Source organism: Schistocerca piceifrons, chromosome 3, assembly GCF_021461385.2.
Source record: "Schistocerca piceifrons isolate TAMUIC-IGC-003096 chromosome 3, iqSchPice1.1, whole genome shotgun sequence".
Classification (NCBI taxonomy): domain Eukaryota; kingdom Metazoa; phylum Arthropoda; class Insecta; order Orthoptera; family Acrididae; genus Schistocerca; species Schistocerca piceifrons.
In genome coordinates, this window is record NC_060140.1 from 532,633,489 (window position 1) to 533,786,921 (window position 1,153,433).

At 42.2% G+C, this 1,153,433-nt stretch overlaps 3 protein-coding genes and 1 non-coding gene across 7 annotated transcripts in view; 2 read left to right on the plus strand and 2 right to left on the minus strand.

Moving 5' to 3' along the window:
• Window positions 1-136,212: 136,212 nt before the first annotated feature.
• Window positions 136,213-497,783, plus strand: LOC124789980 (large neutral amino acids transporter small subunit 1). The gene is made up of 12 exons (XM_047257523.1): window positions 136,213-136,642; window positions 258,996-259,242; window positions 426,249-426,374; window positions 449,632-449,725; window positions 450,454-450,622; window positions 451,063-451,166; window positions 457,442-457,538; window positions 465,772-465,846; window positions 467,901-468,060; window positions 483,232-483,324; window positions 487,415-487,470; window positions 496,002-497,783. Exons 1-12 carry the CDS (start codon window positions 136,382-136,384, stop codon window positions 496,002-496,004), a joined length of 1,485 nt encoding a protein of 494 aa, XP_047113479.1. The 5' UTR covers window positions 136,213-136,381; the 3' UTR covers window positions 496,005-497,783.
• Window positions 187,908-187,982, plus strand: Trnap-cgg. The gene has a single exon. It is a non-coding gene; the product is annotated as a tRNA-Pro (tRNA).
• LOC124789978 (copine-8-like) lies at window positions 471,886-704,160 on the minus strand. 4 transcript variants are annotated; one of them, XM_047257521.1, is made up of 11 exons: window positions 703,895-704,160; window positions 663,270-663,378; window positions 647,362-647,503; window positions 642,001-642,126; window positions 611,687-611,841; window positions 595,558-595,846; window positions 578,618-578,753; window positions 547,783-548,010; window positions 529,715-529,893; window positions 483,366-483,452; window positions 471,886-472,233 (listed from the first exon to the last, which is right to left on the minus strand). In XM_047257521.1, exons 2-11 carry the CDS (start codon window positions 663,335-663,337, stop codon window positions 472,189-472,191), a joined length of 1,455 nt encoding a protein of 484 aa, XP_047113477.1. In that variant the 5' UTR covers window positions 663,338-663,378; window positions 703,895-704,160; the 3' UTR covers window positions 471,886-472,188. The 4 variants fall into 4 exon arrangements, with proteins under 4 accessions (XP_047113477.1, XP_047113476.1, XP_047113475.1 ...); XM_047257520.1 differs by lacking the exons at window positions 471,886-472,233; window positions 483,366-483,452 and adding an exon at window positions 507,487-508,042; XM_047257519.1 differs by lacking the exons at window positions 471,886-472,233; window positions 483,366-483,452 and adding an exon at window positions 516,900-517,379.
• Window positions 704,161-793,233: 89,073 nt separating this feature from the next.
• LOC124788210 (patched domain-containing protein 3) overlaps window positions 793,234-1,153,433 on the minus strand; it is a 394,908-nt gene continuing 34,708 nt past the window's right edge. The window contains exons 2-10 of the mRNA XM_047255388.1: window positions 934,045-934,344; window positions 914,230-914,626; window positions 841,453-841,793; window positions 823,791-823,991; window positions 819,683-819,814; window positions 801,053-801,366; window positions 799,353-799,565; window positions 796,867-797,076; window positions 793,234-795,385 (exon numbers count right to left, since the gene is read on the minus strand). Of these exons, the coding sequence (XP_047111344.1) occupies window positions 794,150-795,385; window positions 796,867-797,076; window positions 799,353-799,565; window positions 801,053-801,366; window positions 819,683-819,814; window positions 823,791-823,991; window positions 841,453-841,793; window positions 914,230-914,626; window positions 934,045-934,321 (3,321 nt within the window). The 5' untranslated portion in view covers window positions 934,322-934,344 and the 3' untranslated portion in view covers window positions 793,234-794,149. The remainder of the gene's footprint in view (window positions 795,386-796,866; window positions 797,077-799,352; window positions 799,566-801,052; window positions 801,367-819,682; window positions 819,815-823,790; window positions 823,992-841,452; window positions 841,794-914,229; window positions 914,627-934,044; window positions 934,345-1,153,433) is intronic.

Genomic DNA, 1,153,433 nt, shown 5'->3' on the forward strand with positions numbered 1-1,153,433 from the left:
AAGTAAATTTTATATACTAGTCCTGAGGACGCATATCTTTGATCACTGCAGTAGTTTTATAGAAAAGGATGGTCGGCGTTGAGCGCCCATAAGATCCAAACACACACACACACACACACACACACACACACACACACACACTGCAAAGGAGACTGCGCATGGAACACTTGAGCGACCCATTCTTGAGTACTGCTCGTGTGTATGGGATTAAAGGAAGACATCGGAGCAGTTAGATTTGTTAGCGGGAGGATCAATCAACATGTGAGTATTACGGACATGCTACATGAACTCAAATGGGAATCAGTGGAGGGAAAAGAAGCACTTTTTGCGAAACTCTATTGTGAAATTTTAGAGAACCGGCATTTGGGACAGATTGCAGAATGAGCCTACCGTCGCCAACATACATCTCGTGTAAGGACCGCAAAAACAATATGACGTTTGCGGCTTATCTGAAGGGCAGAAGGGTAAATAGCGCAACCACCGACGGGTTAAAGGACGTCCTCCAATACCGACAATTCACAGCTGTTATGTCATAAATTTTGGCACGTAAGTAACATGGATTCGTGAATGTGCACTGTAGAGTAGGTCATCAAGCAGTATATATTTGTAGCAAGTAATATGAAATTAAATTAAGGCTGTTGTACTACAATGCGATGAGTAGAACAAAAGTGACATTCGAAACATTTAGCAAACGTTTTCTTTTCGTCCGGTCCCGCAATATACAAGATGTCACCACATGGAATTTTATAATGAGTAATTTCAGATAACCTGCAATATTTTGATTAGTAATGTGTCTTCTTTACTACAAGCTTATTGCGGCTGTAGCGCCATTCTCAAGTAAAGCTGTAGATGTCACTTTGGTGAGTATACTTGCGTCTATAAACCCTGTTCAGAAAGGCCTGTTTGCTGGAATAGATGCCACTAAACTGTCGACTGTCTGTTTGATGCTGGGATTATATAATCACGTAAGCTCTACTTGTATAGAATATTTTCGTGAAATAGTTTTGACGTATGTGTTGGTAGTTTATTTTCGTTGGGACTTTATTTTTACAGTTTAAACTTTGCTAGTCAGCGATGTTAACTGTGTTTCTCTACATGATTGAAGTCACAGATTCTTACACAGGTAGCGAACATCAAGAGGACGACGGAGATCTTGATTACATTATACTTGGATGTTCCAAATATATACCAAAACAAAATAAACTGTGGGAATATCTCATAAAATACAAGAGTCCCATGTTAACAAATATTAAACGTTAATGAGTGAGAACAGCCTCAAAATTGACAGTTTAATAGTCCATTACATATAAGAACCAGATATAAATAACTCACATATCAAGGGCTCAATTTGTAAGTCTATTATGTACAAAATAGATACATTTTTAAAAGGTAATTGTAGTCGCTAACATGAGCAGTTGTAATGGCTGTATTGTTTGCTGTGAAAAGACAATAAACATAAATAAAAAACTGTTTTTATCTTTTGAAAATTAAAAATTATCAAGAGAATTTCATTGATATTTTGGAAGAAGAGAACGTATAAAAAGAGCAGAAAATAAAAAAAAAGCAGAAGGTAATCACAGAAACAAATCATAACAAAATTACAGACATACATTACTAGACTTGCAATACCATAGAGGTAAAAAATGAAGGAAGTTGTCATTGCGTCTCAAACTTGAAGACGACGTCCGCCATCTTACGTAGACCAAAACATTAGGTTCAACGCATTTATATTTCCACGGTTCACCGAGGTGATACTTCCCTGTGATGTCACTCTGATGTGTCCGTGGCCAGTTTCGACCGTTGGGGATATCGATATGCTTTTGTGGTCGTTTCTTCAATAGCATCTGGTGCTTTTATTTTGTGGAGATGTAGTTGTTTTGTGAAAACAGCCAGTTGGTGTCTTTTGCAGGTGTACTAATCGATCCGATTGTAATCTGAAGTTTAAAACAATCACATTTCATTCGTAAGTGGAGACGATCAAGCAATATTTTCCTTTGTATACATTAATTATGGCTGCGTTGTTTATTTTTAATCTTTCCTGTGTTTTTCATTGCCTTTCAAATCGCAAACGCTCCGACGTCCGATCCACACTGTATCAGCGGTCTCGTCCCCTCACAAGGCACGGTTACGTGACGGTGCTGATTTTTGCTACAGTATGCCATGCCTTAAATTCCTCTCGCCGACAATTACAAAACTACGTAAACACACTTTTCATTGTGCTCGCCTGCTGCAATCTGTCCACTTCACAGTATAGTTATTCCCTCATGAACTTCGTTGCAAATGCTGGCCGTTGTGGCCGAGCGGTTCTAGGCGCTTCAGTCCGGAACCGCGCTGCTGCTACAGTCGCAGGTTCGAATCCTGCCTCGGACATGGATGTGTGTGATGTCCTTAGGTTAGGTTTAAGTAGTTCTAAGTTCTAGGGGACTGATGACCTCAGATGTAAGTCCCATAGTGCTCAGAGCCATTCGTTGCAAATAACGACTGCACTTCAGTAGGAATAATGATGTAGATAATTACAATACCAGAAGAAAAAAAATTACATTCATTACGCCACATTAAGTTTGTCTGTAACACAATGCTGTAAACTGCAAACAAAAATTTTGATCACTTACCCATTGATGTAAAATGCCTGAATGACAGCAAAGTAAAATTTGAAACTAAATTGAAAACGTTTCTCTTTGCCAACTGCTCCTATTCCACAGAAGACTATCTATTATTGTAATTTGTAAATGGTGATAGGTAGGATTACTGACTAACGAGTTTGTCTTTAATTAAGAAACAGAAAAACTGATATTAATATAAAATAACTCGTTCCACATTTTTACGGTTTAACGTGCAAATGATACATGGAAGATGAAACTAATAACTAACTAACTTTTGGCATATAAGAAAGCGTGGTATAGACTTACACACTTTGAAAACCTGGGAAATCACCTTATTGATGAGAACCTGGAATCCTGCCTGAAGTTAAAAACAACAACATACTATGTGGACATAGTCAAAATTTCCAAAGAAATGCAAGACCACCGCTCGCATTCAGTATTCATTGTCATATATTGTTTACTGTATTTTATTTGTCAATAAATACGGTTATCATTAATTGTGATCTCTATATTTATTTGCTGTTAGTACTATTAACCAACTCCTAAAAGTATTGTTCTAGAAAAATTTTTAATCACTAGGCTACTGGAATTGGCTCTTTTAACGAATGAGTTTGCCGACCACTGCTCTGTTCGAACATTACAGGCTTCGTTTTCCTACTCGGTACATAACTTACATGTTTGTATATTAGGAGCGCCCCAAATTGAAATTCTGTCCAAGTCATCTTGTGTTCTCCCATGTCGTCACTCAACGACGAGACTTTCCTGCACGCTACAGCGCCATCAACAAACAGTTGCATATCGTTGCTCCTACTATCCCTCATATCATTTATGTGTATGGAGAACAAGAGAGATCGTATCACACTTCTCTGCGGCCAGTAGTAACAATAAGTTTGTCTCTGATGAACACTCGCCGTCCAGGTCAGTGTGGTGGTTCTTATTACTTATCAGGTTTTCGAGTCACTCACGTATCTGAGAACCTACTGTGTGTGCTTCGTTAACAGTCTGAAATGCGGCAGCGTGTGAAACGCTTCCCGGAAATCCAAGGATACGGAATATTGCTGTTGCCCTCCATCAATAGCTCACGGGATATTTTGCGAGGAAAGGGCAAGCTGATTTTCACTCAAGTGACACTATCTAGATCCGTATTGATTTGTGGATAGAAACTTTACTTCTATTGCCTGGCAGTCAGTCTTGTAGGAGGCGATCTGCAATTGTAAATGCTGAAATCTTCTTACAATAACAAGGTGAAGGTCGCATCTGTTCGTACAATGATGTCTAGTTTCGGCAAATTTTAGCTGCCATTTTCAGATCAAACTAGTACAAGCAGTAGCGCCTGCGACAACCATTATAGGTAGACACTTTGTCATAGTCGATAATACTTTGAGTACCATTATTATCGATTGAGAGTAAATCTCTACCTATAATGGTCGTTGTAGACGCTACTGCTTGTACTAATGTGATTAGAAAGGGGCAATTCACATTTGTCAAAATTAGTCATCACTGTAGAAACGATTACTATCTTGGAAAATAAAATGTTCGCTTAAAAAGGCTTCAACATTTAGAAGCTTTTCTCTCTCCAGTAAATTCGAAGTCAGAATATCCTTAAGAATTCTGCAGCAGCAAACCGACGTTAAGGATGTTGGCCCGTAATTCTGCGCGTCCGTTCTCTTAGCCTTCTTACATACTGGAGCCACCTGCGCTTTTTTGCCGTCTCTTGAGACTTGGCGCTAGGCGACAGATCCGCTATAAGTTCAGAGGAAGGAAGACAGCCAAAGAGTACCCTCCCTCAAACTGAACTGGGTTTCCATCCAGACATGTTGACTCATCAGTTTTCAACTCTTTCAGCAGCACTTCAGCGCCAGGAATGTCTATTTCTACTTCCCTATCGGAGTCCACGCCGGCGGTCAAGCTATGGTATATGTGTACGATACTCTTGCGTGAATGACTTTTTTAAAAGCAAAATGTAAAGCTTCAGCTTTCTTCAGTTGCCACATCAGACTGGTCGGCGAGTTACTGAACAGAAGCCTTTGACGGCGTTAACGATTTTATGTAGGACCAGAATTTTCTGGGATTTTAGGCGGCATCGTTCGTTAACATAGGACGATGAAAGTGACCGAGCGCTTCGCGCATCGATGTTTATAGAGGCACGACATTCTTTTAACTTTTTCCTGTCGAGATTTTTCTGCGTTCTTCTGTGAACTGAGAGTGCGTCTATCCGTTGCCCTGTAAATAATCCATAGACGTCCGACTCTGCGCTCGACTGGTTGCAGACGTCTTCAGCTAACACTGCAATGATCAGAATACTACGAATTCACATTCTTCGAATGATTCTATAAATGTTACAGCGGAATCAGGCGGTCGGTAAAAAAAAGATTAATTTGAGTTCATCTAGATGTCACTCGCCTCCACAAAACTTCCCAGTCAGACTGAGTTTCGATGTCGATAGACATGATAGTTAAGTGGATTTCAATGAACACTCTCTCAGGACGTGTAACCTGTCTTTTCGATGTACGCCTCATGGTCCGTTAAACAGTTGGGAGCTTCACGCCGCAGGTTTCATCCAGCTTTCGGTTTCAAATACAGCTTGAGAGCAGTTGCTTTCCTGGAGGTCGGCAAATTCAGAGACTATGTTATGAATGTTTTGGCAATTTTTCTGTTAAAATCTTAACATTAGAAGAATCTTTGTCGCCTCACTTAGAGAGTATCAACAAACTTTCCTCACGCGCACCGTCCACGAACGGAAGGGAAAGAAAAGATAACTGATACACTGTGTACCATCCTCAACACACCGTACTGTTACCTAAGTACAGATGTAGTGTAGTGGTGCTTCTTAAATAGCTTCATTCCATTTTTCACTCACATACGCGCACATGCACAATCAGACGAACTGCCGATACAGCACATTAGTACGAGTACATCCAAGACCTTTACACAACCTGCAACTGTTATTCCCGTTGCGTGTTGCTGCCGACATACAAATATAGGACACAGCTGCCAGCACGGTGACTCAAGGACGTTAGTTTTAGCGTCGCAAGATAAGCTGACAGTTTCTCAGAAACGACGTGTCAAAGGAAAAGTACACACGAGCAATTCACAGTACATTTCTCTGCAAAGACAGGAGGCTACACATGAGACGAAGTATCGACTATTCCATACGACAGATTTTGGAACTACGAGTACATAACTGTGCCGGTCATTTGTCCGTGCGAGTAAAGTTGTATTTCAATAGGTACTTACAATAACAAATTATCAGTTCACTATACTTGGTAAATTTTGAGTACGTATGGTACACATATGAGAGTTTTTTGGCTAGAATAACCTCTCAACACGATCCACAGGCTGTTAAGAGTGGAAGACTGCAGAACAAAAGCGACAATAATCTATTTTATTAGAAAGTATTGAAATGGTAAACTGTCTGGTAGAATTACGTACAGAAAACAGTTTATTCATTCCTTACATTTGTTTAAGAATAATGAAAACGGTTCTAATCGTGGAATAGTACTGACACCGAAAGTTTTGGGAGAGGCCGTGTAAAGGTAAGACACGGATTTCGAAACTCGGCTTAAGACAACATAAATTTCGAACGGTAGACGTGGGCTATCATCTACTGTTTACGAACTGCAAATTAAAACTGAAGAAATTAAAAATAGGAAAAATCAATGGGGTAAAAGTTGGATAAGTTGGAAAAAAAACAAAGATTATCGAGAGTTTCAAAAGGAGCATTAGGCAACGACAAAAGAAGCACGGGAAAGGAATATAACAGAAGGTGAATGGGTAGCGCATTAGGGAACGATTGACAGGAACAGGAGAAAGAAATATAATGGAATATGAATGAATAGCATTGTTAGATCAAATTGTGAAAGCAATATCTATGCAAAAATACAAGGCCAAATACGAACCCTTGGGTAATTCAAAGGATACTAATTTTAAATTGAGAAAGGAGAAAATATAAAAATGCAAGAAATGAAGCAGGCAAAAGAGAATACAGGCGTCTGAAAAAAGTAGGCTAGCGGAAAGTGCAGAACGTCGAAGCAGGAATGGATAGAGGATAAATGCAAAGCTGTAGCGCATAGAGCTATGGCAAATGTAGATAACGGCTATACGAAAAGAGGCCTTTGAGGAAAAGGGAAACAGCTGTACGGAAAATTAAAGAGCTCTGATGGGAGCTGGAAGGCGGAGGGAATACATACAAGGAAGGCGGAATGAATATACACAAGGGCTACACAAGGAGGCGAAGACAATATTCTGGAGGTGTAAGAAGAAGTAGATGAAGATGAGATGGGAGATATGATTATGTGAGATGATTTTGAAAGGCTTCTGAAAAACCTGAGATGAAACAAAGCACTTGGAGTAGATGACAATCTCTCAGAATTAGTATTAGTGTTAGTGGTAGTAGTAGTAATAGTAATTTTATTCACCTGTAGATCTCTTTTAGAAGGATGCTATACATGTCTTAATATTAACATTTAAGAACAACAAAAATAAAGTAATTCACTTATATAGACTTATTGGGCTGGTGTGGCAAGGATGGGTTGAAGTTTATGTGAAAACCAACCATGACAGTACTATTCCACCTGGCGTGCAACGTACATCATACATACGAAATACCTTCAGATTTCAAGAAGAATGTAATATTAATTACTTTTGGATACATTGTGGAAGTGAACAGTGATCAATGTTGTTACAAATATTTGCTATCAAAAACAGTCTTGATCACAAATTATTTATTCCGGTAACCGGTTTCGACCACAACTGTGGTCATCTTCAGACCAATGAGTAAGAACCTCCTTCTGGTGGTAAATCACTACTCACACTTCTGATTTACCACCAGAAGGAGGTTCTTACTCATTGGTCTGAAGATGACCACAGTTGGGGTCGAAACTGGTCACCGGAATAAATAATTTGTGATCAAGACTGTTTTTGATAGGAAATAAAGAATGTAATAATTCCAAAAGGGTTGCTGACAAGCGTGATTGCTACTGAACCATTAGATTAATAAGTGAAGGTTGCAAAATAGTGACGCGAAATATTTACTGAAGAACGCAAAGGCTGCTAGAAGCCGACTTTTGAGAAGATCAGTTTGATTTCCGGAGAAATGCAGGAACAGACAACTTACCTTAGATGATAATGCAAACCTCCATTATAGCATTTGTACACATCCAGAACCTTTTTGACAACGTTAACTATAATATGCTCTCTGACATTGTAAAGGTATGAGAGCTGAAATACGAGAAGCGAAAGGCTATCTACATCTTGTACAGAAAACAATACTACAGCTAAAAGAGCTGAAGGATCCCCTTATGAGTGCTTCCGCTTTTGTCTGAGGGAGTCTGACCCCATGCAAAAGTAAACCGTTTCAGAAGTTTGCGCGTTAAAATGATCATCAGATGGAACGAACGGGACGAAGCGGAAGCACTTGCCCAACCCAAGGTGCGACGTGGTCCATGCTGAGGGGTGCGTGGCATATGGGAAGATGTGTCATGAACGGAGCCTCGTGGATACCGTGCAACCCCCCTGTCCCTTACACCACGTAGGGCGGATATGGGCGATCATTCTTTGTTGATGAATAATAGCTTAAAACAAAAAAAATTAAAGATAGGTAGCAAATTAAAGGGACGAGAGCTGAATAAGTTAAAAAAATTGTACAAAAACAAAAAATTGAAGGACTTGATTTTCTACTTCAAAAACCAGCCATTTGGCGCCGAACGTATGGAAGTTGTTCCCGCAACTGGACAGAGGGAGGGACCACTTCCAGGAGCGGAAAAATTTACTGAGGAGGTTTACCAGATCAAAATTAAAGCCTTATGTGGGCATAGAGGAGGAATCTCCTAGGGAACGGAAGGAATGTAAGGAATGCCTTCCTAAGAAAAAGTGGAAGGAACTAAAAGGTCTTGGAACTAAGACCTTCAAGAAAAGACTGACTCAAAAGGGAAAGCAGACTCCTATTTCTACGACAGGTAGCAAGAGATCGAGGGAGGAGTGTGTTACTCCCACTTCGTAGGAAACACGCATCTAGAAACAGACGAGATAAGAAACAGGGAATTAGTCCTATAGCACTTTTTTAGGATGGATATTAGCTAACAAGGCTAATCTCTGGTTAACACCATCTCGCAATAGGAGCATATAGTTTAGATGGCACTCTTTGGAAAAAAAGACCTTGGGAAGGATGGAAGTCAACAAGACAGCAGCGAAACCATTCAACAGTGCTAAAATGTTAATCTGGGTACCAAAACTACTTAAGGAGCTTCCGCCACAGATTAGAGACAATACAGGTGCAGAACTAGAAAATCTCGACAAAGGACTGGAGGATCACTAACCGGAAGGTTGTAACTGACGGTCAGTCCCTTGTGGCGGAAATAGGAGAATGAAATTTGCGAGAGACAAATTTAGAACGATATTTAGGGTTCTCCCAGCTACTGTCACGGTGATAAAAGATATCAAAAAGAACAATAACTGCAAATTGTCGCTGGAAGTGTTGCAGATCGGCAAGGGAGTAACCGCGGCCTCGAGGCACCTTCTGGAAAGACAAGAGGTGGTTGTGGCCATTGTTTCGTTTTGTTTTAGGGCCCAAAAACAGCTAAGGTCATCCGCGCCCATGTCAGGACCGTAGAACACGAAGACGATAAAGGAGTTCAAAGCAACTATACGTTACGGCCAATGGACGGAAGGAAAGGCAGCTAAAAACCGGGACTTTCTCTTGGAGAAAGGGCCATAAAGTACCTCATAAAGACAACGAAGGTCCTGAACAGGGTAAATGTCCTTAGCCATATTGCAACGAAGGATAAAAAGTAAAAAGCGGTCGAGAGCCCTCGCATCGTTCGCTAAAACGGCGATAACTCAGACGGCAAACATAAATTAGAAAGTAGGTGGTTAAAAAACGGGCATTCCGTCGGCAAATGGCGAACCGTCAAAGGTTGAGAACAATGAGCACAGAGTGGTGGGGGATCACCACTTAACAAATGGCGATAGCTAAAAAGACAGTGCCCAATATGCAGCCTAGCTAAAATGATCTCCTGGCGGCGAGAGGGCCGAGAGCAGGTCGGCCAAGCCGCTGGGAGAGGTGTAATTCCCCGGAGCTTGTTCCTATGAAGGGAAGACCAGTGGTGACGCCAAAGTGACACCATCTGCTGACAGACGGCAACACACGGATCATCGGAGGGAATGGAAGAGCTAGTGGGCCGAGGTACGAGAACTGCAGCCTTGGCAGCAGCATCAACGGCCTCGTTGCTCGTCAGACCCACGTGACCAGGAACCCACATATCAATCACAGAAGCTCCCTCAAGAGTGAGCAAGTGAAAGCTCTCCTGGACCGGTTGTACCAAGGCATGGCCGGTGTACAGCACACAGAGTGGGCGTGGCCCTGACTCAAGAACCCCACTTACGTAAAGGGAGCGTACCAGGCCTCAGAGGAAATAGAGGTAAGCTGATTTACGCGAGGAATCTGAAAACTCGCAAAACATGCATTTATTTTGAAAATGGAATGTCCTTCATGCCGATGATGAACTTCTGCTCCAGTGACCATTAGAACAGAACAATGGAGGAAGGGAGCAAGTCGGAAATGGTATTGACCTCAGCACACCTTCCTTACGAAGACCAAACCCCTCCAGTCCAAGAAGTGATGAGACTGATAGCTGTTTGTAGGTGAATGGGTAAAGCTGCTGGTTGCCGTATCAGTGCCCACAAACTGCTGTGGGGAAGTAGCGACACCAACAGCACAGGTGAATACCTAATAGAGAGCAGCTTAGAGATCTTGAATAGCGTTAAAAAAAACTACCTTCAGAAACAGCAGAAGGGAAGAATTGATTGACATAACTTTTTGGACCATCTTAATTGGTAATTACGAGGGTCAGTCAAAAAGTAATGCCTCCTATTTTTTTTTCTACGTTTAATTGTCAGGAAATTTAAATGCAATTACATAGGTTGAAAACCACAACATTGAGGATCATTTTGTCATTTTTCAATGTAATCTCCGCCCATCTCTACAGTTTTGGTCCATCTTTGAACAAGGGCATGTATCCCAGCACGGTAAAAATCACAGCTCTGCTTCCTAAGCCATTGACGCACGGATGTTTTGACGGCCTCCTCATCTTTAAAATGAATCTCACGATGAGCTTCTTTTAGTGGCCCGAACAGATGGAAGTCTGATGGTGCCAGGTCAGGGCTGTATGGGGGATGAGGCAAAACTTCCCATCCAATTTTGACAATCTCGTCAGAGGTGTGACGACTGGTGTGTGGTCTTGCATTGTCATGCAAAAGAAGAACATCTGCCATTGATTTTGTTGGGCGAACTCGCTGAAGACGTGCTTTAAGTTTGTTGAGGGTTGTGACGTATTGAACAGAATTTATTGTGCATCCCTGCTCCAAAAAAATCAACCAGAATCACACCCTCTGTATCCCAGAAAACTGTTGCCATAACTTTCCCTGCCGATCGCACAGTTTTGAATTTTTTCTTCCTCGGCGAGCTTGTGTGACGCCACTCCATTGACTGCCTCTTTGATTCGGGTTCAAAAAAATGCACCCATGTTTCGTCCCCGGTCACAATTTTTTTCAGAAACTCATCTCCCTCCAAACGGAAGCGCTGCAAGTGTTGGGAGGCTATTGTTTTCCTTGCCTCTTTATTCTGATCGGTTAACATTCTTGGAACCCACCGTGCACAAACTTTTGAGTGCCCCAATTGTTTAATAATCGTGATCACACTGCCTTTACTAAGAGAAATAATGCGACACACTTCATCTGCAGTCACCCGACGGTCACCACGAATGATGTCATCAACTTGCTGAATGTTGTGTGGAGTCACTGCACTCACCGGCCTGCCGCTCCGCTTTTCGTCAGTCAACGGTGTTTGCCCTTCAGCTTCCTTACAACGACGAACCCATCGTCTAACAGTGCTGACATCCACTGTCACAACACCATACACCTTCTTCAGTCTTTCATGAATGCGTATGGGCGTTTCACCTTCTGCATTCAAGAATTCAATCACACAACGCTGTCTCAAACGAACATCGATGTCGGCCATCTTACAAACTTCTGCTGTGCTGCCACCTGTTGACACAGAAAGTTACTACTGCAGTGGATTGCAGAAGAAGGTTTGAGGAATGGCGCCAAATTCAAATTTTTCACTTAACTTAATTTCTTTAAGTAGAAAAAAAATGGGAGGCATTACTTTTTGACCGACCCTCGTATATAAAACAATGGCATGTGGCAATGGAACCCTCTGAGCATATAAGTATATAGTTCTGGCAATACTTTCTGTACGGATGCACATATATTACCCGAACTCTTACGGGACTTGGTAAGAATATCTTCCACGAGTAATGAGTGTGTTGCGTAGGGACACTACAAATGTAGTGTGTGGACATATAAGGTGAGAATGTGGGTCTCGCGGGAGACCTGCGCGAGATAGTCCCTGCAGTCGCACTATCCTCCGTGCCCTCGATGGCTCAGATGGAGAGAGCGTCTGACATGTAAGCAGGAGATCCCGGGTTCGTGTCCCAGTCGGGGCCCACATTTTCACCTGTCCCCGTTGATATATATAAACGCCCGTCAACAGCCGAAGGTATTAATATATAATTCTAATTTCATATGTGTATTAAGTTGTTAAAACAGATCATGACCCATATGAATCCTGGGAAGACAGGCTGAGATTTGACTAAGAAAGATCTAAACTCACTTCTATCCAAAGTTAACATTTCGATAAGAAATCCCATAGGCTTGGAGGAAGTAAAGGTTGCCACCATGACATGCTATTTAAAAACTATCCATCACCAAGAACGTACCTTGGTGGAACGACAATCTGGAATTGCAGAGAAAGCGTGTAAGAAGACTCTAACTTTGTAAGAAGGAAAGCGCATGCGACATTAGAAGCACTCCTCAAGACTCACTTCTTCGAATGCACCCTGGTAAATGATCTATTCAGCCCCTGTGAAGTAGAGGTTTACAGACAACCAATGGGAGAACTGGTTATCTCCCAAGGAATGTGTGGAATTCAAGAAAATCCAGTGGGCGGAGGGAACGTTTCAGGCTTTCAAGTAACCAGGTCCAGATGTCTTTTCAGTTATGCTGCAACTACCAGAGAGAGATTAATCAGACTCCTATGCAAACAGTTACGAGTTAGTTTAGCTGCAGTGGTCATTCATAATGCTTGGAGAGTAGTAAAGGCTGGTTTCATTCCTAACCCAGAAATGATTAATCACACCAGGGCTAAGGACATTGATCAACCTGTCCCCCTTTCTGCAAAAGACATTAGAAAAAAACTGGTTAACGTGGATGCCAACGGCAGGGAGTCAGCTGAGGTTCCTCTACATGAAATCCATACAAACAGCATTTCACTAACTAGTTGCGACAGTGGAAAAAACACTACACGCTCAAGAAATGGCGCTGTGCATTTTTCTGGATACTGAGGGGGCTTTCAGCGACTCACCTTTCGAAATCATCGTCAAACCCGCAGAAGCGCATGACATCAAGACCGGTGTATGTAGGTGGATTAAGTTCATGGTGAGTAGACGAAAGGTAGAAGCCATCGGTGAAAGTGGTGATGTGAAAATGGTGATGTAAAAATGGTGATCAGCACTACGAGAGAGTGTCCGCAAGGTGGGATCTTGTCCCCACTGCTATGAAACCTACTAATGAATGAACTCATTAAGGAATTAAACGCTAAGTATTAGTAATGCCACGGATATACAGACGATTTTGTCAAATATTTGGCTAAGTTGTAAGTACTGTTAGAATATTGGCACAGTGCTCTACGAACATTGCGTGAAACTGGTGTAGAAAGCAAGATCTAAGGATTAGCCCCAGGAGAACTTGATAGTATTGGACACAAAACTAACACGGATCCCTCACATCAAGAATACATGTTCCAAGGTAAAAAGCTGCTCTTAATGTGTACTAGGAGGGCCTGCGTAAAAATAAATAAATAAAAAATAAAAAAAGCTAAGGCTATAGTCCTAAAAGCATGCACTTATATAATAAGGCCTATGATGCTTCTTAGGTTATCCCATTCTGCTCTGCTTCTCGACTCGCTGCGTATCGCATCGTTGCTGCTCTCATTCACCTGCACATCGGCGACATGTCTGGACGCGGAAAGGGAGGCCAAGTCGCCGCCGTGGTTGAGTTCCTGCTCAAGGTGGCCAGGAACGAGCACGACGACAAGAAGAGGGAGGCGAAGATAGAGCGGTGCTGCCGCTGCCAGAAGTTGGGACACGTCGCTAAGTTCTGCAATGGCACAGTCGGGTGTTTGAAGTAAGCGAAAGCTCTTGACACATGCGAATATGTCAAACCACGAGATGTCGCCGCCACATGCATGAACTGCGGCGGCGCTCACGCCACAAATCCGCGCAGCTGCAGCTATATCAAGAGTTGAAGTCGTGGCGAGAAGCGGCTAGTTAAGAAACGCAATGACTTCACACATGAAGTGTTGGCATCAGGTTGCACTGAACAAAAAGCAGTAGCCGCCCCGACCCCCAACCAAAAGGGGGAAATGGGCAGCGCTGCCACGAAGAAGAAGACATGCACGCCAAATTGCGAGCGGCTTCCTACGACGCGGTGGCCGACCTCAAATCCGCTATGGAGGCGAAAATGGCGGTACTAAAGCCAGAAGTCGAAGACATACATCGCCAGTTGCAGCTGTTTAAGGAAGAGCTGCGGGCGGCAAAAGAAGAAACGTCTTCCCCCGTCATGGCGGATGCCGCCATACGGACCGGCGTCCCCCACCCCACCTCCGACCCCTGCAGAAATGCAAGAGGCCGGGGAAGCGTCCATGCAGCTAGAGGCACCTGCTCACCCTCCCGAAAGGAAGGTCGCGCATAAGGCACGGGAAACCAAAGAGAAGCCTACGGCGACAGCCCTCCAAGAAGAGACTGCGTCGGCGGAGCAATCATACTCCTGCTTGCCCCTACCTGACCAGTACAGCGTACAATGCAGCGCTGAACAAGACAACAGAGTCTCTTCGTAACTGAACCTATCCTCACCTTGACAGTCTCTATCCCTTCACAATATCCCAAATCTCCCCTCCTCCACGAGCCGCTTGATTTCAGTGAATCACAAGGAATCATGTACGACGTCGTCTCAAAGAAGGGCCTCAAGCTCATCAACGCCCAACTCGTATTCGCCCATAATGATTGGATACATGTCACTGAAGAGTCGGCCCAGTGGATAAAGGAGGAACACCGGTCGAGAAGAAGGACGTACACCGCAGAAGAACTCTATATCCTGTAACTGATTAGCAAGAAGAAGAGGAAAACGTAAAGATCAAGTCTTCTCATAACTGCTAGCCTGCTAGCAGCCCATGTTTTTATTCGCTTTTCAGATCCACAGGTCACGAGCGTCAATCCATTAAGAGAGGTCATCAGTGAGGAATGGCAGGAGTCGCTTGCCATAAGCATGAACTGCCACACCTCAGACCAAGGAAAGGCCCGTCATTAAGCGTCAACGTCCTAGATTGTCGGATGTACTTCTGGATCCAATCATTCAAGGTTCATACTGCTGAGTTCAATCATCAGAGGTCCACGACATTTCGTCGAATAACCATTCCGCCATCATCAAGCGGTGCTGATGGAGTGATGTGTCTCTTGCGTGCCGGCAGTATTTATACCGACTGGTCCAGATTTTGGGCCTCACCAGTCCCGCGCTGTCCTTGGTGGAGGGAAGGCGTTAGGTGGGATGGTGGGGCGGGGGGAGGGGGAGAGAGAGGAAAGAGAGTCTCATTTACCCTCTGCCCACCGTCCGTGTCGCATCCCGCTTCCAGATGTCGCATTCTGCTTTGGTGGAACTTATTATTGGCACCCATGCTTTGCTCAGTTGGAAGCCCAGGTCCCTGTTGATTAAATTATCAATCAAACGGATTTCAATCATTTCTAGAAAATGGAGTCCCAATACGAGCTGACATCGACTTATTTTATTTCCAATGGACAATACTATGAGCAGAATGATGGCGTAACCATGAGCAGCCTCCTTTCGCCACTTGTAACAAACTTATTCATGGAATGCTTCGAGAGTAGAGCACTGGAAACAGACGGACTAAAAATTGTTTGTTTCTTTTGGTATGTCGACGATAGTTTTGTCATCGGACCACATGGTCCAGAAAAACTACGGAAATTATTAGAACATCTGAAAGCCATCCATGAAAACATCCAGTTCACCAAAGAAGTAGAAAGAGATGACAGACTTCGTTTTCTCGATGTCCTAGTTCAGCGTAGGCCCGATGGCTCGCTTGCCCACAGTGTATACCTACGCTAATGATACGTATTTATATCTCCGTACCTCCAGGTGCCACCATCTCTAGTATACAGGACATATTCCATTTCACACGAATAATAATACAGAAACCGACAAATTCGGATGATCCCGCGACGCAAGATCCCCAAGAGTGACACGAAGGCCGAAAATATGGAAGACGGTAAGGAGACCACTTAATACCGTTTGTTGGCAATGCATCATCAAAAATTGTCAGACCACTGAGAAAATACCACAGTTTTCCGCCCACCACCGAAACTACGAGCTTTATTAGGAACCGTGGATAATGATCATGGTCTCAAAAAAGACGGGGTGTACCCCAAGTTCCGTAAGAAAGCGGTAAAACTTATGTTGGACAAACCATCCGCACAATGGAAGATCGACGTATAGAACGTGACGCTACACTCGCTTACTGCAGCCCATCAAGTCTGCAATAGTAGAACACTGCATTAAAAACGGACATAAATTTAATTACCTACCAGGAAATTTTGGGACTCCAAAGAAGCGATTGAAATCCCTGTGACTCATAATTTAAGCAACTGGGACAAGGGCTTCCAACTAAGCAAAGCATGGGGGCCAACACAAAGCTCCATCAAAGCAGAACGTGACTTCCGGACTGGGACGGCGGGCAGAAGGCGAATGACACTCTCCCTTCCCCCGCGCCCAAATCGTCACAGCCTCACGTCTCCCCCCCCCCCCCCCGCCCCTTCCCCTCAACTCTCGCGGTCACCACCACCTAGCACGGCGCGGGGCTAAACAGGCCCGAAATATGGAGCGGCCAGGACAAATACCGCCACCATGCAGCAGACGCATCATTCCGTCAGCACTACGTGATGATGGCGAAACGGTTATCCGCTGAAAAGCCGGCCGTTGTGAACGAGCGGTTCTAGGCGCTTCAGTCCGGAACCGCGCGACCGCTGCGGTCGCAGGTTCGAATCCTGCCTCGGGCATGGATGTGTGTGATGTCCTTAGGTTATTTAGGTTTAAGTAGTTCTAAGTTCTAGGGGACTGATGACCTCAGATGTTAAGTCCCATAGTGCTCAGAGCCATTTGAACCATTAGTCATCATGACAAAACTATTGAGATGCAAGCGAAATAGCAGGTAACAAGTAGTACATTATAAAATGTACTGTTTTTATGTCCGGAAATATCACACTTAGTATAATAATGAAGGCTATTATCCTGTCGTCGAATGACGGGAGTGACGGCGGGTACGTGTTGCTGTGGTGGCAAAATCTCTCATCCAGTACTAGGTAAGCCAGAGTAATCCCTAAAAATTCTATTTCTACACGAATGTAATGCATAGAAGCTATTTTAAATAAAATTAGAGAATATAATGCACGCTTTCAGATTCGACATGTAGCGAAATAATACACTCCTGGAAATGGAAAAAAGAACACATTGACACCGGTGTGTCAGACCCACCATACTTGCTCCGGACACTGCGAGAGGGCTGTACAAGCAATGATCACACGCACGGCACAGCGGACACACCAGGAACCGCGGTGTTGGCTGTCGAATGGCGCTAGCTGCGCAGCATTTGTGCACCGCCGCCGTCAGTGTCAGCCAGTTTGCCGTGGCATACGGAGCTCCATCGCAGTCTTTAACACTGGTAGCATGCCGCGACAGCGTGGACGTGAACCGTATGTGCAGTTGACGGACTTTGAGCGAGGGCGTATAGTGGGCATGCGGGAGGCCGGGTGGACGTACCGCCGAATTGCTCAACACGTGGGGCGTGAGGTCTCCACAGTACATCGATGTTGTCGCCAGTGGTCGGCGGAAGGTGCACGTGCCCGTCGACCTGGGACCGGAACGCAGCGACGCACGGATGCACGCCAAGACCGTAGAATCCTACGCAGTGCCGTAGGGGACCGCACCGCCACTTCCCAGCAAATTAGGGACACTGTTGCTCCTGGGGTATCGGCGAGGACCATTCGCAACCGTCTCCATGAAGCTGGGCTACGGTCCCGCACACCGTTAGGCCGTCTTCCGCTCACGCCCCAACATCGTGCAGCCCGCCTCCAGTGGTGTCGCGACAGGCGTGAATGGAGGGACGAATGGAGACGTGTCGTCTTCAGCGATGAGAGTCGCTTCTGCCTTGGTGCCAATGATGGTCGTATGCGTGTTTGGCGCCGTGCAGGTGAGCGCCACAATCAGGACTGCATACGACCGAGGCACACAGGGCCAACACCCGGCATCATGGTGTGGGGAGCGATCTCCTACACTGGCCGTACACCACTGGTGATCGTCGAGGGGACACTGAATAGTGCACGGTACATCCAAACCGTCATCGAACCCATCGTTCTACCATTCCTAGACCGGCAAGGGAACTTGCTGTTCCAACAGGACAATGCACGTCCGCATGTATCCCGTGCCACCCAACGTGCTCTAGAAGGTGTAAGTCAACTACCCTGGCCAGCAAGATCTCTGGATCTGTCCCTCATTGAGCATGTTTGGGACTGGATGAAGCGTCGTCTCACGCGGTCTGCACGTCCAGCACGAACGCTGGTCCAACTGAGGCGCCAGGTGGAAATGGCATGGCAAGCCGTTCCACAGGACTACATCCAGCATCTCTACGATCGTCTCCATGGGAGAATAGCAGCCTGCATTGCTGCGAAAGGTGGATATACACTGTACTAGTGCCGACATTGTGCATGCTCTGTTGCCTGTGTCTATGTGCCTGTGGTTCTGTCAGTGTGATCATGTGATGTATCTGACCCCAGGAATGTGTCAATAAAGTTTCCCCTTCCTGGGACAATGAATTCACGGTGTTCTTATTTCAATTTCCAGGAGTGTAGAAAACCAATCATTTGTACCTACGTACTGGTAGTGCATACATTTTTATACATACATCTCTACACCACTATATACACAAACATCTCGTAAAATTACTAGCCTACCTATTCACCACCAGTCATCAGGGCCGGCCGTTGTGGCGGAGCGGTTCTAGGCGCTTCAGTCCGGAACTGCGCAACCGCTACGGTTGCAGGTTCGAATCCTGCCACAGGCATGGATGTGTGACGTCCTTAGGTTAGTTAAGTTTAAGTAGCTCTGTTTAGAGGACTGATGACCTCAGATGTTAAGTCCCATAGTGCTTAGAGCCATTTAAACCATTATCCGGCGAAATATCGTGGCCCTTCGAAAACTGCATCTGGTAACTATACCCGAGAATCTTGGAAGCAATCTATTTGCCTGGAAAGCCTCAAGTCACAAGACTTATGATAATTTATGAGGCTATTTCATTTTGAAATAAAATATAAGGTGGCTGCTGTAGAGATTTGCCTGTCTTGCCATAACGGGTAGAATTAGCAACACTTCCACTACTGAGATGGAGACCAGGCTCCGTATACCCTCATTTGGCTTACAATGGAGGCTGAAATAGGGACAAATAGATTAAAAACTGGAAATCCTTAGGATTTCAGAATCCAACACTAATATAATGAATGTTTAGGGGAATGCTGGCTGACTATAGGTCAACTTCCGGCTGCTTCAATAAAGCCCTCTATGTAACCACAGGAAGCAGGGAGCAGTGGAAAAAAGAACCATGCTACCGTTCAGGTGACATAGTTTGATTTACTGACGAGTCGAAAATAGATGAATGTGGTGGGACCAGGGTGTATGGGATTCGACTGGAGAACGAAATCTCTGTAGGGAACTCGGCTGTGGTATTCCGTGTGGAGATATTGGCTATCAGAGTATGCGCATAGGAGATATAAGGATCGTACCTTTTACATTTTTTTCAGACAGCCAAACTGCTCTGAAACCTCTGTCAGCCACTGCAACGAAATGAAAGAGCGTTGCAGAATGTCTGACGCCCTTGAGAGGCTAAGGGAAAGCAAGAGGTTAAACCTGCTGTAGGTACCTGATCATTCAGGAATAGTGGGGAACAGTCAAGCTAACCAGGGCATCGGCGACGAATGCATCTGTCGGACTGGAGCCTGTCTTATCCAGTATCAAGACGATGGTAAAACCTACGTAGCTGGATACAGAGGCAGCACGTAGGATACTGGTCTAAAACACAAAAACAAAAGCATGGAAATCTAATGATGCCGAAACCACGTTTTAAGACAAGTTGTGTGATCTTGCGCTTGAACAGGAGGCAGATTAATCCCATTGTAGGTCTAATGACTGGCCATGAGAACTCGAAACCCCTGCACATGATAAGAATAGAGAAAATAATCAGGGTGATGAAACCGCGTCACATTTATCTTCCAATACGAAGCACTGGAGATCAAAAGACGAAATATTTGGAACATTAATTAACATCTCGGAATGCAATAAGAAATTGTTTAGTTCATGTACCAATCGCTCGAATGGCAAAGTGTCTCATCCACCTTCTCTTCATTTTCAGCACCGGTACAGTCATAATTGCTTCTTTCATTCGAAATGCCGCAACGCGATGTGACACGGACTCGGCTATTATCTGAAGTAGTGCCGGAGAGAACTGACACCATGAATCGTGCAGAGCTGTCCATATATCCGTAAGAGCGCGAGGGGGTCGAAATCTCTTCTTAACAGCACGTTGCAAGGCATCCTAGATATGCTCAATAGTTTTCATGTCTGGGGAGTTTGGTGGCCAGCGGAAGTGTTTAAGCTCAGATGAGTGTTCCTGGCGTCATTATTTTACAATTGTGGACGTGTCGGGTTTCGCATTGTCCTGCTGGAATTGCCCAAGTCCGTCGGAGTGCACAATGGACATGAATGGCTGCAGGTGATCAGCCAGGTTGCTTACTTACCTCAGACTCATATATAGATGTATCAGAGGTCCCGTATCAGTCCAACTTCACACGCCCCACATCATTAAGTAGCCATCACCAGCTTGAACCTTGAACACTCCCCTGCTGACATGCAGAGTCCATGGACTCATGCGGTTGTCTCCAAACATGTACACGTGCATCCGCTCTATACGATTTGAAACGAGACTCATCCGACCAGGCAACCTGTTTCCAGTTATTAACAGTCCAATCTCGGTGTTGACTGGCCCAGGCGAGCCGTAAAGCTTTGTCATCAAGCGTACAAGGGTGGGCCTTCGGCTCCCAAAGCCCGTATGTTTCGTTGAATGGTTCGCAGGCTGTCACTTGTTGATGGTCCAGCATTGAAATCTGCAGCAGTTTGCGGAAGGGTTGCATCTCTGTCACGTTGAACGATTCTCTTCAGTCGTCGTTGGTCCTGTTCTTGCAGGATCTTTTTCCGGCCGCAGCGATATCAGAGATTTGATGTTTTACTGGATTTCTGATATTCACGGTACGCTCGTGAAATGGTCGTAGGGGAAAATCCCCATTTCATCGCTACCTCGGAGACGCTATGTTTCATCGCTCGTACGCCGGCTATAGCGCCACATTGAAACTCACTTATATCCTGATAACTTGCCATTGTAGCAGCAGTAACCGATCTATCAACTGCGCCAGACACTTGTCTTATATAGGCGTTGCCGACCGCAGTGCCGTATTCTGCCCGTTTACATATCTTTGTATTTGAATACGGATGCCTATACCAGTTTCTTTGGCGCTTCAGTGTATAACATATCGAACACTGAAATTATACGACAGTGAGAACGAATTTTTGCAACGGCGAGCCACAAACAACAAATCATGCAACGAAGGAAGAAATGAGGTCATTACGTCGAATTCAGTCTTTTAGAATTAATGAAGCGTCTGCTTTCGTTGCATTTTGCGTTTGCGGTATTACCTACCTCGTGTACAACAGTCCGCTAAGTCGTTCGTCGTTTAGCCGCTAGATGGAAGACGTCTACCAGATACTGCTGCGGAACGATCATAGCGGGTAACCTACCAGTCAGGTGTAGGCACGCGCCGTGAAACTTTACATGAAACAGTAATGTTATCGTCTGTTTCTTTTGCGGTTGAAAAACAGTGTATCGCCGTTATGTGACAGGAGAATGGTTGAGAAATGATTTAATGTGTTCATACACGTGTCGCTTACCTCCCTCATTTATCCAAGTTGAACGGGCGAGTTACGAATGTGGTTTTATCTAAGTTGATATAATGAAAACAATTTTAACAAAGCATCCAATAACACTTTTTGTGTCAGTATTAGTCGTTATGTTATTACCATAAATTACTAAGGTACAAAAACAGTTTTTTTATCTAACTAGCAGATTAAATTTATGTCTGATCCGGACTCGAGCCCGGAGCTTTGTTTTCTTACTGGTTGAGCTGCTTCAAAACTTCGCTGCCGGGAAGAGACTTCCCCGTCAAAGAAAACGTATTGCGTTCGGGTCCCGGTCGGTTACACAGTTTTAGTATGCTACGAACTTTCAAAACAGCACACGCTCAGCTACAGAGTTAAAAGGTTCGTTCTGAATATCTTTTTCTGCCAATGGAAAACAGCGCATACTACAAAACACAACTTTAGCTCTTTCCTTACGCTACCTTGAAAGAAAGGAGAGGAACATTTGGCTTTGATCCTCCTTCGACAAGGAGCTAACTGGAGACGGAGCACAAAGATTAGAGAAGGGAGTATGTAACTGGTCGTAACTTTTCAAAGAAATCATCCCATCATTCTCCTCAAATGATGAGGAAGCCACGAGACAGTTAAACCTGGACGACCGGACTAGGATCGGAAGCGCAATTTTACCACGCACGACCCCAATGCTTCACCGAACGGATGCCTTACCTCGTCCAGCAAGAAATTACTGTAGACTTAGGGATTGAAGAAGCTAAACATCTAAGGTCATCAGTGTGTTATTCACCCGGTACGATGGAATCAGTCTTCCACTGAGTCTGTGTCTACAGTTAATCCATTGTGCAAGTGTGTGGACATTTTATGAATGTTTGCGTAGCGTGTGTCTGAGGCAGGACGTGGATACCAGCCCAGTATTCACCTAATGGGATGTGGCAAGCCGCCTAAAAGCCACATCCAAGATGGCCGTCTCGCCAGCCTTCGTCGTTAATCCGCAAAGCGCATTCGAGCTGGAAGCGGCGTGCTAACTGCTCTGCTATCTGGGCAAGTATAAAAGAACATTGCAACTACCAACATCCATGCAGCATGAATCATATGCATTTAACAAGAACCATTACTTTGAAGAAACTTCTATAAGCAATCAAGACATAAAGTCTAAAGACGTATGTCGTAGTAATCTGCCACAGCTCAAATGGAAATCAGTGTCATCAGTTACGACACTAGTGGGGAGAAAGTAGCGTTTATTACAATTTATTGACGTTGATTCTCGCTCGAGAAGAGGATGATTGTACTTTGACAACATTCGATCACTTATAGAACTGTGTAACTGCGGGCAATGCGAGAGGTGAGTAGTTTTTGATTCTTTAATTTTTATATTTTTCAGCAAAATCGCATGAGCATTTCACAATACAATTACTCGTTTCGACAAGCCAGTGGCAGTCTTCAGACAGTTATTAGAGAAAAGGAGAATATAATCAGTCATTGCTAAACGGGCGATCAATAAGTTTCCGTTCGAAGGCCGTAAATCGAAAATCAGTACGTCAATCAGTCAAAATCGCCGTCAGCATTGAGGCACTCATCCTAACGACGCACCACGCTGAAGATAAAAGTTTGGTAAAACACTGTGGCCTATTGCATGAAGAGATCCGTAATTGCCTGCTGTACGTCCTCTTCCGAAAGGAATCTTTGACCAAGGACTTTTTTAATGGACCGGAGGCGTGATAATTGCATGGGGCGACATCGGGACTGCAGGGCTCGTGCTCGAATATCTCCCACTTGAGTTGGCCTACCAGATCATGCGGTGTCAGGTGTCGTATCGCGACCACCACGGAACGTGGTGCACTGTTCCACAGTCGTGGTTTCGACAGATAAGCTTCCCACTCACATTCTTCATTCTCTGGTGAATGTCTGCTGCTGTTTGTTGTTCGGCAACCAAGAAAAGAAAAACAACATGATCGTTCTGTTTGGACACATTTGGTAATAACTTCGCCATAGTTCACACTTCCGTATTTACCGCACACATGCTAGAAAGATGCAAGAGTCACACTAATCCCTTGCACATATTCTTATCCATCATCTATCAGAGATCATTGGAACGGCGGGAAGTTCCACGGGACTGGAAGAAGGCCCAGGTCATAGCAATGTATAAAAAGGGTAGAAAATCGGATGCACATAATTACCGGCCAATTTCACTGACATCGATTTGTTGTAGAATCATAGAACATATTTTGTGTTCAGACATAATGACCTTTCTAGACTCTGAGAAGCTCTTCTGCAGAAACCAGCACGGTTTTAGGAAACAGCGGCCATGCGAGATACAGCTGGCCCTCTTTGTGCATGATATGCAACAGGCTCTAGATACCGGCTCCCAGTTTGATGGCATATTTATCGACTTGTGAAAGGCGTTAGATTCAGTTCCACACTGTCGCTTGCTCCAAAAAGTGCGCGCTTGCGGTCTGTCCAATGACATATGCGGCTGGATAGAAAGTTTTCTAACAGACAGGGAGCAGTATGTCGTCCTGAACGAAGTAACTTCAACAGAAACAAGCGTAATTTCAGGTGTGCCCCAGGGCAGCGTAATAGGTTCGCTGCTTTTTACGATTTACATAAACGATCTGGTTGATGGTATTGACAGCGGCATTAGACTGTTTGCCGATGATGCTGTAGTCTACAGGAAAATAGTATCACACTCTCTTGTCAGTCAGGATCTTTCTTCCGACCACAGTTCTGATATCGTGCTTTGTGATGTCGTGCTTGGTGATGTAGTGCTTCGTGATGTCGTTTTACACCACTGCTTGCAGACACGTTGAGCAGACTGCCGTCAAAACACCAACAAATCCAGCAACTTCGCACATCGCATGCTCATGGACAGTACCAAATAGGATTTCCCCTTTTTGCTATTCCGTCATGCCTTACATTTACCCAAGTTTACGTACAATTACTGATTTAAACGCAAGTGTGTCACTGATTGCTGCTGCCTTATGCGCACATAGTCACATAGCTGTAGTGCTCCACCCACGTTGTGTATTGAGTTTTTTAACATTATAGTTACAAATCTTACAAATCACTAAGAATAAGTACATTTGTTGCCATTTCGCAACATCGATCTGCTATATCGACGAAACCAGAGTCTATGGTCTTCTACAGTTTCGAAATTTTGAGAAGTGTATTTCAAACTCAGCGTGTGTGTGACGTGTTTATCAATTAAGAAATAAAATCGTCATATTTTTAGAAGAAGAAAACTGACCTGAAGCCGTGAACATTAGAAATGGTTTATTTGTGATAAAATTGAGCTACTTATTTGACATATTCGAAAAATTAAATACATTGAATATTCAACACCAACGAGGAAATATACATATGTTGGAAACGAGTGAAAATTAACTGCTTTTTGTAGGAAACTGGAATTGTGGGACTGCAATTAAAAGCAAAAAATCCTAGAAATGTTCGCCAATGTGGATGGATGTGTTAAAACTTATAAGGTTAAAGAAAAACATGCAAAAACTGTTTTTGTAATGATTGTAATCGTTTAAAGGCGCTGGAAAAGAATTTAAAAAGTATTTTCTTCCTGACAATACTTGACTGCACATCACGAGTAGGCTAGGGGTGCATTTCAAAATACTCCAGGAAGTCTCACAACTGCCTAATAAGAAATCTTCATAGACTTCACGGCAAGTGGTGAAACCAAAAGACAGTTTAGTAATATACTAAATCAATTAATGTGACCACCTGTCAAAAACCTCAATAACCACATTTTGCAGCGCGAACCTTGCAGCAAGGAAGTCGTTGTGGAAGGTACGACAGGGATATGGAGCCATGGCGACTCCATTGTTGTGGTTAGCTGCGGCTTGATTTCCCAGCTGATGATCCATGGCGTTATAGCTCGGTCTGGATGGTCCTACAGATTCTCAATCTAGTTTACACCCGGGGCTTTTGGTGGCCAGAGGAGTACGGTAAAGTCATACTGTTTCTCTTCGAACCGCGCACGTACACTGCGAGCAGTGTGACACGTTGAACTGTCCTGTTGGTAAATGCCGTCGTGCCGGGAAAAAACACATATAGGAGTTGATATAGTCACCTAGGACAAATGCGTACTTGTGTTGGTCCATTGTGCCTTTCAGAGTGGCGGGATCACCCAGGGAATGTCACGAAATCATTCCCTAGACTATAACGCCTCCTTCTAGTTGCAGTTTTCAGAAGTCTCACGTGGATGATTGTTGCAAGGTGTTTGCTTTCAGGTGGTTCACACCGTACCCCCCAACGGCCATCTCTCCGATGAAGCATGAAACTTGGCTCATCTGGAAAGGCCACCTCTCGCCACTCAGTGGACAACCGGTTGCGCTACTGGTGTGCAAATTCCAGCCTTCGTCGCCGATGAACTGCGGTGCATGAACCAGTGGCTTACTGCGATGGCCCATACGCAGCAACGTTCGCTGAACGGTCGTTGAGGAGACTCTGTTGATAGCTCCCTGTGTTATATGGGCGGTCAATTAGTCTACAGTTGAACGTCTATTCACCCGTACACATCTGCGCAGCCCCTGTCGTCTATGGCGTATGATGCACTGCAGTTGCCTCGGCATTGGTTCAGGATAGCGACCATTTCCCACGCATGTTATACCTCAACCACGGCGGCCCGCGGTCAGTTTACAGTCTTAGCCGTTTCGGAAATGCTTCCAGCCTTGGCCTGAATGCCAATGCTCATGACTTGCTGGACATCAAATAAATCCTCCCGTTACTGCATTACGATTCATTGTTTACCGCGTCTCTCCGAATGGTTTAATACACCCTCCACTGCTAGTGCTGCCACCTGTTGTCTGTGAGCGGTTATTGCAGGTTGGCGTCGAACATAGGCGGTGGTCAGTTAATATGACCGGACCGTGTAAATCACTCTTTGAATTTTGAGCTGAGGTGAATAATGAGTTTTGTGCACTGATAATAAGAGCATTTTGTATACTATTAAAATTTTCAACATCCTATCTTTGCGAAACCGAATTTTCTGCATTGGCTGCTTTGAGAATATACACCTCAGCTAAACATAAAAAAATAACTCAGTGTCTATTTCTAACATTAAATCTTCCTTCAAAACCTTTGCTCTGCAGGCTACGCCTCTAGGGAGTCGCTAATAATTACTAAATTTGCTTTTGATTTGGTATTGGAAGTCGATTATTAAATGCTTTGTGCAGTACTGTTATATTTGTATTTATAAGTGCTTTACACCAATGGAAATATGAAAGCTAATTTTTATTGTATCAAAATGGATTTTGCTTTGCTTCTCTTCACTAAATTAACCAATTTTTTTATTAATAATTTTTTTTCTTTTCAATTAGCTCGCGCACACCACTTAGTTTTATCATGCCTCCTTGTGGGAGCGCGCCCCATAGGTTGAGAATCGCTGCTGTAAAGAAGTGCTGTCTGAAAAAAGTTGCACAAATACTCAGTCATATTTTCGTACGATTTCAAAATGGTGCTATGACCGGAAATATGTTTTAAATGCTCAGAAACGTTAAGTATGCACTTCACGAACCGAAAAGTGGTATCGTATGACTACATCTATATCTACGTGAATACCGTGTAATCCAGAATTAAGTGGCTGGCAGAGGGTTCAATGAACCACCCTCAAGCTGTCTCACTACTGTTCCACTCTCCAACAACGCGCGGAAAAAAACGAACACTTAGATCATTCTGTGCGAGTTATGATTTCTCTCATTTTATTATGATATTATTCCTCTCTATGTAGATGGGCGCCAACAAAATATTTTCACACTCTGACGAGAAAAGTAGTAACTGAAATTTCCTAAGAAGATCCTGCCACAACGAAAAACGCCTTTGTTTTAATTATTGCCACCGCAATTCACGTATCCTGTCCATGGCGCTCTTTCCTCTACTTCACGATAGTACAAAACGAGCTGCCTTTCTCTGAACTTTTTCGATGTCCTCCGTCGATCCTATCTGATGCGGATCCCAGATCGCACAGCAATACTCTTAGAAGAGGACGTACAAACGCTGTGTAGGCAGTCTCTTCAATAGACCTGTTGCATTTTTTGCTTTCCCCACAACATTATCTACGGGGTCGTTCCAACTTAAGTTATTCGTAATTGTAATCACTTAGTATTTAAATGAATTTACAGCCTTTAGATTTGTGTGATTTATCGTGTAGCCGAAATTTAGCGGATTCCTTTTATTACTTATGTGGATGACACCACACTTTTCATTATTTAGATTCAACTGCCACTTTTCGCTCCATGAAGATGTCTTGTCTAAGTCGTTTTGCAATAACACTCTAAGAGTGCTGCTCAGATTGTCTCCTAAATCGTTTATGTAAATCAGGAACAGCAGAGGGCTTACAACACTTCTGTTTCACTCGATGACTTCTCTTCAGGTACTACGAACTGTGCCTTTCTGACAGGAAATCATGAATTCAGTCGCACAACTGAGACAATAGTCCATAGGCACATAATTTGATTAAAAGTCGCTTGTGAGGAACGGTGTTAAAAGCCTTCTGGGAATCGAAAAGGCTGTTCGTCAGTAAACCGTTTTCTTATAGCTAACTCTGAATGTTCGAACTCAGTATATGTTCGAAAATCCTACTGCAAATCGACGTTAGCGTCATGAGTCTGTAATTCACTGGATTACTCGTATTTTCTTCCTTGGATGTTGGTGTGACTTGTGCAACTATCCAGTATTGAGATACGGATCTTCCAATGAGCGATCGATTGCGTATGATTGTTAAATATGACGCTATTGTATCAGCATTCTCTAAAAGGAAACTGACTGATATACAATCAGGACCTGAGGCCTTGGCTTCATTAAGTGGTTCGAGATGCTTTGCTACACCGAGGATATCCACTCTTAAGTTACTCATTTTGGCAGTTGTTCTTGCTTCGAGTTCTGAAATATTTACTTCGTCTTCTTTGGTGAAGGAATTTCGGAAAACCATATTTAGTAACTCTGCGTTAGTGACACTGATATCACTAACATCAACATTGTCATCACACAGTGAAGGTATTGATCGTATCTTTGCGTTGGTGTACTTCACATATGACCAGAATCTCTCTGGATTTTCTGCCAGATTTCGAGACAGAGTTTCGTTGTGGGAAGTATCAGAGACATCTCACATTGACGTTCGAGCTGCACTTCGAGCTTCCGTAAAACTTCGTCAATTTTGAGGGCTTTACGTTGAAACGTCCCCTTTTTAACAATTATACACGAGACTGTGCTTAAACTGACACACAATATTTTGTTAGCGCAACGCAATCTGACTTTCAAAATTCCCTACAAAAGAATGGCCCTGACTAACATTAAACTATACCTTTCACAAATCACTTACCTCACAAAAATCTTCGCTGCTCAAGCTACTGCAATACAGCGAGCGCCACTACTGCCAGCTAAATAAAAGATTCAAACTACTGAAGGCACTAACTACTGATAGGGATAGTTAGCAAATGAAAGATATTAATAGAGAACAAACAATGTATTTACCTTGATATCATCATATATAAATATAGCAGTTCATGACAAATTTCAAAACTCCGCCATCTCTCTCCCCACATCCACCACTGCTGGCGGCTCACCTCCAACTGCTCAACGCTACGCGCTGTTCACAGCCAGCTGCCTAACACTACAATGGCGAGTATTACAACAATGCAAAGCAGCCACAGACTGCACACAGCACAGCCAGTGATTTTCATATTGAGCGCTACGTAACGTTGCCAATAAGAAAACATAAACAGCCTACTTACATAGAGAAAACATAAACAGCCTACTTACATACAATGCAAAGCAGCCACAGACTGCACACAGCACAGCCAGTGATTTTCATATTGAGCGCTACATAACGTTGCCAATAAGAAAACATAAACAGCCTACTTACATAGAGAAAACATAAACAGCCTACTTACATAGAGAAAACATAAACAGCCTACTTACATAGAGAAAACATAAACAGCCTACTTACAGAGCCCCCATGCTCCTCACAAAAAATTTTACAAATTTTTTTTGGGCAGTGGCCAATAATGATTTGATAAAATTTTTCATAATTACAATAACAAAGAAATCAAATGCACACACTTATTGATACAATGTTGGTCAAAAGCTAACCTTTTCTCACAGTCCATAAAGACAGTCCAGATTGTTCATCACAGTAAAAATGCAGAGTTTTTCTCAAAGTCTGAGCAGTAAAAGAAAATGCACACAGAAGTAGTGGATTTCCATGCAGTCTTGAAGAAGTAGTGTTGTCCTTCCAACGGAAAGACAGTGCTGACTCTTGACATGCTGACAGGTAATGGGCCACAACAGAGCAAACCCACAGCAGAGTCATTCGAAGATGATGAATATAGGTAGTTGGTCATCACAGAGCAGACCCACTGTAGTCCTGGTAGAAATTACGGTGCTGGTGGGCCACCAGAGGTGCAGACCCACTGCAGTCCTTGTAGAAATAATGGTATTGGTGAGTCAGCAAAGGTGTAGACCCACTGTAGTCCTTGTGGAAATAATGGTATTGGTGGGTCATCAAAGATGCAGACCCACTGTAGTCCTTGTAGAGATGGCCAGCAGCCATCTGTTGTGACTGTGCAGGTGCACAATCACCATTGAAGAGTCTTGCGGATAATATAGCAAGTCCATAACCACCACTTGTGCACTCACAAAGTTTTTGGAATTCTCCTTAGAACCAGCAATGCTGTTATCCAGTCCCTTGCTGAATCATTAACACACATGCAAACACTATCAGTCCCTACTTCTCACATATTGTCCATGTACTATGACCAACAGAAACGTGTGCAGTGAAATGTTACTTAATTTGAAGAACTGGTAACAATTACAATTTGGTAACATAAAAATACGACAACAAAGGTACAAAATACATCATTAAAGAACATAATAATACAGATAACATTTGTAGTACAGGCTTTACAAAAGAATCGAACTAACATATACATCAGTGGAATTATGACATGAGTACATACATAAAAGATCACAATAACTTTTGAAACATCAACTTCACACATGAGCATTACACTGAACAGAATTAATAATGTCTAACATCTTTACAAAGTAAATAACATATTATTAATGCCAATTATATTCGAGGATAACAGTATTCCTCATCATAGTGAATGTAACTTAGTATTAGAAGAGAAAAAAGTTCTATGAAACAGTACACAGAGACAGGAAGAAAACAAATATACAAGGGTACACAAACATATAGTGGGATAACACCAAAAGGGAAAGGACAGGGTTTGTTTTACTGCAGTATTTTGCATGGAGATCTCCCTTTGTTCATCATTATTCCCAAAAAGTCCTATCTAAGCCTGCTTTCTGTATTCTGTTCATATTTCTTTCAAAATAATTATTTCTGATTGTACAATACTCATTTGGGCCCACATCTTTTTCATATAACTTCGCAATGCATTCTTTACCTATTCTCCATAGTCAGTTTCTTATATAGTCTATCCCCTCTTAAGCTAACTTAAATCTACTGAGCTCAGATGCTAAACTAAGGGACGAGGCAATGCAGCAGCACATAAAACAATTAATATAAACAGCAATGAAAAAAAAAATGGAAAATTGCAAAGCAAGCTACAGTAAATCTAAATTACCAAGCAATTCAACATTACAACTAATATGAGGCAATGCGCAGCAAACAAAAAAATAAATCTGGCTTAGCAGAGTAACACAAATTAAAGTTCAGTAGCACTATGCCTGGCAAACAGCAGCTTATATCTAAACATGACATAGCTCAAGCAGAAAAAATAGTACACTAAAGATAACAATGCAGATAAGGGAAATGTATAATCACACCTTAATGTCTATGTAATTAAAGTGATGCACCACAACAACTTATTGTAAAAGAAATATTACCATGTACTTGAAAAGAAAATTATGTGTCCAGTCACTGTTACTAGTCCCTTCTTATTGTTCTTTCCTTTCCAAGTGCTCCTTTTTTTTTTTAAAGAATGTGGATTACAAAATTATCATTTAATAGATCTGTTGACAGAAAGTGTTCACATTAGCAAATGCATTTCATTTTATAAAAGCAATGCTGCAACACAGCTGGAAACCAGATATCAAATGAAATAAGCAACTATGAAAAGCAAAGCATAAAAATATCATTCAGTAGTCATGTGGCATTTCGTAAGTCAGTAGCTCTCAACTCTCGTAGACAGACACTTGTCATAATCAGGTGTGCAGATGTACGAATATTTCCCATCAATTCATAAGCATTTCAGTAATTAGCACAAAGTACGAGTAACCATATGTTTTCAGGTAATGAGCGTGTAATATTTGCGATGCTTTCTACAAAGGAACGTCAATAGCCAGGATAATGGCCTCCCTTTTTCTTTCTACCTGTGCCGCTGAAAGGCTAATGGCTTTTTTTTTTCGGGCGGCTGTCGCCCAGGTGGGTGCCCGCGACGCATTATGTGCAGGTGGTCACTTAACTTTCTTACGGAAATATTTACGACAGCAGTTTCCGCTACAGTGACAGTCTCACATAAAAATATTTCACAGGTCAAGAATTAGCGTTGCAAATCTGTAGAAACAAAATCCTGTAAATATAAGTGTCCAAATAAAATATTCGTCAGCATTGTGATACAGTCACGCATTTACGCACATTTCATAACTCTTAAAGTACGATTCTTGGTTTCCAACATCCTGTTTCACAAGTCAAGAGTCCCTACCCACTATTCATTACTCCTTACCTTATTACACATATACGTATCCATCGACACTCGTCAATATTTCGTCATTATAAATATGAAGCATAATCAAATAACTCATATAGCCTCAGCCTATTAATCATAAACATACCTCAGCAGCATAATACACATCGTCGTCGTAAAAATAACATCATAACACCTCAGTCAAATCTCAAAATCGTCGTAGCTTCCTCCAATAATTAAAAAAATTCTCTGCTCATGTCAAAAGTGTCATCTGCCTCAAACGTACTTTAAAAATCATGAATCCATACCAAATACATCATTCAAAGCTCTCATAGTATCACAATGATTCCGAAAAAATATGAACAGTTTACAAAGTACAGACAAAATACAGTTTCATAAGTGTGAAGTTACCCAACTGTGTACTGCGTAAACATGTGTCACTGATGTAGTAAAAAAATGTTTGTCTCTCAGTTAAATGATCAGATAGCTGTGTAATTTGTGTGTTAGAGAAATATGGTACCGATGTGTAAAGTTGTATAAGCAAATACCATATTAGCTAGGGTTCCTTGTGGTTGCCACACACATGGTACACAAAGTAAGCGTGTACCCCCCTGAGGATTAATGTAATTATACCCTCAGGTGTTACAGATTACAGCAATGGAATGAAATGTATCACGGAAAACCTTCTTTGTAATTCAAAAAATCTTTAAAAATAAATGTTTTAAGTACAAAATTAATCTCTCAAATGCGTGTCCTGTAGCGCTAAACTGTGCATCTTGTCGCAACATAATCTCTGTGGAAGTGTCGTAGTTATCGTCCTCCGAAAGCTAAGTTCTGCAGAAGCCAATGTACTTACCTCATGATAAACAAAAGTGAAATGCTTTATGTATAGATATCTTAGTTATTACGCTTATTGCCATGATGAAGATAGTACTGTGCTGTAACGTATTGTTGTGCTACGGAAATGGCAATCTCATTGTAGCTATACCACAAAAATTACTACTAAAACATGTTTTACTTTCCAGAATAATACAGAAAAACTGTGCAGATATAAAACAGAAACACTACAAAAGCAACATTGTAAATTGTCACTCATTAGAAGCGTCGTGATAAAACCGTGTAGTTGTCACTTAAACTAACCACTGTGTTGTCTGGTATCTCACAGAAAGTACATTAAACCCAGAATGTATTTTCAAGTAAACCAAAATGTTGCATTAAAATCTCATTAGCAGTACCAGTATGTGTCCTAAGTATGTAAGCCTGATAGTCGTTACGTAATCGTGCAACTAACAAGCAAGAATGTACAAATAACAACACTGTGTCGTCTGTTCACTATAACAATGCATTCGTAATTTCTATTTAAAAATGTTCCCTAGGTTCTAGATTGGATATTTAACTTCAAACATAGTTGTATGTTAACAGTTTCTTAAGTCTGACACAGCATACTAGTAATGTAAAGTGAAAAGTTTTATGGCAAAGACAAAGTTAAAAAGCAGATTATCTCTCAGTAAGCGGTTTTACATGTGAAGTGTGGTGCAATCCTTTACTCTTCCTAGTACGCAGACTTTCAACTTCAAAGCAATTATCATGTTGTTTACATCGGTAAAGAATGCTAAATCTTTTCTCAAGGCTAGCGTCTTTGTTATTTTTCCCTGAGCCAGTGGCCGCACGCAGCTGCCTGCTGTGCGAGTCATTGTCTGTCTCTTTGTTGGCGCGCGCTGTTATTGGGATTAGGAGACCTAACTTCTACAAATTCACCTCCTCAAGAGGGCCCTGCTCTGTTTGAATCCCGCCAGTTCTGATGCAATTCAGGTCTGTCGTTACGATCACATCGTCTGTCGTCATGTCGGTAGTTCCTGTAGTTTCTTTCTTGTCGGTTAAGTGGTGGAGAATTTCTCCCTGAATCGTAACTGCGTGCTGAACTGTTGCGTCTGAAGTTATTCTGTCTCCCTTGATAATAATTATTTTGGTTCTCATATTGTCTGGTTCTCTTATTGTCTCTGTGATAGTCATTACCACGGAGAGGTGATCTTTCCCTGTAGTTATTACTACTCTGCCAACGGTTGTCATACGGGTGGTGTCTGTTTTGGTCACGATTTGTGTTGTGAGAATAGCCTTGTCGTGTCAAGTTATTACTTCTTTCATCGCGGAATTGCGACGGATGTGACCTGTAATTGTTGTGTTCCTGGTTTCGCGTTCCGCGATTGTCAGTGTCAATTTCTAATTCTTGTAGGAGTCCCTGAAAAGCCTCAATGTCTTCTTTGCAACGTCCTGCTAAAATAATATGTCGTAAATGTTCAGGTAATTTGATTAAGCAAATGCGGATGAGTTCTGAGGGGCTGTATGGGTTTGAAAGATACTGATTCTTATGCAACATGTCTTCAAAATATTTCACAAGACTGGAAAATTCAGATTGTTCGAAATGTTTCATCATTATGATGCCATGTTTTACTCGGTCTTGTGTGACTTGAGACCAATATGCTGAGAGGAAGGCATGGTAAAACTCTCCTTCTCTGTGGCAATCGTGAATTACCGATCGCATTCTTACAGCTGGCTCATTCTCCAAGTAGCCACACATAAATTCTAATCTGTGTTCTAACGACCAGTTGGGAGGAAAACAATGAGAGAATTGATGGAGCCATGCTTGTGGATGAATGTCGTTGCCGGAATTCTTAAATGTTTTGAATTTACGTGTAGTAATGAACAGCTTATAGTCAAAGTCATCATGTCGGCGAGTCGCATATCGGACATTGTTACGTCGTTTCGGCGGTTCCATTTCAAAATTCGGTGCACCTTGCCAATTTCTTTCATAACTTCCGAAATGCCCTTTGTTATTATTTTGCGGCTTTTCCGTATTTCTAAGTCCCTCTTCCCGTATTGGAGCGCGAGTGTCCCCTGAAATACGTAATTCTTGTATTACCTGCGTCAACTGATCTTGTACTTCCCGGATTTCTCTTTTGTACTGTGTATTGATTTGATTTTGTTTGAATTTTCTTATTTGTTCATACTCTTCTGTGTCAGTGAAGGCTACAGGTGTTGTGTTATTCAGATCATCATCTACCTTTGTAGATAAGTTAGTGAACTGATCTGAAAGTTCGGCTACTTTATCTGATAGTGAAATTATTTCCTCTGTATGTTTTTCTGAACCAAGTTTCAGAGTATCTACTGTGTCCTTTAAGTTTTCCTGAGCTTTTGCAAGTTGCGTAACCAAATCGGTAGATGCAACTGAGTCAATTTTAGCTTGCAAGGTGTCGTGATTTTCATGAACAATGGTTTGCAGTTCTTTTATGGCTGCTTCGTGATTCTGTAATACATTTTCATGCCGCGAAAAAATAGGTTGAAAATGCTCACAAATTTGTGTTTTTACGTCATTACAGACTTTTTGACATTTTGATTCAATGTTATGTAACTCAGTAGTTAATTCTTCACGTGTTTTTTCAAGTGTGGTGTCTAACTTTTGAAGCTTTTGCTGTGTTTGTCTCTGATTTTGTTCCATTGTGTCTAACTTTTGAAGATTTTGTCCCATTTGTTTCTGATTTTGTTCAAGTGTTATGTCTAACTTTTGTAGCTTTTGTCCCATTTGTTGCATTAACTGTAATAACAATGCACTGGTGTCTGAAACATGTTCCTCAGTGCTTTTCGGCAGTGAATTTGCACCGGCAACATTCACATTTTGACAAGCGGAAAACGTGTCTTGACTCATTTGGGAAAACGGTGAGGACGCAAAACCTGAATCTACAGTATTTGCAAAATTGTGTCCTGTCATTTCGGATTCCTGAGGCGAGCTGTTGCCGACCGATCGATCGATAATGCTTCCCTCTTCACTAATTGTTTCACTGTCCACGCCATTGTTTGCCGCCCGCTCCATTTCCCAATGCACAATTACCAAATTACTACTTTGAACATCAGTTAATTCATTACTCGGTGGCGCTAACACACTGCTTTCATTTTCACTGTCATTTCTCAGTTTACTTTGGAGCCTAGTATTACGTTTTTCACACGCCATTATTGTCACAGTATTTCACACAACAACACAGAAAAACACAATTTGAAGATCAAAAATAAGAGAACACATTAACATAGCACTGAAAATAATAGCTAGTTAATTGCAGCTGCGAAATACTTGGTGCAAATCTACATGCATGCCACAACTGTTTTACTGTACAACAATGAAAGCCTGCGACTACAAAGGAGATTTTCTCTACAATTACGCGCTAGCAATAAACAAAATCTACACTAATTACACAAACTACAACAAAAAATCAGAAGATTCCAGTGAGGTATCCTTGGCCAAGGGTCGACATATGAAACGTCCCCTTTTTAACAATTATACACGAGACTGTGCTTAAACTGACACACAATATTTTGTTAGCGCAACGCAATCTGACTTTCAAAATTCCCTACAAAAGAATGGCCCTGACTAACATTAAACTATACCTTTCACAAATCACTTACCTCACAAAAATCTTCGCTGCTCAAGCTACTGCAATACAGCGAGCGCCACTACTGCCAGCTAAATAAAAGATTCAAACTACTGAAGGCACTAACTACTGATAGGGATAGTTAGCAAATGAAAGATATTAATAGAGAACAAACAATGTATTTACCTTGATATCATCATATATAAATATAGCAGTTCATGACAAATTTCAAAACTCCGCCATCTCTCTCCCCACATCCACCACTGCTGGCGGCTCACCTCCAACTGCTCAACGCTACGCGCTGTTCACAGCCAGCTGCCTAACACTACAATGGCGAGTATTACAACAATGCAAAGCAGCCACAGACTGCACACAGCACAGCCAGTGATTTTCATATTGAGCGCTACGTAACGTTGCCAATAAGAAAACATAAACAGCCTACTTACATAGAGAAAACATAAACAGCCTACTTACATACAATGCAAAGCAGCCACAGACTGCACACAGCACAGCCAGTGATTTTCATATTGAGCGCTACATAACGTTGCCAATAAGAAAACATAAACAGCCTACTTACATAGAGAAAACATAAACAGCCTACTTACATAGAGAAAACATAAACAGCCTACTTACATAGAGAAAACATAAACAGCCTACTTACAACGTTCTTTTAAATTTGGCATACATTTTTGTTGCTTCTGCGACGGTACTCTGATCTGTTTTGTGTACCGTGGGGTATCAATACATTCTCTTATTAATTTACTTGCTATACATCTCTCAATAGCCATCGATACTATTTCTTTGATCTAAACGACGTCGAGTCTACGCTTACGTATTCAGACTGGAAGGAGCGGAGACTGTCTCTTAGGATGGCCGCAAGCGAATTTTCATCTCCTTTTTTAAATAGACCTATTTTGCGTTTATTTTTAGTGGGTCTGGATGTTAAGGTATTCAGTCTCTCTACAACAACCTCGCGGTCACTAATCCCTGCCCGCATCTCGTGGTCGTGCGGTAGCGTTCTCGCTTCCCACGCCCGGGTTCCCGGGTTCGATTCCCGGCGGGGTCAGGGATTTTCTCTGCCTAGTGATGCCTGGGTGTTGTGTGATGTCCTTAGGTTAGTTAGGTTAAAGTAGTTCTAAGTTCTAGGGGACTGATGACCATAGATGTTAAGTCCCATAGTGCTCAGAGCCATTTGAACTAATCCCTGTATCCTTCATGATGATCTGCATTATTTGTTAGAAAGAGGTAAAGTATGTTTTCGAAAGCATTTACACTTCGGGTGGGGGCCCTGAAATAATCGTTCAAGATAGTTTTCTGAGAACGCATTTGAACGATTTCGAAGCTTTAAGCCTACCTCCAACTTTAAATATGTATTTTCTCCAACAACAAACCGAGGGTAGATTGGTAGACTGAAGTCACCACCAATTATAACTGTATGAGTTGGGTATCTATTTGAAATGAGAGTCAGATTTTCTTTGAACCGTTCAGCAAGCGTATCATATGAGGGGAGGGGGGGGGCGGTCAGTAAAAGGAGCCAATTATTAATTTATTCCAATTGTCACTTATAGCCTCTACCCATACTCACAGGAACAGTCTACTTCGATTTCACTCCACCACCAACTGTATTTAATCTGCCCCTTCTGAATACGGTTAGGTCCTTTGTAAAAATGTCGACTGATTTCCAGCTTTAGCCAGCTCTCTGTGCCTACAATCATGTTCAGAAAAAACAGAACACCTTGAACGACTAAAGACAAGGCGTTCATATTCACAGGACATGTACCTTAGTATGTTCTGCAGAACTTCGGTTCAGCAAATGTTCTGTTGGCTAGTAGGCACAGTGTCTGCCATCAGCCCTGATAACTTGTTCCATGCGCATTTCATTGACGCGTATAAGGCGCGAATGGCATCCTGTGGTATAGCCATCCATGCTGGTTCCAAAGTTCATCTGCGTAGTTGCCATTCGGTCACAGCGCTGCACCCGCTGAAAAATGGAGTCTGGTGTGTTGTACAGAAAGGGTGCGGCTACGGGTAGCAGGATGTCATTCACGTAGGTCACACTGGCAACATGGCCTGAACACGAACCAACTGGGATTTTTAGTTGTACCCAATAGCATCCCACATCATAAAGCCTTAAGCCGGCGCTGTGCGTCTGCGAATGCAAGCACTGTAAAGCCGCTCCCTCTGTCTGCAACGAATCAAAATGCGGCCATTATTTTCAAACAAACAGAACATGGATTCGTCCGAATACGCTATCTGATGTCATTTCTGTCCCCAGTGACTTCGTTCCATACCCCATTGCCGTCTAGCATATTTCTGCACATTCGCCAGAGGTAGGCGATAACGTACGATGTACGAGTATTACACTGTGCCATTGTTGCGCCGGAGCCGAGGAGGACGCAGATCTGTACTGCAATGCCATTTAGATGAGGTGTCGACCACCTCTGGGTGGTGCGACGTGACCCATCTTGTCTTGTTCTACAGCCTTCCGTGAACCATTCTGCACAGACCCATTGCACTGCCGAAGCACTTCGTCCCACAAGAGCAGCAGTTTCCCAAACGGATGCATCACATTCTCTCATGCCAATAACGTGCTCTCTTTCAAGCTCTCTGAATTAACGATACGGTTCGCGCGTACGTCTGCGAGGCATCCTGCACGTCTGCTCAAGTGACACTGATCCATTACCTTCGGTTCATAGCGACAACGAGAGCCGCAGGCACTTTTTACCGATAGGTGGCGGTGCGCCACGATATCGATGTTGACCTTGAAAACGCGGGACGACATTGTTCAAATGCTAATCATTTCTGCAGAACGTACATGTCCTGTGAATATTCAACGTCCTATCTTCAGTCGTTCTAGGTGTTCTGTTTTTTCTGAGCATGGCGTATAACGAGTTGGGTTTCAGTGGTTTCTATTAACGCTTGGAGCTTTGCTTCTTTTCCAGCACAGCTACGACAAGTTATAGCTACAATACCGATTGTTTCTAGGTCTACTTGGATGTATTTGACCCGCACTCTTTTAGATTGACGCCCTTTCTGTAGCTTCCTGAGAGCCTGTAACCTAAAAAAACCGGCCAGACCCCTTCACGAAGCCCCCACTACTCGCGTAGCCGCTTCCTGCAGGTCGTGGACCCCTAACCTATTAAGCGGAAGCCAGGAACCCGCCATCTTAGGGCGCAAGTCGAGGTATCTACAGCCTACACTGTTGCAGAACTGTCGGTGCCTTTGCTTCAGACCCTCCACTCCTCTCTAGATCAAAGGCCGACAGTCGGTTCTGTCGACAATACCACAGGTGGCGAACTCTGCCTCCATCTCACAAGCAAGGCTGGTAGGCTTGACTACTTCAGCTGGCCCCCTGAAACCAGAGAGAATATCTTCCGATTCAAAACGACACACCGTTAGTTTCGAAATGAGCCGCCATCTGCAGTTGGCTGCACTCTTTGCTCTTCATGGCATCCGGAAGCACCCTTTCCACACCTGGAATGACTCCTCCCGGTATGCACACAAAGTGCGCACTGGATTCCTTCCACTCCCTGGTAGCCATATCGCAAAGGGGCACCATTACGCAACTAACGTTGGAGCTCCCTCTGTGAATTCCCAGATCTTGTGGGCCGAGAGGTTTCCTCTGGAATAGCGAGACCGACTTCATCTGTCTCAGGGACTTCGTTAGCCACAGATATTTCCCGAAACATGTTCGTCAGACGGACCAGGATTGCCCTCTGATCGGCCCCCGGGAAAGTCTTTCGCTGCCTGCCTCTCCTTGGGGTGTTCTCCAACTCGACCACGGGTGTGGCGTCAACGTCAGTGCGAGCAGTACTCGGGATGGCCACAGCAGTGGATCGATTAGGGCACATGTGGGACGTACTACATATCCCCCAGATCTCCACCTCCGGGCCCCCACAGTGACGCCCATTGGCAACAGCCTCAAGCTGTGACCAAAACCAACACTGCCTGGAGCTGCACATGAAGGGTCATCAACTCACCTCGCATGTGAACACAACATTCACAGTACCTTTCCATACCAAAGATGGGAAAACTGTACACTACACTGTTATTAGAATGGGGGTTGATTAGAACGCTAGACTGTACCTGGTAAGCACACAAACATGCAAGCAATTAAGAAAGTTAACTAGTATCCACACAGATGAGTGAAAATAAGTCGCTCCTCCAACACGAGTCACTCAAAACTGGCATCAGTAAACTCATTCAAATATCTAGGTATAGAAATTTCTAGGAGTAAGAAATGGAACGATCAGGTCGGCTCAGTCCTGCATATGGCAGGCTTCGGTTCATTGGTAGGATACCACGAAAATGCAATGAGTCTGCAAATGTGAATGCCTGCAAAACACTCATGTAACCAGAGTATTGTTCTAATGTGTGGCGCTCGTGCCAGACAGGACTAACAGGGGATACTGAACATACACAAATAACGGAAGCAAGAGTTTGTTTGACTCGTGCACGAGCGGCTCGGAGATCTAGAAAAAAACTGAACTGGCAGATGCTAAGAGGCAGACGCGAACTCTCCCGTGAAAGCCTATTTAAAAAGTTTCGAGAACGAGCTTTAGGGGAGAGTGGTTTAATGGGGCTTTGCAGTTTAACTTTCTAGGAACACTAGAATCGAATGGAAATAGTCCTCGGTTGCGCCACGCGTTCGTTGCCGGCCACCTCAGTACCAAGATTAAAGTGGCGACAGGCATACTAATTTTTTCCTTGCGTACTTCTCTTGTAATAGGTTCACAGATATATGTGTGACTCGAAGATTTATAAGTAGTAGAACCCAGCACATTGTCCACGATGGCGAGTGTTAATCAGACCCAAGGGTATTGTTAGGAGTGCCCCAGCGAAGTGTGATAGGGCAGCTCTTATCCTCTATACACATAAATGATCTGACGGACAGGGTGAGCAGCAATATGCGGCTGTCTGCTGACGGTGCTGTGGAATACGGGAAGCTGTCGTGGTTGAGTGACTGTAGGAGGGTGGAAGATGATTTAGAAAAAAATACTAGTTGGTGTGATGAATGGCAGCTTGCTGTAAATACAGAAAAATGTAAGTAATTGCATCAGTAGGAAAAACAATTCCGCAATATTCGAATACAACATTAGTAATGTACTGCTTCACACAATCATCTCGATTAAATATGTACACTTAACGTTGCAAAGTGACATGAAATGGAACGAGCACTTACGGATGGTAGTAGGGGAGGCGAATGGTCGACTTCAATTCATTGGGAGAATTTTAGGAAAGGGTGATTCACCTGTAAAGGAGACCGCATTAGGACGCTAGTGCGACCCATTCTTGAGCCAAAGCAGTGAGCCTCATCACGCGCCTTCCTGTTGTTAGATTTACATTTGTAGATCTACCCAACTCTTTAAATTTCACCTCCTCCTCCAAAGATCTACTGGAAAAGGGCCTCTTTAGCAGAGCATCTACAAATCATCTACAGAAATCACTTTCATACTAAATTTCTTCATATACTAGCATTTTTCACCATCTCCCCGTGACTTACAAGGGTAGTAATCGTAACTAAATCGAAGGTATAATTTTTATGTATATAAATTGTACTGTTTACATGTATCTAAATTGTGTAATTAATAGTATAACACTGTAAGGAATAAAATAAAATGAAAAGGAGAATTATAGAAGCAGTGGAAGTGTAACCCAAGGCGACAAATTGGCATTCACTGCACTTCACCATTTGGCTACAGTTCCGTTATGTCAACTGCTCCTCAAAAATCCCCTCCACAATACGTTACATGCACTTTCAAAGAAAAATACCGACCTGGTGCCAAGAGAAACGTACCACTCATATTCCCGGAAGGGATGACGTCACATCAGAGCATGCCCAATCGAGAACAGACAGCTCCATCCCTCCTCTGAACTGATCGTAGCGCGGTTGACCATCGTTTCAGCATTCAACAATTGTTTCTAGTTACCGCGAAGAGAGCACTCCAAAACATGTATGCGTCTGTTTTATTGGCAAACTAGCACATGGTCCATGGAACTCTTCAATCCCTGACGTTTCGTCCAAGGCTACGTTTGACATCTTCGGATGTACTCCTGATTGTGCTGAGTCTTGCCGACTGTTCCATGGACCACGGCCATACAACCAGGAAGAATCCTCAGCAGCTGAAACATCCGGTCGTGAAAGCCTTCGTTGCATGATTAAACTAGCACGCATACGAAGAGAAATGACATAATTTTAGTGCAATTTCCGACTCACATTCCAAGACAAATAGCATAACTTTAGTGAAACTTCCGGCTGTCAAGTGGCATTGTTTTAATACTATATGTACAGTGTGCTATAGCACATTTTTTGTGAGTCATCACTATTCTGGTTGGTTTGATGCGGCCCGCCACCAATTCCTCTCCTGTGCCAGCCTCTTCGTCTCAGAGTAACACTTGCAACCTACGTCCTCAGTTATGTGCTGGATATTTTCCAACCTCCCTTTCCTCTACCATTTTTGCCCTCTACAGCTTCCTCCAGTACCGTGGAAGTTATTCTCCGACGTCTCAACTGATGTCCTATCGTCCTGTCCGTCTTTCTTGTCAGTGTTCTCCGTTTATTCCTTTTCGATTCTGCACGGATCCTCCTCATTCCTTACCTTATCAATACACCTAATTTTCAACAGTCGTCTATAGCACCACATCTCAAATGCTTCGATACTCTTCTATTCCGGTTTTCCCATAGTCCATGTTTCACCACCATACAATCTGTTATCCAAACGTACATTCCCAGAAATTTCTTCGTCAAATTAAGGCCTATGTTTGATACTAGGAATGCCCTTTTTCCCAGTGCTAGTCTACTTTTGATGTCTTCCTTGTTCCGTCCGTCATTGGTCATTTTGCTGCCCCGGTAGCAGAATTCTTTAACTTCATCTGCTTCGTGACCATCAATCCTGATATTAAGTTTCTCGCTGGTAGCATTTCTGCTACTTCTCATTACTTTCGCCTTTCTTCTATTTACTCTCAGTCCATATTGTGTACTCATTAGACTGTTCGTTCCATTCAGCAGATCGTGTAATTTTTCTTCACTTTCACTCAGGATAGCAATGTCATCAGCGAATAGTATGTTTGATATCATTTCGCCTTGAATTTTAATCCCACTCTTGAACCTTTCTTTCATTTCCATTATTGCTTCTTCGATGCACAGATTGAATACTAGGGGCGAAAGACTACATCCCTGTCTTACACCCTTTCTAATCCGAGCACTTCGTTCTTGGTCGTCCACTCTTATTATTCCCTCTTGGCTCTTGTACATGTTATATATTACCCGGCTCTCCCAGTAGCTTACCCCTACTTTCTCAGAATTTCGAACATCTTGCACCACTTTACATTGTCGAACGCTTTTTCCAGATCGATAAATCCTATGAACGTGTCTTGATTTTTCTTTAGCTTTGCCCCCATTATCAACCGCAACGACAGAATTGCCTCTACGGTGCATTTACCTTTCCCAAAGCCACACTGATGATCATCTAACAAATCCTCAATTTTCTTCTCCATTCTTCTGTACATTATTCTTGTCAGCAACTTAGATGCATTAGCTATTAAGCTGACTGTGTGATAATTCTCGCTCTTGTCGGCTCTTGCAGTCTTCCCAATTGTGTGGATGATATTTTTCCACAGGTCTGATGGTATATCGCAAGACGCGTACATTCTACACACCAACGTGAATAGTCGTTTTGTTGCCACTTCCCCCAATGATTTTAGACACTATAAAAAAATGGTTCAAATGGCTCTGAGCACAGCTTTCGTCATCAGTCCCCTAGAACGTAGAACTACTTAAACCTAACTAACCTAAGGACATCACACAACACCCAGTCATCACGAGGCAGACAAAATCCCTGACCCCGCTGGGAATCGAACCCGGGAAGCCGGGTGCGGGGAGCGAGAACGCTACCGCACGACCACGAGCTGGAATTTTATCTATCCCTTCTTCCTTATTTGATGTCAAGTTTTCCAAAGCCCTTCTAAATTCTGATTCTAATACTGGATCTCTATCGCTTCTAAACCTGCTCTTCTCCCTTCTTCTGTCTCATCAGGTAACTGTTTCGCCGCATAGAGGCCTTCAGTGTTCTTTTTCCGCCTATCCGTTCTCCGTTCTACATTTAACAGAGGAATTCCCGTTACATTCTTAATGTTACCACTCTTGCTTTCAATTTCACCGATGGTTGCTTTGATTTTCCTGTATGCTGAGTCTGTCCTTCCGACAATCATTTCTTTTTCGATGTCTTCACATTTTTCATGCAGCGATTTCGTCTTAGTTTCCCTGCGCTTTCTGTTTATTTCATTTCTCAGTGACTTGTGTTTCTGTATTCCTGCATTTCCCTGAACATTTTTTTACATCATTTTTTCATCGATCAACTGAAGTATTTCTTCTGTTCCCCATGGTTTCTTCGCATTTACCTTCTTTATACCTATGTTTTTCTTCACAACTTCTGTGACTACTCTTTTTGGAGATGTCCATTCCTTTTCAACTGTACTGACCTATTCCTTATTGCTGTATCTATAGGCATAGAGATCTTCAAGCGTATCTCGTCATTCCTTAGTACTAACGTATCCCACTTCTTTGTGTGTTGATTCTTCCTGACTAATGCACTGGACGTGGGAGTGGCGCCACTCTGACGAATCTCGTTTGTGCCTTCAGCATCACGATGGAGGCTTTAAGGAGATTTCATTCGTCATTGTCATACGGAGTCAGCACCAGGCGTGATGGTGTGTGTGTACACAACACGATCACATCTGTTCCGCATAGACAGTAATTTAGAGAGTAGACGTTACATTTCTGACGTGTCAAGGCCGGTGATGGTACTGTACTGACTTACCTCAATACAGACAGTATTCGAGTGTTGCTCTGGTCAGTACTTTCTCCAGAACTCTCACCCACTGAAAACGCCTTTGCATGGCATGGATTGCTTAGAAACTGACAAACCAGCACTAGCCAGCCACGACGATTAATGAACTCTAGCGTAGTGTTGAAAGAGCATGGAGTGGTGTACCCGTTTCTGTCATCTAAGCTCATTTCGATTCGATACCCAGTCGGCTTACAACCGTTGTGTACTTTTTCCGCAACCTACATACCCCGAAATTTCCTAAAAATTTAATATCTTCTACCTACTAAGCTGGATACGCAAAATAAATAAAATTTCATAACTTGCTGTCCTTCCCTACTGCTGCAGCTTTTAAAACCGCTCATGTATTTACACATAAAGTTGCTTCACACACAAATTGTCAAAATGGCGGCAGCTAGAAATGATTGCACCGCACCATGAGCCACAGGGGTAAATAAGAAAACTGCGTACCAGCCAGTTCGACGTGCTACCTGTTATGCTGTTACTGAAAGACGTATCTGGCACAGGGCTGCTCGCCTCTCAGTCCGCCACAAGGCTCTTGGTTTTAGCACTACGAGTTAAGCTGACAGTTGCTGAAAAACAAGTCCCGCGAATAGCCTCTTATGCAGAGATACGCAGTTCACACGTATCTGCATCTGGAATACGTGTTCAGCATTAGTCCGGCAAAGCCATAAGTGCAGTGATACATACTTTGCGCAATATCACAGAGAACTTCGCCACCTAGACCATGTGTGATACTGCATACATTTGATCCAATGAGTTTATTACAATAATACTTTTATTTAACACAAATAGCATTTGTAGACTTTGAGAAAGTTTTTAACAATTCTGACTGGACTAATCTCTTTGAAATTCTGAAGGAAACAAGGGGAAAATACAGGAAGCGTTAGGCCATTTACAACTTGTACAGAAACCAAACGGCAGTTGTAAGAGTCGAGGACATGAAGGGGAAGCAGTGGTTGAGAAGGGAGGGAGACACGGCTGTAGCGTATCGCCGATGTTATTCAGTCTGTACAGTGAGCAAGCAGTAAAGGACATTTGTTAGGATTTAGAAGCATATTTCACTAGCATACAGGAAAATTAAAGAGGCCTTTCTATATCTACATCTGCGTGATTACTCTGCTATTCACAATAAAGTGCCTGGCAGAGGGTTCAATGAAACACCTTCAAGTTGTGTCGCTACCGTTCCACTCTAGAATAGGGCTTAAATTTTTCTGTGCGAGCCCTTATTTCTCTTATTTGATCGTGATGATCATTTCTCCCTATGAAGGTGGGTGCCAACAGACTGATTCCGCAATCGGAGGAGAAAACCGCTGATTGAAATTTCATGAGAAGATCCCGTCGCAACGAAAAACGCCTTTGTTTTAATGATTACCACTCCAATTCACGTGTCATGTCCGTGGCACTATCTCCCCTATTTCGCGGTAATACAAAACGAGCTGCCCTTCTTTATACTTATTCGATGTCATCCGTCGGTCCCACCTGATGACGATCCGACACACACAGCAGTACTCCAGAATAGGGCGGACAAGCGTGATGTAAGCAGTCTCTTTAGTAGACCTGTTGCACCTTCTAAGTGTTCTGCCAATTAATCTTTGGTTTTCTCTACCCACAACATTGTCTATGTGATCGTTCCAATTTAGGTTATTTGTAATTGTAATCCCCAAGCATTTAGTTGAATTTACAACCTTCAGATTTGTGTGACTTATCGCGTAAAAGAAATTTAGCTTATTTCTTTTAGTACTCATGTGAATAACTTCACACTTTTCTTTATTCAGAGTCAATTGCCACTGTTCGCACCGTACAGGTACCTTATGTAAATCGCTTTGCAATTTGTTTTCATCATCTGATGACTTTACAAGAAGGTAAATTCAAATTCAAATTGCTCTAAGCACTATGGGTCTTAACAGCTGAGGTCATCAGTCCACTAAACTGAGAACTACTTAAAACTAACTAACCTAAGGACATCACACACATCCATGCCCGAGGCAGGATTCGAACCTGTGACCGTAGCAGCCGCGTGGTTCCGGATCAAGAAGGTAAATGACAGCATCATCAGCAAATAATCTAAGACGGCTACTCAGATTGTCTCCTCTATCGTTAATATAGATCGTGAAGAATAGAGGGCCTATAACACTTCCTTGGGGAAAGCCGGATATTACTTCTGTTTTACTCCATGACTTTCCGTCTATTACTACGAACTGCGACATTTCTGACAGGAAATGACGAATCCAGTCGCACAACTGAGGTGATATTCCATAGGAACGCAGTTTGCTCAGAAGACACTTGTGAAGAACGGTGTCGAAAGTCTTCTGGAAATCTAAATATATGGAATAAATTTGGTATCCCCTGTCGTTAGCACTCATTACTCTATGAGTATACAATATAGAGCTAGTTGTGTTTCACAAGAATGAGATTTTCTGAATCCGTGCTGACTATGTTTCAATAAATTGTTTTCTTCAAGGTACTTCATAATGTTCGAACACAGTATATGTTCCAAATCCCTACTGGAAACCGACGTTATTGACGTCGGCCTGTAATTCAGACATTACTCCTACTTCCCTTTTTGGGTATTGGCGTAACTTCAGCAATTTTCCAGTCTTTAGGTACGAACTTTCTGTGAGCGAGCGGTTGTACATAATTGCTAAATGTGGAGAAATTGTTTCAGCATACTCTGAAAGGAACCTGACTGGTGTACAATCTGGACCGGAGGCCTTGCCTTTATTCAGTGATTTAAGCTGCTTTGCTACACCGAGGGTATCTATTTCTATGTTTCTCATCCTGGCAGTTGTTCTTGATTGGAATTCAGGAATATTTACTTCGTCTTCTTTGGTGAAGGAGTTTCGGAAAACCGTGTTAATAACCCTTCTTTAGTGGCACTGTCATCAGTGACTACACTGCTGTTATCGCTTGGTGAAGGTATTGATTGTGCGTCTTGCCATTGGTGTGCTTTATGTATGACGAGTATCTGTTTGGTTTTTTTTGTCAGATTCCGAGACAGAATTTCGTTGTGGAAATTATTTCGTACTTCTGCAAAACTCTGCCAGTCTTGGGGATTCTGAATTCTTTTAAATTTGGATGCTTTTTTCATTGCGTCTGCAACAGCGATCTGACCCGTTTTGTGTACCATGGGGGATCAGTACCATCACTTGTGGTAATGTGGTATGTATCTCTCGATCGCCGTCGATACTATATCTTTGTAATCGTTCCACATCTTTTCTACGCTTGCATGATCAGATCGGAAGGAGTGAAGATCGTTTCTTAAAAAGGTGTTAAGAGCATTTTTATCAGCTTTTTTTTAAATACATATACTTTACGTTTGTTTTTGATGGTTGTACGTGTTACGGTAATCAGCCTAGCAGGAACTGCGTTTTGGTCGCTAATCCCTGTATTCGCCACAATACTCCCTTTTGAGAAAGGAGAAGCAGCTGTATGAATATCAAGATCTCAGATGGAAAACTGAAATTTGGGAGGAGTATGTAATGGCTCCATACAAGAGAGATGAACATGAAGGCAATATTATACAGACGGAAGAGTATGTAGGCAAAGATGAGATGGGAGATATGATACTGCCGACAGAGCACTGAAAGACGTAAATCGTAACAAGGCCCTGGGAGTAGATGACGTCCCGTCAGAACTACTCACAGCCTTGGAAGAGCCAGCCATAACAAAACCCTTCCATGTGGTGTGCACAATGAATAAGACAGGCGAAATACCTTCAGACTTCAAAAAATATATAATAATTCCAAAGAAACCAGGTGTTTACAGGTGTGAATATTACCGAACTATAAGTTTAATTACTTATGGCTGCAAACTACTAGAACGAACTCCTTACAGGATGGAAAAACTGGTAGAAGCCAGCATCGGCGAAGATCAGTTTGGATTCTGGAGGAATGTAGGAACACGCGAGGTAGTACTGACCCTACAACTTATCTTAGAAGATATTTACGGAAAAGGCAAAGCTATGTTTATAGCATCTGTGGAATTGACAAAGCTTTCGACAGCGTTGATTGGAGTACCCTCTTTGAAATTCTGACAGTAGAAGGAGTAAAACACAGGGAGCAAAAGACTGTTTACAACTTGTACAGAAGCCAGACAGCAGTTACAGAAGTTAAGGGCCATGAAATCGAGCAGTAGTTGAGAAGGGAATAAGACACTATTGTAGCTGTCGCTAATGATATTCAATCTGTACACCCATAAGCAGTAAAGGAAACCAAAGAAAAATTTGGAATAGGATTTCACGTTCAGGAACAAGAAATAAAAACTTTGAGGTTTGCCGATGACATTGTAATTATGTCAGAGCCAGCAAAAGACGCGGAAGAGCAGCTGAATGGAATTGATAGTGTCTTGAAAGTATGAACACCGACTGAAGCGAAATAAGGCTAATGGAATGTAATCGAATTAAATCTATTGATGCTGAGCGAATTAGATTAAGAATGAGAAAGTTAAAGTAGTTTTGTTATTTGTGCAGAAAAATGAATGATGATGGCCGAGTAAAGTGGATATAAAATGTAGACTGGAAATGGCAAGAAAAGCGATTAAAAGGAACACAATTTGTTAACATCGAATACAGCTTTAAGTGTCAGGAAGTATTTTCTGAAAGTGTTTGTAGGGAGTACAAACATATATGGAAGTGAAACAAGGACGATAAACAGTTTGGATGAGAAGAGAATAGAAGCTTTCCGAATGTGGCGCTACAGAGGAATGCTGAAGATTAGATGGGTAGCTCACGTAACTAATGAGGAGGTACTGAACAGAATTGGGGAAAAAAAATGTGGTACGACCTGACTGTAAGGAGGGATCGGTTGACATGCCCCATTCTGAGACATCAAGGGTTCACAGATTTGGTAATGGAGGGTAGTGTTGGGAATAAAAATTACAGAGGGAGACGAAGAGATGAATACAGTAAGCGGATTCAGAAGGATGTAGGTTGTTGTAGATATTCGGAGACGAAGAGGCCCGCACAGGATAGAGTAGCGTGACAGCTACATCAAAAAAGTCTTCGGATTTAAGACCACAACAAGAACAAAGGGCAAAGCGTTGTCTGTTTTCATTTGTTACATTAACGTCACGGAGATCTGTCGAGGCTTGACAGATATAGAAGGCTTGGGCTAAAATATGGAAACCCCACGACAAGTGCATGCTTGAACATAAAGGCCGATGCTAGGCACGACTGCAGGTTGCGCTGTTGCATCTGACCACGATCGGCACCTTCGGATGCCTTCAATACGCTGCAAGTGTCAGCCGTGGTCAGAACAATATTCTGTTTAGTTTTGAGTGAATTATGCCGAATATAAGTGAAGTCGAACGTGAACAAATTGTGCTGTTATGGTGGGCGCTTCCGTAACCAAGATAGCCGAGGTGTTTGGTTTTTTAAGAGGCACCGCGGGAAAACATCATCCGCTTAGTCACAATACGGACGAAAGTGGGTGTTGAGTGATCGTGACAGACGGTCATGAAGAGAATTGTGGCGAAAAATTAAGACAACTGCAAAAGTCACAGCAGAACTGAATATCGCATTCGCCAACTTTTTCAGCACCAAAGCAACGTGAGCTGGGAATTGCAGGGCGAGCTAGAATTACAAAATCTCACCTCAGTGATATAAATACACTACTGACCATTAAAATTACTACACCAAGAAGAAATGCAGATGATAAACGGGTATTCATTGTCAAATATATTATACTAAAACTGACATGTGATTAAATTTTCACGCAATTTGGGTGCACACATCCTGAGAAATCAGTACCCAGGACAACAACCTCTGGCCGTAATAGCGGCCTTGATACGCCTGGGCATTGAGTCGAACGGACCTTGGATGGCGTGTACAGGTACAGCTACCCATGCAGCTTCAACACGATACCACAGTTCATCAAGAGTAGTGACTGGCGTATTGTGACGAAACAGTTGCTCGGCCACCATTGACCAGAAGTTTTCAGTTGGTGAGAGATTTGGAGAATGTGCTGGCTAGGACAGCAGTCGAACATTTTCTGTGTCCTGAAAGGCCCGTACAGGACCTGCAACATGTGGTCGTGCATTATCCTGCTGAAATGTAGGGTTTCTCAGGGATCGAATGAAGGGTAGAGCCACGGGTCGTAACACATCTGAAATGTAACGTCCACTATTCAAAGTGCCGTCAATGCAAACAAGAGGTGACCGAGACGTGTAACCAATTGCACCCCATACAGTCACGCCGGGTGATACGCCAGTATGGCGAAGACGAATACACGCTTCCAATGTGCGTTCACCGTGATGTCGCCAAACACGGATGCGACCATCATGAGGCTGCAAACAGAACCTGGATTCATCCGAAAAAATGACGTTTTGCCATTCGTGCACCCAGGTTCGTCGTTGAGTACACCATCGCTGGCGCTCCTGTCTGTGATGCAGCGTCAAGAGTAACCACAGCCATCGTCTCCGAGCTGATAAGCCATGCTGCTGCAAACGTCGTCGAACTGTTCGTGCAGATGGTTGTTGTCTTGCAAACGTCCCCATCTGTTGACTCAGGGATCGAGACGTGGCTGCACGATCCGTTACAGTCATGCGGATAAGATGCCTGTCATCTCGACTGCTAGTGATACGAGGCCGTTGGGATCCAGCACGGCATTTCGTATTTCCCTCCTGAACCCACCGATTCCATATTCTGCTAACAGTCATTGGATCTCGACCAACGCGAGCAGCAATGTCGCTATACGATAAACCGCAATCTCGATAGGCAACAATCCGACCTTTATCAAAGTCGGAAACGTGATGGTACGCATTTCTCCTCCTTACACGATGCATCACAACGACGTTTCACCAGGCAACGCCGGTCAAGTGCTGTTTGTGTATGAGAAATTGGTTGAAAACTTTTCTCATGTCAGCACGTTGTAGGTGTCGCCACCGGCGCCAACGCTGTGTGAATGCTCTGAAAAGCTAAATCATTTGCATATGACAGCATCTTCTTCCTGTCGGTTAAATTTCGCGTCTTTAGCACGTCATCTTCGTGGTGTAGCAATTTTAATGGCCAGTAGTGTACCCCATAACAGGAAAACTTGAGGACAAGAAAGTAATGGTGAGATTCCTTTTGTGTACGTTTATAGGATTCATAACAGCAACTGGAGCAGAAGTTCTGTGGAAAATCCACACCAGCCGGTACCTACATTCTAAATACTTCCATCATCTTGCTCAAAAGTATTGCATCCTGGGCACAATGAGCGCTCGAGGCAACCATATTAGCGGTACAAATAATGTCAGGCATGACCTGAGATCCCGAGCTAACAGATGCGACAGCAAAATAATAAAAAAACGCTACAAGCAGGAAGCAAGCCAAAGGAAATGAGACAGAACAGTTCCCGGAGGCTGAGAGCGAGGTGGTACAATAGTTAGGAACTGGATTCGCATTCGTGAGGACAATCATCCAAACTTAGGTTTTCCATGGGCCCCCAGATCACGTAAGGCAAGTATCAGGCTGCTTCCTTTCTTCCTTTGAGAAGAACATGGCTGGTTTTTTTTGTGTGTGTGGGGGGGAGGGGGGGGGGGAATCCAAGCCTGGGCTACAGCATCGATCGCATCGTCGTCAAGAAGACGAAAAATCTAATGTTCCTTTCTCCCTTCCATCTTGCCTTGTTGGTGAAGCAGAGCCGGCTGAGATCCGGCCCATAATACAGTTCAATATTATAGTTGGAATGAGGATTGATGGTACAGCCAACCAAACGATAATCCCGCATCTAACTAAAAGAACGCAGAAAGTAGTACTTATTAATTCAATTAATGCAGCCCGGCGACTGGGGAGAAATCACGTATGTTGAATGCCAAAACTCAGTCTTAGTTCTGCTATTGTTACTCATATACAGGATGTTACAAAATGGTACGGCCAAACTTTCAGGAAACATTCCTCACACACAAAGAAAGAAAATATGTTATGTGGACATGTGTCCGGAAACGCTTCCTTTCCATGTTAGAGCTCATTTTATTACTTCTCTTCAAATCACATTATTCATGGAATGGAAACACACAGCAACAGAACGTACCAGCGTGACTTCAAACACTTTGTTACAGGAAATGTTCAAAATGTCCTCCGTTAGCGAGGATACATGCATCCACCCTCCATCGCATGGAATCCCTGATGCGCTGATGCAGCCCTGGAGAATGACGTATTGTATCACAGCCGTCCACAATATAAGCACGAAGAGTCTCTACATTTGGTACCGGGGTTGTGTAGACAAGAGCTTTCAACTGCCCCCATAAACGAAAGTCAAGAGGGTTGAGGTCAGGAGAGCGTGGAGGCCATGGAATTCGTCCGCCTCTACCAATCCATCGGTCACCGAATCTGTTGTTGAGAAGCGTACGAACACTTCGACTGAAATGTGCAGGAGCTCCATCGTGCATGAACCACATGTTGTGTCGTACTTGTAAAGGCACATGTTCTAGCAGCACAGGTAGAGTTGTTGTTGTTTGTTGTTGTTGTGGTCTTCAGTCCTAAGACTGGTTTGATGCAGCTCTCCATGCTAATCTATCCTGTGCAAGCTCCTTTGTTCCCAGTACCTACTGCAACCTACATCCATCTGAATGTGCTTAGTGTATTCATCTCTTGGTCTCCCTCTACGATTTTTACCCTCCACGCTGCCCTCCAATGCTAAATTTGTGATCCCTTGATGCCTCAGGACATGTCCTACCAACTGATCCCTTCTTCTAGTCAAGTTGTAACACAAACTTCTCTTCTCCCCAATCCTATTCAATACCTCCTGATTAGTTACGTGATCTACCCACCTAATCTTCAACATTCTTCTGCAGCACCACATTTCGAAAGCTTCTCTTCTTGTCCAAACTATTTATTGTCCATGTTTCACTTCCATACATGGCTACACTCCATACAAATACTTTCAGAAACGACTTCCTGACATTTAAATCTATACTCGATGTTAACAAATTTCTCTTCTTCAGAAACGCTTTCCTTGCCATTGCCAGCCTACATTTTATATCCTCTCTACTTTGACCATCATCAGTTATTTTGCTCTCCAAATAGCAAAACTCCTTTACTACTTTAAGTGTCTCATTTCCTAATCTAATTCCCTCAGCATCACCCGACTTAATTCGACTACATTCCATTATCCTCGTTTTGCTTTTGTTGATGTTCATCTTATACCCTCCTTTCAAGACACTGTCCATTCCGTTCAACTGCTCTTCCAAGTCCTTTGCTGTCTCTCACAGAGTTACAATGTCATCGGCGAACCTCAAAGTTTTTATTTCTTCTCCATGGATTTTAACACCTACTCCAAACTTTTCTTTTGTTTCCTTTACTGCTTGCTCAATATACAGATTGAACAACATCAGAGAGAGGCTACAACCCTGTCTCACTCCCTTCCCAACCACTGCTTCCCTTTCATGCCCCTCGACTCTTATAACTGCCATCTGGTTTCTGTACAAATTATAAATAGCCTTTCGCTCCCTGTATTTTACCCCTGTCACCTTTAGAATTTGAAAGAGAGTATTCCAGTCAACATTGTCAAAAGCTTTCTCTAAGTCTACAAATGTTAGAAACGTAGGTTTGCCTTTCCTTAATCTTTCTTCCAAGATAAGTCGTAAGGTCAGTATTGCCTCACGCGTTCCAACATTTCTACGGAATCCAAACTGATCTTCGCCGAGGTCGGCTTCTACCAGTTTTTCCATTCGTCTGTAAATAAGTCGCGTTAGTATTTTGCAGCTGTGACTTATTAAAGTGATAGTTCGGTAATTTTCACATCTGTCAACACCTGCTTTCTTTGGGATTGGAATTATTATATTCTTCTTGAAGTCTGAGGGTATTTCGCCTGCCTCGTACATCTTGCTCGCCAGATGGTAGAGTTTTGTCAGGACTGGTAGAGTATCCCGTATGAAATCATGATAACGTGCTCCAATGAGCGTAGGTGGAAGAACAAACTAAAATGAGCTCTAACATGGAAATTTAGCGTTTCCGGACACATGTCCATATAACATCTTTTCTTTATTTGTGTGTGAGGAATGTTTCCTGAGAGTTTGGCCGTACCTTTTTGTAACACCCTGTATGTAAACAATCTTGCGTCCAATATACAACAAGCAGAATTAGTTCTTTTCGCAGATGACACTAGCATTGTAATCAATCCAAGCATACATACAGAAACAAAAGAAACGTTCTTAAAAGTATCATTGACTGATTTTCTACAAATGGTCTGACCTTCAATTTTAAAAAGACACCTAGGTGCACTGCGCCAATGATACGTGTAATACGTGGTGAGGAAATAATAAAAGGGTGGAAACTTCAAAATTCTTAGGTGCCCATACTGATGAGAATTTAAATTGGAAAAGGCACATTTTGGAACTCCTCAAACAACTTAGTTCAGCCACATTTGCACTTAAAATCTTTGGAAATCTTGGGGGGGGGGGGGGGGGAGGGGGAATCAGTAACTTCACACATTTTGCATATTTTCATCCAATAATGTCATATGTAATAATGTTCTGTGGTAACTCATCTTTAAGAAAGGAAGTCAAAATTGCTCAAAAACGCGCTGTAAAAATACATGTAGTGTTCACCAGCGATCATGTTGCGGACATCTGTTTCAAGGGGTTGAGCATTCTGACTACTGATTCACAGTATATTCATTCCATCATGAAGTATGCTATAAATAATCCGCTATAGTTGAAAAGCAACAGTGACATACACAACTACCATATCAGAAGGTAAAATGACATTCATTACTCCAAACTAAATCTATCTTTAGCCCAAACAGGGGTGCACCACGCTGCAACTAAAATGTTTGATAACTTACCTAGTGATATAAAATGTTTGACAGACAGGAACTCAAATTTGTATACAAACTGAAAATGTTTCTCCTCTTATTCCGTAGAAAAATTTCTATTATTGTAATGTGTAAATAGTGGTGAGTAGGTATTAATAACTCACATGTGTATAAATAAATAAATAAATAAATAAAAACGCCTTGTAAGTGTTCGGCGTGTGGTCAGGTTAACAAATTAATTTGCAACGTGAATGCAAAATGACCCGTTCCACATAATTAAGATTTATCAAGCAAAAACTTCCATTGAACATGAAAGTAACTAAAACTAAACCCATGATTAACTTGTCAGATGATATCAATGTGTCGCACTGGCTGCTGTTGTTAGGGGCTCTCACTCTTCCCAGACACAGTGGTGCTTTCGCGTAATAATTCGGATTATGTCGGTAGAGCGAAGAGTGTATTTTCTGATCGTTGTGAATGACTGTTAACTACTGTCTTTTTGTATCCCGTATCCGCCTTCCCTCTTGTGCCCCCCTCTCGCTCCATTACCTGACACATTACGAGGACGACGTAGACTTGGAACCGCTGCCCGTTCCCGGATGGAAAGACGTATCTGTGGCGTTCCCGGTCGGTTTTATCGCTTCCGCGTAACCGCTGCGGACCGAGGCTAACTGGCCGTCCTTCAAGAGCTCCTAAGAGAGAGTTGCGCCTAAGTGGCAGACAGATGGCGGTCCGTGGTTCGTGTCTTCCTAGGCGCTTAACGTGTCTAGTGCGCATTAGCAGTTCGTAACGAATAAAACTGGGGTCACTTCGGAGAAGGGTAAATAATATCAGTCGAGCACTATCGTAACTCGTCTCTCGGTTCCGGAAGACATTTTTAGTGTGCGTAATGAAAATACTATGATAATTGCAGCACTGCAAAAAGGTTCGAGTTTTCTCTCACAAACATAGAGAGAACTATAGTAGACTTGCTGATTACAAGCTTTAAAAATCGAATTTTTCCATGAATCGAGCTAATTGTCCTGTACTTTGAAAAAGCTGCGATAAATCGAAGTTATCCTGTGTGTTTTGATAGAGGCGATACTCATATATCGAAGGAGTTTTCTTGACATCCCACGAACAATCTCTCTACAGTTCGAAGTCAGTGGCTATTTAACTCTTGTTCGTTCAAATGTTTCATCAGTTATTTTGGTAACTGTTTCGACATTACCTTCAACTCTTCATGACTTTTATTTGTTTAATCAACAATGGACTACGATACATAAATCAGTTGCACATGTATGGCCATCACATAGGTGTCTTCCTGATGTAAGAGAAAACCAGTTCATACCCAATTCTTCAAAGTATTGAACACCCATGTATGTACTTTACGGTTGAGTTAATACGTTGAATATTTGACTCTAAGTATGTAAGCGAGAAAAGTTTAGAAACGCTCTAAAGTTAGCCTTAATGTCTGTTGGAAGTCTCTAAGTGCTCTCATTATGAAACTCTGAATGAATATGGTGTGGGTAATTTGCGCTCCATCTTAAGCAAAAACAAGTTCTTCGCGCTTCTCAACGTTTATGGTGTCATATCTCCTGAACTATGTCTCGTTCAATGACATAATTTCTCAGGTACATCCAGTGGCATATGTGAATACCGTCTGCCAACTGCGTTGTGAATAAGAGGTGGGGCAGATTAGTGTTTAACGTCCCGTCGACAACGAGGTCATTAGAGACAGAGCACAAACTCAGATTAGGGAAGGATGGGGAAGGAAATCGGCCGTGCCCTTTCAGACGAACCATCCCGGCATTTGTCTGAAGCAATTTAGGGAAACCACGGAAAACCTAAATCCGGATGGACGGACTCGGATTTGAACTGTCGTCCTCCCGAATTCGAGTCCAGTATGTTGCGCCACCTCACTCGGTGCGGTTAAGATTATTAGTAATGAAGTGATAAATTAAAACGACATGCCTGATGCTCAGGTTTAACTGCGTGAACAGCGAAAATGTAGTAACCGATAAAATTTTTTCCTACCATCATACTGAGTGGGAGGAAAAGTTTTGTAAAATTTGAAATTATGTGTAAAGTTTGTTGAAGTCACTAAGTGCTCTCATTCCCAAATACTGGATGAATAAAATACCGCTATTTTTATGCCATCAGTTACGTTGCCTCACAACAAAGAGACAGTTTCTAATTGCAATACTTGTCTTATTGTGTTAAACTTTGTACCATAGGATGCTGTGGAGCAGGTTCAGAGTTAAATGAGTCCAGGGTAACACTTTGACACATCTATTAACTTCATACGACAGATAAAAAGACAAAAAAATTTATACTTCATGCAATCAATTAAAACGTTACATTAGACAATCACACATTCAAAGAAATTTCTTTTCCACTAGGCCTTTCAGTACACGTATAGGCAGTGGTTTCTACTGAGGCCGCTACAATCACAGGCTATACTATCAGTTTGAGACTGGCCACTAAACTCTACTTACAAATAGTAGGGCAACAAGGACATGACCCCACTTTCCATTGTAGCCAAATTTATTCTAGATGGCGGATCAAAGATGACAGCGATAGATATCGCAATGTCGCAATGACGTCCTTGCGAGAAGTTCAAATATTTGACGGAAAATAGGTCAATTGAGCTACCTCCACTAACAAAAAAATGGCTCTGAGCTCTATGGGACTTAACATCGGAGGTCATTAGTCCCCTAGAACTTAGAACTACTTAAACCTAACTAACCTAAAGACATCACACACATCCATGCCCGAGGCAGGATTCGAACCTGCGACCGTAGCGGTCGCGTGGTTCCAAACTGAAGCGCCTAGAACCGCTCGGCCACTCCGGCCGGCTACCTAAACTAACCTACCACCCTTCCCTCCCCTCGAAAATGACAGGAATGACAGGAAAAGTTTTGCAAAAACTGACAGGATAAAAGGTCACTTGGGCTACCTCTGCTAACATATGTCATCCAACCACCACCACTTCCTTGGAACTACAGGGAAAAGGACAGTCTGTGCTGGGCTGCTGGATAGGATGGATGTAATTCTATCTTTCGCATGGATTGTTTGTATAAACAGTTTGAGTTGTCATAGGCAGTAGCTCCAGTGTATTCACCATGAGGTCTCAGGTCCAGCTAACCTAGTACACAGTACCGCCACCAGAGGACACTATCATCCCTTCTGTGACATAATCGAAGATGCCGGTCTGGGAAAGAAATGGTGGCAAAAGGACTCAGTCTGTGTCTAGCTGAGAGGAAGGAGTGCACTTTACTTATTTTCAATGGGAAGTTCGAACAATTTATTTAGGTATGGATTTATTGTGCTGATACAAAACACTCGCCATGACGTGCCTGGGGTCACAATAAATAACCTACAGATCTCCAAAATGCTCGTAAATTACCGAAATAGTGCAGTACACTGTGCATGGGGGGCTTAATTAACTACAATGCAAATAATTGTAATTTTAGTAGCTGACTGTCCAATTACGAAGTCTCGTAACCAGTTGGCCCTGACTAGTATTAGTACGCAATCTGACTGCATAGAATAACAACAAAGAATGAAAGGAAATTTCCGTTACCACATTTAATTAATTAAGTCCCCAGCAACTATAAAAGCTACGAAACAAAAACTACGAACAACAAGGACAAGTGTAACTGTTCTGTGTGTTAAATACCATTTACACTGAATTAATTAAATAAAACTGAAATACTATAATTGCACATAGAAACCCGAATTACAGTCTAATACATGAACACAAGCCAGATGCTTTGTTGACTGAACCTGTGACCAAGAGGCACTGTTAGTTAGGAAACTTAAAAAAAAAAAAAAAAATAAAAAAATGTTTTTTACCTTCATATATATTGACTAAAAATACACTCTGATCATTACAACATCTCCATTCGAACAACATCTGCTGTCTAGCCCATCAAAACAACTGCACACGACATGGCCTCAAATAATACAGCTATCAACATCCTCTCAGCAAAGCACTAATCACCACCACTTCTGAACAAGCACTGCCAGTGGAGGCGGCGGAATAAAACTCTTTGGCGCAATCTCTGGCGTGGTGACTCAGTGTAGCCACCTTCCATATGCCCTTCCTCCACGGGCTAGAATTTGATGGTATTTTTGCAGCATTGGTGGTGAAAATACCACCAAATTCGTCAAAAAAAATACAGACAAAAATAAAAGATAATATTAATAAGTAAATATCACATAACTAGATTAATTTTGGCTTTGCACTAACCCTTCAATAACCTAATATATAAAATACAGTAAGGAATACAAATGCTTTCATACATGTGATTTTACATAATAGTTTACAAAAGTATCATGTGGTTAAACAATTCAATCAACAGCGTCAGCAATGACGAATATGTGCAGGTAAGAGTCTCATAACATTTCATAAACAGTAAATACACAAAAAATCAGTTTATACAAATATTCATATAAACTCTTGTCAATAGTTCAATAAACAAGTAGCACTCCTCAGAGTAGTTGACAGTTCCAACAGTAACACCCAGCAATGGTCAACAGGTGCAAATAGCAGTCTCATAACATTTCATCAGCAGTATTTAAACAACTACAACAGTGGCACCCAGCAATGTTGAACAGGTGCAGACACCAACAAGTGACATTATGTCAGTAGAAGCAGTTCCATCAGTGGCACCCAGCAATGTTGAGCAGGTGCAGACAGCAACAAGTGACATTATTTCAGTAGAAACAGTTCCATCAGTGGCACCCAGCAATGTTGAACAGGTGCAGACACCAACAAGTGACATCATTTCAGTAGAAGCAGTTCCATCAGTGGCACCCAGCAATGTTGAGCAGGTGCAGACACCAACAAGTGACATCATTTCAGTAGAAGCACTTCCATCAGTGGCACCCAGCAATGTTGAACAGGTGCAGACAGCAACAAGTGACATCTCATCACTGGTTGAGCATTTCCAACAGTGGCACCCAGCAATGTTGAGCAGGTGCAGATAGCAACAAGTAACATTTCAGTAGAAGCAGTTCCATTAGTGACACTCAGTAATATTGACAGGTGCAGATAGCAACAAGTGACATCTCATCACTGGTTGAGCAGTTGCAACAGTGGCACCCAGCAATGTTGAGCAGGTGCAGACAGCAACAAGTGACATTATTTCAGTAGAAGCAGTTCCATCAGTGGCACCCAGTAATGTTGAACAGGTGCAGACACCAACAAGTGACATCATTTCAGTAGAAGCAGTTCCATCAGTGGCACCCAGCAATGTTGAACAGGTGCAGGTAACAGTCCATAATATTCACTATCACTAATCAGATAGTTCATCAGAGTTTATCAGCAGAAATTAAACATTCCCAAGTGGCACCCATCATGTTGAACAAGTGCAGGTAACAGTCCATAATATTCACTATCACTAATCAGACAGTTCATCAGAGTTCATTAGCACAAATTAAACATTTCTAAGTGACACCCATTAATGTTGAACAGGTGCAGGCATGAACAACAGTTTGAATGCACACACAATTGCTTTTACAAAATTATTGTCAATGCTCTTACACTAAACATAAAAATAATAATAAACACACAAATGATATCAGATAATTGTGATATTAAATATTACAAATACACAAATATCAGTAAACCTATAATATTTATGGGTGTCAGTGCAGGCCACAACAAACAAGTAAAATAATATTTAGGAGATAGGTCAGTACCAATTATTTGCGGTTAGGAAAGGAAAACACACAAAACACACTCACTCATCTTTCATCCACATTAAGTACTACTGTGTAATTGAATAGTGCTAACTGGGTAAATGCAAATCTGTCAAAATTTGATGTTCAACATGTGTATCAAGTAGTAGTGGCAACAGTGTATAACAGTCAATAATAGTTAGTCAACGTCATAGTCATCATGACAAGACCAATGTTTGCCAAGCCAAATCAAAATGTACGGTTGCTGAACAACTGTCAGTGTGCCAAGATATGCAAATACTTCCTCTCTCCAAAAAAAGTATATACTGCTTAGTGATTTAACAAAGTGTGTGTGTAGACAATCTTCCTTCTACTTGAGTGTTCTAGTCTGCCATCTTCATCCTCCTTGTTCCATATAAACCAACAAAAAAAATGCTCCTCACTTACTTTACCTCTTATCCACCAAAACTCCAATAATCATCAGCATCACATAATCTTAATACTTCAATAATACCTCTTATGTCGATACATATAAACCTCATCATCAATATCATTTACCTTACCTCGTGTCCACCAAAATTCCAATAATCATCAACTTCACACAATCTCAATACCTCAATAATACCTCTTCAATACGTCGACACATATAAACCTTATCGCCAATATCATTTCACTTCCGTAACAACTCTTTCCTCTAGTCAGTCTCCTCGAACAAGTACAGATAAAATCCTAGTGCAAACTTCAATTCATCATCCCATACAATCCGAAGACACAATGTCCACACACAACCTCTGTGTAATCCATCTGACCCAAATCTTCTACTCATTATGAATCATAAAATACATTTTGGTTACCTTGTCCATCATTAAATAAAATAAATGCATACATGACCTCTAACAGCCTTTAGTTTGAATAACTTTCAGTAAGTAAGTACGAGTACGGAATGTGTATGATCATAATTTTTCACAGTGTGTACACCACTTCAAGAATCACGACAAAACAGAAGCAAACATGTGGAGTATTTCTTGTGTCAAGTGTCACTTGCTATTTCAATTGCTCACGAAGAATGCAGTGTAATAACTGTCAATGGTCTAAACCTAGTGTTGGTATGTCATGTCGTTAGCTTCCTTCCTATTAGCATAAATTTATACAGCTTCCATAAAACCTCCACCTCATGTGACTTCAATGAAGTTTCTTGTACTAATGTCGTTCGTAGCATTATAGTAGTTAATTTTCTTATCTTAAAATATAAGGCACTGAGCGTAAGCAAAACATGCAATAGCGAGTAAATATACCAGTAGAGAACAGAATGTCAACAAATGGATGTAGCACAATCCCTAGAACGAGGCTCTGCCAAGCAAACAATCTATAATTAATACCATAGTGTGACCTAACCTCTATGTTTGTACACAGTATATCAGCATTTCTATATACCAAATTAAAGAGTAGTTATGACAACAAACAGAAATGTGTAAATATGCAATCCATACACAAAGCAGCAAATATGTATCTTACATAATAAACAGGTCATTAGCATCATATCAGCATAAGCAAATAAATGTTCATATGCAATCTTAATAAGTAAACATGAAGGCGCAAGCAGATAAATCACAAAGTATAACTTACATACATAACCATATTAGCACAACTAATCAGGTGACAATTATAATTTCAATAAATAAGCACAGCTGGCACATAATAAAAAAATATGACATCAGTGAAAAAGCAGTGCAGCCAAGCGATGCATAATATACACAAGTAACAACCCTGTTCATTAATCAAACATTGACAAAAATCAGCAAATGTACGCAAGCACGTCGCTTCACAAGTAAATTCATAGAACATGAAATTTAGCGCAAAGTATGAATCACGTAATCGCGAGCAACAAATTACGTCTAAAGTACGTACCTAAGTGGAAATATGTTACCTGAAAAATAAACTCAATTAATAGTTACCTTTTTAGTTTATTAGTTTCTTCTTCGAAATTACATTCTTCCTGAAAATTTCTCGATAGCAAGTCCTCTTAACGTCGGACACACACAGAATTTACTTGAAGGTCTTAAATATTTTATACAACCGTATGCTGAAAAATACTGAACGTTAATAACATAATTTATCAAGTCACTATAGCTTTATACTGAATTTAATCGGAGAAATTAGACTGTGTATTTGTTTACGGCTGTCAGTGCATTCTCACTGAGCGCTCAATCAGCTGTAGATACGCGTGACGTAGGAAGTAATTGTTTGCGGTCAACGACTGCCTTGTGCGGCGTGCAGACTTGACTTGCTTTGAGTATGTGCCGCCGCCGGAACACGGCGCGGTATCGTTGTACTCTCCGTGTTTTTACGTATAACTGTTAGTTTCTCAAAAGTCTGTCATTCCACAAAAATTTTAACGTTCGATATATGATGCATTCCCTTAGAGCGTCGAGATTTAATAGTTTCTACTTCGACAGTGTTATCATGAATTATTTTGCGAACTCTATATGGACCGTTATAAAGCAGACAAAATTTGCGACACAAGCCCTTTCCTTTGTGAGACAAACGATGAGACTTAATTAACACCTTTTGACCAACTGACAAGATTTTTAAACGACCAGGACGTTTAGCTGAGTTCTCTCTTCTAGCAGCCGCAGATGCAGTATTTTGCAGAGCCAGGTTCACAACTTCAGAATGCCGCAGTTTCCGTGTAGGCGGAAAAGGAACGATTTCAGAAATGCGATTTGTCGGTGCTTTATTTTTTAATATCAATATAGGCGGTAAAGAAGTTGAATCATTAGGGAGTTCATTCAGAATGTTTTGAAAAATATGAAGATACTGATCCCAAGTTCTGTGATTCTGATGACAATAAAGTCGACACAGTTTATTGATTTCCTTCATCCATCTCTCTGAAGCGTTAGATTGAGGGTGAAAAAGTGAAATGAAAATTGGCTTAATCTTACAACGCCGTAGAGTACGAAGCCAAATTTTAGAGCGAAACTGAGATCCATTATCTGATATAACCTTATCAACATGACCCACTTCTTTAAGAAAATGTTTGATGAAAGCGTTAGATACTGAACGAGCTGTTGCTTTGCGTAAAGGTGTAAAACACGCATATTTTGATGTCAATTCCACTACCACCAAAATGTACGCAAAACCATTAGTAGAACGAACCACTGGACCGAACAAATCGACTGCAGCCATGTCCTTTAATTTCGCTGGAATGATAGGAAACAACGGTGCTCTGTGAGAAATAGTTGGCGGCTTAGCCTTTTGACATAATTTGCATTTGGCAAGAACAGATCGAATACGTTTGTCCATATTACTGAAGTAGCAATTTTCTCGTAATTTATGAAAGCATTTTCTGGGACCAAAGTGTGCATAACTGAAATGTGTATACCAAATCAATATATTAACCCACTCATCAGGAATGCAAACTAACCAAACAGAGTTGTCGACCGATTTTCGTTTAAAAAGAATATCATTGCGAACTAAATAATACTGTCTGATCGCTACGCTGTCCTTCCTCCTCCACTTCTCCTTAATGTCCTTCCAGATTGGATCCTTGTTTTGCTCCTTAGCGATGTCCTGGAGCGAAGAAGAAATAAAATTTTCAAACGCAACACCTTAAATATACATCAAACAATAATTGTTTTCTTTGCAGTCCTCCTCAGCACTTTGTTTCAAACCCATAGGTGCACGTGATAAAGCATCAGCAATAATATTTGAAGAACCCTGTATGTAAACAATACTAAAATCAAATTCCTGTAGATACAGCGCCCATCGTGACAATCTTCCATGTGTTAATTTTGTTGGCATAAGAAATTCCAGAGCTCGATGATCGGTGTAAACCTTAGTATGTCTGCCAAACAAAAATGTCCGAAATTTTGTGAAAGCCCAAATAACAGCCAAGGCTTCAAGTTCCGTAATCGAATAATTCTTTTCTGATTTAGAGAGAACACGACTTCCAAATGCAACAGTTTTCCGTACTACAACGCCGTTTTCTTCTATCTCTTGAAATAAATGTGCACCTAGGCCTTTGTATGATGAGTCCGTCGCCAAACAAAAATCTTTAGATAAATCCGGATGTGAAAGAAGTGGAGCAGCAACTAAAGCATCACGAAGTTGTTCAAATTCTGATTGAGCTTCCTCATCCCAACACCAATTAGAATTCTTTCCAGGTAGTTCACATAAACGAGGTGTGGCCAAATCGTCCAATCTAACAAAGCGTCTAAGAAAATTACAGACGCCAAGGAAACTACGAACATCACGTTTTGTTGTAGGAACAGCATAATTACGAATAGCGTCTAGTTTCTCTGGATCAGGAAGAGTACCTTCTGTAGAAATAATGTGACCAAGAAATTTCACCTGAGAACGACCAAATTCAGATTTTTCCCAGTTCACTGTAATGCCAACTCTTGCAAAAATACGTAATAATGAATCCAAAATTTTGTTGTGCTCACTCCAAGAACGTTTAGCAATAAGAATATCGTCAACATATGAAGTAATATTGTCACGAAGATAAACAGGTAAAATTTCGTTTAAACTACGAATGAATGCTGCTGAAGATACAGTAAGTCCAAACGGTAATTTCCGAAATTGGTAACAGTTACCAAAGGCTAAAAAGGCAGTGTATTTTCTACAATCAGGGTGGAGTTTAATTTGCCAAAAACTTGCGCGCATATCAATCGTGGATAAAACTTTAATTCCATGGAAATGTTGAAGAAGCTCATCTAAATTTTGTGGGCGGTCAGTTTCAGGAATGATGATATTATTTATCTGTCTGGAATCCAGAACCAAACGAACTGACCCATCCTTTTTAAGAACGACGTGTAATGGGCTGGTATAAGGACTGACTGCTGGCTCAATAATGCCTTGATTTTACATGTATTGAAGTTCACTCTTAACCTTGTCTCTGTAAGCCAAAGAAATAGCGTACGTTTTTCCTTGAAATGGTGTGTGCTCTTTTACTTTAAATAAATATTTTAAGACTTGTATAGTTCCTGTGTGATGACTAAATACTGTAGCGTGTGAAGTCAAAATTTGGTACAGTTCTTCCCTTGCAACGTCATCTGGCACTTCAGCTTTCTTAACCTTTTCATTAATTAATTCTTCGCTATTAATTATATCATCCATCCCGTCTCTGTATCTATTGTCGTTGTCATGAATGAACACATTGTCGTCATAATACTCAGCGAAAGCATCAGAAGTAAGAAACCTTAAACATTTTGTGTCTGATTCAGATTTTGTTAAACACTCGAAAAATTTCAAACATTTCGGCATTCCGGCAACAGTCAAATTCACAATTCCTTCTTTAAAGTTTAAAATTGCCTTATGTGTGTTAAGAAACTCCATACCTAATATAATTTGTGTATTGAGTAGTGCACAATAATAAAATTAGCAGAAAATTCGTATCCTTGACAAATGAAATTTAGGTTGGTCTGTTGTTTGACTTCCACACTTTTTCCAGAAATAGCTCCTCGAATTGTAGTTTTAGAAACAGGTAACGCAGGACAAGGAATAGTTCTTACACATATACGAAAAACTGATTCACTAATAACATTCAATGGGCTCCCAGAATCTAAAACCGCAGTGAACTTATTCTTACCCACACATACTTCAATAACAGGATGTAAAAATGCGTCTACATTATTTTCCTTTTCGTCTAGCAAAATGTCTCTCATGTCTTCCAGGCGTACGTAGTGTAAAGTCGTAGTGTCATTACTTTCTGAACCGTCTATATTGCTGCCAGAAGCCGAAGTTACAAGTCATTGTCGATTGTTTGCATCACGTCTTTGATTATTCGAGTCATTTCGCGGATCAATTTCTACGACTTGCACTTGTCTCTCTGAAGTTCTGTCATGCGGAGGATGCCAATTAGGTCCCTCCTGTCTGTTAGATGCAAATTCTTGGTTGTGTCTGTTATTAAAATTTCTATTTTCCTGTCTATCTGCATGACTGCTTCTTGTGTAATTTCGACTGTCACTTCTGAAATTATTGTTATATCTACTATCCTGGTTATTTCTGTAGTAAGAATTTCTATTATTGTATGAATAATTTCTGTCTTGATGATACCTGCCCGCATCTCGTGGTCGTGCGGTAGCGTTCTCGCTTCCCACGCCCGGGTTCCCGGGTTCGATTCCCGGCGGGGTCAGGGATTTTCTCTGCCTCGTGATGGCTGGGTGTTGTGTGCTGTCCTTAGGTTAGTTAGATTTAAGTAGTTCTAAGTTCTAGGGGACTGATGACCATAGATGTTAAGTCCCATAGTGCTCAGAGCCATTTGAACCATTTCTTGATGATACCGATTACTGTTTCCGTATGATTGATCATTTCGGTAGGAATTTCCGTTATTATAATTGTCTGTGTAATTTCTGTTAGAACGTCTGTTATTGTCATAAGGCTGGTATCTATTGTCCTGTCTGTTTCGTCTGTCTTTCTCAAAATTACCCATATAACGTCCGTTCCGATCATTATCCCTTCTCTCTGAAAATCTATTGTGATTACCGGTACTGAAAAAATTACAAGAAGTCCCGTCGTCGTTGTCATACTCAAGTTCTTGTAGCAAAGTCTTAAAAGTCTCAATGTCGTCTTTACATCTTCCGGCTAAAGCAATTTGTCTTATGGATTGTGCCAGCTTAGTTAAACAAATGCGAATTAATTCAGTCGGGCTATAAGGGCTGGAAAGGAACTGATTCTTTCGAATCATATCTTCAAAGTATTCTGCTGGCGTGCGGAACTCTGACTGTTTAAAATTACGCTGCATTATAAAACTATGTTTGACTCTGTCTTGCGTGTTTTCGGACCAATATGCAGATAGAAATGCATGATAAAAATCATTTAAATTATTACAATCTCTAATAAGTGCCCGCATCCGCGTCGCCGGTTCGTTTTCTAAATATCCACACATAAATTCCAGTTTGTGACTTACTGGCCAATTTGGTGGAAGTGCGTGCATAAATTGATCTAACCATGAACATGGATGTATGTCATTCTTAGAATTGCGAAAGATCTTAAATTTCCGAACAGTTAAAAAGTGTTTATAGTCAAAGTTTTCGCCTCGTGGCGACGAGGACCTACCGCGTCTGTCCCACTCAAAATGTCGATTATTGTCAAGTTCGCGCGCCTGGCGCTCTCTTGTTGCATCTCGTAAATGAAACAAATTATTTTCTTCAAAACCCGCTACTATCTGTGATTCTAAATTTCTTCTACTGTCTTTTCCTACGATTTCGCCTTCAATTTGTTTGACTTGCTTTCGTAATGCCTCAAATTCCCTTTTAACGCGTTCATTAAATTTTCCCTGATTTTCAACATGTTTATTTATACTCTGGTACTCTTCTGTTTCTGCAAATGGCAATGGAGCTGTATCATCTGAATCTCTGCCCCCTTTTAAACTAAGACTTGTCAATTTATTTGAAATCTCCTCAACTCTTTCCGATAAGTCTTGTTCTTTCTGTTTATTTACGTCTTCCGTAAGTGTCGCGACTCGGGTTTCAGTATTGACACATTTAGTAGTTAACTGTTCATATTGTTGTGCTAGGTTATTTATTCTGTCATTTGATACGGATTCCTCGATTCTCTCAAATATTTCTTCCTTATCGTGTGCACGTTGTAAATTTAACTCTGAAAATTTTCGTACTATCACACGATCTCTTTCTTCCTGTTCTCTATCCTGTTCCTTTTGTCCGATTTCTATTGAAATTAATCTATTATTGTGAGCATTCAAAATCGGTTGTACTTCTTCTCTAATTTCTTTCTCTAATTCATCTTTCATGTTTTTAAAACATGTCCCTATTCGTGATTCTAACCGTGTTTCCATTGTTCCCATATCAGTTTTAATTTCAGATCGTAACTGTGATCCCACTGTTTTTAATTCAGAACCCAAATTAAATATTGCACTCATCAACTGCTCCATATTAACTGCTTCGAAATTCTTTTCACCCCTAACATTTCCCGCAAAACCAACTTCTTCCGTCAAAGCCGTAAAGCTATATGTGTTCGATACTATTCCAGAATCTTCTGTCGTTAATCTCGTATTCTGAAAATTCTTCAATTGTGAAAAGTTTTGAACTGGTTCTGGACTATTTTCCCTGCTTATTAATTTGTTTTCTATTTCATTATTCATCATACTGTTCTCCTGTGTTGGCGAGTTCGCCATGTTAACATTTTCGTCATTCTCCCTATCCATCATTTTTGCCTTTTTCATCGATCGCGTAATGATTTACAAAACATACAAAACTCGTCACTATGCGAAAATTACATACAATATGACACTTTATCACCAACAATACCATTCACACGAAATGCTTCCATCAAACACGATTAACGAACAATTGAAATCTTCATAATTGCACAAAATTGTCAAACGCGTATACAAGACATCAAAAATTAAATTCTGCAAAAATATCATTAGAAGAAAGACAAGACCACTACAAATGTTCATTACCAAATCTACACATGCAATATAGACTATAATTACTAAACTACAAATTACTACAACAATACTACTGTCTGCTATTTTTCCTATCAAAAGAATTCCAAGGGACGATCCGAAGCAGCGGTCGCCCCGTGCATGGGGGCTTAATTAACTACAATGCAAATAATTTTAATTTTAGTAGCGGACTGCCCGATTACGAAGTCTCGTAACCGGTTGGCCCTGACTAGTATTAGTACGCAATCTGACTGCATAGAATAACAACAAAGAATGAAAGGAAATTTCCGTTACCACAATTAATTAATTAAGTCCCCAGCAACTATAAAAGCTACGAAACAAAAACTATGAACAACAAGGACAAGTGTAACTGTTCTGTGTGTGGAAGTGTGATTCAACGTACACATCTGACACGGTTCTTCCTCAATGAGACAAGATATTTTAAATACCATTTACACTGAATTAATTAAATAAAACTGAAATACTATAATTGCACATAGAAACCCAAATTACAGTCTAGTACATGAGCACAAGCCAGATGCTTTGTTGACTGAACCTGTGACCAAGAGGCATTGTTAGTTAGGAAACTTTAAAAAAAATTAAAAAAATGTTTTTTACCTTCATATATATTGACTAAAAATACACTCTGATCATTACATCATCTCCATTCGAACAACATCTGCTGTCTAGCCCATCAAAACAACTGCACACGACATGGCCTCAAATAATACAGCTATCAACATCCTCTCAGCAAAGCACTAATCACCACCACTTCTGAACAAGCACTGCCAGTGGAGGCGGCGGAATAAAACTCTTTGGCGCAATCTCTGGCGCGGTGACTCAGTGTAGCCACCTTTCAACTGCTGTACAGACATGTTCACTACGCATAAAATTGTCAAAATAATTCATGTATAAAGCTCTGCAAACATGCTCACAACGCTTAAACAGCCAAAATAATGCAGTGCACAAAAACCCATTGCATGTGAAAACGCTTTTGAACTATTGTTAAGAAATTTGGCCACAACGTCTCAGCGATCTGTTCCCTACAGTGGTCCAAGGTGGAATGATGACCAGATGTGTCGGGCGCACACGCTGGTCCAGCCTGTCCCACATGCGAGACATGACTGACTGCCCACATGTTTAACTAGTCACCATAGCTAGTGTGCTGATGCATCCCTTAGTACCTGCAGGTCCAGCACCAGCCTAACTGCCGAGTGAAATGTTTGCCTAGCAACCCACCCTCACAGGTGCAACTGAAACGTTGTCAGTGTTATACTGACATCTCATGTCTATGTAAATAACGCAATAGAAGCCTTTTGCAGTGCTTTCAGAAACTGTTTACGAAAATATCCCAGAATAACACAGGATGCTTTCTTCCTAGGATTCTAACAGGACAATCCATCCGTTACATATCAAGCCTCCCTGGAAATCATAAAGTGCCACAGAAATGGTTAATGGTCGCTTTTGTTGTTGCAGGAGCATGATGTCTCATCATGTCTATATGAAAATTCTTGTCCTAACAGGATCTGTTTACGAAAATCCCAGAATAACACCAAATGCACTCGTCCTGATGGTTCTAATAAGCCACCCTGTCCATCACATGTTTCTGGAAATCGTAACATCCTGCTTTCAACATACGTCTCCAAAACGGTAAACGTTCACTTATGTTCTCACCGCTAAAAGTCTTCATTGTGTCTCCACATGCTTGTTGTTTGGAAACAGAGCACTGTCTAAGCACAGATGGGAAAATCAGAACAATTACACAAACAGAAATCGAAGCACTGTGCTACAGAAGAGAAAAATGACTGGAATTTTCGGTGTCGTACAGCTACTGGTCTGGAGATGTTCTAATGCCACAATGGCGAATGAGGGCCAGCACCCCCCAGGGATGGATGATATGCTTCAAGTTGTCTTTGAAAACTTGAACAAAGAAGACATCACGTTACTCTCGGAACTTTCCATAAATACCTTGCCCCCATCTTGTTCGAACCAGTCTGTAGAGGCTCCTATGCCCCAAAACAAAAGATGTCTTGTGAATGAATGGAGCATTCTTATTTCCTCTTACTGAATTTACCCATCAAACTGTTGCTGCTGCCAGTGTGGGAGAACATTCCGCCATTTTCTTCTCCAGACAAGACTTTCAGTGGCAAAAGTATTTTGTACAGATCACCATATTGCGCTGAAAGTTAAAACCTGGAAACGTGTTCTACAGATCGTCAAATATAGAGAAACACTTCCTCTATTACACAGCTCGGCCATTATTGAGCAAAGGTTGAATTTTTCGGAGCGAAACCCGCCAAACTAATGCTGCTGGTGTGGGAGCACTGTATACCATTTTCTGCAGACGATACCTTCAGGGACAAAACTGTTTTGCACAGCTCGGGATGTTGCACTGACAGTTAAACCTTGCAAATGTGATCTGCAGATCATGAAACGCGGAAAGACATTTCTTCAATTACACTGCTCTGCCACTGTTGAGGAAAGATTGAATATTTCAGCGTGAAGCTGATCTCCAATGCGGCTATATCACCATCTACCATATCAATGTAGTAAACACACAATTCGTATCTTGCGTCATAGAAAATCACTTAAGCATCCTGTATATAGCTATTGACCACGAGACACTTACACATATAACAAGAACACAAATAGCAGAAGCATATTTCTTCTTCTTCTTCTTCTTCCTGTATTTTTCTCTGTCATTGATCTTCGGCGTATTTGTCGGTGTATATTTGTTCCTCCAATTTTCCTTTCCTTCGACCTTGATCCACAATTCCCACTAGTCCTTCCGAAGCTCAACAATCCACTTGGTTCCTGTCTTTCCCCTTGTCCTCCCTGTTGTTTCCCACACTCTCTTCGTCATTCTGTCCATACTCATCCTAACTACATGCCCAGCAAACCTTGCCCTTTTGAGTCTGATTTCCACGGATATTGTTCTCATGTTCCGGTACAATTCTTCCCTAGGTCTTCGCATCCACCTCTCTCCACCTCTTTTGGGACCTAGTATTTTTCTCAGTATTTTCCTCTCTTCTTTCTCTAGTTGCTCTGCCCCATTTCTTTCTAGTGTCATCGTCTCAGCAGCATATAATACTGCATTCCTCACTGTTGCCTTGTAGTGGCTTATCTTTGCCTCTGTGGGTATATTCTTTTTGTTGTACACCTCTCTCGTCATGCAGAAGGCTGACCTCATCTTCTTTATCCTCTCTGTTATTTCCTCCTTGCTCCTGTTCCTCCCTGTTATAAATTCTCCCAGGTATTTAAATCTGTCCTCCATTTGCACAGTGCCTTCCGGTGTTTCCCAGTTTGCAGTGGTGTTTAATGTCTTTGTCTTGTTATAGGCGATCCTCAGTCCCACCTTTCTGGCTACCTTACTTAAGTTGTCGAGTTGTGTCTTTTCGTCTTCTTCCGTCTCACTATTGCTATGTCATCTGCAAAGGCTAGGCAGTCCACTTGAGCCCTGTTGTCCTTTTTGTCCCCCACATGGGTCTTTGGTATTCGTATTTCCTCGGTTATTGCTCTCTACTGCCTGATCACTTCGTCCAGTGCTATATTGATCAACAATGGTGACAATCCATCTTCCTGTTTAACACCAGTCTTGATCTCAAATTCTTCTGACAGTGCTCCTCTGAATCTCACCCTTGCTTTTGTGTCTGTCAGAATTTCTTTCATGAGTTCTTGTGCAGTTCCATAAAGTCCTCTGTTCTTCAGGATCCTAACAAGAGTCTGTCTGTCGATGGAGTCATATGCCTTTGTGAAGTCCACGAAGGTTATTACTGTCTTTTTTTTAAGGCCCTATGTTCTATCAGTTGCTTCAGGATAAGTATCTGTTCTACACAACCTCTTCCCTTCCTGAATCCCGCTTGGTAGTCGCCAACTGTACTTTCTACCTGTTATTCTACTCTCTTGAGCAATAGTTTTGACAGCACCTTGTATCCGACCTCTAGTAGCGATATTCCTCTGTTGTTGTTTGCATCTCTCTTGTCCCCCTTCTTGTGTATTGGTATTACAATTGCATTCTTCCATCCTTCTGGCAACTTCTTTGTTCTCCAGATCTGGTGAATTATGTTGGTCATGTTGTCTATTGCTTTGTTGCCTCCCCACTTTATCATCTCGGCTGCTATATCATCTTCTCCAGTTGCCTTATTATTCTTCAGATCGCTTATGTCATGTGCGACTTCATCCCTGGTTGGAGGGCGTGGCTCTCTCTCCTCTGTGTCAGTCCCCAGTTCCAGCTCCTCTTCAGGTGGTTCGCAGTTCAGCATGTCGTGAAAGTGCTCTGCAAAAATCCGACAGTCCTCCTTCGCACTGACAGCCAGCTCCCCTTTCTTATCTCTTATAAACAGTTCTCTACCCTTGTAGCCAATCAGATTCTTTTTGAATTTCCCGAAAAAATGTCTGCTGTTGTTTTTCGTGAAGTTGGTCTCAATCTCGTCCAGTTCCTGCTTCATCTTCTGTCTTACATGACTGTATACTACTCGCAGCACTAGATATTTCCCGCGAGGTCAGGCGGTCAACCACCACAGCCGACGGTCAAAAGTCAACTGCCCCCACACCCACACTAACCTGGCATGTGACCAGAGCACCTTCAGCAGATCGAGCTCATTCTCCAAGCTGTTGCACAGAGGCTGGGTCGGTTCTAGAGAACCAGTAAATGTGTCTTCCACCCGTATTTGCCTGCTAGATACAACAACACACATCACAATCGATGTTCTCTCAACCAAAGAAAGACGGGAAACGTGTAGAAGCAGTCAACCAGAGAGTTAATATGTTAGGGAATAAATAATGCTCCAGTCTGCAGCTCGTGGTCGTGCGGTAGTGTTCTCGCTTCCCGCGCCCGGGTTCCCGGGTTCGATTCCTGGCGGGGTCAGGGATTTTCTCTGCCTCGTGATGACTGGGTGTTGTGTGATGTCCTTAGGTTAGTTAGGTTTAAGTAGTTCTAAGTTCTAGGGGGCAGATGACCATAGATGTTAAGTCCAATAGTGCTCAGAGCCATTTGAACCATTTGAATAATGCTCCAGTGTAAACACACGTCCTTATTGAATCTCCTCAAATTTGCACAGAGAATACCCGCCATCATGAAGACTATCCAACACATACTATTAGTTCAATATTCAGCCATCTAGAAGGCGACATGGTTAGGTCAAGTACATTCCTGTAAACCTACCAGCCTTTCCATTCAGACGCCTCCTGCATAAGCCGGAAGCGTGAATCGTTCCCGCCACATGCCACCGCTGCTGCGTGCCATGAACCTCAGACAGAATCGTTTTAGGAAAATGGCCACATATATTTGATCGCTGTACTTACAATTAAATATAACGATTGACCCTCAATCGGATGACATTCGACAATGAGCAAGGTATTGGAAATACCGCCTCCTGCGACAGTGGCTCTGGAAATAGAAATATGTATACCATTGTTATGACCTGACATAATTTTCCAAGTAAAGAAAAAATCTTTCTTTCCCTTTGAAGCTATTGCAGTTTTCCACGTCTAATCCATATCTTCCTTAAGATGGGACATATCCATTTTCTTCACACATGCCGGACCACACACACATACTTTATAAGCCTGATGCTCAAGGCGAATCTATCATGCAACCCCTACTACTAAGTATAATTCTTCGCCAATAACTGAATGCTGGCGATACGAAACAATACTGAGTAAATCTGCGTGGACATGTCACATAAGTTTTCCTTACAAGTGGAACCACTGTGTCTTAGAAAGAGAAAAGTAATCATCTTAAAAGTCGCCAAATGTTAAAAACACGATCGCACGACTATGTTACTGTCACAATCGGTCTTGGTTCTACAGGTGCTCACAAGTATCCATATCCATGTTAAAAACTATACAAGCCTAATAAATCGAGGTATGGCATTACATCCGAATGAAGTGGCTTTCCACACAAATACCGCGACAATGAATACAGACAGTGATCGCTACAGTGTGTAGTTACAGACCGAAAATGCGGTTATACGTCTCCAACGGTGTAAGCTCGTAATAAAATCACCGAACTTAGAAAGTGATTCGGTTAAGGGACGTGGTATGAAGCCAGTATTTGCAACTCCCTCATGCCGCCGCTAGATATTTCTTCAGTATTTGTAATGCACGCTGTTTCTACATCACGTCAGAGGTTCTGCGATATCTCCACTGGGCTATAGGCGATGGTTGATTGAGAATCATCGCATCCGGTAGATGGTGTGCTGATTGAGGTCGTAAGAAATATACACAGGCTTTTCAGATCTCTAGTGTTACGCTTTCCTGTAGAAATGCTGTCTGCGATATGGAATCAAGTCTTTCCATTCAACCACATACCTGTGTTGGATCCTGTGGATAAGTCTTTTAATGATTACAGCCCCTCATGAATCACATTCGTAGTACTCTCATGTCTCGAAACGAGTCACCTTTCTCGAAACTATCTGCTACAGTAAAATTGCAACGTCGTGTTAGATAGCCCCTATGCGCCTTACAACTGCTCCTCAGACTCTGCCCTACCATCCGTGCAGCTTTGCTCTTATGATCCTTCCAATTTAAGTCGGAACTGAGCATAAGTCGGATAGAGCTATATCTACCACATTCTGCAACTTGTGTAGAAACAGGCTATGGTGAGGTAGTGCGACAGGGCCATGATTTGACCATTCAATGGAAATGGAAACATGTTGTAGCTCCACCAACCGTGTATCATGTGTAAGGTCAGCGCCAAAGGATGCCCACTTCTGCAACACAAGGTAGTGGAAAAGACAGTAGTAACAGTTACGGTGGTGTTTCTTATTGGGAAAAGTAAGAAGACTCCATATCATACAGGTACTGCAGATGCACATCCATCAGGGTCCATTCATGTCTCTCACCCCAGCATTCTATCATCGTTATTCTGAACCATCGAACAGGGAAAATTTACGAACTATAAAAGCTTCACTAACTTCATCTGATAGAGAACTCGATAAGATTTTTACCGTATCTCTCTCTTACAATATGTCGAAATCAAGTACCGATGCATGCTGGCTTGCATCGAGCATTCGAGCATATGCGCCGATCCTATTAAATATACAGATATTGACCCATTGCACAGACCAGTGTAAAGTTTCATCGCCTGTAGGTAGGAGGAGGAGTACCATATCCCACAGACTGTCAGTCACAAGAGAGGCTCCCTGTGTTGTTACTTGAAACAGTTTTTTTTTTTTTTTTTGCTGTAACTTGCTTTGTATGCTGCCACACATTTTTCTTTTTCTGCCACGACTTCGAGGTCTGTATCAGGCTCTAAAGTGACATTAACACGTTTTGATCCATTGCCTCTCACAGAAAACTCGACGTTGCATGGTGCAAATCATGTTCTTGCTGATGATACCATAATACACACACACACACACACACACACACACACACACACACACACACACACACACGCTGGATGATTTTAAATAAAAGGCAGTCACAACATATGAAAAATGGAAGAGTTTTGCGGCGTTGAGGAGCGTTTCTAAACTTCTGTCCGAAGGTGACTGACGGCCTCCACATTTAAACTCATATTTGACAGTGATGCAATAGCTGATGGTTCAATGTTCCGCTTCGATTGATTCCTCATACTGTAGTCATGCATTCCATCACTGTTTCCATGCCAGCCATCCCCAGAAGGTGTTGCCACTCCACCAAAACCCTTACTCCATCTCAAACAAGCGATCTCAGTCAGTCATTATGTGATAATCAACAGTGAACTGGAGAACAGATAGGATGGAAAAGACACCACCAATGAACTGTAATAATAAGCATCACAGCTGATAGCGCAAACAACTTTAGCAATTTTACCGTAATTTCAACACCAGCCAATGATGCGGCATCATGCTTCCCAATTTTAATATCATCGCTAAACTGCCATACCTCTACTTTGTGGGTACCATTGCGAATGTACGTAGATGATGTGCAGTGAGTCCATTCATTGTTAATTCTCGAACACATACATCAAAGTACACCAGACAGCGATCTACATAACTCTAGTACTTCAAGTGTAGTGGGTAATTTACTACCTTTTTGTATAAGGATGGGAATCACAGGCATTCTCGCATTCTTAGGATAACATTAGAGACTGAAAGATGTCCTCGCACTGTCTTTGACCATCCCGCCCTGCAGCATTGTCACCAATTTGATCTGCAGCTGACCAGAAGTAGACCGCTCCATTCCGCCACTCGTGAAGGAAAGGATCATGCTGAGTCCATTACTACTGTTCCTCACACATCCAAGTGCACAAGATTTCTCCACATGCGCACATGTCGAGCAGGTTAGCACCCCTTATCTAGCAACCATTATCGGTGTATAGTAGCAGAAAGTCTTGTAATAGCAGACGGTTAAGAAGAAGAAGAAATGGGTGGTTTTCATGCACGATGGAGCTCCAGACGGATGGAGTTTGAAAACGTTTACGTAAATCAACTACGTTATCAGTTCTAAAGTATTGTTCTAGTCTCTGGAATCAGTTCCAAGAAGGTAAGAGTAACATAAACGCATGCACTCCTAGGGCTACACGGTGCTGCACTTAAAACAGGCTATAATGTTAGATCGTTGCAGTTTCCGACCTATTAGTCATGTGGAATGCTACGTGTTAATATTCCAGTGTAAGAAATATATTTACACCACACGACGTAAGTCCTACATGCAGATTTCTCTGCGATAAACTATGGTGGCAAACTGAAAAACGAAAAAAACTACTTCCTTAAAACAACGATTCAGTGTGATACTTGCTCAATATAGCTTTCCAGAGGTGTATAGCGTCCACTGTTCATATCCGATCACGATTTAGAAATTATACAGTGCTCGCATCAGTCCTGAAGGAAATGATCATTCACAAAGGAGGATTCCTCTTACAAGGAAATTGACAAACGCATATCAGTGGTGTTTGGATGTGAAATTACACGTCATGCCCTATGTATCCATGGGGGTTGCAATACCTCACAAATACCTGTTCCTAATTCAGAATCACCGTAGTTATGAAACTGAAGACTCGATTTTATATCAATTCATGGCAGGGAAATCGAGTACGTTGCGTAAATATTCGTTCATTTAGAGGAATGTGTTGAAACAGGATGTTCACGTTCATAATACATGAGATGGAAGTCCTATGATGACCGAGAGGTTTGTTGTTAACGATCGCAAGTAGACAGTGCTCTAAGTCACACACAGAACATGCGGTTGTATATGAGTCGAACACAGGCTATGTCACATAACTGATGCATCCTGAAAGAACAATGGAAAAATGGTCAGATGACCTGCAGCAACATCTCCCTCAGTCTCTAGAATGCATCATCAGTCTACCATTAAAGTGTACCTCGTTACAACTCCATCTCAGCCAACCACTCCATCCACACCCTGTCATCCTTTAATGCAGATGCAAGTGAGTTTAGAGGAAGATGGTTCTCTGTTTTTCCAGGAAAGCATCAAAGACACTAGACATTTATATATATACTAAGATGGTATCTGTTATTTCGGACATGTCCGAAAGAACAGATACCATCGGTGACCATGCAGCTCGTTAGAATGAAATTACAATGAAATGAACACCCTTAGCTGCTTACAGGTGTTGACATACGTCAACGGGGACAGATGAAAATGTGTGCCGCGACCGGGACTCTAACTCGGGATCTCCTGCTTACATAGCAGGCGCTGATCTCCTGCTTACATAGCAGGCGCTCCATCCATCTGAGCCACCGCGGACACAGAGGATAGCGCGACTGCAGGGATTTATCCATGGCACTCCTCCCGTCGAAACCCACATTCGCGGACATTTCCGAAAGAACAGTGTAAGAGGTATGCGCTGTCTGCGATATGAGAATCGCTGATCAAAGAGCTGTATTGACTGCAGTACGAACTGTGTAACTGTAGCAGTTACTTGCGGCTAGTCGCTTGGCTGAGGTTGTCTGCGCTTGTCTGCAGTCTGCTCTGGTCGGGAATCTGGAGATGGAGTATTACTGTATAAGGCAAAGAAGCAGCGTCGCGCATATCTAGTAATGTATCTGAACTGTCATCAAAATGTTTTAAAAAATGTCCTAATAATAATTTTGGTAATATAAAGTAATTTTTTTTAAAAAAAAGCATTCATTTCAAAAAAATCACTTGCTTCCTTTCACAAATCACAAATGTATAGGCCAGCATTGCACGGAGCTGTGCCGGAAAAATGTTAAGTAAGAGCAGATATATTCGCCGTTTTTATTGAGGTAAGAATTTTTGCTTTTTATTCAGAATGGTCTTACAGGGCCATGACGCAGCGCTGCTGTCGTCCAAATTTTACCAGGTTACTGAATTTATTTTTTATTACGAAATTTAGGAATTTTTCTGTTTCGAGCTCAGTTTAAATGAGAAAAGAATTTTGTGGGTACATTAAATGGGAACGAGTTTTGTTCTGAGGTCACACAAAAATTAGAATCGCTATGCATAATAATTATTTAATTTCAATTTAATTAATTTTGTGGGGAGGTTACACTTGGCGACATCCGGCCAGGATCGTATTTCTTTGTGAATCTCTGAGAAGTAGTCCTATATCTGCTCTTATTTACTTAAACGTAGTTTGCATCTGCGCAACGCATTTACTAATTTGTCACTCTTGCTTTCACAGATCATCGGCAATTTATTGCTCTTTGTTGTAATTGTGTTTGTTCCATTTTTTGCTTCGTCTGTGTTTCATTTTGTGCTTGATTTTGATCTGTGTAAAAATGCCGCGAAAAACTGTTAACAGTACATCGCGATGTGCAATGAGTGAAATAGCCGACTCGAATAATTTGACCGATAATACTTGCGACACTCAGTGTCTTAATGATAGTCCTCCATTTTCAGATAATCAGTGCGTACCGATCACTAATATTGATTTTGATCCTAATGATGAACAAACAAATTCAATTGTGTCCGCTGTTAATTTAACGACAATTGGTGACGCGGCACGTTCCATTACAATGAACGCTGCCCAGTTTGACACACCCGGTTTGCAAAATTTACGTAACGAACAGACAAATTTTTCTAACGTAAATGAACAGTGTAATCAGAATACGTCAGATTTATTTGATTCCGGTGTAGTGACTAACAGTACACATCCAATTGGCGAACCTTTTCAAGAATCAGAAAATGACCGAATGGTTACACCATACGTGACACATACAGATACATCAACACACAGCATAGAGAACACAGCAGCTAATTTTGGCATGGATCGAGTTATAGCATTAATGCTACAAACTAATGAAAATGTCAAACAACTTAATGAAAATTTCAAACAGTCGAAGAAAGAACAAGACAACAATCACAAACAACTTAGTGAACAGATTACAACCGTTGCCGCGCAATGTCATGATACTAAAGAACAATTACGTGAGGAAATTAAGGCTTGCGCTAGGAACAGTAGTGAAGAAATTAGATCTGTGGCACAAGAATTAAATAATACACATGCAGCTGCAACAAAATTACTTAGAGACGAAATTGTGCAGTCGCTAAACAATGCTCTGAAAACGCAACACAGTTACGCAACGAGTTTAAATCAATGTCAGCAGAACTTTCACGCACACTGGATGCATAAGTAGACGCGAAATTTGACCAACAGAAAAGCCAAATTGACGAACGTTTTAATCACCACCTACAAAACAGTGAAACGCGTTACCGTAAATTTATACAGGGACAGAATAAAGTAAAGCGACAAGTAATGGAAACAATTACTGCGCAGAGGCGGGAAGATAAGCGTAAATTGTTTACGAAAGCAAAAACATACGTAGACAACAACATTGTTACAGTATCAGACGAAATTAATGCTATCAAACAGTTGAACACCGAATTACATGATGAAATCTCTGATCTTAAAACAAAAACAGACACACACACAGTAGACTTTCAGACAGTGACCGACAGACTTGAACAATTAGAACTAATACAGGATCCCGATGCCATCAAAGCAGACGTTAAAAAATTGAACGAAACCACACGTAAAATACAAAAACAAATTAATGCTTGTGATAATAAAAACGATGATCAGGTAAAAATACTGACTGAAAAATATGATAAATTGGCCAGTCGTATTGACGTTATCGAAAGTAATAATGACACCAAATCAGACGATACGTCACCAGTTTCGTTTAATCAAACACCTGAATTCCAAAATTTACAGCAGACAATCAGTGAGATAGGTTCGTCCAATAATACATTACGTAGAAAATTGTCAATTTTACAGCAAGAAGTGACAGAAATGAAAAATGTTTCAGTCACTAACACGTCACAGCATACACCACATTCCGAACATTTGTCACACTCACACAGCCAGTGTAACTTAGGTAATTTACAGAGACTACGTGACTTAGAATCCGAACAGACAGAGACAAATAGATTTTCATTCAATCGTGAACCAGTTCACATATTCAGAGACGATAACGTTGATTATAAGCAATTTTTATCCGTAAAAAATCTAAGGTATTTATAAATGACAGAACACAAATACATCGTTTGGAATGGATACGACAATTTGCTTTTGTGTTTTTATCAGCTTGGCCTGTAATGCAGAAACTAGAATTGGACTGGATACGACAATTTGTTTTTGAATTTTCACCGCCATTGCCTGTAACGCAGAAAATGAAATTTATTTGAAGCGCGTAATAGACCTCAGGGGATTCATTACGCTTCGATGAATATGTGCCATAGCGTGCACAGGGCCCCGAGCCGTAGTAGTGCTATTTCATCTTTAGTTTTCTGCACTGCTGCCTTCTGTTCTACTATCCTTTATATCTATCAAAACAGCTCTTCAACTATCGATCTATCTATGATTAAGAATGAGTAAAGAAAACCTGCCATGAGAAGTTTTACCGAAAGTGACAATTTTCATTAGGTACTCCAGAACTACCAGCGTAATTTTAATAAAAGGCAAAATTTTAATTATCAGTATCGACAAAATTATCAGCAACAAGAACCACATTTTGGTAACAATAGAGGTTTTTCCCAACAACAGCAACAAAACCAACCGGTTCGCATACCAAACCAACAATGCAGTCTGCAAGGTCAACCAAGCTTTAACGTTTCGCCGCCTATACGTATAGCGTCAGTTCCAACAAATAGTAACGCACAGCAACAAGGAAATCAGTACGTACAAGAAACACACCATTTCAATTCCTATCGCAATCCACCGTATTGAAATGACTATCATGACAGACGTAAAAGTAATGAGCACATTTTCAGCGTACGTTTAATAACAGTCGGTCTTACCAACAACAAAATCATCCGCAACAACAAATTATCATGAATGAACCAGACAGTAGATATCATCCCGAACGTAATACGTCAGGAAGAAATAACAGAACAGTACAAATAGTGGAAATGCCACAGCATCCTCCCGCAAATGATAGCTCGTCAGATAGAATTTGACTAGATACAGTACAGGTTGCATCTTCCAGTAACGCAAGCACTACTTTTGACACGCAGACTCTTGTTCACGAAAATTTTATTACTTTTGACGACATCCGATACACACTTTTGCATTAAAAGACAGAATCACAACGTACGTAGACGATATTCTTATTGCAGAAGCTAACTGGTCTGAACACAATCGATTCTTGAACAACTGTTACGAACTTTTCGTGCACAAGGACTCACAGTTAATCTTAGCAAATCGCACTTTCGTAAAACTTCTATAAAATTTCTTGGACATGTGATTTCAGCAGAAGGCATTGCGCCTGACCCGGAAAAACTTCAAGCTTTACGTGACATTACTGTTCCTACGACGAAGAAACAACTACGCAGCTTTTTGGGTTTAATTAACTTTTTTCGTAAATTTATTCATTACTCTGCTTTAGACACCCCGAGATTATGTCAATTGACGGGTAAAAACACTATTTGGTCCTGGGATAGCCAAGCACATTCTGAATTTATGAACCTGAAACAAGCTTTGTTGAATGCACCACTTTTATCACATCCAGATCCTACTAGAAATTTTTCCATTGCCACCGACAGTTCTAACACCGCTTTAGGCGTACACATTTTTTCAGGAAATTGAAGAAGATGGTACTACTGTAATTAAAAACATCGCCTTTGCAAGTCGCATTCTGTCACCTGCTGAACGCAATTATTCTGTTACAGAACTTGAAACATTATGTGTTGTTTGGGCATTTACGAGATTTCGGCATTTTCTTTATGGAAGACACACTACCGTTTACACAGATCGTAGAGCTATACAGTTTTTACTTTCCGCTAAATTTACACACGACAGATTAACCAGATGGAAACTTTATTTACAGGAATTTAATTTTACAATTGTTCACATTCCCGGCACACAAAATATTGTAGCAGACGCACTATCCCGTTCTCTCAGCAACAATCAGCAAGACATCGCAACCAACTTCTGCAAATCAAATTTCAGCGTCATGTACATTCAACATGTTGCATTTGAAAATTTCATTTCGTCGTCATTACAAGACATAGCACAAGAGCAGAGTAAAGACAACGTATGGAAAGAAATTAAACACCTTTGGCAAGATAGGAATAATGTTACCATTAGTAACCATTACATTGTACGGAATAATATTCTGTTTCGCCGCTCTCACCCCGACAGCAACAATTGGTTATTATGTATTCCTGACGAGCTTGTTAACAAATTAATTTGGTATACTCATTTAAGTTACGCACATTACGGAGCCGGAAAATGTTTTCTTATACTGAGACAGAACTGTTATTTTACCAACATGGAAAAACGTATTCGACGAGTTTTAGCGTCATGTAAAATCTGCCAGAAAGCTAACAAGGGGAGGCCGCCAATTGTGAAATTCAGATTCGATCCATACTGCGCATAATAAAAGCTCATGGCCAGAGGTCTAATGTGGCGAAGCACCAAGATGCACTTCTCAGCCGTTGTCGAGAAAATCGACAGTTAAAAGAAACCGTTGCGGTGAAATACTCTCTACGATTAATGATTTTCTACAGCGACGTGGCGCAGCGGTAAGCGCTCGGGTTCGTAATGCGAAGGTCGCCGGATCGAATCTCACGCCATGCAGCTTTTTTTATTATTATTTTTTTTGTAATATATATATATCAGTTGCAAGTTGTTGAAAGTCGTTTGTCGTGGAAAAATAATACTTGAAATAAAACACAATATCACAAATAATATTCAAGTGGATACAATTTATTGAAAAGTTCGGTACACACTCGCACATAATTAACAATTAGTGACAAGAAGTAGCTGGAGTATCGCACCAACCAGAGTGATAGTTATCATAGAAACATGGAAAGCAGAAAACAGCACGACATCGAGCACATCTGATAAACGATGCGTTTTTACAAGAACAACTGTTTTTTTTTTTAATGATCTGTTGGGAAACACACCTGACTGACATTGTGAAAAATTGTTGTATCGTTCGTCAGGTTTGATGCATACCACGCGTATCGTATAATATCGGCAAAAATCGGAGAAGACAATTGGTGGTGGACGATGTATTGGATTATTATACAATCGTCTCTGGAGTTGATGCCACGGTTTCGCTCGATTAGAAATTCTATTCTAATTCGAACGTTTGACTTTCACTATACGTATTCGTTTCGGAATATCGTTTCTACGTCTTCCATTAACTATACGTGGCAAACATTATGAAGATGATTAATAACATTTGTGAAATACAACTTTGTTTGCGGAAAACATAATGATGTTCGAAGTCGCCAGTTTTTCCACGACAAACGACTTTCAACAACTTATTATATGCATGATTGTTGCAACTGCTTGCCGGGAATTATATATATATATATATATATATATATATATATATATATATATATATATATTTGAATTATAAAAAACAAATACTAAAAAAAAAAGTTGCATGGCGCGAGATTCGATCCGGCGACCTTCGCATTACGAACTCGAGCGCTTACCACTGGGCCACGACACTGTAGAAAATCATTAATCGTAGAGAGTATTTCACCGCAACGGTTTCTTTCAACTGCCTATTTTCTCGACAACGGCTGAGAAGTGCATCTTGGTGCTTTGCCACATAAGACCTCTGGCCATGAGCTCTTATTATGCGCAGTATGGATCGAATCTGAATTTCACAATTGGCGGCCTCCCCTTCTAAGTCAGATACGACTTCACATATTCCTCCGTTACATCCCACTGTACCTGTTAAATTGAGACACATGGCTGCTGTAGATATTTTTGGTCCGATTCCCAGAACTAATAGAGGTTTTTGCTACATCTTTGTCGCTGTTGAACTCACTTCAAAATTTGTTACCTTCACTCCGTTACGCAAAGCTACTGCTAAATCTGTTTCGAGAGCATTTGTAAAACATTTTCTATTTCATGTAGCGCATGTATTGAAAGTAATTTCCGACAATGGATCACAGTTTCGATCTGTTATATGGACACGTATGTTACGAGCTAGAAACATTTCTCCGATCTATATATCCAGGTACCATGCTTCTTCGAACCCTTGTGAACGACTAATGAAAGAAATTGGTAAACTGTGTAGAATATACTGCTATAAAAGACATATTGATTGGGACACACACATACTCTCATTCCAGGATGTAATTAATTCCATACCAAATGAATCTACTATGCTATCTCCGACTGTTATACTGAAAAATGTTGAATCACCTAACAAAATTAAAGAATTAGTAACCTTTCCTACATCTCGTCGACTACGACACCATAAAATAATTGACATTGCGCTGAACAACATCAAACGTGTCGCAGAGCGCCGGAGAAGACAGCAAAAACAGGTTTGTACACGCCGTGACTTTCACATTGAATAGAAGATATTAGTACGCACACATTATTTATCTAACAGAGGAAAGAATAGGTGCAGTAAATTTGAGCTTCTATACACAGGTCCATATCGAATTCGCAGCATTCCTCACTTCAATGTAGTACACGTCGAAACTCTGAGAACCAGAAAAAGTAAAGGCAATCACCATGTCTCCAATATTAAACCCTTTATTGAATGAACATACTTTATGATTTATCACACTGTAATGTCATTTTCTGATTTTTATATGACCAGTGATGCAATTATGTCTATGTGATTACTTACTGACGATTATCGTATTTTTTCTTGGCAAGTGCCCGGCAAGGTAAGGTTAGCAGGTCGCTTTTCTTGTCGTTACACATCAAACAGTGCACATTTTCCATTCTTCATGTATGTATGATTGTTTTCCTGTTTTGTTTGTATGTGCTATGAAATCTTTAAGATATAACAAACACCAGTTGACTTATTTTGCCTTATGATATCTCAACATCGTGACTATTTTACGTTTTTTTTGCTGCTACATTGTGATACTCTGTGTACATTTTTTGCACCTGAACGCTGTCTATGTTTTTGACATATTACGTTTCCTGTCATGCTATGCTGTATGCTCAATTATATCACTAGAAACCAGTTTTTATTTAATGGGTATATGATTTAAATGCAAGACATTAATCATTGTTCATCATTTTCAGAAAGCAATAACGTGTAAAAGAAATAAATTAAACAAACCACAGTGGATTGCTATGAAATGGGAATTTCACCTTCGGAATGAACGAAAGGAGATGCAATAACTCGTCACGAAGAGTAAATGGATCAGAATTAACAAGCATTAACAAGAATATACTATACACATCGTATGATAGCGGTCTTAACTAATTTTTTCTTTCAGAATACGAGGCGATTGATGCAGGCTGTCAGACAGAACTACACATCTTAGTTTTAGTGATGAAATATGCTAGAAATAAGGAACTCTATACTATGAATAGTTGTATGAAGTAAATGGTAATATGAATAATGAAGTGTCTTTTTGCAGATGATAATGAATGGTGATGAATAGTGATGAAGAATATGGTAATATTAATAATGAAGTTTTTCTTTGCAGGTGATGATAATAATGAAATTATGGTGATATGAATAATGAAGTTTTTGTTTACAGGTGATGATAGTGATAAATTTTATATGGCCACTAAACGCACCACTTTTAAGTTTTTCTTTGCAGATGAGGATAATGATGAAGTTTGTATATTTACTGTTAGTTAAGAAATGCTATGTAGTTATTTAAGTATTTGTTGCAGTTCGTTTTGACAGTATCTCTTATGTCGCATGGTATGATGACTGAAGGTTTTGGAAAGGACAGCTAGAGAACATATATATTTAATACACATTTCATTACCTGTTAATTCGAAGTTCACTACTTTTCAGCATAATATGCGTTTCTTCTTTCAGCTTAATAATCCATTTTGTATTTTTTCCAGGAGAAGATATTCATGAAATTAATGTGCTATAAGCAGTTGGTCATTAAACCTGTTCTAGTACTTGCATTTTTTTTTACCCATTTGTGTGTGTCATTCATGAATGTGATCACATATACTCTACTTGTTTCATAACCTTGCTACAGCTGACTCATGACGAATGACGTTACCTATCCTCATTTCCAGCAATAAGTCAAGAGTAAATATTGTTATGCCCCAGCAATTAATTATCGATCCCAACGCAATGCATTGCCAGCATAAAAAAAATGTATTACCAGTCCCAAATAATGCTACCAGTTTAAGAGAGTTCTGAGTGATACTGAATGATGTTTTTCTAATCACAGACCTTGAGTAATAGTTACAGTGTGTTACATTTTAAATATGTCGTGTGTCACTTGAAGGCCCGTTTGAATGATGACTTCTGATGATCTGTAACTGGCCAATGAGTGCTAATACTTATTTTAAATATGTCGTATGTCACTTGAATGATGAAAAATGTTTTGTAATATTCAGTACTTGCTATATGTTTAGTAACTGGCCAATGAATGCCACTGTTTCTTATATTTGTATTATGTCACTTACATGCTATTATATATGAATACCAGTAGCTTGATGCTACACTCATTAGCTCCTGTTTTGAAGGATGACTTCTGATGATTTGTAACTGGCCAAAGAGTGCCAATAATTATTTTAAATATGTCGTATGTCACTTGAATGATGAAAAATGTTTTGTAATATTCAATACTTGCTATATGTTTAGTAAATGGACAATGAATGCCACTGTTTCTTATATCTGTATTATGTCACTTACATGCTATATATATGAATACTAGTAGCTTGATGCTACACTCTTTAGCTCCTGTTTTGAAGGATGACTTCTGATGGTTTGTAACTGGCCAATGAGTGCCAATGATTACTATAACTAGCTGAATTATGTAAATATTATGCCATTAATTAACTCTTGTTTTGAATGATCACTTTTGAATAATGCATAAAAATGGTTTGTAACTGGCCAATGAGTGCCAATATTCACTATAATTAGATGACTTATGAACATTATTCTGTAATACTTCATACATAGTACAGAAATGTTCAGTAACTAGGCGATGAGTGCCACCAGTTACTCAAATCAGTTGATAGACTAGTGTAATTCTCAATGATGACTGGCATAAGACTTAATGTCCTTCACCTTCTGACCTAATTACCAGGAATTACTGCAATATCCGTTTGTCCTGTCTATCTTCATGATCATGGAGCACTATATTAGGTTTTTGCACTAATTCTACGTTGGTGTACCTTACAAGAACGTGGTGTTGACACGACATGCTGTCCACCACCTTGAGCGATGGAGATGTTATTATGGTCCCGCTGTTTGGTGTACCTAATGTACTACCAAAACGATAACATTGAATATTAATACGACATTTCAGTGTCTTGGCTACACTGATTAATACTTCAGGGAAGAGAACTTCAGATTGTCTCACTTGGTGTTGTGCTTCTGTAGAAAGATATGGACTTTCAGTGCAGCTACGTGCAACCTACTGTGCTACAACCATGATGCAATCCCTCCCTTTCCTATCATAGTTCTTATAAAATGGTAAAAAAAATACTACAGTGCGTATGCACCTTATGTCATTTGCTAATATGATTTGTACTCATTGCGTATACATTTTGTCATTGCCTGATATGTTCTGTACTACAGTGCGTGTGCACTTTATGTCATTTGTTAATATGTTTTGTACTCATTGCGTATACATTTTGTCATTACCTGATATGTTCTGTACTACAGTGCGTGTGCACTTTATGTCATTTGTTAATATGTTTTGTACTTATTGCGTATACTTTTTGTCATTACCTGATATGTTCTGTACTACAGTGCGTATGCACTTTATGTCATTCGTTAATATGTTTTGTACTCATTGAGTATACATTTTGTCATTACCTGATATGTTCTGTACTACAGTGCTTGTGCACTTTATGTCATTGTTAATATGTTTTGTACTCATTGCGTATACATTTTGTCATTGCTTAATATGTTCTGTACTCAGTGCATGTGCACTATATTTTATTTCATGTTCTGCACTTATATATATGTATATATTCTGTGACTGTAAACTTAGTTAATTAAGAAAAATTTGTTGCTCATGGCAAGTCCAATTGACTCACTATCGCTGCCAAATTTTTGCCCCCCCCCCCAGTGGAGGGTTATGTAAGAGGTATGCACTGTCTGCGATATGAGAATCGCTGACCAGAGAGCAGTGTTGACTGCAGTACGAACTGTGTAACTGTAGCAGTTAGTTGTGGCTAGTCGCTTGGCTGAGGTCTGCGCTTGTCTGCAGTCTGCTCTGGTCGAGAATCTGGAGATGGAGTATTACTGTATAAGGTAAAGAAGCAGCGTCGCACATATCTAGTAATGTATCTGAACTGTCATCCAAATGTTTTAAAAAATGTCCTAATAATAATTTTGGTAATATAAAGTAATTTTTTTTTTAAAAAAAGCATTCATTTCAAAAAAATCACTTGCTTCCTTTCACAAATCACAAATGTATAGGCCAGCATTGCACGGAGCTGTGCCGGAAAAATGTTAAGTAAGAGCAGATATATTCGCCGTTTTTATTGAGGTAAGAATTTTTGCTTTTTATTCAGAATGGTCTTACGGGGCCATGACGCAGCACTGCTGTCGTCCAAATTTTACCAGGTTACTGAATTTATTTTTTATTACGAGGTTTAGGAATTTTTCTGTTTCGAGCTCAGTTTAAATGAGAAAAGAATTTTGTGGGTACATTAAATGGGAACGAGTTTTGTTCTGAGGTCACACAAAAATTACAATCGCTATGCATAATAATTATTTAATTTCAATTTAATTAATTTTGTGGGGAGGTTACAACAGATACCATCTTAGTATATATATATATATATATATATATATATATATATATATATATATATATAATTAAGGCTCACCGGCCACTTGACCATCTTCTTCTTCTGTGCGAATGCACAAACAGTGCCCGAACTCTTACGGGAATCGGCAACGAGCCGCAAGTAATGAGTATAATGGGCGGGGGCACTACGAATGTAGTGCGGAACAATACGTTGAGAATGTGGGTTTCGCGGGAGGCGTGCCAAGGATAAATCCCTGCAGTCGCGCTATCCTCTGTGTCCGCGGTGGCTAAGATGGATAGAGCGTCCGCTATGTAAGCAGGAGATCCCGAGTTAGAGTCCCGGTCGCGGCACACATTTTCATCTGTCCCCGTTGACGTATGTCAACACCTGTAAGCAGCTAAGGGTGTTCATTTCATTGTAATTTCATTCTAACGAGCTGCATGGTCATCGATGGTATCTGTTCTTTCGGACATGTCCGAAAGAACAGATACCATCTTAGTATATATATAAATGTCTAGTGTCTTTGATGCTTTCCTGGAAAAACAGAGAACCATCTTCCTCTAAACTCACTTGCATCTGCATTAAAGGATGACAGGGTGTGGATGGAGTGGTTGGCTGAGATGGGGTTGTAACGAGGTACACTTTAATGGTAGACTGATGATGCATTCTAGAGACTGAGGGAGATGTTGCTGCAGGTCATCTGACCATTTTTCCATTGTTCTTTCAGGATGCATCAGTTATGTGACATAGCCTGTGTTCGACTCATATACAACCGCATGTTCTGTGTGTGACTTAGAGCACTGTCTACTTGCGATCGTTAACAACAAACCTCTCGGTCATCATAGGACTTCCATCTCATGTATTATGAACGTGAACATCCTGTTTCAACACATTCCTCTAAATGAACGAATATTTACGCAACGTACTCGATTTCCCTGCCATGAATTGATATAAAATCGAGTCTTCAGTTTCATAACTACGGTGATTCTGAATTAGCAACAGGTATTTGTGAGGTATTGTAACCCCCATGGATACATAGGGCATGACGTGTAATTTCACATTCAAACACCACTGATATGCGTTTGTCAATTTCCTTGTGAGAGGAATCCTCCTTTGTGAATGATCATTTCCTTCAGGACTGATGCGAGCACTGTATAATTTCTAAACCGTGATCGGATATGAACAGTGGACGCTATACACCTCTGGAAAGCTATATTGTGCAAGTATCACACTGAATCGTTGTTTTAAGGAAGTAGTTTTTTTCGTTTTTCAGTTTGCCACCATAGTTTATCGCAGAGAAATCTGCATGTAGGACTTACGTCGTGTGGTGTAAATATATTTCTTACACTGGAATATTAACACGTAGCATTCCACACGACTAATAGGTCGGAAACTGCAACGATCTAACATTATAGCCTGTTTTAAGTGCAGCACCGTGTAGCCCTAGGAGTGCATGCGTTTATGTTACTCTTACCTTCTTGGAACTGATTCCAGAGACTAGAACAATACTTTAGAACTGATAACGTAGTTGATTTACGTAAACGTTTTCAAACTCCATCCGTCTGGAGCTCCATCGTGCATGAAAACCACCCATTTCTTCTTCTTCTTAACCGTCTGCTATTACAAGACTTTCTGCTACTATACACCGATAATGGTTGCTAGATAAGGGGTGCTAACCTGCTCGACATGTGCGCATGTGGAGAAATCTTGTGCACTTGGATGTGTGAGGAACAGTAGTAATGGACTCAGCATGATCCTTTCCTTCACGAGTGGCGGAATGGAGCGGTCTACTTCTGGTCAGCTGCAGATCAAATTGGTGACAATGCTGCAGGGCGGGATGGTCAAAGACAGTGCGAGGACATCTTTCAGTCTCTAATGTTATCCTAAGAATGCGAGAATGCCTGTGATTCCCATCCTTATACAAAAAGGTAGTAAATTACCCACTACACTTGAAGTACTAGAGTTATGTAGATCGCTGTCTGGTGTACTTTGATGTATGTGTTCGAGAATTAACAATGAATGGACTCACTGCACATCATCTACGTACATTCGCAATGGTACCCACAAAGTAGAGGTATGGCAGTTTAGCGATGATATTAAAATTGGGAAGCATGATGCCGCATCATTGGCTGGTGTTGAAATTACGGTAAAATTGCTAAAGTTGTTTGCGCTATCAGCTGTGATGCTTATTATTACAGTTCATTGGTGGTGTCTTTTCCATCCTATCTGTTCTCCAGTTCACTGTTGATTATCACATAATGACTGACTGAGATCGCTTGTTTGAGATGGAGTAAGGGTTTTGGTGGAGTGGCAACACCTTCTGGGGATGGCTGGCATGGAAACAGTGATGGAATGCATGACTACAGTATGAGGAATCAATCGAAGCGGAACATTGAACCATCAGCTATTGCATCACTGTCAAATATGAGTTTAAATGTGGAGGCCGTCAGTCACCTTCGGACAGAAGTTTAGAAACGCTCCTCAACGCCGCAAAACTCTTCCATTTTTCATATGTTGTGACTGCCTTTTATTTAAAATCATCCAGCGTGTGTGTGTGTGTGTGTGTGTGTGTGTGTGTGTGTGTGTGTATTATGGTATCATCAGCAAGAACATGATTTGCACCATGCAACGTCGAGTTTTCTGTGAGAGGCAATGGATCAAAACGTGTTAATGTCACTTTAGAGCCTGATACAGACCTCGAAGTCGTGGCAGAAAAAGGAAAATGTGTGGCAGTATACAAAGCATGTTACAGCAAAAAAAAACTGTTTCAAGTAACAACACAGGGAGCCTCTCTTGTGACTGACAGTCTGTGGGATATGGTACTCCTCCTCCTACCTACAGGCGATGAAACTTTACACTGGTCTGTGCAATGGGTCAATATCTGTATATTTAATAGGATCGGCGCATATGCTCGAATGCTCGATGCAAGCCAGCATGCATCGGTACTTGATTTCGACATATTGTAAGAGAGAGATACGGTAAAAATCTTATCGAGTTCTCTATCAGATGAAGTTAGTGAAGTTTTTATAGTTCGTAAATTTTCCCTGTTCGATGGTTCAGAATAACGATGATAGAATGCTGGGGTGAGAGACATGAATGGACCCTGATGGATGTGCATCTGCAGTACCTGTATGATATGGAGTCTTCTTACTTTTCCCAATAAGAAACACCACCGTAACTGTTACTACTGTCTTTTCCACTACCTTGTGTTGCAGAAGTGGGCATCCTTTGGCGCTGACCTTACACATGATACACGGTTGGTGGAGTTACAACATGTTTCCATTTCCATTGAATGGTCAAATCATGGCCCTGTCGCACTACCTCACCATAGCCTGTTTCTACACAAGTTGCAGAATGTGGTAGATATAGCTCTATCCGACTTATGCTCAGTTCCGACTTGAATTGGAAGGATCGTAAGAGCAAAGCTGCACGGATGGTAGGGCAGAGTCTTAGGAACAGTTGTAAGACGTTTCGAGACATGAGAGTACTACGAATGTGATTCATGAGGGGCTGTAATCATTAAAAGAGTTATCCACAGGATCCAACACAGGTATGTGGTTGAATGGAAAGACTTGATTCCATATCGCAGACAGCATTTCTGCTGGAAAGCGTAACACTGGAGTTCTCAAAAGCCTGTGTATATTTCTTACGACCTCAATCAGCACACCATCTACCGTATGCGATGATTCTCAATCAACCATCGCCTATAACCCAGTGGATATATCTCAGAACCTCTGATGTGGCGTAGAGACAGAATGCATTACAAATACTGAAGAAATATCTAGCGGCGGCATGAGGGAGTTGCAAATACTGGCTTCATACCACGTCCCTTAACCGAATCACTTTCTAAGTTCGGTGATTTTATTACGAGCTTACACCGTTGGAGACGTATAACCGCATTTTCGGTCTGTAACTACACACTGTAGCGATCACTGTCTGTATTCATTGTCGCGGTATTTGTGTGGAAAGCCACTTCATTCGGATGTAATGCCATACCTCGATTTATTAGGCTTGTATAGTTTTTAACATGGATATGGATACTTGTGAGCACCTGTAGAACCAAGACCGATTGTGACAGTAACATAGTCGTGCGATCGTGTTTTTAACATTTGGCGACTTTTAAGATGATTACTTTTCTCTTTCTAAGACACAGTGGTTCCACTTGTAAGGAAAACTTATGTGACATGTCCACGCAGATTTACTCAGTATTGTTTCGTATCGCCAGCATTCAGTTATTGGCGAAGAATTATACTTAGTAGTAGGGGTTGCATGATAGATTCGCCTTGAGCATCAGGCTTATAAAGTATGTGTGTGTGGTCCGGCATGTGTGAAGAAAATGGATATGTCCCATCTTAAGGAAGATATGGATTAGACGTGGAAAACTGCAATAGCTTCAAAGGGAAAGAAAGATTTTTTCTTTACTTGGAAAATTATGTCAGGTCATAACAATGGTATACATATTTCTATTTCCAGAGCCACTGTCGCAGGAGGTGGTATTTCCAATACTTTGCTCATTGTCGAATGTCATCCGATTGAGGGTGCAATCGTTATATTTAATTGTAAATACAGCGATCAAATATATGTGGCCACTTTCCTAAAACGATTCTGTCTGAGGTGCATGGCACGCAGCAGCGGTGGCATGTGGCGGGAACGATCCACGCTTCCGGCTTATGCAGAAGCTGTCTGAAGGGAAAGGCCAGTTGGGGTATAGGAATATAGCTAACCTAACCATGTTGCCCTCTAGACGGCTAAATATCGAACTAGTTCTCGGTATGTGTTGGATAGCCTTCGTGATGGCCTCTATTCTCCATAGAAATTTGGGAAGATTCAATATTGATGTGTGTTTGCGGTGGAGCTTTATTGCCTCTCATGTAAATTGTCTGGTTGTCTGCTGCTGCACATTTCCCATCTTTATTTGGTTGAATGAGAACATCGATGGTGGTGTCTGTTGTGTGCATCTAGCAGGTGAAAGACGGGGAGAAAACACATTTTCTGGTTCTCTAGACACGAGAAACACCTTAGTTGACTTTGTAAATTATAAGGATAATTTTGAATCTCTTATATCACCGACACCGATATTCGCGAATGGAATTATCAGTTTCCTCTATTTTTTCCGAGTTTTCACGTAAAGGTCTTCGCAGACAAGATAACTTTCTCATTCTCCGTGGTTTATAGCACGTTCCACCTCGCTGCATGTCGCTTAAGTTTCAGATTTCTAGAGAAATAATTTCCCATCTGTATCTTCGGAATTACATTGTGCAAGCGATACTGTTATGCAAGCGATAATGCTATGTATCGGGAAGTAACGCGTAAATGGTATGACATTCTGGTAAACCATGTGAAAAAATGGTTCAAATGGCTCTGAGCACTATGGGACTTAACTTCTGAGGTCATCAGTCCCCTAGAACTTAGAACTACTTAAACCTAACTAACCTAAGGACATCACACACATCCATGCCCGAGACAGGATTCGAACTTGCGACCGTACCGGTCTCGCGGTTCCAGACTGTAGCGCCTAGAACCGCTCGGCCACCCCGGCCGGCAACCATGGGAAAATACATATGTTTTCGTAATCCCAGAGTCCGGAGATGGGTGCAGAAAGCAAGCAAGCAAGGAGGTTGGGGTCAGAAACAGTAACACATTTGTGCGGAGGGGAATCGACCCGGCCTTTGTGAAACTGTTTGGAAAGTGACCTCAGTCTGTTGAGGGTGCTCTTTTCACGCATCAGGCCAGTGTGTGCGGGGGCAGTTAGTTGACTTGAGACAATCAGCTGCAGGAGATCTACATCTACATCTACATCTACATTGATACTCCGCAAGCCACCCAACGGTGTGTGGCGGAGGGCACTTTACGTGCCACTGTCATTACCTCCCTTTCCTGTTCCAGTCGCGTATGGTTCGCGGGAAGAACGACTGTCTGAAAGCCTCCGTGCGCGCTCTAATCTCTCTAATTTTACATTCGTGATCTCCTCGGGAAGTATAAGTAGGGGGAAGCAATATATTCGATACCTCATCCAGAAACGCACCCTCTCGAAACCTGGCGAGCAAGCTACACCGCGATGCAGAGCGCCTCTCTTGGAGAGTCTGCCACTTGAGTTTATTAAACATCTCCGTAACGCTATCACGGTTACCAAATAACCCAGTGACGAAACGCGCCGCTCTTCTTTGGATCTTCTCTATGTCCTCCGTCAACCCGACCTGGTACGGATCCCACACTGATGAGCAACACTCAAGTATAGGTCGAACGAGTGTTTTGTAAGCCACCTCCTTTGTTGATGGACTACATTTTCTAAGCACTCTCCCAATGAATCTCAACCTGGTACCCGCCTTACCAACAATTAGTTTTATATGATCATTCCACTTCAAATCGTTCCGTACGCATACTCCCAGATATTTTACAGAAGTAACTGCTACCAGTGTTTGTTCCGCTATCATATAATCATACAATAAAGGATCCTTCTTTCTATGTATTCGCAATATATTACATTTGTCTATGTTAAGGGTCAGTTGCCACTCCCTGCACCAAGTGCCTATCCGCTGCAGATCTTCCTGTATTTCGCTACAATTTTCTAATGCAGCAACTTCTCTGTATACTACAGCATCATCCGCGAAAAGCCGCATGGAACTTCCGACACTATCTACTAAGTCATTTATATATATTGTGAAAAGCAATGGTCCCATAACACTCCCCTGTGGCACGCCAGAGGTTACTTTAACGTCTGTAGACGTCTCTCCATTGATAACAACATGCTGTGTTCTGTTTGCTAAACCCAACCTCACGGGAAAGATCTAGTGTTGCGAGGAGTATACGGTGCATGTGTTTATGCTATCTATCTTTCTGGTATATGTCTAAGTGTCTCGTGGTCGATAGCTATATACAGGACGCAAGAGTGGTGATTTTGTATGGCGCAGGATACGAATTTTGTATTTCTTACATCAATATTGTATATGGTGATATAGCCTTATTGGAGAACATCTTCACGCTGAAATATTCAAGCTTTCCTCAACATTGGCAGAGCAGTGTAATTGAAAAAGTGTCTTTTCGCATTTCATGAACTGTAGATCAATTTTGTAAGGTTTAACTGTCAGTGCAACATGCCGATCTGTGCAAAATAGTTTTGTCGCTGAAAGTCTCGTCTGCAGAAAATGGCGTACAGTGCTCCCACACCAGTAGCAGTAGCCTGGCGGGTTTTGCACCGAAAAATTCAACCTTTGCTCAACAGTGGCAAAGCTGTGTGATTGTGATAGTCATCCGTATTTGACGATCTGTAGACACTTTTGCGGGGTCTAACTGTCAGCGCAATACGGCGATATATACAAAATACATTTGCCACTGAAAGTCTCGTTGGAGAAAAAAATGGTGGACAGTTCTTGCACACTGGCAGCAGCAGCAGTTTGATGGGTAAATTCAGTAAGAGCCAATCAGAATGCTCCATTCATTCACAAGACATCCTTTGTGCTGGGCATAGGAGCCTCTGCAGACTGGTTCGAACAAAATGGGGGCAAGGTTGAGAGGTGGCATGAGCCCCCTCTCATATTTCTATCTTACTCTGAGTAATTTGGTTTTCCTCTCTAATTGCATGCGGTGAAGTGCTGCTATTCCTTCACACGTGGACTTCCCACGCAGCGTCTCTCATCACCTGGGTGGTCTGGTGACAGGCGGGTTCTGCTGAACTTGAAAGGGTTAAGCCGACAGGTGTGAGGGAGTCAAGTGGATGCTTTCCAGATGCCGACATTGTCATAAGAGTGGGAGGGACATGTCCACAGGGGTCTGACGGAGCGACTGGGCTACAGATTCCGTTACTTCGCAGAAACTTAGTGAAAACACTTTCTGGCGGGCTACCAGCGAGGCGTGGGAATGACTTGCGTTCCCAGGCAGTCTTGGCAGGCAAATTCCCGCATTTTCTGCAAAATCATAACTGTGATTGGCTGGCTCAGGGGATAGCTCTGTGACGTAGCAAAATCGGCGCAGAAATTGGCGCTAATTATCTCCATTGGTGGAATAGTTGTGCGTTGACAATAGAGTGTAATTTTCCGCCGGATTTTGAGTTGCTGATTGGAACGTTTAACCACGGCCACTGTCGTAGGGGCGGGAATGTTCTGTGTTCGGCTTGTACAGGTGCTCTTGAGGGAATCGGCTGTCGCCTTTCGGTCGGGGTAGATTACAAGACTGAGCTCTCGCTGCTCTGGACAGCCTGCCTTCTGTTGGCTGTCTAATATACTTTCATTTAATTGTAACTGTTTGATGAAGTTGCTGAAGTTTCGACTTCAATGTAACTTTACGAGTACAGTTGGCAATTGAGCGTTCTGCGTACAAGCAGCCTATGTTGTCCGTCTTGAGCAGTTTTGGCTAAAGTTGACTGTATCGGATTTATTGTGTGACTTCGCTTGTTAAAATCAATCACTGTACCGTCAGTGATTGTGTGGCGAGCCTTCTTCATCTCCCTCAGAGGCGCATTTGTATTGATAGGAAGTCTTTCGTCTGGAACAACCAGACCAGGATAATATGTTTCGGGCTATACTCGCGACATTATCATCACCACGACGGAACGTCGAAGCAACCAGCCATCATGTCCTTGCAGTTAAGAAGACAGTTTGGTAACGTATGTCCGCAGCACCGGCAGATTAGAGAATTTGCTCTGTGATAATCAGAGCTCAGCAGACCGCGCCTGTTCCCATCTTTTCTTACGTGGTTCTGTCTTGGATGTTCATTGCCCGAGTTCTCACTACTGTAGCAGCAATTAATGTTGGGTTGGCCGGATGTTTCTCTTAAGATTTGAGTTGCAAGGAATTGGCTCCACATAGCACTTGGTCATAAACGTCACAAGCTAGTTTATGGACAACTTCACCTTCACAGCATTTATTTGAGTATCCAGCTTGACGTATTGTAAATGTTTCATGTGTTTTGTTTATTATTTTGAGTTTAGTCATAATAAATCAAATTGTTATTTTGGACAGAAGTTTCATTCTGTGGATCGGTAAAGCAACCCTTTCATTTCCCACTACATTAATGAAACTTTCCTTTATCAAATCAAATTATTGCAGGTGCCAAACTCTTTTCTACTCCACTTGCCGGGTCTATTACAGTCAGTTCGCGTTTCTTCTTAATCCATGTGCAACAGCAAAAGTCGGAGTTAGAAAAGGGGGGGGGGGGGGGGCTTAGAGCATCATTTCCATATGAAGATTCTAGAAGAATTTAGTGTTAAATACACTGCTAGCCCCAGCACCTCACAAAGTATCTATGAAAAGTTCTAAGAGTAACGTGATGTCTTCCTTGTTCAAGTGTTCAAGGACAACTTGAAGCAGACCATCCAGCTCTGGCGGGATGCTGTCCCTCATTCACCATTGTGGCATTAGGACATCTCCAGACCAGTAGCTGTAGGACACCGAAAATTCCAGCCATTTTTCTCTTCTATAGGACAGTGCTTCGAATTCTGTTACTGTAAATGTTCTGTCTTTCCCATCTGTGCTTACACAGTGCTCTGTTTCCAAACAACAAGAATGCTTTTATGATAAATGTTGTTTTCGCAATCATGAGCAATCACAATGAAGGCTTTAAGCAGTGAGAACATAAGTGAACGTTTACTGTTTTGGAGAAGTATGTTGAAAACAGGATGTTATGATTTCCAGGAAAGGTAACATGTTATGGACGGGGTCCCTTGTTAGGGCCATAAGGAAGAATGCATTTGTTATTATTCTGGGATTTTCGTAAACAGGTCCTGTAAGGACAAGAATTTCCATGCAGACAAGCTGAGACATCTTGATAGCTCCTACAACAGCAAAAGCAACATTTAACCATTTCTGTGGCACTTTATGATTTCCAGGAAGGCTTGATATATAACGGATGGATTGTCCCATTAGGATCATAGGAAAAATCCATCTTGTGTTATTCTGGGATATTTTCGTAAACAGTTTCTGAAAGCATTGCGAAAGTCTTCTATAGCGCATCTGGCTGTTATTTACATAGACATGAGATATCAGTATAACACTAACAACGTTTCAGTTGCACCTGTGAGGGTGGGTTGCTAGGCAAACCTCTCACGTGGCTATTATGTCGGCGCTGGATCTGCAGGTACAAAGGTAAATGCATCAGCGCACCAGCAACTGTGGCCAGGTAAACACGTGCATGGTCAGATGTGTCTCGCATGTGGGACAGGCTGGACCAGCGTGTGTGCCCGACACGCCTGGTCATCATTCCACCTTGGACCACTGTAGGGAACAGAGTGCTGATACGTTGTGGCCAAATTTCTTAACAATAGTTCAAAAGCGTTTTCACATGCAATGGGTTTTTGTGCACTGCATTATTTTGGCTTTAGTTGTGAGCGTGTTTGCAGAGCTTTATACATGCATTATTTTGACAATTTTACACATAGTGAACATGTCTGTACATGAGTGCACTGCACAATTTTGGTAATTTACGAGCATTTTAGAGATTTGTAGACTGTTATTTATTGTGACCCCAAGCATGTCATGGCGAGTGTTTTGTATCAGTGCAATAAATAAACCACATGAAATCTGTCCCTAAAAAAATTGTTCCAACTTCCTACTGAAAATAAATAAAGTACACTCCTTCCTCTCCAGCATCTGGACACAGATTGAATCCATTTGCCCCATTTTTTCCCCAGATCACCATCTTGGATTATGTTACAGGAGGGATGACAGTGCCCTCTGGTGGTGGTACTGTGCACTAGGTTAGCTGTCCTCCAGACCTCATGGTGGATACACTGAATGGAGCTACTGCCTATGACAACTCAAACTGTTTAAAGAAACAATGCATGCAAAATATAGACTTACATCCATCCTGTCCAGCAGCCCAGCACAGACTTAGTCTTTTTCCCACAAATTCCAAGGAAGAGGTGGTGGTTGGATGACTTAGGTTAGTGGATGTAGCCCAAGTGACCTTTCTCCTGCTATTTTTATCTTGTCAAAATTTTCCTATTATTTTCTTGGGAAGGGGAGGGATTTAGGTTAGTGGAGGTAGCTCAATTGACTTATTTTCCCACCAAAATTTTAACTTCTCGCCACCACCTTGGATCACTATCATGAAGAAATTTGGCAACAATGGAGGTGGGGCCATGTCCTTGTTGCACTACTACTGTTACATAGCAATAGAACCTACTCAACTGAAAAGAGAACATTATTAGCGTTTGGCACTACATCAAATTACACAGCCTCAAACCAATTTGCTTAAGTGACCTTTACTTCCTTACCGTATGTCCACTCAAAGTATAACTTCTAGGTTAACATGACCACAAATTCCCCAGTAGACCTAACAAAGTGACAACTTTATTGCACAAGGTGCTCTTTACATAGCTCTGCATACGCCTTGCAACAAAACTCAGTTTAGAACCCAGTGCTTAATTTAAAACTTTTTGACTAAAACATGTAAAACAATAACATTCATTAATAATTATGAAGACTATTGGCATGAGACAACTCAGGTGCACACTGGTATCCAGCGGACCCAGCCAATATTACAAAACATTAACAGGACACGAAAGTTACAAAATTAAAACTATACTAACAACCTGGTGCATAAGAGTAACACATAACTGCTTACAGTACTGTCCTTGGCCACAAGTACAGGCCAGAATATTCAAACAGCAAATGAAATTGGCAGTAAGTTAATTAAAGCAACGTGTGCCACTTATACACTGAGAAGTATTATTCTAGCTAATTAAGTCGCACCAGTTCGGACAGAAGAGCAACAGTTATCATGAAACTCTAGTCTTATAAAGTACCACGCTCCACACGCAGTATGGTTATATTCAAATCACTTTAGTTAACAGAAGATAAGCATAGTTCAGTTTAATCTTGGATGGAGTATCCTTTAAAAATGCACAATTATTTGTCCTCCTGGCAGTCCAGCATTCAAATTCTTGTTTCCATGTGCGGCCAATAAATGAATTCCATTCAAGCTGAGCGTTAATCCGAATTCGAATGCCACTATAAAATGGGACAGCCATTTTACTTGGAGTCCACTACAGCACACATCCGTTTAACAAAGTAGAAAATCACAGGTGACGGTAACTGTGTTTTCGAGTCGGTACTTGAATTGGTTCGTTTTAAAAACCTCTGTCCTTTTTACAATTCCGTTTTATGTGACAAAATGAAAATTGAAGAACAGATACGTCATTATGTATAGAAACCACATAAGTATGCTGTGTACAGTGGCTGTAAAAAGATCGTAAGGACTTCCTTTGGTTTTTAAGCTCCGTAAGTCAGCCCTCTCCGTTGAATCCCACGGTAGAGCAGTGCCTCGAGGTAGAAAGTATCACAGTATAAACACTTAGATTACTCGAGAGATAATTATGATGTTGTCACGGCCAGCCAATGGGTTAATGGTCATGCACGTCACTCATTCAGGCTTCTAAACTGTGATCCCAACACCGTTATGAAGCCAGAAAACAACATAGTCCAGTAATCTTCCAACTGATATAAAGAAAAGGTGTTTCCTAGAAAGCTAGAGGGATACCTGCATAATGACGAGGATATTAAAAGTGTTTGGTCTAGTGTACATAATTGGAATACTACTAACAAGAAGTAAATTGGGAATTTTTATTTTAATTAAGTTCCAACTACCATTATTTATTAAAATACTTTTCTTGTGAAAACTGGGCCCAATTTATTGGTACTGTAAATGTTAATTACTTTTTATACTCAAATAAAGTAGATACACACATCTGCAATTCATATGAGTATTAATTTTTTGCTAAGGACAGTAATAAAATGTTATTCATTTAGTTTTAAAATTCCGTAAGTCACAGAGTTTTTAACTTATCTACTGAGAATTGTAATCACATATATTATCCCTAAACGGTGGTTTTTCTTAGTATGGCATATCTAAACCAAATTAATGATTGAGACATCATTTTTAAGATTTTGTTCATCACTAACGACGAAAACGGTAAAAAAAGTTGATAGTGTTTTCGTTAAAAATCTTTTGTTTAGAAAATATTTCTATAAACACAATGTAGACGGTGCCACTGCTGAAAAATCTTTTTAATTAATATGCACGACAGCTGTTGGAGTTGTTCAAATTCTTTATGCAAGCATAGTCTGTCACGTGATTTCGGTCATAGATCTTTACGCAAAGAATATAGAAGATGACATCTATTGATATACTACTCTAATCTTACACAACAGCGGCTGGAGTTGTTTACTTTCGTTGAGCAAGCGTCGTGTTCTGCACAAATTACTCCAACGTTCATCATCAAAGGGAAGTACCGTTTACATTTATTGCTTAGCTAGCGAACCCGTCAATGCTTCACACTGCTAAATACGTGTAGGAATTGAATATACATCATAAATTCCTTGCCCCGCCCCTCTCTCTGCCCATCTTCCCATTCCCTCTCCCTCTCCGTCCATCTCCTCCTCCCCCCATCTGATTGTGCAGAACTTCCTTCCTCCTCTCTCTGTCCGACCTCTCGTCCCTCTGAGTTCCTTTCCATATGAATGTTCAGTGGCTCCATTCATGTCTTCTTCCCCCCATATCTCTGTACGTAACCTCCTCCCTCATATATCTGTCCATCTCTTCCTCCCTCTCTCTATTTCCATTTGGGTCTGAATGCTCAGTAGAGAATTGTGTAAAAATTTGAAGTAAATCTGTCAAGATCTTTTCTAGAGTTTTGGTAACAACATTTCCCCTCTATCTAATACATATACATGTATTACTATATGTAGTAAATTACAAAAATAAATAGCCTATGTCGATCGGAATGTCCAACAAATCAACCAAATCGGTCAAGCCTTACTCAGATGATGATCTGATTTTTATTTATATAGGTTGGGAACTGAATTTGTTTAACTTTTAATTCGTCATTACTTTACAGCAACATTACGTTACACTTCTCCTAACCTCAGTACTACTAATCTGCATATTTATTTTCGTAATTAATTTTTCATTACTTTACAGTGTTTGCAACGTTACGTACACTTCTACAAACCCTAGTTCCATTAATCTGCATCACCAGCAAAAGTAAAACATACATTTACTGTCGGGAATGTTTGTTTCTTACAAATTTTTCTTAACAAATGAATAATTGCAAAAAAACCAAAAACTTTCAAATGTCTGCTAACTTTTTACTTCTGTATTTCAAGGATTCCACGACGCCACGGGGCATAACATGCAAACCCAGAGGTGGATGTCCAAGCTGAGGGCGTTCCACACTACTGGAACATATGATAGATCGCAGAAGAAGAAATGCCAGACAAAATGACGAACAAAGACAACTTCGACTCCAGCATCAGTGAGTAGCTCAGAGCGAACATACAGAACATATTCAATGCTCAACGGCAAGAGTTACTGCAGGACAACGCCTTTCTGTTGCAGACTTACTTCACTTCCATCAAAATATTGGTGCTAGAAGACATCTACGTAAACTTCCAAAAGCATATTGTTCTGGCCGTCGTTTCCCTACAGACAATGGAGTGCAATTACATAGTGACTGTGATATAGACCAAACGTACGCACATTGCTATTCAAAATGTAATACCTTTAGATAAAAAACACTTGGATTTATTAATTTCTCCACTACTGTGTTACCTGTCAGTGAAAAACGGAAATGTCGTTTGGCTAGGGCCTCCCGTCGAGTAGACCGGTCGCCTGGTGCAAGTCTTTTGAATTGACACCACTTCGGCGACTTGCGCGTCGATGAGAATGAGATGATGATGATGATGATGAAGACAATACAACATCCAGTCCCTGAGCGGAGAAAATCTACGACCCAGCCGGAAATCGAACCCGGGCCCCTTGGCATGACAATCCGTCGCACTGACCACTTTTTTTAACCGCTTTTTTTTAATTCCACAAAAACAGTAACAGAAATGTTCAGCTATAGGGGCCGACACCCGTCAGTGACTGATCAGGATAGAGTGCGAATTATTCGCATGGGTCAGCCAGTAAGCAATTAAAGTTTATATCATACCTCAGTGCATAAGTATTAAGCATGAGACATTACATGTCGGAAATCGTTGTTGTTGTTGTTGTGGTCTTCAGTCCTGAGACTGGTTTGATGCAGCTCTCCATGCTACTCTATCCTGTGCAAGCTTTTTCATCTCCCAGTACCTACTGCAACCTACATCCTTCTGAATCTGCTTAGTGTATTCATCTCTTGGTCTCCCTCTACGATTTTTACCCTCCACGCTGCCCTCCAGTACTAAATTGGTGATCCCTTGATGCCTCAGAACATGTCCTACCAACCGATCCCTTCTTCTGATCAAGTTGTGCCACAAACTTCTCTTCTCCCCAATCCTATTCAATACTTCCTCATTAGTTATGTGATCTACCCATCTAATCTTCAGCATTCTTCTGTAGCACCACATTTCGAAAGCTTCTATTCTCTTCTTGTCCAAACTATTTATCGTCCATGTTTCACTTCCATACATGGCTACACTCCATACGAATACTTTCAGAAATGACTTCCTGACACTTAAATCAATACTGGATGTTAACAAATTTCTCTTCTTCAGAAACGCTTTCCTTGCCATTGCCAGCCTACATTTTATATCCTCTCTACTTCGACCATCATCAGTTATTTTGCTCCCCAAATAGCAAAACTCCTTTACTACTTTAAGTGCCGCATTTCCTAATCTAATTCCCTCAGCATCACCCGACTTAATTAGACTACATTCCATTATCCTTGTTTTGCTTTTGTTGATGTTCATCTTATATCCTCCTTTCAAGACACTGTCCATTCCATTCAACTGCTCTTCCAAGTCCTTTGCTGTCTCTGACAGAATTACAATGTCATCGGCGAACCTCAAAGTTTTTATTTCTTCTCCATGAATTTTAATACCTACTCCGAATTTTTCTTTTGTTTCCTTTACTGCTTGCTCAATATACAGATGGAACAACATCGGGGAGAGGCTACAACCCTGTCTTACTCCCTTCCCAACCACTGCTTCCCTTTCATGTCCGTCGACTCTTATAACTGCCATCTGGTTTCTGTACAAATTGTAAATAGCTTTTCGCTCCCTGTATTTTACCCCTGCCACCTTTAGAATTTGAAAGAGAGTATTCCAGTCAACATTGTCAAAAGCTTTCTCTAAGTCTACAAATGCTAGAAACGTAGGTTTGCCTTTCCTTAATCTTTCTTCTAAGATAAGTCGTAAGGTCAGTATTGCCTCACGTGTTCCAGTGTTTCTACGGAATCCAAACTGATCTTCCCCGAGGTTGGCTTCTACTAGTTTTTCCATTCGTCTGTAAAGAATTCGTGTTAGTATTTTGCAGCTGTGACTTATTAAGCTGATAGTTCGGTAATTTTCACATCTGTCAACACCTGCTTTCTTTGGGATTGGAATTAGGGAATTCAATAATCCGCGATCCACACTGTCAAGAGCGTGGCGAGAATACCAGATTGCAGGCACTACCTCTCACGTAACGACTGAGAGCAGCGGAGTTTGCGTGGAGTTGTCAGTGCACGCAAACGAGCAACAACGCGTGAAAGAACTGCAGAAATCAATATGGAACGTGCGACGAACGTATCCGCTAGGAGAGTCCGGCGAATTTTGATGTTAATGAGCTACGGCAGCAGACAACCGACGCGAGTGCCTTTGCCAACACCACGACATCACCTGCAGTGCCTCTCCTGCCCTCGTGACCACATCGGTTGAACCCTAGATGACTGGAAAACCGTGGCCCGGTCAGATGAGTCCAGATTTCAGTTGGTAATAACTGATGGCAGGGTTCGAGAGTGGCGCAGATCCCATGAAGCCATGTACCAAAAATGTCAACAAAGCACTGTGCAAGCTGGTGGTGGCTCCATAATGATCTGGGCTGTGCTTATATGGAAAGAAGTGGGTCCTCTGGTCCCACTGAATCGATCATTGGAAATGCTTAAGTTAGGCTTCTTATAGATAGTATTTTAAACACAGCTGCACAACAGCAACGGTTCCACGTAATAAAATTATAAACAGCCGACCAGTTGCAATGGATAAAGAATTCTTTACCTAGGTTTCAACAAATTTAAATTTGTCTTCTTCAGAAGGTGGCAATTTTACATTAGTATGGACTGATGTATCATCGCCGTTTTTACAAATGTCGGCATAGATCCATTTGTCAAATTAAAATATAGCCCTAGAAATAGGGTTTGTCACGTAAATATAAATTAGTACATGGATGTTGCAGAGCTGACAACCGACTCATGTGAGGCAGCATGGCTCAATATTTCTGCAGGGGACTTCCATCGACTTGTTGAGTCCATGCCTCGTCGAATTCCTGCACTACGCCTGGAAAATGGAGGCTCGACATGATATTGAGAGGTATCCCATGACTTGTCACCTCAGCGCAAACTTTACCATCTCTACGCAACAAGACTAGTGTTCACAACTAAAATGTGAAATCTGTGGAGACGCTACGCATGACAAATAGATAGGAGCCGTATGAAAGTTAAATTACGCCTAGATAGTATAAATGAAACCTTATGGATACAGTTATCTCTAATGATTTAAAGCGCAATCAGCTGATCTTCGACCTTGTCTGTTTCTTAAAATTCATTACGAAGATTTTCAGAGACTACTACCAGTTATTGTTCTCGAACATCTTGACATTTTAGGTTCAAACGAAACAACAAGCTTTAATACGATATGGCCCTTGCTTTCAACATCTCGAGAAGGAATAGTTATTGGTACGATTTGTTGTAATAAAACGACGGGAAACGTTATACTAGTGGTTAAAGACTTTTCGTATTTAGTTATCGCGTTATAACTCATGTCTGATGACGGTAAGCCGTTCTAAGGCAACGGCACATTGAAGATACATGAAGAACGTGGCGTTCTTATTAGGATTTTTTATAATTAAATGTAAATTAAATATAAATAATTTCGACAATTAAAACCAATTGAAGACTAAACATAAAAGACACGAAATCAAACATTACGAAGCTGCAGTTTAATGTAGCGAGTAGAGACACTCCGCTACGGAACAGATGTAGACGGTAGAGGGATCTAACTGTGAGTCCAGTTGCGTCTGACTTTTTTTGCTTTTGTTTTTCGACTTTTCGTTTTCTAACGACTGTATGGGTTTCTTCCGAAATTAATGGAAATAATCTCTGTAATACTTAGTATTATTTAAATGTAAATAGGAGGTATACTTGGAAAGGCAGGTGATGGTTGAAGTGGTCACTGTAACAAATATCTACTAATTCCACTATTGCTGGGCCCCGTTTTGATCACAAGCGAGGTAGATTATTCCTACACGCCTGTCAGGGGTAGGAAAACGCTGAAACTGGTTGCCCAATAAAATAAGGTTGGAAACTGACCGCTGAAAGGTGTTTAATTTGACATCCTCTACAGAACAACCGAGTCGCGCAACCATTGCTAAAGAGGTGGACATACCGAGACTTAATCTCTGTCTGGTAGCATATGTAGATTCCTTTACTTTTGTACGACGACACCATGACATAGTTGGGACCACTGTTACACTCTAACAGCACCACAATATTAGTTAAAATACCACACAACATGTTGCTCAAGTAAGCTCCTGACGACTACGAAGTTTTCGAATGCTGGAGATCATTCAAAACTAAACATAGCAATAAATCCGAGAGCATTTTATCCGAACACACCGACGCGTAAACTTAGCCTACGTTCCCAAATCTACCTGTTTCTGTCTTCCTTACTTGTCAGTTATAAAATGAAATATTGAAGTCAACCTGTAGATCCCACTCTACACACTAAACACATTATGAACACGCGAAATGAAAGAGAAATCAACGTGGACAAAATAAGTTCACAAAATGTATATTATTAATTGGTAGGTATTCTGTTTCAGATGTTATCAGGGGAAAAGGCGCTGAAATAAACCTGAAACTTAATACAGGTCTCTCTTATAATTTCACCAAAGTGTTTAAAACCCACTGAACAATTTCACAAGCACGAGACTAAAAAGCAGAAAACAATTATTTAAATAAAAATAAATCTTTAATATACCATAGTTTTAAGCCGCTCTAAAAATTTTAAAATAATTGCTCCTAGCCTCATACAAATTCCTAACCTCATACAGATAGTCCCGAAAATTTCTGTCTGTGAATTTTTAAGAGCGATGAAAGTAGTTGTAAGATTTTAAACGAAAAACGTGGAGCGCATACAGCTCATAATTGATGTCTGACTACTTCGTCTCCTTACTATTATCTGTTGCATGTGCCCCACGTTATTCGTTTTAAATTTACAAGTGTTTTCATAGCTACTAAAAACTAACAAATTTTCATTACTATTTGAGATTAGGAATGTATATGGGACTCCGAGGAGTTATTTTACACTTTTTAGTACAATTTAAAAATGAACAGTATATTAAAAACTTACTTCCATTTCAATAATTATTTTAGAAAAAAATAAGTGAGTTTGCAGGAGTTGCTCTCTTAATTTAAGAACATAATAAGTGTTATAATCTGGTAACATAATTGTGTATAAAAATTATATATCATAACGGTCTCCACTATTCCATTTTCATGTACTTTCCCATAACTTAACCAAAAGTGTAAGGAATAAGGTAAGCTGCCCAGATTTAGCAATGCGTTTTTCGGTTATTAATAAGCTCACTGGACAAAAAAAGTTAGTAACCCCGAGATAAACCATTAAAAACATAATTTGATTCCGTTTAATTCCGTCCCTGGACTTGAGAACTGCCTGGATTCATTTAGGAAGTGAGTCGGCAAGATTGTGCAAGCACGCCGCATCGAAGTTAAGCAACTCGATGTGAATTTGATAGCGCAGTTCCAGCAAATTGAGGGGATGCTGACTTCAGCATTTAACCTGCTGTTGCGACGTATCCCACATATTTTCTATGAGGTTGAAGTCACGCGATTTTGCAGGCCAGTCGAGATGTAATTGGGTGGAGGAATGTTCTGAAAACCAGCCACATATTCGTCGAGCCTGATGAACTTCACTGTTGTCGTCTTGAAAAATAGGGGTATCAATGGCCTCTTGCGAGGTAATCGATTCCAAACGTGCATTGCGTGCAGTTCCCGTCGCAATGTTCTCTCGCTAACAGGTTGGGATGGACCTACATTGCCTGCAGATATTCCTGTAAGGTTTGGAAGCGATTTTGATTCACAAGCAGTGAAACGCGTCTCCGGTCTCTATCAGCCAGGGTCTTTCTCCGCCCATAACGTTTCGTGTCCAGGTGTGTTACGCCACTACTTGTAGACACGTTCATCAGCCCGCCGCGAAACACCATCAAACCCAGCAACTCCACATACCGTATGGCCATGGCACGGCCAAACATTATTGCCCCTTTTTTGACACTCTATCACGCCCTTACTTTTACCCATGTTTAGGTACAATGACCGCTTGACACGTGAGTCACAGAACGCTACTGCCAAATGTACAAGTCGAAGGAGTGCAAGCGCGTTCAGCACGTGACTCGATGACTGCATAATCTGTAAAGATGTAACGATTCGTCTGTGTGTGCGGCTGAGGTGACTAATTTTTTGTTCGGTGAGTCTATCTCAAGGACGCTCTTATTTGTGCTCTACGTATCTGAGTATGGTTATCTTCAAATGTCAACATAATAACATTAAAAGCTCATAGAATCAGCAGGGGACACATTTTAGGACTGTAACATTTTTATATATGCGGGGTGGTCATGAAGTTTTAATCATAATCTCGAAACACCGATGCTGAGATCACGAAATCTGGAATTAGTCCTCCTCTACATATTCACGCTTTCACGTGATACACTTTTCCCAGCGATGGATGACTAGCCGGAGGTCTCAGTTGTAAAAGTCTGCATTTTCGCTGCTAAGGAAACGTTCACCATAGAAAATCACCCCTCTGCCATTATGGAAATGTCTGCCACAATTTCTTCATCCCACAAAACAGAAAGAATTCACTGGGTACCATTTTAGGAGAATGCGGGCAGTGAGCCAAATTTGGAAGGCCAAAGAAGCAGCAAGAGTGTCTCCGGCTTGTGCAGAATGAGCAGTGTCAGGAGATCTCGGTAGCTTGCTTTCACCGCTGACGACCATAATCTCTTAGCACCACTCCATAGCATCCCCCCCCCCCCAAAAAAAAAAACACACTGCAGTACTTTCCACGACGATGGGTCTTAATCGAATAATTTATCTTTTAAATTCATTTCTTCTAAGTAAGACAGTATTTGGTACTGAAGCCAGTAGCGGCTCGTAACCACACATCCCAAATTATCTCAGGAACAGCTTGTTAACGGATCCATGTTCGCTAGGAAGTTTTTCTTCTACTGTGGTACACTTTCACCCTGTCAGTTCTCGCTATTAATTATGACACTCTTTATTTGTAATATACTTACTTGTTCTTCACAGTAACATTTTTCCAAAGTGACCTAAGAACAATTACACACACATTAATGTGACCGCCGCCTATATTCGATGTCAACGTTGAATAACCACTCACGGACGGCAGGTGGAAACGCTAGCAGTGGAGGGTATACAAAGCGTGCAGGAGGAGGAAGCTGAAAACAGTACGGTCGTTGTCGTAATGCGGAGATGGACCGACTTATGTGTCGTCCAAAAGCGCATGATCATTGGCTTTCGTGTCACGGATGGACGCATTTGCGAAACGGCTAAGATTGTAAACTGTTCACGTGCCGCCGTGGTTAAAGGATACAGTTCACAGCAAAATGGCGCTATTCAAAACTGACGACGCGGCAAGTGTGGTGCACCGCAGGCCACATATGGCAGGGGTAAACGACAGCTGCGGAGACATGCACAGTCGAACAGACGAGCAACTGTTGAGCAACTGACCGCCTACACGAACCAAGGGGCTGCCAACAGCGTATCCTCAAGAATGTTTCACCGATCGTTGCTGCATAAGAGCCTCCGCAGAGCGCGCTTGGTTCACGCACCCATGCTGAACGCTGTTCATCGGCGACGAGAGCTCTGATTTGCACGCCACTGCAGCAACTGAACTTCCACTGAGAGGTGGCAGGTGGCGTTTTCAAATAAATGACCTTTTACGCTCCATTGGACAGACCGCCGTTTGCGTGTACGGCCCTACAACAATCGTCGTAGGTGTCCAAGCCAGCCGAAGGAGCGTTATGGTCTGGGAAATGTTTTCGTGGCATTCCCTGAGTGGTGTCATGGATCTACGCAACTATGCATCTATCCTGGAGGACTATTTCCACCCCAACATGCACTTTGGTTTTCCTCGGCTTGATGGCATCTGCCAGAGGGACAAGGCAACGTGTCACACAGCTCGCAGGGTATGTGCGTGGCTCGAAGAGCACCAAGCTGAGTTTACAGTACTCCCCTGGCCACCAAACACCTCAGATTTAATCACAGTAGAGAACCTGTAGATCCTCAACCGAAAAACTAGCGCAAATAGCCACGGCGCTAGAGTCGGCATGGCTCCACATCCCTGTCGGTTCCTCCCAGAACCTCATCGACTCTCTTCCTGCACGTCTTGCAGCGGTCCACGCTGCAGAGGGCGGTTTGCATGCTTTTGACAATTGGTGACATCAGTGTAACTGGTCAATGTATCACACTGTACACGCTCTACCAACGCTCCCAGCTTTTGACTCAGATCCTTCAAGAATTTAGTCTGGATCGATATGTATGAGTTCATTCTACATACATTTTTTTCATTTGACATATCTTTGGAGGTACAATTTCTAGTTCAGTGTTGTTGTTTGACACAGTACCAGCACCACATGGAAGGGTATATAGAACGCCTGTACAACTAAACTGAAATTAAAGACAATAGTACACAGAGAGAAGAGAAAGTAGATGAAGATGAGATGAGAGATACGATACCACGAGAAGAACTTGACACAACACCCGAAAAACCTAAGCCACAACAAGGCTTCTGGAGTAGACGACGTTCCCTCAGAGCAATTATCATTCTTGTGGGCAAGCAGCAATGGCCAAACTATTCTACCTGGTGTGTAAGAAATACGAGACAGGCGAAATACCATCAGGCTTCCTGTTGGAAATAAGGCTGGTACTGACGGATGTGAATATTACCGAACTACAGATTAACAAGTCAAGGTTGCAAATACTGATACGAATCACTTACAGAAGAATAGAGGAAACGGTAGAAGCCGACCTCCAGAAAAATGAGCTTGGGTTCCGGAGAAATGTAGCAATACCCTAGGCAATACTGACCCTGCGACTTATCTGAGAAGACCTATAAAAGAAAGACAGACTTGTTTTTATAGCATTTGTTGATTTATAGAAAGCTTTTCACAATATTAGCTCGAACACGCTCTATGAAATTCTGTAGGTAGGAGAATTATAATACAAGGAGCCAAAAGTTGTATACAGCCTGCACAGTACCAGACGGCAGTTTATAGGTGTCGAAGGACATGAAAGAGAAGCAGTAGTTGAGAAGGTAGTCAGACAGGGTTGTAGCCTATCGCTGATGTTATTTAATCTTTACTTTTCAGTAAGCAGTAAAGGAAACCAAAGAAAAATTTGGAGAAAAAATTAAGGTTCAGAGAGAAGATATTAAAACTGAGGTTTATCGATTATAGTATTACGAGTATTATATCAGAGGTAGGAAGGATTTGCAAGATCAGTTGAACAGAACGGACTGCCTTGAAAGGAGGATAAAGTTGAATTGCAACAAAAACAAAACAGTGGTAATGGAGTTACTCGAATGAAATCAGGCTATGCTAAAGGAATTAGATAAGGAAACGAAACAATAAAAGTAGTAGATGAGTCTCGTATTTTGGACAGCAAAATAACTGATGACGATCGGGCTAGAGATGATATAAAATGCAGACTGGAAATACCAAGTGAAGCATTTCTGAAGAAGAGTAATTTTCTAACATCGAATACAAATTTAAGTTTTAGGAAATCTTTTCTGGAGGTATTTGTACGAGTGTAGCCCTGTGCGGAACTGAAACCTGGGCGATAAGCAATTCAGACTACAAGAAAATAGAAGCATTCAAAATGTGATGCTACAGAAGGATGCTGAAGACAGACGGGTAGATCACGTAACTAACGAGAAGGCACGGAGAGAAAAGAAATTTGTGGCACAACTTGACTAAACGAAGGGATCAGGCGATAGTGCACATTCTGAAACATCGAAAGATCGTCAGTTTAACAGTAGGGGGAAGCGTGGGGGCTAAAACTGTACAGGGAGACCAAGAGATGAATACAGAAAGCAGGTTCAAATAGACGCAGGTTGCAGCAGTTATTCGGAGATGAAAGGGGTTGCGCAGGGTAGTGTAGCGTGGTGAGCTGCATCAAACCAGTCTTCGGACTGAACACCACCACAACAACAACAACAACAATTAAGTCACTTCCGTAAATATTGGATCTTATGGTACACTAAAGTTAGACATCTTGGTGCGTCAGATCGATTTTGTGACCACAGTGGTGATCGTCTAGTCGATGCCTTGACCACTAAAAGGAGCTTTTTTTTCTCCAACACAGTAGCGTTTTTTCTAATTAAATTGCTCAAGAGCGTACAACAAGGCAATATCGAAGTGTATAATTGCTTCTGTTTCCACTGAAAGAACAACAGTCAAACTAGCACTTTAAGCTGTAGTGTGAACAATTGGTGCATATTTTAGAAGAACTCAGTTGTAAGAGAGATGGTCGTGACGAGCAGATATTGGCTCCAGACAAGAAAAAGAAGCGTAAATTCTCGAGGCAAATTTGTTGACTTTTTTAGTTACTGCAGCTGTAATAAACATCATAACTCGCTGTTTTGTCGTCTTCCAGACTCTTGAGTAAATAAATAGTTGTTTAGCGTTCGGCTTGGAGCAAGGAACGGCGCAAGCAGGCTGCTGCTTGTAACACAGGCCGGGCTGGTACGACGTTTAGCACTCTTACGGAGATAACGACTACACCGAGTTTAGGCTGGGCTTCGAAGAAAGGCATACTGACCCGTGATCATGCATAATCGGTGACTAAAAATACATCGCCTCGTGGAACTGACTCCCGTTGTTAATGTGCGTGTCATGTAGTGGTGTGTCACGTGAGCTCCTCCATCGTCTGCCGTTACAAAAAGCACATCTGCTGTCAATGGTGAGCTCAAATAGCGAAGGTTGTTGTGGCAGCCTATTCTTAGTGCAGAGACGCTGCTGAAGCGGGTAACGGTGAGGGTTTTTGTTTTCTTAGGGCAAGTGTCTTCGAAGATACAACGAATATTCGGATTCCACTGAGAGAGACATTGCGTAGGTGAAGTTAGTAACCAACTTCTGGATTCATGTCTGACAAACAAGGTAGTGCGATTCGTACGTCTATTGCATTAATACATCCATTCTCTTCCGCGAACTGCCCTTCGTAGCATAACTGTGTACAGCAGCCAGAACACGTCTCAAACATGATTCGATTTGAAAATTATAAGTGCGACATTAAAAGATTAAATTAGGAATAGCGGTTTCTAAACCATGTCCTGTACCTATTTTCTGTGCCCGTTTTGCGCCTCAAACTTCATCAGCTTGTTGGTAATCCACCAATGAGATCAGCATCATTATTATCAGCCATTGACATCCTCAATGCTTAACTAAACATGTTCCTCCGGCTTAGTTTCCATCCTATCTGAGAACTTGTTCGTTCGGCCACTTATAGGAGTGCCTAAGGTTCGACGTCGAACCTGAAATACGGTGAAAATTAATTTCTTCATTTCGGAAGAGCAATGGAAAACCGAAAATTGTGCCTCACAATATTGTCATTTAATATCGCAAGATGACTCAAGAACAGGTAAAGCCTACTGCACTGTAGTAAAATCCGTTCCACTAGCTTTTGTTTTCTGCTTTAAACGCCTAGGGATTTCCGTATAAAAATGCACAAACTTTCACTGTCATTGCATTTATCTACGTAGATCATATATACTGCAGACAATGTGTTTGTATATATTTTGGGCAGCCAAAGGTGGGTAACATGCGAAACGCAGCACTACCAACGTCCGAAAAATATTGGTATCTGAAACTTCCTGGCAGATTAAAACTGTGTGCCCGACCGAGACTCGAACTCGGGACCTTTGCCTTTCGCGGACAAGTGCTCTACCAACTGAGCTACCGAAGCACGACTCACGGCCGGTACTCACAGCTTTACTTCTGCCAGTACCTCGTCTCCTACCTTCCAAACTTTACAGAAGCTCTCCTGCGAAACTTGCAGAACTAGCACTCCTGAAAGAAAGGATATAGCAGAGACATGGCTTAGCCACAGCCTGGGGGATGTTTCCAGAATGAGATTTTCACTCTGCAGCGGAGTATGCGCTGATATGAAACTTCCTGGCAGATTAAAACTGTGTGCCCGACCGAGACTCGAACTCTACCTGACCGTCTATATTAAATTTATTCAAAGGCGTTATAACGCTAGTTCTTACAATGACTATTGAAACTACAAAAATATTTTAAAATGTGTATGTCAAAATGTAGTTATAACCTAGTTATTTAACTAGACGCTCAGAAATGTAATTTACAAAAACTATTTGTTTATAAAGAAGAAGCACAAAAATGTGAATGTTGTAATAAAATGAATAACTCGAATATGTATTATGTACTAATGTAATTCGAAACTAGAAATAAGTACTGAAGAGCAAAAATATAAAAGTAAATTGAATTACAGCATGTTTTGTTTTTTTTTCCTAGACAGGACATACAAAACATAATCATGGTAAATTGAAGAAAAAATAAATTATACTTTCATGTTATCTAAACAACTAAAAGCTGTAATTTGTTTGGATGTTACCATTATAACCAAGGTTAACTGTAACATCGTGTTCTAATTAAATTGATAAATGGGCTTGGAAGTGATGTGGTAATTTCCAGTATGACAGCTTTTGGGAGATGCCATATCTCATTTAAGTACGGTATTCTCTCCGAAGTTTATTATATGAAGATTAGCCAAGCCTTGGCTGTACAGTATTACTCAGTTAAAAGTGGTTAACGGGGATATCTGCTAGAAACACTGGCAATTTGTTAGTATAACGACTATACGTTGCGTGCGAAGTCATACTCATAATTTCCTTTACTCACAATTTCTTAGCTAACTATCTGTGCAGTGTTTGTTAGAGAAATCCATGGAGACCATTTCTATTGCATTCGTTTCCTAGGAAATAGTAAGAGCCCTTTTATTGTTAAAACAGTGAAGGATACATTTGAAAACATCGACAGATGATTCGAGATTAATTGATTATCGTTAAATAATGTTATGACTCAGAGTACAGAATTCAGTACTTTCCATAGAACTGAACAAGATATGAGTGTAAGTTATTGATACAATAAAATACAGGAAATAGTTCGGGATCACAGCTCGGCCACCATTGGAACCGGAGGAAGAGGCAAAGATTCTTGTGACTTGTTTTGAATGTATTCCAGCAATACCTACAGCAGACGGTTAGACAATCTACTCGCAAGGAAACGTAGTGGACCTAGTGAAAAGCATTTATTAGATTGAAATATATTGGAAAAATTTCAGGGAAATGTAATTTGAAGAAAGTGACTTGACAAGCGCATTAAAAAAAAAAAAAAAAGTCTTTATTTCAACATCTACAATATTTATACAAAAGGAACCCACCACCTTAATGATTAGTGGGTCATAACAATACTACAATGTTATATATTCAGCAGCTATTTTCATTATTATTACAATGGTACTATGTTTATTACTGTGAGCTACAGACAGGATACAATACAGGGTAATAGGCAGACTACAGCTATTAATCTATACTACTTGCTAATTATTAGTTTTCTTACCTACTTCTTAATTCCTAACTGCCTGCAGCGTTACAGGAGTGTCAGCGTAGATATAAACCTACTATTTTAGGCCCTGCTCATCGAGCTAATCCCGATGAGCGTGCCCCTGACACTGGGCAGGCCAAGATTGATTGTCGCTGCAGGTTCCTAACTTAATATCTATATCTAAAGCTAGAACTACTGTACTAACCTACGTCAATTCCGGTGCTTTTGGTCTAGATTAGTGAACCCGGTCCCCCTAGTCCTGCACGTGGCGGATTGCAACTGAAAAGTCGACCTGTCCACGCACAGGCGGTATAGGATCGGGGTAATTGGACACGTTCGGTATTTGTCGTTAGTCGTGAAAGTCCCTCAAGTATGCTGTCAGTACTTTCCGTGATACCTCGTTTGCCAGTCTATTTAAAGTTTCAAAAGTTTCTTCATGTCTTAATAGGTCATATGTATTGTTATGTGGAATCTGTTGTCTTAGTGTCACTGCTACATCATCGAAAAGGGGGCACTCGGGTAGGGCCTATGACCAGTGAGAAAGTGTATTGGACCCCACGTTGGCTCGAAGTACTTCATCCCTAGCCTTTCTTTAACATTTGGCAGGAACCCAAAGGTTCTTCTGCCAGTTTCTTCCGTTTCCCAAGAATGCTGCCATAAGTCCTCACCCCTTCTGCGTATTTCTCCCTTGTCCCTCACCAGTGCTCCCAGGATATTCTCTATTTTCGTGTTGTTCCCCTTCTTAACCCAATACCATGCTGCTTGCTCCTGTATTTTTACATCTAAAGGACAGAGCCCCATTATTATTAATAGTACACTTCCTGGGGATGTTCTGTACGCCCCTATAGATCTTAATAGCATGTTTCTTCGGACTCTTCTCACTGCCATGGCAGGCACCACCCTCGTGAGCCTATGTACCCAGACTCCCGATCCGTAACCCACTATTGATACAGCTGGATTAGGTGTGGTGGAAGGTGAAATCGTTTGTGGTCTATGAAAGTGAGGTTGTTTAGTACTTGTAGTGCTTTTTGGGTTACGGACTCAATGTGCCTTCCAAAGTTCCACCTTTCATCGATGATGACGCCCAAGTAGCGAGTCTCTTGTCGTCTTATAACTGGTGAGCCTCCGATTCTGACTGTAGGGTTCCTTACCAGCTGTCCCTTCAGTAATAAGTACGTCGATTTTGTTGGTGAGATCGTCATCTTAGTATTTGTGCACCACAGTTGTAATTTGGTCATTGCTCTGTCTATTTTTGGCTCAATGTCCTCACGGCTCCGGCTGCCGACCAGCAGAAGGAGGTCATCTGTGTAGGCTATCACCTCTAGCACTTCTTCACTCTGCTGCAAACTATCTAAAAGCGGTTCCATATGGATGTCCCAGAACAGGGGACCTAAGACGGAACCCTGGGGACATCCCTTAGTTATAGTTTTTCCTACTCTACCGCTAGGGGATAATAGCCAGACCTCCCGCCCTTCACAATAGCTCCTCAGGCAACCATATAGCGACCCTGGACACTCCTTCTCCCGCAAGCAGGAGAAGAGCGAAGGCCACCACAGGTTGTCAAAGACGCCACTGATGTCAACCATGATGCCAATAACGTACTTGTATGGGGTAGAGCCGCAGACCTCAGCCGCCAGAGCGATCGCATCAGTTGCCGATCGCCCCGGCCTGAAGCCGAACTGCCTGCCACTCATCCCGCACAGCACTCGGTGTGCAATCAGTCTGTCAGCTAGCAATTTCTCAAGTAATTTCCCAAAGATGTCCAGTAGGCAGATCGGTCTATAGGACTTGACATCCGCTGGGTCCTTGTCAGGTCCCTTTTTGATGATCACAACGTTTGCCTCTTTCCAGATTTTCGGGAATTTTCCCTGTCTTAGGCACTCATTGTATAACTGGGTTAGTGGCGCCACCAGTTGGGGTGCCAGGAACTGCACCACCTCCGCCACAATGCCGTCTGGGCCGGGGGCTTTCCCTGTTTTTAGTGCTTTGATGTGGCCAGCCACCTCCTCTTCAGAGAAGGGGTAGACTGCCCTGTTGTTAGCTATTCTGTCCAGATCTTGATTTAGTAGCTAGGACTAGCATTCCGTATCGCTGGCCTCATCGTCATCAGGCAGCAGGGATTGGAGAAGGACCTCGGCAGTCTCCTGCCAGGACTCCGTCATCCCATCCCCGTGCCTGACCGTTGATAGCATCATTGGGGAACGGATCTTTTCCCTTACTAATTTGTAGGGTACTCCCCATGGATCCAAGACCAACTAGTCCAGCACAAATCTTTCCCAACTGCGTATTCTGACCTCTTTCAGTTCTTTTTTAAATTTCTCTTTTGCCTCCTGGTATTGCAGTAACCATCTTCGCTTTTCCCACCAGACGACACTGCGCTGGTAGTGCCTCCTCAGCCTTCTGACAGACTGACGCATTTCCTCAAGTTCAGCTGACCATGGTGACGGGGAGGCCGCCATGGCCCTCCTCCTGGTTGGAACAGCAGCCTTTACCGCTCTAGTAACTGCGCCCACCAGTTCTTCGGCCCGCTTGTCTATGTCCAGGTCCTGTTGTGCGTCACCTTCTGGCAACGGAGGAATGTCGCACTCTCTCGCTAGTCTCTCCCAGTCAGCTCTCTTGAAGTTCAGTTGCAACTCCCACCCCATGGCCCAGAGACACCCTCTATTCCCTAGGCTGAACATAAGATTATGGTCACTTGTTGTAGCGTTCTCTTTAACTTCCCAGTTCTGGATGAAGTTGGCAGTATTTGGTGTAACCAGCGTTACATCTATATTGGTGCCGAGGCCCCCTCCCGCCGCATAGGTGGAAGGGTTGCCAGGTCTATTTGCAACCACAAGTTGTAAGGCCACAATCATATCCTCCACTTTTTCGCCATTTTCATCTCTTGTACCACTGTACCATAGGGGGGATTTTGCATTTATGTCGGCTGTTATAACCAGTTTGCGTCCCCGCAACGCCGTGGCTACTCTTGTTAGGTGATCCAGATGTTGTTCAATATTGTCTCCATATTGAAAATACATATTTATAAAGGTTATAATTCCCATGGGAGCCTGTATCTCCACGACGTTGCAGTGACTGGTGGAAAATTGTGCGAGTGTTGTTACACGTAGAGACTGGTAATGATAATTGCCGCTTTGGGGGCGTCCCCACTACTAGCCATTTGCCATGTAGCGGCTGCAAATGAAAGTTTCCCAGCTTGAGAGTACGGCTCCTGTAAGCAGAGTACGTCAAGCCTCTTCTCCTCCACCTCCCTTCGGAGCTCCTGCATCACAAGTCTGCTGTTATGCGTGTTTAGTTGTCCAACAGTTAGTTTAGTTATTATGGGAAGTAAGTATGCATTCTGTCGTCAGGCCAAGTCTTGCTCCAATCAAAGGCGATTCGACCGTGAGCTAGGACTGATTGAATGTAGATGTCGTCTAGGTCAAATTTCTCCCCACGTCTCTCAAACACTATCTTGAGTAAGTCTCGCAGGGCTCCGAAGTCGGTAGGAAGGTTCACTGACTTTAAGTGTATTCTATCTACAGCCTCCATTACCGAGAAGGTGACCTTTCTTCCATTCTCATGTCCTACCCGGACCACATGTCGTAAGGCAGTGGTCAGCATAGCCGGCTGCTCCAATCTTGCCAGTTGCATTGTAAATTCAATGTTGGGATACACCCTAACCGGGTCTACAGGCGGTAGCCTGATTACTGGGGTATCTGCCACGGTTGGGTTTGCACTGGTGCTTGTAACTGTACTTTCTTGGAGTGGTTGTCGTTTGGTATGTTTAGGTTCGTGAGTAGGGGCCAGGGAGGCCGCCACCACCACAGGATGCTTCTGCCGTTGTAGATCTTTATTCGGCCTTTCTCCCCGGTTTGGGGAAGGGGGAGCTGTGTTCTTTTCCGGGAAATCATTTTGCATACATCTGTCCACCATAAAGGGATCTGTTTGAATTTCTTTCTCTACTGTCGTAATTTTTACGGTGCCCGAAAGCGACCTTAAAAATTCCCTAAATCTGTTAGCCCTCACAGCATCTCTCCTTCTTTTACTCGGGGACTTGTGTTTAAGCATCCTGTTAACTGAGCCCTGCTCAGCCATAGTTAATTCTAGAAATGAGGCGTTGTTCTAGCATCCGGTAAGTGGGGCAGTTCCGTCCCGTAGCACCACAGGATTTCTTCCCACGATTTTTACACGGAATGCAGACCCCTGTTGCTTTACATTCCTTGCGGTTGTGTCCACTCTCGCCACACCTGCAGCAGGCCGACCCCCTGGTGCAGTGCCTCAGAATGTGGTCCAGGTCGCCACAGTTATGGCAGCGAGGTACCACGATATAGTCTCTGGTGTTAATGGCGTGAAAGCCTACATATAGTCTGCCCATTGATCTTATTCTTTTCCACAATTGCGCAGAGACCTCGGCCACGTGATGTACCACATCACGATCTCGAGGCCCTGTTTTGAATTTCAACTTGAAAGAGTTTTTAAATTCCTGTTCGTCCACGTCATCGAAATTTTGTGTTCTAATTGTCTCATGTAGCTCGTCATTCGTCATCACTGTAGGTACATCATATAGTATTATTAGTGGGTTTCTCTTTCTGGGTGGTTCACATTTCACAACTGAATTTAGTTTTTGATTATTTAATAGTTTTTCTTTGTCCTCCTCACTAGCAACTTCCACAATTACAGAGTTTCTGCTGGGCTTAACTTTCTTAATCTTAATTTTATCCTTGACTGGGTCAATTGTTGTTGTTAACAGCTCTTGTATTCTTTTAACACTAGTATCTTGGCCAGGCAGGGTCCTCAAGAAGACTGCCTGCCGTATCTGACCGTTTTACAACTCTTTCAATGGTGTCTTTGGTTGAGATTTGTTTAGTTGGCGCCTGTGCAGCCACAGCCGCCCAAGTCTTAGTGAGTTGCTTCCTTAGCCTTTCATTTTCTTTTTCTAACTCCAAAACGCGGCCTTCAAGTCTTGCATGAGCTATGGCCCAGGCCGATAGCTCATTCTTGATTATATTAAGAGCCGCTTGACTAATTTTCCCGTTTTCCACATTTTGCTCTAAGAGCATGGTAATCCTTGCATGCCTCTGAACGACACTCTCATCCTCTGCCTGTCCCATCCCGTCCTGTGGAGAGGGAGCAGACATCGTAGATCGTAGATGCCCGTAAAGGCGCACTCGAATCACTCGCTTCGATTTCAGCCATCATAGGTAACGAGTGATAAAAGATGTGGGAGCCCGTCTCTTGCCCCGGACCGGCCCCTCTGGCATGGGGGGGGGACTGCTGCAGCTCGCCCACCGACCTCGCCCCTAGATCAAGGGCACTTCCGAACTGCTGGGTTCAGCGCGCCGTTGCCAGCGCACTGGTCCCCCTCGGTGGCTCCGTCATCGACGATTTCACGCGACGCTCCTCGGCAACTGCACCCCGCACTCCGGAGAGGTGGATGCACCTTTCGTCCTCCGCCGCCTACTTGCCCGAGTTTCCACCTCTCGGCCAAGGACCCGCTCCTACTCAGGTGGCGGGTCGGTCCCACAGTCGTTCGGCGGTCTGGACCCATCTAACCTGGCCCAGGCGATGTCACCACCTCCTGAGTTTGGCAGAACACGCCCCGGTTACCCAGGGGCGCGGCGAAGCACCCTTGCCGACTCGCGCCGCGATCCCACGCCGACAAACGAAGTCGCCGGCATGCAGAGCACCTGTTGGTCTGTGCCCCGCTAACAGAAGGGACAGATGTTCGGTCCCTCGACACAGCTCCCCCTGTGCCACGCACCCTTCGCTTTTGCATCGGGTTGGGTCGCAGCTCTCCCTTTTGTCGCAAGGCAGAGTGCCGAGCTTAACATCTGGCACCACGGGAAGGCGGAAAGAGCCACTTGGGAAGGAGAGGCTATGAGAGACGCATCACTTCCCCTGTGAGGACTGCTGCGGCACGCTCGACTGGAACCGATACGCCCCAGTGCGAGCTTCCGTGCCTTATGGCGCGCCGGCAACGGGCGGGCCCGCGCCGTCAAGCGACTGACCTCACGCCAGACTGACAAGCTCATTAGTCCATTTCATTAGTATGAGACCAGCTAGAACTAATAGAAGAGATAGAGAAGTGCCAAAGAAGAGCATTGCAGTTCGTCGCGAATTCGTTTAATAAGCGTGGGAGCGTCACAGAAATATCCAGTTCAAGTAGCAGACGCAACTAGAGAGTCGTTCTACACTAAGGGTGCGTTATATCAAGAAGAGTCATGCGACATGTTACTTTGTCCCCGAATCAGCTCAAGAAGTGAGCCTGGGGTAAAAATGAGAGAAATTGCAGCGCATACGCAGGCGTACTGTCACACACCATTGGCCATATGAACAAAATACGAGATTACAGATTGTCGGACCACTTTTGGGATCGGGTTGAGGATTTCATAGCAGATAGAACCCAAAACGGTTTTTTTAACTCCATAAAATCGATAGATTTCACGTACATCTCAACAGAACTGTTCGCAGCGATACTGTTGTCTGTACCGGTGTCCAAAATTAAAGCAACAAACCGTTATTTCGCCGTCCTGCGTCTAATCCACGATATAATCATACAAACTGTCAACCAGATGTCTGTACGGTCTTGTTCTGCACGGAAGATGTCATTCCGGTCAACAGACAACCACGCCAACGATGACGTCAGAGCATCTATGAAACAAGGTAGTGTTTGCCAAGTAGTTACACATGCACAATCGCTGTATACACAGTCACAGATGGTGTAGTATGGCACAGAGAAGATGTCTACCAGATTCTCTGCCGTGGAGGGCCATAGAAAGAAGGGAAGCAGGACAATCGCAAACTGATGTGGCCCGATGGTTTAGTGTGAATCATTCTGTTGTTTCTCGAGCGTGGCGACAGTTTACAGAGACCGAAACAGTATCCCGAAGAACAGGGCAGAGCCGACCACTTGTGACTTCATAAGAGAGGACCGTCATTTGTCTGTAAGGGCACGTCAGTGCTGCCTCAGTACTGCACGGCATCTGGCATGTGAGCTCGCAGCATACCCTGGACGTGCTGTATCGAGGAAAACGGTGTGCAGAAGGCTTCGGCAGAGTGGCCTCTATTGTCGAGACCTGCTGTATGTCTGCCTACGTCGCGTCTTCAGAAAAGGGAACGTCTAAAGTGGAGTCATCAACATGCCACCTGGGCTGTCGACCAGTGGGTCAACGTTCTTTTTACAGATTTAATCTGGAGAGTGATTATCGATGGATTCGCATTTGGAGGGAACATGGAACACGATTTCGGGACCAAAACGTACCAAAACAATGTGGAAAGAGATCGAGATTGAGGAGGATCCTTAATGGTGTGGGCAGGGATTATGTTTACCACACGAACCCCTTCTCATGAACTTGTACGGGTGAATCGACAAGGTTTAACTGCTGTGGAGCCAGACTTCGTATTGATGGACAATAATGGTCGACCTTATAGAGCACGGATGGTTGATATTTTCTTGTAAACGGAAGATATTGAACGCATGGCGTGGCCTGCTCGCTCGGCCGATTTGAATCCCATAGAGCATGTCTGGGATGCACTAGGGAAATGGTTTGCATCACGTCAGCATCCACCAACCACTCTCCAAGACTGTGAGCTGTTCTGCAGGAAGAATGGGCGTTATTGCCTCGACATGAGACTGCTGACATCATTTACAGCATGCCCCCTCGTTGTCAGGCCTGTACTGCTGTCAGAGAGGGTCACACCCCATACTGAGGAGATTAACCAGTTGTCGGGATGTGTGTGCAAATCCGTTAATTAAAAAAAAAAAAAAAAAAGAAAACGAAGAAGAGTTTTGTATACTTCTTGATTCAAAAGACTTTACCAACAGCCGTATGTTTTGACTTATTTTATATCTCAGATGCTACCAGTTTCGGCAACTCAATATTGCCAGCTTCAGGCCCCATACGCTATTATCGTATTGACAATCTTATCGAATGGTGCCATAAAATTGGGATCGTAAATCCGATCGTTATGCAAGAGATTCCTGTGTGCGGTTATGCGGGTTCCAGTTCTGAATACTCTGCATTTTTTCTACATTACTATCACTCGTTTATACTGTTTTGTGGCAAAATAAGAGCACACTTGCAAAATTTCCATTTGTTGCTTTAATTTTGCACACCAGTGTAAATGTTGCCTGCAACGCCAGAAGACTTACAGGATGTCTTTTACATTTTTCCTGTAAAACTGATATATACTGAGGTGATAAATGACGTGGGGTAGCTCCTAATATCGTGTCGGACTTGGTTTTGTTCTGCCCGGCGTAGTGCAGCAACTCAGATCGCCTTCGAAATATTGAGCCGTGCTGCCTCTACAGCCGTCCACAATTGCGAAAGTGTTGCCACTGCTGGGTTTTGTGCACGAACTGACTTCTCGATTATATCGCATAAATTTTCGATGGGATTCTTGTCGGGCGATCTTGGTGGCCAAATCATACGATCGAATTGTCGAGAATGTTGTTTCTTTTTTCAAATCAGTCACGAACAATTGTGACCCGATGCCATGGCGCATTGTTACCCATAAAAATTCCGTCGTTGAATGGCTGAAAACGGTCTCCAAGTAGCCGATCATAACCGTTTCCAGTCAATGATTGGTTCAGTTGTACCACAGGAGCCAGTCCATTCCACGTAAACACAGCCCACACAATTGCGGAGCCACCACCAGCTTGCACAGTGCCTTGTTGACATCCTGGGCACATGGCTTCGTGTGGTCTGCGCCATACTTGATCCCTACCATCAGCCCTTACCAAATGAAATCGGGACTCACCTGGCAACGCCACGGTTTTCCAGTCGTCTAGGAACCAACTGAGATGGTCACGATAGCAGGATAGGCGCTGCAGGCGATTTCGTGCTGGTAGCAAAGGCAGTCGCGTCGTCATCTGCTGCCATAGCCCACTAACTCCAAATTTTGCCGCACTGTCTTATTCCCACACTGATTTCTGCGGTTACTTCACGCAGTATTGCTTGTCTGTTGGCTCTGACAACTCAACGCAAACGCCGTTGCTCTCGTTCGTTAAGTGAAAGCCGTCGACCACTGCATTTTCCGATGGTGAAAGATAATGCCTGAAATGTGGTTTCCTCGGCATGCTCTTGACATTGAGGATCTCGGAATACTGAATTTCCTAGCGATTTCCGGAATGAAATTTCCCATGTGCCTAGCTCCAACTACCATTTCGCGTTCAGTCTGTCAGTTCTCGTCGTGCGGCCATGATCACGTCGGAAACCCTTTCACACAAATCATCTGGCTGCAAATGACAGCTCCGCCAACGCACTGCCTTGTATACACGACACTACCGCCGTCTGTGTATGTGCATATTGCTATCCCATGACAATTCGTCATCTCAGCGTATGTAATCCTTAGTGTAATTAACGTTTGTCGTTTTCTTAAACAAACGAGTGTAATAATTCTTCTTCATCTGCATCTTTCCTGTAGCTGACATCCATTGATGTAAGCTGTAGATTTTTTGTCGTTAAATAATAATATAATACAGGAGGGATACCGACAGACTTCCAGAAATGTATCATTGTTCCTGTACCAAAGAAGGCAGCAGCTACAAAATGTGAACAGTACCGTACTCTAAGCCTAATATCACATGCATCAAAAATCCTTATAAAAATAGCTCTGAAGAGAATTGAAGAGAAGGTGGAGGATATGCTAAGATCAGTTTGGTTTCAGAAGGGGATTGGGAACAAGAGAGGCGATTCTGGCACTGAGACTCGTTATCGAAAATCAATCAAAGAAAAATAAATCAACTTATATTGCCTTTGTAGACATGGAAAAGGCATTTGATAACATTATCTGGCAAGAGATGTTCAGAGTGCTCAGGAACAGTTGAATAAAGTTCAAAGACAACCGTGTGATATTCAGTTTCTGTAAGAATGAGGTGGCAGTGATTACGAACTGTCACCAGGAGCAAGAAGCAAATATTAGAAAAGGGGTAAGACAAGGATGAGCTCTCTCTCCTCTTATATTCAATGCTTACATTCTGGAAGCTATAGACCTCAAGTTCGAGAAACTACTGAGGTGGGGATCAAAATTAATGGGCAGAAGATAGACATGCTACGTTATGCAGACAACATTGCTATAGTCAGGGAGACAAAACAAGATCTAGAGTAAGTCCTCAGCACAATGCAAGAACTTCTATGCAATAAACATGGAATGAGAATAAACAAGAAAAAGACTAGAATGAGATTTTCACTCTGCAGCGGAGTGTGTGCTGATATGAAACTTCCTGGCAGATTAAAACTGTGTGCCCGACCGAGACTCGAACTCGGGACCTTTGCCTTTCGCGGGCAAGTGCTCTACCATCTGAGCTACCGAAGCAAGACTCACGCCCGGTACTCACAGCTTTACTTCTGCCAGTATCTCGTCTCCTACCTTCCAAACTTTACAGACGCTCTCCTGCGAAACTTGCAGAACTAGCACTCCTGAAAGAAAGGATATAGCGGAGACATGGCTTAGCCACAGCCTGGGGGATGTTTCCAGAATGAGATTTTCACTCTGCAGCGAAGAAAAAGACTAAAGTGATGGTATGCAGTACAGGAGCAGAATATGAACCTCTGAGAATGAGAATTGGAAGAGAGGAGCTGGAAGTGATAGAGGAATTTACTTATCTGGGAAGCAAAATCACAAGGGATGGTAGAAGTCGGAAAGAAATTGCGAGCAGAATACAAAAGGCCAAAATTCTATTTAATCGGAGAAGGAACCTACTCACGAGCAACAACGTCAGTCTGAAAATGAGGAAGCGTATCATGAAAGGTTTCATTTGGAATGTGGCCCTATACAGATATGAAACTTGGACAATAGGAAGAGCAGAGAGAAGACGGCTAGAGGCCCTGGAGATGTGGTACTATAGAAGGATAATGAAGATCATCTGGAGAGCCAAGTAACAAATGAAGAGGTGCTTAGAAGAGTACAGGAAACCAGATCTCTGTGGAGGCACATCCAAACAAGAAGAGACAAACCTGTAGGGCACATTCTACGACACAACAACATCATTGGAACAATAGCAGAAGGAGCTACTGAGGGAAGGGGCGACCAAGGATATCGTACATGCAACAGATCATGAATGACGTTGGATGTAACACATACGAGGAAACGAAGAGGAAGGCAGACAGACGAGAGGAATGGCGCTCTGCTGCAAACCAACCTCAGGGTTGATCACTAAAAGAAAAGAAATAATCGCTAATTATTATCCTAATGTTACCAGATACTGATGTTGTGATTATTAAGTCTGCCTGTCCCATTATCATGATTTTAGCGTGCCTGCAATTTACGTTTCAGATTTAATTTTCCGCTGTAAAGCGTAAGTTGTGTGACGCGGAGACTGCGCGCTAACCACGTACTTTTACCTGAATCATTATTTCACTCCTTTTAGAACCTGCAGTCTTACTTGCTTTCAAAAGAAGTCCAAAGATTTATTGCCGTATATCGCGATACATTTCGTCGTACTGCAACATTACGCGGTCTCACGTCACCCGACTGACTGCTGTCCACCAGTGGACTCTGCGCTTGCATAGAAATCTTCAAACAGAGAAGGTAACAAGGAAAAGCGCAGAACCAGCTGTGCAGGGAGTCGGGTACAAACAAATATTCAGTTTTTTTAGAAAAAAGTCTTTCATCTGTCATTTTCACTCTCAGACCTGCTCTTTTAATCTGTTCCTTAGTGAGCATACTAACAATTAATCTTGGCATTTTAACCTACACGGACAACAGGACAAATTGCAGACTGCAGCGAAATGCAGGAAGATTTGCGGAGGATTGATGATTGGCGCAGGAACTGGCAGTTGACGCTGAACACAAATAAAATAATGTAACGTACTGCACATAAGTGTTGGATTACGCTGTTGCCAGTAAATCACTGGTAAGAATAAAATACCTTGGAGTAAACATCTGGGACGGCCTAAAGTGAATCAACCATATAACACTAATTGTAGGAAAGGTCACACTGACATTCATTGAGAGAATCTTATCCATGACAGAAGTTACTTACGAATCATTTGTGAGACCGAAGCTTTAATAATGCCCGTCAACCTGGTACAATTACCAGACTGGAATAATAGAAGAGGCCGAGAAGAGCTAATGTTTCGTCACGGGACTGTTTCGTAAATGCCCAAGAAACTATAGTGGCAGCCGCTACAAGGGAGGCGTTATGTCTCACCGAGAAGTGACTGCTACTGAAATTTCGATAGCGTCGTTTCAAGAACTGTCGTATTAACATGTTATCTCCTCCCACATATGTTCGAAAAATGACCACTGCTAGAAAATAAGAGGAATTAAACGAGATTTATCATTGTTCTTCTTCTCATGCGCCGTTTGCGAATGGAAAAGTGAAAAAAAAAGGCGGGCGGAGATCCACAGCGTCAGTTAATAAATAAGTCAAGAAGGCTAGGAGAGCGTTTCTGCTAGAAAGAGCGGGTAATCAGTTGTAAGCATCGCACGTAGACAATAAACTGACATCACTTAGTTCTACTAAGATGTACGCAGAGGAATCATGGTCAAGCGAATATCTCGTCCATAAGGGACGGCATTATGAGGGCTGCAACTGTTGATAAATACAGTTCAAACAGTTTCTGCTTGTTTATTCCGCCACTACGCGTTTCGATGGCTCACACCATCATCTTCAGATGAAGAATTCTTTATTTACATGCTTGGTGTTGCTAAAGAGTGCCGACGTTAAGTGATGAGGCCATGCAGAATGAACTTAAAATCACAACAATATATCTAACGGGTATAATATATCTAACGGGTATAAACCCACACTAATTTAGTTAAATTTTATTTTTAGTTAAAAAAATAAAAATAAAATGAACAAAATAACGGCCAAGAACCAAAACAATACACAAACAATAAGAATTGCTTTCCAAACAAACAATAAAATTTGCCAAAGACTGCCTCATAACTTAAAAAGCAGTCTTCTGGCATACATAAAATCATGCGTAGCAAATGCTCAGCTTAGTCCACAGATCAAACAGTCTGTAACTTCCACACCAGATTCAAAGAACACGTAAACGCTTTCTGTTACAACACGCCACACAAATCTGCAATAGCCTCCCATATAAAAAGTACAGGACACCCACTTGATAGTGTAGAAAACAATCTTGAAGTACTGCATACACTGAACGAAGGACACAGAATGTCTCTATATGAAGAACTAGAAATCCACATACGCAGAAAAAAACCAGGGGAACATCTACTCAACGGCAATAGTGAAACAGGCTCAATCAACTTTTTGAAAAATTTTGACAAAGTACTTAAAAATTCTGATAATTTACAATTTCAATGCACAGCCATTAATATAACCACTCCCATCCATCCCTCAATATGTCCAACCTTCAATACATAAGCAAAATCTGTTGTAATCTTTTTGTACATAATAAATTAATATAATAATTCAAGTGTGCACGTATCTATATTTAAGTGCAGCCCATTCATTCACATTTTTTAAGATAAAAGGGAAACATAGTTATGTACATAACCATTTTTGTATCCACTGCTGTAGTTCAGTTATATTTTTTTTAAAATGTATTTATAGCTACCTTATACAAAACTGAGTGGTGCGGATGTCAATATTGTGGTGCAGCCCATTCTTATTTTGAAAAAATTTAAAAAACATATTTGGGTAGAAACCAATTAATCTTTAATCACTGCACCCAATGTAAACAAACATGATGTTACAGTGCAAATGTAATGTGCAGTGGAGAGAACGTACATCAGACAACAGTACGCAGACTTTTTACAACTCTACTGTTCCCGTAAGTACAATTCACTGCCAGAAATCCACGTTTTTTAACCTCTAAAGTGCCGTTTCTAAAGAAACAATTTTATCGTTGGAAAAAGACGCAAAATAACTAACACTGTACTTGGTCTACGACCGTGAAAAGACGTTTGTACTGTTTACCGCCACTACCTATGTAAATAAATAATTCTCCACCTGAAAATTGTGATGTGAACTATCGAAACGCGTAGTGGCAAAATAAACAAGTGATTGACGCAGAAACTATTTTATTTGTATCATGGGCAAAGTTTAAACAGAGCGTAAATCGTGGTCTGGAGAACCATATACATGATAAGTGGACCAAGGACAGAAAAGACCCAATCTGGTTTACAAGGAAATTCGGAAAATACTGTGGAAGCAAAGGTTGTTGCAAGAAAATTCGGAACATATTGAGGAAGAAAAGCCTGTTTCGCTCTCGGTTCTAAAGAGAACGTGTAAGTGACAACAGGCGAAGGTTAGTATAGATCCGTGCGTCTGTGAAAAGATCTACGCGGGACCACACAAAAAGTACCACCGTCATACCTTAGCAAAAGATCTGACGGAGAACCCGAGAAAATTCTGGTCCTCGCTAAGCGGGTCTAAGGCTTCCATCCAGTCACTCGTTGACCAGTCTGGTATGGCAGTAGTGATAGCAAAAAGAATACAGGAGTTTTAAATTTTGCTTTTAAGTAAGCAGGAGAATAGAACAAACATACCGTCATTTGACCATCGGACAGAATCCCGTACAGACGACATGGTATTGTATCCTTGGCGTAGAGAAACAAGTGAAAGATTTGAAAACAAGTAAGTCGCCAGGTACGAATGAAATCCCAGTTCGGTTTTACAAACAATACTCTCCGGCACTGTCCGCTTACTTAGCTTGCATCTATCGCGGTCCCCTCGCCCAGCGCCAAGTCCCAAGCGACTGGAAAAAGCGCAGGCGACTCCGGTATGCAAGAAGGGTAAAAGAATGGATCCTCCAAATTACAGACCAATATCCTTAACATTGGTTTGCTGCAGAATCCTTGAACACATTCTCAGTTCGAATATAGTAATTTTTCTTGACACCGAAAAGCTTTCGTCCATGGATCAGCACGGTTTTAGACAGCATCGCTCGAGCAAAACTCAGATTGCCCTTACAGAGTGAACTGTACTAAGGACAACAGGCAGATTCCATATTTCTAGATTTTCGGGAAGTATTTGACACAGTGCCCCGCTGTAGACTGTTAACAAATGTATGAGAACATGGAATAGTTTCCCAGATATGTGAGTGGTGCCTAAGGGAAGCGAGATAGGACCATTACTATTTTCTGTATATATAAAGTATCTGTCCGAGATGATGAACGGCAGTCTGCGGTTGTTTGCCTATGATGCGGTGGTGTATGGGAAGGTATCGAAGTTGAGTGACTTTAGGAGGATACAAGACGACTTAAACAGAATTTCTAGTTGGTGTGATGAATGGCAGCTAGCTCTAAATGTAGAAAAATGTAAGGTAATGCGCATGTGTAGGAAAAACAAACCCATAATGTTCGGATGCAGCTTGACACAGTTACGTTATATTGGCGTAACGTTGCAAAGCAATATGAAATGGAACGAGCGTGTGAGGATTGCAACAGGGAAGACGAATGGTCGATTTTGGTTTATTGGGAGAATTTCGGAACGGGTGGTTCATCTGTAAAGGGGATTGCATATAGGAGGTAGTGCGACATACTCTTGATACTGCTCGAGTGTTTGGGATCCGCACCAGGTCAGATTAAAGGAAGACATCGAAGCAATTCAGAGGCGGACTGCTAGATTTGTTACCGGTAAGTTCGAACAACACCCAAGTGTTACGGAGATGCTTCAGGAACTGAAATGAGAATCCCTGGAGGAACAATTCTCTTTTCGAGGAACACTACTGAGAAAATTTAGAGGACCGGCATTCGAAGCTGACTGCAGAACGATTCTTCTGCCGCCAACATACATTTCTTATAAGGACCGAGAAGATAAGATACGAGAAATTGGGGCTCACAAGCATAGTTGGCCAGCGTTAATCAAAAAGTTAATTTACCTAATCGTTAATCCGTTAGTAAAAAAGTTAACTTCGTTAAACGTGAAAGCGTTACTGTACAAGCCTGAGACGCACCGCTGCCAGTCGCTACAATCTCCAAAGAGTCTCCAGTGCTTCCCTGTCGCATCCTTTTAACGAGATTACTGCTACTGGCTCAGCTGTCTATATCCTAATGCCCAAGACGGACTTTTTTTCGACCAGACCCTGGCTTTACTGTTTCTACCAACTGTACATACAGCGCTTCGTGTGCTCTCCTTAAGTGTTGTGCCTGTTAAGGCTTGAGGTATGATCCCCAATTACTGATATTTTAGGCAAGCACAGTTTACAATCGAAAGGTATTTTTTCTCCCAATCTGGATAGAAGACTAATGCAATCACTTAGAAGTGTGCACGAAATTTCATCAATTGTAGCGACAGATTCCATGATTTAGTCTCTCCACAGTCAATCCACTAACGAAAAGCAGACTTAACTTGAAGTCAGTAAACAAACTGCAATAAACAGCCAAGACCTGCTTATTCTCTCTCGCACTCGATTGTTTACATCAACCGCGCGCATCCAGGAGTATCCAAACACCTACATGACTGTACATTGTCAGAATATGGTTTCCGCGGGCGGCGCGGCGTCATTTTTGTCGTAGAGAGTAGGTGTCTAATTAACGAATAACGGACTCAAAGAAAGTTAATGGAAGTTAAAGAGTTCATTGAAGTTTCTTAAAATTAAGTTAATATTATTCCCTTAGTCGAAAAGTTAACTTCCTTAATTAACGATTAATAGATTAACGTTCCTGTACCCAGTTATGTTCATACGGAGGCATATAGATAACCGTTTTTCCCCGTTACAGAATCACTAGTATTGGTGCAGGGCATCCTCCACCGTACATAGTGTGGTGATGTGCGGAGCATGTATGTAGAAGTAGATAGGATGATCATTGTACCGGAAGTACCTTCTGCCACATCCCGTAAGGTGGCTTGAATAGTAGATATGTAATGTAGAGAAGAGGAAATAATAGTGGTATCCGAAACAGCCTCCGCCACAGAGTAGAGGCTTGTGAAGTGTAGATGTCGATATCTGTGAGGAAAGCGTCTGGAAACGTGCTCCTCGCCCGGTGGCCGCACGGCTGACGAGACTCGAGGACAGTGGAGCGTCGCGCGGGGCCTGTGGCGCCTCTGGCGGTGGGCGGGCGCACCGCGCATTGAGCGGCGAGGGCTAGCGGCGTCGCGCGACGGCTGCAGGGGTTGTTCAGTCTGTCGGCGGCAGCGCAGCGGAAAGCACGCGCCACAAAAGCTCTCCAGGCCCAAGCCGAGCCGCACACCGCAGCTGGCAGCTCTGCCCGCGCGTAACTGCAGAACCAACTCTCTCACACAAACACACGTACAGTCCTCCGAGAGAAAGAGAGTAGAATGCCTTCGCCCAAGGCGCGCTACGACGAGGTGCAGATGAAAGATGCCGCCCCCGAGGAAGCGGCCGCGCTGGGGGCGGCCGGCGGCGATGACGGTGAGATCCGCCTCAAAGCCAAGATGTCGCTGCTCAACGGCGTCACCGTCATCGTGGGCAGCATCATCGGCTCCGGCATTTTCGTGTCGCCCACGGGCGTGCTCAAGAACACCGGCTCGGTGAACCTGTCTCTGATCGTGTGGACCGCCTCGGGCGTCTTCTCCATGGTGAGTACGCTACGGCTGCGCCGACCGCGACCACGTGCTCGCTAAGCTCCGCGCCACGCCTGCTGCCACCTGCTTCGCTAGCCGGCAGACGCCGCTCTGCCAAAACACGCCCCACTCGCGCTCGCAATACAGAGATGGAAAAATGTGTACTCTGTTAAAGCCTGTGCCGGTAGACAGTTATATATATGTGCCCCTCCCTATGTAATTTATTTCCATAATCATACAATTCAGATTTAATTGTACTCACAGCTAATATTAAATCGTCTCTAGTCACTATTTAATGGACTAACTTGAAGTAGTACAGCTGACATACAGTTTACCTGTACCTCTTCAGTTACGCCGAAGCGCGTTTCGGGCTTTCACCCATCTTCAGGAGGGGGAATACATTTAAATCTTTATCAATACAAAGTTTTTGTTCACTGCATTTTGAATTTACGTAGTTTCGCTGATGCGCGGCATCTTTCTCTATGTGAACAACTTAAAGACATTCCGATGTAAACAAACGCATAAATCGGTCACAGGACGACCGCTGCGCTGCATCGGTGAGGCTGAAAGTGTTTCTGCTGTGCATAATTGCGAAAGCAAGGAGATAAAAGTTAAAGAATAAAACTACATCTAACTTACCTACTAACTGAACATAAATATATGTTATAGGGAAACGTGGCAGCTAAGCGAATTGTTATTTTCGAGAGGCAGCTGTAGTGTTGAAAACGCAGTCGACACAAATGTTGTACTGATGAAGATACAAAAAAGTACCACATCAAATAAAGATTAAAGATTTGGGGGAGGGGGGGGGGTGACAAGCTCGAAAGACGTCTTGGCATAAATAAAAATGTATAAATAGTGTGTTCACCATAAATTTTTCAAGTAATTAAATAAGTAACTAAATCAAAGCCACGAAGCACTATAGTGGATCAATTAATCTGTGTAATGTTTTCTTAATCTCTTGTGTTAACCTTCGCATCTCAAGTGCTACACACTCTATTTCATCGTTACGTGTGCTTATCTTTTTTACCTTGCTGTTGTTGGAACAAGGCGACATTTAATTTTACGAAAATGGCATGTGATATGATCTTTAGTGCCAAACCACGCGTAAGTACCAATTTTTAAACTATTGTATATTAACTTCTACGATCATTGGAAGAACATCCGCTTTCGCACCAACAATTTGCAAGACTTGACATTCTTTTTAAACGTGCTGCGAGCGCAAATTTCTTCTTGCAGTTTGCTATACGTACTTCTAGACGTTAATTATTTTTCCTTTAGATAATCGGCTGCGATAATTACTTTTTACTCTCCATTTTTATGACCCGATGAAATAAAACGGTGCGTTCTTGACGTGCTATAAAAGTTAGGTTTCCTGAAAAGAAAATGTGAATGGAGAAGCTTTCGCTACTGCAGGTGTCAAATATTCACTGAACAATAAAAAGTCCTCGTAATAAATTTTTACTTACTAATTTCAGCTGACACGCACGTGGTATCGACAACTATCGCGTGCAAACTGAAGCACGTATGTCAACAGAAACCATAATGTAGCCACTGCACTGAGAATTTGATTTGACCTCGGAACGAGGCAGAAGTCGAAGATATGATAATCATGTATTTACTGGAATATCAAAGATAATTATGTTGAGCTGACAAATCAACATGTTTAGGCCGTGGCTGGAAACCTCTGCGACGGCTTGCAATTATGATGGCAAGAGAGAGAAAAGTTACACAAAAAATCCCAAATTCATGGAACAAATAAATTATTTATACGGAAGTAGTCAATTAGAATTTTTCATTTATGTTACATGGATTATTTGTATGGAATTATGATAAGGATCGCATATATTTCATTCTTTGGTTTTAAATTTACACCTATGAGGTGACTGCAATGAATTTGTTTACCGACCTGATGGTTATTTCAGCCAATGGACTCTTCAGAGCTCTGGCTATCCTCTTCAGTGCAACGTGCTCTGTGTAGGCAGCTTAGGTTCCGATGTTGAAACTTGGGCTTCCCTGCATGAGAAAAAAGTTAAATTAAGACCGTTGCCTGAACGTAAAATTACACTTACATTGAACTGGTGCTTTTTTCAGTAAAGGATTCCGTCAGTTTGATATAAATATGGATCATGCCCCCACGACAAACAATACTTGTAATTTATGCACCTAAACAAACGTTTATGAAAATAAAAGGAAAAATTAAATTATTGTTAAATTTGATGTCCTCACGGTTGGCTACAGTGCGCCAAATATCAAAACTGTTTTTGTCACCGGTCGTTAGGGACGCGAATGAAAGACTAGTATTCTACGTAAATAAAACATATTCCCTTATATGAAAGTGCATTTGTGCACAGGCTACTCAACAAATTTAGTTAATGACATTAAACTGCTATCACAGTTTCTTCGTTAATGGTGCCTGCGTATGTCATTAATCAGAGGGAGGACGGCTCCGCGGAGAATGATTATTAGATTTTGTACACGTTCGCGAGACACATCGAATTGTAGCTCTGTGTTTCTGAAATTACAGAAAGAAAGATATGTTAATAAATGTTACGAATTATCATAATAAGAATTCAGCATCATACGATAGACATCAAAATGAATTACGCAGCAAATGTAGATCTTCTATTTTTCCCTTAAACACATGGAACTCTTGAAGTGAGTCGAAGAAATGTAGCTCTTTTTACGAAATGCCCAACGTTAGGAAGCGATTTGCATTGTCAGCCCTGCGGTCCGACGAATGTACGCACGAAACTCTGCTTGTCTGCCGTCAGAAGTGGCCACGACGATGCTGTCGTGGACTAGGTATCCCTTGTAAATCTAGCGATGTAGCACAGTGGTTAAGATACTTTATTCTTGTTCGAGACCAGCACGTAAATTTAGGTTCTAAGCGGTTTTCGTAAACCAATTAACGTAAATGCTGGAGACGGAAAGGAACGCTGTTTATTTCCTTCCCATACTCTTCACATCCGACTTTGAGTCCTGTGAGTGACTACGGGTCGTCGATGAGACGTTCAAATCCTGATATAAGTTATTTTTATTTGTATCTCGGCTTTCTTTGTGGCGTGTGCTTGAAGGCGTATATTTGTAAAGCATAAAAGTTAAGGTAATTTGTAACAGTAGGATTATATGCAGATTAATCATAAGTATATAGTGGGAGCTTTCTTGCATATGGTATATTTATTAAGTCACTCTAGCAAGTGTTAAAGTCCGACATTTGTCTTGGTCTTTATCTGGTGACAACAACAAGAGATCAAAGTTACAGCAGAACACAAGGGAATTAAAGAAATTTGCTGCCATGGAAATTGATTTATATCAGTGGGTTAAGCTGAAAATTTGTACCGGACTGGGATTCGAACCAGTGTCCCCTGCTTACTATGCGGGTGCGCTGGCCACTATGCCATCTGTACGCAGCGGACACCACAACCGCACGAATTACCCTAGCACGTCATCGCCGTAATTATATATGTAGTATTTGTTCTTTCGGACATTTCCGAAAGAAATCAATTCACACTGGCAACTAATGTCTTTAATTCTTTTTGTTTCTTAATTCATAGTAGCTGCAGGACCGAAATTGCACCTATTCTTTTGGATACAAATAAAGTTACATCAGTTACATATCGCAAAAATAAGTTCACGGGCTAACCACTTAAATATTAACATGATCGGTTAGACCTTACATCGCGCCCTTAAAAAACGGGTTAGCGTCAGGGCAGGACTTCATTCTAACTAGCTCAAGTTTCGACATTTGCTAATAGTTGTGGAAATTATTTTGAGGCATAAAAGATGCCTTAAAAAATTCAAACTAAGACAATAGACAAATTATGCACATTAAGTTGATATAATTCATAGCCCAGTGAATAAGCTTGAGAACTACAAATCCCGAAGTCGAGGGTTCGATTCCCAGTTGCCCTTAGATATTTTGCTATTGCATCATTGTTTTCATTTCGTGCAACCATTTACTGATATGAAAAAATACTAAGTTGCACCGTGGTTCGAAACACTCATTAAAGTGTAGGTCATCCCTTTATCTGGCAGGGTCCGTTTTAAAGCCAGAGGAAGGCGAGGGTGTACCAGCGTGCCTAGTAAAGGAATGCTATATTCAAACCTACCTTAGGATTCAGGACTGCTTCACTACCAAACAGATAATTCCTTCTTGAGGATTCATTAATCCCTCTATCGAAACAGAGCCACGACGGCCGTTTACACAAAACTACGGAGTGTCCTCCAAAATGCATCACATCGTTTCTATGAGCGAGTGTCAAGACGTGCCCTTTTTATTGACGCAACAACTGAAGGGACCACAGCTCACATCTTTCTCCAGCGAAGACATTGCTGTACTATTAATAAAGAGTCTCTCGAAAATAAGAAAAAATGCATCGACAATAAATACATACAACCTCAAATATCTTCCGTTGCCTAATCCCTCCCCTCCTCAATCCGCCGTGAGACATTTCAGTAGTAACGAGTTAAATTAGCAACATGCGTTCTATTCTTCAGAAACACTTCACATACTGCAGTCGTCTTCTTTAATGTTGCTGTAATAGTACTTTTCTGCTCTTCGAAGAAACGTGTGTTGTAGCTAAAGCATGATGAGAGCTGCGCCGCCCTTTGTTTCTATTATTGCACTTGCCATGACGGTATCTATTGTTCCCTTGGCGCTAGGCATTCTGTACTGATTGCAAGCCTAAATTGCAAGCCTAATCGTGTTTACGTTACTGCACGCTAACAACATGATAGGAGTAACATGTTCACGTAATCGAACGTAAGCAGTACGTCACAGAAATACAAACCGCAACAGGTGCACAACTGCGCGCTGCTGCAGTCCGTGTGCCAGAAGATATGCTACCGGGGGTTCGGCAGAATTACGTAATCTTTTTTCAGGGAAAGCGCCGTTAGAAACGTGTTGTCATTAATGAATATATTTCAGGAGTTGGCACCAGACAGTGTCCGCCCCCGTAGCTGAGTGGCCATTGCAGATGCCTGCCTTGCAAAGGACCTGCGTTCGATCCCTGTACTACCAAGGATCTTTCCTCGGAGGGAGGACTGGACCGAGGCGCATTCGGCGTCGTGATGCCAATTGAGGAGCTACAGGGTGTTTCAAAAATGACGGGCATATTTGAAACGGCAATAAAAACTAAACGAGCAGCGATAGAAATACACCGTTTGTTGCAATATGCTTGGGACAACAGTACATTTTCAGGCGGACAAACTTTCGAAATTACAGTAGTTACAATTTTCAACAACAGATGGCGCTGCAAGTGATGTGAAAGATATAGAAGACAACGCAGTCTGTGGGCGCGCCATTCTGTACGTCGTCTTTCTGCTGTAAGCGTGTGCTGTTCACAACGTGCAAGTGTGCTGTAGACAACATGGTTTATTCCTTAGAACAGAGGATTTTTCTGGTGTTGGAATTCCACCGCCTAGAACACAGTGTTGTTGCAACAAGACGAAGTTTTCAACGGAGGTTTAATGTAACCAAAGGACCGAAAAGCGATACAATAAAGGATCTGTTTGAAAAATTTCAACGGACTGGGAACGTGACGGATGAACGTGCTGGAAAGGTAGGGCGACCGCGTACGGCAACCACAGAGGCAAACGCGCAGCTAGTGCAGCAGGTGATCCAACAGCGGCCTCGGGTTTCCGTTCGCCGTGTTGCAGCTGCGGTCCAAATGACGCCATCGTCCACGTATCGTCTCATGCGCCAGAGTTTACACCTCTATCCATTCAAAATTCAAACGCGGCAACCCCTCAGCGCCGCTACCATTGCTGCACGAGAGACATTCGCTAACTATATAGTGCACAGGATTGATGACGGCGATATGCATGTAGGCAGCATTTGGTTTACTGACGAAGCTTATTTTTACCTGGACGGCTTCGTCAATAAACAGAACTGGCGCATATGGGGAACCGAAAAGCCCCATGTTGCAGTCCCATCGTCCCTGCATCCTCAAAAAGTACTGGTCTGGGCCGCCATTTCTTCCAAAGGAATCATTGGCCCATTTTTCAGATCCGAAACGATTACTGCATCACGCTATCTGGACATTCTTCGTGAATTTGTGGCGGTACAAACTGCCTTAGACGACACTGCGAACACCTCGTGGTTCATGCAAGATGGTGCCCGGCCACATCGCACGGCCGACGTCTTTAATTTCCTGAATGAATATTTCGATGATCGTGTGATTGCTTTGGGCTATCCGAAACATACAGGAGGCGGCGTGGATTGGCCTCCCTATTCGCCAGACATGAACCCCTGTGACATCTTTCTGTGGGGACACTTGAAAGACCAGGTGTACCGCCAGAATCCAGAAACAATTGAACAGCTGAAGCAGTACATCTCATCTGCATGTGAAGCCATTCCGCCAGACACGTTGTCAAAGGTGTCGGGTAATTTCATTCAGAGACTACACCATATTATTGCTACGCATGGTGGATATGTGGAAAATATCGTACTCTAGAGTTTCCCAGACCGCAGCGCCATCTGTTGTTGAAAATTGTAACTACTGTAATTTCGAAAGTTTGTCTGCCTGAAAATGTACTGTTGTCCCAAGCATATTGCAACAAACGGTGTATTTCTATCGCTGCTCGTTTAGTTTTTATTGCCGTTTCAAATATACCGGTCATTTTTGAAACACCCTGTACCTCACAGAGGTAACGGCTGCAAGGCCGGCACGAGGACAACGGCCGGGAGACCCGTGCACCGAACCCATGTCCCTCCAAACCGCGTCCTGATGACACCGCATGGCAGAGGAAGATATGGCGGCCGGTCAACGTCGCTTGATTGCGGAGTTTCGTTTCATTTTCTTCGTTGACAGATAATAGTTCACGTATTTGTTTCAGGGGCCTATTCTTAATGCAGCGATTACTTTTTCTCGAAGTTTTCTTTAGAGACGTTTTGTGGAATACCCCACCGATCAGGCCGATCCAGTGGTCAAGACAGTCACCATCCGTATTCTGTAGGCGCGAGGGTGTCAGCTCCTCTCATCCATACGGCTGTGTCGTTAGATTTCACCACTCTCGTTGTGCCAAGTGAGCCAATGCAACGAACCTCTAGAGAGCGTATTTAGAGTTTGTCGCTTACGACTTTGTATTGATCTGCAATGCAGCAGTGAGAAGGAATCGCCTCATTGATGCAAGCAGTTCTGTTCTGCTCTGCACTTTGTTCTTCCATGTTTTGAACTGCACTTTGTAAAAAGTGTTACTGAACTGCGTATTTACTTTATAATAGTGATGCTATCAGTAAACGAATAGGGCAAACAGCAATAAGTATTAATCAAGAAATGGGATGATACCAGGGGACGACGAGGGATTGGGGGAGTTGGAGGACAAGGATGGTATCCCTGGGCACAAGTTACTCTAGTTGCTCCGCTAATGGTATGCATAAAGTGTAGGCTACAGAAGCATTCTACAAATAAGTCCTTTCATGCACAGGCAGCAGTTTATACATTGCCCAGTCGCACAAATGTGACCAACTGTCAAAAGCCTGAATAGCCACTATTTGCAGCGCGAAACGTGCGGGAAGAGAATCAGTTGGGTTATGGAAGGTACAACCAGGGATTTGTAGCCATACCGATTGAAGAGGCGTGCCCAGCTGCGCTAGGTTTCTTGGTTGAGAATCCATGACGTAAACAGTTCGATCGATCCCCCACAGACTCTTGATTGGGTTTAAATTCAGAATGTTTGGTGGACAGAGGAGTATGGTAAACTTTTTTGCTCTTCGAACCGTGCACGTTCACTGTGAGCTATTACATGTTGTATTGTCCTGCTGGAAGACGCCATTGTGCAGAGGATAAACAAACAGCATGTAAGGGGGACATAGTTCCCAAGGATAGATGCATAACTGTGTTGAGTCATTGAGCATTCCAGAATTACGTAATTGCCCAGGAAATGCCACGAAAACATTTCACAGAACCTAACGCTCTATCCTCCGGCTTTTGCGTTTGCTTTCGAACGTTTCACGCCATACATGCAACGGCCATCTCTCCGATGGAGCACAAAACGTGATCCAGCTGAAAAGGCTACCTGTCGCCAGTCAGCTTACGTCCAGTTGCGGCGTTGGCGCGAAAATTACAGCCTTCGTCGCCGATGAACAACGGTCAGCAAGGATGCATGAACCAGGGGCCCGCTGCTGGGTCCATGCACAGCAACGTTCTCTGAACACTTCTTGAGGAAGCATTGTTGGTAGCTCCCTTGGTTCATTGGGCGGTCAGGTGGTCAAGCAAAAATTTTTGGAAATTTGCGGCAAGTTCCTCTGGGCCCACTCTGCTGAGGTCATCGGTCCCTGGGCTTACACATTGCTTAATCTGACTTGAACTAACTTACACACACACGTGGCAAGACGCCCAAGACCACGCGGCTATCACACGCGGTGTTGGTCAAAGCAGGACGTCTGTTAGCGCGTACACATCACCTCACCCGTCGTTCACGCTTGTCATCTACGGCCCGTTCAAAAATGGCTCTGAGCACTATGGGACTTAACATCTATGGTCATCAGTTCCCTAGAACTTAGAACTACTTAAACCTAACTAACCTAAGGACATCACACAACACTCAGTCATCACGAGGCAGAGAAAATCCCTGACCCCGCCGGGAATCGAACCCGGGCGTGGGAAGCGAGAACGCTATCGCATGACCACGAGCTGCGGACTCTACGGCCCGCGGTGCACCACAGTTGCCTCGGTACCTGTTTCGGATAGAACCATTTAGGTATGCACGGTATACTTCTATAACGGCTGCACGCGAGTAGTTTACAAACTTAGCCGTTTCGGAAATGGTTCCACCCTTGGCCCGAAAGTCAATGATCATGCCCTTTTGGATGTCAGATAAATCGCTGTTGTTGTTGTTGTTGTCTTCAGTCCTGAGACTGGTTTGATGCAGCTCTCCATGCTACTCCGTCCTGTGCAAGCCTCTTCATCTCCCAGTACCTACTGCAGCCTACATCCTTCTGAATCTGCTTAGTGTATTCATCTCTCTGTCTCCCTCTACGATTTTTACCCTCCATGCTGCCCTCCACTACTAAATTTGTGATCCCTCGATGCCTCAGAACATGTCCTACCAACCGATCCTTTCTTCTAGTCAAGTTGTGCCACAAACTTCTCCCCAATTCTATTCAATACCTCCTCATTAGTTACGTGATCTACCCATTTAATCTTCAACATTCTTCTGTAGCACCACATTTCGAAAGCTTCTATTCTCTTCATCAGTTATTTTGCTCCACAAATAGCAAAACTCCTTTACTACTTTAAGTGCCTCATTTCCTAATCTAATTCCCGGAGCATCACCCGACTTAATTCGACTACATTCCATTATCCTCGTTTTGCTTTTGTTGATGTTCATCTTATACCCTCCTTTCAAGACACTGTCCATTCCGTTCAACTGCTCTTCCAAGTCCTTTGCTGTCTCTGACAGAGTTACAATGTCATCGGCGAACCGCAAAGTTTTTTATTTCTTCTCCGTGGATTTTAATGCCTACTCCGAACTTTTCTTTTGTTTCCTTTACTGCTTGATCAATATACAGATTGAATAACATTGGGGAGAGGCTACAACCTTGTCTCACTCCCTTCCCAACCACTGCTTCCCTTTCATGCCCCTCGACTCTTATAACTGCCATCTGTTTGCTGTACAAATTGTAGATAGCCTTTCACTCCCTGTATTTTACGCCTGCCACCTTCAGAATTTGAAAGAGAGTATTCTAGTCAACATTGTCAAAAGCTTTCTCTAAGTATATAAACGCTAGAAACGTAGGTTTGCCTTTCCTTAATCTTTCTTCTAAGATAATTCGTAGGGTCAGTATTGCCTCACGTGTTCCAACATTTCTATGGAATCCAAACTGATCTTTCCCGAGGTCGGCTTCTACCAGGTTTTCCATTCGTCTGTAAAGAATTCGCGTTAATATTTTGCAGCTGTGACTTATTAAACTGATAGTTCGGTAATTTTCACATGTCAACACCTTCGATCTCCGAAGGCAAATTTGTTGCGACTGAGACATCTGAGCGTAGTTTAAGAAGTTCGTAAGTACTTCATGAACGTAATCATTTACCTCCAAAAGGTTCTGTTAAAATTTCTTTACAACAACCAGTTTCGATCCTCTATTGGTTCAATAACGAAATTTTAACAGCAGCTGTAGACGATAAATCAAAGTTGTTCGATCACCTAATCGTACGTTACGGAAAGATTCAGCTCATAGACTCACCACAAAGATTCCTCAGTTTCTCCTGAATTCCACAATTTGTTACGAATCGTCAATGCAGCGCAAAACTATCTCGCCCATGAATGTCTCTACTGTGCCGGCTATAGCTTGAGACTTGGGGCCTCTTTGCCAGTCATTTATGGGTCCACTGCGTATGTCAATGTGTCAATGTCTCATCTTCAGGAGTGAAGTTACGTAAGTTATTCTAGATTTTTCGTTTTTCTTAGCAATCCAAGTGAAGCATATCGTCATTATGTGAGAGCAAGAAAAGAATTTAATTGTCCGACGTTGAAGGTGATGCATTTGTTTTGAAAGACGTCCTGGAAGTCATATATGATTGAGCAGAAACCTGTTTCAAAATGGTTCAAATGGCTCTGAGCACTATGGGACTTAACATCTATGGTCATCAGTCCCCTAGAACTTAGACCTACTTAAACCTAACTAACCTAAGGACATCACACAACACCCAGTCATCACGAAAACCTGTTTCATTTACGTGCGGTATGTACTCTGAGATATAACTGGTTTAAGGCTTCCTTTTTGATTTTTGCAAGCTACTAGTCGCCTAAATACTGTGTGTAAAGATGAATTCGCCAGCACACCAGAACTGTCGAAAACAAATTCCACAGTCTTCTCCCCCGGGCAGTTACAGTAAGGGCGGAGTTTAAAGTTTCGTCGACACAGCACGAGCTCAAAATAGAGGTCGAAATCGACTTTGAACACCTGCCCCATGAAATGCTACTGAGATTTTATACAGAAGTTACGGGCGAGTTAGCCTCTCTTTTAACCATACCGTAGAATCCTCGACGAAAACTGTCCAGTAGATGGAAGAAAGCGCTTGTGACACCAGTCTACAAGAAGGATAGCAGAAGCGTTCCACAAACTATTATTCAATATCTTTGACATCTGCCTGTCGTAGAATGTCAGAACATATTCTGAGTGCGAATGCAGTGACCTCCTTCATAGCAACGAGCATGGAATCCGAAAAAAACATCACCCACGAGAAGTCTAAATCTCGATTTTCTTACATGAAATCCCGAAAGCCATGGATAAAGGCAGTCCGGTAAATGTAGCATTTCTTCTCTTCCGTAAAACTGATTAACGAAAGGACGATCACGTAGGAAATAAAATGAAATTCCTGACTGACTTCAAGATTTCTTGGTAGTGTAAACCTAGTATTTTTTTTATGTAGACTCATGGACAGATGCAGAAGTAACTCTGTGTCACCCATGCAAGTGTGTTGGGACCTTTACTATTCATGTTAATAACACTGCAGACAATAATAATAGCAATCAGACTTTTCGCAGATAAAGCAGTTACAATAATGAAGTGTCTCCATCAAAAAAGCTTCACAAATATTCAGTCAGATCTTGGTAAGATTTAAAAGTGGTGTAAAGATTGGTGACTTGCTTTAAATCTTCAGCAACGTAAAAATGAGCACTTCAAAAAACGAATAATACCAACATCTAATGATACAATATCAGTGAGTCAAAATTGGAAACAGTTCATACAAATATCTGGCTACAAAAATTGGTATGAATACGAAATGGAGTCGTTAGTTAGGGTCAGTCATAAGTAAAACGGGTGACAATCTGTAACACAAACTTTCCAAAGACGTTTAGAGACCGTCTTGAAGTCTCTACAGCGGTCCAGGCCAGTCCCTACACAAAAAGAGGGGGTAAACCTAAATCAAAACTGCTGTTCCAATTACAGATTTGGGTTGCTTATACAATCAAGAATTCAATGGTAGTAGCATCGGGCTGCAAACTCCTTTATTAAAAGGACGAATTTAATTCGTCTGGTTATGAACTAAACGTAATTTTATTTTTTTTAATTTTATCCATATTTTGCAGCTTAAAACGTGACTGTATTGAAAACATTGGAGGTATGAATTAAACAGCGCCTTCAGTCACAACTTTTTCGTGTTTTATTAACTACACGACACATTTCGGACCCTGTGGGTTCATCGTCTGGTGTTGTTTGTCTTAATACGTGTTTTATTTCTTACGACCCATTCTATGATACTGCTAAAGTATAGAACTGATAGGCGATACTGAAAGTATCTGAAGGAGGGCAGTACGAATGTTTTGTTTGAACTATAGGAGAGATGATAAATCTGAATAGGCAAATGCCTGAAGATAGCTGCTAACCGCTCCGCGAAAATCTACTTCCAAAATTTCAAGAACCAAAGATAATACAGGAATATACACCGTCCAGTCGACCTGTCAAAAGGCTGAATAACCTTCTTTTGCAGCGCGGTCCACTGTGAGACGTACAGGGATAGTGTCATTGACGCTCTGGAAGGCACAGACTGGGATGTGGAGCCATGCAGATGCCAGTGGTGTGACCAGCTGCACTCGGTTTTCGGTTACGGATCCATGAAGCGTGCACCCTGATCGAGGTGATCCCATAGATACACTATTGGGTTTAAATCTGGAAAGTTTTGTGGCCAGGGGAGTACGGTAAGCTCATCCTGCAGTGTCTCCAACCACTCAAATACACTGCGAGCTGTGTGACTCATTGCATTGTCCTGTTGGAGATGCCATTGTCCCAAAGAAAAACAAACTGCACGAAGGTTGGACATGATGTCAAAGGATTCAAGTATACTTTTGTTGATCCATTGTGCCTTCCAGAATGACGAGATCTCGACCAGGGAATGCCACGGAAACAATCCCCAGACCATAACGCCCCTTCCTTGTTTGCTTTCATACATTTTACGCCTTACACGCGAACGACCATTAGTCCAATGGAGCATTAAACGTGGCTGATTTGAAAAGGCCGCCGATCGACACTCTGGACGTCCCGTTGCGATACTGGCGTTCAAATTTCAGGTTTCGTCCCCAATGAACAGCAGTCAGCAGGGGTGTATGAACCAGGCGCCTGCAGACTCCAAACCAATGGGACATTTGATTTCGGAAATTTCAAAATTCATAGAGCGACAGAGTCAAGAGCGTGCCGAGAATAATAAATGTACCGAGAATACTAAATGTCAGGCTTTATCTCTCAGCACTGACAACACAGTGGCCGACGGCCTTCGCTTAACGACTGGGGGCAGAGGTGTTTACATAGAGTTGTCAGTGCTATTAGACAAGCAACACTGCGTGAAATAACCGCAGAAATCAATACTGGATTACGACAAACGTATCCGTTTAGGAGCGTGCACTACATAGTCTACAGTACCTCTGTTGGGCACGTGACTTTACCGGGTGGACCCAAGACGACTGGAAAACCGTGGCCTGGACATACCAGTCCAGATTTCAGTTGGTAAGAACTTACGCTAGATTTTAAGTGTGCTGTAGATCCCAAGAAACCCTGGCCCCAAGTTGTCAACAAGGCACTAAGAAGCTGGTGGTGGCTCGGCAATGGTGTGGCATGTATTTACATAGGTCATTGACTGAAAATGGTTATGTTCGTCTACTTGGAGACCATTTTCAGCTATTCATGGACTTGATGTTACCAAACCGATGGTATTTCTATGGATGACAGTGCACCGTGTTACTGGGCCACAATTGTTCGCGATTGGTTTGAAGGTCATTCTGGCCAATTCAAGTGAATGATTTCGCCACCGAGATCTCCCAACACGAATCCCATCGAACATTTATGGGACACAATCGTGGGGTCCGTTCGTGCGCAGCATTCCGCACCGCCAACACTTCCGCAGTTATGGACAGTTATAAAGGCAGCATGGCTAGATATTTCTGCAGGGGACTTCCAACGACATGTTGAGGCAAACGTTTGTCACCTCAGTGAATAGCCTAAAGAGCTACCATCCATCTAGTAGAAAGAAATTTGCGAAACTCCAGCCGAGGTTTCCGCTAGGAGGAGGAGGGAAATTCCTTAAGCCACGTATCTTGTCACCTAGACGCGATCAGCAAGACGAGATCAGTGACTGCAGCACAGCAATAGATGGCTAAGCCGGCACAATTTCCCTGATTTTTACCTGCTCATGCAGCGTGAGAAATAAGGTAAAGGGAGATATATTCGTGATAGATTTACGTTTACAACGTTTTTTCTCTAATATGAAAGCATTTCATCTAGTTATGTATATCATACTAACAGGACAAACTACAAATAGAAATCAACATTTATGTTAGAAGTGGAATTGTAAATGATAGAATACGACAGGCTGTGACAGGTAATTTCATAATACGGATAAGTGATTGCTTAATAGGTGTAAAGTTGTTTTCGTGATAATTGTACGATGATTAGTAGAGCGCAGATAAGCAACAATATCTGCCAACAATGATATCCCAAAATCCTGAAAGCCGAGGTGGTGCGTTCCTTCCCCAGTAAGTGTGGTTGCAGTGAGCTAAAATTGTCACGAAATAACCTGTTATCGCGAAAATACTTTCCTTTTCCTTTCTTAAAAACTTTCTGTACAAGCGCTCTTGCCGGGCAGCAAACTGACTCACGCATAACAGTAGACGTGTTTGCCGTTCATTGACGTAAGTGATATAAGTGATATAATTTCGGCTTTGTACTGCGAGTTCGCAACACTTCAGACAGTATTTCTGCACTCGATCGCGATTAGAATTGGGAGAGATAATAAAAATGCCGAGTGGTGAGTGCGCGCCTACATATCGTCGCGTCGCCCCACTGAAGGTCAGTATTGATTTTGAGTTAGTGTAACGCGGCTTTGGCTGCAGCCGCCGTAAGGACTGCTTTGATATCAGGTGGCAGGCGATTTGGAACACCTGTCCATTTAGCTCTGCAGACACGCGTCTGAGTGCTGCGTGGTGACAGCTGCGTCTACTTTTGTGATTCTGCTGAAGGCACCCATTGCGATTCCTGTCGTAATATCAGTTGTCTCTTGCGACGAAATATAGAGCTTGAGTAGCATTTCTCACTCACAGTCGGATGTTTTAACAATGTAAACGTTGACAGCGTCTTTTCTAGCATCTTTTAATCCACTAAATAAGGAACTACTGCGGTAATTGTAAGTAAAACAGTCGTAAACCCCTTGTTGGTTTAAATACTGCAGTTGGTAATTTGGTAACCGCTTGTGTTACTTTGACATGCTCGCCGTGTAGTTGAAACAACGCCTGTGGTATATTTGTTTATTTTCTTGTATGTGTAAACGTGAAAATGGTGACGAGAGGAGCTAGTACAGTCATATACGCAGTTTCGATTAGATGTATTTATCACTGGGGACGTGTTCTGGATAGATATTAATTTTCTTAAGGCGAAGTAAAATAGTACCTTTGTCTGACAGCGATATGTAGTGCGAGAAGTTTTGCTAAGAAGCCGCGCGTGTGGTTTAAAAGAGTAAAGGAAACCCTCGCGATCAGACCCTGAAGACCGTGCGATAGTCGACCGACCGCCACATCACCCTCATAGTTAATCATCGGGTGCGGTATGGAGGGGCACGGGGTTAGCACACCGCACTCACGGCCGTTGTCGACTTTCCGACCTTGGAGCCGCTACCTCTCGATCAGGTCGCTCCTCACTTGTCATCACGAGGCTGAGTGCACGCCGGTCCAGTCCTCCTCATGCCGAGAACGAATCCCTGACAACCGGGAATCGAACACGGGTCCCTCGCCTGAGGGTATGCTGCCTTGACCACTCGGCTACGGAAGATGACGCGCCTTTGATTTACAGCACCGTAATCAGAACTCGGAAATTCTGGTTAGTTGACAGTTTAAAGAGTCTCCAATCTTTTGGTAGTTGGCAGTTTCTATATGTGAACCAGTCTGAGTCCGTTGAGTGTATTGTTATCTTAATGAAAATATTATTTTGGTGATTAATGTTATTTACTTGGAATACAGCGAAGATTGATGTGCAGCACTATTCTTTGAATAAACGGAAACATACTGTTAAAATTCAATGAGACATCGTGACAGTGGTGTGCCTTCTTTACAATCCTAATAAATGTCTGCCTTGAAGGCTAGGTTGGTTATATACTGAAGCGCCAAAGAAACTGGTATGGGCATACGTGTTCAAATACAGAGACATGTAAACAGGCAGAATACGGTGCTGCGGTCGGAAACGCCTATATAAGACAAGTCTCTGGAGCAATTATTAGATCGGTTACTGATGCTACAGTGGCAGGTTACCAACATTTAAGTGGTCGGCGCCCGAGCGGTGGGACACAGCATCTTCGAGGTAGCGATGAAGTGGGGATTTGCCTGTACAGCCATTTTACGAGTGTACCATGAATATTAGGAATCCGGTAAACCATCAGATCCCCTACATCGCTGCGGCAGAAAAAGATCCTGCAAGAGCGGGACCAACGACGACTGAAGAGAATCGTTGAATGTGACAGAATTGCAACACTTCCGTAAATTGCTACAGATTTCAATGCTGGACCATCAACAAGTGTCAGCGTGCGAACCATTCAACGAAACATCACTGATGTGGGCTTTCGGAGCCGAAGGCCCACTCGCGTATTCTTGACGACGACACGACATAAAGCTTTACGCCTCGCTTCAGAATTTCCAGGAATATCAGTCCACCGCTGATTAGATTCTTGTACTGAAAGAAGCCATATTAAAACATTGGAAATACAACAAGAAATGGCAATATTGTTCGTTGTGTAACGACAGCATAAACGGACAAACGTGAGAAAAAAATCCAGAAGTTTAAAATAGCAAAGAAGATTACAAGTATTGTAAAAGTTACCATGGAAGGGTCGAAAGGGATGGTGAAAATGAATGGAGAACATTTCGTGGCTTTTGAGATAGGAGGAGGAATCAGGCAAGGAGATGGAATTATCATCACTGTTGTTCAACATAATTGAATTCAGCAAGCGAAGCAGAAGAGGGAATTAACATACGAATAGAAATGACTTTACTGGCCGTTGCAAATTAAGTAGCATTAATCCCTGAAAATCTAGATGATCTGAAAATACTGGCAAGAATACTATTTAAAAATGAAAAGAAGTTGGATTAGAGGTAAATGACGAGAAAACAGAATTCATGAGGGCAGAAAGAAACTACAAGATGAAAAGCTGGGAAAGCATGCAGACTGATAAGTAGGTGTTAGGGGAAGAAGCTGAATTTAAATATCCGGGGGTTGTAGTAAACAACAAAAACGATTTGAAATAAGAAGAAGCGGGGATCAAAGCTGTATCCAGAACGTCAAATTCGCTCAACAAATTAATGGCATACAATTCTTTTTTCAACAGCATCCAAAACAAGACTAATAAAACTTTACATAATCACACCAGTATTATTATACGGGTCAGAAATATGGAGAATGCATACGTATACTGACAGAAATATATCGGTTTTTGAAAGTAAAATCCTGCAGAAGATATTTGGACTAATTTCTGAGGGAGGAGAATGGCGAAGATGAAAGACCGGGGGCCTTAAAATGAATTTTAGTGAACCAATTGTTGTTGCACAAGCCAAGACAAGGAGACCAAGATGGAGTGGCCCTGTCTACAGACGAGAGGAGGGATCCAGACTGAGAGAAGTGTCAGAGAAGAAACGCGAAGGCAGGCTTAAATTGGGATGGAGAGACAAGGTGACCAAGGATCTTCAGATACTTGGTTCAAGGGAAGAAGGTGCCAAAGACAGAACGTGTAGAAGAGGCTACTTGACGAGACCAAAATTCGACTTCGGTTTGTGGGGCCGACAGAGTTAACAAGAGTTGTATTGTCAAAATGATTTTCTAAATCCATAAATTCTATACATGTTGGTTTGTCTTCATTCGGACTATAATTTAAGATAAGTCGTAGGGTTAATATTGATTCGTGTATTATTACCTTTCTCTGGAAATCAAACTGATCTTTCTCTCACATCAGAAATCTTTTCCATTTTTCTGTAGACGATCGGTGTCTGTATTCTTCTACCACGATTCCGATGGTTCGATAGTGTCCATAGCTCATACAAACATGCAGTCTTCCGCGGACAGTGTCAATCTCATTAAAATCCTCCTAGTTGTACTGCCACGTGAACTTCTAAAATATTTTAAATACTAAAACAAAACTGACATTTCAGACAAGTGGCAGCTGTCTTTCTCGAAGCCAAGAGTTTCAAAAAACACGAATACTTGGAAGACAGCTGTGGATGCACACGCGCAAAATAGGAGGAATCAAAATCCTGAAGCAGCCTGACAACAACAACAAAATCGGCTACAGGCTTCCGGCGTCCTAGCTGCCGTCAGTCGCGATATGATGGCACACGATCGGCTGGCGTCGTGCTACTGCCCAACCAATGGCAGCGAAACACAGCCCTCGGAAACCTACCGCAGAATCGTAGCGGGTGACCAATAGCCAGCAAGCTGTGCAATCCACAAATGGCCTGCCATATATCCCCTCCCTCTCTTCTAACATCCACCAATGCGAGGACCAATAAACCGTACAGATTATAAATATGTATGTATGTATGATGTATGCAACCTAATGTTACAAAACGCCGCGCATTAAAACTGTTTTTTCCGGGGCTCATATTTAGGATTCTGTTAGTATTAGAAAGGTAGGATCAAATTTTTTTATAGCTCTTGGGCTAGGGTCCATTTGTATACCCAAGAGAAGTATCGTCTTACAGTAACTATCCTATAGTACATAGTCAAAGTTTGAATATTACACACTTCTTGTAGCTTAGGAAAATGGAGCAAATCGGTTGGTTCTTGTTGGATTAGATGCGGTGTAAGGTGCGTCTTGAAGGGCCTTATGGAGGCACCATTTAGTTCATGGACGGATCCTGAGAAGCAGCACAAAATAGAGCCGCGGATTCCAAGGCGGCTATGCACAGCAAATGGCTGAAATTTTTGTGATGTGTTCGTAAAATCCCGATCTCAAACAGACCTGATAATTTTCTCGATTTCTTTATTCATTTCCCAGATATAGAGCATACCCTAGGTGTACACGTAAAATGCGCATGTAAAATCCGGCGTGAGACGTAGTTTATAAAGAAACATACTATGATGTGTCCCCGTTATCTTCACAAGTGTTCTGAGAACCCCATTTTGTTGTAGTACTCAAGGAATGCAAAATTTTTGTGCTCATAAAATCCGGTCTGAGGTGATAAATTACGCAGTTTTGCGTTATTCCAGTTTCACATGAGTAAAGTATCAAAATTTTAGTCACTCATAAAATTGTTTTCTTATGAGTGACATGCCCTGCTACAGCAGGGAAAAAGAAGCGAACCAGCGGGAAAGCGCTCCTGTCGGAGCACAAAGAAGGCGAATATGCTTCTGTTTATTAAGACTGACTGAAAGGTGGGGTACCAGATCCTCATTATACGTTTCTCAGTACCTTTAAAAATTTTATCAAGAATTTTGGCTTGCGAACATATTCGCGCTTTTTTATGCTGAGAGGAGGAGTCAGTTGCAGTTGGAAAGAGACAGAGAAGTAATAAAATTCTGGACTACAGTAGGCAAAAACCGAAGGAAAGGCTTTGCGTGAGAAAGATAGGGACAAGACAATGCAACATAGTGGACAGTGACAGAACAGTGCTAGGGAAAGAGTGAAGGGGAGAATGCCAGTGGAAGAGGAATAAAGAGAAGGAAAAAATGGAAATGGGTGAAAGCTAGTGATAATGAGACAGCCTCTGACAATGATGTGGAGGGACAGAGATAGTAACAGTGAGAAGGGACAGCAGCAGTGGGAAGGAATGACTGAGATAGCAGGAGTAAGAGAGAGCAAGAGGGAGACACAGACAGTGGAGAAGACGGTAGTAGAATACAGAACGGAGGAGACTGTGGCTGAGAGACAAGAGACAGGGACAGAAGGACACACAGGGATAATCACAATCAGATGGAATGAATGAAAGAGTGAGAGAGAGAATGGGCAAGTCGGAGTGGATGGGAATGAGCGACTTACAGCGATGGACTTGTAGTTGAGAGTTACAGTTGAGGAAGCTCGTAGGAGTGAGAGGTAAGTTGCATCTTAAAATGAGCGCGAATATCTACACATGCCAAAATTTTTGGGAATTTTTTTCAAAATGCCGAGAAAAGTAGAATGAGGCAGCTGCTACCCACTTTACAGCATATGCACCTTTTCTGTGCTCGGATACGAGCATTTTTCCTCTGGTGTATATGTGGTTCAAATGGCTCTAAGCACTATGGGACTAAACTTCTGAGGTCATCAGTCCCCTAGACTTAGAACTACTTAAACCTAACCTAAGGACATCACACACATCCATGCCCGAGGCAGGATTCGAACCTGCGACCGTAGCAGCAGCGCGGCTCCGGACTGAAGCGCCTAGAACCCCTCGGTCATAACGGCCGGCGGTGTATATACTTGCACATATCCTCCTAAACCAATGGACAGATTTCAACCAAACGTGCAGCACTGTCTGTAAAGAATCGTTATGTGAATAATGGGAATAAGAACCACCTACTTATCAAAGGGGCGGGATTGGGATGAGAAAAACCGCAGCCCATGGCGCACGAATACCCAGACTTTATTCAGCCAGTTTTGAGAGTGACAGGACTTGGTGATGTGCAACAACTCTTACGCTTAATTTTAAACATTTACGAAATTTTTTTCTTGCTCACAACCTCCACAAAATTACGTTTTAATTTATTACTTCTTTACTACAAACTGTATTCCCAATACCTTTCGCAGACAGTATTCATATAGAGCATTCAATGTACCTGCAAAACTATATCAGTGTGTAATACATAGTTCAGGTGATATGTCATAAACATGGAGCCTTGTGAAAATTAAACTGCACGGCGAAATTCGCTAGTGGCACAGGTGAAATATATGTATTAATACATATGAAGTATGTTAAATATATGTTACACTTGCCGGCCGGGATGGCCGAGCGGTTCTAGGCGCTACAGTCTGGAACCGCGAAACCGCTACGGTCGCAGGTTGGAATCCTGCCTCGGGCATGGATGTGTGTGATGTCCTTAGGTTAGTTAGGTTTAAGTATTTCTAAGTTCTAGGGAACTGATGACCTCAGAATTTAAGTCGCATAGTGCTCAGAGCCATTTGAACCATTTATATGTTACACTTGAGGGATCGATTTTAACCACCGGTGGGGAAGGGGGGGGGGGGAGGAGGACAATGACGCAGAGAGCAAGGAGGAGAAAGTGAACAGAGATGAGAAAGGGAGAAATGGAGAAATGGACAAAGATGCAACAGGGAGGGAGATTGAGGAGGAGGAGGACATATAGGAGGGATCTGGGGCGAGGGAGGAAGACAGGGAAGGGGATACAGATGGGGAGAGACGAGAGTAATAGAAGACTAGAATAAATATATATCTGGGCAATGCTGGGTATTCTGCTAGTCTCTAATAAGTATGACATTGGTGGTCTAGAGCCACCGTAAAAAAAGAAAAAAAAGAAAAAATTACGCAGCAGTATTCCTAGAAGGATTTTAATGAAATATTCACACCTGTCCGTGCTTGCCTTCTTTGTTATGTTTCTTCTTCTCCTGGTGTACGAGGTGCTAAAGGGTTGTTTCAAGATCACCTGATGCACCTTTGCAGAACCAACACCAAGATACAGTGCTGGCATTTAGATTGTCTATTCGGGCCTCAGTTTGTTCTGATAATTTACTCGAAGCCACAACCCGTGGACGAGGCAGACACGTCGATGGGGAGTTTGGTGCCTTCTCTTAATTCTTATGAAAAGTAATTACTCTTCTTTGTCGCAGCATCATTGACGAAATATTATAACTACCGTCTTTCTAAAACGCAGCTGTGCAATTTCGCGGTCACTACCTTTTCTCCTGTTGTCGGGCGAGACATGCCAAGACCTGTCAGTCAGTTTCCGTTGCCTGCAAGGAGACAGTGGAGCCGTCAAGTTTCTTTGTCCCTGACATGATTACTCTCCGCGGCCACCGGTGGTCTGACGACTCTGGTAATTGTAACAGAGGAAGGGAGGCTGCCTCCTCACGACCGGTGGCCCACTGAAGGAGACGGGCTAGACCTCTAATTTTCGACACCTTTCGCCGCGAGAGCGAGCTCACGGAACCGAATGTCCTTCTGGAGACCAACGAAAAGCTAACATAGATATTCCTAGTCTGAAAGAGATATGAAAATGAGATTCTCAACCGAGCTCCAGTTCTGAGTTCTTATGTGTGGTTTTGAGTATTTTGTTCCACCTGAAGACAGCATTCTGCACCCTCCTTTATTCGTGTTTTGCTTTGCATTCTAGGTGATTTGATCCTTCCTGGACTATTCTGAACAAATGCTATGCTTCGTCTCAACTATTATAGAAAAGTTCAGATTAAAAACAGGAACATATTGGAAAACAAAGAACAGGGTTGCCCATGCATTAACTAGAGTCAGATAAAGTGAGTCTCTCTAGATCAAGCAGTCTTTAGTAAGCGTCAGAATAAAACTTAACGCCAGCGAAGGTTTGTGACAGTATGCTCCGTCTGTAATTCACCTTGTCGTCTGTGCTTTCCGTTTTTTCTCCTGTCGATTTCCCTATCTTTCTACAAGTTGAGCGTCCAATTCAAACAGTAACAAACCCCGATATTACTAGAATGAGAAATATTTCAACCTAAATAGAATTAAGGACAAAATGGAAAACTGCAGTTACATCAGACATTAAGGTTCCGTAGGCTGATGACGACAGCGTGGTACCACCGTTGTAAATGGATTCACCGAAGCACATTCCAGGTCGGGACTTGAACATCGACAAGGTAAAAACTGTGTTCCAGCTAGCACCTGCTTAGTGTAAGTTTACCAACAATGCGTCCATAATGCTGATTCACTACGATGCAACTAGAACCAATAGTGCTGTAGAGGTCCTAGACCTTCTCTGGGATATACTACAGCAATATTTGAAAGGCTAAGTGTCAAAGTATTTAATAACTGTGACATAAGCAACTGCCGTATGCTCCTAGCGTATTGAAGTGCAGTTCTTTAGAATCCTATGTGCGAATCTGAGATGCAGACAACTTAGAGACGACACTTTCGAGTGGTAGAGATCATTGATCTCTCAGAAAGTTCTTGAAAATTATTTGCTAGGCAACCAAAGCAATAATAGCGCTGAACATAAACTCCGGTGGGTTGGGCATATGGTTACAACGTATTACTCTGAACTAACGGTAGTAGACATGTAGGAAGTGAGAAGGAGAAGTTAAAAGACAGTCTCAAAACTAACCTCGATCAGCGGACCAACATTACACAACTGGGCTACATGCACCACCGACCTCGAGGAAAACCATTTCTCAAAGAGTGGCAACTTGCTGGAAGAGCACGATGTGGTGCCTCATTGGTTAGGCGCGGAAGGAAAACGCAAACCAACCTTAAGGGACAAATGGCTGCTCGCCATACGGTCCCCTCATATTTGCTTGCGGCTAGCCAAGCATATACGTTACGGATTGGGCTGATCTGCCACGAAAGACACGCTCATAGTAGAACATCGCGTACGTTAGAGGACGATACCCCAATGTACAAAGTCACAGGTCCAGAAATTTGAGAACGTTTCCGTCTATGCTTTCAAAATTAAGAATGGAATCTGAAATGCCGATTGAATTTTTACCAGTCAATCAGGGGAGGATCGAAACGTATTTCCACTGTATGAAAGAAAGAAAATTGTGCGGCGACTAGCTTTGCCAAAGCTCCGCGATATCGATATGTAAAGAACTCTAGAAGGCTAAAAATATGAGTACGTGTTTTGAGTTGCGTCAACAACATTCGCCGATTTGACCATTGCGTTTAATAGGTTTTTTCGACAGCTAATCGGTAGTGGCTTTCATATTTTATATTAGAGAAATTTTATAATACCAGACATGTTGCATTTGTTTATTCATTTGCGCCTACTCTGAATTACTTCCTGTTACCTGATAATTTATAGAAGACTTTTGTAAATTATATTTTGAAAAACATTTTATCTAAAATGACAACTTTACGGTTAAAAATACAGTAAAAATTATTATTGCTAACACAACAATCACTATAAATATTTTTTTCATATATTCTATATTTGCTGTAATAATTTTAACAGTTCACAACTAGTTTCAGCCCTCTAGCCATTTCTCAAGTTATTTTGTGATTTCTTACAAAATTTAACACATAAATACTGCAATATTATAATAATATATATTTTGCAATATATCAGATATACTTAATGTAAGGAGCGGTAAATGGTTTCCGTTGTAAGGCCGTACAGTCCAGAAGCGGCATGCCAATCAGGCAAAATCACAATGAGCATTGAGGTCATCATCCCGCCGATGCATCTGGTGGAAGTTATCCGTTTGGTAAAACACTGCGTCCTGATGTGGGAAGAAGCCCGCGACTGCCTGCTGCACCTCCTCGTCCAATAGGACTCTTCTGCTCTTCAAGGCATTTTTGAAGGGACCGAAGGCGCAGTAAGGACTTGAGTTGGCGTAACTTCCGCATCACGACGTTTGCAGCATGGGCACGTGCGTTATCATGAAGCAGCACGGAACTTGGCGCACCATTCCACAACTGTGGTTTTCGACGGACATGCTGCCCCATGCGCATTCTTCATGCTCCCATGGATGTTTGTTGGTTGATTCGGGGACCAAACGGCGAGGTCATCGGTCTCATCGGAGTAGGGAAGGATGAGGAAGGAAGTTGGCCGTGATCTTTCGAAGGAAAGAGACGATATGGCAAGTTCCTCAACAACTGAAGTGTACTCCGCTTTGTACCGTTGCTTGTGCTGCAGTTGCGGTAGCAGCCTGTGAGCGCGCACACTTGCACAGTATCCCGCAATGGCAGCTGACAATGCCTTTTGACACAACAGTTCCATTTGTATTGGCAGCTTACAATGGCGCCTGGCTTACTTTTGTACCACTTTCCTGTCTCTTACCCACTTTTGCAGATCTTGTAGAAATAGTAAACAGCCAATCAGTTGAAAAATGATTTACTAAAATTCCTTTACAATCTTTCAGCGTTTATAAAAACGTCTTCTTCAGAAGGAAATATTCACAAGCTATTTACACTTCTGACATTGGCAGCGTCGGACGATCTGTAGAACTACGAACACCGAACAAATTTTCAACTGCTGAGATCGCTAAAACCATTTTTTCATACAGATGACCGGCTTCGGCAATTCTCTATTGCCATCTTCGAATCAGCAAAAGATCAACAATATCTCGTTCCGAATACAAAAAATTATTCAGACTTACTGGATTACGTGTTGTGGCAGCGGTGCGTTAAGGTATAGCCGAAAGGCCTCAGTCAGTCATAGAATACCACCTCCATAATAATTAAAACATGCACAACATGGATGTTGTCATTTGGTATTTCCTCATCAATATACAGAGAGTGCACAAGTATCACGTAAAATGCTTGCGCTAAGGAAAGCTTCTGGCAAGACAGGGCAGCAGTTCTATGCGCAAGGCGTTGCGCAATAGTGAATTAAACTTCATCATGATAAACTCGCTTAAAAAGTTAAAAGTATAGCATAAAAAATCAAACTATATTTATCTGTGTGTATATTTAAAATCAATAAAGTGATATCCTATTGTTCCTTTTGCACTATTCAGTTGGAAGTAATCTGTTTTTACTACAGTGTACTTTTTAGATGGTAACTTATTATTTCTTGCCATTTTATTAATTTAAATATATTCACAACTAAACGTTGTTTGATTTTTAATGTCACGATGTTATTTCTAACCTTTTTTACTAGTAGTGCCCTCTCTTGCCATAAGATTTCTTTAGCGCAAGCGTTGCGTACGTGGCACTTGGGCACTGGCTGCACATTAATAAGGAAATACCAAATGACAAATACCAAGCTGTGCGTGTTTTAGTTATTATGGAGGTGAAATTTTGTATTTGACTGACGCCTAACGGCTACATTTTATTGCACCAGTATGTTTGAGTAATTTTTTTGTATTCGTAATAAGTAACATGTTTTCACTGTTAATTTGTTTAGGTTGTCAACATTTGCTTCAGAGACGTTTTTATAAACTTTGAAATCAAGGCAAAGTGGTTTTAATAAACCTTCTAGTTTGCGAAAGATTGGCTGTTTACTACTTCTGCAAGAAGATTCCATCGTACAGTTGCTGCTCCAGTCATGTACAAAATTTCAACACATTTGTAGATGTCAGTGCATCTTCGAGGTTTTGGATCTCGACAAAGACTACATGTTCTGAAGATGCCTCTACTCGCTTCCCTTTGCGCGCTACCAGCACCAGCCTCCCAAACCAGTGCCCCCACGTCTGCGCCCGCAGTATGGTTTCTGCAGGAGTATAAGATTTCGCAGGAAAGCCCTCTCTAAGCTCCAGTAGGGATCTCGTTACGGAAAATGGGTGTCTACCTCCACCGGCGCAGCTCTCATCAGCAGGACGAATGCGTCTAATCGCCATCTCTGGAGAACACCTGAGACTTGCTGCTAGCTAAGCGGCAGAACCGGAGATAAATGCCTTCCCGGCGGACTCATATCTCACCGCTGGCGTCCGGAAGAGGCTGATCTTCGCCTTACGGCCTGCGGAAACAAGAAAAGACTTCATCTGTAAATTTGTCTTCTGTACAACGAAAGAGCTTGCAGGGGCAATCTCTAGTATCTTCGTTAATCTTGAGGCAAATGTAACTATTTCTGAGCGGCAGATCAGTTGGTGTGAGCCTGACATGGTGACTCATTGCACCAAGTGTAAAATAAATGTAGAAAAACGGTAGTTTCCTCTTGTTGCGAATGTTTCCAATCAATCAGTAATTTTCTGTGTCATTGATGCTGAAGTTGATGTAGTTGTGAAGAATCAGCGGTTTCATCTGCGCTTATACCTCGCAAGCCACCTCATGTTGTGTGGTGGAGGGTGCTTCTCGTACCACTACCTGATTCCCCGCCTCCCCCCCTCTCACCCCCTCTTTTCCGTTCGCGAGTGGTGATCGTGAAGAGTGACTGTCGACGAAGCGCTAATTTCTTTGATTTTTCTCATTGTAGTCATTTCGTTAGACGTATGTAGGAGGAAGCAACGCGGTGCAAAAATGGTTCAAATGGCTCTGAGCACTATGGGACTTAACTTCTCAGGTCATCAGTCCCCTAGAACTTAGAACTACTTAAACCTAACTAACCTAAGGACATCACACACATCCATGCCCGAGGCAGGATTCGAACCTGCGACCGTAGCGGTCGCGCGGTTCCAGACTGTAGCGCCTAGAACCGCTCGGACACTCCGCAACGCGGTGCCCGACTGTTCTTGAGGTGCACGCTTTCGCATCTTGAACAGTAAACCTCTATGTAACGCTTAACGCCTCTGTAGTATGTGACGCTTAACGCCTCTGTAGCAGCGTCTGCTGCTGCAAGTTGTTGAACACCTCCCTAACAGTCTCACTCATATTAAACGCTCCCGTCGAGAAACGTGCCAAAGCCTATTGGATTTTGTCTTTCTTTACATGTCGAATCTGGTTAGTGTTCTGTAAGCTGCTACTTTTGGGGATAAATTAAATTTCCGCAAGATTCCTCAAATGAATCTTAATCTGGCATCTGCCTTTTGTGTAATTAGTTTTCAGTGGTCATTCCACTTTAGGTCTCTCTGGATAGTTACTCCTATGTATTTTACGGTACTTTTATTAAGATGACTTCCACCAGTTGTAATGAACGAGGACGTGCTGAAAAGTAAAGCCTCTGAATTTATATCGAGTGAGATATTACATGTCATGCATATTACTCGGTCGACTTTCCCACATCGCTGTAGCAAGTTGCAACTTTCTGCCGCAAGAGGGCTCCGAACTTCAGCGTGTAACATGACGGTGGCTAATTTAACTACGTCAGTGCGTGAGAAACAGCGTGCTGTAATAGTTTCTGAACGCAGAAAACCGAAAGTGGGGATTCGGAGAGTTCATTCTCACACGGAGCACGGTCTCTTTCAGCGTGACAATACCAGACTACACACGACTGCTCAGACATCAACAATCCGACGTCTTGGGTTCGCTGTCGTCATCACCTTCCAAATAGTCCCGACTTGGCCGCATCCGACTTTCATCCGTTCCAAAACTTAATACATTCGAAGATCTCATTTTGATGGTCATGAAGTTGTGCAAGCAGAGTAGAGGTGTTGTGGTTCCAACAAAGTCAAGCATTCTACAGTGATGGTACCAACAAACTGGTTTCTCGTTTGATGATGTACATATACGAAAAGTAAAGGTGTAGAATGTTAATAAAATATGTTTTATTTACAAAGTTTTAAGAGTTCACGTAAAAAATATTGAGGCATTACTTTTCAGCACGCTTTCGTGCTTTAGAAAATACATGACACAAAGCAGTTATGTCAATTATCACTACCGGTTTCTGTGAATACCTTCTACGGAAAAATACAAATACATTGAGGTGGCAAAACTTATCGGAAAGCGATATGCACATGTGGCGGTAGTATCGTGTACACAACGTATAAAAGGGCCGTACTCAGGTATTCATGTGCAAAGATTTCCGACGTCATTATGGCCGCACGACGGGAGTTAAAACTTTGAACGCGGAATGGTCGTTGAGACATTTCATTTCGGAAATCGTCAGGGAATTCAATATCCCGAGGACACAATGTCATAAATGTGCAGAATACCACATTTCGGGCATTACCTCTCACCACGAACAAAGCAGCGCCTGACGGCCTTAACGACTGGAGCAGCTGCGTTTGCATACAGTTGTCAATGTTAATAGATAAGCAACACTGCATGAAATAACCACAGAAATCAATGTGGAACGTACGACGAACGTATCCGTTAGGACAGCGCGGCGAATTTTAGCCTTAGTGTGCAGACGACCGACACGAATGCCTTTGCTAACAAGCACGAAATCGCCTGCAGCGCCTCTCCTGGGCTCGTGATCACATCAGTTGGATCCTAGACTACTTGAAAACAATGGCCTGGTCAGATGAGTCCCGATTTCAGTTGGTAAGGGCTGATGGTAGGGTTCGAGTGTGGCGCAGACCCCACGAAGCCATCGACCCGAGTTGTCAACAAGGCACTGTGCAAGCTGGTGATGGCTCCATAATGGTGTGGGCTGTGTTTACGTGGAATGGACTGAGTCCTCTTGTCCAACTGAACCGGTCATTGACTGTAAATGGTTGTGTACAGCTATCTGGAGACCATTTGGAGCGATTCATGGGTTTTGTTCCTAAACAATGATGGAATTTTTTGTGGATAGCGACGCGCCATGTCATTGAGCCACAATTGTTCGCGATTGGTTTGAAGAACATTCTGGACAGTTCGTGCGAATGATTTGGCCACCCATCGAACATTTATGGGACATAATCGAGAGGTGATTTCGTGCACAAAATTCTGCACGCTAAAACACTTCCTAGTTACGGACGGCTGTAGAAGCATCGTGGCTCATTGTTAGTGCAGGAGACTTCCAGCGACTTGTTGAGTCCAGGGTACGTCGAGGTGCTGCACCACGCCGGACGAAATGAGGCCCGACGCGATATTAGGAGCTATCCCATGACTTTTCTAACCTCAGTGTATTTACTCACATGTCATTACACATACTGCCCTGGAAAACCATATTTTAACTATAAACGCATCACACTGGCGCAACTTTAGCGCAAGTTGCACTGTTAGGAAGAGTTTATAATTAAAATATGGTTTCCAAGCTATGTGTAATGACTGTGTAATATTACTTTTTTACCGAAATCGATACTAATAACAAAGAAAGATTAATACAGCTTTGTGCTGTGAATTATATTTTACGACAGTTAACTGTTTTCAGTGATTTGTCGTCAATAGAGTAATCCAGCAGTAATGGATGTCATCGTCTATTTATCTGTAGTACGTTATGTACATTTAAGTTCAGGGACAACCGCCAGTTCTTGCTCCCGTCATGTCCTCTACAGACGTCCCTTCATTTTGATACAGTACTTTAGCGTTGCAACCTTTCTCAGTAATAGCCATCAGATCTGCACTACACTTGTCAATTCCTTCTAGAATAACTCTTCTTCCAAGACTTAGGAGAAACTTCTTCGCCTCTGTCGTCTGGCTGTAGGCACGATGCTCCTCGGCCCCGCGTGGAAGACACTTCCTACAGATAAGTCGCCATGAGTATTGCGGTCTGGACGTGACGGAAAGGTTGGCTCTGAAATGTTCTTTTCTTCTGGCGAAGCATGACTAGATTTTCCGGGCGCGTCGACTGTTAGTGCCATCGACATAAAGTCCAACGAAAAGTTGAAAGAGAGGCCTCTCTTTGATGGGAAACCGGACTAAATACTGGCCTATTTCTTTCCACCAAGCCATAATATCTTATAGGTATATGACAAATATTGTGACCTGTCTCCAAAGAACTGACGGTTACCGAAAAAATCTACTATTATTTCTGGAAGACAATGCATGAGCACATACCGTCAATGCATTTACGACAGTATTTTGTGTCACAGTAAATTTCAGGAGTTTTAAGTGGCTTGTGGGAGCGTGAATACCTACAAAATTTAAAAACATATATTAGCAAGACAATTAAGCAAATATGGGCACATGGCTGCAATAAAAAGCACACAAACAAATATTATTTACTCTCAAATCAAAGAATATACTTGAACTTAACACCTAACATAAAACGCCAACTCTTCAGAATTCCTGACCTTTAAATAAATGTACCGTAAAGAAAAGACAGTGCATGGTAAACCAACAACCCAACTACTAATTCTACTAGTTTGAAGGAAGCGTAATGGAATGTGATACGTGGGCACACGTTCAGGATATAATTCACAAGTGAAATGAGAACTGACAAATACCTAAAATTAACACACTATGCTAGAGTACAGAAAAGACAGAAAGGTCCAGCAAAATAAAATCCTAGGCCACCCGGTTGTACAGCGCGTTACAAAGGGATGCCGACAAATTTCGACGGTTTATAAAGCGTGGCTTAAGGAACAAATTGCGGGCGGGAATCCGTGTCCGGGAACGACATCCAACGACGCTTCGGAGCGTCGAAGCTGTAGGCGCCGGCACCTAACACTAGGCCACACATCTGGCAGCAAACGATTTTTTTACGCTGATGGAGCGTAAGCGGAATGTGTCGCAATGTTGTTTGTTATCAAGTGATCGCGAGTGATAGCCACGATCACCAGTGGAGAGGATGGAGCAAGTTGCTGCATAGACAGGCCTTGTCTTTTATGAATAGGATGCTCTGATGCCTCGTTGGATGGCTGTTTCAGGCAAGAGTTTCCATCCAATGTTTCTTTGTCCCCTATAACGAAAACCACGCTATGCATAAGTAGATAATCTATTAAAACACGACAGTAAAAGAGCGCACCCCTAACCCTGTCTAACTCTCATGACCCTTCATCAACTGAAACGTATTTCAACCACTCTGAGGCTTTGCAGCCGCCTCACTGCTGGGGCGACAGTAAACAGAGAAACAATGAACTCAATTGCTTGCACAGTTTGAACTTGAACGACTGTCGGATAGCAAGCGACTGCTCAACCGATGTTGCAAGCACCACCGGTCCGGTACTCTCCTCGTGTACCCCCGCTCGTCGTCATGGCCTCCCCTGCGGGCCGAGACGCCAGGCACCGACAGCCCACGCGGAACAAGAGTCTGTGCGTAGACAACATGTTGAGTGCTAGCTCGGGCCCGGACTCCACTACGCAGACCCACTGCTGGCCACGTGAAATCGCAGCTCTGCCGGTACTGAACATGTAGCTCTGTCCGTACTCCTCGCGCCTGCCTGTGTTGCTCCCTGCTTGTCTTTCCTAGGTAGCTCTCCATAGAAGTGACTGTCTCTTAGCCCCACCCATCATTTACATGGAGCCGCATTCAAGCGTCACTTTTCTTTCCAGCTTGTCAGCTTGTTGGTGTGTTTACCCAGGCGCCCGCTAAGAGACCAGGCAGTGCCGCTACTCGCTGGCCAATTCTCGGAATCAGACACTCCAGGACGTAAACAAGACCAGGTTGCACGCCTTCCGTGGATCGACGCTGCACTACTAGTGTTCTCCCGCAGCTGCCCATTGGCGTCGATACTTTCTCGAGTTACAGCCGCATCACCGTCACACCCCACACTGCTTGTCTGTCACTCGCGGCTGCTTTTCGCTTCGCGGTGGTACTGCACTCAGCTACTTTCAAAGTTCAGCGTTGGTAGCAGTTGTCGGGCGGCGTGAGAGTTCACATGTCCCATGGGCCGCGAAGGCATCACAGTATTAAAGTGTTTCCGATGACATCGTAGAACTTCGTCGACTGTTCTTACTTTATTATGGGAAAAAAATTAGATTCAATCTCTCCAACATACAGACTGAAATAACCAGTTGCAGTACTGACGTACGTCAACAGTGTCTGAATTGTCAGTCGATACACCATTGTTACGTGTTAAGGTTTCGGTTCAATTTTATACACACCGATCGCTATAAGCAGTTGAAACGGACATAGCAGTCTTAATTGCTAATGGTGCAACGATTTCCTAGGACTCTCGTCCAACGCCGCTCCTAAATCTTGGGGTTCAAATAAGACCTATGAGCTGCCTTCTGTACTCAGGCTAACGGGCCGGAGCATATGCAACGATCAGAACCTGCCTGCCCGGTATTGTTCCCGCACAACGCCGGACACATCACACATGAAGTGCGATGGTGTGGCAAATACACTGACATATTTAAAATACAGGTTCTATTGAGAAACTGACAATAAAACAGAACAGTGAAAGGTGTTGACGTACGCTTGCTGAATTGCGAAATAAAATGTAAGGTGCATTTTGTATGTTCACTAATGTCCAACCAGATGACGGTACGTGAATTGCAGCCGTTCACTTCAAATGGTTCAAATGGCTCTAAGCACTATGGGACTTAACATCTGAGGTCATCAGTCCCCTAGACTTAGAACTACTTACACCTAACTAACCTAACGACATCGCACACATCCATGCCCGAGGCAGGATTCGAACCTGCGACCGTAGCAGCAGCGCGGTTCGGAACCGAAACGCCTAGAACTGCTCGGTCACAGCGGGCGGCCGTTCACTTCAACAGAAAGGGTTAATTACGTAGGAAGCAAGGCAAGTTCCGAACAACATACCACACCCTCGTAAACCTACTCGCGCATATTTTGAAACATACTTCAATGAAAATAATTCGTTGCACTCTACGTTGCGTGATGGTGATTTCCTCCTCATCCAATCTACGATCTGGATCTCGCACCTGCCGATGTCCATATCTTTGGCCCAGTGAAGGATACACTCCACGGGCAGCAGGTTGTTGATACAACAAGACGTTGACTCCAGTCCAGTAGTCCCAAGCGGGCATACAGATCCTCCCAGTAAGTTGGCAAGGGCGTCACACTGAAGTGAGATTATGATGAAAAATAGGCTTTTGTAGCCGAAAGAGTGGGGAATAAAAAGGTATATTGGAATCCTGAACGAAAACAACAAGATATCGGTAAAAATGTATTGCATTACTTATTGAACGGCCCTCATATTTCTTGATTGACAGAATATTTTTGCAGTCTTTTACAGTCGGTAAGTCTACACACAACCACAGTATAACATATTAATATTGTTGAAGTTTCGTAATGATAATCACAAATATTTTGAGAATAACTCATGTCCGCGTTTATATAAGCACTGCAAGCAAACAACACTCCATTTGTTAGGGAACAGACTACAGTTCCATAAAAATATTTTCTTCAGATTTTTCATGAGATTCAAACCACAAGGCAATAAACCATTAACAGATACCTCACCATTTTCCGCATAACGCTATTTACTTTGTGATGCGGCACTGTCTAGTTGCTCACACGGGTCCCGACTCATGGTGACTGCTTCGTGTCCATGCTGGGGCAATGACCACCTCCGCGGCGACGCTCTCAGATCAAATCAAAAGCGTCAACGCGCTACTTACATGATCAGTTATGGCGTAAGGTAATTCAACAGTACGCTCACCAAGTACTATCACCGCTTAACGTGGATCCGCGCAAACATCTAAGACATCGGCACCCCGTAATCCCACAGTTGCATGGCTTCACTTTCCATATAATGCTCGTCACAAAACTTTCTAAAAAGGATTTCAAATAGTAGCACACCAACATTTACTGACGAAATTATACGTTGGACATCAAGCGAAGTTCGAATTGAGACTTTCTTCTTACGGAGGACGCAGAATATTACCTTGTATCTAGAGTCGTACACGGATGGAGAAGTAAATTGAGGTGCGTCCCACGGAGTAATGTAGGGACCATCACTCTCCATTCGATGTATTATTGACCTAGCAGACAATACCAACAGTAACGTCAGACTTTCTGCAAATGATGCAGTAATCGGCAGTGAAGTATTGACCGAAAAAAAAGAAACTGCACGTATATTCAGTCAGAGCTTTATAGATGTGATCAAAGATTTGCAGTCAGTTTTAAATATTCAGAAGGGTAAAATTCTGTAGTTTATAAACAAAAACACATGCTATCCTATGCCCACAATATCAGTGAATCACGACTGAATCAATCAACTCATACAAATATTTGGGCATAACAATCCGTAGCGATATGAAATGAAACGATCACTTAGACTCAGTAGTAGGTACAGCAACTGGCATGCTTTCTGTTCATTGGTAGGAAATAAGAATGCCGTGCCGATTCTGGGATAAATCCACACGACTAGCACGCTAGAGGAGCCAAGCCTCCCCCACCCCCCCCCCCCCCCACCCCAGCCAAGCTCACCATCCTAAACCACGTCGCATTTTCTTGAAGGTGGACCAGTCAGAGAGCTACTAAGTCAACACACGCATTTGGGTTGCCTAGTTGCAGGGATCAGTTGCTGTGTCAACAGTAGCCTGATACACTGTCATCAAAAGTATCCGGACACCTGGCTGAAAATGACTTAAAAGTTCGTGGCGCCTTCCATCGGTAATGCTGGAATTCAGTGTGCTGTTGGCCCAACCTTAGCCTTGATGATAGTTTCCACTCTCGCAATCATACGTTCTGTCAGGTGCTGGAAGATTTCTTGGGGAATGGCAGCCCATTCTTCACGGAGTGCTGAACTGAGAGGATGTATCGATGTCGGTCGGTGAGGCCTGACACGAAGTCGGCGTTCCAAAACATCCCAAAGGCATTCTATAGGATTCACGTCAGGACTCTGTACAGGCCAGTCCATTACAGGGATGTTATAGTCGTGTAACCACTCCGCCACTGGCCTTGCATTATGAACAGGTGCTCGATCGTGTTGAAAGATGCAATCGTCATCCCCAAATTGTTCTTCAACAGTGGGAAGCAAGAAGGTGCTTAAAACATCAATGTAGGCCTGGGCTGTGCCACGCAAAACAACAAGGGTGCAAGCCCCCTCAATGAAAAACACGACTACATCATAATACCACCACCTCCCAATTTTACTACACGCGCTGGCAGATGACGTCCACTGGGCATTCGCCATACCCACACCCTGCCATCGGATCGCCATATTATGTACCGTGATTCGTCACTCCACACAACGTTTTCCCACTGTTCAATCGTCCAGTGTTTACGCTCCTTACACGAAGCGTCCTTTGGCATTTACCGACGTGATGTTTGGCTTATGAGCAGCCGCTCGACCATGAAATCCAAGTTTCCTCACCTCCCGCCTAACTGTCATAGTACTTGCAGTGGATCCTTATGCAGTTTGGAATTCCTGTGTAATGGTCGGGATAGATGTCTGCCTATTACGCATTACGACCCTTTTCAACTGGATACTTTTGATTTCACAGTGTAGTTTCATCAGCAAATATTCTGCCTCATCAGTAAATGTTCTCTCACATGGCCCCACAGTATTATCAATATGTTTGAATGTTTCTGATGCTCTGTGTGGACATGAGAGAAAATGAATTGAGAAATCTTTCCTTATGTAGAATATTGGGGAAATGCGCTGAGTCTAAAAATTAGACTTGCTTAAAAAATATACGTCCCACCTATCCTATGTAGAACATTGTGTCGGACTGTACCAACAGGACTGACAGGGGTTATTCAACACATAGAAAGAGAAGCAGCATATATATTGTCACATATGTGTCAAATCCACAGGAGTGCGTTACTGAGAAGCTGAAAATCCTTGAAGCTAGACACAAATTATCCCACGAAACCGTACTTACAAAGTTTCAGGGACTAACTTTGAGAGAGGAATATTAACTCATTACGTATCGCTCTCGTAGTGATCAAGAAGACGGGGCTGGGCTAATTACAGCGGGCGCCGAGGCATTTAAGCAATCACTTTTCCCTCCGCTGGGAGACTAGGCGCAGCTCTCTAGACTATCGCCGCCCGTCAGACGGTGTTTATCTTGGCTGGTGGTGGGGGTGTTAATCCGGCCCCCAGATACGGCAGCTCTGCGCCGGCCGTCACTGGTGCGGCGAACCGGCCGCGTAGACGAGGTCACGGTGTCTCATTCATGCCGGGGCGCCATCTGATAGAGCCTATTGAAAGTCGGTCGCTCCAGCTACCGTGTCTGAGAGCGGGGAGCGGAAGCAGTCGACAGGGTCAGAGGTGCTGAGGCACCGTAGGCCAGTGGTCCACAAACTTGGAACATCACAGCGACAACCATCATCTTAGTTTAGATGCAATCTGTCCATCCGCATCAAAAGTACTGCCGTAATCACAGCCTGAAATATGGGAAAGATTTTACTGAGGATAACTTTATACTGTGTGAGGATCCAAAATTACATTTACCATCATTTAATGATTTTCTTTCTTTTAAAAATTAAATCATAACTTTCATAATACTGGTCACAATTTTGTGTAATTAGATACGTTTAACAAATTAAAAACTGATCATGAAAATGACGAAATAGGAATTTTAATTAGATATGTTAAGAAAAGTGTCGAATAGAATGGGCCATACAACAACATAATACAATTTTTTTAAATAAAAAAGGTGTTTTGTGGTTCACAAACGAATGTAATGCGTTCATGTGTAAGAATTACTTTACAAGAAAACGTTAAAGTAAAAACTTGCAATAAAAACTTAACTTTTACAATAGAAAAAAATGTTGGTTCTTCCACGTGATGCAAGTTAGCTAAACAATATTTGTCTAATCTCCAAAGCCGAAAGTAAAAAAAAGGCTGTGTTCATTGTAATGTAATAAATCCTTACAAGAGCCAAATTTAAAAAAAAAATCCCCACTAACAATGTTGGTTTCAAAAATCCTATATGAGGAGTCAAAGATGTCTGCTGATTCCGTAGAAATAATTTTAGTCTCCTTTTCAAGTTAGTCCTAGGAACATTAAAAAGGTCGGTGGCAGTACTTCCAGTGTTTCCAAAACTCTTGACACCTTTTGCTTCATTTTAGCCTCAGACCACTCCCCTCGACACTCATTGGCAAGCTTCGTCTTGCATGTTGGTATGGTATCGTGTCCTAAAAACAAAGAAAAGATTCACTTCTACAGTAAAACTTGCTCAAAACAGAATCGCTTGGGACTAAAATAATTTTCCAGATTGGACGAGTTTCCGGATTACACAGAACTCACTGGCCTACGTAAAATTCGTCCAGGTATCATGCACAAAAGTACAGTCAAAATTTTTAATTATGCATACCTTCACTTCAGCACAGTTCATTTGCTGTGTATTGGGCACTAGAACACTGCACTATTACACTTATTGATAACACAGCATTTCTACATTATTACTCGTACTTTATGGTTCAAATGGCTCTGAGCACTATAGGACTTATCATCTGAGGACATCAGTCCCCTAGAACTTAGAACTACATAAACCTAACTAACCTATGTTGTTGTTGTTGTGGTCTTCAGTCCTGAGACTGGTTTGATGCAGCTCTCCATGCTACTCTATCCTGTGCAAGCTTCTTCATCTCCCAGTACCTACTGCAACCTACATCCTTCTGAATCTGCTTAGTGTATTCTTCTCTTGGTCTCCCACTATGATTTTTACCCTCCACGCTGCCCTCCAATACTAAATTGGTGATCCCTTGATGCCTCAGAACATGTCCTACCAACCGGTCCCTTCTTCTGGTCAAGTTGTGCCACAAACTTCTCTTCTCCCCAATCCTATTCAATACTTCATCATTAGTTATGTGATCTACCCATCTAATCTTCAGCATTCTTCTGTAGCACCACATTTCAAAAGCTTCTATTCTCTTCTTGTCCAAACTATTTACCGTCCATGTTTCACTTCCATACATGGCTACACTCCATACAAATACTTTCAGAAATAACTTCCTGACACACAAATCTGTACTCGATGTTAACAAATTTCTCTTCTTCAGAAACGCTTTCCTTGCCATTGCCGGTCTACATTTTATATCCTCTCTACTTCGTCCATCATCAGTTATTTTGCTCCCCAAATAGCAAAACTCCTTTACTACTTTAAGTGTCTCATTTCCTAATCTAATACCCTCAGCATCACCCGACTTAACTCGACTACATTCCATTATCCTCGTTTTGCTTTTGTTGATGTTCATCTTATATCCTCCCTTCAAGACACCATCCATTCCGTTCAACTGCTCTTCCAAGTCCTTTGCTGTCTCTGACAGAATTACAATGTCATCGGCGAACCTCAAAGTTTTTATTTCTTCTCCATGGATTTTAATACCTACTCCAAATTTTTCTTTTGTTTCTTTTACTGCTTGCTCAATATAGAGATTGAATAACATCGGGGAGAGGCTACAACCCTGTCTTACTCCCTTCCCAACCACTGCTTCCCTTTCATGTCCCTCAACTCTTATAACTGCCATCTGGTTTCTGTACAAGTTGTAAATAGCCTTTCGCTCCCTGTATTTTACCCCTGCCACCTTTAGAATTCGAAAGAGAGTATTCCAGTCAACATTGTCAAAAGCTTTCTCTAAGTCTACAAACGCTAGAAACGTAGGTTTGCCTTTCCTTAATCTTTCTTCTAAGATAAGTCGTAAGGTCAGTATTGCCTCACGTGTTCCAGTATTTCTACGGAATCGAAACTGATCTTCCCCGAGGTCGGCTTCTACTAGTTTTTCCATTCGTCTGTAAAGAATTCGTGTTAGTACTTTGCAGCTGTTGGTTATTAAACTGATGGTTCGGTAATTTTCACATCTGTCAACACCTGCTTTCTTTGGGATTAGAATTATTATATTCTTCTTGAAGTTTGAGGGTATTTCGCCTGTTTCATACATGTTGCTCACAAGATGGTAGAGTTTTGTCAGGACTGGCTCCCCCAAGGCCGTCAGTAGTTCCAATGGAATTTTGTCTACTCCGGGGGCCTTGTTTCGACTCAGGTCCTTCAGTGCTCTGTCAAACTCTTCACGCAGTATCGTATCTCCCATTTCATCTTCATCTACATCCTCTTCCATTTCCATAATATTGTCCTCAAGTGCATCGCCCTTGTATAGACCCTCTATATACTCCTTCCACCTTTCTGCTTTCCCTTCTTTGCTTAGAACTGGGTTTCCATCTGAGCTCTTGATGTTCATACATGTGGTTCTCTTATCTCCAAAGGTCTCTTTAATTTTCCTGTAGGCAGTATCTATCTTACCCCTAGTGAGATAAGCCTCTACATCCTTACATTTGTCCTCTAGCCATCCCTGCTTAGCCATTTTGCACTTCCTGTAGATCTGATTTTTGAGACGTTTGTATTCCTTTTTGCCTGCTTCATTTACTGCATTTTAATATTTTCTCCTTTCATCAATTAAATTCAATATTTCTTCTGTTACCCAAGGATTTCTACTAACCCTCTTCTTTTTACCTACTTGATCGTCTGCTGTCTTCACTACTTCATCCCTCAGAGCTACCCATTCTTCTTCTACTGTATTTCTTTCCCCCATTCCATCCAATTGTCCCCTTATGCTCTCCCTGAAACTCTGTACAACCTCTGGTTCTTTCAGTTTATCCAGGTCCCATCTCCTTACATTCCCACCTTTTTGCAGTTTCTTCAGTTTTAATCTACAGGTCATAACCAACAGATTGTGGTCAGAGTCCACATCTGCCCCTGGAAATGTCTTACAATTTAAAACCTGGTTCCTAAATCTCTGTCTTACCATTATATAATCTATCTAATACCTTTTAGTATTTCCAGGGTTCTTCCATGTATACAACCTTCTATCATGATTCTTAAACCAAGTGTTAGCTATGATTAAGTTGTGCTCTGTGCAAAATTCTATCAGGCGGCTTCCTCTTTCATTTCTTAGCCCCAATCCATATTCACCTACTACGTTTCCTTCTCTCCCTTTTCCTACACTCGAATTCCAGTCACCCATGACTATTAAATTTTCGTCTCCCTTCACTATCTGAATAATTTCTTTTATTTCATCATACATTTCTTCAATTTCTTCGTCATCTGCAGAGCTAGTTGGCATATAAACTTGTACTACTGTAGTAGGTGTGGGCTTCGTATCTATCTTGGCCACAATAATGCGTTCACTATGCTGTTTGTAGTAGCTTACCCGCATTCCTATTTTCCTATTCATTATTAAACCTACTCCTGCATTACCCCTATTTGACTTTGTGTTTATAACTCTGTAGTCAGCTGACCAGAAGTCTTGTTCCTCCTGCCACCGAACTTCACTAATTCCCACTATATCTAACTTTAACCTATCCATTTCCATTTTTAAATTTTCTAACCTACCTGCCCGATTAAGGGATCTGACATTCCACGCTCCGATCCGTAGAACGCCAGTTTTCTTTCTCCTGATAACGACATCCTCTTGAGTAGTCCCCGCCCGGAGATCCGAATGGGGGACTATTTTACCTCCGGAATATTTTACCCAAGAGGACGCCATCATCATTTAACCATACAGTAAAGCTGCATGCCCTCGGGAAAAATTACGGCCGTAGTTTCCCCTTGCTTTCAGCCGTTCGCAGTACCAGCACAGCAAGGCCGTTTTGGTTATTGTTACAAGGCCAGATCAGTCAATCGTCCAGACTGTTGCCCTTGCAACTACTGAAAAGGCTGCTGCCCCTCTTCAGGAACCACACGTTTGTCAGGCCTCTCAACAGATACCCTGTCCGCCCCGGTAGCTGAGTGGTCAGCGTGACAGACTGTCAATCCTAAGGGCCCGGGTTCGATTCCCGGCTGGGTCGGAAATTTTCTCCGCTCAGGGACTGGGTGTTGTGTTGTCCTAATCATCATCATTTCATCCCCATCGACGCGCAGGTCGTCGAAGTGGCGTCAAATCGAAAGACCTGCACCAGGCGAACGGTCTACCCGACGGGAGGCCCTAGCCACACGACATTTCCATTTTTCCAACAGATACCCCTCCGTTGTGGTTGTACCTACGGTACGGCTATCTGTATCGCTGAGGCACGCAAGCCTCCCCACCAACGGCAAGGTCCATGGTTCATGGGGGGGGGGGGGGGTGGTAACTAACCTAAGGGCATCACAAACATCCATGCCCGAGGCAGGATTCGAACCTGCGACCGTAGCGGTCGCGCGGTTCCACACTGAAGCGCCTAGAACCGCTTGGTCACCACGACCGGCTTCTCGTACTTTAAATTCGTTTATTATTGTATGTACGTACATATTATTCCGATGTTTATTTGCTTTACTTTTCACTTTTTGCGCCACATATGAAGGAGGGAAACTTGTTTTAATTTTCTGTTCAAAATTGTTTTTTTTTTTTTTTCTAGGCAATTTTTAGCAACATACAATAGTTCCAACAAGTTGGGAGAATTTCTGTATGCTACAAATTACGTAACATCGTTTATGCATGCAGTGGCTTCTTCAGGCGTATTAATTTTTCTGGGTACAACATTTTGCTCCTCTTCTTCTTCCTTTCCTTCTTGTTCTTCATCCTATTAAATCTGTTGCTGAAGTGAAATTGGAGTGAGTTGCCAGAAAGTCATCACTACGAATGTAAACATCTGCACTACATGAAAAGTTTCGCGTTTTCATTAATTCAGCAATTGTTGCTGCATTTTCTTAAACTTCGATGGCCACAGAAGTGTCCTGTTCTTGTTCCCTAAACCCCGCTTTGTTGAAGCACTTTGTGACAGTTTCAGGTTTTATTTCCTTTACTGCCAAGCCAATCAGATTTACTGCACCCAGGACAGAAACTGAACGCCCAAGAGCAAACGCACTTTCCGCTTCTTCAACACTGAGAACAAAAGATTGCATCAGTAATCGTCTAAATGACACTTGAATGTGTTAATAGCCCCCTGGTCCATGGGTTGTTTGAGGCTGGTTGAACCTGGAGGGAACCAAGCCAATTTCACGTTCGATAACGTTACTTTCGGGTGGCAGGTTGCATTGTCTAGGAAAAGGAGAACGTGGCGATTTCCCTTTTTCATTTTGGCGTTGAAAGAGCGCAGCTATTCTTCCATAAGCCCACTTACCATCCAAGACTTTTTATTACTTCGCCGTGTGACTGGGAGCTTACTGACGTCTGTCTTTGAAACAACGCGGTTTTGTCATCTTTCCAATCACCAGTGGCTTCTACATTTCACCTAACATGTTTCCACATAGTAGTACCGCGTGTCTTCCCTTGGGCATTTTTCCGTCGGTGCACTTTTCACCTCGAATTGCTAGCGATTTTGAAGACAGCGCGCGATAAAACAGTCCCGTTTCATCGGCAGTTAACACGCCTTTCGGGTCATAATTCACAATTAAGTTGGACAGTATTGTCTTCCATTCTGCAGCTACACTTTCCTGCACATCCTTAGCTTTCCCTCACACTTCATCCCATACGATGTTGTGCCTCGCTTTGAAACTATCCAGCCATCCTGTGGATGCCTTAAACACTGTAATTTCAAACTCTTAAGCGACTATCAGAGCCTCACTCTGCAACATGCGTCTAGATAAAGGTAAGTTTTTCGCATGTGCACTTACGAACCATTCCCACATTATTTAATTAATTTCTTCATTTCCAGTCTTCTTCACCTTTTTCATCTGCCCGTTCCATTTCGTTAATTGATCCCGAATCTTATCCTTGTTTCTGTCCGCCCTTGGTAGCTGACTGGTCAGCGCGACAGAATGTTCCTGGCCGGGTAGGAGATTTTCTCCGCTCAGGGACTAGGTGTTATGTTGTCCTAATCATCATCATTTCATCCCCATCTACGCGCAAGTCGCCGAAGTGGCGTCAAATCGAAAGACTTGCACCCGGCGAACGGTCTACCCGACGGGAGGCCCCAGTCACACGACACGTCCTTGCTTCTTAAGGTCTCATAAATTTTGTTTTACTACATTTGGAACGCAACATATTTTCGCGCACAGAGAGTTTGTCTTTCTCACTCGAGTCGATTACATTAATCTTTTCGTTAAGTGTTAATGATACATACCGTTTGTTCAACATCATGTTATTGGCAGAAAATAATGAACTTGCCGGGTAAAACCATTGTTTAACGGGACAATACCCACCTCTTTCACTGCGCATGTTGCAGCAGAGTGTTGATAGATGCGCAACAATGTACCTGCACGCGTCGGCGTGCGTCAATAATGAGGATAACTAGAAGGCCGACAAACAGAGCGCTGACGAACGAACCGTTTCCTTTGATGTACTGTACCAACATTGAGCGTAACTTATTCGTTGTTGCACAGAGCGGCGCGGTTTTAGGTCAACATCAGCAGCGCCGCGCTGCGCTGTACCTCTTTTCTTGGTTTTGCGCCGCTTAACAGATGTGTTGAAAGTACCGTCCTACTACTGTAATACAGTAGTACTGTACAGGCTCTTTTCTGTATTATACAATGAATTATTAAGTACATTCTAATATTTGCTTTCCGTTTCCGCGTTAGGCACTTTCCGTTTTATTCAAAAAAATCAGCATATAAAAGTGCACCGAAGGCGTCGGAACTGAAATACTTGTACAGTTTGGGCAGATTTCCGAATTATACACGTGCCGATATGAGCAAGTTTTACTGTATAACCCATATCCTGCGACACAAATATGGCCCATACTACCCGACTGACACGCACATTAAAACATGGCGGAAACAGAAACTAGCCTAAGTGAGTGGAATTTCATTATTACGATACGATCTACATTAGAATACTTCAAAATTAATACTAGTATTCCACATTACTTTTTACCTTCAACGTACAAAGCGCTGAAAATTACAGTGCTCACAAGTTTCGACAGTCTAAAACAAAATTGCGACACAAACTGAACAGTTACCTCACTCGTGTTCTAGCAAATGGCAAAGTGATGTCTGCGCCTTATTCCGAGCTCTGCATGTGTTCGCTGTCTAATGACAAACTCGAGAAACGCAAAGCGGACCGTACTTCCTGCCAGTCCATTCTAGCCGCCGTTTCACTAAATGTAATCGTTGAACACTAATGTGAAATGGTCGCAGAGCTATTTAGCCATAGCCAAAAATTTATTTCATCGACACGTACAGCAATAAACACACTTTTTTTCAGAAAGTAAGGAAAACGCACAATAAGATTAGTGTATGAGAACTTCCGGCGATTGATATAAAAGCTATCTATTTCGACTTCCATACAAAACCGCCACACGCTCATAGCTAACTGTACGAGTACGCAGCAGACAAGTGCATGGTTGACAGCAGCGTAGCAGCGAAGTTGGTGCGATGAAATGCTATAATTTTTGTGGAAGAAGTGCTCGGAAACGTTGCCGTATTCGTTAAGTTTTGTTGTGGCACACAAACATGGGCCTGTGACTGCATAGCAGATCTTCGTCAATGCGTAACCAGTGTAGAGCTTCACATTTCGGCGATACTTACATGGGACACAGAAAGAAGCAGTCATAAAATTTAACACCAGCTCAACATAGTGCTGCTTAGTATCATATCCACGCATAAGTAACAAAGAAAACGCACGTGATTATCGCATTACTTGCAGTCTTACAAACCAAAAGCCCACAAGCAAATATACTTCTCGGGTTTGCCGTCGGATCGTATTGTGTAAATACCTACTGTATATCGAGCAGTTGCATCGATGAAATATCGTGCGATTTACACAATACGATCCGGCGGCAAAACCGAGAAGTATAATTGCACCAGATCCGTCGGAAAGCATGAAAAGTCACAGAAGCCCACATATTAAACTTTTCACGGTGACTAGCTACCCAGCTATACTGTCGGCGAAAACTGACACATATAGCCACTGTAGTTCTAAGCTTATAGTCCACTGGAAACTATCATCACAGAAACTGTTAAAATTGTTTTACATTTTTTTTTATATGAACACTGAAACGTGCCGGATAGCCGAGCTCATAAGTACTCCGCTTCCGGGATTCGGGAAGCCGCGCCTGTCCCGGCTGGGATGTATCCTGTCAATTAACGACGAGGGCCAGTGTACCTGCCAGCCTCAATCACGTGTCACATCCACGCCACGCACAATGGCTGCTGCATTGCGTTCCAAAGGTCGACCAATACGCTGTTTACCAGGTAGTCACAATGTTCCCGCTCATCATCATACTTCCTGCTTGTCACAAACAGTTGCTTTAATAGAATGAAATTTTTAATACGAAATTTCCTGGCAGTTCGTGTGCTAGGCGGAGAGTAGAACTCAGGACCTTTGCCTTTCGCGGGCAAGTGCTCTACCGATTGAGCTACTCAAGCACGACTCGCTACCCGTCCTCCCAGCTTTAATTTAGTCAGTACATCGTCTCCTATCATCCAAACTTCACAGAAGCTCTTCTACGAACCTTGCAGAACTAGCACTCCTGGAAGAAATGATATTGCGGAGACATGGCTTAGCCACAGCCTGGGTATGTTTCCAGAATGAAACTTTCACTCTGCAGCGGAGTGTGGACTGATATGAAACTTCCCGGCAGATTAAAACTGTGTGCCGTATCGAGACTCGAACTCGGGACCTTCGCTTTTCGATTCTCGGCCCGGCACACAGTTTTAATCTGCCACGAAGTTTCAGTTGCCTTACTATTAAGCGAGTCGGCATTTACGAGGTGCGGAGTTAGTTATTTGCTGTGTGGTTATGTATAACCAACTACTATCTATCCCACATTCCAGTTCCTGGCCGCTCAAAGAATAATCCAATACCGATCCATGTGAAACGTTCATCATAGGAGCCTAATAATAAAAATCCACGAATATGCTCTACGTATACTGGTTAAAACTGTCTGTTATTGCCATTTGATATATGTCTGTCTGCATTTTGAAAAACGTTCTTCCCTGTGTGAAAACCTGTATTTGAGGGAACATCAATGCGTTCCAAAGACAATGCACCACGAAGTTGGCTGTCTACTCTCGGAATGTTCCTATCGGTAATAACAATACATTCATTCCAATAATTTGGCTGGCGCCAGGCGGGTAACTATACAGACCTCAGACGGGCGTGTTCTTCATCGGATTGTCTTGGGCTCTGGTGGAAAGTAGGGGTCGCTATGAATTTGCGTTTGGTGCGTATTAGACCATATATAGCTGCATATGAAATTTAGCTTAACGTACTGAATTTTTCCTTAGACTTGGAAGTCTCTATCTATCACCAATCTCGAGAAAACTGATGTTACGTACCACACTAATTTGCGATCACGGTGCCAGCGATAAAGCAAGAATGCAATACTCATAACACCCCCCATATCTCACAAACGGTTAGAGATACAGAAGCGAGTTTTTAGTAAATGATAGCACGCTGAAAGGAGAGTATTTTGTCATATGGTAAACAAGTGGAGCTTCCTTATCTACAGCTGGTGAAAAGTGAATTAGTGTGGCTTTAACCGTCCGCTGTGGCAGAGTGGTTCTAGGCGCTTCAGTTCGGAGCCGCGCTGCTGCTACGGTCGCAGGTCCCTTGGTCTCTGCCATCCATGACCATCTCGCTGATATTCACCGTGCTGCTTGTTCTATTGACTTCCTTTGGGTCCCTGGCCATGTGGGTATCCCGGGTAATGAGCTCGCAGATCGTTTGGCTGGGGGAGCAGTTACTTATCCCCGTTTTCTGTAGCCCCTCCTGCAGCGGATTTACGGCTTCACATCAAATCCCACTTCGCACAGTCATGGGGCAATTCTTGGTAGGCTACTCCCCTGTCTAATAAACTTCGTGCAATTAAGGTGACACCAGGCCCGTGGCGTTCTTCCTTTCGCATCTCCCGAAAGGACTCGACCACACTGTGTCGTCTCCGCATTGGCCATACTCGGTTGACCCATGGTTTTCTTTTGCGTGATGAGCCACCCCCACTATGATGTTGGCTGACGATTCCCGGATGGTCTCTCTGGCTCTCGGTTTCCTCCGGGAAAGTGGTTTTTATTCTCAGTTTTAAGGTTTTTAATCTCTCTCTGGTGTTGGGGCGGGGCGATGAGTGTTTGGGTGTCTCCCACTGTAAGCAGTGTTAGGAGATTCCTGATTCACCTCCCTGACCGAATTCCTCTTTTCTTCCCCTTTTACTCTGTTTTTACCCTTTTTTTAAAGGCTTGGTTTGTCTTTCTATTCCCATACGTACTTTCTACATTATGGCAGTTGTACCTTTTAAGTCACAGGTGGTCTTGCCTATGCTGCTTCAGCATAGTGTTGGGTTCGTTCTCTTGCCGACTTCCCTCATTTTGTTTTTTACCAATGACAACATGACTGCCTTTTTACGTTTTTTCCTTTTTTCCGTTTTATTGTTCTGACCTTACTGAGTTGTCCCATTAGCGGAATGGCGCATATTTGAAACAAGGGACTGATGACCTTGCTGTTTGGTCCCTTAAACCTCAACCAACCAACCAACCAATGGTCGCAGGTTCGAGTCCTGCCTCTGGCGTGGATGTGTGTGATGTCCGTGAGTTGGTTGGGTTTAGGTAGTTCTAAGTCTAGGGGACTGATGACCTCAGATGTTAAGTCCCATGGTGCTTAGAGCTGTTTAGTGTGGCTTTACAACAAGATAAGTGAAAAAATTACACTTTTATTTTTATATCCACAATGTGCTTTTTCATAATTTTTTGACCTAATAGCAACTTAACTTCATTAGAATGTTAGGAAGGTGACATTGCCAAAAGAAGCAAATTTTGAAATGACAACCAGCGAAATGTAGGTGATATTCGAGATTCGCCGCTGATGAATAAGTGTTTTTCGAGTGGCAGAGAGTGTTAATTGCTGTTAGTTTAGTAAAGGGAGTGGTCCAATGACCAGATCTAAAAACTTATAGAAATGTAGCATGAAATACCTTGTTTGTGGCAACGGACACATGAACATGACACCAAAAAAATGTAAAAAATAGGTCGTTCAAAGAGACGATTGAAACATTTCTAGACAGTAGTCAACCTGTGGATAAAAGCGTTACAAAAACGAACAAAAGTGCCAAACGAGGCAATACCTCAGAAACGGGCAAACAGCGTTTTCTGATTGAGCGAAAATTGGACATAATATATCGAAAGTGATATAATACTTTGTAAAGAACTGTTTTTAGATGCAGAATACGAGCCAGATTGTAAATGTGTTTCATTACAAATCACAGATGATGCTTCATTCCAATAAAACGAAACGCATTTGGTGACAGCAAAGACTGATTTAAAATACCTTCAATTGTTTCAGAAATAACCTCAGAAGGATGGATGTCTCTTTAAGGAGGGAGTGGGGATGAGTATAGTATAGTATAATACTGTGAGCGCCATTAACATGTTGTTTGTACTATGTTCATTATTGTAGGCTATTACCCATATATCCATTGTTTTACAGTTCTTTACAAAGGTTCAAACAACCGGCGACCGCCACATTTCTCTTACGAGCGTCCTCGACACGCTCTCTCGAAGATACAAACTACTTTCAAAGTGCGAAAATATACTGGGTGTTGTGTGATGTCCTTAGGTTAGTTAGGTTTAAGTAATTCTAAGTTCTAGGGGACTGAAGACCATAGATGTTAAGTCCCATGGTGCTCAGAGCCATTTGAACCATTTTTTTTAATATACTACAATAAATAAATTGCCTATAAAAGTCCGCATTGTACAATGTACTTGCAGTGAGATACATTCGCAACTCCTGAAATTCGTCGCCTGTGATCTCTGGCCTGTCGTGGATGCACGACAGTCCTGGATCCGCGGATAAATCGCGAAAATCTGCCGATTTGCCCCACACAGACGCGGCCTGCTGGAGGAAGGGCAGATAAGAGAGCTAGGTCCGATAGAGAGGGTCTGAACGTTAGTGGGAAGCAATGGACCCCAGATCGGCTGGCCCAGTCCGTCAGAGATGTCCACGAAACTGGCGAGCGATTCTGGTCCGAGGAGAAAATCGGCTCGTGTGTGGCCAGCTGAAATTCACCGGCGAGACGAATTACTGCGTGATGCTCTGTTAGTCTTACTAGAACATTTATCAGAAATATTAGTAAATAGCTGTATCCCCCACTTGTAGCTTAGTTCTGCCACTCAGCAACACTTTTCTTTCACGTCACCCTAGCCTTACAACTTTTCTTTAATGATAATAAAAACACGGCGTATGGACGACCGGTGTACCTGGACCGCATAGATAACATAGTTAAATTCCGACTTTAGGTCGTCCAGGAGGTGTGCTCCGATATCCTTTTGGTCCAAGAATTCTAGTTACCTACATGAATTCACTAGTAATTTTTGGACGGCTCGAATGATAACGAACTGGACCGATGGCCAAAAATAATAAAAAACTGAATATGGTTTAAGGCGACTGTACGCGAAAAGCAGGAACTCCAGGTTCTAATCTTGGCCCTGGCACAAATTTTCGGTTTGCACTTCAGATGCGTAAAATCGCATCGTCTCATTTTCAGTGCGTGGTTTAGTGCAGAATATATGCTTATTCAAAGTGTGTACATGTCGTATTGACTCGGTGTTTACTTGGAGACCAGTTGCCCTTGGATCTGTTTACTCTCTCGAAGATGCAAAACATGTTTTCTACTCGTAGATGCTGCCAAATGTACTATATCACTGTTGTCTGTTTTTCTTCTTCTTTTCGTTGCTATCTTCATTTGCAAGTGTTAAGGTTGTTTATTAATTGCCCCGTTTCACCTGGCGGCAGCAACGGTGCAAGCCTCCACCCGTAACTTTATTTTCTACGAGAATGTGGATCATAAAAAAATATTCCCGGGGTTGCCGCACTTGTTGGAAGCTGTACAAGATTAACCCGCATTTCTATTTTACCAATGCTCGACTGTTGCCTTGAGTATTTCAGAAATGCTTCCAAGCGCTAGTTGCCGTCAGGAAAAATCGTTAAACCCTTATGCGAATGAGGCGGATTTGCATCACTCAATAAATCACTGTTGTAAAATACTGTTGTTTTACATGAACATTTTGATAGTGTGCCAGTACTTCTGAGTAGATGTTTCCGGATCTCTTGGACTTTTTACGTATTTCTGATAATTGATTACAGGCGAAGAGTATCGAGAGACGTAAGTTCCGACATATCTTTGTATTGAATTGAAGCAGACTGTGTTCATTCCCATAATGGCACGTGACGTGATAACTCTCCAACGTCTAGGAGATAAGCGTCACAGAAGTTTTCTCGGAGGTCCTTGGTTCGATTCCCGATGTCAAGATTATATTTCTCTATAGACAGTGGTCAGTTTAATCTTTATAAATTAGTCTTTTCCTTATACAGCGATAAACTGTTATTTGTATCGACCTTCTGTAACACTTCCGCAATAACGACTGAGATTGTTGTGGATTCTACGCTCGACAGCACTGTTGACTAGCATAATGCTTTTCTTTAACATTGTGACACTGATGTCACACGGCGGGTAGTTTCAAACAACATATAGACGCAGATGGTATCTGGAGCTAAGCATCCCAATTTGACGTTCATTCAGTAACCATACGCCACAGTTAAAATGTGCTATAGTGACTTCTCTACAAAGACTAAGATTGGCGTAGTGATCAACATTTACAAACGGTTCCATATAGGTGTGAGACTTGGAAGCTCACCAACCGACAGATCACTCAGCAGCTTCAATTGTAGATTAACCACTGTCAACAGATGATATGTTCTAGATGGATGTGACTGATACTGAACAAAGACCTTTGAAAGTGTACTGAGCAAAGACCACTCACTCTAAATGTGAAGGACAGGAAACAACGGTGGTTAGGAAGTACGCTAAGAAACCGCTGTGGCTGTGTCTGCGTCTGCGGTGATGGCATGGAGTATAAGAGGAAAAAACAGTCGTCGAAGACTTCTGGGCTGGTATTAGAGGGGTGAAGATTTAAAATCTCCTTCTGGTTTCCCCGATAAGTGTGTTGCGTGGTTTCTCTTAATTAATTCAGGCGAACGCTGCGATGATTCCTTGAATGGCAGTTGACTCTCAAATTAGATATGGATGTATTTCTTGTAAATAGAGAAGAGCGATTGTTTTTGGAGTATACTGCGATAAATTACTGTAAACAGTAAAGTATCAGAGTATCAGTCCTGAGCGACTAAAGTGGAATCCTAAGCAAATGTAACTCAACCACGGAAGAGGCTGCTTACAAAACTAAGACCATGAAACTTCCTGGCAGATTAAAACTGTGTGCCGGACCGAGACTCGAACTCGGGACCTTTGCCTTTCGCGGGCAAGTGCTCTACCAACTGAGCTACCCAAGAAGCACAGCCTGGGTAGCTCAGTTGGTAGAGCACTTGCCCGCGGAAGGCAAAGGTCCCGAGTTCGAGTCTCGGTCCGGCACACTGTGGTTTTTAAATGTAAAGATGTAATTGTGATTATTTCGTTTGCCAATGGATAAATGTTTCTTGCTTTGTACCTGTGGTAAAGTTTGTAAAGTTCTCTTTTGGAATATTATTAATTGTGAAAAACGCAGTCAATAACATTTATGAAGATTTACGTAATTTACGATAACGATATAACATCTATAGACAGGGGACAGCGATAGTGATATCGATAGTCGAAAGGTTGTTGTGTAGTAGAAGAGATGGTGGATGGTGTGTCTGTGAAGCGTGCGCGGAAAAATAATACTGTGTTTTATGAAAAGCATACGTAATTGTATGGACAGTGATACCGAACTACCAGATTGTTAATACTGCGGAATGTAATGCCATCGCCAACGAACTTAAAGAGCAAATAAACCGGACTGTGAAAGTGCCGCTAACAATACTTTGCTGTGGCCGACACGAACTGTGCTTTTATGCGAATGAACTTTGCTGGTATTGGTTTTGGGTGGTGGAACTGTTGTCTATCACATTCTATCAAGCCGTGAAAGTGAAGACTTTAATTAACTGTGTAATATAAAAGACTTTCAGTGACGTTGTCGAAGGTTGAAATGCGAGAACAGAGTGGACATTGTTTACGGTGTGCTTCACACACAAGAACAATTCTATGAACTGTGTATTTGTGGCTAAGACTATATGAACGTGACGAACTGTGTAATTATGGACGATAGCGTCACGGACAGTGCATAAAGTGTAAAAACGAGCGATGTCTATCTACGTAATGTACTTTGAAAGAGAGGACATGTTCAACAACGGTCGTATACTGGCGTCTTGTGGTTTGTTAATCACCACGGGGTTAATGATACAGCTGTGCCGGAACTTTATTTGCGTTCGGAGAAGATTAACCAGCGGAACTGCCTGTATCCTGCTCTCATCGTAACCCGCCGACATCGTGCTGCCCAACGCAACGCTTCGTCTACAACAAAAAGTTAAGAGATTTCGGCGAACGCTCTCCCCTGACCTAGAAACTTTCTTTCTTTATTAAAAGTATAAGAATTACAGACTCTATTCAAATAAATTCTTTGTTTAGTTTGTTTGCTTTCTGCTAACGAAAATAAAATTACAATCATCTCATTAGAGCTAATTCTCCTTGCATGTCAAAATTATTGTAGTTATTTTATGTAGTTTTATGTATTGTTATGAGACTAGATATGACAGTGACTAATAAGAATATTTTGTCACGAAATATGGCGTCGCGCGAAAATTACGGCGAACGCCATAATTGCTTGCGTTCTGACCAATAAAGTAAAAGCTGCTATTCCCGTATTGGTGCATTTTCTGACGTGAGCGTGAATTATAAATGTCAGCTGTCAAATCACGTAGGGACTGTTTACCCAGTAATAAGTTTTTGATTTTGTATTGCTACGAGTCGTAGTATTAAGGGACACTGATTATCCTCAAAAGTGGGTAGATCTATGGTGAACCCCCCCCCCCCCCCCCCAGTGTTCATGCAATTAACAGTATTGTGTGTGATTCACGAAATTTTGTCGCTTTTTCTAATTCGTTTCAGATATTGTCTTAGATGTCTTTGAAGTTTCAGAGAATATATACAAAATTTTGTCGGTTCAGGTTAATTTCAGAGCAGTTTCTCGTGAATATTAAGAGTTTTCAGTTCATAAACAAAGTGGGATCGTGACCAATTGAGAAATATAACAAAGAGTGTGGTTTTCCATCTAGAATTGTGGATGACTTCACATTTCAGATTTTGATAATTATTTTTCCTGTGGGTTGAGCTCATCACACCACTACCATACTAAACGGAAGATTTGGCAGCAGCAAGAAAGAATGCTCGAGAGTAGGCAGACTGCACGCACAGGTACTGAGGAAGGCGCTGCACGCAGACAGCGTTGGCAGGTCTGTTAGACGAACGCCACTTAAGAACGAGGAAGATGAGGTGGAATGAGGGCCCAGGTTGGTAGGCGGCCTCCCACGCCGAACAGCGAAAGTACAGTAGCATCCGCGAGCAGCGTAGGCGACGGACAATGGCCGTGCATCGCTTCTGGAACAATGGCCTCATGTTTGGTAACCAGACTGGTTGAATAACAGACTTCATCAATCTGTCAGTTGTTTATTGACTACGTATTATTATACTTATATATTCAACTGAAGAAAGTAAATCATACACGAGGTTAATCTTCGGTGTGTGCACGACAGTGCACGGTACCAATCTGTTCCACAAGCCGCTCGCGAAAATCAGATCGATCAGGGGGTCATACGTCGGACTCTATCGATGACAGAGCCAATAGGGTAACTGTTTTGGATAGCCCTTGGCCTATCGACCATTTGCGTACCTATAGGAAGAAAGGACATACTTTAGCTATCTTACAAAACAGGACCAGAATTTAAACATTACACGCTTCTTCCAGCGCAGACAAATCGAACACATCGGTTCCCCCATTTGAATTAGGTGCGGTGTAGCGTGGACCTTAGGCGGTTTATAAAAGCATCATTTGTTCATGGACGGTTCCTGAGAAACCTCCCAAGAACTCAGATTTTTTGGTACGAAAAATACAAATAGTGGGATGGCCATTTTTATAATTTATATTCATGGCAGATCATCGACATTTTTACCGTATGTTCTTAAGACAACGTTCTCGGGGAACTCGGGAACGTTTGTCGATATTATCTTTTACCGAGGTCCGGAGATTCAAAGTTACCGTACGTATTTAAAAAAAAAAAAAAAAAAAAAACACAGTAACCTGTTTGTAGCCGTTTTTGCACCGTGGGCCCCAAGTATTTAAATAAATAGCCACAAAAATGGCCAATTTTAACTGTAGATTCCTTAGACATTCATCTAAAAATGCTATTTTCTCGTTTTCGCGCCGGCCGGAGTGGCCGAGCGGTTCTCGGCGCTACAGTCTGGAACCGCGCGACCGCTACAGTCGCAGGTTCGAATCCTGCTTCGGGCGTGGATGTGTGTGATGTCCTTCGGTTAGTTAGGTTTAAGTAGTTCTACGTTCTAGGGGACTGATGACCTCAGATGTTAAGTCCCATAGTGCTCAGAGCCATTTGATCCAAACCGTTTTCGAAAATATGTATCTATTATGAAGATATATTTGAAACACGATGATTTTTGGGTACCGTATCAAATGTATCACTTGCTGGGACGAGGACTTGTATCATTTATATTAGTGGCAAGTCGTCGAAATGTGTTCCATATGTTCTTGATGATGATCTCGGGGAACTCTAAAACTTTATTTTGATATCATCACCTGCAACCGAGAGCCAGAAGGTACCATACTTAATGCATGAAATATACATTCAGAGGAAGTGTAGTTTTAACTGGCGTAATGAACACGTTGCAATTGTTCTAGACCTTTCAGTCCCCTTGTCCATTTCAATGGACACTACTTTTCGAGAGTAATATCTCATATCTGAGAGCACAGATGTTTTTAGGATTGCTTGTACGTCGCAATGGAAGTCTTGTGGTTCAATCTGATGGGCGATCCTGCCATCTAGTGGTGAAGTCACGAAGTATTTGGACGTTGTTTGAGACAAGATGGCCGCACAGAGGAAGCATGTAAAAGGTGGGTATATATTTCGACCAATTTTACGTGTTTAAAGGCTAGAGTTCCCCTTGTTTTTAAGTTTTATTTGTTTTAGTAAGGTTTTGGATACTTTCTATAGCAAAATTAGATACATGCTTCGGAAAATCACTGTTTTATCGACGTTACAAAACTGATGTCCATTGAAATGGACATTTAGTCCCAATGGTTGTTTTTACTTGTGTGCTTGTAATGTATCTCTGCTATATGAAAATAACTTCTGTGATGCAACTGCGCCTTTTTTGTATCGTAGGGGACGAAACTAATTTATTTTATGTTACCAAAGGTTCAGTAGATAAAATTCCAAGCATTTATGTACAATATTGCAGTAGTTGTACTTGATGTTATTGCTTCAGACTTGGTATTTGCGTCTTGTTTCAACACTGTTCATGAAATTGCTTACATCTGACGTATTGATTTTCAGAATTTTATCATATTGAGAGGGATGCTTTCCAAATACTGGATTTGCTGATGTCAGGTGAGGTTTCTGACTTAGAGCTCTCAGAAAACGATGAAAGTGGCCCTGATGATGCAGAATCTATTCCACAATGCACTAGACCTGGTATGTAATAATAAAACTATCAATCTCACCTGACTATTATATATATTTTGACCTGGTTGTTGCTATACTGCATTGTCATTTTTAGGTGCTGATGTAGTCACAAACTACAAAGAGGAACAACTGGAGGACGATAGTTGCAGCACAGAAGAAGACCAAAATCATACTTATGCACAGGACTCAAATGTTGAAGACTCTATTATTCCATCTGAGTGGCTGTTTACTGAAAAAAGTGATATTAGATGGAGATGAAAATCGCCTACACTCCAAAGCACACCTATAGGTGCAGACCAGTATTCAGTGCAGCCATCAGAGTGTGATATGACACCCATTGAATATTTTTCAGAGTACATTTCTCATGCTTGCTTAGAAAATATGGTTGAAAAAACCAACATGTATGGATTGCAACATGGGAAAACATTTACACCGACAAATGTAACGGAAATAAAGGCATTCCTAGGACTTCATATACATATAATTATGGGATGCTTGAAATACCCCAGAGTTAGAATGTATTGGTATTCAGCATTGTATTTAGATCTCTTTGTGGAAAGTATGTCAAGAGAGAGATTTTTCCAACTGAGATCAAATTTCCATGTAGTTGACAATTTGGCAAGGCCAGAAAATTGCAAAGACAAATTTTACAAAGTGAGACGCATTTATGATTGTATTAGACGTAGATGTTTGGAACTACAGATTGAGGAAGAATTATGTGTTGACGAGCAAATGATTCCTTTCAAAGGTCATTTATGAGTAAAGCAGTATTGTAAGGGAAAGCCTAAACCCTGGGGTATAAAACTGTTTTTATTATGTGGAAGAAGTGGTCTGTGCTATGACTTTCTGTTGTACCAAGGAGATACTCCAGAAATCTCAAACGCTTTTGTAAGAAAATTTGGTTTAGGTGCATCTATTGTTCTAAAACTTGTTGAGAGAATTAACAGGGAACATGCTTATTTATATTTTGATAATTTCTTCACAACATTCAACTTACTAGAAATATTAAAAATAAAAAATATATATGCAGCAGGAACAGCAAGACTATGTTGCATGCCAAATGTACCTTTCACCAGTGATAAGGATTTGAAAAAGGAAGGGCGTGGTTTTTCTGAAGAAGTGGTGAGCATGAATGAAGCAGTGATAATGTGTAAATGGTTTGACAACAGACCAGTAGTTCTGGCATCAAATTTTGTAGGATGTGGTAGTCAAGATGAAGTACAGTGCTGGGAAAAATCAAGAAAGACATGTTTCTGTCTCACGGCCTGAAGTTGTACATCGTTACAACCATGCTATGGGTGGTGTTGACAAAATAGATATGTTAATTAGCATGTATAGGATTTTTATTAAATCTAGAAAATGGACATTGAGAATGTTGTTCCATGCTGTAGATTTAGCGTGTGTGAACAGTTGGTTGGAATACAAAAGAAATACTGAATCACTGGGAGAGAAAGAGACAATGGATTTGCTTCATTTTAAGATGAGAATAGGAGAGGCTCTTGTAAAATAGGCACTAGTACCAAAGTGAAACGTGGCAGACCCAGTAGTGCTTTACAGGACATAAAAGTAAAAAGAGCAAGAACTGCGATTCGTCCAGCACCAGAGATTCGGAATGATCTTGCTGGACATTTTCCTGAGTACCATGATAATACAGAAGCTTCAAGGTGTAAAATGCCTAGTTGTAAGAATAAAACTCATGTATTTTGTGACAAATGTAATGTTCATATATGTTTTGTCAAAGGAAGGAATTGTTTCAAAATGTTCCACAATGCAGGATGTAACAACAGTTGATACTCTTTGTCCATTACAATGGACATTCTGGAAAATGTAAATAAAAATGTTTTCAGTGATTTTGTTGGATTTATTATGTTTCTAATACCCATTTTTACCTATTACAATGAATAGATATTTTTTTTTCATGGCTGAGAATAATTTGGGTCTGAAAGGGCTAGAGTAACTGCAAGGAGTACGAGGTCACCAAACTATGTTACTAGTCGGCGGTTTTCGCCACTGAATGTTTGACGTGCTCTCTCTGTGTAATGAGCACATCATGCCTAAGCAAATATGCCGAAAATGGTAATGCAGTGAAAGACAGGCTAAGAAAGAAAAAAAACTTAAAAGGACTGTAAAAAAATTGTGTGAAAGCCTGCAAATTCAGTAAAATATTTCCATGAACATTTGTACTTTCTTAAGACATATGTCTTCAGCCCGACGTTTTCGATTAATTGCGGTCGATGAGCAAAGTAACCAGAAAAAATATAAAGCAAACGAGTTTCTGTCAACCTTGTATTATGCGCATTTTTTTGACGTTTATACGTGTCAAATTACAGAATGTGTCGAAGTTTGTACATAAGCTGTCGGAAGGTTATTGACCTCTAGAATTCGTCTTACATAAGCAGCATATCATGCTGTACCAGCGGAAAAATGCTCCTGTCGGAGCACAAAGAAGGCGAGGGTGCTCCTCTTTTAAGGACTCTGAAAGAAAAGTGAGGAAACAGGTGCCTCAATACGGATTCAGTCTTCTTCACCAAAACTTTTGGCATGCGAACATATTTACGCTTTTTAGTGTTGGAAGAGAATAGCAGAGAAAATATAGAGTGGAAGAGAAAGGAGACAGTGATGCTGGGAGAGAGGAAGTGGCAGTGAAAGAGATGGATGCGAGGAGGTGCTGGTGCTCAGTGACAGACGCAGTAAAAAGAGAAAGAGAGATGAATAGAGGTAGGAGCCCTGGGAGCAAAGGAGAGAGGAGACGATAGAGATGAAAAATACAGATGAGTAGAGACCAACCATAGGATTAGGGGGGAGGGGGTTCCTGACCAGCGAGCTTTAACATGTAGTGAGGACGCTTTTTGGACCGAAATTTTAAACACGTGGGTGTAGAGGAAAAAAATTAGCTGGACCCAGAGGTGCCGAGGTATGGTGGAGACAAAAGAAGAGAGTGACGGAGAATAGGAGGCAGTGGGAGGGATGTATACGGGTACGTATATAGACAGTGACAGTGAAAAGGGGGACGTTGAGTATGACGGTTCATCTAGGAAGAGAGACTGGGTAAAATGATTTAGAATGCTCTGTTTTAAAATAGCGCGAATACGTTCACATGCCAAAATTTTTGATGAGGAAGTGGGAATAAGAACTGAAGCAATTGGTTCCCCACTTTTTTGTCAGTCTTTTAAAGAGGAACGTACTCGCCTTTATATGCTACGACAGGAGCACTTTCTGCCTGGTAGTCTAGTAACTGACATGCTTGTCACATCTCTTTAAAATCCGAGCTTGGTACATTCTTCTCTCTAATGATATTGTTGTAGTGACTTCACCAAGTTCTCTGATTTGAAGCTCATGTTACCAGTGGCTTGACAGTCACCTGTGGATATACAATGTGTATATTTTCTTTATCTGTTTCGTTGAGCTAATTTTTCACTCAGTCTTTACATACGAAGCACGAGCTCAGATTAGGTAGGGATGAGGGAAGCTTATGGGCGTGTTCTTACCGAAGCAAACATCGTGCGGTTGTAAGGTTTCAACGAGGCCCTTAATCACGATGGCTGTCGTATATCTCAACCACGAAGTACACAACATGTCAAAGAATACACGTCCCGGTTTTTTCGTCTTCCTTCTCTTCCCTCTCCTCCTGCACTATACGTTAAATACGTAGCAGCACGTCCCTTTAACAACAAGTAATGTTTCACCTTCGACAACAATGATAAGCTCAACTGTGGACAAAGCACAGAAGATTAAAAACTGCTTTTCTGTGGAGCCCATAACGTAGATCCGCACGTAGGTATATGGTTAGAAACATAAGCACCTCAAACATGTGTATGGTTGGCATTGCTCATTCGAGACTGCCTGAAATATTGGTTTTCTACCGTTTTACCACCATCTCAAATTTAGAACCTGTACGGTTCTGAAAGACAAGATAAATGTTGAAATGAACATCATACCTAACTGGCAAATGTTATAGACTGTATTGCAACTAGGACTAGCTACCCCATATATATATCAAGAGCTATTAAATGTACCGAGGTGTGGTTTTCGCTAAGTTATAGCGGGCACTGTGTCAAAATTTCTTCCGAACACAAAATTTTTTTAACGTTTATAACCTCCGAATTGACACACTTCTTTAATGGATCCATATAATATTTTCTGCGCCATTTGAAAGAGCCTACAGTCTTGATAGTATGGTCTACTGGTCAGCTGGAAATCTCTGCTGCCAGGGAGAAATGGATAAACAGTCACCTTGGTCTGTCTCTTGTGGTGCGGTCAGTGGAGAATTGCGTCATTGGTGCCTCTTTTATTGATCTGGCTATAAATAGTCACAAGTATCTACAGTTCCTAACAGTTATGCTGCCACAGATTAGAAGTAGTGGCACTGGACACAATGCAATCACTATGGTGCCAGAGTACTAGGTGAGTCAGCTGCTCCTGCTGATTCCTATTATGTGCCACCCCATGTGTCGGGACAATACTGGTGACCAGTTCGTTCTGGAGATGTGAATCACATTGTCAAAATGTCGCAGAATAAATGGTGAAGTATACGAAGACATTTTAGATCTACTGTGCAAATTATTTTTATGAACTGCTTTAGCACATCTAAGGTGCGAGTCAGATACACTGGTGTAAAAAATCGCAACACCAAAGTTAATTAACCTAGAGCAATAAAATTTGGGGAATACATTTGTGTAGGTAACATATTTAAGTGATTAATATTGCAAGATCACAGGTTAATGTAGGAGATAGATAAGACGTTTGAAACGTGAAATGCTGGTACATTAATAAACATGTCACTGCCAAAATGTTGAATGCAAGCATTGGGTCCTGCAGGTGCCGGGATGTCAGTTTGTGTGATTGAGTTCCATGCCTTTCGCACTTGGTCGGCCAATACAGGACAGTTAATGCCGTTTGTGGATGACGCTGGAGTTTTCGTCCAATGATGCCCCATTTGTGCTCAACTGGAGACAGATCTGGGCCAAGGCAATATGTCGACACTGTTGAGTTACATCGGTATATGGGCGAGCGTTATCGTGCGGCAAACATCCCCTGGAATGCTGTTCATGAATGGCAGCACAGCAGGTCGAATTACTCGACTGATGTACAGATTTGCAGTAAGGATGTGTGGGATAACCACGAGAGTGCTCCTTGATCCGGACGTTAACTGCAGGTGTAGGCCCAGTGGCCTAGCACACAGAGAGGTCGGTTGCAGGGGCTCAGCTGGCCTACTTTCAACCAACACAGGTCCATTATTATCACCGAAGCAGAATCAGCTTTCATCAGAAAACACAACAGACCTTCACCTAGCCTTCCAGTGAACTCTTATTTGGCACCATTGAAGTCTCAAATGGCGGTGTTTTTGGTTCAGTAGAATGCAGTCTGCAGGGCGCCTGATTCGGTGCTGCTCTTGAAGTAACATTTGCAACAGTTGTCAATGTATTGTCAACTGCTGGTAGAATCACTTGTCCGCCCGGAGCCCGGTCATCTTGCGACCGCACATTCCCATCACAACGCTGGCAGAAGTCACGTACAGTTGTTACATTGCTGCCAGGTCTTCCTGCAATATCGCCGAAGGGACATCCAGCTTCTCGTAGCCCTATTACACGACCTCGTCCGAACTCAGTGAGCTGCTATAATGGCTTCTTTGTCACCTTAAAGGCATTCTTGAGTGACATCAGCTCACCACGTCCAATGTCAAACGTAACTAACGTTCACGACCGTTACAGCGTGTATTTAAAGCAAATTTGATTTGCATCCTCATAGTGGCACTACTAACGCCACACTTAAGCGACTGGCGAAATAATGGAATAGACATAATCTTTCAGATGCAGAACCACGCCTACCGACTTTCATTTTTGTCGTACAACACCTCCACAGTGTTGCCACTTTTCCCCCGGAAGGTTATTGTCAGATTTACCGTTTTGATATCTCCTGTTGATTTCGTTGTTTCCTATGGTGAAAGTCACTTATAAGGAAACGTTTGTGAACCATCTACGGAAAATCATGTACTATAAATGGAATAAACTTACCCAAAACCTGTATTACTACACTTATAATTACACAATGAATGATGGGACACGTAACAAGTATTGCAGAAGTAAGGTGTATCTTAGTCCAAAAATACCGTGTAACTCGTGGACAATCCTCACGTCTAGTTTTTACAGGGCGATTCCGTTTTCTAACAGTCTCCCAAAGCTCTGAGAGGGGAACTGCCATAGACTACGTGGCTCTCGCCTGTTTGGATACGTTTCCTACCATCGGTGGGGGCAGCTGAATCACTCTATATAAATATAACAGATAATTACGGACCTCCTTAATAGAAAATCTTGAGATCGTTGGATAGGGTGAAGTCCAGATAACATTCACCTTGTAGTATTGCCTGTCTGATACCGCTTTATATCAGGTATGAATGGTGGAGGTCAATAATTAACCCACTTAATATGACACTCATAATAATACACACACGAACAGTCTTTGAGTTGAGTGTTTGCTCACGTTCGGAACACTAGTGCAGACGATTGTGGGATCTTACCTCTATACGGCGGGACAGTCCTTGTGGTGATGTTGTCTTGTTACTATTTGATAAATTTCCACACATGTTGTGCTGCCGAAGTCAAAAATCTTTCGAACGGCACGGAAAATAGTGTATAGTTCCATTAAAAAAATTGTCCAAATTCGGCAACTACGAAAATTAAAAAAAATATTTTGGACGTGAGAAAATTCACTGCATTCACTGCTTTTATTTATTTGCTCATGTCGCAAGCATTATGACTATGGTACATCCTATAATAGGAAATATACAGGGTGGTTCAGATGCGACTAGCCGGCCGCTGTGGCATTGTGGTTCAGGCGCTTCAGTCTGGAACCGCGCGGTCGCTACGGTCGCAGGTTCGAATCCTGCCTGGGGCATGGATGTGTGTGATGTCCTTAGGTTAGTTAGGTTTAAGTAGTTCTAAGTTCTAGGGGACTGATGACCACAGATGTTAAGTCCCATAGTGCTCAGAGCCATTTGAACCATTTTCAGATGCGACTACCGCTATCGTTCTGTGCAACCCGCAACGTTCATGAGACATTCTTGAATTACTCATATTAATAACGAGCAGGATTTTTTAAATAAATTTAATGCAGTTAACATTTGTACCGGGATAAATTTTCGCTGGTGGCCACGGTTTTAGGGTTACTCAAGAATAACATACAAACGAGGCATCCAAGCGCACCTCCACCAGACACCCATCGCTTACCAGTTAGGAGTTTTAGTAAGTTGTTAGTGGCACTCCCTCCTAGTTCTGACAAAAAATTTCCGACAGCACAAAGTGTTCCCGATATTCGACCATTTTTGTCTCTATTGACTGGTCTATTACAACACCAGAATAGTCGGCTAATTCGTAACATTATTAATTTAAACGAGCCCGTGAGGGTAATGAACGAAAAACCACTTTCGTAAACGTTAAGCTAAAAGTAGTTGTGTTGAAAATTCGATCCAAACTTAGCCCTTGCGAGCACGGTAGTTTAACAGTCAGACGGCTTGACGAATTGTCGATGTAATTGTTTATATTACGCTGTTAAAATACGCAAAATTTTTAAGTAAAATTTACACAGACGTCAATTTTACAATTTGTAAGTGCTGGACTAAGTTGGTGGTGTAATAAAGCCAGTCAATGAATGTCTAAAAAGGTCAAACTTGGGAAATAATTCGTGCAGTCGCAAATTTATGTCAGTGATAGGAGGCAGTGTCCCGAAGGGTGCGTTTAAACGTTGTTTTCGTGTGTATTTCTCGAATATCTCGAAAAATATGGCTTATAGCTAAAACTTGTCCCAGTAAAAAATATAACTACATTAAATTTCGTACTGAAAAGTTCTGTTCATTTTTTTCTATAGGCCTAATAGTTTGTGCATAGCGAGCGAGAGAGTATGAAACTGTCACGCGTGGTTTATGGCCAGATATAACATTGCGGGTAGGTGAATCATCCTGTATATTAGGTTATATTGTCTTGGACCAAAAGCTGGCCAGCTCACACCGCAGTGAGTGGGTGATAGTTTGCAGGTGTCCAGTCATACACAATCAGTTCTTCCAGGAGGCTCCACCTACACGTGTTTTCGCTGGATCGTCCAACTTCAGTGTGCATTATGTTGAGATATTACCAAGTCGTCCACTGCTCGCTAAAGCACGGAGCGACTTTGTTGGTGATAGCCAGAGACTGAGGTACTTGATCCTTTCTTTCTGCAGATATGTCAAGAGTATATCAGTGAGGTTCTACAAGGTACATAGAAAACTCTTCCTAGATTTAAACCATTTTTGGGGTTTACTGCCGAAGTTAATCTCCACTATAACCTAGCGAGAACAGCGCCACGATATGTTCGTATTTACACGCTCTTACATGTATTTGGGTTGGCTCGTCTTTGTTGCCACGTTCGGCGGAGGTAATGTACGCTGTCTGCAGCAGGCAATTGGAAGCGACAAAGGCGGACTGAGGGATGTCTGTGATTCTGCCTGCTACTGGAGCAGCCGACAGTCCCTTCGTTGTTCCGCATTGGTTCGACGCGCAGACAGGCTGTTGCGTCTGCTATCCGCAGGCGGCCAGCGGTCAAGGTCGCTCCTCCTCGAGCTTACAATATGATCGTCGCAGCCGACGCAACAGCCACATGTAAGCGAGATTGACTATGTTGACAGTACGTGATGTAGTGCTGTTTCGACGCGATGGTGGCAGATCGGTGAACAGAAGCACATGAAAGAGCATCTTTTTCGTCACCTTTGTATTACCTTTACCAAAGTGACTGAAGTTGTGACAGTATTAGTGGACCACAATATTATTGTACATTGCCTTCGTTTTCTCATCTTACTAGAACTCATGAATACACCTTGTTCGAGAGCTGCTTCTTTTCTCATTATTACGTTTGGTTTTCATAAACACAGCACCATCCTCAAACAATAGAAAACACTCTTGTCGACTCGAGCGGGTGCGCATACACCGCACAGTTCAAAAATATGTGTGGTGAATTCACCATGAAGCACTTGCAGAACAGGAATTAGGTTTATGATGTTACGTACAAAGATGCAAGACAAGTTTATTGTCGAGCACAGACATGGCAAGGCAATTTTCTGTCTAGAAAACAATGAGAGGCTAACAGGCTCGATATCCCATCACGCTGGTGACTCAAAACAGTACTTTGTAATGTGACAGATTACAAACTTCCTCAGACTGTACTTCGTTAATTTTATTGATATAACGCATATAGTACAGTTCGGAATACATATTTCAGTATCTGACATGTCTACGAAACCAATCACATCTAAATGGCTTCAGTGAAAAAACTTCCAAGCATGGATAGCCGAAACCACCAGTACCCAGCCATACCACTTTACGACGGAGGTAAAATCACATAAACTTAGGCAAAAACTTTTTGCACCACATGCTGTTATTGTAGTAGTCTTCGATCGGAAAACTGGTTTGTTGCAGTTCTCCATGTTACTCTGTCCTGTGCAAGCTTCATCATCTCCGCATAATTACAGCACCCTACATCCTGCTTACTGCATTTGTCCCTTGGTATCTGTCTACAGTTTTCACCTGCCACACCTCCTCCCCTACACTAAATTGGTGATCCCTTGACGTCCCAGAATGTGTCCCATCAATCTATCTCTTCTTTTAGTCAAGTTATGCCACAGGTATCTTTCTTACTCAATTCTATTCATTACCTCCTCATTGGTTACATGATCTATCCAATCTAATCTTCAGCATTCTTCTGTAGCACCACATTTCGAAAGCTTCTGTTCTTGTTTTGTCTGAACTGTTTATCGTCCACGTTTCACTTCCAGACAAGGCTACACTCCAAATGCCTTCAGAAAAGACATCCTAACTCTTAAGTCTATATTCTATGTTAGCAAATTTCTCATCTTCGGAAACGCTTTTCTGGTTCCTGTCAGTCTACATTCTGTATCCTCTGCTTCGGCTATCATAAGTTATTTTACTGCCCAAACAACAAAATTCATCTACTGTTTTAGCGCATAGCTTCCTAACCTAATTTCTTCAGCGCCTATTCATGCCTTCTCGACTATTTAAAAATATCAAAGAGTACTCCAGTCAACATTGTCAAAAGCTTTCTCTCTGTCTACAAATGCTATAGAGATAGGTTTTCCTTTCCTTAACCTACGTTATAAAAGAAGTCGTAGTGTCAGTATTGCCTAGCGTGAGCCCACATTTCTCCGGAATCCAAACTACCAGTTTTTCCATCCTTATGTAAAGAATTCGTGGTAGTATTTTGCAGCCATGACTTACTAAACTTGGCAGCACATGCTTTCTTTGGAAATGGAATTATTACATTCTTCGTGATACAGTATTTCACTTGTCCCAAACATCCTACACACTACGTACGAGACCCAAATTGCCCATGGAACGTACGAACTAAGAAGTGAAGACTTAGAGAAAATATTTAATGGATTACGGTGCACGATATTCGAAAGTCTCAGTAAAAATATCTATAGGCTGTGGGTGAAGATGCGTAGCATGCTATTTACAAGAGGCAGGGGAGAACAATAAAAATCGAAGACAAACATACATGCTCCGATAAAAAAGGGCGTAAGACAAGAATGCAGTCTTAACCCCCACTTTTCAGCCTATACGTTGAAAAGGTGAAACTAAGAACTACAGGGCCTGTTGAATAAAATGAACAGTCCAGTGATCGCAGGATATCGACGGAGAGTATTCCTAAACTTTACATCAAAAGAACTGGAGCACGTAGTAGACAAGTGGAGAAATTCAGTTATCTTAAAAGCAAAATAACATATCATGGGCAAAATAAGGACGACATAAAATTAGTAGCACAGCCCTAGGAGCAACCCCCTCTCTAAAAGAAGTCCGCTAGTGTCAAACATAGGCCTTAATTTGAGGCAGAAATTTCTGAGAATTTACGTTTGGAGTCCGCATTGTTTGGTACTGACTCGTGAACAGTGGAAAAAAAACAGGAACAGAAGAGAATCTAAGCGTTAGAGATGTGATGCTACAAATGTTGAAAATTGGGTGAACTGATAAGGTAAAGAATGAGGACTTTATCAGATGAAGACATAAAGTCTGAGGATGAGGCCGTGATGATATTTTGGCACTTTAATTTACAGGTCCACACAAACTTTTACACCATGTAGTGTAAATGAAGTGGTTCTCCGCAGAACAGGTGAGGAAAGAAACATACGTGAAACACTGAGAAGAAGGGACATGATGACAGGACGGGTGTTAAGAAATAACTTACATAGAGCTAGAGGTATACGTAGAAGAGAATACTTGGATGGTAAGCTTGAGATTAAAAGGTGTGGAACAAATAATTAAGGACTCCAGGTGTTAGAGTTACTATGAGACGAAGAAAGTGGCACAGGGATAGAAGTCCTCGTGGGTGGCATCAATCTAGTCAGAAGACTGATGACCCACGAAAGATAATTAGTGTATAGCGTTTTTTACTGTCGATGGTTGTTACAAAAACGACATAAAAAGCATATTTGTTTAGGTTAGGTACGAGAAATATACGCAGGAACAAGAACCGCGGTCACTCTACGCTGACCTAGGGGTTAACCTACTTGTTAAATTTCCAAGTAGCTTGGGCTGAGCAGCCAAAAACTTAGGCATTTGTGAGGACAAATACTTCACGCCTGTGATACGAACGCAGAGAGAATAAGTTCATTTTTTCTTCTTCATAGTAGCTACCACAGCAATGAATTTATTAAAACAGGTCAGCTTTTTGCAGTTTTTCTGGGCGAAAAAAATATTAATACAGAAAAAAGTGGAAAGTGCTACCTTCTTTTAACGGAACAGATTCACTTTAAAATTTGGGAGACCATTTAAACCAGAACATGAGTACAGATTCAAGGGTGCAGAAGCACGTGCATGTGACTGTACCCAGTATTATACAGTTAGAAGAAAGATATAATTCCGGCTGGTTTCTTTCGGAAATCCTATCGACAGCCGCTGCCAGTAAACGCGTCGATTTCTGCTACTTCAGCGGCCGGTAATTCGCTGGTGAAGGTTGATTTCGGAAGACGGCGCTTTCCAGTGCAGGCGCCTGCCGTCAACCGGACGGTGACCTTGCTCGCGTTGTGTTCAGAACGAGGCGGATCGGCAACTCGTCGGTTGCCGGGTGGAAAAGCCAGCACGTGGCTACGTTCTTGAACTTTCTCCGGTCGTAAACGCTCCGTTATGCGTGGTGGGGCAACCCTGCCGTCTGCGAAGTAACCAACCCGGTCGGAAGGCGTGGCTGGCACCCGCAAGGTCGCCTGCGTAATCCCGCGAACGGCCTTTCGCGACTTCTGGACAGCTGCGTCGGCTATTAAGCACCCGTCAGTACACGACAACCCCCCCTCGTTCACATGACTCTTACCTTTGGAAGCGGCTCGTATTTTAAACTTGTTTCTATACGTCGCCACAGAAATACGTAGCGTCATTGAAGCTACGATACTGTGTAACTGACTGTAGATGTGTCGCGTCGGTGCAATGTCGCACGCGGCTACAGCACATTGCTGTTGCTTGTTACATATGTCCGTCTCGGAAAGTGAGTTACGGCTGCAATGGATAGATGTATTCACAAAGAAAGAAATCGTTGTTGACTTGAAATTAGCGTTTGAAAGTGGAGATTTGGTTTGGAGAGTAACCGACGTATGCCATCCACTGCATTAATCGTCACTTCTTTGCAAGGTATTCGTCCCTTTCACCATACTACAGGGTGGTCCATTGATCGTGACCGGGCCAAATATCTCACGAAATAAGCGTCAAACCAAAAAACTACAAAGAACGAAACTTGTATAGCTTGAAGGGGGAATCCAGATGGTGCTATGGTTGGCCCGCTAGATGGCGCTGCCATAGGTCAAACGGATATAAACTGCGTTTTTTTTTTAAATGGGAACCCCATTTTTATTACATATTCGTGTAGTACGTAAAGAAATATGAATGTTTTAGTTGGACCACTCTTTTCGCTTTGTGATAGATGGCGCGATAATATCGCAAACGTATAAGTACGTGGTATCATGTAACATTCCGCCAATGCGGACGGTATTTGCTTCGTGATACATTACCCGTGTTAAAATGGACCGTTTACCAATTCCGCAAAAGGTCGATATAGTGTTGATGTATGGCTATTGTGATCAAATTGCCCAACCGGCGTGTGCTATGTATGCTGCTCGGTATCCTGGACGCCATCATCCAAGTGTCCGGACCGTTCGCCGGATAGTTACGTTATTTAAGGAAACAGGAAGGGTTCAGCCACATGTGAAACGTCAACCACGACCTGCAACAAATGATGGTGACCAAGTAGGTGCTTTAGCTGCTGTCGCGGCTAATCCGCACATCAGTAGCCAACAATTTGCGCGAGAATCGGTAATCTCAAAAACGTCAGTGTTGAGATTGCTACATCAACATCGATAGCACCTCTACCATATTTTTATACACCAGAAATTGCATGGCGACGACTTTGAACGTCGTGTACAGTTCTGCCAATGGGCACAAGAGAAATTACGGGACGATGACAGATTTTTTGCACGCGTTAGTGACGAAGTGTCATTCACCTACAGCGGTAACGTAAACTGGCATAATATGCACTATTGGGCAACGACAATCCACGGTGGCTGCGACAAGTGGAACATCAGCGACCTTGGCGGGTTAATGTATGGTGCGCCATTATGGGAGGAAGGATAATTGGCCCCCAGTTTATCGATGGCAATCTAAATGGTGCAATGTATGCTGATTTCCTACGTAATGTTCTACCGATGTTGCTACAAGATGTTTCACTGCATGACAGAACGGCGATGTACTTCCAACATGATGGATATCCGGCACATACCTCTTGAAACGGTTTTGAATAGCATATTTCATGACAGATGGATTGGTCGTCGATGCACCATACCATGGCCCGCACGTTCACCGGATCCGACGTCCTCGGATTTCTTTCTGTGGGGAAAGTTGGACTTGCTATCGTGATCCACAGACAACGCCTGACAACATGCGTCAGCGCATTGTCAATGCATGTGCGAACATTACGGAAGGCGAACTACTCGCTGTTGAAAGGAATGTCGTTACACGTATTGCCAAATGCATCGAGGTTGACGGACATCATTTTGACATTTATCGCATTATTGTGGTATTTACAGGTAATCACGCTGTAACAGCATGTGTTCTCAGAAATAAGTAGTTCACAAAAGTACATGTATCACATTGGAACAATCGAAATAAAATGTTCAAACTTACCTACGTTCTGTATTTTAATTTAAAAAACCTACCTGTTACCAGCTGTTCGTCTAAAATTGTGTGCCTTTTATTTGTGACTATTACAGCGCCATCTTTCACAAAGCGAAAAAAGTGGTCCAACTAAAACATTCATGTTTCTTTGCGTACTACACGAATATGTAATAAAAAATGGGGGTTCCTATTTTAAAAAACGCAGTTGATATCCGTTTGACCTATGGCAGCGCCGTCTAGCGGGCCAACCATAGCGCCATCTGGTTCCCCCTTCAAGCTAGACAAGTTTCGTTCTTTGTAGTTTTTTCGTTTGACGCTTATTTCGTGAGCCCGGTCACGATCAATGGACCACCCTGTATATTCTGCGCTTGCGATGTACCTGCATACAACAGCATCGTCCGCGAAGACCCTCACGGAGATTCTGACACTCCGGTTACGCGCTATTTCATTCTTTTGCAGTTTCAGGGATTTTACGCCTCTTTTTTTTACCGTGTTTGATTTACGCGGTATTTTTTATACTTCACTTTCATTGTGAAGAACTGAAAATCCGTCATTCCTGCGGTAACAACAGGTACGTTAAAAGTGATATGTAGACTGGCAAAAATACGGAAAATCAGAAAAATTAGTTACACGTGCGTTTCTTCGAGTGCACACGGTTCCGTTAGGGGGCCGCCGATCTTCACCAACTCCAGAACTGAAACAAACAGGAGTCTGAGAATGTGTCGTGACTACTGAGAACACAGGTCAGTGAATAAGTGTTTCTAGATTAAGTTGTGCTAACAGATAGGTTATTGTAATTTCATTTTTTGTGCTGAATCCACTAGATTGCCTTTTTTCTTTCGTGCAGCCTTGTCATAATATGAGGTAGTTATGAACAATAAAATTAGCAAAATACATGACACTGGCATGAAAAGTAAACCTAATTTTTCATTATGAACAAACGTTGTATAGAATTATTGAAGTCAGTTTTTAGTCACCAGTCTTCTGACTGGTTTGATGTGGTCCGCAACGAATTCCTATCCTGTAGCAACCTTTTCCTTTCAGAGTAGTGAATGCAGCTAACTTCTCAATTATTTGTTGAAAATATTCCAGTCTCTGTCTTCCCTTGCTATTTCCTTTTGGCTTCGGAGGGACAGAAATGAAGAAACTAAATGAGTTCTCCCTGTCACCGCCTTCCCTATCATCAGGTCACCACCACCCCACCAGATGATCTGCTGCTCTCCGAACTGTGACAGCGTCGGATGCTTCTTCAGGCACTGCAGGGATTTCCATTGCTGACTCAAATTAATTGGTTACTGTAAAGAACTGAAGGAGACTACAGACCAGTGACAGACAATTGAAAGAAAATCAAATATTTTCTCGTAAACATACTTTCGATACGAATAGATGGTAACTAACCAGTCCACAATTTCGTACTACACAGGCAGTCCGCAGGCTTGCTGTGGACAAGTGTGTGGAAAGGTGTAAAATACAAACAAAGATGATGATGATGATGATGACTATTCCAGTCCCTAGAGAGTTTTGACGAACTTAAAGAAAACCAACTCCGGGTTGTCGTTGTTGGGGTGGTGCCAGGAGCCTCGCCGTCTGAGGCCGGTGTCCTTCCACAAAAGCGTCGCCTTAGCTTGGGTTTTCGAAACCAACGGCCACTAGATCTTCTGCTGTTCTAGGCCTTTTCAGAAATTTATGAATGAACTGATAGACGAACCCAGAAATATCTCCGTCCCCACCGTTTGTTAGTACTGTGCTTAGACAAGTTATCTGTGGTTACAGATGGCTTGAGAAAATACTTTTAATGCATAATTAAGTGAATTAAATTCTGCGGGCAACTTTGTAGGTTAGGTAACAACTGCTATGAGTATTCATCTTGGGTGTTAATAAACGTTTCAGCTGTATTTAGTCCTTTTACTGGATCACCACACTTTTCCAGGCACTAAAAGCCACATCTTCAAGCGAACCTATGATTATAATATAAGCCCGGAAAAGCTCCGAATCTTTTTACCCAACAATCGTTGTCCGTCAGAACAAAACACCGCCAAAAGACGGTACGTCATAGATTAAAAACTGCCAGATTCCAATACAGTAAATGAGTCCAAAACAAATCATAACATAGTGATCGCTTCTCCGATCTATACCGAACCATGTATAGGGGACGCGTCTTCTGTATAGATCAGAGAAGCGATCACTACGGTACGATTTGTTTTGGACCCATCCACTATATTAAAATCTGACAGTTTTTAATCTATGACATACCTTATTTTAGCGGTGGTTTTTTTTTACGGACAAGGAATGTTGGGTAAGAAGATTCCGAGCTTTCCCGGTCTAATATTTTAATCATATGTTCACCTGAATATGTGGCTTCTAGTACCACGAAACCGTTAGTGATCCTGTAATAAAGGACTAAATACAGCTGAAGCGGTTATTAATACCCAAAACGAATTAAATTCGTCTCTTCTTAATAAAGGGGGCGTGCAGCTCACTGCTTACTACCGCTGAACTCGTAACTGTATAAGCAACCCGGATCTGTGATTGGAACAGTAGTTTTAGTATTGTTACTCTCTTTGTGTGGGGACTAGGCAGGACCTCATAGGGACTTCGACGCGTGTTCTAGACACGTCTTATCTCACTGATTCCTTCTTCTTGTAAATTTTTTCTGCTTGTTCCTCTCTTCGCAGATTCTGCGGGAAACCACCTCATTTACCTTATAAGTGCACCTAATTTTCACCATCCTTCTACATCACTACGTATCACACGCTTTTTTTTTTTCAGTTTTCTCACAGTCCATCATTCACATCAACCCATGTTGTGCTCCAAATGCACATTCTCGGAAATTTCTTTCTCAAAGTAAGGCCGATGTTTGATACAAATAGACTTCATTAAGTCAGGAATGCCCCCTCTGCTTCGTCCGTCATGTGTTATTTTGGTTCCAAAGTAACACAGTGCCTTCATTTCGTCTATATTGTCATCCCCAGTTTTGTTGTTAAATTCATCGTTAATCTCATTTCTACTGCTGCTCATTGCTTTGGTCTTTCGTCGGTTTACTCTGAATTCATCTTCCATGATCATTAGACAGATACTTCAGTCCTTCTCCACTTTCACTTAAGACAGCTATGTCATTAGCTGATCTTATCAGTGAAATTATTTTACACTGAATTTTTGTCTCACTCCTGAACTTTTCTTCTATTTCCATCGCTGTGTCCTCTCTGTACACATTGGAAAGTAACGGAGGAAGACTGCTTCCCTGTTTTACATCTTTTGTAATCTGAGCACTTCTTTCTTGGTCTTCCACTCTTGTTGTTCCCTCTTATTTCTTGTAGATACTGTGCATCGCTCTGTAGCTTCCACCTATTTTCCTGAAAATTTCGATCTTGCGCTATTTTACATTGATGGTTTCTCATATCTCAGGTTTTCTCGGCGTGATTGATTAATGGCGTTATTTCGTTTTCAGCCAATTTGTTTCTATTTTTCTGCACATTTCAGCGACTAATCTAGTCTTTGTGTTCAGGTGCTGCGAGCTGCTCTAATATACGTACTCGCTGCCTCGACTCCAGGCTTGAAGTATTGTTAGTGTCGGGCCGCTGTTTATGTCCAACAAAATGGCTCTGAGCACTATGGGGCTTAACATCTGAGGTCATCAGTCCCCTAGAACTTAGAACTACTTAAACCTAACTAACCTAAGGACATCACACACATCCATGCCCGAGCCAGTATTCGAACCTGCGACCGTAGCAGCAGCTCGGTTCCAGACTGAAGCGCCTAGAACCGCTCGGTCACACTGGCCGGCTATGTCCAACAAGTTGGACTTCTGGCGCCCGCTACGCCCGTAACTGTTAATCAGTTGTTTGTCTTTCGTAGCTGGCATCGTTTGTTTCGTGTAACCCACTTTCTTCCACTTTCTGGTGGACGAGATAGGCAACGAGATCGTAATAAATTGAGTACTGGATCCTTAACGTCTCTTTAGTTGAAACCTGCGTCCCAGTTTGTTACATTTTGACACCTTTATTTCGATAGATGTCCGTAATTGCGCTGTTCCAGAAATTAGATATGTGCACTACGTTCTTGAAATATTCGATTTCGTGATTACACTCGAGACAGTGCTCGAAGACAGCTGGTTAGCTTGGTGGTTTCAGTCGAGTGTGTCGTTGATACTCCTCGTCGGAAATCTTTTCACTTGAATCACCTGTGTGCAAATGCCAGCTCCGCCAATGCGCAGTCCCTTTAAATCCTGCGTATGCGATGTCACGCCACCTGTGTGCGTGCTTATCGTTGTCGCATGACTTTTGTCACCTCGGTGTATAGTTTGTGTGTCAATCTGACATATGTCGTTTGCGAATAGACGAAATGACGTGTAGAGACACACCCAGAGCAATTTGAAGGCCATGAAATATTTATTTGTACACAGCTGATAAATATTCCAAAGACTGGAGTTGGTGCTCTTAAAGTTCGCTGCTTCGTCTAATAGGAATTCCTTACTACCTCTACGCAGTAGGCGCAGATGAGACTATGGCATTACTTGAAATTTATGGCACATAACGTTTCTCATCGTGACTCGCTAACTTTATTGCCCCTTTCTTTCTCAGAGATAAATTTGAGCCTCAGTTGGCAAGCAAAGCAAATTACGTTCTAGTCTGCGGTCTTAAAAGTAAATTGGCGTAGGTTTCACTAAATCTCTTCTGAATTTAACAGGACAGTTCCCCGCTCACTGTAAGAACTGGATGGCAACAAATATTGACCTAAGCAGACAATGCTGTCAACGTTTCTGTTTATCATCATCCTACTGTACGAGCCTACGTCCGAGTTCATATTTAACTGGCAGCTCTTTACTGCGCAGGTGTTCCATTCGCGAATGGTGCAAGTTCCTTAGTAGAGTTGTTTACGCTAGACATAAGAGTACCAAACACTATAATTATATAAAGGGGTTCCCATGGACACAGCCTCCAAATGTTTTTCATCTTTCTTCTTTTGACTAGGGTGCGCCTCTACACGATTTTCTCAGCATGGGTCACACCGAGTTTCGTTGTATTCATTCTGCTCCTAAACATCTTTACATGGCCATCCTTTGACACACTGAGAGATTGTCCATAGCTGAAAAGTGCAAATACCTACCTTTTTCTGACATGCAACTTGTCTTATATTTCTAATTTCGACCAATCTCAGCATAGACAATTGTTTTTTCTTGAATCCCTTACGATAACGGACTGGAAACGATTGACAGAAAGACATCCAACCTCATTTAACGTTGCAGGTTTCAATAGTTTGATCAGTAAAAGCGCTGTTAGTCTATAATTTGGCTCCCCGTGGAATTCTGTCACTGTCAAATAATCAGTTTAAACTGCATTTCCGTTGCAAAGTGACCTCAACCCCAGTCAAGGACTCGGGTGACTCTAGCCTGTTTAGCGTCTTATAGGATAGTTTAATCAGTAAGAATATTATTCTCAAAAGACAGCTGTTAGGGTTACAGGTGTGTACACTGTTTCAGGAAGTTGTAAGTTTCATGCTGGTATACATTGCAGTGCGTAGTCAAATGGGATAGTTAGTTACCTGAAATTCTCATTTCACAATCAAATGTTGCCTTTTGTAATAAGTGGTATACCTGTAATATTTATCTAATATTACTCTGTCACCGATAATATATTATAAATTAAAAATTCAGCGATCCATTGTTAAACAAGTCTTCGTGATATTTAATGCAGGAAACGCCATAGGAGAAGAAAACTGAAATGGACGAACTAAAGAGAGAAAATACAATTTTACTAGTGTTAACTATGTTATGGGTTACTCAAGCAGGAGCGAATGGGTCCATGATTCGTCCCGTGCTTCATCTGAAGTGTCTCCGTTCGGGAGAAGGGTACGACAGTGACATCCTTACCTAGTATTTCTTTTTTTCCTTTTTTTTTATGTTGACTACGTAGGCTACTATAGATTATCCATGCCCACAGTGTTCCCCTTCCACAACAAATATAACTTGCCATCACCCCAATTTTGAAACATGTCATAGATGCCTGCGGATTTTATTAAAATAACAATAAAGTATATAAAATGAAGAGGTAGAGCACTTGCCCACAGAAGACGAAGGTCCCGACTTCGAATCCCAGTCCGGTGCACAGTTTTAATGTACCAGGAAGTTTTATATAAATGTTTTAATATTGTAATTTATTTCTGCCGGTGCTTAAAACATCGTAATAGTATAATTCAAAAGAAACTAAAATCCAGAGAAATATGTCATATGAAAAAAGTGGTCCTTAAAATTTAGATATTCACGTTTCATGCAATTAATTTAAGAACTAAAACACCAACAAGCTTTCACGACTTTGGCAACGTCATAATTTACACATACCAAAATTGAATTGTGTCCTCGTCATAACCAGTATTTCACTTAGTCAGTGAGACGAATGATAGATATTGACAATTCAGGCAGCCAGGCGGTAAAGTTGTCGGGCCGGGCTTACAGCATCACATTCCCGGTCGCTATATTCGCGCTCTCTAGCGGAAAAAGCAGAAGCATCGACAATATAGTTCTTGTATTTGTGTGTGTGAATTTATTTACTGTTACTCCTTGTAATATATAAACACCAAAATTTGAAAAAAAAGCTATTCAGTATCTAATACCATGAAGTTATTTGTTGCCAGAGGAAAAATGCTCCTATCGGTGCAGAAAAAAAGGTGATATGTTTAAAAAGAGTCTGATGGAAAAGTGGGGAACAAGCTGCCTCATTCCGCCTTCCTCACCAAACGTTTCGGCATGTAAACATAGTCACGCTCTCTTAACACAGAAAATTCTTCATCGTTTTACCCAGTCTCTCTTTGTAGTTGAGCTTTCTACTCAGGATCTCTCTCTCACTACCACTGTCCATATAATCTCTTGCCCACTGTTTCCTTTTCCTCCCACTGACACTGATTTACAGTAAGTCCCACTGCCACTGCCTCCTCTCTCACGCACACTGTTTCCTTTTACCTCCCTTTCCCATTCCACCATACCTCGGCAGCTCTCAAATTCTCAGGGCGGGGGATCCAACTCATTTTTTTTCTCCTATACCCTTGAGTTTAAAATTTCGGTCCCAAATTCACCCTCCCTACACCTACGTGTTAAAGCTAGCCGGTCTGGCAGCGGCCAGGATCGTTACCTCCCCCCCCCCTCCCCCCAAGCCTATGTACGATCTCCACTCTTCTATATTTTTGATTTACGCCGTCTCTTCTCTCTTTTGATGTTGTCTTCATTCCTCTTTCTTTCACTTCCACTGTCTCTATCCATCCATTATTGTCTCCGCTCTCTTATTCTGGATACTTCGCTCATCGATCGTAGTTCATCGAAAATACCTGGCTTATGATTTGTCTTAAATGGGCGAAAATATTAGACGTGTTTTACTGAATTTACAGTCTACTAGTTTTACATAATTTTTTACAGCCACATCAAGTTTTTTTAGGCATTTGAGGAGCATTTGTTGCAGATTTTTGTCACTGCAGTACCAGTTTGGGCGTATGTGTATACACGTGAAGTACAAACTATACAGAGACAGCGCATGATGAAGTTTCAATGGTGGAAAAAATGACGACTAAAGCACAGTTTGGTGGCCTCAGGATCCTTGCGATGACCCTAGAACCCTTTCCATCTGTTCACTACGTCAGTTAAAACTACATTTACGCTTCAGACCGGACATTACGTGCACGTTTTACGTGTGTGAGTGCCGTAATTTTGAACCTCTGTAGCTAAGAAAGTTTCGGAAGTTCCTTGAGAATATCATCTTCAGAAAATAAGGAAAAAATTTGGACGATCTGCTATTAATGAAAATTATGGAAGTGACCAACCCCACACCTACAGTTTCCGTACCCAAAAATCCCGACTTTTCGGGGTTTCTTGTGGAACCGCCGGTGAACAAATGGTGCTTCCATAAGCCGCCTAAGATTCTCCCTAGTGCCCTTTAAACATACAGCCACTGCATCGTTTTTTTTTTTTTCAGCATGTTTTTTTAATGTGTAGGTGTCCGTTGAATAAACTTTTGTGTTTAAGGATCTCCAAGACTTGGCTGAAATGTTTGATAACTGATATATGTAAAACACAAATGTTATCAGTGAATTGTTGTTTCTGAAGTGATGTGGCTATTTTCGCACTGCTCGATTCTCCCGTGGATGATGGGGGCCTCGCCAGTACCCTACTCTTCAAAGCCCGTTCATGTTTCCGCTGTTCCAATGCTAATTAATAATTAGTTAAAACGCTATGTATCCTAACACTGTCAAGCGCACTGCACATGCGGGCAACATATACAGCAACATGCATTCACATACGATAAGAGGTCTGTTCAAAAAATTTCGGAACATTCGTAATTTCACGCCAATGGTGTGTTGGAATAAATTGAGGTTGGCATCCCTGCACACACCTTTGTTTAATGTGTAACTGCTGGAAGCTTCAATGTTGCATGTCTGTTAGTTTTTGTTCAGTGCTGAATTAAGTAGAACGTTGTGTCGCACAGTTCGCGAATTCGAGATGGCACAGTTAGAGAAGCAACACGTCTGCAATAAACTTTGCGTGAAACTCAAGATCTTTGCAGACACACACCAAATGACGCAGGAAGCCTAAGGCGATGAGTGCTTCAGCCGTACTCGGTGTTACGAATGTTTCACACTGTTTAAAAGTGGCCGGACGGAAGTTAAAGATGACAGTCTTTCAGGACGCCCTTCGACGTTTAACGACGATGCTCACATCAGGAACTTCAACGGAATTGAGCGTGCCAATCGAAGACTGACTGTCCGAGAGACTGCAGAAGAATGTAATATTTCAGTTGGATCATGTTATGAAATCCTGACATAGCATTTTGGAATGCATCGTGTTGCCGTCAAGTTCGTCCCACGACTTAAGGGTCAAGACCAGAAGGACATTCGCCTCGCAATCTGTGAAGAGGTTTTAGATAGCACAAATGAGAACAAGATGTTCCTTAAGAGAATCATAACTGGTGATGAGACGTGGGTTTACAGTTGACGCTGAGACAAAGGTGCAGTCGGCGCAAGGGAGTCAGTAAAGGTTCTCAAAGACCAAAACGTCAAAGCCATGCTGATATCCAGCTTAAGGAGATGTGTTGGAATAAAATCACATTACTGTGTACTTTTTTTTACATTAGTTACAGTTAACAGCAAATACAATCATTGACACAATGAACGCGCCATTTGTATTGTATCTTACAAAAGTTGCTCAAAGTGGCAGCAATCAACCTCAATGCAAGCATGACATCGGCGAACAAGATTCTGACACACCCTGGCAAATATCCCTGGTGTGTTTCGAATCACATCACAGGCAGCTACAATTCTGGCAACTAATTCCATCTCCTTACCCACTGGGGTCTCACACACAAGTGAACTTAGATATCTGCACAGGAAATAACCAAGGTGATTAGGTCAGGTGAGCTCGCAGGGCATGGAATAGCACCTTCCAATCCAGCTACCAGGAAATACAACACTGAGGGTTGCGGACATCCACAGCGCCCATTTCACGAGTACTTTTAGTGGGGTCCGCTGCAACATGTTCCTTTCTTCTTTCCAATGAACCAGTCTTCCGCATTCGTCGATCGATAGAAGTAAACACCCATCGTGATGCATGGTGCCTGTTAGAAAATCGTTTCCTGTAGTGCCTTTCAGCAGCGAGAGCATTGCAAGTTGCTTTCCCATACACAAGATGCATGTCAGTGAATTCTGCAAAACTGTACCGGTATTGCTCCATCATATTGTACTATACGTCCTAAGCACGGAGTAATGAATGGGTCTGTCGTTGATTCATAGCATGTTCTGTAATGGGACAACGTAAATACGATACAGCAGAGCCACCTTATGGACCAAAAAGTAAACAAAACCTGCATCATGACTTCGTAGTAATAAGGTTTGTCCTCCCGTGGTTCCTTGCAGGAAATGATGTACATGCAAATAAACAGCATGTTAGTTGCATATAATCCGGAAAGCAGTAATTTTGGACAAAACGGTAGGCAAGTTTACTTCCATATCTCCTTAAGCTGGCGTCTCCGACCCCAGGTTTCCTACCTCAAATTGTACAGTGGAGCATTCTCTATATCCTGTTACATTTTTTCCGGCTGTTACGGAAACACCCTGTATGTAAGTGCTTCACTATACTGTTCTGAGCCTACAGTCTTCAGGTTGTAAACGTTTCCGGCTCTTTTAGCAGAATCTTTCGATGCGAGCTTCAATAAAAATAACATAGTGATACGCTCTGGACAAACTTTTAACTACCAGTACCCCATTCAACGTCTCCGGGGATCTTAATTAAAAAAAAATGGTTCAAATGGCTCTGAGCACTATGCGACTTAACTTCAGAGGTCATCAGTCGCCTAGAACTTAGAACTAATTAAACCTAACTAACCTAAGGACATCACACACATCCATGCCCGAGGCAGGATTCGAATCTGCGACCGTAGCGGTCGCTCCCCTCCAGACTGTAGACTCGCCTCCTAGAACCGCACGGCCACTCCGGCCGGCCCTTAATTTTCGTTCTGACTGTAGTAGCATATTATACCCGTTACATCAACCCTTCCATCATAAGACGTCATAACGTCCTTTTTCAGTCCGACCGGATGATGGTGCTAATCTCTGGAGGATTGTCCAACAATCTGCGACGGGATACAAGTTTCTCCTTTTAAAATTATCTACTCTCATAAATCTCATGACAGGCATTCGCTTTCACACAAAATGTCAACTGTACGCAGCACTTTACACACAGTCCGAAAAGTGAAAAGAAGCGAATACAAAATGTGAAGAGCTAATTCTTTGGAAATTACCTCAATAAAAGATTTTTCCTAAAAAACAAGTAAGAAAATACATTCATAACGATAACAAAGGTAACAAAACGAAAAATTTCGTATAACAAGTACTTCATAAACTAATCGTCAACCATATGAACACGCCTAAAATTCGTTCGCAGAGATGAAATCTTAACGCTGACCCACGACACACGCTTGCATCAACCGTCCACAACGCAGTCTGTTAACTGTTGTTCTTTTGAGCGGCGCCGGGACAGTGCAGTTCCTAACATGGGCCGTAAAGGTAATGAGACGACTCTAACGGAAAGAAAAATTATTTACGCTTGCATAATGTGCATAATGATTGCAAATCCTATTACAAGATAGCTCAAGTAGTCGGTAGACCTAGATCGATGACAGTCGAAAACAGGTCGCTTTCGCGTAACAGAAACATTGAGAAACCAGTCACGAACCAAACGCCCTCCTTCACTGAACGATGCAGACGTGAGGGAAATCAAGAAAAATCATAAAATTGGCGCTCCTAAGTTGGCTGGAGAGCCGAGGGGACAACAAGGTATGTACTAACACAGTCAGAAATACCTGCAAGAAGTACGGATATTCCTATAGCAAAAGGTGAAAAACAGTCAAATCAGATGTAATAGTAGAAGGCTCATTGAAAACCCTTTGACTTAGGTTTCTACGTTTTTAAAAACATTTTCATGAGAAGGATCAGTGGTTAACAATGGTTGCATAATATTGTGGAGGTCCACTAAATATGTAAATATGTAGCCATAACCTAAGTGCCCACTATGAAACACAGTGGTGGTACCCCGACGGTGTGGAACTGTATGACAGTTGGAAAACTAGATTTTATAGAGGGTACGATAGATCAGAAATTTTAAATCTAAATGATTGACCAAAAAATTATATCTCCAAGGAAATGACATCGTTCAACAGGACAACGACCCGAAGCATACGGCTAGAAATACGAGGATGTGACTCCTGTACATTGCACCGAAACAACTCGTTCTTAGAGTCCAGATATTAATCTCACTGAACACCTTCCGAAATTACTGGAAGAGAACATCAGAAAAAGAGACACAAGAAGTACTTAAAAGGAGCCCTTAAAGAAGAATGGGACAAAATTCCACCTCTGTGACAGCAGACTTAGTCAGCTCCATGCACAAACGACTGGAAGCAAAGGGACACCCGCACTAAATTTTTGTAATTTGAACAAGATTTCCAGGCTCAAAATGTCAGAAAGCATTAGTGGACGAATACTTTGTGAAGTGATTTTTGTATGAAATTTTCCATTTTGTTAAACTTGTTATCTCCATGAATGTAATTTAATTTGTTCCTTGTTTTTCAATACAAATTATTTACTGGGGTACTTTCCACAAGACTGGATCTTTAGATTTTGTACTAGCATCTTCTCATGTGGCATAGTACAGGGCGTTTCAAAAAGAAAGAGCAGATTTCAAACATTTATTTCTCAAAAACTACAAATGATAGAAACACAATTCCAACGGTCCTTCACTCAATATGAGTACCAAATGTTACACAACAAATATCAAAACTGTACCTCAATATGAGCACCATTTGTTACACGACAAATATAAAACCGGTATCTCATTTCTTGCCACACACGACGCAACTGGTATTTAGTTACCGAATTCACGGCCGCAACAATTCGATGTCGTACCTCTTGAAGAGTAGCGGGCATAGGTGGGACATAAACACAGTCCTTTATGTACCCCCACAAATAAAAATCGCAGGGAGTAAGGTCTGGTGACCTGGGAGGCCACAGACGATGACATTGATCTTGTGCTCCTGCTCTTCCAATCCACCGTCCTGGAATGGTGTTATTTAGGTACCGTCGTACAGGTTCAGAGAAGTGTGGTGGGGCGCCATCTTGCATGAAGATGAAGTGATTTGAATCTTCCTGAAGTTGAGGAAATAGCCAGTTTTCTAACATGTCCAGGTAAATGGTTCCTGTGATAGTTTTCTCCATGAAAAAGAAAGGTCCATAAACTTTGTTTACCGAAATTGCACAAAAGACGTTAACCTTTGGTGAGTCTCTTTCATGTTGAATAACGTCCCTCGGAGTTTCACTCGCCCAAATTCGTACGTTATGCCGATTAACTTTACCAGAAATGTGAAACGTTGATTCATCTGAAAAAATTAATCGTTCGGCAAAATTGTCCTCTTCCATGTCCTGTAGAATTGCAGTTGAAAATTCGAACCTTTTGTTGTGGTCGTCAGGACGCAATGCTTGCAATAACTGCAGTTTGTACGGCTTCATGTGCAGACGGTTACTCAGAACGCGCCATACCGTTGTTTTAGACATGTTTAGTTCGTGACTTGCCCGTGCCGTGGATTTTCTAGGGCTCCTTTCGTAAGCTGCACGGACACGCTCGACATTTTCATCCGATGTGCGTGGACGACCCGTGCTTTTTCGCTTGCAGATGCAACCATCTTCTACGAATCTGTGATGCCACTCATAAATTTGCTTATGACGAGGCGGCTGTTTGTTGAATTGACGGCGGAATGCACGTTGCACACCAACAATGGACTCTAACTTTGCAAATTGCAGCACACAAAATGATCGTTCCTGTGGTGTCGTCGCCATTTTCCTACAAACAAACGCCAGCGCCACTGCGGATTTGCATGGAACTTCTGCGCGGACCATTGAAAAACTTTGAACCTTTCTCTGACAAGAAACGTTTGAATTGTGTTTCTATCATTTGTAGTTTTTGAGAAATAAATGTTTGAAATCTGCTCTTTCTTTTTGAAACGCCCTGTATTACCTTTTTAAAAATTAGCGAACCCGACAATGCTTCGCAGTTGATAATGTGTATGCGAATCAGAGATACGCCCTAATGTCCTTCTGCCCCCTCCCCCCCCCCTTATGCATCTCCTCCTCCCCCCTCTATTTGTTCTTCTCCTCCGCCACCCCGCTACCTTTGTCTCTAGTTAACAAGAGATACTGAGTCGACGATTAGAACTACACGGATTTCTCATTATAGCGCGCACACACACACACACACACACACACGACCTGGTTGTCTTGTTGAAGAATGCTAAGAACTAATTTCTTAGCTTCTCCAGTAGACACCGAGCGAGGTGGCGCAGTGGCTAGCGTACTGGACACGCATTCGGGAGGACGACGGTTCAATCCCGTGTCCGGCCATCCTGATTTAGGTTTTCCGTGATTTCCCTAAATTGCTCCAGGCAAATGCCGGGATGGTTCCTTTGAAAAGGCACGGCCGCCTTCCTTCCCCGTCCTTTCCTAATCCTATGAGACCGATGACCTCGCTGTCTGGTCTCCTCCCCCAAACAACCCAGCCGTCTCCAGTAGACAACTGTCAGGTAAAGGACAGTAACCAATCTTGAGGTAGTAATTTTCACGACGTACTATTGAAGTTCGTCTGGCAGCAAGACGTTTGCTGAACGGCCAGTTTGCCCACAGCTGACATGTTCTAGGGTCAGCAGAGCCCTTGTCTGCACTTCTCTGCAAAGTAGCGGGCCGGTGATGCGCTGTTGGAGCCACGTACGTAACGTAGGCTCGTAGCAGCTACACAGATTTCGAAACGAGCGCCACGTCCTAATTGGTACGGGGAGTGCCAAGGGCAAGGCGAAAGTTGTAGACGGGGAAGGAGCTACCGGCTGCTGTGAGGGGCTGGTCGGCCGGTTTGTGCCCGACCGGGTCTGGGACGTGGCCGCGCCAAGGCCGCCCGCAGGCTGCCGCAGTCTCCAGCGGACAGCCACGCCTCCCTACCGGAAGGACGTCGCGGCACCCGTGGCTGCCGATAAATATAGAACGTCTGGTCGTCCCACAGTTTCTGGGCCTCCACGCGCCATGCTCTTCCTTCCCTGCATCTTCCCATGCAGACGGCAAGTGGAGGGCTTTCCAAAACGCACCTAACAGATGAAAGGAAACATCAGAGTTTAACGTCCCGTCGACGGCGGAGCACAAAGTTGGCTTGAGGTAGGATTTGCAAAAAGAGTAGTTCATGCTCTGTTAAAAGCACTTTCAGTGGCACGAGTATTATTCTACGAGGGTTGCTCAGAAAGTAATGCACCGCATTTTTTCTTCAACAGTTCTTTATTGCAAACAATCCTGTTGGCAGAACATCCGCAACTGAGCATTATAGCAGAGGTTGAAAATACCGCTTCAGTTGTAAATTACTTTATTTTCACACGACCTGTTTCGGACTGTTATGAGCCCATCCTCAGGTGTCGTACTGGAAATAGCAAAAGATGGGAGATAATTTCCACACGCCACAACACACATAGAAAACAAAAACAAATTTTACCAAAAAATTTTAAAAACTTCTAAAAAACATTTCGAAACCGCCGGTCGGGCTAGGTGCTATGGAATCTATGTAAATGCGCAAGTGGCACCAGACAGTACTACGAACAAGTGCCTGAGTAGGGAATATATGCAAATGATGTTAATGGTTAAGGCGACTGCTTGCGATAAGCAGGAAATTCGAGTTGACATGACATGTTCATTACATTCCACACTCAGCATGGATGGCTCTGAGCACTATGGGACTTAACATCTTAGGTCATCAGTCCCCTGGAACTTAGAACTACTTAAACCTAACTAACCTAAGGACATCACACACATCCATGCCCGAGGCAGGATTCGAACCTGCGACCGTAGCGGTCGCGCGGTTCCAGACTGAAGCGCCTAGAACCGCTCGGCCACACCGGCCGGCACCATACTCAGCGTATCCAAACGGTTTACACTGATATCATTGCATCTTAACTGATTCGATCTCCGTCGAATAATTACTTTGTCTAGTGCTTTTAATATATACGGTCTGATCAAAAGTATGGGGGTCATCTATTAGTTGACATAAACGTTGGGTGTATCCACACTTCGCTTTTGTGATGGGTTGACCTCTCCTGGGGACTCGTTCAATGAGGTGTCTGAATGTCTGTGCAGCAATGGAAGCCGATTATTCTTCAAGAGATGGAATCAAGGAGAGTTGGACGCTGCAGTCTGGAACGAAGTCGATGCTCTGACTCATGCCAAAGGTGTTCCATTTGGCTCAGTAGGGACTCCAGGTAAGCCAGTCCTTTTCAGGAATGTTACTGAACACAGATCGTTCTCTCACAGTTACTGTTTTGGCAGGGTACATTGTCACGCTGAAACAATTATCGTCACCGAAGTTATCCTCCACTACACGCAGTACACAGTACTGGAACATGTGTTCATATCATTTCTGCAGTTAGCATTTTCTTAAGCACAATAGAGGTACTACAAACCAAACACAAAAAAACCGTAAAACCACCACCTATGTAGTATGTTCGCACACCTGATGGCAAGTAAAGCTTTCCAGGCATTCGCCAGATCCGAATCCTCGCCACAAGGTACGAATTGATTCATCGCTTTGTACACCACCGCAAACTTTGCTTAGCATTGACTGGAGAAACGTGAGACTTATGAGGAGCTACTCGACCGTTCTACAGTATTCTTTATAAATCTCTAAGCAAAGTCATTGTGCTAACTGGCCTGCTTGCAGCACTGTGGAACTCAAGAGTGATTTCTTCCACTGATTTCATGCTATGGATTATAACCGCCATCAGCAATTCTTGACGGTCCACTCTGTCAGTAAACGAGATCCGCTTGGTCTTGGTTTAGCTGTGGTTGTTCCTTCGCGTTTCCACCTCGCAATCGCATCATCAACTGTCGACTTAGGCAGCTTTGGAAGGGTTTACATGTCTGACAGATTTGTTGCTCACGTGACCTCCAATGAACTAGTCCACTACTCACTACGCTCTGCTGGCCGTCCCATTCTACTGTTACTGGTTCTCTGCTGCAACACAGTACTACGGGGAGTCCGCCTCTCATTACATCTACTGGTCGATTTGCATTATTTAGGGCTGTCCCGATAATTTCGACCACATAGTGTATTCCGTTGACTATTTCAGTGAACTCTTGAGACACTAAAACAACAAAGGTATCTTTAGGATGAGATGTAGATAATAAAGGTGTTCATCAGCCTGAAAGTTGTTAAGGCGGATCTGAACTCAAATGCGAGACTTTTCTTTATTCAGGCAATGCTCTTTCCTCCTGAGCCTTCCAGAAACGGCACAATACCAGCACTCACGTTTGTTTCCTAGTTACCAGTCCTCACATAAGCCCTCCCGTGCACCTTGCCGGAACAGCACTGTTGGAAAAATGAATACTGCGGACAAATTGTTCAGCCACAGGGCTGTGACCTTGCGACTTGAGTTGTGCCTGTTCTTAGCGGGTTAGAGCATTGCCTGCGAAGGGCATGGGTCCGGGTTTGAGTCCCTCCTAATCTGCGAGGAAGTTTAGAAACAGGACACTCTAGGCTGCAGAAACCCGAAGGCTGATTTGGAAACAGCAGTGCTTCACTAACCGCTGTCGTTCTTCCTGTGGCATGCCGTTACCTTCTTCCGACCTTTGAACAAACCAACCGTCACATTAACAGGCATAGCCAGAGGTGAATGGAACAAGTGGTCAGGGATCGGTCCTCTGGATCTCTAGTCTCATTCTTACGGACTGAGTCACAGCCATATCGTGGCAATGTTTACTTGCCACGTCAGTGTTAATTGTTTCCGTCTCGTGTTTAGCGTGTCGTTGACAGTACAACCTGTAGCGGCGCCGCAGGAAGTTTCCTGTAGATACGGCGACGCCCTATCAGTGGTAACCGCAAGCTGTCTTCCTGTCAGATACCGTGGTGTGTGTGTGTGTGTGTGTGTGTGTGTGTGTGTGTGTGTGTACGCCTCTCCACGTTGTGCGTTGCGTCATCTCGGCGGCGCCGTCCACTTAACTGTGTCAATGACAGCCAGGGTCACCCCAGGTCTGACACTCGGCCCTCTGTGACGTCACGGAAGGGAACCAACGAGGCCTTTCCGTGGCGACCGCAAAAATCTCTCACAAGCCACTTTCGCCGTGGAGGCTCAGGGTCAGGGAGGGAGAGGTGTGAATTGCGGGAAAACCTATTCCTACTTACTAGGAAACCCTCGAGTGCGAGGTCACAAGTTCAGGTTTCAGTAAGGTTCATTTGCAAGTACTGTATTAACAATTACGACTGCTAATACCATATACATCAGAGGGCGACAGAAAATGAGTGTCGGAGAGGCGAAGTGATTAACCTTCCATGGGATGTATGTAGCACACTTCACAAAAAGGACATTGTCAACAGTCAAGAAACGTTCAAAACAGACCACTCACTTGCACCATCATCACCGAATGAAAAGTGCCGCGCTACAGTGATCTCAAAGGTTCGTATCACCAAGATCGAAGGCGAACTCCTTGGGAGTTACAAACCGTGCAGGACCTTCAGCTAGGCAGTAAAAGAATGCATATAGAAACACATTGGTATAATGGGGTGACGAGAACTGGTAGAATGTGATGGCAAGCAACCGAATGCGAAACAGTCTATCGTGGAGCTTATCGTGAAACTGATTATCCTGCAGGGAGTGCGATAATATGTTTTACAGGCACGGAAAAGCAAACATTCAGAGGCTTCTTTGCCAGTGGTTCCACGTGGTATGAACTGCAATGTCACATCCTTTTCAGGAAGGACAGCTTGCTTTAAAGGAGTATGATTTTTTTATACCCAGACCAGGAATCAAGCAAAAGCAAGTTATTTTGACCAGTAATTGGCCAAAAGCAGTGCTCATACTATAGCCGTGCTCTCTTACTCCCATTTTCCCCCTCTTGCTTGCCATGACGTAAATATTCACTACTACCCTTGCAAGATCACGCACACGAGATAGGATCGTTGGGTGCGGATCAACTCCAACTTCTCGCAGCACAACAAAGAACTTTTCAGCCAATTTACCATACAGATTGCCAGTCGGCATAATTGTATAGGAATGCGTTAAGGCATCGATTTTATTTGATCTCTTGGTACTCCTAATTTCCACGATTCCATTCATATGAATTTCCTCTTCAAATTCCGGTTGGTCGCAGTTAAAAACAAATTCCTTTACTAAACGATGGGAGAAGTTTATCCACAAATTTTCGGGCCGATTCCGCAGTTTGCTGTACATCGTGAAATTGACACTTTGTTTTAAATTTCTTTATCTTAATTCTTCCACTTATGAGCACTGAAGTTATACAACCATCCTGCGCTTCTCTTGAAATCACAGTAATCTACGTATTTGATGTGCATAACGTAGTAGGTCACTATCATGTAAATTGTATCGAGCATCATTGAAACGCTCAAACACCAGTTTTATTTTTTATTTTTATTATTTTTTTTCACAAGTGCGCCTCTTCCTCCCTTGAATATTCGTATTTTCTTATGCCCTACACGCTCATATTGCTGCAGACTTTTTCGAAATCTGTTCATAACTGGCTTTTTTTTTCTATGCTGCGGATGATCTTCCATGTATGTAATTACGCTCAGTACCCGCTCCTTGGACAACGATTGTCCTTTACTAAGGACTTCACTGGAGACGCGATTTGTGGCTCTGTTCGACGAGGGTGGTGAACTACATGGCTCGACACCTGTTTCAGTATCACTTTCAGTTGTTAAACACGTATCGTCGTCATTGCCCTCCACATGTACATTGTCGACACAATCGAGCATATACAACACCACACATTCCACGGACTCATCCTACAGGAATGGTAATATGTCATTCGCCACTTCTTACTCATTCTGCGAAACTCCTTAGCTTCGTTTCTGACGAAATGTCAACTTCAGTAACTGTTGTTGTAGACACAATGCAATGTTTGCTTTATTTGTCGTTGCCATTGCTCTGCTTTGTACCAACACCACTAACACCGTAGCGAGTTATCGTCTACTTATCAGTTCAACTATGCATGCTGTGCTCACCATTGGATACCTTCAGTTCCGCGCCCTGTTGCCATTATGACACAATATTGTGACTGCATGGTAGACAATACGTGGGGCGTGGAATGATCTAATCATCATTGGCCTTTTGCGACCTCGGACTCAAGGTGTTGCTTGTTAGACAAGTGGTGAGATGGCCACCAAACAATCAAAGGCAATCGAATGCAGTTGTTTCGGTTTTAGAGATGTTGAGGGAATTACATTCTATATCTACATCTGCGTACATACTCTGCAACCCACCGTATGATGCATGAATGGAGAGTACCTTTTACCATTATTATTCATTTCCTTTTCTGCGAAGAAACTTCGTGGTCCTGACGCTAAATGTATGGTGGCAGCAGTAGAAACTTTATGCAGTCAACTTCAAATTTCGAATCTCTAAACTTACTCAATAGTGTTTCGTGAAAAGAACGTCGTCTACCATTTGAGCTCAAGAACCATCAGCACACTTCTGAACTGCTTCGATGTCTTCCTTTAGTCGGACCTGGTGGGAATTCCAGACACTCGAGCAATACTCTGGAATGGGTGGCAGAAAAGGTCTGTATGCTGTCTCGTTTATACATGAGCTACACTTCCCTAAAATTCTCCCAATAAACTTGAGTCGACCGTTTGCCTTCCCCTACTACAGTCCTTACGTGCTCGTTTTTTATTTATTTATTTATTGTTCCGTGGGACCACATTAAGGAGAAGTCTCCATGGTCGTGGAACGAGTCAATACATGAAATTATAACACGATTGTAGAAACAGATAAAATTAAATGTAAGAAACATATTCAGTTGTGGATTGTAGAAACAGATAAAATGAAATATAAGAAACATATTCAGACGACACGTCGTTAGTTTAAATAAAGAAAATCAAGAATGTAACACTGGAATTTTCTTAATTTTTTAGCTCTTCCAGGAGCTCCTCGACAGAATAGAAGGAGTGAGCCATGAGGAAACTCTTCAGTTTAGACTTAAAAGCGTTTGGGCTACTGCTAAGATTTTTGAGTTCTTGTGGTAGCTTATTGAAAATGGATGCAGCAGAATTCTGCACTCCTTTCTGCACAAGAGTCAAGGAAGTGCATTCCACATGCAGATTTGATTTCTGCCTAGTATTAACTGAGTGAAAGCTGCTAACTGTTGGGAATAAGCTAATATTGCTAACAACAAACGACATTAAAGAAAATATATACTGTGAGGGCAATGACAAAATTCCCAGACTATTGAATAGGGGTCGACAAGAGGTTTTCGAACTTACACCACACATAGCTCGAACAGCCTGTTTTTGAGCCAAAAATACCCTTTTTGAATCAGAAGACTTCCCCAAAAAATAATACCATATGACATAAGCGTATGAAAATATGCGAAGTAGACTACTTTTCGTGTTGAAATGTCACTTATTTCAGATACTGTTCTAATGGTAAATAAAGCGACATTTAGTTTCTGAACGAGATCCTGAACATGGGCTTTCCACAACAGCTTACTATCTATCCGTACGCCTAGGAACTTGAACTGTTCCGTCTCGCTTATAACATGCCCATTCTGTCTGATTAAAATATCAGTTCTTGTTGAATTGTGAGTTAGAAACTGTAAAAACTGAGTCTTACTGTGATTTAGCATCAAATTATTTTCCACAAGCCACGAACTTATTTCATGAACTACATTATTTGATAATGTTTCAATATTACACACAAGATCCTTCACTACCAAGCTGGTGTCATCAGCAAACAGAAATATTTTTGAATCACCTGTAATACTAGAAGGCATATCATTTATATAAATAAGAAACAGCAGTGGCCCCAGCACCGATCCTTGGGGAACGCCCCATTTAACAGTGCCCCATTGGGACTGAACATCATTACCACTCTCAATATTGCGGAGAATCACCTTCTGCTTTCTGTTCGTAAAGTAAGAGGCGAACCAATTGTAAGCTACTCCCCTTACTCCATAATGTTCCAACTTCTGCAGTAATATTTTGTGGTCAACACAGTCAAAAGCCTTCGTTAAATCAAAGAACACCTAACGTTCGCAACCTTTTATTTAATCCGTCCAAAACCTCACAGAGAAAAGAGACTATAGTATTTTCAGTTGTTAAGCCATTTCTAAAACCAAACTGTACATTTGACAGCAAATTATGTGAATTTAAATGCTGCAGTAACCTTGTATATACAACCCTCTCGATAACTTTAGCAAACACCGATGGCATAGAAATAGGTCTACAATTATCAACATTATCCCTGTCTCCCTTTTTATAAAGTGGCTTCACTACCGAGTACTTTAATCGGTCAGGAAACCGACCACTCCTAAAGGAAAAGTTACAGATATGGCTAAGTACTGGGATAACATACATGGAATAGTGCTTCAGTATTCTGCTAGATACCCCGTCATATCCATGAGAGTTCTTGGTCTTTAGTGATTTAATTATTAACTCAATCTCCCTCTTGTCAGTATCATGGAGGAGCATTTCAGGTAACAGTCTCGGAACACTTTTTTCTGCGAGCGCTATATGGTTCCCTGTTGGGACTAGGTTTCTATTTAGTTCACCTGTTATATTCAGAAAGTGATTATTAAATACTGTACATATATGCGACTTATCAGTAACACGGACATTCCCACTACGCACTGATTCTATATCCTCGACCTGTCTCTGCAGACCAGCCACTTCCTTTACGACTGACCATATGGTTTTAATTTTATCCTGAGACTTAGCTATTCTATCTGCATACCACATACTTTTTGCCTTCCTAATAACTTTTTTAAGCACCTTACAATACTGTTTGTAATAGGCTACTGCATTTAGATTGTGACTGTTTCTAACGTTTTGATATAATTGCCACTTTGTTCCACAAGATATTCTTATACCTTTAGCCAGCCACCCAGGCTGCCTGTTTGTGCTAGTACCCTGTTTTGAACGTTCTAACGGAAAGCAACTTTCAAAGAGCACGAGAAAAGTCTTGAGGAAAGCATTATATTTATCGTCTACTGTATCAGCGCTATAAACATCTTGCCACTCTTGTTCCTTGATAAGGTTTACAAAAGTCTCTACAGCAACTGGATCAGCTTTCCTAAAAAGTTGGTAACTATATTTAACCTGTGTTGCAGCACAAAAATCTTTTAGACTTACAATTTGTGCAACATGATCTGAAAGGCCATTCACCATTTTGCTAACAGAATGCCCTTCTAGTAATGACGAATGAACAAAAATATTGTGTATGGTTGTTCTACTGTTCCCTTGCACTCTCGTTGGAAAGAATACGGTTTGCATAAGATTATATGAATTAAGGTCTACCAGCATCCTTTTCCTTGCACAATCACTTATACAATTTATATTGAAGTCACCACATATAACTAACTTTTTGTATTTCCTATAAAGTGAACCAAGAACCTCCTCTAGCTTTAGCAAAAATGTTGTGAAATCGGAGTCTGGGGATCTATAAATAACAACAGTAAGAAGTTTAGCTCCACTAAATTTAACCACACCTGCACAACATTCAAACACCTTTTCAGTGCAGTACTTTGAAACATCAATTGACTCAAATGGGATACCGTTTTTCACATACATGGCTACTCCCCCACACCGCAAAGAGCTCCTAGAAAAGCTGCCAGCCAACCTGTATCCTGGTTAAGGAAGCCTCTGAATTATCTCCTTATTTAAGAAGTGTTCAGGTATACCAATAATTTCAGAGTCAAATCTATAAGCAGTTCACTAACTTTATCTCTAATGCCTTGTATGTTTTGATGAAATATACTAATTCCCTCATTAATCGGATACCTAAGCTTTGTCGAAAGTGGTTTGTTTGTTAGAGAGACTTCCCTTAAGCAGGAATACCTGTCAGCTGACTTCAATCTAAAAAAGGTACAGCTATAACACCCACAACTACCGGAATTTTCCCATGAGTGATCCCACCACACCCACCTATGCTGTCACCTATAAGCTTTGGCAACCTCCCCTTTCCATACCTGTTGAGGTGCAGGCCATGTCTAGTGAAACCCGTCCTGCTGACAGACTCCACCGACACCACTGAAATGTGACTCATGCCTTCTGTCATCAGCGCACCCCCAAGTCTCATGTTATTACGCCTGACGGCTGTATTAAGATGAGGCCAATCGTGACGCTGAAACAGTTCCACGAAATGCACATTCGTGTTGCCAGTCTGAGTGACTATCTTTTCCAGGTCACCATCTATGTCATACTCCCCATCCCTGTCAATACTATTACCAGCCCCACCCACAATCACTACCTGATCCTCTTTTGTAAAATCCCTATATAACCCCCCTATGTTAAAAGTCACCTGAGCCAATCCTGCATTAGGCTTCACAATGCTGGTGACCTTTGCAGGTCACGCCTAGATATTTAATTGACGTGATCGTGTTAAGCACCACATTACTAATGCTTTGTTCGAACAACATGTCATTGTTTTTCACACTCAGATGCGTTGACTTGCATTTTTCTACATTTAGAGCTAGCTGCCGTTTATCACACCAAATAGTAAAATTGTCGAAGTCGTTATTTATCCTCCTACCGTCACTCAACGATGGACACTTCCTCATATACCACAGCGTCGTCAGCAAACAGCCACAGATTGCTACTCATCTTGTCTGTCAGATCATATATCTGTATAGAGAAGAAAAAAAATGGCTCTGAGCGCTATGAGACTTAACTGCTGAGGTCATCAGTCCCCTAGAACTTTTGAACTACTTAAACCTAACTAACCTAAGGACAACATACACATCCATGGCCGAGGGAGGATATGAACCTGCGACCGTATCAGTCGCGCGGATCCAGACTGTAGCGCCTAGAACCGCTCGGCCACTCCGGCTGGCAGAGAAGAAGAGCGGACCTATCAGATTCCCTGGGACGTTCCTGACGATCTCCTTGTTTCTGATGAACGCTCGCAGTCGAGAACAACGTAGTCGGTTGTATTACTTAAGAAAGTCTTCGAGCCACTCGCATATCTGGGCAACTTAATTCGTATAGTCGGACCTTCGTTGACTGCAGTGGAGTACCACGTGAACCGCTTTCCTAAAATCTAGGAATATATGTTAGGAAATAAGGCAAAGTAGTAGACAGGGTTTGCTATTTAGGCAGCAAAATATTTGGCCATGACTAAAGAGAGGATTTAAACTGTAGACTGTTAATGACGGAAAAAAATAGTTTCTAAGAAAAATCGACGTTTGTTAATAATGAATACAACTTTTTCGAAAAGTTGAAAGGTAAGAGATAAGGTATTGGCGGAAGTAAAAGTGTGAGGAAGGGTCATGTCATGCTTGGCTAGTTCAGTCTGAGTTCGATCAGAGGGTTAGTTGCCCTCTGTAATAATAATAAAAAAAACTGAGTAAATGGATCAACAACGAACTTCTACAGGTGTGAACGGACCACAGGAACGAACAATATCGAACAAAATTAGATTTAAAAAAAGTCGGTAGAGCAATTGCCCGCGAATGACAAAGGTCTCTTGTTCGAGTCTCGGTGCGACATACAATTTAAATCTGCCTCGAAGCTTCAATAATCTTTTTAAATGTTAGGATACCTTGTCTGAAGCTATCTGTGGTGTTGCCTCATATGGAAGAGAAACGTCGGCAATAAACTGTGCAGACGCGAAGAGTAATGGAGCTTTTGAAACGAGGTGCTACAGAAGAAAACTGAGGATTAGATGGGTAGGTCCGATAACTAACCAAGATATACTGAATCGAATTAGGGAAGAAAGGAAGTTTACGGCACAGCGTGCAATGTCCGCCAAAAATTGTGGTTCCGACGGGACCAAAGGAAGCGTAACTCGTTTGTAGTATCTGTGTACGTGTCGGTGCAGTAACCTGGTATTCAATTTGTCGCTCTGCTGGATAGCGAAGATTTCATTCATCAGTAAGAATTGCCATGCATTTCATAATGCCACCATACTTTTTCCTGTTTTTATAGTTACGAGTGCTTTGAAACTTCCTGGCAGATTAAAACTGTGTGACGGACCGAGACTCGAACTCCCGATTTCGAGTCTCGGTCCGGCACACAGTTTTAATCTGCCAGGAAGTTTCATATCAGCGCACACTGCGCTGCAGACTGAAAATATCATTCTACGAGTGCTTTGTTTTCAATCTGTCACTTCGGTAATTGTTACTTCCAGCCATAGTTCAAATTTTGCGAAAATCGTAAACAGTCTTAATATTAAATTGCAGCTGGTTCATTCCTGCATACGCTTACAACCCATAAAGTTTTTAACTGAACATGTTTCATGTTGTTTTAGACGTCTGCAGTGGTCTACAAGGAAATATCATTTTTGGTCAACTGTAAATAACAGAAAAAAATTGCATGTAAGAACAGCTAAGAGCTATTGGTAAATATTTAATAAATATTGGTTTAGATCGCATCGTGAACGGCCAAACCTCCGACTCGTTTAGCAATCGAACACCCATATATAAAACAGCCTCAAACATCTGATTAGTTCACAAATGATTAAATGTATTACACATTTGATATTAAGCATGTAAGCGAGAAAAAGTTTATAAAAGGTTTGAAATTGTGATTACAATTAGTTGAAATTCGCTTAGTGTTCTCATTATGTAATACAACAAAATTATAGTCTGGGTATTTGCACTTTGGTTTGAGAAACATTAGTTTTCATCCATCGCAAAGTTTGACGCATATTTCTTTAACTAGGAATCGTACAGGCTCCGAAAGCTTGCAGTCTTTAATGCCTTTGTATGTGTGTTCTCCTGCCGCAGCTCAGTGAACAGATTTTTTTATCTGTCCAATTACATTATACTTTTTCTTTCAAATACTTAAGGGCTATGGGACACTAACTGCACAGAATATGAATGACAGCATTAGCGAGCAACTGAGGCTAATGACTGCCAATACCAAAGATATATCAAGTGTGTGTGTGTGTGTGTGTGTGTGTGTGTGTGTGTGTGTGTGTGTGTATACAGGGTGGTCCATTGATCATGACCAGGGCAAATATCTCACGAAATAAGCGTCAAACGAAAAAACTAGAAAGAACGAAACTTATCTAGCTTGAAGGGGGAAACCAGAAGGCGCTATGGTTGGCCCGCTAGATAGCGCTGCCATAGGTCAAACGGATATCAACTGCGTTTTTTTTTAAAAATAGGAACCGCCATTTTTTATTACATATTCGTGTAGTACTTAAAGAAACATGAATGTTTTAGTTGGACCACTTTTTTCGCTTTGTGATAGATGGCGCTGTAATAGTCACAAACGTATAAGTACGCGGTATCACGTAACATTCCGCCAGTGCGGACGGTATTTGCGTCGTGATACGTTACCCGTGCTAAAATGGACCGTTTACCAATTGCGGGAAAGGTCTATATCGTGTCGATGTATGGCTATTGTGATCAAAATGCCCAACGGGCGTGCGCTATGTGTGCTGCTCGGTATCATGGACGACATCATCCAAGTGTTCGGACAGTTCGCCGGATAGTTACGTTATTTAAGGAAACAGGAAGTGTTCAGCCACTTGTGAAACGTCAACCACGACCTGCAACAAGTGATGATGCCCAAGTAGGTGTCTTAGCTGCTGTCGCGGCTAATCCACACATCAGTAGCACAGAAATTGCCCGAGAATCGGGAATCTCAAAAACGTCGGTGTTGAGAATGCTACATCAACATTGATTGCACCCGTACCATATTTCTATGCACCAGTAATTGCATGGCGACGACTTTGAACGTCGTGTGCAGTTCTGCCACTGGGCACAAGAGAAATTACGGGACGATGACAGATTTTTTTGTACGCGTTCTATTTAGCGATGAAGCGTCATTCACCAACAGCGGTAACGTAAACCGGCATAATACGCACTATTGGGCAACGGAAAATCCACGATGGCTGCGACAAGTGGAACATCAGCGACCTTGGCGGGTTAATGTGTGGTGCGGCACTATGGCAGGAAGGATAATGGGCCTCCATTTTGTCGATGGCAATCTAAATGGTGCAATGTATGCTGATTTCCTACGTAATGTTCTACCGATGTTGCTACAAGATGTTTCACTGCATGACAGAACGGCGGTGTACTTCCAACATGATGGATGTCCGGCACATACTTCTTGAAACGGTTTTGAATAGCATATTTCATGACAGATGGATTGGTCGTCGATGCACCATACCATGGCCCGCACGTTCACCGGATCCGACGTCCTCGGATTTCTTTCTGTGGGGAAAGTTGGACTTGCTATCGTGATCCACAGACAACGCCTGACAACATGCGTCAGCGCATTGTGAATGCATGTGCGAACATTACGGAAGGTGAACTACTCGACGTTACGAGGAATGTCGTTACACGTATTGCCAAATGCATTGAGGTTGACGGACATCATTTTGAGCATTTATTGCATTATTGTGGTATTTGCAGGTAATCACGCTGTAACAGCATGCATTCTCAGAAATGGTAAGTTTACAAAGGTACATGTATCACATTGGAACAACAGAAATAAAATGTTCAAACGTACCTAAGTTCTGTATTTTAATTTAAAAAACCTACCTGTTACCAGCTGTTCGTCTAAAATTGTGTGCCTTTTATTTGTGACTATTACAGCGCCATCTTTCACAAAGCGAAAAAAGTGGTCCAACTAAAACATTCATATTTCCTTACGTACTACAGGAATATGTAATAAAAAATGGGGGTTCCTATTTAAAAAAAAAACGCAGTTGATATCTGTTTGACCTACGGCAGCGCCATCTAGCGGGCCAACCGTAGCGCCATCTGGTTTCCCCTTCAAGCTAGACAAGTTTCGTTCTTTGTAGTTTTTTCGTTTGACGCTTATTTAGTGAGATATTTGGCCCGGTCACTATGACTGGACCACCCTGTATAATACAGATATATATATATTGTACATGAAATGTTGTGCAGACTGTCCAAAAAAGAAAATTTGAAGTTGAGGCGTAGTTCCTCAATAATTGTCTTGATGCCGTCTCTCGATGAAATGAGTTAACGAAACAGACGATTTCCAATTTGATTTCACTGCTTGATCTTCCTCAAAGCTGGGAGTGAAGGAAAACATACAGACAGGCATAGTGAAGCTCCAGTCCAGTGAGTTTAACAAGGTGCAGCTAAAGTGCCTGGCGATACCGGGTGGAGAGCACCTGGGTGGTGTCAAGAGTTTGTGGAGTGGCAAACGACTGCCCTGTGCGTCGTTACTGGCGCGCCCCGCCGCTGTTCTGATCCAGCTCGTCCTCTCGACGCGAGGAGGGCCCAGCAGCAGCGGCCGCCATCGGCTGAGGGGCGCAGCGAGCGCATCGACTGGCCCACACAAAGGCCCGCCCAGAGGCTCGATTAAAAAGCCCTGGTGCGTGCGAGCAGCGGCGGATAGCCGGCCACAGCGTCGTGAAGTCTTCACTGAGATGCACGGGCACGCTTAGAGGACGAGGAGCTCCGGAGCTGTGCAGCCACGGAAGAGAGGTTGGGCCTCGGTGTTTCACCAGGGCTGCTTTCTCCTTAACTGTGCTCTGGAGTCGCTTTTCTCAGCGGTAGCCAAAACATAACGAACTACAGCAAGCAACAGTTGCACTGCTGCTGATGCTGGTGGTAATACCATTGATACTTTTGCCCATAGTAGTGCGAGGAGTTGGATGAAGTCAGCAACTTTATATATATAATCAATAAAATTGCTACACCAAGAAGAAATGCAGATGATAAACGGGTATTCATTGGACAAATATATTATATTAGAACTGACATGTGATTACATTTTCAAGCAATTTGGGTGCACAGATGCTCAGAAATCAGTACCCAGAACAACCACCTCTGGCCGTAATAACGGCCTTGATACGCCTGGGCATTGAGTCAAAGAGAGCTTGGATGGCGTGTACAGGTACAGCTGCCCATGCAGCTTCAACACGATACCACAGTTCATCAAGAGTAGTGCCTGGCGTATTGTGACGAGCCAGTTGCTCGGCCACCATTGGCCAGACGTCTTCAATTGATGAGAGATCTGGAGAATGTGCTGGCCAGGGCAGCTGTCGCACATTTTCTGTATCCAGAAAGTCCCGTACAGGACCTGCAACATGCGGTCGTGCATTATCCTGCTGAAATGTAGGGTTTCGCAGGGATCGAATGCAGCGTAGAGCCACGGGTCGTAACACATCTGAAATGTAACGTCCACTGTTCAAAGTGCCGTCAATGCAGATAAGAGGTGACAGAGACGTGTAACCAGTGGCACTCCATACCATCACGCCGGGTGATACGCCAATATAGCGATGACGAATACACGTTTCCAATGTGCGTTCACCGCGATGTCGCCAAACACGGATGCCACCATCATGATGCTGTAAACAGAACCTGCATTCATCCGAAAAAAATGACGTTTTGCCATTTGTGCACCCACGTTCGTCGTTGAGTACACCGTCGCAGGCACTCCTCTCTGTGATGTAGCGTCAAGGGTAACCGCAGTAATGGTCTCCGAGCTGATAGTCCTTGCTGCTGCAAACGTCGTCGAATTGTTCGTGCAGATGGTTGTTGTCTTGCAAATGTCCCCATCTGTTGACTCCGGGATCGAGACGTGGCTGCACGATCCGTTACAGCGATGCGGATAAGATGCCTGTCATCTCGACTGCTAATGATACGAGGCCGTTGGGATCCAATACGGCGTTCCATATTACCCTCCTGAACCCACCGATTCCATATTCTGCTAACAGTCATTGGATCTCGACCAACGCGAGCTGCCATGTCGCGATATGATAAACCGCAATCGCGATAGGCTACAATTCGACCTTTATCAAAGTCGGAAACGTGAGGGTACGCATTTCTCCTCCTTACACGAGGGATCACAACGACGTTTCACCAGACAACGCCGGTCAACTTCTGTTTGTGTATGAGAAATCGGTTGGAAACTTTCCTCGTGTCAGCACACTGTGTGAATGCTCTGAAAAGCTAATCATTTGCATATCACAGCATCTTCTTCCTGTTGGTTAAATTTCGCGTCTGTAGCACGTCATCTTCGTGGTGCAGCAATTTTAATGGCCTATATATTCTTAGCTCCACTCACGATTTAATTCTAATGAGACAGTGGTCTGTAACGTTCTGGGCCTGATACGAGCAAGTCAGAATTTCTGTTTTCAAAAACCTGTTATTTTTCAATGCAACCGCGTTTAAAATGAATACAGCGGGTTTTCAGTGGCATTATTCCTACACACCTGAATCATAACATCTGAAAATGAAATAGAGCTGGTAGACAGTTCACATCTTAAAACAATAAAATTTACCATAATGAAAAGTATTGCTTACATAGATCTAGAAACATGTGCTTTAAATACGACAAGGCATACCTGTTTTATATGTCCTAATATACTTAAGGCATAGTGCCATCGTCCCAAAATATACACAAAATCAGCTTAGGATCGTCGCACAGATTTAAAATATGGTGTAAATTCAGCCACAATGGCATTGGTATTTTGGCAGAGTTGTGACGTGATTATGCTTCCACTATATGTGAAGGATATGAGAGCAGTAAAGACATCAGTGTATTCCAAAGCTGTCACCTGTCTTAAACAGCCCCATGACGCATGGCTTCCTGCTCCGGCGAGAGGACCCTCCAATGTGTGGTGCTTGCGCCGTCCAGGTCACTGTGCGCCACGTTTTATTGGATTGCGTTTTATTTTCTGACCAGCGGGTCGCGGCTGACTTGCCAGCGGACCTGCCATCTCTTTTAGGCAACACTCGGACGAATGTGGTTAAAGTTTTAAAGTTCTGTGCCCTGTCAAATGTTTTTACAAAGATTTTAGGGAGAGGATTTTAATTTGCTCACTGTGTGACAAGCTCGCCCATATTTTATGTAAGTGGCCAGCCAATAACAATTTCCTGTGACATTCTTGTTGCTATGTTTCCCCTTTCCTTAGGTTTTACTTTCTTATGTAGCATTTTCCTTCTTTTCCTGCTTTCTTTGAGTGTGTGCTTTAGTTTCTTAGGTCTGTCCACATTCGTTCCTTTTAATGTGTGTCAGGGCGCTGATGACCTCCATGTTGAGCGCCCATAAGCCCCAACACACCACCACCACCACCACCTGTCTTCAAATCAAAGCCAAATGTTTTTCATCAACTTTTGTGTGTAGCTGAAAGGACGTAAGTAGATGGAGAACGTGTTTAATCCTTGTGGCATATCACACGTTATTTATCCCTACGAAAGAGTCTCTCTGCGCAGTGTCAAACTATATACAAATGGTTTTGACAATCAAAGCTGCTATGGTCTACATTTCTGAATTAATGAAGAACATATTTTACTTATAAAAATACTTCATAGGTTGACGTTTATAATTGTAGTATAGTGCGGAAGAGTAGTGCGTTCAGTTCTTTGAGCGTGAATATGCGACTTCGAATGTGAAGACAGGGACATTCTATCTGATGGTGATTAGCATATGACAAGGACAGCAGCCGCGACGAAATCGGATACATCAGTCCAAGGTGGCGTGGCAAACAAGCAGACAGATGAAGTGATACAGAAACCTGACCAGGGAACGGCCTCAGGCCTCATCCCGGCCTACCAGAGACCTTTGTCCGGCACAAGTCTACTAGCAGCACAGATACAAGAGTTCAGATATATGTTTTCTGGTGAAAGTTAAACTTAATTTTTTTAAAATAAAGCAGAAGGTAATTTCACGAAAGTCAACAAACGGTTTGCACCTTTTTTTCAAGGGCTGTATCATTTCGTAGCTTCGATCGTTTATAACATCTTGAGCAATATCATTTTTGTATTTATTTTTGCTCCCTAAAGGGTCTCGGCATCATGTATTTCGATCCTGAACATTTCGTAGTCATAAGTAGGTTTGGTAGATATAATGTATTCTTACGCAGTTGCGTAGAACTGCGAGACATATCCACTACTAATACACCATTTAAGAGAAGTTTAGTATTAACAGTACAAGAGCATCGATTGCGCTTGAAACAAGAATCGCGTTAAAACTCGATTACAACTCGTAAACTAAAAATTTTTAGTTTAGATAATGGATCAGAATGGGTCGAAAAAGAAAATCAAACTTCTCTCCTGTAATATGTACAGGAGAGATTTTCATGAAGACACAAATGTAAAACTTACCAAGAAAACAACGCTGCCTGACGATGGGCTCAGGCAGTAATGGTACAATTCAATCATTCTGAAAATATTTGTCGCTGGTTTCAATACTTCGTACAATGTAAAGCTTTGTCAGTCGTAAAGATGCTGTAACAGGCTTGCAAACAACCTCGGCAAACTACACAAAAAAAAAAATGGTTCAAGTGGCTCTGAGCACTATGGGACTTAACATCTGAGGTCATCAGTCCCCTAGAACTTACAACTACTTAAACCTAACTAACCTAAGGACATCACGCACATCCATGCCCAAGGCAGGATTCGAACCTGCGACCGTAGCAGCAAACTACACAACTCGAAGAAAATAATACGTGGATTTCAAATTTTCCCTCTTGACGCGGAATCTGCTACCGGGGTTTTGCATTTATGTAGCTGTATAGTTAGTAGTCCCTTCTTCGAAAGGAACATAAGAAAAGAAAATCTCAGCAGTCAATCCACAATACACAAATTTAGGAGCAGAAAGCTGTTTCGAAAAGGCTCTTTTTTTCGGAATGGGGAAAAGAAAGAAAGAAAGATAGATAGATAGATAGATAGATAGATAGATAGAGTGAGTGAGTGAGTGAGTTGGAAGGGGAGGGGGAAGGGTACATATGATGTTCCTTAATTCTTCTTTGTGCAGAAGTTTCTGCTCCTGTTCGTAACTGTGTTAGTGATTTTCTCCAGGTACAGTAGTGTATACTCCCTCTGTAAGCTTTCCGTGTAATTTATCTATATATGAGACATTGAATATTCTTTTTTAAAAAGCTTTCTCTTTGTTTAAGTTGACCTTGTGTTGCGCATGTGAACAGTGCGTGAAACAAAACTTAAATATTAATTACATTCTGAGTTTGAAATAACGAAAATGAATCTAAGTCACAAAAGAAACTAATTATGTACTCAGTGGAAACTATTGAACTGAAAATCAATAGTGCAGTACGTTCTGAAAGTTACGTAACATGAAGTACAATATCTGACTTGAAAGATCCGCACAATAAAGTATTGGTCAAGACGGTAGAAAATAACTGTTTAAGATAACCCACACTGTTCATTGTGAATTAATCTGCCTACTTAGCACAACATCTAAAAATTCTGACTACGTACTGTTCACTCAAAAATTCTGACTACATACTGTTTACTCACAAAAACGCAAAGTGAGATCTGCCCAGAAATAAAAGTAACTTACCTCACACTCAGCACACTGTTTTGTGTCTAGAGTACTAACGTCGCCGAAAGCAAATTGAAATCGGCATATGCAGCAGCTAAAGAAAAATAATCTAAATTTTTATTTGCTTGTCAGAAACAATCTGTCTGCTTGTGGCGTAAGATGAAATGCACACACGACAGCCGAACAGTGTGGCCGAGCGGTTCTAGGCGCTTCAGTCTGGAACCGCGGGACTGCTACGGTCGCAGGTTCGAATCCTGCCCCGGGCATAGATGTGTGTGATGTTCTTAGGTTAGTTAGGTTTAAGTAGTTCTAAGTTCTAGAGGACTGATGACCTCAGATATTAAGTCCCATAGTGCTCAGAGCCATTTGAACCACACACGACAAAATATTCAAAACATTATTAAAAATGAAACTTGAAAGAAAGTCGTTCTTGATAAATTATACTCTGATTAATGTCAAAGACTGTACAACGTAAGAAGACTGTAAAAATTACGAAATTCTCTCATTACAAAAATTACAGACATTTCAACCAATTGCGCAATTTCTCATAAAATGAAAACAGAGAGATCAAAGTAACACAAATCAAGAATATTATTAGTTATATAAGTGACAAAGATTACCCTCCATAAATAATTCTACCAAGCAAACATTTCATTCTTGGCCGTGCATTGGTTACCTTGAAATATTCTTCCAAAGATGTTCTCCGTTAATACAATCAATCAAATAGCTTTGTAAACAAGTTGTCATCTCCATAATAAAGTATTCCAGTATTCCAGAAAATTTTCCGAGATTCACTTATATCAGATCTCCTCCTCTAAAACTCAACTGCTCGCTAATATATCTCTAACGATAATACACCAGCCCTGCGCAACTGACTGGCGACCAAGACGCGCCACTGATTACATTAAATATGGTCAAGGATCTTATCTTCTATTGGTGCACCGCGCTCTTGCATCCATGTCCCAGTACAGTAAAGGTGAATTATTCGAAATGGCATAAAAAGTATCAAAACCTTACACTATGTATCTAAATAAGTAGAAAATGTGACGTTTGACGTCAACAATTGTTACCTCCCCGGAGAGTACTGGCTCGCTTTCGGCCTGTTTCATGCGGAGAGACACAACATGTAAGTGAATTACCACTAAAAGTGAGCTTTTAGTGAGAGAATTTTTGAGACTGATCTGAGGATTGCTGGAGTCAGAACGCAACGTTAGTGAGGTTGTGCAGCTACTGGGCTATGGTCTACGGCGCGCCGCTGCTGGAGTGTGCTGAAGAGCTGCACGCAGGCACCCTACACATTTCCGCAGCATCGCTGGATCCTCCAGTCTCTAATTTCCGCCAGCCAGCGGACAGTATATACGTAAAGTTCTTTGACATGAGTCCATACCCCTGTCCCTACCCTCCAACCATACCTCCTCCCCCCTCCACCCCTCTCTCTATCTCTTTCTCTCTCTCTCTCTCTCTCTCTCTCTCTCTCTCTCTCTCTCTCTCTCTCTCATACATATATGCGTATCTCCAAGAATTCTGATTCTAGACCCTCTCGCAACACTAACTTATCTTGAGGAGAATCCGTAGCTGGAACTTCCAGCAATTCCGAAGGCGTGACGCCAAGTAAGCACTTTTCCTTTTAGCTGCATAGGGAATGTATGACTTCTTTTGTCGTTACTCGACGAAATGAACAGCAGCCCCTGCCATAGCGAGAAGTAACTTGCTCATCTGCGAGGGTGCAGTCACGATCTGTTTCCTAGTAAGCGAGGATCCAGGGATGGGTTCGACGGAGGGGGAGGGGGGGGGAGGGGAGGGAGGTTCATAGTTTCTTACCTCGTCCTCGTCCTCCCCCTCTCCCACACCCAATGTAATTTGATGTCACCGTTGCTTTTAAGGCACCACAGATGCCTAGGATTTTACTAATAATAACAGCGTTTTAGTATAAATAAAATCAAAGTGAGCGCTCACCACTATCCACCAGTACTTCACTGAGTACTAAGACTGCAAATAAAGGTCTGCAGACATTCAGAGCGTGTAAACGTTGTTGTGGGTTCTAGCTGTGGACTCACTTAGTTGGTCGGATTTTTTTTGCCGCAGGCGTGGTCATCCTGTGAGTGAGGTGATTGATTGATTGAGTGAGTGAGTGAGTGAGTGAGTCTGTCTTTACGTGGCTGGAACGGTCCTTGCAGCCGGTCTCGCCGCAAACTCAACAATGTGGGCCAGCCCCCAGGGGAGCAACTGAACACTATCATGTGTCAAACATAGCTTCTTTCATAAATGCCTTTCCGTTTTTTGAAATTATTAGTTTTCGTGCTATTTTATTCTCTGAATATTAGCTGAGGGACTTGGGAGCTGATACATGTAAAAATAAGTGTGAAATCTTATGGGACTTAACTGCTAAGGTCATCAGTCCCTAAGCTTACACACTACTTAATCTAAATTATCCTAAGGACAAACACACACACCCATGCCCGAGGCAGGACTCGAACCTCCGCCGGGACCAGCCGCACAGTCCATGACTGTAGCGCCCTAGACCGCTCGGCTAATCCTGCGCGGCTGATATATGTAAAACTAACTAAAATGTTGTTTGGGGACAGTGAGGGTGGGTGGGTCATGACCGTTACTATTCCTTCTCCCTGCCTCTGGTCAACGCCTGGTTCCAGCAGTGCGTGAGGTTACCTAGCTGTGCAAACACGGAAAGTGATTGCGGAAAATGCTTCCACGGGCACCCAATGAGCCCCGCAGTTAACGTCCATAAGTTTACTGACGATGAATAGTAACGAGTGCCTTTGTTGACGGAAAGGTGGAAAGTGCAAGCAAAATGACGAAGTTGATTAAATCGTAGAGGTATACAGATGGCACAAGGTTCACAATGTTAAGCGGACTGGGATTTAAGTATCTGCCTTAAAGAAAAAGCGATGTGCACAAAATAAGTATCACATTGGCGGTATGAATAAGTGTGTTTGTCGCAAAAATTGTTGCCTAATATGAACAAAATAAGGAAAACGCACTTAGCGAAAAATTCACAGCTCTTGTACCACATAAAACTGAACAAGCCTAGCAAAGAAAATCCCTCTGGGATATATGACTCAAGCTAACAAAATTAACGATCACTCATGTACCAACGCCATGATACAGTTTTAGAAAACAGAAACTCCATTAGAAAAATTAACTATGGGAAGTAAAGCAGTTAGTCGTTATATCGCGAGTGGTGATAGTTGTTGTTGTTGTTGTTGTTGTTGTGGTCTTCAGTCCAGAGACTGGTTTGATGCAGCTCTCCATGCAACTATCCTGCGCAAGGTTCTTCATATCCCAGTACCTACTGCAACCTACATCCTTCTAAATCTGCTTAGTGTATTCATCTCTTGGTATCCTGCTACGATTTTTACCCTCCACGCTGCCCTCCAATACTAAATTGGTGATCCCTTGATGCCTCAGAATAATCCCTACCAACCGATCCCTTCTTCTGGTCAAGTTGTGCCACAACTTTCTCTTCTCTCCAATTCTATTCAATACCTCCTCATTAGTGAAGTGATCTATATATCTAACCTTCAGCATTCTTCTGTAGCACCACATTTCGAAAGCTTCTATTCTCTTTTTGTGTAAACTATTTATCGTCCACGTTTCGCTTCCATACATGGCTGCACTCCATACAAATACTTTCAGAAACAACTTCCTGACATTTAAATCAATACCCGATGTAAACAAATTTCTCTTCTTCAGAAACGCTTTCCTTGCCATTGCCAGTCTACATTTTATATCCTCTCTACTTCGACCATCATCAGTTATTTTGCTCCCCAAATAGCAAAACTCCTTTACTACTTTAAGTGTGTCTTTCCTAATCTAATTCCCTCACCATCACCCAACTTAATTCGACTACATTCCATTATCCTCGTCTTGCTTTTGTTGATGTTCATCTTATATCCTCCTTTCAAGACACTGTCCATTCCGTTCAGCTGCTCTTCCAGGTCCTTTGCTGTCTCTGACAGAATTACAGTGTCATCGGCGAACCTCAAAGTTTTTATTTCTTCTCCATGGATTTTAATTCCTACTCGGAATATTTCTTCTGTTTCCTTTACTGCTTGCTCAAGATGCAATAACATCGGGGATAGGCTACAACCCTGTCTCACTCCCTTCCCAACCACTGCTTTCCTTTCATGCCCCTCGACTCTTATAACTGCCATCTGCTTTCTGTACAAATTGTAAATAGCCTTTCGCTCACTGTATTTTACCCCTGCTACTTTCAGAATTTGAAAGAGAGTATTCCAGTCAACATTGTCAAAAGCTTTCTCTAAGTCTACAAATGCTAGAAACGTGGGTTTGCCTTTCCTTAATCTATCTTCTAAGATAAGTTGTAACGTCAGTTGTGCCTCACGTGTTCCAACATTTCTACGGAATCCAAACTGATCTTCCCCGCTTCTACCAGTTTTTCCATTCGTGTGCAAAGAATCCGCGTTAGTATTTTGTAGCCTTGGCTTATTAAATTGATAATTCGGTAATTTTCACATCTGTCAACACCTGCTTTCTTTGGGATTGGAATTATTATATTCTTCTTGAAGTCTGAGGGTATTTTGCGTGTCTCATACATCTTGCTCAGCAGATGGTAGAGATTTGTCCGGGTTGTCTCTCCCAAGGCTGTCAGTAGCTCTGATGGAATGTTGTCTACTCCCGGGACCATGTTTCGACTTTGGTCTTTCAGTGCTCTGTCAAACTCTTCACGCAGTATCATATTTCATCTTCATCTACATCCACTTCCATTTCTATAACACCGTCCTCAAGAACATCGCCCTTGTATAGACCTTCTATATACTCCTTCCACCTTTCTGCTTTCCTTTCTTTGCTTAGAACTGGGTTTTCATCTGAGCTCTTGATATTCATACAAGTGGTTCTCTTTTCTCCAAAGGTCTCTTTAATTTTCCTGTAGGCACTATCTATCTTAACCCTAGTGATATGCGCCTCTACAGCCTTACATGTGTCCTCTAGTCATCCCTGCTTAGCCATTTTGCACATCCTGTCGATCTCATTTTTGAGAAGTTTATATTCCATTTTGCCTGCTTCATTTACTGCATTTTTATATATTTTTCCTTTCATCAATTAAATTCAATATCTCTTCTGTTACCCAAGGATTTCTATTCATCCTCTGCTACCTTCACTATTTCGTCTCTCAAAGCTACCCATTCTTCTTCTACTGTATTTCTTTCCCCCATTCTTGTCAATCGTTCCCTCAGGCTCTCCCTGAACCTCTCTACCATCGCTGGTTCTTTCAGTTTATCCAGGTCCCATCTCCTCAGATTCCCACCTTTTAGTAGTTTCTTCAGTTTTAATCTACAGTTCATAACCAATAGATTGTGGTCGGAGTCCACATCTGCCCCTGGAAATGTCTTAAAATTTAAAACCGGTTCCTGAATCTGTCTTACCATTATATAATCTATCTGAGACCTTCCAGTATCTCCAGGCTTTTTCCATGTATAAAACCTTCTTTTATGATTCTGGACCCAAGTGTTAGCTATGATTAAGTTACGCTCTGTGCGAAATTCTACCAGGCGGCTTCCTCTTTCGTTTCTCACTGCCATTCCATATTCACCTACTGCGTTTCCTCCTCTTCCTTTCCCTACTCTTGAGCTCCAGTCACCCATGACTATTAAATTTTCGTCTCCCTTCACTATCTGAATAATTTCTTTTATCTCATCATACATTTCACCAATCTCTTCGTCATCTGCGGAGCTAGTTGGCATATAAACTTGTACTACTGTGGTAGGCGTGGGCTTCGTATCTATCTTGGCCACAATAATGCGTTTACTATGCTGTTTGTAGTAGCTTACCCGCATTCCCATTTTCTTATTCATTATTAAACCTACTCCTGCATTACCCCTATTTTATTTTGTATTTATAACCCTGTAGTCACCTGATCAGAAGTCTTGTTCCTCCTGCCACCGAACTTCACTAATTCCCACTATATCTAACTTTAACCTATCCAATTCCCTTTTTAAATTTTCTAACCTAACTGCCCGTTTAAGGGATCTGACATTCCACGCTCTGATCCGTACAACGCCAGTTTTCTTTCTCCTGATAACAACGTCCTCCTGAGTAGTCACTGCCCGGAGATCCGGATGGGGAACTATTTTACCTCCGGAATATTTTACCCAAGAGGACGCCATCATCATCTAACCATACAGTAAAGCAGCATGCCCTCGGGAAAAAGCAAGGCCCCTGCAACTACTGAAAAGGCTGCTGCCCCTCTTCAGGAACCACAAGTTTGTCTGGCCTCTCAACAGAAACCCATCCGTTGTGGTTGCACCTACTGTACGGCTATTTGTATCGCTGAGGCACGCAAGCCTCCCCGCCAACGGCAAGTTCCATAGTTCATGGTGGAAGACGTCTCTGTTAGAACTTCTCTTCCACCCCTCCCCCATCTCTCTACAAACGTCCTCCGCATATGGGTTAAAACGTTGAGGTTCTCCAAGAAAATTCGTTCTCTTTCGGCATGGTAACACGAATTTTTTTAAAGAGCACTTTTTCTAGAACCATAAACTTGCAGGGACAAGCGAAAATAAACGTAACACCCTAACGTTTCGAATGCTGACGTCAAGTAAACGGAGTGATAGTGCGCCAACGTGTGAGGTTCGCACTTGTAATGAAGGCTGCCGTAGACACCGCCTTCCTAACCAGCGAAACACGGAGGCTCGTCCACTACGTCAGAACAGGCGACGGCCTCGGTAACTTTTCATTCGCCAATTTTCGCAGCAGTAAAGGCAAAAACCGGTCTGCCGAGTACGTGCTTGTTTACTTATAGTAATAAAGGTACTGCCGTGTTTCTCGATACGGATCGAGGGTTCATTTCCATACTGGCGCTGCAGGAAATTGATGTTCGGTAGGCGCTCTCAAGAAATCACAAAAAAAGGTAGAAAAGAATAAACGTCGTTCGCTGGTACTGTGTTGCTCGTCCTTGCAGTGGGCAGGACCATTACTCAGTATAGAGGTCCCGTCTTCTTTCTCAGTTTGAGACATTCCACATTTTATTTTTCGACTACTGCCTCTTTGTACAGACAAGAAGAGGTTTAGGATTAATGTTTGACGTTGTAGTGGCACGGAAAAGCTCCATTCCGGTTAACAGCAAACGAGGTAACTCTCATTATTAATTTCAAAACCTGTTTCTAACAGTCTAATAAGAAATCTGCCAAAGCCTGGTTTCGAGAGTGCACTTTAGATTGTGACACTGATGCACAGCTAGAGGATCAGTTATCAACAATCTGTAGCCTGGACCGTAAACGTTAGGTGCTAACTATTCTAAATCGAAATTGCGTCGCCGTCGCCACAGATACCGTCTGCGCGCAGAAATCCCAGCGCTCCTGCCTCCGCTCGGATAGGAAACCGCTGAAGTCCACGGCTTAAAAACCAAGTAAAAAATCTGAAATTCGCATATGGTATAAATCTACAGTATCTCTAAACATGTTAAAAATCTCTTCATTTTAATTGGGGCCAGAATCATGTTAATTTTCCTGGAACGGGCGAAACTTTCCCGCCTGGGAAATAGTTTCTAACTCATCACATTTTGTCTCGGAAAGTACTGAATGTGCCAAAATATTGCATTGATGAGTAACCACTCGAGCTGCTGGGAAGTCCTTAATTTTCGTCCATGACCAGCTTCGGTTTTTATATTGAAGCTATTTCCCAGTCAAATCAAAATGACATTATAAATGGAACCAAATTTTGTACATAACAACAAAATGAATACATAAATAATTTGCATAGTATGAATGTTTGGGCTTAGATATGAAAGAACCAAATTTACACTTGCACAATGTAAGGATGGAAAACGTTGGGTTGCATTTACAATGTCAATTTATGATTTTACTGCAAGATTTCTTTGATATTAAAGCCATACCCTATCGTGTAGTTAGCTAAAGGTCTTTTTAGCAATTGGAGAGGTTATTCATTAATTCAGCAAACAGTTCCGAAACATCAGCGCTCTCTAAAAATGGAGGGGTTACTAGCAATGAAATATGTCGCTAACTTGATTACCAAAGTACTTCGCTCGGCAATGAGTCTTTCCACAATTCCATATAGCATTGCGTTTGATATGCATAAGTTTCGGAGTACGTCGCTGTTTCGCAATTTTGTTAGTATTTATTTTGTATGAAGTTTACAGAGTATCTCTTACAAAGATCATTTAAAAATTCTGGAATTCATATATGGCGTAAAACTGCACAGTGTCTCCCTTGTACTCCGTTTTCGACTACTTTCGTCGCACTTCCTAAGCCAAGTGAAACTTAATCACACGAATGTCCTTTTGGAACGGTCCAATGAGATTGGCAGGCAAAGTGCCTTTCCCAGCAGTGTGGGAGTCGTCAATGCCAGCCTCTCTTTGGTTATTATTTCAGCCCAGCACGCTAGCTGCCAAATGTCAACTACTTTAAACCTGACTATACATACTGGTAGCTGTAGTGTTGGCGTCACAGCACCCCTGTTGCCTGTGGAAACAGTTCTCCACGACGCATGCTAGCAATGTCGTCAGACAACAGTTAACGACCACACAGGGAAGCTCGGCACATTGGGTTTCTCATCATATCAGTTTGAAAAACCGGACAAGTCCGAAGAGGACTCACGCTCCGAGGATTCCGTACAAACTTAATTATGTATACAGGTAGTTAATCCATCTCGAGAATCTCAAGGATTTTTTTCCCTTTTGTCCGTATCGACACTGGCAAAGTATCTGTAAGTGGAATTCAAAGACTTTCGGGAATGTATTAATCTTAGTTTTAAGTTTAAATTTTTTGTGTGATTTCGCATTCTCTATTGTACCTGTCCATTTATTTTATTAATTTTGGAGTTATATTAACAAGCATTGCTAATTGACAATGCCAGATGCTTTGACTTCGCCTGCTCTCGTCCCTTTTGCGATTACTGATAAGATTAGACGGAATTCTTCAGAGAAGAAAACGGTACAGCCGGCTGTTTATTGGCTAACAATACGAGCCCACTGATTGCCAATACGTTTTGTGAAACATCGGACATCAACAGCGCTTCCAATTTCCGCAATATTTGCCGTGCAAGCTGTACGTGATTCACCCTATATAGAGAACTCCCAGCTCTACAGTCCGCATCCTCCATATGTGACTTCAAAATATGAAAATTTGCTGCATACTGGCGATTTTGCACGTCAAAAATGGTTCAAATGGCTCTGAGCACTATGGGACTTTACATCTGTGGTCATCAGTCCCCTAGAACTTAGAACTACTTAAACCTAACTAACCTAAGGACATCACACACATCCATGCCCGAGGCAGGATTCGAACCTGCGACCGTAGCGGTCACGCGGTTCCAGACTAAGCGCCTTGAACCGCACGGCCACACCGGCCGGCTTTTGCACGTCAATGCCAGTATTGCCGAGCGGAAGATGTGAGCAATATAAAATTCTTTATTATGTAAAATACACTTCAAATGAACAGTGTGTACATCATAAAATAGCTGACGTTATATGCGGTCCAGTCACTTTAAAGGGACGTCCTCCTATGTTCAATGTCGGCGTGCAATAACCAGCCACAGAAGGCAGGTGGCAGCACCGGAAGTGCGGCTATATAACGCTTGTAGCGAGGGACGCACAAAACGGAGCAGTCGTTGTTGAACGATTTACGAAACGTCCAAAAGGCAGCATCATTGGTTTTCTCCCGGGTTCGATTACCGACCGGGTTGGAAATTTTCTCCGCCCGGGGAATGGATGTTTGTGTTGTCCTCATCATTTCTTCACCATTCGTAACAGTGGCTAGACTGGATTGTGTAAAATTTGGACTGTGCCAAAATTGGGACTTCGTATAGGCGCTGATGACCGCGCAGTTGAGTGCCCCACAAACTAATTATCAACAACATTCACTTTCGGGCCAAGGTTGGAAACATTACCGAAACGGCTCAGCTTGTTCGCATGCTGACTTGGTTAAAGTATACTGTGCATGGCAGAATCCAAAACCAGGGTGGAGGCAACTGTTCTGTACCAAGTGCCATAGATGACGGAGGTGAACTACATCTGCGGAGGTGTGTACGGGCGAACAGACGCGCAACCTTTGAGGAACTGACCGCCCAGATGAACCAAGGGACTACCAGCAGTGTGTCCTCAACGACCACTTACAGAACTTTTCTGCGTATGGGTCTCTGCAGCAGGCGCCTGGTTCATGTATCCGTGTTGACTGCATTTCATCTGCGACGAAGGCTGGAATTTGCTCGTCAGTGCCCCAACTGGGCGTCCACTATGCGGTGACAGGAGGCCTTCTCAGATGAATCATGTTCAACGGACAGATGCCTTCTGGCGTGTACGGCGTGAAACGTCTCAAAGCAAACACCCTGCAACAATAGTCAGAAGGGTGCAGGCCGGACGAGGAAGCTTTATGGTCTGGGGAATGGTATCGTGGCATTCCTTGAGAGATCTCATCATTCTGGAAGGCACAGTGGATCGGCACAAGTATGCATCTGTCATTGGGGACATGTAGTTTGTTTTTCCTTGCCAGGATGGGATCCACGAGCAGGACAATGCAACGTGTAACACAGCTAGCAGTGTACGTGGGCGGTTTGAGGAGTATCAGAATGAGTTTGCCGTACTCCACTGGCCACCATATGCCCGGATTCAATCCAATCGTCAATCCGTGGAATCCCCTCGATCGGGCTGTTCGCGCCATGGATCCTGTCGAGAAACTTAGCGCAGCTGACCACGGCACTATAGTCAGCATGGTTCCACATCCCTGTCGGTACCTTGCAGAACCTCACTGACTCTCTTGCTGCACGACTCGCAGTTGTCCACGCTGCAAAAGTGGTTAGCCAGGCTCTTGACAGGCGGTCACATTAAAGTGACTGGACAGTGTATCAAACAAATAAATACACTACTGGCCATTAAATTGCTACACCAAGAAGAAATGCAGATGATAAACGGGTATTCATTCGACAAATATAATATACTAGAACTGACATGTGATTACATTTTCACGCAATTTGGGTGCATAGATCCTGAGAAATCAGTACCCAGAACAACCAACTCTCGCCGTAATAAAGGCCTTTATACGCCTGGGCACTGAGTCAAACAGAGCTTGGATGACGTGTACAGGTACAGTTGCCCATGCAGCTTCAACACGATACCACAGTTCATCAAGAGCAGTGACTGGCGTATTGTCACGAGTCAGTTGTTCGGCCACCATTGACCAGACGTTTGCAGTTGGGGAGAGATCTGGAGAATGTGCTGGTCAGGGCAGCAGTCGAACATTTTCTTTATCCAGAAAGGCCCGTACAGTGCCTGCAACATGCGGTCGTGCATTATCCTACTGAAATGTTTCGCAGGGATCGAATGAAGGGTTGGGCCACGGATCGTAACACATCTGAAATGTAACGTCCACTGTTCAAAGTGCCGTCAATGCGAGCAAGAGGTGGCCGAGACGTGTAACCAGTGGCACCGCATACCGTCACGCCGGGTGATACCCCAGTATGGCGATGACGAATACATGCTTCCAATTTGCGTTCACCACGATGTTGCCAAACACGGATGCGACTATCATGATGCTGTAAACAGAACCTGGATTCATCCGAAAAAATGACGTTCTGCCATTCGTGCACCCAGGTTCGTCGTTGAGTACACCATCGCAGGCGCTCCTGTCTGTGACGCAGCGTCAAAGGTAACCGGAGCCATGGTCTCCTAGCTGATAGTCCATGCTGCTGCAAACGTCGTCGAACTGTTCGTGCAGATGGTCCCCATCTGTTGACTCAGCGATCGAGACGTGGCTGCACGATCCGTTACAGCCATGCGGATAAGATGCCTGTTATCTCGACTGCTAGTGATGAGAGGCCGTTGGAATCTAGCACGGCGTTCCGTATTACCCTACTGAACCCACCGATTGCATATTCTGCTAACAGTCATTGGATCTCGACCAACGCGAGCAGCAATGTCGCGATACGATAAATAGCAATCGCGATAGGCTACAATCCGACCTTTATCAAAGTCGGAATCGTGATGGTACACATTTCTCCTCTGTACACGAGGCATCACAACGACGTTTCACCAGGCAACGCCAGTCAACTGCTGTTTGTGTATGAGAAATCGGTTGGAAACTTTCCTCATGTCAGTACGGTGTAGGTGTCGCCGCCGGCGCCAACCTATTGTGAATGCTCTGAAAAGTTAATCATTTGGATATCACAGCATCTTCTTCCTGTCAGTAAAATTTCTCGTCTTTAGCACGTCATCTTCGTGGTGTAGCAATTTTAATGGCCAGTAGTGTAGGTAAAAGGTGAAAAAAAAAAAACATAACGCATTTTCTTCATATTAGGACAGCGGTTTCATGATCAAAGAAGAAAAACCAGGATTTGAACGTTACAAGGACTGGAACCAGTGCAATGTTCCTATGTAAGAATTATATCGACCACTGGTGGCCCTCCTTCCCTGTGCCAACCGGCACAGACAAGGCGATACAGCCAACTCCGGCAGGGTGGTCATTCAAGCGGCCATCTATACTGTGGCGGACGTGGGATTTCGTAGTGCAGTTAGGCCGTAAAAAGTAGTGAGCACTTCCGGGCTTTCGGTGGACAAGTAGGCCGTAATACTGTTAACAAATTTCAATGGGCTTAGTTTTCATAGAAACCGGAATGCATTCTGGAATACTAGGTTCTTTTCAACGACTTTCGATCTCTTACAACTCCCAAAATACTCGACTAAAAAGATTTATAACTATAATTCGTGATCACAGCCACATCCACACAGTATCACTATAACAGCGTGTAAATATGTAAATTAGCTGATGGGAAATCATGTAACGCCAAGGGTGACCCGACAGGCAGGAGATCTGGCTGTAGCTACTCTAGAGTGGACTCTTGTGCTGAAGCGCGCCTCTGCTGAGCGCATGCGCGCTGTGTCTAGCTGACCTGGTATTTTGAGAGGGGAGCGGCGGCGTCCCTAGGGATAAAGGAGGCGGGTCCTGCAGGATTCCGACACAATGGCGGGAGGGGGACTGCTGCTGTCAAGGGGGCGCAGCTGCCTGGACTGGAAACCCTCGCCCCACCTCTTGTCTGCAGTCAGGCCTGCCTACACATACACTCAGCGTTAAAGCAAGGGAGAAAGGCTCGCAATTTCATTTACAAAATGTTCTCATAGGAACGATTCTGCTTGGCGTAATGGAAAGTTTATTAGCCGCTTTGTGAGGATTTTCGGTTTCATGAGACTCCCCACGATTTCCTCTCCTGTGCCACTCTCTTCATCATACTGTTTGAGAAGCATTTCCATCCAACGTACTCAATTACTTGTATATACTCCCACCTCTGCCTCTTCCCCCCAATGTTTTTTTCACGTCGACTGCTCCCTGTAGTACCAAGGAAGATTTTCTCTGATGTCCTACGATCCTGTCTCTTCTAGCAAATTGTTCCACATAGTCCTTTCTTCGCCGATTCATCGGAAAATCTCATTTCTTATCAGCGCTCTTAATTTCCACTATCCTTCTGTAACATAACATCTCAAACGCTTCAATTCATTTTATTTTTCAGTCTTCACGCACTCCACGATTCACTTTTACCGTGCCTCATTCGTACTTTCTGACAATTTCTCTCTCGAAAATATTAAGGACCACGTTTGATGCCACTAGGCCTCTGTCGTTTAGGAATGTTCTCCCTGACTGCTAAACTGCTGCTTTTTCCTCCGTGCTTCGCCCGCCATGCATTATTTTACTTCCGCTGTACAGACACCCAACGCAACACCCATAAAAAGGGAACAATTTATAAACAGAGATATTCCATGCACACGACATGCGATATTGTGCAAGACGCACCACATAACAGAAATAAAATTTCATTGACATCAACTCCGTCTCTGAGACAGGCTGATAATCTTTCACTTTACCCTTACAGAAACGTTTGAAGACGCGGTTACTCTGCTGCTTAATGGAGGACTTGATTTAACGCCCAAAAATTAACATCTACACAAAACAAGAGTTGTCGCATGTAGTTCATGCGTTAGCTGCACTTCAGCTTTCGAGTGCAACTAAAAGTAGTTGTAGAATGAGATTTTCGTATCTTTTTGTTAAGAAGGACAATAGCAAAGTGCCATGATTTAACATTTTCCGAGACAGGTGGCGTCTCATGGCTATAAACCGAAGACAATAGGTTTGCCTTCTTCACGCATCGATACCAAAGTTTGAATGATCCTGTAAGTTTTTCGTATTACAAGAGCTGAAGACCTTTTTTCCACACTTTCTGGAACAGCGAGTGTATTACTGAGTATGACGTATGAAGCTTTTGTTACAAGCGATCAGAAAAGTTATCGATGGATACAACCACTGATGAGTCAAAATATTATCACCACTGTCAAAATGGTTCAAATGGCTCTGAGCACTATGGGGCTTAACATCTGAGGTCATCAGCCACTAGAACTTAGAACTACTTAAACCTAACTAACCTAAGGACATTACACACATCCATGCCCGAAGCGGGATTCGAACCTGCGACCGTAGCGGTTGCGCGGTTCCTGACTGAAGCGCCTAGAACCGCTCGGCCACACTGGCCGGCTCACCACTGTCCACCTCGAAGTTGAATGCCTCGGTGGTGTTGCGGGCACGTGACACAGTAAGGAAAGAATGTAAGCGGAACAGAGACGAACTGGCAGTCACAATAGCGAAGATACGGGCCCCTAATACGGAAATCCATTGATATAAACGGTTTTGGCAAAGGGCACAGTGTTGTGGCGCTGCGGCTGGAAACAATAATCTCTGAAACAGCGAAGTGGGTCGCCTTTTGGAGTACTACTGTTGTGAACACCTACGAAAAGTAGCTGAAGGATGATGAAATAATGAGTATCCCGTAAGGTATTGGACGACCACGTCTTATCACAAACCGTAGAGATCGGAGGATTGCGCACTGTGTTATCCAGGATAGGCAACCATCTGTGGCAGATCTGACGAAAGAGTGCTTCTGTAGGCACAAGTGTTACGGGGCACACCGTTCAAAGGTCATTGTTGAACATGAAGCTTCACATCACACGACCCCTACGTGTTCCTGTGTTGACGCAACGACATCGCCAGTTATGATTGCAGTGGTCACAGCATCACTGAGTTTTCACTGGGGATCGATAGGAACGTGTCGCCTGTCGAATGCATCGCTTTTCTTGTTACGCCAGGTCGATGGTTGGGTCCTTACAAGCCGCGATCCAAGCGCAGGGTTGCACGAAACATGCACCGCGCCATCGTCGGTGAGGGATGCTGTGGGGTACATTGAGTTGGGCTTCCACGGGATCCATGATGGTAATCGAAGGCATCATGACAACAGTGAACTACGTCAACATCGTTGCGGATCACATGCATCGCTTCATGCTTGATGTCTTCCCCTAAGGCGATGACATCTTCCAAGCAGGGTAACCGATTACTGTCTGTGTTGCAAGGTCAGAATCGTTCAATGGGTCCGCAGCTCGTGGTCTAGTGGTTAACGTTGCTACCTCTGGATTACAGGATCCCGTGTTCGATTCCCTGCTGGGTTGGGGATTTTCAGTGCCCGGGGACTGGGTGTTTGTGTTATCCTCATGATTCCATCATCATTCATAAAAGTGGCTAGACTGGACTGTGCACAGATTGGCAATGTGCACGGGCGTTGAAGACCGCGCAGTTGAGCGCCCCGCAAACCAATAATCATCCATCATCATCATCATCATCATTCTACGATGGTTTGCGGGGCGTTATATAGTGAACTGACCTTAATGTCTTGGCCAGCAAATGCGCCTGATCTGAACCCATTCGAACACATATCGTGCACCAGCTGCGTACCCGCAAACCACCATTCCGTAATTTCTTGACCTGTGCGTAGATATCTGTGCCACACACTTCTGGAATTCTGTCAAGGACTTGTAGAATCCACGCCTAGCAGAAACTCTGTTGTACTGTGTTTTAGAAGTGGAAGAACACGCCATTAAACATGTGGTTATAATGTTTTGGTTCATCGGTGTATCTTGTATAGGACGGCCATGAGCTCCGCAATCATGCTGCTTCTCTCTGTTAGGAATATGAATAAATAGTTTTTTTCTGAGAACCTGGGATTTTGCATAAGGGAGGGCGGCAGCTGATCTACACAGATATGTAATATGTAAGAAGCATTGCGTGATGAGTCAACATTGAAGGTTCCTAACCAGATTTGTTAGAGGCGGCCGGAAACATGTTTACCGAGGAGCTAACCCACTGCACAAGGTATAATACGGGTGGAAGAGAACGGCAGGTCTCCGTGGATCCAATACCAGGGCAGTAGCTGATGTGTAAGAGGATGGTTGGGTCGGGTAACAGTGAAAAGGTCAGTGAATCGAAGCGTGTGGCAGATTTTAGTTCTATAACCTAACCAGAATTTGATTGGAACGTCCTGAGATATCAAACAAAAGCAACGAAGTTCAGGGAGCGAGGACATTAAAAATTATAGACGTAGACTTGAATACTGTTAGCAGATTTAGATAGATGTAGGTTGCAAGAATATAGGCTTCCACGAAAACTAGCCTGCGGGCTACTGCCACTATTGCTACTAATCAAAGGAAGTAATTCAGTTAAACTATCTGCTTCTCTTAGTGTCTGAACCAAATTGTTAGACATTGCAGAATAAGGAAAAACACTAATGATAAAATCAGTAATTTTGTGGGTAAATATTTACGACCGTCAAGTGTGTGTTGAATTCCTAACGGACCAAACTGCTTAGGTCATCGGTTCCTAGATTTACACACTACTTAAACTAACACACACACGCCCATGCCCGTGGGAGGACTCGAACCTCCGGCGGGAGGGGCTATCAAGTACTTGAAGAAAAGGTAACTGCTTTAGAACCACTCCCAATCATTCACGTCAATTTGTTAACAAGTAGCACGCTAAATCGGTAATCAATAAAACTTCCTGGTAGATTAAAGCTGTGTGTCGGACCGAGACTCGAACTCGGGACCTTTGTCTAGCGCGGGCAAGTGCTCTACCTACTGAGCTACCCAAGTACGACTCACGACCCGTCATCACAGCTTCAATTCTGCCAGTACCTCGGCTCCTACATTCCAAACTTCACAGAAGCTCTTCTGCGAAACTTGCATAACTAGTACTTCTGGAAGAAAGGATATTATGGAGACATGGCTTAACGACAGCCTGGAGGATGCTTCCAGAATGATATTTTCACTCTGCAGCGGAGCGAGCTCTGATATGAAACTTTCTGGTAGATTAAAACTGTGTGCCGGGTTCTTGGGTAGCTCGGTAGAGCACTTGACGCCGAAAGGCGAAGGTTCCGAGTTCGAGCCTCGGTCCGGCACACAGTTTTAATCTGCCAGGAAGTTTCATATTAGCAAACGCTCCGCCGCAGAGTGAAAGTCTCATTCTGGTAATCCTTATTTAAAATGAACCGTGCCACAAGTAGGGAGGTGGCGAGCGGCAGCAGGTATGGCGGTACTGACCCTAAGTAGCGTTTGAAGAAAAGCATTTTGAGCCACCAGCTGTACGTGTACATTTTTATTCTCAACCGGTTTCAGTTTTAACAAACATCATCACGTAGATTAACAGTGTGGATCAAAATGCTTTTCTTAAAAAAAATTCAGACGAAGCTGCGAGTGCAGAAAATTAAAGTACTATAGTACATCAGATCAGTGGATGCTGCTTCTAGTTGCCACTTGCGATTTCCAGTACATCAGACTTCTTTTCGGATCAATGTGACGTGGCGAAGTACTTTGTCTTTCTTCATTTCGCCGGTCGCACTTTTTTAACAACTTCTGCTCAAGCATTTTCTCTGCTATTGCTCCATCGTCAGTAGGTTTTCTTTATTTAATTATTTCCCAGTTACGTTACTTGTGTGAATGTCCGCCCTGGGCAGAACTGGCGTATTTGGCGTGCAGCAGATCCGACTTTTTGCTTCACCATTGGGTATTGGTCTAAGTGTGTGACGTTGACGTCGTCTTTCGTTCCGTTGTGTTGACACATTCAGAGAACCGGTCCAGTACACTCTTATCACTTAAAGCAGCTTTGTTTCTCAGAGAATAAATTGCAGGCCACTTCTACAGCGGAGTGCTGTAAGCGTAATGCTATAGCAGCCTCGTAGATCGCACTAGTTAGCAGAGATGATGACGTTTGCACACGATTTACTAAAGTGGAGAGCTGCATGAAACAAGCCTTAGAACCGAAGACAACGATTACTACTACTACTACTACTACTACTACTACTGCTGCTGACGTTTTCCAAGAAACCTCAACAAATGTACAGCGCGATCCATATAAACCTGAACTTCTTTAGTGAGTCATAATTTCCTTCGGAAAGCTCGTGGAAACGGAAAATGTTGTTTTAATGATCTTAGTAGCTCTGGAAGAATCAGATATAGCGTACCATGTTGTCAAGTTGACTGTCGTTTCTGCGCATTACCTCCTTTGTCCTGTATGATTCCGCGCTTCTCGGCTTTTTTTCTTGTGGAGGATATCTTCAAGCCGCGCGGGATTAGCCGAGCGGTCTAACGCGCTGCAGTCATGGACTGTGCGGCTGATCACGGCGGAGGTTCGAGTCCTGCCTCGGGCATGGGTGTGTGAGTGTTTGTCCTTAGGATAATTTAGGTTAAATAGTGTGTAAGCTTAGGGACTGATGACCTTAGCAGTTAAGTCCTATAAGATTTCACACACATTTGAACATTTTTGGTATCTTTAAAAGCCGAATGTACAAGAAGAGACCATGAACAACTGCAGAATTCCGTGAGGCTATTACGCACGAAATAAGCTATGCTGGTGAGGATACACTTCACAGAACGTCGAAGAATATGGTGAAACGATTGGTTCAAATGTTATGACCCATTAAAGTAGTTGAAGTTTATTTGTATGTGTACACTCTGCTGTTCACGCAGTTTTGCAGGATGCCTTACGTACAGCGCAGTACTAAAGGTGGCGGGCGGCGATTAAATGACGTCATGATTTTTGTTGTTGTTGACAGGTGGGCGCCTACTGCTACGCCGAGCTGGGCTGCATGATCTCAAAGAGCGGCGCCGACTACGCGTACATCATGGAGACGTTCGGACCGTTTCTGGCGTTCGTGCGGCTCTGGATCGAGTGCATGATCGTGCGGCCTTGCTCGCAGGCGATCGTGGCGCTCACGTTCAGCGTGTACGTGCTCAAGCCCTTCTTCCCAGAGTGCGATCCGCCGGACGACGCTGGCCGCCTGCTCGCCGTGTGCTGCATCAGTGAGTACCCAGTCCTGCTGTACCATCTCCACTCTGGCACTCCTCCTTAAAATACAAAAGTTTTATACTGTTATGCCTTCACTCCGTCTACAGCTACAAATACACTGCTAGAGCCACCATAAGGTGCCTGGCGAAGGATGCTAGTCATTCCTTTCCCTCTTCCACTGGCAAATGGAGCAAGGGAAAAAGACTGTGTACATACTTCCGCACGAGCCGACATTTCTTTTGTCTTCAGATTCTTATGCGAGATGGATGTTGGTGGCAGAACGATCGTGCTGCAGACAGTCGCAAGTCGCGGTTCTACAGGCATACTCAGTAGAGTTTCGGGTTCGGGGAAAGAACTTCTCCCCCCCCCCCCCCTCCACCGCATCATGTATTCCCATTCGAAATCGCAGAGCATTTCCGTTACACAGGCATGTTGACCTAGCCTAGCGGTAAGATATACAGCGACACGCCTCTAAATTGCTTCCTTGTCTTCTAGTAAAACAGAGGCGATTTATGGCGTTCACCAAGTAGTGTTATAGGCCCTCCCTTTACTATTCCTTATCTATATAAACGATGTGGGAGACAATCTGAGGAGCCGTCTTAGATTGTTTTCAGATGACGCCGTCATTTACCGACTAGTAAAGTCATCAGAAGATCAAAACAAATTGTAAAAGGATTTAGAAAAGATAATGAATGGTGCGAAAAGTGGCAATTGATCCTAAATAACGAAAAGTGTGAGGTAATCGTCATGAGTGCTAAAAGAAATCCGTTAAACCCCGGTTACACGATAATTCAGTCAAGTCTAAAGGCTGCAAATTCAACTAATTACAATTACGAACAACTTAAATTGGAGGGAACACATAGAAAATGATGAGTGTACTAAAGACACTGCCTACACTACACTTTTCCGTCCTCTTTTAGAATACTGCTGCGCCGTGTGGAATCCTTACCAGGTAGGACTGACGCAGTACATCGAAAACGTTTAAAGAGTGGCAGTACGTTTTTTATTATCGCGAAATGGGGGGGGGGGGGGGGGAGAGTTTCACTGAAATGATACAAGATTTGGGATGGACGTCATTAAAACAAAAGCGTGTTACGTTGTGGGGGAATCTTCTCACAAAATTCCAATCGACAACTTCCTCCTCCGATGGCGAAATATTTTATTCACGCCGACCTACACAGGGAGAAACGGCCACCATGATCACCATGATATCAGAGCTCACACGAAAGGATACAGGAGTTCGTTTCTTCCGCGCGCTACACGAGATTGGAATAATAATGAATTGAGGAGGTGGTTCGATGACCCCTCCGCCAGGCACTTAAATGAGATTTGCAGAGTATCCATGTAGATGCACATTTAGATTCCATCCGAGCTCGTGGGAGTCCCAAAAACTCGACTGGGTCGCATATCTGTTCCGTCTGCGGTCTCTTAGAGGCCTATATGAGGTACGCCTGCATAGAACTCTTCAAATACACTGAAGTAGATTATTCGCTTTCCCTACAACAGCCATTAAGTGCTCCTGCCACTTCATGTCACCCTGCAGCGTTACACTTAGATATTTAACGGACGCAACTGTGTAAAGTAGCGCACCATTAACACTGTATTCTAAAGCTGCAGGATGGTTTTTCCCACTGATTCGCATTAAACCCATTTTTTTTCTAAATTTATAGCGCGTCGGCATTCATCACACCAAAGAGATACACTGTCCATGTCGTCCTGTATCCTCCTCAAACTTCGCGTACACTTGCAGTTTGCTGTTCATTCTATCCGTCAGGTCGTTTGTCTATACAAAGAGCAAGAGTGGACGTGTAACACTTCATTGGTGCACTCCTTACGGTATCTTTCTCTCTGACGAACATTTACCGTTGGTGACGACTTGGGGCGTTTATCACTTAAGGTTTTCGTGTCAGTCACATATCCACGCTATAGCCTCGATTTCGTTTTACATAAATAAAAAGCTTTCCACAGATAATACAATTGTTTTACTTCGTCTAACATTTTTCTTCGCTAAAGGTGGAAGATAGCCAAGCGAAGAAATCCTAAAATTAGCAGTAATGTGATTCCTGCATATTGGTTTTCATAGTCTATGGTTCAGCAGAAGTAGATTCTTGCACTCTCCACATCAATGGAAAACGCATCCCTGTGCTGGGAAGCACCCATAAGTACTTTGTCGTAGATTCTGCAGATGCTTTGAAAGCCGCTTAGTAAGTAGTATGTGAAAGAGTTGTATCTACGCAGGTACAGTTACTGTACCTTCTGAAGTCTGGAAATGAAAGGCGGTTGCCGTTTGAGAAACATCACCGCTATAGTTGTACGTTCTTCATTGCTGCTTCTTCCACTTCTAAGTTACCGTGCCACACTCATAAATGTTAACTGCCACGTTTCGATCTTTGCAATCCAAGAGTTAATACTTCTTCCAGCCATCGTACAACATCGCCAAATACTGATCTTTCGTGAACTGAAAAAAAAACTGATTGTTTTTAAAATAAAAAGCGGTGAACTGAAAAAAACTGATTGTTTTTAAAATAAAAAGCGGTAATATGTCAGCCATGCCTCTCCATAAGTAAAATGTCGTCTTTCCGGAACCTCACCCTCTCTCTCTCTCTCTCTCTCTCTCTCTCTCTCTCTCTCTCTCTCCCCTTCCCCTCTCCCTCTGGTATTGACGGCGTCCTTTGGCAGACTCCTCGTGCGTCTGCCCCCGTCTGGAGGGCGCATCGCCAGACAAAAGGGTCGCGCGTTACCAGACTAACTACTGTCTGAGTGTCTGGTGCCAGGGCGTTTGTACTAGGTCACTGCCGCAGAATGCAGCTGCCTGTGCAACGGAGATGCCCGACATTACTGAAATACTTACTTTGCTTTCTACCTACTAAAATGCTCTACAAATACCTACTTTAAAGGAACTGAGAACTACGTAAAAAACAAGGCAGTCTTTATTACCTTTTATTCACCGTACCGTAACAAATCTCTACTTCCACGAGGAGGACATTGTGCAGAAAATATGATCTGGTTTGGGTACATTGCAAACAGCAGCTATAGTCCCGTAAGTTTTGACTTTGCCTGATGTAAAATGAGGACAATGAATATATGAAGATATTTGCGTCGGATCTAGCAATAAATCAAATAACGATCGAAATGTGACTGTTTACCGGTGCTTTAGTAACATAGTGACAGAATCAGAAAAACAATATTTCAGATTAGGCGTATTTGTATTGTTGCTGACAAGACAGTAAGGTAACCAAAATTAAAGCTAATTTTTTGTGTATGTGTCAACCAGCCTAGAGTACAGTTCAGTTGCCTCATCTTTATTGCCATCTCCTCAGTGGGAGGGGTGGTATAAGCAGGTCGAAGGGGAGCTCGTTGTCAGCCTGACCAGCCGCCGCCCTCGTCTGGGGAGTCGTTTTACGCCGGCCGCTGGGGATGGCCTCAAATTCATTATGGGCTGCCGGGGCGCGCTGGCATCTGCGGAATTCTGCGAGCCTCTGCTGGCGATCAGGTCACCACGCCCTGGAGTCTTCAGAGCTGGCACACAGGCAGCCACGTGGCGAGGTCACGTTCTAGACCGAAAGCAGCCGCGAATTGGGAAACCTAGTCGTAAGTCGAGCACCGTGTTCTCCAACTCTGTATTCTAAAAGGGTTTGCTATGGCTTACCGGACAAATTGCGTAGTAATAAATTACCGAATCATCGTCCAACATTTTAATCCTAACGAAACATGACTTATAATGTACCAAGTTGCTTTTCATCGAATTTCGTGTTCAGGTTCCAGCCCGTATCTCCTCCTATTGCTGCTTACTGGAAACTTCCACGGTCAGCGGAAGTCTAATGTCCTTTTTCTATGCTCAGCCACTATTCTTCACCTCGTCGATATACGTGAAAGCGAGGCGACACACCACAGTTTGTTATTGCATTCATTATTTGTTGATAATGTCCGCTTTTTTCACTAATTTGAGTCTGTATTGGGGGTTAAACAAACGTTTTTTTAAAGTCTCTTTCATTAATGAGTTTAGATTCTAATTATTACTATCGTCTAGCTGCGTTGTTTAGCAGTTGCTACCAAAGATGCTCATTAACACCTACTAGGCACCCGATTTGCGTTTCGAAATGAATTGATATCCTTGATCAGCGCAGTACATGTTCACGGAATTAATTCCTTCAAAAGACACACGGTTCATTTGACACAGCACGATGTTTTGTCCGAAAAGATGTTTCCCTTCAATATTAATGAGGAATAAACTATTATTATTATTATTATTATTATTATTATTATTATTATTATTATTATCATCATCCAGAGATAATCCAATACACGTTCACTTCTCGTGATACATTGTTCGAACACGTAGGACACTACAGCTTTTCCTTAACTCGGTTTTTATTAACACAGTTTCTTTGATATGATTCACTACTATGAATGATCACATTTTAGCTGGACAATAAATAGGGTCAATAATCGCAACTAAAGTTGACTTGTGATGTCTGAGAAGTATCTTCGCCAACAACTGAAGTTCTTAAACTGGAATTAATGATATCGATTTTTAACTGATTGAGATGTTCGCTGGATGTCATTTATCTCAGTTCAGTCAGTTCTCATACTTTTGACAATAAATTAAACGAACAAAAATTTACCTTTAACTAGCCCGGCTTCCACTGAATTTCACTATTTCACACAGTGGCGCATGAACTTAGGAGACACGAATACTCGCGACACTAAAATCTCGAACACAAACACTCCCAAGCGCTAAGTACGTTAACAATACGTTCGGTGGGTTTATATAATAGATGTGAAACAAGAGGGACTTTCGTTAGAAACTTTTTGAATAAAGCCTGTTGCTACTTTGCCTATATAATAACACACTATTCCATTGGCTCTTATTAGTCTTTTATTTAATTTTCTCTACTATAAAACGGGAATTGATGGTTTCATATGAAATGTGGAAATTTTTATGGCCAGTTCAAAAAAAATTTAGTTTCAAAAAAGATGAGATGTGTAACGAAGGGTTACAAGCCCTGCATGTTAGCAAAAAAATGGTTCAAATGGCTCTGAGCATATGGGACTTAACTTCTGAGGTCATCAGTCCCCTAGAACTTAGAACTGCTTAAACCTACCTAAACTAAGGACATCACACACATCCCTCCCCGAGGCAGGATTCGAACCTGCGACCGTAGCAGTCGCGCGGTTCCAGACTGTAGCGCCTAGAACCGCTCGGCCACTCCGGCCGGCTGCATGTTAGCACCCGCTTCCCCAAAATGAAAAATCGCAACTTAAGTTTTCTGAACATTAGCTTAGATTTCGCACGTTTTCTAAGGCCACGGTGGAACTATTCTCGTTTATGGATTTCAGAGCTGACATTGTTCCTATAGTTTACTTGTGATTCAATACTAAACTAATTTTTTTTTTTGCTTAGAGACATAAATTTGATTTCCCTTTAATATATCTATAGGTTCACCTTTCTAGCACCTCTCTGAAGGCTAGTAAAGGAACAGGAGAGGAAATCGTGGCGAGCCGTATCAAACCTGTCAGACGACTGAAGACTCAAAAAAAGGAAAAAAAGAAGCTTCTTCCATTACTCTTGGCATTATTTCAAGGAAAGAAAAGGCAACAATAGCTCAAAAAATAGCAATGAGTGTAGCAACCGAAGTTACATATTATGAGATACTCCTTTAATATTTCTGCTAGAATGGCTACCGCAGTTTGTGATCTCGAACGACCCTAAAAGTAAAAGTCGATGCACGGTTTCCGTCGTGTACTATACGCGATACATTCGCATGACTTCATGTAGAAAGAGGGTCTAGCCCACTTGCCCAGAGTAGCCGACTGAGACAGATGGTTCAAATGGTTCTGAGAATTAGAACTTAGAACTACTTAAACCTAACTAACCTAAGTGCACATGCATCCATGCCCGAGGCAGGATTAGAACCTGTGACCATAGCAGTTCGACTGAGACAAGAAAATTGTTCGTGTAAAAGGGACTTAAAGGAGCCCTCGCACGGGATGAGAAAGTGTTTGTGAACGAGGAGGTGGTCGAATTTTGTGACATTACAACGTCGAGTTTCACGTTCCACAACACACCATAGCGTGAAAGACTGAATGAGAGCCAACCGCTGTGGCCAAGCGGTTCTAGCCTCTTCAGTCCGGAGCCGTGCTGCAGCTACGGTCGCAGCTTCGAATCCTGCCTCGGTCATAGATGTGTGTGATGTCCTTAGATTAGTTAGGTTTAAGTAGTTCTAAGTCTAGGGGACTGATGACCTCAGATGTTAAGTCCCATAGTGCTCAGAGCCATTTGAATCATTTGAACTGAATAAGAAAAGTCAGATTTTTGTTTAGTAGAGAGGCATGTGGCCAATAAAAGATGAGAGATCGCATTCTATGTCGCAAGCAGAACTTGAGAGATAGCAAATGGGATTTCGCAGTTTCCAGTTGAACCTCTTGTTTGATGGGTTTTAGAACTTGCGAATAAATGCTGTTTCAAACCACCAGTACATTGTGGTTCTTTTTAAATCGTTGTTTTTGGTACGATTTGTTATAATTATACATATACATCTACATTCACATGATTACTCTACAATTCACAATTAGGTTGACGACAGAAGATTTGTCGAACCACCTTAAAGCTACTTCTCTACCGCTCCACTCTAGATCAGCGCGAGGAAAGAACAAACACTTAAATATTTCCGTGCGAGCTCTGATTTTTCTTTTTTGTTGTGATTATAATTTCTCCCTACGTAGAGGGAAGTCACCAAAATACACTCCTGGAAATTGAAATAAGAACACCGTGAATTCATTGTCCTAGGAAGGGGAAACTTTATTGACACATTCCTGGGGTCAGATACATCACATGATCACACTGACAGAACCACAGGCACATAGACACAGGCAACAGAGCATGCAAAATGTCGGCACTAGTACAGTGTATATCCACCTTTCGCAGCAATGCAGGCTGCTATTCTCCCATGGAGACGATCGTAGAGATGCTGGATGTAGTCCTGTGGAACGGCTGGCCATGCCATTTCCACCTGGCGCCTCAGTTGGACCAGCGTTCGTGCTGGACGTGCAGACCGCGTGAGACGACGCTTCATCCAGTCCCAAACATGCTCAATGGGGGACAGATCCGGAGATCTTGCTGGCCAGGGTAGTTGACTTACACCTCCTAGAGCACGTTGGGTGGCACGGGATACATGCGGACGTGCATTGTCCTGTTGGAACAGCAAGTTCCCTTGCCGGTCTAGGAATGGTAGAACGATGGGTTCAATGACGGTTTGGATGTACCGTGCACTATTCAGTGTCCCCTCGACGATCACCAGTGGTGTACGGCCAGTGTAGGAGATCGCTCCCCACACCATGATGCCGGGTGTTGGCCCTGTGTGCCTCGGTCGTATGCAGTCCTGATTGTGGCGCTCACCTGCACGGCGCCAAACACGCATACGACCATCATTGGCACCAAGGCAGAAGCGACTCTCATCGCTGAAGACGACACGTCTCCATTCGTCCCTCCATTCACGCCTGTCGCGACACCACTGGAGGCGGGCTGCACGATGTTGGGGCGTGAGCGGAAGACGGCGTAACGGTGTGCGGGACCGTAGCCCAGCTTCATGGAGACGGTTGCGAATGGTCCTCGCCGATACCCCAGGAGCAACAGTGTCCCTAATTTGCTGGGAAGTGGCGGTGCGGTCCCCTACGGCACTGCGTAGGATCCTACGGTCTTGGCGTGCATCCGTGCGTCGCTGCGGTCCGGTCCCAGGTCGACGGGCACGTGCACCTTCCGCCGACCACTGGCGACAACATCGATGTACTGTGGAGACCTCACGCACCACGTGTTGAGCAATTCGGCGGTACGTCCACCCGGCCTCCCGCATGCTCACTATACGCCCTCGCTCAAAGTCCGTCAACTGCACATACGGTTCACGTCCACGCTGTCGCGGCATGCTACCAGTGTTAAAGACTGCGATGGAGCTCCGTATGCCACGGCAAACTGCCTGACACTGACGGCGGCGGTGCACAAATGCTGCGCAGCTAGCGCCATTCGACGGCCAACACCGTGGTTCCTGGTGTGTCCGCTGTGCCGTGCGTGTGATCATTGCTTGTACAGCCCTCTCGCAGTGTCCGGAGCAAGTATGGTGGGTCTGACACACCGGTGTCAATGTGTTCTTTTTTCCATTTCCAGGAGTGTATTTTCACACTCTGAGGAGAAAATTGGTGATTGAAATTTCATGAGAAGTTCCTGCTGCATTTGTTTTAATCAATGCCAGCCTAATTCGTGTATTATATCCGTAGCACTCTTTGCCCTATTTCGTGATAATCCAAAACGAGCTGCCCTTCTTTGAACTTTTTCGATGTTCTCCGTCAACCTTATCTGATGCGGATCCCACAACGCGCAGCAATACTGAAGAAGCTAGCGGACAAGCGTCGTGTAAACAGTCTCTATTCCAAAGTATTTAGCTGAGTTTACAGCCTACAGATTCGTGTGATTTATCGTGTAACCCAATTGTAACTGATTTCTTTTAATACTCTTGTGGATGACTTTACACTTTTCATTATTTAGGGTCAATTGGCACATCAGTTTGCAATTTGTTTTGATCATCTGTTGATTTTTAGAAGACGGTAAATGACAGTATAATCTGCAAATAATCTGAGGGCTGCTCAGTTTGCCTCCTACGTCGTTTGTGTAGATCAGGAATAGCAGAAGGCATAAAACACTTCATCTGGGTACGTCGGATATTACTTTATTTTATTCGATGACTATCTGTATATTATAACGAACTGTGACCTTTCTGAGAGGAAATTACTAGTCAGTCACACAACTGAGATGATACTCCATAGACACGCAATTTGTAAGGAACGGTGTCAAAATCCTTCTGAAAATTTAAAAATACGGAATTCAAAATGGTTCAAATGGCTCTGAGCACTAAGGGACTTCTGTGGTCATCAGTCCCCTAGAACTTAGAACTACTTAAACCTAACTAACCTAAGGATATCACACACATCCATGCCCGAGGCAGGATTCGAACCTGCGACTGTAGCAGTCGCGCGGTTCCGAACTGAGCGCCTAGAACCGTTCGGCCACCGCGGCCGGCATACGGAATTAATCTCAAATCCCTTGCTGACAGCTCTCATTACTTCTTGAGAATAAAGTGATAATTGTGTTTCACAAGAAGGATATTTTCTTAATCCGTGTTGGATATTCGTCAATAAGCTGTTTTCTTCGAGGCAAGATATGGCGGTAAGTTATACAAATTTAGCGTATTGTAGTGGCTAGAGCAACGGAGCTACGAAGTGTAGAAGGTTCGCGTCTTGCTATAACGGCAAAAATTAATTCTTCACTTTTGCATTTTCTAAAAGATTGTGAGTGTGTTTTAATTTAAACCAATTATGTTCTGTAGTATTGTATTGTATGTTAACCGGGGACCTAGAAACGACGGAGAGGCTCCATCCCCGCCGCAGCCGCAGTGGTTCACAACCCCACGACGACTACCGCAGTCCACTTCACCCCTCCGCCGCCCCACACCGAACCCAGGGTGATTGTGCGGTTCGGTCTCCAGTGGTACCCCCTCCAGAGAACGTCTCACACCAGACGAGTGTAACCCCTATGTCTGCGTGGTAGAGTAGTCGTGGAGAACTTGTTTGCGCAGCAATCTCCGACCTAGCAGATGGAAAACCGCCTAAAAACCATCCACAGACAGGTCGGCTCACCGGACCTCGACACAAGTACGCGGGCGGATTCGTGCCGGGGACCAGGCGCTCCTTCCCACTCAGGAAAGCCGTGCGTTAGACCGATCGGCTAACTGGGCGGGCATGTTATGCAGTACTCGAAGTTATGTAAATAAAAGAGCACTGTGTCTCAGGAGTGAGTTCGTTCCATTTTGCGGACATGTCGAGAAACATGGAGCAACGAACTGCGAGACAGCTTATTCACCTCGGGTGTCACAGCCGCAAATTTATTGGAGGGCAATTCCGGAAAAAGTTAATACATTTTCTTACAGGTTTCCAGTTCACGCAAAATTTATTTTTGCAACAGTGCATATGGAGTATAAACTGATTGCATTTACACATAAATAGTCCATGCGGTTCTAAGGTATCAGGTATCGATCCGTCCTGAAACACCCACACATATGTGGTAAAGCCTCCACGGGCGGCAATGCAGGTGCTCACGGTGGCATCCAGTCGATCCTACAGATGGCGAATACTGTCCTGGGGTACGTTACGCCACGCCTGCTCGAGTTGTTCACATAGTTTTATAAGAGTTGTTGGTTGACGAGTCACACGTGTTACATCTCGTCGGCCAGGTAAGTTGCTGCACGTCTTGCAGAGCACTTTGAGTTTCACGGGCAGTGTGTGGGCGAGCATTATCCTGTCGGAAAAACACATCACGTTCCTGTTGCAAGAGTGGGAAAACAATTTGTCTAGAGCAGTGGTTCCCAACAGATGGTCCGCGGATCCCCAGGGGTCCGCCAGCTATGCCAGAGGGGTCCGCAAGATGCTATTAGAATAAAAAATATGTTAAATATATTTCGTATTATAACAGATTTTTTAGTTTTGGCCACTTCCTGCATGAGCAGAGCTCTAGCGAACGCTAACTTCTGCGTCTATCGTCTTCCTAGAGCCAAAGGACACTAGCACATTCTAGCGCAAAACTAAAATTAGATAGGTGCAAATAGTTCTGTTGTATGCCGTTAGACTGCGCGCGCTGCCTCTTTGCAGCTGACAACTGACAGTCACTTTACACAGAAACTCGCATTTCAAACGACAATCGGCCATTTTTAATTTATTTCCAGTGCTTACATATTCAATATTCTGTATTAAAACAGTAGTGTTTGTAAAGCGTTGTTTTTTGAGGAAGCTACAGTTCACGTAGTTAAAAATGGACCGTTGGTTAAAAAGTGGTTCGTTAAGACGAGAAAGGCCTACAGATGAAGAGGAAGATAATGCATTTGTTATACTAAACACCCAGATTTGAAGACAAAGATTTTGAGCAATAATCAAAAATTTAACAATAACAATGATGGCTAAATTAAAAACTTTTTAAGCTCAATATTTTTTCAAAAATGTCAATGTTTTTTTCTAAGTACAAAAATATAAAACGTATAAAAATACTCTTAATTTGGTTTTTTTAGGTACTTGATACTGTGATATGACAAGGTACCAATCATGCTCGATGAGGGGCCCTCGAGAAAATTTTGTTGGGAACCCCTGGTCTAGAGCATAACGCACGCACCTAGCGCTGGTTAGCGTCCTCTCCAGAAACACCAAAGGCGCGCTAGAATTTTACCCAGTCAGTCTTGGACGAATGCACTCTACGCGACAGCTCTCAGCGGGCCTACACGTCCCACGCGCAAACGACCACCACTTGCGTGCAGGTAGAATCCGCTTTCAGCGCTGAAGACCACGGCGTGCCATTCCATCTTCCAAGTGATCCTCTGGTGGCACCAGTCGAGCTGTGCACGTCGTTGCTGTGGCGAGACTGGAAGACGGATTAGAAGTGTACGCGCTCGTAGTCGCACTTCTAATAACCGGTTCGCAACAGTTTGTGTTGACAAGTCTGGTCTCGCAAGCCCGCTTATCTGTGCTGTGGTAGCTGTACCATCTGCCACTCTGCCTCGTGCATGGATGTTAGTGATGTCCTTAGGTTGGTCAGATTTAAGTAGTTCTAAGTTCAAGGGAACTGTTGACCTCAGAAGTTAAGTCCCATAGTGCTCAGAGCCATTTGAACCATTTGATCTGCCACTGCTGCCCTTACAAATATGATGAGCCTAGCGGGCGTTCGTGTTGCGTGGACCTCCAGAACGTACTGTGAGAATGTTCAAGTGACCACTGATACCAGCATCGTTGCACAGCTGATGGAGCGCATTCAATAGGAGGTGTGCCAGTTTTCCGAAATGACCCTCCCGCCACTCGGAAGGTTACAGTTTGACCCCTTTAAAACTCCTTGACGCAATAATTTATACCAACAGTCGTATGATTTGTAGAAGTTTATTTTATTTTATGAACTTGTATATGCTACCAGTTTCGGCATTACATTGATGCCATCTCCAGGCCCCACTCGTCATAGTCGTAAAATCGCTATACACGAAAGGAGCCACAGTCTGTGTCACCTAGCCACCAAGAGCTGTTGCAAGACGATTGATTCATGGATCCAGTTACATTGCTCCTTCCGTGTATAGCGATTTTACGGCTATGACGAGTGGTGCCTGAAGATGGCATCAATGTAATGCCGAAACCGGTAGCACATAGAAGTTCATAAAATAAAATAAACTTCTGCACATTATACGGCTATTGGTAAATTATTGCATCAAGAAGTATATGCCAGCCGTCGTCCCACGATCCATAATGAATCAACGAAGAACCTTTAAAACTCGCTCTGTTGGCTGTAGGAAGCACGAGCGCGCCTCCGCGGCTTGGTTGTCTGCTTGCTTCTGTGCCACACTGAGCCTTCTGGCTGTGGGCATTCCCTATTGACACAGCCGGCGCTCTGGTAGCTGCGTTACTACGTTATCTTTCCGCGGACGACGTTGAAACCATAGTTGCAAGGTGTTTTTTGTGACTGGACATGCAACTTTCCTTTTTGCCATAGGATATTGAAGTTTTTATCTATTTACTATAGACATAACAACACGATTAGCATACTGACAAGGTAGGAAATGTGCGCTTTAATAAAGTTAACGTACGAATTTTTCGACCGTCCATTTTCGGACACATACTGTGTGATTCACGAGCCAGATGCAATCCGAAAACTGCCGCTGGAGGGCGTCGCCATCCCAAATCACGATGAGGAGGAAATTTCGTGTGTTAACCGCGATGGAAACCACGGCTGGCACACAGAACGATGAGGAGCACGTCCCGTGTGAGGACGGCTTATGGCGACGCGCGCGCGGCCCGAGGAGCGCGCTTTTCCGTTATTCGCCTCTTTTGTCGGGCAGAGAGAACGGCTTTTCCGCGGTGGCAGTGCCGACCTTGGAGATATCCCTCGCCCCGTGTGCTTTGTACCTGCGGTTGCCTCCGGGGCCCGCAGACCCTCCGCGACCCACGGTTCGGCCACGCTCAGGAATGCAACCCGCCTCTTCTGCCGCAGGCTGGCGCGGTCTTCTCAGTAGCAGAACCACGCGCGCTTGTCACAGTAGTGTCGACATCTCAGCTACCACAAGGGCGAGCAAGAAATCACCTACGTGATAAATCACAGTGATTGAAAACTCGCAATTTTCACAATAACAACTTTATAGTATTGCTGCTGTGAGCACTGTCACAACTGGAAATCACAAGTCGCAAATAGAAGCAGCATCCACGTCGAGTGCCATCTTTTGGACAAAGTTCGAACTTCGTTCTAGAACTTCGTCACACTGTGGATGTGTAACCTACCTATCATCGAAGAAATTAAGCAAGAAGCTAATTTTCTCTGAGAAAAATTTTATACTTGGTATCTTACCTGGCAGTAGTTTGATATGTTTGGCTAGTGTAATTAGAAAAGAATAAATGGGAATAACACAGTGATAAAGCAGGGGTCACCAAAGCATGCCTGCCGGAAACATCATCGCGGTGACCTCTCTGAAATGAGTCCTGAAATAGCATCCAAAATATACACTACAGGCCATTAAAATTGCTACACAACGAAGATGACGTGCTACAGACGTGAAATTTAACCGACAGGAAGAAGATGCTGTGATATGCAAATGATTAGCTTTTCAGAGCATTCACGCAAGGTTGGCGCCGTTGGCGACACCTACAACGTGCTGACATGAGGAACGTTTCCAACCGATTTCTCATACACAAACAACAGTTGACCGGCGTTGCCTGGTGAAACGTTGTTGTGATGCCTCGTGTAAGGAGGAGAGATGCGTACCATCACGTTTCCTACTTTGATAAATGTCGGATTGTAGCCTATCGCGATAGCGGTTTATCGTATCGCGACATTGCTGCTCGCGTCGGTCGATATCCAATGACTGTTAGCAGAATATGGAATCAGTGGGTTCAGGAGGGTAATACGGAACGCCGTGCTGGATCCCAACGGCCTCGTATCACTAGCAGTCGAGATGACAGGCATCTGATGCGCATGGCTGTAACGGATCGTGCAGCCACGTCTCGATCGCTGAGTCAACAGATGGGGACGTTTGCAAGAAAGCAACCATCTGCACCAACAGTTCGACGACGTTTGCAGCAGCATGGACTATCAGCTCGGAGACCATGGCTGCATCACAGACAGGAGCGCGTGATGGTATGGGGTGCCACTGGTTACACGTCTCGGTGACCTCTTGTTCGCATCGACGGCACTTTGAACAGTGGACGTTACATTTCAGATGTGTTACGACCCGTGGCTCTACCCTTCATTCGATCCCTGCGAAAACCTACATTTCAGCAGGATAATGCACGACCGCATTTTGCACGTTCTGTACGGGCCTTATTGAAAAAGTCTGGCCAATGGTGGCCGAGCAACTGGCTCGTCACAATACGCCAGTCACTACTCTTGATGAACTGTGGTATCGTGTTGAAGCTGCATGGGCACCTGTACACGCCATCCAAGCTCTGTTTGACTCAATGCCCAGGCGTCTCAACGCCGTTATTACGGCCAGATGTGGTTGTTCTGGGTACTGATTTCTCAGGATCTATGCACCGAAATTGGGTGAAAATGTAATCACATGTCAGTTCTAGTATAATGTATTTGTCCAATGAATACCCGTTTATCATCTGCATTTCTTCTTGGTGCAGCAATTTTAATGGCCAGTAGTGAACGATGGCGGTAACCGCACGACGACTTCACTGTCTGCCACAACCAGGCGCAACTCGTGGCACGTCGTCTTCTGGCGAGGCTGTATGAGCTACAAGGCCTCACGAACAGTGTTGCGTGACAGTTCGGCGTGTTTATCGCGTATGTCTGACGTCGTGTCGCGGGTGCCGCCAGTTCCGAACGCAACATGCAGGTCACAGAGGTCGAATCTTATCGACGGCTCGGTCCAGATCTTCCAAGGCCCCATATTTTTTTCTTTACATTCGTATATGCAAATAGAATGCATATCTCGCCGCAGGAGACAGCTGAGGTCATTAAAAACGTAGAGTTTGAAACCTCGACATCCCATATTATGCAGTGTAGAAACAACTGCGGCGACTGGAATCAAATCTTCAGATTCCTAGCGTTTCGCCTTCGAACAGACTTAAGCTTCTCAGAGAGAGAATGCAACGAGAGTGGTTACACGGTGGATGCGGACATATTATCGGATACGCGCTGTAGCTTGCGGATAAGAGCCCACGGCTATGCAGATAAAAACAGTTCATGAAAATAAAGACATATTTAATAATATTAAAAAAGTAACTCTTCCTAATGGTCTGCGAAATTATACAGCGCGTAACGAGTATAACTGCAGATGTTTTAATATGTGGTATCTTAAAATGTACACACATCTGTGAGTTAGTTGTTTTTCCCGTGTGACAGACAATCTTCCCATCCACACATCACAAACTTTAAGACCAGGTGCCAGTCGTTACTGCACCACTAGATAGGCTACACCTGTCATTATAGACGCAACATTTTGCTTCCACACTTCAGCACCTCACCTTCACATTAGCAGTAATGGTTTGTTTGCTCTTGCTACATGTACTAGGAGTTAGTACCTAACATAAAAACAAAAGACTTGCAATAGCTAGAATTATTAGTCTGCAAATGATGTAAATACTGTTTTAAAGTCGTTCAGTACACCGTCCTCAGTCACCAATAAAAATATCTGCTCTTCTACCTATTACACACTTTGTTTGGCCGTGGACCAGCTTTCGGCTTCTTACCCATCTTCAGGTTACAACTGAATGCCGCAAACGCAGATAAAATAACATGCAACTTTTTTAGTCTTCTGTCTGGTTTGATGCGGTCCGCCTTGAATTCCTCTCCTGTGCCAATCTCTTCATCCCACAGTGGCACTTTCAACCTACATCCTCAGTTATTTGCTGGATGTATTCCAATATTTGCCTTCCTCTACAGTTTTTGCCTTCTATGTCTCTAGTACCATGGAAGTCATTCCCTGATCTCTTAACAGATGTCCTATCATCCATTCCCTTCTCCTTGTCCGACATATTCCTTTCCTCCCTGATTCTGCACAGACATGCGACTTACACAGGTATTATTTACACAGAAGGTACAAAACATACAAAAATAATGACATGTGGAGTGTTTACGTAGGAAAGTATTACATTTTCGTCACACAGATCTAATTACATTAATTAAAGAAGGTAACGGTTTTTCATGTTGGTAAACCGTTGACAACAGATGAAAAATAATTTCGAATTTACAATTTCAACTTACTGTGTGTAACTATAGTGCGGTTAAAATTGGTTCCAATTTTTGACGTCTGGTTCACCGGAGGGGGACGTAACGCCATTGCCTAGGTGATAACAATGGCAAGCCGGTGGTAGAGCGCCCCTGTTACCACACTGTGAATAAATAGTACCACGCACATTAGATGGATCAACATTCGCCAGCTCTCGTCGTTAAGTCGTATATTCGGGAGTTGAAGTGTTAGACAGTCGTCAGATATTGTAAACAGTATTTTTACATTAATAACAACAATGCGGTACATCAGAATAAAAGATTTGTGATAAAAGTGTCATTCAAGAATACGTTTGCCAGCGGAGAGTATGATGTTACGCTGCAAAACACTCCTCGAAATTCGACAATAGTAATGGACGGTACGCCATACCACTCTGTTGTGATGCATAAAGCTCCAACGGTGCAGTGGAGGAAAGCGTATATTATGCACTGGGTACAAAGAAATGTTTCATGAGATAAAGTTGAACCTAGCATGTATAAGCCAAAGTTAATGGAACTTGTAGTGTTGTACAAGCCAAAACTTCACGCTACCACGTCGACGAACAGGCGAGCAGTAAAGGGGACAGTTTAATCACGCTTCCTCCGTATCAAGCTCTCCGACGGAGTGTATGGACCCAGGTGAAAAGTAACATGGACAAAAACAACAAAACGTTTACGCTCACTGAGGCTGAAATGCTGACAAAAGAAGCCACTGCAGATGTTGTACGACAGGACTGGACTTGAGTTGTGAGCCATATCAAGAAGGTAGGTGAGGACACATTGATTCATGAAGGACTGTGACGAGTTTTGAGGAATAGGAACTTTCGTTGACATGTTAAAATCTGCTTCTTTCGTCAAACACAGCAGAGTTTACCAATATTTATCTCGTTAACGTTCTAATGCAGTTGAAATTGCGCTAGAATCCTGAAATACACTATTATTAAACTAACAACTGAGTGCAAATCAGATCAGTAGCTTATGAAACAGCCCATTCTCACTATAAAAATAAACTTGTAACTCCTTCGCTTGGATTGTTACAAAACCCACAGCAATTCTCGTTTCACCAGCTATCGATGGCCTTCAATAATTACATTATTTCACTGGAAAAAAAGTCTTGTTGCTTGAATATCGCGCTAGATATGGAAGTTCTGTATATTACTCGTATAGCAAAACACACTCGTCTTTGAGCGCTATCATTTGCATAACTCTTGTTTCGATATCTCAAACCGTTCGTGAGATATGAGGAATTTATGAATATTACATTCTAGTTCTTTAATTGACGCAAGAGTTCGTGACTGACCGCTTTACGTACATTTCATTTTCTCGAGACTGGAAACAGACAGCGATATCCTTCCAAGTTTAAAGAATAATTCAACATATTATCTACATTTAATACGCAACAAAATGTAACCTGACACGCACAGAACGAAAATTCATAGCGAGACCTGTTTTTCTCTTCAAACTAAGAATTTATTGCACTACTTCACCTACTATCGAAATATCATAATAACCATGACCATTAACGAAATGATAGGCGGTTCATCCTGAAGCTGACGAATTGAACTGTAAGATGTGTGAGAGTGCGAGTTTTACCGAGTAGTTTCTTTTAAAATCGTTTGAGAAAGATCGCAGGTCGGCCGGCCTTCGCGGCTTGCTGTTCACTCAGAGAGGCGAACCTGACAGATTCCGCGCCGAGCAGGCGCCGCATTCTATTTGTACTGTGACCATCCGCTGCCAACTCGGTCCGTGATGAATTGTCAAAAGTTGCCACTTATTTTAAACGTACTATAAAACTTCAAGGAGAAAAAAGAAAATGAGTTTGAATGCATTGTATCATGTGTTTATTTCCAATAAGGTCATCTTTCTAATGTTCTTTACAGAATGTTATGTTTTACATTCTGCATCATCATACGAGTGGTTTCACGTTTTTAAACGATCGGTGAAGGTTGAAGCTTTCTGTCTTGATCTCCAGCTTCTCTCGTGTGTAGATAACCTCTTTGCCACAGCTCTGCTTGACTGACCGATAGATACTTTCCCATAGTGTTTGCATGCGGCAAAGGTTGGAGTCTGTCCTTGCTATTGAATGAAAATTTTGATATGCTGTTTGTATTATAAAGAGTAAAGACCCTTGGAACACAGTGGTGTAGGTAGAATCATATGCCGGTGACCGTGACAAACGGAGCAACCCCTCAGTTATGCACACTGAGCCACTGTACGCAGCCCTTGAAGGTAGTGGTGTGGACATGTTGGGAATGTAGATCTCACGGGGAGCGTGCAAGGGATAAGTCCCTGCAGACGCACTATCCTCTGTGCCCACTGTGGCTCAGATGAATAGGACGTCTGCCATGTAAGCAGGAGATCCCGGGTTCGAGTCCCGGTCGGGGCACACATTTTCAACATGTCCCCAATGAAGTACATCAACGCCTGTTTGCAGCTAGGGTGTCCATTTAATTATCATTTAAGTGGAAAGACGTTGTGTTGACGGTGACGTCGTCTTCCGTTCCGTTGTGTTGACACATTCAGAGACCCGGTCCGGTATACTCTCATCACTCAAAGCAGCTTTGTTTCTCAGAGAATAAATTGCAGGTCACTTCTACAGCGGAGTGCTGTAAGCGTAATGCTATAGCAGCCTCAGTTAAACTACCGGACAGCAACCGACAGTGTTTCTGCGTAACACACGCTACGCCGCCCTCCGCCGGTAGCTTCCAGAGGGATATCTTCCCATCCGTACGTAGCGCCGCAACAGGTGGTTCCGGCCGTCACTGGCTCAAAGTAAACCCGTCACGGGCGCGCTGCCGACTGAAGGTGCAGCGCGAAGCAAGGATCAGCCTCTCCCTGTCCCAATTTCGCGCACGCGCGTTGCCTTACCCCCTATTCAGAGCAGCATTACAAAGTTTGCAGAAAACAAAAAATAATACTTAGATAAAACAACCAATCAAAATGTTTTTACATAAACTAAAAAGTAAAGTTTTAGTAAATGTAAGCAGTCGCAGCAGTAAATTTATTGTTTTTGGATGCTAAATACACAGGTCCAAGTCGTGCTTTTTTTTCCACTGAAGACAAATAATATTCGTTCCCTTCTTGTATTCCGTGTTGTTATGCTCTGGTCGAAAGAATTTCTTGGAAAAACCGAACGTTTCCATCCCGCCTGGGAAGCACATCTTTAAGGTATGCTGTAGCTTCTGTGAACATCTGATAAACAACCTGGCTTCCTAGTGACTAAGATGAAATTTCGATTCCGCGTTTTGCCGAACACAGGCGTGACGTCACACGTTTCCGGAACTCGAGTGCAAATTGGCCGTTGTGGCTTGCTGTGGTCCGGTATTGCTATCGCTCTACAGAGGAAAACATGGTGTATAGCAGCAACCGACAACGGCCAATTTCCATTCGAGTCTTGCAGACATGTGACGTCACGCTTATGCTCCGCGAGGCCCACGAGAAAGAAAGGCCGTGGTGCGTACGTCACAGCGCGTGACACTGCAGGTCTTAAGAGTTCCAGCAGCCGTCTCCGGGGGGGGGGGGGGGGGGGGGGGAGCGAGTAACTGTTTCAGACGAGTTTAATAATTATTGACTGCTCGTTGAAATGCGTATAAGCTCTCGATAGCACACGAAAAATTTAAGACCTTTAGTGGTTACCTTATCAGTTACATATTTATTTCCTATGTTCCTGCACGGATCTGAGTTATCTCGTTCGCCCCGTATGCCCGGGAGGACACGGAATCGATATTTCAACTCAGTCATTGGGAAGCCACGTTGTGTATAAGATGTTCATAGATGACGTTCTCTGCAGATAGTATGGTTCAAATGGCTCTGAGGTCATCAGTCCCCTAGAACTTAAAACTACTTAAACCTAACTAACCTAAGGACATCACACACATCCATGCCCGAGGCAGGATTCGAACCTGCGACCGTAGCAGTCGCCCAGTTCCGGAATGAAGCGCCTAGCACCGCTCGGACACAGTGGCCGGCCATGATGACTGATGGTGAATAGGTAGGCTAGTAATTTTACGAGATGTTTGTGTATATAGTGGTGTAGAGACGTGTGTATAAAAATGTATGCACTGCCAGTACGTAGATACAAATGATTGGTTTTCTATTATTTCGCTATATGTCGAATCTGAAAGCGTGCATTATATTCTCTAATTTTATTTAAAAATGCTTCTATTCATTACATTCGTGCAGAACTAGAATTTTTAGGGATTTCTCTGGCTCACCTAGTACTAGATGAGAGATTTTGCCACGAGACCAACACAAACCAGCCGTCACTCCCTTCCATTTTATTGCCTTATGGTGTCCACATTTTGATCCATCGTCCCGTGATGACTAATTTATGATTAACATAGTCAGTTAATATATGGAGATGGTATCTGTTCTTTCGGACATGTCCGAAAGAAGAGATACCCTCGGTGACCACGCAGCGCTCTAGAAAGAGATGATGATAAAATCAAGACCATACGATGTCAACAGGCGTTGATATACATCAATGGGGACAGTTGAAAATGTGTGCCCGACCGGGACTCGAACCCGGGATCTCCTGCGTCCGAAAGAACAGATACCATCTCTATATATAGTTCAGGCCAATCGGCCATGACCTTTTTCTTCTGTGCGGATGCACACATATTGCCCGAACTCTCCTACGGGACTCGGCCAGATTGTCTGCCGCGAGTAATGAGTCTAGTGGCAGGGGCACTACGAATATAGTGTATGGACATAAAGTTGGGAATGTGGGTCTCACGGGGAGCGTGCAAGGGATAAATCCCTGTAGTCGCACTATCCTCTGTGCCCTCGGTGGCTCAGATGAATAGAGCGTCTGCCATGTAAGCAGGAGATCCCGGGTTCGAGTCCCGATCGGGGCACACGTTTTCAACTGTCCCCTTTGATGTATATCAACGTCTGTCGACAGCGTATGGCCTTGATTTAATTATCATTTCTTTCTAGTCAGTTAACAGATCACAATCAAATGCAGCCTCACCAAAAGCCTCCCACGTTCCACATGTAAATTTGCGACCCTCTGTCGTACAACCTTTAAATGATGGCGTCATTGTGAATCTTCAAGCGTCTTGGAAGCTGTAAGAGACGCGTGCCACTCAGTGTCTAAAATGCGACGGGCCTCTAACTGTTCCATTGTCTCTGCAGCTCTGAAGACTGCCTGACGTTCTGCATCCAAGAGATTGCTCTGAGGTTTGTTGGATTCGAGTAACTTTCGCACATTGAGTTCTCTTAGAATTATGCGCAAAATCAGACTTACTTCGACGAGACTTGTAGTAATAGATTTTTTTTAAATGTGCTGCGCGGGCTTACCGTCGGATTTCATTGTAGTATCTCGACCAAAACTCTCCAGCTATGCCTCGTGGTGTAGGAACCAGGCGCACAATAACACTGGATTTGTGCTGTCACAGAATAATCTGTAGACACTATGAGTCGCCGACCATCGCACCAGCGTCGTCTGCATACCACTCACGTGTACGATATTTAAAAAAAAGGTCAATAACATTCAAAACGATATAACTGTCTCAGTAGCCTATGGTCTTCCTCAGGGTTCAAGTAATCTACATACCAAAAATATCGGAATGACTTCAGCAGTAGAGTTATGAAAATGTACCAGAGTGAGTTACTTTAGCAATTAATAATAGGGCTACTGGTATTAGTATGGAAGTATGGATTAAATACGTCGAGAATTGAATAAGCATTGCATTGATTACTTTGAATCACATTACGTGGAACATATCAACCAATGAAAGCATTTTCACAAATATGATAAAGTTCAAAAGTGAAAGAGTAAATAGCTTTTCCAAAGAGTAAATATTTTTACTGGATTTTTTTTTTTTTTCATCCCGGTTCAAGCTATCTCACGTCAAATTTCATGGATATCGGTTCAGCGATTTAGTCGTGGCAACGTAAGAGGCAGAATTACTTTCACGTTTATAATATAGTATGGATTTTCCGCTTTGAAAAAATATTAGCAACTGATGTTCCTACCTCTTCCAGCACTACAAACGCTACAGTAGTATTTTCTGTGCATGCGGTGTAAGACAACGGACACGTATTCGGGAGAGCGGCAGTTAAAACCTTCCTCTAGCCACCCAGATAGAGGCTGTACGCAACTGTTCGCTAGCAAACGTGTGATTCCTGCGTCATACACTGAAATTCCGAGTGTATAGTGCGAGGGGACTCACTGCCGGTGGGCAGTGAGTGCTGCCGCTTTTACCACTTGAATGATGAAACAAAAAATACTGTATTTGACAGACGAATCATCTTTCTTCTAACAAATGCAAGATACGCAATGCGTTCAGCCCACTCCGGCGCTTGCGGTTCTGGAACATACGTTCATTCTCTGCGGTGTTTCGGAAATACCTGCCTGCCCTGAATAACGGCATAGGTAGGCGCACCCGAATGTGGTTGCAAACACTACACTACATATCACTACTAGCGACAAGAGTGAAAGAGAACTCAACATAGGTTTTACTGTGATTTCTCTAAATCACTTAAGGAGAATACCGGGACGCTTCCTTCGAAAGGTCACGGTCCATTTCTTTCCTCAAGTCGATTTTGTAGTCGACGGGTCATTAAAACTAAATCTTTCTTTCTTCCATGAAGGCTGCAGTCGTGCTATGAGTATAGTCCACATTTACATCTACTCTCCACAAGGCAGCCTACGATGTGTGGCTGTGGGTACTTCTGGTAGCACCATTGTTTCTCCCATTTCTATTCCATTCCTGAGAGATGTGTTTGAAGAAAAACTGTCGCTAAGCATCCACATGATAGTTTTTCTATAAGTTTCCCTCATTATCAACGGAGTACTAAACGAATTCGTAAACGAACGTGCGCACTTTTTGGGTTCTTTTCTATCAACCTTATGTGGTAAGGATCCCAAAGTAACGAAAAACATCCACGAATCGGTTGAATGAAGGTTTGCTCTTTCATTATAAAGGAATTGCCTCTTTCCTATAGACAATAGCATCATCTGCGAACCATCTCACGAGACTTCCTACATTATTCACCAGATCATTTGCGTATAACAAAGTCCAGTATACAGTTACAGAGCAGTCAGAATTCCATCAATTTACATTTTGCTCACTAAGCGACAGTAAAGAAAGCCTTTCTGAGGCAACACCGCTCCACATTGGGTTTCATTATCTCATGTCTTCTGAATTTCATGATAAATTCCAACGCGATTTCAATTTGCGGAATCTGTATACATTTCAACAGAGGTGACTTTCATCTTCTAGAATGCCGTAATTTAAGTTCTACAGTAGATCGACAGAAGCGCTGTAGGACTCTTAGTTACGTGCACGTGTGTCGCACGACACTCTCTTAACGTAAGCAAGTTAGCAGAAGCAAAATAATGTCACTGGGATATTCTTGGTGCGGAGAGAATTTGCCGTAGTAGCACGTACAGCCGGCCAGGGTGCCGGAGAATACTAACACAGTTGCGTCAGTTGATTTTCCCGGAACGTCGGTGTACGCATCACAACAGGGAATTCACTGTCATCCGCTGCTGCTCCTCGGAGTCACTCGAATCGTGGGAAGGTTGTGACCTCAATCTGGCTACACACCGGGACCTGTAATATCGCTACGCCGTCTTGTTGTGTGGATGGCCTATTCAATGCGTAATCGCCGCAGTTGATCGTGGGCACAATAATAGCGGCGCACGAAAGGCACGCGAATACGACAGACAGCAGAAATCCAGAGGTGGTTCTCTCTCTAGTGCCACAATGTCCTTTCAATATGTTATTTACAAAAAATAAAGTTATTGGAATGTTTTATTCTGTTTACTGTATAAGAGCAAAGCATTGTAATGATTAATAAGAGTGTTTGCGCGGCCATCAACCGCAGCAACCGCAAAATATTCGTTTTGTAAATGTAAACGCCTTTTTCTTGCTGCAGTGTACTTTGTTCCAGACGCGTTTCGCCTCTTACTTTAAGGCTTCTTCAGTGGAATACAGATTTGTTTTGATATGGTACATTTAAGGATTATAAAACAGTTCACGTCTTGTTTTTTACGTAAATAAGTGACTATTTCCAGATATTCGGGTTTTCGGCTGGCATCGGCGTTTCTTCTCACCTGGCCACATGCTGTAGATCGCACTATAACTTTCATGGACAGATTAATAACTTAATCTATCTACCGTATTTTCAATAGTGTTTTCACTTTGCCAACGTATCTGCTTTTCGGTGTTATAGCTTCAATATCAGGGCTTCAGTTGCTATGTAAGGACCTTCATTGCGACTTCAAGACACCAGAAAGCGTTTATCAAAAATCCACAAATATTCTTCTGTAATTCAGTATTCTAACACATTTCCGCGAATTTCAGTTAAGAAGGCTGTATAATTTCTCCACATACGCTTTTCTAGCATATTAACGTCAGGATGATGTAACAAACGAAGTCGTGACGACGCCACCGTGACTTCGAAATGTTTGAAAATGCTATCGACAAGACACCAGGCGGATTTTATTATTAAACTGAAATACTCTTCATTCCAGAAAAATGGAAAGACAGCCTGCACGTAATAATAGATTTCTTTCCCCTTTCGAATACGGCCAACTATGGAACACCTGGAACTTAAGGTCTTACCCTTTCCTTTCCTCTCTTCTCAGAATCACTTCATTCTTTTACTTCTTTTCTTTCTTTCCTCCTCGGGAATGTACATCTAAATGTACATGACTTCGCTGCATTTTGCGCTTTAATGCCTGACAGAAGGTCCTTCGAAACGTCTTCAGACTATTTCTCTACCCTTCCACTTTCTAACAGAGCATGGGCAAAAATGAACACCTAACTTTCACAGGATGGCAACACTCACAACGTGAACAAAAACAAACGAACAGACAAAAACACTGTTATTGTGCGGAGGGAGAAACACACACAACTTCAGTTCAATTTACAAAAGTGAAGTCTAAATAATACAGCACAAGAAATACTGCAGAATGGCAAAAACTACAAAGTGCATATGTGAATCGAAGTCTGTTGCATCAACCGCTGCTAGCAAGGAGGGAAGAAGCAGAGGTTTGGAGAATATGTAACGAATCACCGTAAGTAACGTGTACACCAACTTTATAAACAAAATGGTATTTTAACATAAAACAACCCAAAATGTAAAAACTAATGTATCCAATTTGCAGAATAACCACTAAGATGCTTTATAAATAAAAACGAAACGCGTCTGGTGTAATTCTCTTTAATTAAACTGCAGTAAGCTCAAGACGGAAAACAAATAACAGATGAACACCTAAGTCTTCCTGTACGAGCTCTGAATTCTCTTATTTTATTATGATGATGATGATTTCTCCCTGTGTAGAGCGACGATAGTAAAACATTTTCACGTTCAGAGGAGAAAGTTGGTGATTGAAATTTCCTAAAACGATATCGCCACAACGAAAAACGCTCTTACTTTTATGACTGCTATCTCAACTCGCTTATCGTCTCCGTGACACTCTCTCCCCTATTTCGCGATAATACAACGTATAGCAACTTGAGGACCCCCCTTTCAGCGGTTTTTCTTCAAATTATTTCATGGAGTTCACCTTACATCTGAATTATTCCTTCTTTTGGAGCGTCTCTAGTGTAATACCAGTTTCGCATGTGTTTCTTTTAATCTCTTCTACACAGAGTTGAACTTCAATAATGAGATGAATCTCTGTGTATAAAAGGCAATATCCCGACTGACTGACTCAACATCGCGCAGCCCAAACCACTAAGGATAGAAACTTGAAATTTTCAGAGGTTGGTGATCTTACACTGTAGGCGTCGTTTAAGAAGGGAGTTTAGATATTTCATCCCTAAGGGTTTAGATAAGGAGTGGAAGACTTTGGGGATAGGCAAAATAACGTGAACAGTGGTAGTAATGGGATGGTTGCGTTTGACGGTCAACAACGCAGGTAAGGCACGTGTCGCACTGGACTGTGAGTGTTCAGTACGGACTAGGCATCACTGCAAGTTGTTTACGAGTAGTGCACACTTCGTATTTGCTTTCAGAGGCCGAGGTCGACGTGCAATGAAAGATCTAACAGAGTTCCAAAGAGGGCAGATTTTGGGGGTCCGATTAGCTGAAGCATCAGTAACCAATACAGCCAGCTTATTGAATGTTTCAAGAGTAACTGTTTCAACAGTCACGACAGCCTACACAAAACATGGAAAGACATAATCGCGTAAACGTAATAGTGGGCGCAAATCAAAACTAGATGACAGAGATCGTCGTACGCTATACAGTACTGTGTCAATACAAAACTACGGCGGCCAAAGCGACTATAGAGCTCAATAGCCATCTTAGGGAACCCGTATCTATCGACACTGTCCGCCGAGAGCTACATAAAGCGGATATTCATAGACGAGGTGCTATGCCGAAACACGTCATATGGTCCGACGAGTCAGCGTTTTCGTTATTTCCAACATCGGGCCGGATTTACGTCTCGAGAACGCCAAAAGAAGCCTACAATCCTTATTGTTTAATTCCAAAGAATAAGAGTGGAGGTGGAAGCGTGATGGTTTGGGCAACCATATCATGTTACTCTGATGGTCCCATCATTACTCTCAAAGGCAGTGATACAGCCAACGATTATGAGAACATTTTAGGGGATCAGGTGCACCTCATGATTCAAATGTTATCCCCCAACAATGATGCAATACTTCAGGACGATAAAGCACCCATTCACACGGCCAGGACAGTACAATCGTGGTATGAGGATCATGCAACTGAACTGCAGCGTCTTCCCTGGCCAGCACAGTCCCCGGCCTTGAACGTTATCGAACCGTTGTGAGCGGCATTGGCGCGCAGACTCCGGAGCAGATTTCCGCCTTCGTCGTCACTCCAGGAGTTAGAAGAGGTTCTGATCGAAGAGTGGCATAACATTTCACTGGACTATACAGTCATTTTATGCCAATATTCCAAGAAGAATCGCAGCTGTATTGCGGGCAAATGGGGGGGGGGGGGGGGTCCAGTCGCTTATTAATAAACCATTCCCAAATAATTAGAGGTATCTCCCATACATATAGAATATCGCTATTATGGCAGTTTTGAAGCTAGACTACGGTAATTGGTATTTGGTTTCTCCAACAGAAATAAAAAAAATCAGCGTTTTTTTTGGAAATTTAACCCCTATGAGGGTGAAAGTTTTTTGAAAAGTAATCATTATTAAAGAATTGCTAAAGTATTTTTAAAGCCACATCTATGAAAACTGGTATTTGACTTCTCTGTTACAAGTAAAAATGAGTATTTCATTGATTTTGGAAGTTCAACCCATAAGCGGGTAAAATAGAAGATGGCATGTTTTCTCGAAAATATTTCATTATGGAAGCTACACCTATGAAAATTTGTATTTGGTTTCTCGGTTAAAAATAAAAAGGTACTTGTTTCACTATTTTTGGAAAGCCAACCCCTAAGAGGATGAAATAGGCGGTGAAAATTTTTAGGAAAATGCCGGCCGTTGTGGCCGAGCGGTTCTAGGCGCTTCAGTCCGGAACCGCGCGACTGCTGCGGTCGCAGGTTCGAATCCTGCCTCGGCATGGATGTTTGTGTGATGTCCTTAGGTTAGTTAGGTTTAAGTAGTTCTAAGTTCTAGGGGACTGATGACCTCAGACGTTAAGTCCCATAGTGCTCAGAGCCATTTGAACCATTTTTTTAGGAAAATATTTCGTCATATGAAAAAAAGTTTGAAGCTAAATCTGTGACAAATGGTATTTCACTTGCATGTAAAGAAATAGGTTAGAGGATGAAAGTTTCTCTGGAAATATCACAAGAACTTGAAAGGCATTATTAATAAAAACTTTGGACTCCAACTACCAAAATTGCGTTTCGGTCAGAAGTACATTCGGAAAAGACCATGCTTCTATGCCCTTAATTAGCGTTTTTAAAAGGTTTTGTAATTTGTGAACAACACAAAATCGGTTAAAGTAAACCGAAAACATCTGTGCAGAATGTAGTCTACGGGTGCGAAACAGTGGGCGCTAAGGCAGTTGATTATATTTTTATTCAGTCGGTTTCCGGCCATTCTTACCACATGTCCATAATGTTTCAACTGTCGTATCCGCATTGTGTCCGTCATCTCTACGGTGTATTTACAGAGCTTATTCCCCAAAATCCCATCACTGTCCTCAAACGTCAGAATTTTCGTGTGAATTTTTCTTCCTTTTTTTGAAAGTTCTCCGAAATATCCCTTTTCATTGGCTTACTTTAATAACTTTGTGGGAACGTCGACTGGTGCAGAGGGCCATACAGGTGTTTACAGGCAGCCCTTCGTTGGAGGCCTCTTCCTCTGCTCCGTATCAGCAGCCCGCCGCCGCCGCCGCCGCTGCTGCTGCGTGGCCTGTGGTGTGCGGTTTCCACTGCTGACTGCGGCCGCGCCACCCAATCTGCTGCGGTCTCTGTGGGGGCAGGGCCGGTCCGGTGCCGCCGAGTCAGCAGTTCGCCTCTGCTGTGCGGGCGCTGCGTGGCCGGAGAGCGCACGTAGACCTCAAGTCCAGCTCTGATCGCCATCGATCTCCTGTTGTACATTTACGAAAATGGCTCTGAGCACTATGGGACTTCTGAGGTCATCAGTCCCCCAGAACTTAGAACTACTTAAACCTAACTAACCTAAGGACATCACACACACCCATGCCCGAAGCAGGATTCGAACCTGCGACCGTAGCGGTCGCGCGGTTCTAGACTGTAGCGCCTAGAACCGCTCGGCCTCTCCGGCCGGCGTACATTTAGATTGTTATTATTACAGGCTTACTAGCTGACGAATCCGGCACTGCTCCGGTACACATATTCCCAATTTTCTATTAGAAACGGAAACAAAAAATGAATTGATTGTAGTCTAACATCCAAAAATTTAATTTCCATGTATTCGTGAGAACACGTTTGATATTATGAAACGGTCGTACAGAGATCCCGGATAGTTTCTGTGCTCTGGGCGCAGCTGCTTTGCGGCTTCTCGAATTAAAGTTGTCAAAAGCACTGTCAGGTGACTCGACTATAGAAATGTCGTAATAGTAAAGAATTTTTTTTTCTTCTGCTTGTTTTTCCCGCGGATACGCAGGGTCGGCATGGGTAATCGGATGTGGCAATGTTAGTTGAAGGGGTGGCCGGATGCCCTTCCTGCCGCCACCCCGTACCCCCCGGGAAGGAATTAGTGTACCCCAGCTGTCTGCGACTAGTGTAATCCATGGAATAGTGCGAAATTGTTCAGATGTCTGCGAGCTGTGTAACTGAGGCGGGACGTGGGGACCAGGCCGGTATTCACCTAGGGGGATGTGGAAAACCGCGTAAAAACAACATCAAGGCTGGCCGGCACACCGGCCTTCGTCGTTAATCCGCCGGGCGGATTCGATGCGGGACCGGCGCGCCTATCCGAGTCAAAGAAGCAGCGCTTTTGCGCGCTCGGCTAACCTGGCGGGTGTCGTAATAGTAAAGAATAAATGTATTACAATTTCATGAATGGTGCGGAATTTTTTCACGCATCTCAGTGTTTGGCGTCATCTCTCCTGATCTGTACGTCGTAAAATGGTATATTTGTGGAGCTACATCTAGCAGCATATGTGGATACTGTCTGCTAAATATGATGCGGATAGGGTTAGTATCAAATGGCTCTGAGCACTATGGGACTTAACATCTGTGGTCATCAGTCCCCTAGAACTTAGAACTACTTAAACCTAACTAACCTAAGGACATCACACACACCCATGCCCGAGGCAGGAGTCGAACCTGCGACCGTAGCAGTCGCGCGGCTCCGGACTGAGCGCCTAGAACCGCTAGACCACCGCGGCCGGCGGGAATAGTATCGAAGTAATAAATTTGAATTGAACGTCATGCATGGTATGAATGTTTTTCATGCATTTCAATGTGTGTGATGTCATATCTCATGAAGTCAGGTGATTGTTGCCTGACAGTAAGAGAATGTGTGCCATGGTTAGTTGAAATCACACACACACACACACACACACACACACACACACACACACACGCTGGACATCGCGCTGATGTTAATCTGTTGTACGATTATCGAACATGTTTGACGCTCACATATTATGACATTTTTTGGAGAACAAGAATTTTCTTTAAAAAAGACAAGAAATCCGCACGCAGAGATATTACGATAGTTCAGTTCGTCCTGTTGGTTCATGCGATTCACAGTGCCGTAGACATCGGTGCCTTGGTCCTTGACTTGCGGAAGGCAGTCGTTACAGTTCCACACTGCCGAGTAGTGGACAAATTACGAGCGAGCGGAGTAGCAGACCAACTATGTGACTGGATTGAAGAGTTTCCAATAAACAGGACAACAAAGAAGTCTCAGACGTACCCCAAGAGAGAGTTATAGATCTACTCGTATATTACCTAATGGTGGCGTCCCCGAGTGTGACTTCGTAAGACGTCACGAAATCTTCGTCGATGGACGGAAATGGAAGTTTCAACGTAAAAATAATTTCAGGAGTCGAACTGCGATTGGACCGTCACACTTTATATGAATGATATAGTTTCCAGTGGATAACGCTGGAGGCTCCATGCGGCTGTTCGTAGATGATGTGGTTCTTTACAAGAAGGTAGCAACCACAGAAGGCTGTAGCGAACTTGCAGAATACAAAGAATTGTTTATAATTTATATAAAAAACCGATATGACAACAAAAATATTTCTTTTCTTTCCCAGTGCAGCAAACGAATAACACAAACAAAACTAGGTCCAACTAAGAATGCTTGTAACTGCCATCTGAAGATGGATTTGTAAAGAAAAATCCGAAACCGGTCATGGTCTGAAGATAGTAAACCTTTTTAAACCATATATGTGGCTGGTAGCTGTTTTTTTATATAAATTATAAACCTTAAGTACAACAGCCACGTTTCTCAACATGTCGACTTTTCGACAAAATAGCGTTAAGCTTACCTATCCAGGTAATGAGAATGTTACATGCGTTCAAAAAATGTAAGATTGATGTAATGAAAACAATTAACAACATAAAATTCAACAAAAGATGTCTGTTAGAAAAAGTGACCCCAAATTATGTTAAAGTTAAGGTCAATAGTCAAACAAAAGCTGCTAAGCTTGCTAAAGTAAAATGTGAAACTATTTGGATAAAAACAGAAATCAAATTACAATATAAGAAGAAAGATAAGCTGAATAAATCTATGTACAAGCTGCATTTACAATTAGGAAATAGTCTCATACCTCTACAGTTCATATATGTAACACACTATATTAATCACGCTCTTAGCAGAGAACAACAACAAATCTCCTCTAGGCACAAGAAGAATTTAAAATCCCTCATTCAACTCAAATTAAAGGAACCACTTAACACTGATGAACAGCAGAAGCACATATTCTATAACAGAGTGGTAAACACAACAGATATTTCTTTCAATCCCAATGAACTTAACCTCTTAGATAAAGGCTTCAAGCATAATATTGCCCCAAGATTAATTAATAAGAACATAAAAGACCTAATAGCAGCTACAAAACTGGCATGTGACACTGCCAAACTTAAGTCTAATGAGAAAAATGCGTTGGCATATAAAGCCAACAAACTCATCACTAAACACATGCTTTCAAAAAATAATATAATTAATAATGAACAAAAAATTCTTAAAGATATCGATGATAAACTTACTGCTAACAAAGCTCTCATGGTAAAGGCTGATAAAGGAAATTCAGTTGTTGTTCTGTATGAATCAGAATACATTGAAAAAACTCTTGAATTTTTTCAGTCCAATAACTTCACAGAACTAGAATCAGACCCCACAGCAAAATTTCAAGCTAAACTTCGTAAATTACTCAACAGTTTTGAATCCGTTTTAAATAAATATGAAATTCGGGACTGCATTACCATGAATCCAACTGCACCGAAACTTCGGTCACAGCCTAAGATCCACAAAGAAAATTCCCCCATACGCCCTGTTGTGAACTCAAGAAACAGCCCAGCATACGACATAAGCAGAAAATTGAAGGATCTCCTTACCACTTACTACATGTTCGAACATAGTTATGCAGTTAAAAACACAGTGGACCTTATAGAACATATCAGACATCCACATACCACCAACAGCTAGATTTGCATCACTAGATATTGTAAACCTATACACTAACATCCCAGTAGATGAAACAATTAACACAATAAAAAGTAACCTTTTAAAACTCAAAAAGATCAATCTACCAGAAATATATGAGTTAATAGAGATCCTCACACTCATTTTGTCTAATAATTACTTCACCTTCAATAATAAAGTCTATAAACAAAATGATGGCCTTGCAATGGGTAGCAGTCTTGCTGGATTATTAGCCGATATTTACATTAACCATCTTGAGCAAAAGTTCTTCTCATCCAATAACCAAATGAACAGTAAAATAATTTACTACAAGAGATACGTACATGACACTCTATTACTTTTTGATGGTAACAGCAGCGAAATTGATGCCTTAGCTGAAGATCTGAGCAAATTGCACAACAACATCAAATTCACAGTGGAGCATGAAATAAATAATAGCATCAATTTTCTGGATCTCAAAATATCAAACATAAATAACAAACACCATTTTGGTATCTTTCGAAAACCAACAACCACAGATGTTACCATCAGTAACACATCCTGCCACCCGAACCAACATAAGATTGCTACATCGTATGCATAAAGTCCCCCTCACCCCCCCCCCCCCCCCCCACTGAACAGCACAAACAAATCAGCATAATCAAATCAATTGCCCAAAATAATGGCTATGATGCTTCAATCATAGACACACTCTCTCAAAAAACAAAAGAAAAAATTGCTAGCAATAAGTCTTTGCAACAAGCAACAGCCACAGTAACTATGAAAGACAAAAAATCAGTAAAATATGTAGCCCAACCATATATAGGCCCACTTTCATATAAAATTTCCAACTTATTCAGGAAGAAGAATGTCAAAATCAGTTTCTCTACCAATAACAAACTCCAACAAAGAGTCATACACTCACACACACACAATAGCATACCCCATGAAAGATCTGGAATTTATAAACTAAAGTGTAACAACTGTCCTAAATTCTACATTGGCCAAACAGGTAGAGCTTTTGAAACAAGATTCAAGGAACACCTTGATGCCCTACGTCTGAAAAACCTAAGCAAATTTGCTTTTGCCACCCATCTTGCAGAAAACAATCATACAGTTGAGAATATAGAAAACAACCTGCAGATATTACACCTCAAAGACAAAGGTTTCACATTGAATCTCCTAGAGGAGATTGAGATTCATACACATAAAAACTGGTTCCCTGATCTCATTTTGAATGAACAGACAGAGTCAGTTAACACCCCCTTCCTAAATAACTTTGAAGAAGCTTTCACTTTTTTAAAATAAGCCTAATATTCCATCAAAAACATTCAGTATACAGGCCCCAAAAACTGCTTATATGTCATTGAAAAATTGCATAATGAAAACATGTGCATTGCTTATTATCTCATACACTCCTGGAAATTGAAATAAGAACACCGTGAATTCATTGTCCCAGGAAGGGGAAACTTTATTGACACATTCCTGGGGTCAGATACATCACATGATCACACTGACAGAACCACAGGCACATAGACACAGGCAACAGAGCATGCACAATGTCGGCACTAGTACAGTGTATATCCACCTTTCGCAGCAATGCAGGCTGCTATTCTCCCATGGAGACGATCGTAGAGATGCTGGATGTAGTCCTGTGGAACGGCTTGCCGTGCCATTTCCACCTGGCGCCTCAGTTGGACCAGCGTTCGTGCTGGACGTGCAGACCGCGTGAGACGACGCTTCATCCAGTCCCAAACATGCTCAATGGGGGACAGATCCGGAGATCTTGCTGGCCAGGGTAGTTGACTTACACCTTCTAGAGCACGTTGGGTGGCACGGGATACATGCAGACGTGCATTGTCCTGTTGGAACAGCAAGTTCCCTTGCCGGTCTAGGAATGATAGAACGATGGGTTCGATGACGGTTTGGATGTACCGTGCACTATTCAGTGTCCCCTCGACGATCACCAGTGGTGTACGGCCAGTGTAGGAGATCGCTCCCCACACCATGATGCCGGGTGTTGGCCCTGTGTGCCTCGGTCGTATGCAGTCCTGATTGTGGCGCTCACCTGCACGGCGCCAAACACGCATACGACCATCATTGGCACCAAGGCAGAAGCGACTCTCATCGCTGAAGACGACACGTCTCCATTCGTCCCTCCATTCACGCCTATCGCGACACCACTGGAGGCGGGCTGCACGATGTTGGGGCGTGAGCGGAAGACGGCCTAACGGTGTGCGGGACCGTAGCCCAGCTTCATGGAGACGGTTGCGAATGGTCCTCGCCGATACCCCAGGAGCAACAGTGTCCCTAATTTGCTGGGAAGTGGCGGTGCGGTCCCCTACGGCACTGCGTAGGATCCTACGGTCTTGGCGTGCATCCGTGCGTCGCTGCGGTCCGGTCCCAGGTCGACGGGCACGTGCACCTTCCGCCGACCACTGGCGACAACATCGATGTACTGTGGAGACCTCACGCCCCACGTGTTGAGCAATTCGGCGGTACGTCCACCCGGCCTCCCGCATGCCCACTATACGCCCTCGCTCAAAGTCCGTCAACTGCACATACGGTTCACGTCCACGCTGTCGCGGCATGCTACCAGTGTTAAAGACTGCGATGGAGCACCGTATGCCACGGCAAACTGGCTAACACTGACGGCGGCGGTGCACAAATGCTGCGCAGCTAGCGCCATTCGACGGCCAACACCGCGGTTCCTGGTGTGTCCGCTGTGCTGTGCGTGTGATCATTGCTTGTACAGCCCTCTCGCAGTGTCCGGAGCAAGTATGGTGGGTCTGACACACCGGTGTCAATGTGTTCTTTTTTCCATTTCCAGGAGTGTATATTAGAATTTATCTCCTACTATTGTAACAACTAATTAGTAACACACAGTAATTCTGTACTACATATAATGTTTGTAATCTTATTTGTATGTAATTTTATTTATTCCGTTTTAGATTAATTTCATACAATAGCAAAGAGATATTTTACTGTACCCATATCGACTATACAGCATCTGTAAGTTAACATCTTTATGACTGTAAGCTCTTTGCAAATATTGTTCTCGTTGGTAATGTGAAGCTGGGCCACGTTTTGTAAAGGTTATTCGTGTGTGCTGCGTGTGTAATTAAGATGATGAGGTTGAAAGTGACGTCCATTGACTGGAATAGCACTCACATAGTGCATATTGAAAAGTGTATTAAGCTTGCGTTCGAAAACATAAACGCACGAATATTTCGTCAGGCAGAACTACACAGTTCGTAAGTACACTAACCTGCAAGTTTACTAATGTTTATAAAAACCATCTCATGAGCAATTAGATTTTGTAAAAGAAGTAAATCTTTCGTAAAAATACCATTACCGATATGACAACAAAAATATTTCTTTTCTTTCCCAGTGCAGCAAACGAATAACACAAACAAAACTAGGTCCAACTAAGAATGCTTGTAACTGCCATCTGAAGATGGATTTGTAAAGAAAAATCCGAAACCGGTCATGGTCTGAAGATAATAAACCTTATTAACCATACATGTGGCTGGTAGCTGTTTTTTATATAAATTATAAACCTTAAGTACAACAGCCACGTTTCTCAACATGTCGACTTTCGACAAAATAGCACTGAAAATTGTTGTAGAGACCCTGGACGTAGATAAATGTAACATATTGTGCACAAATAGACGAAGAAATGTAGGTCTACTCTGTCAGTGATAAATAACTCTAAACAGTAACCACCGTGAAATACCTAAAAGCAACTGTACGGGTCAAACCAAAATGGCATAGCCCCGTAGAACAAATTGTAGGAACAGCAGACGGCAAGCTGAAATTGACATGAAGAATCTTAAGAAAATATAATTCATTCACAGAAGAAGTGGCTTACAAAAAAAGTATTCGACCGAGTCTTGAACTGCTAATCATTCTGGAACCATTGTCAGTTTGGATTAATAGAACAGATTAAAAAAAAAAATACAACGAAGACCGGCCGATTTCGTCACGGGATGTCCGTTCGGGGAAGAGTCGGGCAATATACTACCAAATACGTCTCGCGAAATGACTATAACGAGAAAATCCAAGAAATTAGAGCTAACTTGGTGGCTTACCGACAAATATTCTTTCCTCGCGCCATTCGTGAATGGAACGGTGAAGGGAAGGGAACACACAGTGTTACCAGATGTACCCACTGCCACACACCTTTATGACTTGAAGAGCTAGACGCTGGAGACATTAAATTGCTTTTCAATACGGGTGATGCCTATATCACACACTCTCATTTGGAAGTCTGTTGTCTGTGATACTTTCGTTCTAACCTCGCCAGCTCACAAGTGTTCAAATGACGAATGGCTTGCTGGTGAGTGGAAGGCCACTGAGTTTCAGTTAAGGCTGCCATCTACGCTCCTTTGTGATACAGCACGAGATCAGCGATCTCAAACTGGTTATGAATATTCAACACGGATCTAATCAAGATTCTGAAAAGGTCTGTGCGAAAAGTCTATTTTCCATGAATTAACTGTTCCGAGAGTGAAGCAGAAAGAAGCAACGCTGGTAATTTTTGTACAGGCAATGCTATCTGCTAAATTACTCTTCGATCGTACTCAGCAAGTAAGCGATAACAGCTCCCTCATAACCTTGTCAATATTAGAACAGGGCTTTCTGGGCGCAAATAACTATTATCTCCGTGGTAGCGGATGTTTCAACAGTTTTTAAGTGTTCCTACCTCAGTCGGTAAAAACGGAACGCTTACAGGATCACCTCGTTGGCTGTCTTGTCTTCGTTGCCCCTTTTTCACATGAGAGTACAAATCGAGCTGAAATTTATGTCAAACTTTTGAGGTGTAAAATTATTTAAGCTTCTAAATCAATAAAGTTCGAAGCTCGTAAACTCACTCAACAAACCGTATAGATGAACGATATACTTATTTGTCGGGCCTGACGTGGTAAAGTGCATGCCTGAGAATAGAAAAGTCGTGGAATCGCATCTCGGTGGGACCACGGATTTTTCAGCCACGTTAAAAAAAAAAAAAAAAAAATGAAAATCTCCTCCGTAGGAATCAACATGCATTCCGCAACGTAGCCTACGTCTCTCAACAATGTGAGGAGCCGCTAGAAACATGTGCTTCGAGCTCCACGGTAAAGTGTAGGTCCCCTTTCCCCGGTTGAATAACTAGGGCAGGTTAGAAACACGCAAGTCGTCGAAGTGACGTCCAATAGAAAGACTTGTATCAGACCAGTGAGCCAAACGAAATTATTGTTACTGTCTATATACATAATTAAATTCCTACAGAATCCTCAGTGCCCGAGTCTTATCCACATTTGTTTTCTTTTAAAGTGTCTACTAACTTATAATATGAAATTGTGGTCAAGGAAAATATATATTCTGAGCGAATGTGACATTGAGGTGTTGGGTACCAGTCTTTATATGCCGGTCATAGTGCCTCTTTGCTGGGGCTGCTCATCGCCGTCTTCTGCAGCTTCTCGTTTGCGTTGAAATGCCGCCCTTCGAGCTATTTCCGTATCCCGCGAGATAGATGAAATACGCTTAGGCCTCAGTTTGTGTTGTAAGGCGGATGATACAGCACCTCCCATTTAGAAACATGAAGGAAGTTGTCCGTCGTCCCCATTGGAATTTGGAAGTAAACTCATTCGTGTAGAACGCCGGTTATAGATAGACTTCTAAATGAGTGATATAAGCACTCTCCGTATTGAAGACATGTCAAGCATCTATATCTATATCTACACCTACGTCTATGTCTAATCTGCAGTATAAAACTGTCGTAATGGCAGTCTATGGCTACTGAATGTTTTGAATTAAACCAATGCTGCTTGTGCAGTACATACAAAGCCTTGGAGAATCGCTAAACCTACACGCAGTCTCGCCGTTTTGAATATATGTACGTATCTTGCGCGGTGTTTTCGGAAGAAGGAAGTTTAGAGCTTAACATCCCGTCAACGACGAGGTCGTTAGAGACACAGAACCGGCACGAGGGTGCAAGAAGGGGTAATTTCACAGACTTGTCTTTGAGCGTTTTAGAATAATCCGGTAAATACCTCGGAGTTTTGGTCTTACGTTAAATCAGTAAACGGATCGAAACCATCTGTCCAGACATTCTCTGCACATAATGGAATGGAAACGGAGGATGACAGAGAAAGACGAAATACTAAATTCCGTTTTCCATAATTGTTCATGACCGCCTTCGTAGTCGACTGGTTAGCGTCGCTGTCTTCGGTGCAGAAACACACGTTTTTCATTCCCGGCATCTCTTCAAGATTTTTTTTTATGAAGTATGGAGGTCTGGTATGGTGTCCACTCAGTCCTTCTGAGCCTAAATCAGGAAGAACGAACAGCATCATTAGGCTTCACCTACTGGCAATAAAGGTTGGAGGGACTGGCGACATGCTGATCACATGCCCCAAGATCATAGATCGCGCCTTGTTCTGATTTATGGCCGGCGGTTAGTAAGTCAGAACAGCCTTAAGGCGTAATCTGCGAGTGGTGTTTTACTAAAATTGTTTCATCTGTACGAGTTTGCGGAAGAATTTGCTTCTCTTCTGGCAGCAGTGTGCCTGAGGTCGCTGGACATCGCTGGACTAGCAAACTGTTCCTGATGACTGAAAAAAATGACTTCCCTTTATTTATTTATTTATTTATATTTTGAGGAAGTTGGTTGTCGAACAGACGCGCAAAACTACAGGCCCGTATCACTGACGTCGGTTTGTTTTAGAATTTCGGAACTTGTTTTATGCTAGCATAATATGACATGGCAATGAAAAGAGAGGCGTTTCTGAAGGAGAGAAATTTAACATGGAATATAGATTTGAGTGTTAGGAACTCTTTTTCTGAATGTATCTGTCTGGGCAGTAGTCATGTCGTCGTCGTCATCATCATCATCATCATCATCAAGTCGTCTCATTGTTGAGCATCGTGACCCACAATCCAAGCGTCTCCTCCTCAGACGGTTACCAGTTTCTCTTACAACCTGCTGAAGAAGTAGACCAGAGATCTTAGCCTGATCAGTCCGCCTGTTAGCTGCTCTTCCCCCCAAATCTCTTGCACTCGATCTTCTCTTCCATGATTATTTTCTCGAAGGTTTTTCCATCTCTTCTGACATTATGGCCAAGGAACTCGAAAACTTTTTGGTTGACACGAAAAGATAGGCGCCTATAGAAGTTGAGTTGCTCAATAATGGACACATTTGTTCTTGTTTCAGTCCATTTTATGCGTAGCGTTCTGCGCCAGCACCTATGTTCAAATTCATCGATGCGCTGTATGTCTTTGATTTTAAGGATCCATGTTTCGCAATCATAGAAGAAGACGGAAAAAAAGTGTTTCAAGAAGCCTAACCTTTGTGGAATTCGTTATTGCTCTGTTCTGCCAGATCTTGGTGAGGTTCTTCATAGCAAAAAGCCTTAGCCTGATCCATCTTCTTATCTCATCTTCACAGTTTCCCGTGTCGCAGATGGCTGACCCAAGATAGTTTAAAGAATGCACGACTTCCACTTCTTTTAATCTGTAGCCATGTATGGAAGTGAAACATAAACGATAAACAGTTTAGACAAGAAAAGAATACAAGCTTTTGAATTTTGTTGCTATAGCAGAAAGCTTAGGTGGGTAGATCGCTTAACTGATGATGAGATACTGAATAGAAATGGAGGGGGGGGGGGGGGGACAAGGAAGTTGTGCCACAACTTCACGAGGGATCGTATGATAGGACACATTCTGGGACATCAAGGGATCACCAATTTAGTAGATAGGGGTGGAAGGTAAAAATTATAGAGGGAGATCAAGAGACGATTATAGTAAGCAGATTCAGAAGGATGTAGGTTGCAGTAGTTATGCGAACTTGAAGAGATTTACACAAATAAAGTGACATGTAGAACTGCATCAAACCAGTCTTCGGACTGAAGACCACCACTACCACCACCACCACCAACAACAACAACAACAACAACAACAACCGTACGCCATTTCTAGAAATTGAAAATCTCCTCCATAGGAATCAACATGAATTCCGCAAACAACGGTCTTGTGAAACCCAGCTCGCTCTGATCGTCAACGAGGCATCCTTGTTTCGCACTTGAAAGTCGTGCTGCGTTATTTCAAAACGACATGCACTGCACAAAAAGAGGAAAAAAACTCGAGTGACACTTGGCTAAGATATATGGCATGGTGCAGGGTGTGAAGGCCAGCGTCATTTAGTGCCATGGCCATGAAACATTCCCTGCCGCTCGTGAGGACTCGACTGCTGCTGCTGGCTGCTGATAGACTTTGCAGTCTGTAGTACAGTGGAAGGTGACTCCTAGGTCATGTCACCCAGGAAAAGCGTGTACAGCACTTGAACAAACACTATCCTAATTGGTATTACGGCCAAGGGAAGGAAGGCTCCTGGCAGTGTGACCATATTATTCTTCAAACAAAAATAAAGGTAATAAGGGTAAATAACAGAAGAAACGTTTCAACTGTGAACTAACTGCGTAATCTCGAATAGAAGTAGTAGTAAGTAACAGTAGATAAAGCCAACATGAGCTGTAGAGGGTATCCCCCAGGTGGATCCTCCACGACCTGATTCCTTTCCCCCATCCGCTCCTTTTCCTTGAACATATTGGCATCCTCTACACCTCCCACTGACTTGACCTTAACATCCCCTGGTTGCTCCTCTCCAGCCCCTGCCCTCTGCCATGCCTTCGCCATTGCCCCCCTCCCCCCCTACCCTACACCTCTACACCCTCCATCTCCTTTCCTAGGGTGACTTCCATCAACTCTCCCTTCCAGATGCTGCCCTCCCTCCATTTATCCCTCCAACTCTGATCCTCACCTCCCCCGCCCTATGTCCTTTCCCCAGGCTCCCCATCTTCCATCCTTTTTCCCTGCCTACCCTCTCTCTCCCTTCCCTCCGCCAAGTCCTTTTGCTTTCCCCTCCACTCCTCCTTGCGTCCGCCCTGCCCCCCTTTTTCTGTGCCCTCTCCCTCCATTGACTCCCCCTCTCTTCCTCGCCTCCCCCCCTTTCTTCCTCCTCATTGGTCCGGGTCCACTCCCTGCCCCCATCTGCCGCCATGTCGCCTCTGTAGTGCTGTTTGAAGTGAATGTTCAGTGTTGTGTGTCCCCTGTCAGTGTTGCGAACAGTCACCATACTGTCGCTAGTTGTGTTTATTATCTTGTGCGAACAGAAACCAGACTGTCGCCGTGTTTTTTTAATTGTGCCTGTCTACTTACTGTGTGTCTCCATCCACAACCTTCCGCCATTCTACAGTTTTTTACAATGTCAGCGTTTTATCACCTGTTTTTAGTGTTTGTTGATATTCTCATTATATTTTGCAACTTTTCTGTAGGCTGTAGAGCGGCCTACTACACTGCTACCAGCCCGCCCCCCCCATCCCCCTTGCCCCTCGGGGGAGGGGGGGAATCGAAATCCAATAAAGAAAAAAATTTAGAGGGTATATCACGTAGCGTCCTTTTGTTAACACGATTTTTTTTCTTTGTATTGACCAACTAGGATCATCAGTTACCCTCCTTTCTTTGTTGTTTCCCATCTTTCCAGTATTTATCCTCTTCCCATATCATCTTTCCCTTTGTTCTGTTCACATTGATCCCCATTTTATGTTTTTTCTGCCTTGAAAGCCTTCAAAATTTAGCATTTCATCCTCAGAAAGGTTTCTTTCTGTTGTTTCCGATTCTTCAGTAATGATGATCTTCCTAATTCTTTTATTTCTGCAATCCATGCTACTGTCGATTTTTTTTGTAGAAATACGGGAATATTTGTTTTGTTAGTCTAGTTTCATTCATTCAGAAGAGCTATCCAAAGAAGATTAATTTCCAGCTTTCCACTCCTTCTAATATGTCCTCTATATTTTCATATATCTTCTCATTACTTCTCATTTTCCAATCCTATGTAATTTGTGTTGCACCCATTATCTTTCTAATAATCCGTCTGTGAAGCGCCTCCATTCCACCCAGCATATAGTTAATCATTAAGCATCCACATTCTGGTCTTACCACTATGATGTAGTGTTTGCTATATTTTTCTAGATTTGCATCTCTTGTTGTAGATCGTTTGTAGCATAGCATATACTCTTTACTACTTTATTAACTCTGAAATCTATTGCGAACTTTTACTGTCCATTCTACTGTACAGTTTCTCAAAGATATTTAATCTATTTTATCTATTTGTATTTCTATATATATTGGTACACTTTTTAATTACTTTCGTGATATTTATCTGCAGAAGACATTAAAAATCTCGGGACACGCCAGTGTGTCGTGAGACGGCGATTGCGAAATGCTGGTCTGACACTTGTGCAGTAACATGTACAGCATTTAGAAGCCACTTCCACCTCATAATTCCCACATCTTGAATCATAGACACCTGAGAGTTTCCAGCCGACTTCTCGATTTCACGAGCTCGAAACAGCTCCGAGAAAATGGTTTTTACATCTGTCTTTCACGAAAACAACATCACATGCAGAGTCCAGGAATTTGTCAGTGGCCATTTCCTGTTCCCACTGATGACTCCTCTGCAAAGAACTGTTTGCTGCCAGAACTTTTCAAAAGCTTATCCCCAACAGGTGCTGATGAACACATGCCATCGTGGGAAAATCTGTCGCTCTTGGCAAGGTGTGCTCCGACCACAATCCATTTAGGAGGACTGATCCATCGTCTCCAGGTTGGACGAAGGCCGCCTGTCCCCAGATACTGGAAATCGGCTATGACATTTACAATATCCAGACGATGAGCGCACAGACGCGGCGAGAAATGATGCACTACAACCCAAGTCCAGAATGGGACCACTTTGAAAATTTGAATATCTCAGAAGGCCACCTTTGCACTGTCATCACTGCATGGCAAATTGGCTGCTGAACCCAAAGAATAATGTTCTAATGTATTCCTTAATAGGTGAGTACCTGGCATTGCCCAGGTATGTATTTATTCCAGTCTTTCATCAGTCCAGCTCCTTCACCTCCTCTCTCTGTCCAGCTCTCTGACACACCCTCTAAGTCCAGCTCCTTAACGCCCTTCAGTGTGTCCAGATCCTCGATTCCCCCCGACCACTCTCTCTCTTTATCCATATCCTCCTGCCCCCTTCTTACTCCACGTTAGTATCCCCACCCCCACAGCATTTCTTTCCAGGTCGTAGATAACGTGTACAAACTTTGTTTGAAATCATTCCAGGGGTTTAGGGTGAACTTTATAGCCATGAATTTGCTGATATACACTCAATTCAATATCATAACCTATTTCACATGCATCTGTACACACATTTCACCTGTATCTCTAGCGAATTTCATCCTACAATTTCTTTTTCATGCAGCTCAATGTTTAGGACGTTGTATCTCCTGAACTATGTGTCGTACAATGAGATATTTTTGTATGTACATTCTGTGGCATTTGTGAATACTGGTTGCTAAATGTGTTGCGAATAGAGTTGGTAGCAAAGAGGTGATAAATTAAAGCGACATGCTTCGTGCTCAAACAGTGAAAATGTAAAAGACGATAAACTTTTCCGTTAATCATTTTGTGGAAGTTATCAGCAAAAAAATTTTCGTAAATGTCTGAAACGATGTTTAAAGTTTGTTGCAAGTCACTAAGTTCTTTAATTTTCAAATACTGGATGGATAAGGTATGGATATTCACACGTCGTGGGCTACACAGCTTTTTTTCTTTTAACGTCACGCCCATCTCTTTGACAGGTAGGTGGTTCTTATCCTCACGGTGATTATCTCCAGACAATGATGTGTATACTAAGTTTTTTTTTTTTTTTAAATGGGTCCATTGGTTCAGGAGATGTGGAACATACACGCATACGTTATTACATCAAATTGTATAACATGTGTAGTGGAGAACGTACGTGAAGCTGTGTAACGTGGCGCAAGGCGGCAGCTTCATTTGGAACTTCTGGCTGGTGTTTGGACGTGTGCGCCCAGACGCTGTTGATGGCAGTGGGAGCTCGGAGAAGGCAACGCGCCCGGAGGTCGGCAGTAGCGAGGCCAAAGCTACTGTTGGAGCCGGCCCGGTCGTCCACCGCCAGCGTTGATAGTTATGCGTGCCTCACAGGGACGGACAGAAATCCAATTGCGAGCGATTGGTTCTCGTTAGTCTGGCGGTTGTCGCAACAGTCCAGCGCAGAGCAGCCGTGTTGCGTCAGCTGGCGCCGCCCAGTTCCGGAACGTTACCCTTTGTCAGCGCAAATGATTTTGGTCCGATCAGCTGTGTATCACGCTGATAGTTCCTTTCCTTGAGTTTTAACATTAACCCAGTATCCCCTCATTTTTTTCCACGAGTTTCTTTTCTTTCCTTTCCTTTCCTTCCTGTCTCCCACCCAGATATTGTCTGTTTTCTTCATGGGTTCTATGGTAATTGTTGGGCCTGATCGTCTAGCGATGAAGCACTTCACTGGAAATCAGAAGATAGCTGGATCGAATATCGGCCAGATGTTGGCTTTTTCAGTTTGGGTTTTAACCTAGCCCTCACCTCTCAACGAAGCGAAGAGGTGCCAGCAACGACATGTGGTTCGGATTTCCCCAGGTGGATAACACGGTAGATAGGGACACACTCGTTGTTGAAGTGGCATCCATTTGAAAGACTTGTACCAGGCCAGTGAGCCACACATACTTATTTATTAGCTGGTAACTCTACCGCTCAATTTCCTTTTTTTAGTATTTTTCTCTTATAAAAAAATGGTTCAAATGGCTCTGAGCACTATGGGACTTAACTGCTGTGGTCATCAGTCCCCTAGAACTTAGAACTACTTAAACCTAACTAACCTAAGGACATCACACACATCCATGTCCGAGGCAGGATTCGAACCTGCGACCGTTGCGGTCGCGCGGTTCCAGACTGTAGCGCCTAGAACCACTCGGCCACTCAGGCCGGCGAACCCTTATAGAAGCACTTTGTTGTCCGTCCGTCAAGGCCCCTTTTTGTCAGGAACGGGTAGAGGTATGAAGCTGAAATGCAGGCTCATACTAAGATCGACGGTCCCTTGATGATGTGTAAAGTTTAAGTTTATAAGTCAACGCAAACAAAACATATAGTTGTATATATAACTCATATGGTAATGCTCGCAAACTCACTCATAAAACATATTGATGAGCTATGTGCGTGCAGGTCAGGCCTGTTAGTGTAGCGATAAAACGCGTTCCTGTAAATAGAGAGGTCCTAGGAGCGAATCTTGCACTACGGATTTTTCAGTCTTCTTTTGACCTAGTTCTCACAGTTCAACGTTGTGAGAAGTCGCCAGAAACAAGACGTTCCACGCTGAACAGATTCTTGTCTACGTTTCCACTACTTTCTCCACGCCCTTTTTAACTTACGGGATACGCGATATATTCTTTAACTCTCCTACAAATGTCATAATGTAAGCCGCACTGTTGGGAGTCTTCGAACATGTCCAAAAAATTTTAAATTTCGTTTTTTTTTTGTCTCCTACTTTACCGTATTTCAGTCCGTATCCGTCCTCCGTTTTTTTTTTTTCTGAGTCAAGTATTTTCCTCATAATCCTTCGCTCTTCTTCTGTATATTTTCGACGTCGCCTTTTCTGTTCAGTCAATTTCGCTCGCGTACAGAGCTTCAGGTTCGATTACCGTGTTCTAATATCTAACCTTCGTATGTGTTGACAACCATTTTTTGTTGTCTCTCGTACCTTCTCTTGAGTTTATGTAATCGAACTCTGTGTTTACTTAACTAACTACGTTGTTCTATGATATCACCGATATACTTGAAGTCCGTACTTCGTGTTTAATTTCTGAATGTGGGCTGTAGTGCATAAGAACTCCCCTTTGTGAAAAGGGCTTTGTAGGCCACCGTTTTCATCACATTCTTTGCCGACCCCTATCTGATTTCTTTGATTCCAGTCCGCTGGCATATTGCCACTTGGCCTGCGAAAACTAACACACAGGTTTTATTGCCATCTTTCATTCGTCCATGTAGAGCAAGAATGACAACAGGCCATCCCCTCGACGACCGCCGGCTTTATTTGTAAAGGGCTCTGATATTTACCACATAAATTTTACTTTAGACTTCGGGTTCGTAAGTATTACTTGATGAGCTTTATTTTCTCTGCGTTCAGTCTCTGCCCTTCTAGAAGTCAAAAACAGAATGTCGGTCACCCAAGTCGTAAGCCTTGCGAAAGTCAACAAAAGTGCAAATGATAAGACTGTTTCCGTGTTACCTTATATTTTAGAATTGTTTTTAGGTTGAAAATCTGTTCTACCAGTAAACGCCCTGGTCAGAAGTTTATTTTAAAAAATACAGCAACCAGCCCTTTTTATATACACTCCTGGAAATGGAAAAAAGAACACATTGACACCGGTGTGTCAGACCCACCATACTTGCTCCGGACACTGCGAGAGGGCTGTACAAGCAATGATCACACGCACGACACAGCGGACACACCAGGAACCGCGGTGTTGGCCGTCGAATGGCGCTAGCTGCGCAGCATTTGTGCACCGCCGCCGTCAGTGTCAGCCAGTTTGCCGTGGCATACGGAGCTCCATCACAGTCTTTAACACTGGTAGCATGCCGCGACAGCGTGGACGTGAACCGTATGTGCAGTTGACGGACTTTGAACGAGGGCGTATAGTGGGCATGCGGGAGGCCGGGTGGACGTACCGCCGAATTGCTCAACACGTGGGGCGTGAGGTCTCCACAGTACATCGATGTTGTCGCCAGTGGTCGGCGGAAGGTGCACGTGCCCGTCGACCTGGGACCGGACCGCAGCGACGCACGGATGCACGCCAAGACCGTAGGATCCTACGCAGTGCCGTAGGGGACCGCACCGCCACTTCCCAGCAAATTAGGGACACTGTTGCTCCTGGGGTATCGGCGAGGACCATTCGCAACTGTCTCCATGAAACTGGGCTACGGTCCCGCACACCGTTAGGCCGTCTTCCGCTCACGCCCCAACATCGTGCAGCCCGCCTCCAGTGGTGTCGCGACAGGCGTGAATGGAGGGACGAATGGAGACGTGTCGTCTTCAGCGATGAGAGTCGCTTCTGCCTTGGTGCCAATGATGGTCGTATGCGTGTTTGGCGCCGTGCAGGTGAGCGCCACAATCAGGACTGCATATGACCGAGGCACACAGGGCCAACACCCGGCATCATGGTGTGGGGAGCGATTTCCTACACTGGCCGTACACCACTGGTGATCGTCGAGGGGACACTGAATAGTGCACGGTACATCCAAACCGTCATCGAACCCATCGTTCTACCATTCCTAGACCGGCAAGGGAACTTGCTGTTCCAACAGGACAATGCACGTCCGCATGTATCCCGTGCCACCCAACGTGCTCTAGAAGGTGTAAGTCAACTACCCTGGCCAGCAAGATCTCCGGATCTGTCCCCCATTGAGCATGTTTGGGACTGGATGAAGCGTCGTCTCACGCGGTCTGCACGTCCAGCACGAACTCTGGTCCAACTGAGGCGCCAGGTGGAAATGGCATGGCAAGCCGTTCCACAGGACTACATCCAGCATCTCTACGATCGTCTCCATGGGAGAATAGCAGCCTGCATTGCTGCGAAAGGTGGATATACACTGTACTAGTGCCGACATTGTGCATGCTCTGTTGCCTGTGTCTATGTGCCTGTGGTTCTGTCAGTGTGATCATGTGATGTATCTGACCCCAGGAATGTGTCAATAAAGTTTCCCCTTCCTGGGACAATGAATTCACGGTGTTCTTATTTTAATTTCCAGGAGTGTATATTTATTTAAGCTAATACGTCTTTCGGGCTATCATCCATCTTCAAATGGTTCAAATGGCTCTGAGCACTATGGGACTTAACATCTGAGGTCATCAGTCCCCTAGAACTTAGAACTACTTAAACCTAACTAACCTAAGGACATCACACACATCCATGCCTCGGGCATGATTCGAACCTGCGACCGCAGCAGTCGCGCGGTTCCGGACTGAAGCGCCTAGAACCACTCGGCCACCGCGGCCGGCTATCCATCTTCAATTAGCTTAAAATATGTTTGAATTTTCAGAATCTACATCGTCAAAACGTCGCAAATTGGATGCAGCAGCTGCCCTGTGCGAAATAACACTTTCGTTTAGCTACTACACTTTGCGGGTAGTATATTTATATTGTGCTGCTCGTTATGAGCACTTACTATCTACTTTGTTTATAGATGTGGCACAGACACTTTTCCACGTCTGTCTTCCACAAAAACAGCCCATTATCCGCTATGTTGCAGACTGAAATCTTTGTTTAAATTCTAAAATTATATCCATGGTCAAAGTTATATTTTCGTTACAGGTTCTGAAAGTGCTATTCCTAGATTAAACTTCCGTGTGACTAAAAAAACTGCAACTGTTTAGTATGAATGTGCTGAATACTCTATATGGTTATTAAATAAGTATACTAATGAGTGTTTAGTTAGACTATATTGAATATTATAAAAATAGTTTTAATATAAAATAACGAAGTAAAGGAAAAAACCATCCACAATACTAAAAATAACAGCAAGCTTTACAATCGACCAGGAATATGCAAACTAGACTGCAATTCGTGTTCAAAGATATATATTGGCAAAACAGAAGAAATTTCAACATACGTTTCCGGCTATACAACGATACTTTTAGCTCAAAAAACTTAAGCTAACCATATATGACCTACATGTAGCTGAAGCTGCACATCAAGTGATAGAGATAGCTCACAACTTACATATATTCCACCTAGCCAACAAAGAAAAGAGAGTGAACTTACTTGAAGAAACTGAAATCTGTTCTCACAAATGTGCAATCCCAAATGACATCCTAAATGACCAAACAGAGCTACCCAACAAAATTTTTCAACGAATTTCCGTACTTCGCTCATACAGCCACACACTAAGTACAACCGGGAAAAAAATCATAAACCAATGTGACTCCATCCACTAAATACAGCCAGAAACAAACTCATAATCAAATGTGAGCCCACCCAAATGCATGAAATAGTTGATAATGTAAGTCTGTTGGTCTATGTTTATTGTTTGTTAATTGTCATTCCAACTGTGAGTAAAATACGTAATATTAATTTTGTTACATAAGATATACTATTGTTTTATGCTTTTATTTTTATAATGTTCCATATAGTCCAGTTACAGTCACTAATGCACTTCTTGATAACCATACAGAGTACTCAGCTCATTTATACTAAAATATTTCAGTTCTTTTTAGTCTCACACACGCTTAAACTATAAATAGTACTTTCAGAACCTGTAAGCAAACTATTACTTTGACCACGGTTATAATTTTCGGATGTAAACAAAGATGTCAGTCTGCAACACGGCGGATACAGGGCTGTTTTTGAGCAAGATAGAAGTGGAAAAGTGCTTGTGCCACATCTATAAACGGGAAAATCGGATAACAACAAGCAGAGCAGGAAATAGTTAACAGCCTTGCCGCAGTGGTAACATCGATTCCCGTCAGATCACCGAAGTTAAGCTCTGTCGGGCTGTCTAGCAATCGGACGGGTGACCGTCCGGTCTGCAGAGCGCTGTTGGCGAGCGGGGTGCACTCAGCCCTCGTGAGAAAAACTGAGGAGCTACTTGATTGACAAGTAGCGGCTCCGGTCACGTAATCTGACATACGGCCGGGAGAGCGGTGTGCTGACCACATGCCCCTCCATAACCGCATCCAGTGACGCCTGTGGTTGAGAGTGACTTGGCGGGCGGTCGGTACCGTTGGGCCTTCATGGCCTGCTCGGACGGAGTTTTTTAGAGTAGGCAGTAAGTACACATAAGTAGCAGTACATCGTAACACGCGAACTGTTGTAGCCGAATAAAACGGCTATTTCGCACAGGGCAGCTGCGGCATCAGTTCAAATGGCTCTGAGCACTATGGGACCTAACATCGGAGGTCATCAGTCCCCTAGAACTTAGAACTAATTAAACCTAACTAACCTAAGGACATCACACACATCCATGCCCGAGGCAGGATTCGAACCTGCGACCGTAGCAGTCGCGCGGTTCCCGACTCCAGCGCCTAGAACCTCTCGGTCACACCGGCCGGCAGTCCCAGTACAGACTTCCAATCTATCTGGTGTCACAACCATCGAGCTCCGGTTCACGTGAGACTTGAATCTGTTTATCATGCTGATCAGTGTCAAAAGCTTTTTCATGATTTGTGAAACAAGCACAAACGTTGACATTAACATCACAACATCTGTGAATGAATACATGAAGAGTAACTAATACCTCTGGAGTCCCGGAACTACTCCTCAACACAAACCGAGAGTCATCAAATGCTGTCCTCACATTTACGATGTATTCTCAAATGCAGTATTTTAAGGAATAAGTTGAAGGCCATGTCTCATTAAACTAATTATTCTGTAGTCGTTATAGCACTTTGCATAAGACTTTTTGGGAAGCCGTGCAAACTTTCATTTGAGCCATTCCTGTCGCATGTTTTTGCTTCGTTATATGTTGTAGAACAAATGTGACAGCTTGGCTTCTCTCAGTACATTTTCCCCAGTACATTTTCCCTAATTTCTGAACGGCAAAAAAATCTCTGGCGCACCCTTTGGGCTACTGCTAAGGGAAAGACGGGATATGGACGGCAAATTGTTTAGCCATAGCCTAAGGCGTTGTTTTCAGAGTGAATCTTTCAGGCTGCAGTCGATTTTATATTTCTTTAAAATGTATTGACCGATTAAAGCTGTAAGTCGGTGAGATACATTATTGCGTCGAAGCCCTGTAGGATTACGCAAAGCATTCTGCCTCTATATATAATGTCGTGAGTCGTGCTTTGATAGTTCAACCAGTAAGAGAATTGCCTACCCAAGGCAAGCTTCAGACGTAAACTCCAGATTCGACACACAGCTTTAAGCTGAGGAAATTTAAATATAGCGCACACTACGCTTCAGAGTGAGTCATAAATTTTTCCCGACAGCACATTTTCCATCAACAAGTTAAGTATCAACTCCTGCTATTCATCTGCCCTGTCATCATGCGTTTCCCGGAAGTGATCTAAAAATGGTTCAAATGGCTCTGAGCACTATGGGACTCAACTGCTGAGGTCATTAGTCCCCTAGAACTTAGAACTAGTTAAACCTAACTAACCTAAGGACATCACAAACATCCATGCCCGAGGCAGGATTCGAACCTGCGACCGTAGCGGTCTTGCGGTTCCAGACTGCAGCGCCTTTAACCGCACGGCCACTTCGGCCGGCGGGAAGTGATCTATTAGACGTCTCACGAAGTGAACTGCTGACTCTAAGGGGGGTGGCTTATTGGAAGACGTCAAATTGCAAATCCACAGCCGACCATCTATATTTAGGTTTCCGCGTTTTCTCGAAATCGCTGTAGTCAATTTCTAGTCCCAAATGAGCTTGACTTATTCTAAGGCGCATTCGGGAGGACGACGGTTCAATCCCGTCTCCAGCCATCCTGATTTAGGTTTTCCGTGATTTCCCTAAATCGTTTCAGGCGAATGCCGAGATGGTTCCTTTGAAAGGGCACGGCCGATTTCCTTCCCCATCCTTCCCTAACCCGAGCTTGCGCTCGGTCTCTAATGACCTCGTTGTCGACGGGACGTTAAAATACACTAACTTAACTTATTCTGAGGGCCTCGACGTCGACAAATCGTGATTTCAGATCATGCGCCGCCATGCAATGTAATACCAAATTACGGCAACGTTACAGAGGTGCGTGTGAAGTTAAATGTTAGTCAATCATTTGCGACTTTCACGATACACACCATCTCGTAGCATAGTTTAATGTGTGACTAGTGGACACAAGGTATTCTGCCCTTTATGCACATGTCATCGTAAACATCTGCGAAGGCAACTGCACATCTGAACAGTGATTTACTCTCTGATTGTTACGTAACCTCCATCGAACTGTGTTGTCGAACATTACAGAGGTGAAATTTTTCTTTCTGGGATCTGACAAGGACTACAATACTGACACTCGGGTTTAGTAAATATAGTAGTATTCAGTGGCCATCACATAAGTATAATTACAGTTCGCACAACTGAAAATTTTTAACAGATTCTTTTGTCGCTGTTTGGTAAAAAAAGTCATGCTTATGAATCATAAAACAACCTTCGAAAATTTTACATTTTCTTTATTAACTGTTTCCTTCTTGCGAGTCCGTCGTCGTCGACAAGAACAAGTTATTGTTCTGACAAAGACGGTAGGCCTGAAAATTTTGGAGCTCAAATGTCTATGAACAAAAACGCCACAGCATAGTAGAAAAGGTGTAAACGAAGTAGTAAACGCGCATAGTGGAAGAGGGTGGAGACGGACGAGGATGCGCAGACATGACTAAATTAAATTAAACTCATGAAAAAAATATCAAAATTTCTAACAAAAGCACTATATGCTGAATTTCGAAGGTTGTTCCGGGATATTTTCTGAGTAGTTTGGTATATAAAGCGGCAGTGGTCTACAGTATTTCGTTACACAATAACAGCATATTGTTCAGTTTCTTATCCGTAGTTATCTTTGTGTCTGCACAACATGTCAAATGTCAACGATGTGCGCTTCGTATCCTGTTTCAAAAGAAACTTATGGCATTCACTGATGGTATTTGCTGTTTGACAATGACCTCCCTACCCTTCCCTCTCAAACGGCAATACACCAATGCTCTATTCTGTTTCAGATTTGTTATTCCGGCAGTGATAATTGCACTTCACAGTGAAACAATGACGGAAAAATTTATATGCATTCACCTCGTCCATGTTTTCGTGTATACAGCGGAAGAGCGTCGCCACGACACTATGCTGAGCTGTCCACTTGTTTCGTCTGAGCAGCGTCGCGTTACTCGGTGTTTTGTGTTGTACGATATACCATTGCATTTTACATGCCTTTTCACTGTTATCAAAACAGTTAGAATAATGACTGAGTAAATCATAGTTAAATTATTACTCTGTAGCGACCGATAGGGGACAAAAGGCATTTATACCAAAATACTTAGAAAATGTCCTTGATTAATCTTAGAAACTTTGTCAGCAGAGTTGGGGTTCATTTCATCTATATCTACATACATACTCCATTAGCCACCGTGCCATGCGTAGCGGAGGGTACCCTGTAGCACTACTAGTCAGTTCCTTTTCTGTTCCACTCGCAAACAGATGGAGGGAAAAGCAACTGTCTGTCTGTCTCCGTACAAGCCCTAATTTCTCGTACCTTATTTTCATGGTCCTTACGCGAATGTATGTTGGCGGTAGTAAAATCTTTCTGCATTCAGCTTCAAAATCCGTTTTTCTAAATTTTCTGAGCAGTGTTCCTCGAAAAGAACTTAAGTTTTCCCTCCAAGGATTCCCATTTGAGTTCACGAAGCATTCCCGTAGCACTTCCATGTTGTTCGAACCTATAAGTAGCAAATCTGGCAGCCGGCCTTTGAACTGCTTCGATGTGTTCCTTCAATCCAACCTGTTACGGATTCCAAATAGTACTCAAGAATAGTTCACACTAGCGTCCCATATGGGGTCTCCCTTACTAATGAACCACACTTCCCAAATATCTCCCAACAAAACAAAAGTCGACGATTCGCTTTCTCTACCACAATCTACGCACAGATATTTAAACGACGTGACTCTGTCAAGCAGTACACTAATTTTGTATGCGACCATTACGGGATTGGTTTTCCTACTCATCCACGTTAACTTCCGTTTTTCGATATTGAGAGCTATCTGCCATTCATCACACCAACTAGAAATTTCGTGTAAGCCATATTGCAGTCTACTACAGTCATTCAACGACGAAACCTTCCCGTACACCACAGCATCATCATCAGCAAACAAGCGCAGGTTGCTCCCACTCCGTCCGCCATATCGTTTATGTATATTCCAAATAACAGCTGTCCTGTCACACTTCCCTGGGGGCACTCCTCACGACATCCTTGTCTCCGATGAACACTCGCCGTGGAGGATAACATGCAGAGTTCTATTACTTGAGAAGTCTTCGAGCGACTCAGATATTTGGGAACCTACACCATACGCTCATACATTCGTTAACAGTCTGGAATGGGGCACCGTGTGAAATGCTCTCTAGAAATCTGGAATCTTCCAATGGCCCTTCGTCTATAGTTTGCATTATATCATATGACAAAGGGGTAAGCCGAATTTCGTATTTCGCAGTGAAGTGGTTTCAGTTGTTGTATAAATGTTTACCACACGTTTATCGCCTCTGTAGTTGTCTTCTACTCTTTGTGTTATTTATATAGTAATTGCCCTATTACGTCTAACAACAGTGTATGTAACTTTATTAGATATATTGATTTAGTTGCAGCATAATTTAAACTGTAATCTAAATTTTCACCTCTGCATACTCTGCCTACCACCCACAACTACCCTTCTCCTTTTTATTTTTACACCTATTAAGACGTTTTACTTGTTCTCAGTGTGCTGTAATCAGAGCAGGCAACTGAAACGTTAGAAGCGATGAAAATATTTGTTGAACTTTTCATCCTAAGGACCTTCTTGTTGTGCTATCTGAGCTCATAAAAAGAGGGTATTCCATTACGGGAGCTTTTATGAAACTACTTTCCCTATGTTGCTTCATCGGAACACAACGGTGCGTGCTCTGGTATCAGAGAGCGAGCTCGAGGAAATTGATTGGTCGCCGTGGTCCTTCCTGCTGCTTGTTTGTCATCCATTAGCGGAGTTCGGCCTTTGTTATGTGTGCTACGCGCTGTTTCCACCACTGCTGCTGACCTTATTAGCAGGACCCATTAGTGGAATGGCAGTGGTCAGTCTTTAATCCCGGCGGTGGTAGCATCGGCGTTCGCAATTTCATCAGTCAGTCCTGGAAGCATTAGCGAGCAAAATTTTAACGTGAGAGATATTTGGCTACTCAAAGAGAGACAGAGAATTCCGGGATATTCTTTAGTGATATCCACTGTGCGGTTAAAGGGTTTGCACCCTCAGTCTCAGATAGATAGTGGTTCACATGCGTTTCGATGTAGCCAGTTATCATGTGCGTTTTGTTTTTCGATAAAATAGTTGCCATTCTCTTTATTTAGAATATGGCACTGAATCTTACTTCATAATCTCTAATAAAAGCAGCGATGTTGTTCTAGTCAGCTGCGTAGAAAAGAAAAACCCGTTCATAAATTGTATAGACTTTTTTTTGCGTCACTCAACGAAACTAGAATGCGTATACAGGACATAGTCATATTAAAGTACCCAGCACGTCAAAAGCAACTTATAGACGACAGGTGGCAGCCCTGCCAGTGGAGGGTATATAAAGCGTATCGAAAGGACGCGTCGTCGTAATCCGGAATCATATATACAGGGTGTTACAAAAAGGTACGGCCAAATTTTCAGGAAACATTCCTCACACATAAAGAAAGAAAATATGTTATGTGGACGTGTGTCCGGAAACGCTTACTTTCCATGTTAGAGCTCATTTTATTACTTCTCTTCAAATCATATTAATCATGCAATGGAAACACACAGCAACAGAACGTACCAGCGTGACTTCAAACACTTTGTTACAGGAAATGTTCAAAATGTCCTCCGTTAGCAAGGATACATGCATCCACCCTCCGTCGCATGGAATCCCTGATGCGCTGATGCAGCCCTGGAGAATGGCGTATTGTATCACAGCCGTCCACAATACGAGCACGAAGAGTCTCTACATTTGGTACCGGGGTTGCGTAGACAAGAGCTTTCAAATGCCCCCATAAATGAGAGTCGAGAGGGTTGAGGTGAGGAGAGCGTGGAGGCCATGGAATTGGTCCGCCTCTACCAATCCATCGGTCACCGAATCTGTTGTTGAGAAGCGTACGAACACTTCGACTGAAATGTGCAGGAGCTCCATCGTGCATGAACCACATGTTGTGTCGTACTTGTAAAGGCACATGTTCTAACAGCACAGGTAGAGTATCCTGTATGAAATCATGATAACGTGCTCCATTGAGCGTAGGTGGAAGAACGTGGGGCCCAATCAAGACATCACCAACAATGCCTGCCCAAACGTTCACAGAAAATCTGTGTTGACGACGTGATTGCACAATTGCGTGCGGATTCTCGTCAGCCCACACATGTTGATTGTGAAAATTTACAATTTGATCACGTTGGAATGAAGCCTCATCCGTAAAGAGAACATTTGCACTGAAATGAGGGTTGACACATTGTCGGATGAACAATTCGCAGAAGTGTACCCGTGGAGGCCAATCAGTTGCTGATAGTGCCTGCAGACGCTGTACATGGTACGGAAACAACTGGTTCTCCCGTAGCACTCTCCATACAGTGACGTGGTCAACGTTACGTTGCACAGCATCATCATCTGTGACGCTGACATTAGGGTTATCGTCAACTGCGCGAAGAATTGCCTCGTCCATTGCAGGTGTCCTCGTCGTTCTAGGTCTTCCCCAGTCGCGAGTCATAGGCTGGAATGTTCCGTGCTCCCTAAGACGCCGATCAATTGCTTCGAACGTCTTCCTGTCGGGACACCTTCGTTCTGGAAATCTGTCTCGATACAAACGTACTGCGCCACGGCTATTGCCCCGTGCTCATCCATACATCAAATGAGCATCTGCCAACTCCGCATTTGTAAACATTGCACTGATGTGCTTGATGCTAGTACTGTAGAGCAATGAATCGCATGTCAACACAAGCACCGAAGTCAACATGACCTTCCTTCAATTGGGCCAACTGGATGTGAATCGAGGAAGTACAGTACATACTGACGAAACTAAAATGAGCTCTAACATGGAAATTAAGCGTTTCTGGACACATGTCCACATAACATCTTTTCTTTATTTGTGTGTGAGGAATGTTTCCTGAAAGTTTGGCCGTACCTTTTTGTAAAACCCTGAGTAGTGTGTGTCGTGTGACTAGCGCCTCCCGTCGGGTACACCGTTCGCCGGGTGCAAGTCTCAATTTGACGCCACTTCGGCGACTTGTTCGTCGATTGGGATGAAATAATATGATTAGGACAACACAGCACCCAGTCCCTGAGCGGAGAAAGTCTCCGACCCAGCCGGGAATCGAACCCGCTGACGACTCAGCTACCGGGGGCGGACGTCCGGAAACGGAGTGATTTGTCTGAAAGGGGTATCATCACTGGCTTTCGGGCAAGGGGTGGAAGTATTTCCGAAACGCCTAGGTTTGTGAATTGCTCGTATACCGCCGTGGTTAAAGTATATCTTGCATGGCAGAATGGCGCTATCCAAAACTGGCGCCGAGGTAAGTGTGGTGCACCGTGGGCCATGACAGGGGTGAACGATGGGCGGATATTGAAATTGTTCAGCAACTGACCCTCCAAATGAACCAAGAGGCTATCGACAGTGCCCCCTCAACGTTTGTTGAGAGAACGTTGCTGCGTATGAGCCTGGTTCATGCACCCATGCTGACTGCTGTTCATCAGCGACAAAGGTTGAATTTGTATTCCATTACGACAACTGCGTGCGACAGGTGACCTTTTGAGATGAATCGCGTATTGTGCTCCATCGGACAGATGGCCATTAGCGTGTACGGCGTGGAACGTTTGAAAGCTAGGGGGTCCTGGTTAGAGGTGGGAGCGTTGCGGTCTGGAGAATGTTTTTCGTGCTGTTCCCTAGTTGAGCTCGTCATTCTGGAAGAAGCAGTGGAGCAACACAAATATGCATCTCTCCTTGGGCACCATGTCCACCCCTGAATGCAGTTCGTTTTTTCTCGGCACGATAGCATCTGCCTGTAGCACAAAGTAACGTATCACACAGCTCGTAGTGTACGTGTGTGGTTCGAAGAACACCACGATGAGTCCACCGTGTTCCTCTGGCCAACATACTCCCAGGATTTAAACCAAATTGAGAATCTGTGGGGCCACCTCGATCGGGCTCTTCGTGCCATGGATACTCGGCCGAGAGACATAGCGCAGCTGACCACACATTGGAGTCGGCATGGGTCCACACACTGTGTGCCGGTATCTTTCAGATCCTCACTAACTCTTCCTCCACGTCTGCACTGCCAAAAGCGGTTGTGCAGGTTTTTGACAGGTGACCACGTTACTGCGACTGTACAGTGTAGTTGTCGTGCTCGTTATTCGGAATGTGACACGAAATCTTAGTGTATAATAAGTAACAAAAATCACACAAGTTGTTAAAGTAAGTTGCATACAAAAACAAAACTCATTCATAAATAGTATAGGTCAGTTTTTGTTAGCCTCAGTCAACGAAACCAATACAATGAGTATGTATAGTGCGCAGAAGCACACAAGACCCATTGCCATTCAGTGTCGGCGGACATTTACATAATACCAAACACTGTGTGCTTTATGATCGAAAATAGTAATAGATGTTCAGTGGCATGGATAATTAGTGACATTCATCCTCGATGTATTACGGAAACATTTTTTTTGTAACTATGATTAACTTTTGCATACAAATGTGATAGTGAGTTACTAAATGCGTGATGTGGTCGTATTTTCCGCCAAGCTTATGGTCACAATGTTACGGGTACGGCGCAATGGCCACTTTTGCCGGCAAGCACACAAAAATGTCGTGCGCGCGTCTGATCGATAAAACACATTTAGGCTCACAGCGTTAGCTTTAGCGTTAGCGTTGAGCGTTGAATACATGGTAGCTGTGGTGAATGGCACAAGTTTTGTCTTGAAATTGTGGGAGTCTTTCCTGGTGTGGGATATTCTTTCCCTCATGGCAGCTTACTGACGAAGGAACTACTTTCCAGTGCAGTCGGTCACCATCAAGCTCGATGATTTAATTATGATTAAGCAATGTTTGTCTCACTTTTATGCGTAGTCTCTTTTTTTCGTGGATCGGTGACTAACCAGAAAGAATGACTCCCGGGATTTCTTTTCTGTGGATCATGGAAGTTGTTTTGTATTGATGCTAATGAATTTGTGGAAATTCAGTCCGAAAAGAATAGCTTGTACAACAGTGTTGCATGGTCGTATTGGGGGGGGGGGGGGGGGGGAGTGAGGGTGGTGGGGGTAGTGTTAAGTTCTTGCCTTGGTTAAGGTATTTAATAACTATGAGCTGTCTCCAGTTACTGTTATTTTTCGTGGCGTTTCTCGTTCCGGAGCTAAGTGGTTTTCAGTGCTACAGCTGCTTCAGATTTTCACCTGACAAAAATCTGAACAAAGCACTCGTTAAATTTGAGAGAACAGTGATCTGTATTAAATTTAACACAGAAAGTAATGTTACAATCAACATGCGGTGTTGCTTTCTTTTGAACTCTTGCAGCCTACATAAGCGACAACCCTACGCATTTACTTTTCCACTTTCCAAAAGTTTACAGTTTTTCTTGATTTACCATGGAACTCAAATTTCTGGTCACAACCTACTGGCTTCATTTGGACGAAGTACGTTGTATACTACTAGAAAATTTATTAAAACGTAGATCGATTGTACACAGGTATGACAGATAGTGTCGCAGGGAGAATACGATAAGGAGGTGCGGTTCACGAGGACGAGAAAACTTAAATAAGGGATACTTAATTCGAACATCCACTCCATAACGTGACAGTACGATGTAGCTTGGCAATTAGCACATACTTGAATCTATGTCACAGGTGGAAGAACCAGCAAAAAGTTAAAGTACCAATCGGGGATGGACTGGTGGATTATTACGTGACATTTTCACGAGTCACAAGAAATGTGTGTAAACTGCTTTTTGAGACGTTTTATTTGAAATTTCAGAAACATACATTTCAACCAACGTCATATATAATTCAGATTTAACACCACACCAGTGCATCTGCTGACTCGGAATCCATTAACTTCCATAATATAAAGAACTTGTGCTTTTCATGTAGTAGGCTTAAACGCTTAACGTAACTCAAGAAGGGGGTGAAATACCTACCAGCAAGGTATCAGCAAATGAGTAAAAACTGTTCAGGTTCACTCTCATTAGAAAGATATTCACTTAAAGGTAGTTACTTTCTAGACAGTTACCCTAACGCAAGCTGCTGAAAAGTAACTCGCTGTAGACATTGTTGCATAATTTTCAAACGAGGAGCCGATTTCAGCCTACAAAGTGCCAAACACAAAATAGGAGGCTTGGAAATTGTGTTCACTGTTCCCTGTCGTCCGTTGAACAACACAGGAGCACTGAGAGAGCAGTTCTCCCATCCTCTTTCGAGTCCTCACTGCGCCGCGAGAGTTCCAGAAGGGCGCCGTCTGGAGAGCAGGGCAGTACCCTCCTCCCCATCTCGGCTCCAGCTCCGTAATTGGATTCCCGTCTGGAAGTGACAGACCAGCGCTCTTAGACTTCCTTTTACCACTAGTGGCTCTCAAGCACTTATGCCACACTCGGTCGTTTGAAAGTTTCTGAAAGGTTCTGATAGACTTCATCATTCCTTATATTTAATAGCTTGACTCCACGGGTAGGTGTTAAACAAGTCTGTTTCATACTCGTTTCATTCGGAAGTTTTTTTGCAGGTGACATTACATACACCTCTGGTCATGTACTTTGTACGAAATCGCACTGAGTTTGGAATTCCATGTTCTTCTGTGTTTACCCCTGTAACTGATTGGTTGTGCCATTTCCGATAACTGACGCGTTTACGTCTGTGAGAGAAACACGAAATAACCATTAGATTTGAGCACCCAACATTCAAATGTCTTGGCAGCAGACTCAGGAATGCACATTGACAGACCTTTTACAAATATATGTTAGGCATTTGCTACATCATATTACACAGGCATCATACAAACTAATCACTGCGACAAACGTAGGACTTTAATACACAAAGTACTTTGACTGAAGTCTGTCACTATAGTTAACGCATTTATTACCTAAGAGCAATGCACTCTAACGGTCCATAGTCTGCCTTAAAACATTATAATTTCAAAATCCCTTAAAAACGAGACCAATTTAGTCATGTTCATCTACACTCTGAAGGCCAGCTTGCGGTGTGCCGGAGAGTAAACTTTGCTTACCACTATCATTTCCCCCTTTACACTACTTTATCTTCACGGTATTTTCCCGAAATATGCGCAGGAGGTAACAATATATTTGTTGAATCTTCTATGAACGTACGCTCTCGGAACTTTAACAGTAAACCAAACCCTGATGCAAAACGCCTCTTGTATCGTCTGCCACTGGAGTTCGCTCAGCTGTTGAGCTTAGTAAATGGACCTGTGACGCAACGCGCTGCTGTTCTTTGGATCTTCTCTACTTCGTTTATCAATCTTATCTAATACGGATCCCACACTCACGAACAGTATTAAAGTACTGGTGGAAAGAACGCTATCTTCTTTGTTCCATTCATCCAATGAATCTGTCTGGGACATGTCTTTGCTAGGATTAGTTTTATGTGGTCGTTCCAATTTAAATAGTTCAAAAGGCATACTTCTATATACTTTTTGGAACTAACAACTTCCAGTGATTGTTCTACAGTTGTGTAATCCTATAAAAATGGGTCTTTCTGTCTATGTATGCGCAACTGGTTACATTTCTGCTGGGGGTCCGTTGGCACTCCTTGCATCAAGCGTTGATCTTCAAGGTTGCAACTTCCTCTCTATAGCAGTATCACCCGCGAAATGCTCCACGGAACTTTCGACGTTGTCCAATATGTCACTTATACACATTGTGAAAAGTAATTGGCCGACACTATATGGTCAAACGTATCCGAACACCTGGCTGAAAATGACTTTTAAGTTCGTGGCGCCCTCCATCGGTAATGCTGGAATTCAACATGGGGTTGGCCCACCCGTAGCCTTGATGACAACTTTCGCTCTCGCAGGCATGCGTTCAGTCACGTGCTGGAAGGTTTCTTGGGGAATGGCAGCCCATTCTTCACGGAGTGCTGAACTGTGGAAAGGTATCTATGTCGGTCGGTGAGACCTGGCACGAATTCGGCCTTCCAAAACATCCCAAAGGTGTTCTATGGGACTCAAAATGGTTGAAATGGCTCTGAGCACTGTGGGACTTAACATCTATGGTCATCAGTCCCCTAGAGCTTAGAACTACTTAAACCTAACTAACCTAAGGACATCACACAACACCCAGTCATCACGAGTCAGAGAAAATCTATGGGATTCAGATCAGGACTCTGTGCAGGCCAGTCCATTACAGGGATGTTATTGTCGTGTAACCACTCAGTCACAGGCCGTGCATTATGAACAGGTGCTCGATCGTGTTGAAAGATGTAATCGCCATCCCCGAATTTCTCTTCAAAAAATGGGAAGCAAGAAGGTTTTTAAATCAGCGTAGGCCGGTGCTGTGATAATGCCACGCAAAACAAGAACGGGTGCAAGCCCCCTCCATGAAAAACACGACCACACCATAACACCACCGCCGCCGAATTTTGCTGTTGCCACTACACACGCTGGTAGATTACGTTCACCGGCCATTCGCCATACCCACAACCTGCCATCGGATTGCCACATTGTGTACCGTGATTCATCACTCCACATAATGTTTTTCCACTGTTCAACCGTCCAGTGTTTACGCTATGTACACCAAGCAAGGCGTCGTTTAGCATTTACCGGCGCGATGTGTGGCTTATGAGCAGCCCCTCGACCATGAAATTAAAGTTTTCTCACCTCCCGCCTAACTGTCATAGTACTTGCAGTGGATCCTGATGCAGTTTGGAATTCCTGTGTGATGGTCTGGATAGATGTCTGCCTATTACACATTACGACCCTCTTTAAGTGTCGGCGGTCTTTGTCAGTCAACAGAAGAGGTCGACCTGTACGCTTTTGTGTTGTACGTGTCCCTTCACGTTTCCACTTCACTATCACATCGGAAACAGTGGACCTAGGGATGTTTAGGAGTGTGGAAATCTCGCATACAGACGTGCGACACAAGTGACACCCAATTACCTGACTACGTTCGAAGTCCGTGGGTTCTGCGGAGCGCACCATTCTGCTCTCATGAAGTCTAATGACTACTGAGGTCGCTGATATGGAGTACCTGGCAGTAGGTGGCTGCACAATGCACCTAATATGAAAAACGTACGTTTTTGGGGGTGTCCGGATACTTTTGATCACATAGTTTATATGATTCTCTTGGGGAACGCTTGATGTTACTTTTTTTACGTCTGCTCTCCGTTGAGAATTACATGCTTGATTCTGTTTGCTAGAAAACCTTAAATCCACTCACACATTTGGTCTGATGTTCCGTACGCTCGTATTTTGTTCATAGACGGCGCTGCGGAACTATTTTGAACTACTTACGGAAGTCAAGGAACAAGGCAACTACCTACATGCCGATATCTACCGATTTCTGGCTTCTGTGCAGGAACTGAGCTGGGTGTTTTCGGAACCCGTGTTGGTTCCTATAGAGATGAATTCCGTCTTCAGAAATACCATAATACGCGGGCATAAAATACGTTCCAAAATTCTATAAAATATAGATATTGGCCTACAGTTTTGTGCATCTGTTAAATGACCCTTCTTGAAAGCGGGATTTACCTGTGCTTTTTTTCCACCGTCAGGAACCATTCGTTCCTCCAGAGACTTAAGGTACACTGCTGTTAGGAGAGGGACAAGCTTTTTTTTCGCATACTCTATGTAGAATTCTGGGACCATTGGTCTCACGTCAGGTCCAGTGCCTTTTGCTTTTTCTACCTCAAGGTCACTTACGTCCTGACAAATCGACGGACAATATAACCACAGCTACATGGTGCCACAAGAGTCGTGCCATCATTGTATCTGTAAGCCATGGTATGATACCATAGACCATTACAACGGCACCTGCTGTTATGGGACCTGTGGAGGACATAATGTGCGGTGGCTACCTTAGAAAGCTGTACTAAAGTGCACATACGTCATAAACAGTATGTGGTGCTAAGAGTCCAGTATGACGCCAGAACAGCTACTAATCACATCCAAAAACACCCTGTGTCTAGTTTCCGAATTAGAGGCGAGCCGTGCAGCAAAGAAAGTTGACCTTTGAGAGATTTAGATTTACTCTTCGACCGGAGTGGTTCACTGACGAACTTAAGAGTATATCTGACAAGCCTCTGTTATCTACCGACATCACTAGCAATTATTTAATGACAAGACTTCTCTCGTTCTCTTAGGACAATGCGGCGGAAAATGTCAGAGAATCAGTACCCTGGCTATCTTATTCACAGGTACTGTGTTGAACATGATTCGAAAGTTTCTGACAGATTAAAATTGTGCCGGATCAGGACTGAAACCTGCAATCTTTGCCTTTCGCTGGCATATGCTCCACTGACTGAGGTACCCAGCCAGTACTCACTATTCGCCCTCACTTGTCAGTGCTTCTCCCTCTGTCTTCTTGTTAGTCATTTAGAAGATATATTGCAACCTCCCACGACCTTCCCAGAGGTGTAGATGATTACGGAAAGTCGCGAAACATCATCTCAGCACCCTGCGTTTATCCTCATTCAATACCTGGGTGGTGCTTGGTATTATCCACGCGCCGTATTAGCAGATTGAAGTTACGATGGCTTCTACTATTTTGGTGCTAGTCTGCTTATACAAAATTTGTGATCTCAGGTGTTGAGTCATATGGGCATGCATTACACAGCACCTGGATTACCTTATTGAATTCGAATGTGTTTTTTTTAATATATAAAAGAACGAATTAGTAATAATAAATGCTGATCTTAGGACTAGGCATGGTATCTCACTTGTTCGCATAACTCTTTGGTCGGGATTCTGAAGCCCCGTTACCAAGTTTTTTTGGAGACAAGCGTTCTCGGGTTTTCCTCGCTGGTTTTCCCGGACACCGCTGCCGCCTTCACGGGCCACCGCCTCCACACTAGCGCGAACACCCCCACCACCTTCCCGCAACTCGCCAACTTCTTGCATCAGCCGCCGCAGTGCCGACGCTGTCTTTCACCCCACGCCACCGAATGCAGCACCCCCTGGTATGGCGTTACGTCATCTCTTTAAGCCGTCCTCTCACGGGGCGTGAAAACGCACGTGGACGAGGAGCTGGTGACGTCACAGCGTGGAATTCCAGGCTCCACTGCACTGCGGAGTGTGAATTAAAGAAACTGGCATGTCGGATTTTTGTCTCCTGAAGAGGATTGGGGCCAATGAGATGCGACATCCTTTCACGTCACCATCAGAACACAGATACTGTTTGGCGTTAAACATCGTATTTGGTACTTTTCTTTTTCATAGAATACGTGGTACGAGTATAAGCTGTTTCGAAGCATCATCAAATTTACGATCTCTCGAAATCGCGTCTTTTAGCTTCGATTTGTTATAATAAAATGACAGGAAACGGCATATCGATAGTTAAAGGCTTCTTGTAGTTTGTGTTTTTAGTGTTATAATATGTGTGCTGCGAAAGTATACCATTTCAATGCTGCGGCACGAAGAAGACTTTTCAAAAGCTCGTCCTTTTGGTGCTATTTGCATATCAAAAATGACATTTGTAAATACACCCTTTAGACAGTGTATGCCATACACGGGGACCCAACTGCATTGTCGAAGTTGTAGCGCAGTTGATTGCCTCTTGTGCTCTTCAGTTGTGAAGAGAAAAGCAGCAAGTTCGCTTTTACTTCCGCCCAAATTTTGTTTTCATCTTTTGTTTTCTAAAAGATTCTGGGACTTCATATTCATTTACGAGAAGCATTATCTGAAAAGTCAATATTTTTGTTATAAATAATGTTCAAATGGCTCTGAGCACTATGCGAATTAACATTTGAGGTCATCAATCCCCTAGAACTTAGAACTACTTAAACCTAACTAACCTAAGGGCATCACACACATCCAACATCCATGCCGGTGGCAGGATTCGAACCTGCGGCCGTAGCTGTCGCGCGGTTCCAGACTGAAGGGCCTAGAACCGCTCGGCCACACCGGCTGGCTATAAATAATGTATTTGCTGCAATTCTTGTTGCAAAGGCCAACGACTAGAATGTTTCCCCAGTGGCCAGAAATCTTAACGTGACTGCCAGTCTGTATCTGAACGTAAACAAAATTACACGCTGGAAGTGTTTGCTATTACGAAATTTTCTGTAAAATATATATACCTATCTCTGCCTTTGTACCTTGCCGTTAAATATCTTTTTTAATGATGGTGAGCAGTTTCGAAAAAATATACTCTCTCATTCTAATGAAATTACGAAACGAAACTCGATGTTGAAATCTGTCTATCTACAGTACGTTACTTCAGAATCTTGGTAGTCGGCGCAACATCGAGAACATGTATATTAAGGCATGTGTAAACTGACATTTAGACAGTATACCTTAACTATATTCAATTTAAAACCGAAAATGGGATGAAAATTCCCTTGAATTACCGGTAACGAATAATTTCTACTAGTACCTATCTCAGACCGTTGTACAGCATTATGTAGTGTTCCTTTACCAGCAATTCGCTGTTCAAGCCATCGACAAGTTCAGAATCTTCTTCGCGATTTTCTCCGCTCTTCGTCGACAATCGGCAACACAACGCAGCTGTTTTACGCACGTCCATTTTCGTAGAGAAACTGTATGGTTTGTTTGCCAAAACGGCCGTTGGAGAGCGCTGAGAGCGCAAATCCAAGTTAACCAGGTTGCCTGTGTGCTGATGGTGCTCTATCTCGTTATTTTCACGTGGCGTGGTCGGAGGTGGAATTTATCTGTCTGTTCTAACGCCGCTATTCAAGATGGGGCGGTACATGGAAACTGAAGCACTTGGACAGACAACCAGAATATTTCTTATTGAATGAGTGGTATACGTGGACACGAACAGTAGACTGTTTGGTAACGAATAAGACCATCCAGAGAAGAAACACAAGCATTTAATATGCCACGTAGAGTGTCGTAAATATGTTGATCTTGTCTTGGGTTCTGTATTTCATGCTCGTTGTACCTTACAGTATTGTTGTTGTTGTCTTCAGTCCGAAGACTCGGTTGATAGTTTTCCATGGTAGTCTGGGCCGTTCAAATGTCTTCATCTCTGTATAGTTAGTGCAACCTATATCCAATTGCACCTTCTTACTACAGTCAAGCCATTGTCTCCTAAAATATTTTATTCCAACACTTCACTGCATTATCAAATAGTTCATTCTTTAATACCTCTGCATGTGTAGCATCTTTCACTCAAGTTGTGCCATAAATCCCCCGCCCCACACACACACACACACACACACACACACACACACACACACACACACACCTATATTATGCGATCTACCCATCTAATATTTAGCATTTTTCTGTAGTACCACATTTCGAAGGCCTCTCATCTCCTCCAGTCTGAACTGTTAATCGTCCATATTAACTTCTGTACGAGGTTACAATGCTAACAAATAAACTTACGAAACACTTCCCAACACTTAAATTTCTCTTCATCAGAAACGCTTTCCCTCCCGCCGGAGGTTCGAGTCCTCCCTCGGACGTGTGTGTGTGTGTGTGTGTGTGTGTGTGTGTGTGTGTGTGTGTGTTCTTCTTGGCATAAGTTAGTTAATTTAGTGTGTAAGTCTAGGGACCGATGACCTCAGCAGTTTGGCCCCTTAGGAATTCACACACATTCGAACATTCTAGAAACGCTTTCCTTGATACTGCTAGTCTACGTTTTACATTCTCTCTACCTCAGCCATCGTCAGTTATTCTGCTGCCGAAATAAGTACTCTCATTTACTACTTTCTAATGTCTCATTTCGTCACCATTTCCAGATTAAATAAGACTGCATTCCGTTACTCTTGTTTCACTTTCGTCGACGTTCATCTGATGATCTCTTTTCAAGACACACTCCATTCGACTGTTCTTCCTATTCATTTATCTCTGACATAATTAATCACGAGCAAACCTCGAAGTTTTCATTTCGTTCTCTTTCTAAATTTCTTCTCGATTTCCTTTACAGCTTGCTCATTGTGCGGACAGAATAACATTGGCGATTGGCTACAACGCCGTTTCTCACACTTTTCAACTGTCGCTTCCCTTTCACGTCCTTCAACTCTTTTAATTGCATTTCGTTTCTATGCAGGGTGTAGATATCCTTCCGCTTCCTGCATTATATCCTTGTAACTTTCAGAATTTGTGTGTATGTGGCTTAGTTGGATGATCATCGTTGGCAGAGAGGAGTAGGATAACAGTCTAGAGACCTGGAGATCTGGGGTAGAAGACGTAAATCGTGGAGAGTATGTTGTCTTGCCAAGGCAGTATAAATTTATTTCTCCTCATGTCCAGTGGGACTCATACGTCCCACTGAAAATAATTATAAAACTACAAACAACAATCGAAATTTAGAAATATGGCCTCACTCAGTATCTGTTCCAAAACCAGAGAACAAATTTTGAAAGCAATATGTGGATTTTTAATTAGTTCTGTCACGAAAGGGTTAAACAGTTAGCAAACATTCTATCACCATGAACATGTTTTAGATTTCACACACGCCATAATTTTTACCATTTAACGAAAACGCAATAAGAGTTTCATGAAAGCCTGAAGCACCCGGTGGCACACATATTGAAAAGCACACGTATTAAAATAATTGTTGCAGATCACGAGTGAGTAGATGCTGCTAAGCAGGGTATTGGGTGCCCTGATTCAATTAACTCTGAGTCGTCGAATTTTCGCATGCCTTTAAACACGCGGTTTCAGGGAGACATTTTGCTGGCGGGTGAAAGAAAGCGGAGTCGACGACCTTCTGCGCAGTCTGGCGCCGGCAGACTCCGCAAAAATAGGAGTTTCGCACTTTCCCGCTCGCCACGCCGTTGTCCGCGGAAGTGAACTTTCGCCAGTTCTTGCTGGAGGCGATCAGATACGGGGGCTTTGCAGACCGCGGGCGCCCATTGTCCTCGCACGCGCTGACGGCTGAGTCACGCCGAAGCGATATGAAATACCGCCTTTCCCCCGCGGACGTGTCCTTGCCGCTAGCTAGACCGTTCCATCCTAGCCGAGCATCCGTGTTTCACTGTTGTTCATTTGCTTTTCCACACATTTCCCCTACAGGACATTTTAGTGCTTCGAATAAATGTTCGCCGTTCTGTGAAACTGTCGGATGAATCTGACCTACAGGTGGCCGTCTAACCGTTGTGAACCACCTCTGCTCACAGTCAATGACCGCTGAATGAAATTATAAGTCACATAGTCCCATCTGAGATTCCATTCAGATATGACTTAGAACACCTAATTAATTATCATCAAAATCGGTCGCGATTACCACAGGATTGACTGCAGAGGCAAGTACAATATGTGCAACTTAAGGTCGTAAATTTGAAAGTCCATTACGTATCATTTCCATGTGTGGCTGCGTCGTATGTTTTTTTTTTTTTTTTTTACTACACTTCTGTGCTTCACGGACGATGCTATTTTTTCGAATATCACTTTATTAAAACAAAGAGTTTCAGTCAAACAGGGCATCCTCAGGAACTTACATGTATTGAAAAAGACCGTAATTAGGCATAATAATCATAAACCAAGCACAGTCAACAAATATCCAGAAGACATTCGTCATATTGACCTATACTTGCAAGAATAACATTAATTACAGATTATTTGTCCAAACGTTTGTGTTTAGATCAACACTGTATATTACCTTACCGAATGCAGGAAATTACATATTAAGCAATAATCTATATTAATAGAGCGAAGCACAGTGCTAGGCTGAAGGTAGCATGTTAGCATCCAGACACTGTCAGACAGTAGAAGTCATTCCAAAGGTGCTCTCTGTTAATAAATCCGCTGTGAATAAATCAGTTGTGATGCAAGGTACGTATATCCGTCGTGTCGACGGAAAATTCGAAGAGTAGAACAGAATAAATAGAAATAAATCATGATCATGTTTATTTTTAAAACAGTAAATGAATAAAACTTGCTATTGATCACAATATTTTATGTATGAGTATTAAACATCAATATGTTACTCATTATAACATGTTTACAAGCATATTACGTAACAGCCAAAAAAGTTCAGTAAATATACACGACAATTCCTTATGTCTATATCACTTCCTACAGTCATATTTTGTCACACGCTGAATGAGACTCAGTGATTGTATTAAATCAAGATATACTTACAGTTTTACAATAATTTGTAATTAGGAGATGAAGAAATAGCTTAACTATGTAATAAGTCAGCTCCTCTCATGCATGTACAAGGACAATACACACACCTTTGTCTTGAATGTTAAGCGATAAATACATCAAAGTAATCTACTAACATGTGGTAGCTGCTGTATCAGCGAAGTATGAGTATCAGTCACAAAACGGGTACATTGTAAATATCAGAAATATTTAACAGCTCTAAATCATGCTTCCTTACAATGACGTCGCTCTCTTTTCAGTCGGCTTTCTTAAGTGTCTGTATGCTATGTGTAGCGAACTTTTCACACGACTCTCGGTTTCTGACCTAGGTAGATTGCGTTGTAAGTGGTATTCAGCATCTACGAAAATCCTGTAGGCTTGGAGTGGATTACAAAAAGGAATGGCGGGGCCATTAGAAGTGGAAGAGAAGCTCTGATAGGACAACGATAGTGAAAGACAGAGACAGTGTACTTTTCAAACAAATTCGATTTCTGGAAAACGCCATCCGGATAGAACGACGGGGCCTGAACGCAGCTACCCCAGAACGCTCGTCCAGAGCCATAACCACTGGGCCACCTACATCTGTAAGACAGGTTCTCCGCGACGCCGCCGTCAGGAAGCCACACAGCGATTACATAACACAGCCATTCAGAGGCGCGTAGCCAGGGATCCGCGAAGCACACACGCTCACCTGTGCATTGCGAGCCAGGCGGGACGACAAACGGTGCCAACAAAGTCCTTGCGGTGACTTTGCTCAGGAACATGACCTGAGAAACAAACGACACAGGAACAAACAAGTGACACGATCTTCCAGATCTCGCATGCGAGCTTCCGAAGGCTTCTTATCGTGTTACGTTGCAAACAGGTGCAAGAGATTCCTTGCAGTCTTTAAAAGAAAGTAAACACCGTTCACGCAGTGAAACTCCAGCACGTTTGTAATAGACTTTTGCTTCTTTTGGATACTTAGCTCTACATTTATCGAAGTGTAATAATGTTACGAGATTTGTTTCATAGAACATCGCGTTGGTAAGTTTGATAATTTATAATGTAGTGCATATAACTGAGTCCAGCACAATCCAATTACTCGCAAACATCGCTAAGAGGAATGCTTTGCAGATGGTACAAAATTTGGCAACGTCTACATAGATACTCGGCAAATCCATGTGAAGAGCATGGCAGAGGGTACTTGATCCATACACCGTGGTTGCTCAGGTGTCACTGTGCATGCTATAATTAGTTTAATTTTATCCGGGGGCGATACGTATGGGCCTTAAGTATATACCTAGATTCATCCCTTACTGCTGGTCGTTGAAACTTTTAAAGTAGGTTTTAGTGGGGTACTTGACACCTTAGAGGTAGTCAATTCATGTTTGCTTAACGCTCTTCCGTATGTCCAACCTGTGATGGTTGGTGCTGACCTTCATTGTATACGTTTAACATTCCCCGATAGCACTATTTGACACGGGCCCCAAATACTTCAGGAATATTCTCGGAAGAGTCGCTCTGGTATATTATACAGTGTCTCCTTAGTAAACTTATTGTATTTTCCCAGTATTCTGTAAGTGAACTAAAGCCTGTCACCTGCCACTTGAGGTGGCATGAGCACGTAGTTCTCTACGTGCTCATGTCACCTCAATTCCCATAAATTGTTACATCCTGGTATTAGTTGGAATTCACTGATTCCAGTTGCGACCTAATCATACGACACTAAGTTTCCGCCTTTTGTGGAGTATACAGTTTTATATTTCTGTACTTTTGAAGCAACTTAACAACTTTTACACAGTTTTGAAATCTTATAAAGATCGAAATTAATACTTGAGCAGCTTTTTATCAAACAGAACCGCAATATAGATAACTGCATAATCTACTGAGGTCACGATTGTCTGCCAAGTCACCTCTCTCCCGCCCGCCCAGTCTGTAACGGTTGGTTGGTTGGTTGGTTGGTTGGTTGACCTGGGGAGGGGACCAAACAGCGAGGTCATCGGTCCCATCGAATTAGGGAAGGCTGCGAAGGAAATCAGCCGTGCCCTTTCAAAGGAACTATCACAGCATTTGCCTGCAGCGATTTAGGGAAATCACGGAAAAACTGAATCAGGATGGCCGGACGCAGGTTTGAACCGTCGTCATCCCAATTTTGACCCCTTCACGGCCTCACCTGCATTTTCAGACAAACATTTTGCACAATCTCTACTGATCCATCGTGGGTATGGGACAGTACTTTTGCACGGTGTCCGTCGCCCACGACATCTTATTTCCACACATCACTCGAACTCCATTTACTCATACGTTTTTTTTTTGACTTGAATAAGTCTTTATCGTTAAAGCCAGGTATAGGGCACCAGTCAATGAAACAGAAGTGAAACGTTTACAGTGTGATACATTTTGAGTTATAGCTTGAAAATTAATTACACCATAACTTGTGTCACGCGACGTGTATATAAGTGAAATCTGTTCACTTTTTCTCGTTCCCGGATTTCATCGTCGCTTCTGCTGGTGCCAGTGGAAGATCAAAGAACAGTGATTGACTTGCATAGAAATGCGTTATTTGCTGAAAAAATAAGTGTGCAAATCTCCAGTGCCTATTTAGTGTGTCCGTAGTACATAAAGGAAAAAAGACTACGGTCAGATATCATGGAGGAGCGCTTTCCGATCCTACATACCGCGACCAGGATTAGTGGCTCAAAACAGAGTTTGGAATGCAACTTCATTTATTGTAGCGAAAATAAGAGTTACATGCTAAATAAGGTTGTTGGAGCGCAAACAGTGTGAAATGCGACGAAACTGGCCGGCCGCGGTGGTCTAGCGGTTCTAGGCGCTCAGTCCGGAACCGCGCGACCGCTACGGTCGCAGGTTCGAATCCTGCCTCGGGCATGGATGTGTGTGATGTCCTTAGGTTAGTTAGGTTTAATTAGTTCTAAGTTCTAGGGAACTGATGACCACAGATGTTTAGTCCCATAGTGCTCAGAGCCATTTGAGCCATTTTTGAGCGACGAAACTGGATAAACAGTTCGTGCAATACTTTTTAATTGCGTCAGCTCCAAAGTTTTACAGGATTTTTTCTGTCATATCTTAATTATTAATATCTAGTAATTATGGCTTCAACGTAGAGAAAAAAAAGGAATGAGGGGGAAACTTACGAAGCTATACACAAAGCAGATAAAATTAAAATTTGGAAATTTGTGGTAAGATCCTATGGCACCAAACTGCTGAGGTCATCGGTCCCTAAGCTTACATACTACTTAATCTTACTTAAACTAATTTACGCTGACAACACACACCCATGTCCGAGGGAGGACTCTAACTTCCGGCAGGAGAAAAAATTAATTTAGAGGACAGTGAAAAGAGGAAGAGGAATGTAAATGATGGTTGCTCTATTTCTTTATTATAAATTTTTTCGCTACTGTAGAGTCTTTAAAGCTGACATAGCTACATTTCAAATATTGGGTAGGCGCATGGTAGTAATCAAAACGGCAATACTGCCAGCAGCAATCCCAAGCACATGCAACCTTCGGTACATTTTACAGTTGCCTTTAGAATCAAAGTTTTCATTTATCTTTCACAAATTTCCACCTACCCTCCACTCGACGCACGGCACACATTCAGGCAACAAACTGTCCGAAACTTTGGTAAGCTTATCTGTAGTTGCTACGCTGCGTTGCAGTTCACTTAAAGAGGTTGGAAAAGGAGGCACATAAATGGTGCCCTCCTCTCCAGCCCCTACAAACAACATCCCATACTTTGAGATCTGACTACCGCACAAGTCAGTGGTCCAACGCGACATGTCTACGTCTTTTACGGCAGATCCATTGTTGTGGTCGTAGTCTCGACGAAAATTACGCCGCAACTTTTGAAACAGAGGGCGTAAAAAGCCATCTCGAATGGACACAACGGGCAATGAACGAGCATGTTAGTTACTACAGGGAGAAGCCGGTAACCACATGAACCGAACAACTGCCGGAAAGCTGAACTGACGGCTTTGATGAGTAAGTCATTTATCCCAAATTTCTGCCTTCATTCAAGTAGAATGTATGGTCTTGGGAGACTGGACGAACCTTTTTGAATGCCATGTTCGTTTATTTTTAAGAATGTCTGAAGAAATAGATATTGTTAACGATCTTGCAGCTGTGCTGAATTTATGAATTTTATTCGCAAATGCGGAATTTTTCAGACATTAGGGACGAAGATGTTACTTGTTGATGACACATGATAATTTTTGCTGAACCGGGACTCGAACCCGGATTTTCCGCTTGTCGTGAGTGGTCGCCTTAACCACTTCGGCTATCCGAGCACGATTCCACGATTACAAGCCTCGATGGCAAAATGGCGATCTTAATACTAACACTGAATACGTTTGTCTTCTTGAAGCCCTGTGGCGGGAATCCAAATGAACTTGCTAGAGATGGGGTCGCAGCTAGTGTGACGTGCAGAAGTTTAGGTCGGTCCTGGAAGCTTGCTCGGATAGCCGAAGTTGTTCGACCTCTCACGACAAGCAGGATCCTCGGGGTAGAGTCCCGGTATGGCACAAATTTTTGTGTGTCACCAGTAGGTAATGTCTTCATAACTGATGCAGCTACCTTCAGAAAGATTCACCAGTTGTCCTGCATGTCAGTTTTTTTTTTTTGTTTGTTTGTTTGTACAATTTAATGAACAGTGTAGCCCCGACAGCGTGTCAACAATGGATTACATTGTTATAAAGGGTGAAACAGAACTCCAAGGACAAACTTTCAGTGGTTATTCAGAGGTACATTCTGAGTATTTTTGTGTGAAGGACCGACGGTTTCCGGGTGTGGGTCAGAGTTATTGCATATCGTTTGCTTTCTGGCCCAAATTAGCTTTGCGCCTGTTTTGCCGTGAAAACAGTGCACATCAGGGCAGATGCTGGTTTCGTGTTTAGAAACAAACTTGTTCATTCGCTTACTGACGAGACCCCTACCGATATTCACACGGACCTTGTTAGGATCACTACAGCCGCGGAAGTAGTACAGCAGACCCTGGAATTCTTGAGCGTGCGAGGCAGTCGGTGGTGCGTCGCTTTATACTCTGCCGTGACCATGGTGGCCGAAATTTCCAACAGTACATCTAAGGAATAGTTCCGCATTTGTCAAGTGCTGTATTGGTTCTCTCACAAACGTATTGAACACTGTGATAAGTGTACGTGTTTCGTTTGACGGATGTTGCATTACTCCTTGTTGTACATTTTACTTATTGCGTATTTCGTGCTGCTTCATTGTTGCGAAGTTTTTTTTCACAAAAGCAAGGGTGACTGGGATAACAAACCGAATAAAGTATTGCTCAGCAACGAGCTGCCTTAGGCAGTGGGTCCCTTATACCAAAGTACTCGGAAGTATCCCTGAACAACTCTGGAAGTTTGTCGATGTCCTGATTCATCCTGTATATAGAACAGTGAACCACGCTGGCAGTCTAAAGCTAGATTCACCATAGAGCAAATGAAATTGCGCTCACTGACTTTATTCAGGGAAATGGGATTGCAGCTTTGTCGCCTCGGGTCACCCGTACTGTAACGGCTCGGCAGCGAACCTTCGCCTTCTGCAGAAAGCAGACAAACAGTGAGGCACGGCCAGCCCCTGTCACCGCGTTGAGCCCTCCGATCGCAGAAATTGCGAGCGAATGGGGTGCCGCCGGCGCCCTGGCCGCTGCGCGGAATTGGCTCGTTTGCCTGTCGGTTCAGCTGGTGTAGCACACCACAAGCAGCTCCGTGGTAGTATGTTTTCTGTCGCACAGATCCTGGAATTGGATTCCGTTTTCTCATCTTTATTTTTATCATGCAAACATTACGCAGTTGTACTGTTGCCATACTAGACTTTTTGCGATCATTTGTAGAGTAACGCTGTGGTATTGATACACTGTATTACAGTAATAATAAAAAGGCGAATTTCACGCTTACCTGGTCCTGTAATGCAGCGGGTTGCAGACAATATTAACTGCAACCTCTGACTTTCTGCAGGTTCAAAATGGCTCTGAGCACTATGGGACTTAACTTCTACGGTCATCAGTCCCCTAAAACTACTTAAACCTAACTAACCTAAGGACATCACACAACACCCAGTCATCACGAGGCAGAGAGAAAATCCCTGACCCCGCCGGGAATCGAACCCGGGCGCGGGGAGCGAGAACGCTACCGCACGACCACGAGCTGCGGACTTTCTGCAGGTGATGAAACTGTCTATGATGAAGTACAATCCAAAAGAAGCTGCACAAATATGTCAGAACTTGAAAAGATTTCAAAGTGGTGCAAAGGTTGCCAACTTGCTTTAATTGTTCAGAAATGTAAAAATGTTCAAATGTGTGTGAAATCTTATGGGACTTCACTGCTAAGGTCATCAGTCCATAAGCTTACACACTACTTAACCTAAATTATCCTAAGGACAAATACACACACCCATGTCAGAGCGAGGACTCGAACCTCCGCCGGTACCAGCCGCACAGTCCACGACTGCAGCGACTAAGACCGCTCGGCTAATCCCGCGCGGCTCAGAAATGTAAAACTGTATACTTCCCAAACCGAAAAAGCATAGTATCCTATGATTATAATATCAATGAGTTGTGGTTGCAATTCGGCCAACTCAAACAAATACCTCGGAGTAACACTTTGTAGGGCTATGAAATGGATTGTTCACACAGGCTCAGTGGTAGATAAAACAGGTGGCAGACTTCAGTTTATTAGCAGAATACTGGGGAAATACAATCATCTATAGAGGAGATTGATTACAAATCACTCGTGCGACCCATTCTAGAACATTCCTCAAGTGTGTGGGATCTGTACGAAATAGGACAAACAGGGGATATATAACAAATGAAGTGAAGGGCAGCACGAATGTTTACAGGTTTGTCTGATCGGTGGGAGAGCGTCACAGAGATACTGAAGAAACTGAACTAGCAGACTCTTGAAGATAGACGTAAACTATCCCGAGAAAGTCTCCCAACAAAAAAGTTTAAAAACCGGCTTTAAATGGTGATTATACTACAACCCCCCCCCCCCCCCCCCCTCCACGTATCGCTCACATAGGTATCGTGAGAACGAGATTTGATTAATTATTGCACTCACAGCGGCATTTAAACAATAATTCTTCCATACATGAATGGAAAGAACAGAAATCCTAATAACTGGTACAATGGGACGTACCCTCTGCCATGCATTTAACAGTGGTTTGCAGAGTGTAGATGCAGATGTAGAAAATGGAACGACGAAGTCCCTGTTTCAACAGCTCTCATTTCTGGGTTCCATGCAATGAGTGCAAAGGTCATAAAAACTTTAATGTAAGCAAGCTTAACATGGTAATTTATGATCTTTTTAGAAAAATGCAGTTTGGACCTTTTGTATCTGAAAGATACCTTTCCTAGAGCTATTAAGCAGTGTTACAGGATTCTGGCACAAGGGCGTGAATTATAAAAGGGATAACTTTTGAATTAGTTGTAACCACTAACCCTGCCATCCTCAATTCTTTAAAGAATCAAATTCCCATGTATAAAACAGCTTCGAACGTCTGATTGTTTAAGAAATGAGTTAAATGTGTTTTCCACGAATCTCGCTATCTGTGAACTATGAGTCGTACAGTGAAATAATTTTTCAGATACATTCAGTGATACTATAGGTAATGTGTGTTTCGAACTGAGTTAATAATAAAGAAGTAAAAAATTAAAACATCACACCCTGTACTGCATCCATCGGACGCAAACATCAAGCTCAGTGGACTCCTTTGTACTATTTGCGGGAAGTAGGCTATTATCTGGCCCCCGGTAGCTGAGTGGTCAGCGCGACAGAATGTCAATCCTAAGGGCCCGGGTTCGATTCCCGGCTGGGTAGAAGATTTTCTCCGCTCAGGGACTGGGTGTTGTGTTGTTCTACTCAGAATCATTTCATCCCCATCGACGTGCAAGTCGCTGACGTGGCGTCAAATCGAAAGACTTGCACCAGGCGAACGGTCTACCCGACGGGAGGCCCTAGTCACACGACATTTTTTTTTATGTGGCCCCCAAGTCTCACCAATTTCCTTGTACAGTCCTCAGAAACGTGAAACTACACACTGCATGCGCTCTTCAATCATTGATTTAGAGTTACAAGTGCACAGAACTAAAAATTAGCCATCTCCAGAGAATGTCTTGCTAATACCGTGTAATGCTTTCTCTAGCACTGATAATAGCCGCAATTCAGCGAGAAAGAGTTTCCTTGGGTATGCTATATCCAGCTCAAACTATTCAATGAGGATTAGATCCCTCAGAGTAACAAAACTGCAGAAATCTTGAATGCTATGTTTCATCCAGTGTTCCAAATTGTACCAGACTTTTGTGTATTTTGGGGTCTGGTGATTTTTTAGTGATCCATTCGAGGTCCAGTGTGGTGCCTGAGTGTTCTTTAAACCAGGAATGCATGTGTGTAACCCTGTGATCGCAGCTGTTGTTTTATTGGAAGATGGGAGTGGCCACAGCGCGATAATCACGCAGAAAGAAAGGGAAAGGCTTTGTAGACACAAAGAATATTGAAATAATAACCATGGTTCTTGTTCACTGTAACCTGAATGAGTTGGGCAAAGTAATGGTCCAAAAAGTACCGGAAATGATGAGAATTTTTTCTGGCCTGAAGTGCACCATGCACTCACTACAAGCCTCTACATTTAGCTTTACATGCTGCTATGAGGAATGGCCTTCTGCAAGGTGCCCATGTTCCAAAGTCCATTGCATACAGTTCTGCTGGTGATATTCACTCAATCTTGTTGATATGAATCGGAATTCGCGGAAAGCTGGGGTTCCTCTCAACTGCAAGGTGTGACAATCGTCTCTGACTCCTGTCAGAATCTTTCATGCTGTGTTACATAGCTACAAGTGGTATGCCAATCTCTGTACAGGTCATGTATGATCGTTGTAGTTCTTCAATGATGTCAAAAATTATTAATAATAAGACTCATCACCAAAAAATTAGAAAGTGTTAATGTCAATTACAGTTTTAACATGAATGAGTATACTCCATATAACAGTTTTGATGAATTAATGACATAATTTATATTACAAAATCGAATCAGTGTTTTATTGATGGTTTTATTACTTAATGACAACGATTTTATATTTTGCCTAACATGATGGTGTGAATACTTTTATGAATCTGATGATGGTCAGACAACTGAAACTGGTTGTACAAATAAAATATTTTATGGGGGTTTTAAGGCAGTAATATGACAGTCTTCTAAGAGCGCCATAGGGGCTGATGTACAGACGCAAACGGTTTTACAGTCCCTGATGTGTAGACTGCCCTGCAAAACAGGCATGTTGTGTGGGAGTAGTGTCAGGCTGCATTATTGACGAGCTTTCCAGGGCAGCCTAAATGTCAAGGGGTAAGAAATGGTTTCCAGTGACCAAAGTGTAGGCTGCCCTGCCAATGGGCATATTCAGCTGCAGTAGTATTAGCTTGCTTTATTGGCCTGCTTGGCATGGCAGGTTTTACATCATGAGCAAAACATATTTTTCAAGCTCTGATGTGTAGACTGCCCTGTATGTTATTTGTGCCATGGGGGTAGTATTGCCTGCTTTGTATACCAGTTTTGCAGGATCACAAGTTCTAATGGGCATAGCAGGGAAAAGGTTGAAATGTATAGATGGAAGGATGGACAGAGTGATGGGGCTGGAGTGGATTGTAAGGGAGAGAGGGGACGTGATATGCAGACTGAGGGGAAGGGGAGGAGATGTGCAGAGTGAGGGGAAGGGGAGGGGATGTGCAGAGTGAGGGGAAGGGGAGGGGATGGACAGAGGAAGGGGACTGGAAGTAGGTGGGAGAGGTTGGACAGAGACAGGGTGGAGAAGGATTTTCAAAGAGAGAGTAGAGGAGGATATGGAGAGAGATTGTGGAAGAGGATATGGGGACAGAGAGAGAGAGAGAGAGAGAGAGAGGGGGGGGGTGCAGTAGTATCAGCATGCCTTGCAGGGACTATACGTGTGGATGGGCACAGTTGTGCAAAGAGAGGGAGGCGGGAGGAGATGGAAAGCGAGAGGGGTATGAGGTGGACAGAGGGGAGGTAGAGATGGACGTAGTAGAGGGAGGAGGAGATTTGTGCGGTATGTGTGTCAATCACATACGCCGGCGAAGCCGTTGTGAAAAGGCCAGTATTTTATCAAAGAACAATCTAGATCGCAATACATTAGTTATTTCTAATTCTTGTATCCAGTTTTGGTCTAACGAGAACTTTCAGGCAAAAGGATATGAAATATATAATTTTTATAATGGATTATGCACGGCAAAACTGAACCACTTTAAAAACTAACATAATGGTGGTCGCAGCCCCTTCATTATAACGCTTAGCCTTGGCTAGCCGATTAGCGTTTTGTGATATACACCAGACAGTACTACACAGTGGCTCACTGAGTCAGCTCCTCACGTCTTCTGGGTACGACACGATTTTATGTCATGACTGACGCCGATTTTACCTAAACTTTTAAGAACGATAAGTTTTGTCGTATGTAACACATTATAAATGTTACATATTTCAGAGCCGTTGGTCTGCAGATGATCGTGTAGATCGAAACTGGTTACCAGAATTCAAAATAATTAACTGCAGTGTGGATTGCTTTTTTAGTAAAATCTTAGATACTAAGCAAGCTGACTTCCAAACGACTGATTCAACTTGTATTCTGCCCCTAATGGCGACGCTGTCGACGGAGTGTTAAACCAAATTCACCTTTTACGACCGCAACCCGCAGCCCGGGAAACTTTCCGCGGTCGTTCAACGCGACGTGTGTCGCCAGCTAATGCGTAGCGCAGAGTGCTTTCCGGTGTTCACAGTTTCCAACATCGCTACGTAAACGCGTTTCGCTCATCTGTCATCTCATAGGAGTCACACTGAAGATAGGGCTAATTTTTTTCGCTGCCTTGAATGTAATTATTGGCAGTCATTAATTTCAGCCACCCTAGCTAACACTGGCAACAGCAGTAAAAAAGGTTAACCTGGAGAACTGTAGGGTAAAGGTCAGTTAAATATTACTGTGTGTACTTCACAGTTAAAGATATGACAAGTGTGTTTACTTCGTGAAGTATCTATTATGCTACTTAAAACTGTAGGTATGGCCGTCATGATACTGTGGCAAACATCCTCCATCAGTTCATGAATAAGTGAATTGGTGAACTGTGGCCCAATAGTGGCCGTTCTGATAACTGTTTACGTATACTTTTGTAAAAAGTTTCACACGCAAAGCTGTACGGCTGCACAAAAAATAAATTTAAGTTTTACTTCATGGCAGCCACTGTGTAAATAACTCAAATAAAGCATTTAGCTCTAGAAGTGCTATTTGCTAACAGTGGGGCGGTTTATCAACAGCTCATCGAAACCCGCCGGTGCTCTAGAAATCGTTTGGGGATATCTAATAGGCTGGAACAGTGAGTGGTCTGACTATTTAATGCATCTGTAGAAGGAGACAGAGGATATTTGGAATATCTTGTACGAATTCACATTGTGGATAATTCACAACAGCTGAAAATACCAGACACAGTTGAAGAGCGGAAATGTCAACCGTTCTGAGAGTCATCAGGAAACGCGTTTCTATTGCTATTCTGTTCACGGTACAGCGTTGCATGTCCCTAGACTTGTTGCAAGAGCCAGATCATGGAGAAAATGTTTCAGACATTCACTACTTGGTGGTGCACGGTCTCTGTGCCAAGCACTGCTTCCCTCTGGAGTTCAAAGTGCCATGCGTCAAAGGTCTTTCTTCCGCACGATTTACACAGCTCTTGGTTTACCGGGCGCTGATAAGCTCGTTGTTGTGCGCCCTAAAACACTAATAATCCTCTTGGTTTAGTGATTAACTTCACTGTCTAGATAGCGGGGTTCGATTTCCGGCCGGGTCGGAGATTTTCTTCACTCGGGAACTGGCTGATGTGTTCTCCTAATCATTTCCTATTCAGCACAAAGTCTCGCAAGTTACCGAAGTGGCACCAAATGGTAAGACTTGTACCAGGCAGCCATGCAACCACACAGGGCATCTCCCAGTCAATAATGACGCGCAATCATTTCATTTTACAAGACTGTTGAATCAGCGAAAGCTCTGAAACCATTCCACGTAACTATACCGCATTCAACTGACTTCTTTGATTTTAAGGATCTTGCTGAAACATTGTTCTCATTCAGACGTGTAAGATCTTGAAATGTATGAGGGGCGATCAGAAACTTTCCATTTTGGGGACGTTGCTGCAGCATATATGCAACGTAGTGCGACTCCGATGCTGGTATATAAGCACAGAGATGTAGACAAGGGATCAGTGTGGCACTCGTGTCTTTCCGACGAGCGTGCGGTAAATACGGAAACGTGAACTGTGGCGGCGTTATTGCTAAATGTGTCCAGATAAGACCAACTTGCTGTTCTTCTTTCCTTGGCTGTCAAAGGAAAACACGGTAGACATCCATTGGAGAATGAAGAGCGTATACGGGGGAGCATCTCTGTCGCAAACCACCTTACTGGAATCGGCTTAAAGTTCTGTGCTGGTCCCCACACACGTCCCCATACCGCAAGGTCGTAACACAGAAGTCAGGCCAACTCAAGTGGGAGATACGCGAGCGCCCAGCCTACAGTTCTGATCTCTCTCCATATGATTATCACGCCGTCGGTCCGTTAAAAAGGGGTTTGAAGGGTCGACGATTCCTCTCGGACGAGCGTGTGCAGCAGGCAGTTGTGGACTTCTTCACGCAGCAGGACACAGTGTTTTACCAAATGGGTTTTCGAACCTGGAGCGTCTGCGTTGTGATTACCTCAATGCTCACGGTGACTTTGTCTGATTGGCCTACTGATTCTAGCCTTCGGACGGAAACATTTTCCTAACCCCCTTATGGTACGATCGAAGCGTCTGATACTCATCCGCCCCAAACAGCTGTTAAAGATTCTTACATTGAAACAAAACAATGGAAAAATGCCAACGTATTCAAATGAGAGAATACCATTGCTGATGTATGTCGTGCTGTATTTTCATCTGAAAAACCAGCCATCTTTATCATCTGCAAAACAATGATGTTTTAACGTTCTCATTTCTTCTTCAACGTAACAAGAACATCTACAATAAACTTGGTAACATCCGATGCCAAGAATGGACTTGTGTAAGAAACAGAAGTCAATACTGAGAGTTTTTTCCTTGAATTTGATTTTATTGCTCAAAAAAAGTAATGGTTTTTGTTGACTGCAGTTCTATTAATTAAAATATTACTGCAGTATTTCTGTGCTTGTATTGCCACACACAAAATGTAACGTCACAGTAATACGGTCCTCAAAACAAAAGCTTCATTATTGGCACTTAGAACCAGTTAGTTCCATGATGTGGCACGTATCACGTCCTTAATAAATTATTTTCTCATTTGTCCCATTATTTTTTTAGAACACCTGAATTTTTTGGATTCAAACCACTTATGTACAAATAGATGCTTTGTTTCTTGATTCTCCTGACGACGTTGTCTTTACAGCGTTTGACGTTTCCACTGTTCGGTTGTATTACTGTACGTTGTTGTTTCAATAATACAGAAATGAATTTCTGCACATATTTTTACATAAGACTTTTTCTTGTTTGGAGGAAATCTACCTCGGTAGCCGACTTCCTAGTGGAGGACCCAGACACGATTCCTGGTAAAACCAGAGAATCTTCTTTGGCTGGAGGACTGATACATAGCGCCTTCAACCTCGTGCGGCCAGCTGAAGAATACTTGAATGAAACTTGGCGATGGATGGGAGTAATGAAGTGTAGTCCACGCTCTCCCACGCTGCTTCCAAAATGGTCATTATCAGAGGATGGCACCGTGGTTGATCAGCATGACGCTGTTTTCAGGGCCTGATCGCGGAGTCCACTACCCGTATCTAAAACTTGCGGAAGTGTCCTTGATATCTCCGGTACGCACAGAACAAGTTTATGCACACTTTTTGACCAATTTGGTTCAATAACTCATAGGGACCTCAATAGTAGTAATAGGGTTTCCCCTGGACAAAACTTCCTTTGATGTGGTGTCGAGGATGCCTTGGTCGGCAAGGAAGTATACGGGCAAGGGAAACACAAGATCCCTGTGTGTCTTTTTCTCCCATTCTGGTGCTTCTGGAGGAGACATTAGTGTACCATAGAGTTCCCGCAGACGAAACATCTGGCAGGGTTGCATCACGTGGGGGGAATCAGACGATCGTAAATTGTTTTAGTATGCGAGGCGCGCGCGCGCCCTCCCCCGGGAGGCGGCTATCGACCCATGCTGTGACGTCACGGGAGGGACCGGTGACGTCACGCGGCCCACGCGTCACCGCGCCACTGCTTTTGATTTACGCGGCGTCATGAGCAGGCGTCGGCAGCATTGCATTGTGTTCGCCCCCGGTACCCCTTCCCGAATAGCGCCCTTCTGACTAGCTGTCCGCAGAGTACTGGCACGCGATACCACTCGGCTCAGGCAGCTGGACCACTGCTTTTCGCTGCGTGCAATCGCAGCTCACTACAGTTGTAAGGCTATCTGGCACACGGGCGACTCTGGACGTAGTAACAGTTTCGCAAAACAAAATAGTTCTCGATGTATAAATGGTGGTTAAATGTTCATATTGTTCGATAAATGTGCTCCGAGCCCACAGACCCATATTTCGTGCATCTACATGGATTCTAAGAATGATCATACCGTGTGAACATAAATACAGATAGCTGCGCAAAATCAGTTATGAAGTATTTGGTTGGTGCATAAATTCGTAGCGTTTTTGTTGTACATATTGGTATTCTGGTTGCTATGAGTTTATTTATCGATGGTCGTTTTTTATTTGTAGTTCATTGTTGCTACTTGAGTTTACATATTATCATTTCGTCATTTGGAGATAGTGAGTGGTGCTGTGGACACTAGAAAAATGGAGTGCCAAGTGGAAAAATTGAAACTGTTGGATATCAGTAGAGGGTGAGAGCAGCGGAAGCAGCCGGAAACATTTGCGTGGTCTATGGGGATAATGCCACACCAACGAAACGGTTTTCTCGTTCGAAGGAGGATTGTTTTGACGTTTATGACTCTCCACGTTCAGGAAGACCTTGGGGGTTTGATGTAGATCGTTCGAACGTATTCATCCACAATGATCCACGTCAGTGTACTCGAGAACTGAGAAATCTGATGAATTGTGATCATTCCATCATCGTCCGACAGTTGCATGCAGTGGGGAACAATCAAAAATAGCCAAAATCACAAAAATCTGTGGGTGGCCACATGTTTCTCTGCTTGCTCGTCATCAACTGGCTCTTAAACAACACCGACTGTTTCTATCCTGTATCGTTACCGGTGACGAGAAATGGTGTTTTTATGCTAAAATAAGGGAAAAAAGGAATGATTGCGCCCAAGAAAGCAGCAACTCCACGTACAAAAACCTGCTGCCACCCACAAAAGACAGTGTTAAACATCTCTTGGAACAGTGGCGGTGACTTATGACCCTAATTTGATCTCATGACAAATGATGCACTATAACTTGGAAAGTAAAACTATTAACGTTTTGTATAATTTGGTAAACTGTTAATAAGTTTAAATATTTCTTCTCAAATTTAAATAAATTTCATTCTGTTAATATGTAGGCTACGTTCTTCATTTCGCATTTCCACGTTTTTCTTAGGGTGGCCACTTAACTCAGCTTTCCCCTACTGCTGCTTCAAAACTAAGTGTAATCGATGAATTAATAAACGACAGATATTTTGTCTTGAACGTCCCCTAAACTTAGTCTTTGTCAAAGCTTAGACTCTGCTCCCAGAAGATGCTCCTTGTTACTCCTTTTTTTAAATTTTTTTATTCATGTAATGTCTGCCACAGCTCTCCGGGGTCTTCCGCAATCCGCTTAGCTCCCAGAAAAGCTGTTCTAATAACGATCCCTGGAGGCTCGCGAAATTTCTCCAGACGGTCGCGAGACGCATTGCTATAACAAGTGGAAAAACCCGGCGTCTTCGTTATCCCTTTCCAATTAGAGCAAATTGGACCGACATTAAATACCAACACCCAAGCGTCTCTCAAATTCTCGGCGACGATCTATTTTCCTTTTATTTTCTTCTCTGCGTCCGTAGTGCTGGTCACTAAATCTCTCTGACTCACTGAGTTACTCTAACGTCAAGCAGCAGGATCGAATTCCGATGGTGGGATACATGTTAGCCATTCACATGGCAACTGCAGTTCAGAGATAGACTTAGCACCAATACCATGGGTGGAACCTAAAATATTGCTTTAGTCTTATCATCAACTTGGTATGTTGTCCTTAGACACCTTTTGGTAGAACGGGTGGTATTCTCCGTCGGAACAGCCTCTCTTTTCCTTCATTTCACACAAGCAAAACAGACTGCGCACTCAAGAGCAATAAGGTTAGAGGCGAGTACCTAGTAATGCAGCATGTGCAACTAATAATGTTAAGAGATTCGATGATGACCGCTTAGATGTGTCGAAACCGCCCATGTTAATAAAATGACTTGCTAGCAATCTAGGCTAAATTGAGTCTTCAAAATAATATTAACAAATAAAACACACACACACACACACACACACACACACACACACACTCTCTCTCTCTCTCTCTCTCTCTCTCTGCCTCACCACCCATTCGTCCTCTATCGCCACCCAAACACCTCACTCCACTCTCCCACAATCAGCTCTAAATCATGTGAGCAAGATCGGAGCAAGCATGTGCTACAGTATAGGTTACGTGCAGAAAAACATTTACTGGAAGAAACCTATACTATGTGCATTTGGCACATGTAGAACGACAGATTCCTGCATGAACAAAAACGAATGTCAGTAAAAAAACAGCCATGTAATTACAAACACAAACAGGTAGATTTAAACAAACTGCGAAAGAATCACTACAAATCTCATATCAAAACATTTATAATGAAATAATTTTGTATGTATTATACACTACTGGGGATGTCCCACATGAACAGAAGAAACACCTCTGGTACTCAAGAGTAAATATTATGTAAGATTTCTTATCTCTTTGATAAAACATAATTGAAATTAGCAACTGAGGACAATGGTTGTAATTATTAACAATATAACATTTAAGTTTGTAGCCCGATGCTGGTAATGGACGTTGCTTTCCTGCGACTAGAAGATACGAAACACTTCGATGAATCGCCATTGTGTGTCAGTATGATCTAGAGTTGCGTCGAAAAACAAATTTCTGTACTTACTGCGGCAACAGGGACGGTGGCACCAGTGGTTATCGTGGGTACCGCTTAATCTATGGCAGACACATTCAACGGGTGGAATATTTGAAATAAGTTTCCTACACTAATATTTCAGTTTCAGATCTTTCAGGCAGTTATAGCTGTAGACAGTATACAGGGACTTCCTAATAAGTTTTCTAATAAGTGCAAGTTCAAAATGGTTCAAAAGGCTCTGAGCACTATGGGACTTAACATCTGAGGTCATCAGTCCCCTTGGACTTAGAACTACTTAAACCTAACTAACCTAAAGACATCACACACATCCATGCCCGAGGCAGGATTCGAACCTGCGACCGTAGCTGTCGCGCGGTTCCAGACTGAAGTGCCTAGAACCGCTCGGCCACACCGGCCGGCTAAGTACAAGTAAGGACAGCTATTCGAGAAGATAGGAATTAACGTTTCTTAGAGAAGCTAGGTCCCTTGCCGATAAAACTGCATCAGTTCTATGTACATGACTAGGAAGCCAGTATTGCGGTATAGTGCTGTAATGATGGCGTAAGTCCGCAGCTCGTGGTCGTGCGGTAGCGTTCTCGCTTCCCACGCCCGGGTTCGATTCCCGGCGGGGTCAGGGATTTTCTCTGCCTCGTGATGACTGGGTGTTGTGTACTGTCCTTAGGTTAGTTAGGTTTAAGTAGTTTTAAGTTCTAGGGGACTGATGACCACAGCAGTTAAGTCCCATAGTGCTCAGAGCCATTTGATAATGGATAGTAATTTTGTGGCTCATTTATGCTACCCTTGTTGTGGACAGGTGTGACCTGTACTCTGTTCAAACCAGTGGCCACTGTACTTTGTTCGAAGCGTCTACGGTATGTTATTGTTCAAAGGGGCCTGTTCACCAGCAGATTCTAAATAGAATCAGTTAGCGACTGAATAGGGCCCTAGGGTCTTCTTTAATTTCAGAGATTTCAGGTGTTTCTTAACGTCCCTGACAGTAACTGGCATCTCATTCGTATCCGAGCGGTGCGAGAATTAAACTAGTGCTATACTTCTTGATTTTACTTCGTAAAACATGTTGAATTTAGCCTTTGTATCTCTAATCCTTGGTTTTACACCTGTTGCGCAGTAGTTGCGTTTTCTTTAGAATTTTATTCGGACTGTATACCTTGGAGGATCCCTCTCATCACGAAGTTCTGCTACACCCGAATCTATAGAATGCTTGGCCAATCTTTCCTCTAAACTCTAGCCACAGCTTCTCTACACGCTCTCGGTAAAAACTAAATGTCTTGAGTTCCTCACTGAGATATGTTACTGCTATTTCTTTATACTGCTTGACAATTCTAAGGAACAAAGACACTGTTGGACAAGAATAATCAGAGGCAACGATGGGCGACGTTAAACACAGTAGATACGTAATAGAGGTGGAGTCGTACATTTACAACGAACAATTTTATAGATTTAACCACACTGGAAAGCAGGACAACAGACATGAACAACGTACATGTTTGGCACAGTTCACACTTCGAACATAAAGGTCGATCTCGGACTCTCAGTAAGGAGTCTTTCCTCCTCAGGCACTAACGCACATTTTGCACCCGTTATACATGCTGGCTGCTGAACAGTTGAGGAGTATTTGGGAGAATATTGCCCCACTCCTCTCTCAAGGCGGTTTTAATTTCTTGCACAGTTCGGAGAGGGGTTGTTCATGGAGGAACAGGTATGCCAAGAGCATATCAGGCATTCTGTATATGTTTTAGGTCCCGGGAGTACACAAGCCATCCCATATGATCAATATCTTCACTTCTCATTGTGTCAGACAACTTAGCGGTCCTGTGTGAGCTGGCATTGTCATCCTTAAACAAAAACTTTGGACCTATGGCACCCCTAGGCAGACAGGCATTATCCAGAATAATCTCCTTGCAAACTACTGAGCTGTAACGTTACTTCGCACAAAGCTACGCAGCGGTTTTTGACCATTGTGCTTAATGTCCCCCTATACCATAGTGCCTATGCCGTACCAATGCGTTAATGAGCATTCTGTGGTTTGTAACGTGTTCCCCTCTCCCCTTCTCGCCACACTAACTACTGGTCAGAATCACTTGCCACAATGAAGCAGGATTCGTCGGAGAATACCACTGTTGCTGACCCTAACCAACATGCTCCCTAAACCAACGAACTCTTCGACGATGGCATGGCTGAAGTGGAATGCATTCAATTGGATTCCTAGCATACAAACCAGCCTGATTTAATCGCCGTGAAATGAAATGGTCCTGGTTGGGGCACGTTACCGGTAGCGGTTGCAAGGTCGGCAGCGATCTGCTTAGGAGTGAATGTCTGTTCCTTTTCGCCACCTGGGCCACGAATCGATCCTCTTACGATGTGGTGGTCCTTGACAGGCGACAGTCGATACTTAAGTTTTATCTCTGACAAAGATTATCTCTGCTGATCACATATAAACTCGACCAAACCTATTTGAAACAGCATTCCTATCGCTCTCCGACGTCCGACTCGTCAGTCGGCAAGACTCAGCGTCGCCGGGATCACCTCCGAATATGTCTAGCGCAGCTCTCGAGGAAACGTTCAGAACCGAGAAGTTCCTTCGACCACGGCCATACAGCCCGGAAAACTCATCATAAACTATGGCATCCGGTCGCGAAAGCCGTCACTAGGGAGTAATTACCCTTGAGAGGTGAAATTAAATTTCCTGAGAGGTAAAATTGTATTTCGGTCATAACATTACTATCACTATTTCATTAGATTATTGCTACCTATTACTTTTTCAAATGCACGCATTAGCGCGTGACAAAATGTGGTGGAAGTTGAAGCTTGTGAAATGCATCTATGGACAACGTCTTCCTCCCATAGTTTAACTACACGCACATGTTGTACCATGCATCTATGACAGTGTAATTAGGGCAGATATATCACATATCTCTTGAAAATGCCTTCTCAGGGTTGTAGGTAATTCCCGCAATATAGCAGAAAATACTTCATTATTCACTTCGGAACAATAAAGTAACTAACGGACATCACAACGCAACAGTAACATTAGTGGCAGTACTCAGACGTAAAGCATTGGCAGTCTGAAGTCTTCAGACTGAGGAGTGAAGAGTCCAGCAGTCAAGTGATCTACAAACAGTAAGTTAGTGCACTTATTTTAAACTAGGTTGATTTTAAATGGGAATGGAGGGCGGTGATGAACCAAGTGTCGTTAGGAAGAGGGGTGGCGCATAGGAAACATGTTCCGTAAGAAGTGCCTACCCCGAGTGTTTCCTTTCCTGAGGAGTTGTAGGTAGCGGGGCGAAGTGGCGCAATGGAAACACACTGGACGCGCATTCGGGGGAACGGGTTAAAATCCCCGTCCCACCATTCACATCCTAGTTTCCCTAAAATCGCCCAAGGCGAATGACGGGATGGTTGCCTTGAGGAGGACATTGCCGATTTCCTTTCCCAGTCTTCAGCTGTCAAGAGTTTGTGCTACGCATCAAATTATCCTGTCGTCGACGGGACTTAATCTCTGAGGTTTCGTCCTTCTTCCGATAATCTAAATTCACTTCATCATTAATCAATAGCATTCCACGTGGAAGTGCCCACAGATGGATCTGCAGCAGTTCTGCGGACAAATGCGTTCACGGTCGCGATATTGGCGCGAGAAGTTCAGTGCTGCAGAGGCGCCGTGTAGAGGGTGGAAAACAAGGTATCTGCCACGTGGTGCGCTCGTCCGAGCCTCGACAAGGGAGCTGCTACCAACTGAAAGTCACCAGACAAATTTACTAGTGACAATAGTTGCATTTTCATTGATCCACTTTGGAGACAAGCTATAGATACGTCTGAGACTAAAATTTTGAATTGTCATCGTTCAAACAAATGAGTAACTGCTTGTCTCTTACTTCTGTAGCAGTGTGCAATGCCTCATTTTCCGTGGAGTACGGCAGCTCCTCGTGACATAGATTCTAGAGGGCACCAAGTGCACTGGAGCGCGAAACAAATAAATCACCACTCACACTGGAGCGATAAAGTCCGACCCATCTTCTCTAATGACTCAAAACTATATTTACTGCACAAGAGATAACTGACGTAACAAACAGGCATGTGTCCTTGAGTCAGCGGAGTGGTACACCTTCATCTCGGAAAATTGCTCTCGCCACAATTTGGGGCGAAAAATTGGCACGTTGTCATCCTGAATTTGTGTATTTCTTAGCGGGCCGCGGTGGCCGAGCGGTTCTAGGCGCTTCAGTGCGGAACCGCGCGACTGCTACGGTCGCAGGTTCGAATCCTGCCTCGCGCATGGATGTTTGTGATGTCCTTAGGTTAGTTAGGTTTAAGTAGTTCTAAGTTCTAGGGGACTGATGACCCCAGATGTTAAGTCCCATAGTGCTCAGAGTCATTTGAACCATTTGTATTTCTTAGACGTGGTGCTATAGAATACGAAACAATCATCCTGATTTGACAGCAGACACAGGTCTTGTCCACATGTGAGAGATGACTGTTGGTGTATCTAGCCTACCATTCCATTCAATTCAAATATTTCCTTTGGGTGGGTGTAACCGTTGGCCAGAAAAGTACCTAGCTAGCTGGTAGGGTGTTTCTCCGAAAGTGATGACAAGCATACCATCGCAGTTCACGTCTGTTTTAGTTACGTGTTTCTGTTACTTATAAACATAGCTAAGACGAGTGATGAAGCGAAGATGAAAAAAGATTTTGTTTCATTAATATGTATGAAATATCATGAATACAAATTTGCTCCCGCATTTTATTTATTACATTATTGTTTCTAGAATATGAGACAGCCCGTTCTTCTAACAAGAGTCATCTGTAGGTTATTTAGTTGTTTAGCGCAGTATGTTTTGCAAGGAGTATGCATTTTAGTTTGTTTCTCGTGCACAGGAGACTAAACTTGGTTTTCTCTGAACTACCGAAGCAAGTTATCAGTATGAAGACTCAAAAAGTTTGCTACTAATTGTTGGCTGACAGAGCTTCAAAAGCTAAGAGAGACTTTGGGGGAGTGTTTCTCTTCAATAAATAAAGGGGAAGAAAACGACGAAAAGAGGAGACAGGTGGTACCTCACAAAATGGTACCGGAGTAACTTAAAAGATGGCAAATAGTTTTTATAGCTAGAAATTCTGTATGACTGCACGCTTGAATACTGCCGTTAGGTTGATCACAGCTAGGAACTGCCTTGGAATTGAACAGTTTGGTCATTTCGTTTGTCTGGAAGAGAGGAACGAACCCCCCCGCACAGCGTCCGCTTTGTCGACCTTCGCTTCCGTCGGTGCAAAAGTAGCGAGCCACGCCCCCCACTGTGCTGCACCTCGTTGGCTCAGGTCCCGGCGAAGGACTGAGCGATCGGCAGAGAGCGGTGGACGCTGGAAGGTCGGCCGTCGGCCCGCGGGCAGCTCCTTGGCTGGCTCGCCCTGCTTTTAGACAGCTCGCGTGCCACCTGCGACCTCCGCTGGTGTCCGACGTAAATCGCTGTTTCACTAGCGGCCTCGCGACTCCTATCCTCGGTTGGAGCCGATCTCTGCAGCCTGCGGCCATCAGTCACCATTCTGTTGCGCTTTCGGGATGATCTGCTCACATTTCTCAAAAATAGTTCAAATGGCTCTGAGCACTATGGGACTTAACTGCTGTGGTCATCAGTCCCCTAGAACTTAGAACTACTTAAACCTAACTAACCTAAGGACAGCACACACATCCATGCCCCAGGCAGGATTCGAACCTGCGACAGTAGCGGTCACGCGGCTCCAGACTGTAGCGCCTAGAACCGCACGGCCACTCCGGCCGGCTCACATTTCTCAGTCGAGACACAATCGTGACCAGAGAAACAGAAGAATTCATTGGTATAGTTGTCCCGTCCTTCGAAGTCTCTCGCAAATCGTGAGCACATTCATTTTTGTTCTGTGCTAGCCTGAAGTTGTCGGTACGCATGCGATTAGATGTTTCCTGGCCTATACCTCGGGTTCTATTGGTGATAGACACGTAAGGTCAAGTGTTTTGGATAGCCCATGGGCTAGGGACCATTTATATACCTAACAGAAGGTTAGCGTAAATAATTATCCTACGGAGCAAATCCGTTGATTCTTTGTGCATTAAAAGTGGTTCGGTGCGTCTTACGGGCTTATGAAGGCAGCCGCGCGGTCTCTTTGCACCTTGTCACGGTACGCGCGGCCCCCTTTCCCCCCCCCCCCCCCATCAGAGATTCGAGTCCTCTCTCGGGCATAATTGTGTGTGTTGTCCTTGTGTAAGTTAGAATACGTAGCGCGTAAGCTTAGGGACCGATGACCTCACCAGTTTAGTCCCTCAGGATCTTACCACAAATTTCCAAAAAAGTTAGTACATGGGCGTTTCCTGAGAAAACTCGAAAAAATGGTTTTTGGGCACCAAAACTGAATCGCGGATTCCAAGACGGCTTTTTCTTATCAGTCTTCTGACTGGTTGATGCGGCCCGCCACGAATCCCTCTCCTGTGCCAACCTCTTCATCTCAGAGTAGCACTTGCAGTCTACGTCTTCTACGACTTGCTGGGTGTACAAAATTCTAGTCTCTCTTCCTCTACAGTTTTTGCTTTCTGCAGATTCCTCTAGTACCGTGGAAGTCATTCCCTGACGCCTTAACAGGATATCCTCTCCGATTCTGCACATAACCTAACTTTCAACATTGGTCTGGAGCACCACGTCTCAAATGCTTCGATTCTCTTCTGTTCCGGTTTTCCCACAGTCCATGTTTCAGTACCGTATAATGCTGTGCTCCGTACGTACACTCACAGAAATTTCTTCCTCAAATTAAGACCTTTGTTTGATCCAAGTAGACTTATCTTGGCCAGGAACGCCCTTTTTGCCAGTGCTAGTCCGCTTGAATGTCCTCCTTGGTCGGTCCGTCATTGGCTATTTTGCTGCCTACGTAGCAGAATTCCTTGTCCTTTACTTCGTGATCATCAGTCCTGATAAGTTTCTCGCTGTTCTCATTTCTGGTACTTCTCATTACTTTCGTCTTTCTTCCATTAACACTCAATCCATATTCTGATTGTTCATTCTATTCAGCATATCAAGTAAGTCTTCTTCACTTTCACTCAGGATAGTAATGTCATCAGCGAATTGTATCATTGATATCCTTTCACCTTGAATTTCAATTCCGCTCCTGAACCTATCTTTTATTTCGATTACTGCTTTTTCGATGTACATATCGAACAGTAGAGGAAAAGATTACATCCCTGCCTTACACCCTTTTCAATCCGAGCGTTTCGTTCTTGGTCGTCCAGTCTCACTATTGCCTCTTGGCTCGTGTACATAAACTAAAGGCCGTTAAAATTGCAACACCACGAAGATGACGTGATACAGACGCGAAATTTAACCGAAAGGAAGAAGATGCTGTGATATGCAAATGATTAGCTATCCAGAGCATTCACACAAGGTTGGCTCCGGTGGCGACACCTACAACGTGCTGAAATTAGGAAAATTTCCAACCGATTTCTCATACACAAACAGCAATTGACCGGCGTTGTCTGGTGAAACGTTGTTGTGATGCATCGTGTAAGGAGGAGAAATGCGTACAATCACGTTTCCGACTTTGATAAAGGTCGGATTGTAGCCTATCGCGATTGCGGTTTATCGTTTCGCGACATTGCTGCTCGCGTTGGTCGAGATCCAATGGCTGTTAGCAGAATATGGAATCGGTGGGTTCAGGAGGGTAATACGGAACGCCGTGCTGGATCCCAACGGCCTCGTATCACTAGCAGTCGAGATGACAGGCACCTTATCCCCATGGCTGTAACGGATCGTGCAGCCAAGTCTCGATCCCTGAGTCAACAGATGAGGATGTTTGCAAGAAAACAACCATCTTCAGGAACGGTTTGACGACGTTTGGAGCAGCATGGACTATCAGCTCTGAGACCATGGCTGCAGTCACCCTTGACGCTGCATCACAGACAGGAGCGCCTGCGATGATGTACTCAACGACGAACCTGGGTGCACGAATGGCAAAACGTCATTTTTTCGGATGAATCCAGGTTCTGTTTACAGCATCATGATGGTCGCATCCGTGTTTGGCGACATCGCGGTGAACGCACATTGGAAGCGTGTATTCGTCATCGCCATACAGGCGTATCACTCGGCGTGATGGTATTGATTACACTTCTCGGTCACCTCTTGTTCGCATTGACGGCACTTTGAACAGTGGACGTTACATTTCAGATGTGTTAAGACCCGTGGATCTTCCCTTCATTCGATCCCTGCGAAACCCTACATTTCAGCAGGATAGTGCACGACCGCATGTTGGAGGTCCTTTACGGGCCTTTCTGGATACAGAAAACGTTCGACTGCTGCCCTGTCCAGCACATTCTCCAGATCTCTCACCAATTGAAAACGTCTGGTCTATGGTGGCCGAGCAACTGGCTCGTCACAATACGCCAGTCACTACTCTTGATGGACTGTGGTACCGTGTTGAAGCTGCATGGGCAGCTGTACCTGTACACGCCATCCAAGCTCTGTTTGACTCAATGCCAGGCGTATCAAGGCCGTTATTAAAGCTAGAGGTGGTTGTTCTGGGTACAGATTTCTCAGGATCTATGCACCCAAATTGCGTGAAAATGTAATCACATGTCAGTTTTAGTATAATATATTTGTCCAGTGAATACCCGTGTATCATCTGCATTTCTTCTTGGTGTAGCAGTTTCAATGGCCAGTAGTGTATTATAAATTACCCGTCTCTCCCTATAGCTTACCCTATTTTTCTGAATTTCGAACATCTTGCACCATTTGACATTGTCGAACACTTTTTCCAGGTCGACAAATCCTATGAAGGTGTCTCGATTTTTCTTTAGTCTTACTTTCACGATCAACCTCTCTGGTGCGTTCTAAATTGATAGTCATCAAGGCCGGCCGCGGTGGTCTAGCGGTTCTAGGCGCGCAGTCCGGAACCGCGCGACTGCTACGGTCGCAGGTTCGAATCCTGCCTTGGGCATGGATGTGTGTGATGTCCTTAGGTTAGTTAGGTTTAAGTAGTTCTAAGTTCTAGGGGACTGATGACCACAGTAGTTAAGTCCCATAGTGCTCAGAGCCATTTGAACCATTTTTTGGTAGTCATCAAAGACATCCTATATTTTGTTTTCCAGGTTTCTATGTATTATTCTTGTCAGCAACTTGGATGCATGAACTATTAAACTGATTGTGCGATAATTCTCGCACTTGTCAGCTCTTGCAGTCTTCGGAATTATGTAGAATATACTTTTCCGAAAATTAGATGGTATGTCGCCAGACTCATACATTCTACACATAAACGTGTTTCGTTGCTACTTCCCTCAATGATTTTAGAAATTCTGATGGAATGTACTCTATCCACCTATCTGTTCTCTCCTCTGCATTTAACAGTGGAGTTCCTGTTGAACTCTTAAGGTGCTTCTAATGTCACCGAAGTTTGTTTTGACTTTCCTGTAAGCTGAGTCAGTCTTTCCGACAATCATTTCTTTTTCGATTTCTTCACATTTTGCGTGAAGCAATATCGTCTTAGCTTCCATGGATTACATATTTATTTCATTCCTCAGTGAGTTGTAGTGCCGGTCGCTGTGGCCGAGCGGCTCTAGGCGCTTCAGTCTGGAACCGCGCGACCGATACTGTCGCAGGTTCGAATCCTGCCTCGGGCATGGATGTGTGTGATGTCCTTAGGTTAGTTAGGTTTAAGTAGTTCTAAGTTATAGGGGACTGATTACCTCAGATGTTAAGTCCCATAGTGCTCATGGCCATTTTTGAACTTGTATTTCTGCACTTCGGAATTTCCTTGAACATTATTTTACTTCCTTCTTTCATCGATCAAATGAAGTATTTCTTCTGTTACCCATGGTTTCTTGGGAGTTACCTTCTTTGTGCCTATGTTTTTCTTTGCAACTTACGTGATTGCCCTTTTCAGAGATGTCCATACCTCTTCAACTGTACTGTCTACTGAGCTATTCCTAATTGCTATATCTACAGCCTTAGAGAACTTCGAGCGCACTTCCGTATTCCACTTCTTTGCACATTAATTCTTCCTGTCTAATCTCTTGCACGTCAACCTATTTTTCATCACCACTACATTGCAATCTCAGTCTATATCTGCTCCTGACTACGCTTTACAATCCAGTATCTGATTTCCGAATCTCTGTCTGAACATGATGTAATCTAACTCAAATCTTCCCGTATAGCCCGGTCTTTTCCAAGTATATCACCACCTCTTATGATTCGTGAACAGAGTATTCGCTATTACTTGCTGAAATTTTTAACAGAACTCCATTAGTCTTTCTCCTCTTTCATTCGCTGTCCCAAGCCCATATTCTCCTGTAATGTTTTCTTCTACTCTTCCGCTATAACTGCATCCCAGTCCCCCATGACTATTTGATTTCCATCTCCCTATGCGTACTGCATTACCCTTTCAATATCCTAATATAGTTTCTCTCTCTCTCCATCTCGAGCTTGCGACGTCGGCATGTATACCTGAACTATCGTTGTCGGTGTCGGTTTGCTGTCTATTCTGATAAGGACAACCCTATAACTGAATTGTTCACAATAACACACTTTCTTCATAACAAATCCACTCCCGTTATACAATTTTCTGCTGCTGTTGATATTACCCTATACTCATCTGACCAGAAATTCTTGCCTTCTTTCCATTTCCCTTCACTGACCCTTATTATCTAGATCCCTACCATATTCAAATTTTCTAGCTTCACTGCCACATTCAAGTTTCTGACATTCCACGCCCCAACTCGTAGAGCGTTATCCTTTCGTCAACTCTTCAATATTTTCTCTTGGTAACTTCCCTTTTGCAGACCCCTCCCGGAGATCTGAATGGGGGACTATTCAGGAATATTTTGCAATGGAGAGATCATCATGACACCTTTTCAGTTACGGGTCACATGTCCTGTGGATGCACGTTATGTGTCTGTATTATAGTTGTTTCCACTGCCTTCTGCAGTCTCACGCCGTTGTTCATTGCTGATTCTTCAGCCTTTAGCTTCAGTTACCTACTCCATGGAGAGAGTGTGCCCTGAACCTCTATCCGCTCTTTCGCCCTCTTTGACAAGACCGTTGGCAGAATGAGGGTGACTTTTTATGCCGGAAGTCTTCGGTCGCCAATGCCAATTATTAATCAAAATTTAAGCGCTTGCGGGTTTCGAACCCGGAACCGAGGACGTTTTGAACATTAATCAAAGACACTACCCCTAGACCGCAGGCGTTTCTCCAGCACGGCTGTGCACTGCAAATGGCTGAGATTTTTACAATATATTCCTAGAATACCGATCTCGAACAACCTCGACAATTTTCTTGCTCTCTTAATCCCACTCACAAGCTCCCATTGCCGTAACTTGCTCACTCCTACTACATCACTGTAAGTCCATCCACTTCCACTTGCCCTTCCTCATTCACTCATTCAGCCGACCTCACTGTCATTACCTCTTTGTGTCTCTCTGTCACTGGCTCCTGCCTCGTAGCCACAGTCTCCTTCGTTCCGTCCTACTACTACTACTACTACTACTACTCTTTCTTCTAACTCTTACTGTCTCCTTATTGCTCTCTCTTACTTGTACTCATTCATTCCTTCCCACTATTACTGTCTCTTCTCTCTGTCACTATATTTCTCTTCCTCGTTATCAGTGTCATAGACCCTGTCTTCTCACCCACTTTCTCTTTCTCTTTATTCCGCTCTCACTGACAGTGTCTCCTTTACTCTTTTTCTGGCACTGTTCTGTCACTATCAGCTATATTTCAATGCCACTGTGTACTAGAGATCGAATATGAGCTCTGTATACTTGCTTTAAACTCGCCAGCGAGTGCTGTGACGTCACCTCCGAACTCGCTGTCTCCGTGTCCCCATAGACTCGACTCTGCCCACTCGTCACGTGAGTCTTTTGTCGGGTAGAAGTGGATTCGGCTCGCTCAGAAAGGAGAGCGAGCACTCGAGTTTACAAGTATAACCGCGGACTCGCAGCATTTTATTACATACGCAACCGTTTTAAAAGACATTTCCGTCATTTAATTGTAAATTACTATTCATTTACTTCACACATTTATGATTGCGGCATTATAGCCATTTTCAATCGCAAATTGAAACGATCCGAATGACAGAAGCAAGTTTTATACCAATTCGACGACACGCGTTGGCAGTGAATATTGTTCTGAATATAAATACATTTATATAGATAGAACTTTTTCGAAGCCTGTTGTCAGTTTATTTTAACATTTATTATCTATTTAGAGAATGTCTAACAAAAGCGTTGACGTATATACGCTTTCGAGACGTTGCCAAGTTTGTAACAACAGTACCAGCAAAGATGATCTGAGGATGAAGAGCAATCCCTAAATCACCACCACCGTAATATTCGAACTTTGACCCTGTACTGTGGGGTAGTTAGTATGGCGAGCCTTCTGTTGGGTATGTAATTGGTCCCTAGCTCAAGGGCTATCCGAAACACTTGACCCTACGTTTCTATCACCAATAGAGCCCGGGGTATAAGCCCCGGAATTATGAAATAAATTGCAGAAATGAATGGTAAGCTACACAACTCGCTGTCAGAACAAAAACGCAAGTTGCCATGACCATATGAATACAGAAACATAGCGCTCCTTAGTCACAAGGGTGTAACAGTGACGTTCTTCTGTGCCCAGTTTTAGTTTGAAAAAGAATGTGTATTTTCTCATGGAGGAAGAGCAATTAACGAGAATACAACCATTTTGTTTGCAGTGGACGGAGTTTGTACGTTTTTCGTCTGAAGTATGAGTTATAGCGTATAACTTATTTCAGATAGTACTCCTGTAATGGAACAATTTGCAATTGTGCATTTCGTATCATTTAATTTTCATCGTACACCCTCCACGCTCTCACAGAACACAGCTTTGTTAAACCGGTGATTTCGGCTTATCAGTGCTACTTTACAGCAGCAATGTCGTGTACTCACGTTCCACACTAACAGTAAGTCACGACTACCCTTATACTCCTACTTGCTTCAGTAAGAGAGAGAGAGAGAGAGAGAGAGAGAGAGAGAGAGAGAGAGAGAGAGAGTCGACGATTATGAAGCGACCGCAGTGCCACAGCTCTCAAACACGTTATATTCGAAGAACTACAAAGGGACCGAGGGAAGCAAGCTAGCAATGATGTACCAGCGGCGCCTTGATTTGTAAAGTATGCAAGCCAACATCAGACTTGTATTAGCTCCGTTTCTGATATTTAGTGTGTCCCTCTTTTTCTCTCTCACTACCGTTGCCTCCTTCGCTCTTTCTATACCACAGCCATTGTCTACTGTCTTCCAGTATTTATTACTTTTCCGTCTCTTTCCCACTGCCATTATCTCCGTCTCTATTAGCATAAAAAAGTAAAAGATATTTGCAGGACAAAATTTTTAGGAAAATTTTTAAAGATGCTGAGGAAGAATGAGACAGCTGGTACCCCACTTTTCACTCAGTCGTTTAATAAACAGTATCATATCCGCCTTTTTGTGCTCCAATACGAGCACTTCTCCGCTGGTTCCCTTCTTTTCTCTGCTATAGCAGGGCATGAAAAGAACTTTATGGACCAGTAAAATTTCGGTACGTTCGTGAAACTGAAATAATACAAAACTATATATAATTTTACACCTCAGATCAGATTTTACGTGCAAAAAATTTTGCGTGTGCTTCAATACCAAAACACGGACTTCCCAGAACACTTCTGACTACGGAAACACTTTGCAGCATCTTTCTCCGTGCGACGTCACTTCATAAACTATGTTTTCACCACGTACCGGATTTTACATCGACAAGTAGAGGAATGAAGAAGTCACGAGGAATAGCCTGCATCCCTTCGGTCATTGTCCGCTTGTGACAGTACTCGAATGTAAACGATGAGAGTCAGGCAAGCAGGAGCTCGGTTGTATCCACGGGAGACTCCTTGCCTTGAAGCGCGCCTCTGGTGAGTGGGTGATAATGTAATGCAGTCATCAATCCGGCGACTGTTTGGAACACCACAGTCCTTTACTAGGCATGGTCATGTTGGAGGTGATATGCCGTTACCTTCCTCCGACCTTTGAACTGACTCACCCAGCCAGCTCTAGGAGGACCTACAATTTAGCGTGCTTTGCGAATCACTGTAACAGTCGGAATTTTTCACATCAACAAACATTGCCAGAGTTGGAAAAAAGTGATAAGTGACAGACAAAAATGCAAAGACTGACCGGGGATCGAATCGGAGATCTTTGGATTAGTTGGATTGGGTTGTTGTGGGGGAGGAGACCAGACGGCGAGGTCATCGGTCTCATCGGATTAGGGAAGGACGGGGAAGGAAGTCGGCCGTGCCCTTTCAAAGGAACCATCCCGGTATTTACCTGGAGCGATTTAGGGAAATCGCGGAAAACCTAAATCAGGATGACCGGACGCGGGATTGAACAATCGTCCTCCCGAATGCGAGTGTTGGATTAGTAGTCTGCTACTTTTTCACCGAGCCCCTAAGTACAGGGCGTAAATCTCACACGTTCTTGTATGCCCTTAACTTTCACTAGGCGTAGTTTTGACATATCTTCGATTTACAAAAGTGTTGCCCTGCTACAGGAGTTAGGTATTAAATGCGAAACAATTAGTAGATGCAGTACCGATGAAGAAAAAGTTGATTGTGCTATACTACAAAAGAAAAGTAAACTTGCGTGAAACCGTGAAATTTTATCCAGCTTCTGTAACGGCTAACTGCAGTACGAGAGACCTAAATGTCTCCTTTGTTTCCCGTGCCTCTAGTTCCCACGGCGAAGCTGGCAGTTGGCAGTTCGTTAGCGGCATTATGAAACGGCGACAAAGAGCGCAGTCTTGCTGGAAACCGGTGGCGCAGGGCGTGAGTCTGAACAGACAGACAAACGGGCAAAAAATACTACCAGTCTTCCTGCAGATTCTGCTTTCCAAACGGGTTCTTATTACAGCGTGTCGCAGGCACGAGTTGGTGCGCACAATAGTTGCAGAGAGGACGCGTTAAGTTCCGTCTTTCTTGACTTCCGAAAGCTGCACAACACTATCTCACAGTCGACCTGAAAGGTGCGATCATGCGAAGCATCTTTGCAAAAATTTGATTCTCTTTCTGAATATTGCATTATACTGGATGACGAATGTCCTAGAAAAACGAAAGTAGCATCGTGTGTGCCCCATTGAAGCGTAAGAGGACATCTAATGTTCTCAGTATACATATATAATTATTTATCAGATAGGATCAGGAACTGTTCGCTGACGATGCTGTTGAGTACAGCGCAGTATTATGGGTGGACGATACCAAGGAACTGCAGAAAGACTTGGACAGAATATCCACTCCGTGTTATGAGACACGCTCACACACAGACAAGATGGTTACAGCCCTCAACTGGCCTCCTAATCATCTCACGGCCACCACTGACACCGAAGCAGAGCCGGCTTTCATCGGAAAACACCACACTCTACCTGTCCTCTAACGAGCTCTCGCTTGACACCACTGAAGTCGCAAACGGCGCTGGTTTCGGGCCAGTGGAATGCAAGATAGAGGGCGTCTGTCTCGGAGCTGTCCTGTAAGTAACCGATTTCTACCAGTTTGTTGTGTCGTTGTGATGCCAACTGCAGTTCAAACGGCTGCTGCAGATGCGCCAGAGCATCCACCGAACATGATGGTCTTCCCTCTTGGTATTGCCACGTGGTCGTCCGGGGTCCGGTCTTCTTCCTACCGTACATTCCCGTGACCTCCACCGCCACCAATCACATACAGGGGCTACAATCATGCCAATCTTTAAGCAATATTGAAAGAAACAGTCATCTTCTCGTAGCCCTGTTACACGACTCTTTCAGACTCAGTGAAGTACTGATAATGGCGTCTTTGTCGCCTTAAAGGCATTCTTGAGTAAAATCAACTCATCACGTCTAATCTCAAAGGTAACTAACGCCCACGGCTCTTACAGTGTGTATTGAAAGTAAACTTGATTTGCATCCTCATAGTGACGCTACTGCCACTGTTATGCGACAGGCACGAAATTTGAATAGACATCATCTTTCAAACGTAGAAACACGACTACCAACTTTCCTTTATACCGGACAATTCCTTCTTGGTGTTGCGATTTTTTTCCCCTTCAGTGTATTAGTATGATATGCACTCCGCCACGGACTGTACAGTAGCTTTGTGGTGTACACATGTAGATGTTGTCGACAATGTAGACCATACAACATTAGAAAATGAGTGAATTCTGGATGAAAGAATAGTCGAGCCAAAAGAAAATGAAATATGGTTAGAGCTATGTGTTCCTGCTATTATGAAAGAAAATAAGGATCATCACTACGTATTTTACTTAAAACAGCACGAATAACGATTTTCAGGAATATGTTGCTTGTGTTAACTTAATAATGCCCGGCTGCCTATAGCACATACGCCTGCTACAGATAGAGGAAGAAAATTCCAATACTATCTGAGCAGTGATGTCACTCCGCACTACTTACGACAGACAGCTAGACGATGGAGTCTTGTCACAGCAGATCACAGCAGACAGTGTCACTCGTAAGAAAGATGCCTGGAGATAAGATAACACGTTGACTGCCGCACGCTTAGTATTGGATGTGTCACCGCCATGCCAGACCAGTCCACGGCGTGAGGTGCGAGGTTCAGCTGCGGCCGCCGGCGGCCTCATGCCAGCCAACGTGTTAATTATTTAACACTGGGTCAGTAACACGCGTAAGTGCGTACATTTCTGCGGCCAGTATCACTTCGAATACATTCCTTTCGGACATTAGGCGGCATTCCTCTGTAGTACTGAATCGGAAGTAAGATACAGAAGCAGGTATTTCAACTGGCTTGTAAAGGACCTCTTCACGAGAAAACTGCTAGGTTCTGGACGTGGTCTTTCCTATATGTTTTATCCTTTTCTGGTTGTTACACACGGTCCAGTAATATTAATATAGCCACCGCTTGTATTAGACGTCGACGTGCAAAGACCACTCACAGACGTCAGGTGATAGCACTAGCAGTGGAAGTTATATAAAGGTTGTTGGAGGGACGCGGGAAACAGTCAACTGAGTAGTGATAGGTGACCCTTTCAGATGAATCACCTTTTATGCCCCTTCGGACAGATGGCCGTTGGCATGTACGGCGTGAAACATCTCAGAGCAAACACTTGCAAGCGTTATGGCTTGGGGAATGTTTTCGCGTCATTTCATGATCTCGTTGTTTTGGAAGGCACAATGAATCAACACAAGTATGCGTCTGTCTTTGCAGGCCATGTCCACCCCTGGTGCAGTTTGTGTTTTCCTTGGCATAAGGGGCATCTGCCGCCAGCAAAATGCAACGTGTCACACAGCTCGCAGTGTACGTACGTGGGTCGAAGAGCACCCGGATGAGTTTATCGTACTGTCCTGGCCACCAAACTCCCCGTATGCAAACTCAATCGAGAATCTGCGGTACCATCTCGATCGAGTTGTTAGAGCCACGGATCCTCAACCGGGAAACATAGAGCAGCTGACTCCACACCGCTGTCGCTATCTTCCAGAACCTTACTGACTCTATTCCTGCACGTCTCGCAGCGAGCTGCTCTGAAGAAGTGGTTATTCAGGCTTTTGACAGGTGGTCACATTAATGTGACTGGACCACGTATAAAAACAGAGGTCGGTGGTGTAGGACAACACTGAACTGTCAAAAGTAAAGATATAGTTGGGAGACTGCTTGTACGGAAGACTGCTGCTCTAGCAAGTGATTCGCAGACAATAGCGAATCGACCCGGTCCTCCGAAGAGTGTGCTGCATGTATTTCGCAAAACCCACATGCAAAGAAATACGACGAATACTTCGCTACACGAGTGCTCCCTACAGGATAACATTGCCGCTGAGTGAGTGGAAGCTGCCGGTTTGCTGTCGCCAGCCAGAATGCCACAACTACCTGTCTTCAGTACTGCCAACCCAACGACAGGCACCTTGGCTTTGGATCAATAACGTCTTGTAGCAACCGACATCGCTACTACTCGACAGCATAGTGATTTAAATAATGAAGTTACACCACCAATTAAGTTTTTCCTCATGCGTAGCACAACGCTTTTTGAGAGTTTATTAAGATTTTAGTGTGCTGTGGTAGTTGTTTCGACTATTGGATGTTACGTGTTCGGCGTCTCTTTCCAGTGTAGTCGTCTTTATGTTCTCCTTGCAACCGAACAAGTGTGAAACATAAATCTTGGAACTTAGTTGCTGATATCTTAGGACAATATTTTTCGTAGATCTAAGAGTACTTAAAGCTCTCGTATCTCTCCATCAGTCAAAATTTCAACTTCAGTCACCCCACCGAAGAGTGCTACATGATCATCAAAATGTAAGAAACGTCAAATGTTTCTCCTATCAGGAAGGCTTCAGGTGTCGTGGAGACCCAAGTCAGCCTCTGCGTTCTCCTGTTGTTACAGCTGATTATGTGGCTCCTGGATTAATCTGCATTCCTTGAAAATATCGGGGTAACGTTCTTCCATCCTCTTCCAGCTATAGTCTGCGCTTCTAAAACTAAGGTCTACACTTCTAAATTATCACGTGATCAGGCTTCTGCAATTCAGAATTGGTGCTAGCAGGGAACATATCTAGAATGATAGATTATCGCGAACTGTGCAGTTGCTCAGAAAAGACAGAATTTTTCGAGTCTATTTTATCATAACTGTCTAGGCTCACAGCCACTCCTTAAAAAATTTCTTTCTCATCCCCACTTTCTCGCTGAAGCGATAAGACAAAGGAAATTATCTGATATCCCCCGAACATCAATGGTCAACCGCTTTCGCTCTCAAATAACTACCGTCCGTTTTCTCTGCAAGCAACAGCGTTACTCTTACTTTGGTATGTTTCTCTCGCAATAGTTTTCGTCTTTTAAAAGTTCATGATCGGCCGAGAAGACGTTTCAGAAAATGTCCCGTTTCGTTAGTATTCAGTAATTTTGATACCGGCTTCAGAGTTTTACCTTTGTATGCAGAGTGTACCATCGATGGTATCACTTTCCCCGCAGACAAGGCTAAAAAAAGTTAGTCATACGTCACTACCGGCCAGTCCTTAAATGCTCAGACAGCGAATGACTTACACATTTATTTACTCTTATAACGTCCGACAGTTGTGGTTTGTCCTCTACATTGACTATTGTGCAACCCGCGGGATGTCATCTTGAGGAGTCCGCTTCCACCCTCCATATCATACTTTTCCAATAAAACGATCTTTCCGTTTCAGGATTGTCGATAGCATAAATGATGCAACCTCGAAAGTCTTTCATACAGACTGTTTTTTTTTTGCACGCCACATTCAATGGTCTCAAATAATCTGCTTATTTTCTGCTGGAGTTCGTCACTTGCTTTAGGGTATTTCAAAACATAACTTTCACATTATTATGGCAGGACAAACTTTCATTGAATGTTGCACAACACGCATAGAGAAACAGATATGCTACACTATTTTTCAACTTTGTCATAAAGTCTCTGGAAACGTTTTACCAACCGTTCATTTCCTCGACGACACAAATCCGCACCTTGGTCAAGGAGCCATTCGAGAACAACTGTGTGAATATCTTCATAGTTCGAAAAACTGAGATTATTGCGAATCAGTTCGTCGATTGCCTGGAAATTGTCGACTGTTGTCGGTGTCGATGGCTTTCCCTTCCGATCAGTTTATCCATATCCTTGGGGCTCTTGTCAAATTGGCACCATTTCACCATGGCTGAACGTGACAGAGTTTGTTCCATTCGCTGCCACAATTTCACGTCGGATCTGTTTTTGCCCACAAGAATCGTACGGTCCCGTGCACTTAAACTCTGAAGCGCGTTGCCAGCTGCTGAGATATTGCATTCAGACTGTGATGCACCTGTTAACCATACTGTCTCTGTAGGGAATGCGGAATGTGTACTTTATTCTGACAGTGCGCCACCTTCGTTGCGCAAGGATCTTAGCGTGGGGCAATAGGTGTAACCTTCACACTTCTCTGTGCCGGCATTTGTGGCCGAGCGGTTCTAGGCGCTTCAGTCCGGAACCGCGCTGCTCCTACGGCCGCAGGTTCGAATCCTGCCTTGGGCATGGACGTGTGTGATGTCCTTAGGTTAGTTAGGTTTAAGTAGTTCTAAGTTCTAGGGGACTGATGATCTCATAGTCCCATAGTGCTTAGAGCCATTTGAACCATTTGAACCATTTGAACACTTCTTTGTTTGTTTCTTACAAGTGATATATGAACTGTAGTATGTTACGCTCTGGTGAGCAAAGAAACGGGTGTCACGAAGAATTCAATGAACGAACAAATACTAAAACAGAATAATTCAATGTCAAATAACAACCGGCTTGAAATAATAGTGTACTAGCTTAGTGACCGCTGCTTCTGTCATGCAGACTGCATAGTTTGCACGTATTTTTTTCGAATTTTTATTTTGCTCACAAATTTCAACACCGTCTAAACTAGTGACGGCGTTAGAAACATGGTTTTTTCGGAATATCTTTTTCCAAAACTTTATTCTCGTAACTGGAGTCGGCGGCCTTCCTTAATCCTGACGCTTGAGTTCTTGTGATGACATTTCCAGTTCTGTAGACGTCAAATGCCAGTTTTTATAGATTTAGCTTCCTTTTATATAAGGAAATATGTTCATAAAAATTTTCACCCTTTACTACACCCCCTTAAAGGTCGAATTTCCAAAAACACTGAGACACGTATTTTTTCTGTTTCTAACAGAGAAGGAAAAATACAAATGTCAGAAATACATTAAAAATGAAATATTTTCGTAAAACCTTCCATCCCCTATTTCACCCTCTGAGGGGTTGAATTTTCAAAAGTGCTGTTATACATTTTTTTTAAAATTTCTGACCAAGAAACCAAATATCAATTTTATGTAGCTCTAGCTTCAAAATTACCTTAATAGCGTCATATTTTCAAACAAACCCCATTCCCCTCTCCCCCCCTCTCCCCCTCAGGTCAGAATTTCGAAAAATCTCTTCTCAAGCTAAGCCTATGGTAAAAGATCAACACCCGCTATGTTTTAATATGAAGAAACAATGCTATAAAATCTCTCGTCCCCTATTTCACCCCCTTAGGGGTTGAATTTCCAAAAACACTGAAATACATAATGTTTTATTTCTAAATGAGAAACTAAATCCAAATATTCGTAGCTTTAGCTCTAAAAGTGTTTTCATAATGAAATAGTTTCATAAAACATTTCATTCCCTATTTCACCCCTTTAGGGTTTTTTTTTATTAGTAACCGAGAAGCCAGTTACCAATTGTCATAGGCACTACTTTAAAAATTGCTTTAGTAATTATTTAACTGATTTATTTTCAAAAAACTTTCAGCAGCTGTTTCACTCGTATAGGGATTAAATTGCCGAAAGTGCTGATACACCTATTGCTTCGTGTCTGACTGAGGAACCATTTTGGTATTTCTAACTTAAAAACTGCCTTATAGCAACATATTTTCAAAGAACTTTTGATCCCTTATTTTATTCGACTCCTGTCGAATTTCGAAAAATCCCTTCTTAAATGATGCCTACAGTGTACGATCAGTCAACACTCTCTTCAAATTTCAAATTTGTATCCTTAGTGGTTTGGGCTGGACAATGATCAGTCAGTCAGTATAGAAACTTCCTTTCATATACAGAGATTTGCAGCTAGTCTGTCATGACAACCCCTTCGATTTATTGAATGTACAAAAACACACACGGTTTTTTCGGTTCATATAGTTTTTATCACAAGGCCAAACAGTCAGATTTCCCGAGGAATTTCGATTTTTCATGGTTTCTATTAGCAAATCGATTGTACATACCTCACGCTTCAGTTACAGGTTAGTGGAAGTAAATGCTAAACCATCTGCAGGATGTTTCACTACAATCGGTACAAAAAGCAAATATCCAGTAACTCAGATTTCTTTATATAGGGCTGTGTATTTTTACCGGTGCTGTAGCACTGTAGTATGTAGATTAATTTTATTCATTTGTGATTATTTCTTCATGATTTCGCAATATTCACAAGCTGTGGTGTTTCCCTGAAGTAATATCAGCGAACGCTAATAGCACTCAGCACCGCGGTTACTGATACAGCTACCGCACTTTTGAGGGGTCAAGTATACCTCGTCGCAGTGAGTGGGCCGCTGATGTATTGGAGTGTCCCGTAAAGCGACAGGTGCCGCGCCACGCCACGCCACGCCATCGCGGTCGCCCACTCAATATGGCCGTCCGGGTGAGGGCCGCCCCCGCACCTGTTAAAGCCTCTTCTACACCATTGACTTTATTCTCTCAGTTGACTACTCGAAGCAAGTGAGTTTACTACAGCGCCGCTGGCATTGCAGTCCTGTACTCGGTCTCACCTGTTTCGAGTAGTCATTTTCGTTTACACGTCAGCGCCAAAATGGTATGTGTTGTGAGAACTGCCTGCTGTGCAGTTTGGAGTCTGAACTGTGAAAATGAGGTTATGAGGGACTATTGTTTCTAAAAAAAAAAAATCGAAATAAAGTAACTAAATGTAGGAGCAAGCAATGATGATAGTTTATTAATGACCAAAGTAGAGCACATAGTGTAAGTTCTTGTCAAAGGCCGTATGGTAAATTCTTCACACTCCTGAGAGGTGAAAGAATTGGAGAAGTGTTTTCTAAAGTTTTAAAAGCGTTCACATTTATTTGCTTGAAAAAAATATATACCAAACACATCGAACTATATCTAGAGGGAAGTAAAATTGGCAAATGAGACCGAAAATGATTTTTCTCGTCAAATAATTCTGATTTCTTCGCTGCTGAGATAATTTTCATTAAAACTCGTTTATCTATTTTCGTTCTTATTTATGCATAGTGTAGGCTTTTTCTCTGTACACCGGAAATACCTTTTCGTTTTCGAATATTTCATCTCTCTTATAGGAGAACATTAATAGGAAAAAAATACTACTTTGTGTAACTGTTCAGTGAGTCACGAAAATAAACAACCAATAAAGATTAATAAGAGACGAAACCAAAACATCCACTTGGATAATAGAAGTGAGTTCGGCCAGACTAGGTTAACTTCCGATTTTGTCAGACGCCGCCATGTTTTTCATCTTGCACAATGTGCAGCGTGCTTGGAAATTTAGAACCTCACGATCAGCACAACCTATAGAACACTGTCGCCATAGACACAATCACGCCATGGTTGGTTGCTGCTTTACAAGCAGGCACGAAAGTCGCTTTTTACCAGGAAGTCGGTCGTGTAAAACTGGCTTAACCTTGCTGTGAAAAAAATGGTTCAAATGGCTCTGAGCACTATGGGACTTAACATCTGAGATCATCAGTCCCCTAGAACTTAGAACTACTTAAATCTAACTAACCTAAGGACATCACACACATCCATGCCCGAGGCAGGATTCGAACCTGCGACCGTAGCGATCGCGCGGTTCCACACTGTAGCGCCTAGAACCGCACGGCCACACCGGCCTGCTTAATTAGTCAGTTAATTATTTAAAAAAGGTGCTGACATGCAACAGAACGTTAAGGCGATGACAAAGAAAGTGCGCCAGAGACCCACTTCAAAGGCGCGCGAAATTCAAAAATTGCGCTCGTATAGGCTGGGAGGGAGGGAGGGGGACGGATCGGGATCTCCCAGAGGATAGGGTGACAAAGAAAATGCGCTTGTATCGGCGCCCATGTGCCGGCCGGGAAAAACCCATTACGTCATGAGGGGTAGTGGTAATTAATTGATCAGTTTAATTAATTTGCGTAATTAGTTTGATATAAAGTGGCGTAGATGGACGATAGGTTACGGGCTGACATGAAGCAGAACAATAGGTTGAGGCATGACATAACTGCCCCTCAGTATATGCTTGCCCCTGATGCAGGCAACCCGCAATGTGGGGCGACACTGCCGCCATCCCATAGCCCGGTATAAAAATGGTTCAAATGGCTCTGAGCACTGAACATCTGAGGTCATCAGTCCCCTAGACTTAGAACTACTTAAACCTAACTAACCTAAGGACATCACACACATGCATGCCCGAGGCAGGATTCGAACCTGCGACCGTAGCAGCAGCACGGTTCCGGACTGAAACGCCTAGAACCGCTCGGCCACAGCGGCCGGCTAGCCCGGTATAACTCGTTGGTCCTAGGGTTTCACGACGTGACGTCATTGCGAAGGTAACGGTGAACACATACCTGTTATTCTTTCTCGAAGTCGACTGACAGAAGATTGGTTTGATGCATCTTACACGCTGGTCTCTACTGTGAAGGTACATGGTGGTTATAATTAAACTTTCGCTACCTGGCCTCTATGTGGAAAGAGTGATGGTAGGACAACGAAACTTTGTGGAAACACCTGTAAGGACACGCGGAAGAGAAATGAATAAACCATTGAAAGAAACACACTTTAATTTCCACATGAGAGGGTAATATTTCATGTTTAAATTCCAAGTTACAAACGTTGCTTAGTGTGATGGCCATCTGCATCCACGACAGCCTGGGACTGCAACAGACATACCATTTCACAAATATTGCTAGCGCCACTTTTCCAACGGTAGACCATAGTGTCCAGCGGTCGTGACACAGATCGAGCACTGCTTGAAGATCTCACATTGCGTCCAGCATTCTCAGCCATGGCAACGTCTTCAACAATTTGTGACGCAATTGGCAGTCGGATTCTCGCAGAAGCAATTCCCAAATCGGCAGTAAATTCGAACTTGCAAATCACGTTTTTCAACCCCGGTGCGGAAACGGCACCTCTCCGTATTCCTTCAATGCTTCGATACTCGCGAAGAGCAGCACCACTGTTATTTTGATAAACAACTTTACGGGCTTTAGTAGACCACAATATTACTCAACTTGGGAGAGAGGGCGCTTCGGTCGGCGTATCGTGGGCTTTTATCTTTGTTTTACGAGGACACGCTGAGCCACTTGATAATATATGCACAGCTGTCTTGAAATCATTCACAATGCAATGCGCTTTGTTAGTGAGCACTGTTCTTGTTTACTTTAACGTCACCGCATGTTACCGAAAATGGCCGCGTGAGGGCAAGTACAATAACTTCGTGGTCGGGAAATAAGGCCCTACTCACCTTGTCCAGAACCCATGCCGGCTGACTGCAACTGCAATGCACACTGATTGTATTTCAACCCTACGTCGCCGTATCAGTGCCGGCACGTAACAGCAAGTCATGACACTGACACTACTTACAATGGAAATCCGGCATTGCACAGTCTGCATATCATTCCTATGAAGTCAGATACCCATGCAGCAAATAGTTGCCGTCTGAACCGGCTCGAGTAGCGAAAGTTTAATTATAATCATCCTGTATTTTTTCTCCGAAAATGGGTCATTTAGGGCCACACGAAATCAACACTTGTTGGCTTTCCATATAAGCTTGTACCAGTACAAAACTGCCCCCTCCCCCCCCCCCCCCTCACACACACACACAAACCATTCTTTGGAAATTGCTAAGTACTATCATTCTCAAATAATGAATGAATATAGCCTGGGTAATTTTGCACACCGTTAGTTTCACTGCCTCATAACATTTTCACAGTTTGTAGCAGTAATACTTGTCTTACAGTTTAAACCTGTAAAATAAGATTATACCTCGTAACGAGCAGATTATGAGGTAATTTTGTTACCTTCGGAATCCATTAGACAGGCAACCTGCAGCGGGGACAGTGCACCGTGCACCAGATTAGTCGTTCAGTTCTCTGTTTTCCGCACGACGTGTATCGGGAAACAATTCGATTTAACATGTGCTTTCTCCCTGTATTATGACATTTTTAAGCATTTTTTGACTGTCTGAAGAGCTTGATAACTTTAAGACTTCTCGTCTCATGGAGAAACGCACGCATTATAGAGGGTGTTTCGTAAGAGCGTGCAAAAACTTAACAGGACATAGAAGATGCTCCACTAAGCAATTTGAGGTTGGAGAAGCCAGTTTAAGGAGATAATAGGAATAAAATCACTTTACTGTGTACTTTTTCATTTAAATTTGTTACAATTTACTGCAAATACAATCACTGACACAATGAATGTACCATTTGTACCGTATTTTACAAAATGAGCTGAAACTGACGGCCATCAACCTCGATGCAAGCACGACATAGGCGAACAAGATTCCGACGCACCCTGACAAAATCCCTGGTGTGTTTCGAATCACATCACAAGCAGCTACAGTTCTGTCAGCTAATTCCATCTCCGTATCCACTGGAATCTCATACACAAGTGACTAGATATTGTCACAGGAAATAATCAAGGGGATCAAGTCAGGTGACCTCGCAACACATGGACCAGGACCTCCACTTGCAATGCAGTGACCAGGAAATACAGCACCTGTACTGCTCCATCGAACTGTACTGTACGTCTCTGATTAGCACTGAGTAATGAGTGGGTCTGTCGTTGGTTCATAACACGATCTGCCACGGTACAATGTAAGTACGATACAACAGAGCTGCGTTATGGGTTTAGTAAAGTGAACAAAACCTGGCGCGCGGGTGGCCGCGCGGTCTAGGCCGCATTGTCACGGTCCCTGTACCTCCCCACGTCGGAGTTTCGAGTCCTCCCTCGGGCATGGCTGCGTGTGTTGTTCATAGCGTAAGTTAGTTTAAGTTAGCTTTAGTAGTTTGTAGACTTACGGACCGATGACCTCAGCAGTTCGATCCCGTAAGACGTTGTTGTTGTTGTTGTTGTTGTTGTTGTTGTTGTGGTCTTCAGTCCTGAGACTGGTTTGATGCAGCTCTCCATGCTACTCTATCCTGTGCAAGCTGCTTCATCTCCCAGTACCTACTGCAACCTACATCCTTCTGAGTCTGATTGGTGTATTCATCTCTTGGTCTCCCTCTACGATTTTTACGCTCCACGCTGCCCTCCAATACTAAATTGGTGATCCCTTGAGGCCTCAGAACATGTCCTTCCAAACGATCCCTTCTTCGAGTCAAGTTGTGCCACAAACTTCTCTTCTCCCCAATCCTATTCAATACCTCCTCATCAGTTATGTGGTTTACCCATCTAATCTTCAGCATTCTTCTGTAGCACCATATTTCGAAAGCTTCTATTCTCTTCTTGTCTAAACTATTTATTTTTGTTGATGTTCATCTTATATCCTCCCTTCAAGACACTATCCATTCCGTTCAACTGCTCTTCCAAATCCTTTGCTGTCTCTGACAGAATTACAATGTCATCGGCGAACCTCAAAGTTTTTATTTCTTCTCCATGGATTTTAATGACCTTACCACAAGTTAAAAGAAAAAGAAAAACAAAACCTGCGTCATAACTTCCTAGTAATCAGGCTCGTCTTCCTTCTTTCCTTGCAGAAAATAAGAATGAACACGCAAATAAACAGCACAGTACGTGTAAACTTGTACGCATGTTAGTTGTAAATAAGATGGAAAACACTAAGCCTAGACAAAGTGGTAGACAAATTCACTTCCACACCACCTTAAGCTGGCTTCTTCGGCCCTAGGTTCACTACGCCACACTATTCAGTGGAGCATTCTCTATGTCCACTTAAATTTTTGTGCGCTCTTACGGAAACACCCTGTATACAGCTTATTAAGCTTACAGTTCGCAATTCTAGTACACTTCTCAAGTTTCACAGAACTACAACTGGTGACTGTGATCTGAGTATGTCCGTATAACACACGCGAATTTCTACAAAAGAGGATCTACAAAGCAATGTTCATGAAATCGTTATGTTTTTGGAGAGGAGCTTGTCCCATCTTCTGGCTGTCAAGTAGTTGTTACGAGACTGAACATTGACACCCTGGAAGAGTCAACCAATATATTGCGTTCTCCTCAAGGGCGTACCCAGGATCCGAACAGGGGGGGGGGGGGGGGGGGGCAGGTCATACTAGTCTCAGGAAACAAGGACTCGAGACAACATACAGCACTTCTTATTAAATAAAACAGTAAACCAGTGAAAAACTGCTTTTAATAAACACTTTAAATACAAGAATGCACTTGTACAATCCGAGAAAACATGCAGCATTTCTTATTAAATAAAACAGTAAACTAGTGGAAAACTGCTTTCAATAAACATTTTAAATATAAAAATGCACTTGTTTAAAAATACAACTTTTTAATTCATTAATAATCTTCTAGGATTTGCCGCAAATTTCTCAGTTACTTTCTTCTCTAACATCTCGCAGTTTTCTTTTACATAATTGCGGTGTACGCTCATCAAGCACAATCCTGTGAACCTTTCTTCTCCCACGGTGCTTCTGAGCCACGTCTTCACTCTTCGAAGTGTGCTGAAGGAGCGTTCCACAGTCGCTTTTGTGCATGGAATAGTGCTCAAAATTTTTAGTGCTTTTTTCATGCTAGGGAAAAAAATATAGGTCTCGTTAAACAGGCCAACGACTTCCATATCCTTTAATTTAGCTTCAGTTATATTCTTTTTCCTCCACAAATTGTATCATAGTTCCAGTTCTCCGGCAATATCATCCAAACCATAAAATGTTTTAAACAATTCTGCACTTTTAAGGAAGTCTGTTACACTAGAATTGCCCATATTCAAGGCATGTAGCTTATTTAGAGCAAAAGCTGGTGTATTTTCTGGTGAAAATCGTATATTTAATGATGACATGAATGATTCGATGTATGGTATTACCAGCGAATGTCGCCAGTATTCGTTGTCATTTTGGGATGGTGGATTGCTTCTGAAAGCATGCTTCAAAGCGCTGTTATCGATTATGTCCTGGTAAAAACTCAACTGAAGGGAGATTATGGGTCTACCTTTATCGATTAATATGTTGTGAAAGGAGGAGATGCACAGAATAACTATGTCTTCGTGTTCTAAAGGAGTTTTTTTTTTCTTTGGAAGAATATGTAACTTGCTCGTCAAAAATCCGAACGTGCGTTCCACTAGCACTCTAGCCGCCGATAATTTCTTGGTAAATAATCTTTCTTCGTCACTTAGTAACAATCCAGAAAATGGACTCATTAAATTATGCAAGTGAGCAAGGGCTTCAGGCAGCCCTAATGGGGCTTTTACTGAAGTGCCCGGTAGTTTCTTCGGTGATGGCCAACGTTCTAAAAATTGTTTTATAAATCACTTGCACTAAATGTCTCGCCATCTACTGCTTGTCATAACCTGCACGTCAACTGCTATTAATCTACAGTTAGCGTCAGCTGTAACTAAAAAATTAATAGTTAGGAGCAGAAAAGCATTTTACATTTAAATATGGTAGGAGAAACGATGTTGTTCGTTAGAAACTTCACATAGTCATGATCCCTTACTGCCTACAAGAGAATACGCCGTTCCTTGGCGACGTAACACGCCTGCGAATAGCAGAGCGGATTGCTTATCGCTAAATTAATTATTTCTATAAACGTCCCTGCCGACAGTAACGTGCCGAAGACGAAAAAATTACTCTCGGATCTGCGAGAACGAGTTCGAATATCTTCTAGCGAGGGAGGGGGCAGCTGCCCCCCCCCTCCTCTTCCCCTCGCTGGGTACGCCCATGGTTCTCCTACCTATATCTCGCGAAAAGATAACCAAAGTACAATTAGGGAGATTGGATATCGCTGCGAGGCTTACGAACAATCGTTATTCCAGTGCAGGAATCTCTATTGGAACATCAAAGCGATGGAGGAGGAAGGGGAGGGCGTAAAGTCACATCAAATTTCGTTCTGCCATGCACCATAAACCCGCTTACGAATGGTAGATGTAGATGTAGGAAGTGTGTCTGCGATGATTGATTATAATATTCATTACTGGAGTGTTCACTACATTGTGAGCTCTTCGAAATATGGTGGTGATGAAGATGACGAAAAATTCGAATATTGAATTCATTGTAATATATAAACAAATTACTTTAAAAGAGTAAACTTATTGGTTTCAGGTCAATGGAAGACGCAGCCTCAGGTGATAGAGATTCTTTTTAACAGGTCATAGCAGAAAGGTAACATCTTGACATGAATGATGACAAGTGGCTCTAAGGCAATGATCTTTCCACTGTGAGTTGTTATAAAGAATCTCTGTCGCCTGGGGATTTTTAATAAAAGGGAATTTTACAACCAATGCGGTTCACTTCAATCGAAATGTGGAAATTTGGCTGCAATGGCTCGCAATTTAAAGTAACATACATACGGGTAGCATTCTACTGTTTTCCCCCATTACTATGCAGCGCTTTCATATTGCCAATATCAGTAGTTACCAAAAAAATTGTAGAACCGCTGTCGTGCCTATCACATCACGCTGCGTCGGCCGAAGTCAATTACTGGTTGGTGCGCAGTCAGTCACTTGCATTTCTACGTACGTAGCGCGTGCAGTACGGCGCGCTGCGCTGAGCTGAGATGCTGCAGCGGCTAGCCTTGACGTGGGGCAGGTCCTGGCGCCCTAGCGCCGGATGACGTCACAGACGGGGAGTCCCCGTGGATGGTTCCGCGGAACAGGTGCGCGCCATGCGTCATATTCGCGCCTTCATATCGCGATAAAGCCGTACGCGTCACTGTCGAAAACTCGGAAAACGACCTTCGAACGTGTTATTGCTGTGACCCTGCGAGTCCACTCGTCAGCACTCTCTTGTAGGCGGGAATGCTCTTCACTAATTCTCACAGAGTGCCTTGCTATAACAAGTATCCAATCATCTGCATTCTCCGATTCCTGGTCACGCTAAGTAATATATGGGGGTCGTTCAATAAGTAATGCAACACATTTTTTCTTTTGAAAGAAGATTAGTTTTATTCAGGATTCCAATACACCACATTATTCCCCACTCTTTTCGCTGCAAAACTCTATTTTACAACATAATGTCCGTTCAATGAGGCGGCTTTACGCTACCATACTGGGAGGGACGGTACGCTGATATTGCAGAACATATGACCACCTACCTAATGATATGTCCAAATTTGGCACGGATAATACGGAGGCGCGTCGTGGCATGGCAACAGTGAAGCTACACACACACACTAATTTCCGTAATATGCGGGGAGAGGGCGATGAGGTCTGGTGCCATGTTCAGTCACATGCCAGATGTGTTTGACCGGGTTCAAATCTAGCTACCTGGGGAGCCAAAACACAAATTGGAACTCGCCACCTGTGTTCCTCAAACTACTCCATCCCACTCCTGGCCTTGTGTTATGGCGCATTATCCTGTTGAAAAATGCCACTGCCTTCGGTAAAAATAATTGTCATGGAGTACGTGGTCCTCAACGAGTGGGTGATACTCCTTGGCGTCATGGTACTTTGCACAATCTCCAACGGTTCCATGGATATCACGTGAATGTTCCCCAGCGCATAATGGAGCCGCTGGCAGCTTGTCTCCGCCCTGCAGTAGAGACATCAAGGAGATGTTCTGAATGACGACGGATTCGCACCCTCCCATCCGCAAGATGAAGAAGGTATCCGGATTCATCAGATCATGTAAGACTCTTTCACTGCACCAACGTCCAGTGCCATGATCACGTGACCATTTCAATTGTAGTTGGCGATGTCGTTGTGTTAACATTGGTACTTACATGGGTCTTCGGGTGCAGTGGCCCTTCGTTAGGAGTGTTGGGGGCACTGTGCGTTCACACACACTTGTGCTCTGCCCAGCATTAAAGTCTGAAGTTATCTCCGCCACAATTCACCGCCTGTCCTGTTTTACCAGTCTGCCCAGCCTACAGCTTCTGACATCTGTAATGAGGGTTGGCTGCCCAACCCCACGACGTTTGGACGTGGTTTCACCTTTATTTTGCCACGTGTTGAAGACACTCACCACAGCACTCCTCGAACACCCACAAGTCGTGCAGTTTCCGAAATGCTCGTACCGAGCCTCCAGGTCATCGCAGTCTTCTCTCGTCAAACTCAGATTGCGCTCCTTTCCCGCTCTACACGCGGACAGCACGCTCACGGGTACTACAATGCACCGCGAGTGTGTCTGACAGTGTGTGTGTGTGTGTGTGTGTGTGTGTGTGTGTGCGGGCGGGCGGGAGGGCGCGTGTGTGTCTCATCATTACCAAACAGAGACGTCCAATGGAGCAGCGAGCTGTTTAATTGTGATCCGTCGATCACCTCTAAAGAGTGTGTCCGCACGTTCCAACCCTTTGCAGGAAGCACAGCTGTGTGCGGCCGGACAGCACGTGGGATATCGGCAAAATCTGTGCTACCGTGTTGCGCTGATGACAGACGCCTCACCCAGCTATTTGCCGTATAAATTATAAAAGCGCCTATAAATATCTGTGATGCACTGGTTTTCCGCCAAAAGAAATTCAGTGACAGCTCTCTGCTTGGAACGCACCTCCAGTACACCGCCATTTTGAAGGCTACGTGTAGCAAGGCCATGTATCGCAAGATGAAAATATAGAGGCTGAAGCGGGAATATTCCACGATGTCCCACAACAGGTTCTACATTGTTTGAACCGAAATTTGCGGAGAAAAAAGTGTTGCATTAGCTATTGAAAGATTCGGCAATGAAACGGGGAAACAAATGACTGTTTAAATGGCTATTAAAAGCCATTTCTCACATGGGGCGACCATCTTGGTTTCTTGTCCCCTATGTTTGCAGTACCACGCACATCTGACACATGGTTCTCTAAATTTATATAGTATTGTAACATAATTGAATTGAAGTCTCTGCTCTTTTTATCAATGTAAGATTAATTGTAAGCACCTACATGTAGTAGATTCCTTCGGACAGAAGACTCCTTATTATAACCTAAACAACGAGGGGTGGTTCTGGCCACTTTCGGCTACAATATAAAAATTCTTGAAATTCCTTCTTACTTTTCAGCTCTCATCGTGCGATTCAAGTTTTGGACTTTCGGCTCTTTTTTGCAAATTATCCCACAGACAACAAACATTGATTGGAAAGGAGAACCGCCTCTTATTCGTAGCGACACGACAATTTTTATAGGGGATAGCCTCCACGAACTAAGAGGTCAAAATAGCTCGATACAAGGAACTTGTTTCATCTAAAAGACAATAAGTTAATTACTGCTAAAACATTGAAAAAATACATCAGTTTGGGAAATACTTTGCACTGACAAAATCGAATTTCAGGTTTGTGTTGTATTAATCGAATGTATTATTTTGATACGTATATCGCCCACATTTTGATCAGTTTTTATTTTGGAGTTTTGGTAGCGATTTTCTTTTTTTGTGTTTTCCTTCTTTTTCTTCCAACTCACGTCAAACAGTCCAGTCAATATGTAATAAATATGATCTGCATGCGATCGGAACCACCAATCTATGAGAGACTCCGAATTCTAATTTGGTTCACTGAGAGTGATAATTTGACTTAGAAGGCGTCTTGTAATTCTGACGTGTGGCTTGGCTGACGCCGAAACACTGACGTAGCAAACCACTGTTGTGAAAGAGTTGGCCCCAGGTGAAGCTGGGCAGTTACTGACAGCGACGATAGCGGAGCTACAGCTGTGCATCACTTGAGATGGTAGTGTGTTCTCATTCTTGAGTAATGCTATGATGGCAACACTGATGGCGGCCATATTAGTGCGCAGGGGATAGACATTCTTATTTGTGCTGGAGATTTAAAACAAATGTTACATAAAGCATTTATTTATCATTCAAACCTAGAAGATCGCCTCAGATCTTGCATGCTGCCGTAGACATCCAAACTTGGATGATACGGCAACAATAAGGCAAGTATATCCATGGGAGTTGAAGATTTGAGAATATATGGATGGCGGTCGATTATACGCGTAGGAACCCCCTCGCCGTTCCTGAGTGGTCAGCGCGTCTGATTGTCATGCTGCGGAGCCGGATTCGATTCCCGGCCAGGTTGGAGGTTTTATCCGCTCAGGGTCTGGATACTGTGTTTTGTCTTCACCATTATTTCATCATCGTCGACACACAATACTTGCACTAGGCGGGCGAACAAGTTCAGATGGGGTCTCCCGGCCAATAATGCCATACGATCATTTCAGTTCAGAAAACGTCGGTAGATGTCAACATCGACTCGAAAAATAATCTCTTGTACTTGAAGTAATTTGGCTGATGTTCCTCCGGGTCTCTCTGAACAGGTCACGTAGTTACCTCGTCCTCTTCATTCAGGACGACCAGAAGCTTCCAAGACGGTATGGAAGAGTGGGTGCAGTGGGTGACCATCGCTACGAGTTACGTCCCATTAATTGTTTCTGTGCGTGCGTATGCGTTTAATTGCGCTACACGGGAGGCCCGGTCCTCGGGCCTTGCCAGCCATTGAGCTAATGACACGTTAGTGGGTCACAGTGTGCTGGACTCTCGTTAGGTAATGCCTGTTCGTTCTTCGCGTAACTCTGTGTCGCTTTCGTTAGAATGGGTCGCTCAGGCATCTGTGAAAAGTCTGCCTTTCTAAATACCTCTATTTTCTAATGGCCACTCAGTAACAAATCATACATACCAAGATGGAGTACTTATAACTCTGCATTCGTATTCAGTACGGGAGGACTTGAAATCCAAGCCAGACCATCGCTGCTCTGATTTTCTGTTGTACCCCTAAGTTGGATAATGAGATTATTAGGATGTTTCCTTTGAAAAGGATAGGATAGATCTCGTTTCCCACCCTCGCCACATCAGAACTTGTGCTCAATTCTAATGATGTGATAGGCCGAACAGCTCGCTCAATTTTCAGTGTTAGTGAGTGGAAAAATACGGTTAGAAACTCTTTCGCGGCGGAGTGCTTGGATGAGAAGTTCTTGGATTAAGTTGCAGCGAGAACTGTAATTCTACTTTAACCGTGAACTTTTTATCCTGGGAACAAAAAGTTTAGTCTTTTACTCTAGTCAAGAGATGTACCGCTCTTTGTATGATGTGACGCTCTAACCATTCGAAACGAGGTAGGAACTCTGCGGTGGACAACTAAAACGGTCTCTAAACGAAATGACAGGTAATGGGGTGCTCTGTTATCAGAATGCGCTCCAGTTGCGAGTACAAACCGCCCGCGGTATCTTATGCAGTGCGTATACAACGCACAGCTGTTCCTAATATCGCTTTTGGATAGGCCATTAAGCTCTGCGGCCTTTTTTGTTGTTTATGATAACAGCGGGCGACCAGAGGCCTTTGATCTTCACGCTCTGCCAATTTATGGCCAAATTTGGCTAACATGGATAAAATTTCTTGCTTGATTGGTCCATTCTCATTCAGGAAACGCCGAACGTTACCAGTACGCTCACCAGAGCCTCCCTCTCTCTCTCTCTCTCTCTCTCTCTCTCTCTCTCTCTCTCACACACACACACACACACACACACACACACACACACACACACACGGCCCGTGAGCACACATTTAGTCAGCAATTGTATTTAAAACACTGAAAGTTCACGAAGGAAAGGTGCCAATAAACGCGATATTATTTCCAGTAAGATACTAACACCGCTGTAAGTTATCCCCAGGCGATAGTATCATACGGCCTTATGTACAAAGTACAACTACTCCAGTTCCTGTCACATTCGATACACTCATGTTATTGATACTCAATCAAAGACGGTGTCATTTTCGACTAGTGCTTTTCATTAAATTTACTTTTCTAGTATGAGGACTTCGTACAAAGTTTTATGGAACGTAAGTTATGTAAAAAAAAAACTGATGATGAAGGGGAGTGATGCAACGTGGATAAATACTAGGAAACCTGTAGTTCCTTCACCAGATCTTACGTGCGTTGTTTACTGACGGCCTTGTCCCGAGAAATAGGAGGCTACCATAACGTCACAGCACTTCGTGGTAGAGCGCACCTTTCCTGTTAAGTACAGCAACCAGCCTATGTATCCCGGAAATCGGTCTAATCCCGCATCATAACACGAGGTCACGCTAATTCGTGTCTCTTTGAGAAGGGGTACTTACCCGCTGCTTGTCCTCTCCCTCCCCTCGCTCTTTCCATACACTGAAAGAACACGAGACCTCAATGATCGCCTCTTCGAACGGTAAGAAGCGCTTCCAGATTGTTTGCGCTGTACTATACAGATTCCAAGAGAACAGGACAACGCAAGGCACGGTGGCATTGCAGCAAAGTGCCAGACCTGTATTTGGAAACAACAGCTGTCGTTTGTTTGTATGACCTTTCTGATAACAAGGTCGATATTCTTATCTGCGGTAAACTCAAAGCGCTACGCTACGACTCTATACCACTACCCCACTACGTAGAGCTACAGAAATATGAACTCCTACGGCAGTCTCAGTGATTGTGGTACGATATATATGAGAAAAAGAGAGAGAGAGAGAGAAAGAGAGAGAGAGAGAGAGAGAGAGAGAGAGAGAGAGAGAGAAGGGGGGGGGGGGGTGACAGGGAGGGAGCAGCGGTTCCCAAATGTGTAGGCGGATATAGATCTTTTTTTTCCAAAATTAATCCCCTTCTTCTGCGAGTGTAACGCACTATTAGCCGACCTGAAGGTGACGGTAGTTATAGCTCTCTAACCCCAAATCGACAGTGTGTGGAAACCGAAACGATTGTCTTATTTTTTCTTTTCCTTTCTTTTTACGGTCACTCTTCTGACTGGTTTGATGCTATTGTCCATCTGCCAGGTTGCTTTTAAGAACTCGAGGCGCTTCCTTCTGACACTCTCATAACGTTTTCCACACATATAGTGAATATGGCCAGTTTTCCCACCGTTAGACGGTAAAGCAGATGCTCCCATTTAAGATTTTTGTCTTTTCCCCTCCCTGCAGGCGGACTGTGTCTCATCACATTTCTGTTTTTCTCTCTCTTTTTCTTAGGTCCATTGATGCTAGCGCACGCAGTTTAAATTTACCTTCCTGTAACTTGTCTGTCTTGTACTTCTCATGAATAACCGCAAACTGTGTTAATTTTTTTCCGTTTTTTACCCTATAGTAGTAACTAAATGTTTTTAATGCTGTATTTTAGCTGTAACTCTCAATATGTGTGTAGTACTGAATGCTATGCAAAATGTATAGAATGACGGGTTGGATGTAACAGTGTGGCTGATGGTCATAATAGTGACAGAATGAAGAAATAAATAAATCTTCTCCTATGGTTTTATATGAGGGGTGTCCAGAAAGTAAGTTCCGATCGGTCACGAAATGGAAACTACTATGAAAATCCAACAGCTTTGCACTGGTGTTTTGGGAAGTGTCTCTAGTATGACCCTAGATAGCATCACGTCACTCTTCTCATTTCTGAGCTCACAGTGAGCGCGTAAAGATGCCTAGAAACTAGTGTCTCCTGCCAAGTACGAGGGCCTGGTGAGAAATTTCGCCTGAAGTTATGCAGCCAATATTACATAACTGTCGTGCGGTTACTTCTTCAAGACAATTCTCAGCCGCATTCTGCAAGGGCAATGAAGATGCTCCTGCATCGTTTTCTGTTGATAACTTTTTGAATACCCCAATACAATCCGTAATTGGCACCCTCTGAGTTTCATCTCTGCTCACATGAACCGCTGGCTATGAAGACAACATTTTGGCCCAGACAACGAGCTGTAGGCCAGCATAGAGAATTGGCGGAAAGTACTGGCGGCTGCCTTCTATAATGAGGATATTAGAGAGTTGGTACAACGCTGCGACAAATTTCTAAGTCAAAACGGCGACTACGTAGAGAAGTACCTGGAAGGTGTAGCTAACTGTTACAGATAAAACATTTCTGATTTTCACTGTGGTTTCCATTTCGCGATCAATTGGAACTTCCTTTCTGGACAGCTCTGGTAATTGCCGCACCCTGTGACAGATGTGTTAGTAACGTGTCCCTTCTATGATGATGCTGTTCCACGCACATTTTTCTCACTCATTCTTTTCGTTATTTGCTTTCATATTTTCGTCAATTTAGTTTTAAACATTCCTCCACAGCATTTCATGTCAAATGTTTCTTTTCCTCCATATTTATTACGGTCAGCATTTCACTTCCCTGTAATGCTGTGCTCCAGATGCGCATTTCTCAGGAGTATGTTCCTAATTCCGTAACAATATCTGATACCACAAGGGCTTTCATAAGGAAAAAAGCTTTTCCTGGGCCAATACACTTCTTATATCTATTCTGCTTCGCTCATATTTTCTAATTTTGCTCCACAGGAACACACACAGGTGATATGGGATACCTCCTAATATCGCGTCGGGCTTCCTTTTATCCGGCGTAATGCAGAAACTCGACGCGACATGGACTCAACAAGTGGCTACAAAAAATGGTTCAAATGGTTCTAAGCACTATGGGAGTTAACATCAGAGGTCATCAGTCCCCCTAGAACTTAGAACTACTTCATCCTAACTAACTTAAGGACATCACACACATCCATGCCCGAGGCAGGATTCGAACCTGCGACCGTAGCAGGCGCGCGGTTCCGGACAGAAGCGCCTAGAACCGCTCGGTCACAAAGGCTGGCAAAGAGGCTAGAAGTTTCTTGCAGGAATGTCGAGCCGTTCTGCCTCTAAAGCCATCTATGATTGCTAAGGTGTTGCCGGTGCAGAATTTTTGTGCAGAAAATTACCTCGCGATTATGTTCCATAAATGTTCGAAGTGATTCATGTCAGATAATCTGGGTGGCCACATCATTCGCTCGAACTATCCAGAATGTTCTTCAAATCAATCGCGAACAGTTGTGACCCGATGACATGACTCATTGTCATTCATTGTTGTTTGGGGGAATGGAGTCAGTGAATGGCTGCAAGTAGCCGAACATAGAGGACCCAGTCCGTTCTATGTAAACACAGTATTATGAAGCCACGACCAGCTTCTACAGTGCCTTGTTGACAACTTGGGTCCATGGCTTCGAGGGGTCAGCGACACTCTGATACCCTACTGTCAAACTCTGCACTCATCTGACCGGGCAACGGTTTCCTAATCGTCTAGGATCTAATAGATTTCTTCACGAGCCCAGGAGAGGCGCTGCAGGCGATGTCCTGCTGCTAACAAAGGTACTCGCTTTGGTCGTTTGCTGCGATAGCCCATTAACGCCAAATTTCGCCACACTGTCCTAATAGATATGTTCGTCGTATGTCCCACATTGATTTCTGCGGTTATTTCACGCAGTGATGCTTGTTTGTTAACACTGACATTTGTAGGCAAATGCCGCGGCTCTTGGTCGTTTAGTGAAGGCCGTCGGCCTCTGCGTTGTCCGTGATAAGAGGTAAAGCTTGAAATTTTATATTCTCGGCACACTCTTGACTCTGTGGACCTCGGAATATTGAACTCCCTAATGATTTCCGAAATGGAATGTCCCATGCGCGTTCAAAGTCTGTTAATTCCCGTCGTCCGGCCATAATCACGTCGGAAACCGTTTCACATGATTCACCTGAGTTCAAATGACAGCTCCGCCAAAGCACTGTCCATTTATAACTTGTGTACGGGAGACTACTGCCATCTGTATATGAGCATATCGCTTTGCCATGATTTTTTGTCACCCCGGTGTAATTATTTTCTTACTTCTGTGTCGTTCTCGATTTTGATGTGAAGCAAGTCATTGTTCTCTGTTCTGTTACCTCAATCACTTTCATTCTTACTTTGTATATCTTCACCCTTGCCATGTGCTAATCGTGAATGGACCGGGAAAGGGGGAAAAGATACAACTACAGGATGTGGATGTACCATTCGCTACACATGGTAAGGTTGGAGGTAATTTTGAAGGTCTACACCTTGGCTGTTATTTCACTAAGAGCAGAGGTGGAACACTTCAAAACGTCCTTTAATAAATATACGGCTGTGGCGTAGCCCACAATGAAGAAAATGACTGACATGTCAAGGTGGCTTCTGGAGTGAAGAGGTAGATGCTGGTTACTTTGTACATTTTTAACGATGTACATTTAGCCTAGAAGGGTTCCTCCGCTAAGACGTTGATGTGACGCAAAATGCGGAGAACATTGATCGCTTTGCACAAGGCAGCGGACTGCGTCGAGCACTTAGCCCGAGCACTTAATGGCCCGCTCTGCGCTCCCGCCAGCGCCTTACCTCTGCCGCCCGTGACCTTTAGCGACGCTGTGCGAGCAAGGTGCGTTCTTCGTGCAGATCGCTTCATGCAACACTCACTTGGCTTACGGCTTTGCTTAGCATCAGTTTGGGATATATATTCCTCTAGACTCTGCGGAGCTGCACTATATATACCTGCTCGTTAACATTATTCTGGTGCCGCACTGCCACGTGTTTATCTCGCTTGCTCGTCATGGAAGCAAAAGACTTGCAGGTAGTATCGCAGTCAGACATTTGACCTGACTTTCATTTCCGCACAATTTTTTGCGGGCAAAAAATTGGTTCTTCCCAGTGATTCAAATTCCACGATAAAATGCAGGACATCCATAGCTACACCAATTCACAAAACTGAAGCAGGAACGGATAACCCACACATGATACACACCGAAACACCATTTTGCGTGTCTGCTTCTTAAGTCGTTACGTTGTCACAAAATGTAAAAAAAAAAAAGAGAATGAGGGAGAGTGATATGTCTCCTTTCGGTTTCTACATCTGTACTCAAAAAGCCACCTTACGGTGTGTGTTGGAGAGCACCAACCAACCAATCCCCTATTCCTGTTCCGCACACGAATTGTCTGTGGGAAAGAGTAGCATCTCCAGACACATCTTCGCTGGTCATCGGGTCTCGGTCATCACTGAAGACAATTAAGCTCCAGTCAATGAGATTCAAGGCCGAAGATGTGTCTCGAGCCGTCCCAGATAGCGATGGGATACCAACCTGACTGTCGCCAGCCATACAGCTCGAAAAACGGGAGTGACAGCCGGGGTGTCCTTTCTTTTCACAGCAGGAACCCTTCGGTTGTCAAGAACGGCATCCTTACAGCTCAGCGGTACGTATATGACACTGTACGCCCGGTTTTGTTACCCTTCATGCTCACATTTCAGCAAGATGACTACCGCCCGCACAAGGCGAGAATTTCTACAGCTATATAAAGGCTCACCAGCCATTTGACCATCTTCTGTGCGGATGCGCGCACATTGCCCGAACTCTTAGGGGAATCGGTAAAGCCGCGAGTAATGTGAGTGTAATGGGCAGGGGCACTATGAACATAACGCGGGACAATAAGTTGGGAAGGTGGGACTCACGGGAGGCGTGCCAGAGATAAGTCCCTGCAGTCGCACTTTCCTCTGTGTCCTCGGTGGCTCAGGTAGCCGGCACGGTAGCTCAGCGTGTCCGGTCAGAGGGTTTAGCTACCCTCTGTAATAAAAAAACTGAGTGAACGGATCAACGAACAACCTGAACGAGTGTCATCGGACGTCCGCCACGAACAAATTCAACGAACAATATAGAACAAAATGAGATAAAAAAAAAATGGATAGAGCGTCTGCCATGTAAGCAGGAGATCCCGGGTTCGAGTCCCAGTCGGGGCACACAATTTCAACTGTCCCCGTTGACGTAAATCAACGCCTGTATGCAGTTCAGGGTATTCATTTCATTGTATTGCTTTAATTGTAAAATCATTTCTACAGCTGGTCTTCGTGCTTGCCAAACCTTACCTTGGCCACGATCTCTCCTCTATTGAGAACGTTTAAAGTATTAAGGGCAGGGCCTTTCAAGCAGCTCGGTATTTTGATGATCTACCGAGCCAGTTGGACACAATTTGGCTCGATATCCCCGAAGAGAACATTAAAGAACCCTACCCATCAATGCCAAACGGAATAAGTGCTCGCATAAAGGACAGAGGTGGACCAGCGCGTTATTGACTTGCTCAATTTTTGAAGCTCCTTGTCTTGAATATACCATCCAGTTTTTCTGGAACTATAATCATTCGTTTATTTGTAAGTGAATCCCTGAACATATTCTCTGTTAGAGTATAATAAACTTTCTTGAGACGGAGAAGCTTATGTCCACGAATCAGAATGGTTTTACAAAGCATTTCTCGTGCCAAACTCGTCTTTCCCTTTCCTCGCATGATATGCTGCGAACTATGGATGAAAGACGACAGGCAGATTCTGTATTTCTAGATTTCTGGAAAGCATTTGACACGGTAGTCCATTACAAGCTGTTAACGAAGGTATGAGCATATTGAATAAGTTCACGGATATTTGAATGGCTCGAAGACTTCTTAAGTAATAGAACCCAGAATGTTGTCCTCGGCGGCGAGTGTTGGTCAGAGACAAGCGTATCGTCAGGAGTGCCCCAGGGAAGTGTGATGGGACCGCTGTTGTTCTCTACTGGGTGTTACAAAAAGGTACGGCCAAACTTTCAGGAAACATTCCTCACACACATGTGTCCGGAAACGCTTAATTTCCATGTGAGAGCTCATTTTAGTTTCGTCAGTATGTACTGTACTTCCTCGATTCACCGCCAGTTGGCCCAATTGAAGGAAGGTCATGTTGACTTCGGTGCTTGTGTTAACACGCGACTCATTGCTCTACAGTAGTAGCATCAAGCACATCAGCACGTAGCATCAACAAGTTAGTGTTCATCACGAACGTGGTTTTGCAGTCAGTGCAATGTTCACAAATGCGGAGTTGGCAGATGCCCATTTGATGTATGGATTAGCACGGGGCAATAGCCGTGGCGCGGTACGTTTGTATCGAGACACATTTCCAGAACGAAGGTGTCCCGACAGGAAGACGTTCGAAGCAATTGATCGGCGTCTTAGGGAGCACGGAACATTCCATCCTGTGACTCGCGACTGGGGAAGACCTAGAACGACGAGGACACCTGCAATGGACGAGGCAATTCTTCGTGCAGTTGACGATAACCCTAATGTCAGCGTCAGAGAAGTTACTGCTGTACAAGGTAACGTTGACCACGTCACTGTATGGAGAGTGCTACGGGAGAACCAGTTGTTTCCATACCATGTACAGCGTGTGCAGGCACTATCAGCAGCTGACTGGTCTCCACGGGTACAGTTCTGCGAATGGTTCATCCAACAATGTGTCAATCCTCATTTCAGTGCAAATGTTCTTTTTACGGATGAGGCTTCATTCCAACGTGATCAAATTGTAAATTTTCACAATCAACATGTGTGGACTGACGAGAATCCGCACGCAATTGTGCAATCACGTCATCAACACAGATTTTCTGTAAACGTTTGGGCAGGCATTGTTGGTGATGTCTTGATTGGGCCCCATGTTCTTCCACCTACGCTCAATGGAGCACGTTATCATGATTTCATACGGGATACTCTACCTGTGCTGCTAGAACATGTGCCTTTACATGTACGACACAACATGTGGATCATGCACGATGGAGCTCCTGCACATTTCAGTCGAAGTGTTCGTACGCTTCTCAACAACAGATTCGGTGACCGATGGATTGGTAGAGGCGGACCAATTCCATGGCCTCCACGCTCTCCTGACCTCAACCCTCTTGACTCTCATTTATGGGGGCATTTGAAAGCTCTTGTCTACGCAACCCCGGTACCAAATGTAGAGACTCTTCGTGCTCGTATTGTGGACGGCTGTGATACAGTACGCCATTCTCCAAGGCTGCATCAGCGCATCTGGGATTCCATGCGACGGAGGGTGGATGGATGCATGCATCCTCGCTATCGGAGGACATTTTGAACATTTCCTGTAACAAAGTTGGTACGTTCTGTTGCTGTGTGTTTCCATTCCATGATTAATGTGATTTGAAGAGAAGTAATAAAATGAGCTCTAACATGGAAAGTAAGCGTTTCCGGACACATGTCCACATAACATATTTTCTTTCTTTGTGTGTGAGGAATGTTTCCTGAAAGTTTGGCCGCACCTTTTTGTAACACCCTGCATACACATACATGATTTTGCGGACAGGGTGGGCGGCAATCTGCAGCTGTCCGCTGAAGATTCTGTTGTGTACGGTAAGGTGTAGAAGTTAAGTCATTGTAGAAAGATACAAGACGACTTAGACAAAATTTCTAGTTGGTGTGATGAATGACAGCTAGCACTAAATCTGGAAGAAATTTAAGTTAATAGGAATAAGTAGGAAGAACAAACCTGTAGTGTATAGTCAAGTCGTTTAAATATCTGGGCGTAACGTTGCAGAGCGATATGAAATACAACGATCATGTGAGAACTGTGGTGGGGTAGACTTCCGTTTTTTCGGCGAATTTTAGGAAAGAGTGGTCCACCTGCAAAGGAGACCGCAGGTACGATCTATTCTTGAGTGCTGCCCGTTTGTTCGACATCCGTACCAGGTCGGATTGAAGGAAGACATAGAAGCAATTCAGGGGCGGGCTGCTAGATTTGTTACCTGTAGGTTCAAAAAACATGTAAGTGTTACAGAGATGCTTCGGGAACTCAGATGGGAAGGTGACGTTCTTTTCGAGAAACACTACTGAGAAAATTTAGAGAACCGGATCTGAAGCTGACTGCCGAATGATTATACTGCCACCAACCTACATTGCGTGTAAGCACCACGAAGATAAGATTCGAGAAATTAGAACCCACACGGAGGCATGTAAGATAGTCGTTTTTCTCGTGCTCTATTTGCGAGTAGAACAAGAAGGGAGCCGGCCAGGGTGGCCGAGCGGTTCTAGGCGCTACAGTCTGGCACCGCGCGACCGCTACGATCGCAGGTTTGAATCCTGCCTCGGGCATGGACGTGTGTGACGTCCTTAGGTTAGTTAGGTTTAAGTAGTTCCAAGTTCTATGGGACTGATGACCTTAGAAGTTAAGTCCCATAGTGCTCAGAGTCATTTGAATCATTTGAACACACCGTACGGTGGTTTGCGAGTATCGGTGTAGATGAAGATCACATCTACCGATTTCTGTCCCATTCGGATAATTTCTTCGTTATGCGCCGTCTTTTTTCATTGTTTTACAGCGTAGTTTAAATAAATGTTAACACGTTTAAACTGGTATTTTTTTCTTTCTTTGTGATTTAGCGTCTCAATCTGTCTACATGATGGTCAGTGTTTTGACACACGCTACGTGTAAGAAGTAAACACTGGTTTTCAGAATGACATATTTCACAGTGGAGAGATACGTACCGAAATTTCTCCGTCCGCCCATTAAATACGCCGGAAACTTGAGCTCCCCCTCTCGATGTATATCATGCCGGACGTCCGCCGACTGTGCGTGCGTGCGCTTGTGTGTGTGTGTGTTTTGTGTTAGTTTGTTTGTTTGTCCTGTCATTAAAAAGCACTGCAGTTTCCCGAGTGGGTGCTGAACATTGCTAGTACATTAGGTCATGAGCAAATCCACTAAGCAGCAAAAATAGAAAAAATAATCAGCCCGTAGTCTCTCTCTCTCTGCACGCTACTCCATTAGCGAGGTTGGTACGAAAGGTCTGTAGACGTATCTGATAGTTTCTCTTGAGTTAACTCTCACAGAAAAACGTTTAGAAACCGAACATAGTACAGGATCTTTATGGTAGCAGTGGGAATTCAAATCAGGTTGGTTGAATCTCATTCCACCAGGATCCAGTCCAGCGCATTAATCACTGCGCCATCTATGACGGTCGAATGCTGCGGCTAGAGGCGGTGCACAGCGCGGCTGCAGACATCTTAGACCATAGATACATAGGGACCGAGACCATTAATATCTACACACATCAAAAAAAGTTTACCCCGGCTTCCAGAACTCCTGAAGATAGACGTTGACTGTGGATACTGTATCACAGACACAGTCCCCTATGACTGTTCAGAGATGTCACTAAACCCGCCCAAAGATGTAAACAACCATGCATGTGCAGCGTCTATTAGATGGAGGGGATCCGACAATCGATCAGCTCCAGTCATTCCACCAGGAAGGAGGTACACAGGTCGTGTTGTCTGTATATCAACCATGCCTAGACGGTCAATACCGCGGTTCGATTGCTTCCGCATTGTTACTTTGTGACAAGAAGGGCTCTCAACAAGGGAAGTGTCCCGGCGTCTCGGAGTGAACCAAAGCGATGTTGTTCGGACATGGGGGAGATACGGAGAGACAGGAACTGTTGATGACATGCTTCGCTCAGGCCGCCCAAGGGCTACTACTGCAGTGGATGACTGCTACCTGCGGATTATGGCTTTGAGCAACGCCACCATATTGAATAATGCTTTTCGTGCAGCCACAGGACGTCGTATTACGACTCAAACTGTGCGCAGTAGGCTGTACGACGCGAAACTTCACTCCCGACGTCCATGACGAAGTCAATCGTTGCAACCGCGACACCATGTAGAGCAGTACAGGTGGGCCCAACAACATGCCGAATGGACTGCTCAGGATTGGCATCACGTTCTCTTCGCATATGCCTTCAATCATCGGAGACGTGTCTGGAGGCAACCCGGTCAGCCTGAACGCCTTACACTGTCCAGCGAGTGCAGCAAGGTAGAGGTTCCCTGCTGTTTCGGGGCGGCATTATGTGGGGCCGACGTACGCCGCTGGTGGTCAAGGAAGGCGTCGTAACGGCTGTACGACACGTGAATGCCATCCTCCGACCGACACTGCAACGATATGGGCAGCATATTGGCTAGGCATTCGTCTTCATGGACGACAATGCGCGCCCCCCATCGTGCACATCATGTGAATGACTTCCTTCAGGATAACGACATCGCTCGACTAGAGTGGCCAGCATGTTCTCCAGACATGAACCCTATCGAACGTGCCTGGGTTAGATTGAAAATGGCTGTTTATAGACGACGTGACCCACCAACCAGTCTGAGAGATCTACGCCGAACTGCCGTTGAGGTGTGGGAGAATCTGGACCAACAGTGCCTTGATGAACTTGTGGATAGTGTGCCACGACGAATACAGGCACGCATCGATCCAAGAGGACGTGCTACTGAGTATTAGAGGTACCGGTGTGTACAGCAATCTGGACCACCACCTCAAGAGGTCTCGCTGTGTGGTGGTACAACATGCAATGTGCGATTTTCATGAGCAATGAAAAGGGCTGAAATGATGGTTATGTTGATCTCTATTCCAATTTTCTGTACAGGTTCCGGAACTGTCAGAACCGTGGTGATGCAAAGCTTTTTTTGATGTATGTATATCGTAATAAGGGTTCAGACCAACATCGAAGTCGCGTGATGCAGCGCAAAAAAGCAGAGTTTGTGACATTATGCACTACACAAAGAGGCGCCGGCAGTAAAGTTTCTCGCATTTATAGCTGAAACATTGCACTGATTTTAACAACTGAGCGACTTATATTAGCATTACACATGAAGTAGTATAGTTAACTTAATGTCCCTTTGATTCACGATGTTAATGCGGTGGTTATCGTTTGTACTACTAGCCAATGAAAGGGTAAGAACCAGTTTGAAACACTGTATTGACAGTTTCTTCTTTTTACAAGCGACAGAATTACAGCTCTTCAGTGAATATGTGCATTTGTTTACTGAAAATAATTTAATTCACCGTTTCTACAAGAATAATGAAAAAATATTACTTTGGCAGGAAGGATTCCTCAACAACACATGTGAAACGTTTTATTACGCTTTTATAAGCAATGACAATTGTTTCTATCCGCAATGTCAGAGTTTAATACACATCAAAAATTTATATTTTGTGACAGTTGTTCAATCCTTGTAAGGCTGCAGATACCGTAGCAATATAAACGTAAGAAGTGTAAGCTGCTAGAATATGTTGATTATGGAGAAAGCTCTTCTAATGAATTAAATATTGATTTTCTGTCGTCTCAAAATCAACGTCCACACATACAGTAGAGCTTAAAAGTATTTTGGGAACATAAAATTCGCTTTTATTTCACTTAAAATAAAACACTATCGGATAATGTCTCGAGAATGGTGAAGAGCAGTATAACAGAGATTATTTGGAGGTGACAGGTTGCGACTTGTTAGTTTACATTTTGCGCTGCCGGACGAATGCGACTTTCAGCGAGGTTAAAAGTATTTTGCCACCCAATTTGCTCCGTGAATTTGTGGATGTTACTTGCTTCTTAGTTCTGATTTGTACAGATATTTACTTACAGTGATTATTTCAATATCCCGAAACGCAAGGAATAATCCAGTGACTCTAGAAACGCCGTGATAAATGCTCTAAAGCAAGGACTGAAACAGACCGAAGTTGCTCGTATTTTTAAGTGTCTCGTCAGGTCGTTAGCACATAGGAAAAATTGTATGATAAACGTCCAAAAAAAGTCTCCTAAAGTCGATCATACCATAGAAAGTTATCGAGAAGTGATGATCGTCAGTCAGCTGTAACGATACATAGAGACTTGAAAGAAAAATATAACGTCAACATTCATGTTTACACTGTGAAACGACGCTTGAAACTCTTTGGATTACATGGACAAAAACCGAAGAAAAAGCCTTTAGCATCTACGAAAAACAGGAAGTCCCAACATACGTTTGCGTAACGTCACAGATCATGGTCAAGTTCAGACTGTTCTAAAATTCTGTTGGGTGACGAGAGCAAATTTAAATTAATGTCTTCTGATGGTATCGAGTATGTTCGACGTCCTGGAAATAAAAGATACGACTTTCGGTACCAAATGCCCATGGTCAAATATGGACGTGGCAATGTGATGGTTTGGGGATGTTTTTCACGCTCTGGAGTTGGACCGTTGGTTCGAACTGAAGGTAATATGAAACGGTTCGTTTACGAAAAAGTATTGAAGACTCAAATGCTACTATACGCTTAACTCCACATGCCACCTGTATGGTATTTTCAACAAGATAGCGATCCCAAGCACGAGTCCAAGTACATTCGTGATTTTTTTTTTTAAACGCAAAAGTCATGGTTTTGGAGTGCCCAAGTCAGTGTCTTTTTTTTAAAGCTCTCAAAAATGAGTGGGACAGAATTCTGATGGGTCGATTCCAAAAGTTAGTCGACTCAGTGCCAGCGCTGTGTGAAGCAGTCATAAAAGCCAACGGATATCCCACTAAATATTGATTTTCTTATCACGGTAGATGATAATTACGTGTTAAAAATGTTTTTATTAACAATATCGAAATATTTTGCGCCACCTTTGTCCTCAATTAAAAAAAAATGGCCCTCTATTATGTTGCGAACAAGGGCTACTTGGCCACTGTTCTGTAGAACATTAAATATCCATCAATGAAATAAGTTACTGATTTTCGTAATTCATATTTGTTTTTAATTAATATGTTTGCCAAAATACTTTTGAGTGCTACTGTAGATCCTAGCTCCGAGGACCAACGTAATACAGTGTCTGGCCATAAATACTCAGACGCCACTATGTCATGTGGAACTGACCACTAGATATCACGACAGGCGGACCCTCAAGTAAAAAGGAGGCGGGAAGGGTAAAAGCGGAATTGTTGGATCGGGAGAAGTCAGCGACTTCGAACGTGGACTAGTAACTGGATGACAGCTGAGTAACATACACAAAAGCAACATTTCAAACCTTCTAAAGCTCTCCAGACCGTACGTTTGCGATGTGACTGTGAAATGGAAACTCAAAGGCACAATCACAGCTAAACAAAGACCAGGCGCTAATGTACCGACGGAGACGTACCGTCGAGCATTGCGGAAGATGGCGGAAGGAATCGCTCCTTCGTGCCAAAGTACCATCAGCAGTCCAGGTAGCACAGTGACTGTGCTTAGCGAGTAAAACGGAATGGGGTGCAGTGGCCGAGCATCTGCTCATAAGCCACACGTTCCTGCAGTCATTGTCAAGAAAAAACAACTGATTTGGATTGATGAAGCATGCTACAGCCAGCCGGCCGAAGTGGCCGTGCGGTTAAAGGCGCTGCAGTTTGGAACCGCAAGACCGCTACGGTCGCAGGTTCGGATCCTGCCTCGGGCATGGATGTTTGTGATGTCCTTAGGTTAGTTAGGTTTAACTAGTTCTAAGTTCTAGGGGACTAATGACCTCAGCAGTTGAGTCCCATAGTGCTCAGAGCCATTTGAACCATGCTACAGCCTGTGAGAATCAAAAGGAAGGGTTTGTGTTTGGTGAATACCATCATGCACAGTGTCAACAGAGAAGCACGGAGGAAGTGGTATTACGGTATGGCAGTGTTTTTATTGGTTAGGGTGCGGTCTCCGCATTGCGTTCAAAAAACGCTAAATGCAGTGGGACTTCAGCACATTTTACAGTATTGCGTACTGCGTACAGTAGAGGAACAGTTCGGAGATGATGAATGTGTCGGCATGACAGTGCACACTGTAATACAGCAACATCTGTGAGGCAGTTGTTTTTTCGTAGAAAAACATTCCTGAAATGGACAGGCGTACCCATAGTCCTCAGCTGAACCCAATGGAACACCTTCGGGATGAATTAGAAACATAGACTTGGCTCCATATCTCAATATAACAAACAGATTTCTCTCGTTCCGGCTCTTGAGGAAGAATTTCCTCCACAGACATACACATCTCGCTGCAAGTGTCCCCAGTAGAGTTTAAGCTGTCATAAAGCCGAGGGGTGGACACAAAAAGGGTCAAATGGCTCTGAGCACTATGGGACTTAACTGCTGAGGTCATCAGTCCCCTAGAACTTAGAACTACTTAAACCTAACTAACCTAAGGACGTCACACACATCCATGCCCGAGGCAGGATTCGAACCTGCGACCGTAGCGGTCGCGCGGTTCCAGACTGTAGCGCCTAGAACCGCTCAGCCACACCGGCCGGCGGGTGGACACACCCCATGTTAATATCCATTGATAGGTGACCGCATATGTTTTGATCAAAAAGCTTATGGAGACAAGCGTAGAAGATCATGCCATTACTTAACCCGGTAAATTCACTGACTTATTCTCGAAAAATCGTGTTCGCAATTTGCGTTATTTTAAAACAACTTTTATCTGTCGAAAGAAATATTACGTCCTTCCATAAATTTTCAGTGCAAACAAATGCTGCACAAGATTTATTCTTTGTAATAAGGAATCTTTTAGTGAAAGTACTAAAGAAAATTGAACAGAATTCCGCAAGTCGTCTGTTTAGACGCGGGCTATCCGCTGCACGCCGCAACCACAATCTGACGGCTGACGTACGGAGCGATCGACGGTCGATCTACTGTCAGATCCCCTCGGATTTGAATGTATCAACGATTGTTTAGTATTATATTCCTTTTTTATATAAGTGGCAACTCCTCAATCGAACTCACTTTTCAGAAAGTTCGTGCTCCCTACATAATTATAATTTCTAAAGTTAAGTCATTGAATCACGTGGGCTTAGCGAAACGAAACTACGCTGCCACACTTAAAAACTGGACAAACGAGTTGCAGCTGGGCAGCCATAATGCCATACACTTCCGATCCGTCGCATGCGATTCATCAGTTTACTTGGGAGTTCCGAGCGATCAGTGATCGATCGCTGCGAATATACAATTTTCCCACGCACGGGCGATCTACAGACACATCACGCGACCTGACGCCGAAATTCTGCGATCCAACATTCGTGTGTGCGAGGCATTTTCAGAACTCTACACTCGGCACAATCAATTGGTCACTGACGTCATCGACCCACTAGTGACGTGGTTGGCGACTGATTTACATGCTAACACGTGACGCTCACCCACAGCGAGGTGTCGGTTTTTATCAGAAAGACGGTCGTGTAAGGCTTCAGGAACCTAGGGACAACAATCTTCTGTGAGACCTAAGTTTCTCCCGACGTAGACAGTGTTCACATAACTTACGGGAATGCAGCCGGGTGACATCGTCGACAACCGATTTGGAGCTGTCGACATCAACCGGCTGTATTCCCGCAACTTATTTGAACATTCTTTTGGCTCGTCGCCCTCTGCGCGTCTCGCATGATTCACTGGGCTGTGCACGTGGGCGGCTCGGCGTGCCCTGGGCAGCAGCTGGCGCGGAAGTGGTGGATCCGCGGCGCTCGCCCGCAGAGTGGCAATGTAAGAACTGTCGACGCCGCACCGCAGCGGGCAACAGAGCGCAACCTGGCCCGTCTGTTGCATCAGACTGGTGCGGCCGTCCGCGCGCGCGCGCAATCCATTCACCCACAATGCACCGCGGCTGGCAAACCCCGCCACGCGACTCCACTACCTCGTGGGCGCTAGGCAGCGCTGCGCGCCGGGAACTGCTTAACCTCGCGGTATATCTGTGTGTCAGGGTAGACTTCACCCACAAACATAGACCTCTGCAAGGGTAGGCAAGAGGAGTCAGTTGCTGCCCTCTGAAATCTTGCAGAAACCTGGCATATTTCTAGAAATCATTATGATCCCACAAAAGCACAGTTTTATCGTTGGCGTGTGCAGCGGGAGTTATCGTAAAGTCACAAAGCTGAAGATTATTAACCTATTGACATTAATTTATTAGTGACGCAATTCACTTAAACATTATTTATGGTACTAAAACTAGTAACTAGATCATCGTTAATTTCTTGAGTGCCGTTGATTAGATTCAGACCATGTGCCTACGCACACCGAAACAGAAAACATGTATGGTGTATTTCTTCACAAAAGACTTTCCATCAGGCAGGCGATTATGATGATATAGCATTTGTGTCCATTCGATTCTGCAGTGCTAGAGCATCTGTCCATGTTACTGTGCCGGCCGAAGTGGCCGTGCGGTTAAAGGCGCTGCAGTCTCGAACCGCAAGACCGCTACGGTCGCAGGTTCGAATCCTGCCTCGGGCATGGATGTTTGTGATGTCCTTAGGTTAGTTAGGTTTAACTACTGTAGTTCTAAGTTCTAGGGGACTAATGACCTCAGCAGTTGAGTCCCATAGTGCTCAGAGCCATTTGAACCATGTTACTGTAACAGTTTCTTTTCGGCACTAATTTTAGTCATTTTTCACTATCTTCAATGTTTTTGATGTGTGGCAAGCGTAGCGCATTGTACTGATCCATTTGTATATACCGGTTGGTTATGATTAAATTGTAACTACTGACTGGGGAGGGGACAGTGTGGCCCGTAATTATCGTCCGCTGCCGGCACGGTATCTCAGCGTGTTCGGTCAGGGAGCTGGTTGGCCTCTGTAATAAAAAAGCTGAGTGGAAGGATCAACAAACGAACTTGAACGGATGTCATACGACGTCCGCAACGACCAAATACAACGATCAACAACGAACAAAACGAAAAAAAAAGTGGTCAGCGTGACAGAATGTCAATCCCAGGGGATTGGGTTCGATTCCCTGCTAGGTCGGAGATCGCTCAGGGATTGGGTATTATGTTGTCCTAATCATCAACATTTCATCCCTATCGACGCGCAAGTCGCCGAAGTGGTGTTAAATCAAAAGACTTGCACCCGGCGAACGGTCTACCCGACGGGAGGCCCTAGTGACAAATTTTTTATCGTATAGCAACGAAACTTGGTAGATATGCTAATACGTTAATGAACATATATACGCTGGAAAAAATAATTCCAATTTTGGCCACTAAGGGACAATCTGGCGCTACCCAATATGTGACGGTGTGACATTTACTCTGTCGTTTGACATGCCGTAACGTGAGTGAACAGTATGGCTATCGAGAAGAGAGACCGTACACTGTTAGTGGAGCTGTTTTATGTGAAACGGCAGCAATTAGGGTGCTGCATTGAGAGAGTATCGCCGACTGAAAGGTCTGGGGAGAAGTCTGAAATCATTAAATGGTTTAAAGGTGGTGATAATGAAATTCGAAAACACGGAAGAGTTTTGCGTGGCACCTGGAAGAGCAAGGCGTCCTATCCCGATGGAAATTGACGAGGTTGCTGTTTCTGTAACTGGACCATGCAGCACGTGCCCCGGGTTATGCTAACACATGTGCACTGGCATGAGAATTGTCCATCCCACGGTCAACAGTTCCGCAAGTTTTGTGGTCTATTTTACACTGGTACGCGCGCAAGATTCAGGCGGTGCAGCAACTGGAACCTCAAGGTGCGCAGCAACGTTCTGAATTGCTCTTTGGTTTCTAGGACGGATCAAGTTGTTACATATGACCGAGCAATGTTCTATGGAGTGACGGGGCACTTTTTACACTGCAGGGTGCAGTGAATGCAAGAACTGCCGAACTGGGGGTACTGTTAAACCGCGCTTTGTGCAAGAAGAACCATTGCACTCGCCAAATGTGACTCTGTGGTCAGGATTCACAACCAACTTTATTCTCGGTCCGTTCTGCTTTGAAGAGAAAACCCCTAAAGTGCCCGCCAGGTGTACTACGCCTGCACGTTATCGAGACCGCCTTGTACAGCATGCGATACCTGCTTTGGAAGAACGCCAACTGTGTGCAAACCACCGTTTTCAGCCGGCCGCGGTGGTCTAGCGGTTCTGGCGCTGCAGGCCGGAACCGCGGGACTGCTACGGTCGCAGGTTCGAATCCTGCCTCGGGCATGGGTGTGTGTGATGTCCTTAGGTTAGTTAGGTTTAAGTAGTTCTAAGTTCTAGGGGACTTATGACCTAAGATGTTGAGTCCCATAGTGCTCAGAGCCATTTGAACCATTTGAACCACCGTTTTCAAACAAGATGGAGCAACACCTCATGTCGCTCGTCCAGTGAAATATCTGCTTAATGCAACCTTCTTCAAACATGTTATTTCCAAAGGTTTTCCATATGCATGGCCTGCAAGATCACCTGATTTGAATCCAAGGGGATTTTGGCGCAGGGGACATCTACCGTAAAAGGGCGCGTTTACCATGGGCACGTACGGTCTATACTTATCTGAAGGCCAGTATACAGGAACATGTTATTCCGATTCCACCGGAACTGCCGCGAGCAACTGTTGATCACGTCGTTTTATAGATGCAGCGGTTTGTCGACGTCTCCGCTACTTATACTGAACAAATTGTATAAGCGGTGGACAATAATAAAGTCAGTATTATGCCTTTCTCACTTGTATGAGGCCGGCCGCTGTGGTAGAGCGTTTCTAGGCGCTTCAGTCCGGAACCACGCGGCTGCTACTGTCGCAGGTTCGAATCCTGCGTCGGGCATGGATGTGTGTGATGTCCTTAGGTTGGTTAGGTTTAAGTAGTTCTAAGTCTAGGGGACTGATGACCTCAGATGTTAAGTCCCATAGTGCTTAGAACCATTTGAACAATCACTTGTTTGATCTTTTCTGCCCTGGTCCCCTTCCTAATCCATTACACATGGAAACAGTTACATAAATCTTGCACCCACAGTGCCAAAACTGCAACTGACAGTCTTAATTGCAACTAAGTTTTTCCAGCGTAAATCAGTTCCGCATTCACGCATTAGAATATCTATCAAGTTTCGTTGCCGTACGATAATTACAGCCCACAATGGATCTCTGCGAGCAGCTGCACTTATATACAGGTATATTATAGGGTGGCCAGAAACAGTTTGAAAAGCAAATACAGATGTTACAGGGCCGGTTGTGTTGAGAAATATTGTGAAGAAAAAAATTAAATATGTTGGGCCGTTCCCGAGTTAATTAGCATTCAATTTAGCCTATCAGGCAGTTACGCGCGCAAATTCAAGCGGGCCGCCAGATAAAATTAGCGTCAGTTGTTCTCATAGCGTAGATGAAGCGCACGAGACTGGTCAGTCTTCGGCTAGGGTTCGATCCTTACTACCGACCCATGTCCAATTTTTGTATCGTTCCCTTGTTGGGTTTTAGGAAGTCAAAGAACACGTTTGGTGACAACGTCTCTGACGAGCCGCTTAAATTTGCGCCCTCAACGGCCTGATTGGTTAACTTGAATGCTTATTAACTCGGAAATGTCGACGTATCGAATTTTTTTCTCAACAATTATTTCTCAACACAACCTACCCTGCAACACCCTCACAAGTTTTTCATACTGTTTCTGACACTCTCGGCAGATATTTGCAATTTCGTATTTACAATGTGCAACTGGAGTCTGCCCAAACAAATGCCGCTCATCGCATGTTTCATGCGATGCCCAGTTTCAACGGAGAGACTCGGCTTGTTTTCCGTTAAAAATAAAATCATTCAAGCCCAATTTTATGAGTCCATTCAACTGAACTGTTCCAAACTACTGTAGTGCGATATTCGTTTCATCGACGGTAAAACACGAGAGCAACCAGTGCTTCAGCAACGACACGTGTGCCGCCCTACCCCACGCTGACTGCTACGGCCATGTAGCAGCTCTACTATTTGGGCGCAACCAAACGATGCCGAGATGTCACCATTGTAATTAAAGAAACCTTTACTGAGACTGCTACAGTTGAGATGAAGGTAAACTGAACAGAAGTCGCCTACCATTAGTCAGTTGATAGAGTTGCTGGTTTCAAAATAATGACGTCATGCACGTTCTATAAGCCTATCGTCTACGGGCTAAGACCAATCCTTGGTACAGACGATCACAATACGAAGACAAGATGACCACCAGGTAACCGTAGTTGGTCTGAAAATCTTTTGTCTTTCAAAATGTTCTCCATTATATTCCACATGAGAGAAGTACAATCTAATAAGCATATTGGGAGATACTTTTTCCATGGATGTGTCGGCAACCCGTCACAATGTTCAAGGATCTTATGGCATTAACATATTGAAGTCGTGTCTCAAGCCACTAGTGCTCATCAGACATTTGTGACTTCAGCAATCGCTACTTAAATAGTTGCCACGCTATTCACGGGAAATTTAAGCCGGTTCCATGTTACAGCGGCGGTTTCAGTGCTGACCTGCAGTCATGGCTAAGGAGGAACCTCTACAGAACCTTGCAAAAATAGAATCTTCAAACTGTTCACTTTTGCTTGGTTGATTATCGCTTATCGAGCTGCAGAGGACCGGCTGGACATCCAACGCAGATTCCGACGCCTGTTGCCAAGACGCCTTTCCTCTCTTGCAACAGGACATAAACGTGATTCTACTACATACGGCATACACGCAACGCCAATAACCCATCCCCTTCTCCACAACGTAATCACGACGGCAGTTCCCCTTTAGCTCGCGGACAAACAAAACCGTGCAGGCTTGCTGAGACTACACTCAGCTTTACATGACTGAATGACTAGGGAAGATAGCTTTTATACTGTAGACATGGTAATCTCTGCTTCGTCTATGGACCCGAATATAGCAGTCGTAATGAGAGTATGCCATTACCTGAGCTGGGAAAGGAAACAAAACGAGAAATTTCGAGGTCAAAAAGGATTACTCTTTACTCACACACACACAAATATTCTTTCCTGAAACACATTTGCTTGAACATTAACTATGTCAGATGACACTAAAAGCCGGCCGCGGTGGCCGAGCGGTTCTAGGCGCTTCAGTCCGGAACCGCGCTGCTGCTACGGTCGCAGGTTCGAATCCTGCCTCGGGCATGGATGTGTGTGATGTCCTTAGGTTAGTTAGGTTTAAGTAGTTCTAAGTTCTAATGGACTGATGACCTCAGATGTTAAGTCCCATAGTGCTCAGAGCCATTTGACACTAAAAAATAGTAGGCACGAAAATAGTGCAATAAAATCAGTAACCTGATCAAATAAGCAACTTAATAGGCAAATACAGTGGCGTCAGATCTGATAGCTACATTTATGGTTTTTCCTGTTTCTCCATTGGTCATTTTTGTTGATCAACAGGATTTCTTCAACATTTCTGATAATGTTTCTGACTTCCATTTATAATTTTGAGCCCCTACATCTAAATCTAATCCACGCCATACTCCGCAAATCACCTGACAGTGTGTAGCGGAGGGTACTCCTGGTACCATTAGCTGATTCCCTCATTCCCTCTCCATTCGCCAATGGAGTGTGGGAGCGGTGACTGTCGAATTTTTCTCGTTGTTGTCATTTCGAGAGACGTAGCTGGGAGGAAGTAATAAACTGTTCGACTCTCCCCGCGAAAAGCTCTCTCGAAGTTTAGATAGTAAACCATCGGTGAAGGGCAACGCCTCTCTTGTAGCGTCTGCCACTGGAGTTTATTAAGTATCTCTGTAACGCTCTCGTGCGAACTAAACGATTCCATGACGAAACGAGCTGCTCTTGGTTTGATCTTCTCTATATCTTACCGTTAAAGGTCTCAGATTGATGAACAATTCTCAAGAACTGTTCAGTGACGACCTAATACTATTGGCCGATGATTAAAAATGTCTTTTGTGGATATATTACAGCTTTATTTTCTAAATTACTGATTGTTGTTGTTGTCGTCGTCGTCGTCGTCGTCTTCAATCCGAAGACTGGATTGATGCATCTCGCCACGCTGCTTTAACCTGTGGAAGCCTCTTAATGTCTGAATAATTGCTGTGACTCACATCCATTTGAATCTGCTTACTGTACTCGTCTGCAATTTTTACCACCTCCTCCCCCCACCCGCCCACACATACTCCTTTCCAATACTATTGTTAATTACTGTTTCCTTGACGTCTCAGAATGTGTCCTTTCTACCGGTCCCATCTTTTAGTCGAGTTACGCCACAAATTTCGTTGATCACCATTTATATTCAGCGCCTCATCATCTGTTAACGCGATCTACCTAATTTATCTTCGGCATTCTTCTGTAGCACATTTGAGAAGCTTCCATTCCCTTTTTACCTGTCCTGTTTATCATCCACATTTTATTTTTGTACAAGTCTACACTCAAGACTTCACTTAAAAAAAGAGCTTCCTAACACTTAAATGCTAACAATTTTTTCTTCTTCAGAAACACTTTTCTTGTCATTGGCAACCTAATTTTGTATCCTCTCTACTTCGGCCATCATCTGTTATCCTACTGTCCAAAGAGCAAAACTCATCTAGCACTCTTAGCGTCTCATTTCCTAACCTAATTCCATCAGCAGTGCGTCATTTAATTCGACTACATTCCATTACATTTGTTTTGCTTCTGTTAATGTTCATCTTATACCTTCTTTCTAGACATTGTCAGTTCCGTTCAACGGTACTTCGAAGTTCTTTGCTGTCTCCGAAGGAATTAAAACGTCATTGCGAAAACCTCTATGTTTTTGTGTCTTCTCCATAAGTTTTAATTCCTTCTCTAAATTTTTCATGGTTTTACTTTAGTGCTTGCTCAGTGTACAGATTAAATAACATTGTCGATACGTTACAACCCTGTCTCATTCCCTTCTCAATCACTGCTCACCTTCCATGCCCATCGAAGCTTATAGCTGCTGTCTGGGTTCCCTATAAGATGTTTACGACAGAAACCAGATGGCAGTTACCTAGTGTAAACCGAATTTGTTTCGCAAACACGGGTTAAAACAAGTGTCAGACGATTACTACGCGAATTCTTCATTTCATTTCTTGATTGCGTGACTTCTTCTGTAACGTTCAGCCAGAATATTATGACCGCCGACCTACTGTCGATATAAACCCGTCCAGGCAGTGTTACCTGACGGAGGAATAGCTGCGAGTCGGACACACGCACCGTGCGTATAGTGAGTGTGCTGTCCGTGTGTAGAATGGGGGAGGCGCGCTATTTATCTGCGTTTGACCTCGGGCTGATTTTAATGGCTCGCGGGAAACTGCACGGTGTTCGAGGAGTGCTGTGGTGAGTGTCTTCAACACGTGGTGAAATCAAAGTGAAACAATGCCAGACGCCGTGGGGTTGGGCAGCGACGCCTCATTATAGATGTCGGAAATAGTAGGTTGGGCAAACTGGTAAAACAGGACAGGCGGCGAACTGTGGCGGAACTAACTTCAGACTTAAATGCTGGGCAGAGCGTAAGTGTGCCTGAGCGCACAGTGCACCGAACACTCCTAACGGTGGGCCTCCGCACGCGACGACCAACGTATGTGCCAAAGTTAACACAATGACATCGGCAACTACAACTGAAATGGCCACGTGATCATCCGCACTAGGCGTTGGCGCTGTGGCAGAACTTTACGTGGTCTGATGAATCCGGACACCACCTTCATCTTGCCGATGGCAGGGCGCGAATCCGTCGTCTTTCAGGGAAACAGCTCCTTGACGCCTGTACTGCGGGACGGAGACAAGCTGCCGGCGGCTCCATCATGCTCCGGGGAACATTCACGTGGATATCCTTGGGACCATTGGAGATTGTGCGAGGGACCATGACGATGACGGCCGAAGAGTATCATACACTGGTTGCAGACCACGTAAACCCCTTCATGACGATCTGTTTCTCGACGTCAGTGGCATTTTTCAACAAAACAGTGCGGTATCTCACAAAGCCAGGATTGTGGTGGGGGTGTTCGAGGAACACAGTGGTGAGTTCCAATTGATGTGCTGGCCTACCAGCAAATCTGGGCTGTGACTGAACGTGGCGTCAGAGCTCATCGCCCCCTCTCTGCAAATTACGGGAATTAGGTGTGTGTGTGTGTGTGTGTGTGTGTGTGTGTGTGTGTGTGTGTGTATGTGTGTCTGCCTGCCTGCCTGTACGCGCGGATGTGGTGCCAACTCCCTCCAGCCATGGCCTGATTGCTTCCAAACCACGACCCGTCGCCGCTGTTACCTGTGCCAAAGTTGGACATACCGGCTATTAGGTAGGTGGCCATAATGTTCTGGCTGATAAGTGTATGCTCGCCTTTCTGCCGACGTTGCTAACGTACTACGAAGCGGGGCACTTCGACCTCAAAGTTTGGGATTGAACAGCGGTTTTCGGGAAATTTTCACCGGCAGGTTTTGGCAAGCAAAGGCAGTAGATGCAACCGAATTCTTGGTTGCTTGATTGGCTTGAGGCAGGGGACCGAACGACGAGATCGCCGGTCCCATTGGATTGGGGAAGGATGGGGAAGGAAGGCGGTCGTTTCCCTTTTTTAAAGGAATCATTCCGGCATTTGTCTGAAGACTAAGATGCGATATGAAATGGGAAGTGCAGTGAGATCACGGAAAGCCTAAATCAGGAGGCCGGACGCGGGTTTGAACCTTTTTCATCCAGAATGCGAATCCACTGTGCTAACCAGTGCATCACCTCGCTCGGTCACGCGAACTGTTGGTCATAAGTGCTTCTGCAATGTCCTTCCTCGCAGTCTGTCGTGCAGAATTTTATTAGGAGACAGGCTGCAAACTCAGGCTGCACTTTATTGATGATTGTGGATAAAGCACACGTGATCGATTTCGGAATAAACATTCTGTCATCTGAAAAACAAATCTTATCTGCGTCGAGGCAATGAAATCCGCCTATGCGTGGATAACTGATAATCACCGGTATGCTACCACACTACTTTATCAAGCAAGTAAAATTATGTAATTTTATGGGTAAAGTTTGTTATGACACATACGAGACTCAAACTGACCGTGGAGCATAGAAGTCTTTCTGGAGAAAAGGTGCTGTGGCTTTCCTAGCACTCGGTCTCCCAGCAAATTCCATAATGTAGGTATTTAATTTTAGTATGACACCTTATAATTCATATTTAACCAACGAAAAAAGTCAGCTTACAACACTGACTTCGTACATGGCGTGCGCGTTAAGTGGATCTCTCTCCAACTGCAGTGTCCACCATATGTGTGTAATAAGAATATATATATATATATATATATATATATATATATATATATAATGTATGTGTGTGTGTGTGTGTGTGTGTGTGTGTGTGTGTAATAATAATGCCACGTACGTCCACAAACCTACCAACAAACTGTCGGATCCCTGATATGCAGAATCACTCATGTATTTCGTTCCAAAAACGGACAAACAAGCTATTAAACTATTGGTTCTTCGGTGTATGTATCATCTGATGATGAATCGAAACCGGTCATGGTGAATAAAAATTGGAGAATTACCAAAGGCGATTGGTTGCAGCAATTTCTTGAAACCTTTATTCACCGCAATCGCAGTGTTCCGCATCCATAAAGGATAAACGTTTTACTTTTAGAGAAGATTCTGAAAATTTAAGACATCTTACGAACCAGAGAGCGTTTTGTGGACACGCAGCGATGCTACGTTTCACTCCAGTGAGAGTGGAACTAGGTGTGTACCTGTCCCCGCGCTGCTGATACTATCTTTACGCTGCGTCTAGTGTGTACAGCAGATAGAGTTCCCCCCTCATAACTGGGTTTCTTGGTACACATGAACTTTGCACAGCGGTTTGCCGCATGGACTTCATCCTCACGGGCAACTGAGGGGCTCACTGTCCCTGCACCACCATACCAAAGCTCCAGCCATCACAATGTACGAGGGCACTGCGTGCACGTGTCGCCTCGTATCGTTTAAATATCTAAAGGATAAAACTAAGATGCGATATGAAATGATGCGTGCAGTGCACCTACAATACTTGGACCTATTACAGACCATTGCTCCAAAGTTTGTAGTCAGTATGAAGGAGGTATGGCATGTGTTAGAGTATGGATCGTTCAGTAATGCGAGAAACTGAAGCACCTTATGCAACCAGCAAAGCACAAACGTCACTTAGGCTGCCTACATCATAGTGAGGCACACTTTTCACGGCTTTCATTTTTGCACAGCCGCTTTCACGCTTGTTCAGGAAGGAATTTCAATAAATCAGTATAGTTACATTTCCTTTCGACACAAAAAATGTCACTTGGGCATTTCTCATAGCCTGAATAATAGTCGAAACATCCACCAAACCCCGTCATTGGGCGAGCAAACCTCTCACTTCTTAATGCCCTGATTTTTTTTTTTTTTTTTTTTTCCAGCTCATGCCGCGGTGCCGGAATCAGTTTCACCCGATCGGACATGCTCACCTCATCTGAGTGTAAAATAAAATAGAGACACTGAGACGAAAGAAATGTTCCACAGCCACGTCTCGCGTTCCTGGACATGCTTGGCTGACCACGGCCCGTGCTCTTGCAGTTTCCACTCCGCCCCCTGTCTAGCTTCTTCGGTCCTTTTACTTGCAAATTTCACCAGAGAGACCTTTTCTGTAAATTTCGCCATCTTGTTTTGCATCGAAAAGTGCACAGTAGCGCCAAGACATAATTAAATTTGTCTTTAGATGAGATTTTGAGTTACCTGTGACAGAAGATGTAGACTGCTGTGATAAAGTAACGGAGAAATTCTGACATGTAGTTATTTCAACGTGCTAACCGTTTATTCATAGTTTCTTTCATTTTTAAATTAATTTATTTCTTATTTTCATTCTTTGTATTCTGATCGTTTTCCGGCTCCTCTATCCTATGATGCCCTCTTCGCTACTCTCCCCACCTCCTACTAATAAACGCCACCAGTATCAATAAAATTACTAACGAAATGCATTTATCATTTAAACTCTAAAAGTCTCCGGTGTTCGCAGAAATATTTTCACCAACCACAAATATTAACAGTTCCTAACACGGGTTACCCGTCTAAATGTATAATTACGCGTTTTGTTTACAAGCTCATAGGAGTAATGGTTCTGGAAGCGAGACTTGTGATGACTCATACAGTCAAGATTGTTCATACATGACTTCTGTTGGTATATTTTAACTTATCCTTAACCACTTCAGATCTACCAGCAGAGGAATATGTTTATCCTTCTAATACTTCTGTTTCATTAAATCATTGACCAGTGAGGTTAAGAAAATATAATTGTTTAAAAAAATTATTGGCTACATTTTCCTTAAAAACGATGTCGTATACCACACACTGAGAAGCAAGGAGAGCAAATTATAAAAATGGAGTTGAGTAATATACTGACTCCACACACTGAAGAGCCAAACAAACTGGTACACCTGCCTAATATCATGTAGGGCCCCCACGAGCACGCAGAAGTGCCGCAACACGACGTGGCATAGATTCGACTAATGTCTGAAGTAGTGCAGCAGGAAATTGACACCACGAATCCTGCAGGGTTTCATGAAAAGAGAATCAGTACATAGAAATTACTTAATTACATCATTGTTCTTGGAAAAATAGCTATACTTTCATGTAGAGGACATTCTGTGCATTCCAAGATAGCGACGGTATGACATCTTAATGGAGATCGCAAAAATACCTTTATTTAATCAGCTGTTGAGTTTAGAGGCTTCACAGTACGTATGAATGGCATCGGGTTTGCTCACGTTGAAATAAAAAAAATCTCTGCTGTGGTGTATTTTATGAAGTGCTGGGGTGAGTGATCGTCCTTCGCTTCGAAAACTGCTTCTTCAGAAACTGGTGCACGTGGCACGGGCCCAAACACTTCAGTATGGTGCCAAGGAGGATTGCTTCGCCGATGTGGCAGGAGTAGTTGTGGATCCGTCACGTCTGAGTCGACGTCAGACGACAAAACTACACATCCGGTGTCAATAAGCGGGACAGAGGTGCATCACCCTCGGCATCGCTTGACATTACGTCAAGTTCTGATAGATTACTATCAAAGCCGAAGGGTTTCTTAAACCCGTAACGCATCTGAGCTTCTGATACGAAGGAAAATTTTTAACTACTTTATCTTCAATCAAGTCATTAGACTTTTATTATTATTATTATTCAAAATACATAAAATTGCCAAGACTTAATCACGCATTACTGCTGAATATGTACAAGCTGAAAAAAATGTTTTTACGAGGTACAAATCCACGCACACGTGAAACTCGGGCAGCAAAATACTGAAAAATGTTATCTTGATGCTACAAGGGGAGTAATATTCCATTAAGAGTCTGTTGATAATAAAACATCATCGGTTCAAGATGGTTAGGACGTGAATAAATGAATAAAAACGCCCATTTACAGAATCTCGATATCGTTTTGCGGTTCTTCCACTGCGGACTTTAGGAAAACGATAACTACTTCAAAAATTGGTCATCATTGCGCTGAAACTTGCTGTGGTAGATCATGATGCATCGCAGAAGGTGAGAAAACTATTGGCATGTGTATCTTTGGCTTACACGGGTTCTGTACGCAGGCAAATGTTACCAGTTTCGTGTGTCCTATACGAGACGCGGGACGTGAAGAGATTAAACATATCGTGCTGACGAACAGTAATCACTCCCCGAACTCTCAAAACGAGCAACTATCGATTCTGAGGAGTTCAGCGAGATGACAGTACTCTTACAAAGTTTCAACATTTTTTTCTCAAAAACAGGTGTATTAGTCATACACAAATGTAATGTGTTGACATGGGAAAATTAGAAACCAGAACCCAAGCATTAAATATACCAAAAGAAAGTGAATGTTGGTTTTCCTATTTGTGAAGAGTCTCATTTAGAAGAATTTAAAAGCGTTGTGAGGCAGGTAGACGGGAAGAAGTGGAGCAGCAGAAAGAGAGTGGGTGCCATTGTGGCAGCCGGGCCGGCTCTTTGTGGGCCTCGCTGGTTGGGCACCGGCCAGGGAGATAGAGCGCCCTCAGCAGCTGCTGCTAATGGATCCCTCCCTTCACCTCGCGATGGTGGGTGCTGGCGACATTAAAGGAGACATTACTTCCACGCTGGTACCGGTAACGCACGGGCTCTGTTCTGCAGATATCCTTACCACTGGTGCTTTGGCAGCGTCTACATATAGAGCCCCTGCTCTTAGGAGCGTCCTGCTTCATAACGTTAAGCCCATCTTACCAGAGCGACTGTCTGGTCAAGATCGACTGCTCGAGGTGGGTTTGTGTCACGCACCAGCGTGTAAGAGTCGATTCAGACACTCCACAAAGCATTTTAAATGGCTGAATTCACACAGGCCATCAACCACACGGGACGTCATTCTGGCGTTTTCTCAGCACGAAGTTTCTGTCGATGTTTTGGAGACAGTGTCATCGACATATATCTTCATACTCTACAAACCACTGTCAAGGGCATAACACAGGATACTTCCCACTGTACCAGTTATTAGGCCTTTTCCCCGTTCCATTCACGTATGGAGCGCAGGAAGAATGAATGTATAACTGCCTCCGTGCGTGCTGTAATTAATCTTACGTTGTCCTCACGATCACTACGGGAAAGGTACGTAAGGAATTGTAATATATTCCAAGAGTCATCATTTAAAGCTGGTTGCTGACTCCATCTCCATCTGCGAGTTCAACTCCTTCACCATTTTGTGACACTCTCCCACTGGTCAAACAAACCTGTGGCCTTCATCCTTCCCTTCACTGTATACATTTAACGTTTCCTGTTAGTCTTGCTTGGTACGGATCCCGCACATTTGAGGAGTACAGTTATCCTAGGATAGGTCGCTCGAGTGATCTGTAAGCAATCTCCTTTGCAGATTGATAGCGATTCTCTAGTACTCTATCGATGAACTGCAGTCTGTCGTCTGCTTTACAGACGACTGAGCCTTTGTGAATGTTCCATTTCGCATGAGCTGACCGATTCCAAACGTGGCTCATTGATGTTGTAGGATATTAAATTTAAATTTAGCAGTTCTGAAAATTTAAAGCAAGTTGTCAGTTTTTGCACCATTTTGAAATATTATCAAGATATTACTGAATATTTGTGCAGTTTTTTCAGACAGCGATTCATTCTCGATAATTGCATCAAATGAGAAAAGTCTGAGGCTACTATTAATGTCTGCAGTGTTACAAATACAGGATGTACATAAAATCTGAGAACACTTTCAATTATTTATTGCACAAGAACCAAACACTGTACAGATATCATACATATGTCATTTTGAAGAGAAACCCTGAAAGCTTTTTTCATGTATACCACCACATCGTAGTATGGTAATTTGCCGATAGTCAGCGCTAATCGCAAACATGGCGAGTTCAGGTGCGGAGCGAGCTCTTTGTGTGTTGGAGTTCGACAAAAACAAGTGTCGTACAGCTGTTCAACGGATGTTTAGAACCAAGTTCGGTAAGAAGCCACCAACAAGGAAGGCCATTTACCACTGGCACAACAAATTCGTTACGGCGGGTTGTTTATGCACGACAAAGAGAAGTGGAGGTCCCAGTGAGACTGAAGTCTATGTGGAACGAGTACGAAGACATTCATAAGGAGTCCAAAGAAATCGGTGCGTCGTACATCCCGTGAACTTGAAATCTCCGTTCATCTTTCAGCAGGATGGAGCTCCACACCATTTTCATCGCGAAGTTCGTGGGTACCTGGAAACGGATCACCAGATCTCACGCCGAGTGACTTTTTTCTGTGGGGACACATTGAAGATCTGGTGTATGAACCGCCTCTACCACGTGATGTAGCAGAGCTCCGAGAGAGAATACGGGAAGCGACTGCAACAGTCGACGATGCCCTGCTGGAACGGGTATGGCAAGAATTCGATTACCGTATTGACGTCTGCCAGGTCACTCCTGGTTTGGATATCGAATGTTTGTAAAAAGAATTTCAGAGTTTCTCTTCAAAATGTAATATGCATGACATCTGTACAATGTTCAGTTCTTGTGCAATAAATAATTGAAAGTATCCCTGGACTTTATGTATATAACACGAACATCAGGAGTCCCAATAAACTTCCTTGTGGCACACTCAGTTACTTCTGCAGCTGTCGACCATTCTCCATCCAAGTTAACACGCTGCGTCCACCATACCCAGAAGTTCTCAATCCAGTCACAAATTTCTCTTGGTACCCCACACTATCTGCTTTTACTTTGGTACTTTGTTTGTCCTTGCCTCGTCCATGGGTGTCTTGACAATAGCTTTGGTTTCGCTAACAGCCCTTCCATATGGCCAGAATTTCTTTGGATTTTGTGAGAGATCCTTCTTTAATGTTCGGCTTTAGCAGTCGTTTATGGCTGACCCATTGTCCTCCTGAAAGCCAAATGTGCTTCATTCAACATCTGTATGTAGCCCTGTACTTTGGTTTACACCTATTATGCTGGAGTCGCTATTTCCTTTGAACACTTTTTGTAGTGATTGTATGCCATGGAGGGTCCTATAATAGACTGTTCAGCTAGTGCATGGTCAAATATTCTTCTAAATCTGAGCAGAATTTCTTCTGCGTGCTCCTCTCTAGAGACAAATTTCAGTGTTCGTTATGAGATAAGATACTACTGCTTCCTTTATCTAGTTCACTGAACATATAAATCCTTCTACTTTTCTTAGTTAGTCTTCGTATTTTGGAAACATTGTTGCTACAACTGCTTGGATATTTTCAAAGAGATCAGGTTTGTTTGTTGCTGTTACATCGAATAAACGCTCTACAACAAACTTAAAAAAAAGAAAAGGAACGGAATGGATAAGGCGAAACGTCTTACGTGTTGTCTCCTAAATACTATTAGATGTGTTCCTTTGTGTTTATTTTCTCTCGCGAATAAAAGACTATTTTGAAATGTCTGGGCAAGACTTGTCCTATTGTTTCAATGGTTAGCAGTTCACCTTACGTATTTTGCCAAGAACATCGTTTACGAAGTTTTGCCATTTCTAGTTTCTTCATTCTTGAAACTATATTCCTACTTTTTGTATAACGGATCTCATAATCTCACCCTCGCCATTCGGTAGTGGGCTAAACGAAGTGACGTTGGCTTCACGACCTGTCTAGTGTGAACACACCACCACCTTACAATAAAGTCACCTGCCGGTCCGGTAAGAATCCGCCTTATCTTGCATATAAGCCTGAAGAACGCCTTCTGAATTTAATATTGCGAGATTGTGACCCTAGAAAACCCGGAATGCAGTAAAATCTCAGGAGCGACATTTACTCCGCTCCGTTTGCCACGAAGGCCGCAAATTGGCGTGCGATACGTAGCACCTGGCCGACTGAATAGTGCCGCAGCGCCCCTGTGGGATAGGCAACCAGCCTAGTGCTTCCGCGTCACAGGAAGCAGAAGGCGTTGGGGATCCAGGAAATCTCGGCAGTCCCGTGTTTTCCTTATTTACGGGAGATACCGGCTCTCGACGTCGTGTTGCCCGTTAAGTCACTACCCATTGTTTAAAACGCTGTCACCTTCTGGACTAGGGTTTGCTCATGCTTTATGCCGTTTCACGACCCGTCTATCACTGACGTCAGACCTATTGTTAAAAGAAGTTGTATTAGCTATTGTGATACTGGTGGAAGCGACATTCAGCATGAAAGCGGGCAGACACATTCCACATATCATCACACACTGCTGGAGTCCACGGTCTCTTCCAAAAAATAACATTGGTATTGCTGCTTTTATTCGGTCCTTGGTCAATGCGATCTCCCTCAGCAATATCTGAAAATTACCTTATTTTGGTCCTTGTATCTTTATAAGATAAGGTCTACATGGAGCAGTTACTGCACCTCTTCGAGAATGCCCGATAAGCATGAGACCTTGCTGGGGACATTCCGGTGGTAGCAAAGTAGCTCAAGTATTCAGAGGTTTAGCCTTCTGTGACTGCGTGTCATTCACTTAGCGGATAAGTGCGTTCTTCAGATAAGAGGAAGATCTGTACCTGGAAGAAACCCTACGACCACATCATAAAAAGTGCATCAGAATCAGAGCATCAAGTTAAATGCAACCATTTCTCTCAAGTCTGAATGGAGAGCAAGAAAATCTAGCGGAATCTTTGCAAAAATAAATGTAGCGGGACTTTGGTTTGAGAAATACTATCAGAACTAGTAACTATCGTGTTCTACAGAGGTTTGGGGGAAAAAAACTTTCACCTCATGCTCGGGTTGGTAAGCTGCGAAGTAAACAGTGATATACATTTTGGGTTAAGCATGGGTACGTCAGGTAATTGTGCCCCACTATTCAGAGTTATATTCAACAGTTAGTTTTTATTACTTATCCAGCTTGCTTGGGAGACTCTGCTCCGTAATCGGGCAGCTATTCCTGTTATTAAGCCTCCGAAGAGTGGCATTCAGATTAAAAGTCTCGTGCAGAACATCCATTGCTCACAGTCCCTGCAGGAAAATTGCCAAGAAAAGCACAAAAACTTTCAGTAGTGGGGCAAAGACTGGAAACAGATTTTCTCAGCAAGATAACGCACCCTCATACGCGTTAATCCAAGAGAGCAAATATTGTTGGTTTACACTGTCTCAAATGAATCAGTCACACAGCCATAAATATCTTTGGGGTATTCATTCCGACTGCAGAAGAGAGCCGCGGCCGTGGCCGAGCGGTTCTAGGCGCTTCAGTCTGGAACCGCGCGACCTTCACGGTCGCAGGTTCGAATCCTACGTCGGGCATGGATGTGTGTGAAGTCCTTAGGTTAGTTAGGTTTAAGTAGTTCTAAGTTCTAGGGTTCTAGGGGACCGATGACCTCAGATATTAAGTCCCATAGTGCTCAGAGTCATTTGAACCATTTTTTTGCAGAAGAGAGAAATATGCTTTACTACTTACAAGCATGCAGCAACTTTCACTATCGGTAATAAACATCAAAAGTAATATCGAAATGTAAGTTCGAACATGGCATCTTCTTTATCCCTAGGTGAGCATAACTTAGAATACAGCCACCATTAAATTTATAGCGAGTAAGAGAACGGTAAGTGCGCTCGAAGTAAAAACTAAAAATAGGACAAATTCAAAATATATCTCAGGAAACCAAGTAATCAGAGTGCTCGTACTCACTACGCAAATTTGAACGTCTTAATTACACAACCTGAATTTTTTGTCAAAGGAGAACAGAAAAAACTGTCACACACATAGGTATGCACTGGTCTGCAAAACGTAAGGACGACAGTAGCTTTGGAATGACGTATCACTGCCAAGTAATGTAGCTCGATAAAACTTGAACCATACGTAGAAAGAACATGCATGTAGACAATATAGCTCTCCACCGAATCCCATACGTACTCAAACGGATTTAAGTTAGGAGAATGGGCAGGCCAGTCCATTCGCCGAATTTCCTCTCGTTCCAAGAGTTGCTCCATCTGCATAGTTCGATGTGGTCGCGTACTGTCATCTATAAAAATAGTCTGAGCCAAATGCACTCCTGAGAAGACGCACGTCGGGAAGTAGTACACTGCCACAACATTAACCAATGAGTGTACCGTGTTCAAAGATTTGGAGATCAGCACGCTCATTCAACATTATACCTCCTCATATCTTAATACCCGAACCATCTAAACGATCATGTTCGACAATGCTAGCGGATGCTTTACGTGTTCCCATCTCTCGCCATATGAGGGTACGTCTAGAACTGCTGCTCAGACTGTATCCGCTGTCATCCGAGAAGAGCACGCTACCTCACTCCTCGTTGATCTAGTCCCTATGATCTTGGCACCATCGCAACGGTACCGATGTTTGGGTGTCAAACAAACACAATGTACTGATCGCCTGGCAAAGAGACCACCCCTCCCCCGTCCCCCAAGCAGTCACCGTGCCACTAAGGAGCATGAGATGGCGTGCCTTACATTCCTATTAAATGTGGCTACAATTACACTCGCTGTTTGACGCGGGACTCCTTTTGCCTGTTGCACAATGTAGCAGTCATGCGCTGCTGTTGTGAATGTGGGTGACCTCCACATCAGACTCCTGTGCTAAACTCGTTTCCCGATGATTCTCACTCGTGTGAAGTCATCTGATTGTTGTCTACGGGCTTTGTTGTTATGACGAACGCCACCACAGTGCACCGTGACTGCTCACTGATTGAAACACACTGTCTTTCCCCGTTCGTGTTGCGGGGCCAGCTCCATTTGGCGCTATAGTCACGCTTACCTCTCGTCACGTGACTTCCAACTTTTTTTGGACGGCTGGGAGACCTCTGGCAATATTGTCCTGTACTTCCATTATTTCCATCGATTAGTTAATAAGCTATGTTACTCATACTTAAGTGTGATACGAACTACGAAAACCCTTCAGGTCAGCATAAACAGCTCTTAGTGAAAAGATAAATCCGAAACCCACAATTTATTCTAATAGATTCTAGGATTTTTTTATCACAATAGTCTGTATGTGTGAAAAATACTAAGTGGCACGATGGTTTGGTATCAGCTTTAAACTGCAAGTTCTTCTATAACTGGCTGGCTAATTCAGTTAGAAAATCACAGGATAGTAACGGTATACCACCTCCCTTTGGAACTATGTCCAGTAATGTACTTTGGTGTTGAAGCCCACTTGGGATTGCAGACAATGATAGCAAGTTCGTTACTGAGGCAGTTATCTCTGTTGTTAATCTCTTTAAGTTTTGTAACTTTGAATGGTATTCAGTTCGTAAAACTAAATTTTTCCTAAAATTAACGTGTTATTTACTTTTGGGATTTTTAAACTCAGTTTTCTGCAAAATACAAGATGTTTCTTTTTTTTTTTGTTACCCAAACCTGTTTCGACAGCTGTGTGTCATCTTCTGTGGTTTTCAATTTATACCTGTAAAAATGTTATACAAAGTTCGTTCTGTTTTAGCTCTAAAAATTATAACGCGTGAGTGTGTTTACAGTTTTGTTTCGACTGCTCTCATGAAATACCATTCGTTTTGAAAGTGGATTTTTACAGGTCGGCCTGCGTTTATACCTTTTTAGGGTTTGACAACTGCTCACTTGCAAAGCAGTCGAAAAAACACCTGACATGTGCCACTGGATAACGGCCTTGGGAGTCGAAACAGGACTTGGTTTTTAAAGTAAAAAGAAAACTGCAACAGCCGCTGGCATTTTATTCAAAAATATTTCTACAGTTGCCGAACCTGCGTCGATACGCTCCACGTGCTCGACAAGAAATTTGCACTTCATTCTTATATGGTATTAAAAGTTTTCAAGTAAAAAAAAAAACGTAATTTTGTAGTAAACTTAGGTCGCGATACTCATGGAGAGACGCTATTTTTTTTATCGCCCCTAACTTGTTCATCATTTTGTTTTTGTCCAGCGGCGCACAAATTCTGAATATCTCGAGCGAGTTTTCATTGTGCGTTTGAAGGGACAGAAATTACTTTGTATGTGTGTGTATGTGTGTGTGTGTGTGTGTGTGTGTGTGTGTGTGTGTTGCCCTGCAAATGAAAGCATTTCCCGTTTAATTAAATCATTTATTCAAAACATTGCTTCTCTACCCCAGACGGAGGACAGAATTTCGCACAAGTTCGCGAAACGCTTAACTACTCGTACTTCTGCACTGTGGTCAGATGTTGCAAAATCTTTCGACTAACTTTGTCGGGAGCGTGGACGAATTGCATTTTTTTAGTCAGGTTTCCTGCCGCCTTCGTTATTGGAGAAGACAGAGAAACCAACATTACCACCCAATAATTTCCCTCTACGAAGAAGACGTACGAGCTATCACTGTGAAGCATGGACCAGGTCACACAATTGAAACCGTGGCTACAAAAAAACTCTAGGTCTACAAGGTTTTCAACTAATTAAGCAAATAATAACCTGGGTAATTGCACAGGGAGTGATAAAGACTTTTCTCGATGGGGAGATTGTGTTCTAGATGCTAAACAACATATTTTAACTGTGGTGACAAAGTTTCGTCGTGATACATTTCTTCCATTTGTGAACTGACTACCAAGTTACTTTTAGAATATCAGAGCAATTATTGCTCAGAAGAAAACGTGTACACCATAAAATGTGGTCTCAGTTACGAAAATAAAACAGCAAAAAACATTTCATAATCCTATGTTTAAAAATGCAGCAACTAACCCATATCAGCCACTCACTATAAATTTCTGTTGGATAGATTTTCCATGCTTTACGAAAAATGCCAATCTACTACGTGTCAGGGTTGTTTTACAAAAGGGCCCCTTTGTCTGCGCAGTACCTTTGACGCACCAGGTGTCGCTGTTAGTACTCTGCCTGTCCTTCTGTTAGCTTTCTCAAACTACTGAAATAGATGTTACAGTTTTACAGCTCGACAAACAGCAACCTCGAAACAATATTTGTGCGCTCGCAACTCTCGTAACTGCGTGCACAGGTGGCAGTCCGTTTCTGCACTTATCTTCATAGCGGAAAACGTGTGTTCGCCATTACGACTCTTCTGCGTGTTAACATATGATCCGAAAATAGACGAGAATGCCGCCGCAACGTAGCTTACGTGCAAATTTCTTCAGACAACTACATTATTTTGAGCCACCAACGTAAATCGCAGTTTACTGCGAACTCTGGTGGAATCAAAAAGTACTCTTAGTGATAAACATCTTACGTTTCCTGGTCATACCTTCGACGATCTGCATTATGTTCTGTCACGAAACTCCAAGAAACACTGTTCTTGTGCAGCTGCGATATCAAGGAAATTTAATGAACTTAATAAACGTAGTCAGTGGGCCTCATCGATCAAAATCATAGGTCTCGAGACTATAGAACAACTCTCGAAGTGGGAGTCGCGAGTTCTAGTCCCGGCTGTGAAAACGACACTTTTGGGTCTGTGTCTACCAGTTGTATGTCTTTTAGTTGTACGAGGCAGCTTAAAAAGAGCCCAAAACTGGAAATAGAGGGTCTATGTAAGACTAGCATAGTATAGTTCTGAATGAAAACATGTTTAAGAACACTATCGGGAATGTTATTTTTCACATGCTGGACTTGATCAACATGGCTGTTATTCAATTAAGAATAGTTTATAGAGAACGCAACCTGCAACGAACACTTAAAAATCTTTATTTTGCTGTCATGACCGCTTTTGGGCTATAATGCCCATTTTCAGATGGCCACACTTCCTTCAACACAGTATCATAGTGTCCAATAACATTTCGTCCTCACCAGTACCGCATAAGAACATTTGCAAAGCTAGCCTCCCTTTATCTGCAATGTTTATGACTTTTCTAAAGGATAAAAAAACATGCTGATATGTTACAGTTGCTTACATATGAATTGGGTGACTTGTGTGCACTTACCTTTGCCTTAGCGAACGCCGTAACACCTCATTTTTCTTCTTATATGTTTCTGGGAGAATGTACACATACATCGCACAAAAAACCGTGGCACGTAATCACTTCACAAATTGCCCAAGTCAGTTGTAGCTTTGGACATCTGCTTTTATATTTAATATTTTTGTTTACAATGTAAAGATTACCCACTAAGCAAAGTTAGCACTATTTCCCAACAAGCAAAGATTTCAACTACCCGCCCGGGTAGCCGCGCGCGTCAAACCACCGCTTCAGGACTGGGAAGTTGTCACGGCCCATGGTCGAATCTGCCCGGCGGACTGACGATGAGGTCGGTGTACCGGCCAGCCTGGATGTGGTTTTTAGGCGGTTTCCCACATTCCAGTAGGTGAATACCGGGCTGGTACCCAAGTCTCGCCCCAATTACACGATTCGCAAGCATTTAGAAAACTTTCGCTCACTTTTACTTGAAAAATCCAACACGTAGATAGCTGGGGCACACCACACACACATTCCGTCCCGCGGAAGGGAAGGGGTGGGGGCGGTAAAGGGGTGCTGGTCGAAAGGTATCAGGCCACCCTTTAAATTAACTAGTTACACAGTTCGCAAATATTTATAAAACTTTCGCTTGTGACGACTCTTCTCTTAAATTTATTCTGGTTCTGACTGCTGTTCATTGCTGAATTAATGTACCCGGGTTCGATTCCCGGCGGGGTCAGGGATTTTCTCTGCCTCGTGATGATTGGGTGTTGTGTGATGTCCTTAGGTTAGTTAGGTTTAAGTAATTCGAAGTTGTAGGGGACTGATGACCATAGATGTTAAGTCCCATAGTGCTCAGAGCCATTTGAACCATTTTTGAATTAATGTAAGCGTATGTTGTAAATGTAATCCGAAAGCAAAGTGTTGTTCAAAGTCATGTGCATTATTTATGCGATCCATCCACAACTTAATTTCAAAAATATTGTGAGCCAAGTGGCATACGTTCAAAAAATGGTTCAAATGGCTCTGAGCACTATGGGACTTAACAGCTGAGGTCATCAGCCCCCTAGAACTTAGAACTACTTAAACCTAACTAACCTAAGGACATCACACACATCCATGCCCGAGGCAGGATTTGAACCTGCGACCATAGCGGTCGCGCGGTTCCAGACAAGCGCCTAGAACCGCTCGGGCACCTCGGCCGGCTGGCATATGTTAGACGAGGTTTTTGTGAGACAGTTCTGAATCGGCTTCACCGGCATTTTACGTACCCATTGTGTATCCGAAAAAGCAATCTGCTATTTTCGACATTAGGTTAAAGTAGTTCGATGATTTTCCTGATAGGCGACACGGTCAGATATTTTCAGTGACCTTATTCAAATCCCACAAGCCGAAATCACAAGGAACTTTGGCTTGGAGTAGACCTATTTTATGAAAGACATTTATTAACACAGATTACGAAATGTTTTATCTGTTTAGCATATCATACGAAATAAAATGTTCTTGATAACAATTTATGAATCAGACACAGCACGATCACATTCCAGTTTTGTGTAGCATTTCATTGTTAGAGTTAAACAGAAGTAATCATAATTTTCCACCACGTACAGTATTTAAGCGTGAGAAGCAAAATTTAAAATTTATTTATTTATTTATTTTGTTTAGTTAGACGCTCAATTTCACATGCATAACACTACATGCAGACAGTTTGGGTACACACATTCCGTCCCGCGGAAACAGTGGCAACAGGAACAGCATACTGCCACCCCTTAACCATGCCAAATCAGCACATAACCATGCCGACCTTGCACTATTATCTAATGTAAGCAAAGAGTACGTCTAGGAGGCAGAAATGTTAACAACAACAGAAAGAATACGTCATCTACAAAGATGGGCTTATTATTTAAGGACTGCAAGACGTCTTACAGAGAATTTTTTCTTTATTACCGAAGGAGTAACTGACAGTGGAATTTTGACAAAACACGATAGGGTCATCAGAGTGCATATTCTAAGTTGTGCATATATGTACAGATCACTGGACAAACTTTACAGTTAAGTAATGTAACGTAGCCTTTTAAAATGAAATATATGAAATGATGAAGTGTTTTTTTTAATGTTAATTGTTGGAGAGGTGGGACACATCACAATGACAACAGCAGAAGTACTATAATAATAGGGGCAGAGAGGTGCAGAATTTTATGTCAATGATAAAATCGGCACCCCTACTGCGTCGAATAGTATTACGTTACGTGAGATGCTCAAATTATTGTGACAGTCAGGCGCTGAAGTTATCGCTGGAAAGCGGGAAAGCTTGGTGATGCAGGACCGTACTAGCATTAAATTACAATGTAACATCCTGGCAGATTAAAACTGTGTGCTCGACCGAGACTCGAACTCGGGACCTTTGCCTTTCGCGGGCAAGTGCTCTACCATCTGAGCTACCGAAGCACGACTCACGCCCGGTCCCCACAGCTTTACTTCTGCCAGTATCTCGTCTCCTACCTTCCAAACTTTACAGAAGCTCTCCTGCGAACCTTGCAGGACTAGCACTCCTGAAAGAAAGCAGGAGAGCTTCTGTAAAGTTTGGAAGGTAGGAGACGAGATACTGGCAGAAGTAAAGCTGTGGGGACCGGGCGTCAGTCGTGCTTCGGTAGCTCAGATGGTAGAGCACTTGCCCGCGAAAGGCAAAGGTCCCGAGTTCGAGTCTCGGTCGGGCACACAGTCTTAATCTGCCAGGAAGTTTCATATCAGCGCACACTCCGCTGCAGAGTGAAAATCTCATTCTGGATACAATGTAACAAATGGCTGTCATAATAATAGCATTGCGATTCGGACTTCGTAAAAAAGTAAAATTAGACTGCTGGCTCGATTTGTGAAAAGGTACGTTCGACAGAGCGATGATGGCGCGCGATCGTTGCGTCACCCAGCCACCCAGTTCCAACGGCCTAATTAACTGGAAACGTATAAATAGTTCACAGTTACTAGAACAGGATCATGATAATTATGAATACGAATGAAACAAAGATAATTTCCAATTGTAAAGGTGTATTACAAAATCAAATACAGAACCTCTTTCTGTGCACGTCCATTCGAAAGAGCAAACAAGGAGCAAAAATCCAGAGTTCAAACAAGATTAAGTCGCACATCAGTTTTATTGGAAAACAGATTATTCACGAATTTTACATTGCTTTTATGCTGTATGCTAATGTGGTGCTCTCTGGAGGACAATTACATCCTTGGCTTTAAATAAAGACTCGTTACAGTAAGTACCTGAGGGTGTTACAGCATATAAAAGGGGCAGTAATATATTTGCTCACTATGAGAATTCAGATTTAATTGGCTTGAGTCTGATGTGAAAACAGTGTACATTTACGTAAGTGCAGTTACAACAGTTCATAGGAGGCTTGAAAGTTAATGTTTGGCCATAGATTCTTAGAATTACATAAGAACAGTGTGTTGATTTTGGTCCCCCTCCTATGGTAGAATTTAGTTAGAACAGGAGCCATAGTGACCATTAATTCTAATAAAGCGATTCTTTGTGAGAGCTCTGACTGGAGGGAGTCCATTGTTGGGCTAACAGCTCGAGGATGATATGCACAAGTTGTTACTAACTGAGAACGTATTGAAGTGATGCAAACTCTATACTAAAAAGACTAGTACCTCTCTGCCCTACGTAATGAAACCCTATATTTAACACTCAACTCTAAAACTGCGATTATAGTTCATCAGCTTTAGAATACTACAGAACAAACGGAAATTCGTGCCCGACCGGGACGCGAACCCGAATTTCCCGCATATCGCGAGCGGTCACCTTAACCGCTTCGGCTATCCGAGCACCCCTCCAGGAACGGCCCAAATCTGACATTAAGACGGCCAGTCGCGAAAGCGTGAAACCCGGGTTCGTGTCCCGGGTCGGCGCAAATCTTCATTTGTTCTGAAATATTCTACAGCTTATTCGGAACTGCACGTCTAAGCATATTCAGATACACCCGGCGTAAAGTTCGGATATCCATGGCAGCAACTCCATGGCTAATGTCGTCTTTCGGTCCCTGTATTGTGTGTGGTTTTGTTTCTTCAGGTGTCCTCGCAGGAAATAACCACATGTTGTTGGATGCGGCGAACGTGGTGGCCACAAATGTTTGCTGACAGTTCGTTCCTCAGTGAAGACATCATGGACTCGTTCGAGCGATACCTTAGATGTGTGGCATGTTGCCCTATCTTGCTGGAAGAAGCAGTATTGTCTTTCATATTCAGTGAATTGAGCACAGAATATATCAAAAATTGCCATATATGCAGCCGTGTTGAGGGTAGTGTCAAAAACTATAGGCCCTATGACGCGCGTTGCCTGTTACACCGCACCAAACGCTGATTTTTTTCCATTATGGGGTGGTTTCTGGCACATAATATTAGGGTTCTCCGTTGCCCAGTACCTCGTGTCCTGTAAATTCACGTGACCGGAAAGATGAAATCATGCTTCTTCACTCTTTCTGTAACGGGAAGGGTCTAACAAACCATCGTTGAGGTTATTCAAAAACCATGCCCAGTAATCTATACGTTTCTGACTATCTTCCTCCTGTAATTGCTGCACAACCGCCACACGACATGGCTTCAAATTAAGACTCTTCAATATCCACTGACAAAGTCCTCCTCCTTAAATGCGCCTGTTGGGCCAATTTACTTGTAAACTTTATATATGCTCATCTTCTTCTGTGCAGATGCACAAACAGTGCATCCTCTTACGGGAATCGGCAGTAAAGCCGCGAGTAATGTGTATAATGGGCAGGGCACTATGAATATAGTGCGAGACAATAAGTTGCGTATGTGGGTCTCACGGGAGGCGTGCCAGAGATAGGCCCCTGCAGACACACTATCCTTTGTGTCCTCGGTGGCTCAGGTGGACGTCAGCACGGTAGCTCAGCGTGGTCGGTCAGAGGGTTGGCTGCCCTCTGTAATAAAAAAAAAAAACTGAAGTCAACGGCTCAACACTGAACTTGAACGGGTGTCCTGGCGCATCCGCACCGAACAAATGCTATGAACAACATCGAACAAAATGAGAAAAAAATAAAAAAGTGGTTCCCTTATAAAAAAAAAAGTTTGATAGAGCGTCTGCCATGTAAGCAGGAAATCCCGGGTTCGAGTCCCGGTCGGGGCACAAATTTTCAACTGCCCCCGTTGACTTATATCAACGCCTGTATGCAGCTGGGGGTATTCATGTCATTGTAATTGCATGTAAACTTGTTTGGGCTCTGAACAATCCCTCTTCGAATGTCTGTAATACCATCTGGTATGCAAACTGAAGGAATTGTTTGTCGTTTCCAGTTTTGCACAGTCCCGTAGGTGCGCCAGTTTTTATACTGACTGTGTTGCTCCCTTTGCTGGTAGTCTTTTGTCCGAATTATTGACCCCTGAGAATTTCGCGAGTTTCTTTTATCGAACCTGTTTTCACAGCTGCTCCCATAATTTCAATTCTTTCGTCTATCGAGAAAGTCAGTTTGCAGAGCCGGCCGAAGTGGCCGTGCGGTTAAAGGCGCTGCAGTCCGGAACCGCAAGACCGCTACGGTCGCAGGTTCGAATCCTGCCTCGGGCATGGATGTTTGTGATGTCCTTAGGTTAGTTAGGTTTAACTAGTTCTAAGTTCTAGGGGACTAATGACCTCAGAAGTTAAGTCCCATAGTGCTCAGAGCCATTTTTTTTTTTCAGTTTGCAGAGCGCAAAGAGAAACGTGTAACTTCACTGATAACATAAACTGAAATGCTGACAGAAGAAAGTTAACAATTATTGCGTAAAACTGTCTATTGTTGTAACTGTTTGCTTTATTTCAGAAGTCGGAAGACTGCATTCGCATTCAAAGGGGAAGCGGGTTACTTTTAACTGCGCCATTCTGTGTAATCGCAGTTCGCGAGTTCATTCTTAGTTGAATACGGCTGTTGATCGTCAACGCAGTGTCTCCCAATGCATTTCACTATATTTAACAGACTGATAATTACTGTATTCTGTTTACGTAGCTGATGGCAGTGGGTTTGTGTTTTTCGTGTTTCAGTGGTGCTGACGTTCGTCAACTGCTGGGACGTGAAGTGGGCGACGCGCGTGCAGGACGTGTTCACGTACGCCAAGCTCCTGGCGCTGTTCGTCATCATAGCCGCCGGCGGCTACCAACTCTGCCTAGGTGAGTACCTTCTGTAATGTACAGCTGCGATGCACCGCACAGAAGCTCTTGCAACATGGTTCCGCAGCCTGTATGGGCTGTCGAAAGCCGGCCGCGGTGGCCGTGCGGTTCTAGGCGCTTCAGTCCGGAACCGCAGGACTACTACGGTCGCAGGTTCGAATCCTGCCTCGGGCATGAATGTGTGTGATGTCCTTAGTTTAGTTAGGTTTAAGTAGTTCTAAGTTCTAGGGGACTGATGACCTCAGATGTTAAGTCCCATATTGCTCAGAGCCATTTGAACCATTTTTTGGCTGTCGAAAGGGCGTCGATCTCCACTTCAGGCTGTAGAAGTATTTATAATATTCCAATTACGGCGTTACGCCACTTTCAAGCATCTACAAGCATGTGACACAACGTATCAGTGAAATATAGTAGAGACAACAGTAGTATGACCAATAGACAAGGAAATGTGTTGACATAAATGTGCTAATAAATATTCTATACCATATCACGGTGGAGTTGTAAGCAACCAAACTTTATAGGATTGTGTACTGCTTTATAGCCTGTTAATAAATCATAAGCACATTAGTCATAGAGTGGACCATTTTAATCCATCATGAGGAATAAGTCGGGATAGAGATGAGATACAGCAAAATGATTTAGATAAAAGCTGTAAGTGGCAAAGAGGGTCACGCATTGCTACCAATAGCCGTGACATTGAACGTGATTTTCGAAGTAATTTGGAGGTTAAAATAATATTTTAAACTGAGAACCCTGATATTTGATTCAAAGTTTGAAGGGAGCTAAACATTTTACTTATAAAATGATACATTATTCAAGGTAATAGTTGGTTCAATGAAGGTCAAATAAGCAAATATGTTTTTAGTTCTGGTAGGGATTAGATCGGAAAAGAGAAGGGATACAGCAAAATAGAATGTTAGATGGCTGGAAGGGGCCAAAGGGGTCATGTAGCTCTACCAGTAACCATGATTTAAAGGTATTTATCGAAGGTCATTCGAAGGTTGAGTTTGGTTTCATGGAAACCCCTATCTGTGACGTCGGATTTGGAAAGAGCAAAAATAAATACATCACAGCTTATAAATGTTACTGTGACATTTACAAGACAGAACAAACATAAATAAAACGTAGATTGTGTGGATTTACAAGTCGTTGAATGAGTCCCCTCGCCTCTCATTGCTCGGGATGCACCTTCCAATTTGTATGTAACATTGTGTTTACGTTGTACCTCTCGTCTGTTCTAAGTTAATCCCTACCAGAACTAAAAACATATTTGCGTATTTGACCTTCATTGAACTAGCCATGACCTTGAATAATGTATTCTATTATACGTAAAATTTGCTAGCCTTTTGAAATCTTGAATCAAATGTTAGGGTTCCCATTAAAAAAAAATTACTTTAACCTCCAAATTACTTGCAAAACCACGTTCAAGATTACGGCCGTTGGCAGCAATACGTGACCCTTTTTGTCACATACAACTTTTATCTAAAATATTTTGCTGTATTTTATTTCTCTCCCGATTTATACCACAATATGGATTAAAATGATCAAACCTGGATAATAGGGATAACAATAGTATGAGCAATGGAATCGGAAATGCGTAAACATGAACGTATTGATAAATATTCTATGCTGTGTCACGGTACAGTTACAAGCTAGAAGTAATGATAAACTCGTAGGGTTGTGTACTACTTTACAGCCTGTTATTAAGTCGTAAGTACACTACTTGTATATGTCATTCCTCAAACTGCATGTGAGCGTGAAGGGTGTCATGGCAGAGAGTAAAAATGGTGGCAACAGCTGCGACTCCTGTTAAGAGCACCATAATACCTAAACTTGTGCTGTTCAGATGGAGAGTGAAATAGAACTGTGGAAAAAGTAATGTAGGTTACCGTGGGGCAAAGATCATTACTACAGTACAGGTGTCCAAAACTGTGTACTGCATCAGTGTGAGTAAAAGACATTAGTTTTTAAGATTCCGTACCTCAATAGGTAAAAACGAAACCCTTATAGGATCGTTTCGTTGCCTGTCCGTCTGTTTGTCTGCCTGCCTAACAGACTGTTAAAATCCCTTTTTCTCAAGTACGGATAGACGTATCAAGCTGAAATTTGTCACGCACTGAGGTTTATGGTCCCTGGGCCACGTAATAAAAGTAAGCTTCAAAAAAGCCATCAAAAAATAAGGCCATTAATGACACATATTTTGATACTCGCAAATTCACTCATCTAAAACCTATAGATTACTTTCCGTTGGCCGAGAATCATGAAATTTGATAAGAAGCAAGGTTTCACAGTACAACCAAAACAAAAATTCGAAAATTGTAAATTTGTATTTATATCATGTCATGTCATGTGACATCACGTCATCCGACGTCAAACATGATATTAAAACAGTCTCGAAAGTCTTGGAATCCACGGAGTCGATGTCGTGCCAGTATCAAAGTCGATAACAGGCAGAGATGTTAGTGTGTCTCGATTCCTAGACTGTATGAACTGTCTATGTACATAATTAAGTTTGAACAGAACCCTCAGCGCGCGGATCCTACTCGCACCTGATTTATATATAAATTGTGTGTGTGTCACTATGAAGTGCGTCAGTGCATAATCGTTTCTTTTAAGAAGACAGACTCATCGTGTCAGCCTTATTTACGTACAGCGATTGAACGAAAATGGAAATACTGCGAGAAATGAATGTTCGAACATCAATGCACATGCTGACCAAGCCTGCAGGTTGCGCTGTTTTATTTGACAATAAACGGTACTTGTGCAGCTCCGTCAGACGTTGCAAGTGTTGGTAGTAGTCAAAACAGTGTTCTGTGTAGTTGTGAACGCATTATGTCGGAGTTAAGTGAATTCGAACGTGGGCAAATTGTTTGTGCTCATGGTTGGGTGCTTCCGTAACCAAAGTTTTGTTGGTGTTTCAAGAGGCACCGTATCGAATATTTTTACAGCATACAGGGAAAGCGGAATTAATCTCTACGTCGCAACACAGAAGAGAGTGTGTGCTGAATGACCGTGAGAGACCATCATTGTCGGGAAAAATATGGGTACTGCAGCTGCAGAACTGAAGAGTCACACTTGCGAACACTGTCAACACCAAAACATGAAGGGAGCTCCATAAGCAGGGAACTGCAGACGAGCTGTATTCCAGAACCACTCATCGTAATGCAAATGTGCGTAACGTGAAAATGTGGTGCCGGAGCCATAAACCTGGTCAATGGAGCAATGGAAGAATGTCATCTGGTCGAATAAGTATTGTTTCACACTGTTTCACTCTTGTTGCCGTTTGCGTTATCCTGGGAGTCCAGTAATGATTTGGGCAGCCGTGTCGTGGGTACTGTGCAGAGTCGCGTTAGTTCCAAGGATTATGTGATCATTTTGCTCATCAGGTCCATCTCGTGATACAATATCGTTCCCCGGTGGTGGTAGCGTGGTCAAAGACGACAGAGCTCCTCCTCTTCATACAGGACTGGTTTTGTAAGCGTGAGGATGTATTTTTACATCTCCCCTGGCCACCACAGTCACCAGATCTCACTTTTATTGAACCTTCGTGGTCTTCTTTGGGGAGAAGGGTGCATGGTCGCTATCCTCCTCCATCGCCGTTACCTGAATTTGTCACTATTTTGCAGGAAGAATGGTAAAAAAGTCCCTTGTCCCTTGAACACCATACGGGGCCTGTACTTACCCTTTGCGAGACGACTGGAAGCTGTTTTGATGCCAACGGATTTTCTACACCGTATTAGTCATGGTAGTGTTTTGTGTTTCTATTTTAACGCCCAACCTCTGTATTTCAAGTGCATAACTGGACAGGATTATTAGTCATCTATATAAAAGGGCATTGAAACGAGAACATTGTCAAACCAGTGTTTAAGCATGAATTCATTCAACGTATTATAAACACATTACTTGCTGCAATAATTCTTGTCGAATTCGTGTCAGACTGGACATTGTTTCCAGTGTGCGTGCACAGGGCGTGATATTTGTAGAGTGAATTCTTACTTAAACACCTGATTTGGCATAATGACCTCGTTGCAGTGATATGCTACGTCGTTTTATACAGAGTCTGAAGAATCATGTCTGACTACGCACGTGAAACATGTACAACGTGTCGAAAGATGACCGTGCGCTCTAAAAAGGAATGAGTATGCATTGACTCACTTCATAGCGAGCTTAGTTAAGAATTTAACTGTTACAAGAAAACTGAGAACAAAATGTATCCTTGATGTTGATGTTGACATTTAGATAATTTGTGAGCCACGAAATGCGATGTTTTAAATGAGGTCAATAGGGGAAAGAATCTCTTTTCTAAGAGAGCGATTTTTCTACAATCTTAATCATTTAGAGAAAGCTCTGTTGCATAGCATTTTTGAAGACATTGATCTATCTTGGATTTTTTTACTCCACCATTACAAGTTAAGAAATCTCATTTCCGAATATTTGTTTTTCTTCCTACTTCAGTTTATGCCCTGGTTTGATTCTCCTAAATATAAGCGGCGATGTCAACTTTTGTAGGGGAATTAAATTGGAAGCATTTAGGCGCACGTTATACCTTTTCTACAAAAACGCGAAAAGCATTGAACGTAAATTTAGTATGCACATATAATATCATGCAAATACGTGACGATAATAGCGTTCCAACGAAAGACTCAGTTCGGGTCAAACTGTAGCAGTAAAATAGTGACAGTCGCCAAAAAAGATTTCTCTGTTGGTCCATTACGGCCCGGGAACATCGGCTGGTACGTTCTTTTCAATCCAATAAACTTTTCCAACAGTCGTGCATTTTAAGATATTTTATTTTATTTTATTTTGAAACCTACCAGTTTCGGCAATTCATTTTGCCATCTTCAGGCCCCAAACGCTTTTTTCGAATCAACAGACTTATCGTATAGCGCCATAAAACTGGATATCGTGAATTCCAATCGTTGTGCAGCTGATTCATACGAAAGCGTGACAGTAAAGATTTTGTCACAACGTTTTGCTGCCCTCGACAGTTGCGATAGCTAAGCTCAAATTAAGTTTCGTAGTAAACTGACGGATCACTTCGCAGAGTTTACAAGTTTACGAGGTGACTGTCATTCAGGTTTCTCTGAATTTATCATTATCTGATATTCTGTTCTAAAGATCTCGTCAAACGACATCCATATTGACGCCAATAGTGCCCCATCTCTCTAGTCTTCCTTCTTCCACTATATTATTATTTTGTTGTTAATTTTCTAGTCTTCTCTGCTACTTCTGTCTCTCTTCTTCTTCTTCTTCTTCTTCCTAGTCTTCTTCTTCCTCCATTCCTCATTTGGTAACTTGTCTAGATGACAGGAACTATACTGAGAGAGGTGGTGCAGTAATTGAAGCACTGGGATCACATTTGCGATTACTGGAGTTGAAATCCTCGTATAGCTAACCAGATTCATCTTACCTGTGGTCTCAAATTTTGAAAAGGACACGTCTGATTTACTTCCACATCGTTGTCCAATCTTAGCTTGTCCTCCATTTCTAAAGAAGTCGTCGTCGACGATATGTTAAACTCACTGCTTGCCATGACAGAGCATAGTGTGTCGATGACAGTAAATGAAAATTAGATTTTGTAGTGCCGTTAAAGGGTGCAAAACAAACTTGAATTTATGCTTTTGCATGTGCCTGTGTCTAAATAATTTGCACTGTACTGCACTTATTATTCATGTCTCGAAATCAAAGTTATATGTGTCGTTGTACTTGTGTTGTACTGTACTTATAACCTTAATTTCGAGACACGAGTGATATATGACACTGTACAGGTTGTTGGTCCCGCCTGTTAAAATGTAGCTTCAACACCGTGGTAGAAAGTGAACGGTAGGAATAAAGAATACACACTATAAATTCAGCAGACCCGCCTCCATACCGAGGTCTGTAACGCACGCCTGTGCCGTGGTGGTCAACTCTGATGTATGCCGGTTCGTATCCTGTATCACGGTCGCGCTCTCGCTTCCCGAGCACGGGGTCCCGGGTTCGATTCCTGGCGGGGAAAGGGATTTTCACCTGCCTCGAGATGACTGGGTGTTTGTGTTGTCCTCATCGTTTCATCATCATCGTTCATGAAGGTGGCGCGTTCGGACTGAGCAAAGGTTGGGAATTTGTATGGGCGCTGATAACCGCGCAGTTGAGCGCCCCACAATCCGAAACATCATCGTATCCTGTACTGGAAAATTTTGACTACCAGTATTTGTCAGCAAGTGGAGGAGAGATGGCACCAATGCTCTGGATTACATTCCAAACTTCTGCGTAACGTCTCATGAATTGATGGTATATACCACTGTTCGAACCGCGCGACCGCTACGGTCGCAGTTTCGAATCCTGCCTCGGGCATGGATGTGTGTGATGTCCTTAGGTTAGTTAGGTTTAAGTAGTTCTAAGTTCTAGGGGACTGATGACCTTAGAAGTTAAGTCCCATAGTGCTCAGAGCCATTTTTTTTAACCACTGTTCGATCGTGATCCATCCGTCGGATGGGGACATTAAGCCCTACGGCCCCCTTAGTGCTACTTGAGAAGAGTGGGCTATCTGCCTGCAGAGGGTTTCATCCTCTCCCTTCCTTACATCCATTCAACACAAACCCTATATGGTATAAGCGCTCATCAGTCATCCACACGACTCAGGTAGACACTTCATAACATGTCGGAGGGAGGCAACGGCGAACCACCTACGGCACGTCCTTGCATCGAACAGCGATGCAGGATACTGCATCTGCTCCATTACGCTCATTCCCTTAGTATGAGACTACGTTGACTTGAAGTTTAGTAATGTTTCGCGATTACTTCTCGGATTATAAAAGGTCAGTTTCGGATCTGATACGAAATGGAGGCGAAAGTGGGTATAGCACTACAAGATTCCTCGCGCTAACATCCTTCATCCATAAGGGAGGCAGAGAGCGCACAGTAGAGGGGTGACGTAAGCCGGCCACCCACCTCTCCACCCACGCTGCGGCTGCTGCTGCGGCTGACGCAACGTTTCGTCAGGACGGACCGCGGCCGCCACCCCCTCAGACGAGCGTGGGCTGATTGCCGCCCCCCCCCCCCCACTCCACTCCCATCCCTATCTTCACTGAAACCACAAATTTCACTGTCACCCCCAATACCCTGTATGCCTCTCTCACGAATTAGTGAAATAAACTACGAACTCCTCATCCCAGGAATCGAGGGCTTGAGTTTTTAAATAGAGTGGGCAGACAAAAATATGGAATCACCAAAAACACAACACACTATCATGCCTAATACGGTGTAGGAAAACCGTTAGCATGCGAAACAGCTCCCAGTCAAAAGTTTTCGATCACCTATGATAAAAGCTGTATACTTCATGTAAACGCAGACTTTTTCGGCTGTTTTAACCGTTAATAAAGTTTTTCAGTGTCTGGGACCGCTTTGTTAATAAGCAAAATAATCTGAGGAAGGCCATTTGCAGCAGTGACCGAAATTTCGGAGAAAATATATCGATAATGCGGTCACATACTCTGAAAATGTGCGAACGCGTCGTACAAACTAAGCAAACCAACTATCATTAAGTACAATACAAATTGGTTTAGATGTTAGCCTCTACAAAGTTCCCATCCTTTGCCCTCAAAAGAGCTGCACGAGTTCCTGCCGTTCAGATTTTCTAGCGTTTTTGCAGATATTGCAGGCCAACAAGTCTGAAAATTATTCCATAGTTGTTCAGTATTAGGGTGATCTCGGGTTTCCGGCCTCCCTGTCAAGTTCACGCATAAGGGTTCATTAGGATTCAACTGAAGTGACTGACATGGCTAAATCATATTCTTCAATTCCTCACATTCCTCTTCAAACTTGGATTCGTCCGTGAATAACACTTCGTACCATTGCTGTGTCCACTGCAATTTTTTCAGCTTATTTTGTTTGCGAAATAAAGGTTTCTCGGCCGCTATGCACCCCATTAAACCTTGTTCACGCAGACGGCGTTGCACTGTTGAGACTGAGATTAAAGTTGTTCGCAAGCAATTTACCTTCTCGCGAATTTCACGTGCAGTAAGTGTCCCATGACGTTTACTCTGTACACATATGAACTGATCTTCCATGTTTGATGTTACTCGGGATCTCCCAGATCGCGAAACACTTGTATTGGCACCAGTTTTATTGAACAGCTGCATTGTAAACAACATTGTATACTGGGTTACGCCAAATTTTGAGGGTATTGTCCTATCAGAACAGCCCTCCTAACGCAGAGCTACTAGTACAGCACGTTTTTCAATTCCATTCTCGCCGGCCGCTGTGGCCGAGCGGTTCTAGGCGCTTCCGTCCGGAACGGCGCTGCTGCTGCAATCGCAGGTTCGAATCCTGCCTCTGACGTGGGTGTGTGTTATGTCCTTAGGTTAGTTACGTTTAAGTAGTTCTAAGTCTAGGGGACTGATGACCTTAGATGTTAAGTCCCATAGTGCTTGGAGCCATTTGAACCATTTTTGAATTCCATTCTCCTGCTTCCGTCCCATTAGCAGGTAATACGGTTTGAAACTTATCACGTATGCAAACACACTAATAGATCACACAACGTACTGTAAAGTAGTGTGAACTGGTTGGTACACAGACAGCTGAAGGAATAATGGCTATTCACGTGGTACCGTCTTAGGTAAAGGCACGTCAGTGCTCTTGTGGATACTCATCAAAAAAATGGTTCAAATGGCTCTGAGCACTATGTGACTTAACTTCTCAGGTCATCAGTCGCCTAGAACTTAGAACTAATTAAACCTAACTAACCTAAGGACATCACACACAGCCATGCCCGAAGCAGGATTCGAACCTGCGACCGTAGCGGTCGCTCGGTTCCAGACTGAAGCGCCTAGAACCGGATACTCATCAGCGCCCCTCTATGCGAACAACCAGATGCACAACAAAGGCGCTTATCTTCACATGTTCATGCTTGTTTTATTATCAGAATGGGCATATGATAGAATATTCGAAACGAAATCCCTGTTTTAACCACAAATCCGTAGTTTGTGACAGGTGATCGAAAACATTTGACCGGTAGAGTACGTCGTATATGGTTTTCAAAAAAAAATCTTTTACCATTCTTCCTGCAAAATAGTGAACAGTTCAGGTAACGATTATGGAGGTGGATAGCGACCGCCCACTCTTCTCTCCGGAGTATACCACAAAGGCTCATTAAGACTGAGGTCTGGTGACCAATTCATCCTCGTACTCACAAAACAAGTCTTGGACGATGCGATCTGTGTGAAAAGGCGTGTCCTTGGAAACCAGCGTCACCATTGGGATGGATTTGATCAGCCAAGATGGATCATAATCTTTGACAGTGATGTGATCCCGCAGAATACCACGATATGGCTGCCCGAAGCCCCAGCTACGTTTCACTGTTGGGACATGAACTCAGCCAGAAGTTGGAAACAGTCCAGGTTTTATGACTTCGGCTCTACGTTTTCATGATATGATATTTGCATTACTGACGTTTTGGTTTTTCAATTCCAGTCCCCGCAATTTTCAGCTTCTGGAGCCCCCATTATGTTGTTTTTGTGCTGACAGGATTCGCGAATGTGACGTTTAGTTCCGCAGTGACTTCAGCTGTCGTCCCCTTATTTTTCTCTCAGTATTCAATGAGCGTCTGTCGCGATCGCTCAACACACACATCCGTCCGATTGGTGTTTTCCACTTTCCTTGTATGCGATACAGTGCCTCTTGAGATGTCAAACACTTCGGCTACTTTGGGTACGGAAGCACCCACCATACGAACTCCTACCAGTTTCCCACTTTCGAATTCCCTTACTTCCAACATAAGGTACCACACAGGGCACTGTTCTGACCCCGACCGATACCTGCAACGTAATGAGGACTCCGCACAGGTGCTATTCGTGTTAAAGTGCAACACCATAACCTGCAAGCTTGCTAGCTTGTGCACTTACGTCCAAGCATGCATTTCTCTTTGTGTTTTCGTATTTTTGTCCGATACCTGTACGCTGTTCTGTCTATAACTAAATACGTGAATATTCATCATTTTGATTTACAGCTCCTTGGGTTGGCCGTGTTTGCAGTTGAAATTGTTGGATGTGAGGTCCACCAGTTATGCAAAACACCGTTTTTTCTCAGTACCCAGACATGTTTAGGCACCACTATGCCATCATCAGTGGGTTTTCATGTTTATTTATTCTGTAATGTGAACATTTTTGTTAAATGATTATAAAATTGTGTGCATCTTTAGTTCAAACAATAGATCGCTTCTTTTTGTAAATACCTTTACATTTGGTGTGAACCAGAAAATTCATGCACACCAAATGTAAAGGTATTTACAAAAAGAAAAGATCTATTGTCTGAATTAAATATGCAAATAATTTTATAATCAATTTTAAAAAAATGTTCACATTACAGGATACATAAAAACGAAAACCCACAGATGATGACACAGTGGTGCCGAAACATGTTTGGGTACTGAGAAAAAATGGTGTTTTGCATAACTGGCGGACCTCACATCCAACAATAAATATGTGAATCATAGTGATGAAATGAATATGGAAGTAATAATGCCAATTACTAAAGGTGATGACTGCGATGATGGGAAACACAATTTTTTTTTCTCGAGAAAAGCAGTTTGTCACAAAATCGAAGATTTGTGGCGCCACTGTTAACTGGAACACGCTCTGCGCCCAAAATCAAATACAAGGGCGCGATTCATTATTTTCCAAGGAATTTGTTGCCAAACAGATCACAAACAAATTGGTAGAGATTTATAAAGAACACTGACAATCATCGTACGCCATATGTATCACATAGTTTGAATGGCTGCCTAAGGTAACGTAGTGTGTCTGATATTGACGTCGGAGAGTGAGTGTACATTGATGACGATAATAACCTCTGGGGAGGTCGAAGCCGGTAGCGGTTTCATATATATAAACGTCAGCAAAATGTGTGAATGATAACTGGGGCATTAATGAAGTGTTATATCTTCAAGAAGTCCTCAGTGTATGGTGACTTTCATTTCGGTTTCAGTAAAACAGGTGTAATGTCTCAGCAACATGATTGGTAGGAATGGGTGACTTGGAAAGATATTGCCAGGATAGCAGTTTACAGCTAAAGTGTGAGGTTAAAAATGCTGTCTCTGTATTATTATTATTTTAAGACTGTCAACACACTTAAAACAATGGAACACAGTTTCACAGGAAAAGGTACAGACAGAAGTGATGCATTCAACTGAGTCTTCTAGAATTGTGAGGAACAAGAACGGCAACCTTGCAAAAAATACCCCCAGAATCCGAAATATCAAGTCAGTCGATTGCGGTCATTTTCTTGTTGATCTCTCTTACGCACACAATCCCTTGGTGCACACTGTTGATAATGTGAAACCACTGTACCTGAATAAATTATTTGTAAGCACATCGTGGAGGTAGATATTTAAAACGGAGCCGCATCTGGTTCTCTGACGAATCGCTGTTTGGAATAGACCCGAAGAACGTACTTTGTACAAGTCGAATAAACCCCGCCTTTGTCCGTGATACCTCCTAATATGGTAAAAGCAGGTTGGTTATGCGGTAAAGAAAGAGCAACATAAGCCGAAAGGAGATTTTCAGAAAGCGCAGTGACATTTATACTATTCTAGTAACGATCAAGCAATGAAGAGAAGCACTTTCAACAAATCATAAATTTTGGACTTTTAGAATTTGACGTCTGTATTACATAGGCAGCAACGTAGCATGATGGTAAGACTCTGGACTCGCATTCTGGAGGGCGGTAGTTCAAATCCCCGTTCAGCTATCCATATCTAAATTTTCGTACTCTCCTTAACTCGCCTAAAGCATATGCTGGGAGGGTTACAATGAAAAGGGCATTGCAAATTTCCTTTCTTGTCATTCATCAATTAGTGTTTATGTTCCATCACTAATAACATCGTTGTCAACGAGACGTAAATCCCTAACATTCCTTTCTTCCAGTACGTAATTCTTCTTGACACGTATAAACGCGCGTGATCTCCACGATGAAGCCCGACTGGATTGCGCGCCTGCAGCTTAGGCATCTCTCACTTGCAGGAGGCTCACACGTTTGCGGCCTTCTCGGGCCGTTTGTCAGCAGGCTTCATTGTCTGTCGATGTCGCTTTGCTACTTGCTTTACGAGGTTATAAATCTGAAGCCTTTAAATACGACCAATGAAAATTGAACAAAATCTACCATCCATTCCATACTCCCTACATCTACATGTACAACCACACACTCTACATCTACATGTACAACCATACTCTCTACATCTACATGTACAACCAGACTCTGCAAACCACTGTGAAGTGCATAGCAGTTACAGATCTCCATTCCGTTCCATTCGTGTATGGACGGCAGTAAGAATGACTGTTTAAATGCCTCTCTGCGCACTGGAATTAACTAAACCTTGTTCTGACAGTCCCTACGGGAACGATACATAGGGGTCTGTAGGATATTTCAAGAGTCGTCATTTAAAACCGGTTTTTGAAACTTTGTAAGAAGGCTTTCTTTGGATACTGAAATTTATTCTTGATATTCCAGTTAACTGTAATAGGAAGTGTCTGAGTCTTCAGCATTTCTGTGACACTCTGGAAAGTTTGTCAACAAGCCACATTATGAATTTCCGTACTCAGTCTGGAAGCGTTACCACTTACTTTATGATTTGCAATACATTTAACCATTAAAGAAATAATTAAAAATTGTAAATATATTCATAGTTACCTTAAAGTAACTCTGTTTCTTCTGTTATTGTACAGCGCTTCAATGCTATCACGACATTGCGGATCTAGTACTAGAAGTATTTAATTAGAAATCTCCCAGGTTTTTTTCAGATTGAAATGTGTACGGTAATCTGTGTTTTTGTTTTGTTTTTTCTTTTAAATATGTCCTACAGTAGATAAGAAGGGAGTGAGACAGTGTTGTAGTCTACACTTTATCTTAATGAGTTTATGCATTAGTAAAGGAAACCAAGAAGAAACTTAGAAAGGGAATTATAAAACTTCGAGGTTTGCGGATAACGTTCTAACTGTCGGATAAAAGACTTGGAAGATCAGTTGAACGGAATGGATAGTGTCTTTAAAAGAAGACACAAGGTGAACATTAACGAAAGTAAAGCAAAGGGTGAAGTAATGCATTCGAATTAAACCAGGCAGTACTGAGGGAATTAGATTAGGAAATGAGGCACTAAAAGTAGTGGCTGAATTTTGTTACTTGAACAGCATTGTATATGACTGCCTGACGTAGAGAGGATATAAAATGCACAGTAGAACAGCAAGAGAAGCATTTCTAAAAATGATAAATTTGTTAACTTCTATTGTAAATGTGTTATGAAGTATTTCCTGGAGGTATTTGTCTAAAGCGTAGCCTTGTATGAGAGTGAAATGTGAACACTAAACAGTTCAGACATGAAGATCAGAGGTTTCTGAAATGTGCTATAGAGTAATGCCGAAGATCAGATGTGTAGATTGGATAATTAATGAGGTGTTATTCAATCAAACTAAGGAGAAAAGATATTCATGACACGACAAGAGATGTTCAGAATACTGAAGAAAGCAAGTCTTTTTTTAGACGCGTGGGTGATACACAGCTTCTACAAGAACGAAGTGGCTGTGATTAGAAACCTCTTATAGTAAGTGCCAGGAAGTTATAGACAAAGTTCATGGGACTGCTGAGGTGGGAAGCAAAATTAATGGGGAGAAAGTAGACGTGCTGCGTTACACAATGATACTGCTGTGGTCACGGAGACAGCAGAAGATCTGGAGAAGATCCTCAGTACACTAGAAAGGATTTTTTGTTATCAGTATGGTATGAGAACAAACAAGCCAAGATTAAGGAACGGTATGCTGTGCTGAGGAAGAATATGAACCTTTAAGAATAAGAACTGGAGGAGAGGAACTGGAACTGATAGAGCAATTTGCCTATTCGGGAAACAAGAGTACAAGGGATACTAAAAATCGGAGAGAAATTGTAAGCAGAATACAGCAGGTCAAAGTTGCATTTGATTAAAAAAAAAAACTTTAATAAGGAAACGGGTTATGAAAGCATTAGTTTTGAGTGTAGCCCTATACGGGTGTGAAACTTGGGCAATAGGGGAACTATAGAGAAAACAGTTAGATGTCCTGCGGACTGGTGCAGCAGAACAACAATAAAGATCAGTTGCAGAGACAGAGCTACCAACGAAAAGATGCTGAGACGTGTACAGGAAATCAGACCTCTTTGAATGTGCCTCCACAGAAGAAGAGATAACGTCGTAGGACTCATTTTAAGACCCAGTTCCATCACTGATACAATATCGGGAGTAGCTATTGAGGGAAGGAATCCCTGGGGACGACCAAGGAGTCATACATGCAGCAGATTATGAATGATGTGGGAAGCACTACATACGCAGAAATGAAGAGGAAAGTAGACAGAAGAGGGGGATGGCATTCTGCTGCGCTCGAATGAACTTAGGTTGCTGAAGTTTTGCAGAGATGAAGAGGCTTTCAAGGGATAGAGTAGAGTGGTGAGCTTCATCCAACCGGTCCTCGGACTGAACAAGAATAACAACAACAAAGACGAGCTAGTGTTTTTTTTACGGGGTAGAACATAACGTGAGTTGGAAGTACGCTAACGAAGGTCGGTTTGGAAATCCCTAGGACAACTAATGATTTTTCCTTCGTGTGGGGACTACAGTCATGTAGAATTGTTTGAATGAAATTACCGCCATATGACTGTAAACTTTATTTCACACAGTCATGATTTAGGCTCTATAGCCATTCTCAAATGCATGCTGAAAAGCTACGATGTATCTCACCTGTCTGTGATATGTCATGAACTTGTAGATCAGTTGTCGTATTTCAAGATGTGAGCGCATAGCGAAGATACATAATGTGGCTGACATTGTGCACAGTGACATGTCAAAGGCAGATGAGATATATTGTAATATTTCAGCATGCACTTGAGAATGGCTATAAAGTCGGAAACATGATAGTGTGAAATAAACAAACAATTTACAGTCAAATGGCGGAAATTTCATACAAAAAAATTCTACGGCAACTGATTATTTTCGCACCTTTACAGCTGAACAGTTTAGATGAGCTGAAATCGCAATGCTCATAGATTTTAGTTCAATTGTTGAGGTAATGTACTTCTCCTTAGGCAGCCAGTCGGTGAGTCACAACGCGCATTAAGTGCAGCTGATTGGGCCATTGTCCTGGAGCCTGCAGCAGCGCCCCGGTAGGTCGGGATGTTTTCCCGTCCATCGTCCCTGCCGCTCTCCCGCCCTCCTTACCACTTCCAGCCGCGTTTGTTGGCAGCTCTTTGTGGAGCGGAGGCGGTCGCAGACCTTGCAGGAAGCGGCCAGTTAGCGCCGCTAGGTAGCGCACTTTACCGAGTAAGCCTTTCAGACCTTCAATTGCTAAATTGACCAACCTACCACCAGCTTACCAGATAGCGGGCACTTCCTGTTTCTCGAATGTTGTGACAGTAAGCGCGCGTCTGTTTCCGCCAAATTTGGTTATTTCTCGCGAATAAGATTTCTCTCCAACTGTGTAGCTGCAGATGTCCTACTGGGACAACACAGTACGCTAGTGCCGTGGTCGTTGCGGGCTGTGAAAATTACAGTGAAACCTTGTTTATCCGGCCCTCATTAAACCGGACTTTTCGTAAAATAACTGTAGCGCATTCGATACTCCGGAATTAATAAGGGTAACAATCGTCGACGACAGTCATTACATTTAAGATACAGCCGACCACCATACAAGGATCCTGGCTGTTTCAGTTCTGAACTTAACGTTAAGTTTTACAGTGTTGTATTGCCTCGTTTGTTGCTGGTGTAAAATGACTTGATAGGGAAAGAAGGTGGTGGTGTTCATGGACAAAAAGGTGCGCTGAATAGGATGGACGAAGGAGAATCCTTGAAAAACAATGCTACTGGATTTGGAGTTGGAATTTCGGGGGTGTCAGACTGGAAGCCAGCCATCTGCACGTTCATTGACAAACTTGTACACTGAATAATGAAAGTGGTGGCAATGTCGACCGGAGTTCGTGAATCATTTGAAAACATTTCAGGACGCTCCGACACAAGTGTTGACGTAAATAACTGTTTGCGAAATGACACTGACGTTGGCCACCTATTGATTTCTGATTACTAAATTACGGCCATTTGTTCGTCTGCAGACAATCACATCTGTGACGGTGGCTTAGCTGACGGAATTGGGTCGCAGTCTGAACACATTGGTACATACAGAGGGAACAAAGCAGCTGGACTAAACAGTGGTTTATTTCGAACGCCAGGAGGAGAAAAACTTCGGCCTGATGTTAAAACGCCTGTGTGATCGAGCTGCACATCAACGTAATCAGTGACCTGCTGGGTCGGGAGGGGGAGGGGGTGGTGCCAGTGGTGGGAGGGGGGCAATTGCCCCTAGTTAGAATTCATTTACTTTACGAATATGAAATAGGACCTACAACTGCAGGGCCCGAATTTTTAAGATCTACAAATACCTGGAAAATTAATACTAAAATGACGTGAAAATGTTGATAAAATGACGTAAAAAATTACGTACACTGCCAGAAAAAATTAATATACCACTTAGAGGTTTTCAGTTCCTCAAGATTTATTATTGCAACAATGCTGTGGAGTACATGAAATGATTACATTTGTACGTTAATAACACAAGCGGTTCCAAGGTATCGACCGATGCTGAAACATCCATATTAGTACGTGGTGTAGCCTCGCCGGTGCTAAATTGGCATCCAGCCGATCGTACAGATGGCGAATACTCTCCTGGGATACGTTATACCACGTCTGCTCGACCTGTTCATGTAGTTCTGTAATAGTTGTAGGTTGACGAATCGCACGAGTCACTTCTTGTTCCATCATATCCCATATGTGCTCAATTGGAGACAAGTCCAGAGACTGTGCTGGCCAGGTAAGTTGCTGCACGTCTTTCAGAGCACGTTGAGCTTCACGGCAGTGCGTGGTCGAGCATTGTCATGTTAGAGCAACACATCACGTTCCTTCTTCAAGAACAGTAAAACAATGGGTCAACAATATTCTCTACATACCGAGTGCTGGTTGGCATCCCCTCAAGAAACACCGAAGCTGAACGAGAGTTGTAGCTTATTGTACCCTGGACTGCAAGGTCTGGGATGGGGCCAGTGTCCTGTATGAAAGCACTCTTCTAAACAGTGCTCACCAGGTCTACGTAGTTCGTGCAAAGGACCATCACTTTCACTGAAGACCATGGTGCGCCTTTCCATCTTCCAGGTGATCGTCTGGTGGCATAAGTCGAGCTGTGCATGTCGATGCTGGACAGGCTAGAGGTGTGCATTACCATAGTCCTACTGCTAATAACAGGTTCGCAACAGTTCATGTTGACACATCAGGGCTCACTAGCCCTCTTATCTGTGCTGCCTGCCGCTAGTGGTCTTGCGGTCACGTTTTTGCTTCCTGAGGACGGGGTCCCGGGTTCGATTCCTGGCGGGATCAGGTATTTTCACCCACCCTGAGATGACTGGGTGTTTGTGTTGTCCTCATTATTTCATCATCATTCATGGAAGTGGCGAGATTGGACTGAGCAAAGGTTGAGAATTTGTGTGGGCGCTGATAACCACGCAGTTGAGTGCCCCACAATCCAAACAACAACAACAACAACAACATCATCATCATCTTATCTGTGCTGTGGTAGCTGTACGATCTGCCACTGCTTCCCTTACAATACGACGATACTTGTGGGCGACTGTGCAGCATGTACATCAGAACCTCGTCTACGGGTGTAGGAATTTCCATGTGACCACAGGCATAGGCTGATGACGTTGAAACAATTATCAGTACATCTACTATCCCCTAAGTGGCACATGTTGTCATAGGATAAAAATTGACGCCATATTTCCAGGTGTACTAACTTTTTTCTGGTAGTGTGACATACGTAAAGTGAGTTATCAAATGAACTAGGTTAATGGAAGACCTAATAGAAAGTTTGAATTGAAATTATGAAAAGGATAGATAATTAATTTAAAATGACTATGTTTTTCTTTAAGAAATCACATTCTTTGATATAGGAAAATTGCTGAGTAACCATCTTAGAGCTACTGCAATATTCTTCAGAAATGTAATTGAATTTCACCTAGAGCATTGCTTTTTCTTGTCAACATTGAAAAAAATGAATTGTTGTGTCATAGTTGGACGTTACACAAACATGTAAAAATGAAGCAAAATCTTAAAAACACATCATCCTTGAAAGAGGTAATAGAATATGGTACCTACAGGACTAAAAATAAAAATTAAATTGACGTTTTGATAGAATATTCGAGAGCTTAGTACTTGTGAACGATGCGCTGCTCATAAGAGATTACGTTCAACGAATTCTGGGCATTACTGGAAAGCTACAATAAAATGAGATGAAGATGTTGATCAACTGAGCGATTTAACTACTTCATGTGTATACGGTGCAACATAGCAAACCTAATGAAGTACTGAGTGTGTAATTCTTGCCGCAAGGCTATGTTCTGCAGCTTCTGTGTCTGGTCTGAAGCAGCCATAGTGACAGAAGCTGTGTGGACCCACTCGGGACATGTGTACTAAAAAATGGGACAATATGATGAAACTGGATTTAAGTTGAGAATTCGAAAAAATAGGTCATTACATTCAACTCTGTAAATTTGGTCAAGTTTATTTTTGTTGCAGAGCATTGAATGCACTTAACAATAGTGTTCTACAATTAAGTCATGTAGCAAGTGAGAGTGATTGATTCAAGTGAAACTGATGTTAAAGCTTGGGGTAGTGATTCAAAAAAGCAAAATGTGGTAAATGTTATCCATACGTAATTTTTAATGGTGGGAAAAGCAATTGTTTTTTCTCCCCTCGTGAAGGAAAGGGAACCTTATTTCTATTATATCTGCTCTACAGCAGTATTGGTTCTTGTTGAGCATTGGTTTTCAAACATCTTCATAAATGTACTTTCTCACACAGTTCGTACTTATGAAACACAGAGTGATTGATGTACAGGACTTCCACTTGGAAGAAGTGGGATCTCTTCAGATTTATGTTTTACCTGGTTTCCTTCCAGATGAATGGTTCCCTTGAATAGACCATGGCCAGTTTCCTCTGACAACCTCATCCAGCTGAGCAAATGAGCCTCCCATATTACAATGCCTTTGACAAGTCATTAATCTTAAATCTTACTTCCTAGCTTCCTTCATCCTTCTCACTTTCATATCTTTTTGGAATTCATGATTATATGACCATAAAAATTAATTATTCTTCTTCAGATAATGGACAGTACCTCATTGAAAAATGTATTGATTACAGTGAACTATCTGGAACAGTTCCTTTGAAAGGCACACAGCCAATATCAGCCTCCATTCTTCCCCGTTCTGAACTTCTGTTAGGCCTCTAATGATCCCATCATTCACAGGGCATTAAATCCTAATTTCTCTTCCCTTTTACAGTGAACTAATCCCCCAACCAAAGTCATTTGGGACTTTGTCGCACTTTCTGACTGTTTTTCTTACATGCACTCTGCACATCAACTTATTTGTCATCTTTTACAAACTTACACATAAGTACCTCCAGTTTTTGGAAAACAGCTGTGTGAAAACTAAAAGACATACAAAAATACCTGTCAGTGAATAGAGCATCTCTCTAAGTCTTAAACTCACATTACAGGTGCTCAATATGGGGACCATTGGCGACGTGGGAAAAGTCTATACATGAGCACAATTCATTGCTCGGAAAGGTGCAACAGCAGCAGCCCACTATGGAAATCTGTTCATTGGCTTGCCTATCTGCAGGCATGATTAACTCATTGTGACAATACACAGTGATTTGTCTATATGTTCAGTGGTGCACTCTGCAGCTAAACCATGGCATGTATTACAAATCTAAACCTGTAGGAATGCTCTGTTTACAGATATGACATTTTTCTAGAAGGTGCTACCCATTCTGGTTGATGAACAATGTGAACAAAACCGGAAATGACCATGAAATTACATGGAGTGATTCACAAAGACCAGAGGCAGACAGTTCACAATGTTTGTCACAGACTTGGGCCGTCTTATGGTACATGTCAATAAATTCTAGCTGATGAACTGAACATGAGACAAATTGCAGCAAAGTTTGGTCCTCGCCTTCTCAGCATTGATCAACAAACCCTCAGGATTCTGTCTTGCACTGAACTGTAACAAAGAGTTAAAGAGTGCTTGGAATTCTTATCCAGTGTCATAACAGGTGATGAATCTTGGATCTATGGCTATGACCCTGAAATGAAGCAGCAGTCATCGCAACGGAAAACGCCATCTTCTCCCAGGCTGAAAGCAGCTGGTCACGTTCACGACATGAAATCAATGCTTTTGTTTTTAAAAAAATTTTACATTGAAGGAATAGTGCACAAGGAGTTTGTCCTACCTAGTCAGACTGTCAATGGGCAGTTTTACTGTGAGGTTTTGAGGTGACTGAGGGAAAGTATTTGGCACAAACGGCCAGATTTATGGAAAAAGAAAGACTGTTTGGTGCACCATAACAATACATCACATGGAATTGATGGCATTTCCAGCAAAATACTAAACGCTTGTTCTCAACAGATAAGTAAGATTCTCAGCCACCTGTGTAATGGCTCTCTGGAACAGGGCATTTTCCCTGATAGACTGAAATATGCTATTGTTATACCTTTGCATAAAAAAGGGGATAGATCTGATGTCAACAATTACCGTCCAATCTCCCTTCTAACAGCTTTATCCAAAATTTTTGAGAAAGTAATGTATTCAAGAGTAGCTTCACATATCTGTAAAAATGAAGTACTAACAAAATGTCAGTTTGATTTTCAGAAAGGTTTTTCAACAGAAAATGCTATATGTGCTTTCACCAATCAAATTTTGAACGATCTGAATAACCGAACACCACCCATTGGGATTTTTTGTGATCTCTCAAAGGCTTTTGATTGTGTAAATCATGAAATTCTGCTAGACAAGCTCAAGTATTGTGGCATGAATGGGACAGTGCACAAATGGTTTAATTCGTACCTAACTGGAAGAGTGCAGAAAGTTGAAATAAGCAGTTCTCATAATATGCAAAGATCAGCACATTCCTCAAACTGGGGAACTATCAAGAATGGGGTTCCACAAGGGTCGGTCTTGGGTCCTTTGTTGTTCTTAATATATATTAATGACTTGCCATTCTATATTCATGAAGAGGCAAAGTTACTTCTCTTAGCTGATGATACAAGTATAGTAATCACACCTAAGAATTAACTGATGAAATTGTCAATAATGTATTTCAGAAAATTACTAAGTGGTTCCTTGTAAATGGACTCTCACTGAATTTTGATAAAACACAGTACATACAGTTCCGTACAGTAAATGGTATGACGCCATTAATAAATATAGACCTTAATCAGAAGCATATAGCTAAGGTAGAATATTCAAAATTTTTAGGTGTGTCCATTGATGAGATATTAAATTGGAAGACACACATTGATGATCTGTTGAATCGTTTGAGTTCAGCTACTTATGCAATAAGGGTCATTGCAAATTTTGGTGATAAAGCATCTTAGAAAATTAGCTTACTATGCCTATTTTCATTCATTGCGTGCATATGGCATCATATTTTGGGGTAATTCATCACTGAGGAATAAAGTATTTATTGTACAAAAGCGTGTAATCAGAATAATAGTTGGAGTCCACCCAAGATCATCCTGCAGACATTTATTTAAGGATCTAGGGATATTCACAGTAGCTTCGCAGTATATATACTCTCTTATGAAATTTGTTATTAACAACCAAACCCAATTCAAAAGTAATAGCAGTGTGTATAACTACAATACTAGGAGAAAGGATGATCTTCACTATTCAAGATTAAATCTAACTTTGGCACAGAAAGGGGTGGATTATACTGCCACTAAAGTCTTTGGTCACTTACCAAATAGTATCAAAAGTCTGACAGATAACCAACAAGTATTTAAGAAGAAATTAAAAGAATTTCTGAATGACAACTCCTCCTACTCCATAGAGGAATTTTTAGATATAAATTAAGAAAAAAAGAAAAAAAACCAAACAAAAAATTATTAAAAAAATAAAAAATAAATAAAAAAGTTGTTATAATAACTTAATTATGTTGTTAAATTAACTTAATTATGTCATATATTGGAAAATTTGACTCGTTCCACATCATTACGAAATATCGTATTCATGATCCATGGAACTAGTATTAATCTAATCTAATCTAACATCTGCACACACCTCTTCTCACTATAAAGGAATTCCCAGCCAAAAACAACATGGCAATGGTCCCCCACCCCCACTACTCAAGATACCTATACGTGTGTGATTTCTACCTGTTCCTGAAGATGAAAATTGCATTGAAAGGGTGGCGTTTTGATTGAATTTAAAACATGCAAGTTGAACTGCAACAGGTCCTGAACACACTGAACAACACTGGGATCGCTGAATAAATGCCTAATGTGACTAGTTTGAAGGTGAGAGAGGACATTAGGATGTAAGTCTAGTTTTCTGACTTTTACAGTCAAACTCTTGGATATTCTGGGTAACACCTCATATATGTCTTGTAGTTTTTACACAGTTATCTTCTGATATGTCAGTGGAACTTATGAATAAACCTATGTATAATGAATGAAATTATGGAATTGACCAGGTAAAAGATATTGGACTGAATTTAAGTCAAACAAACTGAGACTGAGATCATGTAAGTAGAGATACCTTTTTTGAGTAATTAAAACAGTAGAAACTTCTACATAAGAGGAAAATTGCTTAGATGAACAAAAATTTGGATTGAATGGACACTAAACCAAGAGTGTTTTTTGTTTGGCGCATTACAGAACCACTTATGATGAATGATAGCTTGCTGTGGCCTGTGCCAGATCTTATCTAATAAGTAAATTTTTTTTATATCTTCGCTAGACAGTTGTATCTGTTCGATATCTTTACTTTCATTTTCTACTTCTTCTACTCAAATACGATACTAATGCTACTGCCACATTGGTTCATTGCTCATGATGACAGTTTTCATGAGTAAGACTTTATGAACATATTTACTGTACTTCAACAAATGAGACATGAATTGTGCATGTACACCATAAGATAGGTGTAATCATGCTGTTTATCATATTCTGAACCTTGATGATTTAATACTACTGTAAGCATTGCTAGCAAGCAAAGAAGTCATTTTTAATGATAAAAATCATTTCTGGTTTGGTAGGAAAACACATTTTTGTCAGATATAGCAACATTAAATAGTTGGATGCACAGTAGTTACTTAAGAAAGAAAAAAATTTTATTTGTATTGGAAGAAATATAATTTTCTTTTATGTATTTGTTTTAGGCCAGACAGAATACTTCACATTTGAAAATACTAAATCTGAAGTGACATCTGTGGCCCTGTCATTCTATTCGGGGCTGTTTGCATATAATGGATGGTAAGTGGTAACTTACATAAAATGAGTACAACAAACGTAAAGTGATGAAATTTCTATTCACATCTCTTTATTTCTGTGCACATTTACACATAATTTAAACTTATTACCTATGATATATTCTTTTTGAAAATCAATTTATGAAAACTGAAGTCTGTCATATAAACTGACTGCTCAAGACGTTATTTAAGTTTGGAGTTCTTGATAGTTTGAATGCTATGATGCTTTGATGCAAGTTGTTTCTTTGGTGCAGCTAATCAGGCAGAAATTATATTAACACATTTATCTGTACTACATGGTATATGAACTTGTAGCAAAATATCAGATAAAAATTAATTGTAAGTAAGAATTATTATCCATTTTTTATCTGTAGGACGCGTATGAAAATAGAACTGACTATAGGTGAGTTGATATACGTTGATCCCTGACAGTTGCAGTGGGCTAGTTGTGACTGCTTTGCAGGCCTACCTCAACCAATAATGTAATGTGATTTTGCAAACATCTCTATGGCAATACCTCAGTGTTTCACAGCCTCATAGATGGCTACTATTTTTGCCTGCTACCATTAGCACATTGCAGCTGAAAGCTGGCAACAGTGATGCGAGCCGACAGGAATTTTCTTACACAGTTTAGACTCGAGCACCAGATTACAACATACTGTCTAATTTTAATTTGCAGTTATTGTTTGTCTTAATGTTTGTTATTACCAATAACATTATTCTGCTTTATAGGAATTACCTGAATTTCATCATTGAAGAACTAAAGGATCCTATAAGGAATTTGCCCCGGGCCATTGCAATTTCATGCACACTTGTCACTGTTGTCTATGTCATGACCAATGTAGCATTCTACACAACTTTATCTCCAGAAGAAGTCCTGGGTTCTGAAGCTGTGGCTGTGGTAAGTATAATCTTACAAAATGTTATATTCTGCATATGATCATAATTCTTTCTGCCTGACATAGTTAAGCATTGATTTCATGTAGTCAATAGTATGATTCCTATGTGACTAGACTGTATCATTCTATAAAATGATCATTGATGAATTGTGGTTGATTCTGTTGTTATTGTACACAAGCACAATCTCTTCTTTGTACTTCCTTGCAGATCATTTTAGGAGAATGATCAGTATGTGCTGTTTTGTATGTTAAAAGAAAGAAAGAAAAAAAAAGTGTTTGATGACTGGACACAATAGGTGTTAAAAAGAAAATTCTGTGTCTCTGGAGTGAGCATGGTGTGTTTTGAAGGAACTGTTGGTTTAGTTGTAAAAGACATCTTTTTCCATTGTATATGTTCAGTTCTTCTGTCACAAGTGTTTTAAAATGTGCTCTCTTTTAACAGACCTTTGCGAACCGCTTATTTGGATTTATGGCATGGACTATACCAGTCTTTGTGGCATTATCCACTTTTGGAGCTGTTAATGGAATTCTGCTCACTTCATCAAGGTATTACAAATTTTTAAATACATATTTTAAAAAAGGTAATAATAATGTCATTTTAACCAAAAATTTTCTATTGTTCCCCCAAACACACTTTTTTATACACCACACATCATTTATTATGTCTTTTTTCGATTTAAAATGAAGTTATTTTGTATGAGCCACTGTACAGTGTTATTTATTGATATAAATGCACTTCTTTTCTGTGTTTCCAGACTTTTTTCTACATTCATTAGTGTCATGTATTCTGCATGTAGTATTTTTTTATCTTTCTCACTGACAGCAATATTTTTTACAAATAGGTTGAATAGAAGTGGGCCAAGTACAGATTCTTGAGGCACTCCATACTTAATACTTCTGATTTCAGATCTGCATCCAGTTTCCGTATCCACATACTACTTTCTGTTGCTGATGTATGATTCTATCCACTTGGCTGCATGTCCATAAATACCATAGCTTTCAAGTTTTTTAATAAGTGTAGTATGGGTGATTATGTCAAACTCTATAGACAAACCCAGAACATAGCAGACAGTTTCTTTTGTCTAACACACCTATAACGGATTCTGTGAGGCTTGAGATAGTTCTGTGAGGCTTGAGATAGTGGTGAGATAGTTCTGTGAGGCTTGAGATAGTGGTTTCTGTAGAATTCTTGTTTTGGAAACCATGTTGTGCTCGAATCAAAATACTGTTTTTCTCAAGGAATGTGGTCAACCTACTATATATGAGCATCTCTAGTATTTTTGAGAAACCAGAGATTAAAGACACTGATCTGTAGTTATTTGGTCCATTTTGGTCTCCTTTCTTAAATATTGGTACTACTTTGCTTACTCTTAATTTTTCTGGGAATACTCCTCTAAATGAGCAGTTTGCAACATTCAAAAGAGGTTTGAGTATTTCTTCATTCACAAGTTTTTATTAAATAATTTGATACTTCATCTTCTTCTGCATACTTTTTGGGTTTTAATTTCTGGATTATTTTTATGAGTTCTGTTTTTGTCACTGGTTCCAGGAACACTGAGTGGCATGGCTGGCCAAATGTTTTAGCATGCTTTGATCTCTGATGATCTGTTTTCCCTTGTAACTTTTGAACAGCATCTATAAAGTTGTCATTTAGTGTATTAGCAATTTTTGTTCCATCTGTAACCACGTTGTCATCAATTATCATTGACTTAATAAAATTGCTATCTTTTACACTTTTTTGGCTATATCTTTTATTGTTGATTATATCCCATGTTGTTATACTTTTTTGATTTGAATTTGCTATGGCTCTGTTTATTGAAATGGCTTTTGCTTCTCTTATTAATTGCTTGTACTTCTTCTGATACTGTTTATGTGTCTCCATATTCCCTGCTTGTCTGAGTTCCTTCACATAAGTCGTGAGTTCAGTTATTTCTTTTGTAATCCATTTCTAACTGTGACCCTGCTTTCTCTGATAGGCTACTTTGGGGAAGACTATATGAAAGTGATGCATTAGTGTGTTAAGAAATGCATCATACTTCTCATTTGTACCTAGTGCTTGTATTGTTTTGGCCCATTCTTCTTTCTTCACTGTTGTTTTGAAAATTTTCATGTTTTGTACATTGATAATCCCGACTTCTTTCTTATCTTTTGAGCTACCATTTATGTGGATCTGAATTATTAACCCACGATGTTCAGAGATTGCTGTCTGTAGAACTTTCGCTTCACGTTTACTATTCTCAATATTTATGATTATGTTGTCAACAATGGTTTGACTATGATCAGTCATGCTTGTAGGTACATCTATTATTGTTTTCATGTTACACTGTAATAATGTCTCTTTCAATTTTTGTTTTGGTTTTGATTCTTTACCCATATCTATGTTAAAGTCTCCACGTATTACATCATCATTCATTTTAATCTTCAGTAATAATTTTTCTAGTCTTCTCAGAAATGTAATATTACCACTTGGGGACCTGTACACACAGATAATTCTGAGCTCTTCTCTCATGAAGCTGGTGATTTCAAAATCTTTTTCAATGCAAGCTGGAAGGATTACATATTTAAAGTATTCAGTACCTTGTAGACTCCCAATTTTCTATTTGTATGTAGCAACACTTCCACCTTTATGTTTTGATCTACAGAAATATTTAATTAACTCATAGTCTCTTATTAGGCTGCTAAGCTCTGCTTCATTTAGCCCATGCTCACTGATGTGTAATTTATCTGGTTGTGCTTCATTCAGGACCACTTCCACTTCAAGTTTTCTGTTGCCCAAGTACTGAATATTTTGGTACAAGATTTTAATGTTCCTTTTTCCCCTTTATGAGTTCTGGGTTGCTGAATATCTGTTGTAGTTGGAGCGTGATATGTGGCTAGGCTGTATTAATTATTATTTATCTTGTCCTTCTCTTTTGTTGGCTGTGGAATAAAAAATCTTTTGCTAAATAGTGGGGAACTGCTCATACCCTCTGTGAAGTCCACATTGGTTTCCTTTCTATTTGTTCAACTTCTGAAGTTGTTGGTTGTATGCTTTGATGTATTTCACAATCTTTTTGTGGTGCTGTGTGTGATGGTTCCTTTATTGCACTTAATCCATTATCAGTTGTTTCTGTTGGCACATTGTGATCTTCCTGCTTTTTACGGTGTGTTTATTCCAGTACTGCTCTTAATGCTGCATTTGCTTCTATTTTCATTGATTCAGCATGGTCTACCGCATTGTTCGAATGTGATGGTCCAGTTTTTCTATCTGCCTGGTTTTTTGATTCTATAGAGGATTTTTGTACTTCTTGCATGACGGTTACTGCTACATTTTTTCCCATGACAATGGCCTGTTTTTTTGCTGTTACTGCATACTTTAATTCTCTGCATATTTCCTCTTTTGTTTATATGCAATTCCTGGCATGAGAAATCTTGTCTTCTTAGGAATCAGTTTACATCAAGTACTTTGGCATGATTGTATTGTTCACCTGCTTTTACAATGTACTTGTTCAGCTGATACATGACATAATTTGTCTGTACCCTGTCTTGCTGGTATGCTAATTCCATTTCTGTTGGTGCAATATATACTTTTACTGAGATGTGTGATATAACACAGTTATCGGAACATTCAGCAGTGTCGATGTTTTGTTTTTCCTTTTGCAAATTTGGTCTACATTTTTGGACATCTGAATTAATTGACACAATATTTGTTGCGCACACACACAGTTTAATTGTTCTTCTAGAGCCTTCAAACAAGATGTGCAATTAGAGCTTTGTTGTTGTTGTGGTCTTCAGTCCTGAGACTGGTTTGATGCAGCTCTCCTTGCTAATCTATCCTGTGCAAGCCTCTTCATCTCCGAGTACCTGCTGCAGCCTACATCCTTCTGAATCTGCTTAGTGTACTCATCTCTTGGTCTCCCTCTGCAATTTTTACCCTCCGTGCTGCCCTCCAGTACGAAATTGGTTGTTCGCAGATGATGCTGTAATTTACCGTCTAGTAAGGTCATCCGAAGACCGGTATCGGTTGCAAAGTGATTTAGAAAAGATTGCTGTATGGTGTGGCAGGTGGCAGTTGACGCTAAATAACGAAAAGTGTGAGGTGATCCACATGAGTTCCAAAAGAAATCTGTTGGAATTCGATTACTCGATAAATAGTACAATTCTCAAGGCTGTCAATTCAACTAAGTACCTGGGTGTTAAAACCACGAGCAACTTCAGTTGGAAAGACCACATAGATAATATTGTGGGCAAGGCGAGCCAAAGGTTGCGTTTCATTGGCAGGACACTTAGAAGATGCAACAAGTCCACTAAAGAGACAGCTTACACTACACTCATTCGTCCTCTGTTAGAATATTGCTGCGCGGTGTGGGATCCTTACCAGGTGGGATTGATGGAGGACATTGAAAGGGTGCAAAAAAGGGCAGCTCGTTTTGTATTATCACGTAATAGGGGAGAGAGTGTGGCAGATATGATACACAAGTTGGGATGGAAGTCATTAAAGCAAAGACGTTTTTCGTCGTGGCGAGATCTATTTACGAAATTTCAGCACCAATTTTCTCTTCTGAATGCGAAAATATTTTGTTGAGCCCAACCTACATAGGTAGGAATGATCATCAAAATAAAATAAGAGAAATCAGAGCTCGAACAGAAAGGTTTAGGTGTTCGTTTTTCCTGCGCGCTGTTCGGGAGTGGAATGGTAGAGAGATAGTATGATTGTGGTTCGATGAACCCTCTGCCAAGCACTTAAATGTAAATTGCAGAGTAGTCATATAGATGTAGATGTAGATCCCTTGATGCCTCACAACATGTCCTACCAACCGATCCCTTCTTCTAGCCAAATTGTGCCACAAATTCCTCTTCTCCCCAATTCTATTCAATACCTCCTCATTAGTTATGTGATCTACCCATCTAATCTTCAGCATTCTTCTGTAGCACCACATTTCGGAAGCTTCTATTCTCTTCTTGTCTAAACTATTTATCGTCCATGTTTCACTTCCATACATGGCTACACTCCATACAAATACTTTCAGAAACGACTTCCTGACACTTAAATCAATACTCGATGTTAACAAATTTCTCTTCTTCAGAAACACTTCCCTTGCCATTGCCAGTCTACATTTTATACCCTCTCTACTTTGACCATCATCAGTTATTTTGCTCCCCAAATAGCAAAACTCCTTTACTACTTTAAGTGCCTCATTTCCTAAACTAATTCCCTCAGCAGCACCCGACTTAATTTGACTACATTCCATTATCCTCATTTTGCTTTTGTTGATGTTCATCTTTTATCCTCCTTTCAATACACTGTCCATTCCGTTCAACTGCTGTTCCAAGTCGTTTGCTGTCTCTGACAGAATTACAATGTCATCGGCGAACCTCAAAGTTTTTATTTCTTCTCCATGGATTTTAATACCTACTCCGAACTTTTCTTTCATTTCCTTTACTGTTTGCTCAATATACAGATTGAATAGCATCGGGGAGAGGCTACAACCCTGTCTCACTCCCTTCCCAACCACTGCTTCCCCTTCATGTCCCTCGACTCTTATAACTGCCATCTGGTTTCTGTACAAATTGTAAATAGCCTATTTTACCCCTGCCACCTTCAGAATTTCAGAATTAGAGCATCCACTTGCAAAATTTCGTCTTTCATTCATTGTTGGAAAATTTCGTTCCGAGTATTTCCATGTACTATTTTACTGTCTATTTGTTTAGTTTCAAGCCGTTTATTTCATTCTGTGCCTTGCGCTGACCAATTTACACAACGCGCATCATGACGATAGTTGTTTACTTCTCTGTGCTATGCTTCACAAAGAGAGAGAGAGAGAGAGAGAGAGAGAGAGAGAGAGAGAGAGAGAGAGAGAGAGAGAGAGAGAAGCATGCTTGGAATACTGTCACTGTATAGTTCAGAACTGTACTAAGATTTTCACTACTACCAATACATAAACTGATTTATATTTATGCTGCAACCACAATTTATACAAATTTCACTAGGTTGATATCGTAACAAACTCTCTTGCAACAGCAAAAATTACACATGTTGGCCTGACTCTTTTCTTGTTTATTTTCGAAATTTTTGGCTATATTCACAAGATTGTTTTGCTGAGCACTTGCTATCTTGGTTTGTTTCATTGTGTTTAACTGTTTCTACTTCATCCTTTCCTCTATTTTTGTGATAATATGACACACAATACACTTAGGAATACTATACAAACTGCGAGATCTGTATGTTACACATATTTTTCACTCTTTATGTTTATATTTGAAGCGCTAACACACTCCCGATTTGTGATGTCCACTTTAGGACTCATCTCACAAGGATTGAAATAATTTTGTATTTATTGCAAATAATCTGACTTGGCAAAAGTGTGAGCAATTAGCAGAAAAAAGTTAAGAAATTACTAATACTTTAACAAAATATTTTGGGCTGAAAACTGATAGCTTGATTAATATTGAGTAGACACAGGAAGAATAAATTGGGCATCTGCTTTTGGCTATCTTGGATATATCAGAAGATTTGTCTGCAATTACAAGAGCCTAAGATTGCAGCATTCCTGCCATAACACATTATATCTTACTCCATGCCAAATCATTAGCACAGAATTCAATGATCTGATAGTCTATCATCATTCAATAACATTTATTGTTCAGGTAGATACTTTAGCAATGTCAGATGTATGAATACCCCAATAGTCTCTTAAATTCTTCAAAGTGGTTGTATGCTGAAACAAGACTACACAATGCTATATTTGCATTAATACATTTTCCTCAGTTTGGTTGTAGGCTGTTACTATCAATTGCTATAAAGATTTCAGAAACAGTAATCCTATTTTTTAATGTTTCAGGTTATTCTATGCTGGGGCATGTGAGGGACAAATGCCAGAAATTTTAACAATGATTCAAATATCAAAGCTGACTCCTGCTCCAGCTGTACTCTGCATGGTAAGACATTTTTTTCCACTGTCATGTGGAGTGTTGTTATAATTGCACTTGTTGTCTTCAATCACAAGAATAGTTTGATGCATCTCTCCATGCTATTCTATCCTATGCAAGCCTCTTCATCTCTGCATAACTACTGCAACCTATATCCATTTGAACCTTCTTACTGTATATGACCCTCTACAGTTTTTACCCCATACACTTCCTTACCAATTTGATAATTCCCTGATGCCTCAGAATGTTTCCTATGAACTGACTCCTCCTTTATATCAAATTATGTTATAATTGCAATTCAGTACTCAGTCTACCAATATAATCTCAATCTACCAATCTAATTTTAAGCATTCTTCCATAGCAACACATTTCAAAAGTTTCTATTCTCTTCTTGTCTGAACTGCTTATCATCCACATTTCATTTTGATATATTTCTACACTTCTGACAAATACTTTCAGAAAAGACTTCATAACATTTAACTTTCTATTAGATATTGCCCCTTTCGGAAATGTTTCTCTTGCTATTATCAGTCTGTATTTTTGTATCCTCCCTGTTGGTGCTAACAGTTATTTTGCTGGCCAAACAGCAAAACTCATCTATTACTTATAGTGTCTCACTTATTAATCTAATTCCCTTAGAATATACATATATCAAAAATTAGTTGTGTATACTCATTTTAACTGAGCAGTGGGTCCTATGATGTCATATCCAAACTTGCAGCCTTTGTATGTATGTACGCATGTATGTATGTACGTACGTACCTCATTAGTCCGAAAAGTTTTCAGACTGGATAAATAAAAAATAGAGAAACAGCATGATTTTAATTCTTAAAGTGTTCTACATAATCTCCCCACAACCCCACCTCCACTCCCACATGGGTAAAATGCACAGAATATTCACTCAACCATGTGAAACCATCAGAGAAGTCTTTCTTGCGATGTTGTTCAAATAGCACATCACATTGGCTTGAATGTCAGTTATTTCATCAGAGTTTCAATCCATCAGTTGAATTTCTACACTTTGTCATTTTTTGGTAGGTTCATACTGATAACATCAAGTCAGGTCACCCTTGAAGATTTTTTCCAGGAAAGAATTGTCCATGTTTTGCATTTCAATCAAGTCATAACAGGCACCCATATTTTGTTTTTGTTCAGGTGTGCAGGACAAACTTTGCACACATTCCAGAGAATGTCTTGAACTTTCGATCTAGAGATGTTGCTCAATTCTGATTTGTGACAAGACAACACTGACACACTACACCTGCACATCCATTACTTAACAGTGCCTGCTCACAGTAGACTGGTAAAATGTGCAGCTGTTGTTTGCAGTTGTTACCTCAAGCTGCCACTGTATTTACTACACTGATGTCACTTGTGTGTCAGGAATAAAATAAGTCTTAGAACTTTTTGGATGGACAGTGTATGCATGTATAACATTTTTTCAAAGATTGTTGTAAATTTATTTTAATATTAAATTTCTATTCAGGAAACGTCAAACAATTCCACTGACATTCACCTACTGTCAAAAAATTACTGAGTCTGTGACAACAGTACAAGAAAATGAATGAATGTAGTCTTGGAATAGTGGTTAAGTATTGACCTAATTTTACAGCAGTGCTCGCAAAACTTGCACAACTCATTATTATCCCATACATGCAATTTTCTGTGGCCAAAATAATACATATAGTGTCTCTCATTCCACTAGCATTGTACATATCATTCTACCTTGTGAAACTGAAACACAGCTTTAATATTCCTATTCCAAGCTGTGTGGATTAGAAAATCAGCCTGATGTCATTTAAGAACACACCTATGTCATTGGTTATCAGCAGATTAAGGAATCTCTGAAAGGCAGTGGTGTTCCACAAAGGCTTTTCTTCTTCTTCTTCTTCTTCTTCTTCTTCTCTTTTAGAACACTGGAAAGGATCATTAAATTCAAATAACATATCATTATATTACTTTAATATCTGAATAGTAGTGACATTATTTAATGTCACATGAACTTCATAGATCAGTGTTAGTGTGACCCATAAAGTGTCATCCATTACGTAAGGATCTCACTAGAGTGGGTTCAGACTGGAATATATACTACACTCCTTATATGTGCCACAGTAGGTACTATTTTTTTCTTGTTCTTTCCACCATCCAAGAATATGCTTCAGCCTCTGCACCCTCCTCAGCAACAGCAGTTGAGAGGTACAATGATACTTCAGTGTTTGTCCATATGGTCCAGACCTCTTGCATACTCTTGGAATTTCAACAGATGTGGTAGTTTCGATAGGCCTGAAGTACTTTTGTGTGAACCATAAGTAGCTGGGCAGAATGAAGGTTACAATTTGTAGCAATATTGACAACTAATTATGTTCTATGTTAATAGTGCCATGTAGTTACTGACTCACCAACCTCTATGAAAACATTATCCACATAGTCAGTGCTCAGCACAAAAAGATCATGATATGAGAGACAGAAAAATTTTGTGATGTTTAATATTGTCATTCCCTACCATTCATGTAACTTCTGCATTTTGATTTGAGGTATTGCCATCATATCCATGATTCATTAGGCCTCAAGTGATCATCCAGAAAGCTACACTGCTCGAGGAGTGCCAAACAGAGTTGGATAGTTGTCTCACTTTGGATCAGTAGTAGCATCTTTGAATGACCTGAGAAACATGACAAATTCATTTAGGATCTACTATCTATGTACTGAAATCTACTTAACTCCTTATGTGGGAGCAACTCCTTGACCTTGATAAGAGTATCCTGTACTGAAACTAGCATGTCTAACCAAGTCTTTCACTGTACTTGGACATCTTCTTTGAGTGATGTTGTGAGCCTCTTTGAATGCACAGCTCTTACAACATGCCACTAGTGCTTTGTAAGAGCATGTCTCACCTACACTGGTTAGTTCTGGCTCTGAAGATAAAATCTGTGACTTAAAAGTATGTATAAGAAAAATGCTAAAACAATGACAAGTGCAAGGAAGCCTACCAAAGTCCTTTAGAACTGCAACTATATTAAAATCCTGAGCTCTTACAAAATGTGCTGACTTCATTAAGTCCCTGGGAATTTGTAAGCAATCAAAATGGCTACAGAGCTCTGATAAAACATTAGCTATTTTTTCCTCATTGGTAAATGGGCCAGTAAACACTACTAGGTTATCCATATGCCATGTTTCACTAATTATGGACACAGACATTTTAGTGCAGATAGTTTAACCCTTTGACTGCTGAAGGCGCGCCACCTGCTTGGCGCACTGAGGCGCCGCGGCCTGTGGGTTTATCCGACTACCTGCGCTGTGTGCCTGTCCCTTGGAACCATCACTGGGACTGGATCAGCCTGCGCTGCCCAACCCACCCTGTGCTGAATATTTCTCGGCTGAATACGACTCGCACAGAGCCAGCGTGAATTTTTGGCGACTTTGAGCTGTAATATCTCGGGCAATAGTTTTTGTAAAGAAATAAAATTTGGCCATCTTGTACAACTTTATGTGTTCTCTTAAGAATAATAATGAAAAGAATTTTATGAGCCATATTGAGTCAGAAAATTGTAAGTAAATCGGCCAAAAACTAGGTGCCCGGAAAAATTATGAAGTTTGGCTTCTTGCATCTCCTGAACTAATGCTATGACGGATGTGAAACTTGGCATGTAGCAACCTAACAACACAGGGTTCTTAAATATAAAGTTTCATTTCAATAGCACTTTTAAGAAATGAGTGAATTAAGCAAAAAATTGAAGATTTTGTAAAATGTCAAAAATGTGGTATTTTTGTTCCAATTTTGCTAGAAAACTATGCTCCATAAAACATACCAAACTGTACAACTGGAATGAAAGTGGGGCACGAAAATCAGTCTCGAAAACAATGTAAACTTTGGGTTAGCATGCCTAGTAGTGTGAACGCATGGGGAAAATGAAATTTAGAGTGCAGTAGATTGACTGCAGAACGATAAGGAATAAAATTTTTTATTCCCCTACTATTTTCCAATAATTTACAAATTAGTTGAAAAGATGTTGATTTTTTGAAAAGATGAAAGCAGGGTGTATTCGATACTTCTTTTTCAAATGCCGTTTTCTATTAATGCTTCAAAGACAGTCTCATTTGAACAACAAATTTTAAGCCCCCCACCCTCCTCAGAACAAGGAGTTTAATTTTCAATATTGGCTAACAACAGAGGCAAAGTAGCAAGAAAAATCGCACTGAGAAAAGAGTGTTACCTTTGGCATGTCGTTTCTCGTTGATCAAAGGTGTTTAAATCAGTTATGGAAAACATGTTGTGTACAAGTAGACCGAGTGTAATCTACATTAAGGATAAAAGAATATAACTGTCCATGTTACATGTTAATTTAAATGTATCATATGCAGATTACTGTATGGGTTTTGTTATACTGGCACAATGTACTCTGCCTAATTACATTTGCCACAGTACAGATATTGCGTCATCTCAATCACCAAGTTCATTCATTTGCCAGTAAACTGCTAAATATGAAGAAGTCAGGCTTTGTTTGAATAATTTTACACATGTTGCATCTATTTCCCATCCTTCTTTTCAATCTGGGCTTTGGACTGGCATTGGCAAAGTTAAAAATAGATTTATATGTATATATATATTTTTTTTTACATTTTTGCCTTTTTTAGTAATTCATTCAGAAGCGTCAACAATTTTTTTCACAATTAGTTCCCAATGATTAGTAATGCTTCTTTGTATGATAAGTCTCAAAGCAGGATGCAATACATAATGGATCATTGCAAGTTTTGCATTGGTATCTAGTTTCTCGGCGCACTTTCTGTTCTGTGCAAACCACGTATCTGCACATTAGCATACTTTCTCATGATAACTGCTGGAAAATGTCTCCCTGTGAATTGCAGAGGATTCTCGTCATTGTAGTGCCTTCTTCCCCTACCAGCTTTTCTCGGTTCTGTAGCATATTTTTCTACAGTCTCCCTTATGAGAGAAAGGTGAAACTCTGCGAGTGCCATTTTTCGCCCTGTTGCTGACCGATGGAGAGCATGAGCATTTAGTATGCACAAATCCAGAATGTGAAAAAATATTTCTTATACCATTTCACAGTCTTATGCGCTGATTCCATGGAGCTCAGTAACATGTCACAATGGTCAACTGCACCCATACTCGAGTTGTAATCTACAATACATTGCGGTTTCTTTATTTTTTCACCAGTATTTCTGTCATTCTTCTCTGTTTCAACCATTTGCGTTATGTGACTTGTGGTCAACATGTACTTCTCTCTCTTATCGAACCACTTGATAGCAAGGACCTTGTCAGTGGACCTAAACTCAGTTTCTCCTCTTTTTAATTTCTTCTGCAGTTTTGGAATGTTGCGCCTGTTCTTACGAACAGTGCCACATGCGGCTGTTCCATTGTTGTGAAGCCAAAGAAACAGGTCCGGGCTGGAGTACCAGTTATCAACATATAGAATATGACCCTGTTCCAAATATGGTCCCACAAGAGTTGCCACTACGTCGCCACTTTTTCCCAAATTGTGTAACCCAATTTCTGTTGCTGCCCCTGTATATACAATAAAATCTAATATATACCCACCCTGACAGTAACCCAGTACAAATGTCTTTATTCTGAATCTACTTCGCTTGGCTAGAATAAATTGCTTAAAAGATAATCGTACTTTGAACAGCAAGAGACTTTCATCTATACAAAGCTTGTGATGTCGGCAAAATGAATTATGAAACATCTTACGAACTTTGTCAACAATTGTCCTAATTTTAAATAGACTGTCACCTCCAGTACTTGCACAGTTATTACTGAAGTGTAACATTCTCAGAAGTAGACAAAAATGGTCGCAGGACATAATTTTGCTGAAAACTGGTGTGTTCAAAAGCGTATCTCTGGACCAAAAATCACTTAATTTTAACTCCTTAACTTGCGCCATTAGAAGGCAAACAGCAACAAAACAATACATTTCCTCAAATCCAGTGTCTTTCTACATTGTCAGTCGAGAATTCACAGATTCTGTAGTATTTTCTCTGGTGTAAACGTAAAAACGATTTGTTTTGTCTGCAATAAATGTCAACAGTTCTTGAGACATAAATATCACAAAAAATGAAAGAATGCTTGGGTCAGTATCTAATTGACATTTGTGTCCTGAACTTGAGTCATTGAAGTGATGGTTTATTGGCTGGAAATTGGTTTCTTTCCAGTCAAATGTGTCACTTAAGCGTGCTCTCTTCTGCACCATTTCACTGTCACTGTCTGATTCCTTGGATTCAGAGGAACTGCTGACTGTAATTCTTGCTCTCCCCTCTGATGTAAAAGGCTGAGGATTACAGCTAGATTCTGTTGAAGACTCATCACTGTTAGCAGATAATTCACACTCATTGTTGCTCTTAGTGAGCATATCCAGGATTTCTTTATCTGTGAAACCACGGCGACATGACATTTCTCATGTAGAAAACAAGAACACTGACGAAAATACAGGAATCTAAGTCAAATTCTGCAAGGAGCAAACACAGCAACAAAGATATATGCACTCTCGAACTACACAGTCAGACCACTGAACAGCTACTAGTAGAGTGGGGCAGAAAGACAGCCATGCGTGTATACATGTTCATAGCGCTCAGATAGCTGTGACTCAGTGCGCCTAAATGTGTCCCTAGCAGTGGGAAGGCCAGTGGCGCGGGACACATAAACATGTCCTTAGTGCTGTAGGGAGGACCCAAGGCCACGTGTATACGTGTCAGGCGCACCAGGGGAATGGCGAGGCATGATGAGTTAACACTTCCACAGCAGTCAAAGGGTTAATGTGCATCTTACATACAACTATCTGTTTGAAAAGAGGCTCTTTTATTGGTAACAGCAACAGTATCTCATGGTATCGGCCCCTTTTTAATAGCCTCTGCACTGGAAATAGCTTGAATCTTAACCATAGCAGACAAGTTAGTATAACCTCCACATCAACTTCACAATCCAGTCCAGTTCAGTTCCTACAGATAGGACTCCTTGTGCTACTTTTTTGAAATCTGAGCCATGAACCATACTGAATGGTCTAGGGTATAATTTGCTTTTTGGTTATAGGAACATAGCTGATGTTGCTTTGTGCCTTATTTTCATTTGACAAAGCATGTATGTTTTCTTATGTTGGAAGTGGAAGAAACAAGATTACAACAGATTTGTTTGCATTGAACAAACTTTTTTAAGAAAAGGTTAGACTCTAGCATGACACTTTTTCTAGACATCACTCTTCCTCCTCCTTCACCACCTTTGCAATGCTATATGCTAAATCACTTAATTTTCATTTTACATCCTCCAGTCCCACAAAATAAAGCTTCATTAGAGACCATCTAATCTTGCGAGTTGATCTTTTTCACCCTGTCACTGCTACATTAAAACACTAAGACTGGGTACTCAGCTTCATATTAAGTCAATGCTATTATTACACTGCTGCACACTTCAGTAAGAGGGACTGTGTTAATGAGTAGAAAGTGACAACAGTGCCACCATTCTCACACATGTCATATCCATCGGACTATAGTGGGAAGGAAGGAAGCCAGTATAACACTGACATAATGGGTGCCTTGATTGCTGATGTATACAACCCTTAACATTGGAGTCATACTCACTCAGCTTCTTTTCTCTACATCAGAACTTGTTAAGTGGACCCAGATGACAAGCAGCAGGAGTCGGTGAATAATTTGGTTGTGCAACACTTCAATCATTTTGAGCACATCTGTGGCATCATTGATCAATGTGTGTGTGTGGTTTTGGACTTAGCTGCATCAAATCACTGAGACTTGTGGTTGACTGGTGAGTTGTCCAGGATCAGGATGGCTCTCCAAGAATGTCTTGTAGAGTGTATAGCATGACACTACGCACCATCACTGGGGTGAAAGATATATGGTCCTAATTCAGTGCCCCACGTCTGTATAACTATGGAACATTGGAAGCTTATAGGAATGTAATCTTACAAACAAGTGGTTAACCCACACACACATAACCCTGAACAAGAAAGACCCAGATGGCACCACCTGCCAAGAAGGAGCAGAAATGCTGACAGACCAAACAGAAAATGGATTCATTTTGTGACAAACATAAACTGCAAGAGGGCCATTTGATCTGCTGATTGGTGGATGTTGATGGTGTGATTAGAGTATGATGACAATGTTATCTGTGATAAATAAATATACTCAACATGTACTGTTTAATGTAAAATAGTTTTTCAGTTATGTTATTTTAATAATGTTATCCCTTATTTTTTCTTTCTTCTTTCTCCAGGCCTTACTGTCAATGCTGTACTTGACTGTGTCTGACATTGGAGCTCTGATAAACTATGTGGGCTTTGCAACTTGGGTAAATTTATTACAATATGTATAATATAAAATATTTTGAATGTATATTCAGATACTGTTTTTGTTTCTGTTAATTTTATCAGCAAACTTGAGAATCTGTTTACTCAATTATTACCATTATGAATTTCATTCTCATTGAATTCATTACATAAATTTCTGTTTGTGTTTATATTGATATATATACCTATATTACACAGATTACATCCATTCAACACGAGGTTCACTCGGCCAACCATTTCATAATAACCAATTACCCATAGCGTTTCCTTTTTAATACTCTATACTGACTGAGTGTGTTGTACTTTACAGTGCACTGTAGTTTCTTTCCTGTAAACATGCATCAACTTTCTTTTCATGTCGCCACAATATTTAAATTTAATTTTTCAATTATTAGAGATGACAATGGTATTGCACATTTACAACTGAATCTTTAAAATAAACAGTGGTCTTCTAATTAGACCTCGATTTCAGTCTCTTATGCAGGGTGAATCTCAACTGCACTGACAAAATTTTGAAGGTTGTTCAGTAATATTTCTGAGTAATTGGGTGTGAGGGACCTGTTGTCTCTGATTTCTTATGCTGTTGCATTACTCTGCTTTTTGTGTTGCATGTTTTGGTGACTGCTTATTACAGGATTTTCACAGTCATCTAGGTATTTTCACAGAGACAAAGGCAAATGGGGTAATGAGCCACTGGAGCCCATGGGTTCCTCATAGTAAAATATTCAGAAAATATCTTCAAACAACCTCTGAAATTTTCTTGGTGGAATTTGGGTTCACCCTATATAATGATTTACTGACTTTCTGTGAGCACAACCCTAATATGCACTTTACACATCTTTAATTTTTATGTGAGGTATAGCCTATAAAATATTATGTTGTAGAGTATGTTGAGTATAACAGCTATTCCTCTAGATACAAATCTGGATAGGAACACCTAACAGGACATTGACAAAACAATTTCAGAGAAGGAGATGGCCCCTGTTGTCCCACTTCTCTCTATAACTGCATACATGTTGTTGGAGCCTTTGACATGGAGAGGTTTTCCTCCTCAATATGAAAATGAGAGCAAAATATTTTTGACAGTGAAATTCAATGTATCAAACAATGGAAACTCCAGGTAGGAATATCAACGATGTAGGGAAAGACAGATTGCTACTTACCATAAAGAAGACACGTCAAGTTGCATACAGGCACAATTAATACATTCACATAAAGCTTTCAGCCACAGCTTTCATCAGTAACACACACACACACACACACACACACACACACACACACACACACACACACACATACAAAGGCGCACGCTCACAAACACAACTCGCACACACTTGACTATAGTCTCTGTCAGCTGAAGCCACACTGCACCTTCATAATAAGAAAGAACTAACACAGAAAATTAAAAGGAAGAATAGACTGATGCTGAGAACAAATGCATTAGAAATCTTAGTTTGAATAACAGAACATGTACAGAACTGATTACTACTTACAGCATGGAGGAGGCTTTGAGTGACTGAAAGGCACATTGACAACCTACATCTTATTCAAATGTGCCTCAGTGTGTCCTCTATGTGGTGAGTGGCAGACTATCCATTTCATCCGGTTAGTTATTGTTCTATAACAGATTTTCCAATGTTCAAATTTAAATTTGACATTTTCATTTGTAATCTATATTTGTTGTCAGTATATCATCTCTTCCTGTTATGCTCAAGAAACTCTATATACCTCGCTCCACTGTTTGCTCTGATCAGCACGGACTGTTTATTTTCTTGTGTTTCAAGAGTCTGAAGCTTGCTGCTTTGTTTCACATGTCTTTCAACATCACTTTGTGTAGATCAAGTAGGGGATTATACTTGTAAAAACTGTACTGACTGTTAAAGATGGGAGTTTTGAATGTGCTCACCAGAATTATAGCCTCTCATGAATGTTCACATTCACAATTTTCAGTTTAATGAATGTACCTTTTGGCATACTTCCAATTATGTTTTCATTTTGAATACTTATGTTTGTATTTGTATAAATGTCAGTAACTTAATCTAATGGCCTTTTACAGTTGAGTATTGGTGTAGCAGTATTGTGCCTCCCATGGTTACGATGGACGCAGCCCAACTTGGCTCGACCGATCAAAGTCAACCTGTTCTTCCCTATTATTTACATCCTGGCCAGCTTATTCATAACCATTGTGCCAATGCTGGCAAGTCCAGTGGAGACAGGTAAATATTTTCAGCTTTAGAAGTTTCTATTGTTACTGGTGCCAATTTATTAACTACGTAATAATTTAGTAGTTTACTTCAAAAATTGAAAGTAACCCCCCCCCCTTTCTCATGCGCACACAAAATTTTCGTCATTCCTAAGATCCCATCAAGAAGGAGAACTTTCAGGGTCATTATAAAGTATCTTTATGCTGCTTAACAGCTTCTTCAGCTTTATTAAATAGGTCCTCCTTATCCCCTATTGACAGCTTAATACTTACATGGTTACACTGGTATTTTCCAAACCTTCATCTGTTACAAGATAGGTCTGTCAAATTCTGATCTTTTCAGTGGACATTGTTACTTTCCATACAGCTAACAGAATTTTCGATCGCCGAGTGTAGATAATCAGATAATTTATAGAAGTATTGGCTAACGAGGTAACACTTTTACTTCCTTTTGAATTTGCAGAGATTTTCTGTTGGAGTTTGTATAAGAACTTCACACTAGAATACATAGCTCCATCCTGAATTCTGATCAAGCACTAGTTCATCACCCAACCTCAGACCAAACACACCTGCAAAATATCCCGATTAAATCCATAAGGAATCGGAACATAATGTTATGTGCAAATTGAGAAACATCAACAGAAGAATTAAGTAGTACTCTGTGACTAAGTACCAGCAAATAAGCGACAGTGATTATAAAGTACAGCATTATGATCATGTTTGTGGAAAAGCAACCAAAAGTGTAAAGTACTGTCAAAGCCTGCAAACAATGATAAGATTTGAAGCTACACAGCAAAAAATCCTTCTTGTATCAGACAATCATGGTTGGCTTTGTGCAGGAATCCTGAACCAGTTTGTACAATCAGAAATCTATGCTTTGACAGTGACCTTTGCTGAAGGTTGTGGTTCATAACATTGAGAAAAACAAGATATTTTAAAAAGGGCGACTGTCTGATAATTTTAAGTGGCACAAACAATGTGATGAATGCAACCACAGACTTCAAAATGGCAATGACAAACTTTCTTAAAAAGATAATGCACACTAAATTGATTGTATGCACTATTCTATATAGACACGACATACCAGAATGGAATGACAGAATTGCCATAATGAACAGCTACATAATGAGGACTGTGTCATGCTATAACCATGATACTGTAATGGATGCAAATATCTGAGGAAGACAAAGTGACTACACAAAACATGGGCTCCACTTAGTGTTCAAAGGAAAAGAAAATCTTTGCAAAATTGTACAGTATGCATTATTGGCATGCTCCAGTAAATCAGCATTAATAAGTCAAGCCTGACCTAGCATTTGCAGAAAGACATCGGACAATAACTGATGAGTCTACAACAGCAACACAACCATAAGTAGATAGAGAATCATCAGCAGGTATATTGCTACTTAGAACAGCATTGGATGCAGCAACAGAATCAAACAAATCAAACAGGACTGCTTCTTCACTGACCTCCTCCTATGCAGAAGTGGTTTCTGCACAAAAACCTGATGTTGAAGAGGCGCCATCAAGAGAAGCAACTACTGTGAAAGAAACAAGAAAGGAGAGCATATGAGGAGTTTCATGTAATTACTGCAGCAGCATCACCAGCAGCACTGACACCAACAGCTCCATCAATGACTTCAACAGCTGCGGCACCAGTAGAAGTACCAGCAAACAGCAGTGGCACTAGCAGCAATAATATCAGCTCCAATGACTCCAACAGCAGTGGGCCAACAACACAATCCACAGTAAGTGTCCACATAAGGCCAAGGTAGCCTGCAACAAGCAGGCTTTTCATCTATCCCTCCTCCCCCTCCCCCCTAAAAAAAATAAAAAAATGTGACAACTTCAGTTAAAGTGGAGTCTCCCAGCAATGCTGAAAATAAATCTAGACATTCAATTGTAAGTATTGAAACCATACCAGAATCTTCTCATGGAAATGTATTGACTAGTATGAAGTGTACCCTTGCCCCAAAAACCTATTTTCATAATGTGCTGGGTCTTAAGAATAAGCTAAATGAGTTAGAACTTTTAACAAGCATCAACAGTGAATTATCAGATGCCCGAAAACTGTGTATTACTGAACACTTTATGAGGTCTCTCAAAATAAAATTGGTCATGTTATCACAATTCAAACCAGTGCACCACTTTTCAAGGAAAAACTTCAGAGGTGGAGGAAATTGCATATTTGTAAAAGACAGTATTGCGGCTACTCCACTGGACATATGCATCTCCTACTGTGTTGAGAAAGACATAGAATTATCTGGTATTGAAATCAAAGATATTAGTGTTCATGTAATATCAGTTTATAAATCTCTCTGACAGCTTGCACTCCTTTTACAGAAATTTCACACCAGTATTAGAAAAAGTGATGAAAAGAAAACCATCAAGAGTCATAATCTGTGGTGACTTTAACATCAGTTTCCTCACAGAATGTGATGATTAGTCTGACTTTAATAACTTTATGAACTGTTACAACTTTGATATGAAGGGCATATTCCCAACTAGGGTAGCTAGTCAAAGTTTAAGCACTCTTTTCCAACTCATTAGCTACATGAATTGTTCTGTTAGATCTATAAATCTGGGATTTTCTGACCATAACGCACTGATTATACAGACAGTCTTTCTAGACTGTAAATGTCAACCCAAAAGAATTGCAATATGAAGTAGAAGTTTCTGTCAAAACAATGTACTCGGTTTTCTGTCGCATATGCAAAGAGAAAACTGGAGACTGTATACCACTCTCAAACAGTAGATGAAAAATTTGGAAGAACATTTTCTGTTACTATTTCAACTATTATTTCTCCTTAACAACAAAAACCAGATGTAACAAGAGAGCATCCTCCAACTGGATCACAGCTGGTATCATAGCATCAGCGAAGAGGAAGAGCTTTTCTCCCTCAGCCAGACTAGCTTTGGCAAAAGTGAAAAATCTTTATTATGTTGTACACTTCTGTGTATTGAATGACTGAATAAGAAAACATGTGCAATATATCTTGTGTGTGATGTATATGATGTGTAACAATGTTGTATGCATATGTGTTTGTCATCATCTGTTTGATTTGTCCCATATCATGTTATTCACTGCTGTAGGTTGAATGATTGAGTGGATATATAAAAATACGGTACAGTGCAATACAGTTTGCTTCTGCTGAATAAATACTTTAGTTACATTATGTGCATAGCCAAAACTGATGATTTCATAAAACAGGATGTGAAAGTATGCAAAACGACTAAACTTCTGGCTTTTGGGTTAACACAAGAAGATATTTCAAACTCCCAAATATGCCAAACTGAGTTTCTCTACTAATTTATCAACGCAATTGACTTAATTTTAAGTTTTTATTCAGCTGAACTTCAAGCAACATCACACACATTCTGCATATTACTCACTTCTTCAGACAGGCCAGTTGATGTCTACCGCTGGTTCTAGAAGATCATTTTTGCTTATTTGAAATTGCATAATATGTATGTCTGTGAAATTAACACTGGTAATACCAGTCTATATGTAGAAACAAATATTTTACCATTGGAGAAGTAGGAGGGGAGATGGGTAGGTGGGCGGGGGGTGGGGGGGGGGGGGGGGGGGGAGTGGAATGAGACATTTGGAGGGTCATTAGTATTTTATTTTTTCTCAGTATTTTCTAACCAAGATAATTTTCCAACTTAATAATAGATAGAATTAGTTAATGTAGAGCAAATATAATGAAAAAACACAAAAAATTATAGAATTGAAAAATAGTTCAGTCTCTTTTACATTTGTGTGAAACTGCATGTATTGAGCAATTTGGACTTATTACATCGATATTTTGAATATCTCCGTATTTATATTGGTACACAGTTATTTCTGTCTTCTGAGACAGCATAAGCAGTTAATAATGTTTTTAAACACATCAATGTAGTGCAGTTAGCAACAGTGCTGATTTTGAACAGAGTTGTTTCCCCACATATGTTTGTTGCATTGGTATCATGTTGAGGTTGATACCCCACATATTGTACTTGATGTTCTTTGTCACAGCTACACATTAGCAAGTACAACACCATGCATGTTTCACTTTGTGGTTTGGTAATTGAACTGCAGCCTCAAGAGTACAACTTGGATTTTATTTCTAAAATGGACTCCATTGTCATAATGATACATTCAGGGTGTATACGACCCGGGACAACTGGGAGATCCGGGAAAAACCTGGAAAATTTTTAGAATTCCAGGAATTTTTCATTGTTTTAGTTTTCTGTTAAATTTTTGTAATTTTGAATGGCAGGAACAGATATTCTAACAAAGGATATTACTGTACTGCAGAATAATACTTCAACAATAAAACATAAATGAGAGAAAAAATGAAAATAACTTAAATTGCAAAGGAAATGCGCCTTATAAAATAGACACAGTGCTCATGCAAGCATCTGCCAACAGCAAAATGTGTCAAAGGCTTTAGGAAGACTATGCACTGCTTCATTAAAAAAAAAGTTGCCTCCGATGAGCGTAAAGTCACAACTGTTGACATTAGATTTGTTTTAGCATTTACGAGAGGGCTCATGTGCATGCGCAGTTGAGTCACGTTTGAGTAGTACACTCTCCCACTTCTGGCTACAAGAATGTGGCTGTTGGCTGTGCAAGCAGTTGCAGCAAGCAGCTAGATGCTACTGGGAAAAGGGGGCGCCAAATTCATATTCTTGAGGAAAAAAAACTTGTTTCACAAAGCGCCTAGCATCCAGCGCATGTTGATCTATCGATAGTTCATATGATTTTGAAACTCATCCCTGTTGGTTTTTGAACATTTTTGAACACATTTTAAGTTGATTTCTGAATGAATCATAAGTTGATTTTTGGATACATGCATAGTGTACATGATGTCTCTGCCAGGTGAATCCTTGTCGCATCTAGAAATAAACTTTCTGCAGAAAAAAGGGGACGGGGCTATATGAGCTGAGTGGAGTGAAGCCGAACGGGTGAATGCCAATCACTGTCTGATTATGTGGTTGATTTGGTTTTCAAATGATCAGCACTGTGATAATTATTAGCGAAATCCATAGATTCAGACTACCAGAGTGGAAATAAATGACTAACAGGAATAACAGGTGAGAAATATTACGTATTATCTTCTCGGTGTATCCAAGAAAATGAAATTTTGACAGAAATTTTTTGGCCAGATCGCTACACTAGTAAGGACCAGTCGTACAGTCCCCAGCTAGCAGCCGTTTAAGTTCTATTCTGGAAGTAACGTGGAAAACGTGTTGTATGAACACATAACAACGCCTAACCAGAGAATTTCGTAGGATAGCTAAACCTGTGACTCTGGCTGGGCTAGTGAAGTTAATTGGCAAACAAATTTTGACAATGGCAGGAATAGCTACAGAATTGGTGATGACAAGATTGTTTGTTAGAATGAGGAAGGAGAAGAAATGGGGACATCACACAAACTATGGAAGAGTAAGACAATTTATATAAAAATTTCGTTATACTATTTCTTTGATCTCATGCTTGAGGAACTGGTGTGTATGAATGAAATGTGAAACTATTTCCTAACATAAAGCATTTTGCTTGTAGGAGGCCTACCAGGCATTTGATGTTGGTACTTCATGAATTAATTCTGTCGTGTTATAATAGTGACCATTTGTGCCAAAACAGTCTCGTTTATTTGGTGTGTGTTACAAAATTGCAGCCATATTAGAAAGGCCTATATTGTTTTATCTAGCAGACAGTGACAAAATCGACACAATCAGATCAGTCTTCTGTATTATTTGTATTAACAGCTTTTTCAGTATTAGATAACGACATTTCGATTTTTCATGTAGCAAAACGTTTGACAAACTTTGATGTTGTAATAGATTCTTTATGTCACACAAAACAGCAAGTTGTTATCTAATAGGCAATAAAGAGTGCAAATTTTCTGAAGAGTTCTTGCTCTCCCGATTACAAATAAGCCCATCCACTATTAATTGCGAGATTTTTTTTAAAGAGGGGCAGGCTGTCAAGCTGGCCGACTGGGAGCAGGAGAGGCACAACAGGACATTTCAATTTCCACTGTCCTGAATATTGTTTGATGGCATCCATTACAAAATATACACGTTTCAATTCCACAGTACGAAATACAGTGACGTGCGATAGAAGAATGTTGTAAGAAGAGGGGTGGCACTGCACTTTGGCACACTTAAGACAAAATAACATGTCTTACATTTCCTCAGGAACATAGATTTTATGTTTCAAACTTTTCAGAAAGATGTGTGCTACAAGATGAACACATTTTTGAAAATTTGATTTTTTTTAGCATTGACCCGGTTAACAAGTATTGTAGATCGCGGACAGATGTGCAGAGCAGTCTGAGTTATAGTGGATAGCCACCATGTGATCCGTGTTTACATTTAGTGATTGTGCTGTTTCCCCTTTGTTTACTCTCACGTCAAATGGAAACAAAATGGAAATCTGTGGTCGGGAGCTATCAAGTGAATTAAAATACATTCACATAATTACAGAAGGCTAAAATATGTTATTAGTTTCAGATTTTATTTTATTTCCACCTTCCTGACAGTCTAGCATTAATCCCCTTGCACAGCAATGAAGTTATTTTTGTCTGTTTTCTAAAGAAATTTCACTTTTATTAACCTTCTCTGCAGAGGCAGACAATGTATTTGCAACGAAATGTTTAATTCCACAGTACTGGCTAGTTTCAACTGTTCGCTGCATTTCAAGCACACGTTTTCATCTTCTAGCACATATGGCATTACGCCATAATAAAGAACCAAACATGATGCAATACAGTACTGATGCTCCAAGAAAATTAACATCCCAAAAACCACAATGAAAAGCTTAATATCAGGTTGCGGTCTACTCCATTGGGAATCTGGACATATGAATGTGCACTTTAAGTATGCACTTTAAATGTGCACATTTTAGTATGGTCCATGAAATTCCTATGCTCTTGGAGTATCCTCTGATGTCTTGGTTTCTTTTATGACACAATGTATGATCTTTCATTGTTTTACATGTACCTACATACGGGCTTCCTATGCCATGGTAGCTGTGCAAGCCTATTTCTAACAGGTCATGGGAAAATATTGCAAATGGTAGTTTGAAAAGCATTACTTTCAAAGTAAGTATCATTTTACATAAGTTGAACTATGTGCGAGAATGTACCATGAATTTCTTAAATCGCAGAGCATTTGACACTCATTTAAAAATCAACTGTTTGATGACGCACCTTTTAGAAGAATTTCAAAACCCTGAAGATCAGACATTTGTCATTATTAAAAATTTTACTGGCACATTTGTGTGATGTATCTTAAAGTGTAACATGCGCAAAAAAGATCAACATTATATGCAAAAGCTTAGCTTCTCTTACAGCTTATTAACCCTAGAGACCAATATTATATGTGAAAGCTTTGCTTTTCTTGTAGCAACATATGTATATTAATTTAAGTTATTAACTTTCCCTGTTTGTGTGTTTGTGCTACTTAATACTGATGTTGCTGTTGGCTGACTACATCATGTATCCTGTGCTCTGAACATCCACTGTCATCGGCTGGCGAGATCACATGATATGAGCTATGACTGGCTTACAAAAGCATACCATAATTTCAATGATTTGGAAAGTAACATGCGGTGTTTGGTGGAATTCCAATGTATACTTTCATAATGCAAAAATACGCAGTGTACATGTAGCTGCACATCAAAGATATTTCCAAAACGTGTCTTTTTTCCCCGAGTTTCATTTTCTAAAGTGTTGGGAAATTTTATGCCCATGTATAACACCATTACCATTCGAAGGACTGATAAGTTTTGCAGTTCTGAGGGAAAATATACGGTCACTTAACATGGAAAAAGTGTGTTTCCACCCGGGAGAAAGTGTACTTTTAACTGGGAAATCTGGGAAAAATCAAGAAATTTTTTTTTTCTTGTCTGTGTCTACACCCTACACATTTCTACAGTCCGTATAATTTATTAGCTCACTTCTGAACATAAGGCCTAAGCAGCTCCAGCCTAAATAGGAAGGAAATGTACTATGATGATTTTTTTTCTGCTTTGGAAAACTGAGAAGACATTTTGTAAATGTATTAAATGTATTTACAGCTACGGTGTCAATGGAGGTTTAACTTAGAGAAAAGGGCTATCTTGTTACCGTTTTGTGGAGTAATGCATCTACAGCCATATGCTGCAGACCATTATGAAGTGCTTGACAGAGGTTACATCACATTGTAAAAGTTATTATTAGGACTTTTTCCCATTACATTCACAGGAGGAATGGTTGTGAAAATGCCTCTAAACATACTGTAATTAGCCTAATCTTGTCTTCATGATCTGTATGCAATGAGAACATAGGGTAATATATTACTAGATTCATCATTCACAGTTGGTTCTAGAAACTTTCCAAGTACGTTTTCGTGGGGTCGTTTACGTCTGTCTTCAAGAGTTTACCAGTTCAAATTTTTCACCATCTTAGAGACACACTCCCATTGGTCGCAAATATCTGTGACCATTAGTGCTGCCCTTCATTGTATCTGTTCAATAACCCTGTTGCACCTATTTGATATGGGTCCCATACACTTGAGCAATAGTCTAGGATGGGTCACACAAGTGATTTGTAAGCAATCTCATTTTCAGACGGCATTTTTCTAGTCTTCTACCTATGAACTTCAGGCTGCTACCTGCTTTACCTACAACTGAGGCAGTGTGATCATTCCCTTTCACATTCCTACAAATTGTTGCACACAGGTATTAGAATGAACTATTAGATTTCAGTTGTAACTCACTGATATTATAATACAAGGGTACTATGATTTCTCATTTTTGTGAAGTGCACAATTTCCATTGCTGAACATTTAAAACAATTTACTAATCTTTGTACCACTTTCAAATCTTATCAAAATCTGACTGAATATTTATGTAGCTTCTTTTGGACAGTACTTCATTATAGGTAACTGTGTCATCTACAAAAAGTCTCAGGTTACTATAAATAGTGTCCACGAGGTCATTAATATAAGACATGACAGCAATTGTCCCAACACACTACCCTGGGCACATCTGAAATTATTTCTACATTTGTTGCTGACTCTCCATCCCAGATAAATTGCTGCATCCTCCCAACCATAAAATTCTCAGTCCAGCCACAAAGTTTGTTTGATACCCCTTACAATCATGCTTCTGATAATAAAAATAGATGTGGTACTGAGTCAAATGCTTTTCAGAAACTGAGTAATACTGCATCTACCTGACTTCCTGTGATGGACAAACAAGGGTATCTATCCTGGACAGCAATTTCAGGGGGCACCAAATTCAAGTTTAGAAAAAAACCTTGTTTTGCAAAGTGCCTAGCATCGAGCACAAGTTGTTCTATCAATTACTCAATTGATTTTGAAACACATCCCACTTGGTTTCTGAACACATCCTAAATTGATTTCTGGACATGTCCTAATTTTTGAATATGTGCATGGTGGACATGATTCTCTGCCAGGGAAATCCATGTTGCATCTAGAAAAAAAATTTTCCCGCAGACAAATGGGGACATGCCTACAGTGACATCTGCAAGCTACGAGCAGAGCTTCAACAAACTGACATAAGTAAAATCTACCTGCATTCAACAGTGAGTCAGGAATAACCACTGAAATAAAGCTTTGTATGAGACAAACTTTGATGAACTAATATATTCTTTCGAAGAAGGAAAGCACGACATGTAAAGCTCAGGGTGTATACGACCCGGGACAACCGGGAGATCTGGGAAAAACCCAGGAATTTTTTCATCCGGGAGAAAACCGGGAAAAACCCGGGATATTTTTAGAATTCCGGGAATTTTTCATTGTTTGAGTTTTCAGTTAAATTTTTGTAATTTTGGCTGGTAAGAACCAATATTTTAATAAAGGATATTACTTATCCCACTACTGCAGAATAATACTTCAACTATAAAACATAAACGAGAGAAAAAAACGAAAATAACTTAAATTCCAAAGGAAATGCGCCATATACAACAACGCTCATGCAAGCGTCCGCCCATCAAAAATGTGTCAAAGGCTTTAGGAAGACTATGCAGTGCTTCATAACAACAAATTGCCTCCAATGAATGTGATGTCGAAACTGTTTACATTCAATTTGTTTTAGCATTTCGCGCGCGCTCATGCACATGCGCAGTTGAGTCACGTTTGAGTAGTGATTCTCCCACTTCTGGCTACAGGAATGTGGCTGTTGGCTGTGCAAGCAGTCGCAGCAAGCAGCTAGATGCTACGGGGAAAATTCATATTCTTGGGGAAAAAAAACTTGTTTCACAAAGCGCCTAGCATCCAGTGCACGTTTGTCTATCGATTATTGATATGATTTTGAAATGCATCCCTGTTGGTTTTTGAACATATTTTAACTTGATTTCTGAATGAATCATAAGTTGACTTTTGAATGCATGCATAGTGTACGTGATGTTTCTGTCAGGAGAATCCTTGTCGCATCTAGAAATAAACTTTCCGCAGACAAAGGGGGCCGGGGCAATACGAGCTGAGGGAGTAAAGCCGAACAGATGAATGCCAACTGCTGCCTGATTATGTGGTTGATTGGGTTTGCGAATGATCAGCATTGTTATAATTACTAGCGAAATCCATAGATTCAGGCTACCAGAATGGAAATAAACGACTAACAGGAATAACAGGTGAGAAATATTACGTATTATCTTCTCGGTGTATCCAAGAAAATCAAATTTTGACAGAAAATTTTTGCCCAGATCGCTACAGTGGTAAGGACCAGTTGTAAGTCCCTGGCTAGCAGACGCATAGGTTCTATTCTGGAAGTAACACGGAAAACGTGTTGTTCGAACACATAATAACGCCTAACCGAAAAATAATCGGGGGATACCTAAACTTGTTATTCTGACAGGGTTAGTGAAGTCAATCAGCGAACAAATTTTGACAATGGCAGCAATAGCTACAGAATTGGTGATGACAAGATTGTTAGAACGAGGAAGGAGATGAAACGAGGAAGGAGATGAAACGAGGACATCACACAAATTATAGAAGAATAAGATGATTCCAAATTTATATAAAAATTTCGTAGTGAAACTATTTCCTAACATAAAGCCTTTTGCTTGTAGTAGGCCTAATAGACATTTGATATTGGTACTTCATGGATTATATTCTGTCGTGTTATAAAAATGGCCATTTGTGCCAAAACAGTCTCGTTTATTTGGTGTGTTTCAAAATTGCTGCCATATTAGAAAGGCCTATTTTGTTTTTATCTAGCAGACAGTTACAAAATAGACGTAATCAGATCAAGAAACCACACCAGTCTTGGGTATTATTTGTATGAACAGCTTTTTCAATATTAGATAACGACATTTCGATTTTTCATGTAGCAAAACATAGCAAGATTAGAGAGAAAAAATGCTAGGAGCTAAGGTTTGAAGAAATGTGTAATAGCCTATATTTAATTTTATGTCACACAAAACAGCAAGTTATTAATTAATAGGCAATAAAGAGTTCAGATTTTCTGAAGAGTTCTTGTTCTCTCGATTACAAAAAAATCCCATCCGCTATTAATTGCGGGATTTTTTAAAGTGGGACAGGCTGTCAAACCAACCGACTGGGAGCAGAAGATGCACCACAGGACATTTCAATGTCCACACGCCTGAATATAGTTTGGACGTGCGGCAGAAAAATGCTTTATGAAGGGGCGTGGCACTGCACTTTGGCATACTTAAGACCAAATAATATGTCTTACATTTCCTCGAATACTTATGTTTTATGTTTCAGACTTCTCAGAAAGATGTGTGCTACAAGATGAACATATTTTGAAAATTCATTATTATTATTATTATTTTTTTTTTAGAATTGACTCGGTTCGCAAATGTAGATCCGGGGCTGATGTGCAGAGCAGTCTGAGTTATAGTGGGTAGTCTCCACATGACCCGTGTTTACATTTAGTGATTTTGCTGTTTCCCCTTCGTTTACTCTCATGTCAAATGAAAACAAAATGGATATCTGTGGCCAGGAGCTATCAAGTGAATTAAAACACATTCACATAATTACGGAAGGCTAAAATATGTCATTAGTTTCAGATTTTATTTTATTTCCACCTTTCTGACAGTCAAGCATTAATCGCCTTGCGGAACAATGACATTATTTTTGTCTGTTCGCTAAGGAAATTTGACTTTTGTTAACCTTTTCCGCAGAGGCAGTCAATGTATTTGAAATGAAATGTTTAATTCCACAGTACTGGCTAGTTTCAACCGTTCGCTGCATTTCAAGTGCACGTTTTCATTTTCTAGCACATATGGCATTATGTCATAATAAAGAACCAAACATGATATAATTCAGTACTGGTGCTCCAAGAAAATTTACATCCCAAATACCACACTGAAAAGCTTAATATTACGTCGAGGTCTACATCATTGGGAATCTGGACATACGAATGTGCCCTTTCAGTATGCACTTTAAATGTGCACATTTTAATATTGTTCATGAAATTCAGATGTTCTTGTAGTATCCTCTGATGTCTTGTTACTTTTATGACATAATGTATGATTTTTCAATGTTTTACAATTACGTACATACGGATGTCTTACGTCATGATAGCTACCCAAGCGCGGTGTCGCCTATCTGTGTTTTCTGGCAACTGCTGAAACGGATCTATTTCTGATAGGTCGCGGGAAAATATTGCGAATGGTGGTTTGAAAAGCGTTACATTCAAAGTAAATATTCTTTTACGTAAGTTGAACTATGTGCAAGAATGTACAATGAATTTATTAAATCACAGAGCGTTTGCCTCTCATTTAAAAATCAACTCTTTGAACCCTGAAGATCAGACATTTATGTCATTATTAAAAATTTTACTGGCACGTTTGTGTGATATATCTTAAAGTGTAACACGCGCAAAAAAGATCAACAGTATATGCGAAAGCTTAGCTTCTCTTGCAGCTTGAGAACAATATTATATGTGAAAACTTTGCTTTTCTTGTAGCAACACTATATTAATTTAAACTATTAACTTTCCCTGTTTATGTGTTCGTGCTACTTAACAGTGATGTTGCTGTTGGCTGACTACATCACGTGTACTATGCTCTGAATATCCGCTGTCATCGACTGGCAAGATCACGTGACATGAGCTACGAACGGCCTACAAAAGCGCATCGAAATCTCGATTTCAATGATTCAGAAAGTAACATGCGGTGTTTGGTGGAATTCCAGTGTATACTTTCGTAATGCGAAAATACGCAGAGTACATGTTGCTGCACATCAATGATGTTTCCAAAACGTGTCTTTTCCCCTGAGTTTCGTTTTCTAAAGTGCCGGGATATTGTACGCCCGGGTATAAAACAACCATTCAAAGGATTGATAAGGGAAAATATACTGTCACCCGGGAGAAACTGTATTTTTACCGGGAAATCCGGGAAAAATCTGGGAATTTTTTTTTCTTGTCCACATATACACCCTGAAAACTGTAGAGAGACAAAAAGATGCTAGGACCTAAGTACTGAAGAAATGTGTACTATCTTGCTTGTCTGTTGTCTTTAGTGGCTGTATATTTCCTGTTTTTAATTTTATGTCACACAAAACAGAAAGCTATTAGTTAATAGGTAATAAAAAGTGAAAATTTATTGTTGTAGTCACAAAAAATCCCAACAAGCATCAATTGTGAGTTGTTTTAAAAAACATAACTCAAAACACTGAAGGAGAGGGTGCACTACTATCAAGTTTCTGCCCCAGTTCAGAAAAATCATAAATTCATGGCTGAACATCACTACAGATTGTCAGCTCATTGTTTGTCCCAGCGTGTACAACAATTTGTAGTCTGTTAAACTCTGTTGCCTCAGTGGTTGCTGGAATAGCCTCTTCGATACGTGGAATGACGCCCCCAGTCATACATACTGGGCTAACGTAGTGATTCTTTCCATCCCATGCTGCTATTTCTCTAAGGGGTACCATTATTCACCATATGTTTGAACTGCTGATGGTTAATAGATCCTACTATTTTGCATTTGTCAGCCCTTGACATGGATCTCAGCACATTTCGCAACAGGTGGAGTGAATGTCACAGGTTCAGTTTCAGTGCAAGTCAGCATCTTGAACTTGTTAAATAGGGGGATGGGTATAACACCCTGAGTTCTCCCTGGTTCCTGTCTCCCTTGCACAGGATGCATAGGCCTACCATTGAGACACCACTCTGTCAAGTGAACGAGTATTGACTGATTCCGTTTCCAGCACACCAGTTCACAGCACCTTCCAGTTGCTTCAGAGTAGTCAAAGCGATTTACAGCAACTAGCTCTTACTGTGCCTGAGAAAAGCATATGCCATGGGGGCTGCATTGTGCCTGGTGCAATATTTTGCAGAATAGTAAGCAAATAATTTTAAATTAAGGTTGCAGATTCTATTTTAATTTATGGGTCTGGTAGCCTTTCAGAATTGAAGCAATTTATAGTCAAAACAAGATGCCTATTGTGACAACTATATATTGGTAAAAATTTACTGTTTATAGGTAACACTGAATAACTGCATGGCAAGCAGAAACATTAATTAAAAACATGCATGTAGTCTTTTGGCAGACAAATAACTGTTGTTTTATGATAAATGTGAATATGATCTTGTAGACATTAAGCTATAATTAGAAGATAAACAACTCATTCTATAGCTGACAAAACAAAAGATTTTTTCTCCAAATGTAACTAAGCTTAAATGGAAATAGTTTATAGCAGTTTAATGATAATTATTATTAATTTCTAATAGCTGTTTTACTTTGTTAACACACTCTTAACTTGTTTCAAATTCCTTAAAATACTTCTTTGTTATGAGATACACAAAATGAATGGTTTATTTGATTGAATTAGTCACTGAATTAGTATCATAAAGTAAGATTTGTTAACAAATATTCTGATCTTGATGCCAAGTACATCACAGTAGCTTCCAATTAGTGATAATTTGACATTTTAATTTTTCATTATTCATCTGTTGAATAGTTATGAGATTTTCAAAAGAAAGGATGTTTTGTATCGACACTGTGGCTTGCTCTGGAGGATGTTAAATTGTCAATGGAACTGGTTGATAAGCTTTACTGTCTGACAGAATTACCATTTTACTTCGATCTTTAATGGCAGTTTGCTGAAATCTTTTCTTGGAAAAGTTCTTGAAAAGATAAGAGTTTTGAAATTGTGAGTAAATATTTTCTTGCAAAATATTTCTGTGGCATGAGACACTTAAAACTATTTTCTTACATTCTAGGCTATGGCTGTCTTATGATACTCACATCAGTTCCTGTTTACCTGATATTTGTCTATTGGAAGAATAAACCAAAGCCAGTACAAAAATTTTTAGGTAAGTTCAAAGTGTTTAATCATGCTTGTTAGCCTACTTACATTTTTATTATTATTTCCTTTTCCTCGAAAACTTTCATAATGGCTGTTACATTTTTCATATGAGTGGTGTATTCTTCTAAGGAAGACCTTGAATGAGATAAGCACATAGACAGGTTAAGACTTAATGGGATGAGTTGCAGGTTGCTCAGCTTGTATCATATACAGTATCATATATTTGTTTGACAAATTAAGGCACATAGAGAAACCCCTTTGGGGAGGAGAAAAAAAAAATACTCATAATAAAGCACTCATTAGGTTCACGAGACAGCTGTTAAAACAGGCAGGTTAGAATTTAAAGAGTAGAAGACAATAATGAAAATTAAGCCAAAAAGTAAATGATTGACTTTATAATTCTGACACTGAAAAAGTAGTTCTGGAGAACTGTGTATGGATGAAGGGCAGCAAATGATGATGGGTGGGCAAAATACACACAGTTAAGAATGATGTTTTGGGAGAACGTGATTCTGCTGTACAGTACGAGTAGACCCACCAGGAGTGTACAGTGTATATGGAAAATAAAATGGAAAGACGACATGCTAGTTGCAGGCTTACACAAACATTAAGTTAATGAATCAACAGAGGGAAGAATCAGAGCATAATTCATAGGAGAACTATATTAATGACTTCAGACTGTTGAGAAGGTGCACTGAAAAAGTCATTGGAGCAGTAATCCATTTTCTGTCTGTCTGCTGGATAAAGAGCTCATGGACTTCTCAGTTCATTACATTGTTGAACAATGGAAAATCCAGGATAGAATAATGACAGCCCTGTGGTCGTTCCATCTGTAGTGATGAGCAGTGCCTTTCCAAATACACTAAAGGTTCACTAGAGCCTTCAAAAGCAAAAACTACCCTCCCAACCTTGTACAGAAAAAGATCTCCCATGCCTTGTCTCTCTGTCACCTACTACCACTCACATTCCCACTGACTGGCCACAAGGGAGCAGTCCCCTCATGACCATTATGACCCAGGATTGGACCACCTGAACCATATTCTTTGCCGGAGTTTTGACTACCTCTCATCGTGCCCTTAAATCAGGAATATACTACCCAATATCTTTCCCACCACTCCTCCAGTCCAGTGACATTCTACACCCCACCGAACCTACACAAATCCTTGTCCATCTTTCTCCCACCCCTGCTCCCAACTCCTTGCCTCATGGCTCATATACTTGCAATAGGCCTAGATGCAAGCAAGACTTGTCCCATACATCCTTGTCTTCAGTAATGATACAGGACAGAAATGGTTGGTGTTGTTCACAAGCCAATTGATGATGAGCAAGCAGGAATGCACATATGGCCACCTGCTGATTTTTGTGATTTTAGCTTAGAGTATGTGGTACCCACACTCCCAACTTTTAAACCGTCCCAATTCCATGCAAATTTCCCATGATGGTGAAATGATCACAGTTCATCTCATTCGCCAATTCTTAGGCACAATGACATGGATTATAGTGGATTAATGCATTTAAGCGATCTTCATCTAACCCTGAAGGTCTCCCTGAATGTGGAGAGTCTTTAATGTCAAAATAATCCTCCTTCAAGTGAGAGAACCATTTTCTTCCCATGCTTTGTGCAATGGCATTATCCCCATACACAGTGCAAATGTTTCTTGCTGGCTCTTCTGCTGTCACCCCTCTACTGACCTCAGACTGAAGAATATGTTTGAAATATTCAGATTTCTTCACTTGGCACCCATTTTTTTTAGCTTCCACAGCTCTACTCACTATCTGCCAAATAATAGCAACTGTGAAGCACAAATAAAAAACGACACTCAATAAACAAACCCATAGCGTCTGGAATACCCAAATGCAAAACAGAAGCACTATGATCTTATACACCAACCTAATATACACAACAAAAAAAGTGTTGCATGACCCCAGTTCCCAGAACTCCTGAAGATTGACGTTGACTGTGGCTATGCTATCACAGACACAGTCCCTTTTACTGTTCAGAGATGTCACTAAACCCGCCACAAAGATGTAAACAGCACCTATTAGATGTAGGGGATCCGACGGCCGATCAGTCCAGTCATTCCACCAGGAAGGAGGTACACGGCTCGTCTGTAGTTCAACCATACCTAGATGATCAATACCGCAGTTCGATTGCATTTACATTTTTACTTTGTGCCAGGAAAGGCTTTCAACAAGGGAAATGTCCAAGTGTCTTGGAGTGAACCAAAGTGATGTTGTTTGGACATGGAGGAGATACAGACAGACAGGAACTGTTGCTAACATGCCTCGCTCAGGCTGCCCAAGGGCTACTACTGCAGTGGATGACCACTATCTATGGATTATGGTTCAGAGCAACCCTGACAGCAACGTCACCGTGTTGAATAATGCTTTTCATGCAGCCGTGGGACGTCTTATTATGACTCAAATTGTGTGCAGTAAGCTGCATTATGCCCAACTTCGCTCCCAATGTCTATCTTTGCAATCACAACATTATGCAGCATGGTCCAGATGGGCTCAACAGCATGCCGAATGGACCACTCAGGATTGGCATCATGTTCTCTTCACCAATGAGTGTCGCATATGCCTTAACCAGACAATCGTTGGAGACGTGTTTGGAGGCAACTTGGTCAGGCTGAAATGCCTTAGACACACTGTCCAGCGAGTGCAGCAAGGTGGAGGTTCCCTGATGTTTTGGGGTGGCATTATGTGGGGCTGACATGGTGGTCATGGAAGGTGCCATAATGGCTGTACAATACGTGAAGGCCATCCTCCGACTGATAGTGCAACCATATTGGTAGCATATTGGCGAGGCATTCGTCTACATGCATGACAGTTCGTGCCCCCATTGTGCACATCTTGTGAATGACTTCCTTCAGGATATGACATCACTCGACTAGAGTGACCAGTACATACTCCAGATATGAACACTATTGAACATGCCTCGTATAGATTGAAAAGAGCTGTTCATGGACAATGTGACCCATTAACCACTCTGAGAGATCTACGCCGAATCGCCGTTGAGGAGTGGGACAATCTGGACCAACAGTGCCTTGATGAACTTGTAGATAGTATGCCACAATGAATACAGGTACGCATCGATGCAAGAGGACGTACTACTGGTTATTAGAGGTATCATTGTGTACACCAATCTGGACCACCACCTCTGAAGGTCTCGCTGTATGGTGGTACAACATGCAATGTGTGGTTTTCATGAGCAATAAAAAGGGTGGAAATGATGTTTATGTTGGTCTCTATTCCAATTTTCTGTACAGGTTCTGGAACCGAGGTGCTGCAAAACTTTTTTTGATGTGTGTATATCCGTCAATTATTTATCTGTTATCTATTGGAAGTACATAAAGAGTCAATAGCTTGATCCAAAAAATACCTCATTGATCTCTTACCATAATTAAAGCAAACAAATTTTTGTGCCTATGGCATATGAATAATTTCTAATGGGTCAATGGTTTTCTGGCATAGATGTTATGATTCATGCAGTGAATAATTTCACAGAGAACTATGATGTTGGTTTAAATCACCACAATATTTTGCACTTCAAACAAGTTACATGTACATAATTGCAGATAGTAGCCACTCATCTAACCACATTCTCTTATTCTAACCTTTTATCTCAATTAATAAGCATGTGGAACAGTCTAATTGGGAAGCACTGAACTTGAGATTGCTTTAATCCTCCCACATGCTGTACTTTCAGAATATATTTGACATTTGCTGTAAAACTTAGAGAGATATTAACATATACAAAGAAGAGCAGCACGAATGGTCACTAGTGTTTTTTTTTCGTGGTAGTGGCATGGAAATATGAAAAACTGGAAGTTGCCGAATGTAGTAGTTGCCTTCTAGAGCAACATGCCAGTATCATAAGACAGACTGATGGGAGGGAATATTATGGAATTTCTTTTTTTTATGTTCATTTTAAGTACTGATATCTATGTCTTAATATTATGATTTTTGTTCTTAACAGTATTTAATTTCATGGTATATTGGCTGTTCCTTTATTTTTAAGTTGTGCCATCCTAATTTTTAAGTTCTCAATTTTTCTAAGAAAGTTAGATGTTTCTGGTTATTTCTTTTTCCAGGTGCTGCAACACATTGCCTCCAAAAACTCATGGTTGTTGTTCGGCCACAGTCAAAGGTTTTTTTTAAATTTATTTCCGCATTTTTGATAACACTTAATGTATCTCCGCTTAATACAACAGAATGGCTCAAAATTTCTTTTACACCTTTAATTACTACTTATTTCTCAATATGCTGTTGAGCTTGTCATAAACCATTAAACTGTAACATCAGGCATAGATCCTGCACCATGAACATATTGTAGAATAAATAAAGTAACAAAGTTAGCTAGCTGAACAACAGAATGAACTGTTGTGAGCCTGCTTTTGAGTTACAAATTAAAGTGATGTCAGCAGACCAGTACTGAGTCATTCTGTTATCCACTAACATTACTTTTCTTTCTTTGTAAGGAAAGTACAAAGTGAAAAATGTGACTACTGCATGGGAGCACCATCTGTTCTTCACTTTTCTCTGTCAACCTTTGTATAGGTAATGAAAATTTCTACACTTGGGAGCACTTGGTGATGTACTGGCACCTATTATTTCTAACACTAGCAAAGCACTAAACTTTGTTACAGGAGAATCTGTAGTTGTGTTCATATTCACTTACTCTTTCTGGCATTTTTACTGACCTAATTCTTATTAGAGTGATATTACTACATCCTGACTACTGACTTATTGCTGGCTGCTTGTGTTTTAGAATAGAAGTACAGTAGAGAGCTTGAAGTACAGCACACTAATGTATTGCTTTTGGCTCAGCAAGTTAATAAACACTACTTGTGGTTTTGATGCCATTTCCTCCATGTGTTAACACCAGTGCTGCTTTAATGAACAAATAAATGAATAAAATAATTTTACTAACTATTTTCATAAATATGTGAATAGTCTAATAGATGTGCTATTCACACACATTTTCTTCGCTTCTGAGATCCCTAGTCCCGAACTAATACATATAGAATACTTGGCCAAATAATGTGTTTGCTCCAGCTCTTGCTAACCTTTTAATTCTATGATTATTTAGCAACTATAGTGGTATCTTTTAATGCTCATGTAAGTCCAACAGAATATTTTATGTGAAAATAAAACATTGGAAAACCCAGGATGGAATAATGACAGTATTATGAAAATGATAGATTGTCACTCGACATATATTGGAGATGTTGAGTCACAGACAGGCACAAGAAAAGACTGCTAAACAAGTAAGTTTTCGCCCCCCCCCCCCCCCCCCACACACACACACACATTCACGTGTTTATGTACAATGTGCATGTATGTATGTATTGTTTGTTCAGAAGGCCAAAAGACTGAAAGCTTACTTCTTTAGCAGTCTCTTTGTTGTGCCTGACTTGGACTGAACATCTCCATTATGTGGTGAGTAGCAATATATTCTTTTCATGATATTGTGTGAAAATACACAGACCATTTCTTTGTATACAAAGGGTTCCATGCACAGTTCTTCCTTAGAGAGAAAAAGGCAACTTTTATTACAGGAGGTTTCATTGATTTTTTAGGTCTGTATATATTTTACAATGATGATGGTGCTTAACTCTTTGCTTCCCATTACTCTCACTGTGAAGAGTGATGCTTGTTTCTTATACTCTCCAGTGAAAGTGGCAGAAATGATGTGTGTGGATGGTATGACACAGTGCTTAGATCTGGATGATTTCTGTTATCACCAATATTGATGAGCTCTCTTGGTTTCAGTCATATAGCAATTACCGTGATAAATTTTGATACTTGTTAACCATGCCACTGGATGCTGCTTCTCTCTCTCTCTCTCTCTCTCTCTCTCTCTCTCTCTCTCTCTGTCTTACACTAGAGGAGCGCCTGTTGACATATTTTATTTACTAGTCAAAATTTTTTAAAGCTGTTTATGTAACTTGATTTACAGGAGTGTAAAATCAGTGTTTTATTATAACATGTTTGTAATGGTTGTGAATAGACATGAAATTCCTTATCAGAAAATGTGAAATTGTGATCCATTTATTAGTCATATTGTTTCAACTTTTAACTTCTATATAGGATGCAGAACTAGGTGGAAAGGAGAGAGAAAAGAACCATTGGTGCTTGTAGTCCTCAAAGCTGCTGTGGTTCTACATGCGGAAGGAACTTCTGATTAGATGTAGTTGCTAAACTTCAATTTACTACGTTCAGAGCCTGTCAAATACTGTAAAATATTTTTACCAAATTATAAGGCAAGGAATACTGAAGTCCTCATTGTACTGATGGCACTAGTAATTTTTTATCTTAGGTGATCTATACTGTTTTTAACTCTGACTAGTCCAGTCACTAGAACAGCGGATGGGATCAAAAGACCCTGTCATACTTTTTTCTTTTGTCATATCCAATTTTTTTTTTTTTGTACTTGGTTCAGGAAAACACATGACTTGCCCTAATTTTTTCTGCTCTTTATGGTGATGTATTAAGATTTACAAAATGTTTGGTTTCTTGGACATTTTTAGAATGGCAGAAGGGCTCAATCTGACACCACTGTAATTTCTCTTCTGGATACATGTAAATAATCCAACAGTGAAGTTAAAACAATTAGTAATCATACAGATTTGTTGCTGCTCATTGTTGCATTTTGGAAGAGGCACATTTCCATCTGCCACAGATTATATTGTGTCATTCAGGTAATGTTCTTTGTCCATGAAAGCTGTGTTTGAACATGTCGCTCAAGTGTGGACTTTGTGATGAAGAAATGTTACACCTCTTAGAGAATTACAGGGCTGAATAGGAAATTGACTTCACTGATGAAGATGAGGATTTTGTACCAGAGGCAAGTGAAGATAAAGACATTGTGAATTAGGATGGAGTGATGGAGCAGGATTCAAATACTGACCTACACCAGTCCTCACCTCACCTTCCACAGCAGATCCACTTGCATGCCTCTACAAAGATGGTCGCTAGGAATGGAACTAAGTGGGAGAGGTGGTCTCACTACTTACACTTGCCAATGAGTAGACAACTCTATCATCAATGCATTCCATCCTATTTTTGATGAAGCATTCCTATGCTTCATGAAGAAACACACAGAATCAAATGCTCGAAATGTAGTAATAAACAATGACTGGACCATCTTACGTGACAAACTGAAAAATTTTATAACCATCACATACACTCATGATGTTGTTGTTGTTGTTGTTTGAACAAAAGATAGGTCTGCAGGTGATCTTCGGTCGCATTCTTGGGGGCTTGATTTCATCGAAGTTGAAGAGCAAGGATCAGATTTCTGGAGCTTCTCAGATTTCTCCATTTTGATTAAAAATCAATTCAAGCTTAATGGCTGCCAGCCAACAAATTTGTTCTTGTGTCTGAAATTTGAGGAAAGTTAATGGAAAACAGTGTTCATTCTTACCATCTTGAAGAAAATTTAACCACAGATGAGCATCTATCATCAAGTGAAACAAGATGAAAGGCCACTCAATTAGATGCCCAACAAATATGGTCTCAAATTCTGGTAGCTACCCATGCAGAGAACAAAGTATATGTGTAATGCTTTCCCTTAGCACAGAAAAGAGGATATGCATAGAGAGAAGCATCCATTCAGAGAAAACACCGTTCTACGTCTCGAGGAACTATTTCTAAATCAAGGAAGAAATGTGACACCAGAAACTTATTTCTCATCTCTTCAACTTGCTAAGCATCTCTAGGAAAAGAAAACATTAATTGGTACAATGAACAAGATCTGTCATGAAATTCCTGATGTGATAAAAGAAAGCCAAATGTTGAAATACACTCCATCACATCCTGCACCAAGACTGTGTAACACAGATTGCACCAAGACTGTGTAACACAGATTGCACCAAGACTGTGTAACACAGATTGCACCAAGACTGTGTACCAAGGAAAGACGAGTAAAAATGTCATACTTCAGAGTACACCACATGCTAAAGTAGTAGAGAAAGAAAAAACTGTAAACGATAATATTCTACACTTTAACAAAGTATGAGGTGGATGTGGTAAATCAAATGACCTATAAATATGCTACAAATATTGCATGTAGGACATGGGCAATGCATGTTTTATACTCCATGTTGGATACAAAGGCAGCAGACGCATGGATCACCTACAAAATAATAACGAACAAGAAAATTAAAAGGAAGTAGTTCATACTTCAGCTGATGAACTCGAGGGAACGAAAGAGCAGGAAGGAGAACAGATAAAAGAAGAGGATATGGGGCCAAAATCATGCAGAAAATTGAAGTGCCATATCAGCCTCTCCAAAAGCAACAGGGCCAGCAACAACTGTGTAAAGTCCCACAAAATCGTGTGCAGAAAATGTGTATGTAAAACTGAAATTACCTATGCTAAGTGTATCTAGCAGATTCCAATGACTTGATTTAAAAGAACAACAAAGTTGGGTGTGGAATAAGTGGGAGTATGATATGGACCACATACACTAAATATGTCTAGAAGTTTCTATAAAAAAGTTAATGTATGAAAGCCTAAAGTTTATGAAACTTGTTATTGGATTATTTACATATATCCAGAAGAGAAATTACAGTGGTGTCAGATTGTTACCATGAGCAACAATACATAGGTAAGGCATTTTCATCCTGAAATAAGGAAGTACATAACCAGTGGAAAAGCAAAGATGTTCCTCTTTAAAAGACTGATAGAAAAGTGGGGAGCCAGTTGCTTCAATCTCAATCCTCATTCTACCTAGCTCACAAAAAATTTTGGCATGCGAACTTATTCACACTCTTTTAATATGGAAGATTATACTTGTAAATCCTTTGTCCCAATTTCTCTGTGTACTTAAGCCTTCAAAGTCAACAGTTTCTTCTCACAGCCACTATCTATGCCCCCCCCCCCCCTCCCCCTCCTTCCAATGTCTTCTCTTCCTCCCATTGATGTATTCTTTCTTTCCCACTGCCTTAGAAGCTCAAAAATTCTGAGGAGTCAACTTTTTTTGCCCTCTACAACTATGTGTTTAAAATTCAGTCCAAAATGCGCCCTCCACTATACCTACGAATTAAAGTTTGCCAGTCTGGGAGGGTCTAAACCCCCCCACCCCTGTCCCAAGCCTCCACTCTCTTTTGCTCCCACTGCTTCTATCTCTCTTCCTCTTTTACTACCACTATCACAGACCACCATGCCTCCTCTCTTTCTCTCCCACTGGCACTGTCTCCTCTCTCCTCTCTCCTCCACCATCACTGTCTCTCTGCTACTCTCTTTCAGCACAAAAAAGTGTGAATATGTTACCCCACCAAAATTGTTCGTAAGGTAGGCATAATGAGAACTTAGGCAGCTGGCTCCCTACTTTTCTGTCAGTGTCTTATAAGGGGACAGATATTCGCCTTTAGTGCTCCAATAAGAGCATTTTCCTACTGGTTCCTTCTTTTCGCCATTACAGCTTGGTGTGCTGCTTTGAAAAACAAAGTCAGTAAAGTTTTAACAGTTTATTTACATACTTTGACATAACTATGCATAATATAAGGATAACACAAAATCGTTTGCTTTCCATTGATCCTGTATACTTTGCTCATTTATACCAATTCATTGAAAACGCCTGGCTTATTACTTTTATCTTAAGATAAAACTGTTAGAAATATTTTACTGGTTTTGCCATCATTCCAGTTTTACATACCTTTCAACAGTCATTTTAAGTTATTTTCAGGCATGTTGAGAACCTTTTCACCCCTTTTTTGTCACTGCAATGCTACTTCAGGCATATTTATATAGATGTCAAGTGTCCATTGTAGAGAGACAGGGTGTCATAAAGTTTTATTGGTGGAGAAAATAGTGATTTAAAAGCATAGTTTGGTGACCTCAGAACCACTGCCATGTGTTCACTATGCCAGTTATAACTACAATTACACCTCAGATTGGACATTACGTATGTAAGTAATGGATAATGATATTAAAAAAAAACTGAAAATTCCCCAAGAATATCGTCTTAAGACTATATGATAAAAATTTCAAGGATTTTCCATGAGTAGTAATTTCAGAAGTGTCCATCCCCATAGTTGGTACTTTCTTGTACCAAAAAATCATTTTCTTTGGGGTTTTCTCAGGAACTGCCCATGAACAAATGGTACTTTTGTAAGCTACCTAAGGTCCATTCTAGACCACACATAATGCAAAAGAAGCATCTGATTTGTTCTATTTTCCTGGGCTAGAGGAAGTGTGTAAAGTTAAAATTTTGACACTGTACATCAGCTAAAATAAAGTACTTGTTCAAGTCGAATATGAAAATATTTCATGGCATTTTATGATTTTCAGAAACGCTGCCATTCTAGTGTTAAGAGGTAGGTACTTAAGGCTACAGCAGTGTCTCAACGTGTGTACAAAATAACTTGTCCACAACTCCAGTAAAAGGAGGATTTTGACTATACAGCCTCCAGTTGGGAAACATACTGACGAGATCATTGTTTGAAAATTGTCATTGTTTATTGTACAAAATCTGGACACCACATATTGTATGATGATATCATCATCCTGCACTGAAGGAGTACGTATTACAAATTACACAATGTAAATGATCTGTAATAAGCTTCCACAGTGACCTATATCATTACGTCAGTGGGGATATTCAGGCTGAAAGTGTCAGATGAAAATTCATTGGGAGGCAAAGTAGTCAGATCTATGAAAATTGATTCTACAGGTTGGCTGAGTGTAGCCAACCTGGAAAAGAATGGAATGAGCAGGAATAATGTAATAGATGCAATGTTTTTGTGGGTGGGGCCTGAATGGCAGCAATAATTAAAGACATGGGAGAGCTATGGACATGACTGATCATAGGTCTCTTTTAAATGGAGAGATCAAATTTCTTCCAAGAGAATTTTAAGAGAGGAGATCCTTTTGGGGGTGTGGATAAGACCACCCTCCTTTGTTTGAAACTAGACTATAGGTGTTTTGTTAATGCATCTGCATGTCCATCCATTTTATGCCACCTTAATACAATCCACCACCGTGGAATCTATTGGCCACTGGCACTTTTACATGAGCCTGGTCAACAGCCTCTATAAAGAAGCTACTAAACTACTGCTGCCATACCGACATGATGTTGTTCTCAGGAGGTACACATGCTATTTGTCTGCCATGCCTGGCCACCGATCATACGCCTCATTCTTCGGTGGCTTCCTTGATCACCAGTATGGAGCACGTTCTCCTTCTGTTACCTCCCGGAGTTGGCTTTGGGCTATTGCTCTGGCAGCTTAACTTCAAGCTACCTACCATTGTTCTTGATGTATGGGAACCCTTTACCACCTTGGCTTAAATGCAGTGGCCCATATTCATCTTGGAATTCACTCACTTCCTAAGGAAACTACTCTGGATTCAAACTTCAGGTGGAACTTAGTGATAGTACTTCATGCAGTCCTCCTACCTCAGTCCACTAGGTCTTTCATCCCTTTGGATGATCTCTGTGTTGCTGTCTGCCAGCAGGTGGTGTAATTTTGGCACCACCACGGGTCTTCTCTTCAAAGGAACAAGCTCTGAGGAATTGAACCTCTCCCAGCGGCTTGGTGAACCTCATTTGACCCTCTACCAAGAGGAGATTATTTTAGCTAGATTGTATATTGGGCATTGTTTTAGCCATCGCCATTTGTAATTTGGTGATCCCCCACCACTTTGTGCTCATTGTTTTTTTTATTTGGCTTAGCAATATGATGAAGGACATTTACTCTTTGGTTTGGGACCTCCACTGTCTCTACAGTGTATTTTATGGACCTTTCTCCATGAGGAATTCATTGTTCTTAGTTCGCTTTCCATCCATAAATTGGGTTTAACGAATAGTTCCTTTTTACTTCTTGATGAACCAAGGTTATGAAATGGGAATGCATGACCTTAGTTGATTTTACACCCTCAAACAAACAAAACAAAGGAATGAGCAAATGTGCAGTTTGTAGTGATGTTTGTGTCCAAGAGATTGCAGCACAACAATTTGTTGCTTAAACTTTTTTAAGATGATGTGTACATAAGCCAAATGCAGGCAAAGTAATGAGCATGCTGCTCTGTGACTCTTATGGTCAGTTATTCTTTTCTGCCACTTTGTAATGATTGTTGTCAAAGCACAATAACTTAGATCTTCACCACACACACACACACACACACACACACACACACACACACACAAAAGTATTCTAACAGTTGTTGGATATTTTAATTTGATGGTAACATTGTCAGACTGTTTTATATATGCGTAAGTAACACATTTAAAATCCATTATTAAAAAAGAAAGTATTAAATTAAGCAGCTCACTTGGTCTGTACACCAAGGAACCATCTAAGAGGACATAAAATTGTATAAAACCTGACAATATTAATTCAAAACTAGCATATCCTTGGAAGATCAAAACTTTGTGGTTAACCTGAACATTCTGTCACCTACACTGAAGAAAAAAAAAACAGGTAGTCCCAGCTTTGCACAGTTTCAGTATGAGGTGAAGATGTATTTTAGAAAAATTTCCAATTCATTTTTAATATGATGTCTTACAACTTCACTTCCACTGATAATCAAGCCACTCATTTAAGCAGTTAATACAGATCAGTTGCAAGAAAATGTTAACATTTACTACAAAGCAATCATATGTTTCAGAAATGAACTCTAAGGCTCATCTCTGTATGCTACTCTAAACCCTTAATTTTCTCCTTTTTCTTGCAGTAGCGGCAACACATCTTGCACAGAAACTCATGATGGTTGTTGGTGCACAGAAGCCAGCTCAGGTATAAAATCAGAGTTGTGGACCAAAAAGGCAATGATATGAGCTGATGGTGCAACTTGCTTGAAGAGAGAAGATAAGAAAGAATGAGAGTGAGTGAGTGAGTATTGCCAGAATGTCCCTGTTTACAAAAAGAAAAGTATAAATGTGGATATGTCAGGTTGTCAAATTGACTTCATTGGAAGTATCATTTTTAAACTATTTATTACCATTCTTCATTATTTCCCAGACAAACCTTGTCCTCCCTTCTCTACCCTTTTCATCAATGTGTGGATGTGAGGTATAAGATTTAATTAAATTTAGTATTTTAAAATAGCAGCTTATGTTCATTTCACTTCTCTCTTCAATCAAGAATAACCACCTTGTTGCAGATGATTGACAATACATAATTGGCTGTATATTTTTAACAGTTGCACATAAGACTCAAGTGTGATGTGACTTGTTGATGTTTCTGAAATACTCAGAAATTGTGGACTGTAAAGTAATATTATGTAGGCTAGGATTGTAAGTACAGAAATGTACTGGTGCATGAAGATTACTACTGAATGATGAGTTGCACTAAATCAATGTGATTTTCTGTGTAATCACTCATATCATGTTTCATATAAGTTGAAATACTCCATGTGTACAGAATTCTTCCTGATAGTTTTATTTTATTTGTATTTTCTAATTGTATGTAAAATGTGATTTTAAGAATGCTTTTAAAAGAAACAAGTGGTGATGTTTTTATGTTGTAAGATTACTTAGCAAAGGAGAACAAGGAATATGTGAAACACAATATCAAGGATTGTATTTTTTAACTTGGAAGTCCATTTGCTTTATGAGGGGCAGTGTTAAAGTTTGCATCATCTTCATTGTAATTGCATATTCCCCAAAATTACTGTATGAGCTTTAAGTCTGCTATTCCTGGATGGCAGTGAAACTTGCATTTCCTTTTGCATATATGCAATTGGCTCAATGTTTGTACCGGTACATGGTGCAACTGTAACTGTTTTTTTAAATTTTGAGAACTGCTGTACGCTTTATTTTAAAAACACACAGTTCCAACCAAACATTCTCCAGTCACAAACTTCAATCATTACTATGAAAGTACTTATATGTCAATGCTTTCACACTACTACTCATAGCTCAGACAATACTAAATTGTAAATCACACACCCAGAAACGTGCATATTGTAATGTAACTGAAGATTGCATATTAAGAAATGCCCATTTGTTATTAGCATTGTGAGGGTATCTTAAGTGTAACTTTTTGACATGCTTTGCGTGTATTTTGTTTTGTGGTTGGTTACAAATGTTAATGGTTCCTGAGTGTAATTTAATGCCAACAAAATTCTGAATTTTGGGATACACCAATAAATTTTTTATTTATAACTGCAAACAAATGTTTTATTGTTGGCCTAGTGCCTCAAGCTGAATGGAATTTACTGTTCACATTTGAAATATATATTTTTGTAAACTTTGTTCAGTACTGTAAATATTTAATTGAAAGACACAACCAATGGATGGAGCTGAAACTCTGAAATGTAGATGTATTCTGTTTTGTAATAAGAGGAAAAGGGACAATACATACACAATGGATAAAAAAAGTACATATATATATCTGTATAAACTGCCATACATTTCCAGTGGCAGAATATCACAATGTGTTCATAACGACTGAGATACAAAACAAAATTAGAAATGGGAGGATAGTGCAAATAAAATAAAGATTAATAACTAAACATTTTTTACTTGCTATTTTTCCCCTTTTTCCTTTGTAGTAATTTCTATAATTTTCTCTGCTTAAAGTATAATTATGAGTATAATTACAAGTGAATGAGATTTCATCCTGGATAGCTGTCCACAATGTATAAAGACCCTTGCCACAATAAAGGGTATTCAGCCTACAGCTATACACACCTCAGAACTCGATATTTTATGTTGTTGGGTAAATATGCAGTCAATAGATGCAATCTCCAAGCTGTGATCCTCATCATTTCATGAACAGCACTGAGTCTCAAGGCACAAGCACATCACTGGGCACACACATCTCGACGACATATTCCAACCGAACGGTACTGACACCCCCCCCCCCCCCCCCCAATCCTCCAAGAGATGTTTTCTTAGCATTTGACTGGAAGAGGGGGAAAATGAGTAGGGTCCCCACATCCTGGCCCCTTTAGTCTCCCGATCTGACTTCAGTGGATTTCAGTGCCTGGGGTTTTATCAAGGACACTGCATACAGAACAAGGATTTGAGAAAACAGATCTATGCTGCAGTGAGGCCGTAACACTGTCATGCTTATAAATGTGTGGAGAGAAGTGGAGTGCCATTCGCATATCTGTCGAGCTATAAATGGTGTCCACACTGAACTGTACAAATGGACATAAAAATGTCTGAGCTCCTGTGTACAATGCTGGAGAAATAAACCTGTAAACATTAATAGGCACTGAAATATAAACAAATGTTTTTGTATACATCTAGCATGGATGCCCTATATTACCAATATATTATATGTAACATTAAATTTCCACCCAAAGAAGGCTTAGCTGACCTCTGGCTTATAAACTTCGCTTACAGTAATATGAAGGTGTTAGTACAATATGCGTAGTCTAAATTATTATTGATTTAGAAAATAATGTTTAGGGTTGAATGTAAGCCTACAGAAAATTGTAGAGATGTTAAGCACATGTTGTTGCCTCTTTCGGGATATTACATGTTACGATTTTTAGTGTTTGTAACTACCAGTTTTGCGCAAACTGGGTAGCATTCTATTTTCAAAAAAGCAGTTTTCATAGTGAAATTATATTTCTTCTCAAATGTCAAACAGTAATTACACATACTGGTGCTAAATTTTTTAATGTGTTGCCAACAAATATAACAAGAACGTGAGCAATCTAAAAATATATTTTTTAAAAAGTAATAGTTACACTTTATTTGCAATAGTTCCACTATGTCATCTGAATGAACAGTAACTGATAGTGAAAGTGCTTGTTTCACAGTTCACACTTCAGCAGAGGGCCTGTTTCCAAATCCCTAAAAATTAAATCATTAAGTCCCCATGATACGTAATCATGGGTATAACTGCACATATGCTAAGTGTGAGGTGCCAATTAATGAAAAAATGCAGCTGGTAGTGTTTTATTTCCTAGATGCGCAGGTTTTCTGTTACGTGAAAGATTCTGGTAGTATGACAATACTAGCATTAATAAGGGTAAACAGCTAATTTGAGAGATATATTGTAACCACCCTTAAGTCTTCTCATTTAAATGGAATTTGTGGAAAGTAATGTTGATACATGGTGTCTCATGTAGTGCTAAATCTGTTCTTTCTAATTTAAAAAAGCATTAAAATCATCATCATGATTAAATTTTTGCATTACTTCATTATGGTGTTTTGAGCACTGATTAGACATGTCTTAAAACTACAAATTGTGGTAGCTTTCCAGGTTTCATTGTAAAATTTTGTAATTGTCTACTGATAAGAAATATACAACACAGATAATTTACTATTTAGGATGGTTGGTTGGTGAAGGAGACCAGACAGCGTGGTCATCGGTCTCATCGGATTACGGAAGGATGGAGAGGGACGTCGGTCGTGCCCTTTCAGAGGAACCATCCCGGCATTTGCCTAGAGTGATTTAGGGAAATCACGGAAGACCCAAATCAGGATGGCCGGACGCAGGATTGAACCGTCGTCCTCCTGAATGCGAGTCCAGTGTCTAACCACTGCGCCACCTCGCTCGGTATTTAGGGTGGCAGTTGACTCATTTAATATATTGCTTCCAATGCAGAAAGCAATAGATACAGGCACCCAGGTAGAACCTATTTCCTTAACTTCTAAAAGGCATCTAATACAGTTCTGCACTGCCACCTAAGGAAGTAAACATCAGACCAATTGTGTTGCCGGAACCTAAGAGTTTCTAGCAAACAGAACACATAATGGCATTCTGAATGGAGAAGTGGTCTTCAGATGTGAAAGTAACAAAATGCCAAAACGCAGGAAGACCTGCAGAGAAGTGATGCTTGGTGCATTGAGTGGCAACTGACCTTAAAAATAAATGTAACATACCATGAATACAAAGACAAAAAGATCCTTTATTGTACTATTACAAAATTTCAGAGCAATTACTGCAAGTAGTTACTTCCATAAAACATCAAGGACTATGCACATGTAGAGATTTGAAATGGAACGACAACACAAAATTAATCGCAAGTAAGGCAGATGCTAGACTGAGATTCATTGGAAGAATTCTCAGGAAATTTAGTCCATCAACAATGGAAGAAGCTTGTAAAACACTCGTTCAACCAATATTTGAATATTGCCTGTCATGGGATCCATGCCATACAGACAGGACTGATAGAGGAAATGGTGAAGATCCGAAGAAGAGCAGCACATTTTGTTACAGATTCATTTAGTAAGCATGAAAACATCACAGAGATGCTCACCCAACTTCAGTGTCAGACACTGAAAGAGAGGTGTTCTCAATCATGTTGGTTCCAAGAATGTACAGTCCTAGAAGAGTCAACCCACATATTGCTTCCTCCAAGTATATCTTGTGAAAGCATCATGAAGATAGAATTAGAGATTCAAGCCCACATGAATGCTACCAGCAATCACTCTTCCTGTGAACCATATGTGACTAGAACACAAAAAGGGACAATGTTACACAAAGTAACCTCCACCACACACCTTAAGATTGCTTGCTGGGTATAGATGTGGATACCAAAGAGACTCAGTCCAGTGATGCAAAAATTACAATTCCAAATTCATCTGTATACAGCTCCAGAGTGTATAAGACCCGGGAGATCCGGGAAAAACACGGGATATTTTTAGAAGTCCGGGAATTTTTCATTGTTTGAGTTTTCAGTTAAATTTTCGTAATTGTGACTGGTAAGAACCGATACTCTAACAAAGGATATTACTGTATCCCGCTACTACAGAATAATACTTCAACCATAAAACATTAACGAGAGAAAAAAACGAAAATAACTTAAATTGCAAAGGAAATGCGCCATATACAACAATGACGCACAGTGCTCATGCAAGCGTCTGCCAATTGAAAATGTGTCAAAGGCTTTAGGGAGACTATGCACTGATTCATAACAACAAATTGCCTCCAATGAGCGTGAAGTCGCAACTGTTTACATGTTTTAGCAGTTACGCACGGGCTCATCCGCATGCGCAGTTGAGTTACGTATGAGTAATAGAGTCTTCCGCTTCTGGCTGTTGGCTGTGCAAGCAGTCGCAGCAAGCAGCTAGATGCTACCGGAAGAAGGGGGCGCCAAATTCATATTCTTGAGGAAAAAAAAAAAACTTGTTTCACAAAGCGCCTAGCACCCAGTGCACTTTTGTCTATCGATTATTCATAGGATTTTGAAACGCTTCGCTGTTGGTTTTTGAACATTTTTGAGCACATTTTAAGTTGATTTCTAAATGAATCATAAGTTGACTTGAATGCATGCATAGTGTACGTTATGTCTCTGTGAGGAGAATCCTCGTCGCATCTAGAAATAAACTTTCCGCAGACAAAAGGGGGCGGGGCAGTACGAGCTGAGGGAGTAAACGGATGAATGCCAATCGCTCGCTGATTATGTGGTTGATCGGGTTTGCAAATGAGCAGCTTTGTTATAATTACTAGCGAAATCCATAGATTCAGACTACCAGAATGGAAATAAACGACTAACAGGAATAACAGGCGAGAAAGATTACGTATTATCTTCTCGGTGTATCCAAGAAAATAAAATTTTGTCAGAAAATTTTTGGCCAGATGGCTACACTTGTAAGACTAGCTGTAAAGTCCCTGATTAGGAGACGCGTAAGTTCTAGTCCGGAAGTAACGCGGAAAATGTGTTATCCGAATACGTAATAACGCCCAACCGGAAAATAATCGCGGGATAACTAAACCTGTGATTCTGACAGCGTTTGTGAAGTTCATCGCTGGACAAATTTTGATAATGGCAGGAGTAGCTACAGAAGTGGTGATGACAAGATTGTTAGAACGAGGAAGGAGAAGAAACAGGGACATCACACAAATTATGGAAGAATAAGACGATTCCATATTTACATAAAAATTTCGTAATACTACTTTTCGATCTCATGCTTGAGAAGCTGGTGCGTATGAATGAAATGTGAAACTATTTCCTAACATAAAGCTTTTTGCTTGTAGTAGGCCTAATAGGCATTTTATATTGGTACTTCGTGGATTATATTCTGCCGTGTTATAAAAATGGCCATTTGTGCCAAAACAGTCACGTTTATTTGGTGTGTTACAAAATTGCAGCCATATTAGAAAGGCCTATTTTGTTTTATCTAGCAGACAGTGACAAAATAGACGTAATCAGATCGAGAAACTACACCAGTATTGGGTATTATTTGTATTAACGGCGTTTTTAGTATTAGATAACGTTTCGATTTTTCATGTAGCAAAACGTTTGACGAACTTTGATGAGGTAATAGATTCTTTCGCAGAAAGAAATGTTTAGTGATTTTGCTGTTTGCCCTTCATTTACTCTCACGTCAAATGAAAACAAAACTGATATGTGGCCAGAATGAATTAAAACACATTCACATATTTACGGAAGGCTAAAATATGTCATTACTTTCAGATTTTATTTTATTTCCACCTTTCTGACAGTCAAGCATTATTCGCCTTGTGGAACAATGAAGTTATTTTTGTCTGTTTGCTAAGGAAATTTGACTTTTGTTAACCTTTTCCGCAGAGGCAGTCAATGTATTTGAAACGAAATGTTTAGTTCCACAGTACTGGCTAATTTCAACTGTTCGATGCATTTCAAGTGCACGTTTTCATTTTGTAGCACGCATGGCATTATGTCACAATAAAGAACCAAACATGATATAATACAGTACTTGTGCTCCAAGAAAATTTACATCCCGAAAACCACACTGGAAAGGTTAATATCGTGTCGAGGTCTATATCATTGGGAATCCGGACATACGAATGTCCACTTTAAGTATGCACTTTAAATGTACACATTTTAATATTGTTCACGAAATTCCGATGCTCTTGCAGTATCCTCTGATGTCTTGTTTCTTTTATGACATAATGTACGATCTTTCAATGTTTTACACGTACGTACATACGGGCTTCCTACGTCATGATGCCGAGCGAGGTCGCGCAGTGGTTAACACACTGGACTCGCATTCGGGAGGACGACGGTTCAATCCCACGTCCGGCCATCCCGATTTAGGTTTTCCGTGATTTCCCTAAATCGCTCCAGGCAAATGCCGGGATGGTTCCTTTGAAAGGGCACGGCCGACTTCCTTCCCCAACCCGATGACCTCGCTGTTTGGTCTCTTCCCCCAAAACGACCAGACCCAACCCTACGTCATGATAGCCACCCAAGCGCGGTGTCGCCTGTTATCCGCGCTTTCTGGCAACTACTGAAACAAACCTATTTCCAACAGGTCGCGGGAAAATGAATAGTGGTTTGTAAAGCGTTCCTTTCAAAGTAAATATCCTTTTACGTAAGTTGAACTAAGTGCAAGAATGTACTATGAATTTATTAAATCACAGAGCGTTTGATTCTCATTTAAAAATCAACTCTTTGGTAACGCGCCATGTAGAAGAATTTTGAACCCTCAGACATTTGTCATTATTAAAAATTTTACTGGCACATTTGTGTGATATATCTTAAAGTGTAACACGCGCAAAAAAGATCAACAGTATATGTGAAAGCTTGGCTTCTCTTGCAGCTTGAGAATAATATTATATGTGAAAACTTTGCTTTTCTTGTAGCAATACTATGTATATTAATTTAAACTATTAACTGTCCCTGTTTGTGTGTTCGTGCTACGTAACAATGGTGTTACTGTTGGCTGACTACACGTGTACTATGCTCTGAATATCCGCTGTCATCGGCTGGCGAGATTACGTGACATAAGCTACAAAAGCGCATCGAAATCTCAATTTCAATGATTCGGAAAGTAACATGCGGTGTTTGGTGGAACACCAGTGTATACTTTCATAATACGAAAATACGCATCGTACATGTTGCTACACATCAAAGATGTTTCCAAAACGTGTCTTTTTCCCTGAGTTTCGTTATTTAAAGTGCCGGGATATTGTACCCCCGGGTATAAAACCATAACCATTCACAGGATTGATAAGGGAACTGATACTGTCACCTGGCAGAAAGTGTATTTTTAACCGGGAATTTTTTTCCTTGTTCACGTATACACCATGAGCTGATTTGGCTGTTAGACCCAAATTATTAACAAAAATAAAAAAAAAAATAAAAAATACACTGTTTGATATTTTTTAACTTTTGTATACATATGTATTTTTTCACTCTGTAGTTGCCCACTGGCTATCCAACTTCTCATAGCCTTTTCATCCTCTTCTTTTTGCAAATATGCAATCTATTTCATTCAAATAGGAATTCTACAGTCATTATCTCACCTCTTCTTTGGATGTCAAACATCAACATCCTTCTGATCCGTTGGTATGCAGAGCAAAGCCTTTTTGCCTTCCTTTTGTAAGACATGATCATACCATTAGCTACTTTGCCCCTCTGTGGTCTTCTTCTATATGTTTACTTATTTTAAATTCCTATTTGATGTTTTCATTTCTTACTTCAATTCTATGGGTACATCAAAGCTGCTGTTCTCAGGAACTGCTTTTCCACTGTTTCAACAGCTCTCTTCTTCTTTCTTCTCACAATCATGCAACACATATGCTGACATCACTTTATAAAATCTGATTTTGTTGGTAAACTTTGTGTTTATGGTGCCACATAATTTGTAATTTAATTTATTTCACAGATCATCTTGACCACAGGATATTAAATTTGTGACCCTGCTAGAGATCTTTATCTCACTTTAAATTTGGGACATTAGTGATCTGCCTTTCCTTCCCAAAACTATTCCTCTTTCCTCCCTACGGAAGTAACTAAAAGTTCCAAGCTGACTATTCACAGTAATGTTACTTTGCCATTTGAAGGGAAGACCTGGCCAGCCATCTTTTTTTACAAAGTCATTTTTGATTACTGTATTAAAATGTTTTGAGTCTTACAAAAAAAAAAAATTCTTGCCTTCTTCCTCCCCCCCCTCATGGTGCATACATTCCCAAAAATATTAAATAACTGCTGGCGAGTGTAATTCTTAAGTTAATCATGGTGTCATATAAAAAGATATAGTGAGTTTTCTTTGTATATACTTAGTATTAAGTAAAATGGCTACTCCAGATGAAGCACACATTCACGAAACTGAAACAAAAACCCCTACTTGACAATCACGGACTTCGTTCCAAGCTTTCCTATCACTAGAGCAGCGTCCTGACAAATCTGGTTAACCATATTTCACTTGTAATTAATGTTACATATTAAATAATAATGATAAACATAATGAGGAACAGGTAAGAAATATGCATATGAAGGTAGAACACTATCCAACAGACAGAACAGGTTCTATGCAGTGGGCAGGCACATATGAAGGGCAGGAAATGGTTTAGCTTTAGGAGGAAATTTATTTACAGAGAACACACATCCAACCGTTGTTTCCTTCTGGTGCTTTTGCCTGACTGGGACTAAACTAATTTGTACTTGGTTGGTGGTGTGGTCTTCATCTGAAAACTGGTTTGATGCAGGTCTCCATGCTACTCTCTGAATAACTGCTGCAGCCTACATCCGTCTGAAGTTGCTTACTGTATTCATCTCTTGATCTCCCTCTACAATTTTTACCCCTCCACACTTTCCTGCAATACTAAACTAATGATCCCTTGATGTTTCGAATTGTGCCCTATCAACTAATCCATCCTTTTGGTGAAGTTGTCCCACAAATCTCTTTTCTCTCCAATTCTATTCAGTACCATCTCATTAGTTATGTGATCAAACCATGTAATCTTCAACATTCTTCTCTAGCACCACATTTTGAAAGCTTCTATTCTCCTTTTGTCTAAACTGTTCATCGTCCATGTTTCACTTCCATACATGGCAACACTCCATACTAATATCTTCAGAAAAGACACTTACACTTAATTCTATATTCGATGTTAACAAATTTCTCTTCTTCACAAATGCTTTTCTTCCCATTGCCAGTCTACATTTTATATCCTCTCTACTTTGGCCGTTATCACTTATTTTTCTGCCCAGATAGCAAAACTCACCAACTACTTTAAGTGCCTCATTTCCTAAAGTAATTTCCTTAGCATCCCCTGATTTAATCTGACTACATTCCATTATCTTCATTTCGCTTTTGATGATGTTCATCTTATATCCTCCTTTCAAGACATTGTCCATTTCGGTCAACAGCTTTTCCAAGTACTTTGCTGTCTCTGACAGAAGTACAATGTCATCAGCAAACCTCATAGTTTTTATTTCTTCTCCCTGAAGTTTAATTACTACTACAAATTTTTCTTTGGTTTATTTTACTGCTTGTTCAACGTACAGATTTAATAACATCAGGGATAGGCTACAACTCTGTCTCATTCTCTTCTCAACCACTGCTGCCCTTTCATACCCCTCGACTCTTAAAACTGCCAACTTGTTTCCGTACAAGTGGTAAATAGTCTTTTGCTCCCTGTGTCTTACCCCTACATTCAGAATTTCAAAGAGAATATTCCAGTCAACACTGTCAAAAGCCTACAAATGCTATAAATGTAGGTTTTTCTTTCCTTAACCTATCTTCTAAGTTGTAGGGTCAGCATTGCCTCGTGTGTTCCCACATTTCTCTGGAATCCAAACTGATCTTCCCCCAGGTTGGCTTCCACCAGTTTTCCCATTCTTATGGAAAGAATTTGTTTAATCATTTTGCAACATGGCTAATAAAACTGATAGTTCGATAATTGTCAGCAACTACTTTCTTTGGAATATTTTTGTGAGTTTCAGTTAACAGCACTTTAAGTGTTAATGTACACATTTGAAGTATCAAGACACTAGTGACAACAGAAAAATTATGAACAGGTCATAAGTCATTAAAGATTGCATATCATATTATTCTTGAAGTCGGATGGTATTTCACCTGTCTTGCACAACAAATTAAAGAATTTTGTCATAGCTGGCTCTACAAAGTTCTGATGGAATATTTGCACTTTAATTTAGAATAGTGAAATTAAAATTTATGGATTCCAAAAATAAATGAGAAATGTGGTCTAGGATGGAAGAAGGAAAGTAGTAAATGAAATTTATGTTAAAGTTTTTAGCTTATGGCATTCTATGAATAAACAGATTTCTGTCTTCCATGGAACCCATAACACAGGAAAATTTTCTTCTGATATAATGACCTGTCTGCACAATGCAAATGCTTTAAATCACCATTACAAACAATGCCTGTTCAAGAAATGTATGTTTTAGCACAGAAATAAGTCTTTGATAGCCTTTATTATTACAAAACATGAGTATACAAAATTCTAATCTGCATTTGAAAAGGAAGCACAATGCAAGTTATACACGAATAATTTTTGTAAAACACATTAGTTCAGGAGCTGTGAAGGATGTATTTGTTAATATAAAAAAACAGAATTTTACATTACATTCATACAAAAACTACTTACTGGCTGATAGGTAAGGACCAAACAACAACAACAACAAAGTTATGGAACTGTTTAAACAATAGCAAATATTTTTGTGAGTTACAGTTAACAGCACTTTCAGTATTAATGTACACATTTGAAGTTTTGTAAGACACTAGTGACAATAGAAAAATTGTGAACAGGTCATAAAAGTCATTAAAGATTACATGCCATGAAAAAGTTTAATCATAAAATATATATATATATCTTTTCACACACATAACATTTAAAAGATAGTTTAGTCTCAATAAAGTACACAGAATAACATACTTTTGCACAGAATGAGAGAGGAAGGAAGCTATCACATTTCATTTAGGAAATGTCTCTTGTTGTTTCAAAATATGAAACTTGATAAGAGAAAATTTGATTCTGGTAAATGTTCACCTGTCTGGGCAGCTCCATGACACAGCTTTGTAATTTATGGCAATATCCACTTTTCTTGCTAATGGAAACAATTTTGTAAAATATACTCTGAAAGTAACAAAGAAATGTGATAATAGGAGCATCATAAAAAGTTAATGGGTAGTAAGCAAGTAAACACACATGCACGAGAGCTACATCATTACCAACATTCAACAGTTTTCCCAAGCCTATGGTCACTGAAGAGAGAACAAAACTTATTGCTGCAAATGCACCTACACTGAAATAAATAATTGCATTACAAATTTCATTTACGAAAAACTGCATAATAACTTTGTTTCAGTTGTCCCCTTGAGTCATGAGCCATTGCGTTTACCACAATTAACTATCTGATGGAGTTTGAAAAGAGAGAAATTATTATTACAAAGCAAGCCCAACTACCAACAGATAAATTATTTTATGAATATGCTAATAATGACAGAAGGCCTACTACAGGTCCAAAATAACCATGTCAAATCACAGCAGTCTGAGTAAGGAGAATTACTGTTAATTTTTGAGAACTTATTTGCTGCTGTAACAGGACAAAATTGTGACAATGGCTCTCCCCACCAGGCGTTGCTGCAACACTTTAAGTTCTAACCATGACTCTACATTGGATGTTGTTTGATTTCTGTTCCTTTTTTGAACAAATTGGAAATGAGTTCAGGACACTAGGGGAAAATATGAAATAAGTTTCTGGATTAGATTGCAGCACTTCACAACTTCCAGTAAAAAGCTGTAGGTGTTTCAATATGACATTATATGACAAACATTGTAAGTCTAAATGCAGTATCTGAAGAAAAAAAAAAAGTTTCACTAATTTTATACTATTTTCTGAATTATTTCATTGAAACAAATAAGTGCAAAATGATGCATATATAATAAAAATACTGGAATAACAGCCAGCAACTTTTCTAACAAGCACTTCTTCAAAGTTTTTGACTAGATTTACATGCATCAATGCTTAAATATTAACTGAAATATAACATGACTTTGTAAACAGCAATTAATTACTCTGAATAATAAATGATCATTAAAGATTTAATTGAAAGTCGATTTGAAAAAGTAAAAAAAAAGTCATCTCCATCAAATAAAAGTTTTTCACCATACAGAACACTTGGAACTGTGTAGCATGCTTGCTCAATTTTACAATTTTTTTAATGCTAAAAGCACCAGAGAAATAAATGGAGACAACTATTCCCAAACATGCAGTTTCTTCTAAAACACAGTGCATGTAGAGATGTATACATTCACACAGACTGCAAAAGCTAAGAGTGATGGGAAATCCAGGATGGCACATAATCTGTGAGGATAGATGATTAATCACAAAATGGAAGTGGCATATGGTATTTACAATGAAAAAGTGAGCCTCGAAGGTGGACTGCAAAGTTTCATCTTTTCTATGTTTGTTCCTACTACTCTGTGCCACCCCTATTTGGTGCATGATGAGCAACTCTCATTTTTAAAAGCAAAAGATTTCATCATCTGTGTGAATATCACGTACGAAGGGGGGGGGGGGGGGGGGGGGGGGGAGAGAGAGAGAGAGAGAGAGAGACTACTACAAATACCAGAATCTTCTTTTACTATCACTATTTCCATCAGCAACCATGTTTGTTATACTCTGTGCCCTCTTAACAAAAACACTGTACACACTGAAAAAAAATTACTAAAGCAGTCCACTTTCCATTCACCAAAATACATCTCGAGAGCATTCTGCCATCTTTACATGCCTGTGCATCTTAACTACATTCCTCATCTATATTAGAAACAGTATCAACAAAAATCTTCACAACAGAAAATACGATTCAGTGAAGAGTACTAAATGTATTACTATGCTTAAATAATATAATTTTTGGGTATCACAGTGCATTAAGAATACTCATATTCAACAAAAGCAAGACATTTCACCACACTTGTGCTTATGGCAGTGCTATTATTAAATTACTTTTTGTACAGAGCACAACCCATATGTTCATAGGAATCTTTCATTGTGTATAAAAAGCTTTTATTGCTATATTTAGAGGCATCAAAGCAATTTTGTACTTTAAGAATATAAACACTGTACAGTTTAACGACTATTCACTCTAGTGCTAGCCATTTGTACAAGGAGTTCGTAAACAGAAATGATTTGACTGTGATTTTTTTAGCCTCTCTCTTATCTTTTCTTAAAATGTCATTTATTACTGACTTAATATTAATTGAAAATACAAATTACTGCAACCAGTTATATTTATTATTATTCCCACTAAGTGTTTTGGAAGATCATACCTCCCTCATCAGGTGGATTTATTTCAGTTAAAAAGGCATAGATGATTTGTGTGTAACACTTTTAGGTACTCTGTGGCACTGTCTGGCAGCATAAGACAAGACACTATTTTAGCACAAAGCTGCAAGTTTTGTCATTGTTTTGATTATGTAGGTGAACATTAATAGATATGTGAATACCTTTCAATGGCCATGTGCTGCTTTTCCAGTCACATTTACACTACATTCACATTCTATAAACTGAACTAAGCAAAAATGAACAGCACCAAAGAATTGCAATTCAGCATACAAAAGAATATCTCCATTCCTAACCTCACACAACTCCCGCATTACACCCTGCTCCTAGTTTTTATGATGCAAATTTTGATTACAACCATTGTGAGTGTGCGTTAGCAACATATTTCCATATACAACTGAAACATGTTCTCCAGTTGCACTTAATTCTGAAACAGTTACATTTGTGAATTATGAAACTGAACTATTGAAGCACTTCTTGTAGCAAAGGCAAGAAATGGCTGTTAGACTGTCAAAACCACCAGTCATTCATTTTCAGGACAGATTATTCTATCATATCAAACTAGCTTCAGCATAATTATGATTTTCAGCAAATTTCTGCTGCTAAAACATTATGACAATTTAATATCTTTTACAGTTTCAACTGACTGTCAATGTTAAGGCATGTAAAAACAAGTACTGCTAGGCCAAAACATAGGCTGAAACATTACGCCCCAGCACCAATACTGTTTTAGTATGTAACTGCTGCTATCTATTAGTCATCAAAGGGTTGCAACAATGACTCTGTAATCAAAAATACAGTGTTATGTTAATGCTAAATAAAGTCATTCATTTGGAGAAAGAGGAAAACCTTGTAATCAAGAGGAGACTGTACCTTTCTAACCATCATCATCTCACAATACATAAAATATGTGAAACCTTATATTCACTGTGATTTAGACTTGTATCTATCAAACACTACCGAAGAAAGAGCTTGCGGTATGGAGACCACATATCACGCAGATCATAAGCTATTAAATTTTCATGGTGAATGTATTGTTATCATATCACTCAATACTAAGCATGACAACTAATCTGTACAAGCTTGAAACAGAATTTATTAACAGTTGAACATTCATATGACATAAAATTACCATTCATTTTGTTCAGTCTGTTAATTTTTTTTCTGTGGTCGGAGGTTATATCATTTAAAATGCTCTCCTGATGGTGAGAATACTAACATTTTGGTAGTAATGATGCATAACACTACAGCATAATAGGCAAACAAGTCCATTTTTAAACATGACAACATCACAGAAAACAAAGATTCAGTTCATAAAAATAAGAGTTTGTTTTTGGTGCAATGACAGAATACAGTAAAACTAATAAAGTTGTTTCTAATGAAGAGCATTTCTATACACTTTTGGGGTAAACTTGTATCTTACCTAACTGTTTTTCTAATTTGTTTTGTGGAACTGCAAAAAATTTCTAACTATCACATTAAGTCCCAATATGGGAAGTCTACGTATGAGGCATGTTCCATAAAGACTGGCACTGAAGTCTTTTTTTCCTTCCATTAAGTGCCTGCTTGTCACATCTGCCCATGCGCCATTGAACTATGTACTCTAACCCTCAGTCACTACAAATTTTACAGTGATAGCTCTGTCAGTTAAGTGCTGGCACCCTGTGAGAGTGAAAGTGTTTCATAATCAGGTCTAAACATCATCATGCTTGATTTTTATTAACTGCATTCTGCAATGAAGCTGTGTGTTCTGTTGAAGAAAACTTCTACTGAAACCTATGACAGTCTGAAGAGAGCTTATGCGGACTCTGCAATACCTTGCCAAGCATGTTTCTGTTGAGACACTGCTTTCCAAAATAGGCAGAAAAATGCTTAATTGCATGGAGGAGCAGTTGCACTTGTTACTGCTGTAACAGAAACAACAATCAATAGAGCAGGTGCCATTATTTGTGATGACTCAAGTCTCATTGTGACACAGCTTGCACACATACTTGGGATATCAGAGCATTGGCACAAATTTAAAAGAGCATTTGCAAATGTCTTGGGTGTGTGCATGATGGATACCGTGACTGCTTAAGCCACAGCAAACTCAGGCTTGTATTGATGTGTGCCACTATTGGAAAAAATGCATTGAGGATGAAGGTGATGCTTGGTGGCAAATAATCATCACTACTGATGAGACATTGGTGTATTGTTATGACCTAGAGGTGGAGCGGAGCAGCACAGAATGAGTGCCCCCATGGTCAACCCCCACCACAAAAGTAACAAACACAGAATTTAGCCAACGAGGTCATGGTCACCAATTCTGATTACCAGGGGATGGCACATGCGTGTTCCCCCCCTCCCCTCCCCCTACATATATATTGGACAATGGGAGCTTCATCATAACAATGCCAGGCCACATGTTGCTAATGCTGCTATAGAGTTCAAAATGGTTCAATTGACTCTGAGCACTATGGGACTTAACATCTGAGGTCATCAGTCCCCTAGACTTAGAACTACTTAAACCTAAGGACATCACACACATCCATGCCCGAGGCAGGATTCGAACTTGTGACCGTAGCAGCAGCGTGGTGCCAGACTGAAGCACCTAGAACCGCTCAGCCACAACGGCCGGTGCTATACAGTTCCTGGCACAAAAATGCATCTCTACAATATCCCATCCACCTTAATGTCCTGACGTGGCTCCAAAAGGGATCTTCATGGACATCAAACTGACAATGAGACCAACGCAGTGAAAGGTTTAGAGGGTGTCAAGGAATGGCTTCCTCCACATCTTCCAGAAATGGCAAAGGAGGTGGGGCAAGTGCACTGCATTGGAGGGAAGAATTTGAGGGGGAAACAAGTCTGTATGAATGATTTTTTACAATAATTAGCTGTACAAGCATTAGTGCCAGTCTTTATTGAACACCCTTTATAGCTACAACAAAATCTTCGCTGCACCTTCAATTTGTGGTATTTATGCCACACTTCGAATGAGAGTTCTCTATTTATGATAGGCGAACAAGCTATCCATGCAGAACTGACTGCAACCGGAGGGGGGGGGGGGGGGGGGGGGGGGAGATCATGATTTATAGATGGATTACATTGTCAGAATGGATGAGAATAATTTATGTAATTTATGAAATAAAGCAAGTCAAAGTAGTTTAAGGATAACACAACAGGCACAAAAACAAAACAAATTTAACACCACATACGTTGTAATTAGGTCAAAGTTAGATATAGAGGGAATTGGTGATGTCCGGTAGGAGGAGGAACAGAACTTCTGGACAGGTGAATATAGGGTTATAAATACACAATCAAATAGGGGTAATGCACGAGAAGGTTCAGTAACAAATAAAAACGTATTAATGTGGATACGCTACATGAACAGCATAGCGAACACATTAAGACAGACATGAAGCCCACACCCACTACAGAAGTACAAGTTTATAAGCCAACTAGCTTTGCAGCTGACAAAGAGATTGAAGAAATGTGTGATGAGATAAAAGAAATTATTCTGACACTTGAGGGAGATGAAAATTTAATAGTCATGGGGGACTGGAATTCGACAGTAGGAAAAGGAAGAGAAGGAAATATCGTAAGTCAATATGGACTGCAGGAAGGAATGAAAGAGGAAGCCACCTGGTAGAATTTTGCACAGAGTATAACTTATTCATAGCTAACACTTGGTTTAAGAACCATGAAAGAAGATGTGAAAGAGATCTGGAGACACCAGAAAGTTTCAGATTGATTATATAATGGTTAAACAGACATTTAGGAACCAGGTTTTAAATTGTAAGACATTTCTAGGGGCAGATGTGGACTCTGACCACAATCTACTGGTTCTGAAATGTAGATTGAAACTGAAGAAACTGCAAAAAGGTGGGAATTTAAGAAAATGGGACATGGATAAACTGAAAGAACCAGAGGTTGTAGTGAGTTTCACATGGAGCATTAGGGAATGACAGACAACAACAGGCCACAGGAATACAGTAGAAGAAGAATGAGTAGCTTTGAGAGGTAGGATACTGAAGGCAGCAGATGATCAAGTAAGTAAAAAGATGAGGGCTAGTAGAAGTCCTTGGGTAACACAAGAGATAGTGAATTTAACTGATGGAAGGAGAAAATATAAAAATGCAGTAAATGAAGCAGGTGAAACGGAATATGATCCATGGAACAAGTATTAATGTAATGTGCATACCTAGGTTATGCTCTAATATTAACACATCAAACTGACCTAACTACTAGAGTGAGAAACAGTGTATTTGTGTTTGAATGACACACAAATAAATACATTTTTCACTGTTTCACAAAGATACAGCTTGCCATATCATACTTTTTAATGATAGTTTCCTCCTCGAAAAGCAAGAATCTGTTCTCTCTTTCACCTATAAAAGCAATAATACAGTCACACAGCCTTTACTGATGGAAAGTACAGTTTCATTAGAGATAGTAGGAAACTCGAGATGGAGTATAATTATGGATGTGAGAATATATCAATACTTTCTGAAAAGAAGAGGCACTGAGCAAAAGACAAGCATGTAGAAAGGACAATACATTTCTACAAAATGTCTGCCTCTCAACCTAGTAACTTCTAAAAAATTACTTTATCCAGAAGCTCATCATTTATTGTCCTTTCTACGTGCCCCATTTGCCACTGAGTGCCATTTATGTGGTGAGTGGTGATCTATCCTTGCATAAATAATTAAATTCATTTATGAAATTGATTGGATCTCCTGTGATGTATGTTATGCAAGAAAATGGTGAGGAGGGGAGATAGAGAAAATAATATTATTAATAACTCAATAACACAAAAAATAAGAACTGCTACAGCACAACAATAGCTCCAGTTTCATTATGTTTGAGCAGCTGTATCTGTACAGTTCCCATCAAATAATAATAATAATAATAATAATAATAATAATAATAATAATAATAAAAAAACCATCCCTCATAACAAGAAAGAGGTAGTGAACATCTCAGAGTATTTCACTCTGTCATTCAATAATTCACTTCAATTTTCAGCAATAACATCTCACACTACAAATAATAAACAGTCTATTGGTGTTTTTGCTCTGCTGTTGTTGTATGTAAACAGCACATCTAGTACAACCAGCATCAGTCAGACAAATGTAAACACACAAAATATGTTATAAACACAACCATTTACTTCACAATGTACAGGCACTGTTTGCTATGAAATTTAACTTTGTGGGTGCATATTTTACAGTGAAAAGCTAAAATTAACTAAACAACACTTTGGTATAGTTTGTCACATTTCTTTTGTATGTTATGTTTCTTCTTACTTACGGGGCTTTTTCTTTTATCGTTTTCTGCCATAAAAGAAACCAAAAATTAAATAAACATACCAAATAGTCATACCCATACCTATTACCTTCAGCAGATTCTTTATGTCTTTATATCTGTTCATTTGTACAGCTTATGAAGAGTAATTTTCATTCAAGGCACACTTATTGATGGTTCATTGTTAATAATGTTAATAATAATAATAGTAATAATAATGAAACACAGTTTAACTGACTGACAAGTTTCACAGTTCCTTTCCTAACCATCTGGGAAATATTCCTCTATGGCTGTACTGCATCTTCTCAGCACTTCCTTGATAATACGCATTGCATCTAAGTGTGCTTCAAATATTTTAGCGCATTACCTGAGCAGGTACAATAATAAGCTAAACATATCAACTTCTCACTGAGTACCTTAGATACAAGCAATCATAAATCTGCATGATAAAAGATAAATGAACAACATTTCATAACAATAACATGATAAAAACACAATACAAATTTATAGGCATGCTGTTCGTAATTGCTCATGGAGATAAGCAATGTATAAGCCCTGGTGCAGCTTTCAAGTTAACATGATTAGAATGCCTTGCCATAAGGCACATTATCTGGCAGTTATGTTTTATCAGAGAAATGAACAGAGGAACTTCTGAACATCTACTGAAATTAGCAGTAGTGTTTCATTAGAATTAGAATTTGTGCATGATGATTCAGGATCATTGTACCACCAAAGCAGATTTTGATACCGAGAGAAAAATAACTAAGGCTGCCTTATTTCGACTATATAATGGAAAGTAGTTATTTTTCACTCACAGTTCTAGTTGTTACATTCTAGATTTTACTAAAAGCACATCACAATACTCTGTTCAGTTCTGGCACAACTTGAAAATGGTACAGAACATTGGGAATATTAAAGTAATACCAAACATGCGCATCATATATAAATGGACATTACAATGACTTACCTCAGAATTAAGTTCATATATAATATATAAATACATTCTTCGGGTAACATTTTGGTCCTCTAGGCAGCAAGTAGAGAGAGTCAAAGAGTATAAAACAGTAGCAGTCTCAAAAGAATATGTTTTTGTATCTACAAAACATTTGAAGTCATGGTGTTAAATAGTAAGAATAACTACAGCACATATTTCTTTGGAGTTCTACATATCCCTCATAAATTATTTCTGATTTTATTAAATACCTAATCTTGATGTTACTAATATTATGACATATTAATCAATAAATAATTTAGATACTTGTGACCTATATCTCTATCTGGAATGATTTATACAGTTTATTAGAAAGTAATACTAAATTTATTAATTTAAAAGAAACTGTGATTATGCTCAGTGACAATAATTTCAGCTAAGAAATGATTATTTCTCTGTAGTTCTACAATCACAGACAATGGATTCACAAAAATTTCACAAATACCATGAAATGTTCAGGATATTCTTATCCTAAGTGATAGAAGACTGCACGACTTTAAGAGCATGTTAACAAGAGTCAGTCACTGCACAACAGAACCAACATCACCAGTAGGAATCCCAATTGCAGGACGTGGCTTCGGAGCTATGTTTCGAGACTTCATAAAACCTACTATCTGGTCAGGAATTTCAGCTAACACTTCTTTTGCAAGATATGCTTTTGCCAATGTTGGATTCCTTATGCTTTGGAAATTTCGAAATGGTACAAACTGCACAATGTCTCTCTCAGCCTTAATACCATTAACCATGAGTGGAACCGTATCAGCATCCAACTCGTTCATAGCTGTGAAATCGGCATTCCCAACACCCACAATAATGATTGACATTGGTAGAGATGAAGCATGGATAATTGCCTGAAAAGAAATTATATCTGAAACACAATATACTGTAGGGTTAAATGGTGAGCTGAAAAATTCACTGAAATGTCACAAAACCTTGAGACTACACAGTAATACGTTATATTCTACAACATTATTAAATATACATAATGTATAATAATCCATATTTTGCAATATCTACATTTTTAGCAACAGAGCCGATCTGAATTGTAAAACAATTAAACAGTTGTTACATGTATATTATTTTAGTATAGCCATTTAGAAAAATACTTACAGGGAATATAACTGAATATGCTAGTAGTTTTTGGTTCCCTGTAACAGATGGAGCTGAAATCTAACTATAACTTTTCTTCCAGCTTTACGTGAAGAATAAACATAAAGCTGGAAGAAAATTGATTCACCCTACAATTTTTTTCTTAGGTGGCTTATGGAAACAGTCACAATTACATCATGCGTTCCAGAAAACAGTGACAGCTTTAACCTAAACAGTCAACATCTGACACTTGTATAATGATGGACCTCCTCCCATGAACCATGGCTTTGCTGTTGGTGGGGAGGCTTGTGTGGCTCAGTGATACAGATAGCTGTACCGTAGGTGCAACCATAATGGAGAGGCCAGACAAACGTGTGGTTCCTGAAGAGGGGCAGCAGTATTTGCAGGGGCAACAGTCTGGATGACAGACTGATCTGGCCTTGTAACATTAACCAAAACAGACCTGCTGTGCTGGTACTGCGAACGGCTGAAAGCAAGGGGAAACTACAGACATAATTTTTCCCAAGGGCATGCAGCTTTACTGTGTGGTTAAATAATGATGGTATCCTCTTGGGTAAAATATTCAGGAGATAAAATAGTGTCCCATTCAGATCTCCGAGCAGGGACTACTTAGGAGGACGTTGTTATCAGAAGAAAGAAACTTGGCGTTCTGCAGATCAGAGTGTGGAATGTCAGGCCCTTTAATCGGGCAGATAGGTCAGAAAATTTAAAAAGGGAAACAGAGAGATTAAAGTTAGATATAGTGGGAATTAGTGACGTTCGGTGACAGGAGGAACAAGACTTCTGGTCAGGTGAATACAGGGTTATAAATACAAAATCAAATAGGGGTACTGCAGAAGTAGGATTAATACTGAATAAAAAAAAAAATAGGAGCATGAGTAACCTACTACAAACAGCATAGTGAATGCATTATTGCAGCCAAGATAGACCCGAAGCCCACGCCTACCACAGTAGTACAAATTTATACGCCAACCAGCTCCGCAGATGACAAAGAGATTGATGAAGTGTATGATGAGAGAAAAGAAATTACTCAGATAGTGAAGGGAGGCGAAAATTTAAGTAATGGGTGACTGGAATTTGACAGTAGGAAAAGGTAGAGAAGGAAAAGTAGTAGGTGAATATGGAATGGGGGTAAGGAATGAAAGAGGAAGCTGCCTGGTAGAATTTTGCACACAGCATAACTTAATCATAGCTAACACTTGGTTCAAGAATCATGAAAGAAGTTTGTATACATGGAAGAGGCCTGGAGACTCTGGAAGGTTTCAGATAGGTTATATAATGGTAAGACAGGGATTTAGGAACCAGGTTTGAAATTGTAAGACATTTTCAAGGGAACGTGTGAACTCTGACAGAATCTATTGGTTATGAACTGTAGATTAAAAGTGAAGAAACTGCAAAAAGGTGGGAATTTAAGGAGATGGGACCTGGGTATACTGACAGAACCTGAGGTTGTAGAGAGTTTCAGAGAGAGCATTTGGGAACGATTGACAAGAATGGAGGAAAGAAATACAGTAGAGGAAGAATGGGTAGCTTTGAGAGATGAAATAGTGAAGGTAGCAGATGATAAAGTAGGTAAAATGATAAGGGCTAGTAGAAATCCTTAGGGGGATGGCTAGAGGACAAATGTAAGGATGTAGAGGCATATATCACTAGAGGTAAGATAGATACTGCCTACAGGAAAAATAAAGAGACCTTTGAAGAAAAGAGAACCACTTGAATGAATATCAGAAGCTCAGATGCAAAACCAGTTCTAAGCAAAGAAGCGAAGGCAGAAAGGTGGAAGGAGTATATAGAGGGTCTATACAAGAGCAATGTACTTGAGGACAAGATCATGGAAATGGAAGAGGACGTAGATGACGATGAAGTAGGAGATATGATACTGCGTGAAGTCGAAACAACACTCCGGGCATAGACAACATTCCATTAGAGCTACTGATAGCCTTGGGAGAGCCAGCCCTGACAAAACTCTACCATCTAGTGAGCAAGATGTATGAGACAGGAGAAATACCCTCAGCCTTCAAGAAGAATATAATAATTCCAATCCCAAACGAAGTAAGTGTTGACAGGTGTGAAAATTACTGAACTATCAGTTTAATAAGTCACGGCTGCAAAATACTACATGAATTGTTTACAGCCAAATGGAAAAACTAGTAGAAGCCAACCTCGAGGAGGATCAGTTTGGATTTCGTAAAATACTGGAACGCCTGAGACATACTGACCCCATGACTTATCTTAGAAGACAGTTTAAGGAAAAGCAAACCTACGTTTCTAGCATTTATAGACTTAGAGAAAGCTTTTGATAATGTTGACTTGAATACTCCTTTCAAACTCTGAAGGTGTCGGGGGTCAAATACTGGGATCGAAAAGCTATTTACAATCTGGACAGAAACCAGATGGTGAGTCATAAGAGTCGAGGGCAATTAAGGGAAGCAGTAGTTGAGAAAGGAGTGAGCCAGCGTTGTAGCCTATCCCCGATGTTATTCAATCTGTATACTGAGCAAGCAGTAAAGGAAACAAAAGAAAAATTTGGAGTAGGAATTAAAATCCATGAAGAAGAAATAAAAACTTAGAGGTTTGCCGATGACATTGTAATTTTGCCAGAAACAGCAAAGGACCTGGAAGAGCAGCTGAACAGAATGGACAGTGTCTTGAAAGGAAGATGAACATAAAAAAAGCAAAATGAGGATAATGGAATGTAGTTGAATTAAATCAGGTGATGCTGTGGGAATCAGATTAGGAAATGAGACACCTAAAGTAGTAAAAGAGTTTTGCTATTTGGGGAGGAAAATAAATGATGATGATCAAGGTAGAGTGGATATAAAATGTAGACTGGCAATGGCAAGGAAAGCGTTTCTGAAGAAAAGAAATTTTTTAACATCAAGTATAGATTAAAGTGTCGGGAAGTCATTTCTGAAAGTATCTGTATGGAGTGTAGCTATGTATGGAAGTGAAACATGGACGATAAATAGTTTGGAGAAGAACAGAATAGAAGCTTTCGAAATGTGGTGCTACAGAAGAATGCTGAAGATTAGATGGGTAGATAACGTAACTAATGAGGAGGTACTGAATAGAATTGGGGAGATGAGGAATTTGCGGCACAACTTGACTCATTGGCATGAAACAAGGAACCTGTTAAATTTACACTATGGTAAGCCCTTGAAAATCAAATTATACTCAAGTAGACAGACAGATTTTGCACACACATAACATGAATAACACTTTACTTCAGTTTTATGCTATGTAAACTTTGTCACAAGGTATAAAGAGAATCTGCAAAATGAAACAATGGAGAAGTCTGTTTCAGCGAATGTTGAAAACCAATGAGGTGTCTGCGCGCAAAACCTCAGGGGTACATTTTGCAAGAATTTGAATCTAGTGAGGCTGATAACACCAATGTTTTAAATGATACATTCACGTGAAGAGCACAAATATAATGAATGAATCAGCTGAAGATGATTTAACATAAGTGTATGCTTTATCAGACATTATGGTGCTGGTTAAGCACCATATAAGGTGAAAATCAACAAAAGCAAAATGAGGATAATGGAATGGACAATAAGGCTCCTGTATATTCTCAGGAGTATGCAGCATGCAGCACCGGCGTGTATCACTGAACCAACAACAATGCTGAGAGTGTCAGATACAACATAAATAATGTTATTAGTATGTCCATAAACCTGTGAATTACTCTCCATGAAGGATATTTTTACAGAGATCACTACAGAAAGAAGAGATCGGAAGGGGGGGGACCCAACACACACACACACACACACACACACACACACACACACACACACACACACACACACACACACAAATGAAAGTAATCAACTATTGAAAATGTAATGTAAATGGATAGATAAAAATTCTTCTCAGCAATCAGCGGCAGGAGAATACATGCACCAAAAGCTTTAACTTTTACAAGCGTGTGGAGCCAGTGGCACCTCTTCTGGCAGAAGAGTTTAAGGGGAAGGAAGAAAGGCGAAGGAAAAGGACTGGAGAGGTTTAGGGAAAGGGGTATAGTTCAGAAAAGCCACCCAAAACCGCAGGTCAACGGAGACTTAGCAGACGGGATGAGAAGGAAAGACTGATTGTTGAGGACAGCACTAGACAAGATTTGAAAACCTTAAAGCTTAAAGTGAAAGACAGGGTTATATGTAAGACAGAGATTACTACTAAAGCATCATGCACTACTTAATAAGAGTGGAAAGCTAAGTGCATTGTATGTAACAGAGGTGGGAGGCGGGACAGTGAAAAATAGACAGGTCAGAAAACAAAAGGTGTAAAAAACTAAAATGGGGTTAAGAAATGAGTACAAATTCTGAGATGGAAGGAATTAACATAAATTAAAGCCGGGTGGTGCCAAGAACCAAGCACATGTTGTAGCACTAGTTCCTGTCTGTGGAGTTCTGAGAAACTGGTGTCTGGGGGGAATACTCCAGACAGTGCGTATTGCGACACAGGCTCCGAGGTCATGACTGTCGTGTTTTAGAGCACGCTCTGTATGAAGATATAGTGTGTTGCAGGCATAAATCCTCTGCCTATGCCCATTCATCCTGGCTGATAACTGGGTGGTACTCATGCCGATGTAAAAGGCCAAACAGCGTTCATATAAAAGCTGATATATGACATGTCGTTCCACAGGTGGCTCTCACTTTGACAGTATATGGTTTACCAGTTACAGGGCTGGAATAGGAGGCAGTAGGAGGGTGCATAGGACAAGAATGCAGTGGGGACGGTCACAGGTATTAGAGCAATAATAGGGTAGGGAGATGGGTACAGAAGGAGCATGGGGTCTGACAAGGATATTGCAGAGATTGGGAGGGTGACGAAAAGCTATTCTAGGTGTGGTGGGCAAAATCTCAGAAAGAATGTATCTCATTCCAGGGCTTGATTTTAGGAAGTCACAGCCTTGTCGATGTAGGTGATTGATATATTCAAGACCAGGATAATAGAGGGTGAAAAGTGGTGTGTTCCAACATTGTGTTTGGAGTGATCAGCAGCACCAGGATTGGATAAGTAAGCCTGGTAAATCTGCTTTTGAACTAGGCTGTTGGCATAATTACGTCGAGTGAAGGCTGAGGTGAGAGTGATGGTGTATTAATGTAAAGAACCTGCATCCAAATAAATATGTTTGTCTCAAATGCCAAGGCTGTATGGGAGGGAATGTTTGACATGGAAAGATGGCAACTATCAAAACATAAGTACTGTTATTTTCTACTAGTTTTAATGTAAACGGAAGTGTATAGCTGGCCTTCTGTGAGGATGAGATCAACATCAAGAAAAGTGGGATGGGATTTGGAATAGGACCATGTGAAATTTAAGTGGGAGAGGGTATTTAGAGATTACAGCAATTTTAACAAGTCAGCCTCACCATCAATCTATTTGGAAAAGATGTCATCAATGTATCTAAACCAAACCAGAGAGCTGGAGGCTTATGAATCCCAGGAAAGCCCCTCCAAGTGACCCATGAAAAGATTGACATAGCAAGAGCCATCCTGGTTCCCATGTCTACACCTCTGATATGTTTGTACGTCTGATGTCTGCCTATCAAAGGTGAAGTAATTGTTGGTAAGTAAACAATTGATTATGGTGATCAAGAAGGATGTCACAGGTTCTGACTGAGAAAATATTCGGCATCAGACAGACAGCCATGATTGAAGTGATTTCATAAATTCACTGTAGCTCCATTCATTGACATATGGTCACGACACACTACAGATACGTAGAAAAACTCATAAAGTTTTGTTCGGCTGAAGCCGCACTTCAGGTTTCTGCCGCCAGAGCGCTCGAGCGTGCAGTGAGACAAAATGGCGACAGGAGCCGAGAAAGCGTATGTCGTGCTTGAAATGCACTCACATCAGTCAGTCATAATAGTGCAATAACACTTCAGGACGAAGTTCAACAAAGATCCACCAACTGCTAACTCCATCCGGCGATGGTATGCGCAGTTTAAAGCTTCTGGATGCCTCTGTAAGGGGAAATCAACGGATCGACCTGCAGTGAGCGAAGAAACGATTGAACGCGTGCGGGCAAGTTTCACGCGTAGCCCGCGGAAGTCGACGAATAAAGCAAGCAGGGAGCTAAACGTACCACAGCCGACGGTTTGGAAAATCTTACGGAAAAGGCTAAAGCAGAAGCCTTACCGTTTACAATTGCTACAAGCCCTGACACCCGATGACAAAGTCAAACGCTTTGAATTTTCGGTGCGGTTGCAACAGCTCATGGAAGAGGATGCGTTCAGTGCGAAACTTGTTTTCAGTGATGAAGCAACATTTTTTCTTAATGGTGAAGTGAACAGACACAATCTGGGCGGTAGAGAATCCTCAAGCATTCGTGCAGCAAATTTGCAATTCACCAAAAGTTAATGTGTTTTGTGCAATCTCACGGTTTAAACTTTACAGCCCCTTTTTATTTTGCGAAAAAAACGTTACAGGACACGTGTATCTGGACATGCTGGAAAATTGGCCCATGCCACAACTGGAGACCGACAGCGCCGACTTCATGTTTCAACAGGATGGTGCTCCACCGCACTTCCATCATGATGTTCGGCATTTCTTAAACAGGAGATTGGAAAACCGATGGATCGGTCGTGGTGGAGATCATGATCAGCAATTCATGTCATGGCCTCCACGCTCTCCCGACTTAACCCCATGCGATTTCTTTCTGTGGGGTTATGTGAAAGATTCAGTGTTTAAACCTCCTCTACCAAGAAACGTGCCAGAACTGCGAGCTCGCATCAACGATGCTTTCGAACTCATTGATGCGAACATGCTGCGCCGAGTGTGGGAGGAACTTGATCACTAAAGGGGCACATATCGAACATTTGTGAATGCCTAAAAAAACTTTTTGAGTTTTTGTATGTGTGTGCAAAGCATTGTGAAAATATCTCAAATAATAAAGTTATTGTAGAGCTGTGAAATCGCTTCAATCATTTGTAATAACCCTGTATGTGGGGGATGTCGATATAGAGGGAGATGGCATCAATGGTGACAAGCAAGGTGTGTGGTTGGAGTAGGACGGGCATGGATTTCAGACAATCTAGGAAATAATTGGTATCTTTAATACAGGAGGGAAGTCTTTGTACTATGGGATACAGCTGTTGATCAGTTAAGGCAGATATGCATTTGGTTGTGGTTTGAAGCCAGAAACTGTATGACAGCCAGGATGATTGGGTTTGTGGATCTTAGGAAGAAGGTAAAAGGTGTGGTGTGTAGTTTGGGTGGGATAAGAAGTTCTATGGATTGAGGTGTAAGTCTTTGTGAGGGGCCTGAGGTTTTTAGGAGGAACACATCCAATCCTGCTGCTGCTGATCCCTCCAAACAACAAAGTCATAGCACACCACTTGTCACACTGTATTATCCTGATCTTGACTGTATTAATCAGCTACTTAGACAAGGCCATGACTTCCTAAAATCAAGCCCAGAGGTGAGATGCATTCTGTCTGAGACTTTGCCCACCACAACTAGAATAGCTTTCGTCACCCTCCTCACATTATACGCAATATACTTATCAGACCCTATGCTCCTTCTGCACTCATCTCCCTACCCTATTGCTCCCACCCCTCTGTCCATCCCCGCAGCAAGACTTGCCCTATGCACCCTCCTACCACCACCTCTTTTGGCCCTGTACCTGGTAAAACACACACTATCAAAGGGAGGAGCCACTTGTGAAACGACATGTCATATATCAGCTGTTATATAAACACCCAGCTATCAGCTAGGATGAATGGGCATAAGCAGAGTGTTTATATCAGCAACACACAATATCTTGTTGCAGAGCATGCTCTAAAATGTGGCAGTCATGACCTCAGTGCCTGTGTCGCTATATGTGCCATCTGGATTCTTCCCATAGACACCTGTTTCTCAGTACTCCACAGATGGAAACTAGTGCTACAACATGTACTTGGTTCTGGGCACCATCTGGCCTTAATTTTTGTTAATTCCTTCCATCTCAGCATTTTTCACAGTAAGTACTCATTTCTTAACTGCACTTTAGTTTCCTACACCATTCATTTTCTGACCTGTCTATTTTTGCTGTACCCCCTCCCACCACAGTTATATACAACACATTTAGCTTTTCTGTCTTATTAACTTGTGTAGACTGTTTTAGTAGTAATCCCTGTCTTGTATATTATCCTGTCTTCCACTTTAAGCTCTAAGGTTTTCAAATTTCATCTGGTGCAGTCCCCAACAATGTCTTTCCTCCTCATCATGTCCAGAAAGTCTCCCCTGACCTGGGGTTCTGGGTGACTTTTCTGAACTGTATCCCTTCCCCTAAACCTCTCCAGTCCTTTTCCTTCACCCCACTTCCTTCCCCTTCAACTCTTCTGCCAGAAGAAGGAGCCATTGGCTCCAAAAGCTTGTAAAAGTTAAAGCTGTTTGTGTGTGTATTATCCTGCCGCTGCTTGGTGAGTAGATTTTTTACATGTCCATATACATACTTACGGCAAGGAGACATGCCACTGTTGACCAAAACCTGGTACACTGAGAAGGCTAGGAGACTAAATTTGTCATGCTAGGTATATCAATCCCCCATTTGACAGAAAATGTGACCCTTTTGATGCACACTGTTCTATAATCTTTTTAGAACCTCCAAATAGAAAAGACAAACAATTTTTGTTGAGATGACAGTGATACCTTCTGATCACTTGGTGGTGGTTTGGTTTCAGGTTCATAACAATAGCACTATGACTACAATTTGTTCAAAATTAATTTAAGATCTACAGTTACAAAGAAAGAAGTGGGATGAGGTAAATGAGGGAGGCAAAGCACAGATCAAGCAATGTTATGAAAACCGTAGCTGCAGCAGCCAGCTGTCGCTGACAAACTTACATCCCCACCACAACAATACGTCATTGCTGCATTACACTTCAGTTTCATGCAGCTTGATGCCCTGTGTGAACTTTTGTTGAGCACTGTAGTTTTGTTTGTATACTTTTCTTACAGTCATAGACATTAACAGATTATTTTATTTGTTTACATATTTTACAGTCATAGGTGTTAATGCAGTATTTTATTTGTTGTGCGTTATACTTCTGTACATTTTGACATGTTAATAATATGGCCATTACAGCAGACGATGCCAAATGAAGTTTATTTCAGTAATTCAGTCTTTATCTCACAAAAGAAATCCCTCTCACTATTGGAATATAATTACAGGAATTGAAGTAGGTTCTTTTTATGTATTGCTCTTCTTTGTTCACCAGCTTGCTTATGATAAAATTTCTGCACATCAAATAACACTCAGAAATTAAATTCTTTGTTATCTTAGAAATAAGTAAGCTGCTCAAGTTATATAACAACAGGTTAATTAAAAATCTAGCAATATTTCTCACAATAAAAGCTAATGGGTGCTGTTGAGCTCTCGATCCAGAAGTGGTGCATTATGCATCAAATTTAATCCAAATTATCTCGTGTTAGAACCTGTGACAGAGTTACAGTTTGGGCAGATGAAAATAAAGTTTTTTTTTTCTTAAGACTATGTTCAAATAAAAAAAGTTTCTAGAATAGCAAAAATTTAGCAATGTCATCAGTAAATGCATTCTCATAAAATTTCCCAGAGGTAACTTAAAATATTATTACTACAAACAAAACTAAATTTCAAAAATAGTGCACCTCTTCCAGGACACACTGTTGCCAGTTTCATCTTTGTGTACTGAATAATTTGTGAATCTGAATGAGCTGAATGAAAAAGTAAATTATGTGTGTGACCTTTGCAGGTTATAGCAACTATGAACCCCTGCCAAAGTGTCCGTCTCAAAGTAATTCTGAATGCAGTGTAGTCACCAGTAATGATCTTGGAAAAAAATTCTGGGTCAGTTTGAAGCTATTCTTTCAAATAACAGAATGACACCTTTTTTGCTAGTTAGTCAAAATCCAAGATACATTTTTCCCAGCATCCCTCCTCATTCCTAACTTACTGGTTAAAATTCAGTGAAGCAAAACAGAACACAGTTAACTCTTATCTTTTGTTAAATGGTCCACTGGCACTTTTCAAGCAGAATTTCACAAATTTTTTAACATTTTCTTCTGTTTGGGCAGCTGATGGGTGTCCAGTTTTTGTAACATGTTGTTGTTTAGAAACAAGAAAGCCACCTCTATACTTGAGTTTTTTTCCGAAGCGTCATCTTTCTAGGCCATTTCCAACATCAGAACAGTTTCTGCAATGTTTAGAGCAGGTAGCTGCACAGTCACTTAAATCCACCATTTAAAAACCATTGAGAGAAAAGAAACTGGTGAGAAAGAGGAGGGGGGGGGGGGGGGGGGAGATATTGGCAGACAGTATTTCCTCAGGCAGTAGTGAAGACCCAAGTGGTTACACAGCACGATGACCCTGGAGGGAGAAATGCAAACTACACGAGCTCCAGTCATACCTATACCTTTGAATCACTCTCATAGACAATCTACACTCCCGTTTGCAAAAATTTTAAAGCCATGAATGAATCATCAGAAATGGTCTGGGTTGACATAAAAAATTAATTAAATAAAAAAACCGAACATAATAAAATTCATTTCTGTTGAAGCCACTGCACAGTACATCCTCCACATGGCATGGGGTCAAACTTCTGAATGAGTCCATGAGAAATGACAGTCCAGATTTTTCTTCTTTATTGGCTACTGGGTTTTCACGAACAACCTATAACTAACCAAAGCTTCAACGTGTTCAGGAAATGTATCGCTCCCTGGAAATTTACAGCCCTCAGTAGAAAAGAGAAGACAAGAAATTTGAAATATACGTTGCAATATTTAGATAATCGCACCCTCAGTGGAATACAACCACAGGAACTACTTTGGGAGGGACAACTTCCTTGATGTGCGAACTCTTACTGAATGTACTCACAATCTGGAGTAGCCAGGGTCAACTACAATACTCACTGAAACCTTAGAATATAACTATGCATCGAACCAGTATGCTTTATGAACCTCTGGGGCATAAAATGTCATATCAGCAGTTGTGCCCCATTGTCATTTCAGTACTCAAGAAGTAGCTCTACAATTCTCCACCCTGCCATGCAACCTACGCCACTTGCCAGACTCAAACTTGACCAGTATCACTGTAGTAGGATTGCACTCCATACAGGCTGCAATTTCACTATGTGATGAAACAGAAGTTAACTCTCTGCTCCTGTTCAAATTCTTTAACCAGGTCATATTATTATTATTTTTTTTCATTCAACAAGCATACACAACATTCATCACTTTCTATGCAAAAGGGGTGAGTAGCTGGGAATTTACAATTCAAGACAATGGAGGTTAATGTGCATGCAAGTACACAACTTCCACAACTTTTTACAAAACTGCCTTATTTTTTGATACTTGTTGCACAGTGTGGCCAGTTTATGAGTCCCACTGTGTAAAATAGCAACTATTACAAAAATTTCTGATTAGCAGTAAAAAAGTATCACAGTCATGAAAGATGCATTCTTTCTAATAGCCACATTAGACGTTTAAAACAAACCTTTGATCAATTTGGTAGGCACCAACTTTGCCCCTTATTGTTAGCAGTCTCAAATCCTGATATATAGACTACATATGCCCACTACCACTGAATCTCTTGCCACTTCTCCAACAAGAACCTCACAGATTCAACTGTGACTCAATGCCACATTATACAGTGTATCGCCCCCCCCCCTCCCACCCCAAAAAAAGTCCCTCCCAAAATACCACAACTGCCTCAATTCTGTTAATTTTTAACAATGCCTACCATACTATCCACACGAATCTAATGAGTAAGTAATAATTACCCACATTCTTCACCATAGAGTTTCCATGATTCATCATAACATCTTAGTTTCTGCACAGGCTATCATGTTTGTCCAAAAAAGTAACTTACATAGCCCATATTTGCTTGGAATATGTTGTATATTTCATTTCAGTTTTATGTTCCTTATTACGTTGCAATTTTATTGAACAATACAGCAGTGTAAAAAAAATGAAATGTGTTAAATTATATAGAACATATTAGTTCTCTGAATGTCAATCTGATGGAAACCAAATATCTCACATCTTACCTCCTCAATAATTTAGTGATTAGACTTTTCTTACATATAATATTATTATGTTATAAAACTGACCTTTTTTGTTTGAAACATGTCTGTAATTACTCCGTCTGTGATTATTAACAGTATGAAATACTGTGTGCCATCACAGTATGTTTCTGCAAATTTTGAAACATGATTGATAACTGGGCTGAAGTTTGTTGGCCCATAGAGTTGAATTTGTCTAATACAACTCTTATAAGCTTCCAAAACACCTAAAACATGACAGAAAAACAAATATAAATGCTACTTACAAAATAACGCCAATAAGTGACTCTGTAAGGGTTCAACAATGGGTCACCAGCACTTCTTACTTTATTAGAATACCCACTGATGTAGTCTCGCAAGGTTGGAAGTATTATATCAGCACAAACCCAAAGGAATAAGCATTAACAGAAAAAAAATGTAAATTTATTTTATATGAAAGTTAGGGCAGTGGGAATTCCTTCGCAGAACTTAAATAATGGAAGGAGTAAATGTAATAACTCACCTTATAGTTTAGGCATTCAGTTGTCAATAGGCACATAAACAAGACAGAGAAACTGAAAACAGAAGACAGCAACAAAGGCTTGACAGCACAAGATACAGGATGGAGAGAGTCTTGTGGCATGTAGTGATGTAAATATGGTTTAAGAGAGCCCTTGGTGGTGTGTGTGTGTGTGTGTGTGTGTGTGTGTGTGTGTGTGTGTGGGTGTGTGTGTATTTTAATATAATTTTAGTAATAATAATTAATTAGCAGTGTACATCAAGATTAAGTAAGGGGTTTGTAAACAATCTGAATGATCAGCACAGTTTATTGTGTTGAATGTTTGGAGCTGACTATATGAAGAAAAAGTGAACAGATAAATTTAATGAAGGACAATCTTATGGCTAACAATTTTCAAATACCTTACAACAGCACAAATTACTTGATAAATCAGATGTGAATTTTGTCAGTTCTGTGGTTACTGAATGTTATGAAGGATTCAAAGAAATACTTGCACTTTTTAAATTATGTAGAATCTTCTGAAATGAAATAAATTTTCATGGAAACTAAAATTCATCAGTTTTAGTCTAAAAACTGGAAAACTCAAATATATACACTATGTAAATACAGGATGGCTGAATAAGTACATTAACTCGACTGAACAATAATTATCCAAATAATTCTTCACACATTACTCATATATACTAATGACAAAAAATTAGATTAATTCAATACAAAATTCACAAGTTGAAATTCTTTGAGTTTCAAATGTATGTCATTTTATTATGTTACATATGTAGTCTGCTGCACTCATGCCTGTCCTGCCTGTCCTTTCATGTTGTTTTTCTTTTCAAAATTATCTTAAAATCAGCACTGGTTCTGAAAACACTTATTATGTGAAACTCAACTGACCATCTCTTTAGTGCCATGGATAAGTGGTGATGGTGATGGTATGAATACATATTAAACATAAACACTTTCTTGAGGCAATAACGCAACGAAAATGTGTGAGAGAGTTGGTACGGCCACATCTTGAGGACAGACTAGTGGCAAGACCTGTCCTTCCCAACTCACACCAACACTGCCTGTTCCACTGGTTTCATAAGTTGAGGCTGTTTCATAGAGCTCACTAGAAGGCTAACATTTAAGCAAGGCTGATGTTATGAGTGTTGATGAACAGTTTAATACAATATGTTGCCAGAAGGAAAATCACCTGAACTGTTTGTTTGGAGGATGAATAAGCAATTAATCCCCTCCATTACATTTTTATAAAAGAAAAAAAACTATTGTTACAGTGCTAAAATTATAACAAGCTTATATGGTTGGATGTTCAAAATGAAATTGACCAGACACCTTTTAAGATACGAAAATCACACGGACTTTTAGGGAAGGGAGAAGATGACACCTTAAGCTATAAAAAAATTAAAATAATAGTGCAATCATTATTAAAATGGTTGGGTTGTAGTTTTATCATTGGCTCCCCTAAAAGCTAAATTATGATCATTCCAAGAAATCATCAGTTGATGAATGAATCTAAACCACTTTAACAGTTGCATATCAGTAAATTCCAGTGGGGAACAAAACCACAGACGATTGTGTGCATGTTTACCTGCACATTAATGTATGTTTCCTCATAGTTTGGTAAAACTATAATCAGTCATGATTTAAAATGACAAATGAAAACTGAATTAGCTGAAGAAAAGAGTGAAAACTACCCTCTACATATTATTAGTATTGCAGTAGTAGTAGTAGTAGTAGTAGTAGTAGTAGTAGTAACAATAATAACAGCAGCAATTCTATATGTCTCAATGGGCTGGTGCAAGTCTTCTAATTAGTCACTTTGGTACTTGGGTGGATCTAATTAAATGTGATTACACTGGGGAAAGGGGAGTTAAAGCTTAACAGGAAATCTTAACTACATGTGTGTTATTTCTGGTACATCTTCGCATCATTGACATATGAAGGCTAGGTTAAAGGCAGATTGAAATATTACGTGGGACAACAGGGATTCGATCCTGTGGCATTCCAGTTTTAAGGCACACACTTTAGTACTAAACCACCAGGTCCAACTTTGCTGGTACAAGTGGCTGGCTGACCACTAATAAAAAATGGGGAAAAGAGTGAATGAGTTTGAGAATAAGTACAAACTAGTTAATACACGAACACATGCAGTTATATAGTGGGTGTTAAATTAGTTGAAATAAAAACATAACAGTCTTTTTAAATTAAAAGAGACATGTACAAGCTGTCAAAATTGTGAAACTATGATTCAGATAAAGATGGCTGGTTGGAAAATCATAAACAACGAGCCAGTCAATATGATATACATTAAAATAAGCAATCCAATAACATAGGCAAGAGTCAGACAACATTCAAAACCTTACAACCTTTTGCATACATCTCATCATCATTTAAAATGTGTTAAAAGAGCAAAGTAAAATCCTGGGTGCTTTTTTTAGTGCTAACCCTGATAAAGCCTATCCTCAGCTGGGTCAGCCCCTTCCAAACCAAAATCCTGGATCAACCACTGGGATAACAAACAGTAGTAAATTATTTCCACTCCTTGCTGCTATATCAGCATGTCCATTTAACTGGATTTCGACATACCCCGGTATCCAGCAGAATGTTACTTCCTTCCCTTGCATTTAAACTACGTGAATGTTGTCTTGAACTTTTTACATCACTTTGCTTGCTAGGTAAATTTGCTGTAGGGAACTTCAGGAATCACAGCTGGCAAAAACATTATTCTGTTAATTGCACCTCAAGATCGCTTTTAGGATTGCATAGAGCTTTGCACCAAAGACTGGTTTCAACATGAAGTAGAATCATAAAAATGATGTCAGGGGAAACTACTGAGGAGCTGACAGTATGATCCTGCTTAGATCAGTGTCAACAAGTCAAAATTGTGTACTCACCAAAAAGCAAAGAAAGGTTTCCTTACGAATAAAATGTGGTGTGCAGGATATGTTGTACTTTATCAAATTTAGAAACAACATGGGCCACACTACTAACAACGAAGAGTACCTGTTCCAACTTCTGTTAACTGAACCTTGATGAGCAAGACCACTTCAGCTGTATGATGAATCTTTATTTTTGATCCAATTAGTTTCATGGTTTTAGAGCAACATATGGCTCTAGTTGGTTCAGAAACAAAAATTTATATACAACTGAAGCATTCTTATTCATCATGGTTTAGTGCTACAGCTGTGGATGTCCACAATACAACATTTGTTGCAATCGATTGCCTTACGAGGCAAAACGGTTTTTTTCTTTCTTTCTTAGTTGCAATCGATTGCCTTATGAGGCAATACGGTTTTTTTCTTTCTTTCTTTCTTAATTCGTGCAAAGCACTAATCACTGCTCTAATGCTATGAAACTTGTTGGATCAGAAATAAGGATTTACCATACAGCTGAAGTGGTCTTACTTATCATGGTTCAACTCTACAGCTGCGGATGCCCACAATACAAAATTTGCTTCTGTTGACTGTTTGAGGACACTTCCTCAGCACAAAAGCAGGGGATAGATCTTTTCGTTAAGGTTATTGTCACGAATCTAATATCCTCATGGTGAACAGAGTCCCAGGTCTTTGGGTAGGACAGTTATGCTGAGACACGTACAGTATAGAGATGGGACAGTTGTGACTGAATATTTCTCACTGAAGATGGGCACCAGGAACTTAAATAATTCCTAGAAACTAAGAATAGTGTCCTCCTAATCATAGTTCAGGTTTATTAAAAACATGATGTATATTATTAAAATTTATGCCTGCATATTTATTTAAAGCCTGCAATTTAGCCCAGAGTTTATTTAATGCTGGGGCTTTAGTCCATGGTTCTAGAATTCTAAATGTTAGAGACAGTTGTTGAGCAGTTCTCTTGAGACAAAGACAAGCAAAACATTGAAAAATCATCCACAGAATGTAGCAACAGGCAGAGCTCTAACTGTGAGCACTATACTGTTAATGGATATTATAGAACGGGCAAGAAGCTCATGAGGAACACAGTTATACTGGGTATGTTGGTTTAACAGACCGCCTCCGTAGCTCAGTGGTCAGCATGGCTGATTTCTTTGCAGAGGACCCGGGTTCAATTCCTGTTACTGCCATGGATTTTTCCTGGTGGGAGGACTGATACGAGGTGCACTCAGCTTTGTGAGGCTAACTGAGAAGCTAATCAATTGGTCAGTAGCAGTTCAAAGATTGAAAACCTGACAATGACCAGGATAGTGATGTGCTGATGATATGCTGCTACAAAACACACCTGATGACGATACTGGCAGAGGATGACGTGGCATTCTGACCAAACCAGTTGGTTTGTCTAGGGCCCGAATGTACAACTTAACTATGTTGGTCTAATAATAAGAATGAACTGTTAATTCTAAATCCAAGATACTGTCTTAAGAGGAAGACTACACTACAGTGGAAAACGAACTCAGAAGCCCCATTCATACAGTTGTCAGATAATAATGTTTTGCAAAGTGATGTAATCGGCCTTTTGAATGCCAAAAAACTTTCCTATTAAGTGTTGCCAAAGCAAAGAAGACCTTTTTATCACCTTACCCTGGGCAATTAAATTCTTGAATGTACAGTAGCAATGAAAACAGTTCCAAAATTGACAGAAGTTCTCTGGCCTCCTAAATTATGTGTTTCGAGTCACAGATAATGGATATCCTGCCTCCCCCTTTATGTAAATTTTGGGGTCACTGGATGTAAAGCCGTATTGTGGTCTCTCTAATAATTCCCATCTGTATTGCAAGGTGGCATCTTGACTGGCACCGTATGTTATTTGTTGTTAGTATTTTGCTATTATGTGGGCTGCAAACTTTGGTTTAGTGATCAGAGCATTGCCCTGTACAACCATTGTGCACACATTACTTTTCCCAGTGACTCTTCTCACTGAGTCTCCAGCTCTCTCTGACAGTGCACCGAGCTTTGAGTGATGGGAAAGGCTGTGAGGATGTCAGCAGATGGATTGCAATGGAACTTTTGCAGTCCCACCTGCCTGTCCCTGCTGGCTAAACAGTACAATTTACTCTACCACTGGACTGGCAGGCTGCCATATTTAATAAATAACTACAGGATCCAAGCATTGGCAGCTCTGTGGCTGATGGCCGTATCATGCTCTACCATGGTGGGTTGGTGTTTAAATATGGCCAGTTGCTACAAAGTGTCCAGCTGTTACTGTTATACATCCTTTTAGGCGGTCGGGTGATGGGAGCTGATATATCTGTCAGGTGGATCTAAACTGAAAAGTGATCACTGAAGTGGGAGTTCTCTGCAGAGTGAAAGGTCAATGGGTGAGGATTATCCATGCCAGTGGTGAAGAGTATTGCTTTCCTGTATTGAGGAGGCAGACATTTTTTGACACAAGGGAAAAATTTGGAAATTTGTGGCAAGGTACTATGGGACCAAACTGCTGACGTCATCGGTCTCTAGGCCTAAATACTACTTAACCTAACTTATGCTAAAGACAACACACACACACCCATGCCTGAGGGGGGACTCAAACCCCCAGATGGGAGCAGCCGAGCGAACTGTGACATGGTGCCTTAGACTACATGGCTATCCCACACGACCACCTCGAGGGACCTCTTCACTACTCAACCTTGGAGGAAGAGCACATAGGAGCCCAATGTATATGACTTACAGTGAAATATCTGAGGAGAAAGGAACTGAGGAGTTGTTAGGATACCATCATTATCCACAGGTTCACAAGTTGGGAGATACCAAGCGAACACAATTATTCATAATAGTCTGTACACATGAACAACTACAGCTTGAAGGTGAATGGCAATGTTAGCAAGTACAGAATGGCACATACCATGGATGAATACTACTTCCACCTTCAACCTCTCACTACGACCTGTATTATAATTCTCCCAGATAGTGTGCCCTTTTATGACAGGTTTTGTTCTCTTTTTACCGCAACAAAGACAGTTCAACACTTTTGTCCAATTACCACGATCAAGTTTGATTTTCCTAATGCATTTCCAGATGGATTCTTTTTCAAACCCTCTTAGTTATGTAGGTAGGCACTCTAAAAGCCCACCCATATTGTTGACAGATTTGTTCTTGTGTTTATCAGGATTCAAAAATGTTTCCTGTATGGGCAAGCACCTATATATTCCACCCAGGTAGAGTCCCACCTATCTTGGTAAGCCTTATCAACTGAAGACTGTGAGGTTCTCACAGGGTGACTTCTAGTGACTATTTTGACTCAACTGCCAAGCACCTCCATTGGCACAAAGCACATCCTGAGATTGAGTATATATGTTTTTAAATATACACTCCTGGAAATTGAAATAAGAACACCGTGAATTCATTGTCCCAGGAAGGGGAAACTTTATTGACACATTCCTGGGGTCAGATACATCACATGATCACACTGACAGAACCACAGGCACATAGACACAGGCAACAGAGCATGCACAATGTCGGCACTAGTACAGTGTATATCCACATTTCGCAGCAATGCAGGCTGCTATTCTCCCATGGAGACGATCGTAGAGATGCTGGATGTAGTCCTGTGGAACGGCTTGCCATGCCATTTCCACCTGGTGCCTCAGTTGGACCAGCGTTCGTGCTGGACGTGCAGACCGCATGAGACGACGCTTCATCCAGTCCCAAACATGCTCAATGGGGGACAGATCCGGAGATCTTGCTGGCCAGGGTAGTTGACTTACACCTTCTAGAGCACGTTGGGTGGCACGGGATACATGCGGACGTGCATTGTCCTGTTGGAACAGCAAGTTCCCTTGCCAGTCTAGGAATGGTAGAACGATGGGTTAGATGACGGTTTGGATGTACCGTGCACTATTCAGTGTCCCCTCGACGATCACCAGTGGTGTACGGCCAGTGTAGGAGATCGCTCCCCACACCATGATGCCGGGTGTTGGCCCTGTGTGCCTCGGTCGTATGCAGTCCTGATTGTGGCGCTCACCTGCACAGCGCCAAACACGCATACGACCATCATTGGCACCAAGGCAGAAGCGACTCTCATCGCTGAAGATGACACGTCTCCATTCGTCCCTCCATTCACGCCTGTCGCGACACCACTGGAGGCGGGCAGCACGATGTTGGGGCGTGAGCGGAAGACGGCCTAACGGTGTGCGGGACCGTAGCCCAGCTTCATGGAGACGGTTGCGAATGGTCCTCGCCGATACCCCAGGAGCAACAGTGTCCCTAATTTGCTGAGAAGTGGCGGTGCGGTCCTCTACGGCACTGCGTAGGATCCTACGGTCTTGGCGTACATCCGTGCGTCGCTGCGGTCCGGTCCCAGGTCGACGGGCACGTGCACCTTCCGCTGACCACTGGCGACAACATCGATGTACTGTGGAGACCTCACGCCCCACGTGTTGAGCAATTCGGCGGTACGTCCACCCGGCCTCCCGCATGCCCACTATACGCCCTCGCTCAAAGTCCGTCAACTGCACATATGGTTCACGTCCACGCTGTCGCGGCATGCTACCAGTGTTAAAGACTGTGATGGAGCTCCGTATGCCACGGCAAACTGGCTGACACTGACGGCGGCGGTGCACAAATGCTGCGCAGCTAGCGCCATTCGACGGCCAACACCGCGGTTCCTGGTGTGTCCACTGTGCCGTGCGTGTGATCATTGCTTGTACAGCCCTCTCGCAGTGTCCGGAGCAAGTATGGTGGGTCTGACACACCGGTGTCAATGTGTTCTTTTTTCCATTTCCAGGAGTGTAGATTTGTGCCATCCTTGTGATCCAGGAGTTAAATGAAAGCTGCCACTCTGCAAAACACACATTTCACCATCACATTACATGGTGGTTGCTGAAGTATGTCAAGAGTTTACAGTGATATAATACTGATGGGGCTGACCAGTCCACAGTTTGGACACCCTGGGTTCGCCATGCTTGTACCCAACCATCACTGACAGAACCCCTGGGGACAGTACCAGTACTACAAAATCCTAGGACCTCATGTTTTCCAATCAAGTGCTCACAAAAGAGTTGTAAACTCTCTGAGGAGTCATGGATAGAGCAAACCATGTTAGTTAGTGATTTGGTATTTGTAAATTTTCAAAAAGTTTCTGATTCAGTACCACATTGACACTATCTGAACAACACACATTCCTCTGAAATGTTTACCCAGCTTGTAGCATCGCTGAACTGATTGCCATAGTCTCTCCCTGGGAGCACTCTTGATCACCGCTACGCTGAAAGTCTGAATGAGAGTAGGATGGCAATGGCTCAGAGATGTACACAAAATCGTAATTTAGACTGCACTAACACACAAATTTAGTCTTCAGTAAGTTCTATTAACCAGTTTGTCAACTACAAAAATATATTGGTCACTGAAATAGATCAGCATCTACAACACCTAACAGTCCCAGACCAGTGACACAAAACACAGTTCATATTTTCATGAAAATGCCAACATTTGCAATCAATACTGTAACAGTTCATCAAAGAAGATTACAATGGACTATGATTATTTAAGTCCAGAATGAGCATCTCCGTGTCCAACAATCACTCGTTTCAATCGCAATATCCATCCAAGGACACATAACAAGACACTCACCCCTGTGAAAGAACGGTGCTGAATAGAATGTTGGTTTGCTGATAGTCCTACGCTCGTGGCCTGCACACCACATCCACTGAACGGCAACAATGTATATTTTGATTTGTGGCTATTAATTCTGAATAAGAACTGATTCACTATGACATGTCAACATTCATTACAATGAGAATGAATTCAAACCATTATATAGTGCTTCTAAATTCTTGGTCATCCAGTAACATTTACAGTTTCCATTTTCGTTTGCTGACATTAAAAATGTTTATGGTCAGAAAATGGGGGCTACTTATGAACTTGAATGCTAATTATCTCTTCAACTAAATAGTTTTTGATAATTCAAAGTGTTTAAAGGAAAGTGGGACTCCCCAGACGTTTTGGTGGTATGAGACACCTTTCTCAGATATACTGCTTAGGTCACATGGTTATGTATAATGAGAATGTAGTACTAACATTAGTTAATTGGGTTTTCTAATTATGAGACCTTAATCACATCAGTGTAGGAAGAGCCACCAAAGTGATAATCTGAACAACAGACTGAATTGAAAGCAAATCTAAATAAGATCTTGAGATTTTTTTGCAAGTGCTGCACTGCAATAGATAAATGTATTGAAAACAGGATATTTTTAAAAAAAATGTTATTTATGAGAGTGGGAAAAAAATAACAGACAAGAAGAAACCACCTGCTATGTCACAAGGTTTATGACTGGATCAAAAATTTTCTGATTGGTGTGGCACAGCATGTTAATTGGATAGAGTGACATCTACTGACACAGATCTGGTGTTCTCAAGAGGCATGTAATGGGACCATGTTATACATTAATTAGTATTAGTAGTAGATAATTTTTGAGCATGGTAATTATAAATGAGGAAATTCTATCTGATGAAAACTGCAGTAATATCCAGCTTGTGAGAAAATATCAGGCTGATGCAAATACTGCCAACTTGCTCTCAACGAAGACAAATGCAATTTGTGCACTTCATGAAACATAGAAGTGTGGTATCCTTTGGCTACAGAATTAATGAGTCACAACTGGAGTTAAAACATGTCGTACATATACGCAGATATATGAAATGGAATAAACACAAAGATCCACCAGCAACTAAAGCAAAAAGCACAATATGTTTCATTGGTACTACTTAAGTGTATGTGATCTGTATTGGGTCACAGTAACAGGAAACATCAAGCATATAAAAAGAAGGTCAAAGGCTTGTTTGTCTGGTGAGAGAGAGTAACAGAAAGATTGAAAAATTTTCACTAACAGATACTTGAGTAGTCCAGTTGCAAAAGCAGCTAATCAGTTTTATAAGATTTCTGGGAAAATCCGAAAAATGTAGCCTTGCTCTCACACAAATATTACAACAGCGGTTGATGTCAAAAAAGGCGACCAAATCATAAATGTGTCTATAATCCTACATTAACCCCTCATTAGTATCTTTATGTAAAGATTGGTAAGATGGTAGACTACAGTAGTATACTAGAAAAATGCAAAAGGAAGACAATTAAACAAAGTGCTGAAATACTGTTTTCTTTTAAATATTTAAAAAGATTGAAATCTTTACATAAAAAAACTAAACATGAACTACAACCAGGTACAATATTAATATTACTCAGATTTAATCACTGAATTCAGTCTTAACAACTGTCATGAAAGTGAGAGATCTCTGGAAACAAATCTTGGAAAAATGAAATATTGTAAAGAAACAATTACAAAGTAAAATGAAGTGTACAGTGTTTAAGCTATGTTTGGGGAATAGTCGTCATGTAAGAGCCCAAAATCAGGTCCTTCATTCTCGCCGTTTTGACATTCGTCTGTTTCCATGATCTTCTGCTGCTCAAAAACATCAGTGTAGAATTTTATCTTTTCTTCATCAGGCCATGTCTCTCCCTGGCGTAGTTCTAAGAGCTGCCTGATGTCCATAATTTTGGCTTTTTTCAGTGGGATGCCTTTTGCAATCTCCTCAGGAAGACTTTCTTTCATGATATGTTTGTCTCTTTTAAGAACAGATTTTGGCTCTCCACTTTCAAAACTGAAGATTGCTTCTCCTTGCACAAGACATAATTTTCTGTTTGTTGTTTTCGTCACGATAATTCTCTTTGACTTTTGAAACTGGAAGTGCTAGGATCCAGGAGCTTTGATGATGTCAGTGGTGATCTTCCAGTCTCTCACACTGCAGTCGTCCAACCCCAAATGCACCACTGTGACGAATTTTTCCATTATGCCAATGTATACTGCAGGGTTTTCGATTAGGCTCAATTTTGAAAATTTTCTCTCCATGTTTCCAAAAACTCTATCAGCGGGTATAAAAGAATGACCGATGATCAGGAACCACACTTCAACGTTCTCTACGTGTACTGGAGCAGCGTACAGGAGCCAGTACATCAACATCCCAACCATCATTGTATTCTTGTTTTGCCCACCGTATCCATCCAAAAAGAGATATAGTTTGGTGACACAATGCAAATTGGTGTTAAGTGGTTGATGATGAAGAGGTGACGCAATATGATTCGACCCCTTTGCAAATTTTTGATCCCTGACACCTTCAGAATTTGAAAGAGAGTATTCCAGTCAACATTATCAATAGCTTTCTCTAAGTCTACAAATGCTAGAAACGTAGGTTTGCCTTTCCTTAATATAATTTCTAAGATAAGTCGTAGGGTCAGTATTGCCTCACGTGTTCCAACATTTCTACGGAATCCAAACTGATCTTCCCCGAGGTCACCTTTTACCAGTTTTTCCATTCGCCTGTAAAGAATTTGTTTTAGTATTTTGCAGCCGTGGTTTATTAAACTGATAGTTAGGTAATTTTCAAATCTGTCAACACCTGCTTTCTTTGAGATTGGAATTATTATATTCTTCTTGAAGTCTGAGGCTATTTCACCTGTCTCATACATCTTGCTCACTAGACGGTAGAGTTTTGTTAGGCCTGGCTCTCCCAAGGCTGTCAATAGTTCTAATGGAATGTTGTCTACTCCCGGGGCCTTGTTTCTACTTAGGTCTTTCAGTGCTCTGTCAAACTCTTCACGCAGTATCATAGCTCCTATTTCATCGTCATCTACATTCTCTTCCATTTCTATAACATTGTTTCATCGTCATCTACATTCTCTTCCATTTCTATAACATTGTTCTGCTTTCCCTTCTTTGCTTAGAACTGGGTTTCCATCTGAGCTCTTGATATTCATACAGGTGGTTCTCTTTCCTCCAAACGTCTCTTTAATTTTCCTGTAGGCAATATATATTTTACTCCTAGTGATATGCGCCTCTACATCCTTACATTTGTTCTCTAGCCATCCCTGCATAGCCATTTTGCACTTCCTGTTGATCTCATTTATGAGACGTTTGTATTCCTTTTTCTCTGCTTCATTTACTGCATTTTTATATTTTCTCTTTTCTCTTTTCTCCCCCCCATGAACCATGGACCTTGCCGTTGGTGGGGAGGCTTGCGTGCCTCAGCGATACAGATAGCCGTACCGTAGGTGCAACCACAACGGAGGAGTATCTGTTGAGAGGCCAGACAAACGTGTGGTTCCTGAAGAGGGGCAGCAGCCTTTTCAGTAGTTGCAAGGGCAACAGCCTGGATGATTGACTGATCTGGCCTTGTAACAATAACCAAAACGGCCTTGCTGTGCTGGTACTGCGAACGGCTGAAAGCAAGGGGAAACTACAGCCGTAATTCTTCCCGAGGGCATGCAGCTTTACTGTATGATTACATGATGATGGCGTCCTCTTGGGTAAAATATTCCGGAGGTAAAATAGTCCCCCATTCGGATCTCCGGGCGGGGACTACTCAAGAGGATGTCGTTATCAGGAGAAAGAAAACTGGCGTTCTACGGATCGGAGCGTGGATTGTCAGATCCCTTAATCGGGCAGGTAGGTTAGAAAATTTAAAAAGGGAAATGGATAGGTTGAAGTTAGATATAGTGGGAATTAGTGAAGTTCGGTGGCAGGAGGAACAAGACTTCTGGTCAGGTGACTACAGGGTTATAAACACAAAATCAAATAGGGGTAATGCAGGAGTAGGTTTAATAATGAATAGGAAAATAGGAATGCGGGTAAGCTACTACAAACAGCATAGTGAACGCATTATTGTGGCCAAGATAGATACGAAGCCCACGCCTACTACAGTAGTACAAGTTTATATGCCAACTAGCTCTGCAGATGACGAAGAAATTGAAGAAATGTATGATGAAATAAAAGAAATTATTCAGATTGTGAAGGGAGATGAAAATTTAATAGTCATGGGTGACTGGAATTCGAGTGTAGGAAAAGGGAGAGAAGGAAACATAGTAGGTGAATATGGATTGGGGGACAGAAATGAAAGAGGAAGCCACCTGGTCGAATTTTGCACAGAGCACAACATAATCATAACTAACACTTGGTTTAAGAATCATGAAAGAAGGTTGTATACATGGAAGAACCCTGGCGATACTAAAAGGTATCAGATAGATTATATAATGGTAAGACAGAGATTTAGGAACCAGGTTTTAAATTGTAAGGCATTTCCAGGGGCAGATGTGGACTCTGACCACAATCTATTGGTTATGACCTGTAGATTAAAACTGAAGAAACTGCAAAAAGGTGGGAATTTAAGGAGATGGGACCTGGATAAACTAAAAGAACCAGAGGTTGTACAGAGATTCAGGGAGAGCATAAGGGAGCAATTGACAGGAATGGGGGAAATAAATACAGTAGAAGAAGAATGGGTAGCTTTGAGGGATGAAGTAGTGAAGGCAGCAGAGGATCAAGTAGGTAAAAAGACGAGGGCTAGTAGAAATCCTTGGGTAACAGAAGAAATATTGAATTTAATTGATGAAAGGAGAAAATATAAAAATGCAGTAAGTGAAACAGGCAAAAAGGAATACAAACGTCTCAAAAATGAGATCGACAGGAAGTGCAAAATGGCTAAGCAGGGATGGCTAGAGGACAAATGTAAGGATGTAGAGGCCTATCTCACTAGGGGTAAGATAGATACCGCCTACAGGAAAATTAAAGAGACCTTTGGAGATAAGAGAACGACTTGTATGAATATCAAGACCTCAGATGGAAACCCAGTTCTAAGCAAAGAAGGGAAAGCAGAAAGGTGGAAGGAGTATATAGAGGGTCTATACAAGGGCGATGTACTTGAGGACAATATTATGGAAATGGAAGAGGATGTAGATGAAGATGAAATGGGAGATATGATACTGCGTGAAGAGTTTGACAGAGCACTGAAAGACCTGAGTCGAAACAAGGCCCCCAGAGTAGACAATATTCCATTGGAACTACTGACGGCCGTGGGAGAGCCAGTCCTGACAAAACTCTACCATCTGGTGAGCAAGATGTATGAAACAGGCGAAATACCCACAGACTTCAAGAAGAATATAATAATTCCAATCCCAAAGAAAGCAGGTGTTGACAGATGTGAAAATTACCGAACTATCAGCTTAATAAGTCACAGCTGCAAAATACTAACACGAATTCTTTACAGACGAATGGAAAAACTAGAAGAAGCCAACCTCGGGGAAGATCAGTTTGGATTCCGTAGAAACACTGGAACACGTGAGGCAATACTGACCTTACGACTTATCTTAGAAGAAAGATTAAGGAAAGGCAAACCTACGTTTCTAGCATTTGTAGACTTAGAGAAAGCTTTTGACAATGTTGACTGGAATACTCTCTTTCAAATTCTAAAGGTGTCAGGGGTAAAATACAGGGAGCGAAAGGCTATTTACAATTTGTACAGAAACCAGATGGCAGTTATAAGAGTCGAGGGACATGAAAGGGAAGCAGTGGTTGGGAAGGGAGTAAGACAGGGTTGTAGCCTCTCCCCGATGTTGTTCAATCTGTATATTGAGCAAGCAGTAAAGGAAACAAAAGAAAAATTCGGAGTAGGTATTAAAATTCATGGAGAAGAAATAAAAACTTTGAGGTTCGCCGATGACATTGTAATTCTGTCAGAGACAGCAAAGGACTTGGAAGAGCAGTTGAATGGAATGGACAGTGTCTTGAAAGGAGGATATAAGATGAACATCAACAAAAGCAAAACAAGGATAATGGAATGTAGTCTAATTAAGTCGGGTGATGCTGAGGGAATTAGATTAGGAAATGAGGCACTTAAAGTAGTAAAGGAGTTTTGCTATTTGGGGAGCAAAATAACTGATGATGGTCGAAGTAGAGAGGATATAAAATGTAGGCTGGCAATGGCAAGGAAAGCGTTTCTGGAGAAGAGAAATTTGTTAACATCCAGTATAGATTTAAGTGTCAGGAAGTCATTTCTGAAAGTATTCGTATGGAGTGTAGCCATGTATGGAAGTGAAACATGGACGATAAATAGTTTGGACAAGAAGAGAATAGAAGCTTTCGAAATGTGGTGCTACAGAAGAATGCTGAAGATTAGATGGGTAGATCACATAACTAATGAGGAAGTATTGAATAGAATTGGGGAGAAGAGAAGTTTGTGGCACAACTTGACCAGAAGAAGGGATCGGTTGGTAGGACATGTTCTGAGGCATCAAGGGATCACCAATTTAGTATTGGAGGGCAGCGTGGAGGGTAAAAATCGTAGAGGGAGACCAAGAGATGAATACACTAAGCAGATTCAGAAGGATGTAGGTTGCAGTAGGTACTGGGAGATGAAAAAGCTTGCACAGGATAGAGTAGCATGGAGAGCTGCATCAAACCAGTCTCAGGACTGAAGACCACAACAACAACAACAACAACTCTTTTCATCTATTAAATTCAATATCTCTTCTGTTACCTAAGGATTTCTACTAGCCCTCGTCTTTTTACCTACTTGATCCTCTCCTACCTTCACTATTTCATCTCTCAAAGCTACCCATTCATCTTCTACTGTATTTCTTTCCACCATTCTTGTCAATCGTTCCCTAATGCTCTCCATGAAGCTCTCTACAACCTCTGGTTCTTTCAGTTTATCCAGGTCCCATCTCCTCAAATTCCCACCTTTTTGCAGTTTCTTCAGTTTTAATCTACAGTTCATAACCAATAGATTGTGTTCAGAGTTCATATCTGCCTTTGGAAATGTCTTACAATTTGAAACCTGGTTCCTGAATCTCTGTCTCACCATTATATAATCTATCTGAAACCTTCCAGTATCTCTAGGCTTCTTCCATGTATACAACCTTCTTTTATGATTCTTGAACCAAGTGTTAGCTATGATTAAGTTATGATCTGTACAAAATTCTACCAGGCAGTTTCCTCTTTCATTCCTTACTCCCATTCCATATTCACCTACTGCGTTTCCCTCTCTTCGTTTTCCTACTCTTGAGCTCCAGTCACCCATGACTATTAAATTTTCGCCTCCCTTCACTATATCAATAATTTCTTTTATCTCATCATACATTTCATCAATCTCTTCGTCATCTGCGGAGCTAGTTGGCATATAAATTTGTACTACTGTTGTAGGCGTGGGCTTCTTATCTATCTTGGCCACAATAATGCATTCACTATGCTGTTCGTAGTAGCTTACCCACAATCCTGTTTTCCTATTCATTATTAAACCTACTCCTGCATTACCCCTATTTGATTTTGTATTTATAACCCTGTAGTCACCTGACCAGAAGTCTTGTTCCTCCTGCCACCGAACTTCACTAATTCCCACTATATCTAACTTTAACCTATCCATTTCCCTTTTTTAATTTTCTAACCTACCTGCCAGATTAAGGGATCTGACATTCCATGCTCCAATCTGTAGAATGCCAGGTTTCTTTCTCCCGATAACAACGTCCTCCTGAGTAGTTCCTGCCCGGAGATCCGAATGGAGGACTATTTTACCTCCGGAATATTTTACCCAAGAGGACGCCATCATCATTTGACCATACAGTAAAGATGCATGCCCTCAGGAAAAACTATGGTTGTAGTTTCCCCTTGCTTTCAGCCGTCCGCAGTACCAGCACAGCAAGGCCGTTTGGGTTAGTGTTACATGGCCAGATCAGTCAATCATCCAGACTGTAGCCCTTGCAACTACTGAAAAGGCTGCTGCCCCTCTTCAGGAACCACACATTTGTATGGCCTCTCAATCGATACCCCTCCGTGGTTGCTATCTGTATTGCTGACGCATGCAAGCCTCCCCACCAACGGCAAGGTCCATAGTTAATGGGGGGAGGGGGGTGGGGGGGAGCACATTAAACCTGTAATGAATATTTAAATATTACTATAAGCAGTGGTCTTCCTTACCTCTTCCAGTTCTTGACATTTCATTTCCATTGATGTACATTGCATCTGCTCTTCCTAGAAGTAGAGTTTCTTGTGGCATCTTCCCTCTCATCATTAATGCTAATCTCAGCTCTATTGTCATTGGGTTCATTGAAATGTACTTGAATAGTACAAATTTCCTCTTCATTATCCTTGTCCATTTCTAACTGTGCTACAATAAATTTGCCTACAAAGTTGTTTTAAAATACACAGAGGAATGCTTGTGCTGGTAGGTCTTTTTATCATATAACAATTCCGTCTTTCACTTGCCTTCCTACAACACAGCAACAGAAGCGAAAACACACGAGAATCTACCCAGTACTGCCAACCCAAACATTTGTCACATGTAGCTAAAAATCGAAATTTTTAGAAAGTATTACGTGTGACAAGATGGTATGTCCAGTTCTGCAACCGTACCCTTTGTTGGTGGCCATTATCCCTTAAGACTCTGCCTCTTTTGCAACCTTAAGCATAGAAAACATAGCCATCTTTGCACCCACATGTGGTTTTTGCACCTTATTTTAATATACTTAACAACAATTTTTGAAGCCCGATTGATACATTATTACATAGACCATGAAAACCTGAACAAGAAAGTGCCTCTAACTCAATTTTCAATTTTTGGTCACTTAGCTGCTTTTGCAACTTTCTGGGCTACTCACTTAATTCCTACATTGTTGATGCTCGAAGAAAGGAATCTTACGTTTCATGAGAGCTTGCTTAGAAAACATTTTGGACAATCTCACAAAATAGAAATTGTGAATTTCCTTTAGGCCCTTACATATCTATCCTACAAAAATCATGCATATAAACTTAGATAAATAAATAATTAAAAATATAAATTAAAAATAACAAGCAAAATTGTTTGAATAAAACATTGTTAATTAATGATGATATGGTGCTTACCTGCAATTCCTGAGCAAAATGGACTGGGAAGCATATTTACAAAGAATTCATGGGAGACCCTTCCATCAGGGGGTATACGAGCACCAAAACCAAGCACAGGAAACAGTTTATCACTGTCATAATCTTGAATTATCTCTCCAACAGCTGTCAGTGCCTGCTCATACTGGTTTGGTGCAACTGATGATATATAATGCAAAGAGTCTGGACTCTGTGGATCTCCATTGGAAGCTGAAGCAGCAAGAAATGAACAGTTGTTACAGTTTGCCATGGGATGTTATGAATGCTACATCTTGAAAGTCAAAAGGTTTTCAACAAATTAATAATGAGGATAAATTTTCTTTGCATTTCTATGAAACATATTTCTTTCAAATTTTCTTCTTTTACATCATTCAAGGGTTTTCTTCTGTTGAGGATAGCTCTGACAATTATGTAACTTTTGCAGAATTGTTAAATAGGTGCTGTGTACTGCTTATTACTCCAATGTCAGTCGCTTACTCATAACTGACAAATCTCCACGTGAAGTTATTAAAAGACACCTCAAATGTAAGCTTAATTTTAAACTGTCAAACTCATCTTATTGCTTCCCCTCACTTGAATTGTGTCTAATCATTCAATTTCCTTCCCACACTGTCTGCCCCACTCTATTCATCCATTTTGTTTTGCATTTACTTCAGTGCTGATTTAAAATATTCTAAATTGCTGTTTTATTAAAGGTGTTATTTCTACACAGTGTCAATCACTACCTTCGCCCCACCATACACACACAGTCTTCAGCTAATTACATCCATGCTGGTCCTTGTGTCAGTGGTGTTGAGAAACAGCTGAAATCATTAAAATCGAACAAAACTCCAGAGCCCAATGGAATCCCTGTCAGATTCTATACTGAATTTGTGACTGAGTTAGCCCCTCTTCTAACCACAATCTACCATAGATCTCTTGAACAAACAATCGTGTCCAGTTCTTGGAAAAAGGCACAGGTCACAGCCATCTATAAGAAGGGTAGTGGAAGTGATCCATAAAACTACTGTCCAATATCTTTGACATCAATTTGTTGTAGAATCTTAGAACATATTCTGAGCTCACACATAATGAGGTATCTTAGAATAGAATGATCTCCTCACTGCTGAACAGCATGGATTTCAAAAATATCGATCATCTGAAACCCAACTTGCACTTTTCTGAAATGCAACCAAGGCAATCAGGTAGATGCTCTATTTCTTGATTTCCGAAAAGCATTTGACTCAGTTCCACACCTACACTTATTGTCAAAAGTACAATCATATGGAGGTATCAAGTGAAATTTGGGACTGGACTGAGGACTTAATGTTAGGGAGGATGCAGCATGCTACCTTGGATGGAGAGTGATTGTCAGATGTAGCAGTAACTTTGGATGTGCCTCAGGGACATGTGTATGTACCCCTGCTGTTCACTTTGTATATTAATGACCTTGCAAACAACATTAATAGTAAAATCAGGTTTTTTGCAGATGATGCAGTTATCTATAATGAAGTAATATCTGAGAGAAGCTGCATAAACATTCAGTCAGAGCATGATGATAAGTTAGCAATGTGATACAGAGATTGGCAACTTGCTTTAAATGTTCAGAAATGTACAATTCAGATATTGCTTACACATCGCTTGTGCGACTGGTTCTAGAATATTTCTTCGGTGTGTAGGAATTTTATCAGATATCAGATAGGACTGACAGGGGATATTGTACGTATGCAGAGAAGGGCAGCATGAATGGTCACAGGTTTGTTTAATCCATGTAAGAGTGTCACAGAGGTACTGACTGAACTGCACTGGAAGACTCTTGAAGAGAGACGTAAACTATCTGGAGAAAGTCTACTAACAAAGTTTTAACAGCTGGTTTTAAATGATTACTCTAGGAATGTAGTACAACCCTCTACATATCACTCACACAGGGATCATGAGATAAGATCAGAATAATAATTGCATGCAAAGAGGCACTCAGTCATTCTTCCAGCACTCCATACATGAATGGAACAGGAAGATATGCTAATACCTGGTACAATGGGACATACCCTTTACCATGCAGCTCACGGTGGTTTGTAGAGTATTGATGTAGGTGTAAATGTTTCTTAAGTTACCTCCCCACCCCATTCTGTCACAGCTTTTTTTTTAAATCTTGGAATCTAGCAAAGAAATTACTTGGTACATCTACCATGCACTGGCCTAGCTATATGCCTCCTCCCTCATTCCCCCCAAAACTTCAATGCTGATTACAATAGTGATATTTATATCTTCAGCTTTAGTCTGGTCCCTCATCTATTTACTTGTTGTTGTGTCTCCCCTAGTTATTTTGAACATGCCCTCTCTAATTATTTATAAACTGCACATCATTTTTACTCTTCTGTTTTTCTTTTTTTTTCCCCACCAACTTTTCATGTACAACTTTTCAACTGTCCTCATACTAAGACTCATCAAGTAGTTCCATGACTTCACTGTGTGGTGGGACAAAATTACGTATGTCTAGATTATGTCAAGAATATATATGTAGTAGTGCTGCTTCCAACAGGCTAGAGGTGATGGTTTGCAGGACATAACATGTTGCAATCATACTGTTATTCGGGAAGAGAACTAAGATGTGGGTCGTTGCCTTTACTGATGGCTCCACAACAGAAAACATAGAGGAAAGACTACATCCAGTTCATTCTAAATGGTCAATTAAAAACGGATGTTCTTACACTGCAAAATTGTTCACTGCCAGAGTTCACTACCAAGAGTTTGCTATATGAACCTGTTTTAGTAAGGCTATGACCCTATGTGTTCTGTAATAAATGAATTTTCTTCACTGCCAAAACAGAAAGAGTTCTTTAGAACATAGGCATTAAATCTGTTGTTTAGAAGGCCTTCAGTAAGAAGAATGGTTTGATGCAGTTCTCGATACTATTCCTTCCTGTGACAGTCATTTATATCCGCATAGCCAATGCTCACTAAATTTAAGTGAACCTACTTACTGTAGTCAAGTCTTTGTCTCCCTATAAAATGCCACCTCCCTACACTTTCCTCTATTACCAAAATGATGATTTCTTGATGCCTCAAGATATTTTCTATCAGACGACCCATTCTTTTAGTCAGGTTGTGCCATAAATTTCTTTTCTTCCCAATTCAACTCTATAACTCTTCATTTGTGTTCCAATCTACTCATTTAATAGTCAGCACTCATCTTTCGCTCTACATTTCATTTCAAAAGCTTCTATCCTCTTATTGTCTGTACCTTGTAAAGTCTGTGTTTCACTTCCATCTAAGGCTACATGCTAGAGAGTGGAGCCTTCCCAGCATTTACGTTATTTGTATTTGAAGTCAATGAATATTACTTTTGCTGAGAAGTTTTTCCAGCAACTGCCAGCCTTCATTTTATACCTTTCTTACTTCAGCTATAAACCGTTATTTTACTGCCCTAATAACATCAGCTGATTTAATTTGGATATAGTCCATTACATAGTTTCAATTTTATCTACAATCATCTCATAACCTCATCTCAGGAAACTATACCGCTAGTCACCAGAAACCCTCAACAATAGACTACCTCTAGGCTCAGTTCTAGCTCTGCTACTATTTAGCTTGCATCTTGCAGACATTCCAGCCACTCAGCCCATGAAGCTTGGGTATGCTGATGATTGGGTGATAGCAACACAGCTCAAACAAATTAAGGTCACCACAGATATGTTAAAAAAGACCCAAGAACATAGGGTGATACTTTCATAAATGGAAACTTCAACAGAACACTAACACAACTGAATCCACTTGCTTCCATCTAAGTAATATCGAGCCAACTGAAAACTAGACATATTTTTTGAGGATGATTGCCTGGCCCACAACAACGTTTCATGGTACTTGGAATTATGATAGACGGAATGCTGTCATTGAAACAGCAGCCAGCAAAGACACACAGGATTCTGCAGCACTGAGCTTATGATCAACTGCCCTTGGCCATGTCTACTCAGTGGCAGAATATTGGATTTCTGTCTGTATAAACAGCAATGACATGAAGCTGCTATGAATGCAGCTAAGCCAAACAATACATACTGCCACAACAATGTCTACACTCCAGTATTCTGGATATCTATAATGAGCTGTATTCCATCACCTAACCCAAGAAGAAAGAATAATCTTTGAAGGAGTGTGAGAAAATCTATAACAACCAGCAGCTGCCAATTCATGAGGACATAAATGCTCACTGGACTCACATTCGGGAGGATGACGGTTCAAACCTTCGACTGGCCATCCTGATTTAGGTTTTGCATGATTTCCCTAAATATCATCAGGCAAATGTTAGGATGATTCCTTTGGAAGGGCATGGCTGACTTCCTTCCCCATCCTTCCCTAATCTGATGGGACCAATGACCTTGATTGTTTGGTCCTCTCCCCGAATCAATCAATCAACATACATGCTATCTGAATCAACAGACTCTGCTCCAGACATCCCTCACTCATAACAGCTAGCCAGTGGACCATAACTTTAATCTCCATGAAACATGGATGCAAGAATGGTATAACAACACTCCACCACAACTTCATATTTTTCTCCAAGCCAACAACAAACCTTGGGAACTTTATCTGCCCCAGAGGAATTTAGCACACTCAACAGGATTCAGACTAACCTTGGGAGATATGGTGTCCTACTATACAGGCAGGGAAGACTACTACTGTGGAGTAAATCTGTGGCTCTCTAAGACAGTTTATCAGATATACTACTGAAAAGTGAGTTCAAAACTCGTACCTTGGTAACCCCTCGGACTTCTTGAAAACTGCAGTAGATGTTATAAATTACATACATAATATTTCTGTCAATTATACATATTTTATTCATATTTCTAAAGTGATGTGTAACTGCCATACAATTAATAATAATAGACACTATCCATTTTGTTCAACTATTCTTCCAAGTCCTTTGCCTTTACTTATAGAATTACAATATCATCAGCAAACCTCAAAAAACTTGTTTCTTCTCTTTCAACTTTATTTCTTTTACCTAATTTATTCTTGGTTTCCTTTGTTGCTTCTCTGTGTACAAATTGAATAATATGGGAGATAAGCTGGAAACCTTTTCACTTCCTTCTCAACTAATGCCTCTCTTTCCATGTCCTTTGACTCTTAGAATGTCAGTCTGATTTCTGAAGAACAAGTTGCAGACAATCTTTTGCTTCCTGTATTCCATCATTCCCACCTTCAAAAATTCAGAGTCTATTCTAGTTAATATTGCCAAAAACTTTTTCTACATCCATAAATGCTATAAATGTAGTTTGTGTTCCTTCAACCTAACTTCTAAGCTAAGACAAATGTTAAGTATTGCCTCGGATAAGCCCACATTTTTCCAGAATCCAAATTGATCTTCCCCAATGTCATCTTCGATCAGCTGTTCCATTCTTCAGTATTATGAAAATGATAGTTGCTACTCACCATATAGTGGAGACGCTGAGTCACACATAGGCATAATAAAAAGATTGTCAGCAAGTAAGCTTTCGGTCAAAAAGGCCTTCATCAGAATTAGACAAAACAAACACATACAAATGTAACACACACACACACATGACCAAAATCTCAGGCTGCTCTCAGCATCTCTGCTATATAGTGAGTAGCAAGTATCCTTTTCATAATATTGTCATTATTCCATCCTGGATTTTCCACTGTTTGACTGTTTCATTTCTCTGTAGATAAACTCTGTTAATTTTTTTAAAAGAGAATTTTTAACCTGATGGTTTTGTAAGTCTCAGACCTTTCTATTTTGGTGTTGGGATTATAACATAGACCTCAAAGTCTGAAGACATTTTATTTGTCTCATACATTTTAGATAGGCCTACCAGGTGGGACAGTTTTATTGTGCTGTGTCTTTCTAAGGTACTTATTAATTCAATGAGAGTGTCATCTACTCCAGGTGCCTTGTTTTGACTCCAGTCTTTGTTTATTGTGTCAAATTATTCTTGCAATGTTGCGTCCCCAATGTTATCATTCACTTATTCTTTACTTTCCATAATCATATTTTTCAGTTTCTTTCCTTTTATAGCTCTTCCATGTATTTTTCCACCTTTCTACCTTCCTTTGTGTGCTTTGTACTGGTTTGACATCCAATGTTTTGATTTTCATTTAGCTGGTTGTCTTTTTTCCAAAGTTTTCACCCTCCCATATGTATCATATAAATACAGGGTGAAGCGAAATTTGAGCACTCGGGCTTCGCAGTGTGACTCCTTACATGCCAGCGATAAAAAAAAGTCTGTCACAAAATTTCGTCCTGTGAGTACATCCGGCAGAAAAAGGACGTTAAAGAGTGGCTAGCTAGCAACATGGTAACTACCTCTGACAGCACACACTATTCATGCTGTACAGTTGGTGCAGTGGATAGAGTTTTGGGTTAGAATGCAGGAGGTTGAGGGTTCGATCCTGGGTTGCGGTGGATTCTTTTTATTTGCTAATTTCATTCTGACATTTCATCCTGTAATATACACCGTTTCTTAGGTCACATGTACCCTCAATTTACAAAATTTTGTAACGCTGAACATAACAAATATGTGGTTAGACAAACAAGAAATATACAGTTGAAACAAATGACCTATCATAGGGCAGAATACCTTCAAAAACAATATCAGTTTTGAGGTGCTACAGATGGTAGCACAGTACAATAACACAACATCTACTAGTAATTTATAGTACATGGCCTTCCTGCATGTCCAAACATTGCCTAACCCACTGGATCATATAGCTCTGGACCGTTTGCAGCAGAGCTGCATCCACAGTAACAAGAGCAGCATGAACACATGCTACAAATTCTTCCACATTTGCCAGCAGAGTAGAGTACACGTGCTCCTTCATGTATCCCCACAGAAAAAGATCCAAGATCCAGGGGTTTTATGACAGGTGAACAAAGTGGCCATACAAATGTCAGCATTAATTGAAAATTCCGCGAAGTGTGAAGTGCGTGCTGTAATAAGGTTTCTGGCTCCAAAAAACTGTACACCGATAGAAATCTATCGGCAGCTTTGTGAAGTGTATGGGGACAACATAATCACTGAAGATGGAGTGCGTCAATGGGTCATAAAATTTAAAAATGGCCGAACTAACATTCACGACGAAGAGCGAAGTGGAAGACCCAGCATAGTGACTGCTGAACTTGTCGAAAAAGTCGATGCTGCGGTCCCTGAAAACCGTAATTTCACAATAATGGAACTCTCTATGAGTTTTCCACAAATTTCACGAAGTTTGTTGCACGAAATCATTACCGAAAAGCTTGGTTACCACAAGTTTTGTGCAAGATGGATACCAAAAATCTTGACAGAGATTCACAAAAATCTGCGAATGGCTGCAGCATTAACGTTTTTGGACGCTTACGAGAAAGATGGCGACTCATTACTCGATCACATCGTTACTGGTGACAAAACATGGGTTAAGCATGTGAACTGCGAGACAAAATTGCAGTCAATGCAGTGGGGACACAAATTCCCCCCAAAACCCCAAGAAATGCATGCAGACAATGTCGGCAAGGAAGGTGATGGCGACTGTCTTTTGGGACAGAAAAGGTGTGATTTTTGTGGAATTCCTGGAAAGAGGCACAACAATAAACACTCAAAGGTATTGCCGAACTCTGCACAACCTCAGAAGAGCAATACAAAACAAGTGCAGGGGAAAGTCGGGCTCAAACATCTTGCTGATTCACGACAACGCCCGGGCCCACACGGCAAATGCCACTCGTGAAGTTCTCAAATCTTTTAAGTGGGAGTTGTTTCCTCATCCACCATACAGTCCTGACCTGGCACCGAGTGACTTCCACTTATTCCCAGCAATGAAGAAGTGGTTGGCTATGCAGCGTTTTGATGACGACGCACAGCTTCAAGAAGAGGTAACCACGTGGTTGAAGGCGCAGGTGGCCAAATTTTACGACGAAGGAATTTCCAAGCTCGTCCATCGCTACGATAAGTGCCTTAATTTAAATGGCAACTATGTAGAAAAGTAGTATTTAAGTGTGGCTTTCATCTGTATATGATAAAAAAATTTCCAAAACTTTATTTATTTTTAATTCCAAAACGTAATGTACTTTGTGGATAGCCCTCGTACATAAATGACCCTGTGGGTAACATCAGAAGTTCATTGAGGCTTTTTGCGGATGATGCTGTAGTATATCGAGAGGTTATAGCAATGGGAAATTGTACTGAAATGCAGGATGATCTGCAACGAATTGATGCATGGTCAATGAATCTTAATGTAGACAAGTGTAAAGTGCTACGAATACACAGACAAGAAAGATCCTTTATCATTTTGCTACATTATAGCATGTCAGCAACTGGAAGCAGTAAATTCCATAAAGTATCTGGGAGTAGGCATTAGGACTGATTTAAAATGGTATGATCATATAAAGTTGATCATCGGTAAAGCAGATGCCAGACTGAGATTCATTGGAAGAATCCTAAGGAAATGCAATCCGAAAACAAAGGAAGTAGGTTACAGTACACTTGTTTGCCCACTGCTTGAATATTGCTCACCAGTGTGGGATCGGTACCAGATAGGGTGGATAGAGATTGAGAAGATCCAATGGAGAGCAGCACGCTTCATTAAGGGATCGTTTAGTAATCGTGAGATCCCAATGGATTTCTGGAATGGCTGGGCTTGTGTGTGGATATGTCTGACAGCTGGTGATCTTCTACCAGGCAATCCCTGAGGTTCATGACCGTAGCAGTTGAGTAAAGTAGCGGAATCTTTGTCGGCAGATGGTATTATAACATCAGTATCGGTTTTTAGGTGGGAGATTGCAGTTTTTTCTTTGGATATGAGGTTGGTTACCTCATTGAGGGATTTGGGGAATAATAGTGAGGAAGTTCAATGTTAGGAAATGCTGGATAGGTAACAAGGGATGGTTTGCAGGCAGTGGGGCTGGATCACAGTTAGATGGATGAGTAAAACGAGTCAGGCAGGGCCCAATACTGGTTTTGGATAGAGTTTCAGTGGTAGGATTAGTGGAGAAAGAAGATTCTGCACTGTTTGGTTTGTGAGAAAGAGAGAAGCTCTTTAACAAGCTCAGCAAGACTAAATTATATAGGGCCTTTGGAAAGGACAGATATTTCTGTGGGACTGAGGCTTTTGGAAGACAGGTTCGATGACAGTGTTGTGGATTCGTTTGTACTCCAGGTTATTTAGAGTGGTGGGAGGGAGCTTCTGGGGTGTGGCAAATATAATAGGTCTGCAAGACAGGGTCTGATGGCTATAAGGGGAGGCAGGGGAGGCAGGGGAGGCTGGATGGAGGCTCTCACAGTGGGAGGAGTAGGAGGTGAACAGACTGGACAGTTTCTTGAGACTGAGCTTAGCATGCTGCTCTAATTCCTGGAAGGCAAAGGTTTAAATCTGGGAGATGGGATGTATGAATTTGGGATTGTAGAACAGGATATTGTCTATTTCCTCCACTGTCTCTCCACAATTCCTGTTCCTTTATCACCCAGCACCCTGCTTGTCACAGTCGATACCACCTCCTTCTACACTAACATCCCCAATGCTCATGGCCTTGCTGTACTGGACATTAGCATTACCAACACCTCAGACTCATAACTTACGACCACCTTCCTAGTCACCACGATAAACTATATCATTACTCAATTACTTTGCCTTTGAGAGCATAATCTACAAGCAAATCTGCTGGACAGCAATGAACACCTTTGTGGCACCATCCCCTGCTAACCTGTTCATGACCTATCCAGAGGAATCCTTCCTTACCACCCAAAATCGCAAACAATTCACCTGGAACAGATTCATTCTTGACTTTTTCGTTACCTGGACCAAAGGTGAGGACACCCTATTAGATTTCTCTAGAGCCTCAATAGCTTTTTCCCTGTTTATTTCACCGAGTTCTCCTCACCACAACAATGATAACCTCCACCTCAAGGATGGCTATGTTAGTACCTCTGTCCACTTCAAATCTACCAACCACTAACAATACCTCTACTTAGGCAGCTGCCATCCATTCCACACCAAGAAGTCTGCCCACACAGCCTAGCCAACTGTTGCATCTATTGTGGCAATCAGTCCCTCTACAAATGTGAAAAGTGTGTCTCTGAGACCTTCACAGACTAAAAGTACCCTCCCAACCCTGCACTCCAGTGCCTTGTCTCCCCAGTCACCCACCAACCACACAGACCCATTGTCCTGCTAAAAAGGAGCACTCCTCTTGTGAATCAGTACCACCCAGGACTGGATCAGTTGAATCACATTCTCCACCATGGTTTTGAATATCTCTCATTATGCCCTGAAATGAGAAATATCATCTCCACATCTCCTATGTCTCCTATAGTGGTATTCTGTGACCCACTCAACTATGCGATATCCTTGTGCATCCCTATTCCACCCCTGCTCCAAACCCTGTGCCTTATGGCTCATATCCCTGCAATAGACCTATACGCACGGCCTGTCTCTCACATCCTCCACCTACCACCTACTCCAGTCCTGTCACAGGAAACTCCTAGCCCATCAAAGGCAGGGCCACCTGTGAATGCAGCCATATGCTCTACCAACTTAACTGCAACCACTGTGCTGCATTCTACATGAGCAAGACAACTAACAAGTCTGTCCGCATGTACAGCTACCGCCCAATTGTTAGACCACTAAAATGCTGAGCATGTTACCCAACATGATGTGCTTGACTGGCTGCTTCACATCCTGTGCCCTTGGGTTCTTCCTACCAACACCAGCTTTTCTGAACTGCACAGGTGGGAATTCTCCCTGTAACATTACCTTTGTTCCCGTAATCCCCTTGCCCTCAATCTTTATTAGTCCCTGTCTTGCACTTGCCTCTCCGCTCTGGTACTCCTATCCTTTCAACACATTCGGGAGGACGACGGTTCAATCCCGTCTCCGGCCATCCTGATTTAGGTTTTCCGTGATTTCCCTAAATCGTTTCAGGCAAATGCCGGGCTGGTTCCTTTGAAAGGGCACGGCCGATTTCCTTCCCAATCCTTCCCTAACCCGAGCTTGCGCTCCGTCTCTAATGACCTCGTTGTCAACGGGACGTTAAACACTAACCACCACCATCCTTTCAACACACCTATGTAATTCTTTCCCCCTATCTACTCTCCCCCCCCCCCCTCCCCCTTGCACAGCCAACCAATGCTGCACCTAGCAGCCCTCTCCTATCTCAATTATGTCCCTGCATGCTCCCACAGACAGCATTACATCTTCCCCCAACCCCTACTCTGCTCTCTCTCTCTCTGGCCCCTGCCTCTTCCGTACCCCTACTGCCCACCCCAGCTGTAGTTAGACCGTCATGCCCAGAGATGGCAATGGCTGCCTATGGGTGAGTTGTGTTTGTGTGAGTGTGTGAGAGTTTTCTGTATCTGATGAAGTACTGTGTCTGAAGGCTGAATATTTCTAGAATTCTTTTTCGTATTTCCTGGCTCCACCCCCCCACCCCCCCCCAACCATGGACCTTGCCGTTGGTGGGGAGGCTTGTGTGCCTCAATGACACAGATAGCCGCCCCGTAGGTGCAACCACAACGGAGGGGTATCTGTTGAGAGGCCAGACAAACGTGTGGTTCCTGAAGAGGGGCAGCAGCCTTTTCAGTAGTTGCAGGGGCAACAGTCTGGATGATTGACTGATCTGGCCTTGTAACACTAACCAAAACGGTCTTGCTGTGCTGGTACTGCGAACGGCTGAAAGCAAGGAGTAAACTACAACCATAGTTTTTCCCGAGGGCATGCATCTTTACTGTATGGTCAAATGATGATGGCGTCCTCTTGGGTAAAATATTCCGGAGGTAAAATAGTCCCCCATTCAGATCTCCGGGCGGGGACTTCTCAGGAGGACGTCGTTATCAGGAGAAAGAAAACTGGCGTTCTACGGATCGGAGCGTGGAATGTCAGACCCCTTAATCGGGCAGGTAGGTTAGAAAATTTAAAAAGGCAATTGGATAGGTTAAAGTTAGATATAGTGGGAGTTAGTGAAGTTCGGTGGCAATAGGAACAAGACTTCTGGTCAGGTGAATACAGGGTTATAAAAAAAATCAAATAGGGGTAACACAGGAGTTGGTTTAATAATGAATAAAAAAATAGGAGTGCAGGTAAGCTACTACAAACAGCATAGTGAACGCATTATTGTGGCCAAGATAGACACGAAGCCCACGCCTACTACAGTAGTACAAGTTTATATGCCAACTAGCTCTGCAGATGATGAAGAAATTGATGAAAATTTAATAGGCATGGGTGACTGGCATTCGACAGTATAAAAGGAAGACAAGGAAACGTAGTAGGTGAATATGGATTGGGCTAAGAAATGAAAGAGGAAGCCGCCTGGTAGAATTTTGCACAGAGCATAACTTAATCATAGCTAACACTTGGTTCAAGAATCATGAAAGAAGGTTATATACACGGAGGACAGAGATTTAGGAACCAGGTTTTAAATTGTAAGACATTTCCAGGGGCAGATGTGGATTCTGACCACACTCTATTGGTTATGAACTGTAGATTAAAACTGAAGAAACTGCAAAAAGGTGGGAATTTAAGGAGATGGGACCTGGATAAACTGACTAAACCAGAGGTTTTACAGAGTTTCAGGGAGAGCATAAGGGAACAATTGACAGGAATGGGGGAAGAAAAACAGTAGAAGAAGAATGGGTAGCTTTGAGGAATGAAATAGTGAAGGCAGCAGAGGATCAAGTAGGCAAAAAGACGAGGGCTAGTGGAAATCCTTGAGTAACAGAAGAGATACTGAATTTAATTTATGAAAAGAGAAAATACAAAAATGCAGTAAGTGAAGCAGGCAAAAAGGAATACAAACGTCTCAGAAATGAGATCAACGGGAAGTGCAAAATGGCTAAGCAGGGATGGATAGAGGACAAATGTAAGGATGAAGAGGCTTATCTCATGAGGGATAAGATAGATACTGCCTACAGGAAAATTAAAGAGACCTTTGGAGAAAAGAGAACTACTTGCACGAATATCAAGAGCTCAGATGGAAACCCAGTGCTAAGCAAAGAAGGGAAAGCAGAAAGGTGGAAGGAGTATATAGAGGGTCTATACAGGGGCGATGTTCTTGAGGACAATATTATGGAAATGGAAGAGAATGTAGATGAAGATGAAATGGAAGATATGATACTGCGTGAAGAGTTTGACAAAGCACTGAAAGACCTAAGTCAAAACAAGGCCTCGGGAGTAGACAACATTCCATTAGAACTACTGACAGCATTGGGAGAGCTGGTCCTGACAAAACTCTACCATCAGGTGAGCAAGATGTATGAGACAGGCGTAATTCCCTCAGACTTCAAGAAGAATATAATAATTCCAATCCCAAAGAAAGAGGGTGTTGACTGATGTGAAAATTACTGAACTATCAGTGTAATAAGTCACAGCTGCAAAATACTAACGCGAATTCTGTACAGACGAATGGAAAAACTGGTAGAAGCCGACCTCGGGGAAGATCAGTTTGGATTCCGTAGAAATGTTGGAACACGTGAGGCAATACTGACCCTACGATTTATCTTAGAAGCTAGATTAAGGAAAGGCAAACCCACGTTTCTAGCATTTGTAGACTTAGAGAAAGCTTTTGACAATGCTGACTAGAATACTCTCTTTCAAATTCTGAAGATGGCAGGGGTAAAATACAGGGAGCGAAAGGCTATTTACAATTTGTACAGAAACCAGAGGGCAGTTATAAGGGTCGAGGGACATGAAAGGGAAGCAGCGGTTGGGAAGAGAGAGAGACAGGGCTGTAGCCTCTCCCCGATTCTATGCAATCTGTATATTGAGCAAGCAGTAGAGGAAACAAAAGAAAAGTTTGGAGTAGGTATTAAAATTCTTGGAGAAGAAATAAAAACTTTGAGGTTTGCTGACGACATTGTAATTCTGTCAGAAACAGCAAAGGACTTGGAAGAGCAGTTGAACGGAATGGACAGTGTCTTGAAAGGAGGGTATAAGATGAACATCAACAAAAGCAAAACAAGGATAATGTAATGTAGTCGAATTAAGTCGGGTGATGCTGAGGGAATTAGATTAGGAAATGAGACACTTGAAGTAGTAAAGGAGTTTTGCTATTTGGGGAGCAAAATAACTGATGATGGTCAAAGTAGAGAGCGTATAAAATGTAGACTGGCAATGGCAAGGAAAGTGTTCCTGAAGAAGAGAAATTTGTTAACATCCAGTATTGATTTAAGTGTCAGGAAGTCGTTGCTGAAAGTATTTGTATGGAGTGTAGCCATGTATGGAAGTGAAACGTGGACGATAAATAGTTTAGACAAGAAGAGAATAGAAGCTTTCGAAATGTGGTGCTACAGAAGAATGCTGAAGATTAGATGGGTAGATCACATAACTAATGAGGAGGTATTGAATAGAATTGGGGAGAAGAGGAGTTTGTGGCACAACTTGACTAGAAGAAGGGATAGGTTGGTAGGACATGTTCTGAGGCATCAAGGGATCACCAATTTAGTACTGGAGGGCAGCGTGGAGGGTAAAAATCATAGAGGGAGACCAAGAGATCAATACACTAAGCAGATTCAGAAGGATGTAGGCTGCAGTAGGTACTGGGAGATGAAGAAGCTTGCACAGGATAGAGTAGCATGGAGAGCTGCACTAAACCAGTCTCAGACTGAAGACCACAACAACAACAATAACAATAACAACAACAACAACAACATTTCCTGGCTGCAACTCAATGCCTCTTCTACAGTACATAATCAGTAGAAAACTGCCCTTTCCATATAGTTGTCATTCCATCCTGAACCTTCCGTTGTTTGATTATAACCAGATACGCTGTTTCAAGCAACAGATACTGTAAACAGTTCTTATGTGCATATACATGCTCACCAAAAATGTAATTTCAGAAAAAAACTTGAGCATAGAATGACCAAACAGAGAAATGGCTTAATAAATGTGGAGTGTGTGCTACAAGGAAAAAATACTTCATGTCAAAAAAATGTCACAAATGTCATTAAAATATATTTTGCGAATTGAGTGAGATCAGTGATGATCCAAACAAGTGCAAATATAGCCATGAATTATCTCACAACGAACTTGTTTGATTAAATGTTCTTGATACAATTTTGACATACATTTTCTATGAAAATCTGAGCTTTTGACAATATTATCCACTGTCTCTGCTGGGAAAGCAACTGACTGTAGAAGTAATGGAATTGCACAGATGTAACTGATGTTTATTTTATTCCTAGTGAATGTTGCAGTAGTTACATGGAACAGTCTATTTGAGCTGTTTCTTGGCAAAGTATTGAATGTAAATGGCACATCAAATACAGAAATCCAGAAAAATCTGCAACTGCCAACCAGAGTCTTACAAATAAGCACAAATTACTTTTTGATTAGACATAGACTTAATCCCCACTTCAAACCACTGAAACTCAAACATAAATGAGGCAGTGGAAGTTAGATTGTGTATCAATAAGTTTAAGAGAGAGAAGGATTTACACTCAGTAGTGCACTGAAGTGGGTATGTGATACCAAGAGACTGCACAGGAGTATGTACTGTACATTATTATGAAGATAAAGCTGTTGCAATTGATGTTTCACTGTTGAAACCACTGTAATCTCTGGTTGCAATGAACACTATTGATGATGTGGAATGAGAAGAAGACTACAGAAGATTGCAAGATAGCACTAATTGTTCCTATATTCAAGAAAGGAAATAGGAAGGATTGTAGAAACTACAAAGGAGTAACATTGATACCATACTGTGCCAAAGTATATGAAAAGACCCTGAAGAGCAGAATCCGAACAAGGCTCGAGAACAAATTGAGAGAGAAACAGCATGGCTTCAGCTCTGGGAGGTCAACTGCCGACCTTATATTTGCAGTGAGGCAGTTCCAGGAGCACCACTATGAATGTGGAGAAAACCATATGATGGCCTTTCTCAATATAGAAAAGGCATTTGAGAGCATCTGTAGAAGAAAGGTATAGGAAGCATAAGAAAGAAGGGAGTGGGTAAAGAGACAACAAGCAGAGTGGAGGATATATACACAGGGCAGTGCATTGTCACCTCGTCTCCACATTCTGGTTTTGGGTGAGAAAAATATTAAGGTGTCAGAAAAAGCTGGAGAAGACAAGATGAAAGCAATGGTGTTTGCAGATGACTTGATGATCCATGGAAACAGGGAGGAGGAGATTCAGGAACAGCTGGTGGCTTGGGAAAAAACAATGAAGGCTTGGGAAGAAACTATGAGACAGTTTGGAATGACATTTAATGTCAAAAAATGTGAGATCCTGGTTATAACTAGAAAGATAGACCAACTAGCAGAATTAGGACTGGAAGTGAACAACTGAAGATGGTTGAAAGTACTAAGTATTTGGTTGATTGGTTGGTTTAAAGGCGGGAGAAGGGACCAAACTATGAGGTCATCGGTCCCTTGTTCCTTATAAAACAATGCCATAAGGGTGAGAATAAAATGGACAAAACATACAACACAAAACGAAAAGAAAAGCCAGAAGAACGAAGGGAAGTCAACGAATACTAAAAGGAACAAAAGAGGACAAGAAAACAACAGAGAGACGCTAAAAACGGAAGGTAGTAAAACATGAAATCAGATTACAGTGGTTGACCAACAACAAGAACAAAAAGGGAAAGCCAGCCACTCTGCAACACATTAAAACCTCCACACTAAAAGCACTAGGGTGGAGGACATGGACAAAGGACATGCGCTAAAACCTACATAGAAGTATAAAACCCACTCTCATGGATAAAATGTAAAACTAAAGCTGCTGTGGAGGCATTGTCGCCCAACACCAAAGGCAGGGTGCTGGGAAAGTTAAAAGTTTGCCGCAGAGTGGCTAAATGTGGGCAGTCCAGCAAGAGGTGGACGACTGTCATTTGGGAGCCACAGCGACACTGAGGTGAGTCCTGCGCAGCCAGCAGAGGACAACTGATTCCCTGTGAGAGGCCTGCATGGAAGACTTCCACACATTCATAGTCTCCTTAATGACACACAGTTTGTTGTGCATGCTGTTATGCCATTCCGTCTCCCAAAGCCGGAAAACCCTGCGGTGTAAGACAGAACGCAGGTCATCTTCGGAGATGCCTATTTCCAGTAGTGTTTTCCGCGTCACCTGTTTGGCCAGCCTGTTGGAAAGTTCGTTGCTGGGGATTCCGACATGTCCTGAGGTCCACATAAACACCACGGAATGGCCGGACTGTTCCAGGGCATAGATGGACTCCTGAATGGACGCTACCAGGGGGTGGCGAGAGTAGCACTGGTCAATAGCTTGTAGGCTGCTCAATGAGTCAGTACACAGGAGAAATGACTCGCCAGGGCATGAGTGGATGTACTCAAGAGCACGAGATATGGCCGCCAGCTCTGCAGTGAAAACACTACAGCCAACTGGCAAGGAGTGCTGCTCAATGTGTTCTCCATGAACATATGCGAAGCCTACATGACCATCAGCCATTGAGCCGTCATTGTAAACCACCTCAGAGTGCTGGAACATGTCAAGAGTTGAGAGGAACTGACAGCGGAGAGCGGGGGGTTAACAGAGTCCTTAGGACCATGTAAACAGTCCAGACGAAGCTGCAGCCGGGGCGTACACCATGAAGGCATACGTAAGCAGAACGCAAGTAGAGGTGGTAAAGGGAAGGACTCCAGTTCAGAGAGAAGGGACTGCATGCGAACCACAATCGTTAGCCCCGATTTGGGCCGCTGATGCGGGAGATGGACTGCCGCGGGCAGGGAAAGGAGATGGTAATTCGGATGCTCAGGGGAACTATGAATGTGTGCTGCATAACTGGTGAGCAGTTGCGCACATCTGATTTGCAGTGGAGGGACACCAGCTTCCACCAGGATGCTGGTCACTGGACTCATCATAAAAGCTCCTGTTGCTAATCAAACCCCACAGTGGTGCACAGGGTCGAGTAAATGCAATGCTGAAGGCACTGCCGAACCATAAACCACACTCCCATAGTCAATTTGGGATTGGACAAGGACTCCGTAGAGCTGCAGCAGCGTATGGCGATCTACACCCCAAATGGTGTTGCTCAAGCAATGGAGGGCATTGAGGTGCTGCCAGCACTTCTGCTTAAGCTGATGAAGATGAGGAAGCCAAGTCAATCGAGTGTTGAAAACCAGTCCTAAGAATTGATATGTCTCCACTACAGTGAGTGGATTGTCATTAAAATAAAGTGCGGGTTCCAGATGAACGGCACGATGTCGACAGAAGTGCATGACATAAGACTTTGCGGCTGAAAACTGGAAGCCGTGGGCTAGATCCCATGACTGCGCCTTGTGGATGGCACCCTGGAGGCGCCGCTCAGCAACAACAGTACTGGAGCAGCAACACGAAATGCATAAGTCATCTGCCTACAGAGAAGGTGAGACAGAGGGCCCAACAGCTGTTGCTAGACCATTAATGGCCACTAAAAATAGAGAGACACTCAATACAGAGACCTGCGGGACTCCATTCTCCTGGATATGGATGGAACTATGGGAGTCATCAACTTGGACATGGAAAGTACGAAGCGACAGGAAGTTTTGGATAAAAACTGGGAGTGGGCCCCGGAGGCCCCACTTATACAATGTGGCAAGGATATGTTGTTGCCAAGTCGTGTCATATGCTTTACGTAAGCCAAAAAAGACAGCAATCAGGTGTTGCCGTCTGGAAAAGGCTGTTTGGATGGCAGACTCGATGGACATAAGATTATCAGTGGTAGAGCGAACCTGACGGAAGCCGCCCTGACATGGAGCCAGCAAGCCACGTGACTCCAGGACCCAACCCAACCGCCGACATACCATACATTCCAGCAACTTACAAAGAATGTTGGTGAGGCAGATGGACCGACAGCTATCCACGTCAAGCAGGTTTTTACCGGGTTCGAGCACAGGAATGATGGTGCTCTCCCACCATTGTGATGGAAAGACGCCATCACACCAGATCCGGTTGAAGATGATGAGAAGATGTCATTTGTTGTCACATTAGATGTTTAACCATCTGGCTGTGGATGCGATCAGGCCCAGGAGCTGTGTCGGGGCAATGTGCAAGGGCACTGAGGAGCATTGTAGGATCCACTGCAGCATGTAGTGAATGAGAGGATGTTTCCTTCCAGCCACCGTTTGAGTGTGCGAAAGGCTGGGGGGTAATTCTCCCATGCAGAGGCTCGAGCAAAGTGTTCAGCAAAGTGCTCGACAATCGTGTTTGCGTCAGCACATAACTTGCCACATCGGGGTAAGCTTACCTTAAGAGGACATGACCAAGAAATCAAATCTACCTTTATAGCATTTGTAGTATTACAGAAAGATTTTGACAATACTGACTGGGACACAATATTTGATATTCTGAAGGCAACTGTGATGAGATACAGGGAGTGAAAAGTTATCTAAAACTTGTATAGAAACCAGAGTCTTAAAGAGTTGGGACATGAAAGGGGAAAAGTAATTGAGAAATGAGTGACACTAGGTTATAGTTTGCTCCCACCATTATTCAATCAATACAGTAAACAAGCAATAAAGAAAATCAAGGAGAAATTTTGGGAAAAAGAACTTAAGTTTAGGAAAATAAGCAAAAACCTTACAGTTTGGCAATAATGATGAAATTCTGTCAGGGATGGCAAATGACTTGAACAATATGTGAAAGGAATGGATAATGTCTTAAAAACATGTTAAAATATAAACAACAATAAAATAAGGGTAATAGAATATTGTCAAATTAAATTATGCAGTACTGAGGAAATTATATTAGGAATTGAAACACTGCAAGTAGTCAACAAGTTTTACTATTTGAGGAGCAAAATAAATGATGACAGTTGAAGTAAAGAAATAAAATACAAACTGGCAACAGTAAAAGTAACAAAAAGATGCAAAAAGACAAATTCACTTACACTGAATATAAATTTAAGTACTAATAAGTCCTTTCAGAAGGTTGGGGTTGATTTGGGGGAAGAGACAAAACAGTGAGGTCATCGGTCTCATCGGATTAGGGAAGGATGGGAAAGGAAGTCGGCCATGCCCTGTAAAAGAAACCATCTCAGCATTTGCCTGAAGCGATTTAGGGAAATCATGGAAAACCTAAGTCAGGATGGCCGGATGCGGGATCAAATCATTGTCCTCCCGAATGCAAGTCCAGTGTGCTAACCACTGCGCCACCTCGCTCGGTTTTTCTGAGGTATTTTTGTTGAGTGAGGCCTTGTACAGAAATGACATGTGAGCAATAAACAGTTCAGACATGAAGAAAATGGAAGCATTTGAAATGTGACACTGCAGAATTATGCTGAAGATGAAATGGGTAGACTGAGTTCCAAATGAGGAGATAATGAATAAAATCAGGGTATGGGCGGAGAGGAATTATTGCACAGCATGACCACAACAAGGGATTAGTTAATAGGGAACCGTCCTGAGGCTCCAAGGAAACATCAGTTTGGTAATGGAAGGAAGTGTGGGGGTTAAAAAATGTAGGAGGAAGTGAAGAGATGAATACAGTAAGCAGGTTTAAATGGATGAAGAATGCAGTTGTTATACAGAAATGCTCAGGACAAACTAACATGGAGGCCTGCATCAAACCAGTCTTCTTACTGAAGAGGATGGTGACAACTTATATTTTATCATCATTGGTGATAACAACTGTCCAAGAAAAAACTATAAATTTGTTTTATAATTTGTGAGCACCGGACATGGAGAGTGAAGAAAAACTACTGTGAATAACTGTGATGGTATAAAATATCCTTGCATGGCTCATTTTTTCATTCTAAATTTCTTACTATCTTGATTAAATCTAATGGCCTCCGTGGCATTGCCAAGATATTATTTAGTATTCTACCACAGGTTGAACAAAGTGTTGTTTCTCAAGAACTGTGAGTACTGTGCCAAGTTCTTAGGTTGGCACTACGACACCACCCTCTAGCCGGCGCTGTGCAGCTCTATGAGCGTCGCTCCAGATTCTACCCATTTGATTCCGAGTAGACGACCAAGCAACATTGTTTCTAGTTCATAGTGGGTGAACTACTACAGATTTTGCCTGTGTAACTTTTGTGAGCTTTGATACATCCGGCTTTGCACCTACGTGCTCCTTAGTGCAAAGTTACATATGTCATTGACTAATATTCTCTATTAAATGTACTGTTACATAAAAAGTTGTACCGAGAGTTTTACCTCACTTGCTCCTACTCGCTTCCTACAATCGGCCTACTCTTCAGTTTACAGGAGCAGACCTACGCGCCGCCTTCCAGGCGGGATACAAAAAGTACAGCTTACTCAAAATGTATCTCAGGTACAACTTAATTAAAATGTATCTCAGAACCTATGAATCACATGTAGTGTGTTATTTTATACTCGTGGCTGAATTTTATAATTTTGTTTGTGAGCTACAAATGGCCTATTGCGCTTATATCCACTTCCAAAGCAAACTACTTCTTTTGCCAGGTTAAAATCTATATTTTTTTCTATGCTGTTGATGATAGTGCACATAAATATCATATATACATTACATGGAAGAGCCTTATGGATACAGAGTAGTTTTTGTCTCCCTTTATCTGAAATACAGCTATCATCACAGTGTTCTAGTTTTCAAGGATTGTCTTCCTCCAAAGACATTTCGCAAGTGATGTTGAAACTACCTTTTGTACTACTATTTCTACTATAACACCATCCCCAGTGACCTTCACTTTCCATATTTTGGATGGCTTGATACATCTCCTCTGGCATTTGTTCCGGAATCTCATTATTTTCATTATTATAGTGTCACTATCCAGTTTCAGTGAAATTAGTAAGAAGTGGTAACAAAGCTGTGTAAAGTACTGCAGTAGCAATTGCAGGCTGGTAGGAACAGTATGGCACAATGTGGGTCAGAATAACATGTACGCAAAAGCATTCTTTTTTGGGCTAACCAAGCTCAGCAAAAACTTGCACCAGGCAACAGTAATAGCTAAGTGGGTAGGATGATGTCACCACATCATGACAAGATACTTGTGAGCTAAGTGACTGGGGGCAAGTTTCAGTTAACAATGTGCCTCAGAGTCATAAAAATAAGTTTGAATTTTAAGCCAGATTCATTCGGAGTCCAGCAGCAACACCACCATCATGCCAGAGCATTGCCAGCTCCAGCCACAAGTTTGAGACAAGGTTGGGCCAGACACCGCCAGAACTGAGTTCCTTGCAGGAGTTGGTGAAACAGCACTGCTGACCTGCCATTCGCACCTGTTGCCATCAAACTCTTGCCAGAGTGCAGCGGGTCATTTCCCATGCACAGCTGTCTCCATGCACCACTGCAATAAAAGCGTGCAGAACTGAGTCGCCAGGAGTAAGCATTCCACAGAGGGACGCTGCTGCAACAGAAGGAGCATGCCGCTGACATCGTGAGCCATAGAACAGTTACTTGGCCTGCTAGGTTTCCAGATTTAAATCCTCTGGATTTTTTTTCTTTGAGGATGCCTTAACTCCAGAGGACATGCAGGAATGTATCGTGCTTGCTTGTAATTCTCTGCTGGCCGACAGCTGGCCTTTTGCTGACATCACAGGGTGTTTGTAAGTGCAACTACTCACCAGGACAGAAGCAAGCAAGCAGGACCATGAGCCAGCACCGGTGAGGGTCACCGCAGTGAGACTTGTTTGACTTATCTAACTAATGATGCAACATGTGTTTAAAATAGAATAAAGCATTTCTTTTGGTCCGCAATGTATCCACTGGGCTTTGCAGCCCATCACCACAACCCCTCGCCCTACTGGGTGCTCCTGCACTCAACATTATTAAGTGCATGTGTTTTTGACTCATGCTATAACCTATATAAATATTTTTAAATGTATAACTACTTGTACAATTTTATCTCTGTTATCAGTTACTGTACCAGCAAATAATGGCTGTACACTATCCGCAGTCACGCCATAGCTCAGTCACAAGCTTTCACCACTGACTTTACTTATTTTAATCTAAATTTGCAATTTCTGGCCTTTTGGTTCTGTTAAGTTCTAGCATTGACTTATTTTTATCCTACATGAAAGAGTCTGTAATCAGCTGCAATTCAAAAGTGGATTAGTGCTGTTAAGTCATGTACAATTTCTGTTATCATTTCATAAAATATTGTCAATATTCCTTCTAGTTGCAACTGATTTTTGCAATGACCATTTTCTAATTATTTTCTTCTTGGAGTATATGTTACAAATAAATATGCTGTTCATTTCAGCAAACTATAGTACCAGACAATCTTTGTTATTTGTATATCATATTTGGAGCTCCACAATAAAGAACCTTATTTAGTTTTTGGTCATACTTCTGCATTAAAATCTCTATTATCAAAAGATATCTGCTGCCATTCATCAGCTTTCTGCTTCTGTAACTCTTTGTAGAGGTCTTCTACCTGTTCATCAGAAAGTGAGTATGTTGTTCATGGATCTGAATTATTATTGCCCTGAAATATCTTTTGTTTATTTTTAAAACAAGACTTGCTATTCTGTCATAGATTCTTTCAATATCAGTACATTGTTTATAATTTTTTTGTTTACTATAAATCCTAAACTAAAATTCCTCTATAGTAAAACATGTGTCAATTTTAATTTCATCTAGTCTTAATTTTTTGTCATGCTTCTGATAGCTGTACTATAACCCAGTTGTTCTTATTTAACTTCTCTTCCAACTCCACTGACCTTTTTAATTTTAAAATTCTTCAATTTATTGCCCCTAGACAAGAAGACGAAGGAACTGTGTTGCTAAGCCAATGCTTGGAGATGAATTCCGTCTTAGTTAGTTAGTTGGTTGGTTGTGTGTTCCGTTGAACAATCGGATGGTATGGTAGCCACTATGATGCGGAACGTCTCAAGTGGACAAGAAATGCACATACAAAAAAAGATTTTTTAATATATATATTACAGTACAGTGTTAAAGCTTAATATTTCTATTATTACCCCGTTCCCTTAAAATGCACAACATTCATATACTGTATTTATATATTTATTTATTCCTATGCAAGAATTCATCTATGATATGGAAGAAGTTGTCAAGGAGATATGATTTCACTTTATTTTTGGAGCTATTACTGCTGTCTGTCAGACACTTTATTTCATCTGATAATTTGTCAAAAATTTTTATAGCATCATATTTTACCCTTTCTGTGCCAAAGATAGGTTGAGTAAGGCATAGTGTAAGTCTGTCTTTATTCTGGTATTATGATCATGAATGTCACTGTTGTTGTTAAACTGGGCCATGTTATTGAGAACAAATTTCATTAGTGAGTAAATGTACTGTGAGGCTGTTGTAAGAATTCCCAATGTTTTAAAAAGATGCCTACAAGATGTGCGACTATGAGCCCCACACATTATTCTAACCAATTTCTATTGAGCAGTGACTACTTTTTGTCTAAGTAGTGAGTTATCCCAAAATATTATTCCGTGTGACATAGTTTTGTTTTCACCCATACATGTTTCAGCAATTTTTGTGTTGAAAGGTGGAATTCCTCTCCAATTTTCTTAGCAAGCATGGAAATATGAAGAACTGCAACATTCATAACATAATTAAGATCATGCTATTGTCTATTTAGCCAAACTTTGCAATACGAAGTGCTGGTGTAGAAGTAACTGACCATGTTATATCGACTGATGGCAATACCCGAGTTCCTCATTCCACCTGGGCTAGAAAAACTAAATCTACGGAACACAATAGTTTCAATCCAGACCCGAATATTTCTAAATCTCAGAGATGGCAATCAGCACAACCTGTTCAAAGATATGAGTGGTGCTTGTTCTAAGACACCACTTACAATAAAGCAGCTGGGACATACACATGAATAACTGTGGTTAAAGAAATAGAAGGGCATGGGGTGGGAAAGAGATAGGAAGGAAGTAAGGTCTTCGAAAAGAACAGGGCACTGCACGAATGCAATAGTGAGAGCTAAAGATTGGTGCCAGATGGGGACTCGAACCCAGATGCTCCAATTCTCTAGAATGGTTACTGCCTTGGCCAGACCCAAATTACAAACTTCCCACTAGTACTTATTAACAGGGACCTGAAGTATACAGCTCATATTGTCATTTAGCAGTGTTTCTGTCACCTGTAATGTGTTTACTACAGTGAATGGCAAACAATGTGTTACCATGTTATTTGCAATGAGGATTGGTGAGTAGACCATCCATATTGGTCGATCAATTTGTATTTGTCCCCCAGAAATCAAGTGATCAAGGCTGTTACTTTATAGTACTAAAAGTCACGCAGCATGAATGTCTGCACTGGATGTTGGGATATGCCCTGTTCATATTCTGAATCTGTATGAAGTATATGTAACAGTCATTGCTATTAGCTGTGTGTGTGTGTGTGTACGTCACTGTGCATTATTTATACTTGTTTGTTAATTGGTATACCATCTTTAAGAAGAGTGGCAATGTGTCTAATTAGTATTTGCTTAATAAACAAACAATTACATATGAGAGCCACTGAAATGCAATGCCCAGAGTCATGTTTATGAGAATATCAACTTCTTAGATGAAATATTTGAACGGTTGAATAAGATTTTATCAGAGCTGAAGTCAATATTGCTAAATCAACAATCACGTGTGCTACAAGAAAGTAGCCTTCTGTCAGACAGTATAATAATGTAATGACTAAATTAATATGCAAACAAATGTGACAAATGAAAAAATTGAAGAATTGCCAGTACGTTATTAAGTTACTGGAGGCAGGCACAAATTATTAACTAAATAAAACCAAATATAATCACTTTTTGAAAATATAATGTAAGTGGATAGATAAAAACACCCATTCTCCGAGTGGCGGCAGTGACATGAGAACATGTATATAAAGGTATTGAAGTTTGCAAGCTTTTGGAGCCAGTGGGTCCTCTTTCTGGCAGAAGGGTTGAAGGGGAAGGAAGAGGAGTGAAGGACGAGTACTGGTGAGGTCTAGGAAATGGACAACAGTTTGGAAAAGTCGCCCAGGAGCCTGGGTCAGGAGACACTTACCAGACAAGATTTAAAACCTGAGAGCTTAAAGGTGGAAGATACTGTAATATGCAAGACAGAGATTTCTCCCAAAACTTCATGCATGAGTTAATAAGAGTGGAAAGCTAAGAGCACTGAATGTGACAGAAGTGGGAGGGGGGGGCAGTAAAAAGTTTGGGAGGGCAACAAAAAACTGTTCTAGGTGTGGTGGGCAAAATGTTGGATAGAATGGACCTCATTTTAGGGCATGATTTTAGGAAGCCATAACCTTGGTAGAGTAGCTGATTAATACAGTCAAGACCAGGATAATATTTGTGGGATCAGCAGTACCAGGATTGGATATGATGACCTGGGAAACCTGATTTCGAACTAGACTGGTGGCGTAATTACGTCCACGGAGGTCAGAATGGTTGTGTATTGCTGTAAAGTGTTTGCACCTGAACAAATATGTTTGCCTTGAATGCAAAGGCTGTTTGTTCAGATGCAGAATCTTTACAGCAATACACCACCATTCTCTCTTCACATACCTAATATGTAAGACAGAGATTGCTGCCAAAACTTCAAGCATGAGTTAAGAAGAGTGCAAAGCTAAGAGCACTGTATGTGACAGAGGTGGGAGAGGGATAGCAAAAAGCAGACAGGTCCACTGGATGTAATTACCCCATCAGTCTAGTTCAAAGGCAGATTTCCCAGGCCATCACACCCAATGTTGATACTGTTGATCCCTCGAAAAAACAACTCAAGAGCACCCGCTTGTCACTCAATACCATCCAGCTATTTCAACAAAGCTGTGACTTCCTAAAATCATGCCCTGAAATGAGGTCCATTCTGTACGAGAGGTTGCCCACCACACCTAGAATAGCTTTTTGTTGCCCTCCCAATCTCCATAATATCCTTGTCAGACCCTATGCTCCTTCTGCACCCATCTCAATACTCTATGGCTCCTAGCCCTGAGACCGTCCCTGCTGTAAGACTTGCCCTATGCACCCTCCTACCACCACCTACACCAGCCCAGTACCTGGCAATTACACATTACCAAGGGTGAACCGCCTGTGAAATGACACGGCATTTACCAGCTGTTATGGAAACAATGTTCAGCCTTTTACATCACCATGACCATCACCAAGTTATCAGTCAGAATGAATGGGCTTAGGCAGAGGGAGTATCCCGTGAACACACAATATCCTGTTGTACAGTATGCTCCACAACATGACAGTCATGACCTCAATGCCTGTTTCACCACACATGCTTATGGATTCTTCCCCCATACACTAGTTTCTCAGAACTCCACAGGTGGGAACTGTCACTACATGGCCTTGGTTCTTGCCACCCACCTGGCTTTAATTTATGTTAATTCCTTTGGTCTCAGGATTTCTTCACAGTAACTATTCCTTTCTTTACTCCCTTTTAGTTTTCTGTATCTTTCATTTCTGACCTGTCTATTTTTTGCTGCTTCGCTCCCACCTCGATAACGCACAAAGCACTTAGTGTTCTGTTCTCCTTAACTCATGCAGGATGTTTTGGCAGTAATCTCTGTCTTGCATATTACACTATCTTCCATCTTTAAGGTCTCACATTTTCAAATCTTATCCAGAGCAGTCCACAACAATCAGTCTTTCCTTCTCACCCTGACCGGCAAGTCTCCCCTGACCTGGGGTTCTGGGTGACTTTTCCGAACTTGATTCCTTTTCCTAGACCTCATGAGTTCTTTTCCTTCACCCCCTCCCCCCTTTCTTCCTATTCAACACTTCAGTTCCAAAAGCCTTCAAACTTTAGTACCTTCATATGCATGTTCTCCTGCCGCAGCTAGGTGAGTAGATTTTTTTCCCTATCCAGTTACATTATAACTAAATAACACACAATTCTCTCACAGTTACAGCTACACAAAGATACCTAAAATGTCTACTCAGCAAAATAACTGCTTGTTGTAGTACAGCAGACATACACCAAAAACTCAATAAACCCATTAAAACTAAAAACTGTGTAACAGTTTTCATGTGTTTTTACGTATGACATTCTGCCATGTGTTGTTATGTTGATGCATAAGTTTGTAACATCTTCTATCTATTCGAAAGTTTCCACATCATACACACTTGACAATTAAGGAAGATACAAATTTATCATAAATATCTTTCTACATTCTGACACTGAAAAACATAAACACAAGTTTAAAGAGCAGTTTCACATTGAAAGACAGAGCCGTGGAGTCTGCAGAAAAGAGAATAGAAAAGCTTGCAGAAGTGTGGATGATGCACTACTGAACTTCTAATTAACATCTTTTGTTATGACAGTAGAGTGCAGATACATACTGTGTAATTCTTTGATGTAGTTTTCTCCAACTTTTCTTACTGAACTGTTGCTAAAAAAAGTACTGGTATTGAATTTTAGCAGTGATTCTTATGTTTACATATAATATAACAATGTAACATCACTTTATGTGTACAAAGTGACTGATTCATTCTATACAAGATTTCCACAAAACACAAATGTCATATGACGACAGACCAAATACAGTTTATTATTTTAGTTACTGACTGATGAGTGTAAATCATTATGCATCAACTATTTAAGATGACATACAATAGTATTCCTCAATCTGAAATACCATTCAGCTCAAAATAACCCTTTCCAAAACGGTTAACCAATTCTTCTTATAGGAATTTACTGCCAAAATTATCTTTGCATATTGTAATAATGTGTTAGACCACATCTCATTTCCCTTCCTTGTTCCTCAGTTGAAGTGAAGCAGTGGAATGTGTTAAACGTATGTGCGTTTCCCAATGTGTAAGATTTTTTAAAACTGGCGAAAGCCAATGTGTATTCACAACACTGACAGCAGCAAAATCAGTTCAAATAACAAATGCAACATAATAAGTAAACTTCTTGCAATCGTAATGCAGCTAGGCTGTAAACATGTGCTACAAACTTCTGCATTAACATAACATTTCAGTAAAATTACAGCAAAATTTCATTTTATATTGTGCTTCCCGGAGTGTACTTTCCCAAGATACAAATGAAACAATATTGACAAAAATGTATATTATTTCATAAAACTGTTACTGTGGCCACCATTCAAGAAGGGAGATACCGACATATCATGAAACTGAACTTCCAGACAACATAAACTGTTATGAAACTTCCTGGCAGATTAAAACTGTGTGCCCGAACGAGACTCGAACTCGGGACCTTTGCCTTTTGCGGTCAAGTGCTCTACCAACTGAGCTACCGAAGCACGACTCACGCCCGGTACTCACAGCTTTACTTCTGCCAGTACCTCGTCTCCTACCTTCCACTTGCCCGCGAAAGGCAAAGGTCCCGAGTTCGAGTCTCGGTCGGGCACACAGTTTTAATCTGCCAGGAAGTTTCATATCAGCGCACACTCCGCTGCAGAGTGAAAATCTCATTCTGGAAACATAAACGGTTTTGGCAACAAGTATATAGCATACATCCCACAAAATTACAGTTAAATGGGAATTCTTTAGGAAAAGGACCATGTTTACGTCTCAAGACAACCACCTCCAGAGATGCAACCCAGTGCATTTAAACTACCATCTACAAAGCTCTAACAGCAACATCTTTAAGCTCTCTACAACATCAATAGCAGAAATAAATACTTTACCAAGGAGATGATCTCAATAAAGTTCCTCCTGTGAAGAAAAAAATGATCTTAGGCCATTTGTGCACCACTGAGAAACAATAGTTAGTGTAAATTTATTAAAAAATGAAATGAAATTTAAGGAATACTTTACAGTACTAAATGTGACTCACCACTTGATGCTAACCTAATTTCACCGTGAAAGCAAAAAAGAAATGAGAGCAGAAATGTACAAGTGTCTGAAAACCATTTTCTAATGGTATGAGTAAATATGGATTTCTTCTTAAAGGTATCAAGAAATTTAAGCTATCAGCTGCAATCAATTTCATGCAAAACAATATGCTGAGCTTTTAAATAGTTAAAAATTGGTAGCATTCATAAACACATGCATTAGAATAGCATGTACTACAGATCACCCAGGGAATACTTACAAGAGAACAAACATTTTAAGGCAGAAAGTGTAATAACTATGCACAAGAAAGCATACATGTGGAGGAAGGAAGCAAATGTGCGAAAGACATGCACCAGGCCAAAAAAATGTCATTAATGAAGGAAAGAGATGACTGAGAGGCTGAATAAGAGGATACATGAAAACAATGAAAGGTTTTGAGGAAAGTATGTGACTTGTAAGAATATGCTAGACAAATAAAAATAGCAGAACTTAAATAAAACTCTATCAGAAAGATTGCTCCATCATAAATAGTGGACGAAGCAGAGGTGCTGAATTGTAGTAAGAATGACAAACAGAAAATTGTACACATGAAACACATTCCCAAACAGGAGAAAATGTCAACACACAAATACATTCACTATAATTAATTTTCTGTAGGTGAGTATGAAGCTTAATCTGCTTCATGAATGATAGTAACTGGTTTCTACCAGTACAATACTAAAATTTGCTTTTTTCTATCAGTACTGTTCTAACATTTGCTTGTATCATTAAACTTTACAACAGGTGTAATGTGAAGACACTAAAGGCAGTGATACAACCTTCAAATTAACAATTTATACTATCACCTTCCTCCTTTCCTTCCTTATCAATGAAGAATATATAATATGCAGAGTTCCTGTGCAAAGCATAAAAACTGTTTCATGCTTACATTTCTGAAATATCCTTTTTAAGTGATATTAAATCTTTTGTCAAGTAAATTATTAAATAAGTCTGCTTGGACATTATAACACGTGGCATTACAACAGAATCTATGACAACAAGAACTTCGGATTATTTATACTTCTTCAAATCAGATATTCTTGTTGTGTTTTTATTTGGAGGCCATATATGTTATGCACTTTCCAAAAAACACAATCTGAGCGTTTTATGTAACATGAGATTAAACCACATGGGAACATTATTTCTCATTCCCACTCTAGAACAAAGCAACAATTTACTCAGCTGCATTCTTACCTGTGAAATCTATGGCTATAGTGCAATTCAGCTGTGTACCTCCTTCTTTTACATAATCAAGGAAAGAGTAGACTTTTTTGTATTCATAACGGAGAAGCCTCACCTCTCCAGAATGTTGGTATGACTGGTTTTTTGCCTGAGGAACGAGAAAGAATAAAGAATTGCATTACTTCTTAATTGCTACACAATACTGGAGATTCCTCTAGGACTCTGAAAGCTGAGGTAATTTCATATTTCCAATTTATTTATTTATTTATTTACAGGTACAATGGTGTAGTTCGCCATTATTAGGCCCTTCTTTAAGACGGGCAACTCCTCAGGTGCCAATATTGACTGGCCAGTCTGTCTCTTCATATCATTTCTCAAAAATTTTGAGAAGTTAATTTACTCACCTCTGAAGTAATGGGACACTTAGCGATGTGTAGTAATTTCTAAAGGGCTACTCTAAACATTCATAATGAAAATTCTAAACAATTGTAAACAAAAGAATAGCAGCAATACAGAAGTCTTGGTACATACAGATATCATTCTTTGCTATTAGAGATAATAAATGTTTATGGAATATTTGATTCAGCACATACTTGGTTTAGTTACCATAAAAAAGTATGCAGAAATTTACATTAAGATTGTCAAGTCTATCACAGAGAGATCCACAGAAAATGCTAAAAAAGACATCTCTCTAGGAGAATATCATTGTCATTCCTTGTTTCGACACAAGGCAAGGTTCCAGGTTCAAATCCTGGCCTGGCATGTAGTTTCAGCCTTAAATAAGTTTCAGAATGTTTATTTATTGCCAGTCAGAATCACAAGTTCAGATTCTTTTGGTCATTACAAATTTGGTTTATTTAATACACCATATTCAGATTTACAACAATCTGATATAACATATGTACAATATGCTAAATGATTAGGTCTACCACTGTCATACTGGAAGATCTAAATATGGTTTGCTAAATATACTGAAAACAGTAGCCACCAAAAAATTGTATTTCTGTACACAAGGGTAATACTTTGATTTTAAATTATCCAATTTTACATTGTTCGCAATTCTACACCATTAATTCATAGCCCCTGCGAAAAATCCACAAGATCAATGCTAAAATTCCTTGGTTTTATGTTTCTTCCTAGTAAAATTTACTTGATTCTATGTTCTTATACTGCAGTGTTATGGTTTTTAAGCCTGGACCCCACGAACAAGTAAAATAGTTGTTTCATTGTAAATATTATGCTGAAATTACAATAGGCATTCCACAGAGTATGATTATGGCCGAACTACTGTGTTCACATTGTGTCTATGATTCACTGTTTTTGGTTACGGAGGGAAAACTCGTCTTTACACATGATGCAAATACTGGTGTTCACAATATGATGAAGAGGATAGTTGCTACTTACAGTAAAGATGGCACATTGAGATGCAGACAGGCATGAAGAAATGACTGTTGCATATAGGCTTTCAGCAAAACCAATTGTAATTCCCCCCCCCCCCCTCCCCCCTCACACTCACACTCTCGCACACTCACACTCACACACTCACACACTCACACACTCTCACACTCACTCACACACACTCACTCACACACACACACACACACACACACTCACACACTCACACACTCTCACACACTCTCACACTCACACACTCACTCTCACTCTCACTCTCACACTCTCACTCTCACACTCTCTCTCTCTCTCTCTCTCTCTCTCTCTCTCTCTCTCTCTCTCTCTCACACACACACACACACACACACACACACACACACACACACATTCACTACCTCCAGCTGCTCCAGCTGGGAGGGAGAAGGGAGGAAAAATGAGTAGCAGAAGGTGAAATACTGTTGGATGCACTGGTAGAGAGCACAATAAGTGTGAGGAGAGGTGAACTGTGAGGAGGTGACAACATAGAGGGGGTGGAAATAGTTGGGTGGGTGGGGTGGGGGGGGGGGGGCAAGGGTAGGGACAGCTGGTCGCTGTTACTGTACTCAGCATCCGCTTTTTTCTCTACTTTCCTGTTTTTCTTCATCAGCTTTCAAACAGCACACATACAAAGCCACACTGTATCAACAGTCTTGTCCATGTACAACACACAGCTACCTAACCCTGCAGATTGTTGGTATAGTATCTTATACCTCAAATTCTTCCTGCTGATAATTGTAATCATTCCTGCACACAAAATCATCCTGGTCTCAACCTACTGTGACCTACTGTCACTCTTCTCTCCACCCAACTGTTTCCATCCCCTCTGTCCTCTTCCCCACACCCTCATTGTGTGCTGCTCTCTGCCAGTGCACCCAACGGTCTTTCCCTCTTCTTTGCTCCTCTCCTGCTCTCTGTTTTTCCCTTCTCTCCCTCAGCCACAACCTCCTGATGATGTGTCATGTCCTGCCACCTCCAGTCCCCCCGCCAGGCAGCACTGATTCCTCTCCATCCAACTGTACCCTGCTATCCCTCCCCCTTACCCACACCCATTCTAGATTGTTGCTCCTATTGAACTCGTTTTAGCCGCAATATGGCCAGAGATAGTTGCCATGTGTGTCATGTGTGCTTGCTTGTATGTGCATTTTCTTTTCTGAAGAAGGCTTCGGCTAAAAGCTTACATGTAACAGCAGTTTCATCATGCCTGTCTGCAAATCAGTGTCTCATCTTTACAGTGAGTAGCAACCTATTCTTTCATACTATTGTTGATATTTGAACCTGTACTTTACATTGTTTAAATATTTGTGTCAAATTGAATAAAAATGTGAAAGCAGGAAAAACACTAAACACGTTTCTGTGAAAGTTAATAGCATATTTTGGAGAATTGATCTGGCTTCATTCATTCATTTATCATTTTTCGTAGATACCATCAAGGGATCTGGAACGAGTTAATGTACGTATTAACAAAAGATGAGGAACTCACAGAAACCTACTCCATGTACTGTACTAACAGCAAAATATTACTATAGTGATTAGTGCTATTCATGCTCATGATGGCTAAATTTAATCAAGTCAATTAGGAAGAAAGCTACTACTTTGAAAAAAGCTGCTGCCTCCTCAGTTTCGCTGTGCAGCTGCCATTTATCTGTTATTCGTAGCTTAATATTAATTGACCACAATGGTGTTCTTCTGCCTTATTTACAGTACCTTACTACTTGTCATGCAACTCTGCAATGAACAGTCCTATTTGACATGCAGCTAACAAAACTTTTCATTTCCTTTGATATTCAGATAATTTTTATGAAGAGTGGCTAATGGGTATGTTTATAACTTTCTTTTGAACTGGCAGGGATTCCAAATCTCTTGCTTTGTGTTAAATGGAAGCTTGCTGAATACCTTCACATCAGAGCACGTAACTCCATTCTCAACCCTAGGCAATGAACAAAGTTTACATGAACATTATTTCTGTTTCTTATATTTAACTGTGTAAATCACAATTCAGTTGAAACTAATTTTATTATTAGCAGCAAAAACTGTAACTGACTAAACAAATTGTGAAACAACTGTAAGAATTCCAAGTTTATTAAAAACATACAAAACGTGTAGTTATTTTCTTTACACTATGCTCTTATTGCTTACTTCTGCTGAATAAACAATCTGGACAACAAGGAGAGAAAATATGTAAAAACAAGCATACAATTTGTCCCTACGCCAACATAACATGAGAGATGCATCTGTGGGTATAAACACACTGAACTGAGCTTCTTTACCAATTTATCTAAGTACTGACTCCATTTTAACTTGTTATGTAGCTGGACACCTAGGAATCCCAGACACTGCATGTCATTTACCATATGAAGATTAATGTCTACTTATGGTGTTAATTGATCATTATTGCTGGCCTGAAATGGCATAAGATGAGTCATGAAGATATTAAGACTTACACTCTTACCAGTGAACCACATGAAGGTGTTGCCAAGTATCATCCAAGCTGTGTATGCTACGGCTGAGTTTGGACCCTTGATTAGTATGTTATATGATCAGCAACTATTGCAAATTTTGAACCATCCCTTAAAGTCACTGGAAGGTCATTTATGAAAGTTGGAAACAACTGCCTTCTGATATTAGTTTCATGCTTGAGAGACAATCTGTTAATGTGACACTCTACTTTAGTTATGACAATAATATTCTATTCATGTAAGTGGATGCCATTAATGTGATAATACTTTTGTTTGCCAAGTACAATTTTGTGAATCAAAGTGTTTGGGAAAGACACAGAATATACCAACAGGATTTTTTTTTTTTTTTTTTTTTTTTTTTTTTTTTTTTTTTTTTTTTTTTTTTTTTTTTTTTTTTTTTTTTTTAGCTCTGCTAGCATTTCATTTGGGAGGTCTTGCACTGATTTTTCTGTGGAGAATCGTTTACAAAAGACAAACTGAGAGGCAGTTAATTCTCCTCAGTTACACAAGTCAGTATTCTATCATACGTCACTTTCTCAAAAACTTTTAAAAGGATTGAAAGGAGGGATTAGGTCTTTCATTAGAGGTGGTTTGCTTATCTCCACAAAAAAGGTTCCCCAATTAAATCTACATAGCCTTATTAAAGCAATTTATAGCCAGTTTATGAAGCTTAAGATATCTCCTGCTGGTGACCTGTTAATTGTCAGTACTACAAGCTTGAGTGTTACCTGATCCACTATTGTGACACAGCTTTCAAACTGCTATTGAGCACATTTGTTAAGCTGATGGTCCTGGTATTTAGTTCCATTTTGTACATAATATGTAGCCCCTTCCCCTTTTTCTTCTTGGTTCTAAAGTGGTATGATTTGGTTTTTATTCATCCAGATGATACTGTTCAATTTAAATGATATGCATATGGCGTTCTGATATGCACAACAAGTCTGCTAAAATTCCCTACATCCTTTCCTTTTCCTAAATGGATATGAGAAGTTCATTCTTTTTATTTAGATGGCTTCTTATGTTTTGATGGAAGACACTAAATGCATTTTTAATACCTTCGGCTTTGTCCAAGCTGCATTATTTTGTTATACTAAGACCATTTAAAATTTCTTGATTGTTGACACTTCATATTTCATCCCCATCGACGCGCAAGTCGCTGTAGTGGCGTCAAATCGAAAGACTTGCACCTGGTGAACGGTCTACCCAACGGGAGGCCCTAGTCACACGACATTTACATTTTACATGCTTCACAGCACTTAACTTCAAGCCCAAATGGATTGCTGTTGCCAGACTACCACAACAATTGGTCAGTTCACTTACAATTCCTTGTCCAGCATTCTTTCTTGATGTGCTTGGATCCTGATCATGGGACTGGCACTTTTATTTTGTATTTTATCATACATTATAAACAGACCAAAAACAACATACATACACAATGATGCTAATTTAATACTTATGTTTCACCCAATGCACTAACCAAACACTACCAGACACTTCCCAACACGACACAATTCAACATCACATATACACTTATCATAATCACAGAGATCGGCTTACATTAGATAAGCTTCATATGATATTGTGTGAAGCTGAATTCTGAAGGCTGCAATTCATCACTGCGACCGGAGAACCAAAGTTATAAATATACCTGCAAACTGTAGTGTTGTGTCGTTGCGCAATGGTTGGCATATACCTCACATGTAAAAGGTCATGGGTTCAAATCTTCTCAAATAACAGATTTTTAAAAATTTTTTTGGATCTAATCAAAGGTGTCTGATCATTATTTTTTTTTTCAATTAATTGATTTGAAAGTATTATTTTAAATTTGAATTCTTTGTTATGTCATTTTCATCATTGTGTTGTCTTTATTTGCTCTCATTTTTTTCCTATGATTATTTTTTCATTTGGAATCTACTTGTGTCACCTATAATGTGCAGCAATGTGCCAATGGGGATTGCTCAGCGGTTGGTACCATGGCAGCTCATGTAGCTAGTGTAACGATAGTTTCAGGTAACTAATGAGAGAGATAAATTACAGTTTGCTTTTAGTGCTGAAATTTGAATTTTTTCTGTCTTGAGTTTGCTCACAGACATTAGCTTTAATCGCCTTGAACAAAGCGATCGTGATTTTAGTTTGCCACAGATTGTTGACTGTCATTTTTTCAGGTACATCGCACATCACGAGGCTGTGGTTAGTTTAGGACACGAGTTGAAATTCAGGGCTACAAAACATGTCATCTTGTGCAGTTCAGTCAGTGGTTAGTTAAAATCAGCTGTCTAAAGAGCATCTCACTTTTCTGACATACCTCATGGCAGCCAAGGTGTTCCATGTTAACACCATTTGATAACTGAGTGGTAGCTGGTGTGGGAACACTGTAGCGGCAAGTAACAGACGTTAACTATCAAGTAAATTTAATTACACTGCAGTAGCTGTTTCTACAGTAACTATATTTATTCTGCAGTTCTGCATTTTCTTTTTTTACTTTGGATGAATTTACCCTAAAGAGTGCCCTGGTGATCACATGGAAATCACTGGGATGGAATGGGTACTGCTTTGGTCAGGCTGGATGCTTTTGGCATTTAGCTGCCCAAGCAGCCAATTACTAGTACCATGCCGCATATGATGTGACTGAGTAAGGGGTGATGCGTCATTTACACTCATGTACGAACATCCATCTCTCCTGTGTTATTTTCTAAGCTCTGGAGCAACACAGTCCAGGGCTTATCACACCACTTAAAGAGTGATACAATATAAACATTTAACTTATTTACTTACTCTTCTTGCTCTCATGGCCCCACAACCTGCAGTCAGTTTTTGGCCTTGTCAAGTGCCCTTTTCCATAGTATTCTGTCTTCGGTGTCTTCGTTCCTTGCTCCTAGTACCTGGAGGTCCTTGGCAACCTGGTCTCTCCATCTCATTTTCAGCCTGTCTGGAGGTCTTCATCCTTACAATTTATTCTCTGAGACTTCTCTCTCTGTTCTCTTCTATAGATACGGCTGGCCCTTCTTAGTCTTCTTCTTTCTTCTCTGCCATTTTCCTCCCTCATAGATTGGTCGAAATATCTTATGCAGGATTTTATTTTCAAAAATTTTTATCTTTCTCTCTGTTTATTTATCTGTTCTCCATATTTCTGCCCCATATAGTAATACCAGTCTGATTATTGTTTTATATATTCTTACTTCTGTTCACCTAGAAAAACTTTTAGGTGACAGTAGTTTGTTGACTGAGTATGGTGCTCTGGATGAGGCTTTGATCCTTGCCTCTATTTCTTGCTTCTCATTGTTTTTGTTGTTTACTACTACCCCCAGATATTCAAACTCATCTACTTCTTCAAATATGCGGTTGGTGATCTGCAGAGTTTCCCGTCTTTTTGTTCTGTAATTTCTTTCTACCCTCATGAATTTTGTTTTCTCACCATTTACTTCTAAACCAGCTTCCTTTTCTTTTTGAAAGAGTCTCTTTGCCAGTATTTTAAGGTCATCCAGATTTTCACCAATTAGTGCTACATCATCTGCAAAGGCCAGTATATTTATTTTTGTTCCTATTTTAATTACCTCTTCTGCTTCACTTGCTGTGTCCAGTGCCTCCTGTATTACAATACTTCATCTTCTTGCCTGACTCCTGTTTTTATGTAAAACAGCTTGGAATATTCTTCATCCATTTTCATACCCATTTAGAGACTTTCAGCATCACTTTCACAAGATTTATAATCTTCTCCGGTATTCCAAATCTCTGCATTTCCTCCCACAACTTATGTCTGGATATACTTTCATAGGCTTTCTTAAAATCAACAAATAATATTGTCATTGTTTTGTTATACTCCCAATATTTGTATATGGCTTATTTCAATTTGAATATCTGGCCAGTAGTTGAATGATTCTTCATAAATCCCGTAGGTTCTCATTTATTATTTCTTTTAAATATGGTTCTAATTTTTTTCTGGAGAATCTTTGAGAACACTTTATAGGCAGTGCCAATTAATGAGATGCCTCTGCAGTTCCTGCATTGTTGTTTGTCACCCTTGTTATGAATTGGTATTATTACCACTTCTGTTCACTCCTCTGGCATTCTTTCTTCATTCCAGATGTTCGTGACAAGTTTGTGTATTTGTTTTACAATTTTTATTCCTCTCTTCTGCACTTCTCCAGTATTCTACCAAATAATTGAAGTCTACCACCTGCTTTACCAACGACTGATACTATGTGATAATTCCATTTCATATCCCTACAAAGTGTTACACACAGGTATTTGTACGAGTTGGCCGATTCCAACAGTGACTCATTGATATTATAATCATGGGATACCACATTTTTTGTTTTGTGGAGAGCAAAATTTTACTTTGCTGAACATTTAGCAAGCTGTCAGTTTCTGCACCATGTTGAAATCTTATCAAGATCTGACTGAACATTTATGCAGCTTCTCTCATATAGTACTTCATTACAGATAACTCCATCATCTGCAAAAAGCCTGATTTTACTAATAATATTGTCTGCAAGGTCATTAATATACAACATGAACAGCAAGTGTCCCAACACACTTCCCTGGGGCACATCTGAAGTTACTTCTACATCTGACAATGACTCTCCATCCAAGATAACATGCTGTGTCCTCCATACCGAAAAGTTCTCAGTCCAGTCACAAATTTCACTTGATGTCCCACATGATCACACTTTTGACAATAAGCATGGATGCAATACTGAGCCAAATGCTTTTCTGAAAATCAAGAAACACTGAATCTACCTGGTTGCCTTGATCCACAGCTTTCAGTATGCCACAGGAGAAAAGTGTGAGTTGGGTTTCACATGATCGATGTTTTCAAAATAACTGCTGGTTGGCAATGAAGAGGTGATTCTGTTCAAGACATCTTATTATATATGAGCTCAGACGTTCTATGATTCTACAACAAATCGATGTCAATGATATGGCTCACTTCTACTACCCTTCTTGTAGACAGATGTGACCTGTTCTTTTCTCCAAGAACTGGGGACGGTTTTCTGTTTGAGAGATCTACGATAGATTATAGCTAGATGAGGGCATAACTCAGCTGCAAATTCAATATAGAATATGACAAGGATTCCATTGGGGCCTGGTGCTTTGTTCAATTTTAATGATTTCAGCTGTTTCTCAACATCACTGACACTAATAATACCATTCATCTTTTCAGTGGTATGAGAATCAAACTAGGGCAGTTCTCCTGGGTTTTCCTTTGTAAAGGAAAATTTTAAAATGGAGTTAAGCCTTTTGGCTTTTATTTTGCTACCCACAATTCCAGTTCCTGTCTCTTTCGCTAGGTAGTGGACACTAACTTTGGTGGCACTAACAGAATTTCTTTGGATTTTGTGAAATGTCATTTGACAATATTCTGCTATGGTAGTCATTGACAGCATTGCACATTACTCTCTTGACAGCGAAACATATTTCATTCCGCATCTATCTATAGTCCTAAGCTTTGTTTTACACCTATTGTGCAGTAATCTCTATTTCTTTACAAGTTTCTTTCCAGTGATTGTATACTATGGAGGTTCCCTCCCATCATGAACTGTTCTACTGACCATAATTATCAGTTTGAGTAGTTTAGTATCTGCACAAGTGTGAAAATACTGGTTCACCACACAGTCAGTGTGGATACTTCAAGGGCCAAAGGTTGCTCGATAATGGCTGGGAACAGAATCCCATGAGTGGGAAGCAGAGACTCCAAACCCACACAGAGATGAGCACAGGAAGAACTCAGCCTTTGACTGGTGTGGATGGCTAATGGCAAAGCACTCAGTACAACACAGGGCACAATCACATGATGAGGGCTGTGGTGCATGAACTCCAAGTAAGCACTGAGCCACCTGGCCTACTGCCACCCGCAGGTGACCACCTCCACCGATGGGTCTGCCCATCCTACATGTCATTTGGACCATTATGCCAGGTTTCTTCACTAACCTGCTGCACTACCCATGCCAGCTCATCTGCCTCCATTGTGATGCCTGCTGGTGTGGAGACTAAATCTCTCCCCCCTGAAAAGGCCACACGGGCCAAACATGATGGGGCTTGGGATGTGACCTCCAGTGCAGAACTAGAGAGGCCCCTGGTGAACCTGACAGCAAACTAACATCAAAGGAGGCAAATCCAATGCTGACACCTTCACTGGAAAGGAGGAAGGGCTCCTGCAACAATGATGTTTCACTGGTTTACCACCTCTGTTGCCGAGGGAGGGGGAGGTAGAGGAAGAGGACCGAAATCCATGGGCTCCACACTGGCAGGTGCAGTGCGAGCTTCACTGGGGGCTGCTGCTGCTACTACATGCAACGGGAGGACAGCACAGCAAGGGAGTGGGCAACAGTGGGGAAGCATACTGCTGCTAGTGGGAATCTTCACTGAGAACAAAATCATGTCCCAACATGACATCCAGCAGACCAGCAGGCCATGGTGGTAATGTACCAAGAGGGTGCAAGCAAAGCTGATTTGCATGGTGGATCGACTGCTCCTTACCAACATCCACCACAAACGGCTACTGACATTTGTGGCCCACCATGACACCCCACAGGCACCCATACATGAAGGGGCAAACACAGACTTCTTCATTTACGTCTTAAATGTATGCACGAATCACTCCAATTCAATGTTAGAAGATGGGTGAAATGGAGCAGTAATCAGATGTTGGATACCACTGTGAAAGCAAAAGTCCTCAAACTCTCGTAACACAAACTGCCGACCATACCAGGGTCCCAGTGGATCCCACAATGTGTAAGATAACCAGCAACATGTGAACCACGGCAGTCGACAACATGGAGGACAGCTTGGGAAACTGGGCAATGCATCAACCACCAAAAACCATACGCTGCCCAAAGAGGGAATGGCAAAATCAATGCGCACCCTGTCCCAAGGATGTCCTGGGAATGGCCAAGGAGAAAACTGGCATGGTGGTGAAGGCTGGTTATATGGATAAGCCCCAGATGTTCGATGTCACGATCAATCACTGGAAAGCAGAAGTGATGCTGCACTGTTGCCTTCATACAAGTGCAATGCGTGCTCCTCTGTGGCAAGCATGAGAAACCAAAAGAGACATGCTCCAGCCAACTGAACTGGACTGCTGAAATGAAAAGCCACACAAACACGTTGGTGGCCGTGGTGGTCATGACTCTGTGTTATGTCAGTGGAAATTCCATCACAGTTTGCTGCAAGGCATCATCCAACACGAACAAAAGAGCCACCTGCCGATCAAACTACAAATCGGGTGCCACCAGTATCTGCAATAGTGCATCAGCATTTGCAGGCTGGACAGTGGAGAGGTAATGAATGGTGTAATAAAAATTACTGAGAAAGAGGGGCTATGCTGCAACTGGTGGGCAGTCCTACCTGGCAGCTTGGAACGAGGGCCAAATAAGCAAACCAATGGCTTGTGGTCAGTGATGAGGAGGAACTTCACCTCTTACAGGAACATGTGGAACTTCTTGACCTCAAACATACTAGCTAGCACCTCCTTTTCCACATGTGAATGAGTATGCTTTGCAGCATAAAGCATCTTTGATGCATAAGTGATAGGCTGTTCGGTGCTGTCCAGCATCTGATGGGACAGGACAGCACCAATGTCATACTGGGGTGTCACAGGCCATGGTTAATGGTCTACCCAGTGTAAAGGAAGCCAAACAGGGAGCAAAGCACAAACACTGCTAGAAGGACTGAAAGCCTGTCGATATTCCACAGACCACAGAAATTTAACGTCCTTGTGGTGAAGCCAGTTAAAAGGGTGGAAAATGTGTGTGGCCTGGGGAATGAACTGAGCATAATACAAAATATTACACCTCCCCCAAAAAAGAACTAAACACGGGAACGTTTTTCAGGTACTTGGACATTGGCAGGTTGACAATGGCCTAGATGTGGTTATGTGGAGGTCTGTGGAGACAAGACCATCTTTACTATGTGCATGATAAAAACTGTACTTTCAGGAACAAAAAAACACTTCTCCAGTCTGCAATGAAGGCCATTATCCGGAAGGTATTGAAAAACTGTCTGAAGGTTTCATAACTGCTCCTCCTGAGTAGGACCCATGACCCAAATGCCATCAAGGTAATTAACAGAACAGGTAATGTCCTGAATCAACTGCCCCAAAAACCATTGGTAAATTCCTAGCACATACAAGATTCCAAAAGGCAAGCGACTAATCCGGTAAAGTTCGAAGGGGATGCTGAGGACCAGAAAAATCGGAGAAACCGTGTCGACAGCAACTGCAGGTAAGTATCACACAAGTCGGAACAGGAAAAACACTTGTCCCCCAACAACTTTGCCAACTACTCTGCCTGCCATGGAATGGGATACGAATCTGTGATACACTGGCGCAAAGGCACATGGTGCTGCTGGGCTTCTGAATCAACACCAAAGGGGTGGTCCACCAACTCGACAAAATAGGAAAAATGATGTCCTGATCCTGCCAATGCTGCAACTCAGCCTTTCATGTGTTGTGGACAGTGAAGGGAATATGGGGTGGGGGTTGGGTACCACCGACAGCTTAAAAGAAACACGTGCCTCAAAATTTTCTGCTTGGCCCAGGTATTCTCCAACAGAGGGCTGTAGGAATGCAGCAAGGAGTCCAAATCTTTCAAAGGAATGGATTTAGACAATAAATAAACTTTGCCCACGATCTGGAAGCCAAAAACAGAAAACACGTTGATCCCAAAGATAATATGTGCCCATGACGAATTGATCACAAGCAAGGTAAGTTGCCATTCCACATTCTTATAATGTGCAGAGATGGAGAATTGCCCCCGCAAAAGACTTCACTGTTTACTATAATACAAAATGTGATGGAGGAGCTGTTGCGACTCCAGGCACCAAGAGCCTGTATGGATCTAAGTTAATTATGCTGACTGTTGCTCCTGTGTCTAACTGAAATTTGACTGGCCACCTATCCACAACAATGTCACCAAAATATGACAAGGTGATACATGTGGGGCATTGGAGGCAACTCCAAAGTCCAATGAAGACAACAGGGTGTCCAATGACCGACTCACAGTCTATCAACTGTCACAAACTGTTGCATACCCCAAACATGGCCTCCACATGCAGGCAGTCATCGTGAACATGCAGTAAATGGCTATCGGGGCAGGACCACTGGCTCGCCCAACAAGCATAAGGAGAGTAATGCTGAGGTCCCAAAAAATGCCACTTAACAGAAGTATGATGGAGCAAGTGGTGTGAACCTACTGAGCTCAGCATGAGTGAGGGTGAGCAGTCCCATGATGCCACTGCACTGACATCAACAGCTCCAACACCCTGTGACATGGCGGGAGGTGAGGCCACCTCGTGATATCCTGGGCACTGGAAACTGTTTACCATGCACACTCAATTGAGCTACCTGTCCATTGCCTTGAACAAGTGTGATGCATGCTCCTCTGTGGCAAGCATGAGAACCCCTGGACAACACTACGCCGATCACACAGGAGGAAAAAGATGTGCCACATTTGATCCATGTAGAGACATTCTACAGTCAACCCAGCTAGACTGCTGAAATGAAAGGCTAGAAAATGCTGATGTGCTATTGCAGCTACTGGTGGTGCCCAATTTGGAGTTTGATCAGCAGGAGGCTCTTGTGTTTGGGTTGAATGATGCCTTGCAGCAAACCATGATGGAAATTTCAAGATGGCAAGGACTTTCCTTGCAACTGCTTTAAGTTCATGCAATTCTGCTATTTGGGCAATGTCAGCAAAAGAAGGATAGGACAACATCAACACCATAGTCTGAAACTCGTGATCAGGAGCTAACCTGACAATCACATCCCAAATTAGCGAGTCTGCGTTTATCACATTTGGGGCACTCAAAATGACACTTGTGTGAAAGGCCCTGAATATTAGAGATCTAGGCTGCATACAACTGACAAGGGTGCTTGTAGTGCTTGTTAAACTGCAACCGCACTGCCATCACACGGGTTTGATATGCAAAATACTGTGGGCAGTGCGGGAAGAACTGGTGCTGATTATTCTCCTACCTTTACTCTGACTCACTGCAACTGGCAAACTACATTGGGGGTGGTGGGGGCAGAGCAGAAAACGTATTAGCAAGCACTTGCCCCTCCCCCCTCCCCCCGCAAGTGTCTGTATATGTGCGGATGGATATGTGTGTGTGTGTGTGTGTGTGTGTGTGTGTGTGTGTGTGTGTGTGTGTGTGTGTGTGTGCGCGCGAGTGTATACCTGTCCTTTTTTCCCCCTAAGGTAAGTCTTTCTGCTCCCGGGATTGGAATGACTCCTTACCCTCTCCCTTAAAACCCACATCCTTTCATCTTTCCCTCTCCTTCCCTCTTTCCTGATGAAGCAACCGTGGGTTGCGATAGCTTGAACTTTGTGTGTATGTTTGTGTTTGTTTGTGTCTCTATCAACATACCAACACTTTTGTTTGGTAAGTTACACCATCTTTGTTTTTAGATAAACAAAAAGAAATTGTTTACATTAATTTTTATCTTCACTGTCTTTTTTGTTTAGCCTGTCATCTGTGGTACCATCATTTTTAATCATCACCCTAACAGGACACCTAGGAAACTTGTATCTTCACTGTCACAAATATTTGATTGTTTCTTCCAAATATGCTGTGATGCCTTTTTTCCAAACAAACAGTATATTTCACTTCTATGTGGACATGAGAATCTTACAATTTCTTTTGTTACAAAAACATATTGTCTGCCTGTCACCCTCTCGTTGGCTGTGTAGAACTGCAGCTGACCCCCCCCCCCCCCCCCCCCCCCCATAGTTCCCATCATACCTCAAGGTGAGCATTGGCAACAACACTGCAGGAAACATGTAAATATGCCACTGGCCCCAGTCAACATTTTTAACATCTCCTTAGAAAGGTATACTATTGCTGAGTATTTGCCCAATTTTAAAATCAATTTGATTTCAGGTACAAATGGACTGAGGCAAGCTGCAGTTTAAAAATGATTATAACAAGCCAAAGTATGCAGTACAGATTCCCATATGAAATCCACTGTCCACTCACCTCTCCCATCCCTATACTCACAATATTTCTCAGCCAAGCTGATATCACTGTTTCTCCTCAGGCCTTCCGTAATGCTGTGCTTGACACAGACAGCATCATCTTCTAGGGTGCAAGTCATATGTAACAACAGTAACTAATACATAAATAAAAGATTATAATCCCGATTCAGTCCACATCTCAAACTTTTGCTTTTCCACAACAGGCCTTTCCACTGTATTTTATTCTTGTGGTAACAACTGCAGTCAGCATAATGTGATTTGCTTCAATTGTTAGACATTTAATTCTGGATTAATTTCTTTTCTCGTTTCATTTCACTGTAAGACTGATAAAAGCTGGCAACATTTATCCCCAGTATTCTAATACATGAACAGTTTTCTCATCTGCAACCCCCCCCCCCCCCCCCCCCCGGTTTGTTTTTAATAACCAAATAAACTGACTTGGGTTCAGAATCAAGTAATGGCTTTGAAGTACAAGTTTTTCACCTTTGAATGTATCTTTTCTTAAAAAGCAGCACGTAAATATAAGTGTGGGGTATCCATACATGTAAGAGAACTTTTGTTGCAAACCTGTTCAAATACAACAAAAGATTGTAAGTTGATATAATTTAATGCTATTTTCTCTCGTGTCTCACAAAATTGTTAATTTTTTTATGCAGAGCATTGGATTTTTGTAGTTACCAGTTGATGATTTTTTCATGTATCCATTGCACTAGTGCCACGAGTCAAATGTCATGTTATTGTTCGAGCAAGACCGATAATATTGAGCGCTTCAGCGTGTCAGGAAATCTCGAGTGTATTCAAACAAAAGTATTGTATGCTAAGCCCTAACATTTGGAATTCTTCTAAATAAATTTGTATGAAACCTCAATAGACAAAGCTTCAACTGCAAATGTGAGACAACCCCTACATTAATCTATCAAACACTGCAAAAATGTTGATCTCAGCTGCAATAGTTTAATTTGCCAATATATGATGACCCCATGTTTTTTGAATGACAAATTTTGGAAAAAAACCCTTGTTTTTTAATTGGACAAATGTTGTAATTTATAAAGAGATTAAAGTTATATGTAGATGCTCAGAATACCTTACTATTATGAAGGAGATTTCACAAAATCCTACTTGTTGCACATGCTTCCATATGCCACTCTACATACAATTTTTGAATATTTATGTTCTTAAATTTATGACAGTTCCTGATAACTATGGCAATTCCTCCTTTCTCCATTTCTCCTCTAAAAAAGTGAGATGCTAACCTAAGTCCTGTACATTTAACACAACTATACCAGTGGTCAAATGATGTTCAGAGGAGCAGATTATATCAGCTGGGTTTTATGACTAATTCATTAATGCAGAGTGGTTCATTAATTTCATTTCTTAGTCCTTGAATATTCTGATGCAATGAAGATAGCTGACACTTCACACTGACTGAGATAAAATTGGATGGAAATAAAATTTTTGCTTGTTGCTGAAAATTTTTAACCTACAACTGTTTGGGCTGTTGCAGTATGCCAGAATTATGCTGTTTCATTTCTTCCTCAAACTGAAGATCCACCCCTTAAATTTTCTGCTATTAGCCCAGTTAGTTTACCCTTCCCTTTCCTGTTGAGGTGAAGGTCACACCTAGCATAATCCCATCTACTGAGAGACTCAACAAGAATCACACCAATATATGACCTACAACCAACATATGCAGTCATTTCAACTCCAAATTAACTCTTATTAGAGAAGAGTCATAAACAATGTTTTAAATGCAATTCAAAGCCTTATTGAATGGAGCAGAAAGCAAGAGAATCAATCATTATTAATTTTGATATAACTCAAAGTCTGTGACACTTTCTGTTGGAAGTAATACTGTAAAGGCAATACTCTGAAATTTTGTTTTCTAAGATATTGACTAAATACAGTACTGGAGTTTTTTTTTAAATGTTTCAGTAATGAACTGAGCATTTAAAACTTACACCATTTAGTTTTTATTAGCTGGCACACAAGTTAACCAGCAATACCATTAAGAGAAAAAGCTAAAATAATTTCTATTAAATATACATTTATTTTTACTCTTGAACTATATCTCAATGCCAATATTCCATCTTACCTGTTTGCGAGGATGTATACAGTGGAAGACAGTGGCAGGTCCTGGACCATTTGAGAGTTCTCGTAATGTTGTACAGAATTCACCAATGAGGCTGTGGCTCCCACTGCGGTTCCAGTCGTAGCACACAATTTTAATTGAGCGATCCATATCGGCAGCACACAAGGTTCTGACTGGCATTACAAATGGTTTCCAGTTAGGATTCAATGTCCACTTTATCACTTCTGTCCTGTGGACTACATGATAACTGCCATTTTCTCCAACTCTCTGGAACTCCAGAAAGGGGTCAGAGCTAAAACAAAGAAAATCAACACAAAGAATGGATATAGAAATAATTGTACACCACTTTTACAGCCAAAAATAATAACAGTAAATAAATTTGGCTGCTTTGTTTTCAACCTCATCAATCTGTCTAGCTATTTTAGTCATATTCAATTGAAGTAAAATGTACTTTTCTCCACCTTACAATGTAGAAGATCAATGAAATATGAATTCTCAGTTTTACAGGTTAAGTTAAGTTTCAATATACATTGATTTTTCTTAGAAAATTACTCTGTCAGCAACACAATTATCATGTACATATCTGAAGCTGTGAAGCCCAGCTAATCATGGCAGTCTTTTGTTCAATGTAATTAGCTGGGCTTCACGTTACAGATATTTTCACGGCAATTTTATAGCTGACAGATTAATTCAGAACTCATTGCTCAAGTTTGATGGTACTTGATTACACGAGGAAAAAAATTGTTAGACTTAATCAAACAAATTTTTGGGTATTGAATCCAAATCTGATTGAGTTTCTTGTATCATGCATAGATTTGTCATAACGTGACTTCATTATAAACTAAAAAAATTAGCAAAACACCTAATTTACACTGGAAAATTAGCAAAACACCTTATTTGGAATGAAAATTAATTCAGTTTTTCAATGTGAATTATATGTCCATTGTCTTATATCTTATTTTCTCTCTTCTCTTTAAAGCATCTAATATTACTTTTTTCTGATGAACTGCATGTTTCCACAAGTTGACCAACAGCAGTCTCCCACCATACCAATATTCCAGCAGCCCCGATACTGGCTTCTGAAGACTCTGACACACACACACTTTGTTTGTTCTTCACAGACATCACCTAAACTTTCAGTAAATAAAGTAAGATGAATGTTGAAGAAGTGAATTTTGAGGCTCATCAAAACAGTCTAATTCCTTGACCCCTTCCTGTATGTTCTCTACAACATAAATATAACGTGAATCCTTTTCACAACATAGTAACAACCTACTCAAATGATACCCTTTCATCTGGAGTCACATTTGATTCAAAATTGGACTGGAACATCATTTTCTTGAATGTCACCTCCAATAAACCAATGTTTCATTTTCGCTGTGATTGACGAGGAACTTCTCACAAAAATAATTCAAACATTCTTCTTCTTTGAGCAATGCTGTCACAAAGTCGCTCCCTTTTTTTCAGATCCGCAAGTTTCTTTCACAAAAGGATGAGTATCCCAAGAGCTTATCATAGCAGTTATGACATTTCTTAGCCAATGCAATCACGGCTACCAAAATTTCTAATTTGAATTTAATTAATTGGAACAGTATATGAAATATATATGATTAACACTGCATATTACGACCCAGCACACTAAAAACCACAACAAGAAGCCATTTTCATTACATAAGTTTTTCCAGTGGTGGCGTCTGTTACTCAGGTTCACATTTGAGTCTTTTATTATGATATGGGAACCTGCTGATGGTCTATTACAAGACTGAAACTGGTTGTCAATAAAAATCATCTGGATGTATAGGAATAATAAAATTGAACAAAGTTCCAGGCCCTGATGGAATCCCTGTCACATTCTATACTGAATTTGCGACTGAGTTAGCCCCTCTTTGACTAAAATGTAACATAGATCCCTTGAACAAAAACCATGCCCAGTTCATGGAAAAAGGAACAGGACACATTTGTCTACAAGAAGGGTAGGAGAAGTAATCCACAATGTTACCATCCAAAATCACTGATGCCGATTTGTTGTAGAATCTTAGAACATATTCTTGGCTCAAACACAATGAGGTATCTTGAACGGAATGAGCTCCTCAATGCCAACCAGCATGGATTTCGAAAACATTGATCATGTGAAACCCAACTCATACTTTTCTCATGACATACTGAAAGCTTTGGATCAAGGCAGCCCAGTAAATGCAGTGTTTCTTGATTTCTGAAAAGCATTTGATTCAGTACTGCATCTACGCTTATTGTCAAAAGTTTGATCATATGGGGTATCAAGTGAAATTTCTGATTGGACTGAGGACTTTTCAGTGTGGAGGACACAACAGGTTATCTTGGATCAAGAGTCATCGTCAGATGTAGAAGTAACTTTGGGTGTGCCCCAAGGAAGTGTGTTTGGACCTTAGTTATATATTAATGACCTTGCACACAATATTAATAGTAAAATTACGCTTTTGCAGATGAGGTAGTTCTCTATAATGAAGTAGTATCTGAGAGAAGCTGCATAAATATTCAGTCATATCTTGAAAAGATTTCAACATGGCACAGAGATTGGCAACATGTTTGAAATGTTGAGAAATGTAAAATTTTGGACTTCACAAAATACAAAAATGGAGTATCCTATTACTATAATATCAATAAGTCTTCTGTTGGAATTGGGCAACTTGTACAAATACCTGGGTGTAATGCTCTGAAGGGATATGAAATGGAATGATCACATAGGTTCAGTCATGGGTAAAGCAGATGGTAATCTTTGGTTTATTAGTAGAATACCGGGGAAGTGCAATCAATCTGCACAGGAGATTGCTTACAAATCACTCGTGTGACTGGTTCTAGAATATTGCTCAAGTGTATGGGACCCAGACCAGATAGGACTAACAGGGGTTATTGAACGTATACAGAAAAGGGCAACACACATGGTCATAGATTTGTTTAATCTGTGAGAGAATGCCACAAAGATACTGAAGTAACTGAACTGGCAGACTCTTGAAGACAGAATGTGAACGATCCGAAGAAAGTCCATTAATAAAGTTTCAAGAACTGGCTTTAAATGATTACTCTATGGATATACTACAACCTTCTACGTATTGCTCACATAGGGATTGTTAGGATAAGATCAGAATAATTACTGCACACACAGAGGCAATCAAACAATCATTCTTCCCACATTCCATATGTGAATGGAACAGGAAAAGACCCTAGTAACTGGTAAAATGAGACGTATCCTCTGCCGTGCACCTCATGTTAGTTTGCAGAGTATAGTTGTAAATGCAGACATAGATAATGAAAAAGATCCATAGAAAAGCACATCAAACAACTGGAGTTGAAAAAAATGAAATTCATGCTAATTGCTGATGATATGTATCTGTGGCATGCCTCTAAAAAAGACCTTCAAGTACAAATAAACATCTGGGCAGAAGCTGCTAAAGATCATCTTCAGCTGGGAGAGAAGTGAGATAACCGTCAAAGAGATGTGGGCAACCAACATGACAAGTCAAAACAAAGGGGAAACAGCTACACAAGGTCCATCATTTCAAATATCTTGGGAGTGTTGTCTCCAATTCTGGTTCTATTGACAAAGAAATCACTTGCATAATTCAAGCAGTTAGCAACTTCTATCAAATAGTTAAAGGCCTAATTTGGAACAAGAAACTACCACTAAAAATTGAGTGTCATCTGTGAAGTCTATTACATACTCAGTTTGACTTGTGAAACATTGTCAGAAAGACACAGCAAGATGGAATACAAAATGAAGAAATCCAAAACATGCACAAGGTGTAGGACTACAAGACAAAATAACCTCACAGTAGCTGGAATGGTTTGGACACACGCAATGCCTAACAGGCTACCAAGGCTAACTCATGATCTGAAGCTCAGACACAAAAAATCACGAGGAACACCCCGACTGAGGTAAAAGGATTTTGCGAAATCTGACACATAGCAGAGAGGACATACAAGGGACAAGGGACAGTACTGGAGAGAGAGAGAGAGAGAGAGAGAGAGAGAGAGAGAGAGAGAGAGAGAGAGAGAGAGAGAGGGAGGGAAGTTTATGCCAACCCATCAACCCATCAAATAAGATGGAAAGACGTGGGGGATGATGACGATGACGATGATGATGACAGGGAATAACAAAAAAACAGGTACAAATTTTCAGGGGACATTCGTCATATATATGCTCTTGGGTCCAGGATTGCTTTACTTCAGTGTTACAACTCATTTTCTATAACTTTTCACTATTATAAGTAAAAAACATGACCACAACATAAAAATCACATAAAATTCTTTTTTACGTGAAATGTTAGAACAGCTATTCATTAGAATTGATAAAAGCATCAAAACCTGCTGTTGATCAAATCACACATGAGCTGAAGAATTCCTGGGGACTGACTTCCAAAATATGGGAACAAAGATTCTTTGTATATTGTGCTGGGGTTCAATACACTGGAAATCCCAACATGCTTTCAGAAAGAAAAACAAAGGGGCTTCAGACCTAGATAACAAAAAGGCCAAGTAACTGGTCCACTTCTCGCCATTTATCTGTTACAGTGAGGGTCAAGGTGGACAGGGGAGGTGTAATGCACACTGCCTCTGCTAGTGAGTTGTGCCAAATGGCAAGTGTCTTGAGGAGCTTAGACTTTGTTGGCTGGGTACAGGTTTGGTGAACCCAGGGTTCCTGAGTTGGGGTCACAGCACTGCCAATCCTCTGTAACCATGAACTCCGAGCATTTTTAGTGACCAGAATGTTGCACATCAATTGTTTATTATAAGGAATGGACAACTTTGCGTAACTGCCTGGATCGCAGAGATGACAAAACTTCCTTTAAAAAAGAAACCTCAACCACATCCTCAAGGTGTGCTTCATGCTGATGGTGTGTATGGCTGTTGAGTGAGACAATCTTTAGCAGGGAACAGAACCTGCAACACACGAGCTGTTTAATGTTTACCCCAGCAACTGGGGCCCTAGTCGTGTGGACTCTTATTTCCCTAACTTGTCACTGGATAGAAATGGCTCATGTTTCATAAAACAAAAACCCTCCAGTGGTTTAAGTGGACTACTGGCTGTATCTATAATCAACCAATGAAGACAACTTGAGAATCTAGTCTCCAGAGCAATCAACAATGATGTTGACATATAAACATTAACATGATACAGTTTTACCAAAATGTGTTTATAATTCTAAAAGGGAAGAAGGGACACTTAAAAAAGCATTTCCTTTTTATACTCAGTGAGCACTCGAGTGTGTAATTAAGTGAAATGACTAAGGAATGGGACATTACCAATAGGAACACGCTGATAAGCTGCCCAACTGCAGAGGCTAGGGTAATAACCTCTTTTCTCAGAAAAGTATAATTCCCTTCAATCAAGCAATGTGGTCTATTGCCATGATGATATGACACAGATATTAAGCAGTTTCTGATGCAATGGTCTGATGAAGGTGTAACACATGTATGAACCGTGATGAAGCGCATCAATAGTGAGTTTCAAAAGACTGGAGCCTTTATTGTAATTTCTGACTTGCCAAAGCTGCCAGAATATGTTAAGGCAGGTCTCCTCCACCTGAAAGTGTGGCCATACATCCCTAACTGCTGTGGTGTTTTACGTGTTAGCAATGTAGCCACCAAACTCTTGCTTACAGAGGGCAGCAATGTCTAGCAAACCAGCCTATGAAGCAGGAGTTACTTGCTCCCTTATAGAATTCTTCATCAATAACTTTGGTGATCACACAGCATGGAATTAAAGCTACAGAATATTCAGGAGCTCCAAGTGATAAAAATAGCCAAATGAGTGCTGTTACTGAACCATAAAATATACAGTTCCGACAATCACACACATTCATCTGCTTTGCATGTACAGTACATGCAAAGCCCTCATTACTTTCACTACGGTGAAAAGCAAAACAGTTCTGCAAAGTGCCAAGAGCAATAAAGAAGCAGCTACCAAAAAGAGTGTGTTATAAAACACAAACTGAAACATGCCAAAATGCTCTACACAGCCAGTCTCCATCAGGCCATTCTACACTTGGATTGACCAATGAGTTTGAAGAAGATCCATCTTATGGAAGTAAGAGAGTATGAACTTTGTTTAAGGGAGGTGAGAAGTCCCTCCTCTAAACCATCAACTGCCTTACATTTGCAATCTTGGTCAGAAAAAAATACTGTGAACCTGAATGACTCCAGGATTCGTGTGGAGTGACAGAAAGTCTTGACACAGGGCAGACACTGTGCCTCAGTTTACAAGGAACTCATTTTAAACATGTTCTACAGTATTAATTTATTTTGTTAACCAGCTTTTGGCTTATAAGGTGCTCCCTGCCGCTGTTGGATAAGCAGCTGCCAGCAGCAAGTCGTATACACTTAGCTTACTTATTTGTTACATAGTTTAATTCTTAATTTCTTTGCATGTTTTTGGGTACTTGCATTGTTTAATTCATAAATTTCGGGCATTTTATAGTATTTGAGAGTTGTAGCATCACGCTTTAGTACCTGAATAGTGTAAATTCGCTTAGTCGTCTGTCTTCTGTTTTTGTTTTGAACGGCCAGTGTCGGTTGGTCACAGCCAGTGTGCTCCCTGCCGCCATTGGATAAGCAGCTGCCAGCAGCAAGTCGTATACTCCTAGCTCACTTATTTGTCTCATAGTTTAATTCTTAATTTCTTTGCGTGTTTTTGGGTACTTGCATTGTTTAATTCATAAATTTCGGGCGTATTATAGTATTTGAGAGTTGTAGCATCGCGCTTTAGTGTTTACTTCGTAGATTCTAACTTAAATTGCATGTGAGTTTCGTATAGGAGGTGTAATTTCGAGTTTTAGTTACTGTAATCGTAAATTCAGGCAGATTGTAACGCAGTCGTTAGGCATTTGTACAGCTTAGTTCATACATTCTTTGCGTGTTCCCCTTGCGTTATCTAGGCATGGACTCGTGTTTCAGTAACTGTTGTTCAACATCGATTAGAATGGACAGGGACTGTGATTGCTGTGTTTGGATGAGGGCTGAGTTGGCATCCCTTCGCTCACAGCTGCAAGTGGCGCTGACTTCGGTCGCGCAGCTTGAGGCTGTTGCCAGTGGGCACCACTGTGGGGAGCTGGACTTGGGTATCACGGGGATATCAACCTCGTCCCGTCTGTCCCCAGATCGGTCTGCCGCTGTGATTGCCCCGGTTGCTGCCTGCAGTGGGGCTGAGCTCTCGCCTGTGGTTGATTGGGAGGTCGTTCCAAGGCGTGGCAGGCAGCGAAATACATCCCCGGAGGCTGATCAGAAAGCCTCCCCGGTGCGTCTGACAAACAGGTTTCAGGCACTGTCTCTGGCTGAGCCAGCTGCAGCTGCCTGCCCTGTTTCAGAGGATCATTCTTAGCCTTCAAGGTCTGGGCAATCGCAGAGGGTGGGCTTATTGGTAGTTGGGAACTCCAATGTTAGGCGCGTAATGGGGCCCCTTAAGGCGGCTAAGGAGGGGAGGAAATCCAGTGTGCACACCGTGTGCATTCCGGGTGGAGTCATTCCTGATGCGGAAAGGGTCCTTCTGGATGCCATGAAGAGCACAGGGAACAGCCAGCTGCAGGTGGTGGTACATGTCGGCACTAATGACGTGTGTCGCTTTGGATCTGAGGAAATTCTCTCTGGATTCCAGCGGCTATCTGATTTGGTGAAGGCTGCCGGTCTTTCTTATGAGATGAAGGCAGAACTCACCATATGCAGCATTGTTGACAGAACCGACTTCGGACCTTTGGTGCAGAGCCGGGTGGAGGGTCTGAATCAGAGGCTCAGACGGTTTTGCGACCGTGTTGGCTGCAGATTCCTTGACTTGGCCATAGGGTGGTGGGGTTTCGGGTTCCGCTGAATAGGTCAGGAGTTCACTACACTCAGCTGGCGGCTACACGGGTAGCAGAAGCTGTGTGGCGCGGACTGGGCAGTTTTTTAGGTTAGAAGGCCTCGGGAAAGTACGGGGTGGGCTGCAATCTCAAAGGGTGCATGGCAAATACAGGACATGCTTGGATCAAGGAACAGTCGGAATTGTAGTTGTAAATTGTTGTAGTTGTGCTGGGAAAGCTACAAGTGCTAACAGAAAGCACAGAAGCTGAAATCGTTATAGGTACAGAAAGCTGGCTAAAGCCTGAAATAAGTTCTGTAGAAATTTTTACGAAGTCTCAGACGGTGTTCAGGAAGGATAGATTAGGCAGAATTGGTGGTGGAATGTTTGTGTCTGTCAGTAGTGGTTTATCTTGTAGTGAAGTCGAAGTAGATACTCAGTGCGAATTGGTATGGGTGGAGGTTATACTTAACAGCCGAACTAAGTTAATAATTGGCTCCTTCTACCGACCCCCAGACTCCGATGATACAGTTGCTGAACAGTTCAGAGAAAATTTGAGTCTCGTAACAAATAAATACCCCACTCATACGGTTATAGTAGGTGGCGACTTCAACCTTCCCTAGATATGTTGGCAAAAATACTTGTTCAAAACCGGTGGTAGGCAGAAAACATCTTCCGAGGTTGTCCTAAATGCTTTCTCCGAAAATTATTTCGGGCAGTTAGTCCACGAACCCACGTGAATTGTAAATGGTTGCGAAAACACACTTGACCTCTTAGCCACAAACAATCCAGAGCTAATAGAGAGCATCATGACTGATACAGGGATTAGTGATCACAAGGTCGTTGCAGCTAAGCTCAATACCGTTTCTTCCAAATCCACCAGAAACAAACGCAAAATAATTTTATTTAAAAAAGCGGATAAAGTGTCACTAGAAGCCTTCCTAAGAGACAATCTCCATTCCTTCCGAACTAACTATGCAATGTAGACGAGATGTGGCTCAAATTCAAAGATATAGTAGCAACAGCAGTTGAGAGATTCATACCTCATAAATTGGTAAGAGATGGAACTGATCCCCAATGGTACACAAAACAGGTCCGAACGCTGTTGCAGAGGCAACGGAAAAAGCATGCGAAGTTCAGAAGAACGCGAAATCCTGAAGATTGCCTAAAAATTACAGACGCGCGAAATTTGGCACGGACTTCAATGCGAGATGCCTTTAATAGGTTCCACAACAAAAAATTGTCTCGAAATTTGGTAGAAAATCCAAAGAAATTCTGGTCGTATGTAAAGTACATAAGCGGCAAGACGCAGTCAATACCTTCACTGCGCAGTGCCGATGGTACTGTTACCGACAACTGTGCCGCTAAAGCGGAGTTATTGAACGCAGTTTTCCGAAATTCCTTCACCAGGGAAGACGAATGGAATATTCCAGAATTTGAAACACGAACAGCTGCTAGCGTGAGTTTCTTAGAAGTAGATACCTTAGGGGTTGCGAAGCAACTCAAATCGCTTGATACGGGCAAGTCTTCAGGTCCAAATTGTATACTGATTAGGTTCCTTTCAGATTACGCTGATACAATAGCTCCCTACTTAGCAATCATATACAACCGCTCGCTCACCGATAGATCTGTACCTACAGATTGCAAAATTGCGCAGGTCGCACCAGTGTTTAAGAAGGGTAGTAGGAGTAATCCATCGAACTACAGACCTATATCATTGATGTCGGTTTGCAGTAGGATTTTGGAGCATATACTGTATTCAGACATTATGAATCACCTCGAAGGGAATGATCTATTGATACGTAATCAGCATGGTTTCAGAAAACATCGTTCTTGTGCAACGCAGCTAGCTCTTTATTCGCATGAAGTAATGGTTGCTATCGATAGGGGATCTCAGGTTGATTCCGTATTTCTGGAAAGCTTTTGACACCGTTCCTCACAAGCGACTTCTAATCAAGCTGCGGCCCTATGGGGTATCGTCTCGGTTGTGCGACTGGATTCGTGATTCCCTGTCAGAAAGGTCGTAGTTCGTAGTAATAGACGGCAAATCATCGAGTAAAACTGAAGTGATATCAGGTGTTCCTCAGGGAAGCGTCCTGGGACCTCTGCTGATCCTGATCTATATAAATGACCTGGGAGACAATCTGAGCAGTTCTCTTAGGTTGTTCGCAGATGATGCTGTAATTTACTGTCTAGTAAGGTCATCCGAAGACCAGTACCAGTTGCAAAGCGATTTAGAAAAGATTGCTATATGGTGTGGCAGGTGGCAGTTGACGCTAAATAACGAAAAGTGTGAGATGATTCACATGAGTTCCAAAAGAAATCCGTTGGAATTCGATTACTCGAACTAAGTACCTGGGTGTTAAAATCACGAACAACTTCAGTTGGAAAGACCACATAGATAATATTGTGGGGAAGGCAAGCCAAAGGTTGCTTTTCATTGGCAGGACACTTAGAAGATGCAACAAGTCCACTAAAGAGACAGCTTACACTACACTCGTTCGTTCTCTGTTAGAATATTGCTGCGCGGTGTGGGATCCTTACCAGGTGGGATTGACGGAGGACATCGAAAGGGTGCAAAAAAGGGCAGCTCGTTTTGTATTATCACGTAATAGGGGAGAAAGTGTGGCAGATATGATACGTGAGTTGGGATGGAAGTCATTAAAGCAAAGACGTTTTTCGGCGCGGCGAGATCTATTTATGAAATTTCAGTCACCAACTTTCTCTTCCGAATGTGAAAATATTTTGTTGAGCCCAACCTACATAGGTAGGAACGATCATCAAAATGAAATAAGATAAATCAGAGCTCGAACAGAAAGGTTTAGGTGTTTGTTTTTCCCGCGTGCTGTTCGGGAGTCGAATGGTAGAGAGATAGTATGATTGTGGTTTGATGAACCCTCTGCCAAGCACTTAAATGTGAATTGCAGAGTAGTCATGTAGATGTAGATGTAGATGTAGGTGTAGGTTGCCATCAGACTTTAACTGAAGATAAGCATCAAAGAGGGTACCATACCGTTGAACAACATTGAAAAAGATGCTACCCATTAAGAGTGGGGTATACAGAATAAAAGCCATTTTTAACAGTACAGTGGTAATATAATTAAAATGTTATAGTTAAACAGTAAACAAATGTGAAGGGAAAAAACCAGAAAAAATATGAACACTAAACCAAAAAAACGTGTGTGTGTGAGAAAGAGAAAGAGAGAGAGAGAGAGAGAGAGAGAGAGAGAGAGAGAGAGTGAGAGAGTTAGTTAGATAGACAGATAGCTTCATGTTCCATTGTTCATTACGCACAATACTTTTAATGACATGGAACAAGCCATTTTACATTTACAGATGTGAATTACCTACCCATCACCTTTTACACATTACAATAACAGAGATTATTCTATGGAACAGTAGGAACAGAAGGAGTTGTCAATGAAACTTTTTCACTTTGTTATCAAATTTTACTTTTCTGTCTGACAGACATTTTCTGTCACTGGGTAAGTGATCAAAAATTTTTGGTGCAGCACTGTGCACCCCCTTTTCGTGCTAAGACAACCTTAATGTGGAGTAATGAATGTAATTTTTCCTTCTGGTATTGTAATTATGTGCATCACTGATCCTTTTGAACTGAAGTGTATTATTTACAACAAACCTCATGAGGGAATAAACATATTGTGAAGCAGTAGTCAGAATGGCAAACTCCTTAAACTGATGTCTACAACGCAATTTTGAGTAAGCACCACATATTTTCTTACAGCACGTTTTTGAGCAATGAAGACATTCTTACTTGAAGATGAGTTATCACGGTAACATTTTCCGTATGGCATTAGTGAAAGAAAATATGCAAAATATGTTAACTTACTGATTTGACTCTCCCCAATATTTTCAATGATTCTAAGTGTAAATGTGTCTTAACTAAACAATGGAAACTCCAGGTAGGAGTATCAACAATACAAGTAAAAGACAAATTGTTACATGACGTAAAGAAGACACGTTAAGTTGCAGACAGGCACAATTAAATACCCAAGCCATCTGTATCCTTCCCTCCACCACGAGCTTTTTTGAACTGCGCAGATGGGAGTTATCCTTACAACACATTCTCTGCCCCATTAATTATCCCGGCCCCAACCTATGGTAACATATTGTTCGAAAACCCTCCACCCAACAGTTTCCATCCCATTTGTCTTATCACCACCTCCTCGTTCTCAACTCCCACCCTGTTTATTTGCCACCCTCTACCAACATATCCGCTCATCTTTCCCTGCTCCTCTCCTATTTTGCTCCTTTTTTACCCACCTCCCTGCCCCACAACCTCCTGACGTTGCACCTGTAGGCATTTTAGTCCTTGTACCTCCACCAGACAGCGTTCGTCTCTCTTCCCACCCACACACTACTATCCCTTCTCCTTTTCCGTCCCTTCCAGGGTGCTGGTAGCATCCCACGTCATAGTTGCACTCCAACATAATAGTTGCATTACGGCCCAAGATGCTGGAGTTGGCTGTCATGTGTGCATGAGGTGTGCTTGCTTCTGTGTATGAATGGTTTGTCTCTCTCTTTTACTGATGAAGGCATGGCTTAAGCTTTATGTAAGTGTCCATTAATTGGGCCTGTCTGCAACTTAATGTGTCTTGGCTCAACTAAGTTATTTTAGGGGTTCCAAAATGTGCTTCTTCCAGTTTAAATTCTCATCAATATGAACACTTAAGAATTTTGATGTTTCCATCCTATTTATTACTTCCTCACCATGTGTTACACTTACCATTGGTGCAGTACCCCTGGATGTGAAGAACTGAACATGTTTTGTCTTTTTAAAATGGAGGGTGAGACCTATCACAGAAAACCACTCATTGATACCTTTAAGAGCATTTTTCACCATTTCTTGTATTACTGTATGAACGTTGGAATTGATTATGATACTATTATTGTCTCCAAAAAGAACTAATTCTGCTTGTTGTATATCAGATGGAAGATCATTTACTGGTTGGCTATACAATTAATCCCATAAAACTTCAAATTATCTAAGAGAATACTATGATTCACACAGGCACATGCCTTACGTAGGTTGCAGAAAATACCAACCATTTTATTATTTAATGCTTGTAAAATTTGGAAAGTGAACATGTATGTGGCATTCTCAGTAGAGCAACTCTTCTGAAATCCAAACTGTGATTTGCTGAGGACATTATTGTCACTAAGAGGAGATGCGATTTTCGGCATATTTTAGTCTGTCTGGTAAACTACTTCGAGTTAGCAATGCCTTACACATTCCAGATAAGACTGGGCTTATTATATGGGAACAAATCTTACGTACTGTATTGGCAACACCATGAAAACCAGATGAACTTTTATTTTTGAGAGACTGTATAATTTTCTTAATTTTAGAAGGAGAAGTTGGTAACACACTCATAAGACTGAATTTTACAAGAGTTACTTTTTCAACATATTGTTGTGACTTTATCTGTTTGTGCCTAGGCATTCTATTATATTTAAGAATGGATACTAAATATATTTGCTAACTGTGACTTATTGTTTATAGCCCTTCCATTCAGTTCAATAGAGTTGTTATCCAGTTCTGTGGCTGGTTGTCCTGTTTCTTGTTTTACTGCATACTATATAGCCTAAGTCAGTTGTGGAAATTAGTGATTTCTAACATTATGTTCATGTTCCTTGACCTTTTAATAATTTTTCTGAGAAATCTTGAATAGTTTTTGCAGTGTGCAACTACCTGTACTTACCAACAGATACATTTACTTCATCTTTTTTAGACTGTTCTTAAAAATATTTGTCCTGGAGTCACCAATTATTCTACTTGATTTCCACTGAGGAATATTCATACTGTCAGGCACTGAGTTATTTGTCCTAACTAACTGTGCATCATGATCCAAGAGAGCATTTGTAACTGGGCAAATAGTTATTTTCATGCTTTGAGCTTCATCAAAGGAAACATTATCACGTAGGATCACACTCTCTCTATCCACCTGTGCTGGAATGTTAATTACTGAGATAAAATTGTAGGATCCAAATAAGGTTCCAGATCTTTTTCCTATCAGATTTCTTTAGAGAATCCACAATGAAATCACCACTATCAACTGCTTGTTGGTCTATATACAGTTACAATTAAAAGTGAATTATTTTTCAGTATTCATTCACAAGCATGCACTTCTGTGTGCTGACGACTACAAAATATACTTGTCTCAATGTTTTTGAACTTGTGCTCTGTCTTAATATATGCAGCAACTCCTCCTTTTCAAATATTAGTTCAGCATGAGTAAGCTGCTAGAGTGTAATCTTTTATACGTAACTTATCTAACACTGTGGTTATGTGGTGTTCAGATGGGCACGGGATGCCAGTCTTTTCAGAGCTCTCTAAATTTTCCAAGCAAGAACATGTTCTACCCTGTTACTCAGTCCTATAATATTTTGATGAAATATGGTAGCCTTAGTTTTCTGTGCATTATTAAGCATTCCATGGGGGTTCTTCTGTTATTTCATTTTCTTTCACAACAGTGTGCCTGATTCTGACTAGGTTGTACATATGATAAACAATTTAATAGCCTACATAAAATTTTAAATTAAAACAACATTCACAATAACACAAAATAAATACAAGACAAGAGTACTAACATAAGCTGGAAGAGGTATTACAAATGGGAGGTAATGTAGAACACAGCACAAGATAGAACTGACAATTGTAACAGGAAATGCACAAGCTTGAAGAATTTCACTTACTGTATGAAAGATATAGATACTATAAAACAAGAGAAAATATGGAGAATACAATCACTATAAAATTAAAAAAATGCAAGAAAAATTGAGGAACAGAATGAGACTGACAGTGTGGGAATAATAAGAACAAATGTGAGGATTAAATAATGTACAGAAGAGGAGAAGTATTGAGCTGTGTCTGGTTATTTAATATTAAATCAGGATTGTAGGACAGATGTTTTATTGATTTCCAGGGTTTCAAAACATTAAGTGTTTGTCCCTTGTTTGCTAAATGGGGGATATGGGGCTATGGATAGTAGCTGTAGCTGTCATTCAGTACATGCTCAGCAAATGTAGAGTCAAAATTCTACTACCTCCAGCTGCATTCATGTTAAGCCCAGTCTAGTTTCCATGACTCTGCCTGACTGAGCAATATAAAGCTTATCACACTCAGGGCAAGTAATTTTGTATACCATACTACTGGTTAGTCACTAGGTCTTATTTTTGTATTGATGAGGTGTTCCTCACATAGCATGATATCCAACAGATGCTGATATCAAATTATATCACCTTTCACCTTTCACTTACTGCTTTCCCTCTCCTGTTGTCACTCGTCTTCCTCTTTGCCCCTTCCTTCTTCTCCTCCTGAATTTCCTTTCACCCACACTATATCGAGCACAATGTCTCACCACAATCAGGCTCCAGAACCAAGGTGAGATAGATGTGGGTGCACACACAAGCTCCGAGGAAAAATATTGTCCAAAATCTTAGACACATTTCAGCCATGTTTATGTGGCTATTGAGTGCTCGAGACCTAAATTTCTTGGTTACTCTTACTTCTCCCATTATTTGTATCGCAACGAGGACTTTCTGGCATCATATTAGAAAGTCAAAAGATGCACCACATATTTCACAAACACCTGTAGCTACAGACTTGTCCAAAATGACCTATCCCACTTATCCTATGTTTAAAACAAACTGAACTTAAGTTGACACCACACCTGTAGCTACAGACTTGTCCAAAATGACCTATCCCACTTATCCTATGTTTAAAACAAACTGAACTTAAGTTGACACCACAGAGGTGTATGCATACAGGCACAAATGAAAAAGGAGGGGGGGGGGGGAGAGGAAACGGGGTAGGTGTCAGTGCAGCATACAAAGACTGAAGCATTGACATTGGCACCTTCATTCCTATTCTGTTCCAGAACATGGCCTCTCCTCAACATCTGCTGGTATATACCATAACTACTTGCAGCTCCTAATACTTAGCTTCTGTCATGTACTTCAGTAATACTGGTAGCAATTCTTCCTGCCACTCCCCCCCCCCCCCCCCCCCCCTGCATTCACATTTTATCTTTTAATTCGCAATGAATACTTTGTTCTCAAAAGCTCAACAACTTAGATCTCTCATAATTTGTGTTCTCAACTATCTGTCCTCTTTTCGAAATGCTAACTATGTACATTTTATTTTTAAGTCTTTAACTTTTAGCTTATTATTTTCAGTGTGTTTCAACAACTTTAGTCTAATCCTCCTTTTGTTCTGATTCTTAGAGGATGATACATTAGATAAACTACACCTCTAAAGCTGCAACTTCTTAGAATTGTGAAAATATAGGCCAGCTTTCTTACCTGCCAAACCAATCCTTACGATCTAGATTACGCCCACAAAACTGTAAAATTACTTCATCACGACACGTTGCAAGCTCTTCAACAGATACTATTAACTGTCCCCGTGTGTAAGATGGACGATGAAGCTGCAAAGCTAAGCGACCAGCAGATACTACCTGTAAAAATAGAGAAACAAAGTTGTCTTCCAGTTGTGCCAATAACAAACAGAACTAACTCCATATAAAATAGCAAATAAAGAAACAAAGTTTTCTTCCAGTTGTGTGAATAACAGACAGAACTAACTCCATATAAAATAGCAAATAGATTTCCTTTGTAAGCATCATGTTTTACATATGAATATTACATTTTTCTTTCAGTTAACTAATTAAACAAATATCATTATGGTATCTACTCTGCCACAGCATGAAACGTTCACATAGGCTAAACCATATTTTAGCACATCCTTTCTCCCAAGGATGCTACTACAGAAAGGAGTCCACAGGAGTCTCTTAGGAACTTGGAAATTAGGAAACAGCTACTGGCAGATATAAGCTTCAAGTCAATCCGCGAGACAAAGGTCCAATTTTGAGTCCCAGTCTAGTTCACATGGAGTTGCAGTATAAGTTATTTCTAACCTTTGTCCTTCAGAACTTTTTGAACCATACCATTGCAAGGTGGGAAACTGGGAAAGACGTAGCAAAGTTGAGATGGTGATAGAACAAGAGGGAAGTTGCAAGTGTGAGATCAAAACTAACTATAAGTTTTTCACTCAAAACTCTCTACCTGGTTGGACCTTTTCCCTGTCCTGATCACAGATTCATGGTTATTTTTCACTTTCTCATTTTTTCATTCAATATTAACACTAAATTTTTCCAAGGTATTGTGTTATAAAGTAGACAGTACCACATAACTAAATTCACCAACATTGTAATTACTTATGATACCTGATAAAATTGTAGATGTACCCTTAAAATCATCATACAGAGAAATGAATTAATCTTGATGACTGTGGATACAGATTTCCATTTTCTATACTTTGTCTTATGTGTGGGTTATTTGATAGACATTAAATATGGTGTTGAAAGAATGGATGTTCTCCTGAGTTATTATCAATTCCAAGCTGTACAGTAGGATGGATGTTCCAATGTGCTTTTGCACGCACTACTGCATGTTCAAATCTTGTATAATAAGAAAAATGGTTTGACATATTTTGGTGGAAAACAAGGACATCCTGATCTGATAAGACCAGAAAAAAATGGACTTCTATTACAGCAGTTTGTCAGAATATGCTGGGAAACAGAAAGTTTTTTCTTCTTAATCTTGACTTCCAAGAAGATTACAGTTTAACATCTCACCAACATTGCTGCAATGGATGACTGAGTTCTACTTCAGTTGAATAAGAACATAGAAGAAATCAGCCATATTTTTTTCCTTGGAAAACACAGTGAGCTTTTACATAATGAAACCACAGGCAGCATAAATTTCAACAGCCACGATGGGATTTGAAACCTATTCCTCAGTTCAAAGATGCTGTTTCATATGTGCCTGAAAGTGAACTATATGTAATTACTATTAAAAACAGTCTTGATCACAATTTATTTTATAAGGTGACCGGTTTCGACCACTGCTGTGGTCATCTTCAGACCATTGAGTGGAAACCCCTTTCTGTTGGAGAAGTTTCATAAAGGTTTGAAATTATGTTTAAAGTTTGTTACAAGTCAATAAGTGCTCTCATTCAAAAATGCTAGATGACCAAAGTAAGGGTATCCACGCATCATAGGCTATGATGCTTTCTCACACACACACCCCTTTGACTTGTGATTCTCCAACAGAAAGGGGTTTCCACTCAATGGTCTGAAGATGACCACAGCAGTGGTCGAAACCGGTCACCTTATAAAATAAATTGTGATCAAGACTGTTTTTAATAGTAATTATTTACAAGACATTGATCACTGCTGTTCCCATAATGCATTCAAAAGTAATTGAACTATATGTATATTACATGTAACAACAATTTACACGCAACTGTGAATTTCTGTCACTGACCAAAACAGAACAATGTCTATGTACACTACTGGGTAATTCAGACTAAAAAAGATGCACAATCAGTAGTCTTTTAACACGTCTCAGGCAAAATGAAGTTGCAGTACCTCAAACATCGAATTCCCTGGGCACAAAACAAACTGGTGGTACAGGTTACCTGTTACACATATTTGTGGCCAATGAAATGATTCGGCTCACTGTTATGGTAGTATAATATACTGATTATGGACAGATGATCTACAGATATCAAAAATCTTTGTAACTATCTAATAACAAACAGAGCATACTAACAGAATTGTGGGTATATCAGTCATCTTTCTGGTTGTTTTTGTGAAAAAAATAAATAAAAATGCATGTGAAACCATAAAAACTTCTGTTAACAAAGAAAATAAAGTCTTAAAACATCAAAAATAATAGGAAGCAAGCCCAAAGAATCAAAAATCATAGTAAAATGCTAAATAACACAATTTTCTGTCTGGAATGGATGAGAGGGAAAAATGTTCTGTGTATCTGCAATGAACAGGCTGTAAAAATGTGTTGCAGTTATAAAGCTACCAGTATAAAAATAGCTTGTTAGCATCACAAAAGGTAAGCGTAAAACTTCATAAATATTTATTTTCCAAATTAGTCTTGGTAGGCCTAATTTTTGAAATAACAAAAACATATTATATTTTGTGTATCAGTTAGGTAACATGTGTAAAGTAAAAGCCCATTAATCTGGCTTCCAACAGTCCTGCGCATTCAATAACCTGGCATTGTTTCATACATACTGGATATTTCAGACACATTTGGTGGCATTCAGTAGCACTTTGTAGTGGTCAACAATTTTGACCCATGTAGTGCCAACAATTGTTTGTCAGATAGCTTCTGTCACGCACAAATCATCTATGTGATTAAAAAGTGTGTTTTCAAGTGTAATCACAATTAATGCTCTTCTATACCACGATTACAGCAGTGCTGAGTATTGTTGCGGGAATGTTTTCTTAACCAAAAATCTCTCAAAACAAATTAACATGAAACATAGGCATGTTACACTTATGATACAACAAAAGCTTGACATCTTTATTTGGGCAGAGAAAGATGAGAACAGAAATAAGGCAGTAAAAGAAACTGAATAATGATAATGAAAAACTTTGACTAAGTCCAAACTAGATCAGTTGGATGAAATTTTGTACATGTGTATCTGTGCCATAAGGTCTGAAGTAAAACCTGTAACTGGGCCTATGATTACAGAAAAAATGCAAACAGTTCTGTGATGATATGAGGTGGTCAGAAACTGAATGTTTGTTCTTTTAGTTCGCTATACCAATTCAAAACTCATTATGGAATTCAGAAGCTTGGTGTAAGCGGGGAGTTATGATTGGAAGATTAAAATTCAGCTAAAGAACATACAGACACTTTTTTGCAACATGGTTAAACACCATAACTTAGCTGCTAGTCATATCTACAATGCTGATGAAACAGGTCTACTTTGGCTTATTTGCCTAGTTCAACTTTGGCAGTAAACACAAAAAGTGCACCAAAGGTTAATAAATAAATAAAATAAAAAATTAACATTAAAGATGCTATTTTTGAAACCACTTTAGCATGGAATAAAATTAAGCCTGCTACTCTTCCAAAGCCATGGTGAAAACTCTGGCCAAAAGCCTATGAAGAAGAAACAGACTCCACCAAAATATGTACTTTGCTGCGAGATGAAATTTAGGACTGGATAGACATTGACAATAAAGAACCTGTAGTCAAAGAAATATCAGACTGACTGGTAGTAGAAAGGGTGATAGGGCCACAACAAGAATTTCCATCAGCAGATATCGAATCTGACTATAAAGAATGGGTCTGATGCAACAAATCAGTGTGCCATTTTAACACACTAGGACACCCCCAAGTGGTAAAAGCACATATTACATCTGGTTTGTTGAGTTATACTCTTATTCTTCTTTGGATTCATTATTAGTGGTTGATGTTCTTACTGTGGCCCTATCAGACTTTCTACTATCAGTTATCTGATATTTCTTTGACTACAGATTCTCTTTTGTCAATGTATATCCAGTCCAAAACTTCACTCCCGCCAAAGTTCTTATTTCAATTCGGGCAACAGTTTAAAACACACACACACACACACACACACACACACACACACACACACACACACCACTAATAGTGCCACTGTGAGGATGCAAATCAGGTTTGCTTTAAATGCTCACTGTGACGGTCATGAGCATTAGTTACCTTTTACATTAGACATGGTGAGTTGATGTTAGTAAAGAATGCCTTTAAGGCGACGAAGATCCCATTATCAACACTTCACCGAGTTTGGACAAGGTCGTGTAATAAGGCTACTAGAACCTGGATGTTCCTTCTGCAACACTGCAGAAAGACTTGGCACGAATGTAGACACTGTACATGATTGCTGACAGCGGTGGTCATGAGAACGTATGGTTGCAAGAAGACTGGGCTCTGGCACATGGCACTATCTAGAGCGAAGACAGTCCATGTTCGGAGTATGACTCTAGTGCATCATACTGCATTTGCAGTAGCAATCTGAACAGCAGTTGGCACAACATTGACACAATGAACTGTTACACACTGGTTACTTCAATGAAAGCTCTGCGCCAGATGCTCTGTAGCATGAATTCACCTAAACCCAAACCATGGCTTCAGTGATGTCAAGTGAGAGCTCATTGGGAGTCAGCTAGGAGGTCTGTTGCTTTTTATGAGGAAATCTAGTTCTAACTCAGTGCCAGTGATGCCATGTTTTGGTTAGGAGGAGGCCAGTTGAGGGACTGTAACCAACCTGTCTGTATTCTAGAAACACTGGACCAACTCTTGGAATTATGGTTTCACAAGTGATTTATTATGACAGCAAGAGCACTCTTGTGATTATCCCATGCATCCTCGCTACAAATCTTTCTATCAAACTGGTGATTTGACCTGCTGTGCTGCCATTTATGAAATGCATTCCAGGGAGCGTTTTCTGACAGGATAATGTTCCCCCACATACCACGGTTGTAACCCAGCATGTTCTACAGAGTGTCCACAAGTTCTCTTGGGCCGCTCGATCATCAGATCTGTCTTCAATCGAGCACATATGGGACATCGTGGGAGACAACTCCAGCATCATCCTCAAACAGCATTAACTGTCCCTGTATTGATCGACCAAGTGCAACAAGTAAGGAACTCCATCCGACAAGCTGACATCCAGCACCTGTACAACACAATGCAAGCCCATCTGCATACTTGCATTCAACATTCTGTGGTTACAATGCTTATTAATGTACCAGCATTTCATATCTGCAAGGCTTATCTCACACTTATATCAACCTGTGATCTTGCAATGTTAATCTCTTAAATATGTTCCCTAGACAAATGTATTCCCAAAATTTCATTACTCTACATTAATTACTTCAGTAACTGACGTCACCTCTCCGGAACTGTGCATCATACAATCATATATTTTTGTAGGCACATTCAGAGACTTATGTGGATACTGTTTGCTAATTCACAGCAAAGAAATAACAAAATTAAGCATCGTGCATGATGTAGCAGTTTTACTTCATGAACAACAAAAATGTAGTAAGTGCTAAACATTTTCCGTTTCATCATTTTGTGGGGGCTGTCAGCGAGAAAAAGTTTCATAAAGGTTTGAAATTATGTTTAAAGTTTGTTACAAGTCAATAAGTGCTCTCATTCAAAAATGCTAGATGACCAAAGTAAGGGTATCCACGCATCATAGGCTATGATGCTTTCTCACACACACACCCCTTTGACTGGTAGGTGGTTCATATCCACATAGTGTTTCTTTCCAGACAGTAACTGTGCACCAAATTAGTATGTTCCACATCTCCTCTTAAACCACTGAAAGATGATGTAACTCACCAAACGAAAGCCCTGGCATGTTGATAGACACACAAACAAACACAAACATACACACAAAATTCAAGCTTTTGCAACCAACGGTTGCTTCATCAGGAAAGAGGGAAGGAGAGGGAAAGACGAAAGGATGTGGGTTTTAAGGGAGAGGGTAAGGAGTCATTCCAATCCCGGGAGCGGAAATACTTACCTTAGGAGGAAAAAAGGACAGGTATACACACTCACAGTGTTCCTTTCTAGACAGTAACTGTGCACCAAATTAGTATGTTCCACATATCACAGTAGTACAAGTTTATATGCCAACTAGCTCTGCAGATGATGAAGAAATTGAAGAAATGTAAGATGAGATAAAAGAAATTATTCAGGTAGTGAAGGGAGACGAAAATTTAATAGTCATGGGTGACTGGAATTCGACAGTAGGAAAAGGGAGAGAAGGAAACATAGTAGGTGAATATGGATTGGGGCTAAGAAATGAAAGAGGAAGCCGTCTGGTAGAATTTTGCACAGAGCATAACTTAATCATAGCTAACACTTGGTTCAAGAATCATAAAAGAAGGTTGTATACATGGAAGAATCCTGGACATACTAAATGGTATTAGATAGATTATATAATGGTAAGACAGAGATTTAGGAACCAGGTTTTAAACTGTAAGACATTTCCAGGGGCAGATGTGGACTCTGACCACAATCTATTGGTTATGAACTGTAGATTAAAACTGAAGAAATTGCAAAAAAGGTGGGAATTTAAGGAGATGGGACCTGGATAAACTGACTAAACCAGAGGTTGTACAGAGTTTCAGGGAGAGCATAAGGGAACAAATGACAGGAATGGGGGAAAGAAATACAGTAGAAGAAGAATGGGTAGCTCTGAGGGATGAAGTAGTGAAAGCAGCAGAGGATCAAGTAGGTAAAAAGACGAGGGCTAGTAGAAATCCTTGGGTAACAGAAGAAATATTGAATTTAATTGATGAAAGGAGGAAATATAAAAATGCAGTAAATGAAGCAGGCAAAAAGGAATACAAACGTCTCAAAAATGAGATCGACAGGAAGTGCAAAATGGCTGAGCGGGCATGGCTAGAGGACAAATGTAAGGATGTAGAGGCTTATCTCACTAGGGGTAAGATAGATACAGCCTACAGGAAAATTAGAAAGACCTTTGGAGAAAAGAGAACCACTTGTATGAATATCAAGAGCTCAGATGGAAACCCAGTTCTAAGCAAAGAAGGGAAAGCAGAAAGGTGGAAGGAGTATATAGAGGGTCTATACAAGGGCGATATACTTGAGGACAATATTATGGAAATGGAAGAGGATGCAGATGATAATGAAATGGGAGATACGATACGGCGTGAAGAGTTTGACAGAGCACTGAAAGACCTGAGTCGAAACAAGGCCCCGGGAGTAGACAACATTCCATTAGAACTACTGACGGCCTTGAGAGAGCCAGTCCTGACAAAACTCTACCATCTGGTGAGCAAGATGTATGGGACAGGCGACATACCCTCAGACTACAAGAAGAATATAATAATTCCAATCCCAAAGAAAGCAGGTGTTGACGGATGTGAAAATTACCAAACTATCAATTTAATAAGTCACAGCTGCAAAATACTAACGCGAATTCTTTACAGACGAATGGAAAAACTGGTAGAAGCCGACCTCAGGGAGATCAGTTTGGATTCCGTAGAAATGTTGGAACACGTGAGGCAATACTGACCTTACGACTTATCTTACAAGAAAGATTAAGGAAAGGCAAACCCACATTTCTAGCATTTGTAGACTTAGAGAAAGCTTTTGACAATGTTGACTGGAATACTCTCTTTCAAATTCTAAAGGTCCCGGGAGTAGACAACATTCCATTAGAACTACTGACGGCCTTGGGAGAGCCAGTCCTGACAAAACTCTACCATCTGGTGAGCAAGATGTATGGGACAGGCGACATACCCTCAGACTACAAGAAGAATACAATAATTCCAATCCCAAAGAAAGCAGGTGTTGACGGATGTGAAAATTACCAAACTATCAATTTAATAAGTCACAGCTGCAAAATACTAATGCGAATTCTTTACAGACGAATGGAAAAACTGGTAGAAGCCGACCTCAGGGAGATCAGTTTGGATTCCGTAGAAATGTTGGAACACGTGAGGCAATACTGACCTTACGACTTATCTTACAAGAAAGATTAAGGAAAGGCAAACCCACATTTCTAGCATTTGTAGACTTAGAGAAAGCTTTTGACAATGTTGACTGGAATACTCTCTTTCAAATTCTAAAGGTGGCAGGGGTAAAATACAGGGAGCGAAAGGCTATTTACAATTTGTACAGAAACCAGATGGCAGTTATAAGAGTCGAGGGACATGAAAGGGAAGCAGTGGTTGGGAAGGGAGTGAGACTTGGTTGTAGCCTCTCCCCGATGTTATTCAATCTGTATATTGAGCAAGCAGTAAAGGAAACAAAAGAAAAATTTGGAGTAGGTATTAAAATCCAGGGAGAGAAATAAAAACTTTGAGGTTCGCCGATGACATTGTAATTCTGTCAGAGACAGCAAAGGACATGGAAGAGCAGTTGAACGGAATGGACAGTGTCTTGAAAGGAGGATATAAGATGAACATCAACAAAAGCAAAATGAGGATAATGGAATGTAGTCGAATTAAGTCGGGTGATGCTGAGGGAATTAGATTAGGAAATGAGACACTTGAAGCAGTAAAGGAGTTTTGCTATTTGGGGAGCAAAATAACTGATAATGGTCGAAGTAGAGAGGATATAAAATGTAGACTGGCAATGCCAAGGAAAGCGTTTCTGAAGAAGAGAAATTTGTTAACATCGAGTATAGATTTAAGTGTCAGGAAGTCGTTTCTGAAAGTATTTGTATGGAATGTGGTGCTACAGAAGAATGTTGAAGATTAGGTGGGTAGATCACGTAACTAATGAGGAGGTATTGAATAGGATTGGAGAGAAGAGAAGTTTGTGGCACAACTTGACTAGAAGAAGGGATCGGTTGGTAGGACATGTCCTGAGGCATCAACGGCTCACAAATTTATCATTGGAAGGCAGCGTGGAGGGTAAAAATCGTAGAGGGAGACCAAGAGATGAATACACTAAGCAGATTCAGAAGGACGTAGATTGCAGTATGTACTGGGAGATGAAGGAGCTTGCACAGGATAGATTAGCATGGAGAGCTGCATCAAACCAGTCTCAGGACTGAAGACCACAACAACAACAACATACACTCTCACACACACACACACATCCATCCACACACACTCAGACACAAGCAGACATTTGTAAAGGCAACGAGTTTGGGCAGAGATGTCAGTCGAGGCGGAAGTACAGAGGCAAAGATGTTGTTGAATGACAGGTGAGGTATGAGCGGCGGCAACTTGAAATTAGCAGAGGTTGGGGCCTGGTGGGTAACGGGAAGAGACTTGGTTGTAGCCTCTCCCCGATGTTATTCAATTTGTATATTGAGCAAGCAGTAAAGGAAACAAAAGAAAAATTTGGAGTTGGTATTAAAATCCAGGGAGAGAAATAAAAACTTTGAGGTTCGCCGATGACATTGTTTCCATCTCTGGAGTTCTGACAGGTTGGTGTTAGTGGGAAGTATCCAGATAACCCGGACGGTGTAACACTGTGCCAAGATGTGCTGGCCATGCACCAAGGTATGTTTAGCCACAGGGTGATCCTCATTACCAACAAACACTGTCTGCCTGTGTCCGTTCATGCGAATGGACAGTTTGTTGCTGGTCATTCCCACATAGAAAGCTTCACAGTGTAGGCAGGTCAGTTGGTAAATCACGTGTGTGCTTTCGATCGTGTACACCTTCCGGGTTACAGGACTGGAGTAGGTGGTGGTGGGAGGGTGCATGGGACAGGTTTTACTCTGTGGGCAGTTACAAGGGTAGGAGCCAGAGGGGTAGGGAAGGTGGAATGGGGATTTCATAGGGATGAACCAAGAGGTTACGAAGGTTAGGTGGACGGCGGAAAGACATTCTTGGTGGAGTGGGGAGGATTTCATGAAGGATGGATCTCATTTCAGGGCAGGATTTGAGGAACTCGTATCCCTGCTGGAGAGCCACATTCAGAGTCTGATCCAGTCCCGGAAAGTATCCTGTCACAAGTGGGGCACTTTTGGGGTTCTTCTGTGGGAGGTTTTGGGTTTGAGGGGATGAGGAAGTGGCTCTGGTAATTTGCTTCTGTACCAGGTCGGGAGGGTAGTTGCGGGATGCGAAAGCTGTTTTCAGGTTGTTGGTGTAATGGTTCAGGGATTCCGGACTGGAGCAGATTAGTTTGCCACGAAGACCTAGGCTGTAGGGAAGGGACCGTTTGATGTGGAATGGGTGGCAGCTGTCATAATGGAGGTACTGTTGCTTGTTGGTGGGTTTGATGTGGACGGATGTGTGAAGCTGGCCATTGGACAGATGGAGGTCAACGTCATGGAAAGTGGCATGGGATTTGGAGTAGGACCAGGTGAATCTGATGGAACCAAAGGAGTTGAGGTTGGAGAGGAAATTCTGGAGTTCTTCTTCACTGTGAGTCCAGATCATGAAGATGTCATCAATAAATCTGTACCCAACTTTGGGTTGCCAGGCCTGGGTAACCAAGAAGGCTTCCTCTAAGCGACCCATAAATAGGTTGGTGTACGAGGGCGCCATCCTGGCACCCATGGCTGTTCCCTTTAATTGTTGGTATGTCTGGCCTTCGAAAGTGAAGAAGTTGTGAGTCAGGATGAAGCTGGCTAAGGTAATGAGGAAAGAGGTTTTAGGTAGGGTGGCAGGTGATCGGTGTGAAAGGAAGTGCTTCATCGCAGCAAGGCCCTGGACGTGCGGAATATTTGTGTGTAAGGAAGTGGCATCAATGGTTACAAGGATGGTTTCTGAGGGTAACAGATTGGGTAAGGATTTCTGGCATTCGAGAAAGTGGTTGGTGTCTTTGATGAAGGATGGGAGACTGTCTGTCCCCACTCCACCAAGAGTGTCTTTCCACAGTCCACCTAACCTTCGTAACCTGTTGGTTCATCCCTATGAAATCCCCAAACCACCTTCCCTAACCTCTGGCTCCTACCCTGGTAACCGCCCCCGGTGTAAGACCAGTCCCATGCACCCTCCCACCATCACCTACTCCAGTCCTTTAACCCAGAAGTTGTACACGATCAAAGGCAGAGCCACGTGTGAAAGTACCCACGTGATTTACCAACTGACATACCTACACTGTGAAGCATTCTATGTGGGAATGACCAGCAACAAATTGTCCATTCGCATGAACGGACACAGGCAGACAGTGTTTGTTGGTAATGAGGATCACCCTGTGGCTAAACATACCTTGGTGCACGGCCAGCACATCTTGGCACAGTGTTACACCGTTTGGGTTATCTGGATACTTCCCACTGACACCAACCTATCAGAACTCCGGAGATGGGAACTTGTCCTTCAATATATCCTCTCGTCCCGTTACCCACCTGGCCTCAACCTCCGCTAATTTCAAGTTGCTTGCCCTTGTACATCACTTGTCACTCAACAACATATTTGCCTCTGCACTTCTGCCTCGACTGACATCTCTGCCCAAACTCTTTGCCTTTACAATGTCTGCTTGTGTCTGTATATGTGCAGATGGATGTGTGTGCGTGTGCGTGCACGAGTGTTTACCTGTACCTTTTTCCCCCTGAGGCAAGTCTTTCTGCTCCCGGGATTGGAATGACTCCTTACCCTCTCCCTTAAAAACCACATCCTTTCGTCTTTCCCTCTCCTTCCCTCTTTCCTGATGAAGCAACCGTGGGTTGCGAAAGCTTGAAATTTGTGTGTGTGTTTGTGTGTTTTTTGTCTCCTATCAGCATACCAACGCTTTCGTTTGGTCTGGTTGAGAATTACAAATTATTTAGGAATGAAGGAGATAACTCACCGAAAGGCAGAAGTGTTGTGTCGTTGATAGGTACACAAACAAAAGCTACAGTGCTCTGCTAGGTTTAAGAATGCACTTCCTTTTTCAAGTTTGTAGGGTAAACAAGGAAAAACACACACACACACACGCACACACACACACACACACACACACACACACACAAAAAAAAGCCTGTCTCCCTACATTGTGCTCAGTCGACTGCTAGTTCTTTCTTGGCCCATGATAAGTGTACTCAACTTGGGCCAGGAAAGAGCTGGCAGTCGACTAAGCACGATACGAGGGGAGAGGTGTGTGTGTGTGTGTGTGTGTGTGTGTGTGTGTGTGTGTGTGTGTGTGTGTGTGTGTGTGTTTCCATGTTGTTGTTGTTGTTGTTGTTGTTGTTGTGGTCTTCAGTCCTGAGACTGGTTTGATGCAGCTCTCTGTTTGAATAAGGAAGTGCATTCCGAAAGCTAGCAAAGTTCTGTACCTTTTGTTTGTGTACCTATCAATGGCGCAGTGCCTCTGCCTTTCGATGACTCATTTCCTTTATTCCTAAACAATACATACATTTTTATAATATGTATGAATATAGCAACTATATTACACACTTATTCTCATGCATGTTAATTACCTACATAAAATTTGTGGTTGCCTTCTTGATGTATCTTGGAAGCATATTATGGATAAAACTGATTTACAGAATCATACCACAGTAGATGCCTGTCATTTTAACTTACAGAGTTTAGCTGAACAGATGAGATCAATGAGACTTCTCCTGAAGATTCAAGGATTTGCCAGTTGGTTTGTCAAGGTGTGATGTTGAAACTTTATCCATCTTTCTGTAAATTCTTCTGCATCGAAGCGATGCAGTGGAGATCCACTTACTTAAATAAAAAGTAGATTCAAAAGATTCAGGATTTGCAAATGATTTCTCTGATAAATCAGTGTTAAATTCATGGGACTAAATCCATGTTCACATTCAGCCATAGATATAGGCATAATGTACGCAGCTTTCTGTAAGTACTTTCATTTAATTGGGAATGTATTGAGAAGTCTCTTTATAGATTTGGAAATTTTTAATGAATGATGCTCATTAGCTTTCACTTAATTTAAAATCCACCTTCTTACTTGAATGAATAGCCATTTGCGCTATGTTTCAAGAGTTTCTGTTTTGCATAAACAATGATAGTACTCGAAGAGCTTCTAGGGTTTCCTAAAGAACAAATAATTTCATTATAATTAACTACTTCATCACATATTGTAACAGCCTGTCAAATTTAGGTCTCTCAAGAACTGATCAGGAAGCATCATGTCACAGTTTTTCAAATAGATGGACAATAGAACTCTGACTTTCAGTATGAGCCTGAAAAATGTTAAAAGGGTGAAGCAATCCAACGTACATGAAAAACATGGCCTAGTTTTAATAGCCAAGGGATAATTTTTGTGAAACACCCTGTACTAGTCTCTGATGTTTGGGACTTTGGGAACACATTAAAATAAGGAATCAAAAAATGAGTGTGTAAGATATACATCTACCACATTATTCACAACATCATGGACAGCTTGTTCCATTTTATGATTCAAAGAATGCACAACAATGAAGTCCTTATGTAAATGATGACATAGTAGAGTGACTACGACTGTGTAAGGTGCAATCATTGTTGATGCACTATCTATTGCAATACCTATGAGATGGATTTTTAGTACATTTTACTTAATGTTCTACTTTTCAAGAGCTGCAAACAGTGTCCCAAAAATACCTTCCCCTACCCCACTTTCCAGTTCAACAATACTGAAAAAATAATTGCAAGCAACTCCCTCAAAAGACAAACATACATGCGCTATTAAAAAGGTTTTATTGGGATTTGTGTTATTTTCATCCATCATAGTACTACAGTTTGTACCCTATTATACAAAGAAGTGAGCAAGATTGTCTTCTCCTATACACATAATGATATTTCTGCATGAATGGTCAGGATGAAGCATATTATCTACTGATAACCGACTGATAAACCACTAAATTTCTGTAGTTCAGTTGCTATGGGATACGATCTGAATGATAATTTCTGTTTAGCTGTTGGGGGCTTTCGAAAAATTAAAAATGATGAGGTGTGACCCTCAACTACATACCCTCAGACTCAGAGTTGAAATATTACAAGATTTGGCTGGTTTCGTTGTCTAGCGGCTGGGATACATAGTTGCCGCATTACAAGCCCAATATTGCTGAGTCTACGGTATACAATATGAATACAGACATGAATCAAATGGTCAAAGGTTCCTATCACTTCGCAACTGCGAATTTTGAATGTAACACAGGAATTTATAAATGAAAGATAGCAAATAAATAAAATCTGGAGGTACTATTTTAAATGATTTTAAATGATGAGTATGATAGCAGAAGTACCTTTCAGAATGCCGTTTATTACTGAAAAAAGGTGTCGATGGTCCAGCAATAGAATAAATTATAAGTTGAATAACAGGGAAACAATAGGTACCTACTTCACATAATTAGTTATGAACAACAGCATAGCTCACGAGATATTCACTTCTAAACGCATAAAATGTCTTCAATGCAAAAGCCATGGAAATTTCACAAGTGCACAAGTCGGCACTACGAAATATTTCTATATCCTGTGACCACGCGCAAAACTGCTTCACTCTCCAAATCTTTCCTGTGACCGTACGTCGCTGCTTCCCCATGCAGCACTCCCTCCATGTCCTCTCCGTGACCCGATGCTCCTCCCCCACTTCCATACAGACTCCCCATTCTTCAAAAGTCACCTACCGTAGTAAAGAGCGCTGTGATTGGCTACAGCACTCCCGCCATGTCTCCAAGCCAATGCACACTCACAAACATATTGAAACACATACAAAATACTGGATTTACATTTAAAGAACTTGAAATTAAATAAATATTCCTATGGCTGGACCACAAACACGCTCTAACACATATTATTAAATCCACAAACAAATCAAATAAACTTATATCAAAGGAATAGAAACAACAGAAGGCCAGTAGCCTAATGTGTCTGTGCTTTCTAAAACACAGTAAATACTTGACCAATTTCTTCATGAATAGTATATATTGGATATAAACAAAGACACAGATGAATAAATATATTTATAAGCATGTTGCTACCGTTTTTTCATGTAACTGTGGAGTACTTGTGGCCTGACACGATTAATAGTAATCGGCCACTTTGACCTCCAATAACTCACGTATTATTCAAGTTACATGCTTGTAATTCATACCAATTTAGGATTACACTAATAGCTTTCTAAAGACACATCAACCAACAAAATTGGATGAACTGCTTAGATTTTGGAAATTCGTTGTTGGGTGTTAGTTGTATAATTTACAGTCAGATACTAAACTTTAAACTACGAAATATATTGAAAAGCTGATTACACCATCAGAATTGTCGTGCAGATAATGGTAATGTGCATGTTTCTTTTTAAGGTATAATGATTCCTCTGGCTATTATTAATTTCTACATGAGCTATGAAATGTCTGCTATTATGGTTTCACAAAGTCCGCCATCTTTGGCACTCCTGGCATACACATCTCCTTCATGGACACAAAGCACAGTCCTCGGCACCGCGTCAACATGGAATTCCCAACGGCGCGGTCGGACTGGACCATGCGCTAGGGTTACCCCTCTCGCTCCGACCAATGTCAGGCACCATGTGGCTGTCGATGAGCCGTGGCCCGCAAAGAGACCTCCACGCGGCCACGCCAACTCCGAACTTAGAATATCTTCAGGGCGCTACAACTCTGCCATTACCTCACACTGTTACATATGCAGATCTGAACAATGGAGCAACTGTAATTACTTTTTTTATGTTTAGTTTCCCCACATTTCACTTGCATGCATGCATTTTTCTGTACTGCATTTCTTTGGTACGTATGATTTCTATGCATTCCATGAGATATCTGCTCTTTGTATGATCTCTACCCAAACACACATTCCATGCTTTTCACCCTAAGTTTATGAAGTTCTGAGCCACTGTACATTTTACCAAGTTTTTGTTATATACAAACAGCCACAGATAGTCCTTCACTAGTTTTCAAAATGTGATAAAGCAAACAATTTACAAATATAATTTCAAGACTACTGGCACTCCCATTCCTACGTTGATACTTCTCAACAGTTTTCATTCGCCCAAAAATTCACTATCTTTTTCTTTGTAAGCATCATCATGTTTTCTTTTTATATTCATAAGGATGTAGGTTGCAGTAGGTACTGGGAGATGAAAAAGCTTGCACAGGATAGAGTAGCATGGAGAGCTGCATCAAACCAGTCTCAGGACTGAAGACCACAACAACAACAATCTATTTTAACTCTTTTAGCACCACTGTCAATGTTTGCATACATTTCCAGTAATGTACTGCTCTTAAGGTATGACAAAATTTTGCTTTGTTTGAAAGACATTCTGAAATTTCATTGTTCTTACAAGCCTGCATGCACTCACCTCATTAATATTGCTACCTGCCTTGTGAGCTTGCAAGTAATGGATGTTGGAGATTAGATTAGAACAACAATGAGAGCATGGGAATGACAATTAACTTTGAAATGTTTAAATACATAATATTTTTTCCCAAAATAAATGAGCAAACATGTTAATATTAAAACAGTGATAGTGCATTAAAGATGCAATCACCATCCTCTAATTGCTCAACAGTGCGAAGCAAGAAGGTGCTTAAATCATCAATGTAGGCCTGTGCTGTGATAGTGTCACGCAAAACAACAAGGGGTGCAAGCCCCTCCCATGAAAAACATGACCACACCATAATTCCACTGCCTCCAAATTTTACTGTTGGCACTACACATGCTGGTAGATGACATTCACTGGGCATTCGCCATACACACACCCTGCCATCGGATCGCCACATTGTGTACCATGATTTGTCACTCCACACAATGTTTTTCCACTGTTCAATCACACAATGTTTACACTCCTTAGAGGTGTTCTTTGGCATTTACCGGTGTGATGTGTGGCTTATGAGCAGCAGCTTGACCATGAAATCCATGTTTTCCTACCTCTGGGCTAACTTTCTTAGTACTTACAATGGATCCTGATGCAGTTTGGAGTTCCTGTGTGATGGTATGGATAGATCTCTGCCTATTACACATTACGACCCTCTTCAACTGTTGGTGGCCTCTGTCAGTCAACAGATGAGGTCGGCCTGTATGCTTTTGTACTGCATGTGTCCCTTCATGTTTCCACTTCACTATTACATCAGAAACAGTCGACCTAGGGATGTTTACGAGTGTGGAAATCTTGCGTACAGACGTACAACACAAGTGATACCCATCACCTGACAACTTTCGCAGTCCATGAGTTCCGCGGACCGCCTTATTTTGCTCTCTCACAATGTCTAATAACTACTGAGATTGCTGATATGGAGTACCTGGCAGTAGGTGGCAGCACAATGCACCTAATATAAAACAGGTATGTTTTTGGGGGTGTCCAAATACTTTTGATCATGTGGAGCTTAATCCAAGGCTATTGGTGGACACCTCACCGGAAACAGTGGAAATGATGAACCATTCTGTTCAACCAATACTGACAGGACAATAAATACTGAGTATTGTTAGGAGTGATTAGGGTCCAAGATGAATGAGTCAATAACTACTAGCAAGCTACTCAACTCTCAATATAATTAGTTATTTGTGGGAACACAGTCTACACTACTAGGTGAACAGTTAGTTATTATTCACCTCAAGCCAGACATTCCCAACTGACTGGGTGCTAGTCCAGTTCTTTTCTTGCACTTTTATAGGTGTGTGGAGTGCCAAACATTTTTATGTTGGTATCAAATGATGACCATTATTAGCACCTAGCAACAAAAACAACAGTATAAAAAAACAACAATTATTATCAAGAATGAGATTTTCACTCTGCAGCAGAGAGTGCGCTGATGTGAAACTTCCTGGCAGATCAAAAGTGTGTGCCGGACCGAGACTCAACCTCAGGACCTTTGCCTTTCGCGGGCAAGTGCTCTACCAACTGATCTACCCATGCACGGCTCATGCCCTGTCCTCACAGCTTTACTCGGTCCAGCATACAGTTTTAATCTGTCAGGAAGTTTCATATCAGCGCACACTCTGCAGCAGAGTGAAAATCTCATTCTGGAAACATCCCCCAGGCTGTGGCTAAGCCACATGTCTGCAATATCCTTTCTTTCAGGAGTGCTAGTTCTGCAAGGTTCACAGGAGAGTTTTTGTAAAGTTTGGAAGGTAGGAGATGAGGTACTGGCAGAAGTAAAGCTGTGAGGGCAGGTCGTGAGTCATGCTTGGGTAGCTCAGTTGGTAGAGCACTTGCCCATGAAAGGCAAAGGTCCTGAGTTCAAGTCTTGGTCCGACATACAGTTTTCATCTGTCAAGAAGTTTCAAATAATAATAATAATAATAATATAATAATAATTATTATTATTATTATTTCTTCAACAGGAAGAGAAATATAAAAAAAAAACTTGTTGCCATATGGAACCTAAGAACGTTGTAATGATTTATTAACAGATGATGACCAATGTCTAGAAAAACGGCCTGCACCAACAGAACTACTGCATCTTCACACAGAAAGTAAGTGGTATGGGAATAACTATACATGTAATGGACAATAAGGGGTAAGTATGAGGTGTGCCTAGTTGACTGCACTTAGTCACAACTGGTGTTAAAGATTTGCTATTGCCCATGAGATTAATGACAGGATCTGCTCCTATTACACGGATATTAACTTACACACTCATTTTGAAAGTTCCACTGGAAATCGTTGACATCTTCTATGCAAGTTTATGAAAATGTTTAATAAAAGATCAAAAGGGAGACAGATTTCTAAAATGTGGTGACTGCAATGCAGGAATTGGCAACAATTATAAAACTGATCAAACTGTATGAGACCTTACAACACTGGAAAGAAGAATAAGAGTGGTTAGCACTTCCTGAAGTTTGCATTCTATGTACACCCTCTATCACTATCACCTATTTCAGGAAAAGAGCTGTACATAGTCACTGTAATTTTTGCACTCAAGCCACGGGTATAAGCTTGATTACATAACTCACAGGAAACAAAGCTCACATTATGAAAGATTATTCACCCAGTATGGAGTAAATATGGCAAGGTTAGAATCAATGGCTCAGTCACCTGAGATGACAACCTTCACAAATATCAGTCAAACTGAAGGAAAAACTTGGTATTGCATCACTGTGTTATACAAAGAGTGTGATGATCATGTGATTACAGATGAAGGAGGCTATTATGCAAATGGCTCTCAATACTTCCAGGAGAAAAGTCAAGAATCAAAGTGATTAGTTTGCAAATTATGTAAACATATTATGCCCTTACTTCAAGGAAAATAAACTACTCCCTTAAAATTAGTCAGATTGTGCTGAATCTGGTTACATTAAGCTATAGCAACTTTCAGTGTCTCATTTAACACAATGTGAACTAACACTAGACAAATCTCTGCAAGTCCATATAGCACAGGTATACAAATGGAGAGCACCAGGAAGAAATCATGAATCCAAGATCTAAACATAAAGCTGCTCACTCAAAAAATCAGATGGCATAAGAAATGAGGCACTGATAACACATCAGCAGTCCCCATAACATTTGAATTGGACAATCCTGCTGTTCATAGTCAACTTTGCCTAATCCATTATGGATCAAAGCTGAGAAAACTGCACAGTGTGTGGCAATATGCCTGCAGAGGTAATGGAGTTGAAATATGTGACAACCCCTCTGTCTGAGTTACTGTGAGCTGTTGTGAACAAAACACATTACAACACGATATGAAAAATGTACACATAGTAACAGTGTACAAAGGTAAAGGAGAGGGACAAATGCAACAGTAACAGAGTAATATCACTAAAACACATAAGGAAGAAAATGTATGAAGGAAAAGGGGAGAGGGCACCAAATGATAAGTCCCTTGTGTGAAAAAGTGTTCTTGAACCAGTCCTGACAACATGAAGAGCATCTGGCCATAGCAAAGTCAATTTGCCAAATAATGGAAAAGGCTCTGTCTGCACTAATCTACCCTGACACACGTGAGGATTTTGCACCAGTCAGTCTATGAACAATAAGATATTTACCCTCTGACAGATACACAGAAAATGCCATGAATATTTTGTGAACTGGAAAATGTCGCTATTGACCTAAACAAGGACTTTGATACTATTAGCAGCACAGGCCTTTACAGTGTTCCACAAAAACAAATATAATGTCCTGATACACTTCTGTCCCTTTCTATGGTCTTCCATAACAACATGTCATTTATGGGGAAGCATCTGAGGACATAAACGAAGTTGTCAGACTAGGCTGTTTGCTGTTGCAGACCTCATCTGAGTATATTTCTCAGCATGGTTTTCTTGCTGCCTCTAATATGGGACTTTTCACTAATACCTCCTTAATGTTGATGATGGAATATGTAGATTTAATTGTCTGAGAACTATTGTATTCCGAGGATAATGAACTCATCGTAAACTCTGAAGAAGAGCTTCATGAGCTAACAGAGAAATCTGCTCATGTCTGCGACTATTCTCACAGAAAGTTACCGTATTTACTGCAATCTAAGCTGCACTCAAATCTAAGTCCCACCTGAAAAATGAGACTCGAAATCAAGGGAAAAAAAATTTCCTGAATCTAAGCCGCACCTGAAATTTGAGACTTGAAATTCAAGGGGAGAGAAAAGCTTTAGACCGCACCTCCAAATCGAAACAAAGTTGGTCCATTGTAACACGAGACAAAATTTAGATCGAATGGATGAAGATACATCTGCAGAAGTTTGGTTTGAGTTGTAAGATCGGTAGTTAAGCTTTACCAGGTAGTCATTGCTATGTGTCAGGCATCCGTATTTATACGGGTACCCTTCCTTTTTCACGTGCTTCACCTGGGTTGAATCGATTGCTTATTTTGCTTTGATCTGACAAGTGCCGTTCTCTTTGTTATAGGTATTTACGTCACTCAAAGCTGAAAATGCATCATTGTACTGTGTCATGCATTGTTTGTTGCATTCTGATAATGAGTGTTTACGACCTGTTGCCGCTCGCGACATGACTTGCTTTTGTGGGCACTACTGCCCCTAACAAAAAAAAAAAAAAAAAAAAAAAGAGAGAGGAATTGTCTCATTAGCAAAACATTGTTAAGAGACTGCTATTTGTTGTTACTTACACTGCTGCTTTCTTTGATAATGATCAACAAGAACCAAATAATAGACTGCATATGATAGAAGATGTTCTGAACGAGAGTTTAGCACAAGTTTTTCTCCGTTGGAAAATCTTTGCAGACGCCCCGCCCCTTTAGTACATTACATTCTCAATAGAAATTAGAGTAATCTTCGATTTAAAAATCTAGTCAGTTGCCTTGCTTCATTTCTGACTGTATCACTATTCAGCATAAGAATAATATGAATATAAACATGACATGATATGTATATTCTTCCGCATTTGCAGTTGTCGCACTCTAGCTTCGTAGTTTATTAGGCAGACAGGATTTAAATGAGATAGCAGCAAACATGAAGAAATACATGGCATAATGTTTACATTCATATTATTCTTATGGTGAAGAGAATACTGCATGTCATTCACGATTCATAAAAGTTCTTAGTAGCAACCATCTCTTGTCACAGGTAGGAAAAAATTCAGAACATAGAGTTGGCCATATTGACATACATCCCAAACAGTCTTACAAGTCGGATTTTCATAGTAGATTTTTAGTGATGACTTCAAATGCAGAGTGTGTTGTTGTTGTCTTCAGTCCATAAACTGGTTTGATGCATCTCTCCATGTTTTTTTATCCTGTGCAATGCAGAGTAGCAACAGTTATAAAAAAAAAAAGAATGAAAATAACTTAGAAATTAAACACTGAAATTTAAAACAAAATTTTATTAGGTTTGTCATACATCTTATACCAAATGTTTAAAATATCAGTCATGATTCTGAATCACTACGGTTCAAATGGCTCTGAGCACTATGGGACTTAACTTCTGAGGTCATCAGTCTCCTAGAACTTAGAACTAATTAAACCTAACTAACCTAAGGACATCACACACATCCATGCCCGAGGCAGGATTCGAACCTGCGACCGTAGCGGTCGTGCGGCTCCAGACTGTAGCGCCTACAACCGCTCTGCCACTCCGGCCGGCACTGAATCACTATCATTCGATTCTTTGTTGCTCATTTCTTCATACAGAGAATCGTCCTCCATACCATCTAGTGCATTGGATATCAAACATTTTTTAAATGCTCGTTGCACAGTCTGATTTAGAACACACTTACATGCATCATAAATCCATTGGCACCCTTGCAACAAACTTGCGCATTTTACACGTCCTGTTGGTGTCAGATGTCTGTCGCTTTTTGAAAGCCAGTCTGTGTACATGGGTTTAAGCTTGTCCTTAAATGGTTTATTCAAACAGACGTCAAGTGGTTGCAGAATTGACGTCATCCTGCCTGGAAATACTGCCAAGTCCGTTTTGCTTTCCTCTAATTTTTGTTTTACTGCAGGTGTTGTAAGGCCTTTGTACGCATCTAATACCAATAGTCTGTGTAAACCAAGCATTGCACCAGGACGACGATTCCACACTTGCCTAATCCATTCCAGCACCATGTCCTCCGAAAACACCCAGATTCTTTTGCTTGTACAATTACAGTTTTTGGAAACACTTCCGATTTCGGTAAAGTCTTTCGCTTGAAAACTAAGAACGGAGATAATTTATGTAAATTGCTGTGCAAGCAAGCATGACGGGCATCTGCTGTTTTTCATCCCCTGATGTAAGAACACTTATGTCTTTCTTTCCTTTGGCATCATCCTTATAATTTGATGGCATGTCAAAATATACGGAAGTTTGGTCAGCATTTCCTATCTGACCAAGAAGGTATTGCTTTTCTGTGCGCTGCCTAATTATGAACTGCTGAAATTTCACAAGTTTTTCTTCATAATTTTTCGGCAGCTTCTGTGCAAGTTAAGTTTATCTCCGAGGTGAAAAACCCCAGCACTTCACTTCATAAACAGAGTAATCCAGCTGCGACTAGCATTAAAATTTTAGATTTTTTTGCTCTCTAGCAATTTCATGTGCCTGAATTTTTAAAAATTCGGCATTCACAGGCACGAATTTTTGACGCTGTTCCTTCACAAATTCATTTAAAATCACTTCTAGTGCATGATATCGGCCACACTTTGGCCCTCTAAATGCTTTCCTGCAACTTGATCATTCAAATAATTTGTCTCTATGCAGTCACCATCGCCTGATGTTGCTCTCATCAATCCTGTATTGCAGACCTGCAGCATGATTAGAACTTTGTTCTGCAAAAGAAATAACTCCCCTCTCGGATTTGGCACTATAATGAAAGCGCTTCATTATGGTTCACCAACACCAACAAGCACTTCACAAAATTCCACGAAGCAATAGGTGCCACTATGTGAAATCCAGCGTATCATCTCGTACAACAATCCTAAAGCTTTGTGCATTTTTGATATTTTTGTGTAAAGAAATTTATTTTTGTTGCTACGGATATTTTAAGGGCTGGTACATTCGAAGATGAACAATACGGAATTTCTATTTACTTCATTGTATAATGTATGAAAATGTAGTGGTCAAAACTTGGAACAGAGAAAAAAGCTTGTCTTCCACCTTTTTCTTAAATTTATTTACTGACGCAGAGGTTTTGGCCTCAGTATTTATCTTTGTGCCCGCAAAACATGCCTGTGTAGTGCTACATATATTCGATGGCAGAAGTTGGTTGTGGCAGTACCTACTAACATTTTTCAGAACATCCGCTTACTTTGCACTCGAATCTAAGCCGCAGGCGGTTTTTTGGATTACAAAAACTGGAAAAAAGTGCGGCTTGGATTCGAGTAAATACGGTAAGTCCTAAAAGATAGGTGATAGGTGCAGATGAACCTCTCAATATCATACTGTATGGTGTTAACTTGGTCGCAATACAATAGTGACTATTCCAACAACAAAGACAGGTATGAGATTGCTTTACAAAAAGAGGTTAAAATTAAATGCAAGTCTTTACCCTACAGCAGTTCTGTGTTGAGAAGAATAGCTAGTCTGTTCACCAATGTAGGAATAAGCTTCCTTACTAACAACACGTTAGGTAAGGCCACATGACACAGCACCCAACATAAAAAAAAACCACACATATACATACCCAGAGTTTATAAAATTAAATGTGAAGCATACAAAAACTTTCATATCCAACAAACAGGTAGAAGTTTTGTCATTAAATTCAAAGAATACATTAATGCCAGTGACAATCGTCAATCTTTGGAAGCCATTTTCAGGTGACCAAACACAAGTTGAATGGCATCAATAACTCTTAGAAATTATTCACAGAAATGGGAAGAAAAGACAGCCTAACTGCTTAGTGAAGATCAAAATTTATTATGTGTTTAGAGACCAAGCAGAACATACCTTGAACGAACGCACTGAACTCAAAAATAGAATATTCTTAGACTGCTCCTAGAACATCTTAGAAGACAGTGATTTTTAGATACAGTTGGAACTTGGGGACTGTTGGCCTTTATTCATGGCCATGCTACACTTGTTTCTAATAGTACCTACTTTTAAATCTTCCAGGGTATATGTACAATGTTCGCAGCTTGTGGTCTCATGGTAGTGTTCTCACATCCCGAGCACAGAGTCCCGATTCGATTCCCGGTGGGGACAGGGATTTTCACCTGCCCCAAGATGACTAGGTGTTGTGTCGTCATCATCATCATCATCATTCATCCCCATTACGGTTGGAGGAAGCCAACAGCAAACCACCTCCATTAGGACACATTGCGAGTACACATCTTTTACGGCAGTTCGGGTCTCCTGCACTGTTCCCCTACACTCTGTCAAGAAGCATGGGACTTCATTTCCATTTCCATATGTACATTGGCACATCACTTGCAAGGTTTTACACTCATGTAAAATTGTATGCATGTGCTTTACATATGTGAACCTCTACCTTTAGTTTAGATTTAGGATTCTTGATCCTGTTACACTTTTATTTTACAGGTGTTATTTAACATGACTAGGCAAGTCACTTCATTTTCACCATATGACATGTCAGTTAAGATTAAATGTACAAGTACTCATGTACGAAGGTATTACCTACTTTTAATCTACATCAAAGTTTTACTTGTTTCATTCCTTTTTACATTACCATATATACATCGATAACATTGATTCACTGTGAGTACACATTTTACAAATCATATGATATCGACTTCGCATAATAATATCTTTGCACTCGCAAGCTCACACACACTGTGCATTTACATCCTTGTCATTTCACTGCTACCGGTACTCTAATCCAACAAACATGTTGGCTCCACGAGCAATTCATTTTGGTGTATACTGTGGATATAATTTTTATTTTTATCCAGACTGACTGCTTTTATTGTGCTTGCCACATGACTCAGCGTTCACAAGGTATGCGGAAGAGCAGATATACTTATTCTATCATAAATATTTGTACTCAGACTGCTGACAACTATGTTCCAGCATGTCAGAACTTAATGTTGAAGAATGGGCTTTAACATCTGACTAAGTACCCTTATTTTTTCAGTTGTACAGTTCCATCACTTTATTTTTAACTCTAGTGTACTTTATCTGGTGACCGTTTTGGTTTCATAGTGCCCGAGAAAGATAAAAATGTCAAAATTACAAACACAATATTTTTAACATCCCTATGTGGAATGACTACCTTTTAGTTGTTCATGCATGTAACTGATCTGTAATCCCAGGACTACAAATGAAAACAATCAACTGTACCACAGTGGAAATCATTTGTAGACAAGGTGAAAAACTATCCCTTAGCTGAATGGAATATCAATCTGCCAAAGTAGAAGTTAGTTGTGGCAGGAAGACACCATTTTACTCAGATTCCAAGCAGGTCCAGTTATAACATGAAAAATCCAGGTGTTGTGCATAGTGCCACTTGGCCTTAAATCATTTGTTGACAAGTTCACGTGACTTGCCGCATGGAGATGCCCTGTTTTTCACAGCTTGCAGTGAATCCACTTCGTGTAAGTGTAGACAGGCATATCTATAGTGTAGTATCACCTATCATGTCTGATGGGATTGATAGACATGATATAAGCTGTGGTACCAGGGAGACACAGTGCAATCTGAGGCCTATATGCCAATACTAAATGGCTGCTGAGATGTGATGGTAACTTCACTTGCATAGCTGCATTCTCAATATTTGCTTGATAACAAAAAATCTCAATGTACAGCTACCTGTGAAATGGATGTAAATTAAACCTGCACCTCCAGTGCAGTTCAATAGTGCATCCTGTGTTTCCAATCATGGACAGTACAATGCGGCTTGTATACACTGTCCAGTCTACCAACAGATCTCAAAGAGCCATTTCAAGATCAGATAGTGTGCCTGCTGTTACTTTATGACAAGAAAGCTTGTCAGCACCAAACATTGCCCACTGAATTGGTTTAAACGGTACTGAAATCTTGCATACATTCAACTGTTAAGGTGACGCTCAATTTCTGTCCAGCTCATACAACTGGACTTAAAACTAGGTTGGCTTATTTTCCCTTTTTTTAAAAAAAAGCAGAGAGAGAGAGAGAGAGAGAGAGAGAGAGAGAGAGAGAGAGAGAAGATCTGTCTCTTAGCAATCACCCACAGTCAACAACAAAGGTAATACCACTACCGACAAAACATGGCTTGTGGGTATTCCAAGGACAATGAAACACAACTGCAGTATACCATCTTGGAGGCATATGGGAGGGTTGTGTTGGCTGAGACAGTACAAAACCATCTCCACAGGATCAATTAGGTATTACAACCATTACGAACAATAGTACAATCCTCCCCCCTCTCCATCCCTCTCTGAGCAGCAGCATGGTGTGTAAATGAAGTGGACAAGGCACATCTGGATTAGAAACTGGATCAATGGAGGTTCACTAACAAATGCATGTTCATACAGCACCTGATGATCTTCAAAGAAGAGTGTGAATGTGAAGCCCCAAGGCACATCTCAGGCAGCACTTGGTCCCATCAGTTCAATCAATAAGGTGGGTCAGTCATACTCTGGTCAGTGTCATGTATTGATGTCAGATTCTTCTCATTATTACTGAGGGTACTTTGAGGGTTTTCAGTCTCAGGGCAGGACCCACCAGCCTACTGACATGTCCTACAGTCAACATTTTGTCAATGAATTTATCTTCCAACATGATAATACATGAGCAAACTTGGCTCACATCATGAATACCTTACTCCAGGAATCAGAAATAAACTGAATAGAATAACCTGCAGTGTCTGCCTACATAAACCTATTTGGGCATGCTTGAGACCAGTTGAAATTTGCAGCATGTCATTGCAGTAATCATTTTCACACACTGCTTGACATTAGGAGGGCCTCTATCAAAGAATGGGGCAGGTGAGTGCCAATGCCTACATCATCTCATGGACAGCATACCAAGGAGCATTCAAGCACGTTATCCACAAGGGGTGCAACAACACAGGACTGAATGTAACCAGCAACAGGTTTTGCTTTCAAAGGTGTACTCTTTCAAGCAGATTGCCTCCATTTTTGTTACTGTTTTGTATGTATTTTCCTGATCTCCTCAAATCTCAGCCCACAGAAATTCACAGATCTGTAGGTGGTACCTTTTAAGGACAATTTACTTTACTATATTTTTGTGATCAGTTTCCCATATTTGTGTGCTCTGTGATACCTGCTTTTAAAGAAAACAATAAAGTTGAACCACTGACAATTTTTCCTTGATGTGGAGCTACAGTCATATAAAACATACAGAAAGATATAACCACCATTAGACTGTATGATATGCTTTATTAGACAATCCAGATTTCAGCTTTAGGCCACTATCAAGAGTTTCGAAACCAAAAATCATTTGACTCATGTTCATATAAACCTGATGTCTCATAAGTAAAAGCGAGAATATTTTTATGACATGTTAACTGGCTGGTGATGTGCATGACTTATTAACATAATATGGTTGTGAAATAAAATGGATGGCCAAATCACAGATTTAGACTTCGTTTCACTGTGTCTCAACAGCACCTTATGTTTATGTTGGCTGCTGCTGAGACATAGCGAAATGAAGTCTAAACCTGTGACTTGGTCATTCATTTTATTTTACAGCCTTATCATGTTAAATTATGCATGTCACCAGCCAATTAACACATCACAAAAATGTTCTCACTTTTACTGATGAAACATCAGATTTATATAGCCAAAGATATATATTTTAATGATGACTTGGGATCCACATAAGTCAGATGATTTTTGACATTTGTAACACTTGATAATGGCCTACAGTTAAAACCTGAATCTGTAATAAAACATATCATACAATCAAATGGCAGTTATCTTTACATACGAAAATTGAGCGTGGCAGTGGCTCCATGAAGATATTATGATTTCGTGTCACAGGCAGCAAGGCTCTTGCTTGCAGTCTCAGCCAGCCGTCAGATGCCTAAACCCCACTGACTTCAGTTGGCTGTTGTGAGTTTAAGCTAGTGTTTAGTGGTGCCACAGTGAGATTGTATGTCTGCAAGTTACATAGTGACAATTTTGACTGTAGGTACCACAAGCCTGTCAGGTGTGGTGGTAAAGTTCCACAGACTACTACTTTCAGGGTTAATCTGTTCTAACAATGATAAAGATCTGTGTATCTGGCATCATTTGATGATTTGTGTGATACAGCTGATGTCTAGTGAGTGAAGGAAGTTCCTGCTGGTGTACCCACCAATGTGTGCACTGATTTGACATCACTTACAATCTGCAGCATGTCGGCCTTCGATGATTGGTACAGGTTTTGGAACTAATCTAAGTGTGTTGATAAAGTCACATTCATAAAGGTGAGCATCACGTGTTGGATGCATAAACATGTTTCTAATATAGTCAGATATAATCGTTTAAAATTTTTTTATTAAAATAAATGAAAATTCATCAGACATATTGTCATGATTTCTCTTGAAAGGGATTACAAGGCACTGTCATTTAATGTAAGCAGTGTACTGCACAATCACTAGCTATTACACTCCCTGTTGTATTAATAATGAAAAGAAATGATTTCTAAAACAGTTCTGCATGCTGATCTATCAGTTAGTTTCACTAGTTTTATTGTAAATGCTTTTAATGTTTCTGTTTCAGAGATAGACTGGTTTTAATAATCTGATGTTTTAAGCTATTTGTTTAAAGGCTTACGGTTAGTCACATGCTGATTAGAGGAGATATATTAAAATGAAATCTCTGTTCTGCTTGGGTAATTACACTGTTTTCAACTGACTGATTTATTGTCAGGACTGTTCTGCTCCATGTTTTCTTACATTAATAAGTTGTATATTGTGGCTATTTTACAGTTTATTTCTCTGTTTTAATTGTGGGTTGGTACCTTCTGCTCGCCCATAACCTCACTAGCAGCTTTCTAAAGTTTTTTTAAATCATAGAATGAAGGCTTTCATGACTTAATGGCATAACTGCTAGTAAGCCTTTCAGGATGTGAGGTAGTGGTCCAAGAAACTACTGTTCCTGGCGTTTCGTCCAGGACTGCGCTGGATGTCCTCAGAGGCACTCCTTCGCTGAGTCTTGCCAACTGACCGGTCAAACATCTGAGAGCGACATAAATACTGTAGGAAATGGGGCGTGGTCAAAGTAACACATGTGACGAGCGGAGATAATGCTTGTCAGAAATAAAATTTAACTATCGATTGTCATCTTGTCAAAGAGAAAACTGCCAAGCGGTTCTGCAGAGCTACTGTTTATATGTCACTAAGTTTCACTGCCTCCTATTTCCTATTAAAATTATCCTTTTTTTTTTTTTTTTTAGCCAGTATATTACCATTACATCATTTGAGTAGGCCTAGCGGTCAATGGCTCATTGCTGTTCACAAGGAAATATTTGTTTATTTAAAACAATCAGGCATTGTCAGGAGGAATTATACGTGAAAAGAATGCAGAATAAACTCATTAGATCCAGAATGGCAAACAAACTCAAAATACAGGCAGGTGACTTGGTGTAAACAGGCATAATGTGTAATAATGTGTAATATGTGTTCACCTGCTACCTGGAGTAGCCATCTCATTCCTTTGTGCTCCATCACAGCATGACTTACCACTGTTTATAACTTGTAAACGAAAGAAGCTGCCACATTTTGCTATTACCAGTACTTATACTGACATGACTGATTTTCATGATGTAACAACCAGTCAATTGCTTTATGCCAAAAATTTGCCCCTTAAACCCATCATTAAGTAACTATCCTGACAGATGACCAATGGGAGAAATTTTCTGTCTAGCTACAAATGGACCATACCCACAAAATTCAGCAAACAGTACAGTTCACACACAATGAATGAAAATACACTATGTCAAAGGAACCCTATTTCATGCACTATGCTCAGATAGGTCACGTGTTACAGCACTACCACCAGAAGGAAGAGAGAGTAGTTTTATCAGACTCTTTTTATTTATTACAAAGATTCAATTTTGTTGCTCGTCTTCAGTTAAATCATCCAGAAATCCACTTAGGAGTTAGACAAGCCAGTAAAAATAATTGCCTTACCTGGCCTAGAGTGCATTCACATTCTCCTAAGAAATCATGTTCTCCAAGGTCGGGTGATTCTGTATCAATATCGTACACAGCGAATTTCAGCCACTGTTGTTCCTCAAATCTGTATGTCAAATGTACCTGTGATATAAAACAACAGTAGTAGTAACTTTCATACTATGAAGAAACCTTATGATAATTTTTGTTATGTTCGTTAATTATCATTCACAACAAAAACAAAATAAATTAAATAAACTGGAAGAAAATTCATTCTCTCTCATTAATGCTCCCAGTCTAAGCTCAGTTAATATCCCTATGTATGATACACACATGGGACCACAACCACCACCATGCCAGTTCCATACCGTTGGATATCACAGAAATTTAATGAAAATTAAATGTCAATAATAAAAGTACACTATTAATCTTGTTACTCATTATTTAATCATTACATTACTTGACAGTCTTTTGCTGTATTAACTACAAACGGGTGTGCAGAGGAGGTGAGATGGGAGGTAGAAGGAGAGGGAGAGATTTTCAAAGTATTCTTCTTCAACTTTTGTAACAGATACATCCTCTATTGCACAATATCTTCCGTTATAATCACTGAATCACACACAGCAAACTCTCGCATATGTGACTTGATAATGACAGTGTGTTCACATTTGAAATATAGGCGGTTCCTGAGGACATTATCTGGCTGAATTTCCGTAAGTTCCTTCAAGGTCTGATATGTTGCAAGAAGCTCAAGTTTCAAGAACCAGTGGCACACTTCCACAGCAATCAACAAGAAATGTACTGCAGCAGATACGGCTTAAGACTTACATCTGTAAGGGACAGGTTTTAAGTCCCAACCAAGGAATCCAGATTTAAATTTTTGTGGTTTTCATCTGTAGCTTAAGGTGAAAGCCACATTTATTCCTATGAAAAGTAAATTGTTGTTTGCCTTCCCCACCCTTGTCCAATCTCAGCTTAAGCTTTATTTCTAATGGTCTTGTTGTCGATGAGACATTTAAACCTTCCAGCTTCCTACCCACAATTGCAACTGTGCAATTCTTTCTGCAGTCTGTTACTGCACTGCTAGTCTGTCAATCTCTGCTGTACATACATAAATTATTTGGCAGGCAGGTCGGGCAGCAATCTGCGATTATTTGCTGATGATGCCATGGTGTACAGTAAGGTGCTGAAATTGAGTGACTGTAGGAAGATGCAAGACGACATAGCTCTAAATGTGGAAAAATGTAAGTTAATGCAGGTGAGTAGGAAGATCAAACCTGTAATGTTCGGATACAGTATTACTGGTGCCCTGCTTGACAGTGTCAAGTCATTTAAATATCTGGGCACAATATTGCAAAGCAATATGAGGTAGAATGAGCATGTGAGAATTCTGGTACGGAAGGTGAATGGTCGACTTTGGTTTATTTGGAGAGTTTTAGGAAAGAGTGATTCACCTGTAAAGGAGACCACATATAGGACGATGGTGCGACCTATTTTTGAGTACTACTCGAGTGTTTGGGATACATACCAGGTCGGATTGAAGGAAGACATTGAAGCAATCCAGAGGCGGGCTGCTAGATTTGTTACCAGTAGGTTCGAACAACACATAAGTGTTATGGAGATGCTTTGGGATCTCAAATGGGAATCTCTGGAGGAAAACCGACATTCTTTTTGAGAACACTATTGAGAAAATTTACAGAACCGGCATTTGAAGATTACTGCTGAACGATTCTACTGTCAAAATACATTGTGCGTAAGGACCACAAAGATAAGATATGAGAAATTAGGGTTCATACGGCAGCATATAGGCAGTCATTTTTCTCTTGCTCTATTTGCAAGTGGAACAGGAAAGGAAAAGTAGTGGTACAGGGTACCCTCTGCCATGCACCATACGGTGGCTTGCAGAACATTGATGAAAATGTCCTGATAAAATGCCAGTATTGGTAACTATTTATTTATTCCACCATGTTTCCACACTGAACTGCTTTTTACATTATGTTCAAAATAAATACTACCTATCAGTGGGGACGTGAAAAAGTTTGTGAAAATGATACCATGAAGAATAATGCAAAACTGACAGTTTTTGCAAAATAATGAAAAATCAGTAATTTTAACATAATATCATAAAAATTTTTCTCATACAAAAGAATACTGTAAATCTGAGGACAAGTTTACCAACTGATGGTTATTGAATGTTTGAATTACATTTTACCTTTTTTCCCTAAAGGCTGGGGTTTATGTATAATCTTAAAATGGCATTTCATTTCCCATAACAAATCACGATGTGATGACACAAATAATACCGAAATTGGAAAAAAGAAACACCCACCCAATTTGGCAATAAACGTACCAGATTTCACTACGAACACATGAAATTTATATTTGGGCATGGAGCAATTGATTGGCAAGAAATGACAAAATTTAGAAAAAAAATTACCAAATCTGACAAAAAAAGAATAACACTGAATCTAGAAAGGGGGGGGGGGGGGGGAGGGGAGGAGGAGGAAAGAAAGTAGCACTGCGTTTGGCAAAAATAATACCTAATTCGGTGAATAATTTTATCGAATTTGGCAAAAAATAACACTGAAAATGCCAAAGAATAACATCAAAATCATCAGAAAATAACCTTGAATTTAGTAAAAAATAAATAAATAAAAAAATAAAAGTAAAAAAAATCAGAATTTGGCAAAGAACACTGAAATTGGCACAAAGTAACACCAAAATTGGCCATAAAACAAAATGACTTTTTCCATCCCAACCTCTTAGTGAATGACTTTGTTTAACTACATCTGTAGAGTGCGAGAGGTTCCTTGAAAATCAACCAACTTGGTGGCAATGAATGAACTTTCGAACACACAGGTTCTCACTTCTTGTGCTCCACTGGTAAGCAGAAATGGTGAAGCTCTTGCACAGCCTCTTAGAAAGTAAAAGCAGATATGTTCTGAACAGTCGAAGGAACAAATGTAGGCATATGTGGACCAGAGGTGTGCAAATTCTCCTTCCAGTCTGTCTACCCCTACCTCTGCGGCAATGATTGAAGCAGCTCAACTTACTGCACCAGAGAAACAAGAGCACAAGGGTACTAGAGCCCAGTCATTGAAGTGAGCCAACTTGGGTTTCGATAAGCCTGGCAAGCTTCAAGAGACCTGTTCAGCCTGCTGCACCTGGTAACTGGTTCTGCTGCCAATGAAACATGACTAGTCAGGTGCATATTTCGGTAGTTAGTTTCAGTGCAACTCATTTAACATAATGAGGGAGCTGCAAAATGAACAAACCGAACTTAAAAGAGATTGAGGAGAAATTAAGAATTATCGAATATATACCATTCGTGCAAAAGAGTCAAAGCTCAGCAGAGGAAAAGTTTTTGTGTGTTTATGAGGCAGTTTCAAATAAATTGGTAGGTGTCTTGTAATGCAAATTGTGTAAAAAATTACTAAACATTCATTCAGAAACCTTGAAAATGTTATGATGCATCCGTAAATCTGACCAGCTGTTTCCTTACTTCATAAATATTTTGGAAGAGGACAAACACTTAGTGACTGACAAGTTTTTTGGGAATGTGTGCTAAGAACTTGAGGTTATCTAGCAGCATACATGCTTTCTAAATTTAGGGCAAACATTTACTGAAATAGGAAAGCAAATAGGGTTGAGGGGGTATTAAAAACTACATTCCGGTGGTATGCAACATTGTGTGAAGAAAGCTCAGTATGAAAGAAAAGCTTGTTCTTTCAAACGAGTACTTATTAGATTAACATAATATGAAAAATGAACTTAATGTTCGTTAAAATGCATTTGGTGAATTTAGAATGAACTATTTTGGCCTCTTAGAATTAATTCAGTTTACCTACAAAACACATTCTAGAGAAAGTAATTAAAATTGGTATAACTGTGATCATATATGGCTTAAATAACACACTAAGGTTACAGAAACTAGACTTCCAAAGCCTTACCTTGGATGAAATTGCAGTATAATAGACACTGGATGTGCTTACTACAAAAACATGTATTTGAGGTGACTTGATGAAGATTTGAACTGAGAGTAGCCAATAACAGGTTTACTAGGTGAAAGGTTGTGAAGTTGCAGAGAAGACCGTTCATTTTGATATAAATAAATAAGCCCAAAATACACTAGAAAGAAAAAAAGGACAAATAAAATGCACCATTTTCTGGCCTACAGTGACCCAAAATGAATATGTCTGTATGTATTGAACTGTGGACCTAGAAACCGCACAGCAATTGCTGACACAGTGTAACTGAGGTGGAATAAGGAGAACCAGCATGCACTTTACGAGACAGATGGAAAACTGCCTAAAAAACCATCCACAGGCTGGCTGGCACACCGGACCACGACAGTAATCCGCCAGGCAGATTCGTGCCGGGGATTGGCACATCTTCCCGCTCAGGAAGCAGTGCATTGGACCACATGGCTAGCCAGACGGACCAAAATGAATATAGTTATATTGGGCCTCGTATGGTGATATAAAATTTACATCGCAACATATTCCCTACAGGAGTAAAAAAGGACTTTTCATTAACTTTGGAACGCTGCTTGTAACACTACACTGAAAGTGTACAGAATAAATTGCTATGTAGTGTGGTGCTGCAGGAGGATGGGCAGGCAAGCGAGATTCCATTAGCCTGCTTGGGTTGGACATAGCTTGGTTTGGATGGGAGTAAAGTAACCCGCCTGTTCTGCTGATAATGTGTGGCAGCTTGCCTGCCTAACAGGCAAGCATGGCAAGTTAAAAGCTAAATGCATACACCTGTGATGTGGATTCACAGGATCCTAATTTGAAGGTAGTCATCTCATACATGATATTTTGAGTGCAAGATCACATCTGTAATAAACTGATCATACAATTCAGCAGAGTTGATCGAGCAGGTCAAAACTTATCATAGAATAGGAACAATTTTAGTACAAAATTTACATTGCAAAATATTCCCTACAGGAAATAATGGTCCAAAGTGAAATTACAAACTCAGTCATAAAAATATTTCCACTTAGTGGGTAGCAACAGACAAATACCAGAAATAATAAATTCATTAGCTTTAAGAAACTAAGACTACATCACTTGGCCAAACAGTGGGACAGAAGATAAAAGAAAAAGCTAGTGAATCTGTCACTTCAGTATGTACAACTCAATTAGCTTCTAACATGAAGTTTCAATTACAATGGATTTTCACAATTAACTAATACTATATATCATAAGGAAAGAAAGAAGATGAGTATGATGGTTAAAACAGTTGTAGTAAATAAAAGCAAAAAACTTACTCTTAAGAAGTTCACATCACAGTTGTTTGAAGATATTCTTCACTACAGACTAAGTGTGGCATACAACTGTTGAGATTCATTGGTCTAAAACATGAACATTATAGTACCTTTCGTACAAAATCTGGGTTTAATGTATTCTTGACCATCTCAGTTCGTCCCACTTCAATCCAGTCTTGTGTCTCATACGTCTTCAGGTAAGTAACACACATTGGGTCCGATTTTGAGAATACATCGGTGTCCAAAAGGTCCCTAAATTGATAGAAATAAATTTAGTTACTGTTAAGTATCTATGGAAGTCTTATGTTTTCAATGTGGAAAAAAACCTGTAACTTTTGTGATTCCTCCCAAAAATGAACAAGGATCAAATAGGAACAAAACTTTGTTCACTATAACTAATGTGTAAGTGTACAAAAATCATGCAGTGGCTATGGTTTCGACTGCAAGCATGTTAGCACATTCTTGTATATTATGTATGTATCGATACAGCACATAAACTGGCATTTAACTACATACACATTCTTAAGCAGGACAGGGGCAAATGACATACTGGTGACAATACTGACACACAGTGAAACAAGGATTGTTGTTGTTGTTGTGGTCTTCAGTCCTGAGACTGGTTTGATGCAGCTCTCCATGCTACTCTATCCTGTGCAAGCTTTTTCATCTCCCAGTACCTACTGCAACCTACATCCTTCTGAATCTGCTTGGTGTATTCATCTCTTGGTCTCCCTCTACGATTTTTACCCTCCACGCTGCCCTCCAATACTAAATTGGTGATCCCTTGATGCCTCAGGACATGTCCTACCAACCGATCCCTTCTTCTGGTCAAGTTGTGCCACAAACTTCTCTTCTCCCCAATCCTATTCAATACTTCCTCATTAGTTATGTGATCTACCCATCTAATCTTCAGCATTCTTCTGTAGCACCACATTTCGAAAGCTTCTATTCTCTTCTTGTCCAAACTATTTATCGTCCATGTTTCACTTCCATACATGGCTACACTCCATACGAATACTTTCAGAAATGACTTCCTGACACTTAAATCAATACTGGATGTTAACAAATTTCTCTTCTTCAGGAACGCTTTCCTTGCCATTGCCAGCCTACATTTTATATCCTCTCTACTTCGACCATCATCAGTTATTTTGCTCCCCAAATAGCAAAACTCCTTAACTACTTTAAGTGCCTCATTTCCTAATCTAATTCCCTCAGCATCACCCGACTTAATTAGACTACATTCCATTATCCTTGTTTTGCTTTTGTTGACGTTCATCTTATATCCTCCTTTCAAGACACTGTCCATTCCATTCAACTGCTCTTCCAAGTCCTTTGCTGTCTCTGACAGAATTACAATGTCATCGGCGAACCTCAAAGTTTTTATTTCTTCTCCATGAATTTTAATACCTACTCCGAATTTTTCTTTTGTTTCCTTTACTGCTTGCTCAATATACAGATTGAACAACATCGGGGAGAGGCTACAACCCTGTCTTACTCCCTTCCCAACCACTGCTTCCCTTTCATGTCCCTCGACTCTTATAACTGCCATCTGGTTTCTGTACAAATTGTAAATAGCCTTTCGCTCCCTGTATTTTACCCCTGCCACCTTTAGAATTTGAAAGAGAGTATTCCAGTCAACATTGTCAAAAGCTTTCTCTAAGTCTACAAATGCTAGAAACGTAGGTTTGCCTTTCCTTAATCTTTCTTCTAAGATAAGTCGTAAGGTCAGTATTGCCTCACGTGTTCCAGTGTTTCTACGGAATCCAAACTGATCTTCCCCGAGGTTGGCTTCTACTAGTTTTTCCATTCGTCTGTAGAGAATTCGTGTTAGTATTTTGCAGCTGTGACTTATTAAGCTGATAGTTCGGTAATTTTCACATCTGTCAACACCTGCTTTCTTTGGGATTGGAATTATTATATTCTTCTTGAAGTCTGAGGGTATTTCGCCTGTTTCATACATCTTGCTCACCAGCTGGTAGAGTTTTGTCAGGACTGGCTCTCCCACGGCCGTCAGTAGTTCCAATGGAATATTGTCTACTCCGGGGGCCTTGTTTCGACTCAGGTCTTTCAGTGCTCTGTCAAACTCTTCACGCAGTATCATATCTCCCATTTCATCTTCATCTACATCCTCTTCCATTTCCATAATATTGTCCTCAAGTACATCGCCCTTGTATAGACCCTCTATATACTCCTTCCACCTTTCTGCTTTCCCTTCTTTGCTTAGAACTGGGTTTCCATCCGAGCTCTTGATATTCATACAAGTGGCTCTCTTTTCTCCAAAGGTCTCTTTAATTTTCCTGTAGGCAGTATCTATCTTACCCCTAGTGAGACAAGCCTCTACATCCTTACATTTGTCCTCTAGCCATCCCTGCTTAGCCATTTTGCACTTCCTGTCGATCTCATTTTTGAGACGTTTGTATTCCTTTTTGCCTGTTTCACTTACTGCATTTTTATATTTTCTCCTTTCATCAATTAAATTCAATATTTCTTCTGTTACCCAAGGATTTCTACTAGCCCTCGTCTTTTTATCTACTTGATCCTCTGCTGCCTTCACTACTTCATCCCTCAAAGCTACCCATTCTTCTTCTACTGTATTTATTTCCCCCATTCCTGTCAATTGCTCCCTTATGCTCTCCCTGAATCTCTGTACAACCTCTGGTTCTTTTAGTTTATCCAGGTCCCATCTCCTTAAATTCCCACCTTTTTGCAGTTTCTTCATTTTTAATCTACAGGTCATAACCAATAGATTGTGGTCAGAGTCCACATCTGCCCCTGGAAATGTCTTACAATTTAAAACCTGGTTCCTAAATCTCTGTCTTACCATTATATAATCTATCTGATACCTTTTAGTATCTCCAGGGTTCTTCCATGTATACAACCTTCTTTCATGATTCTTAAACCAAGTGTTAGTTATGATTATGTTGTGCTCTGTGCAAAATTCTACCAGCCGGCTTCCTCTTTCATTTCTGTCCCCCAATCCATATTCACCTACTATGTTTCCTTCTCTCCCTTTTCCTACACTCGAATTCCAGTCACCCATGACTATTAAATTTTCGTCTCCCTTCACAATCTGAATAATTTCTTTTATTTCATCATACATTTCTTCAATTTCTTCGTCATCTGCAGAGCTAGTTGGCATATAAACTTGTACTACTGTAGTAGCCACCTGAAAATGGGGATAATGGCCCATTAAATATCATAACATTAAAATAAAGCTGGCTTCAGCTGCCAGAGGCTGTAGGTGTGTGTGTGTGTGTGTGTGTTTTCATAAAAGCCTTGTTGGCTGAAAGATTATTTTGTGACAGTCTTTTTGTTGTGCCTATCTGCGACTCAGCATCTCTGCTATATGATGAGTAGCAACTATCCTTTTCATAACATTGTTAGATTCTGTCCTGAATTTTCCACTGTTTGCTTTTTTAAAAAGTATTTCTGGTTGGCTGTAGTCTCACCCAATAAATTTTAAGTGAATAAGTGAATAACAGCCATGGAATTCCATATCCAGCGTACATAAAATGTTTTTGGTTTGTTTCCTTACACCACTGCAGTGTTATTCAATTCATACCAATTTCTTACTTGAATATAATAGAGGGAAACATTCCACATGGGAAAAATATATCTAAAAATAAAGATGATGTAACTTACCAAACGAAAGCATTGGTATGTTGATAGAGACACTAACAAACACAAACACACACACACAAAATTCAAGCTTTCGCAACCCAAGGTTGCTTCATCAGGAAAGAGGGAAGGAGAGGGAAAGATGAAAGGATGTGGGTTTTAAGGGAGAGGGTAAGGAATCATTCCAATCCCGGGAGCGGAAAGAATTATCCTAGGGTGAAAAAGGGATGAGCGCGCGCGCTCTATTATAGCTCTACAAAGACCTCCCTATGATAACGTAAATGTTTTCTGTGAAATTCTTAATGAGCTGCTTGTTGCCACAAACATTAACACTGCACTATATATGGCCGTACTTACTGGATATACAAACATGAACTTGCTAATGCTAAAATTATAACAGTATAAATTTCCTGATAAATGAGTCCACTAAAGAAGTCAATAGCAGCAAATCATAGGCTGATAAATTATAACTAACATGTCTCATGTTACATACAACACATTAGTTCTGAAGCTTGCCATATCTGACCAGTAAGCTGTCTAGGTACTGACAAAAGCTGAAAATCATTATGTGACTAGGAGGGAAAAAATACAAAGAAGTGACTGAACAAATCACGAAGTGAAAACAGCAACAGAAAGACTTAACACTTTTCAGTGTGCAATGCTACAGGATTGCAAAAATCACAAACTAAAGGCAGAATCTAAGAACTACCAAGATTATTGTAATAACCTACTATTAAACACCACAGGTAAATATGTAGCCACAATGTTATGAGACTCAAGTAACATAGTGTAACTGTTTGGAAAGTTGTAAACATCTTTAAGGATTGTAAGGAAAATTTAGTTAGTGACTTTATCATCAACCATGTAGGGAATATCATCGAATTCCAACATTAGAGTACAAATGTTTTTGATGAGTGCTATTCATCCATTGGATACCCCATCAATGACATTTTCTAACATCTCCAGTACAGAAATAAAGGCATTTCAGTTAAACAAAGCATGTATCTGGCCTCAGTTAACAGTAAGGAGATAAATACAAAATTAGGTCACAAAAAATTCAAAATCTGCAGGCTACGATAGGTTGCCTACCTGTTCATTAAAAAAGTACATAGATAACATGTTCGATCCCATGGGCACAGCAATAATGAAGTAATTGTTCAAGTACAAAAACATTCCTTATTATATGCAGTCTACTATTTAACAATCCAGATGGTTTTTGAAAAACAAGTCAACTTCATGTATATCTATACACAAGTAGTGTCTGTTCTGTCGGAGATGTCCAACACCATTCGTTATGACATGGCTGGTGTATATTTACATCTACATCGATACTCTGAAAATCACACTTAAGTACCTTGAAGAGGGTTCACTGAACCACATTCAAAATAACTGTCTATTATTCCACTCTTGAAAAGTGTGCAGAAAAAACAAACACTACTGTATACAAAATACAGGAATGCGAAAGAAAGAGAAAAATGGTGGGGTGAGGGGTGAATTACAGACTTCCAGCTGCACAGAGCATCATGGAAATGCACCCATAGCACAGTTAATAAATGATACAACAACTGCTGTAGAGAACAAGGAATAAGTTACGTAAGTGTTCCTTGTTTTTAAAATAGTATTTGTGTGTGTTAACATCACCATATTACTCGAAAAGCTATGAAACCTGGGAATTACAGGAACTGGCTATGACTTGATAAAACTGTGTATGAAATTATCCACAGGGTATGATATAACAACAAAGCAAAACTGGACAAAATTCGTGAGAATCACAACCCAGATCAATTTCAAGTGGCACATGGCTACACATCACTTAGCCTGTAAGCTATCCAAAAACATATTTGCCATAAACATATAAACATCATTAGCAAACATTGTAAAGATATGTATGTGTTGAAAAGTGCATATAATTGAATGTCATTCTTATCAAATCTGAACTGTGCAGAAGTGTGGTGTGCAACAGCACAAATCAGCCTAAATACATTACCGACACTCCAGAAAATAACTTTCAGAATTATTTATGGTGCCAAACCCAGAAAACTGTGTCAATAGCTGTTTCCAAAGTTAGGTGTTCCTGTGAAAACAATGAGTCCAAACTTAAACTGTGAGTCACATAATACTAGATGAAAATTAAAATACCATGCAAATAGCCACAGAACAGCACTGTATGAAAAAATGCAGTTCTTGAAGGGGTGCAGGTAGCCAGTGCCCTTTCTGAGAATCTCACGGTCTTTCCAGTCGACAAATTAAAAGACCAATTTAAAAGAATTTTAACAGAAAATCCATTTTATTCTCTACATGCATTCTTTTTCTTAACAAAAAATAAATAGACATGTTCTGTTTTGCAAGTTTTACAGGCTCACAGTATCTGGTGATTCAAAATCAATCTAATGATAATTTTTGAAAAAATTATAATAGTGTTGCTTATGTATTAGCAAATTTGAAATGTATTAAAATGTAAAATTTATTGTTAAACTCAAAACTTCAGTTTCTAAACTGTAAACTTCAATATCATTACCTAAGGTATTCAGAAGAATAATGTGTATGATGTCCTGAACTCTCCGGGGACATTACCCTGGCGAAGCACTGTCCATGCGGGTGGAGAAGAGGCTTGTGTACCTGTGTGAAGCTGAGGGCTATGCTGCAGGTAGAGGACCTACTGCCGGAAAGGTCTTAGCTGACGGATCAGACTAAGAGAGTGCCACAATGCCCTGTCTTCCTTACCCACTCCTAGTCCTTACCCAGTTCCCTTATCCAACCCAAGGTGTGATGTGATCCGTGCCAAGGAGTGCGTGGCGCATGGGAAGATGTGTTGCAAATGGAGCCTCAGGGATACCGGGCAACCTCCTTGAGCCCAAGACCACCAAGAAAAAAAACTGTCTCAGGTTGAAGGGGATACATAGACATCTACAACGTCAAAGACAGGTAACAAGAGGATAAGGGAGGAATCCAAGACTCCCTCCTCTCAGGATAAGTGAGCCCAGAAAAAAGCCGAGGCAAGAAATAGGGAAACAGACCTATAGCACTGCAGTCTCGGTTTTTAAGATGGCAGTTATCCAAGAAGGCTATCCACTGGTAGGCATCACCTCGAAGCAGGAGGAGCTTGTACAGATGGCCCTCTTTGAAAAGATTTGGGGGGAGGGGGGGTGGGACACTGATCCAGGACCCAATTTCAGGAGGGTCTATCTAGATTGCGATGTCCACAGCGGAATGGCTCAAGGACAAGGTGCCCATGATACCCCCGTGAGAGGATGCGAAGCTGCTGGTCAAGACGGCAGCTGAGCTTCTTAAGACTGCAAAGGTATCAACATGGGTACCAAAGATCCTTAAGGATGTCTCTCCAAAGACTCTATTCGAGAAAATAGAGGTCCAGAACCTGAAAGTCTCGATAGAGGGTTGGAGAGTAATTAACCAAAAGGCTGTACCAGGAAAACGAACCTTCATGGTGGAGGTCGGAGAGAAGTCCCTGAAGGCGATGCGAGAGCAAGACCTGAAATTGTTTTTAGGGTTCTCGCAGATTGCCATCAGGGTAATCAAAGACCTCAAAGGCAATGATGGCAGCAAGACGGAGACTTGAGACGCTGCAGATTAATCTGCAACACATAAAGGGGTCACTGCTGACCTGAACCGTCGCCTGGGGAGACAAGAAGTGGACTTGGCCCTGCTAGAAGATACCTACTTTATAAAGGGGGTGTATCAGGCCTTGGTGACACTGGAGATAAGCTAATTTATCCTCAAAATCTAAGAAACTCCAGAACATGCATCTATGTGAGGAATGGAATTTCTTTCTTTCCAATGATGAATTCCTGTTCCACGGACCTGGTGACAATCAGGATGCAGCAACATGAGGAAGGTGTCATGAGGGAAATTGTTTTGGTCTCAGCATACCTTCCTTATGAAGACAGCTCTCCTCCTCCTTTGGAGGTGAGGAGACTGACAGAAGCTTGCCATCGGCAAGGTGACCAACTGTTGGTTGGATGTGATGCCAATGCTCACAACCTAGTGTGGGGCAGCAAGGACACCAACAATAGAGGTGAGTACCTTCTTGAGTTTCTCTTGTCTAACAACTTGGAGGCCCTGAATAGGGGTGACAAACCAACATTGAGGAATAGCAGAAGGGAAGAAGTAATTGACATAATCTTTGGTTCCATGATGATGGCATGTGCATTAGAGCCATCCTCATCTGACCACATGTATATTAAATTCAAGGTTGAAATGGGAATCAGACTGACCACTGTCTATAGGAATCCTAGGAAAACAGGCTGGGAAACATATAGGAGGGACCTTGACTTAAGCTTATCAGAAATTAATACCTCGATAAGGAATCCAGTAGGGTTTGAGGAAGTAGCAGAGGCTGTAACCTCTGTCATAGTGACCTCATACCAGGACAACTGCTGAATAACCAAGAAGTGCACAAATAAGAGTGTGCCTTGGTGGAATAAAAACTTGGAAATTAAAAGAAAATATATACGAAGACTGTTTAACCTTGTGAGATGTAAAGGACAATGGGCAAAATATTGAAGCCCTTGTCAACTACAATGTTGCAATTAGACAAGCAAAGGAGGAATCTTGGAAGGCATTCTATGAGGAAGTGGAGAGCATGGCTGCTCAAGCCAGACTTCACAAAAGCCTCACTAGTGTACCAACTAATCCAGGAGGTATGTTGAGGAAGGAGGATGGGGGATATACAAAGACAGCACATGAGACGCTGGAACTGCTCCTCAAAAATCACTTTCCTAAATACGTTGCTGGATAACATAGACCAGAATTTGATCCCTGAGAGATAATGGTTCTCAGGCGCTCAAAGAGAGGACTGGGAATCGACCAAGGAGTGTATTGACTTCAGTAAAATCCAATGGCTGGTGGGAACATTCCAACTGTTCAAGTCACCTGCCCCAGATGGAATCTTTCCAACTCTCCTGCAACAGGTCAGGGTTAGCCTAACAGCAGGAATAATTCCCAAAGCCCAGAGGGCAGTGAAGGTTGTCTTTATTCCAAAGCCAAGGAGAATTGATCATGCCAAGGCCAAGGATATGAGACCAATCAGTCTGTCCTCCATCATTCTTAAAACATTGGAAAAACTGGTTAATGTACATGTTGGGGAGAAGGGGCTAACTAGGTCTCCTCTACATTCAAACCCACATGCATATCAACCAGGTAAATCATGTGAGACAGCTCTCCATCAACTCATTGGAAGTGTGGAAAAAACACTTCACTTTCAAGAAATAGCCCCCTGCATGTTCCTGGACACTGAGGGGGCTTTTAGTAACACAACCTTCGATTCCATGGTTAGGGTAGCAGAGGTGCAAGACCTAGTGGATTGACTAGGGCCATGCTTAGTGGAAGGAAGGTAGAGGCCACCATGATGAATGAAAAGATGGTAATTAACACCACTAGAGGTTGTCCACAAGGGGAGTTTTGTCCCCTCTATTATGGAACCTAGTGGTGAACGAACTCATTGAGGAACTAAATTCCACACAATGCTTTTGAGAAGGATACACAGATGACCTTGTCATAGTAGTACTTGGCAAATTTACTGACACAGTTAGGAACATGGCATAAGGTGCACTGGACATTGGGCAAGACTGGTGCATTAAACAGGATCTAAGGATTAATCCTAATAAGACTGTTGTGGTACCATTAAAGAAAAAGCATATCCAACACTCAAGTTGGAATCTAAAGCTTTTCAATGAAACTCTACCTGTGAAGGGGATAGTGAAATATCTAAGGGTAACTTAGATGAGAAACTAACATGGACCCCTCACATTAAGAGCATCTGCTCCAAGGTGAAAGGTACTCTAGAGTTCCAGAAGGGCTTGTGGCAAAAACTGAGGCCTGGATATACACTATGGTGGTTAGACCTAGGATCTCCTACGGGGCCACAGTGTGGTGGAAGAAGGCAGAACAGCAGGTTGAAGCTAAGGAGCTTGCTAAGGTACGGAAACTGACCTGCTTAACCATAACAGGTGGAATTATCAGCACACCAACCACTGGGATGGAAGCCATGGTGGACGTGCGTCCACTACACCTTTGGGTCAAGATGAAGGCAGCAGCTGGTGCATGCAGACTCAAAACTGGTAAAAACTGGATCTCATTGGGATATCCAGAATCACTCACTAAAACAGAGAGTGAGGTAAAGATAAGAATGGATGGGGAAATGCCGGCTGATTATATAACAACTCCCAATTGCTTCAGCAAGCAATATAATAATTGGAAGCAGGGAGCAGTGGGAAAAAAACAGTTCGGCACTGTACGGGGGACATTGTCTGGTTCACTGATGGGTCAACATCAGACCAAGGCACTGGGGCCGGGGTGTATGGGGTTCAGCCAACACTTGAGGGCATCATCTCTCTAGGAAAACTGGCCTCGGTATTCCAAGCTGAAATTACTGCAATCAGGGCATGTGCAGATGAGAATATGCATAGGTCCTACAAGGACCGTAGCATCTACATCTATTCAGATAGCCAGACAGCTCCTGCAACAAGATCTAAGACTGTTGCATAATGTACAGGGCTCTGGTGGAGCTAGGGTGAAGCAATAGGGTAAACCTACTGTGGGTCCCTGACCACTCAGGGATCAGTGGCAATGAACAAACCAACAGATTGGCCAGGAGGGGGCAAAGAATCCATTCATTGGACCGGAACCTGTCCTGACAATCACCAAGGCTATGATCAAATTATAACTATGGAACTGACTTAGAAGACAACACTAAGAATACTGGGCAAAGGTTTTTAAATAAAAACATGGTAAGGTAATAACGCTAAAGTCATGTTTTAAAAGAAACACTGTAATTCTGGGCTTGAACAGGAAAAAGATTAAACTCATGGTTGGACTGATGACCAGCCATGGGAATTTAAAAAAACACCTACATACAATGGGTATAACGGAAGAAGACCATAATGTAGGATGAGAGTGAAGAAATTGCATCACACCTAAACTTCGAATACACAGCATTGGAGAACAAGACACACAGAATTTTCAGGACAACTAGACCTGAAGAAATTGTGTCCAACAAAGAATTGGTAAAAGGACTCCTTGCACTATTTAAGGGCATTGGTGGGCTTCACTAGATATACAGGAAGCGATACTGCACAATAAACTCGGTTTCGGTGCAGTTAGTGGCGGGCTGGACCAAAGTTGTTTTAGCTTCCCTGCCAAAATCAAATCAAATCAATCATGTCCTGAACCTGCATTATTGTAGGGACTGTATTGATCACTTGATGGTGGTGGTGGTTAGTGTTTAACGTCCCGTCGACAACGAGGTCATTAGAGACGGAGCGCAAGCTCGGGTTAGGGAAGGATTGGGAAGGAAATCGGCCGTGCCCTTTCAAAGGAACCATCCCGGCATTTGCCTGAAACAATTTAGGGAAATCACGGAAAACCTAAATCAGGATGGCCGGAGACGGGATTGAACCGTCGTCCTCCCGAATAAGAGTCCAGTGTGCTAAATTGATCACTTGAAATTGATTGGTAGGGTGGATGGTTTGGGGTATAAAGGGACCAAACTACATGGTCATCAGTCCCTTTTTCCTGATGCAAGCAAGGTTCAAGGTACAGAAACACCCAACACCACACCTAAAAATAAAATGAATGGGATGAACAAAAAAAATGGGGAAAACATACACCACAAGGAAAAGTAGAAGAAGGAATTAAAACCATGGAGCAGATGGTCTGGGCTGGCTGATCACAATAACAAAAGAGGATGAGCCAGCCACTCTGCAGCACACTAAAATGTCCACCACAAAAAAGACAAGGCAAGATGAACACATGTAGGGAAAAGATGACTACCAAGACAAACAAATGCAAAGAAAGTGTGACAGATATAAAATGGAGGGAGGGTGGTGACCTCAGAGAGAAGGCTAAATGCACACCCTTTGATGGTACGATAAAAAACCCCCTCACAAATAAAACGTAAAACTAAATCTGCTGTTGAGGCACTGTCACCCAACACTGAAGGTAGGGTGCTGGGAAGGTTAAAAGTCCACTGCAGAGCAGCTAAAAGTGGGCAGTCCACCAAGATGTGGATGACAGTCATATGTGAGCCACAGTGACACTGAGGTAGGTCCTTGTGATGGAGGAGGTAGCCATTTGTTAGCCATGTATGGCCAATGTGGAGCCGGCAGAGAACCACAGAGTCCCTGCGAGATGTCCACATGGAGGTCTTCCACGCGTTCATAATCTCCTTAAGGGCACGCAGTTTGTTGTGCATACTGAGATCATGCCAGTCTGTCTCCCAAAGCTGAAAAATCTTGCGGCATAATAATGACCGCAGGTCAGTTACAGGGATGCCAATCTCGAGAAGAGGTTTCCATGTACCCTGTTTGGCCAGCTTGTCAGCAAGTTCATTTCCTGGGATTCTGATGTGGCCTGGGGTCCACACAAACACGACAGAACAACTGGACCATTCCAGAGCATATGTAGACTCCTGGATGGTCGCTACCATAGGATGGCGCGGGTAGCACTGGTCGATAGCTTTTGGCTGCTTAAGAAGTCAGTACAGAGGAGAAATGACTCACCAGGGCATGAGCAGATGCACTCAAGAACACGAGAAATGGCCGCCAGCTCTGCAGTGAAGACACTGCAGCCATCTGGCAAAGAGTGCTGTTCAATATGTCCTCCATGAACATATGCGAAGCCAACGTAACCATCAGCCATTGAGCCATCAGTGTAAACCACTTCATGGTCCCAGCACATGTCAAGAATCAACAGGAAGTGACAGTGGAGAGCCACGGGGTTAACTGAGTCCTTAGGACGATGTGAAAGGTCCAGGCAAAGCTTCGGCCTAGGTCCTAGGTGTACACCATGGCGGTGTACGTGAATGGAACTCGAGTACAGGTGGTAAAGGCAAGGACTCCACTTCAGACAGAAGAGATCGGATGCGAACCGCAATCGTAAGTCCTGACCTGGGCCTACAATGCTGGAGATGAACAGCCATGGATGGGAAAAGGAGATGGTATTTCTGATGCTCAGGAGAACTACAAATGTGTGCAACATAACTGGCGAGCAGTTGTGCATGCCTAACCTTCAATTGCAGGCCTCCGTCTTCCACCAGGATGCTGGTCTCTGGACTCGTCCTAAAAGCTCCTGTTGCAAGTCGAATGCCACAATGGTCCAATAAATGCAATGCTGAGGGTGCTGCCAAACATAAACCACACTCCCATAGGCAAGGCAGGATTGAACAAGGGCTCTGTAGAGCTGCAGCCGCATAGAGCGATCTGCATCCCAGTTGGTATTCCTCAGGCAGTGGAGGGCATTGAGGTGCTGCCAGCACTTCTGCTTCAGCTGATGAGGATGAGGAAGCCACGTCAATTGGGCATCAAAAACCAGTCCTAAGAATCAATATGTCTCCACTACCGTGAGTGGATCATCATTAAGGTAAAGTTCTGATTCTAGATGAACGGTATGACACCGACAGAAGTGCATGATACACAACTTCGCGGTTGAAAACTGGAAGCCATGGGCTAGAGCCCATGACTGCACCTTGTGAATGGCTCCCTGTAGGTGCCACTCGTCAACACCAGTACTAGAGAAGCAGTACGAAATGCAGAAATCGTCTGCATACTTAGAAGGTGCGACCAATGGCCCAACCGTTAATGGCCACTAAATATAGAGATACACTCAATACAGAGCCCTGCAGGACCCCATTCTCCTAGATATGGGGGGAACTATGGGAGGCACCAACTTGGACATGGAAAGCATGGAGTGATAGGAAATTTTGGATAAAAATCGAGAGTGGGCCCGAGAGATCCCACTCATATAATGTGGCAAGGATGTTGCCAGGTCATGTCGCAAGCTTTTTGTACATAAAAAAAGACAGCAACCAGTTGTTGGTATCTGGGAAAGGCTGTTCGGATGGCAGACTCAAGGGAAATTAGATTCACAATGGTAGAGCATCAATGACGGAAACTGCCCTGGCATGGAGCAAGTAAGCCATGTAACTCCAGGACCCAACACAACTGCCGACTTACCATACTTTCTAACAGCTTACAAAGAACGTTGGTAAGGCTGATGGGCCGATAGCTATCCACATCAAGCAGGTTTTTACCGGGTCTGAGCACTGGAATGATGGTGCTCTCCCACCATTGCGATGGAAAGACACAATCACACCAGTTGAAGATGACAAGGAGATGTCGCTTGTAGTCGGACGAGAGATGTTTGATCACCTGACTGTGGATCCGATCTGGCCCAGTAGCTGTGTCGGGGCAATGTGCAATGATGTTCAGGAGCTCCCACTCTGTAAATGGAGCATTATAGGGTTCACTGTGATGTTCAGTGAACAAGAGGGCTTTCCTTTCCATCCACTGTTTGAGGGTGTGAAATGCTGGGGTGTAATTCTCTGATGCAGAAGCTCAGGCGTAGTGCCCAATGAAGTGCTCGGCAATTGCGTTTGTGTTGGTATATAACACACCATTGATGTTAATGCCAGTAACGCCTGTTGGGGTCTGGTACCCACAAACACGTCTGATCTTCGTCCAGACTTGGGAAGATGACATATGGCACCCAATGGTTGAGACGTACCTCTCCCAACACTCCTGTTTCCATCTTTTTATAAGCTGGCAAACGTGGGCACGGAGCCATTTAAAAGCTGTTAGGTGCTCTAGGGAAGGGTGCCACTTATGTCGATGTAGAGCTCGCTAATGCTCTTTAATGGCCTCAGCGATTTCCGGTGAGCACCAAGGTACTGACTTTCCCTGGGGCACCCTAAAGAACAGGGGACCGTGTTTTCCATCGTAGAAACGATCGGTCTAGTAACCTGCTCAACTACCACATGAATGGTACCATGTGGGGGTGGTTGGTTGGTTGGTTTGGGAAAGAGACCAGACAGCGTGGTCATCGGTCTCATCGGATTAGGGAAGGATGGGGAAGGAAGTCGGTCGTGCCCTTGCAGAGGAACAATCCCGGCATTTGCCTGGAGTGATTTAGGGAAATCACGGAAAACCTAAATCAGGATGGCCGGACGCGGGATTGAACCGTCGTCCTCCCGAATGCGAGTCCAGTGTCATGTGGGGGTGATTCAACAGTGACAGCAGAGGCGAAAGCATCCCAGTTTGCATTGTATAAAGCCCATCTTGGTAGACATCCAGGAGAATAGCACTGGGGGAGAGACAGGAAGCTGGGAAAGTGGTCACTACCACACAAGTCATTGTGGGCTCTCCAGTGGGCAGATGGGAGAAGTCCTGGGCTGCAGAGGGATAAATCAATGGCCAAGTAAGTGCCATGAGCCACACTGAAATGTGTGAAGGCCCCAGTATTTAAGAGGCAGAGGTCGAGTTGAGACAGTAAAGTTTCGACATCTTTACCTTGGCCAGTAAGAACAGTGCCACCCCACAAGGGGTTCCGGCTGTTAAAATCTCCCAAAAGTAGGAAAGGTTTACGCAGTTGATCAATCAGTGCAGCCAATGCGTTCAGGGGTACTGCACCATCTGGAGGAAGATATACGTTTAGACAGTTATTTCCTGTGTCGTCCTTATCCTGACAGCCACAGCTTCAAGAGAGGCTTGAAGGGGCACAAGTTCACTGCATATCGAGTTCAGGACATGGACACAAACTCCAACTGACACTCTATTATAGTCAATATAGTTCTTGTAATATCCCCTACAGCCACGAAGGGCAGGGGTCTGCATTGCTGGGAACCAGGTTTCCTGCAGGGCAAAGCAGAAAGCACATGTAAAGCTTAACAGTTACCGTAGCTCAGCCAGGTGGTGGGAAAAACAGCAGCAATTCCACTGGAGGATTAAGTTATCGTGAGGCTAGGAAGAAATGAAGCACACAAGGAGGCAGGTTATGCCTCAGGGTCACCTGCTGCCACTGATGAGTATTTGTATCCACTCCTACTGTGGATGCGGCATCAGTAAGATCCAGGTCCTCAGGGGATGCTGAAGTCTCCACCTCATCCGCAGGTGCAGAATCGGTAGGGAGTGATGGTGTTGGGGCCACCGGAGGGTCCTTTTTCTTAGCAGACTTCTTTGTTTGCTTGCCCTCTCACTTCTCTTTAGGGGCTTGCTGGGATAACTTATCCAAAGGAGCTTCAGTCACGAAGGAATACCGTGAAGCTCTTCGTCCACAGCTTTTGGCTCCTTTAGTCACTGGCGAGTGTCCATTGTGGCATTAGTCGAGACCTTGGGAGAGAGGGTCCCAAAAAAAGTGGCAGGTCAAACCATAAAATGGGACTTGAACGTATAGGGCCAAAAAGTGTGGGACTACTTTTAGTCACCTCTTACGACAGGCACGGATATCTCCCTATTATAACCCCGGACCCGCGGGGGGCTACTTGAAACTGAATAAGTATTATTATTGATATTATTATTATTATTATTAAAGGAAAGAGAGTTATAAAATAACATTGTAAGTGATAAATGCTAATTTTTACATATATGAGAACTTAAGAAAATTTGTTTACCTGCATGACAGACTGAGCTCCACTTCTGCTGTCGGAGAAGATGCAGATCCTGGCACAAACTTTGCCATGTTGTTGAGATTAACACACTTATCTGAGAATCAAGACATATCTGAAATAACAATTATTGTGTACATTAATTCCTCAATTAGCATGTTATGGAATAAACATTGAAATTAACAAACAGAACTAAACATAATATTTCTACACCTCTTTAAAATTGTGAACATGACTGGCACTCACTCACAGCCAGAATACTTGCATTGTGGGTTGTGCATTACCAATCATGTGACTCATGAACACCTCATAGACCAACTTCACAAACAGCCTTGGTACTGTGGATATGTCAAATTATTTCCTTTTTCTCACAGTCATTAGTCCATCAATATTGCAAATGAGCATTTTTGGAACTTGAAAGAGGAAGAAGAAAACTAGCAAGTTGAAACTCTCACACTTCCCATGGCATATGCAGGTGGTCCATTGCCTGTTAGAGCTTCAGGTTCAAGTCCTGGTACAGCACAAAATATCAGCATAACACAAAAAATTTAATTACCATATACTCCACATACAATAGAACATTGCTTTTTGCCAGACAATACTTGTGCTCTTGCTTCATGTAGACGTTTCTTTCATTCCAAATATACCTCAGCCTTTAAGTAGACAGCCTATTTTGGAACATGTTAAATAATGTGCACTAGTTACATCCAAAAATTTACAGGAAGAAGCATTACACATGTCTATCCTCAGAATCTTTGGGAAAAGCTACAGTCAGGGACAGGATGCTTCTGGGGGAGAGGAACCTGCATCTGGGGGGGGGGGGGGGGGTTGGAGAATCTGGGTTTGGGGAGGAGGAGGGCGTAGGTGCAGGGGGTTGTAATTTAGGTTGAGGTGGGGAAGCTAGGTTCAGCAATGGCAAAAGGACACTAGGGTTGGGGGGTGGGGGAGGGGGCGGGGTGGGGGGTAGTGCAAATAGATGTGTGTGTGTGTGGGGGGGGGGGGGGGGGAAGGAGCTGGGTTCGGGGGTTGACAGGAGACCTGGATCAGAGGGGGAGGGGGGCAGGGGCAAGTGGGTCTGGTGGGTGGTGGAAACTGGTCAAGGACAGGGGAGTCTGCTAACTGGGTCTGAGAAGGTGGAGGGAAAATGATCTTCTCTTCAGTATTGCTTTGTTTCGCATATCATTAGTTGTTTTACCTTTAATAGTCCTGTGTGGTATACTGGAATTCATGACATGCTCTACATGCCCATTATTTAAGCAATGACAGATGTGATGATGTGGCTTAAAATGTTTTAACCCTAATCTGAGAAGATTGTCTGTGACTGAAACCGTTCGATATTTGGGTTTTAAATTAAAACAACAGCTGATGGCCAAACATGCATTTTATATATTACTTGACGGTTTTTAATAGTCACCTTCCAACAACATTTAGAAGGAAAATGGGTCTGAGAGGGGGGGGAGGTTATAACTGGGTCCAAGGGTGGGAGGGTAACCAGATCCCAGGCAAGGGGGAATGGGGTCCAAAGGGCGAGGGGAGGAGGGGGTGGGGACTGATTCCGAGAGTGGGGGGGGAGGGGGGGGAGGAAAGTCCAAAGGTGCAAGAGGAGAGCCGGGCTCATGGGGAGAGCCAGGTCTGAGCGGCAAGCTGGGTGCGAGCGGGGCAAGCTGGGTGCGAGCGGGGCAAGCTGGGTGCGAGCGGGGCAAGCTGGGTGCGAGCGGGGCAAGCTGGGTGCGAGCGGGGCAAGCTGGGTGCGAGCGGGGCAAGCTGGGTGCGAGCGGGGCAAGCTGGGTGCGAGCGGGGCAAGCTGGGTGCGAGCGGGGCAAGCTGGGTGCGAGCGGGGAAAGCTGGGTGCGAGCGGGGAAAGCTGGGTGCGAGCGGGGCAAGCTGGGTGCGAGCGGGGCAAGCTGGGTGCGAGCGGGGCAAGCTGGGTGCGAGCGGGGCAAGCTGGGTGCGAGCGGGGCAAGCTGGGTGCGAGCGGGGCAAGCTGGGTGCGAGCGGGGAAAGCTGGGTGCGAGCGGGGAAAGCTGGGTGCGAGCGGGGAAAGCTGGGTGCGAGCGGGGAAAGCTGGGTGCGAGCGGGGAAAACTGGGTGCGAGCGGGGAAAGCTGGGTGCGAGCGGGGAAAGCTGGGTGCGAGCGGGGAAAGCTGGGTGCGAGCGGGGAAAGCTGGGTGCGAGCGGGGAAAGCTGGGTCCGAGGGGAAAGCTGGGTCCGAGGGGAAAGCTGGGTCCGAGGGGAAAGCTGGGGTTGAGGATGTTGCGGCAACAATGTCTGTCCTGACTTTCCCACCCTCTGAAAGGTGGGTAGGGAAACTCCCTATGAAATTCTGATGCTGGAATGTAAATATTATAAATATAAATATCAGTAATATAAATATTTTTACTGTGAACTCAGTTTATATCGTTGACCTTGTGCTGCTGACCAGACACTTTCTTCATGACTGACCATATGGTTTTAACTTTATCCTGTGAATTAGCTATTCTATTTGCATACCCCATACTCTTTGCCTTCTTAATATCATTTTCAAGCACCTTACAATACTGTTTGAAATGGGCTACGGTAGCTCGATTGTGACTACTTCTAACATTGTAATATATTTCTCACTTTGTTCTACACAATATCCTTATCCCTCTAGTCAGCCACCCAGGCTGTCTTTTACTGCTAGTACCCTGTTTAGAATGTTCTAATGGAAAACAACTTTCAAAGAGCATCAGAAATGTGTTAAGGAAAGCATTGTATTTGTCATCTATGTTATTGGCACTACAAACATCCTGCCACTCTTGTTCCTTAATAAGGTTTAAAAAACTCCCTATTGCCATTGGATTATCTTTCTACATAGTTTGCAATTATATATAACAGTTGTTTGAGTACAAAAAGCATTTTAGTGTTAAAATTTGTGCATCATGGTCTGAAAGGTCATTCATCCTTTTACTAATAGAATGCCCATCTAATAATGAAGAATGAATAAAAAAATTTTCTATGGCTGTGCTACTGTTCCCAAGCATCCTGGTTGGAATAAAACACAGTCTGCATCACATCATATGAATTTAGGAGATCTTCCAACATCCTTTTTCTTGAATGAGATTTTCACTCTGCAGCGGAGTGTGCGCTGATATGAAACTTCCTAGCAAATTAAAACTGTGTGCCGGACCGAGACTCGAACTCAGGACCTTTGTCTTTCACGGGCAAGTGCTCTACCAACTGAGCTACCCAAGCACAACTCATGACCTGCCCTCACAGCTTCAGTTCTGCCAGTACCTCGTCTCCTATCTTTCAAACTTCACAGAAGCTCTTCTGCATACCTTGCAGAACTAGCACTCCTGGAAGAAAGGATATTGCAGAGACATGGCTTAGCCACAGCCTGGAGGTTGTTTCCAGAATGAGATTTTCACTCTGCAGCAGAATGTGCGCTGATATGAAACTTCCTGGCAAATTAAAAATGTGTGCCAGACCGAGACTCGAACTCGGGACCTTTGCCTTTCGCGGGCAAATGTTCTGGCAACTGAGCTACCCAAGCACGACTCATGACCCGCCCTCACAGCTGCAATTCTGCCAGTACCTCGTCTCCTACCTTCCAGACTTCACAGAAGTTCTTCTGCATACCTGTTGGTGCTTGTATGACAGCGTGACCTTCACATTCACTTTTGTGCACTCCTGCCAGACTACTATTGACGTACCAGGGGCTCTTTTTCATTGGTCTCTGAAGATATACAAAAGAAACAGCTAGCAGTACAGAGCAGGAGAGTGTTACTGCAACAGCATGCAGTCTGCTTTCTGTGTGCTCAATGTTTGAAATGCAATGAACACTTGCATGAACAAATCTTGGCTATTTTGAGCAGAGCTGAAAACATATCAAAACTAAGTTGACATGTTTAATACAGAAAACATGCTGTTTCTGATGAATGACCTGCTTCGAGGGTGGCTTTTCAGATATATAAAGAGTTTAAAATTACCTAAATATAGAGAAAAAATTTTATGGTGCAAAATTTGCCTCCTATTATTTCAAGAACCCTCACTTCCTAAAACCCATATTTTGCACATCCGACAAAGAAACTAATAGAGAATAAACTCTAAAAAGCTGAGCTTTATACGAAATTTACTTCTCAAAATAATTCTACTTGAAATTAGAAGAATTTTCTTTAGGAAGAAATTTCTTGAGGACTATACCAAATCTCTTGGAGTCTGTATTCCTTATACTGTCTGATCTATTGAACTAGAGTGTCAATTCTCAGAAATGTAGGATTAACTATTCAGTGAAAGACATCATCTAAAAAATGACGAAAACCTTTGAGCCCTCAATGAAAAATTTTGAAATTCTTAATGTAAGGGGGCTTTGGCCATTTACTCCAAATTGAAAACTAAGACTGTGAAATTAGCTATAAGATGAAAACGCAGTTTCAGACAAATAATATGGGCCTGAACTATGGACTTGTTTAAAATGCCAAAATATGTGAGTCAGTTTGCTATAGCCCACGTAAAATCAGTGCAGAGCGTGATTACCGCAAGCAGCAATGCTAAATATGGTTATGGTAAGAGCATGTGTCACAGTTTCCATGCCTATTGATCACATTTTCTCCCAGATAATGACAAAATGGGAGCATCAACTGTCGTCCATACTATTGCAACAATCCACAACAGGCAGGGCACAAAATAAGTATTGGGCTAAACTTACTTCGTGACGCCACTGCCAGCACCAGCAAAAAAGTCACTGAGGTGTTATACTTATGTGCCCATTCAGCTACCAAGACAGGCATTGTTGGTATGAGGCATTTGACTGGATCATCTATCCTGGACAGTATCCACAGGACAGTTTTCATTTATTCATTAATCACACTAATACATCACGGTCCAGACTTCCTTCTGCCCCCTGCACTACACTCCAGTCTACAATGCAGGTGATTGGTTGGCAGGTTTAAGGAGTTAAACAGTGTGGTAATCAGTCCCTCATACATTGGACAGTTCATCTAGAGTTAGCAACACTGTGCAAAAATTTGACTGAATTGTAATAATATCGTAGCGGTCACCCCTTGGACCAGGATTTTACGTGGGCATGGGGGCTGAACAGATGAGATGATACCAAGTGGGTAGATGAGGTGGTACTACTATAGGTGCAGGAGGCCAAGCTTGAGAGCCAGTGCGGGTGGCTGTCAAATGCCCTAAGGCGTCAGTGAAATAGCTTTGTCTAGAAACATATTTATTAATTGCAGTTTTTCAGTGTGGCTTTTCCAGTGCAGAGGAAGGTGTGCCGATTTGTTTACTTGAGTGTGATAAGGGCAGTGGACACAGCAATTTGTTGGCTACAACTGCAACATATGTCAGGACCCAGAGGAGAAGTGCTAGCATCTGAAACAGGAGCCTGTAGGCACAAGCCTACCGTGGCTTGCCAATAACTCATGTGGCCCACTCCAATGCTCTCGAAAACGGACATATGCTTAAGCATATGCCAACAGCATAACATGGATGGTGGCTGTCATGAATGCAGAAGTCCAGTATACAGCCAAGGAGGCGATACTACCTACAGAGAGGGAGGCAATACCAGACGTAGGCAGTAGTATACAATCACTTGCTATAGCTCTTCACCAGAATGCCCATGCCTATCTACATTTTTTAAAAGCCACGGAAGTGATCCAAAAGCAGTCGCAGCTTACAGCAGCTAAGTTCCACTACAGCTGGCTGGCTGTGGTCTTGGATGCAAAGTCTCCTCTCGGCAGCAGGCAGCAGATAGCAATTTGCCAAACAAGTTATCCTGGAATTAGCAAGACTGTCATTCTGTTGGAACCTGAGAAGCAGATAGGATGAACAGGCACTGAGACTTGAGTCTTCTGGAATGGTAATATTTAAGTTGGACCTCAAAGCCTGGTGATGCAGTTATTTGCTCTCATTATGGCCCTGTCTTCATTGTGGTAACTCAATTATTGTCAGTTCCCCTTGCCTTCACACTTTTTGTCAGACTGGGATGCCACAGAGCAGCTGAGCACAGAGTTTACATGTTATGGCTCCACATTACAAGGTCTTGGACCAGGTGGTCTGGTAGTAAAGCACTTGACTGGGAACCAGGAGGTTGCAGGATCAAATCCTCGCTGGACCATGGTTTTTCAGCCTGTGCTTTAACCTGGTCTTCACCTTTCAATAACGTGAGGATTTGCCATGACATATTGTTTGGATTCCACATTAAACTGTAGGTTTCCTTTCCCCGGCTGGATAACTGGAGCAGGTTAGGGGCAAGCAAGTCACTGAAGTGGTGTCCACTTGAAGGACTTACACAATGCCAGTAAGTCACATGAAATTATTATTATTATTATTATTATTATTGCACGGCACAGAATGACACACTGGGTGTTGACGTACTACACGTTTACACACACTGATTAGGGTTCAGCTTGGTGTGGAAATGTTTTATGAGCAGAACCCTGCCTTCTGCATCACTGACGCTCTTTGAGTGCCCCAGATATCCACTGAGACACACAGTATGAGCAAGATCCAATTCTCTGACATCTGCACCAAGTAATAACTTTAAAATTTATGTGCACCTGGGAGCTGCAACTGCTACACAACAATCCTCCTTTCTTCAAGAAATTTGTCCCAAATCTTACTTTCGTATCACCCTATATCATCTTCATTTTACATAGATTACATTTACACTGGTTTGCACTGTGCAGTCCTCATTAATACCTTATGGGAATGAGTTACATTACTTGTTCCCATTCAAATCTCAGATTTTTTCTCTAATACAGTCGAGATATTTCTTGCTCTACTTGCTATAATTTAATTAAATGCATTGGTACAACTGGTTTGACTTCCCACTTCTTCGTCATGGCATCAAGCCAATCTATGATCTAGTTCAAAGATAGGTATGGAGGATTGGGAACTTCATGCCTCAAGTGTAGGTAGAATTTACAAGTTACTATAAGAAACATGGCTATGCTATTTCCATTTTTGTTCTTATAAGCTATCACAATGTACAACCTTTCTCATTTTATCAGCAAGTTTTTTAGTCCACTGTTTTGGTATATGTTCTAGAACTATGCCTACGAAAAAATCATTTCCCTTGTGTTTACTCAAAGCACACATGCTTAAATCTATGCTTACCCAACAATTATTCACAGTAAAACGTAATACACTGATCAGTCAGAACATTATGACCACCAGTCTACTATCAATATAAAGCCATCTAGGCGAGGAATGACTGCTAGTCAGACACATGCATTGTCCATGTGTAGAATGGGTAAGGTGCACTATCTATCTGAGTTTGACCAAGGGCAGATGGTGATGGCCTGCAGGCTCGGCACAAGTATTTCAAAAACTGTATGACTTGTCGGGTGTTCGAGCAGTGCTGTAGAGTCTTCAACATGCAGAAAAATCAAGGTGAAACTATATCCACATTCTGTGAAGTTGGATGGCCCCGCATCATTATGGATGTTGGACGTTCGTAGGCTGGGCAGACTGGTAAAACAGGACACATGGCAAACTGGTGGAACTAACATCTTGCTTTAATGCTGGGCAGAGTACAAGTGTGTAAGTGTGTGTTAGCACACAGTGCACTGAACACTCCTAACAATAGGCCTCCGCAGCCAAAGTCCCACGCATGTGCCAATGTTAACACCACGACATCGGCAGCTACGACTGAAATGGGCACATGACCATTGGCACTGGACAATGGCACAGTGGCAGAGCATTGCATGGTCTGATGTATCCCGATTACCTTTCTCATCTTGCCGTCAGGAGGGTGCAAATCTGTCATCTTCCAGGTGAACAGCTCCTTTGCACCTGCGCTGTGAGACGGGAACAAGCTGGCGGCAGCTCCATTATGCTCTGGGGAACATTCACATGAGCATCCGTGGGTTCAGTGGAGCTTGTGCAAGGTACCATGATGGCCAAGGATTATCGTACACTGGTTGCAGACTACATACAACCCCTCATGATGATCATGTTTCCCGACGTTAGTGGCATTTTCCAACAAGATAATGTGCCACGTCACAAGGCTAGGAGTGCGGTGGAGTGGTTAGAGGGACATGGTGGTGAGTTCCAATTGATGTGCTGCACACCCCCTAACTTGCCAGAAGATGTGAACCTGATCGAGCACATCTGGGATGTGATTGAATGTAGCGTCAGAGCTCATCCTCGCCCCTCCCCCTGGGATTTACAGCCATTAAGTGACTTGTGTATGCAGATGGGGCCAGTTCCCTCCAGCAACCTACTAAGGCCTCATTGCTTCCATGCCACAACACATAGCTGCTGTTATCCGTGCCACATGTGGACATACCAGCTATTAGGTAGGTGGACATAATGTTCTTACTGATTAGTGTATACTGGTCAGTAGCTCTAATGCCCTCTCTTTTCTGCACAGTTACATTAAACATCGACTACTCCAAGGAATGGCATGCCTGCTTATACTTTTCCTTTTGAAGACCAATTTCTTTGTGCTTTTTGGCACTTCATCATGTGTATTGACTCTGTGATGCTGCACACAGTTTACACAGTTTAGGTGGTTCTACTTTCATGACAACTGATCCTTGGGATGAAGCAATGATTTTGCTTGTCTCCTTCAGCTGAAATGATGTCTCCCCTGTTTGAGTGTGCTTTTAAGAACAATTACACAATGTTTTTTTCTTATTTTCAGTTCCCATAACATTGTAAGTATCATCAAAATGACCCTTATCCTCTGGCACACATTCCTAAAAGGATTCTGTCTTTTTGGCTCAATCTTCAGCCTTAAAAACATTTTTTGTCCTCCTCCTCTTCCTCCCTACACCCTTTGGAGTGGCAACCAATCTACATCATTCCAAAATAAATGTGTGTGTACTACTTCATTATCCACAACATTCACAACACAACTATCATCAATAACTTTCAATGATTTCTACATAGTATCTACTTTCAAATTACCGTCTGTATTTCCACTACCAATGACGCATAAATCAGAGGCATTTGTACTTTCCTGTACATCTGATCCAGGTTCTACACTCTCAAAATAACAACCGTTTTCACCCAATGGCATAGACAACACTACTGCACCTAAACCAGTGTCACCCATGTTGCTTCTCAAACACTCATTTACTTCTATACAGCCCATACTTATTTTGTTCGGCACTTCAGAAACTATATTTTCGCAAGATATTGGAACTGATACAATTTGCATGTGAAGTAAACTTACAGGAACTACCACTATCTTTGATTCCTGAGATTTGCTCACCTCATCTAGTCTCAGAAAAGCACTTTTCTACCATTATTCCTGCCTTCTCACAATGACATCTAGTACTATTGCTGGATTAGCCATTTCATGTTTTTGAGTGCTGCTCATAAGCTGAAGATTTGCTCCAACAGAGCACCAATAGAAACACCCATACAAGCAGTGCATGGCATCTAGCATATTCTATTGCTGCCCAAATAATAAAGAAATATACAGTACAAAAGGGAATAACACCAGGTTCACTCTACAGAATACACTATACACAGTGCATTACTCTAGTTCTTATGGCACATCATAGCCCATCTACATTCACTACTATCTCGTGTGAAAGGCACCAACATTCACAAGTGAAAACTGGGGCTGGCACAGTCTTCGTGCATGACAATTAATGCTCAGAAAGATACAAAATTTACACCCAACAGATGTTAAACATAACTCAGGACAGTTACCCTTAAAAGCAGGATGTTCACAGGGTTGTACAAGAGTTACCTACAGATTAAAATGAACATCCCTATGATCCACAACAGCCAACGAATTACACAATTAAAACAGCCAGTTACAAGGTAAGCTAAATGCTTCTCATTCTCTGCTCACATTGTGCAAAGTGTTGACTGTGCGATGAGTTAAGCTGCTGTGGTGATGACAGGGACGTCAGAAACTGCCACTGGTCGTACCAGTGACAGCTGTAGCAGTGGCGGTGTGAGGCCCACTTGTGCCATTGTCAGCCAATTCTGATGCCAGGCATAGCTGCACTGGCATAAGGCCCACTTCTGATCACCAGTTGTGACAGTCACCCTTTGTGTCAGGGTTTTTAATGAGGATGGAGGCTGAAGGGCAGTATATAAGAAGGGTAAAAGAACAGACTCGCAAAATTACAGACCAATATCCCTCACTTCTGTTTGCTGCATAATCCTTGAACACATTCTCAGTTCAAGTATATGAGTAATAAACTTATGTCCATGAATCAGCATGGTTTCAGACAGCATTGCTCATGTGAAACACAGCTTGCCCATTTCTTACATGATATAATGTGAACTACTGATGCAGGGCAACAGGCAGATTCAATATTTCTAGACTTCCAGAAAGCATTTGACAAAGTGTCCCATTGCAGGCTGTTGACGAAAGTATATGGAACAAGTTCATAGATATGTGAGTGGCTCAAAGATTTTTTAAGTAACAGAATCGAGTATGTTTTCCTTGACGGTAAATTTTCAAGTGTGACAGGACTGCTGTTGTTCTCTATATACATAAATGATATGGAAGACACAGGAGGCATCAATTTATGGTTGTTTTCTGATGATGCTGTGGTGTATGGTAAGGTGTCAAGGTTGAGCGAATGTGGGAAGATACAGACAACTTAGACAAAATTTCTAGTTCATGTGATGAATGGCAACTAGCTCTAAATGTGGCAAAATGTAAGTTAATGTCATTTAGTAGGAAGAACAAACTTGTAATGTTCAGTTAAAGTATTATAAGTGTCATGCTTGACACAGTAAAGTCATTTAAATATCTGGGTGTAATGTTGCAAAGCAGTACAAGATAGAATGAGCATGTGAGAACTGTGGTAGGGAAGGTGAATGGTTGACTTCACTTGTTTGGGAGGATTGGATCTGTACTAGGTTGCATTGAAGGAAGAAATCAAACCACTTTAGCAGCGGGCTGCTAGATTTGTTACCAGTAGGTCCGAAAAACCATAAGTGTTACGGTCAGCCTTCGGGAACTCAAATGGAGGGAAGGTGATGTTCTTTTCGAGAAATTCTTCTGAGAAAATTTATATAACCAGAATTTGAAGTTGACTGCTGAACAATGAATGATTATACTGCCATCAACATACATGGTGTGTAAGGATCACAAAGATACGATTATAGAAAATTAAGGGCTCATATGAAGGCATATGGACAGCCATTTTTCCCTCGCCATATTTGTGAGTGGAAGAGGAAAGAAAATGACTAGTAGTGATACAGAGTTCCCTCTGCTGTACACTGTACCATGGCTTGCGACACATCGATGTAGATGAGCAGGTGACTTAGTGACACCTACAGATAAAGGAGGCTGAGTTCAGGAGCTGGTGTGGGTGGCTGTCATATGCCCTAAGGTGTCAGTGAAACAGCACTATCTGGAAATATATTTATTAGAAGCAATTTCACAGTGCGGATTGTCTTCTCCAGTGTGGCATAAGACATGATGATTTGCACAATCAAATGCGATAAGGAATGTGTCAGCTGTGGCCACAGTCTATATCATGATGCACAGCAATAGTGTCATGGAGCCAGCTGGAACAGGAGCCTGTAGGCTCACCAATAACTTGTGTGGTCCTTCCTAGCACTGCCAAAGACCAACATGTGCTTAAGCAGGTGCCAACAGCATATCACAGATGGTGGGCATTGTGAAGGCAGAAGCCCAAGACCCAAATCAGCAACACAGTGTACAGTCAGCGAGGCAGTACTATGTACAGCCAGGAAGGTGGTTCTTGATGTCTCACCCAATAGGATGTAGGCAATAGTTTGCAGTCATGAGATATAGGCCTTCACCAGGGAAAGTCTCAGGCACATCAATATATTCTAAAAGCCAAGGAGGTAACCCAACAGCAGTGGCAGCTAAGTTCTACTATGGCTGGCCGAGTTCAGTCTTGGAGGGAAATCTTTTCTTGACAGCAGGCAGTGCACCACTATCCGCCAACCAAGTTATTCTGTAGGAATCTGAGATGCGGGTGGGATGACCAGATTCTATGACTGAGATGTCCGAAAAAGTTGTTACTCAAAATGGCTGTTACTAAGCAACCATACACAAGTTTCAGTGTAGCCAACTGGTTGCACATAAACAGTAGGTAAATTGAACTAGTTTTCAACACCTACTAGGGGTGTCTTCATCAAACTGGAATGTTGATAAATCAATTTAGGCAGAGGGGTTACCTTCATAGTCTTGGATGTTATTGAATTTAGCATATGTCAGAATTCAGGAGTAAGTAAGAAACACACTTTTTTTTTTTTTTGTTTTCTCCATAAAAACTACTGCCCCGAGATACAGGCTTCCAAAGATGACACCGTGAACACCATTCTGAAGATGCAAATTTTGGAAAAATTTTTTAAATGCTGTATCTCTGTAAAAGTTCTAGATATTTTATTAGAGTTTTTTTTTATTTGAAAGATAATTGCTTTATGATTACAATGGTATCTTCTGTTTGGACATGTCTGTCAAAGTTCTTTTACTGTCACCTTTTGAATTTTATTATAATTTACAGAAATTTTTGTTTCAAAAATGTCAATCCAGAAAAGTTAGATTTTTTTCCATTGATTAGTATCGTGTAGTACTATATTCTCTGTAAAGGAGAGCTTACATTTTTAAGTTGGACAGGTTTTATGTTTAAAAATCGTTTTTTTAACTTTCAAGGGTAATATATGTATTCCCTGAAGATGTTTCTTACTAATTTCTTTGTTACAATATTTATTTCTATCATCTTTGTTGCATTTATTTCTTATCACTTTCTTTGTTGCAGATATTTCTTACACTTTTTGTAGTTTCTTGTCAGTTTCTTTGTCGTCATTGTTCAGTGCCAATTTGTTTACTCGAGAAGCTCGTAAGAAATCTGAGACCATCGAGTGAATTCTGTATTTTCATGAAGAATTTGACAGTTGACACAGTTGCAGTGTGTTTTGTGAAAATGACTGTTTGAAATGCCTTCTGACTGGGCCACAGCGGAGTGAAGTGTGCTGCCTGTTTGCATATCCATAAAAGAGTGATGTATAAGACAGACAAAAAAACAGACTTTGTTCAGGTTGGGAATACGTGTTCTCATTTGAAGACACTGTTTCAAAGTGAAGATGTTCCCAGTGATGACTTTTTGTGTTATAAATGTTTTGATGGAATAACAAGACAATGATAGTATCTAAACAAGGTGATGCCTCCAATGCTGCAGATGATGCAGATTTTGCGTCAAAAGAGGAAGAATTAAATACCCTGAATCAGTCAACTACATGTTAGTCCTGTTAAGCAACCGTGGTCAGTGAAGTCGAGTCATAAGCTCTATGCATCAAGAAAGCACAGAGAAATTACTAAAGCTATGGATGAATACACTAAAGCAAAACTGACCATACTCTTCAAAGTAAGAATTCCATCTTCAGAAGAAAATGAACCAAAGAACTCTTGCACCTCTTGCCAGGAATTTTTCGCAAATGTCTATTCAGCTGTTGCATACTGTGCATCCTACAGTGAAAAGGTGCAAGTTATAACTATTATTTCAGAGACAATTTTGAACCACATTCCATCAGTATCAAAGTACATGGTCGGCAAATAAAGAAATATGAGGTCTGTAAAAGGAGTCTTTGCATGTCCAGAGCCCTCTTATGGTCATCCTGTAGAAGCAGCTCAAGTACAAACAGTGCAGTCATTTTATCTGGTAGATAAATGGGACTGTTCTCGCCAGAGTGCCAACAAAAAAGATGCTATAACTGTAACAGTTGAAGATCAAAAAGTTGTGAAAGTGAAGAGGTACATGACTCGCAATATTAAAGAAACTTTTGCAATTTATAAGAGCAACTATACTCCTGTGAAAGGAATTCAGAAGACACATTTTTGACTCAAAGTGATGGGCAAACTCATATTGCAGGCACTTTATAGAGCAAGAAAGAAGAAATTTTGTTTGTTCGGCCAACACTTCAGAAACAGCAGGATAATATTCAGATTCACAACTTGGGAAAGGGATGTTTGTGGCGTGTGTGTATGACTGACTGGTGGATTGCAGAGATTATAGACACTAGTCATGAGTTAAACAAAATTGTAGTGAACTTTATGCTACCATATGGAACAGCTGCTGAACATAGGTTTCCAGCTGAAGGACAGCAACAATGCCATGAATGCTCACTTCCTGTTCACAATGTTTTGAAGATTGTAAGTGCTCCAGTTCCTCTCGGTTCAACAGAAAGGTATCACTCTATTTCAAAGGAGATACTGAAGCAGTGGAACACATTTTTAGTTTATTGACTGGCTAATTTCAGTACAAAACAGAGTGCACAGAAGTTGCCTTTGGACTTTTCACAAACATTTTTGAAACATTTAAAATGCTTGAAAAATGAGTCTCTTACTCCTCTTTCAAAATTAAAATTATGTTAAATAAGGCTAGGTTTTGATTTTTATGGGCCTGTTATGTTATAAAGTGGTAATAAAACAGGTTTTATGTATGGCAAAAATTTCAGTTGTTTACAAAACATGTTCAACTGAAAAGTGGAAACTCTCCTTTTCAGGGAATGTAGAACTATATAGTACTAATCAATAGAGAAAAAAAAATAAATAAAATAAAAATTTTATGTATTGGTATTTCTGAAAAAACATATTTTTGCATAAATTATAAAAAAGTTCAGAATGCTATAGTAAAAGAACTTTGACAAATAAGTCGAAATGGAGGATTTCTTTGTAAATCAAAAGCAATTATCTTTCAAGTAAAAAAAACTACACCATGTATCTAGAACTGTTCCAGAGATACAGCTTTTTCCCAAAATTCACATCTTCAAAATGGTATGCACAGTGTCATCTTTGGAGGGCTGTAACTCAGAGCAGAAATATTTTTTGGAGAAAACAACAAAATACGTGTTCCTTACTTAGTCCTTCATTTTAACATATGCAAAATTCAATAACATCTGAGACTATGAAGGTGAGATTTTTTTTCCTAGCCTGCCTGAACTGACATGGACTATGCCTTTAGCAACATTTCATTCTGATGAAGACACCCCAGTAGGTGTCAAAACCTATGTCAGTGTACCTACCATTTATGTGCAGCCAGTCGGCTGTTTTCTGTTCTATGGCCTTCCTCCAGCACGAAACAGGGACATGTATGCCTTGTCGGTACCAATCCTTGCTCTGGTGGCAGAGCCAGCACTTTACTGTGTGAATCACCTCCTCAAAATGTCTTCCATGAACAAAATCCTTTAATGGCCCATACAAGTGCAAGTCCAAGGGGGCTGGGTGAGGTGTGTCAGGTATGACAGCCAGCGATGGTCTCTCCGACCACTGCAAATCGTGGAGCTCCATCGAACCACCTTCTGATGACTTCACCCTCCGTGCCCAGTGACTAATTGTACTTCTGTCAACAGCATATGCTCCACACACCTTGCACAAGCGCTTTTTCTTTCTCTGCAGTGAGAAATTAAATGGTGGTACATTGCCTGTAACATACATCACCTACAGATGCCATTTTGCAACTGTCCTGCAGCTATGCTATCTGTCAGAAATGACAGAAACTTGGTGTGCTCACTCAGGAGACTTCAAATAATACATATGTAACGTTTTGCATTTGTAGCATTGTTTTCGGCTGAAAAAAAAAAAAAAGTGGTTCATTACTTTCTGGGGAACCCTTGTATTTAAGCCAGACATAACATCACTGTGACCACGAATGAGGTCATTTGTCCTTATCATCTGGAAGTGTCAGTGGACGCGTGTGTGTTGGGGTTTACAGGCACTCAACAGTGAGGTTATCAGTGCCCTCAGAGGATTGTCCCTACTGTCGTGTCTCAACTGCCAGTTCCTCTTGCCTTTGCACTTTCTGTCAGTGGTAGGATGCCATGGAGCGGCTAAGCTCAGAGGTTACATGTTATGACTCCATATGTAAGACTTGAAGAATGATGCATTTACCACAGATACCGACTGAGACATGCAGTATGAGCTGGATCTGATTCTCTGCCATCTGTGCTAAGTAATAACATTAAAAATTAATATGCGCATGCAGGAGTTGGACCTGTATATAGGAATTGTAAAATTGAGGCACTGAAAGCTGATGAGAAACAAACGCAAAATGAACAGAAATATATGGGGTCTGGCTAGTTTGCAGGCCAGAGAGCAAACAAAACTGCTCCTTGGCTTGTCTGTGGTGAGAGCCACCTTCCCCATGTCATCTCAGTCCTCTCACCTCTCACTGACCTAGTACTACGGTGTGACAGTAGTCATGTAAGTAATTTCTACCAGCTGGGTGGAGTGGATGTTCATAGTAGTAAAACTGTAAAGTCTTCAAATGTAATGAAGACAAGCAAGACTTATAGCAGCAAAGTAAAGTGAGAGATACTCAGATTGGTAGGTGGCGCACAGTTGAGTATCCCCTGGGGCTCACCATGAAGTGACCCTCCCACAGCTATCTCAACCCCAATCCGATACAGCCAATGTCTTAAAGACAGGAACAGAACACACTCTCTCAGAAGAAGCATAAAAAAAACAGTTCAACTATGCTTTCATCACCCCCTAATACCAAGGACAAGCCACTTTTAAGGTCCTGCCAACAGTGATGTCATTAGAAACAGAGTAAAAGATAATTATAGTGGCTGGCAGAGGAAGTAGGATTGAGGATCACAGGTCTAGCATGCAGTGGAAGGCACCCTAACCCCCAACCACCCCGACCCCACTCAAAATGAGCAAAATGAGGTTAAGAAATAAAATATGAGAATAAAAATCACCTTCTCAGAGCAAATGAGGGACCAGTTCAACTGTCCATATGTTGCCTGATAACATCAGATGCAAAGAATCTGGAAGGTGATGCTTGGCATGCACATACAGAATGGGGCAGGATTTCAGAAGGATCTGAGCTACTACCTTTAAGTACCTGCAACTACAATCGGGGTGTGGCTCATTACAGAAGATAAAACTATGGGTTCATCTAGTATAAACAATGCAGAACTGACACAGAATGGTGGATTCTTTTGAGGAGGAAATGAAAAAGAGAAGCCATGCAGCCATAGTCTCCTTTAGAATACCAAGTTTATTGGAGGGACATTAGCCTATCAAATGTTTTCCATGTGTGAAAAGTGAATGTTGAACCAGCAACTGCTTGTCTAACCAAACAATCAGCCACATTGTACCTTGGGATAACTACTTGACTTGAAACCCACATAAAGACCACTGAGCACATAGTATGACCAAGGTCTGAAAGAAGATTGGAATAGCAGACATCACATGGTGACAAGAGTAACATTGACCAATAACCAGGAGACAGCTCATTGAGTCACTACAAATTAAATTGCTGCTGAGAATGTCTGTTTAACAAAATGTAGGACTTTGTTAATGGGTTTCACCTCCCCCATATAATACTACATGTTCCCACCAATGAATGTTGCTTCTGGGTGACAGGATATGTAAAACCATATGCTGTCCGATCCATGGGTTCAGAGCCATCAGTTAAATAAAGATAGCATCCTTACACCCTTGAAGAACTGAGAGGAATAGGTGCTGAAATTTTATTGGGGGGGGGGGGGTGACAAACTTCAGGTTCTTGAGAGAAATTGATCCACATTCATGGTCTGGGTACAAAATCAAAGAAGGGGTGCATAAAGAATACGAGGGTTGACTGGAAAGTAATGCCTCTCCACCTTCGTAACTCTTCAACAGTTGGCAGCATTTGTATGCGGCAGGTACTGGCTTGTTCTGTAGCCTCTTCTCTACAGCTCCAGTTGGTAGGAAGCCTTAGCACTGAACAGTTGTGTTGTTACAGTGTAAAGTATGGAACCATGAGCAGATGGTCGGTCAATGCTATTTAAGCAACATGCAGTCATTGAATTCTTGACAGCAGAAGGTGTCACCCCAAAGGAGATTCTTCAGAGAATGAAAGCAATTTATGGTGATTGTGTTGATGTAAGTACTGTGCTTCATTGGGTGAGTAGGTTTAAAGATGTTGAGGTGGGAACATCTGACCTGCATGACAAACAAAGAGTTGGATGTCCTGTGACAGCAACCACTGAGTTTCACAAGCAAAATATCGACAGACTGATTCAGGACGATCAGCACATCGCTCAGAGAGAAACTGCAAGCACAATCAGCATTTCACAAGAATGTGTGGGTCACATTATTGCTTCGATTGGCTATTGGAAGATCTGTACACGATGGGTAACCCGGATTCTGACTCCTGAAATGAAAGTGCACAGACTTGAAATCTGCTTGGAACTCCTCTTCTGTTACAAGAATGAAGGTGACGCCTTTCTCCATTCAATTGTGACAGAAGATGAAACATGGGTACACCATTACGAGCCAGAGATGAAATGTCAGTGTATGAAATATTGACACACAGACTCGACCCAGAAAAAGAAATTAAAGACACAACCCTCAGTTAGAAAAATCATGGCCGCAGTGATCTAGGATGCAGATGGTGTTATCCATGTTGATTTCCTTGATCGCTGAACAACAATAAATTCAGAGTGTTACATCACAGCGCTGCGAACTCTGGAACGACGGCTAACAAGGGTTTGAAAGAAAAAGGGAAATGTTTCCCTGCAGCATGAGAAACCAAACCACACACTTCACGTGCCACCACAGTAGAACTTCAGCGACTGAATCTCACCTCCATACAGTTCAGATTTAGCACCATCTGACTTACATCTGTTCCCGATAATGAAAGAGGATCTGCAGGGACATCATTATGCTTCTGATGAAGATGTTGAGAGAACTGTGACAGTGTGGTTGCGGAAACAGAGTGTCTACTTCTTCTGTGACAGCTTCATAAAACTTGTTCATTGTTGGCAGAAATGTATCCAATTGGTTGGTGATCATGTGGAAAAGTGAATATTGGTAATTAAAGATCACATTCTAAGGATTATTTCTGCATTTGATTTATTAAAATATTCCCATCCAAATCCAATTAACAAAGGTGGAGGCATTACTTTTCATTTGACCCTTGTGCAAGGGAGTACATTGTAAGTGGGTAGAGGGAGATCCTGACAGAGGGCCTCGAGGCATATTCCAACTGGAAAACTCATCCGAGGGCAAGTGTCAGGAGGTTGGTTGGTTCATTTTGGGGGAGGGGACCAAACAGCAAACTCATCGGGCCTATGATCTAGCATGGCAGAAAGCAAGTGAGGAACAACACAAACAGCAAAGTCCAGTCAACATGCAAACACAGAGGGAAAAAGGACATCAAGGCAGCAGAAAAAGGAAAGAACACGAGAGAGTGGGTGGAAACAGGGAGAACAATGGTGCCCCAGAAACGCTACGTGCAGTGGGGTACTAGCACAGTCACTGACCTGTCCTGATAACCACATGCGGCTGGTCCCGGCGGAGGTTCGAGTCCTCCCTTGTGTGTGTGTGTGTGTGTGTGTGTGTGTGTGTGTGTGTGTGTGTGTGTGTGTGTGTGTGTGTGTCCTTAGGTTAATTTAGGTTAAGTAGTGTGTAAGCTTAGGGACTGATGACCTTAGCAGTTAAGTCCCATAAGATTTTACACACATTTGAACATTTGATAACCACACCATACCATTATCACTATACAACGAAGACAACACTAGGGGAAGAAGACACAAGAATAGGAGAACCAAAGCAATGCAACAGAACAGACAAAAATGTAGGGAAAAGGTGGAGTGAACCTGGTCAGTGTGGAGGCAAGGTCAAGGCTTCCACGACCAACACTTATGCTAACTGCGGGACTAATTCCAAAGGAAGATTCAAGGACTTATAGCTGAGAATACAAACCACTTTCACAAAGAAAATCAAGAACAGACATAACCAAGCAAGGGTCATCCGCAAACACCCGAGACAAGGAATGTGGGAGGGAATATTTAGTGGGAAGGACCAAAAGGCAGTGGCATTTCAGCAAATATGGATCATCGAGATAGGAGTCCAACAATTACAAAGTGGGGGTGGGGGGTCATTGCGGTGTAAGAAACCATGGGTCCACCTAACATGGCCAGTAAGAAGATGGCAGAAGATGGTAGATTCTTGCTGGCAGATGTAAGAAGGCCAACACGGTGGGAGTCTCCTCGATGGTGTGAAGTTCATTATACAAGACGGTAGCCTAAGAGTCAGCCAATGTTTGAGCAAAAAGGTATTTGATGTAAAGCTGTAAATCCACCTCCAGTGGGGTCCCTCCTCTCCCAGCCAGATGATCAACAATTTCATTGCCTGGGATCCCTACATGGCCAGGAGCCCAAAGGAAATCAACCAAACATGCAGCATCAACAAGATCAGCGGGAAGGTCGTGGATGGCAGAGACCAAGGGGTGGCGGGAAAAACACATTGAGTGCATACATAACAATACATGGTTGAGGGAGGACCATTTAATAAAACAGCGGTCCTGACAGATGGCCATCAGTTCCACAGTAAACACCTCACACGTGGCATGCAAGAGATGCTATTCTGTGCCAACAGAAGGTGTGAAGCTGTATCCCACATGATCAGTGAATTTAGTGCCATCAGTGTAAAAAACAATTGCATCCTGAAACTCCCATATGAATTTTCAGAACAAACAATGGAACACCACTGGAGCGATGGACGCTTTTGGTCCCTTGAAAAGATCCATCAGAATCTGTAGCCAAGAAACTAACCAAGGAGGGCATGGGGAGGTGGTCAGGAGAGAATGTGTGGAAGAGGGCAAGGAAAGGAGACAGAAGTCATGGTGGAGAGAAGTGAGGTGGGGCCCAACCAGTAAACCCACCCGAGGGCAGGCAGAAGGCAGGCAATGGCCTGTAGCTGTGGAAAGAACAGAATAGGAAGGGTGAGCAGGGGAAGAGCAGATAGCGATGGCACAGCAAACCAGGAGCTGGGACTATCCCAGTGTCAACCAGAAGACTACTGACAGGGCTAGTGCAAAAGGCACCAGTGGCTAAACAGATACCATGGTGGTGAACTGGGCCCAAGAGCAGCAATGTGGAATAGGCAGCTGATCCATAAACTTGACAGTCATAGTCCAGACAGGACAGAACCAATGCCTGGTAAAGGCAGAGAAGGGTCAAATGATCTGTACCCAAGAGGGGTGGGTAAGGAAGCAAAGGACACGAGCTTATGAAAACAGCCAACCTTCAGAAGAAGGATATGGGCCAAACAAGTAAGTTTGTTGTCAAAAAGAAGACCCAAGAAATGGAACTGGAGGACCATGACCAAGCATTGGGCATCAAGGTAGAGCAGTGGATCAGGATGGGCTGTAGTACGGCGACAGAAATGTACCACCCCTAACTTAAGGTGAGAGAACTGAAAATCATGTGAATGTGTCCTTGTGGAAATGCGCCATATGGCACCCTTGAGCTATTGTTCTGCAGAGGGTACTGAGTGGAAGCAAGCCCTAATACAGAAATATTCCACTTGAAAAGGCTTGACCAATGGTCCAGTGGAGGCCACAAGTCCATTGCCAGTGATTAGAAAAGGAACATTTATTACTGAGCCCCGTGGAATGCCATTTTCTTGGGTCCGCAGGGAGCTGAGACTATTGCCATCTGCACTCCGAATGACCAGTGGGTAGGAACAGGTGAATGAAAAATGGGAGGGGACCCCAAAGACCCCATTCATAAAGTATGAGGAGGATGTAAAGGTACCAAGCTGTGTTGTAGGCCTTAAAAACGCTCAAAGAAAAATGTGACATGATAGCAGCGCTGAAAAAAGGCCTGCCAAACTGCATTTTCCAGTTGATTCAGATGATTGATCGCAGACTGTCCCTCCCGAAAGTCACACTGGTAAGGAGATAAAGGGTCACAAGATTCAAGAACCCAACTGAGCAGATGAGCCACCATCCATTCAAATAACTTACAGGGAACATCTACATCTACATGATTACTCTGCTATTCAAAATAAAGTGCCTGGCAGAAGGTTCAATGAACCATCTTCAAGCTGTCTCTCTACAGTTCCACTCTTGAATGGTGCACAGGAAGAACGAGCATATTTTTCTGTGTGAGACCCGATTTCCCTTATTTTGTTGTGAAGATCATTTCTCCCTATGTAGGTGGGTGCCAACAGAATGTTTTCGCAACCGGAGGAGAAAACTAGCGTTTCAAATTTCATGAGAAGATCCCATCACAATGAAAAACGCCTTCATTTTAATGATTGCCACTGCAATTCGCATATCATGTCTGTGGCATAATCTTCTCTATTTCACGATAAAACAAAACAACCTGCCCTTCTTTGAACTTTTTCGATGTCATCTGTCAGTCCCACCTGATGCAGATCCCACATCACACAGCAATACTCCAGAATAGAGAGGACAAGCGCGGCGTAAGCACAGGGTGGGGCGGGGGGGGGAGAGGAGGTGAGGGGAGGTGGGAGGGGAGAGGGAGGAGGAGGGCGAGAGGGGAGGGGGAGGAGGGAGAGAAGAGGAGAGGAGAGAGGGACCAGACTGGGGTAAGGAAGAGGCAGGAGGCGGAAAGGATGCAACAGAGGCAAAAGTAGAAGACATTGACACTAAGTGACATGTGCCCAAGGCACAAGTACCGAAACACCTCAGAAGTAGCAGGAAGTATGACTTCACATCTCATTGGTAAAACCTAACCTTGACCTTCTTTGGGAGGGTATCTCCTTCTAAAGCCAGAATAAAGGCACCAGTATCAGTGGGGTTGTCTTTACGACCCTTCTTCACACGTCGAAAAGAGTGAATGCTGGCTGCATCACTCCAGGTTAGCCCATAGTTTTAGAATTTGGTCCCTTTAAAAATCGGTCCCTGGACCATATTCAGAGACTGGTAAGGGTTAATAGGCACCAAGACACCACCAACACGATCACAAGCATGAAGACCTGCAGACTGGGCAGCAGAAGTAGCTTTGATCAACTGGGAGCCCAACCACACATTACTGAGAAACTCCACTTCGCCAGACTTGTCCTCTACATTGTCCACAAAAAACAACAGCTTTGTGGTGGTGAATATGCCCTGTTTGTCCTAGTACTGATCAGGTAGTGGAAAAAGTATTTCATCCAAAAACGGCGTACCTGGCCCTCCTCCCAGAGTGTGGGAAGGGGGAAGGAGTGAAGCAAGAGGGGAGAGACAGTAGGGGTGAAGGGAAGGGAAGAGAAGGCTGCAGGGTCATATGAAGCAGCATTCAATGATTCTTTACCACTCGAAGAGATGGCCATTTGAGAATGGGCATATTTTTGCAGCGTGACACTTTTCATGTGCCAAGCATCTGCTCTGATAACACCCGTTCCAATCAGGGGCTCTCCCCTTGGGTGCCACCCAGCCACAGCAACAGCCATCTGGCACGGTGTTTGTTGCCGGCAATTCTGATTCTTCAGGATGACAAGCACTCCTTGGCATACATGGGAAAGCAACAGCTCAAGTATCAGTAGTGTGATTCCTGTGTTGTCAGACGACTCAGCCAGATGGGTACATAACAGCACCAACACATGGCTTGGCTACACGTGCTGGTGATCTAGTGGGTCGGAGGGGGGTTACCATGAGGAAGGAGAACAGGAAAGAAGGGAAGAGAGAGGAACCCATGCTGTAGATGCTAGGGAGAGAGTTCTTCCTCAAATGCAAATGGTTCACACCGAAGACAGAAAATTTAGAAGTGGAGGTCAAACCCCAAGGGGAGACCAAAAATGCCAAAAAGGATGAAAGAAAACAGGCAAGAGGAACAAAACCGCAAGGAATACAGGCAAGCAGATGGATAGCCATGTTGACATAAATAAGCACTCCAAGACAAGGGAAGGAGGGGCAGAAGGGAAGGAGCGAGCATGGGGAAGAGGGGCACAGTCAAGGAAATGCAGCCCAGAAAAACAGAATGGGCTGCAATAACTCAGGGCCCATGTGCACCATGCACGCACACACAAAAGAACCATGAGCTCCCTGAAGGGCGAGTGTCAGGAGGTTGACACCCCCTAAATGAAAAAAGAATTCGATAATTCCAATGATTAGGACATTGTCGTATGGTGATCGCATAAGTGAGCAGGAGTTGGTACCATTAGCACTGAATAGGTAAGACCTCCACTTCAGTGACAAGACTGCCTACAAAATTAATCCAGAAGGCACAAGAGGCCAGACCTAATTCATAATGAAGTACTGGATACTATGATTTCCAAGCTGAAGGTGGAGATGAGCTGTGAAACTGATAACTATAGTCCAGTCAAGACAAGACCAGATTATAGTATGAAGTAGAATAGTTTGAGCCCATGAGATATGGGCAAGGAAGCAGACAGTGGCAGGCTTTCACATGCAGCTCGATTTAAGCTGACACATACGTGGCAGAAATGTCAACTTTTTATCAAAGGGGAGTCCCAAAAATTGGGATTGCATAAAAAGGTACAAGTTCTGGGTACCTAATACGAATTCTGGGTCATGACAAGCATTTTTGTGGGAGAAAACTGAAAGCCATGGGAAAGGGTCCAAGTGAAGGTCCTTTGGATTGCTCCTGGCACTCTGCCAAGGCTGGAGATTGGTAGCTACACCAAATGCAAAAGTTTTCAACATACAGTGTGGCGGTAACTACTGGTACAAATGAGGTTAATGACCCATTGGTAAATGTATTCAACTAGTAATAATCATGCCTCGATAATAAGAAAGAGTCTAATATTCAGACGGAACCCTGAGGGACAACGTTCTCTTGGACTACTGGGGAATTCAGTGAAATACCAACACCAATGTGAAACAATCAATGGATAAAAATTGAAAAATAAAAATTGGTAGGGAGCAGGGAGAGCGCCAGCTGTGGAGGATGAGTAAAAATGTGACGGTGCAAATCAGTGTCATATTCCTTATGGGGTAGCGTTTAGAAAAAGTTTGTCATATTAGTTTCCAACCTAATCAAACTATTAATTATGGATCGGCCATCTCGGAAACCACACTGCTAGGAGGACAAAAGGCTCCATGATCTAAGAAACCAGCATTATCATTGGGCTGCCATCTTTTCAAATAGTTTGCAGAGCATGTAGGCAAGTCTAACCAATCAGAACCTGTTGATGGAAGTTAGGTTTTCGCCTGGCTTAAGGATTGAGATAATGCCACTATCTCTCTATCGTGAAGGAAAATCATATGACCAAGCTAACAGAAAACATCAAGTCAGGTTTCACTTTTGACTTTTTCTGTTTGTGCTTGGGAGGTCTCTGCTTCTGTGAGGATTTTCCTCTCTCGACTTTGGAGATGAAGGTGATCAAGCTTTATTACAACCTCTTTTGTTTTGGGAGGGTCCTTTCCAGGTGTTCTCCTCTCTGGTGATGCCAAAGGGAAACAAGGTGCGTCTTTCTGCGATAGTGTGGTGATTACCACCAGTGCTAGTGGTCTGGAGTCTATGGGAGCCCTCAACTGGACAACGTGCTTTCACATGTGACTAGGACTGGGAGTTGGAATTATTTGAGAACTTGTCATCTTTGTGGTTTTAGATGTAGATTTTGCCACTATGTTCACAAAGTTTGATGCCCTGTTGGAAGGATAAAGTCGTCAATTTTTTTCCTGGCGTCTTGATGAGGAAACTGGTGCAGCATTTTGTGCTCTTTTTACTGTTAAATATAGGACACAGTATAAGGAAGATGGTATACATAAGTCCATTGTACAGTGGGAGGACATGTGTCCAAATCTCGTATGAACTACTGTGCAGCTCTGTCTCTGTTTGTAAAATTAGGTCTCCATGGAAGATAAGACCCTGAACGATGTTGGCCTTGTTATGAGGAGCAATGGTGACTGATACATCTCCAAGCTTGTTGTGGACCTAAAGTGCCTGCAATTGTTCAGCATTCAAAGTTTCAGTCAAGAGAGTTTTATTTCTCATTTTTCTCTATTGCAGCTAGTTCTCAGAACTTATCCTCAAGATTTTCACAAAAAATAATGACCGTGTTGTAGCAAAAGATTCTCCATCAGTTCCAGAGTTTACCAAGAAGTGGGTGGACTGTCTACCACCTTTTCTTGTTGCCTGGCTCCTGCCTCACTGCATGACTAAAAATTAGAATGCTATAGTGTTATGAGTCCCTGCACTGAAATTCTGTTTCTTTCCTGCTGAGATGGTCACATTACCATGGCCACTAGCAAGGGTGAGCTTGATATGTTTCACTGTGCGTCATCCATGCTGAAGCCACTCACATTGATTAGAAGGTCTCCCCATGAGCACCAATCCACCACTGCAAAGGTTACCTGGAATAGTAGTCATTTCCCATAATCCTGGATTGACAGGCACCTACTCCTCTATATACAGATGGAGTTTGGCAGTCAGGCATCAAAATTGTGATCCTTGCATTGTTGAGGCGGGGGGCTACAGCTGTGGACATACATGATGACACTCCCTCTTCCTCACCCCCATTTACGAATCTACAATGAATTTTCTATCACACTGGATTTCATGTGTGAACATAAAAACAATTCCAATGGGAGATGCATTATCGTATAAGGGGGTGATCAAAAAATTTCTACTCAAAGGCTGTTCAGTCCAGAATTGGTACGCCAATCACACAAAATTGCCGTGAACAATGAGGCAATCATCCCACAGACACACTAGGTTGAAGATACCCATTTGGTAAAACATCATGTCCTGCTGTGTGTAGAAGTCCATACCTGCCTGCTGAAAATCCTCGTATGACAGAACTGTCAACCCTTCAGGCCCTTTTTCATGGGACTGAAGGCACGACAACCACATGAGGAGAGATTAGGTTCATAGGGCAGGTGCTCAAGTGTCTCCACTTCAGTTAGTGTAACTTCTGCATTATGAACTCTGAGATATTGGGAAGTATGTTATCATGAAGCAGTGGTGCCCTCGGTAGCTTTGCCTGAACTGCATGCCGTAACTTCTCCAGCATTGCACAATACCATTCCCTGGTGATGGAGACACCAGGTTCCTTGAAATTAATAAGCAATCGGCCCCATTAGTCAAACGACAGAGTGGGCAGATGGGTGGCTCTTGAACTTTTTGGGATGATGGGATGATGGATGACACCACTGCATCATCGACACTTTTGACTCCAGTTTCCAATGGTGGCACCAGATTCTGTCACCTGCAACACTGCACTCAAAGAACGTGTTCCCTTCAGCATTGAAGACAGCAAGTGCTATATATAAGTAGCCATCCAGTTTGCTTTTTGTTTGATATTCAACACCCTGGTATCCACTGGTTGGAGACCTTATGGTGGCCTAACTCCTTCTGGATAATGAGTTGCATGCTACGGAAGCTGATGCCAAGACCCTTTGCTACCATATGAATGGTTATGCGCTGGTCTGCCCTAATTGCATCACCAGCCGCCCACTTGTTGTCTGTAGCGGATGAGGCTGGTCTTCCAGATCACCTAGCATCTTGTGTGAAATTGCGACCCACAGAGAACTTGGTGCACCATCCAACAATGATGGTGTTTACCAAGACATGCTTCCCCACATGCATTCATTTTCTGGTGGAATGTCTACCGATGTTTGTCCTATGTCAGCGAAGAAAAAAGTAACAGCAGTCGCAACTGTTTGGACACATTTGCTAATAATATCACCATAGCTCACGTTTCTGCATTTGTGGCTATGTACCTGCATCGGAGTGGTTCTGAGATGCATATACGCTGCAGCAACACCCTCAAATGGAAACTTATTGATCATCCCCTATATGTCTGCATAAAGTGGATTGATTATGCAACATGTAAGGGCATCCTTTATGAACAGCAAGCAAAGGGGAGACCAAATTCTAAGAGGGTCTCTTAAGTGAGTAAGCCTGGAATAATGAGGATGGGGTGGAGAAAGGGTTGTCTGGATAATAGCCGAGCTGTCAATGAGACTGCTCTCCTAGCGACAGGTCATCCCTTAGGACACGCAGGAGTTACTGGGGGGCTATTCTAGCCACTAATGCCACAACAGGAGGTATAAAAACATAATCGGAGGTTAGATCTGTGATACAGAAAATTAAGAATACCACACTGCAAAGCTTATGTGGGGCTTCACGTTTGCCTACTGCATATGCAAAAAAGAACAGTGAGTGCCTTATGGGGTGACAGGGGGGTGGGGAGCATGGTGATACTGGAATATGATATTTGCTTGTATCAACATCTGCATTATCTGTTAAATTTCTGTGTTTTCCAAGTAATGCTAAGAAAAGTACAACACACCTGCATAGCCACACCTATAAATGCACTCTGCAAACTACTGTGAACTGCATGGCAGCGAGTACTTAGCGTGGTACCACACAGATTTCTTCTTGCTCCAGTCATATACGGAGTGCAGGAAAATGATTTCTTAAATATGTGCACTATAGCTGACTAATCTTTCTTCAGGGTCCTACAATGGTGATACGTAGGCGGATGAAGACTATCTCTAGATTCTTCAAAATACTTGTTCTTGAAACTTTGTAAGTACGGTTTTCCAGGATAATGGGCATCTACCTTCAAGCTTCTTCTACTTACTTTCAAGTTTCTCAACATTTCTGTGAGATTCCCATGAGTCAAACAAATGTGTTACGAGTTGTGGCACCCTTGTTTATATATACTCAATGTCTGCTGGTAGTTTTATGTGACCAGGTCTCATCTGCTCCAATATTTTAGTACTGATTTTAGAAGTTCATCTTTTCTTTAACCTTACAATGTCTTCACAGAACTTGCTAAATGGCTATTCCTTCATATTTTTGTTGAAGTTGCTGAGTTTTGCTTTCATAGAGATACTCTTGAGTGAAGAAGGAATATCAATGCAGTCTATCTGTTTTGAACTGAGATTTCATCAACATTGCAGCCATCTATAATGTGTGCATAACCTCAGAACAAGCTCTCCTGAATCACCACTTGAATCGCTCATTAACTGTAGCCAAGCTGCTTCTGACATCTATTTGCTGGCCTTGCCTACTCTCAACCAAAGTATAAGTTACTTCGTCAACACATAATCAAACTAGCACTTGCTTTGCCAACTCACAATCAAATTATCACCTCACCACCTAACACACATCTCATCCTATATTACTATGAGTAAGTATGTCATCACAACCTTCATTCCAAATATGTGCCACACTCATCATTATGTTAGTAGTTAATACTTACAGCCAGTATTGCAAACTGCACTTCACTCACTGTAACTACATATACAATGTATACCTGTATTTATAAATATTTACTGATAAAAATATCCAGGAAAGCACTGGAAATCATTATTACTCTATGAGGGTGGCATATTTAGTCACATCTTCAGTTAACTGTTTTGCTTTCGGTTAAAAATCAATATTTAGCTTCTAATGATATCTGATCAATCAACTGTTGTCTCCTGTTGTGTATCCTTAACTGGCTGATATCTATTACCTGTGTTAGTTCAGATAAGCATTGTGATGTGAATGGAGTCTTATGCACTACAGTGACACATACTACATCACAATTTATAACTGGCTTCATATAAGACATTTACAGACAATATTTGATTATTTTCTACTATGTAAAAAGTATTTTATTATGTAGAATCAGTTGCCAAGGACACAAGTTTAATTTCTGCTAAACATATTTCCTTTGGTTGTCATATTATATTAAATATGCAGTTTGTTTCATAGACCCATAGTAAGCAGATGATCAAGCATGTGAAATGCACGAGAAAAACAAAAATACATAACATATATTTCCAAAGGAACTGATACGCAAATTTCTTTCTGTGAATACTAAGTGTTACACTATTCAAGGATGAGGAAAAGTATATTTAAAAATGTAAACAAGTGTATACGTACTACAGCGCACAGTTTAAATACATGGCTACTGTAGACAAGCACAGTCAAAAGCAAAAACAGTTAGCAAGACTTGGATACAAATACTTCATTACTGCACTGAATGCATGATACAATCAAGTCTTGCACACAATTCATGTTAGGTAGTGTAGTTAATCATAAGCATATGAACTGGATTTGGTAAGAAATTGATCAACATAGTTGAAGAAGCCATCCACTACTAAATCATTTAGGCTCTTTATTAGCAGTAGCTCAAAATTTTAAGCCTGCTTGCAGACTACAGAAAATGCACGTTCCTGAATGGAGAATGTCTATCTGGGTCAAAATGACATTCATTTACTATAACTTTGCAGTGCTTCTGTGTACCGAGCTCGTGGCAAATTTAATTAAGCAATAAATATACTGAGAAGAAGCTGTTGGTATACCCAGTTCTTTGAACAAGCTTCTGTAATATGTTCTTGAATTTACACAACATACAATGTGTATTACATATCTGAGGACCTGGACGACTGACTTGGCTTGATGAGTTATCCCAAGATATAGAATAAAAGTAAGCAAAAGCACACCAGTTTCTTTTTCTCTGTCTGCGTCATCTATGATTGACAGCATTTGCATTACAAAAAGGGGTTCCAGCAATTCTGTTGTATGCTCCTGCCGTGTGAATTGACTACAGAATAGAACAGAAACTTTATTGTCACATAACATGTCATATACAATCAGATGATTGGGACATAGGTGACTTGTCAGTATAAAGCTACTTTTTAATTGTAAGTATACAGAATAATTACAGGTATTTTGTAATTTTAAATGCCACAAATGACTTAAAAATAATCATATTGTAAATAAAGTAAAATTAAGAATAAGTACCACCCCCCCCCCCCTCCAATGAACCATGGACCTGCCGTTGGTGGGGAGGCTTGCGTGCCTCAACGATACAGATAGCCGTACCGTAGGTGCAACCACAACGGAGGGGTATCTGTTGAGAGGCCAGACAAACATGTGATTCCTGAAGAGGGGCAGCAGCCTTTTCAGTAGTTGCAGGGGCAACAGTATGGATGATTGACTGATCTGGCCTTGTAACACTAACCAAAACGGCCTTGCTGTGCTGGTACTGCGAACGGCTGAAAGCAAGGGGAAACTACAGCCATAAGTTTTCCCGAGGGCATGCAGCTTTACTGTATGGTTAAATGATGATGGCGTCCTCTTGGGTAAAATATTCCGGAGGTAAAATAGTCCCCCATTCGGATCTCCGAGCAGGGACTACTCAAGAGGACGTCGTTATCAGGAGAAAGAAAACTGACGTTCTACGGATCGGAGCGTGGAACGTCAGATCCCTTAATCGGGCAGGTAGGTTAGAAAATTTAAAAAGGGAAATGGATAGGTTAAAGTTAGATATAGTGGGAATTAGTGAAGTTCGGTGGCAGGAGGAACAAGACTTCTGGTCAGGTGAATACAGGGTTATACATACAAAATCAAATAGAGGTAATGCAGGAGTAGGTTTAATAATGAATAAAAAAATAGGAGTGTGGGTAAGCTACTACAAACAGCATAGTGAACGTATTATAGTGGCCAAGATAGACACGAAGCCCACGCCTACTACAGCAGTCCAAGTTTATATGCCAACTAGCTCTGCAGATGATGAAGAAATTGAAGAAATGTATGATGAGATAAAAGAAATTATTCAGGTAGTGAAGGGAGACAAAAATTTAATAGTCATGGGTGACTGGAATTCGAGAGTAGGGAAAGGGAGAGAAGGAAACATAGTAGGTGAATATGGATTGGGGCTAAGAAATGAAAGAGGAAGCTGCCTGGTAGAATTTTGCACACAGCATAACTTAATCATAGCTAACACTTGGTTCAAGAAACATAAAAGAAGGTTGTATACATGGAAGAATCCTGGAGATACTAAAAGGTATCAGATAGATTATATAATGGTAAGACAGAGATTTAGGAACCAGGTTTTAAATTGTAAGACTTTTCCAGGGGCAATGTGGACTCTGACCACAATCTATTGGTTATGAACTGTAGATTAAAACAGAAGAAATTGCAAAAAGGTGGGAATTTAAGGAGATGGGACCTGGATAAACTGACTAAACCAGAGGTTGTACAGAGTTTCAGGGAGAGCATAAGGGAGCAATTGACAGGAATGGGGGAAAGAAATACAGTAGAAGAAGAATGGGTAGCTCTCAGGGATGAAGTAGTGAAGGCAGCAGAAGATCAAGTAGGTAAAAAGATGAGGGCTAGTAGAAATCCTTGGGTAACAGAAGAAATATCGAATTTAATTGATGAAAGGAGGAAATATAAAAATGCAGTAAATGAAGCAGATAAAAAGGAATACAAACGTTTCAAAAATGAGATCGCCAGGAAGTGCAAAATGGCTCTGCAGGCATGGCTAGAGGACAAATGTAAGGATGTAGAGGCTTATCTCACTAGGGGTAAGATAGATACTGCCTACAGGAAAATTAAAGAGACCTTTGGAGAAAAGAGAGCCACTTGTATGAATATCAAGAGCTCAGATGGAAACCCAGTTCTAAGCAAAGAAGGGAAAGCAGAAAGGTGGAAGGAGTATATAGAGGGTCTATACAAGGGCGATGTGCTTGAGGACAATATTATGGAAATAAAAGAGGATGTAAATGAAGATGAAATGGGAGATACGATACTGCATGAAGAATTTGACAGAGCACTGAAAGACCTGAGTCAAAACAAGGCACCGGGAGTAGACAACATTCCATTAGAACTACTGACGGCCTTGGGAGAGCCAGTCCTGACAAAACTCTACCATCTGGTGAGCAAGATGTATGAGACAGGCGAAATACCTTCAGACTTCAAGAAGAATATAATAATTCCAATCCCAAAGAAAGCAGGTGTTGGCAGATGTGAAAATCACCGAACTATCAGTTTAATAAGTCACAGCCGCAAAATATTAATGGGAATTATTTACAGACGAATAAAATCCAGGGAGAAGAAACAAAAACTATGAGGTTCGCCGACGACATTGTAATTCTGTCAGAGACAGCGCAAAGGACTTGGAAGAGCTGTTGAACGGGACGGACAGTGTCTTGAAAGGAGGATATAAGATGAACATCAACAAAAACAAAACAAGGATAATGGAATGTAGTCGAATTAAGTTGGATGATGCTGAGGGAATTAGATTAGGAAATGAGACACTTAAAGTAGTAAAGGAGTTTTGCTATTCGGGGAGCAAAATAACTGATGATGGTCGAAGTAGAGAGGATATAAAATTTAGAATAGCAATGGCAAGGAAAGCGTTTCTGAAGAAGAGAAATTTGTTAACACTGAGTATAGATTTAAGTGTCAGGAAGTCATTTCTGAAAGTATTTGTATGGAGTGTAGCCATGTATGGAAGTGAAACATGGACAATAAATAGTTTAGACAAGAAGAGAGTAGAAGCTTTCGAAATGTGGTGCTACAGAAGAATGTTGAAGATTAGGTGGGTAGATCACGTAACTAATGAGGAGGTATTGAATAGGATTGGGGAGAAGAGAAGTTTGTGGCACAACTTGACTAGAAGAAGGGATTGGTTGGTAGGACATGTCCTGAGGCATCAAGGGATCACAAATTTAGCATTGGAGGGCAGCGTGGAGGGTAAGAATCGTAGAGGGAGACCAAGAGATGAATACACTAAGCAGATTCAGAAGGATGTAGGTTGCAGTAGGTACTGGGAGATGAAGGAGCTTGCACAGGATAGAGCAGCATGGAGAGCTGCATCAAACCAGTCTCAGGACTGAAGACCACAACCACAACCACAACCACAACAACAACAACAACAAGAATAAGTATTTACTTAAAGTACTTTTTTAGCATGACAGAATAAAATGTAACATCAGGCACAGTTGTTTGTGACAGACAGTCATAAATTCTTCTGCACTGCAATAATATTTGCTTGCTAATGTAATTTACATACGTCTGCCTGTGTCTGTATATATGCGGGTGTGTGTGTGTGTGTGTGTGTGTGTGTGTGTGTGTGTGTGTGCGCGCACACGAGTGTATACCTGTCCTTTTTTCCCCCTAACGAAAGTCTTTCCGCTCCCGGGATTGGAATGACTTCTTACCCTCTCCCTTAAAACCCACATCTTTTCGTCTTTCCCTCTCCTTCCCTCTTTCCTGATGAAGCAACCTTGGGTTGCGAAAGCTTGAAATTTGTGTGTTTTTTGTTGTGTCTATCAACACACCAACACTTTCTCATTTGGTAAGTTACAGCATTTTTGTTTTTATATATATTTTCCCCACGTGGAATATTTTCCTCTATTATAAACTTAATTGTCTCATAGATATAGAGGCCAGGAACAGCCATAAGATCAAGGCCTTGAACAGAGGTCTGCACGACTGTCTTTTCTGCACCTGCCATGGCTCTAATGGTTTTTTTTCTGTAGATTAAAGACTCTCTGTAAGTTTGTTTTTTCTGATCCTCAAAAAAATTATACCATATCTAATCACAGATACAAAATATGCATGATATACAACTTTTTTGACTGGTGTTTCTATTATACTGCTTATAACATTCATTGCAAATATTAGACTATTTAGATGGTGACACATGGCATCTACGTGATCTGTCCATGACAAATTCTTGTTCAGCATTACACCTAGAAATTTTGTACAGTTTGTGATGGCAAGGTGATTGTCCTCATATGGTATTTCTAGTATATCCTGTACAGCTTGTTTCATGGTAAAGTGAATGATTTGAGTCTTTGTTAGATTTAATTTCAGATCATTATTTCTCACCCAGGCTTCAATTTCAGCCAAAGACTGCTGAAGATGATTAACTAAATTTTCACTTTTCTTGTAACAGACTATTGCTGTAGAGACATCCGCATAGAGAATAGTGTCTGAATTTATGTTAGTCAGCAAGTCATTTATATAATACAAGAACAATATTGGCCCAAGGATAGATCCTTGTGGCACACCTTGTTCTATCTTTTTCCAACTTGAGAAGAATCTCTTACCAGTTTCTTCTATTACTGTTCTTTGTTTCCTGTTTAATAGGTAAAATGACATCCATCTCAGTGAATTTTCACTAGAACCATGTGCTTGTAGCCTGTGAAGTAGTAGTTTGTGATCTACTGTGTCAAAGGCTTTACTTAGCTCATAAAATATGCCCGATACATTCATATTTTTATCCAGACTAGTAATAATTTTTGTAATAAGCTCATTAATGGCTTGCACAGTGCAGTGTCCTCTTTGGAAACCATGCTCACTGTTCTGGATAATATTATGCAGATTACTATAGTTAACTATCTGGTTACATGCAGCTCTTTCAAATATTTTGGAAAATATTGATAACAATGAGACAAGTTGATAATTACTCACTTCATCGTGTCTGCCTTTTTTGTAAATGGGTCGTATTTCAGCATACTTCAGTCTATCAAGAAAACATCCTCCCTCGAAAGATTTATTCATTATAAGGGGCAGAGGATGTGCAATACTGTGGGTGACTGACTTTATTATTTTAGTAGGAATTTCATCCCAGCCTACAGAATTTAAATTCTTCAACGACGTTATGATATCAGCTACTTCAGGATAGGATATATGGGTGAATTAAAATTTAGTGGGGTTACATAAACTGGAAACAGGGTACACGTTTGGCAGTGAAAGTACATCATAAGTTTTATATGAATTTATGAAGTGGCTGTAAAATCTTCACAGATTTGTGTAGTGTTCCAAACAGTCTCACCTTCAACCACCAGTTCAAGTTTCCATTGTCTGCTTTCTTTCGATACCTATTTCATTCTTTACAACAGTCCATATTGCTTTACACTTATTTTTAGCTTTTGAAATGTAATTATTGTTTGCCAATATTTTGGATTGTCTGAAAACTTTATCAGACTTTCTTATATTGCCTTAACATAATTTAAGAATTCAGGGTCTCTATTGGCTTTCGCCTCCATATGAAGTTCTGTTTTCCTCATGCTTGAAATCCAAATACCCCTCGTTATCCACGAATCCTTCTTAGGTGTGTCAGTTTTTGTAGTTATAAAAGGAAAACATTCATTGAACACCATCAAGAAGAGCTTCAGAAAGTTATTGAAATTTTCGTTTACTAAGGACTTAGCAGTAAATGGTAATGAGATGAGGCTGATTTTATAGACAAACATTTCTACATTTTCTTGTCTAAAATTTCTGCTTTTCTCATTTGTGTGCTTCGGGCTAACACAAGGTAATGACACTAATAGAGCACTGTGGTCTGAGATCCCTAAGCTTATTATACATTTTTCTGTTACTCTGTAGTTTAAGTTACTAGCAATGTTATCAGGATGCCGACGAAGCAGTTATTCTTGTCATTTCTACAAAATTTAGAATAAAACCATGTGTGGACATCAGCTCCTTCATCTTAAGGGCAAATTTGTCATTTTTTCTCACATCTATACTAAAATCAGCACAAACAACAATTTTTTACATAACTTTTCAGTTTTGAGTGAGTGGAGTAAATTTTCAAGTTTGACCAGAAAAGTGCACGAGATTGAGTAACCAGGGGTACAATATATGCTGAATATCAGCATGTTATAGTCCTTAAGTTCTATGCAACAACTCTCAAATATGCATTCTTCATTTAAAATATTGAAATTTTGCTTAACTTGGTATTTTACTGATGAATGAACCAGAATACATGAACCATACCAATTGTCTCTACAGAAGCTAGCTGCTACTTCATAATCTGTAAGTTTGTTCAATAAATTTATATTTTCGTCTCTAAGCCAATGTTCACTTAAGCAAATAACCTTTACAGACCATTTTGTTCTGTATAGAAATATTTCTAAGTCATGAAGCTTACTGAGCAGATTACTTGATAAACCTCCAATATTCAAATGCACAACAAGATTATAATTTGCTATTCTAGATGTGATGTCATCAAAATTAACTGCTCTAAACTGGTGAGACACAACTTTTTGTAATTACTTATCTTAATGCTTTTTCCTCCCGGTTTCTACTAAAAAATCCTTAAGATGGCATGGTGGTGAAGTTTTTCTCTTGTTATGAGTGGCACCTATTGATTCTTCTGCTGTCGTTTCTTCTGTTGTTGTTTCTTCATGTGATGATGATAGCCCTGATTCTGGCAATGTTGATGCTGCCACCACTTGTGATAGTGGTTCTGTTGTTGTCTCTGATGATGGTGGTTCTGCTGGTGATTAAGATGATGATGCTGCATCTGCAGTTCCTGCCACAACTGATGAGGATTGTATTGCTTCAGACGATGCTGGTTTTTCTGCCGTTGGTGAGGGCTGTGCTGTATCAGCTGATGACAGTGGTTTTGTTTGTTGTATTGATAGTTGTTTTTTTGTTGCTGTGGTTTTTGATGGTTTCACTGTGGTAGTTTTATTATTATTTGTGGCTGGCATGTTAATCTTGGTTCTACTGTTGCCATCAATGTCTCCATAATTTTAGAGCTGAGAAGTCTCTTTCCCTTTCTGTTTAAGTGCATACAATGTCTTGTAAAACTGTATCTCTGTAGGTAGTTAATAGGTAGAAATTGAGTGTTTTCATACATTTTGCATATGTTCTCTAACTGTTTGGTGGATTTCATGATTTCTTTATTTACACACGAATCGTTTATGAGGTCATGTCTATGCGGAATACCAATGATGATCATTGGATTATTGTTTGACTGGCATCCAGTACTTCCTTTAAGTTTTCAACAGCACTCGATAATTCATTTTGGTAAACATATCACATTCTAATTCCAATAATTTAACATTTTCAACCTCTTCTATCTGCAAGCCTTCATATATTACATATCTACTGTGTGGAAACCTTTTGCAGGTTCTAAACTACATAAAGTGAGTCTTTTTTCCAATGTTTAATGACAGTCAATAGGCTACACACCATTTATTAACAGCTCTTTCTTAAAAATTGCATTTGATTACCTATTTACTGCAATGTCTCTATCATGAGAAAAAAAAGAACTTCTCAATATGATATATTAAAAGATCATTAATATATGAAAGAAGAAGTAAGGGTCGTATGATGGAAGGTACTTTGTGAGTCATTACATTCAGTTTAATAAAAGGCTCCTTCCTTCTTGACACCCTTTATTTCCTGTTACATTATACTTCTGTAACTCCATTACAATATTGTATTTCTGAAGATTGCTCTTGAACTAATGCTACCTGCCTCACTACTAATTTTGAATAACACCAGCATTTAAGATTTTTGGTGGCTACTCCTCTCTGTTATTCTAATGCTGATGTTTGATGTCATCTTCCTTACTGTGTCTCTCTATTGACTCTTTATTTCTGTAGCTTTCTTGTACAACTTTACACACAGTTTCCAGTCTTGGCTTTTCCTCTAGGGAACAGAATTTACTACACTTATTTATTTATCTCTTGTTCCGGTGATCCATGTTTTGACACTATCACAGGATATGGAACGTGTCGATTGTACAAGCTTTTGGCCAGAATTTATGGTAATACATAAAACAAAACAAAAACAGTAAACAGTAACTTAGTCCCACCACAAAAAATATGTGCTTTCGTCTAAGATGTTGATGTCAAAACACAATACCACTAATTTCATTTGTACCTCAAGGGCACAGTTCAAATGGCTCTAAGCACTATGGGACTTAACATCTGAGATAGGGGCACAGTTCAAACAGATTGTATCTACTGCACAACTCACAAACCGAGTGGGTTTCACTTTTATTAAAAAAACAGTCTGTATGTATGAAGCATTCACTTTATTATCACATAATCTTTGTGGAACACTTTTTATTTATTACTTTTTTAAATCATATTCTGGGAAGCAAAACAAGTAAAATCTCTGCTGAAAAGAATTTAGAGTGGCATACCATGCATCTCTGAGCTATAATCAGCAACAAATGCATGGGTTAATATTTATTAAGACTACTCTTGTTTCTTGACTGGAATACTCTCTTTCAAATTCTGAAGGTGGCAGGGGTAAAATACAGGGAGCGAAAGGCTATTTACAATTTGTACAGAAACCAGATGGCAGTTATAAGAGTCGAGGGGCATGAAAGGGAAACAGTGGTTGGGAAGGGAGTAAGACAGGGTTGTAGCCTCTCCCCGATGTTGTTCAATCTGTATATTGAGCAAGCAGTAAAGGAAACAAAAGAAAAATTCGGGGTAGGTATTAAAATTCATGGAGAAGAAATAAAAACTTTGAGGTTCACCGATGACATTGTAATTCTGTCAGAGACAGCAAAGGACTTGGAAGAGCAGTTGAATGGAATGGACAGTGTCTTGAAAGGAGGATATAAGATGAACATCAACAAAAGCAAAACAAGGATAATGGAATGTAGTCTAATTAAGTCGGGTGATGCTGAGGGAATTAGATTAGGAAATGAGGCACTTAAAGTAGTAAAGGAGTTTTGCTATTTGGGGAGCAAAATAACTGATGATGGTCGAAGTAGAGAGCATATAAAATGTAGGCTGGCAATGGCAAGGAAAGCGTTTCTGAAGAAGAGAAATTTGTTAACATCCAGTATTGATTTAAGTGTCAGGCAGTCATTTCTGAGGGTGTTCGTATGGAGTGTAGCCATGTATGGAAGTGAAACATGGACGATGGATAGTTTGGACAAGAAGAGAATAGAAGCTTTCGAAATGTGGTGCTACAGAAGAATGCTGAAGATTAGATGGGTAGATCACATAACTAATGAGGAAGTATTGAAAAGGATTGGGGAGAAGAGAAGTCTGTGGCACAACTTGACCAGAAGAAGGGATCGGTTGGTAGGACATGTTCTGAGGCATCAAGGGATCACCAATTTAGTATTGGAGGGCAGCGTGGAGGGTAAAAATCGTAGAGGGAGACCAAGAGATGAATACACTAAGCAGATTCAGAAGGATGTAGGTTGCAGTAGGTACTGGGAGATGAAAAAGCTTGCACAGGATAGAGTGGCATGGCGAGCTGCATCAAACCAGTCTCAGGACTGAAGACCGCAACAACAACAACTCTTGTTTCAGAACTATTACAAAGAGATGTATACAAGGAAAATAGTTTTTACTCGATGTGTCACTCTAACTGGTACAGTGGGATGTCCCATCTGCCAAGCACCTCACAGTGGTTTGCACAGTATAGATGTCGATATGAACCAAAAACTTGAAATTATTTAGAAAACCAACTTTATCAGTACAAGACAAATTATCATGTGTGGCTAATTCAAATTGATAAGCATATTCTAGATGTAGTGAGCCTTATTTATGTCTTTCAAGTGTTAGTTTTCAGTTAAATAAGAGTGAAATGACTCATTAACTATAATTTATTTGAAAACTACGTTATGAATAAGAATGCTATCAGTTTGAAAAAGTAATCTAACATAATCAAAGAGAAACATAAAATTATTTTCTAACAACCAAGTAGTAGTAATTTCACACCAACACAGAAAGACACTGAACCTCTTATTAAAAAAAAAAAAAAAAAAGAGTAATAAGTGTTGTCTTACTTTCTCATACAATTTTATCTGCTGTAGCTGATTTGTCTCATGTTTTATAGTTTTCTGTTGGTGTCAGAAATTAATCACTAATTAATATTTGGGTATAAAAATTGTACACATGCAGGGTGCATTGTTCGTTAACCAACACTGCAGACTCATTTTGTAACATAAATGCTAGCCAATTTCTCGCAGCACTGTGCAGATTAATTATTCTGAGTGAAAATTGTAACTGTAACAATTGCATTACATTGCTGAAAACTTACAATGAAACGGTTACTGGAATAGAAAGAGAGCTAAATATTTTTTAAGTTTATTTTCAGGATCGAAAACGAAAAGCTGAAATTCTTCGAGACAAAATGCATAATTTTGGAACATCATTTAAATAAAGAGTGTTTTCTGAGCAAATACTTCTGTTCCTCAGAAACGTGACAGACTTTTGACATTTTTATTCCCAACTATCACAAATGCATATATATCTGGAGCACGATAAAAAATGTAAAGGGAGATTCTTAAAATTTACTTCACAAATAATGCAGCACAGTAAATGGATACAGGAGAACGATTTCTCTAGATTTACCGAAGCAATAAAAAATATCTGATAAACCTGCGCGGAACGTACTTAACAATTACGTTCAAGTTTCGCGGTTTCGTTCTGAATGTCAATCTGCGTAAGTTCTTAACAAAGAACAGAGCGAGTTAATAATCTCTCACGCATCACAGAAGGCTTTGTCGCACATACCTTTGGCAAGATTGGTGTAAAACACAGTACGCACACACAACACAAATGTCAACACTCCGTGGTAATATTGCCCTACGCTTCTTCCTGATGAATCAAAACACATGTTCTCCGAATGTGTCGCACACGCCCACTTCAGTGTAGCCAATACCCAAGCAACAAGTTCTTGCGTGTTTATCCTATGCATGTACAATACTCGTTCCATAGACCTTCCCGTGACACGAGGGCACTGCGATCATTAACATAAATGTTTGAGCGACAGAACCAACATATGGGAGGACCAGGCAACAATACATAAGCGCACAATATGCACAGATACAACACAGATATAAGTGCAGTTCTTAGCTTCTCATGTAAATGCAAGCTCCTCCGATCACATGTTTTTGTAAGAACTACAAGAAGTCTTATTAAATTGTAAAATTAAATGTATTAATCCTTACCGTTCTTATAACTAACGTTACATGAATCATTGGTTGCTATAGTTTCATTTGCGTACTCTCCTGTCACATTTGTACCCTCTTTTAGTACGACTGTGCCTATTTTATTCATTTATTTTGAGCCATCTATATCTAATTAGGAAGTTATTCATTTAGATGAACAGTGTTGTTGAAAAGCGAATACAATAATGTACTCTGGTCGATCCGCAGAAAACACTTATCGAACCCCAACATTATCCTATCTCCATGATCTAACGTTCTAATCACTGATAAGAATTACTCACTCTTTGACAATTTACATTGTATGAATTTAGTCTCTTGGATGTGGAAAACGTCAAAAGTATACATTTAATTTAAGTGCAATACAGCGAAATGAATTTATATTCGGCATATTGTATTAGAGTGTTAATTTTGATTGTAAGACATCCTAAAATTTTATATTTCAGAATATGTACGTAGTTGTTCTTATGTGGAAGAGAATGAGTTGTTCAACCTGCAAAAAGAACACACTTTACATCTTCTGACGTCAGAACATGTAAAGTGTGTTCTTTTTGCAGGTAATACAAGTATATTAATAAAAAATTGTACACTCCTCAGGTCGAAAAGACAGCTAATGAAATACTCCAAAACATCGACAGATAGTTCAAGCCAAACGTAGGGGAGAGTGGGGCACATTGAACCATAAAAAATATTTCTCTGTGTTACTCATCCAATAATTTTATTACAGAATTGTGATTTACAGATGTTACAGTTTAATCATTCAAGTATCAAACGGCCTTATATGATTGCATTGTCATTAATTGCTTTTAGCTGCATGCCTTTGAAGAAAATTTGGTAAATGGTTCATTGTGCCCCACATGTGGGGCACACTTTAAACAGGTTCCTTGAAAGAACCTACTTAGCATACAAAGTAAGTGTAAATGTACTTTAAACATAATGTTTACATATATTCCACGTGTGAATCATATAATTAAATTTGTAACTTATTTTGGAATTACCGAACATCAATGGACTCAAAGCTGATTCCAAATTTGAAATACGATTTTTGTCTCTTTGTCACACCATCAGAATCAGGTCGTGGGAACACGTAAAGTATGTTGCTAGCTGGAACAAAAGCTTCATCCCTTACCTGAGGAAAATAAAACTTCCCTCCCATTTTTTCACTTTTTCTCAAAAATGATACGTGATAGTCTCCCGTGCCATCCTTTGGTTTCAAAATCTTCCCCATATAGAAAACTGGTGTTTTATTTTTCAATTCAAATTTTGTCAAAAAGAAATCATCTGTTTCTGGTAATTTGTCCAAGTCTTCAAAGTTGTACTCAGATTCACCAGACACATCCACGTTGGCATCGCTCTCTTCATAATGCGCCTCACTAACGTAGTCATCTGATTCCTGCTCATAAGGCTTCTGGTTGACCTTTTTATTGGGATGTTTTGTGGTTTGCAACAAATCTTTCTCCGCTGTATCAGTTGCAATTAAACTTCATCCTCTCTTACGTTAATTGTTCTTCTTTCTGTTCTCTACTTTTGGATACCCTAGAATTATTTCAGGAGAAACTCCATTAGGAAAAGCTGTTTGGGTGTTAAGCAATGCAGATGGTCCTGCTTGCTGCTGATCTTCTGACAGGCTGACATCGACTGAGGCTTGTCCTGCAGATTGTGCATCCTTGATATGATGGAAAGAATTAACATCTGAAGTTGTTCTGTTTACCTCCACGATCCTGTCTGTTACTTCGCTGATCATAAAGTTTTCGTCAGTGAAGATGTCTTCATCAAATGGAAATATTCCACATTTCTTAAAAGCCGAACATATGTTAGTGGGTGTCATTGATCTGTCATGAGCAATTTTGACACATGCAGCTACATCATAAATAGTGAGAGGAGTGCCTTTCCTGTGTAGGAGTTCTGAATTTAATGCTGAGTAATAAGTTCCCTTGAATGAAGAGAACACTCCTACATCTAGAGGCTGCAGTTTGTTTGAGGTATGTGGGGGAATAGTTAGCATAACCACCCCATTGGCTTTTGCTACATCTATTACGTCAACTGACAGATGGCCTTCATGATTGTCTAAAATTAGAAGCGCAAGATTGTCTTTGCTACTTCTGGATTTGTGGATGAAATGTTTCATGACATCGACAAAAAATTCACTATTCATCCAGCCAGTCTTTGTTGCTAACCCCAGGGTGCCTGTTGGTGCATTACTTACCATATGTTGTTTAAAATGTACTCTATGAAATATCATTGCTGAGGGCAGGAAAGTACCACTTGCACTGATTATGCAACAGGTGGTCACTAAGACACCACATTCTCCACTAGTAGCTTGAGAAATCTGTTTGCTTCCCTTTTGTGCCACTACCTTTGGAAGCCTATATGGTACAGTTGAGGTATTGGTTTCGTCCAGAATGAAAACCCTTGTACCAACAGCGAAAGTAGGGTACCTCTGGTAAAGGTCTTTCAAGTTCTTGACGAAAATCGAAACAGTATACCAATTAAAGGATGTTGCTCTGCCGGCTAATAACAACATACCATACAAAATGGCCACATAGGACGCTGAAACATGGTATTATATCATATCCAACATTACATAATGCTATACTTGCTAATTCGAGTGCAGAAAAGTCGATTGGAGATAATAGGATCTATGCCCAATGCGTGGACGCCAGTCTGTATTAAGAGTCCGCTAGCTAATAGCTCTGAAATTGGACTTACCACGGCGTATACCCAGGAGAACTTTCACAGCCGGCCGCTGTGGCCGAGTGGTTCTAGGCGCTTCAGTCTGGAACCGCGCGACCGCTACAGTCGCAGGTTCGAATCCTGCCTTGGGCATGGATGTGTATGATGTCCTTAGGTTAGTTAGGTTTAAGTAGTTCAAAGTTCTAGGGGACTGATGACCTCAGATGTTAAGTCCCATAGTGCTCAGAGCCATTTGAACCATTTTCGAACGTTCACAAACACGTTTCCACAAGAATTTCTATTACTGGCTAGTTATAAAATGGATGAACTGTCTCTGACCTTCTGTCAGACCGATGCTCCTACCAAACATACGAAACATGGTTGAAAAAAAAAGAAATGCAAAGCATGGATTTGGTATCATGGCTTTGTGTTCACACTGCATGACGTTGGCTACTACACCACAACAGCTCGAGTGGAAGTCAACAACTCTCGTACCACGTGCTGCGTACCCCATTATGACAAAAACATTATGCTAACACATGTGAAATGCTTGGTTGGACTGATGCTAGCTTGTAATGGCTAAGGTATGGGTTCGATTCCTGCTGGGAGTACCACTTTTTAACAGCCTCTAACGTACCCTCTTCAACTCCAGTAACGCCAAATAAGGAATGGAGCACTGTGCCATGCTTCCAAATCAACCTTAAACATGTCCATTCGCTAACGACTGGGACAACGGTGGATTAGTTTTGGCTGTCAGAGACGGAAGTCGCTGCTTGCAGAAACTCTGTCTGTAGTAAGTTTCCTTACACCAGTAATGTTATTTTAGTAAATGAACCAGTCATCACGTATGGTCACAGAACTTTCATTTCTTATTTAAAGAGCCCTTGAGATTTTGAAAATATTGGTACTGGACTGGGATTCGTGCTTCAATTCCAATTTATCACTGTATTTGAGATGATATTGTCACATCATTTCGTTGTTTTCTCACGATTCCAAACTCCTCCAAGTCTTTACAAACAGTGCGATCCTAACTACTAGTGAAAGAGAATTTGATAGTTGACCTCTTTTTTTGTGACTTTAGCAATGATGATATGTGAAAGGTTGGAGTTTCAGGCAGCACAGAACTACTCATTGCATTGCCTCTAACCGAACCTGTGCATGTCTCGCTACTGGTGAAGAAGCAATAATGTTTCGTGTCTATTCATACGTATACGACAATAGCAGAAGGTGCTTGGTTCAAACCTCTGGCAGAAAAAATTGTTTGTACTGTCGTTTCAGGTTCCAGTATCACACTATTGGTGAGCACATTTAATATCTGATTGTACTTAGTTAACAATTCATTTGGGTACTGGGTTCTCCTCCCATCCATCACCACAACTTTACTTCATGGCATTTCACATTTGTGCTTTGCACTTGATTACATATGTTTTGTAGTTACTTCTCAGGGGCAATATAAGCTTCATTGGCTTCCAGGTGCAGTGCTAAACATATCTTCATTTATTTCAATGTTGGGACATACAGCTCTGTAAACTGTTACTGGTGAACACTTCGACATTTTATGTCTATTTGTGCCTAGCTGAGTCTCGATCAGACACGCAAGCTTCATTTGATTGACAGTGGGTTCAAATTTGGATCATGAACAATAACTCGTCATAACATTTAATGGATGTGATAAGACTTCTAAGAGTCACTTATTGTAATGAAGTTTAATTTACAAGAATTAAGAGCTGTCTCAACTCTAATAATATCTCTTCTAATATTTGTTGTATGATGGTATTGGTTTATATCTGGACTGATTGCCATAAAGAGTAGCGTTCTCTAGTAGTTAATAGTCTTTGTGGTACCCATTGCATATAGTCAAATGACTGTACAGCACAGGGTTTACAGGACCTGAAACAGAAATATGGTATGTTGATTGCATACAGCCAGGTGTGGCCTACACACTGGAACTCAAGGGTGAACCACTTTTTTTGCTGTCGAGTGTGCATTCACTAATAATATGCCCAGGAATTATATATTGATTGCTAAATGTCTCGAGTCTGAAAACAGGTTTGATGCCGTTCTCAATACTCATCTATCCTGTTCTAGCTTCTCCATTTCTGTACAACAACTGCTATCTATATCTACTGGAACCTACTTAAAATATTCGAATCTTGATCTCCTCTATGGTATTTTACCTCACACTGCCCTCTGTTACCAAACAGCTGATTTGTTGATTCCTTTGGGTGTACTATCAACTGATCCCTTTGATTAGTCATTTTGTGGCATAAATTTCTTTTCTTTCCTGTTCGATTTAGTACCTCTTAATTAGGTAGTCAATCTACTCATATAAATTTCTAACTTCTTCTCTAGGACACTATCTGAAAGCTTCTAATCACACATCTTCTGCTTGATTTATCACCTGCTTTCCACTTTCATACAAGGCTACATCCAGACAGATACCTTCGGATAAGACTGTCTGACAAAGTTATGTTAAGTGGTAACAAATTTCTCTTTTTCAGGAACACTTTTCTTGCTGTTATTACCTCGAATTTCATATCTTCTCTGCTTTGACCAATATAAATTATTTTGCTTATCAAATAGCCAAACTTATCAACTACTCTTAATGTCTTCTTTCAATGTTAATGTTATAACTTCTTTTCAAGCCATTACTCATTCCATTCAGCTGCTCTCCCAAGTCCTCTGCTGTCTCTTACATATTCACTTGAAGTAACTCTTCAGTAACTCACTATATACATGTAACTAACATCTACTTAGAATAAGTCTATCAATAAGACATGAAGCACAATAGGCTACTAAACTGCAGAAAACATGAGTTATTATCAGAAACTAATGAAAATATTCAATTTTTGATAAGTTTGAATCTGAAAATATTCTATATCCGTAAAAAATGATTGATATTTTCCCTTATATTGTTGTCATTTAAGGAAATATATATCAAAACAAACATAAAACAAGCCTTTAGATTTACGAGTCTGTTGCAGGTGCCCGAGTGCTTCCTCAAAACGTTTTTGTCATTAAATCTTTATTTCAATTAGGCCATTACATAGGAAGAAGGCATCAAGTGGCTCAACCCCATTAACACTTTGAAGACCTGCCTCTCTAAAGAACATCAGGCCTTGGAAACCTGCTATTTATGCCGTTATTTTAAGTGTTATTGGCACATATGTAATTGATGTATCTTCAAACCTACGTTCATACTAAAAATAGATCAAGGTTCAAGATTTATTTTTCGTATTTACTTTAGTTCTTTGATACAATGCAACTTTTAAAAGCAAGACGACAAAAAGGATAATTATCCTGCCAAGAAAAATGTGTAAGGTGAGCTACTGAGCAATTGCTTCCTCTTGAGCTACACACTGACTGAATTTAAATGAATGGACCAATGACAATAAAATCGATACAGATGAAATGACATAATATCATGTCAGTGAAAACGAGTCAGAAATTTTGAATCTGCAATGTAATAATTATCTCACAACCAATGAAAGTTTGTGCCAGATTGGAACTTGACTCTATATTTGTGCTTTTTACTATTGGTAGCCTCAACCATTCGATCATTGTAGCACACATCCAAGACTAACTCACTGTTTCATATGCCTAATAAATTGTGAGCTTTTGTATAAATGAATGTACTACATCATAATGCTTATTATTGATGCCATTTATGGAACTTTTAACTGATCAAGTAGATGGATGAAATGCATTTAATGCTATTTGATATACTTTAAATCAGATAATGATATACTGTAATTACAACCTATTTTGATTTAGTGCATTATTAATAGACTTGTCAGAGGAAACTTTGTATTGCTTCTATTCCTACCTGGGGGTTTAAAAATAATATAATGTTTATTAACTTAAGCGATATTATCCCAGCATTTGAACAAGATGTGAAGACAACTATTTAATGTTTATGGATCCACTATGTAAAAAGGGGTTTACATGTACCATCGCATTCTGTTTCAGGAAACATTGTTCATCAAAAACACTTGCGAATAATTCTAAAAAATTATGATTTAGGGCCAGTTTCAAAGAATGCAAGTCAACACATGTGAGCACTAATGTTCAATTAATTGTTTATTATTCTCAGATGTAGGTGCAGAATGTTGTCAGTTGTAGAATCAGTCAGCTCTAAGTGACTGACTACAGTTAAATTTTACCAGGTTCCACCAACAAAACTGAACCATCTATTAATCATTCTGATTCCTAACAACTTTTAGAATGTGGGAGCTCATAACTCCCCTAATGTTAAGTACCTACAAAAATTAAAGTATCATGAGTTGCTCATCAAGTGCCAAGTACCAGCTTTGCACAAGATGGGTGCCACATATGCCTCCTGCAGGTTACAAACACATTTGCACGAGACTTTCCGAAAAATGGTTGGTGTATTTTAAGAAAAACAGAAGTGACTATTTGTGTAGAAACATGACAGTGCATGAAATAAGGATTCAATACTATCTATCTGAATCCAAACAGCAGTGTATGCAGTGGATAGAAGCTCTGAAGAAGGCAACGACAATGACTTTGGTGGGAAAGATCATGGCGCCAATATTTTGAAATGCGAAAATAATTTTGTTGATTAACTACCTTGAAAAAGGTAAAACGATAGCTGGAGAATACTACTACCAACTTCTAATGGAACTGGATGCAAGAAGTTGTGAAAACAGGCTCAGCTTGTAGGAGAAAAGAAAACATCTCGCATCAGTACAATGCAAATGCCCATAAAAGTGTATTGGCAATGGAGAAATTGAGGGATTTGCACAATAACATCCACCCTATTCCCCAGATTTGCCTCTCTTGGAGGTTTATCTGTTTCCAGGACTGAAGAAATTCCTTGCTGGTCAGTGGTTTTCATCCAAGCAAGAGGCCATTGCGACTGTAGATGGGTACTTTGCAGCACTTCTGGAGGTTCACTAAAGTACTCTAGGAGGATAATGGAATTGAAATACTGCTGGATGACGTGTATTGATATTAGAGAAGATTCTATCGAAAAATAAAGTTCCTAAGGAAGCACAAAATGCTGTTTTCGCTAAGAGGCTGAGAGCTTTTCAGCCTGCCCTCCTATAATGACTAATGTTTTCTGTATGTCTCTCTGAAGAGTATGCAGCCCTTCTTGAGATAAGCTACCATTACTGCTAGTGCTTTTATAATAGTTTATTCGCTGATCATTTATTTATTAGTATAATTAGTGTTCTTGGATGTGTAATAACACATATAGGAATTCTGCAATGGCCTCATTAATCAGTGACGATTAGATTCCAAGTTGATTTTCACTTTTTCTTATCTAGTTCTTCTGTATTCTTTTTTAATTGTCATGCATCATTTTTTTGAGTTACTGTTACAGTGATATTTTATCAATTTTTCTGTCTGTGTTTTTCTTCAAATACTTTTGATTTGATTTTTGTGAGGTATCATAACATTGATTTATTTTTCACAAAAATAGAGAAATTTTTATTCAATAGATCTGTTCCTAGTACTGTATGTTGTCATTAATTTTGTCAGTAGCTGTTACTTTATTTCCATCTTTTGCCTCCTTTGGTTTTGTTTGGACATTTCCTTCTAGTGTTCACAACCTATACAATTTTTAATTCATTTGGTGCCATTAATATGTATAGAAGCATCCTTTTCATACCATTGTAGTTGAGCATCTAGGTTTTGTGACTCTATAAGTACATACCTTATTATAAAAGTAGTTAGTTAAGCTTATCATCTACTGACTCTGTCTTCTGTTGCCAATATTTCTTATCAGTTTTCATGATTGATGTCTAAGAGATTTTAGACTTGTGCCCTGTTTTTGAATATCATATTTTTTATTTCACGCCAGTTTTTATTTTTTCATAACTTAAGTAAAAAAATATTTGTTTGCTGTTGTTTGTAAAAGATTTGTTTGCATAAGTACATCTGTTAGATTTTCTGTAAGAATTGAAAGTCATCTGCAAATGACAGATCCATACAGACTGTTTCCTTAATTGGTGGTGCCTGCTTCATGGCTTTCAAGTTTTGAATTCCAAATACTAACAACTTCTTTTCTAAGAAACATGAAATCAGTAATAACGATAAATTGTCTTCTTGTCTGATACCCTATTTTTACTTTAAATAGACAACATATTGTACTCATAAATATTAATTTAAATGTAATATTTGTTAAGATTTCATGATTTTGTTTGCTAATTTTATTGTAGCTTCAAAATGGCATATTTTTTGTTTCTGTGTACACACTTCTTACATGAAAATCACTCTGAGCAAGAGTCTATATCCTATAGTCTCATAGCTGTCATGATGTGAAACTAATAAATGAGACAGGGAAAGTGTATTTGTACAGCTGGAAAAATGTCTGTGCCAAATCTTAGCTTCTCGAGTCAACAGTCTACCAATTGTTTTATGATAAAAGCAGTCTCGAGAACAAAATAACTCATTTAATAAATGCAATTGTAGTCGCATTTAAGTTGTTAATATTTATTTTTAAGATAACTGGTTTCGATCTCCTTAAGAGATCATCAACAGACCTGTATTCCTTGATGGCAGTAAGATTCCTGCTGTCATAAAGGAATGTAGACCTGACTATGATTTCCTTAGAAGATCGAAACTGGTCACCTGAAAATGAAAATTAACGACTTAAATGAGACCATGACTGTGTTTACTAAATAAATTATAAAATTAATAGACCGTTGTTTTCCTGGGACAATGTTCCAAAAAATTTCAAGGATAAAAGTCACTTGGTTTGCCCTGAGACAGTGATTATCGAGCTCCTAATTTGAAAGATGACTTACATGTTTAAGGGAACAGTTTATTTTCGAAAGTAATCACTTGTGGTCTTTCACACGCTATTAGAAAACCTTTGTTGTCCCTAACATTCGTCAAATACAACAGAGGACACTATCAAAAATTTTTCAGGTTTTCTCCTCTGGATTATAATCGGTTTAAAGCTTTAAATTTTCACCATTTCGCTAATGGAGCATCGTCCCTGTACGGAAGTTCGGACAAGACATAATACTAATGTTTCATTTGTATTTTACAGCTGATATAGACTGTTTAAAATTGTGTAAATGTTTTTATATTATATCAGTATTTCTTGAGTACAATGTACACATGGAATTTAATCTAAAATTATTACTGTCTCCATGAATTTTCAATTTTCAAAATGTATTCACTCTATCGTTCTGGACTAATCAGTGGGGATAATGACACTCCTTTTCTCTTGGCAGAGGTATTTTTTAATAAGAACCATTATCATAAAGAAACAATAAATGATATCTAAATTAAAATTAGAATTACAGCCTGTAATGAAACTGGTCATTGTGGCACTCACTTAAATGAAGAACACAAAGTCAGATTTTTATTGTGTGTTGTCACCAGTAGCTCACTTTTGTTAGTACTACATTAGTATAGCTACGAAATGCTTTAAAAATTTTGCTTGAATTAGTCTGTTTATTTACTCTCAAAGTTTTGAATAAATTGTTACATTATTTTTGAAATGCTCCTCTTAGGCATTTAATTAATAAAAGGCTCCCATTTGTAACTTTTTCATTTAATTTAACAATTTTAATAAAGATTAATGAGTATGTTGCATTTAAAGTAAGATTTTTCAGCATATTCTCTTACAAATTGCACAGGAGTATGTTGGCACTAATATTCCCCAAACCATTAAGATAACTAATTTACTTGATGTCAGTTTTATTAAAATTATCTGATTGCAGTAACAATGTTGATAATACACACTGACAATAACAGTGTAACAGATATGAAAAAAATGTAATTTACTTCGGAAAATAATTTTATATTATTATTCAATGACTTGTGTCATCTGTGGGTACTGAAAACATGCAGTTTTTGTTTAGGAGTAGTATGTGGTAGTTGGTTGCTGGACTCGATTATGTGTAGCAGCTTTTGTGAATTTAATGTATGTGTATTAATAAAGATGAGAGCAACAATCAATGTTCATAGAAGTATTGGATGAAGAAGAATAAGACTAATCATTTAATCACATACATGAATTTAGAGAACCAGAAAATCATTTTTGCAGCAGGAATCATTGAACAAGTTGACTAAACCATTTAACAACAAAGACTGTTGATTGTAATACTATGGCAAAAGATTAAGATGAGTGGTTTATTTTACTTATTTTGAGCATGAAATATATCTCTAACACATCCACTTATTTTATGTTAAGGTACAAGAAAAATTTTTATGAAACAGTTTTGTGAATTATGGATCTGAGGTTTTCAAAATAACTGATAAATTAATGATCACTAACAATCTGTATTAACAAAATTAAAAATATTTTATGACATTATCTCCAGAAACTTAAAAACTGTCAACAGTGATCAAGTTCTCGACAATATTATCAGTTTAGATTATGTGTTCATTATATACTCCTCTGCAAAACTTAAGGATGAGCTGGAAAAAGGAACTTAATATATTAACTATTCACTGGAAATTAATGTTGCCAGAGGTCTCCCAGTCACCTGCAGAAAGTTAGACATCACAAGGCATGAGGTTGTATGACTATAGTGTCAACTGGTGCTTACCACACAAGGTAGTTGAAGGAACAGAAAAAGACAGTGTGTGTCAACCAGCGAGCAGTTTGTTACACTGTGGTGATCTGCTTCATTACAACATGGGTCAGAGACAACATTTTGATGTCTTCTTATGGGGAACAATCATTGGAACAAGGACAGAGCGTGATGAGCGCAGACCAGGTGTGTGGTAATGGTCACATCGTTTTTCAAGTACATGGCGAGCATTCTGAGCCAAAGGCAGTGCCATCCAAAGGAGAGGAGGTGGTCGACGTTAGTAAACAACAGCAGTTAATGACTGCTGCATTGTGCAACAGGCAAGAAGGGACTCTGTCAAACTGTGGGCTCAGTTGCAACCACATTTAACAGGCCTGCAAGGCACGCAATGTCAAGCTCCAAAGTCGCATGGCGACTGCATAGGGGCAGTTTCTTTGCTGAGTAACCAGTACATTGTGTTCTGTTGACACCTGCATATCAGCAGCGCTATTTGCGATGGTGCTATGAACATAGGCTGTGGATCAGTGAGGAGTGGGGGCGTTGCAGTTCTTGGACGATAGCAGTTCTGTTAGAGTTGTGATTTTGGACTTGCCCTTATATGGCGAGAGGTGGGAATATAGACGAGGGTGCTTATGAAATATCGTCTCAGTTATGAGACTGGATTCGTGATTTCCTGTCAGAGTGGTGACAGTTCGTAGTAACTGATGGAAAGTCATCGAATAAAACAGAAGTGATCTGGCGTTGCCTAAAAGTTGTGTTATAGACCCTTGGCTGTTCCTTATCTATATAAACGATTTAGAAGACAGTCTGAGCAACCGTCTTAAGTTGTTTGCAGATGATTCTGTCGTTTATTGTCTAGTAAAGTCATCAGAAAATCAAAACAAATTGCAAAACGATTTAGAAAAGATATCAGTATGGTGCGAAAATTGACAGTTGATTCTAAATAATGAAAAGTGTGAGGTCATCCACATGAGTTATAAAAGGAATACTTAAAACCTCGGTTACACAATAAATCAATCAAATCTAAATACTGTAATTTGAGCTAAACACCTAGGAATTAAATTACGAGCAACTTAAATTGGAACGAACACACAGAAAATGTTGCTGAGAAGCCCACCAAAGAATACGTTTTATAGGCAAAACACTTAGATACTGTAACAGATCAACTAAAGAGATTGCCTGCTTGTCCTTCCTCTTTCGGGGTACTGCTGCCGAGTCTGGCATCCTTACCAGATAGGATTAATGGAATACATCGAGAAAGTTTAAAGAAGAGCATCACGTTTTGTATTAACGAGAAATAGTGGAGAGAGTGTCACTGACATTAAACGGGACTTGGAGTGGGCACCATTAAAACATTTGCCTTCTTCGTTGCGGCGCAATCTTCTCACGAAATTTCAATCACCAACTTTCTCCTCCGAATGCGAAAATATTTTGTTGACGCCGATCTACATAGGGAGAAACGATCATCATAATAAAATAAGAGAAATCGGAGCTCGCACAGAAAGATACAGGTGTTTGCTTTTTCCGCGTGCTGTTCGAGATTGGAATAATGAAAGTGGTTCGATGAACCCTCTGCCAGGCACTTAAGTGTGATTTGCAGAGCATCCACACAATTGTAGATCTGGGTATTTACCCCCTATTCTTTGCCTGACTCTAGAACTGTCAACCAAAATCAGGTGGAAGGTAAAAACATCCAAAAATTAACTTGGTTTCACCTACACATTTTATACGAGACCAGATAACTTCACTGTCACACTCAACTTCGACTTTAATAGAGACAATATTTTTGTCAACTGCAATGAACACTCCCCCTCCTATGGCCTCCAATCTGTCTTTCCACGACTCGCTAAATATCTCAGAGCTTTTCACTTCGGGTTTCAGTCAGCTTCTTCAGGGTAATTTGAGCATGAGAACTTTTCTGGGGGCAGTAAATTCTGGAGCTTTATTACGAACACTTTGACAGTTTACTGATAAAATTATGACAGTCGAAGTGTATTTATTCTGAACATTGTTTGACCTCCATTGCTGCATATCGGCTGGCGATTGTTCATCAGAGCCCTCAAACTACTGGCTAGCCTAAAAAAACTCTCATGTACACTCCACAAGTATTCTGCTAACCTAATAGTAGCTTCCTTCGTGTAGTGCAGCCCTGACCTATCAAGAGGAGTCATGCAAATCGCCACACGGTAACTAAGTCTAGAAATCTGCAGCCAGGACCGTCACAGAGTCGACGAAGTCTTTGGTTGGCATCCTCCACTCGGCTCCAAGGCAAAGGACTCTGGGAACAATGCTGCAAACTGCGAGTTCTGGTTGCACACCTCGTGCGAGACGAGCAGTCTTAGCCACATCCGCATGTACGAACTGAGGATCGCTCAGAACCCATGTGAAAGGCGCCGTTGGTGCTGACGTGAGCCGTAGCTTGCTGACGACTGCACTCTGTACGCTCGATAGCCGCAGCAAGGCCGCCTCCACACCTTTCCAACCCTGAACGCTCCCAGTTAACTAGTAGACCCCTCCCCCCGTGTGCCTGCTCGGGCCCTGCTGAAGAAGCGGCCACCTGCCCATTCGCAGGGTGAACGGGCGAGGCCAGGCGGCCAGTCTCCACATTGGCCCTCGGCCTCGAGCGACGCGAACGCGCTACCTCCCGCCACTCACCCTGCTGCGAGGGCTTTTTCTTTTTTCATCTTTCATTCCTCTCCCAGAAGGGGGTAGGCGGGCACATAGAGAGCCCTCTGCTCTTTGGTGCCTTATATTAACTTACGTTATGCTGTTTTGGCACTTTTTATTTTGAATAGGGCTTTTCCGAGTATCTACTCATATCTAATCGCTTTCTTTCGAGTGGGAGGGTGGTAAAGATCCTGGCATCTACCCCAGTGCTGAGGGAAACCTCCCTAAAGCCTCAGCGAGGATCTTTTGAATCTTCTGTAGCTTGTGGCTCTTTTGCTATTTGTCTTCTTCAACGGTTGTTCGGTGTGTGGTCATTGGTTCTGATCTGCGTTCTTATTTTTAAGTGCAGTGTTTCTCTTCAGGTTCTTCTTCTGGAAGATGTTTTACCGTTTCCTCTTGTAGATATGTGTTGGTAAAATTTCTTGTTGTTTTTGTATCGGTTGCCTTTATGCTAGTTTTAATGATTATAGGCGGTTGGGGATATTTTTATGGGTAACTTAGGGCTGTGTATTGTCTTTGTAGGAGCTCTGCTATTGCTGTTACGTTCTGTAAACTGTTGGAGCCAATTTTGGCGGTTAGTTCGAGCCATTTTTACCTTAATGGTTGTATTTTTGTATTTTGATAGACAATTCTGTTTCTCGTCCTGGGATTCATCTTCCCCGGGATTCTTAATATTTTTCTTTCTGTTGCCATTATATGCTTTGTTGCTGTTTTGTTTGCGCTCCATACTGGTGCAGCATACTCTAGTACGGGGCGAACAAATGTTTTATATATGTATATCATTGTGTCTGTGTTTGCGTTGTTTGTCCTGCCTCTAAGTAGGCGGAGTAAGTTGAGCCTGATTTTCGCTTTTGTTGTGATGACTTTTGTGTGTAGCCCCCATGACATATATTTGTCCAGTGTGATCCCCAGATATCTGGGGTTATCCTTCGCCGTAATGGTATGTCACCAGCGTTGTTGCTTGCAGTTTTCTCGTTTTTGATGTCGTGTACAAGCCTGACTGTGCTCTGAAGAGAATTAGTTGGGTTTTAGTAGCGTGGGGTTTAATTTTCCATTTGCTGAGCCATCTTTGCAGTCGAGATAAGTAGTCTTGGGCTTGAAACTTCCTGGCAGATCAAAACTGTGTGCCGGACCGAGACTCGAACTCGGGATCTTTGCCTTTCGCGGGAAAGTGCTCTACCAAATGAGCTACCCTAGCACGACTCACGCCCCGTCCTCACAGCTTTACTTCCGCCAGTACCTCGTCTCCTACTTTCCAAACTTCACAGAAGCTCTCCTGCGAACCTTGCAGAACTAGTACTCCTGGAAGAAAGGATATTGCGGAGACATGGCTTAGTCACAGCCTGGGGGATGTTTCCAGAATGAGATTTCCACTCTGCAGCGGAGTGTGTGCTGATATGAAACTTCCTGGCAGATCAGAACTGTGTGCCGGACCGAGACTCGAACTCGGGACCTTTGCCTTTTGCGGGAAAGTGCTCTACCAACTGAGCTACCCAAGCACGACTCACACCCCGTCCTCACAGCTTTACTTCCTCCAGTTCCTCGTCTCCTACTTTCCAAACTTCACAGAAGCTCTCCTCCGAACCTTGTAGAACTAACACTGTGGCTAAGCCATGTCTCCGCAATATCCTTTCTTCCAGGAGAGCTAGTTCTGCACACAGTTTTGATCTGCCAGGAAGTTTCATATCAGCGCACACTCCGCTGCAGAGTGGAAATCTCATTCCAGTCTTGGGCTTGTTTCTTTGTTTCTTCTGTTGTTGGAGCGTGGCACCTGTATGCTGTGTCGTCGGCGTATAGCGGCAACCCATTATTCCATTTGGTGGGGAGTGGAATGTCTGGTGTATATGAAGTGTACTGCAGGGGAGAGGTGATGGCTTCCTGAGGGACTCCCGCTTTCGGTGTGGAAGTTTCGCAATCCGCATCGTTGACGACGACCTTGGATGGGCTATTTTCTAGGATGTTCGACAAAAGTGTTGATATGCCCATTGTGAGGAGCTTGTAATGTAGTCCTTCGTGCCACAGCTTGTCGAACGTCCTTTCGATGTCTAGAAATATAGCAGCAGCTCAATCTAGGAGATTTAAGCCTTCGTTGAGGCCGGTGCATTGTTGTTCTATGGGGCCTATGGTGGCATGGTCTTTTCTGAACCCTGATTGGCAGTTAGGTATTAGATAATTTTTGCCCACGAAAGTTGTGAGTCTGTTTTTAATTATTGTTCCAAAGCCTTTTCCAAGAACCGAGAGCAAAGTGATTGGTCGATAAGATCGCGATTCATTGGGTGGTTTGGGAAGCATCACGATTTTAGCATGTTTCCACTGAGTTGGGACATTGCCTATCTTCAGAGGTGCATTATACAGAGTCTTGAGAATGATACCCATTGTTTCTCTAGGCGCTAGGCAGATCTGATTTCGCTTGATGCCATCTATTCTTGGTGCGCTGTTTTTCCTTTTAGTATGGCCACCTCCACTTCAGAGATTGTTATTTCTGCTGCGAGCGCGGCTTCGGTTTCTGTCGGTGTGATGATCATTTGTTGCAGTGTTTTACCTCTTCATGCGTTTTGTCGAAATATGGGTCACTTGGAAAGCTATTATGTCACTGAGTACTTCCCTAAATATGTTTGCCTTATATACGTCGTCCGTTACGAAGTTTCCTTCGTGGTAAAGGGGTGGATCCGTTATGGGTTGCATTCCTATGACGTACCGGAAGGTGTACCAGTATCTGTTGGATTGTCTGTGGTCTAAATTTTTCCTGATTTCGGCCGATTTGCCGGCTCTGAGATCTTTCATTTGTTGTCTGACCAGATTGTTCAGTCGTTCCTCCTTTTTTGTATTCGCAGTCTGTCGTTTGTTTAAATACATTGTATATACGATTTCTTTTTTTTATCGTGTGTAATATCTTCTGTGGTATTCGATCTCAATTAGGTTTTATGATTTTGGTTGGTGCGTTAACTGCTGTTGCTTTCGTAATTGCCTGTATAATGGCATCGTTGCACTGTTCTAGCTCGTCGGTGTTCGTGATGTCTTTGGTTGGTGGTAGGCTTTCCATTAGGTCCTTTTCGTATTTTTGAACGTTTAGGTTTTTAAAGTCTACAATGCATTTTCTGCTTTTGTCGCTTTATGGCGAGATCATCGGATGAGTACGTGTCGGATCCACCGCGTCGGGTGCACTAGAAGGTGCCTCGGAAGCAGAGCCCAGGACCTGTGGTGTCTCATGTGACGCACCAGATTCTTCGCTTCCGCTGCACCCCGAGGCAGCAGCCTGAAGGTGATTGGCAGTAGCCAAAAGCACATTCAGCTGTTCGCGAACTGCGGCCAGCTCCTCCTGCGTCCGCACACAGCATGCACACATCCTATCTAACTCAAGAAGTAAACTATAAAAGCAAACAGAATTCTAGATATGCAACTTGCTATCTGCTGATGTGTCACCAACGGACGCTGATGCGTTAATGGGCTATATAGCTGGCTGTTCAGTGAGCAACTGCTGCGCTACGAAGTGAATGAATTTACACTTGCAAAAACGTGAAATTAAACCACTTAAACAAAAAACACGCACGAAATGTAATAAATATACTACGAGGAAAACACAGAAAAAGATAAATACTTAACTTGCCGCTCTGTAGCTGTACTCGTATATCAGCAGAGAACTGGAGCCAGCTCCTTGCTGCCTTGCCAACCTCACTTCTCTTGGTCACTATTGAACACAGAGGATTTGGGAAAAGCTCTTAAAGGAGAGTCTCTGCATTCTCTGTGAAGAGCTTATGTCAATAGTTGGAGTTTCTGCTATTGACGGGATAGACTGATTTCCTACGGGAAGTGGCTAATTTGTTGCGTTGACGGGCGAATAAAAATGCTCTTACAAGGGAACCTCCCCATCGCACCCCCCTCAGATTTAGTTATAAGTTGGCACAGTGGATAGGCTTTAAAAAACTGAACACAGATCAATTGAGAAAACAGGAAGAAGTTGTGTGGAACTGAGAAAAAATAAGCAAAATATACAAACTGAGTAGTTCATGGGAAGATAAGTAACATCAAGGACACTTCAATCGAGTGGAAATTTTAGTTTTTTATTTCCAGTTTATGTGACAAACTCTTATGTTTTCATAACTTTTTTGGGACTAATTATCACATCCACAAGAAAACCTAAATCGGGCAAGGTAGAAGAGTCTTTTTACCCATTCACCAAGTGTACAAGTTAGGTCGGTCGACAAAATATTCCTGTCATGTGACGCACATGCCGTCACCAGTGTCGTATAGAATATATCAAATGTGTTTTCCTGTGGAGGAATCGGTTGACCTATGACCTTGCGATCAAATGTTTTCCGTTCCCATTGGAGAGGCACGTCCTTTCGTCTACTAATCGCACGGTTTTGCGATGCGGTCGCAAAACACAGACACTAAACTTATTACAGTGAACAGAGACGTCAATGAACGAACGGATTGATAATAACTATGCAAAAATAAAGAAAGTAAAATTTTCACTTGTGTGAATACTTGAACCAAGGACCTCTTCATCTGCAGCTGCTCACACTACCACGAGACCACGGAGCTCCTCAAGCCACGAACTCCGTAATGTTGCATATGTGACCCATGGACTACTCAGTTTGTATATTTTGCTTATTTTTTCACAGTTCCACACAACTTCTTCCTGTTTTCTCAATTGATCTGTGTTCGGTTTATCAAGGCCTATCCACTGTGCCAAGTTATAACTAAATCTGAGGGGGGTGCGATGGGGAGGTTCCCTTGTTAGTGTCACCTAAAGAACTTTACAGCTCAACGAGTCTGCTTGCTGAAGACAATAAACGCTGATTTCATGTTGATTTTATTCCGTGCCAGTCTGTTTCATATCTATTCGTACTTAATCAGAACTACCTCCAAAAAGTGTTTCAGAAAGACATAACTATGGCATATGTAGTTGCTAGTTGCTGATCGAGCAGGAAAACAACATAGTCTTGACTCATTTTACCCCTCGTAACGCAAATGAGATCTTTGATCATAACCTGGAAAATTAGCACACCCACATTTAGAATATTGTTAAAGTAGTTGACCCATGTGAATAATTTGCACTATATCCTTGGCTGTCACAGGTAGATAATACAGTAGCGGATAAATAAGTAAATGCAAGTATTAAGTAATAAAATGTATTATTATTTTGAATAGTAATGACAGATATTAGTCCCACCGTAAAAAAATCGACGTAACACATAAAAATCAGATATTGCCTTTGTTAGGTTAATTTTATTTTTTAAAACTTCATTATTTTACAAAAGTTCTTCTAAAACAATGTTAGCAGCTATAATGTGACCATCGTTTACTTTTTGGCTGTGTGTCTTTAGAACGAACATAAATATCACGGAAAGTGCAAACCTGAGAAAAAGCCATGTATAAGTGTCTATGCGAAAAAAAAACAGGTTCTGATAAGTACAATCCTGCCCTTTGAAGAGTCTGACCTTGGGCTGAATTAACACTAGATTACTAAACCTTCATAAAATTTACAAATGTAGTTGGTACCAATTCGCTGTTCCCGCCAATCTGGTATAGTTGATACAGAGTGTAAAACAGGACATCTTGCACCGTACTTATTTTGTATATGACATACCACTGGAGAGATTATAATTGTAATTAACTAATGCATAAACTGTAAACGATGACTTCTTTTGAATAAAATTTGGAATAGAAACATTTGCAATGGTTTAATAACAATGTAACATTTGCTCCCTTTAGTGTTCTAGTGTTAATGGTCATAGTGAAGGCTTCTTTCATTGGACATCGTTTTCTTATAATTTTCGCATAGTGCACACAATGCTCCCTCAAAGAAAGTAAGCAATTCCAACCAGTGTTATGCATAATAGTAAAACCAGATTGTCAATAGATAGTGCCTTCCAAATTCTTTATGTCGATGTGTATGACTGGAACCTGAATGATAGATAATGCTTGCGTAAAGAATCCAAAGAATTGCAACAGTTGTCGTGTGAATGTTAGTTAAATAGTGTTTCAATTGCTAGCACCTACACATTGTTTTCTTTTTTTTTTTAACAAAAACACAAGCTTTAAGCTATTTGTGTATCTTTCGTCGTTAGTGGTGAACGAAATCTTGAAAATGATGTCTGAATGTCTGAAACATTAATTTGATTAAGTAATGCGGGAGATACGGTGTACTGACAAAAAAAGTTAAAAATAATATATATGATGATGTTTATAGGGCCTCCATAATGTTAAATCTTACAAGGAAATAATTAACACTGCACAACATTTACGAAGTTTCTAAGCTAACATATTGGTTTCGTTGCCGTTGATTTTGCGTTCCGCCAAATGGAAACAGAAAAAGTTCAGTGGTTGGTAGGTGAAGTGTAACCATCACAAGCATTCAAGTAAACCAAAGATTACCATCCTGTCACGTCAAATATTTAAAAAACGACCGCTATGTCGTTAGGATTTCTATGTCATGTTACATCACTTTCTCCTAAGCTTGTATTGTATACTTCTAAACTGCATCGTTGTGGCGACGCAAGCGGACCAACAAGTAACTGAAAATGTGGACTATCTTTGTGTCTATGTGACGGACGAGCTAACAACATCTTTGCCTAAGTTTTCTCCTTGCTTTTGTAAGATCTCCATGTTTTCGCTCCATACTATTTTTTTCGTTTATTTTCGCGTTCGACTAAAATAATGAGTTATAATATTTACGACGTCTGTATTCAGTTGTGGGTTATAGTTTCCACAAGTGGTGACCCACGTCGTGATGGCAACCGATAAGCAAATCAAGAGCGAGATAGTTCGTCCACTAACATGGAAACTACGTCACCAAGACACTTATCAAGTGTTTCAGGCGTTCAGACTTATCCACAACCGGTATTAACTTCCGAGCACGTGTTGGGCACTTGGTGGCATTTGCAACTCGCAGAGAGTTCGCCGCCAAGCTGTATTGCACCTTCCGCACCGCGTAGTAAATTCGACTCACAGCCGAACATGCCGCAGCAGCCTGACCTTTGGTTCCGACTTCTTCAGCTTTCCTTCGAGGCCTGTGGCATCTCAAATGATAACACGCAATTCGTCTTAGCCTTTGGAGCTTTGGACTCACAATCTTTATTGTAGTTATTGGGTTTGGTGAGCAACACACCTCCTGGGGGTAAATATACAAACAAGTACAGTGTACTTCGCCGAGGGCGCAGACCGACAGACATCCACAATCAACAAATACTGGAAGGTGAAATTATTCGTGACAAGGCACCTTCCGCTGTTTGGCGTCGTCTACGATCACTGGTTTCCACAACCGAGGTTTCCGAAGCCACTTCACTGTTTTCACGGATCATAAACCCGTTTCTTTGGCGTTTAACAACCCTCGCAATTCCCGCTCTCTTAGTCAGTTTCGTCAGTTAGCATTCGTCGCACAAATGGTTGCCGATTTCCGTCACCTGCGAGGAACTCACAACGTGGTTACAGACTATTTCTCAAGAATCAACCCTCTCTCTGCAAAAATGGATCCAACCCAGCTGGCTATCGTATAGGAAACGGAGGAAGACTTAAATGATTTACTTACGAATCAAACGATGGGAATGCAGCTGAAACAAGTACCCATGGGCAACTTCTCATCAGATGTGACGTATCGCAGAGACGACCTCGATCTATCGTTCCTTTCTGTAGTGGGAATCGGGTTTCTGACGCGATTGACGACCTCCCACATTCTGGAGCCAACAAGTCTATTCGTATGGTAACATACATATATACGCTACTGGCCATTAAAATTGCTACACTAAGAAGAAATGCATATGATAAACGGGTATTCATTGGACAAATATATTATACTAGAACTGACTAGTGATTACATTTTCACGCAATTTGGGTGCTTAGATCCTGAGAAATCAGTGCCCAGAACAGCCACCTCTCGCCGTTCAAATGGTTCAAATGGCTCTGAGCACTATGGGACTAAACTGCTGAGGTCATTAGTCCCCTAGAACTTAGAACTAGTTAAACCTAACTAACCTAAGGACATCACAAACATCCATGCCCGAGGTAGGATTCGAACCTGCGACCGTAGCGGTCTTGCGGTTCCAGACTGCAGCGCCTTTAACCGCACGGCGCTCTCGCCGTAATAACGGACTTGATACGCCTGGAAATCGAGTCAAACAGAGCTTGGATGGCGTGTACAGGTACAGCTGCCTATGCAGCTTCAACACGATACCACAGTTTATCAAGAGTACTGAGTGGCGTATTGTGAAGAGCCAGTTGCTCGGCCACCATTGACCAAACGTTTTCAGTTGGTGAGAGATCTGGAGAATGTGCTGGCCAGGGCAGCTGTCGAACATATTCTGTATCCTGAAAGGCCCGTACAGGACCTGCAACATGCGGTCGTGCATTATCCTGCTGAAATGTAGGGTTTCGCATGGATCGAATGAAGGGTAGAGCCACGGGTCGTAACAAATCTGAAATGTAACGTCCACTGTTCAAAGTGCCGTCAATGCGAACAAGAGGTGACCGAGACGTGTAACCAATGGCACCCCATACCATCACACCCGGTGATACACCAGTATGGCGATGACGAATCCACGCTTCCAATGTGCGTTCACCGCGATGTCGCCAAACACGGATGCGACCATCAGGATGCTGTAAACAGAACCTGGATTCATCCGAAAAATGACGTTTTGCCATTCGTGAACCGTAGTTCGTCGTTGAGTATACCATCGCAGGCGCTCCTGTCTGTGATGCAGCGTCAAGGGTAACCGCATCCATGGTCTCCGAGCTGATAGTTCATGCTGCTGCAAACGTTGTCGAACTGTTCATGCAGATGGTTGTTGTCTTGCAAACGTCCCGATCTGTTGACTCAGGGATCGAGACGTGGCTGCACGATCCGTTACAGCCATGCGGATAAGACCGCCATCTCGACTGCTAGTGATACGAGGCCGTTGGGATCCAGCACGGCGTTCAGTATTACCCTCCTGACCCCACCGATTCCATATTCTGCTAACAGTCATTGGATCTCGACCAACGCGAACAGCAATGTCGCGATACGATAAACCGCAATCGCGATACGCTACAATGCGACCTTTATCAAAATCGGAAACGTGATGGTACAAGAGGCATCACAACAACGTTTCACCAGGCAACGCCGGTCAACTGCTATGTGTGTATGAGAAATCGGTTGGAAACTTTCCTCATGTCAGCGCGTTGTAGGTGTCGCCACCAGCGCGAACCTTATGTGAATGCTCTGAAGCCGGCCGCGGTGGCCGTGCGGTTCTAGGCGCTCCAGTCCGGAGCCGCTGCTGTTGCTACGGTCGCAGGTTCGAATCCTACCTCGGGCATGGGTGTATGTGATGCCCTTAGGTTAGTTAGGTTTAAGTAGTTCTAAGTTCTAGGGGACTGATGACCACAGCAGTTGAGTCCCATAGTGCTCAGAGCCAATGCTCTGAAAAGAAAATCATTTGCATACCACAGCATCTTTTTCCTGTCGGTTAAATTTCGCGTCTGTAGCACGTCATCTTCGTGGTGTAGCAATTTTAATGGCCAGTAGTGTATTTGCCCAGAGTTACTACATGATTGTCGTTTGTAGGTTAGGACGTGTTTGCCTTATCAGTCAGCCATAGTCGGACGCCACATCCACAAACCCCTCGGTTCATTTCGTGAACCAACTGGCCGTTTTTCTGATGTCCACATATATTTGGTAGGGCTACTGCACCCAATGCAAGAGTTCAAAATTATTCTCACGTCTATTTGATAGTCCTACTCGCTGGCTCGAAGCCAAACCTATTATGGACATTTCTGCAGAGACAGCTGAAAAAGCTTTTTTGATAAAGAGCTTTTTCTGGTTATGTGACAACAGATCAAGGCCGACAGTTTGAGTCATCATTGAACGAAGTAGCTGCCTTATGTGGGGTCACTGATCATAGTTCGACCAGCTACCAACCTAAAAACTGACAGAGAACACTCAAGTCTGCGTTAATGCGTCACAAGTCTTCCTGGGTGACAGCATTGCCACGGACTGCTTTCAAAACCGACCTGGGCGCTTCAGCATCGGAAGCGGTGTACAGCGAAACGCTGAGACTTCCATCGGATTTTTTTTCCAACACAACAAAAAAATCAACGTGAAGATCCATGCTCATTGGTGCTACCAATGAGGAACTGCTTTACACCGGACCCTTTTCAGTTTCAGAAAGAGACGCTCACACCATGACACTCTTAGTTAACACCAAGCCAAACAGAGTTTCCCATTGAACGGGTGAAACCAGCACACCTGCTTCCGTCAGATGATACTGCTCAACGGCAACATAAAAAAAGGCTCTGAGCACTATGCGACTTAAGTTCTGAGGTCATCAGTCCCCTAGAACTTAGAGCTAATTAAACCTAACTAACCTAAGGACATCACACACATCCATGCCCGAGGCAGGATTGGAACCTGCGACCTTAGTGGTCGCTCGGTTCCAGACTGTAGCGCCTAGAACTGCACGGCTACTCCGGCCGGCAGCAGCCTCACCATCGGCCGACGCCTCCTTCTAGATCAGGGGTTGCCAATGCTTGCTATACCGCCCTCTTTTTTTAACCCTATTAGTAGTAAAATCCTCTAACCACGAACCGGTTAAACAGTAATGGTGATTTATAAAGTAGGGACGTAACTTAACTTTAAAGAAATTACAAAGTAGAGCTACAGCCAGTTCATACTATAGTAATAAGTACTTACCACATACACTGACAGAAAAAAATCGTAATACCAAGAAGGAGTCGTGCGACATAAACGGTAGTTAGCAGGCGTGATTCTACATCTGAAAGATGGCATCTTTTGATATTTCATGCCAGTCGGATGAGAGTGGCGCGAAATATGAGGATGCAATCAGGTATGCTTTAAATGCACGCTGTAACGGGCGTGAGCGTTAGTTACCTTTGACACTCGGCGTGGTGAGTCGATGTTTGTCAAGAATGTCTTTAAGGTGACAAAAATGCCATTATCAATCCCTTACTGAATTTAAACCAGGTCTTGTAACGGGGCTACGATGAGCTGGATGTTCCTTCGGCGTTATTGCAGAAACACTTTGCAGGAATCTAGCCACTGCAGTTGATTGCTGGCAGCGGTGGTCACAAGAATGTACACTTGCATGAAGACTGGGCTCCGGACGTCCACTTGGCACTACCGAGAATGAAGACCATCGTGTTCGGCGGATGGCTCTGATGCATCGCACTGCATTGCAGCAACAATCTGAGCCGCAGTTGGCACCAACGTGGCGCAACGAACTCTTACAAATTGGCTACCTCAACGACAGCTGTAGCGTGCATTCCACTGACCTCAAACCACCGCCATTTGTGAGTTCAGTGGTATCAAGCGAAAGTCATCGGAGGGCAGGGTGGAGGTCTGTTGTGTTTTCTGATGAAAGCTGGTTCTGCCTCGGTGCAAGTGGTAGCCGTGTGTTGGTTGGAAGGAGGTCAGTTGAGGACCGGCAACCGCCCTGTCTGCCTGCTAGATACACTAGACATACACGTGGAGTTATGACCTGGAGTGCGATTTCGTATGACAGCAGGAGCAATCTCGTGGCTATCCCACGCACCCCCACTGCAAATTTGTACGTGAATCTGGTGATTAGAGCTGTTATGCTGCCATTCACGGCATTACAGGGGGTGTTGTACAACAGGATAACAGTCGCCCAGAAACCGCTGTGTAACCCAACATGCTCTTCGAGGGTCGACATGTTGCCTTGGGTGGCTCGATCACCAGATCTTTCTCTGATCGAACACATACGCGACATCATCGGACGACGACTCCAGAGTCATCCACAACCAGCATTAACTGTCCCAGTATTGATCGACCAAGTATAACGGGCGTGGAACTCCATCCCATAAACTGACATCCGGCACCCGCAAAATACAATGCGTGCGCATTTGCATGCTTACATTCAACATTCTGGCGGTTACACCGGTTATTAACGTTACATTTTACATTTACAATGTCGTATCTCGTTTTTACATTAACTTGTGATCTTGCAATGTTCGTCACTTAAATATGTTACCTAGACAAATGTACTCCCGAAAATTCATTACTGTACATGAATTATTTTTTGGCGTTGTGATTTTTTCCGTCAGTGTACTTTTTGCAAAATCATATGAAAATAAAAGAAGGTCCGACACGATATTAGGTGGTATCCCATGACTTTTGTCGCCTCAATGTACTATACGCACGTAGTCAAGAAATTTGTTTTGACGAGAAGCACTATTTCTTCCATCAGAAACAGCAATTGCTTATTAATTTCTCTTTTGTTCTTTGTTATCTGGTCAGAAGGTTCATGAACGAAAATGTTATGCTTTCCAAGTCAGATATTAAAGTAATAACATCAAATTTTTCTTTGTCAGGATACCTAGTCAAAAAGTTCTGCAACTGAGACTTTGTAGTTTCTCATCAGAGAGTTCTAAGGGAACTACGGTTTGAAATAACCCATATTTGTGTAGGCATTACACGACCTAAAACTTTGTTAGCTTGGCTCAATGTAAAGTCAGAAGGTGTTGGACGAGCATAGTTGGTTTTAAGCCCAATTATTTAACACGGCAATACTCACCAAACATTTAATGGTAGGTAGAACAAGTCGGTGATATCAAATGAAATTATAAATAAGCATAATAACTAAAATTACACGAGGCAACTGGATAAAATCCCATGGGATAATAATTTAGCCTAATCCACATATTCAATTTCAAAGAATAATTATTAAATCAAATATGCTTACATAAGAGAATGGTGGCCTCACACAGATCTACAAACGGAAAACAATAGTACTGCCAAACAATAATTATTTATGCAGTATAAAATGTAATTATGTAGGTCCGCTACCGCGCTGCTGCTAAGGTCGCAGGTTCGAATCCTGCCTCGGGCATGGATGTGTGTGATGTCCTTAGGTCAGTTAGGGTTACGTAGTTCTAAGTCTAGGGGACTGATGACCTCAGATGTTAAGTCCCATAGTGCTCAGAGCCGTTTAATTATGTAGTGTGAGTAGGCCATTAAAAACAGTAGCATGAGTACTTAAAGTTCCTATAACAGCACAGCAACTCTAGAAGCGAGCAGTGTCGAAGTGCAACGAAGGCTAACCAAAGCCATGCGCCACTCTGGCCTTACAGCCTGCTCACCACCCTACCACAACTGAACCTCTTCAGATGAAATATTAAAGATAAAAGACAAATGAAAAAGACCATGTGCGCCTATTTGTTTTTCATTAAATGTGCTTTGTACTTTGTGAGATCATGACTATTGCATTCAAGTCTAGGATTTAAGAAACGACCACTATACACTTTTAGTGACAATTACATATATATACAATATACTATAATATAGATGAAATTCTTACGCTTACTTTGTGACCTCTTCTTAAAATATTTACAAAGCAAAGTTATGAAGAAATTACACGAATACCAGCCAACATCTGACCATGCATCATGTTCAGACCGTGCTTTAAACAATGAATAGTTCTTAAATAACAGAATTAAGATTACTCAACCATTATGAATAATAGGTAATGATCTGAGACACTCATTTTGTTTTCTTGTGTGGGGAATTATTCGTAATGGTACAATTTGCATAGAAGTTTTGTAAAACTGTTTGCACATACACAGCAGGAAAAAAATTAGTTCACACTTTTAGAGGTTTCCAATTTATTCAAGATTTATTGTTGCAACAGTGCATGTGGAGTACGTGACATGATTACATTTACAGGTCAATAGCACAAGCGGCTGTGCTGCAATACACAATTTGACCCCTTTCAAACTCGCTCAGATGACTGTAGGAAGTACAAGTGTGTCACTGGGACGTCGTTGCCTGGTTGTATCACAACACGACTGCACCACATTGAGCCTTCTGGCTGTAAGCATTCCCTATTAAAGGGTAGGCACAGAAGGCTCTCTGGTAGCTATGCCACTAAACTATCTGTTGTCGATTAAATGAATTCGCGATTGCAAATAAGGACAACCATCAGATGCAGAATGGAATGACGACAATGAATATTTGTGCCGGACCAACACTCGAACCCGGATTTCCAGCTAATCGTGAGCGGTCACCTTACCATTTGGCTATCCATGCACGACTCACGGTTCTGACCCAAACTTCCACACGTTGTCAACCATGCTTCTACGACCTGTGCTCGTACATCCTTTATGTATGTTCCCATACAGGTCAGACATTGTACGTGAAAGTCGCTTGCCCAGCATCGGCAGATAAATGCGATATTGCAGTGCCTATGTTATTCTGATTACGATGCAAAGTTCCTTCTGACATCCATGCAATATCGGAACTATCTGTTGGTGGATGACATTGGAACCATTATCAAGACGTCTACTATCCCCCAGGTGGTGTATTCTTTCATCGGGTCAAAATCGACGTCGTCTTCCCAAGTGTACAATTTTTTTTTCAGCGGTTAATTTCTAAGTGTAAAGGTAACATGTTGTATTAATTACTGACATTATCAACTTTCAAATGGAGAATGATTTGCACATATTGCTTCATTAGTTCACCATCTGTTATTAATTTTATAATTATTGTAACTAAAAGTGTTATATTTTTCAATTATTAAGCCTAAAGCTTCAATGAGCTTGTCTCATCGCTGCGATATCTCTTATGTATCTGGTTTCTGTGTAGCACGTCTGTATGATATGCTACGCATTTTTCACAGAAAAATAATACTCTTTCTCAACTAGTTGTAGACGCCATTGTCCTTTGTCTGGTCAAAGAGCAGCTTTACTCCCCCTCCACCTGGAATTTTCCCGCTCGCCTGCTGTGGTCTGCCGCGACCTGCTTGCTCCCACCAGCCAGCCTCCTCCACTCTGCCTCATCTGCAGCTCAGCCGCCTCGACCGACCTGCAGGCCGACTGATCACATCGTCAAATAGTTACTTTTGTCTCTTGGCTCATAAACCAACCAGTGATGCACTAAGAATTTGATTCTTAACACAAAACTGAAATTTTACGTCCTCTTGTAATAACATTAGAAGAAATGAAATTTTATTTTTACCTTCAGATCGCTTGAAATTACAGACACTTTTCTGATCCACTTTGTTCAAAAAGTCTTAAAATGATTTAACTGAATCCTTTACCAACCACTGGTTCAGTTACTCTTCTAATATTTCTTATGCTGCGTGTGTCTTCTTACAGTAGCATTAACGAAAGATGAAGTACTGGCGTTATTAAACCGTTGTTGAAAACCACGGAATATTCTTGGCATTGCACTCGATTTGAATTGATACTTATTCCTAGGAAATTCTTGAATATTTCCTTTGCAGCCGCAAGAACGTCTACACCACTTATGCCATTTTCTTCAGAATGTCTGATGCAAAGAATTGAGTATTTTGAAGTCTTCCAGTTTTTTCTTAGAACAGGTATAGACCATGCAACTGCCTTGTCCTCATCATTTGGAAACTGGAATAGACTCATATAGTCTGTTTCCTTAAGGACACTCTTGCAGTTGCTGAAACACCCAAAGATCCAATATTTTTGAGCCATCTGGAAACGAAAATTGTAATATAGTGCCATCAAGCAACCAGATACGTTTTATATCATAGCCACATGCATTGGAAATAAGTAAATTCTGATACTACAAGTTCACTTCTCACACAGTAAATGAAGTCATGTTTTAATAGACCGTTTTAATATCTCTGATACCTTACAATATCATTTCAATAAATAGATACATTTCTTCATTATCAAAGAGTTGTTACAATTCTCAACTGTAGCACAAGAGCTAACGAAACGAAATAGTACCACAAATATTAGGTACAAAATGGATTTCTCGTAGAACTTGTTTTTGGGCGTCAAACAAGCTAATACAAATAAGAATGTGGTGTCGTTCGAAAACTAAATGAAGAGTAAAATTACTTTTGAATTCAGAGCCATGTATGATGATTAAGTTACTAATAATACTGATATACCTATCAACTCTACATAATCTATAATATCTTTTCAGCATTCTCAGAGGAACTGATAATTTACACATATTTGAGTTTTCAGACGGTTTAAAGTTATCGATACACAGAATATCCAGTGTGAGGCAAAAGGCAAAATCGTAGTTTATAGAGTGACGTAGCACGGAGAAGTGTACTGTAGAGTGTCTGCAATATCATCAGAATAATTCTGGGAACCCCATATTGTAGTATGAAAATTTTTGTGTACGTAAAATATGGTCTGTAACGTAAAACTGGTTTTGCGTTATTTCAGTTTCACATGAGAAAACTACCAAAATTTCACTGACCCATAAATTTCTTTTTATATGAGTGACATGCCCTTTTGTAACACGAGAAAGAAGGGAAGCAGCGGAAAAATGCTCGTATCAGAGCACAAAAAAGGCGAAAATGATCCTACTTTAAAGACACTGACTGAAAAGTGAGATACCAGCTGCCTCAATCTACGTTATTCAGCACCTATAAAATTTTTCCCAATAATTTTGGCATGCGAACATAGTCGCGCTTTTTTATGCTGAGAGAGATGGAGTGAGAAAGAGAAGAAAAAGTAGTAAATACTGGAAGATAGTAGACAATGGTTGTGGTATAGAAAGTATGAAGGGGACAATGGCAGGATTAGAGAAAGAGAGGCACGCAGTGGCAGTGGATCATAGTTGATAGTGACAGAACAGTGCTAGGAAAAGTGAAGCAGACAGTGTCAATGGGAGAGGAATAAAGAGAAAGAGAAAATGGAAGTGGGTGAGAGGCAGTGATAATGAGAGGTTGAGTCAACGACAATGACAACGGGGGAGAGAGAGACAGTGACAGTGAGAAAAGACAGCAGCAGAGGGAAGGAAAATATGACATAACAGCAGTAAGAGAGAGCAAGAAGGAGGTAGTGACAGTGAGAGGAGACAACAGTAGCAGGACAGACCGAAGATGACGCTGAATGTGAGACAGGAGACAGTAACAGTTTGAGAAATGCAAAGAGAAAATGAGAATGAGTTGTTATGAATGAGTAAGTGAGAATGGGCTAGTGCGAGTGGATTGGTATGAGTGACAGCGATGGACTAGTGGGTAATGTGCGAGTTACAGCTAGGGGAGCCTGTGGGCGTGAGACGTGATTTGCATGCCAAGATTTTTGGGAAAAATTTCAGAGGTGCTCAGGAAGACAGAATGAGGCTGCTACTGCCGCCACTTTTCACTCAGAACGTTTTCGACAGGGGCATATTACAATTTTTTGTGCCCCAATAGGAGTATTTTTCCGCTTGCGAAGTTATCTCTCAAATTTTCCCAAGTCGACAATGAGTAGTAAGTAAGCAGTGCTGTATGAATGTGGTTTACCTAGAATTTTGTGAATTGTGAAGCACCGGGCGGTTATAATTAAATTTTACCTATTTAACACGTTATAACACGGAAACGAAGTACCGTAGGAGTGCCAGACTTGGTAGCATTAATATCCAGAGTATGAGGGTACATGATTTCCATGGGTCACAGTGCCATGTCTGGTTCTAACTATGGCCACTAGGTGTCGTGATCAGTCATCGTGAGTCGTCGTCTCACATACCTGTCCTGTCGCACTGCATTTGTTGGCTTGTCAACATGTGGAGCAGGTGAAGCTCTATTATCAAAGCTCTATTATCAAAACAACAGTAATGTTGCAGCTGCACTTCGATAATATAGCCAGCTGAAAGGATTATGGAAGGGTCCTGTTTCTCCATCTGCTGTGGAGAGCATGATGAATTAATTCGAATCAGCTGTAGAACTGGGCGCCGCTCCGGGAAGAGGTCGACGACCGGTTGCACCACGGGTGGTTGATGGAATCGCTGTTGCTATGACAGACAACGCTGCGCGGAATTCCCGAGTGTCAGGCAGTGCGCGTGCTGTGTCACCACAGTTGAACGTCCGGCGTGGTCCACTCTAGGGAAAGTGCTTCGAACCATTCACAAATGGTATCCGTCTAAGATCCATATCGTACAGCAGCTGGCACCGCAGGACGCACTATGACGCGTTGACTTCGCTCTCCACTTTTTCGCAAGGATTGAAGTTGACGAATGCTGCCCCTGGATCACCCTACGGACAGACGAAGCTCATTTTTCTCTGACGGATGAGATGAACACACCGCATTGCCGAGTGTGGCGATCTCCATCTCCAGTCACTTTGCATGAAGTTCCTCTGTATGGTGAACGTGTCACAGCTACGTTCATCATTGGCCCATTGTTTTTGGAAAAGGTTGGCGCTCAAGCACCAAAGACGTACAATGTGACTGGCCAGCGTTATTACTGCGATATGCTTCTCCAGTATATCATACCCGCCCTACAGGAGAGAGGCGCATTGAATTCAACAGTTTTCATAAAAGATGGGGCCCCACCGCACGTCGCTCGTGGAGTTTACCTGCTTCTCCGAAACACATTTGAAAATGATCGAATTGCCAGCCGATCGTTTCCAAATGCTTGGCCGGCACGATCACCTGATTTCATCCCCTGTGATTTCTGTTTGTGGGGCTATCTGAAAGACAGGGTTTACCAAGAGAACATTCAAAAATGTGCTGATCTCAAGCGCAGCATATTAAGAGAGGTAGCCAGCATACCTAAGGACATGCTCCGTTCTGCTGCGCAGAATGCAATCCTGCGCTTTCAGACTCTTCTGGACACTGACGGGCACCATATAGAGCCCCTTATGTGGCAGTAATGTACCGGTATGTAATTGTATGATGTACCGTAGCTGCATATTAAAACTGTTTCAAATGAATTGATTCTGCGTTATTTCTCTTCCCCATGTTCTTGACATTAATACCACCAGGTTTGGTCCTCGTACGGTAATTGATTTCCGTGCTATAACGTGTTACATCCCCCCATGAACCATGGACCTTGCCGTTGGTGGGGAGGCTTGCGTGCCTCAGTGATACAGATGGCCGTACCGTAGGTGCAACCACAACGGAGGGGTATCTGTTGAGAGGCCAGACAAACGTGTGGTTCCTGAAGAGGGGCAGCAGCCTTTTCAGTAGTTGCAGGGGCAACAGTCTGGATGATTGACTGATCTGGCCTTGTAACACTAGCCAAAACGGCCTTGCTGAGCTGGTACTGCGAACGGCTGAAAGCAAGGGGAAACTACAGCCGTAATTTTTCCCGAGGGCATGCAGCTTTACTGTATGGCTGAATGATGATAGCATCCTCTTGGGTAAAATATTCCGGAGGTAAAATAGTCCCCCATTCCGATCTCCGGGCGGGGACCACTCAAGAGGACGTCGTTATCAGGAGAAAGAAAACTTACGTTCTGCGGATCGGAGAGTGGAATGTCAGATCCCTTAATCGAGCAGGTAGGTTAGAAAACTTAAAAAGGGAAATGGATAGGTTAAAGTTAGATATAGTGAGAATTAGTGAAGTTCGGTGGCAGGAGGAACAAGACTTTTGGTCAGGTGAATACAGGGTTATAAATACAAAATCAAATAGGGGTAATGCAGGAGTAGGTTTAATAATGAATAGGAAAATAGGAGTGCGGGTAAGCTACTACAAACAGCATAGTGAACGCATAATTGTGGCCAAGATAGACACGAAGCCCACACCTACTACAATAGTACAAGTTTATATGCCAACTAGCTCTGCAGATGATGAGGAAATTGATGAAATGTATGATGAGATAAAAGAAATTATTCAGGTAGTGAAGGGAGACGAAAATTTAATAGTCATGGGTGACTGGAATACGAGAGTAGGAAAAGGGAGAGAAGGAAACATAGTAGGTGAATATGCATTGGGGGAAAGAAATGAAAGAGGAAGCCTTCTGGTAGAATTTTGCACAGAGCATAACTTAATCATAGCTAACACTTGCTTCAAGAATCATAAAAGAAGGTTGTACACATGGGAGAATCCTGGAAATACTAGAAGGTATCAGATAGATTATATAGTGGTAAGACAGAGATTTAATAACCAGGTATTAAACTGAAAGACATTTCCTGGGGCAGATTTGGACACTGACCACAATCTATTGGTTATGAGTGTAGATTAAAACTGAAGAAACTGCAAAAAGGTGGCAATTTAAGGAGATGGGATCTGGACAAACTGATTAAAGCAGAGGTTGTACAGAGTTTCAGGGAGAGCATAAGGGAACAATTGACAAGAATGGGGGAAAGAAATACAGTAGAAGAAGAATGGGTAGCTCTCAGGGATGAAGTAGTGAAAGCAGCAGACGGTCAAGCAGGTAAAAAGGCGAGGGCTAGTAGAAATCCTTGGGTAACAGAAGAAATATTGAATTTAACTGATGAAAGGAGAAAATATAAAAATGCAGTAAATGAAGCAGGCAAAAAGGAATACAAACGTCTCAAAAACGAGATCGACAGGAAGTGCAAACTGGCTAAGAAGGGATGGCTGGAGGACAAATGTAAGGATGTAGAGGCTTATCTCACTAGGGGTAAGATATATACTGCCTACAGGAAAATTAAAGAGACCTTTGGAGAAAAGAGAACCACTTGTATGGATATCAAGAGCTCAGATGGAAACCCAGTTCAAATCAAAGAAGGGAAAGCAGAAAGGTGGAAGGCGTACATAGAGGGTCTATATAAGGGCGACGTACTTGAGGACAATATTCTGGAAATGGAAGATAATGTAGATGAAAATGAAATGGGAGATACGATACTGCGTGAAGAGTTTGACAGAGCGCTGAAAGACCTGAATCGAAACAAGGCCCCGGAAGTAGACAACATTCCATTAGAACTACTGACAGCCTTGGGAGAGCCAGTCCTGACAAAACTCTACCATCTGGTGAGCAAGATGTATGAGACTGGCGAAATACCCTCAGACTTCAAGAAGAATATAATAATTCCAATCCCAAAGAAAGCAGGTGTTGACAGATGTGAAAATTACCGACCAATCAGTTTCATAAGCCACACCTGCAAAATACTAACGCTAATTCTTTACAGACGAATGGAAAAACTAGTAGAAACCAACCTTGGGGAAGATCTGTTTGGATTCCGTAGAAATATTGGAACACGTGAGGCAATACTGACCCTACGACTTATCTTAGAAGAAAGATTAAGGAAAGGCAAACCTACTTTTTTAGCATTTGTAGACTTAGCGAAAGCTTTTGACAATGTTGACTGGAATACTCTCTTTCAGATTCTAAAGGTGGCAGGGGTAAAATACAGGGAGCGACAGGCTATTTACAATTTGTACAGAAACCATATGGCAGTTATAAGAGTCGAGGAACATGAAAGGGAAGCAGCGGTTTGGAAGGGAGTGAGACAGGGTTGTAGCCTCTCCTCGATGTTATTCAATCTGTATATTGAGCAAGCAGTAAAGGAAACAAAAGAAAAATTTGGAGTAGGTATTAAAATCCATGGAGAAGATATAAAAACTTCAAGGTTCGCCGATGACATTGTAATTCTGTCAGAGACAGCAAAGGACTTGCAAGAGCAGTTGAACGGAATGGACAGTGTCTTGAAAGGAGGATATAAGATGAACATCAACAAAAGCAAAACGAGGATAATGGAATGCAGTCGAATTAAGTCGGGTGATGCTGAGGGAATTAAATTAGGAAATGAGACACTTGAAGCAGTAAAGGAGTTTTGCTATTTGGGGAGCAAAATAACTGATGATGGTCGAAGTAGAGAGGATATAAAATGTAGACTGGCAATGACAAGGAAAGCGTTTCTGACGAAGAGAAATTTGTTAACATCGAGTATAGATTTAAGTGTCAGGAAGTCGTTTCTGAAAGTATTTGTGTGGAGTGTGGCCATGTATGGAAGTGAAACATGGACGATAAATAGTTTGGACAAGAAGAGAATAGAAGATTTCGAAATGTGGTGCTACAGAAGAATGCTGAAGATTAGATGGGTAGATCACATAACTAATGAGGAGGTATTGAATAGAATTGGGGGGAAGAGGAGTTTGTGACACAACTTGACAAGAAGAAGGGACTGGTTGGTAGGACACGTTCTGAGGCATCAAGGGATCACAAATTTAGCATTGGAGGGCAGTGTGGAGGGTAAAAATCATAGAGGGAGACCAAGAGACGAATACACTAAGCAGATTCAGAAGGACGTAGGTTGCAGTAAGTACTGGGAGATGAAGCGGCTTGCACAGGATAGAGTAGCATGAAGAGCTGCATCAAACCAGTCTGAGGACTGAAGACAACAACAACAACAACGTGTTACATAGGGAAAGTTTAATTATAACCACCCGCGTAAAAGTTTAGTGGTTAAAATGAAAGAATGGCCGATATGGTGAGTTTTTTTAACCTCACAAACGAATGGAAACCGAAAATAAAAGTGAGAGAACTGTAAGAGATACTACCTGTGATGAAATATCTCTTATAAATATTCCAGTAACTGTACTCATGGAGAAAGTAAAGACCAAGGCAGTACCTTCGCTGGCTTCAAGTGCTTCGATGAAATCACTATCCTTCTGGTCGCTATTTCAAATGTCGGAGATTATGTTGGGTAAATAGGAGATTGACGATTCCCTAAAGCAGGCCTGGCAAAGAGTGGTTCTCGAGCCATTCCTCTCCGTCGAGAGCTTCCTCCTCCAGTTAGCCTCGATGGTTGCCGTCACGGCCTGTCCGAATCCACGATAGCCAATTACAGGTCAGTGATCGAGGATCGTGAGCCCTAGGCACTCCCTACATGTAAACGTCATAACGCATAAACTGCCAAAACTTTGATTATTATTTGGTTATTTGCCTCAAATTCTTCTACTTACATTAATGAGATGTTTATATATTTACTTTAGATTCTACAATATCGATTTCAGTTTGAATTGTAGCGAAACGAATCCCGCGATTTATTGGTGCCTGCGTTACCCTGAGCAGATTTAATGTACATCATAGAAGAATATGTACTTTCACATATGTATATTAATCCGAGAAAAAGATTTAATTTGACGAACGAAGTCTGCTAGTTTTGTTTATCGGTCTGATGGTACGACTACAAAAATTGCTGCATCTCTGTTCTGGGTTGCATGAACGGATCATTTTGTCGACTGTACATTTCTTATTCATGGTCACTTCTAACACTTTCATGACTAATTTTCGTTGGACTATTACAGAAAATGATACTTGCTCTAGTGATTTTAAATGAGTTTGGAATACATTGGATATTTCATCAACAATTAAAAGCGCTAACGTCGATTAAAAAAGGGAATCTTTCAACTTATTTTCAGATATTGTTGCTTCCGATTTTACTTTTGCATTCTTCTGGGTGATTTATCATCTCTTTTAGGTGACAATGTCTCAGTGGCAGATCGGGTTTTAAGTTTTATTCGCGCAAGCGGCTTTTATAGGTCCATCTAATTTTATTGCGTCACCCTCTTTTGTGCTGTATCTTTTACTTAGTTTTGTGTTGTAATTCGACTCCACCCTACTTTTAGGCTGGAGGTTTTAACGTGTTGCAGAGTGTCAGCCAGCCACGGTCCTCTGCTGAACAGTTATAATGCTTTCTGCCTTTATTCTATATGTTGTTTTTGTTGCTGTGCTCCATTTTCCATGTTGCCTTACCATTGACCTTGGTGCTTTTCTTCCCCCGGAATTTTTATTTTAGAGCTTAGCCTGACAGGTGGATGGTTTCAATATGCTCTGTGTGTTTATGAAACAAGGGACCGATGACCTTTGCAGTTTGGCTCCTTTAATCTTTAAACCAACCAACGAACCAATCAAAAACTTGAAAAGCTATTTTCTGCACACACCCAACAAATTTCGGTAAGACAGTCATCGATTTCCTCTTTATATTCGTAATTTTCGTTACAACGTTTACTGCGGACAACATCCTCACGCTTTTCTCGCACGGTGCTTCCTGATGTATAATGCAATGGGAAGTTAAAAAATTTTGCGTTTTTTCTTAATTGACCCACAAAGCCATTTTTTCTACGGACCGCAGCTGGTGCACCACAGGTATAAATTGCAGAGCACTTTTTAAAACCACTAATTTAGTCAACAGACTTTTTAACTGCGTTAAAAAACACCCAAACCTCTGTTACGAATAACAAAACTAAAGCACATACTCATGTACAAAGGCGGATAAAAATTGATAGTCGTCTGTATCTGTTCGATCAGTATTGATACTCTCTTATACACAAAAAGAATTGCAGCGACAGGCTGCAAATAAATTGTTTAGTTTCTTTTTTATGCTAGTTTCCATTTGAAGAACTCGACTTTTTACTATGTTACGTGACGAAGCAAATGTGTTAAAGTGTTCCGCGGCATCGTCATAGCCAAACGCTTTTGCCATTTCTACTGCACATACGTTCACGAGTACACTGCCGCTGAAACAGTTTTGGAGTTTTCCTAATTTTTAGCAGACCACGTACAATGCAGTGAAACTCTTTCTGTAAGACTTAATAATTAAGGCAACTCTTGCATCTCTTTTTTTAACTTATCCGTTCGTCATGAGAGTACTGTCATTGTGTTGCTTCATCAAGCGAAGAGAAATATCGAACAATAGTACTACTTTGTTTTGACTCGGCGTCTTTTACATATTAAACATTGGGATTCTGCATCGGAATTGTGTGCAGAGAAGAATTTACTCTCTTAGTGTTTTCAGTGTTCTTTCATTTCGACATTCTTGTGAACTGTAATAGAGATGTAACCACAGTAATAAGCTCAATCAGAATAACAGCCACAGTAGTAACCAAAATGACAACCTGAGCGATAGCGTAACATTGAGATTAAATGTGAACAAAATACCGAGGGCAAGCTGATTAACGAAACAGAGGTGCCGGTGAACATGCAGAAGCCTACGATTTCAGGAACAGTCGATAAAACGTTGTCCCATCGACTGATACACACAAGCGAACCGTAGGCCGCTGCGAAACCGTGACGACACCGCGCAAATGGAGTTGGAGGGGGAAGCGATCGCCCGTGGGGCATGGCTCGCAAGCCACGCTTTGCCAGACTTGTCCTAGAGTGTAAACAAAATTTTATTGAATCTGTGGTAACCTGATAAAAATTATAACTTAAAGAATGACGTAGATAGCGTAAAGAGAACATATCGATTGGACTGGATGTTCCGTATATCCATGGTAGGGTTATTCTAAAGCAGTTAAAGGTGTGCTTTGTAAGTTGCATGTGCTTTCACTGCCACATGTAACACATGACAGTCATCATGAAGCATTCATAAGCTGTACATTCACCAGTTCAAAAAGTTTCACGAATCTACAAAAAACACATATGAATTCCAAATGAAGTAAAGGTGCAGTTGAAAAGTCAAGTAATTTTGTTAATATCATTACAAACAATATTAATTGTAAGAGTGTAGAAGAACTCATTAACGAGAATCTTAGGAAATCATTAGAAAGTAATCACACTAAGATGAAATCAACATTTGCTATTGTTTTGTGCATTACATGCCTTTCCATTAAGAGGGAAAACGAACTTAGTCAGCTGATGAAACATTGCAGGAACAATTTGAAAATAACGCTATAATGGCAGTTATATTTCTAATAGTACTCAAAATGATTTAGATTCTGAAACTAACTGTACACTTTATTTTATGCATTATCGCATTATCCTCTAGGTTTGGTAAGACAGGGAATATGAGATAGTTTCGACATTATCGATTTGAAAATCAATGTTGGAGGTTGCGTTAGTCGTTTAAAAGTGCAAAATACGGAAAATGTAATACATTCAAAAGTTTTAATGGCAGTGGAAGAATTAATTTAAAGAGTAGAGCGTACAACAGGATAAACAGCAAATGAAGTAAATAGTGGGAAAATATGAACTCTGTTAATGTAAAAACCGGTTTTACTATAACCTTACTATTAGCTTGTTTATGTTTACAATATTGGTCAAGTACTAAAAGTACTGTGTTTAAACCAATAGAAGAAAATGATGAGTAGTTAAGAATGTCCCCAATATTTCTTTATCACCTGTATGGGAAATATGTTTCGCCCCTACTGACATGAAAACCTGCGTGGCCCCTGGATTATGCTATACTATGGAATCACAGATTGAACCAGCAGATACTACACCACTGCATAAGAAGCAATGGAGATCGTAAGACCACGTTAAAGTTGATGACCCTGGACTGGCAGTCAAAAAGAAGATGACATCCTTACAGCAAGCTAATGCTGAACGAATTAAAGGTGTTACCGATGTTTTAAAGAAATACAGTCGAATTTTCTCACCTGACCCAGGCATAAATAAGAAGGTGGAATGCAAATTAGAAGTAAACGAACATGGTCTACGGTTTGTACAAGCATATCCAATTCCGCAAGCAAAACGAGAAGCTTTTGATAAAGGTATAAATGGCATCATAAAGATAAGAAATATAGAAAGATCAGGAAGCCAATACAACACTCCTCTATTTATCATAGAGAATAAAATGGTGACATCAGAGTAGTATTAGACACTCGACTAGGAAACAGAATGATATTGCCACAATGACACACAACTATGCAGAGTTCCTTCAAAAGTTTCATGCAATGAAAGTATTTAGCAGTATTGATCCGAAATCCAGCTGCCGGCAGTGACCGTTACATAAGGAGTCAACACAATATATTGCCTTTCTACATATAGGCAAAAGTTATTAATACTGCTTTTTGCCAATTGCCTGAATATTTTGAGTTTATCCTTCATTAGATCACTGGACAAGGGACTGCGTGAACAATTTTTAAGAAAAGTTAACTGTTATGTTGATGGCATACTGGAAGTCAGAAGAACACAAGGACATATTAGAGAGAGCTTTATCTGTATTTTAGAGAACAGGTGTAACGGTGAATATAAAAAAGGAAAGACGGAAACGGCAAAATTCGCTTCCTGGGTCATGTGATTAGTGAAAACGGAACTGAACCAGATGAAGCAAAATTGTAAGCTATACACGATTTTTATTCACTCCACTGCAACACGCAATTAAGAGAGTTTCTTGGTTTGTGCAGATTCTACGGGAAGTTCATAAAGGACCAGTCACTGGAAGGTACACACTTGTTGAATTTCCTAAGGTACAAAGCGCTGTGGTAGTGAATGAAGATTATAAGTGAAGATTTGACGCTATGAAGGCTCAGTTATGTAATCCTAATATTGAAAAGAGAATCGTAGCTTTTGTAAGTCGAGCTTTAACGAAATGGGAATGCCACTCTATAATTAGAGAGTGAGAAGCACTACCAATCTTTTGGGGATTTACTAAGTTCAGGTACTATCTGCCAGGCAGAGTAAGGAAAGTGGAGATCCACCGCATGGTGCTATCTTTCCCACTTAAGAGTTAATTGCATCACAGCAGACTGACGAGATAGGCTCTTGTGTTCAAATAATATGAGTTTGATATCGAAACGTTGTGCCAGATGCTTTATTAAGAATGTCACATGATGGTGAAGATATTAATGTGAATGAACCACAAGGAAAAGAGTCGAGAATTGATCTGATGAAAGGTTTACTGCATGAAAATTGCGTGAGGAACTTAATAAATAACACAGAATGTGAACAAAACTTGTATTTGGTATTGAAATTGTGCAAGCCAGGACAAATTTAGCAAACAGTATTTGATACATTTTGTACAGACGTGTAGATGAGTCAAAACTGGAGTGGCGAAAATGTGTACATTGAGCATGCAGTCTAAGAATTATTCTACTACTCCCACATTAGCAATTCACATTTTGGCACAGATATGTGTGTTGGAAGACTGAGAAGAGAATCTACATTTTTTAGTACGAGCAGTAAAGTACAAAAGGTACTGCATACATGTGATGCATACCGAATGGCAGAAACGATAACAGGTATCAAGGCCCAATGCGTCCAAGTGTATCATAGGGAATTAAAGATGTAGTTGCCATTGACTCATTGGGACCTTTGCTAAAGCATGGCGAAATTTCACCCAGATAATTATAGTACTGAAATAATATCTGTTGTTGTTGTGGTCTTCAGTCCCGAGACTGGCTTGATGCAGCTCTCCATGCTACTCTATCCTGTGCAACCTTTTTCATCTCCCAGTACCTACTGCAACCTACATCCTTCTGAATCTGCTTAATGTATTCATCTCTTGGTCTCCCTCTACGATTTTTACCCTCCACGATGCCCTCCAATACCAAATTGGTGATCCCTTGATGCCTCAGAACATGTCCTACCAACCGATCCCTTCTTCTGGTCAAGTTGTGCCACAAACTTCTCTTCTCCCCAATCCTATTCAATACTTCCTCATTAGTTATGTGATCTACCCATCTAATCTTCAGTATTCTTCTGTAGCACCACATTTCGAAAGCTTCTATTCTCTTCTTGTCCAAACTATTTATCGTCCATGTTTCACTTCCATACATGACTACACTCCATACAAATACTTTCAGAAATGACTTCCTGACACTTAAATCTGTACTCGATGTTAATAAATTTCTCTTCTTCAGAAACGCTTTCCTTGCCATTGCCAGTCTACATTTTATATCCTCTCTACTTCGACCATCATCAGTTACTTTGCTCCCCAAATAGCAAAACTCCTTTACTTTAAGTGTCTCATTTCCTAATCTAATTCCCTCAGCATCACCCGACTTAATTAGACTACATTCCATTATCCTTGTTTTGCTTTTGTTGATGTTCATCTTATATCCTCCTTTCAAGACACTGTCCATTCCATTCAACTGCTCTTGCAAGTCCTTTGCTGTCTCTGACAGAATTACAATGTCATCGGCGAACCTAAATACATAATATTCTGTACACTATTAAGGGCTATCAGTAAGGTAATGGTGACACAGACTGTGAATCATTAAGTTACAAATGTTTGGAAACTAAAGAAAGTAATTACCGACAATGGTCCATAACACCAAAAAATGGGAAGAAATCTACATCACAGTAATATGGGATAAATATCGATAGTGAAGTACAGGCCTGCTTCAGATTCCGCAGAGAGAATGACGAAGAAGAGTAACTGCATGTGTAGGACATATTGCCATCACAAGCATAGCTGATGGAAAGAAGATATAAAGAACTTTGAAAGTTAGCTCAAAAGTATCTCACATGCATCCACTGGCATCCTCCTGCAAAATTTATGAAACAGAGGACCAAGGAAACTTATTTGCTGATATCATCACAGAAGTTCCAAATACAAAGTAAGTATGGGAAGACAATATACAATAACATATGCAGACACTGAAAGCAAAAGCAAACCCGAGAAGCGAGTTCCATGACCGGATCATTCATCTGGTTACAATGAAGTAAACGATACAGTGCTAATCAAGGCAAAAGTGAAATTCTGCTAGATGTATGGCAGAAGTAGAAGCTGCCAAATCAAGCAAATGCAAAGTGAAGCACCATGATGAGAAAATTAAGCCGTATTATAAGGATGACTGATCTAAGGAATTTTAGTTTGTTTCAAGAAAGGTTCTACATACACAACCAAATTATTCCATTTATCACTTGGATTAATGTCATTACTTGCATATAATGCGAAGTAAGGTTAAAACTGTGTTTTTTATATTTCAAAGAACGTTTTTCAAAGAATCTTAACACATTTACTAGTGTGTTGTACATTACGATGTTATATTTTGTAAAGTATAATGCTTGTCCAATGTTGAGACTCATGTTCCTTGAAATCTTGTCTGGCTTTATTTTAGTAATAGGTCACTTGATAGCTCTGTCATGCAGGAATTGAATGTGTTTCATACTAATATTGATCTTTTCATTAATCTCATAGATCTCGAGCTGTTAAAGTGTAGTAGATGATGGCAGCAACCACGTCAGTATATTGATTGTCGTCTTACTTTGTCTGGATATGTCTCATTTACTTGTAGATTATTTGTACGTTTACTGATTTAACGATAATACAGATGGTTAGATCTCCTTTGTGTTCTTCTAGGTTGTAAGATAGATCAGTCACTTACGAGGCGCCATATGTTTTTACATGGCCTCTTGGGGCACATCACTGCGACCCAGAGTTACGCTGGCGTGGAGACTTCAAGGGTAGCAGTTGGTGCACACATAGTTCCATCGACGCATGACTGCGGCTACAACGTCAAGATCATTGTACTCCTCAGGTGTGGTACACTAGTGAAAGTGTGTGTGCATATGCCATTATGAGTCGAATGTTAGGCCCACACACAGTGTGGTGTGAGGCTTTTATTTCTGATTTTGTGACTGTATGAACTGTGTATATCAGGAGTGTGACATTCTTATCTAGTTACAAAATTTTTGCTGTTTTTTTTACACGTAAGAGTTACATGTATTAGTGCTGTGAGATTTTACTTACAAAAATGTTAGACATTTGTTCTGCCTGTATAATATGTGTTATTATCTGTGATGTCAGAATGCTGTTTGTTTTCAGCTATGTTATTATTTCCTCGTATATTTTGTGCTTATGTTAAGAAATCTCGTATACACCTAAATTTTTTTGGTTTTTCAACTTTTTTTATTTTAAGTTGTGCAGCCACACTGGAGATTATTAGAGTTTAAGAAATATTCTTTTGTATATTATGTAAAGCATTGCCTTAATTTCTTATTCATGCACATTTCTTTATTTCCCGGATGAAAGACCTTTTTGAGTCTTCTGAGTGGTTTGACACGGCATGCCATGAATTTCTCTCCTGTGCCAACCTCTGCATCTCAGAGTAGCACTTGCACCCCACGTCCTCAATTACCTGCTGGATGTATTACTATCTGTGTCTTCCCCTACGGTTTTTACCCTCTACAGTTCCCTCTAGTACCACTGAGGTTATTCCCTGATGCCTTAACATACAGGCATCTCCTACCATTTGTTCCTTCTTATTGTCAGTGTTTTCCCTATATTCCTTCCTTCGCCGATTCTGCGAATAATCCCTTCATAACATATCTTATCAATCCACCTGGGCGAGGTGGCTCAGTGGTTAGACACTGGACTCGCATTCGGGAGGACGACGGTTCAATCCCGCGTCCGGCCATCCTGATTTAGGTTTTCCGTGATTTCCCTAAATCACTCCAGGCAAATGCCGGGATGGTTCCTCTGAAAGGGCACGGCCGACTTCCTTCCCTAATCCGATGAGACCGATGACCACGCTGTCTGGTCTCCTTCCCCAAACCAACCAACCAACCAATCCACCTGAATTTCAATACTTTTCTAAAGCACTATGTATAAAATGTTTCGATTCAGATTTCTGTTTTTTTTTTTTTTTTTGCTGTCCATGATTCGTCACCATTCAATGCTGTGCTCCAGACGTTCATTCTCAGAAATTTGTTCCTCATATTAAGCCCAATGTTTGAAACCAGCAGATCTGTCTTGGTCAGGAATGTTCTTTTTGCCTGTGCTAGTTTGCCTTTTATGTCCTCCTTGCTTCGTCCGTCATGGGTTATTTTGCTGCCTAGGTAACAGAATTTCTTAATTTCATCTACTTCGTGACCATCAATCCTGATGTTAAGTTTCTCGCTGTTCTCGTTACTGCTGTTTCTCATTACTTTCGTCTTCCTTCGATTTACTCTCAAACTATATTCTGCACTCATTCGACTGTTCATTCCATTCAGCAGATCCTGTAATTATTCTTCGCTTTCACTCAGGATAGCAATGTCATCAGCGAATCGTATCATTGATATCCTTTCACCTTGAATTTTAATTCCACTCTTGAAACTTTGTCTTATTTCAATTGCTTCTTCGATGTATAGGTTGAACAGCAGGCACGAAAGACTGCATCTCTGTCTTACACTCATTTCAATTCGAGCACTTTATTCTTGGTGTTCCAGTCTTATTACTCCCTCTTGATTCTTGTACATATTTTACGTCACTCGGTTTTCCCCGCAGCTTGCACCTATTTTTCTCAGAACTGCGAACATCTCGCACCATTTCACATTGCTTTTTGTAGGTTAACAAATCCTCTGAGCGTATCTTGGTTTTCTTCAGTTTAACTTTCATTATCAAGCGCAAAATGAGAACTGCATTTCGGTATCTTTACCTTTCCTAAAGCCAAACTAATCGTCGTCTAACGAATCCTCAATTTTCTTTTCCATTCTTCTGTATATTCTTCTGTATCTTATTCTTGTTAGCAGCTACTACGTATGAGACGTTAAACTGATTGTGCACTAGTTTTAAGATTCATCTGCCCTTACTATCTTCGGAACCGTATGGATAATATTTTTCGGAAAGTCTGATGGTACGTACCAAGTCCAATTCTACACATCAAACTGAGTAGTTGCTTGGTTGCTGTCCCCTCAATGATTTTAGAAATTCCATTTGAATATTGTATGCCCATCTGATTTATTTGATCTCAAGTTTTCCACAGCTCTTTTAAATTCTGATTCTAACACTGGATCCCCTATGTCTACTTTATACTACAGTTTCTTCTTCTATCAAGCCATCAGATAAGTCCTCAATCTCATAGAGACCTTCAATGTACTCTTTCCACTTACCTGCTCTTTCCTCTGCAATTACCAGGGGAATTACCACTGAACTGTTAATGTTTTTACTTTACTGTCAGCTGAGTCATTCCTTCCGATGATCATATTCTTTCCAGTTTCTCCACATTTTTCCTACAGCCATATAGCTCTCTAGTTATTTAATTCCTAACTGATTTACATTGCTGTATTCCTGTCTTTCCCTGAACATTTTAGCACTCCTTTCATCGACCAACTGAAATATTTCCTTTGTTACCCAAGTTTTCTTCTGAAATACCTTGCTTGTACCTGTGTCTGACTGTCCTGCGTCTGTGATTGCCCTTTTTACGGATGTACACCCATCTTCAACTGAACCACCTACTGTGGTATATCATATCGCAGTATCCACAGCCTAAGCGAGCTTCAAACGCATCGCATCATTCCTCATTACTTAAGTATTCCATTTCCTTCCACACTGACCTTTCCGAACGATTCTCTTAAACTTCAGTCTACTCGTCATCATTACTAAATTATGATCTGATCTATATCAGCTCCTGGGTACGCCTTGCAATCCACTATCTGATTTCGGTATCTCTGTCTGACCATGATATAATCCCGCTGGAACCTACATGTGGCCCCAAGTCGTTCCCAAGTATTCCTCCCCCTTTTGTGAGTCCTGAACTGAATATTCGCTATTACCACCTGAAACTTATTGCAGAACTCAGTTTGTCTTTCTCCTCTCTCATTTCTATTGCCTAGTCTGTATTCTCCAACAGCCCTTTCTTCTATTCCTTCCCCTGCTACCGCATTTCAGTCTCCCATGATTATTATGTTTTCATTTCCCCTTGAGTACTGAATTACCCGTTCAATATCCTCATACACGTTCTCTGTATCTTCATCTTCTGCGTGCGCTGTCGGCGTGTATGCATGAATTATCGTTTTTGGCTTTGGTTTACTGTCAAATCTGATGAGAACAATTCTATTGTTGAACTGGTCATAGAAGCTCACTCTGTGTCCTAATTTTCCGTTCATAAAGAAACCTATCCCCGTTAAACCATTTTATGCTGCTGCTGCTATTACCCTGTATTCGTCTGACTATAAAACCTTATCTTATTTCCATTTCACTTCAATGACCACCCTGTATCAAGACTGAGCCTTTGCATTCCCCTTTTAATTTTCTAGCTTTCCTACTACGTTCAAATTTCTGACATACCATGCACCTGCTCGGAAACTGTTATCTCTTCGTTGGTTATTCTATCTTTTTCTCATGTGCACATCCACCTTGACAATATCCTCTCAGAGACATGAGTAGGGGTCTAACCCGGAATCTTTTGCAAACGGAGACTACATAACGAATACGAGAGCTTATTAACGTAAGATTGAAAAGCCAAGTGTACTGAGAGCTGTTCGTGAGTTTTCTTTGTCATTACTCAATTTTTTTCCCTTGGTTGTGGATCACCCTCGGTACAGGATCTTTCTTGCCATCCCACTCTGAAGGGTTTTATTTTTCTAAATTTCTTCATAATCTGAAAATATCTCTGTGAGGAATATAAACTACATATCATCTTGTCCATATCGATAATTGCATTAGCGTCGTTAGCATTGCATTTTTTTTAGCGTGCATGTGGTGGCGGCTGGCGCATAAAGATGAGAATTGGGATTGACTATGCGCCACGTGGCTTGAACCAGTAAGATCATAATTAGGCTCAGAAATGGGCAATCAGTAGACTTGAGTGGTCTGACTGCGATAGTGACTCAGATTCATGTGTAAAGGTTGCGTGTGAACAGTGCAGTCCTTAGAAACGATCATTGAACAATATAGTGAAATTTCACAAGAACAATGTTACCTTACTTGTTATTTGTCGATATTTATATTGCATGAACACTTCAGGAATCAAATCTAGCGTGCGAATCGAATTCCCAGCTTTTAGCCACAACACCATGTGTGACGTCACGTGTTTACGATGTAAGTGGCTGGTTAGAAAATGTTACTGTGCTTGTCTTAGTAAATGGCGTAAACTGTGATCGTTATTTGCGCTGTATTTCTTGCTGTATTCTTGTTTTTATGTCGTATAACGTGTCAGTTTGATTTTTTGAATGAATATATTCTTTCCTTTTCTAAAGTGCACTTATGGTCTACTCAGATACATTGTTTCGTTACTTTTCGTGAATTTTCGTTAATTGCATAGTGTTATTTCTCCTAGGATTTTTTTGTCATCGCCATGACTACTTGAGCTACATAGAACAACTCAGGTTGTCGATACTACTTTTTTTTATTTTCCATTAGGAGTGTACTGTGATTTCTTTTAGTATTCTGTATCGGTATCGATCATTCAAGTTCGATATATAGGTCAAATCAGGTTGTCAATATATGTTTTGTTAGTTTTCGTGATCTGTAGCTATATCCTGTTCCTGTTTCTGTTGCGTTTCCTATATTTTACTATTACCGTGAATCTTATGTCGATACGTTATACATTAGTTTCTCGCCATCCAAAAAGCCAAGAATGCCATTCTCCCATGGTTGTCCCATTGGTTTCTATATTTATTATCAAGAATTCCCGCAGTTCTATAATTCGTGATTATACAGGGTGTCTCGGTTAAACATATAATAATACAAAATGTAATAATTTGAGAAGTAATTGGGATATTTATCGATGGTATGCTTCTACAAGTATGGTAACTGAAAATATTTTTACACACCTAATACACTTCGACATGCGCACCATTAGTAACGCGACAGTTATCTAATCTGTGTTCCACTTACTACGAAGTGTTTTGCGGTATTGCATGCGTAACATTAGCGATAGCTGCACTAATGTGATGGTGCAGGTCTGTCTACTTGTTGTCACATTGGCTTGCAAGGCTTCCACTGGAAGGACGTGCGGATTATTTCATTAGTAACAAACCCGTAGTTTCCCGAAACCGGTTGTCCCATTTCTTGACTGTTACGTAAGTAGGAACGTCGTCAGTTTGCAAAGTGTAGGCTAGCGCCGAAAACGACGCCGTACCTGATTAACAGACTTAAACTCCGCGAGAGAAAGCACACAAAACACCTTATGCTGTGGAATCCACAAGGCTACTAACGCGCGTTTACGTGAACAAAGCAGTTATGCACATGCGTACGCGGTATCAACTGCTGCAAGCAAACACAGAAAACAGTTTGAGTTACTATACTCGTAGAGGCAAACCACCAATAAATGCCTCAATTACGTCTCAAGTTATTACATTTTATGTTATCAAATATTTAACCAGAACGCCCTGTTTTTCGGCACCATGGAAACGTAGACCATTGTAGCTCGCCATTTTGCAAACTTGTGTGTGTTGCAACTTTGGATCCTGTATGATATCACTGGTCAAAGCCATAGAGTAAATATCTCTGGAGTGAGCATTCACATGCGCAGAACAGATTTTGTGTTGTCAACATACATTGTCGGCCTGGTCACGTGTTCTAGGGACGTCGTGTGTTTGTCCGTATAGCGCCCTGTATATTTCGAATGTCACTACATCCCTAGTACAGACGGATTCTTTTCGTACGTGTCGCGGATTATTTATATATGTTGCGCAGACATTTTAACAGTATCCATTTGATACCGGGAATAAATCAGCTACGTAACTTTTAAGGGCAAGTGATATTGCATTCTGCTTCTTTGCGGTAGGTGTCACAGTTCAGATGCATTCGATTTTTGGTAATTTTCGGTATGATGCGGCACTTTATAGTATTACAGAGCTTGACGTACATTTTTGCAGTGATAGTCTTGCAAAACGACTTGACAGTACGCTAGTACTTTTGTAAGTGTCCGAAAAACACAGACTTTGTCACACATTAGCGATTATATCCCTGCTAATTCGTCCTTTTTTCTGCTATTTCATGCTTATTTATTTTCTCGTTTTTGCGACCTAAAGCACAATTTTTCTTACTGGTGACACTTTAAAGTGTTTATTTAACGCATTTTACGTACTTGCTCCCAGTTTATTAAATAAATATTAGACTGAGAAAGAAGGGGGTGGGGGGAGGCGATCGGAGAATAAATGTACTGTCAAGCAAATACAGTTGGTCATGTAAGTCAACCCATATAGCACCATTAAGGGAAGTGGAAAGTGACACAAATGAAAGAGTTTGGGGACATGTTTACTAATATTTTACGCTTCTTAATCAAATGGTGAAGAAAGTAAATTGAAGGCAAAATACACCAAAGAAGATGAATGTGTACTATGATTAGGTACACTATTGTGATTTTTACTTGATTTGTGCAGAAAATGTATTTAAGCTGAATGCAGAAATTGGTAGTAGATGCTGTGGAAAATTAAAAATAGTTGGTATAACATCTACCTTCAGTTACACACGTCCAAATTTTTCTCTGTCTAAACATTCCTCTTCAAAGTGTTTTGAACATACTTTGGAATATTTTGTGGGGACAAAATTACTCCTCCTTATTTTCTGGAGCCACATCTTTACTCGTTGTTCATCCTTCGGGAAACTAAAATATAAATCACACATAATCATTCTCCATGTCCTAAACACACTTAACATGTTCTCCTACTGTAACTTTATAGCAAACAAAAAGGTTTGGACACACATATTATACGAAGACAATTACAGACTTCCACTCTATTGAATTTATCTGTCTTCCGTCTTCAAAATCTATATACATAATCAACAAGTCACAGATAAATGCATGGAGGATAGTATTTGCTGAAACAACTAAACATTCCCTTTCCTGTTCCGCTAGCAAATTTACGAGAGGAAGCGATTGTTTTTAAGCTTCAAATTCTGCGGAAAGCACACACGCACAGCGAAGTCCCGAAAACACGTGACAATCGTGGTTTAATGTTGACAACATGCGCAGAACGCAATGCTCACTCCAGAGATATTTACTCTATGGTCAAAGCTGACGGGTGAAATCGTACGCTAGTGTTCGATTTCGGTACAGCAGCATCGACAGTGACAAGAACGAACGAACAGCTTATTCTGGAGCTGAAGATGGATGGGATAAACATACGATAGTGGGGATTACTGAAGAATGGGATACCGTTTTCTTCAAGGTAATTCATAATGTTCGAACACAATATATGCTCCAAGGTCCTGCTGCATATCGACGTTAATGATATGGGCCTGTAATTTACTGGATTACTCCTACTATCTTTCTTGAGTATTGGTGTGACCTGTGTAAGACACCAGTCTTTGGGTTACTCCCTCTTTTTTATTTTTTGCACTAATATCCAATTCTTCAGTTGGGCTGTATAGGTCAACTGAAAGATAGGATACTAGGACTCAAAGAAGCGATATACTTAACATTTGTTAATATGAATGTGCGTGATGCATGTCTACCACCTGTTTTCTTTGTCCTGCATATCTTTGTTTTTCAACACTCGTCTTTGCTGTTAAATCTGTGTGATACATCATGTGTTGCAATTTATGGCGTCATTGGTCAAAGCCGACGGGTTGTACCCATTCTTCAGTTGACCCCGATAGTGAAATATAAACTCTCTTCAGAAACTGACCTTCCATTTATTGCAAGCGGGCCACTAGGAACCTGTCTGCACGCTAACAGCCATCATGCTGCAAGGTTTGCCAAAAATGCTACTGAATGTTCGCGTTACAAAGCAACTATTTAGCGTAACACATTAGTGCTCTGCTGGTTTTCGACTCTGAACTGTGTCCTTACGCTGCGACAACTTCCAACGTCTCGATCAACTGAGTGGTAGCAGACTACAAAAATATACTTGCGGCCTGCCAGAGAAATTTATTGTAAGATGGTGGGCACTATTGTAACCTTTCACTACTCAAAGCATTTCTACACGTCGTTTCCTGCGAATCCACTCAAGAGCTCCGCCGTTTATGTCTTTCAGTTCCATGCACATACTCTGCGAACAACTGTGAAATGCGCGGCAGGTACCTCCTCGTCCTAACCCTGTGCGGGAAACGGGAAGAATGACTGTTTAAAACCCTTGGTGGGTCCTTTAATTAGTCTTTACGGTCCCTACGGGAGCAGTATGTAGGGGGTTAAGTGTATTTATAGACTCTTCACTTAATACTAGATTTTGAAACTCTGTTAATCAGAGTTCGCCGAATAGATGGCGTTTATCTCTAAGCTTCTGCCAATTCAGCTTTTTCGGCATTTCTGAGGCATTCTACATCGAATAAAACAAATATGTGGCCATTCGTGCTGCCCTTCTTTCCTTTCTTTAATATCCGCTGCTACTCCCATTTGGTACAGGTCTCGCACACCTGAGCACTATTCTATGATGGGATGTTCAAGATATTTGTATGCAGTCTTCTTTGTAGACTGTTTGCATTTTCCTAGCATCTTGCCAGTGAATCGAATACCACCACCCACTTCATTTAGGATCGATCTTATGTGATCATTCCTCTTTGTTAAGCTGTTACATCCAGGTGTTTGTATGAGTTGACTGATTCAAGTGATGTGCTTAGGTGTTCGGTGCAGGGTATCGTCAGCGCTCCCCGTGAGTGTAAAATGAAGGAAAGAGGGTGTGTCTGCAGCTGAGCCTATGCTGCCAATGAGATAGCAGCATAGAGACGACGTGTTTTGAAGGAATAACGTCACATTTTCACGTCGACATATCACAACTTTCGAAGTCGTCACACAATAGGAAGAAACAGGCAATTATTTTGACAGTAAGGATTATTTATTTAATGTAGACTATGCTATTTGGTCCCAATCTAACCCCATCCTCGTAATTCGTGAAATATTTGGAAGAAACAAGAATACTGACAACACAGATTATTACTTTAATTTCTGTGAGTAAAACTGTCACGATCCAACATAATCTAGGCCCCGAGCTAAGCTACAGATTAATCTGTCACCACAACTAGGTAACTTTGCTGTCACATTCGTTTGCTCCTACAGCTCACAACCAAACTGTTGTAAGTAGGCTGTTTAGGTTTTTATGTTGGTAACGCCACGTAGCGCTATGTATGAAAATCACTGACTGTGCTGTGTGCAGTCTGTGGCTGGTTGGACTCATTGTTGTAATATTCGCTTGTGTAGTGTTGGGACAGAGATGCCAGAGTTTTGAAAGCCGACGATATGGACGTGTGTCCGTCAGAAAGAGGAAATTTCTAAGACTGGATATCATGAACTGATATATATATATATATATATATATATATATATATATATATATATATATATATATATATATGATTAATTTTGGACATTATCAAGGTAAATATATTGTTTGTTCTCTATCAAAATCTTTCATTTGCTAACTCTGTCTACCAGTAGTTAGTGCCTTCCGTAGTTAGAACCTTTTATTTAGCTGACAGTATTTGCGCTCGCTGTATTGCAGTAGTTCGGGTATCGAAGATTTTTATGAGGTGAGTGATTCATGAAAGGTATAGGTTATTGTTAGTCAGGGCCATTCTTTTGTAGGGATTATTGAAAGTCAGATTGCGTTGCGCATAAAATATTGTGTGTCAGTTTATTGATGATCAGAATAAATAAAGAGATAAATGTCTGAGTACGTTCAGTTTTGCTCAGCTGTCTCTGTATCAAATATCGTAGAAGTTTACGAGCACAGTAATTCATAATTTTCCAAAGGGGACGTTTCACTGTCACATTTCATTATAACTACAACCTTGTGATTCGTGCCGTACTCGGAAAAAAGAATCAATTATTTGTGACAACGAAGATTATAAACGTAACTACTGCGAGTGGAGCGAGCAGCAATTTAAAAAAAAAAAATGCTATTAGGTCCCAACTTAACCACAGACTCGTGATTCATGACATATTCGGAAAAAATAGACAAATATTGATGACGACAGCGAAGAAGAGAATTGGTTTTATTTCGATTCTAGAAATTCTCTTTCTCGACTTTCATTGGCTACGTGACAGTATCATTCCATTCTCTCCGCGAAACTTTTGCATGACGAACATATAGACAGTACAGAAACACCACTGAGACTGCCACTGGCCCCGATCTAGTCTCCAACTGTAGACCTGACATTCTAGTGGTGAATCATTGGATTTTTAATCGTAGGATTCCCCTTTTCTGCGATTTGTGAAGTGTACGATTTTACAGTTCTGTATATTTAAAGCTAGCTCCAAATTTTTGACCACTATGATATCTTATCAAGATCTACCTGAATATTTGTGCATATGTATTTTCTGATAGTAATTCTTTACACATAATTACAGCATTTGTAATGAATGTGCGGTTACTTTAAATATTTTCGGCCAAGCCATTAATATGACAACACGAATAGCAAGAGCCCCAATAGACGCCCTTGAGGCTTGCATGAAGTTACTTCCACTTCTGTCGATGAGTCTCCATCTAAGATAAAGCGCTGCATTCTCCCTGCAAAGAAATTCTCAATCTAATCACAATTTTTTTTATATTCCATACGACTGTACTTGATCTCTTGATCAAGAGCTCAGATGGAAAACCAATTCTAAGCAAAGAAGGGATAGCAGAAAGATGGAAGAAGTATATAGAGGGTATATACAAGGGCTATGTACTTGAGAGCAATATTATGGAAATGGTAGATGACGGTGAAATAGAATATATGATACTGCGTGAAGAATTTGACAGAGCATTGAAAGACCTAAGTCGAAACAAGCTCCCGGGAGTAGACAACATTTCTTTAGAACTACAGATAGCCTTGGGAGAGCCAGCCATGACAAAACTCTACCATCTCAAGATCTATGAGACGGGCGAAATACCCTCAGACTTCAAGAAGAATATAATAATTCCAGTACCAAAGAAAGGTGTTGTCAGGTTTGAAAATTACCGAACTAACAGTTAGATAACTCACGGCTGCAAAATACTAACACGAATTCTTTACAGACGAATGGAAAAACTAGTAGAAGCCGACCTCGGGGAAGATCAGTTTGAATTCTGTAGAAATGATGGAATACGCGAGGCTATACTGACCCTACGACTTAACTTAGAAGATAGATTAAGGAAAGGTTTCTAGCATTTGTAGACTTAGAGAAAGCTTTTGACAATGTTGACTGGAATATTCTCTTTCAAATTCTAAAGGAGGCAGGGGTCAAATACAGGGACCGAAAGGATATTTACAATTTGTACAGAAACCAGATGGCAGTTATAAGAGTCGAAGGGCATGAAATGGAAGCAGTGGTTGGGATGAGAGTGAGACAGGGCAGTAGCCTATCCCCAATGTTATTCAATCTGTATATTGATTAAGCAGTAAAGGAAACAAAAGAAAAAAAAATTGGAGAAGGAATTGAAATACACGGAGAAGAAATGAGAACTTTGAAGTTTGCCGATGAGACTGTAATTCTGTCAGAGACAGCAAAGGACCTGGAAGAGCGGTTCAACGGAATGGACAGCATCTTGAAGAGAGGATATAAGATGAAAATCAACAAACGCAAAATGCGGATAATGGAATATAGTCGAATTAAATAAGGTGATTCTGAGGGAATTAGATTAGGAAATAAGAACTTAAAATAGCAAATGAGTTTTGCTATTTGAGGAGTAAAATAACTGATGATGGGCGAAGTAGACACGATATAATATGTAGACTGGATATGGCAAGGAAAGCGTTTCTACAGAAGAGAAGTTTGTTAACATCGAGTATAGATTTAAGTGTCAGGAAGTCTTTTCTGAAAGTATTTGTATGGAGTGTAGCCATGTATGGAGGTGAAACATGGACGATAAATACACTCCTGGAAATGGAAAAAAGAACACATTGACACCGGTGTGTCAGACCCACCATACTTGCTCCGGACACTGCGAGAGGGCTGTACAAGCAACGATCACACGCACGGCACAGCGGACACACCAGGAACCGCGGTGTTGGCCGTCGAATGGCGCTAGCTGCGCAGCATTTGTGCACCGCCGCCGTCAGTGTCAGCCAGTTTGCCGTGGCATACGGAGCTCCATCGCAGTCTTTAACACTGGTAGCATGCCGCGACAGCGTGGACGTGAACCGTATGTGCAGTTGACGGACTTTGAGCGAGGGCGTATAGTGGGCATGCGGGAGGCCGGGTGGACGTACCGCCGAATTGCTCAACACGTGGGGCGTGAGGCCTCCACAGTACATCGATGTTGTCGCCAGTGGTCGGCGGAAGGTGCACGTGCCCGTCGACCTGGGACCGGACCGCAGCGACGCACGGATGCACGCCAAGACCGTAGGATCCTACGCAGTGCCGTAGGGGACCGCACCGCCACTTCCCAGCAAATTAGGGACACTGTTGCTCCTGGGGTATCGGCGAGGACCATTCGCAACCGTCTCCATGAAGCTGGGCTACGGTCCCGCACACCGTTAGGCCGTCTTCCGCTCACGCCCCAACATCGTGCAGCCCGCCTCCAGTGGTGTCGCGACAGGCGTGAATGGAGGGACGAATGGAGACGTGTCGTCTTCAGCGATGAGAGTCGCTTCTGCCTTGGTGCCAATGATGGTCGTATGCGTGTTTGGCGCCGTGCAGGTGAGTGCCACAATCAGGACTGCATACGACCGAGGCACACAGGGCCACCACCCGGCATCATGGTGTGGGGAGCGATCTCCTACACTGGCCGTACACCACTGGTGATCGTCGAGGGGACACTGAATAGTGCACGGTACATCCAAACCGTCATCGAACCCATCGTTCTACCATTCCTAGACCGGCAAGGGAACTTGCTGTTCCAACAGGACAATGTACGTCCGCATGTATCCCGTGCCACCCAACGTGCTCTAGAAGGTGTAAGTCAACTACCCTGGCCAGCAAGATCTCCGGATCTGTCCCCCATTGAGCATGTTTGGGACTGGATGAAGCGTCGTCTCACGCGATCTGCACGTCCAGCACGAACGCTGGTCCAACTGAGGCGCCAGGTGGAAATGGCATGGCAAGCCGTTCCACAGGACTACATCCAGCATCTCTACGATCATCTCCATGGGAGAATAGCAGCCTGCATTGCTGCGAAAGGTGGATATACACTGTACTAGTGCCCACATTGTGCATGCTCTGTTGCCTGTGTCTATGTGCCTGTGGTTCTGTCAGTGTGATCATGTGATGTATCTGACCCGAGGAATGTGTCAATAAAGTTTCCCCTTCCTGGGACAATGAATTCACGGTGTTCTTATTTCAATTTCCAGGAGTGTAGTTTAGACCAGAAGAGAATAGAAGCTTTCGAAGTGTGGTGCTACAGAAGAATGCTGAATATTGGATGGGTCGACCACGTAACTAAGGAGGAGGTACAGAATAAAACGGGGGAGAAGATAAATTTGTGCTACAAATTGACTAGAGGGAGGGATCGGTTGGTAGGACACATTCTAAGGCATCAAGGAATCATCAATTTAGTTTTGGAGGGAAGCGTGAAGGGTAAAAATCGTAGAGGGAGACCAAGAGATGAATACACTAAGCAGATTCAGAAGGACGTAGGTTACAGTAGTTATTCGCAGATGAAGAAGCTTGCAGATAGACTAGCATGGAGAGCTGCATTAAACCAGTCTCTGGACTGAGGGTCGCAACAACAACATGACTGTACTTTTGTTACTTTGCTGCTATAGTACTGAGCCGAATACATTTCGGAAATAAAAAAAAAATACAGTATCTGTCTGATTGCCTCGATTCATAGCTTTCAGGATGTGGTGTGTGATAAGCACAAGTTGGGTGTATATGCTGTTTGGTATGGCTTCTGTTAGAGATACCACATTAGTTTTATCTCAGATTGCATTATAAGAATTTGCTCCAGATAGATGTCTGGTAAATAGACTTCGATATATTTCCGGTGAACATCATTGTGGTAAAATGCGCCTATGTCACCAAGCTGCTAAATTTGGATAAAGTAACTGCAGTGTAATTAAACACTTCCGTGTAAAAAAAAAAAAAAAAAAAAAAAAAGGAAAAAAAAGCTAATACGTCGATTAACGATCTCAAGGTAACGTCAGCAGTATCCTTTCTCTTCTGTTGAAGTTTTGGTGTTTTGTATAGCAACTCGTGTTTGGGTTCATATAGACCCAATTAAGAAAGAAAAAATAATGTGAATGATGAAAGGAGCAAAATGTGGTGTCGTTCGTGCAATACGAGGCAAGTATTTGTCAGTTCGCATTGCACAACAATTTGGGATAAAGGTCCGACGTCTTTCGCGGCTCTTCAGTTATCGGTGTGTAACGGTGTCGTATTCAATCAAGTTTTATCAGTTAGACACGTTTACACATTTCCGGTCACACGAATACGTTGATTAAGTTTGCTGTTCCTTATCTGCTTACCGTTATCACTTTGGTTCAAAGTCGATTTTGCAAATTAATGGAAGTTAGTCGCTGTGTGGATGACACGGCGCAAGCAGACCTTTCATTTGATGATGGCACGACAGATGTCTAAGACGGGTAATGCTGCCCTCTTCTTAGTCATCTTCTGACTGGTTGCATGCGGTCTCTCTCCGACTCCTAGTACCCCGGAAGTTATTCACTGATGTCCTAACACATGTTCTACAATCCCGCCCCTTTTTCTAGTCAGTATTTTCCGTATGTTCATTTTGTCACCGATCCTGTTTGAGACCTCCTCATTTCTTATCGTATCAGTCTACTTAATTTTCAGAATTTTACTGTAACTCTAAGTCTTAAATGCTTCTATTCTGTTCTCTTCTGGTTTTCCCAAGGTCCATGATTCAAATCCGTACAATGTTGTGCTCCAGACATACATTCTCCAAATTTCCATCTTCAATTAAAGGCCTATGTTTCATAATGATATACTCCTTTTTACAAACAATGCCTTCTTGCCTTTGATAGTCTGCGTTCCAAGAGGCTCATGAATGACTTATCTATCGTACAACCTACCAGAAAATAAAGGACGTTTAACCAGCTGTGATTATAAACAATTTATGGAAAGACAGAATACTAGAGGGTGATTCAAAAGTCATGTCCCACAGGACAAAGTCTACATTGTTGATTCTATAGTCTTGGCCCATAGGACAAACTCGTACTCAGGGTTATGAAAGAAACGATCATTCGAAGCAAAAAAGTCGAATGAACATGGGGTCTAAAATGCATATCTTAAGAACTATGAGAGCTTTCTCATCTTCGATACTATGAAACGAATATTTTCTGCTTCAAGTCTTGGCTTTCCATGTTTTTGGAGGAGGTGGCATGGACCAAAACAAGAAAAAAAATTTAGTAAGCATGGACTCTAAAATGGATACATTAAGAGCTATGAGCATTTGTTCGGTAGAAGAGACGTGTTTCACAGTAGCGAAGATGAAAAAGTACTCAAAGTTCTTAAGGTATGCTTCTTAGAACCAATATACAAATACTACACTTTTTTGCTCCCAATGATCGTCGTACCTCTCGTATCCCTGAATACGACTTTCTCTCATGGGCCAAGACTGTTGGATCAACGATGTATAGTTTGTCCCAGGGAACATACTGTTGAATCATCCTGTATTGTTCATGCTTCGTCCGTCACGTATTTTGCTTTCAAAATAGCCGAATTCCTGTACTTCGTCTATTACATCGTATGCAGATTTGATGTTAACTTTCTCGCTACTCTCAATTCTGCGTCTCCTTATTGCTTTCGTCTTTCTTTGGCATACTCTCAGCCCCATACTCTGTGCTTATTAGACTAACTGTCATTTACTAGATCTTGTAATTCTTCTCACTTTTACATAGAACAACTGCGTCATAGACGAAACTCATCATTTATTTCCTTCTCCTTGAATTTTAATGAGCTGCTCCTGAAACTTTCTTCTATTTCCGTTATTGCTTCTTCTATGTAAAGATTGAACAGTAAGGGAGGAAGAGTAAAAACCTGTGTAGCGTCATCTTTAATCTGAGCATTTCTCTAGCTGTCTCCCATTCTCAAAGCTCCTTCTTGGTACATTTACATATCATGTATTACTAGCCTTTCCCAGTAGCGTAAACGTATTTTTCAGAGAATTTCAAACATCTCACACCATGTTAGGACGGCTAATTCTTTTTCTATGTTAACAAAGACTATGAAAATGTCTCGATATTTCTTGTGTCTTGTTTCCCTTATCGAGTACAATGTATCAGTTGCTTCTCTGGGGTCCTTGCCTTTTCTAAAGCAAACTAAGATCATTTAACAGACACACAATTTTTACCATTCTTCTATATATTAATCTTGTCAGCAGTTAGAATGCACGAGGTGCTAAGCTGATTGTGCGATAGTTCTCGCATTTATCCGCCTTCAGCAGCTTCGGCATAGCGTGGACTATCTTCTTCCAAAACTCTATATACTCATAAAGTCTACACATTAATTTGAATAACCTCTTGGTTGCCTCTTGCCCCAACGATTTTAAAATTTCCGACGGAATATTGTCTTTATTCCCTGCCTTGTTTGGTCTCAAGTCCTCCGAAACTATGTAAAACCTCTATTATTGGATCCCCTAGCAGCAGAGAGTTCCACCACTCTCAGGGACCTCCAGTGTCTTCTTTCCAGCTATCTGCTCTTTAATCAGCGTTTAACAGTGGAAGTCTTTTTGTGTTCTGAATGGTGACACCCTTTCTTCAAACTTCCCCGAAATTTATTGTGGTATTTATATACGCTGAATTAGTCCTTGTGACGTCCAGTTGGTTTTCAACTTCTCCACATTTTTCATGCAGCCATTTGGTGTTAGCTTCCTTGCACTTCCTATTGATTACATTCCTAAGTGCCGTATATCCCTGTATTCCTGAAGATTTTTGAATTTATTTCTTTCTTCAACCAACTGAAATACTTCTTCTGTCAACCGAAGTTTCTTTGCAGTTACTTTCTTTGTTCCTATATTTCTCCTTCCAACTTCCGTGGTTGATCTTTTTAGGGACGTCCATTCCTCTTCAACTGTACTGCCTACTGTGGTATTCATTTCACAGTACATCTACATCTACATCTACATCCATACTCCGCAAGCCACCTGACGGTGTGTGGCGGAGGGTACCCTGAGTACCTCTATCGGTTCTCCCTTCTATTCCAGTCTCGTATTGTTCGTGGAAAGAAGGATTGTCGGTATGCTTCTGTGTGGGCTCTAATCTCTCTGATTTTATCCTCATGGTCTCTTCGCGAGATATACGTAGGAGGGAGCAATATACTGCTTGACTCTTCTGTGAAGGTATGTTCTCGAAACTTTAACAAAAGCCCGTACCGAGCTGCTGAGCGTCTCTCCTGCAGAGTCTTCCACTGGAGTTTATTTATCATCTCCGTAACGCTTTCGCGATTACTAAATGATCCTGTAACGAAGCGCGCTGCTCTCCGTTGGATCTTCTCTATCTCTTCTATCAACCCTGTCTGGTACGGATCCCACACTACTGAGCAGTATTCAAGCAGTGGGCGAACAAACGTACTGTAACCTACTTCCTTTGTTTTCGGATTGCATTTCCTTAGGATTCTTCCAATGAATCTCAGTCTGGCATCTGCTTTACCAACGATCAACTTTATATGATCATTCCATTTTAAATCACTCCTAATGCGTACTCCCAGATAATTTATGGAATTAACTGCTTCCAGCTGCTGACCTGCTATTTTGTAGCTAAATGATAAGGGATCTATCTTTCTATGTATTCGCAGCACATTACACTTGTCTACATTGAGATTCAATTGCCATTCCCTGCACCATGCGTCAATTCGCTGCAGATCCTCCTGCATTTCAGTACAATTTTCCATTGTTACAACCTCTCGATACACCACAGCATCATCTGCAAAAAGCCTCAGTGAACTTCCGATGTCATCCACCAGGTCATTTATGTATATTGTGAATAGCAACGGTCCTATGACACACCCCTGCGGCACACCTGAAATCACTCTTACTTCGGAAGACTTCTCTCCATTGAGAATGACATGCTGCGTTCTGTTATCTAGGAACTCCTCAATCCAATCACACAATTGGTCTGATAGTCCATATGCTCTTACTTTGTTCATTAAACGACTGTGGGGAACTGTATCGAACGCCTTGCGGAAGTTAAGAAACACGGCATCTACCTGTGAACCCGTGTCTATGGCCCTCTGAGTCTCGTGGACGAATAGCGCGAGCTGGGTTTCACACGACCGTCTTTTTCGAAAGCTACAGCATCAGAGAACATCAAACACACATCATCATTCTTCGATGATTCAGAATCCCACATCCTTACTTATTGACTCTTCTTGACGATTTTCTAAAGAATTTTAGCCTACCTGTCATCATTACTAAATTATGATTCGTCCATATCTCCCCCTGGATTCGCTTCGCAATCCAGTATCAGATGTAATCTCTATGATGTAATCCAGCTAGTCTACCCGTATGTATCCAGGCTGTTTCCAAGTATAAATCCTCCTCTTGTGATTTTTGAACAGCGTATTCACTATTACTAGACGAAATTTACTGCAGAACTCAGTCTTCTTACTCCTCTCTCATTCCTGCTGCTGAGCAGTTTTTCTCCCGTAAAATCTGTCTTACATGCCCTATCCTACAACTCTAGTCTTCCAACATTGTTAGATTTACATCTCCCTTTAAATAGCGCTGCTGAATTACCCGTTCAGCGTATGCTTTCTCTACCTCTTCATCTTCCGCTTATGACATCAGTATGTATACATAAACTATTGTTGTTGTCGTTGGTTTTCTGTCAATTCTGATGAGAACCATCCCATCACTGAATTGTCAACTTAACTCACTCTCTGCCCTACCTTACTATTCACGATAAATCTCACTACCGTTACTCCATTTTCTGCTGTCCTAGATATTACCCTACATATGCCTGAGCAGAAATCGTTACCTTCGTACCATTTCGCTTGACTGACGTCCACTGTATGTAAACTGACACTTTGCATTTTCTTTTTCAGATTTTCTAGCTTCCCTGCCACATTCAGACTTCTGACATACCACTGGTTCAAATGGTTCAAATGGCTCTGAGCACTATGGGACTCAACTGCTGTGGTCATAAGTCCCCTAGAACTTAGAACTACTTAAACCTAACTAACCTAAGGACATCACACACATCCATGCCCGAGGCAGGATTCGAACCTGCGACCGTAGCGGTCGTGCGGTTCCAGACTGTAGCGCCTTTAACCGCTCGGCCACTCCGGCCGGCTGACATACCACTCTCCGACTTGCAGAACGCTACTTTTTCCTTAGGTTACTCAGTCTTTTTCTGATGCAGTATGCTCCCGGAGATCAGAATGGAGGACTAATCCGAAATTTCTTGCAATGACGCTTTTCCAACAAGAGGCCACACCTCCCTTTGATGTACATCATGTATCTTTAATACAGTAATTTCCATTATCTTCTGCATCCTTATGCCGCTGACCATTTCTAATTTTCCTCCTTTAAGGGGCAGTTTCCCATACCAAAGGTAAGGTAGTGCCTCGAACCTTTCTTCACTCCTTCGCCCTCTTTAACAAGACCGTTGGCTGACGAGGGTAAACTTATACCAGAAGCCTTCGGTCACCATTGCTGATGAATATTGTTATTCAGAAAGAAGGACCCAGTTAAAACCCCGAAAGTTTTGTTCCGTTGACCACTAGTTGCGCAAACGGCCGCTAGTTACTCGCGCCAATACGCAGTTGTGGGTAAGATGGCTTCGTTGCAGCAGGTTTCCTGCGGTCTTGAGTTTGCAAGAAGTGAGTCGCAGTTACAGTGAAGCGGGAATTTCGTCTCCGATTTGGCACTGAATCACCAGCTAGGAAAAGCATAAGCCATTGCTTTAAGCAGTTTCAACAAACTAGATCAGTCTGTTTTTGCGGAAAGAATTGTAAGTAGAATAACATGTCTGGACATGATGGAACAATGGCTGTTTCCTCGGCTTATCGAAAATTCATAAGATATATTTTGCAACAGTTTTTTTAAAAAAAATTGAATCTTACTCCTTTAATTGGAATGTAGACTGTTCATGTACAGTAAATACTTAATGAAATACAAATAAAATTGGGTCTATACCTTTGAATAACCCTGCATAGGCTGTGCTGAAATTGAACCCGGGACCCAGGAAGTTTTGATTACTATTCAAAGACACAACCCTTAGAATGTAGCACTGGTACACAGATAAAGTGAGCCTAAGGAAGAGTCGCCAGCCTGACTTTGATCCACGAGACAGCGTTAAACTTTTCACTACTGCGAAGTCGATGATTACAAATCCTGTAGTTATCTAACTAGTCTCTGGAAAATTCCAAGATCCGACCACTAGGCTGAAATATCTACGCCACTAACGTTTGGTACACCGCTTCCCATTGGCTCCTAGCAACTTCTGACACTAATGTCCACAACAACAAAATCAGAATACCGTTCATTTTCATGACGGAAACTGTGACATAAACATCACACTCAAATTTGCACGGAAATGAATGTTATTCACTGGCTTCAATGAAATCCTTGAAGTCCATCTCATCCTCTAAACACCATCGGTCATCTAACTACTTAGCTGTACAATCTTATATAGAAGTCTCTGCCTACCGAACGTCTGCACATTCATTAAACGGGATCACACTGTTAGAAAACTGGAATGATTCAAAGGGAAATCCATGCCAGCGCAGGGGAATCGACTTACGGAATGTCTCAGTTTTCTATACTGCATAAAATAACTCGGCTGATCGAAAAGGATCAGCCTCTACCGACTTCTGAAATACACCACAGCAACACCACCTCCGAACCAGAGGGCGCACGACTTTTACAGTTCATGAGGGCTGCCGGTCGTTTACTCATTTCGCGAGCTCCAAACCGATCCGCAAAATTATTTAGATTTAGTCCGTTCAGCTAATCAGATGCAGACATTTCCGTTGGGTATTTCTTGCAACCACTTGTAGCGCTTCTGTGAGAAGCTGCTTCCTCCCAAGATTTTTAGATTCTGCGAATGTGGCTGCGGTGTACCAAGCACCTGTCTTGAATAATAAGGCTACAACAGCCTGAAATATCGGCAGTAGCGAACATTGTGTAAATGAGGGCCGCAGGATGAAATTTGATGATACCCGGATAGTTGCTAGTACTGGGACAGTATCTGTAGAGAGGCAATTGAAATTTGGTTGGCAGACAATTTGGTTAATAAAGAGAAGGGTTTTCTTCATAGCAGGAAATGGAACCCTGTTCTATCTTGCATGAGAATACAAAGTTCTTTGGTGCGGAAGGGCCGAGTGTTCGAAGATAGTCTTTGAGTGCAATACATAGTTGGCGCCGGTGTTCTATTAGCGGCGGCGCCACCAGTCCAGTCTTGGGGCAGCAAACGCGTCGGGCGGCCCATGCACCGTGTACGGTCCAAGGGCCTATACACACTATGTGATCAAAAGTACCCGGGCACCTGGCTGAAAATGACTTACAAGTTCGTGGCCCCCTCCATCAGTAATGCTGGAATTCAATAAGGTGTTGACCCATCCTTATACTTGATGACAGTTGCCACTCTCGCAGGCAATGTTCAATCAGGTGCTGGAAGGTTTCTTGGGGAATGGCAGTCCATTCTTCACGGAGTGCTGCACTGAGGAGTATCCATGTCTGTCGGTGAGGCCTGGCACGAAGTCGGCGTTCCAAAACATCCCAAAGGTGTTCTATAGGATTCAGGTCAGCACTCTGTGCAGGCCAGTCCATTGCAGAGATGTTTTTGTCGTGTAACCACTCCACCACAGGCCGTGCATTATGTACAGGTGCTCGACCGCGTTGAAAGATGCAATCGCCATCCCAGAATTTCTGTTCAAAAATGGGAAGCACGAAGGTGCTTAAAATAGCAATGTCAGCCTGTGCTGTGATAGTGCCACGCAAAACAACAAGGGATGCAAGCCCTCTCCATGAAAAACACCACCACACCATAGCACCAACGCCTCCGAATTTTACTGTTGGCACTACACATGCTGATAGATGATGTTCACCGAGCATTCGTCATACCTACACCCTGCCATCGGATCGCCACATTGTGTACCGTGATTCATCGCTCCACTCCACTCCACTGTTCAATCGTCCAATGTTTACGCTCCTTACACGAAGTGAGGCGTCGTTTGGCATTTACCGGCAAGATGTGTGGCTTATGAGCAGCCGCTCGCCCATGATATCCAAGTTTTCTTACATTCCGCCTAACTGTCATAGTACTTGCAGTGGAACCTGACACAGTTAGGAATTCCTGTGTGATGGTCTGTCTAGATGTCTGCCTATTACACATTACGACCCTCTTCATCTGTCGGCGATCTCTGTCAGTAAATAGACAAGGTCGACCTGTACGCTTTTGTGTTGTACGTGTCCCTTTACGTTTCCATTTCACTATCACTTCGGTAACAATGGACCTGTGGATGTTTAGGAGTCCGGAAATCTCTCATACAGACGTATGTCACAAGTGAGACCCAATCACCTGACCACGTTCGAAGTCCGTGAGCTCCGCGGAGCGCACCATTCTGCTTTCTCACGATGTCTAATGACTACTGAGGCCGCTGACATGGAGTACCTGGCAGTAGGTGGCAGCACAATCACCTCATACGAAATACGTATGTTTTTGGGGATTCAGAAAATGGCTCTGAGCACTATGGGACATAACTTTTGAGGTCAAAGTCCCCTAGAACTTAGAACTACTTAAAGCTAACTAACCTAAGGATATCACACACACATCCATGCCCGAGGCAGGATTCGAACGTGCGACCATAGCGGTCGCGCGGTTCCAGACTGTAGCGCATAGAACCGCTCGGTCACCCTGGCCGGCTGTTTTTGGGGGTGCGGATACTTTTGATCACATACTGTGGGGCGAGGGCATGCAGACTCGGCATCATTAGGGCTGCGTTTGGACACAAATTTAACAGTTCGAACAGTTTACGTCACTGTTCTGCAAATCTCTGGTTCCATTCGATCTTTGATCAGCCTGCAATTTAGTGACTTTTGTTGGTACTATGACAACGACCTGTCTTAGCGTTTTCAGTGCAATGTGGACTTAAATAATAAAAATAACTGTGAAAGACGAACTGACATATTTTCTAGGATGGGGGCAATGCGTAACAATGGCAACTAATGAATAAACAAAACTTGTAATCGTAATTCAGTCCAGTTCTCGATGTTTCGTTCTTCCTGCGATCTAGTAAATCTGACGGTACTATTATGCGGACAGTATATCGTGGCAGCTGATCGCAACCGTAAACAAATGAGAACTTGGACTGTACAGGGGAGAGAAGCGGTGCGGGTGATTAAGCCCCGCCTCAGTCTCGAAGGACTGCCATCTTACGACCGTGTTCTGCGCTTCCACGAAAGCAAACTAACGTAACGGTCACTGAGACTGCTTATTCCTTTTGTTGTGGTGAGAGTCGCATTCGAAAACCTTTTATGCACCAGGATTAATTTCTTCACTCATTTCAAAATAAGAAAAAGAAAACATGCAATCCACAACAGAAAGCAAACTGAAATACACAAAGCTTTTGGTAGTAGCTGCAGCGAAATCGTTTGCTGCGGATAGCAGTCGTAGTTCAGGCCCGACCTCTACCGGTATCTCACGTAGCCAATGTTCAATACACTTCCCACCTAAAACTGCCACTGTTCAGTGTCTGCATATTATCCCCGACAAAGATGTAGCCGCTGTAATTCTTTCTGGCAATAAAAATAACAGTCACTACACACTGAGGTGACAAAAGTCAGGGGATGGCGATTGCACAAATACCGATGGCGGTAATATCGCGTACACAAGGTATAAAGGAGATGTGCAGTCACGTGTACTCAGGTGATTCATGTGTAAAGGTTTCCGACGTGATTATGACCATACGACGGCAGTTAACAGACTTTGAACCCGGAATGGTAATAGGAGCTAGAAGCGTGGGACACTTCATTTCGGAAATCGGTACGAAATTCAGTATTCCGAGATCCACAATGTCAACAGTGTGCCGAGAACACCAAATTTCAGGCATTATCTCTCACCACGGACAACGCAGTGGCCGAAGGCCTTCACTTAACGATCTAGAGCGGCGGCGTTTGTGTAGAGTTGTCAGTGCTAACAGACAAGCAACAACTGCAGAAATCAATATGGGACGTACGACCAACGTATTCGTTAGGACAGGGCCGCGAAATCTGGCGTGAATGGGCTGTGGTAGCAGACGACCAATGCGAGTGCCTTTGCTAACAGCACTACATTAAAAAAAAAAAAAAAAAACTTTCGCACACTATTTTAATACACAAGCGTGAAATCTGCCACTCTTTTGAAATCATGATTCAAATATTAGGGTTCCCATTTAAAGAAAAAATCGCTTTAACATCCCAATCACTTCGAAAATCACGTTAAAGGTCACGGCCATATGTAGAAATGCGTGATCATCTAGGCCACCTACAGCTTTTATCTAAAATATTTTGGTGCATCTCATCTTCATCCCGAGTTGTTTCCCATTATGGATTAAAACGGTCCACCTTGTATATAGATTAATTACTTAGAGAGATATCGATTACAACTTCGCTTTTAATATGGATCTATAACAGTTTCTGCTGATCATGTCGTAATCCTAAAAACAGACGAGTTCAACGGCGTTTTGTTCTTCAGCTACTAGTTTCGGTATAATTACGATATTTAGAAACTGGAATTTATCTGTTTTCAATATGAAGCCGATTGCTGTCTTCCGCGAAAGTTTGTAATTTCATATCCAAATAAATGAATGTCATATAGGATAAGGAGGAGACAACTTGTTGCACTGTTGCTGTACCCATGTAGAAGGGGCACATAGGAAATGTTCTCTGTCTCTGTCGTTCCCTACGTCTACTACTGGTTACTTCGAAGAAATAAATATCTTTCACAATGTAAAAGAATATAGATGTGCTACTTCTGTATGGAGAATGCAAACGAAAAGCGAAGAGAATAGTTAAGTTGTGCACACAAAGGTAGCCCGACAGACGGTGTCCAACAAGAATGGCAGCTCAGCGAATGGGTAAAAAACTGTAATTGGTAGAGTACTAGAATACTACACAGAAGCTAAGGACAAGCCTCCAACGACCGGAGAGAACGAAAACAGATGTTAAGGCAACTGCTACTCATAACTACGCTGACTTCAGAGAAACTGCGAGTGCCTCTGGAATAAGTCAGCCCAGCTCTGTTTGCGTTTTCCATCCGTATCATACGTCACTTCACCAGCAGATTCAACAGCGGGCTTACGGAAACACAAGAAATTTTTTCGCTCCGTTCTGATACAACAAGACAATAAGTTGTTTCTTCAAAGAAGTTTCTTTGATGAAGCTAACTTACCAAACCACGGAAGCTGAAAGTAGTAAGTAATGGGCTGCGTTGAAATATCTGCCAGTGACTTTATTAACATTTTAAGAAAAGTGAGATAAACGTTTATCTTCTATACTATTTTAATTGTTGTTGCGGTGTTCAGTCCGAAGACTGGTTTGATGCAGCTCTCCATACTACTCTATCCCGTCCAAGGTTCTTCGTCTCCAAACAATTACTGCAACCTACATCCTTCCGAATCTGCTTACTGTACTAATCTCTTGGTTTCCCTCTACCATTTTTACGCACCCACACTTACTTCCAGTACTAAACTGGTGACCCCTTGATGTCTCAGAATGTGTCCTACCAACGGATCCCTTCTTCTAGTCAGATTGTGCCACAAATTTCTTTTCTCATGAGTTCTGTTCAGTACCTGCTCATTAGTTACGTGATCTACCCATCTAATCTTCAGTATTCTTCTATAGCACCATATTTCAAATGCGTCTATTCTATTCTTGTTTCAACTGTTTATCGTTCACGTTACACTATCATACATGCCTATACTACAGAAAAATATCTTCAGAAAAGATCTCCTAACACTTAAATCTCTATACGATGTTAACAAATCACTCTTCTTCAGAAACGCTTTTGTTACCATCGTAGTGTACATTTATATCCTTTGCACTTCGGCCATCATTAGTTATTTTGCTGCCCACTCAATGTCCACTTTTAGTGTCTCATTTCTTAATCTGACTCCCTCAGCATCACCTGATTTAATTCGGATACATTATCCTCGATTTGCTTTTGGTGATGTTCATCTTATACCCTCCCTTCAAGACATTGTCCATTTCGTTTAACTGCCCTTGAAAATACTTTGCTGTCTCTGACAAAATTACGATGTCATCGGCAAATCTCAAAGTTTTTATTTCTTCTCCCTGCGTTTCAATTTCTACCCAAAATGTTGCTTTGGTGTCCCTTACTACTTGGTCAATGTACAAATTGTATAACAAGGGGGATGGGCTACAGTCCTGTCTCACTCCTTTTTCAACCACTGATGCCCCTTCACGGCCCTCGACTCTTATAGCTGCCATAATTATGGTTTCTGTATAAGTTGTAAATAACCTTTCGCTCCCTGTATTTTACCGCTGCTGCCTTCAAAGTATTCCAGTTAACATTATCGAAAGCTTTCTTTAAGTTTACAAATGCTATAAATGTAGGTTTACCTTTCCTTAATCTATCCTCTAAAGTAAGTCGTTGGGTCAGTTCGCTTCGCGTGTCCCTACGTTTGTCCGAAATCCAAACTGGTCTTTCCAATGACAGCTTCTATCAGTTTTTCCGTTCTACTGTAAGGAATTCGTAATAGTACTTTGTAACCATGACTTATTAAAATAATAGTTCGTTGATTTTCATGCTTGCCAGCACCTGCTTTCTTAGAAATTGCAATTATTACGTTCTCCCTGAAGTCTAAGGTTATTTCGCCTGACTCATACATCTTGCACACCGGATGGAATAATTTTGTTACCAATAGCTACGCCAACGCCATCAGTAGTTCTAACGGAATGCCGTCTACTTCCGGGGCCTTGTTTCGACTTAGGTTTTTCAGTGCTCTGTCAAATTCTTCTCGCAGTATAAAATATCTCATTCTCATCTACGTCTTTTTCCCTTTTTATAATATTGGTTTTAGGTTCATCTCCCTTGTATAGGCCCTCTGTATACTCCTTCCATATTTCAGCTTTCCTTTTTTTGACTAAGATCTGTTTTCCACCTGAGCTCTTGATATTCATACAGCTGCTACTCTTTTCTCTAAAGGCCTCATTAATTTTTCTATAGGCCCTTTCCACATTGAAGAGGCAAAGAAACTGGTGCACCTGCCTAATATTATGTAGAGCCTCCGCGAGCACACAGAAGTGCCGCAACACGACGTGGTATGGCCTCGTCTAATGTCTAAAGTAGTGCTGGATGCAATTGACACCATGAATCCTGCAGGGCTGTCCATAAATCCGTAAGAGTAGGAGGGGGTGGAGATCTCTTCTGAACAGCACGTTGCAAGGCATCCCAGACATGCTCAATAATGTCCTTATATGGGGAGTTTCGTGGCCAGTGGAAATGTTTAAACTCAGAAGAATGTTCCTGGAGGCACTCTGTAGCAGTTCTGGACGTGTGGGGTGTCGCATTGTCTTTCTGGAATTTCCCAAGTCCGTCGGAATGCACAATGAACATGAATGGTTACAGGCGATCAGACAGGATGCTTATGTACGTGTCACCTGTCAGAGTCGTATCTAGACGTATCATGTGTCCCATATCACATCAATTTCACACGCCCCACGCCATTATAGAACCTCCACCAGCTTGAACAGTGCCCTCCTAACATGCAGGGTCCGTGGATTCATGAAGTTGTTTCCATACCCGTACACGTCCGTCCGCTCGACACAATTTGAAACGAGCCAACATGTTTCCAGTCATCATCAGTCCACTGACCGGTGTTGACGGGCCCAGGTCAGGCGTAAAGATTTGTGTCGTGCAATCATCAAGAGTGCACGATTGGACCTTCGGCTCCAAAAGCCCATACCGAAGATGTTTCGTTGAATGCTTCGCAATCTGACGTTTGTTGATGGCCCATCGCTGAAATCTGCTGCAATTTTCGGAAGGGCTGCACTTCTTTCATGTTGAACGATTCTCTTCAGCCATCGTTGGTACCGTTCTTGCGGGATCTTTTTCCGGCCGCAGCGATGTCGGAGATTTGTTGTTTTATCAGATTCCTGATATTCACGGTACACTCGTGAAATGGTCGTACGGGAGAATCCCCACTTCATCGCTACCTCGGAGATGCTGAGTCCTATACTTTTACAAATAAAGTCATGAAACTTTGTCAGCATGACCAGGAAAGATTCAGGATTCACACTCATAGCAGTGGGAGTACAAAAACAAAAAAAATAAATTTTTTTACATGTGAAATTTCATCATTTTTTTCAGTTACTATTGGCAGCATTTGTTGCTATAGGTACAGTTTTCTTCATAAGTAAGGGAAAGTCTTCGATAAATTTTGCACGGCATACAAACCATACTTACAGGTGTAGAATTTATTTAATTTATGAGAAAATGAATGAGCTACTGCATTTTAAACTTCATATTTAGAAAAAACTCAAATTTTATAGTTAATTATCTCAATTTTTACCACAATTTTTAACAGATTTGGAAAATTCTAGACTCATAGTTATGAAGAAAAGTGTACCTATAGAAACAAATGCAGCCAATAGTAAGTGAGAAAATGATGAAATTTCACATGCAAGAAAACTTTATTTTGTGATGTTTTTGAACTTCCACTGCTATGAGTGTGAATCCTGAATTCTTCCTGGTCATGATGACAAAGTTTCATGAAAATACTTGTAAAAGTATAGACAGTGGAAATTAAAATGTCCTGTGGTGCCTCTCCTGCACCAAGTCGGCCCGTTTGACGTCCTACTCCGCTTAAATCTTGATACCCTGCTATTGTAGCAGCAGTAACCGATCTAACAATTGCGCCAGACACTTATTTTATATAGGCGTTGCCGACCACTGAGACGTATCTCTATATTTGAATACGCATGCCTATACCGGTTTCTTTGGCTCTTCAGCGTATATTTCCCCTAGTGAAATGTACTTTTGAATCCTTACATTTGTCCTCTAGTCATTCCTGCTTAGCCGTTTTGCACTTCTGGTCAATCTCATTTTTTAGACGTTTGTGTTGCCTTTCGCCTTCTTCCTTTGCTGCATTTTTATATTTTCTCCTTTCAACAATTAAACTCAGTACCTCTTGTGTTATCCAAGAATTTCTAGTAGGCTTTTCTTTTTCTTTTTGCCTCTTTGAGCATAGTCGCTTTCACTATTTCATGTCTTAAAGCTATCCATTCATCTTCTATTGTGTTTCTTTCCCCTGTTCTAGTTATTCGTTGCTTAATGCTGTTTTACTAACAAAGTTCAGATTTGGTGAATTAATTTTCATTAGTAATCTCCAAAGGTATCCAGAATATTCGAAGATCTGAAACTATTATTTCCAAGTGTTTTGTGTATTTTATTTGTGCGTTGTCAATTTTCTCATCTGCAGATCTTTGTTTATAAATTTCGTCATCCACACCTCTATCCACATTCTGAATCAGCTCGCTGTTTCCCGTCACGTATTTATAGTACTGAAGACGAGTATTATTTGCCCACTGTGAACCAAAATGCTTTACCAACAGTTTTTGAACGTCAGCCAAGTTCGCCTCTGCAGCAGGAGTGCCAATTTGGCAATGGGCCTGGGCGCATAGAAGCCCTTGTTTAGCGTTTCTTTAGGATATGGTTGTCGCTTCGTCTGGGCTACGTTGTGTAGCAGTTCCCGAAATCTCCATCTCGGCTGTCAACACACTCAGTACTCACAACTACAGCTCACAAAACATTGACTGATGCTTGCTCTAATACCCTAGAAGCAAGACAGCGAGTGTGGTACGACCTGACGCGCTGCATTATGATTGGTACGTACACATTGATAGGTTTTGAAAGGGAAAAAATGAAATAGTTCTGTTCACGTTACAGAATTTGAAACTCATCCCATTATTCAAAGACTTATATTACAGTAAGTGTCCGACTTATACAAGATTACTTTTTAGCACATGGTAGAGTTTCATACTGATAATTATCAGTATAAACTAATTATACTGAGTTGGCATGCAAAAAATCGGTATTGCCGAAATTATCGCGAGGCAGGTTTTGAAACTCTCCGCCTCAAGTACGCTTTACTGCAACGCTGACTGAGGCAGGTTAAATGTCACAGGCAGTGAAGTGTGAACGTTTGGTGTGCGACAAATGGAGACTACGTATTTGTTCGTTACTTCATTGAAGAAACCTTACTAGGTAAAAGATACATAGAGATCGTTACCTATCGGTTCTCCTACAGGAAGTAGCATTTTAAATACGTATGTGTGTGTGGTACTAGGACACTCACTACTCGCTTGTGCCTAAGGCTGCTCTCACCCAGCTCTTTTGTGGTCACTAGATATGCCGCGAACGCCTCATCAGTTGGTCTGCACGTCGGCCTAATTACACGCCATTGGATTTTTTTCTCTGGGATAAACTGAAAGATGAATTATATGCACAAATTCCGACGGCCCAAAAGGATTTCAAACATCAGATTATTGCAGCAAGTGCAATGGTATCATATGAATTTCTTCAGTCTGTCCAAAATTCCTTACCCCGGCGTCTCCAAACAAGTATTGCAGTAGACAATGAGCACTTCCAACAACTGGTGACATTAATGGAATTTTAGAGAAGTGTCTACGAGTACATACTTTTGTGCTTTCTTTTTTGTTGCTGTTTCTGACATAATTTTCTAATGTATACAGCCAATCAAACGTTTTCGATCACCTATCACAACTATGGATTTGTGATTAAAACAGGGATTTCGTTTTGAATATTCTATCGTATTCCCATCCTGATGATGAAACGAGTATAAACATGTAAAGACCAAGCGCTTCTGTTGTATATTTGGTTGTTGGCCTAGAGGGGCATTGATGAGTGTTCACAACAACACTGACGTGTCTTTTCCTAAGACGGTTACATTCGAATAGACCTCAGTCCTTCTGCTGTCTGTGTAGTCATCAGTCCGCATTAGTTGATAGTACATTGTGTGCAACGAGCAATGTGTTTATACAAGTGATCAGGTTCTTGACACATTATTTCCTAATGGGATGGAACCAGGAGACTGGAATTGAAAAGCATGATGTAATTGTAGCTCTGTATCAGTTCTAGTAAGACAATAGCAACAAAAGTTGGCTCTGCTCAATCTGCCGTGGAGTATACGTTGTAGCAGTTCAAGCAAACTGGTGCCAATGCAAGTGTCACGCGATCTGGAATACACCGAGTAACATCATACAGAAATGATCGTTTCATATGTGTATAGAGTAAACGACAGAGGACTAGAACTGCACCTGAAATTCGTGAGGAAATTAATGGTATGCGAGCACTTCCAACCTCTGTCTCAACATAGCAACGCCGTCTGCGTGAACAAGGTTTAAAGGCGTGTTTAGCGGACAAAAGCCTTTATTGCGCAAACAAGTAAGCTGAAAAGATTGCAGTAGGCTCAGAAACAAAAAACTGGAGCCTGCAGCAATGGTCCAAGTGTTGTTCGAGGACGAATCGAAGTCTGAAGTATTTGGAAGCCATCGTCGAATGTTTGTTCGTTGACTTCGTGGAGAACGCAAGAAGAGTTAGTGTGTGATGTCAATAGTGAAGCATCGTGGAGGGTCGGTCATGGTGTGGGAATGTTCTACGGGTGTCAAAGTCGGTAATCTAATGAGAATCAATGGAACATTAAAGAAGGGAGGAGATCGCAAAGTACTGACACCAGGGCACGGATTTTTGTGTGCTACAAATTTTTAAAATATTTTATTTTTATGCAGAAAAATATAAAAAACATGCACAAAAATGCAAAAATGTTTTCGTTCAATATTAAAAAATGCAAATACCTATGTTAAAAAAATCACTCAACAATCATGTTGACGCAGTGGTGGATTGAAAAATCTCATTTTTGCCATCAACCACCAAAACTTTCTTCATACTTTTCTAACACAAATCGATGTTGACTGTCTCGAAACAGTGCACCGTACCAGGAGAAGGGTGCATCACATGATGATGATCATTATTTCGTCAAACGAATGTCACTGTCACACATATGGTTCTAATGGCTCTGAGCACTATGGGACTTAACATCTGCGGTCATCAGTCCCCTAGAACTTAGAACTACTTAAACCTAACTAACCTAAGGACGTCACACTCGTCCATGCCCGAGGCAGGATTCGAACCTGTGACAGTAGCGGTCACGCGGCTCCAGAATGAAACGGCTAGAAACCTCTCGGCCTCACCGGCCGGCGTCATACATATTTTCGATTTCATTTCCCCTTCCAAAAAGTTGGCAATCCACCATTTTTTCGAACACTTTTAAATTTCTGTTTAATAGCTTCCGCTCTGGATCTTTGAGTGAATTAATTTTTTTTCTCGGTGTCATGCACTTCATTAACTGTCTTAGTTAACAAGCTGGCTGGTGTTTCTAATACTTTGATAGAGTGAAACAAAAAACTCACATCTACAGATTCGTGAGACAACTAATTTTTAGTATACTGTCGTCGAGTAAGTTCTGAAGAATTTCGGTTGAAGAAGTATCATCGTTGTTTAGTTCAGCAATCACTGATTTAAACTTTAAAATTTTTTCGCATAATACACTGCTGCTTACAGTCATGTTCCCCAATGAGTAAGTATGGATCTAAGTGGAAATGCAAGATGCGGATTTTTGGCTCCGTACAAGCCAGTTCATAACAAAGATCCACAAACAACTTTTTGCTATCTGAGATCAGTTTGTCCACTTTAGGATATAATGTACATACGTATCTGCTCACATGTTTCGTTCCTACGAGTATAATGTGTGGGAAGCTCACAGAAAGGCTTCGGCTGCCTTATGCTTATGTAAGTAAGAGTAAAACAGTGTCAAATTTCACCGCATTCACCTTAACTACTGCAGAGATTCACTGAATAAGCGAACCATAGTTACGTGATTCGATGCTGATATTTCTTTACATTCTAATAGAAAACATGGCTTAGAGACTGTTTCCTTAATTCTAACACACCTACCACAAGATTTCCTACTTTCCTACCGCTACAGTTTGGTGATTCGTTAGTGCTTACCCACACTTTTTTATTTATTTTCACATTCTCCTCTAATATTCCTTATCATTTCTTCGTAACAGGCAGTGACATACAATTTTCTTAATGTTTATTCTTCTGGTGCTTCAAAATTCGCATATTTTTGTAAGAAAATTTCCGGTCGTTGGACTTCTCAATTTATATAAAGGAAAAATGTTTCATAAATCTATGTTATATGCGGAATTTTCTGAAACTGGGATATGTGAAGAAGAAGCAGTTTCACCTAAAAGAATTTGTCTAGAAGCTGTACATGAAGCGGCCATTATATGTTTACTACCTTGTAAGTTCTGCAAGACTTGAAATCGCTGGTCTGCATTAACTGATTTCCCATATTTTTGACAGAATAAAATTCTTCCATCACTCGTAAAGATATCACTAAATCCAGCAACACGTTGTTTCAAATGAGAGCGAACATTTGATTTTACTTTCAGCATTTCATTGCCAATTACTTCACTTAAGATACCGAACTGCATAAGCGCTATGCTTTAAACGAGATGAGGCCAATGACTGAAGACTGTTGTGTGCATTCCGTCAGCCATCCACACCATAAATAAGGGATTCCCCATTCCGATTGCGACACAGCACATGTAGTGAAGGTTATTCACTACGCAATACGTTTACGAATGAAGTTCATTCAAACTGCGTTCTCATAATTTGACGGCGCACGAGATTTAAAAAATGTAACAAAGAAAAGTGATAAATTATGTGTTTTTAGCAAAATTATTTAAAATATTCCTTACATAAAATTTTACAAAGTATGTATTTGTATGCGCAATAGAATTTCGAATACCACTGAAATGTGCTGTTTCGAGAATTTCTGTCTCTGTTATCGTTCTTTATCTCGAAGATATATATGTCCATTCCCTGTTGATCACCAATGCAGTTCCATCCGGAAAGGGACTTATTAGTCATGGATTACTCTGCAGCAGGACAATAATCCCAAACATGCATCTACATTGTGCAGAGGATAAGCCAATAGAACAGAGAAATGTGGGGAACGGAAGAATACGCTTTGGGCAAATCAGTCACGTGTCTTAAATCCCATTGAATTCTTATGCGATGAACTTGACGAGCAGACCAGAAAACTGAAGTTATCTGATGTGGAAGATCTGTGGAACAGTTTACAGACGTGTTGGACTGCAGTATCTGAAAAAACACTACAAAATGATATCTCCAGAGTGCCAAGAGTTTGAGCAGCTGTTATAGGGGCAAAGGTTTAATACTTTGAAGAGGCTAAAATCTGAACCGTATTGTGTTGTGTTTAATGACAGAGAGAAAATAGTTATTTGATTGACGTATTTAGTTTGTACGATGTGTCTGTACATTGAAATAGAGTATATATCTGTTTTCATGACCGGCAGAGTAAGTGCGTATCTTGACGTTAAACTAATGACGCTGAGTTACGATTTAACAATCTTAGTACCCCAGTTCCCTCTCTTATAAATCCATTCATTGCTTGACTTACACCTTTCTTTCAAGGTTCTGGCAGAAAGTAGAGTAGAACCATTACCATAGTTAACTGGTGAATCATCCTCAGGTGCCACGTCCTTTGCCTTCCAGGTAGTGAGTCAGTCCAACAAAATGTATTCATCTGTGTTTAGTACCATTTTTAAACTGTTTACAATTGATTTGAGGGAGGAGGCCAAACAGCGAGGCTTTCGGTCTCAGCGGATTAGGGAAGGATGAAGGAAGTCGGCCGCGGCCTGTCAAAGGATCTAGCCCGGCATTTGCCTGGAACGATTTAGGGGAATCAGGGAAAACTTAAATCAGGATGGCCGGACGCGGGATTGAACCGTCGTCCTCCCGAATGCGAGTCCAGTGTGCTAACCACTGCACCAGCTTGCTCGGTTTCTGTATTGACATGCATGCATATCCGAAGGAACATTGATCCGTAATTCGGAATAACACCGGCACTGCAATATCGTATTTATCTGCCGAAACCGGGCAATCGACTTCCGTGTAAAACGTCTCGCCTGTGCGGCAATATACATTATGGATGTGACAGTACAGACTGTGGATCAATGGTTGACGACATATGGAAGTTTGGGTCTGGTCGTGACTCGTGCTCGAATAGCCTAATGGGCAGTCTGCTTTCGGGAGGTGAGCGACGAGGACGTCTTGTTTTCGTCCCGTCCGCAGAGTCGCGAGAGCGCGTAATTTGTTTACTTTCTCGCCGCAGCTAGTACTCGCGTCTGTTGACATTGAGTCACTATGACTCCATCGTACAGGAAAGCTACAGTCAAGATCAGCTTCCAGCTCGACCACGAGCCTTTGAAATCGAACGATTCATCCGTGACGAAGTTCAAATACCACCACAACACATCATCAGTATCCACCTATCCATCATAAGTAGCGTCGTTTACGTCAAGAAGGTCGATGACGAGTTATGGCACGCTGTTGTGAGCAGATGAGCGAACAGTCTCAAATTCAAACACTCCGATGGTCACATCGGGGCGGTTACCATTGACCATGTAGGACTAGGATTACGCTCACTAAGAGTCTTCTAACTCCCGTTCGAAGTGCCGCCGGAAGTAGTTACCGCAGCTTTCCGCCCGTATGGGACGGTAAAATTAGCCACGTGACAGAAAAATGGAACACCTTCATGACATACCAGGTTCTCAACGGCGTCCGACAAGTCAAAATTGAATTAAAGGAACACGTGCCATCCTACTTAGTCATAGGTGGATATCGAACAGTCTTAATGTGCGATGGACAGCCTCTTACGTGTTCTGGTTGCGGCCAGGAGGCTCATGTACGCTCGGCGTGTATCGAACGTCGGGTTGCACAAATGCCATAAGGTGACCAGGCACCAACTCCAACACTCAAGGCCCTCACCCTCAATTACGCAGGGGTGACACGATCAACTGTCATGGCAGACGAAAGACCACTTGGAAGACAGGAAGCGTTAGAATGCACAACCTCGCCAGTCCTGGAGTGGCCAACACCATTACGGAGTCCACAGAGATTGCAGAAAGCCGCCCATCGACCCTGCAAGAATATTTTGACGAAAGAATAAAACTCGACGCTAGGGTTGTACCGACCTCTGCTTTTCTCCCAGAGGAGGATGCAATGCTTGAACCACACACTCTTTCGGATACGGAAACCCAAGTCCGCAAACAAATATCACCGAGGAAACATAAAAAGTGACGTCGCACATCCTCAGACGATTGCCTCCAGCGGACGTCTTCTCCAGTTGACGACCGACGAGACGATAAAAATGGATGACACAGGATCGCGCTCACCTGTCACTTTCTCTGATTTCGGCACACCCGTTTCCGCTCTCTCGGGCAAAAAGATCTCAAGCACAACGCCCGCCGCTGGTACACAACCAGAAGCAACTTGGGATTCATCCTTGGTCACCCAGCTCTCAAGTGTTCTACCACAGCCACTGTTAACTTACGGACCTAGGGTGGATGACATTGAAGACGATTCTACGCCCGCTGTGGTGGATGAGGAGAGGGATCTCTCCTCACACACCTCGGCCCCTCACCGGTAGCAAAAGATGATGGCACGGACGCGGCCTGCTGATCACAGGCCCCAACTTTTACAGCGACCCTGACAGCGGTCCCCACTGCAGGGGACGATCTACAGACCTATCGCTTAGCGACCATCAACATTAACACCATTCGGACACGTACGAAGTTGTCGCTGCTCCAAGACATGCTCCTTGCAGCAGACGTTGGCATTGTCTTTCTCCAAGAAGTCTCCGTCGCCGATTTCCCGGGTATGTACGGTTATACGGCTCATGTGTCCCACGCCTTGCCAACTAACAGTGGAGTCGCATTTCTCCTCAGGGAGGGCCTCGAGGCGGACGAAGTACGACATCTCCCCGGCGCTAGGGGAATGGCCGTAACGGTGCTAGGCGTCCATTTTATCAGTGTATACGCCCCTTACGGAATGAATCGCTGTCGCGACCTATCGCTCTTCTTCGCAGAATGAGTATCACCGTTTTCTCAGGGCCGGCACGATGACTTGATATTATGGGACGATTTCAATAGCACTCAAGCATCTAAAGATGACCTGCCACGACATTCATCGTGCCCCAAACTTGGGACACTCATCAGTGATCTCCAGCTGGTAGATACATGGGAGCATGTCCGAGGAAATCGACCGGGATACACTAATTTCACGAGTCAATCGTCTAGTCGCATCGATAGGATTTATGTCTCCCGTTCTCTCGCAGGCCGGCCGGAGTGGCCGTGCGGTTCTAGGCGCTACAGTCTGGAACCGAGCGACCTCTACGGTCGCAGGTTCGAATCCTGCCTCGGGCATGGATGTGTGTGATGTCCTTAGGTTAGTTAGGTTTAATTAGTTCTAAGTTCTAGGGGACTGATGACCTCAGAAGTTAAGTCCCATAGTGCTCAGAGCCATTTGAATTTGAAACCACATATGGTGTGGCTTCCGGCAGCTGTCTCAACGTCACCAAATCGGTCGCCATGGCCATAGGAGACGGTTTCACGCCGGCGTGTGTCGACCCCTACAGCTTAGTGTCACTATCAAATGTCTCGGAATTGAGTTTCACGCCGACATACGGCGCACTGCGGCCCGTAACTACCGCCGCTTATGACAACAAATTCGGATCCAGATCTCCAACCTTCGTCTGCGGGCCCTCGCCATTCTTCAACGGACACACTTCATCGATGTTTACCTCGCATTACGCTTTCCACACATAGCGCATGTCTTACCAATACCGTTGCTGATGGCTTGACGTCTATTAGCGGTATTCGGAGCCTACGTCAGTAAAGGCATACGAAAAATTTGACAGATTTGTTGCTAGATTCCTTAGCTCCTTCCTCCCTTACACCCCCCACTGACGACGCAAGACACACCCCCAGCCTTCTACTACTTTGGGCACTTTTACATTGAGCACATTTATGTCCGTATCACAGTACCACCGACGAAACTGGCGTCGGCGCGGGATATATGTCGCGTCCTACAGCAGAGGCGCCCACCAAACATCGTGGAGGCCAAAAACCCTCAGGTTTGTTGGAAGATGGTGTGGCGGACGATACTCTCGGTTACACTGGACACAGACGTCCGATCCACATGGTACATCGCAGTCAACGATAAACAGATCACCCAATCACTCCTCCACAAGACAAATGTGGCGGACTCGCCTCTATATGCAGACTGAGCAGTACTGGAAACGGACGGGCACCGTCTTACATGTGGCGCGGTCGAAGACGTATGGCGCTTGGTGCGACAAATTTTGTCGTATTTTCTACGGCTGACTCCGGAACACATCACACCTAGGTTTTCTTTCCCGCGTAGCAAAACCAAGGCAGTCACTTGGGTCCGTGGGCAAGCGGTACTCTACTTATTTCACGATGGACCTAAAGATGTATTGGACTTTTGGAACTGGTTGCAAGATTGTACGGAACCCAAAATATAGACAATATTTTTTCTAATTACTTAGGGAGTGCCCTACGCGACCCTCTACGCAGCTGGATCATCAGCAGGTAGAAAATACCCATCTGGCTGAGCTGACAAGAACATGTCCAATGTAAAATGTAAATGTCTTGTGACTAGGGCCTCCCGTCGGGTAGACACAACTTCGGCGACTTGCGCGTCGATTGGGATGAAATGATGATGATTAGGACAACACAGCTCCCAGTCCCTGAGCGGAGAAAAATCTCCTCCCCAGCCGGGAATCGAACCCGGGCCCTTAGGATTGACATTCTGTCGCGATTACCACTTTTTTTCCATAGTTCGTTGTGTTTGGTCTGGGCGGACGTCACAAGACATCCGTTCAATTTGATCGTTGATTCCTTGACTCAGTTTTTTATTACAGAGAGCACGCATCCCTCTGACCGAACGCGCTGAGTGACCGTGCCGGCAAGCCCGGGCCCTTAGGATTGACATTCTGTCGCGCTGACCACTCAGCTACCAGGGACGGGCAATATGTCCGATTATCGTTGGAATAACATAGGACATGCGTGCAGTCGTATCTGGATGATGAAGCTTGACATTCTGTCGCGCTGACCACTCAGCTACCAGGGACGGGCAATATGTCCGATTATCGTTGGAATAACATAGGACATGCGTGCAGTCGTATCTGGATGATGAAGCGTCAAGAGAGTAGCGTCACACCCTTCTGCATCGTGTACGAAGCACATTTTTCGTTTCCCCATATATATTACCTCGGTGTATGAAAGTACCGAAATATTTGTTTTGTTTAATCAGAGCACAATGCGATGCTAGGTACATTTATTTTCAGTGTGGTATAAAGTAAATACAAATTACAAATATATTTAAAAATAAATAAATAAAAATAAAAAAATTCCCACAACTAAAGAAAAAATGGTAAGGTGACCGCTTGGGATAAGAGGGAAATGCAGTTTCGAGATCCGGTTCGGCACATATTTTCATTGTCGTCATCCCATTATGCAACTGATGGTTGTTCATAATTGCAACTGCGAACACATTTCATGTATTTCATAACGGCTGTAGTCACCGCAGTGCCTGTTCGTTCGGACATGCATGCATGTTCTTTCAGAATAACGCAGGGACTGCAATATCGAATCATATATTAGTTGACCACAAAATTATTGTACAGTAAGGGCGCTTCAGTCGGCTTATCGTGAGTTTTTATCTTGATATTTTACGAGGACCCGCTGAACCATTTGACAGTACATGCACAGCTGTCTTGAAATCATTCACAGTGCAATGAGCTTACGTTAGTCACCACTTTACCACTTTTACTCTAAAGCTACCGCGTGTTTCCGACAACGGCAACGGGGGGGGGGGGGGGACAAGTGCAGCTGTATCGTCGTCGGGTAGTAACAACACGAATATCTGCATAATTTAGCAACTAGTTTCATATTCAAAAAAGCTAAATCCTAAATTCTGTAATGTCTTAGAAATTACAACACTAGGAGCAGAAATTACTGCAGCAAACATAAATTTAAAATTTACCAAAATGACTTCTATACTGACACATTCATACCCCCTTCCTCTCTGCACCCAAAGGCTTATAGGCAAGCAGCATTCCACCACATGGTCCACCGACTCCCTTCCACCCCCTTATCTCAAGAAGGCTAAGACCAGGAATTTAGTACAATAAAACCGAACGCTACAAATAAATAATTTAAATACAGGTCCGACAGTAAGACCTCCTTTATCTGGAGAGGCAGCTGTTTTGAGTTGAGGTGCGGCTACTGATGTGGGGGCGGTATCGATTGACAGCGGTTTTCCTGTAGGTGCAATGGCTTGGCTACAGGAGCGTCGTGCATTTGTTGTGGAGGAGTGTGTTGGTAATGGTGTTTCAATGATTACTGCTCAGCGTGCATTTCACATTCGGTTCGAATTTGGCCGATCTGATTCTTTTCCTAATAGCAAACTATTCTAGTTTGAGTATAAAACTTTAAAGCAGTAGCTTCTGCGCTGTAAAGAAAACCTACTGGCCGACCTCGGACTAACACCGCCGGCAAACGGGACGCGTACTAGAACGGCGCTGTTTTGATTTTTTCCACTTGTCAGGTACTACATATAAACAAAATATCCGCTACGGGGCAATAGAAAACCCACAGGAACTTCACCAACGACCACTTCACAGTCATCGTGCGACAGTTTGGTGCGTCGTTGTTGAATTTGGTGATGGGGTCCGTATTTTTTCGAAGAAGATGGCGAAACGCTAACGGTTAGTTCATCGCTACTGTCACTTGATAGAGATCTGCCTCCGACCTAAGTTAAACCAGTTTGTTGGGGACCCTGAAAAGTAAGAAGCCACACCTCACACTTCTCAGCATCCTCTAGAAATTTTTCGAAAGCTGTTTCCTAGACGTCTTCTCTCTTCACGAGAAGACATCGCCATTCCAAAGTCATCCGATTTATCGTTTGTAATTTTTTTCTTTGCGGACACTTAAAGCCTTACGTGTGCAAACATTGCCCCACAAATCTGCAAGAAAAACTGAAGAAGCAAGCCAGATCCCTACTGTATCCACTGAACAACACATACCCAAGGGTGAAGTGAAATGTATCTTTTATGGGTAACATTTGGAATAGGATGAGCAACATTGTAAAGGCAAAGAAGTTATCTGTATATGCCTACGTTCCACAGACATAAGGCAAATGTTTCTGTAGTTCAAACGATAAACAATCTGCCAACGTGAAAAGTGGGGTTTATAAGATCATTTGCCAAGAGTGTAAGCCCTGTTACATAGAACAGACCGGGAGGTCAACCTGTACTAAGCTTGAAGAACACCATAGAAGCTGGAGCTTAATAAACCCTTTGAGGAACATTGTTTAAACCAGAACCACAAAAATATACCACATGCAGAAGTCGTAAATAGATAGGGAAAGGGTTGGACTGTCGACTCAGTTAGAAATATTATAAACTAAAAATCCCGATGTGTGTATCCCCAGATTTACTGTTGAATGAATGACTGAGAACAATTACTCGCACCATTTAGACAACCTTACAACTTCTACACAGGAGAAGAGCCTTGGCGTTCTCATTCTAAACAGATACTAGTAGAAATACTGATTTCTGTGCACATTGTTCTACTCCAGGGCACGTTACTGTAACGCTGTTCTAATGAACACCACAAAGTTGTGTAATAGAAATGTATTCGGTCAAAATAGTTCTCAACGATAACTTCTTGTAGCATGAATCGAGAACTGATAGATTAAGAAGGTTACATGTGTTTATCTATGCTTGGCTGCCAGTTTGATATCAGTTGTTTACTAGAAAATGGACTTATAGCCCGAAAATCAGGTGGTAGAAAAATAATAAATTGTTGTGAAATAAGGTAAAACGTCGACCGACATAAAAGTTTTCTGGGTTTGGCATCGCGTCATAATGTAAAAACTACTGCTGCTATAGAAAAACCAACGTTTCGGCCACGATTGCAGCCCAGAAGAAGGCCGCTGCATTCGTGGCCGAAACGTTGGTTTTTCTATAGCAGCAGTAGTTTTTACATTATGACGCGGTACCAAACCCAGAAAACTTTTATGTCGACTGACTCTGGCTGCGGAAGCCTACGCAATTATATAAGGTAAAAAGTGTTTCGTTTAGTTAATACAATACTATAATTCTATCTGAAAAAGTGAATTTTATACCGATATCTTTGTGATTAGTAAAGTCATGAACAATCGCTCTGAGGATATGTCACAATTCATCTGACTAAAAACGGATTTACAGTATCTTAAACATTTCCGGAAATATCTGAGATGAACAGCTGACTAAAAATCCTTTTCCATTTTTTACGTGGCCAACGGATTAACGGTAGTTAATGTCAAAATTTTTATTAATAAGAACAAGCTTCTGAAACCGCCTGGGACTAGAACGGGCTACTGCCTACAGTTAATAGAAGAGACACACATGGAGCCCTTTATAGGTCTGTCGTCGTCCTACAGGTGTGATGGACACAGGTAGGGGCTGACAGATCCTGTGGACCCTTTTATTTATCTGTTGCGTCCTGCTGCAGAATTGTTTGTTCAGTAACACAATGGACCACTACACAGTACAACGGTACAGCCTCCCCCTAGATTCAAATGAAATGTCTGATACCACCTTTTTTTGTGCATCCGGGTGATTTTCGGACGATTCAATGCTTCCTGGAGACTTTTGTGTGTGTTTTGGACGCATTATTCAGTTCAATTTGCCAAAATACAGTTTTTTTTGTTCTGGAAGGACGTATATTATCGTAATTGTCTATGGATTATTGTCATTTACAAAATTATGTACAGATTACAAATCAAAAGCCTAGCTGAGAAGTTGAAGTAAGAGATATTTAGTAATAAATGTTAGGAGACTGTGGAAATGTTGGCATAAGTGGCTGGCGCCTCTAATAACCTTAATTGCAGTTGATTGGTGGGTTGACAAGAGAGAACATAATTATCTTGATAAACGACTTAAAAATTATTACCAAGTGATGTATTTTCATTTGTTATCTATTTTTATGTCCTCCTCTGTAATTAATATCCTTTGTAATTACATTTATTATTAACTCTCCAATTGTTTACATCACACAACTTAACGATTTTCAGAATTTGAGGCCTTATTTGTAACTTTCTCGTATGCAGTCGGATAAAGCACGAGATTTTTACTGTCACTGAATGTTAATAAGCAAATCCAAACTGTAATAAATTATATAACTAAAATAATACAAAACACATTGTTGTAGTTAAAGTTCAGATCGACTTTCATATATAAACCTAGTGATGAAACTATAAAAATTTATGTAATACGATATTGTATTTTATACCTTATTTGGCTGTAATATTAGTTTCTATACGTTTTGTAAATTTTAATTGTAACATCAGAATTGTACAAAATTAATAATGTGTTATTTGAAGTTGGTTGTTGAGTTGTCGTTTTGTCAGTCAGTCAGTCGAAGAGATATGTGAAGTATGTCAGTCAGTGTTTTGTTAACGTTACGAGTATGCAGTTCAGTTGTCAATAAATTTTGTGAAGTTGGAAACTGTTATATTCTTTCATCAAATGAACTCCAGACCAAGTTAAGTTAATTTAAGCAACATTCAAGAATATAGCATCGTTACAATAGGCTGGGTAGTGTGTCGCATTGGCTTCATAAGCTGACTGTTGATGTAAAGGTACTTACCAGGTCCCTGAATGTACTGATCTCAGTAGTGTTGTAACTGGGAGCCTATGAAGAGGGATACCAGCACATTTGCCTCAGCTCTGACTATTCTCTGTGAGACGTGAACTAAAGCTGACCACTCATGCAGCACAAGGGTTCCCCAACTCCACCGTGGTCTTATAATTCCTCGTCGCAGTTGTGTCTACTCGAGAGTTTTATTAAATTAAATGCCCGTAAGTACTTATTAATTAAAGCAGTTAAAGTAGAAAAGAGGGCCATAAAGGAAGAATAAAAGGTTTAATAGTTTTAGAGCATCGTGACTGTGGTGGAGAAGTTTTTTCCCAATTTATTGGCTTTAGGGCCGTGCCCTTTCAGCCATCTCAATAGCAACGTCAATTATGACGTCACGAGTGTAAGGAAAACACAACATGAAGTCTACGAACGGAGGAAGTCTCCGATCCGGGCGAGGATCGAACCGAGCTACCAAAGCGGGCTGGTAGGTAGGTTAAACATACTGATTGATACCTGACATGTTGCCTCATGCTGTGGTGGATATCTTCTTCCACTTAAAGTCTCTAGACTATTTTTCTCAGATTATGCTTGGTACTTCAATCTTCTGTTAGGACAGGGCTGTGTTCATTACCAGTTGACTCCAGTCGATTACTGGCTTCAAACTGCTGTTCGTGCCTAATGCTTCGTATTGGTATTTATGATTTTCTAACGCTGTAAGTTTTCTTTTGAAACTGGAATAATGTTATGTGCGTCGGTGGGTTGCTCGACCAAAAGACGTTTAGAAGGTTTAGTAGCCCTAGAAAATTTATATTCCACTTGTTAATAGTGTGCTGCACAATGTCTGCCTTGCTGTTATCGGCCAGACGCTCATATCACTCAGATACGTATTTATTTTGACATGGATCGGATGCTCCTTTTTTAAATAGGAGGTAGAAATGCAAACGAATAATTAAGTAAAAAAATGACGCTTTGATAAAGCACGAAGACATCAACTGATTCGGCAAGAAATCACGTACGATGGTAGCCTGTCATGGAAAATAATTGGAGTACTCTTAAGTGTGGAAATACAGTTGTCAGTTTCTTTTCGTAGACGCTCAGTTGGAAATCCGTACCACTGATTACACTGAAACAGGAATTAGTAACTAAAACTTTTCTTCAAATTTTTTATGTGTTGAATGACAAAAACTAATATAAAGGTGTACTGTGACAGCCCAGAATGCTGAACTCATTAGTGTCTTGTTGAGAATCGCGTAAGTGTTCAACAACCCTTCAACATTTTTCTCGTAGGTGTACACGTAATATTTTCAAAAGTATTTCCAGTGAGGCATGTCGCTTCGTTTGTAAAAGGAAGGAACTGCTTGGACTTTTTTGTTTACGGTTTAATAGAAACAATACTTCGAGGTCTTTGGTGCTTTCGAGAGTCAAACGGATCATTTTTGGTTGGGGGAAATTGAATTCTGCACCACTTTGGTATTCTGAAACGTTCATACATAAAAATGTAGAGTCTAGATGAATTAAAAAAGAAATATCTAAACTTTGAAAATATCATTTGCGTTTGGAACTACTACAAAAACTCCAAACGAAATTTTCCGAAATACGGAAACACACATAAAAAACCGAATTCCAGAGTTCGAACAGTTGCTATCATTTATTTAAGTCTTTGGCTACAGATATTTACACTGTATGAGAAAGAGATCCATTAGAGAGAATGGTGTGGAAGACTTACTGGCGAACATTACGAAATAAGCATTATCATAGAATAATTCCAAAGCATATCTGAAAGAAGTACAAGAATAGAATTGGATTTTCCATTTCAAAATTAATATTCTCAAGAACCCAGGATCTGACATACACACTCTACATATAAAGGTTTGCTTGTAGGATAATACATTTACCGAAAAATATAAATAACAATTAATGTCCCATTTCATTAGAGGTATATTTTAAAATCACTTGTTAGCCGAATGGAAACAACAAAACTGTTTCATCTTCAGGGGTTCATCACAGTTTTGTTTCCAGGCAACTAACTTATCGATTACACCGTCGATGAGCAAGACGTATAGTACTGGGGTGCGGCTCTTCTCGAGACGCAGAAAACGGCGCAACAACATTGTATAAAAGGTATAAAAAATATTCACACGTCGCTCGAACCACTCGTACAAAATTACACAGTCGTTGTTAGTATTCTGTAACGTCCTGCTGAACATTCTGACCACGGAAAGTGTCAGTCCACGTGAAACAACTGGAGGAGTTGCAACTAGCTTACTTTCCCGCTTCTTCCACATTATTCTGGTTATACTTCCAAAAAGTTGGTATTGAACATAGCCGTTGCACCTACCAGAACTCGTGAATTATCACGGAGGCAAGACACCGTTCACGCACGTTAATGGACTACAATGGAGATCTGTAAGCGGTGTCATTTAACCGACGAACTGTCCTCACGGTACTCCGGAGGTTGTTTCCATCGCTGTGGTCCCTGAGGCTTTTCGGGCAGAGGACTGTCCGGAGCTTGGACAGGCCGACGTACGTCCAGGTATTGCCGCGTGGGAAAGGCGGCCCGCGGTGTCAGCGGAACTTGTGGTCGCCGTGGTAGCCGGGCGCGCCTCTGGAGTGCACCTGGTACTGGTGGCCGGTGCGCGGCGAGTGCTGCGATCGGGACCTGGGCCGGCTGTGCGCGTGCGCGCCGTTCGTTTCGTGCACGGTGTACCTCCTAGGGATGTGGGCGTCGTCGCGAGGGCGCGCGCGGCCACGCGGGGCGTCGCCATCTTGCCAATGGCGGGGTCGGCCGCGCCCCTCCTCGTCGCTGACGTAGCCAGAGTTGTTGTACGCCTCGGGGATTCTACGGAACACCTCCAGGCTAGCCGACGACTTGCGCCACCCTTCCTGGTAGCGGCGTCTCTGCGCCGCCTCCTCCTCGTCTTCTTCCTCGGCCGCGGTCGTCTTCTTCTGCAGACGCCTCTGAGACTTGCTGGAGCTGGACTCGCTGGAGTCTTCTCCCGACGTTCCCAGACCCAGATCCTTCTCTACGCCGCCACCGTTGCCGTCAGTGTATTTTCCGCCACTGTAGGGTGAAAGCCCAGACAGAGGCACCCCGAAATGGTGGTGGAACGGGGTGCCCGCCGAACCACCGAGGAAGAGCGGCTGAGGAGTGACTCCGGCATCACCGTTTGCTTTGCGGAAAGGGTACCCGTTTTGGTGAGCCGGCTGAAGAGACGGATGCGGAATACAGTAGGGATGTGGGAAAGCCTTCTCCACTGCGGACAGGTGGGTCTCAACAGGTGCCTCGCCGTCCTCCTCCTTCTTCTTTCGCGTGCAGGAACCGGGCCCAAATATCGACAGCAGGACTGGCAACAGGAAGAGGCCGTGCATTGCTCCAAAGAAAATGACCAGGAACACCATCTTGAAAAATACCAAGAAGATATAACTGCCTGCCAGCAGCAGGGAGATCACAGCCAGAATGGTACTGGACGCTCCTTGGATGATAGGGAGGCCCAGCGCATACAGGCATTCCTTCACCCTCTCCTGAGGGTTCGTGGCCTTGGAAGACATGTAGGCGTAGCAGATGTGTGCTGTGAAGTCCACGGAGAAGCCGATGCACATTATGAGGTTAATCATTGAGATGGAGTCGAGGCGCACGCTCCAGAGCGCCATGTAGCCGGCCACCCCAGCCTCGATCGATATGATGGAGAACGCCACCCACAGCGAGCACAGGGCGTTCGGGATGAAGATGAAGCACACCAGCATCATGATCGAGGCGCCGATGATCATGCTCTGGATCGACGTCGGCCGTACCAATTCAAACTAAAACAAAACAAAACTCGTTGTACATATTACATCTTTTATGGAGTCTTTCAGCATTCCTTTCTTGCAATCATTATAGGCTGATAGCCAATAAAGTTAACTGTAATGACAGACATATTGATCGAAAATACACGTGCATTGCATGAATACAAAATGAGAAGGAATGGTCTTAGATGTACTTATATAATTTTATTATATGTTTGTTTCGACTGCAGATATTTTATTAGATTCCTGATGCATTTCAGTAACTTGTCATCTTCAAAAAGAAACGAAATAGATTAACAAAAAGCACTAGTGTATCATGAGTGCAAACTTATGGTTTGTACCGACAAAGCTGACGACATGCACCTCTCTGTTTAATGTGAGGAAACTACTAAAATATTTTTGATCAAGACATTATACAATTAACATATACCGATTGGATGCGTCTATTTTCTATTTCGTGCTACCAAAAAGTCAGATTGTCAAATATATATCGTCCCAAGAATCCAAAATAAACGCCTGCAGGGAATAAACAGACACCACTAATCTCAAGGACGTGGTCGTGAAAAACTTAACGATTATTGTAACAGCATATATTCTTTCAGTTGTCCAAGTGGGTTCACAGTTCCATTTCAGAACATGTAACTTACTAGGTCACCCTAATCATCTTCACCAGGTGCTGCAAGCGTTGCTCTTACACATGCTCAATGTCTGCATACCAACCATTTATATTGTTCAAAAAAATATTCATAAGACTGAGCAGAAAATGAAATGGTCAATGCCGTCGAGAACAGAATGTTTGGGAACAGAAATTTTGAAGAAAGTTTCTTAAAATAATGACAGTGTTCTTCTGCACTCTAAAATAGGACGAAGAGATTAATAGTGAGTGGAGTGCTTAGGGGGGAATTTTGTTGTTGTGTAGGGCCTGTGTTAAGAAGAGTTTCAGTCTCTCTCTGAACATTATGAACGTTGATTATTAACAAAAAATTTTCCTCTGTGTATGGCCCCAACTTGTTTAATGCTTATCCGTGAGTTTCTTAACCACCCAGTGTATCACTATTAGGCATTTATGGCATTATCTTTTTTGTCTTTTATCGTCACAGCTGCTTACAGCGCTAAGTTTCAGAGAACAGTCTACAGTAGCCGGCTTTATTTTCCTTCTAATATAAGCAGATGTCTATCTATTTTTTGTAGCAAATTGTTACCAGTGGCATTGATTTTGCTTTATTTCTCATACAGTATGATGCAAATCTGTATTGGATCATTCCTCGTAATAATCCTTCCATTATTGCAGAAAATATTTACGTTATCAGAGCAGACTGAAAACAGTGACATGGGAGTTAATGAGAAGCTCCATCATATACACAGCCCTGATGATGGATTAAATGTGTTTCATGTTTAATGAAAGAAAAAGATAGGTGTAATCTATAAGCGACTACCTTATTATGCAGTCTACAACTATTGATCGTACATTGTACATGAAACTGTTGTGAGCGTACCTGATCGAAGAAGACGAAGTACGGATGGAAGACGCTGACGTTGAGCGGCGATTCGTGGCAGATTTTCCTGAGCGCCCTCACCATGGCCTTCTCGTCGTTGGATGTTGAAATGTTGACAGCTTGAATCAGGAATCTAGAGGCGATGATCCTGGTTCCCTCGTCGTTGAATTTCACGTCTAGCGAGAACGGGTTTGGTTTGAACAACCACAACTGAAAGAAATGGAAAGCCCGTTTTGTGGTCAACAGTAGTGTAAAACAAAATTCCCAAATACATTACACATGATGGTATAAACAATATTACGATTAATATTTGAGAACATTTCTCGTGTAGAAACAGCGGTCTGGCTCAAAATACACTCCTGGAAATTGAAATAAGAACACCGTGAATTCATTGTCCCAGGAAGGGGAAACTTTATTGACACATTCCTGGGGTCAGATACATCACATGATCACACTGACAGAACCACAGGCACATAGACACAGGCAACAGAGCATGCACAATGTCGGCACTAGTACAGTGTATATCCACCTTTCGCAGCAATGCAGGCTGCTATTCTCCCGTGGAGACGATCGTAGAGATGCTGGATGTAGTCCTGTGGAACGGCTTGCCATGCCATTTCCACCTGGCGCCTCAGTTGGACCAGCGTTCGTGCTGGACGTGCAGACCGCGTGAGACGACGCTTCATCCAGTCCCAAACATGCTCAATGGGGGACAGATCCGGAGATTTTGCTGGCCAGGGTAGTTGACTTACTCCTTCTAGAGCACGTTGGGTGGCACGGGATACATGCGGACGTGCATTGTCCTGTTGGAACAGCAAGTTCCCTTGCCGGTCTAGGAATGGTAGAACGATGGGTTCGATGACGGTTTGGATGTGCCGTACACTATTCAGTGTCCCCTCGACGATCACCAGTGGTGTACGGCCAGTGTAGGTGATCGCTCCCCACACCATGATGCCGGGTGTTGGCCCTGTGTGCCTCGGTCGTATGCAGTCCTGATTGTGGCGCTCACCTGCACGGCGCCAAACACGCATACGACCATCATTGGCACCAAGGCAGAAGCGACTCTCATCGCTGAAGACGACACGTCTCCATTCGTCCCTCCATTCACGCCTGTCGCGATACCACTGGAGGCGGGCTGCACGATGTTGGGGCGTGAGCGGAAGACGGCCTAACGGTGTGCGGGACCGTAGCCCAGCTTCATGGAGACGGTTGCGAATGGTCCTCGCCGATACCCCAGGAGCAACAGTGTCCCTAATTTGCTGGGAAGTGGCGGTGCGGTCCCCTACGGCACTGCGTAGGATCCTACGGTCTTGGCGTGCATCCGTGCGTCGCTGCGGTCCGGTCCCAGGTCGACGGGCACGTGCACTTTCCGCCGACCACTGGCGACAACATCGATGTACTGTGGAGACCTCACGCCCCACGTGTTGAGCAATTCGGTGGTACGTCCACCCGGCCTCCCGCATGCCCACTATACGCCCTCGCTCAAAGTCCGTCAACTGCACATACGGTTCACGTCCACGCTGTCGCGGCATGCTACCAGTGTTAAAGACTGCGATGGAGCTCCGTATGCCACGGCAAACTGGCTGACACTGACGGCGGCGGTGCACAAATGCTGCGCAGCTAGCGCCATTCGACGGCCAACACCGCGGTTCCTGGTGTGTCCGCTGTGCCGTGCGTGTGATCATTGCTTGTACAGCCCTCTCGCAGTGTCCGGAGCAAGTATGGTGGGTCTGACACACCGGTGTCAATGTGTTCTTTTTTCCATTTCCAGGAGTGTACTTTAAAACAGATTAAAAACAGTCTTGACCGCAATAAAATGTTTGTTTACAATTGTTACCGGTTTCGCTCAGAATGTGACCATCTTCAAAGCATTTATACCACGATGGTAGGCGGTGGAGGTGGACGGAGCAGGTGTTATGACCCATATTTTATTGCGACGAAGACTGTTTTTCATCCATTTTAAAGAATATTATTGTAATTTATTTTATAAATACATACGAAAAAGTCGTCTACTCGCCGAAAATGGATTGTAATTCATACGCAGGGTGGTCAGATACAGCGTGAAAAGCTTGTTTACGAGTTGATCACCAGTCAGGCAGCTGCGCGTGCTAATTCAAGCGGCCCGCCAGATTCGAGTACCATGAGTGTCAGCTGTTCTCATACCGTAGGTGACGGCGCATGAAGAAACTGCTGCGCCTTTGGCTAGGGCTCGATCCTTATTACCGTCCCATGTCCAATTTTTGTATCGCTATCGTGTCCGGTTTTAGGATACCAACTGAAGCACACATTTGGCGGCACCGTCTCCGATTGTCTAACTTCAACGGTCTTAATCAGTAAACTCCGCAACATACCGAATTTTTTCTCAACAGTTATTTATCAGCACAGCCTACTCTGGAACACCCTTACAAGCTTTCCAGACTGTTTCTGGCCATTCTGCACAGTCATGTGGAATTACTATAGGTGAGCCTACGCCCAAGCCGACTGACCTCTTTTAGTGTGTTGATGAAGTCCTGTTCTGTGTCGATGCTGACGTTGAGGTAGTCCTCGTTCCTCCTGACGTAGCCCACGAAGGAGCGGAGCCACGACTCCGTGTACAGCGGCGAAGAGATGAAAGTCGTGTTCTCGAACGTCTGCGTCAGGTTCTCGATCTCGTCTTGCACGGCACGGTCAGAGTAGTTCAGGTTTCCTGTGATAACAACCTGTAACACAAAAGAGCAATTTATAGTCAGTATTGCACTAGATAATGATTGGCTATTTCTCTGGGTAGGTCAGAGGTTGCCGTCTAGCCTAAGATCCCTGTCCGACGAATAAATCTCCATCAACAGCGTCTTGTGCCACTGTCATCGAAACTTGTGTTTCGAAAGTCTCTTTACGATGTGTGGCAGTAGCTTATAGCTTACCATTAACGTTACACCATTTTGTGCACGTTCCGGGATGGTGTGTGTATAACTAACATCTTTATCACAACTGCTCAGATTTTACAGTCTTACTCATTACGCTACATGTTTATGGAAGAGAGTAATACAGATTTGCTTAGTGTCTCTTGCGAGATGTGTTTTCATATTGTCTGGAGGAATTCCTTTCGAAATTATCAATAACATTCCTTCTGAATTTCTCTTTGGAGCTTATGATTATACCACTAACACTCTCACTCTAACCAAATAAATATTTTACAAATCAAAAAGCTCTTTTTCGAACCGCCTCTGTCTTTCTCTTTTTCTGTTCGCTAAATGAATTCTTAATCTTACATATTTTCTTCGTGTTCGGTACAGCAACTGCTATGTAGTGTGAAAATGTACCACCGCGATTCCATCTTGGGTACATAAGTTCTTTACATATTATTGATGGTTAAATCAGCCCCTGGCCATTCTCGACAGGTACAACCATAACTCTATAAGAAATCTTCCAATCAAATTGTGATTTCTCATCTACTAGGCCTATGTAAGAGTTTCATACCTGTGAGACGAGTTGACCTAAATATTTCGCTCTTGTAAGAAACTGTAACGAGTTATTACCTCCGCTGGCGCATTTTTCACTGCCTCGTGAGTCAACTTCCAGTCTTTTTATAAAAGACTGGGTAGATACGTATATTACAATCTCAGGCTGCGTAAGGGCGACCACGGTAATGTGGGGATTTCGAAAATACATCGAAAAATGGTTGAAACAGTTTCCTCATATAAAGGGGAAAAGTCACATGTCCGGAAATGCTTCATTTTTAAGCTATTACTGGAAGAAATTGCGTGATGTTACTGATAAAAGTAGAACTATTAATTCAGTCTTCGAGAATGTACAATCTTGAAGTCTGTTCATGATGGGTTTGAAGTACATATTTTCACATTTTACGGCATGTACCAGCGGTGTGTATCATGGTAGGCGGACAGGCAAAGAATGGCTAGTTTTGTGATATAAACATATGTATAATCACAACATTTTTGATGTAAGGTCTTGTGGGACCAAACTGCTGAGGCCATCGGTCCCTTCTTCACCTTTTTTGTCAGGCACAGTATTTGACACTTGTAACAATCCATAATAATCCATCATTACTACTTCGGCATTTTCGATGCATCAGATAATACTGTAAGTGCGCTCCAAGATTTTGTTTACATTTTTATGGTATTATTAAGCAAAACCGTGGACATGTCGAAAACAGCTGTTACCGCTGTGAAGACAAAGGAAATGCGCTAACCTGTATGCGGTAGGGGAACTCCCGGAAGTAGAAGTCCTCGCGGTCGTAGAACTCGACGGAGTAGGAGTCGGCGCGGGACAGCTTGCGGCGCTCCAGGCCCTCCTCCATGGTGGTGATGCCGTAGCAGGCGCCCGCCAGGTAGGCGGCGAACACGACCAGCACGACCGCCTTGACGGACCTCCTGTTGAGCAGGGCGGCCGCGTGGTCGCGGAAGAACGCCATGCACGCGTGCTCGCCGTTGTCGCGCGGGTCGTCCGGCGCTGCGGGGTCGATGCCGCCGGAGCACAGCCACCGGTACCAGCGGGGCTTCTTGTCTGCAACGGGAGAGTCATCGGAGCACTCAGTGGTAGCAGCTCCCAAGTTGCGGAGTGCTACACTCGAACACTTGTCACCGGGAGTGTCAAAGCTAAGTTAACGCACAAACAGATTTTATTTCATAGTTCGACCGACAGTGTAAACGAAAATTTGCAAAGGAAGTGGAAAGAGTGAGATGGTGCTTTCAAACAGCAATACAAGAATCTTCTAGTACAGTCTCCTGGTGTGTTTACAGACCAGCATGTATAGACAGAATTGCGTACGTAGTGAAGGACGTGTAAATGTTCTGTAGCTGTTGCAAAATAGTAACACGAGTTATTTACAGGGTTTACCTCGCTGAAGATCAGTTTGGGTTCAGTAGGACCCTAGGAACATGCGAAGCAATACTGAACCTACGACTTATCACGGAATATAGTTTAAAGTAGGAAGAGCCTACGTTTATAGCTTTTGTCGATTTAGAGAAACCTTTTGCCAATATAGTCAACCTCAGTTGAGGAGGGTCTCCAAGTGATAAGACGCTTGTGCTGGAAAGTGTTCTGGAACCAGCCCTGTGTACCATTGTTCATATGAATATGAAAGAAAGAAGCACTGAATCACACATAAACTTTACATACACAGGGTGTCCCAGAAATTTTGAGACAATTTTCGTGGTTTGTAGAGGATGTCTTAAGGAAGAAATTCAGGATAGGAACCCGTGTCGGGAAACTCCATCCAACGATCCTACAGGCTCCGGAGCCTGCTATTATTAGGCCACCCCTTCGGCAGCAAACTTTACTTTGTATAAGGACGGAGCCTACTCGGAACCTCCCTCACTGTCTTTTATTATTCAGTAATCGCATCTGGTTGCCTCGATCTACAGTGGAGGAACATGGAGCGCGCCGAAAGGTCTTGTCTCCTCTGTTCCTTCGGTGGATGACTGTTCTGGACACAGGTTTCCATTCGCTGTTTATTTTTCTCCTGCACACCGAGAAACAATGGAGAATTTAGAGGGTTCCAGGAGAAAAGTAAACTGCGGCTGGAAATCCGTGTCCGAAACCGGTGTCCACCAACGGAACAGCGCATTCATAGGAGACAGCGCTATTCTACGCAACAGCTAGCTCCATAGTCTCCACTGGCTACCATAGCAATTACTCGCGATTACTGTATAACAAACAACATTTGGAGACGTTCCACCTACGATCCGTCAGCCTACAGAGTCATCTCTGATGCCGCAGGGGTGGCCTAGTGCAGGTGCCGGCGCCTGTAACTTCGACGCTCTGCAGCGTCGCTGGATGGCGTTTCCGGACACGGGTTCCTATCCTCGATTTTTTCCGCGAGACACCCTCCAATACCCCTCGAAGTTTGTCGCAATATTTCTGGGACACCCTGTATTACTGTATTTTGTATTAAATGTCTCACGAAAAGCAGTAGCAATTGATTTTATTGCCTTAAAACTAAGCGCTAACATTTCACTCTTAGTAACCAGTGATTTTCTAGGCATTTTCTTCCAGAAGAAATTAGTTTCGCTTGTATTTTAGATATTCATTTTTAACCCTCCTTATTAATGCACTACTGGCCATTAAAATTGCTACACCAAGAAGAAATGCAGATCATAAACGGGTATTCATTGGACAAACATATTATACTAGAACTGACATGTGATTACATTTTCACGCAATTTGGGTGCATAAATCCTGAGAAATCAGTACCCAGAACAACCACCTCTGACCGTAATAACGGCCTTGATACGCCTGGGCATTGAGTCAAACAGAGCTTGGATGGCGTGTACAGGTACAGCTGCTCATGCACCTTCAACACGATACTACAGTTCATCAAGAGTAATGACTGGCGAATTGTAACGAGCCAGTTGCTCGGCCACCATTGACCAGACGTTTTCAATTGGTGAGAGATCTGGAGAATGTGCTGGCCAGGGCAGCAGTCGAACATTTTCTGTATCCAGAAAGGCCCGTTCAAGACCTGCAACATGCGGTCGTGCATTATCTTGCTGAAATGTAGGATTTCGCAGGGATCGAATGAAGGGTAGAGCCACGGGTCGTAACACATTTGAAATGTAACGTCCACTGTTCAAAGTGCCATCAATGCGAATAAGAGGTGACCGAGACGTGTAACCAATGGCACCCCACACCATCACGCTGGGTGATACGCCAGTATGGCGATGACGAAAATACGCTTCCAATGTGCGTTCACAGCGAAGTCACCAAACACGGATGCGACCATCATGATGCTGTAAACAGAACCTGGATTCATCCGAAAAAATGACGTTTTGCCATTCGTGCACCCAGGTTCGTCGTTGAGTACACCATCGCAGGCGCTCCTGTCTGTGATGCAGCGTCAAGTGTAACCGCAGCCATGGTCTCCGAGCTGATAGTCCATGCTGCTGCAAACGTCATCGAACTGTTCGTGCAGATGGTTGTTGTCTTGCAAACTTCCCCATCTGTTGACTCAGGGATCGAGAGGTGGCTGCACGATCCGTTACAGTGATGCGGATAAGATGCCTCTGTCATCTCGACTGCTAGTGATACGAGGCCGTTGGGATCCAGCACGGCGTTCCGTATTACCCTCCTTAACCACCGATTCCATATTCTGCTAACAGTCATTGGATCTCGACCAACGCCAGCGACAATGTCGCGATACGATAAACCGCAATCGCGATAGGTTACAATCCGACCTTTATCAAAGTCGGAAACGTGATGGTACGCATTTCTCTTCCTTACACGAGGCATCACAACAACGTTTCACCAGGCAACGCCGGTCAACCGCTGTTTGTGTATGAGAAATCGGTTGGAAACTCTCCTCACGTCAGCACGTTGTAGGTATCACCACCGGCGCCAACCTTGTGTGAATGCTCTGAAAAGCTAATCATTTGCATATCACAGCATCTTCTTCCTGTCGGTTAAATTTCGCCTCTGTAGCACGTCATTTTCGTGGTGTAGCAATTTTAATGGCCAGTAGTGTATTTTTAAAAGACTGTATAGCTACTTCAGGATCAACACAGAGTTTTTCCTCCTGGATGTCTAATCTCCTAATTCCATGCCAGCGGGTATTCGATTTAAAATGAGTGTTAGCACCTTTTTTCTCGTTCATTTATTTCACATATAAAGGGCATTTATTGCTTGTTCTTGGTTAAGTATCTGCAAGAGCCATGATTAAACTGCATTACATACATCCGGGCTTTCTGACATTTTCATCGATTTTCTCTGCAAGCCTCTGTCTTCACTATCAAGTACGCTCCTAAATTTTGTAACAGCATCACTGTTCTTTTGTATGTCCGATATTGTAGCATTTCCAACTTTACATTCCCAAGCTAAGTTTGATCCACTAGAACTCTCTTCGACTGGTCTATTATTATTAATATACAAATTTGGCCGTTAAAGACCGTGAAAACAGTTATTTCTTGCGCTTCTGGGAAGTCTTCTTTCTCTCAGTCCACACTTCTTTCATTCTTGCGTTGAAGGCGGCTTTTCTCTCTTCAGACCATTCAGTTCCACAAGTCTTCTTAATTTTCACACCGAAACCCGTGAATGAATTCAGTTTTTTTCTAAAAAGGTTTCTGTTAAATATTGTTTCCTGATCTATGCCCATTTCTTTTAGATCTCTTTCTGTGTTGATAAACCATAAATTTTTATTTTTTAGATTTGCGATGTACGAAAATGTTTGTTTTGTAAGCCTATTCGGGTTCATCCTCATGATGTGAGCATAAAAGGAGCATCTTCTTTTTTTAATTTCGTCTGTAATTTTGCTGCACTTCGTATACACTTTTTTGTTGCTTTTTAGTCTGTATACAGGCTTGCCTTGATCATCTGTTATTTTCCTGTGTCCAAGAATTGTCCTCACAATTCTTCTTTCACGATTTTCTATCTGTTCTGCGTATGTAAAATTTGCCAGTGTTTCTGATGCATATAGTATCTGCGGTCTAATGACAGTCTGGTAGTGTCTGAGTTTAATGTTTTTGGATATACATTTTTTTGAATTCATTTGTCTGCAGTAGTGAGTTGCTGTCTCTAGCTCTTGTATTCTAGCCCTGCAGGCTGATGACCTTTTGCCACAGGCTGAATTAGTTCACCAAGATATTTAAAATGTTTAGATACCTGTATTTTCCCGTATTTCGTAGTTATTTTCTTTGGTGGATTTTTGATATTTGTAATGATTTCTGTCTTTTCAAATGAAATTTGCAAGCCTGCTTTTTCAGCAGTTTCTTTAAGTAATTCTATTTGTTTTATTGTGTCTTTTTGTGTGTAAGCTAAACAGGCGAGATCGTCAGCGAAGGCAAAACAGTTGGTTTCAATGGCTTTGTAGCACTTCCCTCCAATTTGGACTTTCTCAACTCCATGTTTTTGCGTGAGTTTTCTCCATTCTGCTATGACTTTATCCAGAACACAGTTGAAGAGTACCGGGGACAGCGCATCTCTTTGTCTGACGCCGGTTTTGACCTCGAAATGCCATGAAATTTCTCCTTGGAATTTTACTTTTGATGTTGTATTTGTTAATGTTTCTTTGATTATGGTGATTGTTGTTTCATCTATTTCATATTCTCGAAGTGTTTTGATGAGTGTGTCCCTATCGATTGAGTCATAAGCTTTTTTGAAATCAATGAATGTTATGAAATATTTCTTGCTTCTTGTAGATAAATAGTTCATTGTTGTTTTGAGGTTAAAAATTTGTTCGGCGCAGTATCTTCCTGGTCTGAAGCCAGCTTGATATTCTCCAAGTTTTCCCTCTATAATTGATGATACACGATTGAGCAGGGCTTTTGCTAGAATTTTGTATGGGGCTGGGAGAAGCGATATTCCACGATAGTTGTTAACATCCCTTTTGTCACCTTTTTTAAACAAAGGGTGAATTAGGGCAGTTTTCCAGTGACTTGGGATTTTCTTGGTTTCCCATACTTGTTCAAGTTCTTTGTGTAGTGCTTCTACTGATGTTTCTCCCCCAAGCTTGAGCATTTCTGCTGTAATTGTGTCTTCTCCACATGCTTTCCTGTTTTTGAGATTTTTGATTATGTTTGTGATTTCCTCTCGTGTCGGAGGTGTTGAATGTGTTGGTAATGTTTCTGGTTGCGTAAAACTGAGAGTCTGGATGGGTGTTTGGCAGTTTAGGAGTGTCTCAAATTATTCAGCGAGGATTTCACAGTTTTCAGTATTGTTGGTGGCGAGAGTCTTATTATTTCTCATAAGGTTTAGGCAAGGGGACTGGTATCCTCAGAGTTTCTTGTTGAATGTTTTGTACCAAGCTGCCGTGTTGCATTTCTTGAAATTCTCTTCGATTGAGTCCAGTTGTTGTTTTTCATATTGTCTCTTGGTGTTGCGAATAGTTTTCGAGGCATTCTTTCTGGCTTGCTAAAATTCATAAAAGTTGTTTTCAGTTTTATGTGAGTTCCACTTTTTCCAGGCTTTAAGTCTTTCATGCAGAACTTCATTACAGTTGCTGTCCCACCACGGGTGTCTCGGTTTGCTCTTTTTTGGAAAGGTTGTTTCTGTTGCCTCAATCAAGTTGTTCTGAAATTCTTGGAGGTTTTGTGAAGGGGAGAATGTCTTTAGTTTTTTTTGAAAATCCTTGAGGTTAGAGTTGGACTTAAGGTCGTAATTTCTCAGGGTTGTAAGATCAAAATTTATTTTATTTCTGTTTTTATATTCACCGTTTCTGCTTTTCTGTTTGTTTTGTGGGATCAGTTTAGTTTTTATTTTCGTGAGATAGTGATCGGAGTTGAGGTTTAGAGATTTTCGGACACGTGTGTTCAATATTTCTTTTTCACATTTGGAGGAGATGGCAACGTGATCTATTTGAAATTCTCCGATACTCTTTATCGGAGATACCCAGGTTTTTTGTTTTCTGGGAAGATGTTTAAAACGTGTTGACATTAGCTTGAGTTTAAACTGCTTACAGAGCATAATTAACCTTTCTCCATTTTTGTTGGTTCGTTTGTGTGCGGGAAAGTTGCCGACAATATCGCGGAATTTCTTTTCTTTTCCAATCTGAGCGTTAAAATCTCCTAGAAGTATTTTTGAATTGTTTTCTGGGATTTCTGATATATGATCCTTAAGGTTTTCCCAGAATTCATCTATTTCTTCCCTATTTTTAGCATTATTTTTATCATTTGTGGGAGCGTGAACACTGATTTATGTGTATTTTTTATTTGCACATCGAAAAGTGAGGAAAGATGTTCTCGATTATGTTGACCAAAAATATTCGACAGAGTTCAGAATTTTTGTGTTTACAGCAAAAGCTGTGCCAAGCTATTTGGTATATTATTTAAGTTTATCAAAAACATCTAGAGCTACACGTTTGTTTTTAACCGCTACTGTGAACAGCACGAGCAACGACGTCTGGCAGGGTGAGGGGAAAACGCCGAATTGGCCAGCTCGGCGCCAACGCTATTTCTACGTAGTGCACGCGCAAATTGGAATTCACCAACCGGAACGCTTTCGGTTGATCGGTATTCGAATGATCGATGTTGTTCTGCACATTTACAAAATTTTGAAACAATGATAAAAATAAATATATAAAATTTTACTTTATCGTCATCGCTGTATATTTCTGTGTAAATAATATTGACAATGTGATTGATGCATAGGGTTACCACCTTTGGCAAGTCAAAAGTCAGGACACTGCCACGTTTCGCAAGTCAAAAAGTCCGTATGTATTAAACAAAAGATAGCATTTAATATGTTAGATGTTCAATTCTTACTAACTTTTGTCAGTTGTTATCCTCACACCGAAAATAAACTACGAATACGACAGACTCTACAACACTATTAACAAATCGAGGCGGCGAAACAATATTGACATTAAAAACCACAGTTTTTTTGCTCTCTCGTGTATTTTACACACATTGGCTTTGATGAATAAGATGATGAAGTTAAGACTATGAAATTAAAAATTATGCAATATGACATAAAAAGATAAAACTGTAAAAGTAGACCAATGACGTAGGGACTTGAGGATGTCAAGTCATATTCATGTGGCGACTCGAGACAATTTTCTAAAATTGGGGCCTATCCCTACAAAATCGAGACAGCTAGCAAACAATGATAGGGAAACTTCAGTTATGTTCAAATAAAAAGACTTCACTAGCGATTTGCTCGAATCAGCCCCAAGGACTGTTTTAAACTTCACTTATGGAATAGCGCAAACTGGTTAGAGAGCATCTATATCTTTCACTATATGCGCTGAAGAGCCAAAAAAATAGTATACCTGCCTAATATCGTGCAGGGGTCACGTGAGCACGCAGAAGTACCGCAACGCGACGTGTCATGGACTTGACTAACGTTTGAAGAAGTGCTGCAGGGCATTGACGCCATGATTCCTACAAGGCTGTCCATAAATGCTTAAGACTACGAAGGGTGGAGATCTCTTCTGAACAACACGTTGCACGGCATCCCAGATATGCTCAATAATGTCCATGTATGGGGAGTTTTCGTGGCCAGCGGAAATGTTTAAACTCAGAAGAGTGTTCCTGGAGCCACTCTGTAGCAATTCTGGACGTGTGGGGCGTCACACTATCCTGCCGTAATTTCCCAAGTCCGTCGGAATGCACAATAGACATGAATGAATGGAGGTGATCAGACAGGATGCTTACGTACGTGTCACCTGTCAGAGTCGTATCTAGACGTATCAGGGGTCCCGTATCACTCTAACTGCATACGCCACACGTCATTACAGAGCCTCCACTAGCTTGAAGAGTCCCCTGCTGGCATGCAGGATCCATGGATTCATGAGGTTGTCTCCATACCCGTACACGTCCAGCCACTCGATACAATTTGAATCGAGACTCGACCGACCAGGTCCAATATCGGTGTTGACGGGTCCAGGCGAGCCGTAAAGCTATGTGCCGCGCAGTCATCAAGAGTACACTAGTGGGCCTTTGGCTCCGAAAGCCTATATCGCTGATGTTGCGTTGAATGGTTCGCACGCTGACACTTGGTGGTGGCCCATCATTGAAATCTGCAGAAACTTTCGGAAGGGGTGCACTTCTGTGACGTTGAACGATTCTGTTCAGTCGTCGTTAGTCCTGTTCTTGCAGGATCTTTTTCCGGCGCAGCGATGTCGGAGATTTGAGGTCTTACCAGATTCCTGATATTCACGGTACAATCCCCACTTCATCGCTACCTCGGAGATGCTGTGTCCCATCGCTAGTGCGCTGACTATAACACCACGTTCAAACTTAGTTAAAGGTTGATAATCTGCCAGAGTGGCAGCAGTAAACGGTCCAACAACTGCGCCAGACACTTGTTGTCTTATACAGGCGTTGCAGACTGTAGCGCCGTATTGTGCCTGTTTTCATGTGTCTGTATTTGAATATGCATGCCTATAGCATTTCTTTGGCGGTTTAGCGTAGTGTAGTTCATTCGCGCAGGTTGCCATATTTCAATACACAAGTTGCAAAGTATATTGATGCTGACAATGGTGTTTTGGAACATCAGTTGTGGAAGGAAACTTACAACAAAACACATCACGGAAAGGTCATTTTATTTACTATCATACGCACAATTTCCATTCCTGAGAGAATCTAAAGGTTATATCTCGCAAACTATTTACGATTTATTATCATTGAGAATGGTAAATGCTGCCACCTGAAACATATTGCTGATACTCCTGCGAAATTTATGTGACCCTGTGGGGCAGGGTTTGTCATTTGTTCGTTCAGTTGACGTAAGAATTATTCTTCCTTTTGTTTAGACGACAGTCATAAAATTTAACCATACAAGGACCAGTTTCGAGTATCTTCAGATGAAATGTTGCAGCATAAAGATCCCTGTAAGATCTGACGTGGATGCGTTAACATACACAATACATCCGGATGCTAGCGGGTCTTAGATGATACAAAGCCCTTTACGCTGCAGCCTTTGATTTGTAGTTTACTATAATCTATAGTCAAAACAGGCCATTATGTGACTAACAGCTGATATTACTGCCTGAACAAATAAAAGGAAAAAGAATTCTTACATTACTGATGATATTCTCAACGCAAAGTTCATGTCGAAGCTTACTGCCAAGAATAAAGGAATTTATTGCAGCTTATGTACAGCGTTGTGTTTGAGCACAGAGGATCAGGTTATTCGCAAAGTGTACGCAGTGATAAAATAGGAAGTCAGTCTTCTAGCTCTCCAGCAGTGAATGGAATGAAAGGGACACTTAAGTGTCCTCTGACATGCACTTCACATTAATTTACGGAACACAGATGTCGCGGTGAATGGACATGTAGTCGACAGCACACGTCCTGTGGCCTGGGGCACGTTCAGATTGATCCCTAGTGAGCGCCTTTATACCGAGTCGTTTTATTGCGTTGCAAACTTACATACAATGGCCGGCCTCGAGCGCTGTAATTGGCACAGAATTCATCGCGGTCACCTTGGAGATATCATTCTTGTATGTCCGTGCTTGCAATTCGCCTCACGGCGTTAAGGCTACCGTATATAATTGAGGTAATAGCTCTCAATATTACAATTTGGTCAGTCATAAAACTACTGTTTTCCACTACCGAATGCTTAGTTTACGGTTTATGGATACTTCTACCTGACGACCGCTATGATTTTAATTTAATTCAAAGAGAATGCGACCGTTACGTTTTTTTCCATCTTTTATACAGAGCGGGATGATGATTTGGTTAAGACAATGGACTCACACAAGCATGTTGTTGTTGTTGTGGTCTTCAGTGCTGAGACTGGTTTGATGCAGCTCTCCATGCTACCCTATCCTGTGCAAGTTTCTTCATCTCCCAGTACCTACTGCACCCTACATCCTTCTGAATCTGCTTAATGTATTCATCTCTTGGTCTCCCTCTACGATTTTTAACCTCCACGCTGCCCTCCAATGCTAAATTTGTGGTCCCTTGATGCCTCAGAACATGTCCTACCAACCGATCCCTTCTTCTCGTCAAGTTGTGCCACAAATTCCTCTTCTCCCCAATTCTATTCAATACCTCCTCATTAGTTATGTGATCTACCAATCTAATCTTCAGCATTCTTCTGTAGCACCACATTTCGAAAGCTTCTATTCTCTTCCTGTCCAAACTATTTATCGTCCATGTTTCACTTCCATACGTGGCTACACTCCATACAAATACTTTCAGAAACGACTTCCTGACACTTAAATCTATACTCGATGTTAACAAATTTCTCTTCTTCAGAAACGCGTTCCTTGCCATAGCTAGTCTACATTTGATATCCTCTCTACTTCGACCATCATCAGTTATTTTGCTCCCCAAGTAGCAAAACTCCTTGACTACTTTAAGTGTCTCATTTCCTAATCTAATTCCCTCAGCATCATCCGACTTAATTCGACTACATTCCATTATCCTCGTTTTGCTTTTGTCGATGTTCATCTTATATCCTCCTTTCAAGACACTATCCACTCCGTTCAACTGCTCTTCCAAGTCCTTTGCTGTCTCTGACAGAATTACAATGTCATCGGCGAACCTCAAAGTTTTTAAATCTTCTTCATGGACTTTAATACCTACTCCGAATTTTTCTTTTGTTTCCTTTACTGCTTGCTCAATATACAGATTGAATAACATTGGGGAGAGGCTACAACCCTGTCTCACTCCCTTTCCAACCGCTGCTTCCCTTTCTTGCCCCTCGACTCTTATAACTGCCATTTGGTTTCTGTACAAATTGTAAATAGCCTTTCGCTTCCTGTATTTTACCCCTGTCACCTTTAGAATTTGGAAGAGAGTATTCCAGTCAACATTTCTCTAAGTCTACAAATGCTAAAAAAGTAGGTTTGCCTTTCCTTAATCTTTCTTCTAAGATAAGTCGTAAGGTCAGTATTGCCTCACGCGTTCCAATATTTCTACGGAATCCAAACTGATCGTCCCCAAGGTTGGCTTCTACCAGTTTTTCCATTCGTCTGTAAAGAATTCGCGTTAGTATTTTGCAGCTGTGGCTTATTAAACTGATTGTTCGGTAATTTTCACATCTGTCAACACCTGCTTTCTTTGGGATTGGAATTATTATATTCTTCTTGAAGTCTGAGGGTACTTCGCCTGTCTCATACATCTTCCTCACCAGATGGTAGAGTTTTGTCAGGACTGGCTCTCCCAAGGCCGTCAGTAGTTCTAATGGAATGTTGTCTACTCCCGGGGCCTTGTTTCGGCTCAGGTCTTTGGCTCTGAGCACTATGGGACTCAACTGCTGAGGTCATTAGTCCCATAGAACTTAGAACTAATTAAACCTAACTAACCTAAGGACATCACAAACATCCATGCCCGAGGCAGGATTCGAACCTGCGACCGTAGCGGTCTTGCGGTTCCAGACTGCAGCGCCTTTAACCGCACGGCCACTTCGGCCGGCGGCTCAGGTCTTTCAGTGCTCTGTCAAACTCTTCACGCAGTAACGTATCTCCCATTTCATCTTCATCTACATTCTCTTCCATTTCCATAATATTGTCCTCAAGTACATCGCCCTTGTATAGACCCTCTATATACACCTTCCATCTTTCTGCTTTCCCTTCTTTGGTTAGAAGTGGGTGCACACAAGCATAGTACAATAAAAAGTCAGCTTCGCATCTCCCTGTGACTTGAGCCTTGTTGATGTGAAGGAACTGGATAAAACGATATGAAAACCCTGCTATAAAAGCCTCATTTTCGGAGCTTAGTTTCTGAGTTGTCTGATACACACTGACTTCACATCCGTGGAAATTCTCTCGACCGACAGTGTGTGATCGTTGTAGTATTGCGTTGCTCTAGCGTCATGTCGGACTTCGCAATGGGTGGGGGAGGGGCGGGGGGGTGTCCTCATAAAACGTTAATCATTACCTCGAATAAATAAAACTGTGTAATTTTTATTCGTTTTCAGGTACCTACTGCAAACATGTTACATATTAGTAGACCGCTAGAAAATACAAAACAATACGGTGCAGCAGGTCATGGGTGGTGCAGGATATCGTGTGGTGATTTGTTTTCTTCGTTTGAAACGGAACAACGCTGCAATAATTCATTCTGAGTTTGTGGTAGTGTACGGCAGTGATGCACCATCATACGACACACACACCTGTACCGTGGTCAAACAAGCGTCAATGACGAAGAACGAAGCGGTAGATAACACGTAGTTAAAAACGGGAATAGCAAGAAAAGTGCAGGTTCTGGTGCTCGAAGACTGCCAATTTCTGACACAGGGACCGTTAAAAAAATAATAAAAATAAAATAAAATACGTCTCAGAAATTGGGTTTGACTACAAAGTCAATCTATACAACTTCGCCACCTAATCTCATTGGCCCTCATAACAAGAAAAACATAGTATATGTTGTAGTCATACGAAACATACAAAATACTGTTTAATCAGAACGCCTGTTCTTTAGCCCTTTCAGGTCCTCTGCTACTATTGTGTACATTAACTTACAGTGTCTTAGCAGCACCAGAAGTATTTTTTCCCAATGGAAACCTGAAGTACGCGTTTGTGAATGTTAACCTTTTCATCACGTACAAGTGCTGCCAACTGTTGGGCATCACTATGAAAGTATCAGAAAGTCACTGTGGCAGTGCGCAACAGCTCGTGACCATCAGAATATACTTATGTGGTTGGATCGCTATATTCCACTGTATAATTGAATGTTGTTATTGTAATTTTGAATGGTAATTATTGAATGATCATTAAACTATTTATTACAATAAAGAATATTTCGTAATTACTTATTTTAGTCCATAAAATGCAGCGAAGTGTGCGAAGTATGTTTTGAAAACTGGTACGTATTTTTGTGTAAATCTTTCATCTAAAATCATTATAAATCACCTAAGAACGTTAACACATAAAGAAAAATTTTCCTTCCTCCAGAAAAAATTCAGGTCTGAAAGGGTTAAAGAATCGAACTCCCCTACATCAAACTGCTTCGGACACATGATTACAGATAAATTAAAGTGTTGACTATTTGTCATTAAACATGTAAACGAGAAATTATGTTTGAAGTGTATTGGAAATCTCTATGCTCTCTCATTATCAAAGACTGGGTTAGTAGAATCTGGGCATTTTGCGCTACGTGTTAAGCGGAAGCTAGTTTGTCACGCTAGAGTATCATGTTTATGACGTCATAATTCATTGGACCATATGTCGTACAATGATATTATTTTGAAAGTACCTTCAGTGGGATATGTGGATACTGTCTGCCAAATGTGTTGCGAATAGAGGTAATAGCGAAGAAGTAATACATTAAAACGTTATTCCAGGTGCTGAAATTTTACTACAGTAACAGCGGGGATGTAGTAGATGATAAACTTTTTTCCTTTCAGTTTATTTATTATGGGTGACGAACAGCAACTGTTATTTAAATTGGCTATTTAACTGGGTATAAATATGCAACCAATCGCTTTTTTGGATTTGACAAACGATTTATTGCGCCATTGACTAGTTTTCGAGCCACTGTCTCCTCGCCGGATGGAGGTGTTACAGAAACGTTATATCGTGGACCAAGTGTAGCTAGAACGCCGTGGTGATGGGGCTGGCGAAAATGACGGAAATTTAGCAATCGGCAACTAAACGTTTATGAAACGGAAATGTTACGTTTTGCGTACTTACAGTGCACAGCATCGTAGAATCCATAGGGAATCCGTTCCCATAATGTACATTGCCAGGTTACACACAAAACATACACAATATTTAGCGGTACTTGGTTTCAAACTTATTCACAAAATGTAAATACTGGATGTAAATACAAAGAATATGTATACAACAGCTTGATACATCCTGATCTTTGGCCTCAGATGCATTGCATTACAAAATAAATATTTTAAAAGTACAGATAATATATTTAAGTGAATCTTTCGAGTAACAGGTGTGTTCTTATATTGACAATATACAAGTAACATACCTTTTCAATCCATACTACTTGCATATTGTCAATATAACACAACTGCAGCTAGCAAAATTCAGCATCGAATGTCAGGTTAAAGATCACGATGTAGCAAAATGTTGTATCAATTGTAGACATATTATCTATATTTATATCCAGTATTTACATTCTGTGAATAGTGTGAAACTAAGTGTAGCTAAATACTGTGTGTATTTGTGTGCACACCTGATGATGTATGGTACGGCGTAAAGTGAAGCGCCAGCGCGCCTGTCAGAAACGAGAGAGCAGAGACGGCTGTGAAGAAGACGTCAGCCAATTGCACGCTGACCGTCTCCTTTCCAGGACGACAATGCGACGGCAGCGGCCTCTATGCGAAGCGGACTGGTCGCGGCCCACTTTTACAGCAGCATCAAGATTAAGCACTTCAAGACCAGCGACTTAGGAGCTGTATATACTGAAGAGAATTCTTATTTGCATGTCGCCCTTAGCTTGCGACACTTCTGTGTTATTGTCAAAGTTACGTCTTGTCATTGATTCATTTCCTTTTGTAACAAAATTCATTAACACGATTTGCTTGAATTGTTGCCTAGCGATCCGAGAAAGCAGGTTTTCCTACGCACCCCACATTTGACGAGTCGGCAGGATACAACAGTGTACATTATGGGAATGAATTTGCGGTGGATCCTACGATGGAGGGTATTGTAAGCACAAAACGTAACAACATTTCCGTTTCATAATCGTATCGTTATCGATTACTAAATTTCTGTCATTTTCGCCAACCGCATCACCACTTCCGTTTCATAAACGTTTCGTTATCGATTACTAAATTTCTGTCATTTTCGCCAGCCGCATCACCACGGCGTTTGGATACACTTGGTACACCATATGATGTTTCTGTAACACGTCCATCTGATGGGGAGCCTGTAGTGACTCGAAAACTAGTTAATGGCGCAACAAATCGTATGTAAAATCCAAAACAGCGACTTGTTGCCAAGTAAATTGTCAATTTTTTCCGTTCATCATTTTGTACGGTGTGTCAACGGGAAAATTTTTCACAGAGGTTCAAAATTTTGTCTATATACTGTTGGAAGTTGCTAGATTCTCTCATTCTTAAATACTTGATGGATGTAGTCTGGGTGACTGGCGCGCCGTGAATTACGGTGCCTCAAGACAATACACAGGCTGGAGATGTAATAATTGTCTTAGTGTTTTAAAACTTTAACATAAGATTATGAAACTTTCTGGAAGATTAAAACTGTGTGCCAGACCGAGACTCGAACTCGGGCGAAAGTCAAAGGTCTCGAGTTCGAATCTCGGTGTGGCACACAGTTTTAATCTACCAGGAAGCTTCAAGTGAGTGCACACTCCGCTGCAGAGTTAAAATTTCATTCTGTCAACGTAAGATTGCACTTGTTAATGAAGGTATTATGACAGCATTTTAAATTTTTAATTTTCGGTGAATAATTATATGAAGCATTGAAAATGAAATTTGTATAGCCCCTGTAAGCCGTTAGATAGGCAACCTGGAGTTGTAACTTACGCCACGAACCGGGTTAGCTGTTTAGTAACAGAGGTTAATAAATGCGCACCAGGTGATGGCAGCATGGTGTGTGTTTATAAAATTCTGAAGAAGAAAGTTGTGCTAATTTAATTGCTCGTGATCTGAAAGTGAGACTTTGTGTTTCTGACAGGGGAACGGATTAATCAATGCAGGATGCCGAGTGGTCTGTAACCGTAGCTGCTTTCCCTGGCGGCCAGACGCCTGTTCTGTGCCCACGCCGGGCAGTGCGGCTTTCTCTGGAAGACGCGAGAAGCACAGCTAGCTCAGAACCACGAGTGACGGCTTTCTACAGGTCGAATGTTGCAGCGTAAGCGGCAGTCTGCAATACGCGTGATCCGTCTGGCACACGGCGCCCCATCTGCAGAGCGGGACACTGCTGAAGAGCCATCACTCATCTAGACCTCTCTGCGTCATTGACGCCGCAGAGTTAGAGAACGAGGTCGCAGTACTCTCCACTCGGCAGCGACGCGAGGACCGGCACATATGTACAGCGAGGCACTGAGAGCACACACTGCGGTGAAAGGATTCCTGTGTCTGATTTCGTGCGCACCTCGGGAGCTGGAAGGCTCTCCTAGTATAATTCCCTCAGCATCGCCTGATTTGATTCGGCTACATTCCATTACACCTGTTTTACTTTTGCTGATAATCACATTAAAACTTTTTTCCCTCCAAACGCAACCCATTCATCTCAGTTGATCTTCTAGGTTCTTTACTGTTTCTGACAAATACAATGCCATCGATAAATTACGCGTGTTACAATACCATAAAATGTGAATTTGCGAAGTCGCCTTGTGTCACATGACCTAATTTACATGGATTATAAATATGCAGCGTGCAGTATCCCCGTTTTATTTTGCGCCTCCAATATAGCAACACTTATAACGTTACGTATTACATTAAAGATATTATCGTCCACGGTGTGTAGAGCTGAGACTTAATTTAGTCTCTCCATGTTCATTTCTTTACGAAAATGAAGAGGACAACAAAGAAAATCAATCCGCGTTCAGCAGTAGAAAGAAACAGCCGCCACTGTAACGAACTCCCCCATTTACTGTTATCCGCCATTACGTGGGGCGTAAAAGCTATTGTTTGATGTGGCATAATTACCTGAAATAATTTTAGGTAGCATGTAAGAAGAGTGTATGCTTGGGGAATTATCAAATGTTATGTTCGAGGCAAGAATAAATAACAAAACATATATAAGATTCCAGTTTCGTGTCTTGTATATTATTTACTGATCAGATAGATTTTTATGTTCTCGGAATATTATCCATACAGCACAAAAAGCAAAAGAAATTGTTTTATAGCGTTCCGTCACCCATAAATAAAAGGCGGTGAGGCCAATTATTAAAAAATTTAATGTGGGATTCTGTAAGTAAAAGAAAAAAACTCAGTTCAATAAAGCTAAAATATAGAAAATACTACCAAAATAGAAGGGCAAAATAGAAGGGGATGCTATAAGCGCGGATTCCGGACCAGATTTGGATTTTAGAGACGTGCTGCAGTTGCTTGATTACATGAACTTCATGCGGGTTGAAAGGCAGACACATCTACAAGTATCAGGTATTAAGAGAAAAATATTCGATATTTTGAGAGATGGTTCAAAACAAAGAAGAAATGTCCAGTAAACGTGAATTCTTAAATGCATATCTTCGCTGGTCATCTAGGCTCATTTCCAAGCGAGACTCATCACTGAAGACTATTCCACCCCAGTTAATGAAGTTCCATGCGGAAGACGTGCCTCGAGACGCCCCGAATAGCGCCTTACCGCGCGACAACCAGGGGTGATGGTCGTGGGTGCCATTTCGTATCACAGCAGGACGCCTTTGGTAGTCATCCATAGCACTCTTGCAGCACAGCGGTACGTCGACGATGTTCTACATCCCGTTTGGTTGCCCTTCATGGTAAGCCATCCTGGGCTTACGTTTCTGCAAGATAATGCTCGCCCGCACACGGCTTTGTGCTTGCGAAACCCTCCCTGCCGGCCGAAGTGGCCGTGCGGTTAAAGGCGCTGCAGTCTGGAACCGCAAGACCGCTACGGTCGCAGGTTCGAATCCTGCCTCGGGCATGGATGTTTGTGATGTCCTTAGGTTAGTTAGGTTTAACTAGTTCTAAGTTCTAGGGGACTAATGACCTCAGCAGTTGAGTCCCATAGTGCTCAGAGCCATTTGAACCATTTTGAAACCCTCCCTGGGCCAACAAGATCACTGGATCTCTCCCCAGTTTTAGCATTATGGACAGAGCCCTCCAATCAGCTCGGGATTTTGGCGACCTAACGCGTCAGTTGGACAGAATTTGGCTCTAAATCCCTCAGGAGAACATCCAACAACTCTATCAACCAGTGCCAAGCAGAATAACTGCTTACTTAAGGGCCAGAAGTGGAGCAACACTTTACTGACTTGCTAAATTTGTGAAACTTTCTCTTGAAAAAATTTTCCAATTTTCCTGAAATTCTAATCATTCGTTTGTACATGTACATCACATCTACCTATTTCCGTCTCATTTGGGTGACTCCTTCGTAGTGCGTTTTTCCTTTTTTTTGCCCTACAGTGTCATTCACCTACTGAAAACATCTGGTCATTTGTTGCAAATAGACTGCCACACAACCATCCTGCAGCAGCTACAATTGATGAACTCTGGCAAAGAGTTGAAGCTGTGTGCAATGACGTACCCGCCTGTGTCGTCCTATTTCAGTTCTACTTCATGCCGAGGAGGATTAGATCCACTGTTGCTACCAGAGGCAGCTGATATGTGTGCCAAATTTCTCACCCTCTATACACCAAATCCCCCAACAAATTTAATCGTTTCTTATTATTATTATTATACTGTATAAGCACAGCAAATAAAATTACGTGTTTATTAACTTTGGTGGTAATTTTAATGCGCGGTAGTGTACAAGTACGTTACTAACTAACGCAGGAAATTCTGCATTTGGAATATGAGGAAACGAGAGGAGAGAGAAGCGAAGACTCACCTGATTTTGAGACGGGCAGCACGCGCATGCAGGTGAAGGAGTGTAGGTTGCGCTGTTCGACGTATCCCGAGAGGGCCATGCAGCCCGCGAAGAACGTTATGTGCCACAGGAAAGTGAAGCACACGGCGAAGCCTGCAAAAATCCACCACATAACACATGTCAGGCGCCCCACAGCTTTGGCGGAGTAAGAAAATTATCTACTGCAAAGGGTAACTACCGGGTAGTTAACAATTAAAGTGCAGCTAGTCACCCGAGGTCTAGTATGGGCTGTAATTATTGCATCGCAGTGCAAACTTGGTAGATATTCTACTGCGTTAATGCGTAACCGATTTACGCTGAAATAAAAAAGAAAGTAGTTCCAATTTTGGCCACCAGGAGCAAACCTGGCACTGAGAATGCAAGAAAAATGTATAGAAATATTTCTATACGTAACGGATTAAGAACGGGACGCGGGCAGAAAAGATCACACAAGTGAGACAGACATAATGTTGATTTTAGTATTAACCGCCACTCACACAGTTTGTTCAACATGAGCACCGGAGACATCGACGAGATGCTGTACAGCGCGAGATTAGCACGTTTTGGTCAAAACTGGAACTAATTTTTTCCAGCGTAAACCGGTTTCGCATTGACGCATTAATATGTCTACCAAGTTTCGCTGCCATATGGTAATTACAGTCCACACTGAATATCCGTGAGCAGGTGCACCTTAATCATAACCACCCAGTACTGATGTTAACATGAAGCAGAATAGGCGTTATGTGCAGTGATAGTGCGCTGTCTTCCTGCAACGACTCACATTGGTTCGGATGCGAGCAAAATCACAGGGCCCCTTGTAACTGGGCAAGATGAGACGGTTCACTTGCTGTAGAAAGGGAAGGGCGCTTTACACACCGTATTTCTTTTTCTGGTTGAGCTTTTCAGTATCCATCGGCGTCTTCGAGGATTTCTTTTCCATGAGATAGCTCTTTCCAACCGAATTCCAATAAAAGTGCTTCTGTGGCACGAGATACGCGATGTTTTGCGGGATTGTTTAAAAGATTCCGCTCTACTACTGACTGAAATATGAGGTTGAGAAAAATATGGAAACGCTGTGAGAAATGCATGCTTGGATATAAATGCAGATGTTAGACAAGCCTGCAGGTTGTGCTGCTTTATTTGACCCCAAACGGCACCTGTGCAATGACCTCAATGCATTCGTGGTCAGCACAGTGTTCCTTGTAGGTGAGTTCATTTTGTTGGAACTAAGTGACTTCGAACATGGGCAATTGGCGCTTGTATGCTAAATGCTTCCGTAACCAAGGTAGCCGATGTGTTTGGTGTTTCAATCAAGAGGCACCGTATCGAAGATTTGTACCTCATGAAGGGAAAGTCCCAACGCGGAGCCGGCCCGAGTGGCGAAGCGGTTCTAGGCGCTACAGTCTGGAACCGCGCGACCGCTACGGTCGCAGGTTCGAATCCTGGCTCGGGCATTGATGTGTGTGATGTCCTTAGGTTAGTTAGGTTTAAGTAGTTCTAAGTTCTAGGGGACTGATGACCTCAAATGTTAAGTCCCATAGTGCTCAGAGCCATTTGAACCTTTTTTTTTTTTTAACCCAACGCGGACGAAAATGTGTATTTGCGTCCCAAGAACGAAACAAAGCGGGTTTTCGGTGATGATTTGGGTAGCAATGTCGTGGTATTCCATGGTTACTCTGCAAGTTCCCGTTACTGAAAAGGAGTATGTGCCCATTTTGCAGATCAGGTCCATCCTTTGGTACTTTTGGTTCCCCAAAGCTGATGCTGTGTTCCGAGTCGGTAGGGTCCATGTACACACAGCTCGTATTGTCCAGAACGGGCTCTGTAAGCACGAGGATGAATGGTAGCATCATTCCCTGCCACCACAGCTACTACATTTTAGTATTATTGAGTCACTGTAGTCTACTTTGAAGAGAATGGTGCGTGATCGTTATCTATCTGCATCGTAGTTGTCTGAGCCATTTTGCAGGAAGAATGGTATAATATTCCCTCCGAAAACAATACAGAATCTGTATTTATCCACTTCGAGACGTCTGGGAGCTGTTTTCAGTGCCAACTGGTTTCCTGTACTTCATTGGGCCTGGTAATGCGTTTTAGGGATTTCCACATTTTTGTCCACTCCCTGTAGCTGAACCATTTGAGATAACGTATTCACTGAGGAGGTGAGTACGATGGCAAGACTTTGATACTGAATTATCGAAAAGATTCAAGTTAGTTATTAAATAGCATGTAAGTAAATTTTACGTAGTAATTCAGGTTTGCCTGGTTGAAGAGAGCACAGGTAATTGCAATCTCTTCTACCTCGTGCGTCCAGCGTCATTCTGTAGGGAACTATTCACTTCCATTTAGCAAATACCTGAGCTAATGTGATTTTCATTGTCCGTTACCATAGCACAGAATTAGTATTACCTAAAGGAGCAGCACCTATATTGAACACTAGGTTATTATTCACCATCGCCATCAGCCATTTACCACCCATTGCTGAATTAAGGACTCAACAGGACCTTTCCGTGCTTTATAGTCTTCAGTGATACACATTTGCTGCGACTCTGTGATTCGTAATGTCACTGGTACCTCTTCCATTAGCTCATCATCCCAGTCTTCTCATTTCTTGTGATCCAGCAAAGAATATTCTTGGTCCATTTACAATCCATTCACCTGGTTATGTGTATCGCCCAATTTCATTTCATACTCGTTACACTTTATTTATTTAATAGCAACTAAAAATAATATTTGAGAAAAGAAGTCTACAGAATACTGTTACCGGAAGGGATTCATTAATGGGACATCTTCTATGGCATGACACTGTAAGGAGCGACAGAGGAGAAAAATAGTAAGGGCATATAAAGACTAGGGTATGCTAAATAAATCGTAGAGGACGTTGGCGGTTTTAGATACATAGAGACGAAATATTTAATGGAAGGTGGAAGAAAGAGGACAGCACCAAACCAGTAAAGTGTCATCACTTAAAGAGAAGAACCTGAGTGCATTGGTCTGTCTAGTGACCTGTGTAGATGCGGAAGAGGCATGACGAAGGTTAGCTGATGATGTCAATGAATGAGGTAATGGTAACAGAGAGGAAGTCAAACTAGTGAAGAGTGGTGACGTAAGACAAGTGTGAAACTGTGTTGGCTACCTACTCACCTGTGTAGATGCAGCAGATATACACCACAGTGAAGGGGCTGATCCAGAAGCTGATCATGCCGGTGCAGGAGGTAATGGTGATGAACGCAAAACTGGTAATGAGTGGTAACTTAAGAGTGAGAGTGCCTTGGGTAGGCTACTGACCTCTGTAGGTGCAAAAGAAACCTACCAAATGGTGGGGCTGATGATTGTGAACCAGAAGTTGATCATGTCAGTGAAGGAGGAAATGGTAAGAGAGAAGAAATCAGTTTAGTGCAGAGTGGTGGCATTAGACAAGTGACTGATTGTTTTGGATACTTACTGACCTTTGTAGATGCAGTAAATGTGCTCTGAGAGAAAGGTGCTGAGGATGCTCATCTGGAAGATGATCATGTTAGTGAAGGAGGTGACAGTGAAGGAGAACAACACCACACTAGTACACACTGGTGACCTAACAGAAGAGCGTGAGCTGGTTGGACTGGCCACAAACCTGTGTAGATGCAGAAGATACATGCTGAAGGGAAGGGTCTGTTGATGATGACTCATGTAAGAAAAGGAGATAATGGTAAAGGAGAAGAAATCAGACTAGTAAAGAATGGTGATTTAAGACAAGTGTGATTGTGTTAAGCTGCCTACTGACCTGAGTAGATCCACAAGATGCGCACTAAGAGAAAGGTGCAGATGATGCCAATCCAGAAACCAGTCATGCTGCTGAAGGAGGTAGTGTTGATGGCGAAGAATAGCAAGCCAGTAAAGACTGGTGACTTCAGAAAACAGAGTGAATGGGCTGGGCTAGCTGTCAACCAATTTAGATGTAGTAGAAGTGTACTGAGGTGGTGGGACTGATGATACTGAACCAGAAGCTGATCATGTCGATGAAGGAGGTGACGGTGATGGAGACAACACAAAACTAGCAACGAGTGGTGACTTAAGAGAAGAATATGAGTGACTTGGGCCGGATACTGACCTGTGTAGATGCAGAAGATGCGCACCGAGGGGAAGGGGCTGATGATGCCGATCCAGAAGCTGATCATGTCGGTGAAGGAGGTGATGGTGATGGAGACGGCCGCCTCGCTGAGCGTCCGCGCCATCCTCTCGGGCACAGTCAGCGTCACGGGCGTGCGCCGCCACGCCGCCAGCATCACGAACGTGTCGTCGATGCCGATCCCTGCGGTAGAGGGCAAACTCACATTAGTTGCGTTTTACATTCTGTACAACAAGCAGCCACGAGGCCGTAGTGCATATGCAATATGCCAGGAAAACGCAGTGAAGAGCATATATTTTGCAAATCGATGAATATATTTAGAATATTGGTATCTTTGTAAGGTAGAAGTTCCGCCTCTGCGACTAAATGACAGGCGATTTTTTTACTTGCCAGATGTGTTTCAGTTCTTATATTTTCGAATCATCTTCAGGGAAGATTTCGTTCGGTGCTTTTTACATATGCACCGATATGGTAAGTGTGCGTTCTATATTGTCTGGGATGTTCTTTTCTTGGTACTGCGTGCGCATTTTACAACTGTAAAAACTCTTCTCCTTTTATGTAAAGAAAAAAATACATGTTTTAAAGACAATCTGGTGAAAAAAAGAATAATTATGAAATGTGCACACAAATGCCAAGAAAATAAGGTCGTAGACTATTCATTACAACTATACACTAACCCATTACGACGGGTATGTGAAAAGGAACACATAAAGTCGTCACTGAAGATGTTTCAACAATAGAGGAAGCGAACCGCGCCTGACAACCATGCAAACAGCTATTCCTGTAGTCGTAGAGACGGAACTTGTACCTCCATGATGATACTAAAATTTTGTTTCGTGACTAATGACGGCACAATTGACGCGAAACGAGAATATGTTTAGGTTTAGTGTCTCTAGACATATCCTAATTGAAGTGCTCCTCAAGCCGGTGGAACAAGGAACAAAAGCAAGGAAAAAAGTACATAACAACTGCCTGGTTTATTACAGTCAACTATCGTCAAATGAAAAGGATATTTACAGCATTTACTTACACAGAACAAACACTTGTGATCATTGACAACACTCCTACGTTTATATGATGGCAGTCCTACATCGGTTTGACCTGAGATGGGTAGCATTACATATTTTCATTTACTAATCCATCCAAGATGGCTCTGAGCACTATGGGACTTAACATCTGTGGTCATCAGTCCCCTAGAACTTAGAACTACTTAAACCTAACTAACCTAAGGACATCACACACATCCATGCCCGAGGCAGGATTCGAACCTGCGACCGTAGCGGTCACGCGGTTCCAGACTGAAGCGCCTAGAATCGCACGGCCACACCGGCCGGCAATCCATCCAAGACATAACACTAATGTAACGAGTTCACCAGACAACGTACGTAATGATTTCTGCAAACAGTGCATACGATAAAGTATCATACGGGGCAATACACACAATGAAATTTTGTTACTCATGATGGTTTCCGCAAGCTGAAGTAGAAATGGTCATGATACAGTAAAAAGAATGGCATGTGTTGAGCTGAACATCAGAGAAATTCAATACATAGTCCAGATATTTTAAGATATGTAATTAGAAGGCTAGTAATCGACACACTGGTTTTAATCTTGATATTTAAATATTTCAGAGTGTATAGCGCAAGACAAAAAGGGAATTCATTTTTATTTCGTAACAACAATCTAGCACAGTTGAAAGAAAGAAATCTGTGCAAAAGGGACTGCAGTAGATCTGAGTCTACCAGTAAATGGCACTGAAACCAATGTCTGGACAACAGTAGAAAGTTGCCGAAATTTAAACCACATTAAATTAAGGTAATAATCTACAGCTTGGAGGACTACTATTCAAAACAGTTTTTGTTGGTGGTGTTCCACAACTTTGATAAATCGTAGAAATGGCGTATTGTACTATAGGAATCTGCTGAATAATTTATTTTTGATTGTACAAGAAAATGGTCTATGATCGAAACCGGTCGTAGAGTTAAAAATAATTTAATCAGCAGCTTCACGTGGTACAGTATGTCTTTTCTACGATACTACTGCAATCCTCACTGTTAGAACGGCGGCTATGATCTTCGAAAGCTTGAATTTTAACTTCGTTTGATGAGACTTGTGAACCGAGAACGTTTTATAACTTGTTATCGTCGACAAATCTCTGAAACTAAGATATAATTTAAGCTTTCAAGAAAAAGACTTAAACATGCTAGTACCAGTATGGAAAGACTGCCAGCTTTCACCACATGTGTGCGACATCCGCTCGGAGACCAGGAGCTTAGAAACAGCAGCAAACTCACGCTGTGCAGAAAACAAGTTGTCCGCCTCCCGGCTTGTTTCTTCGGATGAAGGAAAAGGAAACGGAAGGCTGAGTTTCCCTGACCGGATTCTGGCTTACACGACTACCTCCGTGCAGAGTTTCATACGCACGAGCGCTGTTTCAGTTAAGGTAAAAGCCAGAGATAAGACGATAAGTATGCAGAGCAGATCGCTGAGCAGTTCAAAAACAAGCACTCCCTTCACAAAGTTAATCACGTCATCTACGCAGCTTTGATATGTACCAGTTACAAACAGCGGTGTGCTGACCATCACATGGGGAAACGTCACTGTTTCCAACGAACTGAGTTACCAGTATAAAATAGTTACATGAAATCTCTCATGGCCGATGTTACAGTGAGACACAGATTTCATTAAATTTTTGCCGCTAGATAAATGGCATACCGTTTAAGAAATGTGCAGATAATGATCCTATATAGTATTAACGGAAATTAATGCAGGTCTTCGTTAGAGTAGGATCTCTTGTATGAGCTTAGAAGTACGAAAGCAAACCTTTCACCAAGCAAAATATGACATTCTAGCTTCAAAATTTAACAAAAGCTTCAAGCAATGGTTATTTTGAGACCGAACCTATATCGGTAACTTTTGTTGTTCTCACTTCTCTCTTACAACAAAGTTGTTCTTTAGCTAGATTTAAAGAGTGATAAATTGAAATCAAGGAATATTCAGAGCCAATAAGAGGTGTAAGTGGCCAGAAAATAGCTGTGTTTGTTGCAGGTATTTAAAAGAGCACAGTCTAAAACCAAACAAAAAGAAATTTAATGAAATTTGCAAGCCTGACATCGTCAGATGAAGGAAACACAGCAGTCTGTATTAGTATTACACATTTTAATAACCTTGGTCGGAGTACAGTCCAGTACAAGCTACGTAACCGATTTCGGTTGACCAACAACCAGATTCAGATCTATGAAAGAAACAGAAAAATTGCCTTTCAGTTTACATCATCGTTCCTCCCTCGGGCGTGTGTGTGTGTGTTGACCTTAGCGTAAGTTAGTTTAAGTTACATTAAGTAGTGTGCAAGATCATTGACCGATGACCTCAGCAGTTTGGTCCCATAGGAACTTCCCACCACCAGCATAGTTCGGGAGATATGATATTTTTACACGTGGGAGTTTAATTATTTGAGAAATCAGGATGGGGGTTTGGTAGTATAAGCTCAAGTACTTATATAAAATATGTACATGCTTTTACAATTATTGAAGCAAGAGACAATGAACTGAAGATTTTAAGTAAAATATTTTTATTGTTTATGGTTCAAATGGCTCTGAGCACTATGGGACTTAACATCTGAGGTCATCAGTCCCCTAGAACTTAGAACTGCTTAAACCTAACTAACCTACGGACAGCACACACACCCATGCCCGAGGCAGGATTCCAACCTGCGACCGTAGCGGTCGCGCGGTTCCAGACTAAAGCGCCTAGAACCGCTCGGCCACTTTATTGTTTACAATCAGTTGCTAACCTTTATGAAAATGGCGCACTTAACTTTAACGGAGTTACAGGAAATAAACAGTTCTTCCGGTAGGTTGGGAAGGGGAGACTGTCGATGTGGGAGGGAAGAGTTTGAGATGAGGACGCTGAACCAAGCTTTTGAAATATTAGGGTAAGAAGTAGGGTGGGAACAGGGTGAGGAAGGGCACCCTAACATTGAGAGGTTGAGAAATCTGTTAAAGATGGAAGTGGCGATAGATCTCCGGGCAGATTTTGTGGTGAGGTAGAGGGAGGAATAGATATGGGGAGTACATAGATGTAAGCGTAAGAGGAGGTGCTGGCAGAAGTGCGGCAGAGTACGAGATTTAATAAATGATAGGATGGTTGGTGTCAAGTTTACGGTAAATGGGAACTCCAACGTACAATGTGGTTAGTAGTGGAGGATACTAAACGTATATGGAAGGCAAGGCTGATTTCATGGCTATCAAGCAATGCAAATCTAGGATTTAAAATAATCTTTGATCGCAATAGTTTTTATAGTTCACTTTGTAACTAGTTTCGCTCAGTAATCATCATCTCAGCATCGGCCAGTGGTTATAGAACGGTACAGAAAACATCACAAAATCTGTGTGAAGATTGACAGTGTCGGAAAATAAAATGTCTGATAAAGCTGAGGACAAGCATTGTGGGTCCAGCGCCGACGACTGTATCGCCAACACGCTGCAGCTGACGACTTGAGGCCATAGCGATGTCAATTTCTATCGAATCGGGATACTCAAGGTTCATCCTCGACGTTCCCCAAGTCTTCCATGAATCTGGAGAAGTTACAAGCGTCGGGCACCTACAATGTAAGCACTGCACCTTAGTGCTTTAAAGGAAAATTGAAGAATGCGAACGGAGTTCCGTTCTTCGCACCAACAACATTTTACCACTTCTTGCATATCTTAGAACGCCATGCACTCTGCCCAATACTCTCCGTTTCTGAACTGCTGCAGGGCCAATAGCAACAAGTGTAGGTCAGCCTCTACATCTACACCTCCGCATCCTATACGAAGGCAATTTTACAGATATTATCTTCCCGATCCAGTACTGCACCCTACGCCTACCCATTCTACGAGCTATAGCCACGATCCCCGTATCTTTTCCTTAGAACAAGGGTCCAATACATCTCCCAGCGCCGGCTGGAGTGGCCGAGCGGTTCTAGGCGCTTCAGTCTGGAATTGTGCGACCGCTAAGATCGCAGGTTCGAATCCTGCCTCGGGCATGGATGTGTGTGATGTCCTTAGGTCAGTTAAGTTTAAGTAGTTCTAAGTTCTAGGGGACTGATGACCTCCGAAATTAAGTCCATAGTGCTCAGAGCCATTTAAACAAACATCTCCCAGCCTCCTAATCCACCCTTGCCCTTTTCTGTTCCTGTCTCTATGTATGCACTGGACTTTCCAGCCCAGCCCAACACACTCCCCGTTCCTAGACACACGCTTCCTCCTATCCTATTCTCCATTTATGTATGCAACATCCCAGGGTAACACCATCCCCCTCTGCCAGATATAGCGTCCCATGTCCTACTGCCCTTCATCCATGTATCCCTCTTTCTTTCCTATCTTTCTTCCTGTCTACACAGCTTCTACTGAGAACTGACGCCGAAGGACTTACTGGATGTGTCATCACCATCGTCTTAGCATCAGCTGTATCACCGCCGTCTGTGTTTTATAGTAAATCATGATAAATATCACTTTTGTTCTATTTTAACCTTATTACTTTAAACTGAATTATAAATGCTATAGTTTGTGCATGAGTATGTTTGTTTCTCCTTCACGATGAAATGGCTGGACGGATTTGGAAGAAATTTGGAATGTGATTAGCAAATGCCGTGAATTAACACATAGGCTACTTTTAAAAGTGTGTAATGCAAGATAATTTACTGATTTCAAGAATATAACGCGAAATCTGGACAATATTACTCTTAGAAAAAGCTGTTTACTTTTCGGCTTTTGAACTGTATCGTATTTGTGAAAATTCTTTCATTGTTTAATATGTCCTACATAATACGATTCAACGTAATGCATAACACGCTTGTACAGTACTCAAAGTGTTTAATCTATGCTTCCATACAAACCCGTTGAATTTTAGCCGGTGAGCATCAGGCATATTTTATCACTTCTGAGACACATGAAGACTCACAATGACGGTGTCATTTAAATGCCGTACGACAGAGAGACTTTGTGTCATTACGTGTCCAGCACGGTAGGCGTTTTGTGGGGCTAGATTTGATTATGATATGCGAGCGTATGCGCTAGTAAGAGGCGCATACATGAAGGCAGACGACGTTGTTGTAGTACAAGCATTATAAAATTTTCATTGCATCGAACTAGAAATTGCTTATTTTCTTTCTTCGTCGAATTAGTACGTTTGTTACAACTTCACGCTGAAGCAGCTGGGCGGATCTGGATGAACTTCACTGTTCCCACGGGATGGTCAACGCGACGTGACTGAAAAGTCATCCCTGAAAGTTAACTATCAAACGAATGCGTTAAGTTTAGCTTAGCGTTTAGTTTCTTCCTTGAGGAAACGAATGGGTTGTGAGCAATATATATTGTGTCAGCATCTCCCATCGTCCCAAAAATTGGTGTTTTTTCGCGCTGTTTGCTGGGCCGCAAGTGGCTCACGCCTCAATACCTTTGAGATATAACATTTATGATGGCGCATACACGTAGATATTGAGTTTCGGCATTAATGTTTCTTTATAAATATCTGTTTAGCCGCGGGTAGCACTCCGTGGCGCAGTTAGTTTTGACGTAATTCGCTTAAACGAGCCGGCCGGTGTGGCCATGTGGTTCTAGGCGCTTCAGTCTGAAACCGCGCGACGGCTACGGTCGCAGGTTCGAATCCTGCCTCGGGCGTGGATGTGTGTGATGTCCTTAGGTGAGTTAGGTTTAAGTAGTTCTAAGTTCTAGGGGACTGATGTAATGGCTCTGAGCGCTATGGGACTTAACATCTGTGGTCATCAGTCCCCTAGAACTTAGACCTACTTAAACCTAACCAACCTAAGGACATCACACACATCCATGCCCGAGGCAGGATTCGAACCTCCGACAGTAGCGGTCACGCGGTTCCAGACTGAAGCGCCTAGAACCGCACGGCCACCCCGGCCGGCTGGGACTGATGACCTCAGATGTTAAGTACCATAATGCTCAGAGCCATTTGAGCCTTTTTTTTTTTTTTTTTTTAAACGACAACAGTATGGCAGCTGTCTGTCACGCTTCACGGCCAACGTTTCCTCATGTGGCGGAAATGTTACGAGTAAAAAAGAGAAATTACTGTTCTAATCGTGGTAACATTAGACACTGTGAAAGGTCATGAAGGATAAAGCCCATGATTGGCTGACACAATCATTTTTATTTCATGGCAGCTGACAGTTTCGACCATAATTTTGTATCCACAAGTAGCACAGTGTCACAATCATCGATTCACCATAATAATGTATGACACGTGGACCTCCAAGATACAGTGTATTGGAAACACACAACATTACATCAAAATGACTGTTACAGAAATTTGTGATAGCAGAAGCAGATATAAACAACATATCAACATTTGATCGAAAAATCCTGCGAAGCCATAGGGTTGGAGAGTAGGATGTAGCCATGAACTACGGAAATCTCACGACGGAGAGTACTCTAATTGTATGATATGGCGAGGATGGAAAACGAGAAGATACCCCACAAGAATAATGAAAATATGGCTGTAGTCCACTAGAAAGGAAGCATCACCCAAGACTAAAGATGGATGGACAAAGCCTTTAATGACCTCGTTCAAACGGAGATCTGAGGACGGAAGAGAAAAGCAGAGAACTGAAATGTATGGTGTCAAATTGTTGGAGGGGACAAAGAGGCACGGAGGGATGTAATGTCAAAGAAGAGGAAGACGATGTACGAGGTGGTGGTTGAAACTGGTAAGCAGCGGACAGCAATATTTTTTTTTCATTCGTTGTGACGGCAGGACCGCTCTCTCTCCGACAAAGCCGCTAGATGAGTGTAAACGAACGGAGACGCTTAGCTGCCTGGGCTGTAGCCGGTATGTGGGACGCAGGCGGGGCCGGAGCGCCACCTTGAGTGAAAGCAGGCGCAGACAAATGGGTTTCCGGAAGTTCAAGCCGGCTGTTACCGCACGACGGCAGCAAAGCAGGAAGACGCTGTGCGCCTTACGTAATCACGTGGGCGTCCTTAGCAGGAGAAGAGGGAAAGCTCCTAGAAAGGCTTTCTACGCTGCGCGGTAATACCTTGTTACGTCACTTACCATAGGTCCGTGGCAAAGAGAAGGCTTCGCGAGAAGAAGGATCGAGGTTTATTTCCTTCAAGTGTGAGTAACGCAAACAGACACGCTTTTAAGCGCAAAACACGCCCAGCTCAACATTCTGACTCTATTCTAGCTAATTATGCCACGAGACATCAATGAATTTACACAATGGGTTCCCATCGTTTATGACCATGTTCCAAACCTTACTACCCTCATACACACTGGACTCGCATTCGGGAAGACGACGGTGCAAATCCGCGTCCGGTCATGCTGATTTAGATTTTCCGTGATTTCTCTTAATCTCTTAAGGCAAATGCAGGATGGTTCCTTTGAGAAGGCATAGCCTATTGTCTTTTCCATCCTCCTCTAATCAGAGCTCGTACCCCGCCTATAATGACCTAGTTGTCGACGAGACGTTAAACACTAATCTTCTCCTCCTCAAAATGGTTCAGATGGCTCTGAGCATTATGAAACTTAACATCTGAGATCACCTGTCCCCTAGAACTTAGAACTACTTAAACCTAACTAAACTAACGACATCACATACATCCATGCCCGAGGCAGGATTCGAACCTGCGACCGCAGCTGTTTTCATTACCTTGTACTCGTATGTAAATAGCCGGTGTTTACCATGGTGTTTTTTGTACGCCTTGGACATAGACAACACCATCCTCTGTGCTGTAATATGGGTTGCCGTCCCTCAGGGGCTACCTTGGCTCCGGCATAACAGCACTCCATCAATGAGTTGCTGAATTTCGTCCTGGGGGATGTGTCAAAACCCAGAGCTGTGTGGAGGGCCCTGCCGATAAGGGTCAAAACGTTCTCGATTGGGGAGATATCTGGCGATCTAGCTGGGGGTGAGGGGTGGGGGGTGGGGGGTGGGGGGGTAGGGTGTGGCAACCACGAAGACAACTGTAGAAACTCTTACCGTGTGCAGGCGGACATTATCGTGCTGAAATGTAAGCTCAGTAAGACTTGCCATAAAGGGCAACGTAACGGGGCGCAGAACATCGTCGACATTCCACAGTGCTGTATGGGTGCCACGGATGACTACCAAAGGGGTCCTGCTGTGAAAAGAAATGACACCCAAGACCATCACCCTGGTTTTCGCACCGTACGGCGGGCGACAGTCAGGCTGGCATCTCGGCGCGGTCAAGAGTTTCTCCAGGCACGTATTTGCTGGTAATCGGGCCTGGAATCTCATTGACTGGAGTAGAATTGTTTTCGGTTATGAGGCCAGCTTGATAATGAGCCCCAAAGACTAGCGAAGACGTGCCTGGAGACGCTTCGGACAGCGATGGGATACCAACCTGACTGTCACCGCCGTATGTCCCGACAACCAGAATAATGGTCTGGCGTACAACTTATTTTCATAGCATTGCTTGTCATCCGCGGCACCCTTACAGCACAGCGGTACGTCGACGACATTCTACGCCCCGTTTTGTTGCCGTCATGGCAAGTCATCCTCTGCTTACATTTCAGCAATATAATGCCCGCCCGAGCATGGCGAGAGCTTCTACTCTTTGTCTTCGTGCTTGCCAAACCCTACCTTTGTCAACAAGGTCGCTCGACATCTCCCCAATTGAGAACGTTCGGAACATTATGGGCAGTCTCCTCCAACCACCTCGGGATTTTGGCCATCTAACGCACCAGTTCGACAGAATGTGGTACGATATCCTTCAGGAGGTCATCCAACAACTCCATCAATGAATGCAAAGCCGAATGAATTCTTGCATAAGGTCCACAGCTGGACCAATACATTATTGAAATGCTCAAATTGTAAATCTTTTTTCTCGTGAATAAATCATCCAGTTTTTCCGAATTTCTAATCATTTATTTGTCTACACAATTCATTACATCTGGAGTACTGCCTTTCGAAATGCCTTCGCAAAAGAAGACAAAGTAAATATTCCAGAATTCGAATCAGGAACATCTGCCAACATGAGTAACGTAGAAGTTTATGTCCTCTGAGTAGTGATCCAACTTAAATCACTTAATAAAAGCAAGTCTTCTGGTCCAGACTGTATACGAATTAGGTTCCTTTCAGAGTATGCAGATGCATTAGCTCCATACTTAACAATCATATACAACCGTTCACTCGACCAAAGATCCGTACCCAAAGACTGGAAAGTTGCACTGGTCACACCATTATTCGAGAAAGGTACTAGGAGTAATCCACTTAATTAGAAGCCCATATCATTAACGTCGCTATGCAACAGGATACTGGAACATATATTGTGTTCGAACATAATGAATTACCCCAAAGCAAACGGTATATTGACACACAGTCAACATGGGTTTAGAAAACATCGTTCTTGTGTAACACAACTAGCTCTTTATACACATGATGTGTTGAGTGCTATTTATAAGGGATTTCAGATCGATCCCGTATTTCTGGATGTCCGGAAGGCTTTTGACACTATACCACACAAGCGGCTTGTAGTGAAATTGCGTGCTTATGGAATATCGTCTCAGTTATTGTGATTTCCTGTCAGAGGAGTCACAGTTCGTAGTAACTGACGGAATGTCATCGAGTGAAACACAAGTAATTTCTGGCGTTCCCCAAGGTAGTGTTATAGGCCCTTTACTGTTCCTTATCTATATAAACAACTTGGGAGCCAATCTGAGTAGCCGTTTTAGGTTGTTTGCAGATCAAATCTAAAGGCCGTAAATTCAACTAAACACCTAGAAATTACAATTACGAACAACTTAAATTCGAAGGCACACATAGAAAATGTTGTGGGGAAGGCTAACCAAAGACTGCGTTTTATTGGCAGGACACTTAGAAAATGTCACATATCTACTAAGGAGACTGGCTACACTACGCTAGTCCGTCCTCTTTTAGAGTACTGCTGCGCGGTGTGCGATCTTTACTAGATAGAACTGACGGAGTACATCGAAAAAGTTCAAAGAAGGGCAGTATGTTTTGTATCATCGCGAAATATATGAGAGAGTGTCACAGAAATGATACAGGATTCGGGCTGGAAATCATTAAAAGAAAGGCGTTTTTCGTTGTGACGGAATCTTCTCACGAAATTCAAATCACCAGCTTTCTCCTCCGAATGTGAAAATATTTTGTTGACACCGACCTACACAGGGAGAAACGACCACCACGATAAAATAAGGGAAATCAGAGCTCGTACGGAAAGATGTAGGTGTTCGTTCATTCAGCGCACTATACGATATTGGAATAATAGAGAATTGTGAAGGTGGCTCGATGAACCCTCTGCCAGGCACTCAAATGTGATTTGCAGAGTATACATGTAGATGTAGATGTAGATGAAATCAGTTACCATTGACAATAAATATTCTACAGCTGTCGAGACTGATTTAATTCAAATTTAAAATATTACTGAAACACTAGATATATTTCCCATATACATGTAGCCGTCTTCTACAATAAAGAACGCAGGCTGCTATCGAAATCGCAACTCTCGTTCGACGAGTGGACCGTTTTGAATTGAGCGTTACCACTTCCAATTACAAAGTTTCTACTCACAGATCTATTGTACCAATACAAATATAAACCATCAAAGGTTTACGCTTTTTCAAAATTATGAAAAGTTGTTCAGATCACCAAGGATGAGCTGTATCCTACATGGTCAGATCGTTTTTACTTTATCGTACTAAGAATCGATTAGCAGACGATCAGTATTTTGGATTAAAAGTCCAAATATGAGAACTTTTCAGTGTATCACGAGTACAGAAGAGGAGAGAGGAAAATAAATGAAGGTATCCGAGTGGAACCGAAAGCAGAAGCAAATATGACGATCCGGGAATACAGGCCGAGGTGGGTTAAACATGAAGAACGACTGGCAAACTCTAAACGTCTATAAATCGACTACCGCTGGAAACCATTTTTCTAAATCCATATCTACACTTTTATCCTACTACTCGTACTTCAGTTTTTGGTGCAGGATGCGTAGAACGACTTTCAGAATATTTCTCTGTCGTTCCATTCCCGAATAGCACGTGGGAAGACTGAAGGCCTAGATCTTACTGTGCGACCTCTAATTTTTCTTATGTAATCCAATCGGCGATTTATCACTATGTAGGTGGAAGTCAACAGAATATTTTGGCATTCTGAGTGGACAGATGGGGATGCAAATTTCATGAAAAGATCTTTCCGCAACGAAAAACGCCATTGTTTTGATGATTGTCACCAACTCGCTGATCCTATCCACCATTCATGCGACGATACAAAACGCATAGAAACAATCCAGAAAAGGACGGACAAGTGTAGTGAAGCCATTCATTTTGGTAGATTTTTTGCATCTTCTAAGTGTTCTGCCAATAAAAGGGAAACTTTGGTTGACTTCCCCACAACATTTGCTATATGATGGTTTCAGTTTAAGAGACTTAAGGAAAGGAAAGAAGTATTTGCGGGAAAAGCTTTGACATCGAAACAGAAAGAAACAAAAATCGTGAACTGAAGAAGATAATACGGTGAGTAGATATCGCAGCAGTGTTCGTCATGAAAACTACAAGGAGAAGAAACAATTTGACCTGGCTTGTACGGTTTAAATGGCTCTAAGCACTATAGGACTTAACATCTGAGGTCGTCTGTCCCCTAGACTTAGAACTACTTGAACCAGACTAACCTAAGGACATCACACAAATCCATGCCCGAGTCAGGATTCGAACCTGCGACCGTAGCAGCCGCGTGGTTCCGGACTGAAGCGCCTAGAGCCGCTTGACCACAGCGGCTGGCCTGGCTCTTATCCCCACGTCCCTGACACGCAGTATAATCTCCCAATTCGTGTACCGATAGCAAGCAGGGGTCAGCGCTTAAGGTTTCACAAGGCGCCGTGAAGTGAGGGGAAGCGACATAGCCGCTTCTAGAAATGTCTTGTTGTAACCGAGGATATTCCCCCTCTCCTCCCCGCGTTTCGCCAGAAGTTCTTTGCCAACTTCCACATACGTCGGAAGGCCAGAGTCGGCTGTCACTCACGAAAGAGCTAAAGAAGCGACAACTATGCGAGGATGCCAGCGTGCGTACTAGCACGTATACGTGGCAGGAATTTCTAGAAGCGAGTCCGTGGGCCTTCGCGTAGTCAGTCCCTTGTTAATAATTCCTAGCAGTGGGTCACGAAAGCGGGCTTAGCGGAAGATGACTCATATGCGTCCTTTTAATATCCCACAACCTGTCCAATATGTTACTGTCTATACGATGCTCAAACGTTTGGAGACAAAATTATACACACGTTAGAGAATTCTAAACTGCATGTTTTGAGACAATAGTTGGAATGAACATTTCGATTTTTTATTCACTTTAGCAATTTTCGACCTATGGTAACAGCCTTAGCTCGTAATGTTTGTTCATTTGGCCCCACTGCCTGCTCAGATCGCTCACGGGAGACGCGTAACTGCTTCTTTACTAGTACTCTCCAAACTGTATTTTTCGGAGTATGCGTTTCATGCGCAAGTTTATGGGTGCTGATTGATGAATCTCCTCAAATTCTTCTGTGCAGCCAGTTCTTTGTCGAGATCCTTATGCAGCTCTCTGTGGATTGCAAGAGAGACTTTCTCTTCTGTGCATGGTGATGTAGTTCTTCCAATTGGAATCACGTCTGTTACGAAACGTTTCTCTCTAGAGTTGTTTGACTTTACGGCACTAAATCTGCTGCGCCATGCATTAAATGCGCGTTTGCAACTTTCTGTGATGAGTAACGCTCCGTTTCCGCCAACCAGTGCTGAACTTTAAAGATTGACAAATTTCACCGTGTGCACATCACAGACGACTGTGTATTTTTTTTTTTTTTTTTAGGTTGCTCCCACCAACGTTGACGCGGCATACAGTTACATGTGACACTAAAAGCATCTAGCATTGAAGTTGGTGCTAAATGCGGAGCTTCCGTAAAACTTCGCCAATTTTGGGGATTTTGCGTTCCTTTGAATTTTTCGTTGATTCTATGAGAGCTTTCAGACCTGTTTCGTGTATCACTGGTGGTCAATTCCATCTCTTATTAATTTATGCGGTATAAATCTCTCCAATGCTCTCTAAGATGAAGGTGAATTTGTAATTGCTGTTACATCAATAGGAAACAAATGAAATCAGTATAGACAGCTGAGTGGAAGAAAAGTAATAAGAGATTTTTTGTTCTGTATAACAAAATATGCGTTGGATGGCGAGGAGGAGTACATTTCCAGTAAATTCTTCTATGGAAGTTTAGCGCTAAGTATATCACTCTGTTAGTTACTGGAATGGGAGACGACTGATTCGCCGAGTTGTGCGGCAGAAGACGGTGACTCGCCCTTTTTCTATGCTTACTTGTAGTTAAAGATGCAGACCACACTGAGTAAATGCACCGTAAGCACACTCTGAAAATGGACTGAGAACACGACAACCCCGCAAAGAGCTGAGTGCCTTGGGCTGCCCCAACAGAGGAGACGCGCCACAGACGGAGAAAACGACGGTCTAATTGTCTCAGCCTTCCGCGTGCGTGACTGGGGCCACGCAATTGGCCTTGCGTTGCGTGTCCGAGACGAGAGTGCGGAGGGAAGGCATCCCGCCTGGGCAAGTAATCGGGACTGCGTTCTCCATAACTGGCCTCGCATTGCAGGCGACTGTGTGCCAGGGAACGTCCATCTTGCGGCTGTGGGTCAGTGGCGCGTAGCAAACAGGTGTAATTCAATGACATATAAACTACTGCATAAACTAAGCATTACTCTTCACTAGCTCCTGCGCTCTTTGCTAACAAAGGTCATAGTTGCGCACTTCACGCAGTAGCTCTTCTGAGGTTTACACGTAGACAGCTTTAGTACATTTCTCTGAAACGTGTATCTCTAGGTATAGTTTACATGGACTGAACTGTGGCTGTATTAGCTGCCTACTCGATCATGTGCGCATATGGACACTGATTTGTACCTTTCATTGAAAGGACACTACTTGTTGTTGACGTGCTTGGTATCTATTACTCTTTTTTTCCACAAAGCGTTTGACAGTGTCACCTACTGTAGAATGTTAACGAAGAGCCGAGAATAGAGAACGGTTTACAGATATGCGAGTGACAGGAAGACTTCGTAAGTAATAGAACTCAGCACGTTGTCCCAGACGGTGAGCGTTCATCAGAGACAATGGTATGATCAGAAGTGCACCAGGGAAGCGTGATAGCCCCACTTTTGTTCTCTGTATAGTGCATGATCTGAATCAGCTATTTCAGGCTCAAGCAATTGTTCACGGGGAAGTATCGTCACTGAGAGACAGTAGGAGGATGCAAGATAACTTAGTCAGAATTTCTAGTTGGAGTGAGTAATAGCGGCTTGTTCTAACTACAGAAAAATTGAAGTTAATGCAGATCAGTAGGAAAAACAATCCTGCAATGTTCGAATACAGTATTAGTGATATAATGCTGGACACAATAATGTCGGTTACATTTCGCAGCTCTCATGACTGGCAGGAGATGCAACTTCAAATGAAAAGTAAATGTGGAACAATTAACATTTGTGGCTCCTGAGGATTTTCCTGGCGTTGCTTACATCGTTTAAGTTAAATGAAAGTGACAATAGTCAGTTACCTAATGTTGTTCTCTGAATCTTACTCGTAACTGCACGCAATGACCCATAAACAAAATTACTGGTATGTCAGACAGGTCATTCAGCCGTGTGACGTGACACAGTTTCATTGGTCAAGATGTGGGTGTATTTTCTATGATGGATGTATTGCACAACATTACAGTTTCTGTGCGTGACAGACAGTTGTAAATGTGTTTAGCAAAGTGAATTCAAGTGTGTTATCTCTAATTGAAGCTCTAGTTGTCATTTCGCTGGAATAAACATACATTTACAATTTCAAAAACGTAACTTTACGTTATTCGTGTTACTTGTTTATTTATGTGGATAGTGCATACCTTCTCATTGTGTGAGCCCCTGCCACAGGCAGCGTGAGGTGCACGATTGTGTCTCAGAACGTGCGCTAGCTGTGCGCTTCATTTATTTCAAGCGTCAACTTCGCTGCGCAATTTCTCGGGATGTAATTGACATATTGCGATGCAACCAACGCCTTTATTTTTGAGATTTTTCATGCTTTTGATTGGATACGAAATAACAGGGGTGTCCATTTAAAAATACACAACTTTGTATTAAAAATGGTATTTGTTTACGTTTTAAAATTTCGGATAGTATTTGGTTTTCTAAGCCCACACCGTACGTTCATGATGGTTAAAACCGTTTTTGAATATCTATTGTTGTTCTCACTTTAGCCATCAACAATATAGTCTCCTTCCCTATTTACAACAGTCTGCTAAAGCTGGGATAACTTTTCGATTCCGCGACTGTAGAAATCACGTGGCTTTGAGGCGAAGGACCCGTCGAGCCATGTTCGGACTTCATTTTCATCGGAACGGAAGTTCCTTGAAGGTTGTCCATAGAGAGTGGAAAAATCTGAGGGCGCAAGATGAGAAAAATAAGATGGGTGCTGTGTAGCGTTTTAGTCAGTCTAGCAGAAGGGGGGGTGGGCGTTATCGAGGAGTAGCACCATTTTCCCCAGTCTCGCTTGTCGTTGTTCTTGGAGTGCGTCTGCAAGATGTCTCAGTTGTTGACTATAAATCTCAACAGTGATGATTACACCTCGGAGAAGCAATTCATAGTTCACCACACCGTTGTCGTTCCACCAGATGCATAACATCATCTTTTGTGGGTGCGCATAGGTCTTTGTACGGGTAGTTGCCACTTCGCTGGGGTTCAGACATTCCTTTCCCTGTGTTATGTTAGTATAAGATACCATTTCTCGCCACCAGTAACGATACAGGATAGGAATGGTCGGTGTTGTTCATGAGCCAATTGATGACGTGTAAGCAGAGATGCTCATATGGCCAGCTACTAATTTTTGTGTTGTTGGTTTACAGCATGTGGTAACCAAACAGTCGATCTTTGAACTTTCTCCATTGCATGCAAATGTCGCACGATAGTGGAACGATCACTGACGTGGATGATTGTGAATTAATACGTTTAAACATCTTCGTCAAACCGCGAAGATCTTCCTGAACATGGAGATTCACTAATATCAAAACGACCCCTCTAAAAACGAGAAAACCCTTTTCTTGCCGTGCTCTGCCCAATAGCATTATCTACATACTCGGGGCTAAAGTTTGTGGCTGCCTCCGCTGTTGTCACTCCTCTATCGAACTCAAACAGAAAAATATGTCGGAAATGTTACAATTTCTGTACTTGGGACTCAATTTTCTAGCGTCCACAGCTCACTATTTCCAAATGACAAAGTGCCGATATACAAACTCAAATAGCAACAACGAACGACAAATAAAAAATGACAGTCTATGAATAAACTCATAGCTGCCACGATAATAACATGCACAGCAAAAACGCTACGAACTTAAGCACCAACTTAATTTTTTTTGTATTGTTTAGGCTTACAGAGTTAAAACTCCCGTATATCGGGAACCGCTGCGGCGGTAATGTTTCGTAATAGACGTTTGGACGGAGTGCGTTTTACACCCTCCAATATAGGTGGTGCTCAGCTCGGAAACAGGCCGGCAGAATTATTTTGAGCGCAACTCCCGATTTATGCTCTGGACTCGAAGTATTTCCGAGAGCTGAGACGAGCCGAGTAGCAGGGCGAGCGACTGACCTAGCATGAGGAAGGGCGCGGCCAGGTTGATGCCGATGAACTCGACGCCAAGGTACATGACGAGCCCGAAGGCGGCGCCGGTGCCCATCACGGCCGAGATGTTGCCCAGGAAGCCGAGCCATGGCTTGGAGCGCACCCAGTCGGCCATCATGCACGACGTGATGGAGAAGAAGGCCATGATGATGAACGTGGTGCTGAAGTAAGGGATGACGGTGCGTGTGTTCCGCTCCAGCTCGATGTCGAGCGTGCGAGACGCGAAGCGCGCCACCGAGATGTGCTTGAAGGTGTGCGCGTCCGCCTCGCCCACCACGTCCAGGAACACGTCCTCCCACGCCGCGCCCCTGCAACACAACACACACGCACACATGTCACGAGCAGTCACAAACTGTACACACATACACGTAACAAGCAATCAGAAAACACACACAGACACACAAAACCGCGCGGGCGCGCACACACAGTGGTCAGTATGAAAAAAAACACAACGTACTAATAAAAAAGTAAAAATAGAAAATGTAATCGTTAGTTTTAACACAACAAAAAACTGTTTTAGCATACCAGAGGAAGGCTCAAACAGAACACCATGGTCAGTGGCGAGGCCACTCACAGGAAATTAACATTTTGTGAACCGGTTACATTCAAATTATTAACGTTTAGAGTTGAAGATCTAGCCAAAGCAACGGGTTTTAGACGAGTTTAGTCGGGAAGGGAGGAATAATATGCTGCTTACGCTTCAAAGGAATATTTTTAATCCGGTGGAGAAAATCTGTGTCACGAAATTTTAACCCTGGGTAGCTGGTGCCAGTAGGAACCAAAATTACCAGTGTTGTGTACGTCGACAACGCACCATTTTTAAACTACGGAAACTTGGCGCCACGCGCTCCGATTGGCCGTGGGCTTGCCCTGTTTCCGTTCGTCAGTTGACGGGCAGCACTATGGTTGTCGGTTCATACATACATCCCTCGCCCTGATCTCCGGCAGGCAAAGCATTCGCAGTCATGCGTTGTCCAGAACATCCGGCAAATATTAATTTTTTCCGCAGATTCGAATTGGGTCAACATTCGTAAAACTCTAATTCCTCTCTCTCAAACCCCACCCTATGGGGAGAGAGGGAGAGTTTTAGTTTTAACGAATCAAAATTTACGAAGTAAATAAGTATTTTATATTTATTCGTAACCATTTTCCACGCAAAAATGAGAACATGGATTTTCTTGAATTACAGCCCTAACTACCAAGAATCAACACAAATGTTTAAGAAAAAATGTACATAGTTTTCTATGTAGAATCAGATTCTGCAATAAAAAATTGGGGTTCCCATTTGCAATTTTAAAGTTGCCTCCCACCCCACCCCCAAGGGGCTGGGGTGGTGGTCTAATTTTAGCACCAGCAGATGTGACTCCCGCAAATAATCAACTTTGGATTCTACACATTTTTTCGTGTGAAGCTTATTTTTCGAGTTATTCTGGTTTGTCAACTTAAAATTTACACCCTCTATCTTATGTGCGTTTAGACCCTGTAGGATCATACAAAGCTTCGTGATTCTTTTTCCTTTTTTTTCCACACTGCTCTTATTTTTTCTGCATGGGCTCTCTTCCTTTCCTCTGTCCATTTTGTTCCTGCTTCCTTCGGACCTTCCTTCTCTGACCTAACTTCCCATTTCTCTCAACTTTCTGCTTAAATACCTTTCTGGCTAAAAATCTGAATAATTTATCTGAGCTTTTTGTAGGTCCTTTTTTACCTCTTGTATCCAGGGTATAGTTTTAAGCCCTTCTATGTATTTAGGAATTTTGTGCATAAGTCTTGTTTTGGGAAGCCTACAGACATGCCCATAAAATTTTAATCGTCTTCTTCTAATGTCTGCTGCAAGGTTGGACAATTTCTCAGTTGTTTGACGAGATTGTAGTCTATAGACCTCCTCTGCTCTTTTTGGCTCTAGTATCTTTCTGATGACTTTACGTTCTTCCTTCAAGAAATTTTATAGGTCACATTTTATGTGGACTGTGAGCATTTCACTGGCATACACGACTTCAGGTTTTCAAAACTGTATTATAGTTCCTAATTTTAGTGTTGTTGGATAAGCATTTTTTATTGCACACCTCGTATGTTCTTCCATAGGCTCTCTTTAGTTTTTGGAGGCAAATGGTTTGTGCTGTTTTCTCTGGCCCGTAGGTTCAAGGACTTCACCTAAGTATTTAAAGTATGGAACTCTATTGCTATGACCGTACCTTGTAGTCAAGTTTTGGATGTCAGTTTTTGGGGCGATGAACTCATACTTTAGGAAAGATATTCCCAGACCAACTTTCTCTGTACATTCTCTAAGGGTTTCACCCTGTTCGATTGCTGTTATGTCAGCATCCACTAGTAAGGCTAAGTCGTCAGCAAAAGCTAAGCATGAAATTCTTATGTCATCCTTGACTCGCCCGCCCCATCTGTATAGGTTTCCAGCAGTTTTTATTCTTCAATTCCTTTTCCCATTCGCGGGTGACCTTGTTCAGCACACTATATATTTTATGGATTACTAATGTTCATTGAGAGACAGGTCTGTCTCTTATTCGCAGTGACATTAAAGGTTTTGTGGCGGATATTTCTCGTGAACTAGTCCCGCAAAGCCTGATTCGATGGCATTTTTTAATTTATTTTTTGCTGCTTACGTTAGAAAGTGAAAGCGGTGACATCTGTCTTAAAGTTCGTTAGCCGCATGGTCATGAAACAATTTACAGCCAAGTTATAGACAAAGGACAAATCGAAACCACTGCCTATGCTCAATAAACAAATCTATGATCATACGAGACGAGCGAAACAACGCTCGTTCCCTTCTCTGAATTTTTAAGTGTCTGTTCGTTGATGGATGAACCTTGCGCACAACCAAAACAGTCACAGTGAGATCAACAGCTAAGAATACGTATTATATTTACTGTTTATGGTTCGCCGCGCCATGGCAAGACAATAACGGGTCTTGAAAAGTCTAAGGCAAAACTGAGAGTAACAGATATTTATTTGCTCTTAATGACTGATAATTCTCTTGAAATTAACGCAGGACAAAATTAAGAGCGCAAACGAATTACAGAAGGACAACAGCACCGTAGGGAGGTACCTAATTATATGGAAGACAGTACGAAGAAAACACAACAAGATTTTCTCATTTGAGCAGCTTGCGACTTTGAAATTAATGAGACATAAGGAAGTCCCAAATTAGAACCAATTAAGCGACAGAATTTGTGTGAGAAAGTAAGTAAATAGCGAGCTGCTCGTATTATAGATCGTGCTACTGCAAATGCTACATTTACGTTTCCCCAAGAATCAGCTAGCGTGCGTTGATGAGCACGAGACGGTGGCTGGGAGACGAATCGCTCAGGATCTTGGTTACCAACCCTTAACCGCTCACTTTCAGAAAATCTCGCCGTGGAAGGCACAAATCAGTGTTGTTGCCAAAGTGGCGAACGAGAATATTGCGTATTATAAGAAAAAGAAAGAAAAGAGGAGAACACAGCAGAAACTTCCCACACTTGAAGTACAGAATGTACATAAAAAAAGGGTGGTACTCCTCTGCAGCAGTGTGTCCTCGAGTGATCAGCATCGTCGCACCACGTATGGTGGCAGGGGCGACTCATTCTGTTGAATACATCAAAATTCAACAGAAAAATTTTTGCAGCAAAAGCAACCGACTTTCCTACGCTGGGTGGTGGCTCCAGCAAATGTTTTTATTTGGACTGGAGGCTAATTAGACAAACGTTATGTAAAGCTTTTGTTTATTATGCAAATCTTTAAGATTGCCTCAGACATCATACGAAGTTGTGGACCTGTGACCCCAGCTGGAAGGACAAGTACATCAACGGGAATTGTGGATTTGACTGTATTACATGCCAGAAAGTAAACACAGCTAAAATTCAAGGTCATACAAGCTGTCAATTACCGGTCCGAGTTTCTTTAACGACACGTACGACTCTGAGTGCTGGTGTTCTGCCACCACAGTTTTCACACATCCTACGTTTTTTGCCCCGAGAAAACTTCAGTTTCCGCATTATCAGTTTTCTGACGCAGTTACTGTTCCGTAGTGCAGCTTGGTGCGCTTCGTAGGCTAAACTCCCGGATGACGTCACTGGCGAGGGGTGTGTCAGCGGAGAAAGTGAGGCGAAAGCGCGCGGTGTGCATGTCCAGCGGGGTTCAGACCGCTATTCCAGTTGGCCACGGTACTGCGCGTGAAGTGGGAAACGGGATGCCTACCATTCGCCAGCTAACTGAACTCGTTAGTCTGCGTGTGCTGTTGCCCCAAATTTCACGGGTGTTCCGCTTGTTTCTGTTTCACCATGAAGAAAAAGCGATGATGGGTAATAGAGATAGCGCAAAAGACATCTTACGAGGCAACTTAGTGTCACAACCTCTCTTTTGTGGCCATTCAAGAGCAGTGTCTCTGCCCGCATCTCGTGGTCGTGCGGTAGCGTTCTCGCTTCCCACGCCCGGGTTCCCGGGTTCGATTCCCGGCGGGGTCAGGGATTTTCTCTGCCTCGTGATGGCTGGGTGTTGTGTGCCGTCCTTAGGTTAGTTAGGTTTAAGTAGTTCTAAGTTCTAGGGGACTTATGACCACAGCAGTTGAGTCCCATAGTGCTCAGAGCCATTTGAACCAGCAGTGTCTCTCAAAAGGTACTCTACAACCTATTGTGGGATCAGAAATAAGAAGTATCCCCGAAAGGTTTTTGGCTTAAGTTACTCATAAATTATAAAATTTTTCTAATATCTGTTTCAATATGTTTCCCCAGTGTCTGGATGTACAGCACCTAATCTGTATTCCAGCTCCATCTACATAATAAGAGACGTGTCAACTGTGACAATGGTAACAGCGATTCGGGTCTTCAGATCAATTATGCCGTTCAGATGCTTTTCCAAACTTGATATTCGACACATCTCTACAGGAAAAAGACCCATAGTTTAACGTCTGAGAGCATACGATGCCACTGAATCGGGCCACCTCCGTCAGTATAACGTCCAGTAAACTTCTGTTCTAGGACATACTACACAGTATTAGCTGGTGTGACGGTGGCCAAGCCACAGTTTTCCCATCATCTGGGGTCCAAGCGATATGGTCACGAGTCCAGAAGAGGCGCTGCAGGCGATGTTGTGCTATCAGCGAAGAAACTCGCGTCGGTCGTCTGCTGCCATAGCCCAATAAAGCCAAATTTCTCCTCGGTGTACTAACGGATACGTTCGTAGTACGTCCCATTTTGATTTATGCCGTTATTTCACGCAGTGTTGATTGTCTGTTAACAATGACAATTGTAAGCAAAAGCCGCTGTTTTCGGTCGTTAAGTGAAGGCCGTCGGCCCATGTGTTCTCCGTGGTGGGATGTAATGCCTGAAATTTGGTATTCTCGGCACACTCTTGACGCTGTGGATCTCGGAACACAGAATTTCCTAACGAGGTGCCAGGCGTCTAGTTCCAACTACCAATCCGGGTTCAAAGTCTGATAATTCCCATCGTGCGGCCATAATCATGCCGGAAACCATTTCACATGAATCATCTGAGTACAAATGACTGCTCCGCCAAAGCAGTGACCTTTTATAGGTTGGTACACGATACAACCGCCATCTGTACATGTGCATATCGCCATTCCATGTCTTTTCTCACCTCAGTGTATGACACTTTAAAGTTGTAAAAATCTTTCTGTCACATCCTGTCGATGTGAATTTCTTCAGATTTTTCAAACAATAGGATTTGATCCTGTGCAACTACTGTAGTGCAAGCGTAAGCGACGATGGAAATGGAGACGGAATATCATGGTGTACATAGTCTGACAGCTCGTTTGATGTTTCAGATTCAATGACTGTCGAAAATACTACACCAGCTCTATTTTAGTTGCACAGAACTTGACGCGACATCCAGAGAGAGTCCGTTTTGTGGACTAACGACGGAGGCTGGTGAGCCACTCAGCCTGGATGCGATTTGAGGCGATTTCTCATATCTCACCAAAGAAATACCGGACTTTATCCACGTCTCGTCTCAGACACATGGTACGCAAACATTTACAAAACGTTGTCACACTTGCAGCTGAGATATGCTCCAGACGCAGACAGATGGGGTGCACAGATTCCGTCATATGGAGTGAATAAGAGACTGTAGACGTTTCTTCTCTTTAAACCCGTAAGAATCACCATCATCAACTGGCCGCGACTCTGCGTCTTCAGACGACACCGCCGCAAGGCGTAAGGCGTCCCTCGGCGCGTGGCTGCGGTGGATGCGGGGGGGATGTAGCGTGCAGCGGTCGCCACTCCATCACGTCGAGTGCTATCTTGACACCGTCCAAACAGGCACGTCCTGAACGCGAGATCTTAAGAGGGCGGTCGTCACTCCGTGTCATCTCCCCAACACAATCTTGCTGGGCGTGATGGTGCATATCATCACTAACGCAAACCGTTGAAAACAATCTGACAGTGCTTTGCGACCGCTATTTCCTGACGACAACGTTGGCTGGAATACACTCTGAGACATTTATGATGGCAGCAGGGATAAAACACAGGGAACGAAGGGTTGTCTACAACAAATCAAACTGCAGATATAAGAGCCAATGGACACGAAAGGGAGGCACTGAACGTGTCTATCAAGTCATTGACTTCCTTTGTGCACTTTTAAACAAAAACGTTTTCACGTACACATGGCTTACATTAAAAATACTTCCTACCCTCAGTTCTGACCACTTATTTCGGGAGGTTTTGCTAGGTTTGTGAGGCAAACGCCGAAACTGGAAACTTCCACCCAAATCTTCCCGACTGGAACTCCTTCTGCCTCACTACCAACTCGCCAACTCGCCTGGAATTTGACTGAGAACTCCCTAACTTCACTTCACTGCACCACATCGAGAATAAGTAGTATTAAAAAACAACAATAAAAGACATGAAGGCAGGAGCTGAGAGAAAAAAAGAGACACGGTTGTAAGTTATCTGCCATGTTATTCGAACTGAATTTTGAGCTATAAGTTAAATTTTGTATTGTGATACGTTTTCGCTAGATGCCGCAGTATTCGAATTATTCAAGAAAAACAAACGAAAGTAATCTTCGAATGTGTTTTTCTAGCCGGCCGGGGTGGCCGAGCGGTTCTAGGCGCTACAGTCTGGAATCGCGTGACCGCTAAGGTCGCAGGTTCGAATCCTGCCTCGGGCATGGGTGTGTGTGATGTCTTTAGGTTAGTTAGGTTTAAGTAGTTCTAAGTTCTAGGGGACTGATGACCTCAGACGTTAAGTCCCATAGTGCTCAGAGCCATTTGAACCATTTTTGTGTTTTTCTTGAATAACTCAAAAGTCATGGTCACCAGAGAAAACGTATTCCAGTACAAATTTAGCTACATTGAATTTCCTACAAAAAGGTCATGTTCATTATTTCTGTAGGACTAAAAGTTCCCGCGTAGCGAGAGAGAAATTATGAAAATCTCGCACTTAGTTTTTGAAGATGTTACAGACTGCATAAAACCCATTGGTAGGAGTAGCTGAATCACTTTGTGTAGTAAGCAGGTTGAAACGGATGAAGGTTTCAGTAGTTATGAAGCCGCTTGCACGCGATAGATAAGGGTGGAGAGCTGAGTCAAACCAGCATTCGGCTGAAGAGCACATAGAAAGGTCAATGACAATATTACATTTATTCTAGTCGCCTTTTTTTTCAGACACCGTTATCTGCCAGTTATAGTGAAGGAGTACTGGACTAAGAAAACTTGGCATAACAAAGAGAGAATAGATGATTCATGTACTTCCTGGAACCACGCGGCCGCTACGGTTGCAGGTTCGAATCCTGCCTCGGGCATGGATGTGTGTGATGTCCTTAGGTTAGTTAGGTTTAAGTAGTTCTAAGTTCTAGGGGACTGATGACCTCAGATGTTAAGTCCCATAGTGCTCAGAGCCATTTGAACCATTTTGATTCATGTACTTCATCTGTGCTCAAAAAGAGAATGCAAAAAGAAGATTAGAATTTTACTTCCCAGCTACAGCAAGATTCTTAGAGACGGAGCACGGTCTCGGACTGGGGAAGGATAGAGAAGGAAATCGGCCGTGTTCTCCTCAAAGGAATCACCCTGATATTTTATCCCCACCCTTCCATGCAGGTTTAAGTTCTCCGAGGTTACCATAAATCGCTAAATGAAAACAGCATTGCTGACTTTTCCAACCCTTCCCCCAATTCGAGCTCTAATGACTTCATCGCGACAAGTCTTTAAACTATAAGCTATCTTTTTTCTTCCCTGACAATTTAGGAAACCCATGGGGAACTTATATCTGGACTGCCAGATGGGAATTGGAACCGTCGTTCCACCAAAATCGAGAGTTGTGCCATACCAATGCATCCCATCGGTATTCTGAAATACACAATGCAACTGCAGAAATTTGTTATGATTGATGCTAATACAGCTTCACATGCAGCGAGGTAGCTCGCGAGACAGGGAAGCGAGCGAGACGAGGATCAACGATCGTGGGTCGGAGCTGTACCGACCAGCGTGCTTGTGGCTTGTAGACCGTTTTGCACGTTCATTTAAGCAAATACTGAGCTGGTCCGCAATCGACGCAAGAAAAAATACGGTACACAAAGAGTTAAAACATGATCACACGTAGAACAAATTTTATACGTTCTGTACAGACGGACAGAGCACACGGTTTCCCTCTGTTAACTGGCAAATGCGGCGACTGGAATTGCACCCGGCCGCAAATGTTAGAATAAATGTGCCACAGCGTGAAAACAGCGGGCCTACTACGACAAGACACACGCAGGGAAAGAGAGCGCAATTTGCTAAGACTGCCGACACTTTTATTTTTGTGAGCGTCTTCAATCACAGGGGAAGACAGCGGAAGCGATGTGGCGCTGGTCTGTAGTCAGGAGAGTGGCTACGTCAGCGTTCTGCGCCCACCACCTGGGTCGTTTCAGTGACGCGGCAGACCGGACATTCTGCACGTCATCCAGTCGCTCCAGTCACTCACTCACTCTCTCTCTCTCTCACACACACACACACATAAACCTTGACTTATTTACTTTTTCTCCGGTGCCGCCGATACTTTCGCTCTCTAGAGAAATGTGCCTTTCTCCTGGCTGACCGATACAAGCCATAATCTTCCAAGACTTTGCTTTACATTCTCGATCATTCCTAGTGTTAGATGTAAGGAATGTACGCGAGACAGTCGGAAAAAACAACTGATCTTACAGGGAGCATCACATACTCCCAGGTAGGTTCGGCAGTTAATGTAAGCACTCTTATACGGCCCTAAGTCATAATTTAATTGTTTTAATAATAAAAATAATTAGTTCATATACTTTAACAAGTATTTAACATATAGTATTAATATTGGAATAATTAGATTCCTAAGAACCTATAGGCTACCGGAGCTAAAGATGTGACATTTTTTATTTTCTTTTTCTTATAAATAGCGAAGTAACCCTTTGTTTCTCCCCTCTCCCTGTTCTTCTTACTTGTGTGGTTGTGTGTCGTTCTCGGGAGCACTGATGTCTATTATTGTACTGTATAAGTTCTGATCTGTGGAAATGTGTTGAAAAAAGAAGAAAATATTGTATGTTGTTTGACAAAGCTTCAACCTACGAAAACTTGTGAATATAACTGGACAGATAATTAATATTTTCAAGTCCTAATTGAAGTGATTTAGTTAAAAAGGAGAAATAATTAATTCGAAACGGTTTTGTGGACATTCATAGGCAGTGATTTTATTAACTGAAAGTATTCAATAATATTAACTGACAAGTCCGCCCCGGTAGCTGAGTGGTCAGCGTGACAGACTGTCAATCCTAAGGGCCCGGGTTCGATTCCCGGCTGGGTCGGAGATTTTCTCCGCTCAGGGACTGGGTGTTGTGTTGTCCTAATCATCATCATTTCATCCTCATCGACACGCAGGTCGCCGAAGTGGCGTCAAATCGAAAGACCTGCACCAGGCGAACGGTCTACCCGACGGGAGGCCCTAGCCACACGACATTTCCATTTTTCCAACTGACAAATTTCCGCTACACAGTGTAGTCGCATTTCACTTATCCCATTAAACTACCGATTCTCGCGTTCTTGGGACATCTCTGACCAGCATTGTTTCCGACGATACTTAAAGTAGAAAAATGAACTAAAACTCTTTTTAAATCTGCTCAATAGCTAAATGTGACTATATTTAACAGGTATCAGTGATTTTATCGTGGCACTGACCCTCAAACATCGATACGTGTACAATGTTAAAAATGGCTCTGAGCACTATGGGACTTAACATCTGAGGTCATTAGTCCCCTAGAACTTAGGACTACTTAAATCTAACTAACCTAAGGACATCACACACATCCATGCCCGAGGCAGGATTCGAACCTGCGACCGCAGCGGTCGAGCGGTTCCAGACTGAAGCGCCTAGAGCCGCTTGGCCACACCGGCCGCCGGTTAGAATGTTAATTAGTTGTTGTGTCGTTTTCTATGCAGGATTATACAAAAATTTACACGTCCTTGAGAAATTATGGTCAAGACAATAACTAGCTTGAGCGAGACTTCGCACAGGCAGCATTGGAGGAGACGCCACATTGTGCAGACCATTTAGGAGTACGGAATATAGTTGACTCCAGAGGCACAGTCGGGACAACTCCAGTTCGAAGACGACTGACAGAAGGACTTCCGGGACTGTCCCACTTCGATTTTCTTCATACAAACAGAATGTCAAGCTCAGGGTGCGGATATGAATTTCCTAAAGCAGTGCGACGCGATTATTGAAACCATTAAAAAAACCGGTCCCTGAAAATTAGAGGATTACCGAGCGCTGTAGCTAGAAAGCACATGTAACTTACTAAAATAGTTGTCGGTAGCTGAGAGCGTAGTATAACAGACTGGTCCGAATCTCTATAGCTCTACCCTTTTTTAACTTTTATTAAAATTCCATGTTTATTAAAAATAGAAATGTTAATTACAATTATCACTTAATTTCTGGCAGTTATATGGAATATGTCAATAATGAAAAACAAAAAAGATGTTATCTTTATTACAAAATTATTATTGAATCTTTCCTAACTAAAGTTCCTATTTCTTAATAAATATCGAATTTAAATACAAGAAAGGGATTTTGTGAGCGTTGCGAAAGGAATTGTATGTAGTGTACATTTGGAGGCGAGTACCATCCAAAAGGCCATTCTTCACAACGGCACACACAGCCGAGAATAATCACCAGGTCAAACAACACATAATCTGGACAGCAGATGACTGGAAGCGTGTACTGTTGCCCGACGAGCAGCGGTTTTTGGCACATTTCTAATGAAGCCCAGCATCGAATGTCCAATGAGACGGTTAATCCGAAGTGTAATTCAGGCCAGAGGTAGTTCTGGGATGCTTTGGTTGTGTTTTTTTCGTACCATGACTTGGGCCCAGCGAACGCGAACCAGGACGTTCATTTCGACATTCTCGGTGACCAAGTACTGCTCTTTCTTTTTATCTTCATGGTGAGTACGCTTGGGCACTCCCGTCTTCCAAGACGGCATCAGTCGTGTTCGCAGGGCTGCAGGCATACTTTGCTGCTCTTATGAACACTCAGGCACGCTATCGCTCCTGGACTGGCCCAACTTTCATCTCATGGAAGTTATATCTGGAATAGAGGGTCCAATCTAGCAGTCACTTTCCACGCAGCTTGGTAGCTCTACAGGAACTACTCATAAGCCAGTCGCTTCAGCGGGATATGGCCTACACGAAGAAATGGTGGATTCTCTCCATTGGCAAATTGATGACATTATCGAGGCTGGATAAGATGTTACTCGCTATCAGCATCGTATCTTCTTGGAAAACTATACTGTCCAGTCACATTAATGTGAGCACTTGTCAAAAGCGTGAATAACCATCTTCTTCTCCAGCGCGTATCGCTGCGAGACCTGCTGGAAGACAGTCAACGAGGTTGTGAAAGGTATCGACAGAGGTGTGGGGCCATGACGACTCCAGTACCGTCGCCAGCTGCCCGGGGTTTCTCTGTTTAGGATCCATGGCGAGAAGAGCCCAATTGAGGTGGTCCTACAGATTCTCCATTGTGTTCAGATCCTGGGAGTTTGGTGGCCAGCGGAGTATGATAAACTCAGCCTGGTGCTCTTCGAACCACACATGTATACTGCGAGCTGTGTGACATGTTGTATTGTCCTGCTGGTAGACGCGATCGTGCCGATGGAAAACAAACATGTAGGGGTGGATATGGTCCCCAAGGATAAAAGTATATTTGTATTGATCCATGGTACCTTCCAGAATGACGAGATCACCCAGAAAATGCCACAAAACATTCCCTAGACCATCAGGCTCCCTCCTGGTTGCAGGGTATTTGCTTTCAGAAGAGATCTCGCGAAGAGACCATGAGGATACGATCAGAGAGATTAGAGCCCACACAGAGGCATACCGACAATCTTTCTTTCCACGAACAATTCGAGACTGCAATAGAAGGGAGAACCGATAGAGGTACTCAAGGTACTCTCCGCCACACAGCCTCAGGTGGCTTGCGGAGTGTGAATGTAGATGAAGAATCACGCCGTACACGCTAATGGACGTCTGTCCGATGGTGCATAAAACGTCGTTCATTTGAAAAGGGCACTTGTCGCCACTCAGTGGACATCCAGTTGCGATACTGGCGTGAAAATCACAGCCTTGGCCACCGATGAACAACAGCCAACGTAGGTGCATGAACCAGGCCCGTGCTGCCGAGGCCCAAAAGCAGCAAAGTTCCCTGAACGATTGTTGAGGAGACGCTGTTGGTAGCCCCTCGGTTTAATTGGGTGGTTAATCGCTCAACGTTTGCACGTCTGTTGGCCTGTATACAGGTGTCGTTTACCCCTGTTATCTATGGCCCATGGTGCACCACAGTTGTCTCGGCGGCAGTTTTCGATAGCGCCATTTTGCCATGCACGGTACTTGTTAGCCACAACGGCACGTGAACAGTTTACTGACTTCGCCGTTTCGGAAATGCTTCCACCCTTGGCCCGGAACCCAATGAACCTGCCATTCTGGACGTTAGATAAATCTCTGCGTTTCTCATTCGTCAGCGACTCAACTGTTTTCGGCATCCCCACGGAACGCTTTATGTACCCTGCACTGCTAGAGCTACCATCTGCTGTCTGTGAGAGGTTATTGCACTCCCACATCGAAAATAAGCGGTGCGCACCTTAATGTGACTGGACTGTGTAATTTATCGTTATTGTTGTTGTGGTTTTCAGTCCTGAGACTGGTTTGATGCAGCTCTCCATGCTACTCTATCCTGTGCAAGCTTCTTCATCTCCCAGTACCTACTGCAACCTACATCCTTCTGAATCTGTTTAGTGTATTCATCTCTTGGTCTCCCTCTACGATTTTTACCCTCCACGCTGCCCTCCAATACTAAATTGGTGATCCCTTGATGCCTCAGAACATGTCCTACCAACCGATCCCTTCTTCTAGTTTAGTTGTGCCACAAAGTTCTCTTCTCCCCAATCCTATTCAATACCTCCTCATTAGTTGTGTGATCTACCCATCTAATCTTCAGCATTCTTCTGTAACACCACATTTCGAAAGCTTCTATTCTCATCTTGTCCGAACTATTTATCGTCCACGTTTCACTTCCATACATGGCTACGCTCCATACAAATACTTTCAAAAACGACTTCCTGATACTTAAATCTATACTAGATGTTAACAAATTTCTCTTCTTCAGAAACGCTTTCCTTCCCATTGCCAGTCTACATTTGATATCCTCTCTACTTCGACCATCATCAGTTATTTTGCTCCCCAAATAGCAAAACTCCTTTACTACTTTAAGTGTCTCATTTCCTAATCTAATTCCCTCAGCATCACCCGACTTAATTCGAGTACATTCCATCATCCTCGTTTTGCTTTTATCGTATGGTGTGCAAAGATACGAAGAGACAGATTCGGAGTAGGTCCTCTTAAAAGTCCAGTATCTCGTTAAGGGAGCCTTCCTCTGCTGCTAGAGTCTGAGCTGCCCTCCTGCAGAATTGCTCTGGCCCTAGCGCCAGAGTGGAAGCCGCACTTGCAGCTCCCTGCGGTATAACTGCGGTGTTGGCGGCCGTCCCAGTGGCTGGCGGCAGCAGAAGGGCGCGTCGCTCGTCGATGCGGTCGCTGCCGGAGAGGCGGGCCGCGTGACCGGCGGACGGTAGCGATAGGCAAATATGTACGCGGCGCCGGGACTCCGATAGCGGACACTTCCCCTAATGACAGCCTAGCGTGTCGCGAGGCGACTCCCAGACAGGCAGCGTTCACCGCTCGTCTTCACGCTGGCCTTCGACAACGACGGCGTGACGGCCGTATCCGGGGAAGTGTGGGAACTCTAGTTAAAGCGGATATTGCGATACTAGACGTTTTCTTTGACCTGTGACTTAGTGAACATGCATCGCGTGACGTAAACAATACGGTGGCCAAAGCACCATCTCCTTACCATATTTTGAAAAGAAATGAAAGACACAATCTCGATTACGAGAATTTACTGAATAAGGGAAAGAAACAATGACAGCTAAAAGCGAGGATGACATCATTTAAATAATTTATAAAAGCTGTGGATCCGTATTACAAAAAGTTAATATTATTGCAAGCGTGGTTTTTCCGTGCCTACCGCTATAACTCCGCAACACATCCCCGCAACACCATGGAGGTTACATGGTGTGGTAGACCTACACCCCTCCTCCCTCCCTCCCCCTCCCCCCGTCCCCGAACCCCCGGCCACTATACTTGAAGAAGGTTTCGGTTCGGAACTGCCAGGGGTTGAGTTACAAGATACGGGTGTCGAAAGAGAGCATTGCATCACTCGATTTGTTATAGGAAGTCAGTGAAGGACCTGCCAATTAGTGCTAGAGTGACCAAGACTGTCCTTAATGTTACTTCTAGATTTTTAGAAACTGTGAGAGAAAGTTGTAGAACGTTTTAGAATGTAATAGAATCTTCCAGAATGTTGGAAAATCTTCTAGAATGTTACAGAACGTTCTAGAATATTCGAGAATGTTCCATTATTCTCCTGTGGCGCGGATACAGTCCAATTCAAAAGGATATATATAGCTGATGGCGAGACCCATGCGTCGAAGTACGCCTACGTTTGAAAATAGATTGCAGCAGATGGAGAAAAAGCGAAAATGAGTTGCTTAAGGTAGTGAATCGTGCATTAAGCGCAATTTTAGTGAGCTAAGTAACAATAACATTTAACAAGATGCCGAAACGTAAAAGAGGAGATCTTTCCAGTGGCAAATTGAAAAGAAGGAAACAGAAGGAACTGCGAAGAAAATAAACAGATATGGAACGAGAAACACGTTTAGCTTAACAATGGAATGCAATGAATAGATGGAGAGAAAACTTAAAAGATGAACAACGAGATTAAATTAAGGCAGAGAATCGAGTAAAACACACAGGATGCAGATACAGAGAAATTGCTGAAGGAACAAAATTGCAAAATGAACTAAGTATAGTTACAATGAGTGAAGTTCGTGAAAGGTAACTGGAACAAGCGCAAGCGCAAAACATGAGAGTACGAGATGTTCAAAGCAGAAGAAGTAGAGATTGCCTGTCATCTGGTAAAACATTCCTTTACGACTGTACTAAATAGTACAACAAACACAAACACGTTATCATTGGCAAAATGGATCAAAAATTCAGTAAAGAAATGACATGAATGCGTTGTGTAGCAGAAGTGGAAAAATGTCGTCAGCATGGTTGGAACGCCTTCTCCAGAATTATTTTCTTACGTGATTGGAGAAACTCCAGAATCAAAACTTTTTCTACAAAGTATGAGAGCGTTCATTTCTTGCTTTCAAATGGCATCATTTAGTGCTACTTCTATGAGCACTGAAGAACAGTAGTTCAGTCCTGTTTTTTGGATTCAAGGATTGGTCTGTCATAGAAAGGCATAATTGTTGCCACACTTAGATTTGTTACACGTACTGATTAATCTACTGTTGAATACGGACTTGAGAGCATGAGCGGTGTTCAAAAGAAAAGGCACGAAACAACACTGTGGGTGTAATTGAAACCTTTATTCAAAAGTAATCACCAGAGGTCTGAGCACAACTATCCCAGAATTGTTGTAGGTGCGACAGGAGCCATTCCTCCACTGTGTCCTTCAGTTCGTCGTCCGAGTCTAAGCGCTCGCCTCTGAGTGTTTTTTTTAAATTTTTTTTATTTATTTTTTTAATTTTTTTTAAGCGTACGAAGCAAGTGGTGGACGTCGCAGGGCCACATGTCCGGACTGTGCGGCGGATGCTCAAGCTGCTCCCACTTGAACGTGGCCCTTACACTGTGTGTGACCTTGGAGAACTGTGGACGCGCGTTATCGTGGAGCAGAATCACTCCCTCCGTGAGCAGCTCAAGCCGTTTGCTCTTGCTGGAGTTGCGTAGGCTGCGGAATGTTTCACAGTACACGCCACTGTTAATGGTTTTTCCGTGCTCGAGGAATCCGATAGGTATCAGAACTTCGGACGTCGAAAAAGACCATGAGCATCAACTTGCCAACTGGGGACACAGGTTTGAATTTTTTAGAGAGGTGACGACGCATGCGCACAACCACGGCGGACATTGCATTTGTGTCCCTACATGTCTCACTACGTTATACCAAATGCCATATGCAAATTTCAGCCGGTATGGTTGTTACGACATTTCGCGTCTTTTCATTTGAACACCCCTTATAGTTTTGAGATTCCAGGCGTACTTTTGAGTGTGAAATACTAGCATATATATGATTTTTTGAATATTCATTTTTACGACGTTTTCGAAAGTTCGCGAGTGATCTGGAAAGTTCTCCGAAAACAAATGAAAATAAAGACCTAGTGAAGCAGCTCTGTTTGATCTAGTAAGTGAAATACTAATCGGAAAGAAAACTAATCGAGTATCGTAGCTTTACTGGATACCCCGATACACAACACGAACTTAACGAGAATATATCGTATAGCACTCCAAGCAAATATCGCAAAATCCAATTTAACAATATAGTTCGAGTACAGAATGCGATGCGCATTTAAGAATATACTGTATATACGTATTAGTAGTAAATCGAAATGGTTATCGTAAGAAATGGAATTGATTACCGTGAAATAGGACTCTATACCTGTAGTGGAGACCACGGTACTCGCTACGAACAACGGAAATGTATTTGAAAAACTTGGTAATAAAATTCGTGTACTATTTTATAGCTTTTTTTTACTATGCCAAAATACGTTTCGGAGTCACATCTTTATTATCACGGCTTCACTTTATATGTAAGGACTTTCATTGCGATCTCAACACTCGTTACGCAAAAACTAAAGCCTTGATAATGAAGGCGTGACTTTTAAATATACACTGGCACAATAACAACGTTATAAAAGACATTAGATCAATTTCATTATCAAGTTTCCCATTTATTTCACTGTCTCGTTTGCCAAGAACAAATCCTGTTTTAACTATGAAAATGAGTATGGCATTTATACACGTAGGCTGTCTTTATGTAAACTTTTCCTCCTTTCCACAGCTATTTTCTGTGTTAAGCCGTTAACCAGTGATGAGCTGTAGAAAACAAGTGTACTACAATGTCTCTACGAAATAATGCCTAAAAAAGCAAAAATTACTTGAGCGGACAAAAGTTCCAAATAAAGACAGCCTAAGTGGAAAAAACGCTGGATTCAGGTAATAGTTTATGGCTGTGGTACCCGCTATGAAGAAGATGCGCTATGAAGCACATATTTATCTGTTGCGAACTTAAGCCCTTGTCGCATGTGTTATTTCATATGTTTGTTTCGGAACGCCACAAACTGAAAGATGTGCACCAGCTGAGCCAACCATTATTTCGTTGCTCTCTGACTAGTGTCAGTACACGGTCGAGAGATCTGTTGCTTCGATCTCGCTCGCAATTGGCGACGCTACGGCGCAAACATATAAAATAAGATATATTACAACGTTCTATTTTCACAACAATATATACTTTCTGAGTTTTTACCCCAGTTGTACTGTTTAATCGTAATATTTCAAAAGTATCTTTGATGTTGGGAAGTTAATTGTACTACCTTAATGTTCACTTACATATACCAACATACATATATGTCGATTGAAATAGATCTTTTTATCGTCAATGGTCTCGGCAATAAACAATATAGCCTTGTAGCAGCTTACTGGTAGTCTATAACTACGTTTTTCCAGGAATCACAAGCTGCGGAACGCTGTTTACGGACATATTTTGGATCTATATTGCCGATAAAAAAAGTTAACGTAGAGTTATAAAATTCCGGGAATACATTCGTCTAAGTAACATATTTTTAACACTGCAAGATCATAGGCTAATGTAAACGCGAGATGAGCCAGAGCAAATGTGAAATTCTGGCACATTAATAATCTGTGTAACCGCCAGAATGATGAATGAATTTTGCGAATGTGCATGCATTGTGTTGTACAGGTGCCGGATGTCAGTTTGTGGGATGGAGTTCCGTGTCTGTTGCACTTGGTCGGTCAGTAAGGAACGATTAACGCTGTTTGTGGATGCCGCTGGAGTTGTGGTCAGGTGATGTCCCATATGTGCTCAATTGGAGACAGATCAGGTGATCGAGCAGGCCAAGGTAACATGTAGACACTCCGTAGTGCATAGTGGGTTACAATACCGATATGTGAGCGACCGATATCCTATTGGAAGACAGCCCATGAAATATTGTTCATGAATGGCAGCACAACAGCTCGAATCACCAGACTGACGTACACTAGTGCAATCAGCGTGCGTGGGATAAACTCGAGAGGGCTCCTGCTGTCGAACGAAATTGCTCTCCCGACACTAACTCCAGATGTAGGTCCAACGTGTCTAGCATGCAGACAAGTAATTGCAGGCCGTGACCTGCCCTCCTTCTAACCAAGTTCTAATCAACACACGTCCATGACTGGCATCGAGGCAGAGCCAGCTTCGATCAGAAAACATAACAGGCCTCCACTCTACCCTCCACTGAGTTCTCAGAGCTGCCCTTGAAGTGACCGATTTGTAACAAATCTTTGTGTCACTGTGGTGCCAACTGCTGCTCAGACTGTTGCCACAGATGCAGTAGGATGCGCCACAGCCATACGCCGAATGCCATGGTATTTCCTCTCGGTAGCGCCACGTGGCCGTCCAGAGCCCGGCCTTCTAGCGACCGTATACACTCGTGACCACTGCTGCCAGGAATCCTGTACAGTAGCCATGTCTTTCTGCAATATCGCAAAAGCAACATCCAGCTTCTCGTAACCCTATGACACGACCTCAAAGGCATTATTGGCTAACATCAATGTCCAGTCTCATACGTAACTAAAGCTCAAGAGTGTTAGAGCGAGTATTTAAATCAAATCTGATCTGCGTCTTCAAAGTGGCGCTACTAGCGCCACTCTTATGTGACTGGCGTGATATCTGAACACACATCATCATTCAGATGTAGAAATACGTCTAACAACTTTCGTTTACGTCGCACAACTCCTTCTTGGTGTTGGGATTTTTCTTCGTCAGTGTATGTGCAACGCTGAGGGATTTTAGTGTTACTGATTAATTTTCGACGGTCATCGGCTGCCTGATGGCTCTAAGGAAACGTGGTTGTGCAGAGTCTGTTTCGATTCTGCAGGCAGTTACTGTACTGAGTTTAGAGGTGAGCAGTTTTTGCAACGTTCATTGTAGGTTACAGCGATGCCCCAGCGACGAATGTACTCCTGTTGAACGGCATCAGCCATCTCAACGAAACCGCACTGTGGGCCTGTAGGAAGCTAGATGAACATATTGAAAGATTGCTGCACATCTTGGGTATAATGTAAAGGTGATGTGTCGCTGCTTTCGAGAGTAGTGTATGGAACATTCCCACACCTGTAGACCAGATTATGGATGTCCGCGCGTTACAGACGTACCTCAAGAAAAACGCATTTTGGGAGCAGCGGGGGTCTACCGAATATCATCCAGGGACATTTGGTCAAGATGGACACGCTGTGTCATCAGAGACGACTGCGAACTGTCTGTTTGCAGCAGGATTCAGATCACATGTGCCTGTGGCCAGGTTACCACTGGCTCAACGACACTGCGAAACACAGCTGCCCTGGTGTCTTCAGTGACGGAGCACGTCGTCACACACTTGCTGTGACGCAACTTGTTATTAGCGGCGTACAACTACAATGACCAGCAGGATCACCAGACCTCTTGCCAGCTGAACGTATATGGGACACGATGAAGCAGGAATTCTCTCCTTCTCCAGAGGCTGCGAGAACCATTGCGGAATTGCAACAAAAGGCTCAAGATGCTTGGGACACTCTATCGCAGGATGTCATTTGGCACTTTTATGATCTTTTGCATGCACTGACGCCTGAGGGGGGTACATTGTGTATTGATGCGACTATTTGAGCACCTTTTACTGTGACATCTATGTTTCATTTGGTCTGAATCTTTTATCATATACTACTACTGATAAAATACCTGTTACCTCACTTGTCAATAAAATGACTTGCCTTAGAGGGTGCCACCTATTTTTTTCCCGGCAGTCAGTGAAGACGTTACAGCAGAGAATGTTTTGCTCACTTTTCAAAGAATGGAATCTACTCAGTGTAAAAAACGTTGAGCAAACTGCACTGACCAAAAAGAAGCATATGCCAAAAAGTGCATTTTTGATCTGCAAAACCTAACAATGAGTTCGGAGTGCGTTACTTCTGCAATATCCGTCTGTTTGAGAACCTTACTTCTTCATGAGCGAAGTTTGGTTCGTTGCATCCAGACAAGTTACGGGAGTACCACACGCTATGTTTATTTCATCGGCTTCTCGGCGCACATACACCGAAGTGCATTAAGTCAGGGTTAAGTACCACTCATCATAATCGAAACACAAAGCCTTACCTGTCTAGTATCCTAGCTGTGCCCATCCAGAAAACAAAAGCATTCGCAGATTGTTTGTCTGTTGCTACCTTCCGCCTCTGGAAGAAGTTATCCTGCACTCTACGCGCAACTAAATGCCCTGTTGGTTTTAAGAAGATGATGAAATTTTCCTTCTGTCACCACACTAAGTAGCGACTAACGAATATGGGCAGTTTTCCCGTCTATCAAACAGTAAAGTAAATGTTCACATCTTCTCCCGTTTAAGCTTCTTGCTCTCTTCGTTTCTCGATCAGTCACGCCACTTCCTTTCCTTCATCTTCATTACTTGTGTTAATCACGTTCCTCTTTCTCCCCTCCTTCCTCCCTTTGCTCACGATCATTCCTGCCAGCCTTAATAGTTTAAATCCACCTTCCTATAAACTGTCTTTTTGCGCTATAGTAATTATTAAAGTATTATAATGTTGTATGGTAGACGTAATATATAACATGTTTAGCGCAATGAAAGAATTTTGTAATACGTAGAATATCTCGTTAGATGTAAGTCACGGTCTGCTGGCTGTAATCTTTCCAGGCGAAATAAATAAATAAGTCCGTGGAAGGAACAGGAATGAGGAAAGTAAGACTGGTGCTCTGAGTACCTTCCAACGTACACTGCATAGTGGTTTGTGGAGTACAGATGTAACTGAACATGATAACTCTCTCGGACAGCCAAAACTTTCCCGTTCCCGCTTACGAACTGAGTATCGGCGGGAGTCTTAATATAGCTGGGCAGTCGCCGTGGCGGTTGCTGCCAGCAGCCCTTGGCAGCGCCTCCTGGGTCTCGTCAGAGCGGCCAGCCACAACACGGCACATCCGCAAGTCGGCCAAGGACGGGCCGCGGCGCCGCCGTCCTAGGTCGAGGAGAACCACTCGCCGGGGTCGATAACCCGCAGCGACTGGGCTGGCGAACCTTCCATTGTCTGCGACCTACGCGAGGGCGTGCACTCATCCATTGGACAACCGTCAGCGAGCAGCCTAACTCTTAAGGACCGTGTCGTTCTTTGCGCACTACACCAGGGTCGTACTTACGCGCAGCCCAGGCGCGCACGACAAAATTTAAAAAAAAAAGTATATTTGTGTTTATACTGTGGTGTAAAGACGCGTTTACAACTCCGAAAGACGAATCTGTAATTATTTTGTACGGCCTTATTCGGATGGAGTTCTTAGTGTACAGCTGATATAAATTAGGTCAGCACTAACTTCGTAATACCTGCGCTCCTTCGAATTGAATTCCCTGTGGCAGCTGGTCATACAAGTGACACTTTACTTTGAAATATCACTTGGATGAAATGCATGACACTTAACTGTCTGTATGTCCTGTATTATCACCAACAGCTACTGGTAATAACCATCACTACAGTACGAAAGTTAATATATTATCTATGCATTATATTATGAAATATCAATACGGAATTGTTATTAATACAGCCACATAACAGCTGCGAGTATTTAAAGAACAACTAGGTATCCATACTCAAGAACTAGTGTGTCACATGCGAAAGCTATAACTGTGACTTTATTTTTCATCATAGGCGAATAAAAACAGTGGAACAGCAAGGTAACGCTAGCACTATATTTTGACGATTTTTATATTTTCAGAGTGCTCTGTTATTATAGACTACCAAAAAATACAAATTAACCGTCATAAAGAGAAAGAAGAATTTAAAACCGGGACTACTAAATCATTATCTATTTAATTTTTTAAATCTCATCAATTCATTGAACCATAAATTATATAGTAAACTACGTATATCACAAATTGCGAGGTAAAATGGTAAATTAAATAATAAATCTTAAATGCTTCGTTATAGGCTTATAAACTGAAAACTGTTCTGAACTGTTACTTTCGCAATGGGAAGGATTTGTAAACGCCAGACTTCCTCGGTCCTAGATCATGTTTAACTTAGCCAAGGAGCGCGCTAATCTTGACTGGTGGACGCAACATAGTCATATACTATATCTTTTTAAAATGCTTCCTAGCCTGGAAGAAAGGCCCGGACTATATGATAGGAAAGCTACCGATCCACACCTTGTTCTACTGTTTCCGGGAAAAATCCAAACACAAAAGCACTGTTTGTCAACGTATCCATTCTGCTTGGACACCACCTTAGGTGTTCTAACTCTTATATCAAGGTTCCCGCGTCCAGAATGGGGTAAGCTATGCTTGCCACAGTCCCTGTGCGTTGTTTCGGTGGATAACAGCTCATCGCATGTAAATACCCGCCCGTATGCGTTGATTTTCTATAAACACTGTGTGGCAGAGTCCCAAAATCCTTTCTTTAGAGCAGTACGTCCAGAGAAGGAAGCTTTCTATCTCTTTCGACCACCATTGTGAACTTTACGCCGGGGTGAAGCAATTAAAATCTAGACCATGTGTTCATGCCATCAACGTAATATCGACGTACCTCCAAAAAAGGTAAGTTTAAAGAGGTCGTACCCGGAGCCCTGTCTTCGAAACAAATATGAGGGGCATTCAGTACATAATGCAATTTTTTTTTTCTTATCGCTTTTTGGCTTTATCCAGAATTCCAGTACGCCATATTATTCCTCACTGCTTTGGCTACATAACCCTATTTTTCAACATAATCTCCATTGAAGGCGACGGCCTTACCCCAACTTACTGGGAGCGCCTGTGTGCTCGCATTGTACCACTCTACTGGTCGATGTCTGAGTCAACGTGCTGCTGCATCAATAACCTCCCAATCATCCACGGAGTGCAGACTTCATTGGTCCACACAGATGGAAATGGGAAAGTGCGAGATCCGGACAGTAGAATGGATAAGGAAGAACAGTGCATTGAAGTTTTATGAGTCCTTTGCGCGGGCTTGTGTGAAGTTTGCGCTGTTATCGAGAAGAAGTTCATTTGCATCATCCTGAATAAGAATGTTGGTTAGTTGATTTGGGGGAGGGGACCAAACAACGAGGTCATCGGTCCCATAGTATTAAGGAAGGATGGGAAAGGAAGTCGGCCTGTCATTTCAAAGGAATCAGCCTGGCATTTTCCCGAAGCGATTTAGGAAAATCACGATAAACCTAAATCAGGATGGCCGGATGTGCGTTTGAACCGTCGTCCTTCCTAATGCGAGTCCATTGTGCTAACCGCTGCGGCACCTCGCTCGGTATAAGAGTTCGCATGTTCCAGCATTGCAGGAGTGACAGCTGTGTGCCGGCACGCGGGAGATCGGACACGTTTCCACGACATTGTTGCGATGATGACAGATGCCTCGCCCAACGACTCTTTGCGCTTTTGTTCACTGCCAGATCTCCATAGACATTTTACAAGCATCTATGAATACTGCCATGCCCTGGTTTTCCTTTGAAACAAAACTCAGTGATAGGTGCTTGGAACACAACTCCGTTACAGACGCCATTTTGAAGGCAACGTATAGCGCCGCCACCTATCGGAAATTTTTGAAAATATAGGGCCTGAAGCAGGAATATTCCAAGATGTTCCACAACAAATTCCGCATTTTTTCAACAGAAATTGGCCAAGAAAAAAATGTGCATCACTTATTGAGCGCCTCTCGAAAATTAGCTGCTACGGGGTATAATGGACTCCCCCTGTGTGGATACTTTCTACAGACAAGCCCATTCCTAACGTGCGTTGCAGCTGAGAAAATGGTATTTATGTGCTCTCGAGCGCTAATCATTGGGGCCAATAAAATCCTGCTCGACGTTGAACATAGCTCTCTTGAACCCATCGTTTCCATATTCGCATGAAAAGACGTTAGATGCTGACCAAAGCGAGTAACAATACTGTGAACCGACAAGCCACTGTCCCGATAGGCCACTGTCGAATATAACACGTCATGCTGGAAAACACTTTTTCTTGTTACATGGGAATACCACAGCATTTTCACAAACAGCCTTCATTCAAATGCGATTCCTGAATGAGAAATATGCTGTCTTATCTTTTCCTACATACAGAATGTAGATGGCGCTACTCTTACCGAGGCCCTACTTGCGCTGAGATGCTCATCATCTTAGAATCCTAACATTTAGTATATTTCGTGCCAGTTTGATGTTAGCCGTGCCGCTTTCATGATGTTGCAGTTACATAGCAGCTCTTTTTCTATAATAATTTTCAACTATTTTTGGTCTCAAGACTATTTCCAACCTCAAATTTCTTTATATGTGGATATAGGGGGATACTAGAGGGTGAGGAACTGGTGATTACTGTGGATGTTCCAGTAATTCTCTTCTCAGATTCCTCACTCCTTCCATCGCCAAAGAGTCATTGTGGCAAACTCATTATTCTGATGGAAGATTATTTTTTTAAAGTTCTTTTCCAACTCACGCTTCTTCAGATATGTTTCTTTTTGTCCATTTCGTCGATAAGACATGCGCAGCATCCGATAATTGTTATTGTAACCTTGCAACGTAATCAATAAGAAGAAACTCTTTTGCATCCCAGTATTTCCTGACCATAACCTTTCCGCCCAATGAAATCTACTTCGCTTGACTGAGTGCAGTGGGTTAGGCTTCTGTTTTGTTTCTCATGTTTGACGGTAATCTGACAACACATTCACCGTAATAAATCAGTTCAAAAAACCGGTTGTGTTCTTAAAACAGTCAAAATATTTCTGAGAAACTCGCTTTCGAATTTTATTTTAGTCTTTATTTAATATTCGTGGCATCTATCCTGTACAAGACTTCCTCATAGTTAACTCGTCATGTAAAGTTCACAGTTCGATTTCGTATGAGACGTCTATGGGGTCAATTATTTCAGTTCGATATTTTCGTGCGTGCTTGCAGTTTTGCGACTTCCTTCGTCTGAATCATCTTCAAGAAAAGCGCAACAAATTTTATAACTTTTTCCAAATAAATGAGCTTAGGCTTTCACCTAGATATTCAAGACAGGTGAAATATCCTCAGGCTTCAAGAAAAATGTAAAAATTCCAGTTCCAAAAACGATAGGTGCTGACATGCTTGGATATTATCAAACCATTACATTAACAAGACATGCCAGAAAAATACTGACACGAATTATGTATAGAAGGAAGAGATAAATGGTAACAGTCGTCCACGGTGAATACCAATTTGTGTTCCGAAGAACTGAAGGTGAACATAAGACAGTACTCACTTTATGACTTATTATAGAAGGAAGGTCGAAGAAAGCAAACCTATGTTTAAAACATTTGCAGATTTGGCTAGGCAGGTATAAAACACGGGGAGGAAAAGATTATCTATAACTTGCACAGAAACCAGGCTGCATTTGTAAGAGTCGAAGGACTTGAAGGGCAAGCAATAGCTGAAAAAGATACAGCCTATCGCAGATGTTATTCAATGGGTACACTGAGCAAGCAGTAAAGAAACCCAAGGGGGAAAAGAAATCTAAAGTTCAGAGAGAATAAATACGGGCTTTGAGATTAGCCAATATAACTGTAATTCTGTCAGGGGCAGCAAACGACTTGAAACAGGAGTTGCAATGCCTTGAAAAGAGGATGGTAAAATAAGAGTAATGGAGGGTAGGGTAAACAGGTTCACATGGATGTAGGTTGCAGTAGTGGGGCCGACATGAAGAAACTTACACATGATAGAGCAGCGTGGAAAGCAGCATCAAACCAGTCTTCGGACTGAAGACCACAAAAACATGCTTTCGCGGCCGGAATAATTTCAATAAGGTTCTTCTGGGAGTGTGAATGCATAAAACTAGTTCGCATCATGAGGTGATAAAACTACCGACATTTTGGATAACATTGGTGGGAGTCTTATCATGGGCACTACTTGTGATTTGTTGTTACTGCTGTACAGACAGTATTGGTTCTGTACTGATCTATGGTGCGTACGGGACGGTCAGAAACTTACCATAGAAAAATGACCAAACAGCCGTATGTTTTCAGAAGTTGTTACTTTATTTACACGACTAGTTTCGGCATCTCATTAATGTCATCTTCAGTTGCTGTCACGTCTTCGAAGTACACACTCCACAAAAAACTGACGGAATCCAGGTATCGATGGCCCCGATTATGCATGCATCGATGTATTTAAATCATTATACATGGAGACTGTAGGGGACTTAAGATGGCCGAAACCGGTCATGTAAATAAAAGAATAACTTCTGAAAACATACAACTGTTTTGCGATTTTTCTTTGGTAGATAGTATTGTGTTTCTATCCATCCAACTGCGTAACTGGGCACACTGGCGTACTGTAAGTTTTTCGGGAAGCAGGCACAGTGGGGAGGGATACTAACTGCTTATTGCTGGGAAAAGAGGACGTTAATTTTTATGAAACATTACGACACAGCGCGTAGGTTTGGAGACTAAACCCTCTCATGTATTCTGCAGACACATTGATGCTCACACAGAGAAACTGCAGACTTAGCATGACGCTGAGCTTCAGGAATCACATTATCGTTCTATATTGTTATAAATATCCAGGGCTAACAATAACACCTTACATGTCGAGACTGATATTTTAGATGATGTCCAACAACTCCTCAGTCGACGAGACGACAAACCCCAACCTTCTTTCTGTCAGTTACGTGAATTTTAAAGAGAGTGGAGTAATGAATATGGAGAAACATCATGAATTGTAAATATGAAGGTTTTCAGAGACACAATGCAATGATCCTGCTCTGTGCGTCGAAATAGCTTTCCATGGAACACAAACCTGGATATTTATCGTCCTTCCCATTTCCTCTTAATTATGTTGCTGCATTTCCAAGTTTCTAGCTATGTTAGTGTACTGTACTGTCAGAGCCTTGATATAAATAATTCTCTTCACATCTCTAGGCAAAAATAAGTACGAAAAACATCAACTTAACTCTCTACGGTGCAGATAAAGACAACTGTCAGCTTGTTGATATTATGTAAATTTTATATTACTAACTACTCTCACAGTTCAGTTCAAGTGCCAGACGGAAATCAGATGGCTTCTCCAGTCAGATATCTATCAATGGGAACCTCTGAAAACGGGCGCTCAGACTGATTCAAATTGCAGGTCCACGCTGGCTTTTTTTCTTCTTTTATCCTTAGAACACTCTTTAGACTCCACACACTCGGGAGTTAACGAGTTCCTATGACATTCGTAGTCAGTTGGTATCTTATTTTTTCGCTCTGATCAATGTGTGAGAAAACACTGGATTTCCCTGTTTTCGTTGCATTCGTCGACTTGTTAAATAATTTTTGTTATACTGCTTTTACTACCCACTAGTGGTATGAACGCAATTTACAATAAAGTAACAGAAGTTCTAGATAAAGTCTCAATTGCAGAGGTAAACATAATTTTGTGTGGAGACATAAGCATAAACTCAAATATCACAAATGAAACAAACAGCACTCTCATAAATATCCATAAGAGTTTCGGCGTGTCCCTGTTTGTCAGTAATGCAGCATTGTGTACTACAACGAGTGCATCGGTAATAGGCCATGTGGACACAAATATGGACAGGGAAAAGTGTATGCAGCTGTAAAAAATTGGTCTTTACGACCATTTCTGTCAAATACTAACAGTAAAATCGTGTATGGAAAAAAATCGAATCTACACGCTTACAAAAGACGTTTATCTTAAACTAAATGCAAGATTTTTCAAGAGAATTGACAAACCAGTGTTGAGATGTAGTGTATAAAGAAACAAATGTAAATGCAAATTCTCTAAGTTCTCAACATTATTTATATTGAACTTTGACAGGACATTTCCAAAAGTACCCACATCAGTACCAATTTCTCACAAAAATTACAGGCATTACAAAGTCCTCCCAAATCCTGAAGTACATAGGTTCCATATAAAAAAATCATAACGAACTAGAGTTCTTAAGTTTCTATCACAGGTTCAAAAAGATTTATAGGAAGGTGCTGCTACTGCAAAAAATTTATTTAGTGAAAAAATAACATGCAATGCGTGGAATGAAAACGAAGCATTCTGGAATGCTGGCACTATAACCACATGAGAGTAACAAAGTACTAAATGATCTACATCACCTAGGAAGTATTTAAATGAGCATTTTTCAAATATTGTCGAAAATTACAACAAAAAATTCCCCGAAAGCAAATATACCATCCGTAATGACGTTAGTATCAACCATAGAGCACGAAACCAGTAAGCTTACATGAAGTGCGAATACGTTTGCTGAAACAATCCATACGGAGTGTACAAGCTCTTTTAACAAACATTATAAATTAGTCTTTCACATTAGGGAAATTTCCAGAGTATTGAAAGCAGGAATGAGCAGAGGTCTGCTAAAGAAAGGTAATGCTAAAGACATAGAAAACTACTGGTGCGTTTTTCTGATGTCATCATTCTCAGAAATAAAGTATTACTTGAATAAATATAGCTTTCTGAGTGAATCAATGTTTAGCTTTCGAAGTGGTAGATGTACAGAATCAGCCCAAGTAGAATTCACAAAAGCGGTACATCACACTCTTGACAATGGTGACGATGACAGTGGCATATTCCCAGATCTTTCAAAGACTTTTGGTACTGTTGACCGTAAGATTCTACCAAATAAGACAAAAACATTAGGAATAAGAAGCGTAACTAACGACAGGTTCCGAACATGTCTAGTAGACAGGGTACAAAGAGAAGAGATAACACAACCTTCAAATGAGACTAAACTTACAGCAAATCACTTATCAGAACAAAATACATGAATATAGTTCTTCAGGGTAGCAGATTAGGACTAGTACTATTCCCGATATACATCAATGATTTTCCCACTACTGATAATCTTGGGAAAAAAATTGTCTTTGCTGATATCAGCAATATTATTGTCACTGAGAAAAAAAGGACTCCTTGCAGAGAAGGCAAATGAAACACTGACGAAAGTTTACAGTTGTAGAATATTCAATAAAAAGACAATGAACATACAAAACTAAAGCCATTAATTTCAGTTTGAAGAAGGAAAATGATACTGTTAAAATGTACCTCTATATACTGTGTAACAAATGCAGAATTTCTAGAAATGGATTCTCAGTTGAAGTGGTGTGAACTTTCAATTGTAAACAGAATGTCGTCAGCACGCTATGCACTTGGAATCCTGTCACAAAGTATAATAGCCAGCAGTTACGTATTGTTTATATGTACAATCAGTTTGTAGCTATGAAATTCTGTTCTGAGAAATAAATGCACAAAATATCAACACAGCTTTCAGACTGCAGGAAAGGGCCATCGGAATAATAACAAAAAATACTAGTCGAGTTCATTGTAAGGATCTCTTCAAGACACTGGGTATTTTAGCTACACCATGGGAGCACATTTACCAATAAGACGTGCACGTCAAAAATAATATTGATAATTAATGGCTAAACAGCTTTGTCCATGATCATGAATAAGGTTCAGACTGAACTTACATTTACCAAGAAAGAATAAACATAAATCTGTAAACAGGATTTTCTATCAAGCACTGAAACTGCACAATAAATTCCCAGAGAGATTAAAGAGATTACTTAAACTAACTTATTTAAAAAGACAGTTAAAAACTACTTGTTAAATAATACATTCTATAAACTGAATTATTTCTTAGATAACGCAGAGTAGAGGTTTGGTAAAAAAATGAGTAGAAGTGAATAATAGCAACGATGATAGTAATAAAACATCTATTATTTCACATCACATTTTCATGCTATATCTTTTCTTCTTTATTTTTTTTTTCTTTTTCTGAAAACACTTACTCCCAAAGCTAAACAATATATAACACTAGGACCTTGCTGAACTGAACATATCACTCACTACAGAGACTCATTTTTTAACAAATAAGAAATTTCGGTACACGAAACGGAAACCAGACATCATCGCTATGGCCCTGCTGTCAGCTGACATCGTGTGTACCGTGTACAATGTGTGCAGTGACTGGAAGTGAGGAATGAATGAGCAGTGTGTCACTAGCGTTTTACATTATTAAATAAGAGTGTTATACACTAAGGATTAACACTATTATACACTAAGGATAAACCGAATGTAGGAGGACTGCTTTAAACACGATGGCCTTTGGTTCGAGAGGATGAAGGTTTCAGTCTCATCTGGTCATCCTCATTTAGGTTTTCCGTGGTTACCCTAAATTTCTTCAGGAAAATGTCGGGATGATTCCTAATAGAAGGCCAAGGCCGACTATCTGTTCCATCCTCGTCAAACTAGATCTGTAGGTATATAAATGCCTGTGTGTATGAATTATTATACTTCTGTTGTTTTTAAATTGTAACAGCATGACGTGTCCAATACCCTGGTAAAAGTGAGATACGAATGAGTAAAACTACTATTACGAAATTTATCAAACATTTCACAGGTGCAGGCGTGAAGTGGTTTCAAAGGGAGTCACTCATGATCCAAAAATAATCGATCCGTATCGCCAACGAGATACGTCGGCTTATCTCGTTTCCGCTTTATCATTTTTAGGTAACCTTTAACTGAATACCAGATCGTTTGATTGAAATGTAAATCTGAAACAAGGTTTTAGAAAAAGCGCTAAAATCATTAAAAATACGAGAGAAAAAAATTATTCTAGGTGATGCATTTTAAGAAGTGGAATATAATGCTATACCACTACTTCGGAATTTGATAACATTTTTAGCAACATTACATAGACGCAAGGTGCTTGTTACAGTAAAAAGATTTCTGTTACTTTTATGTCAATAAGCGGTAAATAACTCGAATATGCTCATGGAAACTGTTCGCTTCATGTAGCAACATTTACAATAATATGGAAAAACAGTTATCTTAGTTGAAAACTGGAGAAATATTAATTCCTATAGTTTTTTCTGTATAATTGTGTATAAATTGCAAATAATCGTGTTTCATTACCATCATTTGAGGTGCATCCTGTTACAATTAACCGATTGTCTCCCGCGCGCAATCGACTGTAACTAATTAGTCTCGTTGATGTGTTTGTGTTGTGCATATCGTTATCGTACTCGTCGCCAACGTTTCTTGTTTATTTCTTTGTGATTCTAGTTCCACTATGTTCTGATACTGTAAAATCGTGATGGGAGTCACGGACGTGCAGTTTTACACTATGTATCACAGGGTAGATTCAGCACGTTAAGCAAGTATTGTACCCGTACTCTGTACTCTTAGCACGAATGTTTGTCTTTTATTTTTCTTGCTTTTTTCGACATCTTAAGTGGATTGCGTCCCTGAACCAAAGAACAGGCTAGGTCTGCTATAAGAAACCCGCTCACGTAGTCTACTTTCCCCTGCTCCAAGTAGGTAGTGGTTCAGAATATCCACACCGCCGTTTGTCCCTGTTTTGCAACTCTTGTGGCTAGCTGTCGGTGACACGCGTCAGCGCCTAAATTACAGGCTGCCTTCCACACTTATTTATGTTGTGTGTTGCTTCACCTGCAGGCGCTCGTCTTTCTAGCGTTCGCATCGACCCCGACGATATTACAGTCACATTTATCAGCTAAAAAGAAAAGAAAGAGAATTACGTACTCGTAATGGTACTAGTGATATAGGATGTATCTGAAATGAGAGGGCCTGTAGAGTGGGTAATAACAAGCATATTTCACATAGCAACCGATGTCCGCATCCCATTGCGTACCGTCGTTGAAAAGCACAGCGCGTCGCCAAGAGGGTAGGCACACAACATGCCATTCCAGCGCCATGATAGCAGGTCTGCAGGGCAACGCTTTGAATGGATTTGGGGCATCAAGGTAGATGGGAGGTTGACGTGAAAGTTTTATAACCTATATTTGAAAACAGTTACCAAAAGTGCTCGAAATTACGCCCTCACGCTTGAATGCAAGCCGGGCGACGACGCTGGAGTGACTGTCGCGTTCTTTGAAACACCCTTGGAAAAGTGGAAATTGCATCGGAGGCTCTCACAATGGGCACTATCAGCTCTTCATCAGTCACAATGGGTGCCTCATCGACAACAGATTTCAGGTTGCCCCAGATGAAAAAATTAATCGGCACTAATTCAGGGGAACGTGCAGGTCATGCCACCGGCCTACCTCACCCTATCCAGTTCTCGCCAAAGGTTTCATCCAAAAGTATTCGCACAGAATGTGCAACATATTCCAACAACTCTGGCAGAATTTATGGTAAAGAGATGAAGTATCTGTTTGCAGTCTGTCGCCGGGGGAATATGAATGGACCGATCAGATTATCGACTACCAACCCGGCCCAAATGTTGACAGCGAAGCGACCAAGCGATGTGCGTGAGCACGAACAAAGACGGCATGCGGATTTTCCCGTAGCCACACATGTTGATTGTGGCTGTTGAACATACTCTCTCGTGTAAAGGATGCCTCATCCGTAAAAAGTACAATGTTTGGAACGTACAATTGAATGGCATACCTCTGCAAAAACTACTAGCAGAGTTCAACTCGACCTGGAAAATCGTCTGGGTTAATGGTGTGCGGTAGGGGTGCAAATCATCTTCATGCCACACATGCCAAATTGTGGAATGTCTTCCACTCATTTCCCGTGCAACACGCAGCGAGCTTGTTGAGGGTGTGTTTTCTAGAAGTGCTAACGCCGCTTCTTCAAGCCCTGGTGTACGCACCGTGCGTTGACGATGGCGTCCGTCAGGCCTTCGCACGTGTAATGGAAAATCAATACACCGTATTTCGAAGTAGGCCTTAATGCATATGTGCCATTGCGAGGTCGTGCCAGTGGAAAACGTACCTCAAGTGGAACTGTCTCTGGTAGGGACCTGTGGATGACGGGGAATGAGCGTCGATCTGGCACTCGACGATTCGGAAGCCACCGAACGTACAAACGTCAAGCAGCAAGAGCATTTCCATCCGCCACCCCGTAAGACGGTGCACGAATGCCCTTTCCTCACAAGAACAGCGCTCCATTTCCTGACCGATCGTTACAGTAACAAAGAGTGTCCCCGTCTGATGCACGGCGAACCAGACTCCGCAGTGAGCACAGATGCCGTCCTCTATGCAACACGTATCGATCAGGCGTTTTCACAGTCAGAAACAACGCGTTGAGGTCTCTGTGAGAGGCGGAAAACCCTAGTGCTGTCTCGTCTGGAATATCCGCAACTATGTTGACTACAGCGTTTGAAAATAAAGGTCATAAAACTTCAGCTCGATGTCTCTTTTACCATCGTGTCACAAGCACATTGAAATCGTTGCCCTGCAGACCAGCTACCATGGTGGTTCGGATGGCATGTTGTATGACAATCCTCTTGGCATCGCGCGGCGCTGTTCAATGACGCCAAGCGCCGTACGGTGAGGGTTGCGGACAAAGGTTGCTATATGAAATATGCTTGTTGTGGCCTGCTCTAGCAGCCATCTCATTTTCTACATTCATTTCAGATACACGCTATATACATAAAGTGTGAATCTCCTAAAAATTGCAACACAAATATTGCGGGAGAGGAAGGTGCGTGGTTTTCACAAAATGGATTGGTAGTCAAGGGCTCGTATTGTTAGAAAATAAACAGATTGTAAAAATAGAAAGTGTGTTTTTGGGCAAACATACACTTTTTTAAACGGATCCTATTGACATTAACAGACTAAAAGTAGGGTACATAAAGACTGTCGGTGGTGTCCGTTACAGGATCCTAGTGCGAGTTGTTAATGAGATATCGTATTTTAAAAAGTTTCCACACCGACATTAGTATGTTGCAATCAGCCTGCCTGTTGCTAGGTGCGATGCTGTTATATTTGCTTACAGTTGGCTTGGTGTCCCTTCAGTGCACTTCGACTTGCTGGTCAGTTAGTGGGTGACAGTCCAAGCAGCAGGTCGTGAGTGGGCGATGCGATTTACCGGTGCAGAAAAAGCCGACACGCTCATCGTGTGCAGAGAGTCCAGGAAGAATGCAATTCATTCTTGAAGGGTTTTTGAACGGTGTTTGCGGCAAAATATCCCAATAGACGTCAACCATCTCGGCAATTATTTATCAGCCTCTTCAACCAGTTACATAAAGTGGTAGTATAACACCTAGACAACGTAAGAGAAGGGAACAAGTGACGACAGAATGGGGGAAAATCAATATTCTTCCTGCTGTAGCAGTTGATCCGCTCGTTACCTACCACGCAATGGCAGGAGGAAGTGGCGTGAGGCAGGCATGTGTGCTCTACATTCTCCATCGACTTAGGTCCCATCCCTATCATATCTCTCTCCATCAAGAGCTGCATGGGAACGATTATGAGTGTCCTGTTAACTTCTGTACATGGGCATTAAGCCAGGATACTTCAGATATATCATTTACCTTGTTTAGTGATGAAGCCACTTTTACCACTCATGGCGAGGTTAACCAGCGAAACATCTTCGTTGGCTTCGTCAGCTGAACTGTCAGCGTCCGTGGAGTGTAGCCGTGTGCTATGGGTTAGTGAACAATCAGCTCATAGGCCCGTTTTTCATAGACGGAACACTGAACGCGCACAAGTATCGCAACCTACTAACAGACTAGCTTCCACCCATGCTAAAAAACATTCCCCTGCAGACGAGGAGGAACCTGTGGTACCAACATGATGGCTGTCCAGCTCATAGTGCACGCAGTAATACAGCATGTCGTTACCAGTTGTTTTCAAATCAATGGATTGGACGCAGAGGACTTGAACCTTGGCCGTCCCGTTCCCAGGATTTGACGCCTGCAGACCTAGTTTCTGTGGGGAAAGCTGAAAGACCCTATCTACAAGGATATACCAACTGCACCCGATGATATGCAGCATTCTCTGACATCTCCACTAAAATGCAAGCACGAGTACAGCAGTCGTTCCATACAAGACTGGAAGCGTGTATTGGCGCTACTTGTGGTCATTTTGAAAACAACCTGTGATGATCAGTCCTGTATCAGTACCTAACGAGTATCTCGATCACACATTAGTTAACAACCAACAACTCCCCCACCCCCCCTCCTCCCAAGTGCAGATTATTAAAAAGCATCGATCTCCCATGTGTAAAACAGCTTCAAACGTCTGATTACTTTACAAATGATTTGATCTGTTAAATATTATACGTTAAGCATGTAAAAACTTTATGGTTGAAGAGGAAAAACTTTAATTAATTACGTTGATTTTATTAGTTTCGGAGTATTCACTCACAAAATAATCAAAAACGTCAAAACCAAAAGTGGTACCCCAATGAAGTGACAATCCCTTTACATGTTCTTGCAAGACCTTTTTCTCAAATAGTTCGTAACGTCAGACCCATTATTACAGGACTGATCGTAGTAAAAGTGTGTTATTTGAATTTAACAATATACTTTGGAGTAAATTTTACGGTATCAATTTTCTCATTTACACTAGGGTCAGGTGCAAAATATACATGCATTTACTTGTACTTTTGACATGAAAATGAAATGAAGTCCCACGCTTCTTGACAGAACGTAGGGGAAAGATGCGGGAGACCCACACCGCCTTACTAGGCAAGGTCCTAATGGAGGTGGTTTGCCGTTGCCTTCCTCCAACTGTAATGGGGGTTAATGACGATAGTGAAGACGACACAACAACTTCCAGTCATCTCGAGGCAGGTGAAAATCCCTGATCCCGCCGGGAATCGAACCTGGGACCCAGGCTTGGGAAGCGAGAACGCTACTGCGAGCCAACAAACTGCGAACACTTTTGACATAAATGAGTAAATAACAGAATTTAAAGAAGAATAAAGTTTACGTTTGAAAACTAAAAATATTCTTAACCCATTCGACGTAAAGGTTCAGGTGGCAGTAGAAAAAAAAACTTTAAAGTCGCCAAGTGCTCTTATTATCAAGCACTGGACGAGTATGGTCTGTGAAATTTGCGCTCTATTTTTAAAAAAGTTAGTTTTTCAGGCATTTCAATTTCTTTACTTCTTATCTCCTTACACTATGTGTTTTACATTATTCAATAGCATATGTGGATACTGTCTGCAAAATATGTTGCGAATAGAGTTGATGGTAAAGAAGTAGTAAATTAAAACATCATTCCACATGATGCATTTTTATTGCATGAACTGCGAAAATATCCTTTTAGTAGTTTTCTTTTTGAGTGCCAGCGAGAAAAAGTTTCGAAAAGGCGTGTAATTACTTCTAAAATTTATTCGAAGTCGCTAACTGCTGCTATGTTGCATGTAGTCTGGGGTAATTTGCAAACCATGAGTTACACTACCTCAAGATATGTACTAAAACCGACGGAACAGGTATTGAAGGCTCAACAGTACCGACCGACCTCCGTGTCATCCTCAGCCCATAGGTGTAGCTGGATGCGAATATGGAGGGGCATGTGGTCAGCTCACTGCACTCCTGACCGTTGGCAGTCGAGATCGGATCAAGATGTATACACAGTTTTTAAATTTATTATTTCACTCACTGTTTCAAGCCTTTAAGATAAGTCCATATCTCTTCATGAGTAGCTTTCTACAGCATTTTAAATTTTTAAATTGGGTGCTTATTGTATGAAATACTGAAAATCAAATTTTTATTCACCTGTGAACCGTTAGATGAGCAACCTACAACTAGAACTGGGCAACCATTTTAGTCGTTTTGTAATATAGATGATACAGGGCTTTAAATCTTCCCTATTCTTTTTCAAGTGTGTAGTGGACAGTCAAATGGAAACCAAACAGATGAGAAAAAAGTAAACAGTTTATTATTTCAGAAGTAATTACTGTAACTGTTAATACATTCGTCTCTCTGTGAGACAAAGCAGCCAGTGGCTTCAGGCAAAAATGTTTGCGGTTCCCTACGGAACCATGATTCCAACCGGGCGTACACCTCTTACCTCGAAGCAAATCTACGGCAATGAATGTCTTTCTTCATGGCTCCAAAAATATGAGAAGAGATCGGGGCTGTATGGAGGATGTGTAAGTGTTCCCAGCGAAAATTTCTGCAGCGTACTCGAACGAATCTTGGCAACACGTGGGCGTGAATATTGCTACGATGCAGAAATTTGATAGGGAAGCCCTTTCACATCCTCCATACAGTCCCGTTCTCTCCCCCATGCGACTCTCATAAATTTGGAGCCATGAAGAAAGACATTCGTGGCTGTCGATTTGCTTCGTACGAAGAGGTGCGCCGCTGGGTACAATCATAGTTCCGTAGGCTACTGCAAACATTTTCCCATGCAGACATTGACTATCTTGTCTCACAGTGGAATAAATGTCTTAACAGTTATGGCGATTACTTTTGGAATAACAATCAGTTTATTTTCTTCCATCTGTATCATTTTCATTTGACTGCCCCCTTTTTTTTATCTAGAAGCTTCTTCATCGATAGCTGCTGCTTACAGTTGGTACAATAGTGATTTTTTCGAGAGTGATCCATCGTACCACGCATCAAATACAAAATGCGTGATTAGTTTGGTTCATACAGTAAAAGGAGTTGTACTGACAACTCAAATGCTAACGGTTTTCGAATGCGTTTCCAATGCGTCCCGAGTGTCGTCGTAACTCCGGTCCGCTGCCGGTTGACGTCACTGTTGGTTTCACCGCAGCTATCGACCTGTTTTGCAGGTCAGCTGTCTCCGGTTCCTGCCGGTTCGCACCATCTCGGAAGAGTCTATCGCAATAAACTGATCTCACAGCCTTATTCCCCAACATCTGATGGCTGTAGATAAGGGTGATATTGGGTCATATTGTTTCTCTACTTACAGAAATAGATTTAGATGGTTTTGCACTGCCATTACTGATAGTTTATGAAGGCCTGTTTCAACACATATTCATGTAGTACATACGATGATTGATAAGAGACAGTAAAACAATGGCAACGTATTATTTGGATACGTGTTTGCACGCTAGCCAAACTCCAGCATATATAAACTCTCCCACCCTCTGATGAAGTTTCTGGTGACAGGAATGAACTAGTGCAAAAGTGAGTAAAATCCAAATCATTGAGTGTGTTACAGAATGAGATCACCGTAAAGAACTTTAAGATGGACATAATACATTGCTAAACTAGTACGAGAAATTTCATACGACCATGTTACGAAAACACTAGAAGTGTAACATACATCGCAGTCACTCACATATAATCGTACTTTGTTGTGATGGAGAATAAAGTACAAATATTTGTGAGTGGTTGGGTGGTGGCGCGTGTTCATTATGGATGAAAATAAAATTTCGTAATGGAAGCTGATGTCTTTTGTTTCTTCTACTGCTCCGAACTGATGCCTGGTATTCTGTTCCAGTATAATCTTGTACTGCCATGGCCATCCCAATTGATACACAAGCGTCTTGTGATTAATTGACGAATGCTTTGAGTCCTACCTCTCAGGGGGAAACCTATGCAACATCAATATGCTTGGTGCAGAGACGTTTAAATAAGCGTAGTGCATTGCGCGATTTATATAGTTGTCAACAGCCTTTTTATAACATGAAATGTATTCGCAGTTGCGAATATTAACAGCCACCAGCTGTACAACGGAATGGCGATAGTGAAAACTTGTGCCGAACAGGGACTCGAACCCAGAATTTCCGCTTATCACGAGTGGTCGCTCCATGGCCAGACCCAAAGTTCCATATGTCATCAACCAAGTGTCTACAACCTGCACTCGCGCATTTATTATGTGTATTTCCGTACAGAGGAGACATTTTAATTGATAGTCGCTTGCCCAGTGTCGGCGAATAAATATGATACAGCAGTGCCTGTGAGGTTCAGAATTACGATGCGATGTTCCTTCGGATACGTATGCGTATCCAAAGGAACAGGCACAGCGACTACTGCAGCCGGTATGAAATATATGAAATGTATTCGCAGTTGCGAATACGGGCAACCATCAGCTGTGCAGTGGAATGAACACAATGAGAATTTGTGCCAGACCGGGACTCGTACCCGGAGCTGTTGCTAACCAACACTTGAGTTCAAGATATAAAAAGAAGAATTAGGCTCCTTTCAAACACTGTCAGGTGCTGATAACGCTGCCCCTGCAAGTACGCGGCGTCTACTACCCTTCACAAACATCAGCCAATATTTAACGCTGTCCACGACCCTTATATACCCTATCTGTTCTAGTGACACCACAAAACACGAACAACACGAATGCACCTTCGTAGCCGTTATAATAGTCACAGAGAACAGCAACTCTGACCATTTATGTATCCATCGAAAGTGCGTTCGTGTACGAAATTGCATGGCCATCCGACCATGTCTTCTGGACGCTTCACTTCCTTTGTCAGGCAGTGTATTTGTCGTGCACAGAGCGGAAAAAAATTTGTGCAAACGGACGCCACAGTACAATTTCTTGCGTTCTAACAGTACAGAAAAGTTTCTTACAACACACACTCAATACACAGCACAGTGACAGTACTGAATCAACCTATTTGCCTTACATATTACTACAGTGTTGCCAGACTGCATTTATCTGACGTCCATTTTCTACCGAAAATATGCACGGGATGAAATTTTGTGACAGTAATTTTTGTAATGTTAGTATGCAAAGAACCGCGCTGTAGTGCTCGAATCCGTGTATTTAGCTTCGCCCTGTATATACTAATCGCGTAAATATTCGAAGAGGCCCGACGCTGTTTTAACAGATGCTCGTTAAGCACCCGGGAGGATTTAAGAAGCGACTATAACATGAACCTAGCTCTGGAGAAGGCACACTTAAGACAGAAATTTATCAGAATACTAATAAGCGAAGTGTAATCCAGCCGTGAAAAAGATCGTCTACAAAACACCTCGTTCGAGCGATTTTTGGGTATTTTTCTTAGTTTTTGGATTATTATCAAGTAGTAAGTAGCGTATGCGTTAGAATTGTTTAAAGCCGTATTGACTATTGAGAAACTAAATGAACCTGGACTCGAGCAGCTACGTCTTTGTAATCTTCTAAAATATCTATCATACTGTCATTTTCAAGATCAATTTGTCACAGTCTCTCCTACCTGAGATAAGCTCCCCGGACAAAAAATTAGTCACCCCTAGGGAAATACCGTGTAATTCCGGGTCTGGACTTGATAACCGCCTGGATTCAGCTAGGAAGTGAGGCCACAAGGTTGTGCAAGTACGCCGCATCCAAATTAAGACACTCTCTGAGGATTTGATCGTGCAGTCCCACTTAACTGTGGGGTTCCTTACGTCGCCATTTTACCTGCTGTTCCGACATACCGCACAGAGTTTCTACGAGGTTGAAATAAAGTGATTTTGCAGGCCAGTCGAGATGTAATAGGCTGGAAGAGTTCAGAAAAGTAGTCACGTATTCTTCTAGCCTGATGATCTTTGCTGTTGTCGTCTTTGTTATCTGTGGGAGCAACGGCCTCTTGCGAGGTGATCGACCCAAAATGTCAATTGCTTGCAGTTCCCTTCGCAATGACAGCTCACTAACAGACTGGGATGGACCTTCATTCACTGAGTGTAGCAATTCCTGTCAGTTATGGAAGCGATTTTGATTCACAAGCCCTGAAATGTATCTCCGGCCCCCCTCAGTCAGAACATTTTTACGTCCACAATTTTAACGTAGGGTTTCGTCGCCGCGTGCGTTACACTACTATTTGTATAGATGTTGAAGAGTCCGGCCCGAAAAACCAACAAATCCAACGCTTTCACACACCGTATGGCCATGGGCATGGCGAAACACGTTTGCACCTTTTTGCCAGTCTGTGACATCCTTAGATTGACCTATGTTTACGTAAAATGCCCTCTTGAAACATAAACGACTCACTGATCGCTTCTCCCTTATGCTCACATAGAGGCAGTGCATGTGCGGTTGAGCATGTGACTCGACCACTTCTCCATTTGTGACGGCTTAACGATTCATCTGCGAGTGCACAATGGGGTAACTAATTATTTGTCAGGTGAGCTTCTTTTGTCGACCAACATCAGAGATGCAACAGCAAGATGTGCAGACGTCACTGCAGTGAGTAATAAAACCAAGATTGACACATATATAGTTAATGCCAAACAACATTTGTTTTTGCCACCATCTTGCTTCTGCTGCACAGTAAAGTTGATTATGGTGTCGTGATTTAAGTGTCCGTTACAAGTTTATGAACAGTTGTTAACAACATCCAAGAAGCCATAGCAAGGGAGGCAACTGGACGCACAACAGGAAGACAGCAGTTTCACATGAACAAAGCAAGTAATATTTACAATTTCTTATGTGAACACAGAACAACAAACGAAATGAAATTCCCTATTATTAGGTTTCTCTTCTCTTTCTCCACAGGATGCCCACGGCACATGTCAAAACAGTACAGAAAAACTTAAATATCTGTGTCTACTGTTTAAATGTTTTTGTGACTATTTGACCCTGTAAACAAGTTTTATATCTCGAAATATGTTGTTTCATCAAAAAATTCAGGTAAGTCAACATACTTTTTGAATGTTAGTGGCCTCTGAAAAACCTTTTCACGTGACCTGCTCTTCGTCATGAGTTTGCCCATTCACCGTGAGAACTGCACTGTAATACGCGCCAAACTGCAACTGGAGACGCTACTAGAATTTCGCTATGAATAAACGGAGAACCTTGCTGTCGAAAATCCACTAGTTCACATTCAAAGATTAGTCAAGTATCACATTCTTACCTCAACTAAAGTTTCCCATCGTTCACACACGGAACGCGGATGTTAAATTTAGATAATGAGTTGCCTTTTGCTGGTTTCGGAAGAGCGAAAGTTTAACACGCATACCTCCCCCCTCCCCCCAAGCACGTACACGCACACACACATCGTACCCATGTACAGTAATGCTGCGTCGCCTTCTTTACTAAAGGCTATCACTGGGGGTCGGTCCGACACGTGTAGTCTTCAACGACATTACAGGCACGTACCGAGCCGCAGGGAACAGTGAATAGCGAATCAGTTGGAGCAAAGTCCAGTACACGAGTTGCGCCTCGGAAGCCGAGTCATCCCATCCTGTTTATCGTGAAGCTAAAGTATGTTTACCTCACCTACGAGACGTTGGTCACGCATCTGAGGCAGTCCTATCGTCATGTCAATGAATAAAGAATGAACTAAAAGATTTCTTGGCTTGTTCTATTGCGGTCCTGGCTGAATTCAGTTTGGTTTTTAGGACTCTGCAAAAAATTGCCGGTTTCATTCGATTTGTTACTCAAAATAATAAATAACTTCAGTTGCTTAAGCAGTCTCCTTCAAAAACATGTACATGCATTTCTTAACTTACTGTAATTCTCTTGTGAATGTCTAGCGACAGTTTTTACCTATTTTTCATCAGAATTTTTCAGATATTTTAACAGTAAAGACAAGTGTTCTATTAATATTTTCCATAACATTTGAGAAAATATTTTCAGGTACATATCACATATGTAATGCGTACGATTACTCCATTATCATCAGAGATTCACCGACGGAACATGAAGACAGAATTCGTTGCTTAAAAAAAAACCTCGAGATGTATGGGTTGGAGGCTCCGCAGTAACAACATTGAAACAAGAAATATGTCACTGCCTATGCAGAGTGTTTAAAAAAAGCCCCATGTTTAAAGCAGAGATGGTATTAGTCAAAACAATAAAAAATGTTCTCAAACTTATTAAAATATTCCAGGTTGTTATATCGTGGTCGAATTAATTTCTTTGCGAAACCCAATGTTTCCTCCTCATCTGCAGTAAACATCTTCAAGGTAAGGAGACAGGGGATGCGTCGGATCTTCGAAAAAGCTACAACTGTCCGCAGATGGGGACGCAACATTGGGCGACAATAAGAGTCATCTGAGAACCGCATATGAGCGCGGACTATTGTAATAAGCATGGAGGGGAAAGCGGGGACGACGACTGGAAGCCATCCGTTCACTCTCCACCACTGACATCGCCAAATTCAGTAATTAACACCCCGACCCCAAGAAGATAGGTGATGAAGCCAGGAAAAACAAGGAGGGGACTTCGGAGTGCACTTTCACAATTTTGACATGCATAAAAGTTGACTGGCTTTGGGGTAAATAATTCATGAGCCCACTTCTTAAATTCTGTACGCTGGGCTAATTTTTTTCTTAGTATTACTATTAACAACAATTCCATCTGGCCTCTGCATTGCAGTAACGCCCGTTTATTCCTTCTTCCAAATACCGTGAGGCTGGAAATTATGTTTTGCGAAAACTATTGTATAATTACTACAAAAAGATTCCACATATGTTCGGTTGAAACTAGATGCTCGTGCTGAACAGGTCGTCATTGGTTTTCGTAATCAAAGAGTTTGGTGTCTTTTTAAAAAGTCAGCGAGCCAGTCATCTCCAGCTCACTCATTGTCCTTCCAAAATTTAGGGCACTTGCTAGAATGTACCAAGCAAAGGCCATAGTTTTGATTTCTTCTTGGTGTTAAACCTTAGTAAACATCGGCTGCTAGAGCAACATATTGCTGGAATTCCTTCTCGTCGTCATCACAAAAAGGTTTTACTATTTGTAAAATAGCCGACGGTGCTGTAAGGCCGAATTATCGATTCGTCCCTGATTTTACGTTTTGGAATTTTCTTACACGTTCTTTCTAAAGTTGGATCATTGGATTCATGATAAACACATCCATTCACGATACGTTTGTAACAATCGACTCGGAACACATTTTTCATACAAACACTGCGTTCTGAAAACAGACCTTGAACACAACCTCAATGTTGATTCAACATAACGTTGTTCAACTGTTATAAAATAACAGAAAATTTGGGATATAGACTTTACTGAATACAAAGTGAATAATAAGAGTTAATTATATCAATAAATGAACGCATTCAGCAGCAAAAACATGAAAACTTTTTATAACTCAGAAATTTGTCTCCATAAGCTGGGAAATGTGTGCATCTTAAGCAGAGTATAGCGATCATACTGTGACTTACCTTAGACAGCAAGGAAGCAGAGGCGATAGAGAACTGAAATTTGTAACAACCAACCCGTTTATCAAATGCCTCGTTCTCTCCAACTATAAGACGGTCTGAGGCTGACAAGCAACACGTTGAGCGCGATGTCGCAAAAGGCTAATGATGTTTACGGCATTCGATGCCCACATATTGTCTACCATGCTACCACAATATTGGCTGCTAATGGCAACAGGGGGCGGGACTGGAAACACCCAACGATGAGAACAGCATGATGCTACGGAGCGTAGTTGAACGAGTAATTCACAACAGTGCTACAGTGCTAGCGATGTTGATACAAAGCATAGCAACGGCAACGATCAATAGAGCAAACATTGCATTGTATCTACGAGTATAATGACAGTTGCCGAAGTTAACATTTCGTCAGAAAGGGACCCAAGTAATTCCGCAGAGTGAGAAAGAAGTGGTAAATAAAGTATTAGCGTCCGCAAGATGAGTCGGTGGAATGCCTGATGTCGTACACGCTGGACTGTGCGGACTATGTACATGAGAAGTACAATGATGACGATACCTGCTCAGTAAGTGATAGTGATACTGAAACAATTGTCGAACCATGTAGTTCATCATTCTTATTGGAAAGGGAGCTACAAATACTGTCTCGAGTGAAACACAGTAAAGGATATAGATTACAGTAATTTCAAGGGAAACAGCGGATGGTTGCATAAGTTCAAACAGTGTTACAGAATTGGAAGATGTAAAATAACGAAATTTCAAACAAACCACCAACCTAACAATGCACAGCAAACTGTGGAATCTGTCCGAAAATTTGTAGATGAGACAAAAAAAAAATTAGTATCGTACAATCAGGAGCTTTTTTCAACTCCGACCAAAGGGGATTTGAAGAGGAAATGCATGTGAAAGGAATCCTGGAAATTAGCGGTACCAAGAGAGCTGTATGAAGATCAATTAAGATCAGTGCCGTAGCGCATTCGTATACAATTATGCTGACTATTAATCTGGATGGTGAATTGGCTGGGTAGTTATTTATTGTGCTACGAGAAGCTGGAGATGCTCTGCCCCTGCAATTCTTTCTCGTGTGCGAGATCTTGCAAAGGCATTGGGGAATATTTACGTCACAGCTAGCAAGAATGGGAGAAATGGGCGTAAGAGAACTACAACTATGGCATGAGCACTGCTTTTGGCCAATAGCTGGTCAAAATAACTTGCTTTTGCTTGATTCCTGGTCTGCGTATAAAAAGTATTTTCCTTTAGAGCAAACTATCCCTTCTAAAAAGTGTGTGACATTGCAATTCATACCACTGGGAACCGCTGGACAAATTCAGCCTCTGAATGTTTCTTTTTTTTCCGATCCAATAATACATATTATCGCACTATCTGCAGCTACGCCTTAAAGGATAACCAATTTCACGATAAGCTCCACGGTAGAGTGCTTCGTATTCGGCTGCATGCCATCACATTCCCTCATTTCTGATCACCCTGTTATACCAACATGATGTTATATGCACTCTTTAAGAGTGGACACGTAGCTGAACATCCTGCACGGTTCGTGAAGTACCTATACGCGGTACAGAATATTAAATCGTACGACGACAAGTCGGACGCAAAACAAAAGTAAAATGACAATTGTAAAGCTCTGAAAATGCGTGTGTAATTAACTGTCATAACGGTAATTTGTAATGAAACGAAATAATAATGGCACAAACAGACTTCATAAATTACTATATAGAATCTATGTAGTAATGGAATTGCTCTTTTACTCGCTGGCGCAAGAAACCAAAAAGACCAGCGTTATTACTCACTCTCTGTTCTAGCCTCGAAGACAACGCACGCTAGGACGGCCACCTCGCATTGAAAATGTAAATTTTAAATAATATATTGCGATTTATACTAATCGTGAATTTTTCTTTCATGTGTATACTGACCTTCATGCAGAAGTAAAATAATGTTTGTTTTCAAGATTTTCATTACGCTGGATAAACAACAAAACTGCTGAACAATCGACCATTACTGGCAGACATCTTGCGTAGGAGTCATTTCATTATAATTCATTGCGTTCTGTCATCAACGGACGCTTTAAAAGACTCACATCATAATTATTAAAGAAAAGAAAGTGAATATATTAATTTAATTCTTATTAAAGTAAAAACTAAGAACATTCAGTTCATTACAGACACTGGCCGCTTCTCTGCAAAACAAAGATTGTAACGTTTAAAACAGGAAATACTTTCTTTAATTCAAAGGTTTCGTTTAGTTAAATTTCGCTGCGGTAACGATATCCTGCAGCAATATTTTAATGGGGTAATACGAAATATAATCCCTGAGAATAAGTTAACGATTTTCTTTGCCACTATGAACGCTCCACGTAGACATAAATTTTAATAAATTCTAAAAGCGCCTCGCCAACGCCCTTGCCGCAGTGGTAACACCGGTTCCGTCAAATCACCGGAGTTAAGCACTGTCGGGCTGGGCTAGCACTTGGATGGGTGACCGTCCGGTCTGTCCAGCGCTGTTGGCAAGCGGGGTGCTCTTAGCCCTTGTGAGGCAAACTGAGGAACTACTTGACTGAGAAGTAGCGCTCCGGTCGCGAAACCTGACAACGGCCGGGAGAGCGGTGTGCTGACCACATGCCTCTCCATATCCGTATCCAGTGTCGCCTGTGGATGAGGTTGACACGGCGGCCGGTCGGTACCGTTGAGCCTTCATGGCCTGTTCGGACGGAGTTTAGAGTTTAGTTTGAAAGCGCCTTACGCAATCCTATAATAGCAAGGGGATGAGTCGCGTGCTGTTAAATAATCAGAACTCAGAGAACTATCTTACGAAAGAATAGATTCCGGTCCCCCCATATTATCATCATTCTTTCTTGTGTCCGCTTCGCCAAATAAGTGCTCTATTCACGCTCTTTCCTGGCGTAAATATCAGCAATGTTATGCGGTAAGATTTTCTTACACTCTTTTCGTCACATTCGTTGAAGACACCGTAAGTATACTTGAGACGGTGTCCGGACATGGGCAGTAGCGGTACAGTGAATCCCAAGCAGTTCGCCTTCGATCTTGTTGGTGCGAACCTTTGTGATCAGCGTAGCGAGCCATTTTTCACTCGGTGTTCATGATGCAGGTTAGTGGTTCGTTCTGAACATTTCTTGAATGTCGACGATGTCTATTTTGTGAAGTATAATACATACTAGCCATAGAATGTTGTTCTGTGCATCCCCCAGGGACACTCATTTTCTGTCGCCCTCCTGATACGCATGGTGAGTCATCAGTAGTTAATATTTTTCCTGTCATAGTTGTGAACAAAACACTTTCAAATGACCCTTACTGAAGATTGAACTTGCGACTTCGCACTCAAGGAGTTCCTTGCGAGAAGAAGTAATGGAAGAAATAGAGAATTTTCAGTAAAGAGATGCGCCGTTCGTAATCAACACATTTAGACAGAAGAAGTGTGCCACTTCGAACAAAATTCGATAGAGTACGCTCCAAGGGATGCGATGTGTATCGTGGAGAATATTATTGCTCACTTTCCAATATGAATCAAGAAATACGTTACTTTCTCTACTATACTTACGTAATGACCACTAGATGAAAGTTACAGGAAGTATGGAACGTACAGATCAGTGCGAACAGTCCTGTTCACGCAAAATGCGCGAATGAAACAGGAAGGATAGAAAATAACTCTGGTACACGTGTACCTTACTCGACTCCTTGCACTGTGACTTGGGTCGGAGACAGATGTAAATTTAGAAAACTACCTTAAGAATAGTAGACAAAGAAAGGAGGCACGATGCTGCGGAATTTGGCGTCCGTCATTGGCAGCCCTGGCGATTTTGGACGACGCCTGCGATCCGAATGCGAATCAGGCACGTCCAAGGCCGGCCGGCAGGAATGCTCAATGAGTGTGGGAGTGTGCACGCCCGGCCTGTGTGATCCGATTAAGCGATGGCTCTCGCTGCGGGGCGCACGCAGCCGCCGGCTTTCTAAGTCCTCATCCCCGCCGCCAAGGCATGCGCGGTCGCGATCGTGGTCAGGTCCCTGATTCACTCGACGCGATTACTGCCATTACGCTCTCTGAAACCACGTCACTAGAAGAAGACGGGGAAAAATATAATGCCTCCCATAACGCTGTAACGGTAATTTTTCCCGTTTCCGAGGTACCACTTGCTTCGACACGTGAACGCAGACCATTTTACGTCTCATATTACACACAGACCAGTCACACTAATGTGATCACCTCCTATGTTCGACGTCAACGTGCAGTACCACTTACAGACGGAAGGTAGCAGTACTGGCTGTGGAAGGTATATGAAACGTGTAGGTGGGATACGGAAAACGGTGGAGACATTGTCGTAATGCAAAAACGAAGCGATTTATTTAACGTGCAAAATCGCATGATCATTGGCTTTTGGGCCAAGGGTGGAAACATTTCTGGAACGGCTAAGTTTCGAACCTATTGCCGGCCGCTGTAGCCAAGCGGTTCTAGGCGCTTCAGTCCGGAATCGCGCTGCTGCCACGGTCGCAGATTCGAATCCTACCTCGGGCATGGATGTGTGCGATGTCCTTAGGTTAGTTAGGTTTAAGTAGTTCTAAATCTAGGGGACTGATGACCTCAGATGTTAAGTCCCATAGTGCTTACAGCCATTTGAACCATTTTTGAACCTGTTCGCGTGCCACCGTGGTTAAACTATACTGGGCCTGACAAAATGGCGTTATCCAAAACCGGTCTCGAAACAACTATGGTGCACCAAGGCCGTAGGTGACGGCTGAACGACGACCGCGCAGGTGTGTACGGGCCAGTAATGTGCAACTGTTGAGCAACTGACCGCCCAGAGCCCCAGATGAACGAAGGGGCTACCAACAACGTCCCCTCAACCGCGTTAAGTAGCTGCGTACAGGTCTTAGCCGCAGGCGGATGGTTCATGAACCAGTGCTGACTGCGGTATTGGAATGCCTGTGTTATTCAGAAGTACGTTCGAATGTTCTATCGGACATGCATGCATATCCGAAGGAACTGGCACTGCGGCAGCTACAGCCGTTACCGAACACATAAAATGTATTCGCATTAGCGAATATAGACAGCCATCAGCTGCGCGATGGAATGACGACAGTGAAACTGCCGATACATTTCACGTATTTCATAACGGTGTAGTACTGCATCGCACTTCTGAACAATAAAGACTCCGCAATATCGTATTTACCCGCCGACACAGGGCTACTGACTTTCAATTAAAATGTTTCCATTCTACGGGGATATACATAATGAACGTACGTGTGACGACATTTAGAAGTTTGCGTTTGGCCGGGATTCACGCTCGGATAACCTAATGGCAAGGCGACCTCTCGCAATACGCGGGAAATCCGTGTTCGAGTCCCGGTCAGGTAAGAAATTTCGTCGTCGTCGTTCCATTACACAGCTGATAGTTGTCCATATTCACAACTGCGAATACATTTCATGCAATGCTGACTGATGTTCATCGGCAAAGAAGGCTGGGATTTGCACACCAATACCACCTCTGGACGTCTACCGAGTTGCGACTTTTAGCCTTTTCAGAGGAATCACGTTTTATGCTCCATTGACAGACGGCCTTTGACGTGTAGGATCCTCTAGGAATCGTGAGAAGAGTCCAGTCCGGAGGTGAGAGCGTTGCGGTCTGGGGAATCAGTTTGTTTTTTCTCGGCAAGATGACATATACCAGCAGGACAATGCAACGTGCCACACAGGTCGCAGTGTACGTTCGTGGCTCGAAGAACACCAGTGTGAGTTTACCGTACTACCCTGTCAACCAAACCCACCGGATTAAAAAGCCAGTCGAGAATCTGTGGAACCAGCTCGATCGGGCTCTTCGCGGCATGTATCCTCAACCGGGAAACCTGAGGCAGCTAGGCACGGCACTGGAATAGGATGGCTCCACACCGCTGTCGGTACCTTCCAGTTCGGCACTGACTCTCTTCCTGCTCATCCTCGTTGCAAAATGTGGCTATTCAGGATTTTCACAGGTGATTACATTAATGTGACTGGAACGTGTGCTTCATAATCTTTCACACAGTATAATTAGTTCTACAGGATACTAATCATCTGCAAAAACATGTAAGCTCATCAGACAAAAAATTATCACCCCCAAAGATATCATTACAAGCATCATTTAATACTGACGAAATTACGACTGTGTGCTTGATAACCGCCTGGATTCGGTTAGGAAGTGAGTCCACAAGATTGTGCATCTACGTCACATCCACATTAAGCCACTCGCTGACGATTTGGCCGCCCAATTCCACAAATTGCGGGGATGCTGACGTCGGCGTCTAACGCGCTGTTCCAACGTGTCCCACAGGTTTTCTATGGGGTTGAAGTCGGGTGATTTTTCAGATCAGTAGAGACGTAATAGGGCGGGAGAATGTTCAGAAAACAAGTCATATATTCTTCTGGCCCAATGAACTTAGATGCAGTCGTCTTTCTCTGCCTGTGTGAGCAGTAGTGTCTTGCGAGGTAACCGACTCCAAATCTTCTTTGTATGCAGTTCCCGTGGCAATGGTCTCTCGTTAAGAGATACGAATAGACCCTCATTCACCTCGTGTAGTAATTCCTTTCGGATGTGGAAGCGATTTTGATTCACAAGTCGTGAAAGACGTCTCCACTCCCTCTCAGTCAGGGTCTTTTCCGACTACGATTCTGACGTCGTGCTTCGTGGCCACTGCTTGTAGACACGTTGAACAGCCCCCCCGCAAGACACCAACAAACCCAGCAGCTTCACACACCGTATGACTATGGGCACGGCCAAGTACGAATGCTTCTTTTAGCCACTATGTCACGACCTTACATTTACCCACGTCTGCGTATAATGTCGACTTGAAATATGAATGTCTGACTGATCGGTACTGCTTTATGATCACGTAGAGCCAGTGCGCGGGCAGTTGAGTAAGTGATTCGATCGCTGCGTCATATGTCAAGTTTGAACTATTCACCTGTGGGTGCCTAAATTTTTGTCTGGTGAATTTATAAAGCACTGTAGCTGTCATTGGATCAAAATCTACATGTAGAGGGTGTTTCAAAACCTTTGCGACAAACTTCTAGGGATGAGCTATTACATAGTGAGGAACAACGTTTGTTAGAGACGAAGTGTATGCCTTCGCTTCACAGCGACGTTGTGCCCCTGAGAGGCGCCAGGGTGTAGGCAGTGTGCGGCATTTGTATGCAACAAGTGTTGCCTAGAAGCCAGTCATCTGCCATTCGACAAATGCGGTGGGCCGAGCTTCTAAAATACGCTCTAAGACAAAAAAAAAAAAGCGACGCACCACGAAGGAATGATCCGAATGGGACGGAAAGCGATAAATGTGATGTACATATACAGAAAAACAAACGATTACAATTTCAGAAAAATTGGATGATTTATTCAAGCGAAACAGATTCTCAAATTGAGCAAGTCAGTAACGTGTTCGTCCATCTCTGGCACTATTTCAAGCAGTTATACGGCTTGGCACTGATTGACACAGTTTCATATGTCCGTCTGAGGGATATCGTGCCAAATTCTGTTCTATTGGCGCATTAGATCGTCAAAACTCTGAACTGGAGGAGGACTCTGCCCATAATGCTGCAAACGTACTCAACTGAGGAGAAATTCGATGATCTTGATGGCCAAGGTAGAGTTTGGCAAGCTTGAAGACAAGCAGGAAAAACTGTCGCCGTATGCAGGCGAAAATGTAAGCCCAGAATGATTTGCCGTTAAGGGCAACGTAATGGAGCGCAAAATATTGTCGACGTACCGTTGTGCTATAAGGATGCTGCGGATGATAACCAAATTGGTCCTTCTATGAAATGAAATGGCACTCCTGCTCACTTGGCCGGAAGCGCGACTCATCACTGAAGACAGTTTTACTCCAGTCTATGTGATTACAGACAGAATGTTCCCGATACCACTGCAAACGGACTTGTTCGTGTATAGAGATCAATAGTAGTCGGCGCAATCGGCGCCATGAGCTCAGTCCCTTTTCTGTGAGCCGCCTTTTAATGGTCGCTGCGGTCACTGAAGCACCAGTTGCACGTCGGATCGATGATTTTGTTGAATCCGGTGGGAGTTCCTCTCCTTCTTAATGCTGTGTTCGGCCATGGTTCACCCATTCCTGCCAACAACGTCGAATAGTGGCTTAGCACCTATTCAGACCTCGAGCGACTCGCCGATTACTCCAACTACACGTCCTCGCTCAAAGGCTGACATATGCATATATTGTTCACGTTCTTGTCTGCGAGGCATTGTTCTGTCCAACTGAGTAAATTGAAATTAGCAAAGATCTTATGCCGTGGTATCGACATGTCCGCTGTTTACTATCCTTGCCAGCTGTGCGGTGAAATTGCTCTGCATCGCCGGCCGGAGTGGCCGAGCGGTTCTAGGCGCTACAGTCTGGAGCCGCGCGACGCTGCGGTCGCAGATTCGAATCCTGCCTCGGGCATGGATGTGTGTGATGTCCTTAGGTTAGTTAGGTTTAAGTAGTTCTAAGTCTAGGGGACTGATGACCTCAGATGTAAGTCCCATAGTGCTCAGAGCCATTTTCTTGCTCTGCATCGGCACACATTCATCCATCGGCTAGTAAAGCTTATAATTTTCATTTTCCGTCGATACCTGTATGAATATAAATTTGTGACCTACTTGCTACTTGCGTAACTCCTTAGTGGTGCGGCGTCTCTTTTTTCTACTCAGAGACACTCATTCCTAAGCGTTTCTCGTTGAAAATCACTCTGTCACTAACAAAACCTGTTTACCAAGACGTGATCTGTCTCCCCTAGACGCCTGTGGAAAAGATTTTGAAATATCCTGTATACTCAGAAACCTCCTGCACAGTGCATGGGAGGGCACATCGTACCAACATTACCGATTTTCTTTTTTATAGAAACTCCGTATCGAATGAATGAAAAATGATTGTCTATACGCATCTACGTGCCCTCTTACTTTATTGTCACAATACCTAAGGAGGAATGCAGAGGAAGCAGCATAACGCTTGCACACCTTTCTTCGATTGGAGATTCTCTTTCACGACAACTACGTTATCTTTTCCGTTTAAGGATACGCAATTAAGTTGTTCGGCCATTTCTGTCACACTTTTCGTATGAGCTATAGCCACAAGGTACGATATCAGCATCACATCTCAGCGTTAGTTGGAAGTCTGTTGCCATGCCTACTTGATAAGAACTCCAAAAACTAGAATTGGATACGCTAGTATATCTTTCATATGATTTCCTTTATACATGAATTGCATTTTTACACAACAAATCCTTGTAAGTCTTCCATTCGCCTACCCGATTACTACTTTTACGTGATCGTCCCTCATCATATTCCTTCTCAGTATCACCCGTTTTACCCCTAAATACTTACACGATTTGACGTGCTCAAGAGGTTCACCGCTATTCTTGTAAGGCTTATGAAACACTTACGGGTTCGTTCCCTTTACTATAGCGTTTATCTTACATTTTTCTGCTCCTGAACTGTCAAAAACTCATGTCTCGTCTCTCGGATTTTCGGCTACGTGCTATGACGGAAAGTTATCTGGGCGGATCACATTTCCTTAATGTCTCTAGTTCTAAGTGCATGTAGTGCGCAAGACTTGTGAAATACCCGCTCTTTGATGCATAAATCGCTTAGCTGACTGGCCGTCATAATACATACTCGAAAATCCGGGTGACGAGACAGTTTTTTTTTTTTTTAATTCAAGAGTGACAGCCACAGTGCTTTATACGCGGTTTCTTCATCAATTATTAATCCCGCAGGGAAAATTACATTGTGTGAAATATAAAACAATATGAGATTAAATAGTGAATAATCCTTCGATATGACGTGAGGGGCTAGGTCACGTAATGCGACAAAAGCAGTTCCTTTAAGCGCTGTAGAAGAAGAAATGCAAGAAGAAAGAGCAAGAGGAAGACTCCGATTGGCATCTTTAAAACAAGTCATAAATAACGTGTGATTCAAAGAGCAAGCGTACATAAAGATGTTAGCTTGTAATAGATCCCGATGGAGAGTTGCCAACCAGTAAAAACAGAGAATGAACTGCGTGTGAGTGTCGAGGAATTCACGTGAAAGGTGGACACTGCATACACGTTGATGAACTGAATCATTGCACTCAGTGTGTGACACTCCATTGTTCTCAATGCAATGTTCTCTGACGAAGGTATGATCTGTCAGATGGATAACTCTTGACGTGGACGCTTGTACATTTTAATGTTATAGTCGCTTTGTTAGATGCGACCAAGGAGATTATGCGTCTCATGCAGTAGAAAGAGAGCAGCTGAGTTCTGTGTCCTGCTCCAAAGTATCGCTAGCCATGAACAGACTTACATGCTCTCCCTCCATGGGACACTGTGAAGAGTTGCGCAATTTAACTCAGGATTAAATCTGGTGATCAGGAACTTTATCCCACTAACTCTTCTCCTCTTGGAGGCCGACTTATGACGAAGAAAATTTCTACTATTATCTCACATCACAGCCTCTACGTCTGATAGAGCCCAACAGAAAAGAGTAGATTAATGACTTTGGCTGTTAATGTTAGTAGGGAATAAAATTTCTTATCAATTGTTTTAGATAATTCTTTCCACTCTTCCTGTTTTCTGTTTCCGTCTGCCTGTGGTGATTTCTTAATATCTAAACGTTTGCTTGACTCAGTGTATTCAACAATCTGTGGAGTATATTACAACATTTGTTGTTTCCACAATTTTAAACCTTCAGCGCTCTTTTCTATACCACATTAACTACTCATGAATGCAATAGTATCTCATCAATAAATAACGCCTTCCGGCAAGTATTTTCGTTGACTTCATACTGTTTTTATCTTCTCTAATACCACCAGACCTTTTACTTTACCGACCCATGTGATTGTGAACAGCCCCCCGCAGTTCCATATTTCAGATGCCACCAGCTCCTTTTTATTTAGGTTGTATTAGTGCCAACGTTTACTTAAAAGTTTCGCTGTTCTGTTAACGTGCAGGTCCAGGAACTACTTCCTCGATGTGGGCCACTTTATTCTATCAGTAGATGCCCCCTGTGCAAGACAGTTTTCTTCGCTTTTGACAGACAGGTCCTAATTTCTTCCTTATTTGGCGCATTTTACGTAATACTCCTTCCTTGAGACTACATTTCTACAATTTTCTCTGTTGTATCTATGCCAGATTTGTCGTTATTCTCGTTTGTGCTGTTCATAATTATTTTTAAGTTATTTGTAGTTGCTTTTAACTTATTATTGAATTTTAACTTTTTCGGCAATTCTTTTTAGCCTTCCATCTTTCACTAACGAGGTGGCGCAGTGGTTAGGATCCTGGCCATGTATTCAGGTGCAAATTGTTGACCTATTAAGCTTTAGTATTCTACCTAAATCATTTCAGCTGCATGCTGGATGGTTCCTTCAACGAAATCGTCGGTGATTTCCTACCCTATATTTGTTCATTTGAGGTAGTCTTACCTTGAGGCATTGCTTCTTCTTTTAGTCGGAAGGAAGGTCAAGGTATCAAGGGAAATTTAGCATAGTTGTCTGCGTCCTTGCACTTTCATTTATAAACGGAAGTTTATTTGACTCCTATCTAGAGCTATTCTGAGACGCAGATCTGGCATCAGATTTGATAACTGCATCTTGATCTTACTCTTGATTTAAATGTTTGAGTCACCTCGGGCTTTGGCGCAATAATTTTAGCATTTAATGTCCCTTGCACTAGTTGTTAGTACTCGTGACAGGGATGTCTCTGTTATTATTGTTCTATTTACCGCAGCAGTATTGGAATTGCGACATAATTCGTAGGCACACGCTGTGGAAAAAATCCGTAGCAGATATTGGTATGTATTGTCAGCATTAACATTCTGCAGCACGTCATTGTTGAACTCGTGCCAGAATCTGAGCACCGTCAGGTTCGGCTTCTTCTGATAAATCGCTTTTAGGTGCGTGACATGAGTTGCAAGCATAACGCGTACGTGAACTCTACCACATCCTTGACTTCACACGAAAGCGATTGACGTAAAGCGGCGCACTAAATGCGCATGTGAATTACATCCCGGTGTTTCTGGCCCCAAGCTTCAGCTGTAGGGCTGGGGGTTCTCCCACAGTCTAGGAAACCAGCATTCTAAGGAAATACAGTAAATCGACGTTAGTAAACGCGACGGGAGAAACTGTAGCTATTGCAAAAGAGTCCGATCAATCGCTGTCTCCGTGTTGGTACCGGAATGACTCTTTAGTCGGTATGACGCCATGACCGACCGAGTAAACATTCATCTACTCCACAAGTGAATACAGTCAACACGTGGCGTGTAAACTGGCTACTAGCACATGTTTTGGAAGGGTCTTCGTGCTAACTCGCCTTTCAAACGTCATGTACAGTATCATCTGTATACCATCGTTCATTTCTTTGCAGGTCTTATGACAAGGCTCTCAATCTGACATGTATAGCTGTGGCTTGTGAGCGCGGGAGTAGCATGTACATTAATAAGTGATATTCGATTTTTGTTATTATTATAAACTGCAAATACTGTGTTGAAACATGTCTGTTACCTTAGAAATGCGGGGTGTTGAGGATACAAGTACAGATATTTTTATTGGTCACTAAATACAACTTTACATCAGTATTTATTTCATGTGCAGATTAATGATATTGATGTTAGGAGTAGTACGTTGTTCCAAGAGCAAGCCGTTAATGCTTATTTTTCCCTGGCCAGCAGATCAGATGTTGAAGCGTGGATACGTGGACGGAAACGGTTCGTCTATTCCTACAGGCGTAATCCACTTAGCTGTGCGGTTACGACCACGTAGAAAACAAACAGGTAGTAAAATGTAACGTGTTTAAGGGAAAACTGTTAGACGCTGAGAAAAAAACAAGTTACACTCTTAAATGGGTACACATTCTACATCTACATCTACATTGATACTCCGCAAGCCACCCAACGGTGTGTGGCGGAGGGCACTTTACGTGCCACTGTCATTACCTCCCTTTCCTGTTCCAGTCGCGTATGGTTCGCGGGAAGAACGGCTGTCTGAAAGCCTCCGTGCGCGCTCTAATCTCTCTAATTTTACATTCGTGATCTCCTCGGGAGGTATAAGTAGGGGGAAGCAATATATTCGATACCTCATCCAGAAACGCACCCTCTCGAAACCTGGCGAGCAAGCTACACCGCGATGCAGAGCGCCTCTCTTGCAGAGTCTGCCACTTGAGTTTATTAAACATCTCCGTAACGCTATCACGGTTACCAAATAACCTTGTGACGAAACGCGCCGCTCTTCTTTGGACCTTCTCTATCTCCTCCGTCAGACCGATCTGGTACGGATCCCACACTGATGAGCAATACTCAAGTATAGGTCGAACGAGTGTTTTGTAAGCCACCTCCTTTGTTGATGGACTACATTTTCTAAGCACTCTCCCAATGAATCTCAACCTGGTACCCGCCTTACCAACAATTAATTTTATATGATCATTCCACTTCAAATCGTTCCGCACGCATACTCCCAGATATTTTACAGAAGTAACTGCTACCAGTGTTTGTTCCGCTATCATATAATCATACAATAAAGGATCCTTCTTTCTATGTATTCGCAATACATTACATTTGTCTATGTTAAGGGTCAGTTGCCACTCCCTGCACCAAGTGCCTATCCACTGCAGATCTTCCTGCATTTCGCTACAATTTTCTAATGCTGCAACTTCTCTGTATACTACAGCATCATCCGCGAAAAGCCGCATGGAACTTCCGACACTATCTACTAAGTTATTTATATATATTGTGAAAAGCAATGGTCCCATAACACTCCCCTGTGGCACGCCAGAGGTTACTTTAACGTCTGTAGACGTCTCTCCATTGATAACAACATGCTGTGTTCTGTTTGCTAAAAACTCTTCAATCCAGCCACACAGCTGGTCTGATATTCCGTAGGCTCTTACTTTGTTTATCAGGCGACAGTGCGGAACTGTATCGAACGCCTTCCGGAAGTCAAGAAAAATAGCATCTACCTGGGAGCCTGTATCTAATATTTTCTGGGTCTCATGAACAAATAAGGCGAGTTGGGTCTCACACGATCGCTGTTTCCGGAATCCATGTTGATTCCTACATAGTAGATTCTGGGTTTCCAGAAATGACATGATACGCGAGCAAAAAACATGTTCTAAAATTCTACAAGAGATCGACGTAAGAGATATAGGTCTATAGTTTTGCGCATCTGCTCGACGACCCTTCTTGAAGACTGGGACTATCTGTGCTCTTTTCCAATCATTTGGAACCCTCCGTTCCTCTAGAGACTTGCGGTACACGGCTGTTAGAAGGGGGGCAAGTTCTTTCGCGTACTCTGTGTAGAATCGAATTGGTATCCCGTCAGGTCCAGTGGACTTCCCTCTGTTGAGTGATTCCAGTTGCTTTTCTATTCCTTGGACACTTATTTCGATGTCAGCCATTTTTTCGTTTGTGCGAGGATTTAGAGAAGGAACTGCAGTGCGGTCTTCCTCTGTGAAACAGTCACAGATCCGCACTTACACACCTAACGCACTATATAATAAAATGCAACTAATCTTAATGGCCTCATCGTGTAATTTTCAATTTCAGGAATGGTTAGATAAATGATTTTTTATTTTGGAACGCATGGTTAAACGCTCAAATATGATTATGAATCATCTGTTCCAGGCAACAAAGTATTATTACCTGCTTTTCTCTAAATACATTGCAATCCACTTATCCCTGTCTTCCCAAAATCTTCTGTTATCAAAGCATAAGAACTAAATGTGGCACTGCAATCGACTTATATTTCAAGAAAAAGGCGATAACGACTGGACGTTCTAGCCACATCTGCGTTTATTAAAGTCGTTCTGTCAGTCTTTTTGTGTTTCATCTGTGCTTACTCACGGTATCTTGAGGCTGTACGTGGAGGAAGAAGTTATATGTTGTGTAGAATGATTAGAAAAAATGAGATGAAACTTCGATTCTCCTTTCAGATAATTTTATATTCAAAAAGTTTTTGTCTGCAAACGTAAGATAGTTTAAGTTCAACAACCCCTAATGTTTTGGCATAGAGGATAAATTTAGAAAGGTTTGAGCTTACATTGTATCTCACCAAAAGGCGTTCCTCCAAACCATCATCCATGAATACAGCAGCAAGGCGGGGTGGGGTGGGGGGAAGAGGAAGCGATCACACACAGTGTGGAGTGCGTAGGGTAGAACTGTAGCTGTAGTTATCTACCGACAGTCCAGAGAGCACTTAATCCTTCCCGCTACGACCTTTTTCGCATCACTCTTGCAGACACCCTACGTGGTTGTCCCGACGCTGTTCATTACCACTGCGTTTCTGTGATCTGATTTGCAAATGAATACACGAATGAAGAAATTTCAATATCCACTTTTGCACGTTTACTCCGAAAGCCAGCATACGGTGCATAGCGAGGGTAATTCGTACCATCGTTAGTCATTTTCGATGCTACTCCATTCGCATACCCGAGTACTTGCTTTAATCTCTATAGTCTTATTCTAGGCGATATAAACAATGGAAGAAGCGGAATTGTTGGGCAGTTGTCTTCTAAAGAACAGCGTCGCCTTTATGACAAAGATCACCTTTCAAGTTTCTTGAGCATCTCTGGTACACTGTCGTTAATGGACCTGGTAGCACGTCCCCGAATTCGTTCGGAGCTTGGTGTCACGCCTACATGTTAAGACTCTAGACATCTCTCTCTCGGATAAGTCGCCCTACCGTCTTCGATGCGTATTCTCTGACAGACGGGTCATTTCCGAAACCAATCATTCCACTTCATGTCGACAAGTAGTCGACGTTTGAACAATGACACAGGATCCATAAGTTTGCGACAAATCTTGTAATTGTACAGCATCGGTATGTTTTCTGTTCGCTACGACAACTGTCTTGCATCTATCACACATTTAAAGAAAGCTGCATTCAGTACACCGAAACGAAATACTGTGTATCTCGTCAATACGTTTTTGAAGGACTTGCAATTAGAAAGCCTAATTTTATGTAATCTTCCGAGTCAAAGTAAAGGAAGACAAGAAACCTAGCTATCAGAGATGTGTGAGCTACTTTCACTTTCTATGAATCTCATTCGGGTATATGTCGCCTTGATCACAAATCTCTCCCTTAGTGAGCAGGTTTAAGAATAGAGGGCAACGCCGACATTTTTCATGACTTACAACAATATTAATATATCTAATGCGCATGCCCGTCACCTCCAATGTCTTAACCACAGGGCCATTTATTCCGATACAAGCGGTTATAGATACTGAAACAAGGTTACTCAGAGACATCGTGGAATGAAATACTATTTCGCTATACGATAAATACTATCTGTAATCTGCAAGTCTGTGAGGTCTCACCATATCAACCTATATCAACAGTAGCAGCTTCTATTATAGATTTATTTCTGCATTGTCACCAACGAAACAAGGGGCAGCATTGGAGGAGAATGGCCCGGCATGTCCCTGGAAACAAATCACTATTTACGTCAGATGCTGTGAGAACAGGATAATCACTTGCGTTATAGAGCACTTTCGTTCTGGGACCCGTTGTTTTGACGTCTGTCTGCGAAGCGAAACTTTAATTCACAGAGAGGGTAAGAGCTGTGGCTCTAGACAAACTCCGAGAGTAATTGCTACAGGTTACCGTGACAAACGTATCTGAAAGTAGCCCGCGTCTATGCTATTACCGCGCCAAGTGTTGGCACGCCCATGGGTTGGCATTAATAAAATTATCTCCGTCGGACCGAAGGAAGATGGGTTGGCGTTTCTTTCCGCTACGGTTCTCCAGTCCGTTGCTCAATTCACCTTTCACTCTGCGCTCTCCCAGTAAATGGCTGACTCTCGTAGAAGCTGTGCCGATATTGCCACAGAATGCAATGTCAGCTCGTCAAACAACTCGTCACGCTTAGGAGGCTCTCGCAGACGAGCTGTGGCCACCACATTCATTCCCGTTCACTGCGGAGAGTCCTTTTGCAACCTCTCAGAGAACTTTTTTTTCGCTTAAAGTTAGTCGATCTACTGTTGGCACATAAACTATCTTACGTTTGTAGACAAAAACTTTTTCAATATAAAATGATCTGAAAGGAGAATCGAAGTTTCATCTCATTTTATTTTCTTACTCTTTGTTTACAAGTTAAAGCTACAGTATGCTGCAGGCTGTGGAGCGGTCATCTTATTGCAGTTGTAGGTGAATACATGTCCTGAAATTTTAACAATGTGAGGGAGTCATTATTTTGATTTATCACGACTTAATTTTTTGTGGCGGTGTTCGTAGCGACAAACACTTGGCGGTAGAAATGGCTTACGAAGTCACCGCCACACTTTTAATAGCGGCCGACCGGTCCGCTGGAACAGTAAACACAAAGATGAAACCCCAAACACTCTGATTAAATAAGTCGGTACTTATCTTTATTCATGAAGATACAGAAACACAGTAGTGAACTCGGTGTCTACAGAAATCTGTCTAGTTCGAGTCGGAGCGGCTAGGTCAGCGTCGGCTGACGACAAACAACAACTCTGCCGCGATGAACACACAACTGACTAGCAAGTACACAATTCGGTGGCGAGTATACAACTGAGCGGCGAATACAGAACTGTCCTAGCGCTCGCGACTCCAGCGCTTAAGAAGCCAGAAGCCAGCGGTGGCGCGCGCAGACTTGCGGCGATTTCCTGTATCGCTGGCGCTGCTTATGCGGACGGCGTCCGGACTTTGATGCTGCCAACCTTTTGGCAGCGGGCTCGGGTGGCATTACTGGCTAGGATATAACATAATTACCGGTCAGGAATTTTAGAGCAAAACTTCAAGTGGTTAATGTAGCCTATTATCCTGGCGTAAGAGTCGACCGACGCAGAAGTAGTTTCGAGTATACCTCAGAGAAAGCTGTGCTATCGCTATGAGACAATGAAAACTTTTTTTCTTCTTAAAGCTGTATCTCGCGTCGTGAAAAACAAATTTATATTTTATAGATTACTTGGAGGGCACTTTCATTGTTTTAAAAGCTTATCACATTCTTACAGTTTCGTACACAACATCTACAAATGTAGTTATACACTGGTCAGCGAGAACATTACGACCACTGACGTAATACGGATATAAACACGTCCAGGCGATAGCAGAGCAGCGTCTCCTGGCGAGGAATGACTGCTAGCCATGCACACGCACGTTGCATGTGGTGTCACTGAGCGTGATGTCTTGTGTAGAACGGGGAAGGCGCGCGATCCATCTGAGTTTGAACTAGGGCAGTTTGTGATGGCCCGGAGACACGGCAGGTGCATAAACTGCTCGACTTGTCGGGTGTTGGAGGACTGCTGTGGTCAGCGTTTTCAACACGGGCGAAACCAAGGTGAAACCGCGTCCAGATGTCGTGCGGTTGGGTAGCCACCCCTCGTTGTAGGTGTCGGACATCGTATACAGGCGGCGAACTGTGGCGGAACTAAGACCAGACTTTAATGCTGAACAGAGTTCATGTGTGTCTGAACACACAGTGCACCGAACTCTCCTAACGATGGGTCTGCGCAGGCGACTTCCCGTGCGTGTGCCAATGTTAACACCACGACATCGGCAACTACACCTGAAATGGACACGTGACCATCGACACTGGACGTTGGCACAGTGGCAGATCGTTGCCTGGTCTGATTAGTCCCGATACCTCCTTCATCACGTCTACGGAAGGACGCGAATCCGTCGTCTTCCGCGGGAAAAGCTCCTTGACGCCTATACTGTGGGATGGAGACAAGCTGGCGGCGGCTCCATTCTGGTCTGGGGAACGTTCACTTGGGCATCCATGGGTCTAGAGAAGCTCTTGCAAGGCATCATGATGGCCAAGGGGTATAGTACACTGGTGGCAGACCACGTACTACACTTCATGACCATGTTTCCAGAGGTGGCATTTTTCAAGAAGATAAGGTACCACAAGGCAATGAGTGCGATGGTGTGGTTCGAGAGGAACAATAGTGAGGCCAATTGACGTGGTGCCCCCCCTCCCCCCTTCCCGCCCCAACTCACCAGCTCTGAACCCGTTCGAACACATATGGAATGAAGCGTCCGAGCTCATTGCCAGCTCCCCGGAATTTACGGGAATTAGGTGACTTCTATGCAGACGTGGTGCCAACTCCCTCCAGCGACCTACCAAGGGCTCATTGGTTCCATGACACGACGTGTCGCAGCTATTAAGTAGGTGGTCATAATGTTCTGGCGTCCTGGCTGATCAGCGTATGTAAATACACGAGAAACAAAATGAATACCTCAGAAAGTTCAGAAATTGGAGCTTGTATCCAGGTAAAGTTCAGTGATGGTATTGAAATTGAGGACGAAATGATGTCAGTGATAAGATTTGTTGATAACATAGCCATCGTTAGTGACAGTGAGTGAGAAGTGCATGACATTTTCAATGGAATGAAGTCTAAAATGAGTAGAGCGAAAAAAGAGGAAAGTAATGATGAGCAGCATAAATGTGATTAACGATAAACTTAACATCAAAATTGGGGATCACGAAGTAGACGAAGTGGATGCATGCTGCTACTTTTAATGCAAAAAGCACATGAAAGACGGAGAAAGCGACTGAACGAATCTCAGATTGAAAAATTTGTTTATGTTGTGGTCTATGATCGGCTTGTGCGAAGTCTGGCGGCGCTTGAATTGGCGCAGACCGTGTTAAGACAAATTTGTACAAGTTGAGCTCGTAAATGTTACGCAGTCTTTTGCCTAGTGGTGTATCAAGGAGCTTTGGTGCAGTTTTCTTTTGAAGTATTAGAAATTGTTCGCAGATTACACGCAGTTATGCACTGAAGGTATAACTGTATTCTTGGAACTGTATAAATCAGTGCTAAATATTTGAAAAATTGAGAGCAGAGAACATAAGAAGGTAATAAAAAACAAGGTTTACAAGGAACTACAGATATCTGTGCATTCAAGATGGCAATACATCGCAAGTTAACCGTCTATAAAAGTGAGGTGATATTCGTTGCATGAAACATGGGTAGCATTATATTGGACGTTACACAATGATTCGGGTTCCTGATGTAGGCAGTTTCTAGGGTGGACCTTGCACTTCATCCATTTCACGTTCACTTTCTGTAACTCAGTTGTTTAAATAACGAACCTGAATCAAAGCCGGCGTGACAGAATAATAGAATTGGTTACGCTACAAAGTGGCGGAGAGGGGCTGATAGTAGTATTAGATAAGACTTTTGAACACGCCAACAGATAGAGAGTGTTAGGTAGCTAGTTCCATGTGCTATAATCAGTAGTGTGGGTTAAATGTACCCCAACTTGACTACTCTGGTTTTCAGACATAAGTGCACGGCGGGAAGTCCATCGAACCACTTTCACACTATTTCTCTACCGTTCCACTCTCTGACAGTGCGCGAGAAAACAGAAGACATTTTTCTTGCGAGCTCTGATTTCTCCCATTTTATTACGATGAACATTTATCGTTATGTAGGTGGGTGTCAACAAAATATTTTTGCATTCGGAAGAGAATGTTGCTGACTGAAATTTCATGAAAAGATCTCACTTCTACGAAAAACGCCTTTGTTACAATGACTGCCACCCCAACTCGCGTATAATATTCGTGACGCTGTATCCCCTATTTCCCGATAATACAAAACGAGTTGCCCTCCTTTGCAGTTTCTCTACATCCTCCGTCAATCCAACCTCGTAAGTATACAGTACTACACAGCCGTACTCAAGCAGAGGACGGACAAGCGTGTTGTAGGCTGCCTCTTCAGTAGACCTGTTACATCTTCTAAGTGGCCTGCCAGTAAAACGCAGTCTATGTTTAGCCTTCCCCAGGAAATTACCTCTATGATCGTTCCAACTTACATTGTTCGTAACTGTAATTCCTAGGTATTTAACTGAATTATCAGTCTTTACATAAGTGTGATTTATGTAGTAACCGAAATATAACGGATTCTTTTTAGTACCCACGTGGATGACTTCACATTTTTCATTATATAGGGCCGATTACTACTTTTCGAATCGTACAAATACCTTGTGTAAATCAGTTTGCAATAGGGTTTAATCTTCTGATGAGTTTAGTAGACGTTAAATGATAGCATCATCTGCTGACAATCAAACATGTCTGCTGATACCATCCCCTAAATCATTTACATAGATTAGGGATAGCATGGGCCTACAACACTTCCTTTGGAAACGCTAGATATCACTTCTGTTTTACTGGACGACTTTTCGTCAATTACTACTCGAGTTGCACAACTGAGGCGATACGCCGTAGCCATGCACTTTGATTAGAAGTCGCTTGTGATGAAAGGTGTCAAGACCCTTCTGCAAATGTAAAAATATGGAATCAGTTTGAGATCCCCTGTCGATAGCACTCATTACTTCGTTAAAATAAAGAACAAGAACGATATTTTCTGAATCAGCGGCGACTTTGTGTCAATAAATTGTTTTCTTCAAGGTAATTCGTGATGTTTGAACGTAGGTATGTTTCAAAACCTTAGCGCAAATCGACGTCAGCGATATGGGTCTATAATTCATCGGATTACTCCTACCCTTCCTTCTGTGTTAGTGTGAACTGTGGAGCTAGCCTTACGTACGGATTGTTTATCTTATTTTAGAAATTTTCCAGGGTTCCAGAAACTCGCTATGTATTGCATCTGTCTGCAGCGTTGGAGCAGCACTGAAAGTAGGAGAGAAAGCTTTGTGGTGGGCGTATGAGAGCAGAGAGAGCGGGGTCGGCTGGCACCCTTCCAAGAGTAATCAAGACTCTCGCTGCGGCATTTCTCCAGTAGGAGGGATGGTTGCTGCAGGATGCACCCTCCCGGTTCTCCGCGCAGTGGGGAATGCCTGGCGGCTTTAGCAAACGAGCGCGAATGGCGCAAGGTCTGCAGAGCCCGACCCGGGAATTCCGGATTGCCTGCACATTCGGCGCGCGGCCTCGGGATTGACACGCGTCTCACGGTTTCGCACCGCCGCGAACCTCCTCCATGCGTGAAACAGCGCCGTTCTGCGTTGCAAATGCGTTTTGTTTCGAAAGGAAACCTGCCCGGCCCTGCTGCTTTGTAGTGCCGTCTGCCCCACTCGTGACGCTGATGGCTTTCGGGGAAGAATAACCGCCGCAGGCAGGTCACGCGCGCCAGTAAAAGGATATTTTACTTCGGGTACCAAGCGCTTCTCTGAATGAAAATACGGGCGCCATTCTTTTGTTCCAACGTGGCATCCAGTCACATCAATGTGACCACCGCCTATACTCGACGTTAAAGTGCAATATCCGCTCACAGACGGTGGATGGGAGCACTAGCAGTGGAGGGCAGCATGTCGGGGCACTCGGAAAACAGTGCATTCGTTTCCGTAAACAACCGTCGGTACGTTCTACCAATCGTTGAATTTCACGACTGTAGAAATCCTCTCCTCGGTCACGGAGCCATTAGAGGAACGGTGGGCGAACGTTCTCACTGATGAAAAATCTGCGACTGCTGCGGATCAGTTCCTCACTTGCCTGGACATTGTCGTTTGTGGTCGGTGTGGATGGCCTTCCTCTCCTACCAACATCACTCAGGTCTATGAGGTCTTACTCACATTGTTGGCACCATCCCACTACGGCTGGATGCGGCGTTTCTTTTCTTATGTATCTCCAGATTTTCACGGTGAATCTGTGTGCAATTTAGACGGTTTGCCCACAAGGATCGTACTGTCCCGTGTACTTCAGCTTTGGATTACGTTTCCAGTTTCCGCGTCATTTGAATGGCACTTTGTGATGCACCTCTTACCCGTACAGAAGCAACGTTTGTGACGGTCCTCTAATGCCGTTCAGGCTTTTCCTATTCACAGGATTGAGTGGTTTGTCGACCATCTGGCCCATAGGAACCTAGGCGCACCGAGTAGGGAGACACCACAGGAATATGTGGAATGCGAAATTATCCCCCTAATATTTTACTACCTGACGATATTAATACAGCCCTGAATCGCAAACTTGTCTGACTGCCCAGAAACTGCCGAGAGAGAACTTGAATATTAAGAATATTGCGTAAAATCACGTGTAACACTCACTTCACAAGTCCACCTGCATACGTGACGCGTAATATTGACAACCCCAGGAAAGGCTATCGATTCTTATTAGCGTTCGATACATGCCTCTCAAAGGACTTCAAGCATGCTTATGAGAGATTTATAACAACAGGCCGTTCCTAATACCATATATCATAATAATTGCTGTAATTAAACGTGACATAATGACTTATCGGCGGTTAATGCTTTCATATACGAATGCTCTCGCAGGAGTGAGTTGTTATCGCCAATAATTTACTAATTAATTATGAAACACGTTTGTATTATAGCTTGCAGTATGCCATTTTAAGGTAATGGCGCATTGGAAATTTGTCACAAACATATCACCTTTATGTTTAAGTGCCAAATATAAGCCTGGGTAATGGATAAGGTCGTGGTTTATGGAGGCAAAGGACGCAGGTTCGTATCCTGCAATATGCGAGTTTATTATTATTTTCATCTTAGCGGTGTAAAAGCATTCTGTGACTTCCTTATGAATGGAACACTTTCACGTTATGCAATATTCGAAGTTATTTGAATTTCCGTCCGGTTAGAAAACGAAGAATGAAATAATAATTGTCGATTTTCGAGTGTGAGGTTGGGCAGGAACTTAACAGGACTGGTTTAATTGATGCGACTGAAACGAGCAGAAATAAAATTCATACTCTTCCTTTTCACAAATATTTAGCTCTTTATTTACGAATATGTGGCGATTTATAAGTGAGTGGTTAGGTAGGAGCCTAAGACGACAGTTAATTGCTGCAAGTGAGACGAGGGGCAGAAAAAAGCATGAAGTTACTTCGCGTTTGCAGAAAGTCTTGTGAAACGAGTGTTACACTGAAATCACAACTTTCCACGGGAATCTCAAAGGCGCAGAGTAAACGTACTGTCATTGCAAAAATACATTTTCAATCGTCTATCCAAAATTAACTCTAATCAATCCAGCCTTCCAGTTCAGTCATATGGTATCGCTACAGTTCGGCAGAGTAAACGATCAAGAGTAAAACTACAAAACCACTTCGAGCATAAATTTACGTTCACGCCGCTGTATTTCCTCGTAGTACAGTATGTACGGTCAGGTGCCTCTTGAAATCTCCAACTAGCCTTCGCAGTCAGTCGGTACAGTCTAAAAATAGCAGTACATCCAGCTTTGTGCGGTACAGATCATTAACAAGTCACTTACAGATCGTAACAGATCAGAACGCCTCACAATCTTTTCTGCGCCGGCGGATTCTTTGGCGGCGACCTTATGCTCGCCCGGCTGTCGGCTGCCCGCTGTTATCGACCATGTACGCGGTTCACCGGTCGTTCACCAGCTGCAGCGCCCCGTAACTTACACTAGATTTTTTGCAACAATTTTCAGTGTACTTTGGACAGTGACTGCCTATCTCGGCTGTCTATGTAACTTCTCATTCTGACGTGCTTCCACCGTGCGATCTCTGGATATACACTACTGGCCATTAAAATTGCTACACCAAGAATAAATGCAGATGATAAACGGGTATTCATTGGACAAATATATTATACTAGAACTGACATGTGATTGCATTTTCACGCAATTTGGGTGCATAGATCCTGAGATATCAGTACCCAGAACAACCACCTCTGGCCATAATAATGGCCTTGATACGCCTGGGCATTGAGTCAAACAGAGCTTGGATGGCGTGTACAGGTACAGCTGCCCATGCAGCTTCTAGGCGATACCACAGTTCATCAAGAGTAGTGACTGGCGTATTATGACGAGCCAGTTGCTCGCCCACCATTGACTAGGCGTTTTCAATTGATGAGAGATCTGGAGAATGTGCTGGCCAGGGCAGAAGTTGAACATGTTCTGTATCCAGAAAGGCCCGTACAGAACCTGCAGCATGCGGTCGTGCATTATCCTGCTGAAATGTAGGGTTACGCAGGGATCGAATGAAGGGTAGAGCCACGGGTCGTAACACATCTGTAATGTAACGTCCACTGTTCAAAGTGCCGTCAACCCGAACAAGAGGTGACCGAGACGTGTAACCAATGGCACCCCATACCATCACGCCGGGTGATACGCCAGTATGGCGATGACGAATACACGCTTCCAACGTGCGTTCACTGCGATGTCGCCAAACACGGACGCGACCATCATGATGCTGTAAAGAGAACCCGGATTCATCCGAAAAAATGACGTTTTGCCATTCGTGCACCCACGTTCGTCTTTGAGCACACCATCGCAGGTGCTCCTGTCTGTGATGCAGCGTCAAGGGTAACCGCAGCCTTGATCTTCGAGCTGATAGTCCATTCTGCTGCAAACGTCGTCGAACTGTTCGTGCAGATGGTTGTTGTCTTGCAAACGTCCCCATCTGTTGACTCAGAGATCGAGACGTGGCTGCACGATCCTTTACAGCGATGCGGATAAGATGCCTGTCATCTCGACTGCTAGCGATACGAGGCCGTTGGGATCCAGCACGGCGTTCCGTATTACCCTCCTGAACCACCGATTCCATATTCTGCTAACAGCCATTGGATCTCGACCAACGCAAGCAACAGTGTCGCGATACGATAAACCGCAATCGCGATTGGCTACAATCCGACCTTTATCAAAGTCGGAAACGTGATGGTACGCATTTCTCTTCCTTACACGAGGCATCACAACAACGTTTCACCAGGCAACGCCGGTCAGCTGCTGTTAGTGTATGAGAAATCGGTTGGAAACTTTCCTCATGTCAGCACGGTGTAGGTGTCACCACCGGCGCCAACCTTGTGTGAATGCTCTGAAAAGCTAATCATTTGCATATCACAGCATCTTCTTCCTGTCGGTTAAATTTCGCGTCTGTAGCACGTCATCTTCGTGGTGTAGCAATTTTAATGGCCAGTAGTGTATATACCGATACAAAAGGTTTGTCACGGGGACCCATAGTCGTCTGCTTCACAGTTAAAATAACTCGTGTGTTAAACACTCTCTCAAATCTCGTAAATGGGTTCCCCGTACATGATGTACTTGTGATTTGGCTATTCATTCTCCTATCAGAAACACACAGTTACGACTATATTATTTTTGTTCAATACTCAGCCGCTTCCAGCGCGTTTTTTGTTCCTTGGAAGTTCACCTGTGCAAGGAGCTGTACACAATCGGCATTGAATCATATGAAGCATCTTCATCGGTGTAAGCCCACCTTGCCAAATTGACGTTCGATCTGCCAACTCCAGATCTAAGTCCATCAAGGGTCTTCCAAGTCCTCCATTTCTCATCATAGCCAGGAGGTAGTGTTTCCTAAACATTTTTCCAAGCAGGGGAAATGTAGGTCGTAGCTCTATACAGTTACTACCTAGTGTTTTAGCAGCGGTTGTAAGACGCGCCGTTGTTCTAAGGGAACTCCTCCTTGAATTCAGTCTTTGAGGTTGCGGTTAGTGCCCATACGGAGGATGCATTCTCTCCTGCTCAACTTTCTTCCTTTCTTTATTCACAGCTATTTCTCCTCGAAAAGGACGTGGTACTACTCCTACAAGGTGGCAAAGCCATTCGACTAGAGTGAATTTCAGGCAAACTGTTATGGTTCTGTAGGTGTCATTGAGAGCTATTTCGCCTGTTTGGCATGTGTTGAATTATACCAAACAGGACATGTATACTCTGCCTGAGAATAGCGCAGTGTCATTCCAGAGGTTTGTAGAGATTCAGGTTGACTACCCCACTGTGATTATGGACTGTGGGAAACCCGGACCAGAAGAAAATGGAAGCATTTGAGACGTGGTGCTACAGAAGAATGTTGAAAATTAGATGATCTGATAAGGTAAGTAATAAGGAAGTTCTCAGCAGAATCGGTGAGTAAAGGAATATATGGAAAACACAAAGAAGAAGGGGCAGGATGATAGGGCATCTGTTAAGAGATCAGGGAATGATTTTCGAGGTACTAGAGGGAGCTGCAGAGGGAAAAACCTGTAGGGGAAAACAGAGATGGAATACATTCAGCAATAATTGAGAGCGTAGGTTGCAAGTGCTTTTCTGAGATGAAAAGTTTGGCACGGGAGAGATATTCGTGGCCGCATCAAACCCGTCAGAAGATTGATGACTAAAATAACGTCATTGTGACTCGGCCAGTTTCCGCAGAAGATTGTTCCTGGTGGAAACTTTTCACTTACAGTTCATTTAGTGCTTCTTGAAAGTAAGTAATCTATCAAGTGCTCCTATATATTTTCGAGTCTCACAGTGTGATAACACTATTTTTAATTTGAGACAAACTTCCCCGTTTCTCATATGAGAAGGACACACTCGAGTCTGTGGGATTTGGTTTAAGTTGATTTGTGTTGTAGTATCTGGAAAGTTGTTTAAGGGCATACGTGAGAGTGTTCACTACTGAATTAAAATTTGTGATGAAAAGATTGAAACATCCCCTTAGAAAAATTTATGAATGACTGTGCTGATAAACCTCTTACATTATATGCTTTTCAAACAACTGAGCAAAGCTGAACGTACTTAGACATTACTCTCTTTACTTATTCTGATCAACACTAAACTGACGCACAATATTTTTAGCGCAACGCAATCTGACTTTTAATAATCCCTACAAAAGAATGGCCCTGACTAACAATAACCTATACCTTTCATGAATCACTTACCTCACAAAAATCTTCGTTACTCAAACTACTACAATACAGCAAGCGCGAATACTGCCAGCTAAATAAAAGATTCTAACTACTGAAGCCACTAACTAGTGATAGGCATAGTTAGCAAATGAAAGATTTTGATACAGAACAAACAATGTATTTACGTTAACAGTGCTCAAACATCCAGTCTTAGAAATTTACTGATGGACACACGTTCAGATCATCCGCTCTCAAAACTCCGCCATCTCTGTCCCCACATCCACCAGTGCTGGCGGCTCACCTCCAACTGCGCAAAGCTACGCACTGTTCACATCCAACTGCCCAACACTACAATAGCAAATACTGCAACAATGCCAACCAGCCACAGACTGCACACAGCACAGCCAGTGATTTTCATACAGAGCGCTAGGGACGTTACCAACATAAAAAGCTAAACAGCCTACATACAAGATGAAATACTGCGTCCTCCACAGTTATGGCTAATAATAACCTACAGGCCAACATTGTCGTAGTTTTCACGGTTGAAACGACAAGAATGTTGAACATTATGTGACTGGTGACTCAATGAAGGCTTTCAGCACCAGATGTCATACTGCTGATGAGTCTTCCGGGTTGTGTGACCGTGTTCGAAGAAACTTTTCCGTTCCTGACGTTTCGTCCAGAGCTTCGGAGGTGCTCTTGGCGACGCCGACCGAGATGGCAAAACTCAGCGTCGCCAGGAGATGGCCGGCGCAGCTCTGGACGAAACGCCAGGAACCGAAAGTTTCTTGACCACGGCTGTAAGTCCGGAAGACTCATCAGCAATTACGTGTTTGACTCTGTAGACTAGGAGACGTACCTGGCGTCCTGGCGCTTGGTGTCGGCGGTGACGAAGTAGACGAGCTGCACCGAGGGCACGCTGATGATGGTGCCCTCGTCGGAGACGACGGTGCCGCCGAAGAAGACGGGGAAGGCGTGCGCGTGCCAGGTGACGGGGTTGAACATGATGGGGAAGGTGAGGTTGAGGCGGCGCGTCTCCACGTCGGCCAGCACGTGGTCCAGCTCGAGGATGTCGTTGTGGAAGCACTGGTCCTCCCAGCGCGCGCACACCTCGCGGTACGTGAACGTCTCGCCGTCCTCCCAATGCACCGTCGCGTTCTGGATCAGCGCGTCCAGCTGGCGCAGCTCCGCCCAGATCTCCTGCCGCAGCATGTCGTGGCCCTCGCGCGGCGTCACGATCACGCGCCCGAACCGGCCTGCAAGCACAGCACCGTCACGCCAGGGAGAAGCAGAGGTACAAAACTACGTAAAAAATTCCTTTCCTCGTGGCAGAGAGGCTATACCAAATGTTTCTCCTGACAGTCCTGTCTATCATAATCTGATCAAAAGTAGCTAGCTTGAGGCCGAGGCGGCGTGTATTGTGTTGAGTCGGTTCTAACATTCTGCGTGGTGTCTGTTTCTTCTAAGTCGTGTCTCCCTACCACTTTCGCGCAACGACGCTCTGAGCGTGTTCTTTAGGGAATTGACTAGTTTGAACCTGGGACCTGTTGCTGGTAAGGAGACGCCAGACCACACATGACATGTAGAGTTCAGAAGAGTTCAGTGAGACTAGCGATGATATAATCAAATACTTAATGATTTCAGCGTCAGCTCCACTGCACTCCCTGTAAAATTTAGTGGAAGGGGTTCAACGCTTTCCTATTTTTAGTTAGCTGGTAAAATAACGTCGAAAAAGCAGTTAAGTTTATCGTTGGAAATTTTATTCTACTCACAAAACATTGTTTATAAATTGCACTATTGATAAAAGGAAATATTTTAATACAGGATGATAAAAACCAACTGCGTTCAACAAAAATGTGAACGAATATTCCCTGAGTGGGTTTCCAAGTTCTACAATGGATCGAAGGATGACCTATGCCATATCACATCTATAATATAAAAGTTAAGTTTCATAAAAGAGAAAACTATCAAAATGGTCTACAGTGACCCTCAATTATCTTTAATTACTTATCTAACTTGTCGTAAATTACAGTGGCTGATGTGGCTTCTCAATAACTATATAACAGAAAAATCATCGCGTTTCAGATTTTTACTTCAAGTGGCAAATGTGAACACCATGAGCTTTAATTGACGATCGACACTAGTATTACGCAAAAAGGGGGTGTAACAGATGAGACTTCTGCAGTTCTGAGTGAAGCTTTATGCGCTGTTATGCGGCATCGCGTGCGTTCATTACCTTATCGGTGTTCGTCAGGGGGCGGCGGGCAGCACAGCTCCGCTCACCTCGCCTTCTCAGAAGCAACTTTCTCCTAACTTCTCCTTACTACAATTTACCGAAGTTGGTTTAAAAAAAGCTATCTGGCTGTGTTTTCAACTGACCAATCAGGGTCTCAAGGTTAACCTTAAGCTCCGTCTACAAAAATTCTGTCTATCCAATGAGAAACGTTATACTTTTCGTGGTGGGGCAATGTTTTTAACGTTTGCAACGTAACAGAGACGCAAAAAAGTCTCACGCTAAAACTTGCAGCTGGTGTGGCCCTTTTAGTGTTATCGTAAGATCTTTACTGTTCTTCTGGAGGGCTCTATCTTTTAACATGGGCTGGGGTGGTCCTGGGCGGTCAGCTGGTGATGCAGGTGTCCGTCCCTTATCGTAGGCCTTCTAGCTTAACGTGGTTCAGCTCTCGGCTTCTGTCCTCGTTTCTTCCTTCGGAACTGCGTCTGTTTCACGGTGGGAAGGTATGACATGCATTTAGGCGTTCTTGTGTTAGTCTGTGGTATTCCATTTGCTCACTCCTTGGTCGTATTACTTTGGTTAATTTAATGTCAGGATTTATTCGGAGCTATGTGACATACTGCCGGATTTGCTTATCATGTCAGGGTTTTCATGGAAGGTGTTGGATTTGCCTGACACCTTACACGATCAGCAGAGCTCAGCGACTTCGAAAGTGGACTAGTCGTTGGATGTTACCATGGAAATAAATCGATCAGGGACATTTCCACCCATCTGAAGCTGCCCGAGTCGACTATTGGCGATGTGACTGTGAAGAGGAAGGAAACACAAAGATACAACCACAGCTAAACCAAGACAAGGTAGGCCTCACGTACCTCATGATGGAACCGTTATGGTTTGGCAAATGGCTGGAGAACGTTACCTGCCATCGTGTGTAGTGCCGATTGTCAAGTACGGAGAACGTGGTGTTAAGCCGTCGGCACACGGACCGTGCTGTCGAACGTTAACGTCGAGCGTGCCAAGTTCAACGTGCTGCTGAACTTTCAGGAACGATACGACTTGTGCATACGGTACGTGTGCCGCAACGTGGTATACGCGATCGCAACGGACTCCAGAGGCAGTTGAGGGATGTTTCCAGTTCGTAAATCATACTGTTCACTCAACGGGCGCGCGTAAAATTACCACGTTAGCTCTATTAAAACGCACATTTCCTCCAATGTCCACGAAAAGGGAAGTACCACGTCCAGTCAATAAGGACACAGGCTTATAAAAGTTCCATTACAAACAGTGCGGTACAAATTTGGAACACTTCTCTGCATAAGATAAACATTATTTCATCATTCCCACATTTTAGTAAAACCCCAAGATCAGTCTTACTTGATCACTGTTCCTACCCAGTAGCAGAATCTTTGCAACATGTGAATTACGAAGCGCAAACGAAAAAGGAGCAAAATATCTTTATACAAGTAGCGCAAGCTGTCCTGTAGATTAAGCCAATCGAACAAAGTTACCCCTCAATAAAAGGTGAACTTATGTTTACATAACATCAAATATTATAGTATATATTTATATTAAACTAATAATAAAGTTTCAAAACCTAATAAAAACGCGAATGTTAGGAAAAAAATTTGGAAGTGTCAACACGCGAACCACCGCCCCAACAAACAACTCAATACAAAACAGTGACGCTATTCATTACGCTAAACCAATAACACTCTCTGGGTATCTAATCATATTATCTTACCCTTCCTGAAAACCTTAATCGTAGATATGTTACTAATTGAAATTTAATTATAACAAATTGTACCAAGAACAATGCGTTTTGGGTGGATCTTCAGTGTGTAGCTGCCTTCAAATGGCCTACTCTCATAATACGCTGGTTACAATAATTCTTTTACCACGAATATGATGTTTCTTATTATTTTATTGGAACGAATCACACAGTTAATAACGGGTTTTCAGTGATTCTCAATTTGCTGGTGCTCACAAACGGCATATATACATATAGGCTTGAAATGAATGCCAATATGGCGCCTCACAACTCTGTACCGAAGGGTGACGGCGTGCGTGTGACGTAGATGGCGTTGTGCCATCTCATTGGTCAACGCTCAGACACACGCTCGGAATATCTGACATGCCACATATTGCTCTGCACGTTCGGAAAGATTTGCTATTCCACGCTATGACGTCAGAAACTCGGCACGCTCAACGTTCAACGTGCGGATGCACGATCCGTGTGCCGACGGCTTTACGGCAGGGGGGTGTTTTTAGTGAGAGGGTGTGGCCCCCTTAAGAAAGGCTAATTGCGGAATTATGTGAATGTAGAATTGCATACTGCATACGGTAAAGTAACAGTTCGTAGATGATGATGTGTGACCACGACAATGAAACCTGTCGTGAAGCAACATCTCCGAAGCAATGGTTTGTGAACAATTACATTCCTAAAATCGACTGACCTGTCCAGAGTGCCGACCTGAATCCAATGGGACACTACGTTCTCTGGTTTCAACTCTTGAGCATGTATGAACTACCATACCTCCGCATAGATTCAGACATCTTTCCGAAAGTTTCTCCAGCAGAGTTCAAGCCGTCATAAAGGCGAAGGACGCACACACAATATTAATGTGCACTAAGATGTGTCCTGATGCGGTTCTAGGCGCTACAGTCCGGAACCGCGCGACCGCTACGGTCGCAGGTTCGAATCCTGGCTCGGGCATGGATGTGTGTGATGTCCTTAGGTTAGTTAGTTTTAAGTAGTTCTAAGTTCTAGGGGACTGATGACAACAGCAGATAAGTCTCATAGTGCTCAGAGCCATTTGAACGATTTTTTGATACTTTTAATCAGATAGTGTAAAATTTCCAGTCAGCTGACTAGCAGTCATTTAGCTTCAGGTTCCATTGATCATTTGTGCAATTGATCCTAATTATCTGGAATGAATCTTTTACATTCATACTAAACATTCTCATATGTACATACGGCTACATGCTGATCAGTTACAAGCCTTTTTTTTCAGGAGTACGTTAATAAATCGTACCCACCTTCCTTTACATACTGGATAAAAAGAAATTCTTGTACCGACTAGAAGAAATTGTCAAGGAGAATCTTTTTGAAGTTTGCTTTCAGATTTAACTTTCCTACCTACCAGACAATTTACATCATTTGATAGGCTATCAAAAACTTTGGAGGCAGCAATGTGCACCCCTTTTTGGGCTTAAGTCAACCTTAATGTGAAATAATAAATGTCTTTTTTTCTTCTGATATTATATACGTACATCTATGTTGTTTTTGAGGTGCAGTGAGTTATTTGCAACAACACTGATCAGGAAATACGCGTATTATGTAGCAGTTATTGCAATGCCTAATTTATAAAACCGATGGCTACAAGATGATTTGCTATGATTCGTAGTGCAAAAGTGACTGTAATGAGTTGTTTCAAGAAGTGAACAATGTGAGTTTTTCAGTTTCAATTTTGAAGTTTCCACCATTGTTAGTGTTTCATCACCATGTGCTACATTTTAATTGGCGTAGTACTATTAGGTGTGTAGGAGCATCAGGTCAGGGTGAGTGTTTCCATAAACAGTGTATCATGTGTTTTGGGAAGCGAAATTATCCACTAATAGCGACTTCCTATATCTGATAAACTATCTCGAAGAAATTACCCCACAGAGGGCGTCGGAGCCTCAAATTGGGAACACGTTTAACGACAGGCCAGCGACATCATAACATTTCATATTCTGTGCAGACGGTACCTCGTAGCTCGGAAATATTTGAAGAACATCGTATTTAGGAACCAGAAAGAGCTGGTGGTGAAATAAACCATTATTCACCATCAGTTTTGATCAAGAGATAATCCTCAGCTAACATAATAATATAAATTTTATTTTATCGTATAAAAATGGCTTGGAAAGCCCGCGACGGTAAAAACAATGAATTAGTTTTTGACATAATTTTATTTTGCCGCTAATTAGGATTTTCCTTTATTTATTTCTGACACGACGCGGATCGGGGAATGTTTTCCATTTTCGAGTGCGTATTTTCGAGCGTTATGGACTCATTTCCCCATCACGTTGTGTAAGAAATCAATAACAGAAAATCGTAAATGGCAGCATAAGTTATTTCATAAACATGACCAACGCATTTACAGAAACAGGCTTTATCAACGATTTCTAATGGATAAAATAAAAAACAATATTATATATCATGTCACGTGATGATTCTCTGTTAATGGAAACTGGTAGTGAATACAGCTTTATTTCATCAGCAGCTCTTGATGGTTCTCAAAAATCACTTTCTTAAAATATCATTTTATGGTACTGCATCATCACTGATTTCATTCCGATCGAACCTTTAATTGCATTTCAACGCATTTCATTAATCGGTTTACTCATAGAACTGCCCATCAGCGACAATGGAGAACCAAACAGAACCGATGCCGTCACACCGAATGTTAACCCAAGGCCCGATTCTGCCAAGTCCAGATTAACCCAAGTTCTCAGTGAGAGCAAGGCTGATCTGGACGAGAACCGGTGTATTCGACATTGCCAAGTTTGATCTGGAAGAAATGACGTTAACATGTGTCTGACCCAGACTTGCTCTGAATATAGGAGAGAGGAGCTAAGGCTCCAAATGGTCCTCAGATCCTACTGACCACCACTAACCAGTAAAAACGGACAAGCGAGAGAACGATTTTTCCAGCCACTTTCATGTGGGAAGATGGGATGGGTGACTCGGATCGAAGTATCACTGCAAACTTCCATCGATACCCAGGGTCTTAACGTCCATGGCCTCTTATTAAAATGTAGCCACTCTTGTCCACAGCTAAACACTCACAGGGTGAGGACGTCCACCTATTTGCCAACTGGATAACCACCTGACAGTGAGGGCTAACACCCCCTCATGATCCGCAGCTGGCAAAGACACCAAGCTTCTGGGCAAAAATAACGAGAACAAATATTTGTAACAATATGCTAACATCCTTGCTTTGTGAAAAATCATTACATGCATCGATATGTGGTGTTGTGGATATCACTCTGAAACCAAACGGCTGTGGAGTTGGTGGAAGACTCCTTATCACCACGACTAGGAAATGCTTAATACTTGAGAACCAATGTAAAAGAAGTATTCTTTTTCTTTTACATGAATGGGATAAATAATTTTTGAGAACTTTTCTGTCGGAGAAAATCATTTGTCTAGCTAAGATACTTTAAAATGGATTAAAAAAATAACATTCTTGGCCACAATACAATATTGTAGTTGCTGCAGTGCTTTCGTCAGTGCTACATAGTGGCATTCAAACGATTGTTCCTCTTTACGTTACGTAAGAAAAACTTGGATAAAATGTTACATGGAATGGACTGACTATGCAGCATGAAACTTATGCTGTAGATTACTGAAACTATCCGCAGAGTGTGAAAAAACATATAAACAAAACATCTGGAGAATATGGCATGGAGGGCAGCAGGGGAAGAAAAAGGAAAAGAGCGAGTTTGAGAATTAAATAATAAAAGCGTAGGTAGTTTACACTGTACCTAGAAGAGTGATTCCAAATCTTTGTGAGACTATTACCCATGAGTGCAATCAACTATTAATTACTAGCCCCCACCCCCTCCTCGCGCCATCTTCAACATTACCCCATAACTAAACATTACAATGATAAAGAAGTTTCTTTGAACACTTTCATTTTTAAATGACAAAGCATAAATACAGCGACATTTTTTCGCCAACCTCCGATCCGTCGCGAAATGGAAACAACAGCGAAAATAAAAAATGTTTTATCTGCAACATTTAACTAAAACGTGGAGCTACTTCTCTACATAGTCTCCGCTCGGACTTAGATATTTGTCGTAGCGTGGTACCAACTTACCAGTACCTTTGTCGTAGAAGGCACTCCCTACGCTGGTCTGTAGCTCGTTATCTGTGCCAAAATTCTAATTCTGTTCTCATAGCCAGCGGTTCATGTGAGCGAAGGGATGAAAATCAGAGGGAGACAAATCCGGGCTGTATGGTGGACGGTCAAACCCTACCCTTCGATAAAGGTGCGGGATCGACTTCGTTACATCTGCAGTGAGCGGCCGCGAATTGTTACGTTACGTGGGCTCCATGAAATCAGGCGAGACTTCTCCGACGGCTGTTCATACTTGGCAGGAGTTATCTTTACATATTGACTGTGCGTTAAGAAATGAAAAATGCAGGGTGATGCGGTAGACAAAAATGTCACAGACACTGCTCGACCGACACATCTGCACAGACTTCACCGGATTTTCACTGTGATTTTAATTTCGCGACCGATCGGAAGTTGAAAAAAAAAAAAAAAAAAGACCTTGTAATATTTGGTTGTTGTAGGTGGGGTACTAAACCACGAAATAGTGGGTCAGTGAGGCAATCGGTACTGCTTATTTCTAACAACCGATTTTATACAATGCTGGAGCAATTTTCAACGCATTTCAAATGTTACCTACAACTACTTCTTAGAAAAGGAAGCCAACTATACACATTGAGCGTTGTAACAAAACATGTTTCCGCTGCACCAGCCCTCTCCCTAGGGAGACCTACTTCACCCACACCCTGTAACCCCATTCAAAATCAGCCTGTGCACTATACTTATTGCTTGTAATCATTTGATTGCTGGATGCCTTATGTCTGAACAGGCAGAAATTGACGGGCTTCAAGCAGCCAATGCTTTATGTCTGAACACTGCCACCAGCAATAATAATAATAATGTTGTTGTTGTCTTCAGTCCTGAGACTGGTTTGATGCAGCTCTCCATGCTACTCTGTCCTGTGCAAGCTTCTTCATCTTCCAGTACTTACCGCAATCTACATCTTTCTGAATCTGCTTAGTGTATTCATCTCTTGGTGTCCTTCTACGACTTTTACCCTCCACGCTGCCCTCCAATGCTAAATTTGTGATTCCTTGATGCCTCAAAACATGTCCTACCAACCGATCCCTTCTTCTAGTCAAGTTGTGCCACAAACTTCTCTTCTCCCCAATCCTATTCAATACCTCCTCATTAGTTACGTGATCTACCCACCTTATCTTCAGTATTCTTCTGTAGCACCACATTTCGAAAGCCTCTTATCTCTTCTTGTCCAAACTAGTTATCGTCCAGGTTTCACTTCCATACAAGGCTACACTCCATACAAATACTTTCAGAAACGACTTCCTGACACTTAAATCTATACTCGATGTTAACACATTTTTCTTCTTCAGAAACGATTTCCTTGCCATTGCCAGTCTACATTTTATATCCTCTCTACTTCGGCCATCATCAGTTATTTTACTCCCTAAATAGCAAAACTCCTTTACAACTTTAAGTGTCTCATTTCCTAATCTAATTCCCTCAGCATCACCCGATTTAATTTGACTACATTCCATTATCCTCGTTTTGCTTTTGTTGATGTTCATCTTATATCCTCCTTTCAAGACACTGTCCATTCCGTTCAACAGCTCTTCCAAGTCCTTTGCTGTCTCTGACAGAATTACAATGTCATCAGCGAACCTCAAAGTTTTTACTTCTTCTCCATGAATTTTAATACCTACTCCGAATTTTTCTTTTGTTTCCTTTACTGCTTGCTCAATATACAGACTGAATAACATCAATGGGAGGCTACAACCCTGTCTCACTCCTTTCCCAACCACTGCTTCCCTTTCATGCCCCTCGACTCTTATAACTGCCATCTGGTTTCTGTACAAAATGTAAATAGCCTTTCGCTCCCTGTATTTTACCCCTGCCACCTTCAGAATTTGAAAGAGAGTATTCCAGTTAACATTGTCAAAAGCTTTCTCTAAGTCTACAGTTACGTTGTACTCATTTTGTAGTTACTGTTTTGTCGTGCTGTCGATTCGTTCACGTATCTATTGCAATGCGAATAATGAAGCTATTCCTGGTCGTTTGTGGGAACTACCTATAATTAGGTGAAGGGAGTTTCAAGGGATATATGAGAATATGCAACGTATTTCTCTGAATTTTACTGTCGAAGGTTCATGGTACAAAGTAAAAAGTATGTAAGGCATATTATGTTCATACATTCGTTTCACAAGCTGCAACCTTCACCAAACTGCGCCCCGTCTTAATGATAATCTTTTAAAAATAAATGCAATTGTTGGTAACTTATTTAATAGCGATAATAATAACTGTCTTTTATCAATAATTTAGTTTGTGACCGAAATCCAGTTGAAACCTTATATTTTACGCCTCATGAGGTAATTACTGCACCTAGGGGAAGAGTAGTACGCCAATGATGCTAGGCACGCTTCAGATCAAGAATTCAGAGAATGACTTTCTCCTGGCGCTGGCTTCTGATGTCAGCACTGACCCGGAGCTGGAGAAATCAGTGCCAGCTTCCAGGCAGTCTGTCGTCTGCAGTGACCCCACATAAAAATTGCTTCTGAGAAGTGAGAGGTCCAACCAGTCATCATCTCGGAATAGATTTTTTTTTTCATAGGATCTGCTTTCCCTTTCTCCTTCCCATTGGCGTGGGGCTCGGGTTCGATCCTTATTACAGTCCCATGTTCTATTTTTGTATCGCTCTCTAGTTCGGTTTTAGGAACCCAAACTATGAACACATCAACCGCTTGAATTTGCGCGCGGAACCGTTTGATTGGCTAACTTCAATGATAATTAACTCGGAAGCGGCGAAATACATGCAATTTTTCCTTAATAATTACTTCAACTGTTTCTGACCACCCTATACGTTGTGAATCAAGGACTGTGTGGAAAATGGCAGGAAAAAGAGAAGTGTTCAATATCCGACCTTACAGAAAGAAATTACAAATGTTATGTAAGAAATGAGGGTGTTCTCTGAAAAACTGCAGGAAAAAATGTGTAAAACACTAACTCGAAGAAGGAACAGAGTGTACTAGAGGGGGAACACAGAAATCGGAATACTTACGAAATAACTGGGGACACTGCTCTGAGATGAAGAGGCTGGCAGAGCAGACACCAGATATTAAAAGCTGATTCATGTTTGTCACGTTTGTTTGAACAGCTCTCCTCATTTTACGATTGGTCTTACGCACGTTATCGTGGCAAAGAATGTTTGTCGGAGAATTATATTTCTCTTTTTGCCGAATTCTATAATCTCAACAATAACAGACATTACTCAGAATAATAGTAGTAGGTAACACGAATCGCAACCAATACGGTAATAAGACTATGGCTTCGAAGTCTATCATCTCCCATCAGTGAGTCTGTTAGCTTTGTATAAGCATGAAGGTGTTGTTTCCTGTTATGTTGAAATTCCGTTCGTTAAACATGGAGCAACTCTAGGACTAAATGAGAAGAAAGCACCTGTAATGTCGCAGCGGTTACGAAATCGGTCCGCTAAAAGCAACGGTTGATTTATGAAAGCGAGCTTGCTCAAACGTAATTAGCTTTCGTCATCTCCGATTTCCATTGATATGCCGTGGTTTCTGTAATTGCTGAGCGCGGAAATGCATTCTCGTGCTAAACATTGGTATTATTCCTGACGCAAGTGCTTTGTTTACACAACGCAGACAGAGAGTGAGCAATTCGGCACGGCTGATTGTTTAACGGTAATTAATTTCTACCCGTAAAGGATTTCAGCACTTTGTTTTAGACAGGGTAGGTTTCTGGAATGTGTTTCGTCGTGTGCCACACGTCTGTCACAGATAGGACGTTCAAAAAATTGTTTCTGTAAGTGATGCTTGATAAAAATAACACACACACACACACGCTTAGATATACTTGTGCAACAGAATTAAAGGATCAATATTTCGAAACCCCGTAACTGTGTCCCACTGAGACGCAGAAGATTAAAATTTGGCTCAAAGTTGACTACAACCCTTCTCTGTAATGGTGCAAAAGTGTGGTGTTCTGCAACGTCAACCGCGAGCTCGACGACTCTTCAAACAGCAAGGTGTCCACCCTTGCTAAAACAGGCCAGAGCTCAGAAGTTCATGTGACGTGTAAAGGGAGGTAATGACACCAAATTTCACAATAATTGTGCCCCACGCCACCTTCGTGAGAAGAAAGAAAGGTGGTCACACGCCCCTCTCACTCACATTTCGCCCCTTCTTTTGACTCCTCTGTGACGCAGGTCAGTATGGCGACGCCAGTGCTGAAATTAAGCGATTTTCTTATGGGTGGCTGAGGAAAACAGTTCAGCATTTCAGACACAGTGACGCCATTGTAGCAGCAATAGCCGATCTAACAAGTGCGCTAGACACTTGTTTTATATAGGCGTTGCGCCGTATCTGCCTGTTTACATATCTCTGTATTTGAATAAGCATGCCTACACCAGTTTCTTTGGCGCTTCAGTGTACAAACTCCTATTACTACTACATCCGCTCATGGCAAGATATGGTGTGTGATAGAATGTATACAGTGTGTTGGAAACCTTTAGAATGAAGGTTATAGAGACATAAGAGAATTCTAAACTGAGTCTTCTGAGCTAAGAAACTAATGATCAGAAACGAATATATCAGGATTGACTGTCGGTATACCAAAATTAGTCGAATATAAAATTTTCTTCTCCTACACCCACGTCTTTCCTGGAGTCGAGTTGTTGGTACGTATCTGTAGCTACGATTTCTTCCTCCTACTTCATTCTCCCTGTTGTGCGACTGGAAACACTTGTGCCTACTGCCACCCTCACCAGCATACTTTTAATATCATTTTTACTCATTCATTTGTCTATTCATGAAATTAATACTCTGCACACCATCTCAGTTACTTAATTATGAAGTACTTACTAAGGAAAACTTTCGAAAAAAGCTCAGATTTTTAGTTCTACATTCTCTCCGCGCAGCGATGCTCCGTCGGTTGTGGCACTGTCCGTTTGCACGCTCTTACACGGCTGCTACTGAAGGGACAGAACCTGCTGGTCACACCAGAATACTGATGTAGAGGAGTGCTATTCAACGGTCACGGCAATGACCCCGTAAGGAGGTGTGCATAAAAGGCTAGCACTCCCAGATTGTTTACATGAGTCAGCTGGTGGGGATGGGTGGACCTACGTGACGATGCAGAGTCCCGTGACAAGAAGAAGCAACAGCTGTGTTTGCCCGCTACGCAACACATCGCTTGCTCAGCTCAGCTCAAGTTGACGGGGCATGCAAGAGCCGAGTGATGATACTTCAGTTGAGCAGTTACGTGGTCCGAAAGAACGGAAGGAGGAAAGGACTCTACTACTGAAATCCCGGCACTACGTGGCGACTCACAGAATGAAAACATTCGGGCGTCCGACGGAGAAAATGCAACTACGAGCAAACCAGGATGGCTTCATTATTCCCTGGAAAGATTTTTCTGAAATTCCCAGCTTTTCCCACACTGTAATTGCAAGTTTCCCTGAACCACTAATTTGCTACATGTGAGAGCAAGTTATATTTTATTAGTTTTCATGGCCAGACATGAAACTTTTTCAGTTGCCACGTTATTTATTATTCAAAGTTCAGCTAGGATTTATAGTTTCATCGACAATTCTGTAAACTGTAAGGTTGTCGCCCCTGGGAATTTCTTGGTTATCGTCGTCCCTCACATTTTCTTTGTGTATAAGCTCAAGAGTTATGGCAACTGAAGGTGGAGGGAAGGCGAAAGGAAAGGAAAGAGGAGGAACTACTGACTCAGCTGTGACAGGGCTTTACACGGAATCAGTGGAAACGAGTGAGACTGTGTTCGAACCCATGATCTTCTGCTTACTGGGCAGTTACGTTAACCACTACGCCATCCGGGTACAGTGTTTATCGCAGTTGCGCAGACTACCTCGGCACGCCTTTCGGCCGAACCGCACTCCCACCTACCGGGCCGGCCGAAGTGGCCGAGCGGTTCTAGGCGTTACAGTCTGGAACCGCGCGACCGCTCCATGCCTCGGGCATGGATGTGTGTGATGTCCTAGGTTAATTAGGTTTAAGTAGTTCTAAGTTCTAGGGGACTGATGACCAAAGATAAGTCCCATAGTGCTCAGAGCCATTTGAATCATTTGAACCACCTAGCGGCACCTATTCGCAGGAGCGAGCATGGCGAACGTGGATGGGGACTGCGAACGCTTGGCGCAGTGGCTAATGCAGCTGCAGATCACGGGTTCGAACAAAAGCCGACATCAATAGTTCCTCCGTTTCCTCTCCTTTCTGCTCCTCCCCTCCACCTTCAATTTGCAAAATATGTATCACAGCTGAAGATTCCGCATTCATATAACTTCATGAATGTTTCCCGGAGGAATATGTTTCGAACTGCTGTCACTGGAATGTAATATGAACAGATTTTGATAGCAACGATGTGTGTGAAATCTTATGCTAAGGTCATCAGTCCCTAAGCTTACACACTACTTAACCTGAATTATCCTAAGGACAAAAACACACACCCATGCCCGAGGGAGGACACGAACCTCCGCCGGGACCAGCCGCACAGTCCATCACCGAACCCCCATTAGACCGCTCGGCTAATCCCGCGCGGCTAAATAATTAAAGCGATTTCTTAAATTCACTACATTAACTGACACATTGACACAAAACTCAGCATTTAGAAAAACTCGAAAAGTTTTGTATTGTTGCAGCCGCACTTCAGATTTCCGTCACGAAAGCGCAACAGTGATCAGTTAGGGAAGATGGTGACAGGTGCCGAGAAAGCGTACGTTGTGCTTGAAATGGGTTCACATCAGACAGCCGTAACAGTGCATGGAAACTTCATAGCGAAGTTCAATAAAGTCTACCAACTGCTAAGTCCATTCGGCGATGGTATGCGCAGTTTAGAGCTTCAGGATGCCTCTGCAAGAGGAAATCAACAGGTCGCCTGCAGTGAATAAAGAAGCGGTTGACCGTTCGCATGTACTCGCAGCTCACAGACGTCGACGAACAGTGCCAGCAGAGAGCTGAACATACAACAACCGACCGTTTGGAAGATCTTAAGGAAAGTCTACAAGCCTTAGTTCCCGAAGACAAAATCAGACGCTTTGAATTTTCGGCACAATTGAAACATCTATGGAAGAGGATGGTTTTTGTGAAAAATTCATCTTCTGTGTGGAAGCAACATTTTTTTGTGAGTAGCACAGTGAACAGACACAATGTGCGAATCTGGGGGACAGACAATCCCCACAGTATGGTGTAGCACATCTGGGATTCACCAAAAGTTAATGTTTTCTGTGCAGTCTCATCGTTTAAAGACTCTGGCCAATTTTTCTTCTGCGAAAAGACCGTCACAGGACACCTGTATCTGGACACGCTGGAAAATCAGCTTCTGCAATAACTTGAGACCGAAGAGTGGACTTCGTCTGCCAACGGGGTAGTGGCCCACACCACTTTCATCATGATGTTTGTGACTTGTTAAACAGGAGACTGATGATCAGCAACTCGTGTCATCACGTCCACGCTCTCCCGACCTAACTACCAACTAACCTACCAGAACTGCGAGCTCACAATAACAGTGCTTTCGAACAGATTCATAAGGTTTCAGTATTAAAGAAAGGGCAACAATTAGTCGCAAAATTCGTTATTTATTGGAGCAGATCTAGATTTCGACTGTCACATAGTCATCATCGGTGCAGTTGCCAACAGGTGACACATTTCCCAATGTGTTAGCGTACAAAAACTATTACATAGTATGGGCATGTCCTTTTCTTCATACTGAATTTCTTAACTGGATTGTAATGGCTTCCAGTCTAGTTAAAACTGATAGCGAAATGCATCGCTGAACGTGGGATGAGCTTGATTATCGACTTGATATCTGCAAAATCAGTAGGGGGCACATATGGAGCACTTTCAATACGTCAAAAAACTTTTTGAGCTTGTCCCTGTGTGTGCAAAGCCCTGTGACAGTATGTCAAATAATATAACTGCAGAAAATCTGTGAAATCGCTTGAAGCATTTACAGCAACCGTGTATATGTGTGAAATGGAGTTTACATATTCATATGCGGGATGAAGCTGCAGGCGCAAAGCTAGTTCGTCCTAAATCTGGGTGCTCTGCCGCGGATTTGAACCGTATTCCTCTCGAATACACGTTCAGTATCTTACTTCGACACCAACTCTTTCGGCACCTGACTGGCAAGATGAAAGTGTGGCGATAATTGGTACAAAGGAGATGATGGGGCATAAATAACACAAAAACTTACTTGCTCACTGATGGATATGACCGTTGCTCGGAGAATGGTCGTTTACGACTGCTTACTGGATGCTGTCCTGATTATAAACTGCGATTTTGAGCGGAACAAATGGGGAGCTTTCGACACGACTAAGTGTTGCTGGCAGCTTTCTCCCAGCCCGCTCGCTACCTGTGTTAGCTGGCCAGATCCTGCACTCTAGCTGATCGGGCTGCGGTATCACATACGGACTTATAATTCCCTCGTACTGTAGATGTTTACGTCGCCGTGGCGAGCAATGCAGTTCGCGGATGTCACGATTGCCTATGGGAAGGTACGCCAGAAGATTGTATCTAGTGGCTAGCACACTGGACTCGCGTTCGGGAGGACGACGGTTCAATCCCGCGTCCGGCCATCCTGATTTAGGTTTTCCGTGATTTCCCTAAATCACTTCAAGCAAATGCCGGGATGGTTCCTTTGAAAGGGAACGGCCGACTTTCTTCCCCGTCCTTTCCTAATCCGATGAGACCGATGACCTCGCTGTCTGGTCTCCTTCCCCAAACAATCCAATCCAGATCGGAATGCAGGAAACCTTGCCGTAACTGGCAGCTTACTATGAGTATAAACAAATGTAACGTATTACGGATAAGTAGGAGAAGAAATACAGTGCTGCACGATTATGCTATTGAGGAAAAATTGTTAGAAACAGAGAAAGCAGCAAAATACCTAAGAGCAACCGTTCGAAGTGACCCTAAGCCAGATGACGCCATAGTTTCCGGAAGAGCAGATGCAAAAGATTTAGCTTCATCGGAAGAAACTTAAAGAAATGTATTTTACCCGGGAAAGAAGTGGCTTGTAAAACACTCGTTTGACCGATTATTGCACTAGAAGAGAGAAAAGAGAGAGAGAGAGAGAGAGAGAGAGAGAGAGAGAGATGTGTGTGGTGGTGGGGGGAGGAGCCAACGAAGAGCGACTCGTTTCCTCTTTTTATCTCATTCTCATCTTTAGAAATATATTTTCATGTATATTTAGTGATTTGTGTGCTTCCTCTAACGGTTCTTTTAGACCGTCCACAACCTCGTCCACATCATTCTCAAATTCATCCCCTAAGCCCTTTAAAAAAAACTTCCCACATAGCTAAAGCTGCTTCCAATAGTCTGTACTCAGTCACACTGGGATACGCTAAATCTGATCTACAGTGAAATAAACTGGGAGAGAATCTAGTGAAAAACGCTGGTCCTTCTGCCAGTAAGCACAGTGAGTTGTCTGAAACAGTTGGCGCAGTGGTTACAAGAGACTGAACTCAAATTCGGGAAGTTGGCCATTTACATTGCCGTATGTTTTGGCTTCCATAAATACAAGGAGGTTGTAATTAAAGTTTCGCTACTTAAGAGAGCCCCCATGAAAAACGAGCTATCTCAGCACAATAAAGCTTCTTGGAAGTATTGTAAAGACATACAAAAGAGAAATAACGAATAAACCATTTAATGAAACACATTTTAATTTCCACATGAGGGGGTAACATTTCTTAATGGCGTACCATAGCTAAGTTCCAGGTTACAAATGTTGCTCAATGTGGCGACCATCTGTGTCCAAGACAGCCTGAAACCGCACTAGAGATACCATTTCACAATCGTTTGCAGCACTTTTCTAACAGTGGACCATGGAATGTTCAGTTGTTGCTACACAGCTCGTGCACTAGCTCAAGATCGCACATTGCGTCCAGCGTTCTCAGACATGGCGACAGTAACTTCTTCAATAACCTGTGGGATAATTGGCCGTCAGCCTCTCCCAGTAGCTATTCCCAAATGGCCAGTTAATTCGAACTTCCCATACATGATCTTCCACTTCGTACAGAAAGAGGACCTCTCCGTAGTAATTTAGTGCGTTGATACTCACGAAGAACAGCAGCACTATTGTTGATGTTTTAATAATACAGCTTTACAAGTAAAGCTCTGCTCACTTTGTCCAGACGCATATTGACTGTCTGCAACTGTGATGCACCCTGATGCTCGTATTTCTACCCAACGTCGCCGCACCAGTACCGGCGCCTAACGGCAACTCATGACACAAACACGACTAACAATGCAAATCCTGTAGCGCACAGTCAGAACATCATTCCTATAAAATTGGGTATACCTAGACGATAAACAGTTTCCTGTCTACACTGGCGCAAGTAGCGAAAGTTTAATTAAAGCCACCCTGTAGCTTAAACCAAAACCCATGGGCTCTTCCTGCATCTAATCAGTTAAAGCAATACCAAAAGCTACTGTATGATACCAGATTCCTGCAAGAAGCCGAAATAAATCTCTGACTTATCAAATATTGTAGTCTATAAATTGGGAAAATTATAATGTAAATGTATACGTTAGATTAGAATGCTCTACTGATATGAACTCGAGATGTTCTGTCAGCTTCCGAAGGATATTCTTACTGGGTCATCTTTAACAGTAAAAGAACAATTCTAATATGGGAAGAGAGAAAACTATGTTGTACTCACCTAGCACATTTGAAGATCAGATCTGAAATTGACAGTCATGTAAGCTATGAAAAAGAAGTTATATAAAATCATGGTAGTACCCACTATGCTCTATTCATATGAAATCTTGGTTCCCACCCAAAAGGATATGAGAAAGATGCAGGCTGTGAAAATGAAATTTATCTGTAGTGTTAAATGGTGCACCAGAAAAGATCGCTTCAGAAATGATGACGTTAGGAATGAGAAACAAGTTAATTCACTACACAAGAAAATAGACCTAAAAAGAGAAAGATGATGGGAACATGTAGACTGCATGAAAATAGATTTCCTAAACAAATTATTGGCTACAAGTCTAGAGAGAAACGAGACAGAGGGGAAGATCACGGAGCAGATGGCTGGACCTTTTTCAGCAGGACAGGTAAAATCATCCAATCCGTAAAAATATTAGTACCTTGGAAGAAGAAGGAATGAAGATTGGGTTTAACGTCCCGCCAACACCAAGGACATTAGAGACAGAGCACAAGCTTGGATTGTGTCGAGGATGGGGAAGGAAATCGGCTGTGCCCTATCAAAGGTACATCCCGGCATTTGCCTGGAGCGATTTAGGGAGATCACAGAAAACTAAATCTGGATGGCCGTCCACGGGCTTGAACCCTCTTCCTTCCGAATGCGAGTCCAGCGTGCTAACCACTGCGCCACCTCGCTCGGTTAGCACCTTTAAGGTCTACACTTTAATGACTATTTGTTTCTCCCATTGTCGTTTTCTCCGTCTGTCTCTAATTGTAATCAAGGTCCCTTTCAAGAAATTTTATTCATAGAATTGTACCGGGTGATCAAAAAGTCGGTATAAATTTGTAAACTTAATAAACCACGGACTAATGTAGATAGAGGGGTAAAAATTGACACACATGCTTGGAATGACATGGGGTTTTATTAGAACCAAAAAAGAAAACAAAGTTCACAAAATGTCTGACAGATCTCTTGCGCGCGTCATTTGGTGATGATCGTGTGCTCAGCCGCCACTTTCGTCATGCTTGGCCTCCCAGGTCCCGAGACCTCAGTCCGTGCGATTATTGGCTTTGGGGTTACCTCAAGTCGCAAGTGTATCGTGATCGACCGACATCTCTAGGGATGCTGAAAGACAATATCCGACGCCAATGCCTCACCATAACTCTGGACATGCTTTACAGTGCTGTTCACATTATTCCTCGACTACAGCTGTTGTTGAGGAATTATGGTGGACATACTGAGCATTTCCTGTAAAGAACATCATCTTTGCTTTGTCTTACTTTGTTATGCTAATAATTGTTATTCTGATCAGATGAAGCGCCATCTGTCGGACATTTTTTGAACTTTTGTATTTTTTTGGTTCTAGTAAAACCCCATGTCATTCCAAGCATGTGTGTCAATTTGTACCTCTCTATCTACATTATTCCGTGATATATTAACTTTTTACATTTATACTGACTTTTTGATCACCCAGTATTTGCTAGAACTAAGTTCAGTGTAACGATCTTTAATTATGAATGACAATGAAACGCTAAAATGTGAATGTAATGCATCTTGCAAGGTAGTCCAAGATATGCTAAACACCATTCAAAAAGTCCGCGCTAAACGAGTAATACCTTGACTTTGCTTAGCTGAAAATAGTTCTACACGGAAGTTCCGGCAATTGAGACACTGGGCCTCTTTTATTGGTGTGGAAGTTAATATGACTTACACAACGCCTTGCTTATCAATAATGTGTCCAATTGACGTGTCTAGGTGAGTAGAATATGGTTTTCTGTCTTCTCACATTAACGTTGCTCTGTTACTGTTAAAGATGCCCCCAGTAACAATACCCTCCGTGAGCTGACAGAACATCTCGAGTGATTGCCCACGTGTTCAACCAGTTGCGTGTCTTTTGTGCTGGCATCGCTCGTCGGTACTGACCGGGCCGGGTGATGCGTCCCACGTTGAAGCGGCTGGTGTAGTTGGGCTTGAAGTACTGCTCGACAATGGCGCGTTCGGCCTTGCCCTCGCCGTTGACGGGGCTGAACAAGTACTCGGGGTCGATCTCGTAGCGCATGCGCTGGTAGCCCGTGGCGAACAGCCCCGACAGCAGGATCGGCACCACGATGAAGTACCCCGGCCGGCGGCCCACCAGCAGCCCCAGCCGGTAGAAGCCGCGGTTCAGAGCCGAATCCACCCACGTCAGTCCGCAGCCCATCTCGACAGATGCTCGCTCGTGCTCTGCGAAGAAACCGAGGGCGCAGCTTGATGATCACTGGATACAAAACAATTATACTATGCAAAACACATAAACACTAAATTTCAATATAGTAAAATTTTCAGTGGCCTTTCAGCATGTTTTGTGAGTAACTGGCTTCGACAGTGAAAATTTTACGGTTATAAAAATACACTGACGGAAAAGAAATCGCAACACCAAGAAGGAGTTGTGCGACATAAACGAAAGTTGGTACGCGTGTTTCTACATCTAGAAGATGGTGTCTGTTCAGATTTCGCGCCAGTCGCGTAAGAATAGCGATAGTAGCGGCTCTATGGGGACACAAATCGGGTGTAATTTAAATACACCTTACCACGGTCGTGAGCGTTAGTTACCTTTGAGACTGGAAGTAGTTAGCTGATGTTAGTCAATAATGCCTGTAAGGCAACGAAGATGCCATGTCAACACTGATTTTGAACGAGGTCGTGTAATAGCCTACTACAAACTGGATGTTCCTTCTGCGACACTGTAGAAAGACTTGGCAGGAATATAGGCGCTGTACATGATTGGTGGTAGCAATGGTCACGAGAGTGTACGGTCACAAGCAGACCGGGCTTCAGATGACCGAGTGACGTTATCTAGAGGGAAGACCATCCTGTACGACGTATGGCTCTGGCGCATGGTACTGCATCTGCAGCAGCAATGTGAGCAGCAGCTGGCACCGCAGTGACACAACAAACTGTTAAAAATCGGTTACTTCAAGGACAGCTCTGAGCCATACGCCAGTCGCGTGCGTTCCACTTACTCCAAACCTCTGTCGTTTTGCGACTTCAGCGGTGTCAAGCGAGAGCGCACTGCAGGGCAGGGCGGCGCTCTTTTGTGTTTTCTGAAGAAAACTGACTCTCCCTCGGTGTTAGTGATGGCCGTGTGTTGGTTAGAATAAGGCCACTTGAGGGCCTGCAACCAACCTCTCTACGTCCTAGACTCTCTGGACCTACATCTGGAGTTATAGTCTGGGGTGCGATTTCGTATGACAGCAGCAGCATTCGCGTTGATATCCCACGCATTCTAACCGCAAAACTGAACGTCAATCTTGTGATTAGACCTGCTGTGCTGCCATTCATGAACAGCATTCAAGGGGATATTTTCCAACAGGATAATGCTCGCCCACATACCGCTGTTGTAATCGAACATGCTCTACAGATGGACGACATGTTGCTTTGGCCTGCCTGATCAGCAGATAAATCTTCAATCGAGCACATATGGGACATCATCGGGTGACAACGCTAGCGTCTTCCACAAACAGCATTTTGCGTAACTGTATTGACCGACCAAGTGCAACGGACGTGGAACTCCTTCCCGCAAACTGACATCCGGCGCCTGTACAACACAATGCATGCACGTTTGCGTACTTGCATCGACGTTCTGACGGTTACACCAGTTGTTAATGTACCAGCATTTCACGTTTACAATCGGTCACCTCGCGCTTACATTAACCTGTGATCTTGCAATGTATATGTTACCTAGACAAGTGTATTCCCGAAATTTTTACATAAACTTTTTGGTGCTGCAATTTTTCCCGTCATTGTATATTTACACACAAATGCAAATCTTTAGGGCAGGTGCGTATGACTAGTTTTCGGTCGAACGACGGCAATCAGTGTGCATTCAGCTTTTGTAAATCGGACGAGAACAGTTGGCACCATGTCTGTTTTATGGATTGGTTGGGTGCTAAACGTAGGCAGTGCGAAAGATAGGAACGACATGATAAAAGCCTTTGAAATGTGATGGTACAGGAAAGAAATAATGGGAAACTAAATCTATATGTTGGGGCAATATTTGAACTGTGATCTTCCCGAATATAAGCCCAGTGTTTGACGTCGGCGTCACGTCACACGGTGAGAAAGAAACGAAAACTTCAAAACAGTGTCAGAAGGTATAATGTGAAAGTTTTCGAAGGTAAAACAAAGGCAATCACAAACGTGTTATACTGTTAACCAGTGGCTCTGAGCACTATGGGACTTAACAGCTGTGGTCATCAGTCTCCTAGAATTTAGAACTACTTAAACCTAACTAACCTAAGGACATCACACACATCCATGCCCGAGGCAGGATTCGAACCTGCGACCGTAGCAGTCGCGCGGTTTCGGACTGCGCGCCTAGAACCGCGAGACCACCCCGGCCGGCTGTTAACCAGTGTCGGCAACCATAGGCCATCAGCAGAACTAAAAAAAAAATCTGTTTACTTTGTTTAAGCATATGGGATAACATAGAAATAAAGAATAAAATAACATTTTATTTAAACTGAAGTGCTCTTTTAAGCTGGATACGACACAAAGTACAAGTCCTAAATGAGATCTATCTCCCCAATCCTTATGCTGAGCGTACGACTGTTTTAATAGTTAACTTACAATATTATGAGAGCCGGAACTCTAAATACTGCCGACTGCAGTATGTCTTTTTAGTAAAATATATTATTCAATAATATTAAGTGGAAGTTTTTGATAGGATCGTGGTACATATTGTGATAATTGATACGAAAAAACGTTTATTCTACAACGAACAGAGAGTAGGGTGCGTCGACATTCGAAAGCTAGGTGTTACTCGCTTATTAGTGGTCCAGGAGACACCCACTAGGCTGGAACGCATCGCTGGGTGATTCCTGCTGTGGTCACCAGTACGGGCGGAGGCAACTCATGCCGGCCACCTTAGCAGATCGTCATATATATCACAGTAAGTGGTCGTAGTAAATTCATTTTTTTTCATTGCGAAGTTATTGGATTCCGTGCTTTTCGCCGTCTAAACTTCAAGTTAACTAGGACATCAACTTTTGAACTATTGAACACAGTGAAAGAAACACAGTGGGACACAAAATGAAATGGAAGACGTAGCCTAATCTAAGTAAGCGTAGGAGATAAAGCCTAATAAATGCAGAATAAGATGGTGATTTTTTTGAGTATTTAAAATATGGGAATGTGCATTTAACTTTACAAGACGAAACAACTGTTAAAATGAGGTGTGATCATCTGCGACATTAGACCTGTAGGTAGATAACTATCCGTTTTAAAACCGAAATACGCTCTGGAACACATAAGCTGTAGAAGAGTGTGTCCCGGTTCATTTACGTGTTCAGACTCTCATCCTCCGTGCTGGGAGAAATAAATGTGATGTCTGCGCCTGTTATAAGCCCCCTTAATCGCGTAGATCTTGGAGGCTTTTAAAGAGCCGGGGAGAGGAGAGAGGTTTATCGGGCTGGCTCGGTGCGGGCTGGCATCATCTTTCTGCCTGTCTGCCTGTCCCCACCCCCCAGTCTCTGCTGGTCTACCTGCCGCTGCGCTGACGTAACAGAACCAGTTCCTCTGGAACCCGCACCCGGTTTCCAGGTCAGGCGCCCGCCGCTGGCCGGGGACCTTAATTGGAGGATTTATAAACTGCTCATCTCCCTCTCTCTGCCAGGTTGACGCCAGAGGAGCGCACGGACACTTACAGACGTTCGTTCGCGCAACTCTGTCCCCTCGCCGTCTGATGTCACTCATGCTTTTATCATTCTGTTTCTATAAAACACAGTGTTCATTTGATTGCTCTTGCCAGAAGCGCTCCTAAGTTATTTTAGAAAGATTATGATTTGCAGTTTTGAAATATTTTTGAAAAATAGTGAATTGGCACAATATCTGTACTTCATATCGTCAAAACTAGCAGCCTAAGTGAAACAACAGAAGATCCTCAGGTAGAAAAGAATTAATGGACATGAGAAACGATAATGTTATCTAGGTCAACACTAACTTCATCAAAACTGTAAATTGCGACGCCCTTTCAACATATTTTTTTTGTTGCATGAATCGCGTGCTTTCTTGCGTCCCATACTTTTTAAGCAGTTAATGTAGATCTAGATACAGAGGATAATAGTTGGAGGTATGTACTGTATATGTAGTTTTTCATACCCGAGGATAATAGGTTGTTTGCCCGAACTGCTAGTCAAAAATGGTTCAAATGGCTCTATGCACTATGGAACTTAACGTCTGAGGTCATCAGTCGCTTAGATTTAGAACTACTTAAACCTAACCAACCTAAAGACATCACACACATCCACGCCCGAGGCAGGATTCGAACCTGCGACCGTAGCAGCAGCGCGCTTCCGGACTGAAGCGCCTAGAAACGTTCGGTCACAGCGGCCGGCAACTGCTAGTCTTAGCTAAGTTATTGTGCCACATTTTGTTTTTTGAAAAATGTTCCTGTACTTCCGAGCCATAATCACTGGGTCTTTTATATCTTAGTTACTACGGTATTATGTTCAGCTGTACGACGCTTTAATCGTTGCAGCGGGGTAGCCTGTCATTAGCAATAATATTATTACACTTTTTCCAGTTGTTTCTGTTTTCGTGCATACTTTCCACAAATAAAAAAAAGTAGCACGAACATTGTCCAAGTCTTTATTGATGGCACTAGTACATGTCAAACTTTGAATTACACACTAGAGACTACACCGCCTGTATGATAAAACAAAAGTCATGTGGCACATACGGCATTGCTGATGAATGTTGTGCTTCATGCGCAGTTTTGTTGTTCAAATTCTGGAAACGTATAAATTGGGCAACTAATTATTTCAAAATGGTTCAAATGGCTCTGAGCACTATGGGACTCAATTGCTGTGGTCATAAGTCCCCTAGAACTTAGAACTACTTAAACCTAACTAACCTAAGGACAGCACACAACACCCAGCCATCACGAGGCAGAGAAAATCCCTGACCCCGCCGGGAATCGAACCCGGGAACCCGGGCGTGGGAAGCGAGAACGCTACCGCACGACCACGAGATGCGGGCAACTAATTATTTCCTCTTTGTTGAACTTATGCTCGTGTCCACTGACAATCCTTGTCGTTCCTCGCATTCCATAGCTTCCATTGGCTCAGTATTACTTGCAAAATCATAAGTTTCTACAGCAAAATAGTTGTTTTCCGACTACTCTATCAGTTCCTTCAATATGGGTGCAACGTTTTGAATCACCCTGCATATTTACAGATGCTAATTAATCGAACATCGGTCGTAGATCTGACATAATCATGTAAAATTCCGTTTTTCTCGACAACCAATCGTCAAGTTGGGCGTGAGAGATTGTACCTCATTCTCTGTTTCTCACAACACGCCTCTTTAATCTGAGCAATACTCTTTCCTGCTCGGCTATCCTATTTGATCTGGAAACCGGACCCCGTTTCTAACCCACCATCCGGAAAATGTAGCACTAAGCCTGTTACAGACATTAGAACTACAGTGAGGAGGGGTTTCGTTATGCTGTAACTATGTTGTCTCATAAACAATCAAGAGCATGTTTTTCCAGGAACTGAGACAAAATGGTTTACACAATGCGCAGGTAAGCGCGGCGGACTGGTGTCCCAAGAAACCTCAGACAACGGAATTCACCACCTTCAAGTGGTAACGATTGCATCAGACACTGCAGAAAAACCGCCCTGCTTTAAGGCGATCAAAGTATTGGCTCAATCGTTATCCCACCGCGCTCGACCACTCAGCGTGGCAGTTTTTGACTAAAAGCAACTGATAAGAAAGACTTAACTTACAGAACACTTTTCGGGCAGATTCTTGATCACTGATGGTCGATCTGGAACTCTCATTAAGTTATATTAATATAAGATGTAGTGGAAATGTAACGTAGTGAGGCGTTTTGCTTCGGGATAGTTGAGTCAGCGTAAGGGCGTTATGAAAGTGCTCAAGAAACGTCAATTGCAGACGCTACAGGAGAGGCGCTGCGCTTCACGGAGAGCTCTATAGTTGAAATTCAGAGAACTTACAAGTACCTATGAGAAGATCGTAGAAATCAGAACTCATGCGGAGTTTTATCGACAGTAATTCTTACCACGCATCATTCGTGGATGAGACGGGGAAGTGGGGAATATACACCGGAAAGAGAAATACCCTCCGCCACACACCGTAAGGCGGTTTGCCTATGGTTGTAGGCGTTTTAGACACTTTCGGAATTAGTGAATAGGGTCCTAAAAAGAGACACTTCGAAGAGGTGAAACAAAAATCACCGGACACGAGAACCAGCGCTTACGAAGAGAAGTACTCCAACCTAACACATGCTTCCGCTCGGATGACGGATGTTGTCAGTAGATTGTTGCCAGCGTGGAGTGAGGGAACGAAGCTGGAAAACTCGCTACTACTGCCTCTCCCTCCACAGGGAAGGAACTGAATATAGTTTTTGGTGGCCTTTGAGCTTCAAGCTTTAGCGTTCCATTACACATAGCGCTGAAGTAGAGCTGCTTATCAATAACAGAGAAGACAGTCATGGAAGTTTTCTAATAATCTGCATGACTTTTTTTACTGCCATTCTGTTTGGGGAATCACAAGGTAAATGCAGTCGAATCTCCTCTCCGTCGAATACTGTTTTAAGGAACATTAAGCCAACGGTATTATATTTTGAGAGATAACTTTTTTATTTGATTTCTCTTCATTGTATCGGCTGAGCTGTGTGCTTAATATAATTTCTTCGATGACGATAAAGTGCCGCAATGATAGTCGTAACTCGGGAGAAAATGAAATCTTTTCGGTTGTGGTCTGCGTCACGATTAGTATACTGATGAAATTTTCTCAGGTTATCAGCCGAGTCGTGGCGTTGTATTGCCGCAACGTTTCTCCAAGTTTCCTACTCGTTGCCTTCAGGCGAAGATAACCCGAGAAGATTTCATGAATGAAAATTGCCGAGAAGGCCATCATTTCCACATAACTTTTTGTGTTAGCAGAAGAGCCAACACCGTGTTAAGAGTGGAGGCCGAAGTGCACGCGTTTTAGCTCACGCAGGCTGGCGTAAGGAGGGAAGAACTATACTGACGTGAGGTCTGGAACATGACAAGGAATGAGAATTCAGAAAGCGGACATAATTAGTTTGATACTTAACTTTAATCCATTAATGATGAACATCGCTCTTGACGGTACATGATTCACAATATTATCTGTTCAGAAGACATTCTTGAAGATAGTCCTTATAGTAACTGAATATAGCGCCTTGCTAGGTCGTAACAAATGACGTAGCTGAAGGCTACGCTAAACTGTCGTCTCTGCAATTGAGAGCGTCTGTAGACAGTGAACCATCGCTAGCAAAGTCGGCGGTACAACTGGGGCGAGTGCTAGGGAGTCTCTCTAGACTAGACCTGCCGTGTGGCGGCGCTCGGTTTGCAATCACTGATAGTGGCGACACGCGGGTCCGACGTATTCTAACGGACCGCGGCCGATTTAAAGGCTACCACCTAGCAAGTGTGGTGTCTGGCGATGACACCACATAACTAATATATTATTTAATATTATCCAACAGCCTGTGGTCCATAAGCGATATTACGAGTCATATACCTAGTTCCTCTTCAATCCTGCAGGCGTTTTATCTCAGTTTCATCAGATTAATACACTGTCGTTTATCTTTCTCAGTACACATTTCTTCTAAGGTGCCCAATGACAAAAAGAAAAAAAAGGCATGTGCTCCACAACAACTATTCAGGCTACATGACGTGTAGCTTGGAATTATGGACTGCTAACACTGACAGATGAGAAAGTGTGTTGAGTTCTAGTGTCAACTACTCCAAACTATATTTGTTTGATATTTGTGGGTGGGTTATGGAAGAAGGGGGGGTGACGTTAGTCTTGTGATTTATTTGATGCAGATCGCCACGATTTTCTGCCCTGTATAGGTCTCTTGTACATGAAATAAACAAGAAGGTGAGTAGTTTCTGGTTATTTCAAACATGTGTATAATTTTCTGAATTCATTTTAACACATTATTTGAAGTTAACTCTGTGATCAAGCCTCGTGGAAAATACTCTGACAACTATCTTGTTCCAACTGCGTCAGTGATCATCAGTATGGAACGGCATATGGCTGACAACAAACATCTTCTGGCCACTCATGTTTGCTTTCCCAAGCTGGAGCCTATGCTTTCCTATGAAACGGCTGTTCGATATTCTCCACGAAGATGTGTGCTCTAGGTTCCAGTCCTCAACCCGAAGACAGGAGAGGGAATGAAACCTGAGTATCATGCGGGACAATACGACACAATGTGCGTTCCGCTACGGAGGCAGAAAACTGACATTGATAAAACATTAAATCCACTTCATCACCTCAAAATACAGGGTGTTTCAAAAATATGTATCCGACTTCACAGCACTATGTCCTCTAGATGACTGGAAACAGAAATATCGGGTAAATTTTAACTTACGTTTCGAAACTCAACTTGGCTCCAGTTGTGTTGCCGATTCATGTGGTTTCTAGTAGGGGTGTGTACGGTTCAGCTAGCTCGTTCAACACTTAGAGTACGTCGAAAAACAAGAAGGAAGACGAGGGTCAACGACCCGTCAACATCGAATTCTTTAGAGACTGAGCACAAGCACGCAACGTTTCAAGGACGGGCAAGGAAATCCGCCGTGCCCTTTCAAAGGAACCAATCCGAAATTTGTCTGGAGCGATTTAAGGTAATCACGGAAAATCTAAAGCTGGATGATCAGACGGGTATATTAACCGTCGTATCCCCGAATGCGAGTCCGGTCTGCTAACAACTGCACACCCTGCTTGATCAACTGCGTCGAGTCGAGATGGTGCTATCACAGCAAGAAGAGGTGTTTTATATTTCCGTTTAATTAGTTGTATTGCGCGACGCGATTTCCATCGACGTTGCAGAATCAAAGATGGATCGGGCGTATAGAGCATACGGATATTGCACTGCACTGTTGACTTCCAAGGTCATCTGACCCCATGGTATGTGGTTTCTTTTGTGGGACTTTGTCAAGACACCCGCTACGTACCTCGCCTTGCAGAAAAACTTTGGTGAATTTCGATGCCCCATGGCAACAGCAGACTTGTTCGCAAAAGTAAGGCACGAGTTGGACTATCATTTGGATGTGCATCAGTGAGAGGGAATAACGAATGTTTATGAAAGGTGTATTAAGACTTTGATCGTAAACGTAACTGTAAAAAGTTCGACAAACCACCAAGAGTGCATACTAACGAAATATCCTAATGAGGTTACGGAAGGCTTGTGACAAAGTCGGTAGTTCTGCACATTACCAAGTTTGTCAAAACCAAATCCCGCCACAAAACTTTATTACTCAGATCATTCCGTCTGTTGTTCCGATTGCAATGAGCTAATTGGTTTCATCAGAAACGATGGACAGCAAACTTATTGCAGTTATAAAAATCCGTAGATGTTGCCATAAGAAAAGTCTTATGATCTAATAGGTAAATTCGGAAGGAAAGATAACTTTCAAATTAAAGGCCAATACATTAGCCCAAATTTAATCAGTTTAAAAGATACTGATAATTAAAGATTTCACCTGACGTAGACTTTCAGCGCCAGTTATAGCTAAACTACTGTAAATTCCGGTATCTGTTTATAAACTTTTAATCGCCTGGTTTTTCTGAATCAGTTGACACCAATATTAATGAGAAAGAATCCCTAATTAAAAATTTCTAAATTTTTGATAACTAAATTTGAATATAGAAGATTGATCCCATGGTCATAAACTTGGGATTCCCAGCTGCGTAAGCATAAATTAATACTGCATACATTAAAAAAGGTTGCTCATGAGAAGTAATATATAAACAAAATATGACAAAATCAATAACCGATAAAATATGAGTTTTCTAACCTATAGAATTAATAAACTATTCATAATTAACAGAGTTCTCAAATATCCTGGAGCGAGTCTTTACAAGGCCAAAGCTCGCGCCGTGTTTAACCAGTCTGTTCATTCTGTTCAGACTATTTGTTCTGGTCTTAGGTTTGGTGCGGTATAGCTTCGGGTTAGCTCGTCTGTATTTTAGCCCAGCCTCGGGAACCGTTTGTGTTGCCTCTCCGATCGTTTAGTTCAAGCTGAGAGAACACATTTTATAATTACGAATAACAGACATCGAAATGTGTGTTTTGGCCCATTTGAATGATATTTGTGGCTACAGTAACGGTTCTGTGACTTTTTCTGCTTAACTAGGTATGAAGCAACTTTTGATCACTTCGCCACTACTGTGTGCTCTTTTACTTTCTACGATATAAGAGCTATTAATCTCCTAATACGTCTGTACCAACTACCTGTCTGTAAACCTTGCTAGAGACTGTAAGATACTTGGTCATCACCGATAGGATCTTAAAGACGTAATTAAAGATTGATATACTTCCAATTTTGAACTTAAAACAAGAAGCTTCTGGCTATTGATATTAAGGATAGATGCTACATTTGAATTTTCAAGTGGTGGTCCAGCGAAACTGCGCAGCTACCGCAGGCTTATACCACAACAGGTATTTTTAGTCACTTGACAGGCTGTCGGACCAAGTGCCGTTCATTCTGCACGAGCCAGTCACACAAGCTGCTCCTTTGGGCAACCAAATTTTCTCCTCCCCCCCCCCCCCCTCCTGCAGCTCTCCTGATATGGCACTCAGCGATTTCTACCTCTTTCCTAGGATGGAGAAACTTCCAAACTGATGAGGAGGTCTTTTAGAGATAAGACATATCCCTACCAGCCAAAAAGCAGTCTTGTAGAAGCAAGATCTCCTAACCATCCTCGGCAAAAATGTGTGGCATTGACTCCCGCCGTAGAGGAGACCTTGTTTTCAATTTAGAAGCTTAAAATAACATGAAGATAGCGCCCGCTAGAATCCTCAGTACGTGCAGTAACAGTAGAGTGGGGGTTCTGTGGGCTGGGGACCACGCAGTGCCCATGGTCTGGCCGACACGTGCCGGCCTGCGGCAGAGGTCCACGTGGAGCGGTCATGGCAAGGAGGGGGGGGGGGGGGGGCCCAGCGACCGGTCTTTGGCCGGCGGCGGAGGACGAGCCTCTGGAAGGCCCAGAACTAACACACTGCATTGCCTCTCAAAACCTCTGATTTCCTCCAAAGATTCTCGCCTCTACCTTACCTTCCAGAGTAGCCACTCGAGGGGTTAATGGTATCAGAAAGAATGAGGGTTCTATACCTACATCTCTATGCTCAGTTAATCGCGGCGAACTTCTTGGAAGATAGTACATTTCATTGTGCCATTTAATAAAGTTTCTTCATGTTCCATTCATGGATGGAGCTTGGGAAGAAAAAGTGCACCTACATCTCTGCTTGGGCCGTTACTTGCCTAATTATATCTGCACGATCTCTACTTAGTTGCTTGTTGCTTGGCTTCTCGCCCCTGAATAGCCTTAAGGGGAGGTCTGGATCTCAGTGATATCTTAAAACAGGAAGGTTCTACATCTACATCTACACCTTTACTTCGCTAATCACGTTGAAGTGTGTGAATCATATGAAAACACTTTTTTTCTATTCTTAACGTCGAACTTGTTTCACAATATCTAAGATATTACTTTCCTTTATTTCTATTTGTTTTTATTACTCTCAGTCTAATCCTTCGATGGATACGTATACGGTTACTCTTCTTTCTGTTTATCTTCCTCTCTCGCTCGCGTGTTCTTTTACAGCCCAAAAAAATGTCATAGCCTTTCGCTATTTCAGATCATTTTCATTGATTTTACAATTATCTCTATCACCTGCAGCTATTAATCCTATTTCAACATGATTAAAGCTGCTTATACTACTGTGTTTTACTATGAAACAGGAACTGGTAGTTAGGCATATTGTTGTTTCTGTGGTACAGAGTCTGAAGATTGATTTGAATCAGTTCTCCACTCTAGACGATCCTGTGCAAGTCTCTTCGTCTCCGAATAGCTATTGCACCCTGGATCCAATTGAACTTGCTTGCTATATTCATTATCCCTTACTATTTTTACTATCCCTTACTTAATTATCCCATACGTTTTTGTCTCTTACCATTTTAATCTCACCGAAGTTCCCTCCAACACGAAACTGTCAGCTCCATGACGGGTGAGAATGTGTCCCATTAACCGATCCCTACTTTTAATCAAGTTGTACCGCTTACTCTGTTCTCTCCAATCCAGTTCAGTACCTCCACGTTTGTTACATGATCTGTTCATCTAATTTTCAACATTATTCTCTAGCAACACATTTAGAAAGATTGTATTTCTTGTCTGACTATTCATCATTTGGATTTGCAGCTCCTTGTGTTGACCGTCTTTGCAGTTAAAATTGTAGGATATGAGGTCCACCAGTTATGCAAAACACCGGTTTTTCTCAGTTCCCAAACATGTTTCAGCACCACTCTGCCATCATCAGTGGGTTTCCGTTTTATTTATTCTGCAATGTGAACATTTTTGTTAAATGATTACAAAGTTATGTGGATGTTTAGTTGAAACAATAGTTCGTTTCCTTTTGCTAATACCTTTACATTTGGTGTGCGTGAATTTTCCAGATCACTTGTGTATTATTTACTACAGGTAGCTTGTCATCTGCAACCAAACGATATTGATGAGGAAATTTTGCTGAGAATTAACCTATCATCTAGAATGTAATTTAGTTTGTCGCGATATTCTCGCGCCTATATTCGTTTTTACTTACGTTTCCGTGTGGCAAGGCCTTGTCGGAATTGCTTGTCGTCGACTTTTCACTTTTGTACAAGGCTACAACCCAGAGAAATAAATATTACTTATTACATCCGAAGCGACGGAAATTTCAATAACGTTCGATTATATGATTCTCTGTATGTCCGGCGGAGGTTCGAATCCTCCTTCGGGCATGGGTGTATGTGTTTGCCCTTAGGATAATTTAGGTTAAGTAGTGTGTAAGCTTAGGGACTGATGACCTTAGCAGTTCAGTCCCATAAGATTTCACACACATTTGAACATTTTTGAACTGTATGTACGGCTGTTCAGAGATGGTTGCGGGACTCGGCTTTTCAGTACAGAATGTCAAATCAATCACCTTTCAGTAGTCTAATTTCCAAACTATTATTTTATTGGACTACCGGTTTCAGCGATTTATTAGGCCATCTTCAGCCCCCCTGACCGACGTGTAGAAAGATTGCAACCTCGATTCCGGTCAAAATAGGGGCCAGAATTCAAAGACTCGTATTTGCAGATTAATGCTTGATATAGCGACCACTTCAAACATCATTTGCCGTTTGTTAGATAAACATTAAAACCAAACCAATGAAAGTGTCTTCATCTTCGAGTGGTTTGGTTTCAATGTTTATCTAACAGTCGGTAGGTACTTAACCCTATGACGCCTAAGGGGGGGGGGGGGGTTCGTTGAACCCACAATTTTTTTATGTCACCTGCTTTTGCCCAAGTAACTTTCATACTACATATTCCCTTTGAGTTATTGTTTGTTGGCTATTTTATGAAACGTTAGTGTCAATATATATGCTATAGAAAATTCCTGCTTTGAAAGAAAAAATAAATAAACTTATTATGGGTCCAACAAACCCCCCCTTAGGCTTCCATGCTATAGAAAATTTCCTTTAGTAGGATTTCGTATTTCTCATCTCTACAACAATGATAGAAAATTTCCCTTAGTAGGATTTCGTATTTCTCATCTCTACAACAATGTAAGTTAGTTTCTTGTTGGTTGGTATTCTTGATAATCACAACAATCGGTTTACTTTCAGAGGAAGCGATTGTTGATGTCAGTCAGCTGTTATTTATCTTGTAAACTTGCAGTGAGTTAGTGCAGTTCCCAACACGTAGGCCTCCAGTAACTTTGGTGTCCTACACCAAAAACGAAACCAAGTAAAATCGTACTGATGTTTGCAACAGTGCACCTAGATAAAGGGACTGTTGGAGGAGAGAAGAATAAAACAGAGATAAATGCGTATTATAATTCCACTAAAGGTGGAATTGAGACCATTGATCAAATGGCGCGTATGTACACCTGCAAGAGGGGAACAAAGAGATGGCCTCTATCTGTATTTTACTCTCTCATCGACATGTATGCTATCAATGCAACCACCATATACATCCAGCAACATCCAAGATGGAATGAAAAGAAACACAACAAACGGAAACTATCTTCTGCAAGCTGGGATGGAACTAGTGAAATTGCAAGTAGAAGAAAGAAGTGCCAATGCAAGAGCGTTATCTATCCAAATTTTTCAATCAATGGAGACTATTCTACAAAAGAAAATAAAAAAGTGACAACAGAAGCACGTCAGCCTCCTGCAGGGAAAGGTCGGTGCCATATTTGTGTAAGAAAAGCAAAAACAAAGAAGCAGAAGTACAACAATCTAAGTAAACCAAAACAGTATTGTGGACAGTGTCATAAACATGTGTGTACACACATTCAGAAAAAATTGTGAAGTGTGTCTCTTGCCTTGAAGTTGAGGACCCAGAGTAGTCTATTGTATATGAATACATCTGTACTTTGTATTGCAATATGTCAATTTTTTATTCACTCAATCCAATATTTATAACAATTAACAACATTTATAAACCGATGCCATAGTTAAAATACATAAACCATTTTGAAAGTTGTAATTTTTCGTCAGTAAACTTATTTAATACCTGTGGGTTCGCCGAACTCCCCCTTAGGCATCCAAGTTAGAAAAAAAGGCTTGGGCGTCCTAGGGTTAAGTGTGAATTGCAGAGTAACAATGTAGATGTAGAAGTATATATATATATATATATATATATATATATATATGACCGAAGGCACATCAAGAAAGTTCACCACACGAAATCAGTTATAGGAAAAACGGTTGACAGTCTGAAATTTATTGAAAGATAAAAAGGAAATTTAAGTCGCTTAAAAATTAAGTAGCTTACAAAAGCCTGTCTTCACTGTTTCTTGAGTACTGTTCATCAGTCAGGGACCTTTTCCAGGCCGGATTAAGAGAGGAACTGGATAAGATCCAAAGGATTCGCTAAGCGTTTTATAATGAGCTTGTTTAGTAATCGGGAGAGCCTCATTCGATGCTTTCCAAACACCACAGACAGACACTACAAAAATGGTATGTCAAGTCCCATAGTGCTCAGAGCCATTTGAACCATTTTGAACACTCAGGTGACAAAAGTCGTGGGATACCTTCCAATTTCGTGTCGAACCTCCTTTTGACCGGCGTAGCGCAGCAACCAGACGTGGCAAGGGCCCAATAAGTCGTTGAAAGTATTCTGCCTCTATAGTCGTCCACAATTGCGAAAGTATTCGCCGGCCAGGATCTTGTGCACGGACTGATCTCGATTATGTCCCGCAAATGTTCGATGGGATTCATGTTGAGCGATCTGGGTAGCCAAATCACTCACTCGAACTGTCCAGAATATACTTCATTCTGTGAAATGGCGCATTGTCATATTCCATCGTCTTTTTTTTGGGGGGGGGGGGGGGAGGGGCATGAAATCCATGAATGGCTGAAAATTGTCCCCAAGTAGGCGAACATAACCATTTCCAATCAACGGTCTGTTCAGTTGAACCAGAGGACCCAGTCCATTCCATGTAAACGCAGTTCACACCTTTTTGGAGCCACCAGCAGCTTGCACAGTGCCATGTTGACAACTCAGGTCCATCGTTTCGTGGGGTATGCGCCACACTCGCACCCCACTATCAGTTCTTACCAACTGAAATCGCGACTCATTTGACCAGGCCGCGGTTTTTCAATCGCATAGGGACCAACCGATATGGTCACGAGCCCAGGGGAGGCGTTGTAGATGTTGTAGTGCTGTTAGCAAAGGCATTCGTGTCGGTCGTCTGCTGCCATAGCCCATTAACGCCAAAGTTCGCAGCACTGCCCTAACGAATACATTCATCGTACGTCCAACATTGATTTCTGAGGTCATTTCACGCGGTGTTGCTCGTCTGTAAGCACTAACAACTGTACACAAAAGCCGTTTCTCTCGGTCGTTAAATGAAGGACGTCAGCCGCTGGGTTGCCCGTGGTGAGAGGTAATGCGCGAAATTTGGTATTCTCGGCAGAATATTGATACTGTGGATCTCGGAATATTGAATTTCCTTACGAATTTCCAAATGAAATGCCCCGTGCCTCTATCTTCAACGATCATCCCGCGTCCAAAATCTGTTACTTCCTGGCGGCCGTAACCTGCTGGAAACCCTTTCACATGAATCACCCGAGTGCGAATCACAGCTTTACCGATGCACCAATATCTTTTGTAAGCGACACTATCGCCACCTGTATATGTGCTTATCGCTATCCCGTGACTTTTGTTACCTTAGCCAGTGTATCACTCTCTCTCTCTCTCACACACACACACAAGTTCATCACACAAAGTATCCACGACGGTAAATCATAGAAAAGGAGCGCGCAAGGATGGGATTAGCTAAAGATATTTAAGTGGTTTGCACAGTATAGATATAGCTTTAGACAAGGCCGTTATATTGGAGCGGACAGCCTTAGTTAAATGCCAGTGAGCTGGTTGCATGGTCGGAAAAAAACTGGCAAGAAACAGACGAAGACCCAGAGCAAAGCCACCAGATCGGTGGGTTCAAATGGCTCTCAGCACTATGGGACTTAACTTCTGAGGTCATCAGTCCCCTAGAACTTAGAACTACTTAAACCTAACTAACCTAAGGACATCACAAACATCCATGCCCGAGGCAGGATTCGAACCTGCGCCAGATCGGTGGGACCTGGATGTTTGGAAGACCCCTTGGGAGTTTTCCTGCAGTCAGGTTACTTTGCAAGAAGTCCATCTCAGTGCACGATTTGAAGGAACCATATCGCGTTCATTCAGAAATGGCTTACAATGATAACGGTGATGAACATGTAATTGGAGGAAGAGGGAAGTGCTCAGCGCGAGTACAGCGGGAGGGATCTAGGAAGGACGTCTGCGCGTTGCTGTCTCGGCTGAGTCACTGCGCTGGTGCACGGGCAGTGAGCTGCGAGCGGTGAGAGGGCGCCGGAGCCGGCCCGGCCTTGCGAAGGCTGCAGCCGCTGCGTGGCCCCGCCCGGTCGTCAACCCGCGATACGCCGCCTGGCTCTGCCGCCGCTGCAGACCGCGCTCCGGAAGTTGATTACGTCGTTGTGGATGACTGGTGTTTCACGAGCAATAACAATAAGACCTGGCGTCGGGTGATGGAGAAATGAGATCTGATGTGCCCTCCAAGCGGAAAAGGAGGGGGGGGGGGGGGGGGGGGGGCACACCACGAAGGAATTACCAAATGGGACGGAAATCTGTAAATGTGTTCTACATGTACAGCCGAACAAATGATTACAATTTCAGAAAAATTGAATGATTTATTCAAGAGAAAAAGCTTCACCAACAGAGCAAGTCAAAACCGTGTTGGTCCGCCTTTGGCCATTATGCAAGCAGTTACTCTTCTTGCCACTGATTGACAGAGTTGTTGGAAGTTCTCGTGAGGAATATCGTGCCAATTCCTGTCCAATTGGCGCGGTAGATCATTAAAATACAGATATGTTTGGTGAGTCCTGCTCATAATGCCCCAACTGGGAAGAGACCCAGTGACCTTGCGGGGTAAGCACGAAAACAAGCAGTAGAAACTCACGCCATGTGCATGCGAGTGTTATCTTCTTGAAATATAAGCCCAGGATAGGGCAATCAAACGGGGTATAGAATATCGTCGACGTACGGCAGCGCTGTAAGGGTCCTGGTAAGAAAAGAAATGGCAACCCAAACCATCACTCCTGGTTGTCTGGATGTATGACAGTCAAGTCTGTATCTCGTCTCTGTCTGAGGCGTCTCAAGATAAGTCTTCGTGGGTTATCGGGGCTCAGTTCGAATCGAGACTCATCTCTGTAGACAATTTTACTCCATTCAATGAGATTCCACGCCGAAGACGTGTCTGGTTACGCTCCGGACAACAGTGGGATGCCAACCTGACTGTCACTCGCATACTGCTCGACAACCATCACTGATGGTCTGGGTGCTGTTTCTTGACATCGCAGGACCGCTTTGAGTGTCATCTACGGCACCTTTGCCTCACAGAGGTACCTCGACGGTGCTCTACCCGTTTTGTTGCCCTCCGTGTCAAGCGATCCTAGGCTTACATTTCAGGAAGATAATGCCCGCTCGCACATGGCGACAGTTTTACTGCTTTTCTTCGTGCTTGCCGGCCATTGTAGCCGAGCGGTTCTAGGCGCTTCAGTCTGGAACCGCGCGACCGCTACGATCGCAGGTTCGAATCCTGCCTCGGGCATGGATGTGTGTGATGTCCTTAGGTTAGTTAGGTTTAAGTAGTTCTAAGTTCTAGGCGACTGATCGCCTCAGATGTTAAGTCCCATAGCGCTGAGAACCATTTGAACCATTTTTTTCATCGTGCTTGCCAAACCCGATCTTGGCCAGCAAAGACACCGGATCTCTCCCCAATTTTAGCATTATGGCCAGGGCCCTCCATCCAGCTTGGCATTTTGACGATCTAAAGCACCTGTTGGACAGAATTTGGTACAATATCCCTCAGGAGGAAATCCAGAAACTCTATTAATCAATGCCAAGGCCAATGACTGCTTCCATAAGGGCCAGAAGCAGAACGACCCTTTGTTGACTTGCTCAATTTGTGAAGTCCTTCCTCTTGAATAAACCGTCCAATTTTTCTGAAACTGTAAACATTTGTTTGCCTGTACAGGCACATCACATCTACCGATTTTCGTCCCAGTCGGGTAATGTCGTAGTGGTGCATCGCTTTCTTTGTATTAGAGTGTACTTTAAAAAAAAAAAAATACACACTCCTTTAAGTGTCTTGGTCGCAAAAGGTATATCACATTACAACTGATTATTAGTTTCGGTTGCTAAACTACCACCTTCTCATCGCTCATGGTAAAGACACTGTGTCTACATACATTTTGTATAGAACGCAATTGTCCGATATTATACTCGGTACACGCTCATGAAAGAGCATGTTTCAGTACACTGTTGCTTATATCAGCGAAGTTACGGAGTTGGCATAATAAACAGTGTATTTGGAGAAATCACGGGAAAACTCTCTCAACTCTTAACGCTGCTATACATTGTTACTACTGCCGAGGCGTCAACCGGTTATATAGTAGTGTTGTTTGAAATTTGATGTAGATAGCGAACTTTCCAGAATCATAGCAGCCAGCATTTGAAGCGATCACATGGATAATCTTGTTGGGAAGGCAAATCAAAGACTATCTTTTTTTTGGCAGAGAACATAGCACAGGTGAAAGACCTACTAAGGATACTGCCTACACTACACATGTCCGCCCTCTACTAGGGTACTGCTGTACGGTATGAGACCCTCACCGGGCGGGATTGACGGAGGGCACCGAAAAACTGCAAAGACAGCTCGTTTTGTTTTATCACAAAATAGAAGGAAGAATGTCACATATGATACGTGAATTGAAGGGTCAATCATTAAAACAAAGGCGTCTTTTATTGCGGCGAGATCGTTTTACCAAATTTCAATCTTCAACGTTCCTCTTCGAGAGCGAAAATATGTTTGTTGTCACCCACCTATGTAGGTGGAAAAGGTCATTGTAACAAGGTAAGAGAAATCAGAGCTCGCACGGAAGGATTTAACTGTTCGTTTTTCCTGCGCGCTTTAGAGAGTAGTGTGAGAGTGACTGGATGAACCCTCTGCCAGGCACTTAAGTATGAATTGCAGAGTAATCATCTAGACCTTCAAGAATCATGATTTTCTTAACAGCATTAGGAATTTCCTACCGATAAGTAAAAATGTCTGCGACGTTCAAGTTCGTCAGTCACGCCTTCTACATCTACATCTACATCTACATGATTACTCTGCAATTCACATTTAAGTGCTTCGCAGAGGGTTCATCGAACCGCAATCATACTATCTCCCTACCATTCCACTCCTGAACTGCGCGCGGGAAAACCGAACACCTAAACCTTTCTGTTCGAGCTCTGATTTCTCTTATTTTATTTTGATGATCATTCCTACCTATGTAGGTTGGGCTCAACAAAATATTTTCGCATTCGGAAGAGAAAGTAAATATATCTCGCCGCGACGAAAAACGTCTTTGCTTTAATGACTTCCATCCCAACTCGCGTATCATATCTGCCACACTCTCTCTCCTATTACGTGATAATAAAAACGAGCTGCCCTTTTTTGCACCCTTTCGATGTCCTCCGTCAATCCCACCTGGTAAGGATCCCACACCGCGCAACAGTATTCTAACAGAGGACGAACGAGTGTAGTGTAAGCTGTCTCTTTAGTGGACTTGTTGCATCTTCTAAGTGTCCTGCCAATGAAACGCAACCTTTGGCTCGCCTTCCCCACAATATTATCTATGTGGTCTTTCCATCAATAAATTCATTCTCGCTCGGTTCCTCGTGACGGAGGGTCACATCAGTCACACCGCACAGATCCTCTCTGCGATGAGGACTCTCAGCGCAGAGGAAGACATTAGTCTGGCCATTAGAACTTCCGGAAAGTAGCGTCCCGCGGCAGATGCCACGTACGGCGTGGGCTGCCGAATTTGTCGCCCACGGAGCGGCGGCGGAGGCAGCGGGCCGCCATTACCCTATTAGCGGGCCGCCATTACCCTATTGTCGGGGATGCTCGACCACTTAGGACGGCCCGCCCCGCGCTACTCGAGCAAGTCTCCGCTAACGACGCAGATCCGCCGCGGAACGCCCGTCCCGGCCGGTGGTGCCGCACAGATTCGACCACGGGGAAGTCTTGTGGTGGTCCTGCAAGCCCGACCGCCACTTCCTCTCACAAGTGGAACTAAAAAAAGAGAGTCCGTTCTATAAGAGTCGAACGACATCAAAGGGAGGCTGCACTCGAAGAAGGAGTCTGACGGAGTTGTTGCACATCCTCCATTTTATGCACTCTGTACTCTGAGTAATCTGTACAACAAACCAAAGAAGTATTCAGAAAGGGTATTATAAAGTCCAGCGAAGAAGATTTGGCGACAGGAGGAGATGCCAGACGAGTGGAGAACTAGTGTACTGATCCCAATATTTAAGGGGAACGGTGATATGCAGCACTGCAGTAATTATAGAGGAATTAAACGGATGGCACTCACAATGAAAATTTGGGAAAGAGTTATGGAAGCTAGATTACGCAAGGAGACTGTGGTGTGTGAAGAACAGTTTAGGTTCATGCCTGGAAGAGGAACGACTGATGCAATACATGCTTTAAGGCGGAATAGTGGAGTGACACGGGGAGCTACAAGCCGATCTACATATGGCTTTCATTGATTTGGAGAAAGCGTATGACAGAGTCCCAAGGGACGAAATATGGAGAAGCATGAGGGAGCAGTGCGTTCCAGAGAAGTATGTGAGGTTAGTGAAGGTAATGTACAGAGGAGCAATGACACAGGTGAGAAGAAGTGTGGGCATGACAAAGGAGTTTCCAGTAAAAGTAGGGTTACATCAAGGGTCTGCGCTTACTCCCTACCTCTTTGACCTGATTATGGATGTACTGGTGAAAGATGTGAAGAAGGAAGCGCCGTGGAATATGATGTCTGCGGATGATGTGGTTCTTTGTGAGCAGAGCATCGACAGACTTGAGGAAAAGCTGGAGGATTAGAGGAAGGCACTAGAAGAAATCGGTCTGCAAATTTAAATACCTGGGGTCGTGCATACAGAGGGACGGAGGACTGGAAAGCGAGATACAACACCGAATAAATTGCGGTTGGAACAACTGCAGGAAAATGTGTTGTGTGACAAGAAGGTGAGCATTGGGTTGAAAGGGAAAGTGTACAAGTCGGTGATAAGGCATAGCTATGATATACGGGGCAGAGACATGGCCAATCACAGTAGCCCAGGAAAAGAAGATAGAAATGGCGGAAATGAGGATGCTGAGGTGGATGTGTGGGGTAACAAGGAAGGACAGGAATAGAAATGAATTTGTTTGAGGAGCTGTGAAAGTGGGACCCATGGGGAAAAAAATACAAGAGAGCAGACTAAAGTGGTACTGACACTTACAGAGAAAAGGGGAAGAGTATATCGGAAACAGAGTTGAAGATATAAAGTCCAGCGAGAACAAATAAAAACTTCAAATAATGACGTGCTTAGCGCTGGGCCAAGTTGCTAATACCATTTTTCTGCGCGATATTTCGACAACTGAGCCAGTCGTCTTCTTCAGGTGCTTTAGCGCGCCTGTGCCTGCTGCACAGAGAGGGACGCAGCGAATTCTCTGTCCTGTGTCTGCTCGGGATGGGTGGATGAGTGAAGTGGGATAGGGAATGTCTGCTTTCAGTTCCAAAGGAGTTTATGATGAGCTGGGCCTTTAAGTAGACTTACATGTCACGAGCCAGCTGAAGAAGCTCTCGAGCGTGCAGAAACAGATCCCCTTGACTGTAATAAAAGGAACTGAGAAGAAGAAGTAATTAGCTACACGATAATTGGTAATAGTGAATATAGACTTCAGTTATCATGCAGCGTTAAAGAATCGACTACACTGAGTCCTGGGACGTGTATGTAACAATAAAAAATATGTTGCATGATAGTGCTATTTAACAATGGTACGGACAGCGCTCTACCAAATTATGCAATTCTTGGATGCTTCCAATTAAGACTTGTCGTGGGCTTCTCCCACTATCTCCCAATCTCTGTAGAGGCTCTCCCGTGATATTGTGAGACTAGGACGCCGTAGAGAAAGGATACAGCATGAAGTTTAGCTGAAGTTGCTAAAAATTGTTTTACGCTGAGTCGAGTACCTGCTGCAGTTCTTAAATGTGAAAAGATAAAGAAGAGTGCCAGACAGGGATCCGAAATCAAATCCTTGCATCTTGAGGGCTGTGTACTACTTAACATATTGAAGAAAAGAAGAGGTGCTCATGCCATTCTGAAGCTTTGAGTCGGTCGGGGAAGCATGTTCAGTTGGTGCCAATGCTGCCACCATTTGCACGAAATGCAGCGATTTGGGTCCGAGTTCCGCGCTGGCTCACATTTTCAACTAGTATCAGGCAATCGTAACAGCAATTACTCTCCTTACAGTGAAGGATGTAATACAGCGGCAGGACTATATCTACACCAAGATGACTTGTCAGTGATTCCCTAGAGACGGCAGTTGGCAAGACAATGTGTTCTCACAGAACGCAACGTGACATAACGTTACTTCACTTAGCTCAATACCCAACGGTGTAATTGAGGTCATGAGGTACTATCCACGACACTAAAGAGGGAAAATAATATTAAAATTAAAGAACTAGCAATGAGAAAGTTATTTAATGGTGAAAGTAAAATTCACTATTGGTCTTCTTGACAAAGTGCTCAGAAGTGAAAAAATACATAAAGTGTCTTCCAAACTTTTCAAAACACAAAAATTAATTTGCTAGACAAAATATGTGCTTACAAACACACGCACAATGTGTGCTTTTTCTTTGTCCAAGTATCGTCAAACCTACAGTTTTCGCTTTGAGATATCTCTTTTGTGGAATGAGATTGATAGGAAGGAGTCCTCTAGGTATCTTAGTAATGTGTCACGAAAATAAAGCATGCAGTTGAAGACTGGGAAGACAGACACAAAGGCATGAAGTCTAAATTACTAAAAGGCTAACCCGGGGCTCTGTCCCAGTTGCAGGCTGCCTAACTAACGGCTTCCAGGGAAAGAAACATCTGATTTTCATCATTTCGTATAATTAGTGACAGAGTTTAAAAATTTTCTCGCAATCTGCTCATTGAGAGGTATAACCTAATGTTAAAGACAAAATTTAACAGTTGGAAACAGTGTCTTGAGGCAGCATAATACACGTTGCAAAAATTACCAAGACTATATTCAACCAGTGTTTCATAATGAGAGCACTTAGCGGCTTCCAACAAACTTTAAGCATAGTTTCAAACCTTTTCTATTCTTTCCATTTATTTCATGTTTAAAGTCAAATATTTAACGCATTAACTCACTGGTAAATTAATCAGATGTTTGAAGGTGTTCTATACATGGGAGTTCGATCCTTTCAAGAGTCGGGAAAGGTGGGTGGGGGGTGTGGTGTCACCGCCAGACACCACACTTGCTAGGTGGTAGCCTTTAAATCGGCCGCGGTCCGTTAGTATACGTCGGACCCGCGTGTCGCCACTATCAGTGATTGCAGATCGAGCGCCGCCACACGACAGGTCTAGTCTAGAGAGACTCCCTAGCACTCGCCCCAGTTGTACAGCGGACTTTGCTAGCGGTGGTTCACTGTCTACAGACGCTCTCAATTGCAGAGACGACAGTTTAGCATAGCCTTCAGCTACGTCATTTGCTACGACCTAGCAAGGCGTCATATTCAGTTACTATAATTACTTCAAGAATGTATTCTGAACAGATAATATTGTGACTCATGTACGGTCAAGAGCGACGTTCATCATTAATTTAAAGTTAAGTATCAAACTAATTACGTCCGCTATCTGAATTCTCATTCCTTGTCATGTTCCAGACCTCACGTCAGTATAGTTCTTCCCTCCTTACGCCAGCCTGCGTGAGCTAAAACGCGCGGATTTCGGCCTCTACTCGTAACACGGTGTTGGCTCTTCTGCTAATACAAAAGGGGGTTACTGGTCCAGTACCATAAACTGAGTTAACACGGTGTGAATAGGTTGCAGTGTGACGATAGGAGACGACGCCTTTTTGTACCCGCTGCCACACATAAATACTCGTCGTTACTTTCTTCCTGAGAACGCCTGATGCTGACGTTTCGTTCCGCTGACGTCCTGTGGGAATGCCGTCGTTTAAAATCAGTGTCCGAGCGAGGTGGCGCAGTGGTTAGCACACTGGACTCGCATTCGGGAGGACGACGGCTCAACCCCGCATCCGGCCATCCTGATTTAGGTTCTCCGTGATTTCCTTAAATCGCTCCTGGCAAATGCCGGGATGGTTCCCTTCAAAGGGCATGGCCGACTTCCTTCCCCACCTTTCCTAATCCCATGCGACCGATGACCTCGCTGTTTGGCCTCCCTCTCCCCCCCCCCCCCCCCTCTCCCGAACAACCCAACCGAAAATCACTGTGGAATGTTTTCACATTCCGTTCTGTATCCGTCAAGTGTGAATCGACCTTTAAACTTTCTTCACCGTAATAGCGGATGTTGCTTGTAATGACCGGGTTCATGTAGATAGGTGCTCCCTCCTCCTTTTCACCTGAAATGGGACGCACCTGGGGTGGCCGCCGGCTCGAGCGCGCGGAGAGACGACATGCACCTGATTGCCGACTAACCTTTTATTTATGGAAATACAGCGTCGGACGGAGCAGCTCCCAGGCCGTTTCCCCCACTCGCCCTCCCTTATCGACCGCTCCCATCCGGCGCGGGCCCGACTTGCCGCGTGTGCTGCACAGGTGTGCAGCCGGCTAGCGGCGATCTGTGCCGGCGATTACGCGCGACGGCGCTCCTAAACATCACGTGTCACGTGCCCCTCAAGCCCGCGGCCAGGAGAAAAAAAAAAAAAAAAACCATCGCCGGCTCCCCCTGGGGTGAAGGAACTCCACCAGCAGTCAACTCCTCACTGGGCTGCTCCGCGAGGGGTCAGGCGGCCGCTGCTGGTAGTGGTCGATGTCCCTGTCCACAAACGCTCCTCCTTACACGCCACCAAATCACTCTGTCGAATCTCTGGACATCTCAGTGGTATCCTCCAGAGATCGCGCTGCTACACCAAAGTCGGCGGGGTGTATCGATACCTCAGACGTTAGCGATGTCCTGCTGTAATCCGTAACGACGAATCGCTGTCGCTCCTGAGGAGCACAGCTCCCTTCGACCACTACAGCGTCCTCGTACTGAGGTCAACATAGAGCCGAGCGTAGATGTGTTCTGCCCAGTTTGTGACCTCAGCTTCAGTTATCATCAACATCATGTTGCAACGGCGGTAGTGAAGTTTCGGATGAACATGCACTTTAGTTGAAGTTCGATATTGCACTTCAAGAGAACAGTTCATATTCAATGACAGTTGCAAATGTTTATGCTCTCCTCTGGCAAAGAACAGTCTTAGCACTCCGTCTTGAGGCCACACGTGGTCCATCGGGACCATCCGACCGCCGTGTCATCCTCAGTTGAGGATGCGGATAGGAGGGGCTTGTGGTCAGCACACCGCTCACCCGGTCATTATGATGGTATTCTTGACCGAAGCCGCTACTAATCGGTCGAGTAGCTCCTCAATTGGCATCACGAGGCTGAGTGCACCCCAAAAAATGGCAAGAGCGCATGGCGGCCCGGATGGTCACCCATCCAAGTGCCGACCACGCCCGACAGCGCGCTTAACTTCGGTGATCTCACGGGAACCGGTGTAGCCACTGCGGCAAGGCCGTTGCCAAAGAACAGTCTTAAGTTATCTAAATCTTTTTATTCATTCATGTAATAAAATGAACTAATATTCCATCTATTGTAGTTAAAAATGAACGATCTCCCAGAGCACTCAAAGCACGCACAATTGTGGCTGACCTATTGTGCTTTCGTCTGGTCACAGCATTCTCTTCATGGGAACCACAACAGAAACGTCTAGACCAGCCACCTTTCCCCATCCTCACACTCGACGTGTTTCGACGTGGTTCGCTTCTTGGTTTGGTACACGGCTAGAAATGAGCTGGAGCATCACACAGAACCTTCTCCTGATCGCGATTTGCCACTGCAGAGCTCTCCGATGGCTGTTGTCGGTCGTATATGGCTTGCAGATCACACAGTTTGTTAATGAAATGGGCGCGTCTAAAACTGCTATGACAGTCCAATTAATACGCTCATCATCCACGCTCTTCACGAAAGAAGGTTTCAAAATAGATTCAAACAATTACAGAGCGATGCCGTTACCGGATGTAATGTATAAGATTCTTTCAAAAGTACTTTTAAACAGAACAGAGCCGAAATTGAAGCCACAACTTTAAGAGTACCAGGGAGGGTTCAGAAAGGGTAGATCATACTCTGAACATTAAAGCTCAAAAACTTTACGGCATAACAAAAATTAAGAACAAAGACATGCATAATGTCCTTCATTGATTCCAAGAAGAGTCAGATTCCATTCGTATAAAATCCCTAAATCAGTAATAGAAGAGCTGGGTTTGGATAAGAAAACAACTAAAATAATAAAAACCACTATTATAAATACATATTCAAAAGTTAATTTCATGGATAAAGTATCAGACCAATTTGAAGCAAAAGCAAGAGTAAGACAAGGGAGGGGCTTTCTCTGATACTGTTTAATTGTGCACTTGAGAAAGAAATCAGATAATTGAACAAAAAGATAATGAGCGCTGGGTTGCAAAAAGAAAAATCTCAAAATCAACTGCACTGAAGATGATCTGGTCCAGTTTACTGATACAATGGAGGGGAAAAAAAATCAGTGGATCAGAGAAACAAACTGCTAAATTTGGTCTGAACATTTCCTTTGAAAAAGAAGTGAAATCATGACAAACAACAAACACTCAAATAAATACCTAGAAGTCCAAGAACAGAAAACAGATATAATAAAAGAATTTAAATATTTGAGGAAATGGATTATTTGGAAGGCAACAGAATCTTGGAAAAACAAACTTGAATTTGCCTTCCAGTTCACAAAAGAAACATACAAAAAGAAATCTCGTTCATGGGGATCTAAAACTAAGCATTACAAAACATTGATCAAACTAGGAACACTACATGCATCAGAAACCCTGCCTATGAACCACATTGACCAGATAGAAGAATTATAACCAAAAGAAAGAAGAATTTTAATAAACTACCGCAGGAACAAAATTTCAGAACAATAAAGTACTCTAGATCAAGAATGAAACTCTCGACAAAAAAAACTGAGAAACTCTCAGCTTATATGCGGAAAAGGAGACTAATTTTTTATGAAGATCTCAAAATAAATTGTAACAGAAAAAATAAAAGAATTTCTGATTTGTTCCATAACCGCGTGACGAAATCTAGTTATTTTACTGAAATTGGAAAAGATCTAAGAGAATTAAAAATCACAGAAAAGTCATTACTCGATAGAACAGCTCACTGAAGTCCTATAGACGAAAAATTGAGGGTCCAAGTCGAGACCCACCATCCGGAAGAGCAGAGAAAAAGTTCAGAGAGCATGGAGAGCTACTGGGCACAAAGGAAGGAACAACACGCAAAGAAATGACTGATTCATTGCACGCCAAAGAGAGTGGAACGAAACGAGAAGAAAGAAAACGCACATTTCCTTCCTTGTGGCTATACTGGAAGCTTCACTACCCATGATCGTCTTTTGCTTCTTTTTCTTCATGTTCTTTGCCTTTTCCCGTTCTCTCGGCGGGGTCGGTATTGTTATGTGGGTTGAGGCAATGTTAATGATAATTAGACGCTTTACTGTCAACGGAAACTGATCCATAGTTTGTTAAGTTTGATAAAGAGTCTGATTATACACTTTCACCCATTACAAAATGTTGGCCGAATACAAACATGTGTCCGTACATCACACAAACACAACCATTGTGAAGGATGTATCGAAACTGCAATTACAAATGATAACATGTATATAGAGCATTTTAGTGTTGAATGATCGTCAATTAAAAGCGTGTGGAATAGCTGATGTCATAAGCAGATCAGAAGATAGGAATTAATTGCTCAAGTTTGGTACCGCATTTGTTGAATGCTGGTCAAATGCAAATGAGGAGACAAATTTCTCAGTACTGATACTCATTTAGTGCGCTGATTCGCTATCATGGGCGAGACACAGGTCCAGTACCCTACGCCAGAAACAAACGCAGCTAACATGGCAGTAGGTTGAAGCTAATGATTCCACCAGAAGGGAGGCGAAGTTGATTTCATCTGCCAGGATAGTTATGGCTTGGATTTTCGAGTGTACAAAAGGGATTCTTGCTGTTGATTACCTTGGAATGGTAAAAAAAGTGGTAATTAATTCAAGTATTATGGACCAACAAAGTGAAAAATAGCGTAACAAGGAACATGAATTAGAAAAGCAAATAAAATCTGCAATTGCAGTAAAGGGGAAACTGTCGGTGTTTGAGTAAGAGTTGTTCTAGCCTTCAGCATTATCATCGGATTTATTACATTATGAGTTCAACCTATTCTAAGAAGATTTGTGCCTGGAAAATACACTACTGGCCATTAAAATTGCTACACCAAGAAGAAATGCAGATGATAAACGGGTATTCATTGGACAAATATATTGTACTAGAACTGACATGTGATTACATTTTCACGCAATTTGGGTGCATAGATCCTGAGAAATCAGTACAGAGAACAACTACCTCTGGCCGTAATAACGGCCTTGATACGCCTGGGCATTGAGTCAAACAGAGCTTGGATGACGTGTACAGGTACAGCAGCCCATGCAGCTTCAACACGATACCACAGTTCATCAAGAATAGTGTCTAGCGTATTGTGACGATCCAGTTGCTCGGACACCATTGAACAAACGTTTTCAATTGGTGAGAGATCTGGAGAATGTGTTGACCAGAGCAGCATTCGAACATTTTCTGTATCCAGAAAGGCCCGTACAAGACCTGAAACATGCGGTCGTGCATTATCCTGCTGAAATGTAGGGTTTTCAAGGATCGAATGAAGGGCAGAGCCATGTGTCGCAACACATCTGAAATGTAACATCCACTGTTCAAAGTGCCGTCAATGCGAACAAGAGGCGAACGAGACGTATAACCAATGGCACCCCATACCATCACGCCGGGTGATACGTCAGTACGGCGAAGACGAATACACGCTTCCAATGTGCGTTCACCGCGGTGTTGCCAAACACGGATGCGACCATCATGATTCTGTAAACAGAACCTCGATTCATCCGAAAAAATGATGTTTTTCCATTCGTGCACCCAGGTTCGTCGATGAGTACACCACCGCAGGCGCTCCTGTCTGTGATGCAGCGTCAAGGGTAACCGCAGCCCTGGTCTCCGAGCTGATTGTCCATGCTGCTTCAAACGTCGTCGAACTGTTCGTGCAGATGGTTGTTGTTTTACAGACGTCCCCACCTGTTGACTCACGAATCGAGACGTGGCTGCACGATCCGTTACAGCCATGCGGCTAAGATGCCTGTCATCTCGACTGCTAGCGATACGAGGCCGTTGGGATCCAGCACGGCGTTCCGTATTACCCTCCTGAACCCACCGATTCCATATTCTGCTAACAGTCATTGGATCTCGACCAACGCGAGCAGCAATGTCGCGATACGATAAACCGCAATCGCGATAGGCTACAATCCGACCTTTATCAAAGTCGGAAACGTGATGGTACGCATTTCTCCTCCTTACACGAGGCATCACAACAACGTTTCACCAGGCATCACCGGTCAACTGCTGTTTGTGTACGAGAAATGGGTTGAAAACTTTCCTCATGTCAGCACGTTGTAGATGTCGCCACCGGCGCCAACCTTGTGTGAATGCTCTGAAAAGCTAATCATTTGCATTTCACAGCATCTTTTTCCTGTCGGTTAAATTTCGCGTCTGTAGCACGTCATCTTCGTGGTGTAGCAATTTTAATGGCCAGTAGTGTATTTTATTATTTGAGTACAAAATCGCAGTTCACATGTGAAACTGGCACAGTGGAAAAAGTGTTGGACGCATTGCGTTAAACGTAAATGGGAGTACGTTTGGAACAAAGATGCTGTTACTTTAAAACGACAACTTTCTCTGCCCGACCGAGGAATTGTTGCCTGCAACTCATGTTATTAAACACCGTAATTGCTTTAAAATCTCGCTACACGAAGAACATACAAGTATGCGTTTCACAGCAATAAACCTGTCCCCTACATTGTTACCGCTTTCTCCGAGAATATAGCTATTGAAACTCCAAATCAACGAAGGCGAGATGAAACGAATGTCGATATCTCTCACAGCAATGCTCCAATGAGCACCTATTCCCAGAATGCATCTTGGACGTAACAGCTCTTGCTGAGAAGCAGTCGAGTTGGAAGTTGGCAAGAACATTAAACGTGTAAGCCAACCTTTAACTTCCTTAAAAGGTTCCCACATTTGTTCAGCTTCGGTGGTTTCTTGTTCCATTCCGTTACCAAATGCTGGTAGAACGACACTACTTCTTTCATTGCTGTTATGACGCTCGCAAGTACAGTACCTGATCATAGCGTGCAAGCCTCTCGTCAAACTAGTAAGCTTGATGAACGCTGGCATAGGTATGCAGGAGTGTGGAACGATGTACCCGTTTCTGGCATCCGAGCTCTGCTTGGCTCGATGCCTAATCGGCCTAGAACCGTTGCTGCTGCCAGAGATGGCAGCTCTGTGTACTAAATTTCTCACGCTGTAAGTCCACAAATAACCTATAGATTTAATCGTGTGTTCTTCCTCCTGTACTGCTGAACTGATGTTTGATTTATCTCAGCGATAGGAACTCTCTACACTTCTCACTACTGCCTACTGCATGTCATCACGTTTTTCGTCTAACATTTCACAAGTACTATCACAGCTATTAAAAATTCGCAAGTACAAATTCTAAGGACTATCTGTACGGGCCTAGGAATCGGTACGAGCTAGGACAAATTATTTTATACTTTTAGTCCGTTTTTAAAGCGCCTTGTGATAAAAAGAGTTTATTTAAATAATTAATTTCTAATTTTTAGTCTTGCCCGTGTTAAATTTTTGAATCGAGTTCAAACATTTTGTCGAGATTAGAAGAGACAAGTGGTAAATTTTAGTTTTTTTTAGTTTGTTTTCACTTGAGTCCCTCGTTATATTGCTTCCTCCTGCGTATCTCTCGTGGAAAGGCTGATTAAAGAGATTAAAGTTCACACTGAGGCTTACCAGCAACCGTTTCTACTGGGAAACATTCGCGACTGGAAGAGGAAGACGGGGAAATAACAGCGGTGCGCAAACTACCCTCCACCGCACACCAAAGAAGAAAGGAAGTTTATACAGGGCTGTCATCCAGTTCTTGGCTGTGTGGAAAGTTCCAGGTCTCTGAGCCAGCGAGAAGTTGCAAAATTTGTATCGAAGAGACAAACACTAGAAGAAGCCTAATAAATGCGTGTCGAAAAGAAAAGAAAACTGTTACTAAAATCTCTCTAAGAATTGTTGAATAATTTGTTTGCAGACAGTTTCTCCATAAATTACAACGAATCACACTGTACGAGGGTAACTCAAAAATTAGCCGCAATATTGAATTAACTCTTCTTACACAGTTCATACTTCTGTCCTCGTTTATTTTACTGTTACGCTGTTGTGGTCGTGCTATGATAGTCTGATCTTAATTTCTCCCTGCGTATTCCTTTTGTTTCTGGCAGACAGTGGCCGCTCCGTAAGAAGTTTCCAACAAAGAGGAACAACGAGCGGTGATGCTGTTTTTGTGATTGAAAGATCTAACAGGGACCGCACTCCACCAAAGACTTTCGTCTGTAAGTGGGCTGTTTAGGTTTTTATGGTGGTAAAGTCACGTGGCGCTCTGTGTGAAAATCACTGGCTGTGCTGTGTGCTTTCTGTGGCTGGTTGGCATTGTTGGAATATTCGCTATTGTAGTGTTGGGCAGTTACATATGAACAGCGCGTAGCGCTGGGCAGTTGGAGGTGAGCCGCCAGCAGTGGTGGATGTGGGGAGAGAGACCGCAGAATTTTGAGAGCGGACGACCTGGACGTGCGTCCGTCAGAAAAGGAAATTTGTAAGACTGGATGTCAAGGTAAATGATATCAAGGTAAATACATCGTTTATTCTCTACCAAAATCTTTCATTTGCTAACTATGCCTACCAGTAGTTAGTGCCTTCAGTAGTTAGAATCTTTTATATAGCTGGCAGTATTGGCGCTCGCTGTATTGCAGTAGTTTGAATAACGAAGATTTTTGTGAGGTAAGTGATTCATGTAAGGTATAACTTATTGTTAGTCAGGGCCATTCTTTTGTAGGGATTATTGAAAGTCAGATTGCGTTGCTCTAAAAATATTTTGTGTCAGTTTAGTGATGATCAGAATAAGTAAAGAGAAAACTGTGTGAGTACGTTGAGTTTTGCCCAGCTGTTTGAAAATCAAATAACGTAGAAGTTTACCAGCACAGTAATTTATAATTCTCCAAAGGAGACATTTCACGTCACACTACTGGAACAATGCTTTGCCGTGACCGCGTGTCTACGAATGGTCTGAAAAATTAGAAAAAAACAGGTCGCACAGGTGTTACGCATTAGGAAGAAGCCGAACAACCATCCACGGCCACAAATGATGACAGCACCGAGTGTCCACGTGACATGCATAGTTCTGGTTGATAGACGAATAGCTGTTGATGAAGTGGCACATCGTCTGCAAATTAGACATGGTTCTGGCTACGAAATCATCAAGAGCAGACTTTGGTTTCATAAAGTCTGTGCAATATGGGTCTCGAAACAACTCACAGCGGTGCATAAACAAACGCGCTTGGGCATCTGCCAGAAACATTTGCATCCCTTGTGTAACGGATGTGGCGGCTCCTTAGACAGAATCATGACTGGTGACGAAACACTGATCGACCACTACGAGCATGATAAGTAAAATTTCGTTACTTGCTACCCTTCTCGGTAGTGCAATTTTCATGGCCAGCAGCGTATTTGTGCCGCGATTTATCACGGACGGACGGCGGTGCCGACGAATGCCGGACATTTGCCACGCTTGCCCCTTCGCCAGGTAGCGATCCCTCAGGTAAGGGACGCCCTTCCTCGTACTACTTCTGTCCACTTTCGAACCGCCGTCTCCACATGTTACTCGATACAACCAGTACGTAAGGGACCTTCTTCTTCGACACCTTGGCCAAATACAGAGCTTCTTTTCCGAAATCGAAATATTTATAACTTTTGGGAAACGAAAGCAATACCGACAATTATGTCAGTATGTAATTAGTTCTGCCAAGTACAAATATACATTCCTCTGTCTGTACGGTAGCTTCCTTTCACGCTTACTGATTGCGATAGAAGCAGTCCATCGCCATGGGAGCAACAACGAAGGAACGATGTAAAGAGAATGTGAATGTACGCTTATCATTTCTTTTTGATCACTGAATTTGTGCCTACTTTAATTACTACAGCTGCATGCCGAAAAGACAATAAGGAAAGAAGAAATGTGAATGTGAATGTCTGAAAAGAAGAACGACATACTCCATATTAATTTACTCTCTAAAATGCGATATCTCTTGCGGCAAAACATTAGCTAATAGAGTGTAGCGGGACAATTTTCAAAACATGACGGAAAATACATTCACTAAATAGATATAAGAACATCTATGATTGACATGTCATCTAAAGTCGACGTACAATTTTAAATGTAAGAAATAAGCAAATGAAGTAATACAGAGTGCTATGCTTGTAACGTACGTTGTTGTTCTACATTGTTTAGCTCTGGTGTTTACAGGGTCACAGAGAAAGCATCCTAGGTTTTGGAGGGAAAAGCCGTAATTGTAATGATCTGCACTACAACAGAAACAAGAAGCACAACTTCAGGAAAAATAATGTAATGTGCGTTCCAGCTCACAATTGACATTGAAGCAGATAGTTCCTCTGACTTAGTAAGGCCAGAGGCTATATTCGACAACCGGAATAAATTAATAACTGGCTCCTTTTACCGACCCCCGGTCTCAGATGAAACGTTGCTGAACAGTTCAAAGAAAACTTGAATCTTATCACAAATAGGTACCCTGCTCATACAGTTGGCAGTGACTTCAATCTACCTTCCATTTTCACACCCTATTGTAGATAGAAAACAACTTCCGTAATTGTTCTAAACGATTTTTTAAAAATTATCTTGAACAATTAGTTCACGAGGACATTCAAATTGTAAATGGTTACGAAAACACACTTGACCTCTTAGCCACAAATAATCCTGAGCTTCACGACGGATACAGTGATTAGTGAACACACAGTCGTAGCGAGGCTCAGTTCCGTAACAAAGAAATTCACCAACACTTAACCTGAAATATATCTATTTATAAAAGCAACTAAAATTTCGGTTGACGTCTTTCTAAGACACAGTCTCTAATCCTTCCAAACTATGTAAGACCATATGTGGCTTAAGTTCAAAGAAATAGTATCAACAGCATTCGAGAGATTCATACCAAATAAATTAATAAGAGACGGAACTGCTCCCCCATGGTACACAAAACACGACAGAAAGCTGCTGCAGGAGCACCGAAAAAGGCAAGTATAATTTAGACGAACGCAAAATCTCCAAGATTGGCGAAATTTTATTGAGGCTCGAAATTTGGTGGCGGAAAATCCAAAGAGATTCTGGTTTTATGTTAAGTACATCAGCTGAAAGGCTCAGTAAGCGATGTGGAGGAGGAAGAGGGGGAGACGAGGGACCCAACCCTTCGGAGCAGATAAAATCGTGGCAAATGTCTGCACACCGGTGCTGACGACGGCGACGGCAGATACACGAGAAGGAATGTTGACCGCGGCTGCATCCGGGTGAAGAGATGCCGGCAGGGAGCCGGGACGGACCTGTAGCCGCATGCCAGCCGCCAGCCAGCCTCCGGTACAATGGCGGGCGCTGATTGCGCTCAACAGTTCCCCCCGCTCCCCGCCCCCAAGTCCTGCTCAATTGGCGTTCGTTGTGTCTGCACAAAGGCTGTGGCCCGCTCCCCTCGGCACGCGGACGGTTTTTCGCAGAGCACTGTTCGCCCGGCTGCGTCACTTACCGCCAACGAGTGAGGCGAATCGACCGCCACGGCGTTCTGTGACTTTCCACTGCTCCGGTCGCCTTGGTACGTTCACACTTGCACTCAATACTCCAGCTGGCATTCGCGTTGTTCAGAATCCTGACACCGGAGAGAACCCGTCGAACCGAGGTTTGTCTGTCGCTGACGTAATACACAACAGCCGGACGTACACGAAAAAAATGTTTGCTCTTGGAGATGCAAAGTGTAAAATCTTAATCTGTAGCTAGTTTTTTTTCTATATCCACAGCTGTTTGGTATCTTGGTATGATTCAGTTTGGTTCCAGACCCACGCTGTTATTTAGTCCCGTAGCCTCCCGCCCATATCCTTGCACTTGTATTGGTCGGAGGATGGAAAAGTCTAAGTAAATAAGTCTTTAGCCCAAATGCTGGTTTGAACACCACAGTGTTCTCTCTGGTACGGGAGGTTCTGTTGGAAGAGCTACATTCTTGCCTTCCTCTGGCCTGAGATCCAGCTCACCCACACAGCTGGAGTGCGTCCTTACAGATTAACAAACGACACATTAAATACGACATTTTTATGTAAAGAAAGTGTGAATGCAAGGAAAAAATCTTTGCAAAGACCACAAATATTTGCGTTTTTAATCTTGTTCTTTGTCCTGTGGCACTAGGCGTAAGAGTATAATATTCATTTCTAATGACGTATTATGATTTTGGACCAGACTCTTTATGTCTCGCTTTCTTTTGCCTTCAGTCTCCCCTTCAATCTCCCTGGAACCAACCACCACTTTCCGTTCTCTCTCTCTCTCCTTCTCATTTATTTACCCTCTCCCACACTCCTTCCACTAAATTCATCCAAGCACCACAATTCACTTACAGTTTTTCTCGGCATTTGGTTACCTACCCTCAAATGGTCTTAAGTCCTTTTGCTACACCCTTTTCATCTATCTTTTGAATACAGATTAAGTTTACACGAGCTCTATAGCTTCTCTGCAGGAGTATTCTTTTTTCAACACTTTCTTTCTGTTACTTGTTATTTTCTCGTAATTTAGAAATCACTTAACTTGCCATTCACGCTACTTCCAACGTCATACATAGACAATATACCGTCACGATTTATGTTATTTCCATCATTTAATTACCTAATTTGCCGCCATACCTTGCGACTCCCGGGTTCAATTGCAGATACAAGGGAAGTTTACCTCTTCCCAGTCGCTCCACGACAGCCAGGAGTGTACTCAGCTTTCTGTCAAAATGAGAAACGGGGGTCTTTCCCGGACGGTAAAAGGCAGCCAGCACACACCATCCTAGTGCCGCAGCGAATATGAATGCTTCCCTTCACTTGCAAGCAGGCTTATAATCAAGTCACGGGCTTGCGCCACAGGCAGAGACTTTCTTGGTATGGCGCACTGGGCCTAAGTGTACGTGAAACCCCTTTCCTGCCCCTGTGTTCGCTTATGCTTCCACCAGTTCGTTGTGACAAATACCTGAGTGCCTCTTTAACCAAATTAGATGAACGGGTTTATATTCTTTCTTGACTGCCATTATTAATTACATCATATCATAAATAAAATATAGATGTGAGACTTTCACTTTCGATGGTTCGATTGTTCCAGAACAGTTATACAGTTTTTAGGAATTATAATTTTGCTCCATTTTTGGGCACCAAACAATCTTTTCTTTATCTGCCTTCTTTCTTGCGCTGTAGCCACTACCTGCTTGTGATAATGAAAATGTTTTTGCTGTATACAACACAGGGCAGTAATATGCGCAAGCAAAAGGTCCAGCTATCTACTTTTCAGATAATTCTTCACCCTATTATTAGCTATAATTTTTTCTTTAGCTTGAATCTGGGACTGTAGAAGCCCTTGCCAACAATGGTTTCTTCTGGGGATTCTAGTGTAAAACAGAATGACAAAGAAAAAACAGCTTCTGTACAGGTCACTTTTCGTTAGTGTAAATAGCTCCACCGCTTACTGCTGGTGAGGCCTGGCTTATCAGTCTTCTGACTGGACTGACGCAGCCCAGCCCGCCACGACTTCCTCTCCTGTGACAACCTCTTCATTCAGAGTAGGACTTGCAACTCACGCCCTCATTTCTATTCTTTTTAGCCTCTACAGGTCCCTCTAAGTACACAGAAGTTATTCTCTGAAGTATGTCCTGTCACCTAATTTTTCTAGTTAGTGTCTTCCAAATAGTCCTTTCTCCAGCGCAGCGATTCTATCGAAAAACTCCTCGTTGTATACTTTGTGAGCTCACTAAATTTTATGTAACAGCACGAGTCAGACGCTTTCGAATCGCTTCCCTTCCGGTTTTCACACAGCCCATGATGCCGAAAGTAAAAGCTGAAACGGTCTCATACCGTTGTCGCTGACGTTACTGGATTATTCTAGTAAATTACGGTTATTATTTTCACGCGATTCAGGCCACAATGACGTGTCCGTTCTGCACTCCGGCTGGTGGGCAACAGGCTCTTCATTAAGCGGGGGCTAGGCGCCACGCACCGGAATTTCTCCTAAGCGAGGCACGGCACTTTCTCTCGTTCCTTCCAGCAGAACGTCACAGAGTGTCCGCGTGTCAGGCACGTGCGTCCTGCTGGCAGGGACCTTCCTATTATTTGTTGTTGTTGTTGTTGTTGTTGTGGTCTTCAGTCCTGAGACTGGTTTGATGCAGCTCTCCATGCTACTCTATCCTGTGCAAGCTTCTTCAACGCCCAGTACCTACTGCAACCTGAATCTGTTTAGTGTATTGATCTCTTGGTCTGCCTCTACGATTTTTACTCTCCACGTTTCCCTCCAATACTAAATTGGTGAACCCTTGATGCCTCAGAACATGTCCTACCAACCGATCCCTTCTTCTAGTCAAGTTGTGCCACAAACTTCTCTTCTCCCCAATACTATTCAATACCTACTCATTAGTTATATGATCTACCCATCTAATCTTCAGCATTCTTCTGTAGCACCACATTTCGAAAGCTTCTGTTCTCTTATTGTCCAAACTAGTTATCGTCCATGTTTCACTTCCATACATGGCTACACTCCATACAAATACTTTCACAAACGACTTCCAGACACTTAAATCTATACTCGATGTTAGCAAATTTCTCTTCTTCAAAACCGCTTTCCTTGCTATTACCAGTCTACATTTTATATCCTCTCTACTTCGACCATCATCAGTTATTTTACTCCCTAAATAGCAAAATTCCTTTACTACTTTAAGTGTCTCATTTCCTAATCTAATTCCCTCAGCATCACCCGACTTAATTCGACTACATTCCATTATCCTCGTTTTGCTTTTGTTGATGTTCATCTTATATCCTCCTTTCCACACACTATCCATTCCGTTCAACTGCTCTTCCCAGTCCTTTTCTGTCTCTAACAGAATTACAATGTCATCGGCGAACCTCAAAGATTTTATTTCTTCTCCATGGATTTTAATACCTACTCCGAATTTTTCTTTTGTTTCCTTCACTGCTTGTTCAATATACAGATTGAATAACATCGGGGAGAGTCTACAACCCTGTCTCACTCCCTTCCCAACTACTGCTTCTCTTTCACGTTCCTCGACTCTTATAACTGCCATCTGGTTTCTGTACAAATTGTAAATAGCCTTTCGCTCCCTGTATTTTACCCCTTACCACCTTCAGAATTTGAAAGAGAGTATTCCAGTCAACATTGTCAAAAGCTTTCTCTTAGTCTAGAAATGCTAGAGACGTAGGTTTGCCTTTCCTTAATCTAGCTTCTAAGATAAGTCGTAGGGTCAGTATTGCCTCACGTGTTCCAATATTCCTACGGAATCCAAACTGATCTTCCCCGAGGTCGGCTTCTACCAGTTTTTCCATTCGTCTGTAAAGAATTATTTAAACTGAAGAAAGAAAGATAACGGAGGGAATTATTGATGTCAGTTGCATCGGGACTTCACGCAGAATCAACGGCAACGAGTGAAAAAGTGTGTAGGACCGGGATTCGAACCCAGGATATCCTGCTTACAAGGCAGTTGCAGTAATCACTGCGCCCTACGGACAGAGTGTTTATCGCAACTGCGCCGAGTATCTGTGCATGCCTTCCGGCCTACCTACCTTCCCCCCTAGCGGTACCTATCCGCAGCCGCTACTTGGAGATTCTCGAAGTAGGTCGAACGTAATTTTGCTTCCAAACTGAAGGTGGTGAATTCATTGCCCATCGATGGGTATCAGTTCTATGAATGCATGGTATCTGCCCTTTCGGACATGCCCAAAAAAACAGACACCACGCAATCACAGAAAGGGCCTTCCTCTTGAAGAATTTTCACGTGATGCCATCCGCAGTTGTATTCATTATCGACAATGTAGCCTGCTTTCCCGCCTCCACCACCAACGAAAATCTTAGGCGAATGTGCCGTTGTACAGGTGGCTCTCAGTATAAAGGAAGGAATGAACCGGTGAATGTTAACGTATAGTTGTGATACCCAAATTTGGTTCCTGCATGCTGTTCTCATGTTATGTCTACGATGTACTTATAGACATGCACAGATATTCATTTCTCTATTTGCAGATTTTGCAATTCTTACAGTACATACAGAATAACATTTTATCGCTAATTTAGATATATAGGCATTAATATGGACAGAATTGGGATTGTTCCAGATGTGTACCATCGGCGATTTATCAGTTTTCATTGCATTATCAGAAGGATTTCTGTAGCATACTACCGCTGTGTATCCTGTGTTAGATTTTCGTCTTCTTTATTCGCGTCAGTATACAGTGGACGTAACATTCGTTTAATATCGGAATCCGTCCTTTGTTGAATGTTTGTAACTTCGTATATGGGTACGACTCAAACTAATGTATACACTGAATCGTCAAAACAAACAATAGTATACCGTTTCTACTATTGAGATGACTGTACTGACACGTCCCGAAAGCCAATAAATTTAGAAGGACGGAAAGAAGACTATACTAGGAATAAATACCAATACACTCCTAGAAACATACCGGGCAATGGAAACAGAAGCCTTAAAAGTTGTCCTCATAGTAAATGAAAACAAAACTAAATATATGGTAATGTCACAATGTGAGGCCAGAAGAACCCATAAAACTTAAACATCAATGGGAAATGCTTCAAAGGAGTGTCCTCTTTCAAGTATTTGGGAGCACTAATAAAAAATGATAACAGTATTGGAAAGGCTATAAGGGAAAGAATACAAGCAGGAAACAGAGCTCACTTTGTAAATATGCAACTTTTCAAAAATAGCCTTGTTACAAGAAAAACAAAACTGCTAATATATAATTCCCTAGTCCGCCCAGTTATCGCATACGGGTCAGAGGTATGGACGTTGACAGAACACGATAAAAATGCACTAAGAATCATTGAGCAGAAAATACTAGGCAAAATCAATGGGCCAATAAGGGAGGAAGAAGGCTGGAGAATACGGTGCAATGCCGAGTTATAAAGAGTTAATACAAGGCAGGGACACAGTAAAATTTGTGAAATCACAGCGAATACAATGGCTAGGACACTTCGAGAAAATGTCAGAGGATAGAATTCCAAAGAAAATAACGAAAGGTGTGATCCATTCAGCTAGGCGAAAAGGGAGATCGACGAGGTAATAATGGATATCACCAGTGTGGGAGTCCGCGGGTGGAAAAGAGCAGCAAATAACCGAAAAGTGTGGAGGAAGATTGTTGAAGAAGCTAAGGTTCACCAAGCGTTGTAGCGCTACTGAAGAAGAAGAAGAAGAAAGAAGGTTAAAGTATAATATACCACCGCCATTTAAGTCGTTGCAGATGGAGCACCAAGTCGGTTTGCACAAAGGTGAGGAAACATATGATGTGTTGCATAGTCAAAAAACCGTCCCGCTACTGATTTGGAGAAAATATGAGAAATCGGTTAACATGCCTATTCACTGGTTTGAACACTTCATTTACCGAATGAGAGTGTCAGTAATAACAGTCATCCGCTAGAATCCCTATGCAGTGGATGGATCGCCATCATCAGTCCAGAGTTCATTCTGTACAGGTTACGAATTTTGTACAGTGAAATGGGCACAACCTGGTACTCAAGATCTGTACTGTTGTCGCTCTCCTCTCTTTGGCCATCAACTTCTGAAAAATTCTTACTACACCAGGATCGAACTGACTACGTCCAAACCGACGATAAGTGCGCTATAGCGAGTGAACAACCACGACGACAGAGGCAGTTTAACTCTTCAGTACGGCGTGCTACGTATGGTGGATTCAGACGTTGCAGTGACAACCAATTTTTGTTCGTTTGCGTAAATGAGTTCACCACCGAATATTCGACCAGTAATAGTCCTTCTTCCGGCAAGATTCGAACCAACTACAGCAATATCCATACGACATATGCACATACATTTCAGACTGCTGCCTCTGGCCAACTCAATAATTCCCTTTTTGAAATGATGACATTCAATGTTTTTGTGCGGCATTCTTTTTTTTAAGCTAAAAAAATTATTCCGAAAAACTGAGCATTTTCCAAATGTAAAGACGTGTTCGATAGTACATCATGGCCATGTTCCTAGGAACGAATATGCCATTGAAATTTAAAAGCGTTGCAGTAGAAAATATCTTGTCAATATTGTATTTCACAGATTATCTGTTATATTATTACTCCTCTACGTGAGTGAAATAAAATTCAAGCAGACTTATTATCGAACACCAGTTACAAGTTAAATACATTCCGAAATGGAAGCTATTGGAATCTACAACACACTTCCATTTTAAAGGCAGAGAAAATTGTTAATACATTAATGAACCTCATTTATTTGCAAATATCCCATATTCCATAGTATATAACCTTTTTCTGTTGCAGAGTACAAGATGGTGCACGACCAACAAAGTATGGGTTTTCTGTTTACACATTATACGAGTATAACTAGTTTTAAAACATGAGAGGTGTTCAATAAGTAATGCAACACATTTTGTATGATTTTATTTAAGATTTCAGTACGCCATATTATTGCCTACTTTTTTGGCAACAAAACCCTATTTTTCAACATAATTTCCGTTCAATCCGACGGCCTTACGCCACCTTACAGTGGGGGCCCGTATGCCTGCATGATACTTCTCTACTTCTCTACTTCGGAGTCAATATCTTGCTGCATCAGTAACCTCCCCATTAACCAAGTACTGCTTCCCGGACTGCGTCTTTCTGTGAGTCAAACAGTTGAAAGTCAGAAGATGAGAAATGCAGGCTGTAGGGTGGATAAGGAAGAAGGGTCCAGTGAAGTTTTGTGGGTACGCAGACTTGTCTGAGGGCTTGCGTTATCATGGAGAAGGAGAAGTTCGTTTGCATTTTTGTGGAGACGCACGCGCTGCAGTCGAATCTTAAATTTCCTGAGAGGAGCGCAATACACTTCAAGATTGGTCGTTGCGCCATGAAGGAGGACATCAAACAGAAGAACTTCAAGCATTTGTTAACGATTCTGCTAACAGTTGCGGTATTTATATAAGGCGACTAGTTTCGTGCCTCATAGGTTCATTTTCAAGCCTGGCCTACTGAGGTTGCACTAATAGTGCCTGATCTTAGTAATAAACATCAAAGTGGCAACACATGCTTTATAAATGTTTGCACAATGAATGCCACGGTCCATATGCGTTTCTTACCAAGTCAAAATCCAAATTTTGACTTGGTAAGAGGCACGTGTGGATTGTGGAATTCATACTGCAAACTTTTATAAAGCATGTGTTGCCACTTTGATGTTTATTATTGAGATTAGGCACTATTAGTGCAACCTCAGTAAAACAGGTTTGAAAATGAACCTTTAAGGTACGAAAGTAGTCACCTAATGTAAATAATGCAACTGTTAGCAGAATCGTTAATAAAAACATTAAGTAATTTAATAAAGTTGCTGCTTCCCTCTAAAAAAATGTTAAAACTGAAGAAACAGAACAACTCCTTTAGAGTCCTAGAAGCCCGTCACCACTACTTTACCGGCTGAGCGTACAGCTTTGAACTTTTTCTTCGGAGGAGGGGTGGTGTGGCGGCCCTCGATGGACTGCCGTTTTCTTTCCGGTTAGAAGTGATGAACCCACGTTTCATCGCCTGTGACGATGTTCGGCAAAAAATTGTGGCGATCAGCACAAGAAACTCTTCACAGATGGTCCTTCGTAGCTCTTGGTGGTGTTCTGTTAGGCGGCGAGGAATACCGAGGGCACACACCTTTGAGTACACTATACTCTAAGTACGAGACTCTCGCGTGCCCTTTTTTTTGTCAGGATCTTACAGCTCCGCGGCCATAGTTCCTCAGAATATCCCAGTATGTTCGGCACAGGCTGTGGCCATCAAGAAAATTGTCCAGGTCGTCAGATCGGTATGATTAAACGAGATCCTTATCGTACCTGAGACGTCAAGTGTGCAATCGGCTCTCAACACTCGGTCAATTAGGAGAGGCAGCAACGTTCGACTTACTGAACATAATGCACGAAGCGGCTGAACTAGAGCGGTGTGGAACTTGGCTCCTATTGGCGCAGAGATTAGGCAAGTGGCTACGCGAACAGCCCTGGCTTTTGACCTGCGCTAGCCAAGGCCAGCGGCGCCCTGCGAGGCTTCCTGGTCGCGCCGCGTGTTCCTGCTGGCCGCGCCTCGTTAGCCGTACACGGAGCGCGTGTGTGCCCACCGCTCGCCGGCTTATCGCAAGCGCGAGACGTGCTGCATTGTCAGTGCGCCGTGGCGTGGCCGCCAAGCCAAACGCGATCCCCCTATGAGGACAGCAGTAGTATTACACAGCATTGCGCGCCGTTACGCAAACGACGTTTCCACAGTGGCATACGCTGTAGCGTGCACGAAATTGATGAGGTTGAAGAGGAGAAGAACAATTGAAGACATGCGCGGAAAAACGCGCTAACACTCAAATGTAAAAACCTAGAGGTAAGTCTTGCCATCTGTTGCCGGGTACGGGAACTATCAAAATTGACATTTGTCTTATCCATAAATAGACACAGTGGCGGAATGGGAAGCTATTCGGGACGCCCCGACTAACACTATGCCCCGGCTGACAACGCCGGAGGAAATTCGGAGGATTATCAAGTATAGCAAACGCACCTCACTTGGAACAGAATCAGCAATACGGAACTGAAACACCTACCGAGAAAACCTATTGTGCTTCTCACCCGGATAGTGAACAGCTGCCTCAGAACTGGATACTTCCCAGAGGCATGGAAGATTGCCAAAATAGTGTCAATACCAAAACCGGGCAAGGATGTCTCACACCCTGACAGCTACAGACCCATAAGTTTACCGCCGACGCTGGTAAAGGTACTGGAACGTGTCCTACTGAAACGCATGCTGGACATCCTTGTGGCACACAACATCATCCGACCGGAGCAGTTTGGCTTCCAGGCGAAGCTATCGGCTGAGTTACAACTACTACGCATCACGGAATCTATCCAAGACAATTTCAACAAGAAAAAACATACCATTGGAGTCTTTCTCGATATAGAGAAGGCTTACGATAAACTATGACGACGCAACTTGATCGTCAAGCTCCGACGTACCACTCCCCTACCAGACTGCTATTTAAAACTTCTCGACAATTTTCTTCAGGATGGCAGATTATATGTTTGCATTGATGACAAGAATTCAACAACACGGCCTGTCCTTGAAGGACTTCGACAAGGATCGGTCATATCTCCACTGCAGTTTAATTTATACATTAACGACCTCCCGACGGTGCCACATGTTACTGCCAGTTTCTATGCCGACGACACAGCGCTCCTGACTGCAGGCACCAGAATGGACCACCTTATCACACGGATGCAGCGCCAACTGGATTTAGTGGACCACTGAACCCACAGGAACAAAATAACGGTCAATGCAGAGAAAACCAAAGTTATTGTCTTCACACGTCAGAGACCCATCGTCAATGAACGCCTACGGATATCAGACCAGCCACTCCCCTGGGCAACAACTGTATAATACCTTGGAGTGCATCTGGACGCCAAACTGCTGTATAGTCATCACATTATGGAGAAGAAGACGTCTGGTCTCAAAATGCTGGGAGCTCTCCTCCCATTTCTGAAGAGCTCGTACCTCAGCCAACGCACGAAACTCCAGTTGTACCACCCCACAGTCGAAGCATCTATTTTGTATGGATCGACCTCTTGGGGTACTACGTGTGCCACTAACTACAAGAAGTTACAGGTTGTACAAAGCAGATGCCTACGATGGATCTGGAGCCCAATGGTGAATCCGGAATCATGACATTCATCGAGCCTTAAGCGAATCTTACCTCTCAGATAAGGTCAAGGAGAAGTCACGAACCTTATTTCGGAAGTTGGACATGTTACGCGACAGTACACCAAAACTCACCACATTAGGTACGGTAGAACCCTTACGCAACCACAAATACAAAGTACCGAAGGCGACAGTATTTGAGCCTCTGTAAATGATATCCCTACGAAATTCTCCATAATTTAAGGACATAAAGTCCTTTAGCACTTCTACACACATGTTTTCAAACACACACCAAAAGCAGCGAGTTAAAGGACCCTTCTGTCTGCCCAAACTAAAGCTGAAAGAAGAATAAACAAATAAAGCGAAAATTTTGACCCTTTCCATTCCTTAAAGAAGTAAAAATCAACGAAGTTGATCAGACTTCAGCACCATCACCACAAAAAAAATCCCTAAATATCACTTAGGGTTGAGACCAATGTTAATTTTGATAGATCCCGTACCCAGCAACAGATGGCAACAGTTATTTCTAAGCTTTTACATTTGATGGTTAGCCCTTTTTTCGGGGCATGTCTTCAGTTGCATCGAATTAGCTGTCTTATCCGTTACCACTTCCTTATTGTCAGATAAAAGAGTTCTTACCTGCAGATCTTCTGCCCCTAACTGTGGCAGTATCGGAGATCAACACTACAGTAGTTTTATACCCTAGAACAAGTTATATAATAAGGGACAGTGATAAGGCCACAAACACGCACCAACAGGCAGTAAGTCACTAGAACAATTATGCAGAGTGTCCCAGGAGGAACTGTCAACATTCAGGGATACGACAGGAATGATCATTCGAACCAAGTAAAATGCACACCCTAACGGCTTTGAGCGCTTCGATACTTTGAAACAAATCTCTTCTAGTGTAAGCTCTTGGCTTTTCATATTTTGAAAGATTCTAGTGTAGACCATAACAAGAAAAAATTGTCTAGTGAATATGGACTCTCAAATGCATACTGTAAAAGCTGTGAAACTTGTTCATCGTCGCTACTATAAAACACGTATCTTCTACTGAACGAGTGTTCATAGCTCTAAAGGTATGTGCTTCAGAACCTATTTTTACTAGACAGTTTTTTCTTGTCTTGGACCATATTGCCCCCTCCCAACATATAGAAGCAAAAGAACTTGCGATAGAAGATATTTGCTTCACAGTATCGAAGATGAAGTGCTAGTAGCCCTTAAGGGATGCGTTTTAGAGCCCATTTTTACTGGACTTGTTTCGTTCGAATGATCGTTCCTGTCATACACCTGAATACTGGCCACTCGTCCTTGGACGCCCTCTGTATTAAGCAATTAAAAACACGTTTCAATTGGAGTCAGCGTCATTACAGCACGCGATGGCGTCGATCCACAACTCCGAATTACTTGTGGGATAGCCAGTCCTCCTCAAGAATTAAAAGTAACAAGAAAACGCCATCGAAAAAGAAAAAAATGTTCGTCCAGCCTCTAGACAATCCTAACTAGCATATTATGGGAAACCGTCTTAAGAATTAAGGCACAGGAGATACTGTTGCTGACCATGAGAGACAATTGTTTGTGTACTAAGGACAGATACTGCGCCAACTCGTACACCATCAACAACGGAAAGTGGTGTGTAGGCACCCCGCGAAGCTAGCTGCGAGTGCACATAACTATCCTGACCTAGTTAAGTGCATGCATGCTGTCTCCACACGAGCAGATTTTCACTCAATGGAAAAACTAGTAGAAGCCAACCTCGGGGAAGATCAGTTTGGATTCCGTAGAAACACTGGAACACGTGAGGCAGTACTGACCTTACGACTTATCTTAGAAGAAAGATTAAGGAAAGGCAAACCTACGTTTCTAGCATTTGTAGATTTAGAGAAAGCTTTTGACAATGTTGACTGGAATACTCTCTTTCAAATTCTAAAGGTGGCAGGGGTAAAATACAGGGAGCGAAAGGCTATTTACAATTTGTACAGAAACCAGATGGCAGTTATAAGAGTCGAGGGACATGAAAGGGAAGCAGTGGTTGGGAAGGGAGTAAGACAGGGTTGTAGCCTCTCCCCGATGTTGTTCAATCTGTATATTGAGCAAGCAGTAAAGGAAACAAAAGAAAAATTCGGAGTAGGTATCAAAATTCATGGAGAAGAAATAAAAACTTTGAGGTTCGCCGATGACATTGTAATTCTGTCAGAGACAGCAAAGGACTTGGAAGAGCAGTTGATGGAATGGACAGTGTCTTGAAAGGAGGATATAAGATGAACATCAACAAAAGCAAAACAAGGATAATGGAATGTAGTCTAATTAAGTCGGGTGATGCTGAGGGAATTAGATTAGGAAATGAGACACTTAAAGTAGTAAAGGAGTTTTGCTATTTGGGGAGCAAAATAACTGATGATGGTCGAAGTAGAGAGGATATAAAATGTAGGCTGGTAATGGCAAGGAAAGCGTTTCTGAAGAAGAGAAATTTGTTAACATCCAGTATTGATTTAAGTGTCAGGAAGTCATTTCTGAAAGTATTCGTATGGAGTGTAGCCATGTATGGAAGTGAAACATGGACGATAACTAGTTTGGACAAGAAGAGAATAGAAGCTTTTGAAATGTGGCGCTACAGAAGAATGCTGAAGATTAGATGGGTAGATCACATAACTAATGGGGAAGTATTGAATAGGATTGGGGAGAAGAGAAGTTTGTGGCACAACTTGACCAGAAGAAGGGATCGCTTGGTAGGACATGTTCTGAGGCATCGAGGGATCACCAATTTAGTATTGGAGGACAGCGTGGAGGGTAAAAATCGTAGAGGGAGACCAAGAGATGAATACACTAAGCAGATTCAGAAGGATGTAGCTTGCAGTAGGTACTGGGGGATGAAAAAGCTTGCACAGGATAGAGTAGCATGGAGAGCTGCATCAAACCAGTCTCAGGACTGAAGACCACAACAACAACAACAACACATGTCATGTTAAGATGGCGGCGAATTTCATACAAACGACTCGACCTGCATCCGAATGGGCTCTGTCTAAAATCTACAACCACATGTCTCGGAGAGTAAGTCTCCATGTTTTTATGGCCTTGGACGAAACCCATTCGAGTCTTACTCCGAAAAAAAATAGTTTTTGTAGCCAATCTGGCCCTATCGGAAGGGGGGGGGGGAGGGGGGAAAAGCTGTTTTTGACCAAGGAGTGGAGGAAAGCTCCCTAGTGCTTAGGTTGGTCATTTTCGGGTGCTATGTGCTAATGTGTTTGCATCGCCAATTTGAAGGCAACGGCTCTATACTAGACAGATTTATGCCGTCTTGTGCTTCTTTCGGCATACTAAAATGATGAAATTCGTAGACGGAAAAAAATAGCAGTATCAAAAAATAGTTAATGTAGAGTAATAAAATTTCGGAAATATATTTGACTAAGTAACATATTTAAGTGATTAACATTGCAAGGTCATAGATTAATCTAAGCGAGAGATAAGCGATTGCAAATGCGAAATGCTGGTAGATTAATAAACGGTGTAACCGCCAGAATGCTGAATGCAAGCATGCAAACGTGCATGCATTGTGTTGTGTATATGCCGATTGACCGTTTGTGGGATGGAGTTCCATGCCTGTTGCACTTGGTCGGTCAATACAGGGACGGCTATGGTTGTGGATGGCGCTAGAGTTGTCATCCGATGATGTCCCATATGTGCTCGATTGGAAACAGACCTGGTGATCGAGCAGACCAAGGCAACACGTCGACACTCTGTACAGAAATATGTGGGCGAGCGTTATCCTGTTGAAATCCTCCCCTCCCCCCTCCCTCCTCTGGAATAAGGAACTTGAATTGCAGCAAAACAGGTCGAATCACCAGAATGACGTTCAAATTTGCGATCAGTGTGCGTGGGATAGCGACGAGAGCGTTCCTGCTGTCATACGAAATCACACCCCAGACCATAACTTCAGGTGTAGGTCCAGTGTGTCTAGCAGGCAGACGGTTTGGTTGCAGGTCCTCAACTGGCCTCCTCCTAACCAACACACGGCCGTCACTGGTACCGAGGCAGAACCAGCTTTCATCAGAAAACACAACATACCACCAATGGGCTCTCGGTTGACACCCCTGAAGTCGCAAATGGCGGTGGTTTGCGGTCAATGGAATCCACGCTACAGGGCGTCTGGGTCGGAGCTGAGCTTGAAGTAACTGATTTGTAACATGCGTTGTATCCCTGTGGTGCCAACTGCTGCTCAGACTGCTGCTGCAGGTACACTGCAGTGCGGCAGAGCCTTTCGCTGAACACGATGGTCTTCCCTCTCGGTGGTGCCACGTGGCCGCCCAGAGCCCAGTCTCCTTTGCAACCGTACATTCTCATAACCACCGCTGCAAGCAGTCTTCTTCTTTCAAATAACTTCCGGGAATAACTTTGCCAGCTGAGCTGTCCCATCTTGAAGTTACATTTCGTCAAAATGGTTACAGTGATAGACAGATTGAACGTGCGTTGCGCTATCGACCAACTGTACATCAGGTGATTGATGATAATTCTGAGTCAACACCTAAGTCTACAGCCTTCTTGCCTTACGTAGGAAACACGTCCAATAAGATCGGTCGTATTTTACGGAAATACGATGTGAAATGTGTTTTCCGACCTCCATCTAAAATTAGAGCACTTTTGAGTTCCGTTAAGGATGATCTTGGACTGCGTAAGGCGGGTGTATATCGTGTCCCTTGTAGCTGCGGCATGGCATATATTGGTCAAACTATCAGGACCGTGGAGGACAGATGTACTGAGCATAAACGGCACACACGATTACAGCAGCCAAATAGATCTGCTATTGCCGAACATTGCTTGGATACTGGTCACTCCATGTTATATAATAACACCGAGATATTGGCATGCACGTCCAGCTATTGGGACAGTGTGATTCGGGAGGCAGTTGAGATTAAATTAGCGAGCAACCTTGTTAACAGGGATGGAGGTTTCTGTTTAAACTCTGTTTGGAATCCGGCTCTCTCCCTTGTCAAGAAACAGAGGGACAGACTCAATGCTACCTCACCTGCGACTTCATAATCTCACTATCGATAGCTCTGACTTTGGTCATCTTTGGTGGCACTAGTGTTCAGTGTGTGTGTGTTATCTTTCCTGCTTGGGTCCGAGAACCGAGGTATTAAATTTGCATGTACGTCGCCTGTCCGTTGCAGTTTGCCTTGAAAATGGCGGGGTGTTCTCCCGCCGAAATATCGGCGGTCGCTGAAAGTGTTACCTGGCTGAATTCCCGGAAGTTATTTGAAAGTTGTATACGCCAGGAGAAACTCAGGTCTCAGTCTTCTTCTTCTTCTTCTTGCGTTACGGCCTCTGTAGGACCACGGGTAGCCCATTCGTGGACTGCATTACCTCATCTTCTCCCAGAACCTCTCCATTCTTTCTCTTCTTCTCTCCCGCTCTTCTTCCGAGATTTTCAGTTTCCGTTTCTCCTGGCGGCTCCACTGGTGACATTCTAATCTTTTCCTGTAGTCTTCTCTGTCATTGATCTCCGGCATATTTGTCGGTGTATATTTGTTCCTCCAATTTTCCTTTCCTTCGACCTTGATCCTCAGTTCCAACCAGTCCTTCCGAAGTTCAACAATCCACTTGGTTCCTGTCTTTCTCTTTGTCCTCCCTGTTGTTTCCCACACTCTCTCCGTCATTCTGTCCATACTCATCCTAACTACATGCCCAGCAAACCTTGCCCTTTTGAGTCTGATTTCCCCGGATATTCTCCTCATGTTCCGGTACAATTCTTCCCTAGGTCTTCGCATCCACCTCTTTTGGGTCCTAGTATTTTTCTCGGCATTTTTCTCTCTTCTTTCTCTAGTTGTTCTGCCCCATTTCTTCCTAGTGCCATCGTCTCAGCAGCATATAACACTGCATTCCTCACTGTTGTCTTGTAGTGGCTTATCTTTGCCTCTGTGAATATATTCTTTTTATTGTATATCTCTCTCGTCATGCAGAAGGCTGACCTCATCTTCTTTATCCTCTGTGCTATTCCCTCGTTGCTCGTGTTCCTTCCTGTTATAAATTCTCCCAGGTATTTGCACAGTGCCTTCCGGTGTTTCCCAGTCTGCAAGCAGTCATGTATAGTAACAACACTTCTGCCAAGTCTTTTTGCAATACAGCAGAAGGAATATCCAGCTTCTCGTAGCCCTATTACACGATTCCATTCAAACTCAGTGAGGTGCTGATATTGGTGTCGTTGAGCATTAAAGGCATTCTTTACTAATATTAACTCAACACGTCCAGTATAAAACATAAATAATGCTCTCGACCATTACAACGTGTTTATAAATCAAACCTGAGTAGCATGCTCGTTGTGCTGCTGCTAGCGCCACTCTTATGCGACTAGCAAAAAATCTGAACAGACATCATCTTTCAGATTTAAAAACACGCCTGCAGACTTCCGTTTACGTAGCACAACTTCTTTTTGGTGACGCAAATTTTTTTCCGTCCGTGTAGTTCAGCCGGGGGTCAGTGTCCAAAGGACACAATATTTCGTCAAGCGACCACGTTGTCATCAGCTAATAATGATAACCTAGTTGCTGGCCGCAATGTTGTGTGCGTTGGACACTGACATCCGACTTGTTATCCGTGAACCATTTCGTCATCTTGCAACTTTCTCAAACTGCTTGTTCGGCTTATAATAAAAATTGATTCACCCCACCATCCGATTGTTACGCATCTGGGGAGTGCGCAGTTGGGTCCAGAAGGTCAATAAAATTGATATTATATCTGAAATTTGCCTATTTACTTTTCTGAGTTGTTAAATGTTCACGCAAGTGACCGACCGTTGTTGTCATTGGATTAGTAATTTTGCCTCTCGTATGAATCCGATATTAAAGGTACTATTAGTCAACTAATGAAGTACTCTTCCTTTACAAGGAACTGGACGGCACAGACACAGAGACCTCTCCATGTGTGGGTGATACATCATGGAAAACTTTCAGGTTTACAATGCAATGGTTTTCTTGTTTTTATACATTTTTCTATTTACGGTTAAAAGGAATAGATCTCCAAGTAATGTACCTTAACTGCAGAAAACTTATAACTATGATCTATTCACGTGATTTCGTAGACTTTCCCGGCGTAATAACTGCTGATATTCTTCACGGGTTTGCAGCCGGATCATGTCGTCGTCCAGACACAATATTTCGGCGGACCAGCTGTAGGCTGCAGAGCAGCGAAATAAGCTGCTGCCAGCCCGCCCCCATCGGGGGGAATCGAAATTCAATAAAGCAAAAAAAAAAAAAAAAGGAAATGGCTGGAATTCAGTTCCGGCGAGGCAGTGCACGAGTATTAACTCACCTGAAGATGGCGGCCAGCTGGTCTGCCGAAATATTGTAATATGGTCGACGACATGATCCGGCTGCAAACCCGTGAAGAATATCACGATATATTTACAGTAGGAACTTACCATGCGTAGTGAAATATTTACCAGCTCTTTTAGGCACAAAATGTTGAAATGATTAATTTAGCCTCACTTTATTCCAGTTAATGTTCTTGTTGCCGTAGCTGTTGCCTTGTCCATTTCGTGTGCGTGTGTTACAAATGATCTGCAAGGACGGCGCACACAGTTGTTCCAAGAATCGGCGCCCTACCCCGGAGCATCTGCGCACCGTCAGCTATAAAGGCAACGCCGGACCGAGGACAGACGCTGGGCGGTGGGTGTGTGGGTGGGGTAAAGGCACGAGCTCCGCGTGACGGGATGTGGCACCCGAGGTGCGCGGTCGTCGCAGGCGGTGAGGTCGGCACCTGCGTTTGATGGGTTGTCTATTGTGGGGGACCCGCGTATGGCACGGGCGAGCATGCGCCGACTGCGAGTGGCAATTAGGCCTCATTTGTCGGCGCTGATGGGCGCCGCAACCTTGGTGCCGCCGCCCGCACACATACGGCGGCCGCGGAGGGCGCAGGCGACCGCCTCCTCACGTGGACGTTGCCCACACGAGACCACCAAAGTCAACACCATCGAGGGAACAGACAGGCAGGAGACCTCAAGAGAAGTTGCTGTTGGGTCTCGAAGAGTGGCAGAATGTGCCATTTTGCAGGATCATAAACTCACACTCACGTATGCTGATTGCTTCTCACCCACTTAGAGCCCCTCGGCGAATACCATGACTCAGTATTTTCGGGAAGCAAGACAAACCGCCTTCTTGTAGGCCCTGGAATCACAGTGCCGGAAAAAATTTGCATCACCCTCAAGGACTGTTTTCATTGACACCATAATATATATTGCATACTGATGGAGCGAAGGACTTGGAAGAGCAGTTGAACGGAATGGACAGTGTCTTGAAAGGAGGATATAAGATGAACATCAACAAAAACAAAACGAGGATAATCGAATGTAGTCGAATTAAGTCGGGTGATGATGAGGGAATAAGATTAGGAAATGAGACACTTAAAGTAGTAAAGGAGTTTTGCTATTTGGGGACCAAAATAATTGATGATGGTCGAAGTGGAGAGGATATGAAATGTAGGCTGGCATTGGCAAGGAAAGCGTTTCTGAAGAAGAGAAATTTGTTAACATCGAGTATTGACTGAAGTGTCAGGAAGTCGTTTCTGAAAGTATTTGTATGGAGTGTAGCCATGTATAGAAGTGAAACGTCGATGATAAATAGTTTAGACAAGAGAGAATAGAAGCTATCGAAGTGTGGTGCTACAGAAGAATGCTGAAGATTAGATGCTTAGATCACATAACTAATGAGGAGGTATTGAATAGAATTGGGGAGAAGAGGAGCTTGTGGCACAACTTGACTAGAAGAAGGGATGGGTTGGTAGGACATGTTCTGAGACATCGAGGGATCACCAATTTAGTATTGGAGGGCAGCGTGGAGGGTGAAAATCGTAGAGGGAGACCAAGAGATGAATACACTAAGCAGATTCAGAAGGATGTAGGCTGCAGTAGGTACTGGGAGATGAAGAAGCTTGCACAGGATAGAGCAGCATGGAGAGCTGCATCAAACCAGTCTCAGGACTGAAGACCACAACAACAACAACAACTGATGGGTTGTACACTGAGGTGACAAAAGTCATGAGATACCCTCTAACATCATGTCGGACCTCCTTTTGCGCGGCGTAGTGCAGAAACTCCATATGGCGTGGACTCAACAAGTCGTTGGAAGCCCCTGCACACATATTGAGCCTAGTAGCTATATAGCTGTCCATAATTGCGAAAGTGTTGCCGGTGCAGGATTTTGTACACGAATTGAACTCTCGATAATGTACCGTAAATGTTCGATGGGATTCATGAGGGGCGATCCGGGTGGCCAAATCATTCACTCGAATTGTGCATAATGTTCTTCAAACCAGTCGCGAACAATTGTGGTCCAGTCACATGACGTAGGTGTTTGGGAACATGTAGTCCATGAATGGTTGCAAATGGTCTCTAATTAGTTGAACATAACCACTGCAAGGCAATGATGGGTTCAGTTGGATCAGAAGACCCAGTCCATTCCATGTAAACACAGTCCACACCATTATGGAGCCACCACTAGTTTCCACAATGCCTTGTTGACAACTTGGGCCCGTGACTTCGTGAAGTCTGCACCACACTCGAACCCTACCACCAGATCCTACCAATTGAAATAGGGTCTCATCTGACCAGTCCACTGTTTTCCAGTCGCCTGAAGTCCAACCCATATGGTCACGACCTCAGGAGAGGCGCAGCAGACTCGTGCTGTTAGCACAGGCTCTCGCGTCGATCGTCTGCTGCCATAGCCCATTAACGCTAAATTTCTCCGCACTGTGCAAACGGATACGTTCGTCGGACATCTCATACTGATTTATGCGGTTATTTAACGGAGTATTGCTTTCCTGTTAGCACCGACAACTCTAAGCAAAAGTCGCTGCTCTCGGTCGTTATGTGAAGGCCACCGGCCATTGTGTTGCCCGTGGTGAGAGGAAATGCCTGAAATATCGTATTCTCGGCACACTCTCGACAGTGTGGATCTCGCAATATTGAATTCCCTAACGATTTCGGGAATGGAATGTCACATGCTTCTAGCTCCAACTGCCATTCCGCGTTCAAAGTCTGCTAATTCCCATTGTGCGCCCGTAATCACGTCGGAAAGCTTTTCTGATGAATCACCTGAGTGCAAATTGCTGTCCCGCCAATTCACTGCGCTTTTATACCTTGGGTACGCCTTCTGTGTATGCATATCTCTAACCCATGAGTTTTGTCATCTCAGTATAGTATTGCCGATTCATTTGTCACAGTAACCAACGATCTGAAGACGCTCTGCAGATCTGTCTGTTTGCCAATTGTTTTGACTCTGAGGGAAATAACTGTGCTAACTCTTTAGAGAAAAAAAAGTGCGTGCCTGTGCAACATTCGTTCCAGGATACAACCATGCCCTGTTGACGAATTGAACAACTTCAGGCATTTGAACAATGTCGCAACCTAGGGAAGCTGGACGGACGTATCGACGGATTGCTCAACATGTTGGACACAATGTATCGGTGGTGTGTCGTCGCTTTCAGTAGTGGTCTGTGGAACATTCCTACACCCGTAGACTAGATTCTGAATGTCTACGTAGTACCGACGCGCATCAGCATCCAAGCATTATGAGAGCAGCAGCAGCCCACTGAACGTTGTCCAGAGAAGACATCTGGGCACCTGTTGGACCTGATGTGTCACCTAGGACCATCAGGAACTGTCTGCTTGCCTCTGTCCAGGCTACCACCGACACGACGACATCGCCAAGAACAGCTACTCTGATGTCGTGAAAGAGTCGCCTGGAGTGTGCAATGGCACTCTGTTATCTTCAGCGATGAGAGTAGGTTCTGGCTGTGAGTCATGGACGTACACGTGTACGGCGTAGGTCTCGTGAGCGGCCTGTTCCGAAGTGCATTCGCGGTCGACACACGGGTCGCATCCCAGGCTTCATGGTGTATGTATTTGTGGGGCTGGGTGGTATGGGGTAGGGACAACTCGCGGTCACATTTGATGTTTCTGCAGCGTAAAGAAACCAGCTACAGTGCATAGGCTGTTATCCCAGTGGAACTGCCATTTCTTCAGCAGGTAGGTGACGTGCTTTTGCAGCAGGACAACGCACGTCCATATGCGGCTGTTACGATGCAACGTGCTCTTCATGGCGTGCAACAACTGTCCCGGCCAGCAAGATCACCAGATCTCTCGCCAAGTGAACACGCATGGACATGAGAAGTGGGGACTTATTCGTTCTCCGGAGCCTGTGAAAATCATTGCCGAATTGCAATAAACGCTGCGAGGTGTTCGGGACAATCTATCGTAGGATTCCATAGGACAGCTTTACGATGGTTTGTATGCGAGAGTACAAGCTTGCGTTGACGCCAGATTTTATATTGATGCGACTGTTTGGGCACTCTTTACTGTGACATTCGTGTTTCATTTGGTCTGAATTTGTTATCAAATACTCCTAAAATGACGAAATACTTGTCATCTAGAAAATGAAACAACATAAAGAACTTTTACTGCTAGCCATAGTTAAATACTGAATCGTATTGTGTTTCCCACAACTGGAATAGCCCCACTGTATCGATTCTAACACGCAATGGAACAACATAACGTTTCTCCCACCTGCACCAAAGCTGAGCATGATGAGAGTTCATCACCACTTCACGATGGCCCCTCTGCTGTCACAAGATCTACAACTTCACATCCTGATCATCCATAAATCAGTTTGACTTAAATCCTCCTCTGCGGTCTAATTGTTAGCGTTGTTTACTACTGAAGTGGATGTCATGGCTTCGTTTCCCAGTGATCACTTCAGATTCATCTGCGATGGACAGTTCTGGAATTGCGCCTATGAAATCATGTGAGGCAAATGAGAAGATACATGATAAAATTAACAGTGAAATTGAAAAGGAAGCGGAAAATGCCATCATTTCAAAAGGCTGAAAGCCATATGACATTTATTCATTTCGACTCGACGACGTTGACCCTTTGATATAATATCTAGAACTTCAGATCACGACTCACATAAATATTGAAGATAAATATGCTGGGAGTTGGTCATAACGACTGCAGCTACTTATATAAACAGCACAGTCTGACACCAAAATCTTGAGAATGTCCTCACCTGAAAAGAAAAACCAGCGTAATTGGTATTTCCGATATTTCAATATTTATTTAATGTAATTAATTTTAATGTTTGTATACTTTCTAAAGTATTATACGAGTAATTGGATAACTGATGTGTGGTATTTGACATTGGCAAGATATTATCATTACATTTCTGTTATCGACATTTTCACACAAATTCTTTTCTGTTTCTTCGTTTGTATTTCATCTGTCTCTACTTTACCTTTAACCTTCATTTACGGTGCAATAGTGTTCGAGAAAGGGTACGTGGTATCACAATTGCCAAGTTTACTTTTTCGGCCATATCCATGGATACTGGATTATAACAGACCGAAGGCTTCCTGTGCAATATCTGAGTCTTTGCTGTGATCATACGGTGACGTTTTTGGAAGAGGTGTTGTATTATTTGTTAACTGATTCTGAAAAAAATTCACAACGATTTGGTGCATCCAGAAGCGACAATTTGGGGCCTTTGTTTACATCTATACGACTGATTTACCAATAGAATTAATCCAGTGGTTAACAAATTGCAGTCGTCTTTAGTAAGAGCCGTCCTGATTTACATTTTTTCGACTACAGGTGAACGCTAAACGGTTTCCTTCTAGCCCATAAACTGTTTCCTTCGCAGCCACAATCATCAAATATACACGGTCCATTCACTTTAATGTTACCACAACCTATTTTTTAAGTCAACCTGCGATAGACTCTTACAGAGTGGAGGGTATATAAAGAGTGTCGGGAGGACGCGGAAAACAGTGCAGTCGTTGTTGTAAAACGGAAAAGCAGTGATTTGTCTAACGTCCAAAAGAGTATAATAGTTGGCTTTCAGGCCAAGGGTAGAAGCATTTGCGAAACGCATAAGTTTATCACCGTGGGTAAAGTAGACCGTATATGGCAAAATGGTGCTATCCAAAAGTAGCAATGAGGCAATTGTGGTGCGCACGGGTCATAGGTGACAGGGGTGAATGACGGCTGCGGACATGTATACGGGAAAATAGACGTGCATCTATTGAGCAACTGACCGTCCACATGAACAAAGGAACAACCAACAGTGTCCCCGCAACGGCTAATCGGCGAACGTTGCTCCTTGTGGACCTCCACAGTAAGCCACTGGTTCATGCACCCATGCTGATTGCTGTTCATCGGCGACGAAGGCAGCAATTTGCAAGCCAATGCCGAAACTGGACGCCCACTGGATGGCAACAGATGGCTTTTAAAAATGAATCTCGTTTTAAGCTGGTGTGTACGGCCCGAAACGTCTGAAAACGCAACAGTTATGATCTGGGGAATGTTTTCTTGTTATTACGTAGGTAATCTCGTCGTTATGGAAGGCACAATGGACTATCACACGCGTGTATCTATCGTTGGGGGACCGTGTTCGACCCTACATGCAGTTTGTTTTTCCTCGACATTATAGCATCTACCAGCGGGATAATGCAATGTGTCACACAGCTCGCAGTGTTCGCGCTTGGTTCGAAGGGCACGAAGACGAATTTACTGCACTCCCCTGGCCAACAAACTCTCTGGATTTAAACCCAATCGAGAATCTGTGGGACCACCTCGATTGGGCTGTTCGCACAACGGGTCCTCAGCCGAGAAACTTAACCCCAGCTGGCCACGGCCCTGGAGTTAGCATGCCCTCTTATCCGTGTCGGTACCTCAGTAACTCTCTTATCTGCACGTCTCGCGGTGGTACGCGCTGCAGAAGGTAGTTATTCAGATTCTTAACAGGTGGTCATATTAATGTGACTGGCCAGGGGGAACGATGTAAACCGCATCATCCACATAAATCTAATTGTGGGTGCAGACGGATCCTAAATGAAATTCACTGGAAGAATGTTATTGCACGTCCTTAAAGGAGGGTACTTACAAAACTTTTTGAGTACTATTTGTCGGATATCCCTTCACCTGCTGCCGAAACATCTTTCCAGCAGCTCTTCCAAACGACAGTTCGTCGACAAATACTGCGTTGAAGCTTCCCATTTTGAGAACACAGAAGAAACGATCAGGTTTACTTGCTAAATACTTTCTAAAGCCAAGATGCATAAATATTTCTATATTTAAAACAACAGACCTGCAGATGACAGCAAAGTGTGTCGAAACCGGTTGTTTTCAATAAAGGAATATTCAAACGACCTTGGTTTTAGAAAGTTTTTCATAAATATTGTGTTAACGTGACATGAATAGTTATCAAAAACTTCAGAATAAGAGACTTTTTTTACCGCAGTTCAATACGGTGGCTTCTAAGTCAGCAATACTCAACACAGGCACAAATTTGTTACGCAAGTATGTTTCATTACTGTAGGAGAACAAGAAGGGTGAACACTATATTATGTATCACTGCGTATCACAGAGAGAGAGAGAGAGAGAGAGAGAGAGAGAGAAAGCTGAGATTGCATGGTAGATGATTTTGAATCCCACAGCTGACCGCCGAGGGACATCAAAATTAATTTTCCTGTCAGAAGAACAGATTCTACAGAAAAGGAGAGTCATTTCTATCAGCTGAAATCCATCGTGAGACAGATAATTTGTTTAGCAGATCATCGGCCGGAACTGAGTGTTGTCACGTTACGTGTAACCTGTGTAGCAGGCTTCCGTCATTCCAGGCTGCGGTCTAGACGACCGTTGTGTGAGGCGGGTGTTAACAGCTTCACCGTAATGAGCATCTCCCCTCTGGACTGCTAAACAACGTAACCGCAAGTCTGTGACTTGTTAACCGATGTTACATCAGCTCGCACACGTTCTAGTTGTCTTCCGCCTGCAATAGCCAGCTTACACACAGGAATTACGTGTACAGAGCTTCCTGACGTACCATTCGCGTTGCTTTTCTAATCCGTTTCTGTTGCAATTACTTCATTAATTTTCTAAAAGATTTGGAAAACTTGCTTTTACGAATCAGGAATTCCAGAATACATAAAAACCTATGTTAGATAAGAAAATATTGTCAGAAATATATAGCTATTTCTCCAGAGAGCGTTGATATCGAAGTTGGAAAAATCAGAATTAAGAGATCCGACTTGAATGAACTACTTTCTATGAAGCCACATGAAGAACAGCGTATATTCAAAGCCATTGGACACAGAGAAATATTTCGGGCCTCGTATTGCACTAGCCTTTAAGACTGACAGTTAAATGCGAGGAGCCTTTCGTCAGGTTCCACAGTCCTATTTCGCTTTTTGTAGCAGGCCTATTTCTTTCGCGGAACCTAGTTGTATATGCTCAATTCATTTAATTTTGTCCTCGTTGTCATTTTTTCTTTTGGGTCGTCAGTTTCTCGATTAGTTTCATGTGATCCGACACGATTTTTTCTCCAGTGACAACATTTTCGTCATTCTGTAATTTTTACACTCATTATTTATTGCTTGTATTCCAGTTTTTATCTTCTACAACTTTTGCCTTCTACGTCTCCCTCTAGTACCATGCAAGTTATTCCGCGGTATCCTAAAATGTCCTATCATCCTGTCCCTCATTCATGTCAGTGTTTTCTACATGTTCCGATCCTGCGGAGAAGTTCTCCATTCCTTATCTGTCCATATAATTTTTACCATCAGTCTATAATGTCATATCTCAAACGCTACTATTCTCTTCTTTTCTGACTTTCCCAAAGTTGAAGATTAATTTCAGTACAACATCCTACACCAGAGGAACATTCTCAGATACTTCATCCTCATTTTAAGGGTTGATATTTGATACTATATACTTATTTAGTTCTACTCTGATTCTTATATCCTCCTTGCTTTGTCCGTCATGCGTAGGGAAGCAGAATTCCCTCACTTCGCCTATCTACGTGCTACCCAATTTAGATGTTAAGTTTATCTTTTATCTCATTTTGCTGTTCCACATTACTTTTGTCTTTCTTCGGTCTACTCTCAATTCGCATTTTGTTTTCCTTAGACTATTTATTGCATTAAACAAATCTTGCAGTTCTTCCTCATTTTTACAGGTGATTGGAATGACAGTAGCGAATCATATCACTTACTTGCAGGATGAATTTTTTTCCCACTCCTGTTCATTTCTATTAGGGCTGTCATTGCCTCTTCGATGTACAAGGTGAATAGTAGCGGAGGAAGACTGCATCCTTGCCTTGTCTCCTTTGTAATCCGATCATTTCTCTTTTGTCCTTCCATTGTTATTTTTCTCAACAGGTTCTTTTTCATACTGTACATTACCCTTAACTTGTATCCATTTTTCTGAAAATTTCAAACATCTTGCACCACCCTAGTCTGTCGAACTCTTTTGTTTTCGGGTCAACAAATCGAATGAAGGTGTCCTAATTTTTATTAAGTCTTGTCTCCATTATCAAGTATAGCCCAAAATCTGCCTATGTGGTGCCTTTAACCTTTCGAAAGCCAAACTGAACGTCATGTAACTGATCCTGAAATTTCTTTTCCATTTCTCTCTACATTATTCTGATCAGATATTTTGTTGCATGAAATGTTAAGCTGACTGTACGATAGTTTTCGCATTTACCCGCATTTTATGTGTTTTGGAGTTGTGCAGACGACATTCTCCGAAAATACGATGGCATGTCTCCAACCTTAAAAATTGTAAACACTAACGTCTTATCAACATGATGCAACAGGACTAAGTTGTAGTCCCACATTGTCCTTGTCAGTAACAAGGTGTTGTGTGTCTAAACACACCGGATTTTCATTAAAAAAGAATGGGGTTACAACTGCGTTCTGACAACAGGTATTAGGTTTTCCTTCGACGTTTGTAAATCATTTCAGATGAAACCCGCTCCTCCCCCCTCCCCGCTCCCCTCCCCCCCACCCGTGCTGTTTTTTTCCAATCGTCGTTAGTTATCCACCCATAATGACCTCAACGTTAACGTTAAACTTCAGTATTCCTTCTTTAGTGTCTCGTGTTTTAGGAAGTTGATCACAAAAGTACCTTTTTTGCGATCTCGTAGCTGTAGCTTAAAATAATAGATTACTATGGTGCGGTTCATACGAGAGAACAACTAAGGCAAGCAATTCACGTACTTTCTAGGATGGCCTCCGCCGTTAATTCCCATATTATACATCTAGCTTTTGTCTAGTCGACTGGTGTGCAATGTAAAAACCGTGTAAAGTGGATAATAGGCACGCCGAATTTAAGAATGGAACTGCATGCCTGCTGGCCAGTTTACACTTTAGGTACCGTCCACTACATCCATCTTGATGGTAGTTCCGACATTCGTCAGCCGTTCATCTTCCGAAACTTCGTAACGCATTCTGCCGTCTCTCTGCAGCTTTCGTTTTCCTCACTCACTCCGCATCCGCCTAGCCAGATTTTCGCAAAAACGCTGCCGCGGTGAAAGTTCCTTCCGCTGGTGGGAACTGCGCAGTTCGCGGAACACTTAGTAGTGACCATTTCGCTACGGTTCCCAGCAACACCCACTTTTTCGTTGCTTACGGCATAGACGGTGGCGGAACAGCTGCCGCCAACACTTCACCGTTTCCGCTTGGAGCTTGTTAACCAACAAGTGTATCCCAACTTCGGGAATTGCAATGCTTTCTCACATATTCTTAGTGATCTGTCTACCTTGACAGCTTTCTGTAATCGGAAAAAACTCTTTTATTTCAAAAGAAATCACCTTATCATAGCAGCTGATAAACAAAACGATGAGATAAACGTAATGGAACGACGACCTGTGCTGTCTGTAAAAACAACCAGAAGTTAAATGTGGCGTTTCACAATGGCGCCTACACGGGAAAGGAATCACCAGTAAGGAGATCAATATTGTGCAAAAAATTCAGGTCAGGAATGTAGCATGACACCAAGGTGGGTCCATGCTCCATTCCGCATCATCCTACTTTGGTAAGTATTATTGAAAAACTGATTTCATGAGCTAATGTGAGCTCGAATTATTCAAATTTAAAAACGACATAATAGTAAGAAACCTTTATTGAATATTTTTGCACACATGCAATTGATTTCATAAGTTAATGTGAGCTTGAATTATAAATGAAAAGCACCAGTTTGCTTTTGTTCTACAATATTACTTTTATTGTTAACCGTTTAACAAGAAAAGTAATATTGTAGAACAAAAGCAAACTGGTGCTTTTCATTTCTTATAATGTTGTTCTACCAAGAACCGACGGAAGATTCTGTTAATATGAGCTTGAATTATCTCCAGAGAAGGTGTATGCGTAAAAGAGAGCCTATGCGTGAAAGCATTGAGAGCCAACACGGCTGACTACGCTGTATTCTCGCCAGAAAGTGGTATTTGTACATCCGGAAGCTGGCAGATGTGTTGACGGAATTATATTGCCGCTGGATCCTCTTGTTGAGATGTAGTTTCCTTACGATGACACTCCTTCTCAGCAAGAAATAGACCGTTCGCATTACGCTGGCGGAAAATAAGATATCTGGGAGTGAACTGAGAAAGTATTTAGAGTCTAAGAGTTAGTCAGTTAGTTTCATGAAACTTCCTGGCAGATTAAAACTGTGTGCCGGACCGACACTCGAACTCGGGACCTTTGCCTTTCGCGGGCAAGTGCTCTACCATCTGAGCTACCCAAGCACGACTCATGCCCCGTCCTCACAGCTTTACTTCTGCCAGTATCTCGTCTCCTACCTTCTAAACTTAACAGAAGCTCTCCTGCGAACCCAGGAGACGAGATACTGGCAGAAGCAAAGCTGTGAGGACGGGGCGTGAGTCGTGCTTGGGTAGCTCAGATGGTAGAGCACTTGCCCGCGATAGGCAAAGGTCCCAAGTTCAAGTCTTGGTCCGGTACACAGTTTTAATCTACCAGGAAGTTTCATATCAGCGCACACTCCGCTGCAGAGATAAAATCTCATTCTGGAGTTAGTTTCATGTTTCATGGATCATTTCCACAATAAATCGAACTAGTCATTATACATTCACAACGCAAATAAAATTAGTAAATACGGCTACACGAGAAACATTTATATTTTTCTTCCAGATGTGAGTTAGTAATTCCTACCCAATACCTTTTACACATTTCAGTAACAGAATGCTTCTATGGAGTAAATGGAGTTGTCAAGGAGACATTGTTTCAGTTTGCTTTCAAATTTTACTAGACTGTGTGTCAGACATTTTATCTCACCGACGAAGTGATCAGAAATTTTAGTTGTGGCATTGTGCGCCCCTTTTTGTCCTAAAGACAACTTTAATGTGGAGTAAGGAATGTCTTTTTTCCTTCTGGTATTGTAATTACGCACATCATTGTCCGTTTTGAACTGCAGTGGATTATTTACAACAAACTTCAAAAAAAAAAAAAAAATGGTTCAAATGGCTCTAACCACTAAGGGACTTAACATCTGAGGTCATCAGTCCCCTAGACTTAGAACTACTTAAACCTAACTAACCTAAGGACATCACACACATCCATGCCCGAGGCAGGATTCGAACCTGCGACCGTAGCAGCAGCCCGGTGCCGGATTGAAGAGACTAAAACAGCTCGGCTACAGCGGCAGGCCAACAAACTTCACGAGGGATTACATATACTGCGTGGCAGTAGTTAGAATGCCCAACTCCTTAAAGAAATGTCTGTAAGAAGATCGGGGGTGAGTACCACACATTATTCTTACAACACGTTTTTTAGCAACGGAGATTTTCTTTCTTAAAGATGAGTACTGCAGAACGTTATTCCATACGATACTGAATCAAAATATTTGTAAAATATGTCAGCTTACTGATTGATATGCAGTGATTCTAAGTGCACACGTGGTTGAACTAAGCTGTCTCAGAAGTCCCAAAACGTGCTTTTTCCAGTTTCAGTTCCCATTAGTATGGATACCTAAAAATTTTGAAGTTACCACCTTATTTATTATGTCGTCACCATGTGTTACACTTATCATTGGTGTAGTGACCCTAGATGTACGGATCTGAATATTTTGTGTCTTTTCAAAATTGAAAATGAGACTACTCACAAAAAACCAGTCAATGATACTTTCAAGAGCGCTTTTTACCATTTCTTCTATTTCTGTGTGTATGATTGGACTGATTACAATACTAGTGGCATTTGCAGAAAGAAGTAATTCTGTTTGTTGTGTAATAGACGGAAGATCGTTTGCATATATGAGGAACAGCAGTCTACCAAATATTTTGCCTTGGGGAACCCCATGAGTGATTTTTCCCCAGTCAGAATAATGTCCACGGACTACACTGGTTGAACTACTGAATACAGTTTTCTGCATTCCTATGGTCAGCTATGGCAGTGTCCATGGGTTGGCGATATCATCAATGTCATAAATCCTCAATTTATCTACAGCGATTCACACAGTAAAATGCCGTACATAGGTCGCAGAAAATACCAACGGGCGCTGTTTTATTGTTTAATGCTTGAAAAACTTGGTGAGTGAACATACGAATGACATTCTCAATAGAGCAACACTTCTGAAAATCAAACTGTGGTTTGTACTTAATCTAACTTAAACTAACTTACGGTAAGGACAAAACACACACACACACACACACACACACACACACACACACACACATACCCATGGCCGAGGGAGGACTCGAACCTCCGACGAGGGCAGCCGTGTGAACCGTGGCAATGCGCCCCAGACCGCTCGGCTACCCCGCGTGGCGAGGATGTTATTGTTGTACCGGTGAGGTACTACTCTAGAGTACACAACCTTCTCAAAAATGTTGCAAAAGTAAGTACTGTGACTGAGTGAGTGAATATCACTGAGGATTCTTCGACGTCGTAATTAATTTCTACACATAGGAAGACCATTAGCAGTGGATACGTGACTAACAAAGTGGCAGCTATGGCAGAACCAACAGAACTTACAGGCGACTTATGAGAGTCTCCCAGAAAGATCACGCTGTGGCAGGCTGGTATGGTGAATCCATTAGATCCCACTGCTTGACTCCATTGGGGCTGCGGATGATGGCGCTAGTTAACTTGTGGTCCCGTCTCGGGGTTGACGCGCAATGGGTTCGCAGTAGTTTGGGGGATGGTATGGGATTCCTGGATTTGGTATGTTGTTCCCGACAATCGGAGATTCATTCTCTTAGAAGTAAGTAGTAGTAGCGTGAGTTATGGATGGAAAATTCCGTAAAGAGGGTTTCCTGAAGAATATACCTTCCTTAACCCTTATGTTTCCTAGTGGTTAAGATGAGGAACTGCCAGTAAGCCATCTGTTGCGACGGTAGTGTAGATGATTAACAAATGTAGTATCATGGGTAAAAGGTTTTGGGTGTTTACCCTGATAACACTAGCTGCGATATTACATATTTTCGTCTCATATGACTAATTTGTCTGCTTATATGTGTCACGATGTTCTTTGATGTAACATCTATGTCGTAATTTATGGCGATATAAATAATGTATACTTATAATTTCGAAAGTAATGTTCTGCGACAGTATTAGAATCTTAAAGTAAATATCAACAGTTAGCTTTCCTTATGAACAGTGGTAGTAAGTGGTACCACTTCACCAATTAGGCTGACGAACATTTTTTTTACGTAATTGCATTTTATTTTGTACCTAATAGAACCTTGGTTCGAGTCTCGTTTGTTCTGCTACTGCTTCCTTTCATTAGAATTCTTTCGAGAAACGAAGTCAGCCCGATAATCTCATGCACTACACATGATCCCAAATACCTATCATAGAAGAAGCGTTATCGGAGTACTGCTAATTTAATAACAGCCGGTAGTGTTACACCCTTTTCATTTCATTCTTTTTTTAAATTTTATATTTTTTATTAGTTCAATTAATTTTTAAAAACAATTAGATTACAATTCTTGAAGTGAATGTTAATAATAACTGTGCACGACTTTCTGTAGCTATTTGAACATAAAACCCGCATTGGATTCTATGGTGGCGGACGTCAAAATTGTAAGCAATAATAAATAAATAAATAAATAAAAAGTTACCCATGTGGAGAATGGACGCAACAAAGTAGACTTTTTTAATGCTTACAAGCGCTTTTCTTAGAGTTGGAGAGCGGGATGTGAGGCAAGGTGCGTGAGTTAACTTTGAAGCTCCCTAGGTTCTAACAGAAAAAGACATAGTAATCAGAGGCGCCTTCTGATTTTCGAGGTTGGGGTACTGCGACCGGACACTCTGTGGAATCTCATGTAAGTGCTCCATAAAAACAGCGACATAGCTGAGACAGATATTGTGGACGTATTCACGACAACAGCTACAGAGAAGCCGCCAGACTCTTCCGTGCTCCACTACGCTTTATCACGTCGAGAGCGGCTTGAGGGTCGGCGAGTTACCTTAACAGCAGCTTAACGCCACCCCTCGGTGTTAGAGCTGGCGACGCGGCTTCGCAGCGTACTTCACGTATCACATTAAGTTTCCAAAGCGCTGGCGCTTCATGTTCGCGTCTGCTTCACGGAAGTGCTAACTAATTCGCTAATGGCTGCTGAGTCGCAGTAAATACCGTTCTCTTCTGCAATGTGGTGAAATTTTGCGAGTCGTAATGTGGAAATCCACGTATCCACGTGGTAGGACTAAGGTTTAGCTCTCTCTGCACTGGTGCCAGGAGCAGTCGTAATTGTTCTTTGTATCGCTTTAAGAAGCAACTGTGCTTCAAAGTAAATAGTTTCCCGTCAAAATTTAAATTTGTTCTGATCCGCCCATCGAGCAAAGCCAGACCGTGCAGAAAGCAAGCGTTTTTCCCTTATTTGCCTCTGTTATCGAGAGAGTGCATCTTGTGCCCGTGCCTTTTGTAAACTAAAATGAGGTAGGTGTTACAGGATTCCAGAGGGGAGACACGCGATGCCACGATATGTGCGTTTAAGTGGAGATGCATTAGCATGCTATCGGGGCACCGTAAAAAAAGATAGGGTTTCGTCAACTACTCACTCGCTGTAACTCACAGCACGAAGCTCGCTATGGTCCGAACACACCGTTTTTCCTACGCATCGCGATTTCCACCATTGTTCAACGGTTACAGTGGTGGTACGAAGAGTGACTGCACTATGGACGAGCATCTTATTCTTGCAGATGTAGGAAGCACAGCAACGGAGACGTAATAAGTTCCTAAAACGCCTCAAATTGTGGTCTGAGCAATAATTTTATTCTTTCGAACGTATAAAATTATTGCGACTGGGTGAATGAACAGATGAAACGTTATTTCTGAGTTTAAACAGTTTCTCTGGGAACAGTGTACTGCGAACAAGTGCCTCCTGGTGTTCATACGCTCGCTGCTCATTTACAAACTGAGTCGAATCACTCCAGCCGCCAGAATTCAAAGAGGAAGAAAAAAGCTATGTCATGTTAAAGGACTATTCTGTTACAGTGTGGGAAAAAGATTCCATATTTCGTACACAACGGCACTCAGGTTGATACCATTTTCCTTTATTTGCTGCAGGCATTCAATACTGTTTATCATTGTCGTTTGGTAAAGAAAATAACGAGCTTACCGAGTTTCGCACAATTTTTGTGAGAGGACTCAGGGTTTTCGAGCAGACAGAAATCGACACGTTGAACTCAACGGGGTGAAATCAATGGATGAAAAAGTACCTATGGCAGTGCTCGAAATGTTCACAATGTAGAAAATCGATCATCAGATGTCGAATGAAGCTCCGAGACGCTGTTCACAGACGATACTGTTGACTATAGGTAGTTTGCAACGCCAAAAGGCTGTAGCGAAATGCAGGCGGATCTAGATGGATTGCCAGTTGACATTGATCCTACATAAATGTAGTATGTGCGCTATTTGATCAACAGTACCGGACATTTCTATATAATGCGGTACTGACCTCAATATTTCAAGAGAGGCGGATTTGCCAGTTTAAAAAGAGACGCGGAATACTCTATTCTCAGTACGAAAGCAATAACACCAGAACAGGTCGCTCAGGCGGGCTCAGCAACTCCCAACGTGAACTACTCATTGAGTGTCGCCTGACTAACAACTCCATCATGGACGTTTCAACCCGTCTAAAGGTGTCCAAGTTAGCCGTCAGTCATGTGATTGCGAAGTGCAAATGCGAAGCAACAAACGCAACTAAACCACGGCCAGGCAGACTTTATGTACTGATGAAGAGGAGCCGTCGAGCATTGCGGAGGGTCGCTATAAAAAAAGGCGTGAAATCAGCGGAAGGAATCACTCGTGATATCCAAAGCACTACCAACAAAACAGCTAATTATGCATAGAGAGTTTAAGAGAATTGTGTACAACGGTCGAGCAGCTCCTCATGAGCCACACATTTCTGTCGTCAGTGCTAAGGGACACCTGAGCTGGTGTAAAGAGCAACGCCACGGGACCGTTGATGACCGGAAACGAGTGGTTTGGGTTGATGAAACACGCTATGCCATGTGACTATCCGACTGAAGGGTTTGAATTTGGCGAATGCCTGTAGAACGTAACCAGCCGTTACGTGTAGTGCCAACAAAGAAGTATGGAGGAGGTGGTGTTAGATATATAAGTGTTACTCGTCGTCAAGTTGTGATGTCCTTACTGAACTTAAGACAATGATAAACGCAGAAGTATGCCAACAAATTTTACGGTATTGTGTGTACTGTATAGTGATTTGTGCACGATAACATTTCTCAAATGGAATAGCTTCCTCAGAGACCTGACCTCTCCTTCCAGACCCCAGCGTCCGACAACACTTCTTTCTTCCCAGTCTTCTGCTGTTGAGGAACGCGCTGCCATTCGTCCACAGACATCCAGGCACCTCACTGAAAGTATCCGCAGCAAAGTTCAAGTCGTTATAGGGACGAAGGGTGGACATTATTAATTTCCACTAACAAGTGTCCAAGTACTTTTGATCAGATAGAGTATACTCCGAAAGCTAAGCCGGCGATTTCATTTCCTGGACCGTTGTGTCACAATGCCTGCGACGGAAGCGCTTACGATTCCGCGGGGCCTTTGGAGAAAGCAGACGCATTCTTACGTAAGACATCGTAGGACTTGGAGTTGCGTGAGCTGTCACAGCCGCAGACGTTACGACAAGCAGCGGGACGTTCTACGCACGCGTGTGCTAGCATTCGGTCGTCACGCGACCTCCTTGCCGTCGCTCCTTTGACCCGGCACATCCCTCAACAGCTCACTGGAGCTGCCGAATTCTGTAATGAGGGAGGAATCAAGAATAGAGTCCCTTAAAAGGATGGCATAGCCGTGTACAGGCGCAGTTTGTATACCTAATCGGGATAGGTAAAGTATGGACACACTTAAGTCGTCCTCGCACGGGATGTGTTTCTCATCGTGAAGCACGCCAAACGTGGTTTTCAAGGAGGTTCGTGCACGAGTTGGTGACGAGGTGACAAAAGTCGTGGAATAACGAGATGTACATGTAGAGGTGGCGGTGGTAAAGTTTACACAAGGTATAAATGTATAATGCATTTGGAAAACCGTCATTTGTACTCAGGCGATGTGAAAAGGTCTCCGATGTGATTATGGCCACACGGCAGGAATTAACAGACTTTTGAACGCGAAATAGTTGTTGGATATAGACGTATTCGGCATTCCAGAAATAGTTAGGGAATTCCGTATTCCGAGATTCACAGTGTCAAGAGTGAACAGCAAAATTCAGGCGCTACCTCTCACCACGGACAACGCAGTGGCCGACGGTCTACGCGTAACGACCAAGACCATCGGTGTTTGCGTGGAGTTGTCAGTGCTAACAGAGAAGAAACACTGCGTGAAACAACTGCAGGAAGCAATCTGGGACGTACGACTAACGTATCCGTTAGGACAGCGCGGCGAAATTGGCGTTAACGGGCTATGGCAGCAGACGACCGACGCGAGAGCCTTTGCTAACAGCGCGACGTGGTACGCTGCGTCTCTGCTGAGATGGTGACCATATGGGCTGGACTCCAGGCGACTGGAAAATCGTGGCCTGGTCAGATGAGTTCCGATTTCAGTTGATTGGACCTGATGGTAAAGTTCGAGTATGGCGCAGACCCCACGAAGCCGTCGACCCAAGTTGTCAACAAGACACCGTGCAAGTTGGTGGTGTATCCATAATGGTGCGCCAGCAGCTGTGGCCGAGCGGTTATAGGCGCTTCAGTCCGGAACCACGCTGCTGCTACGGTCGCAGGTTCGAATCCTGCCTCGGGCATGGATGTGTGTGATGTCCTTAGGTTAGTTAGGTTTAAGTAGTTCTAAGTTCTAGGGGGACTGACGACCTCAGCAGTTACGTCCCATAGTGCTCCGAACCATTTGAACCATTTGAGGTTCGTTTGTGCACAACTTCCTACACCGACAAAAGTTTCGGAATTATGGTCGCCTATAGGGGCAGCAGGGCTCAATGTTTCTGCAGGGGATTTCCAACGACTTTTTCAGCCCATGCCACGGCTAGCTGCCGCACTACGCCAGGCAAGAGGAGGTCCGACACGGTATTAGGAGGTATCCGGAGATTTTGCCGTCCCAGTGTACACGGAACGTGCTCCTCAACGTAATTTGTGATCACAGCACTCTCCAGTGGAAGCCGTCAAATATAACTGGCACAAAAACCACAAAGTTTGTTTACGAAAATGAACTCGTTTATAATACGTGCGGTAGCTGTGTTAGCGAGCACCGTGATTGAACGGAGAAAATATCGAAGAAGATTATGGTTCGAAAAACGAATTATTACGCAATTTAAAAAGAACTGAATTAGCTTCGGCATTTCCTTGGAGCCTATAACTCTAGCCCAAAGTATCGGAGTTTTGTAAATACGAGGAAAGCTGAGTCGGCTCGACAGTGTTTATTGCGCTATTTGTTAGTTTTAACGTTATACGAACACTGCGCATTTTTGAGTGCGTCTATCGACAAGCCCATTTGCTCCATGTTCCACGAGCTGGCCATGTCATTCTGTCTGCAGTATACACGGTACTGAATTTCAAGGGATTACAGTGACATAGACAGCAGGCTTGCAATTCATTTGTCCATGTTCAGTTGTACATTAAAATAAATCGAACGAACTCGCTGCTGATCAAAGAATGCTTTTATGTACAAGGACCATCGAGTATTTCAGGTCACAGTTTTATTAAAGCTATAAGAAATTTCTAGAAGAGTTTAAAAAACGTGAAGAGGAATAACGCTGAAAGCTGACGGGCAAACTTTCAATTCACAATCGCCGCTTCCACTATAGTGAAGTGCTGTTATGTAAGTCTATGTCTCTGATCTTGAGATGTCCTAATTCCTTAACAGTAAGTAACTGACGTTTAATTACAAGTCGTGTCACGTACGACATGTTTTTGACAAATGTTCACTGCTCCAGCGTTTGAAACATCGTACCGTACTTTCATACTATGTAAGTTATAGTGCCAAAAACAGCAAATACGAAAAGTCTTTAACCACCAGTACATCGTTTCCCGTCATATTATTGTAAGAAACTGTACCGAAAATGACGGGTTTTTCGAGATGTTCTCAAGGTACCGGAGCGTCTTCTACAGCATATACTCATAGCACGTAAGTTCTAATATAAAAGCCTCGAAATAGGGGTTTCATCCGCAAATGGTGTAATCCCATATGGCGTCTCCAAAGTTATGCTTCTGATCTACAAAGCGATTTCAGATTTCACTGAACACGTTCCTCCCCACGAAGCAAATATCTAGAGTCTGATTTTGACATTCATGCTTCGGAGCGCACCGCAACGTCAATTTCACATTGTGACTTTCTAAAAATTATGTTAATCTGTGGTGTCTATTCTTTCGGATATCATCGACGAGTGAAAACGTGTGCCAGACCGGGATTCGAGCCCGGGGTCTCCTGCTTACTAGGCAGTTGCGTTAACCACGGCATCACCCGGGCGCAGTGTCTGTCGGAACTGTATGGAACATCTCGGCGCGCCTCTCAGCTGATCCACATTCTCATCTGGCGCGACCTATCCGCATTCTTCGTCCATGTCCTCCATGCTCGCTACTTCGAGATTTCCGCAGGAGGTCGGACGCAATTGTGCATCCACACTGGAGGTGGTGGATTCATTGCCCATCGAGGCGAGTCAGTTATAGGAATCCGTGGTGACTTCTCTTTCGGAACAATTGAGTGAATGTGTGGTGTCTCTTCTTTCCGAAAGAACAGACAGACGCGTTCATACAACTGATTCGCCTCAATGGGCAGTGCATACATCTCCTACACTGCGGGTGCACAGTTCCGTCCGAGCTCAAGCAGGAATCTGAAACTAGTGAGCCTGGAGGACATAGACGAGGGCTGCGGATAGGTGGCGTTAGGTGGGAATGTACGTCCGCCGAGCTAGTCCGCGCAGTTGTGATAAACGTTCGAGTGACGCAGTGGTTAACGCAACTGCCGAGTAAGCAGGAGATCCCAGATCGAATGCCGATCTGGTACTGATTCCGCGCGAAGTCCTTATGCTGCTGACGTAAATAGTCCCTGTCCTTTCCTTTCCTCTCTCCCCCCTCATCCCTAGATTTACAAAATAAGTCATAGAAATTGACTAGCTCATCGTCTAAGTTCACTTTCATGTACCGAATGTTCCTTTAGGATAATCTGGTTTGCTCTCCTACGACCTGCAGTTGTGCTCATCCAGATGGACTGTCCCAACATCCAGTCTTGGCGGCACCAGGAGGTTGTGAATCTGAATACGTGGTACCTAGGACTTTGTTGGAGCAGAAAAAGAAGCCTGTGCTAGCAGTCTCGGCCTTCGTACAGGGGAGAAACGAGTGACCTGAGGCGACTGTCCTCCGAGTATGCCAGTGGCGGGCTGGTGACTCCTGTCTGAATCGCCTAGTGGCTATACTTATCAAGTGTTTATGGACGGAATCTTTGCCAACAGTTGGAGGAAGGTCCGCTGAGGAGATGATACTACTATGGCTCATAGACCTCATCCAGTTGTAGACCTAGGAAAGAAAATTTATGAAACTACACCTAGACTTGTTAGGCAGGCTGTGCTAGCTTTGAAGAGGGAGACTGTTACAGCCGGACGGCAGGATCGTCAGTTCAAAAGTGGTTCAAATGGCTCTGAGTACTATGGGACTCAACATCTTAGGTCATAAGTCCCCTAGAACTTAGAACTACTTAAACCTAACTAACCTAAGGGCATCACACACATCCATGCCCGAGGCAGGATTCGAACCTGCGACCATAGAGATCGCGCGGTCCAAGACTGAAGCGCCTAGAACCGCTCGGCCACAGCGGCCGCCCAATGTTTCCCGGCCTGGCATACGTCTTTCCTATAGTTGATGTAGTCATACCAGTTTAGAGTATCCTGCATGGTTACTCCTTGTTTTGACTGATACACTGTCTTATCAAAAGTATCCGGACACCCTACGTAATGTCGAGTTGACCACTGTACAGGATGTATCAAAAAGAATAATCCGATTTGGCATGTCTATATTTCTGAAACTAATAAACATATACAATGAACGGGAAACTCAAAAAGTTTTTTTTTTCATACATTTTCATAGGTTCTCAATATGGCCTCCTTGAGATGCACGGCGCATGTCAGTGTTGTTCCCACGCTGCAGCGAACATATCTCCAGTTAAAGCTTCCACACTTTCTGTTATGCGGTGTCTCATTTCATTCATTCTTCTTGGTAATGGAGGCACATAAACAGCGTCCTCCATAAGCCCCCACAGGAAATTATCGTATACAGTAAGGTCCAGTGACCTTGGAGGCCAGTAATGTAAGGCCGAATCATTTGGTCCAGTGCGACCGATCCATCGTTCATTATTCCTTGGATTAAAAAATTCTCGCACTTAAAGATACCAATGTGGCGGTGCCCCATCCTGTTGGTAAATAAAGTCGTTCGAATTTGTCTCCAATTGTGGGAAAAGAACGTTCTCAAGAATGTCGAGGTACGTGCTTCTTGCAACAGTGTTCTCAGCAAAGAAACATGGACCATGCACCTTTTCCCGTGAAACTGTTCAAAACACACTAAATTTTGGAGAGTACTTCTCATGTTGTACAAATTCATGTGGTTGTTCCGAACCCCATATTCTCACATTATGAAGGTTCACCTTTCCATTTAAATGTAATGTTGCCTCGTCACTGAACACTAAGCGTGGAACAAAACTGTCATCCTCCGTCTTGCCGAGAACGAAATTACAGAACTCCACACGTCGTTATTTGTCACGTTCACGAAGAGTTTGCAGTAGCTGAATTTTGTATGGTTTCCTGTGTAAACGTCGACGCAACACACGCGAGGCGGACATCGGGGGCATGTTGAGCTGTCGAGGTGCACGGCGAACGGATTTCTGCGAACTCCTTGTGAAACTGTAGCGGATGCGTTTGACGTCTGTGTCAGACACTCGGGGACGGCTCGCGGATTTGTCTGTACACAAACAACCTGTTTCTCGGAACTGTTCATGCTGTCGTCCAATGCTTTGTCCTGTAGGAGTATCCACACCACACCAAGTACGAAAGTGACGCTGAATGCTTATTACTGACCCGCACTGCACAAAACGTAGAACACAAAATGCTTTCTGTTGTCCCGACACCATCTTTACTAGAACTGAAGTGGGCGTACACTGCTGATTCCTAGCGGGACCCATGTAAAACTCGAGAGTTTGCTCTTTCCACAGTACGTTGTTCACCCACATATCTCAAATAACGTCATAGTTCTGATGTCTTGAAATCGGATAATTCTTTTTGATCCACCCTGTATCTCACAAAACACATACCACCCAGTTTAAAACGACATAAAAGCAGATGTGTCGGTCAGGGGAGCTGAGTAGCTTCAAATGTAGCCTAGTCACTGATTGTCAGCTGATTAACAAATCTATCAGCGACATTTCAGCCGTCCTGGGGCTGTCCAAGTCGACTGCTGGTGTTGTGGTTGTAAAGCAGAACCGCGAAGGGCAACCCCGAGCAAACCGAGACCAGGCAGAGCGCGTGTGCTGACGGACAGCTACCGCCGAGCACTGCCGAAGGTGTCTGTAGGAAATCGGATGAAATCAGCGTAAGGAGTCACACATGAGTTCTAAAGTGCCTCCAGCTGTCCAGCTAGCACACTGACAGTGTGTAGGGAGTTGAAAACAATGGGGTACAATGATTGAGCAGCTCCTCATAAGCCCCATATTTCTGCAGTCTACACAAAGTGACGCTTCGGATGGTGTAAAGAGCGACGCCACTTGATAGTGGCCGGCCGCTGTGACCGAGCGGTTCTAGGTGCTTCAGTCCGGAACCGCGCTGCTGCTACGGTCACAGGTTAGAATCCTGCCTCGGGCATCGATGTGTGTGATGTCCTTAGGTTAGTTAGGTTTAACTAGTTCTAAGCGTAGAGGACTGATGACCTCAGATGTTAAGTCCCATAGTGCTTTGAGCCATTTCAACCATTTGAACTTGATAGTGGCTGTCTAGAAACGAGTAGTTTGGACCGATGAAACACGCTATAGCCCGTGGCAATCGGACGGAAGCGTTTCGATTGCCGAATGCCTGAAGATCGTTACCTGCCATCATATGTAGTGCCAAGAATGTAGTACGTAGGAGGTGTTACCGGGTAGGGGTGTTTTTCGTGCTTGGGGTGTGGTTCTCTTACTGTGTTTAAGGAAACGCAAAATGCGGAGGGATATTAACAGATGCCACAGCACTGGGTACTACGTACAGTAGAAGAACGGTTCGGAGATGATTACTGTATCAGCAGGATAATGTACCCTGTCATAAAGCAGTATCTATGAGAGTGGTTCGCGAACAATATCATCCCTGAAACGGAAAGACATGACCAGAGTCCTGACCTGATCCCAATGGAACACCTTTGGGATGTGTTAGAACTTCGACTTGGCTCCGAGCCCCAACGTCGAACATCACCATCTTCTCTGGCTCCGGCTCTGGGATCCGACCATAGACGTTCAGACACCTCACTGAAAGTGCCATCAGCAGAGTTCAACCCGTCATAAAGGCGAAGGATGGACATATTCCCATCTTAACGTCCACTAGAACGAGTCTGTACTTTTTTTGATCAGAGAATGTACGTAATCTCGTTCAGTTGTGGTTGTCCCAGAAGAGTTGGCTTACTGCCCTGGGGAGGCGTGGTGCCTAGCCGGGAGGAGGCCGGCGAACAGGGCCCTCTGTGCCACGGGCTTCCCCTTCTATAATTGCGACAGCGCACCGCCGCCCGTCGGCCGCCACCTTGAATTACAATCGCGGCCCCGGCCGCTGAGGACACCAGCGCAGCCGAAACGTCGCACCGCACCTTGCCTTGCAGGCCTGTTATTTCATTCGCACTTCCCCAGGGGCCTTCAGCTGTGCTCCACATATGGCAGCTGGCGCTCAGCCAACGTCGTCACCGGCTCTAATCGCCACCCAAAGTATGGCGTCACCGCAAACGTTACTTCCAGAAGTTACCAGGGTCGTTTTTCCATCAAGGCACTGACCGTCTTCTCGCACAGTAGCCCACATATATATTAATAATTGCTTTGGAAATAGTAAACAATTTACCTACTTTTTTCCATCGGTCGCGATTTCAACGAAAAAGATAAGAAACAGTTAAGGGAGTTACAGTCATTGGGTCAAGAGACATGTGATGTCCATGCTTGTGCACTGACACTACCGAAAATTCAGCGTAATGGGATTAGTATTTGTTTTTTTGGGACCAGATACCGTATAATCTGAAACTGAAGTAAGCAGGCAAGCGCTTCAACTTTTGTTTTCAGTTGCATTTGAAGCCCATGTTAAGTTCATGAGGCATTTTATGTTTAGGAGCAAATGTCAATTACCACTAGCTCAGAAAGAATCGAAAGGTGCATGTTTTTCACATCATCTGTGTAAGAGGCAAAATCAAATAATTACTGGAAGAAAGACAGCAACCAGCCACTTTCCACAACTTACGAGTATAGATTACTGCTATCCAGACTTCACAGAGCCGCGCGGGAGTAGCCGAGCGGTCTAGGGCGCTGCAATCATGGACTGTGCGGCTGATCCCGGCGGAGGTTCGAGTCCTCCCTCGGGCATGGGTGTGTGTGTTTGTCCATAGGATAATTTAGGTTAAGTAGTGTGTAACCTTAGGGACTGATGACCTTAGCAGTTAAGTCCCATAAGATTTCACACACTTTTGAACATTTCGAACTTCACAGAAGACCTCCTACATATCTTTTTTGCCTAAAACTCCTGAAGTCTGGAAAGCAGGACGGAATCGATAACACAATTAAAGTTGTGAAGAGGTGTCTTTAGTCGTGCCTGGATAGCTCAGTTCGCAAGTGCATTCGACGCGATAGACTACAGTCCGGGGCTTAAGTGCCAGTCTGGCACATAGTTTAATCCTGCCATGAAGTTTCCGGACGGGGAACATTCTGCCGTAGAATGAAAATCTCATTCTGGAATCTACTGAAATGTTACTCGATGTTAAGTACAGACAGAACAGCCGAATGAGGGTTCTCAATACACACAGAAAAGAGAAAAAGACCTGCAGGACTGTGCCAAATATCACTGATTTTGGCCAGATATGCAGATGGGTTACTGCATTAATAAGAAGTGTGACCAGGCTGCAAGCACACTGACGAAAGCTGCGGAAAGCTGACTTCTGTCACCACAGAGGGAAAACAGTTTTCAAACATTTCATTCGGAGGTAGTTAATACTTTCTGCCTATGTACTTTTTTTGTTGCTATATTCCTACCAGCTTAAAAGAATCCCTGCCTCTGACTAATAACTGTGGAGCAGATTTTGATGCAGAATGCATTTTAAGTGAGAAACCAGGCACTTTCATTAACTCTTTAAAGACAGATGTAGTCACATAGTGGAGAATAATAACTAATTATCTTCAATCTTATCTAATTTAGACAAACAAAACATACTCACACTCTGGAGGAGGCTCCGGAATCACAAACACTTATGTTCCTCGCAAAGCAACTTAAAAACTCACATATAAAAACGGAAACGATTTCGATACTTGTCGCTACTCGCTAAATGGAACACCAGAAAATGATTAGCATCTGAAAACCGCTACACCGCAAGTGAATCGAAGAGCGATTGACCATTCGAACGCAGCTTATCACTCGACCGATACCGACTGAACGCAGAGCACTGGATTTTGGTGGGACCCGTTTGCTCAGCCGGACTAGATACTCTTCCTGAGACGTAAGGAATGGGCGGGGAGGGGTGAGGAGGTGGGGGAGGGGGCGGAGGAGGAGGCGGAGAAATAAACCTGTTCAAAGGCATTGCGTTCCCGAACACGGAACTAGGAAATCCGGGAGGTTTCACTCCCCCAGCAGCGGCCAGACCTGGAGGAGGGAGCGCGCGAAAACAGGCGCCAGGGGCAGCGACTTGTAAACAGATTCGTCACCGCTGTGCGGGCGTGGCAGGGATACAACGAATGCCAAAAACACCTGTCTTGCCGCAGAGCAGATGGCCACATTATCCCTAACGTTTTCTATATGTAAATTCCTGCCCAATTATCAATCTCATCTCGATCGTTGCAATTCATTTCCATTAGAGGTCGTGGGACATAACTTAAGCCACTTCCGTGCACTGGCCCTGACGTCTCAAACAGTACTGGCCAGCAACCGTGTCATCCTATGGATGTCATTCAGATATAATTTGGAAAGGTAGATAGGTGGAAAGAGTACCTCGAAGGCCTCTATGAGAGGCCGAATTGTCTGATGACGTGATAGAAGAATAAGTTGGAGTCAGTGTGGAAGAGATGGGGGATCCAGTATCATAGGTAGAATAAAAGAGCTTTGGTGGACTTGAGATCGAGTAAAGCAGAAGGGATAGATAACATTCCACTGGAATTTCTAAAATCGTTGGGGGAAGTGGCAGCCAAACGACTGTTCAAATTGGTGTGTAGAATCTATGAGACTGATGATATACCAGCAGACTTTCGGAAAAAAACATCATCCACACAATTCCGAAGATGCAAGAGCCGACAATTTTGAGAATTATCGCACAATAAACTTAACAGCTCATGCATTCAAGTTGCAATCAAGAATAATATACAGAAAAATGGAAAACAAAATCGTGGACCTATAAGATGAAGATCGCTTTGAATCAGGAAAGATAAAGGCACAAGAGAGGCTGTCCTCACGTTGCACTTGATAATGGAAGCAAGACTGAAGTAAAAGCAGAACACGTTCGTAGGATTCATCAACTTGGGAAAGTGTTTGACTATGTAAAACGGTGCAAGATGTTCGACTTTTTGAGAAAAATGAGAGTAAGCTATAGGAAAAGACGGGTAATATACAATACGTAGAAAATCAAGAAGGAACAACAGAAGTTCAAGATCACCAACGAAGTGTCCATGATAAAAAGAGTGCAAGACATGAATGTAGTCTTTGCCACCTATTGCTCAATTTATACATCGAAGAAGCAATGACAGAAATAAAGATTCAACAGAGGGATTAAAATTATAAGCAAAAGGATAGCAATGATAGGATTCGCTGATGACATTGCCATCCTTGGTGAGAGTGAAGAAGAATTACAGGCTTTGCTGAGTGGAATGAACAGTCTAATGACAATGGAATTTGGATTGAGAGAAAACCGAAGAGAGTCGAAAGTAATGGGAAGTAAAGCAAGAGAGAATAGAAACTCAACATCAAAATTGGTGATCACGAAGTGGGCAAAGTAATTCTACTGCCTTTGATGCAAAATAACCTGTAACAGACGAGGCAAGGAAGACATAAAAAGCAGAATAGCACAAGCAAAGAGGGCATTCCTGGCCAATTCTACTAGGGTCAAAAATAGGCCTTAATCTGAGGAAGAAATTTCTGGGAATGTACATTTGGTACACCGCATTCTGTGAAATTGAATCATGGACTGTGGTAAAACCATTAAGGAAGAGAATCGCAGTGTTTGAGATGTGGTGCCAAAGGAGAACATTGAAAAGTACGCGAACTGATTGAGTGCAGAAGGAGGAGGTTCTTCACAGAATTGGCAAAGACCGCAAGATATGGAAAATACTGAAAAGAAGAAGAGAATTGCTTTTTCAAATGGTTCTACTTATAATTGTAATTATTTCTGTGCAATGCACAATTATTTGGATACAATTTTAAAAATAAAAACTACACAAATATTTATTTAAATTGCGCTAAACAGTTTCATGACCTTGCCAAAAGTTCATGGTACCAAAGTACCAAAGCATTGGCCCCATTAGCTCCTCAGCACCAGGTCCGCTTTTTGATGCACTTGTAATTCTTTTCAGCCCTTTCCTACAATTTGTCTGCAATGAACTAGTTCTCTACTGAAACTTCCTGGCAGATTAAAACTGTGTGCCCGACCGAGACTCGAACTCGGGACCTTTGCCTTTCGCGGGCAAGTGCTCTACCATCTGAGCTACCGAAGCACGACTCACGCCCGGTCCTCACAGCTTTACTTCTGCCAGTATCTCGTCTCCTAACTTCCAAACTTTACAGAAGTTCTCCTGCAAACCTTGCAGAACTAGCACTCCTGAAAGAAAGGATACTGTGGAGACATGGCTTAGCTACAGCCTGGGGGATGTTTCCAGAATGAGATTTTCACTCTGCAGCGGAGTGTGCGTTGATATGAAACTTCTTGGCAGATTAAAACTGTGTGCCCGACCGAGACTCGAACTCGAGACCTTTGCCTTTCGCGAGCAAGTGCAAAGGTCCCGAGTTCGAGTCTCGGTCGGGCACACAGTTTTAATCTGCCAGGAAGTTTCATATCAACGCACACTCTGCTGCAGAGTGAAAATCTCATTCTGGAAACATCCCCCAGGCTGTGGCTAAGCCATGTCTCCGCAGTATCCTTTCTTTCATGAGTGCTAGTTCTGCATGGTTCGCAGGAGAGCTTCTGTAAAGTTTGGAAGGTAGGAGACGAGATACTGGCAGAAGTAAAGCTGTGAGGACCGGGCGTGAGTCGTGCTTCGGTAGCTCAGATGGTAGAGCACTTGCCCGCGAAAGGCAAAGGTCCCGAGTTCGAGTCTCGGTCGGGCACACAGTTTTAATCTGCCAGTAAGTTTCATATCAGCGGACACTCCGCTGCAGAGTGAAAATCTCATTCTAGTTCTCTACTGATTAAGGTTATTTGGTTCTGTGTACATTCCTGCAACAAATGATCATCTTACTCCATTTTCTTTTTCAGTTGATATATTCGTTTCATTTAACATCCCATAACGCTGGAAAAGCCCTATATACTTCCAAGAATTCTCAAATGAACATACATTCCCCTGGTATTGAAACCACTTCCCTCTAACACAACAAATTGCACAAAATAAACAGTTTAGAATACTAAACTAAGTTGACAAAGATATACAGTATCGCCAGAGATTATACAGTTTAAGCAGATTGTTCAATAAGAATATAATTTCGTAAGATCTGTCAATATCTGTTATGTCTGCAAAGCAGAGTGTATGTGTGTATGTCTGGAATCTCCTCCCAAATGACTGAATCAGTGAGAACCAAATTTGGCACAGATACAGCAGTCCTGACAAGTATCAGCACTATTTGGTTTATAACTTCATATTTCCAATATGAGTGGAGATATAGGCAAAAAGTACTATAAGCTTATAAGCCAGTCCCTGGCTTATAGGCTGCCCTGCATGACAGGTATGTTGTATGGTGGCCTGCCAAATCAACCAGCTTTGCAGGCCATCCTACATGTCAGGGGCAATAAATTGTTTTCCAGGCCATGAGATGAAGGCTGCTGCAGGGACAGGTGTGCTGTGGGAGTAGTATCGCCCTCCCTTACTGAACCACATTGCAGGGGCTATGTCTGCAAATGAGTAAGACTGAGGACAGATTGAGATGTATGGAAGAGGAGATGGACAAAGAGGGGAGGAGTGGAAGATGTATGAGGCAGATGGAAAATGTAGAGAGATAGTGGGCAGGTGGGAAAGGAAGAGGGAGAGATGGATATGAGAAGAGAGAGACAGAGGAGGATATATTCGGAGGGAGAGAGAGGAAGATATGATCAGAGAGGGATGTGGAGGAAAGAGAGAGGGACGAGGATATGAGATAGAGAGAGAGGTTGGAGAGGAATGATAGACAGTGTTGGGAGGACGAGGTGGACAGACAGAGGGAGGAAAAGGTAGACACTGAGCGTGTGAGGAGGAGGTGCGATCAATCTACACTGACAGAAAAATAATCGCAACACCAAGAAGGAATTGCGCGACATAAATAAAAGTTGGTAGTCATGTTCCTATATCTGATTAATGATGTCTATTTAAATTTCACGGCAGTCGCATAAGAGTGGCGCTTGTAGGGTCACTATGACGGTGCAAAACAGATCTGCTTTAAATACACGATGTAACGGTCGTGAGTGTTAGTTACCTTTGAGACTGGACAGAGAACGAGGCCATGTAATAGAGCTACGAGAACTGGATGTTCCTACTGCTAAATTTCAGAAGAACTTGGAAGAAATGTGCCACTGTACATGATTGCTGGCAGCAGTGGTTAGAAGTTTGTACGTTACTCTCGTGATTCAACCTGCTGTGCTGCCATTAATGAGCAGCGTTCCGTGAGGTGTTTTCTAACACATTCTCTGTTCATTAAGTTCTGACTAATCATTAGCTGTAATTATACAGCTGCAATACGGTCCCATTATCATTCGTGGACACACTAAAATATGAGATAAAGTCTCTCTTCCTTTCGACGTGTATGGTATCAATTACTTATTCACGTCTAATAAAATGCCTATTATCGTTTTGGTAAAATAGCTATCAAACTGGCATAATGTCGGAAATGTTTATAGGAATACAATTTGAATAAACCAATAACCGATGACAGCTCTATAAACAATTTAATTTCAGAACAATTACAAGCCGATGGTTTTATACCGTTTGTAATGTAGGTGCTTTGAAGCGCAGAGTTTAAGAGCTAGACGTCTCAAGGCTATCAATAAATCGCTGTGTGGTGTAATAATATGGAGATTAGCCACCGGTCGAATATCCTGGGACATAAATTATTTTCGAATGAACTAAACATCTTTCACGTTGACCTTGTTGGACTTTACGTTATGGATATTCAGAAACACGTGCACGTAATCAGGAAATGACGGAACGATAGCTTCCTCGAGAAGCAGTTGGATGTTAAGAGACGAAGACAGTGAAAACTGTTTGCTACCTTCCAGATGACAAGGACGGCTACATGTAAACACATACATCATCGCCTTGTTGGCTACAATTCACAAGACGCAGAGAACTCACTTCTTTTCTAAATCTCACTTTTTAAGAATATATTACTCCTAGCCTCTGCCTTCTCGCAGTTCCGAGTCACGAGAGGGTATGTTCAACAGCCACAATCAACACGTGTGGGCACGGGAAAATCCGGACGCCGCTCTTTGTTCGTGGTCACCTAGATCGCTTCGATGTCAACATTTAGGCTGCCTTGGTAGGCGATAGATAATCTGGTCAATCCATACATGATCGCCCGGCGACTGAACGCAAACGGATACTTAACTTTTTACGAGAAACCCTGCTAGAGTTGTCGGCATATGTTCCACTGAACGTGCGACAGCGAATGTGGTACTAACACCATGGTGTGCCTGTCCACTTCACACATCCATTGCGGATACATTTGGATAAAACCTTTGCTGAGAACTGGGTAGCTTGCGTTGGGTCAGTGGATTGGCGTCCACGTTGTCCCGACTTGACGCCCAATGATTTTTTCTTCTGGGGCCACCTGAAATCCGTTGTCTATGAAACGCCCATTGAAACTGACGAAGAGCTGATATCGCGCATTATGGCAACCTCCGATGAAATTTCCACTTTGCCAGAAGTGCCTGAAAGAGTGCAATGGTTATTCTAGCGCATTTGCTTGTCATGTATTCAAGCAGGGGCGTCATTTCGAGCACTTTTCGTAATTCTTTTCAAATAAAGTTTATCAAACTTCACCCCGACTTCTCATTAACCTCGATGCCACAAATACATTGAAAACGTTGTCCTGCAGACCTGCTGTCGAGACGGCTAGGATGACGTGTAGTATGCCTACCCTTTTGTCGGCGCGCGACGCTGATCAACGACGCCTGGCGCCGTATGCTAAGGGATGCGGACATGGGCTGCCATGTGAAATACGCTTGTTATGACCCACCCTACCGGTACTCTCATTTTCTACATTCATGTCAGACATACGCTTATGCCTTTGAAAATGATGTATAATGGAAACGCTCAAGGCAGCTCTAACCAATAAACACCGTGGCTAAGAGAATTTGAAATTTTCAATGCAACGTGTCCGCCACGTCCCTTACTGCATTTCTGCAGACAATCAATAATAAGCATTGGTCGCCGATTAGGTCAATGTCAAAGCAATAAACGAGATGCATTTTTCCGTAACGTTTCTACGAAGATAATGTCTTCAGTGATGTGTTATCCTCAGATCAACGCAATGGAGGGAGATCAGTAATAATGTTCGAAAATACACTCTTCTGTAGCTACATTTATACTTTACACGATTTGTCGCAATTCTTTCAATGAATCTGTGAGGCATTTGCGATTCTTACAATTAGATTTACGTGGTAGCTCCACTTTAAAACACTCTGATACATAATGTCACATTCTTTATGGATGTGGCTGCTTCCCATGAGCGTTAAATCAATCGTGCAGTCGTGTATTTCCGTGTATTCATGCGCTATACGTTAGATTTGGTTGCGCTGAGCGTCAACTGCCAATCCCTGCACCAAGCATCGATCTGCTGCAGGTCTTCCTGTATTTCTCTACAATTTTCTAGCACTGTAACTTCTGCATTTACAACTGCATCGTCTGCAAACAGCTTCAGTAGAGCTTCTGATGCCATCCACTGGTGATTTATGGACAGGGTGAACACCAACAAAACCGACAAACTGCAGGGACGGGTTAGTGACTGGAAATGGAGGATAGAAGGTCCTATGAACATGTGTCCGGAAATGCATCATTCTCACGGTTGATGGTACTGACGGATGAGAAAGTTCCTCTGACCACGTGCCGTCTCTTGTGTGTTGCAGGCTGTGTGATTGACGCGGCATACTGTAAGCAGCAGAATGGTCCGGTATTCATGTCGGAAACAAGCTGAGATGGCGTATGTGTACGGCTGAGCAGATGGAAACGGTCGAGGGGCAGGCCCCTGTCCTCCAAATCTGATGATCTGGTGTGAGCAAAGTCCGTCGTCACTCTGCACGTTCGTCTCTCTGAAAGCACACGAACGCCCAAAATGGGCTTGAAATGTTGCGTGATGTGATTGGTGTCTGTGAGGGTATTTTTTTTTTTTTGGTAAATTTGTGCTGCCACTCCATCGTTTTCATCTGCTTGCCTTGTTCCCGAAGTGAATACCGGACCATTCTGCTTACAGTACTTTGCGCCAATCACACAACTTGCAACACATAAGGAAAACAAAGCACATGGTCAGCTTTCATTCGTCAGTACCAGCTTCTGTGGCAACGATGCATTTCCGGACACATGTTCATAGGACCTTATTCCACCATTTCTAGTCAGAAATCCATTCCCGTAGTTTGTTAATCTTCACTCTGTATATTGTGAGCAGCATGTTCTTACAACACTCGCCTGAGGAACGCTCGGATCTATTTTACATCTGAAAATTTCTATCCGTTAATAAATATATATTGCATTCTGTTTCGCAGGAATGACACTTGCAAAGCTGGTCTGATATTCCGTTCGTTCGTGTTTTATTCAGTAGGTGACAGTGTGGGACTGTTTCAAACGCCTTCCGAAAGGCCGGCCGGAGGGGCCGAGCGGTTCTAGGTGCTTCAATCTGGAACCGCGTGACCGCTACGGTAGCAGGTTCGAATCCTGCCTCGGGCATGGATGTTGAAACGTCCCCTTTTTGAAGAATTATACAAGACTGTGCTTTAACTGACACACAATATTTTTTAGCGCAACGCAATCTGAATTTCAATAATCCCTACAAAAGAATGGCCCTGTCTAATATTAACCTATACGTTTCACAAATCACTTACCTCACAAAAATCTTCGTTACTCGAACTACTGCAATACAGCGAGCGCCACTACTGCCAGCTAAATAAAAGATTCAAACTAAGGAAGGCACTAACTACTGATAGGCATAGTTAGCAAATGAAAGATTTTAATAGAGAACAAACACTGTATTTACCTTAATAGTCATATTATATATAGCAGTTCATGACAGTCTTACAAATTTCAAAACTCCGCCATCTCTCTCCCCACATCCATCACTGCTGGCGGCTCACCTCCAACTGCGCAACGCTACGCGCTGTTCACATCCAGCTGCCGCTGCCCAACACTACAATGGCAGACAACAATGCAAACTAGCCACAGACTGCACACAGCACAGCCAGTAAGGCGTTACCAATATAAAAACCTGAACAGCCTACTTACAATGTGTATGATGTCCTTAGGTTAGTTAGGTTTAAGTAGTTCTAAATTCTATGGGACTGATGACCTCAGATGTTAATAAGTCCCATAGTGCTCAGAGCCATTTGAACCATTTGAACCTTCCGAAAGTCTAAGAACACGGCATCAATCCGGGTGCCGGTATTTACTGTCTCCTATATCTAGTAGGCGGGCACAAAAGGAGTAACATGTACTTTCCAAGCAAACTAGAAATAAATATGCACCGCATACGGCGAACAGCAGCGTGCAGCATCTGTTTCGTTTGACTTTACCTGTGAGTACACGCTACTGTTGCATAATTTCTGGTCTTTAACTTTAGTAGTGTTGTTTCAGAGGGAAATAAAAAATTATCACCAGTGAAAGACGAAACACAACCGGATTTCCACTTGGCTTTCTGCTGTGAAAAGTCGTCTTTACTCTCCACTAATACCAAAAATGTAACTAAATAGTTCCCCACTTGAAAGTAATGATGCGAATCATCGACAAGCATTGTGGCATAATAAACAAGTGACTGACGGAGAAATCTTATTTGTACTTATCAGTCGCAGTCCTCATTGTCCTTAATGGACGAAACAATTATTTTGTGCTTTTCCTATATGGAGACACAATCTTAGAAGTCACCTAAATACGCATAGGACGGCTCGACCGACTAAGTCTGAGTAGCCTCGAGATGACTGGGTGTTTGTGTTGTCCTCATCATTTCATTATCATTCATGAAAATGGCGAGACTGGACTGAGCAAAGGTCGGGAATTTGTACGGGCGCTGATAACCGCGCAGTTGAGCGCCCCACAAACCAAACATCATCATCATCATCATTAAGTTTGAGTAACTGTCTATCAAGCTGTTAAATTCTTGAGAATTTATTGTTTGTAAGACGCCCTTACCGGCTACGTCGCACAACGTGCTTTATCATACCAGTTGCATTACAAGCTAGGGTACATTATCTTGCGCTAATTTTGAAACTCCGTTTTTTTACGAGGGGGAGTCAAATTAAATTATTAAATATTTTTTATTTTTTATACCTCAAAAGTGAAACTTAAGTGTACCATTTTTCGACATAGTCTTCCTGTCCTTCAACACAATGTCTCCAGCCCAGAGAAAGAGCACGGATTACTCTGAAAAAATAATATCTTTTGGTCGTGCTGCGAGCAGCCACTCGTGCACCGCCTGCTTCACCTCTTTGTCGGAGTGAGATTTATTTCCTCCCGTCGCCTCTCTGAATCTCCAAACATGTGGTAAGCACTCGCACCGGGTTCTGGTCAGTACGGCAGATGTGGGAGAGTATCAAAGTGCAGGTCATCTATGGATGAAAGTGTTGCACGGGCAATATGAGGCCGAGAATTGGAATGTTGCAAAAATGATACCTGTGATCAGAAGTCCACTTTGATCTTATTGCAGGCCGATGCTGATTTTTTAAGACATTTGAATATGGTGATGGTGTTCCCCCGTGTCATGCATTATTCCAAGAAATCGCCTCGTTCATCCCAAACGAGAGTCAGGGTAACTTTTCCTGCAGGTGGCTGCGTCCGTAACTTCTTGGGTTTTGGTGACGAGGAATAACTTGATCTCTTTGTTTCAGGCTGGTCGTAGTGTACGCAGGTTTCGTCTGCTGTAAAGAACCTCGAGAATAAGCCTGCTTCAAAGTGCCGCAAAAGTTTTTCCCGCATCTCACAGCGTCGCTCTTCCAGTTCTGGAGCGATCTGGAGTGGCACACATCTTACAGACACTTTCCGAAACTTAACCACTTCGTGAATGCTGTGATGTCCTGAGTCATGACTAATGTTAAGATCTTCAGCTATTTTATACAACTTCACAAGGCGAGTTTTCATTCTTCGATCGATTTCGACAGGTTTCGTGGCTTCAGTATTCAGAAAACATATGACAGAACACTTTTTTTCCTTTGTGCAAGTAGCAAGCGGAGCAGACATTTTAAACTGGTATTATTGACGCATTTCGGTTGTTCGTTGTATGCTGCCGCCTGTGGCGCATTCCTTACATATCTGGTAACAGTACTGCCAACTTACAGAACAATGGCGCGAAATGTCGATATTTAATTACACTTTTAAGGTTTCCAATTGACTGTTCCTCGTAAACTTTTATATTATAGACTTTTGGCAGTATATTTTCCCTTACTGCTAAGCGTTTTCCTCTACTTTTCATAGATCTGAAGATGGTTGTTAAACAACTTAAACCGGTTATCTGACTGTTTCTTTATATTGCGACCAAGACAAATAAATTTATCGTACATTAGAGCAAAGACTGCATGCTCTGACCATGGCATCTAACGGGAGCAGGAAAATAGCGTAATGCCACTCACTTGTTGTGGTAGGTTGCATTCGACGATGAAACAATGTCTCCTCCACCTATTTCCTCGTATCCTATATATGGCAGAGATGGTGCAGCAGTCTGTCTTGCGAGGCGTTTTCCTACTAGATAAGAGGAACGGAAGGGAGGACGAGCCAGATGGCTCCATATGGGCCTGGGCGCGAGCGCAAACACTGGCTGTGGGCGATGTCGGGTGGGCACTGCGGGCGGGCATTGTGTGCCTTAGCCTCAGCCTCAAGGTAAGGCCGCCTTCTGGGTCAAGAGCAACGCCCGCGCGCCTCCACCTGTTGCACACAGCTCTCTCTGTCCGGAAGGCAGCCACGTCATTCTGTCGTATCTCACATCACTGTGTCTGGCGTCGAGTATGACAACCTCTTCTCGTAGTAATACGCTACAAAACATGAGGCTTGAAAATTCTTCTCAATTCTTTGTGAAACGTTCCTTGCTTCCTACCTCAGAGTTAGCGTGACGTGCTCTGACTCCGCCGTCAGGACCCAAACACTCTTCGGGATATGTGACGTGCGGGACAATTTACGCGCCCTATCGCTCCTCAAATTTACTTGCAATCCTTTATTGTCGGATCAGGATTAATCCTGTGCACTGCTACAAATTTAAAATCGTCCTAAATAAGGGACGCCAGTTAGCTATGACCTGTGAGATACGGTTGGACTTCTCACTATCCCAAAGCCAGTAATTAAAAGCCACGTAGCTAACTATTCCCAGAATATAAAAATATATGTTGCTTCACAACCTAGCTACAGTAATCCTCAACACATAATCTGACGAAACTTGTCAATTAAGGCCCTCGTCTTTAGAGGCATTTATTCAAGGTAATGGTCATTCGCTATCAGCCCTCACATGAGGTCTAGGTATTACATATTTAACGCCATGATTTCGTCGTATCAACCGTCGGCCGAGGTCTAGGGTTTATGTAGACAAGCACGTAACGTGAAAATTCCACACACAAGAGTCAGGGTAAACACAGATAAGCCAAACACCATGACCTCTGTCCACCGCGACTTTGGATGACCTCTGGTGGCTTTGCAGTCAAGTGACGCGGTAACAAGAGTATGTAAGCCGTGCAGACACGGACGGGGGATCACTCTAGCGAAGATATGGACTACAAATGGGGAAATACATTGAGATAAGCGACTTTGACAGAGGGCAGATTGTTATTACTCGGAGCCTGTGAACGAGTGCCTCGAAAACGACGAAGCTGGTCGAATGTTCACGTTTTACTGTCGTGAGCATCTACGGAAAGAGATGGAAGCACAATGAAATGTCACAAGGCGTTAAAGGGTTAGCCGTCCACGACGCTTCACAGAACTTGGGGTTCAGAGGCTTGTCTGCTCTGTACAGAAGGATAGATGGTGATCTGTGGCACCTCTGCTGAAACAGCACAATGTTGGTGAACACACAAGTGTTTCGGAGTACACTGTTCAAAAAATGGTTCTGAGCACTATGGGACTTAACATCAGAGGTCATCAGTCCCCTAGAACTTAGAACTACTTAAACCTAACTAACCTAAGGACATCACACACATCCATGCCCGAGGCAGGGTTCGAACCTGCGACTGTAGCTGTCGCGCGGTTCTAGACTGAAGCGCCTAGAACCGTTCGGCCACTCCGGCCGGCAGCACACAGTTCATCGCACATTTTTGAAAAGGGGATTCATCAGCAACCACCCATACATGTTCATGACCCAACGACAACGTCAATTACGATTGAAGTAGACACGGGACCATCGGGATTCAACCGTTGATCAATGGAAAGGTGTCGGCTCTTCGGGTTGACCACATTTTTGCTACACTAGATCGATGGTCGTTTCCATAAACACCGTCATTGAGGTGAATGGCGGCTTGGACGCAGGCCGGTGGGAGCAGTGTTATGCTTTGGGAGACATTCTCCTGCCCTTGCGTGAGACCTGTGGTAGTAGTCGGAGACATGCTGACAGCTGCCAACCACCTGCATCCCTTCATGCTTGATGTCTTCCCCGACGGTGAGGTCATCTTTCAGCAGCATAATGGCCGGAACCGTGCTACAGTTAATTGAGGAGCATTATAGTGAACTTATGTTGATGTCCCGGTGAACAAATTCGCCTGATATAAATCCTGTGGCAAACATCTGAATTGTTATCGGGCGCCATCACCGCGTACGCGAATTAGTAGCCAGTTATTTACGCGCATTACATGACCTGTGCATAGATATCGAATGCCACATACCTCCACAAATCTGCCAACAAACTGTCGTGTCTCTGATACGCAGAATCAGTGACGATTTCGTTTCGAAGACGGACAAACAAGCTATTAAGCAAGTGGTCACAATATTTTGGCTCATCAGTGTAGTACTTTACTTGTGATTTACATCACCCGCTACCCGAGGTCTAGGTTTCGTGTTATCCGTCACCTGAGGTCTAAGTGTTACGTTTATGTCATCTGGTTTTAGGGCTTTACGGAAATTGTTACTTAAGGTTCTTAGTTCGACGTTACGTTGCAATGTCTAAGATTTACGTTCTTTGTGATTATATTTATTTTTGTTTTTGAGTGCCTATGCTGCCCTACTGTCTCATGTGTAAATTAATAGTCGTAAGAGGCAGACAGACGTATTCACTAGTATGATGGTTTATTTTAAGGCTCAACAGGATTAATTCTTAATTACAAATATATGTTTTCTACGCCTCTTTTCAGTGTTTTTCATACTTTTATTTCTTCTGTCAATTTACGTACAGTAGTAACCTCATCTGCAATTTATCATATAATGTTTCAAAAGTCCTAATCCCTTTCGATCTGCTAGATTGACTCCCTTTACAGCGTGTAGTTCAGTTAAATACTTCCTATTTAATTCCTGCAATACTGAGATCGACATACCACATTGTATCAGGTTATCTACCACGTTGTTTTTCAGAGAATGGACTCCATGTCATTAATGTATTTTTGTTACTGTAATCTTTGACTAGATCAAAGAACATTTATAGCCTTCTAGATAGTCACACTTTGTATTTGTATTAAATGATGTCTTTGAAGATCACACAATACTTGTACTTTTGAAAATTATAATGCGTCAGATATTAAGTATGTAGGCCTCACCAAGTATACAGTGCTGCAATTGTACTAATGTACAGCACGTTAATGTGGGTTATGTCCAGACAGACTCTTACGATAGTTTCGTATGTTCTACATTTGGTTGTGTCGGATTTGACGAAAATATAATTTTCATCCATTGATGCACAGTACTACGGTTTTAAAAAGGTTTTTCAGTTGCCCCTAGTCTTTATGTTGAGTGTATATGTTTTACATTTGTCTTTCTTTTGTACCTTGCACTTTTCTCCTGTGAAGAGAATTATCACTGAAACTGCTAGAGATAAATATACAATTGTACAGCTGATGGCGAAAAAATATGCTTCTTTCGAAATGCTTAACATTCGTAGACATTCACCTAAGAAACGTTTTACTCTCAGAAAGATTACGAGATGCATTCACTGGACTGGATCATGTACAGCACTAACATTGCATATCTCTCTTCCATTTACCTTCTGAAAATTTCCGCCGATAATTGCTACAAATAGAAGACAGGAGTATCGTTTGAAGTCAGCAGGGAAAAAGTCACACAAAATCACCACATTGAAATTTGCATGTCAACAAATGTAATATGTTGGTTTCCATTGCATCTCACCAAATCCGCTTCTGTCATTGGACAGCATCTCCAGCTAGCTACTGGATTCAGTATTTGATATCAGGACCCCGCCTACCGAGTCCTTGCGTGCTCATACACCCGTCACAGTTGCCGAGAAACCGAAAGATTACGCAGAAATCCACGCTCACCCACGGGAAACGCACTCGCGAACTCTTTCAAAATTTTCCGTACTGGCCGAAGCAGCTATGTTGATCATCTGACTGCCATGCGGAGGGCCCGGGTTTTTTCTTGGTACTGTGAAGGTTTTTCCTTGCTGAGAAGACTAGAATGGGGCTGTCTCATCGTCATATGCCATTGGAGGACCGACTCGAATGAGAAGTAGAGGCTCGTATGTCTGAAACCCAACAACGGCCGGGAGAGAGGTTGACTGACCCCATACCCCTCCATACCACATCAGCATGACACCATGGGCCGAGGATGACACGGCGGCCGGCTGGTATCGTGTGGTCCTCTGGGCCTGATGGCGGGGTTAGTTAGCTTTTAGGATCCATTATTCGATACTTAGTGGGGAACGAGAATTTGCTGCCAAGGTCGGCGTAAAGTGCGACTCTTGTTCTTACAGCAATTTAAAAGCCATTTGTTACAAATGTCTTTCATATTTTATATCAATCAGCGAGTTGCGAGTCACTTGCATGACGCAAAGAGTCCATACTATCAACCATTAAGGAAGATTAATCTTTGTGGAGGTATGTACCGTCTAAGCAACTAATTGGAGGCAATTTGTTTGTTGCCATACGCGTTTAGGTTCTTTAATTTGGGAAGCATCATCAGTGGCGATTTCCAGCGCTGTTAACTCATGCTTGTGGTCCTGGAGATGTATCCGTTAGTTTCCATGCTCCAGCTGGCCGATTTCTGGCGTTCTTTCACCCACATTTGTCACATCGCATATATCACTTGCACTTTCCATTTTGTAATCTAAATGATGCTTCCCAAATAAAAGGAGCAAATCGCGTATGGCAACAAACAAGATGACGCATACCGCCAAGAATTTAAAGCAACTGTAGAAAAGACGGAAAACAGACAAAATGACGATTGATCTTTGATTTAACAGAAATACGGAATTTGGGTTGGAAGGGAAACGTATCCAGATAGCCGAACATTAAGTCGACCGCTCGCATAAAGCGGGAAACTCGGGTTCGAGTTCTCGCCTGGCACAAATATTCACTTGTCGCCATTGAATTGAGTTCACTGCCCACTTGCGACTGAGCTCTGTATTCCCCTTAAATCACACAGGCGCTACATGCACGTGGGTACTGTATCAGAAATGGTGTCGGTATGTCTGACGGAACAGACACCACGCATACAGGGCCTAACAAGATTAATCTTTGGTTATGCAGCATTTCTACAAGCAGTAATTTGAATGCAGAACCTTGTCAACCAATTCAACCAATCAGCGGCTTCGTACCGAGTTTCGATAGAACTGCATGGGCAGGCAGCAATTTCTGGATACATCTCACCTATAATCGGAGCCGGTGAGACACTGCATACATTGTGCCGCATACTGACAATTTTATAAAGTCCAGACAATTTATCTTGTGAATGATTTGAGATAAGCATTTCTAAACTGCAGCTTCCAGGAGTTTTGATGAGAGCGTTGCTTGTATGCAATGTATTGGTGTAATTCCATTTTATATGATTTTTTCAGATCTAACTCTGTATCCATGTATGCTACGTTATGTTTTTTATTCCGATCGTGGCTTTGTGTAAATGTGCAAGATCAATATAGGTCCTTCATTAAGTTATCCGTTGATATAAGTTGACTTCCACTTTACCTTCTCATTCAGTAAATAGTATTACGTGGATCTGAGTATATATGGAATTAATTTTCTGCACTTTTTGAATATGTGGCATTGTATATCAACGTGGACCAGTGAGGACTTTTCCATCTGCTGACGCAGACACCAGAATAGCATTCGTGAGGAGACGGTTCAGATATCCCCGTCTGGACAGCCAGATTTAGGTTTTCCGTCATTTCCCTAAACTGGTTAAGGCGAATGCTGGGACAGCGCCCTTCAAAGGAAATAGCCGATTTCTGTCGCCATCCTACAATAATCAGAGCTTGTGCTCCGTTTCTAATGATGTCGTTGTCAACGGGACGTTAAACTCTAGTCTTCCTTCCATCCATTTTCATGGATGGGAGGTAGAGGGATACCATACCATACAATCTCTATGGGGCTGAAGGGATAGGTTCCAGAATTATAGAGGCACTAACGGACAGACCACGTTTACATTCATTATTTAAGTTCAAGGACGAACCCCCAGCCTCCCTGCTAACACAAGATCTACAGCTTCAGATTACAGATCACATAAATATCGTGAACGTGGAGACAGATACACATGCAGAGGGATGCTCATAAACACTATCGACACTTACGCTGACAGCACACTCAGGCAACAAAATCTTGTGAATGTCCTTACCTGAAAAGAAAAAAATCCGTGTAAATGATATGCTAGGCACGAAACATTTTAGGTTATGAAAAGCAGCTGTAACTAGAAATTACTATAAGCAGTTACATTTATTATACTTCCACTACGCTTGAGAGGCGCATCGGAGAAGAGCAGCGTTTGTTACGTACACAGTAAATGTGAAATAGAATTTTGCCAAGATGAGAAATACGGTGAACAGTTGGGCATATGCTTGTCTTGTGATTGTAGGACAGGGCAGGCTCGGAAATACGAGGAGTGTTGAGTAAGTAATGTTACACATTTTTTTCTGAAAGCGGGTTGGCTTTATTCAGGGTTCCAGTACACCATACTATTCTCACCTCTCTTGGTTACAAAACGATATTTTTCAACGTAATTTCCATTCAATGTGACAGCCTTACGCCCCCTTGCTGGGAGGGACTGTATGCCCGCATGGGGGCACTCTGCTGGTCGACATCAGAAGCAATGTCTTGCTGCATCATCCTCGCACTGCTTTCCGAGCAACGCTCCCTTCATTGGATCAAACAGATGGAAGTCGGAAGGTACGAGATCCGGGCTGTAGGGTGGATGAGGAAGAAAAGTGCAGTGAAGTTTTGTGAGCTCCTCTATGGTGCCGAGCCTTTAGTGAGGACTTGCGTTGTCACGGAGAAGGAGAAGTTCCTTTGCATTTTTGTGGCGATGAACACACTGAAGCCGTTCCTTCAATTCTCTGAGGGTCGGCCGGCACACGGGAGATCGCCAATAATGACAGACACCATGCTTTTGTTTTACTGCCACGTCTCCGTAGACATTCTGCAAGCGCCTTTGAATATATTCGATGCTCTGGTTTTCCGCAGAAAGAAACTCAATGACAGGTCTCTGCTTGAAACGCAATTCCGCTACAGACGCCATTTTGAAGGCAAAGTAGCGCCACCACCTATCGAAACTTCATGAAATTATAAGGGCTGATGCAGGAATATTCCACTATACTTCACAACAAATTCCTCTTTTTTCAAACGAAACTGGCCGGGAAATAATATGTGTTGCATTATTTACTGAACGCCCCTCGTACGAGGAGCTCAACTCAGTGGCCAGGAGGCTGTTCGCAATGACGTCTCTAACCAGGGGCTTCGGGACCCGAGAGCACAGAGTGAAACATTCTCTGTGACGTAACAAGGGAATTTCGAGGAATACATTTCAGGTGCTAACCGTACGCGACCTGGAAAGAACCGGTTTGTTTGCACAAACTGGACCAACGCAGAGGAGAGCCGACTGTGGTTCCCATTTCAATTGCCGCTGCCGTCATCGTCAGAGCGTTGAGTAATCGACAGTTTCACACGTAACGAGCAGGTGCTGTAGTGTCTGTATCAGTCGACGAAACTCTCTCGTAACTTTATGTGACACCTGTTGTAGCCAGAAGATTCTAGCGTTCACCTTGTGGCTCTTAGATTTTGTAATACCACAAAATCTTGTTTACTTCATCGAGGGACAGTAGCAGCATCGAGATCTTACGGTCATATTTTTTCCTCAAAAGCTGAACTAGTGTTCACTGAGAAATTGGTGATGTGAAGAGACTTGACATGAAGCGGACATTCCGATTTGTGGACACTTTGATCACTAACAACTTGTGGTGAGTTTCAAATACATGGCAACCGGAATGAAGCGGAGGAAATAATCCATAAAAATCGGATAGGTGACACAGACAAGTGTCCATCAAGATACGGGATAAAATTTGTTGGACTTAAACTATGTTTCCTTTCAAAGATAATATAGTAAATAGGTGCACTCCAGTCTTTCTGTTTATGCAGGTGGCCCATCTCCCAGGTAAATTAGGTGCGGTATCTCTTTATAAGAATGTTAAAAAGAAATTCAGGTCTCAATAAAATTCTTCTAGGCATGTTACCACGTCAAATGTGACAAAACTACCAACTTGTCGGCTTCTAATACAGGCAACAGCAGCCGAAACGCTGGTAGTTTTATCACATACGACGCGGTCACAAATCCAAAAAAAAATTTATTAAAATGGATTCTGGCTGCAAAAGTCTGCGTTCTGATATAACTAACATGTATGGGAAGAAATTCTTTTCCAAGAAGGAAAAGAAAATAAGAACACTGATACTTCACTGCAAAATAGAGAACATTTCGCTGAATTAGCTTCTTTATCACTGTATGGAACTGGACGTTGCCATTAAGAAAGGAAGTAAGTGAAACTTTAGAAACGTAGCACCGTATGAAAGGATTGAGTGGAGGGTAAATTTCGAAGTGAAGGTATGCTGGATGGAAGAAGCCTGGAAAAATGTATGTGAAGACACTTTCGAGAAGAAATTACACATAGACAGGACATTTCCTTAAGATCCAAGATCTGAAGGAGTCAGCTACCATGGAAACAACAATTAATTCATAAAACGTTAAATATAGCGGGAGAAAAATTACAGCAAGGGTCAGTATGCAAAAGAGCGAAAAAGTGGCATCCGCATCTGGAAGACCAGACTTGAGCGATGCAACAAGATATCTGTGAGCGCCACAAAATTAAAATCAAACATACATTTTTGCTCTCTTTTAACCAAATTATAAGCAAATATGTAAGTTATCACTGACGATTTTTTAGAATAAATCAGTACTCCTTTTCCTGCCAACGGAACAAAATTCACAGACGTAAAACTAATTTCAGAGGTAACGATACTGTTGTCTATAAGGAGCCTGTAATGTGAGAAAACAGTAGCGAGGTGCACGTCGACCTGCAGGAGGTTAATGATTGGTGCAGGGATTGGTAGTTGAACGAGAAAGTAAATAAATGTAAATACTGCGCATAAATAGGCGAGATGATATACTACTATTTGTTTACACTATTGGTAACCTTGGAATAACCAACTGGAGCGATCTAAACTCGAATGACCACATTTCAAAGTTATTGTACTGCTGGTAGATACCAGGTTGAATTTCACTAGAAGAGCCGGCCGCGGTGTCGAGCAGTTCTATGCGCTCAGTCCGGAACCGTGCGACTGCTACGGTCGCAGGGTCGAATCCTGCCTCGGGCATGAATGTGTGTGATGTCCTTAGCCGCAGCTAAGGTTTAAGTAGTTCTACCACAGATGTTAAGTTCCATAGTGTTCAGAGCCATTTGAACAATTTTTTCACTGGAAGAACAATAAGGAAATATGTTTCATTTACCAAAGAAATGGCTCACGCAACACCTGTTCGACCTTAATAAAAGAGGTAGAGTGGATGCAACGAAGAACGACACCTTTCGCCACGGTATCATTTAGTCTGCTCGAGAGCGTTATGGAGATGCTGAACAAACTCTAGCGTCGGACGCTATAAGAGAGAAGCTGTACGTCACGGAAGAGTTTACTGTTCATATTCCGAGTGCTTGCATTCCACTTCGTGATGTGACTACGACGTGAAAAATCACAGAAATGCTGAGGTAGTTGTTGTTTCTACGCTCTAATCGGGAACGGAACAGGGAAAAGCGTGTGTGGAGAGGAGGAACATAGTCGAACTACAAAAAAATCTCCGTATTGGTTTCCTAGGTACACATAACTCATTCAGTTCTTCTTCTTCTTCTTATTTTTTGCAGTACTCCATCATTTCCTCATGCTGTCTTTTCCTTTCTTCAATCCAATTTCTTATTTTTCTGCTTTCAGAGTCTTTTACATCCAGTTTTTCTTCTCAAAAACGTTTATGTCTATTTTTCACAATTCTTTGATGTTGTTCCTTTCTAGTTCTTTCTCTATTTCTATAACTCAAGCAACTGTCTATATCCTTTTGCAGAAGTACAGGAAAAAACCGGTTGAGTGCGCGCTTGGCAACCGAGATGTTGCAAGATCGTATCTCCGTCGGGCCATGGACTTTCAGACCTCGGTTTAACTTAGCTTTCACATCCAACGATGTGAGGAGTCAGCATAAACAATACGTGTTTCGGATCCACGTTAAACTATAGGTCGAGAACCTTCTCCCCTAAACTAATTTTTTAATATCTTATTTGTTAGAATTTCACAAATCATGTTTGCTAGTTTTACTTTACCACCAAATTCTCAAATGATCTTATCTGCTGCATCTCTATCTAACAAGGCAAACGCTTCCTTGATATCAAATGGATGATACTATTATAGGTTTGCTGGTTAGCATTTTGCGATGAATTACTGCTTTTAAGCTAAAAGTCTGTTCTGTGCAGTATCTTCACTTTCGACAACCATTCGGATATTCTCTCGGCTGTCTATCTAAAGTTTCTTCATCTCTGTTCGGGAGAATTTTTCATAATATTTTTGCCCGCAGCTCGTGGTCGTGCGGTAGCGTTCTCGCTTCCCACGCCCGGGTTCCCGGGTTCGATTCCCGGCGGGGTCAGGGGTGTTGTGTGATGTCCTTAGGTTAGTTAGGTTTAAGTAGTTCTAAGTTCTATGGGACTGATGACCATAGATGTTAAGTCCCATAGTGCTCAGAGCCATTTGAAACATTTTTTTGATAATATTTTTGTATGCTATTGGCAGAAATGATACTCTTCAGTAATTGATTGCATTTTGTGTGTCCCCCTTCCTTTCTCTGCCTCGTGATGACTGGGTGTTGTGTGCTGTCCTTAGGTTAGTTAGGTTTAAGTAGTTCTAAGTTCTAGGGGACTGATGACCATAGATGTTAAGTCTCATAGTGCTCAGAGCCAGCTCAGAGCTATTTGAACTATTTTGAACCCCCTTCCAGTGTAGCAGGTCGATCAGCGTTATTTTCCAATATTAGACTGTGCCTAGTGCAGAATACGGCTATTATTATTATTTATTATCGCGTCGAATTGTTGATTAACAAATATCGAATCATGTATTTAATTTTTTATTTTTATTTTTGATTACTGTTCTCTCGAGAATGCGAGAATTAGTAGTAAATTAAAATTTGGTGAAAAAATGTGAAATGTATGTAGATAAGCACTTCATCTTCTATTTGTGGTTCCCATTTTTTTACCAAACTTTAATGTATTAAGAATGTTTACATTTTTTCAAAAGATTAATAATTAAAATAAATTTTGTTATTTTATTATAAAATTATGATTCAGTATTTAACTGTCATTTCAATTTGGTGCTAAATTCGGAATTTAAGCAAAATTAAAAATAACTGCGTTTAGCAGGAATCAGACCAGCGCTCGAATCTTCAAATCTTCTGAGTTGAGTTTTTCGAGTGATTTTGAGAAGAGCGTCGTAGCCATTTAGGAAACTAATGTCGCGGTATTGATCTTGAATCATACACAGGGTGTCTCAGGAGGAGCGGTCAATATCCAGGGTTTGACAGGAACGATAATTCGAAGGAAAAAATTCTAGGAAACACTAGCGCTAGAAAGTACATCTTAAGAGCTATGAGCACGTCTTCGATTCTGCGAAACAAATCTCTTTTACTGCAAGCTTTTTGTTTTCAATGTTTTGAGAGGTGACACTATGGACCAAAACGCGAAAAAGTCGTCAAAGTAAACATGGTTTCTGTCTGCACATCTTAAGATCGATGAACACTCGGTCATCTTCGATTATGTGAAACACATCTCTTCTATTGAACAAGTGCACACATACTTTCTGCTTCGAATGACCGTTCCTCCTGGAACAACTGTACGCATGAAGAAAATCGAAGAGGGCTACGAGTGAGGTCTCCTTGTCGGAGAGGAAACCGTTCAGTGAAAGCTGGCTGCGTGTGTCCCGTCTCCTCCTGCATACGCTCAGCGGCGCACCCGCAGTAATGAGCGGATTACGACGCGGAATGGGGACACAAAGGGCGGGCGGTTGACAAAGCGCGGAGTGGCCGTGGCTTACTTAAGGGGCAGGGGGCGGCCTCCGGGGCCCTCGGATTCGCGCATCAGATCAAACTGCGGATGTGGCGTCAGCGCGCGAAATTGCCCGTCTTGTCGCAGCGGCGTCTCCGTCGTTATCGTCGGAAACGGCACGGAAACCTGCGGGCCTGCTCCGGCTGGCTGGAAAACGGGCCCGCGCAGCCGCCGGCGAATACTAGCTCTGTACGTCGTGGAGCCACACACGACGAGGGAATAACTGCACTACCGCAGCGACGTAAAACACGCCCTCACACGAGCCTTTAACTCGAACGTCAACGTGCAACGAAACGATTTTGTGACGTCAGAGCGACGCGGAAGGTTTCCGAACGTGTGCAGCAATATCAAGCACGTCCGATATTCTGAAGGCGCAATCGAACCTGAAGTAATAGAATGAGACTTCTCCACTTGCGTCACATGAAGGTCGCTTGTCATATCAGTGCAAGGCTCCGTGGAATCGGCAAGAATTAAAAGGGGCACTGAAATCAAAACCGAAAACCCACTACAGCGGGACCGTGGAATGGTTCCATTCATAACTGTTGTAGAACGCGGTCGGCCGCTGACGGATCCACAACCGCAACCACTCTCGCACTTCCTCTTCCGACCGAAACCGACGTCCATGCATGTCTTCCATCGGGTCGCCAACGATGTGAAAATCACACGGTGAAAAACCCGGGCGGCACGGAGGATGTTGCAGTGTTTGCCAACCAAATCGCTGAAGAGTAGCCTCGGTCTCTAGAACCAGTCTTTAGAATTTTGTAAATACAGTATCACAGGAAAATAAGCCAATTCAAACTTCTGTCAGTTTACATTTTTAGCGTATGCGTGACTCAGGCGTGCCACACGGTCCTATCACCCACTTATTCGAACAATTGTCCGCATAATATATGCAGATATTTTTAAGGAGTCATTTCGTAGACAAACTCCAGCATCCTACGAACGAAAGTAAGTCATCCCCTTGCTGTAAACGTAACTGAAATTATATCAACGTGTGAATCACAGTTTCAGGAGGGTTTCGCGGCCGGCAATGCTATTTACAGTTCCTCAATAATTTTCAATTTATTAAATAATAAAAGAACATACTTGTTATAATACGTTCAACATGTTAATCTGTCGATCTAAGTCCGCAATTCATCTAGTCTGAACAGTAATTCTAATTATTTACTCTAGAATTCACGGTGTTGTGGTGAACCAGTCAGGTGATGAATGAAGTAGTGTCTTTTATGAATGAGGCAGATATATTTACAGAGGTCCACAACGATTAATGTGGGTTCCATAATGTCCCCCATCTATAGGGACGCATTATCATTCCATGTGCCGAGTGTCTACATCTACATCTACATGATTACTCTGCAATTCATATTTAAGTGCTTGGCAGAGGGTTCATCGAACCACAATCATATTATCTCTCTACCATTCCACTCCCGAAAAGCGCGCGAGAAAAACGAACACCTAAACCTTTCTGTTCGAGCTCTGATTTCTCTTATTTTATTTTGATGATCATTCCTACCTATGTAGGTTGGGCTCAACAAAATATTTTCGCATTCGGAAAAGAAAGTTGGTGACTGAAATTTCGTAAATAGATCTCGCCGCGACGGAAAACGTCTTTGCTTTAATGACTTCCATCCCAACTCGCGTATCATATCTGCCACACTCTCTCCCCTATTACGTGATAATACAAAACGAGCTGCCCTTTTTTGCACGCTTTCGATGTCTTCCGTCAATCACACCTGGTAAGGATCCCACACCGTGCAGCAATATTCTAACAGAGGACGAACGAGTGTAGTGTAAGCTCTTTCTTTAGTAGACTTGTTGCATCTTCTAAGTGTCCTGCCAATGAAACGCAACCTTTGGCTCGCCTTCCCCACAATATTATCTATGTGGTCTTTCCAACTGAAGTTGTTCGTAATTTTAACACCCAGGTACTTAGTTGAATTGACAGCCTTGAGAATTGTACTATTTATCGAGTAATCTAATTCCAACGGATTTCTTTTGGAACTCATGTGGATCACCTCACACTTTTCGTTATTTAGCGTCAACTGCCACCTTACAGCAATCTTTTCTAAATCGCTTTGCAACTGATACTGGTCTTCGGATGACCTTACTAGACGCTAAATTACAGCATCACCTGCGAACAACCTAAGAGAACTGCTCAGATTGTCACCGAGGTCATTTATATAGATCAGGAACAGCAGAGGTCCCAGGACGCTTCCCTGGGGAACACCTGATATCACTTCAGTTTTACTCGATGATTTGCCGTCTATTACTACGAACTGCGACCTTCCTGACAGGAAATCACGAATCCAGTCGCACAACTGAGGCGATACCCCATAGGCCCGCAGCTTGATTAGAAATCGCTTGTGAGGAACGGTGTCAAAAGCTTTCCGGAAATCTAGAAATACGGAATCAACTTGAGATCCCCTGTCAATAGCGGCCATTACTTCGTGCGAATAAAGAGCTAGCTGGGTTGCACAAAAGTCGTCAGGGGCATTTTCTTTGGTTTTTGGGCAGATATTTGCAATTTCGTTTTTGCAGCTCGTGTCAGCCCAAACTAATACTGCTCACCACATGTTTCACGCAACGCCCGGCGTCGACGGAATGCGTCGGTTTGTTTCTTATTTCAAACAAAATGATTTTTAAATCGGAATTTTACCTACCCATTCGATACAGCGCTATCAGATTAGTCTCTTGCGACATTATTTTTAGCGATGTGTGTTAACAGGAACAATAAAATACGTTAAATAACCGGTACTCTACCAGCGACTGAGCAGCGAGCTTCCCTGTGGCGGTACAGTCAGCGCGGGCTAGCGCGGTGCTGTCGCTGCTGCAATATCGCTTATTCCTCGTGCTTTAATGTCCCTGTTAACACACACTGATGGAACGAATATGGCACTAGACTATTTTTGGACCGCTCTGTCTAGTGATAACGCAAAATTCCGCATTAAAAATCATTTTGTTTGTAACGGGAAACAAGCCGACGCTTTCCATCGACTTGATGAGCGGCATTTGTTTGGGCTGAATCCAGCTATACGTTGCAAAAACAAAACTGCAAATATCCGCCGAAACACCAGAGAAATTGCGCCTGACGACTTCTCAGAGAGACATCATGTACAAATGAATTTAATCCTTATGTCATAAGTAGAGTAAGAGAAGATGTTGTGAACAATGATTTTGATTCCATGCTAAGAGATTTAATACTATTTAATATGGTTTATGTTACTAACTAATTGGTACGAGAGTCTTGAAACTAGTTCTTAGCCAATTCGCAACGCAGCTGCATTCCAACGTAGCCAGCCTAGTGTGTTAATATCTGTCATAAACTTGTAGGCTTGGGTGAAAGTTCTTTTATGATTTCTTAATTACTATCCCCTGGTCGTACGCTGCTGTCTGTTTTCTCTCGGAATTCTTGGGCATAGTCAGTCACCATTTAGCACAGATATTACATTTCTTACGGAAACATATTATATACATGTCACAACTGAAGGCAAATATGTAGTTTCCGTCCTTCAACATTTCCGAAAGGTGTTAGTCTTGCACCACGTTATCAACTGATAATAAATTTTCGACTGTGTGGAGTACCTTTGCAAATATATAATTACATTCCTTGGCACATAGATAACAGAAAGCAGTCCTCGACTCGCGAATATATTCATGCATCGTAAAAATAAACCTACCATATACATAGTATGCGCACAGTCCATTTCTGGTCAGGTATTTCTTACACTTAGCACGTTGGCTCGGGGAAAGCCTGGTAAACAGCCAATCCAGACCACTGATAGATAGCAAGCAACTTTGGCACTGGAACAAAAACGACGTTCCTGACGGCTGATTTAGAGAACCAGTAATTCAAGCGAACGGCATATTGTCAAATGAGTCTGCTATCTCATCAAACGTTTCACGTAAGGGTTGTAAGACAATTGCGATTAGAGCTACCACTGTTGCACATAGTTATTCTTTCCCTCGTTTCCTTGGTGAAAGAGATAGTTGTAGGAGAGAGTAACGAGGCAAGAAGTAAACTGCAACACTCATTTTATAGATGAATGCAAAATATTTGTACATACGGAATTAAGAACCGTTTATAAACATTTCAAAGAATAATTGTACATACACAGTGATATCTGTCATACATTAATCACATATATTTTATTAATCATATACAAAAACTGAATAGGACTGTTAGCATCTCGCAATCGAAACGGTGAAAAACACTTCGGATGTTCTTTATTCCAGCGTTCACTTCAAAGGATTTAGGGATCAGATAAATGGTCGCTTATCTGCCGTCTTTTCCGTTGCACCACCTAACTCGGAAGAAATGAACACACCTCTCGTTAGAGAGAGATCTTGGTAAGCTGGTGCATGCAGCGGACAATAAATTGCGCAATACGTGAAACGAAAGAGTAGTCGAACTACGTCCAAAAACTTAAGCCAAGTCTTCAAGGACTGTACTGGTTTGACTCTTTGATCAGTCATTTATCTCCAAAGTGGCAAAAAATTTATAATAAAAATAAATGTAGATATTTCAATCGACTAATATATTGATGAATGTTCAGTGCCTTACTCGAAAGATGGATTCAATCATTTTAGCTAACATTAGTCGTAAAGTTCCTTTCCAGGACCTGATATCAGATAGGTCGAATTTGATAAGTTTCTTGGAAATTTTATTGTCCACGCTTGGTAAAGAAATGCAACTATGCAGGCGTGATGAACTCTTTCCGAAATAAGCAGACAGAAAAAAAACGAGCCTGGGCTAAGGCTTTTGATTGTGTAAACCATAATATCCTAATGAAAAAGTCGTGGAATGGTAGACGCACTAAATCCATGGTTTTTTTATCTTATCTGAATGACAGAAAGCAATGTGTGTCAATTCTACGCCAGCTACTTAACAACAGGCACTGAGAATTTGAAGTAGTCAGATACGATGTACCACAAGGTTGAGAGATTACAGAACGAACACCTGCATTCTGATTCGGGCCGACCTCTAATTATAATACAGAGTACGAGAAGTAGAACGAGAAATACACTCTAGTTCAGAAAAAACGGAACACCTTGAATGACTAGAGAGAGGACGTAATATTCACTGGAAATGTACATTAGTACGTTCTGCAGAAATGTTTAGCATCTGAACAATGTCGGCTCGCGGATTCAAGGTCAACATCGACATCGCGGCTCAACACCACCTACCGGTAAAATGTGCCTGCGGCTCTCGTTGTCGCTATAAACTGAAGATAATGGATCAGTATGACTTGAGCAGACGTGAAGGATACCTCGCAGACGTATGCGCGAAACCGTACCGTCAAAACAATGGATTTGAAAGAGAGTGTATTATTGGCATGAGAGAATGTGATGCATCTATACGGGGATGCTCGTGTGGGATCCATGTGTTTCGACAGTGCAACGGGTGTTTGCAGAATGATTCTCGGAATGCTGTAGAACACAACGAGATGGTTCAGGTCGCACCACCATGACAACCCCCCGAGAAGATCGACGCCTCATCTGAATGACATTGCAGGACAGATCTGCGTCCTCCTCGGCTCTGGGGCAGCAGTGGAACAGTGTAACATATCGTACACTATCAGTTGCCATTTATTACTGCAAGGGTTATGTGTGCGTCGTCCATTTCTTCACCTATCTCTCATGAATGTGCAGATACATGCTAGACGCTAACGGTGTACGGAACGACTTCACTGGGGACAGAAATGGCACCACATAGTGTTTTCTCACGAATTCAGGTTCTGTTTCAAAATGATGACCAAGTTTTAGTTCGCCGCAGACAGGGGGAGCGGCATTACAGCGACTGCTTTCTCACAAGACATACAGCGCCAACTCAAGGCCTTATGGTGGAGGGTGCTGTTAGGTACAACCACAAATCACAGTTGGTGCGTGTGCACGGCACTATGACCAGGGTAACCTACGTGAATGACACCCTACGACACTTAGTAATACTCTTTCTGCACAACACCCCAGACGCCATTTTCCAGCAAGGCCAAGCAAGACCTCATGTTACTGCATCAACACGTGCCTGCTTGGTGTCACAGGATGGCAGCCTTTTGCCCTGGCACGCCAAATCACCAAACTTGTAGCCAGTCGAAAATGTGTGGGATATGGTGAAGCGACGGGTGCAGCGCTGTGACCCAATGCCAACCACCACGGATGAACTTTGGGAGCAGGTGAATGCAGCGTGGGTGGTTATACCACAGGACGCCATTCACGCTTTACACGCGTCGATGCCTCACGCATGGAACAAGTTAACAGGGCCCATTGTGGACCCTGTGCCTATTAGGCAACAGGACACATGCTGAACGGCGGTGACTGAAATGGTAATCATTTCTGCAGAATATACTCAAGCACATGTCCTATGAATATGAACGTCCTATCTCTAGTCGTTAAGTGTGTTCTGTTTTTTTCTGAACATGAGTGTACCAGCAAGCTGTGGGGCACCCCTTCTTAAAATACGAGGGTTATTCCAAAAGTAAGGTCCGATTGATTGCCAAATTGAAACCACAGTGAACATCAGAAATGTTTTACTTGTAACAATTAGCTACACCTTTCAGCTACTTCTCTACGTAGTCGCCGTTCTGACTTAGACTTTTGTCATAGCGTTGTACCAACTTTTCAATAGCCTCATCATAGAAGGCAGCCGCCAGTGCTTTCCGCCAATTCTCCACGCTGGCCTACACCTCGTTGTCTGTGTCAAAATGTTGTCTTCAAAGACAGCGGTTCATGTGACCAGAGATGAAACTCAGGGGGAGACAATTGCGGACTGTATTGTGGGTAATCTAACATTTCCATTTGAAAACGATGCAGGAGCATCTTCATTGCCCCTGCAGAATGCGGCTGAGAATTGTCGTGAAGACGAAACAGCACGACAGTTATGTAATGTTGGCTGCATAGCTTCAGGCGAAATTTCTCACCAGGCCCTCGTACTTGGCGGCAGACACTATTTTCTAGACATCTTTACGCACTCACTGCGAGCTCAGAAATGAGAAGAGCGACGTGATGCTAACTGGGGTTATACTAGAGACACTACCCAACACATCTGTGCAAAGCTTTATCGGATTTTCATAGTCGTTTCCATTTCGCGACCGATCGGACCTTACTTTTGGAATAACCCTCGTATAATGATTTAAGGAACTTTCTGTTGGGCAACTCACTCTACCTCAAGGAAGAGTACTTTCATAGAATCAGATTAAATGTTTCAGCTTACGTTCAGTTCATGACTGAAATTAGAAAGCTCTATTTTCCATCTCAGATGTTGCAGTAACACATAAAATAAACGACTGTAATCGCAGACAGACAAGGTGGAAAATGAAATTATCTAAATTTAGCACTGTAATGCAGGAATATAGTCATTTCACTGCATTGCACTTAAATGAATTATAACAAGAAGTTTCATCTTCTTTAGACGCCCTCGTGGAATCCGTGCGTAAGGACAAGCACAAGAATGCGAACGCATGTAACAAATATTGGTCATTCAAGTTCATTCTTTAAAAATGATTTCTTTGAGGTAAAAATAGACGAAAGGTATGATTGTCTACTGTTCGCTCTCAATTTCGGTCCGCAGATGTGGTCGTTATACAAATTTCATCGTGGAATGTGACGTAATTACGAAACCTATTGCCTCACAGTGTATCAGAAATGCCAAAGACAGAGGATGCGGAGAACGCTTTTGCTCCAGGTGGCGGTACGCTAAGATTTCTATTAATGATGATGATTATAAAAATAGTGAGTTCAGAGTAATGAACGTCGATCCGAGCGGCAAGTAGCAATATGACGGTTGATTGGTTGGCTGCGATACGGCAGGTCTTGACGAAGTTGCTAAGTGGGTGCAGAGTAAGAGTGATGTTGAAGCAGCATTGCGCCATCGATTGTAACGTGTGTAACGCCTGGGAGCAGAGATTGCACCACCACCCATTGCTGGGTGTAGCCAGTATGAGGTGAAGCCATGTATTGGTCAGGTCGGGTCAGTTGTCAGTTGCACTCGTCCCACATTCTACCTGCTTATGTACTCCAAGGACGTGGAGTGGCTTTAATGTGCGTTGAACGCCTATGTTGGATCTACACATTGTTTGTTTACAAGAGCCATCTTCCAAAAATAGGACATACCCCACGTGCCAGGTAACGCCCAAAACGTAACATGAGGTCGAAGTTTAATGGCCGCCATTTTGACGCCGTGTAAAATTATAACAGTGACATGGCAAAGCGACAAACAAGAAGTTACAACGAAAGTTAACAATCACATGGGAAAACTCTACATAAGTAATCAGTACAGTCAGGCGACAAACGCACATAAGGAAGTTGAAAATACCTGCAATACAGGGTTGACATGCTGGTGACAATACCCATATTGGACGGAACTGGGAATACAGCACTGTGGCAAAGAAGAGTAGTTGATGACGGGACACCTTGCCTTCAGCAGGCTATACACGACCTAGGGCCTATTAACATACGTACTTTTTTAAAAAAAAAAATGAGTATCACGCTCGCAAATTCGTGCCTGGACAACTGAGAGGTCTGTGGCGGACCTACAAAAAGTGACCACAATCTCATCTACTGCACAATAACAGACGAACTAAATGGTTATACGCTAAAAACCAGCCCGAATGAATATGTGAGGGCATGCTGAAAAATAATGCCTCCCAATTTACTATGTGAAAATTCCTAGCGCTTCTTAAATAAAACAAACTCCTTAACAGTCTACACCTTTATTCTTCGTGTCTACCTAGAACTTAGAACTACTTAAACCTAACTAACCTAAGGACATCACACACATCCGTAACGGTCGCGGGATTCCAGACCGAAGCGCCTAAAATCGCTCGGCCACAGCGGCCGGCGCTCTCCGTCTAATAGGCGCTGCTCGTGCATGGTTGTTTACATCTTTGGGTATGTTTGTTGATATCTCTGAATAGTTATTTACAGTCAACGTCTGTCTTCAGGAGTTCTGGGAACCGGGGTGATGCAAAACTTTTTTTTTATGTGTGTACTATATAGAAAGGGTTCAAACAGAATTGCATTTATGTTGATATTTATGTTAATGAATCGTGCCTTACACACGTGTATACATTTTCATGTACAACATTTAGTCTGTGACTGGATAATGGACTAGAAGACAAAAGAAAATAAATAAATTTATCCGACGAGCATCTAATGCGAAGCTATTTTGGCTACAGATAAGTTAACCTTATAAAATAATCAGGAAGGCGGCTGAGACACATCCTAGTGATTGGAAAGTCACCCTCAGAACTATCACAGACCCCTGTCAAGTTAGCGATTGAGTGAGTTGGTCCAGTGGGGACGGCAATTCAAAACCACGTTCGACTATTCTGATTTAGATTTGCCATGGTTTGCCCAAGTCGCATAAGGGAAATTCAGGAATAGTTCCTTTGAAAAGGACTCTGCCAGTACCAATTTCCACCCATTCCCAATAAGTGATTGTATACGTCACTAATGACTTCATAATCGACGGGGCGTTAAACGTCAACCTGCCCTAGTTCTTCCGGCCTTCCAGTTTAAACACTAGAGCGCGTGTTAGGTGCGAGTGAAAAGCTACTGGCAGCCAGTAACTTGCTTCCGAACTCCACAGATGCCGAAAAGCAATACTTGGTTACACTAATATTTCTGGGATAAAATATATAGGCAATAATGACTTTGACGCAACCTAGGCGCTTCGATCACTAACGCGTTAGGGTCCTACCGCGAGTAACACGAAACATTTGGTGTCAGGGTAAAAGACCCATAGTAGACCATTAGATATCTCAGGTTGTAGCGTCATTCTCCACTTCCGTGCTTGACAAGATGTCAACTAATATTCATAACTAATATTTTAGGGAATTGACTAGCTACAGCAGTCTAGAATTTCAGTAACTGCGGCTTAACCATAGGCCGTAGAATTATTCTTTATTCTTTTCCGGTTTAGGTCATATCGACAATCATCACAACAGTCAATAAAAATTAAATACACAATGTAAATATAAGATCAGGGAAATAAATTAATGAGAAGCTCAATTAATTATGCGAAAGTAATTACAAAAACAGTACACCAGATGGAAAATCAATTAATTTTTCCTTTAGATGAATTGAAAAATGGCTCTGAGCACTATGGGACTTAACATCTGAGGTCATCAGTCCTCTATAACTCAGAACTACTTAAACCTAACTAACCTATGGACATCACACACATCCATGCCCGAGGCAGGATTCGAACCTGCGTCCGTAGCAGTCGAGGAGTTCCGGACTGAAGCAGATGAATTGAAAGTCTTCAATGTTGCATGATGTTTACAAAAGCATCCGTAATACATCACAACTCTAAACAGTACAATATTGGACTCCGGTAACTCTCAATTGAGTATGATAGAAAGAAACAGCGTGAGCACTGACAGTTAAACAAAGAATGTCAATAAACACACGTATATATTCTTCAAAGAATAAATTGCAAAGCAGATCCTGCCAGATTCGATACAGATTCCATACAAGGATATAGAGTGAGGTGGAAACAATATAGGCAATCTTAGAACAACATCGTATTAGAATATATAAATCTAGTCAACAGTGTGTACACACACATTGTTCAAGGGGACATGATGGAATTATCACTCAAGCAATGGTACTTACAAGTAATGGGGAACCTAAAGCATAACGTACTAGCTTACATCCCTTAAAGGAGCCAATCCCAGAAACAAGACTCTAATGTTTTGTAAATCATAAAACAAAGTCTTAGTAGACAATTAGTTAGCAACCATTAGCATAGCCATCACGAAAAATACATCATTTACACACAGGACGGCCAGAAACAGTGTGAGAAGCTGTAAAGGTCTTGGATGGTGGGTTTTGATGGTAAATAATTTGAGGAAAAAAATTAAATACGTTACGCCATTCTCGAGTTAATTATGATTTAACTTATCCAATCAGGCCGTTGTGTGCGCCCGCCCAAGAAGGTGTCGCCAAACATTTTCTTCGTTTGGTTTGCTAAAATCGAACAAGAGAATGAAACAAAAATTGGGTATACGACGGTAGTAAGGACAGAATCAGAGCCAAAGGCTGAGCAATGTCGTGCGCTGTCATCTACACTACATCTCACGCTAATCGTATCTGGTGGGCCGCTTGTATTTACGCACGCAACGGCCTGATTGGTTAACTTCAATGCTAATAAATTCGGAAACGGAGCAACGTATCGATATTTTTTTCCTTAACAGATATTTGTCAGCATACCCTACCCTGCAACACCCTTACAAACTTTTCAATCTGTTTCTTACCACCCTGCGTAAGTTGCAGCTATAAGGTCAGGTCAAAAATGAACACAAAGAGCTGAGCCCACTCGTTAAGTACGAGATAATTTAATCATACATCGTGTACAACACATTACATGAAGTTGCGTGAATGTACTCTACATCTGTTAATGTCAGAAGGAGCATAATACTGAAGATAAAATCTTCCGGGTTCTTAGGCCGCGCGTATTTCTTCTGTACGATCGACATTTCGATCTTTTTGCTTGGATTTTCTTCAGGATGTTGTGGTGTCCACGGTTGACTGAACTCTGTCAGAGAACTGTGTCGCGTTTTCTTGTAAAGGGGGAGTTTCCCGCGCTTTTGCTGGAGAGATGGGATTATTGGGTAAAATTCCTGTGACCGACATTTGTGGTCCATGGCCATAGGATAGAAAGCGATTTTTTTCATCCTTATGCTGGAGAAGACTTAGAGGTTAAAATTCTCCCTACTGCTATTGGTGGGCCACCGTCATGGGACAAAAGCAAACGGCAAGAGCAAGAGAGGAGGAATGTTTATCCAAAATATTAATGTCCGCAGAGGTGGCGTCCTGGACGTTATTTTTATTGCTCGCACACCACGGCCGCCTATTCACTTCCTTGATGGCGGGGCCCTACGAAGCGGGCGCCACGAAGCCGGAAGCCAATAGCCGTCTTCTCTTCCGAAATTACACTCGTTCTTAGAAATTTGAATCGCTTCTCCGACTTTTTTTGTGTAAATGTTGATTACCTGAGCCATCACACATACATTATTGAAATCAATGACACATGCTTTAGAGAAGATAAACTTCTTTGCCCCGGTCGCTGACAATAAGCTTTATTCTCGATAGCTGGTTTCGGTAATTAACGGTACCACATTCAGACTTCCACAAACAGATGATTGCCCATTTTTAAAAATAGCAGTAAAAGTACTCTTTTTTTATGACACAGTTCTAGTGATGTTTCCCTAGCGCAGATTTTACAAAAATGGTTCAAATGGCTCTGAGCACTATGGGACTTAACATCTGAGGTCATCAGTCCCCTAGAACTGAGAACTACTTAAACCTAACCAACCTACGGACATCACACACATCCATGCCCGAGGCAGGATTCGAACCTACGACCGTAGCAGACGCGCGGTTCCGGAGTGAAGGGCCTAGAACCGTCGGCCACCGCGGCCGGCGCAGATTTTACACTTGACATAATATTCACAAACAGCGACAATTTTGTGTTGTTGCATAACTTAGACCTCAAGTGTTCAAATGGCTCTGAGAACTATGGGATTTAACATCTGAGGTCATCAGTCCCTAGAACTTAGAACTACTTAAACCTAACTAACCTAAGGGCATCACACACATCCATGTCCGAGGCAGGATTCGAACCTGCGACCGTAGCGGTCGCGCGGTTCCAGACTGAAGCGCCTCAAGTGTTATGAGTAATCATATAAAGTAGGCTTTGGGAGTAATTATTTGAGCTGCTAGTTCGTCTAACCTGAACTTAGGTTTACACATTACTTCGACATCAGGTACCTTTCATAGACTGAGAACTTCGTCCTCTGTCTAGGAAAACACTGTCCTACACGAGTACCTCTGTTAATCGCACGTCGAAGAACACAGCAATTCTGCCACGGATTTTAAATAGTAGGGATAGCCAACTTGAGTGAAGAGTCACTGAACATGTAGGTACATAGTAGTACGGATGCGTTAGAGAACATTGGCTATATGATACCTATGATGGAGGAGTGTTATTGGCCAATCATATGGCATCCTCGGTACCTATACCATCATTCTTCACAATTAACTATTCACAACCCCCTCTGCGGAAGATCATGCGCCCTTATTTCATCATCCTGGAGATTAGAACGTTCAGCAAGGCCTTAATGATCCCCTCACTCCAAAACTAATGGCATCGTCTTCTGACGCCCTCTCTGTGCCGCTTGGAAACAGTCGGGTTGGAGTTATTCCTCGACCTTGGACAGTCCTGGCACATATCGGCCGCAGCCGGATATCTCAGGGTTCGAAGCTGCATCTGTGGAATGTGGCGGCTGCGGGATGTAACAGCAGTCCGTAAAAGGCGTAGCGGTGTCCCAGCTCGTAAAAGTGGCCGCGATAAGCAGCGTGGTAGACACGGAAGCGCCGGCGGCAACGGGCAGGTAGCGTCGCTGGCGGAGGGCCGGCTCGGCTGGAGAAAGTCGTCGCAGTCCAGGGGTGAGGCGAGGCGAACGACACCTCAACGTATCTTCCTGTTTCAGGAACGCGACCTACACGTCCTGTACCCAGCGTTAGTTATCCAACATCCGGGCAAGACCAGCTCATTAAAGCCGTCTCCCACTGTGTAACTACTTTCACAGTGTATTTGACTGTGTACTTATTTACGCCTTATGCTTGTTAGTAAAACTCTTCAATACTTTTCGTCTTCCCTTTGTCGCTCCAGTGGTACAAGAACCGGTCACATTGATGTGACAATAGCCTTTGTCCGACCTCAACGTACAATAACCAATCACTGACGGCATGTGGCAGCACTAGCAGCGGAGGTTATATAAAAAGTGTTGGGGGACTGGGACCAAAACTGCACTCACTGTCGTAATGCCGAAAATGAGCGTTTTGTCTGACCTCCGAAAGGGCATGACCGTTAGCTTTCGGGCCAAGGGTGGAAGCATTTCCTAATGCTAAGTTTGTAAATTCTTCGTCTGCCGCCGTGGTTAAAGTAAACCATGCATGGAATAATGTCTGTATCCAAAAACCCGCGCCGAGTCAACAGCGGTGCACTATGGGACACAGATGACAGGAGTGAACAGCGGCTATGGATATGTGTACAGGCAAACTGACGTGTTGAGCAATTCACCACCCGATGAACAAAGTGGTTAGCAACTGGGTCTGCTCAGCGATCGATCATGGGACATTGCTACATATAGGTCTCTGCATCAGGTGCCTGGTTCAGGCACCCATGCTGACTGCTGTTCATCGGCGGCGAAGGCTGGAATTTGCACGCCAATCCCTCAAGCGGGACGTCCACTGAACGGCGACAGGTGTCCTTATCAGATTAATCACGTTTTGTTCTATCGGACAGATGGCCGTTGCCTCGTATGGCCTGAAACATCTGAAAGCAAAGGGTCCAGGCCAGAGGAGGGAAAGTTATGGGGAATTTTTTCGTGAACTCCCTAGGTTTCTCGTCATTCTGGAGGGCACATTGGATCAACACCAGTATGCATCTATCCTTGGGGACCATGTCAACTACTACATGCAGTCTGTTTTTCCTCCGCATGACGGTATCTACCAGTAGAACAATGCAACTTCTCACGCAGCTTGCAGTGTACGCGTGTGTTTCGAAGAGCACAGCGATGAGTTTGTCGTATTCCCCTGGCCACTAAACTCCTCGGATTTAAACCCAATTGAGAGTCTGTGTTACCATCTCGATCGGGGAATTCGCGACACGGATCCTCAACCGAGAAACGTACCGCAGTTGCCCGTTGCGCTGCAGTTGGCATTGCTCCACATTCCCTTCAGCAAGTTTCAGAACCTGATTGATTCTCTACTTGCACGTCCGCGCAGCCAGTGTTGGTTATTGAGGCTTTTGAGAGGTGGTCACATTAATGTGACTGGACAGTACATTAAATCAGTTAGCCGCTGCATGTATGAGGGTCAGGCCTAAAGTTTTTGCCGTGTCCTCCACAACATACGGGTCACAGCTTACATAGAAGAGCACCGAGTTGCCTAAGACTCAGGCGCACCATAGTTCAGACTGAACTACGTAGACGTGGGACTACTTTAAGTTCTTGCTGTGGGCATGCAATAAAGACTATGTTAAGCATCCTCTGGACGTCACAAAAATAGTTTCCAAGTGGACATCCATCCACCAAAGATCCACAAGTCAGCTAGTCAGTGATTACCTCAAGAATAGTACACAGGATGGCGTCTCAGCGAGTGTCTTAGTCTTATCTATACTCGTCACATAACGGGACATCATTCAAATGACTGAATCGTCGTATAATGAATCTAGGACTATACCAGTGTTCAAAGACGCGTCACGGCACGTGAACATTGACATAATCCTCTTACTTCAATAAAGTGCAATAAAACTTCTTCCGGTGGATCATTGTAAATTGTTCCTAATCTGTGTTGCCGTTTGTCTTTGTCGTAGCTGTTGCCTAACCCTGTTTGGTCAGTTGAGAAAACTGTAGGGTTGCTTCGAGTTTCAGTGGCTGGGTGTTTTTGTGCCACACTGTGTTTGACACCTACTGCATTTGATGAATACAATAGTTTTAATTGCTGTTATTATTTTGTTCTTCAGTCCGAAGATTGGCTTTATGCAGCTTTCCACGCTACTCTACCCCGTGCAAGCCTCTTCATCGGCGCATAACTACTACAACCTACATCTATTTGAACTTACTGCTTGTCTTGGTCCCCCTCTACAATTGTTAAGCTCCTGTACTTCCTTCAGTTACCACATCTACTATTCCTTGACGCCTCAGAACGTGTCCTATCAACATAGCCCTTGTTATATTCACGTAGTAGCGTAAATTTCTTTTTTGTCAGTGTGACTCAGTACCTCCTCATTAGTTATTCAGTTTAATCGTCTAAGCTTCACGTTCTTCTGTAGCACCACACGCTCCTATTCTTCTCCTGTCTGTGCTGCTTATCGTCCACGTTACGCTTCCCTACAAACCTACACTCCAGACAAATGGCGGCTTATACAACTTTTACACATACCCGGGTACAAATTGTGAGGTTAGTTAGGTTTAACTAGTTCTAAGTTCTAGGGGACTAATGACCTCAGCAGTTGAGTCCCATAGTGCTTAGAGCCATTTCAACCATTTTGAACAAATTGTGAGGATAATGAAATGGGATGATTTTATTGACTCAGTCGTACGTAAAGAAGGAGAAAAACCTCGGTTCATCAGTAGAAACTAGGGAAAGTTAGTCTACAAAGGAGACTGCTTACAAAACACTTGTGTGACCTATCTTAGAATATTGCTCACGTGAGTGGTACCTCTACCAAACGGGATACTGAATATATACAGAGAAGCGCAGCACGAAAGATCACGGATTTGTTTGACCCATTGGTGACTATCAGGGAGATACTGAAGAAACTGAACTGGTAGACGCATGATGATAGAGGCAAATTATCTCGAGGAAGCCTACTTACAAAGTTTCAAGGACCAGGTTTAAATGAAGAATATACTATAAACCATCTGTATCATTCCCGTACGAATTGCGAGGGCAAGATTAAAGTAATTGCAGCGAGTACAGAGGCATCTAAGCAATCATGCTTCACGAGGTATGTACGTGAATGAAACGGGGTAAGGTGAGGTACCCTCTGCCACGCATTTCACTGGTTTACACAGTATGGATGTAGAGACAAATGTAGATGTCATGAGAAAAGACTTCCTGATATTTAAAGTTATGCCAGATGTCACATCTCTCTTTCTTCGGAAATTCTATTCTTGCAATTGCCAGTCTGCATTCTGCTACTTCTGCCATAACCAGTTACTTTGTTTCCCAAATATCAGGGTTCGTCTGCTACTTTCAGTGTCTCATCTAATCTAACTCGATGACCAACCCCTAATGTAACAGAACTACATTACATTACCCTTGTTTTATTTTTGTTGGTACTCAGCACATAAACTATCAAAACACTATCCATACCGTTCAGCTATTTCCAGAGACTTTTATTGCCTCTGTTAATTATAAAGTCATTAGAAAAGCTTAACGTTTTTATTTGTCTTCGCGAAGCTTTAACCGAGCGAAAGAGCGCTGTTGTCAGGACACTGGATACCAGTTCCGAAGGAGGGAGGTTCAATTCACCTCCATTTGTTTTTCCTAAATCGTTGAAGGCAAAGACCAAGATACTTCCTGTCAAAGGGACGAGGATGGTTACTTTCCTCAGCTCTTCCTCATCATGCCATGTCTCTAATGATCTCATTGTTGACTGAATGCTAAACTCTAATCTTCAATATCTAGAAGTAACAATAGTGTTTTCTAAATTTGTTTTAATGATAATGAAGGGAATCTATTTGAATAACTAATTATTTGAACTAACATTAACAGGAAAAAGATTACATGCAGTGTTTTAATTGCTTACTTCCAGCACTGTAGTACACATAATGACTGAGCACCATAGGTTAACGCATACACTCGAAGACGCTTGACGTAATGCAAATCTTTTCACATACAAATGTATCCAGCCGATTACATCCGCGCCTGAATCCAATACAGTTTTGTAATTTCCTCAGGGAAAATAATGCAGTGAACTTCCAGTATATTCTCGTCCCCACATTTTCAATGGCCAGTAGTGTCACTGAATGCGGTCTGCAGACTTAGGTTTCCGTCCTAAATTTGTCGCTTCAGTCATCCTCTACCACGCTCTCTCATTAACATTTTAAAACATCATGTACATATTTTTCGAACCACGAGCGCGCTGCATTGTGTCTACTCTATTGACTTCTTCTACAGTCCTGTGTGCGTTCTCGTATACTTTGTGTGTGAAATTCTTTCGTGCCTACATGGGATTATCTGAAGTAAGCCTCATAGCAAATTTATATGTATGCCTCTCCCTGCTTCGAAAACAAATTGCTGGCCGGAGTGGCCGAGCGGTTAAAGGCGCTACAGTCTGGAACCGCACGACCTCTACGGTCGCAGGTTCGAATCCTGCCTCGGGCATGGATGTGTGTGATGTCCTTAGGTTAGTTAGCTTTAAGTAGTTCTAAGTTCTAGGGGACTTATGACCACAGCAGTTGAGTCCCATAGTGCTCAGAGCCATTTGAACCATTTTTGAAAACAAATTACTGACCTTCATGCTAAAGGTCCACACAGTCAGAAATTACTGACCTTACTAACATTCGCGAAAACTGCATGCAAAACACGATTAGCGGTAATGTGTGTATGAGCTCATTTCTCACTGCCCTGTCACGGTTATTTCTCCAGGAGTATATGGGTGGAAGGAACGTGGATGCTCAGGAATCTGACAGTAATCCTTATTTTGATGCGGGAACACTCTTTTGTAGGGTCTACAACAGCTGCAGTGACATTCTCTTGATTACTGAAACTTTCTCTACTTTGAATCTTCTCTATTTTGTCTCTTAATCTTAACTTCGTGACGACGGTTTTGTGAGCTGCGTTCTTCGTAGGTGAAATGCATTTCCTGAATGTTCTTCCACTGAATCGCAGTCTGACAGTCATCTAGTTGGGTTTGGAAATTCCTGTTCGCCGTCTTTTTTCGTATTTGAGAATTAAATTTTGGGTTTAAAAACTATATTAACTGCAGAACACAATGTACTTCTTTTTTATTTACTCAAACATGTTTCGATTTATGTTCGTCATTTTCAGTAGTTTTCGTTTTATTTCTGTAAAAAATCGTGTAAAATGTGTGGTTTGTTAGGTTGTGTGTACAAGTGCGAATTGTCACGAGACTGATGAAGAGAGCAAAAGTGAACGATTGTAAAGTTGGACGACGAGGTTTTGCCTGCATATTTATTATAATGGAGGGTGCTAGGCCTATTGTTATAGGTTTTCTGAGACGGTTTGAACGTTGACAGCGTATGATGATAGTCTTGACTCTCGAAAAACATTGCTGAGTTTTATGGAATTTGCTTGAACTGTGTTGAATGTTGCTAAGCAATTATAAGGTGTAGAATTGCTACAAATCAATCGAAAGATAAATAAAAAATAGTAATCTGCTGTCGCGTAGAGTTAAAATATTGTATCTTTTCCTCTGATGCTTTTGCGCACAGCCGGCCCAAGTGGCCGAGCGGTTCTAGGCGCTACAATCTGGAGCCGCGCGACCGCTACGGTCGCAGGTTCGAATCCTGCCTCGGGCATGGATGTATGTGGTGTCCTTAGGTTAGTTAGTTTTAAGTAGTTCTAAGTTCTAGGGGACTGATGACCTTAGAAGTTAAGTCCCATAGTGCTCAGAGCCATTTTTTTGCGCACAAAAACGCATAGGCGTGAGTCGGGGTAGGGGGAGGGGAGGGGTATTAAAGCCGCAGACCCGCTATCTGACGTTCTCGCAGTCCTACCTGGTCCTAAACGCGGTTTCACGCGCTCGCGCTATCGACCCTGTGCATTGTCAGCTAGCACTTCGCTGATTAAGGGCCCCGCCCGGGTGTATCACAGCGCTCCACGCTCAGCGTGGTGGCTTTACACCTGCTTTCCGGAAAATGTGGGCTGTTTTAAGCTGCGTGACCTCATGGGAAAGGTTAACTGCCTGTGCGAAAGTGTCGCTGGCGCCGAAAGCGAGGCGGCTCGAGCTTGATAACCGCTTTAGGCATTTCAGTGTCAAGTAGTTTCTTGCAACACTGTCGAGAAACTCGCTGATAACGTTATCATGCATCCAAATCTAATGACTCTGAGCACTATGGGACTTAACATCTATGGTCATCAGTCCCCTAGAACTTAGAACCACTTAAACCTAACTAACCTAAGGACATCACACAACACCCAGTCATCACGAGGCAGAGAAAATCCCTGACCCCGTGCATCCAAATCCAGAAAGAAAGTGCGTACATTAAGTTTCGGCGCCTTCGCAGGCCAGTAGCAGCCTTGCAGACGTTTCAGCACGTTTACAAATCTATATCTAGATCTACAGTCCGCCAGTCACCTTACGTTGTGTTGTGGAGGGTACTTCTACGGCCACTGTCATTTCCACGAGAAACGAGTTGTTTCTTTTCGAACACTTTTAATAAAAGCTATTGCACTGGTTCAAGTTGTCTTCAGCGCAAGCAAGGGAGTCGTTTAAAAGTCGCGCACAGGGGGAGCTATCGCTTCAGTGTCGACGTAAGCAGCAGTGTTCGGGGTACACGAGTGGGAATGTACGTTGAAAGAAGTAAGCGCTGATCGTAACTTGTGCAGTAAATAGCCTCAGTGTCCGAACAGCTAACGCGACGAGAATACATCATGTTCAAAAACGTTAACAATTTAGAATGCCAGAACTCATGAAAAGACTCATTAATCATTAAAAGATAAGTGATATGTCAATCCGTAACAAATTCAGTTTCGTTGTGATAAGTAAGGATCGTCTTGTGAAATAGAGCACCCACGAAAGTTACAAAGCTGTACGAAATTTAGTTCAGAGTTACTACGATATCAGTCTTAGGACAATAGAGAGGTGACCTCAAGAGATATCGGACGTAGTATGCATTGCAGTCGTACTGGGACCTCCACAAGTTGTGAAAATATTAATTAAATCGTTCAACAATTAGGGCTGCAATATAGGTAAGAGTTAAGTCAGTCGAAGAAACATGTATGTTATTCTGCTGATGTGATGATGATGATGATGATGATGATGATTCCATGTATAGTTTGGTTATAATTAAACTTTCGCTACTTGAGAAGGCACCCATAAGAAATCAGTGATTGTAGGACAATTAAACATTGTGGAAACATATGTAAGGACATGCAGGAGAGAAATAATGAATAAACCGTTGAGAGAAAAACGTTTTAATTTCCGCATTACAGAGTAACATTTGTTGAGTGCGAAACATGTTTACGCTCCAGGCTACGAACGTCGCACAATGTGACGACCATCGTTCGCAGCATTTTTCGAACGATAGACCGTGGAATGTTCAGCTGTCGTGACACAGCTCGTGCACTGCTTAAAGATCACACATAGCGTCCAGCATTCTGAGCCGTGCCAACAGTAACATCTTCAACAATTTGTGACGAAATTGGCCGTCGGCCTCTCCCAGGAGCAGTTCATAAATCGCTAGTTGGTTTGAACTTCCGAATAACGTACTTCAACCCCGGTGCGGAAAGAAGACCTCTCCGTTTCCCTTTAATGCTATGATACTAGCGAAGCGCTGCAGCACTGTTACTATTGTTTTGATAAAACAGCTTTATGAGTGAAGCCCCGCTTACCTTCTCCAGATCGATGCTGACTGTTTGCAACTGTAGCGCACACTGATGCTTGTGTTTCAACTCTGTGTCGCCAAACGGCATCCCATGACACTGTAATAACAACGCAGCGCACAGTCTGTAAAGTTGGGTACGAATAGTTTTCTACACTGGCTCACTTACCGCAAGTTTAATTACAACCATCCTATATTCTGTGATTGTTCATCAATATTGAACTGCCGTCAGAATAAAGTGCAATATATGAAAAATAGTTGTGCTCAAAAAATGTTCGAATGTGTGTGAATTCGTAAGGGATCAAACTGTTGAGGACATCAGTTCCTAGACGTGAAACTAACTTATGCTAAGAACAAGACGCACACCCATGCCCGAAGGAGGACTCGAACCTCCGGCGGGAGGGGGCGCGCAGTCCCTGACATGGCGCCTGAAACCACGCGGCCACTCAGCGCGGCTAATTGTTCTGCATTAAGTGTTTTAGAATATCAGCTTATGCGATCAAAGTCATTGTCGTACATACTCTTAGTATGAAAATCGCAATTAGTCACCGAAACTCTGAGGCAGACACAGTACGATACCTAGCGAGATGGCGCAGTGGTTAGCACACTGGACTTGCATTGGGGAGGACGACAGTTCAAAGCCGCGTCCAACCATCCTGATTTAGTTTTTCCATTATTTCCCTCAATCGCTTCAGGCAAGTTCCGGGATGGTTTCTTTGAAAGGGCACGACCGACTTTCTTCTCCATCTTTCCCTCGTCCGATGGGACCGATGATCTCGCTGTTTGGTCCCCTCCTCCGAATCAATTAACCAATCACAGCAGGATCTGTGACAAAGAACAGTGCAACGCTGGAGCTTCAGCAGAAAGTGTAGTCAGTTACGTGAAATGATACAGACTGCCCTATTGTTCCTTAGTTGGCCAGCGACACTGATGGATAGTGTTTTAAGGAATGATAGAAGCAGCATATAACTTTTTTGTATGTATTGTATTGTGTGTTAACCGGGGACCTAGAAACGACGGAGAGGCTCCGTCCCCGCCGCAGCCGCAGTGGTCCACAACCCCACGACGACTACCGCAGTCCACTTCACCCCTCCGCCGCCCCACACCGAACCCAGGGTTATTGTGCGGTTCGGCCCCCAGTGGACCCCCAGGGAACGTCTCACACCAGATGAGTGTAACCCCTATGTTTGCGTGGTAGATTAATGGTTCTGTACGCGTACATGGAGAACTTGTTTGCGCAGCAATCGACGACATAGTGTATCTGAGGCGGAATAAGGTGAACCAGCCCGCATTCGCCTAAAAACCATCCACAGACTGGCCGGTTCACCGGACCTCGCCGCAAATCCACCTGGCGGATTCGTACCGGGGACCAGACGCTCCTTCCCGCCCGGAAAGCCGTGCGTTAGACCGCAGGCCAACCGGGCGGGCATCTAACGTTTTTAGGCACTAGAAACTTTAAATATGACATACAATAGATAGCGAAAGAACAGTACCGACAGTGTTACAACTCCCTGCCTGTTCTATTCGCGAATGGTTTTTGGACAGAATGGCTGTCGATATACCTCCTCATGAGCTCTGGTGTCCCCGGTTTTCTAGTGCTGGTCATTTCGTGAGACGAATAATAATAATAATAATGTCGTGTGACTAGGGACTCCCGTCGGGTAGACCGTTCGCCTGGTGCAAGTCTTTCGATTTGACGCCACTTCGGCGACTTGCGCGTCAATGGGGATGAAATTATGATGATTAGGACAACGCAACAACCAGTCCCTGAGCGGAAAAAATCTCAGACCCAGCCGAGAATCGAACCCGGGCCCTTATGATTGACATTCTGTCGCGCTGACCACTCAGCTACCGGGTGCGGACTCGTGAGAGGAAATTGCTGCACGACTCTCCTTGGAACGTACGTCCTCGGAATTTCAACTGTGAACCTTTCCGTGATGCACAACGCCCATATTGCTGCGTCTGCCACTGTAGTTTGTCGATCTTTTCTCACGCTCTCGCGCTTGCTGAAAGACCACATTACGAAACGCACCGCTCTTCGTTTGGTCTTCTCTATCTCTTCTGTCGATCCAATTTGATCAGAGTTCCAGACTGATGAGCGATAAACATAAACCGGTCTTTCAAGTCCGTTGTAAGCATTAATTGCGTATTGTTAAGATTCTTCAATGATTTCTAGCTTTATACCTGCTTTTCCTACAACAGCTGTATGTAGTCTTTCCACTTCAGGCCGCCCCGGTTCCCCATTCCTAGGTGTATTATGGTAGTTAGCGTTTGCAGTGATTTGTCGCCAATTGTGTAATCGAATAGCAGTGGATCTATTCGCCTATTCATATGCAATAAGTCACATTCATTTGCGTTCAGCATCAACCGTCTGCTCCTGCCGCAGTCATCGATCGTCCTCAGGTCTTCTTGTTGTTCGCTACAGTCTTCTGGCGTTGCTACCTTCCGATAGAGGCTTGCATCATAACCGAAAAGCCTCACGGAGCTTGTAACTTCATCCACTACATCATTAATATATGAGGGGGTTCTGAAAACAAATGCCTCCGAATATTTTATATGAGAACTCTTAAAGCTTTTTAGATAAAACAGTTTTAACTAAGTTGGAATCCATTGGACGGCTGCGTGCATAGCAACCGTTTAATTTTCAGATTTAAAGAAGATTTCATTCGGTCGCAAAAATCAGTAATTTATTGCAGATCTAGATTTCGACTACAACATAGTCATCATCGGTTCGTTACCAGAAAAGTTACACAGGTACGAACCTCTCAGAAGATAAACATGTGACAAATGACACTAGCCTTTACATGGCAGTTTTATTTCTGAAACAAAACTGTCCTGTAAAGACCTTGAGTATTGAGGCAATCATCCCATCGACGCAACAGGGTGAACATACCCGTTTGGTACCAAACCGTGTCCTGCTGCGCGAAGAAGTCCGTCCGCTGTACATTCTAGTCCGACAGGAAACGTCGATCCTTCACAGTATTTTTTGAGGGACCGAAGGTGTTATAATCGCATGGGAAGAGATCAGGACTATAGGGCGGTTGCACAAGTGTCTCCCACTTCAGTTGGTATAGCTTCGCCGGCCGTTGTGGCCGAGCGGTTCTAGGCGCTTCAGTCCGGAACCGCGCGACTGCTACGGTCGCAGGTTCGAATCCTGCCTCGAGCATGGATGTGTGTGATGTCTTTAGGTTAGTTAGGTTTAAGTAGTTCTAAGTTCTAGGGGACTGATGGCCCCAGATGTCAAGTCCCATAGTGCTCAGAGCCATTTGAACAATTTTTGGCATAGCTTCTGCGTTACGTCATTTGCGATATGGAGGGGGAGGTGTCCTGCTGTGGCGAACCGCGACCAGCACGGAACTTGGTGCACCATTCTACAACTGTGGTTTACGACAGACATCCTGCCCCATGCACGTTCTTCATTGTCTCATGGGTGTCTGCAGGTGTTTGTCCTTCAGCAGCCAAGAAAAAAAATTACAGCACGTTGGTCCTGTTTGGACGCATTTGGTAATAACGTCGCCATAGTTTGCGTTTCCGCATTTACGGCACGCACGTCGTAAAGACATGAATGCAACACTAACCCGTTGCCTACTTGTCGGTGGTTATGTACCCGCATTGGAGTTACGCTACGTTCCATATACGCTCAGCGACGCTCTCAGACGGAAACTTTTTGATTATCCCTTATATAGACACACCTCTTCTCACACTATTGTTCTGCTGATGCATATCTGTATCAAATGCGATCTGTATTGTAATTCTAATAGTCATATTCATGATTGTCTTGAGAAAGTGTCCAAATAATTAGTTTATTTTCATTACAGCATGGAAATTTTGTTTCAGAATAAAATGTATTTACTGAAAACCAAGAGAAGATCAGGGAAAGTCGACTTCTTAGGCAATAATCCATTTGCTAAATATTTGCTTTTGCAAAGCATACAAAGACAATATCATTTTCGTCCCCATGTGCCTCGCGCAGCGAAATTTTCTACGTGCCCTGAGTACAAGTTCGCGTGCGTCTTTTCTATCGACTTGTAGGAGCGCCATATGGTCGATAGTCGCCGTTGGCGACGAGTCGTTTACGAGTATTGCTAAGAGACGGAGACACACACATGCAAAACTGAAACGACAAGTGGCATCGGGTCACTGTGCTGACTATCGCCGACAATTTCCATCTCTTAGCGCCATAAGATTACAGGGTGGCGTTCACAATACAGGAACAGGGGGATTAAGGGTGTAATTGGTCTTAGACTTCCGCTTCTTTATGTGGTCCAGTGAGGAGAATATCAGGTGAGACAGACAGACGGATCTGTAGCTGCCTCCAGGATGCCACAGATTAACAACAGCGCTGAACAAGGCGTACCTAGTTTGACTTCAGTTACTTGGTGTGCAGTAAGATTTGGCGTTGGGAGTGACGCACAAGTCGCTGCTCTTCGCATTGCGGAAGCTCTGCATACCAGGGCTGCGCGTGCGGAAGTCGGCCGTTTGTTGCGCGGGCCGCCTACCTCACAGGCTGAAAGTTAACAGGTCGGTTGATGTTACATCGCGCGAAGACGTGTGTCGTTCCGCTAGCGGCGAACCACTGAAGGAAATTCTACGTATGGTGCCCTCCTCTTGGGAAATGACTTTTCCAGATGTCTTCAGTGTTCAGAGTAGCGTAAAACAGGAAACTTCAGCTAAAAGGGAAAATTTCAAAAGAAATTCTAGTATCCACATTGCCGATTACTACGTAATCATGATACCGTCATATGCAGTATCTTGGCAAAAACTTAATTGCCTCGAGGAATATTTGACTAATGGAACCAAATATGCTATCTTGAATGGTGAATGTTCCACTGAAACTAAAGTTAAATCGTGTGTGTCCCAACGAAGCGTAACAGGACCTCTAACATTGTCAGTATACAGAAACAATTTATGAGACAGATTAGCAGCCATAAAAGACGATGCAGCTGACTAAAGAAAGGGCAGCCGTTGGACGATAGTAAGTAATTGCAGAAAGACTTGAAAAAAACTCTCAGTTGGTATAATGAGTGGCACCTCTCTTTGAACGTGGATAAATGTATGGTAAAGCCTATGACAAAGAGAAAGAACTGTATTGTATCTGATTACAAGATTAGGACGAATATCGTGAGCACGTGACATCTTGTAAGCATGTAGTGGTAATACTAGGATGCGATATGACGAGGGACGATCACGTAAAATCAGTATTAGGGAATGGCGAATGGTAGACTTTGATACGCTAGAAAGGGCCCTGGAAAGGTTGTTGTATCTGTGACGGAGATCACATACAACTCACTAGCTTGATAAACTCCGTAACGTTGTTACAGTGTTTGTAGTTCTTCTCATGGAAGCACAACAACAAACTTCGACCAAATTCAGGTAGGCGTACGCGGTGCCATGGTCGTAACAGGTTGGTATAGCCCATACGAAAGTTTAAGAGGAATGCTAGGAGAACTGAAACGGGAATCCTTGGAAAGAAGACGACGTAGCTCTTGCGAAACTGTGTTGGGTAAATTTAGAGAACTTGTATTGGAAGATGACAGCGCGTGTATTATGCTGTCACCAACGTATATCTCGAGTAGGGATGGTTAGAAAAAGATGAGACAGGTTAGGATACTTACACAGGCATACAGACAGGCCCATTTTGCTCGCTCTGTACGAGAATGGGAAGCAAGTCAATAAAACTGATACGTTGTACAGTCCACCAGGCACTCTGCAGTGACTTTCGGAGTAATTGTACGTAAGGAGAAATTAATTCCACCAACAGTATGTTCCCGGTGGCATCCGAATATCGTATCAGAAAACAGTGAAAAACTTGGGTGTAGCTTCGGATGAACTCTTCAACTGGGCAGAAAATACTATCGCTATGTGCAGGAACGTCTCCGCGGCCTGTACGCCCTGTAGAAGTTTCGGAACATATTTCCACAGGCTGTGTAACGTATACTCGAGCAGTCACTCGTTCTGCCGAACCTCCTCTGTTGCGGTGTGAGCCAACAGAGAAACTGTAGACGATTAGAACTAACCATGAATACCTGTATACGTTAAATCTGCAAAATTCGTCTGTTTGGCCATGTCAGTGCTGCATACGCCCGGTTGGGATGTTTGCGGCGAGACAAATGTCTATTCATAATCGCAGCATAAGGTCTCACTTATCTAGTATTCTAGAGTACCTCATTACGTATCTCCGAATGTTATCGCATATGCCCATATTTTCACTGCCGTCCGGAGTGGCCGAGCGGTTCTAGGAGCTACAGTCTGAAACCGCGCGACCGCTACGATCGCAGGTTCGAATCCTGCCTCGGGCATGGATGTGTGTGATGTCCTTAGATTAGTTAGGTTTAAGTAGTTCTAAGTTCTAGGGGACTGATGACCTCAGAAGTTAAGTCCCGTTGTGCTCTGAGAAGTTTGAACCATATTTTCACTCTGTCAAACAGTAGAGGAAATGCTCCCATCTTCTACCAGTTACGCTTCTTTCTCTTTTCATTTCCCCATCAGTCACACTACCTTCACTAACTGCTTTTATCACGGACCTCTTTATCCCGCTCGTCTGGCTATTCCCTTATGTCCACTACTGCTCCCGCTCATTGTTTAAATCTACCTGTCTGCAACTTGTTTTATTGTTGTATTAGTGAACCCGGAAATGATTTGCAATTGCTGAATACGGGTAAGTGTGGGAATTGCATATACGTCGTAATCTCCTTCTCTCTCCTCCCTCTGTTCATCTTCTCCTCTCTCTCACTTCGTCCATCTACTTCCATACCCCCTTTAAGGTTAAATCTTGTCTAATATCATATGTATACTGTATAAAGTCATCTGTCTTATATCAACTGTGTATTGTATAAAATCACCATACGGCTACATAAATATACCCCCTTTCTCTCTCCACCTTCTCCTTCCCCCTTCTCACTGACCTCGACCGTTGTTATTGCGAATGAAATCTTAGTTGGGAAATGAAGTCGCTTAAAATAAATGGATAAACTGGTTGGGATAGCTGATGCACGGTATGTGGGAGACCTCTGCAGGTGATGGATCTGTAACGCTAGTTGTGTATAGCACTACTCTAAAGTAAGCCGATAAGCCACAAATAAAACTTTCCCGTTCTCTGTTAAAACCGGCTGCGAGGAAGAAAACAGCACATAGCTGTATGTGCATTTGCTGTTTAAAATTATATATAAGGAGAAAGAATATGTATGGGAGAAAAGTTCGTCTATTGAAGCTTCGTGACAGATTAAAACTGTGTGGCGGACTGGGTGGATTGAAAACAGCGCACTGTGCTCCAGGGTGAAAAATGCATTCTGGAATTCTGTTGTTTAACTAACAACTGGGGAGAGTTCACAAATGGTTAGTATCGTGAGTACGTAGGTTTGCAACTGGCGGTCCCACGGAAACAAGGTAATTAAATCAATCTCCTGCAACATCCGCGCTATGCCGTCTGTCAGTATTGCCGCCCCCGCACATGGTGGACGCGCCTGCCTCCGGCTGTCGTGAGGCCAGGCGCTGCCCCGGAGGCGACCTTGAGCGTGGCGGTGGCGGTGGCGGTGGCGGTGGCGGGCTTTCTCCTGCCGCGCCGGACCGGGCCGGCGCTTTCACCGGTCGCTGCCACACGACCCCAATACCCGCCACCGGCTGTGCTCCACACCGCCAGCTCTGGACCCACTCAGCTAATGGCCGCTGGGTCCCTCGTTACCAGCCTGTTCTGGGCACGGAGCTGTCGTACTTGAGGCGCTTCACTCGTAAAGAAGCGGCACCTACGCTACGAATAGGAGCGCCGCATTCCTCTCTACGTCTTACCACGTGCGAGAGATTCCGTTGGCTGTGGCACGTGGACCTTGAAGTCTTCGCTTCGCATCAGGACAGAAGACTTCATGTCTCCAGAGAGATGCAGCAACTTTTCGAAAGTTATAACTGATTATGTATTTCAGTATAGTTCTGCAGCGGAGTGTGTGTTGATATGAAACTTCCTGGCAGATTAAAACTGTGTGCCGGACCGATACTCGAACTCACGAACACTGCCTTTCGTGGGCAAGTGCTCTACCATCGTAGCTACCCAAATACGACTCACGACCCGTCCCCACACCTTCAATTCCGCCAGTATCTGGTCTCCTACCTTCCAAACTTCACAGAAGCTCTCCTGCAGGCCTTACAGAACTTTAGTATAGTTTCCATTTAACATAGGAGAGGACCAGTTTCGACTGTTATCGGCCATCATCTAATGCACAAAACATGGAAAAAACTCAAATATATAAGAAGATCAGTCTCACCAGCTGAAGCTGTTTGTACCTCCTGGGGAGTCCAGTGACTTTTGTATCGGAGTACGTTACGAAAGTCAATGCTTGGTCACATAATATTATTACTAATACACTACAACGTGACGCTGCAAAAAAGTTTTGGATCTGGTGACCAAGACATTGGCTTTATATATACAGGGTGTAACGGATGTAAGTGTAGATATTTTTATATGTAGTATTTTAATATGTATACCGATCAGTGTCGGTTGTTTTTTCTCTGCATCTAACATTATTCCTACGAACACGTCACATAATTTAGTATCTGATGTCTTCTGCACAGTCGTAACAGCGCTACTAAGTGGATGAAGGTTGTCAGCAGTGCAGACTAACTGTTTTGCATCCAAGAATCCACACCTCTACATCGGACCTGTTACCCAGGAGAAAATAAGCATTAATGCCTTGCTCTCGCCACATGTGTTTCGAGGTACTAACCAACCTGAAAACATACTACTACTAGTAGCTATAATTATTAGTCTGCAAATGAAGTAATTACTGAGGTAATGTTATTCGGTACACCGTCATCAGTCACTAATCAGAACACCTGCTCTTCTAAAAATGGTTCAAATGGCTCTGAGCACTATGGGACTTAACTTCTGTGGTCATCAGTCCCCTAGAACTTAGAACTAATTAAACCGAACTAACCTAAGGACATCACACACATCCATGCCCGAGGCAGGATTCGAACCTGCGACCGTAGCAGTCCCGCTGTTCCGGACTGCGCGCCTAGAACCACTAGACCACCGCGGCATCTACTCTTCTACTCCTAAAACCCTGCATATACAAAGGGTGGCCAGAAAAGTCTGGAAAGCTTGTAAGGGAGTTATAGGGCAGTTGTGCTGAGAAACAAGTGTTAGGAAAAAAATTCATACGTTCCCTCTTTTCCGAGTTAATTAACATTGATGTTAGCCAATCAGACTGTTGCCCGCGCAAATTCAAGTGGGCAGCCAGACACAGTGTCAGTTGTTCTCACTGCGTGGATGACAGCGCACGAGACTGCTGCTCAGCGTTTGGCTCGGGTTCGACCCTAACTACCGTCTCTCGTCCAATTTTTTAATCACTCTCTTGTTCGGTTTTAGGAACCGAAACGAGGAAAGCACTTGGCGACACCGTCTTTGGTGCGCAACACACAATGGCCTCATTAACTAGCTTCAGTAGCAATTAGTTCGGAAACGACGCAACATATCGATGTTTTTCCTAACAATTATGTCTCAGCACACCATACCCTGCAACAACTTTACAACCTTTTCAGACTGTTTCTGGCAAACTTGTACAGTGTCCCCCTTAAGACACGCCAGGCACCTTTTTTTCTCTATTGTTTCGGCAGGTATTTGCAAATACGTTTTGCAGTGTGTAGCTGGAGTCATCCCAAGAAAATACTGCTCATCAAGTCATTCATGTGATGCTCAGCGTCGACGACAAGCGTCGACTTGTTTTCCATTACGAACAAAATGATTTTTAGAGAGGAATTTTACGCGTCCACTGGAGGTAGCCGTCCCAAATTAGTGTAGTCTGATATTTTTTCATCGATATGTATTGGCAGGGACAATAAAACACGAACAAGCAGTACTCCAGCAGTGACCGAGCAGCGCTGATGCATGGCGGCAGAAGTCAGTGTGGGCTAGGGCAGTACTGTTGCTGTTGGAGTGCTGGTTATCCTTTGTGTCCTACTGTCCTGGTTAATACATCTTGATAAACAATAATATCGCATTAGACTAATATTGGACCGCTCTATCGAATGGGCATGTAAAATTCTGCTTAAAAAGCGATTCTGTTTGTAAAGGGAAAAACTGAGGTTTTCCGTCGACACTAGGTGTCATATAAATGGCATTATGAGCCGTGGCTGAATCCAGCTACATGATGCAAAAACGAAACTGCAATTAGCTGCAGAAACACCAGGGAAAATGCCCCTGACGGCTGTTAGGAGAGACATCCTGTATAAATGGCGTGTTCCATTCGTGTTAACCATCCCAAATAACTTGTCCAAGAGAAAAATAAAAAAAAGTTTCAAGTAATTACAGTTATCTAACAGGTGTGAACAAGGATACAGCAACCCGCATGATAGCCAGCATGACTGCCTTTCTTCTGTTCTATTTTTCTTTACAGAGATATTAACAGCATTACGTCTTTTTTAAACAGCATTCTATATTTTTTGTTCTGGAATCTCTCTCCTCAAGCCCTGTTCGAAAACGTATCGCAGTATACCAGTCAAGTAAACGTGACTTATTAAACAACTAAGACAAAATTGACTAACTCTGCTGTACTAACGCGCATGATTAGAAATTGAGTTAAGGTTTTTTATAAAAAAGAAAATAAAAAATTCAAAATTCAATTTCCTGGCTAAATATTAATCCTGCATATTTGATTATATTTTTCCGTTAAAACACGGCTCCTTTGCTTTACACATGCAAAATTTTAGATTTGTACATTAATAAATATGGCTGTAATGATTTTTAAATAAATGTTTACATTTTCTGTTACATCTCCACTTAATTACCAACTTTCTCCTCTGAATGCGAAGTTATTTTGTTGGCACCCATATACATAGGGAAAAATGATCAGCGTAATAAAATAAGGGATATAAGAGCACGCACAAAAATATTTGAATGTTCGTTTCTCCTGCGCGCTTTTCGAGAGTGAAACGGTAGAGAAATAGCCTTGAAGATGGTTCGATATACCCTCTGCCAAGCACTTAATTGTGATCGCAGAATAATAATGTACATGTAGATATAAATGTATGCATCTTTAATTCCTTGGTTCATAATCAATGTATTTTCGTCTACCGAATGTGGCAGCGCAAAACACTAAAGTAGTATCTGGCGGGAGCTACGGTTCTACCGTTCTTGATCATCTAGATGTAAATTGTTGGTAGCTTACATGGTGTCAAGCGAATATTGTGGTGATTTCAGCCGTGATCTTTCCTCAGTCTTCCTCAGCAAAGGAATATTAAAAAACGACGTACCTTGCAAGATATTTTGTATCTGGAATTGAAATCACGTCCATTTAGTTAGTTGCCCAAGACCCAACAGCCGCTTTCCAGAAACCGGTTGATATGGGCAGCGCAACGCCTTCAGGGACACGCTGTTACTGTTCTCTCTCTCTCTCCCTCTATCTCTCGATCAGATGAGTGATATAACACACAAAAGTGTGAATGAGGGAAAGCATATACTGGTCTTGCAATCTAAGAGAACTGTCGATTTTCAAAGACTAATAATGAAAACCGTATTATTGCTTCTTACACACCCACTTCCTCAGATCACTTCCAGAAACAGCAAAAAGAAAACAAACGACAGAGATGTACACTCTTCTTTCGCAGTAACAGGAGAGTCGTATAAGCATATTTTTGCCTTTTTATAAGTCAAAAGTGACTTTGTTGAATATTTGACACTGTTTGGCATTTGGACTACGCAGCTTTCTTATAAATGCGTCTGTTTCTTTAACTTGAGGTTGTGCTGGATCTCTCGTTTTCGGATGCTGGAGCACATATCACATGTCACTTATAGGCATACTAACACAATGGACTGCAATGATAGTGTTAACTAAAGTATTGGAAGTTTCACGCAAAACGGTTCATCTCTGAAGAAAACAATGATTTTGTATAAGATAATTCGAACGAACTGAAGAGTGCTCGTATTCATTACACTTAAAATTATATTTTTCCGTCTGATTTTATTTCATTGACATTAGCAAACTTCACAATTTTTTTCGCAATGTAAAGGTTCACTTTCTAATCAAATTGAAATCCATGTGAGTCCGGTGTGTGCAGCGATCGTTGAATATAGGCATTGGAGAAAAGAACAGCAATCTATGGTGAAATTACGATCGGTTCACTTTGTTTTGTTAAGTTCATAGCCCTGTCGACAGTGGGGTTACCTGTATGCACCGCCACAAATCACTAACAAGTGAATGCTCGAGGGTACCTACCGTTGTACTAACAAGGGAACCTCCCCATCGCACCCCCCTCAGATTTAGTTATAAGTTGGCACAGTGGATAGGCCTTGATAAACTGAACACAGATCAATTGAGAAAACAGGAAGAAGTTGTGTGGAACTGTGAAAAAATAAGCAAAATATACAAACTGAGTAGTCCATGGGCCACATAGGCAACATCAAGGAGGATATGAGCTCAGTAGCGCCGTGGTCCCGTGGTAACGCGAGCAGCTGCAAAAGGAGAGGTTCTTGGTTCAAGTCTTCCCACGAGTGAAAATTTTACTTTCTTTATTTTTGCATAGTTATTATCTGTCCGTTCGTTCATTGACGTCTCTGTTCACTGTAGTAAGTTTAGTGTCTGTGTTTTGCGACCGCATCGCAAAACCGTGCGATTAGTAGACGAAAGGACGTGCCTCTCCAATCGGAACCGAAAACATTTGATCGCAAGGTTATAGGTCAACCGATTCCTCCACAGGAAAACACATCTCATATATTCTATACGACACTGGTGACGGCATGTGCGTCACATGACAGGAATATGTTGTCGACCCACCTAACTTGCACATGGGTCAAAAGATTCTTCTACCTTGCCCGATTTAGGTTTTCTTGTGGATGTGACAATCACTCCCAAAAAAGTGATGAAAACATAAGAGTTTGTCACATAAACTGAAAGTAAGAAATTAAAGTTTTCACTCGATGGAAGATTTGAACCAAAGACCTTGCGTTCCGCAGCTGTTCACGTTACCACGAGACCACGGCGCTCCTGCGATCCCGGTGTCCTTGATGTTGCCTATGTTCCCATGAACTACTCAGTTTGTATATTTTGCTTATTTTTTTACTGTTCCACACAACTTCTTCCTGTTTTCTCAATTGATCTGTGTTCAGTTTATCAAGGCCTATCCACTGTGCCAACTTATAACTAAATCTGAGGGGGGTGCGATGGGGAGGTTCCCTTGTAAGTGTTAAGGTTCAACCTGGAAGAATCACTGATCAAGTTCAGGAAGAAATACTCCTTATTTTCCTCCAAGCGGGTGTTATTGGCCTAGTTTTCAGTACACGCTTGAAACTGTGAAATATTCATAAGTGGAACTAATGCACCAAATGTATCATATCTTTCTTGACCATCACTTAACTCATCTTTACGGTATTTCTATTGCTCTCACAAGTTGTTAACACATTAGTGTAATCAATTGAGACGTTCTTCTCTGGAAATGCAAGATCAGCCTTGTCAGTACAACGCTTGGTTTCTCGCGAAGAAAGTTTCTTGCAATTCTGACCGTAATTCTTTTAGAGATGAGCAAACATTTGCTTTAGCGTTCCCCACTCGTGTTTGTAGAGCATACTCTGTAGCGTTGTCGCTCTTTCTGAACCGACACGTGACACATCCCGAAAATTTTCTTTCAGTTTCTATTTATGTTGTCGATACTACTTAGTAAGGTCTTCACCAAGACGAACACAACTCAGATCCGAATCAGAAAGTTTTTTTGTGTAAGACGTCCTTCCCAGAGAGATTACAGATCCCCAGAACTGATGAACTGAACCTCAGTCTGGATGCCATTTTTTACATGATTTTTGTGCTTGTCCACCATTACGGTTACGCATGTCCACCGACAAATATTTGGCGATACTCTTTTATTCTAGTGATTTGGCCACAATAAATTAACAATGACTTGATTTATGGGGTGTTCCAGAACATCTGAGTAGTTTTTGGATGTCCGTAGCGATTACAGACCTCCATTTTTCGGCTCAATATTGTGAGTAATGGCCTAGTCATCTTCGTACGTTACTACGTGTAATGATCTCAGTTCTTCTTGCAGGTTCGACAACCAGATCATTTGTCAAAGTACTTAGTGAAATAGTGGAGCCTATGATGTGAGCAGACAAGCTGAAAACAGTCTTAAGTGCAGAACACTTTCGCCCTCTGCATGATGCGAAAATGATAAGCAAAACTACACGCACGACACTGAAGTCACCTCTCTGCATACGACAGTGTCTTACTGCAGCAGTGAGATTTCACTCCTTGGACCACGCTGGAAACTTGTAGAGATCCGAATTTATATTTGTGGGGCTTTCCCGGGAGGATTGGATAATAGATAGTAAAATTAGAGGTTACAATTAACGCCCACCAAATACACTGATCAGGCACAGTAACGTTACCGCCTGTCACTAGCCTGAATGATCACCGTTTGCAGCGCCTACCGCTGTGAGACATGCTGGAAGAGAGTCATCGAGGTTCTGGAAAGTACCGACAGGAATATGGAGCCATGCCAACCCCACCGCCGCGGCCAGCTGCGCTAGGTTGTTAGGTTTCTCGGTTGGGGATCCATGGAGCGAACAGCCCGATCGATGTGGTCCCACAGATTATCGACTGGGTTCAAATCCGGGAAGTTTGGTGGCTAGGGGAGTACGCTTAACTCATCTTGGTGCTCTTCGAACCACGTACGTACACTGCGAGCTGTGTGACGCGTTGAATTATCCTGCTGGTAGATCCCATCGTGCCGAGGAGACACAAACTGCTTGTAAAGGTGAAAATGGTCCACCAAGGATAGATGCATTCTTGTGTTGATCTGATCCATTGTGACTTCCGGACTGACGGAATCATACAGGGAATACCACGAAAATATCCCCCTGACCATAGCGCTCCCTTCTCCGGCCTAGACCCTTCCAACGACTGTTGCAGCGTGTTTGCTTTTGGGCGTTTCACGCCGTACACGCATGAAACGTGATTCATCTGCAAAAGGCTACCTGTCGTCACTCGGTGGACGTAGAGTAGCGGTATTGGTGTGCAAATTCCAGGTTTCGTTGCCGATGAACAGCAGTCAGCGTGGGTGCGTAAACCACACACATCGTTCAGGGCCCCATACTCAGCAACGTTCGCTGAACAGTTGTTGAGGAGGCACCATTGGTAGCCCGTCGGTTAATCTGGACGGTCAGTTGCTCACCAGTTCCACGCGTATTCGCCCGTGCACGTCTCCGCACCCATCGTTCGCTCCTGTCACTACAGTCGCCTGAACGCCGGTTTTCGATAGCGCCATTTCGCCAGGCAAGGTATACTTTGCCACGGCAGCTCGCGGATAGTCTATAAACTTAGCCGTTTATAAAATGCCGAATGCCGAAAGCCAATGATCGTACCATTTTGGATGTGAGACAAATCGCTCCGTATCCGCATTACGACAACGTTTGCACTGTTTTCCGCGTCCACCCCGGACATGCTTTATATATCCATCACTTCGAGTGCTGACATCTGCCGTCTGTGAGTAGTTAGTGCACACTGACGTCGACGTTAATATGCAGAGTCTAACATTTCTCAGTCGGTACAAGATATGGAAGCAAAGGAAAGTCTGCAAAGACGTGAGTAATTTAGTCTATATTTCAAATTCTTCAACTGCTTTACTCAGATACTGTAGGAATAACGGCCCCTACAAGAAGTATGTATAGTGTTTAGGAACTTAAGAAAGCTCATGAAAACGGGAATATGATGCTAATTAAAAATTCCATCTCAAATTTCTACTAAAAGCGGCAAGGTTATGAAGGCAGAGATTTGCTATCAAAAGAAAGTTCCATGCCTGTTACTTTGTTATATCGGATAATTAGCGGAAATTACAATGTGCCAGCAGAGTTCAGGATTTTTTCCGAAAAGTTTCACTGCTTACGTTAAAAGATAAGAAGGAATATCGGGGCTTAACTTAACGTCTCGATGAGGTTCATTTTTTGAACACAAGCTACGACCAGCTTAGAGACAAAAGTGATGACACTTTCTCCAGGACCTGACCATCATTTTGCAGGACAATGCTCAAGCACGTACAGTGCAAGCTGTTACTGATTTGTTTGACTGATGGGGCTGCTAAGTGCTATACCACCTACTGCACTCCCCTGATTTAAGCCGTCGTGAGTTCAACCCGGTTTCTAAGCTGAACGAAACACTTCACGGCATTCACTTCAGAACTGTTACAAATTTGTCGGGCAAAAGACCGCGCCGCACGAACTGTCAACACAACTGGCACTGCTAAGAGTATCCTACGACTTCCACATCGCTGGCAACGCGTTATACACAATGCTGGTGACTACATTGAACGTCAGTAAAACTTTAAAACACGTATTTATTTTGTACAAGCTGCAAACAAACAGTTGCCACTATTAAAGTTCCAGTCCTCGTATATTACTGAAACACCAGGCAAGAACGATTTTATTAAACTGGTGTGCATCTGGCACGTTACCTGGAGCTAGCTCTCCGTGGTGGACGGTTCCTCGAAAAACAAGTACCGCCACCGATCGAGGCACGGGTGTTTCACCAGCACAGGTCGGGGGCAAGGACACGGCCGAATGAGAGCGGCAGCTGCTCATGTAACCGCGTGCCCACGGCGTCGCTGGTACTCCAGGGAGCTGACAACCAGATCGGCAGGTGAGGGCGCCTCCGGTTTGGGGCAGTGCTCTGGAAGCAGCAGAGCAGAAAATGGGCCTTTGGTTCAAGGTCGCCTCCAGGCCGCATGATGTGGCCAGCGGTCGTTCGGATTTCATGTGACCTCTGCTCCGAGTAGACGTTTTGTACCGGGGCTGTCAGCTCCACGACGCTCCGAGAACGCTTTACTGCGTGGCGGAGAGTGTTATCACCGACGTAACTGGCTTTCTATCACCACAGAGGAGGTCTGCCTGTGTGGCCCTGTCCACGTTCCAGTAGTGTGCCACACTTGATTTCGTTCTGGCACACTGCCATCTCAGTCGAGTAAGAGAAAAGAGTGACCGATATACTGCCGAGCTGACACAGATTGTTGTTCGGAGTGTAGCTCAGCCGTGCTTGTCTTGCAAAAATACACACTGTGTCGCGAGGAGAGCCATTGTATTCTTGACACTTCCATCGAAGGTGGGAATATGATACTGCGTTAAATCCCAAGTAAATTGCGTTCTGCAGCCAGTCATGTATGAAACTCGTAGTGGACTGGAGATCGAATTCCTTGAGAACACTGAGAGACACCCTGTACCAAAGTACTGTAAATAAGAGTCGAAACAAACGGCTCAGCAAAACTTTCTTCTTGACAAGATTAGATGTTAAATGTTAAGGTGATAACAAGAAAGAATAGTTTTCTTTTTAACATTAAGAATTATTTTATTTTATCGATCTTGATTTGCTGTTGTTGACAAGTTGAAATGAGTAAATAGATAAATATAGAGTACTGATTCTACGACTTCTCTTAGTAGATAGGTTAAGGAGACGCAAACCTACATTTATAGCATTTGTAGATTTAGATAAAGCTTTTCGCAATGTTGACTGGAATACACACTTTGGAATTCTGAACGTAACGGGAGTGAAATACAGGGAGCAAAATGCTATTGGCAACTTGTTCAGAAACGAGACGGCAGTTACATGAGTCGAGCATTATGAGAAGGAAGCAGAGATTGAAAAACGAGTGAGACAGTGCTGTATCCTATCCTCAATGTATTTCAGTCTGTGCATTGAGCAAGCAGTAAAGGAAACCAAAGAAAAATTTGGAGAAGGACTTACACTTCAGGGAAATTAATTAACACTGTAACAATGAGTACATATTTAAGTGTTAGGGAGTCTTTTCTGAAGGTATTTGTCTGCAGTGTAGCCTTGTATGGAAATGCAATATCGACGATTAACGATAAACAGTTCAGAAAAGGAGAGAATATAAGCTTTTATAATGTGAAGAATGCTGAAGATTAGATGGGTCGATCTTGTAAGTAATGAAGAGGTACTGATTATAATTGATGAGAAAACAAATTTGTGGCTCATACTGACTAAAGGAAGGGATCGGTTCATAGGACACATTCCGAGACATCAATTTTTTTGGAAATTTGTGGTAAGTTCCTATGGGACATAACTGCTGAGGTCATAGGTTCCTAGGCTTACACACTATTTAATCTAACTTAAATTAACTTACGCTAGGGACAACACACACACCCATGCGCGAGAGAGAACTCGAACCTCCGACAGGAGGAGCCGCGAGACATCAAGAGATCATGAATTGGAGGGAAATGTGGAGGGGGGGGGGGATCGTAGAGGAAAACTAAGAGATGAAAATAGTAGGCACGTTCAGAAGGATGTAAGTTGTGAGCCGGTCCGTGATCGATTGTCAAAAATCTCGGGCCGTGTTCGAGGCCGCGCTACCCTGCCACCTCGCTAGGCGGCGACAGTCTCGACTCTGCAAAATAAAGGCGCATTTACGGCTCTAGATCCCGTCTGCGAGCAGTGTTCTATGTGAAGCCGGACGTATAGTGTGTCCACCGGCAAGTCTGTTGCTGTTGTAGCTAGAGCGAAGATCCTGCGAGGGGTCGTGCGGTGGAACTCTGGCAGTTAGATGCGTGGTGTCGTTCCCTAACCGACATAGTGCACCCTGCAGTGGAGTAACCTTGGTAGCCATAGTGGATGGTTGCCGGATACGGCCTGTTAATAGGGTTGCTTCACAACGGCGACCAGAAACATTAGGTGGAGTGTCAGCCACTCCCCATATTAATCGCCTACTTTGGATGCCTGTCGAGATACGTTTGTCGATCGAGAACAAAGTAACACTTGAGGGCATGGCGAGCGTCACGTCTGGGTGCAAACAGTTATTTCACTGGCTTTAGGACGAGAGGCTCGCTTATGCTCTGAAATTCAGACGTGAGCCTGGACTTTGAAGTTTCTGAATTTAACTTGGCCTAAGTCCTTTTTTTTTGGTTTAAGAATAGGTTGCTTTAAGAGTAGAAGTTAAATTGTTTAAATTTTATTATGTGTTTGTTGAGGGCCAATTGTTTTTGTGCTGTAAACTTTCTGTAATTCTTCTGTATGTCAATGGTTACGAAGCTTGAAGCCAGTTACTACATATTACGGCTAGCTCATAAAGCCTTATGGATATCTGTACGCTGGTTATACCGAGTCGAAAGTGAGTTTACAAAAGTTGCAAGCGTCAAAATTCTGCCTTAAAACAAAGTGTATTTTCTGTTGCAAATTTTCTTGGGCACTTCTGGCCATAGCCCCTTTAGCATCATTACTGGTTCTTAAACTAATATTATTTAATTTGCTTTTACCTCATGACTGGCTGCATATGTTTCAAACAGGTTTCCTTTAATTGTGCTGAATATTTGCCAGTGTACGTTTTGTAATTTTTTCAGAATAAATGTGTGTCTTACACTTTACCTGTACCCGACAGATGTTAATGTATTCTGTGAATACAGCGGCCAGCAAGGCTGTGGGAGCTGTTTGTTTGGAGGCTATGCCGTTCATTGCATGTCAACATCAGTGCCAGTTGAATTTTTTATCTATTTGAGTTATTATTTGTTGGCAATTTACTGTTGAATAACTGTATATAGTTTATGTGTGTTTCTCTTGATTTGTTCACGGTCCTCCCACGGCAGAAATGAGCATGCTTAACATTTTATCCTCTGATACTACCAGTACTGCTCAGGTTGTAGTAGTTATTCGGAGATGAAGAAACTTGCACAGGATAGAATAGCATGGAGAGCAGCATTAAACCAGTCTTCGGACTAAAGACCACAACAACAAAATAAGCATCACAACTATTAACAGCATTGTCCGTGTTCTTTTGTTGAAAATTACTTTCATATGGATGAAATAGTAGTAATTTGAGAGTTTTAAGAACAAGGTGTGGCTTGCGAAATGTATATATTATGCATAACACTGCAAAGTAAGGCTTCGGTTACTCACAGGATATACGCAGCTACTTCAGTGCCTTCTGACGTTCTTACCTGCAAAGAGAAACTCAGTATGAATGGCGTTTGAAATAATTAAAGCTTAATGTACTTTTAACATAGTGATACGAGCGTTTTACGTGATCCTCAGAGTACAGATATTTGACATTTCAAGAAATAAAAGGATAAATTATGTTACATTTCTCATCATGAAATTTTCTCTCAAGATGGCATATCTACACTACACGAAAACGTGGAGGATATACGAGTACACGGTCAGTTTTTGGCCAGCAGAGGGAAAAGAGATGGTGACGAACAAACCTCTCCGCAGAGTCTCACAGAGCCAGAGCATGGGTGAACGGTCCCCACGTCGATGGGCCAGTTGGATACGGACGTTAAGTTTGGCGGACAGTGCGGTGCAAATCGAGATGAATATGGCTTGTTCCGGCGCCAGATTTTACCCTCTTCCTTATTTCATTATCATAATTCTTATCAGTGGTGCTATTCGAGATGAATACGCTGTGTAGATTTCACCCTGTTCCTTCTTTCATCAATATCATCAACCACACCGACACATTAATTAAAATACACACGCTCAGCAAAGTCATTTGCGCGAAATAAATTCTGCAAAGACACATGATAGGGCGTGAACTTTTTATTTCGACTTTCTTCGATTTTCTTAGTCGTTGTAGCGTCCCAGGAAGTTCTCAGGAACGCCCAATTATCCACAAGCGTACCTCGTAGAGTGCCACAACATGGGCACAAAATAAACAAAACATCTCGCATTAATAATAAAATATTTCTCTCGGCATGTTAGTCATGAACTGTTTATCGTTTCTGAACTGGGTCCTTGCGCTCTAATAAATTAACCAAGATCGAACCACTCTGTTGTAGTGGACGAGCAGTTTGCTGCAGCTGATACTTGCTTTCGGCCGGAAGGCGGAAAACGTCTACGTTTCTGGGCAGCCATACAGAAAACGTAAAAAATAAATGTCGTGTGACTAGGGCCTCTCCTCGGGTAGACCATTCGCCGAGGGCAAGTCTTTCGATTTCACGCCACTTAGGCGACTTGAGCGTCGATGGGGATGAAATGATGGTGATGACAACACAACACCCAGTCCCTGAGCGGAGATAATCTCCAACCCAGCCGGGAATCGAACCGGGCCCTTAGGATTGATATTCTGTCGCGCTGACCACTTTTTTTGTTGTTGTTCATCGTTGTGTTTGGTCTTTGCGGACGTCACATGACATCCGAAGTTCGTTTGTTGACCCTTTCACTCAGATTTTTTTATTACAGAGGCCAACCAACACTCTGACCGAACACGCTGAGCTACCGTGCCGGCCATCACTCAGGTACCGGGGGTGGACACAGAAAATGATATGCAGCCATGCGTTGAAGATGGAAAGGAATGAATGCAGACTGGCCTGAGCTCAAATACACTGATAAGCCAAAACATTATGACCACTATGAGAGGAGTCCACTTGTACGCGGAGCCCGATTTTATAATATATTTCATGAAAAATGACATGAGATGGTTATCACACGTAGAAGAGATTGTATCTTTGACACCACTGCACCAAAGATGTTGCCTGAGTGGCAGAATCGATTGTAAATAGGGGCGCGCAGAGCGCAGTAGCAGTTGCCGTTGTACTCTGTTAAAGGTAGGATGTAAGACTAAGCTAGTGGCTAGCTGTGAGAATTTAGCTGTTGGCCTATGGACGCAGCATGATACAGTTTTGTAAGGTAATGAAAATCTGTATATTTAGTATTAAGTATGCAGCAACGCAATGTAGATTTTGCTAATTCTAACAGCATCGTCCCTTGAATGTAGGAAACAAGTATCTTCTATCAGATTTAATGTATAGGATGATCAGGTAGGCCTGATTTGTAATTTTGTGTATTTTGTAAACCTGATGCAAGGACGTTAAATTTGGGAATCTACTTTGTCAAACGATGTCAGACCTTTTGTCGTGTAATAATCCAAGTACTGTTAACTACGTCAGTAAGTGAGAATTGGAGAACAGTTGAGATGTTCACTGATTCTGAAGTTAATGCAAAATGTTTCATATTAGATTTTGTAAAGGAGAAACTTTATTTTGAATACAATTTTCGGACAGAAGTATTCGGTCTTAGCATATCCTGTTATCAGTATCTCATCCTCCACTATGTCGTGTGACATTCTTTGTATGAAGCTATTTTACGCACGGCATTGCACTTCGCTGAGCCAAGATTGAATATTTTGTATGCCTACTGTGGAGAGAACAGAATACTCAGATTACATCCGTTGCGACTCAAGAGCTAAGGAAAATGTATTTAATTGTTTATTTTCACAGGGAATTTTATCAGTTTGTTGCACAGGGCCATAGAACTCGGTGCTCACGAGACTGAGTAAATTTCAAAAGGATTGATTTCATTTTAGGCGTTACATACTGGTTTTCTAGATTAAGATGTTTAATCTTTCTCTGGATTGCAGTAAAACTGATTAAGCACACCATTTGCTCAACAACACATTACACAGTAAATGTGAATAACACAAAGTTATTTTTAAAGAACGTTAGAACCCGATTAATAGCGTTTTGGTCCACTTTTGGAACGCAATGCAATAGCTGTTGTGTGTGGCATGGATTCGACAAGCCCTTTGTAGGTTTCCGGAGGTGTGTGACATCACGTACCTACGAAGAAGTCACACAAATACGTAAATTAGGGTCGTGACTTACGGGTGCAGAGCTGGCGCCCGGTAGTCACCCATCGGTTTTACAAAGGAGACCACATAGGTATCGGATTTTTTATGATTTTTTTATGTTAATTGTACGTGAAGTCCAGAACTCAACTATCAATTTCCAAAGCACTTCGATGGAACTCACAAAAAATTCTCGAGAAAATAGACTTTGGCGTTTTCCAAGTATTTTTAATACCTTAAGGCAACGTGGCAGTGTGGTAGAATGCTCGCCTGACATGTGGGGGGGGGGGGGGGGGGGGAGTTGGGTTCGATTCCAAGTACATGAAATCTTCCTTTAAAGAAAGGTGCATGTCTGCGAGAATTTCGAGAAGCAGAAAATAAGAGTGAAAGAAAAAACAAGAGCACTGGACACCGATAATCACTGGTTTCAAGTGTTGTTTCGATCATTATTTTTTTTCGCCTTTTTCCATTTAGTTTCAATGCCTGCGTCATTTAAATATAAAATTCATCAGATTTATACTAAATTAACAAATATAAGTGATTTATGAACAATGCACGTCTTCTTATTTCTAATTACAGATGGCATTAAGAAAATCCAGTTTTCATTGTAAATATAAATTCTTAGTTACCGATCTTTTACAAATAATTGTTAATAAAGGTTGTTTGAATTTTAAAAAATACAAATTAAACCTTTTTTAACATTTATATATAATGTCCTTCGCAGAAATGCTCGTGGAAGATGCACCTTTGTTTAACAATCTAAAATGACCAGGAATCAAACCAAAACCGCCCAAGTGGTAGCCAGACATTCAACCACAAAGTCACAGTATCTATTAAAAAATCGATCTCACGTTAGGGTGTTGCAGACGTTCGGAAAACTTCAAAATCGGTGTTATCGAGAATTTTTGAGAGTTTCATAGAACTGTTTTTGTTGACAGATATTTGAGTGCTGAACTTCACGTACTAGAAATATAAAAATTTACAAAAGTCTGATTGATGTGTGTGTGTGATCTCCTTGTTAGACCAGACGGATTTGGTGGCCAAGAGGTCAACATAAGTTCACTATCTCGCTTCTCAAACCGCTGCAATATATTTCTGACCTTGTCCTGCTGTAAGATGCCATGGCTGTTGTGGAAGATACCAAGCATGAAGGAATGCAAGTAGTGTGCAATAATATTCACGAAGTCCACAGCCGTTATGGTGCCTTCTATTACTACCAAAGTACCATGGAAGCCTAGGTGGCTACCCCTCACATGTATATCCCATATAATGTTGTCCTAATTGGCATGAACAGTGGAACGGTGCATGTTTCGAGCAGCCGTATCTGGTCACGACCAATGACCTCGTGTAACAAGAAATGATATTCATCCGACCAGCCGACACACAGACATTAATGCACTGTCTAATCTCGATGATCCCGTGTCCACCGACTATGCCACTGCATCAACATGGGAACGTCTGCATCTACATATATCATTCGCAAGACAGTGTATGGTGCGTGGGAGAGGGTACGTTGAACGACTAGTAGTTACTTCATTTTCTGTTCCACTCGTAAACAGAGCATGGGAAAAACGACTGCCTATACGCCTCCTTACTATCTCTAATTTCTCTTATCTTCGTGATCCTTAAGCGAAATGCACATTGGCGGCAGTACAATCAATCTGCAGTCAGCTTCAAATGCCGGTTCTCTAAATTATCTCAGAAATGTTCCGCGAAAAGAATGTGTCGTCCCTCCGGGGGTTCCCACTTGAGTTCATGTATGGGTGTCTCCTGCGGAACTCCATATTCAGCAATATATGCTGAAGCTGTGGTCCGAAATACCTGGTACCTGCACCAGCAACCTATTCCGTCGTCAGATCCGCTACGGATCGCGGTCTAACCCTTACAGAGCGGAAAAGCCATCATATTCTGTGACGAGGCGTGCACTTCAAACACCTTGCCGCCGACTCGTGGGTTCACAGCCCTTGTATCACTTCCTAAAAATGCTATTGACAGTCGCACTCTACCAGCGGACCAGCTTCGCCGTTTCCGAGATGCACGTTCCCATGCATCAGGCCGTAAGAATCTGACCGATGTCGAAGTCGCTTACGCCAGCGGATTTGCCCACTTGCCGCCCGTACCGTCGATGGAATGATTCCTCATTCGTCTCCGCTCCGGTTATATAGTTTCCTTAGTGCGTCATAGCCCGCGACGTCAGTAGCACGCATTCAGTCTTGCGGTGGGTGTCATGATGTTTTGGCACATCAGTGTACAACCTACCATAGAGGCGCGCGTCACTTAACTGATCGGGTAAGTAGACAAATCTGGAGTACCAGTTTCATTTCTTTTGTATCAGACCTTGTAGTAAAGGGTATTTTATGGCGGAACGCAAGAACAGGCGGAAGTTCCGGAAGGTGGGATCAATCTGGGGCAGGTGCCTCCTCTGCTTCCTGTCCCACATAAACAACACAGGAAGACCGGAGCTTTACTGTACTGCGTTGGCAGGACTTTCCCTGAAACGACTGAAGCCAGCGGGAGAGTGAACAGCGGGCTCGGTTCTGGAAGTAGGACGCAGGGTGCAGGTCGTCAGCAACAGCCGCTGAAGGAAACACGCTGGCCCAAGGAACTCACGTGTAAAGTTCCTAACTCTGTCAGTCGTCCAATCCAAAGGTGTTGCTCTGCCCAGACACGTACTATGGCAACTCACTAGTAACTAACGCACTGAGCTGCAGTAGTAATGAGAGGGGTTTCGCGATTCCTTCAAATCACTTAAAGCTAATATCGGGATTGTTATTTTGAAAATGCAACGATCGCTTTCGCGTTCCAGTGTGTGCTTATGCTTTCTCACCAATCATCTCGTCAACCTTTGGACGTGAGTCCATCTTCCTTCCTTCTCTAGGGTGGTGGCAACCAGCAGACGAGATCTGGGATTCGTCTAACTGAACTGGTCTGATCATTTCACTAACGTTTTTACGTAAATATTTGCTTGTATTACGTGACGACTGATAAAAATGAAAAATTAATAAAAGTACGTTGTAAGATAAAATTAAGACAATCACTGGAAAACTCTCACGAAGATACACTTCGTATGCATAATGAAATAAATAACCAATGAACGAGCGTTTTATCGTCAGGTAGACATACATCTGGAAAGTCCATATTACACTTCTGAAATATACAGGGTGATTCATGAAGACAAGCAAATATTTTAATATGTTATTCTAAAAGTAAAACTAAAGAAAAAAGTTAATATAAACATAGATCCGCAAATGCTTAGTTACGGAGTTAAAGCTAATAACAGGTTTTGCGAGGAATTTTTGCATCTTCGCTAATACGAAGCCATCGCAAAACTGTATGAGGTTAAAGTAAAGCACAATTTCCATTTATTTTGTTGTTATTGGTCTGGTGAATCTAATAAAACATGCCCCAGACGTGTATCTGCAGTAGTTTTCCAGAACATCCAGAGAAGAAAAGATTATTATACAAGTAAATTTGTTTACGTTCCATTAAGAATGTAGAAACGTTTGTGTCATTGTTGGCAACCGTCAGTGAGTTGTTTCAGTCGTTTCCTAACCATGAAACGAGTTATTGTGAATGTATCGTGAACTTATATGTACACTGTACAACTTCCTTAACACCGAGCTTCGTTTTCTCCGGTTTAACATGAATTCACGTAGGCTATGGTATTAATAAAATCAGATTATCTGACACATTCATAAAGTTTCAGTTAACCTTATTTTCCATCATTTTTCCAAAATTAAATTCTCTACAACTTCCGTTGAAAACTTTATGCAATTGTCTGGAATTTAAAAGACAACTTGGGCCAAGTAGTTAATAAATTAAAAATTTTACGAGATAACTTCTTTGCTTCTCTGGGTGTTCTGGAAAACTACTGTAGATTCACGACTGGGACATGTTTTTTAGATTCACCAGATCAACGGAAATCGTGCTTTACTTTAACTTCGTACAGTTTTGCGATGGCTTCACATTAGCGAAGTTGCTAAATTTCAGGCAAAATCTTTTATTAGCTGTTAACCCCGTAACTAAACATTTGCGGACCTATGTTTATATGGATTTCTTTCTTTAGTTTTACTTGTAGAATAACGTATTAAAATATTTGCGTATCTGCCGTCTGCTGAGCATTTCTGTCACACTGACTAAATAAATCCGTTGCTCTTCGAATCTTTCGCCGCATGGAAAGCCCCGCGGTCTCAGACACCTTGTCACGGTTCGCGTGGCTCACCCCGTTGGAGGTTCGAGTCCTCCCTCCGGCATTGTGTGTGTGTGTGTGTGTCTGTGTGTGTGTGTGTGTGTGTGTGTGTGTGTGTTAGTTTAAGTTAGATTAAGTAGAGTGTAAGCCAAGGGACCGCTGACCTCAGCAGTTTGGTCCCATAGGAAGTTACCACAAATTTCCAAACTTCGAATCTTTACCCTCTCTTCCTTTAGTTCAATTTGGTAAGAGCTTAGGACTGGCGAGCAGTTGGTCAATGTTTTTTTAAACGACTCTATTATACACATATTAAATTCCTCTAGATTCTTCCAGTTACCCTATCCAAGGCTAGGTTCATGTGTTCATTCCGTCTTAATCCGCTCCAGACAGATCGGGTATTCAGTAAGGCGCAAAGCCTCCACAAACAGCATACAGAGCATGTGTTGAGGAAGCTGACGATTTCACTTCTTGTGACTGGGCATGCTAGTAGGAGCCAACCCCCTGGAGTACAGCAGCAGATGCTGAACACTTGCTAGGATGGACCTTTTCGTCACTTTCCTTATCTGTTAAACGGCGCTTCAGAAAGGTTATACGACTGATGGCTGGCAACGATGTTCAGCTGGAAGAAACTCCAGGTATGGTATTATAGTCAGCTTTATTATGTCAATCACCTTGGCACGGAAAGGCGACCCTATCGTAAAAGATAATGGTCTGGAGATGGCTAAATTAGGAGGAAACCTTGACGACATAAGTTCCAACTCATATTACTCATTGTCCAAAAGTCACTATTTATCCGTTACAGTTCGTTACAAAGACGGCAAAATCTGATAGTGCCTTTTGCAACTGCTGGGGTTCTTAACTTCTGTGGAAGCTTCCCACTCATCTCTCTGCAACGTATGAGAGATCTGATTCAATTTATTCTTGAAGTACTCGTATTATGGACAGTGGTTCCCAAATTTTTTCTTTCCTATCGTCCCCATACAGAAATAAAAAACTGTTTCTTACCACCTCTACTCAGAAAAAAAGCCACACCGACTTCTGACCTTGAAGTAAATCATGTAACTCATAGTTTTCCAACTCTTTGTGTCATAGCCCACTTTTTAAAACAGTGATTCTCTGGAAGCCTTTCATTTGAAGTATTACATAGTGAAATAAAAATATATTTTTCAGTTTACGTTATTATAAGATACAGACATAAATTTTGTGCAGCTCAGAGTTTAATGGAAATATAAAATTAAAAAATGAACATGTTATTAGTTAAAATATTAGCTAGATCTATGACATACTTTCTTGACATTTTGTGCGATTTTGTCATACCAAACTCAAATTGGGACTTCTTACCACTGATCTTCCGTTTAATACTTTTTTGGAATAAGTGGGTACGGGTACGACTCGTGACGAAATGCGGCGCTCTTAGTTGAATCTCCTTACGTCTTCTATTAATCCAGCTTTGCAATATTACATTTAGGAATTGTTGAGAGAGAACGTAACTAGCATTAATTATTTTTAAGATGCTTCGGTTTACTGCTATGAGCGGTCCCGGGCCATTATGACCGTCTAACAGTATCGTAAGAAAAGATAGTGTGGAGACAGGAGTGCTAGGTCCAAAAGGTATGCAGAAGAACTTCGGTGAAGTTTGGAAGGTAGGAGCGACTTATTGGCAGGAGTGAGGCTGTGACGGCGGGTTATGAGTCGTGCTTGGATAGTTCAGTTGGTAGAGCACTTTCCCGCGGAAGGCAAAAATCTCATGTTCGAGAGCCGGTTCGGTACACGTTTCTAATCTGCAAACCTATGTAAAATTCTTAAAAACCTGTTGTTTCACAGTCACCCAGAGGAAAATACTCATACATCGGGGAGGTCCATGAAATAAACAGCACTAAAAAGTATTAAAGTCGTATAAACTGTTAAAATCGAGGAATCCGTAATCGAGTGAGCGTGATACAACAGATTTTTACTGGTTTTGTCTGGTCCATGATCCGGTCGATATATTTTTATTATATCGTTTTCCACGTTTCTTTTAGAATATGAGACACCTAAGATAACTGTCTCCTTCATATGGATGTGAATATTCTGCTTATTGCGGTCCTGATTCTCTTGAGTGTTATTGTCCATTTCGTATATTTAGTATCTAAACATCACTGAAGTTACGTATTGATTTCACTAGACCTCTTGTCAATTTTTTCTATAATTTTTTTTCTCCCATCTCTATTTATTTCTATTCAGATGTAAATAATGATGCAACTTTAATGTTACGAAACTGGTTGCACCAAAGGAGTATTCAAGAACTGTTTCGGTTTTGTTTAACAATAATGACTTTTTATAGCTGTATTGTCCTCAATATAAAATGTGTTGTTATTTTTCCATCGTAGCTAATAATGTCAATACGAAGCATTTGCATTCATCGAAACCAGACGCGTAACGGCAAGAATGGGAATATTCATTTATTTTTCATTAAATGACTGTCTTCATATCGTTTAGTAATAGGGCGCTATAATTTCTGCAAAGGGGAATAGCTCCGCCAGTTCCATTTTTGCTGAGCACACTTCGCTTGGGCAAGCTAGGAGTTATGTGTCAGCTAAAGATTTCACAACAGCCTTCACTTTCATTTCATAATTATCCATAAAAAGAAAAACACCATACTGCAAAAGCTCTCATCGCAGTGGTCCCCACAGTAAAGATAAAACACTGAACGGTTGAGAAGATCGATGAGTCCAACGAAAAAAAGCCTGCCCTAGGTCATCGCTCACGGCAGCAACGTAGGCGCCACTGCTTCCTTGCCAGTGTGTGGGTGTAGCCTTTGTGCAAAAAAGTATCTACCCCATCCAGAAAGCCTAGTCTGAACCTGTTTTTGCATATTTTGTTTCGATGTGAGTCTCCCCGATATCTTTGTAAGTAGCGAGACGTAGAATCGTTTCCGTTGCATCACGCCTCCTCAGGAGAAAGCTGAGTTGTTGGCTATCTGCCTCTGGCGCGCTGCCCGTGCAGTTTGCGTCAGCTGCGTCACGCATGCGGAGCTCCCTCACAGGTGAATTATCGAGGACATGTGGTATTGTAGTCAACGAGAAGCGCACTACTTTGTATGTGGAACAACGCATCAACTTTACTCCATTCACACTGAAAGATAAACAGAGATAACTACTGAAACGACGAAAATTCACAATCTACTGTAATTATTGTTTATTTTCCACTATTGGGCAGTTTTGGCTATTACGCCGTTTTCAAGTGGTAGCTGATGTGCATGAGGATAAGCCACAAAGCTGTGCAGCTGTCATCGTAAGTCTGCCAAACATAAAACTTACGACAAGGTGCCACACTTACACTAACCAAAAGTATTCAGACACCTGTTAGTCTAAATTAATAAGGGATGCGCCCACACTTCATCTTTATGACGGCTTGAACTCTGCTGAGGACAGTTTCAATGAGGTTTCTGAATGTCGGTGGAGGAATAACATCCGGTTCTTAAAGAGCAGAAACCAGACATGATAGTGATGTTGGAAGCTGGCCTCTGGAGCGAGATCAACGGTATAATTCATCCCAAAGGTGAATGCACACTACTAGCCACTAAAATTGCTACACCAAGAAGAAATGCAGATGATAAACGGGTATTCATTGGACACATATATTATACTAGAACTAACATGTGATTACATTTTCACGCAATTTGGGTACATAGAGCCTGAGAAATCAGTACCCAGAACAACCACCTCTGGCCGTAATAACGGCCTTGATGCGCCTGGGCATTGAGTCAAACAGAGCTTGGATGGCGTGTACAGGTACAGCTGCCGATGCAGCTTCAACACGATACCACACTTCATCAAGAGACTGGCGTATTGTGAAGAGCCAGTTGCTCGGCTACCATTGACCAGACGTTTTCAATTGGTGAGAGATCTGGAGAATGTGCTGGCCAGGGCAGCAGTCAAACATTTTCTGTATCCAGAAAGGCCAGTACAGGACCTGCAACATGCAGTCGTGCATTATCCTGCTGAAATGTAGGGTTTCGCAGGGATCGAATGAAGGGTAGAGCCACGGGTCGTAACACATCTGAAATGTAACGTCCACTGTTCAAAGTGCCGTCAATGCGGACAAGAGGTGACCGAGACGTGTAACCAATGGCACCCCATACCATCACGCCGGGTGATACGCCAGTATGGCGATGACGAATACACGCTTCTAATGTGCGTTCACCGCGATGTCGCCAAACACGGATGCGACCATCATGATGCTGTAAACAGAACTTGGATTCATCCGAAAACATGACGTTTTGCCATTCGTGCACCCAGGTTCGTCGTTGAGTACTCCATCGCAGGCGCTCCTGTCTGTGATACAGCGTCAAGGGTAACCGCAGCCATGGTCTCCGAGCTGATAGTCCATGCTGCTACAAACGTCGACGAACTGTTCGTGCAGATGGTTGTTGTCTTGCAAACGGCCCCATCTGTTGACTCAGGGATCGAGACGTGGCTGCACGATCCGTTACAGCCATGAGGATAAGATGCCTGTCATCTCGACTGCTAGTGATACGAGGCCGTTGGGATCCAGCACGGTGTTCCGTATTACCCTCCTGAACCCACCGAGTCCATATTCTGCTAACAGTCATTGGATCTCGACCAACGCGAGGAGCAATGTCGCGATACGATAAACCGCATTCGCGGTAGGCTACAATCCGACCTTTATCAAAGTCGGAAACGTGATGGTACGCATTTCTCCTCCTTACACGAGGCATCACAACAACGTTTCACCAGGCAACGCCGGTCAACTGCTGTTTGTGTTGGTTGGAAACTTTCCTCATGTCAGCACGCTGTAGGTGTCGCCACCGGCGCCAACCTTGTGTGAATGCTCTGAAAAACTAACCATTTGCATATCACAGCATCTTCTTCCTGTCGGATAAATTTCGCGTCTGTAGCACTTCATCTTCGTGGTGTAGCTGTTTTAATGGCCAGTAGTGTAGCTCCATCTTCTGTCTGGAGTATGGGACTACGCCTGGTCAATATCCAATAAAACAATACCAATCGCCGTTAATTAGGTTTTATTTTTAGGTTACCAGTTTCAACGATACACTACATCATCTTCAGGCCTGCTTCAATCGAGTAACCTTCGTTTTACAAAATACAGCAGCACTTTTAACTGGTCTCGTAACGATTGTTACGAGCATGCGTGCTGCTTGGACAACTGCTGACAGTTAAAAGTGCTGCTGTATTTTGTAACACGAAGGTTACTCGATTGAAGCAGGCCTGAATATGGCGCAGTGTATCGCCCAAACTTGCAGCCTAAAAATAAAACCTAAATAACGGCGATTGGTATTGTTTCATTGGGCATCCCAAAGGTGTTCCATTCGAGCCAGACCGGAACTCAGAGCAGGCCCTTCCCATTCACGGCTGTTACTGTCTACAACCATTTCTTCACAAATGTTGGTTTGATAAGACGTATTGTCATGGTGATAAAAACAATCGTCTCCGAACAGCTCATCCAGTTTACGCAGTACACAATGCTGAAAAATCTCTTCGTATCCTTCCGCACTTATTTTCTTAAGCGCAGTAAGGGGATCACATCCTAATCACGAAAAACACTGCCATATCATAACAGCGCCTCCTCCGTACTTTACTGTTGGCACTACACATGATGGCAGCTAACGTCCTCCAGCCATTCGTCAAACAAAAACCCTTCCATCGCATTTCAACAGGAAATAGCTTCATTAATCACTCCAGATAACTCTTTTCCAGTTATTCACTGTCCAGTAGCGTCACTCCTCACACCATCTCAACTGGCGCTTAGCACTGACTACAGAAATGTGTGGTTAGCGAGGAACTGCTCGATCATTGTGCCCCATTGTTTTTAACTCTCCGCGCACGGTCATTGTACTAGCCAGACGACTTGTAGCGCGTTGGAACTTACGAGTGATTCCTAACGCTGATTTCACGCGATTTTCTTGTGACCAACCTAAGCAATGCTCGACAGGTCCTGTCCATCAGCTGATGAGGTCTGCCAGGTCTCCGTTTCGCTGCTGTTGTTTCTTCTCATTCCACTTGACAATCACATCACCAAAAATCGACCTGGGCAGCTGTAGAAGCGTTCAAATCTCGATGCGGGACCTGTTACCCTATTGGAAATCAATATGTAGTCCACGTTCGAATTCTCTGAGCCCTCGGGACCGACTCATTCTGCTGTTTATCCTTCTCGGCTGCTTTTATACCGGCAGGTCCGCTTCTCGTGATATCTACTAATCAATTCCACATCAGACATGTGTGTCCGGATACTTTTAATCGGATATTCTATGCTTATAGTGGTTCAAGCGCAACTTAGTTTCACAGCGCGATCATGTGGAAATGAAAAGAAAGAGGTAGCACTCTTTATGAACGCCGGATGGTCTCATCCATTTGGCCTGACTGGTTCCACATACGGCTCCAAGGTACTAAACTTGTCATGTAATCTAATTCTTGGATTTCTGTTCGGAATCTTCTACAGTAGGCCTATTGTAAATACATACTCGTAACTGAACAGTCTCCACACTATCCAGTAATATGGTTCTGTTTCCAACATTTGCTGTAGGTTCAAATGGTTAAAATGGCTCTGAGCACTATGGGACTTAACATCTGAGATCATCAGTCCCCTATAACTTAGAACTACTTAAACCTAACTAACCTAAGGACATCACACACATCCACGCCCGAGGCAGAATTCGAACCTGCGACCGTAGCGGTCGCGCGGCTCCAGACAGTAGCACCTAGAACCGCTCGGCCACTCCGGCCGGCTTGCTGTAGGTCTCCTATTGTAATAGTCCGTGTATTAAAAAAGTTTGATTATATTGCTGTTAGATTACGGAGTAAACAGGCAAATGCGTGTGGGTCAGGCACTACTCGAATTGTGACTGAAGCCTGTGACAGTCGGTGAACTTGTCGAAACGAACAATAGCGAGTCCGTCCCGCCAGATGTCCTGCACAGCGTGGAGAATCGTCCGGTGCAGTGTTTGTCTGGCGCAGTGGAGCGCATCGCTGTTTATGGAGGCGTAAAACCAGGCGCCTCGTAAACGGCATAGCGCGACTCTGTGCTGATGTGAGGCGAACCGGGGCTGCAGAACTCGTGCGGAGAGGCAGTTCTGTGGAGCCTGGGGCTCTTGCTGGGATAAGCGGTTTTTCACAAGTACTTCCAGCAAACGGGAACGCCAAGAATTTGTTTCCTGTCCACCAGTCTGGCACGCTGTGCTGAAGTCTACGATTCGTGTTACTACGAATTAGGTTAATATATTTTGAAAATTTGACAAAACTGCCGCGAGTCACTCTTTTCATGATAGTTTATTTATCCTTTGATAGCTTCACTCGTGTTTGTCCATCTTCAGGTGGGGTCTAGGTTAGGATAGAATGTTACAGTGCGAGAATACGTGAATCGCTTGGTTTGTTCACCTGACTGGTCAAACCGATACAGCTGTGGAAACAGATTACACTTCAAGAGCCACTGCTGATTAATTAAGTTGTGCAACAAAAGCTAGTAAAATGTGATCAATTATGTCGACCTGAGCGCTGTATACGGAGTGGGTCTCAGTTAATATTCTCTTACCCATGAGCATGGATTACATTAACTACCAAAGAAAAATCAATGAGTAAAATACACTTGTTTTTTATTCCACATTTGTTATATTAAACATTTCAGCAATTAATATACATCACGAACAGTTTCGAATCAAGTAGCACATGGATGGTTACGAGAATACACTAACCAGTGGTTGGGAAGACTCTGAGATGGATGGGTGTATCAATTTGGTTATGCTGATTCACTAGCATTATGGAACAGATTATATAGATGAAAAATACGCATTGATTGCAAGGCGTGATGATGACAGCAAATGAAAACAAGCATGTTACTGGGGCAGAACGACTGATAGACGGCTCACGACTTCCAGAAAAGTTAAGAAGGTATCACACCTATCCGTCCCTATCACGCTGTTACTGCAGTGGTTGGCGTCAAACGGAAGTTGCATAATCGAGAGGGCCGTCTGCCTCCGTCAGTCGAGTGAACGTTCTTTTGAATCTTTCCATATTCTGTCTTTCAGGAGTGCTAGTCCTACAAGATGTGCAGGAGAACTTCCGCGAAGTTTGGAAAGCAGGAGAGATATACCAAAGGATGGAAAGCTACGAGGGTGGGTCGTGGTTCGTGCCTGGCTACTTCACTAGGTAGAGCAATTCCCACGGTAGGTAAAGGTTCCGGGTTCGCATACCGGTCCGGCGCATAGTTTTAATTTGCCATCAAATTTAAAATCAGTTAACACTCCGCATCAGAGTGTAAGATTCATTCTGGTATGAAATCCATGATAACCGACCTAACCGACCCGAACGCCCCATCCGATTAATGAATGACATAGCAAGCCACTCGGCAATTCATTACTGCACAACAACAACAGGTGAGTGGTCGTACTAATATATACTTCATACATCTCGCGAATCGAAACTTTTGATGCTTTTTGCCTGTTATAGATGTAGACATTGGTAAGATATCAATATATGTGACGTAAACGGTCGCATCTTTTGACCGTACTGACGAAAAAGGTTACATTTTTCACACGACATACGGACCTAGACCGTTGTACGTGACATAAATTTCAACTTGATGTGGCTATCCGTTCCCGAGAAAAAAAAGGGTCTTAGCAGACAGATGAATAACATGACAATTTTTTTTTCGTGTGATATAATTGCAAATTAATAATTTTCTGATTTTTTCCTTTCCTACTACTTTGAAACCTTGATTCTTGCCAAATTTCATGATTCTAGGCCAACGGAGAGTAAACTATAGGGTCTGAAGACTGAGTTTGCGAGTATCAACGTATATGACTTAAGTGGCCGTATCTTTTGACTGCATGAATTTAGAAGCTGACATTTTATAGACCGCTGGGGGACTATAGACGTTAATATATGACATAAATTTCAACTTGATGTTTCAACATGAAAAAAGGATTCTAAACTATCGCGCAGGCAGACAGACAGACAGACAGACGGAAAAAGTTACAAGAAAGTTATCCTATAACGGTTACGTTTTCACCAACTGAGGTAAGGATCCCTGCAAAAAAGTACATTGTTAGGTGCAAATGTTAGAATTTTAAAAAATCCAAATTTTTTGTCAGGAAGTTCCAAAACTTTCTGTGTTTCATGTATTCCATGACATGATAAGTCGCGGTCGTCATCACGTTTCTAGGTAGGTTTCTCTGATTCTTATGAGTGTATAATTAATATATGCTGGTCTCCGTGTTGTCTGAGTAACGTTAGTGCTGTTGTGTCGGGCATAGACGTGGAGTTTAAAAGTGTCATTGCAATAAGGATACTCTGTAGATACGAGACTTAAAATATATGTGCTGACTGTAAATGAAATTATCTGCGATATGTAAACACAAATACAGACGATTTGAAATACAAATGAGATTCCTGTTTGGTAAAAAGGTAAAATAAATTTTTTCTATTTCCATCAGTAATCACAAAACATTTTGCTCGTTAGACCATCAGTTTCGATCAGCGATGACCACCTTCAAATCTGTTTTACATGTCCTGATGTAATGAAGCCATTGTGGCACAGTCAAGAACTACACACAAAATCAGCTTTCTTCGTCGCACATATTGAAAATTTCGTCCAAACTAGGTGACAGTACCGGAAGTGTCATCCTGTTAAGAGCGCTCCCGTTCAAATGGTTCAAATGGCACTGAGCACTATGGGACTTAACATCTGAGGTCATCAGTCCCCTAGAACTTAGAACTACTTAAACCTAACCAACCTAAGGACATCACACACGTCCATGCCCGAGGCAGGATTCGAACCTGCGACCGTAGCAGTAGCGCGGTTGCGGACTGAAGCGCCTAGAACCGCTCGGCCACAGCGGCCGGCGCTCCTGTTCAAACAAAATCGACGTAGCACTACAGAATCTTACAGCCCTCGACCAGATATCGAATTTGGCAGACAGCTGCTGCTGGAGGTGTCGACATTACCGTTTTCCAACTCTCTTGACTGTTTCACCCTTACGATCGACGGCGAGCGGCAAGCCACCAAAAGTTGGCGTTCTGCGCAATCTTGACCTGGTGCACAGCTTGTGGGATAGCGTGGCTCTTCTGTGAAATGTGATACCCCAGCACAGCCTTTACTCTGTATCCGCTGACTGCACAGAGTCAACTAACTGCAGAATGAAGAGAACGATCTACACTGACGGAAATAAGGATCACAACACCGAAAAATAATTAAAAACAGGTATGAGTTTTGGGAATAAATTTGGCTACGTAACATATAAAGTGATAAACACTGAAACTCAAATTAGCCAGAAAGTAAACATCATACCGCCCTATTTCATGATGTTAAGCTGTAGTTACATCCTCAATCGTATCGTTGCTAAACTGAGGTAAACAGCTCAGATGCCTGTTTCTTCTTGACTGCCTCCAGTCATAGTCGCAGGGAGTCTAGAATAAAAAGGACTCTGAATTCTTTTACTTGTAGCTGCTAAAATGTATCTTGGTCTGTTTTAATGAGTAGCGCTGTTAACAGAATAACTTTTCCGGCTTGTAGTCGAGTTGCTGAAAGATAATCTATGACAGTTGCAGTGGGCTAGGCGCAGTAGCTTCACGCGCCTACTGCAACTAATCGCGTTACGCGATTTTGTAAACGTCTCTATGGTAACGCCTCAGTGTTCAAAAATGGCTCTGAGCACTATGGGACTCAACTGCTGAGGTCATTAGTCCCCTAGAACTTAGAACTAGTTAAACCTAACTAACCTAAGGACATCACAAACATCCATGCCCGAGGCAGGATTCGAACCTGCGACCGTAGCGGTCTTGCGGTTCCAGACTGCAGCGCCTTTAACCGCACGGCCACTTCGGCCGGCAGCCTCAGTGTTGCTACAGCTCTATAAACGGCTACTGTTCTCTCCTGCAGCCGTCTGCGCTACACAATTGTAAGCTGGCAACAGCGCTGTCAGCTGTCAGTCATCAACTTAACGCCACCTCACTGTAGTTTAACCATATTTTAAATATGTGCGACGAAGTTAAATTGATTTTGCGTGTATTTCTTGGTGATGCCACTGTGGCTTCTTAATACTGTATATTAGCACATGTTATAAAACAGATTGGAAGATAAAACTTCCTGGCAGCTTAAAACTTTGTGCCAGACCGAGTCCCGAACTCGGGACCTTTGCCTTTCGCCGGCAAGTGCTCTGCCAACTGCGATAGCCAAGCACAACTCACGAACATTCTTCTCAGGCTTACTTCCACCAGTACCTCAACTCCTACCTTCCAGATTTCACGGAAGGTCTGCGAAACTTGAAAGATTAGCACTCCAGGACGAAAGCGTATTGAGGAGATATGGCTTAGCCATACCCTGGAGGATGTTTCCAGAAGGAAGTTTTCACTCTGCAGCAGTGTGTGCGCTGATACGAAACTTCCCGTCACATTAAAATAGTGTGTCGGATCGAGACTCTAAAGGCAAGATCCTGAGTTCGAGTGCGGTCCGTCACACAGTTTCGTATCAGCGCACCCGCCGCTGAGGAGAGAAAATTTCATTCTGGAGATCTGAAGACGGTCACCGCTGACCGGAATCGGTACTCTGAGGATCAAAAAGTTTGTGGTCATTGACAGAAATAAAAGAAATTTATTCCACTCTTCCTGGATCACTGTTTTAATCCGTGACTGTATCGCAGCTTGCGAAAAGGTAAAAAATGCTGCTTTTGAAAAACAGGCTATTCTATTATCACAGAGTAGACAAGCAGTGCTATACCTACGTCCAGTAGGACAGATAGGATGTGACGTGAATCACGCTTCGGTGACGTCCAGCGAACACAGGCGGACGCAGCCACACAGCAGGTGGTGGGAAACGCTGGTGCTAGACGGTCCAATATTCCGGAATGTGGACGGGGCCGGCGGCGGCAGCTGTATGTGTGGCACGGGGTCGGCGCACCGTTACCTGGGCAACCGGGCGCGCCCCGCCTCACCACCGCAAGTCTGCGCGGCGCCCGGCCCTCAGCTCAGAGCCGGCTCCTGAGCACCCACGGCTCATCTCAGCAGTACAAGTCACTGCGTCTGCTGAGTCATTACTCCTAACCCCAGTTCTAGTGTTCATTCCGAAAGGCATTCGTCTCTCATACTGAGGTTGTCAAAATATCATGTTAAGTCGTTCTCCCATAGCATCTTGAAAGAGCAATAAGATATTTACATACGAAAAGTTCAATACAGTGGATGTTGTAAAGAATTTATTTAGCTAACGCACTTTCGGTTTATAAGACCATCGCCAGACTTAAACAGTCAATCGTCGTCAAACAGGGTACAGTACTGGTGAACTACATAGAAAAAGATGTAACTTGTGGAGAATGATTTGCAAAGACTGATTAAATGTCACCTTTGCTAGTAAAATAGTAACATGATTGAAGATGTTAAACCTAAACATAGATGTAAAAGGGACACACTAGTAAACATAAGACTGAGCATCGGGGGGAGGGGGGGGGGAGGATGAGCGGAGCGCAAGAGTGTGCACTCACTCGCCCGTGTGTGTGTGTGTGTAAGGATTAGGTGGAGGAGGAGGAGGTCGAGGAGGAAGACAGCATGAGAAAAGAGCTATACTGAACAGAAGAGAAGGTCTACATCTACATCTACATGATTACTCTGTAATTTACTGTTAAGTGCCTACCATAGGATTTTCGAACAGCGGGTTGGGAGAAACGAACACTTAAATCTTTTCGTACGAACTCTGATTTTTCTTATTTTGTTGTGATGATCAATCCTCCCTCTGTAGGTGGGCGCCAACAAAGTATTTTCACATTCTGAGGACAAAGTTGGTTACTGAAATTTCATGAAAAGATCCTGCCGCAACGAAAAAGGACTTTGTTTTAATGATTGCCATCGCATTTCGCGTATCATATCCGTGGCACTCTCTCCTCTATTACGCGATGGTACAAAACGAGCTGCCTTTCTTAAAAACTTTTGCAATGTCCTCCGTCAGTCTTATCTGGCGCAGATCCCACACCGCACAGAAATACTCTGGAAGAGGACAGTCCTATCGTATTTTCTAAGTGTTCTGCCAACAAATCGCATTCTTTATTTTGCTTTCCCCGCAACATTATCCACGTGATCGTTCCAATTTAAGTTATTCATGCTTGTAATCCCTATGTATTTAGTTGAGTTTACAACCTTTAGATTTGTTCAAAATGGTTCAAATGGCTCTGGGCACTATGGGACTTAACTTCTGAGGTCATCAGTCCCCTAGAACTTAGAACTACTTAAACCTAACTAACCTAAGGATATCACACACGTCCATGCCCGTGGCAGGATTCGAACCTGCAACCGTAGCAGTCGCGCGGTTCCAGACTGAAGCGCCTAGAACCGCTAGGCCACCCCGGCCGGCTTTAGATTTGTGCCTTTTATCCTGTAACCGATATTTAGCGGATTCCTTTTACTACTCATGTAGATGACTTCACACTTCTCATTATTTACAGTCAACTGTCACTTTTAGCACCATACAGACGTCTTGCCTTAATCGTTTTGCAATTTATTTTGATCATGTGATTACTTTATAAGACGGTAAATGACAGCATCCACCTCCAAACAATCTAAGAAGACTGCTCAGACTGTCTGCTAAATCGTTTATAAAGATCAGAAGCAGCAGAGGGCCTATAACACTTCTCTGGTGAACGCCAGATATTACTTCTACTTTACTCGATAACTTCCTTTGCGTCAGTTACTACGAACTGGGAGCTTTGTGTTGGACAATCACGAATCCAGTCGCACAAGTCAGACAATACTCCGTGGGCACGAAATTTGGTTAGAAGCCGCTTCTGAGGAACGGTGTGAAAAGTGTTCTGGAAATCTAAAAATATGGAACTAATTTGACATTCTATTCCGATAACACTCAGCACTTCGTGAGAATAAAGAGGTATTTGTGGTTCACAAAAAAGATATCCTGCTGCAAATCGACGTTAGCGATATGGATCTGTAATTCAGCAGTGTGTCCTATTTCTTGACATTACATGTCAGTACAGCCGACATATTCGCCCTTCATTTGACAAACTAAGGGCGATAAGCTAATCTAATGCAAGCAATGGAAAAAAATGGTTCAAATGGCTCTGAGCACTATGGGACTTCACATCTGACATCATCAGTCCCCTAGAACTTAGAACTACTTAAACCTAACTAACCTAAGAACATCACACACATCCATGCTCGAGGCAGGGTTCGAACCTGCGACCGTAGCAGTCGCGCGGTTCCAGACTGAAGCGCCTAGAACCGCTCGGCTACACTGGCCGGCCCAAGCAATGGAGCTGGTACATTTAACATTAAATGATCAAACCTAGCTACATACTCGTCTCTCCCGAAATACTCCAATTCTTCCTAAGCTGTCAGCTCCACTATATTCTTTCATTTTGTCTTGCATTTATGAGCATTTATGCTGTAGTTTTATATTTATGCTGTAGTTTTATATTGCATACATTATTCCCTTTGGTAAGTGTAATTCGGCATACTGATTTTCTTAGAGCATATCTTATGTGTTTCCGCCCACGGTACGATATTATCAGTGATATGTTTTAATCTGTTTCTGCATCACAGTCCATATGTAATACCTTTCCAAGTTATTCTTCAATACTCTCGTATTGATTTTATTGTATTGAAATTATCAAATTTAAACTGTTTTTTGGCTAGATAGAGGAGACTGGGTTGTTTTACCGTATCTACATCTTCTCTTCTGTTGAGTGCAGCTATCTGCTTGTATTATTCTCCTCTTCTGTCTCATCCACACACACACACACACACACACACACACACACACACACACACGTGCGCGCGCGCGCGCATATATACACTGTGGTTTTTGTCTTTTTCCCTACATCACTCTTAATGTCTCTATTACGTCCACTTTACACATCTTTTTAAATGTTCTTTACTTATGTGTATCCTCTTTGATGACGTGTCACTCCAGCTGTGTCGTGATAGACCTTAGCGGTCGAAAACGGTCATATGTAGTGTTTGTCCATAACTATACTGATCAATACTTTTTGATATTTATAAAGGAAAAAGCTATAGCCGATACCAAAAACTAGTCAACTGAATGGATACTGTAGAACACAGCTAATTTTGTGCCTATCCCTCTATGATCGAAATACTGTTTAGTACAGTTACGCACAAACTCTACATATGACAGTTTTCGACTGCTAAGATACACCACTACACAGCCGGAGTGACACGTCTCAGCTTACGTGGTGTTTTGCCTCTTGCCACGCTGGGTGTCGTCGCATTGTCGGATTGAGTCTGTGAATACAAAGATGATCAGAGCGACAAGGTACTAGTGGGGATGCATCGTCCCACGTGCTTTTCGACTTTCACATTCCCAGCTCTAGGCGCGTATCAAAGTACATCGAGACTTAATCGATCCGGGCGACCTTGTTCTCCTTCTCACGCTGAATACAGAGATACTAGCCTGTGTGTTATGCGGCGTTCGATGAGCTGATGTAGACGCGTAGGGCAGTGGCTCCTGTACCCCATGGCGAGTAGCTGGTTATGAAAGATACGACAGTTCAAGCGTTGTTGTTGTCCAACACTGAATAGCGTCTTAGGGAAGGTATTGTGGAGTTCAATTAGTCGGGAAATCTGGTTTGAAAAGTTGAGGTTTGTGATCCAAAATACTTTTATTATTATTATTATTATTGTTGTTGTTGTTATCCATTTACTGCAAGGTTTTTTGCTCACGAAGCTGGTGTCCGTAATCATACTGTTATTTGCAACTGCTGTTGTGTAGTTAAAATTATTGCGTGAGGTGCCATTTTGAATTTTGGGAAATTGGTTATGTCCTACATTTGATAATGTGATAAGTCAAAGCTGACGCCCGGTATCGAGAAGTTGAGTATTTCTGCTTCCTGTAAGCATCCTCTCAGTTAACAGGACAAACTGAGTTTTGGGAGATCGCTGCTTGCGAAATATCATTTGACTCCAACAGAGGCACACTAAACTTCTCACGCTAGATATATCACTGAAGGAGAAAAAGTATACAGATTTCAAGACTTTCCTACAACCCTTTATATACAACTCTAACACAGCCGTTCAGAGAGAGCTGCTCAGACCACACACACATATCTGCTTATATTCTACTGTGTTTTTAATTCTTTTCATAACTTGCAGCCGCGAATATCCAGCAACGTTCAGATTATTACCATAACCTCTGCTACCAACTAATGGAAAAACCAGTCTTCATCACAACATGTGAAAAGGAGCAATTAGCGCAGTAAGTATCGTTAGCATAACAGTTTTAACTGTATATGCCACGCGGAGTGACCGCGCGGTTTGAGGCGCCATGCACGGATTGCGCGGCTCCTCCCCCCAGAGGTTCGAGTCCTCCCTCGGGCATGGTTGTGTGTGTGTTGTTCTTAACATAAGTTAGTTTAAGTATTGTGTAAGTTTAGTTTAAATAGTATGAAAATCTAGTGACCGACGACCTCAGTAGTTTGGTCCCTTAGGAATTCACACACACGTTTAACTGTATAATAATCTAAATGTACAAAAAAGTATTGTCAATACATAATATTTACAATTACTGATGATACTTTACTAGTAAAGCGAAACTCCTCTGGCAACAAACTATCTTATTTTTCAGAAAGCTTTAGAGACAAAAAAGCCGAAACTATTTTTTTTGTGGTAGATGCTGCAGAAGACAGCCATCCGAAAACACTTATTAATTCCATACTTAGCTGCCCTTTTTACAAATTATTTTTACTGTCGTCAGTTCCTTCGTTCTAATCCCGCTGATACTGTCAAAGACTGACTTAGAGAAGACAGAAAGACTTGTGAACTGTAGCGTTTGTATTTTGTCATAACGTGACCCTAACGACGCAGACATAGTGTTGTAGGAAAGACGCACATAGAACGTTAAGAGTACTTACACACAGTACGACCCGACAGCAAGCTGTAATGACGGCTTTACCTGAAAAGAAAAACGTAACGTCAATGATTTGTAATAATTTAACGATAATATTTCTTTACAGACACTAAAGACAATCCTCTATATGAACCTTCCAATGGCTTGTAGCGGTCTGATAACATTTTTCTCTTAGTCACTAGCAAGGATTTACTTCCGGCACTGTTGACGGCCAAAGAGGAACTCTTTCGATCGGGAAAAGAGTGAGGTGTGCGAGGTGCAATTTCTCTGCTGTGGGAAACAGTTACAAATGTCTTATCAACGCAGCCATTGGTAACTTTACCAGACAAATACGTAATCGAATATTTATAAATAGAAGAGGAAAATATTGTTTAAAGGAATGTGGGTCTACGCTTGGGCTCCGCAAGAGTGGAGAAAGGGCAACGACAAGGGAAAGCACATTTTTGATCCGGCCTACAAATGTGTTCTACTTGTAGGGTAGAGAGTATGCTGGAATGTTTCTTACCTTCAGGTTGGGATATTTCCACTTACGTGTTGTTTTGATATCATGAGCTTCAGAATTTCGACAATATATTGCATTCAATTACCAAAAGCAAAGCTAAAATCTGTTAACAGTCCAGATCACTTAAGTGGATAGTTGCAACAGCAAATACACGGCTACTACTAGACCATATACTGAACGACTAGTTATTGGAAAGTCTTAGTTGAGCTACTAGACTGAAGTTTAATTATTCCTTTCCTGGTGCATGTGTCTGACACGTAATATTAAACATAGGCACTTAAATACTTGAGATTGATAACACGAGAACTGTAACCATTATTACAGCAAGATCTGTCTGTTCATTTGGCGTCTCAAGGAGAAAGAAAGAATAAAAGCGAACAGATAATACTTTGGCAACACTATTACGCACCAGCGACACAAAATACACCAAGTAAACAGTTTTTCCTGCAACAGTGACCGTAGTTCATGTGTTATAAATCTTAAGTGATTTCCAGATATCGTGGGGTGTTTCATTTCGTACAGTACACTCAAAACGAAGGGTGGGAAAAGAAAACCGAAATTGCGACGTAAATATACGTCTCTTTTTCCTAAATGAGATGGATGAGTGTCAGTTAACCTATGACCACACGAGAGGAATTGCAAAAATAACGGAAACTGTCAACGTCTAAGTGACATTTCATTCAAGCAAAAATTATGGTGTAATTAACAGAAGAAGAAAGAAGATCATACATTACTAGATAAAAATGCACCACAGATGCCTCCCACATAAAAGGCAAAACATGTCTGAAAATTATATAGCATTTCACCATGAATAAAGACGTTTAATTTATAAACGAATATTTATACAGACGCTGCAGAAAATGGTGACACCGTCAACCGTACCATTATATTATTATTTTTTGCAACGCCTAAATTTTTGAATGTGTGCTAATAACCTCTTCAAACAAGTTCTACACACGTAGTGAATTACTTGTTTCTTGAACTGACAGAGGGTACATATGTGGTGGTAGCGATCAGCCCCACACCATTTACTCACAGGGATGACTGTCCACTCTAATCGATGTAAATGATTTTAATGTTCCGTGATTACAGTGAAAGTGCAACAAGGCCACAAGCAAGTTCCTGTTCTTGGCAGCAAACTGGAACTATGGTCGCAATGAATTTCTCAGGAGTATGCCCTTGTTGATTTCGTCCCTTGTGTTGATAGGAAAGACACATTTGCTTCCAGTTTTCATTCACAACCGCTTCCTTGTCACACTGCGCACTGCCTCCTTCACTGACGCGGCAACAACTCTACCCCCCTTACGCCGCAGTACCTCGTAAACCACACCATAGCGCGATGTCACTCTGCCACCCATTCTGTTATTTGACACAACAAGTAACTGTCGCTGTTTTCTTATTGCAACATTGTGTAAGTGCATTCAGAATTTCTCCAAGATGCAACACTCATTACTGAGATATTTGTAGGTCAGATTGTGTTAGCAGAATCTTTTACTCGATTAAAACAAGAACCTATAGAGAAGCAACTCATGTAACAGGAAAGTGAGCTCTATATATAAAAGACAAGGTCCCGACTGACTACTCACTCACTGACTAGTCATCGCCCAGCCCAAATCACTAAGGACAGAGCTTGAAATTAGTAGATGTTGATCTCATACTACAGGCGTCGTTTAAGAAGAGATTTTTTAAAATTCCATTCCTAAGGGATTGAAATAGGGGACTACAGATTTTTCGAAATATGTCGCTGTTAAGCAATTTTGAGGCTAGACCAACGGAAGCACGTATTTGGGTTCTTGGTCAGAAGTAAAGAAACACATGTTTCAGCATTTTTGGAAATTTAGCCCTTATGGGATTGAAATAGTGGTTGAAAGTTGTTTTTGACAATAAATCATCATTAATGGACTACTAAAGTATTTTTAAAGCTACGTCCATGAAAATTGGTATTTCACTTCTCTGTTCCAAATAAAAAAATACATATTTTAGCGTATTTGAAAATTCATCCCCTAAGGGGGTGAAATAGGGCCTGAAATGTCTTGAGAAACTAATTCATTACGAAAGCATTTTTAAAGATTAATCTATTAAAATTGGAATTTGGCTTCTCGGCTAGAAACAAAAAAATATTCGTTTCACTGTTTTTAGAAATGCAACCACTGAGGGGGTTAAAAAAGGGATGGAAGTTTTTATGCAAATATTTCATTTTTGAAGTTAAACCTATGAAAATTTGTGTTTGGCTTCTCTTTTAGAAATAAATAATACGCATTTCACTGTTTTAGGAAATTTGGGGGGGGGGGGGATTATAGGAGGTGATATGTTTTATGAAAATATTTCATTATGAAAACATTTTTAAAGCTTAATCTTTGAAAATTGGTATTTGACTTCTCGGTTAGAAAAGAGAAAATATGTTTTAGTATTTTTGAAAATTCAACGTCTAAGTGGGTGAAATAGGGCCATTATCACCCAGTTCAAACTGCTAAGGATAGAAACTTGAAATTTAGAGACGGTGTTGATCTTATACTGTAGGCATCCTTGAAGAAGGAAAAGTTCGAAATTCCTCTCCCAAGGGGGATCAATAGAGGGTGAAAAGCTTCAAAAAATTATTTTATTATGACGGCATTGTCAAAGCTAAATCTATGAATATTTGTATTTGGCTTCTCTGTTAGAATCAAAAAATTACGTGTTTTAGTGTTTTTGAAAATTCAGCCCACTAGGGTGTAATCTACGGGATGAAAATTTTTAAAAAATATTTTTTTCTATTAAAAAAGCTAAATCGGAAATACACTCAGAAAAGACCATGCTTCTATGGCCTTGTTGTTGTTATTGTGGCCTTCAGTCCAAAGACTGGTTTGATGCACCTCTCCATGCTACTCTATCCTGTGCAAGCCTCTTCATCTCCGAATAACTACTGCAACCCACATCCTTCTGAAACTGCTTAGTGTATTCATCTCTTGGACTCCCTCTACGATTTTTACCCCGCACGCTTTCCTCCAGTACTAAATTGGTGATTCCTTGATGTCTCAGAACGTGTCCTGCCAACCGATCCCTTCCTCTAGCCAAGTTGTGCCACAAATTCCTCTTTTTCCCAATTCTGTTTAGTACCTCCTCATTAGTTACGTGATCAACCCATCTTATCTTCAGCATTCTTCAGTAGCGCCACATTTCGAAAGCTCCTATTCTCTTCTTGTCTAAACATTTTATCGTCCATGTTTCACATCTGTACATGGCTACACTCAATACAAATACTTTCAGAAAAAGGCTTCCTGACTCTTAAATCTATACTCGATGTTAACAAACTTCTCATCTACAGAAACGCTTTCCTTGCGATCGCCAGTCCACATTTTATATCCTCTCTACTGCGTCCTTCATAAGTTATTTTGCTAACCCAAATAGCAAAACTCATCTACTACTTTAAGTGTCTCATTTCCTAATCTAATTCCCTCAGCATCACCTGATTTAGTTCGACTACCTTCCATTATCTTCATTTTGCTTTTGTTGATGATCATCTTATATCCTCCTCTCAAGACACTGTCCACTTCGTTCAACTGCTCTTCCAAGTCCTTTGCTGTCTCTGGCAGAATTGCAACGTCATCGGCAAACATCAAAGTTTTTATTTCTTTATCCTGGATTTTAATACCTACTCCAAATTTTTCTTTTGTTTCCTTTACTGCTTCCTGAATATACAGATTGAATAACAATGGGGATATTTCCAGAATGAGATTTTCACTCTGCAGCGGAGTGTGCGCTGTTCTGAAACTTCCTGGCAGATTAAAACTGTGTGCCCGACCGAGACTCGAACTCGGAACCTTTGCCTTTCGCGGGCAAGTGCTCTACCAACTGAGCTACCGAAGCACGACTCACACACGGTACTCACAGCTTTAGTTCTGGCAGTACCTCGTCTCCTACCTTCCCAACCTTTCTTTCAGGAGTGCTAGTTCTGCAAGGTTCGCAGGAGAGCTTCTGTGAAGTTTGGAAGGTAGGAGACGAGGTACTGGCAGAAGTAAAGCTGTGAGTACCGGGCGTGAGTCGTGCTTCGGTAGCTCAGTTGGTAGAGCACTTGCCCGCGAAAGGCAAGGGTCCCGAGTTCGAGTCTCGGTCGGGCACAAAGTTTTAATCTGCCAGGAAGTTTCAACATTGGGGATAGGCTACAACCCTGTCTCACTCTCTTCTCAACCACTGCTTCCCTATCGTGCCCCTCGACTCTTATAACTGCCATCTGGTTTCTGTACAAATTGTAAGTAGCCTTTCGCTCGTTGTATTTTATCCCTGGCACCTTCATAACTGGAAAGAGAGTCTTCCAGTCAACGTTGTGAAAAGCTTTCCCTAAGTCTACAAATGCTATAAACGTACGTATGCCTTTCCCTTAGGTTAATTCGTAGGGTCAGTGTTGTCTCGCGTGTTCCTACATTTCTACGGAACCCAAACTGATCTTTCCCAAGGTCGTCTTCTATCAGTTTTCCCATTCGTCCGTAAAGAATTCGCTTTAGTATTTTGCAACTGTGAGTTATTAAAATGATAGTTCGGAAATTTTAACAACTGTTAGCATCTGATTTCTTTGGAATTGGAATTATTATATTTTTCTTGGAGTCTGAGGTAAATATAAATGGAAATGTCGTGTGGCTAGGGCCTCCCGTCGGGTAGACCGTTCGCCTGGTGCAGGTCTTTCGATTTGACGCCACTTCGACGACTTACGCGTCGATGGGGATGAAATGATGATGGTTAGGACAACACAACACGCAGTCCCTGAGCGGAGAAAATCTCCGACCCAGCCGGGAATCGAACCCGGGCCCTTAGGATTGACAGTCTGTCGCGCTGACCACTCAGCTACCGGGGGCGGACAGGAGTCTGAGGTTATTTCGCCTGTCTCATACATCTTGTTCTCCAGATGGAAGAGAGTTATCATGGCTGGCTCTCCAAAGGCTATCTGTAGTCTTATCTCAATGTTGTTTATTCCTGGAACCTTGTTTCGACTTAGGTCTTTCGATGTTCTGTCGAATTCTTCACGCAGTATCGTATCCCCCATCTCATCTTCATCTACGTCCTCTTCCATTTCCAAAATATTTATACTCAAGTACATCGACCTTGGCCTTAATTAGAGTGAAAAGTTTAGAAGGTGTTGCAGTTTATGAACAACATAAAAATTCGATTAAAGAAAAGCAAAAAAAAGTGCAAACCATAGAGTCTACGCTAGCGAAGCAGCGGGCGCAAGACTAATTCAGTAAAAATTTTTTAGACATGTGCAGTGGAAAGAGACATATACAGGAAGACCAAACATCGCATCTTCTCTCACGTCAGTGAATTAACATAATGTTGAGAGTGTTGCAACTAATCCGAGATTCAAAACATTTTTTCGTGGGTCACGGCCATTCCCCAGCATAGTTCAACAAGGATGACAGAGCATTAAAGTCAGCGTAGCAGAAATGTGGTAAGCATACTGAAATTGGTCGAAAGAGACGGCATCTATGTGAGAGGAAAATGAAAAATGAACGCCCTGAGCAATTATCACATACTATACCGATATACTCGTATGAATCACAGACTGTCTTGGTCAACAAATCCATTATCGTGGATAACGTCCTTTCGCTGCAACGGAACCCTTCAATCGTTCATAGAGGTTTCTGCTTGAAGATGAAAGAAGGCATACATTTTTCTGCTGTTTAATGAAAAGTCACCTGACAAATGTTGTGATGGACACAGAAAGATAAGTGCTCCTTTATAAGAACATAAATTGTACCATGTGCCTCTCGTCGCCGTCATTTTGCGTAAGTGCGATAACCACGGGACAGACGTCCCATAAAAAATGAAGGACGTTTGTCGGAGTAGAGCACATGACCTATCACGTCTCGTCGAACATGCTCTCAGAGCGAGTACCACTAATTAACATTTTATCCTGACGCTGAGAACAATGCAAGTTCAGACAATGTCTCTCGATCGTACGTAACAAAACTAATTCCTTATTTAACGAGATTCCTAAGGAAGTATTTAGGGCGTGGTTGCTTTTGCAGTGGGCTTACTGATTACGACAGATAAAACTCTTAAACCTCCTTGGAGGGTACTGTACGTTGTTGAAAGCAGGTTAGAGCTATTTGAAATATTTCGGTTTCAAGAAAAAAAATCATCCTTGAATGCTTAATTTCTTACTGTTCGCATAAAATTCGCTTGAAATCCTGAATTAAACATTCACATCTTAACTCGGAAAAGGACCCATGGTGGAGCCCTAATCTGGTAGAAGTTTAACCTGTAAGAAAGATGCTTCCTGAAATATGCATTGCCGCACTGCCCTGTGCGGCTGTAAAGTCATAATGCCCTTCCTATCTCTTTCCCATCCCAATACTTTCATCCCAGTTATTCATGTATATGTCCCAGCTGCTTTAACGCGTGTGGTTTCTGTTCTGGGGGACATTCTGACAAAGCGGACCCCCACTCATATATACGATCGCATGTAAAGCACCACTGCTAAATATCCACTTTCAAATCCAGTTCAAACTGAACGAAAATATCAGCAGTTATTGGTTTCATTCAGTTCAGCTCATCTTCACGTGGGAGCGCTTCCTTATAACATTAAATTCCGTTCTACTATCACGAAGTGAGGAAATGTTGTACATTTGCTGTTGTTACACGAGCAATGTGTAGGCAATGCACACATCGTATACGAATGTATCACAATAAAATCGTTCAAATTGTCTATTCGAAGAAAAGTCATACATTTCGAAAGACTTCACAGTACACTGCGAATCTCTAACAAGGGATCAATTTAGTCTCAAGTAAAATTAGTTCACTAAAATACAATTATTATTCTTGAAGTTTTAAATGAAGAAGAATGTCGAAATATAGTAGGAACGGCGAGACTGAAAACAGGAAGGCAGTCAGAAGTATTGTAAACGGAAATGTTGAAACTGTTACGGGAAAATACTGAATACAAAAAAGAAATATAAATAAAAACTATTTAAAGAAATTAATAAGTTAATGGAAGCGTCAAAATATCCCACGAAGCATTTCAAATGGTAGCATTGTCACTGACCGCCAGCAGACAGGACAGAATGCAACGGGTGTCTACATCAAGCATTCACGGAGAGAAAATTTTGACGTTGACGTTAGCGGCGGACACAGCGCCGGTGTCACCTAACATCGGAAATTAATCTATCCTTGTGGCGCTCGCTCATATCCTAGCAGTGAATTTTGTGCTTTTCTGTCATTTTTAACTTTATTTTATTGTTTCCTTTGTTTTCGTGACACGCTGTAACAACAATACAGATGCCACAATACTTGGAGAAAAAAAACAGTCTAGCTTGTGCATAAATAAGAATATTAATAAAGAGAAAAATTTTCCTGAAAAACTTTTTTTTTAACATTGTGTAAGTAAGCTCCATTGAAGGTGAAAAGCTCTTCTGGTGGTGGTGGTAGTTAGTGTTTAACATCCAGTCGACAACGAGGTCATTAGAGACGGAGCGCAAGCTCGGGTTAGGGAAGGATTGGGAAGGAAATCGGCCGTGCCCTTTCAAAGGAACCATCCCGGCATTTGCCTGAAACGATTTAGGGAAATCACGGAAAACCGAAATCAGGATGGCCGGAGACGGGATTGAACCGTCGTCCTCCCGAATGCAAAGCTCTCCTATTTCACGTTATTTAGTACACAACACAACACAATGGATAAGGTAAAATGGCGCTATATATTCCCTTCATTTGTGTTGTACGTATATATACTATCGAGTAAATAAATGTTGAGGTTTTGAAATGTTTGGACGCTTTTTATATTCCTTTACTTCTCACCCACACGGAAAATGTATTATATCGTTTGTGAAAAACATCAGTTATGAGTTTTGCTTTGTCAATTGATTAACTCTACTATCTCTGCTAGTTAATTAAATCTCTATCACGGACGGGATCTCATAACATCACTTTCACCGTTTGTTAAAGGCCTAAGCGAAACGATGTTGTGTTGACTTCCATTTGACGTGGCGTTCCCTTCCATTCAGTTCTGTTCCGTTGTCGCCCAGTGAGAAACTACTTTAAAATAGACGTCGCTGGAGACTTGAAGCAAGCCACTTATCTTCCGTTGTCTCTAGCTCCGTGGGTTGGTTGGTAACAAGAACATTAAACTAAATGTTTTCGTTTATTCCGTCTCTGAGTCTAGGTACACATCTAATTGCATCCTTGTTCAAAATTTATGATGACATATCAGCACACACGGAGAATTATTTACGAAGACTTGCATGATTAGTGCCTCGGTGTGCTCCCACAGAGAGAGGGTAGTGCGCTTAGGGCGAAGTGCCCGCATTTCCCACTATGGCCGGCTATTGCGTAATCTCATTTCATCCGCTCCACAGGCCAGGGGGCTCACTCCCAGAGTCCAGTAAACCACAAGCTAAAACGTACACGACTGAAGACCATGCTATTCAGCATATGCGTCGAAAAAATAGCTAGTTTGTCACGATTGTCGTTAGTGGTTCAGCTTGCCTTGATAACCTCCTTCCTCAGGCAGTACAGAGGTACAAAACGTAACGAAGATATCAGAAGCGCGTAACCAACAGATTTTCCAATCCACTAACGTGCTGAACCAGTAAACATACTGTATGTAGGAGTCCCCTAGCCATATTAAGTAACGACTGTCTCTCAGTATAACAGCTTTACAAGAATGAGTAATTCACAGTTCCCTTTTCCCTTAAACAAACGTAGGTAACATAAATAAATTCTTCCCTCTTAATCACTCAAATGGATATCGCTCGTTTTCGCCCACCAAGTCATATCACACCCTTTTCTACATGTCAGGGACAGTATAAAAATCCCGGCGTCAGTTACTTTTTTATAGTCAAAGCCAGTAGCGTCGGTGGTAAGGAACTTACGTATACAATTGTGTGCGAAGAGGCTGATGTAACTGAGTACTGTTTCAGCGAAGAAAAATTTGCGAAAGGCACGCGCACACATGTGGATGTGTTGGATAAAAAGTAGTGTCAAAACTGCCGTAACATGAAGATGTGTGTCACATAGAATGCCTGCTGCTTGTAGCTGATAGCAGAAAGTCAACGGAAGTAGTGCAGTGAGCGGCGACAGTTACATTTGAGTCAGTTGCTGTGTGTATTGTCTGAAAGTTCGCGAGGCCAGTTCAGGCGCCCTGACACTATGTTTAGGTAAGACGAAGAAAATGCGTGGATCAAGACTGAAGTGGCACGTAGTCGAAGCACACAACAGTGTTTCCTTCTGGCACTACATCCCATCATCCTCAATGGTAATGCACAATGCCGTACGGCGAACCCCATGCAGCAGCTCCTTCGTACGTAGGGTTGGACAATACTGGAACGTTCACTGTGTTGAAGCGAAACGAGTCCGTGCGATTACGACCTGGTCGCCAGAATGCAGGCGCGTTCTATAACACAACAGAAGACATCCGTTTCATAGGGCGGTCCTTGCGAGACATCGACGGAGGTGGACGCTCTGTTCAAATGGTTCAAATGGCTCTGAGCACTATGGGACTTAACTTCTGTGGTCATCGGTCCCCTAGAACTTAGAACTACTTAAACCTAACTAACCTAAGGACATCACCCACATCCACGCCAGAGGTAGGATTCTAACCTGCGACCGTAGCAGTCCCGCGGTTCCGGACTGCGCGCCTAGAACCACTAGACCACCGCGGCCGGCTGGACGCTCTGTCCATGTTCGAAGCCTTCCGTCTGTGTAGGGGAAGGTGACCGAGATGTCGGGCCACTATGTTGAAGTCTGTCAATAAAGTCTGGTATCAATTATTACCGTGTTGCAATTAGTTTCTATTCGATCCATGTACATGGCTGCTTTAAATTTGCTACTAACACATATGTGGATGCCGCTCGATGAAGATCGATTTCTCTATTTCGTACAACATAGGTGTTTTCAACATGTACCCGTGTAAATCTCCTAAAATCAGTTGATCGGATAGCCATTGACACAATTCAATGTGGGTTCATTATCGTTTATTTTGCGCTTCTAGATGAGAATAGATACGATTTTCGTGTTAGTTTTGGTATGTTACTAGTACTTGGCCGCTGTAACGTTTATTGAGGCATATAACAGACACGCCACGTAGTATATGAACAAGTTGCAGTGAAAGTTAGCCTAGAATACAGACAGTTCTAAGGAGAGTCAGAAGCAGACGTAGTGGGCCAACGAAGCGTTGGTGTCGGTGTGACCAGATACCAGGGTAGGCAAAGGGCGGAGCATGTGGCGTTGGTCAGAGACAGGAACCGAGCTGGCAACGCCGCGAAGTATTCTTCGTCTCTGTCAGCGAGGAACACATCATGCACTCTCTCACTGTAGTACGAGTACAGTGTCGTAAATAATGCACCACGTCGTTAGGTGAGACACACAATCGGATCAATCAGAAACAGAATGAAATTGACGCTGGAAGGGAAGAGATTACCTCATTGTTCGACACAAATTCCTAAAGCAGATACTGGATTGTAATGCATATCCAGGAGGAGATATATACTCCAATCACTATTTAATAATAATGCACAAATGAGTGGGAGACTGAAGCACAGTGGTGTTACCATGTCGCCGGCCGTGGTGGCCGAGCGGTTCTAGGCGCTGCAGTCTGGAACTGCGTGACCGCTACGGTCTCAGGTTCGAATCCTGACTCGGGCATGGGTGTGTGTGATGTCCTTAGGTTAGTTAGGTTTAAGTAGTTCTAAGTTCTAGGGGACTGATGACCTCAGAAGTTAAGTCCCATAGTGATCAGAGCCATTTGTTACCATGTCGTTAGGTGGAATCACGGATACGGACCAATCAGACACAAATTCTTAAACCAGGTACTGTATTGTAATGCACACCCAGAAGCATATATATACACTAATCACAATTTGATAATAATATACAAATTGTTGCGGTACTGAAGCACAGAGGGGTTACGATGTGCGTTCGAATTTTTATGAAGCTGTAGACACTGTCATATTCAACACCACTGTAGGTAGTTCAGGTGGTGAGCAACAGACATCTGTAAAAAGGGGGTTCAGAGAAGATCTTCCTTTCCACGCCAGTGGAACGGGAAGTGGATAAAATGATACCGGTATATTATGTTCCATCCCAAGTACACCCTCGCGTAATGATTACGATGGCAAGATTAGAGGAATTTGGACTACCTATAGATGCATTGAGGCATGTTATTCCCGGACATGCCAGTGAAATTGCGAGAGGTTAAAACGAGACTGGGGCACGAAGAATATTGGACAAAATATAAGTCTCGCTCTAAGGAGGCTTAAACAAAATTTCTAGTTGATGTGATGATAGCAACTAGCTCTAAATGTAGAAAAAATGCAAGTTAATGCACATGAGTAGGAAAAAGAATACCAAAAAGAATACCATGATGTTCGAATACAGCATTAGTATTGTACTGCTTGACACGGTCAAGTCGATTAAATATCTAGGTGTCGCTTTGCAGAGCGATTTGAAATGGAACGAGCACTTAAGGATGGTAGTACGGAAGACGAAAGGCTGACTTCGGTTTATTGGAAGAATTTTAGGAATGTGTATCTCACCTATACATGAGACCGCGTATAGAACTTTAGTGCGACCCATTCTTGAGCATCGCTGGAGTGTTTGGGATCCACATCAGGTCGGATTGAAGAATGGTATTGAAGCGATTCAGAGACGAGCCACTAGTTTTGTTACCGGTAGGTTCGACCAACACACGAATATTACTGGGATGCGGATTATGTATGTTTTCGACTGTTGGAGATCGTGTAGAACTAGTACCAGACGGTCACGTGATCAACCAACGCTGAAGTAAGTCGTGGCAGAAGGGTGGTGTGTATGTGTTAGCTAATCAAGATAGGTCGACGTAGAGATGTGACAGAATAGTAGGAAAGAATTCCCGTGTTTGCAAATGCTTGTAGCCACAGCGTGAACGAAATTATCCTCATTGTGTATCAACACGAAATGCCCAACATGTCTACACCGAATGGATAACTGCTCACAGGCACGTAAGACGGCTTACGCAGTGTAGTCGTACGAATTTCCTAACAGACAAGAGCCGAAGACGAGTATCTGACGTTGTCAAAGACAGTCGATTTCGAACCTTACTGGAATTGCAACTGTCATGGATGCACGTCCATCTCAACTAGGAGCGATGGAATTCGATCCTTTTCACATTTGGAGTCGCATATCCCCGTAAAATTTCCACCAATGGCCTACGAATAGAGTATTTGATTTGTAATCGAAACGACCTGGGTCTCGGGTTCGAACCTCGCCACTACTTAAATTCCAAATAAAAATAGTCAGCAACGGCTGCCGATATCTTCCGACTTAAGAAGTCACCTTCATTTGCGAACGGCCTAGTCTAAGAGGGCAGGGGAGCGGACAGAGATTCAGGCCACTCTCTTGACCTTGGGGTGGAAAACTGTTCCTAAAAGACAGAAGAATCAGGAATGATCAACGGCATGGGATGCAGAAGGCACTGCATTAAAGACAGACAATCCATGGGACAGGTGGTTTGTAATTGGAAAAGTGTTTTGAAGTCTCTATATTGGCAAAAGATTCCGGTTACTCCCCCATTCGGATCTCCGGGAGGGAACTATCGAGGGGAAGGTGATCATGAAAGAAAAGATTGAATAACGAACGAAAGGATAACATCCTATGAGTCGGTGCGTGGAATGCCAGAAATATGAAAGTTGCAGGGAAACTAGAAAATATGAAAAGGGAAATGCTAAGATTCAGTGTAGATATGGTAGGGGTTAGTGAAGTTAAATGGAAAGAAGACAAGGATTTCTGGTCAGATGAGTGTAGCATAATATCAATAGCAGCAGAAAATGATGTAAACACGGGTAGGATTCTTTATGAATAGAAAGGTAGGGCAGAGAGTGAGTTATTAGGAACAGTCCAATGATAGGGTCATTCTCATCCGAATCGACAGCAAACCAACTTCGACAACAATAGTTCAGGTTTACAACCGATGTCGCTAGCAGAAGATGAAGAGGTAGAGAAAATATATGACGGTATTGGGAGGGTGAAGCAGTACATAAAGGGGGATGAAAATTAATAGTCATGGGAATTGGTATGTAATTGTAGGGGAAGGAGCGGAAGAAACGGTTACAGGAGAATATGGGCTTGGTAGCAGGAATGAGAGAGAAGAAGGACTAATTGAGTTCTGTAATGAATTTCGCCTAGTAATAGCGAATACCTTTTCAAGAATCACAAGAGAGGAGATACACTTGGAAAAGGACAGGAGATACAGGAAGATCACTTCATGATCAGGTAGAGATGCCGAAATCAGATATTGCTTTGTAAAGGGTACCCAGGAGCAGATATCGACTCAGATCACAATTTGGTAATGACGAAGAGTAGCCTGAAGCTTTTGAGACTACTCAGGAAGAATCAATGCGCAAAGAAGTGGGACACGGAAATACTAAGGAATGAGAAGATACGCTTGAAGCTCTCTGTGGCTAAGAAAGCACACCACAGAAGTTGGAAAGAAAAACATGCACAAGGAAGGTAACTGCGAAGAACCAGTGGTTGACGCAAGAAGGAAGTAAAAAATGTTCAGGGAAACTGAGGAATACAGACATCAGACAAGGCCTTCTCCTCTATGTGACGTGAGGAAAGGAGAAAGAGCAGCCGAGGGAATAGATAGGCGATGCAGTGTTAGAATCAGAATGTAAAAGAGCATTGGAGAACATAAGATCAAATAAGGTGGTAAGTATCGATAACATCCATCAGAATTTCGAAAATCATTGAGGGATGTGGCAACAAACGACTATTCACGTTGGCGTATAAAATGTATGAGACTGGCGATATACCGGTAAAAATTTCTGAAGAATACCATCCTCACAATTCCGAAATTAACAATAACCGACAACTGCGAGAATTATCGCACAATCAGTATAACACATCATGCTTCCAAGTTGCTAACAAGGATATTATACAGAAGAATGACAAAGAAAATTGAGGATGTGTGAAATGACGATCATTGTGGCTTTAAAGTATTTGTCGATCTCGAAAAGTGTTCAAAAATGTCAAATGGTGGAAGATGTACGAAATTCTGAGAAAAATAGGGGTAATTCATAGAGAAAGACGGTAATATACTATATGTACAAGAACCAAGAGGAAACAATAAGAGTGGAAGACTAAGAACTAAGTGTAAGACGTAGTTTTTAGCCCCTACTGCTCAGTCGGTTCATCAAAGAAGCAATGACGGAAATAAAAGAAAGGTTCAAGAGTGGGATTAAAATTCAAGGTGAAAGGATATCATTGTTAAGATTTGCTGATGACATCCTCAGTGAAAATGAAGAAAATTTAGAGCACCCGCTGAATGGAATGAATGGTCTAATCAGTATAGAATATAGACTGAGAGTAATTCGAAGAAAGGTGATAGTAATGACACGCAACAGAAATGAGAACATCGAAAAAGTGGGCGTGAGAATTAGTGACGATGAAGTAGACGTGACGAGTAAGCTGCGAACGCTTCCAAGATAACAGCCATGTTCAAAGACGCAGGCGCCCTATCGAACCTTGACCGATCCAATAAATCACCCAATAAAATTTCTGGGACTATATGGTACAGCAGGTGATAAGTAGAAATAAACATCCGCATAATTTGGTCTGAGAGATCAATGTTTGGCTTCAGCTCGAAACGGCTAAAGTGTAGAAACTTGTGGACTCTCTTCCCGCCTAACTGTGCCCATTATTAAGAACAGAGGTGGTGTTACAAGCCTACTCGTTACTAGCCGAATGTCTCCTGGCTGTGAGAAACTTCTTGTCCGGTGTGTATATCTTCGCTCCATCCGGCACAGTGTAATGACTTGCAGACGGTATTGAGATGACATAAGTTATGGGTTACCTCCTAATATAGAATTGAAGCTTCTTTTGCCTGTCATAGAACTGCAGCTCCACGTGACATAACAAGTCGTCGGAAGTCCCCTGCCGGAATATTGAGCCATGTTGCCTCTGTAACCGTCCATAACTGAGAAAGTGTTGCCGGCGCCGGATTTTGTCCGTAAACTGACCTATCGATTAAGTCCCATAAATGTTCGGTGGGATTCATGTCGGGCTGACTGGGTGGTCAAATCATTTGCTCAAATTGTCCAGAATGTTCTTCAGATCAGTCGTGAACAACTGTGGCCCCGTGACATGCCTGCTTGTCATCCACGAAAGTTCCGTTATTGTTTGGGAGCATGAAGTCCATAAATGGCAGTAAATGGTCTCCAAGTAGCCGAACATAACCATTTCCAGTCAATGATCGGTTCAGCTGGACCAGAGGACAGTCTATTCCAAGTAAACACAGTCCACACCATTATGGAGTAACTACCAGCTTGGAAGTTGTAGACAACTTGGGTCCGTGGCTTCGTGGGTTCTGCAGCACACTCTGATCCTACCATCAGCTCTTACCAGCTGAAATCGTAACTCATCTTAACAGGTCAGGGTTTTTCAGCCGTCTAGGGTCCATCCGACATTGTCACCTGCCCAGGAGAGGCGATGCAGGAGATGGCATGCTGTTAGCAAAGGCACTAGCGTCTGTCGTCTGCTGCCATAGCCTATTAACGCCAAATTTTTCCGCACTGTCACCGAATACGTTCGTCGTGTGTCCCACATTGATTCCTGCGGGTATTTCACGCAGTGTTGCTCGTCTGTTAGCACTGAGCACTCTAGGCAACGCTGCTGCTCTCGGTCGTTAAGTGAAAGACGTCGGCCACTAAGTTGTCCGTGGCGAGAGGTATTCTCGGCACGCTCAAGACACTCTGGATCTCTAAATATTGAATTCCTTATGTTAATTCCCATTGTGCCCCGAAATCAGATGCGAAAACCTTTTCAGGCTAATCACTTGAGTACAAATGACAGCTCCGCCAATGCACTACTCTTTTATACCCTGTGTGTAGGAAATACTACCGCCATCTGTAATGTGCATACCACTATGCCATGACTTTGTCACCTCATGTACAAGCGCAAATGTAGAGGGAAAGAAAACACAGGAACCACCCATTGTTACGAACAGGCAGAACGAGGCTTCACCAAAGACGACTAGCCCAGGTTTCCACTGTGAATGACAGACTGCATGTGTCGACTTCCCACTCAGGCCTCGTGGCAGTCCGTGCATTTTAGCGCCTTAGTGGGCGCAACCACGCGTCTCGCGAGGATCAGCACCGCTGTAGACACAAACGGGCGTCATCTCCTGGTTGCCGGCTCTTTAACAGCCGGCTGACCTTTCCGTCCTTCCCGTCAGGCGCCGTCAGAGAGACCGCCAACAACGTCCACGTGGCCCCCAAATTGACTGAATTAGCAGCGTCGCGCAAGCCTCAGTACTGCAGTCAGAAACTCTTCTTTTTAGTGTCACTACTGACGTCAGAAACTGTTCTTTATCTCTTCGGAGTTTATCCCATCTTTGGTAGGTCTCCCACTCATTACCTGCCAATTACGTTTTTCAGTTCTGTTTCGGTTGTTGGATATGCCGCCCTGTCATCACGAACATCAGTTTCGGTAAGGAAGAAACAAAGTGTGCACCACATCGCGTGACCAGGGTAAACTTTGTTCCGTGTGGATTCATATTTTAACTGGTATTTGACTGTGTAGCTGTCAAAAGTTCCCTCAAGCCTCACTCGGACCAGCGGATATATTAAGCCTACATTCTCTTCGCGTCTGACTTACCTCCTTCCCTCGGAAGCCAGTGTGCTGAGGATTGTGGAACAAAGTTACACTACTGGCCATTAAAAATTGCTTCACCACGAAGATGACGTGCTACAGACGCTAAATTTAACCGACAGAAAGAAGATGCTATGATATGCAAATTACTAGCTTTTCAGAGCATTCACACAAGGGTGGCGCCGGTGGCGACACCTACAACGTGCTGACATGAGGGAAGTTTCCAACCGATTTCTCATACACAAACAGCAGTTGACCGGCGTTGCTTGGTGAAACATTGTTGTGATGCCTCGTGTAAGAAGGAGAAATGCGTTCCAACACGTTTCCGACTTTGATAAAGGCCGGATTGTAGCCTATCGCGATTGCGGTTTATCGCATCGCGACATTGCTGCTAGCTTTGGTCGAGATCCAATGACTGTTAGCAGAATACGGAATCGGTGGGTTCAGGAGGGTAATACGGAACGCCGTGCTGGATACCAACGGCCTCGTATCACTAGCAATCGAGATGACAGGCATCTTATCCGCATCGCTGTAACGGATCGTGCAGCCACGTCTCGATCCTTGAGTCAACAGATGGGGACGTTTGCCAGACAACAACCATCTGCACGAACAGTTCGACGACGTTCGCAAGCAGCCAGGACTATCAGCTCGGAGACCATGGCTGCGGTTACCCTTGACGCTGGATCACAGACGGGAGCGCCCGCGATTGTGTACTCAACGACGAACCTGGGTGCACGAATGGCAAAACGTCATTTTTTCGGATAAATCCAGGTTCTGTTTACAGCCTCACGATGGTCGCATCCGTGTTTGGCGACATCGCGGTGAACGCACATTGGAAGCCTGTATTTGTCATCGCCATACTGGCGTATCACCTGGCGTGATGGTATGGGGCGCCATTGGTTATACGTCTCAGTCACCTCTTGTTCGCATTGACGGCACTTTGAACAGTGGACGTTACATTTCAGATGTGTTACGACCCGTTGCTCTACCCTTCATTCAATCTCTGCGAAACCTTACATTTCAGCAGGATAATGCACGATCGCATGTTGCAGGTCTTGTATGGGCCTTTCTGGATACAGAAAATGTTCGACTGCTGCCCTGGCCAGCACATTCTCCAGATCTCTCACAATTGAAAAGTCTGGTCAATGGTGTCCGAGCAACTGGCTCGTCACGATACGCCAGTCACTACTCTTGATGAACTGTGGTATCGTGTTGAAGCTGCGTGGGCAGCTTTACCTGTACACGCCATCCAAGCTCTGACTCAACGCCCAGGCGTATCAAGGCCGTTATTACGGCCAGAGGTGGTTGTTCTGGGTACTGATTTCTCAGGATCTATGCACCGAAATTGCGTGAAAATGTAATCACATATCAGTTCTAGTATAATATATCTGTCCCGTGAATACCCGTTTATCATCTGCATTTCTTCTTGGTGTAGCAACTTTAATTGCCAGTAGTGTATTACAAATGACTGAAGTGATTCCATAATTTCTCTTGTTGTTGCTGTGGTCTTCAGTCCTGAGACTGGTTTGATGCAGCTCTCCATGTTAGTCTATCCTGTGAAAGCTTCTTCATCTCTCAGTACCTACTGCAACCTACATCCTTTTGAATCTGCTTAGTGTATTCATCTCTTGGTCTCCCTCTACGATTTTTACCCTCCACGCTGCCCTCCAATACTAAATTGGTGATCCCTTGATGCCTCAGAACATATCCTACCAACCGATCCCTTCTTCTTGTCAAGTTGTGCCACAAACTCCTCTTCTCCCAGCCGGCCGCGGTGGTCGTGCGGTTCTAGGCGCTCCAGTCCGGAGCCGCGCTGCTGCTACGGTCGCAGGTTCGAATCCTGCCTCGGGCATGGATGTGTGTGATGTCCTTAGGTTAGTTAGGTTTAATTAGTTCTAAGTTCTAGGGGACTGATGACCACAGTAGTTGAGTCCCATAGTGCTCAGAGCCATTTGAACCAGTTTCCTCTTCTCCCCAATTCTATTCAATACCTCCTCATTGGTTATGAGATCTACCCATCTAATCTTCAGCACTATTCTGTAGCAACATATTTCGAAAGCTTCTCTGCTTATCCAAACTATTTTTCGTCCATGTTTCACTTCCATACATGGCTACACTCCATACAAATACTCTCAGAAACGACTTCCTGACACTTAAATCTATACTCGATGTTAACAAATTTCTCTTCTTCAGAAACGCTTTCCTTGCCATTGCCAGTCTACATTTTATATCCTCTCTACTTCGACCATCATCACTTATTTTGCTCCCCAAATAGCGAAACTCCTTTACTACTTCAAGTATCTCATTTCCTAATCTAATTCCCTCAACATCACCCGACTTAATTCGACTTTTCTCTATAGCTACATTAACTGACACATCATCACAAAATACGACATTCATATAGAAACCTCAATACGTTCTGTACTGTTGCAGACGCACTGCATGTTTCTGCCATGAGAGCTCAGTGGTGAGCAGTTACGCAACGTGGCCACAGGCGCCGAGAAAGCGTATTTGTGCTTGAAGTGCACTTACATCAGTCCGCTGGAACAGAGCAACAGCGCTTCAGACCGAAGTTCAACAAAGATCCAGCAACTACCAACTCCATTCGGCGGTGGTATGCGTTGTTTAAAACTTCAGAATGCTTCCGCAAAGAGAAATCAGCGGGTTGGTCTTCAGTGAGTGAAGAAGCGGTTGGCCAGTGCGAACAGAATTCGACGAACCGAACAAGCAGAGCTGAGCCTATCACTACCGACCATCTGAAAGATCTTAAGAAAACGACTGAAGCTGAAGACTTGCCGCTTGCATTACTACTAGCCGCTGACTCCAGAGGACAAAGGCAGACGCATTGAATTTTCGGCACAGTAGCAAAAGCTTATGGGAGAGGATGCCTTTTGTGAGAAACTAATCTTCAATGACGAAGCAACTTATTTGACTTATTTAGGGAATGGCATAATTATCAGGCACGACGTGCGAATCTGGGGAACAGAGAATCCCCACGCTGTCGCGCAACACATTCGATATTCACCAAAAGCTAATGTGTTCTGTGCAGTCTTGTGCTTTAAAGTTTGTTAATTTTTCTTCTGTGAAATGACCGTTGCAGGACACATGTATATGAACATGCTGGAAAAGTGACTTATGCCACAGTTGCAGACGACACTGTGGACTTCATCTACGAACAGCATCGTTCTCCACCCCACTTCCATCACAATGTTCATGACTTCTTAAACAGAAAATTGAGAAACCGATGGATCCGTTTTGGTGGAGCTGACGATCAGCAGTTCCTGTCGTGGCCTTCACTCTCTCCCGACCTAACCCCGTACGATGTTTTTTTATGGGGTTTTTTGAAAGGTTCTACCAATAAACCTACCAGAACTGTGGACTCGTGACAGCAGTGCTTTTGAACAGATCGATAGGGCATGTTATATCAAACATAGAAAGAACTTGAAAGCGACTTGATATCTGCATAACTAGTAAGAGGGGGGGGGGGTGGGGGGGGGGTCACACACACACACACACACACACAGAGAGAGAGAGAGAGAGAGAGAGAGAGACGCACAGATATCCTCTGCCAGCTATTAAACTTGCAACGCCATGAAGGGGATAGCAAACAAGGAAAGCTCATTATTGTGCTTATATAAACTCAGTAGCAAAAATAGTGATTAAAATTATGAGGAATTTTGGAATGTATAGAGCGTCAAATTTAGTGCACAGAGCTGCTACCTCTCGCAGTAAAAATGGCTCTAATGTGGCTTGACATGGAGTCGAACTGAGCTTGGATGACAGGTATCGGTACTTCATTCCATGTTGCTTCAACTATACTCCATAGTTCCCAGTTATAGCAGTTGCACATTATAACAGCAGCACAATGAAGACGGCTTGCAACAAACGTCAAACTGGCACGGGGACTACAAGTTTGCCCACAATGCATTTCATTGCTGTTGCACAAAGTAGGCAAGAGTGATGCCATCTATATAAAATTTGTATGTAAAGAAGAGTTATGCAACGGATTTCTCATTTAGAAATCGCATTTGGCTATTTGCTGTTTGTAAGAAAATCGTTTTGCGCCTCGTGAAAAAAAGGAGAAATGTCTATCAGTTTATACCGTAATTTGACAGTATTGAAAGCCTATTGAACTGCGGTTCATCGCTTTGCGATATTGATACTCATGTTGTCCAGTATCCCCATGACCGTTATGCGTGTATGGAATCAATGGATTCAGGAGTGACATTTGCAAAGCTATGGGGCATCTGTGGGACTTTGCACGAGTAGCACCCGAAAAACGAACATATAGTTCTTGTTTGTGCATCCTTGTGATTGATGGTCTGCTGGACTTCTTCCGTTCACTTACAGGGTTATTACAAATGGTTGAAGCGATTTCACAGCTCTACAATAACTTTATTATTTGAGATATTTTCACAATGCTTTGCACACACATACAAAAACTCAAAAAGTTTTTTTAGGCATTCACAAATGTTCGATATGTGCCCCTTTAGTGATTCGGCAGACATCAAGCCGATTATCAAGTTCCTCCCACACTCAGCGCAGCATGTCCCCATCAATGAGTTCGAAAGCATCGTTGATGCGAGCTCGCAGTTCTGGCACGTTTCTTGGTAGAGGAGGTTTAAACACTGAATCTTTCACATAACCCCACAGAAAGAAATCACATGGTGTTAAGCTGGGAGAGCGTGGAGGCCATGACATGAATTGCTGATCATGATCTCCACCACGACCGATCCATCGGTTTTCCAATCTCCTGTTTAAGAAATGCCGAACATCATGATGGAGGTGCGGTGGAGCACCATCCTGTTGAAAGATGAAGTCGGCGCTGTCGGTCTCCAGTTCTGGCATGAGCCAATTTTCCGCGGGCTACGCGTGAAACTTGCCCGCACGCGTTCAACCGTTTCTTCGCTCACTGCAGGCCGACCCGTTGAATTCCCCTTACAGAGGCATCCAGAAGCTTTAAACTGCGCATACCATCGCCGAATGGAGTTAGCAGTTGGTGGATCTTCATTGAACTTCGTCCTGCAGTGTCGTTGCACTGTTATGACTGACTGATGTGAGTGCATTTCAAGCACGACATACGCTTTCTCGGCTCCTGTTGCCATTTTGTCTCACTGCGCTATCGAGCGCTCTGACAGCAGAAACCTGAAGTGCGGCTTCAGCCGAATAAAACTTTATGAGTTTTTCTACGTATCTGTAGTGTGTCGAGACCATATGTCAATGAATGGAGCTACAGTGAATTTATGAAATCGCTTCAATCATTTGTAATAGCCCTGTACGTAAAAAAAATGAAACACCTACAGCCGTTTTGATGTTATATTATATTTCAAGCAGTTTCGGTGTGCTGAGTAACCGATACAGGCTGCAATATAATAAAATAACATCGAAGCGATGGCTATAGGTGTGTCATTTTATTAAGTAACATAGATTCGTTCAGCATTGCAGTGAAACGTCCCCTTTTGAACAATTATACATGACTGTGCTTAAACTGACACACAATATTTTTAGCGCAACGGAATCTGACTTTCAATAATCCCTACAAAAGAATGGCCCTGACTAACATTAACCTATACCTTTCACAAATCACTTACCTCACAAAAATCTTCGTTACTCGAACTACTGCCATACAGCGAGCGCCACTACTGCCAGCTAAATAAAAGATTCAAACTACGGAAGGCACTAACTACTGATAGACATAGTTAGCAAATGAAAGATTTTAATAGAGAACAAACAATGTATTTACCTTAATAGTGTTGAAAACTCATAATATACAAAGCAGTTCATGACATCCAAACTTACAAATTTCAAAACTCCGCCATCTTTCTCCCCACATCCACCACTGCTGGCGGCTCACCTCCAACTGCGCAACACTACGCGCTGTTAACACCCAGCTGCCCAACACTACAATGGCGAGTATTACAACAATGCCAACCAGCCACAGACTGCACACAGCACAACCAGTGATTTTCATACAGAGCGCTACGTAACGTTGCCAATAAGAAAACATAAACAGCCTACTTACAGCAGAATTATACAGCCGCATCATGTACCTTTATTCAGGAGACGGAATTATATGCAGTGAGCCAAGTATTCACTTGGAGTGTATGGTGATCCATAGAGCACCACAGACTGTCAGCACGAAGACCATTCTTGCAGCTTCTGTTGATGCAGCAGTAGAATGAGGTGTGTCAGTGATGGTGCACCCAATGACTGCATTGGACACAGCGGTGGCATGGCATCGTCTCTCAATACGAATCCTAGTTCTGTATACATAATCCCGATGGATATAGCTGTCTGAGGAGACTCCTAGGAGACTGAACCTTACCCGTCATGGTACAGAGCATGATCATCTCCGGTTCACATAGCTCGTATCTTGGACAGCAGCCATTGTTCCTGAAGCGTTAAAGACAGTGATGTTATCATCTTATAGCTGCCTGTGATGCTATTTTTCAACAAGATAACAGAGGACCGAATGTTAGCCACGCTGTGCGTCGATACAGATTGTGTTACATTGTTGCCCTGAGCAGTACGTTCTGTAATTCTTCTCCCATGGAAACCATCTGGTCATGGGTTATGGAGAGACTGGCAAGACATCTCTCCCCAACCGCTACTATTGATATGAATTCTAGCGTAGCTGAATCACCATGGACTGACATATCTGCCTCCCACGCTCAGTTCGACTCGATGCTCAGCTGAGTTAGAGTTAGTGTTGCTGCCAGAGGTGGCAGCTCGGAGCACTAAATTTCGCACCCTGTAGTCCCCAAAAATCATCAACAAATTTAATAATACACTACTGGCCATTAAAATTGCTACACCACGAAGATGACGTGCTACAGACGCGAAATTTAACCGGCAGGAAGAAGATGCTGTGATGTGCAAATGATTAGCTTTTCAGAGCATTCACACAAGGTTGGCACCGGTGGCGACACATGCAACGTGCTGACGTGAGGAATGTTTCCAACCGATTTCTCATAGACAAACAGCAGTTGATCGGCATTGCCTGGTGAAACGTTGTTGTGATGCCTCCTGTAAGGAGGAGAAATGCGTACCATCACGTTCCCGACTTTGATAAAGGTCGGATTGTAGCCTATCGCGATTGCGGTTTATCGTATCGCGACATTGCTGCTCGCGTTGGTCGAGATCCTTTGACTGTTAGCAGAATATGCAATCGGTGGGTTCAGGAGGGTAATATGGAACGCAGTGTTGGATCCCAACGGCCTCGAATCATTAGCAGTCGAGATGACAAGCGTCTTATCCGCACGGCTGTAACGGCTCGTGCAGCCATGTCTCGATCCTTGAGTCAACAGATGGGGGCATTTGCAAGACAACAACTATCTGTACGGACAGTTCGTCGACGTTTGTAGCAGCATGGACTATCAGCTCGGAGACCATGGCTGCGGTTACCCTTGACGCTGCATCACAGACAGGAGCGCTTCCGATGGTGTACTCAACGACGAATCTGGGTGCACGAATGGCAAAACCATTTTTTCGGATGAATCCAGGTTCTGTGTACAGCATCATGATGGTAGCATCCGTGTTTGGCGACATCGCGGTGAACGCACATTGGAAGCGTGTATTCGTCATTGCCATACTGGCGTATCACCCGGCATGATGGTATGGGCTGGCATTGGTTACACGTTTCGGTCACCTCTTGTTCGCATTGACGGCTCTTTGAACAGTGGACGTTACATTTCAGATGTGTTACGACCCGCGGCTCTACTCTTGATTCGATCCCTGCGAAACCCTTTCAGCAGGATAATGGACGACCGCATGTTGCAGGTCCTGTACGGGCCTTTCTGGATACAGAAAATGTTCGGCTGCTGCCCTGGCCAACACATTTTCCAGATCTCTCTCACCAATTGAAAACGTCTGGTCAATGGTGGTCGCGCAACTGACTCGTCACAATACGCCAGTCACTACTTTTGATGGACTGTGGCATCGTGTTGAAGCTGCATGGGCAGCTGTACCTGTACACGCCATCCAAGCTCTGTTTGACTGAATGCCCAGGCGTATCAAGGCCGCTATTACTGCCAGAGATGGTTGTTCTGGGTACTGATTTCTCAGAATCTATGCACCCAAATTGCGTGAAAATGTAATCACATGTCATTTCTAGTATAATATGTGTGTCCAATGAATACCCGTTTATCATCTGCATTTCTTCTTGGTGTAGCAATTCTAATGGCCAGTAGTGTACATTTTCCATACGAACTGAGACATACACCGACGTTAGAACCGATCTGATCGCTTCTACTCTTGGTGACGAAACTGCCGTAGCTCCTTTCCAATGACTCCTATTTATAGAAGGAGAATGTCGTACCGCCATTTTTGTCCTTTCTAGTCCACACGGCCTATGCTCAAAAGGATTTAAATTTATTGTCGGTAGTTGATATTCTGTGATAGTCGGCCGCAGTCCCTTCCCCCGCCCTGCCGGAAGACGTGGCTACCGGCTTCCCTGGCCCGCGCCGCCCCACTGCAGAGGAGGCGTCGAGTGTCGCGTCCGCCGGTTACGCAAGTCCGTCCGTCACGTGCGGCCGGCGGGATTGCCGGCGAGCACGTGGGGATCAACGACCCGCCGTGTGGCCGCCTGCCACCAGCCACTTGTCATGTGGATCGCTGCTGGACGAGTCCACGTCAGCTTGTGGACTAGTAACGTTTCCCTCTTGCAGGGGCCCTTCGCTAATTCAAAATAAAGCAGACACTGTGTTCCCGCTCGGTGCCAGCCGCACATTTGTTCTCTGTGCTCAATAGATCTTAGAGACTTAGCTGGAGCAGCTGATACCGCGCCGCTACTCACAATGCGAATCTAACAGGTTGTGGCGAGGTATACAGCGACTGCACGTGCAGCCCTACAAAGCGATATGAAATGGAACGAACATGTAAGAATTGTGGTAGAGAAGGCGAATAGTCGACTTCGGTTTATAGGGAGAATTTTAGGAAAGTGTGGTTCACATGTAAAGGAGAACGCATGTAGGACGCTGGTGCGACCTATTCTTGATTACTGCTCAAGTGTTTAGGATCCGTACCAGGTCGGATTGAAGGAAGACATCGATGTAATTCAGAGTCGGGCTACTAGATTTGTTACCGGTAGGTTCGAAAAACAGATAAGTGTTGTGGAGATGCTTCGTGAAGGCGACGTTCTTTTCGAGAAACACTAATGAGAAAATTTAGAGAAGAGGCATTTGAAGCTGACTGCCGAACGATGCTATTGCCGATAACATACATTGAGCGTAAGGACCGCGAAGATATGAGAAATTAAGGTTCATATGGAGGCATACAGATAGTCGTTCTTCCCTCGCCCTATTTGCGAGTGGAACATTTTTGAACTATGTGGAAAAAAAGGTAAATTAGTTGCAAACTACGGCTTGCACACACTTGATTCAACCTGTAAACGTCACTGCAGGTGTTCGGATTAAGCTTATGACATGTTCGATATGCCAGGCATCATTGACGATGATGTGGCGCAGACGAATAGCGAAATTCTGCACGACTCGCTGAAGTGTCGGAACATCGATGCTGTCGATGGCCTCCAGAATGGCTGTTTTCAGCTTAGCATTAGTTTGGGGATTATTCTGTACACCTTGTCTTTAATATAGCCCCACAAAAAAGAGTCGCATTTGTTCAGATCCTTAGAATATGGCGGCCAATCGAGGCCCATGCCAGTGGCCTCTGGGTACCCCAAAGTGCTCCTCTAGGACATTAAACCCTCTCCTCCTTCGATGGGATCGAGCTCTTTCTTGCATGAACCACATCTTGTCGAAATCAGGGTCACTTTGAGTAATGGGGATGAATTCATCTTCCAAAACCTACACGTACTGTTCGATAATCACCTTGCCATCAAGCAATATCGCACCAATTATCCTGTGACTGGACCATCGCACACCGCAAAATCACCCGTTGAGGATGAAGAGACTTCTCGGTCGAGAAATGTGGTTTTTCTGTCTCCCAAATGCGCCAATTTTGCTTATTGACGAAAGCATCCAAATGAAAGTGGACTCCGTCGCTAAGCCAAACTGTGCAAGCGCATACTGATTCCCATCATGCCCCGCGGCCAACCGAGCAGTTCAATTTGAACGTCCTAACGCAGACCGTTCAGAAGTTATGACTATTACATTTCATATAATTCAATAATTGTCGCCCTGTAAGTGCAAAACAAGCACCCCCCCCCCCCCCCCCAAAAAAAAAGCAAGCCGTCGGCTCCCATGTTCTTTCTTACACCTTCATTTATGTTTTTTCCATATCAGTTTTACTAATACTGCTGGTAACCCTACCATTTACTACATCAGTTATGTAGCGTACCAAAACTACCGAACCGTGGTTTTGATAGAGCGCAACTCTAACTGCAACTGATAGAGCTGGACCTAAGACTGGAAGTTCGGCATTAAGGCAGCCACAACTGGAAAAGAAGAGGACACACCGTGTACCGCAGAGGGGCAGACGATGAGTAGACCGTCTTCCGCGGCTTGTAGCGAGAGTTTGGGGCGACCCGTTACACGGGCGGCGCGTCCTTGCCCACGGCTGGTGGCGGCTGCCAACACGTCCTGTTTACCCGCGCCGGCCACCGCCACGGCCGTGCGTGCAGACGAGCAGACGAGACCGCCGCCGCGCCCCGTGATCGTGCTACACTTTGGACAAGACCTACGCGCGACTGCCGGACACTGGGAACCAGTGGGCAGCGCAAGGTCGTTCAACGAGGCCAATTGTGGACGCAACAACTTCGTGTATTCTCTTGAAGGGGCTTAATACTCTTCCGACTGATACTTCTCCACCTGTGCGCCTGTCATTATTTGCCAAAACCTGTAACAAGCTCGTACCTTGCGTCGTCGTACAAGCTGAAAATGCAGAGGCAACTGGAGAAGAAGTACCGTGGTGAAGACAGCACACTAGTATACGGAAGAGTTGGTTCAAATGACTCTGAGCACTATGGGAGGTCATCAGTCCTCTAGAACTTAGAACTACTTAAACCTAACTGACCTAAGGACATCACACACATCCATGCCCAAGGCAGGATTCGAACCTGCGACAGTGGCGGTCGCGCAGTTCCAGACTGTAGCGCCTGGAACCGCTAGGCCACCCCGGCCGGCTACGGAAGAGTCATTGTTTAAATTCACACTCAGTCATCCTGCTTTTCCTAAACAGTGTCATACGAACGCATGAACGCACCATAGTTCTCTGAACGAGGCTGTTCTTAATTTTGCTCTCCAACCTTTTGCAAGCAAATGATCCATCTTCAATAACTTTCCAGTGGAAGACATGTTTACTTTGTCCTTATTTCCTTCATTATTTTTTTTCTTTTGAAATCTGTAACGCCTATTAATTTCATGTTAGCAAACAAAATTTGGAGAGAATTCTCGCCTTATGCCAGGCACAAATTATTTTTTATTCCAACGCTTTATGACCTGACGAATAACGCCTAAAGCTCCATTAAATGGTTCACCAATGACGCTGTCGCATACTGAGAAGCAGCAACATTAGAAAACTGTAGCGAATCGCAGGAAGACCTGCAGAGGATCCGCAGTTGATGAAGGATTGGAAACTGATACTCAAACATATTTAAAGTACTGCGCACGTGTGATTACACTGCGTGTGTGATTACACTATCGCTTCACAAACGCTGGGAGCAGCTGCATCCATTAAACATATCACAACACACGTATGGAACGACTGAGAGGGGAACAACGATATAAAACTAATTGGAAAGGAAGACGCCAGACGCACGTTTATTGGAAGTGCAGTCCTCTACCGAAGCTGACAGCTTACAAAACCCTCGTTCGACTAACACTTGATATTGCTGGCCAGTGGTGGGACACTTATCAGATAGGAATGATAGAGGACATGGAGAAGATCCAAAGAAGAACAGCGCATTTCTTTACAGGTTGATTTAGCAAGCGGGAAAGCGTCACGAAGGTGCTCAGCCAACTGCAGTAGAAGACGATACGAAACGGAGTAGTTAACGGTTAAGATTCGAAGAGCGTACGTTCTTTGGAGACTCAACCAATACACTGGTTCCTCATACTTATATCTCGCGAAAATAACGTGAAGATAATATTAGAGAGATTCGAGCCCACTCGGCGGCCGACCAACATACACTCATGTCGTCCACCATTCACGATTGGAGCACTGAAGGGCAGAACTGACCCTCTGGAATCTAGCGTAAAGGTGGCTTGTAGATGTACAGCATAAGTGTTGTTTTGTGTTATACTGTCTGAAAGCTCGTTCTTACGTTATAACATCTTTGTCGGTTCATATGGATTCAGTTTGAAACTATTTCTGTAAAAACCAGAGTGATAGAAGGACCTTAGTTTACATTCACACATTCTAAAGAGTTTGAGATATAGCGACACCTCTAGTAGTGTCATAAATAAATTTCATCAGAAACTCTAATACGCGAAAAACGCTGTAGGATATTTAATTAGAAATGCAAGAAACAGAAAAACAGGAAACGTTTCGTTGTTTATAGATGACAAATCGTATAGTGTATATTACATATGACACTGACAAGACTAAATAACTGATAACATAATGTGAGGCACATATAACCATCTCTTTCTTCGAAATTGGTGCTGTAGACCTAATTTACAACACGCCACAAACAAATTAACTTCAATATTTCGTGAGTCGGCAGTGTGAAACATGTCAAAGAATTATTTGTACAGGGTGTCTGACTAATATAATAGGTACAATCGAAAGGGGCGACTACAGGACAATGAACAAATGTCCGGAAACCAATGGTTTTCCCGATACGGTATCTTACGACTGAACAAATGACACACCTATAAACAAAGTCACCGGACATGCACGTGAGGACAAATACAGTACAACAAATGTTACACATGACCACTGTTCATTTGAAGGCCGGCGTCAGCACACCTCATCAATCCCCTAGCCGCTCAAAACCCCAGGAGTGGCTCGAGTGCACTGACAGCCACCCACAATGCGTTCCTGGAGTCCATCGACGCTATCAACAGGACTGAAATACACCAAAGCTTTTAAATATGCCCACGCAAAAATATCCAACGGGTGGACTTGGGAGGCCTTGGTATTGGCAAGCCACGACCGATACATTTGTTGTCGAAACGCCTTTACCAGTATTTACGAAACTGGAGTGATAATGAAACCTGCCGTTAGACAACAGCGCTGCAACATTGTCAACAGCGCTGCAACATTGTCATCAGTGCTGCAACATTGTTCATACGATCTATCGGGGAAACTAATGGCTTCTGGACCTGTGTTTACTAGGATTATTTGCTTGTCTCTTTGTTCCCTACTAGTTCCTTTCGTTTGCACCTATAGTAGTGAAGCGCGCAGTATATGTACACTAACGTGAATTAGCCCATTATTTTTCCTTTTTATATAGAAGTAGCTTCAATTCCAACTCTTATAAATTATTGCACATGAGATTACACGTTTTTCTTGTATTGCTCACTTGTATGAGCGTTCCTAATCATACTATCTGATGATGATTAATCGAAACGAGTCATCAATAAAGTACTAAGCGACCAAGACGTTTTCAAGGAATTACTGCATGCCAAAAATAAATTACGTCTCGTGCAAGACTGAAAGACTCAATCTTTTAAATGTTTTTCTGTATTGGTGCACGGCTGTTTTGAAAACCGGTGACATGTGTGGGGATTGTATGTTTCTGACAGAGTAATTTCAAACTTCGAAATTTGGCTAAAAATAGATATTGCTACGCCTTCATTGTCTGGTTGTCAACATGAGAGCTGAAAGTTCCCGCCAGTACCTCTCCTATATTGTAACGGTCGGACGTCCGGAACCGCACAAACGTCGCATATACATAAACATGAACATATCTCGGAGACTAATAGTCTGTCCCGATTCAACAAAGTGTTTTGTTGAAGTAGAATACCTGTGTTACAACTCATTCTGGGTTTCAAATGTCTGTCTCGAAACTCAAAACGAGGACGAATTTGTGTCTTTTAAAATGTACGAAAATTCCCGATTTTCTTAATAATTATGGCGGTAAAATAAACCATAATTACCAAAGTCGACTACCAATATACCACAGATACAAATTTAAATAAAAAAGGCCAAGTAGGCCTTGTACAAATCCAAGACCACGAGCGTTATGCCACAAATATCGGCAGCGAAAGCGCTCTTGATACACTCGGGCACCATCTTACGAAACTGAATCAAATATTTTTGCGGATTTCGTTGATGATCAGATACAGACCATTGGAGTTAGACGCATCCCCAATGTGGCGGCGGGTGTCTAAAACCGGATCTCTACAGTGGCTGAGATCTACTTCAAAATCTTTTAGTCAAGTTAAGCATACTACACGCATTACCTTTCACAAAAATAGCTGTGGTAGTTTTTGAGACGGTGCAACTAGAGGAACTATTACGGTAGGAGCAGAGGATAGATTATCACTGACGTTTACATAAGACTAGTGGTTAGTGCGTTCCTGAGATGTACGAGAAAATTTTGACAGAATACCTCACGCTACCAACAGCCATGTTTTAAGTCCGGTCACGTTTCTGAGTAATACAGTTCCCCCCTTCAAGAGCGGCGTTTGTTTTCTTTCGCGGCCACGTCCGGCAGAATGTGTAAGCCTTCTGTTACCTGCTCTTTTTTTTCGGCCTCAGTCTTCTGAATAGTTGATGCGGCCCGCCACAACGGTGGCAACCTCTTCACCTCAGAGTAGCACTTGCAAACTACGTCCTCGGTTATTTGCTGGATGTATTCCTCTCTCTGTCCTCCTCTACAGTTCTTGCCCTCTACAGCTCCCTCTAGTACCATGGAAGTCATTCCCTGATGTCTTAACAGATGTTCTATTATCTTGTCCCTTCTCCTTGTCCGTGTTGTCTACATATTCCTTTACTCTCCGATTCCGCGCAGAACGTCCTCGTTTCTTAGCATATCAGTCCACCTAATTTTCAATATTCGCCTGTAGCACCACATCTCAAATGCTTCGACTCTCTTCTGTTCCGGTTTTCTCACAGTCCATGTTTCACTACCGTACAATGTTGTACTCCAAACACACATTCTTAGAAATTTCTTGCTGTAATTGGAAAGCCTATGTTTGATACTAGTAGACTTTTCTCGGCCAGGAATGCCCTTTCTATCATTGCTAGTCTGCTTTTGATGTCTTCCTTGATCCGTCCTTTACACGTTATTTTGCTGCATGGGTAGCAGAATTCCTTAACTTCAACTACTTCGTGGGCATCAATCCTGATATTACGTTTCTCGCTGTTTTCATTTCTGGTGCTTCTTATTACTTTCGTCTTTCTTCGATTTTCTCTCCATCCTTATGCTGTACTCATTGCACCGTCCATTCAGTAGATCATGTAATTCTTCTTCAGCTTCACTCAGGATAGCAACGTCAACTGCGAATCATATCATTAACATCCTTTCACCTTGAATTTTAATTCCAATCCTGAACGTTTCTCTTATTTCCATCATTGATTTTTCGATGTACAGATTGAACAGTAGGGGTGAAAGAGTACATCCCTGTCTTACACCCTTTTTAGTTCGAGCACTTCGTTCTTGGCCGTCCACTCTTGGCTCTTATACATATTGGATATTACCCGTCTCTCCCCGCACCAGTTTACAGTGTAGAACTCTTTTTCCACGTCGTCATATCCTGTGAATGAGTCTTGACTTTTCTTTAATCTTGCTTCCATTATCAACTGCAACTTCAGAATTGCCTCTCTAGTGTCTTTACGTTTCCTAAAGACAAACTGATCGTCATCTAACACGTCCTCAATTTACTTCTCCTTTCCTCTGTATATTATTCTTATCATCAACTTAGATGTATGAGCTGTTAAGCTGATTGTGCGATAATTCTCGCACTTGTCTGCTCTTACAGTCTCCGGAATTGTGTGGATGCTATTTTTCCGAAAGTCAGATGCTATTTCGCCAGACTCATATATTCTACACACCAACTTGAATAGTTGTTTTGTTGCCACATCCCCCCAATGATTTTAGCAATTCTGATGGAATGTTGTCTATCCCTTCTGCCTTATTTGATCTTAAGTCCTCAAAAGTTCTCTTAAATTCTGGTTCTAATACTGGATCCCCTATCTCTTCTAAATCGACTCCTGTTTCTTCTTCTATCACATCAGGCAAATCTTCCCCCTCATAGTGGCTTTCAATGTACTCTTTCCACCTATCTGCTCTCTACTCTGCATTTAGCAGTGGAACTCCCGTTACGATCTTAATGTTACCACCCTTGCTTTCAATTTCAACGAAGGTTCTTCTGACTTTCCTTTATGCTGAGTCGGTCCTTCCGATAATCATTTCTTTTTCTATTTCTTCACATTTTTCATGGAGCCATTTCGCCTTAGCTTCTCTGCACTTCCTGTTTATTTCATTCTTCAGTGACTTATATTTCGATATTCCTGAATTTCCCTCAGCAAATACCGTCCGCACTGGCGGAATGTTACGTGATACCACGTACTTATACGTTTGTGACTATTACAGCGCCATCTATCACAAAGCGAAAAAAGTGGTCCAACAAAAACATTCATATTTCTTTACGTACTACACGAATATGTAATAAAAAATGGGGGTTCCTATTTTAAAAAAACGCAGTTGATATCTTTTTGACCTATGGCAGCGCCAACTAGCGGGTCAACCATAGCGCCATCTGGTTTCCCCCTTCAAGCTAGACGAGTTTCGTTCTTTGTAATTTTTTCGTTTGATGCTTATTTCGTGAGATATTTGGCCCGGTCACTATCAATGGACTACCCTGTAGAATCTCTACCTGACCATGATGTAATCTAACTGAAATCTTCCCGTGTCACCTGGCCTTTTCCAAGTATACGTCCTCCTCTTGTGAGTCTTGAACAAAGTATTCGCTATTATTAACTGAAATTTATTGCAGAACTAAATTAGTCATTCTCCTCTCTCATTCCTTGTTCCAAGCCCATATTCTCCTGTAAACTTTTCTTCTCCTCCTTCCCCTACAATGATTTTCAGTCCCGCATGACTATAAGATTTTCATCTCACTTTATGGACTGTATTACGCTTTCAGTATCTTCATGTACTTTCTGTGTCTCCTCATCTTCAGCTTGCGACGTCGGCACGTATATATGAACTATCGCTGTCAGTGTCGATTTGCTGTCGTCTCTGATGAGAACAACCCTATTACTGAAGCGTTCACAGTAACACACTCTCTGAAATACCTTTCTATTCATAACGAATCCTACTCCCGTTATCCCATTTTCTGCTGCTGTTGATATTACTCTATACCCATCTGACCAGAAATCCTTGTCTTCTTTCCATTTGACGTCACTGGCCCCTACTATATCTAATTGAGCCTTTGCATTTCCCTTTTCAGATTTTCTAGCTTCCCTACCACATGCAAGGTTCTGACATTCCGCGCCAAGACTCGTAGAACGTTATCCTTTCGTTGGTTATTCAATCTTTTTCTGATGGTCACCTCCAACTTGGCAGTCCCCTCCCGAAGAGCCGAATGGGGGACTATTACGGAACCTTTTGCCAATGGAGAGATCATCGAGGCACTTTTTCAATTACAGGCCACATGTCCTGTGGATACACGTTACGTGTCTTTAATGCAGTGTTTTCCATTGCCTTCTGCGTCCTAATGCCATTGATTATTGCTGATCAGCGCAAGGACAAGAGGGTGCCCCGATCCCCGTTCGCACCTCCGCCCTCGTTCACCTGTCTACTGCGGAGGTAACGACAGCTTCAAAATGAAGTGCGTCACAATGATGTGACAGAGTGCGTCCGCTGTGACGAGAAATCAAATCGAAAACTGTTCAGCCTTAGTGCTACTACTGATCGTTTATGAGTTTGGTGCCGACTTCTACAGCTGCTTTTTTCCCTTGGAACGTCTGCACTAGCGCGGTGAGTCTGAATGACAGGGTGAGAAGAATTTCTAGGATTAAGCTGCTAGTAAATTCGTGAGCCGTCAAGTAGAGTATCCCTGATAGGGAAATAAAAAGTTGTCGGTTCGAGTCTACGACAGCATTAAATCGTTACGTTTTATTTGCTAAGGTCTTAAAATGTTTAGAAATAAATTTTAATCTTTTCTTCGAGTGAATGAAATAATTATACATATTTTAAATGTAGGATATTTTTAATAAATATTGAAGTATTTCCAGTGTCTAAAATATTACCTTGCTTTTAAGTAATTCTCAGTTCGTATTACACGCCGTAGCTATTGCAGAGGGCGTTAGTAGGTGAAGCTTTGGTATAGACTGTTTGGATATTGAGGGGCGTTCAAGAAGTAATACAACAAATTTTTTCCTCGGTCAATTTCGCTTTAAAAAATTCGGAATTTGTTGTGGGACTTTGTGAAGTATTCCGGCTTCAGCCTCTACAGTTTCATGAAGTTCCGATTCATGGCGGCGCTATACATATCCTTTAAAATAGCTTCTGTGACGGAGATCTGTTCCAAACAGAGAACTGCCACTGAGTTTCTTTTGGCAGAAAACTAGAAGATCGCAGATATTCATAGGCGCTTGCAGACTCTGTTTGGAGACCTGGCAGTGAACAAAAGCACGGTGAGTCGTCTCTAATCAGGATGGGGCAAACCGGTCCGATCTCCGGCGTGCCAGCCGGTCGCACACAGCTGTGACTCCTGCAGTGCTTGAACGTGCGGACACTCTCATTCTGTGTGATCAACGGATGACAAACACCTCACTGTAAGGCTGGACGTCTCTATTGGTAGTGCTGACACCCTCGTCCACCAGTTGGAGTACTCAAAGATGTGTGCCCGCTGGCTTCCTCGACGCTTAGCCGAAGACCATAAAGAGTGTCAACAATAAAGACTAGTTAAACGACCTGGGTATTGAAAGTCTTTTCGTATGTTAACATCAAAACACTACAGTTCTGGACATCGCTTCCTTATCAAAACTTTATCTGCTCTACAACCTATACATCACCTGTATTGGGAATTCTGAAACACCCCGTATACATTTATTTTGAGACCCAAACATAACATTTTATCGAGAAATAAAATAAAAAATGTATCAAACAAATGTTGCTCAGCCAGCAAGGAGACATTGAGCAGCACGACTGCCTTTCTTGTAACTCTGTTCGTTACGAATATATTAACAGTAGTACGACCTTTCTAAACAGCACTCTATATTTTTTATTCGGTGATTCTTCTCATTAAGACCTGTTCAAAAACGCTCCACAGTGTACCGTTCACATAAAGATGACGCCGGTCAGTGAGCTAACCGTCTTCAGTTAAAGGTTTGGGCGAGTTCAATGTACACCAACGAAGAGGTGGTAGAAATGCTACTCATCTAGGGAGAACTTAAGTCAGCAGAAGAGCAACTATCATGAGCATTTCCTTCTGTTTATTGCAAGCTCCAGCAATTGGATCTGTTACCTTACACCTGATACCTGCAATGTACGCTAGTACAGGATAGTTAGAACCAATTTAGTGTTACGTTTCCAACCCCGTCATGTTTACGTGAATGGCGTACTGTGACACGTATTTGAAGACGTCTTGATGAGAGGAAATGAATTTTTTTTGAGTCATCAGTGTAATGACTGGTGTGATGCAGCCCACCACGAATTACCGAATAAAATGTTTTCAGTGCTATTTAAAAAGAAAGCACTGTTATTTATATCTTCGTAACGAATAAAGTTAAAAGAAAGGCAGTCGTACATTGTCTCCATGCTAACTGGCCAACATTTGATCGATGCATATCTTTTATTTTGCTTGTGGATAAAGAGTCATTTAGGATCAATGAGACGTCTACTCACACTGATGAGAATTACTGCCAAAAGCCTGAATAGCCACCTTTTGCGGCGAGGACTGCTGAGAGACGCGCGGGCCGAGAGTGAATGAAGTCCAGGAATGTTCACACAGGGATGTGGAGCCATGCCGGCTCCAGTGCCGTGGACAGCTGCTCTAAATTTCCCGGTTAAGGACCCATGGCGCGAACAGCCCGATCTAGGTGGACGCACAGATTCTCTATTGGGTTTAAGTCAGGGGAGTTTGGTGGCCAGGGGAGTACGGTAAACTCACCTTGGTGCACTACGAACCACCCATGTGCACTGCGAGCTGAGTGACTCGTTCCGTTGCCCCATTGGCAGATGCCATCGTGACGAGGAAAAGCAAACTAAATGTGTCTTCCAGAATGACGAGATCACCCAGAGAATGCTATGAAAACATTCCCCACACCATAACGCTAACTATTTGTTTGCTTTGAGACATTTCACGCCGTACACACCAACCGCCGTCTGTCCAATGAGGTGTAAAACCTGATTCATACGGAAAGGCATCACTCGCCAGTGATTGGACATCCAGTTCCGGGACTGGCGTGCAAATTCCAGCCTTCGTCGCCAATGAACAGCAACATGAGTACAAGAACAAGGGGCCTGATGCGGAGGCCCGTATCCAGAAAAATTCGCTAAACGATCGTTGAAGAGACCCCTTGATTCATCTGGGCAGTCAGTTGCTCAATAGCTCCACGTCTATTCACCCATACACATCTCCGCAGCCGTCGTTCATCCCTAACATCTGTGACCTCGTACCATTTTACTATGCGCAGTTTACTCAAACCACGGCGGCACGCTTACTGTTTAGAAAACTTAGCCGTTTCGGAAGTGCTTCCACCCTTGGCCTGAAAGCCACTGATGATGCCCTTTTGGGCGTTAGATAAATCGCTCTGTTTCCGCGTTACGACAACGACTGCAGTGTTTTCCGCGTCCCCCAGCGTGCTTTATATATTCTTCACTGCTAGTGCTATCACCTGCCGTTTGTGTGTGATTATCGAACGTTCACGGCGAACATAGGCGGTGCCCACATTAATGTGGCTGGATGGTGTGTGTGTGTGTGTGTGTGTGTGTGTGTGTGTGTGTGTGTGTGTGCGCGCGCGCGCGCGCGCGTATGTGTGTGTGTGTGTGTGTGTGTGTGTGTGTGTGTGTGTGTGTGGAGAGAGAGAGAGAGAGAGAGAGAGAGAGAGAGAGAGAGTACTCGAGGTACACAGTACTCAAACAATACACAATTAATGAAAGGAATCGAAAAGTTATGTACCATTTTTCATGTGACCCAATATTTATGGAGGTACGACTGATTTTCTGAAGCATTTAAATGGCAAGTCGGAAGAACGTAAACAAAACGGTTACATTATGAAGAGTTTATGGAGCTGCTTCATGTATTCAAAGCGCGTCGGATGCGATATGCATGAAAAAATTTCATTAGTGAGTCAAGTGAAAGAGAGACGTAGTTATAGAAACACCGCACTTCCTCCAGGCTTGGATGCAGAGCAACTATACCGTAGTCGTCGAACGATTGGGGCGGACTTTTCCTTATTGACAATAATTGGGAAGTCTCTAGTGTGGTTACTTGTTCCGAAATCCGCATGTAGTTCTCTGTTCTGGTTACAGAATGTAGATCCTATAATCATCAATCTTCTGGAATTATACTAAAAGCATATGCCGCCGACAGCTCACAGTTTTCGTACAGCCCGCCTCAAAAGTGCCATCTGCTGAAAATTTACCGTGCAACACTGAGTAGCATGATCTATAGATCACCGAGGGTAACACTGCCAGTTAAGATGCCCTGGGACTCTTAGCGATCGGACAATGGCTATTGGGAATGATTGGTGCTTGAGGGAACATAGTCAGTTAAAGGGTTAAGCTTTCACGGAAGCCCAGTCTGACAGATGAAAGATGCATCGCCACGACGCGGTGCTACACACGAACCCGGTAAGTGGCAGCTGCCGCAGCAGCAGAAGCAGTGTCGCAACAGCAGCCAGAACAGGCTACACCAAACACTCCAGCGAGCCGCCACTTGGGCTGCTGCAAAGAAACGGCGAGGCTTTCTCCGCCGCCTTTCACCGCCACTGGACAGACGGAGTCGCAGTCCGCACGCTTCTCTGGCGCTGTGCTGATCACAGCATAACTCGCTGGAAGTGATTGTGCACCCAGAGAAGTGCTGACTACTGGTCAACGGAGACGGACGCAGCTGTCGGACTGGCCTGTTGCCCATACATAGTCTCACAAGTACATGCCACCAGGCACTTCACAACTTCTTCTCAAGTCTAGAGCGTCGTGCACAGCGAACATACCCACGTCACTGGAAATGAATGTTAACACCAGCACCACATCTAATTCATGATTTTCAACCGTGTGCTAGGGCTGTAGGTACAGTTATTGTGATCATTGGTATCTTAATGGGTAACTACGTCATTGTGATAGTCGTTTTTTCTCTGTGTCTAACAGTCTTCCCGCAAACACATCACATAATTTACTACCAGATGTTTTTTGCACAGCCGTAACTGTCCCGTGATGGGGACACGCCTGTCAGTAGAGATTATCCACTTTACGTCAGAATTTCAACACTACAGTGAATCACCTGCTACCCAGAGTAAAATAAACGTTTAATGGCATACTCGTGCCATGTGAACATGGAGGTACTAACTAACCTGAAAACATACAGCTCATGATATCTGCAACTATTGGTCTGCAAGTGAAGTTCTCAGTCATCAACAGAAATATCTTCACCCCTAGGAACCTGTATATTCTGTCACTGTCTATATTTATTTCTGGTTTTGTACCAAATATGGACGATTTCTATACATGTAAAGCAGTAATCAGCCATTATACTGAACACATCTTGGATCGTATACGAGGCTAAAATCTGTACACATCCATGGAAATATTGCCCCAGATGCTTATTGTCTCCAACAGTAAAGGTGTGTAATGTGTGGCAAATATTAGTTAGAAGGACAGCCATGTGAGAGCTTTGTAAACGCTGAGGCTAAAACTACATATTCGACGAGGCCAACGTAGTACTTCGTATTTCGTTTATTAAAGGATTCTAATCTCTCTCGGACAATAAACGTGGGCTTAAGAAAAACCTTTCGTGTTAAGTAAACCCATTTTATTCATAGATATCTAACAAAACAATGGTAAATACAAGTAACTAGGAAAATTCTGTCTTCTTAGATTTCCGAAAGACATACGTCATAGTAACGCATCGCCGACCAATAACCAAAATACGGTCGCATGGAGCGTACTCAAATGTACCAATTTTTGACAAATGGAATCCAGTACGCTGTTTTGGCTGAGAAAAGAAAAAAGTAGAAACGAATCTAATACCGCATGTCTTTCAAGGAACCGTAATAGGATCTTTAATGCTAGCACTGATCATGTAGAGAAAGTCACATTGTATAATTATGTAGGCTTAATATTAAAAAGTGACCTAAATGGGACTAAGAGGTAAAATAAGAAGAAGTACGAAAGGCGAATGGAGGGTGAATTGACAAAGCGCGCCGCAGCTATGAAGGAAATCAAACACGATCTGATCCAGTCACTTATTAGGGAACATTAATGGGGGATGTGTCCAGCCTTCGCCTTTGTGACGCGTTTAACTATGCTGGGGAGATGTCTGAACGAGGAATGGCAGTTCATTCTTCCTCAAGGGCTGAAACCAGAAAAGGACGTGATGGACGCTTGGGTCAGGATCGAAGTCGACGTTCTGACTAACCCCATGTACACAATGCTGCAAAATGTGTTGATATCCTTCCATAATAATTGCTTTTATGAAGGGCATTAAGGGGACCACTTGCTATCCACGCTAGACACCACATCCTCCGCTCTTCACTGTTGGCACTACATATGATGGCGTGTAACAAACTCCGTACGTTCACCAAATCCAAACCCATCCATCTGATTGCAACAGGATACAGTTTGATTCACCACTCCAAATCACTCGCTTTCAGCAGTCCACTGTGCAGTGCCGCCCGCCGCTCTTCACGCCACCTCAAGCGTCGCTTACCATTGACTATAGCAATGTGTGGCTGCTCGACAATTCTTCCCTGTTCTTGTTGATACACACTATGCGCACTCATTGTACTAGCTGGACTGTAGGCAGAACTTTGGTAGTCACGACTGACTCCTTCCGCTGATTTCATGCAATTTTTCACAGGCACCCTCTGTAGTGCTCGACGATCTCTGCCTGCCCAGCCCACACATTAATCTTAAATTGTCGCTGATTTACAGCTTGTATGAGGAATGCTATCAGCCCGTATATATTTGTTATTGGTTGCGATAACTTGTTATTTCATCTCTTCCAAAAGCTGCCTCGTCTCTAAACAAAACTGAGAAGACAAACAACGGATTGGCACTCTGTGCAACAAACCGCCGGCAAACGTTCCTCCCTTGGTAGGTGGTCGGCCAGTCTGCACACGTTGGAGACGATAAGGATGAACGAGTTGGTTCTGAAACATTCTCTGTGCTACAGCTGGATGTACCACTTACCAGGGTCACTTGTCTTGAGCTTCTACAGCTCATAAAAAGTGCTCTTCCTGGCCAGGTGTACGAGTAGCATGCAGTCTTCCCCAGTCAGTCGTCTGTGGTGCTACGGATCCTGTCTCAACAACGCGATGATAAACTGCACCAAATGCACCACAGGTCATATGACTCGCCTGTCTTCGGTCTGGGAACGCCGTACAGACTAGTGGCCGTTACACATGTGCAGTTGTACATGAAAATTAAGTGGCCTGCTCACGAAATGAATATCCTGCCATATTTGAATGGAGCACGTTCAGTTAACTCACTACCTGTGGTACATGGTCACGTTCAAGACAGACGAATGACGAATGTAAAGAAGCCTCCCTGGCAACAAAACACAAAGAGTCAAAAGAGCGCATATATAAATGAAGCCGTTGGGCTGTACTTGGACAACGGTTGAACGTCAAATTTCATTAATAACTTGAAAACCAAGGATTTGCGGACTACGTTAATATGAACTTTTTTCTTGTTTTGGTGTAAGGAATCTGTCTCCCAATTTTGTAAAAGCGTTTTTGAAACCCCGTGTATAAGACGCGTTTCAAGAGCAAAGTCCGATGCCTCTAGTCGGCTTTGACCAGTGACGTCCTGTGTGACATCATGAGTTTACGACGCTAGGGTGTAATCTGGTGCAACCAGACGTACTGTTCCAGCATTGGAATTTTTTATCAAATAGGTATGACAGCACAAATCGGATGAATTCAAAGACGCACTGCTAGAGTAACAGTTCATTACAGCCCACGCGAAATTAAAACGGAGATGTTTGAGAAACTAAAGCGTGAACGTTTGGAAGAAAGGCAACGTTGTCGTGGTGATACTCTGCCGGGTAAAGCTAGAGAAGCGGTATTCGAAGCAGGTATTTCGGCTGCCACCGTAGTAATTCTTGAGTAGGGGCTATGAGGTAAGATAAGAGAAATTAGGGTGATTACAGAGGGATACAGGCAGTAAATTTTCCATCGCTCATAAAAGGAACAGGACAGAAATTAGCTGATATTGATACGAAGTGTGTGTGTGTGTGTGTGTGTGTGTGTGTGTGTGTGTGTGTGTGTGTAGATACAGAAGTACGGTTCACGCTATCTGTTAAACACATGAGACGATCGGGTGATTTGCACCCCTCTGAACATCTGCAGGGTAAAGTTAGAGAAGCGGTATTCGAAGCAGGTATTTCGGCTGCCACCGTAGTATTTCTTGAGTAGGGGCTATGAGGTAAGATAAGAGAAATTAGGGTGATTACAGAGGGATACAGGCAGTAAATTTTCCATCGCTCATAAAAGGAACAGGACAGAAATTAGCTGATATTGATACGAAGTGTGTGTGTGTGTGTGTGTGTAGATACAGAAGTACGGTTCACGCTATCTGTTAAACACATGAGACGATCGGGTGATTTGCACCCCTCTGAACATCTGCAGGAAAAAAATGTAAGAGCTTATTATTTGATTAGAGATACAGGTATGTCGTCCACAATTTCTCCCTGTTCTTTGTATCCTCATCAGTTCACGTTACGTTGCTTACTTTTGATACAGTGTCATCTGTTTGATGTATTGAAGCCTCGGTCTTCATTGTGTATTCTTTCCTGTCATTTTCCTTCTATGATTTTTGTCACCGAGGTTAAAACAAATATTTCATATTGTTAAAGGCGGTGGTATGGACGAAAACAAACAAAAAAATCAGTAAACTTGGGCTCCAAAAGGCATACTGTAAGACCTATGAGCACTTGTTAATCTTCGCGACTCTGAAATACACTTCTTCTAGTGCCAAATACAGAATACTTTAACAGGCTGTATAAGTGTCCAATTCAGTGGTTCTATGCTACTGAAGAGTTGTCGCTCAAAATTATGTCCGTATACGACATCATTAGAGCTCCAACTCCATGATAAAAAGGCCAGTGATCTTTCTTGCTCTGGTCACTACTGTCCATGTGTTTCCTGTTGTTTAAACTGTCATTGTTCATTGTTGTCTCTTCTCCTGTGTTAGACTGTGCAATAATACATTTAACCTCTAAACGTGATATCCCTGTTTATTCTGCTGCCTAGATATTTAGAGGTGCTGGCTCGTTTTAGATCTCCTCCATCCATAATTACGTTTGTTACTTTAGGCTCTTTGCTACTTACCATGAGTTACGTTTTCGTATTATTTATTTATATGTTTCTCAAAAGACCTTGCACGTGCCATCTGCGGCCCTTTGTGTTCGGATTCGGCTGGAACTGCTATATAGTCTACATATCAAATCACATTTTTGTTTTCACCGTAGCTACTTATTCAGTCAACGTTAAGTATCTCTGCAACGGTTTTCAGCATCTTCAATGAAATTGTTGAATAATTAGGGGTAAAAGACTGCAAGTCTTAAAAGAATTGTGAAAGTCATTTCGTAGTGTTACAGAAACGTGAGATATCAAAGTGAAACGTTATTAAACAAAGAGCAGCTGCTGAAGACGAAACTGCGCCATAACTCATTTCTGTCATAACAAAAATAAAAAATAAATTAAAAGTAATCTCTTCTTTGAACTTGGGTCCGCAGCTAAGAGAAATTCTTTAAATGATTTGATACCGTCAGTAGCTGTCATTCTTTCTTTGTTCTATTGTTACACAATTTCGGTCTCAGAACACTTTCATGTAGGCTTATATACGTAAACAACAAGTATTCAGTGTACTAACAATCGTTTCAGAGTTAAACACAGCAACAAATTAGATCATAAAATATGTTAGGATTAATAAAATTTACTGTACAAAAATGTAGGACCAAGGACAGGTATGGCATAATGGGCCATCACAAAATTTGTGTACGGTTAGTTTTATTTATCTTTTACGGTAAAAAATCTTTTAAAAAGAGGAGTTTATTAACATCTAATATCAATTTAATTATCAGAAAGGCTTCTATGAAGGTATTTTTCTACACTGTAGCTTCGTTTAGAAGTGAAACGCGGACGATAAGCAGTCCAGACAAGATAAGAAGAGAAATTTTTGAAATGTGATGCTACAGAAGAAGGCTGAGGATAAGATGGGAAAATGGAATAATAAATGAAGAGATACTGATTCTAACTGATGGGGGGGGGGGGGGGGGGGGAAATTATGACACAACTTGGCTGATAGCATACGTCCTGGCGTCAAGGAATTGTCGGTTTGGTAATGGAAGGAAGGGGGCCGGGGGGGGGGGGGGAGGGGGAAGATGCCAGAGTTTGAACATAGCAATCAGGTTCAAATTTCAAATGTACATAGGCTGCAGTAGTTATGCAGAGAGTAAGACGCTTGCGCGTTATAGACTAGCATGGAGAGCTGCATAAAACCAGTCTCCAGAATGAAGAACACAACAACGACGTCTTCTCGTCTCTTTTTTTACTGTGTTTAACTTCTAAAGTATTGTTATTGCATTGAATTCTTGTTGCTTTCGTTTATCAAGATAATTTAAAATGATCCAAGACCGCAATTGTCCAATAGTACAACAAATAAAAAAAATTGATAGCTGCTGCCGGTATCAAATCATTTAACCGAATAGTGTTTCACAAAGACGGATCTACGCTAGTAACAAATATTTACGGAATTCCACTCGAATAGTGGAGTGCAGCTTGGGAGGACGTAGTGTACTGATTGAAAATAAGAATATAAAGAAAGGCATCACGTAAAACGTAACTAATATTTGTTGCTGCAGAATGTTCCACATATAATTGACTGAGGAAGAAATTAGTGCTACAGTCTCGGAAGAGCTGCTGACGAGAGAACGCTGGTCACCCGTGTGCACTCTAGAGACTGGAGGCGAGAAAGTGGCGTGCCTCTCTCCTGCAGCTCTGGACTCCAGCGAGAGGTGTCTGCTTTCCAGGGCGCCGCTGAGTCACGAAGCGGCGCGCTTTCGGACAGCGTGCATGCGCGTTGCCTAGGCGGCTGGCGCCCACCCCCCCCGGTGTCTGTACAGCGTACGGCGGAGAGCTGTGCTCAGGGGCCGTGCCTAACAAGCAGCGGGCAGCCAGCCTAGCATAGCATAGCCGCCCGCGTAGCGCTCTCTGCTGCGGACGCGGAAACGCATCTCTTCTCACCCGAGCTGCTCTTTCCCTCGTGGGACGCCATGCGTGGCTTGCCCTGTGGTGCTTCGCAATCGGCACGCTCAGTACTCAGGCATTAAATTTCTAAAAATCCCGACATAAAAGTCATGAACTCCGTTAAGAAGTTCCGTTTATTCGTGTAAATAAGTAAGAGCATTTTATAGCAACATCCAACTCCTCACACTCCACTTGTGTTTATCGTATCATGGACAACACCATCATATCATGATACAAAGACTAAAATCTACTTCTTCCTTGTTATCATTACCCTTATCATCCATCAACAGTATTTTTTTTTTTATTTTCAGTACTTGCGATCCATTTCAAACCATGCGGAGTGGTAATCGACATGTTGTACATTAACAAGTACATCACGTTAAACACTATACAGTCACATTAATGTGACCACCTGTCAAAAGTGTGAATAACCTCGTTTTACATTGCGGACGACAGGCATGTGGAGCCGAGACGATGCCACTTCTGTGACCAGCTGCACAACCCAGGTTTCTCGGTTGAGGATCCCGATCGACGCGCTCCCACATATTCTCGATTGGATATAAATCTGAGGAGTTTGGTCGCCAGTGAAATACGGCTAGCTCATCCTGGCGCGCTTCGAAGCACGCACGTACACTGTGAGGTATGTAGCACGTCTCGTTGTCCTGCTGGCAGATGCCATCGTGCCGAAGAAAAACAAACAGCACGTAAGGGTGGACGTGGTCCCCAAGGATAGATGCTTGCTCGTGTTGATGCAGTGTGCCTTCCCGAATAATGAGATCACCCAGGGAATGCAAAGAAAACATTCTCCAGAACATAACGCTTCCTCCTGCGGCTTGGACTCTTTCGACATTTATTGCACGGCCGTACACGCCAACAGCCATGTGTTCAATCAAACATAAGTTACTCATCTGAAAAGGCCACCTGTCCCCCGCCACTCGATCGACATCCAGTTGTTCTGCTGACGTGTAAATTCCAGCCTTCGTTGCCGGTGAACAGAAATCAGCATGGGTGTGTGAACCAGACGCCTGCTGCGGAGGCCGATACGCAGCAAAGTTCGCTAAACAATCGTTGAGGAGGTACTGTTGGTAGCCTCTTGGTTCATCTGGCTGTCAGATGCTCAACAATTGCACATCTATTTGTCCTCACACATTTCCGCAGCCGTCGTTCAGATGTGCCACATGTCGCGTGGTGCGACACAGTTGTCTCGACTCCGGTTTTGGATAGCGTCATTTTGCCATGCCGGGTATACTTTAATCACAGCGGCACACTAACAGTTTACGAACTTAGCCGTATAGGAAATGATACCACCCTTGGCTCGGAAGACAATTCTAATGTTCTTTTGGATGTCTCATAAATTGTTCCGTTTTCCGCATTACGACAACGACTGCACTGTTTGCAGAGTCCCCAGACACGCTTTATAAAGGGTGAGTCACTAACTATTGCCACCAACAATAACTCCGAAAGTATGATAGGAGCTGAAAAGTTTGTGGGACATGAGTTGCATGGGACAACGCTGGCCATAATATGACATTGGTATTTTGTTGCTAGGTGGGGTCGCTTCAGAGATATGAAGGTCAACTCTTTTATGGGATGCTATAGCTTGGTACTTATTTTCTAATAGCGGATCTTGGGACCTCAGGAGGAGTTGTTGAGACCTCATAGAGCACGGGTTTTGATATTTTGTTGGAAACGGAAGAATTTGCACCGTGGCGTGGTCTGCTCGCTTTCCTGATTTGAATTCCATAGCGGAAGTCTAGGATGTACTAGGGACATGGGTTGTATCACGTAAGCATCCACCAACCATTCTCCAGGGTTTGCGAGCAGCTCTACTGGAAGAATGAGCGTTATTGCCTCAACAGGAGGTTGATGACATCATTTATAGCATGACCCATCGTTGTCAGGCCTGTACTGCTGCCAGAGATGGTAACACCATATACTGAGTGCGTTAACCAGTTTTCAGAATGTGTGTCTAAGACCGTTAAGTTGGAAGAAACTAAAAACGTATTTGTCTACCATCGTGCATGTTGCAGTTGTTTACATTCTGTATTTTTTATATGGTTTCTTCTGTTTTGTGGCATAATAAACGCAACTTTACAAAATTTCTGTTTGTTGCTTTAATTCTGGACACCAGTGTACTATTTTCATTGTTCCCTTGTAAATGAGATTTGGTGAGATTTTTCCAACCGCCCCGCCCCCCCCCCCCCCACACACACCTATTATGACCTCATATAGTTAATTGGACATCCCCTTACACAATCTGGTCAAAAAATAAACAACGTTCAGTTGCGATTTCTGAATGAGAAACCGCTGCGTAACCTTTCCTTGTAATACAGAGAAGACGTAATTTCTACCTGCCTTTTACTGCTGCACAGAGATGCTATCATTTGCATATACAAGCGCGTACTACATGCTAATGTTGACGTTCAATTTCTTGGCGCCTTCGTAGCGTTGCTGTTTTAGTGGTCACCAGTCTGTCTGTCTGTCTGTCGCTTACACCATAGTCCCGCAGCGATCGTAGGCTCGGCGTGGTTAGAACGGATTTGGCAAAGTTAGTTTTAGGGGTGGCCAGATGCCCTTCTTGCCGCCACCCTGTACCCCCAGGGAGGGAATCAGTGTACCCCAGCTGTCTGCATATAGTGTAATACGTGAAATAGTGCGAACGTGTTTCAAATGTCTGCGACGCGTGTAACTGAGGTGGAACGTGGGGACCATCCCCGTATTCACCTAGTGGGATGTGGAAAACAGAGTAAAAGCCACATCCAGGGTCGCTGGAACACTGGCCCCTATTAACCAGCCTTAAAAGAACGTCCTGCGCTGCCGCACCGCGCCACGGCTAGGATGCGAGTCTTTAAGGGCAGTGCGCCGCCTGGCCGGAGTGGTGACCCTCGTGCGGCAGGCCAGGAGCCACAGGTGGCTGGCAGAGGCAGGGCCTGCCCTTGGCCGGCGTGTGAAGCGGCACGTAGGCCGTGTCGCGCCCTCTGGTAATCCGAAGCTTAATCACGCCAGGCCGAGGCCCCCGCCGCAGTCCGAGCTGCACTGACGGTGGCCGGCAAGAGAATGTTCCAGCGCATTACAGTTGCGTCCAGTGTACTGAAACACCCGCCAACCTCCGAATGGCGTATAACTGACCACCTATTGTGGGTATTCTTTATATACGGTGCTGACAATATAGTGAAGCCGGCAGAAGACGTGGTCATGTCAGTGTAGACTTAGTACAGCCGGCCGAAGTGGCCGCGCGGTTCTGGCGCTGCAGTCTGGAACCGCGAGACCGCTACGGTCGCAGGTTCGAATCCTGCCTCGGATGTATGTGATGTCCTTAGGTTAGTTAGGTTTAAGTAGTTCTAAGTTCTAGGGGACTAATGACCTAAGCAGTTGAGTCCCATAGTGCTCAGAGCCATTTGAACCATTTGAACTTAGTACACCTGCACAGCGCCGGCACGTATGTAAATTACCAGAGCTGAACTTCCCTGTGAAAATCAGAATGCCTTAGTGTGTTTAGTGTTGCTACCGGTCCTGGTAGTGTCTATAAAAGACGTGAAAAGCGTCCGATGTTGAGTGATCAGATACCCTGCACTTCTGCGAGACATCCTTATCGGCACCTGACATAGTCTGGAAGGGGGCTTAATGTAGGTCTCCATCTGCCCAGCTGGTCGCATCGTGCAATATCCAGATTTGTGGGTCATCGAATGTGAGAGAGGCCCGATGATAGTCTGCACAGGAACGTGAGGGCTGCCACATTCATCGTTAAGCTTCCGGTCGACCACGTCTGATCAAAGCAAGGGAGAATTGTCGTACTGTGCACCACTGAGATCCTAACCCCTTCACAGCTTCGTCTGCCATCCGTAAACAGTCCGCCTTCGAAGCTGAATAATCAGCGCAACTGACTACCGTGCGCGAGACCCGTGTTCCATTCCCGTTACTGCCAGGGATTTTCCCTTGGTAGACGACCAGTATGGCGTGCGCCAACCGAGGAGGTACGCGACGGTTTAGCAAAGCTTCTACGGTCAAGAAACCCAACAACAACGCGGCAGCGGTGTGCTGACCAGATGTCTCTCCATATCGCATCCAATGACACCATCGGCAAAAGGAAGACACGGGTCCCTTCTAGAGCCGGAACGCGGAACTTTCCCTGTCTACCTTAACTTATCCGATAACAAGTATGGGACTGCCTGCAACATTCTATACCATCTCGCACCACTGGTTGGAGACCAGTAGCAGCTGAACTAGGGAACTGACGCCCCAATCGCAGGCTGCCACTAACACAACAGCACAAACTCCTGCTTTTAGAGGGGGGCCGAGACTGAGAGGTATGGAGTGGTGATGAATGGTATCGTATTCTGCGATAAATTGCCGCTCTGCACTGACCTGTATGACCAACGTGGGCGAGTAAAGGGGCGATCTGGGAAGAGAGTTCAGTTTTCCAATGGTATGGAGAGGCACAGTGGTGTATGCCTGGCATCATGGTGTGGGTAGCGGTGAGGTCTGACTTCATAGCATGACTAGTACTGATTGACGCAACTCTGGCCGCACAACGGTACGTAAGGACGCCCTGCGTCTTCATATGTTACCTCTCAAGCGATAGTATCGCGGTGGTATATTTCAAAAGGACAACACTCATGCATACACAGCACATGTCTCTATGAACTGCTGCATGAAGTTAAGCTACTTCCGTGGCCAGTAAGATCCTAAACATGTTCTCGATGTAACAGGTGTGGAATCAGTTCAGACTTTAGCTCCGTACCAATGCCAGTATATAGGATATCAATCACCAGTTATAACAGCTGAGGAGCAGCTTGCCTCAGGAGAATATGGAGAGTATACAACGGCTTTATGATATATGCGTCAGAGCGGAGGGGATGCAAACTCATATTCATAAGACGGCTCATACTGCCAAGTGTTTTGAGATTTTCATTCAATTTTATAATCACTGAAGTAACATTAAGTACCCTCTCAACCAAGTAAGTTTAATTTCGTTTCTTCCTCACCTTGTGGATGCTTCCTTTCTTTGTCAGGCATTTCCATCTATGCTTAAACATGTTTTTACACTGAACTGTGGCTGAAATGTCCTTTTTATTAACTTTAAAAAATAGCGTACGGTTGCAAGGTTCATCCAGCAGGCGGCACTACAACAGGTGGCCCGAATCTAGTAACCTGTCACTTTCACACAGAACATTCGCATCATCTAGGAGGCGGCCTAACTACTGCCTCTTGGTGTTGCAGCTCTGCGGTCCCACCCACATCCTGTTCAGTGTTCGCCACACTGCTTAGGAGAATTCACTTGCAGAGGATGGTTCTTCTCTTGGGACCGTATCAACGCTCTCCATTTCTGTCCTCGATGTTTCCACTCGGTGCATCTGACGGGCATGGGTGTGTGTGTGTTGTCCTTAGTGTAAGTTAGTTTAAGCTAGATTAAGTAGTGCGTAAGCTTAGGGACCGATGTAGTTTGGTCCCATAGAGCTTACCACAAATTTCAATTTCAATTTTTTAAAAAATTAAGCAAAACTGAGAAATGTTACTAAGTTGATGTAAGAATACTGTTCACAAGAGATCAAATATGTCATTGTGTTATAAATTACAAATTCTATAAACTTTCTAAAAAAATTAAAGTGAAACAAAGGCTTCTACCTTCTTATTGCTTACGGCAGTTATTGCATATTGGTTTTATTGTGATGTGTAAGAAATGATATTTTATTTGCGCCTCTTAATTCAGTAACAGAACTCAGTAGCAATAAAAGAAAAGAGCAGAGAAAATATCATCTTCCAGAAAACACGTTTTATTAAAATTTTACTGTGCATTTTCCTGTTCTGAGCGAAATTCAGAAGATTGAGCAGTGCAGCCAATGTCCAAAGGGCAGAGCATACGATTGGTTTTACGAGGGTTCGACTCTTATGAATAGAGTATAGGCACAACGACTAACATCTCCCGTAGTATTATTCATCAGTCACAGAGGGCTTACTCCTGAAATATTTTTTTACTTACTGAGCAGATCTTATCAGAGGAATCTGGGGCAGCAAAATCACTTTACGGAGGGACAAGTAAATTAAATATCCCCTCAGGCACTTTTTGCCTCCTTTGTCCACCGTTGCGGCTCGCTCCATCCTTAGTCGGCAGAAACCCGTAAAGGTCGGAAAACTTTGGTAAAATAGCACAATTTCTTCAGCACCCTGTCACCTACCTTTGACATTTTACGGTACGGTAGCGAAACAGCAACGAGAGTGCCAATGTTGAACATGAACTAGCTGAGAAGGCGACAGCTGTGTGACGTCTGTTAGACGTTTGTTAGACGTCTGTTCGGTAGTAGTCGTTACTTTGTGATGAAACTTGGACACCATCAAGATAGCTGTGGTTGTCAAACTCCCCACAGGTCTGTGAACATTTTTTTACAGATTCACTGATGTTAGTGCAGTAAATGCACATGTGATGTGTGGCTCTTATCGAAACAGTCCGCCTCTTTCCAATTTAGATTTAATGAAAATGCTTGCAATGGACCTCGTTCGACCATTGTCCTGTACGTGTCCTCGCAGGAAAAGGAGAAAAACTGCATACGTGTGCCACTCTTGCAGAAAGTCTATATTTCTTCATTTTACTGTAAAGACTTGCCAAAAATTGTGATCATATATGAAAGTATCTGTCTGTTTGTGCATCCGTGAAAAGCAATGCAAAGAAGACTTGTAATTATGTCTACTGGAAGTTATTTGCAGTTTTATTGAATAAATGTATTATTTTCAAATTTGTATTTACATTGTATAAATGTGTTCCTAAACAGTTTCTATGAATGAAGAATGAAAACCAGGATTGAAACCGTAACGTATTGGGTTTTTTCGTGTGTTTGAAACAAATTCTTAGTTTTTGCCACTTACGCTTATTAATAGTTCTAGTTTTTAGTTAATTTATTTTTTAAGTTTTAGGGTTATATGTCGTTGTAGGTATCTGAAGGCATTAATAAAAAAAAAACTATCTAAACGTTCCGTGGCAGTTATTCAATTTCTGTGTAAGAAATGCTTGGTAGTTACGTGAGTGATATTATACCTGGGTGGTTAAGGTTTAATGAGATTTGCGCATCCTCTAAGCCTGTGCCCGTAGCGGGGTCATTTATCGCCACCCCTGTGATGCGGCCCTGCTTAATTAGGCAGAACTTACGTGTTCTTCGGCACTTCGATTACAGAAATCCGTTCAGCTGAAAGGCCTTGTGGGTGTCTTGTCGTAATACAGTTCCCTTTCGTCCAGACGGCACTTGAAGAGGAACTCTCCATTGCCTTGCGTCGCTGTTAATGGTTACTGTCGAGTGTCGCGGCGGAGTAAGTCGGAAAATTGAGAGAAAGCAACCCCCGAGGCGCTTTCCACACACACA

Excerpts from the sequence above, each read along its gene's own strand:
- LOC124789978 (XM_047257519.1), bottom strand. The coding sequence starts at position 663,337 with ATGGCAAAGTTTGTGCCAGGATCTGCATCTTCTCCGACAGCAGAAGTG. Across the intron at positions 647,504-663,269 it reads GAGCTCAGTCTGTCATGCAG|GGACCTTTTGGACACCGATG; the intron begins GTAAACAAATTT and ends CTATCAATTTAG. Across the intron at positions 548,011-578,617 it reads TATAGCCATAGATTTCACAG|CTTCCAATGGAGATCCACAG; the intron begins GTAAGAATGCAG and ends TTGCTGCTTCAG.
- LOC124789980 (XM_047257523.1), top strand. The coding sequence starts at position 136,382 with ATGCCTTCGCCCAAGGCGCGCTACGACGAGGTGCAGATGAAAGATGCC. Across the intron at positions 451,167-457,441 it reads ATTCTGCTCACTTCATCAAG|GTTATTCTATGCTGGGGCAT; the intron begins GTATTACAAATT and ends TTAATGTTTCAG. Across the intron at positions 483,325-487,414 it reads GCCAGTACAAAAATTTTTAG|GTGCTGCAACACATTGCCTC; the intron begins GTAAGTTCAAAG and ends TTCTTTTTCCAG.